At 45.8% G+C, this 1,097,235-nt stretch overlaps 6 protein-coding genes and 1 pseudogene across 7 annotated transcripts; 6 read left to right on the top strand and 1 right to left on the bottom strand.

Moving 5' to 3' along the window:
• Positions 1-123,699: 123,699 nt before the first annotated feature.
• LOC134355274 (collagen alpha-1(XXIV) chain-like) lies at positions 123,700-653,833 on the top strand. Its single transcript, XM_063065074.1, has 60 exons — positions 123,700-123,849; positions 247,394-247,458; positions 283,503-284,836; positions 301,136-301,189; positions 312,852-312,905; positions 319,228-319,281; positions 321,321-321,374; positions 322,869-322,913; positions 324,954-325,007; positions 332,273-332,317; positions 348,800-348,853; positions 350,967-351,011; positions 373,317-373,370; positions 385,402-385,446; positions 392,396-392,449; positions 392,560-392,604; positions 410,120-410,173; positions 412,150-412,203; positions 414,281-414,334; positions 446,869-446,922; positions 454,708-454,761; positions 455,873-455,917; positions 457,754-457,807; positions 458,318-458,362; positions 462,924-462,977; positions 464,582-464,635; positions 474,485-474,538; positions 476,936-476,989; positions 483,323-483,376; positions 486,823-486,867; positions 486,983-487,027; positions 490,638-490,691; positions 493,173-493,226; positions 495,192-495,245; positions 503,415-503,468; positions 508,115-508,168; positions 514,809-514,916; positions 518,825-518,878; positions 519,457-519,564; positions 528,144-528,197; positions 531,603-531,656; positions 532,704-532,760; positions 540,895-540,948; positions 545,586-545,639; positions 546,524-546,577; positions 555,713-555,766; positions 565,994-566,101; positions 572,035-572,142; positions 573,515-573,625; positions 580,307-580,360; positions 594,969-595,031; positions 595,469-595,522; positions 598,731-598,766; positions 621,733-621,768; positions 621,871-621,897; positions 629,380-629,445; positions 630,191-630,359; positions 642,160-642,269; positions 645,312-645,530; positions 650,537-653,833. The coding sequence occupies exons 1-60, from the start codon at positions 123,794-123,796 to the stop codon at positions 650,681-650,683; spliced, it is 5,115 nt and encodes a 1,704-aa protein (XP_062921144.1). The 5' UTR covers positions 123,700-123,793; the 3' UTR covers positions 650,684-653,833.
• A 24,655-nt stretch (positions 653,834-678,488) lies between these two features.
• znhit6 (zinc finger HIT-type containing 6) lies at positions 678,489-747,259 on the top strand. The gene is made up of 11 exons (XM_063063467.1): positions 678,489-678,507; positions 680,035-680,857; positions 690,099-690,164; positions 700,492-700,598; positions 702,090-702,175; positions 704,507-704,610; positions 723,563-723,631; positions 728,731-728,811; positions 733,639-733,719; positions 743,373-743,497; positions 746,922-747,259. The coding sequence occupies exons 1-11, from the start codon at positions 678,489-678,491 to the stop codon at positions 746,996-746,998; spliced, it is 1,638 nt and encodes a 545-aa protein (XP_062919537.1). The 3' UTR covers positions 746,999-747,259.
• Positions 747,260-768,771: 21,512 nt separating this feature from the next.
• ccn1 (cellular communication network factor 1) lies at positions 768,772-776,320 on the bottom strand. The gene is made up of 5 exons (XM_063064805.1): positions 776,109-776,320; positions 775,491-775,704; positions 773,930-774,289; positions 772,368-772,540; positions 768,772-770,408 (listed from the first exon to the last, which is right to left on the bottom strand). Exons 1-5 carry the CDS (start codon positions 776,157-776,159, stop codon positions 770,106-770,108), a joined length of 1,101 nt encoding a protein of 366 aa, XP_062920875.1. The 5' UTR covers positions 776,160-776,320; the 3' UTR covers positions 768,772-770,105.
• A 58,930-nt stretch (positions 776,321-835,250) lies between these two features.
• Positions 835,251-974,269, top strand: ddah1 (dimethylarginine dimethylaminohydrolase 1). Of its 2 annotated transcripts, none has more exons than XM_063064802.1 (6): positions 835,251-835,586; positions 957,240-957,339; positions 959,766-959,839; positions 960,777-960,896; positions 968,375-968,518; positions 972,878-974,269. In XM_063064802.1, the coding sequence occupies exons 1-6, from the start codon at positions 835,296-835,298 to the stop codon at positions 972,986-972,988; spliced, it is 840 nt and encodes a 279-aa protein (XP_062920872.1). In that variant the 5' UTR covers positions 835,251-835,295; the 3' UTR covers positions 972,989-974,269. The 2 variants fall into 2 exon arrangements, with proteins under 2 accessions (XP_062920872.1, XP_062920873.1); XM_063064803.1 differs by lacking the exon at positions 835,251-835,586 and adding an exon at positions 863,034-863,153.
• LOC134355285 (U1 spliceosomal RNA) lies at positions 927,448-927,602 on the top strand (annotated as a pseudogene).
• Positions 974,270-994,265: 19,996 nt separating the features above from the next.
• On the top strand, positions 994,266-1,067,734 carry bcl10 (BCL10 immune signaling adaptor). Its single transcript, XM_063064801.1, has 3 exons — positions 994,266-994,500; positions 1,056,802-1,057,087; positions 1,063,602-1,067,734. The coding sequence occupies exons 1-3, from the start codon at positions 994,450-994,452 to the stop codon at positions 1,063,970-1,063,972; spliced, it is 708 nt and encodes a 235-aa protein (XP_062920871.1). The 5' UTR covers positions 994,266-994,449; the 3' UTR covers positions 1,063,973-1,067,734.
• A 9,302-nt stretch (positions 1,067,735-1,077,036) lies between these two features.
• c12h1orf52 (chromosome 12 C1orf52 homolog) lies at positions 1,077,037-1,090,877 on the top strand. The gene is made up of 3 exons (XM_063064800.1): positions 1,077,037-1,077,385; positions 1,084,346-1,084,538; positions 1,088,947-1,090,877. Exons 1-3 carry the CDS (start codon positions 1,077,128-1,077,130, stop codon positions 1,089,105-1,089,107), a joined length of 612 nt encoding a protein of 203 aa, XP_062920870.1. The 5' UTR covers positions 1,077,037-1,077,127; the 3' UTR covers positions 1,089,108-1,090,877.
• Positions 1,090,878-1,097,235: the final 6,358 nt, after the last annotated feature.

Here is a 1,097,235-nt window from a genome sequence, read left to right as displayed (position 1 = left end):
CTGATGTGTTCCTTGTAACTCAAAATGTCTGAATTGCACTCTCCCAGAGTTGATAACCTTTAACATGTATAAAACAATATGAGCTCTCCCATTCTTCTCTAAGGAAAAGTTTCCTCTCTGTTTCCCTTTGCCTTCCTCGTGCCCCACGAATAACTATGTTGAAAAGCAGGGATGGATGATATCACTGACAAGGATCAAGTTTGCATTCCATTCGTACAGGGATGATAACAATTATAAAGCAGTGGGTTTGAAGGTGAAGATCAGATTACAGACAGACATCTTGCAGCCAGAGACAGTCAGTGAATCAGAGTAGCACGTGTGGACCTGGATTCGATGGGGCACAACCAAGCTGTAATCACCTCAATCTGCCATCCCAACCAGCAGAGTTCTATTAAAAGTTAGCCGCACAATATCTTTACAAGCATTGTTTTGGAAGTGCTCAGAGGAAGATTATTTGAAATGTTAGTCTGTACAGATGTGTTAGCATTTTGGAATTTCAGAATGCTCGATGTTCCACTGATTACGGGCAAATGGCCTTTGAAACATGATCTGTTAGCATTATGGAGTTATAATGATGAGGTAGATATCCCTGAAGGCTTTTAGTTGGAGGAAGCACAACAACTATCTGTGAGGGTTTGATTGGGCTTCACTAACACAACATAGAACATAGACCACGGAACAGTACAGGCCCTTCAACCGCCAATGCATTAACCCACTCTAATATCAGTCTAACTGTCAACTCACATGTAGTCCTCTGTTTTTGTGTCATCAATGTGCCTTTCTAAGAGTTTCTTAAATGTCCTTAAAGTATCTGTCTCTACCCAATTCCCCGGCAGGGCATTCCACACACCCACCACTCTCTGTGTAAACAAAATATCCCCCCTACACTTTCCTCCAATCACCTTAAAATTAGGCCTCCTTATGTTAGCCATTGTGCCCTGAGAAAATGTCTCTGGCTATCCACTTGATCTATGCCTCTTATTCAGATTTTTATAAAGATTAGCTTTATTTGTCACATGTACATCAAAACCTACAGTGAAATGTGTCGTTTTGCATCAGCTACCACTGTCCAAGATGTCCTGTGGGCAGTCTGCAAGTGTCACCACACTTCCAGCACCAACATAGCGTGCCCACAGCTTACGAAAGCTAACCCGTAGGGCTTTGGACTGTGGAAGGAAACTTGGGCACCCGGAGGAAACCCACTTGGTCACAGGGAGAACATGCAAACTCCTTACAGACAGTGGCGGGGGTTGAATCTGGATCTGTAAAGCATTTTGCTGAGCATGTGCTGCCGTGTGGCCCTTGTTCCATTCATGTACGATCCCCTTGTGAAGTGTGAAGTTGCCCCTCAGGTTCATATTAGATCTCTCTCCTCTCACCTTAACCCTATGCCTTCTAGTTAGTATTCATTGGCTGCAGAGGATCTCGAGTTGGTATTCATTAAGTCTGTCACAGAACCATAGAGTGATACAGTTGGGAAACAGGTCCTTAGGCCCCCTTGTCCATGATGGCTTTGCTGGTCAGCGAGCCGAGCCCATCTGTCTGTACCTATACAGTGGCCACTGAGCGTACGTTCATGGTCTTCCGCTGCTGCAGCCTGTCCACTTCAAGGTTCAACATGTTGTGTGTTCAGAAATGTTCTTCTGCACACCACTGTTGTAACGTGTGGTTATTCGCATTACTGTCGCCTTCCTGTCAGCTCAAACCAGTCTGGCCATTCTCCTCTGACCCCTCTCGTTAATAAATAAGGTGTTTGCACCCACAGAACCGCTGCTCACTGGATCTTTCCTTTTGTTTTTTTTGCACCATTCTCTGTAAACTCCAGAGACCATTTTGTGTGAAAATCCCAGGAGGTTCAACAGTTTCTGAGATGGTCACAACCTGTTTGGCACCAGCATTCATTCCACGGTCAATGTCACTTGGATCACATTATTTCCTCTGTTACATACCTCAAGGAGATCCTGTGACTTTCTTGTGAGAATGACGTAATAGTCTTTTGGAGGTCACCTGATGTAATTTTCCCGCCGATGTGAGGTCACGTGATGACAATGTTCACCTCGGGTATAAAAGGGAAGACCCCTGGTGACGCAGTTATTTTTCCAGTTAGAACGTCAATGAGATACTCTGCTCCGCTGCTTATTTGCATTATGACGCAGTTTTGATTTTAAATGGAGTTTTATGTTCTAACGTAAGGTACAGAAGTCTGGGCTGGCAGTTTGACCAATCACTGCCAGGTTTGTTAATGTATCTTTTCAGTAACATTGGAGAGTGAAGACGGGACCCGGAAGGAGACGTTCGATGGGTTTGGAAAGGATTGACCATTATTCAATTCGTTCAAGAAAGTGATCTGCATGAGATAGCCTCTGCTAAAAGTGGCAGAAAGGCTTTGCAGGATCTGTTCTACCGAGGAAGGTCAGTGCCTTTAAAACTGTTTTATTTCCATCGTCGTGAATCCTGTGGACAAGGCAGGATCTGACTGGGAGTGGCAGTGACGTTGTGTCTTCGAGGAATTCGTTACTTCATGAAAGTCTCTCCTAATTGACTATATAAATCTCTTGGACTTTAAAATTCACCATTTGAAGAACTGTGTTCGAACTTCTTGCTTTAAGAACTGGTTTCGCATTTATCACTTTAAGGACTAGTACTGAGTAGCGGTTTAATGAATGGCCACATAGCCGTTTACTTCCGGTTAAGGTTTTTGTTTTTTTTTCATTGTTTATCAGGGTTTAATAAATGTTTATATATCCTGAATATGAATATATATCCTGAAATGAATATATCCTGACTCGATACATTCATTGTTGCCGATCACATGACACCTCATTCTAGTGTTTCTCTGAATAACAACTGAATCTCTTGTCCATGTCTGCATGCTTTTATGCATCAAAGTTGCTGCCACAGGATTGGCTAATTATAGGCATCCGTTAGTCTCATGAGACCATGGATTTGCGCCTTGGAAGGTTTCCAGGGCGCAGGCCTGGGCAAGGTTGTATGGAAGAACTGGCAGTTGCCCATGCTGCAAGTCTCCCCTCTCCACGCCACTGATGTTGTCCAAGGGAAGGGCATTAGGACCCATTCAGCTTGGCATCGGTGTCATCGCAGAGCAATGTGTGGTTAAGTGCCTTGCTCAAGGACACAACACGCTGCCTCAGCCAAGGCTCGAACTAGCGACCTTCAGATCACTAGACGAACGCCTTAACCACTTGCACGTGCCAACACATTGCTAATTAGATATTTGCATTAATGTACAGGTGTACCTATTAAAATGGCCACTGACTGTAGGTCGTGAAATGAGTTGTTCTGTGGCAGCAGTAGGTTGAAATACATCGATACTCACACATTAGGGAGCTGCAGGTAGGTGGGAAGACCAAAGAATCACCTCGGCTACGGCATTAGTTATGTCCTTAACCGAAGCACTGGAAACTGCCAAGTAATGGTTAACAGCTCTGGCTACCAGACTACAGAGGTACACTAAGGACGCAAAGGTCAAACAAGTAAATGCACTATTCTCCAAAGAAGCAGGAAAAGTATTTGCACAGTTCCTGAGCAACAGCATGCCAGTACCTGAACCAACCAAAACAGCAACTGAGGAGCACGGGAAGAGTCTGTGGGAGAAAGAAGCATCACGTAACACCAGTGCCCAGTGGCTGAAAGACCCACAAGCAGGCCTCTGCAACCTCCCAGAGGAAGCACCAGTCACCATCACAGCAGTGGATGTCCAGCAAAGGGTGGCAAGTCTGAAGAACCGGACATCAGGGCCTGATGTGATCCACGCCTACCGGCTGAAGAAACGAACAGCATTATATACACGGCTGGCAGCTCAAATGAACCAGCTGCTTGAAGCCGGCTCCCACCCTGACTGGCTAAGTCAAGGAGGGACAGCGCTCAACCTGAAGGAGCCTCACAGAAGAGCAACACCATCAGACTACCGGCCTATACCCTGCCTGTCAACAACATGGAAGCTCCTATCAGGCATCATAGCCGCCAAGCTGAAGGAACGTGTGTTAATTCCTGAACCACACTCAGAGGGGGAGTGATAATGGAACCAGAGGCTCCAAGCACCAACTACTGGTAAACAAAGTATTGATGTGAGGTTCCTAGACCAGGCAAACCACCCTAAGCACAGCCTGGATCAACTACCAGAAAGCATACGACTCAATGCCCCGCACATGGACTCTGGAATGCCTGTCTCTGTACAAGGTCAACATGACACTAAAGACCTTCAACAAGAACTCAATGGGCCATTGGAGGACAATGCTAGAAATTAACTCAAAGCCAATAGCACAAGTGACCATCAGAGGTGGAATATACCAGGGTGATGCACTATCCCCACAGCTGCTTTGCACAGGCTCGAACCTTCTACAGGTTCAAGAGTGGAATGACCAACAGCCACCTCCTGTATGCCAGAAATGAAAGAGACATTGACTCACTAATCCACCAGAGCAGAGACATTGGGATGTCGTTTGGACTGGAAACGTGCAGCCGGATGGTAGTGAAAAGAGGCAAACTCATCCAGACTGAAGGAGTCAAGCTACCTGAAGGCCACGTATCAGATGTTCAGGACAGCTACAAATACCTGGGGAGCCAGCAGGCGAATGGAAGGCACAATGAGGACACAAGGAAGGCTGCAACATCCAACTACCTCCAAAAAGTGAGACAGGTCCTAAAGAGCAGCTGAATGGGAAGAACAAAATCAGAACTATCAGCACATTCGCTCTACCCGTCATCAGATACCCAGCCACAAAAGCGCGCTGGCCTAGGAACAAACTGGAACGAACATCAAGACCCAGAAACTACTAACAATACATAGAAGATTCCATCCAACGACCAACATCGAGTGACTGTACACCCACCGGAATAAAGGAGGATGGTGACTTGGAAGTATCAAGGTAACAGTCCTGGAGGAAATAGAACCATAGAACCATAGAAACTACAGCACAGAAACAAGCCTTTTGGCCCTTCTTGGCTGTGCCGAACCATTTTCTGCCTAGTCCCACTGACCCGCACACGGACCATATCCCTCCATACACCTCCCATCCATGTATCTGTCCAATTTATTCTTAAATGTTAAAAAAGAACCCACTTTTACCACCTCGTCTGGCAGCTCATTCCATACTCCCACCACTCTCTGTGTGAAGAAGCCCTCCCTAATGCTCCCTTTAAACTTTTCCCCCCTCACCCTTAACCCATGTCCTCTGGTTTTTTTCTCCCCTTGCCTCAGTGGAAAAAGCCTGCTTGCATTCACTCTATCTATACCCATCATAATTTTATATACCTCTATCAAATCTCCCCTCATTCTTCTACGCTCCAGGGAATAAAGTCCTAACCTATTCAACCTTTCTCTGTAACTGAGTTTCTCAAGTCCCGGCAACAACCTTGTAAACCTTCTCTGCACTCTTTCAAGCTTACTTATATCCTTCCTGTAATTTGTTGACCAAAACTGAACATAATACTCCAGATTCGGCCTCACCAATGCCTTATACAACCTCATCATAACATTCCAGCTCTTATACTCAATACTTCGATTAATAAAGGCCAATGTACCAAAAGCTCTCTTTACAACCCTATCTACCTGTGACACCACTTTTAGGGAATTTTGTATCTGTGTTCCCAGATCCCTCTGTTCTACTGCACTCCTCTGTGCCTTACCATTAACCCTGTATGTTCTACCTTGGTTTGTCCTTCCAACATGCAATACCCCACACTTGTCTGCATTAAATTCCATCTGCCATTTTTCAGCCCATTTTTCCAGCTGGTCCAAGTCCCTCTGCAGGCTCTGAAAACCTTCCTCGCTGTCTACTACACCTCCAATCTTTGTATCATCAGCAAATTTGCTGATCCAATTTACCACATTATCATCCAGATCATTGATATAGATGACAAATAACAATGGACCCAGCACTGATCCCTGTGGCACACCACTAGTCACAGGCCTCCACTTGGAGAAGCAAATCTCTACTACCACTCTTTGGCTTCTTCCATTGAGCCAATGTCTGATCCAATTTACCACCTCTCCATGTATACCTAGCGACCGAATTTTCCTAAGTAACCTCCCATGCGGGACCTTGTCAAAGGCCTTACTGAAGTCCATGTAGACAATATCCACTGCCTTCCCTTCATCCACTTTCCTGGTAACCTCCTCGAAAAACTCCAATAGATTGGTCAAACATAACCTGCCACGCACAAAGCCATGTTGACTCTCCCTAATTAGTCCCTGTCTATCCAAATGCTTGTAGATTCTGTCTCTTAGTACTCCCTCCAATAACTTACCTACTACCGACGTTAAACTTACCAGCCTATAATTTCCCGGATTACTTTTTGATCCTTTTTTAAACAACGGAACAACATGAGCCACTCTCCAATCCTCCGGCACCTCACCTGTAGACAGCGACATTTTAAATATTTCTGCCAGGGCTCCTGCAATTTCAATACCAGTCTCCTTCAAGGTCCGAGGGAACACCCTGTCAGGTCCCGGGGATTTATCCACTTTAATTTTCCTCAAGACAGCAAGGACCTCCTCCTTTTCGATCTGTACAGTTTCCATGATCTCACTACTTGTTTCCCTCAATTCCATAGACTTCATGCCAGTTTCCTTAGTAAATACAGATGCAAAAAACCTATTTAAGATCTCCCCCATTTCCTTTGGTTCCTTTGGTTGTGAAACTTCCATGAGTATGTCAGGAAGATGGCCCTTAAGGGTGGCCTGCTAGGAGAATACCTCAGACAGCAGGCAGGGGACATGGAAATGGAAGTGGGTGAAGCAGAGCCAGAGGCCCAGAGGCCATGGCAGGAGAAGCCACTGCATGGGATGTCCCATCGCCAAGTATCAGAGGTGGCTGAGATTAGAAAGTTCTACCAATGGCTGGAAATGACAGGGCAGAGGGACAGCACAGAGGCACTGCTCATGGCTGCACAAGAGCAGTAGGATCAGGATCTATCACACCAGACAAGACCCGAGGTGCAGACTGTGCAAGGAATCCACTGAAACCATCCAGCACACAGTAGCAGGGTGCAGAATGCAGGCAGGGACAGCATACTCTGAATGGCAGAACCAAGTCACAGGAATTGTGTACAGGAACATCTGAGCTGTATGGACTGGACTCTCCCAAGTCCGAATGGGAAACACCCAAGAAGGTAGTGGACAATGATGGAACTAAGATCCTGTGGAGCTTCCAAATACAGACTGATAAGCAGGTAACACACACAAAGTGCTGGAGGAACTCAGCAGGCCAGGCAGTCAACTATAAGCTTTTCCATAGATGCTGCCTGGCCTGCTAAGTTTCTCCAGCATTCTGTGTGTGTTGCTCCGATTTCCAGCATCTGCAGACTTTCTTTTTCTTCGGATAAGCAGGTACTGGCCAACCAACCAGACACGGTACTGCTGAACGAGGAGCAGAAGAAGGCAATAGTGCGAGACACGGCAATCCCAAATGACAGTAAGAAAGAGCCTGAGAGGCTGGAGAAATACCAGGGCTTGGAAGAGCAGATGGAAAGGATGTATAAGGTTAAAGCCAGAGTAATCCTGGTGGTGATAGGAGCATTTGGAGCTGTGACATCCGGACTGGGAGAGCACCTGCAGCAAATCCCAGGAATAACATCGGAGATCTTAGCCCAGAAGAGTGCATTACTAGGAACAGCAAGGAAACTGCATCGAACCCTGAAGCTCCCAGGCCTCTGGTAAAGGACACAAGACTGAAGGAAAAATACACATACACGCCACCCATAAAGTAAAGGCATCCGTTAGTCTTGCGAGACCATAGATCTGCGCCTGGAAAGTCTTCACTCTCCAGGGTGCAGGCCTGGGCAAGGTTGTATGGAAGGCCAGCAGTTGCCTATGCTGCAAGTCTCCCCTCTCCATGACACTGATGTTGTCCAAGGGAAGGGCATTAGGACCCATACAGCTTGGCACCAGTGTCGTCGCAGAGCAATGTGTGATTAAGTGCCTTGCTCAAGGACACAACACGTTCCCTCGGATGGGGCTCGAACTCATGACCTTCAGGTAGCTAGTCCAATGCCTTAACCACCTGGCCACGTGCCCACACCATACCACCCATAAGGGGTGAGAAAAAAAGAAAAAATATACATTAAATTAAATAAGCAGTGCAAAAAGAGAACAAAAATAGTGAGCTAGTACACATGGGTTCATTGTCCATTCAGGAATCTAATGGCGGATGCGAAGAAGCTGTTCCTGAATTGTTGAGTGTGTCTCTGTTCCAAGCAATAAAGTCCAAGCTGACTCAATTTCTGCTTATCATTCAGGCAATAGCCCAGTATCTCTTCTCTGCACTCTTTCCAGTTTAATGACAGCATTGGGAGTTAGTGTGAGATCAGGCCATTCACCCCTTCCCCTTTCATAGGATCTGAATCTCAGGCTCTGTGTCATTTAAAACCCAACAAAAATCTGTCAGTCAGACCCAGCATAGATTAGAGGTCTGCTTCAGCGAGCACCTTCACTCCATCCACCAGAAAAAGCAAGTTTGTCCCGTGACTACCCACTTTGATTCTACTTCCCATTCCCACACCGACATATGGCCTCCTTTACTGCCACAATGAGGCCGCACTCAGTTGGAGGAGGAGTACTTGATATTCTGTCTGAGTAGCCTCCAAACTGATGGCATGGAGATCAATTTCTCTTCTGGTACTCGTTCTCTCCTTTTCCATTCCCCATTCCTCATACCCTCTCACCCCTTACCTGCTCATCACCTCGCTTTGGAGCCCCTCCTCCTCCCCTTTCTCCCATGGCCCACTCTCCTCTCCTATCATGTTCCTTCTTCAGTGTTTCACCTCTCCTTCCCAGACTCTTACCTATCCCATCCCAGATTCTTACTTCACGCACCGTGCCCTGCCCACCCACCTCCCCTTCACCTGGTCTCATCCATCACCTGCCGACTTGTACTTCTTCTCCGTACCCATCCCCACCTTCTTATTCTGGCCTCTGTCCCCTTCCTTTCCAGTCCTGATGAAGGGTCTCGGCCTGAAACGTCAACTGTTTATCCCTCCCTAAAGATACTACCTGGCCTGCTGAGTTCTCTTAGCTGCTAGCATTTTGTTTGTGTTGCTCTGGATTTCCGACGTCTGCAGAATTTCTCGTGTTTACATCTGCAGAAGCTCTTGTGTTTAACGGTTTCCAGCATTGAACATTTCATTGCACCTCGTCCTGTGCAACTTTTCTTTGGAGGAGAGAGTTGAAGATCCCAAATGCCTCAGCTCCTTTTGACTTCACTCCTCTGACCTGCTCTCATTCCAGTGTCATGTTCCCCTCTAATATATCCCCTACACATCAACCCTTTTGATCATCTTAAACACCCTCTATTAGTTCAACCCTTAATCTTCTCAACTCGGGAATACAAATCTCACCTGTCTTTTAATCTAACCGTGTCGGTGCCTGGAGCTTTGGCATCAGCCCCTGCCTCTGTGGGCATGCTATGTTGGTGCCAAGAGCACGGTGACACTGACAGGCTGCCCCCAGACCTTGTGGGTCTTTGATGCAAATGATACATTTCACGGTATGTTTTGATGTTTCAATGTACATGTGACAAATCAGGATCAGAGTCACCTGCATACATCATGAGGAAATCTGCAGGTGCTGGAAATTCAAGCAACACACATCAAAGTTGCTGGTGAACGCAGCAGGCCAGGCAGCATCTCTAGACAGAGGTACAGTCGACGTTTCGGTCCTGACGAAGGGTCTCGGCCCGAAACATCGACTGTGCCTCTTCCTGGAGATGCTGCCCTGGCCTGCTGCGTTCACCAGCAACTTTGATGTGTGTTGCTTACATACATCATGAAATGTGTTGTCTTTGTGGCAGCAGTACAATGCAATACATAATAACAGAATAAAAAAACAGACAGACTGAATTACAGTAAGTATATATATATATATATATATATATATATAGATAGATAGATATAGATAGATAGATATAGATATATATAAAATAGTCAAATTAAATAAGTAGTGCGAAAATAAAAATTGAGAAATAATGAGGTAACTAATCCTTATAAAAGCCCTTATAAGAGGTATAGATCAATTAGGCATGTACGTTTGAGAAAGATAGCTAATCTTATTTATTGTGATAAGCTGAAAAGGGAAATGCTTGTCTTGGGGAGGGAGTACAGAACCTTGCAGTGTGTAATAGTTGGTAAATTGGTTCATTATTGTCACGTGTGCCAAGGTACAGTGAAAATCTTTGTTGCATGCCATTCATAATGATCAAATCATTACACAATGCATTGATGTAAAGATATAGATTAGCCTTATTAGTCACATGTACATTGAAACACACAGTGAAATGCGGTGTAAGCGTCAAATCAAACCAAGGGGATTGTTGCTGGACCATGTTGCTACAATTCCAGTGCCACCATAACATGTTTCAAAGGTTTCAAAGGTACATTTAATGTCAGAGAAATGTATACAGTATACATCCTGAAATTCTTTTTCTTCACAAACATCCATGAAACCAGAGGAGTGCCCCAAAGAATGCATACCCCACAAGGAGAGCATACAGAGACTCCTTGCAGAATGGCACTGGAATGAACTCTGAACTCCAGGACACCCTGTGCTGTGATGTTGCCGTGCTTATATACCTCTTCCCACCCTGTTACTTGTCAAAACACCATCCCCTTCTCTCAATTCCTCCATCTCTGCCACATCTGCTCTCAGGATGAGACACCCTCCCCTTTCAAGATCTCTCTGTCTCTGTCTCTGGAGATGGCTTATCTACAGATGTCTATGCTAAACCCACTGACTTTCACAGCTACCTGAACTATACCTCTTCCCACCCTGTTACTTGTCAAAACGCCATCCCCTTCTCTCAATTCTTCTGTCTCCACCGCAACTGTTCTCAGGATGAGGCTTTTCATTCCAAAATGAAGGAGATGTCCTCCTTCTTCAAACAAGGGGGCTTCCCTTCTTCCACCATCAATGCTGTCCTCAACTGCATCTCTTCTATTTCGCACACGTTCCCCCCCTCACCCCATCCTCCTGCCACCCCACCAGAGATAGGGTTCCTCTTGTCCTCACCTGCCACCCCACCAACCTTCGCGTCCAGCACATAATTATCTGCAACTTCCACCATCTCCAACGGGATCCCACCACCAAGGACATCTTATCCTTTTCCCTCTCTCACCATATCCGCTTACCCACCCATCACCTCCCTCTGGTGCTCCTCTCCCTTTTCTTTCTTCCGTGGCCTTCTGTCCTCTTCTCAGATTCCTCCTTCTCCAGCCCTGTATCTCTTTCACCAATCAACTTCCCAGCTCTTCACTTCACCCCTTCCTCCATCCCGGTTTTACCCATCACTTTGTGTTTCATTCTCCCCTCCCCCCACCATCTAACTGATTCCTCATCGTTTTTTCTCCAGCCCCAATGAAGGGTCTCGACACGAAACGTCACCTATACTCTTTTCCATAGACGCTGCCTGGCCTCCTGAGTTCCTCCAGCATTCTGTGTGTGTCGCTTAAATTTCCAACATCTGCAAATTTTCTTTTGCTTGCTATGCTAGTTTACAGCTTTTATTATTGCGTATTGCAATGTACCACTGCATAACAACAAATTTCATGACATATCCCAGTGACATTAAACCTGATTCTGATGCTGAAGCTTTATAAGGCATTGGTCAGACCACACTTGGAGTATTGTGCACAGTTTTGGGCCTGTTACCTGTGGAAAGATGTGCTGGCATTGGAGAGGGTCCAGAGGAGGTTCACAAGAATGAATTGGGAATGAAAGGGTTAATGTATGAGGAGTGTTTGATGGCTCTCGGCCTGTACTTGCTGGAGTTTAGAAGAATGAGGGGAGGATCTCATTGAAACGTATCGAATATTGAAAAGGATGGACATAAAGGATGTGGTGAGGATGTTTCCTACAACAGGTGAGTCTCGGACCAGAGGGCACAGCCTCAGAACTGAGGGACATCCATTTAGAACAGAGATGAGGAAATATTTCTTAAGTGGAGGGTGGTGAATCTGTGGAACTTGTTGCTACAGATGGCTGTGGAGGCCGTTATTTAAAGTGAGGATTGATAGTTTCTTGTTTAGTCAGGGTTCTAAAGGCTATGGGGAGAAGGCAGGAAAATGGGATTAAGAAGGATAATAAATCAACCATGATGGAATGGTGGGGCAGACTTGATGGGCTGAATGGCCTAATTCTGCTCCTGCGTCTCATGTTCTTATGGGTTACAGTAACCATTGTGCCACCCATACAATGTCATCATCATGTGCCATATCGTATAACGGGTGATCATGGTCTATGAAGTGGTTTGTCATTGCCTTTTTACAAGGCAGTGACCCCAGCCATTATCAGTACTCTTCAGAGATTGTCTCCCTGGCAACAGTGGTCGCATAACCAGGACTTGTGATATGGACCAGCTGCTCAGGCGACCATCCACCACCGGGTCCCGTGGCTTCACATGACCCTGATCGGGGGGCTGAGCAGATGCTGCACCTCGCCCAAGGGTGACCTGTAGGTTAGCGGAGGGAAGGAGCACCTTGCATCTCCTTTGGTAGAGACGTATCTGCACGCCGCCACCCATCATACAATGTCGTACATTTAACAATGCAGAGTAAAGAGAGTGCAATGCAGACAGACAATAAGGTGCAGGATCATAACAAATAGATTGAGAGGTCAATATTCAATTTTATTGCACTAAGGTCACGGGGGCATAAGCTGCCGTTGAGCCTGGTGGTATGTGCTCTCAGGCTTTTGTATCTTCGATCCAATGGGAGAGGAGAGAAGAGAGAATGTCTGGGTGGATAGGGTCCTTGATTACATTGGGTGCTTTACCCAGGCAGTGAGAAGTGTAGACAGAGTGTAGAAAGCTGTCACCACAGAATGGCGGTAAACCTGCTTCAGTCTGTGTGGAGTTTGCATGTTTTCCCTGAGGTTGTGTGGGTTTCCTAAAGATGTGTGGGTCAGTGGGTCAACTGACCACAGAAAATTATCCTCCAGAGTGGTATTATTCTCCAGCTGAGGGGTAGAATCTGGGTGGGGGGGAGTTGTTGGGAATGTGGGAAGGTTGAAACGAGATTGATGCAGCAACACTAATTTGTTTCTCTCTCAGTTCCAATGAGCTGAGACAGCAACTGTTTACTCTGCACAATGTTCTGAACTTTCTAGCCTCTTAGCACGAAGCAGTCAGCACAGATTGGGTGGGCTGATGTCCATTACTCGAACCGCTACATTACTGTGCCCCACCAGCATTTGGAATTCTTTACCAAAGGGAGCAGTGGAACCTTGGAGGCCCTGCATGTTGGACACACCTTGTGGATCAAAGTTCAAAGTAAATTTATTATCAATTATAAATTTATTACCATATACAACCCTGAGATTCAGTTTCTTGCAGGTTTTCACGGGAACCACAAAGAAACAATAGAATCAATAAAATGCAACAGAATTAATGAAGGGCACACACCAAGATGGACAGTCAATGTGTAATAGAGAGCAAATTGTGCAATTACAAAAAAAAAGGAAAAGAAAGCTAAATGATAATAATAAATAAATAAGCAATAAATATAGAGAACGTGAGATGAAGAGTCCTTGAAAGTGAGTCCATAGGTTGTGGAACATACATCAAAGTTGCTGGTGAACGCAGCAGGCCAGGCAGCATCTATAGGAAGAGGCGCAGTCGACGTTTCAGGCCGAGACCCTTCGTCAGGACTAACTGAAGGAAGATCACTCTTCCTTCAGTTAGTCCTGACGAAGGGTCTCGGCCTGAAACGTCGACTGCGCCTCTTCCTATAGATGCTGCCTGGCCTGCTGCGTTCACCAGCAACTTTGATGTATGTTGCTTGAATTTCCAGCATCTGCAGAATTCCTGTTGTTTCCATAGGTTGTGGAATCAGTTTAATGTTGAGGGGAATGAAATTATCCCCTCTGGTTTAGGAACCTGGTGGTGTGGGACCTGATGATTGAGGGGTGATAACTGTTTCTGAACCTGGTGGTGTGGGATCCTTCGTCTCAGCCTGAAACGTCGACTGTACCTCCTCCTAGAGATGCTGCCTGGCCTGCTGCGTTCACCAGCAACTTTGATGTGTGTTGCTTGAATTTCCAGCATCTGCAGAGTTCCTCGTGTTTGCGGTTTTTAAATCAATTCTGGGATGTTGGTGGGCTTCCTTGCACGAACTGCTTGCTTCAGGTCCTTCCACAACACTTCTATAGGATTAAGTTTAGGACTTTGACTCAGCCATTCCAACACACAAATTGAATTCTTTTTAAACCATTCTGTTGCTGATTTGCTCTTGTCTTTTGGGTCGTTGTCTTGTTCCATTACCCAACTTCTATTAAGCTTCAGGTGACAGACTGCTACCCTGACGTTCTCCTGTGAAATGTCTTAATATAGTTTTGAATTCATTGTTCCCTCAAGCTGTCCAGGCCCTGAGGCAGCAAAACAGCCCCAAACCATGATGCTCCTTCCACCTTGCTTCACAGTTGGGATGAGGTTTTGGTGTTGGTGTGCAATGCCCTTTTCCCTCCAAACATAGCAATGTGGTTTTCTGCCAAAAAGTTCAACTTTTGACTCATCTGTCCCAGAAACACTGTGGAACATCCAGGTGGTCTTTTGCAAACTTGACATTTGCAGCAATGGTTTTCTTAGAAAGCGATGGTCTCCTCCGTGGGGTCCTTCCACGAACAGCATTTTTGTTCAGTGTTTTTCTTATAGTGGACACATGAACAGAGACTTTAGCAAGTTCTGCAGATCCCTTGGGCTCTTTTTCACCTCCTCCAGCGTTGCATGTTGTGCTCTTGGTGTGATCTTTGCAGGACAGCCACTCCTAGGGAGAGTAGCAACAGTACTGAACATAAAATAATCTGCAGATGCTGGGGTCAAAGCAACACTCACAACATGCTGGAGGAACTCAGCAGGTCGGGCAGCATCCGTGGAAATGATGAGTCGACGTTTCGAGCCGGAACCCTTCGTCAAGACTGTAGAGGGAAGAGGCAGAGGCCCTATAAAGAAGGTGGGGGGGAGCGTGGGAAGGAGAAGACTGGTAGGTTCCAGGTGAAGAACCAGTAAGAGGAAATTGGCCTCCTCTACTGCCATGATGAGGCTAAACTCAGGTTGGAGGAGCAACACCTCATATACCGTCTAGGTAGTCTCCAGCCCCTTGGTATGAAGATAGAATTCTCCAACTTCCGGTAATTCCCTCTCCCTCCCCTCCTCTATCCCTATGTCACTCTGCCCCCTCCACCAGCTACCTATCACTTCCCTCATGGTTCCACCTCCTTCTACTACCCATTGTGTTTTCCCCTATTCCTTCTTCACCTTTCCTGCCTATCACCTCGCTGCCTCCGTTCCCCCACCCGTTTATCTTTCCCCTTACTGATTTTTCATCTGGAACCTACCAACCTTCTCCTTCCCACCCTCCCCCCACCTTCTTTATAGGGCCTCTGCCCCTTCCCTCTACAGTCCTGACGAAGGGTTCCGGCTCGAAACGTCGACTGATCTTTTCCACAGATGCTGCCCGACCTGCTGAGTTCCTCCAGCGTGTTGTGAGCAACAGTACTGAATTTCTTCCATTTGTAGCCTTTTCCAGTTTCATGCACCTCTACAATTCTTCTTCTAAAGTCCTCTGAAAATTGTTTTTATTGAGACATGGTGCACCTAAATAGATCTTTCTTGAAAAGTCAGCAACCTGACTTTGTGTGTCTTCTTTTATAGGGCAGGGCACTTCTACAACCCACATGCCCAATCCCGTCTCATTGATTGGAACACCTGACTCCAAATAGCTTTTGTAGAAGGCATTACCCCAGCGATTCACATACTTTCCTCAATAAGTAAATGAACTACTGCAGGTATAATGTTTTGTGTTACTTATTGAATTGGGTTCTCTTTATCTAGTTTTAGGACTTGTGAAGATCTGTTCACCCGTTAGGTCATATTTATGCAGAAATAGAGAAAATTCTACAGAGGTCATAAACTTCCTAGCACCATTGTATAAATATTTCTTATTGTAATTTATAGTATATTTTATGTATTGTACTGCTGCCACAAAACAACAAATTTCACAACATACAGTACGTCAGTGATAATAAACCTGTAAACAAGAGAAAATCTGCAGATGCTGGAAATCCGAGCAACACACACAAAATGCTGGAGGAACTCAGCAGGCCAGGAAAAAATTACTGTCGACGTTTGGGCCGAAACCCTTCGGCAAGACTGAGGAGTAGATTTGAAAGGTGGGGGCAGGAGAGAGATGAACACCAGGTGAAAGGTGAAACTTGGAGGGGTAGGGATGAAGCAAAGACTTAGGAAGTTGATTGGTGAAAGAGACAGAAGGCCATGGAACAAAGAAGAAAGGGGGGTGGGAAGGAGCACCAGAGGGAGGTGATGGGCGGGCAAGGAGATGACATGAGAGAGGGACAAGGGGAAGGGAAATGGTGAAGGGGGGGGTAAGTGGTGGAAGTATTACTAGAAGTTTGAAAAATTGATGTTTATGCCATCAGGTTGGAGGCTACCCAAATGGAATATAAGGTGTCATTCCTCCAACCTAAGTGTGGCCTCATCATGACAGTAAAGGAGACCATGGATGGACTTATCGGAATGGGAATGGGAAGTGGAATTAAAATGGGTGGCCACTGGGAGATCCTGCTTGTTCTGGCAGACGGAGCGTAGATGGGTCAGCGAAGCAGTCTCCCGATCTACATTGGGTCTCACCAATATACAAGAACCATACTGGGAGCACCAAACACAGTAAATAACCCCAACAGATTCACAGGTGAAGTGTCACCTCACCTGGAAGGACTGTTTGGGGCCTTGAATGGCAGTGAGAGAGGAGGTGTAGCGGCAGGTGAAGCATTTGCAAGGATAAGTGCCAGGAGGGAGATCAGTGGGGAGGGACGAATGGACAAAGGAGTCACATCGGGAGCGATCCCTGCAGAAAACAGAATGTGGGGATGAGGGAAAGATGTGTTTGGTGGTGGGATCCAGTAGAAGGTGGTGGAAGTTTCGGAGAATTATGTGCTGGATGCGGTGGCTGGTGGGGTGATAGGTGAGGACAAGAGGAACCCTATCCCTGGTAGGGTGGTGGGAGGATGGGGTGAGAGCAGATCTGCGTGAAATGGAAGAGATGTGGTTGAGGGCAGCATTGATGGTGGAGGAAAGGAAGCCCCTTTCTTTGAAAAAGGTGGACATCTCCTTTGTTCTAGAATGAAAAGCCTCATCCTGAGAGCAGATGTGGTGGAGATGGAGAAATTGAGAGAAGGGGATGGTGTTTTTACAAATAACAGGGTGGGAGGAATTATAGTCCAGGTAGCTGTGAGAGTCCATGGGTTTATAATGGATATTGGTGGATAATCTGTCTCCAGAGATAGAGACAGTGAGATCGAGGAAGGGAAGGGAAGTGTCAGAAATAGACTAGGTGATTTTGAGGGCCGGGTGAAAGTTGGAGGCAAAGTGGATGAAGTCAACGAGTTCAGCACGGGTGTGGGAAGCAGCACCAACGCAGTCGTTGAAGTGCAGGATGGTCACCAGTGCAGGCTTCCACATAGCCAGAAAACAGGGGCAAGCATAGCTGGGACCCATGCCAGTGCCCCTGGCTACCCCTTTTGTTTGAAGGAAGTGGGAGGGCCCAAAGGATAAATTATTTAGACTGAGGACAAGTTCCGCTAGGTGAAGGAGAGTGGTAATCTGATTCTGATTCTGAAATCTACCCCTCCACATCTTGCGGCTGTATCCCCAGTTCTACCACTAATCTAAACTAATCCTGTTGGTTCCACCCATGATCAGCCAATGTTCTGGTTTTATTTCAGATTTCTAGCATTGCTGTATTTTGTTATAGTTTTACAAACAAACCACCAAGTTTGGTGATAGTCTATGCAGTGGATGTACAGTATATTTAATGTGGCATTGGACTTCCATAGCTGTTTCCACTCCCATCCCTCTCTCTATGGGAAATTCTAACATTCTCCTGGTTATATTTACTGTGACAATTTGTACTAAAATATCAAGCTGACAGTTGAGACATCACAACTATGTACTCAGTTTAAGCAACCATACACATGGCACTTACAGTAGATATGGAATAAACGCTCCCTGTCCCTCTCCCCCCTCTTCCCCCCCTCCCCTCTCCCCTTCCCTCTCTCCCCTCTCCCCCTCTTTCCTCTCTCTCTTTTCTCGCTCTGCCCCTCTCTTTCCTTCTCCTCCCCCTCTCTCCACCCTCTCCCCTCTAACTCTCCCCCTCCCTCCTGAGCGCCTGGAAAGCCTGAAAGCACGTAACACCAATCCTTCTTCTTTGAGGCTCTAGGTCTGGCTTCCAGTTTGAGTTTGCAGGTGTTGCCGGATATTGGGCTGGTATCTTCCCTAAGCCTTGTCGCACACTCAACAATAAAATTAGGGTGCCTCTTTTATAACACAAGTTGGGACTGTTCTCCCTGGAATGCAGGAAGCTGAGGGATGAGCTTACAGAGGAGAATAGGTCGGGTGATAGTCACAGACTGTTTTTCCAGTATGGGGGAGTCTAAGATTAGAAGACACAGGTTTAAAGTGAGAAGTGTTGGTTATCCATCATATCCAATGACGACGAGAGACCTGTGTGGGTGAGTTTTGAAGTGGAAAACTCATCGCGCTGGGTCAGTTTCACTCTTTCAACCTCGCAAGACCGGATCCTGTGGTATGAGTAGTGCAAATGGGGTCTTCCCTGTTCCAGTGGATAGCTATGACTTTTTTCATGGTAGATCTCTGGATCCACTGCAGTTTACTTATTACCACAATTGGTCTCAATAACTCTTCACACAACCTTAGATCAATAAGGCTTATTGAGGCTTATTGAGAAAGTAAGGAGGCATGGGATCCAAGGGAACATTGCTTTGTCGATCCAGAACTGGCTTGCCCACAGTAGGCAAAGAGTGGTTGTAGACAGGTCATATTCTACATGGAGGTCGGTGACCAGTGGAGTGCCTCAGGGATCTGTTCTGGGACCCCTACTCTTTGCGATTTTTATAAATGACCCGGATGAGGAAGTGAAGGGATGAGTTAGTAAATTTGGTGATGACACAAAGGTTGGGGGTGTTGTGGATAGTGTGGAGGTTACAGCAGGACATTGATAGGATGCAAAACTGGGCTGAGAAGTGGCAGATGGAGTTCAACCCAGGTAAGTGTGAGGTGGTTCATTTTGGTTGGTCAAATATGATGGCAGAATATACTATTAATGGTAAGACTCTTGGCAGTGTGGAGGATCAGAGGGATCTTGGAGTCCAAGTCCATAGGACACTCAAAGTTGCTGCACAGGTTGACTCTGTGGTTAAGAAGGCATACGGTGCATTGGCCTTCATCAATCGTGGGATTGAGTTTAGGAGCCAAGAGGTAATGTTGCAGCTATATAGGACCCTGGTCAGACCCCACTTGGAGTGCTGTGCTCAGTACTGGTCGCCTCACTACAGGAAGGATGTGGAAACCATAGAAAGGGTGCAGAGGAGATTTACAAGGATGTTTCCTGGATTGGGGAGCATGCCTTATGAGAATAGGTTGAATGAACTCGGCCTTTTTCCTCGGAGCGACAGAGGATGGGAGGTGATCTGATAGAGGTGTATAAGATGATGAGAGGCATTGATCGTGTGGATAGCCAGAGGCTTTTTCCCAAGGCTGAAATGGCTAGCATGAGAGGGCACAGTTTTAAGGTGCTTGGAAGTAGGTACAGAGGAGATGTCAGGGGTAAGTTTTTTATGCAGAGAGTGGTGAGTGTGTGGAATGGGCTGCCGTTGATGGTGGTGGAGGCAGATACGATAGGGTCTTTTAAGAGACTCCTGGACAGGTACATGGAGCTCAGAAAAATGGAGGGTTATGGGTAACCCTAGGTAATTTCTAAGATAAGGACATGTTTGGCACAGCTTTGTGGGCCGAAGGGCCTGTATTGTTTTCTATGTTTCTATGCTTCTATCACCTGGACAATATAAAGACCCATGTCAGGATGCAGTTCGTTGTCTATAGCTCAGCATTTAATACCATCATTCCTACAGTCCTGGTTGGTAAGCTACCAAACCTGTGCCTCTGTACCTCCCTCTGCAATTGGACCCTCAACTTCCTAACCGGAAGACCACAATCTGTGTGGATTGGTAACAAATATCTCCTCCTCACTGACGATCAACAGTGTCGCCCCTTGGGAGTGTGCTTAGCCCACTGCTCTACTCTCTATACACCCATGACTGTGTGGCTAGGCAGAACTCAAATACCATCTATAAATTTGCTGATGATATGACCTTTGATGGTAGAATCTCAGATGGAGATGAGAGGGCTTGCAGGAGGGAGATATACCAGCTGGTTGCGCGGTGTCTTAGCAACAACTCAACGTCAGTAAGACAAGAGAAGGGTAAAACGAGGAGCACAAAATAATCCTCATAGAGGGATCAGAAGTGGAAAGTGAACAATTTCAAGTTCCTGGGTGTCAAGATCTTTGAGGATCTAACCTGGTCTCAACATTTCGATGCAATTGCAAAGAAGGCATGACAGCAGCTATATTTCATTAGGAGTTTGAAGAGATTTGGTTTGTCACCTAAAACACTTGAAAACGTTTATAGATGTACCATAGAGAGTATTCAAACAGGCTGCATCACTATCTGATGTGGTGGAGTGGGGGAGGGGGACTACTGCGCAGGACCGAAAGAAGCTGCAGAAAGTTGTAAAATTAGTCAGCTCTACCTTGGGTATTAGCCTCTGTAGTATCCAGGACATCTTCAAGGAGCGGTGCCTCAGAAAGGCAGATCCATTATTAAGGACCTCCAGCACCCAGGACATGCCCTTTTCTCACTGTTACCATCGGGTAGGAGATACAGTAGCCTGAAGGCACACACACAGCGATTCAGGAACAGCTTCTTCCCCTCTGTCATCCGATTCCGAAATGGACATTGAACCCGTGAACACTGCCTCACTTATTTTTGTATTATTTCTGTTTTGCACTATATTTATCCTAACTATTTAATATATATATATATACTTACGCAATTGATTTACTTATTTTTTAAATTTCTATATTATCACATATTGCATTGTATTGTTGCTGCTAGGTTAATAAATTTCAAAGCACACGCTGGTGAGAATAAAGCTGATTCTGATTCTTATCCGCCCAGTTTGACTACGCTGACTACGCTCTGTCTCACCGGGGCATGAGGCTCACTGGCTACCCTCACCTGCTTTCGCCCACTTGTCAAAGCGGTCTCACCACTGTCCGTGCAAACAGCGACTTGGCTCCACAGGTGAGAGCTGAGTGTCCAGTGGGGTCCAAAGGTGAATGAGCTGCCCCAGAATGGACACAAGCCCCTTCATCAGAGGTGCTACCTCTCCCTGGTGAGAGGAGAAAGATTTAATAGGGACCTGAGGGACGAGGCTTAACTTTTCAGCAGAGGGTAGTGAACGTATGGAAGGAGCTGCCAGAAGCAGGTATGGTAGTAAAATTTAAGAAGCACTCGGACAGGTACGTGGAGGGGTGCGACGTGGAGAGATATGGGCTAAACACTGGAAATTGGGATTAGCTGAGCAGGCACCATTGGGTCAGGTTATTTCACAATTGAAAGGTTTTTTGAAGTCAAGAATGAGGCATAAGGTTTGTTGTTTATGGCTGTTTTATTAAGTATGACAAAAACCAACAATAAAGCAAGAAAGAGAAGCCAAGAGCAAAGAAAGTACAAAGGAAACAGCAGCCATGGTCATCTCATAGTCTGACGTGAAATAACAGCATTCCAGTGATAACAGTTAACCTAGAGTAGAAAATAAACAGAAAAGTACATGAACATTGATATCTCAATCTTCTAGTAATTGCCTCCCTTCTCTCTTTTTCTATTCCCCATTCTGGATCTCCTCTTTACTCTTCACCTGCCCATTACCTTCCTCTGGTACCCCTTCTATCAGATTTATTCTTCAGCTTTTTACCTGTTCCGCCTTTCACTTCCCAGTTCATTCCCCCCTCCCCTACTCACCCACCTATCCCTTCACCTGGTCTCACCTGTCCTCCTTCCCCTCCCCCACCTTCTTGTTCTGGCTTCTGTCCCATTCCTTTCCAGTCCTGACGGAGGGTCTCGGCCTGAAGTGTTGACTGTTTACTCTTTTCCATAGGTGCTGCCTGACCTGCTGAGTTCCTCCAGCATTTTGAGTGCTGCTCTGGACTTCCAGCGTCTGCAGATTCTCTTGTGTTTAAACTTTTCCTTTATTCTTTCCTGCCAAAGTTCTTCGACCATCTCTTTGTGAACAAAGCTGACTTACATTATGTCTGTAGTTATTGTCGCAAGCTTGTTGATCTTCATTTATGCCTCGTTTGCCTCCAAAAGACTTTATTTTCCATCCATGATGAACCATCAGTACACAGATAGTTTTCTGTTATCTCGTGATTGCGGAATTAAGCATGGAACACACTGTTTCCCCTGTAGTTTTATGTGTTCCTACTGGACAGCCGTTATGTAGTGTTCCTCCTGCTCATATAACCGTTTCATAGACATTCAGTCTGCCAGCAGGTTTTAAACTCACAGTATGTCCATAATCAGAGCTGTTTATTATAAATACTGTAAATCTCATGCACTTATCCAAACTTCTCTAAAACATTGCAATCAAACCCATAATAATCAATTCTGCTGGCAGCTCATTACATCATCTTACCACCTGTCAGTGCCTCCAGTTAAACTCTGTCTTTCTGTGTGTTTCCCCTAGCCGTCAGTCTGTGGTTTTGTATTGCCATGTGCTTTTGTTTGTTTTCATGCCCCAGGTGCTCCTGTCCCCGGTCCTGCTCTACTCCGGCCCCTGTATTACCGAGTACTCCGTCTCTCACCTGTTTCTCATTATTACCTGTATTGCTGCCACCTGTGTCTCATTGTGCTCCACCTATCATCTGCCTCTCTGTTTATTGCTCAGTGTATTTCAGTCCTGTGTTTTCACCAGATTGTGCCAGTGAGTTTTCCTGAGCCTTTCCAGAAATTGTATCTGAACTTTGTCTATCTGAATAGTGACTCTGCCTGTTTCCTGATTCTGGTATGTGGATTTCTCTGGAATTTTTGATCTCTGCCTGAAATTTGATGCTGACTTTGTTGCCCCTCTGGATTTGCTACTCAGTAAATATCACAGTGTGCACAGTACTGGGTCTGTGATTGGGTCCCTGCTTTGGCATCCTGACACCACCCTCTGAGTGAAGAAGTTCTTCCTCACTTTCCCTTAAATATGTCACCTTTCTCCTTTAACCCATAACCTCTAGTTCTAGTCTCACCCAACCTCAGTGGAAAAAAAACTTGCTTGTATTTACTCTATCTATATTTGTATAGCTTAATCAAATCTCCCCTCAGTCTCCTACACTGCAGGGAATAAACTGCAAACATATTCAACCTTTCCCTATAATCAGGTCCACAAGTCCTAGCAACATCCTTATAAGTGTTCCCTGTACTATTTCTGTTTTATTGATATCTGTCCTGTTGGTAGAATTGGACACAATAGTCCAAACTAGGCATCACCAGCGTCTTAAACAACTTCAAACATCCTAGATCCTGTACTCAATACTTTCATCTTTGGAGGTCAACATGCCAAATGCTTGCTGTGTGATCCAATGGATTTGATATAGTCTTTCTGGATTTGATGGGCTTCATTGCTGATTATTCCTCAGTATGCTTCAGGGGAGTTTGTTGTACAGAAATGGATTATTTTCTGCAGTGTCTTCTCTCTGACAGAGTGCATGAGGTCTCATTTGGATACCTCTCTGAATCTGAATCAGGTTTATTATCACTGACACATGTTGTGAAATTATTGTTTTGCAGTTTTACATATTCAAGTACATTAACATATAAACAAGTTGTGCAAAAAGAGAGCAGAATGCTGAGGAGGTGTTTGTGGATTCATGGGCCATTTAGAAATTTGATGGCAGAGGGGAAGAAGCTGTTCCTAAAGTATTAATTAAAATTATTAATTTATTTGGAGATACTGTGAGGATCAGGCCTTTCCGGCCCTTTGTATTGTGCAACCCACCAAGTTTACCCCAGCCGAATGACAGGACAATTAACAATGGACAATTTACAATGACCAATTAACCTACTAACCAGCATGTCTTTGGACTGTGGGAGGAAGCCACAGTGCCCAGAGGAAATGTACACATTCCACAGAGAGGACTTACAGACTTCTTAAAGCTTTTGGCATGTTGACCTTCAAAATTTAAAGTATTGGACTCCAAACTCCAGTCCCCTGAGTTGTAATAGCATTGCGCTAACCGCTATGATACAGTGATGGGGGTGGCGGGGAAGGAACTGTTCTTAAAACTTTCAATATTGTGCTTCACCTCCCAATAGATAGAACAACACAGAGATCCATAATGTTCTCTCACACCCTGTGATGTGACGTTGAATAGAAATGAGGCCAGTGGTATGCTGGAGCAACAAGCAAACGCTAGCAAGAACTCGGCCAATCGAGAATGTGTGTCCCCACGTTGTATGCTGTGCTACTGAGTAGGAAGGACCCTAATGATCCAGGACATGGCCCTCTTCTCATTGCTACCATCTGGGAAGAGGCACAGGAGCCTGAACCCTACAGTCAATGTTTTAGAAACAGCTTCTTACTATCCATCATTAGATTTCTGAACGGTCCATGACCCCTACCTCACTCTGTCCTGAGGTATTCCAAAAATGAAGAAATGCGCAAATGGCAAAATAGTATAACCGTGGCTGGCAAGGGAAGTTAAAGCCAATGTCAAAGCAAAGGAGACGGCATACAACAAAGCAAAAATTAGTGGAAAGAAAGAGGGTTGGGAAGTTTTTGAAAACCTACAGGAGCAATTAAAAGAAAATTAGGAGGAAAAAGATGAAATATGAAAGCCAGCTAGCAAACAATATCAAAGAAGATAGTTTAAACGCAAACAACAGGAATTACTCTTTTTTATGCACATTCTTTCTCTCACTCTCCTTTTTCTCCCTCTGTCCCTCTGAATATACCTCTTGCCCATCCTCTGGGTCACCCCCCCCCTTGTCTTTCTTCCCGGACCTCCTGTCCCATGATCCTCTCGTATCCCCTTTTGCCTATCACCTGTCCAGCTCTCGGCTCTATCCCTCCCCCTCCTGTCTTCTCCTATCATTTTGCATCTCCCCCTCCCCCTCCAGCTTTCAAATCCCTTACTCACTCTTCCTTCAGTTAGTCCTGATGAAGGGTCTCGGCCTGAAACGTCGACTGCGCCTCTTCCTATAGATGCTGCTTGGCCTGCTGCGTTCACCAGCAACTTTGATGTGTGTTGCTCAAAGAAGATAGTAAAAGCTTTTTCTAGTATGTAAAACAAGAGATGACAGAGGATATAGGACTGCTAGAAAATGAGGCTGTTGAAATAATTGGGGACAAGGAGATGGCTGATGAACTAAATGAGTATTTTGCACCAGTCTTCACTGTGGAAGACACTAGCAGTGTGCCAGATGTTGAGGGGTGTGAGGGAAGAGAAGTGGGTGCAGTTACTATTACAAGGGAGAAGGTGATCAAAAAGCTGAAAGACCTAAAGGTACATAAGTCACCCGGGCCAGATGAACTGCACCCTAGGGTTCTGAAAGAGGTAGCAGTAGAGATTGTGGAGGCATTAGTAATAATCTTTCAAAACTTATGGGTATCTGGCATGGTGCCAGAGGACTGGAAAATTGCAAATCTCTCTCCATTCTTTAAGAAAGGAGGAAGGCAGCAGAAAGGAAATGATAGACCAGTTAGCCTGACCTCAGTGGCTGGGAAGATGTAGGAGTTAATGATTAAAGATGAGGTTATGGAGTATTTGATGATACAAGACAAGGTAGAACAAAAGGGAAAATCCTGTCTGACAGACCTGTTGGAATTCTTTGAGATTACAAGTAGGATCAGTAAGGGGGATGCAGTGGATATGTCGTGTATTTAGACTTTCAGAAGCCTTTTGACAAGGTGCCACACATGAGGCTGCTTACCAAGTTAAGAGCCCATGGTATTACAGGAAAGTTATTGGCATGGTTAGAGCATTGGCTGATTGGTAGGTGGCAGCAAGTGGGAATAAAAGGGTCCTTTTCCGGTTGGCTGCCAGTGAGTGGTGGTGTTCCGCAGGGATAGGTGTTGGGACCACTTCTTTTTATTCATTTAAATGATGGAGTAGATGGCTTTGTTGCCAAGTTTGCAGATGATACGAAGGTTTGTGGAGGGGCAGGTAGTGTTGAGGAAACAGGTAGACTGTAGGAGGACTGATTAGGAGAATGGGCAAGAAAGTGGCAAATGAAATACAATGTTGGAAAATTCATGATGCAAAAATCTAATATGCAAAGGGACTTGGGAGTCCGAGCGCAGAACACCCTAAAGGTTAGCTTGCAGGTTGAGTTGGTGGTGAGGAAGGCAAATGCAATGTTAGCATTCATTTCAAGAGGTCCAGAACACAAGAGCAGGGATGTGATGCTGAGGCTTTATAAGGCACTGGTGAGGCCTCACATTGAGTATTGTGAACGGTTTTGGGCCCCTTGTCTAAGAAAAGATGTGCTGGCATTGGAGATGGTTCAGAGGAGGTTCACAAGGATGATTCCAGCAATGTAAGGGTTATCATACGAGGAACATTTGATTGCTTTGGATCTGTACTCATTGGAATTTAGAAGGGTGAAGGGGGTTCTCATTGAAACCCTTTGAATGTTGAAAGGCCTGGTCAGAGTAGATGTGGAAAGGATGTTTCCCATGGTGGGGGAGTCCAGGACAAGAGGGTACAACCTCAGGATAGAAGGGTATCTATTTAAAACACAGATGCAGAAAAATTTCTTTAGCCAGAGGTTGATGAATTTATTACCACAAGCAGCTGTGGAGGCCAGATTGTTGGTTGTATTTAAGGCAGCACTTGATTGGTCCTTGATTGGACACAGTATCAAAGGTTATGAGGAGAAGGCTGGGGAGTGGGGCTGAGGAGAAAAAATGGATCAGCTATGACTGAATGGTGGAGCAGATTCGATGGGCCAAATGGCCTAATTCTGCTCCAATGTCTTGTGGTCTTGTGGTTTTTAGAAACGTAGAAAACCTACAGCACAATATACATCTGCTCAGCTAGGACATTGGAGATGTCAGGCAGGATAGTGAAATGCACAAAAGAAGGCAAGGAGATCTCCAGTATCTCTGACCACTACAACTGCGAGAAGGGCATCCAGCTGTAGCTTCTAACAAACCAGGAGTTGGAGTTGGAACTGGATGAACTCCAGATCATTTGGGAGGCTGAAGGGGTGATTGATAGGACATACAGAGAGGTAGTTACAGGACACAGGGAACTGGGTGACAGTCAGAAAGGGGAAAGGAGTTGATGAGTCAGTGGAGAGTACCCCTGTGGGCATCCCCCTCAACAAGAGCTATATCACTTTGGATACTGTCGGGGAGGGGGGAAAAGACTGAACAGGAAAGTCAGTGGTTGGATCTCTGGCACTGAGTCTAGATAGGGGGATGAACAGGAGGTTCTGGAAGCGAGAATGAAATTCCCAGATGGTATGATATCTCCTAGGTAACAGGGTCTTGGATATCTAACCCAGTTAAGGAATTGGTGTAGGAGGGGGAAGGCATAAGATTTTCAGATCATTAGGCTCTCTTCCAGGGAAGGTGGGCCCTGTTTAGAAGGGACAGTTTGCACCTTTACTGGAGGGGGACTAGTATCCTCGAGGGAAGGTTTGTTAATGCTGGACAGTGGGGTTTAAACGAGAGTTGCCGGGGCATTGGAACCAGAGTGCCAGAACAGTTAGTGGAGAAGTTGTGGAGGCAGATGTTGGTAAGACCTCAGATGAAGTTGTGAATCAAAAGGGTTAACATGGTGTGAATAGTGTCCTGAGCTGCCTGTATTTCAATAAAACAGCTTTTGTAGGAAAGTTGGATAATAGTGCTGAGGATGAGGTAGCTAGTTTACAAACAGAGGCAATGTAATAGACAATAGGTGCAGGAGTAGACCATTCGGCCCTTTGAACCAGCACCAACATTCGCTGTGATCATGGCTGATCATCCACAATCAGTACCAAGTTCCTGCCTTCTCCCCATATCCCTTGACTCCACTCTATTTCAGAGTTCCATCTAACTCTTTCTTGAAAGCATCCAGAGAATTGGCCTCCACTACCTTCTGAGGCAGAGCATTCCACAGATCCACAACTCTCTGGGTGAAAAAGTTTTTCCTCAACTCTGTTCTAAATGGTCTACCCCTTATTCTCAAATTGTGGCCTTTGGTTCTGGACTCCCCCAACATCGGGAATGTTTCCTGCCTCTAGCGTGTCCAATCCCTTAATAATCTTTAATGTTTCAATCAGATCCCCTCTCATCCTTCTAAATTCTAGTGTATACAAGCCCAGTCGCTCCAATCTTTCAACATATGACAGTCCTACCATCCCGGGGACTGTCATATATTGAAAGATTGGAACCTACGTGAACCTATGCTGCACTCCCTCCATAGCAAGAATGTTCTTCCTCAAATTTGGAGACCAAAACTGTACACAATACTCCAGGTGTGGTCTCACCAAGGCCCTGTATAACTGCAGAAGGACCTCTGCTCCTATACTCAACTCCCCCTGATATGAAGGCCAACATGCCATTAGCTTTCTTCACTGCCTGCTGTACCTGCATGCTTACTTTCAGTGACTGATGTACAAGAACACCTAGATCTCGTGGTACTTCCCCTTTTCCTAACTTGACACCATTCAGATAGTAATCTGCCTTCCTGTTCTTGCCAAAGTGGATAACCTCACATTTATCCACATCAAACTGCATCTGCCCACTCACCCAACCTGTCCAAGTCACCCTGCATTCTCATAACATCCTTCTCACATTTCACACTGCCACCCAGCTTTGTGTCATCTGCAAATTTGCTAATGTTACTTTTAATCCCTTCATCTAAATCATTAATGTATATTGTAAATAGCTGCGGTCCCAGCACCGAGCCTTGTGGTACCCCACTTGTCACTGCCTGCCATTCTGAAAGGGACCTGTTAATCCCGACTCTTCGTTTCCTGTCTGCCAACCAATTTTCTATCCATGTCAGTACCCTACCCCCCAATACCATGTGCTCTAATTTTGCCCACTATTCTCCTAAGTGGGACCTTATCAAAGGCTTTCTGAAAGTCCAGGTACACTACATCCACTGGCTCTTCCTTGTCCATTTTCAAAAAATTCCAGAAGATTAGTCTAATGTGTAGTGAGGAGAGGCTGTTGATAGGGCAATATTGCAGTCAATAGGATGAGTTGCAATGTAACGGGGACAAAATCAAAAAGGGTGAATACAGGACTGAAGTGTTGTATTTGAATGCACATGGTATATGGAATAAGGTAGATGAACTTGCAGCACAGTTGCAGATTGTCAGGTATGATGTAGAAGATTATAGCTGGAAGCTTAATGTCCAAGGATACACATTGTATCAAAAGGACAGGTGGGAAGGCAGAGGGGGTGGCAATGCTCTGTTGCTGAAAAATGAAATCAGATCATTAGAAAGGTGACAAAGGGTCAGAAGGTGTTGAAACATTGTGGATAGAGCTAAGGAAATGCAAGGGTAAAAAGACCCTGATGGAAGTTGTATAGAGACCCCTAAACAGTAGTAAGGATGTGGCCAGCAAATTACAAACAGAGCTGGAAAATGCATGCCAATAGGGCAATGTTACAATAGTCATGGAGGACTTCAGTATTCAGGTAGATTGAGAAAACCAGGTTGGTGCTGGATTCCAGGAGGGGGAATTTCTAGAGTGCCAGTGAGTTGGCTTTTTAGAGCAGTTTGTGGTTGAGCACACAAGAGGTTCAGCTATTCTGGATCGGGTATTGTGTAATGAACCAGAATTGATTAAAGAGCTTGAGGTAAAAGAACCCTTGGGGGAAGTTTTATCATGATATGATTGAATTCACCGTGAAATTTGAGAAGGAAAAGCTAAAGTCAGCTGTATCAGTATTTCTGTGGAGTAAAGGGAATTACAGAGACATGAGAGAGGTGCTGGCCAGAACTGATTGGAAGAGGACTCTGGCAGGGATGACAGAAACAGTGGCAGAGGATTGGGAAACTTTTAATATAAAAAAAAACAACAGAAAGCAAATGGAAAAAGTCACTAAGAAGGAAAAAGTCACTAAGAAGGTAAAGATGGAATACAAAAGAAAGCTAGCCAAAAATATTAAAGAGGATACCAAAAGTTTCTTCAGATGCATAAAGTGTAAAAGAGAAGCAAGAGTGGATATTGGACCATTGAAAAATGATGCTGGAGAAGTAGTAATGGGGGACAAAGAAATGGCAGAAGATCTAAATGAGTATTTTGCATCAGTCTACACTGTGGAAGACACTAGCTGTATGGTGGAAGTTCTAGGTGTCGGGGATCATGAAGTGTGTGAAGAGATCATGGAGGCATCAGTAATGATCTTTCAATAATCACTAGATTTTGGAATGGCTTTGGAAGAATGGAAAATTGCAAATGTCACTCCACTCCAAGAAGGGAGAGAGGCAGAAGAAAAGAAGCTATGGGCCATTTAGTCTGTGGTTAGAAAGATGTTGGAGTTGGATATTAAGAATGAGGTCTCAGGGTACTTGGAGGTACATGATAAAAGAGGCTGTAGTCAGCATGGTTTCCTCATGGGAAAATCTTGCCTGACAAATCTGTTGGAATGTCTTAAAGAAATAACAAGCAGGATTGACAAAAGAGAATCAGTTGATGTTGTGTACTTGGATTTTCAGAAGGCCTTTAACAAGGTGCCACACATGAGGCTGCTATATGTGGCAAGCTATAAGCCCATGGTATTACAAGGATAAAGCAGTGGCTGACTGGCAGGAAGCCTCTTCTGGTTAGCTGCTATTGACTAGTGGTGTTCCATGATGGTCTGTGTTGGGTCTATTCTTTTTATGTTGTATGTCTATGATTTGGATGAGGGAATTGATGACTTTGTTGCAAAGTGTGCAGATGATATGAAGCTAGATGGAGGGATAGATAGTTTGAGGAAGTAGAAAGGCTACAGGAGGACTTGCACAGATTGGGAGAATGGATAAAGAAATGGTAGATGGAAGACACTGCCAGGAAGTGTATGGTCATGCACTTTGGTAGAAGAAACAAAAGGGTTGATTATTTCCTAAATGGAGAGAAAATACAAAAAACTGAGGCACAAAGGGACTTGGGAGTCTTTGTGCAGGATTCCCTAAAGGTTAATTTGCAGTTTGCATCTTTCGTGAGGAAGGCAAATGCAATGTTAGCATTCATTTCAACAGGACAAGAATATAAAAGCAAGGACATAATGTTGAAACTTTATAAAGCACTGGTGAGGCCTTGCTTAGAGTCTTGCGTGTAGTTTTGGGTCTCATCTTCAAAAGGACTTGCTGAAACTGGAGAGGGTTGAAAGGAAGTTCACAAAAATGATTCCACGATTAAACAACTTGTCATATGAAATGCATTTGGCTCTGGGCTTGTATTCACCAGAACTCAGAAGAATAAGGGGTGACCTCATTAAAACCTATCACCTGGTGAAAGGCCTTGATAAAATGGATTTGGAGAGGATATTTCCTGTGGCGAGAGAGTCTAAGACCAGAGGACACAGCCTCAAAATTGAGGTGTCTTTTTAGAACAGATGAGGAATTTCTTCAGCCAGCAAGTGGTGAGTCAATGGAATTCTTTGCCACAGGGAGGCCAAATCTTTCTGTATATTTCAGGCAGAGGTTGATAGATACCTGACTGATCAGGACATAGAGATACAGTGAGAAGGCAGGAGACTAGGGCTGAGAGGAAAATTGGATCAGCCATGATGAAATGGCGGAGCAGACTCAATGGGACAATTTGCCTAGTTCTGCTCCTATGTCTTATGGTCTTTTCACCCACAGATTTTTTGTTTTGTTTTACACACCATTCTCTGTAAACTCTAGGAGCTGCTGTGTGAAGATCCCAGGAGATCAGCAGTTTCTGAGATATTCAAACCACCCCATCTGGCACTAACAATCATTCCAACATCATGTTTCTTCCCCATACTGATCTTTGGTCTGAAACATTGAATCACTTGACCATGTCTGCATGCATTTATATGTTGAGTTGCTGCCACATGATTGGCTGATTAGATGTTTGCATTAATGAGCAGGTGTACAGGTTTTTACAGGATGTGGGTGTCACCAGCTATGCCAGCATTTACTGCCCATCCCTAGATGCCCTGAGAAGGTGGTGATGAGCTGCCTTCTTGAACCACTGCAGTCCCTGAGGTGTAGGGACACCCACTGTGCTGTTAGGGAGAAAATTCCATGATTTTGACCCAGTGACAATGAAGGAATGGTGATATGTTTCCAAGTCAGGTTGGTGAATGACTTGGAGGGGGATTTCCAAGTGGTGGTGTTCCCAGGTATCTGCTGTTCTCATCCTTCAAGATGGTGGTGGTCGTGGGTCTGGAAGGTGCTGCCTTAGGAACCTTGGTGTGTTGTTGCAGTGAATCTTGGAGACAGTACACACACTGCAGCTGTTCGTCGATGGTGAAGGGATTGGATGCTTGTGGAAGGGAACCAGTCAAGTGGGCTGCCTTGTACTGGATGGTGTCGAGCTTCTTGAGTGTTAATGGAGCTGCACTCATCCAGGTGAGTGGCGAGTATTCCATTACACTCCTGACCTGAGCCTTGTAGATGGCGGACAGGCTTTGGGGAGTCAGGAGGTGAGTTACACGCTACAGAATTCCTAGACTTTGACCTGCTCTGGTAGCCATGGCATTTATATGGCTGGACCAGTTCAGTTTCCTGTCGATGGTGACTGCCCTGCCCCCAGGATGTTGATAGTAGGGGATTCAGTGAGGATGATGCCACTGAATGTCAAAGGACAATGGTTAGAGCCTGTCTTGTTGGAGATGGTCATTGCCTGGCACTTGAGTGGTTGAAATGTTACTTGCCTAATAAAGTGGCTACTAAGCATATTTGACATTTTCACTCTGGGAAGAAGATTCTGACTATCTGCCCTCTCTTTCCCGCACATAATTTTATAAACTTCTATCAGGTCTTCTGGTCTTCCCTCAGTCAGAGAAGTCAATCTAATTGAAATATCTCTGGTATGGATTTGCCTTTGTTAAGATTTTCTCTCTCCAACCTGTTTAATAAAGCATTTCAAAAATTGGCCGTTGAACATCAGAGTACAGCTCAGTAAAGGTCCTTCAGCCCATGATCGTGTAGTGCGGAAAATACCATGTATAACTGCAAACGGGGGAGATTCAAATCGAATCAGAGAATACATTGGATAACATATAGGTCTGTGGGGACAGGGCAGGGATGTGGGACTACAGACTTTTAAAGAGGCATCACAGACATGGTGGGCTAAATGACCATTTTGCAAAGATTTTATGTTGTGTTTGTTGTCTTGCTTTTGTTTAATTCTTCTGCCAAGGTGCATAAGCTAAATATTGGAGCCTTTCTGTTCATGTCCAAATTTAATGGAGGCTACATTTAACCTTCAGAAGGTTTCCTCTCAGATGACTAGAGAATGGGACTGATGATGAGGTATCATTTGAAGTGCCAATCATTTGAAATATAAATAAGTGTTTTGGATATTGAGATTTTATGCTGTGTTAGCTTTGTATAGATCTAAAACGTGTGGATTGGGACAGATTGTTCTCTGGCAAAGATGTGATTGGTAGGTGGGAAGCCTTCAAAGGAGAAATTGAGAGTGCAGAGTTTGTATATTCCTGTCAGGATTAAAGGCAAAGTGAATAGGAATAAGGAACCTTGGTTCTCAAGGGATATTGCAACTCTGATAAAGAAAGAGGGAGTTGTATGAAATGTATAGGAAACAGGGAGTAAATCAGGTGCTTGAGGAGTATAAGAAGTGCAAGAAAATACTTAAAGAAATCAGGAGGGCAAAAAGAAGACATGAGGTTGCCTTGGCAGTCAAAGTGAAGGATAATCCAAAGAGCCTTTACAGGTATATTAAGAGCAAAAGGATTGTAAGGGATAAAATTGGTCCTCTTGAAGATCAGTGGTCAGCTATGTGCGGAACCAAAGGAAATGGGGGAGATCTTAAATAGGTTTTTTGCGTCTGTGTTTACTAAGGAAACTGGCATGAAGTCTATGGAATTAAGGGAAACAAGTAGTGAGATCATGGAAACTGTACAGATTGAAAAGGAGGAGGTGCTTGCTGACTTGAGGAAAATTAAAGTGGATAAATCCCTGGGACCTGACAGGGTGTTCCCTCGGACCTTGAAGGAGACAAGTGTTGAAATTGCGGGGGCCCTGGCAGAAATATTTAAAATATCACTGTCTACGGGTGAGGTGCCGGAGGATTGGAGAGTGGCTCATGTTGTTCAGTTGTTTAAAAAAGGATCAAAAAGTAATCTGGGAAATTATAGGCCAGTAAATTTAACGTCAGTAGTAGGTAAGTTATTAGAGGGAGTACTAAGACGGAATCTACAAGCATTTGGATAGACAGGGACTTATTAGGGAGAGTCAACATGGCTTTGTGCGTGGTAGGTTATGTTTGACCAATCTATTGGAGTTTTTCGAGGAGGTTACCAGGAAAGTGGATGAAGGGAAGGCAGTGGATATTGTCTACATGGACTTCAGTAAGGCCTTTGACAAGGTCCCGCATGGGAGGTTAGTTAGGAAAATTCGGTCGCTAGGTATACATGGAGAGGTGGTAAATTGGATTAGACATTGGCTCAATGGAAGAAGCCAAAGAGTGGTGGTAGAGAATTGCTTCTCTGAGTGGAGGCCTGTGACTAGTGGTGTGCACAGGGATCAGTGCTGGGTCCATTGTTATTTGTCATCTATATCAATGATCTGGATGATAATGTGGTAAATTGGATCAGCAAATTTGCTGATGATACAAAGATTGGAGGTGTAGTAGACAGTGAGGAAGGTTTTCAGAGCCTGCAGAGGGACTTGGACCAGCTGGAAAAATGGGCTGAAAAATGGCAGATGGAGTTTAATACAGACAAGTGTGAGGTATTGCATGTTGGAAGGACAAACCAAGGTAGAACATACAGGGTTAATGGTAAGGCACAGAGGAGTGCAGTAGAACAGAGGGATCTGGGAACACAGATACAAAATTCCCTAAAAGTGGTGTCACAGGTAGATAGGGTTGTAAAGAGAGCTTTTGGTACATTGGCCTTTATTAATCGAAGTATTGAGTATAAGAGCTGGAATGTTATGATGTTGTATAAGGCATTGGTGAGGCCGAATCTGGAGTATTGTGTTCAGGTTTGGTCACCAAATTACAGGAAGGATATAAATAAGGTTGAAAGGGTGCAGAGAAGGTTTACAAGGTTTTGCCGGGACTTGAGAAACTCAGTTACAGAGAAAGGTTGAATAGGTTAGGACTTTATTCCCTGGAGTTTAGAAGAATGAGGGAGATTTGATAGGGGTATATAAAATTATGATGGGTATAGATAGAGTGAATGCAAGCAGGCTTTTTCCACTGAGGCAAGGGGAGAAAAAAAACCAGAGGACATGGGTTTAAGGTGAGGGGGAAAAGTTTAAAGGGAAAATTAGGGGGGGGCTTCTTCAGAGTGGTGGGAGTATGGACTGAGCTGCCAGATGAGGTGGTAAATGCGGGTTCTTTTTTAACATTTAAGAATAAATTGGACAGATACATGGATGGGAGGTGTATGGAGGGATATGGTCCGTGTGCAGGTCAGTGGGACTAGGCAGAAAATGGTTCGGCACAGCCAAGAAGGGCCAAAAGGCCTGTTTCTGTGCTGTAGTTTTCTATGGTTTCTAACTAAAAAGCTCCACTCCGTACATGGGAAGATGTAATTAACCTGCACGGAGTTTAACCATCGAGTGTCCTGACCAGCTGCATCACGATCCGGCACGGGAACTGCACGGCAGCTGACCTCAAATCCCTACAGAGGATAGTGAGGGGTGATGAGAGGATCATCGGCAACTCTCTTCCACCAACTCGAGATTTTAGGAGCACTGTATACACGGGGCCCTTAGCATTGTCAATAATCCCTTTCAATCATCCAACAATCTCTTTGCCCCCCCACCCCAGACAGGAGGTACCATAGCATTAGGATGAGCTGTTAGCATGGGAAACAGCTTCCTCCCCCAGGCCGTGAGACTACTGAACCCCCTGTCACTACCGCGGTCTCATCACACATGAAGCACCAGCAGTGTTATACTGACTACTTTAACTTGTGTTGTAAATGCACCTTATTGTTTCTGGTAATATTACTTTAAGTGTTATGTGTTTGAGTTACATGTACTGTGTTGTGCACCTTGGTCCAGAGGAATATAGTTTTTGTCTGTGGTATATATGTGTATGGTTAAATGACAATAAAATGAATTTGAACAGGAAAGAAGTCTTTAACCATTGAACGTAACAAAATTATCAGTTAAAGGTTTGAACAAAGTGCCCCCATGTTTTCAAGAGATGCTGTTATCCTCTTTCTTTTCCTTTGCCTCTTTCTTTTCCTTCTTCCCTTCTTTCTATCTCCATCTGTTCATCCATTTTTACTTCATTGGTGAATTGTTATATTATTGTCACATTTAGAAATAAAGTGGAAAAACTTAGTTTTACATGCCATCCTTACGGATTATTTCATTACAAGTGCATTGAGGTAGAACAAGGTTAAACAATAACAGAATGCAGTATAAAGTGTCACAGTGACAAAGTGCAGTGCAGGTAGATAACGAGGTAGATTGAGGTCGAGTCCGTTTCGTCTCATTCAATTCTCTGATAACAGATATAGAAGCTGTCCTTGAGCTTGGTGGTACATGCCTTCAGGCTTTTGTATCTTCTACCTGATGGAAGAGGGGAGATGAGGGAATGTTCAGGGTTGATGGGGTCTTTGATTATGTTGGCTGCTTTTCCAAGACCACCTCCACTGCCAGGCTATGGGCAAACGCAATCCCGTACCCAGGATACCCTGTCAATCCTTGGCCTCCTCCACTGCCAGGCTACGGGCAAACACAATCCTGTACCCAGGATACCCTGTCAATCCTTGGCCTCCTCCACTGCCAGGCTACGGGCAAACACAATCCTGTACCCAGGCTACCCTGTCAGTCCCTGGCTGCCTCTACTGCCAGGCTACGGGCAAACACAATCCCGTACCCAGGCTACCCTGTCAGTCCCCGGCCTCCTCCACTGCCAGGCTAAGGCTAAGCACCAACCAAGAGGAACAACACCTCAGATTCTCCCTGAGTAAGCTACAACTCAATGAACACTGAATTCTCAAATTCCTCCCCTTCTGATCTACCCATTTCCTTCTCCGTACACCCATGTCCCATCTCTCAGATCTTTACTCTGCCTCCACCCACTCCATCTACCCATGACCCACACACCCCTCCCAACAGGGCCTTCCCCTTTCACACTCACCAACTTATACTGAGGCAGCACAGAAAGCATCCTGTCTGGATGCATCATGGCCTGGTACAGCAACTGGTCTGCCCATGACCATGAGGAACTGCAGAGAGCTGTGAACATAGCACAGGACAACTCAGAAACCAGCCTCCTCTCTATGGAGACCGAGCATTGACAGGGTAGCCTGGGTACGGAATTGTGTTTGGCTGTAGCCTGGCAGTGGAGGAGGCTGGGGACTGACAGGGTAGCCTGGGTACGGAATTGTGTTTGGCTGTAGCCTGGCAGTGGAGGTGACTGGGCACTGACAGGGTAGCCTGGGTATGAGATTGGGTTTGCCCATAGCCTGGCAGTGGAGGAGGCTGGGGACTGACAGGGTAGCCTGGGTACGAGTGGCTCAAGGTTCATCAGTATCTGATGTATACATTTACAGATATTTGGAATTTGCTGTTGCTGTGATATGCAGAAAAAACAATATTCAACAATTGTAAAGAATAAGGTATTATATACAAAATAAAGTTAGATGTTAGAGTGGGTAGGGAATAAAATGTGTGTAAATATATAAATGCCAGTTTGCATTTACAAGGTAAGTAGCATGATTAAAAAGTGGGTTAAAGTGTTGGTAGTGCAGTGACACGACTCTTGGCCTTCTCTGCAGACAAAGGTCAGGATCAAACGGGTCACTGGAACAACACCAACAACATCACCACTTTGTACTTCGCTGTGCCACTAAACTGTTCTTTACACAAACCACTGAAAGTTAATGTGCAGGTACAGCAAACATTCAGGAAGGCAAATGGTATGTTGGTCTTTTTGTCAGACACAACTGGAGGAAAAGAGTTTAGCCACCATGCTGAAATTATACAAGGCCCTGCTGAAATCACTTTATGAACAGGCCAGATATAATTGTAATGGAAGCACAAGGAATTCTGCAGATGCTGGAATTTCAAGCAACACACATCGAAGTGGCTGGTGAACGCAGCAGGCCAGGCAGCATCTCTAGGAAGAGGTACAGTCGACGTTTCAGGCCGAGACCCTTCGTCAGGACTAACTGAAGGAAGAGTTAGAAAGAGATTTGAGAGGGGGAGGGGGAGATCCAAAATGATAGGAGAAGACAGGAGGGGGAGGGATGGAGCCAAGAACTAGGGATAGTTGATCGGCAAAAGGGATATGAGAGGGACAGTTGACCCTATACCCCTTGCCCATCCTCTGGGGGTTTTCCCCCCTCCCCCTTTCTCCCTGGGCCTCCTGTCCCATGATCCTCTCATATCCCTTTTGCCAATCACCTGTCCAGCTCTTGGCTCCATCCCTCCCCCTCCTGTCTTCTATCATTTCGGATCTCCCCCTCCCCCTCCAACTTTCAAATCTCTTACTAGCTCTTCCTTCAGTTAGTCCTGACGAAGAGTCTCGGCCCGAAACGTTGACTGTACCTCTTCCTGGAGATGCTGCCTGGCCTGCTGCGTTCACCAGCAACTTTGATGTGTGTAGATTGTAGTGAAAGGTTCACCAGGCTGGTTGGAGCGCTGCTGGGATGTGTCCTTTGTGTAGATGCTACACCATCTTAAGGCAGCAACTTCCTGTCGTCCATCACGCAGGTCCTAGACAACGGCAAGCGGGAGAGTCTGGATCAGCCACTGACAGGCTCCATCCATTCCTTTGGGTCGGGTAAGACTCCTGGAAGCGATGGCTTACCGGCTGAGTTGTACTCGGCTCTGTGGAACTGGATAGGCCCAGACCTGCTGGAAGTGTACAACGCTATGCTTCTGGCCAGCAGTATGTCTGAGTCCATGAGGAAGGGTATCATCACCCTCATCTACAAGCAGAAGGGGGAAAGGGAGGACATTAGAAATTGGAGACCCATCTCTCTCCTGAATGTGGATTACAGGATCCTGTCCAAGGCTATCGCCAACAGGGTCAAGTCTGCTCTAGGACAGGTGATTCACCCAGACCAAACCTGTTCTGTACCGGGCAGGAAGATCTCAGACAGCCTCGCGCTGCTGAGGGACACTATTACCGATGTGCAGGATGGGGGTGAACGCCTGCCTGGTCAGTTTGGACCAGGAGAAAGCCTTCGACAGGATATCGCATACGTACATGGCGGACGTGCTCTCCAAAATGAGATTTGGGGAGGGAATCCGGAATTGGATCAGACTGCTCTACACAGACATCCGTAGTGCAGTCCAGGTCAACGGATGGGAAACAGACAGCTTCCCCATCAGGTCTGTCCCCTCTCCCCTGTCTTGTTTGCTGCATAGAACCCTTTGCGGAAGCCATCAGGAGGGATGAGGGCACAAGAGGGGTGATGCTGCCAGGCAGTGGAGGGAGCCAAGTGAAAACCTCCCTGTACATGGACGACGTCACCATCTTCTGCTCTGATCCGAGGTCAGTTCGCAGGTTGATCAGCATCTGCGAACAGTTCGAGCTAGCGTCGGGAGCCAGGGTCAGCCGCACGTAGAGCGAAGCCATGCTCTTCGGCAACTGGCCCGACCGATCCAGTGTCCCCTTCACCATCAGGTCTGACCACATGAAGGTGTTGGGGATCTGGTTCGGAGGGGCTGAGGCGTGCAACAAGAACTGGCGGGAGCGGACTGCCAAGGTGAAACAGAAACTGGGACTGTGGGGAGGGTGCTCCCTGTCGATAATGGGCAAGAACCTGGTCATCAGGTGTGAGGTGCTCTCAGGGCTGCTGTACTTGGCGCAGGTCTGGCCCGTCCCCCGCTCCTACAGCTCGGAAATCACCCGGGCTGTCTTCAGATTCGTCTGGGGATCCAAGATGGAGCGGGTGAGACAGACCGTCATGCACAAGTCCCTGGACAACGGAGGCAAGAACGTCCCCAATGTCGCCCTCACCCTGATGGCCAGCTTCGTGTGTGGCTGCATCAGGTTGTGTGTAGAACCCAGGTATGTGGGCACCAAGTACCCCTATGTGCCCAGGTTCTACCTGTTGCTCTGGCTACGAAGGATGGGTCTGGCCCCACTTCCGCGGAACACCCCATCAGCTGGTCGTTGCCACCATACCTGTCCTTCGTAGCAAAGTTCTTCCAGGAGAACGCCTTTGACCACAGGGCCATCAGGCAGTGGTCGGCACGTAATGTCCTGCAGGCACTGCAGGAGAAGGACGTGATGGACACAGCGGGGTGGTTCCCTGAGCAGACCGTCCAGTTCATCTGGCAAAATGCCTTATCGCCAGATCTCACCAACAGGCACCAAGACCTCGCCTGACTGGCGGTGAGAGGGGCCCTCCCAGTCAGAGCCCTCCTGTACGCCTGGAACGTCGTCTCCGCACCCCACTGCCCACGGGAGGACTGCAGTGAGGAGGAGTCTGTGACCCACCTCTTTATACACTCAGTTCGCAGAGGAGGATGGACGGGCTAGTGTCACGTTTCATCCCCAGCAGCTGCGTAACAGAGGACTCTCTGATCTACGGGCTGTTCCCGGGGACGCACACGGAGACCAACATCCGGTGCTGCTGGCGGATCATCAACTCAGTGAAAGACGCTCTTTGGTCGGCCCGAAACTTGATGATCTACCAGCACATGGAGATGTCCGTGGGAGAATGCTGCCGATTGGCACACTCTCGGCTGCAGGAGTACGTGCTGAGGGATGCACTGAAACTCGGTGCAGCCACTGCAAGGGCCCGGTGGGGAAGGACCACAGTATAGGTTTCTCCACCCGTGGGAGGGGTCGGGGGGCGGGGAGTATACCCCTCAACAAAGATATGGTAAGCTGAACTACTGGAGTGCCACGTGGGTGGCTATAAATATGGATATGTACTGACAATGGGAACGTACGTAAAGGATGGAAAGTTATTGAATGGTTTATTGTATATATTTTTGAATAAAGTATATTTTGAAATAAAAAAAAAACAGCTTCTGTAGATGCTACCAGTGGCGGGGAGGGACTTGTGTAACCACAGAGCAGTGAGCTGAGTCCGGGACTCTCTGCAGCCTCTAATGTTCCAGTGCATTCGAATTCCCTACTGGAACATGATGCAACCAGTTAGGATACATTTAACAGTATATCTGTAGAAGTTTGTTGGAGTATTCAGTGACACGTTGAACCTCCTTAACTCCCTAAGAAAGTAGGAATCATAAAACATAGGAGCACAATCAAGCCACTTGGCCCATACAGTTTGCACTACCATTCCATCATGGCTGATTTATTAATCCTCTCGATCCTATTCTCCTGCCCTCTCCCCATAACCTTTGATGCCCTGACTAATCAAGAACCTATCAGACTCGCTTTAAATACACTCAGTGCCCTGGCCTCTACAGCTGTCTGTGGCGATGAATTTCACAGATTCATCACTCTCTAGCTAAAGAAATTCCTCCTCATCTCTGTTGTAAAGGGATGTCCTTGTATTCTGAAGCTGTACCCTCTGTTCCTAGACCCTCCCACTATAGCAAACATCCTCCAATTCCACTCTATCTAGGCCTTTCAATATTTGATGCGATTCAATGAGATCCCCCCCCACCAACTTTTCTCTAAACTCTAGCCGGTACACTCAGTGTCTGCATGCTGGCCCACCTTCCTCGTGATTACATTAGACCATCAGAGGTGATCTCAGTGAACAAAATTCTGATACTTTCCCTTAAATTATGACTTCTAGTCTCACCCTGTCTCAGTGGGGGGAAAAAAGCCTGCTTGCATTTACCCTAACTATACTCTCCTAATTTTGTATACCTTGATCAAATCTCCCTGCCGTCTCCTCAGTAATGGAGGTGAAGGAGTGGCCCCTGAATTATTGAGTGTATGATCTGAGGCTCTTGTACCTCCTTTCTGATGTTAGTAACGAGAGGAGGACAAGTCCTGGACCCGAGGGTCCCAGGTGGTGGCAGACCAGCTGATTTTCCACACTATTCCTCTTATTACCCAAAGATGCTTTCATCCTCAGTTCTCAAAGTTCAAAGTAAACAACTTACATGTGGGCATTTGCAGTAAAACAAAGAAACGCAATAGAATCAGTGAAAACGCATACAACAGATACAAACAAACAATATGCAAAAGGCAACAAACTGAAATATAAAAAATAAAAAAATTAATAATAATAAAAAATCAATAAACAAGTATTGAGAACATGAGTTGTAGAGTCCTTAAAAGTGAGCCTATAGGTTAAGACAGTTCGGTGTTGAGGTGAGTGAAGTTATCCCCTCTGGTTCAGGAGCCTGATGGTTGAGGGGTAATAACTGTTGCTGAACCTGGTGGTGTGGGTCCTGAGGCTCCTGTACCTCCGCCCTGATGGCAGCAGTGAGAAGAGAGCATGGCCTGGGTGGTGGGAGTCCCTGGTGATGGATTCCACTTTCCTATGACAGTACTCTTTGTTCCTTCTGGTCCCAAACCTCATATTTGATGCTTCCAACTTCTACCCCAGCCCCCACAGTCTGGACCTCCGGCCAATGCTTGGTACTAGCGAGTGAACCAAATGTCAAACCATCGGGAATGCCGAATAATCAGATTCCAAATTTTACTGTGCTAAGACTTTAAATATTTTCCCCTTTACATAGGCACCACAAACTCTTTATTTTAAATTTAGTTTTAAAGGCTCCACCACAAAACCGCAAATAATTGTCAAAATTCCGGGTTTCATGTTGCTGTGCTGTTCACTGGCCACTCCAAAGGAAAGCAGTAATTAAGTAGTTAAGAAATTAAGAAATCTCTAAAATTAGAACTATAATGTTGACTGGTAGGGTGAGTGACCCACCCTCTACTGAAGCAAAAATGATTCAGGCTAAAAATATAATCGCTGGGAAAGTTACAACATGGAAGAGATTGGCTTCATTGGAAATAGGGAATATATAAGATCGATTAGTTCAAATTATCAATCCAGAATCGGAATCGCAATTAGAATCACTGACTTGTGTCATGAAATTCGTCATTTTGTGTCAGCAGTACAATACATAAAATATACTCTAAATCACTGTAAGAAATATATCAAAATTAAATACTGCAAAAGAGTGCAAAAATAGTGAAACAGATAGTCTATCAATACTCATTCTAAGATTCTATCACACTTCCAGGTGAACTGATAGAAGTTTATAGAATCATGAGAGGTATGTATGATGTGGGCTTGTCAGGGTTGGGAGTCCAAACTACAGGGTACAGATGCCAGATAAGAGGGGAGAGAATTAAGAGGAACCTGCTGGGTAACTTTTACACAGACAATAGTGAGTACCTGGAAGAGCTGCCAGAGGAAGTGAGTAAGGTAAATACAATTGCAAGGTTTATGAGGTATTTGGATAGGAGGAGAGGGGCTTGGAGGGATATGGGACGAATGCGGACAAACTGGGACAAGCAGTGGTCAGCATAGGCCAGTTGGGCTGAAGAGCCTGTTTCCCTGCTGCACTACTCTGAGTCTATGACTTTCATTCAGGAGGGATCTCAACAGGCTCTCAGCCAGAGAAATGTGTGGGCCAAGCCTGTTCCCTGACTATCTTTTACCATTACTGACCTCATCCACTCTGGAGAACTCGCAGCCACTGCCACCAATCTCATAATTCCCTTATGTTCCACTGCTCACTTCTACCACAAACCTGACTGTCCAGGCAGGCCGATTGTCTCTGCCTACTCCTGTCCCACTGAACTCGTGTCCTCATACCTCAACTTTATTCTATCCCCCTTGGTTCAGTTGCTTCCCACCTATATGCATGACACTTCTCAAGCCCTCGATCTCCTCAGTAACTTTCAGTTCCCTGACCATCTCACCTTCACCATGGATGTTCAGTCCCTATACACTTCAATCACTCATCAGGAAGGCCTTAACGCTCTCGGCTTCTTTCTCAATAAAAGAACTAACCAGTTCCCCTCCACCATAACCACCTCTGTCTGTCAGAACTGGTCCTTGCCCTCGTCAATTTTTCCTTTGGATCCCCCACTTTTTCCAGACTTGAGGGGTTGCCATGTGCCCCAGTTATGCCTACTATTTCATTGGCCACATGGAACAGTCCATGTTCCAAACCTTCCCCAGTAGTGCGCCCTAATTCTTCCTCTGTTACATTGATGACTGCATTGGTGCTTTTTCATGCACCCATGCTAAGCTCATCAATTTCATCAACTTTGCCTCCAATTTTGCTGCCCTTCAATTCACTTGATCCAGTTCTGACACCTCTCTCCACAGTCTCTGTCTCCATATCTGCAAACTGTCAACCAACATCTTTTATCAACCTACTGATTCCCACAGTTATCATGACTATTCTTCTTTTCACCCTATCGCCTGTAAAAATCGTATTCCCTTTTCTCAGTTTCTTCATCTCTGCAACAGTTGTTCCCAAGATGTGGCTTTCCTTTCCAGGACACCAGAGGTGTCCTTCTTCAAAGAACAGGGTTTCCCTTCCTCCACTGCTGGATGCTTCCCTCATCTGCATCTTCTCTATTTCCTGAATGTCCGTGCTTGCCCTACTTTCCACTGCCTTACCTATATCTCATCAGTCTCGGCATCCAACACATCATTCTCCAGTCTCCACCAAAGGGATCCCACCTCTAAACATATCTTTACCTCCACCCGCACTCTCCACTCTCTGCAAGGATCGCACCTCCCGTCATTCCCTGTCCTGCAAGAAGCAAAAGTGTGACATCATTGTGGCCGAAAGAAGGCCATTGTTGGGAGCTGAAGATCAAAGGATATACGTGTTGAATTGACAGGTGGGAAGGCATAGGAAGTTGTGTGGCTCTCTTGGTAAGAGATGGAATTACATCTTTAGAAAAGATGATAGAGGGTAAGAGAATGTTGAATCTTTTTGGGTGGGGTTAAGAAACTGCAAAGGTAAAAAAACCTTTATGGGAATCATATATAGGCCTCCAAATAGTAGCCAATATCTGGGATTGAGATTGCAAAGGGAACTGGAAAAGGCTTGTAATAAGGGTAATGACACAATTGTAATGGGACTTCATATGCAAGGGGATTGGGAAAATCAGATTGGTGTTGAATTGTAAGAGAGGGAACTTGCTGAATGCCTATGAGATGGCTTTTTTGAGCAGCTTGTGCTTGAGCCTGTTTGGGGAAAGGCCATCTTAGATTTAGTGTTGTGTAATAACACAGATTTTACCACGGAGTTTAAGGTAAAGGAACCTTTTTGAGGCAGCAATCATGATATGATTGAATTCATACTGCAATTTGAGAGGGAGAAGCTTAAGTCACGTATCAGTATCACAATGGAATGAAGGGAATTACGGAGGCATGAGGGAGGAGCTTGCCCAGGTGGATTGGAGGAGGATGATGGCGATGACAGCAGAACAAAGATGGCTGAGGTTTCTGGGAATAGTTCACAAGGCGCAGGATAGATATGTCTCACAGAAGAAGTCGTTCTCAAATGGCAGGGGTGGGCAAACCTGGCTGATGAGGCAAGTCAAGGACTGCATAAAGTCAAGCAAAAGTGAGTGGGAAGTTGGATGATTGGGAAGCTTTTAAAATCCAAAGAAAGGCAAATAAAAAAGCTATAAGAAGGGAAAACATGAAATATGAGGGCAAACTAGCCGATAATATAAAACATAAAGACACAGAAATCTACAGCACATCACAGGCCCTTCGGCCTAGGATGTTCTGCCAACCATGTGGCCTACTCTAGAAACTGCTTAGAGTTTCCCTAGTGCATAGCCCTCTATTTTTCTAAGCTCCATCTACCTATCTAAGAGTCTCTTAGAAGACCAGATTATATCAGCTTCCACTACCGTTGCCAGCAGTGCATTCCACGCACTCACCACTCTGTGTGAAAAACGTACTCCTGCTTAACTAGGTAAACTCTTGTGGCATTACAGGAAACATACTGGCATGGACAGAGGAATGGCTGACTGACAGGAGGCAGCGAGAGGGAATAAAAGGGGCCTTTTCTAGTTGGCTGCCAGTGACTAGTGGTGTTCCTCAGGGTCCGCTACTTTTCACATTGTTTGTCAGTGATTTAGATAATGGAATTGATGGCTTTCTGGCAAAGTAAGATAGGTGGAGGGGTAGGTAGTGCTGAGGAAGCAATGCGTTTGTAGCAGGACTTAGACAAATCGGAAGAATGGGCAAAAATGACAGATGGAATACATTTTTGGGAAATGTATGGTAATGCATTTTGATAAAAGGAACAATAGTGCAGACTATTATCTAAATGGGGAGAAGGTTCAAACATCAGAGGTGCAGAGGGACTTAGGAGCCCTCATTCAAGTCTCCCAGAAGGTTAATTTACAGGTTGAGTCTGTGGTAGAGAAGGCAAATGCAATGTTAGAATTTATTTCAAGGGGAATAGAATATAAAAGCAAGGAGATAATGCTGAGCCTTTATAAGACACTAGTCAGGCCGCACTTGGAGTATTGTTAACAGTTTTGAACCCCATATCTCAGAAAGATGTGTTGTCATTGGAGAGAGTCCAGAGGAGGTTCATGAGGATGATTCTGGGAATGGAGTTAACATATGAGGAGCGTTTGGAAGCTTTGGAACTGTACTCAGTGGAATTTAGAAGAATGCAGGGAGTTCACACTGAAACCTACCGAATGTTGAAAGGACTAGATGGGGTGGATGAGGAGAGGACGTTTGCTGTGGTGGGGGTATCCAGAACTAGAGGGCACAGCCTCAAATGTGAGCGGCGACCTTTCAGACCAGAAGGAAGGAGGATTTTTTTTATAGCCAGTGAGTACTGAATCTGTGGAATGCTCTGCCATAGGCTGTGTTGGAGGCCTAATCCACGGGTATATTTGAAGTGGAAATTGATAGTTTCCTGATCGGTCAGGGCAACAAAGGATCTGGTGAGAAGGCAGGTGTACGGGGTTGAGTGGGATCTGGGATCAGCCATGATGGAATGGCAGAACAGACTGCTCCTAAGTCTTATGGTCAGATTCCTTTCTCTCCAGCCCTTTACCTTTCCCACCCACTTAGTTTGACCTATCACCTAGCTTGTCCTCCTTCCCTTCACCCACATTTTTATTCCAGAACCTTCCCCCTTCCTTTCCAGTCCTAGAGTCGGGCCTGAAATGCCAACTGTTTACTCCTCTCTGTAGATGCTGCCTGACCCGCTGAGTTCCTCTAGTATTTAGTGTGCGCTGCTCTGAATTTCCAGCATGTACAGAATCGCTTGTGTTTACATTTTGCTGCCTCAGTTGGTCAATGTTTCAGTTATGTCAATCACTGTCTCTGGCTGAGAGAACGAGAGAAGTCCACACATTCAGAGAGTCAGAGAATTGTCCAGAACAGAAGCCAACCTCGTAGCCCTTCGCGCCCCTGCCTACTGTACACTAATCCCATTCGCTCACATTAGGTTCACATCCATGGGCCCTTCTGTTAATGGTAGGGGTCCATGGCATAAAAAAGTTTGGGAACCCCTGCTCTAAATCTTTACTATTCATGTATCTGTCCAAATGACTTTTAAATGTTGTAACTATACCTGCCTCTATCACATCCCCTGGCTGTCTGTTCCATTTGTCTCACATTCCAACACTATAGTGTGCCCTTTAACATTTGTTTCTCTTGCTTGCTTGATCAAATCCTGATCCCAAAGCACCTGCAGGCAAGACCTTTACCGGATTTATCATGGACACGGATTCCACTGGAATCCAAGTCAGAAGAAAGGTATTCGGCTGTATGGCTCTGGGCCTGTTCTTGCTGGAGTTCAGAAGAATTGGTGGGGGTGGGGTGTGTGATCTTTTTGAAGCCTACCAAATATTGAAAGGCCCAGACAGAGTGGATACGGAGAGGATGTTTCTTATGGTGGGTGAGTCTGGGACCTGAGGGCAGAGCCTCAGAATAGAGAGGCATCCCTTTAGAACAGAGATGAGGGAGAACTTTAGCCAGAGAGTAGTGAATCTGTGAGTTTGTTGCCACAGACAACTGTGTAGGCCAAGTCATTGGGTATATTTAATGCAGAGGTTGATAGGTTCCTGATTTGTCAAAGGTTAAGGGGAGAAGACAGGAGAATGGGGTTGAGAAGGATAATAAATCAGCCATGATTGAGTGGTGGAGCAGACTTGATGGGCTGAATGGCCTAATTCTGCTCCTATATCTATGGTCTTAATCTCTGCTGTCGAATGGATTTGAGTCTCAAATCCCAAAACCCGATTTAGAGGCAAACGCTGTGGACAACAGCCTACAATCCACTGGGTTTAAATACGGGCTGATCGAAGCCCAGATTAGTTTGCTGTGTGTATCATTTTGCCTCTGTGGCAGATAATAGCGTGTTTATTTTTATTTTTGTTACACCTAAAACTTGGACCGTTCCCAACCACAGAGCAGAAAATTAGCTCTCAAATTCCAGTTACGTTTTGCCAATTGTTAACAGATAAGGAAGCATCCAATCACTTCCAGAGGGAGCATGTACTTATGGGGGATGTCACTGCTCAGAGAACTTCGTCACACCTCAATGCTCTCCTTCTGTGATACACATTCACTTGAAGTTTAACTCAACAGCTATACTTCATTAGAAATCTGAGGAGATTTGTTAGGTCACTAGACTCCGGCAAATGTGTGCAGATGTACTGTGGAGAGCATTCTGACTGGTTGCATCACTGTCTGGCATGGAGAGGCCAAAGCACAGGATCGAGAGAGGCTACAGCGGGTTGTAGATTCAACCAGATTGATCATGGGCATAACCATCACCACCATCAAGGACATTTCTCAGGAGGTGGTGTCTCAGGAAGGCAGCATCCATCATGAAGGGCACTTGCTATGCAGATATGTCCTCTTGTTGTTACCATCAGGGAAAAGGTGCAGGGGTCTCAAACAAACACACGCACACACTGTTTTAGGAACAGCTTCATCCCCTCCGCCATCAGAAAACATGGGTGTCATGGCAGCATTGCGGTTAGAACGATGCTGTTACTGCTCGGGACGTCGGGGCCCAGAGTTCAATTCTGCTGCTGCCTATGAGGAGTTTGCACGTTCTCCCGGTGACTGTGAGTTTCCTCCAGGTGCTCTGGTTTCCTCCCACAGTCCAAAGGTCCAAAGGCCTACTGGTTAGTAGGTTAATTGGTGATTGTAAATTGTCCTGGATTAGGCTCGGGTTAAATCGGTGGCTCGTTTGGCCAGAAGGGTCTGTTCCACACTGTATCACTAAATAAAACATAACGTAAAAAAAAATTCTGAACAGTACATGAACCTATTAGACACTCTGTTTTCCTTTTCTTTTGCACTATTTATTATTTTGTAATTTTAATTAATTTCTAGCTGCTGCAAAACAACAAACTTCATGGCATGTCAGCTAAACCTCCTAATCCTGTGGTTTCAGAGCTTGAAGTGGCTGGTGTTCTGGAGAAATACTCGACAGTTGTGGAGCAGTCAACGTTTCAGGTCAGTGAACTCGCATCAAACTCAGACTTGGTGCTAAGCGCTGGGGCTGTGTGGGAATGAGACCCAGAGCAAGGGGTTGACCATTCAGGACAGAGGAGAAGAACTTTCTTCACCCAAAGCATAGCGAATCTTTATTTTCTTTCAAGATACAGCTTGGTAACAGGTTCTTCCAGTGCAATGAGCCACACTACTTAATTACACCCATGAGACCAATTAATTAGTAATTATTAAGGCTGTTGATATATTGTAAATTAATTAGTCAAGGTGTCAAAGGTTATGGGGAGAAGGCAGGAGAATGGGGTTGAGAGGAACAATAAATCAGCCATGATGGAATGGTGGAGCAGTCTAGATGGGCTGAATGGCCTAATTTTCTCCTATGCCTTATGGTCTTATAGTTTTAACATACTAACCCCAATCCGTACATCTTTGGAACGTGGGAGGAAACCGCAGCACCTGGAAGAAACCCACACTGTCACGGAGAGAACATACAAAGTCCTTACAGACAACGATGGAAATTGAACCCAGGTTGCTGGCACTGGAATAGCGTCACACAAATCACTACACGACCATGCTCCACCATCATTTGGAATTATTTACCAAAAGGAGCAGTGGCACCTCAGTCGCTCAAGATATTGGACACACCTGAGAAAAGTTTTGAGTCAAAGTTCAAAGTTTGAAGTACATTTATTATCAAGGTACATATATATATGTCTTCATATACCAGCGGTCTCCAACCACCAGGCCATGGACAGGTATCAGGCCGCAAAGCATGTGCTACTGGGCCTGAGGAAACGATATGAGTCAGCTGCACCTTTCCTCATTCCCTGTCACGCACTGTTCAACTTGAACATAGGGTTGCCAACTGTCCCGTATTTGCCGGGACATCCCGTATATTGGGCTAAATTTTTGTTTATCCCATAGGGGACTGCACTTGTCCCGTATTTTCCCCGCTAAGATAGAGCATTCCGATGAAACCTTTCGTGCCGAAATGGCGTGAAGCGAAGAAGCAATTACCATTAATTTATATGGGAAAAATTTTAAGCGTTCCCAGACCCAGAAAATCACCTAACAAGTCATACCAAATAACACACAACACCGAAAATAAATAACACTAACATATAGTAGGAGCAGGAATGATATGATAAGTACACAGCCTATATAAAGTAGAAATAATGTATGTATAGTGTAGTCAGGAAGATGAAGGCAAAAGCGATTTGTCAGGGGAAAAAATCGACAGGTATGCGCATGTGCACACGGGTGCCCGCGCAAGATGGTAGTCTTTCTGGGGTAAAGTGTCCCGGGATGTGACTGCTACTTTTGTCCCTTATTTGAGAGTGAGAAAGTTGGCAACCCGAACTGTAAAAGACATGTTGAGGTGAGTTTAACCCAACTTCAACACCCCCACTCCCACCCCGGGTCGGCTGGTCCGCAAGAATATTGTCAATATTAAACCGGTCCGCGGTGCAAAAGAGGTTGGGGACCCCTGCCCTGAGATTCATTTTCTTGTAGGCATTCACAGTAAATACAAAGAAACACAGTAGAATCAATGAAAGACCACACCCAACACGACGGACAAACAACCAAACTGCAGAAGACTTCAAACTGCAAATAGAGAAAGAGAAAAGAAAAGATAATGAATCAATAAGCATAAATATTGAGAACATGAGGTGAAAAGTCCTTGAAAGTGAATCTGTAGGTTGTAGGGAAATTTCAGTGTTGGGGTGAATGAAGTTATCCCCTCTGTTCTCAGCCCCATCCTCTATTCTCTTTTCACCCATGACTGCTCTGCCATTCACTCCACCAACACCATTGTCAAATTTGCTGACAATACCACCCTAATAGGTATCATATCAGACTGTGATCAGACAGCCTATAGGAAGGAGTGACAGAATGGTGTCATAATAACCTGGACTTGAACTTGAACATCACAAAAACCAAGGAGCTGATGGTAGACTTCAGGAAATCAAAGCGCGTCGAGCACTCTGCTCTGCACATATACGGGAAAGAGGTGGAGAGAGTAGAGAGTTTCAAGTTCCTCGGCGTCCACATCTCGGCTGACCTCACCTGGACTGCCCATATCTCTTATCAGGTGGGGAAGGCCCAACAGAGGCTCTACTTCCTAAGAAAGCTAAAGCAAGCTCTCCTCCCTCATCACCTGCTGATCAACTTCTTTCGGAAGCCTCCTGACGTATTGCTGTGCAGTGTGGTTTGCCAGCTGCACAGAACAAAACAGGAAGGACTTGCAGCAGGTGGTGAGGGTAGCAGAGCGGGTTATTGGCACAACATTACCCTCCCTCAGAGACGTTTATACTGGCAGACTTCAAAAGAAGGCTACCTGTATTTCAAAGGATCCCACTCATCCTGGACATCACCTGTTTTCCTCTCTGCCTTCTGGGAAGAGATACAGAGCATTAAGGATGAAAACAAAGAGACTCCTTAACAGCTTCTACCCACAAGCAGTGAAATGTATAACACCCACTTCCCTTCTCCTGCCCCCCTCCTAAGACGGCGGCAGCTAAATGCATCACACTTCCAGGAATGGCAGTTGTGCAATAGTCCTACCCCCCCATCCATATATTATTAATTTTGGACTGCATTCCTGAGGTTTTGGAATTTATTTTTGTATATATTCTTTGTCATGCTGCAAAATGTTGAGCTGCTAAACTGTGTTTCATTGCTCCACAACAATGACAATAAAGATATTCTTCTTCTTTTTCTTCTTCTGGTTCAAGAGCCTGATGGTTGAGGGGTAGTCACTGTTCCTGAACCTGGTGGTGTGGGTCCTGAGGTTTCTGTACTGCCTTCCTGATGGCAGCAGTGAGAAGAGAGCGTGGCTTAGATGATGGGGTCTTTGATGATGGCTGCTGTTTTCCTGTGACAGTGCTCCTTGTAAATGTGCTCAGTACTGGGGAGGGCTTTACCCATGGTAGACGAGGCTGTATCCATTACTTTTTGTAGGGTTTTCTGTTCAAGGGCATTGGTGTTTCTGTGCTCTTGAACAGAAAAGCCGTGTCTCTAGGGTTCGGGAGTTGGTGTAAGATCAGAATAAGGTAAAGGATTGCATGGCAGAGCCAGCATGGTATATTTTTGTCATTTATGCCAAGGTACATTGAAAACATAGACCATGGAACATTATAGCTCAGAGCAGGCCCTTCAACCCTGATGCTGTGATGATACAAACTTGCTCCAAGACCAGTCTAGCCCTTCCCTCCAACATAGCCCTCCATTTTTCTATTGCCCATCTAAAGAATCTATTAAATGGCCCTAATGTGTTTGCCTCTACCACCACCCCTGGCAGCGTATTCCATGTAACCACCCCTTTTCCTCTGACACCCCCCCTATACTTTCATCCTCACCTTAAAATTATATCCCCTTATATTAGCCATTTCCACTCTGGGGGGGAAAAAGTCACTGGCTGTTCCTTTTCTCAAGGTGATTTATAAATACTCACTCGAACCCAAGCAGTAATTAAATAGGATTATCTCCTTGCCATGTAACGTTCTTTTTAAATTATTGATTCTGAGATGTAATTGGAGCATGTTTGCCTGATATCACCAGTGGAATGTGTTTCTGGTGCCACGTTGAGAAAATTGGAAGGGTTCAAACTCCTACAATAACTTGTATTTGGAAGAGAAGCTTATTCAGAACACGTGTTCTGCCTATGGGTAATTTGGACATTGTTGTTTTGGGGCTCGGTCACTTGAAATGCTATTTTGAGATGATTGAAAAGTCTGATAGAATTTTTGTTGAGTATGAACACAACTGTTTTCAGACTTTGCACAAAGTGCTGGAAGAACTCAGCAAGTCGGGTTCCATCTATGGAAATGGATCATGGGAGAAAGAGAAGGAGGGGAGAACCAGAGGGATGTTTTGTGCAGAGAAGAGAAAAGAGGTGAGAGTGTAGCCAGAATGGGGAATGGAAAAAAGGAAGGAGGGAGGAGGAGTGATTACCGGAAGCTGGAGAAATCAATGTTCAAGCCGTCAGATTGGAGACTACGTAGACGTAATATGAGGTGTTGCTCCCTCCAACTTGAGAGTGGCCTTATTGTGGCAGTAGAGGAGGCCATGGGCTCTCATGTCAGAGTGGGAATGGAGATTGGAATTAAACTGGTTGGCCACCAGGAAGTTATGCTTGTCGTGGACAGAATCCTTTCCAGTCCTGATAAAGGATCCTGGCCCGAAATGTCAACCATTTATTCCCCTCTTTAGATGCTGCCTGACCTGCTGAGTTCCTCCAGGCAGGAGTTCAGTCTAGTCATGACCAACCTCTCAAAGCATTTCATCACTGTCGATTTGAGTGCTACCGGGCGATACTCATTAAGGAAGCCCACATTATTCTTCTTAGACACTGGTATAATTGTTGCCTATTTGAAGCAAGTGGGAACTTCCGCCCGTAGCAGTGAGAGAATGAAAATGTCCCTGAATACCCCCACTAGTTGGTTGGCACCGGTTTTCAGACCCTTACCAGGTACTCCATCGGGACCTTCTGCCTTGTAAGGGTTCACTCTCTTTAAAGCGTTACACAAACTGCTACACGACTGCGCCGCCCGAGGTGTGTCGGAATTTCTTCTCACAGAGGGAGGGGAATCTCTGGAATTCTTGAGGAATGCTTGACAGATCAGGAGACTGAGGGCAGTAGGGAACTTGCTCAGAAGAGGAGATGAGACCTGGGGCAGATCAAAGGAGATTTATTATCGAAGTATTTTCACAATATATAACCTTAGGGTTCATCTTCTTGCAGCAGCCACAAAACAAAGCAGCACCAGAGAATCCACGAAGACCCCTCACAAAGACCATAAAACATCTAGTATGGGGGAAAATAAGAAGCAATTGTGCAAACATGAAAAGTAAATAGATAAAACACAGACTGACCGGAAATGAGCCCACAGTCGCGGAGCTTCAATACTGAGGGAAGTGCCCATGTCTGCAAAGACACTGCTGCAGAGTCAGTTCAGCGCTGAGGCAAGTAGAGACTCGCAGACTAGTGAACTGAACGGCAGTTCATCCTCTGCCCTCGGCTGCGATGCCTTAATCTTTTTATCAGGCTCGGTGCTAAAATTGGGCAAGCATCAATTCATTATCTGCTGTCAGCCATGAGCAGGTTGATTGGTGGAATAGGGGCGAGGGTCTGAGTGGCTTATTCCTGTTTGCCTGTGTTATGTGTGCAGACAGTGATACAGACTTCCCTTTTCTACTTTCCGAGGCACACTTGTGATAACTGATGGTTAAATGATTATTGTCCCTCTGCGGATGTGAGAATTCCAGAAACGGGGAGTGGTGGCTGCAGAGCTCCACGTCTAGTGGCAGGCCAGACTGAACTGCAGTCTGCTGAAGCACTTAAACTGCCAAGAGCATGTTCCTCACTGCAGCATCAGGTTATTTACTTCCATCTCTCGACCACTGATTCCTCCGGGAAGTATTTATTGTTCCACTAGACTAGAAGAATGCAAGTTCTGTTAGTTCTGCCAGTACAGGTTCAGTTAGCTTACAATGCAAGGTCATCAAATAACACTTGTCATCGGCTGGATCATTGAGTCGTAGAGAACTACATAAAGAGACAGGCCCTTTGGCACATCGAATCCATGCCTAGACCATAGCCCTCCATACCCTTCCCAAAGTAATAACAAGCAAATGCTTTGAGAGGCTGGTCAAGGATTACATCTGCAGCCTGCTGCGACCCAAACTGGACCCCCTACAATTCGCCAACACAACCGATCAACAGATGACACAATAGCCACTACTCTATATACCTTTTCACACAAATGGAGAAGAAGGATACTTATGTGAGAATGCTGTTCTTGGACTACAGTTCAGCATTCAACACCATAATTCCATCCAGGCTCGACAGGAAGCTCAGAGACCTCGGCCTTGACCCTGCCTTGTGCAGCTGGATCCTGGACTTCCTGTCAGATCGCCAGCAGGTCGTAGGAGTGAGCTCCCTCACCTCCAACCCTCTGACTCTTAATACAGGAGCCCCTCGGCTGCATACTGAATCCCCTCCTTTACTCCCTGTATCGCCACCCACAGCTCCAATCTGCTGATTAAATTTGCTGACGACACTACATTGATTTGTCTTATCTCAAACAATAACGAGGTGGCCTGCAGGGAAGAAATCATCTCTCTGACGCTGGTGTCTAGAAAACAATCTCTCCCTCAATGTCGCAAAAACAAAGGAGCTGGTTGTAGATTACAGGAGGAATAGAGATGGGCTAACCCCTATTGACAGCAGAAGAGGGTAAACAGCTTCAAGTTCCTCAGCATCCACATCACCGAGGACCTCATGTGGTCTGTACACAACAGTTGTGTGGTGAAAAAGACACAACAGCGCCTCTTTCACCTCAGACGGTTGAGGAAGTTTGGTATGGGCCCCCAAATCCTAAGAGCTTTCTACATGGGCACAATTGAGAGCGTCCTGACTGACTGCATCACTGCCTGGTATGGGAACTGTACTTGCCTCAATCGCAGGGCTTTGCAGAGAGTGGTGCGGACAGTCCAGCGCATCTGTAGATGTGAACTTCCCATCATTCAGGACATTTACAAGGACAGGTGTGTAAAAAGGCCCCGTAGGACCATTGGGGACCCAAGCCATCCCAACCACAATCTGTTCCAGCTGCTACCATCCAGGAAGTGATACCACAGCATAAAAGCCAGGACCAACAGGCTCCGGGACAGCTTCTTCCACCAGGCCATCAGACTGATGAACTCACGCTGATAATAAATAGAACAGTCAATGTAATATAGACCGTTCTATTTATTATAAATTATTATAAATTACTATGACTACATATTGCACATTTAGATGGAGATGTAACATAAAGATTTTTACTCCTCATGTTAAGAATGTAACAAATAAATTCAATTCAATGTAAATTTATTAGCAAAGTACATACATGTCACCACATACAACCCTGAGATTTATTTTCCTGCAGCCCACAGAGAAACATCGATGATTGCTGGCAGCATTTTACATCCCATCCATGTACCCTTTCAAATTTGTTGAAATCAAACCCTCATCCATAACTTCCACTGGCGGTTCATTCCAAAGTCGCACCACCCTCTGAGTGAAGAAATTCTCTCTCGTGTTCCCCTACAATATTTCACCTCTCACCCTTATCAAATGACCTCTAGTTCTAGTCTCACCCAACCTCGGTGGAAAATGCCTATTTGCATTTACCTTAACAGTAACCCTCATAATTTTGTATATCCCTATTAAATCTCCCCTCATTCTCCTGCACTTAAAAAGTCCTAATACTGAAGCCCTGTGTTGGTTGATGTCAACGATGCATATTGCATCCTAGCTGTCTACATGATATGCCAGCCAGTACACAAGCCAGGGCTTCCCATATGGAGAGTAAGCTGTTACCCATGCAGCAGGTTCTCCCACTCCATGAACCTGATGAATCCAAAGGTACGGCAGAGACCGATACAATTTGTCTCCAGTGGTGTCACAGGAGTCGCCAGTCAGCATTGAACTCAAGAGGATTGCCTTAAGGACACCAGCTCTGGATATTTCCTTGCGGTTTACTCCTGAATCCTTCCCTATGAGTGGGTATAGCCACAAGGCAGTGGAAGTTTGAGATTGGAGTTTTCTTCTCCTAGATGAGCTGCCAACTGGCTGCCGAACTCCATCTGTCCAGAGTGACTGGTTTTAGGGCACCAGTAATCCTCCTTTGCCCCTTCTCCCGTCGCTAGAAATGGTTCTGCTGGGCTTAGTGGCTAAGCCACATGTGAAGGCCGGGAGCTGGACTTGGTTGTCAGAAGCTATCTGAGATGCATGCCATTCAATAGGTGGTGGGAGGTTGTCCCCAGTACCTCCCCTGTCTATGACAACCTCGTCAGGCAAGTCTTCTTGGGAGTGAGTTGCTGTTTGAAGTAGCAAGTGAGAGAGTGATGTGATACGGAGGGTTAGTGGGTGGAGGTGTTGATCAGCCTTACTGCTTGGGAGAAGTAACTGTTTTTGAGTCTGGTGGTCCTGGTGTGGATGCTGAATAGCAGGCAAAATGGAGAGGGATGAAAAGTTGTTGCCATTCTGAGGCACCAGGGTGTTTTTCTTCATGAATCTCTGAAAGTCAATGGCACGATCAACAAGCAATCAGGAAAGCAAATGGTATGTTGGTCTCCAATGCAGAAGGATTTATTTACAAGACAAGGAACACCTTTCTCCAATTATACTGAATGTCGGTGACACTGCACCTGGAATCCTTAAGAATGCTCGGGTGAAAAGACCCTGATGGCAGGAGTGGAAAGGTTAGCATACGAGGAGCGTTTGACACCTCTGCATCTGTACTGGAGTTTAGAAGAATGAGGGGTGATCTCACTGAAACCTATCGAATATTGAAAGGCCTAGACAGAGCGGATGTGGAGAGGATGTATGAAGTAGTGGGGGAATCTACAAGCAGAGGGCATAATGTCAGAAAAGAAAGCCATCTTCTATTTATTGAAAGAATGGGCAAAAAAGTGGCAGATGGAATACAATGTCAGGAAATATATAATAATGCATTTTGGTAAAAGGAACAACAGTGGGGACTATTATCTAAATGGGGAGAAGTTTCTAACATCAGAGGTGCAGAGGGTCTTGGGAATCCCTGTGCAAGACTCCCAGAAGGTTAATTTACAGGTTGAGTCTGTGGTAAAGAAGGCAAATGCAATGTTGGCATTTATTTCAAGGGGAATAGAATATAAAAGCAAGGAGATAATGCTGAACCTTTATAAGCCACTAGTCAGGCTGCACTTGGAATATTGTCAACAGTTTTGTGCCCATTATCTTAGAAAGGATGTGTTGTCATTGGAGAGAGTCCAGAGGAGGTTGATGAGGATGATTCTGGGAATGAAGGGGTTAACATATGAGGAGTGTTTGGCAGTTCTGGGCCTGTACTCACTGGAATTTAGAAGAATGCAGAAGAAACTCATTGAAACCTACCAAATGTTGAAAGGACTAGATAGGGTAGATGTGGTGAGCATGTTTCCTATGGTGGGGGTATCCAGAACTAGAGGGCACAGCCTCAAAACTGAGGGGTGACCTTTTAGAACAGAGGTAAGGAGGAATTTTTTTTAACCAGAGGGTGGTGAATCTGTGGAATGCTCTGCCACAGACTGCGGTGGAGGCCGAGTCCATGGGTATATTTGAGATGGAAGTTGATCGTTTCCCTATCGGTCAGGGCATCAAAGGATATGGCGAGAGGCAGGTGTATGAAATTGAATGATCTGTGATTGGCCATGATGAAATGGTGGAGCGGCTCGATGGGCTGAATGGCTGAATTCTTCTCCTACGTCTTATGGCCTTATGGTCTAAGGGGTCCCCACACACCCTAAGGGAGGCAAATGCAGAAATTGCCAGGGCCACAGCAAAGATACTTAACTCATCCTTAATGACAGGAGAGGTACCGGAGGATTGGAACAAATGTTATTCTGCAGTTTAAAAAAGGCTCTAAAGATAATACAGTAAATTACAGGCCGGTGAGTCTGACATCAGTTGTGGGAAAGTTATTGGAAGGTATTCTAAGGGATTGGATGCGTAAGTATTTGGGTAGACATGGACTGATTAAGGATAGTCAGTATGGCTTCATGCATGGTAGGTCATGTCTAACCAATCTTGTAGAGTCCTTCGAGGAAGTTACCAGGAAAGTGAATGAAGGCAAGGTAGTAGATGTTGGCAACATGGATTTTAGCAAGGCATTTGACAAGGTCTTACATGGGAGTTTGGTCAAGGAGGTTCAGTCCCTCGGCATTCAAGATGAGGTAGTCAGAGAAACATAGAAAACCTGCAGCACAATACAGGCCCTTTGACCCACAATGCTGTGCCGAATATGTACCTCAGAAGTTACCTAGGGTTTCCCATAACCCTCTATTTTTTAAGTTCCATGTACCTATCCAGGAGTCTCTTAAAAGACTTTATCGTATTCACCTCCACCACCGTTGCTGGCAGCCCATTCCATGCACTCACCACTCTCTGCATAAAAAAACTTACCCCTGACATCTCCTCTGTACCTACTTCGAATCATCTTAAAACTGTGTCCTCTTCTGTTAGCCATTTCAGTCCTGGGAAAAAGCTTCTGACTATCCACATGATCAATGCCTGTCATCATTTTCTATCTCCTCTATCAGGTCACCTCATCCTTTGCCGCTCCAAGGAGAAAAGGCCGAGTTTACTCAACCTATTCTCATAAGGCATGCTCCCCAATCCAAGCAATATCCTTGTAAATCTCCTCTGCACCCTTTCTATGGTTTCCACGTCCTTCCTGTAGTGAGGCGACCAGAATTGAGCACAGTACTCCAAGTGGGGACTGACCAGGGTCCTATATAGCTGCAACATTACTCTCATCTCTTAAACTCAATCCTACAATTGATGCAGCCCAATGCACCGTATGCCTTTTTAACCACAGAGTCAACCTGCACAGCAGCTTTGGAGTGTCCTATAGACTCGGACCCCAAGATCCCTCTGATCCTCCACACTGCCAAGAGTCTTACCATTGATGCTATATTTTGTATACTTCAATCAAATCTCTTCTGAATCTTTTATGTTCTAAGGAATACAGTCATAGCCTATTCAATCTTTCCTTATAACTCAGGTTCTCCAGACCCGGCAACATCCTTGTAAATTTTCCCTGCACTCTTTTAACCTTCTTTACAGCTTTCCTGCAGGTTGGTGACCAAAGCTGCACACAATATTGAGTTATTTATAAGAATCATGAGGAGAATGGTTCATAAGGCAAGACCTGCCTTTGACAAAGCCATGCTGATGATTCCTAATCATATTATGCCTCTCTAAATGTTCATAAGTTCTGCCTCTCAGGACCTTCTCCATCAACTTACTGAAGTAAGACTCACTGGTCTATAATTTCCTGGGCTATCTCTACTCCCTTTCTTGAATAAGGGAGCAACATTCGCAACCCTCCAATCCTCTGGAACCTCTCCCGTCCTCATTGATGATGCAGAGATTATCGTCAGAAGCTCAGCAATCTCTTCCCTCACCTCCCACAGTACCCTGGGGTACATCTCATCCGGTCCCGGAGACTTATCCAACTTGATGCTTTCCAAAAGCTCCAGCACATCCTCTTTCTTAATGTCTATATGCTCCAGCTGTTCAATCCACTGTAATTCATCCCTGCAATCACCAAGATCCTTCTCTGAGATGAATGCTGAAGCAAAGTATTCATTAAGTACCTCTGCTATCTCCTCCAGTTCCGTACACACTTTTCCACTGTCACACTTATTCTATTCTCTCACTTCTTATCCTCTTGCTCTTCACATTTGTGGAATGCCTTGGGGTTTTCCTTAATCCTGTTCGCCAAGGCCTTCTCATGGCCCCTTCTGGCTCTCCTAATTTCATTCTTGAGCTCCTTCCTGCTAGCCTTATAATCTTCTAGATCTCTATCATTACCCATTTTTTTGAACCTTAGGAAGCTTTTCTTTTCTTCTTGACGAGATTTTCAACATTTTGTACACCATGGTTCCTGTACCCTACCATCCTTTACCTGTCTCATTGGAATGTACCTATGCAGAATGCCACGCAAATATCCCCTGAACGTTTGCCACATTTCTGCCTTACCTTTCCCTGAGAACATCTGTTTCCAATTTATGCTTCCAAGTTCCTGCCTGATAGCTTCATATTTCCCCTTACTCCAATTAAACGCTTTCCTAACTTGTCTGTTCCTATCCCTCTCACTGAGAGACCTGACTGCTGACCAGGTTCATTTCCCAATACCAGATCAAGTACAGCCTCTCCTCTTGTAGGCTTATCCACATATTGTGTCAGGAAACCTTCCTGAGCACACCTAACAAACTCCACCCCATCTAAACCCCTTGCTCTAGGGAGATGCCAATCAATATTTAGGAAATTAAAATCTCCCACCATGACAACCCTGTTGTTATTATTACACCTTTCCAGAATCTGTCTCCCTATCTGCTCCTCAGTGTCCCAGTTACTATTGGGTGGTCTATAAAAAAAAAACCCAGTAGAATTATTGACCCCTTCCTGTTCCTAACTTCACCCACAGAGACTCAGTAGACAATCCCTCCATGACCTCCTCCTTTTCTGCAGCTGTGACCCTGTCTCTAATCAGCAGTGCTATGCCCCCACCTCTTTTACCTCCCTCTCTGTCCTTTCTGAAACATCTGAAGCCTGGCACTCTAATTAACCATTCCTGCCCCTTAGCCATCCACATCTCTGTAATGGCCATCACATCATAGCTCCAAGTACTGATCCACGCTCTAAGCTCATCTGCTTTGTTCATGGTGCTTCTTGCATTAAAATAGACACATCTCAAACCATCAATCTGAGCGTATCCCTTCTCTATCACCTGCCTATCCTCCCTCTCGCACTGTCTCCAAGCTTTCTCTATTTGTGAGCCAACCGCCCATTCCTCCATCTCAAGTTCGGTTCCCACCCTGCCCCCAGCAATTCTAGTTTAAACTCTCCCCAGTAGCCGTAGCAAACCTCCCTGCCAGGATATTGGTCCCCTTTGGATTCAAGTGCAACCCGCCCTTTTTGTACAGGTCACACCTGCCCCTAAAGAGGTCCTGATGATCCAGAAATCTGAATCCCTGCCCCCTGCTCCAGTCCCTCAGCCACACATTTATCCTCCAACTCCCCATATTCCCATACTGTCATGTGGCACAGTGGATTAAACATTAGCTTTGTGGAGAAGCAAGAGAGTGGTAGTAGATGGTTGCCTCACTGACTGGAGTCCTGTGACAAGTCATAAACAAGAGAAAATCTGCAATTGCTGAAAATCCAAGGAACACACACAAAATGCTGAGTTCCTCCAGGATTTCCTATGACAGGTGTTGTGCTGCAGGGATCAGTGTTGGGTCCATTATGTTTGTCATCTATATCAATTTTCTGGATGATAATGTTGTTAACTGGATCAGTAAATTTGCTGATGACACTAAGATTTGGAGTGTTGTGGACAGCGAGGAAGGCTATCATGGCTGGCAGAGAGATCTGCATCAGCTGGGAAAGTGGGCTGACAAATGGCAGATGGAACTTAATGCAGATGAGTGCAAGGTATTGCACTTTGGTAAGACCAATCAGGGTAGGTCTTACACAGTGAATGAAAGGGTACTGAGGAGTGTTGGAGAACAATAATTTGTTGAACGTGGTGCCTCAGGTAGATAGGGTCATAATGAAAGCTTTTAGCACATTTGCCTTCATAAGTCAAGGTACTGAGTACAAGAAATGGGATGCTGTGTTTAATTTGTGTAAGGTGGTTGGTAAGGCCTAATTTGGAGTATTGTTTTGGTCACCTACCTACAGGAAAGATGTAAATAAGGTGGAAAGGGTGCAGAGACAATTCACAAGGATGTTGCTGGGTCCGGAGGACCTCAGTTATAAGGAAAGATTGGATTGGTTCGGACTTTATTCCTTAAAACGTAGAAGATTGAGAGGAGATTTGATAGAGGTATACAAAATTATGAGGGTTATAGATGGGGTAAATGCAAGCAGGCTTTTTCCACTGAGGTTGGGTGTGACTACAACTAGAGGTCATGGGTTAAGGGTGAAAGGTGAAAAGTTTAAAAGAAGCCTGATGAAGGGTCTCGGCCCGAAACTTCGACTGTACCTCTTCCTAGAGATGCTGCCTGGCCTGCTGCGTTCACCAGCAACTTTTATGTGTGTTGCATGACGGGAAACTTCTTCATTCAGAGGGTTGTGAGAGTGTGGAATGAGCTGCCAGCACAAGTGATACATGCAAGCTCAATTTCATCGTTTAAGATCAGTTTGGATAGGTACATAGATTGTAGGGGTATGGAGGGCTATGGTCCTGGTGCAGGTTGATGGGGGTTGGCAGCTTCAATGGTTTTGGCTTGGACTAGATGGGCTGAAGGGCCTGTTTCTGTGCTGTACTTCTCCATGAATCTATGATATCACCTCTCATTGTTCTGACCTCTAGCGAGTACAAACCCTGTCTGTCTAATCTCTCCTTAGGGTAACTGCCTGATCCTACTAATCAATCTGCTGAACATTTTCTGCATTCCCTGTCTGATGAGGACATCCTCCCTCAGGGTTGGGTGTCCAACCCTGTATACAATGTTCCAGGTGCTCTGGATTTCCAGCATCTCCTGTGTCTGTAATATTCCAGATGTGGTCTCCAGAGAGCTCCATGTGATATCTTTCCTCTTATACCAAACCTTCTTGCAACTATATGTCTAATATCTAATCCCCGAGGGCAGGTACTTAATGTGAGAGGGGGTAAGTTCAAGGGAGATGTGAGGGGCAAGTTTGTTACACAGAGTGGTGGGTGCCTGAATCCAATGCCTGGGGTAGTGGTAGAGGTGGGTGTGCTGGGGAATTTTAAGCGATGTTCAGATAGCCACATGAATGTGAGGAGCATGGAAAGATTTAGACAGTTGTGTAGGCAGAAAGGACTAGTTGGCCATTTGATTGATATTTATTTGATTAGGTGTAACATTGTGGGCCGGAGGGCCTGTTCTTTGCTCTGAAAATCCAATTTATCATTTGCCTTCCTAATTGCCTGCTGCATCTGCATATTAACCACCACTAATTAGTGAAGAAATGCACCCAAGTTCTTTAGAATACCAACAGAAACAGAAATCCTGGAAGAACTCAGCCTGGCAGGCAGAATCTGTGTAAAGAGAAACCAGTCAACATTTCATGACATTTTGCTGTCACCAAAGATTTGTACTAATTTCTATAGATATACAGTGGAGAGCATTCTGAAGGTAAGGATTAAGATTATCTTTATTTGTCACACGTGCATTGAAACATCAAAACGTACTGTGAAATGCGTCACTTGCATCAACAACCAACACAGTCTGAGGATGTGCTGGGGACAGCCCGCTAGCGTTGGCAGTTAGCACAGTGACTGATACAATCTACCTTCTTAGTGTGATTGAAGATCCAAGATTCAAGATAAAAGATTGTTTATTGGCATTCTTCAGTATGTGAGTGCAAAGGAGAGCAAAATAATTGTTACTCCAGATCCAATCAGCTTAAAAAATTGTGTACGTTCATGCATTATGTGCCGTGTCGAATGACATGGCTGATCATGGTCTTTCCATGACCATGACTGTTCTTGGCAAATTTTTCTACAGAAGTGGCCTGCCATTGCTTTCTTGTGGACAGTGTCTAAAGACAGGTGAGCCCAGCCATTAGCAATACTCTTCACATGGCTGGCGTCAGTGGTCTCATAACCAGGACTTGTGATGTTCACCAGCTTGCTCATACGACCAGCCACCACCTTCACTCATGTCTTCACGTGACCCTGATCGGGGGGCTTAGCAGGTTCTACCCCTTGCCCGAGGGTGACCTGCAGGCTAGTGGAGGGAAGAGGCGCCTTACACCTCCTTTGGTAGAGACATAATGTATCTCCACTCTGCTACCCTTAAAAAACACAGAAAGATAAAGAACAGAATAAATATAAATATGAAAGCAATCCTGTAAAACACAATGCACAGCTGACTATTATTGTTATATCCGATTTTGATGGATTGATGGGTGAACTACAGGGGACTGTTAGTTGACTGACCGCTGTGTAATATTTCATGTGGTTTTGACATCAAAACCTCCATCAGAACTGAACCATTAATCTTTTCTTCACCTCCAAGCCCAGCATGGAATATTGCCAGCAGGCAGACAGAGCATTCGTCAAAGTGAGGTATGCATAGTTACCTCCAGCTCCCTTTGTCACCCTTCCCTCTCTGCTTTTAACTCTGGTGAAGGTGCTGTGGGCAAGGGAGTTGCAGGATTCAGTTATGGTGAAGCAGCGTTGAAAGTTTTCCAGGTCCGGTTGGTGTGTGACTGTGTTCCTCTCTACCTGCATTCTGAGTGGAGGGCCGTAGGTTGGGAGGGGGTGTTTCAGAATTAGAGTCAGGTTTATTATCACGGTCTTTTATGATGTGAAGCTTGTTGTGTGGCAGTGGTACAATGCAAAGGCATAAAATTACTATGAAGTATTAAATACTTAGTGCAAAAAAAGGGAATAATGAATGGATAGCCGAACAGCTTTTCCCGGGGCAGAACTGGCTATTACATAATTTTAAGGTGATGGGAGGAATGTGTAGATTAGGGTAGGTGCGTGGAATGTGCTGCTGTGGGTGGTGGGTGAGGCAGATATATCAGGAAAAGATGCCTGGACAGGCATATGGATGATGGAAAAATGGGGTCTATGTAGCAGAGAAGGTTACTGTGTGCCAACATTGTGTGCCAATGGGCCTGTACTGTGCTTTAATATTCTAAGTTCCAAAGAGGTTCATAGAATATTCAGAAATGTAAGCTGTTCCTGAATTGGTGAGCGGGGTATCTCCTCCCTAACAGTCGTAATGAGAAGAGGGCATGTCCTTCGTCATGGATACAACCTTCCTGAGGCACTGCCTTTCGAAGATGACCTCAGTGGTGGGGAGGGTTGTGCCTCTGACGGAGCTGACTAAGCCCACGACATTTTGTGCTTCTTCTGGTCCTGTGCATTGGATCATTCTGTGTCTGATTGTCACAGCTGCTGACTGATCTGCTCAGTATTTCCGCCTTAGACTGCTTTTACTCACAGATTCCCGGCATCTGCTGTTTTTCTCCATGATGATGTTCTTTATTCTTTAGACTTAAAGTAGAGACCAGGTTGAGTCCCAGCCTCTGGCACTGCCTTTGTGGACTCTCCCTGTGACCATGTGGGTTTCCCCCAGGTGCTCCATTTCCCTCCCACACCCCAAAGACGTGCGGGGTGCTGGGTTAATTGGCCGCTGTATATTGTCCCCAGAATCTGGGGAGAGTTGATGGGAATGAGGGGGTGGTGCGGGAGGGGAAATGAAATAGGATCAATGTAGGATTGGTGTCAAAGGGTGGTTGATGGTCAGCACGGACTCGATGGGCCGAACAGCAGCATGTTAGTGTAACAGTTATCATAACAGTTATACAGCATCAGCTTTAAGATCGGAATATGATTCCCATGGCTGCCTGTACGGAGTTTTATGTGACCCTGCTCTTTTCATCCAGCTTCCTCCCACATTCCTAAAGCATATGGGTTCGGGTTAGCGAATTGCGGGCAGGTTATGTTAGTGCCAGAAACATGGTGACACTTGCAGGCTGCCCCCAGCACATCCTTGGACTATTGACACAAACGACACTGTGTGTTCAATGTACATGTGACAAAATTAATCTTTATAATCCTGTGCTGAGTGTCTCTATGACTACTAAACAGTTACTGCCCTTTCACTAAACATTGTGGTACTTGATACTCTGCGGTCGTGTCTCTTCGGATGCTCCTTTCTCTGACCGCCTCCCTTCGACGTCTTCAGACAGGACCTGAAATTTGAGCGAGACCGTCTGAGAAATAATTCCCACAAAATGACTGGGAACAGACAGACACCCTTTGCTGTCTGCAGGACACAGACAGACAGGATTGAGCAAATCCACAAGGTGTCTGCATTTGAAAGGAATAACTGTTGCCCTTCTTGCAAAGACGGAAACAGCTACCTGTTTCAATGCTGTATGAATTAAACCAGGACCTGTTTCTTTCTTTCCTGTTTGTAAGCTCTTGTGCAACATAAATGTGCCCCTTTTGTCAAGACGCCTTCAGAAAATTCAGTAACTGTGTGTGGATGTTTGGCAGAGTATGCAATCTTGCAAAGTCCCAGTCTGTTTCCTCTCCGTTATTTAGAAAGATCCCAAATGTCCTGGCTCACTGCCATCTCTTACCCTGAGAGAGTTTAGAGTCTCTACCTTGTTGAAGAACATTTTGGTCTAAAGTACATGAATGAGGAAGGAAGCTAAGGGTTTATAACTATTTATTTATTATTTATTTCGAGGTACAGTGTGGAACAGGCCCTTCTGGACCAACGATAGCATTGTCCAGCAACCCAATTACTAGCCTAATCACCGGACAACTTACAATGACCAATGAACCTACTAACCAGTACATCTTTGGATTTTGGGAGGAAACCGGAGCAGCAGGAAGAAACCCACGCGTTCACGGGCAAAGAACATACAAACTCCTTCCAGAGGGCACTGGAACTGAAGTACGAGCTCTAAGGTCCCGACTGTAATAGTGTTGTGCTGACTGCTATGCTACTCTAGCACCCTTGCTTGATGTTGCTGTGGGTTTCTGACTGCCGGGAGCATGTAACCAGAACATCTCACGAGGCAGAGAATTGCCGACGCAAATATGCACGTCATCCCCTCCAACCAGAGCTGTGAGGTAATGTTGCAGCTCTATAAAGCCCTGGCTGGACCACACTTGGAGTATTCTGTTTAGTTTTGGTCACCTCATTATAGGAAGGATGTAGAAGCTCTAGAGAAAGTGCAGAGGAGACTTACCAGGATGCTGTCTGGATTAGAGAGCATGTCTTATGAGCTATGTTCCCTCTAAGCTGTGCGCATGTGCGTGCACACACGATTTTCAACCAGCGCACAAAGGAAATTAATGTGCGCACAAAAGGTTAGTTACCTAAAATTATGTAGTAATTAATAATTATACTTATTGAAAATAAACTTTTAGCTAAATGTTTCTGTTAACTAGTTAGTTGGTTTTTCAAATACCACAATGCATGTCACCGATTGATTCACTTCATTTTGCATGAGGCAAAATTAACAAGATAAGAAAGCAGTATCTGGGAGACAATGTTTCATGGAGCGACAAAATTTAAGTTTTGCTAAGCGAACAATGTGAAGAAAACGTCACAGTAGATACAAGTTCGCTGTTGACTTTTATAAATAGTCTTTGTGTTCATTTGAAGAAAGGTTTCCTGAAGATGAGGGACAAGAAAGGTCAGCTTTTGATTTCTCCGCAATTGCAGATTGTGACTTCACATTTGGCAATGAACAAGTTAATGCCTTATGTCTAAAATATCATGATTTTCTAGCTGAAAATACTGTAATAGTTAGACAGTTTAATGATTTCAAATTTTCCGTGCAAGAAAAAATTAAATCCAAACTGATTTCAAACTTTGCTCAAGTGGAGGCATTTGTACTTCAAAATGAACAGTTTTGCGACCTTGCACAGTTGATGGACATTGGGGGAACCTTTCTTGCGGCTGGGGCAGTCTGTGAGCGAGGTTTTAGCCTGATGAATCAACTCAAAAACAAGCTGGGAAACTGTTTCGGTGAATGTCATTTGGATATGTTAATGAGAATCAAAAGCTATCAATTGGATGGAGGTTCTATTAGTCTAGATAGAGTTTACAAAGAATGGGTAAATGCCAAAAACAGGAGAGAAAAAAATAACTGACTTAAATATGTATGTTATTTTGTGCAGTTTAATGTCAAATGTTTTGTAAACCTACATAAACTGTCCCATGTGTGCATTCAGTGCACACATACTTGTGTCACAGGAAAAACATTTGCACAACATAAGATCTTTGCGCACACTGACTACTAAAAATTAGAGGGAGCGTTGCTACTTATTATTTATGGTGCAGCTGTAACGAAAACCAATTTCCCCCGGGATCAATAAAGTATGACTATGACTATTATGAGGATAGGTTGAGCGAGTGGGGCTTTTCTTTTTGGAGTGAAGGAGATTGAGTGGTGACTTGATAGAGGTGTACATATGATGAGGCAGAGATTGAGTGGAGAGTCACAGATGTTTTCCCAGGGCAGAAGTGGCTGATAGAAGGGGGAATCATTTTCTGGTGACTGGGGGAAAGTATAGGGGGGATGTCGGAGATTGGTTTTTACACAGAGAGTGCTGGGTGCATAGAACGCCCTGCCAGGGGTGGTGATTTAGGCAGAAACATTAGGGACATTGAAGTACATGGATGATAGAAAAATGGAGGTTTGTATAAAAGGGAAGGATTAGATTAAGTGAAAGCAACATTGTGGGTGGAAGGAACTATAGTGTGTTGTACTGTTCCATGTTAAATGTTCTGTTTCTCTTCTGAAAGGAGGGAGACAATGATTCCATCTCGCTACCTTTCCAGCCCACTTCTGCATCGAAGAGTTAATAAAATTTATGCACTTGATGAGTTTCCCAGCTTCTTATCTCTGGGAAAACAATAAAATCCAGCTCTTTACGCGGGGAGCCAGGTCATTTTACACAGTTGTTACTACTCCATCACTGAACTAAAAAAACAAGTCCAACCACCAAAAACCAGGGGAAGCTCCGAGTTTTCAAATTCGGCTGCTAAATTCTCAGAGCTGCCCAGGCACCCACTGCTCTCTGTGTTTTAAAAAAACTTCCCTCCTCCTCTCATCTTAAGCCTGTTCCCACTGGGAAAATGATTCCATCTACCCTAAGTGCACCACTCTAAATTGTGTTTACTTCTGTCACGTCACCCCCTCATTCTCTGACACTCCAGAGAAAATCTGGCAAGTTTGCCCGACCTCTCCTCACAGCTAAACACAATCCAAGTTCCGTCCAATGCGACAAATGCTTAAGAGGGCGGAAGATGGATTGTAATATTTAGATTTAGATTTATTTTTCACATATACATCAAAACATATCGTGAGATGTAACACAAGAGATTCTGCAGATGCTGGAACCCCAGAGCAATACACAAGAAATGCTGGAGGAACTCAGCAGGTCAGGCAGCGTTGATTGAAATGAACAAACAGTTGATCTTTCTGACCGAGACCCTTCTTTCTTTTCAGACCTGATGAAGGGTCTCGGCCCAGAACGTTGACTGTTTATTCATTTCCATAGATGCTGCCCGACCTGCTGAGTTCCTCTAGCATTTTGATCATACAGTGAAATGTACTATTTGCATTAACAACCTAAGCAAGTGCCTCTTTCAGAAACCTGGGGTGTAGTTCACCTGGTCCAGGTGATTTACCTACCTACAGACCTTTCACCTTTCAGCTTCCCCTTAGTGAAAGCAATGACACTGGCAAATTTCTGGCATAGTGCTGGTATGGCAAGTGATGACACACATTCCAGTGCCAACATCGCCTGCCCCCGACGTTCAGGAGAACAATGCAGGCAGCAACGACAACAGCAAAAGCAGCCCTTTACCCACCCACACACTCACACACAGACAGGCCGCTTCCGGGTATCTGACCGCCAGTCCTTGGCCCTGAACTCATGCTGACCCTGGGGCTTCAACGTTTGAGGGATGTGAGGTAAGTAATTTGGGGTGGACAATAGAAATGACACCATGATTGGGGCAGAAGGAAGGCTATCTAAGCTTGCGATAGGATCTGCATCAGCTGGAAAAATGGGCTGAAAAGTGGCAGATGGAATTTAATACAGACAAGTGCGAGGTGTTGCACTTTGGGAGGACAAAGCTGGGTAGGATTTACACGGTGAACAGCAGGGCCCTGAAGAGTGTGGTAGAACAGAGGGATGTGGATATACAGGTCCATAATTCCTTGAAAATGGCATTATAGATAGATAGGGTTGTAAAGACAGAATATGACACACATTAGCCTTCATAAATCAAAGTATTGAGTACAGGAGATGAGACGTTATGCTGAAGTTGTATAAGACATTGATGAGGCCTAATTTGGAGTATTGTGTGAAGAGGGAGGAGAATTTCTGGAATACTGGATCACTGGGGGCGGGGGAGGTTTAAAGAAGAGGAGGAGAAGTGTTTGACTGAGGGCGATGGGAAACTGGCACAGAAGGCGAGCCGAGACCTGGGGCAGATCAGCTATGGTCACACTGAATGGTGGGATAGGACTGAGGGGTGGTGTAGTCTTCTCCCATTCTGGTGTTCCTGTATTTATGGCTCTATGGATCAGAGTTTCAGGATTTTCCTGGTAATGAGCTTGAGTGAGCTAGGGCCTTTTTCTTAGGAATGAGGGAAGATGAGGGATCACTTGATAGAGGTGTACAAGATGAAGAGAGACATAGATCAAGAGGATGGTCAGAGACTTTTCCCAAAGGGTGGGAATGGCTGATATGAGAGGGCATAATTTAACGATGATTGGAGGAAAGTACAGGAGAGATGTCCTTTGTCACACAGAGTATGGTGGGTGTGTGGAATTCCCCGTGGAGGTAGACGTATTCTTCTTCTTTTGCACATTGGTGTTTTGTCAGTCTCAGTTTATGTATTGTTTTTCAAAAATTCTATGATATTTCTTTCTTCTGATAAATAATTGCAGGAAAATGAATCTTAATGTAATATATGGTGATATGTATGTACTTTGATAATAAATTTTCTCTGAACTTTAATCTTTGAAGATTTGAGATAGTTAAGCGTCTATTCAATTGATGAAAAAAAATGGAGGGCTATGTTGATCTTTGCGTTGGTTAAAAGGTTGCCACAACATTGTGGGCCGAAGGGTCTGTTCTGTACTGTCCTGTTCTGTGTTAATCTTAGTGTGACGTACTGCAGAGGCGTTCCAGAGAGCTGGGTTCGATCTGGAGTTCCAGCACTGACTGTGTGGAGTTTGCATGTTTTGACTGTGACCATGTGGGTTTCCCTCAGTATGAAGTTGGAATCAGTTTATCATAGTCACATTTACTGAGGTGCCATGAAAAGCCTTTGTTGGCATGACATCCAGACAGGTCTTGAGTACGTCAATGTGTTCAGGTTACAGAGAAAATACGTTGCGGGCAGACACTGAGGTGAAGGGCTGTAATGAGTTAGATTGTGAGGTCAAGACTCCACACTTGGCAGCAAGAGGTCCACTGAACAGTCTTACACAGTGTGGTAGAAGCTATCCTAGATGCTGATACAAATAGTCAAAGTACATTTATATAGTATGTGTTCTCAACGCATTTTACTGTCTGCCCGACAGGAGGGGGGAGAAAAGGGCATGGCTATTTCTTCCTGCAGACAGAAGACATGTGAGCGAAGGAGGATAAGGGGTGACTTGATAGATGTGTACTTGATGATAAGAGGCGCAGATCAAGTGGACAGCCAGAACTTTACCCAGGACGGAAATGGCTAATACCAGGGGGCGTCATTTTAAGGTGGATAGTATAGTGGGGATGTCAAGGGCAGATTTTTTTTTACACAGAGAATAGTGGGTGTGCAACCAGGGTTGGTGGCAGAGGCAGATACATTAGGGACATTTGAGAGACTGAGATAAACGCATAGATGATAGAATAATGTGGGGCTATGTAGGAGGGAAGGGTTAGACTTACCTTAGAGTAGGTTAGAAGGTCAGCACTGAATTGTGGGCTGGAGGGCCTGTACTCTCGTGTGTGTTATGTTCTGTGTTCCAATAAGGGACTGTAGATTGCTCCACGTGTGGGTGAGGGGTGGAGACTGGGCGGAGTTGATGGGAATGTGAGGAGAATGAAATGGGATTAGTGTAAATGGGTGGTTGATGGCCAGCACAGATTTGATGGGCTGAAGGGTCTGTTTCAGTGCTGTACCTGTCTGTGAGTGAATCTGGGACTCGGCTCCAAAGATTGCTTCAGTAAAGGCAGTGGAAGGCATCACACTACATCTGTGTATTGCCAGAAATCTTGGAATTTGGTGGTAAACCTATCTATCGTTGCTTCAGACATAAACAATCACATATGGAAATGGAGACATGGTCATTAAAATAATTTAAAGATGAGTCTGTTCAATGTAGCGTCGTTTTGCGTGTCTCAGCTTCGTCTTTGGGGAATTGCCTTCTCCGTCTTGGCACTGAGGCAACACCGTTAACGATATCCACACCATTCACGATAATCGCTTGATCACAAGCTGAACAAACGTGGTCAGTGACTCAATGAGAAAACAATTATATACAACGTTTATGCCACAGTTCCTGCACTGGTTGAACTGTCAGAATCAGGAACAGCTTCCTCCCTTCCGCCATCAGATTTCTGCATTGACATTGAAACCCATGAACACGACATCACTACTTTCATCCTCTCTTTTTGCACTGCTAATTTAATTTAATTTTTAAATGCAATTATTGTAATTTATAGTTTCTATTATTATGTATTGCACTGTACAGCTGCTGAAAACAACAAATTTCATGACATTTGCCAGTGATATGCCAGTGATTTGCCACTATATGCTGTTTTGTTGCAGCACTACATTGCAATACATAATAAATACTTGTAAATTGCAATAATATGTATAAAAATTAAATTAATGCTGCAAATAAAAGAGCAAAGAAAAGAAAAATAGTGAGGTAGTGTACATGGGTTCATTGTCCATTCAGTGGAGTGGAAAAAGCTGTTCTTGAAAATTTCTGTGTTGTGTGTCTCCAGCCTCCAGTACCTTTGGATCGCACTTTGGTGTGTTGGCTCACTTCAGAGAGAATGGGAAACAGTTTTAGATTTGGGGAAAATCAGTCAATTGAGCAATTATTGAATCTTCAGCCATGCTTGTAAAACTGTGGATTAAGTTCAAATCAGACTAACTTCTGGACTCATTATTATGCCTGATCTTCCTTTAAAATATAAAGGTTCGAAAAGGGCTTGCTTGTAATGTAGGGACTTGGTGCTCGGACTAGATTGAAGACGAGGTCCCAGTCTTCAAATAATGTGACCCAGCCTTCTGCGTGTCTGTGTTGGCTTCCTTGCCTCATACTCTCCCTGATGTCAGAAGGTTACAGTGTTCTTGGAAAGGTGGCCTCTGACTTTCAGTGCAATACTGAGGGAATGCTGACCTTCTGGGAGGTGAGGGAGTTAGGCCATAGGATGGATTGTATACAATGCAAAAAGCCCCTTTGGCCCATCAAGTCTGTGCTGACCATCACCCACCCATTGACACCATCCTACACAGATCCCATTCCATTCCTCCGTATTCGCAGCAACTCCACCTGTCACACTCACACTGGGGATAATTTACAGCAGTCGATTAAACCACATTTTTGGGTTATGGGGGTGGAGGAGACCCACACAGTCACAGGGAGAACATACAAACTCTGCAAACAGTGACAGAGGTTGGGATTGAACCCGGATAACCTGGACAACCCTATCAAGTAACCTCACATTTTCCCTCATTCCAGAGAGAAAATCTCTGCCTCACTCAACCTCTCCTCACAAGACATGCCCTCTAATCCAGGCAGCATCCTGGTAAATCTCCTCTGCACCCTCTCCAAAGCTTCCACATCCTTCCTATAGCAAGGTGACCAGAAATGCACACAGTGTGGCCTGACCAAGGTTTTATACAACTGCAACATGATTTCCAGACACCTTGACCGGTGAACATAGGTATGTCAGAAGTCTTTTATACCACCCTGTCTCCTTGCGTCCTCACTTTCAGGGAATAGCCGGTGAGATAGTGGTGCACTCTGCATCCAACCAAAGGTGTAATTGTTCATTCTTTGTCTTTTTTACAATCACAAGACACTGCTGCATATTAAGAATATCAAGTCCTGCACGTCTACCCCACCAGCGAGTTGCTGAATATTTGTGGAGCTGGACTTGTTGTGCACCATATTGCAGCCTGCTTCAGCCACCCAGGGGTGAAGGCATCAGGGGTGGTATGCGATCCAATAAATAGTATGAGTGATTGTCTTGGATGTTTTTCTTGTGATCACTGTTGGACGTTGGTAATGTGGAGTACTACAAGTTTGGTTCACTGGTGAAACCAAAGGCAGGGGAGTTGTACGGCTTCGGTTGTAACATGGACCAGGCCTCATGCCGTGGGGTCACCTGTTGCAGCTGCCCAGGGAGGAGATGCTGGATTGGGGTCTGGCCCCTCTCTTTGGTGCTGCCCTCTAGTATTTGCATGGTGGAAGACAAGCTGGGTTGTGTTCATCTGCGGCTGCATGTTTTTTTAGTGTGTGATGATCGGACTGCTGCAGGCTTGTCCTTGCCAACGACGTTCATGCACCATCGATCTACAGGACGCGACTCTCAGGCACTTGGGTTTGTGTGACAGTATGTTTACTGGTATCATAATTATATGTGCTACATGTGCCTCGCACTGTGTGTGACTGTCAGTGCTGTCTTTTGCACCTGGGCTGCCGAGTAATGCTGCTTTTGTTTGGCTGTATTCATGGGTATTGATGTATGCTTGAGTAACAACTAAACTTGACCTTGATCATGAACGCTTCCAGAGTTTGGGGCCTGGACTTCAGGGTCCTCATCCAGGGTACTTTCTCATTGTCATTGATGAGTCCTGGGGTCAAAACCAATGGCCTAAAGGTCGATCAGAAGTCCGGAATTCAAGGTTGATAGCCAGAGCCCCAAGTCTACAAGTCCACTAGGGAAACTGAAGGCCAAATGCCTGCAAATTCATGAGTCTAGTGGAGACTGGAGGTTGAAGACAATCTATTCTGAGGTTGGAGGACAGTGTTCACGTGCCACGGTAGTGTGGCGGTTAGCGCAATGTTATTATGGCTCAGGGTGTCGCAGTAAATGATCCTGTGATTAGACTAAGGTTGAATCAGTGGGTTACTGGCACCACAGTGCAAAGAGCCAGAAGGGCTTTATCTCTAAATAAATATAAAGAAACTGCTTCACTGTTGTTCTGTTGTGTTGAGCATCGTGGATAGTGCTAGATTGTCCGGCGGCACTTACGGACTGCCCCAGCCCATCCTTAGGCTGTGTTGGTTGTTAACACAAGCAACACTTTCACTGTATGTGATAAACATATCTGATTCTGAACCGGAGTCTCGAAAGAAAATACTAAAACCTTTGTTGAAACCCAATAATTCTTTCTTCTCTCCAAAATAAAAATAATAAGGGCTGGAAAATCTCGGCAGGGTCAGGCAGCAGCCATGGAGAGAGGAGACTTGTTCAGATTTGATTACCGTAGGAACACAGGTGAGAACATTCACCCCTTGGTAACAGTACACCAATTGTGAAAGATTCATCAATTTAAATGCCTTGCTCGCGTGGAAATGGGCCGAAACAGCCTATCGGCACAGTGCACCAACAGGGTACTGAGTGCAACAGTTTTTCTATTTACTTAAAAATTCAAAAATTCAAATTCAAGATTGTTTAGTGTCATTTCCAGTACACAGATGTAAAGGAGAACAAAATCTTTGTTACTCCAGATTTGATGCAGCACAAAAAGACACAGTAAGTTAAAGAACACAATAATAAAAACACAATAAATATAAGCACATAAAATAGCTTATATACATTGATTGTATGTCAATAAAGGGCTGCTAGGCACAGGGGTCTCTCAGGTTTCAGGAAACTGGAGAGACTGCTGGGGTTATTGGCTGTGGAAATATAATGGTAAACAAAACTAAAATTCCAGGTTTACTGTTGACTTTGTTAAAGACGTTTTAATTTGCTCTCCTTTGCGGAGCGTTTATTGTGACCATGAATTAAAATAGATGAGAATTTGCTACTTACATCTTTTGTGTTCATTCACAGTATATTTTGAATTGTATGACACACTTTAAGTTAACAGCTGGAATACTCTGTTGTATACCCATTTCCTATTTATACCAGATTCCCTTTCATGTGAAGTGCATTGAATCTACAATATGTGTCTGAACCTGCACACAAACATGCCTCCATTCTGAATCTCCCATTATCCCCAGTACTTTGATTGTAAAATGTGCATGTCTGTGTTCAAACGAGGACACCGGTCCGTATCAAAGGATCAGCAATGGAAAGGGTGAGCAGTTTCAAGCTTCTGGGTGTCAACATTATGCAAAATCTGTCCTGGGCCCAACACATTGATGTAATCATGAAGAAGGCACACCATTCGGAGTTTAAGGAGATTTGGTATGTCACTGGAGACTCCTGCATATGATCAACGGAAAGCATTCTGACTGCTGCATCACTGTTTACTATGGAGGGGCCAATGTGCAGGATCAGGAAAAGCTTCAGAGGATTGTAAACTCAGCCAGCTCCATCAGGGCACTAGCCTCCCCAGCATTGGGCACATCATCAAAAGGTGATGCCTCAAAAAGGCGGCATCCATCATTCAGGACCCTCGCCATTCAGGGCATGTCCTCTTCTCATTACTACCATCAGGAGATCCAGGAGCCTGAAGTCAAACACTAAATTGTTTTAGAAACAGCTTCTACCCCTCTGCCATCCAATTTCAGAACATTCTCTATGAGCATTCTCTCATTAGTAGTTATGCTCTCATTAAAGGTGTAGCCACGGGTACTCACATGGGTCCTAGCTATGCCTGGCTTTTTGTCGGCTACATGGAACAGTCTAAGTTCCAAGCCTACACTGGTGTCACTCCCCAACTTTTCCTATGCTGCATTGATGACTACATTGGTGCTGCTTCCTGCACCCATGCTGAGCTCATTGACTTCATCAACTTTGCCTCCAACTTCCACTCTGCCCTCAAATTTACCTGGTCAATTTCTGACACCTCTCTCCCCTTTTCCGATCTCTCTGTCTCTGTCTCTACAGACAGCTTATCTATTGATGTCTATTATAAACCCACGGACTCTCACAGCTACCTGGACTATCCCTCTTCCCACCCTGTCACTTATAAAAATGCCATCCCCTTCTCTCAACTCCTCCTTCTCCACCACATCTGCTATCAGGATGAGGCTTCTCATTCCAGAACGAAGGAGGTGTTTTCCTACTTCAAAGAAAGGGGCTTCCTTTCCTCCACCGTCAATTCTCCACTTAACCATATCTCTTCCATTTCATGCATATCTGCCCTCAACCCATCCACCCGCCACCCCGCCAGGGATAGGATTCTTCTTGTCCTCGCCTACCACCCCACCATCCTCTGCGTTCAGCATGTAATTCTCCATAATTTCTGCCACCTCCGGCGGGATCTCGTCTCCAAGCACATCTTTTCCTCCCCGTCACTTTCTGCTTTCCACAGGGATTGCTCCCTAGGCAAGACCCTTGTCCATTCGTCCCTTCCCACTGATCTCCCTCCCGGCACTTATCCTTGCAAGTGGGACAAGTGCTCCAGCTGTCCCTACGCCTCCTCCCTCACTACCATTCAGGGCCCCAGTCCTTCCAGGTGAGGCGACACTTCACCTGTGAGTTGGTAGGAATCATATCCTGTGTCCGGTTCTCCTGGTGTGGCCTCCTGTATATCGGAGAGACCTGACGTAGATTGGGAGACCACTTTGCTGAGCACCTGTGCTCCATCCACCAGAAAGAGTGGAGTCTCCCAGTAGCCACCCATTTTAATTCCACTTCGCATTCCCATTCTAACATGTCAATCCACGGTCTCCTCTACTGTTGTGATGAGGCCACACTCAGGTTGAAGGAACAACATCTTATATTCCGTCTGGGTAGCCTTCAACCTGATTGCATGAACATCGATTTCTCAAACTTCTGGTAATGCCTCCCCAATCTCCTCCACTCATTCACCATTCCTCATTCCTTTTTCCCTCCTTCACCTTATCTCCTTGCCTGCCCATCACCTCCCTTTGGTTCTCCTCCCCCTTTTCTTTCTTCCATTGCCTTCTGTCCTGTTCTATCGGATTCCCCCTACTCCAGCCCTGTATCTCTTTCACCAGTCAACTTCCCAGCTCTTTACTTCATCCCTCCCCCTTCCCAGTTTCACTTATCACCCTGTGTTTCTTCTTCCCCTCCCCACCTTCTCACTCTGGCTCCTCATCTCTTTTTTTTTCTCCAATCCTGGTGAGGGGTCTCGGCCTGAAATGTCGACTGCACTCTTCTGCATGGTGCTGCCTGGCCTGCCGAGTTCCTCCAGCACTTTGTGTGCATTGCTTGGATTTCCAGCATCTGCAAATGTTCTCTTGTTTGTGATTTTCTCGTAATTCATTTTTTGCACTACTTTTTAATTTTGTAATTTACAGTAATTTTATGCATTTGCAAAGCAAGTAATTTCATGACATATAGAATAGTGCGAGTAAACCTAATCCTGATTCTGATTCAAATTAGGCCTCAATGTCACACCTCTGTAATCTCCTCCACCCTGTCACCCACCAGGCTCTGATCTCTCTGCTCACTCACCCATCTCTATGTCAGCCGCATCTTTGCCCATTACAAACATCTCCACCTTAAATGGCACGGTGGCACAGCGGGTGAAGCCTCTGCCTCACACCTCCATAGACCCAGATTTTATCCCGACATCTGGTGTTGTCTATGTGGAGTTTGCACGTTCTCCCTGTGACTGTGTGGGCTTCCCTCAGGTGCTGCCCACATCCCCAAGATGCCCGGGTCATTGGATTAATTGGGGCAGCCATTGATTACTGATTATCCCCAGTGTGTGGGTGAGGGGTGCAGTCTGAAGGGTTCTGAGTTGGGAAACTTCTTTAGCCAGAGAGTGGTGAATCTGTGGAATACTTTGCCACAGACAGCTGGTTGTTATGTATTTTTAAGGCAGAGACTGGTCAGGGTGTGAAGGCATACAGGAGAAGGCAGGAGATTGGGGCTGAGAGGGAAATTGGATAAACTGCGATGAAATGGCGGAGCAGACTCAATGGGCCAAGTAGCCCAGTTCTGCTCCTGTATCTTATGGTACGAACAGTGGCGGAACTGAACTGGGGTTGTTGGCACTGTGAGAGTGTTTCACTAACCCCTCTATACTGCCATGCTGTCCCAGAGGGAACTTCCTCATTCAGAGGGCAGTGAGATTGTGGATCGTGCTGTCAGAGAAGTGGTTGGTGAGGGTTCAATTTCAACATTTCAGAGAAGCTTGGGTAAGTATTGCAGATGGATGGGAGGGCTTCGGAGGACTATGGTCTGGGTGCAGGTTGATGGGACTAGGCAGGATAGAAATTCACCAAGTACTAGATGGGCTGGAGGGCCTGTTTCTGTGCTATTGTGATGTGTGTGCACGGGTCTGGCTGCAGATTGCTCATTGGCCCTCCCTCTGGGCCTCAGCAAAATCAGTTCAGAGTCGGAGCATGTTTGTTATCACTCACATATGTCATGAAATTTGTTGTTTTATGGAGCCACTATAAATCACAATTGCGAAAAAAGCAGGGCAGCAACTCTTCTTCCAAGGATTCAAAGTACGAATATTGTGAAAGAATGTATACATTATACACCTTGAGATATATTTGCTTTCAGGCAGCCAGAAAGCGGGAAACCCAGATGACCTATTGCAAAAAAAGACTAGGCACTACGCTGATAAAGAGGCAAACACACACACACACGTCATGCAGATAGCTGGAGCAAACAGCAGCATTCTAAACCAGATTGAATCCTTAGATCTTGGAGCAGCCGGCATAGCCCAAGCCTCAATCTAGTTCCTCATATTAGCAGGACAATAGTAGCATGAAAGTCACGTTGATAGTAGCAGCTGGAGCAGTTCGTAGCCTTGGAGCCACAGAGAGAGGATGAATTTTGCGGGAGAGTGAGTGAAATCAGTCCGATCCTTGCCGTGGTTACCGACACTCGGGCTGTTCAGTCTATCTGGGCCCGCATTTAAATTGTCCACGCACGAGGTAGGGCTTCGCTCTGGGACCCAGATCCCGGCACAGCAACATGCATGGTCCACACAGCCTGAAGCCGTTCTCGATCTCACCAAATCAGCTCGCACTTGGAGCGATCCAACCTCACACCTGGGTTAGGTTGACAGGCATAGAAATTCTTCTGCATTGACTCCTCTCCAAATTGTTCACTCCAACAGTGACACTGATACCAACTCCATCTGCGACCACGTCTTGAACACATCGCCTTTCGGCTTTGCCATTCACCAGCATGGCTCATCCTTCGAAACAACTTCACCCCCCAGTGCTTCTTCATTGTTCGCAGTGATAGTTGACCACAATTTACTTCAAAAAAAGCTGTTATCAGTAATGGTTTTAGTCGTATTTCTTGCCTTCTGATCTACCAGTAAGCTGTCACACAAGTTCAGTAAGGCCATCTTAAACCTGAACCTCTTAGGAGTCTGGGGAGATTTGGTATGACGTCTAAAACTTTGACAAACTTTTATAGATGTGTGGTGGAGAGTATACTGACTGGCTGCATCATGGCCTGGTATGGAAACACTAATGCCTTTGAGCGGAAAATTCTACACAGGGTAGTGGATTTGACCCAGTACATCACGGGTAAAGCCCTCACAACCATTAAGCACATCTACATCAAACGCTGTGGTAGGAAAACAACATCCATCATCAGAGATCCCCTCCGCCCAGGCCACGCTCTTTTTCTCGCTGCTGCCATTAGGTAGAAGGTACAAGAGCCTCAGGACTCACACTACCAGGTTCAGGAACGGTTACTACCCCACAATCATCAGGCTCTTGGACAAAGAGGATAACTACACTCACTTGCCCCATCATTGAAATGTTCCCACACCAATGATTTCACTTTGAGGACTTATTATCTGATTATCTCATGTTCTTGTAATTTATTTATATTTGCACAGTTTGTTGTCTTCTGGTTGATCTTTCATTGATCCTGTTATAATTACTGTTCTATAGATTGGCTGAATATGCCCGCAGGAAAATGAATCTCGGGCTTGGATACGGTGACTTGCATAATAGATTTACTTTGACTTTGAGAATGTATAAAAAATAACGTCGCACAAGAAGTGAGGAAAGTAGTGAGGTAGTGTTCATGGGTTCATTGGCCATTCAGAAATCTGTATCTGCTCCTTCACAGTCATAGTCATACTTTATTGATCCCGGGGGAAATTGGTTTTCATTACAGTTGCACATAAATAATAAATAGTAATAGAACCATAAATAGTTAAATAGTAATATGTAAATTATGCCAGTAAATTATGAAATAAGTCCAGGACCAGCCTATTGGCTCAGGGTGTCTGATCCTCCAAGGGAGGAGTTGTAAAGTTTGATGGCCACAGGCAGGAATGACTTCCTATGACGCTCTGTGTTGCATCTCGGTGGAATGAGTCTCTGGCTGAATGTACTCCTGTGCCCACCCAGTACATTATGTAGTGGATGGGAGACATTGTCCAAAATGGCATGCAACTTGGACAGCATCCTCTTTTCAGATACCACCGCCAGAGAGTCCAGTTCCATTCCCACAACATCACTGGCCTTACGAATGAGTTTGTTGATTCTGGGTGTCTGCTACCCTCAGCCTGCCACCCCAGCGCACAACAGCAAACATGATAGCACTGGCCACCACAGACTCGTAGAACATCCTCAGCATCGTCCGGCAGATGTTAAAGGACCTCAGTCTCCTCAGGAAATAGAGACGGCTCTGACCCTTCTTGTAGACAGCCTCAGTGTTCTTTGACCAGTCCAGTTTATTGTCAATTCGTATCCCCAGGTATTTGTAATCCTCCACCATGTCCACACTGACCCCCTGGATGGAAACAGGGGTCACCGGTACCTTGGCTCTCCTCAGGTCTACCACCAGCTCCTTAGTCTTTTTCACATTAAGCTGCTTGCAGATGGTAGCAATGAGAAGCGGGCATGTTCTGGATGGTGGGGGTCCTTAATGATGGATGTATTCTTGAGGCATTACCTTTTGAAAGTGTCCTCGTTGCAGGGGAGGCTGGTGCCTATGATGGAACTGGATGAGTTTACAACGTTCTGCAGCTTTTTCCGATCCTGTGCAGCGGCCCCTCCGTACCAGAGGGAGATGCAACCAGTTAGAATGCTCTCCACGGTACATCTGTAGAAATTTGCTGGCGTCTTCGATGATAATAAGGATAGTTATGACTCAATGAATGCTGAGCCCTGGAGCCATGAATGATTTATGTGTGTAAACCCAAGCCCAGCGATGGGAGCCACTTAACATCATCGCCCTGCTTTTGACGTGTCGCTACTGCTCTGTAGTTTCTCAATCAATCAAAGCATTGGAGTTTATAGCTCATTGCCAGACCCCTGATGTCAGCCCCCGCCTTTCAGGATGTCTCGTCACGGGTTAATCTACATTTTTCACGCATTGCTGCATTAATCGCAGTTTACATCACCTATAAATAAACCTGACTAGCGATTATTTCCTGTGGCGACCTCTGATCTGCCAACTTCTTGTTCAATCTCCATTTTTAGTGTTTTGCTTTTGGACTTATTCCCCAGCCTAATCACAGGACAATTTACAATGACCAATTTAACCTACTAACCCACATGTCTTTGAAATGTGGGAGGAACTCCCAGACTCCGAGGCCCTGACTGCTCACAGTCACGCTTTTGCGGTTCTCGTTCCTCTGTCAACGCAGTCCAAATGATTAACTGGTCCAAGTAGTGGGTTTGATGCCTCCTGGACACAAAGAATAACGACGTTTACCTAAACCTCAGAAAACGCAGGTCAACATTACAGAAACACTGTTTACTTAAACGGGCGGTTACCTGCTTCCTTTCCAGCCTCCCCAACCCCACCCCTCCCTGACTCCGGGGGGGCGGGTGTACGTTTAACTATTCCCATTGCACTTTTTTAAAATCAGTGTCACAGAGTCATAGAGCACAGGCCCTTTGGCCCATCGAGTGCATGTTGACCATCAACCACCTGAGGACACCAGTCCGACACTGATCCTATTTCATTTTCCCCACATTCCCATCGACTCTCCTTGCCCTCACACTGGGGACGATTTACAGTGACTGTGTGGGATGTAGGAGCAAACAGAAGCGGCTGCACAAAACTCACACGTCCTCAGAAAGAACTTGTAGCTCCACATGGAAAACACTGGAGGCAAGGTTCAAACTCGGGTCTGCTGAACTGTGAGGCAGTTGCTTGTACCCACTGTGCCACAGTGCGCCATCCATATCGCTGAAGCTGGCAAAGGTGACAGGTATCTGAGCATCTGTCAGTGACCTATTGAGTTTGTGCTGAAGAGTATGAACCCATTTGAGTCTGGTGGGATGTGGAACATAGATCACTACAGGACAGTACAGGTCCTTTGACCGGTGATGTTGTGCTAACCTCTTAACCTACTCGAAGATCGATCTAACCCTTCCCTCCCACATTGCTATCATCCATATGCCTTTCCAAGAGTCTCTTCGGTGTTCCTAATGTAACTGGCAGGGCGTTCCACACACCCAGTACCCAGTGTAAATAAAACTTAACTCTGACATCCCCCCTATACTTTCCTCCAATGAACTCAAAGCAATGCTCTCTTATATTAACTATTTTCATCCTGGGATGGAAATAGACATGAGGAGAGCTAAGGTACCGGTGACCCCTGTTTCCATCCAGGGGGTCAGTGTGGACGTGGTGGAGGATTACAAATACCTGGGGATACGAATTGACAATAAACTGGACTGGTCAAAGAACACTGAGGCTGTCTACAAGAAGGGTCAGAGCCGTCTCTATTTCCTGAGGAGACTGAGGTCCTTTAACATCTGCTGGACGATGCTGAGGATGTTCTACGAGTCTGTGGTGGCCAGTGCTATCATGTTTGCTGTTGTGTGCTGGGGCAGCAGGCTGAGGGTAGCAGACACCAACAGAATCAACACACTCATTCGTAAGGCCAGTGATGTTGTGGGGATGGAACTGGACTCTCTGACGGTGGTGTCTGAAAAGAGGACGCTGTCCAAGTTGCATGCCATTTTGGACAATGTCTCCCATCCACTACATAATGTTCTGGGTGGGCACAGGAGTACATTCAGCCAGAGACTCATTCCACCGAGATGCAACACAGAGCGTCATAGGAAGTCATTCCTGCCTGTGGCCATCAAACTTTACAACTCCTCCCCTGGAGGGTCAGACACCCTGAGCCAATAGGCTGGTCCTGGACTTATTTCCTGGCATAATTTACATATTACTATTTAACTATTTATGGTTTTATTACTATTTAATTATTTATGGTGCAACTGTAATGAAAACCAATTTCCCCCGGGATCAATAAAGTATGACTATGACTATGGAAAAGTCTCTGGCTGTCCGCTGTGTTTCATACCTCTTATCGTCTTCTCCAGGTAGAAGATACAAAAGCTTGAAAGCACACCTCTAGGCTCAAGGACAGCTTCCAACTCACCCTTTTCAGACCCTGTGCAGACCTTTTGCACAATAAGATGGACTGTTCAATTCACAATCTTTATGATCTTGCACTTTATTGTTCACCTGCACTGCACTTTTTCACTAACTTTATTCTACATTATGCTTTATTCTGCAACACTTTATTCTGCTTTATTACTGTTTTCCCTTGTTCTACCTCAGTGCATTGTGTAATGATCTGATCTGTATGAACAGTAAGCTTTTCACTGTGTCTCAGTATCTGTGACAATATTAAATCAATTCAATACCAACACAGGGAGAGGTGAGAGGTAAGTTTTTACACAGAGAGTGGTGGGTAATTGGAGCCTAATTTTAAGATGATTGGAAGAAAGTGTAGGGGGCTGCATGGAACGTGGGGTGCGTGAAACGAGGGTGCGTGGAACGTGGTGGTAGAGGCAGAAACGTTAGGGGCTTTTAAGAAACTCTTAGAAAAGCAATGGATGATGGAAAAATGCAGGGCTATATGGGAGGGAAGAGTTAGATTGATCTTGGAGTAGGTTAAAAGTAGGTTAATAAAACATTGTGCGCCAAAGCTCCTATACTGTGCTCCAGTGTTCTGTGTTTAATATGTCCAATTTGGGGCTAAGTCACCATTTCTAGAGAAAACGATGTGTGATTTGCACTTTCTATGGTAAAGCCATGTAGTAATAACTTGTTGCAAAGACCGCACACAAAATGCTGGAGGAACGCAGCAAGCCAGGCAGCATCTATGGAAAAGAATACAGTGGACGTTTTGGGCCGAGACACTTCATCAGAACTCGTTCCAAAGAACTTTTTATGATGTAGAACTCAAGACCATAAGAAATAGGAGCAGAATTGGGCCATTTGGCCCATTGAGTCTGCTTCGTCATTCTGTCATGGCTGATTTACTGTATCTAATCAAAATTAAATCAGGTTTAATTATTATTCAACCATAATAGATAGTAAACAAAACAGTTTTCCTCTGGGGCCAAGGTGCAAAACAAACAAAATAGCGAGCAAAGAAGCATATTCACATGAAAGTCCAAGATCCTCAGCAACATGTCCCACAATTGATGATGCAATTTCCTGCACGCATCCAGCCGGTCATAATCCAGGCTGTTATTCCACAGCCAGCCACGGGAGGGCAGCACCACCGGGAGAGGCCAGAACCCCGCTGAGTACGACGTCACACTCCACCGCCTCTCCGGTTTCCTCACCTGATCTGCAGTAGTTGGCAAGCCTGAGGCTTGAGGCCTAATCCTTGCTACAGCCGAGATGACACAGCTTCCATAAGACATAGGAACAGAATTAGGCTTTTCAGTCCATTGAGTCTACTCTGCCATTCCATCATGGCTGATCTCAGATCCCACTCAAGCCCATACACCTGCCTTCTCGCCATATCCTTTGATGCCCTGACCAGAAAGGAAACATCTGCTTCCATCTTAAATAAATGCACGGATTTGGCCTCCACCACAGTCTATGGCAGAGCATTCCACAGATTCACTACACTCTGGCTTAAAAAAAAATTCCTCCTTACCTCTGTTCTAAAAGGACACTCCTCAATTTTGAAGCTGTGCCCTCTAGTTCTGGATACCCCCATCATAGGAAACATCCTCTCCACATCCACCCTATCCAGTCCTTTCAGCATTGGGTAGGTTTCGATGAGATCCCCCCCATTCTTTTAAATTGCAGTGCGTACAGGCTCAAAACTGCGAAAAGCTTCTCATATGTTAACACTTTCATTCCTGGAATCATCCTCATGAACCTCCTCCGGACTCTCTCCAATGACAACACATCCTTTCTGAGATATGGGGCCCAAAACTGTTGACAATACTCCAAGTGTGGCCTGACAAGTGTCTTATAAAGGCTCAGCAATATCTCCTTGTTTTTATATTCTATTCCCCTTAAAATAAATGCCAACATTACACTTGCCTTCTTTACCACAGACTTGACCTGTAAATTAACCTTCGGGTAGTCTTGCATGAGGACTCCTAAGTCCCTCTGCACCTCTGATGTTTGAACCTTCTCCTCACTTAGATAATATTCTACACTACTTTCCTTTTACCAAAATGCATTATCATACATTTCCTAATTCCATCAGCCACTTCTTTGCCCATTCTTCCAATTAATCTCCCCTGCTGCAATTGTATTGCTTTCCATTTGGATATTTGGAGGTGGACATGATAGAAAACATTTCGAGGGATACTTGGAGGTGACATAGGAAAGGTTTCAAGGGATATTTGGAGTTAGATATTATAGGAAAGGTTTCGAGGGATGTTTGGAAGTGACATTATAGGAAAGGTTTCGAGGGATATTTGGATGTGGATATTATAGGAACGGTCCCATCAACCACTACCTTCTATCTTCTATGGGTAATCCAATTCACTATTTATCCCATGTATCAATCTTCTGGATGAGCCTCTCATAAGGGATCTTGTCAAATGCCTTACTAAGTGCATGTAGACAACATCACAACTCTACTTTCATCAACCACTGGTTTTGCGAAGGACTGTGGTTACCAGTATTTCAGCCTTGTCTTTAAAGAGTTAAAATATTAGCTTTATTTGTTACATCTACATCGAAACCTCAGTGAAGTGTGTCATTTGCGTCAGTGACCAACACAGTCTGAGGGTGAGCTGGGGGCAGCCAGCAAGTGTCACCATGCTTTTGGCACCAACATGGCATGCCCACAATTTACTCACCCTAACCTGTACATCTTTGGGAGGTGGGACGAAACTGGAGCACCTGGAGGAAACACACATGGTCAGATTAGATTCAACTTTATTGTCAGTGTGCTGAGTACAGATACAAAGCCAATGAAATACAGTTAGCATCTGATCAGAAATGCAAAGAATAGTGTTATTTACAAAATAACTGGGAATAAAAAGTAAGTGCTACAGCACACAAATATAAAAGTACTGAGACAGTACAATATGGGTGCAATACTGCTTAGCGCTGTGATGTGAGGTTTGGCAGTGTCACAGTCTCGGGGAAGAAGCTCTTCCTGTGTCTGCTGGTGCGGGAGCGGAGGCTCCTGTAGTGCCTACCGGATGGGAGGAGAGTAAAAGGTCCATGGTCAGGGTGAGATGCATCCTTGATAATGCTTTTCGACCTGCCCAGGCAGCGTTTATGGTAGATGTTCTCAATGGTGGGCAATCGGGTGCCGATAATCTGCTGGGCAGTTTTCACCACACGCTGGAGCGCTTTGCGGTCCTGTGTTCGTGGAGACTGTACAAATTCCGTAAAGTGATTAGAAGCATAGATAAAGGGAATGCCAGAAGTAGCATTCTTACACAGAGAGTGATGGGTGTATAAAATGTTCTGCCAGGGATGGTGGTGGAGGCAGATACATTAGGGGCATTTAAGAAACCCTTAGATAGGCACGTGGATGGTAGAAGAATGGAGAACTAATTAGAAGGGAAGGGTTAGATTGATCGTAGAGCAGGTTAAAAGATTGCTATAACATTGTGCGCCAAGGGCCTATACTGTGCTGTAGTGTTCTGTGTTCCATATTCCTTGGAAAACGGTATATATTGAACCCCTATCTCTGATCGTGGATGTTGTGAAGCATTAGCTAACCACTATGTTACTGTGTCAACCTACACTACTGTAATTTGGCTAGTCCCTTCACAGCAGAAATTAAACCCCGATCGCTGACTTTAGAAAGCCTCGCGCAAACCCTTGTGCTATCACAAACTGGGTTCCAGCACTGTGTAGGCTGTGAAATATTGTTGAAATGTTCTTCTCCCCCCTGTTAGCGACTTAATTATCCACCTCCATTTCTGACTGGCTGTGGAAGGAGAGTGGAGCTGTGTTTTTTTTAAATCTTTTTAATAATTTTCAAATTCATAAACATAGTCATAGTCATACTTTATTGATCCCGAGGGAAATTGGTTAAGTAACAGTACTAATACAAAGAGTTTGGGATTACATTATTGGTAATTGACATATGCAAGTAAAAGCTACAGGTAATACAAGTATATTAGGCCTCCCAAACTCTTAATATAATTAACCATGATAAAAAGAAAAATGAAAATATATCAAGGAAAAAAAACCCTAAAGTAGAAAAAAACTAAACTAAACTGAACCAAAAACTGATCTAAACAAAACAGAACAAGGCTGGGCTAATATGTTACATCGAATACAATCATTAATGTCGTTAACTCAGCTCCTCTATCCATATATTCTAGATTAATAAAAAGGATTCGGGAAAGGTCAAGCTACATCATATGAAAGTATTGAATAAATGGCCTCCAAGTCTCCTCAAATTTAACCGAAGGATCAAAAGTGACACTTCTGATTTTTTCTAAATTTAAACATGATATAGTTTGGGAAAACCATTGAAATATAGTAGAGGGATTGGTCTCTTTCCAATTCAATAAAATGGATCTTCTAGCCATTAATGTAACAAATGCAATCATCCGACGAGCTGAAGACGATAAGGATCTGTATTCTGACCCGTTGGTTGTGAGGTTGTCTTGCTCTGTCTGTTACATGCTGTTTAACTAGGTCATAATTAAAATGTTATAAAAGTCTAATGTTTAAAAGGCAAGCATTTAAAATCCATGATTAGCACTCAAACAACAAAGTAGTTTGAAATGCCACAGTTTATTCTGGAAGGTGAAAGGATCATCTTTCAAATGGCAGATCAAGAAACACCGGTTACATCAGGAGCGTCAACAACCAACGCAGTAGATAGTGTAATGGTTAGCACCAGCACCAGTGACACAGCTCCCACCACTGTCTGGAAGCAGTGTGTATGTTCTCCCCGTAACCGCGTGTGTTTTGGTTTCCTCACACAGGACAAAGGGGTAAGTAGGTTACATGGTCACCAGGGTGGAATTGGGCAGCCTGGCCTCACTGGGACAGAAGGACCCGTTACTCTGCTGTATCTGGAGGTAAATAAAATGAAGAAGGGATGATGCTGCTATCTTAAAATGTGCAGTGGAGTTTCCAAGACATTTAAGTTAGAAAATGTGTTGCAGAGACTGAGACGGACTCCGTACCACTGAAGTTTTCGTACCTCCTGCGAGAAAAGATGCTACCTGTCATCAGACAGCCGTGCTGATCGGACAGGGCTCTCAGAAACGAACTGGGATGACAGCCGTGGGTACTGTGTGGCTTGCAGCCAGAAATAACAAACTTAAAGTTGAATTAATGGCTGAAATCTGTCCCAGCTGGACTTCTGTCTTGTTCGAAGTGTACAAGGTGATAACAGACGTAGATAAAGTGGACAGCCAGAGACTTTTTCTCAGGGTGTGGTGAGTGTGTGGAACAACCTGGGGCAGTGGTAGAGGTAGAACCATCAGGGACATTTGAGAAACTCCTGGACTGGCACACAGATGATAGAAAAAGGGACGCTATTTGGAGATTAAGGTTGATCTCGGAGAGCGTTAGTAGTTGGACTCCACATTCTAATAAGGTTCGTGATATAGTCAGAAATCTGATCGGGGTAGGAAGAGGTAGGTTTTTAATGGAGGCTAGTGCGTGTGTGAAATGCTTTGCCAGCATGGAGGTAGACACAGATACATTAGGGGCATTTAAGAAACTCTTAGATAGGCGCATGGATGATAGAAAAATTGAAACTATGTGGGAAGGAAGGATTAATTTGATCTTAGAGTAGGTTAAACAGTCAGTACAACATTGAGCTGAAGGGTCTGTACTGTGCTGTAATGTTCTATGTTTTTGACATGCATATGTCGCCTGCAACAAACAAATAGATGAAAGAACTTGATGGGTCAGGAAGCATTTGTGGGGAGAAATTAACCCTTATCATCCAGGACATGCTGTCTTCTCATTGCTACCATCAAGGAGGAGGTACAGAAGTCTGAAGACACACTCGATGTTTCAGAAAGAGCATCTTCCCCTCCACCATCAGATTTCTCAATGCACAAGGAACCCATGAACATTCCCTTGTTATTTCCTTTTTTGGACTATTTATACTGTATATTTTGTAATTTATTCAAGATTCAAGATTCAAAAAACTTTATTGTCATTCTAACCGTACATCAGCTCTGCAGGGCAGAATGAGACAGCGTTTCTCAGGGGCAGTGCAATCATAACATAACAAATGCAACACTAAATAATAAACATAACAATAAATAGTAAAACACAACAGCCACATGTCAGTTAAATCAGTTATAAGTGTCCAGTGCAAGTTAAAAGTGTCCGAAGCAGAGTCAGGTGGAGCAGCTATTTAGCAGTCTGACTGCCTGTGGGAGGAAGCTGTTTAGTAGCCTTGTGGTTTTAGTTTTGATGCTCCTGTAACGTTTGCCTGATGGCAGAAGAACAAACAGTTCATGGATAGGGTGTGAAGGGTCTTTAATGATGTATTGTGTCTTCTGGAGGTATCGACTCTGAAAGAGGTCTTGGACAGAAGGTAGGGAGACCCCAATAACCTTCTCTGCTCCCCTAACCACCCTCTGCAAGGCTTTCTTGTCGACAGCACTGCAGCTGGAGTGCCAGGTTGTGATGCAAAAGGTCAGCACACTCTCAACCACACCTCTGTAGAATGTAGTTAAGATGTTAGTGGGGAGTGATGCTTGTTTAAGCTTCCTCAGAAAGTGCAATCTCTGCTGGGCCCGTTTCACAATCCCAGTGGTGTTCCTGGACCAGGTGAGATTGTCCGAGATCTGCACCCCAAGAAACTTGATGTTTTCCACTCTCTCCACTGTGGAGCCGCTGATGCTGAGGGGTGTGTGCTCAGGCTGAGACCGTCTGAAATCGACGATCATCTCCTTGGTTTTGTGACATTAAGCATCAAGTTGTTATCCCTGCACCAGCTCTCTAGGTGTTTGACCTCCCCCCTGTACATAGTTTCATCATTTTTGCTGATGAGCCCCACCACTGTGGTATCATCAGCAAATTTAATGATCAGGTTCTCCTTGAATATGGCTGGACAGTCATGTGTTAGCAGTGTAAACAGCAATGGGCTAAGCACACAGCCTTGTGGGGATCCAGTGCTCAGTGTGATGGAGTCAGAGATGTTCCTGCCAACACAGACTGACTGTGGTCTCTCTGTCCAGAAATCCAGAATCCAGCGACACATGGCAGTGCTAAGGCCAAGCAGCGACAGTTTCTCCACTAGCCTCTGCGGGATGATGGTATTGAACGCTGAACTGAAATCAATGTACAGGATTCTGACATAAGTGTCTTTGTTGTCCAAGTGAGAGAGAACTGTGTGCAGTGTGGTGGATATTGCATCCTCCGTAGAGTGATTTGGATGATAAGCAAACTGTAGAGGATCCAGTGATGAGGGGAGGCTGGCTGTGATAAGAGGCTTGACAAGCCGTTCAAAACATTTCATCACTATGGGGGTCAGGGCAACGGGACGGTAATTATTCAGACAGGCTACAACTGATCTCTTTGCTACAGGGGTGATTGTGGAGGTTTTGAAGCATCTGGGGACAATAGCTTGACTAAGGGAGATGTTGAAAATGTCTGTCAGGACATCTGCTAATACATCAGCACATTCCTTGAGCACACGTCCAGGGACCTCCTGCTTTTCGTGGGTTGACCCTGGCAAGGGTCCTCTGTGTCTGCTCTGGATCAATGATTGGAGCCAGCTGGTCAGATGGTAAAAAGGGACTGGCTCTCCCCCTTGCTGTAGTGTTTGATGCTTCGAAGTGGGCAAAGAAGTTGTTAAGCCTGTCTGGTAGAGAGGTGTCGCTGTCATCAGTTTTCTGCCTGATCTTGTAGTCTGTCAGAGCTTTAATTCCCTGCCACATTGGTCTGGTGTCACCTGAGTCACAGAAGTGTCCAGGTATTTTGCCCGTGTATTTTATCTCTTTGCACTGTACTGTGGCTGCAAAACAACAAATTTCGGATTGTATTAGACAGTGATAATGAACCAGATTCTGTATCTAACAATTGTCAAGAGACTTGACCCCAAATATCACCTGTCCACAGATGCTGCTCCACCCACTGAGTTCCTCCACCAGTCTGGTTGTTGCTCCAGATTCCAGTATCTGCTGTGTCTTGCGTCTACATGTGTATCCTCAAACGTGTGGGTGAAGGAAGAAACATGGGTGGGGTAGGGAAGGGGGAGTTAATGGGCTGAGTAGTGCCACAACAACAACCTCTTACTCAGTGCCAGCAAGACCAAGGAGCTAATTACTGACTTCAGGAGGAGGAAAGCGGAGGTCCATAAGGCAGCCCTCACTGGGGGATCAGAGGTGGAGAGGGTCAGCAACTTCAAATTCCTCATTGTTACCATTTCAGAGGATCTGTCCTGGGCCCAGCACGCAAGTGCAATCATGAAGAAAGCATAGTAGTGCATTTACTTCATTAGAAGTTTGCAAGAATAATAATAACAATAACAATAAATACTTTATTGATCCCATGGGAATTCCTTTCGTTACAGCAGCAACATTTAAAAACACACTTAGCTGTGTGCAGACTTAACTAATAATAAAGTACAGAATAATGATATACACAATAATAATTTACCTATGTTCAATAAGGTGCAATAATAATGTACAAAATAATGGAACAGAGACTATAGTACTAAAGATTTTCTGTCACAATCCTTGTGAGAGCGGAGTTGAATGAGAATGTTTGAAAGGGTGCTCTGCTACTTACTCAGTAGGTCATGGAGAGGCTGTGCCAATGTTCATGATGGATAACAGCTTGTTTAGTGACCTCCTCTCCGCCAATAACTCAGAAATGTCCAGGTTGTACCCAAGGATGAATCTAGCCTTTCTGATGAGTTTATTTAGTCTTTTTGCATCACCAGTTCTAATGCTGCTCCCCCAACGTAAAACAGCAAAGGAGACTGCACTCACTACAACAGACTGGTAAAAAATCTCCAACATCCTGCTGCACACATTGAAGGATCTCAGCTTCCTGTCGTTAAGAAGGTGTATGGTGTGTTGGCCTTCATCAACCGTGGGATTGAGCTCAAGAGCCATGAGGTAATGTTGCAGCTATATAAGACCTTAATTAGACCCCATTTGGAGTACTATGCTCAGTTCTGGTCACCTCACTACAGGAAGGATGTGGAAACTATAGAAAGGGTGCAGAGGAGATTTACAAGGATGTTGCCTGGATTGGGGAGCATGCCTTATGAGAATAGGTTGAGTGAACTCAGCCTTTTCTCCTCGGAGCGACGGAGGATGAGAGGTAACACACATAAAAATTGCTGGTGAATGCAGCAGGCCAGACAGCATCTATAAGAAGAGGTAACGTTGACTGTACCTCTTCCTATAGATGCTGCCTGGCCTGCTGCGTTCACCAGCAATTTTTATGTGTGTTGCTTGAAATTCCAGCATCTGCAGATTTCCTTGTGTTTCGGAGGATGAGAGGTGACCTGATAGAGGTGTATAAGATAATGAGAGGCATTGATCGTGTGGATAGTCAGAGGCTTTTTCCCAGGGTTCAAATGGCTAACACAAGGCATAGTTTTAAGCTGCTTGGAAGTAGGTACAAGGGGGATGTCAGAGGTAAGTTTTTCACACAGAGAGTGGTGGGTGTGTTGAAGGCACTACCAGTGAAGGTAGTAGAGGTGGATACAATAGGGTCTTTTAACAGACTCTTAGATAGAGGGCTATGTGGTAGGGAAATTCTCGGCAGTTTCTAGAGTAGGCTACATGGTTGTCACAACATTGTGGGCCGAAGGGCCTGTAATGTGCTGTAGATTTCTATGTTCTATGCTCTATGTTCTAAAATAGACTCTGCTCATCCCCTTCTTGTATACAGCCTTGGTGTTGGTTTCCAGTCAAGTCCGTTGTTGAGGTGAACACCCAAGTATTTGTACTCCTCCATCACCACAACCTCTTCTCCCAGAATGTATGCAGGACTCATCACAGTCCTCTTCCTCCTATAACCAGTCACCGTATCCTTGGTTTTGGCCACATTCAGGAACAGGTGTCTCCTTCCACACCACTCCACAAACTTGCCCACCAGTCCATAGGACCATAAAACATTGGAGCAGAATTAGGCCATTCAGGCCATGGAGTCCACTCCACCATTCAGTCATGGCTGATCCCAGATCCCACTCAAACCCATATACCTGCCTTCGCGCCATACCCTTTGATGCCCCGACCAATCAGAAAACTGTCCACTTCCATCTGAAAAAAAACTTTTGGTATCCTGCTTTACATTATTGGCTAGTTTGCCCTCATATTTAATCTTTTCCCTTCTTATAGCTTTTTTAGTTGCCTTTTGTTGGATTTTAAAAGCTTCAAATCATCTAACTTCTCACTCATTTTTGCCACTTATATGCCCTTTCCTTGCCTTTCCTTGGCTTTTATGCAGTCCTTAACTTCCTTTGTCAGTCACGGTTGCCTTTGCCTGCTATTTGAGAACTTCTTCATCTATGTGAAGAACATTCTGTCAAAGAGCGCTATTGTGTGGATCCCGTGTTGTGGTTCCCTCAAAACTGCATACTGGAGTGTTAGAGAATTTACACGAAGGACACCTTGATGCAGTCAAGATAAAGAGTCTTGTGGTGGCTGGGAATAGGTAAACAGATTGAAGACTTGGGCAGAAGCTGTTCGGGATGCCAAGAAGTTCAAAATGCACCCCCTTGTGAGTGGCCATTATTACCATGGCAAAGAGATTTTGCTGGGTCCTTCATGGACTCCATGTTTCTGATTGCTGTGGATGTTCCTTTGAAGTGATCGAAGGTCATGCCAATGAAGTCAACCACCTCAGCAAAGACTGTCTCTGCCCTGAGGACTATCTTCACCAGAAATGGCTTACCTGAACAAATTGTGAGTGACTACGGACCACAATACACATCAGAAGAATTCCAACTGTTCATGAAGAAAATTGTCATTGGACATTTCAAGTCAGCTCCTCACCACCCGGCAATGAATGGGTTAGCTGAAAGGTTTATCCAAACATTCAACAAATCCATTGATGCCATGAACTAGGAGGACATTTCTCTGCAGCATAAGGTGGACAATTTCCTTTTTGTATATTGGAACTTTGTTCATGTGATGACAAATCAAACACCTGTAATGCTGTTCATGAGCAGGAATCTGAGATCTCGCATAGACCTCCCGAAACCAGACCTACGGAGGAAAGGGCAGAATAAACAATTCAACCAGTTGACAAGTTTATTTGCAAGGAGCTTTGAGGTTGGACAGAAAGTCCTAGTGCATGATTATCACTTCCTGGGGGCAGGGCTTCAGGTACTTAGATCACTGGGATCTCTTCTGAGGCAGATATGACATGCACAAAAGTGACGGGTTGCACCTGAACCTTAGGGAACCAATATTCTTGTGGACAGGTTTGTTAGAGCTACTGGGGAGGGTTTAATCTCATTTGGCAAGGAGATGGGAACTGGAGTGAAGGGACTCAGGATAGGACGGATGGTAAAAAAGCCAAGATAGCATGCAGTCAGACTGTCAGGAAGGGCAGGCAGATGATAAGGACAAAATTGCAGCCAGCAGGGTGAGTATCAGTGCAGTGGGGATGCAGAATCAAAAAGGGTAGCAAATACAGTACTCAGTGGTGCACAGAGCATAAGAAATAAGGTGGATGATCTTTTTTCCATTATTAGAGATTATCAGGTAGGATGTTGTGGCCATCACTGAATCGTGGCTGAAGGATGGCTGTATTAGGAGCTGAATGTCCAAGGTTACACGTTGTATCAGAGGGATAGGAAGGTACGCAGAGGGGCTGGCATGGCTCTGCTGAGTTAAAAATACACGTGGACTAAGATGTTAACTGTCCTGTGCTATCACCAGTGGGATCATCAGTTGATCTGCCACCTGTCTTCAGGAGTTTCGGCCCGCTTATGATCAAGACTCCCTCGAGGTGGTGGGCCAGCAGTGCTAAAGCACCATCTCCCACTGGTGAGCTTAAAAACTTGGCATCTGCCTCTTCCAGAGTTGTTGGTCACTTCCATCGAAATCAACATAAAGAATGGCATCAAATCAGTAGAAAGATGTGACATAGGATTGGAAGATGTTGAATCCTTGTGGGTTGAGTTAAAAAACTGCAAGGGTAAAAGGACCCTGATGGCAGTTATATACAGGCCTCCTAACAGTAGCTGGGATGTGGACCCCAGATTACAATGGGAAATAGAAAAGGCATGTAAAAGGAGCAATGTTATGATAGTCATAGGAGATTTTAACATGCAAGTTGACTGGGAAAATCAGGCTGGTAATGGATCTCAAGAGAATGAATTTGTTGAATGCCTCTGAGATGGCTTTTTAGAGCAGTTTGGCATTGAGCCTACTAGGGGATCAGCTATACTGGATTGGGTGTGGCCTAATGAACCAGAAGTGATTATGGAGCTTAAGGTAAAAGAACCCTTAGGAGGCAGTGATCATAATATGATTGAGTTCAACTTGAAATTTGATAGGGAGAAAGTAAAGTATAACATAGCAGTATTTCAGTGGATTAAGGGAAATTGCAGTGCAATGAGAGAGGAGTTGCCCAAAGTAAATTGGAAGGAGATGCTGGCAGGGATGACAGCAGAGCAGCAATGGCATGAGTTTCTCAGAAAGTAGATGTATTCCAAAAACGAAGAAATACTCTAATGGCAAAATATTAGAATTGTGACTGTCAAGGGAAGAAAAGCTAATGTAAAAGCAAAAGAGAAGGCATACAACAAAGCAAAAATTAGTGGGAAGATAAAGGATTGGGAAGCTTTTAAAAACCTATAGGGAGCAACTAAAAGAATCATTAGGAGGGAAAAGATGAAATATGAAAGCAGACATTCAGATCCATCTTTTGTTATGACTTATGTAAGCCATGTTTGCCGATGACATGTCCACGATATGAGATCTCATTCTTGAAAAACTCACATTTGCCTCCCTTTACGCACAGACCATACTCACTCAGCATGGTAAGCACTTTACCAAGACTCTGGAGCTGCTCTTCATCATTCTTGCCAGTCTCAATATTGTCATCAAGGTAACATTGTTTTCCTGGGATATCTTCGAGCACTTAGTCCATTGCTCTTTGCCTAATAGCTGGAGCTGACGCGACACCAAAAACGAGACGATTATACTGGAACAGTTCCTTATGAGTGTTGATTATGAGGAACTTCCTGCTTGACTCCTCAGTCTACATTTGCTGATAAGTTTGCAAACAGTCAATCTTTGTAAATCTCTCCCCGCCTGCCAAAGGTGCAAAGATTCATGGCAATGGATTCTGCACCATACACAGCACTTGGGTTCAAGTTCTTTTGAAATCCCTAGTGAGCGGCTCCATCCTCCTTGTTCTTGGTTATGGGAACAATGGGCAGGCCCAATCACTCCATTCAGTCTTGGAGAGAATTCCAGACACCTCCAAGTTCTGAAGTTCAGCATCCATTTTAGGATGTAGTGCATAAAGCACTGGACGCACTTTATGAAATCTTGGTGTTGTTTCTTCATCCAGTTCAATTATTACTATCATGCCTTTGAGTGTACCAATCTGCTTCTCAAACACCTTCTCATTAGCATTAAGCAGCTGTGCCAGTCTCTGGTTAGTGTTACCATTTGGTCTGCCATTGCCTGTTGATGCCACACTGCCAGCTTTGATTGAGTGCCGGTCTGGTTGGATTTTTCTCAACCATTCACATCTGACAAGTGCCAGCCCTTCTCTTTTCAATACACAAAGCTCTGACTGCTGTGTTTGGCCTCCATACATCAGATTCATTTTTCAGTCTGCCTTTGGGAGACCCCTTTTCACCTGTGTGGGTCTTTAGCAGCACCAAAGTCTGTTCCAATTGGTGACTTAGAAAACGGTCTGTCGTAGTCAGCTTCTGAAATTATAGACAAAGTTGACCCTGTACCCAGCTCCATTTTCATCTGTTGTGATCCAGGTGATTTTGTGATCTGCTTCTGTAATACCATGCAGTTCTAAGCATGACAGTTCACCCTGTCAGAGTCTGTGTTGTCTGTCTCACATTTGGTCACTGTGCATTTGCCTGGTGTGAAAGTTTTCACCCCGTCTGTGCATTTTCTCTTCGGTTGTGCTTTTTGTCCAGCTTGCCCACTCTCCCTATGTGATCTTGTCTGTGACACTCTCTGCAAACTTTTTCTTTCAACCAACAGTCATTCGCATGATGGGAGGATTTGCCAAATCAATGACACCTTTGACTTTTTGCACCATTTTGCGCATTTCAGAATCTAACCTCTTTTTCTCTAACGATACTGCAATGGTCAATGCCCGTTCTAAGGTTAGGTTTCTCTCTGACGGTAGTCTTTTTGAATCGAATTGAATTGACTTTATTTCTTACATCTTTCACATACATGAGGAGTAAAAATCTTTACATTATGTCTCCATCAAAAGGGGTAAAAACTGACTAGTATGTCCCTCAAGTTTTTACCCCTTTTGAGTGTATTGACTATGCATGCCACAAGTGGAGCTTTGAGGCTTTGACGAGAAGAAGCAGAGGACAAGCTAGCTTGCAGTTAGTTTTTACAATGTCTCCTGAGACAGTGCTGTGCCTCTCATGTGAGATGTGGCAGTCTTGGGGGAACTCCCCTCTCCCACAGAGTCACATCTGCCAGAAGTGCATACAGCTGGGCGATCTGGAAGACCGTGTAAGGAATCTGGAGCAGGAGCTGGACGACCTTCAACTCATAAGGGAGAATGAGGCAGTCATAGATGAGAGCCACAGGGAGGTAGTCACACCCAGGCTGTCGGAAGCAGGTCGTTAGGTGACAGTCAGAGGGGGGAAAGCGAAGGTGAGCAGACAGATGGTGCAGAGCACCCCTGTAGCCATTCCCCTGAATAATAAGTTTACGGTCCTGGATACTGTTTGCGGGGATGACCAACCAGGTGTGAGCCACGGTGACAGGGCCTCCGGCACTGATTCTGACCCAGTGGTGCAGAAGGGTGGGACGGAGAAGAGGAGATCTGTCGTCATTGGAGACTCTATAGTCAGGGGAGCAGACAGGAGATTTTGTGAACGTGAGAAGGACACCCACATGGTTTGTTGCCTCCCGGGTGCCAGGGTCCAGGATGTCTCTGACCAGGTGCACGACATCCTGGTACGAGAGGGAAAGCAACCAGAAGTCGTGATACATGTAGGGACCAATGACAGGCAGGAAGAGGAATAAGGTCCTGAAGAGTGAGTTTCGGGAATTAGGCAGAAGGCTGAAGAACAGGACCTCAAGGGTGGCGTTCTCAGGATTGCTGCCAGTGCTACGTGACAGTGATGGTAAGAATTGGAGGAGATGGAAGTTGAATGCGTGGCTGAGGAGTTGGTGCAGGGAGCAGGGTTTTAGATTTTTGGATCATTGGGATCTCTTCTGGGGAAGGTGGGACCTGTAGAGATTGGATGGGTTGCACCTGAACTCAAGGGGGAGCAATATCCTTGCAGGTAGGTTTGCTAGCATGGTTCGGGAGGGTTTAAACTAATTTGCGAGGGGGATGGGACCCAGAGCGATAGAGCAGTGAAAGAAGTGCATGGAGTAAAGCCAGATCGAACATACAGAGGGCTTTGAGGAAAGAGAAGCAGAATAAACGGTGTAAAGACAGTAAGGTAGAAGGGCTGAAATGTGTGTAGCTCAATGCAAGAAGCATCAGGAACAAAGCTGATGAACTGAGAGCTTGGATACATACATGGAATTATGATGTAGTGGCCATTACAGAGACTTGGCTGGCACCAGGGCAGGAATGGATTCTCAATATTCCTGGATTTCAGTGCTCTAACAGGGATAGAGAGGGTGGAAAAAGGGGAGGAGGGGTGACATTACTGGTCAGGGATACTATTACAGCTACAGAAAGGGTGAGTAATATAGCAGGATTCTCTTTTGAGTCCGTATGGGTGAAGTCAGGAACAGGAAGGGAGCAGTTACTCTACTTGGGGGTATTCTATAGGCCCCCTGGTAGCAGCAGAGATACAGAGGATCAGATTGGGAGGCAGATTTTGAAAAGGTGCAAAAATAACAAGGTTGTTATCATGGGTGACTTTAACTTCCCTAATATTGATTGGCTCCTGATTAGTTCCAAGGGTTTAGATGGGGCAGAGTTTGTTAAGTGTGTCCAGGACGGATTCCTGTCACAGTATGTGGACAGGCCGACTAGGGGGAATGCCATACTAGATCTAGTACTAGGTAATGAACCGGGTCAGGTCATAGATCTCTCAGTGGGTGAGCAGTTGGGGGACGGTGACCACCGCTCCCTGGCTTTAACGTTATCATGGAAAAGGATAGAATCAGAGAGGACAGGAAAATTTTTAATTGGGGAAGGGCAAATTATGAGGCTATAAGGCTAGAACTTGCAGGTGTGAATTGGGATGATGTTTTCGCAGGGAAATGTACTATGGACGTGTGGTCAATGTTTAGGAATCTCTTGCTGGATGTTAGGGATAAGTTTGTCCCGGTGAGGAAGATAAAGAATGGTAGGGTGAAGGAATCATGGGTGACCAGTGAGGTGAAAAATCTAGTCAGGTGGAAGAAGGCAGCATACATGAGGTTTAGGAAGCAAGGATCAGATGGGTCTATTGAGGAGTATAGGGAAGCAAGAAAGGAGCTTAAGAAGGGGCTGAGAAGAGCAAGAAGGGGGCATGAGAAGGCCTTGGCGAGTAGGATAAAGGAAAACCCCAGGGCATTCTTCAATTATGTGAAAAAAAAAAGGACGACAGGAGTGAAGGTAGGACTGATTAGAGATAAAGGTGGGAAGATGTGCCTGGAGGCTGTGGAAGTGAGCGAGGTCCTCGATGACTACTTCTCTTCAGTATTCACCAATGAGAGGGAACTTGATGATGGTGAGGACAATATGAGTGAGGTTGATGTTCTGGAGCATGTTGATATTAAGGGAGAGGAGGTGTTGGAGTTGTTAAAATACATTAGGACGGATAAGTTCCCGGGGCCTGACGGAATATCCCCCAGGCTGCTCCACGAGTCGAGGGAAGAGATTGCTGAGCCTCTGGCTAGGATCTTTATGTCCTCGTTGCTCACGGGAATGGTACCGGAGGATTGGAGGGAGGCGAATGTTGTCCCCTTGTTCAAAAATGGTAGTAGGAATAGTCTGGGTAATTATAGACCAGTGAGCCTTATGTCTATGGTGGGAAAGCTGTTGGAAAAGATTCTTAGAGATACGATCTCTGGGCATTCAGAGAATCATGGTCTGATCAGGGACAGTCAGCATGGCTTTGTGAATGGCAGATCGTGTCTAACAAGCCTGATAGAGTTCTTTGAGGAGGTGACCAGGCATATAGATGAGGGTAGTGATGTGATCTATATGGATTTTAGCAAGGCATTTGACAAAGTTTCATAGGTAGGCTTATTCAGAAAGTCAGAAGGCGTGGGATCCAGGGAAGTTTGGCCAGGTGGATTCAGAATCGGCTTGCCTGCAGAAGACAGAGGGTGGTGGTGGAGGGAGTACATTCAGATTGGAGGGTTGTGACTAGTGGTGTCCCACAAGGATCAGTTCTGGGACCTCTACTTTTCGTGATTTTTATTAACGACCTGGATGTGGGGGTAGAAGGGTGGGTTGGCAAGTTTGCAGACGACACAAAGGTTGGTGGTGTTGTAGATAGTGCAGAGGATTGTCAAAGATTGCAGAGAGACATTGATAGGTTGCAGAAGTGGGCTGAGAAGTGGCAGATGGAGTTCAACCCGGAGAAGTGTGAGGTGGTACACTTTGAAAGGACAAACTCCAAGGCAGAGTACAAAGTAAATGGCAGGATACTTGGTAGTGTGGAGGAGCAGAAGGATCTGGGGGCACATGTCCACAGATCCCTGAAAGTTGCCTCACAGGTGGATAGGGTAGTTAAGAAAGCTTATGGGGTGTTAGCTTTCATAAATCGAGGGATAGAGTTTAAGAGTCGCGATGTAATGATGCAGCTCTATAAAACTCTGATTAGGCCACACTTGGAGTACTGTGTCCAGTACTGGTCGCCTCACTATAGGAAGGATGTAGAAGCATTGGAAAGGGTACAGAGGAGATTTACCAGGATGCTGCCTGGTTTAGAGAGTATGCATTATGATCAGAGATTAAGGGAGCTAGGGCTTTATTCTTTGGAGAGAAGGAGGATGAGAGGAGACTTGATAGAGGTGTACAAGATAATAAGAGGAATAGATAGAGTGGATAGCCAGCGCCTCTTCCCCAGGGTACCACTGCTCAATACAAGAGGACATGGCTTTAAGGTAAGGGGTGAGAAGTTCAAGGAGGATATTAGAGGAAGGTTTTTTACTCAGAGAGTGGTTGGTGCGTGGAATGCACTGCCTGAGTCAGTGGTGGAGGCAGATACACTAGTGAAGTTTAAGAGACTACTAGACAGGTATATGGAGGAATTTAAGGTGGGGGCTTATATGGGAGGCAGGGTTTGAGGGTCGGCACAACATTGTGGGCCTCAGGGCCTGTACTGTGCTGTACTATTCTATGTTCTATGTTCTCTATGTAAATCTTTCAGCTATCACCAGCAGTTTTGGGCTCAAGTGATTTTGTAAGACTGTGACAATTTCATCAAACGTTTTGCTTGCTGGCTTTGCAGGGGTTACTAAGTTGCGTAAGAGAATGCACATTCTGGGGCACATTAAGCTAAGAAGTCTTGGGGCTTTCTTTTGCTCCTCCACGTTGTCCACCCTCTCGATATACGACTCCCAGCCTTCATTAGCTCTATCAAATTTGTGAACTCTCCCGATTGAAGTCATCACTATTTTCACTTTAACTTTGTTAGCTGCACATCTTTCACTGTGTATTAAACAGTGTATCTCACATGTCCCTTCATTCATGCTCACACTCATCACCAATCTGTGCACAACGACATATTGATTAAGTAAAATGACAAACGTGGGAGATGGCTTTAACTGGTGTATTCACATTGCAGTGACAGAGACATTAATGTACATGACAAGACAACAGATCAATACGTAGAATTGATCATGGCTCTAAAAGAAATAGATCCATACATTACATCTTCAGCAACCTCTTTCAGAATTCTGGGGTGTACACCATCTGGTCCAGGTGACTTATTTACCTTCAATTTCCCAAGAACCTTCTCTCTAGTAATGGTAACTTCACATACTTCCTGACCCTTGACACCTGGAATTTCTACCAATTGTTAGTGTCTTCCACTGTGAAGACAGAAGCAAACTATTTACTAAATTTGTCTGCCATTTCCTTGTCTCCCATTACAACCTGTCCAGCATAGTTTTCCAGCAGTCTGATAGCCACTCTCACCTCTCTTTTACACCTTCTGTGTCTGAAGAAACTTTTGGTATCCTCTTTAGTATTATTGGCTAGCTTACTTTCGTATTCTACCTTTACCATCTTAATGACAGTTTTAGTTGGTTGGTTTTTAAAAGCTTCCTAATCCTCTAACATCCCACTAATCTTTGCTCTTTTATATGCCCTCTCTTTGGCTTAATGTTGGTTTAGCTTCTCTTGTTAGCCATGGTTGTGTCATCTTTCCTTTAGAATACTTCTTCCTCTTTGTGCTTGTGTATATCTTGTCCATGTAATTGTACCTGCCCCATCCACTTCCTCTGGCAGCTCAAAATCACGGGCTGAATGCCTGCACTATGTTGCAGTGTTCTATGTGTTATACTGTATAGAAACATAGAAAATAGGTGCAGGAGTAGGCCATTCGGCCCTTCGAGCCTGCACCGCCATTCAGTATGATCATGGCTGATCATCCATCTCAGAACCCTGTACCAGCCTTCTCTCCATACCCCCGATCCCTTTAGCCACAAGGGGCATATCTAACTCCCTCTTAAATATAGCCAATGAACTGGCCTCAATTGTTTTCTGTGGCAGAGAATTCCACAGATTCACCACTCTCTGTGTGAAGAAGTTTTTCCTCATCTCGGTCCTAAAAGGCTTCCCCTTTATCCTTCAACTGTGACCCCTCATTCTGGACTTCCCCAACATCGGGAACAATCTTCCTGCATCTAGCCTGTCCAATCCCTTTAGAATTTTATACGTTTCCCCCCTCAATCTTCTAAATTCCAGAGAGTATAAGCCTAGTCGATCCAGTCTTTCATCATATGAAAGTCCTGCCATCCCAGGAATCAATCTGGTGAACCTTCTTCGTACTCCCTCTATGGCAAGAATGTCTTTCCTCAGATTAGGGGACCCAAACTGCACACAATACTCCAGATGTGTTCTCACCAAGGCCTTGTACAACTGCAGTAGTACCTCCCTGCTCCTGTACTCGAAACCTCTTACTATGAATGCCAGCATACCATTCGCCTTTTTCACCGCCTGCTGTACCTGCATGCCCACTTTCAATGACTGGTGTACAATGACACCCAGGTCTCGTTGCACCTCCCCTTTTCCTAATCAGCCACCATTCAGATAATAATCTGTTTTCCTGTTTTTGCCACCAAAGTGGATAACCTCACATTTATCCACATTAAATTGCATCTGCCATGAATTTTCCCACTCACCTAACCTATTCAAGTCACCCTGCATCCTCTTAGCATCCTCCTCACAGCTAACACTGCCGCCCAGCTTCGTGTCATCCGCAAACTTGGAGATGCTGCATTTAATTTCCTCGTCTAAATCATTAATATATATGGTAAACAACTGGGGTCCCAGCACTGAGCCTTGCGGTACCCCACTAGTCACTGCCTGCCATTCTGAAAAGGTCTCGTTTATTCCCACTCTTTGCTTCCTGTCTGCCAACCAATTCTCTATCCACATCAATACCTTACCCCCAATACCGTGTGCTTTAAGTTTGCACACTAATCTCCTGTGTGGGACCTTGTCAAAAGCCTTTTGAAAATCCAAATGTACCACATCCACTGGTTCTCCCCTATCCACTCTACTAGTTACATCCTCAAAAAATTCTATGAGATTCGTTAGACATGATTTTCCTTTCACAAATCCATGCTGACTTTGTCTGATGCTTTCACCGCTTTCCAAATGTGCTGTTATCACATCTTTGATAACTGACTCCAGCATTTCCCCACCACCGACGTTAGGCTAACCGGTCTATAATTCCCTGGTTTCTCTCTCCCTCCTTTTTTAAAAAATGGGGTTACATTAGCCACCCTCTAATCCTCAGGAACTAGTCCAGAATCTAAAGAGTTTTGAAAAATTATCACTAATGCATCCACTATTTCTTGGGCTACTTCCTTAAGCACTCTGGGATGCAGACCATCTGGCCCCGGGGATTTATCTGCCTTTAATCCCTTCAATTTACCTAACACCACTTCCCTACTAACATGTATTTCCCTCAGTTCCTCCATCTCACTAGACCCTCGGTCCCCTACTATTTCCGGAAGATTACTCTTAGGCAAACTGGGATGAACAATTGTTGTAGTTCATCCATGCGATCTTTAAATGCTTGCCATTGCATATCCACCGTCAGCACTTTAAGTGTCATTTGCCAGACTATCTTAGCTAATTCACGTCTCATACCTTCAAAGTTACCCTTCTTTAAGTTCAGAACCTTTGTTTCTGAGTCAACTATATCACTCTCCATCTTAATGAAGAATTCCACCATATTATGGTCACTCTTACCCAAGGGGCCTCTCACGACAAGATTGCTAATTAACCCTTCCTCATTGCTCAATACCCAGTCTAGAATGGCCTGCTCTCTAGTTGGTCCCTCGACATGTTGGTTCAGAAAACCATCCCGCATACATTCCAAGAAATCCTCTCCCTCAGCACCCTTACCAATTTGGTTGACCCAATCTATATGTAGATTGAAGTCACCCATTATAACTGCTGTTCCTTTATTGCACGCATTTCTAATTTCCTGTTTAATGCCATCCCCAACCTCGCTACTACTGTTAGGTGGTCTGTACACAACTCCCACCAGCGTTTTCTGCCCCTTCGTGTTATGCAGCTCTACCCATATCGATTCCACATCCTCCAGCCTAATGTCCTTCCTTTCTATTGTGTTAATCTCCTCTCTAACCAGCAATGCTACCCCACCTCCTTTTCTTTCATGTCTATCCCTCCTGAATATTGAATATCCCTGAATGTTGAGCTCCCATCCTTGGTCACCCTGGAGCCATGTCTCTGTGATCCCAACTATATCATATTCATTAATAACTACCTTCACATTCAATTCATCCACCTTGTTACGAATGCTCCTTGCATTGACACACAAAGCCTTCAGGCTCGCTTTTACAACACTCTTAGCCCTTATACAATTATGTTGAAAAGTGACCCGTTTTGATTTTTGCCCTGGATTTGCCTGCCTGCCACTTTTACTTTTCACCTATATGATGAGTGGGATGAATGGAGTGTCCGGGGAGGGGTAGTATCACTGGCGAAGGGGCTTTTTGTGTCCATTCTGGGGCAGCTTATTCACCTACGGTCCCCACCGGACACTCAGCTCTCACCTGTCGCTGCAGGTACCTGATGGCATGTGACAGTGGCCACGCCCCGGTACTCCACTTCGACAGGCAGGCTATGTCAGGTGAGGGCATGCTTCTTACCCCAGTGAGTTAGTCCTTTGCATGTGAAGTCAGCTCTGGCAGACTGAGTGGAGGAGATCTACTGTGGGATCTGACAGCCGGGAAGGCGGAACTGCAAAGAGGAAAGGGCACGACAAGGTCATCCATTGCAACGAAGGAAGTCCCCCAGGTGTGATGCTTGTTCATTCCACTGGGCTCGGACTTCCAGGTCGAGAGAGTGGAACTGCCTCTGTGTAACCGCTTCATCAGTTAAAAACCTCTCCTGCACAGGTCTCCTGACATTGTTATAGGAAGGATGAAGTAGAGAGGCTACAGAAGGACTGAGACAGATTAGGGTAATGGACAAAGAAATGGCAGATGAATACAGTGTTTAGAAGAATATGGCCATGCACTTTGGAAGAAGAAATAAAAGGGTTGACTATTTTCTAAATTTGCAGGTTGGGTCTGTGGTGAGGAAGGTAAATGTGATGTTAACATTCATTTCAAGAGGACTAGAATATAAAAGCAAGGATGTAATGTTGAAACTTTACAAAGCACTGGTGAGGCCTCATTTGGAGTATTGTAAACAGTTTTGGGCCCCTTATCTTAGAAAGGATGTGCTGAAACTGGAGAGGGTTCAAAGGAGGTTTACGAAAATGATTCCAGGATTGGGTGGCTTGTCTGATGGCTCTGGGCCTTCATTCATTAGAATTCAGAAGAATGAGGGGTGACATGATTGAAACCTATCAAATGGGGAATGGCCTTGATGGAGTTGATGTGGAGATGATGTTTCCTATGCTGATAAGTCCAAGACCAGAGGACAGAATAGAAGGTTGTCCTTTTAGAATGGAGATGAGGAGGGATTTCTTTAGCCGGAAGGTGGTGAATCTGAGGAATTCTTTGCCACAGGGCCATATTGCCTAATTCTGCTCCGATGTCTTATGGTCTGTTGGTATTTAAATGCTTCCCAATCCTCTTACTTCCACTAATTTTTTGCTCTACTACATGCACTGTCTTTTCCTTTTATATTGTTTTTAACTTCCCTTCTCAGCCACAATTGCATCACCCTTTCTTTAGAATATTTCTTTTTTTGAGAGGCATCTATCCTGTGCCGTCTGAATTGCTCCCAGAATCTCCAGCCATTTGCTGTTCTGCCGACATTGCTGGTAGTGTCCCCTTCCGATCAGCTTTGGCCAGCTCCCTCTCAAGCCTCTGTAATTCCCTTTACGCCACTGTAATACTGATACATCTGACTTCTCTCTCTCTCTCAAACTGCAGTGTAGTCTATCATATTATGATCACTGCCTCCCAAGAGTTCCTTTATCATAAGACCATAATTCCATAAGACTTAGGAGCAGAATTAGGCCATTTGGTCCATCGAGTCTGCTCCACCAGTCAATCATTGCTGATCCTTCTTTCCCCTCCTCAGCCCCACTCCCCGGACTTCTCCCCGTAACCTTTGCTGCCATGTCCAATCAAGAACCTATCAAGTTCCCCCTTAAATACACCCAATGACCTGGCCTCCACAGCCGCCTGCCGAAAGAAATTCCACAAATTCACCACCCTCTGGCTAAAGAAGTTTCTTCGCATCTCTGTTTTTAATGGGCACCCCTCCATTCTGAGGCTGTGCCCTCTTGTCCTAGACTCCTCCACCAAGGGAAACATCCTTTCCACATCTATTCTGTCGAGGCCTTTCAACGTTCGAAATGATTTCAATACGATCCCCCTCAGCCTTCTAAATTCCTGTGAGTACAGGCCCACAGTCATCAAACATTCCCCATATGATAACCTTTTCATTCCCAGAATCATCTTTGTGAATCTCTTCTGAACCCTCTTCAGTACCAAAACATCTCTTCTTTGATGAGAAGCCCAAAACTGTTCACAATACTCAAGGTGAGGCCTCACCAGTGCCTTATAAAGCCTCAGCTTCACATCCCTGCTCTTGCATTCTAGACCTCTTGAAATGAATGCTAAAATGGCATTTGCCTTCCTCACCACCGACTCTACCTGCAACCTGAACACCTTTTAGGGTGTTCTGCACAAAGACTCCCAAGTTCCTTTGCATCTCAGATTTTTGGATTTTCTGCCTGTTTAGAAAATAGTCTGCACATTTATTACTACGACCAAAATGCATGACTATGCATTTTCCAACATTGTATTTCATTTGCCACTTCCTTGCCCATTCTCCAAATCTGCCTAAGTCGTCCTGCAGCCTTCCTGTTTCCTCAGCACTACATGTCCCTCCACCAATCTTTGTATCATCTGCAAACTTGGCAGCAAAGCCATCTTTTCCATTATCTAAATCATTGATATACAGCATAAAATGAAGTGGTCCCAACACTGCACTGCCTCCTACCAATCAGCCAATGCTCTAACCACACCAGTAACTTTCCTGTAATATCATTGGTTCTTAACTTGGTAAGCAGCCTCATGTGTGGGACCTTGTCAAAGGTCTTCTGAAATCCAAACATACAATTTCCACTGAATCCCCTTTGTTTATCCTATTTGTCATCTCCTCAAAGAATTCCAACAGATTTATCAGGCAAGATTTTCCCTTAAAGAAACCATGCTGACTTTGTCCTATCTTACCCTGTGTCACCAAGTACTCTATAACCTCATCCTTAACAATTGACCCCAACATCTTCCCAACCACTGAGATCAGGCTAACTGGTCTATAATTTCCTCTCTGCTGCTTTCCTCCTTTCTTAAAGAATGTAGTAAAATTTGCATATTTCCACCATGGTCCAATGATTTTTGAAAGGTCATTACTATTGCCTCCACAATCTCCACCTCTTTCAGAACCCTATGGTGCAGTTCATCTGGCCCGGGTGACTAATGTACCCTTAGTTCTTTCAGCTTTTTGAACACCTTCTCCCTTGTAATAGTAACTGCACTCACTTCTCTTCCCTCGCACCCTTCAACATCTGACGTACTGCTAGAGTCTTCCATGGTGAAGACTGACGCAAAATACTCATTTCGTTCATCTGCCATCTCCTTGTCCACATTATTGTTTCTCCAGGCTCATTTTCTAGCAGTCCTATATCCACCCTCATCTCCCTTCTATTTTTTATATACTTGAAAAAGCTTTTCCTATCCACTTTGATATTGTTTGTTTGTTTGCTTTCATATTTCATCTTTTCCCTGCTAATAACTATTTTAGTTGCTCTCTGTAGGTTTTTAAAAGCTTCCCAATCCTCTATCTTCCCACTAATTTTTGCACTGTTGTATGCCCTCATTTATGTTTTTACATTTGCCTCGACTTCCCTTGTCAGCCACAGTTGTACTATTTTGCGATTTGAGTATTTCTTCGTTTTTGGAATATATCTATCCTGCACCTTCCTCATTTTTCCCAGAAACTCAGTCCATAACTGCTCTGCTGTCCATTTTCCTATCATCCATGTGCCTATCTAAGATTTACTTCTATGTCCACAATGTATCTGACTCTACCACCATCAATCTTCATGCCCTTCCCAGTTTCCTTGAAACTCACTGCAGCCCTGTCTGATCCTTGCTTCCTAAACCTTAAATAAGTTTCCTTCTTCCTCTTGACAAGATGTGCCACATCTCTTGTTATCCATGGTTTCTTTACCCATCCATCCTCTCCCTGCCTCAATTGGACAATCCAGAACCCCTTGCAAGTGTGATCTAAACCATGCCCATATTTCTGTCACTTCCTTGAGTGCATAGAACATAGAAAACCTACAGCACAATACAGGTCCTTCGGCCCACAAAGCTGTGCTGAACATGTCCTTACCTTAGAAATTACCTGGGGTTACCCATAGCCCTCTATTTTACTGAGCTCCATATACCTGCCCAGGAGACTCTTAAAAGACCCTATCGTATCCGACTCCTCCACCATCGCCGACAGCCCATTCCACGCACTCACCACTCTCAGCGTAAAAAAACACCCCTGACATCTCCTCTGTACCTTCTTCCAAGCACCTTAACCCTGTGCCCTCTTGTGGCAGTCATTTCAACCCTGGGAAAAAACCTCTGACTATCATAAGACCACAAAACAAAGGAGCAGAAGTCGGCCATTCGGCCCATCGAGTCTGCTCCGCCATTTTATCATGAGCTGATCCATTCTCTCATTTAGTCCCACTCCCCCGCCTTCTCACCATAACCTTTCATGTCCTGGCTACTCAGATACCTATCAATCTCTGCCTTAAATACACACAATGACTTGACCTCCACTGCCGCCCGTGGCAACAAATTCCACAGATTCACCACCCTTTGGTTAAAAAAATTTCTTCACATCTTCGTTCTGAATGGGTGCCCTTCAATCCTTAAGTCATGCCCTCTCGTACTACGCTCCCCCATCATGGGAATCAACTTGGCCACATCCACTCTGTCCATGCCCTTCAACATTCGAAATGTTTCTACGAGGTCTCCCCTCATTCCTCTAAACTCCAAGGAATACAGTCCAACAGCAGACAAACGTTCCTCATATGTTAACCCTCTCATTCCTGGAATCATTCTAGTGAATCTTCTCTGAACCCTCTCCAACATCAGCAAATCCTTTCTTAAATAAGGAGCCCAAAACTGCCCACAGTACTCCAAGTGAGGTCTTACCAGCGTCTTATAGAGCCTCAACATCACATCCCTGCTCCTATACTCTATTCCTCTAGAACTGAATGCCAACATTTCGTTCACCTTCTTCACAACCGACTCAACCTGGAGGTTAACCATAAGGGTATCCTGCACGAGGACTCCCAAGTCCCATTGCATCTCAGAACTTTGAATTCTCTCCCCATTTAAATAATAGTCTGCATGTTTATTTCTTCTACCAAAGTGTATAACCATACACTTTCCAACACTGTATTTCATTTGCCAGTTCTTTACCCATTCTCCCAATCTATCCAAGTCTCTCTGCAGACTCTCTGTTTCCTCAGCACTACCGGCCCCTCCATCTATCTTTGTATCATCAGCAAACTTAACCACAAAGCCATCTATTCCATAATCCAAATCGTTGATGTACAACATAAAAAGAAGCGGCCCCAACACGGACCCCTGTGGAATACCACTGGTAACTGGCAGCCAACCAGAATGGGATCCCTTTATTCCCACTCTCTGTTTCCTGCCAATCAGCCAATGCTCTATCCACGTTTGTAACTTCCCTGTAATTCCATGGGCTCTTATCTTGTTTAGCAGCCTCATGATGGCACCTTGTCAAAGGCCTTTTGAAAATCTAAATACACAACATCCACTGCATCTCCCTTGTCTATCCTACTTGTAATTTCCTCAAAAAATTGCAATAGGTTTGTCAGGCAGGATTTTCCTTTAAGGAAAGCATGCTGAATTCTGCCTATCTTGTCATGTGCCTCCAGGTACTCTGTAACCTCATCCTTGATAATCAACTCCAACAACTTCCCAACCACCGACGTCAAGCTAACAGGTCTATAATTTCCTTTTTGCTTCCTTGCCTCCTCCTTAAATAGTGAAGTGACATTTGCAATCTTACAGTCCTCTGGAACCATGCCAGAAGCTATCGACTTTTGAAAGATCATTGCTAATGCCTCCGCAATCTCCACAGCTACTTCCTTCAGAACACGAGGGTGCATTCCATCTGGTCTGGGAGATTTATCTACCCTTAGACTATTCAGCTTCCTGAGTACTTTCTCTGTCGTAATTGTGACAGCGCATAATTCTCTTCCCTGACACCCTTGAGTGTCCGGTATACTGCTGATGTCTTCCTCAGTGAAGACTGATGCAAAATACTAGTTCAGTTCCTCCATTATCTCCTTATCTCCCATTACGATTTCTCCATCATCATTTTCTATTGGTCCTATATCTACTCTCACCTGTCTTTTACTCTTTATATACTTGAAAAAAGCTTTTAGTATCCTCTTTGATATTATTTGCTAGCTTCCTTTCATAGTTCATCTTTTCCCTCTTAATGTCCTGCTTAGTTTCCATTTGTAAGCTTTTAAAAACTTCCCTATTCTCTGTCTTCCCACTAATCTTTACTTCCTTGTATGCCCTCTCCTTTGCTTTAACTTTGGCTTTGACTTCTCTTGTCAGCCACGGTTGTATCCTTTTTCCATTTGAAAATTTCTTCTTTTTTGGAATATATCTGTCTTGCACCTTCCTCACTTCTCGCATAAGCTCCAGCCACTCCTGCTCTGCTGTCCTTCCCGCTAGTGTCCCTTTCCAGTCAACTTTGACCAGTTCCTCTCTCATGCCACTGTAATTTCCGTTACTCCACTGAAATACCGACACATCGGATTTCGGCTTCTCTTTCTCAAATTTCACAGTGAGCTTAATCATGTTATGATCACTGCCCCCTAAGGGTTCCTTTATCTCAATCTCTCCAATCACCTCTGGTTCATTACACAATACCCAATCCAGTACAGCCGATCCCCTAGTGGGCTCAACAACAAGCTGTTCTAAAAAGCCATCTTGTAGACATTCTACAAATTCTCTCTCTTGAGATCCAGTGCTGACCTGATTTTCCCAATCCACTCGCATGTTAAAATCCCCCACAATTATCATAATACTGCCCTTCTGACAAGCCTTTTCTATTTCCTGTTGTAATTTGTAGTCCACATTACTGCAGCTGTTTGGAGGCCTTTTAATAACTGCCATCAGGATCCTTTTACCCCTGTGATTTCTTAGCTCAACCCATAAAGATTCTGCACATTCCGATCCTATGTCACCTCTTTCTAATGATTTAATATCATTTCTTACCAATAAAGCCACGCCTCCCCCTCTGCCTACCTTCCTATCCTTCTGATACACCGTTTATCCTTGGACGTTCAGCTCCCAGAGACATGCATCCTTTAGCCAGGTCTCAGTGATGGCCACAATATCATACCTGCCAATCTGTAGCTGTACGACAAGATCATCCACTTTATTCCTTATGCTGCGTGCATTTAAGTATAACACCTTAAGACCAGTATCTGGTAAATTTTGCTTTGATTGCACTGCAACTCATCCCAATGGCTGCAAATTTGCCCCATCACCTCCTGTCCTTCCTGACATCTTTACTGCTCACTATCTTAGATTTATTTCTGTTTTCCCCCTCCTCCGCTCTATCATTCCGGTTCCCATCCCCCTGCCAAATTAGTTTAAACCCTCCCTTACAGCTCTATTAAACTTTCCCACCAGGATATTGGTCCCCTTCGGGTTCAGGTGTAACCTGTCCTTTTTGAACAGGTCATACTTCCCCCAGAAAAGATCCCAATTATCCAAGAATCTGAAGCCCTGCCCCCTGCACCAGTCTCTCAGCCACGCATTCATCTGCCTGATCCTATTATTCTTGCCCTCGCTAGCACGTGGCACAGGTAGCAATCCCAAGATTACTACCCTGGAGGTCCTGCTTCTCAGCTTCCTTCCTAACTCCCAGAAATCTCTCTTCAGGACCTCCTCCCTTATCCTATCTATGTCATTGGAACAAGTACCTACCAAGACAGGTGGCTGCTCGCCCTCTCCATTCAGAATATTCTGGACCCGATCCAACACATCCCGTACCCTGGCACCTGGGAGGCAATACACCATGTGGATATCTCTATCAGGCTCACAGAATCTCCTGTCTGTTCTCCTGACTATGGAATCCCCTATGGAATCCACCGCATTCCTCTTCTCCCTCCTTCTCTCCTGAACAACAGCGCCAGGCTCAGTGCCAGAGACCCGGTCACTGTGGGCGTCCCCTGTCAGGTCACCCCCCTCAACAGAATCCAGAACAAGATATTTGTTGCTGAGGGGGACAGCCACAGGGGGGCTTTCCACTATCCGGGCATTTCCCTTCTCTCTTCTGACAGTCACACAGTTTACTGACCCCTGTAGCCTAGGGATGACTTCCTCCCTGTAGCTCCTGTCTATCACCTCTTCACTTTCCCTGATAAGCAGTAGGTCATCAAGCTGCAGCTCCAGATCCCTAACACGGTCTCTGAGGAGCTGCATCTCGGTGCACCTGGCGTAGATGTGGCCATCAGGGAGGCTGGAGGTCTCTCACGATTCCCACATCTGAACAAAGCACTAACCCTGCAAACATGCTACCTAATTCTACAGGAATGAAACAAGGAAAAATAAGTCTACTCACCCACTTACCTCGCCAAACATACAAACTTTTTAAACCGTTAGCTCGTACTGTTAGTTGTGTGAGCCCTGCTATTCCTCCGCCTGTCCGGGCCGATTCGCCAAGGGGAAAAAAAAGAGTTGGTGCCTTGCTCTCACATCTTCCTGTTACTGCCTAAGCCCGTTGAGCCAAAGTCCTACACTCTGCTGCCACTCAGTCTATTGCCCGCTGTATAGGGTGGTCTTCTTTTTAAACTCTTTGCACTGTCCTGTCTACGTCATGCGCCTGTGCAGTCTCGTCCTTGCACTCGAAGAAGCTTTTAAAAGAAAAACTGCCTTCCTTCAGAATTTAGCTCTCACGCCGCTCTTCTTGTCCCGATCCAAAAAACACCTGTTGGAAGTCTCCTTCCTTTTTAAACTCTCCACAATCAATGTCTCTCATCATCTTGTACACCTCTATCAGGTCACCTCTCATCCTCCATCGCTCCAAGGGAAAAAAAAGCCAAGTTCACTCAACCTATTCTCTTAAAGCATGCTCCCCAATCCAGGAAACATCCTTGTAAATCTGCTCTGCACCCTTTCTATGGTTTTCACATCCTTCCTGTAGTGAGGCAACCAGAACTGAGCACAGTATTCCAAGTGGGGTCTGACCAGGGTCCTATATAGCTGCAACATTACCTATTGGCTCCTAAATTCAATTCCATGATTGATGAATGTCAATGCACTGTATGCCTTCTTAACCACAGAGTCAACCTGCACAGCTGCTTTGAGTGCCCTATGGACTCGGACCCCTACATTGTTCCTAATTTATGCTCCAATGCTCCTGCCTTATAACATCATAATTCCCCCTCTTCCAGGTAAGAACTTACCCATACTGTCTGCTTGTATCCATCTCCAGGCTATGATAAAGGACAAGGAGGTGTGGTCACTGTCTGACAGCCGATCTGGTTCATTGTCTACGACCAGATACAATACGGCCCCTCCTCTCATTGTCCTGAATCAGAATCTGAATTAAGTTTAGTATCAATGACATAACTTTGTTCCATAAAATTTGTACAATACATACAAAATAACAATAAGAAAAAATGTTATAAAGTATTAAATCAAAGAAGTAGTGCAAAAAGAGAGCAAAAATAGTGAGGTGGTGTTCACACAGAAGCATCACACAATACTCCCAGTATACTGGGCCCAAGTGGCACGTGGACAGGAAGGACATTACACTGATCGGAAAGGATTAGAGGGATGTGTACACGGTGTGGAACAGTTATTACCCTACAGCCATCAGACTACTGAACCAGTGTGATCACTTCACTCATCTCAATTCTGAACAGATCCCACAACCTCTGGGTTTACTTTCAAGGACTCTATAGCTCGTGTTCTCAGTAACCCTTCGGGTTCTGAAGGAAGTAGCTGGAGAGATTGCGGAGGCATTAACAATGATCTTTTAAGAATCGATAGATTCTGGCATTGTACCGGATGACTGGAAAATTGCAAATGTTACTCTGCTATTTAAGAAGGGTGGGAGGCAGCAGAAATGAAACTATAGACCTGTTAGCCTGGCATCAGTGGTTGGGAAGTTGTTGGAATCACTTGTTAGGGATGAGATTACAGAGTACCTGGAGGCATATGACAAGATAGGCCAAACCCAGAATGGTTTCCTGAAAGGAAAATCCTGCCTGACTAACCTAATGCAATTTTTTGAGGAAATTACAAGCAGGGCAGACAAAGGAGATGCAGTAGATGTGGTGTACTTGGATTTTCAGAAGGCCTTTGACAAGGTACCGCACATGAGGCTGCTTAGCAAGATAAGAGCCCATGAAATTACAGGGAAATTAGCATGGGTGGAGCATTGGCTGATCGGCAGAAAAGGGATCCTATTCTGGCTGGCTGCTAGTTACCAGTGGAGTTCCATGGGGGTCGGTGTTGGGACCACTGCTTTTTATGATGTATGTCAATGATTTGGACTACGGGATGAATGGATTTGTGTCTAAATTTGCCGATGATACAAAGATAGGTGGAGGACTGGGTAGTGTTGAGAACTTAGATAGTTTAGGGGAATGGGTAAAGAAGTGGCAAATGAAATACAATGTTGGAAAGTGTATGGTCATGCACTTTGGTGGAAGAAATAAATGGGCAGACTATTACTTAGATGGAGAGAGAATTCAAAATGCAAAGATGCAAAGGGACTTGGGAGTCCCTGTGCAGGATACCCTAAAGGTTAACCTCCAGGTTGAGCTGATGATGAAGAAGGCAAATGCAATGTTGGCATTCATTTCTACAGGTACAGAATATAAGAGCCGGGATGTGATGTTGAGGCTCTATAAGGCACTCCTGAGACCACACTTGGAGTATTGTGTGCAGTTTTGGACTCCTTAATTTAAAGAGGATATACTGACATTGGAGAGGGTTCAGAAAAGATTCACAAGAATGATTCCAGGAATGAAAGGGTTACCATATGGGGAACGTCTGGCAGCTCTTGGGCTGTATTCCCTGGAGTTCAGGAGAATGAGGGGGGATCTCATAGAAACATTCTGAATGTTAAAAGACCTGAACAGACTAGATATGGCAAAGTTATTTCCTGTGATAAGTCAGTCTTGGACAAGAGGGCACGACTTCAGGATTGAAGGACGTCCATTTAGAACAGAGATGCAGAGAAATTACTTTAGTCAGAGGGTGGTAAATCTGTGGAATTTGTTGTCACGAGTAGCTGTGGAGCAGTCATTGGGTGTATTTAAGGCAGAGTTAGATAGGTTCTTGATTGGCCAGGGCATCAAAGGGTATGGGGAGAAGGCAGGGGAGTGGGGATGACTGGAAGATTTGGATCAGCCTGTGATCGAATGGCAGAGCAGACTTGATGGGCCGAATAGCCTGCTTATGCTCCTATATCTTATGGTCTTATATTTATTTTTTATTTGCACCGTTTTTCTTATTTTGCACATTAGTTGTTTATCAGTCTTGGTTTATGTCTATTTTTCCATAAATTATATTGTATTTCTTTATTTTCCTGTGTATGTCACCATATACACTCTCAGGGTTATTCATTAGATTATGAGGACACTCAGTCCTCGTTTATTGTCATTTAGAAATGTATGCATTAAAAAAATGATACAATGTTCCTCCAGAGTGATATCACAAAAAAAACAGGACAAACCAAAGACTAACACTGACAAGACCACATAATTATAACATATAGTTACGGCAGTGCAAAGTAATACCATAATTTGATGAAGAGCAATCCATGGGCACGGTAAAAAAAAATCTCAAAGTTCCGATTGACTCCCGATAGTCCCAATAGCAGGTGGCAGAAGGGAGAAACTCTCCCTGCCATAAACCTCCAGGCGCCAACGACTGCCGATGCATTGGAAGCAGCCGACCACAGCTAACTCTGAGTCCGTCCAAAAACTTTGAGCCTCGGACCAGCCCCTCTGATACAGCCTCCCGAGTACCATCTCTGCTGAGCGCTTTGACCCCGCCCCGGCCACCGAGGACTCGGGGCCTTCCCCTCCAGAGATTCTGGACCACACAGTAGCAGCAGCAGTGAAGCGGGCATTTCAGAAGTTTCTCCAGATGTTCCTCCATGCTCTCACGTCTGTCTCCATCAGATCAGGATTGTGCACGGCACCCTACTTGACAAATAACAGACATCACCACTGGAGTGGCCGTTGCACGTTGCGTCACACCGCCATCTTCTCCTCCTCCTCATCCATGGTGACATATATGTACTTTGATAATAAATTTACTTGGACCTTGGACTTTGAAGTGAGGCAAATGGGACTTGCCCAGACGGCCATCTTGCTAGCATGGATGAGCTGGGCAGAAGGGCCTTTTCCATGCTGTATAACTCTGTGACTGATTGCCCTATGATGGGATTTTTTTCTGAACTCCAGCTTCGTCACCACACCATTCCACCTCTCATCCACCCTCCCGTTGTGCGTTTATCCAACTTTACCCCAAAACTCATCTGTGCTCTTCATGCAGTCCCTCCCCCTGCCCCTGCCCATGTTAGAGATCCCAACATTCCCACCATCAAGGACAACTGCAAAAACATGGCACCTCAAGAAGATGGCATCCATCATGAAGGACTCTCACCATCTTTTTACTATTTATTGAGATACAGCATGCAATAGGCCCTTTGAACCATGCCAGCCAGCAACCCCCAAATTAACCATCATCCACTTACACAACAATTAACAATGACCAATTAACCAACTAAACGGTATGCCTTTCGAATGTGGGAGGAAACCGGAGGAAATCCACGCGGTCACGGGGAGAACATACAAACTCCTTACAGACAGTTGCGGGAATTGAACCTGGATCGCTGGTACTGTGAAGGGTTGAGCAAACCACGATTCAACTCTGCTAGCCTGTCTCACAATGCTACCGTCAGGGAGGAGCTCCAGGAGCCTGAAGACACACACTCAACATTTCAGGAACAGCGTATTTCTCTCCACCATCAGATTTCTGAATGGACAATGAACCCATGGACACTACCTCACTACTTTATTTTCTTTTTGCAATGCTTATTTTTGTAACTATATCGTAACTCAGAATAATTATCTTGTATTGCACTGTACTGCTGTTGCAAAACAATAAATATATCAGTGATAATAAACCTGATTCGGATTCTGATTCCCATCACTCTGGCTTCTTCCAAGTCCCCGGCTTCTTTGATCAAGTTACCTCCTGAACAACTCTGGAAAGATCTGTCGCCCTCTGCACTCACTCAGTTCTCTGTCTCTTACCGAAGCAGTATAGGAGGTTATTCGGCTCATTGTTCCTGTGCTGCTTCTTTGGAGGAGATCTCAATGTTCAAAGCTCAAAGTATGTATATATCTATATATACCATACAGTCATCAGATTCATTTTCTTGCAGGGCAGTAAAGAAAATGAAAAGAATCAGGGTTGTATGTGGTGACATATATGTACCTTGACAATAAATTTACTTTGAACTTTAAAAACACAATAGAATTTATGAATGAATGAAAAGACTGACAAACAACTAATGTACAAAAGAAAACAAATTGTGCACCTAAAAAGTAATACTGAGAACATGAGTTGTAGCATCATTGAAAGTCAGTCCACAGGTTGTAGAATTAGTTCAGAGTTGTGGTGAGCGAAGTTATCCATACCAGTTCGTGGGCCTGACGTTTGAGGGGTAATAACCGTTCCTGAATCTGGTGGTGTGGGACCTGAGGCTCCTGTACTTCCTTCCTGATGGCTGAGGGGTGATAACTGTTCCTGACCTGGGTGGTGTGGTTCCTAAGGTTCCTGTACCTCTTACCTTATGGCAGAAGCAAGAGCACGGCCTGGATGGCGGGGTCCTTGATGATCAATGCTGCTTTCCTGTGGCAATATGCTCATGGGGAGGGTTTTTCCTCTGACGGACTGGGCTGTATCCACCACCTTATGTAAACTTTTCCATTCCAGGGCATCCCCAGTCTCCTGCCATTTCCTCTTCCCCGGTACCTGCTCACAACACACTGCAGGGAATGATCTCCTACTCGATCCAGCCTTAGCACGTTGACTGTGCGGTGAGAGAGAGATGTGTATGTGAGTGAGAGGAAGGCGGAGGGAGGAAGCGAGCGTCTGTGTGTGTTTGTAAGATTTGGTGGGGAGTGACAGTGCATTTGTGGGGGGCACGTGTGTATATGTGAATGAGAGAGAGGAGAGTCAGACACTGAGTGAGAGGGGAAGAGAGAGGGACAGAGAGGGGAGTGAGGGAGACAGTGAGAGGGAGTGAGAGAAGGGAGTGAGAGAGGGAATAAAAGAGAGAGGAAGTGAGAGAGGGGAATGTGAGGGAGTGAGAGAGGGAAGTGAGATAGGGGAGTGAGAGAAAGATAGGAAGTGAGAGAGGAAGAGACAAAGGGGAGAGAGGGAGAGCGAATGAGGGGGGAGAGTGAGAGAGGGAATGAAAGACCATAAGACCATGAGACATAGGAACAGAATTAGGCCATTCAGCCTGTCAAATCTGCTCTGCCATTCCATCATGGCTGATCCCAGATCCCACTCAACCCCGTACACCTGCCTTCTCACCATATCCTTTGATGCCCTGACCGATCAGGAAACGACCAACTTCCTCCTTAAAGATACTCACGGACTTGACCTCCACTGCAGTCTGTGGCAGAGCATTCCACAGATTCACTGCTCTCCGGCTAAAAAAAAATCCTCCTTGCCTCTGTTCTAAAAGGTTCCCCCTCAATTTTTGAGGCTGTGCCCTCTACTTCTGGATACCCCCACCAGAGGAAACATCCTCTCCACATCCACCCTACCTTGTCCTTTCAACATTCAGCAGGTTTCAATGAGATCCCCCGTTCTTCTAAATTCCAGTGAGTGCAGGCCCAGAGCTGCCAAAAGCTCCTTATATGTTAACCCCTTCATTCCCAGAATCATCCTCATGAACCTCCACTGGACTCTCTCCAATGACAACACATCCTTTCTGAGATATGGGGCCCAAAACTGTTGACAAAGCTCCAAGTGCAGCCTGAATAGTGTCTTATTATCTTATTATCTGCTTGCTTTTATACTCTATTCCACTTCAGCAACCTCTCTCAGGATCCTGGGATATAGTCCATCTGGCCCAGGTGACTTAGCCACCTTAAGACCTTTGAGTTTGCCGTGCACTTTTTCATTTGTAATAGCAATGGCACTCACTGCTGCTCCCTGACACTCACCGACCTCTGGCACACTGCTAGTGTCTTCCTCAGCGAAGACAGATGCAAATTACCCATTAAGTTCATCTGTCATTTCTTTGTCCCCCATTACTACCTCACCAGCATCATTGTCCAGTGGTCCAATATCAACTCTCATCTCTCTTTTACTCTTTATATAACTGAAAAAACTTTTAGTATTCTGCTTTATATTTTTGGCTAGTTTGCCCTCATATTTCATCTTTTCCTTTCTTAGGGCTTTTTTACTTGTCTTTTGTTGGATTTTAAATGCTTCCCAATCATCCAACTTCTCACTCATTTTGCTACCTTATATGCCCTTTCCTTGACTTTTACGCAGTCCTTAACTTCCCTTGCCAGCCGCAGCTGCCTACCCCTGCCATTTGAGAACGTTTTCCTCTGTGGGACATTTCTATCCCGCACCTTGCAAACTATTCCCAGAAACTTCAGCCATCTCTGCTCTGCCATCATCCCTGCCAGTACCCTCCTCCAATCCACCTGGACAAGCTCCTCTCTCATGCCTCTGTAATTCCCTTTATTTCATTGTGATATTGATACATGGGAGTTATGCTTCTCCTTCTCAAATTGCAGAATGAATTCAATCACAGTATGATCACACATCCTAAAGGTTCATACTGAAAGCGAGAGTAAGATGGGGTAGTGAGAGAGACTGAGATAGGGGAGTGAGAGAAGGAGAGACAGGGATTGAGAGAAGGGGTGAGAGGAGTGAGAGAGAGAGGAGTGATGGACAGGGAGTGAGAGAGCTGTGAGAGAAAGGAATGAGGGAGGGATTGAGATGGGGAGAGAAAGAGTGAGGGACAGTGAGGTAGAGGAATGGAGATAAAATGGGGGAGTGAGAGAATGAGAGAGAGGGTGGGAGAGGGTGAAATGGGGGAAAACTGGGAGAGAGAGAGGGATGAGATGTGGAGTGAGGGGTGTGAGAGAGGGAGGGTGAGAGAGAGGAATATGAGAGGGAGTGAGATTTTTGTGAGAGAGGGAATAGAAAGAAAGGGGAGAGGAAGGGAGAGAGGGACGTGAGAAAGTGAAGTAAGGAGGGAGTGTGAAGGAAGTGAGAGTAGGAATGGAATGAAGGGAGTGAGAGAGGGTGAGTGGAGTGAGAGATGGAGGGGGGAGTGAGAGAGGGAAGGTAAAGAGTGGAGCAAGAGAGAGTGAGAAAGGAAATGAGAGAACCGAGTGAGAGAGAGTGAGGGAGGGGGTGAAAGGGGAGTGAGAGTGGATTGAGTGAGGGGGAGAGAGTGGAGTGAGCAAGGAAGTGAGAGACGAGTGAATGGGGAATGAGAGTGGAGTGCGTCGAGGGTGAGTAGGGAGTGAGAGAGGGGTGACAGGAGAGAGACTGAGAAATTAGTGATATAGAGAGCCCGGGACCCTGGGAGCAGAGTGTCAGAGAGGCAATGAGGATGTGGGGGATAGAGACTGTATGAGCTTGACTTTGAGAGTGTGTGGCAGGGAGACACATTGGTGTCTGTGTGAGTGTATCAGTGTGTCACAGAGACAGTGTGAGTGTGGGTGCCACAAAGCGACGGAAGAGACAAAGTGTGTGACAGAGAGATACTCTGGCGTGTACGTGTACGAGAGAGAGGAGCGAGACTGTGAGATTATCACAGAGAGAGAGTGGTGCGTGTGAGAGTTTGGATTGCGAGCTCGTGTGTGGTGTTCGAGTTCGGGGGGGAGGCAGGGTGAGAGAGGGAGGAGGGCAGGGGAGTGTGGGAGACTGGGTCAGCGATGCCGGCCGACACGTGAGTGCGGACAGCCCCACACACACACACACACACAGACACAGACACAGACAGAGACACGGGCTGCGGACCTGCCCTCTGCCTCGCCCCCTCGCTCGCCCGGGACGGAGTTCGATGAATCAGCATCGCTGGCGATTTCTGATTTCGCTTCGGAGTTTCGCTGGCTGGGCAGATGCAGACAAATGCATTTAGGAACCCAAAGGCCGGGGGCTAGATTCGTCTCTCCGCCCGCGAGAAGGTAAGTTCAGTCAGTCACGGCGCTGAAACGCCGCCGAACCAGTTGGAACCTCTGCCGGAGTCATTTCCTTAAGCTATCCAAGTCGCCTGTTTTGTGTTTGGTTTTTAAGCAAGTTTAACCCTTACGACGGCGGGTAGGTGCTTTTGACTCAGGCTCTGCCTAACGTGCCGGGATTCCCCTACACGTTCTCGTTCTGTCTGTGGTTGGGATTCCGTCTCGGACACACAGCCTACGCTCCCCGGAGAGAGTCGCAGCCCACAGTTGGAGGTCCGAGAAGTGCACTGGTCCGGGATTGGCCGGATTGCAATACTGTACAGTTCTTGAATCGACTGGACTGTAACTGTGTGTGTGTGTGTGTGTGTGAGAGAGAGAGACTGTACGTGTGTGTGTGTGTGAGAGAGATGGGGAGACTGTACATGTGTGTGAGAGAGGGGGAGACTGTGTATGTGTGTGAGAGAGATGGGGAGACTGTGTATGTGTGTATGAGAGAGGGGGAGACTGTGTATGTGTGTGAGAGAGAGGGGGAGACTGTGTATGTGTGTGAGAGAGAGGGGGAGACTGTGTATGTGTGTGAGAGAGAGGGGGAGACTGTGTATGTGTGTGAGAGAGAGGGGGAGACTGTGTATGTGTGTGAGAGAGAGGGGGAGACTGTGTATGTGTGTGAGAGAGAGGGGGAGACTGTGTATGTGTGTGAGAGAGAGGGGGAGACTGTGTATGTGTGTGAGAGAGAGGGGGAGACTGTGTATGTGTGTGAGAGAGAGGGGGAGACTGTATGTGTGTGTGAGAGAGAGGGGGAGACTGTGTATGTGTGTGAGAGAGATGGGGAGACTGTACGTGTGTGTGTGAGAGAGGGGGAGACTGTGTATGTGTGTGAGAGAGATGGGGAGACTGTACGTGTGTGTGTGTGTGAGAGAGAGAGAGACTGTATATGTATGTGAGAGATGGGGAGACTGTACGTGTGTGTGTGTGTGAGAGAGAGAGAGACTGTATATGTATGTGAAAGAGAGGGGGAGACTGTATGTGTGTGTGAGAGATGGGGAGACTGTACGTGTGTATGAGAGAGGGGGAGACTATGTGTGTATGAGAGAGGGGGAGACTGTGTGTGTGTGTGTGAGAGAGAGAGAGACTGTATATGTGTGTGAAAGAGAGGGGGAGACTGTATGTGTGTGTGAGAGAGAGGGGGAGACTGTGTATGTGTGTGAGAGAGATGGGGAGACTGTACGTGTGTGTGTGAGAGAGAGAGAGACTGTATATGTGTGTGAGAGAGATGGGGAGACTGTACGTGTGTGTGTGAGAGAGAGAGAGACTGTATATGTGTGTGAGAGAGATGGGGAGACTGTACGTGTGTGTGTGTGTGAGAGAGAGAGAGACTGTATATGTATGTGAAAGAGAGGGGGAGACTGTATGTGTGTGTGAGAGAGAGGGGGAGACTGTGTATGTGTGTGAGAGAGATGGGGAGACTGTACGTGTGTGTGTGAGAGAGAGAGAGACTGTATATGTGTGTGAGAGAGATGGGGAGACTGTACGTGTGTGTGTGTGAGAGAGAGAGAGACTGTATATGTATGTGAAAGAGAGGGGGAGACTGTATGTGTGTGTGAGAGAGAGGGGGAGACTGTGTATGTGTGTGAGAGAGATGGGGAGACTGTACATGTGTGTGAGAGAGGGGGAGACCGTATGTGTGTGAGAGAGGGGGAGACTGTATGTGTGTATGAGAGAGGGGGAGACTGTGTATGTGTGTGTGTGAGAGGGGGAGACTGTGTATGTGTGTGAGAGAGAGGGGGAGACTGTGTATGTGTGTGAGAGAGAAAGACTGTATATGTATGTGAAAGAGAGGGGGAGACTGTGTATGTGTGTGTGAGAGGGGGAGACTGTGTGTGTGAGAGAGGGGAGAGACTGTGTATGTGTGTGTGAGAGTGGGGAGACTGTGTGTGAGGGAGGGAGGAGACTGTGTACGTGTGTGAGAGAGGGGGAGTCTGTGTATGTGTGTGAGAGAGAGGGGAGACTGTATGTGTGTGAGAGAGGGGAGACTGTGTATGTGTGTGAGAGAGGGGAGACTGTATATGTGTGTGAAAGAGAGAGGGGAGACTGTGTATGTGTGTGAGACGGGAGAGACTGTATGTGTGAGAGAGAGAGGGGTGACTGTGTATGTGTGTGAGGGGGAGACTGAGTATGTGTGTGTGAGAGGGGGCAGACTGTGTATGTGTGTGTGACAGAGACTGTGTGTGGTAGAGAGACTGTGCGTGTGATGGAGAGACTGCGTGTGACAGAGACTGCGTGTGACAGAGACACTGTGTATGTGACAGAGAGTCTGTGTGTGTGTGACGGAACTCTATGTGTGACAGAGACTGTGCTTATGACAGAGAGACTGTGTGTGTGACAGAGACTGCGTGTGTGACAGACTGTGTGTGATGGACAGTGTGTGTGTGACGAAGAGTGTGCATGCGACAGAGACTGTGCAGGTGACGGATAGACTGTGCGTGTGACTGAGAGACTGTGTGTGTGACGGAGAGACTGCGCGTGTGACAAAGAGACTGCATGTGACAGATTGTGTGTGACGGAGAGACTGCGCGTGTGACAAAGAGACTGCATGTGACAGATTGTGTGTAACGGAGAGACTGCGCGTGTGACGGAGAGATGGTGTGTGATAGAGAGACTCTGTGTGTGACAGACTGTGACGGAGAGACTGTGTGTGTGACAGAGAATGTGTGTGACAGAGAGTGTGCGTGTGACAGAGACTGTGCGCGTGACGGATAGGCTGTGTGTGTGACAGAGACTGTGCATGTGACGGAGAGACAGCATGATAAAGACTGCATGTGTGACAGAGAGACTGTGCGTGTGACAGAGACTGTGCGTGTGACAGAGAATGTGTGTGATGGAGAGTGTGCGTGTGACAGAGACTGTGCATGTGATGGATAGGCTGTGTGTGTGACTGAGAGACTGCGCATGTGATGGAGAGACAGCATGATAAAGACTCTGCGTGTGACAGAGAGACAGTGTGTGTGTGACGGAGATTATGTGTGTGTGACAGAAACTGTGTGTGACAGAGTGAATATGTGTGACAAACTGTGTGTGATAGAGACTGTGTGACAGAGAGACTGTGTGTGTGTGACGGAGAATCTGTGTGAGTGACAGAGTCTGTGTGTGTGACCGAGAGACTGTGTGTGTGACAGCGAGTCTGTGTGTGACGGAGACCATGTGTGTGAGACAGAGAGACTGTGTGTGTGACAGAGAGACTGTGTGTGACAGGGAAACTGTGTGTGACGGAGAGACACTGTGTGTGTGACGGAGAGACTGTGTGTGTGACAGAGAGAATGTGTGTGTGACAGAGAGATTGTGTGTGTGTGAGAGAGATTCTTTGTGTGTGTGAGAGAGATTCTGTGTGCGTGATAGAGAGACTGTGTATGTGTGATAGAGAGACTGTGTGTGTGACAGAGTTTGTGTGTGTGACAGGGAGACTGTGTGACAGAGGGACTGTGTGTGACACACAGACTGTGTGTGTGACAGAGAGACAGTGTGTGTGACAGTGAGACAGTGTGTGTGACAGTGAGACAGTGTGTGTGACAGTGAGATTGCATGTATGACAGTGAGATTGTGTGTGTGACAGAGACTGCGTGTGACGGAGAGTGTGCATGTGACAGAGAGTGTGCGTGTGACAGAGAGTCTGTGTGTGTGGCAGAGACTGTATGTGTGACAGAGAGACTGTGTGTGACAGAGAGACCGTGTGTGTGACAGTGAGATTGCATGTATGACAGTGAGATTGTGTGTGTGACAGAGACTGCGTGTGACGGAGAGTGTGCGTGTGACAGAGAGTCTGTGTGTGTGGCAGAGACTGTATGTGTGACAGAGAGACTGTGTGTGTGACAGAGAGACTGTGTGTGACAGAGAGACTGTGTGTGACAGAGACACTGTGTGTGACAGAGACACTGTGTGTGATAGAGAGACTGTGTGTGAGAGAGATTCTGGGTGTGTGACAGAGACACTGTGTGTGATAGACTGTGTGTGTGACAGAGAGACTGTGTGTGTGACAGAGACTGTGTGTCTGACAGAGAGATTGTGTGTGTGTGAGAGAGATTCTGTGTGCGTGATAGAGAGATTGTGTGTGTGTGACAGAGTTTGTGTGTGTGACAGGGAGACTGTGTGTGTGACAGAGGGACTGTGTGTGATAGAGAGACTGTGTGTGTGACAGAGACTGCGTGTGACGGAGAGTGTGCCTGTGACGGAGAGTGTTCATGTGACAGAGAGTCTGTGTGTGTGACAGAGTGACCTTGTGTGATAGAGAGACTGTGTGTGTGACAGAGACACTGTGTGTGACAGAGACTGTGCTTATGACAGAGAGACTGTGTGTGTGACAGAGACTGCGTGTGTGACAGACTGTGTGTGATGGACAGTGTGTGTGTGACGAAGAGTGTGCATGCGACAGATACTGTGCAGGTGACGGATAGACTGTGCGTGTGACTGAGAGACTGTGTGTGTGACGGAGAGACTGCGCGTGTGACAAAGAGACTGCATGTGACAGACTGTGTGTAACGGAGAGACTGCGCGTGTGACGGAGAGATGGTGTGTGATAGAGAGACTCTGTGTGTGACAGACAGTGTGACGGAGAGACTGTGTGTGTGACAGAGAATGTGTGTGACGGAGAGTGTGCGTGTGACAGAGACTGTGCGTGTGACGGATAGGCTGTGTGTGTAACAGAGACTGTGCATGTGACGGAGAGACAGCATGATAAAGACTGCATGTGTGACAGAGAGACTGTGCGTGTGACGGAGAGTGTGCGTGTGACAGAGACTGTGCACGTGATGGATAGGCTGTGTGTGTGACTGAGAGACTGCGCATGTGATGGAGAGACAGCATGATAAAGACTGTGCATGTGACAGAGAGACAGTGTGTGTGTGACGGAGATTATGTGTGTGTGACGGAGAGACTGTGTGTGTGACAGAAACTGTGTGTGACAGAGTGAATATGTGTGACAAACTGTGTGTGATAGAGACTGTGTGACAGAGAGACTGTGTGTGTGTGACGGAGAATCTGTGTGAGTGACAGAGTCTGTGTGTGTGACCGAGAGACTGTGTGTGTGACGGAGACCATGTGTGTGAGACAGAGAGACTGTGTGTGTGACAGAGAGACTGTGTGTGACAGAGAGACACTGTGTGTGTGACGGAGAGACTGTGTGTGTGACAGAGAGAATGTGTGTGTGACAGAGAGAATGTGTGTGTGACAGAGAGATTGTGTGTGTGTGAGAGAGATTCTTTGTGTGTGTGAGAGAGATTCTGTGTGCATGATAGAGAGACTGTGTATGTGTGATAGAGAGACTGTGTGTGTGACAGGGAGACTGTGTGTGACAGGGAGACTGTGTGTGACAGAGGGACTGTGTGTGACAGAGTCTGTGTGTGTGACAGAGAGACAGTGTGTGTGACAGTGAGACAGTGTGTGTGACAGTGAGATTGCATGTATGACAGTGAGATTGTGTGTGTGACAGAGACTGCGTGTGACGGAGAGTGTGCGTGTGACAGAGAGTGTGCGTGTGACAGAGAGTCTGTGTGTGTGGCAGAGACTGTATGTGTGACAGAGAGACTGTGTGTGACAGAGAGACCGTGTGTGTGACAGTGAGATTGCATGTATGACAGTGAGATTGTGTGTGTGACAGAGACTGCGTGTGACGGAGAGTGTGCGTGTGACAGAGAGTCTGTGTGTGTGGCAGAGACTGTATGTGTGACAGAGAGACTGTGTGTGTGACAGAGAGACTGTGTGTGACAGAGAGACTGTGTGTGACAGAGACACTGTGTGTGATAGAGAGACTGTGTGTGAGAGAGATTCTGGGTGTGTGACAGAGACACTGTGTGTGATAGACTGTGTGTGACAGAGAGACTGTGTGTGTGACACAGAGACTGTGTGTCTGACAGAGAGATTGTGTGTGTGTGAGAGAGATTCTGTGTGCGTGATAGAGAGACTGTGTGTGTGTGACAGAGTTTGTGTGTGTGACAGGGAGACTGTGTGTGTGACAGAGGGACTGTGTGTGATAGAGAGACTGTGTGTGTGACAGAGACTGCGTGTGACGGAGAGTGTGCCTGTGACGGAGAGTGTTCATGTGACAGAGAGTCTGTGTGTGTGACAGAGTGACCTTGTGTGATAGAGAGACTGTGTGTGTGACAGAGACACTGTGTGTGACAGAGACTGTGCTTATGACAGAGAGACTGTGTGTGTGACAGAGACTGCGTGTGTGACAGACTGTGTGTGATGGACAGTGTGTGTGTGACGAAGAGTGTGCATGCGACAGATACTGTGCAGGTGACGGATAGACTGTGCGTGTGACTGAGAGACTGTGTGTGTGACGGAGAGACTGCGCGTGTGACAAAGAGACTGCATGTGACAGACTGTGTGTAACGGAGAGACTGCGCGTGTGACGGAGAGATGGTGTGTGATAGAGAGACTCTGTGTGTGACAGACAGTGTGACGGAGAGACTGTGTGTGTGACAGAGAATGTGTGTGACGGAGAGTGTGCGTGTGACAGAGACTGTGCGCGTGACGGATAGGCTGTGTGTGTGACAGAGACTGTGCATGTGACGGAGAGACAGCATGATAAAGACTGCATGTGTGACAGAGAGACTGTGCGTGTGACAGAGACTGTGCGTGTGACAGAGACTGTGCGTGTGACAGAGACTGTGCGTGACGGAGAGTGTGCGTGTGACAGAGACTGTGCACGTGATGGATAGGCTGTGTGTGTGACTGAGAGACTGCGCATGTGATGGAGAGACAGCATGATAAAGACTGTGCGTGTGACAGAGAGACAGTGTGTGTGTGACGGAGATTATGTGTGTGTGACGGAGAGACTGTGTGTGTGACAGAAACTGTGTGTGACAGAGTGAATATGTGTGACAAACTGTGTGTGATAGAGACTGTGTGACAGAGAGACTGTGTGTGTGTGACGGAGAATCTGTGTGAGTGACAGAGTCTGTGTGTGTGACCGAGAGACTGTGTGTGTGACAGAGAGACACTGTGTGTGTGACGGAGAGACTGTGTGTGTGACAGAGAGAATGTGTGTGTGACAGAGAGATTGTGTGTGTGTGAGAGAGATTCTTTGTGTGTGTGAGAGAGATTCTGTGTGCGTGATAGAGAGACTGTGTATGTGTGATAGAGAGACTGTGTGTGTGACAGAGTTTGTGTGTGTGACAGGGAGACTGTGTGTGACAGAGGGACTGTGTGTGACAGAGTCTGTGTGTGTGACAGAGAGACAGTGTGTGTGACAGTGAGACAGTGTGTGTGACAGTGAGATTGCATGTATGACAGTGAGATTGTGTGTGTGACAGAAACTGCGTGTGACGGAGAGTGTGCGTGTGACAGAGAGTGTGCATGTGACAGAGAGTCTGTGTGTGTGGCAGAGACTGTATGTGTGACAGAGAGACTGTGTGTGACAGAGAGACCGTGTGTGTGACAGTGAGATTGCATGTATGACAGTGAGATTGTGTGTGTGACAGAGACTGCGTGTGACGGAGAGTGTGCGTATGACAGAGAGTCTGTGTGTGTGGCAGAGACTGTATGTGTGACAGAGAGACTGTGTGTGTGACAGAGAGACTGTGTGTGACAGAGAGACTGTGTGTGACAGAGACACTGTGTGTGATAGAGAGACTGTGAGAGAGATTCTGGGTGTGTGACAGACACTGTGTGTGATAGACTGTGTGTGTGACAGAGAGATTGTGCGTGTGACACAGAGACTGTGTGTCTGACAGAGAGATTGTGTGTGTGTGAGAGAGATTCTGTGTGCGTGATAGAGAGACTGTGTGTGTGTGACAGAGTTTGTGTGTGTGACAGGGAGACTGTGTGTGATAGACTGTGTGTGTGACAGAGACTGCGTGTGACGGAGAGTGTTCATGTGACAGAGAGTCTGTGTGTGTGACAGAGTGACCTTGTGTGATAGAGAGATTGTGTGTGTGACAGAGACACTGTGTGTGACAGAGACACTGTGTGTGACAGAGAGACTGTGTGTGTGACAGAGAGACTGTGTGTATGACAGAGAGATTGTGCGTGTGACACAGAGACTGTGTGTGTGACAGAGAGATTGTGTGTGTGTGAGAGAGATTCTGTGTGCGTGATAGAGAGACTGTGTGTGTGTGACAGAGTTTGTGTGTGTGACAGGGAGACTGTGTGTGTGACAGGGGGACTGTGTGTGTGACAGAGACACTGTGTGTGATAGAGAGACTGTGTGTGTGACAGAGACTGCGTGTGATGGAGAGTGTGCCTGTGACGGAGAGTGTGCCTGTGACGGAGAGTGTGCGTGTGACAGAGAGTCTGTGTGTGTGATAGAGACTGTGGGTGTGATGGAGAGACTGTGTGTGACAGAGAAACTGTGCTTGTGACAGACAGACTGTGTGTGACAGAGAGACTGTGTTTGTGTGACAGAGATTGTGTGTGTGACAGAGAGACTGTGTGTGTGACAGAGAGTTGTGTTTGTTTACTGGAGCGAGTCAGTGTAATCAACAGCAGCTGTTAGAGGGAGAGAATCTTAAATGTGAGATTCTACCGATGCTGGAAATGCAGAGAAACACCTCACACACAAATTGTTGGAGGAACTCAGCAGGCCAGGCAGCCTCTATGGAAAAAAGTCCAGTCCTGATGAAGGGTCTCAGCCCGAAACGTTGACTGTTTACTCTTTTCCATAGATGCTGCCTGGTCTGCTGAGTTCCTCCAGCATTTTGTGTGTGTTGCAGAGGGAAAGAATGTTTTGTCTGTGGACTCACAAACAGGAACCGGATGAAGGGCTGTCTAGTCACCAACCAACTGTTGACCAGGAAATGGGTCTCACAGAGGAATAAGAGATGTTAGAAATCTGGAAACACACAGCGGGTTGTGCAGCGTCTGCAGAGGGAGAGGGGCACGGCTGAAGTTTCTGGTCTGGCACACCTTGCTGTTGGCTACCCTCTTCACTCTCCAAACACTGTGTGCTCTTGCTCCAAAGATCCTCACCTCTGGTGCTGTCTGTGTGGGGTTTGGATGTTCTCGCTGTGACCACATGTGTTTCCCCCTGTGCTCCCACATCCTGATGAAGGGTCTCTGCCTGAAATGTCCAATGTTTATTAATTTCCATAGCTGCTGAGTTCCTCCAGCATTTTGTGTGAGTTTATCTGGATTTCCAGCACCTGCAGAACCCCTTGTGATTTTTATTAGACACTAGGTGAAACTGGTCCTTGAGTTGGCAAACCGTATTCCTGCTGTTAACTAGGGTGGCAGTTTGTTCCACACTCTGGCACTGGATTGACCTGGTCAGCATGGTTCCTAGAGATAATTAACTGCCAGGGGTGGAGGGATTCAACCCAGAGTGCAGGGTGAGCAGCTAGCAGATGGGGGGAGTTGGGGGAGACTACCACAATTGTTTCTAGATGAAGTTCCTTCCTGATTAGCTTTGATTGATTCAGGATTTCAAATACTGTGGTCAACTCTGTGACTGGTGAATTGATGGTTGGCAGATACCCAACAATATCTTGTGAGATTGGTTCTTGGTCCTTGATGCTGATATTAAAACCAGTCCAGCTTGGGATTGTCTGATGCTCTGGATCGTTTTCCTTGCAAGTGTCCACACCTGGTTCTTCTTGCAGGCAAGAAGAGCAGGTTCCTTGGTTTCCTGGACACAGTGTTCCCTGGTTGAGCCCACATGTGTACCTGCTACATGTACTTCCAGTTCTTGGTCCTCAATGGTGACTGATCGCTGTTTCAGTTTCTCAATGTGTGGAAGCTCAGCTCTTGGCAGATGTGGTCTATAGACTTTGGCCTGTACCACTATGCCACTGACTCTATGTGATGTTCCCTTTCCAGTGAGAGTTTCCTCAAGTCTATTGATATTGTCCCATGCAAGATTGGTGAAGACATGAGGCTTGATGGAGGCTGGAAGCACAACTCTCTGGTTGGAGGCTGTTTCTAGCTTTTGGAGACACAGAGCAGCACCGTTCTCTTCAAGTTGGGAGTAAGACACCGCATGCCCAAGCCTGTTCAGTGTTTGCATGAGCTCCGTGTCACCCGTCAGGGTTACCCTTACTGCATAAGGAAGTAGAAGGTGCTTTGGTGGTTTACGTTGACCACATGTCACAGCCACCACCGCTGCAATGCTATCACATACTTTCTAGCACTAGGGGTGTATACCTTGCCAAAAATCACTATAAGAATTATTCCCCCAAGATGGTACCGGTGGCCCAAATTTGGGGGGGGGGGGAAGAGAGAGAGAGACAGACAGACAGAGACAGACAAAGAGAGAGGTGGTGGTGGGGCAGAGGGAGATCTATTGTAAAGAAATGGATGTTTATTGTGTAAACAGGAACCCTGTGAAAAATACACTTCCCATTCCACATGGCCAGTGTCACCTCTCAGCCATCTTTAACACTTTCAATTCCAACACCTTCACGTTCCAATCCTTTATAAAAATCCACTCTGAAATGTGGCTATTGAAAGGAATCCCCAGTCCCTGGAGTGTAGGTATGTAGATGTCATTGGGCTTGGACCCCACAATGCTGGTGTTGACCCGCTGGCTCCTGAAGGGTTAACGAGTGAGTTGGATTTGGGACATCAGGACTGAGTTGTCTCCAGGACAAGCGGACTCCACTGGGAAACGGGAATTAGACGGTCACCGGCTCGGGAGGGAGGGAGATCTCACCGGCAGCTTACACCAGAGGATCCCGCTGAGAGTTCAGGACAGAGAGGGTGGTGGGGGGTTTATTGCTATCAGCCTCCGGAATTCAGAAATGGTTCCTGGCCGTGCTGTTTATAAACAACAGCGTGGCCTTTGTTTGTACATCTGTTGAGCGCTGGCTCTCGCTATCATTCAGTAAGCTTAAATAGTCCGCGCTCAGAAACAGATTTATTTACCCTGTTCCATTCCCGCGTTTAATTGCCCGCGAACTCGTCCCTCTGGTTCCACGGGATGTTGGTGGTGGAGATAGAAGCATTAGCGACGTTAGATAAGCACAAGGATGGAAGATAAGTGGAGGGAGGGTAGGGTTAGAATGGGCCAGCAGCACATCGCTGGCCGAAGGGCTGTAGTGCTCTATGCGCAGCCGCCGGCTGTGCCCGCTACAACTGCTGAACATCTGTGGGAATGGGCGAAGAGCTTCGGACGTGAGACGAAAGCCTCGCACGTAATTGACCGCAGATGCGGCCTCCCGGGAATCCGGCAGTGACCTCCCCGCTCTTATCATGAAACACCCCCAGCCGCTCGCCAGCCAGGCCGTTGCGCCCTTCCAGCCTGTTCCTCGTCCAAGGGATCGCGGGCGACTTGTTGAGCAATGCTCTGCTGAGCTTTGTGAGAGTGTCGCCGGCATGTGTGGCGACTGGCGACGCTTGCGGGCTGTTAACGCAAACGACACAGTTCACTGTTTCCATGTACACGTGATAAATAAATCTGAAGCCTGCTGGAAGCAGGTGGATACTGTACCTCGGACGGAAGCAAGCGCGACGTTACCGATATCAGTGAACACGCCGACCAGTTGATGAGCGCAAGTCTTCGGCGCCCTCGGCCAGGTATCCCGTCCGGGTTGGGTTCACCCTGCTGAGGGACGCTCTCACAGACTGAAATCACAGGGTCATCGGAGGCTGTTCCGGGCATGGAGGACATTGTAGCAGGACGATAGCGCAGCGCTTCGCACACCGCTTTACCATGCCAATGATCGAGGTTCGATCCCCGCCGCCGTCTATATGCAGTTTGTATGTTTTCTCCGTGACAGCGTGGGTTTCCTCCAGTGCTTCGGACCCACAGTCCGAAGACCTACAGGTTAGGGTTAGTAATTTGTGGGTATGCTGCACTGGCGCCAGAACCGATGTACCACTTGCTGGCTGTCCAGAAAATCTCTTACTAACTTTTCCTTCAGTTAGTCCTGACGAAGGGTCTCGGCCCGAAACGTCGACTGTACCTCTTCCTAGAGATGCTGCCTGGCCTGCTGCGTTCACCAGCAACTTTGATGTGTGTTGCTTGAATTTCCAGCATCTGCAGAATTCCTCGTGTTTGCAGTATAATCCTAGCTGATTTGATTTGACGCGAACGATGCATTTCTCCGTGTGTTTCAATGTACATATGACAAAGTTAATCTTTATTTTTATAAACTTTAACTGCTTTTAAATATGCACAATATGTACAGAAAGGTGCAGGAAAAAAGGGCCAGTAACGTCATGAAGGATCCCATCCACCCTGCTCATGGACTGTTTCTTCCACTCCATCAGGGTATGGCTGATCAGGGTAAAGCAGTAAAGCTGATCAATACCTCCACCCACTAACCCACTCCTCCACACCCCCGACCACTAACCCACCCCTCCACACCCCCACCCACTAACCAACCCCTCCACACCCCCGACCACTAACCCACCCCTCCACACCCCCACCCACTAACCCACCCCTCCACACCCCCACCCACTAACCCACCCCTCCACACCCCACCCACTAACCCACCCCTCCACACCCCAACCACTAACCCACCCCTTCACACCCCCACCCACTAACCCACCCCTCCACACCCCCACTCACTAACCCACCCCTCCACACCCCTGACCACCACTACTTTATATTTCCTGTCAGTCGCCATATGTGCAGCCACTCCTGTGCCTAGTGTCGCTTTATGGACAGACAATCAATCTACAGAGATAAACTATTTTATGTATTTATAGTTATTTTGTTTTTTATTATTATTGTAATCCTTATTGTTTTTTGTGCTAATCAGATCGGGAGTAACAAATTATTTTGTTCTCCTTTACACTTGTGCACTGGAAACACATTAAACAATTTAGAAGGAATCTTGAATCTTGCTCTCTGCATCTCAATGCTAATGAAATCACTCTGCACTTCAAAAGCTGCGCTGAGAATACATTTGAGGTGATTGGTTCAATGCAAATATTTGCGTACTTTTTCACTCCAAGTCATCACATTTGACGGCTTAAGCCAAGTCTGTAACAGATTTAGAGTTCACTGTAAATATGTCCCAGAGTGTCGTATCCAAATGGTCAAATGCAGTTTTGGGCCCCTTATCTAAGAAAAAATATGCTGGCATTGGGGAGGGGTCCACAGGAGGTTCACAAGAATGATTCCAGGAGTGAAAAGGTTAATACAGGAGGAGCATTTTTCTCTGGGCCTGTACTTGCTCCAGTTTAGAAGAATGGGGGCGGGGGGGGTGGAATTCTCATTGAAATCTATCAAACCTTGAAAGGCTCAGATAGAGTGGATGTGGAGAGGATGTTTCCTATAGTGGGGGAGTCTAGGACCAGAGCGCACAGATAGAGTGGATGTGGAGAGGATGTTTCCTATAGTTGGGGAGTCTAGGACCAGCGGGCAGAACCTCAGAATAGAGGGATGTTCATTTAGAACAGAGATGTGTAGAAAATCCTTTATCAAGCGGGTGGTGAATTTGTGGAATTCATTGCTGTAGGTGGCTGCGGAAGCCAAGTCATGGATATATTTAAAGCAGAGTTTGATAGCTCCTCGATTAGTCAGGGCATCAAAGGTTACAGGAAAATGGGGCCGAGAGGGATAATAAATCACCCATGATGGAATGGTGCAGCAGATTAGATGGCCCAATGGCCTAATTCTGCTACTAGTCTTATGGTCCTATGTCAGCCTCCGAATGGTGATGTTGGTGGAGAAGCTAAAGGCAGTTCCCTTAAGTTTATTAAGAAGTTTATTTGAAAGTATTTAGAGAGCAGAGAGGATCTTTTTTTTGTGTGTGATCTAAAGATTACAGATTAGACTATCCACAAACATCACTCAATTCCATTTGCAATCTGGTTCCAACTTCTGATAGAAGTTTGCTTCTTTTCAGCAAACCAGGTGTACTGAGTCAATGTTCTGAACAATGTCACAGCTCCAGAGGCCACGGGCATGATCCCGACCACCAGCTCTGTCTGTGAGGAGTTTGCACGTTCTCCATGTGACCGCATGGGTTTGCCCCCCTACCCACTCCTGGGTGCTCTGGTTCCTTCCCACATCCCATAGGCGTGTGGGTCGCTGGGTTAGTTATCACTGTAAATTGTTCCCAGTGAGTGTGTGAGCGTTGGAATCTGGGGGGAGCTGATGGCAATAGGGGGAGTGAAATGGGATCATTGTAGGACAGTGTGGTTCATGGCTGGTATGAATTCAAAGGGCCAAAGGGAATGCTTTTGCACTCCATGACTTACTATGAACCACAGAAACAGGCCTTTTGGCCCACAAAATCTGTGCTGACCAACAAGAACCCATTTAATTCCGATCCTTGTGGTGTTCTAAGAACTAACTAGCAATGAAATTCTGGGAAATTGTCACTTCTGGGCTCTTGCTATGCACCATACTTGGGTATTGAGTTTTCCAGTGCAATTCTTGGTGAGTTGCTCATGATATCTTGAAGTCAGTGATGTTTCAATGGAGATCTCTGAAGATCTAACCAGGTCCCAACATATCGATGTAGTTATAAAGAAGGTAAGACAATAGCTATACTTCATTAGGAGTTTGAAGAGATTTGGCATGTCAACAAATACACACAAAAACTTCTATAGTTGTACCGTGGAGAGCATTCTGACAGGCTGCATCACTGTCTGGTATGGAGGGGCTACTGCACAGGACCGAAAGAAGCTGCAGAAGGTTGTAAATTTAGTTGTCTCCATCCTGGGCACTAGCCTACAAAGTACCCAGGGCATCTTCAAGGAGCGGTGTCTCAGAAAGGTAGCATCCATTATTAAGGACCTCCAGCACCCAGGGTATGCCCTTTTCTCACTGTTACCATCAGGTGGGAGGTACAGAAGCCTGAAGGCACATACTCATTGATTCAGGAACAGCTTTTTCCCCTATACCATCTGATTCCTAAATGGACATTGAATCCTTGAACACTACTTCACTTTTTAAATATATATTATTTCTGGGTTTTTTTTTGCATTATTTTTAATTTATTCAATATACGTATACTGGAGTTGATTTACTTATTTTTTATTGTTATTATTTTATGTTGTGTTTTTTCCTTCTATATTATGTATTATATTGAACTGCTGCTACTAAGTTAATAAATTTCACAACACATGCCAGTGATAATATCCGATTCTGAGATATGTCACCAACCTACAGGAAAGATGTCAATAAGATCATACTTTATACTTTATTGTCACCAAACAATTGATACTAGAATGTACAATCATCACAGCGATATTTGATTCTACGTTTTCTGCTCCCTGGATTACAAATATTAAATATTTAAAATGGTAAAAATGAGTAAATATTAAAAAATTAAATTATAAATCATAAATAGAAAATATGAAAATGGGAAGTAAGGTAGTGCAAAAAAACTGAGAGGCAGGTCCGGATATTTGGAGGGTACAGCCCAGATCTGGGTCAGGATCCGTTCAGCAGTCTTATCACAGTTGGAAAGAAGCTGTTCCCAAATCTGGCCGTATGAGTCTTCAAGCTCCTGAGCCTTCTCCCGGAGGGAAGAGGGACAAAAAGTGTGTTGGCTGAGTGGGTCGTGTCCTTGATTATCCTGACAGCACTGCTCCGACAGCGTGCGGTGTAAAGTGAGTCCAAGGACGGAACATTGGTTTGTGTGATGTGCTGCGCTGTGTTCATGATCTTCTGCAGCTTCTTTCGGTCTTGGACAGGACAACTTCCATACCAGGTTGTGATGCACCCTAGAAGAATGATTTCTACAGTGCATCTATAAAAATTAGTGAGGGTTTTAGGGGACAGGCCAAATTTCTTTAGTTTTCTCAGGAAGTAAAGGCACTGGTGGGCCTTCTTGGCAGTGAACTCTGCTTGGTTGGACCAAGTCAGGTCATTTGTGATATTGACCCTGAGGAACTTCAAGCTTTTGACCTGTTAAGATTAAAAGAGTACAGAAAAAATTGACAAAGATGTTGCCAGTATTTGAGGAGCTGAGTTATAGGGAAAGGCTGAGAAGGTTCAGACTTCATTCCCTGGAACGTAGGAGAATGAGGGGAGATTTGATAATGGTACACAAAATGATGTGGGATATATACAGGGTAAATACAAGCAGGCTTTTTCCACTAAGGTTGACTAGAACTAGAAGGCATGTGTAAGTGTGAAAGGTGAAATATTTAAGGGGAACATGGGGGGGGGGGCTTCTTCACTCATTAGGTGGTGAGAGTGTGGAACGAGCTGCCAGTGGAAGTGGTGGAGGCGGGTTTGATTGCAACTTTGAAGAGAAGTTTGGATAGGACATGGATAGGAGGGGCACGGAGGGCGATTGTCCAGGTGCGGGTTGATGGGGCTAGGCAGAACAACAGATTGCAAGGAATAGATGGCCTGATGGGTCCGCTTCTGAGCTGTAGCGATCTATGACTGTTGAGTAGAGGAGTTGAAGTTGTATAAGACGCTGGTATCGCCTGATTTGGAGTATTGTGTGCATTTATGGTCACCTACCTACCGGAAAGATATCGGTAGGATTGAAGAGTGCAGAGAAAATTTACAAGGATGTGGCCAGGACTTTAACATGCAGGGTGATTTGGGTGAGGATGATCATTCTGGCATGTGAATCTCCACAAGGAGTTATTGATGTAGCCCTGTCAGCAGTGTGAAGTGGAGATCCTGACAGAGGAGATATCTATTCATAGTGAGCCAGTGGAGCGTGAAGCCCTTTGCCAAAGGGAACATCAGTATGTAGGAAGAACTCGGGACAAACATTGACAAAGTTTTGCAGTTTATTCACAGTTCAGAAACAGTTCCTCTGCTTCCTGCTCTAAACCTGACCTCCCCTTCCCACCCCTCCTCAACCTGCAGGTGGTACAACATCCACCTACACTCCCCCCCAGCTTGTAACTCTCCATTTTTTTGCGTCAATGTGCCTATCTAAGAGTCTCTTATAAATGGCCCTAATGACTCTGTCACTGCCCCTAGTAGGACGTTCACACATACCCACTACTCCCTGTGTCAAAATTCTACCTCTGACATCCCCCCTATGCTTTCCTCCAATTACCTTGCAATTATATTGTCTGTTATTGGCCATTGCCTCTCTGACTATGGTCAACACGCTCCTAGAAGACAGCGGCGCGGCTGATGAACACACTGATGAGGGAGAGGGAGAAGTGGAGAGTCCATCATCGTGCCCGACGGCGGCCCCCTAGGCCTGAGTCGACGTAGTAGTAGTAGTAGCCACTCTGGGAAAAGTCTCTGGCTGTCCTTAATCTATGCCTCTTATCATCTTGTACATCTCTGTCAAGTCACCTTTCATCCTCCTTTACCTTGGAGAGCACTTTCTGTAAAGAGTTTTTATTTTCTCCCTGTAAGTGTGAGTGTTTCCTCTGACAGTCCAAAGATGCAAGCCATTGTAAATTGTCCTGTGATTAGGATGGGATTAAATCGGGGGTTGCTGGGCAATGTGGCATGAAGGCCTGGTCTCACTGTCTCTCAGTTATTATCAGTCAATAAATTACTAGATCACTCAACCTATCATCATAAATCACAGTCCCTAGTCCAGGCAGCATCCTGGTAAATCTCTGTTCAAATTCACCTTTAATTGTCATTCAACCATCGGTATGAGTACAGCCAGATGAAACTGTGTTCTCCCAGGGGCAAGGTGCACAACACATTACCAACAGTTACACACAGCACAAGACTCAGGTAACACACATAATTACAAAAGCAGAAAAACATGCAGTCACATAAAACAAAGTACCATAACCAAGTGCCAGAGTGTCACGTCCTGTCCATTGATGGTGCATGGCTGTTGTTGGCAAGAACAAGCTCGCAGCAGTCTGATCATCATGGGCCAGTGCAGCCTCACGAGCAACTCACCAGTCCAGTAGACCTGAAGTACCTGATGTTCTTAATATCCAGGAGTGTCTTGTGATCATAAAAAGGGTGTAAAGGACAAACAGTTAACCTTTGTTTGGACCCAGAGAGGCTGCTGCGAACACAATAGTCAAGTGTAGTCTTACTGGAGATTTATAGAGTGCTCTGGAGGACAGGCAACTCTAAGGACTGTGACCGAGGAGAAGTCACGTGTGACTACGATGGTTAGCCAGGGATCGGGAGTGAGATAATTCCACAGCAGGTTAAAGGAACAAGCCTCCATTGGCTTGAAATGGAAAATCGGACGAGACATTCGAACAAGGAGAAAATGGTCTTCTAGCTTTAACCTTAACTCCTTTTCTCTCCCTTTGGTGCTGCCTGACCTGCTGAGTGATTGGAGCATTTTCTGTTCCAGGGCTAACAGTATACACCAGCTTATTCATCCCAGGGTTGAAATGTCTAACACCAGAGGTCATGCATCTAAGGTGAGAGGGGGTAATTTCAAAGGGCATGTGAGGGGCAAGTTTTTTACACCGGGAGTGGTGGGTGCCTGGAATGTGCTGCCTGGGGTGGTATAGGCAGAAACTAGAGGGACATTCAAGAGATGCTTGGCTAGGCACGTGAGTGTGAGAGAAATGGAGGGATATGGACATTGTGTAGGAAGAAGGGATTCGTTTAGTTGGCCATTTGACTAGTAATTTATAGGTTTTGCCACAGCGTTCTGACATACGACCATATTTCTTACAATATACCTAAAGTTCACAACAAATGACACATCAGGTGATGTAACTATGATCTAATACCAAAGTATTCTGTCTTTAAATCGGACCTCATTGAAACGTCTATCAAACATTGAAAGGCCTAGTCAGAGTGGACATGGAGAGGATGGTTCCTGTCGTGGGGGACTCCAGGACCAGAGGGCACAGCCTCAGAATAGAGGCATGTCCCTTCAGAATAGAGATGAGAGGAATTTGTTTAGCCAGAGGGTGGTGAAACTGTGAAATTAATTGCCACAGATGGCAGTGGAGGCCAAATCATTGGGTATATTTAAAGCAGAGGTTGATAGGTTCTTGATTAGTCAGGGCATCAAAGGTTAGCAAGTCAGGGTAGCAAGGCATTTGATAAGGTACCCCATGCAAGGCTGATTGAGAAAGTAAGGAGGCATGGGATCCAAGGGGACCTTGCTTAGTGGATCCAGAACTAGCTTGCCACAGAAGACAAAGAGTGATTGTAGATGGGTCACATTCTGCATGGAGGTCGGTGACCAGTGGTGTGCCTCAGGGATCTGTTCTGGGACCCCTACTCTTTGTGATTTTTATAAATGACCTGGATGAGGAAGTGGAGGGATGGGCTGGTAAATTTGCTGATGACACAAAGGTTGGGAGTGTTGTGGATAGTGTGGAGGGCTGTCAGAGGTTATGGTAGGACATTGACAGGATGCAAAACTGGGCTGAGAAGTGGCAGATGGAGCTTAACCCAGATAAGTGTGAAGTGGTTCATTTTGGTAGGTCAAATATGATGGCAGAATATAGTATTAATGGTAAGACTCTTGACAGTGTAGAAGATCAAAGGAAATGTTGTGGGGTGGATGAAATCACCGGAGAGACAGAGTCACTGGTAGATACAAAGCAGCTTCCTTATTTGACACAACAAGGTACAGCAGGTACGTATGGAGATGCTTTCGGTAGAAAGGTCTGCTAGCCCAATGAGGGCTCGATATTTATATGCTAAACACAAAGGGCAATTCCTATTTACAAAGTTATAGAAAATGCTTTCTTTTGAAGCTACATACAAAACATCACACCTTCTGACTTCATCCTCTCCTCCTGACGCCAACATGTCTGGGTTGGTACTCCCAGTCTTTAGTCAAATCCACAATACATTTATTTGGTATTTTTTGTACTAACATAGAGGACAATTCATATTATAAAGTATAGATAATATTGTTCTTCGAAACTACCTGTGAACTTCACACTTCCATCCGCAGCGTCTGGTTAGTATTTCGATATTCACAGCTTTTAGGAAATGCATTGTTGTGAACTCAACCCACAGTACTTTGTCAAACAGAAGACTGGTGGCCAGTCATTTAAGTGTAAATGAATCATCTACCCAAAGACTCACTCTAACAGGAATCTTGGGGTCCGAGTCCATAAGACACTCAAAGCTGCTGCGCAGGTTGACTGTGTGATTAAGAAGGCATACAGGGCATTGGCCTTCATCAACCATGGGATTGAGTTTAAGAGCCGAGAGGTAATGTTACAACTATATAGGGCCCTGGTGAGACCCCACTTGGAGTACTGTGCTCAGTTCTGGTCGCCTCACTACAGGAAGGATGTGGAAACTATAGAAAGGGTGCAGAGAAGATTTACAAGGATGTTGCCTGGATTGGGGAGCATGCCCTATAGAAGCGATGGAGGTTGAGAGGTGACCTGATAGAGGTGTATAAGATGATGAGAGGCATTGATCGTGTGAATAGTCAGAGGCTTTTTCCCAGGGATGAAATAGCTAACACGAGATGGCACATTTTTAAAATGCTTGGAAGTAGGTACAGAGGAGATGTCAGGGGTAAGTTTTTTACACAGAGAGTGGTGAGTGCATGGAATGGGCTGCCGGCAACGGTGGTGGAGGCGGATACAATAGGGTCTTTTAAGAGACTCCTGGATAGGTACATGGAGTTTAGAAAAATAGAGGGTTATGAGTAACCCTAGGTAATCTCTAAAGTAAGGACATGTTCAGCACAGTATCGTGGGCTGAAGGGCCTGTATTGTGCTGTAGGTTTTCTATGTTTCTATGTTATGGGGAGAACGCTTGGGATTGGAGTTGAGAGGGATGATAAATCAGCCATGATGGAATGGTGGAGCAGACTCGATGGGCTGAATGGCCTACCTGTGCTCCCACTCCTTATGATCTTATAGTTCGTGATAGCAGCATCCAGGTAGGATGGTCAAGAAGTTTGTGTTTATGTATGTTGTGGGCGGGGGTGGGTGGATGTTAGTGGGTGGGTTAGGGAGGAAAGAGGTTTGTTTTGCTGTCATTGTTTTGTTGCTTTTTGTGTTCTGGGTTGCTCTGCTGAGCATTGTGGGTACTCTATATTGGCGTGGTGATAAATGTGGGCTGGCCCCAGCACAGCGGTGGTTGTTGACATAAATGACACACTTCACTGTGTGCTTCAATATAAGTGAGTGTGAATTTGGCTTGTTGGCCTTCATCAGTCAGGGCATTGAATACTGGAGTTGTGAAGGTACGTTGCAGTTATATAAGGCCCTTGTGAGGCCAGCTTGGAGCATTGTATACAGTTTTTCATTCATAAAGGTGTCATTAAACCAGAAAGAGTGCAGAAAGGATTTACTAGGACTTGGGGTCTGAGTTACAAGAAGAGATTTGTACACTCAGGCTTTATTTCTAGAAGTAGAATGATCTGGCTAAAGGAATTTTTCTTCATCTCAGTTCTAAATGGACGTCCCTTATTCCAAGTCTGTGTACTCTGGTCCTAGACTCCTCAAATCCATTCTATCTGGGCCTTTCAAAATTCGATAGAATCTCCTAAACTCCAGCGTGTACAGGCCCAGAGGCATCAAACGCTCCTCATATTGGAGCGTAGAAGGTTGAGGGGGAACTTAATAGGGGTATTTAAAATTATGAGGGGGATAGATAGAGTTGACGTGGATGGGCTTTTTCCATTGAGAATGGGGGAGATTCAAACAAGAGGACATGAGTTGAGATTTAAAGGGCAAAAGCTTAGGGATAACATGAGGGGGAACTTCTTTACTCAGAGAGTGGTAGCTGTGTGGAACGAGTTTCCAGCAAAAGTGGTTGAAGCAGGTTCGATGTTGTCATTTAAAGTTAAATTGGATAGATATGTGGACAGGAATGGAATGGAGGGTTACGGGCTGAGTGCAGGTCAGTGGGACTAGGTGAGAGTAAGAGTTTGGCATGGACTTGAAGGGCTGAGATGGCCTATTTCCGTGCTGTAATTGTTATGTGGTTATATGTTAACCATTTCATTCCTGGGATCGTTCTCTGGACTCTCTCCGATGCCAGCACATTATTTCTTAGATAGGTGCCCAAAAATGCTCACGATACTCCCCATGGTCTGACCAATGTCTCATGAAGCCTCAGCATAACATCTTTACTTTTGTATTCTAGTCCTCTTGAAAGGAATACTGAGATTACATTTGCCTCCCTCCCACTGACTTAATCTGTAAGTTAACCTGTGGGGAATCCTGCAGAAAGACTCCCAAGACCCTTAGCAGTTCTGATAGTTAAAATGACTTGGACAGATTGTGAGAATGGGCGAAGAAGTGGCAGATGAAAAGAAGGGTAGGGAAGTGTATTGGCATGCACTTTGGCGGAAGGAGTGAAGGTCTCGGCTATTTTCTATAACATAAGATGAAGCGGTCCCAACACAGACCCCTGCTGAACACCACTAGTCACCCAAGCCAATCAGAAAAGGCTTCCTTTATTTCCACTCTTTTTCTCCTGCCAATCAGCCAATGCTCTATCCATTTTAGTATCTTTCCTGTAATACCATGGGCTCTCAATTTGTCTCATGTGCGGCACCTTGTCAAAGGCCTTCTGAAAACCCAAGTTCCACTTGCACCCTCAGTCTCTAAACTAAGTCATTCCTGAGATTCTCCAGTCGAGGGAATGTGGAGAAGATCTAGTAGGTAGGGGTTGTGGAGTTGGAGGAAGACTTTCCTCCAGGGAGGAGGAAGGGGGTGGGTGGAGAGACCTTGGAGAGGTTCGATATTGTCACAGTGCAGAATGTAAAGTCAAGCCCAAATGTCAGTTGTCCCATCTGGTCGTTGCTCTAATTCATGACCTATAACAGCTAATTACCGCACTTCCTGATGGCCAACCAGGCCTCAGAACTGGAAGCCCACCGATCTGTAAAATGGCAGGGTGATTCTTTGCAATCATCAACATTTACAGATCAGAGAGAAAAGAAATGGTGTGACCAGACTCAGGAGTTCCGGAAACATCTACGAGGCACAACAGTTAATTAGTGTAGCTTTTGAAAAGCCCCTTTGAAGGTATACCTCGTAATGGGATTGCACACGGAGCATGCTTCATGGGCTGTTGTAACTCAGCTAATGGGTCCAGCCAGCAGTTTAACAGGAACACATCACATGGGTGTAGGTCATTTGGTGTTTATTCTCCTGTAACCCTTTCATAGCTGGAGGAAAAATTCTCAAACAGCGCGGTGACGTAGCAGTTAATGTAACGCTTTATGACACCAGTGATCGGGGCTCAGTTCTCGCCGTTGTCTGTGAGGAGTTTATATGCTCACCCTGTGACCACGTGCGTTTACTCCAGCTTCCCCCCACATCCCAAAAACTTACAGATTGGGGCTAGTAAATTGTGGGAATGCTGTGTTGTGAATCAGAATTCAAATCTGGCTTAATATTACTGGCATATATCGTGAAATTTGTTTTGCTGCAGCTGTACATTGCAATACATAATAATAAAAAACTATAACTTACCATAAGAAGTATCTATCTATATATAAATGAATAAATTACAATACTTAATAAAAAACTATAAATTACAATGAGAAATATATATATATAAAACAAGTAAACAAGTTGTGCAAAAAGAGAAGAAAAGTATTGAGGTGGTGTTCATGGGTTCACTGTCCATTCAGAAATCTGGTGGTAGAATCTCGCAATACTGAGTGTGTGTCTTCAGGCTCCTGATGGTAGCAATGAGAAGAGGGCATGTTGTGGCTGATGGGGGTCTTTAATGGTGGAGCCACCTTTTGAAGCATTTGTATGTTCTCCCCATGGCCATGTGGGTTTCCTCTGGGTGCTCTGGTTTCCTCCCACAGTCCAAAGACATACGGGTTAGTGGGTTAATTAGTCACATGGGTGTAATTGGGTGGTGGGGGCTTGTTGGGCTAGAAGGGCTGTACCTCTAAAAAAAACAATTATATAAGTTTCTGAGTGGGTGAAACGTGGGATGTACAGACACTGCCGTACAGCCGCGGAAACCTAGGCTTGATGCCAACCCCCGGGGCTGTCTGTGTGAAGCTTGCACGTTCTTCCTGTGTGTGAGTTTTGCCGAGGTGCTCTGAGCCCCTCCGACGTTCCAAAGGCGTGTGAGTTGTTGAGTTAATTGCCCCCAGTGTGTGGGTGAGGGGTGGAGTCTGGGGGGAGAATGGATTACAGAGATATAATGGACCAATGAATTTCTCTGAGAATGAATGTAGGATCCGTGACTGAATTGTGTCACATGTTGTGTGAGAGATCAGAATCAGAATGAGGTTTAGTATCACTGACCTATGAGATGAAATTCATTGTACTGTACAAAAACATCAAATTACTATAAATTACAAGATAAATAAATAGCACAAAAATAGGTATAATGTGGTAATGTTCATGAGTTCATTGTCCATTCAGAAATCTGATGACAGAGGGGAAGATGCTGTTCCTAAAATGTTGAGTGTGTGTCTTCAGGCTCTTGTACCTCCTCCCTGATGGTAGTAATGAGACAAGGACATGTCCTGGGAGATTGGGTCCTTCATGATGGATGCCACCTTTTTGAGGCATTGCCTTTTGAGGAGTTCCTCAGTGATAGGGAATGATTTGTCCATGGTGGAGATGGTGGGGAGAGTTGTGTCCATGGCAGAGATGGTGGGGAGGGATGTGTCCATGGTGGAGATGGTGGGGAGGGATGTGTCCATGGTGGAGACGGCTGACTCTCTCTCTGCTGCCTCTCGTGATCTTGTGCTTTGGAGCCTCCATACCAGACGATGATGCAACCAGTCACAATGTTCTCCACCGTACACCTGCGAAATATGTTTATAAGGGTCTTTGGTGATATTCCAAATCTCCTCAAATTCCTGCTGAAGAAGAGTCACCAGTGTGCCTTCTTCATGACTCCATCAATATATTGGGCTCAGGATAGATCGTCTGAGATGTTGACCCCCAGGAACTTGAAGCTGCTCACCCTTTCAACTGATATGAGAGGAGTAACTACTGGGTGATACGTGAGGCAGCAGAAATCTGGAACCCTTTTCCACATTTCTATCCTGGGGAATAGATTCTGATTATCTACAATATTAATTCTTCTCATAATGGAAACGTAAAAGTCTTCTGCACCCTCTCCAAAGCCTCCACATCCTTCCTGTGATAGGTGATCAGAACTGCACATGATATTCCATATGTTGCTGAAGCAAAGTTTTATACAACTTTAGTGACAGAGTGTGGAGTAGACCCTTCAGCCCTTTGAACCTTGCCACTCCAGCAACACCCCAGGACCCCAATCCAGCCCTAACCTAATCACAGGACAATTTACATTGACCTGTTCTCCTACCTGGTACATCTTTGGACTATGGGAGGAAACCAGAGCACCCAGAGGAAACCCACACATTCCATGGGGAGGATGTACAGACTCCTCACCGAATGGTATAAAGATAGAACTCTGAATCCTGGAAGGCCTCAAGCTGTAATGATCACAAAATGCTGGTGAACGCAGCAGGCCAGGCTGTATCTATAGGAAGAAGTACAGTCGACATTTCGGGTGGAGACCCTTCATCCGGACGTGACGAAGGGTCTCGACCCGAAACATCAACTGTACTTCTTCCTATAGATGCTGCCTGGCCTGCTGCGTTCCACCAGCATTTTGTGTGTGTTGCTTGAATTTCCAGCATCTGCAGATTTTCTTGTGAAGCTGTAATGATGGCTGGTTCTCTCTTGTGAAGATCAGGAGGTAAAACTCCATTGCTGTAGGACTTTTCTTCCTGCCTGCCATGTGTAGGGTTACAGTGAGGATCGGTTCGCGCGGATCGATTCCGCTCTTTAGGCTGGGAGACGTTCCACAATGGTACAGTGAGCTGTAGGTTGAGTATTGGAGTTTTTCTTCTCCTACGCTGGCTGCCTGGCAAGGCTGCTGAGCTCGGCCTGCCTGCCCAGTTATACCGCTTGACACTCGGTTGCGCCATGACATAGCAGACCCAGTAAGAACAGCGACGCCACGTGAAGGTGTTGCTATGGGCACACAGGTGTCGGAGAGGCCATATGCGAGTGACCTCTGGCATGGCAAGCCAAGCAGTGGTCCTGCGGGGATCACTACATGTGGAAAGGCAAGGCTATGGAAGACACTTCACCTTCCTTAAGTGAGCAGGACATCCAGCCCAGGACTCACTCGGCCCCCAGGCTGTAATAGAGTGGGTTAATTGCTATACTAATCATAGCATCCAATTGTAACACGCCTTCCTGACTTTTATACTCAGGGTTCTGACCGATGACAGCAAGCATGTCTGACACCTTCCCAGAGGGCACAGCCTCAGCATTGAGGGGTGACCCTTTAGAACAGGGGTAAGGAGGAATTTTTTTCAGCCAGAGAGTGGTGAATCTGTGGAATGCTCTGCCACAGACTGCGGTGGAGGCCAAGTCCATAGTATATTTAAGGTGGAAATTGATAGATTCCTGATTTGTCAGGGCATCAAAAGATATGGCAAGAAGGCGGGTGTATGGGGTAGAGTGGGATCCAGGATCAGCCATGGTGGAATGGCAGAGCAGACTCAATGGGCCGAATGGCCTAATTCTGCTCCTATGTCTTATGATCTTATGGCCTTACCATCTACGAGCTTCTGTTGTCACTTTCAGGGAGTTGTGGATTTGCACTCCAAAACTTCTCTGTAAAATATCTCTACCTCGATTATCTGTGTAATGACCTGATCTGGATGAACAAAATGGATGACAGGCTTTGCACTGTATCTCAGTACATGCGAGAACAAAATACCAATTCCAACACCGATACCTATGGAAATAAATAAACAGTTAACATTTCAGGGGCTGAGACATTAGGACTGGAAGTGAAGGGGGAGAGGGGAATGAAATAAGAAGCTGGGAGGTGATAGGTGGAAAAAGTAAAGGGCTGAATAAGAAGGAGGAATCTGATAGGAGAGGAGAGTGGACCGTAGGAGAAAGGGAAGGAGGAGGGACACCAGGGGGAGGCGGTAGGCAGGTGAGGATAAGAGGTAAGAATCTTATAGATGGGAGGAAGTGGGAGGAAAAAAATACCAAAAGAAAAATTGATGTTCATGCCATTAGTTTAGAGACAAACTGGACAGAATATGAGGTGTTTCTCCTCCAACCTAAGATCTTACAGATGCTGGGAATCTAAAGCAACAGACACACAGAACACTGGAGGAACTCAGCAGGTTGGCCAGCATCCATGAGGCCCTTCATCGGGATGGGTGATGAAAAGTCTAACCCTGAAACGTCGATTGTTTATTCCTCTCCACAGATGCTGCCTACAGATATGATGGCAGAATATAGTATTAATGGCAAGACTCTTGACAGTGTGGAGGATCAGAGGGATCTTGGGGTCCAAGTCCATAGGACACTCAAAGCTGCTGCGCAGGTTGACTCTGTGGTTAAGAAGGCATACGGTGTATTGGCCTTCATCAATCGTGGGATTGAATTTAGGAGCCAAGAGGTAATGTTGCAGCTATATAGGACCCTGGTCAGACCCCACTTGGAGTACTGTGCTCAGTTCTGGTCACGTCACTACAGGAAGGATGTGGAAACCATAGAAAGGGTGCAGAGGAGGCTTACAAGGATGTTGCCTGGATTGGGGAGCATGACTTATGAGAATAGGTTGAATGAACTTGACCTTTTCTCCTTGGAGTGACAGAGGATGAGAGGTGACCTGATAGAGGTGTACAAGATGACGAGAGGTATTGATCGTGTTGATAGAGGCTCTTTCCCAGGGCTGAAATGGCTGCCACAAGAGGACACAGGTTTAAGGTGCTGGGGAGTAAGTACAGAGTGTCAGGGGTAAGTTTTTTACTTAGAGGGCAGTGTGTGCGTGGATTGGGCTGCCGGTAATGGTGGTGGAGGTGGATACGATAGGGTCTTTTCAGAGACTTTTAGATAGGTACATGGAGCTTAGTGAAATAGAGGGCTATAGGTAAGCCTAGTAATTTCTAAGGTAGGGACATGTTCAGCACAACTTTGTGGGCCGAAGGGCCTGTATTGTTCTGTAGGTTTTCTATGTTTCTATGACCATGTAGCCTACTCTAGAAACTGCCTAGAATTTCCCTACCACATAGCCCCCTATTTTTCTAAGCTCCATGTACCTAAAAGACCCTATTGTATCCGTCTCTATCACCGTCACTGGCAGTGCATTCCACTCTCTATGTGGAAAACTTTAGTGCATTCCTAACTGGGGTATCAGAGTTCAGAGTTCAATTCCAGCATGCTCTGTAAGAAAGTTTGTACGCACCTCCCATGTGTACGTGAGGTTTCCTCCGGGTCCACTGTTTTCCTCCAAAGATGTACCAGTTAGTAGGTTAATTGGTCATTGTAAATTGCCATGTTATTAGGCTAGGGTTAAATCAGTGGCTAGCTGAATCTCTAAGCAAATAACTAAAATGAGAATGGGATTGAATCAGAATCAGATTTATTGTCATTGACATTGTGAAATTTATTGCGTCATAACAATAGTACAGTGAATATATAAGATCTTAATCTGCAAAAGTTAAAAGTTAAATTTCCCCCAGGCAGAAATGGCTAATGCAAAGCAGCTTAATTTTAAGGTGATTGGAGAAGGTACCGGGGGGGAGGGGGGAGGGTATGTCAGAGGTGAGAGTGGTGGGTGTGTGGGGAGGGTATATCCTTGCAGGGGTGGTGGGAGAGGCAGATACATCAGGGCCATTTAACAGACTCTTAGATAGGCTCATGGATGATAGGGAAATGGAGGACTATGTGGGAAGGAAGAGTAAGATTGATCTGGGAGTCAGTTAAAAGGTCAGCACAACATCGAGGGCCAAAGGGACTCTACTGTGTTATACTGTCTATGTCTGAAAAACAAATAAGGGACAGTGAGTTAGTGTTTGTGGATTGGTGGGCTGTTCAGAAATCTGATGCTGGAGGGGAAGAAGCTGTTCCTACAATGTTGAGTGTGGGTCTTCAGATTCCTCTACCTCCTCCCTGATGTAGCAATGAGAAGAGGGTATGTCCCAGACAGTGAGGGTATATCCCTGATGGTGAGGGTATATCCCGGATGGAGAGGATATATCCCGGACAGTGAGGGTATGTCCTGGACTATGAGGGTATATCCCTGATGGTGAGGGTATATCCCGGACGGAGAGGGTATATCCCAGACGATGTTGGTGTGTCTCGGATGCTGAGGGTATAATCACAGAACATAGAACATAGAATAGTACAGCACAGTACAGGCCCTTCGGCCCACAATGTTGTGCCGACCCTCAAACCCTGCCTCCCATATAACCCCCCCCACCTTAAATTCCTCCATATACCTGTCCAGTAGTCTCTTAAACTTCACTAGTGTATCTGCCTCCACCACTGACTCAGGCAGTGTATTCCACGCACCAACCACTCTCTGAGTAAAAAACCTTCCTCTAATATCCCCCTTGAACTTCCCACCCCTTACCTTAAAGCCATGTCCTCTTGTATTGAGCAGTGGTGCCCTGGGGAAGAGGCGCTGGCTATCCACTCTATCTATTCCTCTTACTATCTTGTACACCTCTATCATGTCTCCTCTCATCCTCCTTCTCTCCAAAGAGTAAAGCCCTAGCTCCCTTAATCTCTGATCATAATGCATACTCTCTAAACCAGGCAGCATCCTGGTAAATCTCCTCTGTACCCTTTCCAATGCTTCCACATCCTTCCTATAGTGAGGCGACCAGAACTGGACACAGTACTCCAAGTGTGGCCTAACCAGAGTTTTACAGAGCTGCATCATTACATTGTGACTCTTAAACTCTATCCCTCAACTTATGAAAGCTAACACCCCATAAGTTTTCTTAACTACCCTATCCACCTGTGAGGCAACTTTCAGGGATCTGTGGACATGTACCCTCAGATCCTTCTGCTCCTCCACACTGCCAAGTATCCTGCCATTTACTTTGTACTCTGCCTTGGAGTTTGTCCATCCAATGTGTACCACCTCACACTTCTCCGGGTTGAACTCCATCTGCCACTTCTCAGCCCACTTCTGCATCCTATCAATGTCTCTCTGCAACCTTTGACAATCCTCTGCACTGTCTACAACACCACCAACCTTTGTGTCGTCTGCAAACTTGCCAACCCGCCCTTCTAGCCCCACATCCAGGTCATTAATAAAAATCACGAAAAGTAGAGGTCCCAGAACAGATCCTTGTGGGACACCACTAGTCACAATCCTCCAATCTGAATGTACTCCCTCCACCACGACCCTCTGCCTTCTGCAGGCAAGCCAATTCTGAATCCACCTGGCCAAACTTCGCTGGATCCCATGCCTTCTAACTTTATGAATAAGCCTACCGTGTGGAACCTTGTCAAATGCCTTATTAAAATCCATTTAGATCACATCCACTGCACTACCCTCATCTATATGCCTGGTCACCTCCTCAAAGAACTCTATCAGGCTTGTTAGACACGATCTGCCCTTCACAAAGCCATGCTGACTGTCCCTGATCAGACCATAATTCTCTAAATGCCCATAGATCCTACCTCTAAGAATCTTTTCCAACAGCTTTCCCACCACAGACGTAAGGCTTACTGGTCTATAGTTACCCGGACTATCCCTACTACCTTTTTTGAACAAGGGGACAACATTCGCCTCCTTCTAATCCTCTGGTACTATTCCCGTGGACAACGAGGACATAAAGATCCTAGCCAGAGGCTCAGCAATCTCTTCCCTCGCCTCGTGGAGCAGCCTGGGGAATATTCTGTCAGGCCCCGGGGACTTATCCGTCCTAATGTATTTTAACAACTCCAACACCTCCTCTCCCTTAATATCAACATGCTCTAGAACATCAGCTTTACTTATATTGTCCTCACCATCATCAAGTTCCCTCTCATTGGTGAATACCGAAGAGAAGTATTCATTGAGGACTTCCACAGCCTCTGGGCACATCTTCCCACCTTTATCTCTAATCGGTCCTACCTTCACTCCTGTCATCCTTTTTCTCTTTACATAATTGAAGAATGCCTTGTGGTTTTTCTTTACCCTACTCGTCAAGGCCTTCTCATGCCCCCTTCTTGCTCTTCTCAGCTCCTTTCTTGCTTCCTTATATTCCTCAATATCCTGGACGGAGACGGTATATCCCGGATAGTGAGGGTATGTCCAGACAGTGAGGGTATATCCCAGATAATGATGGTGTATCTTGGATGCTGAAGGTATATCCCGGACAGGGAGGGTATATCCCAGACAGTGTTGGTGTGTCCTGGACTATGAAGGTACATTCCGGATTGTGAGGGTCATTTGTGATGGATGATAGTAATCTTTCCCCTCCGAGGTACTTGTACCAATTAAGTAAACCAGCACTGGAAACAACAAAGAAAACTCTAATTAACTAAGCAATCCCAAATGGAACTGGTTATCTGGTTCCTAAGATCTGCAGTAAATATGCTGATTAAAGTGATAGTGTTGAAATTTCTGGGAGTTCACAGAGTATAAATTGCAAACTGCAGTTTGGACTTCTATGAAAAAGTTTTCTGGGTCAAGAAGTGTAAAGGAATTTCTGTTGAAGTTTGACTTCCAGGAATTGGGATGTGACGCTCATGAAGCCGATGTTGGATAATTGTGTGCAGTTCTGGTCATCTACCGATGGGAAAGGTTTCAACAAGGTTGAACGAGTGCAGAGAAAATTTACAAGGATGTTGCTCAGACTTGAGGATAGGACCTGAGTTATAGAGAAAGATTGAATACATTAGAACTTTATTCCCTGGAGTATAGGAGACAGAGGGAAGATTTGATCGAGGTATACAAAACTATGAACGGTATAGGTAGGGGTAAATGTAAGCAAGTTTTTTTCCACTGAGGTAGAGTGGGACTAGAACTAAAGGTCATGGATTAAGAGTGGAAGTGAAATATTTAAAGGGAGCTTGAGCAGGAATTTCCTCACTGGGAGGGTGGTGAGAACGAGGAACGTGTTGGGCAGTGGAAATGGTGGGTGCTGATTCAATTTAAGAGAAGTTTGTATAGGTACATGGATGGAAGGGGTATGGAGAGCTCTGGTCTGGATACTAGTCAATGGTACTAAACAAAAAAGCAGTCTGGCTTGGGCTAGATGGGTGGGATGAGCGAGGGTCCTGTTTCAGTGCTGTCGTGTCTACCACTGTAAAATCCTTTGTGCACAATCACAGCGAGCATTCCGGGATGTGATGGACCACATGGGCCACTGACTGAGGGAAGCAGAGTTTGAAGGACTGCTGTTGATTGCCGGTGAGTCATGTCGACTCACGGCAATTCTACGTGTAGTTGCCCATCAGGTTTTCGTGCAGATTGCCAGGCCTTCCCTTCCGCGTAGATTCTGCTGTCCAGGTTCTGACCTGGCCGGATTCGAACTCAGGACCATCAAAGTCCAGTGCTGATGGCCGCTATACCACCAGCCAGCCCAAGGACTAAACACTGGCTATCATGCTCCTGCAGCCTTGATTTGAATTCAGATTCAGATCTGAATTTGGATTTGATTCAGATTCATATATTTATCACATGTACATTGAGATATACAAAGAAGTGCATTGTGACTTTGATGACAAGCTGATGATATAAAAGTCTAATTCAGCACAACAAGCAGGCATCATTCTGGAGACACTCTTGGTAGTGGCTCACAAACCTAAAGGTATTTCACAGTTTTATACCCTCAAGAGCAAAGGTAACAGTAAGTGATTCATCGACAGTGAACTCCTCTGAATGTTCAAATTGCTTTGTGGGGACAAATTAATTTCAACCTTCCAAAATGTATTTATGTTTTCACTGGTGCAAATTCCTTAAACCCTTAGTTGATGCAGGAGCATTACCACAACACTCTGATGCATATTCAGTCTCCTAGCGTGTGAGGCAGCCTGTGTTACACCAACATTGCAAGGGCATGGTTTTAACTGTCCTCTTGAAATTTACAATCCACATTAACACCTGAAGACTGGTTCTTGTTTAAATTAATATCTGCTATATTCGCTTCACTTCAGAATGCCCCTCTACAAAATGCATCATTTAAGTTAACCACCAACGCATCTAAGGATGCAGCCCACTAGTGTCGACACGCATTCCGGCACCAACACTGCATACCCACCATGTTCAGGACAAGTACACAGGCCAAAACAAAGCACAACTAGCAACAGAATCAGAGTCAGGTTTAATATCACCGGCTGAACAGAGGAGCACATTCAATAATAGACTACGACAACTGTGCTGCTCCGAAGAGCGCTCTGTGAGGTCATTCTTACTCCTGGCCATTAGGCTCCATAATGAGTCAACCTATAGCCAGGGAAGTGATAACTCAACCCCCTCCTGTTAGACTGTTTGAGGTAACTTATTTTTTATTCTTTCTTTCTTCTCTTCTAATATTTGTATATCTGTGACACTAATTTCCTTTGGGATCAATGAAGTATCTATCTGCCTAACCTCAGGGCACTGCAGAGGCATCACGTGTTGACTCCACAGAGTCACAGCATAGAAACAGGCTCTTCGGCCCATTGAGTCTGTGCCGACCATCAGACACCCATTGACACCAATCCTACACTGATCCCGTTCCATTCTCCCCACATTCCCATCAACTCTTCTCCAGATTCCACCCCTCACCCACACACTGGGGACAATTTACAATGGACAATTTACCCACTGACCTGCATGTACTTCGAATGTGGGAGAGAACCGGAATACTCAGGGGAAATCCACATTGTCACAGGGAGGACATCAATCTCCACACAGACAGTGCTGGAGGTTGGGATTAAACCTGGGTCATTTGAGCTATGAGGCAGCGCCATCATCTCAGCTTTAAATCTGCCAAGTCCCTTGTCAGCCTACATGAATCCTCTTACGCGTTTCCATCCAGTTATTGACAGTTCCTATCTCCTCTCCATAGCCGCTGCTCCTACTGCTGAGGTCTTCCAGCAAGCTAAAAACATAGAAAAACTGCAGCACAATACAGGCCCTTCGGCCCGCAATGCTGTGTCGAATATGTACTTACTTTAGAAATTACCCAGGGTTACCCATAGCCCTCTATTTTTCTGAGCTCCATGAACCTAGCCAGGAGTCTCTTAAAAGACCTATCGTATCCGTCTACACCACCGTCACCGGCAGCCCATTCCACACACTCACCACTCTCTGCGTAAAAAACTTACCCCTGACATTTCCTCTGTACCTACTTCCAAGCACCTTAAAACAGTGCCATCTCGTGTTAGCCATTTCAGCTCTGGGAAAAAGCCTCTGACTATCCACACGATCAATGCCTCTCATCATCTTGTACACCTCTATCAGGTCACCCCTCTTCCTCCATCACTCCAAGGAGAAAAGCCAAATTCACTCAACCTATTCTCATAAGGCGTATATTCTCCCTATATACTTCCATCCCCCATCAGGAAGGTCTCAAAGCTCTACGCTTCTTTTTGGATTCCAGACCTAATCAGTTCCCCTCTACCACCACTCTGCTCCGTCTAGCGGAATTAGTCCTTACTCTTAATAATTTCTCCTTTTGCTCCTCCCATTTCCTCCAAACTAAAGGTGTAGCTATGGGCACCCGTATGGGTCCTAGCTATGCCTGCCTTTTTGTTGGGTTTGTGGAACAATCTATGTTCCGTGCCTATTCTGGTATCTGTCCCCCACTTTTCCTTCGCTACATCGACGACTGCATTGGCGCTGCTTCCTGCACGCATGCAGAACTCGTTGACTTTATTAACTTTGCCTCCAACTTTCACCCTGCCCTCAAGTTTACCTGGTCCATTTCCGACACCTCCCTCCCCTTTCTAGATCTTTCTGTCTCTGTCTCTGGAGACAGCTTATCCACTGATGTCTACTATAAGCCTACTGACTCTCACAGCTATCTGGACTATTCCTCTTCTCACCCTGTCTCTTGCAAAAACGCCATCCCCTTCTCGCAATTCCTCCGTCTCTGCCGCATCTGCTCTCAGGATGAGGCTTTTCATTCTAGGACGAGGGAGATGTCTTCATTTTTTAAAGAAAGGGGCTTCCCTTCCTCCACTATCAACTCTGCTCTTAAACGCATCTCCCCCATTTCACGTACATCTGCTCTCACTCCATCCTCCCACCACCCCACTAGGAATAGGGTTCCCCTGGTCCTCACCTACCACCTCACCAGCCTCCGGGTCCAACATATTATTCTCCGTAACTTCCGCCACCTCCAACGGGATCCCACCACTAAGCACATCTTTCCCTCCCCCCCTCTCTCTGCATTCCGCAGGGATCGCTCCCTACACAACTCCCTTGTCCATTCGCCCCCCCATCCCTCCCCACTGATCTCCCTCCTGGCACTTATCCGTGTAAGCGGAACAAGTGCTACACATGCCCTTACACTTCCTCCACTTACCACCATTCAGGGCCCCAAACAGTCCTTCCAGGTGAGGCATCACTTCACCTGTGAGTCGACTGGGGTGATATACTGCGTCTGGTGCTCCCGATGTGGCCTTTTATATATTGGTGAGACCCGACGCAGACTGGGAGACCGCTTTGCTGAACATCTACGCTCTGTCCGCCAGAGAAAGCAGGATCTCCCAGTGGCAACACATTTTAATTCCACATCCCATTCCCATTCTGACATGTCTATCCACGGCCTCCTCTACTGTAAAGATGAAGCCACACTCAGGTTGGAGGAACAACACCTTATATTCCGTATGGGTAGCCTCCAACCTGATGGCATGAACATTGACTTCTCTAACTTCTGCTAGGTCCCACCTCCCCCTCGTACCCCATCTGTTACTCTTTTTTATGCACACATTCTTTCTCTCACTCTCCTTTTTCTCCCTCTGTCCCTCTGAATATACCTCTTGCCCATCCTCTGGGTCACCCCCCCCCCAGTCTTTCTTCCCGGACCTCCTGTCCCATGATCCTCTCATATCCCCTTTTGCCTATCACCTGTCCAGCTCTTGGCTCTATCCCTCCCCCTCCTGTCTTCTCCTATCATTTTGCATCTCCCCCTCCCCCTCCAGCTTTCAAATCCCTTACTCACTCTTCCTTCAGTTCGTCCTGACAAAGGGTCTCGGCCTGAAACGTCGACTGCGCCTCTTCCTAGAGATGCTGCTTGGCCTGCTGCGTTCACCAGCAACTTTGATGTGTGTTGCTCTCATAAGGCATGCTCTCCAATCCAGGCAACATCCTTGTAAATCTCCTCTGCACCCGTTCTATTGTTTCCACATTCTTCCTGTAGTGACGTGACCAGAAATGAGCACAGTACTCCAAGTGGGGTCTGACCAGGGTCCTATATAGATGTAACATTACCTTTCAGCCCTGAACTCAATAATATTGAGTTCAATAACTCAATATTGTGTGCAGTTTTGGTCACCAACCTGCAGGAAAGCTGTAAAGAAGGTTGAAAGAGTGCAGAGAAAATTTACAAAGATGTTGCTGGGTCTGGAGGACCTGAGTTATAAGGAAAGATTGAATAGACTATAACTGTATTCCTTAGAACATAAAAGATTCAGAAGAGATTTGATTGAGGTATACAAAATATAGCATTAATGGTAAGACTCTTGGCAGTGTGGAGGATCAGAGGGTTCCGAGTCCATAGGACACTCAAAGCTGCTATGCAGGTTGACTCTGAGGATAAGAAGGCATACGATGCATTGGCCTTCATCAATTGTGGGATTGAGTTTAAGAGCCGAGAGGTAATGTTGCAGCTATAGGAACCTGATCAGACCCCACTTGGAGTACTGTGCTCAATTCTGGTCGCCTCACTATAGGAAGGACGTGGAATTCATAGAAGCGGAGCAGAGGAGATTTACAAGGATGTTACCTGGATTGGAGAGCATGCCTTATGAGAATAGGTTGAGTGAACTTGGCCTTTTCTCCTTGGAGCGTCGGAGGATGAGAGGTGACCTGATAGAGGTGTACAGGATAATGAGAGGCTTTGATCATGTGGATAGTCAGAGGCTTTTTCCCAGGGTTGAAATGGCTAGCACAAGAGGGCACAGTTTTAAGGTGCTTGGAAGTAGGTACAGAGGAGATGTCAGGGGTAAGTTTTTTACGCAGAGAGTGGTGAGTGTGTGGAATGGACTGCTGGCGACAGTGGTGGAGGCGGATATGATAGGGTCTTTTAAGAGACTCCTGGATGGGTACATGGAGCTCAGAAAAATAGAGGGCTATGGGTAACCCTAGGTAGTTCTAAGGTAGAGACAGGTTTGGCACAGCTTTGTGGGCCGAAGGGCCTGTATTGTGCTGTAGGTTTTCTATGTTTCTAAAGTTATGAGGTGTATAGATAGGGTAAATGCAAGCAACTGGGGTTGGGTGAGAGGTCAGGGGTTAAGGGTAAAAGGTGAAAAGTTTAAGGGAAACACGAGGGAAATCTTCTTCACTTAGAGGGTTGAAAGAGATACAAAAGCGATAAATAGTTAGAGAAATAGAGATAGACTGTTATCAGGCCATTATCAGACTAGGAGCCAGTATAGACCATTAGGCATAAGCTGCACACATTTAGTAGAAATTTAAATAATTCAGATTTATGGAGGGTGGTATGTGATAGGTGTAATAGAAAAGCATTGGGTTAGTCACACCTTGTGCTAACAAAACCATCTTTGATGATGCTTTCAATAAAATATTTTTGAAACATATTTAAATAATACTTAATATGACAATCGCAAATGAGCTTATTTTAATTACCAAATAATCTGACTGAAGATATAGTCTGATCCTGTCAGTTTCATTATCTAATTTTCCTGATGTGCATCTGAATATATCAAGTACAGGATCTTTAAAATTAGATGTACGAGTGGGTTTCCATTCAATTTGAAGGCATGAGTATCTATTTTACCAGCCTCTGATAATTTCTCACTGCCGTCTCCCCCTTCTCTCTTTTTCCCATTGCCATTCTGGATCCCCTCTTACCCCTTCTCTTCTCTTCATCTGCCTATCAACTCCCTCTTGTGCCTCTCCTTCTTCCCTCTCTTCCCATGGTCCACTTTCCTCTCCCATTGGATTCTCTCGCCAGCCCTTTACCTTTTCCACCTATCACCTCCCAGTTTCTCACTTCATCCACCCTCCTCAACCCACACTCACCTTCCCTGCTCACCTGGCCTCACCTATCACCTGCCAGCTTGTTCTCCTCCCCTCTCCCACCTTCTTATTCTGGATTCCTCCCTCTTCCTTTCCAGTCCTGAAGAAGGGCCTTGGTCCAAAATGTTGACTGTTTATTCCCCTCCATAGATGCTGCCTGACCTGCCGAGTTCCTCCAGTGTTTTGTGTGTGTTGCTCTGGATTTCAGAATCTCCTGTGTTTGATTTCTGTGACCGCAGATTCTAGTTTCAGTGTCCTGTGTCTCCCTCACTCTCCTCTTGGGCAACATCCGCATGTTGGGGGCACTAACGACCTCCACAATGAACAATCTGAGGCTGCGGGAGGCAGGGAGCCTTGGGATTATCTCTCCACACAGGTGTGGGGTGGTGTGTTGGGTGCAATTAAATTCCAGAATTTGTAAGATTTTATTGGGAAAGGTTATGGCCAGTGATCCTTAAAGCTGGTGCTGAGAATGTAGTCTCGCCCCCAGGCCATGTCTGGTCTTGCCGCCAAGAATGAGCAGCATTCTCAAATATAAAATTACATGCAATTTTTATCCGTCGATTGCAAGGTGATTAAAGTGGTCATAGTGAAGGCTAAGTTGTAAAACTACGAGACATAGGAGCTGAATTAGGCCACTCGGCTCATCAAAACTGCTCCGCCTTTCCATCATGGCTGATTTACTATCTTCCTCAACTGCATTCGCCTGCCTTCTCCCTGTGATCTACTGATCAGTGTTTTATCGGTTGGTTCGAGAGATAAGGATTTGATTTCACACTACTTGTTAAAGGTGTCTTAAAGACAGATGATCCGGGCGGACGGGGGCTCATCAGCCGTGGTTGGCAGCTCATCTCGGAGAAAGAAAACTGATCCCAAACCTCCGCTGCCTTGCGGCTATACCCAGTCATGGGGAAGGCTTCAGGAGTAAAGTCCGAGGGAAAATCTGGAGCCGGAGTTCCTGAGGCAGTGCTACGTTGAGTTCAGTGCTGACTGGCAACTCCTTTGGTGCCACTGGTGTCAAGCTGTATTGGTCTCTCACGTTCCTTTGAGTTGCATGGAGAAGGAGGAGCCTGTTGCATGGGTAACAGCTTCCTCTCCAGATCACTCTGTCCAGGGTTGTGTGTCATGTAGACAATTAGGATGCGGTGTACATGGTCAACCCCAACCAACTGAGCGCCTTACGAAAGGCGTACCACAGGCCAAGGTGTCTGTGCTGCTGAGTCCAAATCCAGAACAAGGCTAATAATGTACTACGTGGAAGGAAACTTTTAACGTGCTCAATTACAGGAAAAATTCAGAATTATTTAAAACAGAACAAGACTGTTGTCAGGATTTGATGGAATGATTGTGGTAGAAGATGAGGAAGTGCTGTGGGTTTTTTCGTGCAGAACTGTGGCTGGCCCCAGGACAACATCCATATGCCATTAATCTGCGGGACGTGACATTCAGGAACTTGGACTATGTTATTTATGTTCTTGTGTGATTGTATGTTTACTGGTATTGTAATTTGTAATTATGTGTGCTATTGGGTGGGAGGCTGGAGATATGTCTCTGCCAAAGGAGGTCTCCACTGGCCTGCAGGTCACCTTGGGCAAGATGTTTCGCCCCCCTGATCAGGGTCGTGTGAAGCCATGGGAGCAGATGGTGGATGGTCGTGAGAGCAGCCGGCGCAGATCACAAGATCCGGTTATGCAACTACTCAAGCCAGGCAGACAGTCTCTAAAGAGTATTGATAATAGCTGGGGTCACCCGTCCTGTAAAGACAGGTGCAGAAGAGGGCAATGGCTAACCATTTCTGTCGAACAATGATGGTCATGGAAAGACCATGATCACCCACGTCGTACGGCACGACACATAACGAACAAAAGAAGACTATGTGCTGTATGCAGTGGGTGACTGTTGGTACCGTGTTTTGCATCTTGGCCCTGCAGGATCACTGTTTTGTTTGGCTGTATTCTTGTGTATGGTTGAATGACAATTAAACTTGAACTTATGGGGAAAGGTAAGACAGACTGGGCCTTGGAAAGGAGAAAAGAAAAAAATTAGCTTTATTTTTTGAAAGGAGAAAAGAAAAAAAAAGCTTTATTTTTCGCATGTACATTGAAACATACAGTGAGATGTGGCATTGGTGTCGATGACCAACACAATTGCAATGTGAGGATATGCTGGAGGAGCCACGAGTGTGGCCACGCTTCCAGTGCCACAACATGCACACGACTTTCCAACCACAACTCTTATGTCTGCAGAATGTGCGGGGAAGCGAGAGCAGCCCGAGGAAATCCATACAGTCAGAGAGACCGGGGAGTGGCCTTGCCGATGACAATAGGGTGGATAGCTTCAGGGTTAGGGAATAGTAAACTGTAAATCATAGTTTTAAGCTTAGAGCAAAAGTCATAGGAGCAGAATTAGGCTACTCCGCCCACTGAGTCTGTTCTGCCACTCCATCATGGCTGATTTATCTGTCTCTAATCCCCACTCTCCTGCTTTCTCCCCATAACCTTTGCCACCCTGACTAAACAAGAACTTATCAACCTCCACTTTAAATATACCCATTGACTTGACGTCCACATCCATCTGTGGTAATGAATTCCACAGATTCACCACTCTCTGGCTAAAAAATTTCCTCCTCATCTCTGTTCTAAAGGCACATCCCTCTATTCTGAGGCTGTGCCCACTGGTCCTAGACTCCCCCACTATTGGAAACGTCCTCTCCACATCCACTCTATCTAGGCCTTTCAGTATTCAATAGGTTTCCATGAGTACAGGTCCAGAGCCATCAAATACTCCTTATGTGTTAACCCTTTCATTCCTGGGCTAATTTCCGTGATCCTTCTTTGGCCCCTCTCCAATGCAAGCACATCTTTTCTTAGATATAGGCCCAAAACTGCTCACAATACTCCAAGTGTGGTCTGACATTATAAGACCATTAGACATAGGAGCAGAATTAGGCCATCTGGCTTATGGAGTTTGTTCCGTTACTCAATCATGGCTGATCCTTTTTTTTTATCTCCTCCTCAATCCCAGTTCCCCGCCTTCTACTCGTAACCTTTATAAAACTTCATTATAAAACCATTATAAACCTTCAGCGTCACATCCTTGCTTTTATATTCTAGTCCTCTCAAAATAAATGCTAAAGTCACATTTGCCTTCCTCACCACTGACTCAACCTGCAAGTTAGCCTTTAGGGAATCCTGCATGAGGACACACAAGTCCCTTTGCACCTTGGATTTTTTAATTTTCGCCCTGTTTAGAAAATAGTCTATGCCTTTATTCCTTCTACCTCATAGTGCATGACTATACACTTCCCTACATTGTATTCCATCTGCCACTTCTTTACCCATTCTCATTCTTCTGCAGACTCTTTCCTTCATCAACACTAACTGCCCCGCTAGCTGTCTTTGTATCGTCTGCAAACGTGGCCACAAAGCTATTAATTCTGTCATTGACGCATAATGTGAAAAGAAGCTGTCCTAATACCAACCCCTGTGCATTACCACTAGCCACCAGCAGCCAAGAAGAAAAGGTCCCCTTTATTCCCTTTCTTTGCCTCCTGTCAGTCAGCCAATCTTCCATCCGTGCTTGTATTTTTCCTGTAATGCCATGGGCTCTTATCTCATGAGTGGCACCTTGTCAAAGGCTTTGGGAAAATCCATGTAAACAACATTCATTGACTCTCCTTTGTCTATCCTGCTTGTTATTTCCTCAAAGAATTCTAACAGATTTGTCGGGTAAGATTTCACCTTAAGGAAACCATGCTGAATTTGGCCTATTTTTTCATGTGCCTCCGAATACCCCCGAATAATGGACCCCAACGTCTTCCCAACCACTGAAGTTGGGCTAACTGGCCTATAATTTCCTTTCTGCTGCCTCACTCCCTTCCGTTAGAGGTGAAAGCTCAATAAGATCCCAAAGGGAAACCTTCTTACACAATAAGTGATGGACATATGGGACCAGCCGCCGGAAGAAATGGTTGAGGTAGGTCCAATGGCAACATTGAAGTGGTGATGATGATAAGTGTGTTTGTTAAGAGTTCAGAGAGATATGGGCCAAGCACCATAATCGTAGTCATAGTCATACTTTATTGATCCCGAGGGAAATTGGTTTTCGTTACAGTTGCACCAACCAAGGAGAGATATGGGCCAAATGCCGGGATATAGGGTTAGCTTGAATATACAGTACATCTTGCATGGTCACGTTTGGGCTGAACATCTGTTTATGTCTGTAAACAGAGGGGCCGCAATGGGTAGGTTTACTGCATCACAGCTCCAGACACCCAGGTTTGATCCTGGCCTCTGCTGCTGTCTGTGTGAAGTTATCACGTTCTCCTTGTGACTGTGTGGGTGCCCTGGTTCCCTCCCACTTCCCAAAGACATGCGGGTTGGTGGGTTCATTAGCCACCGTAAATTGTCTGCAGTGTGTGAGTGAGAGGTGGAATCTGGGGGCGGGGGGTGGGCTGAGGATGGGAATGATCTGAAGGAGGGAACGAAATGCAAAGTTTCTAAGTTTGACAGTGATATGAAAATAGGTGAGGAGCATGTTGTGGGAGAATATTGTGATTCTGCATCGAGATATAGACATCTGGTGAGGCCTAATCTGGAGTATTATGTGCTGTTCTGGTCACCTACCTACAGGAAAGATATCAATAAGATTGAAAGAGTGCAGAGAAGATTGACAAGGATGTTGCTGAGATTTGAGGAGCTGAGTTATAGGGAAAGGTTGAACAGGTTAGGATTTTATTCCCTGGAGTGTCGGAGAATGAGCAGAGATTTGACAGAATTGCACAAAATTATGAGGGCATGGATAGGGTAAATGCAAGCAGGTATTTTCTGCTGAGATTGGGTGAGATCAGAACTGGAGGGTATAGATTAAGTTTGAAAGGTGGAAAATTTAAGGAGAACTTGATGGGGAAGGTATTCACTCAGAGGGAGGTGAGAGTGTGGAGCGAGCTTCCAGTGGAAGTGGGGATGTGTGTTCAATTGCTACATTTAAGAGAAGGTTGGATGGGTGTGCTATCGAGGGCTATGGTCCAGTTGAGGAATGATGGGATAAGACTGAATAACAGTTTGGCATAGTTAAAGAGCCTGTTTTTGTGTTGTCGTCTTTCCTGTAATAGGCTGACCTGATCTACACACAATACTCCAAATGTGGCCTGATGCAAGTTTTATACAGCTGCAGTGTTTCACTGGAATTCACAGATAGTTTCAGCACCTTCACTCCTCGTGGTGAGGTTGTAAAAGAGGTGGGGTGCTGAATTTTATGAGGGCAACTTTGGGAAGCAGCTACCTGCCCTTACTGTGGTTCAGGTGGTGGTAAACGTGTGGCTGCCGTAGCTGAGTGTGGCCCTGCTGGTGAAGTAGCTGTTCTGACATGCGTTCAGCTCATCCTGTAATCAATGTGACTCATGTGACCAACCTTGATAGATTACAGAGCAATTGGAACGTTTGCAGGAACATCTGACTTGGGCGCCTGCCCCCAGGGGCACAGACAGGCATGGGAGTGATGATTATTAACACAGATAAACCAGCTGTGACCTGTCTGCAACTTCTTGCTCCTCAGCATCAAGTCAACATGATCTTCACACTGCTTAAAGATTGAAGGAGGTTAGCTTTATTTCTGACATGTATAGTGAAAGACCTCAGGCCCCACACTACCAGGTTCAGGAACAGATATTACCCCTCTTCCATCGGGAAGGAGCTGTAGGAACCTCAGAACCCACAGCACCAGGTTCAGGAATAGTTAATGCCCCTCTTCCTTCGGGAAGGAGATACAGGAGCCTCAGGCCCCGCATCACCGGGTTCAGGAACAGATATTACCCCCCTATCATTTGGAAGGAGGTTGAGGAGCTTCAAGACCCACACCACTAGGTTCTGGAACAGATATTACCCCTCTTCCATCAGGAAGAAGGTTCAGGAGCCTCAGGACATACACCACCAAGTTCAGAAAAAGTTATTACCCATCATCGATCAGGCTCCTGAACCGGCAAGGATAACTTCACAAGATTGCAAGATCACAAGACAAAGGAGCAGAAGTAGGCCATTCAGCCTATCGAGTCTGCTCCACCACTCCACCATGAGCTAAACTACTCTCCCACCTAGTTCCAATTTCCAGCTTTTTCCCCATATCCCTTGATACCTGACTAATTAGATACCAATCAATCTCCTCTTTAAACACCCTCAATGATCAGGCCTCCACAGCTGTACGTGGCAATGAATTCCATAACTCCATGACCCTCTGGCTATAAAAATTTCTCCTCATCTCTGTTTTAAATGGGTACCCTCTAATTCTAAGACTGTGGCCTCTTGTCCTGGACTCACCCACCAAGGGAAGCAGCCTTTCCACATCTACTCTGTCCAACCCTTTCAACATTTGAAATGTTTCTATGAGATCCCCTCTCATTCTTCTATCTTCTAATGAATACAGTCCAAGAGCCAACAAACGCTCCTCATATGTTAGCCCCTGCATTCCAGGAATCATCCACGTAAATCTTCTCTGAACTCTCTCCAACATCAGTATATCCTTTCTAAGATAGGAGGCCCAAAACTGCACACAGTATTCCAAATGAGGTCTCACCAGTGCCCCATAGAGCCTCATCAACACCTCCTTACTCTTATACACTATTCCTCTTGAAATGAATGCCAACATTGCATTCGCTTTCCTTACCGCTGATCCAACCTCACCCTCAATCTCAACTCTGATCTGATTGCACAACCTACAGACTCACTTTCAAGTACTCTACAAATCATGTTACTTTTATTTATTAAGCTATTTATTGATTTACAGTTTGTCTTCTTTTGCACATTGGTTGTTTGTCTGTCTTTGTGGATAGGTTTTCACTGATTCCATTGTATTTCTTTGTGTCTACTGTGAATGCCCACAAAAATTGGATCTCAAGGTAGGACATGATGGCATATACATACTTCGAGAATAAATTTACCTTGAACTTCTAAATGCATCATTTGTGTTAATGACAACACAATCTGAGGATGTTCCTGGGGTAGCCCGCAAATGTTGTCACAACTTACTAACCAGAACCGGTACGTCTTTGGACTGTAGGAGGAAACCCATGGAGCCATGGAGAGAATGTACAAATTCTTTACTAATGTACCAACTCCTTACTAATGTACAAACTCCTTACTAATGTACCAACTCCTTACTAATGTACCAACTCCTTACTAATGTACAAACTCCTTACTAATGTACCAACTTCTTACTAATGTACCAACTCCTTACTAATGTACCAACTCCTTACTGATGTACCAACTTCTTACTGATGTACCAACTCCTTACTAATGTACCAACTCCTTACTAATGTACAAACTTCTTACTAATGTACCAACTCCTTACTAATGTACCAACTTACTAATGTACAAACTCCTTACTAATGTACAAACTCCTTACTAACAGCAGCAGGAATCAAACTACAATCTTAGAGCTGACGCTGGAAAGTGTCCTTGCTGCCCTAAGCTGTATGTACAGCTGTAGTTCTCAGGATGGAAGTAGATTTAAATGACTTCTTTAAAGAGAGTTGCAGAGTTATACAGTATGGAAGCAAGCCCTTTGGTCCAACTAATACATGCTGATCATAACTCCATCCCGTTTGCCCACGTTCAGCCCATATCCCCCTAATCCAGGGATTCCCTAGGTTAATGATTTGGGGTTCATGGCATGAAATAGGTTGGGAAACCCTGATCTAAACCTTTCCTATTCATGTAATTGTTCATATGAATATTAAACACTTACTACAACGCCTGAGGGCTGTGTACTAAACCCCCTCCTTTACTCTGTGTATACCCGTGACTGTGTCGCCACCCACAGCTCCAATCTGTGAATTAAATTTGCTGACAACACTAAACTGATTGACCTAATCTCAAATAATAATGAGGCAGCCTACAGAGAAGAAGTCATCACCCTGACACAGTTGTGTCAAGAAAACAATCTCTCCCTCAATGTCGCAAAAACAAAGGAGCTGGTTGTGGATTACAGGAGGAATGGAGACAGGCTAACCCCTATTGACATCAATGGATCTGGGGTTGAGAGGGTAAACAGCTTTAAGTTCTTCGGCATTAACATCACCGAGGATCTCACATGGTCTGTACATACTGGCTGTGTGGTGAAAAAGGCACAACAGCGCCTCTTTCACCTCAGACGGTTGAAGAAGTTTGGTATGGGCCCCTATATTCTAAGAACTTTCTATAGGGGCACAACTGAGAGCATCCTGACTGGCTGCATCACTGTTTGGTATGGGAACTGTACTTCTCTCAATCACAGAGAGTGGTGTGGATAGCCCAGCACATCTGTAGGTGTGAACTTCCCACTATTCAGGACATTTACAAAGACAGGTGTGTAAAAAGGGCCCGAAGGATCATTGGGGACCTGAGTCACCCCAACCACAAACTGTTCCAGCTGCTACCATCTGGGAAACAGTACCGCAGCATAAAAGCCAGGACCAACAGGCTCCGGGACAGCTTCTTCCACCAGACCATCAGACTGATTAATTCAAGCTGACACAAATGTATTTCTATGTTATATTGACTGTCCTGTTGTACATACTATTTATTATAAATAACTATAAATTGCATATTGCACATTTAGATGGACACGTAACGTAAAGATTTTTATTTCTCCTGTATATGAAGGATGTAAGAAATAAAGTCAATTCAATTCAATTCAAGAGAAAATCTGCAGATGTTGGAAATCCGAGCAACACACACAAAATGCTGGAGGAACTCAGCAGGCCAGGCAGCATCTATGGAAAAGAGTACAGTCGATGTATCGGACTGAAACCCTTCATCAGGACTGGAGGAAAAACGAAGAGAAGTCAGAGTAAGAAAGTGGGGGAGGGGCGGGAAGGAGAAACACAATGGGGAGGAGGGATGATGAAGCAGAGAACTGGGAAGTTGATTGGTGAAAGAGATACATGGCTGGAGAAGGGGAGAGTCTAATAAGAGGGGACAGAAGGCCATGGAAGAAAGAAAAGGGGGAGGAGCACCAGAGGGAGGTGATGGGCAGGCAAGGAGATAAGGTGAGAGAGGGAAAAGGGAATGAGGAATGGCGAATGAGTGGAGGATAATTACCAGGTTCAAGAGATTGATGCTCATGCCATCATGTTGGAGGCTACCCAATGGAATATAAGGTGTTGTTCCTCCAACCTTAGTGTGGCCTTATCACGACAGTGGAGGAGGCCATGGTCTGACATGTCAGAATGGGAATGAGAAGTGGAATTAAAATGAGATCCCATTTTTCTGGCAGACAGAGCTAAGGTGCTCGGTGAAGTGGTCTCCCAATCTACATTGGGTCTCACCGATATACAGGAGGCCACATCTGAGCACTGGATACAGTAGATCATAAGACCATAAGATATAGGAGCAGAATTAGGCCATTCGGTTCATCAAGCCTGCTCCGCCATTCAATCATGGGCTGTTCCACTTCATCCAGTCATCCCCACTCCCCTGCTTGCACCCCATATCCTTTGATGCCCTAGCTAATCAAGAAGCTAGATGACCCCAATAGACTCACAGCTGAAGTGTCTCCTCACCTGAAAGGACCGTCTGGGGCCCTGAATGGTAGTGAGGAAGGAGGTGTAGGGGCAGGTGAAGCACTTGTTCCGCTCACAAGGATAAGTGCCAGGAGGGAGATCAGTGGGGAGGGACGAATGGACAAGGGATCCCTGTAGAAAACAGAAGGGAGGGAGGAGGGAACGATGTGCTTGGTGGTGGGATCCCGTTGGAGATGGTGGATGTTACGGAGAATTATGTGCTGGATATGGAGGCCGGTGGGGTGGTAGGTGAGGACAAGAGTAACTGTATCCCTGGTAGTGTGGCAGGAGGATGGGGTGAGGACAGACATGAGTGAAATGGAAGAGATGTGGTTGAGGGCAGCATTGATGGTGGGGGAATGGAAGCCTCTGTCTTTGAAGAAGGAGGACATCTCCTTAGTTCTGGAATGAAAAGCCTCAACCTAAATACTGTTATTACACCAGCTTCAACCAAGTTCTCTGGCAGCTCATACCCACCACTCTATATGAAGAGGCTGCCACTCAGGTACCCTCTTAAATCTCCCCCCTCCACCCCACACCAATGCCCTTCCATTTCCTATTCCCTTTCCATGAACAAAGCTAGCTTGCCCATAGTACTCAGAGGTTAATGGTCAATGGGACGACTTCTAGCTGGAAGTCTGTGATTCGTGGAGTTCCACAGGGATCTGTGCTGGGACCACTGCTGTTTGTGATGGATATAACTGACCTGGATGAAAATGCAGATGGGTAGGTTAGTATGTTTGCAAATGATAAGAAAATTGGTGGAGTTGTAGATGGTGCAAAGACTGGCAAAGAATACAGTGGGATATAGACTAGTTGCAGATAAGGGCGGAGATGCAGTTTGACCCAGACAAGTGTGAAGCGTTGCACCTTGAAAGATATAAAGAGACAACATACGGTTATTGAAAGTGTTGATGAGCAGAGGGGTCCTGAGGTCCAAGGTCATTGCCTGTGAAAGTGGCGACACAAGTTGATAGGGTGGTTAAGAAAGCAGATGACATGTTTGCCTTTATCAGTCTAGGCAATGAGTTCAAAAGTCAGGAAATTCTGCAGCAACTTTATAAAGATCTAGTTTGGCTGCATCAAGATTATTGCATACAGTTCTGGTTGCACTATTATAGAAAGGACGTTGAGGCTTTTCCTGTTCCTGTTTTCATGTTCCTGTTCTGTGTTCCTGTTGTGTACTGTTCCGTGTTCCTGTTCTGTGTTCCTGTTCTGTGCTGTTCTGTGTTCCTGCTCTCTGCTGTTCTATGTTCCTGTTCTGTACTTTTCTGTGTTCCTGTGTTGTACCCCTCTATGTTCCTGTTCTGTACTCCTCTATGTTCCTGTTCTGTACTGTTCTATGTTCCCATTCCGTACTGTTCTGTGTTCCGATTCTGTACCGTTCCACGTTCCTGTTCTGTACCGTTCCACGTTCCTGTTCTGTACCGTTCCACGTTCCTGTTCTGTACTGTTCCATGTTCCTGTTCTGTACTGTTCTATGTTCTTTTTCTGTACTTTTCTATGTTCCTGTTCTGTACTGTTCTGTGTTCCTGTTCTGTACTGTTCTGTGTTCTTCCTCTGTACTGTTTACTGTTCCTGTTCTGTACTGTTCCATGTTCCTGTTCTGTACTGTTCTGTGTTCCTGTTCGGTACTGTGCCATGTTCCTATTCTGTGTTCCTGTTCTGTACCGTTCTGTGTTCCTGTTCTGTACTGTTCTATGTTCCTTTTCTGTACTTTTCTATGTTCCTGTTCTATACTGTTCTGTGTTCCTCCTCTGTACTGTTTGCTGTTCCTGTTCTTTACTGTTCCATGTTCCTGTTCTGTACTGTTCTGTATTCCTGTTCTGTACTCATCTGTGTTCCTCTTCTGTACTGTTCCGTGTTCCTCGTCTGTACTGTTCTGTACAGTTCTGTGTTCCTGTTCTGAAGTGTTCTATATTCCTGTTCTCTGCTGTTCTATGTTCCTGTTCTGTATTGTTCTGTGTTCCTTTGTTGTACTGTTCTATGTTCCTGTTCTGTATCGTTCCGTGTTCCTGTTCTGTACTGTTCTGTGTTCTTCCTCTGTACTGTTTACTGTTCTTGTTCTGTACTGTTCCATGTTCCTGTTCTGTACTGTTCTGTGTTCCTGTTCGGTACTGTGCCATGTTCCTATTCTGTGTTCCTGTTCTGTACCGTTCTGTGTTCCTGTTCTGTACTGTTCTATGTTCCTTTTCTGTACTTTTCTATGTTCCTGTTCTATACTGTTCTGTGTTCCTCCTCTGTACTGTTTGCTGTTCCTGTTCTTTACTATTCCATGTTCCTGTTCTGTACTGTTCTGTATTCCTGTTCTGTACTCATCTGTGTTCCTGTTCTGCACTGTTCCGTGTTCCTCGTCTGTACTGTTCTGTACAGTTCTGTGTTCCTGTTCTGAAGTGTTCTATATTCCTGTTCTCTGCTGTTCTATGTTCCTGTTCTGTACTGTTCTGTGTTCCTTTGTTGTACTGTTCTATGTTCCTGTTCTGTATCGTTCCGTGTTCCTGTTCTGTACTGTTCTGTGTTCCTGTTCTGTACTGTTCTGTGCTCCTTTTCTGTACTTTTGTATGTTCCTGTTCTGTACCGTTCTATGTTCCTGTTCTGTACTGTTCCGTGTTCTAGTTCTGTGTTCCTGTTCTGTACTGTTCTATGTTCCTGTTCTGTACTGTTCCGTGTTTCTGTTCTGTACTGTTCCGTGTTTCTGTTCTGTACTGTTCTGTGGTCCTGTTCTGTACTGTTCTGCACTGTTCTATATTCATCTTGTCTGCTGTTCTGTGTTACTGTGTTGTACTGCTCTATGATCCTGTTCTGTACTGTTCTACAATCCTGTTCTGTACTGTTCTGTGTTTCTGTTCTGTAGTGTTCCTAGTTCCTGTTATGTACTGTTCCGTATTCCTGTTCTGTAATGTTCCGTGTTCCTGTTCTGTACTGTTCTGTGAACCTGTTCTGTACTGTTCCAAGTTCCTGTACTGTAATGTTCCGCGTTCCGGTTCTGTACTGTTCCCTTTTCCTGTTCTGTACTGTTCTCTGTTCCTGTTCTGAACTCATCCGTGTTCCTGTTCTGTACTGTCCTGTGTTGCTGTTCTGTACTGTTTTGTGTTGCTGTTCTGTACTGCCCTCTGTTCCCGTTCTGTACTGTTCCATGTGCCCGTTCTGTACTGTTCCGTGTTCCTGTTTTGTACTGTTCCATGTTCCCATTCTGTACTGTTCTATGTTCCCGTTCTGTACTGTTCTATATTCCTGTTCAGTACTGTTCTACGTTCCTCTTCTGTACTGTTCTGTGTTCCTGGTCAGTACTGTTCTGTGTTCCTCTACTGTACTGTTCGCTGTTGCTGTTCTGTACTGTTCCGTTTTCCTGTTCTGTACTGCTCTGTGTTCCTGTTCTGTACTGTTCTGTATTCCTGTTCTGTACTGTTCTGTGTTCCTATCCTGTACTCTTCTATGTTCCTGTTCTGTGTTCCGGTTCTATTACTGTTCAGTATTCCTGCTCTGTACTGTTCTCTGTTCCTGTTCTGTACCGTTCTGTGCTCCTGTTCTGTACTGTACTGTGTTCCTATTCTGTACTGTTCCGTGTTCCCGTTCCGTACTGTTCTGTGTTCTGATTCTGTACAGTTCCATGTTCCTGTTCTGTACTGTTCTGTGTTCCTGTTCTGTACTGTTCTGTGTTCCTGTTTGGTACTGTGCCATGTTCCTGTTCTGTACTGTTCTGTGTTCCTGTTCTGTACCGTTCTGTGTTCCTGTTCTGTACCGTTCTGTGTTCCCGTGCTGTACTGTTCTATGCTCCTTTTCTGTACTTTTGTATGTTCCTGTTCTGTACTGTTCCGTGTTCTAGTTCTGTGTTCCTGTTCTGTACTGTTCTATGTTCCTGTTCTGTACTGTTCCGTGTTTCTGTTCTGTGGTCCTGTTCTGTACTGTTCTGTGTTCCTGTTCTGTACCGTTCTGTGTTCCTGTTCTGTACCGTTCTGTGTTCCTGTTCTGTACCGTTCTGTGTTCCTGTTCTGTACCGTTCTGTGTTCCCGTGCTGTACTGTTCTATGCTCCTTTTCTGTACTTTTGTATGTTCCTGTTCTGTACTGTTCCGTGTTCTAGTTCTGTGTTCCTGTTCTGTACTGTTCTATGTTCCTGTTCTGTACTGTTCCGTGTTTCTGTTCTGTGGTCCTGTTCTGTACTGTTCTGTGTTCCTGATCTGCACTGATCTATATTCATCTTGTCTGCTGTTCTGTGTTCCTGTGTTGTACTGCTCTATGATCCTGTTCTGTACTGTTCTACAATCCTGTTCTGTACTGTTCTGTGTTCCTGTTCTGTAGTGTTCCAAGTTCCTGGTATGTACTGTTCCGTATTCCTGTTTTGTACTGTTCCATGTTCCCATTCTGTACTGTTCTATTTTCCTGTTCTGTACTGTTCTATATTCCTCTTCTGTACTGTTCTTGTGTTCCTGGTCAGTACTGTTCTGTGTTCCTCTACTGTACTGTTCGCTATTGCTATCTTGTACTGTTCCGTTTTCCTGTTCTGTACTGATCTGTGTTCCTGTTCTGTACTGTTCTGTATTCCTGTTCTGTACTGTTCTGTGCTCCTGTTCTGCTCTGTTCTATGTTCCTGTTCTGTACTGTACTGTGTTCCTGTTCTGTATTCCTGTTCTGTACTGTTCTGTGTTCCTATCCTGTACTCTTCTATGTTCCTGTTCTGTGTTCTGGTTCTATTACTGTTCAATGTTCCTGTTCTGTACTGTTCTCTGTTCCTGTTCTGTAATGTTCCGTGTTCCTGTTCTGTACTGTTCTGTGTACCTGTTCTGTACTGTTCCAAGTTCCTGTTCTGTAATGTTCCGTGTTCCGGTTCTGTACTGTTCCCTTTTCCTGTTCTGTACTGTTCACTGTTCCTGTTCAGAACTATTCTGTGTTCCTGTTCTGTACTGCTCTATGTTCCTGTTCTGTACTGTCCTGTGTTGCTGTTCTGTACTGTTTTGTGTTGCTGTTCTGTACTGCCCTCTGTTCCAGTTCTGTACTGTTCTGTGTTCCCGTTCTGTACTGTTCCATGTGCCCGTTCTGTACTGTTCCGTGTTCCTGTTTTGTACTGTTCCATGTTCCCATTCTGTACTGTTCTATGCTCCTGTTCTGTACTGTTCTATATTCCTGTTCAGTACTGTTCTACATTCCTCTTCTGTACTGTTCTGTGTTCCTGGTCAGTACTGTTCTATGTTCCTCTACTGTACTGTTCGCTGTTGCTGTTCTGTACTGTTCCGTTTTCCTGTTCTGTACTGATCTGTGTTCCTGTTCTCTACTGTTCTGTGTTCCTATCCTGTACTCTTCTATGTTCCTGTTCTGTGTTCCTGTTCTGTACTATTCTGTGTTCCTATGCTGTACTGTTCTATGCTCCTTTTCTGTACTTTTGTATGTTCCTGTTCTGTACTGTTCTGTGTTCCTGTTCTGTACTGTTCTGTGTTCCTGTTCTGTACTGTTCTATGTTCCTGTTCTGTGTTCCTGTTCTGTACTGTTCTGTGTTCCTGTTCTGTACTGTTCTGTGTTCCTGTTCTGTACCGCTCTGTGTTCCTGTTCTGTACTGTTCTATGCTCCTTTTCTGTACTTTTGTATGTTCCTGGTCAGTACTGTTCTGTGTTCCTCTACTGTACTGTTCGCTGTTGCTGTTCTGTACTGTTCCGTTTTCCTGTTCTGTACTGATCTGTGTTCCTGTTCTGTACTGTTCTGTATTCCTGTTCTGTACTGTTCTGTGTTCCTACCCTGTACTCTTCTATGTTCCTGTTCTGTGTTCCGGTTCTATTACTGTTCTGTGCTCCTGTTCTGCACTGTTCTATGTTCCTGTTCTGTACTGTACTGTGTTCCTGTTCTGTACTGTTCTGTGTTCCTATTCTGTGTTCTGTGTTCCTGTACTGTTCTATGTTCCTGTTCTGTACTGTTCTGTGCTCCTGTTCTGTACTGTTCTATGTTCCTGTTCTGTACTGTTCTGTGTTCCTGTTCTGTACTGTTCTGTGTTCCTGTTCTGTACTGTTCTGTGTTCCTGTTCTGTACTGTTCTATGTTCCTGTTCTGTACTGTTCTGTGTTCCTGTTCTGTACTGTTCTGTGTTCCTGTTCTGTACTGTTCTGTGTTCCTATTCTGTACTGTTCTGTGTTCCTGTTCTGTATTGTTCCATGTTCCTGTTCTGTACTGTTCTGTGTTTCTGTTCTGTACCATTCTGTGTTCCTGTGCTGTACTGTTCTATGCTCCTTTTCTGTACTTTTGTATGTTCCTGTTCTGTACTGTTCTGTGTTCCTGGTCTGTACTTTTGTATGTTCCTGTTCTGTACTGTTCTCTGTTCCTGTCTGTTTTATTGCTCTATGTTCCTGTTCTGTACTGTTCTGTGTTCTAGTTCTGTGTTCCTGTTCTGTACTGTTCTATGTTCCTGTTCTGTACTGTTCTGTGTTCCTGTTCTGTACTGTTCTGTGTTCCTGTTCTGCACTGTTCTATATTCATCTTGTCTGCTGTTCTGTGTTCCTGTGTTGTACTGCTCTATGATCCTGTTCTGTACTGTTCTACAATCCTGTTCTGTACTGTTCTGTGTTCCTGTTCTGTAGTGTTCCAAGTTCCTGTTATGTACTGTTCTGTATTCCTGTTTTGTACTGTTCCATGTTCTCATTCTGTACTGTTCTATGTTCCTGTTCTGTACTGTTCTATATTCCAGTTCAGTACTGCTCTACATTCCTCTTCTGTACTGTTCTGTGTCCCAGTTCTGAACTGTTCTGTGTTCCTTTTCTGTACTGTTCTATGTTCCTGTTCTGTGTTCCGGTTCTGTTACAGTTCAGTGTTCCTGCTCTGTACTGTTCTATGGTCCTGTTCTGTACTGTTCCGTGTTCCTGTTCTAGACTGTTCTGTGTTCCTGTTCTGTACTGTTCTATCCTACTGTTCTGTTATGTTCTATATTCCTGTTCTGTGTTCCTGTTCAGTGCTGTTCTCTGTTCCTCTTCTGTACTGTTCTGTGTTCCTTTTCTGTACTGTTCTGTGTTCCTGTTATGATGTGTTCTATATTCCTGTTCTGTACTGTTCTGTTCTTTGTTCCTGTTCTGTATGGTTCTGTGTTCCTGTTCTGTACTGTTCAGTGTTCCTGTTCTGCACTGTTCTATGTTCCTGTTCTGTGTTCCGGTTGTATTACAGCTCAGTGTTCCTGCTCTGTACTGTTCTGTACTGTTCCGTGTTCCTGTTCTAGACCGTTCTGTGTTCCTGTTCTGTACTGTTCTATGTTCCTGTTCGGTCCTGTTCTGTGTTCCGATTCTATTACTGTTCTATGTTCCTGTTCTGTATTGTTCTATGTTCCTGTTCTGTGTTCCGGTTCTATTACAGTTCAGTGTTCCTGCTCTATACTGTTCTATGTTCCTGTTCTGTACTGTTCCGTGTTCCTGTTCTGGACTGTTCTGTGTTCCTGTTCTGTACTGTTCTGTGTTCCTATTCTGTACTGTTCTGTGTTCCTGTTCTGTATTGTTCCATGTTCCTGTTCTGTACTGTTCTGTGTTTCTGTTCTGTACCGTTCTGTGTTCCTGTGCTGTACTGTTCTATGCTCCTTTTCTGTACTTTTGTATGTTCCTGTTCTGTACTGTTCTGTGTTCCTGGTCTGTCCTGTTCTCTGTTCCTGTTCTGTACTGTTCTATGTTGCTGTGTTTTATTGCTCTATGTTCCTGTTCTGTACTGTTCCGTGTTCTAGTTCTGTGTTCCTGTTCTGTACTGTTCTATGTTCCTGTTCTGTACTGTTCTGTGTTCCTGTTCTGTACTGTTCTGTGTTCCTGTTCTGCACTGTTCTATATTCATCTTGTCTGCTGTTCTGTGTTCCTGTGTTGTACTGCTCTATGATCCTGTTCTGTACTGTTCTACAATCCTGTTCTGTACTGTTCTGTGTTCCTGTTCTGTAGTGTTCCAAGTTCCTGTTATGTACTGTTCTGTATTCCTGTTTTGTACTGTTCCATGTTCTCATTCTGTACTGTTCTATGTTCCTGTTCTGTACTGTTCTATATTCCAGTTCAGTACTGCTCTACATTCCTCTTCTGTACTGTTCTGTGTCCCAGTTCTGAACTGTTCTGTGTTCCTTTTCTGTACTGTTCTATGTTCCTGTTCTGTGTTCCGGTTCTATTACAGTTCAGTGTTCCTGCTCTGTACTGTTCTATGGTCCTGTTCTGTACTGTTCCGTGTTCCTGTTCTAGACTGTTCTGTGTTCCTGTTCTGTACTGTTCTATCCTACTGTTCTGTTATGTTCTATATTCCTGTTCTGTGTTCCTGTTCAGTGCTGTTCTCTGTTCCTCTTCTGTACTGTTCTGTGTTCCTTTTCTGTACTGTTCTGTGTTCCTGTTATGATGTGTTCTATATTCCTGTTCTGTACTGTTCTGTTCTTTGTTCCTGTTCTGTATGGTTCTGTGTTCCTGTTCTGTACTGTTCAGTGTTCCTGTTCTGCACTGTTCTATGTTCCTGTTCTGTGTTCCGGTTCTATTACAGCTCAGTGTTCCTGCTCTGTACTGTTCTGTACTGTTCCGTGTTCCTGTTCTAGACCGTTCTGTGTTCCTGTTCTGTACTGTTCTATGTTCCTGTTCGGTCCTGTTCTGTGTTCCGATTCTATTACTGTTCTATGTTCCTGTTCTGTATTGTTCTATGTTCCTGTTCTGTGTTCCGGTTCTATTACAGTTCAGTGTTCCTGCTCTATACTGTTCTATGTTCCTGTTCTGTACTGTTCCGTGTTCCTGTTCTGGACTGTTCTGTGTTCCTGTTCTGTACTGTTCTGTGTTCCTATTCTGTACTGTTCTGTGTTCCTGTTCTGTATTGTTCCATGTTCCTGTTCTGTACTGTTCTGTGTTTCTGTTCTGTACCGTTCTGTGTTCCTGTGCTGTACTGTTCTATGCTCCTTTTCTGTACTTTTGTATGTTCCTGTTCTGTACTGTTCTGTGTTCCTGGTCTGTCCTGTTCTCTGTTCCTGTTCTGTACTGTTCTATGTTGCTGTGTTTTATTGCTCTATGTTCCTGTTCTGTACTGTTCCGTGTTCTAGTTCTGTGTTCCTGTTCTGTGCTGTTCTATGTTCCTGTTCTGTACTGTTCTGTGTTCCTGTTCTGTACTGTTCTGTGTTCCTGTTCTGCACTGTTCTATATTCATCTTGTCTGCTGTTCTGTGTTCCTGTGTTGTACTGCTCTATGATCCTGTTCTGTACTGTTCTACAATCCTGTTCTGTACTGTTCTGTGTTCCTGTTCTGTAGTGTTCCAAGTTCCTGTTATGTACTGTTCTGTATTCCTGTTTTGTACTGTTCCATATTCTCATTCTGTACTGTTCTATGTTCATGTTCTGTACTGTTCTATATTCCAGTTCAGTACTGCTCTACATTCCTCTTCTGTACTGTTCTGTGTCCCAGTTCTGAACTGTTCTGTGTTCCTTTTCTGTACTGTTCTATGTTCCTGTTCTGTGTTCCGGTTCTATTACAGTTCAGTGTTCCTGCTCTGTACTGTTCTATGGTCCTGTTCTGTACTGTTCCGTGTTCCTGTTCTAGACTGTTCTGTGTTCCTGTTCTGTACTGTTCTATCCTACTGTTCTGTTATGTTCTATATTCCTGTTCTGTGTTCCTGTTCAGTGCTGTTCTCTGTTCCTCTTCTGTACTGTTCTGTGTTCCTTTTCTGTACTGTTCTGTGTTCCTGTTATGATGTGTTCTATATTCCTGTTCTGTACTGTTCTGTTCTTTGTTCCTGTTCTGTATGGTTCTGTGTTCCTGTTCTGTACTGTTCAGTGTTCCTGTTCTGCACTGTTCTATGTTCCTGTTCTGTGTTCCGGTTGTATTACAGCTCAGTGTTCCTGCTCTGTACTGTTCTGTACTGTTCCGTGTTCCTGTTCTAGACCGTTCTGTGTTCCTGTTCTGTACTGTTCTATGTTCCTGTTCGGTCCTGTTCTGTGTTCCGATTCTATTACTGTTCTATGTTCCTGTTCTGTATTGTTCTATGTTCCTGTTCTGTGTTCCGGTTCTATTACAGTTCAGTGTTCCTGCTCTATACTGTTCTATGTTCCTGTTCTGTACTGTTCCGTGTTCCTGTTCTGGACTGTTCTGTGTTCCTGTTCTGTACTGTTCTGTGTTCCTATTCTGTACTGTTCTGTGTTCCTGTTCTGTATTGTTCCATGTTCCTGTTCTGTACTGTTCTGTGTTTCTGTTCTGTACCGTTCTGTGTTCCTGTGCTGTACTGTTCTATGCTCCTTTTCTGTACTTTTGTATGTTCCTGTTCTGTACTGTTCTGTGTTCCTGGTCTGTCCTGTTCTCTGTTCCTGTTCTGTACTGTTCTATGTTGCTGTGTTTTATTGCTCTATGTTCCTGTTCTGTACTGTTCCGTGTTCTAGTTCTGTGTTCCTGTTCTGTACTGTTCTATGTTCCTGTTCTGTACTGTTCTGTGTTCCTGTTCTGTACTGTTCTGTGTTCCTGTTCTGCACTGTTCTATATTCATCTTGTCTGCTGTTCTGTGTTCCTGTGTTGTACTGCTCTATGATCCTGTTCTGTACTGTTCTACAATCCTGTTCTGTACTGTTCTGTGTTCCTGTTCTGTAGTGTTCCAAGTTCCTGTTATGTACTGTTCTGTATTCCTGTTTTGTACTGTTCCATGTTCTCATTCTGTACTGTTCTATGTTCCTGTTCTGTACTGTTCTATATTCCAGTTCAGTACTGCTCTACATTCCTCTTCTGTACTGTTCTGTGTCCCAGTTCTGAACTGTTCTGTGTTCCTTTTCTGTACTGTTCTATGTTCCTGTTCTGTGTTCCGGTTCTATTACAGTTCAGTGTTCCTGCTCTGTACTGTTCTATGGTCCTGTTCTGTACTGTTCCGTGTTCCTGTTCTAGACTGTTCTGTGTTCCTGTTCTGTACTGTTCTATCCTACTGTTCTGTTATGTTCTATATTCCTGTTCTGTGTTCCTGTTCAGTGCTGTTCTCTGTTCCTCTTCTGTACTGTTCTGTGTTCCTTTTCTGTACTGTTCTGTGTTCCTGTTATGATGTGTTCTATATTCCTGTTCTGTACTGTTCTGTTCTTTGTTCCTGTTCTGTATGGTTCTGTGTTCCTGTTCTGTACTGTTCAGTGTTCCTGTTCTGCACTGTTCTATGTTCCTGTTCTGTGTTCCGGTTGTATTACAGCTCAGTGTTCCTGCTCTGTACTGTTCTGTACTGTTCCGTGTTCCTGTTCTAGACCGTTCTGTGTTCCTGTTCTGTACTGTTCTATGTTCCTGTTCGGTCCTGTTCTGTGTTCCGATTCTATTACTGTTCTATGTTCCTGTTCTGTATTGTTCTATGTTCCTGTTCTGTGTTCCGGTTCTATTACAGTTCAGTGTTCCTGCTCTATACTGTTCTATGTTCCTGTTCTGTACTGTTCCGTGTTCCTGTTCTGGACTGTTCTGTGTTCCTGTTCTGTACTGTTCTGTGTTCCTATTCTGTACTGTTCTGTGTTCCTGTTCTGTACTGTTCTGTATTCCTGTTCTGTACTGTTCTGTTTTTCTGTTCTGTAGTGTTCCTAGTTCCTGTTATGTACTGTTCCGTATTCCTGTTCTGTAATGTTCCGTGTTCCTGTTCTGTACTGTTCTGTGTACCTGTTCTGTACTGTTCCAAGTTCCTGTACTGTAATGTTCCGCGTTCCGGTTCTGTACTGTTCCCTTTTCCTGTTCTGCACTGTACTGTGTTCCTGTTCTGGACTGTTCTGTGTTCCTGTTCTGTACTATTCTGTATGCCTGTTCTGTAGTGTTCCAAGTTCCTGTTATGTACTGTTCTGTATTCCTGCTTTGTACTGTTCCATGTTCTCATTCTGTACTGTTCTATGTTCCTGTTCTGTACTGTTCTATATTCCAGTTCAGTACTGCTCTACATTCCTCTTCTGTACTGTTCTGTGTCCCAGTTCTGAACTGTTCTGTGTTCCTGTTCTGTATTGTTCCATGTTCCTGTTCTGTACTGTTCTGTGTTTCTGTTCTGTACCGTTCTGTGTTCCTGTGCTGTACTGTTCTATGCTCCTTTTCTGTACTTTTGTATGTTCCTGTTCTGTACTGTTCTGTGTTCCTGGTCTGTCCTGTTCTCTGTTCCTGTTCTGTACTGTTCTATGTTGCTGTGTTTTATTGCTCTGTGTTCCTGTTCTGTACTGTTCCGTGTTCTAGTTCTGTGTTCCTGTTCTGTACTGTTCTATGTTCCTGTTCTGTACTGTTCTGTGTTCCTGTTCTGTACTGTTCTGTGTTCCTGTTCTGCACTGTTCTATATTCATCTTGTCTGCTGTTCTGTGTTCCTGTGTTGTACTGCTCTATGATCCTGTTCTGTACTGTTCTACAATCCTGTTCTGTACTGTTCTGTGTTCCTGTTCTGTAGTGTTCCAAGTTCCTGTTATGTACTGTTCTGTATTCCTGCTTTGTACTGTTCCATGTTCTCATTCTGTACTGTTCTATGTTCCTGTTCTGTACTGTTCTATATTCCAGTTCAGTACTGCTCTACATTCCTCTTCTGTACTGTTCTGTGTCCCAGTTCTGAACTGTTCTGTGTTCCTTTTCTGTACTGTTCTATGTTCCTGTTCTGTACTGTTCTATGGTCCTGTTCTGTACTGTTCTGTGTTCCTGTTCTGTACTGTTCTATGGTCCTGTTCTGTACTGTTCTGTGTTCCTGTTCTAGACTGTTCTGTGTTCCTGTTCTGTACTGTTCTATCCTACTGTTCTGTTATGTTCTATATTCCTGTTCTGTGTTCCTGTTCAGTGCTGTTCTCTGTTCCTCTTCTGTACTGTTCTGTGTTCCTTTTCTGTACTGTTCTGTGTTCCTGTTATGATGTGTTCTATATTCATGTTCTGTACTGTTCTGTTCTTTGTTCCTGTTCTGTATGGTTCTGTGTTCCTGTTCTGTACTGTTCAGTGTTCCTGTTCTGCACTGTTCTATGTTCCTGTTCTGTGTTCCGGTTCTATTACAGCTCAGTGTTCCTGCTCTGTACTGTTCTGTACTGTTCCGTGTTCCTGTTCTAGACCGTTCTGTGTTCCTGTTCTGTACTGTTCTATGTTCCTGTTCGGTCCTGTTCTGTGTTCCGATTCTATTACTGTTCTATGTTCCTGTTCTGTATTGTTCTATGTTCCTGTTCTGTGTTCCGGTTCTATTACCGTTCAGTGTTCCTGCTCTATACTGTTCTATGTTCCTGTTCTGTACTGTTCCGTGTTCCTGTTCTGGACTGTTCTGTGTTCCTGTTCTGTACTGTTCTGTGTTCCTATTCTGTACTGTTCTGTGTTCCTGTTCTGTACTGTTCTGTATTCCTGTTCTGTACTGTTCTGTTTTTCTGTTCTGTAGTGTTCCTAGTTCCTGTTATGTACTGTTCCGTATTCCTGTTCTGTAATGTTCCGTGTTCCTGTTCTGTACTGTTCTGTGTACCTGTTCTGTACTGTTCCAAGTTCCTGTACTGTAATGTTCCGCGTTCCGGTTCTGTACTGTTCCCTTTTCCTGTTCTGCACTGTACTGTGTTCCTGTTCTGGACTGTTCTGTGTTCCTGTTCTGTACTATTCTGTATACCTGTTCTGTACTGTTCTGTGCTCCTGTTCTGCACTGTTCTATGTTCCTGTTCTGTACTGTACTGTACTGTGTTCCTGTTCTGTACTGTTCCGTGTTCCTGTTCTGTACTGTTCTGTGTTCCTATTCTGTACTGTTCTGTGTTCCTGTTCTGTATTGTTCCATGTTCCTGTTCTGTACTGTTCTGTGTTTCTGTTCTGTACCGTTCTGTGTTCCTGTGCTGTACTGTTCTATGCTCCTTTTCTGTACTTTTGTATGTTCCTGTTCTGTACTGTTCTGTGTTCCTGGTCTGTCCTGTTCTCTGTTCCTGTTCTGTACTGTTCTATGTTGCTGTGTTTTATTGCTCTATGTTCCTGTTCTGTACTGTTCCGTGTTCTAGTTCTGTGTTCCTGTTCTGTACTGTTCTATATTCCAGTTCAGTACTGCTCTACATTCCTCTTCTGTACTGTTCTGTGTCCCAGTTCTGAACTGTTCTGTGTTCCTTTTCTGTACTGTTCTATGTTCCTGTTCTGTGTTCCGGTTCTATTACAGTTCAGTGTTCCTGCTCTGTACTGTTCTATGGTCCTGTTCTGTACTGTTCCGTGTTCCTGTTCTAGACTGTTCTGTGTTCCTGTTCTGTACTGTTCTATCCTACTGCTCTGTTATGTTCTATATTCCTGTTCTGTGTTCCTGTTCAGTGCTGTTCTCTGTTCCTCTTCTGTACTGTTCTGTGTTCCTTTTCTGTACTGTTCTGTGTTCCTGTTATGATGTGTTCTATATTCCTGTTCTGTACTGTTCTGTTCTTTGTTCCTGTTCTGTATGGTTCTGTGTTCCTGTTCTGTACTGTTCAGTGTTCCTGTTCTGCACTGTTCTATGTTCCTGTTCTGTGTTCCGGTTCTATTACAGCTCAGTGTTCCTGCTCTGTACTGTTCTGTACTGTTCCGTGTTCCTGTTCTAGACCGTTCTGTGTTCCTGTTCTGTACTGTTCTATGTTCCTGTTCGGTCCTGTTCTGTGTTCCGATTCTATTACTGTTCTATGTTCCTGTTCTGTATTGTTCTATGTTCCTGTTCTGTGTTCCGATTCTATTACAGTTCAGTGTTCCTGCTCTATACTGTTCTATGTTCCTGTTCTGTACTGTTCCGTGTTCCTGTTCTGGACTGTTCTGTGTTCCTGTTCTGTACTGTTCTGTGTTCCTATTCTGTACTGTTCTGTGTTCCTGTTCTGTATTGTTCCATGTTCCTGTTCTGTACTGTTCTGTGCTTCTGTTCTGTACCGTTCTGTGTTCCTGTGCTGTACTGTTCTATGCTCCTTTTCTGTACTTTTGTATGTTCCTGTTCTGTACTGTTCTGTGTTCCTGGTCTGTCCTGTTCTCTGTTCCTGTTCTGTACTGTTCTATGTTGCTGTGTTTTATTGCTCTATGTTCCTGTTCTGTACTGTTACGTGTTCTAGTTCTGTGTTCCTGTTCTGTACTGTTCTATGTTCCTGTTCTGTACTGTTCTGTGTTCCTGTTCTGTACTGTTCTGTGTTCCTGTTCTGCACTGTTCTATATTCATCTTGTCTGCTGTTCTGTGTTCCTGTGTTGTACTGCTCTATGATCCTGTTCTGTACTGTTCTACAATCCTGTTCTGTACTGTTCTGTGTTCCTGTTCTGTAGTGTTCCAAGTTCCTGTTATGTACTGTTCTGTATTCCTGTTTTGTACTGTTCCATGTTCTCATTCTGTACTGTTCTATGTTCCTGTTCTGTACTGTTCTATATTCCAGTTCAGTACTGCTCTACGTTCCTCTTCTGTACTGTTCTGTGTCCCAGTTCTGAACTGTTCTGTGTTCCTTTTCTGTACTGTTCTATGTTCCTGTTCTGTGTTCCGGTTCTATTACAGTTCAGTGTTCCTGCTCTGTACTGTTCTATGGTCCTGTTCTGTACTGTTCCGTGTTCCTGTTCTAGACTGTTCTGTGTTCCTGTTCTGTACTGTTCTATCCTACTGCTCTGTTATGTTCTATATTCCTGTTCTGTGTTCCTGTTCAGTGCTGTTCTCTGTTCCTCTTCTGTACTGTTCTGTGTTCCTTTTCTGTACTGTTCTGTGTTCCTGTTATGATGTGTTCTATATTCCTGTTCTGTACTGTTCTGTTCTTTGTTCCTGTTCTGTATGGTTCTGTGTTCCTGTTCTGTACTGTTCAGTGTTCCTGTTCTGCACTGTTCTATGTTCCTGTTCTGTGTTCCGGTTCTATTACAGCTCAGTGTTCCTGCTCTGTACTGTTCTGTACTGTTCCGTGTTCCTGTTCTAGACCGTTCTGTGTTCCTGTTCTGTACTGTTCTATGTTCCTGTTCGGTCCTGTTCTGTGTTCCGATTCTATTACTGTTCTATGTTCCTGTTCTGTATTGTTCTATGTTCCTGTTCTGTGTTCCGATTCTATTACAGTTCAGTGTTCCTGCTCTATACTGTTCTATGTTCCTGTTCTGTACTGTTCCGTGTTCCTGTTCTGGACTGTTCTGTGTTCCTGTTCTGTACTGTTCTGTGTTCCTATTCTGTACTGTTCTGTGTTCCTGTTCTGTATTGTTCCATGTTCCTGTTCTGTACTGTTCTGTGTTTCTGTTCTGTACCGTTCTGTGTTCCTGTGCTGTACTGTTCTATGCTCCTTTTCTGTACTTTTGTATGTTCCTGTTCTGTACTGTTCTGTGTTCCTGGTCTGTCCTGTTCTCTGTTCCTGTTCTGTACTGTTCTATGTTGCTGTGTTTTATTGCTCTATGTTCCTGTTCTGTACTGTTCCGTGTTCTAGTTCTGTGTTCCTGTTCTGTACTGTTCTATGTTCCTGTTCTGTACTGTTCTGTGTTCCTGTTCTGTACTGTTCTGTGTTCCTGTTCTGCACTGTTCTATATTCATCTTGTCTGCTGTTCTGTGTTCCTGTGTTGTACTGCTCTATGATCCTGTTCTGTACTGTTCTACAATCCTGTTCTGTACTGTTCTGTGTTCCTGTTCTGTAGTGTTCCAAGTTCCTGTTATGTACTGTTCTGTATTCCTGTTTTGTACTGTTCCATGTTCTCATTCTGTATTGTTCTATGTTCCTGTTCTGTACTGTTCTATATTCCAGTTCAGTACTGCTCTACGTTCCTCTTCTGTACTGTTCTGTGTCCCAGTTCTGAACTGTTCTGTGTTCCTTTTCTGTACTGTTCTATGTTCCTGTTCTGTGTTCCGGTTCTATTACAGTTCAGTGTTCCTGCTCTGTACTGTTCTATGGTCCTGTTCTGTACTGTTCCGTGTTCCTGTTCTAGACTGTTCTGTGTTCCTGTTCTGTACTGTTCTATCCTACTGCTCTGTTATGTTCTATATTCCTGTTCTGTGTTCCTGTTCAGTGCTGTTCTCTGTTCCTCTTCTGTACTGTTCTGTGTTCCTTTTCTGTACTGTTCTGTGTTCCTGTTATGATGTGTTCTATATTCCTGTTCTGTACTGTTCTGTTCTTTGTTCCTGTTCTGTATGGTTCTGTGTTCCTGTTCTGTACTGTTCAGTGTTCCTGTTCTGCACTGTTCTATGTTCCTGTTCTGTGTTCCGGTTCTATTACAGCTCAGTGTTCCTGCTCTGTACTGTTCTGTACTGTTCCGTGTTCCTGTTCTAGACCGTTCTGTGTTCCTGTTCTGTACTGTTCTATGTTCCTGTTCGGTCCTGTTCTGTGTTCCGATTCTATTACTGTTCTAAGTTCCTGTTCTGTATTGTTCTATGTTCCTGTTCTGTGTTCCGGTTCTATTACAGTTCAGTGTTCCTGCTCTATACTGTTCTATGTTCCTGTTCTGTACTGTTCCGTGTTCCTGTTCTGGACTGTTCTGTGTTCCTGTTCTGTACTGTTCTGTGTTCCTTTTCTGTACTGTTCTGTGTTCCTGTTATGATGTGTTCTATATTCCTGTTCTGTACTGTTCTGTTCTTTGTTCCTGTTCTGTATGGTTCTGTGTTCCTGTTCTGTACTGTTCAGTGTTCCTGTTCTGCACTGTTCTATGTTCCTGTTCTGTGTTCCGGTTCTATTACAGCTCAGTGTTCCTGCTCTGTACTGTTCTGTACTGTTCCGTGTTCCTGTTCTAGACCGTTCTGTGTTCCTGTTCTGTACTGTTCTATGTTCCTGTTCGGTCCTGTTCTGTGTTCCGATTCTATTACTGTTCTATGTTCCTGTTCTGTATTGTTCTATGTTCCTGTTCTGTGTTCCGGTTCTATTACAGTTCAGTGTTCCTGCTCTATACTGTTCTATGTTCCTGTTCTGTACTGTTCCGTGTTCCTGTTCTGGACTGTTCTGTGTTCCTGTTCTGTACTGTTCTATGTTCCTGTTCCGTCCTGTTCTGTGTTCCTGTTCTGTACTGTTCCGTGGTCCAGTAATGCACCGTTTAGTGTTTGTGTTCTGTTCTGTTCCGTGTTTCCATTCTATACCGTTCTATATTCCTGTTCTGTACTGTTATGTGCAGTTCTGTGTTGCTTTGCTTTTCTGTACTGTTCTGTGTTCCTGGTCAGTACTGTTCTGTGTTCTTCTACTGTACTGTTCGCTGTTGCTGTTCTGTACTGTTCCGTTTTCCTGTTCTGTACTGTTCTGTGTTCCTGTTCTGTACTGTTCTGTGTTCCTACCCTGTACTCTTCTATGTTCCTGTTCTGTGTTCCGGTTCTATTACTGTTCTGTGCTCCTGTTCTGCACTGTTCTCTGTTCCTGTTCTGTACTGTTCTGTGCTCCTGTTCTGCACTGTACTGTGTTCCTGTTCTGTACTGTTCTGTGTTCCTGTTCTGTACTATTCTGTATACCTGTTCTGTACTGTTCTGTGCTCCTGTTCTGCACTGTTCTATGTTCCTGTTCTGTACTGTACTGTGTTCCTGTTCTGTACTGTTCTGTGTTCCTGTTCTGTACTGTTCTGTGTTCCTATTCTGTACTGTTCTGTGTTCCTGTTCTGTATTGTTCCATGTTCCTGTTCTGTACTGTTCTGTTTTTCTGTTCTGTACGGTTCTGTGTTCCTGTGCTGTACTGTTCTATGCTCCTTTTCTGTACTTTTGTATGTTCCTGTTCTGTACTGTTCTGTGTTCCTGTTCTGTACTGTTCTATGCTCCTTTCCTGTACTTTTGTATGTTCCTGTTCTGTACTGTTCTGTGTTCCTGGTCTGTCCTGTTCTCTGTTCCTGTTCTGTACTGTTCTCTGTTCCTGTTCTGTATTGTTCCATGTTCCTGTTCTGTACTGTTCTGTTTTTCTGTTCTGTACGGTTCTGTGTTCCTGTTCTGTACTGTTCTATGCCCCTTTTCTGTACTTTTGTATGTTCCTGTTCTGTACTGTTCTGTGTTCCTAGTCTGTCCTGTTCTCTGTTCCTGTTCTGTACTGTTCCGTGTTCTAGTTCTGTGTTCCTGTTCTGTACTGTTCTATGTTCCTGTTCTGTACTGTTCTGTGTTCCTGTTCTGTACTGTTCTGTGTTCCTGTTCTGCACTGTTCTATATTCATCTTGTCTGCTGTTCTGTGTTCCTGTGTTGTACTGCTCTATGATCCTGTTCTGTACTGTTCTACAATCCTGTTCTGTACTGTTCTGTGTTCCTGTTCTGTAGTGTTCCAAGTTCCTGTTGTGTACTGTTCTGTATTCCTGTTTTGTACTGTTCCATGTTCCCATTCTGTACTGTTCTATGTTCCTGTTCTGTACTGTTCTATATTCCAGTTCAGTACTGCTCTACATTCCTCTTCTGTACTGTTCTGTGTCCCAGTTCTGAACTGTTCTGTGTTCCTTTTCTGTACTGTTCTATGTTCCTATTCTGTGTTCCGGTTCTATTACAGTTCAGTGTTCCTGCTCTGTACTGTTCTGTACTGTTCCATGTTCCTGTTCTAGACTGTTCTGTGTTCCTGTTCTGTACTGTTCTATGTTCCTGTTCGGTCCTGTTCTGTGTTCCGATTCTATTACTGTTCTATGTTCCTGTTCTGTATTGTTCTATGTTCCTGTTCTGTGTTCCGGTTCTATTACAGTTCAGTGTTCCTGCTCTGTACTGTTCTATGTTCCTGTTCTGTACTGTTCCGTGTTCCTGTTCTGTACTGTTCTATGTTCCTGTTCCGTCCTGTTCTGTGTTCCTGTTCTGTACTGTTCCGTGGTCCAGTAATGCACCGTTTAGTTTTCGTGTTCTGTTCTGTTCCGTGTTTCCATTCTATACCATTCTATATTCCTGTTCTGTACTGTTATGTGCAGTTCTGTGTTGCTTTGCTTTTCTGTACTGTTCCGTGTTGCTGTTCTGTACTGTTTTGTGTTCCTTTTCTGTACTGTTCTGTGTTCCTGTTCTGACGTGTTCTATATTCCGGTTGTCTGCTGTTCTATGTTCCTGTTCTGTACTGTTCCATTCTTTGTTCCTGTTCTGTGTTGCTGTTCTGGACTGCTCTGTATTGCTGTTCTGTGTTCCTGTTCTGTATTGTTCTATGTTCCTGTTCTGTACTGTTCTGTGTTCCGGTTGTATTACTGTTCTGTGTTCCAGCTCTGCACTGTTCTATGTCCCTGTTCTCTACTGTTCTGAACTCCTGTTATGTACTGTTCTATATTCATGTTCTGTACTGTATTATGTTCCTGTTCTGTACTGTTTCATGTTCCTGTTTTGTACTGTTCTGTATTCCTGTTCTGTGTTCCTGTGTTGTATTCTTCTATGTTCCACTGTTGTACTGTTCCGTGTTCCTGGTCTGTACTGTTCTGTGTTCCTGGTCTGTACTGTTCTGTGTCTCTGTTCTGAAATGTTCTGTGTTCCTTTTCTGTACTGTTCCATGTTCCTGTTTTGTACTGTTCTGTATTCCTCTTCTGTACTCATCTGTGTTTATATTCTGCACTGTTCTGTGTTCCTGTTCTCTACTGTTCTATGTTCCTGTTCTGTACTGTTCTGTGCTCCTTTTCTGTACTGTTCTATGTTCCTGTTCTGTACTGCTCTATGTTCCTGTTCTTTACTGTTCTGTTTCCTGTTCTGTACCGTCTATATTCCTGTTCTGTACTGTTCTGTGTTCCTATTCTGTACTGTTCTGTGTTCCTGTTCTGTACCGTTCTGTGTTCCTGTTCTGTACTATTCTATGCTCCTTTTCTGTACTTTTGTATGTTCCTGTTCTGTACTGTTCCATGTTCCTGTTCTGTACTGTTCCGTGTTCCTGTTCTGTACTGTTCCGTGTTCCTGTTCTGCACTGCTCTATGTTCCTGTTCTGTACTGTCCTGTGTTGCTGTTCTGTACTGCCCTCTGTTCCAGTTCTGTACTGTTCTGTGTTCTCGTTCTGTACTGTTCCGTGTTCCTGTTTTGTACTGTTCCATGTTCCCATTCTGTACTGTTCTATTGTACTGTTCTGTGTTCCTGTTCTGACGTGTTCTATATTCCTGTTGTCTGCTGTTCTATGTTCCTGTTCTGTACTGTTCCGTTCTTTGTTTCTGTTCTGTATGGTTCTGTGTTCTGGTTCTGCACTGTTCCGTTTTCCTGTTCTGTACTGTTCTATGTTCCTCTTCTGTGATGTTCTCTGTTCCTGTTCTGCTGTGTTCTGTGTTCCTGTTCTGTACTGTTCCATGTACCTGTTTTGTACTATGTTCATGTTCTGTACTGTTCCGTTCTTTGTTCCTGTTCTGTATGGTTCTGTGTTCCTGTTCTGTGTTGCTGTTCTGGACTGTTCTGTTGTACCTGTTCTGTACTGTTCCAAGTTCCTGTTCTGTAATGTTCCGTGTTCCTGTTCTGTAATGTTCCGTGTTCCTGTTCTGTACTGTTGTCTGTTCCTGTTCTGTACTGTTCCGTGTTCCTGTTCTGGACTGTTCTGTGTTCCTGTTCTGTACTGCCCTCTGTTCCAGTTCTATACTGTTCTGTGTTCCCGTTCTGTACTGTTCCGTGTGCCCGTTCTGTACTGTTCCGTGTTCGTGTTCTGTACTGTTCTCAGTTCCTGTTCTGCACTGTTCTGTGTTCCTGTTCTGTACTGTTCTGTGTTTCTGTTGTGTACTGTTCCGTGTTCCTGTTCTGTACTGTTCTGTGTTCCTTTTCTGTACTGTTCTGTGTTCCTCTTCTTACGTGTTCTATATTCCTGATCTCTGCTGTTCTATGTTCCTGTTCTGTACTGTTCCGTTGTTTGTTCCTGTTCTGTATGGTTCTGTGTTCCTGTTCTGTGTTGCTGTTCTGGACTCCTCTGTATTCCTGTTCTGTACTGTTCTATGTTCCTGTTCTGTACTGTTCTGTGTTCCTGTACTGTACTGTTCTGTACTGTTCTATGTTATTGTTCTGTTTTGTTCCATGTTCCTGTTCTGTACTGTTCTGTGTTCCTCTTCTGTACTGTTCTGTTTCTGTTCTGTACTGTTCTGTGTACTTGTTCTGTACTGTTCTATGTTCCTGTTCTGTACTGTTCTGTGTTCCTGTTCTGTACTGTTCTACATTCCTGTTCTGTGCTGTTCCATGTTCCTGTTTTGTAATGTTACGTGTTCCTGTTCTGTACTGTTCGTTGTTCCTGTTCTGTACTGTTCCGTGTTCATATTCTGTACTGTTCTGTGTTCCTGGTGTGCACTGCTCAATCTTCCTGTTCTGTACTGTTCTGTGTTACTGTTCTGTACTGTTCTGTGTTCCTGTTCTGTACTGTTCCATGTTCATGTTCTATGCTGTTCTGTGTTCCTGTTCTGGACTGTTCTCTGCTCCTGTTCTGTACTGTTCCGTATTCCTGTTTGTACTGCTCCGTGTTCCTGTTCTGTACTGTTGCCTGCTGTTCCGTATTCCTGTTCTGTACTGTTTTGTGTTCCTTCTCTGTTCTGTGTTCTAGTCCTGTACTGTTCTATGTTCCTGTTCTGTACTGTTCTGCATTCCGGTGTTTACTGTTCTGTGTTCCTGTACTCTACTGTTCTGTACTCTTGTTCTGTAGTGTTCTGTGTTCCTGTTCTGTACTGTTCCGTGTTCCTATTCTGTGCTGTTCCATATTCCTGTTCTGTACTCTTTGTTGTTCCTGTTCTGTACTGTTCGTTTTTCCTGTTCTGTACAGTTCCGTGTTCATGTTCTGTACTGATCTGTGTTCCTGGTGTGCACTGCTCACTCATCCTGTTCTGTACTGTTCTGTGTTCCTGTTCTGTGTTGTACTGTTCCATGTTCATGTTCTATGCTGTTCTGTGTTTGTGTTCTGGACTGTTCTCTGCTTCTGTTCTGTACGGTTCCGTATTCCTGTTTGTACTGCTCCGTGTTCCTGTTCTGTATTGTTCCATGTTCCTGTTCTGTACTGTTGCCTGCTGTTCCGTATTCCTGTTCTGTACTGTTTTGTGTTCCTTTTCTGTTCTGTTCTGTGTTCCAGTCCTGTACTGTTCTATGTTCCTGTTCTGTACTGTTCTGCATTCCGGTGTTTACTGTTCTGTGTTCCTGTTCTGTACTGTTCTACATTCCTGTTCTGTGCTGTTCCATGTTCCTGTTTTGTAATGTTACGTGTTCCTGTTCTGTACTGTTCATTTTTCCTGTTCTGTACTGTTCCGTGTTCATATTCTGTACTGTTCTGTGTTCCTGGTGTGCACTGCTCAATCTTCCTGTTCTGTACTGTTCTGTGTTACTGTTCTGTACTGTTCTGTGTTTCTGTTCTGTCCTATTCCATGTTCCTGTTCTATACTGTTGCCTGCTGTTCCGTAATCCTGTTCTCTCCTGTTTTGTATTCCTTCTCTGTTCTGTTCTGTGTTCCAGTCCTGTACTGTTCTATGTTCCTGTTCTGCATTCCGGTGTTTACTGTTCTGTGTTCCTGTTCTGTACTGTTCTATGTTCCTGTTCTGTACTGATCTGTGTTCCTGTTCTGTACTGTTCTACATTCCTGTTCTGGACTGTTCTATGTTCCTGTTCTGTACTGATCCGTGTTCCTGTTCTGTGCTGTTCCATGTTCCTGTTCTGTAATGTTACGTGATCATGTTCTGTACTGTTCTGTTTTCCTGGTGTGCACTGCTCAATCTTCCTGTTCTGTACTGTTCTGTGTTCCTGTTCTGTACTATTCTATGCTCCTTTTCTGTACTTTTGTATGTTCCTGTTCTGTACTGTTCCATGTTCCTGTTCTGTACTGTTCCGTGTTCCTGTTCTGTACTGTTATATGTTCCTGTTCTGTAGTATTCTATGTTCCTGTGTTGTACTGTTCTGTGTTCCTGTTCTGTACTGTTCTGTGTCCCTGTACTGCTCTGTATTCTGTTCCTGTTCTGTGTTCCTGTTCTGCACTGTTCTGTGTTTCTGTTGTGTACTGTTCCGTGTTCCTGTTCTGTACTGTTCTGTGTTCCTTTTCTGTACTGTTCTGTGTTCCTGTTCTTACGTGTTCTATATTCCTGATCTCTGCTGTTCTATGTTCCTGTTCTGTACTGTTCCGTTGTTTGTTCCTGTTCTGTACTGTTCTATGTTCCTGTTCTGTACTGTTCTGTGTTCCGGTTGTATTTCTGTTATGTGTTTCAGCTCTGTACTGTTCTATGTCCCTGTTCTCTACTATTCTGTGCTCCTGTTCTGTACTGTTCTATGTTCATGTTCTGTACTGTATTATGTTCCAGTTCTGTACTGTTCCATGTTCCTGTTTTGTACTGTTCTGTATTCCTGTTCTGTGTTCCTGTGTTGTATTCTTCTATGATCCACTGTTGTACTGTTCCGTGTTCCTGGTCTGTACTGTTCTGTGTTCCTGGTCTGTACTGTTCTGTGTCTCTGTTCTGAAATGTTCTGTGTTCCTTTTCTGTACTGTTCCGTGTTCCTGTTCTCTACTGTTCTATGTTCCTGTTCTGTACTGTTCTGTGTTCCTTTGTTGTACTGTTCTATGTTCCTGTTCTGTACTGCTCTATGTTCCTGTTCTTTACTGTTCTGTTTTCCTGTTCTGTACCATCTATATTCCTGTTCTGTACTGTTTTGTGTTCCTATTCTGTACTGTTCTGTGTTCCTGTTCACTACCGTTCTGTGTTCCTGGTCTGTACTGTTCTGTGTTCCAGTCCTGTACTATTCTATGTTCATGTGCTGAACTGTTCTGTGTTCCTGTGTTGTACTGTTCTGTGTTCCTGTTATGTACTGTTCTATATTCCTGTTCTGTGTTCCTGTTCTGTACTGTTCTATGCTCCTGTTCTGCACTGTTCTATGTTTGTGTGTTGTACTGTTCTAAGTTCCTGTTTTGTACTGTTCTATGTTCCTGTTTTGTACTGTTCTATGTTCCTGTTCTGTAGTGTTCAATGGTCCTGTTCTGTAGTGTTCCGTGTTCGTATTCTGTGCTGTTGCATGTTCCTGTTCTGTACTGTTCCATATTCCTGTTCTGTAGTGTTCCCTGTTCCTTTTCCGTAGTGTTCCCTTTTCCTGTTCTATATTGCACCTTGTATCAGTTCTGTACTGTTCTGTGTTCCTATTCTGTACTGTTCTGTGTTCCTGTTCTGTAGTGTTCTGTTTACTTGTCCTGTATTGTTCTGTGTTCCTGTTATGTACTGTTCTGTGTTCCTGTGTTGTACTGTTCCATGTTCCTGTTCTGTACTGTCTTGTGTTCCTGTTCTGTGCTGTTACGTGTTCCTTTTCTGTACACTTCTGTGTTCCTGTTCCATGTTCCTGCTCTGTACTGTTCTGCATTCCTGTACTCTACTGTTCTGCTTTCTTGTTCTGTACTGTTCTATGTTCTTGTTCTGTACTGTTCCGTGTTCCTGTTCTGTACTGTTCTGTGTTCCTGTTCTGGACCGTTCTATGCTCCTGTTCTGTTCTGTTCCGTGTTCCTTTTCTGTATTGTTCCATGTTCCTGTTCTGTACTGTTTTATATTCCTGTGTTGTGCTGTTCCATGTTCCTGTTCTGTACTGTTCTATATTCCTGTGTTATACTGTTCCATGTTCCTGCTCTGTACTGCTCTGCGTTCCTGTACTCTACTGTTCTGTTTTCCTGTTCTGTACTGTTCTATGTTCTTGTTCTGTACTGTTCCGTGTTCCTGTTCTGTACTGTTCTGTGTTCCTGTTCTGGACCGTTCTATGCTCCTGTTCTGTTCTGTTCCGTGTTTCTGTTCTGTGCTGTTCCATGTTCCTGTACTGTACTGTTCTGTGTACCTGTCTGTACTGCTCCGTGTTCCTGCTGTATAGTGGTCCGTGTTCCTATTCTGTATTGGTCCGTGTTCCTGTTCTGTACTGATCCGTGTTTCTGTTCTGTACTGTCTCTGTTCCTGTTATGTACTGTTCTCTGTTACTGTTCTGTACTGTTCCATGTTCCTGTTTTCTACTGTTCCATACTGTTCTGTGTTCCTGTTCTGTACTGTTCTGTGTTACTGTTCTGTGTTCCTGTTCTGTACTGTACTGTTTTCCTGTGTTGTACTGTTCCATGTTCATGTTCTATGCTGTTCTGTGTTCCTGTTGTGGACTGTTCTCGACTCCTGTTCTGTACTGTTCTGTATTCCTGTTTGTAGTGCTCCGTGTTCCTGTTCTGTACCGTTGCCTGCTGTTCCGTATTCCTGTTCTGTACTGTTTTGTGTTCCTTCTCTGTTCTGTTCTGTGTTCTAGTCCTGTACTGTTCTATGTTCCTGTTCTGTACTGTTCTGCATTCCGGTGTTTACTGTTCTGTGTTCCTGTTCTGTACTGTTCTTTGTTCCTGTTCTGTACTGTTCTATACTCCTGTTCTGCACTGTTCTATGTTCGTGTGTTGTACTGTTCCATGTTCCTGTACTGTACTGTTCTGTACTCTTGTTCTGTAGTGTTCTGTGTTGCTGTTCTGTACTGTTCCGTGTTCCTATTCTGTGCTGTTCCATATTCCTGTTCTGTACTGTTCGTTGTTCCTGTTCTGTACTGTCTCTGTTCCTGTTATGTACTGTTCTCTGTTACTGTTCTGTACTGTTCCATGTTCCTGTTTTCTACTGTTCCATACTGTTCTGTGTTCCTGTTCTGTACTGTTCTGTGTTACTGTTCTGTGTTCCTGTTCTGTACTGTACTGTTTTCCTGTGTTGTACTGTTCCATGTTCATGTTCTATGCTGTTCTGTGTTCCTGTTGTGGACTGTTCTCGACTCCTGTTCTGTACTGTTCTGTATTCCTGTTTGTAGTGCTCCGTGTTCCTGTTCTGTACCGTTGCCTGCTGTTCCGTATTCCTGTTCTGTACTGTTTTGTGTTCCTTCTCTGTTCTGTTCTGTGTTCTAGTCCTGTACTGTTCTATGTTCCTGTTCTGTACTGTTCTGCATTCCGGTGTTTACTGTTCTGTGTTCCTGTTCTGTACTGTTCTTTGTTCCTGTTCTGTACTGTTCTATACTCCTGTTCTGCACTGTTCTATGTTCGTGTGTTGTACTGTTCCATGTTCCTGTACTGTACTGTTCTGTACTCTTGTTCTGTAGTGTTCTGTGTTGCTGTTCTGTACTGTTCCGTGTTCCTATTCTGTGCTGTTCCATATTCCTGTTCTGTACTGTTCGTTGTTCCTGTTCTGTACTGTTCGTTTTTCCTGTTCTGTACTGTTCCGTGTTCATGTTCTGTACTGTTCTGTTTTCCTGGTGTGCACTGCTCAATCTTCCTGTTCTGTACTGTTCTGTGTTACTGTTCTGTACTGTTCTGTTTTCCTGTGTTGTACTGTTCCATGTTCATGTTCTATGCTGTTCTGTGTTCCTGTTGTGGACTGTTCTCTGCTCCTGTTCTGTATTCCTGTTTGTACTGTTCCATATTCCTGTTCTGTACTGTTCGTTGTTCCTGTTCTGTACTGTTCGTTTTTCCTGTTGTGTACTGTTCCGTGTTCATGTTCTGTACTGTTCTGTGTTCCTGGTGTGCACTGCTCACTCTTCCTGTTCTGTACTGCTCTGTGTTAGTGTTCTGTACTGTTCTGTGTTCCTGTTCTGTGTTGTACTGTTCCATGTTCATGTTCTATGCTGTTCTGTGTTTGTGTTCTGGACTGTTCTCTGCTCCTGTTCTGTACGGTTCCGTATTCCTGTTTGTACTGCTCCGTGTTCCTGTTCTGTATTGTTCCATGTTCCTGTTCTGTACTGTTGCCTGCTGTTCCGTATTCCTGTTCTGTACTGTTTTGTGTTCCTTCTCTGTTCTGTTCTGTGTTCCAGTCCTGTACTGTTCTATGTTCCTGTTCTGTACTGTTCTGCATTCCGGTGTTTACTGTTCTGTGTTCCTGTTCTGTACTGTTCTACATTCCTGTTCTGTGCTGTTCCATGTTCCTGTTTTGTAATGTTACGTGTTCCTGTTCTGTATTGTTCTCTGTTCTTGTTCTATCTTGTTCCATGTTCCAGTTCTGTGCTGTCCAGTGTTGCTGTTATGTACTGTTCCGTGTTTCTGTTCTGTACTGTTCCGTGTTTCTGTTCTGTACTGTTCCATGTTTCTGTTCTGTACTGTTCTCTGTACGTATTCTGTGCTGTGCTATGTACCTGTTCTCTGTTCCTGTTATCTACTGTTCTGTGTTCCTGTGTTGTACTGTTCTATGTTCCTGTTCTGTACTGTCCTGTGTTTCTGTTCTGTGCTGTTATGTGTTTCTTTTCTGCACTGTTCTGTGTTCCTGTTCTATGTTCCTGTTCTGTACCTTTCTAGGTTCCTGTGTTGCACTGTTCTATGTTCCTATTTGTACTGTTCTGTGTTCCTCTTCTGTATTGTTCTGTGTTCCTGTGTTGTACTGTTCTATGTTCCTGTTCTGTACTGTAACGTGTTCCTGTTCTGCACTGTTCTCTGTTTCTCTTCTGTCCTATTCTGTGTTCCTGTGCTGTACTGTTCTATGTCCATGTTCTATGCTGTTCTGTGTTCCTGTTCTGGACTGTTCTCTGCTCTTGTTCTGTACTGTTCCATATTCCATTTTGTACTGTTCCGTGTTCCTGGTCTGTACTATTCCATGCTCCTGTTCTGTACTGTTGCGTACTGTTTCGTCTTCCTGTTCTGTACTGTTCTATGTTCCTGTTCTGTACTGTTCTGTGTTCCTGTTCTGTAGTGTTCTATGTTCCTGTTCTGTAGTGTTCCGTGTTCCTGTTCTGTACTGTTCTGTGTTCCTGTTTGTACTGTTCCGTGTTCCCGTTTTGCACTGGTACGTGTTCCTATTCTGTATTGGTCTGTGTTCCTGTTCTGTACTGGTCCGTGTTCCGGTTCTGTACTGTTCCATACTATTCCGTGCTCCTGTTCTGTGTTCCTGGTCTGTACTGTTCTGTGTTCCTATTCTGTACTGTTTTATATTCATGGTCTGTACTGTTGTCTGTTCCTGTTCTGTACTGTTCACTGTTCCTGTTCTGCGCTGTTCCAAGTTCCTGTTCTGTACTGTTCTGTGTTCCTGTTTGTACTGTTCCCTGTTCCTGTTGCGTACTAGTTCATGCTCCTATTCTGTATTAGTCCGTGTTCCTGTTCTGTCCTGGTCCATGTTCCTTTTCTGTACTGTTCTGTGTTCCTTTTCTGTATTGTTCTGTGTTCCTGTGTTGTACTGTTCTATATTCATGTTCTGTGCTGTTCTCTGTTCCCATTCAGTATTGTTCTATGTTCCTGTTCTGTAGTGTTCTATGTTCCTGTATTGTTCTGTTCTCTGTTCCTGTTCTGTACTGTTCCATGTTCCTGTTATGTACTGTTTTATGTTCTTGTGTTGTATTGTTCTATGTTCCTGCTCTGTACTGTTCTGCGTTCCTGTACTGTACTGTTCCATGTTCCTGTTCTGTACTGTTCTGTGTTCCTCTTCTGCACTGTTATCTGTTTCTCTTCTGTACTGTTCCCTGTTCCTGTTCTGTACTGGTCTATGTTCCTGTTCTGTTCTGTTCAATGTTCCTGATCTGGACTGTTCTATGTCCCTGTTCTGTTCTGTTCTGTGTTCCTGTTCTGCACTGTACTATGTTTGTGTGTTGTACTGTTCCATGTTACTGTTCTGTACTGTTCTGTACTGTCCTGTGTTTGTGTTCTGTGCTGTTACGTGTTCCTTTTCTCTACTGTTCTGTGTTCCTGTTCTATGTTCCTGTTCTGTACCGTTCTAGGTTCCTGTGTTGTACTGTTCTATGTTCCTGTTTGTACTGTTCTGTGTTCCTCGTCTGTATTGTCCTGTGTTCCTGTGTTGTACTGTTCTATGTTCCTGTTCTGTACTGTTCGGTGTTCCTGTTCTATACTGTTCTCTGTTTCTCTTCTGTCCTATTCCATGTTCCTGTTCTGTACTGTTCCGTGTTCCTGGTGTGTACTGTTCAATGTTCCTGTTCTGTACTGTTCTGTGTTACTGTTCTGCACTGTTCTGTGTTTGTATTCTGTACTTTTCTGTGTTCCTGTGCTGTACTGTTCTACGTTCATGTTCTATGCTGTTCTGTGTTCCTGATCTGTACTGTTCTCTGTTCCTGTTCTGTACTGTTCTATATTACTGTTCTGAACTGTTCTTTGTTCCTGTTCTGTACTGTTCTATGTTCCTGTTGTGTAATGTACTTTGTTCCTGTTCTGTACTGTTCTATGTTCCTGTGTTGACCTGTTCTATGTTCCTGTTCTGTGTTCCTGTTCTGTACTGTTCTATATTCCTGTTTGTGTTGTTCTGTGTTCCTGTTCTGTATTGTTCTTTGTTCCTGTTCTGTACTGTTCTATATTCCTGTTTTGTACTGTTCCATGTTCCTGTTCTGTACTGTTCTGTGTTCCTGTTCTGTACTCTTCTGTACTGTTCTTTGTTACTGTTCTGTACTATTCTGTGTTTCTGTTATGTGTTGTTCTGTGTTCCTGTGTTGTTCTGTTCTTTGTTCCTGTTCTGTACTGTCCTGTGTTCCTTTTCTGCACTGTTACTTGTTCCTTTTCTGTACTGTTCTGTGTTACTATTCTGGTTCTTGTTCTGTTCTGTTCTATGTTCCTGTGTTGTACTATTCTATGTGCCTGTTTTGTAGTCTTCTATGTTCATGTTCTGTACTGTTCTATGTTCCGGTTCTCTGCTCTTCTGTGCCCCTGTTCTATACTGTTCACTGCTTCTGTTCTGTGTTTCTGTTCTGTACTGTTCCGTGTTCCTGATCTGTACTGTTCCATGTTCCTGTTCTGTATTGTTCTGTGTTCCTGTTCTGTACAGTTCTATGTTGCTGGTCTGTACTGTTCTGTGTTCCTGTTCTGTACTGTTCCATGTTCCTGTTCTGTATTATTCTGTGTTCCTGTTCTGTATTGCTCTGTATTCCTGTTCTTTACTGCTCTGTGTTCCTGTTCTGTGCTGTTCTCTGCTCCTGTTCTGTACTGTTCTATATTCCTGTTTGTGTTGTTCTGTGTTCCTGTTCTGTATTGTCCTGTGTTACTGTTCTGTACTGTTCTATATTCCTGTTTTGTACTGTTCCGTGTTCCTGTTGTGTACTGTTCTTTGTTCCTGTTCTGTACTATTCTGTGTTCCTGTTATGTGCTGTTCTGTGTTCCTGTGTTATTCCGTTCTTTGTTCCTGTTCTGTACTGTCCTGTGTTCCTTTTCTGCACTGTTCTATGTTACTGTTCTGTGTTCTTGTTCTGTTCTGTTCTATGTTGCTGGTCTGTACTGTCCTGTGTTCCTTTTCTGCACTGTTACTTGTTCCATTTCTGTACTGTTCTGTGTTACTGTTCTGTGTTGTTCTGTTCTGTTCTATGTTCCTGTGTTGTACTATTCTATGTGCCTGTTTTGTAGTCTTCTATATTCATGTTCTGTACTGTTCTATGTTCCGGTTCTCTGCTCTTCTGTGCCCCTGTTCTGTACTGTTCACTGCTCCTGTTCTGTGTTTCTGTTCTGTACTGTTCCGTGTTCCTGATCTGTACTGTTCCATGTTCCTGTTCTGTATTGTTCTGTGTTCCTGTTCTGTACAGTTCTATGTTGCTGGTCTGTACTGTTCTGTGTTGCTGGTCTGTACTGTTCTGTGTTCCTGTCCTTTACTGCTCTGTGTTCCTGTTCTGTACTGTTCTGTGTTCCTGTGTTGCACTGTTCTATGTTCCTGTTCTGTACTGTTCTGTGTTGCTGGTCTGTACTGTTCTGTGTTCCTGTTCTTTACTGCTCTGTGTTCCTGTTCTGTACTGTTCTGTGTTCCTGTGTTGCACTGTTCTATATTCCTGTTTGTGTTGTTCTGTGTTCCTGTTCTGTATTGTTCTGTGTTCTTGTTCTGTACTGTTCTATATTCCTGTTGTCTACTGTTCTGTGTTACTGTTCTGTACTCTTCTGTACTGTTCTTTGTTACTGTTCTGTACTATTCTGTGTTCCTGTTCTTTACTGCTCTGTGTTCCTGTTCTGTACTGTTCTGTGTTCCTGGTTTGTACTGCTCTATGTTCATGTTCTGTCCTGTTCTATGTTCCTGTTCTTTTTTGTTCCGTGTTCCTGTTCTGTACTGTTCTATATTCCTGTTCTGTACTGTTCAATGTTCCTGTTGTGTACTGTTCTGTGTTCCTGTGTTATTCTGTTCTTTGTTCCTGTTCTGTACTGTCCTGTGTTCCTTTTCTGCACTGTTCTGTGTTCTTGTTCTGTTCTGTTCTATGTTCCTGTGTTGTACTATTCTATGTGCCTGTGTTGTAGTCTTCTATGTTCATGTTCTGTACTGTTCTATGTTCCGGTTCTTTGCTCTTCTGTGTCCCTGTTCTGCACTGTTCACTGCTCCTGTTCTGTACTTTCCTGTGTTCCTTTTCTGCACTGCTACTTGTTCCTTTTCTGTACTGTTCTGTGTTACTGTTCTGTGTTCTTGTTCTGTTCTGTTCTATGTTCCTGTGTTGTACTCTTCTATGTGCCTGTGTTTTAGTCTTCTATGTTCCAGTTATTTGCTCTTCTGTGTTTCTGTTCTGTACTGTTCTCTGCTCCTGTTCTATACTTTTCCATATTCCTGTTCTGTATTGTTCTGTGTTCCTGTCTGGTACTGTTCTGTGTTCCTGGTTTGTACTGTTCTATGTTCATGTTCTATCTTGTTCTATGTTCCTGTTCTTTCCTGTTCTGTGTTCCTGTTCTTTACTGCTCTGTGTTTCTGTTCTGTATTGTTCTATATTCCTGTTCTGTACTGTTCTATATTCCTGTTTTGTACTGTTCAATGTTCCTGTTGTGTACTGTTCTGTGTTCCTGTTCTGTACTGTTCTGTGTTCTTCTTCTGTACTGTTCTTTGTTCCTGTTCTGTACTGTTCTGTGTTCCTTTTCTGCACTGTTACGTGTTCCTTTTCTGTACTGTTCTGTGTTCTTGTTCTGTTCTGTTTTATGCTCCTGTGTTGTACTATTCTATGTGCCTGTGTTGTAGTGTTCTATGTTCCTGTGTTGCACTGTTCTGTGTTCCTGTTCTGTACTGTTCTATGTTCCAGTTCTTTCCTGTTCTGTATTGTTCTGTGTTTCTGTTCTGTACCATTCCATGTTCTTGTTCTGTACTGTTCTTTCTTCCTGTTCTGTACTGTTCTGTGTTCCTGTTCTGTACTGTTCTATGTTCCTGTGTTGCACTGTTCAATGTTACTTTTCTGTACTGTTTTATGTTCCTGTTCTGTACTGTTCTGTGTTCCTGTTCTGTACTGTTATATGTTCCTGTTCTGTACTGTTATATGTTCCTGTTCTGTACTGTTCTGTGTTCTTGATCTGTACTGTTCTATGTTCCCGTTCTGTACTGTTCTGTGTTCCCATTCTGTACTGGTCTGTGTTCCCATTCTGTACTGTTCTGTGTTCCTGTTCTGTACTGTTATATATTCCTGTTCTGTGTTGCTGTTCTGTACTGTTTATGCTCCTGTTCTGTACTGTTCTGTGTTCCTGTTCTGTACTGTTCCATGTTGTTGTTCTGTACTGTTTTATGTTCCTGCTCTGTACTGTTCTCTGCTCCTGTTCTGTACTGTTCCTTGTTCCTGTTTGTGTTCTTATGTGTTCCTGTTCTGTACTGGTCCATGTTCCTGTTCTGTAGTCGTCCGTGTTCCTGTTCTGTACTGTTCCGTACTGTTCTATGTTCCTGTTCTGTACTGTTCTTTCTTCCTGTTCTGTACTGTTCCGTGTTCCTGATCTGTACTGTTCCATGTTCCTGTTCTGTATTGTTCTGTGTTCCTGTTCTGTACAGTTCTATGTTGCTGGTCTGTACTGTCCTGTGTTCCTTTTCTGCACTGTTACTTGTTCCATTTCTGTACTGTTCTGTGTTACTGTTCTGTGTTGTTGTTCTGTTCTGTTCTATGTTCCTGTGTTGTACTATTCTATGTGCCTGTTTTGTAGTCTTCTATGTTCATGTTCTGTACTGTTCTATGTTCCGGTTCTCTGCTCTTCTGTGCCCCTGTTCTGTACTGTTCACTGCTCCTGTTCTGTGTTTCTGTTCTGTACTGTTCCGTGTTCTTGATCTGTACTGTTCCATGTTCCTGTTCTGTATTGTTCTGTGTTCCTGTTCTGTACTGTTCTGTGTTGCTGGTCTGTACTGTTCTATGTTCCTGTTCTGTCCTGTTCTGTGTTCCTGTTCTTTACTGCTCTGTGTTCCTGTTCTGTACTGTTCTGTGTTCCTGTGTTGCACTGTTCTATGTTCGTGTTCTGTACTGTTCTGTGTTTCTGTTCTGTACTGTTCTCTGCTCCTGTTCTGTACTGTTCCATGTTCCTGTTCTGCATTATTCTGTGTTCCTGTTCTGTACTGTTCTATATTCCTGTTTGTGTTGTTCTATGTTCCTGTTCTGTACTGTTCCGTACTGTTCTATGTTCCTGTTCTGTACTGTTCTTTCTTCCTGTTCTGTACTGTTCTGTGTTCCTGTTCTGTACTTTTCCATGTTCCTGTTCTGTATTGTTCTGTGTTCCTGTTCTGTACAGTTCTATGTTGCTGGTCTGTACTGTCCTGTGTTCCTTTTCTGCACTGTTACTTGTTCCATTTCTGTACTGTTCTGTGTTACTGTTCTGTGTTGTTCTGTTCTGTTCTATGTTCCTGTGTTGTACTATTCTATGTGCCTGTTTTGTAGTCTTCTATGTTCATGTTCTGTACTGTTCTATGTTCCGGTTCTCTGCTCTTCTGTGCCCCTGTTCTGTACTGTTCACTGCTCCTGTTCTGTGTTTCTGTTCTGTACTGTTCCGTGTTCTTGATCTGTACTGTTCCATGTTCCTGTTCTGTATTGTTCTGTGTTCCTGTTCTGTACAGTTCTGTGTTGCTGGTCTGTACTGTTCTGTGTTGCTGGTCTGTACTGTTCTATGTTCCTGTTCTGTCCTGTTCTGTGTTCCTGTTCTTTACTGCTCTGTGTTCCTGTTCTGTACTGTTCTGTGTTCCTGTGTTGCACTGTTCTATGTTCGTGTTCTGTACTGTTCTGTGTTTCTGTTCTGTACTGTTCTCTGCTCCTGTTCTGTACTGTTCCATGTTCCTGTTCTGCATTATTCTGTGTTCCTGTTCTGTACTGTTCTATATTCCTGTTTGTGTTGTTCTATGTTCCTGTTCTGTATTGTTCTGTGTTCCTGTTCTGTACTGTTCTATATTCCTGTTTTGTACTGTTCCATGTTCCTGTTCTGTACTGTTCTGTGTTCCTGTTCTGTACTCTTCTGTACTGTTCTTTGTTACTGTTCTGTTCTATTCTGTGTTCCTGTTATGTGTTGTTCTGTGTTCCTCTGTTGTTATGTTCTTTGTTCCTGTTCTGTACTGTCCTGTGTTCTTGTTCTGTACTGTTCTGTGTTTCTGTTCTGTACTGTTCTCTGCTCCTGTTCTATACTGTTCCATATTCCTGTTCTGTATTGTTCTGTGTTCCTGTCTGGTACTGTTCTGTGTTCCTGGTTTGTACTGTTCTATATTCATGTTCTGTCCTGTTCTATGTTCCTGTTCTTTCCTGTTCTGTGTTCCTGTTCTGTACTCTTCCGTGTTCCTGTTGTGTACTGTTCTTTGTTCCCGTTCTGTTCTATTCTGTGTTCCTGTTGTGTACTGTTCTGTGTTCCTGTGTTATTCTGTTCTTTGTTCCTGTTCTGTACTGTCCTGTGTTCCTTTTCTGCACTGTTACTTGTTCCTTTTCTGTACTGTTCTATGTTACTGTTCTGTGTTCTTGTTCTGTTCTGTTCTATGTTCCTGTGTTGTACTATTCTATGTGCCTGTGTTGTAGTCTTCTATGTTCATGTTCTGTACTGTTCTATATTCCGGTTCTTTGCTCTTCTGTGTTTCTGTTCTGTACTGTTCTCTGCTCCTGTTCTGTACTGTTCCATATTCCTGTTCTGTATTGTTCTGTGTTCCTGTCTGGTACTGTTCTGTGTTCCTGGTTTGTACTGTTCTATGTTCATGTTCTGTCTTGTTCTATGTTCCTGTTCTTTTCTGTTCTGTGTTCCTGTTCTGTACTGTTCTATATTCCTGTTCTGTACTGTTCTATATTCCTGTTTAGTACTGTTCTATATTCCTGTTCTGTACTGTTCTATATTCCTGTTTTGTACTGTTCAATGTTCCTGTTGTGTACTGTTCTGTGTTCCTGTTCTGTATTGCTCTGAGTTGCTGGTCTGTACTGTTCTGTGTTCCTGTTCTTTACTGCTCTGTGTTCCTGTTCTGTACTATTCTGTGTTCCTGTTCCGTACTGTTCCGTGTTCTTGTTCTGTACAGTTTTATATTCCTGTTCTGTACTGTTCTGTGTTCCTGTTCTGTAGTGTTCCATGTTCTTGTTCTGTACTGTTTTATGTTCCTGTTGTGTACTGTTCTGTGTTCCTGTTCTGTACTGTTCTGTGTTCTTCTTCTGTACTGTTTTTTGTTCCTGTTCTGTGTTCCTTTTCTGCACTGTTACGTGTTCCTATTCTGTACTGTTCTGTGTTACTGTTCTGTGTTCTTGTTCTGTTCTGTTTTATGCTCCTGTGTTGTACTATTCTGTGTTGCTGGTCTATACTGTTCTATGTTCCTGTTCTGTCCTGTTCTGTGTTCCTGTTCTTTACTGCTCTGTTTTCTGTTCTGTACTGTTCTGTGTTTCTGTTCTGTACTGTTCTGTGTTCCTGTTCTGTACTGTTCTATATTCCTGTTTTGTACTGTTCCATGTTCCTGTTCTGTACTGTTCTGTGTTACTGTTCTGTACTCTTCTGTACTGTTCTTTGTTACCGTTCTGTACTATTCTGTGTTCCTGTTATGTGTTGTTCTGTGTTCCTCTGTTGTTCTGTTCTTTGTTCCTGTTCTGTACTGTCCTATGTTCTTGTTCTGTACTGTTCTGTGTTTCTGTTCTGTACTGTTCTCTGCTCTTGTTCTATACTGTTCCATATTCCTGTTCTGTATTGTTCTGTGTTCCTGTCTGGTACTGTTCTGTGTTCCTGGTTTGTACTGTTCCATGTTCATGTTCTGTCCTGTTCTATGTTCCTGTTCTTTCCTGTTCTGTGTTCCTGTTCTGTACTCTTCCGTGTTCCTGTTCTGTACTGTTCTTTGTTCCTGTTCTGTACTATTCTGTGTTCCTGTTATGTGCTGTTCTGTGTTCCTGTGTTATTCTGTTCTTTGTTCCTGTTCTGTACTGTCCTGTGTTCCTTTTCTGCACTGTTACTTGTTCCTTTTCTGTACTGTTCTATGTTACTGTTCTGTGTTCTTGTTCTGTTCTGTTCTATGTTCCTGTGTTGTACTATTCTATGTGCCTGTGTTGTAGTCTTCTATGTTCATGTTCTGTACTGTTCTATGTTCCGGTTCTTTGCTCTTCTGTGTCCCTGTTCTGTACTGTTCACTGCTCCTGTTCTGTACTTTCCTGTGTTCCTTTTCTGCACTGCTACTTGTTCCTTTTCTGTACTGTTCTGTGTTACTGTTCTGTGTTCTTGTTCTGTTCTGTTCTATGTTCCTGTGTTGTACTATTCTATGTGCCTGTTTTGTAGTCTTCTATGTTCATGTTCTGTACTGTTCTATGTTCCGGTTCTTTGTTCTTCTGTGTTTCTGTTCTGTACTGTTCTCTGCTCCTGTTCTGTATTGTTCTGTGTTCCTGTCTGGTACTCTTCTGTGTTCCTGGTTTGTACTGCTCTATGTTCATGTTCTGTCCTGTTCTATGTTCCTGTTCTTTCCTGTTCTGTGTTCCTGTTCTGTACTGTTCTATATTCCTGTTCTGTACTGTTCTATATTCCTGTTCAGTACTGTTCCGTGTTCCTGTTCTGTGCTGCTGGTCTGTACTGTTCTGTGTTTCTGTTCTGTCCTGTTCTGTGTTTCTGTTCTGTACTGCTCTATATTCCTGTTTGTGTTGTTCTGTGTTCCTGTTCTGTATTGTTCTGTGTTCCTGTTATGTACTCTTCTGTACTGTTCTTTGTTCCTGTTCTGTACTATTCTGTGTTCCTGTGTTGTTCTGTTCTTTGTTCCTGTTCTGTACTGTCCTGTGTTCCTTTTCTGCACTGTTACTTGTTCCTTTTCTGTACTGTTCTGTGTTCTTGTTCTTGTTCTGTTCTGTTTTATGCTCCTGTGTTGTACTATTCTATGTGCCTGTGTTGTAGTGTTCTATGTTCATGTTCTGTACTGTTCTATGTTCCGGTTCTCTGCTCTTCTGTGTCCCTGTTCTGTACTGTTCAATGCTCCTGATAAGTACCGTTCTGTGTTAATGTTTGGACTGTTCCGTGTTTCTGTTGTGGACTGCTCCGTGTTCCTGTTCTGTATTGGTCCGTCTTCCTGTACCGTACTGTTCCATGTTCCTGTTCTGTATTGTTCTAAGTTCCTGTTCTGTCCTGTTCTGTGTTCCTGTTCTGTACTGTTCTGTGTTCCTGTTCTGTACTGTTCCTTGTTCCTGTTTGTGTTGTTCTGTGTTCCTATTCTGTACTGGTCTGTGTTCTTATTCTGTACTGGTCCGTGTTCCTGTTCTGTACTGTTCTGTGTTCCTGTTCCGTACTGTTCCGTGTTCTTGTTCTGTACAGTTTTATATTCCTTTTCTGTACTGTTCTGTGTTCCTGTTCTGTAGTGTTCCATGTTCTTGTTCTGTACTGTTTTATGTTCCTGTCCTGTACCGTTCTGTGTTCCTGTTCTGTACCGTTCTATGTTTCTGTGTTCTACTGTTCTCTGTTCCTGTTCTGTACTGTTCTATGTTCCTGTGTTACACTGTTCAATGTTCCTTTTCTGTACTGTTTTATGTTCCTGTTCTGTACTGTTCTATGTTTCTGTGTTGTACTGTTCTCTGTTCCTGTTCTGTACTGTTCTATGTTCCTGTGTTGCACTGTTCTGTGTTCCTGTTCTGTACTGTTCTATGTTCCTGTTCTTTCCTGTTCTGTGTTCCTGTTCTGTATTGCTCTGAGTTGCTGGTCTGTACTGTTCTGTGTTCCTGTTCTTTACTGCTCTGTGTTCCTGTTCTGTACTGTTCTGTGTTCCTGTGTTGCACTGTTCTATATTCCTGTTTGTATTGTTCTGTGTTCCGGTTTTGTATTGTTCTGTGTTCCTGTTCTGTACTGTTCTATATTCCTGTTTTGTACTGTTCCATGTTCCTGTTCTGTACTGTTCTGTGTTCCTGTTCTGTACTCTTCTGTACTGTTCTTTGTTCCTGTTCTGTACTATTCTGTGTTCCTGTTATGTGTTGTTCTGTGTTCCTGTGTTGTTCTGTTCTTTGTTCCTGTTCTGTACTGTCCTGTGTTCCTTTTCTGCACTGTTACTTGTTCCTTTTCTGTACTGTTCTGTGTTACTATTCTGGTTCTTGTTCTGTTCTGTTCTATGTTCCTGTGTTGTACTATTCTATGTGCCTGTTTTGTAGTCTTCTATGTTCATGTTCTGTACTGTTCTATGTTCCGGTTCTCTGCTCTTCTGTGCCCCTGTTCTGTACTGTTCACTGCTCCTGTTCTGTGTTTCTGTTCTGTACTGTTCCGTGTTCCTGATCTGTACTGTTCCATGTTCCTGTTCTGTATTGTTCTGTGTTCCTGTTCTGTACAGTTCTATGTTGCTGGTCTGTACTGTTCTGTGTTCCTGTCCTTTACTGCTCTGTGTTCCTGTTCTGTACTGTTCTGTGTTCCTGTGTTGCACTGTTCTATGTTCCTGTTCTGTACTGTTCTGTGTTGCTGGTCTGTACTGTTCTGTGTTCCTGTTCTTTACTGCTCTGGGTTCCTGTTCTGTACTGTTCTGTGTTCCTGTGTTGCACTGTTCTATATTCCTGTTTGTGTTGTTCTGTGTTCCTGTTCTGTATGGTTTTGTGTTCTTGTTCTGTACTGTTCCATATTCCTGTTCTCTACTGTTCTGTGTTACTGTTCTGTACTCTTCTGTACTGTTCTTTGTTACTGTTCTGTACTATTCTGTGGTCCTGTTATGTGTTGTTCTGTGTTCCTCTGTTGTTCTGTTCTTTGTTCCTGTTCTGTACTGTCGTGTGTTCTTGTTCTGTACTGTTCTGTGTTTCTGTTCTGTACTGTTCTCTGCTCCTGTTCTATAGTGTTCCATATTCCTGTTCTGTATTGTTCTGTGTTCCTGTCTGGTACTGTTCTGTGTTCCTGGTTTGTACTGTTCTATGTTCATGTTCTGTCCTGTTCTATGTTCCTGTTTTTTCCTGTTCTGTGTTCCTGTTCTGTGTTCCTGTTCTGTACTCTTCCATGTTCCTGTTCTGTACTGTTCTTTGTTCTTGTTCTGTACTATTCTGTGTTCCTGTTATGTGCTGTTCTGTGTTCCAGTTTTGTTCTGTTCTTTCTTCCTGTTCTGTACTGTCCTGCGTTCCTTTTCTGCACTGTTACTTGTCTGTGTTACTATTCTGTTTCTTGTTCTGTTCTGTTCTATGTTCCTGTGTTGTACTATTCTATGTGCCTGTGTTGTAGTCTTCTATGTTCATGTTCTGTACTGTTCTATGTTCCGGTTCTTTGTTCTTCTGTGTTTCTGTTCTGTACTGTTCTCTGCTCCTGTTCTGTACTGTTCCATATTCCTGTTCTGTATTGTTCTGTGTTCCTGTCTGGTACTCTTCTGTGTTCCTGGTTTGTACTGCTCTATGTTCATGTTCTGTCCTGTTCTATGTTCCTGTTCTTTTTTGTTCCGTGTTCCTGTTCTGTACTGTTCTATATTCCTGTTCTGTACTGTTCAATGTTCCTGTTGTGTACTGTTCTGTGTTCCTGTGTTATTCTGTTCTTTGTTCCTGTTCTGTACTGTCCTGTGTTCCTTTTCTGCACTGTTCTGTGTTACTGTTCTGTGTTCTTGTTCTGTTCTGTTCTATGTTCCTGTGTTGTACTATTCTATGTGCCTGTGTTGTAGTCTTCTATGTTCATGTTCTGTACTGTTCTATGTTCCGGTTCTTTGCTCTTCTGTGTCCCTGTTCTGCACTGTTCACTGTTCCTGTTCTGTACTGTTCTCTGTTCCTGTTCTGTACTGTTCTGTGTTCCTGTTCTGTACTGTTCTGTGTTCCTGTGTTGTACAGTTCTGTATTCCTTTTCTGTGCTGTTCTGTGTTGGTGTTCTGTGGTGTTCCGTATTCCTGTTCTGTTCTCTTCCGTGTTCCTGTCTGGTACTGTTCTGTGTTCCTGTTTGTACTGTTCTATGTTCCTGTTCTATCTTGTTCTATGTTCCTGTTCTTTCCTGTTCTATGTTCCTGTGTTGTACTGCTCCATGTTCCTGTTCTTGACTGTTCTTTATTCCTGTTCTGTATGGTTCTGTGTTCCTGTTCTGTACTATTCTCAGTTCCTGTTCTGTACTGTTCTCTGTTCCTGTTCTGTGCTGTTCTGTATTCCTGTTCTGTACTGTTCTGTGTTTCTGTGCTGCAGTGTTCTCTGTTCCTGTTTTGTACTTTTATCTGTTCCTCTTCTCTTCAGTTCTCTGTTCCTTTTCTGTACTGTTCTGTGTTCCTGTGTTGTACTGTTCCGTGTTCCTGTTCTGTAACCTTCCGTGTTCCAGTTCTGTACCCTTCCGTGTTCTTGTTCTGTACTGTTCTGTGTTCCTGTTCTGTACTGTTCCGTGTTCCTGTTCTGTACTGTTCTGTGTTCCTGTTCTGTACTGTTCTGTGCTGTTCCCTGTTCCTGTTCTGTACTGTTTTGTGTTCCTGTTCTGTACTGTTCTGTGTTCCTGTTCTGTACTGTTCTGTGTTCCTGTTCTGTACTGTTCTGTGTTCCTGTTCTGTACTGTTCTGTGTTCCTGTTCTGTACTGTTCTGTGTTCATGTTCTGTACTGTTCTGTGTTCCTGTTCTGTACTGCTCTGTGTTCCTGTTCTGTACTGTTCCGTGTTCCTGTTCTGTACTGTTCTATGTTCCTGTTCTGTACTGTTCTATGTTCCTGTTCTGTACTGTTCTCTGTTCCTGCACTGTAGTGTTCTGTGTTCCTGTTCTGTTTTGTTCTGTGTTCCTGTTCTGTTCTGTACTGTTCTGTGTTCCTGTTCTGTACTGTTCTATGTTCCCGTTCTGTACTGTTCTGTGTTCCTGTTCTGTACTGTTCCATGTTCCCGCTCTGTACTGTTCCATGTTCCTGTTCTGTACTGTTCCGTGTTCCTGTTCTGTACTGTTCCGTGTTCCTGTTCTGTAGTGTTCCGTGTTCCTGTTCTGCACTGTTTCGTGTTCTGTACTTTTCTCTGTTCCTGTTCTGTACTGCTCTATGTTCCTGTTCTGTACTGTTCTCTGTTCCTGTTCTGTACTGTTCTGTGTTCCTGTTCTGTACTGTTCTTTACTGTTCTGTGTTCCTTTTTTGTCCTGGTCTGTGTTCCTCTTCTGTTCTGTTCTCTGTTCCTGTTCTGTACTATTCCCTGTTCCTGTTATGTACATTGCTCTGTTCCTGTTCTGTACTTTGCTCTGTTCCTGTTCTTTACTGTTCTGTGTTCCTGTTCTGTACTGTTCAGTGTTCCTGTTCTGTACTGTTCTGTGATCCTGTTCTGTACTGTTCTGTGTTCCTGTTCTGTACTGCTCTGCGTTCCTGTTCTGTACTGTTGTCTATTCCTGTTCTATACGGTTGTCTGTTCTTGTTCTGCACTTTTCTGTGTTACTGTTCTGTACTGTTCTCTGTTCCTGTTCTGTACTGTTCTGTGTGTCTGTTCTGGAATGTTCTCTGTTCCTGTTCCGTAATGTTCTCTGTTCCTGTTCTGTACTGTTCTGTGTTCCTGTTCTGTACTGTTCTGTGTTCCTGTGTTGTACTGTTCTATATTCCTTTTCTGTGCTGTTCTGTGTTGGTGTTCTGTGGTGTTCCGTATTCCTGTGCTGTTCTGTTCAGTGTTCCTGTGTTGTACTGTTCTGTGTTCCTGTTCTGTACTGTTCTATATTCCTGTGTTGTATTGTTCTGTGTTCCTGTTCTGTTCTGTTCTATGTTCCTATGTTGTACTGCTCTCTGTTCCTGTTCTGTACCATTCTGTATTCCTGTTCTGTATTGTTCTGTGTTTCTGTTCTGTAGTGTTCTCTGTTCATGTTCCGTACTGTTCTCTGTTCCTGTTCTGTACTGTTTTGTGTTCCTGTTCTGTACTGTTCTGTGTTTCTGTGCTGCAGTGTTCTCTGTTCCTGTTCTGTACTTTTATCTGTTCCTCTTCTCTACTGTTCTCTGTTCCTTTTCTGTACTGTTCTGTGTTCCTGTGTTGTACTGTTCCGTATTCCTGTTCTGTACCCTTCCGTGTTCCTGTTCTGTACCCTTCCGTGTTCTTGTTCTGTACTGTTCTGTGTTCCTGTTCTGTACTGTTCCGTGTTCCTGTTCTGTACTGTTCTGTGTTCCTGTTCTGTACTGTTCCGTGTTCCTGTTCTGTACTGTTCTGTGTTCCTGTTCTGTACTGTTCTGTGTTCGTGCTCTGTACTGTTCTGTGTTCCTGTTGTGTACTGTTCTGTGTTGCTGTTCTGTACTGTTCTGTGTTTCAGTTCTGTACTGTTCTGTGTTCGTGTTCTGTTATGCTCTGTGTTCCTCTTCTGTACTGCTCTGTTTTCCAGTTCTGTACTGTTCCGTGATCCTGTTCTGTACTGTTCTATGTTCCTGTACTGTTCTATGTTCCTGTTCTGTACTGTTCTATGTTCCTGTTCCTGTTCTGTACTGTTCTCTGTTCCTGTTCTGTACTGTTCTGTGTTCCTGTTCTGTTCTGTACTGTTCTGTGTTCCTGTTCTGTACTGTTCTGTGTTCCCATTCTGTACTGTTCTGTGTTCCTGTTCTGTTCTGTTCTGTGTTCGTTGTCTGTGGTGTTCCACGTTCCTGTTCTGTACTGTTCCGTGTTGCTGTTCTGCACTGTTCCGTGTTCCTGTTTTGTACTGTTCTGTGTTCCTGTGTTGTACTGTTCTATGTTCATGTTCTGTAGTTTTCTGTGTTCTTGTTCTGTACTGTTCTATGTTCCTGTGTTGTACTGTTCTGTGTTCCTGTTCTGTACTATTCCCTGTTCCTGTTATGTACTATTCCCTGTTCCTGTTATGTACATTGCTCTGTTCCTGTTCTGTACTGTTCTCTGTTCCTGTTCTGTACTGTTCTGTGTTCCTGTTCTGTACTGTTCCCTGTTCCTGTTCTGTACTGTTCTGTGTTCCTGTTCTGTACTGTTCTCTGTTCCTGTTCTGTACTGTTCTCTGTTCCTGTTCTGTACTGTTCTCTGTTCCTGTGTTGTACTGTTCTGTGTTCCTGTTATGTACTTTTCTGTGTTCCTGTTCTGTACTGTTCTATGTTCTTGTTCTGTACTGTTTTATGTTCCTGTTCTGTACTGTTCTGTGTTCCTGTTCTGTACTGTTCTGTGTTCCTGTTCTGTACTGTTCTGTGTTCCTGTTCTGTACTGTTCCGTGTTCCTGTTCTGTACTGTTCGGTGTTCCTGTTCTGTACTGTTCTATGTTCCTGTTCTGTACTGTTCTCTGTTCCTGCACTGTACTGTTCTGTGTTCCTGTTCTGTACTGTTCAGTGTTCCTGTTCTGTACTGTTCTCTGTTCCTGTGTTGTACTGTTCTGTGTTCCTGTTCTGTACTGTTCTCTGTTCCTGTTCTGTACTGTTCTGTGTTCCTGTGTTGTACAGCTCTATATTCCTTTTCTGTGCTGTTCTGTGTTGGTGTTCTGTGGTGTTCCGTATTCCTGTTCTGTTCTGTTCCGTGTTCCTGTGTTGTACTGTTCTGTGTTCCTGTTCTGTACTGTTCTATATTCCTGTGTTGTATTGTTCTGTGTTCCTGTTCTGTTCTGTTCTATGTTCCTATGTTGTACTGCTCTCTGTTCCTGTTCTGTACCATTCTGTATTCCTGTTCTGTATTGTTCTGTATTCTTCTATGTTTCTGTTCTGTAGTGTTCTCTGTTCATGTTCCATACTGTTCTCTGTTCCTGTTCTGTACTGTTGTATGTTCCTGTTCTGTACTGCTCCGTGTTCCTTTTCTGTACTGTTCTGTGTTTCTGTGCTGCAGTGTTCTCTGTTCCTGTTTTGTACTTTTATCTGTTCCTCTTCTCTACTGTTCTCTTTTCCTTTTCTGTACTGTTCTGTTTTCCTGTGTTGTACTGTTCCGTATTCCTGTTCTGTACCCTTCCGTGTTCCTGTTCTGTACTGTTCTGTGTTCCTGTTCTGTACTGTTCTGTGTTCCTGTTCTGTACTGCTCTGTGTTCCTGTTCTGTACTGTTCTGTCTGTGTTCCTGTTCTGTACTGTTCTGTGTTCCTGTTCTGTACTGTTCTGTGTTCCTGTTCTGTACTGTTCTGTGTTCCTGTTCTGTACTGTTCTCTGTTCCTGCTCTGTACTGTTCTGTGTTCCTGTTCTGTACTGTTCTGTGTTCCTGTTCTGTACTGTTCTGTGTTCCTGTTCTGTACTGTTCTGTGTTCGTGCTCTGTACTGCTCTGTGTTCCTCTTCTGTACTGCTCTGTTTTCCAGTTCTGTACTGTTCCGTGTTCCTGTTCTGTACTGTTCAGTGTTCATGTTCTGTACTGTTCTCTGTTCCTGTGTTGTACTGTTCTGTGTTCCTGTGTTGTACTGTTCTGTGTTCATGTTCTGTACTGTTCTGTTCTGTGTTCCTGTTCTGTACTGTTCTATGTTCCCATTCTGTACTGTTTCCTGTTCCTGTTCGGTACTGTTCTATGTACCCATTCGGTACTGTTTTGTGTTCCCCGACGGTGCTGTTCTGTGATCCTGTTCTGGACTGTTCGGTGTTTGTGCTCTATTCTATGTTCCTGTTCTGTTCTGTTCTGTGTTCCTGTGTTGTACTGTTCTATATTCCTTTTCTGTGCTATTCTGTGTAGGTGTTCTGTGGTGTTCCGTATTCCTGTTCTGTTCTCTTCCGTGTTCCTGTGTTGTACTGTTCTGTGTTCCTGTTCTGTACTGTTCTCTGTTCCTGTTCTGTATTGTTCTGTGTTCCTGTTCTGTTCTGTTCTATGTTCCTGTGTTGTACTGTTCTCTGTTCCTGTTCTGTACTGTTCTGTGTTCCTGTTCTGTACTGTTCTGTGTTCCTGTTCTGTACTGTTCCGTGTTCCTGTTCTGTACTGTTTCCTGTTCCTGTTCTGTACTGTTCTATGTTCCTGTTCTGTACTGTTCTGTGTTCCTGTTCTGTACTGTTCTGTGTTCCTCTCTTGTACTGTTCTAATTTACTGTTCTGTGTTCCCGTTCAGTTCTGTTGTATGTTCCCGTTTGGTACTGTTCTGTGTTCCCATTCTGTTCTGTTCTGTACTGTTTCCTGTTCCTGTTCGGTACTGTTCTATGTACCCATTCGGTACTGTTTTGTGTTCCACGACGGTGCTGTTCTGTGATCCTGTTCTGGACTTTTCGGTGTTTGTGCTCTATTCTATGTTCCTGTTCTGTGCTCCTGTTCTGTACTGTTCTGTGTTCCTTTTCTGTTCTATGTTCCTGTTCTGTGCTCCTGTTCTGTACTGTTCTGTGTTCCTGTTCTGTACTGTTCTCTGTTCCTGTTCTGTACTGTTCTGTGTTCCTGTGTTGTACAGTTCTGTATTCCTTTTCTGTGCTGTTCTGTGTTGGTGTTCTGTGGTGTTCCATATTCCTGTTCTGTTCTCTTCCGTGTTCCTGTGTTGTATTGTTCTGTGTTCCTGTTCTGTACTGTTCTATATTCCTGTGTTGTATTGTTCTGTGTTCCTGTTCTGTTCTCTTCCGTGTTCCTGTGTTGTATTGTTCTGTATTCCTGTTCTGTTCTCTTCCGTGTTCCTATGTTGTACTGCTCTCTGTTCCTGTTCTGTACTGTTTTGTGTTCCTGTTCTGTACTGTTCTGTGTTCCTGTTCTGTACTGTTCTGTGTTCCTGTTCTGTACTGTTCTGTGTGTCTGTTCTGTTGTGTTCTTTGTTCCTTTTCCATACTATTCTCAGTTCCTGTTCTGTACTGTTCTCTGTTCCTGTTCTGTGCTGTTCTGTGTTCCTGTTCTGTACTGTTCTGTGTTCCTGTTCTGTACTGTTCTGTGTTCCTGTTCTGTACTGTTCTCTGTTCCTGTGTTGTACTGTTCTGTGTTCCTGTTCTGTACCCTTCTGTGTTCCTGTTCTGTACTGTTCTGTGTTCCTGTTCTGTACTGTTCCGTGTTCCTGTTCTGTACTGTTCTGTGTTCCTGTTCTGTACTGTTCTGTGTGTCCCATGTTCCTGTTCTGTACTGTTCTGTGTTCCTGTTCTGTACTGTTCTGTGTTCCTGTTCTGTACTGTTCTGTGTTCCTGTTCTGTACTGTTCTGTGTTTGTGTTCTGTGTTCCTGTTCTGTACTGTTCTGTGTTCCTGTTACTGTTCTATGTTCCTGTTCTGTGCTCCTGTTCTTTACTGTTCTGTGTTCCTGTTCTGTACTGTTCTCTGTTCCTGTTCTGTACTGTTCTGTGTTCCTGTGTTGTACTGTTCTATATTCCTTTTCTGTGCTGTTCTGTGTTGGTGTTCTGTGGTGTTCCGTATTCCTGTTCTGTTCTCTTCCGTGTTCCTGTGTTGTATTGTTCTGTATTCCTGTTCTGTTCTCTTCCGTGTTCCTATGTTGTACTGCTCTCTGTTCCTGTTCTGTACTGTTCTTTGTTCCTGTGTTGTACTGTTCTGTGTTCCTGTTCTGTTCTGTTCTATGTTCCTATGTTGTACTGCTCTCTGTTCCTGTTCTGTACTGTTCTGTGTTCCTGTTCTGTACTGTTCTGTGTTCCTGTTCTGTACTGTTCTGTGTTCCTGTTCTGTACTGTTCTGTGTGTCTGTTCTGTTGTGTTCTTTGTTCCTTTTCCATACTATTCTCAGTTCCTGTTCTGTACTGTTCTCTGTTCCTGTTCTGTGCTGTTCTGTGTTCCTGTTCTGTACTGTTCTGTGTTCCTGTTCTGTACTGTTCTCTGTTCCTGTTCTGTACTGTTCTATGTTCCTGTTCTGTACTGTTCTGTGTTCCTGTTCTGTACTGTTCTCTGTTCCTGTTCTGTACTGTTCTGTTTTCCTGTTCTTGTTCTGTACTGTTCTATGTTCCTGTTCTGTACTGTTCTGTGTTTCTGTTCTGTACTGACTATGTTCCTCTCTTGTACTGTTCTATGTTCCTGTTCTGTACTGTTCTGTGTTCCTGTTCTGTACTGTTCTGTGTTCCCGTTCTGTACTGTTCTATGTTCCCGTTCGGTAGTGTTCTGTGTTCCTGTTCTGTACTGTTCTCTGTTCCTGTTCTGTACTGTTCTGTGTTCCTGTTCTGTACTGTTCTGTGTTCCTGTTCTGTACTGTTCTGTGTTCCTGTTCTGTACTGTTCTGTGTTCCTGTTCTGTACTGTTCTATTTTCCTGTGTTGTATTGTTCTGTGTTCCTGTTCTGTTCTGTTCTATGTTCCTATGTTGTACTGCTCTCTGTTCCTGTTCTGTACCATTCTGTATTCCTGTTCTGTATTGTTCTGTGTTTCTGTTCTGTAGTGTTCTCTGTTCATGTTCCGTACTGTTCTCTGTTCCTGTTCTGTACTGTTTTGTGTTCCTGTTCTGTACTGTTCTGTGTTTCTGTGCTGCAGTGTTCTCTGTTCCTGTTCTGTACTTTTATCTGTTCCTCTTCTCTACTGTTCTCTGTTCCTTTTCTGTACTGTTCTGTGTTCCTGTGTTGTACTGTTCCGTATTCCTGTTCTGTACCCTTCTGTGTTCCTGTTCTGTACCCTTCCGTGTTCTTGTTCTGTACTGTTCTGTGTTCCTGTTCTGTACTGTTCCGTGTTCCTGTTCTGTACTGTTCTGTGTTCCGGTCCTGTACTGTTCTGTGCTGTCCCATGTTCCTGTTCTGTACTGTTCTGTGTTCCTGTTCTGTACTGTTCTGTGTTCCTGTTCTGTACTGTTCTGTGTTCGTGCTCTGTACTGTTCTGTGTTCCTGTCGTGTACTGTTCTGTGTTGCTGTTCTGTACTGTTCTGTGTTCCTGTTCTGGACTGTTCTGTGTTCATGCTCTGTACTGCTCTGTGTTCCTCTTCTCTACTGCTCCGTTTTCCTGTTCTGTACTGTTCCGTGATCCTGTTCTGTACTGTTCTATGTTCCTGTACTGTTCTATGTTCCTGTTCTGTACTGCTCTATGTTCCTGTTCTGTACTGTTCTCTGTTCCTGCACTGTACTGTTCTGTGTTCCTGTTCTGTTCTGTACTGTTCAGTGTTGATGTTCTGTACTGTTCTCTGTTCCTGTTCTGTACTGTTCTATATTCCTGTTCTGTTCTGTTCTGTGTTCGTTGTCTGTGGTGTTCCACGTTCCTGTTCTGTACTGTTCCGTGTTGCTGTTCTGCACTGTTCCGTGTTCCTGTTTTGTACTGTTCTGTGTTCCTGTGTTGTACCATTCTATGTTCATGTTCTGTAGTTTTCTGTGTTCTTGTTCTGTACTGTTCTATGTTCCTGTGTTGTTCTGTTCTCTGTTCCTGTTCTGTACTGTTCTGTGTTCCTGTTCTGTACTGTTCTTTACTGTTCTGTGTTCCTTTTTTGTCCTGGTCTGTGTTCCTCTTCTGTTCTGTTCTCTGTTCCTGTTCTGTACTATTCCCTGTTCCTGTTATGTACATTGCTCTGTTCCTGTTCTTTACTGTTCTGTGTTCCTGTTCTGTACTGTTCTGTGTTCCTGTTCTGTACTGCTCTGCGTTCCTGTTCTGTACTGCTGTCTGCTCCTGTTCTGTACTGTTGTCTATTCCTGTTCTGTACGGTTGTCTGTTCCTTTTCTGCACTTTTCTGTGTTACTGTTCTGTACTGTTCTCTGTTCCTGTTCTGTACTGTTCTGTGTGTCTGTTCTGGAATGTTCTCTGTTCCTGTTCCGTAATGTTCTCTGTTCCTGTTCTGTACTGTTCTGTGTTCCTGTTCTGTACTGTTCTGTGTTCCTGTGTTGTACTGTTCTATATTCCTTTTCTGTGCTGTTCTGTGTTGGTGTTCTGTGGTGTTCCGTATTCCTGTTCTGTTCTGTTCAGTGTTCCTGTGTTGTACTGTTCTGTGTTCCTGTTCTGTACTGTTCTATATTCCTGTGTTGTATTGTTCTGTGTTCCTGTTCTGTTCTATTCTATGTTCCTATGTTGTACTGCTCTCTGTTCCTGTTCTGTACCATTCTGTATTCCTGTTCTGTATTGTTCTGTGTTTCTGTTCAGTAGTGTTCTCTGTTCATGTTCCGTACTGTTCTCTGTTCCTGTTCTATACTGTTTTGTGTTCCTGTTCTGTACTGTTTTGTGTTCCTGTTCTGTACTGTTCTGTGTTTCTGTGCTGCAGTGTTCTCTGTTCCTGTTCTGTACTTTTATCTGTTCCTCTTCTCTACTGTTCTCTGTTCCTTTTCTGTACTGTTCTGTGTTCCTGTGTTGTACTGTTCCGTATTCCTGTTCTGTACTGTTCCGTGTTCCTGTTCTGTACTGTTCTGTGTTCCTGTCCTGTACTGTTCTGTGCTGTCCCATGTTCCTGTTCTGTGTTCCTGTTCTGTACTGTTCTGTGTTCGTGCTCTGTACTGTTCTGTGTTCCTGTTGTGTTCTGTACTGTGTTGATGTTCTGTACTGTTCTGTGTTCATGTTCTGTACTGTTCTCTGTTCCTGTGTTGTACTGTTCTGTGTTCCTGTGTTGTACTGTTCTGATTTCCTGTTCTGTACTGTTCTGTGTTCCGGTTCTGTACAGTTCTATTTACCCATTCGGTTCTGTTCTGTGTTCCTGTTCTGTACTGCTCTGTGTTCTTGTTCTGTACTGCTCTGTGTTCTTGTTCTGTACTGTTCTATGTTCCCGTTCTGTGCTGTTCTGTGTTCAAGTTTGGTACTGTTCTGTGTTCCCGTTCGGTACTGTTCTGTGTTCCCGTTCGGTACTGTTCTGTGTTCGCGTTCAGTAGTGTTCTGTGTTTCCCTTCGGTACTGTTCTGTGTTGTTGTGTTGTACTGTTATGTGCTCCTTTGCTGTACTGTTCTGTGCTCCTTTGCTGTACTGATATGTTTTCCTGTTCTGTACTGTTCCATGTTCCTGTTCTGTGCAGTTGAGTGTTGCTGTTCTGTGCTGCTCTCTGTTCCTGTTCTGTACTGCTCTCTGTTCCTGTTCTGTAATGCTCTGTGTTCCTGTGTTGTACTGTTCTGTGTTCCTGTGTTGTACTGTTCTGTGTTCCTGTGTGGTACTGTTGTCTTTTCCTGTTCTGTACTGCTCTGTGTTCATTTTGTACTGTTCCGTGTTCCTGTTCTGTACTGTTCAGTGTTCCTGTTCTGTACTGTTCCGTGTTCTTGTACAGTACTGTTCGGTGTTCCTGTTCTGTTCTGTTCTATGTTCCTGTTCTGTACTGTTCTCTGTTCCTGCACTGTACTGTTATGTGTTTCTGTTCTGTACTGTTCAGTGTTCATGTTATGTACTGTTCTCTGTTCCTGTGTTGTACTGTTCTGAGTTCCTGTTCTGTACTGTTCTATGTTCCTGTTCTGTACTGTTCTGTGTTCCTGTGTTGTACTGTTCTATATTCCTTTTCTGTGCTGTTCTGTGTTGGTGTTCTGTGGTGTTCCGTATTCCTGTTCTGTTCTGTTCAGTGTTCCTGTGTTGTACCGTTCTGTGTTCCTGATCTGTACTGTTCTATATTCCTGTGTTGTATTGTTCTGTGCTCCAGTTCTGTTCTGTTCTATGTTCCTATGTTGTACTGCTCTCTGTTCCTGTTCTGTACCATTCTGTATTCCTGTTATGTATTGTTCTGTGTTTCTGTTCTGTAGTGTTCTCTGTTCATGTCCCATACTGTTCTCTGTTCCTGTTCTGTACTGTTTTGTGTTCCTGTTCTGTACAGTTCTGTATTCCTGTTCTGTACTGTTCTGTGTTTCTGTGCTGCAGTGTTCTCTGTTCCTGTTCTGTACTTTTATCTGTTCCTCTTCTCTACTGTTCTCTTTTCCTTTTCTGTACTGTTCTGTGTTCCTGTGTTGTACTGTTCCGTATTCCTGTTCTGTACCCTTCCGTGTTCTTGTTCTGTACTGTTCTGTGTTCCTGTTCTGTACTGTTCCGTGTTCCTGTTCTGTAATGTTCTGTGTTCCTGTTCTGTACTGTTCTGTGCTGTCCCATGTTCCTGTTCTGTACTGTTCTGTGTTGCTGTTCTGTACTGTTCTGTGTTGCTGTTCTGTACTGTTCTGTGTTGCTGTTCTGTACTGTTCTGTGTTCGTGCTCTGTACTGTTCTGTGTTCCTGTTGTGTACTGTTCTGTGTTGCTGTTCTGTACTGTTCTGTGTTCCTGTTCGGGACTGTTCTGTGTTCGTGCTCTGTACTGCTCTGTGTTCCTCTTCTCTACTGCTCCGTTTTCCTGTTCTGTACTGTTCCGTGATCCTGTTCTGTACTGTTCAGTGTTCATGTTCTGTACTGTTCTCTGTTCCTGTGTTGTACTGTTCTGTGTTCCTGTGTTGTACTGTTCTGATTTCCTGTTCTGTACTGTTCTGTGTTCCGGTTCTGTACTTTTCTGTGTTCCCTTTCTGTACTGTTCTATGTACCCGTTCAATACTGTTCTGTGTTCCCGTTCGGTACTGTTCTGTGTTTCTGTTCTGTATTGTTCTGTGTTCCTCTCTTGTACTGTTCTAATTTACTGTTCTGTGTTCCCGTTCAGTTCTGTTGTATGTTCCCGTTTGGTACTGTTCTGTGTTCCCATTCTGTTCTGTTCTGTACTGTTTCCTGTTCCTGTTCGGTACTGTTCTATGTACCCATTCGGTACTGTTTTGTGTTCCCCGACGGTGCTGTTCTGAATGTTCCTGTTCTGTACTGTTCCATGTTCCTGTTCTGTACTATGTTCTGTGTTCCTGTTCTGTTCTGTTCTGTGTTCCTGTGTTGTACTGTTCTATATTCCTTTTCTGTGCTGTTCTGTTTTGGTGTTCTGTGGTGTTCCGTATTCCTGTTCTGTTCTGTTCTGTGTTCCTGTGTTTTACTGTTCTGTGTTCCTGTTCTGTACTGTTCTATGTTCCTATGTTGTATTGCTCTCTGTTCCTGTTCTGTACCATTCTGTATTCCTGTTCTGTATTGTTCTGTGTTTCTGTTCTGTAGTGTTCTCTGTACATGTTCCGTACTGTTCTCTGTTCCTGTTCTGTATTGTTTTGTGTTCCTGTTCTGTACAGTTCTGTATTCCTGTTCTGTACTGCTCTGTGTTTCTGTGCTGCAGTGTTCTCTGTTCCTGTTCTGTACTTTTATCTGTTCCACTTCTCTACTGTTCTCTGTTCCTTTTCTGTACTGTTCTGTGTTCCTGTTCTGTTCTGTGTTCCTGTGTTGTACTGTTCCATATTCCTGTTCTGTACCCTTCCGTGTTCCTGTTCTGTACCCTTCCGTGTTCTTGCTCTGTACTGCTCTGTGTTCCTGTTCTGTACTGTTCCATGTTCCTGTTCTGTGTTCCTTTCCTGTACTGTTCTGTGTTCCTGTTCTGTACTGTTCTGTGTTCCTGTTCTGTACTGTTCTGTGTTCGTGCTCTGTACTGTTCTGTGTTCCTGTTGTGTACTGTACTGTGTTGCTGTTCTGTACTGTTCTGTGTTCTTGTTCTGTACTGTTCTCTGTTCCTGTGTTGTACTGTTCTGTGTTCCTGTGTTGTACTGTTCTGATTTCCTGTTCTGTACTGTTCTGTGTTCCGGTTCTGTACAGTTCTATTTACCCATTCGGTTCTGTTCTGTGTTCCTGTTCTGTACTGCTCTGTGTTCTTGTTCTGTACTGCTCTGTGTTCTTGTTCTGTACTGTTCTATGTTCCCGTTCTGTGCTGTTCTGTGTTCAAGTTTGGTACTGTTCTGTGTTCCTGTTCTGTACTGTTCTGTGTTCCCATTCGGTACTGTTCTGTGTTCCCGTTCGGTAATGTTCTGTGTTTCTGTTCGGTACTGTTCTATGTTGTTGTGTTGTACTGTTCTGTGTTCCTTTTCTGTACTGTTCTGTGCTCCTTTGCTGTACTGATATGTTTTCCTGTTCTGTACTGTTCCATGTTCCTGTTCTGTGCAGTTGAGTGTTGCTGTTCTGTGCTGCTCTCTGTTCCTGTTCCGTACTGCTCTCTGTTCCTGTTCTGTAATGCTCTGTGTTCCTGTGTTGTACTGTTCTGTGTTCCTGTGTTGTACTGTTCTGTGTTCCTGTGTGGTACTGTTGTCTTTTCCTGTTCTGTACTGCTCTGTGTTCATTTTGTACTGTTCCGTGTTCCTGTTCTGTACTGTTCTGTGTTCCTGTTCTGTACTGTTCCGTGTTCCTGTTCTGTACTGTTCTGTGTTCCTGTTCTGTTCTGTTCTATGTTCCTGTTCTGTACTGTTCTCTGTTCCTGCACTGTACTGTTATGTGTTCCTGTTCTGTACTGTTCCATGTTCCTGTTCTGTGTTCCTTTCCTGTACTGTTCTGTGTTCCTGTTCTGTACTGTTCTGTGTTCCTGTTCTGTACTGTTCTGTGTTCGTGTTCTGTACTGTTCTGTGTTCCTGTTCTGTACTGTTCTGTGTTCTTGTTCTGTACTGTTCTGTGTTCATGTTCTGTACTGTTCTGTGTTCCTGTGTTGTACTGTTCTGTGTTCCTTTTCTGTACTGTTCTGTGTTCCCGTTCTGTACTGTTCTATGTACCCGTTCGGTACTGTTCTGTGTTCCCGTTCTGTGCTGTTCTGTGTTCCCATTCTGTATTGTTCTGTGTTCTTGTTCTGTACTGTTCTATGTTCCCGTTCTGTACTGTTCTGTGTTCCTGTTTGGTACTGTTCTGTGTTCCCGTTCGGTACTGTTCTGTGTTCCTGTGTGGTACTGTTGTCTTTTCCTGTTCTGTACTGCTCTGTGTTCATTTTGTACTGTTCCGTGTTCCTGTTCTGTACTGTTCAGTGTTCCTGTTCTGTACTGTTCGGTGTTCCTGTTCTGTACTGTTCGGTGTTCCTGTTCTGTACTGTTCTATGTTCCTGTTCTGTACTGTTCTGTGTTCCTGTGCTGTACTGTTATGTGTTTCTGATCTGTACTGTTCCGTTTTCATGTTCTGTATTGTTTCCTGTTCCTGTGTTGTACTGTTCTCTGTTCCTGTTCTGTACTGTTCTATGTTCCTGTTCTGTACTGTTCTGTGTTCCTGTGTTGTACTGTTCTATATTCCTTTTCTGTGCTGTTCTGTGTTGGTGTTCTGTGGTGTTCCGTATTCCTGTTCTGTTCTGTTCAGTGTTCCTGTGTTGTACCGTTCTGTGTTCCTGATCTGTACTGTTCTATATTCCTGTGTTGTATTGTTCTGTGTTCCTGTTCTGTTCTGTTCTATGTTCCTATGTTGTACTGCTCTCTGTTCCTGTTCTGTACCATTCTGTATTCCTGTTCTGTATTGTTCTGTGTTTCTGTTCTGTAGTGTTCTCTGTTCATGTTCCGTACTGTTCTCTGTTCCTGTTCTGTATTGTTTTGTGTTCCTGTTCTGTACAGTTCTGTATTCCTGTTCTGTACTGCTCTGTGTTTCTGTGCTGCAGTGTTCTCTGTTCCTGTTCTGTACTTTTATCTGTTCCTCTTCTCTACTGTTCTCTGTTCCTTTTCTGTACTGTTCTGTGTTCCTGTTCTGTTCTGTTCTGTGTTCCTGTGTTGTACTGTTCCATATTCCTGTTCTGTACCCTTCCGTGTTCCTGTTCTGTACCCTTCCGTGTTCTTGCTCTGTACTGCTCTGTGTTCCTGTTCTGTACTGTTCCATGTTCCTGTTCTGTGTTCCTTTCCTGTACTGTTCTGTGTTCCTGTTCTGTACTGTTCTGTGTTGCTGTTCTGTGTTTCTGTTCTGGACTGTTCTGTGTTCGTGCTCTGTACTGTTCTGTGTTCCTGTTGTGTACTGTTCTGTGTTGCTGTTCTGTACTGTTCTGTGTTCCTGTTCTGGACTGTTCTGTGTTCATGCTCTGTGTTCCTCTTCTCTACTGCTCCGTTTTCCTGTTCTGTACTGTTCCGTGATCCTGTTCTGTACTGTTCTATGTTCCTGTACTGTTCTATGTTCCTGTTCTGTACTGCTCTATGTTCCTGTTCCTGTTCTGTACTGTTCTCTGTTCCTGCACTGTACTGTTCTGTGTTCCTGTTCTGTTCTGTACTGTTCAGTGTTGATGTTCTGTACTGTTCTCTGTTCCTGTTCTGTACTGTTCTATATTCCTGTTCTGTTCTGTTCTGTGTTCGTTGTCTGTGGTGTTCCACGTTCCTGTTCTGTACTGTTCCGTGTTGCTGTTCTGCACTGTTCCGTGTTCCTGTTTTGTACTGTTCTGTGTTCCTGTGTTGTACCATTCTATGTTCATGTTCTGTAGTTTTCTGTGTTCTTGTTCTGTACTGTTCTATGTTCCTGTGTTGTTCTGTTCTCTGTTCCTGTTCTGTACTGTTCTGTGTTCCTGTTCTGTACTGTTCTTTACTGTTCTGTGTTCCTTTTTTGTCCTGGTCTGTGTTCCTCTTCTGTTCTGTTCTTTGTTCCTGTTCTGTACTATTCCCTGTTCCTGTTATGTACATTGCTCTGTTCCTGTTCTGTACTGTTCTGTGTTCCTGTTCTGTACTGTTCTGTGTTCCTGTTCTGTACTGCTCTGCGTTCCTGTTCTGTACTGCTGTCTGCTCCTGTTCTGTACTGTTGTCTATTCCTGTTCTGTACGGTTGTCTGTTCCTTTTCTGCACTTTTCTGTGTTACTGTTCTGTACTGTTCTCTGTTCCTGTTCTGTACTGTTCTGTGTGTCTGTTCTGGAATGTTCTCTGTTCCTGTTCCGTAATGTTCTCTGTTCCTGTTCTGTACTGTTCTGTGTTCCTGTTCTGTACTGTTCTGTGTTCCTGTGTTGTACTGTTCTATATTCCTTTTCTGTGCTGTTCTGTGTTGGTGTTCTGTGGTGTTCCGTATTCCTGTTCTGTTCTGTTCAGTGTTCCTGTGTTGTACTGTTCTGTGTTCCTGTTCTGTACTGTTCTATATTCCTGTGTTGTATTGTTCTGTGTTCCTGTTCTGTTCTGTTCTATGTTCCTATGTTGTACTGCTCTCTGTTCCTGTTCTGTACCATTCTGTATTCCTGTTCTGTATTGTTCTGTGTTTCTGTTCAGTAGTGTTCTCTGTTCATGTTCCGTACTGTTCTCTGTTCCTGTTCTATACTGTTTTGTGTTCCTGTTCTGTACTGTTTTGTGTTCCTGTTCTGTACTGTTCTGTGTTTCTGTGCTGCAGTGTTCTCTGTTCCTGTTCTGTACTTTTATCTGTTCCTCTTCTCTACTGTTCTCTGTTCCTTTTCTGTACTGTTCTGTGTTCCTGTGTTGTACTGTTCCGTATTCCTGTTCTGTACTGTTCCGTGTTCCTGTTCTGTACTGTTCTGTGTTCCTGTCCTGTACTGTTCTGTGCTGTCCCATGTTCCTGTTCTGTACTGTTCTGTGTTCCTGTTCTGTACTGTTCTGTGTTCGTGCTCTGTACTGTTCTGTGTTCCTGTTGTGTACTGTTCTGTGTTGCTGTTCTGTACTGTTCTGTGTTCATGTTCTGTACTGTTCTCTGTTCCTGTGTTGTACTGTTCTGTGTTCCTGTGTTGTACTGTTCTGATTTCCTGTTCTGTACTGTTCTGTGTTCCTGTTCTGTACTGTTCTATGTTCCCGTTCTGTACTGTTCTGTGTTCCTGTTCTGTACTGTTCTGTGTTCCTGTTCTGTACTGTTCTATGTTCCTGTTCTGTACTGTTCTGTGTTCACGTTCGGTACTATTCTGCATTCCTGTTCTGTACTGTTTTGTGTTCCCATTCGGTACTGTTCTGTGTTCCCGTTCGGTAATGTTCTGTGTTTCTGTTCGGTACTGTTCTATGTTGTTGTGTTGTACTGTTCTGTGTTCCTTTTCTGTACTGTTCTGTGCTCCTTTGCTGTACTGATATGTTTTCCTGTTCTGTACTGTTCCATGTTCCTGTTCTGTGCAGTTGAGTGTTGCTGTTCTGTGCTGCTCTCTGTTCCTGTTCTGTACTGCTCTCTGTTCCTGTTCTGTAATGCTCTGTGTTCCTGTGTTGTACTGTTCTGTGTTCCTGTGTTGTACTGTTCTGTGTTCCTGTTCTGTACTGTTCTGTGTTCCTCTTCTGTACTGTTCTGTGTGTCTGCTCTGTTGTGTTCTTTGTTGCTTTTCCATACTATTCTGTGTTCCTGTTCTGTACTGTTCTGTGTTCCTGTTCTGTACTGTTCTGTGTTTCTGTTCTGGAATGTTCTCTGTTCCTGTTCCGTAATGTTCTCTGTTCCTGTTCTCTACTGTTCTCTGTTCCTGTGTTGTACTGTTCTGTGTTCCTGTTCTGTACTGTTCTGTGTTCCTGTGTAGTACTGTTCTCTGTTCCTGTTCTGTTCTGTACTGTTCTGTGTTCCTGTGTTGTACTGTTCTGTGTTCCTGTTCTGTACTGTTCTATGTTCCTATGTTGTACTGCTCTCTGTTCCTGTTCTGTACCATTCTGTATTCCTGTTCTGTACTGTTCTGTGTTCCTGTTCTGTATTGTTCTATGTTTTTGTTCTGTTGTGTTCTCTGTTCATGTCCCACACTGTTCTCTGTTCCTGTTCTGTACTGTTTTGTGTTCCTGTTCTGTACCATTCTGTATTCCTGTTCTGTACTGTTCTGTGTTCCTGTGTTGTACTGTTCTGTGTTCCTGTTCTGTACTGTTCTATATTCCTGTGTTGTATTGTTCTGTGTTCCTGTTCTGTTCTGTTCTATGTTCCTATGTTGTACTGCTCTCTGTTCCTGTTCTGTACCATTCTGTATTCCTGTTCTGTATTGTTCTGTGTTTCTGTTCTGTAGTGTTCTCTGTTCATGTTCCGTACTGTTCTCTGTTCCTGTTCTGTACTGTTTTGTGTTCCTGTTCTGTACTGTTCTGTGTTTCTGTGCTGCAGTGTTCTCTGTTCCTGTTCTGTACTTTTATCTGTTCCTCTTCTCTACTGTTCTCTGTCCCTTTTCTGTACTGTTCTGTGTTCCTGTGTTGTACTGTTCCGTATTCCTGTTCTGTACCCTTCTGTGTTCCTGTTCTGTACCCTTCCGTGTTCTTGTTCTGTACTGTTCTGTGTTCCTGTTCTGTACTGTTCCGTGTTCCTGTTCTGTACTGTTCTGTGTTCCGGTCCTGTACTGTTCTGTGCTGTCCCATGTTCCTGTTCTGTACTGTTCTGGGTTCCTGTTCTGTACTGTTCTGTGTTCGTGCTCTGTACTGTTCTGTGTTCCTGTCGTGTACTGTTCTGTGTTGCTGTTCTGTACTGTTCTGTGTTCCTGTTCTGGACTGTTCTGTGTTCATGCTCTGTACTGCTCTGTGTTCCTCTTCTCTACTGCTCCGTTTTCCTGTTCTGTACTGTTCCGTGATCCTGTTCTGTACTGTTCTCTGTTCCTGTTCTGTACTGTTCTATGTTCCTGTTCTGTACTGCTCTATGTTCCTGTTCTGTACTGTTCTCTGTTCCTGCACTGTACTGTTCTGTGTTCCTGTTCTGTTCTGTACTGTTCAGTGTTGATGTTCTGTACTGTTCTCTGTTCCTGTTCTGTACTGTTCTATATTCCTGTTCTGTTCTGTTCTGTGTTCGTTGTCTGTGGTGTTCCACGTTCCTGTTCTGTACTGTTCCGTGTTGCTGTTCTGCACTGTTCCGTGTTCCTGTTTTGTACTGTTCTGTGTTCCTGTGTTGTACCATTCTATGTTCATGTTCTGTAGTTTTCTGTGTTCTTGTTCTGTACTGTTCTATGTTCCTGTGTTGTTCTGTTCTCTGTTCCTGTTCTGTACTGTTCTGTGTTCCTGTTCTGTACTGTTCTTTACTGTTCTGTGTTCCTTTTTTGTCCTGGTCTGTGTTCCTCTTCTGTTCTGTTCTCTGTTCCTGTTCTGTACTATTCCCTGTTCCTGTTATGTACATTGCTCTGTTCCTGTTCTGTACTTTGCTCTGTTCCTGTTCTGTACTGTTCTGTGTTCCTGTTCTGTACTGTTCTGTGTTCCTGTTCTGTACTGTTCCGTGTTCCTGTTCTGTACTGCTCTGCGTTCCTGTTCTGTACTGCTGTCTGCTCCTGTTCTGTACTGTTGTCTATTCCTGTTCTGTACGGTTGTCTGTTCATTTTCTGCACTTTTCTGTGTTACTGTTCTGTACTGTTCTCTGTTCCTGTTCTGTACTGTTCTGTGTGTCTGTTCTGGAATGTTCTCTGTTCCTGTTCCGTAATGTTCTCTGTTCCTGTTCTGTACTATTCTGTGTTCCTGTTCTGTACTGTTCTGTGTTCCTGTGTTGTACTGTTCTATATTCCTTTTCTGTGCTGTTCTGTGTTGGTGTTCTGTGGTGTTCCGTATTCCTGTTCTGTTCTGTTCAGTGTTCCTGTGTTGTACTGTTCTGTGTTCCTGTTCTGTACTGTTCTATATTCCTGTGTTGTATTGTTCTGTGTTCCTGTTCTGTTCTATTCTATGTTCCTATGTTGTACTGCTCTCTGTTCCTGTTCTGTACCATTCTGTATTCCTGTTCTGTATTGTTCTGTGTTTCTGTTCAGTAGTGTTCTCTGTTCATGTTCCGTACTGTTCTCTGTTCCTGTTCTATACTGTTTTGTGTTCCTGTTCTGTACTGTTTTGTGTTCCTGTTCTGTACTGTTCTGTGTTTCTGTGCTGCAGTGTTCTCTGTTCCTGTTCTGTACTTTTATCTGTTCCTCTTCTCTACTGTTCTCTGTTCCTTTTCTGTACTGTTCTGTGTTCCTGTGTTGTACTGTTCCGTATTCCTGTTCTGTACTGTTCCGTGTTCCTGTTCTGTACTGTTCTGTGTTCCTGTCCTGTACTGTTCTGTGCTGTCCCATGTTCCTGTTCTGTACTGTTCTGTGTTCCTGTTCTGTACTGTTCTGTGTTCGTGCTCTGTACTGTTCTGTGTTCCTGTTGTGTACTGTACTGTGTTGATGTTCTGTACTGTTCTGTGTTCATGTTCTGTACTGTTCTCTGTTCCTGTGTTGTACTGTTCTGTGTTCCTGTGTTGTACTGTTCTGATTTCCTGTTCTGTACTGTTCTGTGTTCCGGTTCTGTACAGTTCTATTTACCCATTCGGTTCTGTTCTGTGTTCCTGTTCTGTACTGCTCTGTGTTCTTGTTCTGTACTGTTCTATGTTCCCGTTCTGTGCTGTTCTGTGTTCAAGTTTGGTACTGTTCTGTGTTCCCGTTCGGTACTGTTCTGTGTTCCCGTTCGGTACTGTTCTGTGTTCGCGTTCAGTAGTGTTCTGTGTTTCCCTTCGGTACTGTTCTGTGTTGTTGTGTTGTACTGTTATGTGCTCCTTTGCTGTACTGTTCTGTGCTCCTTTGCTGTACTGATATGTTTTCCTGTTCTGTACTGTTCCATGTTCCTGTTCTGTGCAGTTGAGTGTTGCTGTTCTGTGCTGCTCTCTGTTCCTGTTCCGTACTGCTCTCTGTTCCTGTTCTGTAATGCTCTGTGTTCCTGTGTTGTACTGTTCTGTGTTCCTGTGTTGTACTGTTCTGTGTTCCTGTGTGGTACTGTTGTCTTTTCCTGTTCTGTACTGCTCTGTGTTCATTTTGTACTGTTCCGTGTTCCTGTTCTGTACTGTTCAGTGTTCCTGTTCTGTACTGTTCCGTGATCTTGTACAGTACTGTTCGGTGTTCCTGTTCTGTTCTGTTCTATGTTCCTGTTCTGTACTGTTCTCTGTTCCTGCACTGTACTGTTATGTGTTTCTGTTCTGTACTGTTCAGTGTTCATGTTATGTACTGTTCTCTGTTCCTGTGTTGTACTGTTCTGAGTTCCTGTTCTGTACTGTTCTATGTTCCTGTTCTGTACTGTTCTGTGTTCCTGTGTTGTACTGTTCTATATTCCTTTTCTGTGCTGTTCTGTGTTGGTGTTCTGTGGTGTTCCGTATTCCTGTTCTGTTCAGTGTTCCTGTGTTGTACTGTTCTGTGTTTCTGTGCTGCAGTGTTCTCTGTTCCTGTTCTGTACTTTTATCTGTTCCTCTTCTCTACTGTTCTCTGTTCCTTTTCTGTACTGTTCTGTGTTCCTGTGTTGTACTGTTCCGTATTCCTGTTCTGTACCCATCCGTGTTCTTGTTCTGTACTGTTCTGTGTTCCTGTTCTGTACTGTTCCGTGTTCCTGTTCTGTACTGTTCTGTGCTGTCCCATGTTCCTGTTCTGTACTGTTCTGTGTTCCTGTTCTGTACTGTTCTGTGTTCCTGTTCTGTACTGTTCTGTGTTGCTGTTCTGTACTGTTCTGTGTTGCTGTTCTGTACTGTTCTGTGTTCCTGTTCTGGACTGTTCGGTGTTTGTGCTCTATTCTATGTTCCTGTTCTGTGCTGCTGTTCTGTACTGTTCTGTGTTCCTGTACTGTTCTGTGTTCCTGTTCTGTTCTATGTTCCTGTTCTGTGCTCCTGTTCTGTACTGTTCTGTGTTCCTGTGTTGTACTGTCCTCTGTTCCTATTCTGTACTGTTCTGTGTTCCTGTGTTGTACTGTTCTATATTCCTTTTCTGTGCTGTTCTGTGTTGGTGTTCTGTGGTGTTCCGTATTCCTGTTCTGTTCTCTTCCGTGTTCCTGTGTTGTATTATTCAGTGTTCCTCTTCTGTACTGTTCTATATTCCTGTGTTGTATTGTTCTGTGTTCCTGTTCTGTTCTGTTCTATGTTCCTATGTTGTACTGCTCTCTGTTCCTGTTCTGTACCATTCTGTATTCCTGTTATGTACTGTTCTATGTTCCTGTTCTGTACTGTTCCGTTTTCCTGTTCTGTACTTGTTTTCCTGTTCTTGTTCTGTACTGTTCTATGTTCCTGTTCTGTACTGTTCTGTGTTTCTGTTCTGTATTGTTCTGTGTTCCTCTCTTGTACTGTTCTAATTTACTGTTCTGTGTTCCCGTTCAGTTCTGTTGTATGTTCCCTTTTGGTACTGTTCTGTGTTCCCATTCTGTTCTGTTCTGTACTGTTTCCTGTTCCTGTTCGGTACTGTTCTATGTACCCATTCGGTACTGTTTTGTGTTCCACGACGGTGCTGTTCTGTGTTCCCGTTCGGTAATGTTCTGTGTTTCTGTTCGGTACTGTTCTATGTTCCTGTTCTGTGTTCCTGTTCTGTACTGTTCTGTGTTCCTGTTCTGTTCTATGTTCCTGTTCTGTGCTCCTGTTCTGTACTGTTCTGTGTTCCTGTTCTGTACTGTTCTCTGTTCCTGTTCTGTACTGTTCTGTGTTCCTGTGTTGTACTGTTCTATATTCCTTTTCTGTGCTGTTCTGTGTCGGTGTTCTGTGGTGTTCCATATTTCTGTTCTGTTCTCTTCCGTGTTCCTGTGTTGTACTGTTCTGTGTTCCTGTGCTGTACTGTTCTATTTTCTTGTGTTGTATTGTTCGGTGTTCCTGTTCTGTTCTGTTCTATGTTCCTATGTTGTACTGCTCTCTGTTCCTGTTCTGTACCATTCTGTATTCCTGTTCTGTACTGTTCTGTGTTGCTGTTCTGTACTGTTCTGTGTTCCTGTTCTGTACTGTTCTGTGTGTCTGTTCTGTTGTGTTCTTTGTTCCTTTTCCATACTATTCTCAGTTCCTGTTCTGTACTGTTCTCTGTTCCTGTTCTGTACTGTTCTGTGTTCCTGTTCTGGAATGTTCTCTGTTCCTGTTCTGTACTGTTCTCTGTTCCTGTTCTGTACTGTTCTCTGTTGTTGTGTTGTACTGTTCTGTGTTCCTGTTCTGTACCCTTCTGTGTTTTTGTTCTGTACTGTTCTGTGTTCCTGTTCTGTACTGTTCCATGTTCCTGTTCTGTACTGTTCTGTGTTCCTGTTCTGTACTGTTCTGTGTTCCTGTTCTGTACTGTTCTGTGTTGCTGTTCTGTACTGTTCTGTGTTCCTGTTCTGGACTGTTCGGTGTTTGTGCTCTATTCTATGTTCCTGTTCTGTGCTCCTGTTCTGTACTGTTCTGTGTTCCTGTTCTGTTCTATGTTCCTGTTCTGTGCTGTTCCCATTCTGTACTGTTCTGTGTTCCTGTTCTGTACTGTTCTCTGTTCCTGTTCTGTACTGTTCTGTGTTCCTGTGTTGTACTGTTCTATATTCCTTTTCTGTGCTGTTCTGTGTTGGTGTTCTGTGGTGTTCCGTATTCCTGTTCTGTTCTCTTCCGTGTTCCTGTGTTGTATTGTTCAGTGTTCCTCTTCTGTACTGTTCTATATTCCTGTGTTGTATTGTTCTGTGTTCCTGTTCTGTTCTGTTCTATGTTCCTATGTTGTACTGCTCTCTGTTCCTGTTCTGTACCATTCTGTATTCCTGTTATGTACTGTTCTATGTTCCTGTTCTGTACTGTTCCGTTTTCCTGTTCTGTATTGTTTCCTGTTCCTGTTCTGTACTGTTCTATGTTCCTGTTCTGTACTGTTCTGTGTTTCTGTTCTGTATTGTTCTGTGTTCCTCTCTTGTACTGTTCTAATTTACTGTTCTGTGTTCCCGTTCAGTTCTGTTGTATGTTCCCGTTTGGTACTGTTCTGTGTTCCCATTCTGTTCTGTTCTGTACTGTTTCCTGTTCCTGTTCGGTACTGTTCTATGTACCCATTCGGTACTGTTTTGTGTTCCACGACGGTGCTGTTCTGTGATCCTGTTCTGGACTGTTCTGTGTTCCTGTTCTGTTCTATGTTCCTGTTCTGTGCTCCTGTTCTGTACTGTTCTGTGTTCCTGTGTTGTACTGTCCTCTGTTCCTATTCTGTACTGTTCTGTGTTCCTGTGTTGTGCTGTTCTATATTCCTTTTCTGTGCTGTTCTGTGTTGGTGTTCTGTGGTGTTCCGTATTCCTGTTCTGTTCTCTTCCGTGTTCCTGTGTTGTATTGTTCAGTGTTCCTCTTCTGTACTGTTCTATATTCCTGTGTTGTATTGTTCTGTGTTCCTGTTCTGTCCTGTTCTATATTCCTGTGTTGTATTGTTCTGTGTTCCTGTTCTGTTCTGTTCTATGTTCCTATGTTGTACTGCTCTCTGTTCCTGTTCTGTACCATTCTGTATTCCTGTTATGTACTGTTCTATGTTCCTGTTCTGTACTGTTCTGTGTTCCTCTTCTGTACTGTTCTGTGTGTCTGCTCTGTTGTGTTCTTTGTTCCTTTTCCATACTATTCTCAGTTCCTGTTCTGTACTGTTCTCTGTTCCTGTTCTGTGCTGTTCTGTGTTTCTGTTCTGGAATGTTCTCTGTTCCTGTTCCGTAATGTTCTCTGTTCCTGTTCCGTAATGTTCTCTGTTCCTGTGTTGTACTGTTCGGTATTCCTGTTCTGTACCCTTCCGTGTTCTTGTTCTGTACTGTTCTGTGTTCCTGTTCTGTACTGTCCCATGTTCCTGTTCTGTACTGTTCTGTGTTCCTGTTCTGTACTGTTCTGTGTTGCTGTTCTGTACTGTTCTGTGTTGCTGTTCTGTACTGTTCTGTGTTCCTGTTCTGGACTGTTCGGTGTTTGTGCTCTATTCTATGTTCCTGTTCTGTGCTCCTGTTCTGTACTGTTCTGTGTTCCTGTTCTGTTCTATGTTCCTGTTCTGTGCTCCTGTTCTGTACTGTTCTGTGTTCCTGTGTTGTACTGTCCTCTGTTCCTATTCTGTACTGTTCTGTGTTCCTGTGTTGTACTGTTCTATATTCCTTTTCTGTGCTGTTCTGTGTTGGTGTTCTGTGGTGTTCCGTATTCCTGTTCTGTTCTGTTCAGTGTTCCTGTGTTGTACCGTTCTGTGTTCCTGATCTGTACTGTTCTATATTCCTGTGTTGTATTGTTCTGTGCTCCAGTTCTGTTCTGTTCTATGTTCCTATGTTGTACTGCTCTCTGTTCCTGTTCTGTACCATTCTGTATTCCTGTTATGTATTGTTCTGTGTTTCTGTTCTGTAGTGTTCTCTGTTCATGTCCCATACTGTTCTCTGTTCCTGTTCTGTACTGTTTTGTGTTCCTGTTCTGTACAGTTCTGTATTCCTGTTCTGTACTGTTCTGTGTTTCTGTGCTGCAGTGTTCTCTGTTCCTGTTCTGTACTTTTATCTGTTCCTCTTCTCTACTGTTCTCTTTTCCTTTTCTGTACTGTTCTGTGTTCCTGTGTTGTACTGTTCCGTATTCCTGTTCTGTACCCTTCCGTGTTCTTGTTCTGTACTGTTCTGTGTTCCTGTTCTGTACTGTTCCGTGTTCCTGTTTTGTAATGTTCTGTGTTCCTGTTCTGTACTGTTCTGTGCTGTCCCATGTTCCTGTTCTGTACTGTTCTGTGTTGCTGTTCTGTACTGTTCTGTGTTGCTGTTCTGTACTGTTCTGTGTTGCTGTTCTGTACTGTTCTGTGTTTCTGTTCTGTATTGTTCTGTGTTCCTCTCTTGTACTGTTCTAATTTACTGTTCTGTGTTCCCTTTCAGTTCTGTTGTATGTTCCCGTTTGGTACTGTTCTGTGTTCCCATTCTGTTCTGTTCTGTACTGTTTCCTGTTCCTGTTCGGTACTGTTCTATGTACCCATTCGGTACTGTTTTGTGTTGCACGACGGTGCTGTTCTGTGATCCTGTTCTGGACTGTTCTGTGTTCCTGTTCTGTTCTATGTTCCTGTTCTGTGCTCCTGTTCTGTACTGTTCTGTGTTCCTGTGTTGTACTGTCCTCTGTTCCTATTCTGTACTGTTCTGTGTTCCTGTGTTGTGCTGTTCTATATTCCTTTTCTGTGCTGTTCTGTGTTGGTGTTCTGTGGTGTTCCGTATTCCTGTTCTGTTCTCTTCCGTGTTCCTGTGTTGTATTGTTCAGTGTTCCTCTTCTGTACTGTTCTATATTCCTGTGTTGTATTGTTCTGTGTTCCTGTTCTGTCCTGTTCTATATTCCTGTGTTGTATTGTTCTGTGTTCCTGTTCTGTTCTGTTCTATGTTCCTATGTTGTACTGCTCTCTGTTCCTGTTCTGTACCATTCTGTATTCCTGTTATGTACTGTTCTATGTTCCTGTTCTGTACTGTTCTGTGTTCCTCTTCTGTACTGTTCTGTGTGTCTGCTCTGTTGTGTTCTTTGTTCCTTTTCCATACTATTCTCAGTTCCTGTTCTGTACTGTTCTCTGTTCCTGTTCTGTGCTGTTCTGTGTTTCTGTTCTGGAATGTTCTCTGTTCCTGTTCCGTAATGTTCTCTGTTCCTGTTCCGTAATGTTCTCTGTTCCTGTTCTGTACTGTTCTGCGTTCCTGTTCTGTACTGTTCTCTGTTCCTGTGTAGTACTGTTCTCTGTTCCTGTTCTGTTCTGTACTGTTCTATATTCCTGTGTTGTATTGTTCTGTGTTCCTGTTCTGTTCTGTTCTATGTTCCTATGTTGTACTGCTCTCTGTTCCTGTTCTGTACCATTCTGTATTCCTGTTCTGTACTGTTCTGTGTTCCTGTTCTGTATTGTTCTATGTTTTTGTTCTGTTGTGTTCTCTGTTCATGTCCCATACTGTTCTCTGTTCCTGTTCTGTACTTTTATCTGCTCCTCTTCTCTGCTGTTCTCTGTTCCTTTTCTGTACTGTTCTGGGTTCCTGTTCCTTACTGTTCTGTGTTCCTGTTCTGTTCTGTGTTCCTGTGTTGTACTGTTCCGTGTCCCTGTTCTATACCCTTCCATGTTCTTGTTCTGTACTGTTCTGTGTTCCTGTTCTGTACTGTTCTGTGTTCCTGTTCTGTACTGTTCTGTGTTCCTGTTCTGTACTGTTCCGTGTTCCTGTTCTGTACTGTTCTGTGTTCCTGTTCTGTTCTATTTCCTGTTCTGTACTGTTCTGTGTTCCTGTTCTGTACTGTTCTATGTTCCTGTGTAGTACTGTTCTCTGTTCCTGTTCTGTACTGTTCTGTGTTCCTGTGTTGTACTGTTCTATATTCCTTTTCTGTGCTGTTCTGTGTTGGTGTTCTGTGGTGTTCCGTATTCCTGTTCTGTTCTCTTGCGTGTTCCTGTGTTGTATTGTTCTGTGTTCCTGTTCTGTACTGTTCTATATTCCTGTGTTGTATTGTTCTGTGTTCCTGTTCTGTTCTGTTCAATGTTCCTATGTTGTACTGCTCTCTGTTCCTGTTCTGTACCATTCTGTATTCCTGTTATGTACTGTTCTATGTTCCTGTTCTGTACTGTTCTGTGTTCCTCTTCTGTACTGTTCTTCGTGTCTGCTCTGTTGTGTTCTTTGTTCCTTTTCCATACTATTCTCAGTTCCTGTTCTGTACTGTTCTCTGTTCCTGTTCTGTGCTGTTCTGTGTTTCTGTTCTGGAATGTTCTCTGTTCCTGTTCTGTAATGTTCTCTGTTCTTGTTTTGTACTGTTCTACATTCCTGTGTAGTACTGTTCTCTGTTCCTGTTCTGTTCTGTTCTCTTCCGTGTTCCTGTGTTGTATTGTTCTGTGTTCCTGTGTTGTACTGTTCTATATTCCTGTGTTGTATTGTTCTGTGTTCCTGTTCTGTTCTGTTCTATATTCCTATGTTGTACTGCTCTCTGTTCCTGTTCTGTACCATTCTGTATTCTTGTTCTGTACTGTTCTGTGTTCCTGTTCTGTATTGTTCTATGTTTTTGTTCTGTTGTGTTCTCTGTTCATGTCCCATACTGTTCTCTGTTCCTGTTCTGTACTGTTTTGTGTTCCTGTTCTGTACAGTTCTGTATTCCTGTTCTGTACTGTTCTGTGTTTCTGTGCTGCAGTGTTCTCTGTTCCTATTCTGTACTTTTATCTGTTCCTCTTCTCTACTGTTCTCTGTTCCTTTTCTGTACTGTTCTGTGTTCCTGGTCCTTACTGTTCTGTGTTCCTGTGTTGTACTGTTCCGTGTTCCTGTTCTATACCCTTCCGTGTTCTTGTTCTATACTGTTCTGTGTTCCTGTTCTGTACTGTTCTGTGTTCCTGCTCTGTACTGTTCCATGTTCCTGTTCTGTACTGTTCCGTGATCCTGTTCTGTGTTCCTGTTCTGTTCTATGTTCCTGTTCTGTACTGTTCTGTGTTCCTGTTTTGTACTGTTCTATGTTCCTGTGTAGTACTGTTCTCTGTTCCTGTTCTGCACTGTTCTGTGTTCCTGTTCTGTACTGTTCTGTGTTCCTGCTCTGTACTGTTCCATGTTCCTGTTCTGTATTGTTCCGTGTTCCTGTCCTGTACTGTTCCGTGTTCCTTTTCTGCACTGTTCCGTGTTCCAGTGTTGTACTGTTCTCTGTTTGTGTTCTGTACTTTTCTCTGTTCCTGTTCTGTACTGTTGTATGTTCCTGTTCTGTACTGCTCCGTGTTCCTTTTCTGTACTGTTCCCTTTTCCTGTTCTGTACTGTTCTGGGTTACTATTCTGTACTTTTCTCTGTTCCTGTTCTGTACTGTTCTGTGTTCCTGTGTTGTACTGTTCTATATTCCTGTTCTGTACTGTTCTGTGTTCATGGTCTGTGCTGTTCCGTGTTCCTGTTCTGTACTGTTCCGTGTTGCTGTTCTGCACTGTTCCATGTTCCTGTGTTGTATTGTTCTCTGTTCCTGTTCTGTGCTGTTCTATGTTCCTGTGTTGTATTGTTCTGTGTTCCTGTGTTGTACTGTTCTATATTCCTGTGTTGTATTGTTCTGTGTTCCTGTTCTGTTCTGTTCTATATTCCTATGTTGTACTGCTCTCTGTTCCTGTTCTGTACCATTCTGTATTCTTGTTCTGTACTGTTCTGTGTTCCTGTTCTGTATTGTTCTATGTTTTTGTTCTGTTGTGTTCTCTGTTCATGTCCCATACTGTTCTCTGTTCCTGTTCTGTACTGTTTTGTGTTCCTGTTCTGTACAGTTCTGTATTCCTGTTCTGTACTGTTCTGTGTTTCTGTGCTGCAGTGTTCTCTGTTCCTATTCTGTACTTTTATCTGTTCCTCTTCTCTACTGTTCTCTGTTCCTTTTCTGTACTGTTCTGTGTTCCTGGTCCTTACTGTTCTGTGTTCCTGTGTTGTACTGTTCCGTGTTCCTGTTCTATACCCTTCCGTGTTCTTGTTCTATACTGTTCTGTGTTCCTGTTCTGTACTGTTCTGTGTTCCTGCTCTGTACTGTTCCATGTTCCTGTTCTGTACTGTTCCGTGATCCTGTTCTGTGTTCCTGTTCTGTTCTATGTTCCTGTTCTGTACTGTTCTGTGTTCCTGTTTTGTACTGTTCTATGTTCCTGTGTAGTACTGTTCTCTGTTCCTGTTCTGCACTGTTCTGTGTTCCTGTTCTGTACTGTTCCATGTTCCCGCTCTGTACTGTTCCATGTTCCTGTTATGTATTGTTCCGTGTTCCTGTTCTGTACTGTTCCGTGTTCCTTTTCTGCACTGTTCCGTGTTCCAGTGTTGTACTGTTCTCTGTTTGTGTTCTGTACTTTTCTCTGTTCCTGTTCTGTACTGTTGTATGTTCCTGTTCTGTACTGCTCCGTGTTCCTTTTCTGTACTGTTCCCTTTTCCTGTTCTGTACTGTTCTGGGTTACTATTCTGTACTTTTCTCTGTTCCTGTTCTGTACTGTTCTGTGTTCCTGTGTTGTACTGTTCTATATTCCTGTTCTGTACTGTTCTGTGTTCATGGTCTGTGCTGTTCCGTGTTCCTGTTCTGTACTGTTCCGTGTTGCTGTTCTGCACTGTTCCATGTTCCTGTGTTGTATTGTTCTCTGTTCCTGTTCTGTGCTGTTCTATGTTCCTGTGTTGTATTGTTCTGTGTTCCTGTGTTGTACTGTTCTATATTCCTGTGTTGTATTGTTCTGTGTTCCTGTTCTGTTCTGTTCTATATTCCTATGTTGTACTGCTCTCTGTTCCTGTTCTGTACCATTCTGTATTCTTGTTCTGTACTGTTCTGTGTTCCTGTTCTGTATTGTTCTATGTTTTTGTTCTGTTGTGTTCTCTGTTCATGTCCCATACTGTTCTCTGTTCCTGTTCTGTACTGTTTTGTGTTCCTGTTCTGTACAGTTCTGTATTCCTGTTCTGTACTGTTCTGTGTTTCTGTGCTGCAGTGTTCTCTGTTCCAGTTCTGTACTTTATCTGTTCTTCTTCTCTACTGTTCTCTGTTCCTTTTCTGTACTGTTCTGTGTTCCTGTTCCTTACTGTTCTGTGTTCCTGTTCTGTGTACCTGTGTTGTACTGTTCCGTGTTCCTGTTCTATACCCTTCCGTGTTCTTGTTCTATACTGTTCTGTGTTCCTGTTCTGTACTGTTCTGTGTTCCTGCTCTGTACTGTTCCATGTTCCTGTTCTGTACTGTTCCGTGATCCTGTTCTGTACTGTTCTGTGTTCCTGTTCTGTTCTATGTTCCTGTTCTGTACTGTTCTGTGTTCCTGTTCTGTGATGTTCTATGTTCCTGTGTTGTACTGCTCCATGTTCCTGTTCTGCACTGTTCTGTGTTCCTGTTCTGTACTGTTCTGTGTTCCTGCTCTGTACTGTTCCATGTTCCTGTTCTGTATTGTTCCATGTTCCTGTCCTGTACTGTTCCGTGTTCCTTTTCTGCACTGTTCCGTGTTCCAGTGTTGTACTGTTCTCTGTTTGTGTTCTGTACTTTTCTCTGTTCCTGTTCTGTAGTGTTGTATGTTCCTGTTCTGTACTGCTCCGTGTTCCTTTTCTGTACTGTTCCCTTTTCCTGTTCTGTACTGTTCTGTGTTCCTATTCTGTACTTTTCTCTGTTCCTGTTCTGTACTGTTCTGTGTTCCTGTGTTGTACTGTTCTATATTCCTGTTCTGTACTGTTCTGTGTTCGTGGTCTGTGCTGTTCTGCGTTCCTGTTCTGTACTGTTCCATGTTGCTGTTCTGCACTGTTCCATGTTCCTGTGTTGTATTGTTCTCTGTTCCTGTTCTGTGCTGTTCTATGTTCCTGTGTTGTATTGTTCTGTGTTTCTGTTCTGTTCTATGTTCCTGTGTTGTACTGTTCTCTGTTCCTGTTCTGTACTGTTCTGTATTCCTGTTCTGTACCGGTCTGTGTTTCTGTGCTGCAATGTTCTCTGTTCCTGTTCTGTACTTTTATCTGTTCCTCTTCTCTTCTGTTCTCTGTTCCTTTTCTGTACTTTTCTGTGTTCTTGTCCATTACTGTTCTGTGTTCCTGTACCATAGTGTTCTGTGTTCCTGTGTTGTACTGTTCTATATTCCTGTTCTGTGTTCCTGTTTGTACTGTTCCGTGTTCCTGTTCTGTACCCTTCTGTGTTCCTGTTCTGTACTGTTCTGTGTTCCTGCTCTGTAGTGTTCTGTGTTCCTGTTCTGTATTGTTCCGTGTTCCTGTTCTGTACTGTTCCGTGTTCCTGTGTTATACTGTTCTCTATTCATGTTCTGTACTTTTCTCTGTTCCTGTTCTGTACTGTTGTATGTTCCTGTTCTGTACTGCTCCATGTTCCTTTTCTGTACTGTTCCCTTTTCCTGTACTGTGTTCCTATATTGTACTGTTCTCTGTTCCTGTTCTGTACTGTTCTGTGTTCCTGTGTTGTACTGTTCTATATTCCTGTTCTGTACTGTTCTGTGTTCTTGGTCTGTGGTGTTCCACGTTCCTTTTCTGTACTGTTCCGTGTTCCTGTGTTGTACTGTTCTGTGTTCCTGTGTTGTATTGTTCTCTGTTCCTGTTCTGTACTGTTCTATGTTTCTGTGTTGTACCATTCTATATTCATGTTCTGTAGTTTTCTGTGTTCCTGTTCAGTGCTGTTCTATGTTCCTGTGTTGTTTTGTTCTGTGTTCCTGTTCTGTACTGTTGTGTGTTCCTGTTCTGTACTATTCTGTGTTCCTGTTTTGTCCTGTTCTGTGTTCCTCTTCTGTTCTGTTCTCTGTTCCTGTTCTGTACTGTTCCCTGTTGCTGTTCTGTACTGTTCCGTGTTCCTGTTCTGTACTGTTCTGTGTTCCTGTGTTGTACTGTTCCGTGTTCCTGTTCTGTTCTGTTCAGTGTTCCTGTTCTGTTCTGTTCTGTTTTCCTGTTCTGTACTGTTCTGTGTTCTTGTTTTGTCCTGTTCTGTGTTCCTCTCCTGTTCTGTTCTCTGTTCCTGTTCTGTACTGTTCCCTGTTACTGTTCTGTACTGTTTCGTATTCCTGTTCTGTACTGTTCTGTGTTCCTGTTCTGAGCTGTTCCGTGTTCCTGTTCTGTACTGTTCCGTGTTCCTGTTTTGTCCTGTTCTGTGTTCCTCTTCTGTACTGTTCCCTGTTCCTGTTCTGTACTGTTCCATTTTCCTGTTTTGTCCTGTGTTCCTGTTCTGTTCTGTTCTGTGTTCCTGTGTTGTACTGTTCCGTGTTCCTGTTCTGTACTGTTCCGTGTTCCTGTTTTGTCCTGTTCTATGTTCCTGTTCTGTACCGTTCTGTGTTCCTGTTCTGTTCTATTCTATTCTACGTTCTGTGAGAATTTAAAATGAAATGATTACATGAAGAATGTTACACATTCTTCTCTCATCTGGCCTGGCTGGGATGAACTCCTGTTAATGACCTCTGTTATTTACTGTGAACAGAAATGTTTGAGCTTGATGTCAGGAATGGAAGTTTCTGGCGATGAAGTATATATTGATTTCAAACTCCTGCCTTTTGGTGTCTAAATTGGCCTCTGTAAATTTTCCCCAATGCGTGTGAGAGGGGAGCTGATGAGAATGTGGGGAGAATGAAATGGAATCAGTTTAAATGAATGTGGTCAGTACAGACTGATGGGCCAAAAGGTCACTGTGAGTTATCTTTAGATCATGAAGGACTTCTGGAATCGCTTAGTACAGGAAATCAACATCAAAGTTACAGTAAAATTGATTATCATTTATGATAATCATTTATTATTAATTATTTTCCTAGTACATATGTATCGCTGTAGACTATCGTGAGATTAATTTTCTTGTGGCATTTACAGGAAAATAAAGCAATAGAACAACTTAATTTACAATAGACATTACATAAACAAAAAGGTGGTAAATGACCTGTATGCAAAAGAAGACAAACTTTGCAAATATGTAAATAATACTGAGAAGATGGGTTGCTGTCTGTCGGTTGTGGAATCAGTTCAGTGTTGTGGTGAGTCATGTTTTCCACACACCTTCAGGAGTCTGCTTGTTGTAGGGCAGGGATTGTTCCTGAACCCAGTGGTGCAGGACCTGAGGCTCCAGTCGCTCGTGCCGGATGGTAGTTGTGATAAACGGCCTGGCACAGTATGTAACAGTTAGTGTAATCCAGCTTTGAGATCTGTGTTCAATTCCTGACGTCTGGAAGGAGTTTGTATATACGCCGCGTGACCTTGTGGGTTTCCTCTGTGTGCTGCAGTTTCCCACCACATTCTAGAAACGTACCGGTTTGGGTTATTGAGTTGCAGAGTTGGCTATTTTGGTGCTGGGAGTGTGGTGACACACATGGGCTGTCCCCAGTACAATCCTCACTGATTTGCTTTGATGTAAGTGACTGTATTCCGCTGTGTGTATCAAAGTAAAGCTCCTCTCCTTCACCTCTCTCTCTTAAGAGAGCATAGCCTGAATGCTGGGGTCCTTGCTGCTTGATGCTGCTTTTGTGTGGCACTGCTCCTTGTGAATGTCCTCAACTTTGCCTGTGACCGACTGAGCTGTATCCACCACTTTCTGTAGACTTTTCTGTTCCGGGTGATTGGTGTTTTCATCCCGTTCTGTGATGCAGCTAGTCAGGCTACTCACTGCTGTAAATCCTTCCCATTAACATCGACGAGAAGAGAGCATGGCCTCAATCCTTAATGACGGAGGCTGCTTTCCTGTGCCAGTGCTTCTCGTAGATGTTGTACAATATTATCAAAGTCTTGGCTGAGAAAGCATTGAATTTATTGCTGGTTAAAATTTACTTACTGATCATGGTGATGTAGCCTAGATCCTTTCTGGTCTCGATGAAGAGTCTCGCCTGAAATACCAACTTTAATTTCCTTCCATAACCAGCTGAGTCCAACCTGCATTCTGTGTGTGTTTCTCTGAATTTGGGCCATTCTCCCTGCAGAGTGGGCACATTTTCTTTCTGCAAAGCAAGGGCACTGAAAGGTGCTGTGTCAATGTAAATTGTAACAGATTGTTCTTAAGAGCACAATGTTGATATTGAGTTCATACTGTGAGTACAGGTACGGTGAGGCACAGGTAGAGTGAGGTGCAGGTAGAGTGCAGTACAGGTAGACAGAGGTACAGGTAGAGAAGAGTACAGGTATGGTGAGGCACAGGTAGAGTGAGGTAAAGGTCTGATGCGGTACAGGTATGGAGAGTCACAGTAGACTGAGGTACATGTAGACTGAGGTAAAGGTACGGTGAGGTACAGGTACAGAGAGGCACAGGTAGGGTGAGGTAAAAGTCTGATGAGGTACAGGTAGAGTGAGATACAGATATGGAGAGGCACAGGTATGGAGAGTAACAGTAGACTGAGGTGCATGTAGAGTAAGGTAAAACTACGGTGAGGTACAGGTACAGAGAGGCACAGGTACGGTGAGGTACAGATAGGGTGAGGTAAAGGTATGGTAAGGAACAGCTACAGTAAGATATAGGTACAGTGAGATACAGATATGGAGAGGTATAGGTACAAAGAGGCACAGGTATAGAGAGGCACAGGTACAGTGAGGTATAGATAGGGTGAGGTAAGGTTATGGTAAGGAACAGGTATGGTGAGTTACAGTGACAGTGAGGCATGGGTACAGTGAGATACAGGTACAGTGATGTACAGGCACAGTGAGGTACAGGCACGATGAGGTACAGACACGGTGAGGTACAGGTATGGAGAGGTACATGTACAGTGAGGTATAGGTACAGTGAGGAACAGGTACAGTGAGGCACAGGTACAGAGAGGACTAGGTATGGTGAGGCACAGTGAGGTAAAGGTAGGGTGAGGTATTGGTAGAGTAAGGTACGGGTACAGTGAAGTACATGTACTGTGAGGTAAAGCTATGGTGAGATACAGGTACAGTAAGGCAACAGGTACAGTGAGATACAGGTATGGAAAGGTACTGGTACAGTGAGGTACAGGTACGGAGAGGCACAGGTATGAAGAGGCACAGGTATGGAGAGGTAAAGGTATGGTGAGATATAGGTAGAGTACAGTAGAGTTACTGAGAGGTACAGGTATATTGAGGTACGGGTGCAGTGACGTACAGGTACGGTGAGGTAAAGGTACAGTGAGATACAAGTACAGTGAGGTACATGCATGGTGAAGTACAGGTATGGTGTGATACAGGTACAGTGAGGTACTGGCATGGTGAAATACAGGTACAGGTACAGTGAGATACAGGTATGTGAAGTAAAGGTACAGTGAGATACAAGTACAGTGAGGTACAAGCATGGTGAGTTACAGGTATGGTGAGGTACAGGTACCATGAGGTACAAGCACGGTGAGGTACAGGTACCGTGAAGTAAAGGTACGGTGAGCTTCAGGTACAGTGAGATACAGGCATGGTGAGGTACAGGTACAGTGAGATACAGGTACGGTGAGGTACAGGCACAGTGAGGTACGGTGAGGTAAAGGTACAGTGAGGTACAGGCATGGTGAGGTACAGGCACAGTGAGGTACGGTGAGGTAAAGGTACAGTGAGGTACAGGCATGGTGAGGTACAGGCATGGTGAAGTACAGGTATGGTGAGGTACAGGCACAGTGAGGTACAGGCACAGTGAGGTACAGGCATAGTGAGATACAGGCACGGTGAGGTATAGGCATGGTGAGGTACAGGCACAGTGAGGTACAGGTACGGTGAGGTACAGGCATGGTGGGATACAGGCATGGTGAGGTACGGGCATGGTGAGGTACCGGATGGTAAAACACAGGTACAGGTGCAGTGAGGTACAGGTACGGTAATGTACAGGTACAGTGAGGTACAAGTAAGGTGAGGTACAGGTACGGTGTGGTGCAGGCATGGTGACGTACAGGCATGGTGAGACAGGTGCAGTGAGGTACAGATACGGTAAGGTACAGGTACAGTGAGGTACAAGTAAGGTGAGGTACAGGTACGATGAGGTACGGGCATGGTGAGGTACGGGTACGGTGAGGTACAGGTACGGAGAGGTACAGGCATGGTGAGATACAGGCATGGTGAGGTACGGGTACGGTGAGGTACAGGTACAGTGAGGTACCGGATGGTAAAACACAGGTACAGGTGCAGTGAGGTACAGGTACGGTGAGGTACAGGCATGGTGGGATACAGGCACGGTGAGATACAGGTTCTATTAAAAATGTATATAATTGATGTTTTTCTTGCACCAGTGCACAGGTAGACTTGTGCAGAGAATAAACTCCATTTTGTTAAAGTCTGATGGTACAGTAGAGATGTAATGGGCTGAAGGGCCTGTTTTTCTACTCTATGACTCTGATGCAGTAACTGTAACGATTGACTAACCTTGTCTGTTTTCTCTCCAGGAAAAAGCCTCTCTTCCTGGTTGCAATATGCATGGCTGTTGGAATTATACCAGTCCACTCACAAGGTAAGATATTACGCACACTTTTTGCATCTCAGTATCGTGAACGAAAAATGTCAGTGAGAAAAATAGCGAGGACTAAATAATTGCTCAATTAACTGATTTTCCACAAAGCTAAAAGTGTTTCCTATTCTCTCTGAAGTGAGCCAACACACACCAAAGTGTGTTCCAAAGTTACTGGAGGCAGAAGCACACAGCACAATGTTTCAGGAACAGCTTCTTCCCCTCTGCCATCAGATTTCTTCGTGGACTATGAACCCACATACACTACATCACTATTTTTCTTTTTTTTTTGCTCTCTTTTTGCACTATTTATTTAAATTATTTTTAATTATATATAGTACTGTGCAAATATTCAGAGCTATGGTGCCTAAGACTTTAGCACAGTCCTGCATTTTTCAATGTGGAGCTGAGAGCGAGTTTGTAAATCTGGTGGGAGCCAAGAATGTTGGGAATGGTGAGGGCAGAGTGCCGGGGTGGGGGGGGGGGTCACATGGGTGCAGACACACCCAGCCCTGAAACATCAGGCAAGGTTACTTGATTCCAAACAATTGGTTTATTGATCATTACAGAATGTCCCTCTGGCACTTCCCACTCCCTCCCCTCTCTCTTCCCCTTTTCCCAACCGTGATTCCCATCTCCCTGCCCTAGTTCCCCTCTCAGCACATAATAGAGACCCGTAGTAGAATAACAAGTACTATTGACAAAGGAGAATCAGTTGATGTTGTGTGCTTAGGTTTTCCAAAGTCCTTTGACAAGGAGACATATTTGAGGCTGCTTGACCAGTTAAGAGCCCATGATATTACAGGAAAGATACTAGCATGGATAGAACATTGGCTGATTGGCAGGAGGTAAAGAGTGGGAATAAAGGAAGCCTATTTTTAGTCATCTGCCAATGTCTAGTGGTGTTCCACAGGAGTCTGGGTTGGGACCGCTTCTTTTTACGTTATATGGCTGTGGGTAACCTTAGGTAATTTCTAAGTAAGTACATGTTCAGCACAGCATTGTGGGCTGAAGGGACTGTATTGTGCTGTAGGTTTTCTATGTTCTATGTTTCTATATGTCAATGATTTGGATGATGGAATTGATAGTGTTGGAGCAATGTTTGCAGACAATGTGAAGATAGGTGGAGGGGCAGGAAGTTTTGAGGAAGTAGAAAGGCTACAGAAGGACTTGGACAGATTAAGAGAATAGGCAAAGAAGTGGCAGGTAGAATACAATGTCAGGAAGTGTATGGTCACGCACTTCGGTAGAAGAAATGAAATAGTAGACTATTTTCTAAATGGAGAGCAAGTTCAAAAATCTGAGGTGCCAAGGGACTTGAGAATCATTGTTGAGGATTCCCTAAAGGTTAATTTGCTAGTTGAGTCAGTGGTGAGGAAGGCAAGTGCAATGTTAGCATTCATTTCAAGAGGACTAGAAAATAAAAGCAAAGATGTAATATTGAGGCTTTATAAAGCAGTGGTGAGGTCTCACTTGGAGGATTGTGAGCAGTTTTGAGCCTCTTATCTTAGAAAAGATGTGCAGACATCGAAGAGGGCTCAAAGGAGGTTTGTGAAAATAATTCCAGGATTAAAGGGTCATATGAAGAGCGTTTCATGGCTCTGGGCCTGTATTCAACTTAGAAGAATGAGGGGTGATCACATTGAAACCTATTGAATGTTGAAAGGCCTTAATAGAGTGGATGTGGAGAGGATGTTTCCTATGGTGGGAGAGTCTAAGACCAGAGGACACAGGCTCAGAATAGAGGGATGTCCTTTTAGAACAGAGACTAGAGCAAACTTCTTTACCTAGACAGTGGTGAATCTGTGGAATTTGTTGCCACAGATGGCTGTGGAGGCAAAGTTACTGGGTATTTTTAAGGCAGAGGTTGATATCTTCTTGATTAATCAGGGCATGGAGATCGGGGGGGAAGGCAGGAGATTGGGGCTGAGAAGGAAAATGGATCGGCAATGATGAAATAGCGGAGTAGACATTGTGGGCCAAATGGCCTGATTCTGCCCCTATGTCTTATGGTCGTCTTCTTCTTCTTCTTAAGTCCATCACCCCTACTGAGGGATTGGCCTCTGATGGCAGCTTGCCAGAGTCCTCAGTCCTGGGCTAGTAGAAGGTTGGTTGGCCCTGTGATTTCGACTTTCACCACACAGCCTCGCTTATCTTCTCGGTGAAGATCCTTCCTCTGCCAGGGATGAGGTCTTTGGAGCTACTGTAACTCTGGGATTTTACAGGATGGGGTTGCTAGCCACATTCCCAACCCTCTTCTTTTCACAGTTGGGGATGGGACTATCCATAGCAGAGCTTTTATTTATGTATAATTTTTCATAAATTTGATTACATTTCTTTATTTTCCTGCGATTGCCTGCAAGAAAATGAATGTCAGGGTAGTATTTAGTGAAATAAACGTACTTAGATAATAAATTTGCTTTGAACTTTGACTTTGCACCATCTGGTTTCCCTTCGGGAGGTGCTTATGCAGAAGTCTGGAGTGGGGGTGGGACGGGATTGAATGGCTCGGTAGTGTAGCAGTTAGCACAGCGCTTTACAGTGCCAGCTGTAAGATTCAGGTTCAATTCCTGTCACTGCCTGTAATAGTCATAGTCATACTTTATTGATCCCGGGGGAAATTGGTTTTCGTTACAGTTGCACCATAAATAATTAAATAGTAATATGTAAATTATGCCAGGAAATAAGTCCAGGACCAGCCTATTGGCTCAGGGTGTCTGACCCTCCAAGGGAGGAGTTGTAAAGTTTGATGGCCACAGGCAGGAATGACTTCCTATGACGCTCTGTGTTGCATCTTGGTGGACTTAGAAGCTTGTATGTTCTTCCCATGGCTGTGTAGGGTTCTTCCGGGTGTTCTAGTTTCCTCCTACAGTCCAAAGATGTATAGGTTAGGGTTAGTAAATTGTGGGCATGTTCTGTGGGCACCAGAATATGGTGACAGCTGTGGGCTGGCCAGCACAATGCTTGCTGATTTGGTTTGATGCAAGCAACGCACTTCACTGAATGTTTCGATGTACCTGTGATAAAGCTAATCTCCACCCATAATATCTCTGCCTACGGGACTGAGAGAGATGTGACAGTTTTCCTGCCTAGAATGTTTGCCAGGGTTGTTGGGGCGTTGTGGCACTCCACGCTGCATCGCTAAATAAAATAAATAAATAAATAATGGTTCCTGAACCTGGTGATGAGGCTCCTGTACCTCCTTCCCAATGGTAGTAGTGTGGAGATGGTGGGACGCTGCGTTCTTGCGTTAGCGCTCTGTGTAATGGACGGCTGTATCCACCACTGTACGTAGACTTTTCCGTTGTTGGGCATTGGTGTTTCCATACCAGGCCATCGTACAGAGGCATAAAATATGAAAAGTAACAGCTTGTACTTCATTCAGAATCAGATCAGATTTCATATCATGAATTGAATTGACTTTATTTCTTACATCCTTCACATACATGAGTAAAAATCTTTACGTTATGTCTCCGTCTAAATGTGCAATGTGCAATCATAGTTATTTATAATAAATATAACAGTCAATGTAATATAGATTATACTTAAATCAGCGTGAGTTAATCAGTCTGATGGCCTGGTGGAAGAAGCTATCCTGGAGCCTGTTGGTCCTGGCTTTTATGCTGTGGTACTGTTTCCAAGATGGTAGCAGCTGGAATAGATTGTGGTTGGGATGACTTGGGTCCCCAATGATCCTTTACACACCTGTCCTTGGTGTGGGAAGTTCACAACTACAGATGCACTGGACTGTCCGCACCACTCTCTGCAGAGTCCTGCGATTAAGGGAGGTACAGTTTCCATACCAGGCAGTGATGCAGCTGGTTAGGATGCTCTCGATTGTGCCCCTGTAGAAAGTTCTTAGGATTTGGGGGCCCATCCCAAGCTTCCTCAACTGTCTGAGGAGAAAAAGGCGCTGTTGTGTCTTTTTCACCACACAGCTGGTGTGTACAGACCACGTGAGGTCCTCGGTGATATGGATGCCGAGGAACTTGAAGCTGTTTACCCTCTCAACCCCAGATCCATTGATGTCAATAGGGGTTATCCCGTCTCCATTCCTCCTGTAATTGCCCACCAGCTCCTGGTTGTTCATGGCTCCATTGTCCCTCCAGAAATCTGATGGCAGAGGGGGAGAAGCTTTTCCTGAAGGATTGAGAAAGATAGATAGATAGATGCTTTATTGATCCCAAAGAAAATTACAGTGTTACCGTAGCATTACAAGTGAAGAGATCTACAAATATTAGAGGACAAGCAAGAAAATTTTTTAAAAAGTTACCTTAAAAATAAGATATGCAAACTGTACAAGATTTCCAAGTTCACACTGTTAAGATGGTCGTGCAAGAATTACTGTAATAGTACACAGTAATGGGTGCACATTTTCACCGTCCGGATAAGAAGTGATGGTAGTATTGCACAGTGTGTCCACGGTGCAGGGTGTGATAAACAAAGCTTAAACAGAGGCTAATAACAGTCTAACAGGAGGGGTCATCACTTCCCTCACTATAGGCTGACTCATTATAGAGCCTTATGGCCGGGGGTAAGAATGACCTCATATAGCGCTCTTTGGGACAGCGTGGTTGTCTTAGTCTGTTACTGAAACTGCTCCTCTGTTCAGCCAAGGTGGCATGCAGTGGGTGAAAAACTTTGTCCAGAATTGCTAGGATTTTCCATAGGGTCCTTTGTTCTACCACAGACTCCAGTGTGTCCAGTTTGACTCCTATAACAGAGCCAGCCTTTCTAATCAGTTTATTGAGCCTGTTGGCATCACCTGTGTTGATACCATTGCCCCGGTACACCACCGTTTAGAAGATTGTACTGGTAGAACATGTGAAGGAGAGGCCTGCATACTCAAAGGACCTAGTCTGCTCGGGAAGTAGAGGCAACTCTGGCCCTTCTTGTACACAGCCTCTGTGTTGGAGCTCCACTCAAGCCTTTCATCCAGGTTCACCCCCAGGTACTTGTAGGTCCTCACCTCATCCACGTCCTATGACCATATAACCATGTAACAACGCAAACACAAGGAAATCTGCAGATGCTGGAATTTCAAGCAACATACATAAAAGTTGCTGGTGAACACAGCAGGCCAGGCAGCATCTCTAGGAAGAGTTACAGTCGACGTTTCGGGCCGAGACCCTTCGTCAGGACTAACTGAAAGAAGAGCTAGTAAGAGATTACATATAACAGTTACATCAATAGAAACAGGGAGTAGTGCAGGCTTAGACTATCTTAAGTCCATCACCATCTCCTTTGTCTTATTGATGTTGAGCTGCAGATGATTCAGCTTGCACTATTCGACAAAGTCCTCCACCAGGCCTTGTATTCATCCTCCCTTCCTCCTTTATGAACCCAACTATTGCTGGGTGATCAGAGAATTTCTGCAGATGACATGACTCAGTGTTGTATCTAAAGTCCGAGGTATACAGAATAAACAGGAAGGGAGACAATACAGTCCCCTATGGGGCCCCAGTGCTGTTTACAGCCATGTCAGACACCCAGCTCTGAAGCTGCGCAAACAGTGATCTGCCAGTCAGGTACAGGTGTCCTCCGCTTTTCGAACGTTCGCTTTTCGAAACCTCACTGTTACAAAAGACCTACATTAGTACCCTGTTTTCGCTTTCAGAAGGTGTTTTCACTGTTACGAAGAAAGGCAACGCGTGATAAAAGGCAACGCGCACCCCGAGCAGCCGCTCTGCCCCGGATTCGGAACGGCATTTCTTAAACACGTTGCATTGAGTAGCCGTTAGCAAGATGAGTTCTAAGGTGTTGGAAAAGCATGAAAGAGCTCGTAAGGGTGTTACACTTAGCGTAAAATTAGACATAATTAAGCGTTTCAATCGTGGTGAACGAAGCAAGGACAAAGTGAGTTTGGCTTGTGGAAGCTGATGAAGATGATGTTGAAGAGGTTTTGGCATCCCATGACCAAGAACTGATAGTTGAAGAGCTGATGCAGTTGGAAGAGGAAAGGATAACAGTCGAAACCGAATGAGTAATGATAAAGTACGACTTTAATTTTGAAAGGGTACGTCGGTTTAGGGGATATTTGCAGGATGGTTTGAGTGCTTACAAAGAACTGTATGATCTAAAAATGCGGGAGGCTCAGCAGTCAAGCAAGACTTCCACATCAGCCACAGCACACGATGAACCTCGACCTTTGACATCGAGGCAGGCAGTCATAGGAGAAGATGAGCCGCCTGCCCTGATCAACGATGAGATGACACCTCCCCGTGTCCCACCACCCCAACCCCTGGTCCCCGGACAGATACTGTACCAATTCGCGGAGAATGCAGCGGTAGCCGGGAGGCACACAGCACATCTATAAGAAAAAAGCCGAAATAAACATGCTAATTGATTAGGTGCCGCCGAGCACGTAATTGTCGACCCAGATCAGTGCCAATGCAATCAGCAATCGCCTCTGATCTGCGCCGACATTTACGTGTCAGGCAGCACCTAATTAATTAGCATGTTTATTTCTGCTTTTTTCTTAAAGATGTGCTGTGTGCCTCCTGGCTACCCCTGCGTGCTTTGCGGCAATGTAACGGGTTGGCGGCCCGGAGGGTGGGGGCCACTGCATCACCCAACCTGCAACGACGCAGTCTAACACACCATCATTGGTCTGCTCAGAGCTGTTTTCCCGATTCCGGTAAGTGATACTACACTGTACATACATTATTTCTACTTTATATAGGCTGTGTATTTTTACGTGTTATTTGGTAGATTTGGCAGCTTCATAGTTTAAAGGTTACTGGAGAGCGTGTTTATGCCAACAGTGCTTGCGTGAGATTTTCTGTCGAGAGCGCTTGCGTGAGATTTTCGCTACGGAGATCTGTGCAGGCAGTCGTTGTAGAGAAGTATCTCTACTTTATATAGGCTGTGTATTTATCATATCATTCCTGCTTTTACTATATGTTACTGTTATTTTAGGTTTTATGTGTTATTTGGCATGATTTGGTAGGTTATTTTTGGGTCTGCGAATGCTCACAAAATTTTCCCATATAAATAAATGGTAATTGCTTCTTCGCTTTACGACATTTCGGCTTATGAACCGCTTCATAGGAACGCTCTGCCTTCAGATGGCGGGGGAATCCTCTTTTCCATTATGCAGGACGCAATGGAAGAGTCAACCTGCATTGAATGGAGCTTATCCGCAGCAATGAATGTGTGTCTTCAGACTCCTGTACCTCCTCCTTGATGGTAGCAATAAGAAGAGCCCACGTCCTGGGTGGTGGGGGTCCTTAAAGAGGGACGCTGCCTTTTTAAGGCATCACCTTTTGAAGCTGTTCTCGATTGTGTAGAACCTAGAGCCCATGATGGAGCTGGCTGAATTTACAACTTTCTGCGGCTAATTCCGATCCTGTGCAGTGGCCCCTCCATACCAGGTGAACGCTCTCCTTGGTACACCTGTAGAAATTTGCTCATTTTGACCTTCAGGCCTATAATTTAGATGCTGTGTGAGCTGTCGTTGCCGGAGAACAAAGGAACATTTGATTTGTGCCGTCATTTCCTTAGCCTAAGTGTCAACTGAAATGTTGAAATGCTTATCTATTAACTTTAACCAACACCAGATCCAGTTCTGACAAATTGTTTCGCACTCAGCTGTGGTCTGGGGAGGCAGCCAACATTTGGAGATACACTAGGCTCAGATTATGTACAAAGCAGTGGGATTTGTACCTGGGTGATTGGCACTGTAACAGCATTACACTAACCATGCCATCCTGTAAGCAACTTCACTTCTGTCTTGTTGGTTTCAACAAGAGGACAGCATCTCCTCTTGTTGAAACCAACAAGACAGAAGTGAAGTTGCTTACAGGATGGCATGGTTAGTGTAATGCTGTTACAGTGCCAATCACCCAGGTACAAATCCCACTGCTGTCTGAATCAGAATCAGCTTTAATACCATTGGCATAGGTGGTGAAATGTGTTGTTTTGCAACAGCAGTACATTGTAATACATAATAATTTTTAAATTATGATGATGCTTTTTTTATGATTATGAGGACATGCAGTCCCCTTTTATTGTCATTTAGTAATGCGTGCATTAAGAAATGATAAAATGTTTTTCCAGAATGATATCACGAGAACACATGTCAAACGGACTTAAACACTAACAAAAACCACATAATTATAACATATAGTTACAACACTGCAAAGCAATACCGTAATTTGATAAGAGCAGACCATGGCACGGTAAAAGTCTCAAAGTCTCTCGTAAGTCCCATCATCTCACGCAGACAGTGAACCTCCAGCGCTGCCAACTTGCCGATGCAGCATCCTGAAAGCATCCGACCGCAATCCGACTCCGAGTCCGTCCGAAAACTCCGAGCCACCGACCAGCTCTTCAGCACCGAGCACCGTCTCTGCCGAGCGCTTCGACCCCGGCCCCGGCAACAGGCAATAGGCAAAGCCGAGAATTCGGGGCCTTCCCCTCCGGAGATTCTCGATCATACATTAGCAGCGGCAGTGAAGCAGGCATTTCAGAAGTTTCTCCAGGTGTTCCTCCGTGCTTCTCACGGCTGTCTCCATCAAATCCAGATTGTGCGTGGCCCCCTAGTTAACACATATCGATATCATTTCGGAACAGCCGCGCGCGCTGCGTCACGTCACACCGCCGTCTTCTCCTCCCTCCTTAATTAAATTGCAATATGAAGTATATATAAAAATTAAATTGAATTAGCCCAAAAAAATGAGGAAAAAGTAGTGAGGTTGTGTTTATGGTTCCACTGTCCATTCAGTAAGCTGATGGCAGAGGGGAAGAAGCTGTTCCTGCAAGGCTGAGTGTGTGTTTTCATGCTGTTGTACCTCCCCTCTAATGGTTCTGAAAGTGGTCTGTATGTTGGCCATGTGGTTTTCCTCCGGGTGCTCTGGTTTCCTCCCACGTTCCAAAGACATACCAGTTAATTGTTCACAAGGTGTGGCCTGGAACATCTGGACAGCAAAGATGGATACATCAGGATGCTCTTTACTGATTACAGCTTGGCATTTAGATTAGATTAGATTAGATTCAACTTTTATTGTCATTGTGCCGAGTACAGATACAAAGCCAATGAAATAGACAGATTGATAGATAGACATACTTTATTGATCCCGAGGGAAATTAGGTTTCATTACAGTTGCACCAACCAAGAAAAGAGTACAAACATAGCAATACAAAACCACAAACGATCAAATAATAATATGTAAACCATGCCAGACGGAAATAAGTCCAGGACCAGCCCATTGGCCCAGTATGCCCGACCCTCCAAGGGAAGAGCTGCAAAGTTTGATGGCCACAGGCAGGAATGCAGTTAGCATCTAACCAGAAATGCAAATGACAGTGTTATTTACAAAATAACTGCGAATAAAAAGTAAGTGCTACAGCACACAAATATAAAAGTACTGAGACAGTACAATATGAGTGCAATACTGCTTAGCGCTGTGATGTGAGGTTCAGCAGTGTCACAGCCTCAGGGAAGAAGCTCTTCCTGTGCCTGCTGGTGCGGGAGCGGAGGCTCCTGTAGTGCCTACCGGATGGGAGGACATGCTTTTCGCCCTGCCCAGGCAGCGTTTATGGTAGATGTTCTCAATGGTTGGCAATTGGGTGCCGATAATCCACTGGGCAGTTTTCACCACACGCTGGAGTGCTTTGCGGTCCGATACGGGACAATTGCCATACCACACTGAGATGCAGTTGGTGAGTACGCTCTCAGTGGTACAGTGGTAAAAGTCCGTCAGTATCCTGGGACAGAGGTGAGCTTTCTTGATGCTCCACAGGAAATAAAGGCGCTGTTGCACCTTTTTGATTAGGATGGAGGAGTTCAGGGACCAGGTGAGATCCTCGGAAATGTGGACACCAAGGATTTTGAAGCTTTATACACACTCCACTACAGTTCCGTTGATGTAGATGGGGACGTGAGTGTGACTCCTGGCATGCCTGAAGTCCACAATGATCTCCTTGGTCTTCTGGGTGTTAAGGGCCAGGTTGTTGTCAGCACACCACACAGCCAGGTGCTGGACCTCGTCCCTGTAGGCCATCTCGTCATCCCCTCTGATCAGGCCAACCACCATCATCCACTCAAAATAATCAGTAAGCTCCAAGACCTGGGTCTCATTACCCCCTTGTGCAATTGGATCCTGGATTTCTTCACTCGTAGACTCGTCAGTCTAGATTGGCAAAAACATCTCCTCCCCAATCTCCATCAGCACAGAAGCACCACAGGGATGTGTACTTAGCCCCCTGCTCTACTCACTTTACACCTATGACTGTGTGGCTAAACACAGCTCCAACACCATATACAAGTTTGCTGATGACTCCACTGTTGTGGGCTGTATCAAAGTGGGTGATGAATCAGTCTATAGGAGGGAAATTGAAAATTTTGCTGAGTAGTGTAATATTGCCGTAGAAAAGCAGCATCCATCATCAAGGATCCTCACCATCCAGACCATGTTCTTTTCTCGCTGTTCCCATCAGGAAGGAGGTACAGGAGCCTCAGGACTTGCACCACCAGGGTCAAGAACAGTTACTACCCCTCAGCAATCAGGCTCTTGAACAAAGGAAATTGCTACATTTACTTAAGGACTCTGTTATGTTGTTATTTCATGCTGTTTATTTATATCTGCATTTGCACAGTTTTTTTACAGTTAACAGTTTCTGATGTTTACAGTTTACAATTGCTGTTCTACAGATTTGCTTGTAGGAAAAGAATCTCAGGGTTTTATGTGGTGACCATATAACAATTACAGCACGGAAACAGGCCATCTGGGCCCTTCTAGTCCGTGCCGAAATCTTAGTCTCACCTAGTCCCACCGACCTGCACTCAGCCCATAACCCTCCATTCCTTTCCTGTCCACAGAGCTATCCAATTTAACTTTAAATGACAACATCGAACCTGCCTCAACCACTTCCGCTGGAAGCTCGTTCCACACAGCCACCACTCTCTGAGGAAAGGAGTTCCCCCTCATGTTACCCCTAAACTTTTGCCCTTTAGCTCTCAACTCATGTCCTCTTGTTTGAATCTCCCCCACTCTCAATGGAAAAAGCCTATCCACGTCAACTCTATCAATCCCCTTCATAATTCTAAATACCTCTATCAAGTCCCCCCTCAACCTTCTATGCTCCAAAGAATAAAGACCAAACTTGTTCAACCTTTCTCTGTAACTTAGGAGATGAAACCCGGGTAACATGTGTGTACTTTGATAATAAATTTTATTTTGAACTTTGTACTTTAATTGGGTGGCACAGACTCATTGTGCAAGAAGTGCCTGTTATTGTAGCGTACCTCTAAGTAAAATAAATCAGTGAATGTAGATGGCAACCCTTCCTTTGATATGTTTAGTAAATTGGTTTATTATTGTTACATGTACCAAGGTACAGTGAAAAATTGTAATAACGTCCTCACAATTCAGATCTTTGCACAGTGGATTCAGGTAGAAAAAGGTAAAACACTAGCATAATGCAGAAAAAGGAGTTATAGTTACAGAGAATGTGAAGTGCAGGTGGACAATAATGTGCAAGGTCATAATGATGTAGATTGTCAGGGCAAGAGTCCATGTTTATTGTACCAATGGTCCATTCAAGTGTCTGATAACAACAGGGTAGAAGTAATCCTTCAGTCTGGAAGAAGCTGTCCTTGAGCCTGTTTTCAGGCTTTTGTATCTTCTATTCAATCTGAGAGGGAGGAAGAGAGAATATTCAGGATAGGTGGTGTCTCTAATTAAATAAATAAGCAATCAATATTGAGAACATGAGATGAAGAGTCCTTGAAAGTGAGTCTATAGGTTTTGGGAACAGTTCAGTGATGGGGTGAGTGAAGAAGTTATCCCTTCTGGTTCAGGAGTCTGATGGTTGAGGGGTAATAGCTGTTCCTGAACCTGGTGGTGTGGGTCCTGAGGCTCCTGTACCTCCTTCCCGATGGCAGCAGCGAGAAGAGGTGAGTTGAGCCAAAGGGCCTCTCTTCGTGCCTTGTCTCTCTCCGACTTTGTGTGTCCGTGCCAACCGTCAACCACCTATTTGCGCTGATGTCAGTTCATCCACCCAAAATTCACATCAGCTCTCCCCAGACTCCACCCCTCACACACACACTGGGGACAATTAACCAACCGACCCACACGTCCAGAGGATGTGGGACATGTGAGGAAACCAGAGCTTCCAGGGAACACCCGAGTGGTCATAGGGAGAAGGTGCAAACTCCACACACACTTACAGCACTGGAGGTCGGGACCAAACCCCGGTCTCTGGACCCATGAGGTAGAGCCCTTGGGAAAAAAGTTCAAAGTAAATTTATTATCAAAGTACATGTTTGTCACCATATATAACCCAGAGATTCATTTTCTTGAGGGTATTCTCAATAAATTCAAGAAACACAATGGAAGCAGTGAAAGACTGCACCCAACAGGACGGACAAACAACCAACGTGCCTAAGACAACAAACTGTACAAATACAAAAAGAAAAAAATAAATAGATAAGTAAGTAATAGGTAAGTAAGTAAATAAGTAAGCAATCAATATTGAGAACCTGAGATGAAGAGCCCTTGAAAGTGATTTTATGGGTTGTGGGAACTGTTCAGTGATGAGGTAAATGAAGTTATCCTTATTGGTTCAAGAGCCTGATGGTTGAGGGGTAATAACTGTTCCTGAACTTGGTGGTATGGGACCTGGGCCTCCTGTATCTCATTCCTGATGGTTGAGGGGTAATAAGTGTTCCTGAACCTGAGGGTGTGGGACCTGATGACTGAGGTGTAATAACTGTTCCTGATCCTGGTGGTGTGGGTCCTGGGGCTCCTGTATCTCGTTCCTGGTGGTTGAGGGGTAATAACTGTTCCTGAACCTGGTGGTGTGGGACCTGATGGTTGAGGGGTAATAACTGTTCCTGAACCTGGTGGTGTGGGACCTGATGGTTGAGGGGTAATAACTGTTCCTGAACCTGGTGGTGTGGGACCTGAGCCACCTCTTTCCTGATGGTAACAACGAAAAGAGAGCATGTCCTGGGTGGTGGGGGTCGTTGAAGATGGATGCTGGTTTCCTGCGACAGTGCTCAGTGCAGATGTTTTCAATGGAGGGGAGGGCTTTACCTGAGATGGACTGGGCTGAATCTACTAAATTTCGTCCGATTTTCCTTTCAGGGGCACTGGCGTTTCCATACCAGCCTGTGATGTAGCTGGTCAGTGTACACTCCACCACACATCTATGGAAGTTTGTCAAAGTTTTAGATGTTATGCCGAAGCTTCTCAAATTCCTAAGGAAGTAGAGATGCTGCTGTGATTTCCTGGTAATTGCACTTTTGTGCTGGGCCCAGGACAGATCCTCCGAAATGATAACATTGAGGAATTTAAAGTTGCCCACCCACTCCTTCCCTGATCCTCTGGTCCATGGAGCTCTGGTTTCCTACTCCTGAGGTCAATAATTAGCTCCACATTCTTGCTGATTAGTGAGAGGCTGTTGTTGTGGCACCATTTGGCCAGATTTTCAGTCTCCCTCCTACAGCCAAGATAATCAAAGATCCCTCCAATCTTGGTCATTGTCTCTTCTCCCCTTTCCCATCAGGCAGAACCTGAAAGCATGTACCACCAGGCTCCAGGACAGCTTCTACCCCGCTGTTATCAGATGACTGAATGGAACTCTTGTATGATAAATAGACTCTTGGCCTGATAATCTACTACATCTTTTCCAATTGCACCTTATTGCCTTCCTGCACTGCACTCTCCCGTAACTGTAACACTTTCTTCTGTATTCTGTTATTCTTTTAACTGGTGTTGGTACTGATTTATTATTGTCACATGTATGGAGATACAGTGGAAAGCTTCTCTTGCGTACTGTTCTTACAGATCAGATCATTGCAGAGTGCATTGAGGTAGACCAAGGGAAATACTGGAAACATTCAGCGTGTTAGATCGCATCAGTGCGAAGGGAGAAGGGGACAGAGAGAGAGAGTCAGAGACAGAAAGAAACAGAAACAGAGAGAGAGGCTGAGAGAGGGGTACAGAGAGAGGATAGTGAGTAAGATAGAAACATAGAAAACCCACAGCACAATACAGGCCCTTCGGCCCACAAAGCTGTGCCAAGCATGTCCTTAACTTAGAACTAACACGGCTTACCTGTAGCCCTCTATTTTCCTAAGCTCCATGTAGCTATCCAGGAATCTCTTAAAAGACCCTATCGTTTCTACCTCCACTGCCGCCGGCAAACCATTCCACGCACTCACCACTCTCTGCATAAAAAACTTACCCCTGACATCTCCTCTGTACCTACCTCCAAGCACCTTAAAAATATGCCCTCTCATGCTAGCCATTTCAGCCCTGGGAAAAAGCCTCTGACTATCCACATGATCAATGCCTCTCATTATCTTGTAGACATCTATCAGGTCACCTCTTATCCTCCATCGCTCCAAGGAAAAAAGGCCGAGTTCACTCAACCTACTCTCATAATGCATGCTCCCCAATCCAGGCAACATCCTTGTAAATCTCCTCTGCACCCTTTCTATGGTTTCCACGTCCTTCCTGTAGTGAGGTGACCAGAACTGAGCACAGTACTCCAAGTTGGGTCTGACCAGGATCCTATATAGCTGCAACATTACCTCTCGGCTCTTAAACTCCATCCCACGATTAATGAAGGCCAATGCACCGTATGCCTTCTTAACCACAGAGTCAACCTGAGCAGCAGCTTTGAATGTCCTATAGACTCGGACCCCAAAATTCCTCTGATCTTCCACACTGCCAAGAGTCTTACCATTAATGCTATATTCTGCCATTATATTTGACCTACCAAAATGAACCACCTCACACTTATCTGGGTTGAGCTCCATCTGCCACTTCTCAACCCAGTTTTGCATCCTATCAATGTCCAACTGTAAACTCTGACAGCCCTCCACACTAGCCACAACACCCCCAACCTTTGTGTCATTAGCAAATTTACTAACCCATCCCTCCACTTCCTCATCCAGGTCATTTATAAAAATCACAAAGAGGGGTCCCAGAACAGATCCCTGAGGCACACTACTGGTAACCAACCTCCATGCAGAATATGACCCATCTACAACCACTCTCAGCTTCTGTGGGCAAGCCAGTTCTGGATCCACAAAGCGATGTCCCCTTGGATCCCATGCCTCCTTACTTTCTCAATAAGCCTTGCACGGGGTACCTTATCAAATGCCTTGCTAAAATCCATATACACTACATCTACAACTCTACCTTCATCAATGTGTTTAGTCACATCCTCAAAAACTTCTATCAGGCTCGTAAGGCACAACCTGCCTTTGACAAAGCCAAGCTGACTATTCTGAATCATATTATGCCTCTCCAGATGTTCATAAATCCTGCCTCTCTGTATCTTTTCCATCAAGTTACCAACCACTGAAGTAAGACTCACTGGTCTATAATTTCCTGGGCTATCCCTACTCCCTTTCTTGAATAAGGGAACAACATCCGCAATCCTCCAATCCTCTGGAACCTCTCCCGTCCTGATTGATGATGCAAAGATCATCATCAGAGGCTCAGCAATCTCCTCCTTCACTTCCTACAGTAGCCTGGGGTATATCCCATCCTGTCCTGGGGGCTCATCCAACTTGATGCTTTCCAGAAGCTCCAGCACATCCTCTTCCTTAATATCTACATGCTCAGGCTTTTCAGTCCGCTGCAAGTCATCCCTACAATCGCCAAGATCCTTTTCCATAGTGAATACTGAAGCAAAGTATTCATTAAGTACCTCTGCCATCTCCTCTGGTTCCATACACACTTTTCCACTGTCACACTTGATTGGTCCTATTCTCTCACGTCATATCCTTTTGTTCTTCACATACTTGCAGAATACCTTAAGGTTTTCCTTAATCCTGTCCGCCAAGGCCTTCTCATGGCCTCTTCTGGTTCTCCTAATTTCATTCTTAAGCTCCTTCCTGCTAGCCGTATCATCTTCTAGATCTCCATTATTACCTAGTTTTTTGAACCTTTGGTAAGCTCTTCTTTTCTTCTTGACTAGATTTACAACAGCCTTTGTACACCATGGTTCCTGGACCCTACCAACCTTTCCCTGTTTTATTGGAACGTATCTACACAGAACCCCCCGCAAACATCCCCTGAACATTTTCCACATTTCTTCAGTACGTTTCCCTGAGAACATCTGTTTCCAATTTATGCTTCCAAATTCCTGCCTGATAGCCTCATATTTCTCCTTACTCCAATTAAACATTTCCATAACTTGTCTGTTCCTACCCTTCTCCAATACTATGGTAAAGGAGATAGAATTGTGATCACTATCTCCAAAACGCTCTCCCACTGAGAGACCTGACACCTGACCAGACTCATTTCCCAATACCAGATCAAGTACAGCCTCTCCTCTTATAGGCTTATCTACATATTGTGTCAAGAAACCTTTCTGAACACACCTAATAAACTCCACCCCATCTAAACACCTCACTCTAGGGAAATGCCAATCTATATTTGGGAAATTAAAATCTCCCACCACAACAACCCAGTTGTTATTACACCTTTCCAGAATCTGACTCCCTATCTGCTCCTCAATGTCCGTGTTACTATTGGGAGGTCTATAAAAAACATCCAGTAGAATTATTTGACACGTGTCCAGCAACCATGGTTATTAAATGAGTCAGGGTTCATAAACAAACAACGATATTTATTAACCTCTGCTCAAAACATCGGAAAGTAAACGAATGACTAACTTAACCAGAAGTTAACAGTTAGGCGACTATATCGTACAAGCAGTCAAACTTATAAACTGTTGTTAACGAGTTCTCATCCAAGCACAGACTTAAAGTGGTAAATTCAAAAGTCCATGTGATTTATACAGTCATTAAGGAGAGACTTCCCCAAAGCAACAATTCCTTCGAAGTAATGATGAATCTGTCGATCTCAGCCAAGAGATGCCTTGTCCGAAGGAATCACGAAGAAATACGGGAACTGACCTTTTTGACTGGAGGGTGGTCACTGCACAAACCTTCCCAACCTTGCAGGGGTTTTACTCAAATGTGCATGCCACAATTCCCAAACGAAGATTAAAAAGGTCGATCATTCTCAAGAAGCTGAATGACATTAACTTTACCCAGTCCTTTGCTCAGATAACTCTGATAATGTCCTCACTCTCCGATACTGGACTGTAAAGGAAAACAAAGGTGCAACAAACAAAAACTGGCAGCGATTGCCGAAACTGCCGGCAACAACGTTACACTCAAAATAAAAATGAGAACTGCGTCACATTGGCGGGCTTTTGTTGGGAACATGCCATCACATGACATAACATCACTCCACGGTCATGAGACAATTACATCATGCCCATCAGGAGATAATGACATAATGCTCAGAATATAATTACATCATGCTCACGGGATATGTAACATATTGACCCCTTCCTATTCCTAACTTCCATCCACAGAGACTCTATAGACAATCCCTTCATGGCTTCCTCCTTTTCTGTAGCCATGAGACTATCTCTGATCAACAGTACCATGCCCCCACCTCTTGCCTCCCTCCCTGTCCTTTCTGAAACATCCAACTCCTGGCACTTGGAGTAGCCATTCCTGCCCCTGCACCATCCAAGTCTCTGTAATGGCCACAACATCATAGCTCCAAGTACTGATGAAGAGAGAGAGAGAGGGGGACCGAGAGGGCAGGGAGTGTTGTGTATTTAATATTTTGGTGATATTTGTGCAATATTGTAAATATACAGTATTGTTTGATTACACATTCTTTGTTGTTTACATAATGCATTGTGGGTTGTACCTAAAATGGCATAGGTCATCACGCAACCACGTGATACATGCACGTCTCACTTTACTTAAAAGCTAAGTTAGACTTGCATTTCAGTCTCTCCATCTTTCCCTTCAAGTTAGAGAGGCAGTGAGAGAAGAGAGAGAGAGAGAGAGAGAGAGAGGGGGGGGAAGAGAGGGAGCAAAGAGAGAGGGGGCAGAGAGACGGAGGTAGAAAGAGAGAGTGAGGTATAGAGAGAGAGAGAGAGGGAGGCAGAAAGAGAGAGAGAGAGAGAGAGAGACGGGGATGCAGAGGTAGAAAGAGGCAGAGAGAGAAGGGGAAGAAGGGGGAGAAGGAAGGAGCGAGTGAGAGTCATAGTTACAGAGCACAACAGCACATTCAGTTCATGCTGAACTGTTATTCTGCCTGTTACTATTGACCTGCACCATAGCCAGAGAGAGAGAGAGACAGAGAGAGAGAGAGAGTCAGAGAGAGTTAACATTTCAGATGAGGGACCCATTCATTAGCACTGAGAAATCTAGCAGCTTTCTGAGTCTCCGACACCGCCTTGCATCTGCACTCTAATAACAATGAGAGGAGTCACACTGTGTTTGCCTGGCCAGTTCTGGGCTCTTGAAGATTTGGACCGTATTAACAGGAAAGGAAAAAAAAGGCTTGAACTTTCAACAGCTTCTTAAAGACACAAGGGTGACAACCGTATTTAATTAACTCTCAGTGTTTCTATAATCACCCTCCACTGCCAGCCCTCTGATCAACATGTGGAATGATGAAACACCTGGGCTGGAGATGTTTCCGGAACGTCCGCCAGCGGTGCAGGTGCTTCAGGTGTACAATGCAGACCTGCCCGTGTCTTTGACTTCGTCCACAACATCCGCTTCTCCCTGCTTCTGGTTTCAATTACCTTGACAGCCGTTAGAATGACACTCTTGGCAGGGCTGTCTAATTGTTCGAAAATGGTCAGGTCAGAAATGACCAAAGGAATGAAAGCAATAATTAAACAGGTGTACCCATTGTCCTGGAGCAGAGTGGGATGTAGTGGAGATAGAGAGGAGGATGATAGAAGGAATGATTGAATTATAGAGAGATTAGAGACCAATAGAGGGGGATGTGATGATGATGATGAAGCTGAGACCTCTATTGGTTGAGGCCAGCCATGGATGTTGTGTCCTTTCTGTCTACGTGATGTGCAAGCCAGGCAGTACGATATAGAGAGCAAGCTGCTGCCCGTCTCCACACAGCTGATGAACCCAAAGGAACGGCAGAGACTGATACAGGTTGACAGCAGTGGCTTCGCAGGAGATGCCAGTCAGTGTTGAACTCGACGTAGGATTGCCTCAGGGACCCCAGCTCTGGACATTTCCCTCGGGGTTTACTCCCAAAGCCTTTCCCCCGAAAGGGTATAACCACAAAGCAGCGGAGGGTTCTTTCCTCTCGATGAGCTGCCAACCTCAGCTGTTGAGCCTCATCTGCCCAAAGCGCCTGGTTTTAAGGTGGCAGTGACCCAACTTTACCCTTTCTCCTGTCAGTAGATGTGCCCTGGTTTCCTCCCACGTTTCAAAGACGTGTGGGTTCGGTTTAGTGAGTTGTGGGCACGCTCTGCTGGTGCCGGAAGCAAGGCGACACTCGCAGGCTGCCCCCAGCACATCCTCACTGATTTGATTTGACACAAAGTGACGCTTTTCACTGTACCTTTGATGTACATTGACAATTACAGCTTATCTTTAATCTTCAATTGAGCACAGAACAGTAACAGGCCATTCGGCCCACAATGCTGTTCCCAACTACTTGTGCTAATGACACCTAATCCTTTTTCATTATACTACATCTGCATCACTCCATACAAAGACCTCGTAAACGTCTCTAACGTCCTCTACCACGCCCCAGGCTGCACATTCCAGACGCCCACAAATGTCCGCCATTCCCATCTGCTTTGAACTTTCACTCTCTCATCTCAAATATTCACCCTCTGGTACTGGGCATTTCAGTCCTGAGGAAAGAATCTGGACTGTATTGCACTGTACTGCTGCCACAAAACAACATATTTCACGACAATATGTCAGTGATAACATAGGGTCACTATGGTAACGTAGCGTTTAGTGTGACACGATTACAGCTAGGAGCATTGCAATTTGAAGCTCAACTCTGATGTTGTCTGTAAGGAGTTTGTATGTCTTCCTTGTAGAATTCCCAGGTTGCTCCCACAGTCCAAAGACGTATCAGTTAGTGGTTAATTGGTCATTGTAAACGGTTCTGTGATTAAATTGTTTGTTTGTTTGTTACATGCCCTGTTGTACGATGTGGGCAATCGTGGTCTTTCTATGACCATGATTGTCCTTGGCAATTTTTTCTGCAGAAGTGGTTTGCCATGGGCTTCTTCTGGGCAGTGTCTTTACAAGACGGGTGGCCCCAGCCATTATCAATACTCTTCAGAGATTTTCTGCCTGGCGTCAGTGGTCATGTAACCAGGACTGGCGATCTGCACCGGCTGCTCGTATGACCATCCAGCACCGGCTCCCATGGCTTCACATGGCCCTGATCGAGGGGCTAAGCAGATGCTACACCTTGCCCAAGGGAGACCTGCAGACTGGCAGAGGGAAGGAGCCTTTCACTTCCTTTGGTAGAGACGTAATGTATTTACACCCCACCACTCTCCTGTGACTAGGCTGGGTTAGCTCTGGGGTTGGTGAGTGCATGGGTTTTCCTGTGCAGTATCTCTGAATAACATAAAATAACAATATAAAATAATAAACCCGATTCTGAATCTGGAAACTGGCTATCTATACCTCTCATAATGTAAACTTCTATCAGCTCTCCCCTTAGCCTCAGTTGCTTGGGGGAAAGCGACAGATATTAAGTCGACTGATGATTTTTGCCATGCTGCTGACTGCAAAATGATCCAGACAATAGGTCCTGCAGATACACTCACCGCCCTTGTCCTTGTTGTGAGGGGTTTGTGGGCTTGGACGGTGCAGTTGGAGTAGATGGATGTCCCCACCGTGGACCCGGCACCCCTTCTCCCCTCTCTGATCTCTGCTGCTCCCCGATTCCTCAATCACCTGCCAGTATGAACTCTCCCTCCTCCCACCTTCCTATTCTGGCATCTTATTCTTGTGTATCAGATGATGAGAGGCATTGATCGTGTGGATAGTCAGAGGCTTTTTCCCAGGGCTGGAATGGCTAGCACGAGAGGGCACAGTTTTAAGGTGCTTGGAAGTAGGTACAGAGGAGATGTTAGGCCTAAGTTTTTTATGCAGAGAGCGGTGAGTGTGTGGAATGGGCTGCCGGTGATGGTGGTGGAGGTGGATACGATAAGGTCTTTAAAGGGACTCCTGGATGGCTACATGAAGCTTGGAAAAATAGAGGGCTATAGGTAACCCTAGGTAATTTCTAAGGTAAGGACATGTTCTGCACAGCATTGTGGGCCGAAGGGCCTGTATTGTGCTGTAGGTTTTCTATGTTTCTATGTTTCTGTCTTCCCCCTTCCTCTCCAGTCCCGAATGTTTCTTCATCTCTATAGATGCTGCCCGACCTGCTGAGTTCCTCCAGCATTTTGTTGAAGTTAGTTCTGGGTGTGTGTGTGTAAACCAGGTTAAGGCAAATCCAAACATTCCAATGCCAGTCTAGTTGCTTGTTTGAATTTTACAGGGACTGTGATTTAAACATTGGCGAGGTTGTGGAAACAATGACATCATCCTAATTAGCTTCCAGATTCCCTTTGTTGATTCTTTCTTAACATGTTTGCAACAGACTGTGCATACAGCAGAACCAACCTCCGTCCCAAGTGTAATTGCTTCAATAAGGATTATTCTCCTTTGTAAGCCTTTACCGACAGCAGCTTCAAAAGGCCCTCTGTCCAGGGCCAGTTCTTCAGTCTTTCAAGGTGTGGCCCATCTTCTCCTTCCTGCCCCAGGGATGGGGTCTTTGGAGCTTCTGTTGGCATTTCTGTAGAACTGGCTTTCTACAGGATGGCCTCCTTTCGCAGCCGGGCTTGGGTCTGTCTGTGGCCGAGTTGCGATACAGATTGGATCAGGTTAAAACAAGGATCGGGTTTCAACATCAGGGATCAACTTTATCCACCATATGCATTTACATTATAGAAATTTGCTGTGGTAAATTGGTCAGTTACCACAGGGAACAGGGAGACAGGGAAAGATTGGTAGGGTACAGGAACCATGGTGTACAAAGACTTGTAGAAAATCTAGTCAAGAAAAAAAGAAAAGCTTACCAAAAGTTCAAAAAACTAGGTAATGATAGGAATCTAGAAGATTATAAGGCTAGCAAGAAGGAGCTTAAGAATGAAATTAGGAGAGCCAGAAGGGGCCATGAGAAGGCCTTGGCGGACAGGATTAAGGAAAACCTCAAGGCATTCTACAAGTATGTGAAGAGTAAGAGGATAAGACGTGAGTGAATAGGACCAATCAAGTGTGACAGTGGAAAAGTGTGTATGGAACCGGAGGAGATGGCAGAGGTACTTAATGAATACTTTGCTTCAGTATTCACTATGGAAAAGGATCTTGGCGATTGTAGGGATGACTTATAGTGGACTGAAAAGCTTGAGCATGTAGATATTAAGAAAGTGGATGTGCAGGAGCTTTTGGAAAACATCAAGTTGGATAATTCACCGGGACCGGACGAGATGTACCTCAGGCTACTCTGGGAGTCAAGGGAGGAGATTGCTGAGCCTCTGGTGATGATCTTTGCATCATCAATGGGGACAGGAGAGGTTCCGGAGGATTGGAGGGTTGCGGATGTTGTTCCATTATTCAAGAAAGGGGAGTAGAGATAGTGCTAGTTCAAACTAACATGGTTAATGAGCTAGAAGGTAGAATCTCACTAATTTGTGTTTGATCATGAAATAATTCAAGATTGTTTAACAAGATAGTTGTGTATAAGATGATGGGAGGCATTGATCGTGTGGATAGTCAGAGGCTTTTTTCCCAGGGCTGAAATGGCTGCCACAAGAGGACACAGGTTTAAGGTGCTGGGGAGTAGATACAGAGGAGATGTCCGGGCTGTTTTTTACGCAGAGAGCGGTGAGTGTATGGAATGGGCTGCCGGCAACGGTGGTGGAGGTGGATACGATAGGGTCTTTTAAGAGACTTTTCGATAGGTACATGGAACTTAGAAAAATAGAGGACTATAGGTAAGCCTAGTAATTTCTAAGGTAGGGACATGTTCGGCACAACTCTGTGGGCCAAAGGGCCTGAATTGTGCTGTAGGTTTTCTATGTTTCTAACATTTCCTGTACAAAAGTGTAAAGGAGACCGAAATAATTATTACTCTGGATCTGCTGCAATACAAAAAAACACAATAAGATAAAGAACACAATAAATATAAATACATAAGATAGTTTCTATACATTGATTGTCTGTCCATAAAGTGACACGAGGCACAGGAGTGTCTGTACACAAGGTGACTGACAGGAAATGATAAAGTAGTGGTGGTTGGGGGTGTGGAGGGTGGAGGCGTTGATCAGCCTTACTGCTGGGGAAAGTAACTGGCTTTGAGTCTGGTGGTCCTACGTAGCTTCTTCCCTGATGGGAGTGGGACAAGCAGTGCACGAACAGCAATAATCTCACATATGTCAGGGATACTTCCATTACCTGGGGCATTTTGCCCGCTGCCTGTGATATTCTGTTTGTGGTTACATGGTTAAGTAATTCTGACTCAGGATTAGTAAAGGAAGTGTTTCATAAAGATTATGTAAAATGTCCCTTTGAAAAATAGAAAAAGAATCTTTTTTATCGATTTGAAAGGGGGTTCCCAAAAGAAGGTTTGCCAAGGAATTTGTAGATTCTCCCAGTAACTGTGTAGGTTTTCTTTGGGTACTCCGGTTTCCTTGCACATTCCAAAGATTTACAGATGAGAGTTAGTGACTTGCGGACGTGTGATGTTGGTGCCAGAAATATGGTGACACTTGCATTACCCCCAGCACACAATCAGACTGTGTTGACTGTTGATACAAACGACAAATTTCGCTGTGTGTCTCAATGTTTTGGTGTATGTGTGACAAATGAAGCTAATCTTTAATCTGTATCTCTGTGACTCCGGACTCTCTCCCTGCTCCTGGCCTTCTAGATGCTCCTGCACTAGGGACAGATTTCACCCACACAACAGGGAACAATCCCGGCAGCCAATTAACCCTTCAAGCTGCGCGTCTTTGAGATGTGGGAGAGAACCAGAGCACCCGAGGGTGGGGGGGGGGGCGGGAATCCCATGCTGTCACAGCTAAGACATGCAAACTCCACACCGACAGTGCTGGAGGTCAGGACTGAACGTAGGTCTCTAGGGCTATGAGACAGTGGGTTTACTCGCTGTGCGCTGGGCCGCACTTGTGTGTGATTTAAGTCTCTTTCAACCTCAGTGTAACAGAGTGTGCAATATCTTGAAGTGACACCGTGCCAAGAAAGCAGCATCCAGCATCAAGCACCCCCTTGATCCAGGCCATGCTGTCTTTTCACTACAACAGGTACAGGAGCCTTAGGTCCCACAGCACCAGGTTCAGGAACAGTTACAACCCTTCAACCATCACACTCCTGAAGCTGTGTGGATGACTTCACTCACCTCAACACTGAACTGATTCTACAACCTCAGGGCTCACTTTCAAGCTGTCTGCAACTCATGTTCTCAGTACGCATTATTGTTATTTCCCAGCTCAAGCTGGTAAAACCTGAGATACGGGCACAGCCAAGCACGCTTATTTGTCAATTGCTAGGAACCTTCAGGCTATTCTAGTGGTGTTTAGTATTGTGGCTTTCTGAAGAGTTACATAGACATTCTATAAACCGTTGATGAAGTTTGGCCTGTATGCTGCCATGTCTGTCTCAAGTTCCGTTACTCGGTAGTAAATACGCATTATGAATGTGTTTACTCCTAATGACCATTTCATGCGCGCCTTCCTTCTCTCACCTGTCTGAGTGAGTCCTGAGCAGTACTTGTAGCAGTCATGACCTGTGGTGCTGAGGGGCTACTTTGAATGCTGGCAGTACCTTTCTCGGGTTTCCCAGGTGCCCAACCGCCTATTCAGTAGTGCACCATTAATAGTTTGCTTACAGTTCTAGCTCCAGGCATGTCCTGGCGATCCCCAGGCAGCGGCCGTATCACTCTGTTCTGTAGACATTTCTCCATTCCTAAAGTGAAAAGGTATTGCTTTTTATACCCTCAGCCAGGTTTTAGTTTCAACGCCCCTTATATTGCACAGTTTGTCTTCTGGACATTTTCCTGTTTTTATGTGTAGTTTTTCATTGAATCTGTTGTATTTCATTCAAGAAAGAAACATAAAGTTGTGGTGGTAGTGGATTTTAATTTTCCATATATTGATTGGGTCTCCCATACTGTTAGGGGTCTAGATGGTTTAGAGTTTGTAAAATGTGTTCAGGAAAGTTTTCTAAATCAATATATAGAGGGACCAACTAGAGGGGATGCAATATTGGATCTCCTGTTAGGAAACAAGTTAGGACAAGTGATGGAAGTCTGTGTAGGGGAGCACTTTGGTTCCAGTGATCATAACACCATTAGTTTCAACTTGATCATGGACAAGGATAGATCTGGTCCGAGGGTTGAGGTTCTGAACTGGAAGAAGGCCAAATTTGAAGAAATGAGAAAGGATCTAAAAAGCGTGGATTGGGACAGGTTCTTCTCCGGCAAAGGTGTGATTGGTAGGTGGGAAGCCTTCAAAGGAGAAATTTTGAGAGTGCAGAGTTTGTATGTTCCTGTCAGGGTTAAAGGGAAAGTGAATAGGAATAAGGAACCTTGGTCCTCAAGGGATATTGCAACTCTGATAAAGAAGAAGAGGGAGTTGTATGACATGTATAGGAAACAGGGAGTAAATAAGGTGCTTGAGGAGTATAAGAAGTGCAAGAAAATACTTAAGAAAGAAATCAGGAGGGCTAAAAGAAGATATGAGGTTGCCTTGGCAGTCAAGGTGAAGGATAATCCAAAGAGCTTTTACAGGTATATTAAGAGCAAAAGGATTGTAAGGGATAAAATTGGTCCTCTTGAAGATCAGAGTGGTCGGCTACGTGCGGAACCAAAGAAAATGGGGGAGATCTTAAATAGGTTTTTTGCGTCTGTATTTACTAAGGAAACTGGCATGAAGTCTATGGAATTAAGGGAAACAAGTAGTGAGGTCATGGGAACTGTACAGATTGAAAAGGAGGAGGTGCTTGCTGACTTGAGGAAAATTAAAGTGGATAAATCCCCGGGACCTGACAGGGTGTTCCCTCGGACCTTGAAGGAGACTAGTGTTGAAATTGCAGGGGCCCTGGCTGAAATATTTAAAATGTCGCTGTCTACAGGTGAGGTGCCGGAGGATTGGAGAGTGGCTCATGTTGTTCCATTGTTTAAAAAAGGATCGAAAAATAATCCGGGAAATTATAGGCCGGTAAGTTTAATGTCGGTAGTAGGTAAGTTATTGGAGGGAGTACTAAGAGACAGAATCTACAAGCATTTGGATAGACAGGGACTTATTAGGGAGAGTCAACATGGCTTTGTGCGTAGTAGGTCATGTTTGACCAATCTGTTGGAGTTTTTCGAGGAGGTTACCAGGAAAGTGGATGAAGGGAAGGCAGTGGATATTGTCTACATTGACTTCAGTAAGGCCTTTGACAAGGTCCCGCATGGGAGGTTAGTTAGGAAAATTTGGTCGCTAGGTATACATGGAGAGGTGGTCAATTGGATTAGACATTGGCTCAATGGAAGAAGCCAAAGAGTGGTAGTAGAGAATTGCTTCTCCGAGTAGAGGCCTGTGACTAGTGGTGTGCCACAGGGATCAGTGCTGGGTCCATTGTTATTTGTCATCTATATCAATGATCTGGATGATAATATGGTAAATTGGATCAGCAAATTTGCTGATGATACAAAGATTGGAGGTGTAGTAGACAGTGAGGAAGGTTTTCAGAGCCTGCAGAGGGACATGGACCAGCTGGAAAAATGGACTGAATAATGACAGATGGAGTTTAATACACACAAGTGTGAGGTATCGCACGTTGGAAGGACAAACCAAGGTAGAACATACAGGGTTAATGGTAAGGCACTGAGGAGTGCAGTAGAACAGAGGGATCTGGGAATACAGATACAAAATTCCCTAAAAGTGGCGTCACAGGTAGATAGGGTTGTAAAGAGAGTTTTTGGTACATTGGCCTTTATTAATCAAAGTATTGTGTATAAGAGCTGGAATGTTATGATGAGGTTGTATAAGGCATTGGTAAGGCCGAATCTGGACTATTGTGTTCAGTTTTGGTCACCAAATTACAGGAAGGATATAAATAAGGCTGAAAGAGTGCAGAGAAGGTTTACAAGGATGTTGCCGGGACTTGAGAAACTCAGTTACAGAGGAAGGTTGAATAGGTTAGGACTTTATTCCCTGGAGCATAGAAGAATGAGGGAAGATTTGATGGAGGTATATAAAATTATGATGGGTATAGATAGAGTGAATGCACGCAGGCTTTTTCCACTGAGGCAAGGGGAGAAAAAAACCAGAGGACATGAGTTTAGGGTGAGGGGGGAAAAGTTTAAAGGGAACATTAGTGGGGGCTTCTTCACACAGAGAGTGGTGGGAGTATGGAATGAGCTGCCAGACGAGGTGGTAAATGCGGGTTCTTTTTTAACATTTAAGAATAAATTGGACAGATACATGGATGGGAGGTGTATGGAGGGATATGGTCCGTGTGCAGGTCAGTGGGACTAGGCAGAAAATGGTTCGGCACAGCCAAGGAGGGCCAAAAGGCCTGTTTCTGTGCTGTAGTTTTTCTATGGTTTCTATGGTTTCTAAAGTGAATCATAGTGTACTGTATATGGTGACGTTTATAGGAACTATCATCATTTACTTTGAACACACCTAGAGATTGGCTGGGGGCCGCCCACAAGTGTCTATGCAACAGCGTGGTATGCCCACCATTTTGGACGCATGTTTGTGGACAAACAGCCTGTCATAATTCTCTCATTTCCACCTTGGCTGTAAAACACTCCTTTCCTCGACCACTCTCTGTGGGAGCATTTATCCTTCGGCATTGCGTGTGCCAACTGCAAGGCTGAAAAAGGAACTGAGAGGATGTTTTCTCCAACTTTTAGTTTTTTTCCCCCGTTCCCCTCCCTCTTCTTCAATTCTTCACTCTGGCCACTTACCTCTTCAGCTGACCTCCCCCGGGTCCCCTCCTCCTTCCCTTTCTCCAATGGCCACTCTCCCCTCCTATCAGATTCCTTCCTCTCCAGCCCCTTACCTTTCCAGCCATCAGCTCACAGCTTCTTACTTCATATCCTTCCCCCATCCACCTAACTTCACCCATTACTTCTTAGCTCATCCTCTTTCCAAAGCAACATACACACAATGCTGGAGGAACTCAGTAGGTCAGGCAGCATCTATGGAAGTTGATAAACAGTCGACATTTTGGGCTGAGACCCTTCTTCAGGTCTGGAAAGGAAGGGGGAAGATGCCAGAATAAAAAGGTGGAGGGCGGGAGGAGAAAGTGGGCAAGCGAGAAGGTGAAGCCAGGTGTGTAGGAAAGGTGAAGGGTCGGAGGAGAGGATTCTGATCGGAGAGGAGTGCAGACCGTGAGAGAAAAGAGAGGAAGGGCATCAGTGCGAGGTGATCAGCAGCTGAGGAGAAGAGGTAAGAGGCCAGAGTGGGGAATAGCAAAGAGGGAAGGGGAAGGGAGATAAAATTTACTGGAAGGAGAACCCGATGTTCATGCCATCAGGTTGGAGTCTGCCAAGACGGAACATGAGGTGCTGCACCTTGAGAGTGGCCTCATCATTGCAAGAGAGGAGTCCATGGTCCGGCATGTCGGAATGGGAACGGGGAGAGGAATTAAAATGCTTGGGGCCACTGGGAAATTCCGCTTTTGGCAGATGGAACAGAGGTGCTCAACAAATCAGTCCCTCAATTTACGCTGGGTTTCACCGATACAGAGGAGGCCACTTTGGGAGCACAGTGTACAATAGATGACCACAACAGATTCACAGGTGAAGTGTTGTCTTATCTGGAAGGACTGTTGGGGGCCCTGAATGGAGTTAAGGGAGAAGGTAAATGGGCAGGTATAGCATTTTGGTTGCTTGCAGGAGTATGTGCCAGGAGAGAGAGATTACTTGCAAGGGGAATATGTCCTCCTTCCCCTCCCCCACCTCATTTCCCTTCCTTTCCAGGGGTGAAACGTTAACTGTTTATACACTTCCATTAATGCTGCCGAGTTCTTCCAGCGTTTTGTGTGTGTTGCTCTGTATTTCCAGTATCTGCAGAATCTCTTGTTTATGAGAAAGTATTTGGTTTGATGGATCTTTCATACCGATCAGTTGTGTTCGACGTGGTGTTGGTGTGCTTATAGAAGCTATACCGAACATAAGCTGCTCATGGCAGCTTGCAGACCTGTCGAAGAAGCTGAAAGGTGGCCAAACCAGTTTTGTGGGGGTAGCAGAGCTGTCTAGTGCTGTCATGTCAGTGCCTGGGCCGTGAATCATCCAGGCAGCTGCCATAATCTTGCCGTCATTTTTTGGTGAGTCACACAGGAGACAGGGCCATCAATCACTTATTGCAATTTAGCGCAAACAAAGGGAGCTGTACTCGGTACTTTGATCAAACAACCAGCACCCATGCTCACTGAACTCACGCTGACACCTGGTCCGCACTAATCCAAGTCCAGCATTCTCACCTGCTTTTCAAATCGCTCACTGTCCTGTTGAGAAAACTACCTCTCGAGACATTTATTTACTTGTTTGTTTGTTTACTCAGAGGTTCGGCACAGAACAGGTCTTTCTGGCCCAAGGAGCCTCACCGTCCAGCGATACTTTTATTTAACACAAGTCTGATCACAAGGCAATTTATGATGAGCCATTACTTTGGACGGTGGGATGAAACCAGAGTAGTTGGAGGAAACCCACACGGTTCACAGGGAGAACATACAAACTCCTTACAGAAGACACTGGCATTGAACTCCAAACTCGAGATCGCCCCGGGCTGTAAGAGCGTCCTGTTAACTGCTATGTTACCATAGCACCCCCTAGCCTCCCTTTCCAAAGACTTAGAACACAAAACAGTACAGCACATTACAGGCCCTTCAGCCCTCAATGTTGTACCAACCTTTTAGCCCACTCTAAAATCAAACTAATCCTTCCCACATAACTCTCCATTTTTCCATCATCCATGTTACCCATCTAAAAGTCTCTTAAATATCCCGAATGTATCCACCTCTACCACGATACCTGGCAAGGCATTCCGCACACTTATCATTTTGTGTATATTAAAATATCCTACCTCTGACATCCCTTTGTACTTTCCTCCAATCACATTAAAATTATGCCCCCCTTTTATTAGCCATTGCCATCCTGGAAAAAAGTCTCTGTCTGTCCAATCTACCAATGCCTCTTATCACCTTGTACATCTCTATCAAGTCACCTCTCATCCTCCTTCACTCCAGAAAGAAAAGCCCTAGCTCACTCAACCCGCCCACATAAAACATTCTCTCTAATCCAGAATGGTAAATCTCCTCTGCCCCTCTCCACATCCCTCCTATAACGAGGTGAGCAGAATTGAACACAATACTCCCAAGTGTGGTGCAACCAGGGTTTTAGAGAGCTGCAACATTACCTCACGCAGACATTCCACCCTGCAAAAACTCATTTCAGGGAGGTAACACCATCAATTTGTGGGAGCTCCCAGAACTTCCGGGAGAGGTCCACGTCTGCAATAGAGTAGCTCCTTAGCAGCTGGCCAGCTAGTTTAAATAACATTAGCTATGCTAATGAACGAATGACACCTGTTAAACTCACCTCAACGCGTCTTTTACAGTCTTAACCCACCATGGGCAAGAGAAAAGTCACTGTTGCAAACAGTGCAGTGAGCAACACTGTCATTATTTTTGACCCCTATTAGGCAGGCGTACTCTTTAGTGTAGTCTGGGGTGACGTACGTTTTATATTTTCTTTTTTTGGAACACCCAGCCATGGCGCGCTCTCGCTCTCTCTCTTGCTTGCGCTCTCGCACACGCTCACTCTCTTTCTCTCAAAAAAATTGATTTCCGGGACATTTTATATAATTTGCGGGCATCAGGGAGCCACTATTAGTATGCGGGAGACTCCCGGAACGTCGGGGAGTGGTGGGATGTCTGCTCACGGCTGTTGAAGTAAATCCCCCGATTAGTTTTTAATTTTGCCCCATTATTAAGTGTGTGGCACAGGATCCAGTGGGCAGCTTCAAAGAGCCACACAGTATAGAAACGGGCCCTTCTGCCCAACTGGCCCATGCCCACTAAGATTCCCATTGAAACAAGTCACATTTGACCACTTTTGGCATATATCATCTAGTAGGTTGGAGTCAACCATGGATATTGCGTCCTAGCTGCCTACGTCAAAATTGATGTGCAAGTGAGGTCAGTACGATATGGAGAGTAACCTGTTGCCCGAGCAGCAGGTTCCCCCTCTCCACGCAGCTGATGAATCCAAAGGAATGGCAGAGACCCATACAGTTTTGCACCACAGCATTGCATGAGTGTTGAAGTCAACATCGGATGCCATCAGGGATTCAAGATCTGGATGTTTGCTCAGAATTTACTCCTGAAGTCTTCCTCGTGAGTGGGTATAGGCGCAAGGCAGCGGAGGTTTGAGATCAGAGTTTTCCTTCTCCAAGATGAGCTGCCAACCACAGCTGATGAGCTCTATCTGCCCGAAGCGACTGGTTTTAAGGGCCAGTAACCCACCCTTGCCCCTCCTTCTGTCAGTAAAATGGTTCTGTCGGGCTTAGTAGCTAAGCTACACATGAAGGCCAGGAGCTGGACTTGGTTGTCGGAGGCTATTTGAGATGTACAGCATTGTGAGCATTTAATAGGTAGTGGGAGCTTGTCCCCTTCTTACCCCTAGCTATAATAACCTTAATGAACCTCCGTATCCTTTCCTAATCATGTTCAAGTGCCTTTTAAATTTGTTATTGTACCTGCCTCAACAACCCCTGGCAGTTCATTGTGTGTATGGACTGAAAGTTGTCCTTCAGATCTATTCAATCTATACCTGCTGCCTCACGTCTCCAGAGACTCAGGTTCGATCCTGACCTCTGGCACTGTCTGCATGGAGTTTTCACGTTCTCCCAGTGACCACGTGGGTTTCCGTCCCCTGGTGCTCCAGTTCCCTCCCATGTCCGCAAGACGTCCGCTGTGAATTGTCCCCAGTGTGTTGGTGAAGGGTGGAACCTGGGGTGAGCTGATGGGGTTGTGGGGAGAATGAAATGGGATCAGTGTAGGATTTGTGTCAATAGGTGGTTGATTGTCAGCATGGACTTGATGGGCCAAAGGGCCTGTTTCGGTGCTGTACCTTCCACTGACCCTATCTATAATAGAATTGGCACAGGCTTCTTTCAAAAATCCATTTAAGATCTCCTTTTTTGGCTCCACGCATAGATTACCACTCCAGAGGGCAAATTTTATCCTTTGCTATCCTTATGTTCTCAATATATCTGTCTGTAGAAGCCCTTAGGATTCTTCTGCAACTTGTCTACTAGAGCAAACTCATGCCTTTTAACTCTCCTAATTTCCTTCTTAAGTGTTCTCTTGCATTTCTTATACTCTTCAAGTATCTCATTTGTTCCTATCTGCCTATACATGCTCTGCACCTCCATCTTTTTCTCAACCAGTGCTTCAATATCTCTTGAAAACCAAGGTTCCATAAACCTGTTATCCTTGTTTTTTATTCTGACAATAACATACAAACTATTTCATTTTTGAAGGCCTCCCACTTGCCAACAGAAGAAGATCTGGAGATGCTGGAAATCCAAAGCAACGCACACAAAATGCTGGAGGAACTCAACTGGCCAGGCAGCACCTATGGAAAAGAGTAAGCGGTTAATGTTTTGGTCTGAGACCATTCATCAGGACTCAAGATCCTGACCGTTTTTCCTTTTCCACAGATGTTGCCTGGCCAGCTGAGTTCCTCCAGCATTTTGTGTGAGTTGCTCCCACTTTCCAAGAACACCTCTGTCAGAAAGCAGCCTGTCCCAATCCACACTTGCCAGATCATTTTTGCTGCCATCAAAATTGGCCTTCCTCTAATTTAGAATCTCAACCCATGGTCCAAACCTCTCTTTTTCTATAAATATCTTGAACTAATGGCATTATGATGACTAGATGCAAAGTGTTCCCCGACACTAAGTTCTGTCATCTGCCCTGTCTCGTTGTTCCCTAATAGAAGATCTAGTATCGTTTTCTCTGTAGTTGAGACTTCCTATGTACTGATTAAGGAAATTTTCCTGAGTACATTTGATAAACTCTATCCCAGCTAAATCTTTTACAGTATGGGAGCCCTGATCAATACGTGGAAAGTTAAAATCACCCACTGTCACAACCTTATTTCTTGCAACAGTTTGCGATCTCTCTGCAAATTTGCTCCTCTAAATCCTGTTGACTGTTGGGTGGTCCATAATATAATCCCATTAATGTGTTCATACCTTTCTTATTCCTCATTTCTATCCATAAAGCCTCAGTCGACAGGTTCTCTGGTCTGTCCTGAGTGAGTACTGCCATGACATTTTCCCTGACTAATAACACCACCCCTCCTCTTTTAATCCCTCCTCTCTGTCATGTCTAATGCAACGGAACATTGAGCTGCCAGTCCTGCCCCTCCTGCGACCAAGTCTCACTAATGGCTACTACATCATAATTCCATGTGCTGATTCATACCCTGAGCTCATCCGCCTTTCCTACAATACTTGCATTGAAATATACGCACCTCAAGACAGTAGTCCCACGTAAACACGAGGAATTCTGCAGATGCTTGAAATTCAAGTAACACACATCAAAGTTGCTGGTGAACACAGCAGGCCCACTAGTCCAACACGCTCAACCTTTTTATTCCTGACTTTGCATGTAGGCATGACATCATCTTTCTCCACAACCACTCCACTATCTGCTCTGGTGCTCTGGTTCCCATTCCCCTGCAACTCTAGTTTAACTTCCCATCTAGCAAACACGAGCAAACCTCCCACTAGCGCTCTTCCAGCTCTGGTGTAAACCGTCTCTTCTATACAAGTCGCACCTTCCGTAGAAGAGAGCCCAATGTTCGAAAAATCTGAATCCCTTCCTCCTGTACCAACTCCTTAGCCATGTATTAAGCTGTGTGATCTTCCTATTTCTGGCCTCATGGCATGGGTAGCAATCCTGAGATCACAACCCTGGAGGTCCCACCCTTTAACATAGCACCTAACTCCCTGAGCTCACTTTGTAGGACCTTGTCACCACCCCCCGCTCACCCACTGGTACCAATGTGAATCACGACCTGTGGCTGCTCACTCCCCTGCGTAAGAATGCTGTGGACTTGATCCGAGGTGTCCCTAACCCTGGCACTTGGGAAGCAACAAACTGTCTGGGAATCTTGTTCTCATCCACAGAACATCCTATCTCTTCCTCTAACCAACGAATCCCCCATCACCACAGGTCATCTGTAGAGGGAAGAAGGACACTTCTGTGGGCTGTAAATATTAGCAGACTCTGGTCAGGGATAGCATGGCCTGTCTACCCCAGCTCTCATCTCTCCTCCAGTGCCAGTTTCCCATCACCCTTGGTCCCCTGATTGTCAAACATACATTTCCCTCTTTAAATCATCCCCTCCATGGACTCTGTCTACACTTCTGCCTGCCTCAGTAAAGCAGCTAGCAAAATCAAAGACCCCACCCACCCCAGACATTCTCTCTTCTCCTCCCCCCATTATAGGATAGGATCCACTGTTATCAGACGACTGAACAGACCTCTTGTATGAAAAGATGGACTCCTGACCAATGTTCTCTCTAATATTTTACAGCTGCGCAGACCAACCATTGCTCTGAGCAGGAAATTGTTACTTGTTACATGATCTGAAAACAGCAAGGCACTTAAATGCTTTTTTTTGTAATCATACTATGAATATTTAGAAAGAATAAAGAAAACTCACATCCTTTCGATTTTATTTATTAACTGAAGAGTATAATGAAATACAGTACAACAAAGAAAATCTTCCATGTTTCATAAACATTTTCTAGCTGTGTCCCATTCCAGCTGCACGGCAACAAAAGCTATGTTCATGGGGGCATTTCAGTTACAGCACGGCCTTGCACCTGCACAGCTTAGAAGGAACAGTGTTCTTGACCTCACAATCTACCTCGTTATGGTCTTGAACTTTATTGCTTACCTACTCTGCACCTTTCTGTTTGCTTTTACACGTTATTCTGTATTAATTCTTATCTTATTCTACCTGTAATGATTTGATCTGCAGGAGCAGTAGCGTTCATACAGATGGAAGGGGCGGCATAGTAGCATAGTGATTAGTGCAGTCGCTTAATGCTGCCAGCGATCACTGGTTGAGGTTCGATTCCCGCTGCTGTCTGTAAGGGGTATGCAAGTTCTCCCAATGTCTGTCTGGATTTCCTCCGGGTCCTCCTGTTTCCTCCCTCATTTCAAAGATGTACAGGCCAATGTTAGTGAGTTGCGAGCCTGCTATTTTGGCGCCGAAAGTGTTGCAACATTTACAGGCTGCCCCTAGCACATCCTCAGACTGTGCTGGTGGTCGACGTAAACGATGCATTTCTCTGTATGCTTGATGCGTATTCAAAAGTTCAAAGTAATTCTTTATCAAAGTACATAATTGTCACCATATCCAAGTCTGAGATTCATTTTCCTGTGGGAATCCTCAGCAAATCTATAGAATTGTAGCTATAACAGGATCAATGAAAGATCAACCAGAGTGCAGAAGACAACAAACTGTGCAAATGCAAATATAAATAAACAACAATAAATAACAAGAACATGAGATAATGAAGCAAAGAGTCCTAAAGTGAGATCACTGCTTGTGGAAACATCTCAATGGATGGGCAAGTGAGTGCAGTCATCCACTTTATTCAAGAGTTTGATGGTTGGGGGGTAGTAGCTGTTCTTGACCCCGGTGGTGCGAGTCCTGAAGCTCTTGTACCTACTACCTGATGGCAGCAGCAGGAAAAGAGCATGCCTGGGTTGTGGGGATGTCTGATGATGGATGATCCTCTCCGATGACAGCATTCCATGTAGACGTGCTCATTGGTGAGGAGGGCTTAACCCGTGATGTACTGGATCAAATCCACTACCTTTCATAAAATTTTATGTCCAAAGCATTGGTGTTTCCATACCAGACTGTGATGTAGCCAGTCAGTATACTCTCCACTACATATCTGTGGAAGTTTGTCAAAGTTTTGTGACAAGTAAAGCTAATCTTCAACAGTATGTAAGACAAACTTTTCACTGTATCTGGTACACATGGCAATAATATACTAATACCTCTGTCTGCGAGAAGTTCCTCAGTTTTAAATGCTTCAGTCAACCTGTTCTGTGTTACAAACCCACAAAATGAATTGATACATCACTTCTTTTGTTTCATCTCTAGGTATAGACATTCTTCAGAATCTTGGCCTCAGAGATATCAAAGCCTTGTCGACACCACCTCAACAACCATGGGCACCAGTGTCGTTACCGCCAGGGGTCACAGCCAGCGGGATGGGCATCATCCTGTCAGGAGCTGTGCACATTAAGGCCCCTACGTCTAGTGTCATGCCCCAGGACATTGGAGATGAATTCACTATCATTGTGGGTCTCCGCTCCCACAGAGTCAATAATGCCTTTCTCTTTAGCATTAAAAATAAAAACAGACTCCAATTTGGAGTGCAAATTTTACCCAGGAAATTAGTTGTGTATATTGCTGAGAAGCCATCTGTATATTTTGAATATAGTGCCCATGATGGACAGTGGCACACGTTCGCCATTGAAATCAATGGGAAATACGCTTCCTTTTATTCTGACTGTGGTGCTGAATCTGTCCGCAAGGAATTACCCATCAGGCTCCCGGAATTTTCTCGGAACAGCCAGCTGACATTGGGAAGGATGAGCCCGAGGTCAGTGCCTTTTGAAGGCACCATATGCCAGCTTGACGTTTATCCGAGCGCGCAAGCCTCCGTGAACTACTGCAACTACGTAAAGAGGCAGTGTCGGCAGGCTGATACCTACCGATCTCCGGCTCCCACAATCGCTGCAACACTGGTTGGAGGGGCCAGTTCCAGCTCCCAGTTCACAACCTCTGTGCCAAGGAAAGAAGCACCGACAACTCCATGCCTGACATCGGCTGTGGCGAGTACCCAAGAGGTTCGGTACAGGAATACATCGTTAAAAAGAGCAGAAGCCAGTTTGTTGCCGCCGCTGGCCTTCTCCAGTCTACTGCCCACTGCCATGTCACCAGCCCTGCATTTCAATGGAATCTCAAGACTGCGCCTACCACTGGACACCCAGGTTGACTCCACCGCTGTTCTGGCCACCACCAGCTCGAACTTTGAGTCCTTCAGCAGTAAATCCAAATTGGCACTCAGCAGGAAGGGAACTGGTGCTGGAGACCAAGTCACGGGGGAGAGGATCCTGCCTGATGTTGAAGAGTTGTTCCTCTCAATCCCAGAGGCTGGTGAGGTGGCAGAGAGGCATGCAGATGACGCAACACCCACTACAGGGGAAATCCAGATGATCAACTCAACCTTGTACAGGGCGACCAAGGAGCCATCCTCACAAGACCAGGACAGTTTCCGGAATGGCGATGTTCTCTCTACACTGCCTTTGGCGGCTGTTGGCAGTTTAGAAGACATCGAGATTGAAAACTACGACTATGATTATGAAGAGTTCCTGGACTATCTGAATTCCGAAGGCTTGCCAGGGCCCAAGGGGGACTCAGGACCTCCTGTAAGTATTCTGTTTGATTCCATAAGACCATAAGATGTAGGAGCAGAATTATGCCATTCTGCCCATCGAGGCTGCTTCACCATTCAATCATGGTAATTTATTTTCCCTTTCAACCCCATTCTCCTGCCGTCTCCATGTAACTTTGCATGCCCTTACTAACCTACCTTCACATTAAATATACCCAACGATTTGGCCTCCGCAGCCCTCTGTGACAATGAATTCCACAGATTCACTACCCTCTGGTGAAAGAAAAACCTCCTCAGAGTAAAACTTAGTACATGGTGGATGTAAAATTGAGGAAAATTGCAAATGTTACTCCACTATTTAAGAAGGGTGGGAGGCAGCAGAAAGGAAACTACGTCAGTGGTTGGGAATTTGTTGGAATCGATTGTTAGGGATGAGATTACGGTGTACCTGGAGGCACATGACAAGATAGGCCAAAGCCAGCATGGTTTCATAAAGGGAAATCCTGCCTGACTAACCTACTACAATATTTTGAGGAAATTACAAGCAGGGTAGAGAAAGGAGATGCAGTAGATGTGGTGTACTTAGATTTTCAGAAGGCCTTTGACAAGGTGCCATGCACGAGGCTGTTTAACAAGATAAGAGCCCATGGAATTACAGGGGAGTTACTAGCATGGGTGGAGCATTGGCTGGTCGGCAGAAAACAGAGAGTAAGAAAAAAGGGATCCTATTCTGGCTGGCTGCCGGTTACCAGTGGAGTTCCACAGCGGTCGGTGTTGGGACTGCTGCTTTTCACAATTTATGTCAATGATTTGGACTATGGGATTAATAGATTTGTGGCTAAATTTGCCGATGATACAAAGATAGGTGGAGGAGTGGGTCGTGTTGAGGAAACAGAGAGCCTGCAGAGAGACTTAGATAATTTAGAGGAATGGGCAAAGAAGTGGCAAATGAAATACAATGTTGGAAAGTGTATGGTCATGCACTTTGGTGGAAGAAATAAATGGGCAGATTATTATTTAGATGGGGAGAGAATTCACAATGCAGAGATGCAAAGGGACTTGGGAGTCCTTGTGCAGGATACTCTAAAGGTTAACCTCCAGGTCGAGTCAGTGGTGAAGAAGGCGAATGCAATGTTGGCATTCATTTCTAGAGGTATAGAATATAAGAGCAGGGATGTGATGTTGAGGCTCTATAAGACACTTGTGAGACCACACTTGGAGGATTGTGTGCAGTTTCAGGCTCCTTATTTTGGAAAGGATATGCTGACATTGAGAAGGTTCAGAGAAAATTCACAAGAATGATTCCAGGAATGAAAGGGTTACCATATGAGGAACGTCTGGCAGCTCTTGGGCTGAATACCCTGGAGTTCAGGAGAACGAGGGGGGGGAATCTCATAGAAACATTTCAAATGTTAAGAGGCCTGACAGATTAGATATGGTAAGGTTATTTCTAGGACAAGAGGGCACGACTTCAGGATTGAAGGACGTCCATTAAGAACAGAGATAAGGAGAAATTACTTTAGTCAGAGGGTGGTAAATCAGTGGAATTTGTTGCCACGTGTGGCTGTGGAGGCCAAGTTATTGTGTTATTAAAGGCAGAGTTAGATAGGTTCTTGATTAACCAGGACATCAAAGGGTATGGGGAGAAGGCAGGGGAGTGGGGGTGACTGGAAGAATTGGATCAGCCCATGATTGAACGGCAGAGCAGACTTGATGGGCCAAATGGCCTGCTTCTGCTCCTATATCTTATGGTCTTATGGCTATGTGGGAGGAAAAGGTTAGATTAATCTTGGAGTGGGTTAAAATGTCTGCACAACATCTGAGCCGAAGGGCCTGTATTGTGCTGCAATGTTCAATGTTTCTAAATCATTTTTCATTGAAGTGCATATACAGTATGTTACAATATAGTACCTCTCTCATTTCTGCTCCTAGACTCCTCCACTACTGGAAACATCCTCTCCATATCCACTTTGTCTAGGCATTTAATATTTGATAGGTTTCAATGAAACACCCCCCCCCCATTCTTCTAAGCTCCAGGCTACCCTTCCACCTACACAATGTACATATCCCTCTCCCTAGATGCTGCCTGACCTGCTGAGTTCCTCCACCAATTTGTGTGTGTTGCTCTGGATTTCCAGCATCTGCAGAATCTTATATTCCATCTGGGTACCCTCCTGATAGCATGAATATCGATTTCTCCTTCCAGTAAACAAATCCCCCCCCCCTTCCTCTGTTCCCCACTGTAGCCCTTTACCTCTTCTTGCCTGCCTATCACCTTCCCCTGGGTCTGCTCCTCCTTCCCTTTCTCCTATGGTCCACTCCCCTCTCCTATCAGACTCTTTCTTCTCCAGCCCTTCACCTTTCCCACCCACCTGGCTTCACCTATCACCTTCCAGCTAGCCTCTTTCCCCTTCCCCCACCTTTTTATTCTGGCATTTTCCCCCTACCTTCTCAGTCCTGAGGAAGTGTCCCGGCCGAAACGTCAATAGTTAACTTTTTCCACAGATGATGTCTGACCTGCTGAGCTCCTTCTGCACTGATTTGCAGACTCTCTTGTGTGTATGGGCAGATGCCAAACGTAGGTCTCTTACACAGAGAGCGGTGGGTGAGGGGAACACATTGCCAGGGTGATGGTAGAGGCAGGTACATTACTGGTGCTTAAGACACTCTAAGATAGGCACCTGGATGCAAGGCCTGTCCTGTGCTTTACTGTTCTATGTTGTAGATTGTTTCACAGGAGAGAAATCGATGCTTAAACCAACAAACTCCATACTGGAACAAATGTTCAAAGATACTCTGACACTTGGGCTGATCTTAATAGAAACGGCCAAATGATTGCGAGTATACAATATCGTGTTGGTTTTGTACATCTACGAAGACTTCTGGTCATTTTTTTGATGAATTGCTCGCTACGGTTCAACTGCCTTAACTAACAGTATGTTATCAACTCACAGTCTCCAGAGGGTGGTGAATCTGTGGAATTCACTGCCACAGATGGCTGTGGAGGCCAAGTCATTGAGTGTATTTAAAGCGGGAGCTGATAGGTTTTTGATTAGCCAGGGTGTCAAAGGTTACGGGGAGAAGGCAGGAGAATGAGGTTGAGAGGGATAATAAATCAGCCATGATGGAATGGTGCAGAAGACTTGTTGGACCAAATGGCCTAATTCTGCTCCTATGTTTTATGGTCTTTTATAATTACAGAGACTCCTCCTGTGGAGGCAGCCACGTTAAATGTAGCTTGGCAGAGGTTGATAACTGTAGGATCTTAGAGATCATTGTGTCAAAGAGGAAACCACTCAGTTCACGTAGCTGTCAATAGCTCATTGTGGGAGCTGACTTGATTGAGAAATACAAGATGGTAAGAGGAATAGATCGATAGGACAGACAAGAAACTTTTACCCAGGGCAGAAATGACTAATACAAGGCGAGGAGGGCATAATTTTAAGGTGATTGGGCAAAAGTCAGAGATAGTTCAACACAGAGAGTTGTGGGTGCGTGGAAGCTCTGCCAGGGGTGGTTGTAGAGGCAGGCACATGAGGGGCATTTAAGAGACTCATTACTGCCCTATTTGTCACAGAGGTTAGAGTAGGAAAACAGACCCTTCAGCCCAACAGGTCTCTGCTGAACATCAACCACCCATTGGCCGCAATCCTACACTGATCCCATTTCTTTCTCTCCACATTAATAACAACTCCCCTCAGATTCCACCCCTCACCCCCACTGTAGGGATAATTTACAGTGGACAACTAACCCACTGGCCCACACACCTTTGGAATGTGGGAGGAAATCAGGAGCACCCGGGAGGACATAGATGGTTACAGGGACAACATGTAAACTCCACGCAGGCAGGAGTGAACTTGATTCTCTGGAACTATGAGGCACCGGCTCTACCCACTGCCCACTAGAGACATTGGAGTGGCTCCAGAGGTGGCTCACAAGAATGAGTCCAGGAATGAAAGGGTTAATGTATGAGGCGAATCTGATGGTTTGGGCCTGTACTTGCTGGAGTTCACAAAAATGATGTGCTATCTTATTGAAAACGATCAAATATTGAAAGGCCAAGATAAGATCATAAGTCCATCTGCTATAGGAACAGAAATAGGCCATTTGGCCCATCAATTCTGCCCCACCATTTATCATGGCTGATTCATTTTTCCTCTCAGCCCCAATCTCCTGTCTTCACCCTTTACCCTATTAACCTCTTCCCTAAATAGCCACAGATTCACCACTCTCTAGCTAAAGAAATTCCTCCTCATCTCCATTCTAAAAGGATATCCCTCTATTCTGAAGCTGTGTCCTTTGGTCTTAGACTCTTCCCCATAGGAAACATCCTCTCCACATCCACTCTATCAACACCTTTCACCATTCGATAGGTTTCAATGAGATCACCACTCATTCTTCTAAATTCCAGTGAATACAGATCCAGAGCCATCAAACGCTCTTTATATGACAAGCCATTCAATCCTGGAATCATTTTTGTGAACCTCCTTTGAACTGTTTCCAGTTTCAGAATGCAGACATCCCACCCTGCAAAAACTCATTTCAGGGAGGTAGCACCATCAATTTGTGGGAGACTTCTGGGAGAGGTGGGATGTCTGCAATAGAGTAGCTCCTTAGCAGCTAGCCAGCTAGTTTAAATAACGTTAGCTATGCTAATGAATGAATGACACCTGTTAAACTCACCTCAACATGTCTTTTACAGTCTTAACCCACCATGGGCAATAGAAAAGTCACTGTTGCAAACAGTGCAGTGAGCAACACTGTCATTATTTTGACCCCTATTAGGCAGGGGTACACTTTAGTGTAGTCTGGGGTGATGTACGTTTTATATTTTCTTTTTTTGGAACACTCTGCTACTCTGACTTTTTTTGGAACTCTCTCGCTCTTTCGTTCGTGGTCACTCACTCACGCTCGCTCTCTCGCGGTCGTTCTCACTCGCGCTTGCTTTCTTGCTCTTGTGCTCGTTCTCTCGCTCTTTCTTGCGCATTCTCTCACGCTCGCTCTCAAAAAAAAATCAATTTCTGGGACATTGTATATAATTTGCGGGCATCAGGGAGCCACTATTAATATGCGAGAGACTCCCGGAACTTCCGGGAGAGGTGGGATGTCTGAGAATGTCCTTCACGAAACTGTTCACAATACTCCAAGTGAGGCCTCAGCAGTGATTTATGAACTCTCAACATTACAACCTTGCTATTCTGGTCCACTTGGAATGAATGTCAACATTGCATTTGCCTTCCTCACGACAGAGTCAACCTGCAAATTAAGGCTTCCGTGAAGAGAGGCTCTACTCAGAGAAAGCAAAGCTCAAGTTTTTTTCCCTTCTCTTCTTCATATCTGATCAGTTAGATAGAGATGCCAGGCGGATAGTGCAATGCTCTTGTGGGAAGGCAAGGAGACCTTCTGTGTCCCAGACAACTACAACTGTGAGAAATGCATCCAACTGCAGCTTCTAACAAACCATGTTAAGGAGTTGGAGCTGGAACTGGATGAGCTCCGGATCATGTGGGAGGCTGATAGGACAAAGAGAGAGGTAGTTGTACCCATGGTGCCGGACAGTCAGGAAGAGGAAAGGGGTTAAGGAGTCAGTGCAGAGTACCCCTGTGGCCATCTCCCTCAACGACAGGTATATCACCATGAATACTGTTAGGGGGGATGATCTAACAGGAAAGTCACAGTAATCAGGTCTCTGGCACTGAGACTGCCTCTGTGATTCAGACAGGAAAGGGAAAGAAGAGGCACACTGTGGTGACAGGGGATTCATTAATTAGGGGAACGAACAGGAGGTTTTGTGGGTGACAGCTAGATTCCCGGATGATATGTTGCCTCCCGGGTGCAAAGGTTCTCGTCAATAAGAGCATACTGACCCTTTACATTTGATCTCCCAAAGGACAACGCTTCACACATTTATAGAACACAGAATATTATGGCACAGTACAAGTCCTTTGACCCACAATGTTGTGCTGAGTTTCAACCTACTCTAAGATCAATTTAATTCTTCCCTCCTACGTAGCCCTCTATTTTTCTATCATCCACGTGCCTACCTAAGAACCTTGTAAATGTCCCTAATGAATCTGCCTCTACCACCACCTCTGGTGATCTGTTTCATGCACCCACCGATCTCAGTGTAAAAAAAACTTATCTCAGTCATCCCCCCTATACTTTCCTTTAGTCACTTTAAATTATGCCCCCTCGTATTAGCCATTTCCACCCTGAGGAAAAAGTCTCTGGCTGCCCTTTCTAAAATGTCCTGAGGAACAACTAAGGATGTGTGTGGCTGTGAACAGGTAAAAGTTTGAGATAAGTTTAAAGAAATGTCTTAAAGCAGAAATGTAGAGTTGAAGAGGGGGAAGAGATAGAACATAGAACAAACATATATTCAGTGGTCACTTTATTAAGTACAGAAGTGGAAGCTGCTATGCTCTTCTGCTGCTGTAGCCCGTCCATTTCAAAACTCAACATGTTTTACATGCCGACATGTTCTTCAGCACTCCACTGTTGTAACTCATGGTTATTTGAGTTACCGTCACCTTCCTGTCAGTTTGAGCCAGTCTGGCCATTCTCATAGAAACAGAGAAAACCTACAGCACAATACAGGCCCTTCGGCCCACAAAGCTGTGCCAAACATGTCCCTACCTTAGAACTACCTAGGCTTTACCCATAGCCCTCTATTTTTCTAAGCTCCATGTACCTATCCGGGAACCTGTTAAAAGACCCTGTTGTTCCTGCTTCCACCACTGCCGCCGACAGCCCATTCCACGCACTCACCACTCTCTGAGTAAAAAACTTACCCCTGACATCTCTTCTGTACCAGCTTCCAAGCACCTTAAAACTGTGTCCTCTCATGCTAGCCATTTCAGCCCTGGGAAAAAGCCTCTGACTATCCACACGATCAATGCCTCTCATCATCTTGTACTCCTCCATCAGGTCACCTCTCATCCTCCGTCGCTCCAAGGAGAAAAGGCCGAGTTCACTCAACCTGTTTTCATAAGGCATGCTCCCCAATCCAGGCAACATCCTTATAAATCTCCTCTGCACCCTTTCTATGGTTTCCACATCCTTCCTGCAGTGAGGTGAACAGAACTGAGCACAGTACTCCAAGTGGGGTCTGACCGGGGTTCTATATAGCTGCAACATTATCTCTCGGCTCCTAAATTCAATTCCATGGTTGATGAAGGCCAATGCCCTGTATGCCTTCTTAACCACAGAGTCAACCTGCGCAGCTGATTTGAGTATCCTATGGACTCAGACCCCAAGATCCCTTTGATCCTGCACACTGCCAAGAGTCTTACCATTAAAACTATATTCTGCCATCATATTTGACCTACCAAAATGAACCACCTCACACTTATCTGGGTTGAACTCCATCTGCCACTTCTCAGCCCAGTTTTGCATCCTGTCAGTGTCCCACTGTAACCTCTGACAGCCCTCCACACTATCCACAACATCCCCAAGCTTCGTGTCATCAGCAAATTTACTAACCCATCCCTTCACTTCCTCATCCGGCTCATTTGTAAAAATCGCGAAAGAGTAGCGGTTCCAGAACAGATCCCTGAGGCACACCACTTGTCACCAACCTCCATGCAGAATATGACCTGTCTACAACCACTCTTTGTCTTCTGTGGGCAAGCCAGTTCTGGATCCACAAAGCAGTGTCCCCTTGGATCCCATGCCTCCTTACTTTCTCAATAAGTCTTGTATGGGATACCTTATCAAATGCCTTGCTGAAATCCATATACACTACATCTTATGCTCTACCTTCATCAATGTGTTTAGTCACATCCTCAAAAAATTAAATCAGGCTCGTAAGGCATGACCTGCCCATGACAAAGCCATGCTGACTATTCCTATTCATATCATACCTCTTCAAATGTTCATAAATCCGGCCTCTCAGGATCTTCTCCATCAACTTACCAACCACTGAGGTAAGACTCACTGGTCTATAATTTCCTGGGCTATCTCTACTCCCTTTCTTGAATAAGGGAGCAACATCTGCAACCCTCCAGTCCTCCGGAACCTCTCCCATCCCCATTGATGATGGAAAGATCATCACCAGAGGCTCAGCAGTCTCCTCCCTTGCTTTCCACAGTAGCCCGGGGTATATCCTGTCCGGTCCCGGTGTCTTATCCAACTTGATGCTTTCCAAAAGCTCCAGAACATCCTCTTCCATAATATCTACATGCTGAAGCTTTTCGGTCCACTGCAAATCAATTCTATAATTGCCAAGATCCTTTTCCATAGTGAATACTGAAGCCAAGTATTCATTAAGTACCTCCGCTATTTCCTCCGGTTCCATACACACTTTTCCACTGTCACACTTGATTGGTCCTATTCTCTCACGTCTGATCCTCTTACTCTTCACATACTTGTAGAATGCCTTGGGTTTTCATTAATCCTGTCTGCCAAGGCCTTCTCATGGCCCCTTCTGGCTCTCCTAATTTTATTCTTAAGCTCCTTCCTGCTAACCTTATAATCTTCTAGATCTCTATCATTACCTAGTTTTTTGAACCTTTCATAAGCTCTTCTTGACTAGATTTACAACAACCTTTGTACACCATGGTTCCTGTACCTTACCATCCTTTCCCTGTCTCATTGGAACATACCTATGCAGAATCCCATGCAAATTTCAACTGAACGTTTGCCACATTTCTTCCTGAGAACATCTGTTTCCAATTTATGCTTCCAAGTTTCTGCCTGATAGCATCATATTTCCCCTTACTCCAATTAAATGTTACCCTAACCTGTCTGTTCCTATCCCTCTCCAATGCTATGGTAAAGGAGATGGAATTGTGATCACTATCTCCAAAATGCTCTCCCACTGAGAGATCTGACACCTGACCATGTTCATTTCCCAATACCAGATCAAGTACAGCCTCTCCTCTTGAAGGCTTACCTACATATTGTGTCAAGAAACCTTCCTGAACACACCTAACAAACTCCACCCCATCTAAACCCCTCATTCTAGGGAGGTGCTAATCAATATTTGGAAAATTAAAATCTCCCACCACAACAACCCTGTTATTATTACACCTTTGCAGAATCTGTCTCCCTATCTGTTCCTCAATGTTCCTGTTACTATTGGGAAGTCTATAAAAAAACACCCAGTAGAGTTATTGACCCCTCCCTATTCCTAACTTCCACCCACAGAGACTCCATAGACAACCCCTCCATGACTTCCTCCTTTTCTGCAGCCGTGACACTATCTCTGATCAACAGTGCCATGCCCCCACCTCTCTTGCCTCCCTCCCTGTCCTTTCTGAAACATCTAAAGTCTGGCAGTCTAAGTAGCCACTCCTGCCCCTGCACTATCCTAGTCTCTGTAATGGCCAGAACATCATAGCTCCAAGTATTGATCTACGCTCTAAGCTCATCCGCTTTGTTCATAATACTCCTCACATTAAAATACACATCTCAAACCAACGGTCTGAGCACGTCCCTTCTCTATCACCTGCCCATCCTCCCCTTCGCAATCTCTCCAAGCTTTCTGTATTTGTGAGCCAACCTCCCTTTCCTCCGTCACTTCAATTCGGTTCCCACCCCCCAGCTATTCTAGTTTAAATTCTCCCCAATAGCCTTAGCAAACCTCCCCGCCAGGACATTGGCCCCCTGGGATTCAAGTGCAACCTGTCCTTTTTGTACAGGTTACTCCTGCCCCAAAAGAGGTCCCAATGATCCAGAAATCTGAATCCCTGCCCCCACTCCAATCCCTCAGCTACACATTTATCCTCCACCTCACTCTATTCCTATACTCACTGTCACATGGCACAGGCAGTAATCCGGAGATTACTACCTTTGAGGTCCTGCTTCTCAACTTCTTGACACCCAGGAACTTGAAGCTGCTCACTCTCTCCACTTCTGATCCCTCTATGAGTTTTGGTATGTGTTTCTTCTTCTTACCCTTCCTGAAGCCCACAATCAGCTCTTTCTTCTTACTGACATTGAGTGCCAGGTTGTTGCTGCAGCACCACTCCACTAGTTGGCATATCTCACTCCTGTGCACCCTCTCGTCACCACCTGAGATTCTACCAACAATGGTTGTATCATCAGCAAATTTATAGATGGTATTTGAGCTATGCCTAGCCACACAGTCATGGGTATAGAGGGAGTAGAGCAGTAGGCTAAGCACACACCCCTGAGGTGCGCCAGTGTTGATTGTCAGTGAGGAGGATATGTTATCACCAATCTGCACAGATCGTGGTCGTCCGGTTAGGAAGTCGAGGATCCAATTGCAGAGGGAGGTACAGAGGCCCAGGTTCTGCAACTTCTCAATCAGGATTGTGGGAATGATGGTATTAAATGCTGAGCTATAGTCGATGAACAGCATCCTGACATAGGTGTTTGTGTTGTCCACGTGGTCTAAAGCCATGTGGAGAGCCATTGAGATTGCATCTGCCGTTGACCTATTATGCTGATAGGCAAATTTCAATGGGTCCAGGTCCTTGCTGAGGCAGGAGTTCAGTCTAGTCATGACCAACCTCTCAAAGCATTTCATCACTGTCAGTGTGAGTGCTACCAGGTGATAGTCATTAAGACAGATCACATTATTCTTCTTAGGCACTGGTATAATTGTTGCCTTTTTGAAGTACGTGGGAACTTCCACCCATAACAGTGAGAAGTTGAAAATATCCTTGCGAGTTGGTTGGCACAGGTTTTCAGAGCCTTACCAGCTACTCCTTGGGGACCTACTGCCTTGCGAGGGTTCATTCTCTTTAAAGACAGTCTAACATCGACCTCTGAGACAGAGGCCACAGGGTCATCAGGTGCAGCAGGGATCTTCACAGCTGTAGTTGTATCCTCTCTTTCAAAGCGGGCGTAGAAGGCGTTGAGTTCATCTGATAGAGAAGCATTGCTGCCATTTATGCTACTGGGTTTTGCTTTTTGTAGGAAGTAATGTCTTGCAAACCCTGCCAGAGTTGTCGTGCATCCGATGTCACCTCCAACCTCGTTCGAAATTGTCTCTTCACCCCTGAAGTAGCCCTCTGCAAATTATACTTGGTTTTCTGGTACAAACCTGGGTCACCAGACTTGAATGCCACAGATCCAGCCTTCAGCAGATGATGTACCTCCTGGTTCATCCACGGCTTTTGGTTTGGTTTTGTGCAGTAAGTCCTTGTAAGCACACACTCATCCACCCAGGTTTTAATGAAGTTGGTCACAACTGCAGTATACTCATCCAGGTTCAAAGATGAATCCCTGAATACAGTCCAGTCCACCAATTCAAAGCAGTCCTGTAGGCACTCCTCTGCTTCCCTTGTCCATATCTTCTTGGTCCTCACTGGTGCTGCAGTCTTCAGTCTCTGCCTATACTCAGGGAGTAGAAGTACAGCCAGGTGATCAGACTTCCCGAAGTGAGGGTGTGGAATAGCACGGTAGACATTCTTGATGGTGGTGTAGCAATGGTCCAGTGTGTTGTTTCCTCTGGTTTTGCACATGATCTGTTGATGGTAGTTGCTTTGTGATTTTTTCAAACTGGCCTGGTTAAAATCTCCCAAAACAATGGTGAAGCTGTTAGGGTGCACTGTTTCATTCATGTTGATCCCATTGCTCAGATCATCTAAAGCCTGCTTGACATTGGCCTGAGATGGAATGTATACTGCTACCAAAATGACCCCGGAGAACTCCCGTGGTAGGTAAAAGGGATGGCATTTAACTGCTAGATATTCCAGGTCTGGTGAGCAGAATTGGGACAGTACTGATATATTTGTGCACCAAGAAGAGTTGGTCATGAGGCATACTCCTCCATTTCTGGTTTTGAGAGACTCTATAGGTCTATCCTGGTGGTGTATAGTAAACCTGTCGATCTGGTTCACTGCATCTGGTACAGAAGGGGTTAACCAAGATTCCGTGAAACAAAGGACACACGCGGTCCTGATGTCCCTCTGATTCAGCACCCTAGGTCTGAGATCATCGATTTTATTCATGAGAGACTGCATGTTTGCCAGCAACCTCCTTGTAAACTTTCTGCGTTCTCTTTCTTTTTTCTTTTTTTTTTATAATTTATTTTTTATTGAATTTCTTTCCTGTAGGTAGGTGACCAAAACTGCACACAATACTCCAAATTAGGCTTCGCCAGTGATTTATACAATGAATCTGCACAATCTCCCCTTGTAATCTAACCCTCATAATCCAAGTTTCTTTTTGGTAAGTCTGCACTACCAATAGTCAGAGGGTTGTTATGTGCACCATAGATCATTCGTGCACATAAGCAGGCCTTCAGCTCATCTCGTCCATGTCAAACAATTTTTCTTTTTAAGCAGCTCCTGTGTTTGGTCCATATATCTGTGAACTTTTCCTGTCTGTGTACCTCTGAACCTCTGAACCTCCATATACCTCTGAAACGCTCCTATCCATGAACCTCCGAACCTTCGTATACCTCAGTAACCCTCCTATTCATAAACCTCCGAACCCTCATATACCCCTGAACCTTTCCTATCGGTGAGTATTTCCAAATGAATTTTAAATGCTCTAATTGTGCCTACCCTTTGGCTCCTCGTTCCATAAATCCACCACTTTCTGTGTGAATCAGAATCAGGTTTATTATCACTAACACATGTCCTGAAATTTGTTGTTTTGTGGCAGTCCATAAAATATACTACAAACTACTTGAAGAAATATATATATAAAGAAGTAGTGCAAAGAAAAAGCAAAAACTGTGAGATAGTGTTTATGGGTCCGAATGAAGTGTAGCCTCTGGCTCGCCTTCTTCGTGATTGCATCTGTATGTTTGGCCCAGGATAGATCCTCAGAGATGTTAAAATGTTTCCTCTCAAATCATTTTTAAATCCCTCCCCTTTCACTTTGAAACTATGCCCTCTAATTTCAGGCTCCCCATCTCTCAGAAGAAGTCTGAAACCCTTATCTATGTTCCCCATGATCTTATAAATCTCTGAGGTCATGTCTTAGCCTCCTACCCTCCAGAGGCAAAAGGTCAAAATCAGGTTTGTTATTGCTGATGTAGGTTGTGAAATTTGTTTTGCAGCAGCAGTACGATTTAATTCATCAAAAATGACAAAAAGTTACAATAAGAAATATAAAAAATGAATAAGTAACACGAGGAGAGAGCAGAAAAGAAGCAAGGTAGTGTTTATGGGTTCGATGTGCATTCAGAAGTCGGACGGCAAAGGGGAAGAATCTGTGGAATCACTGAGTGCGTGTCTTCTCCCGGACCTCCTCCCTGATGGTAGCAATGAGACGAGGGCATGTCCTGGGATGTGGGAGTCCTTCATGATGGCTGCTGCCTTCTTGAGGCAACACCCTTTGAAGTTGTCCCCGATGCTGGGGAGGCTAGTGGCCATGAAGGAGCTGGCTGAGTTTGCAACTTTCTGCAGTTTTTCCTGATCCTGTGCTTTGGGGCATCCATACCAGACAGTGATGCAGCCGGTCAGATGCTGGCGTGCCTTCCTTGTAATTGCAGCAATGTGCTGGGCCCAGGGTAGATCCTCAGAGATGTTTCTGCCCAGCCCCTCCCTACAACCCGAGCCCTCCAGTCCCGTCCTTACTTACTCGCTGCTCGTTTCGCTGCAGCAATGACGGTCCTCCATCCCTGTCTGTCCCTGGCAGCCATGCAGGTCCCGGGTGGAGACTCAGGAATACTGTCACACACAGATGTAGATTCCGTAACATTGCTCTTTCTGTAACAGTTTTGTTTGACCACTCGGGGTTGTTAGCCCTGAACTGAACCCCCGAATCTGGAGGATTTGTGGACCACTCTTAGTCTGGCCTCCACCATTTGCCCTGTTTGGCATGGGTGACCCTACCAAGAGCCGAAGGATAAAGCCCTGACTCCAGTCAGCATAGCTCTCCGGGTCACTGAGGCACGCAAGATTCCAAACTGCGACAAGGCTGTGGTGCTCTTGGAGGTGCAGGCCCATAGCATCCTCCTAAATCTCTTTTGCACCCTCCCTGGTTTAATGACATCCTAGTCCTTGTAAAGTGTGATGCCCTGAGTTATGCCTAGCTCATCCGTGCCATCTGTGTTGCCCAGTCAGCTAGTCCTATCTGCCCACATTTGGCCGACAGCCCTCGGAACCTCTCCTACCCATCTACCTATTTGGGTGGCTTTGAAGTGTTGCTAAGGTGCCCATCTCAACCACTATTTCTGGCAGCTCATTCCAAATACACACTGCCCTTTGAAGATAAAGAAAGACTTGCTTTATTTATCACATGTGCATCGAAACGGTGAAACGTGATGTTTGTGTCTGTGGCCAATACCGTCCGAGGATTGCGCTGGAGACAGGCAGGTGCTGCCACACCTTCAATGCCAACATAGCATGTCCACAACCTGGTAACCCTAACCCGTAAGTCTTTGGAATGTGGGAGGAAACCTGAGCACTCAGTCATGGGCAGAACGTACGAACTCCTGACAGACAGTGGTGTGAATTGAAACCCGATCAGTGATCTCTGGCACTGTAAATCATTGCGCTAACTGAGCCACACATGCATGGAGAAGTTGCCCCTGGCGTCCCTTTTAAAACTCTCATCTCTGATCTTAAACCTATGCCTTCCTGTTTTAAGCACACTCCCTCCCTGGGAAAAAGACTGTGCTTTCTCCCTGTCTGTGTGCCCCTCTGCATACCTTTGTCAGGTCATCCCTCAATTTCCTATGATCCAGGGAAGAATAAATTCCTATTCTGCACAATGTCTCCTTGTACTTTATACTTTATACTTTATTGTCGCCAAACAATTGATACTAGAATGTACAATCATCACAGCTCCCTGGAGTACAAATCGATAGTAAATATTAAAAATTTAAATTATAAATCATAAATAGAAAATAGAAAATGGAAAGTAAGGTAGTGCAAAAAAACCGAGAGGCAGGTCCAGATATTTGGAGGGTACGGCCCAGATCTGGGTCAGGATCCGTTCAGCAGTCTTATCACAGTTGGAAAGAAGCTGTTCCCAAAGCTCATGTAACTCATCCTGGGAAATCTTTTCTGCACTCTTTCTAGTTTAATAACATTTTTCCTATAACAGGGCAATCAAAACTGTACACAATACTTCAAGTATGGCTCAGAAATGTCTTATATAGTAAGTGAGTGGGTGGTGGAGTGGAGATGTAAAATGCTCCTTCCCTCCGCTAGCCTGCAGGTCACCCATGGGCAAGGCATAGCACCTGCTTAGCCACCAGATCAGGGTCACATGAAGGGTCATGGGAGCAGGTGGCGATGGTCATATGATCAGTCGGCACATATCACAGGTCCTGGTTATGCAACCACTGACGCCAGGCAGACAATCTCTGAAGAGTATTGATAATGGTTAGGGTCACCCATCTTGTAAAGACACTGGCCAGAAGAAGACAATGGCAAAGCACTTCTGTTGAAAAACTTGCCAATGACAATCGTGGTCAAAGACCACGATCGGCCACGTGATGGTGATGATGATTGAAAATGAGGCGGGTGCAGTAAGAACACGTAAAGGACACTTGGACTGGTACATGGATAGGAAGGTTTAGAGCGATATTGCCAAATGGGTCTGGCTGATATGGGCACCTTGGTCGGCATGAGTACAATGGGCTGAAGGGCCTGTTTCCCTGTAGTATGTCTCTATGAATCTATGAGAAAGAGATGGTACAAAGGACAAGAAGCCAGGAGGAACTCAGTGGTTCTTAGAGGGACACGGACAGACAATATTTTGGATCAAAATCCTTCCTCTAGACCATAAGGGTTGGAGATGATTTAGGGGAGGTTCACAAAAATTATTCCAGAAATTTAAGGGTTAATGTATAAAGAGTGTTTGATGGCTTTGGGCCTGTACTCACTGTAGTTTAGAAGAACAAGGGGGGATCTTATTGAAACCTGTTGAATATTGAAAGGCCTGGTCGAGTGGATGTGGAGAGGATGTTTCCTATAGTAGGTGAGTCTAGGACTAGAGGGCACAGCCTCAGACCCTTTAGAACAAAGATGAGGAGGAATTTCTTTAGCCAGAGGGTGGTGAATCTGTGGAATTCATTGCCATAGGCAGCTGTGAAGACTAAGTCATTGGGTATACTTAAAGCGGAGATTGATAGGTTCTTGATTAGTCAGGGCATCAAAGATTATGAGGAGAAGGCGGGAGAATGGGGATGAGAGGGATCATAAATCAGCCATGATGGAATGGGCGAGCAGACTCGGTGGGCCGAATGAATTAATTCTGCTCCTATGTCTTATGATCTTATCGTCTATGGTTGATCAGTACAAAGCAGGAGCTGTTGATGGGGATGTTGGTGAGGGGTGGGAAGATGGGGGGAATACCGGCCGGAAGTCTCCTGTAAAATTGAATGTATTCCCACTGCTGGTGTAATGTTGTATCGAGTACTTGAGGAGAGTCCTAACTGACTGCTCTTTTGTTTCGGAAGGGTCCTCCAGGAACGCCTGGTGCGCCGGGACCACCAGGGAGGCGAGGACCACGGGTGAGTACTGTTACGTTTCCACAGGGTAAGGACGACAATTGGAGTGGTATGATTGAATGTTTTTACTGATTCCTGTCAGTAACAGTACACACTGGGTAGCCTAACAGTGGGGGAACTGTGAACTGAACACGCCGAGGTAAAGAACATGCACTTTCGAGAGCCCACCCCGAAAAGGGAGTGTTTCCTGCACCTGGGAGGTTACCAGGAAAGTTGACAAGGGCAAAGCGGTGGATGTTGTCTATATGGATCAGCACACGATCGATTAAATACATGCCACATTCTCGCAATCGATCAGATACGGATCCCTCCCCCTGTAGATGAGGAAGGGAATGAGTGAGGTAATTTAAGGAAAATGATACAATATCTATTGCGCTTGGTAGCGCACAGTTAGCTACTCACCCTCGTGGACCGCTGGGTGGGTTGCTTCTCCCTCTGTGCCTTCCTGGCTAGTTGATGTTGTGGGCAGTAGGCTGTGAATCACCTCTTCTGTTGAAGTGTCCATCGCTGCTTCTTCTGGGACGCTGGCTTCATCAGTGGAGGACATTTCTGTAGCTTCCCAATCAGTTTACTGATGTACAAGATCCAAATGTTGCTTGACAACTCATCTGTCTGTCTGCTCAGGTTCACTCCCTTACCATGAGAATGTAGGTCGAGGGCCGGCAGCCAGTTTTCTCCCTGCGAGATACACGTGTCTCTGGAACCAAACATTCAATGCCTGGCGTGCGTTTCGTATTTTTGTTCAATGCCTCTAGCTGGCCACAAATTTACTCCTGGAGAGTCGGCTGTACCATGGAAATTCACATCCAAATGAGTTCACTGTCTTCAACACCAGGATGCAATGGAATTCCTGGCCCGTGTGAAACACGTCAGTCATTATTAGACTCAATTTACCGTATTATTAAAGTACATACACCATATACTGCCCTGAGATTCATTTTCTTGCAGGTATTCGCAAGAAAATAAAGAAATACAGTAGAATTTATGAAAAACTATCTATAAATAAAGACTGACAAATAAACTACGTTCAAAAGAAGACACATATGCCAATAAGCTGATTCACTGGCTTATTGTCATCTGCACAGGTGCAATGTAAAACTTAACTGCAGCAGCATCACAAGGACAGAGCATCAGAAAGCAGCATTCTCTAGAAAAATATAAATTAAACTGGAATTATTTACAATTTTTACAAGAAAACACGATTAGAATTTTTTTTAAAAATCCATTTTAGTGCAAAGTGATCAAGGTTGATCAGTGTTGCTAGACTGTGGCGATTAGGGTTGTGATGGTGGTTCAAGAACTGAATGGTTGAAGGGAAGTAGCTTCTTGAATTTGCTGTTGTGAAACTTCAGGCTTCTGTACCTCCTGCCTGATGGTAGCTGTGAGAAGATGGCATGGCACAATTACTGGAGGTCTTTGATGATGGCTGTTGCTTTCTTGAGGTCCATTTGTTGTTCAGACCTAAGTGAATTCGACCATGGATTGATTAACAAATACAAGAAAATCTGCAGGTACTGGAAATCCAAAGCAAAACACATAAAATGCTGGAGGAACTCGGCAGACCAGGCAGCATTTATGGAAGAGGGAAACGGTTGACGTTTCGGGCCGAGACCCTTCTTCAGGACTGGAAAGAAGGGGGACGAGTCAGAGTAGGAAGGTGGAGTAAGAGGGGAGGAAGAAGTACAAGGTAGTAGGTGATAGGTGAAACCAGGAGACGGGAAAGGGCTGAAGTATAGAGCTGGGAAGTTGATCGGTGAAAGAGATACAGTGCTGGAGGAGAGGGAATCTGATAGGAGAGGATAGAAGACCATGGAAGAAAGGGAAGGGGAGGAGCACTAGAAAGAGGTGATGGACAGGTAAGGAGACAAGGTGAGAGAGGGAAACAAGAATGGGCAATGGTGAAGGAGAGGAGGCGGGCAATTACCTGAAGTTTGAGAAATCGATGTTCATGCCATCGGGCTGGAGGCTACCCAGATGGAATATAAGATGGTGCTCCTCCAACATGAGTGTGGCCTCATCCTGGCAATAGAGGAGGCCGTGGGCAGACATGTCAGGATGAGACATCCTCACACTGACTTCTTCCCTTCCTTTCCAGTTTTGAAGAAAGGTCTCAGCCTGAAAGGTCGACTGCTTACTCTTTACCATAGATACTGCCCGGCCTGCTGAGTTCCTCCAGCATTTTGTGTGCGCTACTGTGGAATGATTGTTGGAGCCAGCCAGAGTGGTTTGAGTATCTCAGAAACTGCTGATCTCCTGGGATTTTCACGCACAACAGTCTCTAGAGTTTACAGAGAATGGTGCGAAAAACAAAACCATCCAGTGAGCAGGAGTTCTGTGGGTGAAAGTGCCTTGTTATTGAGAGAGTTCAGAGGAGAATGGCTAGACTGGTTCAAATTGACAGTAACTCAAATAACCTCGCATCACAACAGTGGTGTGCAGAAGAGCGTCTCTGAATGCACAACATGTCAAACCTTGAAGTGGCTGGGCGACAGTAGTAGAAGACCACAAATATACACGCAGTGGCCACTCCAGTAGCAGCTACATAATAAAGTGGCCACTGACTGTAATCCACAGGCTCTGAGACCGGGAGGAGAACTGAGTGCGACGGAGAAACCAGGAGCTACGATCCCTTCCCTTTTCCTTGTATAGTCAGCTGCAGCGGATTCGCATTCCGACCTGCAAAACATGACAAGCAGTCAAAGGGTTAAGACGCTGCGGTTCAAAACCGAGTCTTTATCCGAGAACGCAAAGTTAGCCTTAAATGTCAGGAGGACAATGATTCTGATTGTTTTAAGAGCAAAAGAGCAAATGTACTTTTCAAAACGTTTAACATATTGAAAGGTCACAGTGGGGTTGACTTTCCAATGTACCCTGAGAGCTCAGAGTTCACTGAGGCTGTGCTCAACAAGGGACTGGGACACCTTACAGAAAGCATGTGATTATTTTTTTCCTTCCAGCCAACAGGAGTTAGTTTGTGAAGTGTTCGCGTACAACCCACTGGCCTCTGATGTCGTACAATGTTAGCTTTCATCAGTGAGTCATCTGTGACATTCACTTGTGTGGCTATATTCAAAATTCAGGATTGTTTAATGTCATTTCCAATACACAAGTGTAAAGGAGAACAAAATAATTGTTACTCCAGATCTCATGCAGGACAAAAAAACACAGTAAGTTAAAGGACACAATAATTTAAAAAAAACACAAATATACTTATATAAATCTTTAAACATAGATTGATTGAATGTCCATAAAGTGATCCTAGTCACAGGAGTGTCTGTACATTAGATTAGATTAGATTATGAGGACACTCAGTCCTCGTTTATTGTCCTTTAGAAATAATTGCATTAAGAAATAATACAATGTTCCTCCAGAGTGATATCACAAAAAACAGGACAAACCAAAGACCAACACTGACAAGACCACGTAATTATAACATATAGTTACAGCAGTGCAAAACAATACCATAATTTGATGAAAAGCAGACCATGGGCACGGTAAAAAAAGTCTCAAAGTTCCGGTCGACTCCCGATAGTCCCGATAGCAGGCAGCAAAAGGGAGAAACTCTCCCTGCCATAAACCTCCAGGCGCCGACAACCTACAATGCATTGGAAGCACCCGACTACAGCCGACTCTGAGTCCGTCCGAAAACTTTGAGCCTCCGACTGGCCCCTCCGATACAGCCTCCCAAGCACCATCCTCTGCCAAGCGCTTCGACCTCGTCCTGGCCGCCGAGCAACAAGCAAAGCCGAGGACTCGGGGCCTTCCCCTCCGGAGATTCTGGATCACACAGTAGCAACAGCAGCGAAGCAGGCATTTCAGAAGTTTCTCCAGATGTTCCTCCGTGCTCTCACATCTCTCTCCATCAAATCAGGATTGTCCACGGCACCCTACTTGACAGATTACAGATATCATTCATCGGAGTGGCCGCTGTGTGCTGTGTTGCACTGCCATCTTCTCCTCCATAAGGTGACTCTGACAGGAAATGATAAAGTATTAGTGGTTGGGGGTGTGGAGGAGTGGGTTAGCGGGCAGAGGTGTTGATCAGTCTTACTATTTGAGGAAAGTAACTGCTTTTGAGTCTGCTGGTCCTGGTGTGGATGCTACACAGTGTCCTCCCTGATGGGATTGGGACAAATAGTCCATGAGCAGGGTGGGTGAGATTCCTCATGATGTTACTGGCTCTTATCAGAAGAGAGCTCATTGGTGTCTTGAAACTTCATTGCACTCACAGCAGGTCTTGTCCAGAGCAAATTTTCAGCTTCTGCAGTTTACTGAGGAACCTCCAAAATTTCCATAGAAGTCAATGAGTTGTTAGACCATAAGACACAGGGTCAGAATCAGACCATTTGGCCCATTTTTGGATACAGTAAGGTCTTTTAAGAGCCTCTTAGATAGGTACATGGAGCTTAGAAATATAGAGGGCTATGCACTAGGGAAATTCTAAGCAGTCTGTAGAGTAGGTTACATGGTCAGTACAACATTGTGGGCCGAAAGGCCTGTAATGTGCTGTAAATTTCTATGTTCTATATTCTATGTTCTAAGTCTGCTCCGCCATTCAATCATGACTGATCTTTTTTTTCCCCTCCTCAGCCCCACTCCCTGGTCTACTCCCCGTAATCTTTGATGTGGCCAATCAAGAACTGATCAATCTCCACCTTAAATACACCCAACGACCTGGCCTCCACAGCCGCCTGTGGTAACAAATTCCACAAATTCACCATCTCTGGCTAAAGAAATTTCTCCACATCTCTGTTTTAGAAGGGCTCCCCTCTACCCTGAGGCTGGGCCCTCTTGTCCTAGACTCCCCCACCATAGGAAACATTCTTTCCACATCTACTCTGTCGAGGCCTTTCAACATTCGAAAGGGTTCAATGAGATCCCCCTCAGCCTTCTAAATTCCAGCAAGTACAGACCCAGAGCTATCAAGCATTCCTCGTATGTTAACCTTTTAATTCCTGGAATCATCCTTGTGAACCTCCTCTGAACCCTCTCCAATACCAACAGATCTCTTTGATGGGGAGCCCAAACTGTTCACAATACTCAATGTGAGGCCTCACCAGTGCCTTATAAAGCCTCAGCATCACATCCCTGCTCTTGTATTCTAGACCTCTTGAAATGAATGCTAACTTTGTATTTGCCTTTCTTATCACTGACTCGACCTGCAAGTTAACCTTTCAAAGGTACATTTAATGTATATGTTTACAATATACATCCTGAAATTCTTTTTCTTCACAACCATCCACGAAAACAGAGGAGTGCCCCAAAGAATGAATGACAGTTAAATGTTAGATCCCCAAAGCCACCCCAGCTCCCCCACCCACACATAAGCAGCAGCAAAGCAATGATCCCCCACCCCCACCAGCAAGGAAAGCATTGGTGCCCCCCGCCATTGAGCACTCAAGCATGCAGCAAAGCATCAGCAAAGACACAGACTTGCAGTACCCCAAAGACTACTTGTTCACCCAGTAATTTGACATACCATTGGCTCTCTCTCTCTCTCTCTCTCCCTAATAAGGGAAAAAGAGGTGTTCCCGTTTCACAGCGAGAGGGGAGACATAACAAACAATTCGCTGATTTATGTTAACAGTCTGTTGTGTTGCTTTTTCCGAGCTATGTACCCAAAGAACTCGGGTCTCTGGGCACACAGCCAGCAGCCAGCTCGCTGCTTTCGATCGTCCATCTCCCACGACACACTGATTCCCTGCAGAGGCACTGACCACGAGTCTGTCTGCCTCCAGAGCCATGAAATCCTGGAACCCTGAAGTTGCACTAAGCATCTAGGCTGCGTCCTTGGTTTATCAGATAGCAGCCAGTCGTAAGTCCCCGAGAGCAGGTCCCATTCCCGCAAAGAACTGAAGTCAGCGTGTAACTCCAGGTCAGGATCTTCAAAAGAACCCTGAAAGGGAAAATAGAGATTAAAGATAAAAATCGAGCTGTTTCCAAAGATGCAAGCAAAGGAGTGGCCGTTAGGTGCCAGGGTCCTCTTTTACGGTGCTCTGCACAAGGACTCCCAAGTCCATGTGCATCTCAGGTTTTTGAATTTTCTCCTCATTTAGAAAATAGTCTTCATGTTTATTTCTTCTACCAAAGTGCATGACCATGCATTTTCCAACATTGTATTTCATTTGCCACTTTCTTGCCCATTCTCCTAATCTGTCTCAATCCTTCTGCAGCCTACCTGTTTCCTCAATACTACCTGCCCTTCACCAATCTTCATATCATCTGCAAACTTGGGAGAAAAGCCTTCTATTCCATCATCTAAATCATTTATTTAAAGCATAAAAAGAAGTGGTCCTAACACTGACCCCTCCCGGACACCACTAGTCACTGGCAGCCAACCAGAAAAGGATCCTTTTATTCCCACTCGCTGCCTCCTACCAATCAGCCAATGCTCTAACCATACTAGTCATAGTCATAGTCATGCTTTATTGATCCCGGGGGAAATTGCTTTTCGTTACAGTTGCACCATAAATAATAAATAGTAATAAAACCATAAATAGTTAAATAGTAATATGTAAATTATGCCAGTGAATTATGAAATAAGTCCAGGCCCAGCCTATTGACTCAGGGTGTCTGACCCTCCAAGGGTGGAGTTGTAAAGTTTGATGGCCACAGGCAGGAATGACTTCCTATGACGCTTTGTGTTGCATCTCGGTGGAATGAGTCTCTGGCTGAATGTACTCCTGTGCCCACCCAGTACGTTATGTAGTGGATGGGAGACATTGTCCAAGATGGCATGCAACTTAGACAGCATCCTCTTTTCAGACACCACCGTTAGAGAGTCCAGTTCCATCCCCACAACATCACTGGCCTTACGAATGAGTTTGTTGATTCTGTTGGTGTCTGCTACTCTCAGCCTGCTGCCCCAGCACACAACAGCAAACATGATGGCACTGGCCACCACAGACTCGTACAACATCCTCAGCATCGACCGGCAAATGTTAAAGGACCTCAGTCTCCTCAGGAAATAGAGACGGCTCTGTCCCTTCTTGTAGACAGCCTCAGTGTTCTTTGACCAGTCCAGTTTATTGTCAATTTGTATCCCTAGGTATTTGTAATCCTGTAGTACTAGTAGTACTAGTAGTACTAGTAACACTCCTGTAATACTACGGGCTCTTAACTTGGTAAGCAGCCTCATGTATGGCACCTTGTAAAAGGCCTTCTGAAAGTCCAAATATACAACACCTACTGTATCCCTTTAGCTATCCTACTTGTAATCTCCTCAAAGAATTCCAATGGGTTTGTCAGGCAGGATTTTCCCTGAAGGAAACCATGCTGACTTTGCCCTATCTTGTCCTGTGTCACCAAGTACTCCATAACCTCATCCCTAACTATTGACTCCAGCATCTTCCCAACCACTGAAGTCAGGCTAACTGGTCTATAATTTCCTTTCTGCTGCCTTCCTCCTTTCTTAAAGTGTGGAGTGACATTTGCAATTTTCCAGTCCTCCAGCATCATGCCAGACTCTAACGAATTTTGAAAGATCATTACTAATGCCTTCACAATCTCTATCGCTACCTCTTTCAGAAACCTGGGGTGCAGTTCATCTGGTCCGGGTGACTTATGTACTTTTAGGTCTTTCAGCTTTTTTGAGCACCTTCTCTTTTGTAACAGTAACTCACCCACTTCTCTTCCCTCAAACCCTTCAACACCTGGCACACTGCCAGTGTGTTTCACAGTGAAGACTGCTGCAAAATATTCATTTCATTCATCTGCCATCTCCTTGTTCCTCCATTGTAACTTCTCCGGCCTCATTTTCCAGCAGTCCTATATCCACTCTCATCTTTATTTTATTTTTTATATACTTGAAAATGCTTTTTCTATCCACCTTGATAATGTTTGCTAGCTTGCTTTCATATTTCATCTTTTCCGTCCTAATGATTCTTTCAGTTGTTCTCTGCAGGGTTTTAAAAGATTCCCAATCCTCTACCTTCCCACTAATTTTTGCTTTGTTGTATTCCCTCTCTTTTGCTTTTACACTAGCTTTGATTTCCCTTGTCAGCTACAGTTGTACTATTTCGCCATTTGAGAATTTTGGAATACATCAATCCTACACCTTCCTCATTTTTCCTAGAAATTCATGCCATTGCTGCTCTACTGTCATCCCTGCCAGCATCTCTTTCCAATTTAATTTGGCCAACTCCTCTTTCGTACCACTGTAACCTTCTTTACTCCACTGAAATACTGCTACATTAGACTTTACTTTCTACCTATCAAATTTCAAATTGAACTCAATCATATTGTGATCTCTGTCTCTTAAGAGTTCCTTTGCTTTCAGCTCCCTAATCGCCTGCAGGTCATTACATAACTCCCAATCCAGTTTAGCTGATCCCCTAGTAGGCTCAACGACTAGCTGCTCTAAAAAGCTATCTTTTAGGTATTTAATAAATTCAGTATTTTGGGGTTCATTACCAACCTGATTTTCCCAATCGATCTGCATGTTAAACTCTCCAATGGCTATCATAACATTGTCCTTCTGAGAAGCCTTTCTATTTCCCGTTGTAATCTATAGTACACATCCCAGCTACTGTTTGGAGGCCTCTATATAACTGCCATCAGGGTCCTTTTACCATTGCAGTTTCTTAACTCAACCCACAATAATTCTTCATCTTCCAATCTTATGTCACATCTTCCTACTGATTTGATGCATTCTTTACCAACATAGCCATGCCTCCCCCTCTGCCCACCTTTCTATCTCTCCAATACAACGTGTAATGTGTAAGTTTTCTTCAATACAACGTGTAAGTTTTCTGATGACTCTGCCATAGTTGGATGCATCAGCGAGGGAGATGAGGCTGAGTACAGGGCTACGGTAGGAAACTTTGTCACATGGTGCGAGCAGAATTATCTGCAGCTTAATGTGAAAAAGACTAAGGAGCTGGTGGTAGACCTGAGGAGAGCTAAGGTACCGGTGACCCCTGTTTCCATCCAGGGGGTCAGTGTGGACATGGTGGAGGATTACAAGTACCTGGGGATACGAATTGACAATAAACTGGACTGGTCAAAGAACACTGAGGCTGTCTACAAGAAGGGACAGAGCCGTCTCTATTTCCTGAGGAGACTGAGGTCCTTTAACATCTGCCGGATGATGCTGAGGATGTTGTACGAGTCTGTGGTGGCCAGTGTGATCATGTTTGCTGTTGTGTGCAGGGGCAGCAGGCTGAGGGTAGCAGACACCAACAGAATCAACAAACTCATTCGTAAGGCCAGTGATGTTGTGGGGATGGAACTGGACTCTCTGACGGTGGTGTCTGAAAAGAGGATGCTGTCCAAGTTGCATGCCATCTTGGACAATGTCTCCCATCCACTACATAATGTACTGATTGGGCACAGGAGTACATTCAGCCAGAGACTTATTCCACCGAGATGCAACACAGAGCGTCATAGGAAGTCATTCCTGCCTGTGGCCATCAAACTTTACAACTCCTCCCTTGGAGGGTCAGACACCCTGAGCCAATAGGCTGGTCCTGGACTTATTTCCTGGCATAATTTACATATTACTATTTAACTATTTATGGTTTTATTACTATTTATTATTTATGGTGCAACTGTAATGAAAACCAATTTCCCCCGGGAACAATATAGTATGACTATGACTAAACTTGGACATTCAGCTTCCAACAACAACCATCCTTCAGCCACGATTCAGTGACAATCTTTAATAGTGTAACAAGTTCATCCACCTTATTTCTTTGAGATATAACACTTTGAATACTGTATTTGCTAAGCTTTTAGCTTCCGCCTCCTTAATGCTCTGATACTCACCATGCTGGGTGCAATTACAGTATGTCCTATCATCTGCCTGCCCTTCCTGACAATCTGACTGCATGCTATCTTTGTTTTTTAACCATCCGTCCTGTCCTGAGTCCTTTCATTCCAGTTCCCACCACCCCCCGCCAAATGAGTTTAAACCCTCCCCAACAGCTCTAACAACCCTGCCTATGAGAATATTGGTCCCCCCATATTCAGATGCAACCTGTCACTTTCTACAGGTTTTATCTCCCCCAGAAGAGATCCCAGTGATCCAAGAATCTGAAGCCCCGCTCCCTGCACCAGCTTCTCAGCCACATATTTATTTGCCAAATCATCCTATTTCTACCCTCACTGGTGCGTGGCACAGGCAGCAATCCAGAAATTACTACCCTGGAGATCCTGCTTCTCAGCTTTCTACCTAGCTCTCTAAATTCTCTTTTCAGGAGCTCTGTGCTTTTCCTTCCCATGTCATTGGTACCAATATGTACCTACCAAGACATCTGGCTGCTCTCCCTCTCTCTCGAAAGAGTTGTGGATGCGATCTGAGATGTCCTTGACCCTGGCACATGGGAGGCAACATACCTTCCGGGTGTCCCGTTCATGTCCACAGAATCTCCTGTCTGTTCCCCTCATTATTGAGTCCTCTATCAATACTGCTCCCCTCTTCTCTCACTTTCCCTTCTACACCATGGACCCATGGTCAGTGCCAGTAACCTGGTCTCTGAGGCATCCCCCTGGGAGGTCAACGCCACAGCAGTATCCAAAACCGTTTACTTATTATTGAGGGGAATGGCCACAGGGGTGCTCTGTGCTAACTGCCTATTCACCTTCCCATTTCTTCTCTTGACAGTCACCCAGCTACCCACTTTCTGCAACTTAGGGGTGACTACTTCCCTGTAACTCCGATGAATGATCCCGTCACTTTCCCATACAAGCCAAAGGTCATCCATTTGCTGCTCCAGATCCCTAACTCGGTCTTCAAGGAGCTGCAGCTGGATGCACTCCACGCAGATGTAGTTCCCTCGGAGACTCTGGGTCTCCTAGGACTCTAGCATCCAGCATGAAGAACACACAATGGCCGTATAAGCCACACTAAGCATCCCTGACACAGTAAGAAAAAAGGGAAACTTAACAGAAACTTACCCAGGCAACTTCCCCAGAGCCAATGCCTCTTCTGAGCCAAAGCCTCCTTTGAGCCAAAGCTTGACACTCCCACTCTCACCACTGGCCCGCTCCAACAATGGCCGCTCCACTTGTCCATTCTGTACTTTTATGTACTTTTATTTTATTGTGCCGCCAGAATGAGTTGTAAAGTCATAGTTCAAAGTTCAAAGTACATTTACTATCAAAGTACATATATGTCACCATATACAACTCTGAGAGTCATTTTCTTGCGGACACGTGGACAATCACAGCAATTACAAGAAACACAATGGAATCAGTGAAAGACGGCACCCAAAATGTGCAAAAGAGAACAGAATGTAAAAATACAGAAAGAAAGAAAAAATGGAAATAATAATGAATAAATAAATCATAAATATGGAGAAATGAGATGAAGAGTCCTTGAAAGTGAGTCCATAGGTTGTGGGAACATTTCGCTGTTGGAGTGAGTGAAGTTATCCCCCCGGTTCTAGAATCTGATGATTGATGAATGTTTCCTGGGAGTTTACTCCTGAAGCATTCCCTGTTAGTGGGTATTGCTACAAGTCAGTGGAGGTTTAAGATCAGAGTTTTCCTTCTCCCAGATGAGATGCCAACTATGGCTGCCAAGCCGCATCTGCCCCGAGGTGGGAACAATAAATTACAGAGAATTCTATCAGTTCCAAATGTTTTGTTTAAAACTGAGTTAATGTAATCATTTTAGCGAGATGTTAGCAAGGTTCTGAAAAACCTGGTCTTCTTGTATCCGCAGGGATTACCCGGATCACACGGGAATCCAGGATTACCTGGCCTACCGGGCCTCAAGGTACGTGCAATTCCTCAGCCATTAATCTGTGTCTGTAACCTGCCGTTTTCCATATGTACTCAGACTTTGAAGCCTCCTGCAGTCCCAAACCATTAAATCATTATCTGCATTCATGGGCTGAGGCCAAATGTAAATCGTACATAAGCTTTGGGCAGTTAACCCCAGCTGCTTCCTTCTCAGGACCGGCAATCCGTGGGCTTGAGGGGAAATGGGAGAGCTGACGACAGACTCCTGGAACTTTGAGTTCCCCTGCCAGAATCTGGTTCTGCTGGAGGGAGTGATATCTTAAAGTTCAAAGTAAATTTATTATTCAAGTACATATATGTCACCATATAAGGTGCGGAGATTCATTTTCCTATGGGCATTCACAGTAATTACAATGAAGCTCAGTAGAATCAATGAAAGACCGTACACAATAAAGACAGATAACCATGTACAAAAGACAACAAACTGCATAAATCAAAATGAAAAAACAATCTAAATAAGAAATAAGCAAATAAATAAGAAATAAGAAATAAGCAATCTAAATAAGAAATAAATATCAAGAACATGAGATGGAGGTTTATTGAAAGGGAGTCCATAGTTTGTGGGAACGGTTCACTGCTGGGGTGAGTGAAGTTGAGTGAAGTTATCCCTTCTTGTTCAAGAAGGGTATTCAGCTAGAGAAGTTAAACCTGGGATCAAGAAGGATAATCATTCTCAGTACTTTGTTCGAGACCACTAATGTCCTTTGGGAAGATGAATCTGCCCAATCAGTTACCTGATTTATCCTCGATATCACAGTGGTCCAGCAGTTTGTCCTCCAGAGACCCGGGTTTGATCCTGATCTCCGATGATGTCTGTGTGAAGTTTGCATGTCCTCCCTGTGACCCCATGGATTTTCCCTGGGTGCTCCAGTTCCCTCCCACACCCCAAAGACGTGTGGGTCAGGAGGTTAATTGGTTGCTGTAGATCACCCCCGTGTGTGGGTGATGGGTGTAATGTGGGCTGAGTTGTTGGGATTGTGAGCAGAGTGGAATGGGATCAGTGTAAGATTAATGTCAATGGCTGGTTAATGGCCAGCACAGACTCAATGGGGTTTAAGGACCTGTCCTTGTGATCTGTCTCCCCATGACTCTACAACTGTAAAATATTTATTTGATCTCTGACCAGACGTGTGGAGACTTGACCCCTGATTCAAGACCCCGCTGAAATCTTTCTTATCTAACATGAGGATGTGTCAAAACAGCCCATAGAGAGAATCAAAATCAGGTTTAATTTCACTCAAGTATGTCATGAGATTTGTTGTTTTACGGCAGCAATACAGTGTAATACACAATAATAAAAAACTATAAATTACAATAATATATAAATAGATATATACATCTACACACTTGTTTGATTTATACACATTAAATTAAATAAGTGGTGCAAAAAGAAAATAAAATAGTGAGATAGTGTTCATGGTTCATTGTCCATTCAGAAATCTGATGGCAGAGGGGAAGAAGCTGTTCTTGAATGGTTGAGAGTGTGACTTCAGGCTCCTGTACCTCCTTCCTGATGGTAGCAATGAGAGGAAGGCATGTCCTGGGTGATGGGGTTCCTTAATGATGGGCGGTGCCTTTTTGAGTCATCACCTTTTGAAGGAGTCCTGGATGCTGGGAAGATCAGTGCCCATGATGGAGCTGGCTGAGTTTACAACTTTCTGCAGCTTTGTCTGATCCTGTGTAGTAGCCCCTCCATACCAGATGGTGCCCCTGCCCTACTGTAACCTCAGTCATGAATTAATGTCACAATTCTGCGCTTGGATGCTAGGCTCGGGTTTGAGGCTGCAACATCCTGATTCGTGCCCACAGACATAGACAACGGTCAAAAGAGTTGATGGAAATTAGCTTTCAAACTTCAAGATAGTTTTTGTTAAATGATTGTTTAAATCCCAGTACATGTGTAAAGGAGAACAAAAGAATTGTTACTTCAGGTCTAGTACAGCACACAAAAAATAAGACAAAGAACAAAATAATATGAAAACATAATAAATATACTGTAAATACAGTAGATAGCTTATCTCCATAGATTAACTGTATGTTCATAGAGTGACAGTAGGCACAGGAGTGTCTGTACATAAAGTGACTGACAGGAAATGATAAAGTAATGGTGATTGGGGGTGTGGAGGGGTGGGTTAGTGGGTGGAGGTGTTGATCAACCTCACTGCTTGGGGAAAGTAACTGTTTTTGAGTCTGGTGGTCCTGGTGTGGATGCTACGTAGCCTCCTCCCTGATGGGGGTGGGACAAACAGTCCACGAGCAGGGAGGGTGGGATCCTTCATGATGTTACTGGCTCTTTTCCAGCACTTTTCTGTATATACGTCGTTGATGGCAGGTGGGCTGGTGTCGGTGATGCAATGGAAAATTAGAAAATAGTCTGCACATTTATTTAGTCTACCAAAGTGCATGACCATGCATTTTCCAACGTTAGATTTCATTTGCCACTTTCCTACCCATTCTCCTAATGTATCTTAATCCTTCTGCAGCCTACCTGTTTCCTCAACACTACCTGCCCCTCCCCAATTCTCCTATCAATCAGCCAATGCTCTAACCATGCCAGTAACTTTCCTGTAATACCATGGGCTCTTAACTTGGTAAGCAGCCTCATGTGTAGCACCTTGTCAAACACCTTCTGAAAGACAAATATACAAAATCCACTGTATCGCCTTTATCTATCGTACTTGTAATCTCCTCTAAGAATTCCGATGGGTTTGTCAGGCAGAATTTTCCCTGAAGGAAACCATACTGACTTTGTTCTATCTTGTCCTGTGTCACCAAGTACTCCATAATCTCAACCTTAACAATTGACTCTAACATCTTCCCAACCACTGATGTCAGGCTAAATGGTCTATAATTTCCTTTCTGCTGCCTTCCTCCTTTCTTAAAGAGTGAAGTGACATTTCCAATTTAGCAGTCCTCCAGCATTATGCCAGAGTCCAATGATTTTTGAAAGATCACTACTAATGATTCCACAATCTCTTCTGCTACCTCCCTCTTTCAGAACCCTAGGGTACAGTTCATCCGGCCTGAGAGACTTATCTACCCTTAGGTCTTTCAGCTTTTTGAGCACCTTCCCCCTTGTAATAGTACCTGCACTCACTTCTCTTCCCTCACACCCTTCAACATCTGGCACACTGCTAGTGTCTTCCACAGTGAAGACTGATGCAAAATACTCATTTAGTTCATCTACCATCTCCTTGTCCCCCGTTATTATTTCTCAAGCCTCATTTTCTAGTGGTCCAATGTCCACTCTCATCTTTCTTTTTTTTTACATACTTGAAAAAGGTTTTACTATCCACTTTGATATTGTTTGCTAGCTTGCTTTCATATTTCACCTTTTCCCTTGTTATGATTCTTTCAGTTGCTCTCTGCAGGGTTTTAAAAGCTTTCCAATCCTCTGTTTTGCCACTAACTTTTGCTTTGTTTTATACCCTCTGCTTTACTTTTACACTTGCTTTGACTTCCCTCGTCAGCCACGGTTGTACTATTTTGCCATTTGAGTACTTCTTCGTTTTTGGAATACATCTATCCTGCACCTTCCTCATCTTCCCTAGAAACCTATGCCATTGCTGCTCTGCTGTCATCCCTGCCAGCATCTCCTTCCAATTTAATCTGGTCACTGTAATTTCCTTTACTCCACTAAAATACTGCCAAGTCAGTATTCCCTATCAAATTACCAACCTGATTTTCCCAATTGTCCTGCATGTTAAAATCTCCCATGAATATTATAACATTGTCCTTTTGACATGCCTTTTTTTTATTTCCTGTTGCAATCTGTGGTCCACATCCCAGCTAGTGTTGGGAGGGTGCCATCAGGGTCTGTTTACCCTTGCAGTTTCTTAACTCAACCGCCAAGGATTCAACATCTTTCCACTGATTTGATGCCACTCTTCTCCAGCAGAGCCACACCACCCAGAAATTACTACCTGGGAGGTCCTGCTTCTCTGCTTTCTACCTAGCTCTGTAAATTTTTTTTTTCAGGATCTCTGTGTTTTTCATCTGGCCAAGACATCTGGCTGCTCTCCTTCACCCATGTGATCCGAGATGTCCTGATCCTGGCACCTGGGAGACAACAAACTATCCGGGTGTCCCGTTCATATCCACAGAACCTCCTGTCTGTTCCCCTAACTATTGCATCCCCTATCATTACCATTCCCCTCTTCTCCTCTTCTCCCTCTTTCCCTTTTGCACCACAGAGCCCATGGTCAGTACCAGAAATCTGATCTCCATGGCATTCCCCTGGAAGGTCATCCCTCACAACACTATCCAAAGTGGCATGCTTATGTTTGAGGGGAAGGTCCACAGGGGTGCTCTGTGCTAACTGTCAATTCACATTTTCATTTCTACTGACAGTCACCCAGCTACCTGCCTCCTGCAACTTCAGGGTGACCACTTCCCTGTAGCTCTGATCGATGATCTCCTCGCTGAAGGTCATCCAGATGCTGCTCCAGATCCCTAACACGGTCTTCAAGGAGTTGCAGCCATAACATGTAGCATGTAATATATAATGTAGCGTGTATACATTATATACATGTTATTTTATTAAAATGACAGTAAACTTGACTCAACTTGATGATTTGGCTTGACTCAAGAGTTCTTGCAGCAGATGACAACAACCATGCTGTTCCTGTCTGGTTTGGAAACAAAAACTCATTTTCATTTAATTCAATTATCTTAATAGCCATGTTGACATTATATAAGGACAATAAATAAATAAATAATTTTTGCATGGCATTTTTTCATTGCTAACATGCCAAATATTTCAATAAATTGAGAAGCCTAAATAGAATGAGGGGCAGATATCCTTTATCATTTCCTGTCAGAGTCACCTACTCAACCATCAAGAAGGAGGTACAGGAGCCTCAGGACTCACACCACCAGGTTCAGGAACAGTTATTACCCCTCAACCATCAGGCAGGAGGTTCAGGAGCCTCAGGACCCACATCACCAGGTTCTGGAACAGTTATTACCCCTCAACCATCAGGAACCAAAAGGGCTAACTACAATCAATTTCATTTCACTTTCTCCATCACCGAACTGTTCCCACAACCTATGAACTCACTGTCATCTCATGTTTTTCATATTTATTGCTTGTTTATTGCTTTTTGCACTGGCTGTTGTCTTTTGCACACTGGTTTATACCCAGCTGGAGCGGTTTTTCAAAGTTCAAAGTAAACTTTATTATCAAAGTACATATATGTCACTATATAGAACCCTGAGATTCATTTTCTTACGGGTATACTGAATAAATCTATAGAATAATAACCATAACAGAATCAATGAAAAACTGCCCAACTTGGGCATTCAACCAGTGTGCAAAGACCTCAAACTGTGCAAATACAAAAAGGAGATATAGCAATAATATCATCAACATGGCTCCGTCTGTCTAAGTAGACAAGGGATGTGCCTGTTCCGGGGCACAGACCTGGGCGATGAATATGGAGGTCCTGGGCTGCCCAGACATCAAGATCCCCCTCTTGGCCTCGCGGATGTGGTCCAAAGGAATTTGAAGCAGTACATTTGGCATCAGCTTGGCTGCAGGAGCTGCTGGAAGGTGACGTGATACGTCATCCAACCGCCTTAGGGGCTCCACTCCGGATTTGTGTAGGGATTACTCCTCAGCCTCCTCTTCTCCGGAAGATACCGACAAGGCAGTGGGATCCATAACCCTGGATAGGGGCCCATACCGGGTACTGTCAGCCGGAGCCAGCTGAGCCCGGGACTCGTGTAAGGCAGGGTCGTCACGCTAGTGAGATATGGAGCCACTACCCACTACCCAATAACAAATAAATAATCAATATATATTGAGAACATGAGATGAAGAGTCCTTGAAAGTGAGTCCATAGACTGTGGGAACATTTCATTGATGGGCAGGTGAAGTTATCCCATTTGGTTCAAGAGCCTGATGGTTGAGGGGTAATAACTGTTCCTGAACCTGATGGTGTAGGTCCTGTGGCTCCTGTACCTTCTTCCTGATGGCAGCAGTGAGAAGAGAGCCTGGCCTGATGGTGGGGATCCTTGATTCTATTACGATTATTGGATTTATTGAGTATTCCCACAAGAAATTGTATCTCGTGGTTGTATATGGTGACATATATGTACTTTGATGATTAATTTACATTGAACTTTGATGTTTGAACTTTGAACTTTAATGCTTCTGTTTGTTTTACTGCAGTTAATGAGTATTTAATGCAAGTGTGGTCATTATCAGAGTGTAAAAGCATTGTTTAGGACCATAGTAAGTTCCGGGGAGGGCTGTTCTCAGTCTTTCTGTGTTGAATCCGTAATTCCTACATCAGGGTCCGAAAGGAGAACCGGGCTTGTTCCCGATTAAAGCACCACGCGGAGAACAGGTAAACAAGTACAGGTTGCTGTCAGTGTTCCATGTCTCCAGAATTCCCATGTTTCCTTCACAACCAACTCCCTCCATCCCTCTCTTTGTTGTCTGCATGGTCCACTAGTCCATGTGTCCTTCTGCATTGGGAAGGGGAGCAGTCGAACTGTGTATGGGGGAGTGGCTGTACGATGGTCGCGTCCTCGGCCTCATGTCATGCATGTCGTGTTGGTTTGATCCACTCTCCTGTCCACACTCTATCTCCATCCGCAGCCGGCATCTGTGTTCCTCAGTTGTGGTGGTTGTCTTCCATTATCTCTCAGTCTGCTTGTTGCATGAGAAGGTGGGTGGTGATTGTTCCATCTTGGGGGGCTTGTGTGGAAGCTGTACTCTACCTTCATGTGTACCGGTAGTGGAGGGAGGGAAATCAAATGAATTTCCTTTGAAGTGGATCATTGAAAAGCAGGTAAGGTCACCCCCCCCCCATTCAGCTCCTCCTCCCACACGGACTGCCGATCGGATCACATCCCGGCCTCCGCTGCTGTCAATGTGGAGTTCACATGTTCTCCATTTGTTGGTGTGGGTTTCTCCCGGGCGCTGCTGTTTCCCAAAGACGTGTGGGTCAGTGGGTTAATGGGCCTCTGAAAATTATCCCCAGTGTGTGGGCGAGGGGTGGAATCTGGGGGGAGTTGTTGGGAATGTGGGGAGAATGAGCGTTGGAGAATTGGCGTCAATGGGTGGGTGATTGTTACTATGGACTCAGTAGGATGGAGGCCAGTTTCCAGGCAGTATCTCTGTATCTTAGCTACAAAGAACAACTAACCCTGCACCCACGATACCACATTTAACAAATTTAGAGACCATGGCTTTAAAAGTTTCCCTACAGGAGGAAGTTCTTCACTCTCTGAATTAATACTATTTAAATGCGAATAATATGAATGAATGGCCCTTTTCTAATTCCATGAATCCTGCCTCCCATCAACATGGCACAACTCAGAAGTGTGATGGACTCTCTCCACTTAAACCATAAGATCATAAGACATTGGACCAGAATAAAGCCACTTGATCCATCGAGTCCGCTCCTCCATTCCATCATGGCTGATTTATTATCCCACTCAACCCCATTCTCCTGCCTTCTCACCCTGACTAATCAAGAAATGATCAACTTCCACTGTAAGTATACCCAATGACTTGATCTCCACTGCCATCAATGGCAATGAATTCCACACATTCACCAGCCTCAGGCTGAAGGCATTTTTCCTCATCTCTGTTCTAAATGGCCGTCCCTCTATTCTGAGCCCTCTTACTTGGGTGAGTGCAAATCTAGAACTTGATACCATCCAGGGCAAAACTGCCCTTTGATGGGCACCCCATGCACCCCTTAAATAACCCCTCCCTCCACCATCAGCCGACAGTGACTGCAGAGTGCACCGTCCACACAACGCACCATGGCTACTCACCCTAGTCACTCCGGCACTCTCTCCCAAGCACTATATGCTCTGATGTGTGTGTAACAAATGACCCTAATCTCTCCAACAAGTTGATTTGACAGAAGGGTATCAAGGTGTTGGGGCACGGATTGAGTAGACAGCTTTTTGGAGGAAAGTATAGGTGGTGGGTGTGTGGGACACACTGCCAGGGGTGCTGGTAGTGGCCGGTACATTAGGGACACTTAAGAAATTCTTAGAGAGGCACAGGGGTGATAAAAAATAGAGGGCTATGCAGGAGGGAAGGGTTAGATTGATCTTGGAGTAAGTTAAAGGGTTGACACATCTTTGTGGGCCAAAGGGCCTGTACTGTACTGTTCCATTGTCTAATTCTAAACCCCTCGGGTTAATGAATGGAGAAGCTTAAATTTGACCAGTCAGTGATGAAACCGTCATGGGGAATGTTCAGCCCATCAATCCTATCCTAACCTATGGTGGGGTCTCCAATTACTCACACTTCACTGTACTTTCTGCAGAGACCAGTAACTGAATATCCTTTTTGGTAAATGTTGCAAGTTCCGTTGTTGTTGTCTCAATTATCTCTCTAAAGTGCCTTTGCTCTCTTACATAGGGTGATCCAGGACCTGCTGGGCCAATTGGGCCAACCGGCCCTACAGGTGAAAAGGTAAAAGTCTCTTTATTAAAATTTGAAGAAATTCCGACCATAAGACATAGGAACAGAATGAGGCCATTTGGCCCATCAAGCCTGCTCCACCTATCCCCTCACGGCTGATTTATTCTCTCTCTCAATCCCATTCTCCTGTCTTCTCTCCCATAACCTTTGACACTCTGACATCAAGAACCTATCAACCTCCACTTTAACTATACCCAATGACTTGGCCTCCACAGCCATCTACCGCATTGACTTCCACAAATTCATCACCCTCTGGCTAAAGAAATTACTCCTCATCTCTGTTCTAAATGGTTGCCCCTCCATTCTGAGGCTGTGCCCTCTGGTCCTAGATTCCCCCACAAGAGGAAATGTGCTCTCCACATCCACTCTTTCTAGGCCTTTCAATGTCCGATAGGTTCGGTGAGATGCTATCTGCTTTCCCAAGGACGTGGCATAAGCTGGAGTGCCTGTTTGGTGCTGTCTGACTCTGTGACTTAACGCCTGGCACAGCTCTGATGCAGGTTCATGTCAGAGCCAATCGGCCATCCTGGTTCATATTCCATCAGCCCTGTAGTGGACGTGGAAGAGAGTCCCTTTAGAACAGAGATGAGGAGGAATTTCTTTAGCCAGAGGGTGGTGAATCTGTGGAATTCATTGCCACAGTCGACTGTGGAGGCCAAGTCATTGGGTATATTTAAAGTGGAGGTTGATTGGTTCTTGATTAGTCAGGGTGTGAAAGATTACAGGGAGAAGACAGAAGAATGGGGTTGAAAGGGATAATAGATCAGACCTGATAGGATGGTGGAGCAGACTCGATGGGCAGAATGGCCTAATTCTGGCCTAATATCTAATGGTCTGTACAGAGTAAAATGAGGGAAATTTGTTTAGTTTTGTTTGTAATTCTGATATAAACAAAAGTGCTTTTTATATTTAAACAAAGTTGTGCTTCATGGTGGGAAACAATTAGGTTTACTCTAATAAGCACTTGTTAACTGAAAGCCCGGTAAGCTATCTCTGCACTGTCATAGCCGATATACTGGCAATTTTTCCTCTCCGCATACTCTCTTTTTCAATCTCCCATTCAGGTCTCTCACCTGCCTGTCAGCTCCCCTTGGTGCTGCTCCTCCTTCCCCTTCTCTCATAGTCCACTCTCCTCTCCTATCAGATTCCTTCTTCTTCAGCCCCTAACCTTTTCTACCTATCACCTTCCACCTTCTTATTTCATCATACCCACCCACCTGGTCTCACCTATCTCCTGTCTGTTTGTATTTCTTCCCATCCCTCCACCTTCTATCCTGCCATCTTCTCCCTTCCTTTCCAGTCCCGATGAAAGATCTCGGTTTGAAACATCGACTCACCCCCAGAGATGTTGTGTGACCTGATTCGTTCCTCCATCATTTTGTGTGTGTTGCTCTGGACTCGATTCTGCTGCGTAGCCTCTCTGGGTTATGTTAAGACTTACAGCGCCCGGTCAGCAAACTGAACTCTTATGTATTTTTCTGTTAGGGTTCCAAAGGATTCCAAGGTCTGCCAGGTCCACCGGGGAAGCAGGTATGTATTGTCCTACATTGTGAGTTAGCGTGGCCATTGTAATGTGATTCTGATATGGGAGTGGTTGCTGTTTCCCAGTGTGTGCAGTTACCATTATGGCTCACTGTCAGAGACTCCACAACTCGTCGTCTCAGCATTCTTTCTTTAGGTCTTTATTTAACTAGTGTTTTTTTGCATTTACACATTTTGCCTTTTGAACATTAGTGGCTTGTCAGTCTTTGTGTGTAATTTTTCATTGATTCTATTGTATTCCTTTGTTCTGCTGTGAATGCCTGCAAGAAAATGAATCTCTGGGTCTACATGGTGACATATACATACATTCATAATAAATTTACTTTCAACTTTGAACTTTTGAACTCTCACCCGTACTCTCATTCTTCCCTCTTTGTTCCTATTTGGCCGCTGCCTTGTATTTCGATCCTATCTGTCCCTGAAACCTCTACTGGACTACCATTCAGCCATCTCCAGGTTTAACACAAGAGATTCTACAGATGCTGGAAATCCAGAGCAACACAGACAAAATGGTGGAGGAATTCAGGAAGTCAACTAGCATCTATGAAGGGAAATAAACAGTTGATGTTTTAGGCTGAGACCCTTCATTGGGACTGGAAAGGAAGAGGGTGAGGGGGAAGAGTACAAAATAGAGGGTGATAGGTGGGACCAGCTGAGGGGGTAGGTGTGTAGTTGGGTAAGGGTGTGGGATGAAGTAAGAAATTAGGAGGTGTGGGTGGAAGAGGTAAAGGGCTGAAGAAAACAATCTGATCGGAGAGGGGAGTACACCATGGAGGAAAGGGAAGGAGGAGGGGCACCAGAAGGAGGTGATAGGCAAGCGAGGAGAAGACATGAGAGAGGAACCAGAATGGAGAAATTACCAGGTTAGTGAAATCCATGATCTCTCCCCCACCTCTCCCCTCTCTCTCCCCCTCCCCCCTCTCTCTCCCCACCTCTCTCTCCCCTCCCCCTCTCTCCCCGCTCTCTCTCCCCCTTCTCTCCCCCTCCCTCCTCTCCCCATCCTCCCTCCCCCTCTCTACCCCCTCCCCCTCTCCTACTCCCCTCTCCCCTTCCCACACCTTTCCTGCCTATCAGCCACTGCTTCATCCATGCTCGTGTTGTTCTTGTAATACCATTAAGTTAACAACTTAGCCTGTTGTAATGGCAAACATCTGATGTGGAGAAAAAAAGAACAAATTGTGCAAAGAGTAAGAAAAAATAAACAAATAATACACAGAACATGAACAGCAGAGTCTTCAAATGAGAGCCAGTCCTGGGGGCCCCAGCCATGGATCCATTCCAGCACTGATCCAGGAGGCCGATGACTGGGGCCCCCAGCCACGGAGCCATTCCAGCACTGATCCAGGAGGCCGATGACTGGGGGGCCCCAGCCACGGAGCCATTCCAGCACTGATCCAGGAGGCCGATGACTGGGGGCCCCAGCCACGGAGCCATTCCAGCACTGATCCAGGAGGCCGATGACTGGGGGCCCCAGCCACGGAGCCATTCCAGCACTGATCCAGGAGGCCGATGACTGGGGGGCCCCAGCCACGGAGCCATTCCAGCACTGATCCAGGAGGCCGATGACTGGGGGGCCCCAGCCACAGAGCCATTCCAGCACTGATCCAGGAGGCCGATGACTGGGGGGCCCCAGCCACGGAGCCATTCCAGCACTGATCCAGGAGGCTGATGACTGGGGGCCCCAGCCATGGAGCCATTCCAGCACTGATCCAGGAGGCCGATGACTGGGGGCCCCAGCCACGGAGCCATTCCAGCACTGATCCAGGAGGCCGATGACTGGGGGCCCCAGCCACGGAGCCATTCCAGCACTGATCCAGGAGGCCGATGACTGGGGGGCCCCAGCCACGGAGCCATTCCAGCACTGAGGAGCTACCGGTAGCTGCAAACACAGCTCAGCACTCAATGGCTGTTGTCTGGGGTTCTTGTGGATTCTATTGTTATGTTTCTTTGTTTTGTGCTGCCTGAAAGAAGGTGAATGTACTTTGAAATTTGAACTTGAGCTTGAAGTTTGGTGTCTTCACCCTACAGGGTCCAGCTGGCTTGGATGGGAATCCCGGCGTTTGGGGCTATCCTGGAAGGCAGGTGCAGTAACTGTACATTGGATTTTCCAGTGGGAATAATGTTTAACTTCCAATCCGTTCACCCTGAACTAATCAGCTTCCAGCAGCGGGTGGGATATGTTAATGTTCCAGCTGCCAGATGTTCTGACCAAAGTTGTCGGAGAGGAAACCTTAACGTGTTTTTCTTACTACAGATGTTGTCTGACCACTTGGGAGAATCTGGGTCAATAATTCATCAGTCTCATACGGATCTTCCTCTTGGTCCTCTTCATAACCATTCCAAGCACACATCACTGAGGGTGACGTCCGGTTACCAGCAGTCTCAAGCCCTGGTGTAAGATAGAACATAGAACATCGAACAGTACAGACCCTTTGGCCCACAATGTTATGCCAAACTTTTAATCTACTCTAAGATCAATCTAACCCTTCACTCCTACGTAGCCTTCTACTTTCCTATTAACCATGTACCTACCTAACAGTCTCTTAAACATCCTCAATCTATCAACCTTTATCATCACCCTGGCATCCACGCACCCACCACTATCTGTGTTAAAAAACGTGCCCCTGACGTCCCTCACCCCAAACTTTAGTTCAAACACCTTAAAATTATGTCCCCTTGTATTAGTCTGGGAAAAAGCCTCTGGCTGTCCACTCGATCTATGCCTCTTATCATCTTGTACATCTCTATCAAGTCACCTCTCATCCTCCTTCACTCCAGAGAGAAAAGCCCTAGCTCACTCAACCCGTACACATAAGACGTGCTCTCTAATCCAGGGAGCATCCTGGCAAATCTCCTCTGCACCCTCTCGAAAGCTTCCACATCCTTCCTATAGTGAGGTGACCAGAACTAAACACAATACTCCAAGTGTAGTCTATTGTGACTGTGCTTCCACATCCTTCCTGTAATATATTCAAAATTCACCCATTCTACTGATTAGTTTCTCTCAAAAGACTGGTGGGTTGGAACACCCACAACATTTGTGAGGCCTCTGCTGGTCGAGGTCAACCATGGATGTTTGCAATGTGAGAGGGCATATAATAGAGCAAAAATGTGGGAAGTTAGAGGATTGGGAAGCTTTTAAAAACCAACAGAAGGCAACTAAAAAGGTAATTAAGAAGGAAAGATGGAAAATGAAGGTAGTCTAGCCAATAATATTAAAGAGGATACCAAAAGTTTCTTCAGACACATAAAGTGAGAGGCAAGAGTGGATATTGGACTGCTGGAAAATGTTGCTGGTGAGGTAGTAATGGGGGGACAAGGAAATGGCGGACAAACTGAACAAGTGTTTAGCATCAGTCTTCGTGCTGGAAGACCTAGCGGTTTGCCAGAAGTATGAGAGTATCAGGGATCAGATCTGTGTGAAGTTGCCATTACCAGGGAGAAGGTTCTTGGGAAACTGAAAGGTCTGAAGATAGATAAGTCACCTGGAACAGATGGACTACACCCCAGAGTTCTGAAAGAGATGGCTGAAGAGATTGTAGAGGCATTAGTAATGATCTTTCAAGGATCAATGGGTTCTGGCATGGTTCTGGAGCACTAAAATGTCACTCCACTCTTCAAGAATGGAGAGAGGCAGAAGAAAGGGAATTTTATAGAGCAGTTAGTCTAGCCTCAATTATTGGGAAGATGTTGGAGTCAATTGTTAAGGATGTGGTTTTGGAGTACTTGAAGACACATAATAAATTGGGCTGTAGTCAGCATGGTTTCCTCAGGGGAAAATCTTGCTTGACAAATCTGTTGAAATTATTTGAAGAAGTAACAAGTAGGATAGACAAAGGAGAATCATTGGATGTTGTGTGCTTGGATTTTCAGAAGACCTTCGACAAGGTCCCTCACATGAAGCTGCTGATTAGCATGGACTGAGCATTGGCTAATTGGCAGGTGGCAAAGAGTGGGAATAGAGGGAGCCTTTTCTGGTTGGCTGCCAGTGACTAGTGGTGTTCCACGGGGGTCTGTGTTGGAACCGATTCTTTTTATGTTATATGATTTGGCTGATGGAATTGATAGTTTGTTGCAAAATTTACAGACAAAATGAAGATAGCTGAAAGGGCAGGTAGTTTTGAGGAAATAGAGAGGCTACAGAAAACAACAGGAATTCTGCAGATGCTGGAAATTCAAGCAAAACACATCAAAGTTGCTGGTGAACGCAGCAGGCCAGGCAGCATCTCTAGGAAGAGGGACAGTCGACGTTTCAGGCCGAGACGGCTACAGAAGACTTAGATTTTGAGAATGGGCAAAGAAATGGCAGATGAAGTACCTGCTTCCAATGGGATAATCCCAAAGATTGCCTATGGTCGTGCACTTTGGTAGAAGAAATGAAAGGGTTGACTATTTTCTAAATGGAGAGAAAATTAAAAAAAATTGAGGTGCAAAGAAACTTGAGAGTCTTTGTGTAGGATTTCCTAAAGTGTGTAGGATTCTCTAAAGGTTTTTTTTAAAAGAGCATATATACAAACAAGAGGAGAATTATCTCAAATATATATATCAATAACAGTACAAACAAAGTGAAATAGACATTATCAAAATCATACATAGTATTAAGCTAATATGTAGTATATAATAAAAAAGAAGACAGCTAATTCTAATTCATAGAGAGGGGAAAAAAACTTTAAATTTTTTAAATGAGAAGAACCCCCCCCCCAACACACTATATGATAAAGAAAAAAAGGGACTGGGCAGTCCATTCTGAGGATACGACCAAAAAAAAGGAAAAACTTTCTGGTCAAATCCAAAACTTCGAAAAAAAATATAATTGGAAGAGCAATAAATCAAATCAAATGAAAATATTGAATAAAAGGTTGCCAGATTTGCTCGAATTTAAAGGGTGTATCAAATGTCCGACTTCTTATTTTCTCTAAACTTAAACAGGACATGATGGAGGAAAGCCAATAAAAGACAGTAGGTGGATTAGAATCCTTCCACTTCAATAAAATGGCTCTCCTAGCCAATAAAGTTGAAAAGGCTATCATACGTTGAGCGGAAACGGGAAATTTCCTGCTTCCAATGGGATAATCCCAAAGATTACCATAAGTAAATTAAGTTGTAGGTCCAGATCCAAGACTTTTGATAGCGTTCTAAAAACATCTCTCCAAAAGTTACCTAGCTTTATACAAGACCAAAACATATGAGTTAAAGTGGCCACCTCAATATCACATCTGTCACAAATAGGATTGATGTTGGAAAAAATACGCGCTAGTTTATCCTTTGACATATGGGCCCGATACACTACCTTGAACTGTATCAGGGAATGACGGGTACAAATAGATGAGTTATTAACCAAATGAAAAGTTTTACTGCATCGATTATCTGAAAATGACTCTTGAAATTCCAATTCCCAAGCAGGTTTAATGTTATCGTTAGATGTCATTCGTAAATTCAATAACCGTTTATAAATTATAGCTATCAATCCTTTTTGAAGTGGTTTAAGCTGAAAGAGAGCATCTGTCATATTAGGTGGATAAGCAGAAGGGTAATTTGGCAGCAAACCACATAAAAAATTCCTAGTTTGTAAATATTTAAAGAAATGTACATTAGGTAAACCATATTTGTCCACTAACTGAGAAAAAGAAGTTAAACAATCCCCTAAAAACAAATCTGAAAAAGTTGTTATTCTCTTGGTTTTCCAAATTAAAAAGGCCTTATCCAAAATTGATGGTTTAAATAATTGAGATGGATATTAGTAGAAAGAACAAAATTATTTAACTCAAAAAATCTATGAAACTGAAACCAAATTCTTAATGTATGTTTAATAATGGGATTCAAGTCTTGTCTACTAACCTTAGAAAACAAAAGGAGAAGAGGAGCTCCCAGTAAATAGGCCAAAGAGAACCCCTTCACCGAGTTTTCCTCCAAATCCAACCATGAAGGACATTCATGTATGTCTGAATAATGAATCCAAAAAGTAATATATCGAATATTAATTGCCCAATAATACATTCTAAACTTTGGCAAAGCCATACCACCGTCCTTTTTTAATTTCTGCAATAAGGGTTTACTCAGTCTAGGACTTTTATTATTCCAAATATAAGATAAGACCCTAAAGGTTAATTTGCAGGTTGAGTCCGTGGTGAGGAAGGCAAATGCCTTATGGTCTTATGTTGCGTTCATTATGTTCATTTCATTCATATTGCTAACAATATAAAAGCAAGGATGTAATATTGAAGCTTTATAAAATACTGGTGAGGCCTCACTTGGAGTATTGTGAGCAGTTTTGGGCCCCTCATCTCAGAAGGGATGTGCTAACATTGGACAGAGTTCAAAGGGGGTTCATAAAAATGATTCCAGGATTGAAAGGGCTGTCATAGAAAAAGCACTTGATGACTCTGGGCCTGTACCCATGGAATTCAGAAGAATGAGGGGTGACCTCATTGGAACCTATCAAATGTGGAAAGGCTTCAATGTGGAGAGGATGTTTCCCATGGTGGGGGAGTCCTAAGACCAGAGGACACAGCCTCAAAATAGAGGGGCATCCGTTTAGAATGGAAATGAGGAGGAATTTCTTCAGCTGGAGAGTGGAATTTACTGTTACAGGTGGCTGTGGAGGCCAAGTCATTGGGTGTATTTAAGGCAGAGGGTGATAATTTCTTGATTAGTCAGGGCATGAAGGGATATGGAGGAAAAAGCAAGAGATTGGGGCTGAGAGAGAAAATAGATCAGACATGATGAAATGGTGGAGCAGACTCTAAGGGTCAAACGACCAAATATTGCTCCTATATCTTATGTTGCGTCTTAGCTCTCAACCTGATAGGTAAGCCAGTTCTCAAGTCAAGGTAACGTGAAATGAAGAGCAAGCAGTTGCCCATGCTGCAGGCTCCCCCTAACCACATAGCTAAGGAGTCCAAAGCAATGGCAGAGACCAAGGCAGTTTGGCATCAGAGGCGTTGCAGGAGTTGCTGTCTGTGTTGAGCTTGACGTAGGACTGTCTTAGGGACTCCAGCTCTGGATTTTTCCTCAGGAGTTTTCTCCTGCAGCATTCCTCATGAGTGGGTGTAGCCGCAAAGCAGCGGAGGCTTAAAATCAGAGTTTTCCTTCTCCTAGATGAGCTGCCAGCCATGGCTGGTACTCCCCATCTGCCTGAAGTGATTGGTTTTAAGGCACCGGTAACCCACCTTTGACCCTTGACCTGTCAGTGGAAGCGATTCTGCTAAGCCACATGTGAAGGCCAGGAGCTGGACTTGATTGTCTGAGGCTATCTGAGATGCACATCACTGAGAGCATTTATTAAGTATTGGGAGCTTATCCCCACTACCCTGGCCATGACAACCCCATGCCGTTTAAACTGTTGGATATTCTGACTGTTGAGTACAGTATATTCCCACCAGAATGTTCCAATCAGCCACACTCCTCCACTCTTCCCCACCAGGTCTGTAAGTAGCTCTCCTCAAGTGCGACACGGAAGCACAGCGTGGAGAGCTACGGCCTCATAGCTCCAGAGACCTGGGTTTGATCCTGACCTCTGGCGCTTTCTGTGTTTGCATGTTCTCCCCTTGGGATTCCCCAAATGCTGCGGTTCCCTCCCACATCCCAAAGACGTGCGGGTCAGTGGGTTAAATTGGCTGCCCTAAATTGTTCCCCATGTGTGGGGGAAATTGCTGGGAGAACAGTTGATAATTGATTGATCATTGCCACTTGTACTGAGGTTCATTGAAAAAGTGTTTTACCTGCCATCCGTAAGGAAACAGAATGAAGTGTTACGGTTCCAGAGAAGGTGCAGTGCAGGCAGACACTAAGGTGCATGGCAGACGGTGAGGTCAAGAGTCCATCTCATCAAACTAGAGGTCCATTCAGTCATCTGATAACAGTGGGGTAGAAGCTGGCCTTGAGCCTGGTGATACGTGCTTTCAGGCTTTTGTATCTTCTGCCCAACGGGAGAAGAAAGAGGAGAAAATGTCTGGAGTGGATGGGGTCTTTGATTATGCTGACTGCTTTACACAGACAGCATTTGGGATTCGTAAACTATTAGTGTCAATAGATGGTTAATGGTCAGCACAGATTCAGTGCACTGAGAGGCCTGTTTCTGTGCTATGGATCTGTGAGTCTTGAGAACCTGGTAATTTTTCTGGTAATTTCTGCCCCTTCCTCCTTCTCTCCTTTTCCATTCCCCATTCTGGCTCCTCTCTTACCCTTTCTCTTCACCTCACCTGCCCATCACCTCCCTCTGGTTCCCATCTCCTTCTCTTTCTCCCGTGGTCTACTCTCCCCTCCTCTCTGATTCCTTCTCCAGCCCGTTACCTTTTCCACCTGTATCATCCCAGCTTCTCACTCCATTCCTCTTCACCCACCCACCCACCTTTCCCCTCATCTGGTCTCACTTGTCACCTGCTAACTTGTATCCCTCCTCTTCCTCCCAACTCTAATTCTGACTCCTTCCCCCTTCCTTTCCAGTCCTGATGACAGTCTCAGCCCAAAATGTTGACTGTTTATTCCCCACCATAGATGCTGCCTGACGTACTGAGTTCCTCCAGCGTTTTGTGTGTGTTTTGTTTCAAAGAAAAAGACCAATTTTGAAAAGCGATCTGGCAGATTAAGTTGGATTGAAAGCCATTGTATATTTGTCACACGTGGGATGGATACACAATTTTGATGATCACGTCATTTGCATATCCTCGTAACAAGTATCATTAATCCAGTAAAACGCTGCCTGACAGGATAAAAAGCCACTGAGGGGCACCAATATTGTACAATTTCAAACACAGACTTTTCCCCAGGGTGGGAATAGCAAATGGAGGGGCAGAGTATTAAAGTACAGTGCATTCCACTGATTTTACATTCAACACTATTCACTGACAGATTTGTAACCACTCCAATCTCGAGATATTGATCACAACAAGCAAGACAATACATCGACAGGAACTCAACATTGAAACCTGTGCCTATTCTGTTATAGGTAGTGTTATTGGAAGATACAGCACAGAAACAGGCCCTTCAGCCCACATAATCTGTGCTGACCATAATCACCCATTGATACCCATCCTACACTGATCCCATTTCATCCTCCCCACGTTCCCATCAACTCCCCCAAGATTCCACCCCTCACCCGCACACTGGGGACAACTTACAGTGGTCATTTAACCCACCGACCTGCTAGTCTTTTGGATGTGGGAGGAAACCGGAGCACCCAGAGTCACAGAGAAAATGTGCAGACTCTACACAGACAGGGCCCGAGGTCAGGATTGAGCCCAGGTCTCCGGAGCTGTGTGGCACCCGTGCCACTGTTTAATGGATCTGGGGTAATATAATGTACTTTTAAGGATGTTTCATTAACTGTACTCTCTCTTTATCTACAGGGTTTGGCAGGTCCGCAGGGGAAGCCCGGTCCGAAAGGTTTTCGGGTGAGTGACGGCTTGAAGCTGTTCAATGATACCGCTGAGTGAGTAAACACTGAAGAACAAAGCTAATGCACTTGAGAGGGCAAGTTAACCAACGTTCCTCCCAGATGGGAATAAGGACTGCAAGAAGCCCTTTTACAGAGTTGTATAGCATGGAAACAGGCCCTGTGGCCCAAATAGGCCATGCCGAATCAGATGCCCCATTTACACTAGTCCCATTTGCCATTACAATGAACAGCCTTTTTCCCAAGGTTGGGGAATGAAGAGCTTGACGGCCTAGGTTTAAGGTGAGAGAAAAGAGATTTAATAGAAACCTACAAAGCAACTTTATCACCCAGCGGGTGGTCTGGATATGAAACAAGATGCCAAGGGAAGTAGTTGAGGCAGGGACATGAACAGCCTGGGAAAAAGACTATGTGCTTTTACCCTGTCTGTGTCCTCATACTCTTTTGCCATTTGAGTATTTCTTCATTTTTGGAATACATATGTCCTGCGCTTTTCTCATTTTTCCCAGAAACTCATGCCCTTGCTGCTCTGTTGTCCTATCTTTCCACTGATTTGATTCCATTCTTTACCAGTAGAGCCACACCACCTCCCCCCCCGCCTACCTTCCTATCCCTCCAATACAATGTGTATTGACACTTAGCTCTCAACTGCAACCATCCTTCAGCCAGTACTCTTCAGAGATTGTCTGCCTGGTGTCAGTGGTTGCATAACCAGGACTTGTGTTGTGCATCAGCTGCTCGTACAACCATCCACCACCTCCTCCCATGGCTTCACGTGATCCTGACTGAGGGAGAGCTGAGCAGATGCCACACCTTTTCCAAGGGTGACTGGCAGGCTAGCGGAGGAAGGAGCACCTTGTATCTCCTGTGGTAGAGGTGTATCTCTGCCCCACCTCTAAAGTGTTTGCAATGTAAAGATGAATGAATGAACGAATAAATAAATAAACAGGCAGTGCAAAAAGAGAGAAAGAAAAGAAAAAAATGCGAGATAGAGAATAAATAGTGTGGTAGTAAGAACAGACTTTTTTTAATATAATTTTTATTAAATTTTCAAAGTGAATACATAGAAAATAAAATCTACCCTCCCCCCTCCCCGTATAGTCCTACCTAAAAAGAAAAGAAAAAAAAAAGGAACCGCCTGGGTATTGGAAGGTTTCCACATGCTCCATGGGATTCAAAATAAATTTAATATACTTATTCGTTAGTTTCCCCAAGGGACCAAGATCTTTATCAGAGCAATTAAATATGCCATCCTATCTTTTGTAAATAAGGGCGCCAGATATTCAAAAATGTTCCATATTTATCTCTTAAATTATAAGTAATTTTTTCGAGTGGAATAGAACTAGCCATTTCATTATTCCAACGATTCATACTTAAATACGAATCAGATTTCCAAGTAACAACTATAGTCTTCTTAGCTACTGCCAATGCAATTTTTATAAATTCTTTCTGATAGTTATTCCATTTAAGTTTTGGCTTTATCCCTTCAATATCACCTAATAGAAATAATACAGAGTTATGTGGAAGTTGAGTTCCAGTAATTTGTTCCAATAAGACTCTTAAATTTATCCAAAAGGGTTGAATTTTAAAACAAGATCAAGTAGAATGTAAAAAAGTACCAATTTCTTGATTACACCGAAAGCATTTATCAGATAGGTTTGAATTTAATCTATTTACTTTTTGTGGTGTAATATATAATTGGTGTAAAAAGTTATATTATACTAATCTAAGTCGAACATTTATTCTATTTATCATACTGTCAAGGCCCAGTCTTGACCAATTTGTTTCATCAATATTAATATTCAGATCTGTTTCCCATTCTTGGTTTGACTTAAAAATTGCTACTCCCCGCTACAACACTACCCACCCAATCTCTCTTAAATTTCTGATGTTCTGTTTCTGTTAAATGCGTTTCCTGTAAAAAGGCTGAATCTATCTTCATTTTCTTAATATGTGTTAAGATTCTTTTTCTTTTCACTGGTCCATTAAGCCCATTAACATTAAAACTCAAAAAATTCAATAAATTAGTCATTATTTTTAACAAAGTTACTCCAATCTAAAACATTACTTAGCTTCTCAACTCTCATAGTTCCTTGGGGAATCTCTTTGAACTTCACCATGTTGCTGTGCGTTCCCCCCCCCCCAATCATCCAGGCAAAAAGAAAAAAAAAGATAGATGAGATATAAAAAAAAAGAAAAAACAAAATACCCCCCCCCACTAATGTTGTGAATGAAGGATACACAACACTACCCCCCTCCATTTTGCGGTTCATGGCTAGAGCCACGCTTGCACACATGATTAGCGTAGCAATTGATCAGTGCTTCTTCCAGCTCCCCCGCAACAAAAAAAATTATATATATATAAAAAAATTAATGTTACTATTCCCAACTAGTATTCCTCAAATTTTAACCTTACTTCCCCTCCCTCATATAATTAGTAATATATTTATATATTCATCCGCCCTCAAAAATCCAACAAGTCCATTCTTTGACCCAGTCTTCTTCTTCAATCCATCTCGCTCCCCTGGTTTTGTTCTTGTACCTGGTGAATATTCAGAGAATCTCGCACAAACTGCTCCGCTTCCCGGTAATCATCAAAAAATCTTTTTTCTTCACCAGTCAAAAAAATCTTCAAGGTTGCAGGATAACGCAATATAAATTGATAACCATGATCCCACAGGATTTTTTTCACTGGATTAAATTTCTTCCTTCTCTTCAAAAGTTCATAACTTATGTCAGGGTAGAAAAAAATTTTGTTCCCTTGAATCATCAATGGCCCTTTTCTATTCTTGGCAGCTTGGGCAGCTGCCTGTAGAATCCTTTCCTTGTCTTGAAATCTTAAGAATTTTATTAAAATTGCTCGTGGATATTGGTCATCTTGTGGTTTTGGTCTTAGAGCTCTATGTGCCCGCTCAATTTCAATTAATCGGTCCTCCTCTTTCATTTGCAAAACTTCCGGGATCCATCTTTGAAAAAATTTTATTGGATTTCCTCCCTCCATACCTTCTTTAAGACCAACAATCTTAATATTATTACGTCTACTAAAATTTTCCAACCTATCCATTTTCTCCAAGAGTCGATTTCTTTCCGTGTTCCAGACAAGCAGGTCATTTTCTGTTTTTTCCACTCTATCATTAATATGCTCCATTTTTCTTTCCATCTCCTGAAGCTTCTTATCCATTTTATCCTGTCTTTTCATAGCTTTATTATAGCACATCTTCATGTCTCTAAACTCTGCTCTTACTTTTCTTACTTCAGCCGTTAATTGCAATAAAGCTTCTCTTATGTCTCCGTCATCTCCTTTAGTTCCAATCTCTTCCAGTTCTTCCGCCTCTTCTTCATCTGTATTCTCTGCGGTATCCGATTCTGACTCTGAGTCACTTTCAGTTGCAGTGGCTGTTGGTTCTTGTAGTTTGAGTTGTATCGATTTGCGCATGCATTCTTCTTTGCGCATGCGCATTTCCAGCACCTTCTTCTGAGAGACCGCTACCGCCGCCATTGCTCCCTGTTCTATGGCGGAGATAGAACGCATCTCCTCCAAAAGAGATCTAACCTGAGTCCGAGGCTCCATCGCTGCAGTAGGCCCTTTTTACTTCCCATCTCGCAGCGACTTCACAACAACAGACTTCTTCTGTTGCGGTTTAGGAGGCATATCGTAAAGTAGTCTTGCAAAGTCGTAAACAGTTTTCGGAAAGTACTTATTAACTTTGTTTTGTTTAAACGGTACTTTGCTAATTTTTTATGGGAGAGCTGGATTTACACGTCTCAATCCCACGTCATCACGTGACGCCCCCCCGTAAGAACAGTCTTTAATCGGAATCCTCCAGATCACAAGCCTCCTGAAGTCTCCTACAATGCATTTGAACTCGATGAAGCCTCCTCTACTGGGTTGGGGGTATTTAGTTAAAAGAAGAGATTGGATTAAGACTGCAAGACACTCAAAATGCTGAAGGAACTCAGCAGGCCAGGCAGCATCTCTGGAAAAGAGTGACAGTTCAGGCCGAGGCCCTTCATCAGAACTGGAGAGAAAAAGGATGAGAAGTCAGGGTAAAGAGTTGGGTGGACGGGAGGAAGAAATACAAGGTGATAAGTGATAGGTGAAACTGGGAATGGGGAGAGGGGTGAAGTAAAGAGTTGGGAAGTTGGTTGGTGAAAGAGGTACAGGGCTCGAGAAGGGGGAATCTACCAGGAGAGGAAGAAGGCCACACAAGGAGCACCAGAGGGGGTAATGGGGGGGGGCGGTGTAAGGAGATAAGGTGAGGGAAATAGGATTGGGAACAGGACTCCACTAAGGAGTACCTGGCCATTGTCTCCCACACCTTAGTTTCACTGAGGACCTCCTGTCCACTGCTATCAACCTCATAATTTCCTCTCCCCACACCTCCCATTTCTACCTCCTGCTCAAGGTCCACAAAGCTGCCTGTCCAGGTAGACCCATTGGGAATGGGCAATCGTGAAGGGGGAGGGCGTTACTGGAGGTTTGAGAAATTGAGGTTCATGCCATCAGGTTGGAGGCTACCCAGACGGAATATAAGGTGTTTCTCTGTCAGCATGAGTGTTGCCACGTTGCAGCAGTAGAGGAGGCCATGGATTGACATGTCAGAATGGGAATGGGAAGTGGAATTGAAATGGGCGGCCACTGGGAGATCCCACTTGTTCTGGTGGACAGAGCGTAGGTGTTCGGCGAGGTCTCATCGATAGACAGGAGGCCACAACAGGAGCACCGGATACAGCAGACAACCCCAACAGACTTGCAGATGAAGTGTCACCTCACCCGAAAGAACTGTCTGGGGCCCTGAACGGTAGTGACGGAGGAGGTAAGGGGAAGGTGTAGCACTTGTTCCACTTGCAAGTACCAGGAATGTGATCAGTGGGGAGGGACAAATTGACAGGGGAATCGCATAGGGAGCGATCCCTGTGGAATGCAGAAAGTCGGTGGAGGGAAGATGTGCTTGGAGGTGGGATCCCATTGGAGATGGCGAAAGTTACAGGGAATTATGCTGGACACGAAGGCTGGTGGGGTGGTAGGTGAGAAGAAGAGGAATCTTAACCCTGGTAGAGTGGCGGAAGGATGGGGTGAGGGCAGATGTGCGTGAAATGGAAAAGATATGATTGAGGACACCTTTTTATGGTAGAAGAAGAGAAGCCCCTTTCTTTGAAGAAGGACATCTCCTTTGTTCTGGAATGAAAAGCCTCATCCTGAGAGCAGATGTGGTAGTGACGGAGGAAGGGAAGGGGACAGTGTTCAAAAGAAACAGTGAGCTTTGAGTCCTTCCTGGTGGGAGATGGAGATGGAGGTATAAAGGGACTGGACATTCATAGTGAAATAAGATGATGGGGTCAGGAAACCTGAAATCATTAAAGATCAAGAGTGTGTGAAATGTCACGGATGTAGGTAGGAAGGGAGTGAACCAGGAGGGACAAAACTGAGTCGAGGTATGCAGATATAAGTTTGTGGGGCAGGAACAAGTAGAAACAATGGGTCTATCTGCAAATGCAGGTTTGTGAATCTGGGGTAGGAGGTAGAAGTGAGAGGTGTGGGGTGAGGGAATTAAGAGGTTGGTGGCAGTGGATGGGTGATCCCCAAAGTAAATAAGATCAGTGTTGGTGTGGAAGACCATGGCCTGGTGCTCCTTAGTGAGGTCCTGATCCCATTCCCTCTCTCACCTTATCTCCTTACCTGTCCTCTGTGCTCCTTCCATGGCCCTTTCTTCCATGGCCTTCTGTCCTCTCCTATCAGATTCCCCCTTCTCCAGCCCTGTATCTCTTTCACCAATCAACTATCCAGCTCTTTACTTCAACTCTCCCCACCCCCAGTTTCACCAATCACCTACTATCTTGTACTTCTTCCTCCCCTTCCCCCACCTTCTTACTCCAACCTCACCTTTTTACTCCAGTGGTTGATATCTGCATCTTGCTGCCAGAGGAGATGTCAGAATCAGAAGAAGGCGTTAAACTTCCGCAGCATTTGGACAGAATTTGAGTGGACAAGGATACCATCTGAGCATAGGCCAATGGGTTTAGTGCAGATCGGCAAAAATACTGGTATAAGTGTGGTGGGCACAAAGGCCTGTTTATCTGCACTGCCTTTGTTGCCTTCCTGAATGAAGTAGTGTCAAAAATCACTGCTTTTTCATTTGGCATCAGTCAGCCTAAATGATTAACAACACACAACCAACACTGTTCTCTCTAAGCACAGCATAGTGTCAAATGGCCACACAAATGCACGTGACTGATGCTAGTTGGCAACAGTCTCCTGTACCAATTAAACAGCAAGGTGTCCCAAATAAATGAAGGAAATCCTGGATATTTTCTCAATTAGCTCTCTTTTTAAGAGTTGTCTCAACTCTTTACACATGTCCTTACACATCTGGAGAAGAAGGATGCTTATGTGAGAATGCTGTACTTGGACTACAGTTCCGCACTCAACACCACAGTTCCATCCAGGCTCGACAAGAAGCTCAGAGACCTCGTCCTTGACCCTGCCTTGTGTAGCTGGATCCTGGACTGCCTGTCAGATCGCCAGCAGGTTGTAAGAGTGAGATCCCTCACCTCCACCCCTCTGACTCTCAACACAGAAGCCGTTCAGGGCTGCATACTGAATCCCCTCCTTTACTCCTTGTATACCCATGACTGTGTCGCCATCCACAGCTCTAATCTGCTAATTAAATTTGCCGACAACACTACATTGATTGGCCTCATCTCAAATAATAACGAGGTGGCCTACAGGGAAGAAGTCATCTCTCTGACACAGTGGTGTCAGGAAAACAACCTCTCCCCCAATGTCGCAAAAACAAAGGAGCTGGTTGTGGATTACAGGAGGAATAGAAATGGACTAACCCTTATTGACATCGATGGATCTGGGGTTGAGAGGGTAAATAGCTTCAAGTTCCTCAGCATCCACATCACCGAGGACCTCACGTGGTCTGCACACACCAGCTGTGTGGTGTAAAAGGCACAACAGCGCCTCTTTCACCTCAGACAGTTGAGGAAGTTTGGTACGGGCCCCCAAGTCCTAAGAACTTTCTACAGAGGCATAATTGAGAGCATCCTGGCTGGCTGCAACACTGGTTGGTATGGGAACTGTACTTCCCTCAATCACAGGACTTTGCAGAGGGTGGTGCAGACAGCCCAGCGCATTTATAGGTGTGAACTTCCCATGATTCAGGACATTAAAAAAGACTGGTGTGTAAAAAGGGCCCGTATGATCACTGGGGACCCAAACCATCCCAACCACAATCTATTCTAGCTGCCGCCATCTGGGAAATGGTACCACAGCATAAAAGCCAGGACCAACAGGCTCCAGGACAGCTTCTTCCACCAGGCCATCAGACTGATATACTCACGCTGATTTGAGTATACTCTGTATTACATTGACTGTTCTATTTATTATAAATTATTATAAATTACTATGATTGCACATTGCACATTTAGACGGAGATGTAACGTGAAGATTTAAGGATGCAAGGAAATTCAATTCAATAAGTGGCTGCCCCAGTTAACCGGACTCCATTGTACATGAATGTTAGCGTATGTAACACTGAGGTTCATTTTCCTGGGGGCATTCACAGTAACTACAAAAAAACAAACAAGCAAAGTAATAAATAAATAAGCAATAAACATTGAGATCATGAGATGAAGAGCCTGAAAGTGAGCCCATCGGTTGTGGGAACAGCTCAGAGATGTGTCAACTGAATTTGAGTGATGTTCCAAGAGCCTGATGGTTGAGGGGTAATAACAGTTCCTGAAGCTGGTGATAGAACATAGTACGTAGAACATTACAGCACAGAGACAGGCCTTTTGGTCCTTCTTGGCTGTGCCGAACCATTTTCTGCCTAGTCCCACTGACATGCACCTGGACCATATCCTTCCATACACCTCCCACCCATGTACCTGTCCAAGTTTTTCTTAAATGTTAAGAGTGAGCCCACATTTACCACTTCATCTGACAGCTCATTCCACACTCCCACCACTCTCTGTGTGAAGAAGCCCCCCCCCAATGTTTCCTTTAAACTTTTCCCCCCTCACCCTTAACCCATGTCCTCTGGTTTTTTTCTCCCCTTGCCTCAGTGGAAAAAGCCTGCTTGCATTCATTCTATCTATACCCATCATAATTTTATATACCTCTATCAAATCTCCCCTCATTCTTCTACACTCCAGGGAATAAAGTCCCAACCTATTCAACCTTTCTCTGTAACTGAGTTTCTCAAGTCCCGGCAACATCCTTGTAAACCTTCTCTGCACCCTTTCAACCTTATTTATATCCTTCCTGTAATTTGGCGACCAAACTGCGCACAATACTCCAAATTCAGCCTCACCAGTGCCTATACAACCTCACTATAACATTCCAACTCTTATACTCAGTACTTTGATTTATAAAGGCCAATGTACCAAAAGCTCTCTTTACAACCCTATCTACCTGTGACGCCACTTTTAGGGAATTTTGTATCTGTATTCCCAGATCCCTCTGTTCTACTGCACTCCTCAGTGCCTTACCATTAACTCTGTATGTTCCACCTTGGTTTGTCCTTCCAAAGTGGAATACCTCACATTTGTCAGTATTAAACTCCATCTGCCATTTTTCCAGCTGGTCCAAATCCCTCTGCAAGCTTTGAAAACCTTCCTCACTGTCCACTACACCTCCAATCTTCATATCATCAGCAAATTTGCTGATCCAATTTACCACATTATCATCCATATCATTGATATAGATGACAAATAACAATGGACCCAGCACTGATCCCTGTGGCACACCACTAGTCACAGGCCTCCACTCTGAGAAGCAATTCTCTACCACCACTCTCTGGCTTCTTCCATCGAGCCAATGTCTAATCCAATTTACCACCTCTCCGTGTATACCTAGCGACTGAATTTTCCTAACTTACCTCCCATGCGGGACCTTGTCAAAGGCCTTACTGAAGTCCATGTAGACAATATCCACTGCCTTCCCTTCATCCACTTTCCTGGTAACCTCCTCGAAAAACTTTAATAGATTGGTCAAACATGACCTACCACATACAAAGCCATGTTGACTCTCCCTAATAAGTCCCTGTCTATCCAAATACTTGTAGATCCTTTATCTTAGTACTCTTTCCAATAATTTACCTACTACCGACGTCAAATTTACCGGCCTATAATTTCCCGGATTACTTTTAGAGCCTTTTTTAAACAACGGAACAACATGAGCCACTCTCCAATCCTCCGGCACCTCACCCGTAGATACTGACATTTTAAATATATCTGCCAGGGCCCCTGCAATTTCAACACTAGTCTCCTTCAAGGTCCGAGGGAATACCCTGTCAGGTCCTGGGGATTTATCTACTCTGATTTGCCTCAAGATAGCAAGCACCTCTTCCTCCTCAATCTGTATAGGTTCCATGACCTCACTACTTGTTTGCCTTATTTCCATTGACTCCATGACAGTTTCCTTCATAAATACAGATTAAAAAAAAAAAATTAAGGTCTCCCCCATTTCTTTTGGTTCCACACATAGCCGACCACTCTGATCTTCAAGAGGACCAATTTTATCCCTTACTAACCTTTTGCTCTTAATATATCTGTAGAAGCTCTTTGGATTATCCTTCACTTTGACTGCCAAGGCAACCTCATATTTTCTTTTAGCCCTCCTGATTTCTTTTTCAAGTATTTTTTTGCACTGTTTATACTCCTCAAGCACCTTATTTGCTCCCTATTTCCTATACATGTCATACATCTCTCTCTTCTTCTTTATCAGAGTTGCAATATCCCTTGAGAACCAAGGTTCCTTATTCGTATTCACTTTGCCTTTAATCCTGACAGGAACATACTAACTCTGCACTCTCAAAATTTCTCCTTTGAAGGCCTCCCACTTACCAATCACATCCTTGCCAGAGAACAACCTGTCCCAATCCATGCTTTTTAGATCCTTTCTCATTTCTTCAAATTTGGCCTTTTTCCAGTATAGAACCTCAACCCGAGGACCAGATCTATCCTTGTCCATGATCAAGTTGAAACTAATGGTGTTATGATCACTGGAACCGAAGTGTACCCCTACACACACTTCCGTCACCTGTCCTAACTGGTTTCCTAATAGGAGATCTAATATTGTATCCTCTCTAGTTGGTATCTCTATACATTGATTTAGAAAACTTTCCTGAACACATTTTACAAACTCTAACCCGTCTAAACCTTTAACAGTATGGGAATCCCAATCAATATGTGGAAAATTAAAATCCCCTACTATCACAACTTTATGTTTCCTGCAGTTGTCTGCTATCTGTCTGCAGATTTGCTCCTCCAATTCTCGCTGACTATTGGGTGGTCTATAATACAACCCCATTAATGTGGTCATACCTTTCCTGTTTCTCAGCTCCACCCATATGGCCTCGGTAGACAAGCCCTCTGATCTGTCCTGCCTGAGCACTGCTGTAACATTTTCCCTGACTAGCAATGCCAGCGCCCCCCCCCCCACCCTTCATTCCTCTGCCTCTATCACGTCTGAAACATCGGAATCCTGGAATAGTAAGCTACCAGTCCTGCCCCTCCTGTTCACTAATGGCTATAATGTCGTAATTCCATATGTCAATCCACACCCTCAGCTCGTCAGCCTTCCCCACAATACTCCTTGCATTGAAACAGACACACCTCAGAAGATTATTACCACCACACACAGCCCTTCTATTTGTGACTGCATGAACTTTTAACATCATTTATTTTCATCCCCAGCCACACTGTCAGCTCTGGCACTCTGGTTCCCCTCCCCCTGCAAATCTAGTTTAAACCCTCCCCAAAAACACTAACAAACCTCCCAGGTCCTGATGTGGGACCTGAGGCTCCTGTACTGCCCTACTGATGGCCCAGTGAGAAGAGAGCATTGCCTGATAGGTGCAGGTCTCAGATAACCACTTTCCACGATTCTGTTTAAAAATAAAGTTTTTTTTTCCCATTGCTTTTGAGGTTCAGCTAGTTCAGAGGTTGTATGCACAAGCAGCCTCAGGGTCCCCTCGTCTTGCATTCCCCTAAGAGTGATGACATGGCATGTCATTCAGCTAATGTTCAATCAGTATGGGTATAAGCTGTTTCGAAGGGTTAAGCCCTCAGGCAAGACTGGACATACAGACTATTTTCTCATTACTGCTGTCAAAGTTAGTAAGATCTCCAGTAAGAATGTGTATCCCCCACCCACTCCCCAGCCTCCAGCTATCCACCCTTCCTATGTCTTGTTGAGTAAGTTCAGGTCTCTGGAGGTGGGAGGCAACAGCTTCACGCACTGTGCTACCTCGGGTGTATTGGATTCCAACGTTTTTAATCCAAATTTCTTTCGGAAGTCTGGAAAGAGGCATCAAACTTGTTTCTTCACAATCGTTTTATCAAGTGCTTATAGAACAAAGAGAATTGGAAGCAGTAACAGGAGTGGAGGTTTCATAGCGGAAGAGAGAGAAGAAGCAAAAAGATGGTGCTGCTACATGGTCCACTCTTTTCATACCCCAAAGATAATAGACAATAGACAATAGGTGCAGGAGTAGGCCATTCAGCCCTTCCAGCCAGCACCACCATTCACCGTGATCATAGAAACCATAGAAACGACAGCACAGAAACAGGCCCTTTGGCCCTCCTTGGCTGTGCCGAACCATTTTCTGCCTAGTCCCACTGACCTGCACACAGACCATATCCCTCCATATACCTCCCACCCATGTATCTGTCCAATTTATTCTTAAATGTTAAAAAAGAGACCGCATTTACCACTTCGTCTGGCAGCTCATTCCATACTCCCACCACTCTCTGTGTGAAGAAGCCCCCGCTAATGTTCCCTTTAAACTTTTCCCCCCTCACCCTAAACCCATGTCCTCTGGTTTTTTTCTCCCCTTGCCTCAGTGGAAAAAGCCTGGTTGCATTCACTCTATCTATACCCATCATAATTTTATATACCTCTATCAAATCTCCCCTCATTCTTCTACGCTCCAGGGAATAAAGTCCCAACCTATTCAACCTTTCTCTGTAACTGAGTTTCTCAAGTCCCGGCAACATCCTTGTAAACCTTCTCTGCACTCTTTCAACCTTATTTATATCCTTCCTGTAATTTGGTGACCAAAACTGAACACAATACTCCAGATTCGGCCTCACCATTGCCTTATACAACCTCATCATAACATTCCAGCTCTTATACTCAATACTTTGATTTATAAAGGCCAATGTACCGAAAGCTCTCTTTACGACCCTATCTACCTGTGACACCACTTTTAGCGAATTTTATATCTGTATTCCCAGATTCCTCTGTTCCACTGCACTCCTCAGTGCCTTACCATTAACCCTGTATGTTCTACCTTGGTTTGTCCTTCCAACGTGCAATACCTCACACTTGTCAGTATTAAACTCCATCTGCCATTTTTTAGCCCATTTTTCCAGCTGGTCCAAGTCCCTCTGCAGGCTCTGAAAACCTTCCTCGCTGTCTACTACACCTCCAATCTTTGTATCATCAGCAAACTTGCTGATCCAATTTACCACATTATCATCCCGATCATTGATATAGATGACAAATAACAATGGACCCAGCACCGATCCCTGTGGCACACCACTAGTCACAGGCCTCCACTCAGAGAAGCAATTCTCTACCACCACTCTCTGGCTTCTTCCATCGAACCAATGTCTAATCCAATTTACCACCTCTCCATGTATACCTAGCGACTGAATTTTCCTAACTAACCTCCCATGCGGGACCTTGTCAAAGGCCTTACTGAAGTCCATGTAGACAATATCCACTGCCTTCCCTTCATCCACTTTCCTGGTAACCTCCTCGAAAAACTCCAATAGATTGGTCAAACATGACCTACCACGCACAAAGCCATGTTGACTCTCCCTAATAAGTCCCAGTCTATCCAAATGCTTGTAGATTCTGTCTCTTAGTACTCCCTCCAATAACTTACCTACTACCGATGTTAAACTTACTGGCCTATAATTTCCCAGATTACTTTTTGATCCTTTTTTAAACAACGGAACAACATGAGCCACTCTCTAATCCTCCGGCACCTCACCTGTAGACAGCGACATTTTAAATATTTCAGCCAGGGCCCCCGCAATTTCAACACTAGTCTCCTTCAAGGTCCGAGGGAACACCCTGTCAGGTCCCGGGGATTTATCCACTTTATTTTTCCTCAAGACAGCAAGGACCTCCTCCTTTTCGATCTGTACAGTTTCCATGATCTCACTATTTGTTTCCCTTAATTCCATAGACTTCATGCCAGTTTCCTTAGTAAACACAGACGCAAAAAAACCTATTTAAGATCTCCCCCATTTCCTTTGGTTCCGTACATAGCCGACCACTCTGATCTTCAAGAGGACCAATTTTATCCCTTACAATCCTTTTGCTCTTAATATACCTGATCATCCACAATCAGTACCCTTTTTCTGTCTTCTCCCCATATCCCTTCTCTCCGCTATCTTTAAGAGCTCTATCTAACTCTTTTTTGAAAGAATCCAGAGAATTGGCTTCCACTGCCTTCTGAGGCCGAGCATTCCACAGAACCACAACCCTCTGTGTGGAAAAAGTTTTTCCTCAACTCCATTCTAAATTGTCTACCCCTTATTCTTAAACTGTGGCCTTTGGTTCTGGACTCACCCAACATTGGGAAGATGTTTCCTGCCTCTAGCTTGACAAATCCCCTAATAATTTTATATGTTTCAATCAGATCCCCTCTCATCCTTCTAAATTCCAGTGTATACCACCCCAGTTGCTCCAATCTTTCAACATATGACAGTCCCACCATCCCGGGAATTAACCTTGTGAACCTACACTGCACTCCCTCAATAGCAAGAATGTCCTTCCTCAAATTTGGAGACCAAAACTGCACACAATATTCCAGGTGTAGTCTCACCAGGGCCCTGTACAACTGCAGAAGGACCTCTTTGCTCCTATACTCAACTGTCCTTGTTATGAAGGCCAGCGTGCCATTAGCTTTCTTCACTGCCTGCTGTACCTGCATGCTTACTTTCAGTGACTGATGTTCAAGAACACCTGGATCTCGTTGTACTTCCCCTTTTCCTAACTTGACACCATTCAGATAGTAATCTGCCTTCCTGTTCTTGCCACCAAAGTGAATAACCTCACATTTATCCACATTAAACTGCATTTGCCCTGCATCTGCCCACTCACCCAACCTGTCCAAGTTACCCTGCATTCTCATAACATCCTCCTCACATTTCACACTGCCACCCAGCTTTGTGTCATCTGCAATTTTCTAATGTTACTTTTAATCCCTTCATCTAAATCATTAATGTATATTTTAAATAGCTGCGGTCCCAGCACGGAGCCTTGCGGTACCCCACTAGTCACTGCCTGCCATTCTGAAAAGGACCCATTAATCCCTACTCTTTGTTTCCTGTCTGCCAACCAATTTTCTATCCATGTCAGTACCCTACCCCCAATACCATTTGTTCTAATTTTGCACACTAATCTCCTATGTGGGACCTTATCAAAGGCTTTCTGAAAGTCCAGGTACACTACATCCACTGGCTTTCCTATGTCCATTTTCATTGTCACATTCTCAAAAAATTCCAGAAGATTAGTGAAGCATGACTTCCCCTTTGTAAATCCATGCTGACTGTGACCTATCCTGCCACTGCTATCCAAATACGCCGCTATTACATCTTTTATAATTGATTCCAGCATCTTCCCCACCACTGAAGTCAGACTAACTGGTCTATAATTGCCCGTTTTCTCTCTCCCTCCTTTCTTAAAAAGTGGGATAACATTAGCTACCCTCCAATCTGCAGGAACTGATCCTGAATCTATAGAACATTGGAAAATGATTACCAATGCTTTCACGATTTCTAGAGCCACCTCCTTAAGTACCCTGGCATGCAGACCATCAGGCCCTGTGGATTTATCAACCTTCAGTCCCATCAGTTTACCCAACACCACTTTGTGCCAAATGTGAATTTCCTTCAGTTCTTCTGTTACCCTCGGTCCTCCGGCCACTATTACACCTGGCAGATTGTTTGTGTCCTCCCTGGTGAAGACAGATCCAAAGTACCTGTTCAGCTCGTAAGAAACATTAAGAAATATTCTATTCTAATATTCAGATAAGGGTTAACCAATCAGATCGCCCCTATTCAAATAATGCAATACCAAGAGAAGCTTTGTGAATTTTCCAAAATGTTACAAAGAACTGTATCCACTAGGGGACACACTGAACAACTGCGCCTACATACTGTGACCACTAGGGGGACACACTGAACAACTGCACCTACATACTGTGACCACTAGGGGACACACCAAACAACTGCATATACATACTGTGACCACTAGGAAACATACTAAACAGCTACGTGTAATTGAATAAAATACAAGCAGGTAATTAATTGTTAAGCTGCAAAGAAAATAACATTTAAACACAAACAACAGGAATTCTGCAGATGCTGGAAATTCAAGCAACACACATAAAAGTTGCTGGTGAACGCAGCAGGCCAGGCAGCATCTCTAGGAAGAGGTGCGGTCGACGTTTTAGGCCGAGACCCTTCGTCAGGACTATTGAAGGAAGAGTGAGTAAGGGATTTGAAAGTTGGAGGGGGAGGGGGAGATCCATAATGATAGGAGAAGACAGGAGGGGGAGGGATGGAGCCAAGAGCTGGACAGGTGATTGGCAAAAGGGATATGAGAGGATCATGGGACAGGAGGTCCAGGGAGAAAGACGGGTGGGGGGGACCCAGAGGATGGGCAAGGGGTATAGTCAGAGGGACAGAGGGAGAAAAACGAGAGTGGGAGAAAGAATGTGTGTATAAAAATAAGTAACAGAAGATGGGGTACAAGGGGGAAGTGGGGCATTAGCGGAAGTTTGAGAAGTCAATGTTCCTGCCATCAGGTTGGAGGCTACCCAGACGGAATATAAGGTGTTGTTCCTCCAACCTGAGTGTGGCTTCATCTTTACAGTAGAGGAGGCCGTGGATAGACATGCCAGAATGGGAATGGGATGTGGAATTAAAATGTGTGGCCACTGGGAGATCCTGCTTTCTCTGGTGGACAGAGCGTAGATGTTCAGCAAAGCGGTCTCCCAGTCTGCGTCGGGTCTCGCCAATATATAGAAGGCCACATCGGGAGCACCGGACGCAGTATATCACCCCAGCCGACTCACCTGGAAGGACTGTTTGGGGCCCTGAATGGTGGTAAGGGAGGAAGTGTAAGGGCATGTGTAGCACTTGTTCTGCTTAAGGGAGGAAGTGTAAGTGTAACATTTAAACAGTCCAGTCCACCAGGTGTGAAGAGTTTCTTGTTCTGGCTCCCCCCACCCCCAACACCCTCCTTCCCAGTCCTGATGAAGGGTCTTGGGCAGAAATGTTGACTCTTATTCCTTTTCACAGATGCTGCCTGACTTGCTGAGTTCCTCCAGCATTTTGTGTATGTTACAGGTGATTTTGACACCCTCTTTCACTTCCAGTCACTGACCTGAGCAGTGAGAGTCACCACTACTGTCGGCTGTTAGTGACTGTTGTCTCTCTCTCTCTCCAGGGCTTTATTGGGCCACCGGGTGTCGTTGGACCTCCTGGGCCGGAAGGTAAAAAGGTAAAGTGTTTTCTAAGAACTGGCTTGGGTTAAGGGGTGCAAATGGGCACATTTGTAGATCAATACAGATACAACAAAACAAATGAAAGATGACCAGATGAGATAGGAACAGGAGAGGGCTCAACCCACAATCTCACAATCTACCTCGCTGTGACCTTGCAGTTCACTACAACAGTCTGTTGAGCTAGGACGGGACACTGTAGCGCTATACAGGCTGCTTGGTGCTGACCTTGATGCCAATTGATACTAAATGTGCTCCTCCTGTCTATCATCCCTATTTCTCCATCTCCTTTATATTCACGTGTCTGTCCAAGCACCCGTTAAACTACGTGCACCGCTATCCTCGGTAACCCGTTCCAGGCAACCACCACTCCCTGCATAAAATAAACTTGCCCCCCACGTCACCTTTAAACTCCCCAACCTTAGAATCATGTCTCTGCTGTTTGACATTTCTACCCTGGGGAAAAGATTCTGACTGTTATTAGAACATCAAACTTTATTGTGCACTTCAGCCCACAATGTTGTACTGACCTTTTAACTTACTCTAAGATCAATCTAACCCTCCCCTCCACTTGGCCTCCATTTTTCCATCATCCATGTGTGTCTCTCTAATAGCTTCTTAAATGCGCTGACCACCACCGCTGCCAGGACATTCCACACACCCACCACTCTGTGTGTAAAAAAATAATCATCTGACATCCCCCACTGTACATTCCTACAATCTCCGTAAAATGATACCCTCTGGTACGAGCCACCTCCAGTCCACTCGATCTATGCCTCTTATCATCTTGTACTGCTCTGTCAAGTCACCCCTCATCCTCCATTGCTCCAAAGAGAAACCCCCCAGCTCAATCAACTTATCCTGATACAACATGCTCTCTAGCTCTCTCCCCACATTCCCATCGACTCCCCCCAGATTCCACCCCTCGCCCACACACTGGGGACAATGAACTGACTTTGGGAAGTGGAGCATCCGAGGGAAACGCACACAGTCACAGGGTGACTGTGTTAACTCCCCACGGACAGTGCCGGAAGTCAGGATCGAACCCTGGTCTCTATGGCTGTGAGGCAGCAGCTCTGATCTCCCCAAAATGCCACTGTGCTCCTCACATCTGTTACCAGACCAGCAACTACCATTTACCCCTTTTTCACACAATCAGAGACATTTAAACAAAACACCAAAGGCTGAAGTCAGTCAAATACTATTCAGGTGATTCCCATCTCCCATCCCTCAGTTCAAAGACTTACAGATGGCAGCTCTTGACATATCCCCCTTTTGACAACCTGCTGAGGGGTTTCTGCCTGCAATACTACATGTCAAGCCATCTGGAATGCAGGGGCCACTGCACAGGATTAGAAAAAGCTGCAGGAAGTTGTAAACTCAGCCAGCTCCATCACAGGCACCAGCCTCCTCAGCGTCCAGGACACCTTCAGATGGCAATGCCTCAGAAAGGCAGCGTCCGTCTTGAAAGATCCCCATCGCCCAGGGCATGCCCTCTGCTGATTGCTACCATCACGGACTGAAGATACACACTCAATGTTTCAGGAACAGCTTCTTCTCCCTCAGTATTTAGATTTCTGAATTGTCCATGAACCCATGAACACTGCTTCAGTAGTTTTGCCCTTTTTTTGCAATACTTATTAATTATAATATATAGACTGTATAGAATATATATATTTCTTATTGTAACTTTGATTTTTTATGTATTGCACTGTCTTGCTGCTGCAAAACAAATTTCATGACGTATGCCAGTGATAATAAATCTAATTCCGATTCTGACAACACTGTGGAAAGTTGCACACAGCATCTGTATGGATAAACCACTTCTTCCTCAACCCCAGGCTCCTTGTCCCTCCAATCTCCGTCTCCTTGGTCCACAGAAACACTCAATCCCCGGGTTAAAATGGCCACGTGATCCCTTGTCAGCCGGTGTTTTTGGAACAGTAATCTGCATTTTTGCAGACAAAGCCGGTGTTGTGCAAAACCTGATGGAAGCTGTAATGTGGGAGAAATGTGATTCATATTGTCCACAGCTGGCTGATGTGAAGGCTTTGTTGCGATCGCCTCTGTTTGAAACCTGCTGTGTTTGATGAGGCAACTTTCTCTCCTTAGGGCATTGCTGGGCCCAGAGGAACGAAGGGACCCAAGGGGGCAGTGGTAAGTTCAAATGGTATTGTTTAAACGTAGAAACCTTTCCCCCCCGTACAAAGCCTTTGTGAAAGACATTGATGCTTGGAAGTTAGTTTAACGTTCAAAGCTCTGCTTCTGTGCATAAAGGGATACTGTTTGAATGAAAGGCATTGGTGGTTCTGTTGAAAATTCTTATTTTGAACTTTTAGACACAAGAAACACCAATAGATCAAGAATAGGAGGAGACCATTCAGCCCCTCAGTCCTATCCCACCATTCAATGTGACCATAGCTGATATGCCCCAGGCCTCATCTCCCCTCCTGTGCCTGTTCCCCATCTCCCTCAGTCCCCTGATGTGTCAAACATTTCCCTCGCTTCTCATTAAACCACCCTCCCCACCATGATCCAGTATCCACACCCTTTCGGGTGGAGAACTCCAGAGATTCCCTTCCCTCCTGTTAAGTGTCTGCCGCTAACCCCTGTAAGTGTGACTGCTCTCCCACTCTGTCGTTCTCTGATCTCATGTTCATCCAGGGTCTGAGATCTTACCCTATTTTTTTTTTTGAAGCTCCAAGGAGCACAGAGACAACATCCTTACCTCCTCTTACTAAGACAATCCTTCCATCCTGCTGAGTCTCATAAAATCATACAGTGTGGGATCATGCCCTTCGGCCCAACTCATCTCTGCCCATCTCAGCTCGTCCCATGAGCCTGCATTTATACACCTCTGTAAAGTCAACCTTAATCTCCTACATTCCGAGGAATAATGTCCACCCCACGCCTGCCCAAAACTCCAGGCAACATGCTGGTAAACCTCCTCCCACTCTGTCCAGTTTACTAAAGACTGGAATTGCCTCCAATACTGTATACTGTGTTTCACAGGGCCATAGAACACCATAGCTCAGAAACAGGCCCTTTGGCCCATCTAGTCCATGCCATAGTCCTCCATACCCCCCACCCCCTCACCAATGTACCTATCCAAATTTGAAATCGAATCTGCAACCACCACTTTCACTGGCAGCTCCTTCCAGTCTCGGACCATGCTCTGAATGAAGTTCCCCCTCAGGTTCCCTTTCAACATTTCACCTTTCATCCTTAACCCATGACCTCTAGCTCCAGTCTTATCCAATGAGCTGAGTGTTTTGAAAAGGCTGTGCAGACTTTCAGGGAATTCCTTGCATCATGCTAGGAGAACCCCCTCTCATGATGACGGAGGCAAACATTCCATACAAACAGAGCCAATATTGACACCCACTCCAATACTTCAAAGAGTCGCCTCTCACTCTGAATATTCCTCTCATGATTCATTCAAGAGGCGTAGGTGTTCAAAGTTCGGAGTAAATTTATTATCAAAGTACATATTTGTCACCATATCATACCCTGAGATTCATTTTCATGTGGGCATTACAGTAAGTACAAGAAAAATGGTAGAATCAATGAAAGACTGCAGCCAACAGGACAGACAAATGACCAAACTGCAAATACAAAAAGAATTTTAAAAAAACAATAATATAATAAATAAATAAATAAATAATCAATAAATATTGAGGATATGAGATGAAGGTGTAGGGGCCAGAGGGGGTTACAGAGACAGGGAGGGGTGTAGGGTCTGGAGGGGGTTACAGAGACAGGGAGGGGTGTAGGGTCTGGAGGGGGTTACAGAGACAGAGAGGGGTGTAGGGTCTGGAGAGGGTTACAGAGACAGGGAGGGGTGTAGGGTCTGGAGGGGGTTACAGAGACAGAGAGGGGTGTAGGGTCTGGAGGGGGTTACAGAGACAGGGAGGGGTGTAGGGTCTGGAGGGGGTTACAGAGACAGGGAGGGGTGTAGGGTCTGGAGGGGTTTACAGTGACAGGGAGGGGTGTAGGGTCTGGAGGGGGTTACAGAGACAGGGAGGGATGTAGGGTCTGGAGGGGGTTATAGAGACAGGGAGGGATGTAGGGTCTGGAGGGGGTTACAGTGATAGGGAGGGGTGTAGGGTCTGGAGGGGGTTATAGAGACAGGGAGGGGTGTAGGGTCTGGAGAGGGTTACAATGACAGGGAGGGGTGCAGAGGCCAGAAGGGGTTACAGAGACAGGGAGGGGTGTAGGGTCTGGAGGGGGTTATAGAGACAGGGAGGGGTGTAGGGTCTGGAGGGGGTTACAGAGACAGGGAGGGGTGTAGGGTCTGGAGGGGGTTACCGAGACAGGGAGGGGTGTAGGGGCCTGAGGGGGTTATAGAGACAGGGAGGGGTGTAGGGTCTGGAGGGGGGTTATAGAGACAGGGAGAGGTGTAGGGGCCGGAGGGGGTTACAGAGACAGGGAGGGGTGTAGGGTTTGGAGGGGGTTACAGAGACAGGGAGGGGTGTAGGGTCTGGAGGGGGGTTATAGAGACAGGGAGGGGTGTAGGGGCCGGAGGGGGTTACAGAGACAGGGAGGGGTGTAGGGGCCGGAGAGGGTTACAGGGACAGGGAGGGGTGTAGGTCCTGGAGGGGGTTATAGAGACAGGGAGGGGTGTAGGGTCTGGAGGGGGTTATAGAGACAGGGAGGGGTATAGGGGCTGGAGAGGGTTACAGGGACAGGGAGGGGTGTAGGGCCTGGGAGGGAGTTTACAGAGACAGGAGGGGTGTGTTTGAGCTGGAGTGGGTTACTGAGTCCGAGAGGAGTGTAGAGACGGGCAGAGGTTTATAGAGATGGCGAAATGTGTAGGGGCTGGAGGGGATATGCCGGTGATATCAAACCTGATTTTGATTTTAGGCTTTCTTAGGGTACGTCCACACTGGACCGGATAAATCCGTAACTGAAGCTTTTTCTCTTCGTTTTGACCCTCCGCCCACACTGAAATGGCGTTTTCCTCCCCGGAAAGGGGAGCTTTTCAGAAACGCTCACCAGAGTGAATAAATCTGAAAACGCCTAATATCCGGCACAGTGTGTACGGGGTAACCGGCTATTTTTAAAACTGCTGTCATGACGTGCTGGAACAAATGGTGGCAGCCCGGCATTTCATTGTTTTCTTGAACGTAACCTCCAACACCACAACAATATCTGACAATAGATGTGTAACATCCTAATATAACATTGTGTGGAAATACAAGATAACACTGATGCAAACATGTTTTATTTAACAAGGTGCTTTATTAATGTATTGCTTGTGCAAACATTCCATAGATGCAATTGTCACTTTTGCCCAGTAACTTGTTTTATTGCACATGTTAAATACAACAAAATAATACAGAAAGACATGGCAAAAGTAAAGGCAAACAAATGAGGCAACAGCAAATTTCACTTCAGCCCAGTAACAAGTCTTATTGCGTTTAGTTGTAGCTGTCGTCCCTTTCATCATGAAGAGACTATGGCTGTAGGAAATGTTTCTGGACAAACGCGCACCAAGTATACCGTTTCCTCTTCGCTTGTTTTCCGTGTGTCCTGCGCATGCCCAGTAGGAGGAGATTCGCCTAAATATCCGTTCTAATGTGGACAGAGGAATTTTGAAAAAAGCCTTGTGTGCACGCCTATCGTTTTTTGCGGGAAACCGGCATTTTCAAAATTATCCGATCTAGTGTGGATGTAGCCTCAGATAGGCGTATGGATGATCGGAAACGTAGACCAGTACAGCAGGGAAACAGGTCATTCAACCGAACTGGAGAGGTGTGTAGGAGGGAAGGGTAAGATCGATGTTAGAGCAAGTTAAAAGGTCAGCAGAACACCTGGAGAGGCTTGTGAGATCCTGAGATCCCAAGAGCGATGCTGTCTGGAATTTAGCTCCTGGCAGGGTCTCCCAAGGCAGTAAGGTGAAAGGGGAAGTTACAATCCAACCAAGACCTCCTATGTGCAACTGGTGGAAGATGGTGACACGTCACAGCGGCGGTGAGGGTGGAGGAAGGCGGCAGCAGTCGGTTTGTGTTCCAAGCCACTGGGCCCTGGCTCTGATCGGCCGAGGACTGTGTCACACACAGACCAGATCCACCCATCAGGAGAACATCGTACTGGACTCCAGTCATGTGTTCCACGAGTTGTGACAAGAGCACCTGGCAGCTAATGAAGTTACAGAATAGCCTTCAGGGATAACGGCTTCTTCAGTTAACTTGTTCATGTAGTTATTCTGGAACATTCCCAAAATTGCAGCATGCAATTAATACAGGACACGTCACCTGAAAATCTCAGCTTGGATTCCACAATTTAGCAAACAGACAAGCAAAGACATGGTGAATTAAAGCGGTAGTGTTAGCAGAATGCTTTATGATTCCAGCAATTCCCGGGTTCAATTCCCACTGCTGCCTGTAAGGAGTTTGTACGTTCTCCCTGTGACCATGTGGGTTTCCTCCCCATGACCATGTACGTTCTCCCCGTGACTGTAAGGAGTTTGTACATCTCCCCGTGACTGTAAGGAGTTTGTATGTTCTCCCCATGACTGTAAGGAGTTTGTACGTCTCCCCATGACTGTAAGGAGTTTGTACATCTCCCCGTGACTGTAAGGAGTTTGTATGTTCTCCCCATGACTGTAAGGAGTTTGTACGTCTCCCCATGACTGTAAGGAGTTTGTACATCTCCCCATGACTGTAAGGAGTTTGTATGTTCTCCCCATGACTGTAAGGAGTTTGTACGTCTCCCCATGACTGTAAGGAGATTGGACGTCTCCCCATGACTGTAAGGAGTTTGTACATTCTCCCCGTGACTGTAAGGAGTTTGTACGTTCTCCCCGTGACTGTAAGGAGTTTGTATGTTCTCCCCATGACTGTAAGGAGTTTGTACGTCTCCCCATGACTGTAAGGAGTTTGTACATCTCCCTGTGACTGTAAGGAGTTTGTATGTTCTCCCCAAGACTGTAAGGAGTTTGGACGTCTCCCCATGACTGTAAGGAGTTTGTACATTCTCCCAGTGACTGTAAGGAGCTGGTACGTTCTCCCCGTGACCATGTGGGTTTCCTCCCCATGACCATGTACGTTCTCCCCGTGACTGTAAGAAGTTTGTACGTCTCCCTGTGACTGTAAGGAGTTTGTACGTTCTCCCCATGACCTGTAAGGAGTTTGTACGTTCTCCCCGTGACTGTAAGGAGTTTGTACGTCTCCCCGTGACCTGTAAGGAGTTTGTACGTTCTCCCCATGACCTGTAAGGAGTTTGTACGTTCTCCCCGTGACTGTAAGGAGTTTGGACGTCTCCCCGTGACTGTAAGGAGTTTGTACGTTCTCCCCGTGACCATGTGGGTTTCCTCCCCATGACCATGTACGTTCTCCCCGTGACTGTAAGGAGTTTGTACATCTCCCCGTGACTGTAAGGAGTTTGTACATTCTCCCCGTGACTGTAGGGAGTTTGGATTTCTCCCTGTGACTGTAAGGAGTTTGTACGTCTCCCCGTGACTGTAAGGAGTTTGTACGTTCTCCCCGTGACTGTAAGGAGTTTGGACGTCTCCCGTGACCATAAGGAGTTTGTACGTTCTCCCCATGACCTGTAAGGAGTTTGTACGTTCTCCCCATGACTGTAAGGAGTTTGTACGTCTCCCCGTGACTGTAAGGAGTTTGTACATTCTCCCCGTGACTGTAAGGAGTTTGTACGTTCTCCCCGTGACCATGTGGGTTTCCTCCCCATGACCATGTACGTTCTCCCCGTGACTGTAAGGAGTTTGTACGTCTCCCCGTGACTGTAAGGAGTTTGTACGTTCTCCCCGTGACTGTAAGGAGTTTGGACGTCTCCCCATGACCTGTAAGGAGTTTGTACGTTCTCCCCATGACCTGTAAGGAGTTTGTACGTTTTCCCTGTGACTGTAAGGAGTTTGTACGTTCTCCCCGTGACCATGTGGGTTTCCTCCCCATGACCATGTACGTTCTCCCCGTGACTGTAAGGAGTTTGTACGTCTCCCCGTGACTGTAAGGAGTTTGTACGTTCTCCCCGTGACTGTAAGGAGTTTGGACGTCTCCCCATGACCTGTAAGGAGTTTGTACGTTCTCCCCATGACCTGTAAGGAGTTTGTACGTTCTCCCCATGACTGTAAGGAGTTTGTACGTTCTCCCCGTGACCATGTGGGTTTCCTCCCCATGACCATGTACGTTCTCCCCGTGACTGTAAGGAGTTTGTACGTCTCCCCGTGACTGTAAGGAGTTTGTACGTTCTCCCCATGACTGTAAGGAGTTTAGACGTCTCCCTGTGACTGTAAGGAGTTTGTACGTTCTCCCCGTGACCATGTGGGTTTCCTCCCCATGACCATGTACATTCTCCCCGTGACTGTAAGGAGTTTGTACGTCTCCCCCTGACTGTAAGGAGTTTGTACGTTCTCCCCGTGACTGTAAGGAGTTTGTACGTTCTCCCCGTGACTGTAAGGAGTTTGTATGTTCTCCCCATGACTGTAAGGAGTTTGTACATCTCCCCATGACTGTAAGGAGTTTGTACGTCTCCCCGTGACTGTAAGGAGTTTGTATGTTCTCCCCATGACTGTAAGGAGTTTGTACGTCTCCCCATGACTGTAAGGAGTTTGGACGTCTCCCCATGACTGTAAGGAGTTTGTACATTCTCCCCGTGACTGTAAGGAGTTTGTACGTTCTCCCCGTGACCATGTGGGTTACCTCCCCATGACCATGTACGTTCTCCCTGTGACTGTAAGGAGTTTGTACGTCTCCCCGTGACCTGTAAGGAGTTTGTACGTTCTCCCCATGACCTGTAAGGAGTTTGTACGTTCTCCCCGTGACTGTAAGGAGTTTGGACGTCTCCCCGTGACTGTAAGGAGTTTGGACGTCTCCCCATGACCTGTAAGGAGTTTGTACGTCTCCCCGTGACCTGTAAGGAGTTTGTACGTTCTCCCCGTGACCTGTAAGGAGTTTGGACGTTCTCCCCGTGACTGTAAGGAGTTTGGACGTCTCCCCGTGACTGTAAGGAGTTTGTACGTTCTCCCCGTGACCATGTGGGTTTCCTCCCCATGACCATGTACGTTCTCCCCGTGACTGTAAGGAGTTTGTACATCTCCCCGTGACTGTAAGGGGTTTGTACGTTCTCCCCGTGACTGTAAGGAGTTTGGACGTCTCCCCATGACCTGTAAGGAGTTTGTACGTTCTCCCCGTGACTGTAAGGAGTTTGGACGTCTCCCCGTGACTGTAAGGAGTTTGTACGTTCTCCCCATGACCATGTGGGTTTCCTCCCCATGACCATGTACGTTCTCCCCGTGACTGTAAGGAGTTTGTACGTCTCCCCGTGACTGTAAGGAGTTTGTACGTTCTCCCCGTGACTGTAAGGAGTTTAGACGTCTCCCCGTGACTGTAAGGAGTTTGTACATTCTCCCCGTGACCATGTGGGTTTCCTCCCCATGACCATGTACATTCTCCCCGTGACTGTAAGGAGTTTGTACGTCTCCCCCTGACTGTAAGGAGTTTGTACGTTCTCCCCGTGACTGTAAGGAGTTTGTACGTCTCCCCATGACTGTAAGGAGTTTGTACGTTCTCCCCATGACCTGTAAGGAGTTTGTACGTGTCCCCGTGACTGTAAGGAGTTTGTACGTCTCCCCATGACTGTAAGGAGTTTGTACGTTCTCCCCGTGACCATGTGGGTTTCCTCCCCATGACCATGTACGTTCTCCCCGTGACTGTAAGGAGTTTGTACGTCTCCCCGTGACTGTAAGGAGTTTGTACATTCTCCCTGTGACTGTAAGGAGTTTGTACATTCTCCCCGTGACTGTAAGGAGATTGTACGTCTCCCCGTGACTGTAAGGAGTTTGTACATTCTCCCTGTGACTGTAAGGAATTTGTACGTCTCCCCGTGACTGTAAGGAGTTTGTACATTCTCCCCATGACTGTAAGGAGTTTGTACCTTCTCCCCGTGACTGTAAGCAATTTGCACGTCTCCCTGTGACTGTAAGGAGTTTTTACGTTCTCCCCGTGACTGTAAGGAGTTTGTACTTCTCCCCGTGACTGTAAGGAGTTTAGACGTCTCCCCGTGACTGTAAGGAGTTTGTACGTTCTCCCCGTGACCATGTGGGTTTCCTCCCCATGACCATGTACATTCTCCCCGTGACTGTAAGGAGTTTGTACGTCTCCCCCTGACTGTAAGGAGTTTGTACGTTCTCCCCGTGACTGTAAGGAGTTTGTACGTCTCCCCGTGACTGTAAGGAGTTTGTACGTTCTCCCCGTGACCTGTAAGGAGTTTGTACGTGTCCCCGTGACTGTAAGGAGTTTGTACGTCTCCCCATGACTGTAAGGAGTTTGTACGTTCTCCCCGTGACCATGTGGGTTTCCTCCCCATGACCATGTACGTTCTCCCCGTGACTGTAAGGAGTTTGTACGTCTCCCCGTGACTGTAAGGAGTTTGTACATTCTCCCTGTGACTGTAAGGAGTTTGTACATTCTCCCCGTGACTGTAAGGAGATTGTACGTCTCCCCGTGACTGTAAGGAGTTTGTACATTCTCCCTGTGACTGTAAGGAGTTTGTACGTCTCCCCGTGACTGTAAGGAGTTTGTACATTCTCCCCATGACTGTAAGGAGTTTGTACGTTCTCCCCGTGACCTGTAAGGGGTTTGTACGTCTCCCCGTGACTGTAAGGAGTTTGTATGTTCTCCCTGTGACCGTGTGGGTTTCCTCCCCGTGTTCCAGTTTCCAGTTTCCTTCCCCGGCCCAAAGACATCTCGGTCGGTAGATGAATTGGTCATTGTAAATTGTTTTGTGATTAGGCTAGGATTAAATCAGGGATTGCTGGTGGTCTGGCTTGGTAGGCCGAAGGGGGCCTGTTCCATGCTGTATCTCAATAAATAAAAGTTCAGGTTTATTGCCATTTAACCGTATGCATGTATACCGCTTATCAAGACACATATACCGCTAAACAAAACACGGATACACGTTTACCGCTAAACAAAACAACATTCCTCAGAAAACACAGTATATATGTGTATCACATACAGCGCAAAAGCTTTTTGATGCTGCTGGATTACCTGAGCACCCAGAATGTGGTTCAGGAAACCAATGTCCTCATACAATACTTAAAATTACTATAAATTACAATAAGAATAAATAAAAAATAAATAGGTAGTGTAAAGGATAACAAGATAGTGTCCTGTCAAAGGGTCTCAGCCCAAAACATCGGCTGATTATTCTTTTCCATAGATGCTGCCTGTCCTGCTGAGTTCCTCCAGCATTTTGTGTGTGTTGCAAGACAGTGAGGTAGTGTTCATGGAATCTGACGGCAGAGGGGAAGAAGCTGTTCTTGAGTGATTGACTGTGTGTCTTCAGGTCCCTGGACGTCCGGCCTGATGGTAGCAGTGAGAAGAGGGCACGTGCTGAATGGTGAGGGTCTTTAATAATGGATGCCGCCGCTTTGAGGCATTGGCTTTTGAAGGTGTCCTCGATGCTGGGGAGGCTGGTGCCCATGATGGAGCTGGCTGAGTTTACAACTCTCTGCAGCTGTTTCCAATCCTGTGTCCTGCAGCCTTCTCCCCAGATGGTGATACAACCATTCAGAATGCTCTTCATGGTACATCTATAAAATTCAGTGGAATTCCCTTTCGTGATAACAAAAGACATTGTTAAATCATTTGTAACTCCCATTTTAAACGCGCAAGATTCTGCAAATGGTCAGAAATGCACAAAGTGCTAGAGCAGCTCAGCAGGTCAGGCAGCAGCTATGGAGGGGAATGAACAGTCGATGTTTCGGACAAAGGCCCTTCGTCAGGACTGGAAAGGAAGGGGGAAGAAGTCAGAATAAGGAGGTGGGGAGAGGGGAAGCTGTACAAGTTGGCAGGTGACAGGTGAGACCAGGTGAGCTGCAATATTCCTTTGAAGGTCTGTGTATAAGTGCACAGTCACATCGTTTGCTACTGGCACACAAAGGGTTGTCACCCTCTACCTCGTTGGCACGTTACGTAAATTTCACAATCGCACACAATCGCATTTCCTTTTCTGGTTTCTGATGCGGATGGTGTTGACAATGTGGAGTTTGTGATGATTTGTCTGCAGATTTTAGAACTGGCTTATTTATACTGTTTTTATTTGAAGAAATTATTGATTTCCTATGTTGAATTCCAAAGAAGCAAACAGCATGAAACACAAAGGAACTGCTAGTTCATTTAAAACAGAATGGCCTAATGAAACAGTAGAGACTGCCACTGAAAGCTCACGAGGTCAAGAATGTGCAAGAAACATTTGTGTACAAAGCAGAAACTGGTGTATTGTCACGATGCAAAGGTTGCTGGAGAATTTGCAAGTGGGAAGAACTAGAGTGATGTTTGGAAACTTCACGTTTTAAAGTATCACTTAGCAGGAAATCGCATCTGAACTGTGTGTGAAAGCTCCAGTGAAAATATCCCTCATTACTCGCTTCAGGACTGCTACATATGTTTTGTGAGAGTGCAGATGAACAAGAGTGAAAATGATAAACCCAGGGGAAATCAACATTCTTATTGACAGTTATTTTATTCCTTTTAAACAATGAACAACAAACTTGGCAGTTTATTATCCTTAGAAAAGCTTCAGGTATACTTCCACTTAAAAATTCAGTGTCTAAGTGTTGTTTGTCACTAGGGAAAAACATTGCACAGCTCAAGATTTAGCGCACATTGGTCATTACAAATGAGAGGGAACGTTGGCGAGGAGGATGGTGTTGGGGTAAGGTTGGTGGAATAGGCCGAAGAGGTAATGGACCAATTAGGAACCTGGTGTGTGTAACTCCCATTTTGTTTGGAAGTTTTCATGCTAGCCAAATAGATTTTTAATGCGGTTATTCAGTTAACAAAGATTTACATTCCTGTAACACCTTACCCAGATTTAAATCAGGACAATGTACTTTGCACACATTGAAGTCCTTACCAATGAAGGCCACAGTTGGATTGAAGGGATTGCAGCTGATCTGTCCACTGCAGGCTCCCACAAACAACAGTGGCTCAGTTCTCTGTAATGTGCCCCGAGGGATAAATACCAGGATGACAGGAAGGAAACATTTGCTGTACTCTTTAATAAGGAGACAATAGATGCTGCTTCAAAAGGCAGCATCCATCATTAAGGACCCCATCACCCAGGTCATGTAACTAACAAGGAGGAGGTACTGAAGCCTGAAGATACATACTCAATGTTTCAGGGACAGATTTCTTCCCTTTCTCCCCTCTGCCATCAGGTTTCTAGTTGGACAATGAACCATTCTAAACTACCTCACTATTACTTCTATTTTTGCTCTCTTTTTGCACCACACCACTTACTTAGTTTATTTTTTCAAATATATTTCTTATTTTTTATAATTATGTATTTCACTGTATTGCTGCTGCAAAACAGCACATTTCATGAATATGCCAGCGGTATTAGATTAGATTATGAAGACACGTAGTCCTCTTTTATTGTCGTTTAGTAATGCATGCATTAAGAAATGATACAATATTTCCTCCGGTGTGATATCACAAAACACAGGACAGACCAAGACTGAAAAAACTAACAAAACCACATAATAATAACATATAGTTACAACAGTGCAACAATACCATAACTTGATGAAGAAGTCCTTGAGCACAGTAAAAAGTTCAAAGTCTCTCAAATGTCCCACATCTCACGCAGACGGGAGAAGGAAGAAAAACTCTCCCTGCCATGCCCGACCACAATCCGTCTCTGAGTCATCCGAAAACTTCGAGCCTCCAAATCATCTCTCCGACACCGAGTACTGAGCGCCATCTCTATCCGAACGATTCGACCTCCATCTCGGTCGCCAACAGCAGGCAAAGCCGGGGATTTTGAGGCCTTTCCTCCGGAAGATTCCCGACCACGCAGTAACGACAGCAGCGAACGAGCGTTTCAGAAATTTCTCCAGATGTTCCTCTGTGCTTTCACGTCCATCTCCATCAAATCAAAATTGTCCACAGCCCCTATTTAACGGATACGATATCATTTTTCACTGTAGGGCTGAGCACGCGTGGTGCGCCGCCATCTTCTCCTCCCGCCGTATTAAACCCGATTCTGATTCTGAGTCACTGTTCCAAGTTGAGGGCCAGTGAATGAACTCAGAGATATGTAGAAATTCCCTTCTGCAGAGAGTGGTGAATCTCTGGGACTGTCTGCCCGGGGGAGTGGGGGGTTTGTGAACTACAAGACAAACAGGTGGATAAGCGCAGCAGGTCAAGCAGTATCTGTGGGGGCAGATTCCTGGGTGGAGTGCTCGCATCAGGACTGGGTTGTGAAGAAGCATTTAAAGAGGAGGAAGAGAGATGTCTGGCGGATCTGGTGGCTGAGGGCGACGGGGAACTGACACAGAAGTGGAGGTGAGGCCTAGGGGCAGATCCGTCATAGTGGGGCCGGACTGGAATTAGAGTTGGTTTACTGTTGTCACATGTACCAAGGTACAGTAAAGTACCTTGTTTTGCAAACCGTTCATGCAGAACAAGTTTTAGAACATAGAACATTACAGCACATTGAAGGCCCTTCAGCCTACAATGTTGTGCTGATCTTTTAACCTACTGCAAAATCAGTCTAACCCTTCCCTCCCACAACACCCTCCATTTTTTTATAATCAATGTGCCTATCTAGGAGTCTCTTAAAATGTCCCTACGTATCTGCCTCTATTACCACCCCTAGCAGAGTTTTCCATGTGCCCACCACACTCTGTGTAAGAAACGTACCTCTGACATCCCCACGATAGCTTCTCCAATCAGCTTAAAATGATGAACCCTCGTACTTGCCAGTTCCACGTTGGGAAAAAGTCTCTGGCTGTCCACGCAATCTTTGCTTCTTACCATCATGTACACCTCTATCAAGTCACTTCTCATCCTCCTTCACTCCAAAGAGAAAACCCCTCACTCACTCAATCTATCCTCATAAAACGTGCACTCTAATCCAGGCAGCATCCTGGTAAGTCTCCTCTACACTGTCTCTATAGCTTCTGCATCCTTCATATAATGAGGTGACTAGAACTGAACACAATGCTCCCAGTTTCATTGCTTTTGCATTGAGGTAGCACATTGGCAAACATAACAGAGAGCAGAATACAGTGTAAAAGTTACAGGGAAAGAGCTAGCAGACAAGGTGCAAGGTCATAATTTTCAAACTGCTAGCCCTTGTTAATTAGGCCACTCAGCTCATCGAGGCTGGTCCACCAGTCCATCATGGCCGCTTATTATCCTCCCCAACTCCATTCTCCTGCCAGCTCCCTGTAACCTTTGACACCCTGACTAATCAAGAAACTAACATCTGCTTTAAATCTACCCAATGACTTGGCCTTCACAGCTGCCTGTATCAATGAATTCCACAGATTCACCAACCACTGGCGAAAGAAATTCCTGCTCATCTCTCTTCTAAATAGACGCCGTTCGATTCACAGGCTGTGCCATCTGGTCCTAGACTCCCCCACTATAGAAAACATCCTCTCCACTTGCACCCCATAAAACCATAAGACATAGGAGCAGAATTAGGCCATTCAGCCCATCGAGTCTGCTCTACCATTCCATCATGGCTGATCCCAGATCCCACTGAATTCCATGAACCTGCCTTCTCACCATATCCTTTGATGCTCTGACTGATCAGAAAACGATCAACTTCCTCCTTAAATATACCCATGGACTTGGCCTCCACCGCAGTCTGTGGCAGAGCATTCCACAGATTCACTACTCTCTGGCTAAAAAAATTTCTCCTTACCTCTGTTCTAAAAGGTTGCCCCTCAATTTTGAGGCTGTGTCCTCTAGTTCTGGATACTTCCATCATAGGAAACATCCTCTCCACATCCACCCTATCTAGTCCTTTCAACATTTGGTAGGTTTCATTGAGATCCCCTCCCCCACCCCCCCATATTCTTCTAAATTCCAGTGAGTGCAGGCCTAAAGCTGCCAAACGCTCCTCATATGTTAATCCCTTCATTCCCAGAATCATCCTTGTTCCTTTTACCAAAATGCATTATCATACATTTCCCAACACTGTATTCCATCTGCCACTTTTTTGCCCATTATTTCAATTTGTCTATATCCTGCTACAATTGCATTGCTTCCTCAGCACAACCTACCCCTCCGCCTATCTTCGTATCATCCGCAAACTTTGCCACAAAGCCATCAATTCCACTATCTGACCCCTGAGGAACACTCTGTCTAGGCCTTTCAACATTCAATAGATCCCACCTGATTCTAAACTCTATTGAGTACAGGCCAGGGGCCATCATGCACTCCTCATACGTTAAACTCTCATTTCCAAAATCTGGACCCTCTCCAGATCCAGCACATCCGTCCTTAAGAGAAGGGGCCCAAAACTGCTGACAATACTCCAACTACGTCTGACCAATGCCATATAAATTCTCTGGATCACGTCCTTGCTCTTATATTCTAGTCCTCTCAAAATGAATGCTAACATTGCATTTGCCTTCCCTACCACGACTCAGCAATCCATTTGCTCTTAACATATCTGTAGAATCCCTTAGGATGCCCATTCACCTTGTCTGCTGGGAAACTTCATGCCTTCTTTTAGACGCCCCCCCCCCCCAATTCCTTTCTTACGTGTCCTCTGGCATTTTTTATACTCAATAAGCACCTCATTTGTTCCTACCTGCCTATACCTGCTTTGCACCTTCTCAACCAGGTCTTCAATACCTCTGGAAAGCCAATGTTCTCTACACCTGTTATCTTTACCTTTTATTCTGACAGGCACAAACAAGCTTTGTGCTCTCAAAATTTCATGTTTGAAGGCCTCCCACTTACCAAGTATACCTTTGCCAGAAAACAGCCTGTCCCAATCCACTTTTGCCAGATATTTTCTGAGTGACCTTTCTCCAATTTAGAATTTCAACCTGCAGACCAGACCTATCTTTTAGAAAACTTACTTGTGGCATTGTGGTCACTAGATGCAAAGTGTTCCCTGACACAAACCTCTGTCAGCTGCCCTGTCTCGTTCTCTGATAGCAGATCAAGTATCACACACTCTCTCACTTCCCTTCACTGTATTCCATTCGCCACTGCTTTGCCCATTCCCTCAATCTGTCTGACTCCTTCTGCAGACTCCCTGCTTCCTCAACACTTCCGGCCCCTCTGCCTATTTCCACGTATCTCTGCAAACTTAGCCACAAAACCATCAATTCCATCATCCAAAACACTGGCATTCAGTATGATGTGAAAAGAAAAGAAGCAGTTTCCTGCTTACTGTAAAGGCCAGCTGCTGAACAGGCCATTTCTCATGGACCGTTGTCTCATCTGTCTCACACTCTCTCCTCCATGTCACTGTGCTGGCCCTGTCTCTGTCCTTATGAGAGGTCTTGGCCTGAGAGATCGACAGGTAACTCTTCTCCATAGAAGCTGCCTGACCTGTTGTGTTCCCCCAACACTTTGTGTGCAGTGCTCTGTACTGTTCTTCTCACAGAGGGAGGGGAATCTCTGGAATCCTCCACCCAGAGGGTGTAGAGACTGGATCACTGTGGGGAGAAATGTTTGGCCGATCAGGGGACAGAGGGCGATGGGGAACTGGACAGAAGGGGAGGCGAGGCCTGAGGCAGATCAGTCAGGGTCACATTGAATGGTGGGACAGGGTTGAGAGTTTGAGCAGCTTCTTCCCGCTCCTGTCATCATATATTGACAGTGAGCAACAGCACATAAACAGGCCCTTCGGCCTATCAAGTCCGTCCTGCCCATTAACAGCACACATCCTGTCTGATGACGCCTCGGGCCTTTCGGTGCATGTTCCGATTCTCGCTCCCCAGGAGAGTGCAGAGGCAACGCACCGGGGGGTCGCCTGGACTTTGGGGACTTTAGTTCTGGGGAGGGGGGGCTGTTGGAGAGTTGGGATGATTTCCCCTGGTGTAAAAGAGGCTGAGGGGTTGACTTGATAGGGGTGTGTGAGGGTGTGAGAGGCACACATAGTACAGATAGATAAAATCAAGAGGGTGTAAGCTTTAGGTGAGAGGATGGAGTTGTTTAACTCTGATGTTTTTTTATCCAAGATTCTTACAGAAGTCAGGAAAGAGGCAGAAAACTTGTTCCTTCATACTCATGTACGGAGTCTGTCTTTTTTCTGTATGTTAAATTTAAAATGGCTTCTTTGTTATGTTATACTTGGGAATGCTTCTTTGTTATGTTAAACGTTGAGAAAGTCCTTCCCACTAGCAGTTTGTTGAATCCCGTTACTGATAAGAGGATGTTATGAACCAATTGGGGTAGTTGTTATGGTTTTGGTGTATTTGAAGATACTGTATGCGTGGGGTTTTTGGGCAGAAGGTGGGAGAGTGACCCTGAGGGTGGCCAGGGGGGCTACACTCATTTTACTGAGTGTTAATAGAACAAAGAAAATCAAAAACTGACAGCAATAGGAGCACAGGAGAAGCAAGAAGAGTAAAAGGTGGTCTTGCCATTTGGTCAGCTCTTTGTATACTCCATTGTTGAGGAACATTCCATTCAAATTTGCAGATAAGAGCCAACCAATCAGATACCCCCTATTCAAATAACGCAATACCAAGAGAAGCTTCCAGAATGATATAAGTGTAACCACTACTAGAGGACACACAGAATAACTGCACATACACAGCAACACACACAAAATGCTGGAGGAACTCAACAGGTCAGTGAGCATCTATGGAAGTGAATAAACTGTTGACATTTCAGATCGAAATCCTTCATTGGGACTGGAAAGGAAGGGGGAAGATGACAGAATTAAAAGGCGGGCTGAGAGGAAGGAGGGTAGCTAGAAGGTGATTGGTGAAGCCAGGAGGGTAGGATAGGTAAAGGGCTGTAGAGGAAGGAATCTGATAGAGAGGAGAGTGGACCATAGGAGAAAGGGAAGGAGGTGGGGACTCAGGGGGAGGTGTAAGGCAGCTGAGAAGAGGTAAGAGGCCAAAGTGGGGAATAGAAGAGGGGAAGGCGATGGATTTTTTTTTACCTGAAGGAGTATTCATGTCTTCAGGTTGAAGGCTACATACTATGACCACTAGGAAACACACTAAACAGTTACATATATATAGGTGGTTTAAAAAGTACAGGCAGATAAAGCTGCAAAGAAAATAACTATTAAACAGTCTAATCCATGCATCATCTCAGTGCATTTGGGATGCAGAATCCAAAAGGGTAGCATATAGAGTAATCAAAGTGTTATATCTCAATGCGCAGAGTATAAGAAATAAGGTGAATGACCTTGATCCACTATTACAGATCGTCAGGTGTGATGTTGTGACCATCACTGAATCACGGCTGAAGGATTCCTATAATTTGGAGCTGAATTTCCAAGGTTACAGTTCTGGTCACCTCACTACAGGAAGGATGTGGATACTACACGGAGAGCGCAGAGGAGATTTACAAGGATGTTGCCTGGATTGGAGAGCGTGCCTTATGGGAATAGATTGAGTGAACTTAGCCTCACTTGAAGGATGAGAGGTGACCTGATAGAGGTGTATAAAATGATGAGAGGCATTGATTGTGTGGATAGCTAGAGGCTTTTTCCTAGGGCTGAAATGGCTAACATGAGGGGGCATAGTTTTAAGGTGCTTGGAAGTAGGTACAAGGGGACGTCAGAGGTAAACTTTTCACACAGAGTGGTGGGTACGTGGAATGCACTGCCAGCGATGGTGGTAGAGGTGGATACAACAGGGTCTTTTAAGAGGTTCTTAGATAGGTACATGGAGCTTAGAAAAATAGAGGGCTATACGGTAGGAAAATTCTCAGCAGTTTCTCGAGTAGGTTATATGGTCAGCACAACATTGTGGGCCGAAAGGCCCATTAGTTTCTATGCTTCTTACATGTTATATCGGAGGGATAGGAAGGTAGGCAGAGAGGCTGGAGTGGCTTTGCTGGTAAAGAATGGCACCAAATCATTAGATAGGTGTGACATAGAATCAAAAGATGTTGAATTCTTGTGGGTTGAGTTAAGAATGTGCAAGGGTAAAAGGACCCTGATGGCAGTTATATACAGGCCTCCCAACACTAGCTGGGATGTGGACTACAGATTACAACAGGAAATAGAAAAGACGAGTCAAGAGGGCAAGTTATGAGTCATGGGAGATTTCAACATGCAAGTCGACTTGGAAAATCAGGTTGGTAATGGATGAAGAGAGTGAGTTTGTGGAATGCCTATGAGATGGCTTTTTAGAGCAGTTTGTCATTGAGCCTACTAAGGGATCAGCTATACCGGTTTTGGTGTTAGGTTGTGAATTGGTGACGATTAGGGAGCTTAAGGTAAAAAAAAACCCTTAGGAGCCAGTGATCACGAAATGATTGAGTCCAACTTGAAATTTGATAGGGATATAGTAAAGTCTGATGTAGTAGTATTTCAGTAGAATAAAGGAAATCACAGTGGTATGAGAGAGGAGATGGTCAAAGTAAATTGGAAGGAGATGCTGGCATGGATGTCAGCAGAGTAGCAATGGCTTGTGTTTCTGGGAAAAATGAGGAAGGTGCAGGATAGATGTATTCCAAAAACAATGGAGAAGTACTCAAATGCCAAAATAGTACAACCGTAGCTGACAAGGGAAGTCAAAGCTAGTGTAAAATCAAAACAGAGGGCATACAACAAAGCAAAAATTAGTGGGAAGACAGAAGATTGAAAAGCTTTAAATACCCTGCAGAGAGCAACTACAAGAATCATAATGAGGGAATATGAAAGCAAGCTGGCAAACAATATCAAAGTGGATAGTGAAAGCTTTTTCAAGTAAGTAAAAAATAAAAAAGAGATGAGGGTGGATATAGGACCACTAGAAAATGAGGCCTGAGAAATAATAATGGGGCACAAGGAGATGGTAGATGAACTAACTTAGTGTTTTGCATCAGTCTTCACTGTGGAAGACATTAACAGTATGCCAGATGTTACTATTACAAGGGAGAAGGTGCTCAAAAAGCTGAAAGACCTAAGGGTACATACTGTAAATCACCCGGGCCAGATGAACTGCACCATAGGGTTCGGAAAGAGGTAGCGGTAGAGATTGTGGAAGCATTAGTAATGATCTTTCAAAAATCATTAGACTCTGGCATGGTGCCAAAGGACTGGAAAATTATGAATGTCACTCCACCCTTTAAGAAAGGAGAAAGGCAGCAGAAAGGAAATTGTAGACCAGTTAGCCTGACCTCAGTGGTTGGGAAGGTGTTGGAGTCAATTTTTAAGGATGAGGTTATGAAGTAGTTGGTGACACAGGACAAGATAGGACAAAGTCAGCATAGTTTCCTTGGGTGTTTGCCTGACAAACCCATTGGAGTTCTTTGAGGAGAATACACCTAGGATAGATAAAGTAGTAGATGTTGTATATTTGGACCTTCAGAACTCAAAAACCTGAAAGAACTAAATCACCCAGACCAGATGAACTGCACCTTAGGGTTCTGAAAGTTTTATACCTCAAAGCACGGAGTATAAGAAATAAGGTGGATGATCTTATTGCACTATTACAGATTGTTGGGTATGACGTCTTGGCCATCACTGAATCATAGCTGAAGGATGGTTGTAGTTGGGAGCTGAACGTCCAAGGTTACACATTGTATCAGAGGGATAGGAAGGTAGACAGAGGGGGTGGTGTGGTTCTGCTGGTAAAGAATGGCATCAAATCAGTAGAAAGATGTGAGATATGATCGGAAAATGTTGAATCCTTGTGGGCTGAGTTAAGAAACTCCAAGGGTAAAAGGACCCTGAAGACAGTTATATACAGGCCTCCCAACAGTAGCTGTGATGTGGACCACAGATTACAACAGGAAATAGAAAAGGCGTGTCAAAAGGGCAATGTTATAATAGTCATGGAAGCTTTCAATGTGGAGGTTGATTGGTAAAATCAGGTTGGTAAAGGATCCCAAGAGAGTGAGTTTGTCGGATGCCTATGAGATGGCTTTTTAGAGCAGTTTGTCGTTGAGCCTATAAGGGGATCAGCTATACTGGATTTGGTGTTTATGTAATGAACCAGAGGCGATTAGAGAGCTTAAGGTAAAAGAACCCTTAAGGCAGTGATCACAATATGATTGTGTTCAACTTGATATTTGATATGGAGAAAGTAAAGTCTGATGTAGCAGTATTTCAGTGGAGTAAAGGAAATTACAGTGGTGTGAGAGAGGAGTTGGCCAAAGTACAAGCCACAAGTCCTTAGGAGGGGAAAGAAAGGATCAGCCATGATTGAATGGTGGAGCAGACTCAATGGGCCAAATGGCCTAATTCTGCTCCTGTGCCTAATGGTCTTGTGGTTTATGGTCATAGTCATAGTCATACTTTATTGATCCCGGGGGAAATCCAACAGAGTTTAAAAGGGATCTGAGGGGTCTTAATTATTACACTGAGTTGTTAATATTTGGAGCCCACTGCAAGAGGGGGTGGTGAGGTCTGATACGGTCACCATTACTGAGAAATATTTAGATGGGCAGGGCATAGAAGGTCAGTGGTTTAATTTCCCACTGTAAATTATCCCCAGTGTGTGTGTGAGGCTGTAATCTGGAGGGAGTCGATGGGAATGTGGTGAGAATGAAATGGGATCAGTGTAGTATTGGTGTCAATGGGTGACAGTAGGTCAGTCCCAGCTCCATGGGCTGAAGGGCCTGTTTCTAAGCTTTGGGTCTGTACGACCCATCTGAGAGCAAGAGCAGGGAGGGGTGGTTGCATGGGATGCAGCGTCATGTCCAGGTAAGGTGTTGTGTACAGACCAGAAACCCAGATCTGGCATCACTCATAGCCCAAATCCACCTCTGTCACCCGCATTCCCTTGGCATAGGTACCAGCTGAATGCACCGATTCTAATCAGTCTGATTCCTAGGAATGGTCGACTGTGTCCTGCCTGCCTGCGTGGGTGGACACATGGAGATATTAGGTAGCATGTTGTCTACTTTTACCCAAGGCCAGTAATGGATTGCATCAGCTGCTTAACGCAACACTGTTACAGCTCAGTGTAATGTCCAATTTCGTGACGTCTGGAAGAAAGCTTGTTCATCCTTCCCATGTATGTGTGGCTTTCCCCTCACAGTCCAGTGATGGACCGCTCAGTAGGTTAGTTGGTCATGGTAAATTGGCCTGTGGTTGTGGTGGTTGACATCTGTCTGTCTCGAAGGACAATGAGTGATCATCATCATCATCACAAGCCTGGGAGGAAGATATGGAGATCCTGAGATGTCCAGTCGTCAAGATCTTTCTCTCGGCCTCATCAATATAGACTAAAAGAAAGCTTATGAAGCAATACGCTTGGCACCAGCTTGGCTGCAGGAGCTGCCGGAAGGATGCTCAACGACAATCAGGTGCCTGAGGGGCTCCGCTCTGGATTTGCTGTCCGGGTTTACTCCCGTAGCCTTCGTCTCTCCTGAGGCTGCCTACAAGGCAGTGCGGCAATTTACCCATAGCTGGGGATCTGGTTCACGAGCACCAGGGCATGTCCACACGCTGGTGGGCCTGCGTGCTACGTGTGTGTGCAGGACCCAGACCTCCTCCCTGTCGTCTGTAATTCAGTCTGAGTCCGAAAGGAGTTCAGTTTCCATGTGTCGCCAGCGAGGAGTCACGACATGAGACTTGCTGTCAGAGACGCCACGTACTGGCAAAGAGAGACTTTCAGCTCTCCGTTTTGCAATACTGCTGGCCAGTGGTGGAAGCTGAAAGTGAGAGCGACAAGCTCTACTCAATACTTAACCGCACTAATCGCATCACAGCCACCATTTTGTCCTGTGATTAGGCTGGGGTTAAATAGGTGGATTGCTGAAAAGGCCTATTTCGCAGTGTTTCTCAAAATAAAATCAAATTAAGGTCAAAATTAGTTTTATTTGTCACATTTACATTGAAACATTGCAACATACAGTGAAATGCATCGTATGCATCAACAGCCAGCACATCTAAGGATATGCTGGGGGCAGCCCACAAGTTTCACCATACTTCCAACGCCTGGAGACTGGAACTGTGCACGGTGTTCCCAGTGTGATACGGAGACTGGAACGGTGCTCGGTGTTCCCAGTGTGATATGGAGACTGGAACTGTGCACGGTGTTCCCAGTGGGATATGGAGACTGGAACAGTGCTCGGTGTTCCCAGTGTGATATGGAGACTGGAACTGTGCACGGTGATCCCAGTGTGATATGGAGACTGGAACTGTGCACGGTGATCCCAGTGTGATATGGAAATTGGAACTGTGCACGGTGTTCCCAGTGTGATATGGAGACTGGAACTATGCACGGTGTTCCCTGTGAGATATGGAGACTGGAACTGTGCACGATGTTCCCAGTGTGATATGGAGACAGGAACTGTGCACGGTGATTCCTGTGAGATATGGAGACTGGAACTATGCACGGTGTTCCCTGTGAGATATGGAGACTGGAACTGTGCACGGTATTCCCTGTGTGATATGGAGACTGGAACTGTGCACGGTGTTCCCAGTGTGATATGGAGACTGGTAGTTTGAGTACAGTGTTGCTTAATGCAGGTTTCATTGAATGGTGTCCCTTTTCAATTTTCTTTGTCTCAAAGTGATCCTAGAGAATATCTCACATAATGTTCTTGTTCATTTTTTTTTCAGGGATATCCAGGTCCATCCGGCCCAAGGGGACCTCCGGGATCCGATGGCAATCCAGTAAGTTTTACCACTCTCTACCTTGCTCTCTGTGCTGTCTATCAGAGCCCTCTGTCTTTCGGGAGAGCCTTTCAAACGATCTGCTCGAGGATAGGAACCTGGCGTTTGGGTGGGTCTGGCAGTGAACATCCCCTGAGGCACAACAAAACCAAGAGAAAACAAAGAGCTGGTGTTAAAGATGGGTGAGCCATAGTCACTCCTTGTACAAATCTCGGCCTCTGTTCAACCCAGCTCACCCTCCCAACCCCAGAGCAAGCCTCTGCTCATTCACATACCTCTCTCACTGAATATCCTGTCATTATGCTACCTGTAAATTGAACACACTATTGTGGATGGCACAGTAGTGTAGCCATTAGCACAGTGGCTTTACAGCATCAGCCGTATGGTTGCTCGCTCCATGCCTAACCCGTCTCCTTTCGCAGCCGAGCTTGGAGCCATCCATGGCCATGTTTCGAGTTAGATTCAGATTAGGTTTATCTGTCACATGTACATCATAGATCGGAGTTCGATTCCCACCATTGCCCATAAGGAGTTTGTACATTCTCCCCATGTCCTTGTGAGTATCCTCCGGGTGTTCCGACTGCCTCTGATGTTCCAGAAATGTACTGCTGGGGTTAGTAAGTGTTGAACATGCTCTGTTGACACCAGAAATGTGACAACTCCTGCTGGCTGCCCCCAGCACATCCTTGCAACACATATCAAAATTGCTGGTGAACGCAGCAGGCCAGGCAGCATCTCTAGGAAGAGGTACAGTCGACGTTTCGGGCCGAGACCCTTCGTCAGGACTAACTGAAGAAAGAGCTAGTAAGAGATTTGAAAGTGGGAGGGAGAGGGGGAGATCCAAAATGATAGGAGAAGACAGGAGGGGGAGGGATGGAGCCAAGAGCTGGACAGGTGATGGGCAAAAGGGATTTGAGAGGATCATGGGACAGGAGGCCCAGGGAGAAAGAAAGGGGGAGGGGGGAAGCCCAGAGGATGGGCAAGGGGTATAGTGAGAGGGACAGAGGGAGAAAAAGGAGAGAGAGAAAGAATGTGTGTATAAAAATAAGTAACAGATGGGGTACGAGGGGGAGGTGGGGCCTAGCGGAAGTTAGAGAAGTCGATGTTCATGCCATCAGGTTGGAGGCTACCCAGACGGAATATAAGGTGTCGTTCCTCCAACCTGAGTGTGGCTTCATCTTTACAGTAGAGGAGGCCGTGGATAGACATGTCAGAATGGGAATGGGATGTGGAATTAAAATGTGTGGCCACTGGGAGATCCTGCTTTCTCTGGTGGACAGAGCGTAGATGTTCAGCAAAGCGGTCTCCCAGTCTGCGTCGGGTCTCGCCAATATATAGAAGGCCACATCGGGAGCACCGGACACAGTATATCACCCCAGCCGACTCACAGGTGAAGTGTCGCCTCACCTGGAAGGACTGTCTGGGGCCCTGAATGGTGGTAAGGGAGGAAGTGTAAGGGCATATGTTAGCACTTGTTCCGCTTACAAGGATAAATTCCAGGAGGGAGATCGGTGGGGAGGGATGGGGGGGACGAATGGACAAGGGAGTCGCGTAGGGAGCCATCCCTGCGGAAAGCAGAGCGGGGGGGGGAGGGAAAGATGTGCTTAGTAGTGGGATCCCGTTGGAGGTGGTGGAAGTTACGGAGAATAATATGTTGGAAGGCCGAGACCCGACACAAGAGTCGTCAGGCTTTCAGCACCAACATAGCCTTCCCACGGCTTACTAACCCTTTGAATTCTGGGAGGAAATCAGAGCACCCGGAGGAAACCCACATGGTCACAGAGAGAACATGCAAAATCCTTACAGACAGTGGTGGGGGGGGGACTGAACCTCGATCGATGATCGCTGGTACTGTAACTGAATTATGCTAACCGCTATGGTGCTCAGTGCATCGAGGTAGTACAGGGTAAAACAATAACAGAACGTAGAATAAAGTGTAACCGTTACAGAGAAAGTGCAAGACCACAACGAGGTAGACTGTGGGGTCAAAGGCTCATTTTATTGTACTAGTGAACCATTCAATAGGCTTTTAATGAGAAAAAAGCTGTCACAGAGCCTGGTGTTAGGTGCTTTTAAACATTTGTATTTATTAGCCTGGTACCAGGCCTTCCAGTCCAGTGAGCCCATGCTGCCCAGTTACAGCTATGTGACAATTGACCTCATAACCCAGACGTCTTTGGATTGTGGGAGGAAACCGGAGCACCCGGTCGAAATCGACGCGGTCATGAGGAGAACATGCAGACTCCTTTCAGACAGTGGCAGGGTTGAACCTGGGTCGCTGGCTCTGTCATGGCATCACGCTAACCGTTCCATCCCAAGCCTGCTTCTCACTGGGAGGGTGAGGGGAAGGAAGAACGATTTCTGTGTTCATTATCCTCACAGAGAGCGGTGTCAAGAGAGTCACTCAACTTGCAGACAGGCCCTCCAGCCCACCATGTTTGTACTGACCATTCAGGACCCACCTGCACTAGTCCCGTTTACCAGAACTTAACCCATTAACTTCTCCGCACTGAATTCTGGATTTTAAAAATCTCATACCCACCAATTTTCTGAACCATTAAATCCTATCCCAAAAAAGGCTGGTATGATCAGTGTTGAAGTTGGGTGTTAAAAGTGCTTTCGTTCGCATTGTCTTTCATGTGGTTTGCCTGGACTTGCTCTGTGTCGGGTAAGTAGTTTGCAGTGTTGTTATTACCTCTTAAAGAAGGAAAATGTACTCTCACTCTCGAAGTTTCTCATTGCTGACACTGAGCTATGCTTCATTTCATATCTTCATTCGGCCCATCGAGTCTTTGCCAACTAAGAAATTTCCCCATTAACCCTTTCTGTAACCTGCTCTCCCCATCTGTGCCACCCACACACACACACACAGAGGAACGTTTGATGGCTCTGGAGCTATATTCACTTGGAGTTGAGAAGAATAAGACGGAATCTCATTGAAGATTATTGAATGTTGAAAGGGCTAGAGGGCATGTGGAGAGGATGTTTTCTATAATGGGGGAGTCGACAACCAGAGGGCACAGCCTCAGAATACAAGGACGCCTATTTAGAATAGAGATGAGAAGGAATTTCATTAGCCAGATTGTCGTGAATCCGTGGAATTCATTGCCACAGATGCCTGTGGATGCCAAGTCATTGGGTGTACTTAGAGCGAAGATGAATAGTTTCTTAATTAGTCAGGGTGTCAAATGACACAGGGAGAAGGCAGGAGAATGGGGTTGAGAGGGATAATAAATCAGCCGATTGAATGACAGAGCAGACTCGATGGGCTGAATGGCCTAATTATGAGCCTACATTTTATGGGTGTAACTCCTCCCAGATTCCACCTCACAGGCACACACTGGGGAAAATTCACAGCAGCCAATTAACCCACTGACACACTCATCTTTGGGATGTGGGAGAGGAAATGGAGCAGCCCGGGGGAAACCCATGTGTTCATGGGGAGAAGGTGCAAACTCCACACAGACAGAACCGGAGGTCCGGATCAAACTGGGGCCTCTGGGACAATGAGGCAGCAGCTCTATTCACCGTGCTGATCTTACTTACATTTCCAGATGTGCTGGCCGGTAAGCTCCACCTTCTTGTTCTTGTGGTTACTGCTACACATTGAGACAATATTACAGAAACAGGCATTGAGCAATTTACGCCCTTCGGCCCATTCAGTCTATACTTGCCTCCTGCTGGTAGGTCTGCTCCACCACGACTCCTCCTCATCTCCCTCCAGCACCAAGTCATTTTGTTCCCACCCACAGAGGATCTTTGGGGCATAGAGCACTGCAGCATAGAAAAACACCCTTCGGCCCAAGTAGTCTACCCCAAGCTATTAATCTGCCTCGCCCATCGACTTGCACTTGCAACGCAGTCCTCCATACCTCTCCAATCCATCTACCTATCCAAACTTCTCTTACACATTGAAATGGAACCCACATCCAACACTTTACTGACCGCTTATTCCACACTTTCACTACCCTCTGAGTGAAGAAGTTTCCCCTCATATTCCCCTTCAATATTTCACCTTTCACCCCTAACCCATGACCTCTAGATCTAGTCTCATCCACCCTCAGTGGAAAAAGTCTGCTTGTCTATCTACACCACTCATAATTTTGTATACCTCTATCATATCTTCCCTCATTCTCCAACACTCCAGGGAATGAAGACCGAACATGTTCAACCTTTCCCTGTAACCCTGGCAACATCCTTGTGAGTTTTCCATGTACTCTTTCAATCTTACCGATAGATGACCAGAATTGCACGCAGTTCTACAGACAGGGTTCTGAAGGAGGTGGCTGAAGAGATTGCAGAGGCAGCTGGTAATGATCTTTCGAGAGTCACTAGATTCTGAAATATTTCCCCAGGACAGCAAAATTTCAAATGGAGGGGAGAGGCAGAAATAAGGAAATTATATGCCAGCCAGTTAGCCTGCTTTCGACTGTAGGAAACATTTTGAAGTCCATTATTAAGGATGAGGTTCTGTGGCACTTGGAGGCTCTTGGCAAAATAGTCCAAAGTCAGCATGGTTTCCTTAAGGGGAAATGTATCTTGTTAAGCAGCTTCATGAGTGGCGCCTTATCAAATGCCTTCTGAAAATCCAAGTAAATGACATCCACTGCCTCTTCTTTGCCCACCCTGCTCGTTACTTCCTGGAAGAACTCGATTGGATTTGTCTGGCAAGATTTCCCTTTACAGAAACCATGCTGACTTTGACTTATTTTATCATTAGTCTTGAAGTGTCCCAAAACCTCATCCTTAATAGTAGACTCCTACTCTTTCCCAACCACTGACGTTAGGCTAACTGGCCTATAATTTCCTTTCTATTGCCTTCTTCCCTTCTTAAAGAGTGGAGTGACATTTGCAATCTTCCAGTCCTCTGGCACCATGCCAGAATCAAGTGATTCTTGAAAGATCATGACCAATATTCATCGATGATATCTTCAACAACCTCTCTCAGCACTCTGGGATGTAATCCATCTGGCTCAGGTGACTTATCCACATTAAGACCTGTGAGTTTGCCTGGCACTTTTTCCTTTGTAATAGCAATGGCACTCACTCCTGCTCCCTGACACTCATGGACCTCTGGCACACTGCTGGTGTCTTCCACAGTGAAGACTGTTGCAAAGTACCCATTAAGTTCACCTATCATTACTACCTCACCAGTATCACTTTCCAGTGGTCCAGTAACTACTCTCACCTTTTACTTTTATGTAACTGAAAAAGCTTTTGGTACCCTGCTTTGTATTATTGGCTAGTCTGCTCTCATATTTCATCTTTTCCCTTCTTATAGCTTTCTGAGTTGCCTTTTGTTGGATTTTAGAAGTTTCCCAATCATCCAACTTCCCACTCCCTTTTTCTACCTTATATGCAGTCCTTAACTTCCTTTATCAGCCCAATTGCCTCCCCCCGTCATGGAACATAGAAACCTACTGCACATTTCAGACCCTTCGGCCTGCAGCGTTGTGCTGACCATATAATCTACTCGAGAAACTGCCTAGAATTTCCCTACTACATAGCCTTCTATTTTTCTAAGCTCCATGTACCTAAGAGTCTCTTAAAAGATCCTGTTGTAGCCACCTCTCCCATCTTCGTTAGCAGTGCCTTCCACACACCCACCACTCTCTGTGTGAAAAATTTACCCCTGACATCTCTTCTGTACCTACTTCCAAGCACCCTAAGACTATACCCCTCATGTTAGCCATTTCAGCCCTGGGAAAAAGCCTCTGACTATCCACGCGATCAATGCTTCTCATTATTTTGTACACCTCTATCAGGTCACCTCTCATCCTCTGCCGCTCCAAAGAGAAAAGGCCGAGTTCACTCAACCTGTTCTCATAAGGCACACTCTCCCATCCAGGCAACATCCTTGTAAATCTCCTCTGCACTCTCTATAGTATCCACATCCTTCCTGTAGTGAGGTGACCAGAACTGGCGCAGTACTCCAAGGTAGGGTCTGACCAGGGTTCTGTACAGCTGTAACATTACCTCACGGCACTTGAACTCAATCCCACAGTTGATGAAGGCCAAAACACCATACACCTTCTTAATAACACTGTCAACCTGTGCAACAGCTTTGAGTGTCCAATGGATACAGACCCCAAGATCTCTCAGATCCTCCACACTGTCAAGAGTCTTACCCTTAATACTATACTCTGTCTTCATATTTGACCAACCAAAATGAACCACTTCACTCTTATCTGGGTTGAACTCCATCTGCCACTTCTCAGCCCAGTTTTGCATCCTATCAATGTCCCGCTGTAACCTCTGACAGCCCTCCACACTATGCACAATACCCCCTACCTTTGTGTCATCAGCAAACTTATTAACCCACCTTTCTACTTCTTCATCCAGAACATTTATAAAATTTGAGAACTTTTTCCTCTTTGGGACATATCTATTCTGTGCTTTGTGAACTATTCCCAAAAATTTCCGCCATCATCCCTGCCAGTATTCCCCTCCAATCCACCTGGGAAGCTCCTCTCTCATGCCTCTGTAATTCCCTTTATTCCATTGCAGTACTGATATATGTGAGTTATGCTTCTCCCTCTCAAATTGCAGTGTGAATTCAATCACAGTATGATCACTGAAAATAGAGGAGTATTGTAAACAGAGAGCAAAATGGTGGGGTCGTGTTCATGCGTTCATGGACCATTCAGAAATGGGATGGCAGAGGGGAAAAATCTGTTTCTGAAACCTTGAGTGGGTGTCTTCAGGCACCGTAGCTCCTCCCTGATAGTAGTCATGTGCAGGGGGCATGTCCTGGGTGGTGAGGGTCCTTAATGATGTCTGCTGGAGGCCTTGCCTTCAACGGTGGGGAGGCTGGTGCCTGTGATCGAGCTGGCTGGGTTAACCATTTTCTGCAGCTTTTTCCGATCCTGTGCAGTGGCCCCTCCATACCAGACGGTGATGCAACTGGTTAGAATGCTCTCCACGGTACATTTGTAGAAATTTGCGAGTGTCTTTGGTGACATAACCAAATCTCCTCAAACTCCTTATGAAATATAGCTCACATTGTTGCTGAAGCAGGGAGCGTTTGTAACACACACAAAGTGCTGGAGGAACTCAGCGGACAGCAGCATCTGTGGAAAAAAGTACAGTCGACGTTTCGGGCCGAGACCTTCAGCAGGACTGGAGAAAACGAGCTGAGGAGTAGATTTAAAAGGTGGGGGCGGGGGAGAGAGAAGCACAAGGTGATAGGTGAAACTGGGAGGGGGAGGATGAAGTAAACAGCTGGGAAGTTCATTGGTGAAAGAGATATAGGGCTGGAGACGTGGGAGTCTGATAGGAGAGGACAGAAGGCCATGGAAGCAAGAAAAGTGGGAGGAGCACCAGAGGGAGGCAGTGGGTAGGTAAGGAGATAATTGAGAGAATGGCGAAGGGCTGGGTGGGGTGGGGGAGTTGCCATTACCGGCAGTTTGGAAATCGATGTTTATGCCATCAGGTTGGAGGCTACCCAGAAAGAATACAAGGTGTTATTCCTCCAACATGAGTGAAGCCTCATCACATCAGTAGAGGAGGCCATGGATTGACATGGAATGGGAATGGGAAGTGAAATTTAAGTGCGTGGACACCGGGAGATCTCGCTTCTTCTGGCGGACGGAGTGTAGGTGCTTGATGAAACAGTCTCCCAATCTGGCTTCACTGATATACAGGAGGCCATGCTGGGAGCACTGGACATTGGTGAGACCCAATGTAGATTGTGAGACCACCTCACCAAGCATCTACACTCCGTCTGCCAGTAACAGCGCAATTTCCCAGTGATTATCCATTTTAGTTCCACTTCCCACTCCCATTGTGAAATGTCAGAACATGGCCTCCCCTACTGTTGTGATGTGGCCACCGTCAGGGTAGGGGAACAACACCTTGTATTCCGTCTGGGTAGCCTCCATTCTGATGGCATGAACATCGATTTCTCAAACTTCCAGTAATGCGCTCTCCCTTTCACTGTTCTCTCACCTTATCCCCTAACCTGCCCAGCACCTCCCTCTGGTGCTCCTCCCCCTTTTCTTCCTTCTATGAGCTTCTGGCCTCTCCTATCAAACTCTCCCTTGTCCAGCCTTGTATCCCTTTCACCAATGAACTTCCCAGCTGCTTACTTCATCCTCCCCCTCTCGGTTTCACCTATCACCCTGTGTTTCTCTCCCCCGCCCCCACCTTTTAAATCTACTCCTCAGCTCGTTTTCTCCAGTCCTGCTGAAGGGTCTCGGCCCGAAATGTTGACTACTTTTTTCCATAGGTGCCACCTGGGCTGCTAAGTTCTTCCAACATTTTGAGTGTGCTGCTTGGACTTCCAGCATCTGCAGATTTTCTCTTGATTGTGGAAGCATTTGTAATAGTTAGCTATCAAGCCAGTTAACAACAGTGACGACTTTCAGACGTGTGCTGGTGAAGATCATGTGTCTATGCAACAAAGGGACAGTATAATGGCACAGCTTGTAAAACCATTAGACCATAAGCCATATAGTAAGACAAAATTAGGCCATTTAGCCCATCGATTCTGCTCCACTGTTCTATGATGGGTGACACATTATTCCTCTCAATCCCATTCTCCCGCCTGCTCCCCATAAACTTTGACATCTAATTAATCAAGAACCTGTCAACCTCTGTTTTAGATCTACTCAATGACTTGGCCTCCAGAGCTGTTTGTGGCAATGAATTCCACAGATTCACCACCCTCTGGCTAAAGAAATTTCCCTTCATCTTTGTTTCAAAGGGACATTACTCTATCCTCAGTCTGCACCCTCTGGTCATTGACTTCTCCACGTAGGAAACTTGCTCTCCACCTCCACCCTATCGAAGCCTTTCAATATACGAAAGGTTTCAATTGAGATTGCATCTCATTCTTCTGAACTCCAGCAGGTACAGGCTAAGAGCTATCAAACACTCCTCATACTTCAACCCTTCCATTCTCTGAATTATTCTTATGAGTGTCCTCTGGACTCTCTCCAGTGCCAGCATGTATTTTTTCTCTTGGATAAGGGGCCCAGAACTGCTCACTATAATCCAATTGCAGCGTCTCCTGGTTTTTGAGGTTCGATACTGCCCTCGGGCGCTGTTTGTGTGGAGTTTGCATGTTCTCCTTGTGATTTAATGAATCTCCTTTGGGTCAGTGGGTTAATTGGCCCATGTAAATTATCTCCAGTGTGTGGGTGAGGGGTGAGTTCGGGGAGGGGGAGTTGATGGGAATGAAATGGGATCAGTGTCGGAGCGGTGTCAATGGTCAGAACAGACTCAGAGTTTTGATGCTGTTTGGCTCCATAATATAGATTGGCGGAGAAGTGGCAGATAGAATTTATTCCAGGCACGTGTGAGGTGCTGGCCTTTGTGAGTTCCAATATAAAGGACGAGTACATAGTTAGAACAGGTTGGATTTCGGAGTTCATTTCCGGTGCCCTCTGTAAGAAAGTTTGTACACTCTTCCCAAATGCACGAGGATTTGTTGTGGGTGTTCCAGCTTCCTCTCAAATTCCGAAGACATGCCAGTTAATAGGTCCTGGGTGGCATGGCTCAGTGGACTGGAAAGGCTTATTCCAAACAAATAAAAATTTAACAGCATTGATGAATGAAGTGATCTGGGGGTTCCAGTCAAAGTCGTGTAGCAGTTATTACAGCACAGGGCATGAGAGTTTAGGATTTAATTCTATCATCGTCTGTAAGCAGTCTGTACACCCTCCCCACGGAATGTGTGGGCTTTCTCCAGGTGCCCCGGTTTCCTCCCACAGTTCAAAGACGTACCGGTTAGTAGGTTAATTGGTCAGTGTAAATTGTCCCGTGATTAGGTGAGGGTTAAATTGGGTGTTGCACAAAGAGCCTTAAAGGCCTGTTCTGTGCCTTTACTCAAGCAACTGATGACAACATGGCTCCCTAAGTGTGGCCTATGTGGATAGGCCAGTGAAGCACCGTATAGTATGTTTGCCATCATGAGTTAAGGCATTAAATACGAGAGCCATGAAGTTGCAGCTCTATAAAACTCTGGTCCGGACTCACTGGGAGTATTGCGTTCACTCCAGGAAGGATGTGAGGCTTTGGAGAGAGTGCAGAGGAGATTCACTAGGATGCTGCCTGGTTTGGAGAACTTGCTCTGAGGAGAGAAAACTGGGCTTGATTTTTCCAGAAAAGTGGAGGCTGAGGGGAGATTTGATAGAAGTTTATAAAATGATTTTATTTGATTGTATTTTGTTTTATTTAGAGATGCAGGACAGAACAGGCCCAACAAGCCACACCACCCAGCCTAATCACAGATCAATTTAAAATAACCAATTAACCTGTACACCTTTGGACTCTGGGTGGAAATTGGAGCACCAAACTCCTTATAGACAGCGCTGAAATCTCTGGAACACCTCGAGCTGCCTAACCGCTCCGTTTCCGTGGAGCCCTGGAAGTTTTAATAGGAGTTTATAAAATTAAGGGAGGTATAGAGAGAGTAGACAGCCAGCATCTTTTTCCCAGGACTGAAATTTCAAGTGTTAGATGGCATGAAGGAGAGTGGGGGGAAAGTACAAAGGAGATGGGCAGGGCAAAGTCTTTGATGAGCAAGACAGAGAGTGGTGGGTTTGTGGAAAGTACTTCTAGGGATGGTACTCGAGTCAGACGGCATAGGAGCATTTAACAGATTCTTCAATAAGCACGTGGATACGCAGGGAAGGGAGGGATATGGTTAATATGCAGTAAGCAGGGATTGGATTAGCATGTGGGGGCATGGTAGCATATCAGTTCACTCCGCCAGAGACCAGGATTCAATTCCTGCTGCAGTCTGTAAGGTGTTTCCCCCTGATTGCACAGTGTTTCCTCTGGGTGCTCTGGTTTCCTCCCACATTCCTAAAGTGTATGGATTAGGGTTAAAAATTGTGGGCATACTATGTTGACACCGGAAGCATGCTGACATTTGTGGACTGCCCACAGCACATCCTCCAACTGTGTTGGTTGTTGACACAGCAACGCTCTTCCTGTATGTTCTGATGTTTTAACGTATATGTGACAAAGCTAAATTCTCATCTTTAGGACGTATTCAAGATTCGAGATTGTTTAATGTCATTTGCAATACACAAGTGCAAAGGAGAAGGAAATAATTGTTACTGAAGATGCAATGCAGCACAAAAACACACTAAGATAAAAAACACAATAATGAAAACAGCGCAATAAATATAAATACATAGGATGTCTTATTACATGGATTAATTATATATTGCTAAAGTCGTGGGCCGAAGAGCCTGCCCTGTGCCCGACTGTCCTATGAGCAGTTCCTGTTCTGTCATTATGATGACAGGGTCAATACAAGCAGGCTTTGTCCACTGATGTTGAGTGAGTCTAGAACTAGAGGTCATGGGTTAAGGGTGAAAGGTGAAATATTGAAGGGGAACTTCTTCACTCAGAGGGTGTTGAGAGTGTGGAACGAACTGCCAACAGAAGTGGTGGATGGACGTTTTATTTCAACATTAAAGAGAAATTTGGATAAAGACATGGATGGGAGAGTTATGGTCCAGGTGCGTGTCGATGGGACTTGGCAGAATAATAGCTCAGCAGGGACTAGATGGGCTGAAGGGCTAGAGGGATGATGAGAGGCATTGATCGTGTGGATAGTCAGAGGCTTTTTCCCAGGGCTGAAATGACTAACACGAGAGGGCACAGTTTTAAGGTGCTTGGAAGTAGGTACAGAGGAGATGTCAGGGGTAAGTTTTTTACGCAGATGGTGAGTGCATGGAATGGGCTGCCAGCAACAGTGGTGGAGGTGGATACGATGGGATCTTTTAAGAGACTCCTGGACAGGTACATGGAGCTCAGAAAAATAGAGGGCTATGGGTAACACTAGGTAATTTCTGAAGTAAGTACATGTTCGACACAGCTTTGTGGGTCAAAGGGCTTGTATTGTGCTGTAGGTTTTCTATGTGTCTATGATTCCGCACTGTGGTGCTCTGTGACTATATTTTATGTATAGGTACGGTCACAGGGTAAGAGCTTGTTACGATTCACTGAGAACCACACAATATGCAGAGAGCTGAGAAATGAAATGTCTAATCTGAAATTCCTCTTGTATTTCTAGGGCATAGTTGGAGGAGTTGGTCAGCCAGGATTTCCTGGTCTTCGGGTATGTAAAACTCAGATACACAACTTCAAGTCAAATTTGATCTAAAGTTAATTATTGGAGTAATGTGACACCAGCATTTATCCCTCATGCTGAGTTGACCCCTGAGAAGGTGGGTATGAGCTATCTTGAGAACCACTGCAGTCTGTCAGGGCAATGTGCCGGTGGGGAGGGAGACCCAGTGCCTGAGAAGGAACACCGATAGGTCTCCCTGTCAGGGTGTTGTGTGACTGGGAAGGGAACCTGCGGGTAGTGTATTCCCCTGCACCTGCTGCCCATGTCCTTCTGGCCAGGAGAGTGGGTGGGTTTGCATATAAGACCATTTGTCCAGAAGATCATAAGTTCAAGTTAAATTATCATTCAACCATACACATGAATATAGCCAAATTGAACAGCATTCCTGCAAAGCCAAGGTGCAAAAGACATTACCAAAAGCACACAGCACATATGGTTACAATAGCAGAAGCTGTATTGCCCTGGCTCACATCTTTACTGTTATTCTGTAGGGATTTCATTTAGCAGTTTTGTAAGAGCAGTCTGTTCTGCTTTCAACCTGTTTGGGTTATTGTTGAAGATGAGGGATGATGTGGAATGTGAGCCATCCTATCAGTGGGAGGTTTTCTTCGTGAGGCACGATAAGGTTGGTCCTGGGCTTTTGTTTGTCGGGAGAAGACGCTGGGGAGATCCGGTCGTAGGATATGATCCGGTGGTTTGAGATGGATTGCGAGCGACATTCGGAAGATGGTGTGTGCTTCCACGCTGACCGAGGGTCCAGCGCGTGAGTGACAGTTCAAGATGAGCTCCAACTTGTGCATATTTGACTGTTTAATTAGAATGGGGCCTTTTCTTTTTGTTTTGTTTTTCTTTACTAACTCTTCAGTTAAGTTAAAATTCATAGATATAATTCCTTTAATCATATGCCGTGCACTGTCTGTTAATTTGTGGCACTGATTTGTAACAGGGTGGTGAATTACACAGCGTGCACACAGACCGGGGTCTGGGGGGGGAGAGTAGGCTCAATCTCACGCGTTTGGAGAGTGTCTTCTCTAGACTCACGCAGACAAGGAAACCAGAATGTTTCACATACAGTCATGCAAAATACTAACATAGACAAAGTACCTGAGTGGCACGGCCTGTAGAATGATGATGCATGGGACACAGGAGCAGAATTAGGCCATTCAGCCCATCGAGTCTACTCCATCAGTCCATCATGGCTGAATTATTATCCCTTTCAACCCCATTCTTCTGCCTTCTCTATCAAGAACCTATCAACCTCTGCTTTAAATATACTCAATGACTTGGCCTCCACAGCCACCCATGGCAGATTCTCTATTCTCTGGCTAAAGAAGTTCCTCCTCATGTCTGTTCTCAGTGGATGTCCTTCTATTCTGAGACTGTGTTTTCTGGTCCCAGACTCACCCACTGTAGGAAACATCCTCTCCACGTCCACTCTATATAGAGACACCAGGGGCAGCTTCCTCACTCAAATGATGGTGCGTATTTGTGTCTGCTCTGCCAGTCCACCGTGGCTGATGTACTATCCCTCTCAACCCATTCTCCTGCCTTCTAATCAAGAACATATCAACCTTCGCATTAAATATACAGAATGCCACAGCCATCTGTGGCAATGTGACGTGGTGGATTTTGGAGGGTCTGTCAGAGTAGCCCAGGTGAGTAACTGTGATGTGTTTTGTAAATGGATAACACTGTAGCCACTTTGTGCCAGTGGTGGAGGGGTGAATGATCAGCCTAGTGGATGTAGCCTTGATCAAGGGACTACTTCAGGAGCTCTACCCATCCAGATACAAGTGGGGAGTGTTCCCCCTCACTCATAATGGACTATCTAACCTGCACCCACAACACCTCCCGCTTTGTTAAGAAGATACAGCAGCGTCCACACTTTCTGAGGAGACTGAGGTGTGCAAGGGTCCCCACCCCCATTCGAACGACTTTCCACAGGAGCACCATGGAGACTGTCCTGTCTGTCTGCATCATTGTGCGGTCCGGAAGCTGCAAGGCCTCGGACTGCAAGACCCTACAGAGGACAGTAAAGAACGCCGAGAGCTCGTCGGGTCTCCCTCCCCCCATTTGTGATATTTACCAGGAACATTGCAGACAGAGGGCCTGAGGCATTGTTGAGGATTCCTAACTCTCATCCCACAATCTCTTTGACTCACTGCTGTTGGGAAGGAGGTACAGGAGCATCAGGACTAGGACTGCCGGACTGGGTAACAGTTTGTGACCACCGAGGCTGTGAGATTAATGAGTACCCTGTCACCACCGAGGTCTCCTCACTAGGGACAGTGAGCAGTTTCCTGTTTACCTCTGCTGCACTTTACAACATAGTGGGGCATCAGCTCCCACTATCTATTAAATGCTTCCAATGGTGTGCATCTCGAATAGCCTTTGACAACCAAATTCATATCCTGGCCTTCCTGTGTGACTTAGCTACCAAGCCCGGCAGAAATCTAATCAAATCAAGTTGAATTATCATTCAAACCGTACCTAGATACGGCTGAATGAGACAGTGTTTCTCTGTGGCCAAGGTGCAAAACATACAAAATAGCAAGCAAACTTAAAAGTAGTGAGTAACATTCAAAAAGCAGGTACAGTAGCATAATTCGAAATACTGAGCAAAGAAGCATATTCATCAAAAATAGCATCTATATAGTACTAGACCCTGAGCGACAATGTCTGGCGATCAGTGGTACGGTCTCTCGGCAGTGTACAGACACATGTACTCCAGCCTGTCATTCCACCGCTCAAACAGGAGAGGGCAGCACTGACGGGCGAGGCCAGGCCCCAGGCAAACTCCATCACACTCTCACACTTCCGTGCCTTCACCTGGTCTACCACAGGGGGTAAGCCCGAGGCTTGAGACCCAGTTGTTCCAACAGAGTCCAACGATTGGAAGTGAAATGGCCGAGACAATCCCCCATGGTAACGCTGCAGCAAATCCGATGTTTCTGAGTAGTGGGCAGCAACCTGGTCTGCAGCCAGGTCAGGTCTGGTCCTCCGAACCCAAACCAGTTCCTCCCACACACTGACCGGCTGCTCTGATATCCGGACCGGCTCCTCTGATATCCCGACCGACTCCTCCGTTATCCGACAGGCTCCTCCGATATCCCGACCGGCTCCTCCGATATCCGACAGGCTCCTCTGATATCCCGACCGGCTCCTCCGATATCCGACAGGCTCCTCTGATATCCCGACCGGTTCTTCCGATATCCTGACCGGCTCCTCTGATATCCCGACAGTGTCCTCCTATATCCTGTCTGGCTCCTCTGATATTCCGACAGGCTCCACCGATATCCCGACCGGCTCCTCTGATATCCCGACCGGCTTCTCTGATATCCCGAACGGCTCCTCTGATATCCCGACTGGCTCCTCCGATATCCCGACCGGCTCCTCTGATATCCTGACCGGCTTCTCTGATATCCCGACCGGCTCCTCTGATATCCCGACTGGCTCCTCCGATATCCCGACTGGCTCCTCCAGTATCCCGACTGGCTCTTCAAATACTCCAACAAGCTCCTCCGATATCCCAACAAGCTCCTCCAACATTATGGCTGGCTCCTTCAACATCCCAGCCAGCCCCCTCGACACCTCAGGCGTCTCCTTCACCAACATCACCAGGAACCATTTCTACTGGCAGGAGAAAGAGCAAAGACAGGTTATCAGTCGGTTTGGGCAGGTGGGGCTTGTCTGCTGTGGTTGGCATCTCATCTCAGAGATTGAAAATTCCAATCTCAAACCTCCGCTGCCTTGTGGCTAAACCCACTCAAAGGGAAGGCTTCAGGAATAAACCCTGAAGAGAAGTCCTGGCCAGACCATCAACCATAATGACACCAACATGGTGCCACTTGCTTGGTATCTCCCTAGCAAGGTGAATTTCTAGCAAGTGTTCTTTTGTCCGAATCCCAGATAGTTTAGGATTAAATTGGTAAATTATTTTATTATTGTCACATGTACTGAGGTAGAGTGACAAGTTGTCTTGCATACTGTTTATACAGATCACGTAAAGGGTGTCGCAGTAGCGTAGTGGTTACCACGATATTATTACAGCTCAGGTGGAGTTCAGAGTTCAGTTCCAGCACCTTCTGTAAGGAGCTTGTACGTTCTGTGCGAGTTTCCCCCAGGTGCTCTTGTTTCTTCCTACTGGCCAAAGACGTACCGGTTAGGAGGTCAATGAGTCATTGTAAATTGTCCCGTGATTAGCATAAGATTTTATCACAGGTTGCTGGCAGCACAGTTTGAAAGGCCAGCAGGGCTTGTTCCGGGCTGTATCGTTAAATAATTACTGCTTTGCATTGAGGGAAAACAATAACAGAATGCAGAACAAAGTGTTACGTTACAGAGAAAAATGTTCCTGAAACACTGAATGTATCTTCAGTCTCCTGTACCTCCTCCCTGATGGTAGCAATGAGAAGGGGGTATGTCCTGGGTGATGGGGTCCTTAATGAAGGACACCATTTTGAGGCATTATTTTTTTATCTATCCTCGATGCTGCGGAGGCTACTGCCTCTGATAGGACTGACCAAGTTTGCAACTCTTTGCAGCTTTTTCTGATCCTGTGTATTGGCCCTCCCATACCAGACGGTGATGTAACCAATCGGAATGCTCTCCATGATACATCTGCAGAGATTTGGTGACATTCTAAATCTCCTCAAGCTCCTAATGAAATATAGCTACACACATCAAAGTTGCTGGTGAACGCAGCAGGCCAGGCAGCATCTCTAGGAAGAGGTACACTCGATGTTTCAGGACGGTCCTGACGAAGGGTCTCGGCCTGAAACGTCGACTGTACCTCTTCCTAGAGATGCTGCCCGGCCTGCTGCGTTCACCAGCAACTTTGACGTGTGTTGCTTGAATTTCCAGCATCTGCAGAATTCCTCTTGCTAATGAAATATAGCTGCTGGCATGCCTTCTTTGGAAATGCATCAATATGCTAGGACCAGGGTACAGTAGATCTTCAGAGATGTTGAAACCCAGGAATATGAAACTGCTCACCCTTTCCTCTGCTGGTCGCTGGATGAGGACAGGTGTGTGTTCCCTTGACCTCTCCCTCCTGAAGTACACAATCAATTTCTAGGTCTTACTGACGTTGAGTGTGAGGTTGTTGTTGCGACACCAGTCAACCAACTGATCTATCTCACTCCAGTACACCTCTCGTCACCATCTGAAATTCTGCCGGCAATGGTTTTGTCACCGGCAATTTTATAAATGGTGTTTGAGCTGTGCTTAGCCGTGCAGTCATGGGTATAGGGAGGGTAGAGCAGCGGACTAAGCACGCATCATTGAAATGTGCCTCTGTCGATTGTCCGCGAGGAGGAGATGTTATTTCTGATCCACACTGTCTGTGGTCTCCCATTGAGGAAATCAAGGATCCAATTTTAGATGGAGGTACAAAGGTTAAAGTTTTGAAGCTTGTTGATTGAAAATCCAGATTTCAAAGTCACATCCGAGTTGTTATCTCCATCCCATTCATTCTGCATTGAGCGATGGTAACCATTGAATAGACACTTCCTGCCATGGTATCACTTGATGCAACTGCAGTTTCCTTTTATGCCTTTAAACATTAAAAGCTTTTTAAAGTGAATTTGTCAAGATTGCTTGTAAATCCTTGGCCTCGGCTCAGCCGTGGGTTGACTCCAGATGTAGCGTCCCCACAGCTGTTCTGGAGACAAGCTCAGTACTGTGAATTGCTAGCGGGAATCTTGCCAGCAGCCAAATGCCTTGCAAAGTGCCGCTGTTAAGGCAGGGACTTCAAACGCAGTTGCTCAAGGAGTGGATTTGAACTGTGAAATGATATTGCACAGAAGGAGGCTGTTCTCACCCTTCGCCATCCATCTGGAGATGCGCTCTGTTCCTTGGAGGAACTGACTGCCAGAACGACGGAACGATGCTTGGGGTAGCCTGTTCTTTTCCCTCACATCGACAGCCGAGCAAGATAACGGAGGATTTGGATCTCTGCCAAATTGGCGGGGCTGATAATTCTTGGGAAGGAGCAAAATCTCGAATTCAGGGAAAGCCTGCTGGCGTAGATTTCTGAGAATTCAATCAAGATGAAAGGGCTGGGTCACTGAACTCAAGTCACACAGCACAGGACCAGGCCTTTCTGCCCACTGAGCATGACTGACAATAAACCACCCATTCACACGGATCCTACACTGAAGAGTCTCAATCCAAAATGTCGATTGATCTCCTGAATCAGGGTCTCAGCCCGAAATGTTGACTGTATTTCCATAGACGCTGCCTGACCTGCTGAGTTCCTCCAGCATTTTGTGTGTGTTGCTCTGGATTTCTGGCATCTGCAGAATCTCTTTTGCCAGTACTTGAGTTGTTGGGAAAGATAGAATAGGGTAGGACTTTATTTTCTGGAGCGTAGGAGAATGAGGGGAGATTTGTTAAGAGATATACAAAATTATGAGGCATATAGATAGAGTTAATCCAAGCTGGCTTTTTCCTCTGAGGTTGGGTGAGGCTGCAACTACAGGTCATGGGTTAAGGGTGAAAGGTGAAAAGTTCAAGGGGAACATGAGGGGGAACTTCTTCACTCAGTGGTCATGAGAGTGCGGGATGAGCTGCCAGCACGAGTGGTGCTTGTGAACTTGATTTCAGCATTTAGGAGAAGTTTGGATAGGTACATGGATGGTAGGGGTATGGAGGTTTATGGTCTGGGTGCAGGTCGATGGGAATAGGCAGTTTAAATCATTTGGCACAGACTAGATGGGCCAAAGGGCCTGTTTTTGTACTGTACTTTTCTATGGCTCTATGACTCTATGACCCTGAAGGTTTAGTGGGATCTGGGCACAAACGCAGATAAATGCTGCTAACTCAGTTAGGCTACTTGTTCAGCATTGATAAGATGGGCCGAAGAGTCTGTTTCCATTCTCAATAACTCTGTTCTCTGTGTTGTCAGTAACCACAGTTCACATCTCTTCCCACGCAGGGTGATGTGGGTCCTCAAGGCTCAGCTGGTCTCCCCGGAATCCCCGGACCTCAGGTATCGTTTCTAAACCACAATTCTATACGATCTTTGATGAATTATTCTTCCACCAGGTGGTCGATATCTTTCAGGCACTGAGATGCCCTTTGTTCCAATTCTTGTTGCAGGGTCTGGTGGGAGACGTCGGCCAACCCGGACTGAAAGGTGATAAGGTGATCTAAATGTTTCTATCTTTAAATATTTTAATTTGTAAGGAATCTTTTCTTCTAAGGACCTGAATGGTCCTGAACAGTGATAATTATATAACGAACACAGGGTATCTCTCAGATTCATGCTACAGGGTAAATGCAAGGAGGCTTTGCCATTGAGTCTGGGTGAACATAGAACTAGAGATCCGAATCAGGTTTCATATCACTGTCGTGAAATTTGTAGTTTACAGTAGCAGCACATTGCAAAACATAATAATAAAAACTGTAAATTACAGTAAGAAAGTATATAGATTAAAAATAGTTAAATTATTGTAAAAGGAGAGAGAAAAAGTAGTGAAGTAGTATTCATGGACTCATTGTCCATTGAGAAATCTGATGGCAGAGGGGAAGAAGCTCTTCCTGAAACACTGAGGGTATGTCTTCAGGCTGCTGTACCTCCTTCTTGATAGTTCATGGATTAAGGGTGAGAAGTGAAATATCTAAGGGGAGTATTAGGAGGAACTTCTTCACTCAGAGCTTGGAGCAAGTGTGAAACAAGTTGCTAGTGAAAGTAGTAGATGTGGTTTTGATGGCAATGTTTAGGAGAAGTTTGAGTAAGTCCGTGGACAGGAGGGGTGTGGAGGCTATGGTTCAGGTGCGGTTCAATGGGACTAGGCAGAATAATAGTTTGGCACAGGCTAGATGGGAAGAAGGGCCTGACTCTATGACTCCATCTCCCAGGGCGACAATTCCATCAGTCCTATTCCTCAACTCCCCATGTATCTGCAACTTATTCACTCCTGCACTTGCCCATCAGCTCTCCATTGGTGCATTTTGCCATGAAGCTGTAGTACAGGACAATTCCAAGTGACTGATTAACCCGCTGACCTGTGGGAGGAAAACAGAGCATGCGGTCACAGGGGGAACGTGGCCTGACCTGGGAAGCCTTCTTTTTATGAATTTTATAAATGACTCGGATGAGGAAGTGGAAAGGTGGGTTAGTAAGTTTGCAGATGATACAAAGGTTGGTGGTGTAGATTACAACAGGACATTCGCAGGATGCAGAGCTGGGCTAGGGAGTGGCAGAGCGAGTTCAGTCTGGAAAAGTGCAAAGTGATTCACTTTGGAAGGTTGAACGTGAAGGCAGACTACGAGGTTAATTGTATGTTTCCTGACAATGTGGAGCAACACAGACCAGTTCAGCACAGCAGCCAAGGATTTTGTCCAACTTGTGTAGCGGCAGAGTACAGCGAGGCGGTAAGGCACTGAGGAGTGCAGTGGAACAGAGGGATCCGGGAATACAGATTCATAATTCCTTAAAAGTGACATCACACATAGATAGGGTCGTAAAGAAAGCTTCTGGCCTTCATAAGTCAATGTATTGAGCACAGGAGTTGAGATGTTATAATAAAGTTGTCATAGTGGCCATCAAACTTTACAGCTCCTCCCTTGGAGGGTCAGACACCCTGAGCCAATAGGCTGGTCCTGGACTTATTTCCTGGCATAATTTACATATTGCTATTTAACTATTTATGGTTTTATATTGCTATATTTATACTCTACTCTTGGTTGGTGCAACTGTAACGAAAACCAATTTCCCTCAGGATCAATAAAGTATGACTATGACTATAGACCATAAAACACAGGAGCAGAATTAGGCCATTCCACCCATCGAGTCTGCTCTGCCATTCCATCATGGCTGATTTATTGTTCCTCTCTACCGCATTCTCCCTCCCCCCCCCCCCCATAACTATTGTATAAAACGTTGCTGAGGCCTACTTTGCAGTATTGTGTGCATTTCTGGTCACACCCCTATAGGAAAGATATCAATAAGATTGAAAGAGTACAGAGAAAATTTACAAGGATATTGCTGGGAGTACAGAACCTGAGTTACAAGGAAAGATTGAACAGGTTAAAATGTGTTTCCCTGGAGCATAGGGGAATGACAGGAGATTTGACAGGAGTATACAAAATTATGAGAGGCATAGATAGGGTAAATGCAAGCAGACTTTTTCCAGTCAGGTTGGGTGAGACTAGAACTAGAGGTCATGGGTTGAGGGTGAAAGGTGAAATATTTAAAGGAAGCTGAGGGGGAAACTTCTTCACTCAGAGGGTGGTGAGCAGTGGAGATGGGAGGCATATGGAGGGTGGTGCTCCTAGGTGCAGATCAATAGGATTAGGCAGAATAACAGTTCGGCATGGATTGGATGGGCCAAAGGGCCTGTAGTGTTCTACAGTAGTCAGCGATCACTTCAGTCTTATCCCCGTCCCTGAACATGTGCCAACCTCGCCTGAAGCTTATAAAACTGACAGGAGACGGAAGCAACTGCATGTGGAACGAGTTTTTCCGAAATGAGCTCAGTGCTTATAACATGACATCCTTGTGATTCATGAGTCCCATCTCCTCTTGTGAATGTGCCTTCCACCTTACAATAACGTCTCCAGGGAATCCAGCGGCAATTGAATCCATACCGCAGTCGGGGAGAAACATGGGCTCAGTATGCTTTGATTCCTGCCCAGTTCTCCGAAGAAACACTTTAACAGATTACTTCCAAATTTCCAAGGTATTTGTTCTGTCAGAATTAACAACATCAGCTTCAAAGTGAGCAATACCACAGCTCTGCAGCCACCATTCAGCACCAGATTCCAGAAAATTGAGGGGTGCTGCCCAGTCAGTTTTTGTGTTGTTGATCTGGAATAAGGAATGCAACCAACAGACCATCAGACCAAAAAGACCGTGAAACCGCAAGGCTTTAATAGACCATAAAGCCTCAGCATTACATCCTTGCTTTTCAATCTGAATGGCCCTCTGTTGTTCAGGGTCAGCCATGGATGATGCGTGCTAGCTGCTTAAGTCAGTATGCAAGCCTGGGCAGTACGATATGGAAAGGGAACTGTTGTCCGTGTAGCAAGCTCCCCTTCTCCACACATCTGATGAATCCAAAGGAACAACAGAGACCAATACTGTTTGGTACGAGCAGTGTCGCAGGAACTGCCTCTCTCACTTTCCACCTCTGATGTTTGCGCCACCCTGAGCAGGATGAATGTACGGAAGGCAGCTGGTCCGGATGGAATACCTGGCTGTGTGCTCAGTATCTGTGCAGGGCAGTTGGCCGGGGTCTTCACAGACATTTTTAATCTGTCCCTGGCCCAGGCAGTTGTCCCCACAAGCTTCAAGATCGCCACCATTGTGCCATTGATGAAGCATTCCACTGCCATGGGCCTGAATGACTTCCGTCCAGTTGCACTCACCCCCATCATTGCAAAGTGCTTTGAGAGACTGGTTCTATCACATCTGAAATCCTGTCTGCCCGCTACCCTGGACCCCCATTAATTTGCCTATCGCACCTACAGGTCAACAGAGGACGCCATCTCCACAGCACTTCACTCTGTCCTGACCCACCTGGACAGCCCCAACTCTTACGTCAGAATGCTGTTCATTGACTTTAGTTCGGCATTCAATACTGTGATCCCCTCCAAGCTGATCGCCAAACTTCGCCAGCTTGGTATCAGCTCATCCCTCTGCAATTGGACCTTGGACTTTCTGACTAACAGACCCCAATCAGTTAAGTTAGACAACCTCTCCTCCTCCACTCTCCCCCTGAACGCCGGCGTGCCTCAAGGCTTGTTTGCTGAGCCCTCTTCTGTACTCCCTTTTCACCTATGGCTGCGTTCCTGTACATGGTTCTAACTCCATAATTAATTCCATAATCAAGTTCACAGATGACACCACCGTGGTTGGCCTGATCAGAGGGGATGACGAGACGGCCTACAGGGATGAGGTCCAGCACCTGGCCGCGTGGTGTGCCGACAACAACCTGGCCCTTAACACCCAGAAGACCAAGGAGATCATTGTGGACTTCAGGCATGCCAGGAGCTACACTCACATCCCCATCTACACCAACGGAACTGTAGTGGAGCGTGTATCAAGCTTCAAATTCCTTGGTGTCCACATTTCTGAGGATCTGACCTGGTCCCTGAACTCCTCCATTCTGATCAAAAAGGAGCAACAGCGCCTTTATTTCCTGCGGAGCATCAAGATAGCTCACCTCTGTCCCAGGATACTGACGGACTTTTACCGCTGTACCATTGAGAGCATACTCACCAACTGCATCTCAGTGTGGTATGGCAATTGTCCTGTATCAGACCGCAAAGCACTCCAGCGTGTGGTGAAAAGGGTCCAGCAGATTATCGGCACCCAATTGCCCACCATTGAGAACATCTACCATAAACGCTGCCTGGGCAGGGCGAAAAGCATTATCAAGGATGCATCTCACCCTAACCATGGACTTTTTACTCTCCTCCCATCCGGTAGGCACTACAGGAGCCTCCGCTCCCGCACCAGCAGGCACAGGAAGAGCTTCTTCCCTGAGGCTGTGACCCTGCTGAACCTCACATCACAGCGCTAAGCAGTATTGCATCCGTATTGTACTGTCTCAGTACTTTTATATTTGTGTTCTGTAGCACTTACTTTTTATTTGCAGTTATTTTGTAAATAACGCTATTCTTTGCGTTTCTGGTCAGATGCTAACTGCATTTCATTGGCTTTGTATCTGTACTCGGCACAATGACAATATAGTTGAATCTAATCTAATCTAATTAATGTTGAAGTCAGCCTAGGCCTGCTTTAGAGACCCTGGCTCTGGATTTTAACTCTGGGTTTTCTCTCAAAGCCTTCCCCGTGAGTGGGTATGGCTACAAGGCAGCAAAGGTTTGAGATCAGAGTTTTCCTTGATAAGCTGCCAACCATGGCTGACGAGCCCCATCTGCTCAAAGCATTTGTTTTTATGGGGCCAGTAGCTTGCTTTTGCCCCTTCTCCTGTCAGTAGAAATGGGTCTGCTGGGTTTGGTAGCTAAGCCACATATGAAGACCAGGAGCTGGATTTAGTTGTCAGAGGCTACTTGATTCGCATGCCATTAGAGCATTTAATAGGTGGGATAAGGTTACACTACTTGTTAAATGCCCCCAGTTGTGTGCATCATTTATTAAATTAATTTTATATTTGATCCTCGAAATGAACACATTTGTCTTCCTTACCACTGACTCAGCCTGCTGGATCTAGTCAAAGTCGAAGTAAATTTATTATCAAAGTACATAACTGTCACCATCTACTAGCTTAAGAGCAGGCACAGAGGGCTGACTATCCCTACCTGACTCCATTTCCCAACATCCTCCTCTGCTCCCCAGTCCACCAATCACCAACCAGACCCTAGTCTCATCCCTCTTCCTCCCCACTTCATCAGATTCAGATTTAGTAATCATGTGTACATGGAACCATGCAATGAAATGCTTCATTAGGCATTGGTCAATTGCACGTTGATTACTGTCAACATGTCATCGGTCCTTTATCTAAGAGAAGATGTGCTGGCATTGGAGAAGGTCCAAACGAGGTTCACACGAATGATTCTGGAGATGAAACGGTTAATGTATGAGGAGCATTTGATGGCTATGAGCCTGTACTCAAACAAGAGAAAATCTGCAGATGCTGGAAATTCAAGCAACACACACAAAATGCTGGAGGATCTCAGCAGGCCAGGCAGCATCTATGTAAAAAAAGTACAGTTGACGTTTCGAGCCTAGTCCCTTCGACAGGACTGGAGAAAGAAAGATGAGGAGTAGATTTAAAAGGTGGAGGAGGGGAGAGGGAAACTCAAGGTGACAGATGAAACCAGGTGGGGGAGGGATGAAGTAAAAAGCTGGGATGTTGATTGGTGAAAGCGATACAGGGCTGGAAAAGGAGAAGTCTGATAGGAGAGAATAGGAGACCATGGAAGAAAGAAAAGGGAAGAGGAGCACTAAAGAGAGGTGATGGACAGGCAAGGAGATGAGGTGAGAGAGGGAAAAGGGAACGGGGAATGGTGAATGGAGGGGGGGGGGCATTCCTGGAAGTTTCAGAAATCGATGTTCATGCCATCAGGTTGGAGGCTACCCAGACGGAATATAAGATGTTGTTCCTCCAACCTGAGTGTGGCCTCATCGCGACAGTAGAGAAAGCCATGGACTGACATGTCGGAATAGGAATGGGAAGTGGAATTAAAATGGCTGGCCACTGGGAGATCCTGTTTCTCCTGGCAGACGGAGCGTAAGTGCTTGGCAAAGTGCTCTCCCACTCTATGTTGGGTCTCACCGATATACAGGAGGCCACATTGGGAGCACCGGACACAATATAAGACCCCAACAGACTCACAGGTGAAGTGTTGCCTCACCTGCAAGGACTGTCTGGGGCCTGAATGGTAGTGAGGGAGGAGGTGTAGGGGCAGGTGTAGCACTTGTTCCACTTGCAAGGATAAGTGCCAGGAGGGAGATCAGTGGGGAGGGATGAATGGACAAGGGAGTCACATAGGGAGGGATCCCTGCAGAAAGGGGAGGGGGGGTGAAGGGAAAGATGTGCTTGGTGGTGGGATCCCGTTGGAGATGGTAGAAATTGCGGAGAGTTAGGTACTGGACCTGGAGGCTGGTGGACTGCTAGGTGAGGACAAGAGAAACCCTATCCCTGGTAGGGTGGCGGGATGTAGGGAGGATGTTCTCCTTCCAGCCTTTTGAACCATGTCACCCCAGCAACTCCACGACCCCAGTTAATCTGAACCTAATCACAGGACAATATACAATGACCAATTAGCATACATGGACTACGGGAGGAAACTGGAGCACATGAGAAAAACCCACGGGTTCTGTGAGGAGGATGTACAGCGAGTGCTGGAATTGAACTCTGAACTCCGTGATGTCTGGAGCTGTAACAACGTCACACTAACCACCACCCTATAGCGGGAGAGTCCAGAGGGCACAGCCTCAGAATAGAGGGACATCCTTTTAGAACAGAGGTGAGGAGGAATTTGAATCAGTGGAATTCATTGCCACAGGCTGCTGTGGGGGTCGAGTCATTGGGTATATTTAAAGCAGAGGTTGATAGATTCTTGTTTAGTCAAGACGTCAATGGTTACAGGGAGAAGGCAGGGGTTTGGGTTTGAGAGGGAAAATAAATGAGCCTTTATTGAATTACAGAGCAGACACGATGGGCCAAATGGCCTAATTCTGCTCTATTTCTTATTGTTGTATGGTCTCCCTGGGAGATCTGCTGGATTTTCTCTTCCTTGTACTCTCTTTGCCAACTTACACCAAGAAAAAAATTACAAACTGCACAGTTACATGACATTGTTTACACATTGGTAATGCATTTGGAAGGAATAGATTGTTTTTAATATTATTTTGTTGAAATATTTTAGATATGTAACAGTTCCTTTGGCCTTTGGGTGAGAGTAATATTTATCCAAACACACTTCATTAGCATTAAAGTTTTGCAAGGTCTAATTCCAAATATAGTGCGGTGTTACTCTGTTGGGCACGTGGTTGGATATTTTTAAGTTTCAGTGTATGTGTGATACTGTAAAGGCTTGGAAATGTCTATCCCAGCACTTCTTTCAATTGTGTCTGAAAATCAAAAAAATTGCAGATTTGAAATAAAAACTAAAAATGCTGGAAGGACATGGGAGGTCAGGCAGCAGCTGTGGAGAAAAAAATGGTTAAATGTTTCATCAGAATGAGAGAGGAGAGAAAATTAGGTTTGTTTTTAATGAAGATTGGGAAGGATTGGAAGACTAATGGGGTTCGATGGGTTAAGAAAATTGGGAAGGATTGGAAGACTAATGGATTTTGATTGGTTGAGAAGATTGGGAAGGCATTGGAAGACGTAAATACAAGAGATTCTGCAGATGCTGGAAATCTAATGCAACACAGATAAAATGCTGGAGGAACTCAACAGGTCAGGCAGCATCTATAGAAATGAATAAACAGTCAACGTTTTCAGGCTGAGACCCTTCATCAGGACTGGAAAGGAAGGGGGCAGAATCCAGGAGAAGAAGATGGGGGGATGGTGGAGCACAAGCTGGCAGGTGACAGGTGAAGTCAGGTGGGTGGGTGAGGTGTGGATAAAGTGATAAGCTGGGAGGTGATAGGTGAGAAAGGTAAAGAGCTGGAGAAGAAGAAATCAGATAGGAGAAGACAGTGAACCACGGGAAGAAGAGGGAGGCGGTTGGCAGGTGAGCAGAAGAAAAGGGTTAAGAGTGGAGTCAGAAGAGGGAATGGAAAATAAGAGATGGGGGAGGGGAAAATCATCAAAATGTAGGGACATTGATGTTCATGCCATCAGGTTGGAGACTACTCAAACAGGATTTGAAGTTGCTCCTCAAACCTGAGAGAGACTTCATCATGACAGTAGAGGAGGCCATGGACCAACATGTCGGAATGGGTATGGGTGTTGGAATTAAAATGGTTGGCCACAAGGAAAACTTGCTTGTTGCAGACTGAGCGAAGTTCCTTGTCACCGTGGCCCTCCAATCTACATGGGATCTCACCTGGAAGGACTATTTTGCGCCCTGAATGAAGGTGAGGGAGGAGGTGAATGGGCAGGTGTTGTATTTATCCTGCTTACAGGGACAAGTTCCAGGAGAGAGATTAGTGAGGTGGAACGACTGGACAAGGCAGTCACAAGAAGAGCGATCCCTCGCAGGGAGTGAGGGAAGGAGGTGAAGATGTGAAGATGTGTTTGGAGGTGGGATTCCATTGGAGATGGTTGAAGTTCCGAAGAATGATGTGCTGGATACAGAGGTTCATGAGGTGGTAGGTGAGGACAATCGGAACTCTATGCTGTTAAGGCAGAGGGAAAATGGAGTGTTGTAGCATAACGTTTAGTGTAACGCTTTACAATGCCAAGCGATCAGGGTTCAATTCCCATTGCTGTTTGTGTGTTCTCCCTGTGACTCTGGGGATTTCCTCCCACAACAGGGTTCGGTTTAATGAGTTGTGACCATGCTATGTTGGTGCCAGTGGTATGGAGACGCTTGTGCACCCTGCACATTCTCAAAACTTGTTAGTTCTTTCATTCTGGCTTCTGCCCCCTTCCTTTCCCATCCTGATGAAGGGTCTTAGCCCAAAACATCGACTCTTTATTCCCCTCCACAGATGCTGCCTGTCCTGCTGAGTTCCTCCAGCATTTTGTGTGTGTTGCTCTGGATTTCCAGCATCTGCAGAATCTCTTGTGGTGATGATTTGCCGCAGGAACTCAGTGGGTCGAGCAGCACCTGTGCGGGGAGAAAGCAAAACCCTGTGTCAGACTGGCAATGAAGAGGAATACATTTTAAGTTGGGTGACACAGTAACATAATGATTAATGTGACACTATTACAACTCAGGATGTTAGAGTTTAGAGTTCAATCCTAGCGTCCCCTGTCGGGAGTTTGTATACCCTCCTTGTGGAATGCGTGAGTTCCTTCCACAGTCCAAAGATGTACCAGTTAGTAGGGTCATTGGTCAGTGTAAATTGTCCTGTGATTAGGCTAAATCGGACATTGCTGGAAGGGCCTAAACATGGTGTATCTCGAGATAATTAATTAAGGAGACTGTTTAAAAAGAGAGACAGGCAGTATATTCTATATATTGGCAAGACCCAACACAGACTGGGAGATCGTTTTGCTGAACACCTACGCTCTGTCCGCCAGAGAAAGCAGGATCCCCCAGTGGCCACACATTTTAATTCCACATCCCATTCCCATTCTGATATGTCTATCCACGGTCTCCTCTACTGTCAAGATGAAGCCACACTCAGGTTGGAGGAACAACACCTTACATTCTGTCTGGGTAGCCTCCAACCTGATGGCATGAACATCGACTTCTCTAACTTCCACTAATGCCCCATCTCCCCCTCGTACCCCATCCGTTATTTATTTATATACACACATTCTTTCTCTCTCTCTCCTTTTTCTCCCTCTGTCCCTCTGACTATACCCCTTGTCCATCCTCTGGGTTTTTCCCCCTCCCCCTTTTCCTTCTCCCTGGGCCACCTGTCCCATGATGCTCTCATATCCCTTTTGCCAATCACCTGTCCAGCTCTTGGCTCCATCCCTCCCCCACCTGTCTTCTCCTATGATTTCGGATCTCCCCCTCCCCCTCTCACTTTCAAATCTCTTACTAACTCTTCCTTCAGTTAGTCCTGACGAAGGGTCTCGGCCCGAAACGTCGACTGTACCTCTTCCTAGAGATGCTGCCTGGCCTGCTGCATTCACCAGCAACTTTGATGTGTGTTGCTTGAATTTCCAGCATCTGCAGAATTCCTCGAGTTTAGGTGACAGGCAGCGGGATTAGGGAGGGAGTTCCATATCTAGAGGCACAGGTAACAGAGGACATGCCACCTGTGGTGAAGCAGTAAGAGTTGAGATGGCTAAGAGACCGGAATTAGAATTGAAATTGGCTTATTATTGTCACATACTGAGACACAGTGAAGAGTTTGTCTTGCATCTTGTCCTTAATACAGATCAGATCATTACACGGTGTATTGAGGCAGTAGATGGTAAACCAATAATAGAGTTCCAACAGGGCAGTGTAGTAGCTGGTTCAGAGCTTTACAGTACAGACTGTAAGATCGGGGTTCTATTCCTGTCAAAGTCTGTAAGAAGTTTGCACAATCTCCCCGTGACCATGTGGTTTTGTCCGGGTGCTCCAGTTTCCTCCCACATTCCAAAGACATACCGGTTAAGGTTAGTGTGCTCTGGGCAACAAAGTTCAAAAGTTCAAAGTTCAAAGGACATTTTATTATCAGAGTACAAATATGTCACCATATACAACCCTGAGATTCATTTTCCTGTGGGCATACTCAGAAAATACAATCTATGGGTTAGTCATCGTCATCATCGTCATGGCTATCCCTCGAGGTCGAGGATGATGGTCTTCGTTCTGAAGAAGTGACCCACAGAGTGAAGACGCCTGTGTGTGTATTTGTTTAACGTGTACTTGATGTTGCACTCCAAGAAGCACACGATACTTCACAAATCAACCAACTGATTCCAATGGCATGGAAACCACGACGATTGGAGCTGATGGATTTGTTGCAGCCTTCATCCACCTTCACAGCCGTTGAGTTCGAAGTAACTTGGTCTGCCTGTTCCACCGTTGAAGTCTTGGTTGGATTGTTCTTTGTCAGGGACCTCACCCTCGACCTTACCGCCATAGGTGACCCTACCAGGAGCACAGCTCCAGACAGCATCGCTCTCAGGATCACAGGACCACACAAGCTTCTCCACCACGACAAGGTGACAATATGGATTAGTGACTATAACAAGATCTATGAAAGATCAACTAGAGTGCAGAAGAATCTGCAAATGCAAATATAAATAAATTGCAATAAATAATGAGAACATGAAATAACAAGATAGAGTCGGAAAAAGTCGGACAATGGATGGTCAAGTGAGTGTAGTTAATCCCTTTGTTCAAGAGCCTGATGGTTGAGGGGTAGTAACTGTTCTTGAACCTGGTGGTGCGAGTCCTGAGGCACCTGTACCTTCTACCTGATGGCGGCAGCGAGAAAAGAGCATGGCCTGGGTGGTGAGGATCTCTAATGATGGATGCTGCTTTCCTACGACAGTGTTTCATGCCGCCCAGCACAATCTTGGCTGATTTAATTTGACGCAAACGATACATTTCAATGTATGCTTCGATGGACAGTACATGGGACAGATGAAGCTAACCTGACCTGACCTATTCTGAGAATAAAGTGTTCACATTACAGGGAGAGTGCAGTGTAGGCAGACAAAAGATGCAAGGTCGTACTGAGGTAGATTGTGAGGTGAAGAGTCCATATCATACCAGAGAACCATTCAATAGTTTTCTAACAGAGGGTAGAAGCTGTCCCTGAGCCTGGTGGTATCAACTGGTACAGTTTTTGTATCTTCTGCCCGATGAGAGAGGGGAGACGAGAGAATGTCCAAGGTGGGTGTGGTCTTTGATTATGCTGGCTGCTTTATCAAGGCAGCAGGAAGTGCCGACAGATTCTAGGGAGGGGAGGCTGGTTCCTGTGATGCGTTGAGCTGTGTCCACAGCTCTGTGCAAATTCTTGCAGTCACATGCAGAACAGTTGCCGTACTGAACTGTGTTGCCTCCAATACCTCAGAAAGTTTAACAGCAAGCGATCGTCTTAGTAGCTTTTCTTCTGATTCACTGTTGGAACGTTAGTAATTTGGAATGCTGCAAGTCAGATTCACTGGTTTACTGGTGACAATTCAGCGTAGCCATGTGGCCTTGGATGTAGCAAGGACCAGGCCTCAAGCCGCGGTGACGTCTGTTTGCGGCCGGGAGACATTGAAGTCAGTGCAGTCCACCGGCATGGCAGAGGTGGTGTGGCATGGCATCTATGCTGGAGTCAGAGCTGCCCCTGTGTTCTCTTGGCAGAAGAAAAGCTGTGTTGTGTTCAGCTGCAGACTGCTGCAACATTCATGAACTCAAGGACTTGGACTGCAATGTTTTTGTGTGACTATATTTTACTGCTATCTTAATGTGGTATGTATGCCTCACACTGTGTGTGACTATTAGTACTGTGTTATGCACCTTGGCCCCAGATGAAACGCTGTACCGTTTGCCTCTATGCATGGGTATTCATGTATGGTTGAATGACAATTAAACTTGACTTTGAACTTGAACTTGAGATACATTAGGAACATTTAAGAGAATCTTAGGTAGACCCATGGATGATAGAAAAATGGAGGGCTATGATTGATCTTAGAGTAGGTTTAAAGATTGGCACAAGATTGTGGGCCAAAAGGCCTGTACTGTGCTATAATATTCTATGATCTATGATTTATAAATGAGTCCATGAACCATGAACACTACCTCAGTGCTCATTATCAACATTTAAGAGGCATTTAGACAGACGTGTGGCAGGGTGGAGATACATCTCTACCAGAGGAGGTGTAAGGCACTAGTCTGCAAGTCACCTTTGGGCAAGGTGTAGCACTTGCTTCACCCCCGATCAGGGTCAAATGAAGCCATGGTCATAGAAGCAGCTGGTGCATATCACATAAAAGTTGCTGGTGAACGCAGCAGGCCAGGCAGCATCTCTAGGAAGAGGTTCAGTCGACGTTTCAGGCCGAGACCCTTCGTCAGGACTAACTGAAGGAAGAGTGAGTAAGGGATTTGAAAGTTGGAGGGGGAGGGGGAGATCCAAAATGATAGGAGAAGACAGGAGGGGGAGAGATGGAGCCAAGAGCTGGACAGGTGATTGGCAAAAGGGGATACGAGAGGATCATGGGACAGGAGGTCCGGGAAGAAAGACAAGGGAAGGGGGAACCCAGAGGATGGGCAAGGGGTATATTCAGAGGGACAGAGGGAGAAAAAGGAGAGTGAGAGAAAGAATGTGTGTATAAAAATAAGTAACAGATGGGGTACGAGGGGGAGGTGGGGCATTAGCGGAAGTTAGAGAAGTCGATGTTCATGCCATCAGGTTGGAGGCTACCCAGACGGAATATAAGGTGTTGTTCCCCCAACCTGAGTGTGGCTTCATCTTTACAGTAGAGGAGGCCGTGGATAGACATGTCAGAATGGGAATGGGATGTGGAATTAAAACGTGTGGCCACTGGGAGATCCTGCTTTCTCTGGCGGACAGAGCGTAGATGTTCAGCAAAGCAGTCTCCCAGTCTGCATCGGGTCTCGCCAATATATAAAAGGCCACATCGGGAGCACCGGACGCAGTATATCACTCCAGCCAACTCACAGGTGAAGTGTTGCCTCACCTGGAAGGACTGTTTGAGGCCCTGAATGGTGGTAAGGGAGGAAGTGTAAGGGCATGTGTAGCACTTGTTCCGCTTACACGGATAAGTGCCACGGCCTCCTCTACTGTAAAGATGAAGCCACACTCAGGTTGGAGGAACAACACCTTATATTCCGTCTGGGTAGCCTCCAACCTGATGGCATGAACATCGATTCCTCTAACTTCCGCTAATGCCCCACCTCCCCTTGTACCCCATCTGTTACTTATTTTTATACACACATTCTTTCTCTCACTCTCCTTTTTCTCCCTCTGTCCCTCTGAATATACCCCTTGCCCATCCTCTGGGTCCCCCCCGCCGTCTTTCTTCCCGGACCTCCTGTCCCATGATCCTCTTGTATCCCTTTTGCCAATCACCTGTCCAGCTCTTGGCTCCATCCCTCCCCCTCCTGTCTTCTCCTATCATTATGGATCTCCCCCTCCCCCTCCAACTTTCAAATCGCTTACTCACTCTTCCTTCAGTTAGTCCTGACGAAGCGTCTTGGCCTGAAACGTCGACTGCACCTCTTCCTAGAGATGCTGCCTGGCCTGCTGCATTCACCAGCAACTTTTATGTGTGTTGCTTGAATTTCCAGCATCTGCAGAATTCCTGTTGTTTGGTGCATATCACAAGTCCTGGTAATGCAACCACTGATGCCAAGCAGACAGTCTATGAAGAGTATTGATATTTGCTGGGGGTCACCTGTTTTGTAATGACTCTGCCCAGAAAAAGGCAATGGCAAACCATTTCTGTAGAAAAACTTGTCAAGAGCAATCATGGTCATAGACCACGATCGCCTACGTCCTCTGACATGGCACCTGATGATGATGATGGTGGTGGTGTTGATGGTGATGATGATGATGGTGGTGGTGTTGATGGTGATGATGATTACGCTGATGGTGATGATGATGATGATTACGCTGATGGTGATGATGATGGTGATGATGATGATTACGCTGATGGTGATGATGACGATGGTGGTGGTGTTGATGGTGATGATGGTGATGATGATGATTACGCTGATGGTGATGATGGTGATGATGGTGATGATGATGATAATGATGAGTAGACAGACTGATGAACAGACTGGGAGAGGGGGAATGTGAGCCACATGCTAGTTTAGCTTGGCTTCACAATCAACCCAGACATTGAGTCAAGTCGAGTTTATTGACATATGCACAAGCACAGTGAGGTATGGGCACAATAGACAAACTGCTTTCAGCAGTATCACAGGCACACAGAATATAAAATTATTTATTTATTTTTTTCATTTAGAGATGCAGTGAGGAACAGGCCCTTTCAGTCCTTTGAGCCGCACCACACAGCAACCATCGATTTAACCCTCATCCAATCACAGGACAACTTACAAGACCGGTTAACGTACTAACCGGTACATCATTGGACTGTGGGGGGAAAGCAAAGCACCTGGACAAAACCCAGGAAACCCACGCACACACAGGGAGGACTGTACAAACTTGATTACAAAGGACACCGGTATTGACCTCCCAAATCCAATGCCCTGAGCTGTAATAGCGCCATGCTAACCGCTATACTACCGTGGCACCCGATTATACAAGACAGCGAAGGAAAAGGCTGTAGAACAGAAAAGTAGTAGGTTGAGACAGCTTCTAGGAATTAAATTATACATAAATAATACAAAGCAGTGAAGAACAAGGAGACAGTGCAAATCAAGACATTAGCACAAAACAAAAACAGAGAGACAAGTCCATGAGTGCAAGAGGTGGTCTGTAGTGCACTGTGTACCTCTATTCTCAATGTCTTTCTATAAACGCTCCGTAAGCAAATTCCTAACAAGCTGCATCACTGCACAGCATAGAAACTGCACCGTGGCAAAGAGCAAGGCTCCACCACAGGTAATCAAAACTGCCCAGCGCATCACCAGCCAGCAAGGACATTTATACAGAACGGTGCCAGAAGAGGGCCAGTAACATCATGAAGGATCCCACCCTCCCTGCTCGTGGACTGTTTGTCCCACTCCCATCAGGGAGGAAGCTGCGTAGCACCCACACCAGGACCACCAGACTCAAAAACAGTTCCTTTCCCCAAGCAGTGAGGTTGATCAACACCTCCACCCACTAACCCACCCCTCCACACCCCCAACCATTAACCCACCCCTCCACACCCCCACCCACTAACCCACCCCTCCACACCCCAACCACTAACCCACCCCTCCACACCCCCACCCTCTAACCCACCCTCCATACCCTGAACCACTAACCCACCCCTCCACACCCCCACCCACTAACCCACCCCTCCACACCCCAACCACTAACCCACCCCTTCACACCCCCCAACCACTAACCCACCCCTCCACACCCCCAACCACTAACCCACCCCTCCACACCCCCACCCACTAACCCACCCCTCCACACCCCAACCACTAACCCACCCCTCCACACCCCCACCCTCTAACCCACCCTCCATACCCCGAACCACTAACCCACCCCTCCACACCCCCACCCACTAACCCACCCCTCCACACCCCAACCACTAACCCACCCCTTCACACCCCCAACCACTAACCCACCCCTTCACACCCCCCAACCACTAACCCACCCCTCCACACCCCCACCCACTAACCCACCCCTCCACACCCCAACCACTAACCCACCCCTCCACACCCCCAACCACTAACCCACCCCTCCACACCCCAACCACTAACCCACCCCTCCACACCCCCACCCACTAACCCACCCCTCCACACCCCAACCACTAACCCACCCCTTCACACCCCCCAACCACTAACCCACCCCTCCACACCCCAACCACTAACCCACCCCTCCACACCCCCAACCACTAACCCACCCCTCCACACCCCCGACCACTAACCCACCCCTCCACACCCCCAATCACCGTTACTTTACCATTTCCTGTCAGTCACCTTATGTACAGACACTCCTGTGCCTAGCGTCACTTTATGGACATGCAATCAATCTATGTAAATAAGCCATCTTATGTATTCATACTTATTGTGTTTTATTATTATCATGTTCCTTATCTTATTGTTTCTTTGCACTGTCTTTGATTTGAAGTAATAATTATTTCATTTTCCCTTACACTTGTGTACTGGAAATGACATGGAATGGTGGCACAAGAGATGGTCTGTTGTTGGAGTAGGTTTATGGCTGTGCTGCTTGGTTCAAGAACCTGATTTTTGTAAGAAAGTAGCTTTTCCCGAACCTGCTGATCTGGGACTTCAGGGCTCTGTATCTGCTTACCTAATATTAGCCTTTAATTTCCAACCTGAAGTTGCTCGCCTGGCTGTTTTCTGCCCCAACGGTCTTTGACGTGGTTTCTGACTGAGACACACTGAGGGAGGTTGCCATCGGTGTTAAAGGAACTGAGTGATTTAGGTCTGCATGGACCTTGGTGTTTTCACAGTGACCTGAAATTAACAAAACAAGATGTTCTGCAGCCGCCGGAAATCCAGAGCAACCGCCACAGTAGTATAGCGGTTACCATGGCGATATTACAGCTCAGGGCATCAGAGTTCAGCGTTCAATTCCGGCATCCTCTGTGAGGAGTTTGTACGTCCTCCGGGTGGATTTCCTCTGGGTGCTTCCGTTTCCTCCCACAGTCCACAGGTGTATTTGTCACGAAATTAATTGTCCCCTGATTATGCTGGGGTTGAATTGGGGGAGCTCAAAGGGCCTGTTATGTGCTGTATCTCCAAATAAAATAAATAAATAAACACACACAAAACGTCGAGGGAACTCAGCAGGTCTCGCAACATCTATGGAGAGGAATAAATAGCCAATGTTTCAGGCCGAAACCCTTGGTCAGGACGAGTGAGCAGTAAGAAAGATGAGAGAGCAGAAAGTTAACGAGCAGTTTGGGTATGTTTGGTCGAGCTGTGTGCTTGGGGAACGTGTGCAGTGTTTCTGCAGCTTAAGTGGGAGCACTCACTGTGGATCCACGTTTTAATCTGTGTGTGATGATATTTTACCCAGGGTGATCATGGTCTGATGGGACCTCCCGGAGAAAGAGGATTCCCTGGCGATCGGGTACGTACACATCTACATTGGTCTCTTGGTGTCTTACAAACTTTAACACCATCACTCTTAAATGTAGCATTGCTACTGCGGGAGGGTTCGTACTGAGGGAGGGTCACACTGTGGGAGGGGCAGTACTGAGGGAGGGTCACACTGTGGGAGGGGTGGTACTGAGGAAGGGTCACACTGTGGGAGGGGTGGTACTGAGGGAGGGTCACACTGTGGGAGGGGCAGTACTGAGGGAGGGTCACACTGTGGGAGGGGCGGTACTGAGGGAGAGTCACACTGTGGGAGGGGCGGTACTGAGGGAGGGTCACACTGTGGGAGGGGCGGTACTGAGGGAGAGTCACACTGTGGGAGGGGCGGTACTGAGGGAGGGTCACACTGTGGGAGGGGCGGTACTGAGGGAGGGTCACACTGTGGGAGGGGCGGTACTGAGGGAGGGTCACACTGTGGGAGGGGTGGTACTGAGGGAGGATCACACTGTGGGAGGGGCGGTACTGAGGGAGAGTCACACTGTGGGAGGGGCGGTACTGAGGGAGGGTCACACTGTGGGAGGGGCGGTACTGAGGGAGAGTCACACTGTGGGAGGGGCGGTACTGAGGGAGGGTCACACTGTGGGAGGGGCGGTACTGAGGGAGGGTCACACTGTGGGAGGGGCGGTACTGAGGGAGGATCACACTGTGGGAGGGGCGGTACTGAGGGAGAGTCACACTGTGGGAGGGGCGGTACTGAGGGAGGGTCACACTGTGGGAGGGGTGGTACTGAGGGAGGGTCACACTGTGGGGGGGTGGTACTGAGAGAGGGTCACACTGTGGGAGGGGTGTTACTGAGGGAGAGTTACACTGTGGGGGGGTGGTACCGAGGGAGAGTCACACTGTGGGGGAGTGGTACCGAGGGAGGGTCACACTGTGGGGGGGTGGTACCGAGGAAGGGTCACACTGTGGGAGGGGTGGGACCGAGGGAGAGTCACACTGTGGGAGGGGTGGTACTGAGAGAGGGTCACACTGTGGGAGGGGTGGTACTGAGGGAGGGTCACACTGTGAGAGGGGTGGTACTGAGGGAGCGTCACACTGTGGAAGGGGTGATACTGAGGGAGGGTCACACTGTGGGAGGGGTGGTACTGAGGGAGGGTCACACTGTGGGGGGTTGGTACTGAGGGAGGGTCACACTGTGGGAGGGGTGGTACTGAGGGAGGGTCACACTGTGGGAGCGGTGGTACTGAGGGAGAGTCACACTGTGGGGGGGTGGTACTGAGGGAGAGTCACACTGTGGGGGGGGTGGTACTGAGGGAGTATCACGCCGTGGGAGGGGTGGTACTGAGGGAGGGTCACACTGTGGGAGGGGCGGTACTGAGGGAGAGTCACACTGTGGGGGGGTGGTACTGAGGGAGGGTCAAACTGTGGGAGGGGCGGTACTGAGGGAGAGTCACATTGTGGGAGGGGTGGTACTGAGGGAGTATCACGCCGTGGGAGGGGTGGTACTGAGGGAGAGTCACACTGTGGGGGGGGTGGTACTGAGGGAGGGTCACACTGTGGTAGGGGCGGTACTGAGGGAGGGTCACACTGTGGGAGCGGTGGTACTGAGGGAGAGTCAGACTGTGGGGGGGTAGTACTGAGGGAGGGTCACACTGTGGGAGGGGTGGTACTGAGGGAGTATCACGCCGTGGGAGGGGTGGTACTGAGGGAGGGTCACACTGTGGGAGGGGCGGTACTGAGGGAGAGTCACACTGTGGGGGGGTGGTACTGTCACACTGTGGGGGGGTGGTACAGAGGGAGGGTCAAACTGTGGGAGGGTTGTTACTGAGGGAGAGTCAGATCGTGGGAGGGGCGGTACTGAGGGAGGGTCACACTGTGGAAGGGGCGGTACTGAGGGAGGGTCACACTGTGGGAGGGGCGGTACTGAGGGAGGGTCACACTGTAGGCAGGGATGGGTTATTGCTGAGCCATTATAATTGCAGATATATATTTTGTCATTTCTTTTAAAAGGGCACCGTTGGCCTCCCTGGAGCACCCGGACTGAGAGGGAAACCAGGCCCACAGGTAGGTTGCATCCATTCACCCGAATGAATCTGCCACATCAAAACTCAGTGGGTGTTTGTGGGACGAGCGAGCTATTTGGCTTGGAGACAAGGCTTTTGGCCCAACTCATCCATCCATACTGACCAAGAAGCTCTTCTCAGCCAGTCCCCTTTAAAGATTTAAACATTATCTTTATTGTCACATGTACATCGAACAATCAAAACGTACAGTGAAATGCATCATTTGTGTCAACGGCCAAGACGGTCCCAGAATGTGGTGGGCAACTTCCCACAAGTGTCACCAGGCTTCTAGTGCCAACATAGCGTGCCCACAAATCATTAACCCTGGAGGAAACTGGAGCACCCAGAGGAAACCCATGCAGTCACAGGGAGAACATACAAACTCCTTACAGACTGTGGTAGGAATGGAACCCCTATTGCTGGTGCTGTACAGCGTTGTGCAAACCGCTACGGGCTACAATGCCATCTGCATTTAGTCCATATCCCTCCTGCTCATTCGTTACGTGCCATGTTGTATGACATCATCGTTACGTGCCATGTTGTATGACATCATCATTATGTGCCGTGTTGTATGACATCATCATTATGTGCTGTGTTGTATGACATCATCATTATGTGCCGTGTTGTATGACATCATCATTATGTGCCGTGTTGTATGACATCATCATTATGTGCTGTGTTGTATGACATTATCGTTATGTGTCTTTCCACGACCATACTCGTTCTTGGCAAATATTTCAACAGAAGTCGTTTGCCATTGCCTTCCTCTGGGTGGTGTCTTACAAGACAGGTAACTCCAGCCATTATCAACACTCTTCAGAGATTGTCTGGCTGGTGTCAGTGATTTCAAAATCAGGACTTGTGGAGTGCCTCGGGGATCTCTTCTGGGACCCTCTACTCTTCGTGATTTTTATAAATGGCCTTGATGAAGAAATGAAGTGAGTTAGTAAATTTGCTGATGACACAAAGGTTGGGGGTGTTGTGGATAGTGTAGAGGGCTTTAGAGGTTACAGCCAGACATCAATAGGATGCAAAAACTGGGCTGAGAAGTGGCAGATGGAGTTCAACCCAGATAAGTGTGAGGTGGTTCATTTTGGTAGGTCAAATATGATGACAGAATATAATATTAATGGTAAGACTCTTGGCAGTGTGGAGGATCAGAGGGATCTTGGGGTCCGAGTCCACAGGACACTCAAAGCTGCTGCTCAGGTTGACTCTGTGGTTAAGAAGGCATATGGTGCATTGGCCAATCGTGGGATTGAATTTAGCAGCCGAGAGGTAATGTTGCAGCTATATAGGACCCTGGTCAGACCCCGCTTGGAGTACTGTGCTCAATTCTGGTCGCCTCACTACAGGAAAGATGTGGAAGCCATAGAAAGGGTGCAGAGGAGATTTACAAGGATGTTGCCTGGATTGGGGAGCATGCCTTATGAGAATAGGTTGAGTGAACTTGACCTTTTTACTTTGGAGTGGCGGAGTTTGACAGGTGACCTGATAGATGATAAGATAGGATAAGATGATGAGAGGCATTGATCATGTGCATAGTCAGAGGCTTTTTCCCAGGGCTGAAATGACTAGCACGAGAGGGCACAGTTTTAAGGTGCTTGGAAGTAGGTACAGAGGGGATGTCAGGGGTAAGTTTTTTACGCAGAGAGTGGTGAGTGTGTCGAATGCGATGCCGGCAACGGTGGTGAAGGTGGATATGATAGGGTCTTTTAAGAGACTCCTGGACAGGTACATGGAGCTTAGAAAAATAGAGGGCTATGGGTAACCCTAGGTAATTTCTAAGGTAGGGACATGTTGGACACAGCATTGTGGGCTGAAGGGCCTGTATTGTGCTGTAGGTTTTCTATGTTTCTATGTAACTAGAAGGACCAGAATGGCCTATTCTGCACTCTATCTCAATAAATAAATACTTTTTTTAAAAAGTTGCTGTCTGACCTACTGAGTTCCTTCAGCACTTTGTGTGTTTCCATGAAGCTTAATTCTGTTTTTATTTCATATCTCCAGATCTGCAGGATATTTTTTTGAAATTTATTTTAATTACGCTTTGACTCAGTGTTTGCTGTTTGTCCTAGGGTAAATTGGGTGACGCTGGACCACCTGGTTTGCAAGGACTTCCAGGACCAGAGGTAACTGGATAAATTTGTTCAGTTTAGTAATTGATGTTTGTAACACCATTAGAAAGTAAGCAATGTTGAAATGTTGAATCTAGGTTATAAACATCTGCTACGCTCTCGAACACCACAGCTACTCCGGGTCCAATCAAAGGTGTATTTTTTCATCTGTACATCTTTATTACGATAACAAGTCACTGCAGGATACTCAGATCGTCAAGCACTGCAGGACTTTCCTGTCGGCAAGTCGCTTATGCAGCTGGGCTTGTTGCGTACCATTGTTGTGTTGCCCGGACAGGGCTATTGTTAGATGGTGCACAGTGCGAGGAATTGTCTTGGATGTTTCTATTGTGATCACAAGACCCTGTTAGACATTGGTAATGTAGAATACTGTCAGACTGGTTCACTGGTTCATTGGCGTGACCGACAGTGGGGAAGCTATATTGCCTCGGTTGTGGTGAGGACTAGGACAGGGCTCCGTGTTCACCTGTTACAGCTGGCCAGGAGATGAGTGCTGAGGCGGAGAGGCAGGGTGCGCTGGAAATTGTGTCTGAGTAGGGACTGGCCCCTCCCGTTGGGGCTGCTGTCCAGTGTTCACTCAGTGCTGCCCTCCAGTGTTCACTCGGCAGAAGAACAAGCTTGGCCAGGCTTGGCTCTCTTCCCCTTCTCCCCCTCCCTTTCTCCCCTTACCATCAATTCTCAGTCATGCCACTCAGGGACTTAGGCTATATATACTTTTGTTCTTTGTGACTATGTTTTTCTGAAATTTTAACCATACTTGTTTACGGTTGTAACTATTTGTGCTGTGTGCTGTGTGTTGTTGGTAATGTTGTTCCTGAAGAAACACTCTTTCAGTAAGTTGTATTCATGTGTGGTTGAATGACAATTGAACTTGAACTTGTGCTGGTGAGGCACAGTGATGACTTGCAGGTAGCAAACAAAACAAACAAAACTATAAATCACTGTATTAAACACACTTTTTCTCGGATACGCTCACTGCGATTGGTAGCCTGTAATTTCCTTTTCGGAGCTGATCTTTCGAGCCGCCTGCACAACCTGGCATTTGTGCAATGTGAACGGCAGTCCTGAGGGTGCGGGTCAGCTGCAGCGTGGCGGGTACGGGCCAAATCGAGGCGGAGGGCCCAGGCCTGAGACTGGGGAAAGAATCAATGTTTGACCGTCACTGCAATGGAGTTGCAGGCAATTCAATGAGGCAGAACCAAGGCGAGGTGACCGGAGGCAAGACAGAGTCAAGGTGGCAGGTCCCGGGCCAGGACCTGGGTCTGAGAGCAAGGAACAGCCCAGGTTGCGTGTTTAAGTGCTGGGCCAGATCGAAAAGGTCAGGGTGTCGAGGTCAGAGGTGAGGGACTGGCCAGTATTCAGCTTGCTGCTCCATGAGGCTTACTTTTCACTGCACTGAACTGAGGCTGTGGAGTTATATGGGAGGGAAGGGTTAGGTTGATCTTGGAGCAGGTTAAAGTGTTAACACAACTATGAATTGTAATACTATATTCATGGGCTATGCTGTACTGTTCTAAGTTGTTTATCTAAGAAAGGATATGCAAGCATTGGAAAGGACACAGAGGAGCTTCGTAAGATGGGGTTCGTGTATGGGAAGCGCTTGATGGCTCTGGGCCTGTACCCACTGGAGTTTAGGAGAATGAAGGGGATCTCACTGAATCAGAATCAGGTGCAATATGTACACCGCGAAATTTGTCATTTTGCGGCAGCCGTACGTTGCAATGTATAACAATAAAATCTATAAAAAGAGAAAATAGAATTAAATAAGTAGTGCAAAAACAGAGTAAAAATGGTGTAGTGTTCATGGTTTCACTGTCCATTCAGAAATCTGATGGTGGAGGGGAGGAAACTGTTCCTGAAGTGGTGGGTGTGTGTCCTCAGGCTCCTGTACTGTACCTCCTTGGTGACAGCAGTGAGAACAGGGCATGTCCTGGTGATGGAGGTTGTGAATGACAGATGCCCCTTTATTGAGGCAGCACCTTTCGAAGGTGTCCTCGATGCTGAGGAGGCTCAAGGCTATGATGGAGCTGGCTGAGTTAACAACTTTCTGCAGCTTTTCCTCATCCTGTGCAGTGGCCCCCACCCCTCCATACCAGACAGTGATATAACCAGTTAAATGTTCTCCACGGTGCATCTATGGAAATTTATGAGCGTCTTTAGTGATCTACCAAGACTCCTCAAACTCCTAATGAAATATAGCCGCTGTCATGCCTTCTTTGTAATTGCATCAATATGTTGGGCCAGAATAAATCCTCAGAGAGGTTGACACACAGGAATTTGAAACTGCTCTCTTTCCACTTCTGATCCCTGAAGGATAATTAGTGTGTGCTCCCTCAACTTCCCCTTCCTGAAGTCCACAATCAATTCCTTGGCCTTACTGACCTTAAGTGCAAGGCTGTTGTTGTGACATTACTCAGCCAGCTGATCTACCTCGCTCCTGTACATCTCCTTGTCACCATCTGAGATTCTGCTTGTTGATTGTCAGCGAGGTGGAGACGTTTTTCCAATCTGTACAGACTGTGGTCTCCTGGTGAAGAAGCTGAGGATTCAGTTACAGAGGGTGGTACAAAGGCCCAGGTTTTGGAGCTTTTTGATTAGAACTGAAAGTAAGATGATGTTGAACACTGAGCAGTGGTCAACCTACCTAATATTGAAAGGCCTAGATAGATTGGACATGGAGGGGTTGTTTCCTATAGCAGGAATCTAGGACCAGAGGGCACAGCCTTAGCTGGACATCCATCTAGAACAGAGATGGGGAGGATTTTTTAGCCGGGGGGTGAATCTGTGGAATTCATTGCCACAGGTGCTGTGGAAGCCAAGTCATTGGGCATATTTAAAGCAGAGGTTGACAGGTTTTTGATTAGTAAGAGTGTCAAAGGTTACAGAGAGAAGGCAGGAGAATGGGTTTGAGAAGGAAAATAAATCTGCCGTGATTAAAGACTGGAGAAAACTCGATGGGCCAAAATGGCCTAGTTTCGCTTCCATGTTTTATGACCTTGTTTTGAGAACTGCTGACAAGTGTTCACCATCTGCCACCCTGTGGCTGCTAGCGACCACTGCATGTACAGTGACACAATGCGGAGAGTCACTATCTCGCAGCTCCACAGACCTGGGATCAATTCCCAGCTCCGGCTCTGTTTGTAAGGAGTGCGTGGTTGAGGGGTGGAATCTGGGGAGAGCTGATGGGAATAAGTTGCCGTGGTTAGGCTGGGAGGTCTACATGGTTGTTGTTGTCTCCCAAGTTAATGGAGGAGGACGGTCAAGTGACCAGATTTCCCAAAGTGAGGTCTAGGCATAGAATGGTAGTCATTGGGTGCATTTAAGGCAGAGATAGATAGCTTCTTGAGTAGCCAGGGCATCAAAGGGTATGGAGAGAAGGCAGGGGAGTGGGGATGACTGGAGGGATTGGATCAGCTCATGATTGAATGGCGGAGCAGACTCGATGGGCTGAATGGCCTAATTCTGCTCCTATATCTTATGGTGTTATGGTAGGCATTGCTTCTCATAGTATAGCAGCTGTGATTGAGTGCTCTCCTTGCTTTGCACTTATGACTGTGAGGCTAAACACAGCTCTAATGACATATTTAAGTTTGCTGATGACAGACACCATTGCTGTTGGACAAATCAATGGTGGTGACAAATCGGCATATAGGAGGGAGGTTGAAAATCTGGCTGACTGGTGCCACAACAACAACCTCTCACTCAAAGTCAGCAAGACCAGGGACCAAGGAATTCAGTAGGAGGAAACTGAAGTCCACCAACCAATCCTCACTGGGGGATCAGAGGACGAGAATGTCAGCAACCTTAATTTCCTTGGTGTTATTATTTCAGAGGACTAGTCCTAATCCCAGTGCGGAAGTCCAATTACGAAGAAAGTGCAACACCTCTTCTACTTCATTAGGAGTTTGCAAAGAGTCCGCATGACATCTAAAACTTTGACTAACTTCTATAGATGTATTGTGGAGAGTATATTAACGAGCTGCATCACAGTCTGCTATGGAAACACCAATGCCCTTGAATAGAGAATCATACAAGAAGTAGTGGACGTAGCCCAGTCCATCACGGGTAAAACACAACAACACAGAACGCTGTCACAGGAGAGCAGCATCCATCATCAAGGACCCCCTCCACCCAGACCGTGCTCTCTTCTCACTGCCGATATCAGGAAGAAGATACAGGGGCCTCAGGACCCACACCACCAGATTCAGGAACAGTTATTACCCCTCAACCATCAGGCTCCTGAACCGAGGGGGATAACTTCACTCAATTTCACCTGCCCCATCATTGAAATGTTCCCACAACCTGTGGACTCATTTTCAAGGACTCTTCATCTCATGTTCTCAATATTTATTGCTTATTTATTTGTTTATTTTTCCTTTTGTATTTGAGCAGTTTGTTGTCTTTTGCACATTGGTTGTTTGTCTTTCATTGATTCCATTGTGTTTCTTGGACTACTGTGAATACCTGCAAGAAAATGAATCTCAGCGTTGTATATGGTTGATAATAAATTTACTTTGAACTTTGAGAGCGAGGAGCTAAGCACACAGCCTTGTGGTGCACATGTGCTGATGGAGACTGTGGAGGAGATGTTGCCAGTCTGAACTGCCTGAATCAAAATGCTGTCGCAGCAATAGGACTTTGATTAGGGCCATATCACAAATACTTCGGGAATTGTGCACAACTCTGGTCACTGCATTCCAGGAAGGATGTTGCGGCTCTGGAGAGAGCACGGAGGAGGTTCACCAGGATGCTGCCTGAATTAGAGGGCATAAGTTCTAAGGAGAGGTTGGATTCTTTTCTCTAGAGCAGCAGTGGATGAGAGGAAACCTGTTAGAAGTTTATAAATTTATGAGAGATGTAGATAAGTAGGTCATCAGAGTCTTTTTTCCAGGGTCAAAATGTCTAAGGCTGAAGTTCAAAGTAATGTTGCATCTTTATAAAGAGGGTTTTACCCATGATGGACTGGACTGTATGTAAACTCTGTTTAGTCTGCATCTGGAGTACGGCATTCAGTTCTGGTCACTCCAATACGTGGAGACTTTGTGGCTTTGAAGAGGTTTACCAGGATGCTGCCAGGATTAGAGGGCATGTTCTAATACAAGAGGCAGGACAAACCTGGGTTGATTTTTCTGGAGCAACTAAGACTGTTGGGAGATCTTATAGACATTAATACAATTATTAGGCACATAGATAAGGTTCAAAGGTTCATTTATTATCAAAGTAAACTTTTTAAAAATCTATTCAATATACCATATAACCATATAACAATTACAGCATGGAAACAGGCCATCTCGGCCCTTCTAGTTCGTGCCGAATGCTTACTCTCACCTAGTCCCACTGACCTGCACTCAGCCCATGACCCTCCATTCCTTTCCTGTCCATGTAGCTATCCAATTTAACTTTAAATGACAATATCGAACCTGCCTCAACCATTTCTGCTGGAAGCTCGTTCCACGCAGCTACCACTCTCTGAGTAAAAAAGTTCCCCCTCGAGTTACCCCTAAACTTTTGCCCTTTAACTCTCAACTCATGTCCTCTTGTCTGAATCTCCCCCACTCTCAATGGAAAAAGCCTTGTCTTCTGTAATTGATTTATTTGTTTATTTATTCTTATTTTTATTATTTTTTCTCTTCTATATTATGTATTGCATTGAACTACTGCTGCTAAGTTAACAAATTTCATGTCACATGTCGGTGACAATAAACCTGATTCTGATTCTGATTCTGAGTATACAACTCTGAAATTATTCTTCTCCAGATAGCCAGGAAACCAAGAAAGAAAAGAAAGACAGCATGATCATCAACCCCTAAATCACACCTCCCACACAACAAAACTAACAGGCACATCAACACCCAAATCCCCCTCCCCACACAAAAATATGAGAAGGGTAGGGCAAAAAACAGAGGATATAAAAATCTATAGGACTGAAAATAAGTCTATAGTCCAAGTCCACATCCAAAATGCAGAAAATCTGGGTTACATTCACTGGGCATAGTTGGCAGTCTCTCCCTCTCCAGCAGCTTAGCAGAGCCATCCTCTGTGATCAAAAGACAGGCAGCCGGTGCTCACCCTCTGAACTTGCCTTGATGCTTCAATTTCCCTCATCACTTTAATCAGCGAAATAGAGTCAAACATTGTCTGGCACCCCTATCGCAGGCCTTCTGCCGCAAGGTTTGCACACACTGACTGGAATCGTCTCGTAGGCTGCAGAGTGCTAAAGCATCCAAACGATCTCCAAACGTTCGCATTTGCCTTGATGGTTCAATTTCCCGCTTCGCTTTAATCATCGAAACGGGTTGAACATCGGCTCGCATGCCACCCCGCAGCCTAGCCTCGCTCGCCACCTCTGTCTCCCGGAATCCACTCGGAGACTGCAGAGCACTGGAGCACCCAAACAGCAAATCAGAAGCTCCAGCAGTTCCAAAATCACATTCAAGATGATAAACAAACATAAAAGAAGTGAAATTTATGGTTTCACGATCTATCCAGAAGACGCTGACCAGAGGAGCATTGTACACAGGTGCCATCTTGAAGGTAGACAGTCAGAATCCTTTCTCCATGGTGGGACAGTCAGATATTCGAAGACATGTGTTTAAGGTGAGAGGGGATATTTTAATGGGGATGTGAGGGGCAAATTATTTTACACCGAGAGTTGTGGGTGTCCGATACAGGCTGCCAGGGTGGGAGTGGAAGCAACTACAACAGAGGTGATTTAGAGGCTGTTAGACAGACACATGAATGCATAATGAATGAGAGGACAGAAGGGATTTCGATTCAAGATGGTTTAATGTCAGCTCCTGTACACAAGTGTAAAGGAAAACAAAATAATTGTTACTCCAGATCCATTCCAGCACAAAAAAACACAATAAAATAAAGAACATTATATTAATAAAAGCACAATAAATATAAATAAATGAGATATCTTCTATACATAGATTGATTGTATGTCCATAAAGCGATGCCAGACACTGGAGGGGCTGACGGGAAATGATAAAGTAGTTGATAAAGTGATAATAAAGATTAATTCAGCATCACGTTCAGCACAGGCACTATGGGCTGAAGGGCCCTTTCCAATACTGTAAACTTCTATGTTCTTTCTATGATCAATAGCCCAGTTCCCAAGTTCCACAGAACATGGTTGAGACTAGGACTTGAGGTTAAAGGTTAAGGGTGAAAGGTGATATATTGTAGGGTAACGTAATTGGTGGAAATGTACATAATTCACAACCCCCGACATTAAGTTGGGATTTCACTTGAAGAGGCTGAACTAACATGATGATGTAATTACATAAAGGACTGTTATCGTGCTTTGTGTTCAGTGTTTGGAGTACAATAACTGAGCTGCTACGGGTTTTCTTAAGCATAAAATGCCTCAGCCATTTTTATTTGTGAAAACCTATATTGGTGACCCCAATGCTCTAAGACTATCCCAGAGTTATTGAACATTTTGGCCAATGCAGTCACTTTGAAACTGCTGGAGTTTGAGAGCAAAATGCTGTTGCTTGGTTTGTACAAGGCAGGGCCAAATTCGCGCTGCAAGAAATCATTGCCAACAACACCAAATGTGGTAACATCACTCAGCAATTTCACCGCTATGAGAGTAGTGAAACTACTAGAACATCTGCCTGAATAAGATAAGTAATGATCACTGAAAACTCACCTTTTACGGACTTTTGCCCTATCGGAGTCTGAGCACACCAAGCAATTGCTATCCTTGCCCGATCTCAGTGATGCTAAACCATTGGAGCTAATGGACCACATGCTGTCTCTCCTGGGAAATTGGGAGGATACTGGCAGGGATGATGGCAGAGTTGAGATGGCTGATGTTTATGGGAATAATTCACAAGGCACGGGATAGATATGTCCCACAGAGGAAGAAGCTCTCAAATAGGCAGGGGTAGGCAATCGTGTCTGACAAGGGAAGATAAGGACTGCGTAAAAGCCAAGGAAAGGGCATATAAGGCAGCAAAAGTGACTGGGAAGTTGAATGATTGGGAAGTTTTAAAAATCCAACAAAAGGCAACTAAAAAAGCTTTAAGAAGGGAAGAGATGAAATATGAGGGCAATCTAGCTAATACCAACATTTTTTTCAGTTATATAAAGAGTAAAAGGGAGGTGAATTCGATGTATGAAAAATGATGCTGGGGTGGTAGTAATGGGAGACAAAGAAATTGCAGATGAACTTAATGGGTACTTTACCTCTGTCTTCACTGTGGTGCCAGAGGTCCGTGAGTGTCAGGGAGCAGGAGTGAGTGTCATTGCTATTACAGAGAAAAAAGTGATAGGCAGACTGAGAGGTGTTAATGTGGATAAGTCATCTGGACCAAATGGACTACATCCCAGAGTCCTGAGAGAGGTTGCTGAAGAGATAATGGATGCATTGGTGAAGATCTTTCAAGAATCACTTGATTCTGCCATGGTCCCGGAGGACTGGAAGATTGCAAATGTCACTCCACTCTTTAAGAAGGGAGGAAGGCAAAAGAAAGGAAATTATAGGCCAGTTAGCCTAACCTCAGAGGCTGGGAAAGTGTTTGAATTTATTATTAAGGATGAGGTTTCGGGGTACTTGGAGACAAATGATAAAATAAGTCAAAGTCAGCATGGTTTCTGTAAAGGAAATCTGTTAGAGTTCTTCAAGGAAGTAACAAGCAGGGTGGACAAAGGAGAAGCAGTGGATGTCATTAACTTGGATTTTTGGAAGGCATTTGATAAGGTGCCACACATTAGGCTGCTTAGCAAGATAAAATTCTATGACGTTACAGGAAAGATACTGGCATGGCTGGAAGAGTGGCTGACAGGCAGGAGGCAATGAATGGGAATAAAAGGGGCCTTTTCTTGTTGGCTGCCGATGACTAGTGTTCCTCAGGGGTCGTTATTGTGACCACTACTTTTCACATTGTTTGTCAATGATTTAGATAATGGAATTGATGTCTTTGTGTCAAAGTTTGTGAATGATATGAAGATAGGTGGAGGGGTAGGTAGTGCTGAGGAAGCAATGTGATTGCAGCAGGACTTAGACAAATTGGAAGAATGGGCAAAAAAGTGGCAGATGGATTACAGCGTTGGGAAATGTATGATAATGCATTTTGGTAAAAGGAACAATAATGCAGACAATTAACTAAATGGGGAGAAGGTTCAAACATCAGAGGCGCAGAGGGACTTAGGAGTCCTCATGAAACACTCCCAGAAGTTTAATATACAGGTTGAGTCTGTAGTAAAGAAGGCAAATGCAATGTTGGCATTTATTTCAAGGGGAATAGAATATGAAAGCAAGGAGATAATGCTGAGCCTTTATAAGACACTAGTCAGGCTGCAGAGGAGTATTGTCAATAGTTTTGGGCTCCATGTCTCAGCAAGAGTGTGTTGTCAATAGAGAGAGAGTCCAGAGGAGGTTCACGAGGATGACTCCAGGAATGAAGGGGTTAACATATGAGGAGCATTTGGCAACTTTAGACCAGTACTCACTACAATTTAGAAGAATGCTTGGGGATCTCATTGAAACCTATGGAATGTTTAAAGGACTAAATAGGGTAGATGTGGAGAGGATGTTTCCCTTCCTGGGTGAATCTAGAACCAAAGGACAAAACCTTAAAACTGAGGGGCGACCTTTTAGAACAGAGATATGAAGGATTTTTTTTTAGCCAGAGTAGTGAATCTGTGGAATGCTCTACCACAGACTGTGGTAGAGGCCAAGTCCGTGTGTATACTTAAGGCAGAAGTTGATATTTCCTGATCAGTCAGGGTATCAAAGGATATGGCGAGAAGGCAGGTGTATGGGGTGAGTGGGATCTGGGATCAGCCATGATGGAATGGTGAAGCAGATGGGCTGAATGACCTAATTCTTTGGTCTTTGGTCAAATGCCTGATCAAGTTCACCTAGCCCTCGCTAATGCACCCATGAAGGACTATAGGGAGCTTGCTAAAATGGCTGACAGTCTACACTCAGCTAGGCAGTGGCGCATCATTCCTCTTCCTTTCTCTACCTCAATAAGCCTGGTCAGCAAGGCCCTCAACATAAGGATGCCCACGGCTACAAAACAATGCCGAACCTCTGTATATATCACGCTCACTTTGGCATGAACACGAGGAAATGCTGACCACCTTTAAGCTTTGACACCGCCAGCACATCAGAGATCTGCGAACGCTGTGGGTTTCAGCTGTCAGGGTTGTCTACTATTCATTACGGACACCCTTTTAGGGTGACACTTTCTGTGTGGCGCAGGTGTTCAAGTGAGCGTACTACTGGCATCGCCTATTGATGAGAAGGCAAAGAGTGACAAAACCTCATAGGAGGCCGTCAACGGGGGCAAGATCCAGACTTACGTGACACGACAGGGGACATTACACATGGGACTATGTCCTAGCTAAAGTGGCTAGACCTCTGCTCAGTGCAGATGTCCTGTGTGCCCAAAGATTATTAGTCAATCTTAAGAAATGCTGGCTTGTGGATGTCAAAGGTTTTGGGTCGTAACCCTGCTCCCCTCGTAACTTCCCCACAATGACTGTCAAGCACATGTCTCACTCACCGCATGTGAGTTTACTTGACTGCTGGACAAATTCCCAAACCTCACCAAGTCCACATTCTCCACTACGATCATAAAACATGGGATTAAGCATCAAATTTCTACAACTAGCCTGCCAGTCCATGCCTGCACATGTTGACTGGACCCAGAAAAGCTAGGAACCATGAAACATAGAAACATAGAAACATAGAAAATAGGTGCAGGAGTAGGCCATTCGGCCCTTCGAGCCTGCACCGCCATTTATTATGATCATGGCTGATCATCCAACTCAGAACCCTGCCCCAGCCTTCCCTCCATACCCCCTGACCCCTGTAGCCACAAGGGCCATATCTAACTCCCTCTTAAACATAGCCAATGAACTGGCCTCAACAGTTTGCTGTGGCAGAGAATTCCACAGATTCACCACTCTCTGTGTGAAGAAGTTTTTCCTAATCTCGGTCCTAAAAGGCTTCCCCTCTATCCTCAAACTGTGACCCCTCGTTCTGGACTTCCCCAACATCGGGAACAATCTTCCTGCATCTAGCCTGTCCAATCCCTTTAGGATCTTATACGTTTCAATCAGATCCCCCCTCAATCTTCTAAATTCCAACGAGTACAAGCCCAGTTCATCCAGTCTTTCTTCATATGAAAGTCCTGCCATCCCAGGAATCAATCTGGTGAACCTTCTTTGTACTCCCTCTATGGCAAAGATGTCTTTCCTCCAACATGGAAAGACTTGGCATCGTATGCGAGTTGAATAGCCCCGGGGCTTCGCCCCTCCATATGGTGGTTGCAGCCTATGTGGCAGCTACCAACTCCAAAAACGAGATCACCACCCCTGACTGTTACCCATTCCCACACATCTAAGACTTTTCAGCTCGTTTAGCCAGAAAGTTGATTTTTTCTTAATTTGATCAAGTTGGGGCTACCAGCAAGTATCTGTGTGCCTGGAAGACATTCCCAAAATGGCTATGACAACCCTGATGCGTCTCTTTGAGTTTCTATGCATGCTACTTGGGCTGAAAAATGCAGCACAGAATGTGGAACGGCTCTTGGACTCTGTATTAAAAGACTTAGATTTTCTTTTTGTTTGCCTGGATGACATGCTTGTCACTAATGTGTCCAAATCCAAACATGTATCTCATCTCCGCACACTTTTCGAGCGCTTATGCCAACCCTGCTAAATACCAGTTTGGGCTGTCGAGCATTGATTTTTTTGGTCATCGCATATCCCCAGAAGGTACAAAACCCCTTCCATCAAAGTTACCCACCATTCCCACTGGCCCGCGCTACAAAAATCTACCGGAGTTTTTAGTTATGGTGAATTTCTATCAATGCTTCACTTCATGAGCTGCTAAACGTATGCTTCCCCTGTAAAGTGCACCTAAAGCCAATACCCCTAATCACATGTTGACTGGTCAGTGTACATGACCGGGGCATTTGATGATACCAAATGAGCTCTTTATAAAATGATGCAACTGGCGGACCCACTCTCTAATGCACCCATAGCCATTACTACTGACACTTCAGACTCCGCGCCCCCCCCCCAAAAGGAAGTACAGCACGTTTGACCATAAGCTTCTCATTCTCTGTCTGGCTCTTTGCCATTTTACTTGTTCTGCTAGAGGGTTACCATTTCACAGTGTTTGTTGACCTCATGCACATGATGGCCAAAATATCAGACCCTTGGTCTGCATGGCAGCAACACCACCTGGCCCACATATCAGAGCTCCCAACGGATATACAACATATCAAGGGGAAAAATAATGCCATGGCTGATTGCCTCTCATGGCCAGCAGTGAGACCGTACACATAGGGGTTGACAATTCCGGCACAGCAGCTGACCAAGTTACTAACCCAGAGGTCCGGGCTTACTGAACAGCACTCACTGGCTTGTGGTTGGCTGACATTAAGTTCGGGGAAGTTGGGGTTTCTCTCCTGTGGGATGTCTCAACCGGTTGCCTTTGCCCCATAGTGCCCGCAAACTGGAGACAGACTGTTTACTACTCCATACGTTGGATCCAGGTTGGAAGGCCTCCCAGAAACTGGCTGCACCAATGTTTGCTTGGCGCGGCTTTAGTAAGGACCTACGTGATTGGACTGCAGCCTGTGTGGAGTGCCAGTGGGCAAAAATTAAACCGTCATGTTCAGGCACCATTGGCACCTTTTGTAAGTCCCTGAGCGACGGTTTGACCACATCAATGTTGGTCCTCTTCCCCCCTCTCGCGGTTTGACACACCTCCTTACCGTGGTGGCCAGAGGTTGTCCCTCTAGCATCGACGATGGCTGCAGACATGGCTCGGGCATTCAGCAGCAAATGGGTTGTTCGGTTTGGCACCCTATGTGATATTTCTTCTGACCGCAGACCTCTGGGCTGTAATAGCCCAGAACCTCAGCGTTAGGCTAAATCAGACCATTGCGTGTCACCCGCAGTCCAATGGCCTAGTTTTCCCTGCTCCTTAAAGGCTGTCTTTAGCATGGTCGTACTGCTGGGGCTCAGAACAGCTGCAGCTGAATTGGTATATGGACAGCCATTACAAGTGCCAGGTGATTTTACACCTGATGTCACAACTGCCTGGTTGGCTTCTCAACGGCATTCCACCCTCCTCAGTAAATTCGATTCCTTTGCACCTGTTCCTACCTCCTAACATGGTGTATAGCACTCTAGGGTTCCTGTTGACTTACATTCCACCTATTCATCCTAGGCAACGGGAGTCAGTGGGGGCAAATGCTTTGGTGCGGATAAGGTGTGAGTCCCCCAATGATCAGCCACGACACAAATATGAAACAATATACAAAGCGCGAGTAAAGAATTATACGTTATAGCAAATTTTGGTGATGGGTTAGTAGCAACAACTAAAAGAAAAGGCGCCACATAAGTAACTTAACACATAATATTTTAATACGTTGGAGCTCACACTTCCGATTCCATCCACAACGTCCTTCTGAGACTCCGGAACATAACAGAACATGGCTTCCATTGGCTATCAAATCAATACAGTTTCCATTATCACATTGTATAACCCAAACATGCTGGTACAGGGAACCCCTTGCTCAGCAGTTAACAGTACGAGAAGCCATTTTAATACAACACCTCAGAGAAGCCATTTTGGTAATAAGCGATTAACAGTTAACAGTCCGTCTAGTATTACAGAGAGCCCTACACTTGTTTTCATCCGCCATGATGCACACTAACGTCCCCTTAGGCCTTCTTAACGATGGCCTGTTCCATGTTTTGGAATGGGGAAAAAAAGACTTTTATCATAGATAAGAGGGGTAACTCTGAATGTGTTCCAGTAGAATGCTTTAAAATGATATACAAAGATTGGGAGAATTCCGCTATCATGTCCCTGGTGTCACAACGTGACCATGTGCATCTCAACACATCTCTTGATGAGTCAGGGGCCTCTGCCTGAGGAACGTAGGACCCAAGCCGGGTTGCTCATCCCAGCTCCGGTCACGCTCACACTGCTGATCTTAGTGAATTCTGGGGGGCGGGGGGGGGGGTTTCTGTGTAGGGTAACATAATTGGTGGAAACATACATAATGCACAACCACCGACATTGAGTTGGGGTTCACTTTAAGATGCTGTTCTGACGTGATGACATAAAGGATTGTTACTGCTCTTTGTGTTCAGTGTTTGGAATACAATAAGTGAGATGTTCTGGTTTTTCTTAAACATAAAGCACTCCCCTGTTTTTATTTGTGAAAACCTCCAAGACTTAAGGGGAAACATCCTTGCTCAGACAATGCTGCAGGTGTGGGACGAGCTGCCTACACCAGTGTTGGATGTAAATTCCATTTCAGCTTTTTTCTTTCTTTTTAAATCTTTTTATTAAGTAAGTATACAAAAAAGGTAAGCCATATAAACATTAATACAATGTTAAAGTATAATAAAATTCCAAAAGATAACAATACCAAAAAGAAAATACTACAAACAATGTAATTTAAGCATAAGAAACCAAGATAACGTAATAGTATACTAAATTTTATATATATCAATGGAAAAAAAAGAAAAAAAAAACCCCCAAAAAAAACCCACCGTGCAGCTAACTAAAAGCAAAGCAAAGCAATGGGCTAACTTGAAACCAAACAGAGTTAAACTTAAAATCACGTCCTCAATCCCGACCTCCATTATAACAGTGAAAAAAAAACAAGAAGGGTAAATATTACATTAAATGAAAATATCGAATAAAAGGTCCCCAAATCTGTTCAAATTTAAATGAAGAATCATAAAGGTTACTTCTAATTTTCTCCAAATTCAAACATAAAATCGTCTGAGAAAACCAAAAAAAGGTAGTTGGAGCATTAAGCTCTTTCCAATGTTGTAAAATACATCTTTTCGCCACTAAAGTAAGAAATGCAATCATTCTACGGGCTGAAGGGGAAAGATTACTAGAAATTTTAGGTCGTCCAAAGATAGCAGTAATAGGGTGAGGAGAGATATCTATATTTAATACCTTAGAAATAATATTGAAAATATCTCTCCAAAAAGTTTCCAAAGTAGGGCAAGACCAAAACATATGAGTTAAAGAGGCTATCTGCCCCGAACATCTATCACAGAAAGGATTAATATGCGAATAAAAACGCGCTAACTTATCTTTGGACATATGTGCTCTATGAACCACTTTAAATTGAATTAGGGAATGTTTAGCACAAATAGAGGAAGTATTAACTAATTGTAAAATCTGCCCCCAATCATCCACAGAAATGGTAAGCCCCAATTCCTGTTCCCAATCTACCCTAATCTTATCAAATGGAGCTTTCCTAAGTTTCATAATAATATTATAAATCATAGCCGATGCACCTTTCTGACATGGATTAAGGTTAATTATCGAATCTAAAATATATATAGGAGGAAGCATTGGAAAGGAAGAAAGTATAGTACTTAGGAAATTTCTAACTTGTAAATATCTAAAAAAATGTATTCTTGATAAGTTATATTTATTAGATAATTGTTCAAAAGACATAAGGGAACCATCTAAAAATAAATCCAAAAACCGTAAAATACCCTTAGTCTTCCAAGTTTGAAAAGCGCGATCCGTAAAAGAGGGAGGAAAAAATATGTTACCTAAAATAGGAATCGCTAACCCGAATTGATTAAGATCAAAAAATTTTCTGAATTGAAACCAAATGCGCAAAGCATATTTAACTATCGGGTTAGAGACCTGCTTAAGGCGTTTCGAATCAAAAGGAAGAGAGGAACCTAAAATAGAACCAAGTGTATAACCCTGAACAGATTGTAATTCCAATGCTACCCATTTAGGAATAGATAGTATGTCCCGGTCAAGTAACCAAAATTTCATATGTCGAATATTAATAGCCCAATAATAAAATCTAAAGTTAGGTAATGCTAAACCTCCATCTCTCTTAGCTTTCTGTAAATGTATTTTACCCAGTCTCGGATTCTTATTCTGCCAAATAAATGAAGAAATTTTAGAGTCAACTTTATCAAAAAAAGATTTAGGAACGAAAATTGGTAATGCCTGAAACACATATAAAAATTTTGGCAAAAAAAACATCTTAACTGCATTAATACGACCAATCAAAGTTAAATATAAGGGAAACCATTTAGATGAAAGTTGAGTAATATGGTCTATTAATGGTAAAAAGTTAGTCTTAAATAAATCTTTATGTTTACAAGTAATTTTAATCCCAAGATATGAAAAGTAATTATTAATCAATTTAAATGGAAATTTATAATATAAGGGAAGATGTTTATTAATCGGGAAAAGTTCACTCTTACTAAGATTTAATTTATAACCTGAGAAAAGACCAAATTGTGCTAATAACTCTAAAACAGCAGGAGTGGATCTCTCAGGATTAGAAATATATAAAAGTAAATCATCAGCATAGAGTGATAATTTATGGGACTTTAATCCCCGAGTTATCCCAGTAATATTTGAAGATTCTCGAATAGCAATTGCAAGAGGTTCTAATGCAATATCAAATAATAGGGGACTAAGAGGACAGCCTTGTCGAGTACCACGAAAGAGAGGAAAAAAAGGTGAGTTTAAAGAGTTAGTACGAACCGAGGCTACAGGGGAGTGATATAACAGTTTAATCCAGGATATAAATTTCAAGCTAAAATTAAACATTTCAAGCACCTTAAATAAATAAGGCCATTCTACTCTATCAAAAGCTTTCTCGGCATCTAAAGAAATAACACACTCAGGAACATTTTGTGAGGGAGTATAAACGATATTTAACAATGTACGAATATTATAAAAAGAGTAACGACCTTTAATAAAACCCGTTTGGTCTTCCGAAATAATAGAAGGAAGTACTTTTTCTAGTCTATTTGCTAATAACTTAGAAAAAACTTTAGAATCAACATTTAATAAAGATATTGGTCTATAAGATGCACATTGAGCAGGGTCTTTATCCTTCTTTAGTATTAAAGAAATTGATGCTCTATTAAAAGATTCCGGAAGTTTACCAAGTTTCAAAGAAGCCTCAAAAACCTTATAGAGCCAAGGAATCAATAAAGAAGCAAAACATTTATAAAATTCAACGGTAAACCCATCAGGGCCAGGAGCTTTCCCCAGATTCATAGAAAAAATAACATTCTTAATCTCATCCATTGTAATGGAAGTATCTAATAAAGAAGACATATCCTGTGAAATCTGAGGGAAGTCTAACTTATCTAAAAAATCATTCATATATTTAGAATCTCGAGGAGACTCTGATTGATATAAAGAAGAATAAAAATCACAAAAGGTTTGATTAATCCCCACATGATCCAATATCAATCGATCATTTTGGTTATAAATCTGATTGATTTGAGATTTAACATAATTAGATTTCAATTGATTAGCCAGCAGCTTGCCAATTTTATCACTGTGAACATAAAAATCACTTCTTGTTTTCTTTAATTGGTTTACAATCGAGGACGAGAGTAGTAAACTGTGTTCCATTTGTTTGTATAGCTCCTCAGAAGGAGCCATAACATATTTCTTATCAATTTCTTTAATCTTGTCCACAATTGCCATCTCCTCCTGCTTCTGCTTCTTCCTCAAAGCAACGGAATACGAAATAATCTGACCCCGAATATAGGCTTTAAAAGTGTCCCAAAGAGTGTTAACCGAAATATCTTCTGTATGGTTAATTGTAAAAAAAAGCTCAATCTGTTCATTCATAAAATTAACAAAGTCCGAGTCCTGAAGCAACAGCGAATTAAAACGCCATTGTCTATTGTTTGGTATATTGGCCATAATTTTAATAGAAAGCTTAAGTGGAGCATGATCCGAAATGGTTATAGAATCATAATCACATTTAATCACTGAAGGAATGAGACGAGAATCAATGAAAAAATAATCAATTCTTGAATAGGAATGATGAACATGTGAAAAGAAGGAAAAATCTTTTTCCTGAGGATGCAGAAAACGCCAAATGTCCGTCGACCCAGAATCAGAAAGGAAAAAATTAATCAAATTTGCAGATTTATTAGGTAAAGTCCGTAAAGGAGCCGAACAGTCCGAAGCTGGAGATAAACAGGTATTAAGATCTCCGCCCCAAATCAATGAAAACTCGTTCAAATTCGGAAACTGATCAAACAATGATTTATAAAATTCCGGACAATCCATATTAGGAGCATAAACATTAACCAAAACTACTTTTTTATTAAATAGTAAACCACTAACCAATAAAAATCTACCATTCGGATCAGAGATAATATCCTGTTGTATAAAAGTAACTGAGGAATCTATAAAAATAGAGACGCCTCGACTCTTAGCATTGGAGTTCGAATGAAATTGTTGTCCCTTCCAGAATTTGAAAAAACGTAGTCTGTCCCCCCTCCGTACATGGGTCTCTTGTAAAAATAAAATTTGTGCTTTAAGTCTCCGGAACACTTTAAAAACTTTTTTCCTTTTAATAGGATGATTAAGACCATTAGTATTCCAGGAGACAAAATTAATAATAGACTCCATAAATCCTAAAGTCAACCCACAACAAGGAGGATTGACAATAGGCGCGACCCACAAACCCGGAGAGGAAACAGAACATACAAAAGATACCGGGGAAAAGGACGCAACCAGTACTTCAATAATGTATATAGCCCAAAGAAAAACAAACTAAAACGTGAAGCCCCTCCCACCACCCCCCACCCCAAGACCCCAAGGCAAAATCTAAAGCAGACCCGCCAGAAAGAAGCAAGCGCTAAAACTACCCCCATGACTTCCGGTATACGCTCCCTAAAAAAAAGGTATAAATATAAAAAGGATCAGCTAATTGTAAAACAGTAAAAAAATAAGTAAAAAAAAGTTAGCTCAATTAAAATACACACAGAACAGAACAAAAGCCGGAAAATATATATTAAAAAAAAACCACAATAAACCTCAAACTCATGAATAGACACAGCAACAAAAAAAAATAGGATTATTAACATAAAGTGATTATAAAAAGCAAAACAGAATAAAATTTTAAAAAACTACAAAATTTAAGGCCGCACAGGAAATACGTAAGATGACAAAAGGGAAGTAACCACCCAGAATCCCCTGGGAAAAGAAAGAAATGACGCAGTTAAAAAGAAAGTTTAGCAGCCATATTAAGAAATCAAAAGTAAACTTTTCTGCCCAAATAGGGCACAGAAAAGTTAAAACCAACCAATTCACAGCCTCCGATCAACGGAGATAATTAAAAAAAAGGCAATTAAGATGTTGAAGATGAAAGTTGATCCAGATAACTCTGGGCATCCGATGGAGAATCAAAAAAACGAAGGGCTCCATCTAACATGCGAATCCTTAGACGTGCAGGGTACAGCAGCGCTGGTCTTAAATCCATCTTATAGAATTCCGACATCACGGATCTGTAACGGACCCGTTGGTCCCAGATTGGTTTACTGAAATCTTCCACGAATCGGAACTTAAGATCCGAAAAATCAATGAAACCTTTAGATCGAGCGAATCGAAACAGTCTCTCCTTGTCTTGAAAATAATGAAAACGTAAAATAACATGCCTAGGTCTATCTGACCTAGACGAGTATGATGGGATTCTGTGAACACGATCCAGTAGCGGTGGTTGGTCAGGAAATACAGTAGGGAATGCATCTTTTAAAAGTTGGGAGAAATATTTCATGGGGTTGTTACCTTCAGCGGCTTCCCTCACGCCAATCATTCGTAAATTCTGCCGTCGCATTCTAGATTCCAAGTCAGAGTTTTTAAAAGTCAAAAAGTCAAGTTTCTTCTTCATTACATTAATTGTTTCTTCGATTTTCCCCATCTTAAGCTCAGTTTGTTGCGCGAATTTTTGAAGATCAGATATAGCCGACTGATGTTCCGCAATACATGTTTGCATCTTATCAATTAAATCGGCAATTTTCTGGAAATTAGTTGAGATTTCCGTATGAATCAGGTCTTTAACAGAGCCTGCAATTTCCGTACGAATCATCTCCCTAACAGAGGTTGAAATTTCCCTCTGAATTAACTCCGATATCGCTTTCAAAGTCACCGGTGATTCAGTCGGGGGGAAATCCGTAGCTTTCGGTTTAACCGGAGGTTTACCATCCTTGCCGTTTTTCCCGTTCTTAGACATAGCAGATCTAAGTATCATCCAATTGTCGGAGAATTCAGTTTAATTCAAAGTATTGTAAAAATTGATGCCTTAATGGTTAATTAAAGTATAGCTGACCATAGAGAAAAAAAACTCAGAGGTAATGGAGCGAGTCAAGAACGCGACTTCACTCCATGAGCGCTACCGGAAGTCTCCCTCCATTTCAGCTTTTAAGAGAAATTTGGACAAGTACGTGATGGGAGGGGTATGGAGGGCAATGGTCCAGGTGGGCATCAATGGAACTAGGCAGTATAATACCCAAGCATGCACCAGATGGGCCACAAGGTCTGTTTCTGTGCTGTAGTGCTCTGTGTCTCTATAGCAGGCCAGTTCACAAGCTTGTTCAATCCCATTCCAGGAAAAAACATGCTCTCAAATCAATTCGACTATAGATCACAATTGAAATACAAAGCCCAGTAGAGTTTGTGGTGGGAATGCTGATCACTTTGTAATTCTGAAGGGCAAGAACAGCTGTAACCAATTTGGCAGGAAGATGGCTGGACAGATTACTAATCAGGCCTGGACTGCAGTGTCACGGAACCTCTGAGAACACTTCCTGCTGGGTTTGATAAGGAATTCCGTGGTTAACTCTAGCATCTACCTTGTCGTGGCATGGGCTGAGTATCCCAGATAGCAGATAAACAGCGGGTTCTGATCCTTTTCCACAGCATTGTAGGTATGGCAGCAGATGCTCCGAGGATCTAATTGGATGACAATTTGCTGCTTTCCGTGGGAAGGGAGATTCAGTCGCGCTGAAAGCACATTCCTGAATTCGGTGAATGAACTAAAAGAACTGAAAGGTCAAGTTGAGTTTAGTGCCTTGTGTAATGAAAAATTCTCTTGCAGCAGCATCATGGGCACAAAGCATCAGATAAGCAGTGTTCACAAGAAAACCATAAACTAAACAAAAGTGATATATTTAGTTGAAGTGGAGGGATGTGGCCGTGATGTATCAGGCAGAGATCACTACTCTCTACAGTTTCTGAATTCCTATGCCTTTGAATTGCCTTACTGTTTTGCCATTATGCAACCAGTCAGGACACTGTCAACGGTACATCTGTAGAAGCTTGTTAAAGTGTTGGGTAACAAACCAAACCTTCTTCATCCCCGATGGGTCAGCGGTTCCGAACATTGTTTATGCCATGAACCCCAATCATTAACTGACTGTGGTGTCCCGGTGATGAAGTGACTGACTGTGTCCCGGTGAGGAAGTTACTGACTGTGTTTCCTGGTGAGGAAGAGACTGACTGTGTATCCCGGTGAGGAAGTGACTGACTGTGGTTTCCTGGTGAGGAAGTGACTGATTGTGGTGTCCCAGTGAGGAAGTGACTGATTGTGGTGTCCCAGTGAGGAAGTGACTGATTATAGTGTCCCGGTGAGGAAGTGACTGACTTTGGTTTCCTGGTGAGGAAGTGACTGACTGTGTTTCCCGGTGAGGGAGTGACTGACTGTGGTGTCGCGGTGAGGAAGTGACTGACTGTGTCCCGGTGAGGAAGTGACTGATTGTGGTGTCCCCGTGAGGAAGTGACTGACTGTGGTGTCCCGGTGAGGAAGTGACTGACTGTGTTTCCTGGTGAGGAAGTGACTGATTGTGGTGTCCCGGTGAGGAAGTGACTGACTGTGATGTCCCCGTGAGGAAGTGACTGACTGTGTCCCGGTGTGGAAGTGACTGACTGTGGTGTCCCGGTGAGGAAGTGACTGACTGTGTTTCCTGGTGAGGAAGTGACTGATTGTGGTGTCCCGGTGAGGAAGTGACTGACTGTGATGCCCCCGTGAGGAAGTGACTGACTGTGTCCCGGTGTGGAAGTGACTGACTGTGGTGTCCCGGTGAGGAAGTGACTGACTGTGTTTCCCAGTGAGGAAGTGACTGTGTTTCCCAGTGAGGAAGTGACTGACTGTGTTTCCCAGTGAGGAAGTGACTGACTGTGGTGTCCCTGTGAGGAAGTGACTGACTGTGTCCCGGTGAGGAAGTGACTGACTGTGTTTCCCGATGAGGAAGTGACTGACTGTGTTTCCCGGTGAGGAAGTGACTGACTGTGGTGTCCCGATGAGGAAGTGACTGACTGTGTTTCCCAGTGAGGAAGTGACTGACTGTGTTTCCCGATGAGGAAGTGACTGACTGTGGTGTCCCGGTGAGGGAGTGACTGACTGTGTTTCCCAGTGAGGAAGTGACTGACTGTGTTTCCCAGTAAGGAAGTGACTGACTGTGGTGTCCCTGTGAGGAAGTGACTGATTATAGTGTCCCGGTGAGGAAGTGACTGACTTTGGTTTCCTGGTGAGGAAGTGACTGACTGTGTTTCCCGGTGAGGAAGTGACTGACTGTGTTTCCCGATGAGGAACTGACTGACTGTGGTGTCCCGGTGAGGGAGTGACTGACTGTGTTTCCCAGTGAGGAAGTGACTGACTGTGTTTCCCGATGAGGAAGTGACTGACTGTGTTTCCCAGTGAGGAAGTGACTGACTGTGTCCCGGTGAGGAAGTGACTGATTGTGGTGTCCCAGTGAGGAAGTGACTGATTGTGGTGTCCCAGTGAGGAAGTGACTGATTATAGTGTCCCGGTGAGGAAGTGACTGACTTTGGTTTCCTGGTGAGGAAGTGACTGACTGTGTTTTCCGGTGAGGAAGTGACTGACTGTGTTTCCCGATGAGGAACTGACTGACTGTGGTGTCCCGGTGAGGGAGTGACTGACTGTGTTTCCCAGTGAGGAAGTGACTGACTGTGTTTCCCGATGAGGAAGTGACTGACTGTGTTTCCCAGTGAGGAAGTGACTGACTGTGTCCCGGTGAGGAAGTGACTGATTGTGGTGTCCCAGTGAGGAAGTGACTGATTGTGGTGTCCCAGTGAGGAAGTGACTGATTATAGTGTCCCGGTGAGGAAGTGACTGACTTTGGTTTCCTGGTGAGGAAGTGACTGACTGTGTTTTCCGGTGAGGAAGTGACTGACTGTGTTTCCCGATGAGGAACTGACTGACTGTGGTGTCCCGGTGAGGGAGTGACTGACTGTGTTTCCCAGTGAGGAAGTGACTGACTGTGTTTCCCGATGAGGAAGTGACTGACTGTGTTTCCCAATGAGGAAGTGACTGACTGTGGTGTCCCTGTGAGGAAGTGACTGACTGTGTCCCGGTGAGGAAGTGAGTGACTGTGTTTCCCGATGAGGAAGTGACTGACTGTGTTTCCCGGTGAGGAAGTGACTGACTGTGGTGTCCCTGTGAGGAAATGACTGACTGTGTCCCGGTGAGGAAGTGACTGATTGTGGTGTTCCCGTGAGGAAGTGACTGACTGTGGTGTCCCGGTGAGGGAGTGACTGACTGTGTTTCCCGATGAGGAAGTGACTGACTGTGGTGTCCCAGTGAGGGAGTGACTGACTGTGTTTCCCAGTGAGGAAGTGACTGACTGTGTTTCCCGATGAGGAACTGACTGACTGTGGTGTCCCGGTGAGGGAGTGACTGACTGTGTTTCCAAGTGAGGAAGTGACTGACTGTGTTTCCCGATGAGGAAGTGACTGACTGTGTTTCCCAGTAAGGAAGTGACTGACTGTGGTGTCCCTGTGAGGAAGTGACTGATTATAGTGTCCCGGTGAGGAAGTGACTGACTTTGGTTTCCTGGTGAGGAAGTGACTGACTGTGTTTCCCGGTGAGGAAGTGACTGACTGTGTTTCCCGATGAGGAACTGACTGACTGTGGTGTCCCGGTGAGGGAGTGACTGACTGTGTTTCCCAGTGAGGAAGTGACTGACTGTGTTTCCCGATGAGGAAGTGACTGACTGTGTTTCCCGATAAGGAAGTGACTGACTGTGGTGTCCCTGTGAGGAAGTGACTGATTATAGTGTCCCGGTGAGGAAGTGACTGACTGTGTTTCCCGATGAGGAAGTGACTGACTGTGTTTCCCGATGAGGAAGTGACTGACTGTGGTGTCCCTGTGAGGAAGTGACTGATTATAGTGTCCCGGTGAGGAAGTGACTGACTGTGTTTCCCGATGAGGAAGTGACTGACTGTGTTTCCCAGTGAGGAAGTGACTGACTGTGTTTCCCGATGAGGAAGTGACTGACTGTGGTGTCCCGGTGAGGGAGTGACTGACTGTGTTTCCCAGTGAGGAAGTGACTGACTGTGTTTCCCGATGAGGAAGTGACTGACTGTGTTTCCCAGTAAGGAAGTGACTGACTGTGGTGTCCCTGTGAGGAAGTGACTGATTATAGTGTCCCGGTGAGGAAGTGACTGACTTTGGTTTCCTGGTGAGGAAGTGACTGACTGTGTTTCCCGGTGAGGAAGTGACTGACTGTGTCCCGGTGAGGAAGTGACTGACTGTGTTTCCCGATGAGGAAGTGACTGACTGTGTTTCCCGGTGAGGAAGTGACTGACTGTGGTGTCCCGATGAGGAAGTGACTGACTGTGTTTCCCAGTGAGGAAGTGACTGACTGTGTTTCCCGATGAGGAAGTGACTGACTGTGGTGTCCCGGTGAGGGAGTGACTGACTGTGTTTCCCAGTGAGGAAGTCTTCATGGAGAGTGTCTTCACATCAGCCAGTACTGTCTGGTCTGGTGCAGCATCCCCTCACAATATGGAAAACTACAGTGAGCTGTCAGGCCATTAGAAAATGTCAATGTCTGCATTCTATCATCACTGCAGGACTTGTTTGTGTCCAGGACAAAGAAGTGGGCACAAAATAATCACTGGGCACACTACCCACCCTGCAAAAGGTATTGTAATTATGCGGGCACTGTTAAAATGATCCCTCTTCTGTTTCTTTATCTCGTTACTGGAGATTCCGTATCAAGCAACCCTGCCACTTCGATCTGGCCCATGCCTTCATTAACCAGGTCCAACACTTGCCTTTATTGGGATATTCCTCCTCCTTACACAAATTTTAAGGTTTATGGTTATGAATATGTTAAAATGTTGAGGTTATTACGTACGTTTGGTGTGGGTGGTGTGTGATGGATTGTAGGCAATGGGTGCTCCAGTGTGGGGTATCTAGGAAAGGGATTGTGGGAGTGTGTGATGGATTGTAGGGAATGGGTGCTCCAGTGTGGGGTATCTAGGAAAGGGATTGTCGGGGTGTGTGATGGATTGTAGGGAATGGGTGCTCCAGTGTGGGGTATCTAGGAAAGGGATTGTGGGTGGTGTGTGATGGATTGTAGGGAATGGGTGCTCCAGTGTGGGGTATCTAGGAAAGGGATTGTCGGGGTGTGTGATGGATTGTAGGGAATGCGTGCTCCAGTGTGGGGTATCTAGGAAAGGGATTGTCGGGGTGGGTGATCAATTGCAGGGAATGCGTGCTCCAGTGTGGGGTATCTAGGAAAGGGATTGTCGGGGTGTGTGATGGATTGTAGGGAATGGGTGCTCCAGTGTGGGGTATCTAGGAAAGGGATTGTGGGAGGTGTGTGATGGATTGTAGGGAATGGGTGCTCCAGTGTGGGGTATCTAGGAAAGGGATTGTGGGAGGTGTGTGATGGATTGTAGGGAATGGGTGCTCCAGTGTGGGGTATCTAGGAAAGGGATTGTCCGGGTGGGTGATCAATTGCAGGGAATGGGTGCTCCAGTGTGGGGTATCTAGGAAAGGGATTGTGGGTGGTGTGTGATGAACTGTAGGGAATGGGTGCTCCAGTGTGGGGTATCTAGGAAAGGGATTGTGGGGGTGGGTGATGAACTGTAGGAAATGGGTGCTCCAGTGTGGGGTATCTAGGAAAGGGATTGTGGGTGGTGTGTGATGAACTGTAGGGAATGGGTGCTCCAGTGTGGGGTATCTAGGAAAGGGATTGTGGGTGGTGTGTGATGAACTGTAGGGAATGGGTGCTCCAGTGTGGGGTATATAGGAAAGGGATTGTCGGGGTGTGTGATGGATTGTAGGAAATGGGTGCTCCAGTGTGGGGTATCAAGGAAAGGGATTGTCGGGGTGTGTGATGAATTGCAGGGAATGGGTGCTCCAGTGTGGGGTATCTAGGAAAGGGATTGTGGGGGTGAGTGATGAACTGTAGGGAATGGGTGCTCCAGTGTGGGGTATCTAGGAAAGGGATTGTGGGGGTGGGTGATGGATTGTAGGGAATGGGTGCTCCAGTGTGGGGTATCTAGGAAAGGGATTGTGGGGGTGTGTGATGGATTGTAGGAAATGGGTGCTCCAGTGTGGGGTATCTAGGAAAGGGATTGTCGGGGTGGGTGATGAATTGCAGGGAATGGGTGCTCCAGTGTAGGGTGTCAAGGCAAAGGATTGTGGGGGTGGGGGGGCCAGAGTTAGGTTTAAGTTTGGGATGTAATTATGTGGGCAGCAGGAAAATTATCCCACTTGTTTTTCTTGATCTCATTACAGAAATTTCAGAGTAACTTGACCCTACTAGTTTGACCTGGCCCATTCCTTTCATTAACCTGGTCCAACACTAATTGGCTTTATTAACCTGGTGTGTATAAATAGTTCTAGATCATCAGCAATGTAAGCTGAGGTCCTCAAATGTCTTGAGTCTTTATACATAGGACACCTTCGCTAGGTGACCTAAAATTGCCATTTATTAGATGATTTTTTCTTTTTCGCATCATTATCTGTAAACTATAAAGACTGTTGTGCATGAAAGTTCCCAGATCAGTAGTTTCTCAAATACTCAAACCATTCTGCGTGGCACCAACAATTATTCCACAGTCAAAGTCACTTAGATCATACTACTTCTCCATTCTGATGTTGGGTCTCTGAACAAAAACTGATTCTTGACGATGTCTGCATTCTTTTATGCAATAAGGTGCTGCCACGTGATTGGCTGATAAGATATTTGATTAATGAGCAGGTGCACTGGTGTACCTAATAAAGTGGCCACGGAGTGTATAAAACGGACATGAGTTTAGAGACTGTCGATCATCGGCTAAATGGATCGAAGCCTCCAGCAGTAATTCTGTCGACCATTTACACTGAGCTAATTAAGTGTCTTGTCCATAAGGTTTTTAGCTTAGAAATGGTTTGTTTTGCATATTCAGTGCATGTCTGTATTGCAAGTGTGATCAGCTTTAAAAATCTGAACATTTGGAACATAAATAGTTCCAGATCAGCCTCAACTGTTTCCAGAACTTTGAAGTATTGACACAGTATTTCCCGAAACTCCTTGACACATTTCAGTCAGACAGATGTTAGATGTAACTTCAGATTGGGACCAGGTAGCATAGTGGTGAGCGTGGTGCTTCTTTACAGCACCAGCGAGCTGGGTTCAGTTCTGCTGCTGTCAGTAAGGGATTTGTACATTTTCTCCGAGACCGAATGGGTCTCCTCCAGGTGCTCCAGTGCCCTCCCACCTCCAAAGAGATATGGGTTAGGGTTAGCAAGTTGTGGGCATACTATTTTGGTGCCGGAAGCATGCCGACATTTGCAACCTATCCCCAGCACATCCCTGGACTGTGTTGGTTGTTGATGCAAATGATGCTTTTCACTGTTTGTTTAGTGTTTTCAACCATAAGATATAGGAGGAGAATTAGACCCTTTGGCCCATTGAGTCTGCTCTGACATTTCATCATGGCTGATCCATTTCCCTCTCAGACCCAATCTCCTGCCTTCTCCCCGTATCCCTTCAGACTCTGACTAATCAAGAATCTATCAACCTCTGTGTTAAACAAACCCAATGACTTGGCCTCCACAGTGACCGACCAGTGACTGGAAGTGTTATACCTGAATGTGCTCAGTATACGGAAAAAGGTTGATGAACTTGTAGCACATTTACAGATTGGCAAGTATGGCGTTGTAGGCATCACTGAATCATGGCTGGAAGAAGATTATATCTGGCAGCTCAATGTCCAAGGATACACATTGTATCAAAAGGACAGGCAGGAAGGCAGAGGAGGTGGCGTGGCCCTGTTGGTAAAAATTGAATCAAATCATTAGAGAGAGGTGACATAGAGTCAGAAGGTGTTAGATGATTGTAGATAGAGCTAAGGAACTGCAAAGGTAAAAAGACCCAGCTGAGAGTTGTATACAGATCCCCAAAACAGTAGTAAGGATGTGGTCTACAATTACAATGGGAGATAGAAAATGCAGCCAAACAGATAATGTTACAATTGTCATGGGGGACTTCAATATGCAGGTAGATTGGGGAAATCAGGGTGATTCTGGATCTCAAGAGGGAGAATTTTTAGAATGCCTGTGAGATGGCTTTTTAGAGTAGCTTGTGTTTGAACCCACCAGGACTCACGAAGGGTCTCGGCCCTAAACGTCGACTGTACCTCTTCCTATAGATGCTGCCTGGCCTGTTGTGTTCACCAGCATTTTTTGTGTGTGTTGGTTGATATGATTAGGAATAGTTAGCATGGCTTTGTCAAAGGCAGGTCATGCCTTACGAGCCTGATTGAATTTTTTGGGGATGTTACTGGGCACATTGATGAAGGTAGAGCTGTAGATGTAGTGTATATGGATTTCAGCAAGGCATTTGATAAGATACCCCATGAAGGCTTATTGAGAAAGTAAGGAGGCATGGGATCCAAGGGGACATTGCTTTGGATCCAGAACTGGCTTGCACACAGAAGGCAAAGAGTGGTTGTAGACGGGTCACATTCTGCATGGAGGTTCTGACCAGTGGTGTGTCTCAGGGAACTGTTCTGGGACCCCGACTCTCTGTGATTTTTATAAATGATCCGGATAAGGAAGTGGAGGGATGGGTTAGTAAATTTGCTGATGACACAAAGGTCGGGGGTGTTGTGGATAGTGTGGAGGGCTGTCAGAGGTTACAACGGGACATTGATAGGATGCAAAACTGGGTTGAGAAGTGGCAGATGGAGTTCAACCCAGATAAGTGTGAGGTGGTTCATTTTGGTAGGTCAAATATGATGGCAGAATATAGTATTGATGGTAAGACTCTTGACAGTGTGGAGAATCAGAGGGATCTTGGGGTCCGAGTCCATAGGACACTCAAGGATGCTACACAGGTTGACTCTGTGGTTAAGAAAGCATACGGTGCATTGGCCTTCATCAATCGTGGGATTGAGTTTAGGAGCCGAGAGGTAGGTTGCGGGTGTGGACAGTGGTAGCCTGTGTTGTTCATCCACGTGTTGCACTGGATAGGGAAGGGGGAGGAGGGGAGGTGTTGGTGCTGAGGGAGCATTGGGTGCCTCGGCACCTGGACTGGTGTGCTGGGGTGGTGGTGAACAGGGGGACAATTGCCAAACCTATTGAAGAATTGGTTTAACTCATTAGCCCGTTCTCAGCTGCATTCCAAGGGTTTACAGCCAGTGATGTTCTTCATACCTCTCCACACCTCCTGTGGGCTACTCTGCCCAGGCTTGTTCTCCATCTCTCTCCTGTATTCCTCTTCAGCCACCTTGATCTTCACCTTTATCTCCCTCTGCACTTTTCAACTCCTCTAAAGGCTCTCTTTCTGTGGTGGAGAACAGCCTTCAGATCACTGGTGACCCATGGCTTGTTCTTAGGGAAGTAGCAAACAGTCCTTGATGGTACTACAGTCTGCAGACAGTTGATGTAGCCAGTGATGCAATCAGTAAGTCCGTTAGGAGAATGGGCAAAGAACTCACAGATGGAATACAGTGTCGGGAAGTGTATGAGCATGCACTGTGCTAGAAGAAGTAAAAGAGTAGACTATTTTCTAAATGGAGAGAAAATACAAAAGTCTGAGATACAATGGTACTTGGGAGGCCTTGTGCAGGATTCCCTAAAGGTTAATTTGCAGCTTGAGTAGGTGGTGGTGAAGGTATGAATATGATGTTCGTATTCATTTCAAGAGGATTAGAATTTAAAAGCAAGTATGTTATACTGAGGCTTTATAAAGCACCGGTGAGACTTCACCAGTATAGATATGTCACCATATACAACTCTGAGATTCATTTTCTTGCAGGCATTCACAGTAAATACAAATAACATAATAGAGTCAATGAAAGACTGCACCAAACAACAACCAATGTTTAAAACAGTCAACAAACTGTGCAAATACAAAAAGACAGTGAGTAAAAGGAAATAATAATAATAAATAATAAACAATAAATATAGACGCATGAGATGAAGTGCAATAGACAATAGGTGCAGGAATAGGCCATTCGGCCCTTCGAGCCAGTACCACCATTCACTGTGATCATGGCTGATCATCCACAATCAGTATCCGGTTCCTGCCTTATCCACATAACCTTTGATTCCACTATCTTTACGAGCTCTATCCATCTTTTTCTTGAAAGCATCCAGAGACTTGGCCTCCACTGCCTTCTGGGGCAGAGCATTCCATATATCCACCACTCTCTGGGTGAAAAAGTTTTTCCTCAACTCCGTTCTAAATGGCCTACCCCTTATTCTTAATCTGTGGCCTCTGGTTCTGGACTCACCCATCAGCGGGAATATGCTTCCTGCCTCCAGCGTGTCCAATTCCTTAATAATCTTATATGTCCTTGAAAGTGAGGCCATTGGTTGTGGAAGCGAGTGAAGTTGAGTAAATTTATCCCATCTGGTTCAAGACCCCAATGGTTGAGGAGCAATAACTGTTGCTGAACCTGATGGTGTGAGTCCTGAGGCTCCTGTACCTCCTCCCTGATGGCAGCAGCAAGTAGAGAGCCTGGCCTGGATGGTGGGGGTCCCTGATGATGGATGCTGCCTTCCTGTAGCATATGTAGATGCGCTCAGTGGTGGTGAGGGCTTTCCTTATGATGGACTGGGCTGTATCCACTACTTTTTGTAGGATCTTCTGTTTAAGTGCATCGGTGTTTCCAAACCAGGCTGTGATGCAACCAGTAAATATACTCTGCACCATACATCTGTAGAAATTCGTCAAAGTTTTCGATGCCATAGAGTCTTCACATAATTTTAAGCAAGTAGAGACACTGCTGTGCTTTCTTCATAATGACCTTCATGCTGAGCCGAGGACAAATCCTCTGAAATGACAACACCTAGGAATTTAAAGCTCTGACCCTCTCCACCTTTGATCCCCCAATGAGGACTGGCTCATGGACCTCCGGTTTCCTACTCCTGAAATCAATAATCATCTCTTTGTTTTTTTCCTGACACTGAGAGAGAGGTTTTAGTTATGGCACGACTCAGCCAGATTTTCAGTCTCCCTCCTATGTGCTGATTCCTCCCCACCTTTGATCTGTCAATGTCAATGTTGTCATCGGCAGACTTGAATATGGAATTGGAGCTGTGCTTAGCCACACAGTCATAAATGTAAAGCGAGTAGAGCAGGGGGCTAAGCACACAGTCTTGTGGTGCACATGCTAATGGAAGAGATGTCACTACCAATCCAAACTGACTGGGGTCCACAAGTGCGGAAATTGAGGATCCAGTTGCACAAGGAGATATTGAGGCCAAGGTCTTAAAGCTTATTGATTAGTTTTGAGGAGATGATAGTATTGAATGCTGAGCTGTGGTAATGATAAGCATGCAAATGTATGTATCTTCACTGTCCAGATATTCCAGGATTTAGTGAAGAGTCAATGAATTGGCATCTGTTGTAGTGGTACACAAATTGGAGTGGATCCAAGTCACTTCTCAGGCAGGAGTTGATATGTTTCATCACCAGCATCACTAGCCTCTCAAAGCACTTCATCACAGAGGATGCAAGTGCTGGTGGACAATAGTCATTGAGGTAAGTTACGGTGTTTTTCTTGCGCACTGGTACAATTGAATCCTGCTTGAAGCACGTGGTACCTCAGACTGCCAAAGTGAGAAGTACTGGTGATTAGCACAGGTCTTTAGTCGTTGGCCATGGGTTCACCTTCCTGAACAACTCTCTCTCATTGGCCTCAGAAATTGAAATCACGGTGTCATCAGGGGCTGTGGGGGTCCGTGAAGTTGCCCTCATGTCTTGATGGTCAAAGCGAGCATAAAAGGCATTGAGCTCATCTGGAGGCTAAGCCTGTTGTCACCTATGTTGCTTGATTTAACTTTGTAGGAGTTGATAGGACTTAACCCCTGCCACAGCTGTCGAGCATCCTTCAAAGATTCAATCACAGACAAGAGAAAGTCTGCAGCTGCTGGAAATCCAAGCAACACACACAAAATACAGGGAGAACTCAGCAGGCCAGGCAGCCTCTGTGAAAAAGGCTATAGTTGACGTTTCACAATCAGATTTAATTTCACTGGTATACAGTATATTGTGAAATGTGTTGTTATATGGCAGCAGTACATAATTCATTGTCCATTCAGAAATCTGATGGCGGAGGGGAAGAAGCTGTTCCTGAATTGTTGAGTGTGCCTTCATGCTCCTGGACCTCCTCCCTGATGGTAGCAATGAGAAGAGGGCACGTCCTGGGTAATGGAGGTTCTTAATGATGGATGCTGTCTTTCTGAGGCATTGCACGTTGAAGATGTCCCGGATGGACAGACAATTTAATGGAAAGAATATTTAACAGATGTTGAGCAGGGACAGTTAGGGGATTACAGCGGAGTGAGTTCTGTTCAGAAGCTGGAGAGCTACGTGAAATGATCTGTGTAGATGGTGTGTCAAACAATTTTGTCTCTTGTACATCAATCCAACCTATAGTAATAAACCAATTGATCAATCTGACACCTGTTTTTCAGGGTTTCCCCGGAGATATTGGGCAGCCAGGCCCTAATGGAATTGAAGGTCCAAAGGTAGGTGGATAAAAAAATCCATTTATTTTAGATCACGCTGCAACAATTGTTCATCCCAGTTTGGCAAAAGAGTAAACCAGGGAAGGTAGTGCACCCATGGCTGACAAGGGAGATTAGGGATAATATCAATTCCAAAGAAGGAACATACAAATTAGCCAGAAAAAGCGGCACACCTGAGGACTGGGAGAAATTCAGAGTCCAGCAGAGGAGGACAAAGGGCTTAGTTAGGAAAGGGAAAAAAGATTATGAGAGAAAACTGGCAGGGAACATAAAAACTGACTGTAAAAGCTTTTATAGATATGTGAAAAGCAAAAGACTGATTAAGACAAATGTAGGTCCCCTACAGACAGAAACAGGTGAATTGATTATGGGGAGGAAGGACATGGCTGACCAATTGAATAACTACTTTGGTTCTGTCTTCACTAAGGAGGACATAAATAATCTTCCGGAAATAGTAAGGGACAGAGGGTCCAGTGAGATGGAGGAACTGAGCGAAATACATGTTAGCAGGGAAGTGGTGTTAGGTAAATTGAAGGGATAAAAGGCAGATAAATCCCCAGAGCCAGATGGTCTGCATCTCAGAGTGCTTAAGGAAGTAGCCCAAGAAATATTGGATGCATTAGTGATAATTTTTCAAAACTCTTTAGATTCTGGACTAGTTCCTGAGGATTGGAGGGTGGCTAATGTAACCCCTCTTTTTAAAACAGGAGGGAGAGAGAAACTGGGGAACTATAGACCGGTTAGCCTAACATCGGTGGTGGGGACACTGCTGGAGTCACTTATCAAAGATGTGATAACAGCACATTTGGAAAGCGATGAAATTATCGGACAAAGTCAGCATGGATTTGTGAAAGGAAAATCATGTCTGACGAATCTCATAGAGTTTTTTGAGGATGTAACTAGCAGAGTGGATAGGGGAGAACCAGTGGATGTGGTATATTTGGATTTTCAAAAGGCTTTTGACAAGGTCCCACACAGGAGATTAGTGTGCAAACTTAAAGCACACGGTATTTGGGGTAAGGTATTGATGTGGATAGAGAATTGGTTGGCAGACAGGAAGCAAAGAGTGGGAATAAATGGGACTTTTTCAGAATGGCAGGCAGTGACTAGTGGGGTACCGCAAAGCTCAGTGCTGGGACCCCAGTTGTTTACAATATATATTAATGACTTAGATGAGGGAATTAAATGCAGCATCTCCAAGTTTGCGGATGACATGAAGCTGGGCGACAGTGTTAGCTGTGAGGAGGATGCTAAGAGGATGCAGGGTGACTTGGATAGGTTAGGTGAGTGGGCAAATTCATGGCAGATGCAATTTAATGTGGATAAATGTGAGGTTATCAACTTTGGTGGCAAAAATAGGAAAACAGATTATTACCTGAATGGTGGCCGATTCGGAAAAGGGGAGGTGCAACGAGACCTGGGTGTCATTATACACCAGTCATTGAAAGTGGGCATGCAGGTACAGCAGGCGGTGAAAAAGGCAAATGGTATGCTGGCATTCATAGCAAGAGAATTCGAGTACAGGAGCAGGGAGGTACTACTACAGTTGTACAAGGCCTTGGTGAGACCACACCTGGAGTATTGTGTGCAGTTTTGGTCCCCTAATCTGAGGAAAGACATCCTTGCCATAGAGGGAGTACAAAGAAGGTTCACCAGATTGATTCCTGGGATGGCAGGACTTTCATATGATGAAAGACTGGATCGACTAGGCTTATACTCTTTGGAATTTAGAAGATTGAGGGGGGGTCTTATTGAAATGTACAAAATGTTAAAGATATTGGACAGACTAGATGCAGGAAGATTGTTCCCGATGTTGGGGAAGTCCAGGACGAGGGGTCACAGTTTGAGGATTAAGGGGAAGCCTTTTAGGACCGAGATGAGGAAAAACTTCTTCACACAGAGAGTGGTGAATCTGTGGAATTCTCTGCCACAGGAAACAGCTGAGGCCAGTTCATTGTCTATATTTAAGAAGGAGTTAGATATGGCCCTTGTGGCTAAAGGGATCAGGGGGTATGGAGGGAATGCTGGTACAGGGTTCTGAGTTGGATGATCAGCCATGATCATACTGAATGGCGGTGCAGGCTCAAAGGGCTGAATGGCCTACTCCTGCACCTATTTTCTATGTTTCTATGTTTCTAACAGTGAGTTCACAAGTTAAAGATTAGATTAACGGTAAGCTTGTCGCATGTATGTCGAAAGATACAGTGAAATGCGTTGTTTGCATCAAATCAAATCAGCAATGATTGTGCTGGGCAGCCTGCAAATGTCCTGGATCATTCACAGGAATCAACACGGCTCACTGACCCTAAAGCAAGCCCACAGCTCACTGACCCTACAGCAGGCCCACGGCTCACTGACCCTACAGCAGGCCCACGGCTCACTGACCCTACAGCAAGCCCACAGCTCACTGACCCTACAGCAGGCCCACGGCTCACTGACCCTACAGCAGGCCCACGGCTCACTGACCCTAACCCATAGGTGCTTGCAATGTGGGAGGAAATACACCGGTCACTGGGAGAACGTACACACTCCATACGACCAGCAATGGGAATTGAAAACCTGATCTTACAGCTGGCATACTGAGTACATGATGCTAACTATGAAGAATCTGTGCATCTGATCACACTAACTTAATACACTAGGTAGACAAACAGAATGAAGAAAACATAATTTATTTTGCAAATATTATAAACTGTTTGAAGTTTTTACTGAAGATTATAACAAGATATAATCACTGAAGCAAAGCAATATGTTAGTTGCAGTTCCACCCACCACGTCCATGTCAATGTCTCTGGCCATCTGCACTAATCCAACATGTCTACATTGTCGACATCTTCTTATGCTTTGCCATGTAAGTGTCCGTCTTAATGTCTCTTAAACATAGTGACTGTAACTGATCCCGCCAGCAAGTTCCAGATACCACCCACAGCCTGTGTTTAAACAAGAGCCTATGGTATTACAGGAAAGATAGAAAGAGCATTGGCTGACTGGCAGGAGGCAAAGGATGGGAATAAAGGGAGTCTTTTCTCTTGGCTGCTGATGGCTAGTGGTGTTCCATAGGGGTTGGTGCTGGGATCGATTCTTTTCACATGATGTTTCAATGATGGAAGTGACGGCTTTGTGGCCAGGTTTGCAGACGATATGAAGATAGGTGGAGGGGCAGGTGGTGTCAAGGAAGCAGGGTGTCTGCAGGAAGACAGATTGGAGAATGGTCAAATTAGTGGCAGATTGAATATAATGTAGGGAAGTGTATGGTCATGCTCTTTGGCAGAAGGAATGTTTCAGAGTGTGGACTATTTTCTAAATGTGGAGAAAATTCAAAACTCAGAGGTGCGAAGAGACTTGGGATTCCTCATGCAGGATTCCCCAAAGGTTAACTTGAAGGCTGAGTCTGTGGTAGGAAGGCAAATGTAACGTTAGCATTCATTTCAAGAGGACTAGAATATAACAGCAGGTTTGTAATGCTGAAGCTTTATATTCCATTGGCCGGACTGCACTTGGAGTTTTGTGAGCAGTTTTGAGCCCCTTATCAAAGAAAAGATGTGCTGGCATTGGAGAGAGTCCAGAGGAGGTTCACAAGAATGACCTCAGGAATGGAATGGTTTACATATGAGGAGCCTTTGGCTCTAGACCTTTACTCAGTGGAGTTTAGAAGAATGAGGGAGGATCTCACTGAAACTTATTGAATATTGAAAGGCCTAGTTAGAGTGGACGTAGAGAAGATGTTTCTACCAATGATTAAAGTCCTCCAATCCCAGCAACATCCTGGTGAATCTCCTCTGCGCTGTCTCCAGCACAATCCTGTGGTGGGATGACCAGAATAGCACACGGTACTCCAAAGTGTAATCTAAGTATTCTGCTGTAAAGTAACAACATAATGCATTAAATTTTTATACTCTATGCCCCGACCTATGTGCCAAGTGTTCCATTTGGCTTTTTCATCACCCTTTCCCACAGTTACTTGATTCAATAAAATTCCTTAAATGCCCTGCCATTTATTGGATGCATCCTACCCTACCTACAGGAAAAATACCAACAAGATTGAAAGAGTAGAGAGAAAGTTTACAAAATCATGAGGGACATAGATAGGGTAAATTCAAGCAGGCTTTTTCTACTGAGGTTGGGTGAGACTAGAACTAAAGGTCATGGGTTAAGGCTGAAAGGTGAACATAAGGCAGAACTACTTAGACCATAAGACCATAAGACATAGGAACAGAATTAAGCCATTTGGCCCATCAAGTCTGATCCACCATTCAATCATGGCGGATCCTTTTTTCCCCTCCTCAACCCCACTCCCCTGCCTTCTCCCCATAACCTTTAATGCTGTGGTCAATCAAGAACCTATCAATCTCTGCCTTAAATAAATCTAACGACTTGACCTCCACAGCTGTCTTGGTTGGGCTGTGATGGATGGTATGGTACTTACTAAGGAGGGGTGAAGGGGAAGAGAATGGGTGCTACAGTACTGTGGAGGTTAGTGTGATAAGACCATAAGGCAAAGGAGCAGAAGTCGGCCATTCGGCCCATCAAGTCTGCTCCGCCATTTTATCATGAACTGATCCATTCTCCCATTTAGTCCCACTCCCCCACCTTCTCACCATAACCTTTGATGCCCTGGCTACTCAGATTCCTATCAATCTCTGCCTTAAATACACCCAATGACTTGGCCTCCACTGCTGCCCGTGGCAACAAATTCCATAGATTCACCACCCTCTTGCTAAAAAAATTTCTTCACATTTCTGTTCTGAATGGGCACCCTTCAATCCTTAAGTCATGCCCTCTCGTACTAGATTCCCCCATCATGGGAAACAACTTTGCCACATTCACTCTGTCCATGCCTTTCAACATTTGAAGTGTTTCTATGAGGTCTCCCCTCATTCTTCTAAACTCCAAGGAATACAGTCCAAGAGCGGACAAACGTTCCTCATATGTTAACCCCCTCATTCCCAGAATCATTCTAGTGAATCTTCTCTGTACCCTCTCCAACGTCAGCACATCCTTTCTTAAATAAGGAGACCAAAACTGCCCACAGTACTCCAAGTCAGGTCTCACCAGTGCCTTATAGAGCCTCAACATCACATCCCTGCTCCTATACTCTATTCCTCTAGAAATGAACGCCAACATTGCATTCGCCTTCTTCACCACCAACCCAGCCTGGAGGTTAACCTTAAGGGTATCCTGTACGAGGACTCCCAAGTCCTGTTGCATCTCAGAACTTTGAATTCTTTCCCCATTTAAATAATAGTCTGATGCTATTACAGCTCAGGGCATTGCAGTTCAGAGTTCAATCCCAGTGTAAGGAGCCTCTGTTTTTTTCTGGATGCCCCAGTTTCCCCCCACAATCCAAATGTACACCGGTTATGTTAATTGGTCATTGTAAATTGTCCCATGATTAGGTTAGGGCTAATCGGAGTCTTGGGGTTGCTGGGGTAGTACAGCTCGAAAAAGCAAAATTAAAACAAAAACTTTACGCCATCTTAAAAGTTTTTTTCCCCCAGGCAGTTAATCTGAACAACCATTCTAGTTAGCCCCCCCACCCCCTCTATTACCCCAGTCAGCACACTGCACTGCAAACACTTTAAACCACTTTTTACAAAGCTGTTTACATTGTAAATATGTACATGCTGGTCTATGTTCCCTCTAAACTGTGCGCGTGTGTGCACGCACATACGTTTCCCAACTAGCGCACAAAGAAAATTAATGTGCGCACAAAAGGTTAGTTACCTAAAATACTGTAGTAATTAATAATTATACTTATTAAAAATAACCTTTTAGCTAAATGATTCTGTTAACTAGTTAGTCGGTTTTTGAAATACCACAATGCATGTCACTAATTTACGACACCTCACCTTTCTTGTTCCGGTTTGTACAGCTACATCACGGCGGCAGCCATCTTTGGCGGACAGTGTTCATATCGTAAAGTTTACAAAGATCTGTTTCAAATCCTGTAGATAGCTTACTAAGCTTTTATTGAAAAAGATTAGTCAAATGACCCTGTGGCTAAATACTATCACAAGAAATTGTTAAACATCACATACAAAGTAGCTTTACAGGTTTTAAGTGATGTTTTCGATGAACTGGCTGCACTGTGCAAGATTCTGCAAAAGAGTGGCCTGACACCGATTGATTCACTTCATTTTGCACGAGGCAAAATTAACAAGATAAGAAAGCAGTACCTGGGAGACAATGTTTCGTGGAGTGACAAAGTTAAAGTTTTGATAAGCCAACAACGTGAAGAAAACGTCACAGTAGATACAAGTTCGCTGTTGACTTTTATAAATAGTCTTTGTGTTCATTTGAAGAAAGGTTTCCTGAAGATGAGGGACAAGAAAGGTCAGCTTTTGATTTCTCCGCAATTTCAGATTGTGACTTCACATTTGGCGATGAACAAGTTAATGCCTTATGCCTAAAATATCATGATTTTCTAGCTGAAAATACTGTAATAGTTAGACAGTTTAATGATTTCAAATTTTCCGTGCAAGAAAAAATTAAATCCAAACTGATTTCAAACTTTGCTCAAATGGTGGCATTTGTACTTCAAAATGAACAGTTTTGCGACCTTGCACAGTTGATGGACATTGGGGGAACCTTTCTTGCGTCTCGTGCGGACTGTGAGTGAGGTTTTAGCCTGATGAATCAACTCAAAAACAAGCTGACAAACCATTGAGGTGAATGTCATTTGGATATGTTAATGAGAATCAAAAGCTATCAATTGTTTACAAAGAATGGGTAAATGCCAAAGACAGGAGAGAGAAAAAATAACTGAGTGACTTAAATATGTATGTTATTTTGTTGTTATTCTGTGCAGTTTTATGTCAAATATTTTGTAAACCTACATAAACTGTGCCATGTGTGCATTCAATGCACATACTTTAGTCACAGGAAAAAAATTTGCACAACGTAAGATTCTGGCGCACACTGCCAAAAATTAGAGGGAACATTGATGCTGGTATATATGCACATCTTATTCCCATTCCATTCGTTAACCTCTAGTTTTATTTTTTTATTTAACTTTCATTCTTTATAATTATTAAATATCGTTTTTTGAAGCATGTCACACCCTGACCAACACATCACAGCAAATTCCTAATCGTGTAAATGTATATGGCGGATAAAGTTGATGCTTGATCCTTGATTTTGCATGGATCTTGTGTGTATGTAATGTTGTGGGGTGGATGAAATTACCGGAGAGACAGAGTCACTGGTAGATACAAAGCAGCTTCTTTATTCGACACAACAAGGTACAGTAGGCATCTTACGGACGGAGACGCTTTCCGCAGAAAGTTCTGCTAGCTAAATGTGGGCTCAATATTTATATGCTAAACACAAAGGCAATCACTACTTTAAAAAGTTACAGACAATGCGTAGACAATGCTTCCTTTTGAAGTCACACACAAACATCACACCTTAAGATTTCATCCTTTCCTTCTGACGCCAACCTGTCTGGGTTGGTATCCACAGCCTTTAGTTCAATCCACAATACACTTATTTGGAATTTTACGTGCTAACATAGAAGCCAATTAATATTTATAAAGTATAGATAATACTGTCTTCGAAACTACGGCATCAGGCACCAGAAGCATCTGGTATTTACACCTTTCAGGAAGCCCATTGTGGTGGACCAATCCACAGTCCTTTGTCAAACAGTTAAAATAGAAGTCTGGTGGCCAAAGTCATTTAAGTGTAAACAAATCATCTACCCAAAAAGAAATCCACTCTAACATGTAGCATACTTTTCATGTCTTTATAAGCCTTTAATTACATTCCTCCTGTCTGGCCATCTAGGGTGAACCTGGTGACAGAGGACTGCCAGGCCTTCGTGGACCCAAGGGCCAAGAGGTAAGATTAGTTGTCACATGAACGTTGAAATATCCAAGCACACAGTGAAATACATCAATTCTGTTAACAACCAACACAGTCCAAGGATGTGCTGAGGGCCGCCCGCAAGTGTCTCCATGCTTCTGGTGCCAACATATCAGGCCCACAACTCACTAATCCGTGCTTATACATCTTTGGAATTTGGGAGGAAACCCACACAGTCACTTCAACGTTCATGAATTCATGTCGCTGGTACTGTAACGTGTTATGCTAATTGCTACACCACTGTACTGCCCTCAAAAAAGAAAGCAATGCCTCATGAATTTGTACAGGAAGGTAAGAGGGAACTGTCAAGGCTATCTGTCCAAGTGTCTTTTAAATGTTATTAATGTACCTTATACATACAACATAGAATGTCACAGCACAGTACAGGCCCTTCAGCCCACAATGTTGTGCTGACCTTTTAACCCACTCCAAGATCAGTCCAACCCTTCCTTCCACTATAGCCCTCCATCTTTCTTTCATCCATGTGCCTATCGAAGAGTCTCTAAAATGTCCCTAAATGTCTCTTAAATGTTCTTAAATGTCCCTGGGTGAAAACTTTGTCCCTCAGGTTCCCTTTAGTTCTCACCTTAAACCTGCGCCCTCTGGTTCTTCATTCCCCAACTGTGTGTGCAACCTGTCTCTGTAACTCAGGCCGGCCCTCGATTCCGGGCAGCATTCTCATCAGCCTCCTTTGCTCTCTTTCCAGAGTTTGTGGAGTTGCAGACAGAGCAGGAAAACGGGCCCTCTGTTCTGACCATCAATCACCCATTGACACCAATCCTACACTGATCCCATTTCAATCTCCCCATATTCATCAACTCCCCCCAGGTTCCACCCCTCACCCACACACCGGGGATGATTTACAGTAGCCAATTAACACTTCTCTCGGATGTGGGAGGGAACCGGAGCACCTGTGGGACACCCATGTGGTCACAACGAGAACATGCAAACTCCACACAGACAGCGCCAGAGGTGGGGATCGAACCAAGGTCCCTGGAGCTATGGGGCAGTGACTCTGTCCACTCGTTTCTAGGTGTCTGTCAAGACTGACACAACAACATTTAACCCATTTGTCCTTGTTCAACAGGGAGCTGAAGGGCCACAGGGGTCACCAGGGAGCCAAGGGTCACTTGTAAGTCTTCAACCTGACAGTTGTGCTTGTGTTTCAGAATTGTGTGTAGATACCAAATGATGCAACACTGTTTGTCTAGGACACAGAATTAGACCAGGGTTAAGTCGGGGGTTGCTGGGTGGTGTGGCTCAAAGGGCTGGAAGGACTTATTCTATGTAAGTAAGTAAGTAAGTAAGTTGATAGATAGATAAATAAAGACATCGGGGTTGGGATGTCCTGAGTCGACTTCTTTGGTGACTCAGTCAGATCTATGTTACAGTTCAGATCGTCAGTGGATTAGACCATAAGAGCAGACAATATAGGAGCAGAATTAGGCCATTTGGCCCATTGAGTCTGCTCCACCATTTCATCATGGCTGATCCATTTTCCCTCTCAGCCCCAATCTCCTGCCTTCTTCCTATATCCCTTCATGCCCCGACAAGAATCCATCAATCTCTGCCTTAAATATACTCAATGACTTGGCCTCCATGGCTGACTGTGGCAATGAATTCACCACCCTCTGTTTGGTTCAGGATGTGGAGAACTGCTGTTTGACCTACTGAGCTCCTCCGACTGGTCATGTGCTGCTCCAGCGTCTCTATTCTCTTCTCTCAGTTCCTCTGTCTCTGCTGCATCTGTTTGCAGATGAGGCATTCCATTCCAGAGCATCTGAGTTGTTTTTCCCCTTCTGTTATCGATACTGCCCTCACCTGCATCTCCTCCACTTCCCAAACAGCCTCCCTCATCCAACCTTCTTACCGTCATACCAGTGATGGGGTTCTCCTTGACCTCATCTATCATTTCACGAGCCTCTCGACGAGCATATCATTTTCCACAACTTCCACCATCTCCAACAGGATGCCAATACCAGGCACGTCTCACTCTCTGCTTTCCACAGCGATCACTTTCTGCATGACTCCCCTGTCCACTGATCTTCTTCCTGGTACTTAACCCTTAACCTGCAAGTGCTCTAAGTGCAAAACCTGCCCATTCACCTGCTCCCTCAGCTCGATTCAAGGACCCAACCCGTCCTTCCAGGTGAGGTGACACTTCACCTGTGAGTCTGTCGGTCTCATTTATTGTATTCGGTTCTCCCAGTCCGGCCTCCTCTACATCAGTGAGACTTGACGTAGATTGGGGAATCGTTTTGTCGAACACCTTCGCTCTCTCCACTGCAAAAGGCAGCACCTCCCAATGGCCACCCATTTCAATTTGTCTTCCCATTCCCATTCTGACATGTTAGTCCATGGCCTCTTCTTCTGCCATGATGAGGCCACACTCAGGCTGGAGGAGCAACATCTCATGTTCCAGCTGAGCAGCCTCCAACATGATGCAAGAACATCTGCTTCTCCTAATTCCGGTAATTTTTCCTCTCTTCCTTCTCTCTTTTTCCATTCTCCATTCTGGTTTCTCTCTCACCACTTCCCTTCTCCTCACCTGCTCATCTGCTCCCTCAGTCCCCACCCTCTCTCCCCTCCTATCAGATTCGTTCTTCTTTAGCCCTTCCACCTATCAGCTCCCAGCTTCTCACTTCATCCCCTTAACCCACCCGTGACCTTCCCCCTCACCTGGTCTCACCAATCACCTGCCAGCTTGTACTCCTTCCCACCACACCAACTGCCTATTCTGGCTTCTTGCCCCTTCCTCTCCAGTCCTGTTGAAGGATCGGAAACGTCAGTTGTTTATTCCCCTCCCCTGTCTGGCCTGCTGACAGCATTCTATGAGCGTTGGATCTAAATTGAATCCCCTGTGGAGCCAGTACTGATCGTTAGACCTAATATCCATGTCGAGTGAATCTTATATGATTGTGTGAAGCAATCATGGTAACTACACTAAACACTGAACTCTATGTTTTAGGGGAGACCAGGCCGGAAAGGATACCCTGGAGAGCTCGGACTGGAAGGCATGAAGGTAATAAAAAAGAAAATAGGAAATAGGAAAACAGGAGTAAGCCACTGGGCCCCTCAGTCCAATCCCACCATTCAATGTGACATGGCCGATCCATTTTGCCCTTTCTGTGTCACTTCCCACAGCACATAAGATGTAGGAGCAGAATTAGGCTATTCGGCCCATTGAGTCTGCTCTGCCATTCTATCATGGCTGATTTATTTTCCCTCACAACCCCATTCTCCTGCCTTCTCCCCATAACTTCTGATGCCCTGACTAATCAAAACCCGGTCTATCTCCACTTTAATTATACCCAATAGCTTGGCCTCCACAGCTGGCAATGAATTCCAAGGGTTCACCACCTTCTGGATAAAGAAACTTCCCCTCATCTCTGTTCTAAATGGATGTCCCTCTATTCTGAGGTGCCTTCCCACCAACCCGTTAAGTTCCTTCAGCAGTCTTTAACCCGTCTCTCCTCGCAAAAATGATGGTGCTAATGGTAAAAATGCTTTGTGTCATTGTTCTTTCCCAAAGGGGGAGCAAGGAGATCTGGGAAACATTGGCAAGATTGGAGAGCTGGTAGGTTTAGAATTTTTTCCTGCTCAGTGTCAGTCTGTGAAATTTCGGTGGGGAGAGCGCATTTAGATTTTGACTTAAGTTTAAGCTTCGAACTTTGTAAACTGAACAGTTGCTGGGAAAAAGAATGGGGGGCAGGCAATCTTGTCAAAGAGTTTCCTTAAAACTCTAGTGAGGCCGCATCTGGACTATTGCATACAGTTCTGATCTCCCCACTACAGGGAGGATGTCAAGGATTTGGAGAGGGTGTAAAAGAAGTTTACCAGAATGCTGCCTGGATTAGAGGGCATGAGCTGTAATGAGAGGTTGGACAAACCCGGGTTGTTTTCTCTGGAGTGGCAGAGGGTGAGGGGAGGTTTATAAGATTATGAGAGGCATAGATAGAGTGGACAGACAATATCTTTTTCCCAGGGTTGAAATGTCTAATTCCAGAGGAGATGCATTTCAGGTGATAGGGGGTAATTTCAAAGGAGATGTAATGGGTAAGTTTTTTTTACACGGAGCTGGTGGGTGCCTAGAATATGCTGCCTGGGGTGGTGATACATTAGAAACTTTCAAGAGACATTTAGATAGGCATTTAGATAGAATGTGAGGAAAATGGAAGGATATGGACATTGTGTAGGCAGAAGTGATTAAGTTAGTTGGCCATTTGATTACTAATTTAATTGGTGCGGCACAACATTGTGGGCCAAAGGGCCTGTTTCTGTGCTGTACTCTTCTATGTTCTAAAACCTTTTTGAAATGCAAATTGTCAAGAATATATCAAATTCCACTTTAAAGATACCCCATAATTTAGTCTCCACAGCCAAATGTGGCAATGGATTCCACAGATTCACCACCCTCTTGTGAAAGAAATTCCTCCTCATCTCTGTTCTGAAGGGGCATCCCTCTATTCTGAGGATGTGTCCTCTGGTTCTAGACTCCCTCACTATAGGAAACAGCCTCTCCTCCTCCATTCTTTCTCGGCCTTACAATATTAGATTAGATTAGATTCAACTTTATTATCATTGTGCCGAGTACAGATTCAAAGCCAATGAAATGCATTTAGCATCTGACCAGAAATACAAAGAATAGTGTTACTTACAAAATAACTGCGAATTAAAAAAAGTGCTACAGCACACAAATATAAAAAGTACTGGGACAGTACAATATGGATGCAATACTGCTTAGCGCTGTAATGAGAGGTTCAGCAGGGTCACAGCCTCAGGGAAGAAGCCATTCAACAGATTTCAATGAGATCCCCCTCTCTTTCTTCTAAACTCCAACGAGTGCAGTCCTAGAGCTATCAAACACTCCTCATACGTTAACCCTTTCATTCCTGTTATTATTCTCATGGATCTCCTCTGGACCCTCTCCAATGCCAGCACATTCTCTTACAGATATGGAACCCCAAACTGCTCACAATACTCCAAATTTAGTCTGACCAGTGCCTTATAAAGCCTCAGCATTACATCCTTGCTGTTATATTCTCGTACTCTCAAAGTGAATGCTAACATTGCATTTGCCTTCCTCACCACTGACTTGGCCTGCAAATTAACCTTCAGGGAATTCTGCATGAGGATTTCCAAGTCCCTATGCATCTCTGTTCTCTGAATTTGCTCCCCATTTAGGTCACCAATCTGTAGTTGATGCCTATCTTTGGTGCTTTATAGTGATTGCATCAATATGTTTGGCCCAGAGTAGATCTTCAGAGCTGTTGACACCCAGGAATTTAAAAACTGCTCACCCTTTCCACTGCTGATCGCTCGATGAGGACTGGTGTGTGCTCCCTCGACTTCCTCTTCCTGAAGTCCACAATCAATTCCTTGTTCTTACTGACGCTGAGTATAAGGTGGTTGTTGCAACACCACTCAACCAGCTGATTGATCTCACTCCAGTACACCTCCTCGATGTCTCATCGGCCAGTTTATAGATGATGCTTGAGCTGTGTCTAGGCACACGGTCATCGGTGTAGTGAAAGTAGAGTGGTGGACTAAGCACACGTCCTTGAGGTGTACCAGTGTTGACTGTCAGTGAGGAGGAGATGTTACTGATCTGCACTGACTGTGGTCTCCTGATGAGGAAGTCACATGGGCCAAAGCCTTCTGTACCCCTCCCATCCATGTACCTATCCAAACTTCTCTTTAGCATTGCAATCAAACCCGCCTCCATCACTTCCACCAGCCGCTCATTCCACACTCTCACCACACTCAGAGAAGAAGTTTCCCCCTCAGGGACTACCAGACCACTCAGAGAATTCCAGCAGGGTTTTGCATTTGGAATAAATATATACAGGAGAAAAATTGGCAGGTGTAAGTTTAGCATTAGGAGAACGTTCTGGCATTTGGAATTAGATAGTTGACTGAGAACTGAAACAGATGTAATGGGCTGAATGGCCTCCTCCTGCCTTACAACCATTCTGTGGTTGGAAAATCATCCAGTCACTGCTTCCCGGCTTCTGATAATTTTGTGAGTTTGTGTGTGAGTTTGCACATTCTCTCTATGGCCACATGGATTTCCTCCCACATCCGAAGTCTGCAGGTCAGTGAGTTAATACACCATCTTAAATTGTTACTTTTGTAAGTAGGAGAATGAGTAGGAATTGTCAGGGAGTTGAGAGGAAAGAGGTCCCAGAAATAGTGGGTGGTGTGGGATGGCTCTGTGAGCTGGTAGGGACTTGATGGGCCAAACAGCCTCCTTCTGTGTCATGACAGCTTTGGGAAAGAGAAACAGTTAACATTCAGGTCAACAACCCTTCATCAGAACTGGGACAGGAGGAAGACGCGAGGGTGATGAGTTTCAGAGAAGGTGGGAAAGTGTGGAGAGACCATGCCTGGTAGGGAGATGGTGCCAGGGTTACTCAGGTGGGGGGCAGTACTGCAACACTGAGGCACAGTTAACGTTCCTGGACACCTCCACCTCCACCTGCACAGAGCACAGGAGATCCTCACTTGATTTAACGGGGGCTGAGGTAAATGCGTGGTGTTAAGGTGAAGTCCGGCACCATCTCAATCAGAATCGAAACAAGCTCCTCCTGTCAGCTCTATTCAGTTCTGGTCACCTCACTGTAGGAAGGATGTGGAAGCTTTAGAGGGGGTGCAGAGGAGATTCACCAGGATGCTGCCTGGATTAGAGAGGGTGCAGAGGAGATGTACCAGGATGCTGCCTGGATTAGAGAGGGTGCAGAGGAGATTCACCAGGATGCTGCCTGGATTAGAGAGGATGCAGAGGAGGTGTACCAGGATGATGCCTGGATTAGAGAGGGTGCAGGGGAGATTCACCAAGATGCTGCCTGGATTAGAGAGGGTGCAGAGGAGATTCACCAAGATGCTGCCTGGATTAGAGAGGGTGCAGAGGAGATTTACCAAAATGCTGCCTGGATTAGAGAGGGTGCAGAGGAGATCCACCAGGATGCTGCCTGGATTAGAGAGGGTGCAGAGGAGATGTACCAGGATGCTGCCTGGATTAGAGAGGGTGCAGAGGAGATGTACCAGGATGCTGCCTGGATTAGAGAGCATGCAGAGGAGATTCACCAGGATGCTGCCTGGATTAGAGAGGGTGCTAGGAGATGTACCAGGATGCTGCCTGGATTAGAGAGGGTGCAGAGGAGATGTACCAGGATGCTGCCTGGATTAGAGAGGGTGCAGAGGAGATTCACCAGGATGCTGCCTGGATTAGAGAGGATGCAGAGGAGGTGTACCAGGATGCTGCCTGGATTAGAGAGGGTGCAGAGGAGATTTACCAGGATGCTGCCTGAATTAGAGAGGGTGCAGAGGAGATTCACCAGGATGATGCCTGGATTAGAGAGGGTGCAGAGGAGATGTACCAGGATGCTGCCTGGATTAGAGAGGGTGCAGAGGAGATTTACCAGGATGCTGCCTGGATTAGAGAGGGTGCAGAGGAGATGTACCAGGATGCTGCCTGGATTAGAGAGGGTGCAGAGGAGATTTACCAGGATGCTGCCTGGATTAGAGAGGATGCAGAGGAGATTCACCAGGATGCTGCCTGGATTAGAGAGGGTGCAGAGGAGATTCACCAGGATGCTGCCTGGATTAGAGAGGGTGCAGAGGAGATTCACCAGGATGCTGCCTGGATTAGAGAGCATGTCTTATGTGAAAAGGCTGAGTGAGGTGAGGCTTTTCTCTGCAGAGTGAAGGAGGATGAGAGGTGATTGATGAAGATGTGCAAGATGATATACTAGATAGAGTAGACAACCAGAGAACTTTTCCCTGTGTGGAAATGGGTAATACAAGGGGACATAATTTTAAAGAGATTGGATGTAAGTATAAGGGGGTGTTAGAGGTAGATTTTTTTACACAGAGAGTTGTGGTTGCATGGAATGCGTTGCCAGGGGCGATGGTAGAGGCATATATGTTAGGGGTCTTGAAGGTACTCTTAGAAAGGCACAAGGATGATAGAACAATGGAGGACTATGTAGGAGGGAAGGGTTAGATTGACCTTAGAGTAGGTTAAAGGGTTAGCACAACATTGCAGGCTGAAGGGCTGTACAGTTTGATGTTCTACGTTTAATTTCTCCCCATAAACACTGTAATCTTAATTTACTGATTTTTCTGTCTGTTCACAGGGTCCTGCTGGTTTGCCAGGACCACGGGGGCCCCGTGGGATTCTCGGTGAAAAGGTAAACTTTTCATATTATGGTGAAGACTGCCAGAATCACTGACGTATGTCATGAAATCTGTGGTTTTGTGGCAGCAGTACAGTGCAACACTTAAAAAATTACTGTAAGTTGCAGAAAGAAATATATTTTTAAAATTAAGTAATGCAAAAGGAGAGCAAAATAGCAAGATACTGTACATCAGTTCGTTGTCCATTCAGAAATCTGACGCCGGAGAGGAAGAAGCTGTTCCTGTAATGTTGTGTATATGTCTTCAAGCTCCTGTACCTTCTCCTTGATGGCAGCAATGGGAAGAGGGTACATCCTGGGTGATGAGCACAACATGCCACTGATGAAGAAATATCCCCAGAACTCATGGTGAAATACCAAAGGTCTAGCGAATTTCTACAGAAGATCATTCGGACTGGTTGCATCACCGTCTGGTATGGAAGTTCCAATGCACAGGATCAGAAAAAGCTACAGACTCAGCCACTTCACAAACCTCCCCACCTTCCAGGACACCTTTAAAAAGAGGTGCCCCAGGCAGAAGGCATCCAACACTAAGGACCCTTCGCATCCAGGACACGCCCTCTTCTCATTGCTACCATCAAGGAGGAGTTAGAGAAGTCTGAAGACACACACTCAATGTTTCAGTAACAGCTTTGTCACTCTGCCATTAGATTTCTGAATGGACAATAATGAACCCATGAACACAGCCTCAGTATTCTGCAGAGCTGGAAACTCAGAGCAATGCACGCAGAATGCTGGAGGAACTCAGCAGGTCAGGCAGCATCTATGGAAAAGAACAAGCATTCGACATTCATCAGGATTGGAAAAAAAGGGGGAAGATGCCAAGAGTGCTTCTGGGAGAGTAACAGAGGGATTTTGAGACATTTTATTTTTATAATTGTAATTTAGAGATATGGAGGAATTTAAGGTGGGGGGGTTATATGGGAGGCAGGGTTAGAGGGTCGGCACAATGTGTGGGCCAAAGGGCCTGTACTGTGCTGTACTATTCTATGTTCTATGTTCAATACAGCAGAGTAACCAGTTCCTCCGGCCCAACGAGCCCGTGCTGCCTGCTCACACCCATGTGACCAATTAACTTACCAACTTGTGCACCTTAGTAATGTGGGAGAAGTACAAGGGGCAAAGGCGAGTTACTGACACCTTAAAACCAGTCGCTCTGGGCAGATGGGGCTCATCAGCTGTGGTTGGCAGATCATCGAGAAGGAAAACTCTGATCTCACACCTCTGCTGCCTTGCAGCTGTACCCACCCATGGGGAAAGCTTTGGGAGTAAACCCCAAGGAAATACTTGGAGCTGGAATCCCTAAGGCAGTCCTACATTAAGTTCAACACTGATAGGCAACTTTTGTGACACCACTGGTCCCACACTATATTGGTCTCTGCCGTTCCTTTGAGTTCATTAGCTGCATGGAGAGTGGGGCCTGCTACTACATGGGCAACAGCTTGCTGTCCATATCGTACTGGCCTGTCCTGCATGTTAAACAGCTACGACGCAACATCTGTGGTGGACCCCGACTGACAGGGGGCCAATAAATATGGTATGGTGCCACTCCCTACTTGGTCAGCTAGTGTTTAACATGTCCCTTCCTTCCACGGCAGGGTGATCGTGGCGATCCAGGTCCTTTGGGCCCAGCCGGGGAGAAGGGTGCCATGGTAAGCTGTACGTCAGAGACATGCAACTGTACAGGTTTGACAAGGTCACCACTTGGTGTTTCTCCTTATGTTCTGTCGTCACTGTGGCTCAGAGGGCTCCACGAGGCCCACAGACTCTCTGCTAGCTCCGCAATTCCATTCTCCACCCCTCTCCCTGGAGCCTGGTAACAATATAACCATATAACCTCTGCCCTTCTAGTCCGTGCCGAACTCTTACTCTCACCTAGTCCCACCGACCTGCACTCAGCCCGTATACCCTTCATTCCTTTCCTGTCCATATATCTATCCAATTTAACTTTAAATGACAACATTGAACCTACCTCAACCACTTCTGCTGGAAGCTCGTTCCCCACAGCTACCACTCTCTGAGTAAAGAAGTTCCCCCTCATGTTATCCCTAAACTTTTGCCCTTTAACTCTCAACTCATGTCCTCTTGTTTGAATCTCCCCCACTCTCAATGGAAAAAGCCTATCCACGTCAACTCTATCTATCCACCTCATAATTTTAAATACCTCTATCAAGTCCCCCTTCAACCTTCTACGCTCCAGAGAATAAAGACCCAACTTGTTCAACCTTTCTCTGTAACTTAGGAGATGAAACCCAGGTGACATTCTAGTAAATCTCCTCTGTACTCTCTCAATTTTATTAACATCTTTCCTATAATTCAGTGACCAGAACTGTACACAATACTCCAAATTTGGCCTTACCAATACCTTGTACAATTTCAACATTACATCCCAACTCCTATACTCAATGCTGTGACCACCCTATCCACATGAGATTCCACCTTTAGGGAACTATGCACCATTATTCCTAGATCCCTCTGTTCTACTGCATTCTTCAATGCCCTACCATTTACCATGTATGTCCTATTTTGATTAGTCCTACCAAAATGTAGCACCTCACATTTATCAGCATTAAACTCCATCTGCCATCTTTCAGCCCATTCTTCTGAGTGATCTAAATCTCTCTGCAAGCTTTGAAAACCTACTTCATTATCCACAGCTCCACCTATCTTAGTATCATCTGCATATTTACTCATCCAATTTACCACCCCATCATCCAGATCATTAATATATATGACAATCACCATCAGACCCAGTACAGATCCCTGAGGCACACCACTAGACACCGTCCTCCAAAATGACACACAGTTAAACACCACTACTCTCTGGCGTCTCCCATCCAGCCACTGCTGAATCCATTTCACTACTTCAATATTAATCCCTAACGATTGAACTTTCCTAACTAACCTTCCGTGTGGAACCTTGTCAAAGGCCTTACTGAAGTCCATATAGACAACATCCACCGCTTTACCCTTGTCAACTTTCCTAGTAACCTCATCGAAAAATTCAATAAGATTTGTCAAACATGACCTTCCACGCACAAATCCATGTTGACTGTTCCTAATCAGACCCTGTCTATCCAAATAATTATATATACCATCTCTAAGAATGTTTTCAATCAATTTACCCACCACTGACATCAAAGACACAGGCCGATAATTGCTAGGTTTACTCTTAAAACCTTTTTTAAACAATGGAACAACATGAGCAATACGCCAATCCTCTGGCACCATCCCCATTTCTAATGACATTTGAAATATTTCTGTCAGAGCCCCTGCTATTAACACACTAGCTTCCCTCAAGGTCCTAGGGAATATCCTGTCTGGACCCGGAGACTTATCCACTTTTATATTCCTTAAAAGCGCCAGTACTTCCTCTTCTTTAATCATCATAGTTTCCATAACTACCCTACTTGTTTCCCTTTCCTTACACAATTCAATATCCTTCTCCTTAGTGAATATGGAAGAAAAGAAATTGTTCAAAATCTCCCCCGTCTCTTTAGCCGTCCACACAGATTCTCTAAGGGACCAATTTTATCCCTCACTATTCTTTTGCTATTAATATAACTGCAGAAACCCTTTGGATTTATTTTCACCTTACTTGCCAAAGCAGCCTCATATCTTCTATTAGCTTTTCTAATTTTTTTTCTTAAGATTCCTTTTACATTCTTTATATTCCTCAAGCACCTCATTAACTCCAAGCTGCCTATATTTATTGTAGATCCTTCTCTTTTTCTGAACCAAGTTTTCTTTTTAAATCTTTTTATTAAATAAGTATACAAAAAAGTAAGCCATATAGACACTAATACATTGTTAGAATATAATAAAATTACAGAAGATATCAATACAAAAAAAATACTACAAACAATGTAATTTAAACATAACATACCAAGGTAACATAATAGTATACTAATTTTATATATATATCAAAGGAGAAAAAGAAAAAAAAACCCCAATAAAAACCCACCGTGCAACTAACTAAAAGCAAAGCAAAGCAATGGGCTAACTTGAAACCAAACAGAGTTAAACTTAAAATCACGTCCTCAATCCCGACCTCCATTAAAAACAGTGAAAAAAACAAGAAGGGTATATATTACATTAAATGAAAATATTGAATAAAAGATCTCCAAGTCTGTTCAAATTTAAATGAGGAGTCATAAAGATTGCTTCTAATTTTCTCCAAGTTCAAGCATAACATCGTCTGAGAAAACCAAAAAAAGGTAGTTGGAGCATTAAGCTCTTTCCAATGTTGTAAGATACATCTTTTCGCCATTAAAGTAAGAAATGCAATCATTCTACGGGCTGAAGGGGAGAGATTACTGGAAATCTTAGATAGTCCAAAGATAGCAGTAATAGGGTGAGGAGAGATATCTATATTCAATACCTTGGAGATAATATTAAAAATGTCTCTCCAAAAAGTTTCCAAAGTAGGGCAAGACCAAAACATATGAGTTAAAGAGGCTATCTGCCCCGGACATCTATCACAAAAAGGATTAATATGAGAATAAAAGCGCGCTAATTTATCTTTGGACATATGTGCTCTATGAACAACTTTAAATTGAATTAGGGAATGTTTAGCACAGATAGAGGAAGTATTGACTAATTGTAAAATCTGCCCCCAGTCATCCACAGAAATGGTAAACCCCAATTCCTGTTCCCAATCTACCCTAATCTTATCAAATGGAGCTTTCCTAAGTTTCATAATAATATTATAAATCATAGCCGATGCACCTTTCTGACATGGATTAAGGTTGATTATAGTATCTAAAATGTATGTAGGAGGAAGCATTGGAAAGGAAGAAAGTATAGTACTTAGGAAATTTCTAACTTGTAAATATCTAAAAAAATGTATTCTTGATAAATTATATTTATTAGATAATTGTTCAAAAGACATAAGGGAACCATCTAAAAATAAATCCAAAAACCGTGAAATACCCTTAGTCTTCCAAATTTGAAAAGCACGATCCGTAAAAGAGGGAGGAAAAAATATGTTACCTAAAATAGGAATCGCTAACTCAAATTGATTAAGATCAAAAAATTTTCTGAATTGAAACCAAATACGCAAGGTATATTTAACTATTGGGTTAGACACCTGTTTAAGGCGTTTCCAATCAAAAGGAAGAGAGGAACCTAAAATAGAACCAAGTGTAAAACCCTGAACAGATTGTAATTCCAATGCTACCCATTTAGGAATGGATAGTATATCCTGGTCCAGTAACCAGAATTTCATATGTCGAATATTAATTGCCCAATAATAAAATCTAAAGTTAGGTAATGCTAAGCCTCCATCTCTCTTAGCTTTCTGTAAATGTATCTTACCCAATCTCGGGTTTTTATTCTGCCAAATAAATGAAGAAATTTTAGAGTCAACTTTGTCAAAAAAAGATTTTGGAACAAAGATTGGTAATGCCTGAAATATATATAAAAATTTTGGCAAAAAAAACATCTTAACTGCGTTAATACGACCAATCAAAGTTAAATATAAAGGAAGCCATTTAGATGAAAGTTGAGTAATATGGTCTATTAATGGTAAAAAGTTAGTCTTAAATAAATCTTTGTATTTACAAGTAATTTTAATCCCAAGATATGAAAAATAATTATTAATCAATTTAAATGGAAATTTATAATATAAGGGAAGTTGTTTATTAATCGGAAAGAGTTCACTCTTACTAAGATTTAATTTATAACCTGAAAAAAGACCAAATTGTGCTAATAACTCTAAAACAGCCGGGATGGATTTTTGAGGATTAGAAATATATAAAAGTAAATCATCAGCATAGAGTGATAACTTATGGGACTTTAAGCCCCGAGTTATCCCAGTAATATTTGGAGATTCCCGAATGGCAATTGCAAGAGGTTCTAATGCAATATCAAATAATAAGGGACTAAGAGGACAGCCTTGTCGAGTACCTCGAAAAAGAGAGAAAAAAGGTGAACTTAAAGAGTTAGTACGGACCGAGGCCACAGGAGAATGATATAACAGTTTAATCCAGGATATAAATTTCAAGCTGAAATTAAACCTTTCAAGCACCTTAAATAAATAAGGCATTCTACTCTATCAAAAGCTTTCTCGGCATCTAAAGAGATAACACACTCAGGAACATTTTGTGAGGGAGTATAGACGATATTTAACAGTGTACGAATATTATAAAAAGAGTAACGACCTTTAATAAAACCCGTTTGGTCTTCCGAAATAATAGAAGGAAGTACTTTTTCTAATCTATTTGCTAATAACTTAGAAAAAACTTTAGAATCAACATTTAATAAAGATATTGGTCTATAAGATGTACATTGAGCAGGATCTTTATCCTTCTTTAATATTAGAGAAATTGACGCTCTATTAAAAGATTCAGGAAGTTTACCAAGTTTCGATGAAGCCTCAAAAACCCTACAGAGCCAAGGGATTAATGAAGGAGCAAAACATTTATAAAATTCTACGGTAACCCCATCAGGGCCAGGAGCCTTCCCCAAATTCATAGAGAAAATAACATTCTTAATCTCATCCATGGTAATGGGAGTATCTAACATAGAAGCCATATCCTGTGAAATCTCAGGGAAGTCTAAATTATCTAAAAAATCATTCATATATTTAGAATCTCGAGGAGACTCTGATTGATATAAGGAAGAGTAAAAATCACAGAAGGTTTGATTAATCCCCACATGATCAAATATTAGTCGATCATTTTGGTTATAAATCTGATTAATTTGAGATTTAGCATAATTAGACTTCAATTGATTAGCCAACAGTTTACCAATTTTGTCACTGTGTACATAAAATTCACTTCTTGTTTTCTCTAATTGGTTTACAATCGAGGACGAGAGTAATAAACTGTGTTCCATTTGAAGTTCAGTTCTTTGTTTATATAACTCCTCAGAAGGAGCTATAACATATTTCTTATCAATTTCCTTAATCTTGTCCACAAGTACCAACTCCTGCTGCTTCTGCTTCTTCCTCAAAGCAGCAGAATACGAGATAATCTGACCACGAATATAAGCTTTAAAAGTATCCCAAAGAATGTTAACAGAAATATCCTCTGTATAGTTAATTGTAAAAAAAAGATCAATCTGTTCATTCATAAAGTTAACAAAGCCCGAGTCTTGAAGCAACAGCAAATTAAAACGCCATTGTCTATTATTTTGTATATTGGCCAGAATTTTAATAGAAAGCTTAAGTGGAGCATGATCCGAAATGGTTATAGAATCATAATCACATTTAATCACTGAGGGAATAAGACGAGAATCAATAAAGAAATAATCAATTCTTGAATAGGAATGATGAACATGTGAAAAAAAAGAAAAATCTTTTTCCTGAGGATGCAAAAAGCGCCAAATGTCCGTCGACCCAGAATCAGAAAGAAATGAGTTAATCAAAGTTGCAGATTTATTAGGTAAGGTCCGTAAAGGAGCCGAACGGTCCAAAGCCGGAGACAAACAGGTATTAAGATCTCCGCCCCAGATCAATGAAAACTCATTCAAATTCGGAAACTGATTAAATAATGATTTATAAAATTCCGGGCAATCCATATTAGGAGCATAAACATTAACCAAAACTACTTTTTTATTAAATAGTAAACCACTAACCAATAGAAATCTACCATTCGGATCAGAAATAATATCATGTTGTATAAAAGTAACCGAGGAGTCTATAAAAATAGAGACACCTCGAATCTTAGCATTGGAGTTCGAATGAAACTGTTGTTCCTTCCAGAATTTAAAAAAACGTAGTCTGTCCCCCCTCCGCACATGGGTCTCTTGTAAAAATAAAATTTGTGCTTTAAGTCTCTGAAACACTTTAAAAACTTTTTTCCTTTTAATAGGATGATTAAGACCATTAGTATTCCAGGAGACAAAATTAATAATAGACTCCATAAACCCTAAGGTCAACCCACAACAAGGAGGATTGACAATAGGCTCGACCCACGAACCCAGAAAGGGAACAGAACATACAAGAGATACCGGGAAGAAGAACGCAACCCATACTTCAATAATGTATATAGCCCAAGAAGAAAGAAACTAAAAAGTGAAGCCCCTCCCACCACCCCCCACCCCATGTCCCGAAAGCTAAGTCTAACGCAGACCAGCCCAAAAGAAGCAAGCCCTAAAACTACCCCCATGACTTCCGGTATACGCTCCCTAAAAAAAGTGTAAATATAAAAAAGATCAGCTGATTATAAAACAGTAAAAGAATAAAAGAAGATAACTCAATTAAAATAAACACATACCAAAATAAAAGCCAGAAAATATATGAAAAAAAACCGCAATAAACACCAGACCCATGAATAAGCAAAACAACAAAAAAGAAATAAGATTATTAACCTAAACTAGTTATAAAAACCTACAAAACAAAATAGATTTAAAAAAAACTACAAAATTTAAGGCCGCAAAGGAAATACGTAAGATGACAATAAGGAAGTAACCACCCAGAATCCCCTGGGAAAAAGAAAGAAATGACGCAGTTAAAAAGAAAGTTTAGCAACCATATTAAGTAATCAAAAATAAACTTTTCTGCCCATATAAGGCAAAAAAAAAATTAAAACCAACAAATTCACAGCCTCCGATCAGCGGAGATAGTTAAAAAATTACAATGAAGATGTCGATGGTGAAAATTGATCCAAATAACTCTGGGCATCCGATGGAGAGTCAAAAAAACAGAGGGCTCCATCTGGCGTACGAATCCTTAGACGTGCAGGGTAAAGAAGCGCAGGTCTTAAATCCATCTTGTAGAGTTCCGACATCACAGATCTGTAACGAACCCGTTGATCCCGGATTGGTTTACTGAAATCTTCCACGAATCGGAATTTAAGATCCAGAAAATCAATGAAACCCTTAGATCGAACGAATCGAAACAGTTTCTCCTTGTCTTGAAAGTAATGAAACCATAAAATAACATGTCGAGGTCTATCTGACCTAGGCGAATATGATGGAACTCTGTGAACACGATCCAATACGGTGGTTGGTCAGGAAATACAGTAGGAAATGCATCTTTTAAAAGTTGAGAAAAATACTTCATAGGGTTATCGGATTCAACAGCTTCACGCACCCCAATCATTCGAAGATTCTGCCGTCGCATTCTAGATTCTAAGTCAGAGTTTTTAAAGGTCAGAAAGTCGAGTTTCTTCTTCATTACATTAATTGTTTCTTCGATTTTCTCCATCTTAAGCTCACTTTGTTGCGTGGATTTTTGAAGATCAGATATAGCCGCTGAACCAAGTTTTCAATATCCCTTGAAAACTATGGCTCTCTCAAACTTCCAATCTTTCCTTTCAACCTAATAGGAACATAAAGATTCTGTACTCTCGAAATTTCACCTTTAAATGACCTCTATTTCTCTATTACATCCTTCCCCATAAAACAAATTGTCCCAATCCACTCCTTCCATATCCTTTTGCATCTCCTCAAAGTTAGCCTTTCTCCAATCAAAAATCTCAACCCTGGGTCCGGTCCTATCCTTCTCCATAATTATATTGAAACTAATGGTATTGTGATAACTGGACCCGAAGTGCTCCCCAACACATACCTCTGTCACCTGCCCTATCTCATTCCCTAACAGGAGATCCAACACTGCCCCTTCTCTAGTTGGTACCTCTATGTATTGCTGCAAAAAAAAACTATCTTGCACACATTTTACAAACTCCAAACCATCCAGCCCTTTTATAGAATTGGCTTCCCAGTCAATGTGTGGAAAATTAAAATCTCCCACAATCACAACCTTGTGCCTACTACAAATATCTGCTATCTCCTTACAAATTTGCTCCTCCAATTTTTGCTCCCCATTAGGTGGTCTATAATACACCCCTCTAAGCATCACTACACCTTTCCCATTCCTCAATTCCACCCAAATAGCCTCCCTAGATGAGTCCTCTAATCTATCCTGCCAAAGCACTGCTGTTATATTTTCTCTGACAAGCAATGCAACACCTCCCCTCTGACTCTATCACACCTGAAGCAACGAAATCCAGGAATATTTAGTTGCCAATCACACCCCTCCTGCAACCATGTTTCACTAATAGCTACAACATCATATTTCCAGGTATCTAAGCTCATCCACCTTCTTACAATGTTCCTAGCATTAAAATAAATGCACTTAAGAAACTCTCCACCTCTTACTCTCTGTTTATTCCTAATGGAGCAAACAACTTTGTTATCTTTTTCTTCCTTCTCCCCTACATCTCTGTCCCCTGCCTATCCTCCCTCACACACTGTCTACTAGCTTTCTCTATTTGTGAACTAACCTCCTCTGTCCTAGTCTCTTCAGTTTGATTCCTACCCTCCAACCATTCTAGTTTCAAGTCTCCTCAGTACCCCTCGCAAATCTCCCCGCCAGGATATTGGTCCCCCTAGGATTCAAGTGCAACCCGTCCTTTTTGTACAGGTCATACCTGCGCCAAAAGAGGTCCCAATGATCCAAAAACTTGAATCCCTGCCCCCTGCTCCAATCCCTCAGCCACGCATTTATCCTCCACCTCATTCCATTCCTACTCTCACTGTCGCGTGGCACAGGCAGTAATCCCGAGATTACAATTCTCTTTTCAGGACCTCTCCCCTTTTCCTACCTATGTCATTGGTACCTATATGTACCACGACCTCTGGCTCCTCACCCTTCCACTTCAGGATATCTTGGACGCGATCAGAGACATCCCGGACCCTGGCACCAGGGAAGCAAGCTACCATCTGGGTCTCCTGACTGCGTCCACAGAATCGCCTATCTGACCCCCTAACTATCAAGTCCCCTATCACTACTGCCCTCCTCTTCCTTTCCCTACCTTTCTGAGCTACAGGGCCAGACTCTGTACTGGAGGCACGGCCACTGTCACTTCCTCCAGGTAAGCTGTCCCCCTCAACAGTACTCAAATAGGAGTACTTATTGTCAAGGGGCACAGCCACTGGTAGGGTTACTTCCTAAAACAGGCTCTCAATCCTAAACATCCACAGTTCGTTCACCTCTGCAAATGCTGTCTGACCCATTGAGCCAGCACCTGTCTGATCCAGCAACTTAGAGCAATCTGTACAAATTACCTGCAAAGTTTTTCACTGTAACGCACACAAAATGTGTGAGTGGATGTGAAGAGGATGTTTACTATAGTGGGAAAGTCTAGGACAAGGGGGCAGAGCCTTAGAATAGAAAGACGTCCTTTTAGAACAGAGATGAAGAGGGATTTCTTTCACCAGGGGATGGTGAATCTGTGGAGTTCAGTGACTTGCAGTAACTAGAATGGGGAATGGAAAGGAAGAGTAGCAGAGGGTTAGGGGGCAAAATTACTGGAAACTGGAAAAATCAAAGTTGATCCCATCATGTTGGAGGCCAGATCAGATATCTTCCTAAGAAGGGTATCAGAGGACCAGAGACATTCAGCTTCTTGGCAGAGCAGTGGGTGATCAGAGCCTGTCTTCAACAGTTCAGCCAATGCACAGGCTGCGCAAACACATTCCTCAGCTGCAGGGGAGATTGCCAGGGGTGGTGGCCAGCTGTTTAATTGCTCTCTTTGTATCGTTTATCTTGGCAGGGTTACATGGGACCTCCCGGGACACCCGGACCTGTGGGGCCAGAAGGAAAACCAGTGAGTAACCTTCTGAAAATAATGGCAACTCATCTCCTGACCTGATGCCCTGTACCCATTGAGTCATAGAGCACTATGACAGGAACAGACCCTTTGGCCCATCTAGTGCATGCTGAACCGTTATTTCTCCTAGTCCCATCGACCTGCCCTCCATACCCTCCCATCCGTGTACCTATGCAAACTTCTCTTAAATGTTGCAATCAAACCCGCCTCCACCACTTCTACTGGCAACTCATTCCACACTCTCACCATCCTCTAAGTGAAGAAATTCCCCTTCATGTTCCCTTACATATTTCACCTTTCACCCTTAACCTATGATCTACAGTTCTTGTCTCATCCAACCTCAGTAGAAAAATTCTGCTTGCATTTACTCTATCTATAATCCTCATAACTTTGTATACATCTATCAAATCTCCCCTCTTTCTTCTATGCTCCAGGGAATAAATTTATAAACTATTCAGCCTTTTCCTATAACTCAGGTCCTCAAGTCCCGCAACACCCTTGTAAATTTTCTCTATACTCTCTCAATGTTATTGATATATTTCTCGTAGGTAAGTGACCAGAACTGTACACAATACTCCAAATTAAGCCCCACCAATGTCTTATACAACTTCATCATAATCTCTCAACTCCTGTACTCAATACTTTGATTTATGAAAGCCAATGTGCCAAAAGCTCTATTTATGACCCTATCTACTTGTGACACCACTTTCCAAGAACGATGAACCTGTATCCCCAGATCCCTTTGTTCCACCACACTCGTCTGTGCCCTACCGTTCACTGTGTAAGTAATATCCTGCACAGTGCCACTATATAAGTTGGCCAAAATTTTCGGCCTCTATGCTGAACTCCTCTGATAAGAATTCTACCATTAACCTTGTACTCTGCCTTCAAGTTCAGCCTTCCAAAGTGAGTCACGTGTAAGTCCTGTCCGGGTTTGTCCTCTGAAAGTGCAACACCTCACACTTGTTTGCATTAAATTCTGTCTATCTATACCCCTCATTATTTTGTCCATATCCCTCAAGCTCACATGAAGACAGGAGCTGAAGTAGGCTATTCAGCCCTTCTAGCCTGTCCCACTATTCAATGTGCCCATGGCTTATCTGCACCAGGGTCTCATTTCCTTCTCTGTGCCAAAGTTCCCCAAAGACCTTCCACTCAGGCCTGACTGCTCTTGTCCCATGTATGTCAGGGTCTCGGTTCCCAATCTCACATGGGTAGAGATTGGCTTCAATCATTTCATCCCCACAGACACTGACTTCTTTGGGCTAGTTGGAACACGTGGCTGTGACCATGGTGTGATTTTAGCAGTAATGTAGAGCTGAGTTTTCTGCTGTGTACCTACGGTTGACAGCTCATTCCAAACTGGGTAAAGGATTTTACAGCAATGGTGGTCACATTCTCCAAAATTATACCACACTTTGGTAGGTTGAATTTCAAGGCAGAATACAGAGTGAATAGCCAGATTCATAGCAGTGTGGAGGAACAGAGGGATCTTGGGGTCCACGTCCGTAGATCTGTCAGAGTTGCCACACAAGTCGACAGGGTGGTTAGGAAGGTGTATAGTGTGTTGGCCTTCATTAGTCTGGAAATTAAGTTCAAGAGCCGGAAGGTAATGTTGCAGCTCTATAAAACTCTGGTTAGACCAACTTTGGCATATTATGTTCAGCTCTAGTCATTATAGGAAGGATGGGAAGATTCAGAGATTTAACAGGATGTTGCCTGGATTAGAGAGCATGTTTTATGACGATAGGTTGAGTGAGCTTGTGCTTTTCTTTTTGGAGCGAAGAAGGATGAAGTGTGATTTTATGGAGGTGTACAAGATGATAAGAGGCATAGATAGAGTGGACAGCCAGACATTTATTCCCAGGAAGAAAGTGACTAATACCAGGGGGTATAATTTAAAACTGATTGGAAGAAAGTGTTAGGCAGATGTCAGAGGCATGTTTTTTACACAGAGAGTGGTGGGTGTGTGGAAGACGCTGCCAGCAAGTAGTGGTAGAGGCAGATACATCAGGGGCATTTAAGTGACCCTTAGGTAGGCACGTGGATGATAGAAAAATGGAGAGTGACAGAAAAGTGAAGAGTTACTTTGATCAGGTTGAAAGGTCGGCACAACATGGTGGGCTAAAGAGACTGTACTTTGCCGTCCTGTTCTACATTCTATATTTCTCTATTTTCTGCATATTCATGTGTCTGCCTAAGTGCCTCTTAAACATCACTATCTTGTCTGCTTTTACCATTACCACCTTTGGAGAACATTCTTTGAAGGAAGGAGCTGTTCCTGAACCATTGAGTGTGCGTCTTTAGGCTCCGGTACCCCCTCCCCAATGGTATTAAACTTGATGTTGGTACATTCACCTCATGCTGATGTCAGCTCTTCCATCTGCCTTCTAGGGGCTCCCTGGACGACGAGGACCACCAGGGCTACAAGGTGTGAAAGGGAGAAGGGTAAGTGGTATTTATCAGTACACAATGTCCCCTGTCATTTCACCGGTCCGCCCCATCTATTCCCAGATCTCGAGGATTCCCAAGTGCGCTTGTTCTCTGTTTGATCTGTACGGAACTCAAGTTGCTTGGATACCCTCTCATCCTTCCCTTTCGTAGACTGTCGAACTATTAACTGCACTCGGATAACTTACACCTCCTCCCAGTCTCACTTTATTTACTTATTTACTTGTGCACAAAGAGAACAGTTCAGCCCCGTCACCAAACTTCTCTGAAACTTTAGCTCAGAATTGTCCATTTTTTATACAGATATTGATCCAATCAAAAAGTTGTGCACATTCTAATTTCATTATTTGTATATGTAGCTACCAATCACAATACATTTTTCAGAAGTTAATAACCAATAAAAATCTATGTGTTAATCACCAATGAAGCCCTAGATTGAGTAAAAATAATCAGAATCCAGTTTATTTGCACTGGCATACTGTATGTTGTGAAATTTGTTCTTTTCAAGAGGTTCTAGATTGTTTAATGTCATTTCCAGTACATAAGTGTAAAGGAGAATGAAATAATTGTTACTCCAGATCTGATGCAGCACAGGAAAACACATTTAGATAAAGTGCAATAATAATAAATGTATAAATATGTAAAATAGATTTTGTGGCAGCAGTACAGTGCAATATATAAAATTACTATAAATTACAATAAGAATGTAAATAGATAATGAAGCAGATAAATAAGTAAATGAATGAATAAACAGATATGCGGATAGATAAGTAAACAGTGCAAAAAAAGAGCAAAATACTGAGGTACTGTTCATGGGTTCATGGAATATTCAGCAATATGATGGCAGATGGGAAGCTGTTCCTGAATCATTGAGTGTGTGCCTTCAGGCTCCTGTACCTCCTTCCTGATGGAAGTAATGAGAAGAGAGCATGTCTCAGATGGTGGGGGGCCTTAATGATGGATGCTGCTTTTTTGAGGCCTTGCCTTTTGAAGATGTCCTCAGTACTCGGGAGACTGGTGCCCATGATGGACTGCCTGAGTCTACAGCTTTCCGCATGTCTTTCCGATGCTGTGCAGTGGTCCCCCCGTACCAGGCGGTGACGTAACCAGTCAGAATGTTCTCCATGGTACCTGCCGTAGAAACCCGCTAGAGTGTTTGGTGACATATCAAATCTCCTCAAACTCCTAATGAAGTACAACTGCTGGCAATAACTGTTCAATTGCTGGTGAGTGCCTACAATCCTTCATTTGCATCCTTGTCTTTGTCTGCCTGCTGACCTTGGATGGCAGTCTGAAACAAAGAGGAGGTGCAGAGACGAACTGAGTTCTCAAGGGTGTGTTCAGCTTGGGTAACTGTATAATGTGCTGTAGGGAGCATCCTAACAAGCTGCATCACTGCACGGTACGGAAACTGCACTGAGATGGACAAGAAGGCTCTACAATGGGTAGTCAACACATCAACAGCACCACCCTACCAAGATCAAGGACACAGATACAGAAGGATGCTGAAACAGGGCCAGTAACATGGTGTAGGTTCTCCACCACACTGCTCATGGACTGTTTGTCCCACTCCTGTCAGAGAGGAGGCTACGTAGTACCACCAGACTCAAACACAGTTCCTTTCCCCAAGCAGTGAGGCTGATCAACACCTCCACCCATTAACCCACCCCTCCACACCCCCGACCACTAACCCACCCCTCCACACCCCCAACCACTAACCCACCCCTCCACACCCCCGACCACTAACCCACCCCTCCACACCCCCACCCACTAACCCACCCCTCCACACCCCCGACCGCTAACCCACCCCTCCACACCCCGACCACTAACCCACCCCTCCACACCCCAACCACTAACCCACCCCTCCACACCCCCGACCACTAACTCACCCCTCCACACCCCGACCATTAACCCACCCCTCCACACCCCCACCCACTAACCCAACCCTCCACACCCCCACCCACTAACCCAACCCCTCCACACCCCCACTCACTAACCCACCCCTCCACACCCCCACCCACTAACCCACCCCTCCACACCCCCACCCACTAACCCACCCCTCCACACCCCCACCCACTAACCCAACCCTCCACACCCCAACCACTAACCCACCCCTCCACACCTCCAACCACTAACCCACCCCTCCACACCTCAACCACTAACCCACCCCTCCACACCCCCACCCACTAACCCACCCCTCCACACCGCCAACCACCACAACTTTACCATTTCCTGTCAGTCACCTTATGTACAGACACTCCTGTGCCTAGTGTCACTTTATGGACAGACAATTAATCTACATGTATAAGATATCTTATTTATATTTATTGTGGTTTTATTATTACTGTGTTCTTTATCTTATTAAATGATTATTCCTGACAAATCACTTGTAGTACACAAAGAAACAATATACTGGGCCAGTAGGAAGGCTTACCATGCTATCCCACACCCACACGTTGGAAAGCCTGATCACCTGGCTGTACTTCTACTCCCTGAAGACCACAGCACCAGTAGTGAGGATCAAGAAGCTATGGACAAGGGAGGCGCGTGAGTGCTTTGAATCGGTGGTCTGGACTGCATCCAAGGATTCATCTGCGAGTCTGAATGAGTACGCCACAGATGTCACTGATTTCATTAAACCTGCATGGATGAGTGTGTGCCTACGAAAACTTGCTGTACGTTCCCAAATCAAAAGCTGTGGATGAATCAGGAGGTCTGTAGTCTGCTGAGGGCTAGACCTGTGGTATTCAGGTCTGGTGACCAGGTCTGTACAAGCAAACCAGATACAACCCGCAGAAGTTGAAGAGACAATTCCGAGCGAGGTTGAAGGTAAAGCAACACACATCAAAGTTGCTGGTGAACGCAGCAGGCCAGGCAGCATCTCTAGGAAGAGGTACAGTCGACGTTTCAGACCCTTCGTCAGGACTAACTGAAGGAAGAGCTAGAAATCTCTTACTAGCTCTTCCTTCAGTTAGTCCTGACGAAGGGTCTCGGCCCGAAACATTGACTGTACCTCTTCCTAGAGATGCTGCCTGGCCTGCTGCGCTCACCAGCAACTTTGATGTGTGTTGCTTGAAATTCCAGCATCTGCAGAATTCCTCGCGTTTACGAGTTTGGAGGTGATGTAAGATGCACGTCAACTCTGGCAGGGTTTGCAGGACTTTACTTCCTACAAAGCAGAACCCAGTAGTATGAATGGCAGCAGTGCTTCGCTACCAGATGAGCTCAACACCTTCCGGCATAGAAAGGGAGAATAAAACTACAGCTATGAGGATCCCTGCTGCACCCAGTGACCCTGTGATCCCTGTCTCAGAGGCTGATATGAGGCCCTCGACAGGTGACAAGCTCTGATGGAGTACCTGGTAATGCTCTGAAAACCTGTGCCAACCAGCTGACGGAGGGGATCAGAGGCATTTTTATCTCTCATTGCTACAGTCGGAAGTTCCCACCTGCTTCAAAAGGACAACAGTTATAACAGTACCCGAGAAGAGCAGGGAGAGCTGCTTTAACGACAATCACCCAGTAGCACTCACATGGATGGTCAGGAAGTGTTTTGAGAGGCTGATTATGGCTAGAATCAACTCCTGCCTCAGCAAGGACCTGGGCCCACTGCAATTTGCCTATCGCCACAATAGGTCTACAGCAGATGCCATCTCATTGTCTCTCCATGCGGCCTTGGACTATCTGAACAATACAAATACCTATGTCAGGATGATTATGCTCAGCGTTGAAAACCATTATTCCTACAGTTCTGATCAAAAAGCTGCAAAATCTGGGCCTCTGAACCTCCCTCTGCAACTGGATCCTCGACTTCCTAACCGGAGACACTTTCTGTGTGCATTGGAGATAAAATCTCCACCTTGCTGACGATCAACACTCGCGCACCTCAGGAATGTGTGCTTAGCCCACTGCTGAACTGTCTCTACACCCATGACAGCTCAAATACCATCTATAAATTTGCTGATGATACAGCCACTGTTGGCAGATGGTGACGAGAGGGCGTACAGGAGTGAAATATACCAGCTAGTTGAGTGGTGTCGCTGCAACAAGCTGGCACTCAACATCAGTAAGACCAAAGAATTGACTTGGACTTCAAAAAGGATAAGACGAGGGGACACACACCAGTCCTCATAGAGGGATCAGAAGTGGAGAGAGTGAGCAATTTCAAGTTCCTGGGTCTCAATATCTCTGAGGATCTAACCTGGTCCCAACATTTCGATGCAGTTACAAAGAAGACAAGACAGCGGCTGTATTTCATTTGGAGTTTGAGGAGATTTGCTATGTCACCAAAAACACTTGTAAGTTTCTACTCATGTCACATGGAGAGCATTCTGACAGGCTGCCTCACCATCTGGTAATGGGGGTGGGATGGGGAAGGTGGGGTTGGCTATTGCACAGGATTGAATTAAGCTGCAGAAAGTTGTAAACTCAGCCAGCTCCATCATGGGCACTAGCCTCCATAGATTCCAGGATATCTTCAAAGAGTTATACCTCAAAAAGGCAGTATCCATCATTGGGGACTCCCATCACCCAGGACACGCCCTCTTCTCATTGCTACCATCAGGGAGGAGGTACAGGAGCCTGAAGTCACACTCTCAACCATTCAGGAACAGCTTCTACCCCTCTGCCATCAGATTTCTGAATGGACATTGAACCCATGAACATTACCTTATTACTTTTTTATTTCTTTTTTTGCACTACTTCAATTTAACCTAACTACTTAATATACATATTTATACTGTAATTCACAGTTATTTTTCTCTATTATTATGTGCTCCATTGTACTGCTCTTGTGAAGTTAACAAATTTCATGACATATGCCGGTGATATTAAACGTGATTCCGATTCTTTTTTGTTCTGCATCAGATTCAGAATAGCAATTATTTAATTCTCCTTTACACTTGTGTACTGGAAATGACATGAGTCAATCTTGAATCTCACTGTCTCTATCAGCTCATTATCTTCACCGTTGCCTTGTTGCAACTTCCACCCGTGTTCAGCTTGGGTTACTATTACTGGATTTCGATGTTTTAATCCAAGGTTCTTTCAGAAGCCAGGAAAGAGGCACAAAGCTTGATGCTTCACAGTCATTCTATTAAATGCTAATAGGACAGAAAGAGTTGACAACGGATAGTGATAGAGGTCTACTGATTGAAGAGGGAGAGATAAAGGAAGATGGCAATCAGCATGGAGCAGCTGTTTTTATGCAAGAGATAGGAAAAAATCCATTCAAATTCATAGATAAAAGTCAACCAATGAGAAAGCTCTTATTCAAATAAAGCAGCACCAAGAGAAGCTTCCAGACTTTCTAGAATAACCATTAGGGGACACATTGAACAACTGTATATACCCATTTTGACCACTAGGAAGTACATTAAACTGTAAGGACTACTTAAAATACTAGCAGACAGTTAATTGATAAACTGAAAATTCAAATTTCAAAGTAAGTTAATTATCAAGGTATATATATGTCACCATATACTACTTTGAGATATATTTTCTTGTGGGCATTCACAGTAAATACAAGAGACACAATAGAATCAATGAAAGACCACACCCAACAAGACAGACGAACAACCAATGTGCAAAATTCAGCAAACTGTGAAAATACAAAACTAAACAAAAAATAAATAATAATTAATAAATAAGCAATAAATATCAAAAACCTGAGAAGAAGAGTCCTTGGAAGTGAGTTTGTAGATTGTGGGAACAGTTCTGTGATGGGGCAAGTGAAGTTGAGTAAAGTTGTTCTCTCTGGTTCAAGGGCCTGATGAGGGATAATAACTGCTCCTGAACCTGGTGGTGTGGGTTCCTAAGGCTCCAGTACCTCTTTCCTGTGGCAGCAGCGAGAAGAGAGCATGGCCTGGATGGTGAGGTCCCTGATGATGAATGGTGCTTTCCTGTGACAGTGCTCTGTGAGGAGGTGCTCAATGGAGGGGAGGACTTCACCTGTGATGGTCTGGCCCATATCCACTAGTTTTTGTAGGATTTTCCTTTTAAGGGCATTGGTGTTTCTATACCAGGCTGTGTTGCAACCAGTCAATATACTCTCCGCCACACATCCACAGACTGGAAAGAAAATGACAATTAAACTGTCTAATCTAAGAGTGAAACAGTCGACTCCAACACTACTCACTGTCTCCATCAGAATATCATCTTAACCCTTGTCTTGCTGGAACTTCCACACGGTGAGGTGCCAGGGTTAATGGTTCAGGACACTGACAAATCCAAATCCTACTTTGGACATAGGAGGCAGTGTGGAGGGCATGATGTTCAGAAGCCATGGGGTGTGGCATGCAACAATTCACATGGTATCCTTTGACTTTACAGGGACCACGAGGTCTGGATGGATTGCCTGGTGATCAAGGACCTCCAGGTAAAAAGGTAATTATTTACTTTGTGACATGACCAAGGAGGAGTTCGGGAATCCATTCCTTGGAATTCGAAGCTCACTGAAGCAGTATTTGGATTGAGTGTCCTCAGAGTCAGAGAACTGGAGCCCACAACTCTGATTCCATATTAAAGATAAACACAAGAGACTCTACACTTGCAGGAGACCCAGAGCAACACGCACAAAATGCTGGAGGAACTCAGCAGGTTAGGCAGCGTCTATGGGAAGGAATGAAGAGTCAACATTTCCGGCCACGACTCTTCATCAGGACTGGAAAAGAAGTGAGAAGATGCCAGAAGAAGAAGTTGGGTGGAGGGGAAGAATGATGAGTGAGAAGGTGATAGGCGAAGTCAGGTGGATGGGGGAGGGGAGATGAAGTAAGAAGCTGGGAGGTGATAGGTGAAGCCAGGTGGGTAGGGGAGGGGGTTGAAGTAAGAAGCTTGGAGATGATAGGTGGGAAAAGTAAAGGACTGGAGAAGAAGGAATTCGATTGAACCATGGGAGAAGGGGAAGGATGAGGGGCACCAGGGTCAGGTGATAGGCAGGTGAGGAGAAGAAGCAAGAGACCAGAGTTGGGCATTGAAGAAGAGGGAAATGGTAGGTGAAAGAAATACCAGAAGTTGGAGAAATCGGTGTTCATGCTGCCAGACTAGAGGCTACTCAGATGGAATATGAGGTGTGGCTCCTCCACCCTGAGAGTAACCAATTGTGGTAGATGAAAGTTATTGAAAGTATCTTGTTTTGTCCAAGAATCCCTGAGAGAGAGAAGGAGGGGATGAAATGAAAGGACAGCGATGGTTTCACGTATATCTATGATGACCTCCAAGTTCCGATCCACACCAATCCCACCCCACCCCCCCCCCCCCGCACTCAGTCTGGACCCTTCTAGGCCCTGGTGATTCAAGTGAGCGTCAAGATACTGGTTCAGTGTTGTGAGGGTCTCTGTCCTCACCACCCCTCAGGCAGTGAGATCCAGATCCCAACCCCCTCTTGGGAAAGCTTTCAGAATCAGAATAGATCTATTATCACTGACATTCAGGATGTCATAAAATCTGTTGTTTTGCAGCAACAAACAGTGAAATAATATGGTAAACCTGGTCAGATTGCACTTGGAGTATTGTGAACAGTTTTGGGCCTCTATCTAAAAAAAAGAGTGCTGGCATTGGGGATGGTCCAGAGGAGGTTCACAAAAATAATTCCAAGAATGAAAGGGTTAATGTATGCGGAGCATTTGATGGCTCACCAGAGTTTAGAAGAATGGAGGGGGGATCTCATTGAATATTAAAAGGGCTAGATAGAGTGGACGTGCATGGGATAATACTTAATTTTCTTATAGTGGGAGAGGCTAGGACAAGAGAGCACAGCCTTAGAATACAAAGATGTCCCTTTAGAACAGAGATGAGGAGGAATTTATTTTGCCAGAGGGTGGTGAGTCTGTGGAATTCATTGTCACAGATGGCTGTGAGGCCAAGTCATTCGGTATATTTGAAGCGAAGGCTGATACGTTCTTGATTAGTCAGGGGTCACAGATTACGGGAAGAAGGCAGGAGAATGGGGTTGAAAGGGGTGATAAATCAGCCATCATAGAATGGAAGAGCAGACTTAATGAGACGAATGACCTTATTCTGCTCCTTTGTCTTTTGGAATGTTGCTCAAAAGCTCCAAGTTTTGTTGTGCAGATCAGATTCAGGTTTATAGTCAGTGACGAACACATTGTTAACGTTTGACAAAGGCACAACAATATCAGTTATGGGGAGAAGGTATAAGGCATTCAGCCCTTCAGCAATGTAACCGTGGCCGATCTGTCCTCGGCCTCTCAAACGCAAGAGATTCTGCAGATGCTGGAAATAGAAGCTGCCTGAAATGCTGAATTCTTCCAGTATTTCATCATCCCTCCTTCTGTGGAATTACCCCCATCACCCTCGATTCACGATCTGTCTTCCTCCTCATTCTTGGCCCCACAGTTGCACAGGGGTAGCGCTTCCTTCTCAGTGCATTTCCGAATTCGGCATTCAATGTCGGCGCGGATCTGTAAGGTGTGTCTGTACGTCTTCCCTGTGGAATGCATAGGTTTTCCCCAGGTGCTCCAGTTTCCTCCCACAGTCCAAAGACGTATGAGGTAAGATAATTAGTCATTGTGAATTGACCCCTGATTAGGTCAGGGTTAATAGGAGTTGTGGGGTTGTTAGTGCAGACTGGCTCAAAGGGCTGGAAGGGCCTACTCCGTGTTTATTTAACACTAAATAAATATATTAACCCCCCACCACCCCGTGATCCATTCTCCACACCCTCTGGTTCCTATCCTTCTGTGAGAGGTTTCTACACACCTCAGTTTTAAACGTCTACCCCTAATCCTGTATCTGTGCCTGCTTGTTCCAGACTCTCCCACTGGTGGAAACATCTCCACAGAAAGTCAGAGCACCACAGCACAGAAGCAGGCCCTTCTGCCCATTTAGTCTCTCATGTCCACTCAGGATCAGAGATGATTCAGTAAGGTCTCCCCTGTTCTTTTAAACCATATGGAATTCGGGTCTAGCTTCTTCAGCTGATGATGAGGAGAGGGAGAGGTGGAGAGTCCGTCATCATGCCCAATGCCGGCCCCCTAGGCCTGAGTCGACGTAGTAGCAGTAGTAGTAGTAGTTCTTTAGCTGCTTGTGAGAGGAGAATCTTTTCACTCTGGGAGCTAGTCGGGTGAGCGATCGTCGGCCTGTCTCCAGAGCCCGTGCCACACTGTGGGGCATGGTTCATCAGCACAGAGGCTCGTTCTGTTGTGGTGAGCTACAGAGAGTTCAGAGTAAGTATATTATCGAAGCATCAATGTCACCATGTACAACCCTGAGATTCATTTTTTGTCGGCATCCACGATAGAACAAAGAAATAAAATAGCATCAATGAAAAACTGCATGCAAGCAAAGACGAACAACCGATGTGCAAAAGGAGACAAACAGAGCAAATAAAAAAAACAATAATAATAATAAATCAGTAATACATGATATTGATCATACTGAGCACATGAGGTGAAGTGTCCTTGAAAGTGAGTCCAAGGTTGTGGAATGAGTTCATTGTTGAGGTGAGTGAAGTTACCCATGCTGGTTCAGGAGCCTGGTGGTTGAGGGGTAATAACTGTTCCTGAACCTGGTGGAGTGTGTCCTGTGGCTCCTTCCCAGTAGCAGCAAAAAGAGAGCGTGGCCTGGCTGGTGGGAGTCCTGCTTTCCTGCAATAGCTTGCCTTGTAGATGAGCTCAGTGGTGGGGAGGACGTTACCTATGATGGACTGGCCTGTATCCACCACATTTTGTAGGCTTTTTCGTCCCTGGACAATGGTATTTCCATACCAGGTTGTGATGCAGCCTGCCAGGATTCTCTCCAGAGGCCTTCTTTGCAATGTCATTACGTGCTGGACACAGGGCAGATCCTTTGAATTGTTGTTTGCCTTGCAGGGGCAGAGAGGTGACCCAGGAGCACAAGGTGACATTGGACTCATTGTAAGTGTGCACCTTTGCTAAGATTTGTGACTACCTCAGGGTGGAGAGGGTCTCCACAGTCCAACCAGAGTTTATTCTGCAAATTCCTTACATTGCATCATCTTCTGAATTGCAGGGCAAAGCCGGGAATCCTGGAGAACAGGGAATGCCGGGAGCTTCGGTAAGTCTCTTTGGGCTTTTCAAAGTTCAAGGTAAATTTATTAACGAAGTACATATATGTCACCATATACAACCCTGAGGTTTATATTCTTGTGAGCATCTTTCTCCTCTTTTTATTGGCAGGATGTGGAAGCTGTAGAAAGGGTGCAGAGAAGATTTACCAGGATGCTGCCTGGATTAGAGAGCGTGTCTTATCAGGATAGGTTGAGTGAGCTAGGGGTTTTCTCTTTGGAGCAAAGGAGAATGGGAGGTGATTTGATAGAGTGTACAAGATTATAACAGGCCTAGACGAAGTGGATAGTCGGAGACTTTTTCTCAGGGCAGAAATGGCTAATACAAGGGGGCATAATTTTAAAGCGTTTGGTGGAAAATATAGAGGGGATATCAGAGGTAAGTTTTTACACAGAGCGGTGAGTGGGTGGTGACAGAGGCAGATACATTAGCAGTGTTTAAGAAACTCTTAGGCACAAGGATGATAGAAAAATGGAGGGCGATGTATGAGGGAAGGGTTAGATTGATTTTAGTATCACTTCAAAGGTTGGAATAACATGATGGCTAAAGGGCTTGCACTGGACAAAGTTCAAGGTACATTTATTATCAAAGTACATATGTGTCACTACCTACAACTCTGAGATTCATTGTTTGTGGGCACTCACGATAAATACAAGAGACACAATAGAATCAATGAAAGACTGCACCCAACAAGACGGATAAACAACCAGTGTGCAAAAGACAATGAACTGTGCAAGTACAAAAATAATAATACTAACTAAATAAGCAATAAATATGGAGAACGTGAGATGAAGAGTCCTTGAAAGTGAGTTTGTAGATTGTGGGAATATTTCAATGATGGGGTGAGTGAAGTTATCCCCTCTGGTTCAATATCCTGATGGTTGAGGGGTAATTACTGTCCCTGAACCTGGTGGTGAGAGTCCTGAAGCTCCTGGACCTCCTCGCTGACGGCAGGGAGTTGAGAGGGATATGGGTCAAATGCAGACAGATGGGACTGGTTGAGGTTGGTGACCTGGTCAGTACAGTTTAATTGGGCCGATGGGTCTGTTTCTGTGCTGTACAACCCTCTGAGTTGATTTCCTGTGCTTTGTTTCGCTGGGGAAATACGGGAAACCTGGACCACACAGTTGATCAGATTTCAGATTCAGATGTATTTATCACAGCCAGATCTATCAGCCGGCCTGTGAGACCATTAGACTTAGGAGCAGCATCAGGCCATTCGGCCCATCGAGTCTGCCCTTCCACTCTATCACGGCTGATTTATTTAGAAATACAGCGCGAAATGTGCCTTTCCAGCCCTCTGAGTCGCACGGCCAGCTACCCACCAATTTAACCCAAGCCTCATCATGGGATGATTTACAATGGCTGATTAATGTACTAATAGGTATGTTTGTGGACTGTGGGGAAACCCACGCACACAAGGGAAAGAACATATAAACTTGCTTAAAGAGGATGCTGGAATTGAACTCTGAACTCCTATGCCCTGCACTGCAATAGCGTTGCGCAGACTGCGATGCTCCTGTTATTTATTATCAATCCCATTCTCCTATCTTCTCTCCATAGCCTTTACTGCCCTGACTACACAAGAACCTCTCAACCTCCACTTTAAATATACCCAATGACTCGGCCTCCACAGCCATTCATACAATGAATTCCACAGATTCACCATCCTCTGGCTCAAAAAAAAATTCCTCCTCATCTCCGTTCTTAATGGAAGTCCTTCTGTTCTGAGGCTGTGCTCTCTGGTTCTAGACTCCCCAACTATAGAAACATCCTCCACACATCCACTCTATCTAGGCCTTTCAATATTCAACAGGATTCAATGAGATCCCCTCTCCATTCTTCTAAACTCCAGCAAGAACAGTCCCAGAGCCATCAAAAGCTCCTCATTTGTTAACCCGCTCATTCCTGGGATAATTCCTGTGAAACCCCTTTGGACCTTTTCCCTGGAGTGTGGGAGATCTGTAGATTTGTTGTGATATACAGACTCAGATTTAGATTTATATATCACATGTACATCGAGAGATGGAGTGAAATGCATCATTTGCATTGACGATCAGCTCAACCCAAGGGTATGCTGGGGGCAGCCCACAAATGTCACTACATGTTCCGTTGCCAGCAGAGCTTGTCCACTGGATCAACAGAAGCAATGACACCCACAGAACGACAGCAAAATGAGCCTTCCCCACTGTCCCCCCCACCCCCCCACACACACACACACACACACACACACTCTCTCTCTCGCACACACACCCACCCACACACACACACACACACACACACACACACACACTCTCTCTCACACACACACATACACACACACACACTCTCTCTCACACACACACACTCTCTCACACACACACACACACACACATACACACACACACACACACACACACACACACACACTCTCTCTCTCACACACACACACACACACTCTCTCACACACACACACACACACACACACACACATACACACACTCTCTCACACACACACATAAACACACACACTCTCTCACACACACACACACACTCTCTCTCTCTCACACACACACACACACACACACACACATACACAGGCACACACACACACACACAACACACATAAACACACACACACACACACACACACACACACACTCACTCACACCCACACACCCACCCACCCACACACACACTCACACACACACTCACTCACACTCACACACTCACTCACTCACACAGACAGACCTCCAACCCCAAAACAGGTCACCTACAACAAGTCTTAGTGTTGAAATAGGATGGAATACGTAGGGAGGGGGCAGAGCAGATCTCAATTGGAGACAGGTAACGTGCTTTGTGTTTGAGAGAGGGAGTGGGGAGCATCTGAGATGGGGAGAGGGTGTCGGTTACATCTCTAATAGGAGAGACCATGAGACCATAATACATTTAGCCCATTGAGTCAGCTTCTTATTCCATCATGACTGATTTATTATTCCTCTCAACCCCAATTTTTCCTGCCTTCTCCCTATAACTTTTGATGCCCTGATAAATCAGAAAGCTATCAACCTCCACCTTATATATACCCAATGACTTGGCCTCCACAGCCATTCATGCATGAATTCCATAGATTCACCACCTTCTTGATAAATAAATTCCTCCTCATCTCTGTTCTAAATGGACGTCCCTCTTTTGTGAGGCTGTGCACTCTGACTCCCCCTCTATAGGAAACATCCTCTCTATCTCCACGTCCATTCTATCTAGGCCTTTCAATATTCAATAGGTTTCAATGAGATCCCCTGTCATTCTTCTAAACTCCAGCGAGTACAGGCCCAGAGCCATCCAATGCTCCTCGTACATTAACCCTTTCATTCCAGGAATCATTCTCGTGATGGGGGGGAGGGAATGTCAGGGAGCATTGCTGTTGTCAGTGACAATACGGGAAAGGGTGAGTCTGAAAGGAGGAGGTAGAGAAGAATGTCTTGTCAACAGTTGGGAAAAGATGTCTCTTTGAGTTAGGAAGATGGTGGAGAGTATTGGACATCTAACCAAAATCTTCGGCATAAGGAGCTCTCTCTACTGTCCACATCCACATTCATCCACATTCTTCATTGTTTCAGGGGCTGCCTGGACCTTCGGGAAGCTCTGGAGACATTGGACCTCCTGGACAACCAGTTGAGTCGACCTTCAGTCTACTGTGACTCTGTGCAGTGATGGGATGTTTAAGGGGACGGAGGGGAGGGAGGGGAGAGGCCAATCATTCCTTCTTGCTTGTGCTAGCCCTGTCTGCCTATTGCCTCACTGAATCTGTGTACATCTATCTCCCTCCATAAGAACAATGAATCTTCTCCAGCAGTGCACAAGAGAATAGGAGCAGGAGGCCACTCAGCCCATTAGTCCTATCCCACCACTCAATGTGACCCATGCAGATCTGCCCCAGGCCTCATTTTCACCTGTTCCATGAGACCATAAGACATTATGGTGCCAGTTCCCCCTCACCCTCAGTCCCCTGATCTGTCAAACATTCCTCTCCCTCCTCGTTAAACTTCCCTCCCCATCCTCACTGATCCTGGCTCCACGCCCACTGGGACAGGGAATTCCAGAGGTTCCCCTGCCTCTCTGAGAAGAAGTGGTAACACAACACAATCCAAATGTTAATTCATGCCAAAGAGAGAGATTGTAAGATTTTAAAGTTTAGCTTTATTTGTCACATGCACATAGAAACACTGAAATATTCAGTGAAATGTGTTGTTTGTGCTAATGACCAGCACAATCTGAGGGCAGCCCACAAGTATTGCCACACTTCTGACACGAAAACAACAAGCCTACAGCTCACTAATCCTAACCCGCACGTCTTTGGAATGTGGGAGGAAACCGGAGCACCCAGAAGAAACCCACACGGTCACGGGGAGAACAGACTGCAGAGGGAACTGCACTCAGCTCTGTGGTACTACAAGCTCCCCGCTACACTTACAGTTCCACCCTCCTACCACGCCCGTGAATAAAATAAAATATGAGGCCACCAGAGTGCATTGAGACACTCTCCAACGGTCTGGATGAGTGTGGTTCCAACAACATCACAGAAATTTAACAGCATTCAGGATAATGATACCAAATGGCAGAATAAGGCCAATTAGTCTATCGCGTCTGCTCCACCAGTCTATCATGCCTGATTTATCATCCCTCTCAACCCCAATCCCTTGCCTTCTCCCCATAACCTTTGACACCCTGAGAACCTATCAACCTCCATCTTAAATATACCCAGTGGCTTAGTCTCCATTAAATTCCACAGATTCACCGCCCTCTGGCTAAAGAAACTCCTCCTCGTCTCTATTCTAAAAGGACGTCCTTCTGAGGTTGTGTGCTCTGGTTTTAGACTCCCCCCACTATAGTCTGTATGTCCACTCTATCTCGGCCTTTCATTATTTGATAGGTTTCAATGTGATAAAACAACCCATTTTCAGCATGTCATCCACCTCCAACCTCCCCCTAAACACCTCTCACTCTGCCACCAGCACACGATGGCTGGAGAGTGCACTGTCTACAGAATGCACCATGGTTACTCAGCCAGACTGCTCCCACAGACCCTCCCAGACCCACCCATCCTTTAATCAGAGACGTGGTCAGAGGGTGCAGGGGAACACCAGCACCCACAGGTTCCCTCCCAGTCTCACATCATCCTAACTTAAAAATGTATCACCATTCCTTTCTCTGTACCTGTAACACTTTATTCTGCATTCTGTTATTGTTTTATCTGGTTCTACTTCAATGCATTATGTAATGATCTGATCTTTTATGGAAGACCAGTATTTCACAATATGACATGTGACAATAATCAACTCACCTTCCAAGCAGCCTCACTCCACCTGCAAAATGCAAGATTTCCCAGTGGCTGATCATTTAAATTTTTATTCCCATTCCTATTCCAACAAGTTTGTTCATGGCCTCCTCTAATGCCACGACGAGGCCACTCTCAACTCGAAGGAGCAACACCTCACATTACAACTGGATAGCCTCCAACCTGATGGCATGAACATCCACTTCTCAAACTTCCAGTAACTTTCCCTCCCCCCTTTCCCTCATCGTCCATCTCCCACCCTGGCTCCCCTCTCACCACTCCTCATCTCCTTACCTGCCTATCACCTCCTCCTGATGCTCTTCTCCTTCCCTTTCTCCCACGGTCCACTCTCCTCTCCTATCAGATTCCCCTTTTCAAGCCATTTACCTTTTCAACCTATCACCTCCCAGCTTGTTACTTCCTTACCCCCTCCCACAGCCACCTGGCTCTACCTATCACCTTCCAGCTTGTTACTTCCTTACCCCCTCCCACAGCCACCTGGCTCTACCTATCACCTTCCAGCTTGTCCTCCCTCCCCTCGCCAGACCTCCTTATTCCGGCTTCTTCCCCCTTCCTTTCCAGTCCTGATCAAGGGTCGCAGCCGAAATGTCGACTGTTTGTTTATTTCCATAGATGCTGCCTGGCCTGCTGAGTTCCTCCACATTTTGTGTGTGTTGCTCTGGATTTCCAGCTTCTGCAGAATCTTTTGTGCTTACCAATCTACTCATCAGTAAAGGATTAGACTTTGCTCCTTTTAACAAAACTGATTACTCGCATTTTCAAATACGTCTCTTTGACCAATGTTTTTTCTGTGCAGGGGCCTCGAGGACAGAATGGTGAAGTTGGACCTGTTGGAGAAATTGGTCCTGAGGTAAAGCTTTATGTATTTTAGTGTTTCCATCAGCTGTGCTTATACTTTAACTTGATAGAGATGACCAGAGTGCACAGCCAGAGACAAGCAGGAGGATTGGAGGATGGGGGGGGTGCATTGCCAGAGGTAGGTTTATTTTTAAACACAAAGAGTAGTTAAAAGGCTGGCACAACATCAAGGCTGAAGAGCCTGTACTATGCTCTTTGAGGTATACAAGATGAGAGGCATTGATCGTGTGGATAGTCAGAGGCTTTTTCCCAGGGCTGAAATAGCTAGCATGAGAGGACACAGTTTTAAGGTGCTTGGAAGGAGATGTCAGGGGTAACTTTTTTTCACAGAGAGTGGTGAGTGTGTGGAATGGACTGCTGGCGACGGTGGTGGAGGCGGATATGATAGGGTCTTTTAAGAGACTCCTGGATGGCTACATGGAGCTTAGAAAAATAGAGGGCTATGGGTAAAGCCTAGGTAGTTCTCAGGTAAGGACATGCTCGGCACAACTTTGTGGGCCAAATGGCCTGTATTGTGCTGGAGGTTTTCTATGTTTCAATGTTTCTATGCTGTAATGTTGAATGTTCTGTGTTCTCCCTTATGTGTTCTGTGTTCTACGTTCAATGCCCTACGTTTGTATGTTCTATATTTTGTGTACGGTGTTCTATGTTCTGTGTCCCATGTCTATGTTCTGTGTTCTATATTCTGTATTCTGTGTTCTGGATTCTATGTTCTGTCTTCTGTGTTCTGTGTCCAATGTTCTATGTCTGTTCTATGTTCTCCGTTCTGTATTCTATGTTCTATGTCTCTGTTTTACGTTCTATGTTCTATGTTCTATATCATGTTTTAAGTTCTGTGCTCCCTGGTAAAGCTAGTGGGTTTTGAAGGTGCTGTCGAAGAAGTCTTGATGAGTTGCTGCGTTGTGTCCCGTTGTTTTTAATCCAAGGTTCTTTCAGAAGTCGGGAAAGAGCCAAAAAATCTGCTGCTTCACAATTGATTTATTAAGAGTTAACAGAACATTGAGAAATTGAAACGAACTGTAATAGAAGTCTACTCAGTAAATGGAGGGACAAAACGCTAAGATACTTGATGTGCAGCTCTTTTATACCTATAGATAAGGAAAATTCCATTCAAATTTGTAGATAGGAGTCAACCAATGAGATAGATCTTATTCAGCTAATGCAGTACCAGGAGAAGCTTCTAGAACCACTTTGTATAACCACTAGGAACACAATGAACTTGCATAAAATGCCACCATTAGGAAGCTTACTAAAGAGTTAGATGCATGCAAGAACTACTTCAACTATAAGTGGCTAATTAATTGTTAACCTGCCTAAGAAAATAACAAGTAAGTATCTATTCTAAAATTAAACAGTCTGTCCAGCAGTGTGGACAGTACTATTGTGCATTGGTGGGACAAGTCAGTGAGTCGTCGTGAATGGGGAGCCTATCGAGCAGGCTACCAGGTCCCGAGTGATGTCAAGTTTCTTGACGCTGCACTCATCCAAAATCTCTGTGAGACTGGGAGGTCGAAGCCCACTGTCTGTGGCCTAAGTCCATATCCTCTGGAGGCCTGTCTTGGGGTTAAAGATCTGTGTATGTGGGTGGGTAGAAAGAAGGCAAGGAGCTTGATCTTGCTGCTTTGTTGTTTGTTGTGTTCCGTGTTGTTCTGCTGAACTTGTGGGTATTCTTTGTCGGTGCCAGAATGTGAGTTGACACTAGCAGACTGCCCCCAGCACATCCTCGACTGTGTTGGTTGTTAATGCAAACAACGCGTTTCACTGTATGCTCCAATGTACACGTGATAAATAAACTTGAATCTTGAATCATCCGAGCAAGTAGCGAGTGTCCCATCATACTCCTGGCTTGTGCTGTGTAGATGGGGCACTGACTCTGGGGAGTTAGGAGACGGGTTCTATGACTTTATTATGAGAAAATGCTTTCCAGTGTAACGAGATGGGTGTGTTCATTACACAGGGACTCCCAGGACCGGAAGGAGAAGCTGGTCACCAAGGAGAACGTGGAGCCAAGGTAGGAACAGAATGTCAGCTCTCTGAGTGAGGGATGTCCTGGCCAGTGATACAGTGTGGTCAGAAAATGGAAAGCAATTTCCTGGTGATATTAGGAATGTGCAGTGTTCATCCAGGAAGTCTGTTCATTCAGTGATATCCTGTGGCTCTCCACTTTCACAGCCAGTCCCTGGATGCCTGGATTTCATTACACTTCCACAATCTACCCATCCCAAAGTCAAATTCAAAGAACATTTATTTTCAAAGTACATATGTGTCACTGTATCCTGAATTGAGATTCATTTTCTTGCAGTCATTCACGGGAAAATGAGGGAATACAATGGAATGTGTGAAGATATGCAGAAATGAAAAATGCCCAACAATGTGCAAATAAAATTAAATATATATATATATATATATGTATGTATATGTATATATGTATATATATATGTGTGTGTGTGTGTATGTGTATATATGTACGTGCGTGTATATATACACACATGAATAATACTGCGAACATAAGTTGTAGATTTCTTGAAATTGAGTCTGTAGGTTGTGGAATAAGTTCAATGCTGTGATGGGTGAAGTTATCCTCTCTGGTTCAGGAGCTTGATGGATGAGGGGTAATAACTGTTCCTGAACCTGGTGATGAGGGTCCTGAGGCTCCTGTACCTCCTTCCTGATGGTTGAGGGGTAATAACTGTTCCTGAACCTGGTGATGTGGGTCCTGAGGCTCCCGTACCTCCTTCCTGATGGTTGAGGGGTAATAACTGTTCCTGAACCTGGTGATGTGTGTCCTGAGGCTCCCGTACCTCCTTCCTGATGGTTGAGGGGTAATAACTGTTCCTGAACCTGGTGATGTGGGTCCTGAGGCTCCCGTACCTCCTTCCTGATGGTTGAGGGTTAATAACTGTTCCTGAACCTGGTGATGTGGGTCTTGAGGTTCCCGTACCTCCTTCCTGATGGTTGAGGGGTAATAACTGTTCCTGAACCTGGTGGTGTGGGTCATCAGGCTCCTTATCTCGTTCCTGATGGCTGAGGGGTAATAGCTGTTCCTGAACCTGGGGGATACTGAAGGACTGATAGAGTCAGGCTTGAGGTATAGAACAGCACAGGTTTATCACTACCTGCCTATACTAGCTTACAAATGCCCAGCTTATGGACACCCCTATGTGTAAACAACCTCTCATAGTGTTATTAGATCATAGAACATTACAGCACAGTACAGAGCCTTCAGCCCATGATTTTGTGCTGGCCTTTTAACCTACTCTAAGGTCAATCTAATCCTTCTTTTCTACAAAGCCCTCCTCTTTACTTTCTTTCTTTTTCAATCTTTTTATTAAATTTCAGATTAATATACATAACAATATTAATGATACAAAGAGATCATTATAACATTGATAATAGTTAACATGTACAAACATAATTCGAGTAAAATATATAATTCAAGCCTCCCAATCTCTGAGTAATTGAGCATGAAAAGGAGTTTTATAAAGAACGCCCTAAACTAAAAACAAAACAAAACAAATACTGGTCTGTCCTATTCCCTCGGATAAGAACATTATTTGTCATTAACTCCGCTCCTCCATAGATAAACAAAAAAATATTTTAAAAAAGGAGGTTCTGAAAGGGACAGCTTACATCATATGAAAATGTTGTATAAACAGTCTCCAGGTTTCTTCAAATTTAACTGAAGAATCAACCATACCACACCTAATTTTTTCCAGGTTTAAACATAATATAGTTTGAGAAAACCATTGAAAATTAGTAGGGGGATCAGAATCTTTCCATTCAAGTAGGATGGATCTTTTAGCTATTAGTGTAACAAATGCAATCAGACGGCCAGCTGAAAAGGATAAATGACCAACATCTGTCACTGGTAATCCAAAAATTGCAGTAATAGGGTGAGGTTTTAAATTAATATGCAAAACTGTTGAAATAAAATCAAAAATATCTTTCCAATATTTACCTAAAAGAGGGCAAGACCAAAACATATGTGTCAGAGAGGCCACCTCAGAATTACGTCTGTCACACACAGGATTTATATGTCGGTAAAAACGAGCTAATTTATCCTTAGACATATGAGCCCTATGAACTATTTTAAATTGTATCAATGTATTGAGGAAGTATTAACTAGTTGAAGAATTTTCTTCCATTTCTCTATAGGTAAAGATCCCTGAAGTTCTCTTTCCCATTCATTTTTTATTTTATCAGATGTACCTAGATGTATTTTCGTTATTAAATCATACACAACTGCTATTAAGTGCTTCTGATAGGGATTTAAACCTAAATTTTTTTCTGTAATTATTAGTTGGATGAAATGTTGGAAAATTAGGTAAAATAACATTCAAAAAACTCCTAATCTGCAGATATCTGAAAAAATGTGAACTACGCAACTTATATTTATTAAATAATTGTTCAAACGACATGAAACAATTATCCATGGATAAATCATGAAAGCATGTTATTCCCCTCGTTTTCCATAAGGAAAAACCTTGATCAATTCTAGAAGGTTGAAAAAAAAATTAGATATATTGGGACTAGATAAATTCGTTCAATCCCAAAAATTTGCAAAATTGAAACCATATTCGTATTGTATGTTTAATTATTGGATTAATTATTTGTTTATTCAGTTTGGTTAATGCAAAGGGGAGGGAAGCTCCTCAAATAGAAGCTAATGAGAACCCCCTGCACAGGCTCACCCTCCAGGTTCGCCCATCGTGGACAATGAATTTCATCCCAATCTTGCGTCCAAAACATTAAATATCGGATACTAATTACCCAATAATAAAATTTAAAATTCGGTAATGCTAAACCACCATCCTTTTTAGATTTCTGTAGATATTTCTTACTCAATCTAGGATTTTTATTCTGCCATATTTATGAAGAAATTTTAGAATCAATAATATCAAAAAAGGGTTTAGAGATAAAAATTGGTACCATTTGAAATAAATACAGAAATTTAGGTAAAACAGTTATTTTAATAACGTTAATTAGACCAAGCAATGATAAGGACAGTGGGGACCATTTAGTAAACAATTGTTTAACATGGTCTATTAAATGTAAAAAAGTTAATTTTAAATAGATCTTTATATTTTTTAACGTAAACACGAGGAAATCTGCAGATGCTGGAATTTCAAGCAACACACATAAAAGTTGCTGGCTCACCAGCAATTTTTATGTGTGTTGCTTTATATTTTTCAGTAATTTTGACACCTAGGTAAGTGAACTAATCAGTAATTAATTCAAATGGTAATTGTCTATAAATTGGAACTTGCATATTTAATAGAAAAAACTCACTCTCATTAAGATTTAGTGTATAACCAGAAAAACTACTGAACTGAGCTAGTAGTGATAAAACTGCTGGGATGGATTTCTCTGGGTTAGAGAGATATAGTAACAAGTCATCTGCAGACAATGATACCTTATGCGTCTGATTCCCACGAGTAATTCCAAATATATTGGGTGAATCACGAAAGGCGATTGCCAAGGGTTCCAAAGCTATATCAGATAACAAAGGACTTAACGGACAACCCTGTCTTGTACCTCCGGAAAGCCAAAGAAAGGGGGATCTCTGATTATTGGTATATATGGAAGCCAAAGGTGAATGATATATCAATTCAATCCGAGAAATAAATTTTGGGCTAAAATTGAATCTCTCAAGCACATTAAATAAATATTTCCATTCAACTCTGTCATACGCCTTCTCAGCGTCGAGCGAAATAACACATTCCGGAACTTTAGATGAAGGAGTATATACAATGTTCATTAACCTCCTAACATTAAAATACGAAAAGTGATTTTTAATAAATCCTGTCTGATCATCAGAAATAATTTGTGGCAGTACCTTTTCCAATCTATTTGCTATTATTTTAGAAAAAGTTTTGGAATCTACATTCAACAAAGATATAGGTCTATATGACGCACAATTTCTTTTTTAGGAAATAAAGAAATTGATGCTTCATAAAAGGATTGTGGTAATTTACCTACAAGTAAGGCATCCTTAAAAATTTTACATAGCCATGGTGAAAGTAAATTTGAAAAAGATTTATAAAATTCTACTGTAAATCCATCCAAACCTGGTGCTGTTCCAGTATTCATCGCAAAAACTGCTTTCTTAATATCATCTTCCGTAATGGATGCATCTAGTTCTAAGCGTTCATTAAGTGGTAATTTCAGAATGTTTAATTTCCTTAAAAATTCATGCATTAGGGTAGACTGTTCAGGAAATTCCGATTGATATAGAGAAGTATAAAATTCTTGAAAAGATTTATTAATTTTGTCATGATCAACCGTTAAGGTACCATCCCGTTTAGAAACTTTGCTAATCAAATGTTTAACCGAAGCAGCTTTCATTTGGTTTGCCAGTCCAACACTTTTCTGTCATTCATGTGCCTATCTAAGAGTTTTTAAACACCACTCATGTATCTGTCTCTATCAGAATCAGAATCAGGTTTATTATCACCAGCATGTGTCGTGAAATTTGTTAACTTAACAGCCACAGTTCAATGCAATAAATAATATAGAAGAGGGAAAAAAATAATAAAAATAAAAATAAATGAATAAGTAAATCAATTGCAGTGTACATATATTGAATAGATTAAAAATCGTGCAAAAAAAACAAATAGTATATATCAAAAATGTGAGGTGACAAGGTGTTCCATACGCCTACCACTCTGTGCTTAAAGAAAACCTACCTCTGACTTTCCCATATACTTTCCTTTAATCACCTTAAAATTTACCCCTTAAATTCAAGATTCCAATGTACATATAAATGTTCGTTCCTCTGAATGACAAAACTAGGTTCCTGAGACACACAAGGTGGCAGATGCTGGAATCTGGAGCAGCAAGCAATCTGCTGGAGGAATTCTGCTGGCCAAGTGGCATCTGTGGGGGAGAGGAACTGTCAATGTTTTGCGTATCTGAAACGCAACAATTCCTTTCTCCCCTGAGTTGCTGCTCGACCCGCTGTTCCTCCAGCAAATTGTTTAAAACCAGTACCCTGCCTCACCCTCTCTCTCTCCCAACATTTAGTAATTGTCCTTACCTATCGGTCTTAAGTGTATTTGATGCCTTTTATTACAACCATCTAGAGGTATGGCTCCGATATTGAGCAATTTTTTGTGTATTTTCCAACTTACCAATCACTGATGGAAACATGAGAGATCCTGCAGATGCTGGAAATCCTGAGTAACGCACACAAAATGCTGGAGGAAGTCAGTAGGCCAGGCAGCATCTATGAAAATGAATAAACAGTTGATGTTTCAGGTCAAGGTCCTTCCTCAATACTGGAAAGGAAGAGTGGGAGGAACCACAATAAGATGATGGGGATGGGGAGGAGGGCAAGCTGGCAGGTAAGATCAGGCTGACTTACATTCTGTGTAATTTGTTGTTCTGTGTTTGCAGTACAATGCAAAGACATAAAATTACTGTAAATTACAAAATAAAAATACAGTGCTGAAAGAAAAGGAATAGTGAGGTTGTGCTCATGGGTTTATGGACTGTTCCAAGATCTGATAGTGGAGGACAAAAAGCTGTTTCTAAACCATTGAACATGGCACTCACAAAATGCTGGAGGAACTCTGCAGTTCAGTACTGAGTGAGGGTCTTCACATCCTTGCCATGGTGGCAACAAGAAGAGGACGTGGCCTGCATGGTGAGAGTGATGTGTTTATTTCCCAGGGGCAGTCTGTATTCAGATTAAGGTGAAGAGCTCACACACACTCTCTACGTATACCTCATCAGTAACACCATCACTGATGAATTCTTTACATCTCAGTGACACCAACACTCTTTATCTGATCTCCAGATTCAGGTTTATTAATCACCTGTACATTGAAATATACAGTGAAATGTGTCATTTGCATTAACAACCGACACAACCTAAGGATGCGCTGGGGGCAGCCCACAAATGTCGCCAAACAAAAGTGCAAACACAGTATGCCCGCCGTGTTCAGCAGAACGACAGAGAACACAGCAAGCAACAAAACAGCAACAGCAAAACAAGCCCCTTTTCTTCCTTCCACCCTCCCAGTCCAACACCACGGCAGGCCTCCGGGCCTACAGTCTCCAATCTTCAGCCATCAGGCATCGACTTCGAGACTACCGATCAACCTGCGTGCCTGCTCTGATCTTTGGTATTAATTCCCAGACTAACCGTCGACGAAGGATCCTGATTCACCAGCCCTCGTGCCTCCTGCGTGCATGGACATCTGATCCTGGGATAAATCCAACAACCACAGATGTCCTTCATCACCTGAGCACAGAGCAAAGGCCTAGACTCTGGATATCCTTCCACACCCGTCCATGTCACTGGCCTTTGAACACTGAGTGCAGGCTGCACCCTGGATACCCTTCAGCACTTGTCCATGTCACTGGCCTTTGAATACAGAGCACAGGCCTGGATTGTGGATATCATTCCACACCCGTCCATGACACTGGCCTTCAAACATGGAGCGCAGGCTGCACTCTAGATACCCTTCAGCACTTGTCCATGTCACTGGCCTTTGAATACAGAGCACAGGCCTGGATTGTGGATATCATTCCACACCCATCCATGACACTGGCCTTCAAATATGGAGCGCAGGCTGCACTCTAGATACCCTTCAGCACTCATCCATGTCGCTGGTCAAGTAACAATTTGTTGAGTTCAACATTCGACATTCTTGCCACTGTACCGTAGCGGTTTGTGCAACACTATTCCAGCTCGGGACATTGGAGTTCAGAGTTCAATTCCAGCATCTCTGGAAGGAGTTTATATGTCCTCCCAATGGAACATGCTTTCCTGTGGATGTTCCGGTTTCTTCCCACGGTCCACAGGCGTACCGGTTAGCGGTTTAATTGGTCATTGTGATCAGGTTAGAGGGTTGCTGGGTGGCGTGGCTCAATGGGCCAGAAGGGACTGTCGTGCACTGGATCGCTAAATAAATAAATACATAACCAGAAGACATTCAGACTGTCAGAAATCCAGTGATTCTGTTGCTAAAAGCAAATTCTGATACCAGACACTCTAAATGGCTTGAAATGACAAAATTCCAGTTGTAGAAATACATTTTCTTTTGGCCATTTTGTGAATCTGTTTGGACCTGGAGGTGGAGACCCATGTGTGTGTGTGAGTGAGTGGGGGTAAGGGGTTTGATCTGCTGTTGTTTCTTGTTGTCTGCTGGCTGTGTGTTGTTCTGCTGAACATGGTGGGCATGTGTATGTGTGAGTGGGGATGGAGGGTGGTGAGGGTAAGGGGTCTGATCTGCTGCTGTTTCTTGTGGTCTGCTGTCTGCGTGTTGTTCTGCTGAACATGGTGAGCACGTGCTGTTGGCGCTGGAATGAGTGGCGGCACTTGCAGGCTGCCCCCAGCACATTATCGGATAGTGTGGGATGTTAAGGCAAACAATGCTTTTCAATGCATGTTTTGATATATCTGATAAACAAGTAAATCTAAATGTAAGTCACGAGAATCCACGTTAAACCATGATGATTTTCTTTGTTAATATTTACACAATTGCTCATAATACTACCCCACACAATTCCCTCAGTGGGTCTGACTATAATTAGCTGAACACATCAGTGTTTGAGAGAATGGTATCCGTGCAACATGGAGTCAGGGAAGCATAGACCACCACAGCACAGAAACAGGCCATTTGTGCCATCTAGTTTATGCTAAACCATTAACCTGCCTACTGTCAACAACCTACACCCAGCCGAGCCCTCCATACCTCACCCATCCACGTATCCATCCAAATGTCTCTTATATGTTCAAATCGAGCTCACATGCACCACTTGTGCTGGCAGCTCATTCCACACTCTCACCACCCTCTGAGTGAAGAAGTCTCCCCTCATGTTCCTCTTGAACATTTCACCTTTCACCCTTAACCCATGACCTTTAGTTCTAGTCTCACTCAATCTCAGTGGGAAAACCCTGTCTATACCCCTCATAGTTTTGTCGACCCCTATCAAATCATCCCTCACTCTCTGATGTTCAATGGACTGAAGTCCCAACCTATCCAACACGTGTTGCGTGTTGTCAAAGACAGGTTTTTACCACATTGCATTCAAAAAACTACCATGTGCCTAAACTTGTGATAAATTCTGAAAAGAGTACATTTGCCAACTCTCTCAGAAAAACTTGCTTAAATTACTTCAAAGTAAAGTGAAGGGAGAAATTTTAATCTAAACTGTCTTTGTGTTGACACAGGGTGAAATCGGACTGACTGGCAAAGAGGGAGAAATTGGCCAGCCAGGAATGAGGGTGAGTTGTGCCAAAGGCCCCTCAATATTCAAATCAACATTTTCCAGGTGACTCTGTAAAATTACACATAGGCTCGTTTTCAGAGACAGGATGAAACATGCCACCTGAACTTCATATGATCTTGTATCAGTCAAGGTGACAGGTGTGACAAAACACAGGTAAAATACCACATATTCAGCAATGGCTACAGACAGCAACAGGTCAGGACAGCAGTGGGAGAGGTCTGGGAAGAAAGCCAGATCCACCCTAACAACTTCACAACTGAACAGCAAACGTAAATGAGGAGACAGGAACATCTTCCGTTCTGGATTTGGTGTAGAGAATGTAGACGTACATGTTGAAGCTCACAGGTGGGGTTGGTAGCTTCTTGATTAGTCAGATAATCAAAGGTTATGGGGAGAAGGCAGGAGAGTGGGAATGCGACAGATAACCATAAGACCATACGACATGCAAACTGTGTGAAGCCATTTGGTCCATCATTCCATCACGGTTGATTTATTATCCCTCTCAACCCCATTCACCTGCCTTCTCCCAATAACCTTTGACACCCTGACTAATCAAAAATCCATCAACCTCTGTTTTAAAAATATACTCAATGACTTGGCCTCCACAGCTGTCTGTGACAATGAATTCCAGATTCACCACTGTCTGGCTAAAAGAATTCCTCCTCATTTCTGTTCTAAATGGACAGTTCCAGTCTCCATATCACGCTGGGAACACCGTGCACAGTTCCAGTCTCCATATCACACTGGGAACACCGTGCACAGTTCCAGTCTCCATATCACACTGGGATACTGTGCACAGTTCCAGTCTCCATATCACACTGGGATACTGTGCATAGTTCCAGTCTCCATATCACACTGGGATACTGTGCACAGTTCCAGTCTCCTACTTACATCTCTCATCCACCTTCACTCCAAAGAGAAAAGGCCTAAATCACTCCCTCTGTCCTCATGAGACATGCTGTCTAATCCAGACAGTATCCAGGAAAATACAAATGGTTCTGCAGATGATGGGAATTCAGACACCCCCAAAATGCTGGAGGAACTCTGCAGGTCAGGCAACAGCTATTCAGAAGAATAAACAGTCAGTATTTTGGGCCTGGACTCTTCATCAGAAATCAAAAGGAGGAGTCCTGAAGAAGGGTCTCAACCTGAAATGTTAAAAGTTTATTCCTCTTCACAACTGCTGCCTGATCTGCTGAGCATTCTGGTAAATCTCCCCTGCAAACTTTCTAAAGCTTCCACATCCTTCCTATAATGAGATGACCAGAAATGAACACAATATTCCAAATGTGGTTGGACCTGAGTTTTATGGATCTGCCACATTATCTTGTATGTTGTTACTTTCATGCAATATTCAGCCCATCTTGCCAGCACTGGCATTTGTTGGTGTTTTTGTATCACACCTGGCATCTCTGAGCCTGTCAGGCTCTGCTTCAGCCTGCTGCTATTTGCTTTCTGAATTCAACAGAATTTAACATCATTTCCAGTACACAAGTGTAATTGAGACCAAAACAATTGTTACTCCGGATCTGATGCAACACCTAAAAAACACAGTAAGATAAAGGACACAATAATAATAAAAAACTCAATGAATATAAATACATGAGGTAGCTTATCTCCATAGATTGATTGTATGTCTACACAGGGCACAGGGTGACTGACAGGAAATGATAAGTAGTGGTGGTTGGGGGTGTGGAGGGGTGGGTTAGTGGTTGGGGGTGCGGAGGGGTGGGTTAGTGAGTGGGGGTGTGGAGGGGTGGGTTAGTGGGTGGGGGTGTGGAGGGGTGGGTTAGTGGTCGGGGGTGTGGAGGGGTGGGTTAGTGGTCGGGTGTGTGGAGGGGTGGGTTAGTGGTCGGGGGTGTGGAGGGGTGGGTTAGTGGTCGGGGTGTGGAGGGTTCGGTTAGTGGTCGGTGTGTGGAGGGGTGGGTTAGTGGTCGGGGGTGTGGAGGGGTGGGTTAGTGGTCGGGGGTGTGGAGGGGTGGGTTAGTGGTCGGGGTGTGGAGGGTTCGGTTAGTGGTCGGGGGTGTGGAGGGGTGGGTTAGTGGTCGGGGGTGGGGAGGGGTGGGTTAGTGGGTGGGGGTGTGGAGGGGTGGGTTAGTGGTCGGGGGTGTGGAGGGGTGGGTTAGTGGGTGGGGGTGTGGAGGGGTGGGTTAGTGGACGGGGGTGTGGAGGGGTGGGTTAGTGGTCGGGGGTGTGGAGGGGTGGGTTAGTGGGTGGGGGTGTGGAGGGGTGGGTTAGTGGTCGGGGGTGTGGAGGGGTGGGTTCGTGGTCGGGTGTGTGGAGGGGTGGGTTAGTGGTCGGGGGTGTGGAGGGGTGGGTTAGTGGTCGGGGTGTGGAGGGTTCGGTTAGTGGTCGGGGGTGTGGAGGGGTGGGTTAGTGGTCGGGGGTGTGGAGGGGTGGGTTAGTGGGTGGGGGTGTGGAGGGGTGGGTTAGTGGGTGGGGGTGTGGAGGGACGGGTTAGTGGTCGGGGTGTGGAGGGGCGGGTTAGTGGTTGGGGGCGTGGAGGGGCGGGTTAGTGGTTGGGGGCGTGGAGGGGCGGGTTAGTGGGTGGGGTGTGGTGGGGCGGATTAGTGGGTGGGGGTGTGGAGGGGCGGGTTAGTGGTTTGGGGTGTGGAGGGGCGGGTTAGTGGTTGGGGGTGTGGTGGGACCGGTTAGTGGGTGGGGGTGTGGTGGGGCGGGTTAGTGGGTGGGGGTGTGGAGGGGCGGGTTAGTGGTCGGGGGTGTGGAGGGGCGGGTTAGTGGTCGGGGGTGTGGAGGGGCGGGTTAGTGGTTCGGGATGTGGAGGGGCGGGTTAGTGGTTGGGGGTGTGGAGGGGTGGGTTAGTGGGTGGGGGTGTGGAGGGGTGGGTTAGAGGGTGGGGGTGTGGAGGGGCGGGTTAGTGGGTGGGCGTGTGGAGGGGCGGGTTAGTGGTTGGGGGTGTGGAGGGGCGGGTTAGTGGTTGGGGGTGTGGAGGGGTGGGTTAGTGGGTGGGGTGTGGAGGGGGTGGGTTAGTGGTTGGGGGTGTGGAGGGGTGGGTTAGTGGGTGGGGGTGTGGAGGGGTGGGTTAGTGGTTGGGGGTGTGGAGGGGTGGGTTAGAGGGTGGGGGTGTGGAGGGGTGGGTTAGTGGTTGGGGGTGTCGAGGGGTTGGGTTAGTGGGTGGGGGTGTGGAGGGGCGGGTTAGTGGTTGGGGGTGTGGAGGGGTGGGTTAGTGAGTGGGGGTGTGGTGGGGTGGGTTAGTGGGTGGGGGTGTGGAGGGGTGGGTTAGTGGTCGGGGGTGTGGAGGGGTGGTTTAGTGGTCGGGGGTGTGGAGGGGTGGGTTAGTGGGTGGGGGTGTGGAGGGGTGGGTTAGTGGTTGGGGGTGTCGAGGGGTTGGGTTAGTGGGTGGGGGTGTGGTGGGGCGGGTTAGTGGGTGGGGGTGTGGAGGGGTGGGCTAGTGGTCGGGGGTGTGGAGGGGTGGGTTAGTGGTTGGGGGTGTCGAGGGGTTGGGTTAGTGGGTGGGGGTGTGGTGGGGCGGGTTAGTGGGTGGGGGTGTGGAGGGGTGGGTTAGTGGTCAGGGGTGTGGAGGAGTGGGTTAGTGGTCGGGGGTGTGGAGGGGTGGGTTAGTGGGTGGGGGTGTGGAGGAGTGGGTTAGTGGTCGGGGGTGTGGAGGGGTGGGTTAGTGGGTGGGGGTGTGGAGGGGTTGGGTTAGTGAGTGGGGGTGTGGTGGGGTGGGTTAGTGGGTGGGGGTGTGGAGGGGTGGGTTAGTGGTCGGGGGTGTGGAGGGGTGGGTTAGTGGGTGGGGGTGTGGAGGGGTGGGTTAGTGGTTGGGGGTGTCGAGGGGTTGGGTTAGTGGGTGGGGGTGTGGTGGGGCGGGTTAGTGGGTGGGGGTGTGGAGGGGTGGGTTAGTGGTCGGGGGTGTGGAGGGGTGGGTTAGTGGGTGGGGGTGTGGGTTAGAGGGTGGGGGTGTGGAGGGGGGTGTTGATCAGCCTTACTGCTTGGGGAAAGTAACTGTTTTTGATCCTCCTCCCTGATGGGAGTGGGGCAAAGAGTCCATGGGGGGGTGGTATTTCATGATATTACTGGCCCTACTCCAGCACCTTTCTGTACATACAGTACTGTGCAAAAGTCTTAGGCACGTATTTATAGCTGGATGCAAACACAGTACTGTGTTTGACAATGTGGAGTGCCGAGCAAATTTGTAAATCTGGCGGGAGCAAAATTCGTTGTGTATGGTGATGGTAGGGTGCCGCGGGAGGGGTGTGGGACAGGTGGCAGAGAAGGAGTGACAGGGGCAGGGAGTAGCGCAGCTGCAAACACACCCAGTCCTGAGTTACCAGTCCTTCCCACACCCTCCCCCCTCCCTCCCCCCTTTCCCAAACATGATTCTCCTCTCTCTATCCCTCCACTCTCCATCCAGAACAGAAACCCATATCAGAATCAGGTTTACCATTGCTCACCTGTGTCATGAAATATGTTTTGTTTTTGTGGCAGCAATACAGTGCAATACATAAAATTACTACAGAACAGTGCAGAAGTCTGAGACACCCTGGCTTTTTATATGTGGCTGACACCTTTGCACAGTACTGTATGTCATTGATGGCGGGTAGGCTGGTGCCTAAGGTGTAGAGTGTATCACCGAATCCTACACTGTGATTCAGAGAACCATCTCTCTTTCTGCTTTAGGGTGAGCCAGGCCCCCCTGGAGAAGATGGACGTCAAGGCAAAGACGGACTGAAGGTAGAGCTTACCTAACCGAGGATCACATTGGGGAACCAGTGTCGGGAAGGCGTGCAGTTTAGATAAGGCCGTACCCCTGCCCTCTGTATTTACATGGTACAGATAAAGATAGAGATTAGCTTTAATTTGTCACAGGTATATTGAAACATTGCGTGACCAAGTGGAGATACACCAAAGGAGGTGTTGGGCACTCCTTCCCTCCGCTAGCCTGCAGGTCACCCTTGGGCAAGGCGTAGCACCTGCTTAGCCCCACCCCCCCATCAGCATCACATGGACCTATGGGAGCCAGTGGTCGATGGTCATATGAGCATTTGGTGCATATCACAAGTCCTGGTTACATAAGAACATAAGAAATAGGAGCAGGAGTTGGCCATCTGGCCTGTCGAGCCTGCTCTGCCATTCAATAAGATCATGGCTGATCTGCCATGGACTCATCTCCACCTACCTGCCTTTTCCCCACAACCCTTAATAACCCTATGATGCAAAAATCTAACCAAGCTGTCTTAAATATATTTACTGAGGTAGCCTCCACTGCTTCATTGGGCAGAGAATTCCACAGATTCACCACTCTCTGGGAAAAGTAGTTCCTCCTCATCTCCATCCTAAATCTACTCCCCCGAATCTTGAGGCTACGTCCCCTGGCTCTAGTCAGTGGTTACGCAACCGCTGATGCCAGGCAGACAATCTCTGAAGAGTATTGGTAATGGCTGGACTCACTTGTCCTGTAAAGACACTGCCCAGAAGAAGACAATGGCAAACCACTTCTGTAGTCATAGTCATAGTCATACTTTACTGATCCCGGGGGAAATTGGTTTTCGTTACAGTTGCACCATAAATAATAAATAGTAATAAAACCATAAATAGTTAAATAGTAATATGTAAATTATGCCAGGAAATAAGTCCAGGACCAGTCTATTGGCTCAGGGTGTCTGACCCTCCAAGGGAGGAGTTGTAAAGTTTGACGGCCACAGGCAGGAATGACTTCCTATGACACTCTGTGTTGCATCTCGGTGGAATGAGTCTCTGGCTGAATGTACTCCTGTGCCCAACCAATACATTATGTAGTGGATGGGAGACATTGTCCAAGATGGCATGCAACTTAGACAGCATCCTCTTTTCAGACACCACCATCAGAGAGACAAACGTGTAGACAAACGTGCCAAGATCAATGGTGGTCATGGGATCAGGATCGCCCACAGCACATAGCAAACGAATGAACATTGAAACATGGAGTGAAATGGATCGCTTGCATCAAATTGAATCAGTAGGATTGAGCAGGGCAGCCCGCAAGCGTCGTCACGCTTCCAGTGCCAACATAGCATGCCCACAACTAGCCCGTACGTCTTTGGGATGTGCGAGGAAACCAGAGCACCCAGAAGAAACCCACGCGGTTACCAGCTTGTTACAGAGAGCAGCAAGAATCGAACTTCGATCTTCCAGCTAGCACTGTAATAGTGTTACACTAACCGCCACATTACCGAGCTGCCTGTGTTCCGCATTGTAAGATAGAGAGACGCTTCCACACATATTGAGGTACTGGGACCTTGGAGCATTGCCAAGGTGAAGAGAGACGGGGAGAGTGTTTTCCAGAGCTCAGAGCCCAGGCCACCGAAGGCAGAGCCAACACTAGTAGCAAACTGGGGACGGTCAAGAGGCTGTGATTGCAGGAGGGCGGAGGTTTCGGTTCATGGTGAGGGGCTGGTTCCAGAGACAGGGAAGGGTGTACAGTCAGGGAGGGTTACAGAGACATGGAGTGGTTACGGAGACAGGGTATGTATGAGGGGCTGCAGGGGTAACAGAGACTGGGAGGGTTGTAGGAGCTGGAGGGATTACAGAGACAGGGAGAAGTTACGGAAATGGAGAGGGATGTAGGTGCTGAAGGGGAAGGGATGGTCACAGAGACAGAGATGGGTGGAGTGGCTGGAGGGGGTAACCAAGTTGGGGAGGTGTAGGGGCTGGGGAGAATTATTGAGATGAGGAGCAGTGTAGGGGCCAGAGAGAGTTACAGAGACAGAGAGGCATGTAGTGGCCAGAGGAGAATACAGAGATGGGGAGTGTTGTAGGGGTTTGAGGGGTTTACAGAGACAAGTAGGGGTGTAGGAGTAAAATGGGTTACAGAGACAAGGAGGGGTGTAGGGGTAAGAGTGGGTTACAGAGACAAGGAGGGGTGTAGGGGTAAGAGTGGGTTACAGAGACAAGGAGGGGTGTAGGGGTAAGAGTGGATTGTTGTTGTTGTTGTTGTTCGTCCATCATTGACGTCGATGAGGACCTCGACACCATAATGATGGTGTCGAGACTAGCGCGTGATTTGGATTTAAGTGAGGGAGAGTTGTGCAGCGTCAGCCTCACTCTCTCTTCCCAATTCCCATCTGGGTCCAGTGGCAAGACAGAGTCGAGACGGCTGGAGATGGGACTAGGCGCAGTGGATGACCAGGACGTCTTCTGTGTCTTGTCCTGCTCTACACGTTCCACGACACTTGCAGAGACCGCCTTGACCATTGGACCTTCCATTGGTCTCGTCCGCTCAATCCGCCGGAGTCTGTCTTCACATGCTGGGATAGACAACTCCCTATCTCACCGAGAGTTTGAGACCCGTCGGCTACCCTCACCTGGTTTAGCCGGCTTGTCGAAGCCGTTGCCCGGGGTGTGGCTGCTGTCGCATGCAAACAGCTACGGGGAGCCACAGGTGAGAGCTGAGTGCCAGGTGGGGACCAAAGGTGGACTAACCGCCTTGAAAAGGACACGACATGTTCCCCCACCAGAGGTGCTGCCCCTCCCTGACACCCCATACACCCCATACACAAGAGTGGATTACAGAGACAAGGAAGGGTGAAGGGGTAAGAGTGGGTTACAGAGACAGGGAGGGGTGTAGGGGCCAGGGGGATTACAGAGACTGAGGGGAGGGACTTAGTGACCAGAAGCTGTTATGAGGAAGGGTTTAGGGGTTTGGAGGGAGTTACAGATGAGGAGAGTTGTGAGGCAGAGGGGTTTACCAGGGTGGTGGGTTGACCCTTGGGATCGGAGCTGTAGGCTGGGGTACTGGGGTAGGACAGATCAAGTGCCAGAGGGGTGAACAGCTGCACCCAGTGAGCGATCCCTCTGCAGGAATGAAGGCAAATCTGTGATGGTTGTGTTGAACAGGCCGAGGCAGCTCCCACAGTGTTTGTTTAGGCTGACACTGGGGACAATGCCAATGTAGACAACCCGTGACTGAGCAGCCCTGTATATCAGCACACACAGCTGCACTTTCTCAGGTGACTGACCCAATCCGATTAACCTGTTCCATTCGGGAAGGACAGGAATTCCTGTAGCGCCTTCAGTGTCAGGATTGATATCACTGGCATATGTCGGGAAATTTATTGTTTTGCAGATGCGGTGCACTGTCATACATAATCATTTTAAAAAGCTATAAATTACAATAGGAAATATATAGTGAGGTCGAGTTCATAGTCCACTCAGAGCTCTGATGGCGGAGCAGATGAAGCTGTTCCTGAGTGTGTGTCCTCAGGCTCCTGTACTTCTTTCCTGTTGGTAGCAATGCGAAGAGGGCATCACTTCACTTCCTAGCCGTGGAGGAGACTGAGGGCAGCATGGTAGTGTACTGGTCAGGGTAGTGTTTTACAACACCTGCAAGCCAGGTTCAATTCCCATCACTGTCTGTACATCCTCCTTGTGATCACATGTGTTTCCTCTGGGTGTTCCGGGCTTCTCCTGCATTCCAAAGACGCACGGGTTAGGATTAGTAAATTCTGTTAGTGTCGGAAGTGTGACTTGTGGTTGTGGTATGACCACAGCATATCTATGAACTGTGATGCAAGCAACGCATTTCACTGAATGTTTTGACGTACCTGTGACAATCAAAGCTATAAAGCAATAGGGTGAATGCACTCAGTCTTTCACCCAGGGTTGTTGAATCATATCTAGAGGGCAAAGGTTTAAGGTGAGAGGGGAAAGGTTTTACAGGGGCCCGGAGGGTGACGAGTGTGTGGAACGAGGACGTAGATGAAGCAGGTACAATTACAACATTGAAAAGACCCTTGGTGGGTACACAGATAAAATAGAATAGAAGAGAACTTATTGTCATTGCTCAAGTCTGTGCAAAACAGATATTTACAATACATGCGGTACTGGCTAATTTTTAAAAATTCCTGTATTTATATGCAGCAAGTGACTTTGATAGTCCATAACACTCAAAGCATTGCAAGCCGGGGTGTAGTGTTATTCAGCTCCATAACAGCCCTTGGAAAGAAGCTGTTGTTCACATCGACTGTCTTGGCTAAGATTCTATATCTCCTACCAGATGGCAGGAGATTGAACAGACAGTGTGCGGGATGGGATGGGTCTTTGATGATGTTCCAAGAGTGTCGTCATTGTAGATTGTCTCCAGATCCAGTGGCTGAGTCCCAGTGATGCACTGAGATGTCCTAATCACCCAATGGAGTGCTTTGTGATCTGCCTTGCTACAGTGAGAATCCCACACTGCTGTTCCATCTATCAGTATGCACTGTATTGCACATCGATAGAAGTTGGCCAGCAGATTAGCTCTCCTTAAGCACCTCTGTTGGTGTAGTCACTGTTGTGCCCTCCCTACTATCGAGGTTGTATTGACGGACCAAGAGAGCTCCTCAGTGACGTTCATCAACAAAAACTTGAAACCAGAGACCCTTTCCACTACCTCACCGTTTGTGAACAGTGGCGAGAAGGATATGGGCCCAACACAGGCAAATGGGACTAGCACTGGTAGGCACCTCGGTCAGCATGGATGAGTTGGGCCAAAGGGCCTCTCCACACTCTATAACGCCATGACTTTGTGTAAACTGAAAATGGAACTGGTGGAACAGTGAACGGTTTGTCTTGCAAACTGTCCATACAGATCAATTCATTACACAGCGCACTGAAGTTCAAGTTTATTATCATCTGACTGTACACACATACGACCAAATGAAACAACGTTTCTCCAGATCACGGTTCACCAACAAAACATATATCACACATCAGCCAAAATATTACCATAAATCAGTTAATAAAATTTAATTAAGTATCACTGAAAAATCATGTAGTACACAGCACAGGTAAACAGTAAATGGTTCACAGTCCTAGTGACAAGACCTCGGTGACGGCAGGGTAGTCATTAGTTTCACAGTCTGAGGGAAGAAGCTGTTACCCGGTCTGATAGTCTGAGTCCTGATGCTCTTGTACCCGCTTCCTGATGGTCATGGGTCAAAGAGATTGTGGGATCCTCAACAATGCTCCAGGTTCTTTGTCTATAACGTTCCCAGTGAATGGGGGAGGGTAGGAGACCCTGGTGATCGCCTGTCCTCTGTAGGGTCTTGCGTTCCAATGCCTTGTAGTTTCCATACCAAACAATGATGCAGCCAATCAGGGCATTCTTGATGGAGCTCTGTAGAAAGTTGTTAGAATGGGGGTGGGGAGCCTTGGTCACCTGAGTCTCATCAGAAAGTGTAGACACTGCTGTGACTTCTTGACCAGAGAAATAGAACAAGGTAAAGCAAAGACAATGCACGATGAAGTGTAACGGTTACAGAGAAGGTGCAGTGCAGGCAGACAATAGGGACATATTGAGGTGAATTGTGAGCACAACTTCTGCCCCACTGTTGTAAGACTACTGAATGCTTCTCCAATACGATAAGTTAGACTCTTGACCTCACAATCTACCTCGTTATGGCCTTGCACCCTATTGTCTGTCTGCCTGCACTTTCTCTGTAACTGTAATAGTTTAACAATTAAAAATGAGCTTTGTTTGTCACTGTATATCAAAACATACAGTGAAGTACATTGTGTCAAATCAAATCAGTGTGGATTGTGCTGAGGGCAGCCAGCAAGTGTCGTCACATGTCATGCCCACAACTCATTATCCCTAACCCGTACATCTTTGAATTGTGGGAGAGAGCCAGAGCACCCAGAGGAAACCCACATGGTCACAGCGCAAACATACAAACTCCTTACAGACAGCGGTGGGAATTGAACCCGGCTCATGCTGGAATGTGAAGCCCTAACCACTACGCTGCTGTTATTCTGCATGCTCTACTCTGTATTCTGTTCCAGCTTTTGTAGTGCACTGCGTAATGACCTGATCTGTATGAACAGATTTACTGTATCTTTCCACTGTGTCTCAGTACACGTGACAGTAGTAAACCAATTTATTTTCTTACCAGTCCTCGCAGTTCAGAAACAGGTCACTGAGAGCTGGTGTGAGATGTTAGCATATCCTGAAGTAGGATGTTTTCTTTGGAGCGGTGGAGACTGAGGGCAGATCTGACAGAGGTTTTATTTATGTCTCTCGGAGTCGACAGACAATATGTTTATCCCAGGTTTGAACTGTCCAATACCAGAGGGAATGAGGTGAGGGTGGAGGGGGGTAGATGTGAGGGCAGTGTTTTTACACAGAGAGTGGGGGGTAGAGGCTGATACATTAGGAACTTTTAAGATTGGCACACAAATGTGAGGTGAATGGAGGGATATGGACATTGTGTAGGCAGATGAGATTAGTTTAGTTGGCCATTGGATTACTAATTTATTTGGTTCTTCACAACACTGTGGACGGAATAGCCTGTTCCTGTTCTGTACTCTTCTATGTTCTGGGGAGAGTCTATAACAAACATTGCCACTGCTTTCTCAGGGTGAACCTGGTGACGAAGGTCCCAAAGGTGAGGTGGGAGAACGCGGTGACTCTGGAGATCGAGGATCAGCAGGTGAAGCTGGAGGGCTTGGGATTAACGGGTTACCGGTAAGTAGAGCGAGGTGTTTGGCGTGAACTCTCAAAACCAAACTCTCTACCTGAAGTGTACTCCGTAATGATTTGATCTGTATGAACAGTATGCAAGACAAGCTTTTCATTGTATCTTGGTCCATGTGTCCATAATAATCAAGTCATAGTTGAGTTTATTGTTATACCCACAAGTCCAGATGTGCAGAGGTGCAATGAAAAACCTTCTCACAGCAGCATCACAGGTGTGGAGCATCAGATAAGCAGCATTGCCAAGAAAACACATTGTAAATAACAACACCAGTTAAAACACATAAAACACAAAGTTCATTTTATTACAAAGTGATCAAAGTTGTCACTGTGTTGCTAAACTGTAGTGATTACAGTTTGCCGGCAGGTTCAAGAACTGAATTCAAATCAAATTCAAAATTCAAGTTCAAGTTTAATTATCATTCAACCATACATGAATATAGTCGAATGAAACAATGTTCCTCTGGAGCCAAAATGCAAAACATACACAGCACATTCAAACTAGCGAGAAAAACAATAGTCACGCAAAAAACATCTATATAGCCCAAGTCCCTAAGCAGCATGCCCCACAAATTCAAACATGAGGAATTCTGCAGATGCTGGAATTTCAAGCAACACACATAAAAGTTGCTGGTGAACGCAGCAGGCCAGGCAGCATCTCTAGGAAGGGGTACAGTCGACGTTTCAGGCTGAGACCCTTCGTCAGGACTAACTGAAGGAGGAGCTAGTAAGAGATTTAGCTCTTCTTCCAGTTAGTCCTGACGAAGGGTCTCGGCCTGAAACGTCGACTGTACCTCTTCCTAGAGATGCTGCCTGGCCTGCTGCGTTCACCAGCAACTTTTAGGTGTGTTGTCCCACAAATTGATGATATGCAATCGAGCTTGTCATTCCACTGATCAAATACTGGAGGGCAGCACCAGTGGGAGAGACCAGCCCATAACCGAGCACGGATGCCACACGACACCACCTCCAGCATCTCCTCTCCTGGACTGCAAAAGCAGGCAAGCCCTATTCCTTGCTGCATCCGAGGCCATGCAGCTGCCCTGCCATCTGTCCAACCACCAAACAAGGGAAACAGGCCTGTGGCACTTTACTTTATAAATGTCCAACAAGGTCTTGCGATCACAAGGGAAATGTCCAAGACAATCACCCACAGTTACACTGCCCCAACTCCAATGCCTTTGATGCCTTCCTGTAGCAGGCATCGACATGGTCTGCACCCAGTCCAACACCCCCGCCAATAAGCAGCTCACAGATGGACTAGACCTACAGTATCTGAAGTTCTTAGAGTCCAGCATTCTCTTGTGATCATAAAAAAAGACATTTTATAAAGAAAAGAGACACCTTTGGCTGGCCCCTGAGAGGCAGTGGCATGCAAACACACCATCATCATGCCGGAAAGGGTTGCTCTTGAACCTCCTTTTCGATGGTAGCAGTGAGGAATGCGACCATCCAGATGGTGGGGACCTTTGATGATGGGTGTTACTTTTTTGAGGCAGAGGCTCCTCTAGATACTACTGATGGTGGGGGGGGATGTGCCCGTGATATATCGGGCTACGTCCAATACTCGCTACAGCCTTTTACATTCCTGTGGATTGGATCTCTGGATGGAAAGGAAATAGAACATGGGAATATCCCAGGCATTCCCTCTTCTCCCCTCTCCCATCAGGCTGAGGATCCAATAGCTTGAGTGCACATGCCACCAGGCTCAAGGACGGCTTCTACCCCGTTGTTATCAGACTCTGTGTGTGACACGGCAGACTCTTGGCCTCACGATCTACGTCATTGTGCCTTTGTATGTTCGGCTGCACTGCACGTTCTCCAGCTCTTACACTTTGTTTCTGCATTGTTATTGTTTTATTTTACTCTAGTTGTACGTACTCTTCAATGATCTGATCTGTATGAGCAATATGCAGGGCAAGCGTTTTAACGTATCTCAGTACATTTCAGTAAACCAGAGCATTGGCACAAGCCCTTCAGCCCACTGAATCCACAACATCGCAGAACAGTAATCGAGGACCCCACGCACCCCGGACATTCTCCCTTCTCCTCTCTCCCTTCGGAGAGAAGATACAAAAGCCTGAAAGCACGTACCACCAGGTTCAAGGACAGCTTCTTTCCTGAGCAGCACATTGTGGAGTAACTCTGCTGGTCAGGCAGCATCTATGGAAATGATTAAACAGTTGACGTTTCAGGCCGAGACCCTTCTATCCCACTGTTATAAGAGTATTGAATGGTTCCCTAGTATGATAATTACAGGACACATGGTTTCTCAATAGAACTTTTGACTTTACAATCTATTTCACTATGGACTGGAACCTGACTGTACGCCTGCACCAGACCTGCTCTGTAACTGTAACACTTATTCTGCATTCTTTTATTGTTTCTTTGTACAAGCTCAGTGCACTGCTGTCATGAAATGATCTTTCTGGATGACGTACAAATAGATTCCATCCATCCAGCAATCTCAGAACCCCTACCAGACACCGTAGCATTAGGACAAGGGCTGTTAGAATGTGAACCAGCTTCTTCCCCCAGGACGTGAGATTACTGAACTCTGTGTCACCACTCAGGTCTCATCACACGTGAAGCACCAGTGGCGTTATACTGTTTATTTTTTAATGTAAAGTGAAAAGGAACACTGTTTCATTTGGTGATATGCATGTGTATAGTTGAATGACTATAAACTGAACTTGAAAACAAAGTTTTTCATTGCACCTTGGTACATGTAATAATAATAAACCAATTTTCTGCAGTAAATTGAGGCACAGCGGGGTAGTGTGGCAGTTAACATAATGTTTTACAGTGCCAGCAGGAAGACTAGGGTTCAATTCCCACTGCTATTTGTAAGGAGCTTATACGTTCTCCCTATGACCACATGGGTTCCTCCCACATTTCATAGACAATAGACAATAGGTGCAGAAGTAGACCATTCGGCCCTTCGAGCCTGCACCGCCATTCTGAGATCATGGCTGATCATCTACTATCAATACCCGGTTCCTGCCTTGTCCCCATAACCCTTGATTCCCCTATCCATAAGATACCTATCTAGCTCCTTCTTGAAAGCATCCAGAGAATTGGCCTCCACTGCCTTCTGAGGCAGCGCGTTCCATACCTCCACAACTCTCTGGGAGAAGAAGTTCCTCCTCAACTCTGTCCTAAATGACCTACCCCTTATTCTTAAACCATGCCCTCTGGTACTGGACTCTCCCAGCATCTGGAACATATTTCCTGCCTCTATCTTGTCCAATCCCTTAATAATCTTATATGTCTCAATCAGATCCCCCCTCAATCTCCTTAATTCCAGGGTGTACAAGCCCAGTCTCTCTAACCTCTCTGCGTAAGACAGTCCGGACATCCCAGGAATTAGCCTAGTGAATCTACGCTGTACCTCCTCCACAGCCAGGATGTCCTTCCTTAACCCTGGAGATCAAAACTGCACACAATACTCCAGGTGTGATCTCGCCAGGGCCCTGTACAAATGCAAAAGAATTTCCTTGCTCTTGTACTCAATTCCCTTTGTAATAAAGGCCAACATTCCATTAGCCTTCTTCGCTGCCTGCTGCACTTGCTCATTCACCGACATACAGGTTAGGGTTAGTGTGTTGTGAGCATGTTCTGTTGGCACCAGAAGTACGATTAGAGTTGTGGGCTGCCCCCAGCACATCCTCGAACTCTGCGGGTCTATACGCAAACGACACATTTCACGGTGTATTTCAATGCACATGTGATAAATAAAGCCGTCCTTCTCCGACTGGCACTGAGGTCAGTCAGCCTAATCTCCATGAATGGTGGGGTGACCGCAGGGACTGGAAGGACTACTGATACTCCCAGTTTAGATGTTGCTATTTGTGAAGCTGCTCCCGATGCATTAATGAAACCATCGTTTCTGCCCACAGGGACCTGACGGGGCACGAGGCAAACGAGGACAGCAAGGGCGCGCAGGACGAAAGGTGCTCTCAGTTCCTTCAAAGCTGAAATGAAATTTGTGATCACAGTGCACGCATGTCACCGTGTACAACCCCGAGATGCATTTTCTTGCGGGCGTTCACAGTAGGGGGGATGATAGTATTGAATGCTGAGCTGTCGTCAATGAAGAGCATCCTGATATATGCATCTCACTGTCCAGACGTTCCATGGTTGAGTGAAGAACCTGTGAGATGGCAATTGCCTAGGACCCCTTGTGCTGATAGGCAAATTTCGCTGCTCAGGCAGGAGTTGATGTGTTTCATCGTCAACCTCTCAAAACATTTGATCACAGTGGATGTAAGTGCTACTGGACCATGGTCATGGCGGCAGCCTACCGCGTTCTCTTGGGTACCGGAGTAGTAGATGCCTGCCTGAAGCAGTGGCTTCCTCAGACTGCCGAAGTGAGAGTTTAAAGACCTCAGTGAACACTCCAGCACAGGTCTTTAGCGAATGGGCTGATTGGTCAGTGGGGGTGGGGGAGAGAGAAGGATTACGCATCTGATTCCAGGGAATACATTGTGAAACTGAGAATCCGTAATGTGCTGCTTCTCTCTTCCTTCAGGGAAAGAAAGGCCAGCAAGGTCCTCCAGGAGAGCAGGGAGACCCTGGGGAGCGAGGGCTACAAGGAGAAAAGGGGATAAAGGGCGTGAGAGGATCCCGCGGAGTGATGGTGAGTCTCAGCATTTCTGCCGTTCTTCTCGTGTCCTGCTGGATGCTCCAACAGTGTCCAGAAAGAATGCGATTGCTTTGAAATGTGGTCTATGTTGCAATATTGGGATAATATGTTGAAGTTGTATAAGATGTTCGTGAGGTCTAATTTGGAATATTGTATACAGTTCTGATCACCTACCTACAGGAATGATGTAAATAAGGTTGAAAGAGTACAGAGAAACTTTACAAGGATGTTGCCAGGACTAGAGGACCTGAGTTATTGCTTCAGACTTTATTCCCCGGAGCGCAGGAGAATGAGAGGAGATTTGATAGAGGTATTCAAATTTATGAGGGGTATAGGCAAGGTAAATGCAAGCAGGCTTTTTCCACTCAGGTTGGGTGAGACTAGAACTCGAGGTCATGGGTTACGAGTGAAAAGTGAAATATTTAAGGGGAACCCGAGGGGGAATTTCTTCACTCAGAGGGCAGTGAGAATGTGGAACGAGTTGCCAGTGGAAGTGATAGATGTGGTTTGATTTTGGATGTACGTGGATGGGAGGGGTATGGTCAGATACTGGTCCATTGGACTAGGCAACATAACAGTTTGGCACAGACTAGACTGGTCGAAGGGCCCAGTTCTGTGCTCTATGACAGTATTGGAAAAATGGACAGCAAGTGTTGTCCCTGGTGTGACCCACATACAGCCACCATTTTCTACACAATGGATTATCTGCAGGTATTACTGGCTGCCATAAACCACTTAAAAGTTATTTATCCCACTAACAACCTTGGCCTCACCGCATCAGAGACATCCTGCCCAATTCCTCTGAACCAAAAGCTATCTTTGTATCTCTCCAACCGATTTCTAATCAATGGACCTGGACCTGACCATTTACTGTTTCACCCTCTACAGATCTGGTAGACCCATAGCTTTGGCTATCAGATCTTGACTTCCGAATTTCTGATGGATCTTCGAGCTTCATCGCAGTTCTTTGCCAGTCCTAACTTGCCAACTCCTGTACAGGGAGACCAGTGTACAAGGGTTACTTACAGCAGCCAGTTAAACTACCCCACTCTACACATCCTTGGGATGTGGGAGGGAACTGGAGCAACCGAAGGCTCCACAGGGTCATGGGGGGAATATGCAAATTGCACACAGTCAGCGCTGGAGGTCAGAATGAAACCCAGGACTCTGGAGCAGCGTGCATTGGCTGGGCCCTTACTCCAAGTGAGGGAGGCCCAGTGGTGTAGTGGTTAGCACAACACTTTACAGCACAGCACATTCTCAGCAGTTTGGACGTGCACTCTCCCCAGATCCATGAGGGTTTCCTCCAGCTGCTTCAGTTTCCACCCACATTCCCTGCGACGTACAGCTTAGGGTTGGTAAGATGTGGCATGCTGTGTTGGGGCTAGAAGCTTGGTGACACTTCTAGAGCACTACAGCACAGAAACAGGTCCTTTGGCCCATCTAGTTTGTTCCAAACTTGTGGGCTGCCTTCAACATATCTCAGATGGTGTTGGCCATTGATGCAAACAACGCATTTGACTATATGATTATATGATTATGAAGACACGTAGTCCTCTTTTACTGTCATTTAGTAATGCATGCATTAAGAAATGATACAATATTTCCTCCGGTGTGATATCACAAAACACAGGACAAACCAAGACTGAAAAAACTGACAAAACCACATAATTATAACATATAGTTACAAACAGTGTAACAATACCATAACTTGATGAAGAAGTCCATGAGCACAGTAAAGTTCAAAGTCTCTCAAATGTCCCACATCTCACGCAGACGGGAGAAGGAAGAACTCTCCCCGCCATGCCCGACCACAATCCGACTCTGAGTCATCCGAAAACTCCAAGCTCTGATCAGCTCTCTGACACCGAGTACTGAGAGCCATCTCTGTCCGAACGATTCGACCTCAACCTTGGTCACCGACAGCAGGCAAGGCCGGGGATTTTGAGGCCTACCCTCCGAAAGATTGCTACCACACAGTAACGACAGCAGTGAACGGGCATTTCAGAAATTTCTCCAGATGTTCCTCTGTGCTTTCACGTCCATTCTCCATCAAATCAGAATTGTCCACGGCCCCTATTTCACAGATACGATATCATTTTTCACTGGAGGGCTGCGCACACGCGGCGCGCCGCCATCTTCTCCTCCTGCCATTATACACTTCGATGTTTCAATGTTAACGTGACAAATGAACCTGATCTTTATCTTTCTTTAAAGTTGGCAAGCGATGGCACTGATTCAGTAATTTCAGTGAACTGTGAAGGTGTGGGTTGTTACCTGAGCCTGGATCTGGCTCTCACATTTCCCCTTCAAAGACTCAGCAATTATCAGCGGCATTTATTGCCAATTACTGTACAACTCCATATGCAAATCTACAGCCTAGGTCAAGTACAGGTGCTGACATGTCAGCCAGAAACAATTTTAACCGTACTCCACACTGACACAGTCTCTGTTTTCAGCTGCCCTGCTCCTACCTAGAAGAGTTGCTCTTGCCAAGGATCAGATTGTTATTTCCTGTCTCCTGTTCCGATAATCCTGCACCTAGGGTCGCTTTATGTACCTACAATCTGTCTGTGTACAGTGCACAAGCCAACTGTATGTATTTTAATTGTTTCTTGAGATAAAGAGTGGAATAGGACCTTCCTAGCCTTCGAGCCATTCTGCCCAGTAATCCCCCAATTTAATCCCAGACCAATCACAGGACAATTAACAGTAACCAATTAACCTATCAACCGGTACGTCTGTAGATTTTAGCAAATAAAATGAAGTCAGCAGTTTTATGTTTAATGAAACCATAACACATTTTATTGAACTGCAAAACCTACACACAAAATCACGCTCACAATTCTTATATAACAATGTCATCACATCAGACCAGCCTCTTAAAGCAAAACCCCAACTCAATGTCAGTGGTTGTGAATTATGTACATCTCTACCAATTATGTTACCTCCACAGCCCCCACCGCCTCCCCCAGTATTCACTAAAACCAGCGATGTGAGTCTGTCTGGAGCTCGGACGAGCCGCCCAGAAGTGGCACTCCGGCAGAATACTCCAAATCTCGGTTCTCTGGTTTAAGGCGATCTATCGAAATACATTCAGGTTTACCCTTCTTAGCTATGATGAAAGTCTTTTCTCCCCCGATCCAAAACACAGAATGGGCCATTGTAAGGGGGTCTAGGGGACGTTGGTGTGTGTCATTACGGACAAAGACAAACAAGGCAGAACATAGGTCAACAGGAACCCAAGAGTGCAGTACGCTGTGATGGGAGGTAGGAACAGGTGAAAAGGAATTAACTATACTGAGGAGGGTGATGTCGTGTACCAGGAGGTTGTGGCATCAGGAATTAAATCACCTGGCACTCAGAATGGCTGCCCTTCTATCAGCTCAGCCGCAGGCGACTGCACATCCTCTCTCGGGGCTGTTCTGAGCCCCAGCAGGACCCATGGGAGATGATCATGCCAATACTCATCGGTCAGCGAAGTCCTCACAGCAGCCTTTAAGGAGCAGTGAAAGGCACTCGCATTGGGCCATTGGACTGCGGGTGATATGCCATGGCGTGATGCAGCCCAGCACTGAGGTTCTTGGCCATTGCAGCCCAGAGGTCTGAAATGAATTGGGGACTGCGGTCAGAGGAAATATCAGAGGGGGTAGCAAACCAAGCAGCCCAGGAGATGAACACCCGAGCCATGTCTGTGGTCAGCACCGATGCTAGAGGGGTGACCTCTGGCCAATTGGTGGTATGGTCACCATGGTAAGAAGCTGCACGAAACCACAGGAGTGGGGAAGAGAACCAGCAAGATCCACATTGACATGGTTAAGCCATCACTCAGGGACCTCAAAAGGTGCCAATGGTGCCTGAGCATGGCCACTAATCTTTGCCCACTGGCACTCCACCCAGGCTGCAGTCCAATTGTGCACATCCTTTCTGGGGGTGCTAAGCAAACTTCATTGCAACCAGTTGCTGGATGCAAGAGGCCATGTATGGAATCAAAAATAGTCCATCTCCAATTTGTGGGCACAATGGGGTGAGGGGGACCGGTTGAGACATTGCACAGGAGAGAAACTCCACCTTCTCCAAACTTGATATCAGCCGACCTCAGGCTTGTGACTGTTGTTCGGTAAGCCTGGACCTCTGGGTTGGTAGCTTGATCTGCTGCCATGCCGGCATAGTCAATCCCAATGTGTACGGCCTCAATGGCTGTCCATGAGAGGCAATCAGGCACGCCATCACTTTTCCCCCTCATATGGTGCGTATCCGTTGTGAACTCGGACATGTAGGCCAGGTGGCATCGCTGCTGTGCAGACCAAGGTCTGATATTTTGGCCATCACACGCACGAGGAATTTGTGGTCAATATACGGTGTGAAATGGCGTCCCTCTAGAAGAAAATGAAAATGGCGGACAGCCAGATAGAGACCAATAAGATCACGGTCAAACATGCTGTACCTCGTTTTGGGGGTTGGAGCTGAGACGGAAGAGGGTGAGCTGCTGCCACACGCCTTTGACAAACTGTTCATGCACAGCACCCACAGCATCGTCTGAGGCATCGCCAGTAACCTGGTGACTATGGGTGCATTGGGGAGCCGGTGCACCCGTAGGGTTGTATTAGAAAGAGCTTGTTTGGTGTCATCAAGTGCCCGGGTCATGTACGTGACCATTCAAGCATGTGATAAGGGGCATTGTCTTTGTGCACTATTCGAGGGCCTCTACAATTACCAACTATCCTGTCATCACTCCTGAGGTCTCTTCTTCTCTCCTGCGAAGAATCAACCATCATCACAGGGCGAGCATAAGATCAGCAGCTCGTGGAATGAAGCAGTGATAGAAATTTACTATTCCTAAAAACTCCTGTAGCTTTTTAGCAGTGCAGGGTACTGGGAAATCCATAACAACGGCTACTTTTGTTGGGAGTTTTGCACTTTCTCTGGAGATGCAGTGGCCGAGAAAGTCAATGATTGACAACCCAAACTGTCATTTAGCAGAGTTAATAATCAACCCGTGTGGGCTTAAGCACTTGAAGAGTGTATAGAGATGAGATACGTGTTCAGATTTGGAAGCACTGGCAACAAGTATGTCATCCAGGAAAACAAAAAGAAAATCTAAGTCTTTCAATACAGAGTCCATCAGCTGTTGGAAAGCTTATGCTGCATTTTCACAGTCCAAACGGCATGCACAGAAACTCAAAAAGGATTATCACAGCTGTTGTAGGAATGTCCTTTGAGTGCGCAGGTACCTGATGGTAGCCCCTAACTAGATCAACATTGGAAAAAAATTAACTTTCTGGCTAAATGTGCCGAAAAGTCTTGCATACGTGGAACCAGGCAATAATGGTGGGGGTGTGGGTGAGGGAGGTGGTTGATGACCCCGTTAAAGCGTCAGTAATCACCACATGGGCGGTAACCACCATCGGACTTAGGGACCATAAGGAGGGGCAAAACTCAGGGGCTACTCGACCGGCATGCAATGCCGAGTCTGTTCGTGTTGGAAAACTCAGCCTTCATGGTTCCTAGCTTTTCTGGGTCCAGTCAACATGTGCAGGCATGGACTGGCAGGCTAGTTGTAGAAATTTGATGCTTAGCCCCATGTTTTATGACTGTAGTGGAGAAAGTGGACTTGGTGACGTTTGGGAATTTGTCCAGCAGTCAGACAAACTCAGTCATTGTGGGGAAGTTACTAGGGGAGCAGGGTTACGACTCAAAACCTTTGACATCCACAAGCCAGCATTTCTTAAGATTGACTAATAATCTTCGGGCACGCAGGAAATCTGCACTGAGCAGAGGTCTAGCCACCATGTGTAACGTCGCCCACTGAAGCAGAATGTCCCCTGTCGTGTCACGTAAGTCTGGATCTTGCCCCCGTTGACGGCCTCCTATGAGGTTTTGTCACTCTTTGCCTTCTCATCAATAAGCGATGCCAGTAGTACGCTCACTTGAACACCTGCGCCACACAGAAAGTGTCACCCTAAAAGGATGTCCTTAATGAACAGTAGACAACCCTGACAGCTGAAACCCACAGCGTTTGCAGATCTCTGATGTGCTGGCGGTGTCAAAGCTTAAAGGTGGTCAGCATTTCCTCGTGTTCATGCCAAAGTGAGCGTGATATATACAGAGGTTCGGCATTGTTTTGTAGCCGTGGGCATCCTTATGTTGAGGGCCTTGCTGACCAGGCTTATTGAGGTAGAGAAAGGAAGAGGAATGATGCGCCACTGCCTAGCTGAGTGTAGACTGTCAGCCATTTTAGCAAGCTCCCTATAGTCCTTCATGGGTGCATTAGCGAGGGCTAGGTGAACTTGATCAGGCACTTGCTGCCTGAGAAGTTCTTTAAAAATAAAACAGGGATGGTGATTTGCCAGGAGACACAGCATGTGATCCATTAGCTCTGAAGGCTTAGTATCGCTGAGACCAGGCAAGGACAGCAACTGTTTGGTGTGCTCAGACTCCGCTAGTCCCAAAGTCTGTAAAAGGTGAGTTTCCAGCGCCCAGCATTTATTGTGTTCAGGTAGGTGACTCACCACTCTCACAACTGCCGAGCAACACCACCATGTGGTAGAATTTGGTGTCATTGGCGGTGATTTCTCACAGTGTGAACTGGACCACGGCTTGTACAACCCAAGTGACCACATTTTGCTCCCTAACCTCCGGCAGTTTCAAAGCGACTGTGTTGGCCCACATGTTCAATAACTCTGGAATCGGCCTAGAGCATCGGGCTCATCAATGTAGGTTTTTGCAAATAAAACGAAGTGAGGCATCTTATGTCGAATGAAACCCGTAACACATAAGTGCGCTCACAATCCTTGCATAACAATGCCATCGTGTCAGACCAGCCTCTTAAAGCCGAACCCCAACTCAATGTCAGTGGCTGTGAATTTTGTACATTTCTTCCAATTACGTTACCCTACGCACCTTTGGACTGTGGGAGAAAACCGGAGAAAACCCACACACACACGGGGAGAAAGTACAAACTCCTTACAGGCAGCAGTGGGAACTGAACCTGGGTCACTAGTACTGTAAAGCATTGTGCTAACCACGGTGGTACTGCGCTGCCCTATATATGGCCACACTTAAACAGTTACTTGTACGAAAACACAGGAGATTCTGCACATGAGATGCTGGAAATCACACAAAATGCTGGAGGAACTCAGCGGATCAGGCAGCGTCTGTGTAGATGAATGAACAGTCAATGTTTCAGGCCAGGACCCTTCATCAAGACTGGATCATTGAGTCCTGATGAAGGGTCTTGGCCCGAAACGTCATCATCCGTTTATTCCTCTCCACAGTTTCTCAGGCATTTTGTGTGAGTTACTTCTGCATTGTGTTTTGGAAGTAATTCCGAAAACATTTATCTAGGTAGCGTTTGACACCCGAAGTTGTTGGAAATTAGTCGGAAAATCCGAGCTGCATATTTCCTGAATTATTTCTTAACAACTTTGGGAGTCAAACTTTCAAATATGCTTGCTGTCGGGAAAACATTGCCTGCAGGAAAGCCTCCGAATGGGAGCAACTTTTCCCCAAGCTACACATTGTATTTTATCGGTCTGCTTTTATATTTAAGTTTATTGTGTTCTTCTAATACATTGTGTTTTCTATGCTGCATTGGGTCCAGAGCAGCAATCATTTCATTCTCCTGTACATTCCTACTGAAGAATGGTAATAAACAATTTTGAATCTAGAATCCCAAACAACCAACACAACCGAAGGAGCCCGCAAGTGTCACCACACATTCTGGCACCAGCATAGCACGTCCACAGTGCTCAGCAGCAACACAACAAAAACAACAACAACAAAACAACAATAACAAAACAACAACAACAAAACAAGCCCATTGCTCCGTCCACCCAGCCACTCACTCACACAGGCAATCCTCCATCTTCAGGACACTACACAAAAATCGCATGTTCCCAGTTTTTCTATCACAACGCCACAGTAGTTTAATGGTTAATACAACACTATTACAGCTCGGTGTATCGGAGTTTGAAGTTTGATCCTGGCATCCACTGTAAGGAGTTTGTACGTTCCTTTCCATGGAATACATGGTTTTTCCCTGGTGCTCCAGTTTCCTCCCACAGTCCAAATATGTACTGGTTAGAATATTAATTGTTCATTATAAATTTGCCATGATTAGGTTCGGATTAAAATGGTGGATTGTCGCATTGGCGAGTGGCCAAGTGGTTAAGGTGTTCATCTAGTGATTTGAAGGTCGCTAGTTCAAGCCTTGGCGGAGACAATGTGTTGTGTCCTTGAGCAAGGCACTTAACCACACACTGCTCTGCGACGACACTGGTGCCAAACTGTATGGGTCCTAATGCCCTTCCCTTGGACGACATCAGTGGCGTGGAGAGGGGAGACTTGCAGCATGGGCAACTGCTGGTCTTCCATACAACCTTGCCCAGGCCTGCGCCCTGGAAACCTTCCAAAGCGCAAATCCATGGTCTCATGAGCCTATAAAAAAAAAGTGGATTGTCAAACAGTGTGCCTTGAAAGGCCAGAAGGGCCTGTTCCATGCTGTATCTCTAAATAAAATAAAATAATAAATAAATAATTGTTCTCTGCACTAATTATCTGTGTTTGTGTAGGGATCTCCTGGTCTGATGGGCCCGGTGGGAGAACCAGGGATTCCGGGATACCAGGTGAGCAGACGAACATAACAACCTACCTTAACGTATTGTCTTCAATCTGGGAAAATAACCAACGATGCTTTGCAGGAGAGTTATCAAACAAAACCTGAGACCAGAGAATGCAGGAAAGAGAGCGGGTCTGGGAAAGAATCAAAGAGGGGAGCAGGGTGGTCCCCTCTTCCTCACCACCTTATTCTGACATCTTCCCCTTTCCTTTCCAATCTTGGTGAATGGTCTCAGCCCGAACCATCGTCTGCTTATTCTCCTCCATTGCTGGTGCCCGACCTGCTAACAATATTCTGTGTGTAGATCTGGAATTCCAGCATCTGCAGAAGTTCTTGTGTTTAGGGTTCTGGGAGAGAGTCAGAGATAGGAAGAGGGAGAGTCAAGGAGGGAAAGAGAGAGAAAGAGTGGGAGAGAGAGAGTCAGGAAGAGGGAAGAGGAGGCTCTGGGCAGTCAGAGAGGGAAAGAGAAAGAGATGGGGAAGAGGGAGGGTTCTGGGAGAGAGTCAGAGAGGGAAAAAGAGAGGGTTCTGGGAGAGAGTGAAAGGGAGAGGGCGGGTTCTGGGAGAGAGTCAGGGGGAAGATGGGGGTTTCTGGGAGAGAGTCTGAGAGGGGTGGAGGGAGGGTTCTGGGAGAGAGTCTGAGGGGAGAAGAGGGAGGGTTCTGGGAGAGAGTCAGGGGGAAGATGGGGGTTTCTGGGAGAGAGTCTGAGAGGAGATGGAGGGTTCTGGGAGAGAGTCTGAGAGGAGAAGAGTGAGGGTTCTGGGAGAGAGTCAGAGGGGGAAGATGGAGAGTTCTGGGAGAGCAAGGGGAAGACGGAAGGTTCTGGGAGAGAGTCAGAGAAGAGAGGAGACTGCTGGGGAGAGATGTGCAGGTACATCTACAAGGTCAGAAGTGATGGGGCACAGAGGTCACTGCAGCGGGAAGTTTTGGACCACGTTATAGAGACAGGGATCAAAACACACAAATTCTGCAGGACAGAAAGCAGCCATGGAGCAAGTGTACAGTCAATGTTTTCCTTCATATTGAAATATCATTGCGGAGACTGTCCACCCAGTAAACTGTCTTTTCCAAAAGCTCCCTTCTGGACAGAACTATGGGGCTATTAATACAAAATCTTTATGCCACCTTAAACTTTTCTACCCGCCCCCCAGACCGATAATCTGATTAACTATTCTAATTAGACCCCCTCTCCATCCCACTCTATTACCTCAGTCACTGCACTGTAGACACTTTAAAGCACCTTTTATAATGCTGTTACATTGTCAGTACTTAATGATATTTATGTATTTATGCACATTTTATTCCATATTGGTACTTTAACCTCTAACTTTATTTTTTTATACAATCTTTTATACTTTATAATTGTTGAATATTGTTTTTTGTTGCATGTCACACCCCAACCAGCACACCACAGCAAATTCCTAATACTTGTAGATATATATGATGAATAAAGATGAACCTTGATCCTTGATCAAGATCGAGGCGAGAAGACTGCAACTAGCGGGGCACTGTCTACGCCACCCCGAGCTACCTGCCAGCCTAGTCATCATACGGGAGCCCAAGCACGGGATGATGAACCCTGGCGCCCTCTCAAGACTATGGTCAACACGCTCCTAGAAGACAGCGGCGCGGCTAATGTAGATGAACTGAACACACTGATGAGGGAGAGGGAGAAGTGAAGAGTCCGTCATCGTGCCCGACACCAGCCCCTAGGCCTGAGTTGACGTAGTAGTGGTTGATTCTTGACATTTTGGACCAAGACCCCGCAGAATTACAGCATCTGTAGTCACTTTAGTGCAACCAACCCCTTGATTTGTGTTAGGAGTCCATGCCATGAAAATGTTGGGAAGCCCCTGCTTTCGTGTCTTCAGTTGGAGAGAAGGGTTGGCATGAGCTTACAGATCGTGTTAAATGATAACAGTTACTAATGTCTTAAAATGGCACAATAGCGTAGCAGTCAACAGAACACAATTTCAGCTCCAGAAAACCAGGTTCAATTCGCGCTGCTGTCTGTAAGGAGTTTGTACATTCTCCCCGTGACCGCGTGGGTTTCCTCCGGGTTCTCCCACATTCCAAAGAAGTATGGCTTAGGGATAGTGAGCTGTGGGTCACCGTGTTGGCACAGGAAGCACAGTGACACTTGCAGCCTGCCCCCAGCACATCCTCGGTCTGCACTGATCATTGACGCAAATGGCGTCTACGGTGTATATTTCAATGTTTGTTTGTTACGTGCCGTGTTGTATGACGCAGACGATCATCACCTTTCCATGACCATCATTGTTCTTGGCAAATTTTTCTACAGTAGTGGTTTGCCATTGCCTTCTCCTGGGCAGTGTCTTTACAAGACGGGTGACCCCAGACGTTATCAATACTCTTCAGAGATCATCGTGTAACTAGGACTTGTGATATGCACCAACTGCTCATACAACCATCCACCACCCACTCCCATGGGTTCACGTGACCCTGATCTGGGGCGAAGCAGGTTCTACACCTTGCCCAAAGGTGACCTGCAGGCTGGCAGAGAGAAGGAGTGTCTTACACCTACTATGTAGAGACGTATCCCCACCCCGCTACCCAATGTTCCAGTGTTTTTAATGCACCTGTGACAATTAAAGCTAATTTATCTAATCTTCTCTGACATTAGACATAAATTTTGTGGCAAAGTTAGCATTGAGACAACTCAGAAGCTAGAACATGAAACATAGAAGAGTATAGCGTAGTACAGACACCTGGCCCACAATGTTGTGCTGACCTTTTTAACCTACTGCACCTTCTCCTTCCCTCCCATGCAGCCATAACCCCTTGTTTTTCTTGCATTCATATGTCTGTCTGTGAGTCTCTTAAATGTCCCCACCTCCATCACTTTCCACACAGCCACCACTGCCAGTGTAGAAAACTCACCTCTGACATCCCCCCTATACTTGCCTCCAATCACCTTAAAGTTATGCCCCCCTTGTATTAAGCTCCATGCGCCAGAAAAAGCGAGATCTCCCAGTGGCCAGCCATTTTAATTCCACTTCCCATTCCCATTCCAACATGCCAGTCCATGGCCTCCTCCACTGTTGCCATGGGGCCACCCTCAGGTTGGAGGAGCAACATCTTCCCAGTCACAGGAAGACCATACAAACTGCACACGGAGAGCGGTGAGGACTGAGCCGGGGTCGCTGGCTCTGTAATAGCACCGCGCCGCCGTGCCGTCCCTTGGCGTTGTGTTGGTTGTTAAAGCAAACGACATTCTTCATTGTACGTTTCAATGCACAGTCAAAATCTAAGTTTAAATCACAGTCAAAGTTTAAATCTCAGTCAGACTTAAGCTTTACTGCAGGTCAGTAAACAATTCTTTTCACTAGGCTACAAAACACCTTTCAAAACTTCTACAACAATTTATAAATGACCTGTGCTTCTGTCTCAGGGTCACCAAGGACCAGCGGGACCTTCTGGGCCACCAGGACCCAAGGGTGAGAAGGTAAGTGAGATCCATGCTCTCTGTGTCACGAACCCTGGCTGGATTGGCGGGCAGATCTAAGGAGGGAGAGAAATGTTTTACTGATCAGGAGACTGAGGACAATGGGGGAACTGGCACAGAAGGGGAGATGAGGCCTGGGGGTAGATCATCCATGGTCACATTGAATGGAGGGACAGGACTGAGGGGCTATCACTGTTTTTGTGTCCACTCTTGTGCATTGTTACAAGAAAGGAGGGTGGTTCCACATAGCTGAAATTTGTAGGAACATTCACTCACAAAAAGAGGTGAATCTCGAATTCTCCACCCTAGAGGGTGTGGAGACTGGATCACTGGTGGGAGGGTGGTTTAAAGAGGAGGGAGAGAAATGTTTAAGAGATGAAGGGACTGGGGTGATAGGGAACTGGAGAAAGGGAGATGAGGCCTGGAGCAGATCAGCCATGCTCATATTGACAACACTGAGGGGTAGCAGGGCCTGATATTTCTGATGTTTTGACAAAGAATGTGACATTGGATTTGTTTCCAACTGCTGATTGTACCTACTGCAAAATATTTCAAATCACAGTCAGAGATTAGAACTTAAAACTTTAAAAGGGTCGAGAACTTCAGTTATTATCCTCTCACTTTGAAGGAACATGGTATTTGTATTTCTTACGTCCACTTAAAATAGCTAAATTTTAGAAGTTCAATTTCAACATTTCAAATTTCCAGATTGTGTAATGTCATCTCCAGTACACAGTGTAATGGAGGTCTAGATAATTGTTACTCCAGATCCAATGCAGCACAGAAAAAACACAAAAGCTAAGTATCAATACAATAGTAACAGATATGAGCGATGAGAGAGGATGGGGAGAGGGTGATCATGGTATTGAAAGGCAGAGAGGACTCAATTGGCCTACTACTGTATCTGAAGTCTGAAAGTTACAAGGAGAATGATGTAGATCAGAGATATAAAGCTGCTTTCAATTTCTGTCCCGCTGATGACACTGTACTGCTGTGAAGTGTTGTAGGTTGAAGAGGTAATCCCTGTTCCTTTCCTTCCACTATTAGGGCTTTCCAGGTGAAGACAGCAGTGCTCCCGGACCACCTGGGCCTCTAGGTGAACCAGTAGGTCATTCTTTTCGTGGCAAATATTGTTAATCTCTGTAAACAATGTTTAACATTGTGTTTCACTGCATTGTCCTTCGCACACCGGGAAGCCATTTCAGAGTATCTAACTTCTTTTTCTTCTGTCCGATGCTCTCGCGGAAAAGAGGGAAGGCTGAGGTGTTAATCTGAAATGCCTGAATGGGTGAGTTAGTAAATTTGCAGATGATGTGAAGATTGGTGGCGCTGTGGAGAGTGTAGAAGACTGACAAAGGATACAGTGGGATATGGATCAGATATGGGCGGAGAAATGGCAGAAGGAGCTTAACCTGGCCAAATGTGAAAGGTCGCACCATGGTGGGTCAAATATAAAGCAGCAGCACATCGTTAAGGGCAGGATCCTGAACAATGTTGATGAGCAGAGGGACCTTGAGGTACAGGTTCATTGCTCCCTGAAAGAGGCTACTCAAGTTGATAGTGTGGGTAAAAAGGCGTATGATATGCTTGCCTTTTTTAGTGAAGCCACTGAATTCAAAAGTCAGGAAGTTAATGTTGCAGCTTTATACTTTGTACTTTTATACTTTATACTTTGTACTTTATTGTCGCCAAACAATTGGTACTAGAATGTACAATCATCACAGCGATATTTGATTCTGCGCTTCACACTCCCTGGATCACAAATATTAAATATTAAAGATATTAAAAATAGTTAAAATTAGTAAATATTAAAAATTTAAATTATAAATCATAAATAGAAAATAGAAAAATGGAAAGTAAGGTAGTGCAAAAAAACCGAGCGGCAGGTCCGGATATTTGGAGGGTACGGCACAGATCCGGGTCAGGATCCGTTCAGCAGTCTAATCACAGTTGGAAAGAAGCTGTTCCCATATCTGGCCATACAAGTCTTTAAGCTCCTGAACCTTCTCCCAGAGGGAAGAGGGATGAAAAGTCTGTTGGCTGGGTGGGTCGTGTCCTTGATTATCCTGGCAGCACTGCTCCAACAGCGTGCGGTGTAAAGTGAGTCCACGGACGGAAGATTGGTTTGTGTGATGTGCTGCGTCCTGTTCACGATCTTCTGCAGCTTCTTTCGGTCTTGGACAGGACAAATTCCATACTAGGTTGTGATGCACCCTAGAAGAATGCTTTCTATGGTGCGACTATAAAAATTAGTAACACACATCAAAATTGCTGGTGAACGCAACAGGCCAGGCAGTATCTCTAGGAAGAGGTACAGTTGACGTTTCGGGCCACGACCCTTCGTCAGGACTAACTGAAGGAAGAGTTAGTAAGAGATTTGAAAGTGACAGGGGGAGGGGGAGATCCAGAATGATAGGAGAAGACAGGAGGGGGAGGGATGGAGCCAAGAGCTGGACAGGTGATTGGCAAAAGGGATATGAGAGGATCATGGGACAGGAGGCCCAGGGAGAAAGAAAGGGGGGAGGGGGGAAAAAGAAACATAGGATGGGCAAGGGGTATAGTCAGAGGGACAGAGGGAGAAAAAGGAGAGAGAGAGAAAGAATGTGTGTATATAAATAAATAACGGATGGGGTACGAGGGGGAGGTGGGGCATTAGCGGAAGTTAGAGAAGTCAGTGTTCATGCCATCAGGTTGGAGGCTACCCAGACGGAATATAAGGTGTTGTTCCCCCAACCTGAGTGTGGCTTCATCTTTACAGTAGAGGAGGCCATGGATAGACATATCAGAATGGGAATGGGATGTGGAATTAAAATGTGTGGGCCAAATTTCTTTAGTTTTCTCAGGAATCAAAGGCGCTGGTGGGCCTTCTTGGCAGTGAACTCTGCTTGGTTGGACCAAGTCAGGTCATTTGTGATGTTGACCCCGAGGAACTTAAAGCTTTTGACCTGTTCCACTTGCACACCACCGATATAAATTGGGTCGTGCGGTCCGCTACTCCTTCTGAAGTCAACAACCAATTCCTTCATCTTGCTGACGTTGAGGGATAGGTTATTGTCTTCGCACCATGCCACCAGGTTCTTAATTTCCTCTCTGTACTCAAACTCATCATTACTCGAGATATGGCCTACAATTGTTGTGTCAGCGAACTTATATATTGAGTTTGATGGAAACTTGGCTACACAATCATGGGTGTACAGTGAGTACAGCAGGGGGCTGAGTACACAGCCTTGTGGGGCACCAGTGCTCAGAGTGATTGTAGAGGAGAGCTTGTCCCCTATTTTTACAGCCTGGGTCCTGTCTGTGAGGAAGTTGAAGATCCAGCTGCAGATCTGAGTGCTAAGGCCCAGGTTCTGGAGCTTAGGAATCAGTTTATTTGGAATGATGGTATTAAAGGCAGAGCTGTAGTCAATGAAAAGGAGCCTTGCGTATGTGTCTTTATTCTCCAGGTGCTCTAAGGAGGAATGTAGGGCCAGAGAGATGGCATCTGCCGTTGACCTGTTGCTCCAGTAGGTGAATTGCAAAGCGTCGAGGTTGACCGGTAGACTGTGGTTGATGTTGTTGCCTTCTTAAAACACGAGGGGATCTTAGACTGAAGCAAGGAGCAGTTGAAGATGTCGGCAAACACTCCAGCTAGCTCGCTTGCACAGGCCCAGAGAACCTGTCCTGGGACACCATCTGGGCCCGTCGCCTTCCTTGGATTTATCTTCAGGAAGGCCCTTCTAACGTCCTCCTCGGTGACGATGAATCTCGATGCCACCAGGTCCGGTTCATCCGGAGGGAGCGGGACGCTCCTGTTCTGTTCGAATCTTGCGAAGAATACGGTAAGTTCGTCAGGAAGAGAAGCACCACAGTTATTGATATTCCCAGCCTTTTCTTTGCGCCCAGTGATCTCATTTAGACCCTGCCATAGTCTACTGGCATCCCTTTGGTTAGCCTGGGCTTCCAACTTGGCCCAATATTGCCTCTTGGTGCCCTTAATGGCTTTCCGGAGTTCACGTCTGGATTCCGTGTAGTGACTGGTATCCCCGGACCTAAAAGCCGTAGCCCTAGCCTTTAAAAGGGACTTGACCTCATAATTCATCCAAGGTTTCCGGTTAGGGAATACCCGGATTGTCTTGCGAGACACACAGTCCTCCGTGCATTTCCAAATAAAGTCCGTTTCGGCTGAGGCATACCCATCGAGGTTAGCTGCAGAGTCCTTGAATACTAACCAGTCCACCGATTCAAAGCAGTCACGGAGGACCTTGTCCATTTCCTCCATCCAACGCGACAGTTTATAAAACTCTAATTAAGCCACATCTAGATTATTGAATTAAGTTCTGGTTGTCTCATTATAGGAAGGATCTAGAGGCTTTGGAAAGGGTGCAGAAGGGGTCTACCAGGACCCTGCCTGGAGGGCACGTCCACAATGAGAGAGTGGAAAATTTGGGCTGCTTTCTCAGGACCACCAGAGGCTGAGGGGAAACCTGATCGACGTTTGTAAGATGATGAGTGGCACAGATAGAGAGGACAACCAGCATCTTTTCCTCATGGTTGAAATGGCTTTTTTCCCCCTTCCCTTCCAGTCCTAATGAAAGGTCTCTCCCCAAAATGTTATTCCCCTCTGTCGATGCTGCCTGGCCTGCTGAGTTCCTCCAGCATTTTGTATGTATCGCTGAATACTACGGGGCACGTATTTAAGGTGTGGGGGGGTAAGTTCAAAGGAGTCGGCATCAAAGGTTACGGAGAGAAGACTGGGGAGTGGGGCAGAGGATGGGGTAAAAAAAGATCAGCCATGATTGAATTGCAGAATAGGCTCGATGGGCCAAAGTGCCTAATTCAGCTCCTATGTCTTATGATCTTACAGAGATGTGCTGTGCCAGATTTTAAAAAAAAAGAGCTCCGGAATCTAAGTGACTTTGACTGTGAAATGATTATAGGTGGCAGTTGGGATGCTTTGAGTATCTCAGAAACTGCTAATTCCCTGGGATCTTCATGCACAAAGTTTCTAGAATTTACAGAGAATGCTAACAATAACGAGAACATACCCAGTAAATGGCAGTTTTGTGGGCCTAAACGCCTTGTTAATGAAAGAAGTCAGAGAATAAACAGACTGATTCAATCTGACAGGAAGACGACAGTAACTCTAATAACCACACGTTACAACAGCGGCGTGCAGAAGAGCATCTCTGAACATACAACATGTCAAACCTTGAAGTGGATGGGCTACAGCAGCAGATGACCACGAACATACAACTCAAATGTTAAAACAGTGCTCCCATATGGCTCTGAAACCTGGAGAATAACAAAGAAGACTCTACAAAAACTCACATCAAAGTTGCTGGTGAACGCAGCAGGCCAGGCAGCATCTCTAAGATGTACAGTCGACGTTTCAGGCCGAGACCCTTCGTCAGGACTAATGAAGGATCTCAGCCTGAAACGTCGACTGTACCTCTGTCTAGAGATGCTGCCTGGCCTGCTGCGTCCACCAGCAACTTTGATGTGTGTTGCTTGAATTTCCAGCATCTGCAGAATTCCTCGTGTTTGCACTCGACAAAAACTGCAGGCTTTCATCAACCACTGCCTGAGACGGATTGTAAGCTTCAGACAGACTAACAAAGTAAACAACGAGACACTGTGGGAAACTGTGGAAATGCAGGTGGATTGGCCAGACCTTGAGGAAGCCAACCGACAACATCATCAGGCAGGCATTAAAATGGAATCACCAAGGAAAGAGGAAAAGGGGATGTCCAAAGAACACATAGAGGGAAGAAATCTAGGCTGAAATTAGATGACTGGGGCTCTCCTAGTCCACGCTGGAGAAACTGGCTCAGAACAGAGGATGGTGGAGACGGGAGGTCATTAATGGCCTACGCCCCACTGAGAGCGAAGGGCTCAAGAGGAAGAGGAGAATGTCCAGACTGGTTCAAGCTGACAGGAGGGTGATAGTCACTAAAATAACAACGCATTACAACAGTGATGTGCAGAAGAGTATCTCTGAATGCACAACACATCGAACCTTGAAGTGGATGGACTACAACTGCAGACCATGCCGGGTTCTCCTCCCATACCTAATAAAGTGACCATTGATTGTATGTTCCATATTCTATATAAACAGCACTATTTTGAAAATGAATAGGAGGGGATTTCAATAGGTTTCAGTAGGTACATTTCATGTCAGAGAAATGTATACAGTCTGCATCCTGAAATTATTTTTCTTTGCAAACATCCACGAAAACAGAGTGGTGCCCCAAAGAATGAATGACAGTTGAACATTAGAATCCCAAAGCCACCCCCCAGCTCCCCCCTCCCCCAAACAAGCAGCAGCAAGGCAACAACCCCTCCCCCTACCAGCAAAAAAAGCATCTGCACCTCCCCCCACCAAGTACTCAAGCATATAGCAAAACATCAGTAAAGACACAGACTTGCAGTATCCCAAAGACTACTCATTCACCCGGAAATTCGACGTACCACAGGCGCTCTCTCTCCCTAATAAGGGAAAACGAGTTGTCCCCGTTTCACAGCGAGAAGGGAGATATAACAAATAATGCACTGATTTACGATGTGAAAAGTCTGTTGCATTACTTTTTCCGAGCTCTGTGCCCAGAGAGCTCAGGTCTCTCGACCTACAACTCCCAGCAGCTAACCCGCTGCTCCCGATGTTCCATGTTCTCCTGCGACGCTTCACTCAGGGCAACCGGCCTTGAATCAGCCCGTCTACAGAGCCACAAAAGTCCGGCACCCTGAAGGGGCGCTAGTCTTCCAGGCCGCGTCGTTGGGATATCAAAAAGCTGCTGGTTGTGAGGCCCTGAGAGCAGGTCCCATTCCTACAAAGAACCAAAGTCAGAGCGTAACTCCAGGTCAGGGTCTTCAAAAGAACCTTGAAAAGGAAAAAAAAAGAGATATTGAAGATAGAAATAGAGTTGTTTCTGAAGATGCAAGCAGAGGAGTTGCCGTTTTGCACCATCTCCCTGTTATGGTTGATGTCACTCTCTGAACTAAGGTTCCTAAAATGAATCAAGACATACTGGCCATGGAACCCTGCTATGTATAAATTGGCTGACAAGTTGCAATGGCATCTAAATTCAATAAGCATTGGGACATGCAGCTAAGTGAGGTACTGGAAAAACTCACGGGTCAGGCAGCACCTGTGGAGGGAAACAGACAGTCAATGTTTCAGGTCGGGACCCTTCATCTGGATAGATCTTAACGTTTAGAATCTAAATCTTTGTTCTCTTTACTTGTGGCATTTTCACTGGAGAAATTGTCCTCTTTTTGGAAAGAAGATATTGCCATTTCAAGGGGCTTTTCTTTAAGTAGGCTCTGTAGACCGTCAGCTCCAGCTTAAACAGACTTGAGTCCCTCTGTTAGTTGGGGTCAGCCTTGAATATTGCGTCCCAGCTGTTCACATGATACGCAGGGCAGGATAGTACGAAACGGAGTGCGAGCTGTTGCCCCTCTCCATGCAACAGATAAATCCAAAGGAACGGCAGTGGCTCCAGCAGCATCACAGGAGATGCTGGTCAGTGTTGAACTCAATGTAAGACTGCGTTAGGGACTCAAAGTCCAGATTTTCCTTGGGGTTTATTCCTGAAGCCTTCCTCACAAGCGCATATATTGCAAGAAAGCAGAGGTTTGAGATCAGAGTTTTCCCTCTTCTAGATGAGCTGCCAACCATGACTGACGAGCCCTATCTGCCCAAAATAACTGGTTTTAAGGCTCCAGTAACCCATTTTTACCCCTTCTCCTGTCAGTAGAAATGGTTCCTCTGGGCATAGTAGCTAAATCACCTGTGAAGGCCAGGAGCTGGACTTGGTTGTTAGAGGCTATTTGAAACACACGCCATTGGCAGCGTTTAATCGATAGTGGAAGCTTGTCCCCACTAACACCCCACCCACTGGCTATGACAACCTTAAGGGGCCAATCAGATTTATTTTGCGATAACATGAACTCTTTTTTCTGAAAGAAAAGCAGAAAATACTGGAAAAACTGAGCAGGCCAGGCAATGTCTTTAGTTTAAAACTTTGACCATGTTTCTCTCACCACAAATGCTGCCTGACCTGCAAGTGTTTCCAAAGTCCTCTGATTTTATTTCAGATCTTCAGCTCCTGCAGCTGTCTTTGATTTCATCTCCTCTTTGCCTCCTGTTTGGCTGTTTGGCTGACACAGGTGATGCTTTGAAGGCTGTGCCTCACCTAATATCCTGGGAATGTTTGGCCTGTGTTTCATAGTTTGTCTAGTAGCTGGGCTCCGAGGAAATCAGGTTTATTATCACTGATATATGTTGTGAAATTTGTTGTTTTGTGGCAGCAGTACTGTGCAATACTTAATAATAAAAGTAAATGTAAATATAAATTACAATAAGAAATATATATATATATATATATTTTAAAAAGTAGTACAAAAAGAGTGGAAATAATAGTAAGGTAGTGTACATGGATTCATTGTCCAGTTGGAAATCTGATGGTAGAGGGGAAGGAACCGTTCCAGGAATATTGTATGTGTGCCTTCAAACTCCTATACCTGCTCCTTGACAGTAGCAATGAGAAGAGGTATACCCAGCATGAGAGGGATCCCGAATGTTGGATGCCCCCTTTTTGAAGCATCACCTTTTGAAGTCGTCCTCAATGCTGGGCAGGCTAGTGTCCATGATGGAGCTGGCTGAGTTAACAACTTCCTGCAGCTTTTTCTGATCCTGTGCAGTGGCCCCTCCACACCAGAAGGTGATGCAACCAGTCAGAATGCTCTCCACGGTACACCTGCAGAAATTTGGTGATATATCAAGTTTCCTCAAACTCCTAATGAAACATACCATTGTTGTGCCTTCTTTGTAATTGCATCAATGTTTTGGGCCCAGGATAGACCCTCAGGGATGTCAACACCCTGGAACTTAAAAATGCTCACTTTTCCCACTGATGATTCCTCGGTGAGGGATGTGTGTTCCCTTGACTTCCCCTTCCTGAAGTCAACTATAAATTGCTTGGTCTTACTGACACTGAGCTTGTTACAGGAATATAGTCAAAGAATATTTCCATCTGGAAGCCTGCTTCCCATTACAATGAGTTCTTGTGGTTTAATAACAAGGACATGCCCTGCGTAATAGACAAGGGAAATCAATTGCACTTCATCTTGATGCAAAGGAGACCAAATGAGAGAGACACAGATGATCAGGGAACTTCACAGTGATTTATTCGGTGGGCAACACAAAAGACATGTGTTGCCAAGCTGCAGATCTCACACTGTTGTCTCTCTATCTCAGGGTCCTGTAGGTCCCCGTGGAGATCGCGGTGAACCAGGAGATGAAGGCTATAAGGTAACTTTGGGTCGTTCTGTTGAGGGAATTGAACAACTGCAGATACAAGATTTAAGATTGTTTAATGTCATTTCCTGTACACAAGTGTAAGGAAAATGAAAAAATGTTACTCTGGATCCAACACAACATTAAAAAAAACACAAATGATAAAGAACACAATAATTTAGGAAACACACAATAAATATAAATACATTAGATATCTTATATTTACAGTATATAGATTGATTGTATGTCCATAAAGTGATGCCAGGTGTAAATAAGGTGACTGATGGGAAATAATAAGGGACTGGTGGAGTTATTGGGTGGAGGTGTTGATCAGCCATACTGCTTGGGGAAAGTAACTGTTTTTGAGTCTGGTGGTTCCTAGCGTTGATGCTACATAGCCCCCTATTTGGTGGGAGTGGGACAAAGAGACCATGAGCAGGGTGGGTGGGATCCTTCAATTTATTATTGGCCCTTTTAACCTGCACCTTTCTGTATATATATCCTTGATGCCTTGATGGCGGGTAGACTGGTTTTCACTGCCCGCTGTAGGGCCTTCCTGTCCACCACCTGGTATGCAGTTCCCATACCAGGCAGTGGTGCAGCTTGTTCGGATGCTCCCTACTGCAAATCTTCAGAAAGAAGTAGGGGAGTTACAGTTCAGAGAGACAGTGGAACTCTACAGGACAGTCATAACAAGACAGTGGAACTCTACAGGACAGTCATAACAAGACAGTGGAACTGTACGGGACAGTCATAGCAAGAAGACTGTGGAACTGTACGGGACAGTAATAACGAGAAGGCTGTGGAACTGTACGGGACAGTAATAACGAGAAGACTGGAACTGTACGGGACAGTAATAACGAGAAGACTGTGGAACTGTACGGGTCAGTAATAATGAGAAGGCTGTGGAACTGAATGAGACAGTAATAACGAGAAGGCTATGGAACTGTACGGGACAGTAATAACGAGAAGACTGTGGAACTGTACGGGACAGTAATAACGAGAAGACTGTGGAACTGAACGGGACAGTAATAATGAGAAGACTGTGGAACTGTACGGGACAGTAATAACGAGTAGACTGTGGAACTGAACGGGACAGTAATAATGAGAAGACTGTGGAACTGTACGGGACAGTAATAACGAGAAGGCTGTGGAACTGTACGGGACAGTAATAACGAGAAGACTGTGGAACTGTACGGGACAGTAATAACGAGAAGACTGTGGAACTGTAAGGGACAGTAATAATGAGAAGACTGTGGAACTGTACGGGACAGTAATAATGAGAAGACTGTGGAACTGAATGGGACAGTAATGAGAAGGCTGTGGAACTGTACGGGACAGTAATAACGAGAAGGCTGTGGAACTGAATGGGACAGTAATAATGAGAAGACTGTGGAACTGAATGGGACAGTAATAACGAGAAGACTGTGGAACTGTACGGGACAGTAATAATGAGAAGACTGTGGAACTGAATGGGACAGTAATGATGAGAAGACTGTGGAACTGAATGGGACAGTAATAACAAGAAGACTGTGGAACTGAATGAGACAGTAATAACGAGAAGGCTGTGGAACTGTACGGGACAGTAATAATGAGAAGGCTGTGGAACTGTACGGGACAGTAATAACGGGAAGACTGTGGAACTGTATGGGACAGTAATAATGAGAAGACTGTGGAACTGAATGAGACAGTAATAACGAGAAGACTGTGGAACTGTACGGGACAGTAATAACGAGAAGGCTGTGGAACTGTACGGGACAGTAATAACGAGAAGACTGTGGAACTGAACGGGACAGTAATAACGAGAAGACTGTGGAACTGTACGGGACAGTAATAACGAGAAGGCTGTGGAACTGTACGGGACAGTAATAACGAGAAGGCTGTGGAACTGTACGGGACAGTAATAACGAGAAGACTGTGGAACTGTACGGGACAGTAATAACGAGAAGGCTGTGGAACTGTACGGGACAGTAATAACGAGAAGGCTGTGGAACTGAACGGGACAGTAATAACGAGAAGACTGTGGAACTGTACAGGACAGTAATAACGAGAAGACTGTGGAACTGTACGGGACAGTAATAATGAGAAGACTGTGGAACTGTACGGGACAGTAATAATGAGAAGACTGTGGAACTGTATGGGACAGTAATAACGAGAAGACTGTGGAACTGAACTGGACAGTAATAATGAGAAGACTGTGGAACTGTATGGGACAGTAATAACGAGAAGACTGTGGAACTGAACTGGACAGTAATAATGAGAAGACTGTGGAACTGAATGGGACAGTAATAACGAGAAGGCTGTGGAACTGTACGGGACAGTAATAATGAGAAGACTGTGGAACTGAATGGGACAGTAATAATGAGAAGGCTGTGGAACTGTACGGGACAGTAATAACGAGAAGACTGTGGAACTGTACGGGACAGTAATAATGAGAAGACTGTGGAAATGAATGGGACCTCATAATGAGAAGACAGTGGAACTGTACGGGATACTATACAGTGGCTTTTCATTTAATACATGAATCTCATTGCCAACATAAATTTTCAGTGATGCCTTTTTGGTTGGAAGGGTAAGCAGGTGGCTCAGTTTTTGGAAACTGGAATGTGATTGGAACTGAGTTACCTTCAGGTTCAAGGTCGGTTTATTGTTATACAACTGTAACCGTGTATACCACCAAACAAAACAACCTTCTTCCGGACCAGGGGGCACAACACAGTACATATGACTCACACATAACACATATCACCACAAAAAATTAACAAACAATAAGGTGCATTTATGATACAAGTTAAAAAGTAAACAGTATAATACTACTGGCACATTATACGTGATGAGACCTGAGTGGTGACAAGGAATTCAGTGGTCTTACAGCCTGGGGGAAGAAGCTAGTTCCCATCCTAATGCTCCTTGTTCGAATGCAATGGTGCCTCCTGCCGGATGGTGGGGGGGGGGTGGGGGTCAAAGAGATTGTTGGACGATGAGATGGATCATTGACAATGCCGAGGGCCCTGCATATGCAGCGTTCCTGATAAATATCTCTGATGGGTAGCAAATACCACAAACACCACTGTTATGAAGTCACAGGTTCTTTGGCCCATCTAGTCCTTGCCAGCCTGGTTTTCTGCCCAGTCCCTTCTACCTGGACCCGGGCCGTTGTCCTCCATATCTTTCTCTTCCATGTTACAATCCAAACTTCTCTTCAATGATACAACTGGACTTGCATAGAGTCATAGAGCACCGCCACAACGAAGGAGATTGTGCATTCTCCCCGTGACCGCGTGGGTTTCCTCCGAGTGCTCCAGCTTCCTCCCACATTCCAAAGACATTCTGGTTAGGGTCAGTGACTTGTGGGCATGCCGTATTGGTGTGGGGAGTGTACTGACACTTGCTGGCTTCCCCCAGCACATCCCTGGACTCTTGGTTGTTGATGTAAAGTGACCTATTTCACTGTACACTATATTTCGATGTGCCGGTGACAGATAAAGCCAATCTTCTCCACACTGATCCCATTTCATTCTCATCAGCTCCCCCCCCCCACCCGATCCAACTATTCACCCACATGGTGTGGGCAATTCACAGCGGCTAATTAACCTGCAAGTTGGTAGGATGTGGGAGAAAATCGGGGGGGGGGGGTGACCCACGTGGCCACAGGGAGAACGTGCAAACTCCACACAGACAGCACCAGCAGATCTGGATTGAACCCGGGTGCTGGTGCTGAAACCTTGGTGCCATTATGGAAAGTATTAGAGACTGGATAAATTAATTGGGATTTCATGGTCTTTTCACAGGGTCATCTCTCCAAAGGTCAATCTTTGTTCCAGGGAGGGCACACCGCAAACTACATAGCAGAGTAGAGGCTCTTCGTCCCACGACCTTATAGCTTACTTTAAGATCACTCTAACCCTTCCCTCCTACATAACCCTCCATTCTTCTATCATCCATGTGCCTCTGTAGGAGTTTCTTAAATGTCCCTGATGTATTTACCTGTACCCGCACCCCTGGCAAGGTGTTCCACACATCCACCATTCTCTGTGTAAAAAAAAAACCTACTTCTGACCTCCCCCCATACTTTCCTCCAATCGCCTTAAAATTATGCCCCTCACATTAACCACTTATGTCCTGAGAAAAAGGAACTGGCTGTCACTCTATCTTTGGCTCTTAACATCTTGTATATCTCTATCTAGTCACCTCTCATCCTCCTTTGCTCCAAAGAGCAAAGCCCTAGCTGGATCAACCTGTCTTCATAAGACATGCCTTCTAATCCAGGCAGCATCCTGGTAAATCTCCTCTGCACCTTCTCTAAAGCTTCCGCGTCCCTCCTACCAGAACTGTGCAGCATCGGAGGCAAAGTGCCGACCTGGTAGAAGTTTATAAAATTACAAGAGGTATAAATAGGGTAGACAGTCAGAGCATAGGGTGGAAACGCCAAACACTGGAGGACATCTCTCAGGAGAGTAGCATCCTGGTAAATCGCCTATGCACCCTCCTAAAAACCAAACCTTCTCAGCAACCTATCAACTTCTACGGCAACTTTGAGAGTTCTAGAGATGCTTGCTCAATCTATCCTTGAGTAATGTTGTAGTGTCGATTAACTTCTCAAGAATTGGCTGCACAATTAACTGGTCTCCCTTTGTAACCAAAACCGGCAGGGTTACCCGGGTGTTCCTGGACCAAGAGGAAACGTGGGACAGCAAGGAAGACCGGTAGGACATCTTGACAAAAAATTTGAATGAATAGTCAAATGGTGACCATTAATCTTCAAAAATCTCGCCTGACTTACCAGGAACAAGATTCAAAATCTATACTGGTGACTGAAGCAGATTCCCATGGCACTAAACAGGGAATGCTGCTGTGTGGGAGGGGCAGGCCTGAGATAGGGTCACACTATGGAGGGGTGGTACTGAGGGAGGGTCACACTGTGGGAGGGTGGTACTGAGGGAGGGTCACACTGTGGGAGGGGTGGTACTGAGGGAGGGTCACTTTGGGAGGGGGTGGTACTGAGGGAGGGTCACACTGTGGGAAGAGTGGGGGGAGCCTTGTTGAAGGTCAGGATCGAACCTTGGTCACTGGAAGGCTAAGGCAAATACTTTACTAAATGCCTCTTGGTGACGCACCTTTGTAATTATCATGTTGGTGTCCATGGGATGGATATATATATCTCCCTCTCCCCCTCTCCCCCTCTCTCCCTCTCCCTTCCCCTCTCCCTTCCCCTCTCCCTTCCCCTCTCCCTCTCCCCTCTCTCTCCCCGTCTCCCTCCCCCCTCTCTCTCCCCGTCTCCCTCCCCCCTCTCTCTCCCTACCCCTCTCTCTCCCTCTCTCCCTCTCTCCCTCTCCCCCTCTCTCCCCCTCTCTCCTTCTCTCTCCCCCCTCTCCCTCCCTCCCTCTCTCTCCACCTCTCTCCCTCCCTCCCTCTCTCTCCCTCTCTCCACACACACACACACACACACACACACACACACACACACCAGTCCTCATTTTACAGCAGTTGTCTGTTGTCAGTAAGTTTGAGAGAGGTAACATGAGAAAGTTCCTGAAGTTTATACGACTGATCAGCCTTGGACGTCCGGTCTGTTTTTGCTGCATTGCAGGGAGATCCAGGAAAACCAGGCATGCCGGGGCCGAAAGGGGAAAAGGGTCTGAAGGTACGTGCACCACTTCTCCATAAAAATGGTGCGAGCCATTGAGAGCAACACACACAAAATTCCAGAGGAACCCAGCAAGTCAGGGAGCATCTATGGAGGGGAATCAACAGTCGATGTTTCAGGCCAAGACCCTTCATCAGGACTGGAAAGGAAAGGGACAGAAGCCAGAATAAGAAGGTGGGGGAGGGTGGGAGAAGAAGGCGTACAAGCTGGCAGGTGACAGGTGTGACCAGGTGAGGGGGAAGGTGGGCGTGAGGGAGGCCGGGGGGGGCGGGGGGGAGAGGAATGAAGTAAGAAACAGGGAGGTGATAGGTCGAAAAGGTAAGGGCTGAAGAAGGAGGAATCTAATAGGAATCTGATAGGGCCAGATGGTCTGCATCCCAGAGTGCTTAAGGAAGTGGCCCAAGAAATAGTGGATGCATTAGTGATAATTTTTCAAAACTCGTTAGATTCTGGACTAGTTCCTGAGGATTGGAGGGTGGCTAATGTAACCCCACTTTTTAAAAAAGGAGGGAGAGAGAAACCGGGGAATTATAGGCCGGTTAGCCTAACGTCAGTGGTGGGGAAACTGCTGGAGTCAGTTATCAAGGATGTGATAACAGCACATTTGGAAAGCGGTGAAATGATCGGACAAAGTCAGCATGGATTTGTGAAAGGAAAATCATGTCTGACGAATCTCATAGAATTTTTTGAGGATGTAACTAGTAGAGTGGATAGGGGAGAACCAGTGGATGTGGTATATTTGGATTTTCAAAAGGCTTTTGACAAGGTCCCACACAGGAGATTAGTGTGCAAACTTAAAGCACACGGTATTGGGGGTAAGGTATTGGTGTGGGTGGAGAATTGGTTAGCAGACAGGAAGCAAAGAGTGGGAATAAATGGGACCTTTTCAGAATGGCAGGCGGTGACTAGTGGGGTACCGCAAGGCTCAGTGCTGGGACCCCAGTTGTTTACAATATATATTAATGACTTGGATGAGGGAATTAAATGCAGCATCTCCAAGTTTGCGGATGACACGAAGCTGGGTGGCAGTGTTAGCAGTGAGGAGGATGCTAAGAGGATGCAGGGTGACTTGGATAGGTTGGGTGAGTGGGCAAACTCATGGCAGATGCAATTTAATGTGGATAAATGTGAAGTTATCCACTTTGGTGGCAAAAATAGGAAAACAGATTATTATCTGAATGGTGGCCGATTAGGAAAAGGGGAGGTGCAACGAGACCTGGGTGTCATTATACACCAGTCATTGAAAGTGGGCATGCAGGTACAGCAGGCGGTGAAAAAGGCGAACGGTATGCTGGCATTTATAGCGAGAGGATTCGAGTACAGGAGCAGGGAGGTACTACTGCAGTTGTACAAGGCCTTGGTGAGACCACACCTGGAGTATTGTGTGCAGTTTTGGTCCCCTAATCTGAGGAAAGACATCTTTGCCATAGAGGGAGTACAAAGAAGGTTCACCAGATTGATTCCTGGGATGGCAGGTCTTTCATATGAAGAAAGACTGGATGAACTGGGCTTGTACTCGTTGGAATTTAGAAGATTGAGGGGGGATCTGATTGAAACGTATAAGATCCTAAAGGGATTGGACAGGCTAGATGCGGGAAGATTGTTCCCGATGTTGGGGAGGTCTAGAACGAGGGGTCACAGTTTGAGGATAGAGGGGAAGCCTTTTAGGACCGAGGTTAGGAAAAACTTCTTCACACAGAGAGTGGTGAATCTGTGGAATTCTCTGCCACAGCAAACTGTTGAGGCCAGTTCATTAGCTATGTTTAAAAGGAAGTTAGATATGGCCCTTGTGGCTACAGGGGTCAGGGGGTATGGAGGGAAGGCTGGGTTCTGAGTTGGATGATCAGCCATGATCATAATAAATGGCGGTGCAGGCTCGAAGGGTCGAATGGCCTACTCCTGCACCTATTTTCTATGTTTCTATGAAAGGAGAGCGATCCTGGAAGAAAGGGAAGGAGGAGAGGAACCAGAGAAATGTAATGGCCAGGTGAGGAGAAGAGAAGGGAATCAGAATGGGAAAAGGAAAAGGAGAGATGTGTGGAGGAGAAAGGAATTACCAGAATTTGGAGAGATTGATGTTCCAGTTAAGATTGGAGGTTACCTTGCTCTCCAACCTGAGGGTGGCCTCATCATGGAAGCCACAAGCTGACATATGGGAATGGGGAGTGGGATTAAAAGTTTGGCCTCTGGGAAATCTTGCTGTCTTATGGACAGATGAATGTCCTCATCAAAGCCATTTCCCCAATCAACATCAAGCCATTGAGAGCTGCAGTCTCCATCACCCAGACTATGTTTTAAGTAATGTTTAGAAAGGTCAAAGGGAAAATGGCATGAACTCCATCTGGTCAATCAACCCCTCACCTGTACAATAAATAGTTAAATTAGCCTTTCTAGCAAATGAGCTGGGGTTTGAAACAGCGTGTTTGGGGTGGCTGCCAGTGACTGGTGCTGTTCCACGGGGGTCCATGTTGGGACCACTTCATTTTATGCTACATGTTAATGATTTGAATGACAGAACTGATGGCTTTGTGGCCAAGTTTGTGGACAATACAAAGGTAAATGAAGGAGCAAGTAATTTTGAGGAAGCAGGAAGGCTGCATTGGGCCAAGAAGTGGCAGATGATATAGAGTGTAGAGAAATGTATGGCCATGCAGTTTGGTAGAAGGAATAAAGGTATTGAATATTTTCAAAATGGGAAGGAAATTTAGAAACCAGAGGTGCAAAGGGACTTAGGAGTCCTGGTGCAGGATTCCCTGAAGAGTTATCTTGCAGGTTGAGTCGAAATGTTAGCATTCATTTTGAGGGGATTAGAATATAAAAGCAATTATGTAATACTGAGGCTTTATATGGCATTGGGCAGACCGCACTTGGAATGTTGTGGGCAGTATTGGGCCCCTTATCAAAGAAAAGATGTGCTGTCATTGGAGAGGGTCCAGGGCAGGTCATTGAAAATGATCCCAGGAATGAAAGGGGAGTGTTTGTTGGCTCTGGGCCACTACTCACAGGAGTTTCGAAGAATCAAAATTCTAAAGCAATCAAAAATTGAAAGGCCTATATAGAGTGGATATGGAGAGGATGTTTCCAATGGTGGCTGAGTCCAGGACCAGGGAGCACAGGACACAAAGACATTTCTTTAGAACAGAGATAAGGAGGAATTTCTTTAGCCAGAGGAAGATGAATCTGTGGAAACTCATTGCAACCTGCGGCCGTGGTGGCCAAGTCATTGGACACATTTAAAGTGAACATTGATAGGTTCATGATTAGTCAGGTGTCAAAGGTCACAGGGAGAATGAGGTAGAGCGGGATAATCAATCAGCCAAGATTGAAGGACAGAGCAGATTCAATTGGTCAATGACTATTTCTGGCAGCTCATTCCAAACATGAACCCCATTTTGTGTGAAGAACCACACATAAAATGCTGGAGGAACTCAACAAGTCAGGCAGCATTTATAGAAATGAGTAAACAGCGGATATTTCATCAGGACAGTGAAGGGTCTCGGCCTGACACAATGACTCTTTATTCCTTTCCATAGATGCTGCCTGATCTGCTGAGTTCCTCCAGAATTTTGAGTGTGTTATACTGATGTCCTGTTCATTCACCGTCACCAGGTCTAAATCAGGAGCTTAAGGTAAAGGAACTCTTAGGAGGCAGTGATCATAATATGATAGAATTCACCCTGCAATTTGAGTGGGAGAAGCGAAAGTCAGGTATATCAGTATTACAACAGAGGAAAGGAAATTACAGAGGCATGAGAGAAGAGCATAAGAAGATTGATTGGAAGAGGGCACAAGCAGGGGTGACGGCAGAGCAGCAATGGCTAGAGCTTCTGGGAGCACTGGATTGATACATACCAAACATCAAGAAGTATTCTGAAGGCAGGATGATGCAACCATAGCTGACAAGTGAAGTCAAAGCCAATATAAAAGCAAAAGAGAGGGCAGATAATAAAGCAAAAATTAGTGGGAAGTTAGAAGATTGCGAAGCTTTTAAAAATGAATAGAAGGCAATTAAATCATACTGGAAATCAGTATAATAGAGCTGAGGATGAGCCAGCAGGTTTACAAGTAGATGATGAGTGTAACATGAATGTAAGGAAGGACAAGCCAATGATTAGGTACAAATGCAGACAGAGCAAAGAGTTAAATTGTACCACAGAGGCAAAATTCAAAATGGCGAAGAATGCAGGACTGAAGGTGCTGTATTCATATGCACATAGCATTCGGAATATGGTGGACTAACTCGTGGCACAATGAGAGATTGGTCAGTATGATGTTGTGGGCATCACTGAGTCATGGCTGAAAGAAGGCCAGAGTTGGGAGCTTAACATGAAAGGATATCCTATGTATCAAAAGGACAAGCAGGAAGGTGGTGGTGTGACTCTTTTGGTAAGAGATGGAATTACGTCTTTGGAAAGAGTTGCCATGGGGTCAGAGAATGTTGAATCTTTGTGAGTGGAGTTAAGAAACTGCAAGGTTAAAAAACCACCATAGGAATCATAAATAGGCCTCCAAATAGTAGCCAAGATGTGGGGTTGAGATTGCAAAGGGAGCTGGAAAAGGCTTGTAATAAGGGTAATGACACAAGTGTGATGGGGAATGTCAATATGCAAGAGGATTGGGAAAATCAGGTTGGTGTCAGACTGCAAGAGAGGGAATTTGTTGAATGCCTACAAGATGGCTTTTTAGAACAGCTTGTGCTTGAGCCTAATCGAGGAAAGGCTATCTTAGATTGGGTGTTGTGTAATAACCCAGATCTTATTAGAGAGCTTAATGTAAAGGAACCCTTAGGAAGCAGTCATCATAATATGATTGAATTCATACTGCAATTTGAGAGGGAGAAGCATAACTCACATGTATCAATATCATGAGGGAATAATGGGAATTACAGAGGCATGAGAGAGGAGCTTAGCCAGGTGGATTGGAGGAGGATACTGGCGGCGATGATGGCAGAGCAGAGATGGCTGAAGTTTCTGGGAATAGTTTACAAGGCGCAGGATAGATATGTCCCACAGAGGAAGAAGCTCTCAAATGGCAGGGGTAGGCAGTTGTGGCTGACAAGGGAAGTTAAGGACTGCTTAAGAGCCAAGGAAAGGACATATAAGGTAGCAAAAGTAAGTGGGAGGCTGGATGATTAGGAAGCATTTAAAATCCAAAAAAATGCAACTAAAAAAGCTATAAGAAGGGAAAAGATTAAATATGTAGGCAAATTAGCCAATAATATAAAGCAGGATACCAAAACTTTTTGTCAATTATAAAAAAATAAAAAGGGAGGTAAGAGTGGATAATGGACCACTGGAATATAATGCTGGTGAGGTAGTAATGGGGGACAAAGAAATGGCAGATGTACTTAATGGGTACTTTGCATCTGTCTTCACTGTGGAAGACACTAGCAGTGTGCCAGAGGTCCATGAGTGTCAGGGAGCAGGAGAAAGTGCCATCGCTATTACAATGGAACAAGTGCAAGGTAAACTCAAAAGTCTTAATGTGGATAAGTCACCTGGACCAGAAGGACTACATCCCACAGTCCTGAGAGAGGTTGCTGAAGAGATAACGGATGCATTGATCATAATCTTTCAAGAATCACTGGATTCTGTCATGATCCCAAAGGACTGGAAGATTGCAAGTGTCACTCCACTCGTTAAGAAGGGAGGAAGGCAAAAGGAAATTATAGGCCAGTCAGACTAACCTCAGTGGTTGGGAAAGTGTTGGAGTCTATTATTAAAGACAAGGTTTCAGGGTACCTGCAGACTAATGATAGAAAAAGTCAAAGTCAGCATGGTTTCTGTAAAGGGAAATCTTGCCTGACAAATTTGTTAGAGTTCTTCAAGGAAATAACAAGCAGGGTGGACAAAGAAGAGGCGGTGGATGAGAGCTAATTGGATTTTCAGAAGACATCTGATAAGATGCCACACATGAGGGTGCTTAACAAGATAAAATCCTGTGGTGTTAACTGAAAGGTACTGGCAGGGATAGTAGAATGGCTGACAGGCAGGAGGCAGTGAGTGGGAACGAAAGGGGCCTTTTCTGGTTGGTTGCCGGTGACTAGTGGTGTTCCTCAGGGTCAGTATTAGGACTGCTACTTTTCACATTATTTGTCAATGGTTTGGATAATGGAATTGATGGCTGTGTGACAGAATTTGTGGATGATACAAAGATAGTGGAGGGGTAGGTAGTGCTGAGGAAGCAAGCGATTGCAGCAGGACTTAGACGAATTGGAACAATGGGCAAAAAAGTGGAAGATGGAATACATGGTTGAGAAATGTACAACGTTTGTACTATAATGCATTTTGGTAAAAGGTACAATAGTGCAGACTATTATCTAAATAGGGAGAAATTTCAAACATCAGAGGTCAGAGTAAATCAGGAGTCCTTGTGCAAGACTCTCAGTAGGTTAATTTACAGGTTGAGTCTGTGGTAAAGGAGGCAAATTCGATGTTGAAAGGACTCAATAGGATGGATGTGGAGAGGATGTTTCCTTTGGTGGGGGTATGCGGAACTAGAGGGCAAAGCCTCAAAATTGAGGGATAACCTTTTAGAACAGGAGAACTTTTTTTTAGCCAGAGAGTAGTGAATCTGTGGAATGCTCTGCCACAGACTGCGGAGGAGGCTAAGTCCTTGCGTATATTTGAAGCAGAAGTTGATAGTTTTCTGATTGGTCAGGGCATCAAAGGATATGGCGAGAAGGCAGGTGTATGGAGTTAAGTGGGATCCAGGATCAGCCATGATGGAATGGCAGAGCAGACTCAATGGGCCGAATGGCCTAATTCTGTTCCTATGTCTTCTGGTGTTATGGTCTAAATAATCCATAGGGAGGGAAAAGATGAAATATGAAGCTGATAATGTCAAAAAAAATTTCAGATATATAGAGTAAAAGAGAGGCAAGAGTAGATATTGGACACTGAAGCGGTAGTAATGGGAGACAAGGAAATGACAGATGAACTCAGTAAGTATTTTGCATCAGTCTTCACTGTGGAAGACACGAACGTAATGCCAGAAATGTGAGAGTGTCGGGGGGCAGATGTGAGTGCTGTTGCTATTACTAAGGAGAAGATACTTGGGAAATTGGAAGTTCTGAAGGTAGATAACCCAGCTGGAGCAGATGGACTACACCTGTGTTCTAAAAGAGGTAGTTGAAGAGACTTTGGAAGCATTAGTAATGATCTTTCATTGGATTCTGGCATGGTGCTAGGGGACTGGAAAATTGCATATGTCACAATACTCTTCAAGAGGAGGGAAGCAAAAGAAGATAAATTATTGGCCAGTTAGCCTGACCCCAGTGGTTGCAAAGATGTTGGAGTCAATTTTTAAAGATGAGGTTTGGAGGTACTTGGAAGTATATGATGAACTAGGCCATAGTCAGCATGGTTTCCTTTCTGACCAATTTGTTGGAATTCTTTGAGGATAGACAAAGGACAATCAGTGGATGGTGTGTACTTGGATTTTCAGAACGTCTTTGACAATGTGCCACACATGACACAAACACGAGGAAGTCTGCAGATGCTGGAAATTCAAGCAACACACACAAAATGCTGGTGGAACGCAGCAGGCCAGGCAGCATCTACAGGAAGAAGTACAGTCGACGTTTCGGGCTGAGACCCTTTCTTTCTTGCTCCCGAGGCCTCCCCTCCCATGATCCTCTCCCTTCTCCAGTCTTGTATCCCTTTTGCCAATCAATTTTCCAGCTCTTAGCTCTATCCCTCCCCCTCCTGTCTTCTCCTTTCATTTTGGATCTCCCCCTCCCCCTCCCACTTTCAAATCTCTTACTATCTCTTCTTTCAGTTCCTGACGGAGGGTCTCGGCCCAAAATGTCGACTGTACTTGTTCCTATAGATGCTGTCCGGCCTGCTACATTCCACCAGCATTTTGTGTGTGTTGCCACACATGAGGCTGCTTAACAAGATAAGACCCGTGGTATTATAGGAAAGATACTAGCATGGAAAGAGCATTAACTGACTGAGAGGAGGCAAAGAGTGGGAATTAAGGAAGCCTCTTCTGGCTGTCTGCCGGTGACTAGTGGTGTTCCACAGGGGTCTGTGTTGGGACCGATCCTTTTTAGATTGTATGTCAATGATTTGGATGATGGAATTGATGGGGCAGGTAGTGTTGAGGAAACAGGGAGACTGCAGAAGGACTGTGACAGATTAGGAGAATGGGCAAAGAAGTGGCAGATGGAATATAATGTTGGGGTGTATATGGCCATGCACTTTGATTGGAATAAGAGGGTAGATTAGTTTATAAATGGGGAGCAAGTTTAGAAATCTGATGCACAAAGGGACTTGGGAGTCCTTGTGTATCATTCCCTAATGGATAATTTGCAGGTTGGGTCATTGGTGAGAAAGGCAAATGAAATGTGAGCATTCATTTTTGAAAGGATTAGAATATAAAAACAAGGATGTTGAGGAATCTGGCAAACATTGGAAAGGGTTCAGAGGATGTTCACAAAAATTATTCTCGGAATGAAGTGGTTATCATATGAAGAGTGATTGGTGCCTCTGGACCTGTACTGACTGGAATTTAGAAGAATGAGGGAGTATCTCATTGAAACCTATCGAATATTGCAAGGCTGAGATGGAGTGGACATGGAGAGGATGTTTCCTATGGTGGGGGAGTCTGGATCAGTGGGCACAGCCTCAGGATAAAGGGATGTCCATTTAGAACAGAGTGCAAGAGCAATTTCTTTAGCCAGAGGGTGGTGAATCTGCAGAATTTGTCGCTCTAGACAGCTGTGGAGGCCAGGTCTCTGGGTGTACTTCAAGCAGAGCTGATAGACCATGGGACGGTTAGGGTTGGTCAGCTGATTAGTAAACAGTTACAGGGAAAAGGTAGGAGAATGGGGTTGGGAGGAAAATGGATCAGCTATGATGAAATGGCAAAGACCTAAATAGCCTAATTCTGCTCCTATGTCTTAAGATCTAAACCCTGGAACTCTTCCCAATCAACACTTGCAAGATAGAGTTCACTCTGGAGAAGTGTGAGGTGATTCACTCTGGAAGATCACATCTGAAGGCAGGGTACAGGATTAATGGCAGAACACGTCATGTTGTGATGGACTCTGTCCAATTACAGAGCACTGGATTGAGCACGGTGCCCTACATGTCAGTAAATCTGAGTTCAGAACTTTCATGTTGACAGGGATTAAAAGGAGCAAAAGGCAATCATGGCGAGACGGGATCACCAGGTTTACCGGTGAGTAACCCTCACTTCATCTGTGTGTACTTGAGAGCATCTGAGGACAGCCCGGTAGTGTAACGGTTAGCACAACGCTTTATAGCACCTCTGACCTGGGTTCAATTCTGCCGCTGTTTGGAAGAGGTTAGTGCGTTCTTCCCGTGACCGTGTGGGTTTTCTCTGGGTGCTTTGGTTTCATTCCACATCTCAACGATGTACAGGTTAGGGTTGGTAAGTTGTGGGCATGCTGCACTGGCGTTGGAAGAGTAGCGACACTGATACGATGCCCCCAGCATATCCTCAGTGTGTTGTTGGCACGAGTGACACATTTCACTGTGTTACATTAAACATAGAACATTACAGCACAGTATAGGCCTTCAGCCCACAAGGATGTGCTGACCTATTAGCTGACTCTAAAATCAATCTAACTCTTCCTTCCCACATAACCCTCCATTTTTTATCATCCATGTGCCTCTTTAAAGAGTTTCTTAAATGTCCCTAATGTATCTGCCTCTACCACCCCTAGTAGGGTATTCCACACACTCCCCCAGTCTCTGTGTTTAAAAATAATCATCCCTCGACACTCTGCCCCCGTACTTTCCTCCAATCACCTTGAAATTATGCCCCCTGTATTAGCCATTTATGCCTCGGGAAAAAGGTTCTAGCCCGCCCCTCGATCTATGCCTCCTATCAACTCTCTCTGACTGGCCCCCAGTCACTGTCCTAGGGAGAAGCAGGTTAGCAAGAAAGCACGAAGAGGGAGATTGTCACCATTATTAATATTATTAGTGTACTGTTGTCACTTGTAACAAGGTACTATACAGCAGCAGTCCCCAACCACTGGGCCGTGGACAGGTACCTGGCTGCAAAGCATGTGCTACCGGGCCGCGAGGAAACGATATGATTTGGCGATAGGAGTCAGCTGCACCTTTCCTCATTCCCTATCACGCCCACTGTTGAGCTTGAACGCACACAAGGTCATTACGCACGCGCCATCCATGTCAGCACGGGAAGGAGATCAACTCCTCGAGCTTGCAAATGATGATGGGCTGAAAAGTATGTTTGACATAACATCTCTGCCGGCATTCTGGATCAAAGTCAAGGCTAAATATCCTGAGATAGCCACAAAAGCACTGAAAATGTTGCTTCCATTTCCAACATATCTCTGCAATGAATGCAACGAAAACTAAATTGCGGAATAGACTGGACATAAGGAACCCCCTTCGAGTATCGCTGTCTCCCATCACCCCTCAATAGGACCGTCTTATTGCAAGGAAACAAGCCCAGGGCTCCCACTGATTCAGCGATATTGGTGTGTTGCAATGATTTTATATGTTCATATGAGGAAAATATGTGTTGTGTGTTTAATATCCAAACGTTACTTAAAATGTTATGATGCTATTGACTTATAAGTGACCTATGTAACCATATAACAATTACAGCAGGGAAACAGGCCATCTCGGCCCTTCTAGTCCATTTCGAACGCTACTCTCACCTAGTCCTACCGACCTGCACTCAGCCCATACCCCTCCATTCCTTTCCTGTCCATATACCTATCCAGCTTTTCTTTAGATGATAATATCGAACCTGCCTCTACCACTTCTACTGGAAGTTCGTTCAACACTTACTTCAAGCTCCCCCGTCCTCCCCTGATAATTGACATCACTATATTCATGCGAGGAAAATATGCGCTGTGTGTTTAATATTAAATTCGTTAGATAAACCCTTTTAGAAAAGAAATTTAGTGTATTAGCCACTTATCACCTATATTCCGGTCATGATTAACACCCGACCCCCAAACAGAATCACCAAAAACGATTTGCAGAAAAAAAATCGGTACGTACACACATGTGCACACAGGTGCCCGCATAAGGCTTCATGGTCATGGTAGTCTTTCTCGGGGTAAACACAACGTACTTGACTGCTACTCTTGTTCATTGGCAACCCTACCCCCCCTCCCATCCGGGTCGGCCAGTCCGCAAGAATATTGTCAATATGAAACCGGTCCGCAGTGCAAAAAGGGTTGGGGACCCCTGCTGTACAGCATAGCATCCCTACAAATCAATTCATTACACAGTGCATTGAGGTAGAACAAGGGAAAACAATAACAGAGTGCAGAATAAAGTGTTACAGCTACAGAGAAAGTTTAGTACAGGTAGACAACAAGGTGCAAGATCATAACAAGGTAGGTTGTGAGGTGAAGCGTCTATTTCATTGTACTAGGGAACTGTTCAATAGTCTTACAACAGCAAGTTGCCACTGAGCCTGGTGGTAAGTGCTTTCAGGCTTTTGTATCTTCTGCCTGATGTGATGTGGGGCGGTGATAGATACAAGAGTCAGCCATAGATCATCAGTTTCAAAACCAGCAGACACCGTGAGAAGACAACTGTAGGAACAGATGCTGAAGGAGGAGAACTGCATCCTACTCGCAGTGCGAGCTCCTTGAGAGAGCTGCTTTGGAAACAAACATAACCGTGGGTCAATCTCATGTACACTGAGAATGAGGCTGTGTTAACTGTCCTACATCGAAACCCCCAGGGTGAGACCAGTGTAGATTGCAGATAGTTCAGCTTGACATTCAGAACAGTGCAGCGCAGGAACAGCACTTTGGTCCACAATGTCTGATGCCAACCTAACCATCTAACAGCCAACACATGATCCCTACCCTTCCATTCCTTGTCTGTTCATTTGCCTGTCTAAAAGACTCTTCAATGTTGCAAATGTATCTTCTTCAACTACCACCCCGGCAACTTGTACCAGACACCCACCACTCTATAAAATAATGTGTCCCTCTCATCTCCTTTAAACTTTCCCCAACTCACCTTAAACCTGTAGAATGCCCTCCCGTATTTGTCATTTCCACTCTATAATCTGAATGTCTACCCTATTGATATCACTCATTATTTTATGAGTTTCTACCAGGTCACTCCTCAGCCCAATATTCACAGAAAACAGTTCTGGTCGCCACATTATAGAAAGGATGTGGAAGCTTTAGAGAGGGTGCAGAGGAGATTTACCAGTATGCTTCTTGGATTAGAGAAAGGCAGATTGAGTGAGCTAGAGCTTTACTCTTTGGAGTGATGGAGGATGAGAGGAGAGGTGAACGAGATGATAAGAGGCATCGGTAGAGTGGACAGTCAGAGACTTTTTCCCCATGGTGGAAATGGCTCATACAAAGGTGCATGTGGTATGGCAACTGTCCCGTATCGGAGCTCAAAGCACTCCAGCGTGTGGTGAAAACTGCCCAGCGGATTATCGGCACCCAATTGCCCACCATTGAGAACATCTACCATAAACACTGCCTGGGCAGGGCGAAAAGCATAATCAAGGATGCATCTCACCCTAACCATGGACCTTTCATTCTCCTCCCATCCGGTAGACACTACAGGAGCCTCCGCTCCCACACCAGCAGACACAGGAAGAGCTTCTTCCCTGAGGCTGTGACACTGCTGAACCTCACATCACAGTGCTAAGCAGTATTGCATCCGTATTGTACTGTCTCAGTACTTTTATATTTGTGTGCTGTAGCACTTACTTTTCATTCCCAGTTATTTTGGAATTAACACTTTTCTTTGCATTTCTAGTCAGACGCTAACTGCATTTCATTGGCTTTGTATCTGTACTCGGCACAATGACAATAAAGTTGAATCTAATCTAATCTAATCTAATCATAATTTTAAGGTGTTTGGAGGAAAACATGGGGGGATGTCAGGGTAGGTTTTTTACACAGAGTGGAGGGTGCATGGGACACTCTGCCAGGAGTGGTGGGAGAGGCAGACACATTTAGTGACATTTAAGAAACTCTTAGATAGGCTCAAGAATGATAGAAAAATGGAGGGTTATGCTGGAGGGCAGGGTTAGATTGATCTTAGAGTAGGTTAAAAGGTCGGCACAACATTGTGGGCTGAAGGGCCTGTACTGTTCTATGTTCTTAAAACAATTGAAAACAAGTAAGTACATCAAACATGATCAAAGTCAAATTTGTTCAGGGTTTCTCTCCTCTAAAGCTTTGAAATCCTTCATGTGAATTACTTCCCCTCAACTATGGTCGTTGATGGTTTTCCACAGTTAAGATGTCCTCCATCTGTAATTCGATGGAACTACTGAATATATTGAAGTAGACTGCAAATTTACTCACTCAAATTGTATTCAATCGTCCACTGTGCTATATTTGTTCCTATGAATATGAAAGGAAGGGGGTTTTGTTTTGATGTTGTTGCTTTGTCGCTTGTTCTGTTCTGTTTTGTTGTGTTCTGTGTTGTTCTGCTGAACGTTGTGAGCATGCTGTGTTGGTGGCGGAATGTGTGGTAACACTTGCGGGCTGCCCCCAGCACATCCTTCCGTGTGTTGGTTGTTAACACAAATAACGCGTTTCACTGTGTGTTTTGATGTACACGTGATAAGGAAATCTGAAAAGCTTGATGTTCCCAAAGCTGTTGTGTCTACAGTCCCATCACTCTGTGGCTCGTTCAAAGTCACAACCTTCCACATCTTCTCTATCAGAAGCCTCAGATCCTTACCTCCCTAACTCCCTGCCTTCTCTATCAGAAGCCTTAGCTCTCTTAGTCCGCAGCTCCTTTCCCTCTCTTGGTTCAAAGTTCAAAGTAATTTTTTTAAATGTTTTATTATATTATTATAGGCATCTGTTAGTTTCGTGAGACCATGGATTTGTTCCTTGGAAGGTTTCCAGTGCACAGGCCGGGCAAGGTTGTATGGAAGACTGACAATTGCCCATGCTGCAAGTCTCCCCTCTCCACGCCACCAACGTTGTCCAAGGGAAGGGCACTAGGGCCGATACAGCTTGTCATCACCGAGCAATGTGTGGTTAAGTGCCTTGCTCAAGGACACAACACGCTGCCTCAGCTGAAGCTCGAACTCGCGACCTTCAGATCACTAGACCAATGCCTTAACCACCTGGCCACGCGCCACACTTTTTTAATCAAAAGTACATATATGTCACTATGTACAACCTTGAGATCCATTTTCTTGCAGGCATTTACAGGAAAATAAAGAAATACGGTAGAATTTTGAAAAACCACATGTAAACAAAAATTGACAAACAATTGTTATGCAAAAGAAGAAAAATTGTACAAATAATAAAAAAGTAAGTAAATAATACTGAGAATATTAGTTGTAGGGTCCTTGAAAGTGAACCCATAGGTGGAAGAATCCGTTCAGAGTTGAGTTGAGTGAAGTTATCTCTGCTGGTTCAGGAGAGTACTGGTTGTGGGTAACAACTGTTCCTGAACCTGGTGACGTGGGACCTCATGCTCTTATATCTCTTTCCTGATGGCAGTAGCAAGAAGAGGGCATGGCCTCTTCTGTATTTGATTTTACTCCTGTTTCACTCAGTTTCCACCAACCTTAGCTATCTCTGTCTCTCCTACCATTCAGGGAAGTAGACACTGGGTCCTATCTTACACAACAATTTAGGACGATAACTTTCCTCATGCTGTAAATCACAAGACAAAAGAGCAGAATTAGGCTATTTGGCCCATCGAGTCTGCTCCACCACTCCACCATGAGCTAAACTATTCTCCCATCTAGTTCCAATTTCCGGCTTTTTCTCCAAATCCCTTGATACCCTGACTAATTAGATATCTATCAATCTCCTCCTTAAACACCCTCAATGATCAGGCCTCCACAGCTGTATCTGGCAACGAATTCCATAAATCCATGACCCTCTGGCTAAAAACAATTTCTCCTCATCTCTGTTTTAAATGGGTACCCTCTAATTCTAAGACTGTGGCCTCTTGTCCTAGACTCACCCACCAAGGGAAACAACCTTTCCACATCTACTCTGTCTAACCCTTTCAACATTCGAAAATGTTTCTATGAGATCCCCTCTCGTTCTTCTATACTCTCATGAATGCAGTCCAAGAGCTGACAAACGCTCCTCATATGTTAGCCCCTGCATTCCAGGAATCATCCTCGTAAATCTTCTCTGAACTCCCTCTAACATCAGAACATCCCTTCTAAGATAGGGGACCCAAAACTGCACACAGTATTCCAAATGAGGTCTCACCAGTGCCCCATAGAGCCTCATCAACACCGCCTTACTCTTATACACTATTCCTCTTGAAATGAATGCCAACATAGCATTCGCTTTCCTTACTGCCGATCCAACCTGGTGGTTAACCTTTAGGGTATCCTGCACGAGGACCCCCAAGCCCCTTTGCACTTCTGATTTTTGAATTTTCTCCCCATCTAAATAATAATCTGCCTGATTATTTCATCTTCCAAAATGTACAACCGTACATTTCTCAACGTTGTATCTCATCTGCCATTTCTTTGCCCACTCTCCTAAACTGACCAAGTCTCTCTGCAACCTCTGTTTCTTCAACACTTCCTACTCCTCCACCTATCTTGGTGTCATCCGCAAACTTAGCCGCAAAACAATTTAATCCATAATCTAAATCATCGATATACATGGTAAACAGAAGCGGCCCCAACACCAACCCCTGTGGACCACCACTAGTAACCGGCAACCAATCAGAATGGGGTCCCTTTATTCCCACCCTTTGCTTTCTGCCTATCAGCCAATGCTCCACTCATTCCAATATCTTTCCTGTAATTCCATGGGCTCTCATCTTATTAAGCAGCCTCTTATGTGGCACCTTATCGAAGGCCTTTTGAAAATCCAAATACAAAACATCCACAGCCTCTCCCTTGTCAATCTTATTTGAGATTACCTCAAAAAATTCCAATAGGTTGGTGAGGCAGGATCTTCCCTTCATGAAACCATGCTGGCTTGGGGCTATCTTGTCATGCACCTCGAGGTATTTCATAACCTCGTCCTTGAGGATCGACTCCAAAAACTTTCCAACTACCGATGTCAGACTAATAGGTCTGTCATTTTCTTTTTGCTGACTCCCTCCTTTCTTAAACAGCTGAACTACATTTGCGACCTTCCAGTCCTCCGGAACCATGCCAGAGTCTATTGATTCTTGGAAGATTATTTCCAATACTTCCACAATCTCCAAAGCCACCTCCTTCAGAACTCGTGGGTGCACCTCACCTGGTCCGGGAGACTTATCTATTCTTAGTCCATTTAGCTTCCCAAGCACTTTCTCTCTAGTAATCTTGACTGCACCTAATTCTATTCCCTGAGACCTCTGGCTATCAGGTATGTTGCTAATGTCTTCCACTGTGAAGACTGATGCAAAATACTCATTTAGTTCCTCTGCCATCTCTTTGTTGCCCGTTATAATTTCTCCAGCATCATTTTCAATTGGTCCTATATCTACCCGTGTCACTCTTTTACTCTTTGTATATTTTAAAACAACTTTTAGTATCTTTTTTTATGTTAATTGTCAACTTCCTTTCATAATTCATCTTTTCTTTCCTAATGACTTTCTTAGTTTCCTTCTGTAAGTTTTTAAAAGTCGTCCAGTCCTCAGTTTTCCCACTAAATTTGCTTCCTTGTACGCTGTCTCTTTTGCTTTTATTTTAGCCTTAACCTCTCTTGTTAGCCACATTGGTGCCATTTTTCCATTCATGATTTTCTTTTTTCTTGGAATATATTTTTCCTGCACTTTCTTTATTTCTTGTAGGAATTTCATCCAATTCTGCTCTACCATCCCTCCATCTAGCTTACTTTTCCAATCGACTTGGGCCAGTTCCTCTCTCATACCACTGTAATTTCCTTTGTTCCACTGAAATATCGATACACCTGATACCAGCTTCTCCTTTTCAAATTTGAAACTGAACTCAATCATATTATGATCACTACTTCCAAGAGGTTCCATTACCTCCAGCTCCCTAATCGCCTCAGGTTCATTACACAGCACCCAATCCAAAACAGCCGGTTCCCTGGTGGGCTTATGGACAAGCTGCTCCAAAAAGCCATCCTGTAGACATTCTACAAACTCCCTCTCCTGAGATCCAGTACCTTCCTGACTTTCCCAATCCACTTTCATATTCAAATCCCCCTTAATTATCTTGACATTTTCCTTCTGATACGCTTTTTCTATTTCCAGCTGTAACTTGTAGTCCACATCCTGGCTGCTGTTTGGAGGCCTGTATATAACTGCTATTAGTGTCTTTTTACCCTTGCCATTTCTTAACTCGACCCATAAGGATTCTAACTCTTCTGATCCTATGTCCCTTCTTTCTAGTGATTTGATATCGTTGCTTACCATCAGCGCCACGCCACTCCCTTTACCTACCTTCCTATCTTTCCTATACACTGTGTATCCTTGGACAATCAGCTCCCAATCACATCCATCATTTAGCCATGACTCGGTGATGGCCACAATGTCATATCTTTTAACCTGTAGCTGTACAACAAGGTCATCCACTTTATTTCTAATGCTGAGTGCATTTAAGTACAGTACATTTAGATCAGTATCTGTTACCGATTTTGCTATATTTCTATCACACAGCAAATTATCCTGTCTATTCACCTGCCTGTCCTTCTTGCCATCTTTGCTGCACAGTATCTTTGTCTTATTTCTATTTTCCTGTTCCTTGACCCTAACACCCTGGTTTCCTTCCCCCTGCTAACTTAGTTTAAACCCTCCCTAACAGCTATATTAGACAATCCCGCCAGGATATTAGTAAAGTTTGGACAAAAGGTGAACAACTTAGGATCTTTATCATTCATCAACTTTGCCTCCATCTTCCACCCTGCACTTAAATTTCCCCCCAGCCCCAGCTTCTTATTCTGGCTTCTGCACCCTTCCTTCCCAATCCTCATGAAAGGTTCCAGCCCAAAACGTCAACTGTTTATTCCTCTCCATAGATGCTGCCTGACCTGCTGAGTTCCTCCAGCATTTTGTGTGAGTTTTTCTGGATTTCCAGTATCTGCAGAATCTCTTGTGTTTACAACTGAGGATCAACCCATCCAGAAAACCCTGGACATATATTTTGCAAGCTATGAGGTAGCTCAAGTCCATAGAAACCCAGGGAGAAATTAGGAGTTTGCATAGGTTCATCATGTCACCAAAGACTTGACTGGTTGTATCATGGCCTGGAATGGAAACACCACCATCCAGAAATGGAACTGAAAGTGATAGATACAGCCCAGTCCATCACAGGCAAAACCCTCACAGCACTGAGCACATCTGTGTGGATGCAGCAACAAGATAGCAGCATCAAAGACCACATCCATCCGAGCCACGTCCTCTTCACGCTGCTACCATTAGGAAGGAGAACAGAAGCCAGGTTCAGGAACAGATATTACCCCTCAACCATCAGGCTCCTGAACTAGCATGGATAACTTCACTCACCAAGACTCTGAACGGATTCCACAACCTACAGACTCACTTTTAAGGACTCTTTACAACTCATATTCTCAGTATTATTTATTTTTTACTTGCAAAGTTGTTGTATTTTGCACGTTGGCTTTTTTGTCAGTCTTTGTTTATGTGTAGGTTTTCACAAATTCTATTCTATTTCTTATCTTCCGATAAATGCCAGCAAGAAAATCAAGATTCAAGTTTCAAGAATGTTTAATGTCATTTCCAGTACACGATATAAAGGAAAACTAAATATTTGTTATTCCAGATCCAGTGCAGCGCAAAAAACACAACAGGATAAAGAACACACTAATAATAATAATAAAACACAATAACTATAAACACATAAAATAACTTATCTCCATAGATTGATTGTCTGTCCATAAAGTGACACGAGGCACAGGAGGGTCTGTACATAAGCTGACTGACAGTAGGGGTGGTTGGGAGGTGTGGAGGGGTGGGTTAGTGGGTGGAGGTGTTGATCAGCCTTACTGCTTGGGGAAAGTAACTACTTTTGAGTCAGGTGGTCCTACGTAGCCTCTTCCCTGATGGGAGTGGGACAAACAGTCTGTGAGAGGGTGGCTGCACCTTTCTGTATATATCTCCTTGATGCTTTGATGGTGGGTAGGCTGGTGCCCGTGATGCATTGGGCAATTAGACTACCCACTGTAGAGCCTTCCTGTCCACTGCAGCACAGTTTCTGTACCATGCAAGGACCCAGCTTGTTGGGATGCTCTCTACCACACATCTGTAGAATGACGTGAGTATAGATATGCAGAGTCCAGTTCTCTTCAGCGTCCTCAGAAAATAAAGGCGTTGGTGAGCTTTCCAGATTGTGTAGAATGTCAAAGTAGTTTATGGTAATATACAGTGCGTTCTTTGATAACAGCTTTTACTCTGAACCTTGAACTTTGAATTAAACCCACCCCTTCTCAGTGAAATGAATGACAGATCTGCCACCAATCCCATGCTCTACACGTTGCTATTTTATTGACTCGTCGTACAGGGAATCACCGGACCACCTGGTACTAAAGGAGCAGTTGGATACCCTGGGCCAAGAGGAAATCCCGGGAATGCTGGAAAACCCGGACTGGCTGGAAGCCGTGGGCCACCTGTAAGTAAATCCCATGCTTCATATCTCCATTCCGACTTTCAGCAGAGCAGCCAAGGTATCAGCCTGATAATTCAAGGTGATAAGCTGTGTCCAGGGGGCATCAGAATCAGGTTTATTATCAATGGCGTGAAATTGTCCTGTTGCAACAGCAGTACAGGGCAGGGAAATAGATCAGCCATGACAAAATGGCAGAGCAGACTCGATGGGCCGAGTGGCCGAATTCTGCTCCTGTGCCACATATGAAAAACTACTATAAATTACAAAATAAATAAATTGTGCAAATAGAGGAATGGTGAGCTTGAGTTCATGGGCTCATTGTCCATTTAGCATTCAGATAGCAGAGGGGAAGAAATTGTTCCTGAAATGTTGAGTGTGGGTATTTAGGCTCCTGTGCCTCGTGCTTGATGGTAGTAATAAGAAGAGGGCATGCCCTGGGTGCTGAGGTTTCTTCATGATGGATGCAGCCTTCCTCAGACTCAACCTTTTGAAGATGTCCTCGAACGTGAGGAGGGTTGTGTCTGAGTTGGAGCTGGCTTACTCCACAACCGTCTACTGGCTGTTTTGCTCCTGGTCACTGGAGCCTCCAGACTGAGATACAACCAGTCAGAATGCTCTCCACGGGATACCTGTTGCCATCTGCTTTAATGTCGCACCAAACCGTCTTAAACTCCCAATGAAGTGTACAACTGGTATGGCTTTGTCCTGACTGCATCAGTATGGTGGGCACAGGACGGATCCCCTGAGATGTTGACACACACAAAGCCGAAGCTTCTCACCCTTTCCACTGCTGAACCCTCAGTAAGGTGCTCATCAGCAGAAAGCTACATTGCAGCCTTATAGAACACTCGTTATGTACAACTGGAGCGTTGCATACAGTTATGGTTGCCCATTACCGGAAGGATGTCAAACCTGCAGAAGAGGTTAACCAGACTGCTCCCTTGATTAAAGAGCATGAGCTTTATGAAAGGTTGGAGAAAAATGGGATTTTTTTTCAGGAGCAATGAAGGCTGAGGGGATACATGTTAGGGAATCAAGGCCAAGACTGTTCTGGTGATGAATGAGGTTGGTACTGTTCTGGTGATGACAAAGATTGAGACTGTTCTAGTGATGAATGATATCAGGACTGTTCTGGAGATGAACAAGATTAGGACTGTTCTGGTAACAAAAAATGCTGGGACTGTTCCTGTGATGAATATGGACTGGACTGATCTGGTGATGAATGATGCTGGGACTGTTCTGGTGACGAACGTGATCAGGATTATTCTGGTGGTGACAGAGATCAGACAGTTTTGGTGATGAATGAGTTTGGGAAAGTTCTGTGATGAATGAGGTTAGGACTGTTCTCTGATGAATGAGGTTAGGACTGTACTGTGATGAATGAGGTTAGGACTGTTCTCTGATGAATGAGGTCATGACTGTTCTGTGATGAGTGAAATTGCGACTGTTCTAGTGATGAATGAGATCTGGACTGTTTTGGAGACTAATGAGTTTGGGACTGCACTGGTGATGAATGACATCAAGTTTATTCTGGTGACAAAGGAGATCGGGACTATTCTGGTGATGACAAAGATTGGAAATCTTCTAGTGATGAACGAGGATGGGACTGTTCTGGAGATGAATAAGGTCAGGACTGTTCTGCTGGTGAATGACATTGGGACTGTTCCTGTGATGAATGATGTTACGACTGTTCCTGTGATAAACGATGTTGGGACTGTCCTGTGATGAACGACATTGGGACTTTTCTGCAAGTGGATGAGATCAGGACTGTTCTGGTGCTGAATGAGATTCGGTATGTTCTGGAGATGGAAGAGATCAGGACTGTTCTGGTGATGAACGACGTTATGAGTGTACCGGTGATGAACGAGGGCGGGCCTGTTCGGTGACGAACAAGATTGAGTCTCCACTGGTGATGAACAAGATCAGGACTGTTCTGGTGGTACGACCATAAGATAGCGGAACAGAATTAGGCCATTCGGCCCATTGAGTCTGCTCCGCCATTTCGTCATGGCTGATCCAATTTACCTTTCAGCCCCAATCTCCTGCATTCTCGCTATGTCACTTCGTGCCCTGACCAATGAAAAATCTATTAACTCTGCCTTTAATATGCATAAAGACTTGGCCTCCACAGCCGCATGTGGCAAAGAATTGCATTGACTCACCACTCTCTGGCTAAAGAAATTCCTCCTCATCTCTGTTCTAAAAAGACACACATCAGTTCTGAGTCTGTGTCCCCTGGTCTTAGACTCTCTCACCATAGGAAATATCCTCTCCACGTCCACTCTATCAAGGTCTTTCACCATTCGATAGGTTTCACTGACGTCTTCTGAATTCTAGCAAATACAGGACTAGAGCCATTCAAACTTGGAATAATTTTCTTGAACCTCCTTCAAACCCTCTCCAGTTTTGGCTCATTCTTTATAAGTGTCCCAAAACTGCTCACAATACACCAAATAAGGCCTCACCAGCACTTTATACTCAACATTACATCCTTGTTTTTATATTCTAATCTTCTTGAAATGACTGGCAATATTGTAATTGCTTTGCTCACCACAAGTTCAACCTGCAAATTAAACTTCTAGGAATCTGCATGACGATTCCCAAGTCCCTTTGCACCTCAGTTTTTTGTACTTTCTCTTTGTTTAGAAAATAGTCAATTCTTTCATTTCTTCTACCAAAGTGCATGGCCAAACACTTCCTGACACTGTATTCCATCTGCCATTTCTTTTCCCATTCTCCTTTTCTGTCTAAGTCCCTCTGTAGGCTCTCTTCTTCCTCAAAACTACCTGCCCCTCCGTCTGTCTTCATATTGTCTGCAAACTTTGCAACAAAACCATCAATTCTATCATCCAAATCATTGACGTATAACAGAAAAAGAATTGGTCCCAACACAGGCCCCTGTGGAACACCACTGGTCACCAGCAACCATCCAGAAAAGGCTCCCTTTATTCCCACTCTTTGCTTCCTGCAAAGCAGCCACTGCTTTATCCTTGCTAGAAATTTCCTGTAATACCATGGGCTCGTAGCATATTAAGCAGCCTCATGTGTGATACCTTGTCAAGGACCTTCTGAAAATCCAATTGCTCAACATCCCTTGATTCTCCTTTGTCATTTCTTCAGAGAACTCCAACAGATTTGTCAGGAAGCTATGTTAACTCTGGCTTATTTTATCATGTGCCTCCAAATACCGTGAGACCTCATCATTAATGATCAACTCCAATATCTTCCCAAGCACTGAGGTCAGACTAACTAGCCTATAGTTTCCTTTCTTCTGCCTCTCTCCATTTTGAAGAGTGAAGTGATATTTGCAATTTTCCATGTTCCAGAACCATTCTAGAATCTAGTGATTCTTTTAAGATCATTACTAATGCTTACACAACCTGTTCAGCCACCTCTTTCAGAACTCTAGGGTGTACACCATCTGGTCCAGGGGACTTAACTACCTTCAGACCTTTTAGTTTCCCAAGAGCCTTTTCTTTAGTTATGGTAACTTCACACAATGCATGACCACAACACCTGAAACTTCCACCATACTGCTAGTGTCTTCCACCGTATGAACTGATGCAAAATGCTTATTTAGTTCATCTGCCATTTCGTTGTCCCTCATTTCCTGTTCTCTAGCATAATTTTGCAGTGGTCCCATATCCACTCTTGCCTCTTTTACACTTTATGTATCTGAAGAAACTTTTGATATCCTCTTTAATATTATTTGCTAACTTACTTCCATATTCCATCTTTACTTTCTTAATAGTTTTTTTTTGTTGCCTTTTTGGTTTTTAAAAGCTTCCTGATCCTCTAACTTCCCACTAATTGTTGCTATATTATATTCTCTTTGGCTTTTACATTGGCTTTGACTTGTCTTGTTAGCCACGGTTGTGTCATCTTTCCTTTCAAATACTTGCTCTTTGGGATGTACATGTCCTGTGCCTTCCGAATCACTTCCAGACATTCCAGCCATTGGTGCTCTGCTGTCATTCCTGCCCAGTATTTGTTTCCAATCAATCTGGCCATCTCCTTTCTCATGCCTCTATAATTCCCTTTAGTCCACTGTAATACTGATAGATCTGTCTTTATCTTCTCCTTCTCAAATTTCAGGGTGAATTCAATCATATTATGATCACTTTCCGATAAGGGTTCTTTAACCTCAAGCTCTCTAATCAGTTCTGTTTCACTCCACAACACCCAATCCAGAATAGCTGATCCTCTGTTAGGCTCAACCACAAACTGCTCTAAAAAGCCATCTCGTAGGCACTCTAGAAACTCCCCCTCTGGTATCCAGCACCAACCTGATTTTCCCAATCTACCTGCATATTGAAATGCCCCATGACTATTGTAACATTACCCTTTTGGCATGCATTTTCTATGTCCCGTTGTAATTTGTAGGCCACGTCCTTGCTATTATTTGGGGATCTGTATACAACTCCCATCAGGGTGTTTTATCCTTGCAGTTTCTTTGTTCTATCCACAATGATTCATCATCTTCTGACCTTATGTCACCTCTTTCTAATGATCTGATTTCAATTTTCACCAACAGAGCATCGCCACCCCTCTGCCTTCCTGCCTGTCCTTTTGCTACAATGTGTATCAAGCTCCGAGCTGTAACCTTCTTTCAGCCATGATTCAGTGATGCCTACATCGTACCTGCCAATCTACAACTGTGCTGCAAGTTTGTCTACCCTATTCCATATACAGTGCGCATTCAAATATAACACCTTCAGTTCTGTATTCACCCATTTTGATTCCATCTGCCTTCTGCATTGCAGTTTATCCTGTTGACTGCAATTTTGCCCTATCAACAGCCTCTCCTCACTACACATTGCCTCTGTTTGTAAACCAGCTACCTCATCTTCAGAACGATTATCATCTTTCCTACGATACCTGTTGCATTGAAATACAGGCAGCTCAGGACACTAGTTGTACCATGCTCAACCTTTTAACTTTGTCTGAGGTCTTACCAACATCCTCCTCCACAACCTCTCCACGATCTGTTCTGGCATTCTGGTTCCCATCCCCCTGCAACTCGAGTTTAAACCCCACCGTGCAGCATTAACAAACCCTCCTGCAAAGATATTAGACCCCATCAGTTCATGTGCAAACTGTCCCTTCTGTACAGGTCCCACCTTCCCTAGAAGAGAGACCGATAATCCAAAAATCTTATGCCTTTCCTCCTACACCAACTCCTTAGCCGCATATTAACTATTTAATTTTCCTACCTGTGCCATGGGCCTCACCAGCACATGGCACAGGTAGCAATCCTGAGATCACAACCCCGGAAGTCCTGCCCTTTAACAAAGCACTTAACTCCTTGAACTCCCTCTGCAGAACCTCGTCACCTGTCCTACCCATAACACCATAAGACCATAAGACAAAGGAGCAGAATTAGGCCCTTCAGCCCATCGAGTCTGCTCCACCATTGCATTATGGCCGCTCCTGGATCGCAATCAACCCCTTACACCTGCTTTCTCGCCATATTCTTTGATGCACTGACCGATCAGGAAATGGTGGGATGTGGGAGGGCACTGGAGCACCCAGGGAAACTCACGTGCTCACAGGGAGAAAACTCTCCACACTGAGTTTGGCTCTCTCGAGTCATGAGATAGCGGCTCTCCCTACTGCGCTACTGTCCAACCTTGTTAACAACAAGAGATCATCAATTTAAGATCATTAAAGGGGAGTTATTTTTCATGCAATCAATGGTGAAGTTCTGATGAATGTTTCTGCACCTGAAACATTAACTGTTTCTTTCTCCACAGATGCTGCCTGACCTGTTGAGTATGCATGTCCAGCACTGTCTTTTTATTTCAAATTTTCAGTTTTGGGTTCTGGTCTGCCTCGGGACATTATAACCGATACGGTTCCTTACCCTGGTTCAGTTAAACCTGTTTTTTGGGTCCTAATGTGACTGCATTCTTCATGAACTGATATCATTTCCACAGGGAGACCTTGGTGATGTCGGGCTAACCGGGGTCGCTGGGAAACCTGGACCTCGAGGAGCCCCTGGTGAACCTGGCCCAGTGGGTGACAGAGGTCAACGAGGTCCTAAGGTAATTAAACCTAACTGCATTACTGTGATAGTACTGGGACCTACTGCGTAAGGCAATCCCTGCTCTTCAAGTGCAGACCATCTGGTTATGCAACCGGGGTTCAATTTCGACAAGTGTGAAGTGTTACATTTTGGAAAGGAAAAAGATGCTAGACTTTCACTGTGAAGGGCAAGGCAATGGGCAGCGTTGTAGAGCATTGGCTGGAAGCGGAGTCACAGGTAGACAGGATGGTGAAGAAGGCTTTTGGCACACTGATCCTCATCAGTCAGGGTATGGAGAGCAGTCCGGTTGGTATGCTACAAGACATTAGCGAGGTCACAAGTGGAATATTGTGTTCAGCTTTGATCACCCTCCTGTAGGAAAAATGTCTTTAAGCTGGAAAGAGTGCAAAGGAGATTTACAAAAATGGTGTGAGACTTAAGACACTGAGTTATGGAGAGAGGATGAACAGGTTCAAGTTCAAGTCTAATTATCATTCAAACACAAACAGGAAAACAGCCAAATGAAACAGCATTTCTCTGGGACCAAGATGCAAAGCAAACCAGCACTCACAAACAGTACACGATGCATATAGCGCATATATTTATGACAGCAGGAAAACACATAGTAACAAAAAATGTAACAATAATCCAGTCCGAATCACTGAGTGTCATGTATGTAGATTAATGGTGCATGGATATTGTCCTGGAGCCATGTTTCTGCAAGAACAAGAATACAGCAGTTCCTCATCTCACAGTTGTACAGGCACAGACAAGTGCAATCCATCTTGGCTTTCACTGGCATACAGCACGAACCAGTGTCTCCTTCATTAGAAAACTGTACACACCACTTCCAAGAGACAGGGAGACAGGAACTGTGCACAGTGTTCCTGGTGTGATATGGAGATTGGAACTGTGCACAGTGATCCCAGTGTGATATGGAGACTGGAACTGTGCACGGTGTTCCCAGTGTGATATGGAGACTGGAACTGTGCACAGTGATCCCAGTGTGATATGGAGACTGGAACTGTGTTCCTGGTGCGATATGGAGACTGAAACTGTGCACGGTGATCCCAGTGTGATATGGAGACTGGAACTGTGCATGGTGTTCCCAGTGTGATGTGGAGACTGGAACTGTGCACGGTGTTCCCAGTGTGATATGGAGACTGGAACTGTGCACAGTGTTCCCTGTGAGATATGGAGACTGGAACTGTGTACAGTGATCCCAGTGTGATACGGAGACTGGAACTGTGCACGGTGTTCCCTGTGTGATATGGAGACTGGAACTGTGCACGGTATTCCCAGTGTGATATGGAGACTGGAACAGTTCTCAATGCTTCAAGCTTCTCTATTTTTTTGAACCATGCCAAAGAGTGGCTTTCGTATCTTTTCAGGGAGAGCCCGGTTTGCCGGGACAACAAGGTTTCCAAAATACTCAGCGGGGTCGAGCTGGTGTGCAGGGAGACCAAGGATCCATGGGCAAGCCTGGTGCTAAAGGTCAGAAGGTATGTTTTACCACAGTACCTCCCTCACTACTGTCCCTTTCTCTAACAAATATACAAAACTTTATTAAAATATAAGACATACAAAGGTTAGGGTTGCAAGAAAGAATGAGAATCAGGTTTAATATCACTGGTGTATGTCGGGATATTTGTTAACATAGTGGCAGCAGTACAATGTAATACGTAATAATTGAAAAATACCTGTGAATGACAGTAAATATATATTAAATATTAAAGTTATATAAGTAGTGCAAACGTTAGAAATAAAGAAGTAGTGAGCTAGTGTTCATGGGTTCAATGTCTGTTCAGAAATGTGATGGAAGAGGGGAAAAAGCTGGTCCTGAATTATTGCATGTGTGCCTTCAGGCTTCTGTACCTCCTCCCAGATGGCAGGAAGGAGAAGAGGGCATGTCCTGGGGAATGGGAATGCTTAAAGACAGAACGAACAGTGCCTTTTTGGTCACCGTTCCTTGAAGATGTCCTGGATACGTCTGAGGCAAATATCCAGGGTGGAGCTGACTAAGTTTACAACTTCAGTTACTGAATTCAAGTTAAAATACAGTTATAACTATCTATAATGCAATGCATTCCCAGTGAGGACTGGAAGGGCACCGTTCCCGAAAACCCCAACTGAACCCATAATGACGGCGTGCTCTCCGTCTGAGGACACCCTGAAGGAATGCAGCACCGGAAGATGGGCAGGGGGTTGCACAGACAAAACCCCACACTCACCCCAGTCCTTACCCTCACCGTCCCGTTCCCACACTCACCCCAGTCCTCACCCTCACCGTCCCGTTCCCACACTCACCCCAGTCCTCACCCTCACCGTCCCGTTCCCACACTCACCCCAGTCCTCACCCTCACCGTCCCGTTCCCACACTCACCCCAGTCCTCACCCTCACCGTCCCGTTCCCACACTCACCCCAGTCCTCACCCTCACCGTCCCGTTCCCACACTCACCCCAGTCCTCACCCTCACCGTCCCGTTCCCACACTCACCCCAGTCCTGTCCCTCACCGTCCCGTTCCCACACTCACCCCAGTCCTCACCCTCACCGTCCCATTCCCACACTCACTCCAGTCCTCACCCTCACCGTCCCGTTCCCACACTCACCCCAGTCCTCACCCTCACCGTCCCGTTCCCACACTCACCCCAGTCCTCACCCTCACCGTCCCGTTCCCACACTCACTCCAGTCCTCACCTTCACCGTCCCGTTCCCACACTCACCCCAGTCCTCACCCTCACCGTCCCATTCCCACACTCACTCCAGTCCTCACCCTCACCGTCCCGTTCCCACACTCACCCCAGTCCTCACCCTCACCGTCCCGTTCCCACACTCACCCCAGTCCTGTCCCTCACCGTCCCGTACCCACACTCACCCCAGTCCTCACCCTCACTGTCCCGTTCCCACACTCACCCCAGTCCTCACCCTCACTTTCCCGTTCCCACACTCACCCAAGTCCCCACCCGCACCGTCCTGTTCCCACACTCACCCCAGTCCTCAGCCTCACCGTCCCGTTCCCACACTCACCCCAGTCCTCACCCTCACCGTCCCGTTCCCACACTCACCCCAGTCCTCACCCTCACTGTCCCGTTCCCACATACTCACCCCAGTCCTCACCCTCAGCGTCCCGTTCCCACACACTCACCCCACTCCTCACCCTCACCGCCCCGTTCCCATACTCACCCCAGTCCTGTCCCTCACCGTCCCGTTCCCACACTCACCCCAGTCCTCACCCTCACCGTCCCGTTCCCACACTCACCCCAGTCCTCACCCTCACCGTCCCGTTCCCACACTCACCCCAGTCCTCACCCTCACCGTCCCGTTCCCACACTCACCCAAGTCCCCACCCGCACCGTCCTGTTCCCACACTCACCCCAGTCCTCAGCCTCACCGTCCCGTTCCCAGTCCTCACCCTCACCGTCCCGTTCCCACACTCACCCCAGTCCTCACCCTCACCGTCCCGTTCCCACACTCACCCCAGTCCTCACCCTCACCGTCCCGTTCCCACACTCACCCCAGTCCTCACCCTCACCATCCCGTTCCCACACTCACCCCAGTCCTCACCCTCACTGTCCCGTTCCCCACACTCACCCCAGTCCTCACCCTCACTGTCCCTTTCCCCACACTCACCCCAGTCCTCACCCTCACCGTCCCATTCCCACACACTCACCCCAGTCCTCACCCTCACCGTCCCGTTCCCACACTCACCCCAGTCCTCACGCTCATTGTCCCGAGGGCGTGGTCCCTCTAAGACTTCAGGAATAGGGTCTTTTCCTTTCGGGAGTTCCTTGGTACATTGCTGGGAAAGTGCTCCCCCAGAGAACCCAAGCCGTTCCCCCACTGGGCCTCCACTATGTTTCCCAACACCTCTCTGATCAGCTGAACAACTGAGGGGAGAGGCTGATCCCCTTAAATGATCCCCTGGCACTGCATTTTACTTCCAGTCGAACGAAACGCATTTTACCCCGCTTTCAGATAGCTGGCAGCTGTCACTACGGGGTAAATAACCCTAATAGTTCTAACACCATCACCAGCCCGCCTACTCAAACTTTCAACCAATCCCTGTTGCTCTCCCACAACTGAGCACTGCCACTCATCTAACAACTGAGAATCCGCTCCGCCCACGTCTCATACGCCTCCGCCCCTTTAGGGGTGGACAATATCCCAAAAACCAGCGGAGCCTGCCATAGCTGGAACATTTATTCGCAGACACTACCTTCGAATCAGACCACTCTTTCCTCTCTCTCCTAACAATATGGACAGCCCATGGTGCCACCTCACCTGGGGTGCCAATAGACACTGGCAGTCCCACCACCAGCTCGTCAGCACTAGTCTGAACTCGAACAAAGACCTCCGGGGTACCAACAGCCACCCCACCCACCCAACATGCATGTAGTAACAACCAGCAATCCCACAGAGGCACACCAGCTTTTTGTCCCCGCAGCATACGTAATTTAAAGAGGACAATAACACAGCTTCCTACCAAAAATCCATACCCCAGACAAGTCCCCACAATGTAGCCCCCTGGTAAGCCTCAGGCTCACTCAGCTCGCTTTTGTCTAGGGGGAGCAGCCTTCTGCCCCACCAAACTGGGTAATCAAGTTTGTGTAGGTGCTGTGTGATGTATCCCACCCCGCCAAATAACAGACAATACACCATATGCGATTAAGTGATTACACTTTATAGATCTTACTGGAACTATGTAATTAATAGAGATAAAATATAAAAGGAAAGTAAAAGGCACCAAACTTATCAGAGTTCAACCACTTTGTGCACAACCCTTGGAGCGCAATTAACAGAGTCTTATTTCCACCATTCGATCCCCTCCGACCACCTCGACCCGCCGCCTGGGACCAACCACAGTGGTCGCCCAGACGCTCCACATGAGTCTGTCCTCGTCTCCTCTCCTCACCGAAGACCCTGGGCCTCGGACTGCCGGTCGAAGTCCGTTCCATCGCCCAGTTTACAGCATCGCGTCTCCTCTCTCTGTCCCCATCACGCCTTCTGCCCCAAAGCCCGCGAAAACAATAGCTTACAGACACACAAGAAAGAATAACATCTATCCCAATTGGTTAGCAAATGAATACAATTCTCTCTATCAGTAATTATAACCCAAATAAGCTGCTATAGAGAAGCACTTTCTCAGCAGTTAACATGACAAAGAAGCTATTTTATTCTAACATAACAAAGAAGCCATTTTTATTAGCCTTAGCAGTAACATAAAAGAAGAAACCCCTTACAATTACTATTCTATAGACTTGCTGAGTACACCCACATGAAAATGAATAGCAGGTTATGTAAGGTGTCTAAGGTGACATATGTATACTTTGATAATAGATTTACTTTGAACTTTGTCAATTCCCTTAATGAGCACATGCTACCACTGACCATACAGATTTCTGCCCAGGCGCTCCAGTTCCCTCCTACGTCTGAAAGACGTGTGGGTCGGTGGGTCAGTGGGTTAATTGACCGCTGTAAATTATCCCCAGTGTGAGGGTGAGGGGTGGAATCTGGGGGAAGTTGATGGGAATGGGGGAGGGAATGGAAAGGGATCGGTGTTAGATTGGTGTCAATAGGTGGTTGATTGTTGTTATGTACTTGATGGGCCGAAGGCTGTCCCCAGCACACTCTTGGGCAAGTTGGTTGTTAACACAAGCGACACATTACAAAATTTGAATTTCAATGTCAATTCATGATCATAGTATGTATCTGTCACCAGATACTACTCTGAGGTTAATTTTCTCGTGGGATTTCACAGTAGCACAAAGAAATACAATAGGTACAAACAAAGACAGACAAAGAACCAATGTTTAAAAGAAGACAAACTGTGCAGATTAAAAAAAAAGCCTCAAAAATAAATAAATAAATAATATTGAGAACGTGGGTTGCAGAGTTGAAGGTGAGTCCATAGATTGTGGAATGACTTCAGAGCTGAGGTGAGTGGTGTCATCCATGCTGTTCAAGACCCTAATGGTAGGGGTATTAACTGCTCCTGAACCTGGTGGTGTAGGTTCTGAGGCTCCTCTGCCTTCAGTCCGATCGTAGAGGGGTACTGAAGTTCAAGGTAAATTTATTAATAAAATACATTTTTGTCACCAAATACTACTGTGAGATTCATTTTCTTATAGAATCAGTGAAAAATAACATACGAATGTAAGATGTAGCAGCAGAATTAGACCATTTGGCCCATCGAGTCTTGCTCTGCCATTTCATCATGGCTGATCCATTTTCGCTCTCAGTCCCAATCTCCTGCCTTCTCCCCGTATCCTTTCACCTCCTGTCCAGTTAAGAATCTATCGGCATCTGCCTTAATGGGGGTAGAAGGGTGGGTTGGTATGTTTGCAGACGACACAAAGGTTGGTGGTGTTGTAGATAGTGTAGAGGATTGTCGAAGGTTGCAGAGAGACATTGATAGGATGCAGAAGTGGGCTGAGAAGTGGCAGATGGCGTTCAACCCAGAGAAGTGTGAGGTGGTACACTTTGGAAGGACAAACCCCAAGGCAGAGTACAAAGTAAATGGCAGGATACTTGGTAGTGTGGAAGAGCAGAGGGATCTGGGGGCACATGTCCACAGATCCCTGAAAGTTGCCTCACAGGTAGACAGGGTAGTGAAGAAAGCTTATGGGGTGTTAGCTTTCATTAGTCGAGGGATAGAGTTTAAGAGTCGCGATGTAATGATGCAGCTCTATAAAACTCTGGTTAGGCCACACTTGGAGTGCTGTGTCCAGTTCTGGTCGCCTCACTATAGGAAGGATGTGGAAGCATTGGAAAGGGTACAGAGGAGATTTACCAGGATGCTGCCTGGTTTAGAGAGTATGCATTATGATCAGAGATTAAGGGAGCTAGGGCTTTACTTTTTGGAGAGAAGGAGGATGAGAGGAGATATGATAGAGGTGTACAAGATAATAAGAGGAATAGATAGAGTGGATAGCCAGCGCCTCTTCCCCAGGGCACCACTGCTCAATACAAGAGGACATGGCTTTAAGGTAAGGGGTGGGAAGTTCAAGGGGGATATTAGAAGAAGGTTTTTTTTACTCAGAGAGTGGTTGGTGCGTGGAATGCACTGCCTGAGTCAGCGGTGGAGGCAGATACACCAGTGAAGTTTAAGAGACTACTAGACAGCTATATGGAGGAATTTAAGGTGGGGGGGTTATATGGGAGGCAGGGTTAAGGGTCAGCACAACATTGTGGGCTGAAGGGCCTGTACTGTGCTGTACTATTCTATGTTCTATGTTAAATATATGCAATGACTTGGCCTTGGCCTCCAAAGTCACCTGTAACAACAAATTCCACAGATTCTCCATTCTCTGGCTGAAGAAATTCTTCCTAATGTCTGTTCTAAATGGACATGTCTGTATTCTGAAGCTGTGTCCTCTGGGGTGTTAAATTCTCCCACCATAGGAAACATCCTCTCCATATCCACTCTGTTGAGGCCTTTCACCATTTGATAGTTTTTAATGAGGTCATCCCTCATTCTTCTGAATTCCAGTGAGTACAGGCCCAGAGCCATCAAATACTGTTCTTATGACAAGCCATTCAATCCTGGAATCATTTTCTTGAACCTCCTTTGAACCCTCTCCTGTGTCAGCACATCCTTTCTAAGATAAGGAGACTAAAGCTGCTCACAATACTCCAAGCGAGGCCTCACCAGTGCCTTATAAAGTCTCAACATTACATCCTTGCTTTCATATTTTTGTCATCTTGAAATGAATGCTAACATCATATTGAAAGCGTTGACTAATCTTTTTTCTCAAAGTACCACAATTAACATGTAAATATAGCATTGAGTCAAAGACAGACAGACAACCAGTGTGCATAAGAAGACAAACTGTGGAAATACAAACAAAATATAATAATAATAATAACAAAAAATAACTGAGCAAATAAATAATACTGTGAGCATGTTGTAGAGTCCTTGAAAGTGAGTCCATAAACGATGGAATTAGTTCAGTGTTCAGCTGAATGACGTTATCCCCTCTGATCCAAGAGCCTGGTGGTTGAGGTGTGATTACAGTTCCTGAAACTAGTGGTGTGGGACCTAGGGCTCCTGTACCTCCTTCCTAATGGCAGCAGTGAGAAGAGAGCATGTTCCCTGTATATTTTGATATAGATGTGATAAATAAACTTGAATCTTGAAGATGGTAACTTGCTCAGTATTGAAGTCTACATCTGCTGTTTCAGGGTGATATTGGCGACCAAGGTTTGAGAGGTTTCCCAGGTTTCATTGGCCCAAAGGTACGTTGATTTTATCATCATCATTTAATCCCTCATCACTTCTGCTGATCATTACAGCTCTGGTCAATACACCACTGCACACAAAGTCCTCTCATGTGACTGATATTCACCAAAGGGAGGGGCATTCAGAATAACACACGCAAAACTCAGTAGGTCAGACAGCATCTCTGTGGGGAATAAACAGTTGATGATTTGGACTGATACCCTTTATCTGAATTGGAAAGGAAGGGTGAAGAAGACAGAAAAAGAAGGAAGACAAGCTAGAAGGTGATAAGTGAAGGGATGGGGTATGGAGTAAGAAGCTGGGAGGTGATAAGGCAAAGGGCTGAAGAAAACTGAATCGATAGGAGAGGAGAGTGGACCATGAAAGAAAGGGAAGGAGGAGGGACACCAGGGGGAGGTGATGGCAGATGAAGAGAAGAGGTAAGAGGACAGAGTGAGGAATTAACGAAGAGGGAATGAGGAGGGGAGAAAATTACCAGAGGTTAGCAAGATCAATGTTCTTGCCATCAGGTTGGAAGTTACTGAGATGAAATATGTCTTAATTACTTACTGCCCATTACGCTGCTGCCATTTCGAGTAGCAAAGAGCAATGAAGGTCCCCCATCACTGTCTGTCTTTCACCCTCTTCCCTACTTTGCCCAGGTGAGCTTCAGGATTCTCATTTCTGCCTCTGTGGTATGACATCAGTTAGTATTTGGTCTCCCACATTTCCTCCTCCCTTCCCATGAAGTGCTTGCCTTGATGATGGTGTTTGCCTCTTTTCTGGATGGAATATGAGTTCTCAAGATACTTAGACAACTGTTTCTTCTGTGCAGGGTTAGAGGTGAGGGACAGAGGCCATACAGGTGCCCTGTGGTCTCCAAGTGTGGCCCTGGCAAGTAGCTGATAGTACAGACAAAGGACTTCTGCATCATCTTCCCTCCCTCCACCCTGTGTATCACAGAAAAGAGGGCTGTAAGCCCTGGAAAACCTCTGTGTACAGTTGATGCCTAGAGAGCTGGAGTGCAATGCCTTTCAGATGAAACCTGCCGGCTTCAGACTGAGAACCTGGAGCACAGGGTGAAGGTGTGGGATTGGACCACCACTCCCAAATCATTACCACTGACATAGAACATTACAGCACAGTACAGGCCCTTTGTCCCTGTCTCAGAGTGAACGTGCAAGCTTCATGCCAATAGTTCCTGAGGTCACAACTGATCCTGATCTCTAGACAGCGCAATACAGGCCCTTTTTCCCATAAAGTTGTGCCAAACTTTTAACCTTCTCTGAGATCAATCTAACCCTTCCCTCCTACATAGTCCTCACTTTTTCTATCATCCATGTGTCTATCTAAAAGTTTCTTAAATGCTCCTAATAAATCTCCCCCTACCACCACCTCGACAGGGTACTCCACTCACTCGCCTCTCTCTCTGTGTAAAAAAAAACTTACTTCTGACATCCCCTCTTAAACTTTCTTCCAATCGCCTTAAAATTTTGTCCCTTTTGTTAGCCGTTTCTGACCTGGGAAGAAGTCTCTGGCTGTCCATACAATCTATAACCATATAACCATATAACAATTACAGCACGGAAACAGGCCATCTCGGCCCTTCTAGTCCGTGCCGAACTCTTACTCTCATCTAGTCCCACCGACCTGCACTCAGCCCATAACCCTCCATTCCTTTCCTGTCCATATAGCTATCCAATTTAACTTTAAATGACAATATCGAACCTGCATCAACCACTTCTGCTGGAAGCTCGTTCCACACAGCTAACACTCTCTGAGTAAAGAAGTTCCCCCTCATGTTACCCCTAAACTTTTGCCCTTTAACTCTCAACTCATATCCTCTTGTTTGAATCTCCCCCACTCTCAATGACAAAAGCCGATCCACATCAACTCTATCTATCCCCCTCATAATTTTAAATACCTCTATCAAGTCCCTCCCTCAACCTTCTACGTTCCAAAGAATAAAGACCTAACTTGTTCAACCTTTCTCTGTAACTTAGGAGATGAAACCTAGGCAACATTTAGTAAATCTCCTCTGTACTCTCCCAATTTTATTGACATCTTTCCTATAATTCGGTGACCAGAACTGTACACAATACTCCAAATTTGGCCTCACCAATGCTTTGTACAATTTCAACATTACATCCCAACTCCTATACTCAATGCTCTGATTTATAAAGGCCAGCATACCAAAAGCTTTCTTCACCACCCTATCCACATGAGATTCCACCTTCAGGGAACTATGCACCATTATTCCTAGATCACTCTGTTCTACTGCATTCTTCAATGCCCTACCATTTACCATGTATGTCCTATTTTGATTAGTCCTACCAATATGTAGCACTTCACATTTATCAGCATTAAACTCCATCTGCCATCTTTCAGCCCACTCTTCTAACTGGCCTAAATCTCTCTGCAAGCTTTGAAAACCTACTTCATTATCCACAACTCCACCTATCTTAGTATCATCTGCATACTTACTAATCCAATTTACCACCCCATCATCCAGATCATTAATATATATGACAAACAACATTGGACCCAGTACAGATCCCTGAGGCACACTGCTACACACCGTCCTCCAATCTGACACACAGTTATCCACCACTACTCTCTGGTGTCTCCCATCCAGCCACTGCTGAATCCATTTTACTACTTCGATATTAATGCCTAACAATTGAACCTTCCTGACTAACTTTCCATGTGGAACCTTGTCAAAGGCCTTACTGAAGTCCATATAGACAACATCCACCGCTTTACCCTCGTTAACTTTCCTAGTAACCTCATCAAAAAATTCAATAATGTTTGTGAAACATGACCTTCCACGCACAAATCCATGTTGACTGTTCCTAATCAGACCCTGTCTATCCAGATAATTATATATACCATCACTAAGAATACTTTCCATCAATTTACCCACTTATGATCTTCAAATTTGAAATATGTCATGGCATTTATCATTTTGCAGCAGCAGTACAGTGCAATACATAAAAATTACTATCATTTATAGTAAGAAATATATTTTTAAAAAGTAGTGCAAAAAAAAAACTGAGATAGTGTTCATGGACCATTGAGAAATCTGATAGCAGAGGGAAGAAGCTGTTTCTGAAACTTTGAGTGTGTGTCTTCAAAGGTTTCAAAGGTACATTTAATGTCAGAGAAATGTATATGCATCCTGAAATTCTTTTTCTTCACAACTATCCACGAAAACAGAGGAGTGCCCCCAAAGAATGAATGACAGATAAATGTTAGAACCCCAAAGTCTACCCAGCTCCCCTCCCTCCTGCGCATGAGCAACAGCAAGCAATGATCCCCCCCCCACTGGCAAAATAAAAGCATCGGCACCCACCACCGAGCACTCAAGCGTGCAGCAAAGCAACAGCAAGGACACACACTTGCAGTACCCCAAAGACTACTGTAATGCTCAGTTATATTGGCTCGTATATGTCTAGGGGAGATCCCACCCGGCACCGGCCTGAACGCTTCCCGCTGGGTCGGTTGCTGCACCACTGACGCCCGAATCATTCCCAAACATCAATCATCAGCCAGCACACCCAGTCCGTTTTACCAAGCACACTTTATAGATATTACTAAGTCTATTAAATTAATATAAATTCGATACAGGAAAGAAAGTAATGCGAAAAAAAAAGGCGCCAAACTTATCAAAGTCCAAAATCTTCGTGCACAACCGTTGGAGCTCAGAAATTCCTGACGACCACCCAGATCCTGTCGACTCACGGCTCAGGACCACCCAGAGTGATGGACCGGAGCCTTCCGCACGTCCGCCGTCCTCCCCGTCTCTCCTCTGACTCCCCGCCAAAAACCCCCGTTCCCAGTCATATGAGACAGCATTATCACCCCAAGAAACGATACATGACCACCCATTGGCTAATATTCCCCTGCTGTCTGTATTAACCCAAGCAAATGTCTAGCTAGAGACTTTCTCAGCATTTAACATAACATAGAAGCCATTTTAATCCACATATGCAGCAATTTAAAAGATTAACATAACAAAGAAGCCATTTTAAATTTAACATACAAAGAAGAGACCCGTACACTACTTATTCACCCGGTATTTGACTACCACAAAGTGCCTGGTTCCTGTATCTCCTCCTTGATGGTAGAACTGAGAAGAGGACATGTCCTCGGTGGTGAGGGTCCTTCATTGTGGTCTCAACTAGACCATCATAACATTGATGGTGTGGTGGATGGTGAAAAAATGTATCTATGGATACAACAGGATCCAGTCAACTAAAACAATACTTTACCTCCTTTACAGGCTTCTGTACCTCCTCCCTGATGGTAGTAATGAGTATTGATTGTCGTCCATGTCACAAATTCCCACAATTTGGTGTTGGGTGCGGATTGTCACTGAATCGTGGCAAGTTGTGATACAGACAACCATCACTAACCAACCCAGTTCTTTGCCTCCTGACCTTCCAATCCACATCAGGTCCCAAGCCCAACTCTACAATGTGAGCCAATTCTGCCTGGGACATATACTCGGTGGATTTGTCCCTCCTCCAGCCACTGCCACCTGCTGCCTTACCTCCATTTGGGCCAGACACCTTAAGACCATAAGACATAGGAGCAGAATTAGGCCATTGGACTCACTTAATCTGCTCTACCATTTCCTATTTACCTCAGTGCCCCAATCTCCTGCCTTCTCTCTATATCCCTTCATATCCTGCCCAACCAAGACTCTATCAACCTCTGCCTTAAATATACGTAAGACTTGGCCTCCACAGCTGCCTGTGGCAAAGAATTTCACAGATTCACCACTCTCTGGCAAAAAAAAAATCCTCCTCATCTCCATTCTAAAAGGATGCCCCTCTACTCTGAGGTTGTGTCCTCTGAGTATCTCCCACCATAGGAAACATCCTCTCCACATCCACTCTATCAAGGCCTCTCACAATTCAATAGGTTTCAATGAGGTCACCCCCTCATTCTTTTGAATATTAGTGAATAAAGACCCAGAGCCATCAAATGCTCTTCATATGACAAGCCATTCAATCCTGGAATTTTTTTTCATGAACCTCCTTTGAACCCTCTCCAGTTTCAACACATCCTTTCTAAGATAAGGGGCCCAAAACTGCTCACAATATTCCAAGTGAGACTTCACTAGTGCTTTAAAAAGTCTCAACATAATCTAGTCCTCTTGGAATGAATGCTAACATTGTGTTTGCCTTCCTCACCACAGACTCAACCTGCAATTTAACCTTCAAGGAATCCTGCACAAGGACTCCCAAGTCCCTTTGCCTCACATTTTTTGCATATTTTCTCCCCATTTAGAAAATAGTTGACCCTTTCATTTCATCTACGAAAGTGCGTGACCATACACTTCCTAACACTATGTTCCACTTGCCATTTCTGTCCCCATTCTCCTAATCTAAATCTTTCTGTAACCTCTCTACTTCCTCAGAATTACCTGCCCCTCCACCTATCTTCATATCATCTGCAAAGCCATCAATCCAATCATCCAAATCATTGATATTTAATATGAAAAAGATCAGTCCCAACACAGATCCCTGTGGAACACCACTAGTCACCAGCAGCCAACCAGAAAAGACTCCCGTTATTCCCACTCTTTGCTTCCTGCCAATCAGCCACTGCTTTATCCATGCGAGAAACTTTCCTCTAATACCATGGACTGTATATCAGCTTGTAATTGATTGTATCGTAGCTTATTAAGGAGATTCATGTGTGGCACCTTTTCCAAGTACACAAAATCCCTTGACTCTCCATTGTCTATCCTGCTCGCTATTTCTTCAAAGAATTCCAATTGATTTGTCAGGCAAGATTTTCCCTTGAGGAAACAATGCCGATTTTATCATGTGCCTCCAAGTACCCTGTTAATAATCGACTCCAACATCTTCCCAACCACTGAGGTCAGACTGACTGGCCTATAGTTTCCTTTCTTCAGCCTCTCTACCTTCTTGAAGGGCAGAGTGACATTTGCAATTTTCCACTTTTCCAGAACCATTCCAGAATATAGTGATTTTTGAAAAATCATAACTAATGCCTCCACAATCTCTTTAGCCACTATGCTGCTCGACCTGCTGAGTTCCTCCAGCATGTTGTGAGTGTTGCTTTGATCCCAGCATCTACAGATTATTTTGTGTTTACTTCTATCAGAACTCTGGGGTGTACACCATCTGGTCCGGGTAACTTAGCTAGCTTCAGACTTTTCAATTTTCCAAGAACTTTCTCTCTAGTAGTGGTAACTTCACTCATTTCATGACCCCTGACACCTGAAACTCCCACCATACTGCTAGTGTCTTCTACAATGAAGACTGATGTAAAATACTTATTCAGTTTGTTTGACATTTCCTTGTCCCCTATAACTATCTCTCTAGCATCATTTTCTAGTGGTCCAATATCCACTCTCACCCATCTTACACTTTATGTATCTGGAGAAACTTTTGGTGTCCTCTTTAATATTATTTGGTAACTTACTTTTGTATCCCATCTTTATCTTCTTAATGAATTTCTCAATTGCCTTCTGTTGGCTTTTAAAATCTTCCAAATCTTTCAACTTCCCACTATTTTTTGCCTCATTATATGTCCTCTCTTTGGCTTTTATGTTAGCTTTGGCTTTTCTTGTTAGCCACGGTTGTGTCATCTTTCTTTTAGAATGTATATATCCTGTGCCTTCCAAATTGCCTCCAGAAATTCCAGCTATTGCTGCTGTGATGTCATCCCTGCCAGTGTTTTTTTCCAATCAATTCTGTCCATTTCCTCCGTAATTCCCAGTACTCTAATGTAATACTGATACATCTGACTTTATCTTCTCTTTCTCAAATTTCAGGGTGAATGTGACCATATTATGATCAGTTTCCCCTAAGGGTTCTTTTGCCTTAAGCTTTCTGATCAATTCTGGTTCATTGCACAACAACCAATCCCAAAAGATCTGACCCCCTAGTGGACTCAACCACAAGCTGCTCTAAAAAGCCGTCTCATACGCACTTTAGAAATTCCCCCTCCTGGAATCCAGTACCAACCTTATTTTCCCAATCTACCTGCATATTGAAGTCCCAATATGGCTGTAGCAACCTATTGTTGCTTTTTCTACTCGGTCAGTGGACCTGAGTGAAATATCCTTCTCTCAAAACTTTCTCAGTCACTGGTCAAAGTTCTTTTTTGCTGCAGTGACCTGCTGCTGCCTTTTGTACCCTTGCAGTGGGCCTGATTAACATCCCCTCCTCTCAAAACTTCTGATGCTCAGATTGGTCACTGGTAAAGCTCCAAAGCCTTGGGCCAAGCTCACCTTTAGGAGAGTCGCCATACAGCCCAAACTCCTGCGGTCACTCCCAGAGTGACCTGAGCACGTCACACCTCCTCCCCCTCCCTTCCCCCTCCCCTCCCCCTCCCCCTCCCCTCCCCTCCCCCTCCTCCCCCTCCCCCTCCTCCCCCTCCCCCTCCTCCCCCTCCTCTCCTCCCCCTCCCCCTCCTCCCCCTCCTCTCCTCCCCCTCCCCTCCCCCTCCTCCCCTCCTCCTCCTCCCCCTCCTCCTCCCCCTCCTCCTCCCCCTCCTCCTCCCCCTCCCCTCCCCCCCCTCCCCCTCCCCTCCTCCCCCTCCCCCTCCCCCTCCTCCTCCCCCTCCTCCCCCTCCCTCTCCTCCCCTCCCCCTCCTCCCCTCCTCCTCCCCTCCCCCTCCTCCTCCTCCTCCCCCTCCCCCCTCCCCCTCCCCCCTCCCCTCCCCCTCCCCCCTCCCCTCCCCCCTCCTCCTCCTCCTCCCCCTCCCCCCTCCCCCTCCCCCCTCCTCCTCCCCCTCCTCCTCCCCCTCCCCCTCCTCCTCCTCCCCCTCCTCCTCCTCTCCCCTCCCCCTCCTCCTCCCCCTCCTCCTGTTTAGACATATCTAGGCGTATTACTGCTCTCCGCAGGGTGTATAATTAATTATCGAACTTCAAGTTATCGAATACAACCTAGTCACATGTATATACTGAATAATAGACTCTTCAATCAGATGTTGGTTCTCTTGATGTCCGTACAAAGATTTAATAGAAAACCAAAATACATTTAAGCCAGATAGCCTCTTGAACAACATGCTTCTTTCAGTTTTGTATCGATTACAGCTCAGCAAAACATGCTGGACTGTCTCTGGACTACCACAGTCACATGATCCAGTAGGATGTTTTCCTATTATCTTTAAATAATAGTTTAGCCCACAATGCCCCAACCTAAGTCTTGTTAATTTCACCACATCTCTACGATTTAAAAGGTAATAGTCTGAGACCTTTTTAACTAGTGGGTGACTAGAAAAATAATGCCTGCCCTTTAATTCATTTTTCCAATCCTCCTGCCACTTCTTCTCTATACCTTTTTTAATCCTACTTCTCAATTCTGCTCTGCCTAGGGGAACTCTAATTTCTACTTGCCTGCTCTGTAAGGAAGACTTTGCAATGCCATCCACAATTTCATTTCCCTCCACCCCAGCATGTCCAGGTATCCATGAAAATCTAACTGCACAACCCATCTTACCTACTCTAAACAACACTAAGAGAATCTCAATAACTATGTCAGGACGAGCTTTTGACTTACTCACTTTTATAGACTCTAAGGCAGCAGCAGAATCTGAACAGATGATAACCCTCCGTAGTCGAGAGTCTTCTATCCACCATACGGCCCAGAGGATTGCTAATAATTCTGTTGCAAAGACAGAAACACCATCTGAAACCCGGTTACCAATCTTAACTCCAAGTTGAGACACATACATCCCAAATCCTGCCCTACTGCTCTCTGGGTCCACTGAGCCATCAGTAAAAATCTTCAGATAAGATCCCCATTTATTATTTAAATACTCATTTGTGATCAACGCTGATGAAATTGCTCTGCTTCCTTGAAGCTGAAAAAGGAGAAATAGGTCTACTTCTGGTTCTGGAAAGAGCCAAAAAGGGACGGGTGGCAAGCAAATTTGGTCAACTATGTCTTCAGCAGTCAGTTTCAATTTCACGGCCCAGTTATTAACCAAATCTAAAAATGGATATCTTTTAATTTTACTTTGGTGCTCCCACTTCCCCTGCAAAAGACACTTTGATGGACAGCTGTGATTGAATCCATTTAGTTTTACCCAATACTGCCAGCCCAACTGAACTCGTCTTAAATGTAGAGGCACTTCTCCCATCTCCACACATAATGCCGGGACTGATGTTGTTCTAAAAGCTCCACAACAGAGTCTAAGTGCTTTGGACTGCACAGTGTCTAGTTTTCCAAGCACCTCCGTAGCTGCGGAACCATAAGCAATACAACCATAATCTATAACTGATCTAATCGTAGCTAGATATATTAAGTACATAGTTTCCCCCCCTGCTCCCCAGTCGCATCCAGCAATACTTCTCATAACACTTAAAACTTTCTCACACTTGCCAATTGTTTTATCTATATGAACCCTCCAAGTAAGTCTTTCATCAAACCAGACACCTAAAAACTTGAATACCTTGACTCTTTCTAGTAGAGAATCATATAGACACAATTCACAATCAGGAATCTTTCTTCTAAAGCCAAAAATCATATATTTGGACTTAGAAGCAGAAATCCTGAAACCCCATTTATTAGCCCAGTTTTCAACTGATCTTAGACTTTTGTACCTGCCTTAATATATACTTGATGTTTCTTCCTCTTTTCCAGATTGCACCATCGTCTGCAAACAATGATTTGCCAAATCCTGTCCTTACCTGATCAAAGATATCATTTATCATGACAGTAAAAAGAACTGGACTAATGACACTTCCTTGAGGGGTACCATTACCTGTTTTAACTGACTTGGAGCTTGTTCCACCTATTCTTACTTGAATTGTCCTTTCCTTAAGGAAACCTTTGATCCAATTAAACCTTCTACCTCTAATTCCCGCATCATAGAGTTTAATTAATAAGCCATCCTTCCATAGTGAGTCATATGCTCTTTCAATATCTAGAAATACACTTACCATTACTTCTCTATTTTGAAATGCTTTTTTAATATCATGATCTAAAAGGGCAACACATTCCATTGTTGATCTTCCAATTCTAAAACCATTTTGATAGGCATCAAAATGTTCCTTATTTTCCAAAAAATAAACAAGTCTGTTGGTGACCATTGGATGGAGGCCGGTGACCAGAAGTGTGCCTCAGGGGTCTGTTCTGGTACCTCTACTCTTTGATATTTTTATAAATGACCTGGATGAGGAAGTGGAAGGATGGGTTAGTAAATTTGCTGATGACACAAAGGTTAGGGGTGTTGTGGATAGTGTGGAGGGTTGTCAGAGGTTACAGCCAGACATTGATAGGATGCAAAACTGGGTTGAGAAGTGGCAGATGGAGTTCAACCCAGATAAGTGTGAGGTGGTTCATTTTGGTTAGTCAAATATGATGGAAGAATTTAGTATTAATTGTAAGACTCTTAGCAGTATGGAGGTTCAGAGAGATCTTGGGGTCCGAGTCCATAGGACACTCACACAGGTTGACTCTGTGGTTAAGAAGGCATATGGTGCATTGGCCTTCATCAATTGTGGGATTAAGTTTAGGAGCTGAGAGGTAATGTTGCAGCTATACAGGACCCTGGTCAGACCCCACTTGGAGAACTGTGCTCAGTTCTGGTCACAGGAAGGATGTGGAAACCATAGAAAGGGTGCAGAGGAGATTTACAAAGATGTTGCCAGGATTAGGGAGCGTGCCTTATGAGGATAGGTTGAGTGAACACGGCCTTTTTTCCTTGGAGCGACAGAGGATGAGAGGTGACATGATAGAGGTGTATAAGATGATGAGAAGCATCGATCGTGTGGATAGTCAGAAGCTTTTCCCAGAGCTGAAATGGCAACAGAGAGGGCACAGTTTTAAGGTGCTGGGAAACAGGTACAGAGGAGATGTCAGGGGTAAGTTTTTTAAGCAGTGAGTGGTGAGTGCATGGAATGGGCTGCCGGCGACGGTGGTGGAGGCAGATACGATAGGGTCTTTTAAGAGACTCCTGGATTGGTATATGGAGCTTAGAAAAATAGAGGGCTATGGGTAACCCTAGGTAATTTCTATGGTAAGGACATGTTCGGCACAGCATTGTGGGCTGAAGGCCCTGGTTTTCTTTGTTTCTATGTTTTCTATGTTAGTAGGTTAATTGGTCATTGTAAATTGTCCTGTGATTAGGCTAGATTTAAACAGATGGATTGCTGGATGGTGCATCTCGTTGGGCTGGAAAGGTCTGTTCCTTGCTGTATCTCAAAAAAAAAATTACACAATGCATTGAGGTAGAACAAGGTAAAACAATAACAGAATGTTGCACGGGGCGACTGAGGAGAACCCAAGTGCAGGACACCGGCACGTTGACTGAGTTGGGGATGCTGGCGTAGACGTGAATGTAGAACAGCAAACCGGAGGAATCTTGGCAAGGAGACGGGATCTACAGGGACTATCTTGAAACTAGAGCAGAACTTAAAACTGAACTTAGAACTAACGGTTCTAAGCGGACAAGAGAACGAGGTATCACACGAGAATAAACCAACAAACTGGCAACCTGTGATAGAGAAGCCACCGTACTTATCTCACAGTCTCTGATGAAAACCAGGTGGACTGTAATTAGGTAAACTAGCAGCAATTGGAAATCTAATGACTGAAATTAGGGCATAATCAGGGAGAAAGGAGCGTCAAACAAAAGCTGAAAATATGGAGGCTTTATGTCGGAAAACTAACCTTGATGGTGTGCAAGGTGTCCCTTTCAGCATGGGAGAATTAAGAAAGGCACTAGATAAAACAGGAAAGACTGCGCCAGGTAAAGATGAAATGTGTTACAGTATGATAAAACACTTGAGTGAAGGAAGTCTGGAGAAACTTCTGCTTCTGTATAACAAAGTCTGGGATGAAGGGAGAATACCAGGGAGCTGGAGAGAGGCAATAATTATTCCAATAAGGAAACCTGGGAAAGATGCCAGCAGGCCAGAAAACTACAGGCCAATTGCCTTGACGTCACATGTATGTAAACTTATGGAACGTATGATAAATGAGAGGTTAGTGTACTTCTTGTAAAGTAGAGGTATGGTGGCTATGTATCAAAGCGGGTTCAGGAAAGGAAGGAATACTATGCACCCAGTGTTGTGTCTAGAGGATGAAATAAGAAAATCTCAAGTAAATAAAGAGACAGTGGTTGCAGTTTTTTTTTGATGTTGAGAAAGCTTGTGATATGTTATGGAAAGAGGGGCTCCTAATCAAGCTACATTTAATGGGAATTGGGGGGGCTATGTTCAATTGGCTTAAGGACTTTTTAAACGGGAGAACTATTCAGGTGAAGATAGGATCAGAGCTATCAAGCCAGTATGTTGTAGAAAACGGGACGCCTCAGGGGAGTGTAGTGAGTCCAACTTTATTCTCCATTTTGATAAATGATATATTCGTAAATATTCCAATGGAAGTGGGAAGGTCATTGTTTGCAGATGATGGGGCTTTGTGGAAAAGAGGGAGAAATATTGAACATGTCGTTACAAAAATGCAAGGTGGAATTTAATCAAGTTGAAGAGTGGGGGACAAAGTGGGGTGTTAAATTTTCAGTGGAGAAGACAAAAGCCATGTTCTTTACAAGGAAAAGGTTCAGGGGACTTAATTTGAATCTGTATGGGAGTAACCTGGAAAGAGTTGAAAGTTTTTGGTTTTTGGGAGTGCACTTTGACCTGAAATTAATATGGAGAGAACATGTTAGATATGTAGTTAGTAAATGTAAAAATGTGATAAATGTCAGGAGGTGTCTTGCTGGATTGGAATGGGGTGCTGATTTTGCATCACTGAAGTATATTTATGTAGCATTAATAAGATCAAGATTAGACTATGGAAGTATTGTATATGGGTCAGCAGCAAAATCTGTGCTGGCAGAACTGGATATCGTGCAAGCTCGGGCTCTAAGGGTGTGCTTGGAAGCAGTTAGAACTTTCCCAGTGTGTGCACTCCAAGTTGAAGCAAATGAAATGCCACTGGGGCTGCGGCGTAAACAGCTGGAGGACAATTACTGGATTAACTTAAGGGGGCATGGTGATAGCCATCCTACAAAAAGGGTGTTGCAGACATGCTGGGAGAAGGAGAGGTCACAAAAAGAAAGTTTTGGCTGGACAGGAGAGCAAACAGCAAAAGATATGGGTATATACAATAAAGAGTTTTGTCCAAGTGTGGTGTGGCCTGTCAGACCTTTCTGGGTATTAGAAAATCCCTCTGTAGATTTGGAATTGCTTAAGATTAAGCACAGTAATAAGACGGCTGATATACTCAGTGAATATCATAGTTATAGGGAATGTAAATATAAAGGCATACAGATTTTTACTGATGGATCAAAGGATCCAGAAACAGGTGAAACAGGGTCTGCAATTGTACCAAGTTATCGAGTGGAAATTAGCAAGAGAGCACCTGATTGCTTGAGTGTATATGCAGTTGAAATGTTTGCCATATTGTTAGCACTAGAATGGAGTGAGCAGGTTGATTGTAATAATATTGTGATATGTAGCGATTCTGTGGCGGCCCTTGCGAGCATTAAGGCGGGTACAGCTAGAGGCAACCAGGATCTGCTTTATGAAATCCTGTTTGTAAATTCAAGACTGGCTAGACCAGGCAAAAATATCGCACTCATGTGGGTTCCAGCACATTTGGGTATTATGGGAAATGAGACAGCAGATAGGCTGGCAAAAGCAGCAGTCAAAAAAGGATCTATAGAGGTCAATATTAAACTATCAAAATCAGAGGGGAAGAGCATAGTGTGGAGAAGGATACATCAACAGTGGCAGCAGCATTGGGATAGAGCAATAAAAGGAAGACATTTACATTCAATTCAGAACAGAGTAGATATGGGAAGAAGTAGGGGAGTAAAGCGGAAGGAGCAAGTAATTATAAGTGGACTGAGAATTGGGCACAGCAACCTTAATGGCACTCTGGCCATCATAAACTTCCAACAGGTTTTTGCGATCTATGTCAAGAGACTGAAACAGTGGAGCATATCCTTATTTCATGCCGGAAATTTGCACAGGAAAGGCAACAAATCTTACAACAATTACGCAAAATAGGACTGGTAGAGAACGGCGTTAAAGGTTTATTGGAGTGTGGGGAGAGTGATCGGGGAGGAAATGGTTGTTTAGTTTTTTAAGGACAACGGGACTGGAAAGATGGCTTTAAAGTGAATGGACAATGAGGGACAATAAATCCTGAAGATGGCAGTAATGCAACAGTGTGGATGCCAACTGCCGTAAAAACCCGAGGAAGAAGAAGAAGGAGCGTCAAAGGGGAACAGCCAGATGAAACCATGACACAGAAAGCAGAATTATTACAGTTAAAAAGAAAGTATAGTTCAGGTAGACAATAAGGTGTGATCCCATAACGAGGTCAAAAGTCCATTTTATCATCATAGGGGACTGTTCAATCGTCCGATAACAGTGATGCAGAAGCTGTCCGTGAGCTTGGTGGTACATGTCTTCCGGCTTTTGTACCTTCTACCTAATGGGAGTGGGAGAATCCCAATAACCACAGCCTCTGCCCCAAACGACCAAAGAGCTGGTAGCTTTACGGAAGCCACACAACGTGGACAGCTGTGGGTGTGTGGCGGGGTAACAGAGCGAGAGCTGAATGTGTGGACAGTCACAAAAGTGTGTATCAGCTGGGAACCCACACTGTGTGTTGCTTTTGACAGGGTCCAGTTGGAGAGGTCGGTTTTAAAGGAATTCGTGGTCCCAAGGGCCCGACGGGATTATTCGTAAGTAAACTTTTTGGCCTGTTTGAAGCTTCTGTTGTGTCAGGTCACCTGTCACCCACCCAGCTGTATTGCTTTTACTGTGAATGTGCTCTGTGCCACACCATCAGTAGCACCAAGCACAATGTAACAGAGGCTTATAGCACGGAAACAGCCCCTTCCGGCCGCCAAGCCCATGCTAACCATCAACTGCCCATTAATACACTTTCTGTGTTATTCCCTCCATATTCCCATCAACTCCCCGCAGTGAAATACTGGGAAGGTGGAGCCAATGTTACGAGCAGAGCAGCTGTGAACTCACCAACCTGGCACAGACAGGATGTCCCAAGTGGCCAGTTCTTGATCGCACTTTGTACCTGTGTCGATGTGTTTGTGTTGAGAGCCTGTGCAATCGGTTTATGTTCTTCTGTTAATGCTGATTTCTTTTCTGTTGTGAACAGGGTAATCCCGGACTGATTGGACCAGCTGGAATCACTGGTCCGGCTGGGACACCTGTAAGTATCCACAGAAACAACTTTGGCAACACCTGCCAGATCAATCTTACTACACGCCAGCCAGACGTGGCATTGGCATCACCTCCCACACCGACCTTACTACACGTCAGCCAGACGTGGCATTGGCATAACCTCCCACATTGACCTTACTACACGCCAGCCAGACATGGCATTGGCATCACCTCCCACATTGACCTTACTACACGTCAGCCAGACGTGGCATTGGCATAACCTCCCACATTGACCTTACTACACGCCAGCCAGACGTGGCATTGGCATCACCTCCCACACCGACCTTACTGCACGTCAGCCAGACATGGCATTGGCATCACCTCCCACACCGACCTTACTACACGTCAGCCAGACATGGCATTGGCATCACCTCCCACACCGACCTTACTGCACGTCAGCCAGACATGGCATTGACATCACCTCCCACACCAACCTTACTACACATCAGCCAGACGTGGCATTGGCATCACCTCCCACATTGTCCTTACTACACATCAGCCAGACATGGCATTGGCATCACCTCCCACAGCAATCTTACTACACGTCGGCCAGACGTGGCATTGGCATCACCTCCCACACTGTCCTTTCTACACGCCAGCCAGACGTGGCATTGGCATCACCTCCCACACCGACCTTACTACATGCCAGCCAGACGTGGCATTGACATCACCTCCCACACCGACCTTACTACATGCCAGCCAGACATGGCATTGACATCACCTCCCACAGCAATCTTACTACACGTCGGCCAGACGTGGCATTGGCATCACCTCCCACATTGACCTTACTACATGCCAGCCAGACATGGCATTGACATCACCTCCCACACCGACCTTACTACACGTCAGCCAGACATGCACAACACACTTCTGTCCTCCACATTATTCTGTGTTCCATGTCATTCCTTGCGTTAGCCAGGCTCTTAAACAGTCGATACGGCATCAAAGGTTACAGGGAGAAGGCCAGGAACTGGGGTTGTGGAGGAGATAGGAAAAAGGATCAGCCACGATTGAATGGTGGAGCAGACTCGATGGGCCAGTTGGCCTAATACTGCTCCTATGTCTTATGATCTTAAACAGTGTATTTTATCCAAGAACAGTCCATAACTTTGGCAGTGGGTCACAAGACCGGCATATCAGAGAGGAAACAGGACTGACCGACCATGCCATTCCCTTTGCAATCTTCACTCATATCTCTGCCCAAACCCAGCTAGTGTGTGTGTGTGAGAGACTCTCTGTATGTGTGTATGTGTGTGTGAGACTCTCTGTATGCATGTGTGTGTGTGTGTGTGTGACTCTCTGTACACGTGTGTGTGTGTGTGTGTGTGACTGTATGCTTATGTATGTGTGTGTGTGTGTGTGTGTGTGTGACAGACTCTCTGTATGCTTGTGTATGCATGTGTGTGTGTGTGTACACACATGAGAAAGAGAGAAAAACTGTATGTGTGGATCTAAGAATAGACTGATTACACCTTGTGAAAAGACAGTAAACATCTGTGTCTCTCATAATCTCATACACCTCGATCAGATCTCCCATCAACCTCCACCGTTCCAAAGAAAACAACTAAGTTTGTCCAGCCTCTCCTTATGGCTCATTCCTATAATCCCAGTAAACCTCACACCATGTCCACAGCTCCCACATCCATCCTGTAATCGCCTGACCAGAACTGTATGCAATACTCCAAGTGCCGCCTAACTATAGCTTCATAAAGCTATAGCATAACTTCCCGACTCTTGCACTCAGTTCCTTGACTAATGAAGGCAGACATACTCTGTGCCTCCTTTACCATCACACCTACCTGTGTAGCCACTTCTCATTTCTCATGTCACAGGGAAAACGGTTGACTGGGTCATCCCCAGCAGTGACCCATTCGGCATAATCCAAGGGCAAGCACTCAGTCACCTTATTACAGAGTGGGAGAATGTTGCCTGGAATGGAGAGCACGTGACCTTGTACTGGGGAGCAGGCCTGGTCAGGTGATCAAAGTTTCAGGAGGGAGCAGTGATCACAATTTCTTCGTGGTGGGAATTTGCAGATTGGGCATCATGGTAGCTTGGTGATTAGTACAACACTGTTACAGCTCAGGTCCGCTGTAAGGAGTCTGTATGTCCTTCACGTAGACTGCGTGGGTTTCCCCCAGACGCTCCACTTTCCTCCCACAGTCCAAAGACGTACTGGGTAGGTTAATTGGTTGTCCCGTGATTAGGTTAGGGTTAATCGGGGTTGTGGTGTTTCTGGTTCGAAAGGCCAGAGGGGCACACTCTACGCCATATCACTAAATAAATAAATTGGGCTTGTTTTCTCTGGAGCACAGAAGGCTTGGGGGGTGGGGAGGGGTGACATGATAGAAGTTTCTAGAATTATGAGAGGCATATAATCAGAATCTATTTCCTAGGGTGGAAACATCAAATACCAGAGGCATAGTTTAAAGGAGATGTGCAGGGCAAGTTTTTTGATACAAGGTGGGGTGGGGTGGTGGAGGCAGACACAACAATGGTGTTTTAGAGGCATGTGGACAGGCACATGACCATGATCATGTGCAGGCCAATAAGATTAATTTGATCAAGCATTCCTCATATTCCACCTGGGTAGCCTCCAACCTGATGACATGAACATTAATTTCTCAAACTTCCCCGCTCCCCCCTTCTCTCTTTCCTTTCCTCATCTGGTTCCCCTCTTACCCCTTCTCTTCTCCTTACCTGCCTATCACCTCCCTCTGGTTCCCCTTCTCCTTCCCTTTCTATCATGGTCCACTGTCAACTTCTGTCAGACTTTTTCTTCAGCCCTTTACCTCTTCCACCTACCCACCTCCCAGTCTCTATTTCATTCCCTCTTAACCATCTGCCATTTTGTACTGTCCTCCCCCATCTCCCCACACTTTCTTATTCTGGCATCTTCCCCCCTTCCTTTCCAGTCCTGATGAAGTATCCTGGCCAGAAAGTAGAATCTTTATCCCCCTCCCTACATCCTGCCTGACCTGCCGAGCTTCTCCACCATTTTGTGTGTGTTGCTCTGCATTCCCAGCATCTGCAGAACCTTGTAGGTTTATAGATTTAATTTAATTTGGCATCGTAGTCAACACAAGCATTATCCACTATCGTACTGTCTACTATGTTCTCCGTTCTGTCTCTTAAGTATCTCACATTCCAGTTAAAATTATTTTCAATTTAGCTTTTTTTTTATATTTTTCCCACAGGGTCCCAAAGGCGTAAAGGGAAGCAGAGGCGGACTGGTAAAAACCTTATTTAAAATTGCACACTGAATTCACACCAGTACGGAATTCTGGAAACATATGAATATTATGATAGAGTGAGGTGCAGAAGGCTGACACACTGGCTATTTGACGGTCTTTTGTGTGTGATTTTTTAGTGATGTTACAGTGTTCGCTGAGCTTGTTAATTAGGTTGCAGGCACTTCATCAGTCGAGGTGACATCCTCAGTGCACAGTTGTCGGTGTTTCTCTCTGGAAATGCTGGCATTTATATAGCCCCCTCCCCACCCCCATTCATTTTCCTTGGTCCTGATTGGCTACCCCTTCAGTTGATCTTTGAATTCTATTGGCTCGTGTTCCTTTGGCTCTTAGCCGTTCTGTTGTGTTTCTTGGTTTTGTGGCTGCCTGCAAGAAGACGAATGTCAAGGTTGTATGTAGTACACATACTTTGGTGATAAATGTATTAAATAAGTAGCGCGGAAAGAGAAAAACAGTGTGGTAGTGTACATGGAGTCATTGTCCATTCAGGAACCTGATGGTGATGGGGAAGGAACTGTTGCTGAATCGTTGAGTGTGGTTTTTCAGGCTCCTGTAGCTCCTTCCTGACGGTAACAATGAGAAGAGGGCATGTCCTAGCTGATAGGGGTCCTTAATGATGGATGCTGCCCTTTTGGAGCATGGAGGTGTCCTGGATGCTGGGGAGGCTGGTTCCCAGGATGGAGCTGGCTGAGGTTACAACTCTCTGCAGCTTATTTCAGTCCTGTGTAGTGGCCCCCACCCCTCCATACCAGATGGTGGTGCAGCCTGTTAGAATGCTCTCCACAGTACCTCTATGGAAATTTGTGAATGTCTTTGGTGACTTACCAAATCTCCTCAAACTCCTGATGAAATATAGCCACTGTTGTGACTTCTTTCTAACTCCATCAATATGTTGGGCCCAGGACACTGCCTCATACACCTCCAAGCTCTGTCCTTCCACGTACCTATCAAAGTGCTTCTTAAATGATACTATTGTATCTGCCTCAATCATTTTCTTTGACAGCTTGCTCCATATACTCACTGTCCTCTGTGTGGAAAAAGTTGCCCCTCAGTTCTCTTTTAAATCTTATCCCTCTCATCCTAAAACCACACGCATGAGTTTTGGACTCCCCTACCCTGGGGAAAAGTCTGTTACCATTCACCACATCTATGCCCCTTTTTGGCACCCTCTCCAGTTGAACCACAGCTCTCTGGGTGACCAAAACTGAAAGTAGATTGTCCACACCTCCTCATAGCATGGTCCTTGATTAAAGTTCGAAGATACAGGGTTCAATACAAGTTAAAATAATAACCTTTGCTGGTGAACTTTCTGCTGGTGTTTTGATGGAGTGACAGTCTAGGGGTTCATGGCTGCCGCTCTAGACCCTACGTTTGGGAACTGCTCCATGTTGACAGGCATCCGTCAGCTCTGCACTTCCCTAGACCCCAGCCTGTTACCCATCTGGTCCCAGGAAGCAATTGTTAGTCAAAGTAACCTCAGTAAGTGTCTTTAATTAATGCTCTCAACATTCTGTGAAAACATGGGGAAGTTATCTTTCTACAGTCATAGAAACTTTGAATCACAGAGCACTGCAGCTCTGAAATAGGCCCTTCAGCCCATCTAGTCCATGTTGACCTGATCTTCTGTCTAGTCCCACATACCTTTTCCCAGACCATATTCCCCCACCAAACCTCTTCCAACCATGTACTTGCCCAAGCTCCTCTAAAGTGTTACATTTGAACCTCTGTCTATCACTCTGACCGGCAGTTCGGTTCCCCATTAGAGACTGATTCAGAAAGAATTGAGGTGTGGGATCCAAGGAGACCAAGGAACCCCCTCAGGTTCCCTTTAACATTTCACCTTTCACCCTTAACCTATGACCTCTATTTCTAGTCTCACCCAACCTCATACCCATCATAATCTTGTCCATAAAGGTTCTCAGTCATTGTATAATCAGGCAGTCGTAAATCACAGCAACTGGACTTGCTGTGTTGTCTAGGAGACGTTTTGTCACTCATCCAAGAGACTTCTTCCGTTCTGATCCATGGTGGGTAGTTTTCCGGTTTATAAACTCTGTGAGTTGTTCAAAGGTATAGCAATCAGCTGGGGATCGTTAAGAGTCGTAGAGGGTCATTAGTCTTACGTTTGCATGAATGGAGATGTGAACTGTTGTGGAGACGCCGGGGTGGAGATGTTAGGACTGTATTGTAATTAGCTGATAGGTGGTGTTGTTCCCCACCCTTCTGTTCAGCGATGGGTTTTCCAGTTTGACAAAGAGCAAAGCAGATGGAAAAACATAGTCATCCCATATGTTGCTGGAGTTCTGCTGGATTTTCAAACCTATGAGCACACTCAGACAGAAACTCACCCACCCCACGGATCCTACCGTTATGGGCGGCCGTCGATCCCAGGGGATCACAGGTGGTCTGGGTTAAGCAGTGTCTGCTGTGACTGTGGAGTTCAATGCAGAGTGACAGTCCTTGCCACACTGTACAGCAGAAAGCTGAGACAGCTCTGACGTCTCGGGCAGCTTGGGCACAGAGCTTTCGACGGCTCTCTTTTCCTCTGCTTGCCGCATCAGAGTGTTCTTGGACCTCAAGAGACCCTTCTTCACCTCCTGCTTCCAGGCACACCTGTCTGAGGTGAGCGACTGCCACGTGTTGCTGCTATACCAAGGGCCTTGAGTTCGCGCTTGCAGGTGTCCTTGTAGCGCAGCTGGGGTCTTCCTGTTGGCCGCTTTCCGGACACCAGCTCCCCAAGAAGAAGCTCTCTCGATATGCATCCGTCTGCCACGCGCAGGTTGTGGCCTAGCCCTCACCAGTGAATACTGTTTCAGGAAGGTGAACATGGAGGTGGTGCCTGCTCCCTCGAGCACTGTGTTGTTGGTAACCTTGCCCTCCCAGCTGATACCAAGTACGCGTCTGAGGCAGCACATACAGAAAGCGTTGAGTCACTGCTCTCGATTTGTGCGCAGGGTCCAAGTTTGGCTGGCGTAGAGGAAAGTGCTCAGCACACAGGCTGTGTACACCTGCACCTTGGTGTTCATGGCCAGTCTGTTGTTGGCCCTGACTCTCTTAGTCAACCTCGAGAAGGTTGTGGCTGCTTTTCCAATGTGCTTGTTGACCTCACGTTCAAGTGACTGATTATCTGAGATCGTGGAGTTCAGCTATGTGGTTTTGTGAACACCCAAACATAAACAGAGCAATATTGTAAATGCTATCCAATGCAATGAGAACCGCACAGATTTGTATATCAGTGAGACAAAACAACCACAAACAGATGGCCCAACATAGGAGGGCTTACACCTCAGGTCAAGACCCAGCTGTATATCTACACCTAAAGGACAAGAGCTGGTTGTGGTTTACAGGAGGAATGGAGACGGACTAACCCCTATTGACATCAATGGATCTGGGGTTGAGAGGGTAAACAGCTTTATGTTCCTCGGTATCTACATCACCGAGGACCTCACGTGGTCTGTACACAACAGCGCTTCTTTCATCTCAGACGGTTGAAGAAGTTTGGTATGGGCGCCCAAATCCTAAGAAATTTCTACAGGGACACAATTGAGAGCATCTTGACTGGCTGCATCACTGCCTGGTATGGGAACTGTACCTCCCTTAATCGCAGCATTCTGCAGAGAGTGGTGCAGACAGTCCAGCGCATCTGTAGATGTAAACTTCCCATGATTCAGGACATTAACAAAGACAGGTGTGTAGAAAGGGCCTGTAGGATCATTGGGGACCAAAGACACCCCAACCACAATCTATTCCAGCCGTTACCATCTGGGAAGCGATACTGCAGCATAAAAGCCAGGACGGCTTCTTCCACAAGGCCATCAAGCTGATTAACTCACGCTGATTTGAATGTATTCTATGTTACATTGACAGTTCTATTTATTATAAATTACACTACTATTGTTGCACATTTAGACAGAGATGTAACGTAACAATTTTTACTCTTCATATGTGAAGGATGTAAGAAATAAAGTCAATTCAATTCAAGAGAAACTCCTTTGATGATAACACATCCTTTGGACAGGGAGGACAGGTGTTTTGAAAGAAGGGTTAAAGAGGCCATCTTTGTCAAGCTGGAAAACCCATCCCTGAACAGAGGGGATGGGGTATGCGCTACTTACAATACAGTCCTAACATCTCTACCCTGGCGTCTCCACAACAGTTCACACCTCCATTCATGCAACGATAAGACTAATGACACTCTCATTACCTTTAAGACTCTTTAACGACCCGCATGTGATTGATATACCTTTAAACAACTAAGGCTATGTCCTCACTACGCCGGATAATTTTGAAAACAAAGCTTTTTCTCTTCGTTTTGACTCTCTGTCCACACTAAACCGACGTTTTCATCCCCCGAAACGGAGATTTTCAGAAACAGTCTCCAGAGTGAATAAATCTGAAAATGCCTAATATCCGTTGCAGTGTGGACGGGGTAAGCGGAGCTTTTTAAAACCGCTGTCATGACGTGCCGGAACAAATGACGACAGCACAGCATTTCATTGTTTTCTTCTTATTATTATTATTACTTTATTGTCGCCAAACAATTGATACTAGAGCGTACAATCACAGCGATATTTGATTCTGCGCTTCGCAAGCCTAACAATTTCAGAACAGACAGCAACGAGACTGAAGCCAGAAGGGTTAGAAATGTCCATTTCCGACACCTCCCTCCCCTTTCTAGATCTTTCTGTCTCTGTCTCTGGAGACAGCTTATCCACTGATGTCTACTATAAGCCTACTGACTCTCACAGCTATCTGGACTATTCCTCTTCTCACCCTGTCTCTTGCAAAAACGCCATCCCCTTCTCGCAATTCCTCCGTCTCCGCCGCATCTGCTCTCAGGATGAGGCTTTTCATTCTAGGACGAGGGAGATGTCTTCCTTTTTTAAAGAAAGGGGCTTCCCTTCCTCCACTATCAACTCTGCTCTTAAACGCATCTCCCCCATTTCACGTACAGCTGCTCTCACTCCATCCTCCCACCACCCCACTAGGAATAGGGTTCCCCTGGTCCTCACCTACCACCCCACCAGCCTCCGGGTCCAACATATTATTCTCCGTAACTTCCGCCACCTCCAACGGGATCCCACCACTAAGCACATCTTTCCCTCCCCCCTCTCTCTCTGCATTCCGCAGGGATCGCTCCCTACACAACTCCCTTGTCCATTCGTCCCCCCCATCCCTCCCCACTGATCTCCCTCCTGGCACTTATCCGTGTAAGCGGAACAAGTGCTACACATGCCCTTACACTTCCTCCCTTACCACCATTCAGGGCCCCAAACAGTCCTTCCAGGTGAGGCATCACTTCACCTGTGAGTCGACTGGGGTGATATACTGCGTCCGGTGCTCCCGATGTGGCCTTTTATATATTGGTGAGACCCGACGCAGGCTGGGAGACCGCTTTGCTGAACATCTACGCTCTGTCCGCCAGAGAAAGCAGGATCTCCCAGTGGCCACACATTTTAATTCCACATCCCATTCCCATTCTGACATGTCTATCCACGGCCTCCTCTACTGTAAAGATGAAGCCACACTCAGGTTGGAGGAACAACACCTTATATTCCGTCTGGGTAGCCTCCAACCTGATGGCATGAACATCTACTTCTCTAACTTCCGCTAAGGCCCCACCTCCCCCTCGTACCCCATCTGTTACTCATTTTTATGCACACATTCTTTCTCTCACTCTCCTTTTTCTCCCTCTGTCCCTCTGAATATACCCCTTGCCCATCCTCTGGCTCCCCCCCGCCACCCTCCTTGTCTTTCTTCCCGGACCTCCTGTCCCATGATCCTCTCGTATCCCCTTTTGCCTATCACCTGTCCAGCTCTCGGCTCTATCCCTCCCCCTCCTGTCTTCTCCTATCATTTTGGATCTCCCCCTCCCCCTCCAACTTTCAAATCCCTTACTCACTCTTCCTTCAGTTAGTCCTGACGAAGGGTCTCGGCCTGAAACGTCGACTGCACCTCTTCCTATAGATGCTGCCTGGCCTGCTGCGTTCACCAGCAACTTTGATGTGTGTTGCTTGAAATTCCAGCATCTGCAGAATTCCTGTTGTTAGGGTTAGAAATGTACTCACCAAATACTTTGACCCATAGCTTACTGAATAAATAAGTTTACTCACTTTACCCTGTTTTCTGTCCTTGCTTGTATGAAGGTGGTTTACCTATTTATGCAAGTACTTCTCTGACAATAGATGTGTAACAGCCTAATGTAACATGGTATGGAAATACAAGATAATACTGATGTAGACATGTTTTATACATTTAACAAGGTGCTTTATTAATGCAACAGAGTTAGTCAGTTTTTCAATGTTCATCGTCAGCCAGGTCATACTGTCCGTGGACTCCCTGTCGGTTGCCTCCATACGCTCCAGTATTTGTTTTTTTTTTGTTTTAAGTCCTCCTGCGCGAGAGCCAAGAGCAATTGCTTTTAAGTTTTTCTACTCTGTAACTGGACAAATGCGCACCAGGTATATCGTTTCCTCTTCACTTGTTTTCTGTATGTCCTGCACATGCCCAGTAGAGGAGATTCACCCAAATATCCGTGTTGGTCTGGACAGAGATATTTTGAGAAACGCTTAGTGTGTACGCCTGTTGTTTTTACTCGAAACCGGCGTTTTCAAAATTATCTGGCATAGTGTGGACGTAGCCTCAGAGTTTATAAACCAGAAAACTACCCACCATGGATCAGAACTGAAGAAGCCTCTCGGATGAGTGGCAAAACGTCTTCTAGACAACACAGCAGGTCTAGTTGCCGTGATTTATTACTGCTTGACAGCCTCATAATCTTGTAACGTTCATTCATTATGTGCTATGTGGAATTTTGTAGATGATCATAGTTTTTCCATGTTCTTGGCAAATGTTTCTACAGAAGTGGTTTGCCTTTGCCTTCTTGTGGGCAGTGACTTTACGAGAACAGTTATGGTGAAGAGCATGATCGCCCATATCATACGACATGGCACGTGATGATGATGACTGAAATGATCTGTATGAACGATACGCAAGTCAAGCCTTTCACTGTTCCTCCGTACATGTGACAATAATTAACCAATTCCTATTCCAGATCCACACTCTGGGGACAATTTACAGCAGCCAGTTAACCTCATGCAGTTAGAATGTGGGAGGAAACCGGGGCTCTTGGGGGAAACCCACGTGGCCACAGGGAGAACGTGCAAACTCCTTACAGAATGCAGCTGAATTGAACCCATGTCACTGCCACTGTAACAGTGTTCTGTTAACCTTTACACTAACGTATGCCTGCCGTGTACACAGGCTGATGAGACTAACTGGAATCACAATCAGGACCAGGTTTTTTATCACTGACATAGGTCAGGAAATTTGTTGTTTTGTAGCAGCAGTACACCGAAAATAATAATTTACAATAAGAAATATAAATAAAATAAATAGTGCAAAAATAGTGAGGTAGAGCTTATGGGTTCATTGTCCATTCAGAAGTCTATGGCAGAGGGGAAGAAGCTGTTCCTGAAGTGTTGAGTGTGTGTCTTCAGGCTCCTGTACTTTTTCCTTGATGGTAGCAATGAGAAGTGGGCATGACCTGGGTGATGAGGTTCCTTGGTGATGGGTGCTGCCTTCTGAGAGTGCCCTCACTGCTGGGGAGGCCAGTGCCCATGATGGAGCCGGTGGAGTTCACAACTTTCTGCAGCTTTTTCCGGTCCTGTGCAGTGGCCCCTCCGTACCAGATGGTGATGCAACTAATCAGAATGCTCTCCATGCTACATCTGTAGAAATTTGCTTGAGTCTTTGGTGAGGTGATGAATCTCACAAATGGTAAGGACGAGCTGGGCCAAAAGGCCTGTTTCTGTTCTCTGTGACTCTATGACTCCAAATGTAAAAGGTCAATGAATTATGAAGTGGATTGACAGCCCAGTGAATTAATTCACATCCCTACATGAATTTCCACTGCGGTTGGGTGGCACTGCAATTAGAGGTCATGGGTTAAGGGCGAAAGGTGAAGAGTTTGGGGAAACTTCTTCACTCAGAGGGTGATGAGAGTGTGGAACGAGCTACTTGAACAACATTTAAGAGAAGTTTGGATGGTAGGGGTATGGAGGGCAATTGGCTGGGTGCAGGTCGACGGGAGTATGCAGTTGAAATGGATTGACACACACTAGATGGGCCAAGGGGCCTGTTTCTGTGCAGTACTTTTCTGTGACTCTATGACAAATGTCTCCTGCTGACACTGTATAATGAGAGCCCTCATAAAATCTCCAAATTAAGCTAAACTAATAATTGAGTTCCCAGAACACTTTGCACAAACTCTGGACATCCAACAACATGTTCCAGCCAATAATGTACATTCTGAAGGCAGCCACACATGTGCAGGAGGAAATGTGGTCCCTTCTTGGGGCACCATGGTAGTGTAACGGTTAATACAATGCTATTACAGCTCAGGACATCGGAGTTTGGAGTTCAAATCCGGCACCGTCTGTAAGGAGTTTGTATGTCCTCCCAGTGAACACGATGATTTCCTCCTGGAGCTCTGGTTTCCTCCCACAGTCCAAGGTGTACCAGTTAGCAGGTTAATTGATCATTGTAAACGGTCCTGTGATTAGGCTGGGGTTAAATCGGTGGTTGCTGGGTGGCAGGGCTCGAAGGGCTGGAAGAGCCTGGTCCGCACTATATCTCTAAATTAATAAACCTGAGAGTCTGTTTGGAAATCTCTGTGACATTGAGGGAGGGATGCATGTTGGATAGAATTCCCCATGGAAAGAGGCCAGGACTGTGTCCCAACACCCGATCCACAGCCTTTCAGACAGGATCTCCTCATGTGCTCACCTCGGCACCTGGTAAACGGGACAAGGGATTCCACGCCCTTTGGGTGAAATGGTTTACACAAGCTTCCCTTTAAAATCTCTGCCAATTAAGTCTGCTCAGTGGCCACGCAGCACCTCCTGTACCTAATATAGAGGCCACTGTGTGTATGCCCAAGGACATCTGCTGCTGTAGTTCGTCCACTTCAAGGTTCAGCGTGTTCTGTGTTCAGAGATGTTCTTCTGCACAGCGCTGTCGTAACCACGTGGTTATTTGAGATACTGCCTTCCTATCAGCTTAATCCAGTCTGGCCATTCTCCTCTGACCACTCTCATTAACAAGGCACTTTCACCCACAGAACTGTCACTCACTGGATAATTTTTTTTGTTTTTCACGCCATTCTCTGTAAACTTAAGAGACAGTTGTGCATGAAAATCCCAGGAAATCAGTAGTTTCTGAGATACTCAAACCACCCTGTCTGGTACCAACAATCGTTCCATGGTCAAAGTTACTTAGATCACATTTCTTCCCTAATCTGACTTTTAGTCTGGACAACAACTGAACCTCTTGACCATGTCTGCATGCTTTTATGCACTGAGTTGTTGCCACGTGATTGGCTGATTGTTTGTTTATTTGCATAACATACGGGTATACCTAATAAAGTGGCCACTGAGTGTATGTACCATAATTATTGGTCTGTGCCCCAGGTAACTACCATAGGGTCAGATAGCACAGAGTCAGGCCCTTCGGCCCACCACATCCATACTGACTCTCCAGTACCGAGGTACACCAAACCCAATCCTCAGCACTTGATCTGCACCCTTCTCCGGCTTGGTGGCTCACGTGCTCGTCCAGATACTTGTTCAATGTGGTGAGAGTGTCTGCCCCACCCCCCTCTCTATTCAGATTTATTTATCTCATGTACATAAAAACAGACAGTGAAAAGCATTGTCTGCGTTCATAACCAACACCCCCCAAGGATGTGCTGGCGATGGCCCGCAAGTGTCGCCAACATAGCACGCCCACTATGTTCAGAATAACCACACAAGCAGCAACAACAACAAAACAAGCCCTGTTCCTCCCTCTGGCCCACCCGCCCACCCACTCACCCACACACATACACAGTCCTCTAGCCCCAGGACAGGCCATCTTTGGCCTCCAACCTCCTGTACTCACAGACACTGAGCCTTTGACTCAGGCAGTGAGTTCCGCATTCCAACCTCCCTCTGGCAGAAAAAAATTCCTCTTCAGACTTCCTCTAAGCTTATAGTCATAGTCATACTTTATTGATCCCGGGGGAAATTGGTTTTTGTTACGGTTGCACCATAAATAATAAATAGTAATAGAACCATAAATAGTTAAATAGCAATATGTAACTTATGCCAGTAAATTATGAAATAAGTCCAGGACCAGCCAATTGGCTCAGGGTGTCTGACCCTCCAAGGGAGGAGTTGTAAAGTTTGATGGCCACAGGTAGGAATGAGTTCCTATGACGCTCTGTGCTGCATCTCGGTGGAATGAGTCTCTGGCTGAATGTACTCCTGTGCCCACCCAGTACATTATGTAGTGGATGGGAGACGTTGTCCAAGATGGCATGCAACTTAGACAGCATCCTCTTTTCAGACACCACCGTCAGAGAGTCCAGTTCCATCCCCACAACATCACTGGCCTTACGAATGAGTTTGTTGATTCTGTTGGTCTCTGCTACCCTCAGCCTGCTGTCCCAGCACACAACAGCGAACATGATCGCACTGGCCACCACAGACTCGTAGAACATCCTCAGCATCGTCCGACAGATGTTAAAGGACCTCAGTCTCCTCAGGAAATAGAGACGGCTCTGACCCTTCTTGTAGACAGCCTCAGTGTTCTTTGACCAGTCCAGTTTATTGTCAATTCGTATCCTAATTCTCTGCTGTCTAGTTTTTGACATGGTCTGCATTTCTGCTGTACACTGACCTATCCTAATCCACTTCATCTCCTGTATCACCATGTGCTTCCCCCTCCCTCGTGTCTCCACGTTCCCCTAGAGACCCCCGTGTAACTGCGCACTCAGTCCAAGCGGCAGAGTTCAATTAGCAAAGATTGCCCTGTGTCGCAATGTTCCCGAGGCTGGTTTACATGCTGGGCGTGTTAGTAACCACATTTGAGAAACGTGGGAAAGCAGAGAGACATTGTGAATCCTTCAAAAGAAGCGCAGTTATCACATGACGAATCTTTGCTCGGGGAAAGAACTCACTAAATGCCAAAATGTGGAGCAGGTTACAGGGATTACAACAATATGTCCTGAAAAGATTAAAACTTAAATGAAATAGGTAGTTAAGATCTATCAGGAGAATCAAGTGTGAAACTACTCAAGGTAAAATGGTAAGTCAGTCCCAGATTGATTCAAGGCAAGAGGTTTGAGGAGGGAGTGCATCAATTTATTTAGAGTAAACCTAAATAATCCTCTATTCCAAGATGCAGAAATTGTGTGGAGCCTTTGGCACATTGGCCTTCATAAATCAAAGTTCAATAAGTTCAAAATTCAAAGCTGTGCTGATACAAAATATATAGATAATACTGAGAACATGAGTTGTAGAGTCCCCATTCAATTGCCTCGGTCCTGATTAGCTGCCCCTTCTGTTGGCAGGTTGAAAATTTTTGAAAGCGTAGTTCTCTTCTGATAATTTGTCAACAAATATATCAAAATAGACGCCATCTGCGAACCCCTAACAGCAGAAGAAATGAGAGCCAATAGAACTGAAGGGGTAGCCAATCAGGACCGAAGCAAGCGAACAGGGCCGTATATAAACACAAGCACTCTCAGATGTTCTATATTATTTTTTACTTATTAATTCAGAGGATTGAGTTATGGAGTTGTGATGTTATGTTGAAGTTGTATAAGACATTGATGAGGTGGAATTTGAAGTATTGTGTGCAGCAGAGGCTGAGGATGAGCCTGCTCCCAGTGAGATAAGGCCGGGTAAGTTCCTTTAATAAAACTAATTACCTTAGGAGCAGGCAATGGAGGCAGCAGTTAGAGCAGTCGAGTTCTCCGTATGCAGTATCTGGGAAGTCAGGGCGAGCACAATCGTCCCTGATGACTACACCTGTAAAAGGTGCTTCCAGCTGCAGCTCCTGACAAACTGAGTTAGGGAACCAGACATGGAGCTGGATGAACGTCGGATCATACGTGAGGAAGAGGCAGAAGTAGACGGGAGTTTCAGGGAGACAGTCACCCCTAAAAGTCAGGAGGCCGGTAGCTGGGTGACTGTCAGGAGAGGGAAGGGGAATAGACAGAATGAGCAGAGCACCCCTGTGGCTGTTCCCATCAATAATAAGTATACTGTTTTGGATACTGTTGGTGGGGATGACCTACCAGGGACAAGTTGCAGTGGTCGCATCTCTGGCACCGAGACTGGACCCTCAGCTCAGAAGGAAAGGAGGGAAAAGAGGAGAGCAGTAGTGACAGGGGATTGGATAGTTAGAGGGACAGATAAGAGGTTCTGTGGGAGAGGTCGAGAATCCCGGATGGTCTGTTGCCTCCCTGGTGCCAAGGTCCGCAATATCTCAGATCGAGTTCTCGGTATTGCCAGGAAGCAGGGTGAGCAGCCAGATGTTGTGGTCCATGTAGGGACCAATGACGTGGATAGGAAGGAGGAGGAGGTCCTGCAAAGAGAGTTTAGGGAGTTAGGTGCAAAGTTGCAGGACAGGACCTCCAGGGTTGCAATCTCAGGATTGCTACCCGTGCCACGTGCTAGTGAGGCTAGAAATAGGAAGATAATGCAGCTAAATACGTGGCTAAGGAGATGGTGCAGGAGGGAGGGCTTCGTGTTTCTGGACAATTGGGCCTTGTTCCAGGGAAGGTGGGACCTGTTCCGACGGGACGGTTTGCACCTGAACTGGAGGGGGACCAACATCCTTGCGGGAAGGTTTGCTGGTGCTGCTCTGGGGGGTTTAAACTAGATTTTCAGGGGGAGGGGAACCAGAGTGTTAGAGCAGATAGTGAGGTGGAGGAGGATAAAGGTCATGCGAGAACTGCAAGTATAGTGCATGGAGTAAAGCCAGATCTAACATGTAGAGAGGCTTTGAGGAAAGAGAAGCAGAATAAACGGTGTAAAGATAGTAAGATAGAAGGGCTAAAGTGCGTGTACTTCTAAGCAAGAAGCATCAGGAACAAAGGTGATGAACTGAGAGCTTGGATACATACATGGAATTATGATGTAGTGGCCATTACAGAGACTTGGCTGGCACCAGGGCAGGAATGGATTCTCAATATTCCTGGATTTCAATACTTTAAAAGGTATGGGGGGGGTGCTGAGGGGAGGAGGGGTGGCATTACTGGTCAGGGATACTATTACAGCTACAGTAAGGGTGGGTAATGTAGCAGGATCCTCTTTTGAGTCAATATGGGTGGAAGTCAGGAACAGGAAGGGAGCAGTTACTCTACTGGGGGTATTCTATAGGCCCCCTGGTAGCAGCAGAGATACCGAGGAGCAGATTGGGAGACAGATTTTGGAAAGGTGCAAAAATAACAGGGTTGTTATCATGGGTAACTTTAACTTCCCTAATATTGATTGGCACCTGATTAGTTCCAAGGGTTTCGACGGGGCAGAGTTTGTTAAGTGTGTCCAGGACGGATTCCTGTCACAGTATGTGGACGGGCCGACTGGGGGAATGCCATACTAGATCTAGTATTAGGTAACGAACCGGGTCAGGTCACAGATCTGTCAGTGGGTGAGCATCTGGGGGACAGTGACCACTGCTCCCTGGCCTTTAACATTATCATGGAAAAGGATAGAATCAGAGAGGACAGGAAAATTTTTAATTGGGGAAGGGCAAATTATGAGGTTATAAGGCTAGAACTTGCGGGTTTGAATTGGGATGATGTTTTTGCAGGGAAATGTACCATGGAGATGTGGTCGATGTTTAGGGATCTCTTGCAGGATGTTAGGGATAAATTTGTCCCGGTGAGGAAGATAAAGAATGGTAGGGTGAAGGAACCATGGGTGACAAGTGAGGTGGAAAATCTAGTCAGGTGGAAAATCTAGTCAGGTGGAAGAAGGCAGCGTACATGAGGTTTAGGAAGCAGGGATCAGATGGGTCTATTGAGGAATATAGGGTAGCAAGAAAGGAGCTTAAGAAGGGTCTGAGGAGAGCAAGAAAGGGGCATGAGAAGGCCTTGGTGAGTAGGGTAAAGGAAAACCCCAAGGCATTCTTCAATTATGTGAAGAACAAAAGGATGACAGGAGTGAAGGTAGGACCGATTAGAGATAAAGGTGGGAAGATGTGCCTGGAGGCTGTGGAAGTGAGCAAGGTCCTCATTGAATACTTCTCTTCGGTATTCACCAATGAGAGGGAACTTGATGATGGTGAGGACAATATGAGTGAAGTTCATGTTCCGGAGCATGTTGATATTCAGGGAGAGGAGGAGTTGGAGTTGTTAAAATACATTAGGATGGATAATTCCCCGGGATCTGACGGAATATTCCCCAGGCTTCCACACGAAGCGAGGGAAGAGATTGCTGAGCCTCTGGCTAGGATCTTTATGTCCTCGTTGTCCACGGGAATGGTACCGGAGGATTGGAGGGAGGCAAATGTTGTCCCCTTGTTCAAAAAAGGTAGTGAGGATAGTCCAAATAATTATATACCAGTCAGCCTTACGTCTGTGGTGGGAAAGCTGTTGGAAAAGATTCTTAGAGATAGGATCTATGGGCATTTAAAGAATCATGGTCTGATCAGGGACAGTCAGCATGGCTTTGTGAAGGGCAGATCGTGTCTAACAAGCCTGATAAAGTTCTTTGAGGAGGTGACCAGGCATATAGATGAGGGTAGTGCAGTGGATGTGATCTATATGGATTTTAGTAAGACATTTGACAAGGTTCCATATGGTAGGCTTATTCAGAAAGTCAGAAAGCATGGGGTCCAGGGAAGTTTGGCCAGGTGGATTCAGAATTGGCTTGCCTACAGAAGGCAGAGGGTCGTGGTGGAGGGAGTACATTCAGATTGGAGGGTTGTGACTAGTGGTGTCCCACAAGGATCAGTTCTGGGACCTCTACTTTTTGTGATTTTTATTAACGACCTGGATGCAGGGGTAGAAGGGTGGGTTGGCAAGTTTGCAGACAACACAAAGGTTGATGGTGTTGTGGATAGTGTAGAGGATTGTCGAAGATTGCAGAGAGACATTGATAAAATGCAGAAGTGGGCTGAGAAGTGGCAGATGGAGTTCAACCCGGAGAAGTGTGAGGTGGTACACTTTGGAAGGACAAACTCCAAGGCAGAGTACAAAGTAAATGCAGGATACTTGGTAGTGTGAAGAAGCAGAGGGATCTGGGGGTACATGTCCACAGATCCCTGAAAGTTGCCTCACAGGTGGATAGGGTAGTTAAGAAAGCTTAATGGGGTGTTAGCTTTCATAAGTCGAGGGATAGTGTTTAAGAGTCGCGATGTAATGATGCAGCTCTGTAAAACTCTGGTTAGGCCACACTTGGAGTACTGTGTCCAGTTCTGGTTGCCTCACTATAGGAAGGATGTGGAAGCATTGGAAAGGGTACAGAGGAGATTTACCAGGATGCTGCCTGGTTTAGAGAGTATGCATTATGATCAGAGATTAAGTGAGCTAGGGCTTTACTCTTTGGAGAGAAGGAGGATGAGTGGAGACATGATAGAGGTGTACAAGATATTAAGAGGAATAGATAGAGTGGACAACCAGCACCTGTTCCCCAGGGCACCACTGCTCAATACAAGAGGACATGGCTTTAAGGTAAGGGGTGGGAAGTTCAAGGGGGATATTAGAGGAAGGTTTTTTACTCAGAGAGTGGTTGGTGCGTGGAATGCACTGCCTGAGTCAGTGGTGGAGGCAGATACACTAGTGAAGTTTAAGAGACTACTAGACAGGTATATGGAGGAATTTAAGGTGGGGGCTTATATGGGAGGCAGGGTTTGAGGGTCGGCACAACATTGTGGGCCGAAGGGCCTGTAATGTGCCGTACTATTCTATGTTCTAGCTCTGGTCACCTAAAGGGCAAAGATACCAGTAAGTCTGAGAGGTGAATTGCTTGCCACAGTTCACTGGATACTTTGCAAGTTGCAGAGTTGCCATTTACACAACTGCATAAACCAACCAACACTGACAAGCACGAAGCTGTTGTTTTTGGCCCATACTCTGAGATCAATGTGTTGCACAATATCTCTTCTCAAATGTCATTACTAACTTATCTCTTTGTGTGAAGTGATTGCCTCTTAATTTTATTTAGTGAAACAGCATGGATCAGGCTCACCAGCCCTTTGAGCCGCACTACCCAGCAATCCCCAATTTAACCCTAACCTAATCGCGGGACAATTTATAATAACCAATTAACTTACTAACCAGTACGTCTCTGGACTGTGGGAGGAAACTGGGGCACCTGGAGAAAGCCCACACATTCCCCAGGGAGGACATACCAACTTGTGACGGAGGATGCCAGGATGAAACTCCGAACTCCAACGCCGCAGGCTGTAATACCGTCACACCACTTAAAAGTCCTTCCTCTGAACGTAAACTTCTGTACTTTTGTTTCTGATACCCTTCCCCTGGCTAAATAACTACGTATACCCCTGGTATTCTTACACACGTGTGGAATTCATTGCCACAGCCGGCTGTGGACATTAGGTCATTGGGTATAGTTATGGCAGAGATTGACAGGTTCTTGTTTAGTCAGAGCGACAAAGGTTATGGGGAGAAGGCAGGGGAATGGGGTTGAGAGAGTAAATATATCAGCCATGGTGGTATGGTAGAGCAGGCTTAATGGGCCAAATGGCCTAATCTTTCTTCTATGTCCCATGGTTTTACCTAGTCACCTATCAGTTTCCTTTGGTTGAGGCAGAAGACCCAGCATCTCCAATCTCTCCTCATAACTAAAGTCCTGCAATCCAGGCATCATAGAGTCCCAGAATCGTACAACACTACATCACAGAAACAGGCTCTTCAGCCCACTTCGTCTATGCCAGAGGGTTATTCTGCCTCGTCCCATTGACCCTGAGATTCGTTTTCTTGCAGGCATACTCTGTAAGTCTATTAACCAGAACAGAATTAATGAAAGACCACACCAACTGGGCATACAGCCTGTATGCTAAAAACAACAAACTGTGCAAATACAAAAAGAAGAAATAATAATAAATAAATAAATAAGCAATAATTTTCGAGAACATGAGATGAAGAGTCCTTCAAAGTGAGTCCACAGGGTGTGGAACATTTCAATGATGGGACCAGTGAAGTTATCCCCTCTGGTCCAGGAACCTGATGGTTGAAGGGTAATAACTGTTCCTGAACCTGGTGGTGTGAGTCATGAGACTTCTGTACCTTCTTCCTGATGGCAGCAGTGAGAAGAGAGCATGACCTGGGTGGTGGGGGTCTCTGATGATAGATGTTAGTAGGGAGAGCTTTACTAGAGATGGACTGGGCCATATCTACTACTTTTTGTATGATATTGCTACAATACAGAGCATTGGTGTTTCCATACCCGGCTGTGATGCAGCCAGTCAGTATAGTCTCCACCACACATGTACAAAAGTCTGTCAGAGTTTTAGATGGCACGCCAAATACTCACAAACTCCTAAGGAAGTAAAGGTGTTGTCGTGTTTTCTTTACGATTGCACTTGTGTGCTGGGCCCAGGACAGGTCCTCTGAAACGATTATACTGCAGAATTTAAAGTTGCTGACCCCCTCCACCTCTGATCCTCCAATGAGAACTGGCTCATGGACCTCCAGTTTCCTTTCTCTGAACTCAATAATGAGCTGCTTGGTCTTGCTGACATTGAGTGAGAGGTTGTTGCTGTGGCACCAGTCAGCCAGATCTTCAATCTCCCTCCTGTATGCTGATTCCTCACCACCTTTGATTCGGCCTGTGACAGTGGTGTTGTCAGCAAGCTTAGGAATGGCACTGGAGCTGTGCTTAGCCACACAGTCATAGGTGTAAATTGAGTAGAACAGGGGGCTGAGCACATAGCCCTGTGGTGCTCCTCTGCTGATGGAGATCGTGAAGGTGATGTTGTTGCCAATCTGAACTGACTGAGGAAATCGAGGATCCAATTGCAAAGGGAGGTATTGAGGCCAAGGTCTTGAAGCTTATTGGTGAGCTTTGAGGGGATGATAGTATTGAATGCCGAGCTGTTGTTGAGAAAGAGCATCCCGATGTTTGCATCTTTGCTGTCCAGAAGTTCCAGGCTTCTGCTGTGGAGCTGTTGTGCTAGGAGGCAATTTGGAGTGGATCTAAACCATTTCTTAGGCGGGACTTGATATGTTTCCTCAGCAGCCTCTCAAGACATTTCACTGCTGCAGATGTAAGTGCCACTGGATGATGGTAATTGAGGCAGGTCACTATATTCTTCTGAGGCACTGGTATCGTTGAAGCCTGGTTGAAGGAGGTGGGTTCCTGAGACTGCCGAAGTGAGAGGTTAGGGATCTCAGTGAACACTCCAGCCAGTTGATCAGCACAGGTCTTTAGTGCTCAGCCAGGCACCCTATCTGGACCGGATCCTTTCTTCTGCCTCTCTTCCTTCTTGAAGACTGGAGTGACGTGTGCAATTTTCCAGTCTTCCAGAACCATTCCAGAATCCAGTGATTCTTGAAAGATCATTACTAAATCCTCCACAATCTCTTCGCCACCTCTTTCAGAACTTTAGGGTGTACACCATCTGGTCCAAGTGATTTATCTACCTTCAGACCTTTCAGTTTCCCAAGAACCTTCTCTCTAGAAATGGTAACTTCACACACCTCATGGCCCTTGACACCTGGAACTTCCACCATACTGCTGGTGTCTTCCACAGTGAAGACTGATGCAAAATTGTCATTCAGTTTGTCCGCCATCGTTTTCCAGCAGTCCGGTATCCACTCTTGCCTCTCTTTTACACTTTATGTATCTGAAGAAACTTTTGGTATCCTCTCTAATATTATTAGCTAGCTTACTTTTTCGTATTTCATCTTTACCTTCCTAATGACTTTTTCAGTTGCCTTCTCTTGGTTTTTAAAAGCTTCTCAATCGTCTAACTTCCCATTAATTTTTGCTCTATAACGGTATATGCACTTTCTGTGGCTTTGACTACCCTTGTTAGCCACGGTTGTATCATCTTTCCTTTAGAATACTTTTTCCTCTTTGGGATGTATATATCCTGAGCCTTCTGAATTGCTTCCAGAAATTCCAGCCACTGCTGCTCTGCCATCATCCCTGCCAGTGGTCTTTTCCAATCAGTTTTGGCCAGACTGATCCTCTCTCATGGCTCTATAATTCCCCTTACTCCACTGCAATACTGATACACCTGACCTTAGCTTTTCTTTCTTAAGTTTCAGAGTGAATTCGACCATATTATGATCATTTACCCCAAGGATTCTTTTACCTTAATGTCTCTAATCAATTCTGGTTCATGCACAACACCCAATCCAAATTGCTGATCCCCTAGAGGGCTCAACCATGAGTTGCTCTAAAAGCCATCTTGTAGGCATTCTGGAAATTTCCCCTCTTGGAATCCCACAGCAACACGATTTTCCAAATCTACTTGCATATTGAAATCCCCCATGACTATTGTAACATTGCCCCTTTGGCATGCATTTTCTGTCTCCCATTGTAACTTGTAGTCCACATCCTTACTACTGTTTGGGGGTCTGTATACAACTCCCATCAGTGTTTTTTATCCTTGCAGTTCCTTAGCTCTATCCACAATGATTCAACATCTTCCAACCATATGTCACTTTCTTCTAGTGATTCGATTTAATTTTTTTTACCAACAGAGCAATGCCACCCCCTGTCCTTTCAATATAATCCCTGGCTATTAAGCTCCCAGCTATAATCTTCTTTTAGCCATGATTCAGTGATGCTTACAACGTCATACTTGCCAATCTGTAACTGTGCTACAAGTTCATCAACCTTATTCCATATACTGCGTGCATTCAAATACACCTTCAGTCCTGCATTCACGTTTTTCAATTTTGTCTGCCTTTTACATTTTAGCTCATCCTGTTGACTGCAACTTTGCCCAGTCATCAGCCTCTCCTTGCTATGAGTCTCGCTACATATTACCTCCATTTGTAAACCAACTACCTCACCTACAACGCTGCTGGCTGGTGGCGCAATGGCATCAGCGCTGGACTCTGGAGCGAAGGCTCCCGAGTTCAAATCGAAATCGGGCCACACCCTGAGCACGCTTTCCATCCGTGCCAGGTTGAGTGTCGAGCTAGCCACTTGGCTTCGTGAAAAAGAGAGTCTAGTCAAGAACGTTCATATCGTGACCCGGATAATAGAGTATAGGAGCAGGGATGTGATGTTGAGGCTCTATAAGGCGCTGGTGAGACCTCACTTGGAGTACTGTGGGCAGTTTTGGGCTCCTTATTTAAGAAAGGATGTGCTGACGTTGGAGAGGGTACAGAGGAGATTCACTAGAATGATTCCGGGAATGAGAGGGTTAACATATGAGGAATGTTTGTCCACTCTTGGACTGTATTCCTTGGAGCTTAGAAGAATGAGGGGAGACCTTATAGAAACATTTTGAATGTTGAAAGGCATGGACAGAGTGGATTTGGCAAAGTTGTTTCCCATGATGGGGGAGTCTAGTATGAGAGGGCATGACTTAAAGATTGAAGGGTGCCCTTTCAGAACAGAAATGCAAAGAAATTTTTTTAGTCAGAGGGTGGTGAATCTATGGAATTTGTTGCCACGGGCAGCAGTGGAGGCCAAGTCATTGGGTGTATTTAAGGCAGAGATTGATAGGTATCTGAGTAGCCAGGGCATCAAAGGTTATGGTGAGAAGGCGGGGGAGTGGGACTAAATGGGAGAATGGATCAGCTCATGATAAAATGGCGGAGCAGACTCGATGGACCGAATGGCTGACTTCTGCTCCTTTGTCTTGTGGTCTTAATCGGAAAGGAGACCAATCCTGACACCACACGCCAGACAAGAATGGCTGACTGTCTGGTGCGACACGCTAAAAAAAAATCCTCAACGCTATCACTCCAGTTTCCATTGCCCGCCAAGTTAGTGGCCGCTCCACTTGCACTTGGATTATTTTTATTGGCCCTTTCCAATGATCCCCTTTTGCTCGTTGGTTACTCCTCAACTCAGAGAAACTGCCAGGAAACTCTGCCTTTAAAATTTCAATCGCCACCTGATTGCTCTTTTTACGCACCCCTGATGTGAATTGTCCAACTCCAACACAGAGAAAACGGGCTCAAAGCTCTGCTTTTAAAATCTTGAATATGAACCTGACTGAAAGGTAGCTCTTTTCACACACTGTATCTTGCTGATTGGCTGCTCCTCAACTCAGATAAACTGTGGCGAAACTCTGCCTTTAAAATCACAGCCACCTCCCTGATTAAAAGGTAGCTCTTTTTACATACCCCTGGTATGGATTGTCTGACTCTAATCACTTTAAAATTAAACCGTCTCAGTATTAGTCATTTCTACCCTGGGAAAAAGTCTCTGTCTATCCATTCAATTTATACCTCTTATAATCTTCCACACCTCTATCAAGTCACTTCTCTTCCTCTTTTGCTCCAGAGGGAAAAGCCCTAGCTCGCTCAACCTATCCTCATAAGACCTGTTCTCTAATCCAGACAGCATCCTGGTAAATCTCCTCTGCACCTTCTCTGAATCTTCCATATCCATCCTATAATGAGATGACCAGAACTGAACACAATACTCCCAGGGTTTTATGGAGCTGCAACATTACCTCATGGCTCTTGAACTCAATCCCCAGCTAATGAAAGCCAACATATTGTGCACCTTCTTAATTACCCTATTATCAGATAGTTTTATAAATCCCACTGAGGCGACATATATAAATTCACAGGAGAAAAAATCTGAACCAGCTGGAAAAATGGGCTGAAAAAAATGACAGATGGAATTTAATGCAGATAAGTGTGAGGTGTTGCACTTTGGGAGGACAAACCACGGTGATTGGTAAGGCCCTGAGGAGTGTGGAAGAACTGAGGAATCGGGGAATACAGCCCCACATTTACTTGGAAGTGGCATAACATCGAGATAGGGTCATGAAGAAAGCTTTTTGGACATCAAAGTACTGAGAACAGGAGTTGTGTTTGTTGTGGTGAAGTTGTATAAAGTGCTGGTGAGGCCTAATTTGGAGTGTCGCGTGCAGTTCTGGTCACCTACTGACAGGAAATATATCAATAAGATTGAAAGAGTACAGAGAAAATTTCTCCATACAAAGAAACTCTGTACATTGTTTTGAAATCATTCATGTACCGTTCTCTGAAAAAGTTGGCAAATGTTCTCTTTTCAGAATTTATCGCAAGTTTAGGCACGTGGCAGTTATTTGAATGCAACGTGGTAAAACACTGTCTTTGACAACACGCGTTGTAGAGGTTAGGACTTCGGTCCCTGGGGCATAGGAGAATAAGGGGAGATTTTATAGAGAGATACAAAACTATGAGGGGTAATGTTAGGGTAAATGCAAGCAGACATTTCCCACTGAGGTTGGGTGTGACTACAACTAGAGCTGGTGGGTTAAGGGTGAAAGGTAAAATATCTGAGAGGAACATGAGGAGAACTTCTTCACTCGGAGGGTGGTGAAAGTGTGGAGTAAGCTGCCAGTGGAGGTGGTGGATGCAGGGTCGATTACAACATCTAAGAAAGAGTTTGGACAGGTACATGGATGGGTGGCGAGTGGAGGGCTGTGCTCTGGGTGCAGATCAGTGGGACTAGGCTGAATAACACTTCAGTGTGACCATGCGGTTCTGTGCTGTGTGACTCAAGAATACAAGTGTTGGAGGGGTCTGGGATGGCAGAGGGAGACCAGTCCAAGGGAAAACGTGCAAAAGGCAGACCAAATAGTCCGCATTTAGCTTGTGGTTCCAGACTATAATCAAGATTAGGGGTGCCACGGTAGCATAGTGGTTAGTGTGACACTATTACAGCTCAGGGCATTGGGATTTGCAGCTCAATTCCAGCATCATCTGTAAGAAAGTCTGTATTTTCTGCCCCTGTGTGCTTGGGTTTCATCTGGGTACTCTGGTTTCCTTCCACAGTTCAAAGACGTACAGGTTAGTCAGTGATTGGTGATTGTAAGTGGTCCTGTGATTAGTCTAGGGTTAAATTGGTGGTTGCTGGGTGACGCAGTTCAGTGGGCTGGAAAAGCTTGTTCCACACTGCACCTACGTGAAATAAAGGAGGGGAAGTAAAATGAGGAAATAAGTGGAAATGTTTTCATTCATTCCCAGGGACCTGAAGGACCTCGAGGGCATCCTGGGCCTCCTGTGAGTACAGATTCCTTTCACTCGCTGAAAGCATTATGTGGATTCTACTTCCCTTTCAATCTGTTTAAAGAGATTGCAATAAATCTGTCTATTTCATTCCAGGGCCTCCCCGGTGTCCCAGGACCTCTGGTAAGCAAGACCCACTCTCCTACTTGTCGTATCTGTATGGAGCTGCTTTGGTTCCAGCCAAAGTCTTGTGTTGAAAAGGGAAACTAGCAATGTCCCCGATCTGAAGGCTGTGCCAAGTGCCCCTCAGAGATATTATTTATTTACTTATTTTAGTTTAGAGATTCATCGCAGTAACAGACCCTTCTTGCTCAACAAACCTGGCTGCCCAATCACCATATACCACCTTCAGGTTCATTTTCTTGAGGGCATTCACAGTAGAATGGAAAAATACAATGGAACTGATGAAAAACGACACTCAAAGACTGACAAGCATGCCAATCGCCCATATGATCAAATAACCAACTAACCCATACATCTCTGGAATCACTCAGAGGAAACCCACTCGGTCACGGGTAAAAGGTACAAACTCCTTACAGACAGCAGTGGGGTTTGAACCTGGGTTGCTGATGATGTAACAGCGTTGCTGTAACCACTATACTGCCCCAACAGCATTATACGCACCAACACCTACTGCCAACAACCTTGACACCAGCTATCTCCAGTTTACAAATTAGTAGCTGCAACCCGTCAGGGAAAAAGGCAATGAGTTTCCCTGAGCAACACACACAAAATGCTGGAGGAACTCAGCAGGTCAGACGGCATCTATGGAGGAGAATAAACAGTCCACATTTCAGGCTGAGACCCTTTATCAGGACTGGAAAGGAAGGGGGAAGATGCCAGAATAAGAAGCTGGTGGGAGGGGAAGAAGGACAAGCTGGACAGTGATAAGCAAAGCCAAGAGAGGGTTGAAGAAAGAAGCTGGAAGGTGAAAGCTGAAAAAGGCAAAGGGTTGGAGAAGAAGGAATCTAATAGGAGAGGAGAATGAACCATGGAGAAAAGGAAGCAGGAGGGGCTCTCTCCTTCATTTTGGAATCTGCTGAAATGTGCAGGAATTAATATTTCTGCACATTCCGGAATGACAGAAAGAGCCCCAGAGGAATAATATTTTTGAGTTTGGTGCTATCAGCATGATGTGACTTGTGCACTGTAGATCCTTTCAAGGCATGCTTCACATATAAATCTCGCCATTGATGGTTTTGTGTAAAAACTCTCTGTTAAGATGAATAGTTTGAATTCTTGGGATGTTCTGGTTCTGTCCAAACAAGGACGCGTCGTAGCCGGTGGCCAGGAGTTTGTATTCAGTGGAGAAGCAGAAAGCATCGTCATCCATCTCACTGACAGGGAGTTTGCAGAGTTTCCACTCAGCAGCAAGGTGGCACAGTGGCATAATAGTTAGCACAAGGCTTTACAGTGCCAACGACCAGGTTCAGTTCCCGCTGCTGTCTGTAAGGAGTTTGTACATTCTCCCCGTGACCGCGTGGGTTTCTTCCCTGTTGTCCGATTTCCTCCCACGTTCAGAAGACGTATGGGTCAGGGTTAGTTGTGAGCGTGCTACTTTGGCACCGGAAGCGTGACGACACTTGTGGGCTGCCCCAGCACATCCCTGCTGATTTGATTTGATGCAAACGATGCCTTTCACAGTATGTTTCGACATTTCAATGTAACGTGACAAATAGAGCTCGTCTAATCTTCTCTGATGACATGTTGTTCTCCATGTCAATCAGCTGCAATGGGAATGGGAAAAGCAACAATGAGGCTCTTCATTCAGAATCAGGCTTAATATCACCAACACGAGGAAATCTGCAGAGGCTGGAATTTCAAGCAACACACATTAGAGTTGCTGGTGAACGCAGCAGGCCAGGCAGCATCTCTAGGAAGAGGTGCTGTGGATGTTTCGGTCCGAGACCCTTCGTCAGGAATGTACCTCTTCCTATAGATGCCGCCTGGCCTACTGCGTTCACCAGCATTTTTTATGTGTGTTGCTTGATATCACCAGCGTAGGTTGTGAAATTTGTTGTTTTACAGCAGCTCTACTTTGCAATACATTTTTAAAAAGAGTTGTTACGTTTTGTAACTTCAGAATATCAAATTAATTTGAAGGAAAAGACAGGACTGAGAGATGCGAGTATGTTAGTCTTGTTTTACTCTTAGCCGGGCGTATACATGTCACATGGTAGCGTGATGACATAAGCAATTCACGTATTTCTTACATACAACCCGGAATGAATTATTTAAACAATAAGAATGCTTTATCAAACAACACGTTTACAATATTATGCAAATACTACTAAAATATTAAATACACAATACTCCTCCCTGCTTAGCTATAAACTCCAACTCAATATAGAATGAATTTCAACTATATACACAGGATACTATATAATACAGCCACTATACAGACATCCACAGCACAGTAAATTTTAAATTGTCCCATTCAGGCTTAAAGATTTAATCACCATGGGGGCTTTCTTACTCTTGTGGAATAACGTCTTTCCTGACAAGGGGGGTCACTCTGCTTGGCAGGTGAGATTTGTGGCTGTGAAACAATCTGGGGCCTCCTCCATGGTGATTGTAGACAACGACTCTGAGACTGCAGGAAATGATTCTGACCACTCTGGACAGCTTCTTCCTTTTTCTTTTTCTAGTTTGTGCATCTTGATCTTGGGAAGGTGCATTTGGTTCACTGGAGTATTCTCTTAATCGTTTACAATCTGATCTCTCCTCTTGGTTTCCTCGTGCACATGATCTGACCAATCCTGTTTTCATATCTCCGTTGACTACTTTCTCTTCAACCTTCCATTCATCCATCTGTGCTTTGGTCTTTGAGTCTACTTTTACAAACAGCATTTTGTCTCCCACTTGAAGTTCACGCAATAATCTTAATGCACATAGAGTAGATTCTGGTTCTTTATACTCACAACAGCCGAATGCTTGCAAGTTTCCAGAGTGTCCATGAAACCTCTTCCAGCTTAAAACCAAGCCACATTTCAGAAGTAACTGTCTAAATAGCATATCAGAAACTTTCTCAGATATGTTACCTACAAAAACTGTTCTAGTCGGTCCACTGCCTTTGTCACTTTTACGCTTCCTCTGAACAGCATAGTCCTTCCATGGTTCAATATGCTTTCGAACCAGAGGCACAAAGATTGGTATCAAGGCCTGCTTGTCCTCCGTTGTGTAGAGGTTCATGGTGTACAGCATGGAGACAGTTATGGCATCATCCAGTTCTTTCCTTAATTCTTTTTCAGTTGACTCTGTTGCAGGGGATGTGGCATACAGTTGGTGATTGGATCTCCAATCAAGTTGTAGTGTTCTCAGCATGCAGACTAGTGCTTTTTTTGAAACTACAACTTGACTTTATAGCCTTTTCTCTTCCTTGTGCAGTCCATTTATTTTTTTCTGCCGACTTTGTTGCATTTTCTGCAAGTTTCACCTTTAAATCTGCGTTGGTCTGGTGTATGTGAGCCCCTGCCACAATGATAATGCTATTCGTTCAGCCAGTCATTTTCTGTTTAGATGTTGTAATTTTATTATGCTCACTTTCAGTTGCATCTCTGTCTGCTGTTTCCATTGATACAGCAATTTCAACTGCTCTTTTAAATGTAAGTTGTGCTTCAGTTAGGAACCATTCTTGAATATTTTTGGTAAGCTTCCACAAACTAAACAATCTCTTTGTGTATCATTAAGATCATCACTGAACTGACAACGCTCAAACAACTTCTTCAATTCAGCTACGTACGCTGAAATGGACTCCCTTTCCTTTTGATTTCACTTATGAAATCTAAAGTAAAAGGCCTAGGGTTCATCTCAAAACTTTGCAATTAGCCAAGGAAAAGGGGGGATGGGGCCTACCTTCTCTTAGAGATTATTATTTTGCAGCATAGTTGAGAGCTGTGATATGCTGGTCCAACCCAGCGGAAGTGGTTGAGGCAGGTTTGATGTTGTCATTTAAAGTTAAATTGGACAGCTATATGGACAGAAAAGGAATGAAGGGTTATGGGCTGAGTGCAGGTCGGTGGGAATAGGTGAGAGTAAGAGTCCGGCACGGACTAGAAGGGCCGAGATGGCCTGTTTCCGTGCTGTAATTGTTATATGGTTATAAAGTGTTCTGCAATCAACAATGGTTTTGGCTGAAAGTGTTCCTGCATTAGTTTCACAATATCAGCAAAGCTCATGGTTTGGTTGGAGCAGTCAAAATCCTAAGCAAACTTTATGCCTTTACTTGGTATTCATTTCTCATTGGCTATTTCATTTGTTTCAAAATACTGTTCAATTAGCTTAGTTTTCAGAATTAGATTTTTTTTATTTCTTACATCCGTTTTGCCAAGAGGGAGTAAAAATCTTTATCTTGCACCTCCATCGCTACGTACAAGCAATAAAGATGGGAAATGTGGGAAGATGTTGCCCAAACACTATGATTGTATACATAATTGTCTGTATACATGTATGTACAGTCAGATGTGCAACCAGATCAATGTGTATTGATCAGTCTGATGGCCTGGTGAAAGAAGCTGTCCCGGAACCTGTTGGCCCTGGTCCTAATGCTGTGGTACTGTTTGCCAGACGGTAGCAACAGAAGCAGTTTGTGATTGGGGTGACTGGAGCCCCTGATGATTATCTGGGCCCTTTTTACACACCTGCTGCTGTAAATGTCCTGAATAGAGGAAAAGTCACATCCACAGATGCACTAGGCTGTCTGCACCACTCTCTGCAGTGCCCAGCGATCAAAGTCAGTGCAGTTCTCGTACCAGGCGATGATCAGCCAGTCGGGATGCTCTCAGTGGTGAAAGTCCTGAGGATTTGTGTACTCAGGCCAAACTTCTTCTGCCATCTGAGGTGAAAGAAGTGCTGCTGTGCTTCTCTCACCGCACAGCTGGATGTACAGTCCAGGTGAGATCCTCGGTGATGTGTTCTCCGAGGACCTCGAAACTACTCACCCTCTCAACTACAGTCCCACTGATGTTGATAGGTCTAGCCTGTCTCCATTCCTCCTGTAATCCGCGATCAACTCCTTCATTTCCTCGACATTGAGGGAGAGGTTGTTTTCTTGGCACCACGGTGTCAGGGCATTGACTTCTGCTCATTGTTGGAAATAAGCTCCAAAACACCACAGACCTCTGGGCTGTACTGGCCCAGAATCTTGGCGTTAAATTACGTCACATCATGGCATATCACCCGCAGTCCAATGGCCTGTGCGAGCTGTTTTACTGTTCCTCAAAGGCTGCTCTGAGGGCCCCGCGATGGACCAGTGTTGTTATGATAATCTCCCCTGGGGCCTGCTGGGGCCGAAACACCTCTAAAAGAGGACCAGCAGCCCTCCACAGTCGAGTTGGTGTACGGGCAGCCACTACAAGTGCCGGGTGATTTTATTCCTGACATCACGACCATCTGGTTGGCATCTCAGCAGCGTTTCACTTCCTCAGTAAACTCAATTCTTCTAAACCTATTCCTATGTCTCATCATAACATGCAGCACTCTTGGGTTCCAGTTAACCTACTTCTACCTCAATTGCTTTTGTCCACCATAAAGCACATCGACGCTCCCCCGTTTTGGAATGGGGTGGAAAGACTTTTATTGTAGATAAGAAGGGTAAACCTGTAGTTCATATTAAACTGGTCCACCAAGACCTGGAAGGTTCCACTACCATACTTTATAGTTTACACTTTATTGTCGCCAAACAATTGGTACTAGAACGTACAATCATCACAGCGATATTTGAATCTGCGCTTCACACTCCCTGGATTACAAATATTAAATATTAAAAATATTAAAAATAGTTAAAATTAGTAAATATTAAAAATTTAACGCTCCTCTTCTGTTCGAATCTTGCGTAGAATACGTTAAGTTCGTCAGGAAGAGAAGCGCCACAGTTATTGATATTCCCAGCCTTTTCTTTGCGCCCAGTGATCTCATTTAGACCCTGCCGTAGTCTACTGGCGTCCGTTTGGTTAGCCTGTCCATACCCCCTGCATCATGACATGACGTTGTGAATGTCAACACACCCCTGGACAAGCCAAAGGCACCTGTTGGTACTCCAACCAAGGCCGGGCAGCTCCTACCAGCTCCAGATAGACTCACAATGCCAGTTTTGGTGAATTCTGGGGGGACCCGTGCAGGATTATTAATGGGTGACAGATGACACATATTGTTTTTTTTAGAAACTGTTCTGCATAATTCACAAACACCATCATTGAGTTGTTGTGGTCACTTTGAAAGACAGTGTCTGGTAATGACATCAGTGTAAGGCGATGGCTTTTGGCTTGTTTGTAATGGAAATAAAGGACTGCAGCCTTTGTTAAGTACATAAAACAACGCTCACATTTTTTTTTCACAAAATCCAACATAACCAGTCAGAATGCTCTCCACATTACATCTGTAGAAATTTGCTATAGTCTTTGGTGACGTACCAAATCTCCTCAAACTCCTTATGAAATATAACTGTGGTCGTGCCTGCTTTGTAATTGGGCAAGGAATTTTATTGTACCCTGGTGTATATGATCATAAACGCATCCCAATTGGAATGAGAATCAGGTTTAAAATCATCAGCATATGTTGTGAAATTTGTTTTGTGGCAGCAGTAAATTACAGTAAGAAGTCTATATGTATATATATATATATATATGTGTGTGTGTGTAAAATTAAAAATGTGCAAAAGGAAAAAAAAGGAAAAGTTGTGAGGTGGTGTTCATGGGTTCAGTGTCCATTCAGAAATCCGATGGCGGAGGGGAAGAAGCCGATCCTGAAACGCTGAGTGAGTGTCTTCAGGCTCCTGCGCCGCCTCCTTGATGGTAGCAATGAGAAGGTGGCACGTTCTGGGTTGTCAGATGCTGAATGATCCATGCCATCTTTTTGAGGTATCACCTTTTGAAGGTGCTCTCACTGCTGGGGAGGCCAGTGCCCATGATGGAGCTGGATGATTATGACTTTCTGCAGCTTTTTACGATCCTGTGCTGTCACCCCTCCATACAGACAGTGATACAACCAGTCACAATGCTCTCCATGGTACATCAGTAGAAATTTACAACTGTCTTTGGTGACATACCTCTCCTCGGAGTCGTAATGAAATACAGGCCACTATTGTACCTTCATTGTAACTGTGTGGATATGTTGGGCCCAGGATAGATCCTCAGCATGGCACGGTAGCGTAGTGGTTAGCACAATGCTTGACGGTACAGGTGACCCAGACTCAAATCCCGCCACTGTCTGTAAAGAGTTTGTACGCTCTCCCCTTGACCACGTCCTTCGGGTGCTCCAGTTCCCTCCCACAGTCCAAAGACATAAAGGTTGGTAGGTAATTGGTCATTGTAAACTGTCCCGTGATTAGGCTCGGATTAAACCGTGGGCGACTGGGTGGCATTGCTTGACAGGACAGAAGGCCCTATTCTGCACTATATCTCAATAAAATTTTAAAAATAAAAATAAATATGTTGATGATAAAGAAATTAAAATCTGGGAGTATGCTCCATGGCTGAGATCTGCAGGAGTAGCTCTACCTCCGCGTGCTGAGAGAGATGGGGAATGTACCACTCGACAATACCACACTCTTGTCGATGAGAAAAGATACTCTTCAGTCTTCACTGATCTTTGCTCTTCATTCTGTAGAGACATGTGGACATTAACGCAGCAATTCAAGCCCTGATTGCAAGCAATGAAGCCCTCCAGTTTGAGGTATTGCTAATTGGTTTATAATGTCTACTTAGGTGAGATACAGTTAAATGCTTTTGTCTGTATGTTATCCACACAGATCGTTCCACGCACAAACACTCTGAGGCAGTAAAAAGAACACAGAATACAGAATAGAGTGTTGCAGTTACAGAGAAAGTGGAGGCAGGCAAATAAAGTTCAAGAGTCATAACAAGGTAGACTGGGAGAATAAAAGCTCATCTTTCAGTAAATGAGAGGTTACTTCAAGAGTATCTTAACAGCCGGATAGATTCCCGTTACGTAGACACAGAGAGTGGTGGGAGAATGGAATACGCTGCCAGGGGTGCTGGTAGAGGCATGTACGTTTGTAGATACATCAGGGTCATTTAAGAGACACTTAGATAGGCATTTGAATAATAGAAAAATAGAGGGTTATGTAGAAGGGAAGGGTTAGATTGATCTTACAGTAGGTCAGAAGATTGTCACAACATCATGGGCCAAGGGCCCTGTACTGTGGGTTTACTGGAATTGTAATTATATGTACTATCCGTGCCTTGTTCTCTGTGTGACTGGTGGTAATGTGTCTTGCGCCTTGGCCCCAGATGAACACTGTTTCTTTTGGCTCTATTCATGGGTGTTCATGTATGGTTGAATGACAATTGAACTTGAACTGCTTGGCTGAAGGGTTGGCCACTGTGCTGAATGACCCTGTGACTCTCTAACAGTTTTTTTCTGCCTCTTTTCACACTTTGATTCACATTTTCTGCAGAACTATCAGAATACTGAAACTGCCTTCCTAGAGCAAGGCATAGAGATATTCAAAACACTTCACAATCTCAACAGTCTGATGCACAGTCTCAAGAACCCGTTGGGAACCAGGGAACACCCAGCTCGAATGTGCCGAGATTTGCTCCATTGCGACCATAAGTTACACAACGGTAGGTACATCCTTCTCTTGCCAGATGCCTTTCTGATTGTCAGTAGCCTACACAGAATGGTGTCTGCAGTTCCGGTTGCCACCGTTATGGGAACAATGTGGTTGTATTTGACAGAATGCGCAGGAGACTTATCAGGACGTTGTCTGAATGGGCAAGTGTTTTAAACAGAGTGGTGAGTGCCTAGAATTCTCTGCCAGGGGTGATGCTGGAGGCAGATATGATGGTGGTGTTTTGGAGCCAAATTGGTAAATTGGTTTATAATAGTCACATGAACTAAGATGTAGTGAGAAGGTGTAGTCTCAGCCCAAAATGTGGATTGTTTATTCCCGTCCAAAAATCGTGCCTGACCTGCTGATTTCCTCCAGCATTTTGTGTGTGTTACTCTGGATTTCTAGCAACTGCAGAATCCCTTGTTTATAGTGAAAACCCATGTTTTACATGGCATTCATACTGATTATTTCATCCATCAATGCATTGAGGTTGTACATTAGGAAAAGCAATAACAGAATTGCTGAGAAAAAATTGTTGCAGTCACAGAAAAAGTACAGTGTAGTAGACAGTAAGGTGAAGATCATAATGGGGTAGATTGTGTCCCTCCAGCTATCCTCATATTATCTGCAAATAGCCACAAATCCATTAATTCCATCAACCAAATCATTAACATGCAACATAAAAAGAAGCACTCTCAACACCCCCCCACAGAATACCATCAGTCATCAGCAGCCCATCAGAAAAGCTTCCCTTTATTCCCACTATTTGCCTCCTGCCAACCAGCCACTGCTTTCTGTATTTTCAAATCTTTTTATTATTCAAAAAATAACACGAGTACATTGAAGTAAGCAACACTTACAATGTCTCAAGGAAAAAACACATTACTTTAAAGACTGAAAAATTTTTGTGATAATAAAAAAACCCTACTAAGCAGAAAAGTGGGGGGGGGGGAACTCATTAGGTGTACGACCCCGGAGCCATGCGTCATACAAAATGCTTCTAAAGATAAACATCAAACCACCAGCAAGGAAAAAAAATATACCTGAAATTTACAATTAGATCGTGGAGAATATCTATCAATTAACTCAAATGATAATAACGAGCAAATGAATCCCATCTTTTCTTTAAATCACATAAAGGTTCAAAGGTTCAACTTCTAATTTTCTCCAAACTAAGACATAGCATCACTTGAGCGAACCATTGTGACAAAGTGGGAGCTGATATATCCTTCCACTTCAACAAAATGGCCCTCCTAGCTATCAATGTAACAAATGCAATAACGTGTTGGTCAGACACAGAGATACTACGGATATTTTGAGGAATTATTCCAAAAAGCACAGTTAATGTGTTAGGTTGTAAATTAATTTTAAGTGCTTTAGAAATTGTCGAAAAAACTGAATTCCAGAACTGTTCCAGTATAGAACAAGACCAAAACATGTGTGTCAGTGTAGTTGCCTCAGTTTTACATCCATCACAATAACTATCAACATTAGGGAATATTTTAGAAAATCTCTCCTTCGTCAAATGGTAACGATGTACGATTTTAAATTGAATCAGTGAATGACTAGCACAGATCAAAGAAGAGTTAACCAGCTTCAGAATCCGCTTCCAATCCTCCGTCATAAAAGTCAAATTGAGTTCCTTTTCCCAATCTTGTTTAATCTTATATAAAGGACGCTTATCCCATTGTAATAGTAAATTATAAATTCTTCCAATGGAACCCTTCATCGAAGAGTTCATACTCATAATAGTATCTAACAGGTCAGCCTCCAATATGTAAGGAAAATTACATAAATATTTTTGTAAGAAATGTCTAACTTGAAGGTATTGTAAAAAGTGGGAGTATGAAAGAGAATATTTATCAACTAATTGTTCAAAAGACATCAATCTATCTTCTTTAAATAAATCCAAAATAGAATTAATACCTTTATTTTTCCAAAGTAAAAAAATTAGATCACTGAAAGGCTTAAAAAAGTAATTTCGATAAATTAAACTACAAAGTTTAAAACTTTTAAGATTAAAAAAAATTGCAGAACTGGAGCCAAATTTGTAAAGAATGCTTAATCACAAGGTGTAGGTTTAAATTAGCAACTTTAGCTAATTGTATAGGTAAAGCAACTCCCAATAACGAGGTTAAGTAAAACTGTTTCACAGCTTTCAATTCCAGGTCTACCCAAATTGGCCGATCGTCCTTATCAACCCAATATAACCAAAAGGACATGTATCGCACATTAACAGCCCAGTAATACATTTTTAAATTAGGCAAAGCAAGACCTCCTTCCTTTTTCAACTTTTGTAAGTGACATTTACTAATTCTTGGTCTTTTATTATTCCAAATAGAAGATAAAATAATAGAATCAATCCGATCAAAAAACTTCCTAGTCAAAAAACAGGGATATTCTGAAATAAATATAAAAATTTTGGTAAGATCATCATTTTAACTATATGGATACGACCAACAAGTGAAAATGTAGGTGGACTCCATCTACTAAATAAATACTTCATAGAGTCTACCAAGGGAACGAAATTGGCTTTATAAAGATCCTTATATTTTTTAGTAATTATAACACCTAAATATCTAAAAAATCTGTGACTTTAAAAGGAGTATTATCATATATAGAGACAGATTCATTTAAAGGAAACAATTCACTTTTACTAAAATTTATTTTATATCCTGAAAAATCTCCAAATTCATTGAATAATTTTAACAAGGCAGGAATAGATTCTTCGGGATTAGATATATAAACCAATAAATCGTCAGCGTAAGCCACTGCTTTATCCATGCTAGTATCTTTCCTGTAATACCATGGGCTGCTAGCTTGGTAAGCAGCCTCATGTGTGGTACCTTGTCACAAGGCCTTCTGAAAATCCAAGTGCACAGATTCTCCTTTGTCTATCCTGCTTGTTATTTCCTCAAAGAATCCCAACAGATTTGGCAGACAAGATTTTCCTTCGAGGAAACCATGCTGGCTATGGCCTATTTAATCATGTTCCTCCAAGTACCCTGAGATCTCATCCTTAACGACAACACCAACATTCTCCCCAACCACTATAGTCAAGCTATCTGGCCTATAATTTCCTTTCTTCTGCCTTGCTCCCTTCCTGAAGAGTGGAGTGACATTTGCAATTTTCAAGTTTGCCAGAAGCATGCCAGAATCCAGTGATTCTTGAAAGATCATTATTATTGCCTCCATAATCTCATCAACTACCTGCTTCAGAACCCTGAGCTGCAATCCATCTGGTCTAGGGGCCTTCTCTACCTTCAGACCTTTCAGCTTCCCAAGCACCTTCTCCCTAGTAATAGCAGTTGCACTCACTTCTGCCCCAACACTTGTTTGAACTGCTGGCATATTACTAGTGTCTTCCACAGTGAAGTCATGCAAAATACTTATACTGTTCATCTGCTTTTTCCTTGTCCCCCATTGCTACCTATCCAGCATCATTTTCCAGTGGTCCAGTGGTCTCACTTCTCTTCTCTTTATATAGCTGAAAAAAAAACTTTTGCATCCTCTTTGATATTGTTGGGTAGCTTACCTTCATATTTGAGTTGTCTTCTGTTGGTTTTTAAAAGCTTCCCAATTTAAATTCCCACTAATTTTTGCTCTACGGTATTATATGACTTCTCTTTTGCTTTTACAAACGTTTGTATGTTGGCTTTGACTTCTTTTATCAGCCACGGTTGTGTCATACTCCTTTTAGAATACTTCTTTGGGATGTATCTATCCTGTGCCTTCCAAATTGCTCCCAGAAACTCCAGCCATTGCTGCTCTGTCATCATCCCTTCAAGTGACCTCTTCCAATTAACTCTAGCCAGCTCCTCTCTCCTGCCTTTGTAAATCCCTTTACTCCAGTGTAATATTGATACATTTCACTTTAGCTTCCCTCTGTAATTCCCTTTAGCTTCTTTCTGTAATTCCCTCTGTACTTCCCTTTACTCCAGTGTAATACTGATACATTTCACTTTAGCTTCTCTCTCAAACTGCAAGGTGAATTCTATCATATTATGATCCGTGGCTGCTAAGGGTTCCTTTACCTTAAGCTCCCCAATCAAATCTGGTTCATTATACGACACCCAATCTTGAATAGCTCATTCCCTAGCAGGCTCAAACACAAGCTGTTCTAAAAACCATCTCACTGGCATTCTACAAATTCTCTCCGCTGGGATCCTGCACCGCCTTGATTTTCCCAATCTACCTGCATATTTCAATACAATACAAATTCCACCCCCCCCCCCCACACACACAATTATCCTAACATTGCTCTTTTGACATGCATTTTCTATCTTCCAATGTAAATTGTAGCCCAGATCCTGGCTACTGTTCAGATGTACTGTATGTAACTCCCATCAGGGTCTTTTTGCCCTTGCATTTTCTGAACTCTACCCACAAGGATTCTACATCTTCTGATTGTATGTCACCTCTTTTTAAGGATTTGATTTCATTTTTCAACCAACCAAGCCACCCCACCCCCTCCCTACCTGCCTGTCCTTTTGATTCAATGTGTTTCCTTGAATGTTAAGCTCCCAGCTATAATCTTCTTTCAGCCATGACTCACCGATGCCCACACATCATACCCGCCAATTCCTAACTGCGCTGCAAGGCCATCTTATTCAATATACTGCAGCATTCAAGTAAAACACCTTCAGTTCTGTACTCATCATCCTTTTCAATTTTGTCCCCATGTTACACTGCAACTCATCCCACTGACTACAACTTTGTCCTATTATCTGCCTGTCCTTCCTGACAGTGTCACTACACACTGTCTTTGCTTGTGTACCAACTGCCCATCCTCAGCCTAATCACTTTAGTTCCCATTCCCCTGCCAAGTTAATTTAAACCCTCCCCATCAGTTCTAGCAAACCTGCCTGCAAGGATACTGATTCCCCTCAGGTTCAGGAGAAACCCATCCCTTTTGTACAGTTCATACCTTTCCCAGAAGAGATCCAAATGATCGAGAAATCTGAAGCTTTGCTCCTGCACCAATTCCTTAGCCATGCATTCATCTGCCAAATCATCCTATTCTTACCCTCGGTGTCTCATGACACAGGCAGTAATCCGGAGATTAGTATCCCGGAAGTCCTGCCCTTCAGCTTTCTACCATACTCCCCATCTCCAAGAAGACCATAACCTTGTCTGAGGGGTTGGAGGCTGGCGTGCCTCAATGACCCGGAGGGCTGTGGTGGCTGGAGTCAGGGCCTTGTGCTTTGACTCTTGGTAGGGTCATCCATGCCAATCATGTCAAAGGACAGAGGCCAGACTTGGTCCTCCAGGTTCGAGGGATCAGCTCAGGGCTAATAACTCTGACTGGTCAAAAAATTGTTACAGAAACAGCAATGAAGAACCTTAAATCTGTGTGTGATGGTATTCCTGAGTATCCACCCGGGATCTGCATGTCTGACAGTTGTGAAAACCGAGAGGAAGCTACTGGCATGAGGAAGGAAGCCCTGAACACTGCCAGGATCAAGACCAAAATAGGTTTTTGGGATGTATGAAGCATGTACAGAACTGGCAAGCAGGCAAAAATAACTGCAGGAATGTGTTGTTACAACCTACATATACTGGGCATCAGTGAAAGCAGAGTGACAGGGTCTGGCAGGCCAAAGGCAGCAACGGGTGAAACGGTTTCATACTCAGGTGGTCAGCGTGATGTTGCTGTAGCTGTCATTTTGAAGAAGAGCATTGAGAAGAGTTTGCTGGAGTGGAAACCAATCAACAGTAGGCTGATGAGAGTCGGGCTGAAAGGGAAGCAAGGGAGCATGAATGCCATCTGTGCTATGCTCCAACTAATGGCATTGAAGAAAGGGACGTCTTTTATCAACAGCTGTAATCAGAGGTAGAGTTAACACCACGCCATGATATAATCATCATCATGGGAGGTCTAAATGCCAAAATGGGAAATAATAACTCACGCTTCACTAGCATAATGGACATGCATGGAAGTGGAACGATGAATAACAATGGTGAAAAACCGATGGAATTCTGTGCCTTCAACAATCTGGTCATAGGAGGGACTCTCCTACTGTGAAATCCAAGACTGACATGGTACCCACCCAAAAAACATGACAAGAACCATTTAATGATCAATGGTATGTGCAGACAATCCTTGCAAGATGTAAAAGAGAAGAGCAGATGTAGGAAGTGGTCGCCACCTTGTTGTAGCAGTGATGAAACTCAAGCTGAGAAGCACTGGGACCAGAACAAATGTACAAAGACGTTTTGATGTTGAAAAGCTCATGGACACCAGTGTGAGATCTGCCTTCACCATTCAGTTTAAGAACAGATTGCAGGACTTGCATGATCCAGTAGACAGGATCGACACAATGTGGAAACAGACGGCCTCAGTCTTCAAGGAGAGAAGTGAGGCTTCTCTAGGATACAAAGCTGGAAAGAAGAGCAAAGAATCGATACAGCAGGAAACATGGCCAACCTTAGAAGAAATTTAAGAAAATTGATTAGAAAGTGTTAGATGCAAAGTCAACACAAATTAAGGAGAAACTTCAACTGACATGATCTGAACTAACAAGAAAGTGAAGAGACTTGTAAGAAAGGATAAGAGAGTCTACATGGAAGACATTACAGAGGAGGCTGAAGCAGCAGCCAATCGAAGCGATCAGGGAAATACTGTATATACGCAATTTCAAAATTGGTATGGGGAAAGTTCCAGGCCAGATCCAGTGGCTCTGTGAGAGACAAGAACAGTCTGCTTCTGTCAACAGAGAAAGAGCATGAAGCATAATGGGCGGAGTATTTCAGAGAATTACTGAACAGACCACCACCAGATGAAGAACCTGACATACAAGAGGCAGCAGAAGACCTCGACATCAACTCAGATCCACCCAAGAAAGAAGAGGTTGTTGCTGTGATTAAATCATTCAAGAACAGCCAAGCTCCAAGACATGACAATTTGAACGTTGAACCATTCAAAGCTGGAGCAAAAGTTGCTGTAGCCATCCTGTAATCACTGATTACTCTCATCTAGGAACAAAGAGAAGTACCCAAGAACTGAACAAAGAGAGACCAAAAACATAGGAGTGGAATTAGGCCATTTAGCCCATCGATTCTGCTCCACCATTTCATCATTTTTGGCATTCATTTCTAGAGGTATAGAATGTAAGAGCAGGGATGTGATGTTGAGGCTCTATAAGGCACTCGTGAGACCACACTTTGGAGTATTGTGTGTAGTTTTGGGCTCCTTATTTTGGAAAGGATATACTGACATTGGAGAGGGTTCAGAGAAGATTCACTAGAAGGATTCCAGGAGTGAAAGAGTTACCGTATGAGGAACATACAGCAGCTCTCGGGTTGTATTCCCTGGAGTTCAAGCGAATAAGAGGGGATCTTCTGAATGTTAAAAGGCCTGAACAGATTAGATATGGCAAAGTTATTTCCCATGGTTGGGTAGTCCAGGATAAAAGGGCATGACTTCAGGATTGAAGGATGTCCATTTAGAACAGAAATGCGAAGAAATTACTTTATTCAGAGGGTGGTAAATCTATGGAGTTTGTTGCCATGAGCGGCTGTGGATGCCAAGTCATTGGGTATATTTAAGACAGAGATAGATAGATTCTTGATTAGCCAGGGTATCAAAGAGTATGAAGAGAAGGCAGGGGAGTGGGGGCGACTGGAAGAATTGGATCAGCCCATGATTGAATAGCGGAGCAGACTCGATGGGCTGAATGGCCTACTTTGGCTCCTATGTCTTATGGACTTATCATGGTTGATCCATTTTTCCTCTGGCTCCAATCTCCACCCTTCTTCCTGTATCCCTTCATGCCCTGACCAATCAACATCTGCCTTAAATATACTGTACATAAAAACTTGCCCTCCACAGCCGCCTGTGGCAACAAATTCCACAGATTCACCACCCCCAGCTAAATAAATGCCTCCTCAGCTCCATCTCAAAAGAACACCCGTCCATTCTGAGACTCTTCCACGAAGGAAACATCCTCTCCACATCCACTCTATTGAGGCCTTTCAATATTCAATAGGTTTCAATTAGTTCTCCCCTCATTCTTCTGAATTTTCTACCTAGCTCCCTAAGGTCTCTCTTCAGGGCCTCCTCGTCTTGTCTACTTATATCATTGGTGTCAATATGTACCAAGACTTCTGGCTGCTCACCCAACCCCCTTTAGAATGACATGGACACAATCCAAGACATCCCTAACTCTGGAATCTGGGAGCCAACCTACCATCCAGGTATCTCTATCACGCCCACAGAACCTCATCTCTGTTCCGCTGGCTATGAAATCTCCTATCAACACTGCAGTCCTATTCACCTCTCTGCTCTTCTGAGCCACAGCACCAGACTCAGTGCCAGAAAACAGTCACTGTTCCCCCCCCCCCCAGTAGGTCATCTCCCTCAACGGTATCTAAAGTTATATACTTATTATTGAGGGGAACGGCCACAGGTATACTCTGTACTGGCTGTGCATTTCCCTTCCTTCACCTGACAGTTACCCAGTTATCTGACTCCTACAACCTGGGAGTGACTACCTCCCTGTAGCTCCTGTCGATCACCTCCTCATTCTCCCGTATGAGTCGAAGGTCATTGAGATGCAGGTCCAGTTCCTTAAAGGAGCACTAAGTGATTGCAACAACTGGCGTGGCATCTCACTTTTGACAGCGCCTAGCAAGCTTCTTGCCAAAGTCGTTGTCCAATGGATTACACATGCTGTTGATATGTGCTCGAGGAAAGAGCATTCTGGCCTCAGAAGAAACAGAGGCTGCGTCGACCGAATCTTCACGCTGTGTAACATCATGGAACTGTGCACAGAGCGGCAGAGGCAAATGTACGTGAATTTTGTGGGCCTTGAAAAGGCTTTTGACGGCATTCATGGAGACAGCCTCTGGCGAATTCTCGGTTCATATAGGATCCCTTCCAATGTTGTCCAACTTATCCAGAGTTTCTATGCCAACTTCAGCTGCACAGCTGGGGATTGCAATTTGAGCTTTGAAGCCAAGATAAGAGTCAGGTTAGGCTGTGTGATGTTGGCGACATTATTTAACCTGCTGACTGACTGGGTTAGGCAAACAATGGAAGACAAGCAGAAAGGCATTAGGTGGACTCTATTCTCCACTTTAGAAGACCTTGACTTTGTGGGTGACCTTGCATTGCTGTCACATACACACCAGCACAGGCAAGAGAAAACTCAGCACCAGTGTGGTGGACAGTTTAGACTGGAGTCAGCCAGAGAAAGACTGAGAGCATAACCCTCAGTGTAGAACCTCCTCCTCCCATCAAGGCATATGGTGTTGGATTACGCACACTGGCAGACTCAGTAGCTAACTAACTAACCTAGCCTACTAGGTTCTCTCTTTAGTACCTCTGTTCTTTTCCTACCTATGTCACTGATGCCAATTATATGCCAGTTTCTTCTGGCTGCTCACCCAAACCCCTTCAGAATGCCATGGACCCAATCCAAGACATCCCTGAGCCTGGCACCTGCGAGGTGACACACCACCCAGGTGGCATTTTCATGTCCACAGACTCTAGTGTCTACTCCTCTGACTATGGAACCCCCCATTACCACTGCAGTTCTCTTCTCCTCTCTTCTCTTCTGAGACATAGCACTAAACTCAGTGCCAGAGACCTGTTCGCTGTGGCTTCACTCTGATAGGTTGTTTCCTACCCCTGCCCACCATTAGTGTCCCACAAAAGTGGTATTCTTCTTATTGAGGGGAATGGCCACAGGGGCTGCCCATTTCCTTTCCCTCTCCTGACAGTAAATAATTAGTTCGCAAGGCAAAGGAGGACACAGCCCTAATGTGGACAAATGGGATCAGTGTAGTTTTTCATTGGTCCTATTGTATTTTGTTGTATTACTGTGATTCAACAGAGGCAGAGCGGTTATTGCGATGCTATTACAGCTCAGAGTGTCAGAGTTCGGAGTTCAATCCCGACGTTGTCTGTAAGGAGTTTATACGTTCCGCCCCACGAACATGCGTGTTTCCTCCAGGTGTTCTGGTTTCCTCCCACTTTCCAAACACGTACTGGTCATCGTAAATTGTCCTGTGGTTAGTAAGTTAATTGGTCATTGTAAATCGCCCTGTGATTAGTAAATTAATTGGTCATTGTAACTTGCCCTGTGATTACGCTGGGTTATATCAGTGTGCTGCTGGGTGGTGCATCTCATTGGGCAGAAAGGGCCTTTTCCGTGCTGTACCTCTAAGTAAATAAAAGGAACCTCAGGGGAGTAAATGGGTGCACATACATACTTTAATATTACAGTTATTTTGAACTTTGAACTTACTTTGGACTAGATGAGGGAAAAAGGTCAACGTGGAGTTTGTGGGCTGAAGGGCCTATTTCTGTGCTTTCACTCTATGTGCCAAAAAAACAATTAGGCAGATACACTGCTGGTCGGACAGCACAGGGAAGGCTGGCATTTCAGTCTGAGACCTTGCAAAGTGAGCCGTGGAAGATTTAATTCTAGTTACAACAATATGTCTTTGTGAGTCAGAATTCTCAACACTTGTAACCATTAAAACAAAAAAAAAATCAACAATCTAACATGACACACGTATTGCTTTGTCAAGGACTAACCCTCAGTTTAATGTTTTTATTCAAGCTAAGTAACAACCATCACACTGGGATATCTTTAAAAATAAAAATTTAATTTTAACTTGGCTACATTTTAAATAACACACATCAAAGTTGCTGGTGAACACAGCAGGCCAGGCAGCATCTCTCGGAAGAGGTACAGTCGATATTTCGGGCCGAGACCCTTTGATGTGCGTTGCTTGAATTTCCAGCATCTGCAGAATTCCTCGTGTCTACATTTTAAATATACTGTTTTGCTATTTAATGTAGTAATAAAGAAGCACATATACTACTACATCACAAAATAATCTTTAACACGTGATAACTGTACTTCAGTATAACTGGTTTATTTTGTAATCCTAAGTATTTTATTTCATATATTTAAATACATTATTTCATGGGCTGCACCAGATTGACCAAAGGGTTCATGGCATAGGAAAGGTGAAAACCCCAGGTCTATCAGGATGTCCTCCGGCAGTTTGACTGTTGTTCCAGGTTCCTGTGTTTGCAACTCTAGTATCGCCGTCGCACTCAGTCACCTATTTACTAACGCTATTCTGACTTCTGCCTTCCTTTCCTGTCCTGATGAAAGGTCTTAGCCCAAAACATCAACAGTTTGCTCCCCTGCATTGAAACAACACACACAAAATGCTGGAGGAACTCAGCAGGTCAGGAAGTGAATAAACAGTCGACATTTCGGGCTGAGACCCTTCATCAGGACTGGAAAGGAAAGAGGAAGATGCCAGAATAAGAAGGCAGGGGGATGGGAATGAGGACAAGCTGGAAGGTGATAGGTGAACCATGTGTGTGGGGAGGGGGGCATGAAATAAGAAGTTGGGAGGTGATAGGTGGAAAGGGTAAAGGGCTGAAGAAGAAGGAATCTGATAGGAGAGGAGAGGACTGGGGGAGAAAGGGAATGAGGAGGGGGCCCAGGGGGAGGTGATAGGCAGGTGAGGAGAAGAGGTAAGAGGCCAGGGTGAGTAATTGAAGAAGAGGGAAGGGCGGGGAATTACTGGAAGGAGAAATCAAAATTCATCCTATCATGTTGGAGGTTACCTAGACAGAATATAAGATGTTGCTCCCTCCAACCTGAGAGTGGCCCCATGGGCCAACATGTCGAAACAGGAATTAAAATTGTTGACTGTTGGGAAATACTGCTTCTTGCAGCTTTGTGCTGCCTGACTTGCCGAGTTCCAAAAGCATTTTGTGTGTACTGCAAAATCTCTCGCATTTGTGATATGCTGACGTAGATTCTTTTCAATCCTGGCAGACAAGTATTGGATCGATCCCAACCTGGGCTGCCCATCGGATTCCATCGAAGTCTTCTGCAATTTCAGCGCAGGCGGACAGACCTGCTTACAGCCACTCAGTAAATCGGAGGTAACAAAGAGACTCCAGGTCTGTGGGGAGGCTGGGGACATTCTTCTCCGAGCAGACTTTTGCAATTTTCCAGTCTTCCGGAACCATTCCAGAATCAAGTGATTTTTGAAAGATCATTATTAATGCCTCCATAATCTCTTCAGCTATCTCTTTCAGAGCTCTGGGGTGTACACCATCTGGTCCAGGTGACTTATCTATCTTCAGACTTTTCAGTTTCCCAACTTCTCTCTAGTTATGGTAACTTCACACATTTCATGACCTCTGACACCTGGAACTTACACCAATCTGCTAGTTTCTTCCACTGTGAGACTGATGCAAAATACTTACTCAGTTTGTTCGCCATTTCCTTGCCCCCCATTATTACACCTCCAGCATCGTTTTCCAGCGTTCCAATATCCACTCAAGCTCTCTTTTACACTTCACGTAACTGAAGAAACTTTCTTTAATATTACTGGCTAGCTTACCTTCATATTCCACAGTTGTTTCATCTTTCCTTCAGAATACCTCTTCCTCTTTGAGAAAGTGCAGTGCAGGTAGACGATAAGGTGCAAGATCACAAAGAGGTAGACTGTGAGATCAAGACTCCATTTTACCATGCTAGGGGACCGATCGACAAGTTTGTAATTGCAGGATAGAAGCTGTGCTTGAGTCTGGTAGTATATGCTTTCAGGCCCATAATGAGGCAGATTGTGAGGTCAATTCTGTGTTGTTCTGCTAAACATGGTGGACGTGCTATGCTGGTGTCAGAATGTGTGGTGACACTTGCAGACTGCCTCCAGCACATCTTTGGGTGTGTTGGTTGTTAATACAAACAATACTTTTCACTATATGTTTCAATGTACATGTGATGAGTATGGTTTTTTGTGTGACATATTTACTGCTATCATATATGTGCTATATGTGCCTTGTGCTGTCTCTGTCTGGCTTCTTCCACAAAGCTAATGTCTAATCCAATTTTCTACCTCATCCTGAATGCCAACAGTCTAAACCTTCTTGACCGAACTCCCATGCTGGTCCTTATCAAATGCTTTGCTAAAGTCCATGGAGACAACATACACTGTCTTGGCTTAATCAACTTTCCTGGTAACTTTCTCAAAAAGATGTAGAAGATTGATTAGACGTGATCTACCATGCAACAAAGCCATGCTGACTATCCTTGATCAGTCCATGTCTATCCAAATAGTTATATATCTGGCCCTTAGAATACCTTCTAATACCTTTCCCACAGCTGATGTCAGACTCACCAGTCTATAATTTCCTGGTTTGTGGTTAAATCCTTTTTTTAAACAGCAGAACAACGTTGGCTCATCTCCATTCCTCTTGTACCTCTCCTGTTGTTCAGGGTGATTTAAATATCTCTGCTAGGGCCCCAGCAATTTCTGCACATGCCTCCTGTAGGTCTGGGGGAACATCTTTGTCAGGCCCTGGGGATTTATCCACACTGATTTGCCTCAGGATAGCAAACACCTGCCCCTCTGTAAACTGAACAGGGTCCATAAGCTTTGCCTAATGTCTATAGACTCTGTGCCTGTCTCCTGAGTAAATACAGATGCAAGGAATTTATTTAAGATCTCTCCCATCTGTTCTGGTCCACACATGGATTCTCATTCTGATCTTCCAGAGGACCAGTTTTGTCCCTTGCAATCCTTTTGATCCAAACACATTGGTAGAATCCCTTATTCCTGCTGCCTAGACCCGCTATGCACCTCCTTTTTCTCGCTAAACCAGAACCTCAATATCTCTTGAGAACCAAGGTTCCCTGCACTTATTATCTTTACTTTTTATTTTTACAGGCACATACAAGCTTTGTACTCTCAATATTTCATGTTTTTAGGCCTCCCACTTACAAAGTACACCTTTGCCAGAAAACAGCACGTGCCAGATCATTTCTGATACCATCAAAATTGGCCTTTCTCCAATTTAGAATCTTAACTCGCAAACTAGACCCATCTTTTTGCATATTTACTTTGAAACAAATAGCGTTGTGGTCACTGGATGCAAAGTGTCCCCTACACAAACTTTCGTCACCTGCCCTGACTCATTCCCTAACAGCAGATCCAGTATTGCACGGGACTTCTACGTACTGATGAGGGAAACCTTCCTCAACACATTTGACAAACTCTTTCCCATCTAGTCCTTTTACAGTATGGGATTCCTAGTCAATATGAGGAAAGTTAAAATCACCTACTGTAACAACCTTATGTTTCTTGCAACAGTCTGCAACCTCTCTCCAAATTTGTTTCACTAAATCCCTTGGGCTGCTGGGTGGTCTGTAATAGGGGCCCATTAGCCTGGTGGTATGTTCTTTCAGGCTTTTGTATCTTCGGTCTGATGGGAGAGGGGCAAAGACAGAATGTCCGGGGTGGGTGGGGTTTTCATTGTGCTGGCTGCTTTACTGAGGCAGAGAGAAGTGTCGACAGAGTCCGTGGAGGGGAGGCTGGTTTCTGTGATGTGTTGAGATCTGGCCACAACTCTCTGCAGTTTCTTGTGGTCACGAGTTTCATATCCAGCCATGATGGGAGAGGGGAGAAGAGAGAATGCCTGGGGTGGATGGGGAAAATGTCCGGAGTGGGTAGGGTCTGGCTTTATGAATATCATCTTCCATCTCCATTAAATTAACCCTCACCATCAATCGACCCATCTGCTCTCAGGAAAACTTCTGGTGAGCCATTCTAAACCAGCACTCCTGTTAAGGAGTACTGCAGCACCCTCATTCTTTTGGGGCGCCACGGCCCCCAGTTCGGGCAATGCTATTACAGCTCGAGGTGTCAGAGTTCAGAGTTCAATTCCAGGTCCTCCATAAGCAAGCTTGTATGTTCCTACCTGCGCGTACATGGGTTTCCGGTTTCCTCGCACAGTACAAAGGTCTACCAGTTCATAGGTTAACTGATCATTGTAAATTGTCCTGTGATTAGACTATTGTTCAATAGGTGGTTACTGGGCCAGAGCAGTGCTGTATCTCTAAATAAATTAATTCATGGATTAATTAAACCAGTTTTGAATTTCATTCACTGAACTCTGGCATTTCATGGTGTTTTGCAGTTGGATTTCGGGGTTGGGATGGTGCAAATGAACTTTCTGCACTTGCTGAGTTCAGAAGCCGTACAGACCATCACGATCCATTGCCTCAACCACCCGGTCTGGAAGAACATCTCCAGCAAGGATCCCTACGCCAATTCCATGCAGTTCAGGGGATGGAACAGACAGATGTTTAAAGCAGGTGCACTGTTTCAGCCCAAGGTTACGAGGGACGGATGTAAGGTAAATTCCAAAACTTCTGTAATTAACATTTCTGGCATAAACAGCTCAGGCAGCATAATTGAGTTCTCTAAATAATAAAATCATAGAATATTAGAACACAGATACAGGTCCTTCAGTAAACACACACACACACACACACACACACACACACACACACACACACACACACACACACACACACACACACTCTCACACACGCACCCACACACACACACTCTCACACACGCACCCACACACACTCACACACACGCACACACACTCTCACACACTCACACACTCACACACACACACTCTCACACACTCACACACTCTCACACACTCACACTCACATTCACACACTCACACACACACTCTCACACTCACACTCACACGCACACGCACACACTCACACTCACCCGCACGCACACACTCACACACACTCACACACGCACCCACACACACACTCTCTCACACTCACACTCACACTCACACACACACTCACACACACTCACACTCACACGCACACGCACACACACACTCACACTCACACCCACACACACACTCACACACACACACTCTCACACACTCACACACACACTCACACTCACACTCACATTCACACACTCACACACACACTCTCACACTCACACTCACACGCACACACACACACTCACACGCTTGGGGGACCGCTTCATCGAGCACCTCCGCTCCCTCTGCCACAACAGACAGGATCTCCCGGTAGCCACCCACTTCAACTCGGCTTCCCATTCCCATTCGGATATGTTCATACATGGCCTCCTCTACTGCCATGATGAGGCTAAACGCAGGTTGGAGGAGCAACACCTCATATACCGTCTAGGTAGCCTCCAGCCCCTTGGTATGAACATACAATTCTCCAACCTCCGGTAATTCCCTCCCCCTCCCTTCCTCTATCCCTATTTCACTCTGCCCCCTCCCCCAGCTGCCTATCACCTCCCTCGTGGTTCCGCCTCCTTCTACTACCCATTGTGTTTTCCCCTATTCCTTCTTCACCTTTCCTGCCTATCACCTCCCTGCTTCCCCTCTCCCACCCCTTTATCTTTCCCCTGACTGGTTTTTCACCTGGAACCTACCAGCCTTCTCCTTCCCACCCTCCCCCCACCTTCTTTATAGGGCCTCTGCCCCTTCCCTCTACAGTCCTGACGAAGGGTTCCGGCCCAAAACGTTGACTGATCGTTTCCACAGATGCTGCCCGACCTGCTGAGTTCCTTCAGCGTGTTGTGAGTGTTGCTTTGACCCCTGCATCTGCAGAGTATTTTGTGTTTACTGGGAAGAAGCTGCTGGCTGTCCACTATCCATTGTCCACAGGATGTACCTAATAATGCGGGCAGTGAGTGGGAAAGGTGGGACCTGTACAGATTGGATGGGTTGCACCTGAACTCGAGGGGGAGCAATATCCTTGCAGGTAGGTTTGCTAGCATGGTTCGGGAGGGTTTAAACTAATTTGCAAGGGAGATGGGACCCAGAGCGATAGAGCAGTGGAAGAAGTGCATGGAGTAAAGCCAGATCTAACATACAGAGAGGCTTTGAGGAAAGAGAAGCAGAATAAACGGTGTAAAGACAGTAAGGTAGAAGGGCTGAAATGTGTGTACCTCAATGCAAGAAGCATCAGGAACAAAGGTGATGAACTGAGAGCTTGGATACATGGATGGAATTTTGATGTAGGGGCCATTACAGAGACTTGGCTGGCACCAGGGCAGAAATGGATTCTCAATATTCCTGGATTTCAGTGCTTTAAAAGGGATAGAGAGGGGGAAAAAGGGGAGGAGGAGTGGCATTACTGGTCAGGGATACTATTACAGCTACAGAAAGGGTGGGTAATGTAGCAGGATCCTCTTTTGAGTCAATATGGGTGGAAGTCAGGAACAGGATGGGAGCAGTTACTCTATTGGGAGTATTCTATAGGCCTTCTGGTAGCAGCAGAGATACCGAGGAGCAGATTGGGAGACAGATTTTGGAAAGGTGCAAAAATAACAGGGTTGTTATCATGGGTGACTTTAACTTCCCCAATATTGATTGGCACCTGATTAGTTCCAAGGGTTCGCATGGGGCAGAGTTTGTTAAGTGTGTCCAGGACGGATTCCTGTCACAGTATGTGGACAGGCCGACCAGGGGGAATGCCATACTAGATCTAGTATTAGGTAACGAACCGGGTCAGGTCACAGATCTCTCAGTGGGTGAGCATCTGGGGGACAGTGACCACTGCTCCCTGGCCTTTAGTATTATCATGGAAAAGGATAGAATCAGAGAGGTCAGGAAAATTTTTAATTGGGGAAGGGCAAATTATGAGGCTATAAGGCTAGAATTTGCGGGTGTGAATTGGGATGATGTTTTTGCAAGGAAATGTCCTATGGACATGTGGTCGATGTTTAGAGATCTCTTGCAGGATGTTAGGCATAAATTTGAACCGGTGAGGAAGATAAAGAATGGTAGGGTGAAGGGACCATGGGTGACAAGTGAAGTGGGAAATCTAGTCAGGTGGAAGAAGGCAGCGTACATGAGGTTTAGGAAGCAAGGATCAGATGGGTCTATTGAGGAATATAGGGAAGCAAGAAAGGAGCTTAAGAAGGGGCTGAGAAGAGCAAGAAGGGGGCATGAGAAGGCCTTGGCGAGTAGGGTAAAGGAAAACCCCAAGGCATTCTTCAATTATGTTAAGAAAAAAAAGATGACAGAAGTGAAGGTAGGACCGATTAGAGATAAAGGTGGGAAGATGTGCCTGGAGGCTGTGGAAGTGAGCAAGGTCCTCAATGAATACTTCTCTTCGGTATTCACCAATGAGAGGGAACTTGATGAAGGTGAGGACAATATGAGTGAGGTTGATGTTCTGGAGCATGTTCATATTAAGGGAGAGGAGGTGTTGGAGTTGTTAAAATACATTAGGACGGATAAGTCCCCGGGGCTTGACGGAATATTCCCCAGGCTGCTCCACGAGGCGAGAGAAGAGATTGCTGAGCCTCTGGCTAGGATCTTTATGTTCTTGTTGCCCACGGGAATGGTACCGGAGGATTGGAGGGAGGCGAATGTTGTCCCCTTGTTCAAAAAAGGTAGTAGGGATAGTCCGGGCAATTATAGACCAGTAAGCCTTACGTCTGTGGTGGGAAAGCTGTTGGAAAAGATTCTTAGAGGTAGGATCTATGGGCATTTAGAGAATCATGGTCTGATCAGAGACAGTCAGCATGGCTTTGTGAAGGGCAGATCGTGTCTACCAAGCCTGATAGAGTTCTTTGAGTAGGTGACCAGGCATATAGATGAGGGTAGTGCAGTGGATGTGATCTACATGGATTTTAGTAAGGCATTTGACAAGGTTCCACACGGTAGGCTTATTCAGAAAGTCAGAAGGCATGGGCTCCAGGGAAGTTTGGCTAGATGGATTCAGAACTGGCTTGCCTGCAGAAGGCAGAGGGTCATAGTGGAGGGAGTACATTCAGATTGGAGGGTTGTGACGAGTGGTGTCCCACAAGGATCGGTTCTGGGACCTCTACTTTTTGTGATTTTTATTAACGACCTGGATGTGGGGGTAGAAGGGTGGGTTGGCGAGTTTGCAGACGACACAAAGGTTGGTGGTGTTGTAGACAGTGCAGAGGATTGTCAAAGATTGCAGAGAGACATTGATAGAATGCAGAAGTGGGCTGAGAAGTGGCAGATGGAGTTCAACCCGGAGAAGTGTGAGGTGGTACACTTTGGAAGGACAAACTCCAAGGCAGAGTACAAAGTAAATGGCAGGATACTTGGTAGTGTGGAGGAGCAGAGGGATCTAGGGGTACATGTCCACAGATCCCTGAAAGTTGCCTTACAGGTGGATAGGGTAGTTAAGAAAGCTTATGGGGTGTTAGCTTTCATAAGTCGAGGGATAGAGTTTAAGAGTCGCGATGTAATGATGCAGCTCTATAAAACTCTGGTTAGGCCACACTTGGAGTGCTGTGTCCAGTTCTGGTCACCTCACTATAGGAAGGATGTGGAAACATTGGAAAGGGTACAGAGGACATTTACCAGGATGCTGCCTGGTTTAGAGAGTATGCATTATGATCAGAGATTAAGTGAGCTAGGGCTTTACTCTTTGGAGAGAAGGAGGATGAGAGGAGACATGATAGAGGTGTACAAGATAATAAGAGGAATAGATCGAGTGGATAGCCAGCGCCTCTTCCCCAGGGCACCACTGCTCAATACAAGAGGACATCGCTTTAAGGTAAGGGGTGGGAAGTTCAAGGGGGATATTAGAGGAAGGTTTTTTACTCAGAGAGTGGTTGGTGTGTGGAATGCACTGCCTGAGTCAGTAGTGGAGGCAGATACACTGGTGAAGTTTAAGAGACTACTAGACAGGTATATGGAGGAATTTAAGGTGGGGAGTTATATAGGAGGTAGGGTTTGAGGGTTGGCACAACATTGTGGGCCGAACGGCCTGTACTGTGCTGTACTATTCTATGTTCTATGTATGTTCATGATCTTCTGCCACCATAGCCCATCCGCTTCAAGATTCATCATGTGTATTCAGAGATGCTCTTCTGCACATCATTGTTGTAACACATGGTTATTTGAGGCTTCCGGTCAGCTTGACCCAGTCTGGCCATTCTCCTCTGACCTCCCTCGTTAACAAGGCTCTCTTGCCCACTGAACTGTCACTCACTGGATTTTTTTTTTGTTTTTTGCACCATTCTTTGTAAACTCTAGAGACCGTTGTGTGTGAAAATCCCAGGAGATCAGCAGTTTCTGAGATACTCAAACCACCCCATCTGACACCAACCATCATTCCATGGTCAAAGTCACTTAGATCACATTTCTTCCCCATTCTGATGTTTGGTCTAAACAGCTACTGAACCTCTTGACCATGTCGGCATGCTTTTATACATTGAGTTGCTGACACATGATTGGCCGATTAGATATTTGCATTAATGAACAGTGTACCTAAAGTGGCCTCTGAGTGCATGTGGAAGCAAGTGACTGTAGACTCTAAACTGCAATAAAGTGATTCTGATTTTCTTTGACGGCAGATCCAGGATGGAAAATGGCAGCGGACGCAGTTTGTATTCCATAGTCAAGCTGTGAGCCAGCTCCCCATCGTTGAAATTCAGCATCTCCCTGTCCTGAAGAAGAAAAAGCAGTACCGTGTAGAAATTGGCCCTGTCTGCTTTCTGTAAGAGGCCAAAAGGCTGGGGGCCCTCCCAAAGAACTCTGCAAGAAAATTAGCGAAAAGTTTTGAAGGAATTACCTCTGATGACTGTGAAAAATGCCGGAACACGTTCCTTCTTTAAGAAAAAGTCCTGGTCCTTTTACTAAAATCTCAGGAATACTGCTTCGATGGTTCAGGAAGCCCGTCGTTGCTAGCAACATTAAATGCAAGCCAAGAAACACAGTGTGTTCGTGCTCCTTGCCAATTCTTCCCCAGACTAAAGGCAGTGGGGGCTCCTAGGAATACCTGGATTGTGATGTTGCATCTGTACGCTCACTGCAAGCAAACACCTCAACAGCTGAAATAGAAGGGTGTTCGTCCATAAATGCTCACAACAATGGTGTCACAATGACAACTGTGAACACCACCGGTGGGTGGGGGTGGGAACCGCCCTGGAACCTCTTCTCTTCACATAACACTTCTGCAAGAGCCCACCACCTCCAAAGTGCTGCCAGTTCTGTGAGTCACAGACTGGAATGCCCAGTGTGCCAATGGCACAGGTCGCTGGGTTTCTGTTTGCCTTATGTTGAGTAGATCTCACCCCCCTGCCCCTTTCCCATTGGCTTTTGGCAGGAACCAGGGTGCAGGAACAGCATGTAGACTCACTACTTCTCGAACAGTCCAACCCAAGCAGTTTCCCTCCGGTATTCCGATGGGTGACTGTCCCGGAAAGTCTCCTGCCCACCACCGGGGGGAATGCTGTCAGCATCCATTTCCTAACCAACCAATAGGCAAGTGTCCTTCACTGGGATCTTTCTGTCAGTTGGTGATCAGTGTCTGTCCCAGGGCACAGCCCATCGATCTGAGAGCCCTGCATTACACAACTGTTCTGTGTGTACGTGGACAAGCCAGAGGGTAAAATTCATCGCTGCAGGCGACAGTGGAGGTCAAGTCATTGGTTACATTTAGAATAGAGATTGATTGGTTCTTAGAGCATTGAACAGTGCAGATCAGTGGGAAGGGTGGCAGCAAGCATTTCCTAACCACGTGAAAGGGAACCATTTGGCTCAGCAAGTCTGTGCAATCCCGTCCCTCCCACTGATACTTCCTGTAAAATATTCTCTACTTCTCTCATCAATTCCATTATCCATCTCCAATTTTCAACGACCCATTAACCTATCATATGCACAGGAAGAGCCCAGGACTTTCAAAGTTCAAAGTTCAAAGTAAATGTATTATCAAAATATGTATATGCATAGAACAGTAGAGCACAGGATCAGGCCCTCCAGCCCACTGAAGCAATTAAATTAGTAATCAAATGGCCAACTAAACCAATCTCTTCTGCCCACACAATGTCCATAACCTTCCATTTTCCTCACACTCGTGCTTGCTCAGCAAGGAGGTTAAGGGTTGTAGGGAAGAGGCAGGGAAATGGAGCTGTGTCAGAGTGGCAGGACAGACTCGATGTGCTGAATGGCTTAATTCTGTTCCCATGAATTTTGTGGGATCCACTGGTGTCAAAAGGCCAGTGAACAACATACAAGCTGCATTTCAGATCTCAGAGTTTCCTGTTGAGGGCGTACCGTAGCTGCTTCTGGTCTTCACCCCGCAGCCTGTCCCTTATTGGATTCTTCACTCCACCAAGCTCCGAATCAGAACCAGAACCAGGTTTGCTATCACTCACATATGTCCCAAAATCTGTTGTTTTGCGGCAGTGCTGCAGTGCAATACATAAAAAATTACTATGAATTACAATAATAATGTCAGAATAAACAGTGCAATGACAGCAAATTAGTGAGGTAGGGTTCATCAGTTCATGAGAGGAAGAAGCTGGTTCTGAAATGTTGAGTGTGGATCTTCAGGCTCCTGTACCTCCTCCTCGAAACTAACAATGAGAAGAGGGCATGCCCTGGGTGATGGGGGTCCTTAATAACGCATGCCAGCTTCTTGAGACATTGCTTTTTGAAGACAGCCTCGACTGTGGGGAGGGTTGTGCCTGTGATGGAACTGGCTGAGATTTCAACCCTCTGCTTGGAGACTCCACACCAGATGTTGATACAACCAGTCATCTGTAGAAATTTGCTAGAATCTTGGGTGACATCCAAACCCCCTCAAATTTTTAATAGCCAATTAGATGCTTTCTCCTTGATTTCATCAATAGTAGATCCTCAGAGATGTTGACCCCCAAGGACTTGAAGCTGCTCACCCTTTCCACCACTGATCCTTGTTCTACTTCAGCTCCTGCTCCTCCCCGTCCCAACCAGCAAGAACATCATTAGACGGGGGGACAGCAGGCACCAGGAACTCCTGGGTTGAAGACAACTGGGGGCGCATTAAGGCCACTCTCTTCTAACTGTTACACTGAGCCTCCACTAGCAGAGGCCCCACGCGTTGGGCAAGGTGAACCGTGGCTGAAGTTTGGCATTGAGACCCGGATGCTGGTTGCACAGTGAAAATCCCAGACAAAGTGTTCCCTTCCCCCCCCCCCACCCCGCTCAAACCTCCCCAGCCACATGGGTGATTGTGTAGAGCAGAAGGAATTAGACAGGTTGACTCATGTCTCATGGCTTCTGGATGCCCAGCGTGCATGGATCCCAAGCCTGGCTGGGAAAGGAGGAGGTTTGGGCATGGTACTAGAAACCCCTTACCGTAAAAGCCCAGAGCTACAGAAATGCCAACAGAACTCCAAAGACCTCATCCCTGGGAGAGGAAGATGGGCTGTGCCTGGGAACGAGTTGAAAGACTGGCCCAGGACAGAGGACTCTGGTGAGCTGCTCTCGGTGGCCTGTGCCCCAGTGGGGGTGATGGGTTTGAGAAGAAGAAAGGTGCTTTTGTTAATGAGGTGCTAATCATTTCACGAGGACTTTGATACTGTTTTTATTTTGAAATATATGTACTGGCTACATTCAATAATGTCTGTGTTAAATATAGTTATTTGGTTATTAAGGCTCATGGAGTCAGGGGCTTACAGCACAGGAAGAGGCCTTTCGGGCCACAATGTCCATACTGACCCTATTTTACCATATACACTAATCCCGTTTGTCTGCATTACGTCTGTTTTCCTTCTATTGCAAACACTATTTATATAAATGTGTAATTATGGTGAATCGGCGCCTGTGTGAGGGCAGATTGGTACGATACACATAGTGACTGTAGAGAGACTGCGATACTCGGCTAATGGAAGGAATCTAATCAAACCGATTGCTTGCTATTGGTTGCAGCTTATTATTATGTATTAAATATTGATGATCAACATCCATGAAATGTTACCGTGCATGTTTTGTGCAGCTGGTGGTGGGGATGGAACCAGGCAATCCATAAGCAATTTACCAGTCAACACGCTCAGGATGAGTGCGTGGGTACCACAGTAGCGTAGCGGTTAGCACAACGCTATTACAGTTCGGGATGCTGCAGCTCAGAGTTCAATCCTGGCTTCCCCTGGAAGGAGCTTATGTGACCTCCCGGTGTGGAATGTGTGGGCTTTCCTCGGATGCTCCAGTTTCCTCCCAAAGACGTGTGGGGTAGGTTAATTGGTCATTGTAAATTGTCCTGTGATTAGGTTACGGTTACATTGGGAGTTGCTGGGTGGCGCAGCTCGAAGGGCCTATTCCACGCGGTATCGCTAAGTAAATAATAAGAAGTATATAAAATGCTGGAGGAAATCAGCAATTATGGAGAGGAATAAACCGTCGATGTTTCTGCCCGAGACCCTTCATCAGGACTGGATGAAAAACTTACTTGTAGCAGCATCACAGGCACAGAGAATCATACATTACATAAATTGTACACAATTCTTAAAGTAATATAATTAAATTTTTAAGAATTCATTTGAATAGAGTGATCAAAGTGGTCATAGTGTTGCTATGCTGAGGTAATGATTAGGGTTTTGCCAGTTGGTTCAAGAACTGAATCGTTGAAGAAGCTGTTCTTGAACCTAGTGGCCCATCTTGAACCTGGTAATTGTCCTGATGAAGGGTCTTGGCCTGAAGCACCAACTAGTATTCCTCTCTATAGGTGCTGCCTGACCTGTCGTGTTTATGTATGTATTTAGAGAACAGGTCCTCCTAGTCCAATGAGACCTCTCTGTGCAATTGCACCCATGTGATCAATTAACCCATTAATCCATATGTCTTTGGAATGCGTGTGGAAACCCACAGGGTCACTGGGAGAACATACAAACTCCTTACAGACAATGGCGGGATTTGAACCCCAGTCACTGGCAACGTAAAGCATTACATTAACCACTACAGTCCCGTCCCCAGCAGTTTGTGTGTTTACTCTGGATTTCCAGTGTCTGCGGAATCTTTTGTGTTTTCAACATCTGTATTTAAAAGAAATTTGTTTAGACTCGTGAGTACCATCACAGCACCATGGAGAACCATTGACTGAGCTCAACACTGGAGGTTGTGTAGAGCAGAATTGTGTTTAAGTAGGTCCATCCACAGGAAATGCGAGCTCAAGATTCAAGATTGTTCATTCATTTCCAGTACACAAGTGCAAAGGAGAACAAAATAATTGTTGCTCCAGATCCGATGCATAACAAAAAAACTTGCAATAAGATAAAGGGTAGGCTTGCCAGTGCTGCATTGGCTCTTTGACGACCTGCTGTAGAGCCTTCCTCTCCACTGCAGTGCTGGTTCTGTACCACGCAGTGATGCAGCTTGTTAGGATCTCACTGAAACCCAGCAAATATTGAAAGACCGAGATAGAGTCTGGCGGGATGACAGCAGAGCAGAGATGGCTGAAGTTTCTGGGAATAATTAACAAAACGCAGGAGAGATATGTCCCACAGAGGAAGAAATTCTCAAATAGCAGACATAGGCAACTGTGGCTGACAAAGGAAGTTAAGGACTGCAAAAAGCCAAGGACAGGGCACATACAGATAGCAAAAGTGAATGGGAAGTTGGATGATTGGAAAGCTTTTAAAATCCAACAAAAAGCAACTAAAAAAGCTAAAAGAAGGGAAAAGATGAAATATGAGGGCAAACTAGCCATTAATATAAAGCAGGACACCAAAAGTCATTTCAGGTACATAAAGAGTGAAAAGGAGATGAGAATTGATATTTGACCACTGGAAAATGATGCTTGTTGGTAGTAATGGGGGACAAAAAATTGGCAGATGAACTTAACGGGTACTTGTCATCTGTGTTCACTGTGGAAGACACTAGCAGTGTGCCAGAGGTCCATGAGTATCAGGGAACAGGGGTGAGGAAAAAGTGCTTAGTAAACTCAAAGGTCTTAAGGTGGGTAAGACATCTGGACCAGATGGACTACATCCCAGAGTCCTGAGAGAGGTTGCTGAAAAGATAACGGATGCATTAGTCATAATCTTTCAAGAATCACTTGATCTTGGAGGACTGGAAGATTGCATTGTCACTCCACTCTTTAAGAAGGGAGGAGGCAAAAGAAAGGAAATTATAGTCCAGTTAGCCTAACCTCAGTGGTTGGGAAAGTGTTGGAGTCTATTATTAAGGATGAGGTTTCGGGGTACTTGGAGACTAATGATAAAATAAGTCAAAGTCAGCATAGCTTCTGTGCAGGGAAATCTTGTCTGACAAATCTGTTAGAATTCTTCGAGGACGTAACAAGCAGGGTGGACAAAGGAGAGGCAGTGGATGTCATTTACTTAGATTTTCAGAAGGTGTTTCATAAGGTGCCACACACGAGGCTGTTTAACAAGTTAAAATCCTGTGGCGTTACAGGAAAGATACTGACATGGATAGCGGTATGCCTGATAGGCAGTAGGCAGTGGTGGGAATAAAAGGGGCCGTTTTTGGTTGGCTGCCAGTAACTAGTGGTGTTCCTCAGGGACTGCTACTTTTCACATTGTTTGTCAGTGATTTAGATAATGGAATTGATGGCTTTGTGACAAAGTTTGTGATGATACGAAGATAGGTGGAGGGGTAGGTAGTGCTGAGGAAGCAATGTAATTGCAGCAGGACTTAGACAATTTGGAAGAATGGGCAAAAAAGTGGCAGATGGAATACAGTGCTGGGAAATGTATGATGATGCATTTTGGTAAAAGGAACAATAGTGTGAACTATTATCTAAATGGGGAGAAGGTTCAAACATCAGAGGTGCAGAGGGTCTTAGGAGTCCTTGTGCAAGACTCCCAGAAGGTTAATTTACAGGTTGAGTCTGTGGTAAAGAAGACAAATGTAATGTTGGCATTTATTTCAAGGGGAATAGAATATAAAAGCAAGGAGATAATGCTGAGCCTTTATAAGACACTAGTCAGGCTGCATTTGGAGTATTGTCAACAGTTTGTGCCCCATATGTCAGAAAAGATGTTTTGTCATTGGAGAGTCCAGAGGAGGTTCACAAGAATGATACCAGAAATGAAGGGGTTAACACATGAGGCATATTTGGCAGCTTTGGGCCTGTACTCACTGAAATTTAGAGGAATGTGTGGGGATCTCATTGAAACCTACCGAATGTTGAAAGGACTAGACAGGGTGGATATGGAGAGGATGTTTCCTATGATGGGGGTATCCAGAACTAGAGGACACAGCTTCAGAATTAAGGGGTGACCCATTAGAACAGAGGTAAGAAGGGATTTTTTTAGCCAGAGAGTAGTGAATCTGTGGAATGCTCTGCCACAGACTGCGGTGGAGGCCAAGTCCATCAGTATATTTAAGGCGGAAGTTGATCATCTCCTGATCGGTCAGGGTATGGCGAGAAGGCAGGTGTGTGGGGTTGAGTGGGATCTGGGATCAGCCATGATAGAATGACAGAACAGACCCAATGGGCTGAATGGCCTAATTCTGCTTCTATGTCCTATGGTCTTATGGAGTAATCGTGGAGAGGATGTTTCCCATAGTGGAGGAGTCTCGAACCAAAGGGTACAGCCTCAAAATTAAAGTATTTTGCTTTAGAACAGAAATGAGGATTTTCTTAAGCCAGAGCGTTGTGAATCTGTGCAATTCATTGCTGCAGATGGCTAATTAGGCCAAGTTATTAGGTTTATTTAAACTGGAGGTTGACAGATTCCTGATTAGTCAGGGCATCAAAGGTTACGTCAAGGGAGAACGGGATTGAAAGGAATGACAAATCAGCATGTGGGATAGCAAAGTGCCAATGCAGCATAAAAAACACAATAAGATAAAGAACAACAATAATAATAAAACACAATAAATATAAATACATAAGATATCTTATATACTGTACATCGATTGATTATATGTCCATAAAGCGATGCTAGGCACAGGAGTGTCTGTACATAAGGCGACTGACAGGAAGTGATAAAGCAGTGATGATTGGCGGTGTGGAGGGGTGGATTAGTGGGTGGAGGTGTTGATCAACCTTGTGCTTGGGGAAAGTTACTGTGTTTGAGTCTGGTGGTCCTGGTGTGGATGCTACGTAGCCTCCTCCCTGTCAAACAGTCCATGAGCAGGGTGGGTAGGATCCTTCACGGTGTTACTGGACTTTTTCCAGCACCTTTCTGTATAAATGGCCTTCACTTGGAACTCTTGTTCATCTTTCAGATTATTTTGAGACATACATGGACGTGTATCGTTTGTGTTAACAACCAACAAAATCTAAGGATGTGCTGGGGGCAGACGGCAAGTGCCATGCTCACAATGTTCAGCAACCATCTCCCGATCACTTCCTGAACCAACAATATTCTCACAAACATAACACAAGCTCAAGTACTTATGAGATGGTGTTTAGAATAAGAAACTTAAAGATTAGCTTTATATGTCACGTGTGTCTCAAAACATTGAAGTGAAATGCATCGCTTTATGTCAAATTAAATCAGTTAAGATTATACCGAGCAGCCCACAAGCTTCACTACACTGCCAGCGCCAATATAGCATGTCCACAATTTATTAACCCTAATCTGTACGTCTTTGGAATGTGGGTGGAAACCGGGGCACCTAGAGGAAGCCCATGCCATCATGGGCAGAATGTACAAGAGTCTTACAGAGAGCAGCAGGACGTGAACGCCAATGGGCGACTGCTGGCGCTATGACGTATTACACTGACTGCTCACACCGTCGAGTCAGTGCTGACACAGCCCAGCAAATCTGTGCCAACCATTGCACTAATCCCACCAATCCTACACTAACCCCATTTCATGCTGCGCACACTCTCATCAACCCTCCCCAAGATTCTACACCTCAGCCACATCATCAGGAATGGATAAAGGGTCTTGGCCCGAGACATGAACTGCATCTGCAGAACCGCTTGTGTTTAATGTTTCATTGTGTCAACGATAAACCAATACGAATTCCAATTCCAATTCCAACTCCAACCCCGTTGAACTTCAGAGACGAGACTCGGTCCTAGAAATCATCCTTGATCGTAGGGAATTGCTGGAAGCGTGTTGTGGAATATTGGGCTGATATTCAGAAGATGGAATCCCGGGGCCAAGGGCCAGAATCAAAGTCAAGTTTATTGTCACCCTTCGGTAGGGTGGAGGCGTGCTCACACACAGCAGCTTCTGAGGTGTTGCTAACCTGTAGTGATTAGGGTTGTGCTGGTTGGTTAAGAACCTAAATGGTCGAAGGGAATAGTTGTTGCTGAACCTGGTAGTGTGGGACTTGGGACTTCTCTACCTCCTGCCCATTGGGGGCTGTGAGAATTTGGCACAGCCCCGATGGTGGGGATCTCTGATGATGGACGTTGCCTTCCTAAGGCAGCACCCCCTGTAGGTACGACTGATGGTGAGGAGGGATGTGCCCATGATGTATCAAGCAAAGTCCAGTACTTTCTGTAGTTTCTTGTGTTCCTGCACATTTGAATTGCCATACCAGAGTGTGATACAACCAGTCAGGACACTGGTATTAGTACATCTCAAGTCATAGACCACCACATCACAGAAACCTGCCCTTTGGCCCAAATAGTCTCTGCTGTACTCTTACACTACCTAATCCCATCAACTCACACCTAGACCATAGTCCTCCATACCTCTTCCATCCGAACACTTCTACATCCGTAGATGTTTGTTAGTGCTTGGTGACAACTTAACTGTACCTTCTAAGAAAGTAAAGATGCTGGTGTGCTTTCCTTGTGATTGTATCATGTCCCAGAACAACACCCAGGAATTTAAAGCTGCTGTCTCTCTCCACCACCAATCCCCTAAAGCAGATTCACCCACCTCACCACTTGTAGGAGTGTAGTGGACAGTGAGGAAGGCTAACATGGTCTGCAGAGGGATCTGCACCAGCTGGAAAAATGGCTGAAAAATGGCCGATGGAATTGAATGCAGACAAGTGCGAGGTAGGAACAACCAGTGTAGGTCTTGCACAGTGAGCGGTAGGGCACTGAGGTGTGTGGGAAAACAAAAGGATCTAGGAATACAGGTCCATAATTCACCGAAAGTGGCATCACAGGGAGATAGGGCCGTAAGGAAAGCTTTTGGCACGTTGGCCTTCATAAATCAGTGTATTGAATACAAGCTGGCAGCTTGTTCCACACTCTCACAGGGCTGTTCAAGAGAAATTTGGACAGGTACATGGATGGTTGGTGTATGGAGGTCCTGTTGCAGGTTGATGGGAGTAGGCAGGTTAAGTGGTTTTGGCATGGACTAGATGGGCCGAAGGGCCTGTTTCTGTGCTATATTTCTCTGTGATTCTATGAGCTTTCTCTTCCTGATCATTAATTCATCAATTGTGAATTGAGATGAGGAGAAATTTCTTCACCCCATGGGTGGGGGAGCTTCAGTATTATTTTATTTCGAGATAGAGCACGGTAACAGGTCCTTCCAACTCAACGCGTCTGTGCTGTCCAACTACACCCATGTGGCCAATTCACCTACTAACCCATACATCTTTGGAATGTGGGAGGAAACAGGAGCGCCCAGAGGAAATCCACGCGTCCATGGGGAGAACAAACAAACTGCTCACAGCCAGCAGCGGGAATTGACCCCAGGCCACTGGCAGTGTGATAGTTTTACGCCAAACACTATGCTACCATCCCTTCCAGCATGTTATGCCTCGGATGCCTGGGAAGGTAAATCACCGCGTTCAGGGCGTGGGCACCAAAAGAATCAGGGTCACACCATTATAGAGCACAGAAACAGGCCCTCTGGCCCATCGTGGCCATGCTGACAACAGGGAACACATTCTTATATGGACCTGGGTTGGGATCAACTGGGGATTCTGAAAAAGAGCAGAAGGCATTTCTTTAGCTAGAGAGTGCTGAATCTGTGGAACTAATGACTCTGGAGGCCAACTTATTGGGTGTATTTAAAATGGAGGTTGATAGTTTCTTGATTAGTCAGGGTGTCAAAAGCAGGAGAATGGAGTTGAGAGGGATAGTAAACCAGCCACGATGGAATGGTGGAGTAGATTCAATGGGCCGAATGGCCTAATTCTGCTTTTACTGTATGGCTTTAAATGACATGGCCTCCACAGCCATCTGTGACAGTAAATTCCACCAATTCTCCACCCTCTGGCTAAAGAAATTCCTCATCTCCAAGCTATTCTGCCCTCTGGTCCTAGACTTGTCTGGAACAGGCTCAACGGGCCAAATGGCCCAATTTAATAGTCATGGTCATTTTTGGGGTAATTATGTTTTTGATCATCTGAGCTGTGCAGCTCTTTTTCCAGTGTGGTCAGTCTCTCTCTCTGTCCTCCTTTACAAATGATATTTCAATTCCTATTCGTTGACAACGGAGCGTAAATTTCCAAAGTCTGTGGCCACGATGAAGGAGCCTCACCCCCAAGGTCCAGAAGCTTTGGTGATACGGAACTGCAGAGAAACAGGTTGTTCTGCCTCACTGCTCCCTGCTACTCCGCTTGCTTGCCCCACGCAGGACAATTTACAATGACAATTAACCTACTAACTGTCATGTCTGCACTGCGGGAGCGAATCAGAACAGCCAGAAGAAACCACACATACAGAGATTCCTTCAAAGTTCAAAACACACTTTGTTATCAAAGTTCATACTGTGTATGTCACCATACACAACTCTGAGATTCATTTCCCTGCAGGCATATTCAGTAACTCAAAAGAATAGAACTATAACTGGATCAATGAAAGATCAACCAGAGGGCAAAGAAAACTAACTGTGCAAATGCAAATATAAATAAATAGCTATAAATTATAAGAGCATGAGATAATAAGATAGAGTCCTTAAAGTAAGGTCATTGGTGTAGGAACAGCTCAGTTTCAATGATAGGGCTAGAAAGTGTAGTTGTCCCCTTTTGTTCGAGGGCCTGATGGTTGTGGTGTAGTAACTGTTCCTGAACCTGGTGGTGGGAGTCCTGAGGCTCCTGTACCTCCTCCCTGATGGCAGTAGCAAGAAGAGAGCCTGGCCTGGGTGGTGAGGATCCCTAAAGATGGATGCTGCTTTCCCATGACACTGTTTCATGTATTTGTGCTCATTGGTTGGGAAAGCTTTATCCATGATGTATTGGGCTGAATCCATTACCTTTTGCAGGATTTTCCATTCAAAGACATTTGTGTTTCCACATCCAGTCAATACTCTCTCCACTACACATCTCTAGAAATTTGCCAAAATTTTAGATGTCAAGGTGAATCTCCTCAGACTCCTGAGGAAGTAGAGGTGCTGCTGTGATTTCTTGGCAATCGCACTTGTGTGCTGGGTCCAGGACAGATCTTCTGAACTCCACACAGAAAGCACCATAAATCAGGATCAAACCAAAGTCTCTGAAACTGTGAAGCAGTGGCTCCACCCTCTGCACCATTGTGTCAGCCTAATGGATTTGCGGATTTAAGGAACAAGAGAGACATCCAAAGTAAACTGAAGAAAACCATTTGGTTTTGGCCATGAGACACGACCAGCATGCATTGGGGTGCCACGGGAGTGTGGCAGTTAGTGCGACCCTATTACAGCTTGGGGCATCAGATTTCACAGTTCAATTCCAGCGTCCTCTGTAAGAAGGTTGTATGTTTCTTTCCATGTAAGTGTGGTTTCCTCCCACAGTTCAAAGACGCAATGGTTAATAGGTTAGTAGGTCATTGTAAACTGTCCTGTGATTAGGCTAGGGTTAAATTGATGGGCTGTTGGGCAGTGTGGCTCACTGGGCCAGAAGACCCTGTTGCCTGCTGTATCTCTAAATAAATTGTATATCCACCATGATAAATTGTGTAAAAAGTGAAGGCATTTTGAAGTGTTATTAAGAGAACATTACCAAGGCTTTATTTACCAGTATTTCTATGTTACAAACAAATAAAGTTCAGTAATGGTCTGCATTTACAGTCACAGAGCAATAGAGCACAGATACAGGCCATTCGGCCCAACTTCTCTATGCTGACCATGGTGCCCACCCAGCCAGTCCCAATTACCTGCATTTGGCCCATAGACCTACTATCCAAGTGCTTCTTACTTGATACTATTGTGCCTGCCCTCAACCACTTTCTATGGCAGCTTGTTTCATATCCTCGCCACTCTCTGGGTGGAAAAATGTTGCCCCTCAGTTCCCTTTTAAATCTTTTCCCTCTCGCCCTACACCTATGCCCCCTAGTTTTGGTCTCCATCACCATCCACTTTATCTATGCCTCCCATGATTGTAAACACTTCTGTAAGGAACTCTCCAAGGAATAAAGACCTAGCCCGGACAGCCTCTCTATATAACTCAGGTCCTCTCGTCCTGGCAACATCCTCGTAAATCCTTTCTGCACTTTTTTACTCTTCAGTGTGTATCTTTATACCTCCTTCCTGTTCTTGATTTATCTTCCATCTGCTTCACTGAATAGCTCAGTTAGACAGACATCTGTTTAAAGGATAGAGTTGTAGAACACTACAGCACAGAAACAGGCCCTTTGGCCCATCTAATCTATGCCTAGTTCCATTCAACTGGCACATGGACCATAGCTTTCTAGTTCTGGACTCAACCAACCTCAGTAGAAAAAGCTTGCTTGCATTTACCTTACCTATACCCTTCATCATTTTGTACACCAAGCTCTGCTGTGGACTGCAGAAGAGAATGGAATATTTTGCAAGGCTGTTCACATTCTCTGATCCCGCTCCAGTGCAGTCACATCCTTTGCATAGCCTAGCAGCCTCTGACCAGAGATTCAGACGTCTCTGACAAAGCTCCTCTCCTGCCTTCCCGGGATAGATTCCACCAGGTCTGGGGACATGTCCAACTCAAGTTGAAATTTAATTATCATTCAATCATATATGAATATATCCAAATGAAACAGAGTTCCTCTGGGGCTAAGATGCAAAACATATTACCCACAGCACATAGCACAAATAGCACATGTGATTATGATTTCAGGAAAATATTCAGTCACAAAGAAAAACATAATATACCAGAAGTGACATGACTGTAGATTGCTCTGGTCCAGCTTGTTCTTCCATTGAGTGAACACCAGAGGGCAGCAGAGGAGAGCTGAGGCCGTGTGGAAGAGCCTCCATTGAAACCCGTCATGGGTTGCAGGCTTGCTCCTCCTGTCAGTGCTGCCCTCTGGTGTTCATTCGGTGCTCCAGAACACAGAGGAGCAGAATCAGGCCATTCGGCCTTCCAAGTCTGCTCAGTGCAGGAACATGGGGCCATGGAAGGCGAGGAGCGATGCTAAAGTGACAGAAGGGATTTTAAATGAGATGTGTTTTATACAGAGAGTGGTGGGTACCTGAATGTGCTACATGGTGTGGCAGTAGAGGCAAACGCAATGGACACGTTCACCACCATCTGGCTAAAGAAATTCCTTCTTATCGCTTTCCTAAAAAGGACGTCCTTCTATTCTGACGCTGTGAGCTCTGGTCCTACACTCTCCCACTATAGGAAACATCCTTTTCACATCCACTCTATCGAGATCTTTCAATATTCAATAGGTTTCTATAACACCTACCCTCATTCTTCTAAATTCCAGTGAGTACAGGCCCAGAGCTATCAAATACTGTCCATATGTTAAACATTCAATTGGCAGAATCATTCTCCTGAACTTCCTCTGGACCCTCTCCAATGCTAGCACATCCGTTCTTAAATAAGGGGCCCAAAACTGCTCACAATTGTCCAGGTGTCGTCTAAGTGATGCCTGATAAAGCCTCAGCATTACATCCATTATCCAGCTTTCTGGCCACTAATATCTCCTCCTTTACAAAAGCAACTTGCTCTGGTACCATCCGCCGACAATGTCCAAAGGTCAAAGTAAAATTTATGATCAAAGTACATATACACCCAGTGGCCACTCTGTTAGGTACAGAAGCCGGTGTGGTCTACTGCTGCTGTAGCCCGTCCACATGGAGGTTCAACGTGTTGTGCATTCAGAGATGTCCTTCTGCACACCACTATTGTAACGCATGGTTATAGAAACATAGAAAGCCTACAGCACAACACAGGCCCTTCGGCCCACAAAGCTGTACTGAACATGTCCCTACCTTAGAAATTACCTAGGGTTACTCATAACCCTCTATTTTTCTGAGCTCCATATACCTGTCCAGGAGTCTCCTAAAAGAAACTATCATATCCACCTCCACCACCATCGCCGGCAGCCCATTCCATGCACTCACCACTCTCTGCGTAAAAAACTTACCCCTGACATCTCCTCTGTACCTATTTCCAAGCACCTCAAAACTGTACCCTCTCGTGCTAGCCAATTCAGCCCTGGAAAAAAGTGTCTGACGATCCACACGATCAATGGCTCTCATCATCTTATACACCTCTATCAGGTCACCTCTCATCCTCCAACGCTCAAAGGAAAAAAGGCTGAGTTCACTTAGCCTATTCTCATAAGGCTTGCTACCCAATCCAGGCAACATCTTTATAAATCTCCTTTGCACCCTTTTTATGGTTTCCACATCCTTCCTTTAGTAAGGCGACCAGAACTGAGCACAATACTCCTAGTGGGATCTCCACACTATCCACAATATCCCCAACCTTTGCGTCATCAGTAAATTTACTAACCCATCCCTCCACTTCCTCATCCAGGTCATTTATAAAAATCACGAAGAGTGGGGTCTCAGAACAGATCCATGAGGCACACCACTGGTCACCGACCTCCATGCAGAATATGACCTATCTACAACCATTCTTTGCCTTTTGTGGGCAAGCCAGTTCTGGATCCACAAAGCAATGTCCCCTTGGATCCCATGCCTCCTTACTTTCTCAATAAGCCTTGCATGGGGTACCTTATCAAATGCCTTGCTGAAATCCATATACACTACAACTACGGCACTACCATCATCAATGTGTTTAGTCACATCTTCAAAAAGTTCAATCAGGCTCGTGAGGCATGACCTGCCTTTGACAAAATCATGCTGACTATTCCTAATCATATTATGCCTCTCCAAATGTTCATAAATCCTGCCTGTCAGGATCTTCTCCATCAACTTACTAACCACTGAAGTAAGATTCACTGGTCTATAATTTCCTGGGCTGTCTCTGTTCCCTTTCTCGAATAATGAACAGCATCTGCAACCCTCCAATCCTCCGGAACCTCTCCCGTCCCCATTGATGATGCAACGATCATCGCCAGAGGCTCAACAATCTCCTCCCTCGTCTCCCACAGTAGCCTGTGGTATATCTCGTTGGGTCCCGCTGACTTATCCAACTTGATGCTTTCCAAAAGCTCCTGCACATCCTCTTTCTTAAAATCTACATGAGCAATCTTTTCATTCCACTGTAAGTCATCCCTACAATCACCAAGATCCTTTTCCGTAGTGAGCACTGAAGCAAAGTACTTATTAAGTGTTATCTCCTCCGGTTCCATACACACTTTTCCACTGTCACAGTTGATTGGTCCTATTCTCTCACATCGTATCCTCTTACTCTTAACATTAAGGGTTTTCCTTAATCCTGTCCACCAAGGCCTTTTCATGTCCCCTTCTGGCTCTCCTAATTTCTTTCTTGATCTCCTTCCTGCTAGCCTTATAATCTTCTAGATCTCTATCTTTACCTAGTTTTTTGAACCTTTTGTAAGCTCTTCTTTTCTTCTTGACTAGATTTACAACAGCCTTTGTACACCATGGTTCTTGTACCCTACCATCCTTTCCCTGTTTGATTGGAACGTACCTATGCCGAACTCCTGAACATTTGCAACATTTTTTCGTACATTTCCCTGAGAACATCTGTTTCCAATTTATGCTTTCAAGTTTCTGCCTGATAGTCTTATATTTCCCCTTACTCCAATTAAACGCTTGCCTAATTTGTCTGTTCCTATCCCTCTCCAATGCTGTGCTAAAGTTGATAGAGTTGTGATCACTATCTCCAAAACGCTCTCCCACTGAGAGATCTGACACCTGACCAGGTTCATTTCCCAACACCAGATCAAGTACAGCTTCTCCTCTTGTAGGTTTATCTACATATTGTGTCAAGAAATCTTCCTGAACACACCTAACAAACTCCACCCCATCCGAACACTTCGCCCTAGGGATATACCAAACGATATTTGAGAAATTAAAATCTCCCACCATGACAATCCTGTAATGATTACAACTTTCCAGAATAAGTCTCCCTATCGGCTCCTCGATGTCCGTCTTACTATTGGGTGGCCTATAAAATACACCCAGCAGAGTTATTGACCCCTTCCTGTTCCTAACTTCCACCCACAGAGACTCCATAGACAATCCCTCCATGACGTCCACCTTTTCTGCAGCCGTGACTCTATCTCTGATCAACAGTGCCACACCTCCATCTCTTTTGCCTCCCTCCCTGTCCTTTCTGAAACATCTAAAACCTGGGACTTGAAGTAACCATTCCTGTCCCTGAGCCATCCAAGTCTCTGTAATGGCCAGAACATCATAGCTCCAAGTACTGATCCACGCTCTAAGCTCATCCGCTTTGTTCATAATACTCATAGAACATAGAATAGCACAGCACAGTACAGGCCCTTCGGCCGACAATGTTGTGCCGACCCTCAAACTCTGCCTCCCATATAAGCCCCCACCTTAAATTCCTCCATATACCTGTCTAGTAGTCTTTTAAACTTCATGAGTGTATCTGCCTTCACCACTGACTCAGGCAGTGCATTCCACGCACCAACCACTCTCTGAGTAAAAAACCTTCCTCTAATATCCCCCTTGAACTTCCCACCCCTTACCTTAAAGCCAAGTCCTCTTGTATTGAGCAGTGGTGCCCTGGGGAAGAGGCGCTGGCTATCCACTCTATATATTCCTCTTATTATCTTGTACACCTCTAACATGACTCCTCTCATCCTTCTTCTCTCCAAAGAGTAAAGCCCTAGCTCCCTTAATCTCTGATCATAATGCATACTCTCTAAACCAGGCAGCATCCTGGTAAATCTCCTCTGTACCCTTTCCAATGCTTCCCTATCCTTCCTATAGTGAGGTGACCAGAACTGGACACAGTACTCCAAGTGTGGCCTAACCAGAGTTTTATAGAGCTGCATCATTACATCACGACTTTTAAACTCTATCCCTCCACTTACGAAAGCTAACACCCCATAAGCTTTCTTAACTACCCTATCCACCGGTGAGGGAACTTTCAGGGATCTGTGGACATGTACCCCCAGATCCCTCTGCTCCTCCACACTACCAAGTATCTTGCCATTTACTTTGTACTCTGCCTTGGAGTTTGTCCTTCCAAAGTGTACCATCTCACACTTCTCCGGGTTGAACTCCACCTGCCACTTCTCAGCCCACTTCTGCATCCTATCAACATCCCTCTGCAATCTTTGACAATCCTCTACACTATCTACAATACCACCAACCTTTGTGTCATCTGCAAACTTGCCAACCCACCCTTCTACCCCCACGTCCAGGTCGTTAATAAAAATCACGAAAAGTAGAGGTCGCAGAACAGATCCTTGTGGGACACCACTAGTCACAATCCTCCAATCTGAATGTACTCTCTCCACTACGACCCTCTGCCAATTCTGAATCCACCTGGCCAAACTTCCCTGGATCCCATGCCTTCTGACTTTCTGAATAAGCCTACCATGTGCCTTACTAAAATCCATATAGATCACATCCACTGCACTACCCTCATCTATATGCCTGGTCACCTCCTCAAAGAACTCTATCAGGCTTGTTAGACACGATCTGCCCTTCACAAAGCCATGCTGACTGTCCCTGATCAGACCATGATTCTCTAAATGCCCAGAGATCCTATCTCTAAGAATCTTTTCTAACAGCTTTCCCACCACAGACGTAAGGCTCACTGGTCTATAATTACCTGGACTATCCCTACTACCTTTTTTGAACAAGGGGACAACACTTGCCTCCCTCCAATCGTCCGGTACCATTCCCGTGGACAACGAGGACATAAAGATCCTAGCCAGAGGCTCAGCAATCTCTTCCCTCGCCTCATGGAGCAGCCTGGGGAATATTCCGAGAGGCCCCAGGGACTTATCCGTCCTAATGTATTTTAACAACTCCAACACCTCCTCTCCCTTAATATCAACATGCTCCAGAACATCAACCTCACTCATATTGTCCTCACCTTCATCAAGTTCTCTTTCATCAACTCCTTGCATTAAAATAGACACATCACAAACCATCGGTCTGAGCATGTCCCTTCTCTATCACCTGCCTATCCTCCCTCACACACTGTCTCCAGTTATTTGAGTTACTGTCACCTTCCTGTCAGCTTGAACCAGTCTGGCCATTCTCCTCTGACCTCTCTCATCAACAAGGCATTTTCACCCACAGAACTGCCACTCACTGGATGTTTTTTTCTGTTTTTCCCGCCACTCTCTGTTAACTCCAGAGACTGTTGTGTGTGAAAATCCCAGGAGATCAGCAGTTTCTGGGATATACAAACCACCCTGTCTGGCACCAACAATCATTCCACAGTCAAAGTCACTTAGATCACATTTCCTCCCCATTCTGATGTTTAGTCTGAACAACAACTGAACCTCTTGACCATAGAGTCATAGTCATAGAAAACTACAGCACTAAAGCAGACCTTTCTGCCCATCTAGTCCGTGCCAAGCCGTTTAAACTGGCTGCCCCCATCGACTTGCTCCCAGCCCATAGCGCTCAATACCATTCCCATGCATGTACCTATCCCAATTTCTCTTAAATATTGAAAACAAAACCACATCCACCATTGGTGCTGGCAGCTCACCACCCTCTAATGAAGCAGTTCCCCCTCCTGTTCCCCTTAAACTTTTCAACTGTAACCCTTAACCCATGACCTCTATGCAAGAAACACAAGATTGTTATAGTAGGTGATTTTAACTTTCCACATATTGACTGGAAGTCCCATATTGTAAAAGAACTAGATGGGACAGTTTGTTAAATGCATTGAGGAAAGTTTCATTCATCAGTATGTAGAAGTCCCAAAGACACAGCATGCAATACTGGATCTGCTATTAGGGAATGAAACAGGACAGGTGACAGATGTTTGTGTAACTATATAACCATATAACAATTACAGCACGGAAACAGGCCATCTCGGCCCTTCTAGTCCGTGCCGATTGTCGTAGGATTAATGAACACTCCTGGGGCTCATTGTCATTCTGTGCCTAACTATGACATTTGCCTGGTTCCCAACATCCTAACAGCTTTTACTACGCTGCATAGACTGCATCCCTCTTTCCCTGCCCCCAGCAACATTGATCTGCTACCCTGGGCCACAATCTTCCTCCTGATTGAAAACACCTTTCTCTCAGCCTCCCTCAGAAATACCTGTTTTCCAAATTTCCTAAAAAAAACTGCCCTTGATCAATTCCATGTCCCCACCCCCCATTACACAACTTCTAAATTCCCCACATCTACAGACAAGCTGTGTTTGCTAATTAATAAAAGATCTATTTGAAATAAAGAGTGTGAATTTCCACTTTTATTAACCTGAGAGAGTTGGAGTCAAATAAAGGATGATCACTGTGAGGATGCTCGGTCAGGCTGTTTGCAAGGGCTTTATTTTGTATTGTTTCAGTACGGTTTAGAATATAGATTAATCAATTGTTGTCAAATAGATGCTGTGATGATCAGCAGAATAGGGGAACCCTTCGCATCCAGTGACCACAATGACATTGGTTTCAAAGTAAATATGCAAGGAGGTAGGTCTGGTCCACAGGTTGAGATTTTAAATTGGAGAAAGGTCACTTTTGATGGTGTCAGAAAGGATCTGGCAAGTGTGGATTGGGAAAGGCTATTTTCTGGCAAAGGTGTACTTGGAAAAATGGAAGGTCTTCAAAAATGAAATTTTGAGAGTACACAGCTTGTATGTGAGAATAAAAGGTGACAATAACAAGTGTAGGGAACCTTGGTTTTCAAGTGATATTGAGGCCCTGGTTAAGAGGAAAACAGAGGTGCACTGCAGACAGAGGCAGGTAGGAACAAATGAGGTACTTATGGAGTACAAGAAATGCAAGAGAACACTTAAATACATCAGGAGGGCTAAAGGAAGGCATGAGGTTGCTCCAGCAGACAAGGTGAAGGAGAATCCTAATGAATTCTACAGATATGCTAAGAGCAAAAGGATTGCAAGGGACAAAACTGGTCTTCTGGAAGATCAGAATGGTAATCCATGTGTGGAGCCAGGACAGATGGGGGAGATCATAAATACACTTTTTGCATCTGTAGTTACTCGGGAGTCTGTAGAAGTGAGGCAAAGTGGCATCAACTTCATGGACCCTGTGCAGATGACAGGGAAGGAGATGCTTGCCACCCTGAGGCAGAGCAGGGTGGATAAATCCCCAGGGCCTGACGAGGTGTTCCCTCCAGATATTTTAAACGTCATTAGCGACAGGAGAGGTACCAGAGGACTGGAGGATAGCCAGTGTTGTTTGTGCTTTTTGAAAAGGGCTCTAAACATAAACCAGGAAATTATAGACTGTTGTGTCTGACACCAGTTGTGGGAAAATTATTGGAAGGTATTCTAAAGGACTGGATATATAAGTATTTGGGTAGACATGGACTGATTAAGGATAGTCAGCATGACTTTATGTGTGTTAGTTCATATCTAACCAATCTTATAGAGTTTTTTGAGGTAGTCACCAGGAAGGTGGATGAAGGCAAGGCGGTGGATGTTGTCGACATGGACCTTAGTAAGGCATTTGACAATGTCCCGCATGGGAGGCTGGTCAAGACAGTTCAGTCATTCGGCATTGGATAGGACATTGGCTTTGTGGGAGAAGCCAGGGAGTGGTAGTAGATGGTTGCCTCTCTGACTGGAGGCCTGTGGCAGGGATCAGTGCTGGGTCCTTTGTTGTTTGTCGTCTATATCAATGATCTGGATGATAATGTGGTTAACTAGATCAGCAACTTTGAGGATGGCATCAAGATTGTGGGTGTAGTGGATAGTGAGGAAGGCTATCATCAATTGCAGAGGGATCTGCATCAGCTAGAAAAATGGGCTGAAAAATGGCAGACAGAATTTAATGCAGACAAGTGCGAGGGTTTGAACCTCAGTAGGAACAACCAGGATAGATCTTACATAGTGTATAGTAGGGCACTGAGGAGCGTTGTAGAACAAAGAGATCTGGGAATATAGCCCCAAAATTCATTGAAAGTGACATCTCTACAAACCTATCTGCCTATGAAAGCTTTTGCTACCTTGGTCTTCATAAATCAACATATTGAGTACAGGAGCTGGGACGTTATGTTGAAGTTGTATAAGACACTAGTGAAGCCATGTTTGGAGTATTGTGTGCAATTTTAGTCACCTAGATACAGAAAAGATGTAAACAAGGTTGAAAGAATACAGAGAAAATTTACAAGGATGTTGCTGGGTATAGAGGACTGAGTTGTAAGATTGAATAGGTTAGGAATGTATTCCTTATAACATAGAATATTCTTTTCCAATATTTTTATTAATTAATTAATTTACATATAAGAATACAGAGCTCCGGAAAAAAATATATATCGACACATTATTCTAAATCACATATAAAGACTCCGTACCCTATATTCATACAAGTTAATTGATTTGTAACATTTATTATATTAAAAAAATCTAACCCACTACCAAGACCAAAGCTGATTGGTAAAGAAAAAAAGGGGAAAAAATTATTAGTCATCATCTGTGCTCTAACAGCAAATCAAAGGTTTTGAAAGTAATTCAGAAAAGGTCTCCACAATGTTTGAAAGTCTTGACTAGATTCAGAGATTGAACACCGAATCTTCTCTAAATTTAAACATCACATGACATCACATCACGTAACCATTGGGCGTGAATAGGAGGGGCCGCATCTTTCCATTTAAGCAAGAGTGTCCTTCTGGCCATCAGAGACATAAAAGCCAAATTGTTCAAGTCAGATAACTCCAAAGTAATATCCTTTCCTCCAATACCAAATAAAGCAGTCAAAGGATTAGGCTTAAAGTTTACTTTAAAAAGTATCGAGAAAGTTTGAAATACTTCTTTCCAATATTTTCCAAGACACGGACATGTCCAAAACATATGAATGAGTGAAGCTTCTCCATTATTACATTTATCACAATATGGAGATGTATCTAAATAAAAACGAGACAATTTATCCTTGGTCATCTGGGCCCTATGGAACACTTTAAATTGTAGGAGAGAGTGGCGAGCACATAATGATGAAGTGTCAACTAATTAAAACATTTGATTCCAAGTTTCCTCAGAAAATGAAATCTGTAAATCTTGTTCCCAAAGATTTTTAATTTTATCTAAAGGAACACTTCTCATTCCCAGCAGCATATTATAGGGGAGGGAACGTCGACTCAGACCATGAGAGGTCTGCGTCGGGCATTTTCATGTCTTACAAGGCACAGATTGGAAGTCTGTGTGGGACGCCACTCCTCGCACAGACTGGAGCAATGTGTGATTAAGTGCCTTGCTCAAGGGCACAAACACGCTGCCACAGCTGAGGCTCGAACTAGCGACATTGAGGTAACTAGATGAACGCCTTAACCACTTGGCCATGTGCATATTATAAATATTAGATATAGATCCATTAAATAAAGGCTTCAAGTTAAAGATTACATCTAGCAGATTCTTATCAGGACTTTTAAGAAATATACTTACTTGAGACCGTAAAAAATCTTATTTGTAGGTATCGAAAAAAATGAGTTTTGGGTAAACTATAATTAGTTGACAGTTGTTCAAATGAAAAAAGACTTTCCTCTTCAAACGAGTCCTGAAAGCATTTAATACCTAATCTATCCCATTCTTTAAAAGCCACATCAATCATAGAGGGTTTAAAAAAATAATTAGAAAAAATGGGACACAAAAGAGAAAATCTCCATAAGCCAAAGTATTTTCGGAATTGTATCCAAATTCTCATAGTGTGTTTAACTACCAGATTATCAGTTAACTTACTCAGAGGCAAAGGGAGTGAGGATCTAAGAGAAATAATAGAGAATTTATTAACAGAGTTAGCTTCTAAAAAAAACTCACATCAGGCAATCCTCACAATTTATGTAATATAACCAGAATGTAAGATTTCTTATATTACTGCCCAACAATAAAATCTAGCGTTTGGTAAAGCTAATGCTCCATTCTTTTTATCTTTCTGAAGATGAATTTTGTTTAATCTAGAATGCTTATTTTTCCAGATATAAGAAGATATAATAGAGTCAAGGGAATCAAAAAAGGATTTAGGAATAAAAACCAGCAATGCCTGAAAGAGATATATAAATTTAGGTAATATATTCATTTGATAGAGTTGATTCGACCAATCAGCGATAATGAAAGAGGTGACCAATTTGATAGTATCCTTTTTACATGATTCAATAGGGTAAAAAAATTTTCTTTAAATAGACACTTATAGTTTTTAGTGATTGTTACACCTAAGTAGGTAAATTGGTTTCTTACAATTTTAAAAGGAAGGTTAGAACTCGTTGGTATCAAATTGTTCAAAGGAAAAAGTTCACTTTTATATAGGTTTAATTTATAACCCGAGAACCGGCTAAAACAGGAGAGTAAAGAAAGCACATGGGGAAACGAAGTCTCAACATTAGAAATAAATAGCAGCAAATCATCAGCGTACAGCGAGACTTCATGAATAGTGTCTCTCCTTAAAATACCAGTGATATCATTAGATTCTCGAAAGGCAATGGCTAAGGGTTCTAAGGCCAGATCAAAAAGCAAAGGGCTCAATGAACACCCTTGTCTAGTGCCATGTTGAAGCTTAAATGGTTTGGAATTATGAGAATTAGTGATAACCCTAGCAGAAGAAGCTAAATAAAGTAATTTAATCCATTGAATGAAAACGGGTCCAAAATTTAATTTTTCTAAAGTTTTAAATAAATAATTCCATTCAACTCCATCGAAAGCTTTCTCAGCATCTAGGGATACCACACATTCCGATATCATGATAGAAGGAGAATAAATAACATTTAATAACTTACGAATATTAAAGTGAGAATATCGATTTTTGATAAATCCAGTTTGGTTATCAGAAATGACAGATAATAAAATATTTTCAATCCTATGGGCCAAAACTTTAGATAGGATCCTAGTATCAACATTAAGTAAAAAGATTGGTCTACAAGAAGAGCATTCAGTTGGATCCTTATTCTTTTTAAGAATAAGAGAAATGGAAGCCTCATAAAAATATTGAAAGAGTCTGCCCGACTGAAATGAATCCATAAAACTGAACATAAATGAGGTATAAGCAATGAGGAAAAGGTCTTGTGAAATTCTCCAGAAAATCCATCTGGACCCGGACTTTTCCTCAAACGTAATGAGCGCACAGCCTCAACAATTTCCTCAAAAGAAATAGGTTGTTCCAGCAACTTTCTGTTGTCGACAGAAATTGTGGGAATGTTTAGTTGATCTAAAAAATTGTTCATTACAGTGTTATCCTTAGAAGATTCAGAACTATAAAGTTTAGGGTAAAATTCTCTAAAAGTATTATTTATTTCTAAATAATCAGTTGTCCTATCACCATTAGCTTTGCATATTTCTTTAATCTGTTGTTTAGCTCTAAAAGTTTTAATTTGATCAGCCAATAATTTACCTGTTTTATCTCCATGAATATAAAATTGACTTTTATCTTTTACAAGTTGGGTTTCAATTGGATAAGTTAAAATGAGATCATATTTAGTTTTAATTTCAATACGTCTTTTATATAAGGCAGGTTCTGGAGCCAAGGCATACTCTTGGTCTAACTGTTTCAGCTGATTAGCTAAATCACTTCTCTCTTTATCAGCTTTTTTCTTAATACTTGCAGTATAAGAAATAATTTGTCCTCTAATATATGCCTTAAAGGCATCCCATCTGATAAGACTAGAAGTCTCCTCTAACATAGTCTCTTCAAAAAAAAAGTAATTTGTCTCGCCATAAACTTTAAAAAATCTTTATCAGATAACAAAGTTAGATTAAATGGCCAGAATCTATTTGTTTGAAGAAGACCAGGGAGATTTAAAGATAGAAACACAGGCGCGTGATCTGAAACAGCAATCTCTTTATATTCACAGGATCGAACTAATGGAATCATTTGGCTATCAATAAAAAAAAATCAATCCTGGAATATGTATGATGGACATGAGAGAAAAACGCATATTCCTTGTCTACTGGATAAAAAAATACCAAGCACCAATAATACCACATTTCACTAAAAAAAGATTTAATAAACACAGCTGATTTATTTGGTATCATTGGTTTATAGGATGAACAATCTAAAACTGGATCTAAGCAACAATTAAAGTCTATACCCATCACCATTGAGTAGAGACTTAGCTCTGGCAAAAATGAAAAAAATCTCTCAAAGAAGCCTGGGTCATCTATATTCGGAGCATATGCATTGGCAAATACCATTAATTTTTTAGTTTCCCTGATACTGTAAGAAAATGCCCATTAGTATCAAAAATTACTTTATATTGAACAAAGGGAACTTTATTATAAGGATCGAAACCCCTCTAGCTTTGGCCTGAAACGAGGATGGAAATGAGATTTTCTCTATCAATTAAAAAGGCGTGTCACACTTACGTATATGCGTTTCTTGAAGAAAAGCAATTGGTACCTTAAGTTTTTTAATATAGGCAAAAATCTTATTTCTTTTCACGTGGTGATTTAGCCCTTTAACGTTAAAACAAAGTAAATTAATACTTTGATCCATTTTTAAACTATTTATAAGAAAGGTTAAAGTAGCAATCAGAAAAATATAAATTAAACCCAAATAACAAACCTTGAGATATATTAGCTAAGCAACAGAATTAACTAGATTCCCAAACTCGCTTCAAGAAAAAAGAGCTTCCCATCCCCCTCCCTCCTCCCAAAGAGAGAAACTCAGTCAAAGAGCAACCACTATCTACTTCCCCTTAACACATTCCCTTAGAAAGCCTGTTGGAACCGCTCCAAAGAATTCAAGGTTATTTACTATTCCAATCAAGACTAAATAATATACAGTGGAAGACAAGCTTAGGCAGGTTTATCAAACAGAAATAGCAATTATACATACTGAAAGATGTTAAACAGTCATTTTTCTTAATATGTAGTATTTCTGTTTTTGCAAGATTTTTAATCTATTCAATATATGTATACAGTCATTTTCTTAAGTCCAAAAATTTTTGCGCCTACTCCTTCGTATAAAACCATTTAACTGATCCATTTTCCAATGTAATTCTCAATCGAGCTGGAGAACGCAGGGAGGGTTTAAAATTTTGGCTGTATAGCTCCGCCATAACTTTTTTAAATTTAACACGTTCTGCCATAACTTCTGATGAAAAATCTTCAACAATACAAATCTTTTGATCTTGGTAGTCAATCATACCTTTTCAATGGGCAGCTCGAATCAGACGATCCTTTATTTGAAATTCATGGAAACATAATGACTGATTTTGGTTTTCATTTTGAAGTCGATCCATAGATAGGCAACCTATGGACATGATCAATCAAAGGCAGAGACTTTATAATATCAGGGAATAATTCCATCAAAAGGTTTGCAAAGAATTCTTTAGGATTATCTCCTTCTGTTTGTTCTTTAAGTCCCAAGATTCGTAAGTTGTTTCTCCTACTTCAATAATCTTCTGTCTCATTATTTCATTGGACTTGGATTGTTTCTCATACAGCTTTTGCATATCATCCATTCTCTCGTCCAGTAAAGTAATAACATCTTCATGTTCTTTTATCTTCTTATCATGCTCGGTTAGAATTGCTTGAATATCTTCTAGTTTCGTACCTATTTGTTTAACTTCAGCGCTGATTTCTTTTCTGAACTGTTGAAACTCCTCAGTAAGCTTTTGAATTGAGCCTGTAATAGCTTCCAAAGCTGCTTTGGTAGTCATATTAAAATACTATCCCGTCTAACAGTAGTATTTCAAAAGGTTGGAGAGAAAAGTAAGTAAATTAGGAGCAGCAGTAGAGAGCTGTTACTCCATCAGCTGCCAGCAGGCAAATCCATAACATAGAATATTGAGATCAGATTTGATAGAGGTACACAAAATTATGAGGGGTATAGATAGAGTAAATGCAAACAGGCTTTTTCCACCGAGGTTGGGTGGGACTACAATTAGAGGTCATGGCTTAAGGGTGAAAGGTGAATAATTTAAGGGGAATATGAGGGGAAACCTCTTCACTCAGAGGGTCATGAGAGTGTGGAATGAGCTGCCAGCACAGGTGGTGCATGCAAGCTTGACTTTAATATTTAAGAGAAGTATGTGGATGGAGGGCAATGGTCCCAGTGCAGGAGGTTGGGAGTAGGTAGTTTAAATGGTTCACTACAGACTAGATGGGCCGAAGGGCCTATTTCTGTGCTGTTCTTCTTTACGCCTCTAGACGTCTGAATGCATTTATGCATTGAATTGCTGCTACATGAATTGAATTGCCTTTATTTCTTAAATCCTTCATATACATGAGGAGTAAAAATCTTCACATAACATCTCCGTTTAAATGTGCAATTTATAATCGATTGATTAAATATTTGCATTCATGAGCAAGTGTACAGCTGTACCCAATAAAGTGGCCATGAATGCATATATTCATTGAGATTCATTTACTTGCAGGCATTTACAGAAAAACAAAGAAAGATAATAGAATTTACAAATAAAACTACGCATGAACAAAAGACTGACAAACAAGTGACAGCCAAAAAGTAAATCCGATATGGCCCAGTCCATCACAGGTAAAACCTGCCCCACCATTGAGTACATCTACATGGAGTGTTGTTGCATCTATTGTCAGGGACCCCCACCTGCCAGGCTATGCTCTCTTCTTACTGCTGCCACCAGGAAGGAGGTACAGGAGCCTCAGGACCCACGCTTCCAGGTTCAAGAAGTTATTCTCCCTCAACCCTCAGGCTGCTGAACCAAACTGAATAACTTCACTCACCACATCCCTGAAATATTCCCACAACCTATGAACTCACTTTCAAGGACTCTTCAACTCATGTTCTTGTTATTTGTTTATTTATTTACTACTACTATTCCCTTTCTTTCTGTATTTGCATAGCTTGTTCTTTTTTACACTTTGGTTTTTGCCCATCCTCTTGGGTGTGGTTTTTCATTGATTCTATTATGGCTATTGGATTTATTGAGTATGCCTGCAAGAAAATGAATCTTAGTTGTATATGGTGACATCTATGTACTTTGATAATAAATTTGCTTTGAGAGACTTGAAAATGAGTCCTACACCATGTCCATTCCCAGCACCGACTGTTCTCGTGTAAAAAGCATCTCATTGAAATTCCAAACATAGGAAAATCTGCAGATGCTGGAAATCCAAGCAAAACAAACAAAATGCTGGAGGAACTCAGCAGGACAGGCAGCATCTATGGAATGGTGAAAAGCGAGGAGCAATGAGAGGGATTTTAAATCAACAGCACACACAAATGCTGGAGAAGCTCAACAGGCCATCTATGGGAAAGAGTTAACAGTCAATGTTTCAGGTCAAGACCTTTCCTCAGGAATGGAACGGAAGGGGAGATTGTTTGTTTGTTTGTTTGAGGTTTTGTATTGCTATATTTACGCCCTATTCTTGGTTGGTGCAGCTGTTATGAAACCCAATTTCCCTCAGGATCAATAAAGTATATCTATCTAAAAGAGTAAACAGTCATTTTGGGCTGATAACTGGCCCCGATCTCCCTCCAAGCATTTAGCAAGTGTAACAAGTTCCACACCTGCCTCTACACCTCCTCACTCCCCATTCAGAGCCCTAAACAGTCCCTACAGGCAAGGCAACACTTCACCTGCAAGTCTGTGAGATATCTACTATATCTGGAGGAACAGCTTATATTCCATTGGGTAACCTCCAAACTGAGGCATTAACATCAATTTCTCGAATGCAATAATTCCCCCCAACCTCCTCTCCTTCAGCATTCCTCATTCCTGTTCCCCCCCTCACCTTATCTCCTTGCCTCCCTCTTCTCTCTCTACTGTGGCCTATCCTATCAGATTCCCCCTTCTCCAGCCCATTATGTTTCCCAGCCCCTGCCCACCCCAGCTTCACCCATCACCTTGTACTTCTCCTCGCCTCCCCCCATCTCTTTGCTCTGACCTCTCCCCTTCCCTTCCATCTCCACCCGAAACGTTGTGTTAACTCTTTCCCATAGATGGTCTGTTGAGCTTCTCCAGCATTTGTGTTGTTGATTTAAAATTCCTCTCATCGCTCCTCGCTTTTCACCATTCCGCGCCCCCAAGTTGCTGCACCTCAGGCTCTCCAACTCTCCCCGCCCCGGGGGCTCAGGCCCCGCTCCCCGAGTTATCCCGGTCCCCGCCCCCCGAGTTATCCCCGACCCCGCCCCGAGGCTCAGGCCCCGCTCCCCGAGTTATCCCCGACCCCGCCCCGAGGCTCAGGCCCCGCTCCCCGAGTTATCCCCGACCCCGCCCCGAGGCTCAGGCCCCGCTCCCCGAGTTATCCCCGACCCCGCCCCGAGGCTCAGGCCCCGCTCCCCGAGTTATCCCCGACCCCGCCCCGAGGCTCAGGCCCCGCTGCCCGAGTTATCCCGGTCCCCGCCCCGGGGGCTCAGGCCCCGCTCCCCGAGTTATCCCCGCCCCGGGGCCACAGCGGTCTGCGCCGGCTTCAGGAAGCGGAAGGGCTGCGGGGAGGCGGGGCGCAGCGGTGCCGACGCCCAGCCGGCGGCTCCACGCGGTGCCAGGCATGGAGGGCGGAGAGACGGCGGAGCTAGGAGGACCGATGCTGAACCTGTTGGGAGGACCGACACCGGGTGCCGGAGGTCCGCCGACGGTAGGCCGGAACCTGAGCGCTGGAGGATCAGCTGGGATCCTGGGAGGACCGGCCCCGAGTCCAAGCGCGGAGCCCGGCTCCAGGCCAGCGGGACGGTGCGCCAGCCCGGAGCCGTGCACACGGCTCGATGGCGCGGCCGTGCCCGTGCGGCTGGAAGGGGCAGCGGCGCGCGCGCTCCCGGGGCCGAGCACGAGCTTAGAGGATGCAGAAATGACCGCGAGCGCGGAACCGGCGTCAGTGACCGCGGTGCAGCAGATAACGGCCGTGAAAAGCAAGCTCTCCCTGTCGCGGTGAGTAGTCCACGGGACATGGCATAGGGTCTGTGTCCTCCCCCACCGATCCTTGTTACAGTAACAGGGGGATCCGGAAACACAAATCCGTAACTCCTGAAAAGTGGTGTCGAGAGAGCTTTTGGCACATTGACCTTCATAACTTAATGTATTGATTACAGGACTTGTAGCTGTTCCCACCCTCTCTGCTGTAAAAATACTATCCCTTCTCTCAGTTCCTTGCTCTCTGCTGCATCTGTTCCCAGGATGAGGCTTTTCTTTCCAGAACTTCACAATTGCCCTCCTGCAAAGGAAGGTGTTCACCATCCTACGCCATTGATGCTGCCCTCACCCACATCTCCTCCAGTTCCTGAATGGTCACACTCATCCCACTGCCTTAACAGGGACAGAGTTCCTCTTGTCCTCACCTACCATCTCTGCATCCAACACATCATACTCTGTAACCTCTGCTACCTGCAAAAGGATCCTGCCACCAAACCATCATTCCCTCGTTTCTGCTTTCCGCAAGGATCACTCCCTCTGTGGTTCCCTTGTCCATTTGTCCCTCCCGGCACTTATCCCAGCTTCTTCTTCATGTGCCTTGCGTGTTACACGCTTGGGCGATCATGGCTCTCCACATCGAATGATCCCTCGCAGCGTCAATGATATCTCGTACACTTAGATCTGTTAGTTCTTTCACAGTGTCCATATATTTTCTTTTTTGCCTTCCTGTTCCGCGTTTCCCAGGCATACGGCCTTGTAATGTAAGGCATTCTATTTCTCCCCTTCTGATGACATGGCCCAGGAATTTAAATTTCCTCTCATTTAATGTTCTCATTAAAGATCTTTTTGTATGGGCACGTTGGAGTACTGTCTCATTAGTTACCCTATCTCTATATGATATTTTCAGCATTCTTCTAAGAAACCACATTTCTTTTGCTTCTAAGTTTCTTTGGAGTTCTGGTGTTATAGACAATAGGTGCAGGAGTAGGCCATTCGGCCCTTCAAGCCAGCACTGCCATTCACTGTGGTCATGGCTGATATCCACAATGAGTACCCCGTTCCTGCCTTCTCCCCATATCCCTTCACTCCGCTATCTTTAAGAGCTCTATCTAACTCTTTCTTGAAAGAATCCAGAGAATTGGCCTCCACTGCCTTCTGAGGCAGAGCATTCCACAGATCCACAACCCTCTGTGTGAAAAAGTTTTTCCTCAACTCTGTTCTGAATGGTCTACCCAACCCATTATTCTTAAACTGTGGCCTCTGGTTCTGGACTCCCCCAACATCGGGAACATGTTTCCTGCCTCTAGCGTGTCCAATCCCTTAATAATCTTATATGTTTCAATCAGATCCCCTCCCATCCTTCTAAATTCCAGTGTATACAAGCCCAGTCGCTCCAATCTTTCAACATATGACAGTCCCGCCATGTTTCGGAAGCACACAGCAAGATTGACCAGATACAACATTTTAGTAGCCTAAGCCTTGTCATAGAAATGTGTCTGTTGGTAAAACTGGGTTTCATTTTTTGGAAGATGGTTTTGGCAATTCTTCTTTTTATTTCTACTTTACCTCTAGCATCTTGTGATATAAAGCTACCAAGGTAATTAAAGCTGGTCTTTTGTTTAATCTCTTGGTTACTGATGTACTTATCCCAGCGGTTGGTCTAAATGCTACACCTGACGATTCACCTCCATTCAGGGCCCCAAACAGTCCATCCAGGTGAGGCAACACTGAGAACCAGCTGACCTCACCTGTTGTCACCAGTGCTCCCAATGCGGCCTCCTCTACATTGGTGAGACCCACTGTAAATTGTGGGACCGCTTCGTCGAGCACCTCTGCTCCATCCACCGAAAGCGTAACTTCCCGGTGGCCTAATATTTTAATTCCAATTCCAATTTCCATTCCCATTTCCATTCCATCATGTCGGTCCATGGCCTCCTTTTGTGCCAAGATGAGGCTACCCTCAGGGTGGAGGAGCAACACCTTATGTTCCCTCTGGGTACCCTCCAACCTGATTGCATGACTATTGATTTCTCTTTCCAGTAAAAAAAATTCCCTCCTCTTCTCACCTCCCCAGTCCCCTCCTCCTCCCCTTTCTCCTATGCTGTACTCTCCTCTCCATTCACATTCTTTCTTCTCCAACTCTTTACCTTTCCTACCTACCTGGCTTCACCTATCACCTTCTAACTATCCTCCTTTCCCCCCTCCCACCACCACACACCTTTTTATTATGGCATCTCCCCCCTCCCTTTCCAGTCCTGAAGAAGTGTCTTGGCCCAAAGCATCAACCGTTTGGTCATTTCCATTGGTGCTGCACGACCTGCTGAGTTCCTCCAACATTTTGTGTTTGTTGCTCTGGATTTCCAGAACCTGCAGAATTTCTCGTTTATTGAGTTGGCATGTTATGTATCTAATCTCTTCTGCCTACCCAATGTCCGCACTGTTCTATCTCGCATTCATGTGCTTCTCTAAACGTCTGCTGCAGTTCTCTAAAACCCTGGTTAGACTGCACTTTGAGTATCATGTGCATTTCAGGTCACCTCACTATAGGAAGGGTGTGGAAGCTTTAGAGAGGGTGCAGAGGAGATTTACCAGGATGCTGCCTGGATTAGAGAGCTTGTCGTATGAGGATAGGATGAGTGAGCTAGGACTTTTCTCTGTGGAGTGAAGGAGGATGAGAGATGACTTGATAGAGCTGTACAAGATGATAAGAGGCATTGATGGAGTGGGCAGCAAGACACTTTTTCCCAGGGCAGAATGGCTAACACAAGGGGGCATAATTTTAAGGTGTTGGGAGGAAAATATGGGGTGGGGGGTGTTGAGGCCAGTTTTATTTCACACAGAGTGGTGGGTATGTGGAACATGGTACCAGAGGTGGTGGTAGGGGCAGATACATTAGGGACATTTAAGAGACTCTTAGGTAGGCCCGTGGTTGAAAGAAAAATAGAGGGCTCCGCGGGAGGGAATGGTTAGATTGATCATAGTAGGTTAAAGGGTCAACACAACATCGTGGGCTGAAGGGCCTGTAGCGTGTTGTAATATGCTCTATCTACCTACAGGAAAGATTGAAAGAGTACTGAGAAAATTTACAAGGATATTGGCAGGACGTGAGGACTTGAGTGAGTCGAATAGGTTAGGACTATTCCCTGGAGTGTAGGAGGAGGGGAGATTTGATTGAGGTATTCAGAATTATGAGGGGTATTAATAGGGCAAATGCAAGCAGGCTTTTTCCGCTGAGATTGGATGAGAGTAGACATGGAGGTTATGGGTTAAGGGTGAAAAGTAAAATATTTAAGTGGAGCATGAGTGGGAGCTTCTTCACTCAGAGGGTGGTGAGAGTGTGGAACGAGCTGCCAGCACAAGTGGTGGATGCGGGTTTGATTTCACGTGTAAGTGAAGTTTGCATAGGTACGTATGGCTATGGCCCAGGTGCAGGTCAGTGGGATATAATATCTGTTATGGCAGAGTAACAGTTTGGCACGGACTAGATGGGCTGAAGGGTCTGTTTAGGTCAGTAAAGCGGAGTGTGGCAGTTTGTGTTTTGATTTGGCGGGGGGACAGAGACAGTGAAATGTAGAAGGAGAACAAGCTCAGTCCATCATTACCTTCAGAATCTGATGAGACATGGGTAAGCTGCACCCACTTTAATCAGGGAGTTGGACGAATAAGGTGGATTTTGGCTGACCTTGAGCATTCTGTGCATTTAGAGAAAGGCTTTGAAGAGATTCACTAGGATACTGGCTGGATTGGAGGGTTTGAACTATAAGGAGTTGGGCAAGCTTGGGTTGTTTTCTCTGCAACAGCAGAGGGTGAGGGGAGATCTGATAGAAGATTTACCAGAGCTATAGATAAGGTAGGCCATCAGAGTGGAAATGTCACATAATGAACGGTGTGCATTTAAGGTCAGAAGGTGAAAGTTAGGGCAATTTCTTTTGCACTGAAGTGGTACTTGTAACCACAGATGGAATGTAAACCTTGCAGCAGGATTAGAGAAGACCACAAGACAGACGAATTAGGCCACTCGGCCTATCTGCTCTGCCATTCCATCATGGCTGATTTATTTTCCCTCTCAACCTCACTCTCCTGCCTTCTCCCCGTAACCTTTGACACCCTGACTAATTAACTATCAACCTGCACTTTACATATACTCAATGTCTTGGCCTCCACAGCCATTGTGCCTAAAGAAATACCTCCTCATCTCTATACTAAAGGAACGACCTTCTGTACGAGACTATGCTGTCCGGTCTAAGACTCTCCCAGTAAAGGAAACATCCTCTCCACATCCTCTCTATCTAGGCCTTTCAATATTCAGTAGGTTTCAATGAGGCGCTGTCGCGTTCTTCTAAACTCCAGCGACTACAGGCCCAGAGCCATCAAACACTGCTCATATGTTAACCCTTTCATTCCTCGGATCATTCACGTGAACCTCCTCTGGATCCTCTCCAAAGCCAGCACATTTTTTCTTAGAGTAAAGGGCCCAGAACTGTTCACAATAATCTGTGTGGTCTGACCGATGCCTTATAAATCCCCAGCATTACATTTAAGCAACACTCACACAAAAAAAAATTAGATAGAAACACAAGAAATTCTGCAGATGCTGGAAATCCCTGAGCAACACACACAAAATGCTGGAGGAACTCAGCAGGTCAGGCAGCATCTATGAAGAGGAATAAACAGTTGACGTTTTGGCCCATGACCCTTCATCAGGACTGATGAAAGGTCTTGTCCTGAAATATTAGCTGTTTATTCCTTCCAGCATTGTGTATAAATTATACACAATTTTTACAAGAAATGATTAGACAAAAATACGAAGTCCATTTGAGTTTTCAATGCTCGTATGGCCACTGTGCAGCTACACTGTGGTGATTAGGGTGCTTGCATGTGCCAGTCTCTGTCTCGTTCTTACTTGCTGCTCCTCAGAGAAGGTGCCTTTGTTTGACTGGTCTCCCTCTCCCATCCCCTCCCTATTGATGCTGTCGGAAGATGGTGCCGGAGTCTTGGGTCTTGGGCAATGTGGCTTGTGGACTGGACTCTGCAGTTGATGTTATGTGTTTCTGGTTTCCGATCACTCCTTTTTTTTGCTGTTTTGCGTGATTTTGATTGTGGCAGACCGACTCCGTGGCCTACAGCCAACGAAACACACAGCACAGCGCTAAACGGAACTGAACATTCCCAGACTGTGTCAGTGACTGTGGTGTGATGTTTGTATTCTGTGTTCTTTTTGGTTTTTGCTGTTTGCATGATTTGTCCTTTGCACGTTGAGTGTTTGATGTTTTTCTTTGAACGGGTTCCATGGTGTTTCTTTGTTTTGTGGCAGTTAGTGGGGAAGACAAATCTCAGGGTTGTATGCTGTATACATTGATAATAAATGTACTTTGGACCTTTGAATCAGAGTTGTGCTCTTGAACCAAAGTAGCTGTTCCTGAACTTGACGGTGTGGGACTTGAGGTTTCTGTATCTGGAGCAGATGGCCGGGAGTGGTGGTGGAAGCAGATATGGTAACGTGTTTAAGAGGCTGTTACAGGGATGTATGGACATACAGGAAATGAAGAGAAATGAATCAGGTCAGGCACAAGAGATTGAGTTTTAATTTGGCATCATGTTCGGCACATATATGGTGGGCCGCAGGGCCCGTTCCTGCGCTATACTGTTGTGACTTCTGAAAATCACAGCAAGATACATTCACTGGGCTCATTCCTGGGATGAGAGGGTTGTTCTATCGAGGTAGGCTAGATACTTTGGTTCCCAGTTCTTTGGAATTAGGCTGAAGGGTGTCCTTTTCCAAACGTATAAGCTAAGGGAGCTTGATGGTGTGGATAAGACATACAGTACTGTATTTGTCAACGAGGAGCAGAGAGCGTGTTTGTAAATTTGGCTGGAACAAAGGATGTTGGGAATGGAAAGGGTGGAACGCCATGTGAGGGGTGTGGGACAGGTGGCAGAGAAGGAGTGCCAGGACTGGAGGTGAAGTGGGTGCTGACACACCCAGCCCTGAGACACCTGGCAAGGTCATTTGATGCTGAACAATTGGTTTATTGACTATTACAGAATGTGTCCCTGGTGGTTCCCACTTGCTCCCCTCTCCCTGCCTCCCCCACCACAATAGAGACCTATATCAGAATCAGGTTTATCACCACTCACATATGTCATGAAATTTGTTTATTTTGTTGGCAGCAGTACAGTGCAATACATGAAATTACTACAGTCTTTAGCACCCTGGCTGTACATGGACGCCCAAGATTTTTGCACATTACTGGCACAGAATTGGGCCATTCAGCCCATCAGCTGTACTCCACCATTCTATTTTGGCTGATTATCCCTCCTAACTTCATTTTCCTGCCTTCTGTCTGTGACCTTTGACCCCCTGACTAATCAAAAACCTAACTACCTCCACTTTAAATATACCCACTGACTCGGCCTCCACAGCTGTCTGGCAATGATTCATCACCCTCTGGCTAAAGAAATTCCTCCTCATTCCTGTTCTAAATGTACATTCCTCTGTTCTGAGTCTGTGCCCTCTGATAATAAATCGGCCATGATGGGGCAGTGAAGTAGATGGCTTCCCGTCTGTTAGACCATAAGATTTAGGAGTGGAATTAGGCCATTTGGCCCATCGAGTCTACGTCTCCATTTCATCATGGCTGATCCATTTTTCCTCTCAGCGCCAATCTCGTGCCTTCTCCCCGTAGCCCTTCATACCCTGACCAATCAAGAATCTATCAACCTGTGTCTTAAATATTCGTTAACACTTGTCCTCCATAGCTGCCTGTGACAACATATTTCAAAGATTCGCCACACTCTGGTGAAATAAATTCCTCCTCATGAGCATTCTAAAAGGACGCCCCTCTATTCTGAGGCTGTGTCCCCTGGTCTTAGACTCTCCCACCAGAGGAAACATCCTCTCCACATCCACTCTACTGAGGCCTGGTTTCAATGAGGTCACCCCTCACATTTCCACTCAAGTAAAGGGGCATATCTATAAAACAAGTAAATAAATTAGTTTATTGTTATCACTATTACTGAGGTATTGTGAAAGACATTGTTTTCCCTGCCATCCATTCAGATCATTTCAACACGTCAGTGCACTGAGGTAGCACAAGGTAAATCAGTAACAGAATGCAGAATAAAGTGTTACAGTTACAGAGAAAGTGTGTTCATTTTCCTGTGATTGACTGCAAGGAAATGGATGACAGGGTAGTATTGGTGACATATACAGTACGCTGGGTGGTGGGGCGTCCTACCAAACGAAGTGTAAGGCACTCTTTCCCTCCAGTAGCCTGCAGGTCACCCTCAGGCAAGGTGTAGCATCTACTTACTCCCACCACTCCCCTCCCGGTCAGGGTCACGTGAAGCCATGGGAGCAGGTCGCATGAGTGGCTGGTGCATATCACAAGTCCAGGTTATGTGACCTCTGACGCCAAGCAATCTCTGAAGAGTATTGATAATGGCTGGGGTCGCCCGTCATGTAAAGACACTGCCCAGAAGAAGGCAATGGCAAAGCACTTCTGTAGAAAAATTTGCCAAGAACAATCAAGGTCATGGAAAGACCACGATCGCCCACGTCAAACACAACTCGGCACATAATGATGATGATATACTATGTACTTTGATAATATATTTACTTCATACTTACAAAGTGCAGTGCAGGCAGGCGATGAGATGCAAGGTCATAACGAGGAAGATTGTAAGATCAAGTGTCCATCTTATCGTGTGGGAGACCGTTCATTAGTCTTACAACAGTGGGAGAGAATCTGCGTGAGCCTGGTGGTACGTGCAGACAGAGTCTGGGGGGGGGGCAGTTTCCATGACGTGAAAACCACGTGCTGGCCATTTAAAACTGAGGTGCATAGGGATTTCTCTCAGAAGACAGAGAATCTCTGAGGGAGATGAAGGCTTGATTGTTGGATATGTTTTAAGGTGGCAATAGATATACTACTGTATAAAAGTCTTGGGCACCTATATATAGCTAGGGTGCTTAAGACTTTTGTACAGTTCTGTGGTGATTTTGTGTATTGCACTGTACTGCTGCCACAAAAACAAAACATATGTCATAACATGCAGTGTGTGAGTGATGACAGACCTGATTCTGATACGGGTCTCTATTGTGGACTGAGAGTGGGAAGGGGGCAGGGAGAGGGGAATCATGGTTAGGAAAAGGGGGAGGGAGAGGGAAGCACCAGAGAGACGTTCTGTAATGATCAATAAACCAATTGTTTAGAATCAAATGATGTTACCTGGTGTCTCAGGGCTGGGTGTACCTGCACTCATGCCACCCCCACCCCTGGCTCTCCTTGTCTGCCACCTGTCCCACACCCCTCCTCTGGCGCTCCACCCCCACCACTCCCAACATCCTTTGCTCCTGCCAGGTTTACGAACTGGCTCTCTGCTCCACATTGACAAATGCAGTATTCAAACGTCTCAGGTGCCTTAGTTATATATGTGTGTGCCGAAGACCATGTAAAAAGGCAGTGCAAGATGGAAATAATGAGGCAAGGTTGCTGCCCAAAGTGCCACGCGGCACGGAAAGGGGACAACAACATCAACGTGGCACCACAGTAACATGGTGGTTGGCACGACACTATCACAGCTCAGGTGTCGGAGTTCGGAGTTCAGTTCTGGTGCTGCCTGTGAGGGGTTTCTATGCTCTTCCCGTGTGTGTGCGGGTTTCCTCCCACAGTCCAAAGACACACCGGTTAGTAGGTTAATTGTCCAAGGCTGAGGTTAAATTAGTGTGTCGCTGGGTAGCACGGCTTATTGTGCTGAAAGAGCCCACTCATTTCCAGAGGACAAGGACGTAGCTGAGGCTCTATAAGGCACTGGTCAGACCGCACTAGGAGTTTTGTGAGCCGTTTTGGGCCCTTTATTAAGAAATGCTGTCCTGTCATCGGGGAGGGTTCAGAGGAGGTTCACAGGAATGATCCAGAGAATGAAAGATTTTTATGAGGAGTGTTTGATGGCTCAGGTTCTGTACTCACTGGAGTTTAGAAAAATGAAAGGGAATCTCATTGAAACCTACCAAGTATTGAAAGACCCAGATACAGTGGGTGTTGGCGAGGATGTTTCCTACAGCAGAGGAGTGTCGGACCAGAGGGTACAGCACAGGAAGGCAGGAGACTGTGGTTGAGAGGGATAATAAATCAGCCATGATGGAATTTCAGGGCAGGTTTGATGGGCCAAATGGCCTAATTCTGCTCCTATCTCTTATGGTCTTATTGTCTCCAGAGTAGGTTTAGATGTGACGGTTTTCCTTTGTGTCCAACAGGTGTGAAACGTGTGGGGCTGTGGAAGCAAAATACAAGTGCCCTCGATGCACGACCTTCTCCTGCAGGTATGTCATGCTTTCACCATTCGGCCCTGCGTGGAACTGAAAGGCCCTCTGCTCCTGCTTGGAGTGTTCTCCCCCTTTCCACCTACAGTAACCAAACTTTGATCATGCCATTGTGTATCTCCCTGCTCCTAAACCCTTCTCTGGTCGTAGCCCTCACCATTCACACCAAACCCTCCCACCACACGTTGGAAATTCGTTTATCATTGTTACGTGTACCGAGGTACAGAGAAAACTTTAGTTTTTCATGCCAGATGTACAGACCATTTTAAAACAGAAGTGGGGCAGCTTGGTAGCGTGGTGGTTAGCATGGCGTTTTACAGTGCTAGTAACACAGGTTCACTCCCACTGCTGTCTGCAAGGATGTGTTCCCCGTGACCACGTGAGTTTCCTCCAGGAAAGTGCAGTAAATCCCGGTGTATAAGCCGACCCCTTTTGTAGAGGTTTTTGATTTAACCGCGGTACTCAGCTTTGCCGGATTTTGAACCTGGAAATTTTGTGAACCAGTACCTCCTAAGAAAATAGGTCTACACATTGTAGAGCGTTATAAGCGAATTCTTAATAAGTAAATCAGGGAGGGAAGTTTTGGATTAGGTTCCCAATGGTAAAGAATCCTCTGAAATGTAACCCCCTTGAAACCATTTAGCGCCCATCACAATCTCGTTAAAATATAACACGGGGTGGCGGGATCAGTACGTGTACTCAGTATTGAGTTTGCGACCACCATGTACAGAGGACTAAAACGAATGCAATATAATGCTGGCTTCAAGCTGAAGGTTGTTGATTTTGCTAAAGGAACGAATAATTCTGCAGCTGCTAAGAAGTTTAGTGTAAACGAGAAACAAGTGAGAGAGTGGAGAAAGGCAGAGGACACGCTGAGGGAAATGCCAAAGACGAACTGTGCAAACCGCGGGAAAACATGCCAGTGGCCAGAACTGGAAGAAAAAGTTTTAGAGTGGGTGAATCACCAGCGACCGTCTGGATACACTGTTACCAGAGAAATGATTCGTGTTCAACTGTTGAAATGGGCCGAAAAACACTGTGAGGTCAGCAGAAATTTCAAAGCTACGCGAAGTCGGTGCACCCAATTTGTGAATAGACGTGATCTTGTGTTGAGACAAAAAACAAAGATTGCTCAGAAGTTGCCAAGCGACCTTGAGAATAAGATTACGGCCTTCCAATCGTTTGTTATCAAGCATCAAAAGGCACATTTTTACCCGCTCTCACTTATTGGTAACATGGACGAGACACCAATGTTCTTTGATTTTGCTGGCAACCACACTGTCAATCAGAAGGGGGAGAAAACAGTCCTTGTCAAAACAACTGGACACGAGAAGCAACATTTTACTGTCATGTTAACGTGTATGGCTGACATGATGGTGATTTTTAAGAGGAAAACATTCCCAAAGAAAGAAAAATTCCCACGGGGTGTTGTTTATGTTCAAGAACATGGCTGAATGGACAAAGTGGGTTAAGGAGGTGTGGCGTCGACTTCCCGAAGGTTTCAGGAAGGAAAAGTCTGGGACACGTTCAAAGCGCACTTGTCAGGTGAGACAAAAGCAGCAATGAAAGCAGAAAATACGGACATTGCAGTCGTCCCCGGTGGTTTGACGTCGGTGCTCCAGCCACTAGATGTGAGTTTAAACAAACCATTCAAAGAATTCATGCGCCGAAGAATGGGACGCGATTTTCAGAGAGTCAGATAATGAAGAGTGTGAGAGTTTCAGAGAACATTTGACAACAACAGTGTGTACAAGTAAATTGAGAAACAGAATGCGTTTTGTAGATCTTTTCTTTTGTGTAGATTTCATAAGTATTTGCATTTTCTTTTGTATTTGACTCAAAAACAGCCAGTAAATACGACCTATCTTCCAAGTATTCGTTTTTCTAAAGTTGGCACCCTCTGTTTAAGCCGACCCCTAATTTTGGGTCCAAAATTTAGGGCCAAATTCTCAACTTGTACGCCGGAATTTATGGTAGATGTCAAGAAAAGCATTAAAAGGCAAAATTGAAATGGTATGATATTGGATAGTTTGAAGTATATATGCTTTAATGCTACAAGTATTATGGGTAAGGATAATAAACTTGGAGCATGAATCAGTACATGGAACTGTACGATGTTATGGCCATTAATGAAACTTGGCTGAGAGAGGGGCAGGAATGGGTGATTAATGTACCGGGTTTTTGAAATTTTAAGAACGATAGGAGGAGGTAAAGGAGGGAGTGGAGCTGCACTGCTAATCAGAGACAATATCACAGCTGCACCCAGCAGAGGGGTCAGACTCAGAGTCCATTTAGGGAGAACTCCAAAATAGGAAGGGTGCAATAACACTGATGGGATAGTACTACAGACCACCCACCCACCAACCAACCAACCAACCAACCAACCAACCAATTGCCACCAGGACATTGAGGAACAGATGTGTAATCAGATTCAGGAAATGTGTAAAAATAATAGGGTTATTGTCATGGGGGGTTTCAACTTTGCTAATATAAACTGGGACCTCCTGTCAGGACGCCGAAGCAGGGACCCGATCGCAGACCCAGTACTGTGCACACTGTGATATTTACTGAGTAGCAAATCCAGAGGGGCAACAAAGTCAGCGTCAGAGTTCACACAGAGATCAAAACATCCAGAGAAATCCAAAAACCAGAATAGGGAAGTGGGCAGAGTCGATATTCAGACAAGCAGAGTACAGATACAAATGCTGGAAAGGCTCAGGAGAATTCACTGGCACAATCTGACAACAAACAGGTGAAAACACAGGACTGAAATACACTGAGCAATAAACAGAGAGACAGATGATAGGTGGAGCACAATGAGACACAGGTGGCAGCAATACAGGTAATAATGAGAAACAGGTGAGAGACGGAGTACTCAGTAATACAGGGGCCGGAGTAGAGCAGGAGTGGGGACAGGAGCACATGGGGCATGAAAACAAACGAGCATATGGCAATACAAAACCACAGACTGACACCCAGGGGGAAAACACACAAAAAGACAGAGTTAGAAACCATAGAAAAAGTTCAGCACAGAAACAGGCCTTTTGGCCCTTCTTGGCTGTGACGAACTATTTTCTGCCTAGTCCCACTGACCTGCATACGGACCATATCACTCCATACACCTCCCATCCATGTATCTGTCCAATTTATTCTTAAATGTTAAAAAAGAACCCGCATTTACCACCTCGTCTGGCAGCTCATTCCATACTCCCACCACTCTCTATATGAAGAAGCCCCCCCAATGTTCCCTTTAAACCTTACCCCCCTCACCCTTAACCCATGTCCTCTGGTTTTTTTTCTCCCCTTGCCTCAGTGGAAAAAGCCTGCTTGCATTCACTCTACCTATACCCATCATAATTTTATATACCTCTATCAAATCTCCCCTCATTCTTCTACACTCCAGGGAATAAAGTCCTAACCTATTCAACCTTTCTCTGTAACTGAGTTTCTCAAGTCACGGCAACATCCTTGTAAACCTTCTCTGCACTCTTTCAACCTTATTAATATCCTTCCTGTAATTTGGTGACCAAAACTGAACACAATACTCCAGATTCAGCCTCACCAATGCCTTACACAACCTCATCATAACATTCCAGCTCTTATGCTCAATACTGGAGTTCAGCTGGAGGTACTGACACCTTCTTAGGGCAAGGGTTTTAATGTGTCCTGGAAGGATCCTTAAGTCAATATGTAGATGGTCCAAAGAGATGATGGGTCATACTGGACCTGGTGTTGAGCCTGGCCAGGTGACTGACCTTTGGGTGAACAGTGACCACACCTCTTTATCTTTCAGGATAGGTTTAGATAAGGATAGGTATGGTCCTTGTGGGAAGGTTTTAAATTGGAGTAGGGCAAATTACAAGAGCACTGGGCAGGAACTAAGAAAGGTTAATTGGGAATATCTTTCCTCTGACAAGTCCATGTTAGATATGTGAAGGGATTTTAAAGATCAATTGCACAGTGTACAGGCAAGGTATGTTCATGTTAGAAGGAAGGGCGTGAATAGAAAGATAAGAGAATCTTGAATGTCCAGAGAGGTGATGAATTTAGTTAAGAAGAAAGGAAAAGTGTGGAATGAGCTGCCAGCACAAGTAGTTCATGCAAGCTCATTTTCAACGTTACAGAGAAGTTTGGAAAGGTACGTAGATAGGGATATGGTCCCGCTGCAGGTCATTGGGAGTAAGCAGTGTAAATAGTTTTTGCATGGACTAGATGGGCTGAAGGGCCTGTTTTGCTGCTGTGACTCTTATGTAAAACTTCAGAAATCAGGGTCAAACAAAGCACACAATGAGTATAAAGTAGCCAGAAAAGAACGAAAGGGAATTAAAATGCCAGGAGGGCCCATGAAGAGTCTGGCAAGTAGGATTAGGGTGACTCCCAAGGCATGCATACACACATCAAGATTAAAGGGATAACTAGGGAGAAGGTGGGGCCACTCAAGGATAAAGGCAGTAGCATTTCCTCAGATGCAGAGAATGTGAGTGAGGTGCTTAATGAATATTTGACTTCAGTAGTCACCAAGGAAAATGACCAGGAGATCAGTGCTGAGTGTATAATTACATTGGGACATTTAGGGGTCAAGGAGGAGGAAGTGTTGGGTCTCCTAATGACTTATAAGGAGGATAAGTCCCCACCTGATGGGATTTACCCCGAGTTATTGAAGGAGGCAAGAGATGAGATTGCTGGGCTCTTGACTGGGGTCTTTGTGTCCCGTCTAGCCATACGAGAGGTCCCAGAGGACTGGTGGGTGGCTAATGTCATATCTCTAATTAAGAAGGGAACAAGGGTAAATTCTGGGAAGTATAGACTGGAGAATCTCATGTCAGTTGTAGGGAAATTGCTGGAGAAAATTCTTAGGGATAGGATATATGAGCATTTGGAATCCCATGGCCTAATTGTGGAGAGCCAGCATGGATTTGTGCAGGGCAAGTCTTGTCTTACCAATTTGATTTGAGTTTTTTGACAAGTTGACGTGAGATTGATAGGGTAGGGCAGTGAATATTATTTCAGTAAGGCGTTTGACAAAGCCCCTCATAGGAGACTAATTCAGAAGATGCATGGGATCTGTGGTGAACTGGCTGTTGGATTCAGAACTGGTTTGCATATAGAAGTCAGGGGGTAGTGTTTAAAGGAGCTTCTTCAAGCTGGAGGTCTGTAATTAGTGATGTTCCGCAGGGATCTATGCTGAGAACTCTGCTGTTTGTAATGCATAAAATGACCTTATTGAATATGTAGATGGATGGGTTAGTAAATTTGCAGATGATACCAAGATTGGTGGAATTGTGGACAGTGTAGAAGACTGGCAATGAATACAACACCATAGAGACCAGTTGCAGATATGGGCAGAGAAATGGCAGATGGAGTTTTAACCCAGATAAATGTGAAGTGTTGCACCTTGGTAGGGTAAGTACAAGGAGACAGTACACTTTTAAGAGCAAGGCATTAGCAGTGTTGCTGAGCAGAGATATCTTGGAATCCAAGTTCATAGCTCATTGAAAATGGCTACAGAGATGATAATATCTGAGGAAGAATGGATAATGAAGAATGGAGGTATCAATGGAAGTGTACCAGTTCACAGAAATGGAGGGAGTTCGGGTGGAAAAACTTGATAAGATATTTTATTACACCCTCTCAGAAATCCCAATTTGATAGTAACCTCCCTGTTTGCTGGAGAAATTGTGGAAATCAAAATGCAAACCATTATCATACTTTCTGGGAATGCCCCATTATCAAAAACTATTGGAGTGCGATACACAATGCCCTACAAGACATCTTTAAATGTGAAATACCCTTAGAAAGTAAGACCATATATTTTGGGTATATACCTCAAGAATGGTTGAAAAGAGATAAATATTTAATGAATATACTGCTGGTGGCTGGTAAAAAGACCCTTACCAGGAAATGGTTATCACAGGAGAGCCCAACTTTAAATGTATGGATGGAAATTACAATGGACATTTACAAAATGGAGAAGATAACAGCATCTGTTAGTCATAAGTTGGAACAATTTGATTCATACTGGGAAAAATGGTTTAACTACATAACACCTCATAGGCCTCACACACAAAAGTCACACAGCAGGCCAGGCAGCATCTCTAGGAAGAGGTACAGTCGACGTTTCGGGCCGAGACCCTTCGTCAGGATTACTGAAATAAGAGCTAGTAAGAGATTTGAAAGTGGGAGGGGGAGGGGGAGATCTGAAATGATAGGAGAAGACAAGAGAGGGAGGGATGGAGCCAAGAGCTGGACAGGTGATTGGCAAAAGGGATATGAGAGGATCATGGGACAGGAGGCCTAGGGAGAAAGAAAAGTGGGGGGGGGCGGGAAACCCAGAGGATGGGCAAGGGGTATAGTGAGAGGGACAGAGGGAGAAAAAGGAGAGAGAGAAAAAGAGAAAGAAAACTTCATAGGCTTGATTTTATTCTCACAAGTCAATGAATATGTTGTTAAAAAATAATCACTCCTAACTTGGTACATAGTTTTCTTCTTTTGATTCTTCTTTCTTTCCTCTCCTTTCTATAAGTGTATACCTCAGATAAATATTATGTGGAGATTTGTGACAAATATGACTATATTATATATATGTACAGTATCTGAAATACATCTTATGGAAAGTTTTGTTTGTTGATGAACTTCAATAAAAACTAAATTACAGAAAAAGAGGAAAATGGCTACAGAGGGCTTTAAGTTGGTTAAGAAGGCTATGGAATTCTTGCTTTTATTAGTCGAGGCTTTGAGTTCAAAAGAGAAGATTTGATAAAGGTTTACAAGGCTATGAGAGGCGTGGATAGACTGGACAGAGAGTATCTGTGTTTCCCAGGGTTGAGGTGACTAATACCGGAGGGATGCATTGAAAGTGAGAGGGGGTAGGTGAGAGGTGGATGTGAGGGGTAAATTTACACTCAGAGAGTCATGGATGCCTGGGGTGCACTGCCTGGTGTGGTGGTAGAGGCAAATACATCAGAGGCTTTTAAGAGATGCTTGGATAGGCCCATGGATGTAAGGACGATGGAGGGATATGGACATGGCATAGGTAGGAGGGATTAGTGTTTGGGTGTTGATTTGCTTTTTAGCTGGTTCGGCCCAACATTGTGGGCCAAATGGCCTGTTCCTCTGCTCTACTCTTCTACATGCTCCAGTTTCCTCCCACCATCCAAAGACGTTCGGGTTAATAGGTTACAGACACATGATGGCCATTGGACAGCGCAGGGTCGTTGGACCAAAAGGGCCTGTTACTGTGTGGTATCTCTAAATTAAATTTTATACATTCACCATGGTACAGAGAAATCAGAATAACATTACAGTTACAGAGAAGGTGCAGAGCAGGTAGACGAGGTGCAAAGGTCATGAGGGAGACTGGGAAATCAGGAGTTTATTGTATAAGGGGTCAGAATAGGAGTCTGTTAACAGCAGGGTAGAAGCTGTCCTTGAGCCTGGTGGTACATGCTTTCAGACTTTTGTACGGGTTTCCCCCGCCATCCGAAGGTAGAGCGTTCCTATGAAATGGTTCGTAAGCCGGAGTGTCGTAAAGCGAAGAAGCAATTACCATTTATTTATATGGGAAAATTTTGTGAGCATTCGCAGACTCAAAAATAACCTACCAAATCATGCCAAATAACACATAAAACCTAAAATAACAGTAACATATAGTAAAAGCAGGAATGATATGATAAATACACAACTTATATAAAGTAGAAATACTTTTCCACAATCATTGCCTGAACTGTTCTCCATAGCGAAAATCTCACGCAAGCGCCATCGGCAAAAACACGGCGCAAGTGCTCTCCAGTAACCTTTAAACTATGAAGCTGCCAAATCATACCAAATAACACATAAAAATACACAGCCAATATAAAGTAGAAATAATGTATGTACAGTGTAGTATCACTTACCGGAATTGGGAAGCACGGAGCACACTGATGATGGTGTGTTAGACTTGTCGGAGTTTGGGTGGTGCAGTGGCCCCCACCCTCCAGGCCGCCGACCGATACATTGCCGCGAAGCATGCAGGGGTACAGCAGTAGCCGGGAGGCACACAGCACATCTTTAAGAAAAAAGCCGAAATAAACATGCTAATTAATTAGGTGCCACTCGGCACGTAATTGTCGGCCCAGATCAAAGGCGATTGCATCGCCTTTTTTCTTAAAGATGTACTGTGTGTCTCCCAGCTACTGCTGCATTCTCCACAAATCAGCCTGGGTGTTGGGGTGGTGGGACACTGGGGTGTCATCTCGTCATCTTCTCCTATGACTGCCCACCTCGATGTCGAAGGTCGAGGTTCGTCGCCTGCTGTGGCTGATGTGGAAGGCTTGCTTGTCTGCTGAGCCTCGCGTATTTTTCTATCACACAGTTCTTTGTAAGGACTCAAACCATCCTGCAAATATCCCCTAAACCTACGTACCCTTTCAAAATTAAAGTCGTACTTTATCATTACTCATTCGGTTTCGATTGTTATCCTTTCCTCTTCCAACTGCATCAGCTCTTCATCTATCAGTTCTTGTTCATGGGATGCCAAAACCTCTTCAACATCATCTTCGTCAACTTCCACAAGCCAAACTCACTTTGTCCTTACTTCGTTCACCACGATCGAAACGCTTAATTATGTCTAGTTTTACGCTAAGTGTAACGCCCTTATGAGCTCTTTCAGGCTTTTCCGATACCATAGAGCTCATCTTGCAAACGGCTGCTCACAGGCACGTGTTTAAACAATGCCGGCGAGAATGCAGTTCCGAATCCGGGGGAGAGAGGCTGCTCGGGGCGCACGCTGCCTTTTTTTGTAACAGTGAAAACACCTTCTGTTAGCGAAAACAGGGAACTAATGTAGGTTTTTCGTAACAGTGACGTTTCATAAAGCGAACGTTCAAAAAGCGGGGGACACCTGTATCTTCTGCCCGGTGGGAGGGGGGAAAAGAGGGAATGTCCGGGGTTGGCGGAGTCTTCGATGATGCTGGCTGTTTTACCAAGGCAGTGAGAAGTGTAGAGAGCCCATGGAGAGGAGACTGGTTTCTGTGATGTGCTGAGCTGTGTCCACAACCCTCTGCAGTTTCTTGCAGCTTCAGAAATAATCAGTTTGCCTGTCCCCTGCCGTCTCTTTCAACCACTGCAATCTGGAGAAGGTGCTCCCCTGGTGCTGTTGGGGAAGGGAGGAGGTGCGGGTGTTTAATGTGGCAGTGCGATCACTCGAATTAACTATAATGTTCTCCTCAAGGGATTGTCTGTGGGTGGTCTTCAGGTGGCTGTAGGGGCTGATCCGGGATCCATGCAGTAAGTGGTGACGTGAGTGGAGATGCTGAAGTGTTGGCCTTCTCTGGTACGCTAGTGTTAGTGCGTCTGTCCTTCCAGATGATACTCAAAATCTTCCATAAGGCAGTTTGGTGGGATTGTTCCAGGGCTTTCCGTTGTCTACAGAAGGTGTTCTGTGACTGATCTTCATGACTAAGCTGTATCATGTACGTCAGAATCAGAATCAGCTTTAATATCACTGGCATGTGTCATCAAATGTGTTGTTTTGTAGTAGCAATACATTGCAATACACAATAAAAACTATGTTTTATTATTTTATTTAATACATATTAAATAAGTCATGCAAAAAGAGAGCAAAAGAACAGTGATGTGGTGTTCATGGGTTCATCGTCAGAGGGGAAGAAGCTGTCCCTGAAGTACTGAGTGTGTCTTCAGGCTCCTGTACCTCCTCCCTGATGGTAGCAATGAGAAGAGGGCTTGTCCTGGGTGATGGGAGTCCTTAATGATGGATGCCACCTTTCTGAGTCATCACTATTTGAATGCTAGGGAGCCTAGTGCCCGTGATGGAGCTGGTTGAATTTACAACTTTCTGTAGCGTTTTCCGATCCTGTGCATTGGCCCCTCTGTACCAAACAGTGATGGAACCAGTTAGAATACTCTCCACCGTACACCTGTAGAAATTTGAGTCTTTGGTGACATACCAAATCTCCTCAAACTCCTAATGAATTATAACCACTGGCGTGCCTTCTTCATAACTGCATAAAAATGTTGGGCCCAGGATAGATCCTCGGAGATGTTGATCCCCAGGAATTTGAAACTGCTCACTCTTTTGGCTGCTGATCCCTTGATGAGGACTGGTGTGTGTTCCCTCGATTTCCCCTTCCTGACGTCCACAATCAATTCCTTGGTTTTACTGATGTTGAGTGCACCACTCAACCAGCTGACCTATCTCACTCCTGGACGCCTTATCACCAGCTGTAATTCTGCCAACAGTACTTGTGTCATCAGCAAATTTATAGATGGCGAATGAGCTGTGCCTAGCCGTAGAATTGACTCTAATCTGATCTTTCTGTCACCTGTCTAGTTTACTCTGTGTGAAGAAGCACAAGGCAGAGAGCGGATGCAGTGGTGTTCGAGATAAAACAGCATTCCGGTCCATCACTGATTTCACAGAAATGCAGCTCCTCAGCGGTAAGGTTGATCTCATCCAGTCTGATTGAGATTAAAAGTGATGTTATGCTGAAGTTGTATAAAACGTTGATGAGGCCTAATTTGGAATATAGTGTGCAGTTTTGGTCACCTACCTACAGGAAAGATGTCAATAAGATTGAAAGAATGCAGAGAAAATTTACAAGGATGTGGTGGGGACTTGAGGCCCTCAATTATAGGGAAAGATGGAATAGGTTAGGACTGTATAATTTGGTTAAGTATATGGATGAGAAGGTTATGGAGGGCTTTGGTCTAGATGGGACAAGGCAGAACAATAGTTTGGCACGGACTTGGTTGAATAGGTTAGAACTTTATTCTCTGGAGTGTCGGAGAATGAAGGGAGATTTGACAGAGGTATTACAAAATTATGAGAGATATAGACAAGGTAAATGCAAGCAGGCATTTGAATTGAATTAACTTTATTACTTACATCCTTCATATATATGGCGAGTAAATTATGTCTCTGTCTAAATGTACAATATGCAATTTATAATAACTTTTAATAAATAGCATGTACAACAGGATAGTCAATATATAGCATAGAAATGCAGTTTGCGTCAGCATGAATTAATCAGTCTGATGGCCTGGTGGAAGAAGCTGTCCTGGAGCCTGTTGGTCCTGGCTTTTATGCTGCGGTACCGTTTCCCGGAAGGTAGCAGCTGGAATAAGCTGTGGTTGGGGTGACTTGGGTCCCTAATGATCTAGTCAGGATGCTCTCAATTGTGCCCCTATAGAAAGTTCTTAGGATTTGGGGGTCTATACCAAACTTCTTCAACCGTCTGAGGTGAAAGAGGAGCTGTTGTACACAGCTGGTATGTACAGACCACGTGAGATCCTCGGTGATGTTTATGCAGAGGAATTTAAAGCTGTTTACCCTCTCAGCCCCAGATCCATTGATGTCTATAAGGGTTAGCCCATTTCCATTCCTCCTGTAATCCACAACCAGCTCCTTTGTTTTTGCGACATTGAGGGAGAGATTGTTTTCTTGACACCACTGTGTCAGGGTCATGACTTCTCTGTAGGCTGCCTCATTATTATTTGGGTTTCCACTAAGATCAGGTGAGGCAAGAGGTCATGGGTGAAGGGTGAAAGGTGAAATATTTAAGGAGAACGTGAGGAGGAACTTCTTCACTCAGAGGGTGGTGAGAGTGAGGGCCGAGCTGCCAGTGGAAGCGGTGGATGTCGGTTTGCTTTCAATATTTAAGAGAAATTTGGATGGGTATATGGAGAGCTGTGGTCCAGATGGGACAAGGCAGAATAACAGTTCAAAGCTTCATTTATTATCAAAGCATGTATCCACATAGAACTCTGAAATTTGTTATGGAGGGGTGATGGGACTAGGCAGAATGATAGTTCTGCACAGACTAGAAGGGCTGAAGGGCCTGTTTCTGTGCTGTGGTGTTCTATGACTCGTGTTCTGTGGAAAGTCTTGAGAACCCTCACTCGACCCCTGAGTAATGTTGGTGAGCTTAGATTACAGGTTTCTGGAAGACGTCGGGAGACTGGCGGACAGCACACATCGAGACACCTTCGTTAACCGACCAACATCCACTAGAGCCGTAAGTTGTTAGTTGTAGCGTCACGGGGCATGGAATCTGTGCCATGCGATGCCACTCCTCAACCCCTCGCTCTCACACTGAGGGCAGCGTACCGCAGCTCATTCACCTACTGACCAGCACGCCTTTGAGATGTGGGAGGGAGCTGGAGTGCCGGGGGGAGCGGGGATCCCACACAGTTACGGGAGAACACGCAAACCCCACACAGACAGCGTGGAGGTCAAGATCAAACCCGGGTCTCTAGACCTCAGAGTCATGGAAAAGTACAGCACAGGAACAGACCCTTCAGCCCATCTAGTCCATGCTGAACCATTTAAACTGCCTACCTGCACCCAGACCAGAGCCCTCCATGCCACTACCGTCCGTGTACCTATCCACACTTACCTTAAACATTGAAACCGAGTTTGCATGCACTACGCGTGCTGGCAGCTCGTTCCACACTTTCACAACCCTGTGGGTGAAGAAGTTTCCCATCATGTTGCCCTTAAATATTTCACCTTTTACCCTTAACCTATGACTTGTAGTTGTAGTCTCGCCCAAACTCAGTGGGAAAAGCCTGCTTGCATTTACTCTGTCTATAACACTCATAATTTTGTATACCACTATCAAATCTATTCAACCCTTTCCTGTAACACATGTCCTCAAGTCCTATCAATATCCTTGTAAATCTTCCCTGTATTCTTTCAATCCTACTAATATTTTTCCTGTATGTAGGTAACCAGAACTGCACACAATACTCCCAACTTAGTCCTCAGCAGCGTCTTAAAGCACAGAACATAGAACACTGAACATTTAAGTATGGTACAGGCCCTTTTTCCCATTATGTTGCTCCAACTTTTTAACCTGCTCTAAGATCAATCTAATCCTTCCCTTCCATATAGCCCTCCCATTTTCTATCATCCATGTGCCTTTCTAAGAGTCTCTTAAATGCCCCTAGTATAACTGCCTCTACCACCACCCCTGGCAGGGAGCTCTACGCAACCATCACTCCGTGTTTATATTTAAAAGAACCCTGCCTCTGACATCCCCACAATACTTGCCTCCAGTCATCTTAAAATTATGCCTTCATACAATGCTTTCAACAATTGCATCATCTAAACCTTTATTTTCATTGTAACATTCAAGATGGTTGTCAATACCTTCACATTTTTCGTAGTTCTTAACTTGTTGAGGTAGTGAAAACATTTCAGTTTCTGGTGGTTTCTGAATTCCAAACATTCAGGCTTGGAACCGCAGTGAGCTTAACAGCTTAGAATTGTCTCGCTGCTTATTTCTCACCAACTATCAGTGACAGAGATCACTGCTTTTTGAACACAGTCACATGCCACTGGCACTATTTTAAAAACTGTTCACTCTGAGCACGTTGTTGTGTCTACCGACCACACAAGTTCACGCAGCTGACGCTAGTTAGAAACTGTTCGATAACAGTCTCCTGTCCCAATTAAGCAGCACAGTGTCCTCAATAAACAAAGGGAATTACGGCTATTTTCTCGACTAGTTTTTGTTCTTTAAGAGTTGTCCCAAATAAGTGGCTGTCCGATTAGCCAGAATCCACTCTGTACAAAAGAAATTAAACAAGAAATGCAAAAAGAGCAAAATAAATATACATTAGAGAAGCTGGCATTCATATAGCATGCAAATAATTTTTCAAGAATCTTGCATGAGGACTCCCAGGTTCTTTTGCATGCCCGTTTTCTCCAGAGGTAAGGTGATTTTGCCAAATCCAACAAACAAATACAAGCTTAAGTTTATTGTCCTCTGACTGAACAAATATCCAAGCAAACGAAATAACATGCCTCCCGACCACAGTGCATCCACAAAACAGACACAGAACACTAAGCAAAATATTACCATAAATAAGTTAAGATAAATTAAAACTGCACAGCACAGGTAAACAGTAAATAACTTGCTGTCCTAGTGACAAGACCTTGGTGGTGGCAGGGTGTTCATGAGTCTCACGTTCTGAGGGAAGAAGCTGTTACCCAGTCTGGCAGTCCTAGTCCCGATGCTCCTACATCTATATAAAATAAATGTATTTCATTTTAAAGTATAACCCTTTAGTGAAGCTGCTTTGGTGAATGAATAGCAACACACAGCAAAGTTGCTGGTGAACGCAGCAGGCCAGGCAGCATCTCTAGGAAGAGGTACAGTCGATGTTTCGGGCCAGGACCCTTTGTCAGGACTAACGTCGACTGTACCTCTTCCTAGAGATGCTGCCTGCCCTGCTGCGTTCACCAGCAACTTTGATGTGTGTTGCTTGAATTTCCAGCATCTGCAGAATTCCTCGTGTTTATGTTGGTGAATGAATGCTGTGTCTGTTTTCGTTACTTGCAGCTGAACTTCATGAAGAACCGTGCTCGAAAGTGCGGCGTCAACCTGAGGCTTTTACCCATTGGCTTCACCAAACGAAGGGAGAATTCAACGTTTTACCACAAGAAGTGAGTAGACAGAGCGCACATACGATGGTTACAGTCGGGAGCCTGATGTGGAGGGCATGCACCAACCAGTACAGGGCAGAGGGGCTGAATAGCCTGCAAGTAGTGTTGAGCAATTAGCAACACGCTCAGCTCCTTAAGGGAAATCAGAACGCCTGCCATTGTGCGCTCTGTGCTCGCGTGCAGGACGCTGCTGGACAGCTGATTTTATTTATCAAGGCTGGTCGATGATTTAAATGTCACACCGGCGACATGGATCAACACATCAGTTCCTCAACCCCAGAGTCCAAAAAATTAGCGTTCACGTTCTATTCAGGAAACCTAGGATGACACAGCAGTGCGATACTGAGGGAGGGGACGGGACTGAGAAAGGCTCGCTCTGTCGGAGCGCTCTCTCCTTAAGTTGGAAGTTTGCTGCAAAGTCGCCAAAGAACAGTTTTGGAGACCACCAGAAGGCTTTGGGAGTGTGTAACCACCCCTTTTTTCCCAACCTGTCCTGTCTCGTCTCTGAACTGTTTGTTTTGGACTGTTTCTTTCTAGTCCCCTAATCTGAGGAAAGACATCCTTGCCATAGAGGGAGTACAAAGAAGGTTCACCAGATTGATTCCTGGGATGGCAGGACTTTCATATGATGAAAGACTGGATCAACTAGGCTTATACTCATTGGAATTTAGAGGATTGAGGGGGGATCTTATTGAAACGTATAAAATCCTAAAGGGATTGGACAGGCTAGATGCAGGAAGATTGTTCCTGGTGTTGGGGAAGTCCAGAATGAGGGGTCACAGTTTGAGGATAAAGGGGAAGCCTTTTAGGACCGAGATGAGGAAAAACTTCTTCACACAGAGAGTGGTGAATCTGTGGAATTCTCTGCCGCAGGAAACAGTTGAGGCCAGTTCATTGGCTATATTTAAGAGGGAGTTAGATATGGCCCTTGTGGCTAAAGGGATCAGGGGGTATGGAGAGAAGGCAGGTACAGGGTTCTGAGTTGGATGATCAGCCATGATCATACTGAATGGCGGTGCAGGCTCGAAGGGCCGAATGGCCTGCTCCTGTACCTATTTTTTTCTATGTTTGCTGGTGTTCCGCTGGGTGTAGACTGTGTCATTTCCTAGTGGTCGTGTTGAACTTTTGAATTCAAACTACGTCATGGCAGGTTTCAGCTGTAAGATGTTCTCGCCAAGGTCATATGCGGAGGCTGCGGGTCGGGAGGTGTAGCTCACAAAGCGGACCGCCCATTCAAATTACTGACTTTAAAGAACACTGTACAGTATACTGCGCCTAATTCGGTCGGTAGGATTGTCGCCATAAAAGCCGTGGCGGAGACTTTTGGAAACTGTGAGGGCATTGTTGTGTCAGCGGCTTTGAATGGGAAAACTGTTTTCTATTTGAAGTCACCGAGGAGTGTGTTTTTGGCCCTGAGTCGGGGGAGGGTTTATCAGCAGGTGCAGACGGTGATGGGCCCCGTGCAGGTGGTAACACTCTCTGACGTCCACCCCCATATTGCTGACAAGGCCCTCTTTCAGTATTTGCACTCCACAGGCGAGGTGCGATTGAAAATAACCCCAGTACAGTACAGGGCACCTCCGCGGGGTTATGAGACATATTCTTATTTCAGCGCTGCCTACATACAGCTGGACTGGGGTGGAGACGCCGAGGGGCAGCTTCAGGTTTATTTTGAAGGGCATTACCATACCATCCCATGGGCTGTGTGTCACCCAAGGTGCCATGCCTGTAAGGAGTTTGGGCAGATTTGGAAGAATTTTCCAAACCATCAGGCGGCCAACTCTGCCTCGGAGGCACAGAGGTGATAGCGCTGGGCCTTCCTATGCTGACTTCCCTCCGGCTGTCCCTCCTCCCCCTGTTACCCCCCACCCCCCCGTGCCACCAGCCGTGGAAGTCGTGGTTGGACATGTAGCGGGTGATGGTGAGGGGTGGGTACAGGTGGCGGGCAGGAAGGCGAAAAAGAAGAGAAAGCATCTGAAGGTTTCTCCCCCGGAGAAGGAGCAGGTTGTTGCTGCTGAACCGAGTCTGGAGGGTTCAGTGGCTCCTGAAACCCATCAAGTGCCTGGGGAAGTTTGTTGGGGGGGGGGGGTGGTCAGGTAGTGCTGGAGGCTGAGGATGCCTCTGTGATGGAGGTCAGGGTGCCTCTGCATATCTGCGGCCTGAAACGGCGGAGGGACAAGACTGAGGATCAGGAACCTCAGGGGGAGGATTTACCCCCAGTTAAGGCCGTATGTGCAGATTATATTCCCTCCGAGCTGGAGGATAGCTCTGTCGTTCGGGGACCCTCTGCTGGGGAGACATCTCCTGAACACACATCCCCCGGGCTGGTGAGCGACATCACTTTAGAGGGGCCATGTGAGGAGGTGGTCGTGGCCTCGTATGAGACCGAGCACGGGGCGTGTATTCCCTGAGGAGGGGCAAAGCCCTGTAGAACAGGGGTCGCCGGTGGGTACCGGGTCACCACAGGGATTGGTTTCCCAGATTGTTGCCTCATTTGAGGCCAAGTGCCCTACTGAGGAGGGTTTAGTCCACGAGGGGAACCGAAGCGACCCTGGATCGCCATTCCACCGCAGCTAATGTGATGGAGTGTGTCCCCAGGGGTGAGCAGGTTGGGGACTCTCCTCGTGCTGTTTCCGGTGAGGGTAACAAGGGTGTGGAGATGGGTACGACCCAGCAAGCTTATGTCTGGAATGAGGGAGGAATTCTGCATCTCGAGGTGGTGGGGCCTCCCTGTGTCACTGGTCCTGGGGATAAGGTAGAGCTCGTGTTCGAATCTCCCATCAGGGCCACAGTGAGGAGTGAGGTGGTCACGTCAGGTGCAGACAATGACTACAATGAATTCTGCATCTAGAGGTGGTGGGGCCTCCCTGTGTCACTGGTCCTGGGGATGGGGTAGAGCTCGTAGTCAGGTCTCCTGTTCAGGTGAGGAGTGACGTGGTCACATCAGGTGTAGACGATAACTACTTGGAGGGTGATGAGATCATTGGACCCGGTGTGGAGGAAGAGAGGAACTCTTATGAAGCCAAGATGGTGACTTCCTTGACCCCAGCACCAAGTCACAGCCCGTCTCTCTGGAGGGGATCCAGCAGTTCATGAGGGACTACTGGAGGAAACCTTTCAAGGCCCATTTGGCCACCGATCGCCGTGGGTCTGGGAGGGGTCGTTCCGTTTATCTACACGACTATCCAAAAGAAGGGGAGGGGAGCTGAGGTGACCCGTGAGGAGAGGCGGCAATTTAAGAGACTCCTGGAGTTCCTGGAGAAGAGTTGCAGGGTGAAGACGGGAGAGGGCTCGAAGGAGGGCTGTGTTGCTGTTCCCAGCGGCTCTGGTGAGGGTCTCAATAAGCTGCGCCAGCAAGCTGGGTGTTGGGACCCTTAATGTAAATGGCAGCAGGGGGCTCCACAGATTCCATCATCTCTCTGTCCTCTGGGACAGGGGATAAGCAGTGAGCTTCCTGCAGAAAACCCACGCCGTTCTAGGAGACGATTCCACGAGTCACCTCAGCTCTACCTCCAGTGGGGGGGGGGGGCCATCCTGTTGGCCCCTTTTTTCCAAGCAGAGATATTGCAGGTTCAGGAACTCGTGCCAGGCTGTGTGCTTCACCTCGCCGTGAGACAAGATGGCTTGCCAATGCATTTCATAAATGTGTACGCCCCTGAGCCCGGCCCAGTGCAGGAGCACCTGGTCTGAGAGGTGTCAGCATTGCTGGGGTCCGTAGATCGTACCAAGTGCATTATCCTGGGGGTGATTTCAATTGCGCCCTCGAGGAGAGGGATCACACTGGCCCCCAGAGTGGTTGAGCATCGGTGAGGAAGTTCTGGGGGTTGGTCGTGTCCTCGGACTTGGTCGGTATCTGGCAAAGCCTTCCCCCTGACCTCTGTGCTTCCTCAAGGAGATACAGAGGGTGTGGGGGCTCACAGGTCGGCCAACTCAACACCTCTATGGTGTCGGCTGCCTCCATAAGGCCATTTGCCTGCTCAGGCCACCACCAGGTGTGGATGGAGCTGAATGCACTTTGGGGTGGGGTCCATGTACTGGCATTTCAACGACCGGCTGCTGCAGGACGGCTGGTTCCGGGATTCGTTCCGGCTATTCTGAGGGTCCTGGCGGCAGGAGCAGGGGCATCTGAGGCTCTGGTGGGATGTGGGCATGGCTCACATCCGACTGTTCTGCCAGGACTATGCTCGCGGATCGACTGAGCGGATGTCCAGGATCGATCGGCTCAAGAAGGAGCTGGTGGACTTGGAGTCCCGGCGAGGGCTAACCGATGGGGACCAGCCCCTCTGGGATGAGCACCGGAGGTAGAAGGAGGCGCTGAGGCACCTACAGCTTGCGAGGTCCCGAGGTGCTTACGTGAGGTCGCGGGTCTTGATGCTGCAGGATCTGGACCTCACCTCGCCCTTCTTCTACTCTCTGTCGAAGGGGAGGGGTGTCCACAGGCAGCTTGTGGAGTCACTGGTAGAGCATGGTTCCACCGTCACGACCCGCCAGAATTGTTGTGGAAATGCATTCCTTTTATGAGGCTGTCTTCTCACCAGACCGGTGCAGTGAGGATGAGCAGCGGACTTGCCGAGGGTCGGCCCTGGGGGTGCTGAGTGTCTCGGTGCTGTCTCTGGTGGAGCTGACCAGTGCCCTGAGGCAGCTGTAGAGAAGCAAATCCCCGGCACTGGGAGGGTCGACTGATGAATTTCTCTGAGCCATCTGGGACATCCTGTGGGCTGATTATGCAGAGGTACGTCATCCATTGTCTCTCGGTCCTCGGGGAACAGAGATGCGTGCTGAGCTTCCTGCAGGAATCACACACCTTTCCGGGAGATGAATCCATCTGGCTCCTGGATTGGTGTGGGAGGGTCTAGATGAGCCACCCCAGCTCCAGTTCGAGCAGGGTGGCGATATTGTTGGCGTAGTGTTACACTTGGTTACCGTGTACGCCCCTGAGCCCGGCCCGATGCAGGCGTGCTTGTTGTGTGAGATGCCTGTGCTGTTGGCTCCATTGACAGAGGCAAGTGCGTCGGCCTCGGGAGGGATTTTAACTACCCTCGAGGAGAGAGATGGCTCTGGTCCTCAGAGCAGTCGAGTGTCAGTGCAGCTGTTGAGCAAGCTAGTTGGATCCTTTGATTTGATTTGGAGGAGGAGGTTCGTGACTCAACAGACTGAACTTTTCCGGAGTGCAGGTCTCCCGTGGGTCAGTGGCCCGTGCCATTCTAGAACCACCGCCTGTGCCCACCGCTCTGGTGGGACGTGGGCAAAGCTCACATCCAACTTTTTTTTTTGTTTTTTTTTGCAAGGAATACGCCAAAGGTCAAACAGGAAGCAAGTGTCCCAGATCGAGCGGGTTGAGAAAGAGCTGCTTGATCTGGAGTATCAGATGACCCCATCCACGGGGCCCCGCTCCTTCGGCAGAAGTACAGGGGAAGAGGGAAGCACTGAGGGACCTGTGGCTCGAGGGGTTCCGAGGTACTTTACAAAGGTCAGGGATCGAGCTGTTGCAAGATCTGGGCCGTGCCTCACCTTTCTTTTACTACTCTCTGGATGTGTGGAGGGTTGGTGGAGCTGCTGGTAGAAGATGGCTCCTCCCTCACTGATCCGGTGAGAACTGTAAAACAAAAAATTCACTTACTTTATGTAACTGTTATCAGATCCAGCAAGTGAGTAGGAGCACTGTGGGAGGACCTGCCAAAGGTCAACCCAGAGTCTGCCCAGCAACTGGACTCTCCCCTGTCACTGGAGGAACTGATTGGTGCCTCCAACCAGCTATGAGAAGGCAGGTCCCTAGGGTTGGACGGGCTGACTGTGGAATTCCTCAGAGCCTTCTGGGACATGCTGGGTGCTGATTACAACAGGATCCTGGGTGAAAGTTTGGCGATAGGTGAAATGCTCCTCACTTGGCGTAAGGTGGTCGTGGTCCTGATGCTGAAGGGAGATCTTTGCCACCTGAAGAATTGGCACCCAGTGTCCCCCCTGTGCACAGGATATAAGATCTTTGCCCGGGTAATGACCAGTCACCTGGACTCCATACTGTCCCAAATGATCCACCCAGTCCAGTTCTGCATGGTCCCAGTCCAGTCCATTGAGGACAAAGTCCACCTTGTCCAGGACCTGATCCACCTGTCTCATGAGTCTGGCCTGTCGGTCACTATTCTCTCTCTCGGTCAGGAGAAGACGATGGATCATGACTACCTCCTCGGGACTCTGACCACATTTTGCTGCCTGTGTCCATCTGCCGTATGCTGTTGTGGAGTTCCTGATAAAGGTCAATGGATCATTGGCAGCACCATTTTGTTTTGGGGGGGGTGAAACGGCTCCCAACGTCGGGGCATGTGTACTCTGTCTGCATACAGCCTTTTCTGTGCTTTCTTCGGAAGCGGTTGAGAGTCTGAGGCTCTGCGCGAGCCGGAGATGAAGGTAATCCTTTAGGCCTATGCCAAGGATGTCCTCCTTGATCACCGACCCTGTTGGCCTACAGAGGATGCAAGACTGCCAGAGGGTCTTCTCAGCCGCATCCTCTGCCAGGGTCAACTGGAGAAAGTGCTCGGTCTTTTAGTGGGTCAGTGGGAAATGGACTTGCTACCAGAGGAGCTAAGACCATATGTGTGGAGTACCATGCACCTCCTCTCTCTGGGGGTCTACCTGAGCTCCATTCTGGATTCTTGGCTGGTGAACTGATGTTCTAAGTGTTGGGACTTAGAGACAAAAGTCTCTGCCCAACTGGAACGATGGTCAGGTCTACTCTGCGCAATCTTGTACCGGGGCAGGTTGGTGGTCATCAGCCAGTTGGTAACCTCCATGCTTTGGTACCGGCTGGTCACTGTATGTGGACAGAGAGGACCCAGAGAAAGTTGGTGGGCTTCTGGGATGACGGGAAGCAATGGTCCCTGCTCTGGTCCAGAGTCTTCCTGTTGGGGAGGGGGTCAGTCACTGGTGAGTGTATGTACCCAGATGGCTGCTCTCTGTCTCTGTCTCATGTTCTCCAAGCACCCTCCGTGGAGGCACGCACTGGCGCAGCGTTACTCCACCGGGGGCTTTGCCCTCAGGAGGGTGCACAGCTTCCGGCGGCAAGCCCCAGCTGCTTCGCTGTGCGAGAGCTGACAGGTTTTTACCGGGAGCTACTGCAGGTCCAGTAGGGTCTCCTCCGGTCAGAGTCCTCCTGAGCCTGCGGGGGTAGGCGCTCGGGCAGCTGGCGAGATCGTTTCCCATCCCGTGAGGGCGGCTGGCGAGACCGTTTCCCGTCCCGTGAGGGCGGCTGGGGAGACCGTTTCCCGTCCCGTGAGGGCGGCCGGCAAGATTGTTTCCCGTCCCGTGAGGGCGGCTGGCGAGACCGTTTCCCGTCCCGTGAGGGCGGCTAGGGAGACCGTTTCCCGTCCCGTGAGGGCGGCTGGCGAGACGGTTTCCCGTCCCATGAGGGTGGCTGGGGAGACCGTTTCCCGTCCCATGAGGGCGGCTGGAGAGATCGTTTCCCATCCCGTGAGGACGGCCGGCGAGACGGTTTCCCGTCCCGTGAGGGCGGCCGGCAAGATTGTTTCCCGTCCCGTGAGGGCGGCTGGCGAGACCGTTTCCCGTCCCGTGAGGGCGGCTAGGGAGACCGTTTCCCGTCCCGTGAGGACGGCCGGCGAGACGGTTTCCCGTCCCGTGAGGACGGCCGGCGAGACGGTTTCCCGTCCCGTGAGGGCGGCCGGCGAGACGGTTTCCCGTCCCGTGAGGGCGGCCGGCGAAGTGAACTGGCTATGGCCGCACCAACCCCTGCTCCACCGGAGGCGCTCATGGGACACGAACCCCGAGATCTCCTTCAGGAGCCAGTTCCGCACAGCATGTGCTGCCTCGTGGAGATGTCTGCCGTGTCACTCCTCGACGTGCTGAGATGATTCCCGTACCAGCTGATCCTGCACACTTTTCACTTCATTGCCCTCTCCTGCCGTATGGACACGCCGTGGCGGTCTGTCTTATCACCAGGCAGTGAAGGGGGTCCCTAGTGGACGTCTCTCCATGCGGGCGTGTTTCCCCTGTACGTTGGGATCTGGGGTGGGGGGTGTTGCACAGGGCAGTACCGTGTAATAGATTCCTGGGCAGGTTCACTGATACCCCGTCCACCTGTCCTTCCTGTGGACGGGAGGAGTCAGGTACCATGTCCACATGGAGCCCGAGGGGTTGCAGCCCCGGTTTGAATATCTGAAGGGGCTGCTCCTCTCGTTCTGGCTGCACTCCTGGTTTATGGGCACCCAGTACGGGAGGCTGGGGGTGGGGGGCGTCACTCGTTGGATGTGGCCAACTCGCTGGGCCTGGCCAAGATGCCCATTCGCGGGTCCAGGCAGCGGGCTGTCGAGGGCACTGCATGAGCTGACTGCCTGTCCCTTCGCTGGGGCTACGTTTGTGCCAGGGCCTCCTTGGAGAGGGAGCATGCGACCATTCTGGGTTCAGTCAATGCTTCCACGAACAGAATTAAGTTTATTATAGGTGGTAATAGCTGTATTTTAATTTGAAGTCAGTAGCTTTATTGTAACCCCTGACCTTTGGATGTCTTTGGTATTCGAATGAATTTGAAAGGGGCAGTACAGAGGGAGGTGACCCTGTCAGAGAGACAGTTTGGTTTGACCCATCAGTAACTGGTTAAACTCTGATCAGGAGTCTCAGTAACTACTAGCATTTGAGGTTGGATGATAAATGTGATGTCCTTTTGGTGCGTTGCTTCATCAACAATGTCTGGGTGGAAATTGTTTTCCTTTATTCTGATTGGTTGGGTGACCAAGGTCAGTAGGATCTGTACTTTAGTGCCTTTCCAGTAACGAGGATCACATCTGGGCAATCAATCATCCTCTTTCTATTGGGCCCGTTGTTGCAGTTTTCTATAAATAGCTTCCTTCCTGGAAAAGGGCTTTTTTGCCAGAGGAGTGGGAGTACATGTGTGGAAAAGCACTGAGCTCACTCCCTGCCCCACACGTGCTGCAGTGATGGGGGGAGCAGCTGTGGACTCCATGTTCTGAGGACAGTGATAGGGATGGGGTCAGGACTGGTGAATCCATCCATCCCATGTTCCCTGGCTTCATTCCTCCCCCTGCCCCGTCACCTCTCAACACTCTTACACTGTCCATAATCTCAGTTCCTCCACCAGCCCCAACCCCAGCCTAAAACACCCCTCCCCATCTCCATAAACCCCACCTGCCCCTATACTTACATGTTTTTGTTACCGCCTCCAGCTGTAACCCCCTCCAGACCCTACACGCCCCCTCTGTAATTCCCTCCAGACCCTACACCCTTCCCCCACTCAGTAACCCCCTCCGGACACTACACTCCTCCCTGTATCTGCAACACCCTCCGGACCCTACACCCTTCCCCCTCTCTGTAACCCCGTCAGGACCCTACACCCCTCCCTGTCTCTGTAACCTCCTCCAGCCCCTAAACCCCTCCCTGCCTCTGTAACCCTCTCGGGCCCCTACGCCCCTCCCTGTCTCGGTAAACCCCTCCAGACCCTACACCCCTCCCTGTCACTGTAACCCCCTATGGCCCCTATATCCCTCTCTGTCTCTGTAACCCTCTCTGGCTCCTGCACCCCTCCCTGTCTCTGTAATCCCCTCAGGCCCCAACACCCCTCCCTGTCTCTGTAATCCCCTCAGGCCCCTACACCCCTCCCTGTCTCTGGAATCGCCTCTGGACCCTACACCCCTCCCCGTCTCTGTAACCCCCTCCAGTCTCTACACCCCTCCCTGTCTCTGTAACCCCCCTCCAGCCCCCACACCCCTCCCTGTCTCTGTAAACCCCTTCGGACCCTACACCCCTCCCTGCCTCTGTAACCCCCTCAGGCCCCTACACCCCTCCCTGTCTTGGTAACCCCCTTCCGGCCCCTACACCCCTCCCTGTCTCTGTAAACCCCTTTGGACCCCACACCCCTCCCTGTCTCTGTAAACCCTCTGGCCCCTACATCCCTCTCTGTCTCTGTAACCCCCTCTGGCTCCTGCACCCCTCCCTGTCTCTGGAATCGCCTCTGGACCCTACACCCCTCCCTGTCTCTGTAACCCCCTCCGGTCCTTACACCCCTTCCTGTCTTTGTAACCCCCTCTGGCCCCTACACCCCTCCCTGTCTCTGTAAACCCTCTGGCCCCTACATCCCTCCCTGTCTCTGTAAACCCCTCTGGCTCCTGCACCCCTCCCTGTCTCTGGAATCGCCTCTGGACCCTACACCCCTCCCTGTCTCTGTAACCCCCGACGGCCCTTACACCCCTTCCTGCCTCTGTAACCCCCTCTGGCCCCTACACCCCTCCCTGTCTCTGTAACCCCCTTCAGCCCCTACACCCCTCCCTGCCTCTGTAACCCCCTCCAGCCCCTACACCCCTTCCTGCCTCTGTAACCCCCTCTGGCCCCTACACCCCTCCCTGTCTCGGTAACCCCCTGCAGACCCTACGCCCCTCCCTGTCTTTGTAAACCCCTTCCGGCCCCTACATCCCTCCCTGACTCTGTAAGCCCCTTTAGCCCCTGCACCCCCCACCCTCTCTGTAACCCCCACTGGCTCCTACGCCCCTCCCTGCCTCTGTAACCCTCTCTGGCCCCTATACCCCACCCTGTCTCGGTAACCTCCTCCAGACCCTACGCCCCTCCCTGTCTTTGTAAACCCCTTCCGGCCCCTACACCCCTCCCTGTCTCTGTAACCCCCTCTGGGCCCTACACCCCTCCCTGTCTCTGTAACACGTTCTGGCCCCTACACCCCTCTCTGTCTCTGTAAACCCCTTCGGACCCTACACCCCTCCCTGTCTCTGTAAACCCTCTGGCCCCTACATCCCTCCCTGTCTCTGTAACCCCCTCCGGCACCTACACCCCTCCCTGTCTCTGTAACCCCCCTCCAGCCCACACACCCCTCCCTGTCTTTGTAAACCCCTTCCGGCCCCTACACCCCTCCCTGTCTTTGTAAACCCCTCTGGCCCCTGCACCCCTCCCTGTCTCTGTAACACCCTCTGGCCCCTACACCCCTCCCTGTCTCTGTAAACCCCTTCGGACCATACACCCCTCCCAGTCTCTGTAACCCCACTCCAGCCCCCACACCCCTCCCTATCTCTGTAAACCGCTTCGGACCCTACACCCCACCCTGCCTCTGTAACCCCCTCAGGCCCCTACACCCCTCCCTGTCTTGGTAACCCCCTCCAGACCCTACGCCCCTCCCTGTCTTTGTAAACCCCCCATTGGCCCCTGCACCCCTCCCTGTCTCTGTAACCCCCTCTGGCACCTGCACCCCTCCCGGTCTCTGTAACACCCTCTGGCCCCTGCACCCCTCCCTGTCTCTGTAACCCCCTCTGGCCCCTACACCCCTCCCTGTCTCTGTAAACCCCTTTGGACCCTACACCCCTCCCTGTCTCTGTAAACCCTCTGGCCCCTACATCCCTCTCTGTCTCTGTAACCCCCTCTGGCTACTGCACCCCTCCCTGTCTCTGGAATCGCCTCTGGACCCTACACCCCTCCCTGTCTCTGTAACCCCCTCCGGCCCTTACACCCCTTCCTGCCTTTGTAACCCCCTCTGGCCCCTACACCCCTCCCTGTCTCTGTAACCCCCTCAGGCCCCTACACTCCTCCCTGTCTCGGTAACCCCCTCCAGACCCTACACCCCTCCCTGTCTTTGTAAACCCCTTACAGCCCCTACACCCCTCCCTGTCTCTGTAAGCCCCTTTGGCCCCTGCACCCCCCCCGTCTCTGTAACTCCCTCTGGCTCCTACACTCCTCCCAATCTCTATAACCCCCTGTGGCACTTACGCCCCTCCCTGCCTCTGTAACCCTCTCTGGCCCCTACACCCCTCCCTGTCTCTGTAACCCCCTCCGGCCCCTACACCCCTCCCTGTCTCTGTAACCCCCCTCCAGCCCCCACACCCCTCCCTGTCTCTGTAAACCGCTTCGGACCCTACACCCCACCCTGCCTCTGTAACCCCCTCAGGCCCCTACACCCCTCCCTGTCTTGGTAACCCCCTCCAGACCCTACACCCCTCCCTGTCTCTGTAAACCCTCTGGCCCCTACATCCCTCCCTGTCTCTGTAACCCCCTCTGGCTCCTGCACCCCTCCCTGTCTCTGGAATCGCCTCTGGACCCTACACCCCTCCCTGTCTCTGTAACCCCCTCCGGCCCTTACACCTCTTCCTGCCTTTGTAACCCCCTCTGGCCCCTACACCCCTCCCTGTCTCTGTAACCCCCTTCAGCCCCTACACCCCTCCCTGCCTCTGTAACCCCCTCAGGCCCCTACACTCCTCCCTGTCTCGGTAACCCCCTCCAGACCCTACACCCCTCCCTGTCTTTGTAAACCCCTTCCAGACCCTACACCCCTCCCTGTCTCTGTAACCCCCTCTGGTTCCTACACTCCTCCCAATCTCTATAACCCCCTGTGGCACCTACGCCCCTCCCTGCCTCTGTAACCCTCTCTGGCCCCTACACCCCTCCCTGTCTCGGTTAACCCCTCCAGACCCTACGCCCCTCCCTGTCTTTGTAAACCCCTTCCGGCCCCTACACCCCTCCCTGTCTCTGTAAACCCCTCTGGCCCCTGCACCCCTCCCTGTCTCTGTAACACCCTCTGGCCCCTACACCCCTCCTTGTCTCTGTAAACCCCTTCGGACCATACACCCCTCCCTGTCTCTGTAACCCCCTCAAGCCCTTACACCCCTTAAATCTCTGTAACCCCCTCTGGCACCTACGCCCCTCCCAGTCTCTGTAACCCCCTCTGGCCCCTACATCCCTCCCTGTCTCTGTAACCCCCTCTGGCCCCTACGCCCCTCCCTGTCTCGGTAAACCCCTCCAGACCTTACACCCCTCCCTGTCACTGTAACCCCCTATGGCCCCTATATCCCTCTCTGTCTCTGTAACCCTCTCTGGCTCCTGCACCCCTCCCTGTCTCTGTAACACCCTCTGGCCCCTACACCCCTCCCTGTCTCTGTAACCCCCTGCAGCCCCTACACCCCTCCCTGTCTCTGGAATCGCATCTGGACCCTACACCCCTCCCTGTCTCTGGAATCGCATCTGGACCCTACATCCCTCCCTGTCTCTGTAACCCCCTCTGGCCCCTACACCCCTCCCTGTCTCTGTAAACCGCTTCGGACCCTACACCCCACCCTGCCTCTGTAACCCCCTCAGGCCCCTACACCCCTCCCTGTCTTGGTAACCCCCTCCAGACCCTACACCCCTCCCTGTCTCTGTAAACCCTCTGGCCCCTACATCCCTCCCTGTCTCTGTAACCCCCTCTGGCTCCTGCACCCCTCCCTGTCTCTGGAATCGCCTCTGGACCCTACACCCCTCCCTGTCTCTGAAACCCCCTCCGGCCCTTACACCCCTTCCTGCCTTTGTAACCCCCTCTGGCCCCTACACCCCTCCCTGTCTCTGTAACCCCCTTCAGCCCCTACACCCCTCCCTGCCTCTGTAACCCCCTCAGGCCCCTACACTCCTCCCTGTCTCGGTAACCCCCTCCAGACCCTACACCCCTCCCTGTCTTTGTAAACCCCTTCCAGACCCTACACCCCTCCCTGTCTCTGTAACCCCCTCTGGTTCCTACACTCCTCCCAATCTCTATAACCCCCTGTGGCACCTACGCCCCTCCCTGCCTCTGTAACCCTCTCTGGCCCCTACACCCCTCCCTGTCTCGGTTAACCCCTCCAGACCCTACGCCCCTCCCTGTCTTTGTAAACCCCTTCCGGCCCCTACACCCCTCCCTGTCTCTGTAAACCCCTCTGGCCCCTGCACCCCTCCCTGTCTCTGTAACACCCTCTGGCCCCTACACCCCTCCCTGTCTCTGTAAACCCCTACGGACCCTACACCCCTCCCTGTCTCTGTAACCCCCTCAAGCCCTTACACCCCTTAAATCTCTGTAACCCCCTCTGGCACCTACGCCCCTCCCAGTCTCTGTAACCCCCTCTGGCCCCTACATCCCTCCCTGTCTCTGTAACCCCCTCTGGCCCCTACGCCCCTCCCTGTCTCGGTAAACCCCTCCAGACCCTACACCCCTCCCTGTCACTGTAACCCCCTATGGCCCCTATATCCCTCTCTGTCTCTGTAACCCTCTCTGGCTCCTGCACCCCTCCCTGTCTCTGTAATCCCCTCAGGCCCCAACACCCCTCCCTGTCTCTGTAATCCCCTCAGGCCCCTACACCCCTCCCTGTCTCTGTAATCGCCTCTGGACCCTACACCTCTCCCTGTCTCTGTAACCCCCTCTGGCCCCGACACCCCTCCCTGTCTCTGGAATCGCCTCTGGACCCTACACCCCTCCCTGTCTCTGTAACCCCCTCCGGCCCCTACACACCTTCCTGCCTCTGTAACCCCCTCTGGCCCCTGCACCCCTCCCTGTCTCTGTAACACCCTCTGGCCCCTACACCCCTCCCTGTCTCTGTAACCCCCTGCAGCCCCTACACCCCTCCCTGTCTCTGGAATCGCATCTGGACCCTACACCCCTCCCTGTCTCTGGAATCGCATCTGGACCCTACATCCCTCCCTGTCTCTGTAACCCCCTCTGGCCCCTACACCCCTCCCTGTCTCTGTAACCCCCCTCCAGCCCCCACACCCCTCCCTGTCTCTATAAACCCCTTCGGACACTACACCCCTCCCTGCCTCTGTAAACCCCTCAGGCCCCTATAGCCCTCCCTGTCTTGGTAACCCCCTCCAGACCCTAAGCCCCTCCCTGTCTTTGTAAACCCCTTCCGGCCCCTACACCCCTCCCTGTTTCTGTAAACCCCTTCGGACCATACACCCCTCCCTGTCTCAGTAAACCCTCCAGCCCCAACACATCTCCCTGCCTCTGTAACCCCCTCTGGCCCCTACACCCCTCCCTGTCTCGGTAACCCCCTCCATACCCTACGCCCCTCCCTGTCTTTGTAAACCCCTTCCGGCCCCTACACCCCTCCCTGTCTCTGTAACCCCCTCTGGCACCTGCACCCCTCCCTGTCTCTGTAACCCCCTCTGGCCCCTACACCCCTCCCTGTCTCTGTAACTCCCTCAAGCCCTTACACCCCTTAAATCTCTATAACCCCCTCTGGCACCTACGCCCCTCCCTTTCTCTGTAAACCCCTCTGGCCCCTACATCCCTCCCTGTCTCTGTAACCCCCTCTGGCCCCTACGCCCCTCCCTGTCTCGGTAAACCCCTCCAGACCCTACGCCCCTCCCTGTCTTTGTAAACCCCTTCCGGCCCCTACACCCATCCCTGTCACTGTATCCCCCTGTGGCCCCTATATCCCTCCCTGTCTCTGTAATCCCCTCAGGCCCCTACACCCCTCCCTGTCTCTGTAATCGCCTCTGGACCCTACACCTCTCCCTGTCACTGTAACCCCCTCTGGCCCCGACACCCCTCCCTGTCTCTGGAATCGCCTCTGGACCCTACACCCCTCCCTGTCTCTTTATCCCCTCCGGCCCCTACACACCTTCCTGCCTCTGTAACCCCTTCTGGTCCCTACACCCCTCCCTGTCTCTGGAATCGCCTCTGGACCCTACACCCCTCCCTGTCTCTTTATCCCCCTCCAGCCCCTACACCCCTTCCTGCCTCTGTAACCCCCTCTGGCACCTATACCCCTCCCTGTCTCAGTAACACCCTGCAGACCCTGCGCCCCTCCCTGTTTTTGTAAACCCCTTCCGGCCCCGACACCCCTCCCTGTCTCTGTAAGCCCTTTTGGCCCCTGCACCTCCCCCCCCGTCTCTGTAACCCCCTCTGGCTCCTACACCCCTCCCAATCTCTATAACCCCCTCTGGCCCCTACACCCCTCCCTGTCTCTGTAACCCCTTCTGGCCCCTACACCCCTCCCTGTCTCTGTAAACCCTCTGGCCCCTACACCCCTCCCTGTCTCTGGAATCGCATCTGGACCCTACACCCCTCCCTGTCTCTGTAACCCCCTCTGGACCCTACAGCCCTCCCTGTCTCTGTAAACCCTCTGGCCCCTACATCCCTCCCTGTCTCTGTAACCCCCTCTGGCCCCTACGCCCCTCCCTGTCTCGGTAACCCTCTCCAGACCCTACGCCCCTCCCTGTCTTTGTAAACCCCTTCCGGCCCCCACACCCCTCCCTGTCACTGTAACCTCCTCTGGCCCCTATATCCCTCCCTGCCTCTGTAACCCCCTCCGGCCCCTACACCCCTTCCTGCCTCTGTAACCCCCTCTGGCCCCTACACCCCTCCCTGTCTCGGTAACCCCCTGCAGACCCTACGCCCCTCCCTGTCTTTGTAAACCCCTTCCGGCCCCTACACCCCTCCTTGTCTCTGTAAGCCCCTTTGGCCCCTGCACCCCCCCATCTCTGTAACCCCCTCTGGCTCCTACACTCCTCCCTGTCTCTGCAACCCCCTCTGGCACCTACGCCCCTCCCTGTCTCTGTAACCCCCTCCAGCCCCTGCACCCCTCCCTGTCTCTGTAACCCCCTCTGGACCTTCACTCTCCATGAAATGAGGCTTTACCACCTTCCTGGCTGTTGGATTTCACTGTTAGATCTCCTTCGTCCCATCTGCTGGAGATGACTTTGCGAGCTAGGACAGATATGGGGTAAGAGGCAGATACCTTTACAAATGAAAGACATTTGCGCCTGCACTTGGATCAATAAAGTGCAAAGGGATGCAGACCTAATTCAGAGAAAATGGGATAATGGAAACACATACGGTTGGTATGTCAATAAAGTATGACTATGACTATGACTATGTATGGATGAATTTGGTTGTATGCTCTTGTACAATTCTATAACAAATTTCCCCCGGGATCAATAAAATGTGACTATGACTATAATTGGAAGCATTTTGATCCATTTTCAAACACCATAGAAATTTTAAAACAAATTTTAAAAAGTTATTGGTAATATAAATCAGTAAAATGCATAAACGCATACAAAATGTTGGAGGATCTCAGCAGGTCAGGCAGCATCTATGGAAATGAATAAACAGCTGGATTTTGGGTGTGACCCTTCAATGTGAAATCTCTATTCCCTTCCAAAGATGCTGCCTGACCTGCTGAATCCCTCCAGCATTTTGTATATGTTGCTCAAGAATTTCAGCATCTGCAGAATCTCTTCTATTTGATTTTATTTAGAGATGCCGTAAATTCATAAGATATAGGAGCAGAATTAGGCCGTTTGGCCCATCGAGTCTGCTGTCCTTTCCATATCCACACACAGTTAGCTCCTCCGGCCCAATGATCCTGCACTGCCAAATTCCAGCAGAGACCAATCAACCTACTAACTGATACTTCTTTTGGGTGTTGGAGGAAACCCACACAGACACAGGAAAAACATACAAACTCCTGGCAGGCAGGGACAGGAATTGAACCCCACTCGAAGCTGGAACCAGATTTGTACAAACTCCTTACATCGGGTGCAGGATTGAACTCCAAGCTTCAACACCCCTGAGCCGTGATAGCGTTTTACTAACCAACTTTGTTTGAGAACATACTGTGTATTTCAGAACAGTTTGTTATTTTATGTCTTACGAAATGATTGATTTATAAATTCTGATGTGTAATTGATTTGAATAAGACTGAAAGAATCTCATATTTTAAGGTTTGTTAACAAGTTCTGGTAAGTCATTTAAATTTAAACAACTTCTATTCCAGTATGGTCTGTCGAAAGAATCTTTGAGTCATATAAATATAACATAACTGTGGTTTGCCCCAGTTGTAATATTAAAAGAACTAGCTGTGCATTAACAGAAATGCCGGGGGATCTCAGCAGGCCAGGCAGCAGCTATGGAAAAGAATAAGCAGTTGGCGTTTCAGGCTGAGACCCTTCAGCGGGACAGGTGGAAAAACAATAAGAAGTCAAAGTTCTATGGTGAAGGGAGGGGAGAGAGAAACACAAGGTGATCAGTGACACTGGGAGGGGAAGGGGTGAAGTACAGAGCTGGGAAGCTGATTGGTGAAAGAGACACAGGGCCGGAGCGCGGGGAAATCGAAGAGAGGTCAGAAAGCCATGGAAGAAAGGGAAGGAGGAGGAGCACCAGAGGGAGGCGATGGACAGGCAAGGAAATATGGTGAGAGAGGGAAAAGGGGATGGGGAATGGTTGGGGTGAGGGGGCATTATGGAAGTTTGAGGAATTGATGTTTATGCCATCAGGTTGGAGGCTACCCAGATGCAATATAAGATGTTGCTCACCATCACAGACACTGAGGAGGGCAAGTGATTGGGTATATTGAAAGCAGTAGTCCTGATGAAGGGTCTCGGCCTGAAACGTCGACTGTACCTCCTCCTAGAGATGCTGCCTGGCCTGCTGCGTTCACCAGCAACTTTGATGTGTGTTGCTTGAATTTCCAGCATCTGCAGAATTCCTCGTGTTTGCGTTGATAGGTTCTTGATTAATCAAGTGTCAAAGGTTACAGGGATAACTCGGGAATGGGTTGAGGGGATAGTAAATCTGTCATCATGGAATGGTGGAGCAGGCTCGGGCCAAATGGCCTAATTCTTTCCTATATTTTATGGTTATGAAGATTTCAATATCTCCTTTAAACTCCCCCCCCCCCCCACTCTTTGCCTTAAGGCTGTGCTTTCCGGTGTCGAGTTTATTGCTGTGTGAACAAGTACAGGGAGGATGAAAACCTGACTTGCACAAGTGTCACAGGCACATAGGTACCACAAATGTAACTTGTATTTATTCACATACAGCATGGAGTAGGTGCGCCGGCCAGCAATACCCCAGTTTACCTAACAACCGGTATGTCTTTAGAGTGTGGGAGGAAACCAGAGCACCCAGAGGAAACCCACGCGGTCATGGGGAGAACGTACAAACTCCTTACAGGTGGCGGTGGGAATTGAACCCGGGTCACTGGTACTGTAAAACGTTGTGCTAACTACTACTGTGTGCCCAGGACCGTGCAGAGAAATTATACAAGATGGCGTAGAGAAAGGTGCGGAAAAAGCACATTATTGCAAAGAAGACATTTTTTTTTTAAATTTGACACTTTCCACATGTGGAGTTCCTCCAGGATTTTGTGTGTGTTGCTCAGTTATCGCTGCTGGTGGACTGACTCACATTTACTGCTCTTGGCAGGGACCAGATGTTCTATTGGCACGTGAAGCTAGTCTTCCCTCAGAGCTGTGCTACCTACACGGAGAAGAGGTAAGCGGAGGGCCACCTCGGGGTAACGGGTTTGGGTGCTGCACAGATGCTGACTGGAACTGCCAAAATTTCCAGCACCTAGACCTTCTTTTATTAATTTCATCTACAGTTCTTCAAGGAATCTGCACTCCATAGTGTCACAGAGCACTACAGCACAAAACCAGGCTCTTTGGCCCATCTAGTCTATGCTGAGATGTTCTGCCTAGTCCCATCTCCACCATAGTCCTCCATAACCTTCCCCTACGTGTAGTTAAACAAACTTCTCTTAGGTGTTGAACTCAAACACATGCCCACCACTTCCACTGCTGCTGATTGCACCTTCTCACCGTTCCCCTCCGCCAATCCGGACATCAGAAGTCTGGAGAGGAGCGGACTTCAATCAGGTCCTCTGCCCAACGATAAAAGGCAGCAGTGCGTCATGGTAGCGTAATGGAGCTTTGACTAGTGGCCAGTCAGCACTTGGGATTGATTCCTGCCTACGTCAAGCCCTAGTGAGGCCAGAACTAGGAAGATTATACAGTTTAACATGTGGTTAAGGAGTTGGGGGGAGGGAGGGCATAAGAGTTTTGGAGTGTTGGGCTCTCTTCCAGGGAAGGTGGGACCTGTACAGAAGAGATGGTTTGTAGGAACTGGAGGGGACTAATATACAAGCAGGAAGGTTTGTTAATGCTGCACAGTGAGGTTTAAACTGAGTTGCAGGGGGATGGGAACCAGAGTGTCAGAACAGTTAGTGGAGAGGTTGTAGAGGCAGATGCTGGCAAGTCTTTAGACAAAGTTAGGAATCAAAAGGTTGAACATGGTGTGACTAATGTCCTGATCTGCTCATGTTTCAGTGCAAGAAGTATCGTAGGAAAGGCAGATGATATTGCTGAAGATGAGGTAGCTGGTTTACAAACAGGAAATGTGCATTGAGGAGAGACTGTTGATAGGGCAAAATTGCAGTCAACTGGATAAGTTGCAATGTAAAAGGCAGACAAAAGCAGAAGGGGTGAATGCAGGACTGAAGGTGTTGTATTTGAATACATGCAGTATATGGAATAAGGTAGATGAACTTGCACAGTTGCATGTCGGCAGGTTTGATTTTGTAGGCACCACTGAGTCGTAGCTGAAAGATGATCATATTTAGGAGCTTAATGTCCAAGGGTCGAAAGGATAGGCAGGAAGATAGGGGGACAGTGTTGCTCTGTTGGTAAACAAATTAAGTCAATTCATTAGAAAGAGGCGACATAGGGTCAGAAAGTGTTAAATCATTGTGGATAGAGCTAAGGAACTGCAAGGGTAAAAAGACCCCGATCAGGGTTGTATACAAACCTCCAAATAGTAATAAGGGTGTGGCCTACAAATTACAATGGGAGATAGAAAATGTGTGGCAAAGGGCAATGTTACAATAGTCATGGTGTTTTCAGTATGCAAGTCAATTGGGAAAATCAGGTTGGTGCTGGATGACAGGAGGGGGAATTTCTAGAGTGCCTATGAGATGGCTTTTTAGTGAAGTTTGTGGTTGAGCGCACTACAGGATATTAACAGGGTAAAGATGGAATACGAAAGTAAGCTAGCAAATAATATTAAAGAGGATACCAAAAATTTCTTCCGATACATAGTGTAAAAGAGAGGCGAGAGTGGATATCGGACAAACTTGAGAGTTAGGGGACAAAGGTTTAGGGGTAACGTGAGGGGGAACTTCTTTACTCAGAGAGTGGTAGCTGTGTGGAACGAGCTTCCAGCAGAAGTGGTAGAGGCAGGTTCAATGTTGTCGTTTAAAGTTAAATTGGACAGATATATGGACAGGAAAGGAATGGAGGGTTATGGGCTGAGTGCAGGTCGGTGGGACTAGGATCGGGTAGAGTTCGGCACGGACTAGAAGGGCCGAGATGGCCTGTTTCCGTGCTGTAATTGTTATATGGTTATATAGTTAATTGGAAAATGATGCTGGAGAGGTAGTAATGGGGGACAATGAAATTGCAGATGAAGTGAATAAATATTTTGCATCAGTCTTCGCTGTGGAAGGTACTTGCAGTATGGTGGATGTTCCAGGTGTCAGAGGCATGAAGTGTGTGAAGTTACCATAACTAGAGAGAAGGTTCATGGGAAACTGGAAGGTCTGAAGGTAGTTGAGTGAGTTGCACCAGATAGTTTACACTCCAGGGTTCTGAAAGAGGTGGCTGATGAGATTGTGGAGGCATTAGTAATGATCTTTCAAGGATCACTAGATTGTGGAATGGTTCTGGAAGACTGGAGAATTGCAAATGTCACTCCACTCTTCAAGAAGTGAGAGAGGCAGAAGAAAGGAAATTAAAGGCCAAGTTAGTCTGACCTCTGGTTGGGAAGATGTTGGAGTTGATTATTAATGGTGAGGTCTGGGTAGTTGGAGGCATATGATAAAATATGCCATAGTCAACATGGTTTCCTCAAGGGAAAATCTTGTCTGACACATCTCTTGGAATTCTTTGAAGTAACAAGCAGTATAGACAAAGGAGAATCAGTCATGTACTTGGATTTTCGGAAGACTTTGTGACAAGGTGCCACACGTGAGGCTGCTTAACAAGCTAGGAGCCATAGTATTACAGGAAAGACTCTAGTATTGATAAAGCAGTGGCTGATTGGCAGGAAGCAACAAGTGAGAGTAAAGGGAGCCTTTTCCGTCTGCTTGCCGGTGACTAGTGGTGTTCCACAGGGTTTGTGTTGGGACTGATTATTTTCACATGATATGTCAGTGATTTGGATGATGGAATTAATGGCTTTGTTACAAAGTTTGCAGACGATATGAAGATAGGTTATAGGGCAGGTAGTTTTGAGGAAGTAGAGAGGATACAGAAGGACTTAGACAGATTAGGAGAATGGGCAAAGAAATGGCAGATGGAATACAGTGTTGGGAAGTATACGGTCATACACTTCGGTAGAAGAAATGGAAGGGTAGACTATTTTCTGAATGGATCGAAAATAGAAAAGACTGATGTGCAAAGGGACTTGGGAATCCTCACGCAGGATTCCCTAATTTGCAGGTTGAGTCGGTGGTGAGGAAGGCAAATGCAATCTTAGCATTCATTTCAAGAGGACTAGAATATAAAAGCAAGGATGTAATGTTGAGACTTTATAAAGCACGGGTGAGGCCTCACTTGGAGTCTCGTGAGCAGGTTTGGGCCCCTTAACTTAGAAAGGATGTGCTGAAACTGGAGAGGGTTCAAAGAACGTTCATGAAAATGATTCCAGGATTGAATGGCTTGTAATATGAAAAGCATTTGATGACTCTGGGCCTGTATTCACTAGAATTCAGAAGCACGAGGGATGGCCTTACTGAAACCTATGGAATGGTGAAAGGCCTTGATAGAGTGGATGTGGAGGGAATGTTTTCTATGGTGGGAGAATCTAAGATCACAGGACATAACCTCAGAATAGAGGAGTGTCCTTTTAGATCAGAGATGAGGAGGAATTTTTAGCCAGAGAGTGGTGAATCTGGAATTCTTTGTCACAGGCAGCTGTGGAGGCCAAGTCTTTATGTATATTTGAGGCAGAGGTTGATAGATTCTTGATTAGTCAGAGCATGAAGGGATACAGGGAGAAGGTAGGAGATTGGGGCTGAGAGGAAAAATGGATCAGCCATGATGAAATGGCAGAGCGGATTCCATGGGCCAAATGGCCTAATTCTGCTCCTATATCTTACGGTCTCATGTTCCTCTTAAACATTTCACCTTTCACCCTTAACCCATGATCTCTAGTTCTAGTCTCGCCCTCCCTCAGTGGAAAAAGCCTGTATGCATTTACCCTATCTATACCCCTCATAATTATACCTCTTATCAAATCTCCCCTCGCTCTCCTACGCTCCAGGGAATGAAGTCATAACCGATTCAAACTTTCCCTAAAACACAGGTCCTCAAATCCTGGCAACATCCTTGTAAATTTTCTCTATATTTGTTTACATCTTTCCTGTGACCGGAACTGCACAGAACATGCCAACTTGGCCTCACCAACGCCTTACGCAATTTCAACATAGCATCCCATCTCCTGCACTAAGTATATTGTTTTACGAAGGTCAATGTGCTGAAAGTTATCTTTACGACCCCATCTGCCTGTGACACTTCTCCGAAGGAATTACGGACCTGTGTTCCCAGATCCATTTGTTCTGCCGGACTCACTCCGCAGTGCCCTGCTGTTCACTGTGTAAGACCGACCCCGGTTGGGTCTACCGAAGTTCAACACCTCAGGCAGCATTTATGGAAATGAATATACATTCGGCATTTCAGGCCGAAGCCTTTCGTCAGGACTGCACTGGAAAGGAAAGGGGAGGGGAGGGGAGGAACTACATTACAGAACAGTACAGGCCCTTCCAACCTACTAAGGTTAATCTAACCCTACCTTCCCACGTAGTCCTCCATTTCTTTCTATCATCCGTGTGCCTATTTTGCAATATCCCTAATGTATCTGCCTCTACCACTGTGCTGCACACACCCACCACTCTCTGTGTAAAAGCAAAACTACTTCTGACATTCCCCCTGTACTGTCCTCGAATAGAGAGAAGATGTTTCCTATCATGGAGTAGTCAAAGACGAGAAGCCACAATCTCAGAATAGAGGGATGTCCATTCAGAATAAGATGAGGAGGAATTTCTTTAGCCAGAGAGTGGTGAATCTGTGGAATTTGTGCCACAGATTGTGAAGGCCAAGTCATTGGGAATATTTAAAGCAGAAGTTGATAGGTTCTTGGTTAGTCAGGGCGTCAAAGGAATGGGGTTGAGATAATAAATCAGCCAAGATGTCACAGCAGACGTCATGGTCCAAGTAGCCTAATTTTATCTTATTGTGCTCCAATCACCTTAAAATTATGCCCCCTGGTATTAGCCATTTCCGCCCTGGGAAGAAGTCTAGCTGTGCACACGATCTATGCCTCTTATCATCTTGTACAACTCTATTTGGTCAACAGTGGGGTCTGTGTGGGATTGGTGTCAACGGGATGGTTGATGGTCGGTCCAGACCCTGTGGGCCAAAGAGTGTGTGTCCATGCTCTGTGACTCCACAGTAGCTGTCACAGGACAGAGGGAGTGAATGGCCTCTTTTTGTGTATGTGCTCCCCTTTGAAATTAACTATTGCTTTTTGCTTTCCAGGGTGGCTGATAACAAAACATTGGAAGAGCTTCTGAGCAAGTTCATTGACCCATTGGAATCTGACCCAGTCATTCGACAGAAGTACGTGTGAAACCTTCCATTCCACATATCAAAACCCCTCATACAACACTAGATTTTGGTGGGTTTACCAAGTGCTATCAAATATTATCAAATACTATGCCTAAATAAAAGGCCTAGCTAGAGTGGACATGGAGAAGATTAGTGGGGGAGTCTAGGATGAGGGGCACAACCTCAAGATAACAAGAACAACAGGAATTCTGCAGATGCTGGAAATTCAAGCAACACACATCAAAGTTGCTGGTGAACGCAGCAGGCCAGGCAGCATCTGTAGGAAGAGGTGCAGTCGACGTTTCAGGCCGAGACCCTTCGTCAGGACTAACAGAAGGAAGAGTGAGTAAGGGATTTGAAAGTTGGAGGGGGAGGGGGAGATCCAAAATGATAGGAGAAGACAGGAGGAGGAGGGATAGAGCCAAGAGCTGGACAGGTGATTGGCAAAAGGGGATATGAGAGGGTCATGGGACAGGAGGTCCGGGAAGAAAGACGGGGGGGAACCAGAGGATGGCAAGGGGTATATTCAGAGGGACAGAGGGAGAAAAAGGAGAGTGAGAGAAAGAATGTGTGTATAAAAATAAGTAACAGATGGGGTACGAGGGGGAGGTGGGGCCTTAGCGGAAGTTAGAGAAGTCGATGTTCATGCCATCAGGTTGGAGGCTACCCAGACGGAATATAAGGTGTTGTTCCTCCAACCTGAGTGTGGCTTCATCTTTACAGTAGAGGAGGCCGTGGATTGACATGTCAGAATGGGAATGGGAATGGGATGTGGAATTAAAATGTGTGGCCACTGGGAGATCCTGCTTTCTCTGGCGGACAGAGCGTAGATGTTCAGCAAAGCGGTCTCCCAATCTGTGTCGGGTCTCGCCAATATATAAAAGGCCACATCGGGACCACCGGACGCAGTATATCACCCCAGTCGACTCACAGGTGAAGTGTTGCCTCACCTGGAAGGACTGTTTGGGGCCCTGAATGGTGGTAAGGGAGGAAGTGTAAGGGCATGTGTAGCACTTGTTCCCTGCGGAATGCAGGGGGGGGGAGGGAAAGATGTGCTTACTGGTGGGATCCCGTTGGAGGTGGCAGAAGTTACGGAGAATAATATGTTGGACCCGGAGGCTGGTGGGGTGGTAGGTGAGGACCAGGGGAACCCTATTCCTAGTGGGGTGGCGGGAGGATGGAGTGAGAGCAGATGTACGTGAAATGAGAGAGATGCGTTTAAGAGCAGAGTTGATAGTGGAGGAAGGGAAGCCCCTTTCTTTAAAAAAGGAAGACATCTCCCTCGTCCTAGAATGAAAAGCCTCATCCTGAGAGCAGATGAGGCGGAGACGGAGGAATTGCGAGAAGGGGATGGCGTTTTTGCAAGAGACAGGGTGAGAAGAGGAATAGTCCAAATAGCTGTGAGAGTCAGTAGGCTTATAGTAGACATCAGTGGATAAGCTGTCTCCAGAGACAGAGACAGAAAGATCTAGAAAGGGGAGGGAGGTGTCGGAAATGGACCAGGTAAACTTGAGGGCAGGGTGAAAGTTGGAGGCAAAGTTAATAAAGTCAACGAGTTCTGCATGCGTGCAGGAAGCAGCGCCAATGCAGTCGTCGATGTAGCGAAGGAAAAGTGGGGGACAGATACCAGAATAGGCACAGAACATAGATTGTTCCACAAACCCAACAAAAAGGCAGGCATAGCTAGGACCCATACGGGTGCCCATAGCTACACCTTTAGTTTGGAGGAAGTGGGAGGAGCCAAAGGAGAAATTATTAAGAGTAAGGACTAATTCCGCTAGACGGAGCAGAGTGGTGGTAGAGGGGAACTGATTAGGTCTGGAATCCAAAAAGAAGCGTAGAGCTTTGAGACCTTCCTGATGGGGGATGGAAGTATATAAGGACTGGACATCCATGGTGAAAATAAAGCGGTGGGGGCCAGGGAACTTAAAATCATCGAAAAGTTTAAGAGCGTGAGAACTCACTCCTTCGGAACGCTCTGCTCTCCACTCCCTCCGCACTAATCCTAACCTTATTATTAAACCCGCCGATAAGGGGGGTGCTGTTGTAGTCTGGCATACTGACCTCTACCTTGCCGAGGCACAGCGACAACTCGCGGATACCTCCTCTTATTTACCCCTCGATCGTGACCCCACCAAGGAGCACCAGGCCATTGTCTCCCACACCATCACCGACTTTATCCGCTCAGGGGATCTCCCATCCACTGCTACCAACCTTATAGTTCCCACACCCCGCACTTCCCGTTTCTACCTCCTACCCAAGATCCACAAACCTGCCTGTCCTGGCCGACCTATTGTCTCAGCTTGCTCCTGCCCCACCGAACTCATTTCTGCATACCTCGACACGGTTTTATCCCCCCTTGTTCAATCCCTTCCTACCTATGTTCATGACACTTCTCACGCTCTTAAACTTTTCGATGATTTTAAGTTCCCTGGCCCCCACCGCTTTATTTTCACCATGGATGTCCAGTCCCTATATACCTCCATCCCCCATCAGGAAGGTCTCAAAGCTCTACGCTTTTTGGATTCCAGACCTAATCAGTTCCCCTCTACCACCACTCTGCTCCGTCTAGCGGAATTAGTCCTTACTCTTAATAATTTCTCCTTTGGCTCCTCCCACTTCCTCCAAACTAAAGGTGTAGCTATGGGCACCCATATGGGTCCTAGCTATGCCTGCCTTTTTGTTGGGTTTGTGGAACAATCTATGTTCTGTGCCTATTCTGGTATCTGTCCCCCACTTTTCCTTCGCTACATCGACGACTGCATTGGCGCTGCTTCCTGCACGCATGCAGAACTAGTTGACTTTATTAACTTTGCCTCCAACTTTCACCCTGCCCTCAAGTTTACCTGGTCCATTTCCGACACCTCCCTCCCCTTTCTAGATCTTTCTGTCTCTGTCTCTGGAGACAGCTTATCCACTGATGTCTACTATAAGCCTACTGACTCTCACAGCTATCTGGACTATTCCTCTTCTCACCCTGTCTCTTGCAAAAACGCCATCCCCTTCTCGCAATTCCTCCGTCTCCGCCGCATCTGCTCTCAGGATGAGGCTTTTCATTCTAGGACGAGGGAGATGTCTTCCTTTTTTAAAGAAAGGGGCTTCCCTTCCTCCACTATCAACTCTGCTCTTAAACGCATCTCTCCCATTTCACGTACATCTGCTCTCACTCCATCCTCCCGCCACCCCACTAGGAATAGGGTTCCCCTGGTCCTCACCTACCACCCCACCAGCCTCCGGGTCCAACATATTATTCTCCGTAACTTCTGCCACCTCCAACGGGATCCCACCAGTAAGCACATCTTTCCCTCCCCCCCCTCTCTCTGCATTCCGCAGGGATCGCTCCCTACACAACTCCCTTGTCCATTCGTCCCCCCCATCCCTCCCCACTGATCTCCCTCCTGGCACTTATCCGTGTAAGCGGAACAAGTGCTACACATGCCCTTACACTTCCTCCCTTACCACCATTCAGGGCCCCAAACAGTCCTTCCAGGTGAGGCAACACTTCACCTGTGAGTCGACTGGGGTGATATACTGCGTCCGGTGCTCCCGATGTGGCCTTTTATATATTGGCGAGACCCGACACAGACTGGGAGACCGCTTTGCTGAACATCTACGCTCTGTCCGCCAGAGAAAGCAGGATCTCCCAGTGGCCACACATTTTAATTCCACATCCCATTCCCATTCCCATTCTGACATGTCTATCCACGGCCTCCTCTACTGTAAAGGTGAAGCCACACTCAGGTTGGAGGAACAACACCTTATATTCTGTCTGGGTAGCCTCCAACCTGATGGCATGAACATCGACTTCTCTAACTTCCGCTGAGGCCCACCTCCCCTTCATACCCCATCTGTTACTTATTTTTATGCACACATTCTTTCTCTCACTCTCTTTTTTCTCCCTCTGTCCCTCTGAATATACCTCTTGCCCATCCTCTGGCTGCCCCCCACCCCCCGTCTTTCTTCCCGGACCTCCTGTCCCATGATCCTCTCGTATCCCCTTTTGCCAATCACCTGTCCAGCTCTTGGCTCCATCCCTCCCCCTCCTGTCTTCTCCTATCATTTTGGATCTCCCCCACCCCCTCCAACTTTCAAATCCCTTACTCACTCTTCCTTCTGTTAGTCCTGACGAAGGGTCTCGGCCTGAAACGTCGACTGCACCTCTTCCTACAGATGCTGCCTGGCCTGCTGCGTTCACCAGCAACTTTGATGTGTGTTGTCAAGATAACAAGATGTCCCTTTAGCCAGAGGATGGTGAATCTGAGGAATTAATTGTTCCAGGAAGCTCTGGGGGCCAAGTCATTTAAAACCAAAAGACATAAGAGTAGAATGGGGCGACTCGGCCTATCGAGACTCCTTCACCATTGCATCATGGCTGATTTATTGTCCCTCTCAACCCCATTCTCCTGCCTTCTGCTCGTAACCTTTGATGCTCTCACTCATCAAGCGCCTATCAACTCCGCTTTAAATGTACTCTGTGACTTGGCTTCCACAGCTGAATACCTCTATCAAATCTCCCCTCATTCTCCTATGCTCCGGGGAATAAAGTCCGAACTTGTTCAACCTTTCCCGATAACTTGGGTCCTCGAGGCCCAGCACCATCCTTATCAATTTTCTCTGCACTCTTATTGATATCCAGTGTAGGTGACAAGAACTGCACACTGTCCTTATTCCAGCTTGGGCCTCACCAGCACCTTCCACAACTTGAACTTAACGTTCCTGTCCTGTTTCAGTACTGGAGTGCTTTCTGGCTTTGTGTCTGGTGTTCACCGCTGAGCCTGTGTGAAGCCTGCGACCTAACGTACCTCCCTCACCACTCATGAACTCGGTGTCTCTCTGCAGGTTGAAAGTTTACGTCCTGGCAACTCTTGACCAAGTGCGCGTCTTTCTGAAGGTGGAGGGCCGGAAGAACAGCTCCGTCAGGTAACAGAGGAACCCGCTCTCCCTCACCCTCGGTTTTTACTTCTGCTGAAATCTTCTGTCACTGTTCGTAGTTAGAGTCGCGTGTGTGTTTTATATTGGTTATTTCATTTAGAGATACACCACAGTCAGGTGCTTCAGGTCTAACGAGCCGAGCTGCCTAGTAACCCACCTATCTAATCCTCACCTAATTACAGAACAATTTACAATGACCAACTAACCTACTAATCAATACATCTTTGGAATATGGGATGAAACCCATGCAGTCACGGGGAGAATACACACACCCTTCGTGGCAGCAGAATGTGAAACCCGGGTGACTGGTGCTGTAATAGCATTGTGCTAACTGCTGTGCCGCCGAGCGGCCCTATTTGTGAACTATTTTAAGTGGCCTGTTTAAACAGAGAGCTGTGTGGTGTCTTTGGAAACAGAGGCAGATATATTTGCATCTTGTGGTCAGGGCTTCCTTTGTCCTGGTCATTCACTGTCTCAGAGCTGATTCTGTCTGCAATTACAATCCTGGAACCAGGAGAGGGCACTAGCGAGCCACACAATCAGCCTCTGCTCGTCCATCCCAGAATCTGCTGTGTCGTAAAATTCGGTTTTTTTTGGTGTGGCAGTATATTTAAAAATTTCATAATTTAACAATTGCATAAAAATACATAAATAGTGCAAAAAAAAACAAATTAGTGATGCTTTGTTCATGGACCGTTCAGAAATCTGACGGCAGAGAGGAACTTTGGTTCAAAAACCTGATGCTGCCATCAGGGAGGAGGTACAGGAGCCTGCAGACACAAACTCAGAGCGAATAACTTCATTCACTTCACTCACCCCGACACTGAACTGCTCCCACAAACACTGTCAACTACTCTTCATCTCGTGTTCTTGATATATATTGCTTAGTCATTTATTATTATTATTATTTTTCTTTTTGTATTTGCCTGCAAGAAAATGAATCTCAGATACGGTGAGATACATGTACTTTCTAGTTTGAAGAGGGCATGCGCTGGATGGTGAGGCTCCTTAGCGAGGCATTGCCATTTGAAGAACTTTTCTCTAAGTTACATAGATTTGAATAAATTAAACCTCAAAAGTGACTTGAAACACTGTGACCCGATACAATTGCTGGAAAGTTGGCACATCAGGTAGAGCCTCTGCTTCTCACGATTTGCATGCTCTTCTCATGATCGTATGGGTTCCCCTGGGTGCTCTAGTTCCCTCCCACATCCAGAGACATTAACCCAAAGGTGGCTGTAGTAATTGGCCCCCCATGTGTGGGTGAGGGGTGGAACTTTGGTGGGAGGGGACAGTTGATAAAGGTAATGATCAAGATTAGCATTCTTTGTCACGTGTACAGTGAAACACAGTGAAAAGTGTCCATGACCGACACAGTCTGAGGATGTGCTGGGGCCAGCCTGCAAGTGTCACCATGCTTCCAGCCCCAACATGGCATGCCCACCGTTTACTGACCCTAACCCATATGTCTTTGAAAAGTGCGACGAGAGGTGTGGGTCAATGGGAACAGGCAGAGTAACAATTCAGCACAGACTAGATGGGCTGAAGGGCCTTTTTCTGTGCTGTAGGACTCTATAGGCACATGAATGTACGGGAAATTCAGGTTGATGGGACTAAGCAGAATAATAGTTCAGTACAGACTAGATAGGCCAAAGGGCCTGTTTTTGTGCTCTCTGACTATGAAATGGGGGATGTAGACATTGTGTAGGCAGAGGGGATTTGTTTAAAAACTAGTTTAATTGGTTTGGCACAACATTGTGGGCAGAAAGGCCTGTTCCTGTGCTGTTCTTTGTTCCAAATCTCCTGTAAACTCTCAGCTGAAAGTTCTGCCCTCTTGTATTTGACATTTCTGCTCCATGTGTACTCACCATTCCTCTGACTGTAACTGGCTGGGCCTTTATATTCCAGAGGGATACTGTTCATCTGGAAGTTCTTGTTCCATGAGACAAGTGTCTTGCTGTTTGTTACCGTGATCTCATGCTGTATATTAGTCATTGGCACTTGGTCTCAATCGCAGCTCACACTGATCCTAATGTCAGTAGCAGATGTAAGGCAAGGATCGGCTCCTCACTGTCCTCACTCTACTGAGCGCGAGGCAGCTGACAGTCGTTTCCTGGGTGTGACCTTGTGCTGGTGATCTGTGAGCCAGGAATATCTGTCAGCTGTGAGCCCTTGCTTGAGTTGGTAGCCAGAGTCCTGGAGCACAGAAGGAGGTCCCTCAGCCCAAGTGTTCCGTGCTGAATATGATTCCCATCCAGGCTGGTCTCATTTGCCCATGTTTGTGCCCAGATCCCTCTAACCCTCAACTCTTTTTATGCTGTGGACCAACGCCATTAAGCAAGGGGTCTGTAGTCCCCAGGCTGGCAACCCCCACTCTAAACTTTTCCTCTTCTAAGGCACCGTGGTAGCAGAGCATTCAACACAACACTTCACATTGCTAGCTGTAAGATCAGGTTCAATTCCCACCACTGACTGTAATGAGTTTGTATGTTCTCCCCGTGACCGCAATGGATTCCTCCGGGTGCTCCGGATTCATCCCAAATTCCAGAGGCATACGGGTTAGTAGGTGATAAACACGAGAGAATCTGCAGGTGCTGAAAAACCAGAGCAACACGCACAAAATGGAGGAGGAGGAGGAGAAGATGGCGGCGCGACACGGCGTTCACGGCCACTCCGGTGAATGATATCTGTAATCTGTCAAGTAGGGTGCCGTGCACAATTCTGATCTGATGGAGACAGACGTGAGAGAACGGAGGAACATCTGGAGAAAGTTCTGAGATGCCTTTTTCGCTGCCGCTGTTACTGTGTGATCCAGAATCTCCGGAGGGGAAGGCCCTGAATCCTCGGCTTTGCTTGTTGCTCGGCGGCCAGGACGGGGTTGAAGCGCTGGGCAGAGATGGTGCTCGGTGTCGAAGGGCTGGTCGGAGGCTCGAAGTTTTCGGACGGACTCAGGGTCGGCTGTGGTCGGGTGCTTCCACTGCATCGACAGTTGTCGGCACCTGGAGGTTTATGGCAGAGCGAGTTTCTCCCTTCTGCCGCCTGCTATCAGGGACTATCGAGAGTCGATCAGAACTTTGAGACTTTTTTTTAACCATTCCCATGGTCTGCTCTTTATCAAATTATGGTATTGTTTTGCACTGCTGTAACTATACGTTATAATTATGTGGTCTTGTCAGTGTCAGTCTTTGGTTTGTCTTGTTTTTTATGTGATATCACTCTGGAGCAACATTGTTTCATTTCTTAATGCATGCATGCATTTCTAAATGACAATGAACGAGGACTGAGTGTCCTCATAATCTAAAATGCTGGAGGAACTCAGCAGGTCAGGCAGCATCCATGGAGGGGGATAAACAGTCAACGTTTCAGGCAGGGTCCTTGATCAGGACTGGAAGGGAAGATGCCAGAGTAAAAAGGAGGGCAAGCTGGGTGGTGATTGGTGAAGCCAGGTGGGTGGAGGGAGGGGGAGGAAGTAAGAAGCTGGGAGGTGATGGGTGGATAAGATAAAGGATTGGAGAAGAAGGAATCTGATAGGAGGGGAGAGTAGACCATAGGAGAAAGGGAAGGAGGAAAGGACCCAGGAGGAGGTGATAGCCAGGTGAGGAGAGGAGCTGGTATGTGATTTGGTCACATGGGTGTAACTGGGCGGTGCAGCCTTGTTGGACCACAAGGATCTGTTACTGTGCTGCATCTCCAAATGAAAAGGTCGGCTGACTGGTCAGTCTCTTCCATCCACGGGTAGGGGAGTCGAAAACTGGAGGCAGGTTTGAAGGGGACCTGACTGGGAGGTCTTTCACACACAAGATGGTGGCTGTCGGAACAAGTGGTTGGATCAGTACATTTAGTAGATACCTGGGGTTTCTGAAGGTTGTCGTAGCTGGGGGAGATGGTGGGGATCAGCTCCCACTACCTACTAAATGCTTCCAATGCTGTGTGTCTCAAACAGCCTCTGACAAACAAGTCCAGCTCCTGGCCTTCACATGTGACTAAGCCTGCTGGAACCATTTCTACTGGCAGGAGAAGAGGGAAAAGGAGGGTTAATGGTGCCTTAAAACCAGTCGTTTTGGGCAGATGGGGCTCGTCAGCCGTGGTTGGCAGCTCATCTCGGAGAAGGAAAACTCTGATCTCAAACCTCGACTGCCTTGCAGCTATGCCCACTCATGGGGAGTAAACCCTGAGGGAAAAATCCGGAGCTCGAGTCCCTACGTTGAGTTCAACTTTGACTGGCAGTTCCTGCAATGCTGCCAGTGCCAAACTGTGTCGGCTTCTGCCATTCCTTTGGGTTCATCAGTTGTGTGGAGAGGGGGAGCTTGCTGTCCATATCGTCCTGCCCGGGCCTGTGTACGCTACGTAGATAGTTAGGGCACAACATCCACGGTCAATCCCAACCGATGGACGGCCTCGGGACACGCTTGGATAGGAAGGCTTCAGCAGGATGTGGGCACAGGGAGGCACCTTGGTCAGCATGGGGGAGTTGGGCTGAAGGGTCTGTTTTCGTGCTGTATGGATCTATAATTTGTGGATGTTGAAATTGCTAAATCGGTTTATTATTGTCACATGTATCGAGATACAATGAAAAGCTTGTCTTGCGTCCTGTTCATACAGATCAGATCATTACACAGTGATTTGAGGCAGAACAAGGAAAAACAATAACAATGCACAATAAAGTGTGACAGTTACAGAGAAAGTTTAGAATGAAATGGACCAAACACAGGCAAATAGGTCCAGCATCAAATAAGTATCTATTAATTTTATTCAGAGAATGGCAGGAGTTGAACCTGGGTCAGTACTGCTGTAATAGAGTCACACTAACCTCTATGCTACCACGCTGCCCATCTCAGTGTGGACGACATACACATAAAATAGTTAAATGAAAAAAGTAATGAGGTTGTGTTCGTGAGTTCAATGTCCATTTAGAAATCTGATGCCGGAGGGGAAGAAGCTATCCCTGAAATGTTAAGTGTGTGTCTTCAGGCTCCTGTGCCACCTGCTTGACGGTAACAATGAGAACAGGGCATGGCCAGGCAGCATCCATGAAACGTCGTAAACATCGACTGTCCATTCCCCTCCATAGGTGCTGCCTGACCTGCTGAGTTCCTCCAGCATTTTTTGTGTGTTGCTTGGATTTCCTGCATCTACAGACTTTCTGGTGTTTTAGAAGAGGATGTGTCCTGGGTGATGGGGGTCTCTCTATAACTCAATGGGACTCAGCGGAGAGGAGCCACAGTGGTGTGTGGTGGTACGAGTTGTGCAGCCAGTGTAAGACAGCTGGATTGTGTTTGTCTGTGGCTTCACTTGTGTGAGATGAGGAACTGCTGCGTGCTTGTTCTTGCGGGAGCATGACTCCAGGACAACATCCCACACACCTTCAATCTACAGGCCATGATACTCAGGGACTTGGGCGAGATAATTTTTTATATAGATTGTATTGTAACAGTGTTTTTCTGCCATCGTTATATGTGAAACGTGTGACTGTATATGTTGTACTGTTTGTCGAGGAACACTGTTTCTTTTGGCTGTATTCATGTGTACAGTTGAATGACAATTAAACTTCAAGTTCAGGTGTTCAGTTTATTGTCATTCACCTGTATGCTAGTACAGTACACCCCCAAACGAAATAACGTTCCTCCGGACCAAGGTGCACAGCACAGTACATATAACTCACAGCTGTACCCGTGTGAGTGGGCAAAGGTCTGGCGGATAGAGTACAATGTCGGTAAATGTGAGGTCATCCACTTTGGAAGGAAAAGTGGAAGATCAGATTATTATTTAAATGGTAAAAATTGCAGCACGCATGCTGTGCAGAGGGACTTGGGAATGTTTGTGCACGAATCACAAAAGGTCTGTTTGCAGGTGCAGCAGGCTATCAAGAAGAGAAATGAAATGTTGGCCTTCATTGCTAGAGGGATTGAATTTAAGAGCAGGGAGGTTATGCTGCAACTGTACAGGGTACTGGTGAGGCCACACCTGGAGTACTGTGTGCAGTTTGGCCTCCATACTTGAGGAGGGATATACCGTCTTTGGAGGCAGTGCAGAGGAGGTTCACCAGGTTGATTCCAGAGATGAGGGGGTTAGACTATGAGGAGAGATTGAGTCGCCTGGGACTGTACTCACTGGAATTCAGAAGAATCAGAGATCTTCAGAATTGGGTTTATTATCACTGGCATGTATCATGAAATTTGTTAACTTAGTAGCAGCAGTACATAATATAGAAGAAAGAAAAAATAAAATAGTAATGATAACAAATAAATAAATGGGTAAATCTATTATAGTATAGATGTATTGAATAGATTAAAAATCATGAAAAATACAGAAATAATATATATTTAAAAAGTGAGGTAATGTTCACGAGTTCAATGTCCATTTAGGAATCAGATGGCAGAGGGGAAGAAGCTGTTCCTGAATCGCTGTGTGTGTGCCTTCAGGCTTCTGTACCTCCTACCTGATGGTAACAGTGAGAAAAGGACATGCCCTGGGTGTTGGAGGTTCTTAATAATGGATGCTGCCTTTCTGAGACACCGCTCCTTAAAGATGTCCTGGGTACTTTGTAGGCTAGTACCCAAGATGGAGCTGACTAGATTTACAACCCTCTGCAGCTTCTTTCGGTCCTGTGCAGTAGCCCCTCCATACCAGACAGTGATGCAGTCTGTCAGAATGCTCACGATGGTACAACTATAGAAGTTTTTGAGTATATTTGTTGCTTTCCCAATCTCTTCAACCTCCTAATAAAGTATAGCCGCTGTCTTGCCTTCGTTATGACTACATCAATATATTGTCACTAGGTTAGATCCTCAGAGATCTTGACACCCAGGAGCTTGAAGCTGCTCACTCTCTCCACTTCTGATCCCTCTATGAGGATTGGTATGTGTTCCTTTGTCTTGCCCTCCATGAAGTCCACAATCAGCTCTTTCATCTTCCTGACGTTGAGTGCCAGGTTGTTGCTACAACACCATTAGTTGGCATATTTCGCTCCTGAACTGCCCTCTCATCACCGTCTGAGATTCTACCAACAATGGTTGTATCATCAGCAAATTTATAGATAGTATTTGAGCTGTGCCTAGCCACACAGACATGGGTATAGAGCAGTGGTCCCCAACCACTGAGTGGCAAAGCATGTGCTACCGGGCCGCGAGGAAACGATATGAGTCAGCTGCACCTTTCCTCATTCCCTGTCACGCCCACTGTTGAACTTGAACTATAAAACTCTGGTTAGGCCACACTTGGAGTACTGTGTCCAGTTCTAGTCGCCTCACTATAGGAAGGATGAGGAAGCATTGGAAGGGGTACAGAGGAGATTTACCAGAGTCACCACCTCCACAAATGCTGCTGCTCTGAGAGCGTCGTACTTAGTGGCTGGCCGTATTGCTAAGGCTAAGAAGCCTTTCACTGTTGGTGAAGAATTGATTCTGTCTGCTGCCAAGGTCATGTGCTGTGAACTGTTGGGAGAAGCTGCAGCTAACAAGATGGCTCAGCAAGTTTCAAGGAGAATCGATGTCCTCCACTATGTCATCGAAGCACAGCTGCTGGAACGGTAACGAGTCTGGTTTCACTACCCGGGTCAAAGAGGTTGCTCCTGAATGCCATACGCAGGGAAATGCTGGCTAGCCGAAAAATGTCACCTGATCTTAACAGCGTATTGAGTGTCGTTGTTGAAGTTACCAATCACATCAAAGCAAAAGCCCTTAACTCATGTTTGTTTAAGCAGCTTTGCGAGGAAATGGATGCAGAGCACAAACGCTTCCCTTACACACTGAAGTCAGGTGGCTATCAGCGGGGAGAGCCCTGGCCAGGGTTTTTGAGTTAAGAGAGCAGCTACAGAGATTTCTTTCAGGAAAAAAGTCACCACTGGCAGCACACTTCAGTGACGAGGAGTGGATAGCAAAACTCACTTATCTGTGTGACATCTTCAACCTGCTCAATGAACTCAATTTGTCACTTCAAGGGAGAATGACAACTATCTTCAAGTTGGCAGATAAAGTGTCTGCTTTCACAGCCAAAGTGGAACTGCGGACAGGGGCATATTTGACATGTTCCCAACATTAGCTGGGAATTTGGGAGAGACTGAGGCTCACAGCTGGTGCATGATCACTTATCTTCACTGTCGACAGAATCCGAGTGTTACTTCGCAACAGCAAATGACCCAAGACGTCCAAAGGAATGGGTCCGTGACCTATTTGTGAATGTCCCCGGTGAATCATCCATGTCACCGCAGGAAGAAGATCAACTCCTCGAGCTTGCAAATGATGGTGGGCTAAAAAGTATGTTTGACATAACATCTCTTGCCGGCATTCTGGATCAAAGTCAGGGCTGAATAATCTTAAAATAGCCACAAAAACACTGAAAACGTTGCTTCCATTTCCAACATCATATCTCTGCGAAGCGGAGTTTTCTGCAATGAATGCAACGAAAACTAAATTGCGGAATAGACTGGACATAAGGACCCCCCTTATGACTTATAATTGATTTATCACTATATTCATGCGAGGAAAATATGCGCTGTGTTTTTAATATTAAATTCGTTAGATAAACCCTTTTAGAAACGAAATTGAGTGTATTAGCCACTGATAAGTGACTTATAGTTGACTTATCACCTATATTCCAGTCGTAATTAGCCTCCTCACCCCTGGTCGGCCAGTCTGCAAGAACATTGTCAATATTAAACTGGTCCACGGTGCAAAAAAGGTCGAGGACCCCTGGTATAGAGAGAGTAGAGCAATGGGCTAAGCACACACCCCTGAGGTGTGCCAGTGTTGACCGTGCTGATCTTGTAGAAATATATAAAATTATGAAAGGGGTAGATAAGATAGAGGCAGGAATCTTGCTTCCACTGGTAAATGAGACTAAAACTAGAGGACATAGTCTCAAGATTCAGGGAGTAGATTCAGGATGGAGATGAGGAGGAACTGCTTTTTCCTAGAGTGGTGAATCTGTGGAATTCTCTGCCCAATGAAGCGGTGGGGGCTACCTCAGTAAATATATTTAAGACAATGTTACATAGATTTTTGCATCGTAGGGGAATTAAGGGTTGTGGGGATTTGGCAGGTAGGTGGAGATGAGTCCATGGCAGATCAGCCATGATCTTATTGAATGGCGGAGCAGGCTCGATGGGCCAGATGGCCGACTCCTGCTCCTATTTCTTATGTTCTTATACCCACAAACGAAACAACATTCCTCCAGACCAAGGTGCACAACACAGTACGTATAAACCACAGCTGTACACATGTACACCCCCAAACGAAACAACGTTCCTCCAAACCAAGGTACACAACACAGTACGTATAAACCACAACCGTACACATGTACACCCCCAAACGAAACTACGTTCCTCCAGACCAAGGTGCACAACACAGTACGTATAATTCACTCACAACACAAAGTAATATCACCACTAATAAACTAACAAATAAGGTGCATTTACGACACAGGTTTATAGCACTTTATAAATGGTGAGACCTGGGTGGTGACAGAGTTCAGTAGTCTTATGGCCTGGGGGGAAGAAGCTGTTTCCCATCCTAATGGTATTTGCCCTAATGCTGCACTGCCTCCTGCCCGGTGGTGGGGGTGTCAAAGAGATTGCTGGACGGATGGGAAGGATGATTGATGAACTTGAACTTGATTGAAAGTGTATGCTATTTCTTTTGAAGGTATCACAGGCTGGAGTCAAGTCAAACACTTGCAGAGAACTTGAGACAGAAGACGGTCATTGAATACCCCACACTATATGTGGTGTTGAAGGCGAATTCTTCCGACTACCGGTTACTTGGTGACAGTAAGTAATATCAGACTTATTGACCAGAGGCTTTATTGAAATCAGAACTGTGTGTGTGGATCAGTGTTTGGTGATCTAAATATGTGAATCTTTGAGAGCTGTGCAAAGACCATAATGGGTTCGTAGATCATAAGACACAAGGGTGGAATTAGGCCATTCAGCACATTAAGTCTGTACCACCATTCCATCATGGCTGATTTATTATCCCTCTCAAGTTGACTCAACCCCATTCTCCTGCCTTCTCCCCAGAATTTTTGATGTTTTGACTGATCATGAATCTATCAGCCTCCAGATAATGATCTGGCCTCCACAGCCATCTGTGTAAATTAATTCCACAGATTCACCACTCCCTGGCCAAAGAAATTCCTCCTGGTCTCCATGGGCACCCCTCTGTTCTGAGGCTGTGTCCTCTGCTCCTAGACTCCCTCTTCATCCTCTCCACATCCACTCTAGCCTTTCAATAATCGACAGGTTTGAATGAGATCCTCCCTCATTCTTCAGAATCAGAATTAGGCTTATTATCTCCGGCATGTGTCGTAAAGTTTGTTGACTGAGCAGCAGCAGTTCAGTGCAATACATGATAATATAGAAAGAAAAATAATTAAGTAAATCAATTACAGCAAGTATATATGTATGTTAATCAGATTAAAAAATAGTGCAAAGCAGAAATAATATTAAAAAAAGTAGTGAGGTCGTGTTCATGGGTTTATTGTCCATTCAGAAATCCGATGGCAGAGGAAAAGAAGCTGTTCCTGAATCACTGAGGGTGTGTCTTCAGGCTTCTGTACCTCCTTCCTGATGGTAACAATGAGAAGAGGGCATGTCCTGGGTGATGGGGGTCCTTAATAATGGATACCATGGAGGCTAGTACCCTAGATGGAGCAGTGGTCCCTGTGTTGCCCTCTCTATGTTGGCACAGATTGTGGGACCATTTTTATTGAGCACTTGAGTTTCATTCACTACACCAGGCGGGATCTCCCGGTGGCCGCCCATTTCAATTCCAGTTCCCATTCCCACACCGACATGTCTCCACAGCCTTTTCGGCTGACACCGTGAGGCCACGTCCAGGTTATTTTGCCTGATGGCGTCAACACCTACTTCTCTCTTCCCAGTAAGCACTCCCCTTTTTTCTCTTATCCCACCTCCCCTCTCACATTCTCCTTCCCCACCCTCCCTTTCTGCCCGTCGCTCTCCTTCCTCCTGTTACCCTCTCCACTTCCCTTCCTCTATTCCATGGTCACTGTCCTATCAGATTCCACCTTCTTCAGCCCTTTACTTCCACCTATCACCTCCCAGCTTCTTGCATCATTCCCACTCTTCCTTCTCCCCCCAGCTGGATCCACTGACCACCCACCAGCTCTTGCTCCACTTCCCCCCCCCCCGACCTTTCCATACTATCTGTTCCCCCCCCCACCTTCCTTTCCAGTCTTGAAGAATGCTCTCGGCTCAAAACGTCAACAGTTTATTCATGTCCATAGCTGCCACCTGGCCTGCTGAGCTCCTCCAGCATTTTGTGTGCGTTGCTCAATATCTCTCCTCACTTAAAAGTTGCTGGTGAACGCAGCAGGCCAGGCAGCATCTCTAGGAAGAGGTGCAGTCGACGTTTCAGGCCGAGACCCTTCGTCAGGACTAACTGAAGGAAGAGTGAGTAAGAGATTTGAAAGTGGGAGGGGGAGGGGGAGATCCAAAATGATAGGAGAAGACAGGAGAGGGAGGGATGGAGCCAAGAGCTGGACAGGTGATAGGCAAAAGGGATATGAGAGGATCTTGGGACAGGAGGTCCGGGGAGAAAGACAAGGGGGGGGGACCCAGAGGATGGGCAAGGGGTATAGTCAGAGGGACAGAGGGAGAAAAAGGAGAGTGAGAGAAAGAATGTGTGTATAAAAATAAATAACAGATGGGGTACGAAGGGGAGGTGGGGCATTAGCAGAAGTTAGAGAAGTCGATGTTCATGCCATCAGGTTGGAGGCTACCCAGACGGAATATAAGGTGTTGTTCCTCCAACCTGAGTGTGGCTTCATCTTTACAGTAGAGGAGGCCGTGGATAGACATGTCAGAATGGGAATGGGATGTGGAATTAAAATGTGTGGTCACTGCCACTCCTCCTCTGCCACCTGTCCCACACCGCCCCCCCCGTTGCTGTCCACCCTCGCCATTCCCAACATCCTTTGTTCCTGCCAGAATTACAAACTCACTCTCCACTCCACAAAGAAAGAAAAAATAATCAATAAATAAATGTCGAGAGACTGAGATGAAGAGTCCTTCATCAGTTCAGTGTTGGGGTGAGTGAAGTTATCCCTCCGGTTCAGGAGCTCGATGGTAGAGGGGTAGTAACCGACCCTGAGCCTGGTGCTGTGGGTGCTGAGAAGAGAGCATGACCTGCAAGATGGGGCCTTTGGTGACCAACCCAGTCCTCTTTAACTCCTACTGCTGTAGGTGCTGCCCAGGGTTCTGCCCGAGCTGAATGCAGCACCTCTGCAGGGTTACATCCATCTCCTAGTGCCTCCGGAAAGAGTGCACAGTCACCATGGGTACAATGGGGGGGGTCTCTGGGATAGGTGGGCTCCTCGGAGGTACGAATGTGTTGCAGACAGCGCTGACTGTATTTTAATTTGAAATTGCAAATACTTTATGAAGCTCTGATTTAGGGTATCATATTTTATTGGTGAATGAGGGTTTGTTTAAAAAAAAGGGGGTCACACTGTGGGAGGGGCGGTACTGAGGGAGGGTCACTGTGGGAGGGGTGGTACTGAGGGAGGGTCACACTGTTGGGGGGTGGTACTGAGGGAGGGTCACACTGTGGGAGGGGTGGTACCGAGGGAGGGTCACACTGTGGGAGAGGTGGTACCGAGGGAGGGTCACACTGTGGGAGGGGCGGTACCGAGGGAGAGTCACACTGTGGGAGGGGCGGTACCGAAGGAGGGTCACACTGTGGGAGGGGCGGTACTGAGGGAGAGTCACACTGTGGGAAGGGCGGTACCGAGGGAGGGTCACACTGTGGGGGGGTGGTACTGAGGGAGGGTCACACTGTGGGAGGGGTGGTACTGAGGGAGGGTCACACTGTGGGAGGGGTGGTAACGAAGGAGGGTCACACTGTGGGAGGGGTGGTACTGAGGGTGGGTCACACTGTGGGAGGGGTGGTAACGAGGGAGGGTCACACTGTGGGAGGGATGGTACTGAGGGAGGGTCACACTGTGGGAGGGGTGGTACTGAGGGAGGGTCACACTGTGGGAGGGGTGGTAACGATGGAGGGTCACACTGTGGGGGGGTGGTACTGAGGGAGGGTCACACTGTGGGAGGGGTGGTACTGAGAGAGGGTCACACTGTGGGAGGGGTGGTACTGAGGGAGGGTCACACTGTGGGAGGGGTGGTACTAAGAGGTGTCAGATTTCAGTTTGACAGTGACTGTTCTTTTCCTTGTCAGGTAACTCGGATGAAGGTTCTCAGAACAACACGGACTCCTCGTCAGAGGATGAAATGGAAGAGGGGGAAGTCAGATAGGTTCCTGAGTAAATCTGTACTGGGCCCAGCGCTCTAGCATTCTTTCTCAATGCAGAGTTGGGTGGGACCAGCTCCAGTTCTTTGTCTACTGGGACTTTGTTCATGCCACATTTGGAAGCATTATGTTTTGTAAACGATCAGAATAAATTTGCTGAAGAACCTCATCACCCTATTGAATCACTGTCCAACTTGTCGAGAATACGGACAGGAATATTTCACTGTGGCTGTAGAGCTGATAAAACAGGTGGGTTGGATCTGTGAACAAAATAATATTCATAATATTGAAAACTGAAAAACTTGCCAATGTTTTAAATCTGACGCAGAAAAAGAAATTACTAGTATGTCTGTTGTGTGTGAGAGAGAGAGAGACACAAAGGCAGCAGGATGGCAAGTGGCTAGCACAGTACATTACAGCTCTAACGATCGAGGTTCAATTCCCGCTGCTGTCGGTAAGGAATCTGTACTTTCCGTGACTGCTGGGTTTTCTGCAGTTTCTCACATTTCCTCCCACATTCCAAAGACGTACGGGTTCGGGGTAGTGAGCTGCAGCCATGCCATGGTTGGCACTGGAAGCATGGTGACACTTGTCCGCTGCCCCAGCACAATCCTCAAGCTGTGTTGGTCATTGACCCTGAACAACACATTTCACAGTATGTTTCAGTTTACACGTGACAAATGAAGTGAATCTTGTACTCTAAAGTTCCCTCCTGCTGGTGCTGCCTGACCTGCTGAGACTTTCCAGCACTTTTTTGCGAGATGTGGGACGGACAAGTTGCAGAACAGGGAGGGATGGGTGGAATTTATCAAACTATAAGCATTTCTCTCCCTCCTCTTTAAACCCCACCCACCAGTGACCCAGCCGCCACATCCTCTGGGTGGAGAATTGCAGAGATTCCTCTGAGGGATATTCCCACGCAAAACTCAGTGTAAATGACCTTTCCCTAATCTGGTAGCCATGTCATGGACCACGTGACAGAGTCTCAGCAGAGGAGAGGGAGAAAGAAAACTTTGTCACATGTACGTCGAGCGTTCTGTGAAATGCAGTGTTTGTGTCAAATCAAATCAGCAACGAAAGCCCATCAGTGCTACCACACTTCCAGTGCCAATGTATCATGCCCTCGACTGGCTAACCCTAACCAAACTCTGGAATGTGGGAGAGAACGCGGAGAGAACATGCAAACTCCTTAAAGACAAAGGTGGCCCGTGCTGTAAAGTTCTATGGTAACCATGGCGCTACCGTGTGGTGCTTTGGACTGGATTGAGGATGAATAGTGAAAGTCACTGTTCCCGATACATGCTACAAAACGTGGGGTGCCACTGGAGCAGAGCAGTTACTGTGACACTATTCAGCTCGGCCTGTCGGAGTTTGCAACTCAGTTCTCTGCAAGGAGGTGTCTTCCGCACAATTTGCTTTTCCACTCAATTTAGTATCATCAGCAAATTTATTAGATGCTCGAAGTTTGTATTTAGATACCCTTGTTTGTGATTAGATACACTGCATCGGTCCCCTCTACCAGATCGTTAATGTATATCGTGAACAGTTGCGGGTCTAGCACCCGTGGCATATTGCTCAACAACCAGAGTAACACCCATATATCCAATTCTCTGCTTTCTATTGGTTAACCAGTCCTCTGTCCATGCTAATATATCCCCCGCCCCCAACTCTATGCATTCTCTCCTATCAGATATTTTTCTTCTTTGCATTTTCCATCTATCACCTCCCAGCTTCTTTCTTCATCCTGTCCACCCCACACACCTGGCTTCACCTTTCACCTTCTAGCTCATACGCCTTGGCCTCTCCCCCCCACCCTTTCTTATTCTGGCTTCTTCTCCCATCCTTTCCAGTCCTGATGAACGGCCTTGGCCTGAAATGTCGCCTGTTTATTCAGCTCCATAGATGCTGCCTAACCTGCTGAGTTCCTCCAGCATTTTGTGTGTGTTGCTCAGGATTGCCAGCATCTTGTGTTTTGTTTGCTGCTGTTTCTGGAGTAACCGACAGCCTTGTGTACCACAGGCAGGAATGTAGGCGTAGCTGACTCCTTTTACCCGGTATTTATAAATGGCCAGTTTTATTTAGTTTATGTGTATTAATGACTGAAATATAATCAGCCCACTTGCATCTTTAACATTTCCCCTTCTACAGAAACTTCCCAGATATCTGGAACTGTGTGGATGAAATGATTATTTATCTTTTGTCTGCCAGCCACCAGGTTATTTTTAATCTGGCATTGGATTGAATTCTGTAATGTCAAGCATATCCTCTGAATGTAATCTCAGTGGTCTGGATATGAGACAATCCTCTGTAAAGGGAGAGATTATGGAAGGTCTTCTTAAGACACCACAAGACATGGAGCAAAATGAGGCCATTTGGCCCATAGAGTCTGTGCTGCCATTCCATTATGGCTGACTTGGTATCCTTCACAACCCCCATTCTCCTGCCTCTCCCTGTAACCTTCGACGCCCTGACTTATCAAGGGCCTATCAGCCTCCACCCTAAACATACCCAGTGACTTGACCTGCAAAGCCGTCTGGGGCAAAGAATTCCACAGATTCACCGCCCTCTGGCAAAAGAATTTTTTCCTCGTCTCCGTTCCCTAAGTCTATCATCCCTGCTGGGTCATAGGCCACTGACAGTAGCTCACCAGAGTCCTCTGTCCTGGGATAGTCCTTCAGGTTTTCAAGCTGTAACCCACAGAAGATCCTTCCTGTTTCAGGGATGAGGTCTTTGGAGCTTCTATCAGCGTTGCTTTGGCTCTGAGTTTTTTATGTGATGGGGTTGCTAGCCCTATGTCCAACCCTCCTCCTCCTCTCTCAGCCGGAATTGGGACCGTCCATGGGGAGTTCTAACCCAACCCCTCTCCTTGTGCTGCCGGAATTGGGACCATCCATGGGGAGTTCATACCCAACCCCTCTCCTTGTGCTGCCGGAATTGGGACCATCCATGGGGAGTTCATACCCAACCCCTCTCCTTGTGCTGCCGGAATTGGGACCATCCATGGGGAGTTCTAACCCAACCCCTCTCCTTGTGCTGCCGGAATTGGGACCATCCATGAGGAGTTCATACCCAACCCCTCTCCTTGTGCTGCCGGAATTGGGACCATCCATGGGGAGTTCTTACCCAACCCCTCTCCTTGTGCTGCCGGAATTGGGACCATCCATGGGGAGTTCTTACCCAACCCCTCTCCTTGTGCTGCTGGAATTGGGACCATCCATGGGGAGTTCTTACCCAACCCCTCTCCTTGTGCTGCCGGAATTGGGACCATCCATGGGGAGTTCATACCCAACCCCTCTCCTTGTGCAGCCGGAATTGGGACCATCCATGGGGAGTTCATACCCAACCCCTCTCCTTGTGCTGCCGGAATTGGGACCATCCATGGGGAGTTCTTACCCAACCCCTCTCCTTGTGCTGCCGGAATTGGGACCATCCATGGGGAGTTCTTACCCAACCCCTCTCCTTGTGCTGCCGGAATTGGGACCATCCATGGGGAGTTCATACCCAACCCCTCTCCTTGTGCTGCCGGAATTGGGACCATCCATGGGGAGTTCATACCCAACCCCTCTCCTTGTGCTGCCGGAATTGGGACCATCCATGGGGAGTTCTAACCCAACCCCTCTCCTTGTGCTGCCGGAATTGGGACCATCCATGAGGAGTTCATACCCAACCCCTCTCCTTGTGCTGCCGGAATTGGGACCATCCATGGGGAGTTCTTACCCAACCCCTCTCCTTGTGCTGCTGGAATTGGGACCATCCATGGGGAGTTCTTACCCAACCCCTCTCCTTGTGCTGCCGGAATTGGGACCATCCATGGGGAGTTCATACCCAACCCCTCTCCTTGTGCTGCCGGAATTGGGACCATCCATGGGGAGTTCATACCCAACCCCTCTCCTTGTGCTGCCGGAATTGGGACCATCCATGGGGAGTTCATACCCAACCCCTCTCCTTGTGCTGCCGGAATTGGGACCATCCATGGGGAGTTCATACCCAACCCCTCTCCTTGTGCTGCCGGAATTGGGACCATCCATGGGGAGTTCATACCCAACCCCTCTCCTTGTGCTGCCGGAATTGGGACCATCCATGGGGAGTTCTTACCCAACCCCTCTCCTTGTGCTGCCGGAATTGGGACCATCCATGGGGAGTTCTTACCCAACCCCTCTCCTTGTGCTGCCGGAATTGGGACCATCCATGGGGAGTTCATACCCAACCCCTCTCCTTGTGCTGCCGGGCTTGGCACCATCCATGGTGGAGGTGGAGACTTGTGTAAAGACTACGCAGGATTAAATGCAAAGAATGTGAATCTCACGGTAACTTGTGGATTGGTAATGAAATTGTTTTTAGAATTTGAAACACCAGTTTTTTTCTGCTTTTTCTTAGAAAGCTAAACTTAGAATTACTCTGTCATCCAATACAGATCTCCTGTGCCAGGAACACTCCCTAATCTGTTCTCAGTGGAGTCACTCGTATCCCTGTGACCCGTTACCAAGTGACACAAGGGCACAATGTCAAGGATCAAATTATTCACTTACTGCCAGTTACACCGCTGGCGTTAACGGCGGCAATGAAGGTCCTCCATCCCGAGCAGTGTTCAGGGCTTCCTTCATAGAAACATTGAAAATAGGTGCAGGAGTGGGCCATTCGGCCCTTCGAGCCTGCACCGCCATTCAGTATTATCATGGCTGATCATCCAACTCAGAACCCTGTACCAGCCTTCCCTCCATACCCCCTGATCCCTTTAGCCACAAGGGCCATATCTAACTCCCTCTTAAATATGGCCAATGAACTGGCTGCAACTGTTTCCCGTGGCAGAGATTCATCATGTCAGTAGCTTCCTGGGTTTGCACTACTGTCAACCATGCAAGTCGCAGTGGAGATTCAAGAATACCGTGGCACTCTGGTGTAGAAGGGTTCTTCATTACTGTTTCTGTAAGAGTTTTGTTTTACCAGTCAGGGTTGTTAGCCCCGAGCTGAACCCCCGAACCTGGAGGACCAGAGGACCAGTCTGGCCTCTATCCTTTTGACATCTTTGGCATGGGTGACCCTACCTGGAACCAAAGCCTAAAGCCCTGACCCCAGCCAGCACCGTTCTCCGGGTCATTGAGGCACGCCAGCCTCCAAACCACGACAGGGTTGTCGGATCAAGGACCAACGTTATTCGCTATATACATTAACGTGTTAGGAATTTGCTGTGCTGTGCTGGTCAGGGCACGACGTGCAACAAAAAACAACGACGGTGTGGTGCCATAACCACAACCTCTCACAATGTCAGCAAGACCGAGGACTCAGGAGAGGGAAACCAGAGGTCCATGAGCCGGTAATCATCAGAGGTTCAGAGTTGGAAAGGGTCAGTAACTTATCTCAGTGTTGTTATCTCAGAGGACTGGTCCTGGACCTATCGTATAAATGTAATTGCAAAGAAAACACAACAGCACCTCGACTTCCTTAGAAGGCTCTGGAGATTTGGCATGTCATCAAAAACCTTTACAAACTTCTATAGATCTGTGGTGGGAAGTGTGCTGACTGGCTGCATTACAACATGGTATGGGAACACCAATGCCTTTGAAAGGAAAATCCTACAAAGTTACTGGATATGGCCTAGTGTATCACAGGTAGCACTCTCCCAACCATTGAGCATATCTACATGAAATATTGCCATAGAAAAGCAGCATCCATCATCAAAGATCCTCACCACCCAGGCTGCCATCAGGTAGGAGGTACAGGTGCCTCAGGACTCACACTACCAAGTTCAAGAACAGTTACTACCCCTCAACCATCAGGCTCTTGAACAAAAGGGGATAACTTCACTCCTGTATTAAGGAGCTCCCACAACCAATGATCTCATGATAAGGACTCTTTGACTTCTTATTTCATGCTCTCGTTATTATTTATTTGTTATTATTTATTTATTGTCTTCCATGCTCGCGCTCTTTCATTGATTCTGTTTTCAGTTACTATTATAGATAATTGGTGCAGGAGTAGGCCATTCAGCCCTTCGAGCCAGCACCACCATTCACTGTGATCATGACTGATCATCCACAATCAGTACCCTGTTCCTGCCTTCTCCCCATATCCCTTGACTCCGCTATCATTAAGAGCTCTATCTAACTCTTTCTTGAAAGGATCCAGAGAATTGACCTCCACTACCTTCTGAGGCAGAGCATTCCACAGATCCACAACCCTCTGTGTGAAAAAATTTTTCCTCAACTCCGTTCTAAGTGGTCTACCCCTTATTCTTAAACTGTGGCCTCTGGTTCTGGACTCACCCATCAGCGGGAACATGTTTCCTCCCTCTAGCGTGTCCAATCCCTTAATAATCTTATATGTTTCAATAAGATCCCCTCTCAGCCTTCTAAATTCCAGAGTATACAAGCCCAGTCGCTCCAGTCTTTCAACATATGACAGTCCTGCCATCCCGGGAATTAACCTCGTGAGCCTACGCTGCACTCCCTCAATAACAAGAATGTCCTTCCTCAAATTTGGAGACCAAAACTGCACACAATACGCCAGGTGTGGTCTCACCAGGGCCCTGTACAACTGCAGAAGGACCTCTTTGCTCCTATACTCAACTCCCCTTGTTATGAAGGCCAACATGCCATTAGCTTTCTTCACTGCCTGCTGTACCTGCATGCTTACTTTCAGTGACTGATGTACAAGAACACCTAGATCTCGTTGTACTTCCCCTTTTCCTAACTTGACACCATTCAAATAGTAATCTGCCTTCCTGTTCTTGCCACCAAAGTGGATAACCTCACATTTATCCACATTAAACTGCATCTGCCCACTCACCCAACCTGTCCAAGTCACCCTGCATTCTCATAACATCCTCATCACATTTCACACTGCCACCCAGCTTTGTGTCATCTGCAAATTTGCTAATGTTACTTTTAATCCCTTCATCTAAATCATTAATGTATATTGTAAATAGCTGCGGTCCCAGCACCGAGCCTTGCAGTACCCCACTGGTCACTGCCTGCCATTCTATAACAGGAAGAAGAATTTCAGGGTTGTATGCAGTGACGTGAATGTTCTCTGATCGTACATTTTACTTTGAACTTTAAACTTTGCCCTTGGCCTCTGGAGGGAGAGGCAGTGGGTTTCGGAGAGGATGTCGGAGTGACATGAGTCAGTAACTGCAGCCGCCGTGACCCGGTGGTGGAGGGGGGGAGTGTTTAGGGGAGTAATGGAGGAGACTGTCCTATCAGAATCGCTGGGGATTAGAAGAATGAGGGGGGATTTCATTGAAGCCTATCAAATATTGAAAGGCATAGATAAAGTGGATATGGAGGGGATGTTTCCTGGAGTGGGGGAGTCTAGTACCAGAGGGCACAGCCTCAGAATAGAAGGACGTCCATTTAGAACATAGCTGATGGGGAATTTCTTTAGCCAGAAAGTGGTGATCCGTGAAATTCATTGCCACATGGGGCTGTGGAAGCAGTCAATGGGTATATTTAAAAGCAGAAGTTGATAGGTTCTTGATTAGTAAGGGTAACAAAGATTCTGGGGAGAAGGAAAGAGAATGGAGTTGAGAGTGATGACCAAATGGCCTAATCCTGTTACTATGGCTTGTGAAGACATTAAGTCATTGGAACAGAATTGGGCTAATCAGAATCGGGCTTATTATCACTGAGGTGCACTCAGCGGCCATTTTAGGTACACCTGTCCCCATACAAGTTGGGGGTGTACTGGACAGTGAGGAAGACTATCACAGCTTGCAGTGGGATTTGGACTAGCTGGGAAAATGGGCTGAAAAATAGCAGATGGAATTTAATGCAGACAAGTGTGAGGTGCTTCACTTCGGTCAGACCAACCAGAGTAGGTCTTCCACCGTGAATGATAGGACACTGAGGAGTGTGGTAGAACAAAGAGATCTGGGAATACAGGTCCATAATTCATTGAAAGTGGTGTCACAGGTTGACAGGTTCGTAAATAAAGCTTTTGGCACATTGGCCTTCATAAATCAGAGTATTGAGTACAGGAGGTGGGATGTTATGTTGAAGTTGTTTAAGACATTGGTGAGGCCTAATCTGGAGTACAGTATTCTGTGTAGTTTTGGTCACCTACCTCCAGGAAAGATGTAAGTAAGATTGAAAGAGTACAGAGAAAATTTACAACGATGTTGTCGGGTCTGAGTGAACTCGGCCTTAGTTGAGTAAACTCGGCCTTTTCTCCTTGGAGCGGCGGAGGATGAGAGGTGACCTGATAGAGGTGATTAAGATGATGAGGGGCATTGATCGTGTGGCTAGTCAGAGGCTTTTTCCCAGGGCTGAAATGGCTAACACGAGAGGTCACAGTTTTAAGGTGATTGGAAGTAGGTACAGAGGAGATGTCAGGGGTAAGTTTTTTACGCAGAGAGTGGTGAGTGTGTGGAATGGGCTGCCGGCGACTGTGGAGGAGGCAGATCCGATAGGGTCTTTTGCAGACTCCTGAATAAGTACATGGAGCTTAGAAAAATAAGGGCTATGGGTAAGCCTAGGTAATTTCTAAAGTAAGTACATGTTCAGCACAGCATTGTGGGCCAAAAGCCCTGGATTGTGCTGTAGGTTTTCTATGTTTCTATGAATACCTGAGCTAGAAGGAAAGATTGAATAGGATGGGACTTCATTCCTTGGAGTGTAGAAGATTGAGAGATTTGATACAGGTATACAAAACTATGAGGGGTATAGATAGGATAAATGCAAGCAGGCTTTTTCTACTAAGTCCATAACCAGAAGTCATGGGTTAAGGGTGAAAGGTGAAAAGTTTAAGGGGAAACTCCTTCACTCAGAGGGTCATGAGAATGTGGAACATTCAGACGTGGTGCATGCGAACTCGATGTCATCATTTAAGAGAAGTTTGGATAGGTACATGGGTGGTAGGGGTATGGAGGGCTATGGTCCCAGTGCAGGTCGATGGGAGTAGGCAGTTTAAATGGCTTGGCACAGACTGGATGGGCCAAAGGGCACGTTTCTGTGCTGTACTTTTCAATGGCTCTATGACCTGCTAGTTAATGCAAATCTCTAATCAGTCAATCATGTGGCAGCAACTCAATGCATAAAAGCATGCAGACATGGACAAGAGATTCAGGTGCACTAAGTCAGTTTACCGCCCTCTGAGTGAAGGAGTTACCCCTCATGTTCCCCTTAAATGATTCACCTTCCACACTTAACCCAACACCTCTAGTTGTAGTCTCACGCAAACTCAGTGGAAAAAGTCTGTTTCCATTTAACCCGCCTATACCCTCATAATTTTGTGTACCTCTGTCAAATCTGCCCTCATTCCACAATGGTCCAGGGAATAAAGACCTAACCTACTCAACTTTCCCTGTCACCCAGGTCCTCAAGTCCTGGCAACACACTTGTCAATTTTCTCCCTTTCACTTGTATTGCTATCTTCCCTGTGGATAGGTCTCCGGAACTGCACAAAGTGCAAAGCATTTATAGAAACCCAGCTCTGTCTGCCGGTATGAGTAATGTGATTTCATACTCTATATATTTGAAAAGAAGCAGCATTTTATTTCAGTGGACTGATGTTTCTAGTGAATGCCTAGTAATATCTGCATTCCTCCACTGGCACTGAACTTCAGACATCCGTTTGAAGAAGGTTCTGAGTCTGGGGAAAGAATCCTCTCTACTGCATTGGATTACCGGCCGGCAGGTATAAAACCACAAAAGAATGCAGCAACGTGATGGGCTACAGATGTTCTCTGTGCAAAAATTAAAACCCTGTGAAAACAGCAAGGAGACAAAGACAAAAATCAAAGTAAATGTATAATCAAAAGCTTCTATGCTGTCTGGCCCACTGTGGGAAACATCCTCTCCACATCCACCTTATCTTGATGCTCTGGGTCTGTACTCACTGGAATTTAGAAAAATGAGGGTGAACTTACTGAAACATATCAAACGTTGAAACGCCTAAATAGAGTGGATATGGAGTCTAGGATTATTGGGGACAGCCTCAGACGAGAGGGACAGAGATGAGGAGGAATTGCTTTATCCAGAGGGTGATGAATCTGTGGAATACATTGCCACAGACGTGGAGGCCAAGTCATTGAGTATATTTAAAGCAGGGTTTGATCGGTTCAAAGATTATGGGAGAAAGCAGGTGAATGGGGTTAAGAGGGATAATAAAGCAGCCGTGATTGTATGGTGGAGCAGACTCGATGGGCTGAATGGCCTAATTCTGCTTCTATGTCTAGTATATGTATATGTGACTACGTACTACTTTGAGATTCATTTTCTTGCAGGCATTTACAGGAAAATAAATGCAATAGAATTGATGAAACACTATATATAAACAAAGACAAACAACCAATGTGCAAAGGGAAGGCAAGTTGTACAAATAATAGTCACAGAGCACTACAGCGCAGAAACAGGACCTTCGGCCCATTTAATCCATGCTGATCTATTAATCTGCCTAAACACAATGACCTACTCTCAAACACAGCCCTCTGAACCCCTCCCATCCATGTATCTATCCAATCTTCTCTTAAACATTGCGATCAAACCCACATCCACCACTCTCGCTGGCAGCTTGTTCCACACTCTCACCGTCTGAGTGAAACATTTCCCCTTTCACTCTTAACCCACAACCTCCAGTTCTATTCCACTTAAAAAAAAGTAAATAATATTAAGAACATGAGTTGTAAAAGGTCCTTGAAAGTGAATGCACAGGCTGTGGCAATACACACAGGACGTCGGAGGAACTCAGCAGGTCAGGCAGCATCAATGAAGAAGAATAAACAGTTGATGTTTCAGGCTGGGACTCTTCATCCACATGTAACACCCTGGGAACGGTTTCACTGCTAATGTGATGGTTTTTCTGCAGCAGCAGTGTTTGGGTTATGGCTAGAGATTACGGGGGCTTTGGAATGTGAGCCATCCAATGAAGAGAGTGTTCTTTTTTTCTTGTTTTGTGCCTGAGACAGAGGTGATCTGGGTCTTCTGTTTGGCGAGAGATGAAGAGAGAAGATGCCAGAAAGGAGAGGTTGTAGACAGCAGGACAGAGTGGACTTGGAGTGGGGCCGGGAGTCGGTGAAGCCGGGGGAAATCAATGGAGGACCCACAGAAGGGAAACCCTGAGCTCCAACTTGTGCATGTTAGACTGTCTCATTAAAATGGGCCCTTTTCCTTTTGCTTTTCTTTACTACCCCTTTGTCAAATTAAGAATTAAAGAGCTAAATCGTTTAATTGCATATGGTGTACTGTCTGTTAGTGTTGGTGTGTGGCCAAGTGGTTAAGGTGTTCGTCTAGTGATTTGAAGGTCGCTAGTTTGAGCCTTGGCTGAGGCAACGTGTTGTGTCCTTGAGCAAGGCACTTAACCACACGTTGCTCTGCGATGACACTGGTGCCAAGCTGTATGGGTCCTAATGCCCTTCCCTTGGACAACATCGGTGGCATGGAGAGGAGAGACTTGCAGCATAGGCAACTGCTGGTCTTCCATACAACCTTGCCTAGGCCTGTGCCCTGGAAACCTTCCAAGGCGCAAATCCATGGTCTCATGAGACTAACAGATGCCTATAAAAAAAACTGTCTGTTATTTTATGGTACTGATTTGTAACAGGGAAACAGACCACACAGCATCTACACAAACAAGGGGTCTTGCACCTCAGATTTCACTCATTTGGTGGGGCCAGAGACTGTCTTCCCTAGACTAACACCACCGGCCAAACCTGGGGGTTACACACAAGTTTTGGAATTGGTTCAGAGTCAAGGTGTGTGAAGTTATCTACACTGGTTAGGGGCTTGATGGATGTAGGATAGTAGCTGTTCCTGACCTGCTGGTGTGGGCCCTGAGGCTCCAGTACCTCCTTCCTGATGGCATGAATGAGAGGAGAGCATGGCCTGGGTGGTGGGGGTCCTTGATGATGGATGCTGCTTTCAAGGGACAGCACTCCATGTAGCTGTGCTCACTGATGGACTGGGCTGTCTCCACTTCTTTCTGTAGACATTGGTGTGTCCATACAAGGCCCTGATACAACCAGTCAGGATACTCTCCACTGTGCGTCTATAGAAGTCTGTCAAAGTTTTAGATGACATGCTAACTCTACAAAAACAAACTATCTCAGTTCAGTAAGTAATGCTTCCTTTTGAATAATTACTCAGATGGAATATGTGCAATACTACCTCAAGGCATCCAACAAAATGTTTCAATCCCGTCACACAGCTCTCTCTGAGTTCAGACCCACTCACACCGTGAAGTATAGAGACAGCAAGAAAACGGGCCCTTCAGCCCATTGAGTCTGTGCTCACCATCAATCAGCCATTGACACCAATCCTGTGTGATGCCATGCCATTCTTCACACGTTGTCTGTCGACTCTGGACTTTGCCTCCACAGACAATGTGAAAGCCAAGACCAGTAGACAGCGGGGCCAAGTTAGGCCACTTTGCCTATTGTGTCTGCTCCATCGTTATGTCACGGCAGATTTATTACCTTTCTCCAGCCTTCTCCCAATAACCTTTGACACCCTGCCCAATCAAGAACCTATCAACCTCCACTTTAACCATACCTAATTACTTGGTCTCCATAGTTGTCTGTGGCAATGAATTCCACAGATACTCTAACCTCTGGCTAAAGAGATTCCTCCTCAATTCTGTTCTAAAAGAGAGACCATAAGGAAGCAGACCTTCGGCCCATTGAGTCCATGCTGACCATCAATCACCCCTTGACACCAATCCCATGCTGATCCTATGATATTCTCAGAGCACCCTGGGTCACAGGGAGAAATGCAAACTCCACACACAGACAGTGCCAGAGATCATGATTGAACTGGGGTCACTGGGGTTATGAGGCAGCAGCTCTGCCCACTGTATCCCTGTGCAGTGGCTAAGGATTGATGAACACATCAACTTCCACAATCTCCAAAGGGATCCTCCCCACCACCACCTCCACCTTCCTCACAGATCGCTCCCTACGTGATTCCCTTGTCCATTCATCCCTCCCCACTAATCTCCTTCCAGGCACTGATCCCTTTAAGCAGGCTAAATGCTATACCTGTCCATTCACCTCCTTTCCCACGTTCTTTCAGGGACCCTAACAGTCCTTCCAGGTGAGGCAATGCTTCACCTGTCAATCTGCTGGAGATGTCTATTGTGGCCAGTGCTCCTGATGCGACCTCTGCAATGGTGAGTGGTGGACCACTTCGTCGAGCATCGCTGCTCCATCTGCCACATGCAGGACTTCCTGGTGGCCCAACATTTTAATTCCCATTCCCATTCCATGGCCTCGTCTTCGGCTACCCTCAGGATGGAGAAGCAACACCTTATATTCTGTCCGGCTGGTCTCTAACCTGATGGCATGAACATTCATTTCTCCTGCTGGTAAACAAATTTCCCCCTTTCCCCCTCTTCCTCTGTTGCCCACTCTGATTTTCACCTCTTCTCACCTGCCTATCACCTCCCGTTTTGGTTCCCCCTCATTCCCTTTCTCCTGTGGTCCACTCTCCTCTCCTATCAGATTCCTTCCTCACCTGCCCTTTATATTCCTACCCACATGGCTTCACCTGTCGCCTTCTAGCTCTCCTCCTTCCCCTCCCATCTTTTTATTCTGGCATCTTCCCCATTGCTTCTCAGCCCGAAACATCAACCATCTAGTCATTTCCATAGATGCTTCCTGGCCTGCTATGTTTCTCCAGCATTTTGTGTGTGTTGCTCTGGATTTCCAGTAGCTGCAGACTTTTCTAGTGTTTATTGATGAGTTATGAGTTAGTCTTGCGAGACCATGGATCTGCGCCTGGAAAGTGTTCTCTCTCCAGGGCGCAGGCCTGGGCAAGGTTGTATGGAAGACCAGCAGTTGCCCATGCTGCAAGTCTCCCCTCTCCACGACACCAATGTTGTCTAAGGGAAGGGCATTAGGACCCATACAGCTTGGCACCAGTGTCGTCGCAGAGCAATGTGTGATTAAGTGCCTTGCTCAAGGACACAACACATTGCCTCGGCTGGGACTCAAACTCACGACCTTCAGGTAGCTAGTCCAATGCCTTAACCACCTGGCCACGTGCCCACAGGGGGTAGGTTGGGCTTTTCATTTTCCCTCACACTGGTCAACTCTACATAAATCAAGTCATTCAACCATACGTGAGTACTGCCGGGGAAACGGTGTTACTTATTGATTATTGATTGAGATGCCGTGCTGAACAGGCCCTTTAGCCTCACTGCCCAGCAATCACCCTGTCTATCCTAGCCGAATCATGGGACAATTTACAATGACCAATTAACCTACCAACTGGTGCGTCTTTGGACTGCGGGAGGAACTCCACGCGGTCACGGGGAGAACGTACAAACTCTTATGGGCATTACCCTGGCACCAAGGTGCAAAACACAGTGCCAACAGTCACACAGAGCCTAAAACACATATAACACATAATAAGTATATTGAAAGGACTAGATAGGGTGAATGTGGAGAAGATGTTTCCTCTTGTGGGGGTATCCAGAACTACAGGGCACAACCTCAAAATTGAGGGGCAACCCTTTACAGCAGAGGTAAGGGGAATTTTTTTTTTAGCCGGAGAGTTGTGAATCTGTGGAATACTCTGCCACAGACTGTGGTGGAGGCCAAGTCCGTGGGTATATTTAAAGCAGAAGTTGATCATTTCCTGATCGGTCAGGGCATCAAAGATTATGGCGAGGAGGCAAGTATACGGGGTTGAGTGGGATCCAGGATCAGCAGTGATGGAATGGCAGAGCAGACTTGATGGGCTGAATGGCCTAATTTTGATCCTACTTCCTATGGTCTAAAATAGTAGTAAAATACAGTCACACAAAAAAAATATAAATCCCCCAGACTATAGACATTTACCATTAGACATAGGAGCTCACTGCTCACCACAACACACAAAAAATGGACTGGAGGAACTCGGAAGGTCAGGCAGCATCTATGGAAATGATAAATAGTCGACATTTTGGGCCAAGACCAAGACCACAAGACAAAGGAGCAGCAGTAGGCCATTCGGCCCATCGAGTCTGCTCTGCCACTCCACCATGAGCTAAACTATTCTCCCATCTAGTTCCAATTTCTGGCTTTTTCCTCATATCCCTTGATACCCTGACTAATTAGATACCTATCAGTCTCCTCCTTAAACACCTTCAATGATCAGGCCTCCACAGCTGTATGTGGCAACAAATTCCATAAATCCACGACCCTCTGGCTAAAAAAATTTCTCCCTATCTCTGTTTTAAATGGGTACCCTCTAATTCTAAGACTGTGGCCTCTTGTCCTGGACTCACCCACCAAGGGAAACAGCCTTTCCACATCTACTCTGTCAAACCCTTTCAACATTCGAAATGTTTCTATGAGATCCCCTCTCATTCTTCTATACTCGAATGAATACAGTCCAAGAGCTGATAAACGCTCATCATATGTTAGCCCCTGCATTCCAGGAATCATCCTCGTAAATCTTCTCTGAACCCTCTCCAACATCAGTACATCCCTTCTAAATTAGGGGGCCCAAAACTGTACATAGTATTCCAAATGAGGTCTCACCAGTGCCCCATAGAGCCTCATCAACACCTCCTTACTCTTATACACTATTCCTCTTGAAATGAATGCCAACATAGCATTCGCTTTCCTTACTGCCGATCCAACCTGGTGGTTAACCTTTAGGGTATTCTGCACGAGGACCCCCAAGTCCCTTTGCATTTCCAATTTTTGAATTTTCTCCCCATCTAAATAATAATCTGCCCAATTATTTCTTCTTCCAAAATGTACAACCATACATTTCTCAACATTGTATCTCATCTGCCATTTCTTTGCCCACTCTCCTAAACTGACCAAGTCTCTCTGCAACCTCTCCGTTTCTTCAACACTTCCTGCTCCTCCACCTGTCTTGGTGTGATCCGCAAACTTAGCCACAAAACCATTTAATCCATAATCTAAATCATCGATATACATTGTAAAAAGAAGCGGCCCCAACATCGACCCCTGTGGAACACTACTAGTAACTGCAACCAATCAGAATAGGATCCCTTTATTCCCATCCTTTGCCTTCTGCCTATCAGCCAATGCTCCACCCATTCCAATATCTTTCCTGTAATTCCATGGGCTCTCATTTTACTAAGCAGCCTCTTATGCGGCACCTTATCGAAGGCCTTTTGAAAATCCAAATACACAACATCCACAGCCTCTCCCTTGTCAATCTTATTTGAAATTACCTCAAAAAATTCCAATAGGTTGGTGAGGCAGGATCTTCCCTTCATGAAACCATGATCATTGGGCCTATCTTGTCATGCACCTCAAGGTATTTCATAACTTCGTCCTTGAGGATCAACTCCAAAAACTTTCCAATCACTGATATCAGACTAATAGGTCTGTAATTTTCTTTTTGCTGCCTCCCTCCTTTCTTAAACAACGGAACTACATTTGCGATCTTCCAGTCCTCTGGAACCATGCCAGAGTCTATTGATTCCTGGAAGATCATTTCCAATGCCTCCACAATCTCCAAAGCCACCTCCTTCAGAACCCATGGGCACACCTCATCCGGTCCGGAAGACTTATCTATTCTTAGTCCATTTAGCTTCCCAAGCACTTTCTCTCCAGTAATCTTGACTGTACCTAATTCTATTCATTGAAACCTCTGGCTATCAGGTATATTGCTAATGTCTTCCACTGTGAAGACTGATACAAAATACTCATTCAGTTCCTCCGCCATCTCTTTGTTATCCATTATAATTTCTCCAGCATCATTTTCAATTGGTTCTATATCTACCCGTGTCACTCTTTTACTCTTCATATAATTTTTTAAAAACTCTTGGTATCCTTTTTTATGCTAATTGCCAACTTCCTTTCATAATTCATCTTTTCTTTCCTAATGACTTTCTTAGTTTCCTTCTGTAAGTTTTTAAAAGTCGTCCAGTCCTTAGTTTTCCCACTAATTTTCACTTCCTTGTACGTCGTCTCTTTTACTTTTATTTTAGCCTTAACCTCTCTCGTTAGCCACATTTGTGCCATTTTTCCATTCATGATTTTCTTTTTTCTTGGAATATATTTTTCCTGCATTTTCCTTATTTCTTGTAGGAAATTCATCCAATTCTGCTCTACCATCCCTCCATCTAGCTTACTCTTCCAGTCGACTTGGGCCAGTTCCTCTCTCATACCACTGTAATTTCCTTTGTTCCACTGAACTATCGATACACCTGATACCAGCTTCTCCTTTTCAAATTTGAAACTGAACTCAATCATATTATGATCACTACTTCCAAGGGGTTCCATTACCTCCAGCTCCCTAATCACCTCAGGTTCGTTACACAGCATCCAGTCCAAATCAGCCGATCCCCTGGTGGGCTTATGGACAAGCTGCTCCAAAAAGCCATCCTGTAGGATTTCTACAAACTCCCTCTCCTGAGATCCAGTACCTTCCTGACTTTCACAATCCACTTTCATATTCAAATCCCCCATAATTATCTTGACATTTTGCTTCTGACATGCTTTTTCTATTTCCAGCTGTAACTTGTAGTCCACACCCCAGCTGCCTTTTGGAGGCCTGTATACTACTGCATTTCTCCTTGCTCTCTTGATCACGGCACTGGGCAGAGTGCCAGAGTCCCGTTCGCTGTGGTCTTCCTCTGTCAGGTCAACCTCTCCAACAGTATCTAAAACGATATATCGATTTCTGAGGGGGACTGTCACTGAGGTGCTGTCCACTATCTCTCTATAGGTATTATCAATCACCTCCTCACTTTCCCTAATTAGCTGAAGTTCATCAAGTTGCAGCTCCGGGGGGCTGGGAGTCTCCCAGGGTCCCCACATCTGGCACTCCAAGCACAACATTAATCCTAGATGCATACCTCTAATGCTACTGTTATTACTAAACAAATAAACCTGTAACTTACCCCTCTACTATGAGACTCAACGGTCGCAGGAAGCCTCTTCCTGTTTCTGCCTAAGCCTGTTGAGCCAAAGCCCTATCAGTCTGCACCCTCTCACTCCGCTACCCACTCCGACGCTGTCTGCTCCATATAGTCATAGGCTTAGTCATAGTCATACTTTATTGATCCCGGGGGAAATTGGTTTTCGTTACAGTTGCACCATAAATAATAAATAGTAATAAAACCATAAATAGTTAAATAGTAATATGTAAATTATGCCAGTAAATTATGAAATAAGTCCAGGACCAGCCTATTGGCTCAGGGTGTCTGACCCTCCAAGGAAGGAGTTGTAAAGTTTGATGGCCACGGGCAGGAATGACTTCCTATGACTCTCTGTGCTGCATCTCGGAGGAATGAGTCTCTGGCTGAATGTACTCCTGTGCCCACCCAGTACATTATGTAGTGGATGGGAGACATTGTCCAAGATGGCATGCAACTTGGACAGCATCCTCTTTTCAGACACCACCGTCACACATTAGACAACCCCAGCAGATTCGCAGAAGAACTGTTTGGGACCCTGAAAGAGATGAGTGGGCAGGTTTAGCACTTCGGCCACTGGCAGGTGTGAGTGCTGGGAGGGTGATTATTGGGGAGGGACGAATGGACAAGGGAATCACGGGAGGTGGGGGAGGTAAAGAGATGTTTAGTGGTAGGAGATGGTGGAAATTGCAGAGGATGATGAGGTGATAGGTAAGGACAAGATGAATTCTATCGATGTTAAGGCAGCCAGAAGAGGGGAAGAGCATGGATGTTCGGGAAATGAATAAAACATCAACTTTTCACAGAGACACTTCATCAGGACAGGCCTGCTTGAAACGTGGACTGTTGATTCCCCTCCATGGATGTTTCCTCGATAGAATTTAACCAGCAGAATTCCTCCTCTCTCTGTCCCCTCCCTCTTTCTCACTTCCCTCTCCATCCTCTCTCCCCCTCTCCCCCTCCCTCTCCATCTTCTCCCCCCCCAGTCCTCTGTCCCTCTCTCTGTCCCCTCCCTCTCTCTCACTTCCCTCTCCGTCCTCTCTCCCCCTCTCCCCCTCCCTCTCCATCTTCTCCCCCCCAGTCCTCTGTCCCTCTGTCCCTCTCTCTGCCCCCTCCCTCTCTCCCTCTCTCTCTCCCCTCTCTGTTCTCCCCCCCTTTCTTTCCCCTCCTTTCTTCCCCCTTCCCTCTCCCAACCTGCTCAGTTCCTGACATACCAAACATTCCTCAGTATTTGTCATCACCAGTTTCAATCCATGCCTGCTGGGCAGAGAACAAAAAAAATCTCTCGTATCGCAAACCTCTTCCGCCCTTCTGAAACCACGACTGGAGGTGTGCTTCATAAATCAAACGTGTTGGCTTTACACCACAGGGAATGCACTGATTTGACGTCTGAGAACATGAAGGCTTGTACTACTTCTCTGCGTTTTAGTGAATAACACACAACTCTGATCAGCCATGGGCCACCACCGTAACACAGCAGCGAGCTTGATGCTAGTACAGCTCAGGGCGGTGGGGTCCGGGTTCGAGTCTGCGGACCGCCGCGTCTGAACAACCACCACACGGAAAGCGTGGGTTTCCTCCGGGTGCTCTGGTTTTCTCCCAGAGCCCAAAGACCCGCTTTGTGCTGTACGTATCTCTAAATTTAAATAAATAATAAACCGGATATTGATTCTCTATCAATATCACCATCCTGTTTCCATCCAGGGGATCAGTGTGGACATGGTGGAGGACTACAAATACCTGGGGATACGAATTGACAATAAACTGGACTGGTCTAAGAACACGGAGGCTGTCTACAAGAAGGGTCAGAGCCGTCTCTATTTCCTGAGGAGACCGATGTCCTTTAACGTCTGCCGGACGATGCTGAGGATGTTCTATGAGTCTGTGGTAGCCAGTGCTATCATGTTTGCTGTTGTGTGCTGGGGCAGAAGACTGAGGGTAGCAGACACCAACAGAATCAACAAACTTATTCGTAAGGCCAGTGATGTTGTGGGGATGGAACTGGAATCTCTCACAGTGGTGTCTGAAAAGAGGGTACTGTCCAAGTTGCATGCCATCTTGGTCAATGTCTCCCATCCACTACATAGTGTACTGGTTGGGCACAGGAGTACATTCAGCCAGAGACTCATTCCACCGAGATGCAACACAGAGCGTCATAGGAAGTCATTCCTGTCTGTGGCCATCAAACTTTACAACTCCTCCCTTGGAGGGTCAGACACCCTGAGCCAATAGGCTGGTCCTGGACTTACTTCATAATTTACTGGCATAATTTACATATTACTATTTAACTATTTATGGTTCTATTACTATTTATTATTTATGGTGCAACTGTAGTTAAAACCAATTTCCCCCGGGATCAATAAAGTATGACCATGACTGTAACTATAGTTCCTCCATATCCTTTTCTTTGTGTCTGGCTGGATGCAAGAATTTCTCAAATTGCCAAGATATTTGCGAGATTTCCTTCCTGACTCAAGTGCCAATAAGCGATAATTCTGAGTTAAATGTTTTCTGCTCGAGGATCTCCCTCCCAGTGTAAACAATGGCGGCATTTACCCCTTGGAGGAGTTCATTGAAAGGTGGCTCTTAGTCACCACATTCCTTGACACAACTGGTGGAAAACTTCCTTCCTATATGTCACTGGAGCTCAGAACAATGGCGGGGTTGGGGGGGGAGATTTTATTGAAACCGATTGAATATTGAAAGGCCTTGATAGAGTGGATGTGGAGAGGATGTTTCCTGCACTAGGGGAGTCTAGAGAGGCCACAGCCTCAGAATAAAGGCATGTCCCCTTAGAACAGAAATGAGAAAGAATTCCTTCAGCTAGAGGGCAGTGAATATGTGGAATTCATTGCCACCAATGGCTGTGGAGGCCAAGTCATTCGGTACATTTAAGGCAAAGGTTGTTGGGTTCTTGATTAGTCAGGGTGTCCAGGGTTACAGGGAGAAGGCAGGAGAATGAGGTTGAGAGGGAATATAAATCACCCATGTTGGAATGGTGGAGAAGATCCAAATGCTGCATTAAAAAAACAGTAAGATAAAGAACACAATAATAATAAAGTGCAATAAGTACAAAGGATAGCTTATGTACACTGATTGATTGTATGTCCATGAAATGATGCTCTGCACAGGAGTGCAACTGACAGGCAATGATAAAGTCATGGTACATGTGTTTTTGATGGTGAGTGGGCTGTGTTGGGCAGCACTGACTTCCCGTTCTAGAGCCTTCCTGGCCACCAGTGCCATTTCCCAGCCACGCACTAATGCTTTCCTAACTGATGTTGGACTCATCGTTAATTTTAAGATGAGATTATGAGTTTTTTTTAGTTCACTAATGATTGAGGAAGGTGAATGGAATTAAGTCACAGATCAACCAGGACTTCAGTGAAAGGCCATACTTGTTTTAAAGCTTTGGTGAAAAAAGTTGTGTTGCTATTTTGGGAATATGTCACTGGTAGTGTCGATGTTCTCTGTCCAAACCTGGGACTAAACTAAGACAGTTCAGAATGAACCACGAGGGTTCACTATCAGCTATCCACACAGCAGGTCCAGTCTCTCTCTCTCTCTGCTGAACGATACCCCTGAACCAGGTGCAGGTTTTCATACCCACTCTTTATGTATTTAATGGGATCTGAATTCCCTGGGGAGGATTCGAACTCTTTGTCACTGGATCACTGGTCCCAGGCCTCTGGTTACTAATCCAGTAACTTAACCACTAAACTATCACACGGTCCGTTTGAGTGATTGCGTGACTGCATCTATGTATATATGTCTGTTATGTGTTACACCACAGTCCTGGGTGGTTCCCGTTCCTTCGTTCAGAGTCCTGCCAACAGTATCCAACGATACCTGATATTGGAACCAGTAAGACCCCAACCAAATCAAACATCTCATTTAATTTTCCTTTTGCTTAATTTCTCTCACCTTCATGACTTACAACTGGGTTGAACTTCCAAAGAAACAATCACCTTACAACAAAATTCAGTTCCATAAATAAATTGTTTAATTTCCTTAAAAAATTAAATCTATGTACATTTAATTCCAGTACGACATTTTTTTTTACCCAATAGTATCTGCTACATATGCGATAAATAATGCAACATTCAATGAATATATCGCAGGATTTAACATCACCGATTTCTTCCTCTGTGCTAAAGCAGAACTCCAAACAGTTTTGGCTTCTCACTGCCATGTAATGTGAGCTGTTCGACCCACACGAGAGAATAACGTGAGCTGTTCACTCGCTGCCTGGCAACTCACAACTTCGTTCGACTTTCCAGTCGAAACCATTGGGTTCTTTTCTTAAACACGACACGATAAACTCGGTCATGGACAGTCCCAAGTCCGGCTGTGAACGGCGGAGGGCCGGGCATGGAGCTAGCAACCCCGTCCCGTTAAAAACCCAGATCTAAAGAAACGCCAACAGAAGCTCCAAAGACCTCATCCCTGGGAGCGGACAGACCTTCGCCTAGAGAATAGGCTACACCTGGAGACAGGGTGAAAGGCTGGCCCAGAACAGAGGACTCTGGTGAGCTGCTGTCGGCAGCCTACAGTCTAGGGGTGGTGGGCTTTAGTAAATAAGAGGACACAACGGGTTGCCAAGAGTACACGATAAGACATTATATAATAATACGAATATACACCATTTTGTTACAATCAGAACAATAAAAGTGAGTAAGCTATGCTCCAATATGAAGCTTTTTCTCTGCTCCAATTAATTGAAGCTTCAACTTAACACTTGAGGGTTCACCCACCCCTCAGTCTCAGTTGCCCCCAAGGGCATTAATGCACAGTGCACATAGGAATAAGTAACAGTCTAACAATTGCTGTAACATTTCCCTCACCTCCGTTCCTGGTCCCTTTTGTACTACCAAGCCAAAGCGACCCCCACCCAGGTAGGCTGGTGAATCTGTGGAATTCACTGCCACAGATGGCTTTGGAGGCTGAGTCATTAGGCATATTTAAGGTTACGGGTAGAATGGAGTTGAGAAGGATAATAAATTAGCCTTGATCGAACAGCAGAGCAGATTCGATGGGCCGAATGGCTTAATTCTACTCGTAAGTCTCTTGGTCTTACACTCTAAGAGCCTTAAACATCCCGACTGTCTGCGCTCACTGACGGGGAGACAGGAGTGCACAGTTAGAGGCAACCACCCAGTCTTAGTGACTTGTACTGGTATCCGTATAACCGTGGGAGAGGATGAATTCCTGCTGGTGGTGTCCCTCTCACTGAACGGCGGACACCTCTGCTGCCTGCCTCATGCCCACCGGAGATGGCGGCAGGGTGGGGGGGCTTCAATCGATGAACTTATGGATGTCGTTGTGCAGCATGACGTAAGGACTGGAGGCCTCGTTGTGGTGGGGGCAGTCGTAGTGGCAGCGACAGGACTGGATCATCATCATGTCCTTGGTGAAGGTCTCGCCATCAGGGCAGCGAAAGCGCACTCGGACCGTACGGGTCTGCTGGGGCGTACAGCAGCGGCCATCCACGCACGAGCCGCAGTACTTGGAGCGGTACCTCTTCACGCTGCTGCAGCCGGCGTGGGTGAAGTGTGTCGCTGTGCTTGACTTCTTCGTTCTAAAACATTTCTTCCCTCTCTGTATCGGGGGAGAAAGAAAGCAAAGTACATGAACTGGCTGTTTGGCAATTCAAACTGCATATAGAACATCAAACAGCACAGTACAGGCCCTTCAGCCCATCATGTTGTACCAGTCCTTTAACTCACTCTAAGGTAAATCTAACCCTTCCCTCCCACATAACCCTCCACTTTTCTGCCACCCACGTGCCTTTCTAAGAGCCTTTTCAATGTCCCTGATGTATCTGCCTTGACCACCAGCCCTGGCAGCACATTCCACATACCCAGCACTCTCTGCCTCTGAAATCTCCCCTATACTTTCCTCCAATCACTTTAAAATTATGCCCCCTCACATTAGCCATTTCCACCCTTCCTCTGGCTGTCCGCTTTATCTATGCCTCTTATCATCTGGTACACCTCTATCGAGTCACCGCTCATCCTCCTTCCCTCCAAAGAGTAAAGCCCTAGCTCAATCAACCTTTTCTCAGAAGACATGCTCTCTAATCCAGGCAGTTTCCTGGTAAATCTCCTCTGCATCCTCTCTAATCCAGGCAGCATCCTGGTAAATCTCCTCTGCACCCTCTCTAATCCAGGCACAATCCTGGTAAATCTCCTCTGCATCCTCTCTAATCCAGGCAGCATCCTGGTAAATCTCCTCTGCACCCTCTCTAATCCAGGCACAATCCTGGTAAATCTCCTCTGCATCCTCTCTAATCCAGGCAGCATCCTGGTAAATCTCCTCTGCACCCTCTCTAATCCAGGCACAATCCTGGTAAATCTCCTCTGCATCCTCTCTAATCCAGGCAGCATCCTGGTAAATCTCCTCTGCACCCTCTCTAATCCAGGCAGCTTTCTGGCAAATCTCCTCTGCATCCTCTCTAATCCAGGCAGCATCCTGGTAAATCTCCTCTGCATCCTCTCTAATCCAGGCAGCATCCTGGTAAATCTCCTCTGCACCCTCTCTAATCCAGGCACAATCCTGGTAAATCTCCTCTGCACCCTCTCTAATCCAGGCAGCTTCCTGGTAAATCTCCTCTGCACCATCTCTAAAGCTTCTACATCCTCCCTGTAAATGAGATGACCAGAAATAAACGCAATATTCCGAGTGTGGTCTAACCAGGTTTTGAATAAAAATGCCTACAATTCCCACTGCCAGCATAATCAAAGACCCCCACCCACCCTAGAAATTGTATCTTCTGCCCAGTGGGAGAAGAGAGAAAACCCTGAAAGCATGTACCACCAGGCTGAAGGACAGCTTCTATCCCGCTGTATCAGACTATTGAAGGGTCCTCTAGTGCAATGAGATGGTGTCTGGACCTCACTATCTACGTTGCACCTTGTTGGCTGCCTGCACTGCACTCTCTCTGTAACTATAACACTTCATTCTGCATTGTTACTGCTTTATCTTGTTCTGCCTCTGCACTGTGTAATGATCTGATATGCATGAACAGTACAAGACAAACCTTTCACTGTACCGAGACCCACAAAAAGTAAACAATATAAAATTCTGTTGTTATAAAACCCAGAGAGAAATTACAGCCACTTGGCCCAATGAATTTATGACCAGCAAACTCGTCTCCCGTGTTTGGCCCATATCCCTCCAAGCCTCGGTCCGACAGTCGTGGGGAGTAAAACATCATGGAACCAGGCCCTTTGGAAGATTGAGTCTGTACTGACCATCACCCTCCCGTTGACACCAATCCTACACTGATCCCATTTCACTCTCCCCCACTCCCACCCCTCACCCACACATTGTGGGTGATTGACAGCGAAACCCACCGTCCCACATGTCTGCGGGACATGAGAGGGAACAGCAGCACCTGCGGGAAACCCATACAGTCAGATGGAGGACGTGCAAACTCCACGCAGACAGCGCCAGAGGTCGGGATTGAACCCTGGTCCCTGGCACCACACGAGGCAGGGACTCTACCCGCTGCACGTGTGTACCTGCACAGGTGGAGGAGGAGAGCGAGGGTCTCACCTTGAGGTCAGGAAGGGCAACCTGGTGGCAGGGCCGGAGGTTGCAGAGTCTGGTCTCTTTCCGAAGCTTGCATTCGGGGTTGTCATTGGTGACCCTGGTGGAGACACCCACCCCACAGGTCCTGGAACACTGCGACCACTCCGTTGTCTGAACGTAGCACTTGGGTCTCCAAGCTACAACCAAAGAAGGCAGGTGAATGTAGACACATGGGGAATGAAAATTTTTTTGTCATATGTACATTGAACATACAGTATAATGAAATTTTTTTGCTTCGTGATAATCACCCACGCGGGGCGCCACAGTAGTATAGCAGTCAGTGTGACGCTATTGCAACCTGAGGCGTCTGAGTTCAGAGTTCAATTCCGGCGTCCTCTGTAAGCAAGTTTGTACGTTCATTCCCACGTGCATGAGGGTTTCCTCCGAGTGCTCTGGTTTCCTCCCACACTCCAAAGACGTACTGGTTCGTAGGCTGACTGGTCATTGTAAATTGTCCTGTGATTAGGCTCGGGTTAAATTGTTGGGTTGCTGGGCGGTGTGGTTCGAAGGGCCTGACCTGTCGCAGTGTATCTCTAAATAAAATAAATAACTCAGTCCGTGGATGTGCAGGTATTACCACGCTTCTACCACCAACATAGGCACGCCCGCAACACTAATCCATACATGTCTAATGATAGATTGATTTATTTTTGGAGATTTGGCACGGTAACGAGCCCACACTGTCATGTGACCAATTGAGCTACTAACCCGCATATCATTGGAACGTGGGAGGACACTGGAGCATGTGGAGCAAACGGGGAGAACGTGCAAACCCCACACAGACAGCGTCAGGAATTATAGCCCGGTCACTGGCACTGTAGTAGCATTATGCTAGCCATCACATGGAGGAGGACCATGCTGGATCTAACCTTTCCAATTTACCTCACGGAGATGTTTTGCCCTTTTCCGCAGTTTGGAAGCAGGATTGAGAGAATTTTCCCTTCCAGGATCTGACACGAGTGCAAGGATTGGGGATGGGGATGGGGGTGGGGGGCAGCACATTCACTGGAGCAGGGGAGTATGGGTGAGGGGAAAGGTCACAGGGTGAGTGAAGGAGAGGAGCAATAACTGGACGCTCCATCGACTGTCAGAGGCACAAAGGCAGACTGACCACCCGGACCATGCTCTCTTCTCACTGCTGCCATCAGGAAGGAGGCACAGGAGCCTCAGAATCCGCACCACCAGGTTCAGGAACAGTTACTACCCCTAAACCATCAGGCTCCTGAACCAGAAGGGATAACTTCACTCGCCCCATCACTGAAGTGATACCACAAACTATGGGCTCACTTTCAAAGACTCTTCATCTCATGTTCTCGGTATTTATTGATTATTGTTAATTTGCTTAACTCTGCCATAGGCCACTACGAAAGGAGTGATGGCCATGGGGCTAGCAGACCTATCCTGTAAAAACCAGAGCTACAGGACTGCCATCAGAAGCTCCGAGATCCTCATCCCCGGGAGAAGATGAATCTCATGTCCTTTGACAATAAATTTACTTTGAACTTTGACCCGACACCTGTGCTCACCTGGTTGCCCCTTCATCGTCTTCTTGAGCAGAGAGAGGAGCTGGTTGTTGTAGCGCGGCTGGTCCTGCCACAGTTCCACCGCCGTCTCCTGGCTGAGGACGCCCCGCCCGGTCTCAGCCTCACCCCTGCGCCGGGCCTTGCCCGCGTCGCAGACCCACTCCTCGCAGCAGCGGCCTGGAACCTTGACCAGACGAAGGTTGGGGCAGGCCACGTCGGGCAGCGACAGCTCCTGGGGGCAGAGGGGGAGGCAGCCGACTGCCCCGTCCATGCAGGTACATTGGTGTTTGCAGTTGGGCTGGAAGATCTCGCCGTTCTGGTAGATCCGGCTGCCGTACTCACAGGGGCGACCCTCCAGCTTGGCTGTGGAAACACAGGGGGAGGCACAAAGGTATTTAAGTGAGGGGGAAAGCGGCAGAGAGCAAGATCCCCTCCCCACACACCCAAAACCACCCGGAGTCCCCTCCCCTCCTGCTCAGTCTCCATAAGACCATTAGCCATAGGAGCAGAAAGGCCTTTCGGCCCATCAAGTCTGCTCGGCCATTTATTATCCCTTTCAACCCCATTCTCCTGCCTTCTCCCCATAACCTTTGACTAATCAAGAACCTATCAACCTCCACTTTAAATACAGCCAATGACTTTGTTTCCACAACAGGCGGTGGTAATGAATTCCACCGGTTCACCCCCACCCCCCGCTAAAGAAATTTCCCCTCATCTCTATTCTAAATGGACGTCCCTCTAATCTGAGGTTGTGCCCTCTATTCCTAGATTCCCCCACTATTGGGAACATCCTCTCCACATCCACTCTAACCAGATCTTTCAATATCCTGACGAAGGGTCTCGGCCCGAAACGTCGACTGTACCTCTTTCTAGAGGTGCTGCCTGGCCTGCTGTGTTCACCAGCAACTTTGATGTGTGTTGCTTGAATTTCCAGCACCTGCAGAATTCCTCGTGTTTGCGTTTTTCATAATTCATCAGGTTTCAATGAGATTCTCTCCGCCCCCCCATTCTTCTAAACTCCAGTCTGACCAATGCCTTAGAAAGCCTCAGCATCACATCCTTGCTTTCATATTCTAGTCCTCTTGAAGTGAGGATTTGCCTTCCTTGCCACCACTCAACCTGCAAGTTAGCCTTTAGGGAATCCTACACAACGACTTCCAAGTCCCTTTGCACCTCAGATTTTTGAATTTTCTCCCAGTTTAGAAAGTAGTCTATGCCTTTACTCCTTCTACCAAAGTGCATGACCATACACTTCCCTACACTGTACTCCATCTGCCCGAAGTTCTCCCCGACTATCTGGACTGATAGTTCCCCTCTCAAACATGGGCTGTACTCTCCCTCCTCTCAGGAGACGCTGTCTGCCCCCCCCCCCCCAGCACTCTTGTTTTCTTAGCCCCGAGTTCTAGCATCTGCCGTCTCTTGTGTCTTCGGTTGGAAAAGAGCTGAATTGCATTCCACACGAGTGAAGTCAGGATTGTTCACTGCCAGTCCGTGACCAAAGCAGAACCATACATGGTTTTAAGTGTTGGCGGGGGATCACTGTGGGGCCGGTCCCCCCTCTTACCTCTGCAGATCCCTCGCTGGGCGCTGGGGCTGGCGCCGAAGTTGCACTCGAGGCCTCTGGAGTGGTCGCAGGGCAGCGCTTTGCTACAGTCCTCATTCAGCTGCCGGGCGCAGACTTGGCAACAGCCGCAGCCGTCCAAAACCAGGCTGACCCCGGGAGCGCAGCGCGGCGGCTCCTGGGGGCACCGGCACTCGGGTCCGCAGCTCAGTTCGGCCTGTGGAAACACGGCGGATCAGTCAGGCTCAACGTGGCAACGGGATTTACAACCCCCACCCCACGCCACACACTCACTGACACACACTCACAGACACACACACACACAGTACCAAAGCGGTTCGACTCGTAAACGTTAATCCGCATTTGAGGATGGCCGCTCGGCCCCTCCCTCCCGCCCCGTGCTAGACGCGTGGTGCTGGACTCAGGAGCGGCAAACCAGCCGGTGGAGGGATTCAGCGGGTCGGACAACACCCGTGGGGAGATGTTCCTGGTCGAGACCCTGCCTCCGGGTAGGATTTGGAAGTCCGACCCCATCCACCAAGGACGGGACATTACTCCAGGGCTCGCAAAAGAAAATAATATATACACAGACATTAAAAGTCTGCAAACCAGGCGACTTACTTCAGCGAGGGAGAGGGTGAGGAGGACAGCGACAGCTACACAGTGGATCATTCTGGAGAGAGAAGGGAGCGAAGCCTTTAATTCCTCAGCGAGTCCTTGGCTGGCGACGGTCGTGGAGTCAGGGTGAGTGATTGAGAATGTCAGCGAGCGACTCCGGCTCGAGTTGCGGCTTCTCTGCTAGTCTGGAGTCTCTCGCTGCGCGTTTAGCCTTATATAAGCCTCCCTGGCGTCCTCTCGGCTGACGTTCCCCTTCCCCACCCCACCCCCCTTCAAAAACCTCTGTCTCAGGGCACCTCACCAACAATTTCAGGAATGTCTCCGGCGGGTTTTCCACAGACACCGCCCCGGTTACAGCGGCAGAGAAAAATAATCCGAGCCGTTCCGCTCTTCCCTCTCCCTCCCTCCCCAATGAAAACACCACACATCACTTTTGGACACATCCAACGGGAGTCTGCGAGCAAGAAGGGAGGGAGGGAGGGGGCACACAGCATGCTTTGAAGATTGCATAATAGAATATATACAAACCATTTCGTATTCACTACTGGGAGAATTAGATCCTCTTCCCGCCCCGTACACTTTGCCCGCATCCGTTTTAACACATTCCAGATGAATTATCCTCCACGAGGTAACATTATTCCCATATTTGGTAACGCAGAAATCTCCTCTTTTCCACATTTTTCGACTGCCATCTCGACCACAAAATATTGTTGACATCTCAAAACTTTTTTTTGAGGGAATGTGTATGTGTGTGTTTTGTTTTGCTTAAAAAAGGTTTTCATTCATGTTTGAGCAGAGGTCTTGGTGTGGGGTTCCCAGACTTAATCCCGTCTTTTTGGGGAACTTTATTGACGGGAAGACAGAGTTGGGGGGGGGGGAGTCACAGTAATTCTGAAAGCGACACTGTTTTGTGTTTTCACTCCCAGTTAGGGGAACGTGGTTTAACCCATGTCTGACCTGGAAAAGTCTGAGAGGTCTGGTGAAGGGACTCGGCCCGAGACGTCGACTGTTTATTCATTTCCATAGATGCTGCCTTACCTGCTGAGTTCCTCCAGCATTGTGTGTGCGCGCGTGTGTGTGTTGTGTGTGTTTATCTGGATTTCCAGCATCTGCAGAATCTCTTGCATTTATAAATTCTGAGACGATTCAGTTTTTCCAAGGAGAACTGCCTGAGAACGTATACTACCTTCTGAAGTGACTCCCTTTTCAATGGTGTGGGTCGCATCTCTGCAATTGGAACTACACGGTGATTCTTTTTTATGTGTAAAGTCACAGCTTTGCTTAAGATTCTAGGAAGATTCTGCACAGCAGACCAGACAGGAATTGTCCGCACGCTCTTTCCCGAGCCTCTATTCGGTGTCCTAAATCAGACTGATCCACAAAGTACGTGATCAGTTAAAGATCTGAGCACATTCATCTGGTCCAACGACCCCGTGGATTTGTGAGACGCCCGTGGAATTTGAGGTAATTTAGTTTTTTTTAGCTGTAACTGTTGAAGGAGCAGACTTCCAACAACAATATTGAAGATGTTTTCGGAAGCCCGTTGCGCAGCGGGGCGCGATGGGGGGATGATGTCCCGTGGTCGAACAGCAGCCAGGGAGATGTGTCAGTTATACTGTACCTGACACTGCAGTTAAATTTCGTTCTTGGTTTTCAAGTAACGGGAAAGTGTCAATGCGAGTGTATTTGTGTGTGTGTGTGTCTGTGTCTGTCTGTGTGTGTGTCTGTGTGTGTATGTATGTGTTTCCGTGAATGTGTTTGTGTATGTTTGATGTTATGTGTATGTGTATTTGTTTGAGTGTGTGTGTATGAGAAATTGTGTGTGTCTGTGAGAGTGTGTGTGTGTGTATGTCTGTGTGTGTGTGTCTGTGAGAGTGTGTGTGTGTATGTGTGTGTGTCAATGTATATGTGTGTGTGTCTGTGAGTGTGTGTCTGTGTGTATGTCTGTGAGAGTGTGTGTGTGTGTGTGTGTGTGTGAGAGAGAGAGAGAGAAATTGTGTGCGTGTGAGAGAAAGATTTATAAAATAGTCAAAGAGAAGGATTATCGTTTCTTGGTAGAGATCCCCCGTCAGAATAGTTACACCACACACACAGACACATACACAAAATATGCGGCTGAAGACGCGAGATTCGGCAGTCAGTCTAGTCGCCGCTTTCATTTGAGAATCTGATGTCCCATTGTAAAATAACTCCCAGAAACAGACGAGCAGGGAATTTCCAAATAAGCTCATCCTTGTTCCGGCTGTCAGACCTTGGTAGATGCTTCGCAGTCCGCTCTATATTTAGGCATTGTCCGCGTCTCCCTGAAGAAATGTTTACAGATGTGAAAATATTTAGTTGTGAAGTGACTGGAATGGGGAACTGACTAGTAAGTGAACCCTTTGGTTCGACAGCCTGATGATTGAGAGGTACAGTAATAACTTCCTTAACCTGATGGTGCTGGTCCTGAGGTTCCAGTAGCTCATTCCTGACGGCAGGAACGAGAGAACAGGAACTTTCTTGTTCTTGAATCTGGTAGTGTGGGACTTTAGGGTTCTGTACCTCCTGCCCGGTGCTAGCTGTGAGAAGGTACAATGGGTCGGATAGTGGGGGATCTCTGATGAAAGACGTTGCCTTCTTAAGGCAGCACCTCCTGTGGATGTTTCCGATGGTGGGGAGGGACGTGCCGGTGATGTATTGGGCAGAGTTCAGTACTCTCCAGAGCTCCCTTATCTTCCTGCAGTGACTGATCTTTCAGAATCAGATCAGGTTTAATATCACTGGAGTATCTCATGAAATTGTTGTTTTGTGGCAGCGATATCTTGTAATATATAATTTTAAAAACCATAAATTACAATAAATTTCTAGAACACGAGGTGAAGAGTCGTTGAAAGTGAGTCTATAGGTTGTGGGAACAGTTCAGTGATGGGGAGAGTGAAGTTATCCCCTCTGGTGCAAGAGCTTGGTGCTTGAGGGGTAATATCTGTTCCTGAGCTTGGTGGTGTGGGCCCTGAGGCTCCTGTACCTTGTTGATGGTCCGATGCTGCTCCTTGCCCCATATATATATATATATATACACACACACACACACATACATCTCACAAAGGTAGACAGCACCGGGGTCGGGATCGAACCCGGGACCCTGCCAGCGCTTCTTCTCGCGGCGTTGCTGACAGGTTGAAAGCCATAGAGCGCAAGGAAAGAACGAGCGATGAATCTTTGAGGGTTTTTTTTTGTCGGCAGAGACAGAATCCAAACCCAGGGAGGTCAAACAGCGGGGGCCGAACAAACAGATGAAGTACTGTGAGCATTTCGTTTCGGGACCCCAGGCTGCAGGAAGGCGAGGGCGCACTGGAGATTAGTGAGGTTGTTGTCAGTGCTGAAGCCCTGGGACGATGGGGAGAACCCGTCAGTGCCGAGCCTGAGAGGAGAATGAGTCATGAACTGGCGGTTTCCCTGGGAGAGAGGTCAAAAACATGGGCGGGAGATCAAACGGGGGTTGTGGGGAATTCTTGGGAGGTGAATCGCTGGAATTCTCCTCCCCACAGGGTGTGGAGATTGGATCACCAGGGAGATTTGTGTTTGGGTGGAAAAAGCTGCAGAAAGTTATAAATTTAGCTAGCTCAATCATGGACACTAGCTACCACAACATCATAGACATCTTCAAAAGGTGAAACCTCAAAAAGGTGGCATCAGTCATTAAGTACCCTCACCATTAGGGACCTGCTCCTTTCTCATTGCTGTCCTCAGGGAGGAGCTACAGGAGCCTGAAGACACACACTCAGTGATTCAGGAACAGCTTCTTCCCTCTACCAGCAGATTCCCAAATGGACAATGAACGCATTAATTCATTGTTTTTGCACTAATTATATATATTTATTATTGTAATTTATAGTTTCAAAATTATGTATTGCAATATATTGCTGCCACAAAACAACAATTTCATGACATATTCCAGTAATATTAAACCTGATCTGATTCCAAAAGATCAGTCACTTGTGGGCAAACCTGCGGGAAGATAAGAGAGCTCTGGAGAGCAGTGAACTCTGCCCAATATATCACCGGCACGTCCCTCCCCACCATCGGAAACATCTACAGGAGGCGCTGCCTTAAGAAGGCAACGTCTTTCATCAGAGGTCCCCACTATCCGGCCCATGCCATCCTCTCACAGGTGCCGTCAGGAGGAGGTAGAGAAGTCGGAAGACCCACACCACCAGACTGAGAAACAGCAGGTAAGGCCGTGCTCTTTTCTTGCTGCTGTCATCAGGGAGGAGGTACAGGAGCTGCACCACCAAAGTTCAGGGACAGTAATTACCTCTCAACCATCAAGCTCCTGAACCAGAAGGGATAACTTCACTCAATTTCAGTCACCCCATCACTGAATCTTTCCACAATCTAGGACTCGCAAGGATTTTCATCTCATATTCTCTAAATGTATTGCTTATTTATTTACTATTATTATTCATTTTCTTTTGTATTTGCACAGTCTGTTGTTTGTTTGTCCATCCTGTTGGGTGCAGCCTTGGATTTACTGTAGGTGCCTGCAAGAAAATGAATCTCAGGGTTGTATACAGTGACATGCATGCCCCTTGCTCAGAACTTTGAGCTACTTCCCTTCAGCCATTCAGTTCATGAAACTACTGGCAAATTAGAGTTTAGAACGCTATGACCGCTTTGCACTAAAATAGACTTTTTATTGTAATTCTGTTCCGTCTTGTAAAAATTGTGTATGATTTCTGTTTAGCTTTTGTTTTTCTTGTGACTGTTGCTGACCTGAGGCTCTCTGTAGCCCTGTGATGCTGCTGGTTTTCATTGCACCTGTGGATCCAGGGACTTGAGCCGATGACAATCAATGTTATTTATTTACGTAGATACAGTGAGGAACAGGCTCTTCAAGCCTCTCCACCCAGCAGCCTACCTATTTAATCCTAGCCCTGTTTACATTGACCAATTAACCTACCAACTGGTACGTCTTTGGACTGCGGGAGGAAACCCACGTGGTCACGGGGAGAACGTACAAACTCCTTACGGATGGCACTGCAATTGAACTCTGAGCTCTGACAGGCTGAGCTGCCAGACTACCATGGTGCCCTTGACTTTGACTTTTATGGGGAACTGGTTAGGGAGATGACCTGGGGCAGATCGGTCATGGTCTAATTGAACCGTGAGACAGAACTGAAGGGCCAAGTAGCCTCCTCCTACTTCTGTTTGCTTGTTTGTGCAGAAGTAGGAAACATTTCAAGAGAGATGGTACAACATAATCTATTGTACTTCTCTGAGGATCTTCACCTTGTCACAGTGGAGAGGCTTGTGAGTTCCTCAGATCCCCAGAGCAATGCCGTCTGGAGTTTAGCTCCTGGTAGGGTCACCCCTGGCAGTAAGGTAAGGGGGAGGTTCTAGATAAAGAATGATTCAACCAAGAGCTGGTGGAAGACGATGACACATGGTCAGGTGTCAGATCTCTCAGTGGGAGAGCATTTTGGAGATAGTGATCACAATTCTATCTCCTTTACCATAGCATTGGAGAGGGATAGGAACAGACAAGTTAGGGAAACGTTTAATTGGAGTAAGGGGAAATATGAGGCTATCAGGCAGGAATTTGGAAGCATAAATTGGAAACAGATGTTCTCAGGGAAACGTGCGGAAGAAATGTGGAAAATGTTCAGGGGATATTTGCGTGGAGTTCTGCATAGGTACATTCCAATGAGACAGGGAAAGGATGGTAGGGTACAGGAACCGTGGTGTACAAAGGCTGTTGTAAATCTAGTCAAGAAGAAAAGAAGAGCTTACGAAAGGTTCAAAAAACTAGGTAATGATAGAGATCTAGAAGATTATAAAGCTAGCAGGAAGGAGATCAAGAAAGAAATTAGGAGAGCCAGAAGGGGCCATGAGAAGGCCTTAGCAGACAGGATTAAGGAAAACACCAAGGCATTCTACAAGTATGTTAAAAGTAAGAGGATAAGATGTGAGAGAATAGGACCAATCAAGTGTGACAGTGGAAAAGTGTGTATGGAACCGGAGGAAATAGCAGAGGCACTTAATGAATACTTTGCTTCAGTATTTACTACGGAAAAGGATTTTGGCAATTATAGGGATGACATACAGTGGCCTGAAAAGCTCGAGCATGTAGATATTAAGGAAGAGGATGTGCTGGAGCTTTTGGAAAGCATCAAGTTGGATGAGTCACCAGGACCAGATGAGATGTACCTCAGGTTAATGTGGGAGGCGAGGGAGGAGATTGCTGAGCCTCTGACAATGATCTTTGCATCATCAATGGGGACGAGAGATGTTCTGGAGGATTGGAGGGTTACGGATGTTGTACCATTATTCAAGAAAGGGAGTAGGGAAGTGAGTCTTACTTCAGTGGTTGGTAAGTTGATGAAGAAGATCCTGAGAGGCAGGACTTATGAACATTTAGAGAGGCATAATATGATTAGGAATAGTCAGCATGGCTTTGTCAAAGGCAGGTCATGCCTTATGAACCCAAATGAATTTTTTGAGGATGTGACTAAACACATTGATAACGGTAGAGCAGTAGATGTAGTGTATATGGATTTCAGCAAGGCATTTGATAAGGTACCCCATGCAAGGCTTATTGAGAAAGTAAGGAGGCATGGGATCCAAGGGGACATTGCTTTGTGGATCCAGAACTGGCTTGCCCACAGAAGGCAAAGAGTGGTTGTAGACGGGTCATTTTCTGCATGGAGGTCGGTGACCAGTGGTGTGCCTCAGGGATCTATTCTGTGACCCCCTACTCTTCATGATTTTTAGAAATGACCTGGATGAGGAGGTGGAGGGATAGGTTAGTAGATTTGCTGATGACACAAAGGTTGGGGGTGTTGTGGATAGTGTGGAGGGCTGTCAGAGTTTACAGCAGGACATTGATAGGATACAAAACTGGGCTGAGAAGTGACAGATGGAGTTCAATCCAGATAACTGTGAAGAGGTTCATTTCGGTAGGTCAAGTATGATGGCAGAATATAGTATTAATGGTAAGACTCTTGGCAGTGTGGAGGATCAGAGTGATCTTGGGGTCCGAGTTCATAGGACACTCAAGGCTGCGACACAGGTTGACTCTGTGGTTCAGAAAGCATAAGGTGCATTTGTCTTCATCAATCGTGGGATTGAGTTTAAGAGCCGAGAGGTAATGTTGCAGCTATATAGGACCCTGGTCAGACCCCACTTGGAGTACTGTGCTCAATTCTAATTGCCTCACTACAGGAGGGACGTGGAAACCATAGAAAGGGTGCAGAAGAGATTTACAAGGATGTTGCCTGGATTGGGGAGCATGCCTTATGAGAATAGGTTAGTGAACCCAGCCTTTTCTCCTTGGAGCGACAGAGGATGAGAGGTGATCTGATAGAGGTGAATAAGATAATAAGAGGCATTGATCATGTGGATAGTCAGAGGCTTTTCTCCAGGGCTGATATGGCTACCACAAGAGGGCACAGTTTTAAGGTGCTTGGAAGTAGGTATAGAGGAGATATCAGGGGTAAGTTTTTTACTCAGAGAGTGGTGAATACGTGGAATGGGCTGCCGGCGATGATGGTGGAGACGGGTACGATAGGGTCTTTTAAGAGACTCCTGGACAGGTATATGGAGCTTAGAAAAATAGAGGGCTATGGGGAACCCTAGGTAATTTCTCAGGTAAGGACATGTTCAGCTCAGCTTTGTGGGCCAAAGGGTCTGTATTGTGCTGTAGGTTTTCTATATTTCTGTGTTTCTCTATCACAATGGCTACAGCAGTGAAGGGTTCCCAGTCACCTTACATTTAACGCCACTGGACCCTGATCCTTGATCTCAATCTGTCAAGGACCACGTGATGGGTGCCTGTGCATCAGCCTCCCCACGTTAAACAAAGTCATGCACAGGTGTTCTCCACTAAGGGAACATCCCCTTCGAGGAATATCGCACTTGACTCGAGTGATCGCACTACACTAAACTACTGTGTTGTAACTGACCTGGTTGAAAGCTAGGGAAGCAGATTAGGCTGGGCAATGTACCCGAGTATACCAGCAGATCCTTTGATAGGCAGAGGTTTAGAGGGATATGGGTCAAACCATGGGAAGTGGGAGCACCTTGGAAGGACATCTTAGTTAGTGTGGATGGGTTTAGCTGAAGGTCCATTTTCTGTGCTGTATTGACTCTGTGACTCTGAAGATCTATCTATCCATATTGATGCACTCGCAAAGAGGACATGTTAGTGGTATGAGTCTGAGGAGGTTTGCTATGTCACCAGAGACTCTGGCGAATTTCTCCAGATCTACTCTGAAGGGCATTCTGATTGGCTGCATCTCTGTTCGGTATAGGGGCTCCAATGCACAGGATCGGAAAAAGCTGCAGACGGTTGTGACTCGGCCATCTCCAGCACGAGCACTGGCCTCCCCCACCTTCGGGGACGTTTTCAAAAAGGCAAATCCTCAAGACCGTTGCGTCCATTATAAAGAACCCTCACTATCCAGGACATGCCCTCTTCTCATTGCCACCATCAGGGAGGAGCTACAGGAGCCTGAAGACACTCACTCAATGTTTCAGGAACAGCTTCTTCCCCTCCACCATTAGATTTCTGAATGGACAATGAGCCCACTAACACTAACTTGGTATTTGTCTTTTTGCACTATTTGTATTTCTGTTTGCATTGTAATTTATAGTAATATTTATACACTGCACTGTGCTGCTGCCACAAAACAACACATTTCACAACGTATTTCATTCGTAAGGCCAGTGATGTTGTGGAGATGGAACTGGACTCTCTGACGGTGGTGACTGAAAAGAGGATGCTGTCCAAGTTGCATGCCATCTTGGACAATGTCTCCCATCCACTACATAATGTACTGGTTGGGCACAGGAGTACATTCAGCCAGAGACTCATTCCACCAAGATGCAACACAGAGCGTCATAGGAAGTCATGCCTGCCTGTGGCCATCAAACTTTACAACTCCTCCCTTGGAGGGTCAGACACCCTGAGCCAATAGGCTGGTCCTGGACTTATTTCATAATTTACTGGCATAATTTACCTATTACTATTTAACTATTTATGGTTCTATTACTATTTATTATTTATGGAGCAACTGTAATGAAAACCAATTTCCCCCGGGATCAATAAAGTATGACTATGACTATGTATGTCAGTGATGATAAACCTGATTCTAATTCAACTTTCAGGATTCTAAACAGGAATCTGAAGGGGAATTTTTCACCCGTGGTGGTTGTCTGAGTGGCTGGAGACAGAGACTCTCACAACATGTGATAAGAAAGAAGATATTGTGGCAGCTCTATAAAACTCTGGTTGGACAGCACTTGGAGTGTTGTGTTCAGCTCTGGTTGTCTAATTATAGGGAGGATGTGGAAGCTTTAGAGAGGGTGCAGAGGAGATTTACCAGGATGCCACCTGGATTAGAGATCATGTCTTTTGAGGATAGGCTGAGTGAGCTTGGCTTTTCTCTCTGGATGAGTGGTGACTTGATAGAGATGTACGGGACAAGAAGTATAGATAGAGTGGACAGCCAGAGACTTTTCGCCAAGGTGGAAGTGGCTAATACAAGAAGCATAATTTTAAGATGATTGGAGGAAAGTACAGGGGGATGTCAGGGATAAATTTTTACACTGAGAGTGATGGGTGTGTGGAACGCCCTGCCAGCTGTGGTGGTAGAGACTGACACATTAAGGACATTTAAGGAACTCAGATAGGCACATGGATGAAAGAAAAATGGAGGGCTATGTGGGAGCGAAGGATTACATTGATCGTGGAGTAGGTTAGAAGATCGGCAAAACGTTTTGGGCTGAAGGGTTGTACTGTTTATGTTCTGTTGTATACAGACATTGTTGATCGAAGTGCCTGTTCCTGTACTGAACTGTTCTTTGCCCTATTTTCTGTTTTCGATGTGTTGGAAATATCCTCTGTTCTACACCTTTTAAAGAAATGTGCCACTTCTGGCTCTTGGACTTCACATGTGGCCTAGCTACTAAACCCGGAGGCACCCGTTCTACTGACAGGAGAAGGGGCAAAGGTGGGTTACTGGCATCTTAAAACCAGGCAGGTGGGGCTCATCAGCCGTGGTTGGCAGCTCATCGAGGAGAAGAAGAACTCTGGTCTCAAACCCCCGCTGCTTTGCGGCTACACCCACTCACGGGGAAGGCTTCAGGAGTAAACCCTGAGGAAAAACCCGGATCTGGAGTCCCTAAGGCAGTCGTACTTTGAGTTCAATGCTGACTGGCAACTCCTGCGACACCACTGGTGCCAAATTGTATCGGTCTCTGCCATTGTTTTGGATTCATCTGCTGCATGGAGAGGTGAGGCCTGCTAAGTGAGCAACAGCTTGCTCTCCATATCTTACAGACCTGGCTTGTGTAGTGATTGGACTTAGACAACAAGGACACAACATCCATGGTCGACCTGACTAACGGATTTCAAAGTTCAGATGAAATTTTATTATCAAAGTACATATATGTCACTATATACAACCCTGAGATTCATTTTCTTCTGGGCATGCTCAATAAATCTATAGTCCACATTATTGTGACACATACACCCTGTGCCAAATGTATCATTTTATTCTGGAAGTATTTCCACTGGAACCGTTCTAGTGAAGTATTATGGTTGCTGTATATACTAGGTGATCCACTGACCTCAGGTGGGACTTTTAGTCCCTCTTCAGGAATGTAGTGACAATTTCAGAAACATAATGAACATCTTGGTCAAAACATTCCCTGTGACACCTTAAGGACTGCAGTGGTTCAAGGTCAAGTTCAAGTTTAATTGCCATTCAACCATGCTCATGAAGACAGGCAAATGAAACAGCGTGTCTCTGGGGCCAAAGTGCAAAACTCGGGGCCAACAGTCAAGCGTATCACAAGGCACATATAGTTACAATAGAAGAAAAACATACAGTCACAAAAAAAACCCAGCCCAAGTCCCAGAGTGTCATGGCCTGTAGATTGATGCTCCATGGGATGTCATCCTGGAGCCATGTTTCTGCAAGGACAAGAACGCAGCAGTTCCTCATCTCGCACTAGTGCAGCCGCATGCGAACATAATCTGGCTTGTCTTCCACCCAGCATTCTTGAACCAAGCATTTATAAGGCAGCTCAGTGACCCCTTCTCAGTGACATCTAGGGACAGACAATAAACACCGGCTCAGTGAAGCCCACACTCCTTGAATGAATGTAGAGAAAATGTCCATCCCTGTCTCTGGGCTGTGTTGATGTCTCAGAGGTTTTGTGGTTGTGCCTGAGGTGTCACAGCCTTACCTTTGAGCCAGAACTTTGTGGGTTCAAATCCTGCTCCAGACTCCCAACCATAAGACCACAGGACATAGGAGCAGAATTGGGCCATTCAGCCCATCGAGTCTGTTCCACCATTCCAGCATGGCTGATTTATTATTAGTCTCAACTCCATTCTCCTTGAAGATTGGGCCATTGTAAATTGTCCCAGTATGTGGGTGAGGGGGAGTTGACAGTAATGTCAGGCGTATAAGATAATGTGGGCACGTGGCCAAGTGGTTAAGGCATTGGACTAGCGATCTGAAGGTTGTGAGTTCGAGCCCCAGCCGAGGCAATGTGTTGTGTCCTTGAGCAAGGCGCTTAATCACACATTGCTCTGCGACGACACTAGTGCCAAGCTGTATGGGTCCTAATGTCCTTCCCTTGGACAACATCGGTGTCGTGGAGACGGGAGACTTGCAGCATGGGCAACTGCCTGTCTTCCATACAACCTTGCCCAGGCCTGCGCCCTGGAGGCGCAGATCCATGGTCTCGCAAGACTAATGGATGCGTTTAAATAAGATGATAGGAGATGATAAAAGGCATAGATGGAATGAATAGCCAGAGACAAGGTATAATGTTAATTTGATTGGAGGAGAGTATGGGGGGGATAGTTGCAGAGGTAAATTTCTTACATAGATTGGTGGGTACGTGGAATATCCTGCCAGGGGTGGTGGTAGAGGCAGATACATTAGGGACACTTAACAGATTCTTAGATAGGCTGATAGATGATAGGAAAAAAAGAGGGCTATATAGGAGGGAAGGGTTAGATTGATGCCCCCTCGTATTAGTCATTCTCTGGGAAAAGTCTCTGGTTGTCCACTTGATCCATGCCTCTTATCATCTTATACACATCTATCAAGTCATCTCCCATCCTTCACTCCCAAGCTCACTCAAACTTTCCTGATAAGACATGCTCTCTAATCCAGGCAGCATTCTGGTTAGTCTCCTCTGCACCCTCTCTAAAGTTCCCACATCCTTCCTATAGTGAGGTGACTAGAACTGAACACAGCACTCCAAGTGTCATGCAAAGGAGGACGAAGAGAGAAGGGAAGTTTTTGCTTTCTGTTTCTCTTTCCTGGTGTTGATGAAGTTCTTGGACTTGAAACATTGACCCTGTTTCTCTCTCCACAGATGCTGACTGACCTGCTGAGTGTTTCCAGCATGCTATTTTGGATTTATAACATCTGTCTTTTGTTTATTTTCCTTATCTGGTCTAAGCCTCCACAGCTGCCCTGACAGCCTCATCATAGCAAATTAGAAAATAGGTTGATAATTTTATTCACAAACAAGAGAAAACCTGCAGATTCTGGAAATCCAAACAACACACACATTTTGTTATTTTATCTATTTATCTATTTATTTAGAGTATCAGGCCCTTCCTGGTTCAGGAACAATTATTATCCCTCTACAATCAGGAAGGAGGTACAGGAGCCTCAGGACTCACACCACCAGGTTCAGGAACAATTACTACTTCTCAGCCAACAGACTCTTGAACCAGAGGGAATAACTTCACTCACTCCATCACTGAACTGTTCCCACAACCTACAGACTCACTTTCAAAGACTCTTCATCTCATGTTCTCAATATTTATTGCCTATTTATTTATTATTATTTCTATTTTTTTTTCAGCTGAAGCTGATAAAACCTAGAGCTTAGCTAAGCACACTCCTTTGTCAATTACTAGGAACTTTCGGACTATTCTAGTGGCGTTTAGTGTTGTGGTTTTTTGAAAATTTACGTAGCCCTAATTTTTACTGCGTCGCCCTAATTGTTTAATGCTATTGTGTAGTGACTTTAGTGATGATACCAGTCGTAGATATTACTATTGGGACAATTTATACTGTGTTCATGTTCCATAGTCTTTCAATTTCCTCTTTTAATTTAATATATTTCTGGTATATTTCATTTATTGATTTATGTAAGTGTATGAAATCCCCATCAACAAGGTGGAAAAGCTCGAAAGAGTGATCAGCACACATGTGAAACAGTGGCTTGGAAATCCACAATGCTTAAGTCTGTTGTACTGTACGGGAACGGCAAATTGGGATTACCAATTGCAAGTCTTGTGGAAGAATTCAAATGCACCAAGGTCATGACCCTCACTGAATCTGAAGATACTGTTATTGGAACAGTGGCCCCCCATGTGGCAACTGGGGGGAAGTGGAACCCATCTGTGCTATTCTGACTCTAAGATTGGATCAAGCTTGTATTTATTGTAATTATTATTATTATTATTTCTTTTTTCTTCTTTTTGCATTAGTGCAGTTTGTTGTTTTTTGTACATTGGTAATTTGTCAGCCCTGTTGTATGTGGTCGTTCATTGATTCTATAGTGTTTCTTGCATTTGCTATGATTGCCCACAAGAAAATGAATCATGGGGTTGTGTACAGTGATATATATGTACTTTGATAATAAATTTACTTTGAACTTTGAACTTCCAGCCCAACAAGCCTGCACAACCCACTAACACCCATGTGACCAATTAATCTAATAACCAGTACATCTGGAAGGAAGCAGGAGCAGCAGTGGAAATCCACACAGTCACGGGGAGAACGTGCAAACTCCTCAGAGACAGTGATGGGAATTGAACCCTGAACACTGCCCTAACTGTCAAGCTACTGAGCCACACAATTGTCACATGCACTGAGGTACAACGAAAATCCTCGTTTTGCACCCGTGCTTGAGGTAGAACAAGGGGAAAGTGAATATAGAATGTAGAATAAAGTGTTACAGTTACAGAGAAATTGCAGTGCAGGCAGGCAACAAGGTGCAAGATCAGAGCAAGTTAGGTTGTGAGGTCAATAGTCCATCTTACCATACTGAGGACTGTTCACTAGTTTCATCACAGCAGGCAGTGCGAGAAGGAGCAGGAGCTGTGTCTTCACTGGCTAGGCTAATAGTTACCCCTCAATCAACATTGTAAAGAGTATTAATTGTTCAGTAACACATGTTGTAAAGAGTATTAATTGTTCAGCAACACACATGTTGTGAAGAGTATTAATTGGTCACTGACACACGTGTTGTGAAGAGTATTAATTGGTCACTGACACACGTGTTGTGAAGAGTATTAATTGGTCACTGACACACGTGTTGTGAAGGGTATTAATTGGTCACTGACACACGTGTTGTGAAGGGTATTAATTGGTCACTGACACACGTGTTGTGAAGAGTTAATTGGTCACTGATACACATGTTGTGAAGAGTATTAATTGGTCACTGACACACGTGTTGTGAAGAGTATTAATTGGTCACTGATACACGTGTTGTGAAGGGTATTAATTGGTCACTGACACACGTGTTGTGAAGAGTATTAATTGGTCACTGATACACGTGTTGTGAAGGGTATTAATTGGTCACTGACACACGTGTTGTGAAGAGTATTAATTGGTCACTGATACACGTGTTGTGAAGGGTATTAATTGGTCACTGATACACTCATGGAGAACTGTGTGCAGAGCTTTCTGCACCTGCAGTGCTGTACCTCCCACACAACCACAGTGCCTCCAAGTCCAAAACTACTGCCTGGGCTAAGAGGAACCTGAAGGCTGTGAAAGATACTGGACATATTTCATTACCGATTCATGCTGTTCCCAGGCATGAAGGCAATTTATAGTTAGAACTCACTTCCTATACACTCATCAAATGGCAAACTGTTGCGACAATCTGCCTAGAAAGGCCATAAGACACAGAAGCAGAATTAAGCCATTCGGCCCATCAAGTTTGCTCCACTATTCTATCATGGCTGATTTATTATCCCTCTCAACCCCATTGTCCCCGTAACCTTTGACACACTGACTAATCAGAAACCTATCAACCTCTGCTCTCTGTCATAATGAATTCTGATTATCTACCCTTTGGCTAGAGGAATTCCTTCTCATGTCTGCCCTAAAGTAACGTCCTTCTATTCTAAGGCTGTGACCTCTGGTCCTAGACTCCCATGCTATGGGAAACATCCTCTCCACGTCCTCTCTACCTCAACCTTTCAGGAAGGTCAGTTATCCGATCACTGGTAACCAGCCTCTAAACCTTACTGATGTGTGTTCAGCAGCCTGAGCACGGGCAGTCTGCAGACAGATGGCAGACAGCCCGCAGACAGTCCACCGATCATCAAAAGACAAGGGCAGCACTTAGTGTGGTGGCTAGTGTAACACTTCACAGCACCAGTGACCCAGGTTCAATTCCTGGCACTGTGTGTAAGGAGTTTGTATATTCTCCCTGTAACCATTTGGATTTCCACTGGGTGCCCTGGTTTCCTCTGAAATCCCAAAGACATATGGGTTACGGTTAGTAAGTTGTGGCATGCTATTTTGGCACCGGGAAAAAGCACTTGAAGGCTGCCCCCCAGCGCATCTTCAAAGTTCAAAGTACAAAGTAAATTTATTATCAAAGTACACGTATGTCACCATATACAACCCTGAGATTCATTTTCTTGTGGGCATTCACAGTAAATACAAGAAACACAATAGAATCAATGAAATATTGCACCCCACAGGAAGAACAAGCAATCAACGTGCAAAAGACAACAAACTCTGTGTGTGTGTTTCCTCGGACTGGGTTGGTTGTTGACACAATGCATTTCACTGTATGTTTCGATGTCAGTCAGTCAGTCAGTGGGTGCCGTCCCGAATCCAGGGTTGGCGGCTATGCACCTCCATCTTCTTCGATCTTGCGCTCTTTTTCTAGCCTCAGCATAACTCAACCCAGTCCGTTGCCTCACATTATCGTATCAAGTGGTTCGCTGCCTTCCTCTTTCCCTCTTTCCTCCTATCATCCCTTCCAATAACAATGTCTGCAGTCCACCACCTCTTAACAAGTGCCTGGCATATTCCAGCTTCTTTTTCTGCACATTCTTCAGCTACTCCTTTTCTCTCCTCACTCTCTTCAACACTTCCATATTACTGACCTTCATCACCCATCTAATTTTCTACATTCTCCTTAAACACCACGTTTCAAATCCCTCCAGTCGTCGTTGCGCTTCCTTGCATAAGGTCCATGATTCGACTCCATACAACAGACTGCTCCAGACGTAGCATTTCCAAGTTCTACAACGCAGCCCAAAGTCCAACCTCTTGCCACGCAGCACCTCACTCAGGCTCCAGAACGTTGATCTTGCAATCTCAATTCTTCATCTAATTTCTGTATCACATTTCCCATCCTCTGTCACCATCTGTCCCAAATACACAAACTTCTTGACTTGCTCTATGCCTACGCTGTTAATTTTGATTCTGATTTTGGGGACTTTCTTCCGTGATACTACCATCATCTTCGTCTTTGCAGCATTTATTTTCATTCCAAATCGCTCTCCTTCAGCATTTATCTTATCTACTATTCTGAGTAACTCGTCCTCAGTCTCGGCTAACAACAGTGAATCATCTGCATACCTCGAGTTGTTCACCGTCACTCCACCAATTTGGACACCAGCTTCATCGTTCAACACCCTGAAGATAACCTCTGAGTAAATGTTAAATAATAAAGGGGAGATAATGCAGCCCTAGCGAACCTCTTTTTGGATCTCAACTTCTGGTGAATTCCCACCACTAGTTCTTATTACTGCCTTCTTGATGAACGTTTGAGAAATGAAGCTAATATTTAATCCACAGCCTACAGACTTCCTGCAGACTGATCACGAACAGTCCAGTCCAGACATTCTGAAGACATTCTGCAGATAGTTCACTGAAAATCCAAAGGAGCCCGTAGACAGGCCATAGGCAGGTCACAGACAGACCCCAGGCCAATCGCAGGCAATCCATAGACAGTCCACAGACAAACCACAGACAGACTACAGACAAACCACAAACGGACCCAAGACAGTCGGCTGCCACTTGTTCTGCAGCCCCTGAATAAACCCGTCTATAACTTATTTCCACACAGCCACTAGAGGGCAGTCAGCCACCACCATCATACAATGTCAGGCAACCTGACTGGTAACTCTATAGCACCTTTCTCAACCTCAGCAAGTCGCAAGCATTTTACAATCATAGACTCTCAAAGCTGGAAAACAGGCCTTTCAGCCCAACATGTCCATGATATAAAAGGTTCCTATCTAAGCTGGTCCCAATTGGCCACATGTGGCCCATATCCCTCAAATGGAGCGACTTTGTTGGAGAAAGCCAGTGTTAGAGTGGTCCAGCTTTGGGTCAACAGGCTTGGACAAGCGCAGGTGCGGGCTCTAAGTAAGTTTTTTTTTCTGTTAGTACATAGCTGAGAATGGGTTAGTGGTATATTTCCTGTGTGAGATGTGGGAACGTTGGGAGACCTCCGCTGTCCCTGATAACTGCATCATGAAGTACACCGAGTTGCAGCACCTCAGTAACTGTGTTAAGGAATTGGAGGTGTAACTGGATGACCTTTGGCTCATATGGGAGAATGAGGGGGTGATAGACAGGAACCACAGGGAGGGAATCATGCCAAGGTTGCAGGAGGAAGGTGCCTGGGTGACTGTCAGCAGAGGGAAAAGGAATGTGCAGATAGTGTAGAATATCCCTGAGACCGTTCTGCTCAATAATAAGTATTCAGCTTTGGATGCAGTTTGGGGGTGGGGGGTTGTTGAGGAACGACCTACAAAGGGGAAGCCACAACGAAGGTCTCTGGAAGGGAGCAGTTACTCTACTGGGGGTATTCTATAGGCCCCCTGGTAGCAGCAGAGATACCGAGGAGCAGACTGGGAGTCAGATTTTGGAAAGGTGCAAAAATAACAGGGTTGTTATCATGGGTAACTTTCACTTCCCTAATACTGATTGGCACCTGATTAGTTCCAATGGTTTAGACGGGGCAGAGTTTGTTACGTGTGCCCAGGACAGATTCCTGTCACAATATATTGACAAGCCAACTGGGGGAATGTCATACTAGATCTAATATTAGGTAACGAACTGGGTCAGGTCACAGATCTCTCAGTGAGTGAGCACCTGGGGGACAGTGACCACCGCTCCCTGGCCTTTAGCATTATCATGGAAAAGGATGGAATCAGAGAGGACAGGAAAATTTTTAATTGGGGAAGGGCAAATTATGAAGCTATAAGGCTGGAACTTGTGGGTGTGAATTGGGATGATGTTTTTGCAGGGAAATGTACTGTGGACATGTGGTTGATGTTTAGGGATCTCTTGATGGATGTTAGGGATAAATTTGTCCCGGTGAGGAAGATAAAGAATGGTAGGGTGAAGGAACCATGGGTGACAAGTGAGGTGGAAAATCTAGTCAGGTGGAAGAAGGCAGCATACATGAGGTTTAGGAAGCAAGGATCAGAGGGGTCTATTGAGGAATATAGGGTAGCAAGAAAGGAGCTTAAGAAGGGGCTGAGGAGAGCAAGAAAGGGGCATGAGAAGGCCTTGGCGAGTAGGGTAAAGGAAAACCCCAAGGCATTCTTCAATTATGTGAAGAACAAAATGATGACAGGAGTGAAGGTAGGACCGATTAGAGATAAAGGTGGGAAGATGTGCCTGGAGGCTGTGGAAGTGAGCAAGGTCCTCAATGAATACTTCTCTTCGGTATTCACCAATGGGAGAGAACTTGATGACGGTGAGGACAATATGAGTGAGGTTGATATTAAGGGAGAGGAGGTGTTGGAGTTGTTAATATACATTAGGACAGATAACTCCCCAAGGCCTGATGGAATATTCTCCAGGCTGCTCCACAAGGTGAGGGAAGAGATTGCTGAGCCTCTGGCTAGAATCTTCATGTCCTCGTTGTCCACGGGAATGGTACCGGAAGCTTGGAGGGAGGCAAATGTTGTCCCCTTGTTCAAATAAGGTAGTCGGGATAGTTCGGGTAATTATAGACCAGTGAACCTTACGTCTGTGGTGGGAAAGCTGTTGGAAAAGATTCTTAGAGATAGGATCTATGGGCATTTAGAGAATCATGGTCTGATCAGGGACAGTCAGCATGGCTTTGTGAAGGGCAGATCGTGTCTAACAAGCCTGATAGAGTTCTTTGAGGAGGTGAGCAGGCATATTGATGAGGGTAGTGCAGTGGATGTGATATGCATGGATTTTAGTAAGGCATTTGACGAGGTTCCACATGGTAGGCTTATTCAGAAAGTCAGAAGGCATGGGATCCAGGGAAGTTTGGCCAGGTGGATTCAGAATTGGCTTGCCTGCAGAAGGCAGAGGGTGGTGGTGGAGGGAGTACATTCAGATTGGAGGATTGTGACTAGTGGTGTCCCACAAGGATCGGTTCTGGGACCTCTACTTTTCATGATTTTTATTAATGACTTGGATGTGGAGGTAGAGGGGTGGGTTGGCAAGTTTGCAGACGACACATAGTTTGGTTGTGTTGTAGATAGTGTAGAGGATTGTCGAAGATTGCAGAAAGACATTGATAGGATGCAGAAGTGGGCTGAGAAGTGGCAGATGGAGTTGAACCCGGAGAAGTGTGAGGTGCTACACTTTGGAAGGACAAACTCCAAGGCAGAGTACAAAGTAAATGGCAGGATACTTGGGAGTGTGGAGGAGCAGAGGGATCTGGGGGTACATGTCCATAGATCCCTGAAATTGCCTCACAGGTAGATAAGGTTGTTAAGAAAGCTTTTGGGGTGTTAATTTTCACAAGTAGAGGGATAGAGTTTAAGAGTCGTGGGGTAATGATGCAGCTCTATAAAACTCTGGTTAGGCCACACTTGGAGTACTGTGTCCAGTTCTGGTCGCCTCACTATATGAAGGATGTGGAAGCATTGGAAAGGGTACAGAGGAGATTTACCAGGATGCTGCCTGGTTTAGAGAGTATGCATTATGATCAGAGATCAAGGGAGATTGGGCTTCACTCTTTGGAGAGAAGGAGGATGAGAGGAGACATGTTAGAGATATTAAGATAGAGTGGACAGCCAGTGCCTCTTCCCCAGGGCACCACTGCTCAATACAAGAGGACATGGCTTTAAGATAAGGGGTGGGAAGTTCAAGGGGCATATTAGAGGAAGGTTTTTTACTCAGAGAGTGTTTGGTGCGTGGAATGCACTGCCTGAGTCAGTGGTGGAGGCAGATACACTAGTGAAATTTAAGAGACTACTAGACAGGTATATGGAGGAATTTAAGGTGAGGGGTTATATGGGAGGCAGGGTTTGAGGGTTAGCTCAACATTGTGGGCCGAAGGGCCTGTACTGTGCTGTACTATTCTATGTTCTATGTTCTGGCTCTGTGGCTCAGAAGGAAAGTGAAGGGAGAAGAGAGCTACAATACTGACAGAGATTCCATAGTTAGGGGAGTGGACAGGAGATTCTGTGGATGTGAAAGAGATGCCCAGATGATATGTTGTCTGCCAAGTGCCAGGGTCAAGGATGTCTTGGACTGGGTCCACAGCATTCTAAAAGGGTGGGTGAACAGTCAGAAGTTGTGCTACATATTTGTATCAATGACATAGGCAGGAAAAGGGAGGGGGTCCTGAAGAGACAATATAGGGACTATGGCAGAAACGTGAAAAGCAGGACTTCTAGGGTAGTAATCACTGGATTGCTGTTTGTGGCACGCACCGGTAAGGTTAAGAATGAGATGATCTGGCTGAGAAACTGGTGCAGGGGGGCATAGAATCAGATTTCTGGATCACTGGGATCTCTTCTGGGGAAGATGTGACCGGTACAAAAAGGATGAGTTAGATCTGAACCTGACGGGGAGCAATGTCCTTGCAGGCAGGTTTGTTAGAGCTGTTGGGGAGGGTGTAAACTAATTTGACAGGGGATGGGAACCAGAGTGATAGGGCTGAGGATGGGGCAGTTGGTATACAACTAAATGTAGTGTGTAGTGAGACTGTGAGGAAGGACAGGCAGGTGATTGGGAAAAATTGCCGTCAGTGGGATGAGTTGAAGTGTAACATTGGCGGCAAAGTCAAAAATGGTGATGAATGCTGGGCTGAAGGTTTTATACTGAATACACGGAGTGTATGGAATAAGGCAGATGATCTTGTAGCACAGGAAAAGATTGGCAGGTATGAGGTGGGCGTCACTGAATCATAGCTGAAAGATCATAGTTGGGAGCTTAACATCCAAGGCTACACACCTGGGCCGTACCCTCCAAATATCCAGACCTGCCTCTCGGTTCTTTGCATTACCTTACTTTCCCTTTTCTATTTTCTATTTATGATTTATAATTTAAATTTTTACCATTTACTATCGATTTGTACTCCAGGGAGCGCGAAGCGCAGAATCAAATATCGCTGTGATGACTGTACACTCTAGTATCAATTGTTTGGTAACAATAAAGTAAAGTATATTGAAAGGACAGGCAGGTACGTGGGGTGGCTCTGTTGGTGCAGAGGAGTTCACCAGGAAGCTGCCTGGTTTAGAGGGCATGGGCTATCATGAGAGGCTGGATAAACTTGGGTTGTTTTCTCTGGAGGTGGAGGGGAGATCTGATAGAGGTTTATAAGATTACAAGAGGCATAGATAGAGTAGATAGAGAGTATCTGTTTCCCAGGGTAGCGATGTCTAATACCTGAAGGCTTGTGTTGAAGGTGAGAGAGGGGTAGTTGAAAGGGGGTGAGAGGGGTAAGTTTTTCACTCAGAGTGGTGGATGCGTGGAAAGCACTGCCTGGTATGATGGTAGAGGCAAATACGTTAGAGGCTGTTAAGAAATGTTTGGATAAGCACATGGATGTGAGGGAATATGGAGGAATTAGTGGTGAGTGGGTGGCTTTGATTTGCTGTTTAGTGGGCTCAGCTCAACGTTATGAGCTGAATGGCCTGATCCTGTGCTGTACTGTTCTACGTTCTATATAAACCCTTAGAACAGGGTGACATGGGATCGGAAGATGTAGGATCCTTGTGGATAGAGCTAAGCCACTCCAAGGGTAAAGAGACCCTGATGGAAGTTATATACAGATCTCTGAACGGTAGCCAGAATGTGGGCTACAAATTACAGAAAAAAGGCATGTCAAAAGGGCAATGTTACAATAGTCATGGGGGATTTCAAAATGCTGCTACATTGGGAAAATCAGGTTGCTGCTGGATCCCAAGAGAGGGAATTTGTAGACTGCCTACAAGATGGCTTTTTAGAGCAGCTCGTGGTTGAGCCCACTGCAGAAAGGCAATTCTGGATTGGGTGTTGTGTAATGAACCACATTCGATTAAGGTGAATAAACCCTAATGAGGCAGAGGTAGAATTCACCCTGCAGTTTGAGAGGGAGAAGATAAAGCCAGATATATCAGTGTTACAGTGGAGTAAAGAGAAATACAAAGACACGAGACGGAGCTGGCCAAAATTAATCGGAAGGGAACACTAACAAGGATGATGGCAGAGTGTTTTTGGAAGCAATCCAGAAGGCACAGGATAGGCGTATCCCTGTGATGAAGAAGTATTCATCACTGTCACACCACTGTTCAAAAAAGGATGTAGGCAAAAGGCAGGTAACTATGGGCCAGTTAGTTTAACATCTGTGTAGTTGGGGAAAATGCTTGAAGCTATCATTAAAGAAGAAATAGCGAGACATCTGGAAAGAAATTGACCCATCAGGCAGACGCAACGTGGATTCAGCAAAGGCAGGTCCTGTTTGACAAACTTACTGGAGTTCTCTGAGGATATAACAAGCACAGTGGATACAACAAACGTAGATAGAGGGTAACAGATGGACGTTATTTACTTGGATTTCCAGAAGGCATTCGATAAGGTGCCACATAAAAGACTCATCCATAAGATAAGGATGCATAGAGTTGGGCTGATCTATTAGCATGGATGGAGGATTGGTTAACCAATAGAAAGCAGAGAGTTGGGATATATGGGTGTTACTCCGGTTGACAATCAGCGGTGAGTGGGGTGCTGTAGGGGTTGCTGCTGGGCCCCTAACTGTTCATGATATATAACGAGCTGGAAAAGGGGACCGAGTGTAGTGTATCTAAGTTTGATGATGATCCTAAACTGAGTGGAAAAGCAAATTGTGCAGAAGAGTCTGCAGAGAGATATAGATAGGTTAAGTGAGTGGGCAAGGGTCTGGCAGATGAAGTACAATTGGTAAATGCGAGGTCATCCACTTTAGAAGGAAAATTGAAAGAGCAGATTATTGTTAAATGTTAGAAAATTGCAGCACGCTGCTGTGCAGAGGGACTTGTGAGTGTTTGTGCATGAATCACAAATGTTGGTTTGCAGGTGCAGCAGGCTATCAGGAAGGCAAATGAAATGTTGGCTTTCATTGCTAGAGGGATTGAATTTAAGAGCAGGGAGATTATACTGCAACTATACAGAGTACTGGTGAGGCCGCACATGGAGTACTGTGTGCAGTTCTGGTCTCCTTACTTGAGGAGGGATATACTGGCTTTGGAGGCAGTGCAGAGGAGGTTCACCAGGTTGATTCCAGAGATGAGGGGGTGTGGTTAGCATATGAGTAGAGATTCAGTTGACTGGGACTGTACTCGCTGGAATTCAGAAAAATGAGAGGAGATCTTATAGAAACATAAAATTATGAACGGGATAGATAAGATAGAGGCAGGAGAGCTGTTTCTAGGGGACAGGGGATGGTTCTAGTCTCAGGACTGGGGGGAGTAGATTTAGGACGGAGATGAGGAGGAACTGCTTTTCCCAGAGAGTGGTGGATCTGTGGAAATCTCTGCCCAATGAAGCAGTGGAGGCTACCTCAGTAAATGTATTTAAGACAAAGTTGGATAGATTTTGGCATTGTAGGGGAATTAAGGGTTATGGGGAAAAGGCAGATAGGTGGAGATGAGTCCATGGCCAGATCAGCCATGATCTTATTGAATGGTGGAGCAGGCTCGATGGGCCAGATGGCCGACTCCTGCTCCTATTTCTTATGTTCTTATGTTAAAGGCAGGATGCTGCAACCACAGCTGACAAGGAAAGTTAATGACGACATAAGAGCAAAATTGGTGAGGTTAGAGGATTCAGAAGCCTTTAAAAACCACAGAAAGCTAGTCAATAATATAAAAGAGGATACCAAAAGGTTTTTCAGATAAATAAAGAGTAAAAGCGAGGCAAGAGTGGATATCGGACTGCTGGAAAATGACACTGGAGTGGTAGTCAAGGGGGACAAAGAAATGGTGGACAAACTGTATAGTATTTTGCGTCAGTATTCGCTATAGAAGATGCTAGCAGCTTGCCGGAAATTCGAGAGTATCAAGGGGCAGCAATGACTGTTGCTGCTATTACTAAGGAGAAGGTGCTTGGGAAGATGAAAGGTGAAAGTATCATCTGGACCAGATGGACTGCACGCTAGGGTTCTGAAAGATGTGGCTGAAGAGATCGTGGAGGCATTAGTAATGACCTTTCAAGAATCACTAGATTCTGGAATGGTCCTGGAACATGGAAAATTGCAAATATCACTTCACTCTTCAAGAAGGGAGGGAGGCAGAAGAAAGGAAATTATAGACCAGTTAGTCTGACCTCAATGGCTGGGAAGATGTTGGAGTTGACTGTTAACAATGAGGTGTCAGGTGCACTTGGAGGCAGATGATAAAGTAGACAAAATTCAGCGTGGTTTCCATAAGGAGAAATGTTGCCTAAAAAACTCTGTTGGAATTCTTTGAGGAAATAACAAGCAGGTTAGACAGTCTGTGGATGATGTTTACTTGGATTTTCAGAAGGCTTTTGACAAGGTGCCTCACGTGAGGCTGCTTAACAAGATAAGAGCCATAGTATTACAGGAAAGGTACTAACATTAGATGATTGACAGTATCCAAAGAGTGGGAATGAAGCCTCTGCTGTTTGGCTGCCAGTGGTCCACAGAGGCGGGTGTTGGGACCACTTCTTTTCACATTATATGTCAATGATTTGGATGATGGGAATTGATTGCTTTGTTGATGATACAAAGATAGGTTGAAGGGCAAGTGGTGTTGAGGAAACAGGGAGTCTGCAGAAGGACTTAGACAGATTGGGTGAGTGGGCAAAGAAGTGGCAGATGGAACACAGTTTCAGAAAGTGTATTGTCATGCACTTTTGTGGAAGAAATGAAGGTGTAGACTATTTTCTAAATGGGGAGAAAATTCAAAAATCAGAGGTGCAAAGAGACTTGGGACTCCTCATGCAGGGTTCCCTAAAGGTTAACTTGCAGGTTGAGTTGGTGGTAAGAAAGGCAAATGCAATGTTAGCATTAATTCCGAGGGGTCTAGAATACAAAAGCAAAGATATAAGGCTGAGGCTTTACAAGGCATTGGTCTGACCGTACTTGGAGTATTGTGAACAGTTTTGTGTCCCTAATCGAAGAAAAGATGTGCTGGCATTGGAGGAAGTCCAGAGGAGATTCATGAGAATTTCGGGAATGAAAGAGTTAATATGGGAGGATTGTTTGATGTCTGTGGGCCTCTTCTTATTGGTGTTTAGAAGAATGGGGGGGGGGAATCTCATCGAAACCTATTGAATATTCAAAGATTTGGATAGAGCAGATGTGGGGAGGAAATTTCATAGAGTGGATGTAGGGAGGATATTTCGTATAGTGAGTGAATCTTGGACCAGAGGGCACAGCCTCAGACTGGAGGGACGTCCATTTGGAATGAAGATGAGGAGGAATTTCTTTAGCCAGAGAGTGGTGAATCTGTGGAATGTGTTGCCACAGCTGGCTGTAGAGGCCATATCATTGAGTATATTTAAAGTAGAGATTGATAGGTTTTTGATTAATCAGGGCATCAAAAGTTACAGGGAGAAAAAGAAGAATGGTGTTGAAAGGGATAATAAATTAGCCATGATGGAACGATGGAGTAGACCTGATGGGCCAAATGGCCTAATTCTTCGTCTACGTCTTATGTTCTAAAACATTCCTCAGTATGCACATATCCCCAAAGTATCCCTGCACATGAAGTTATGCAAATCTTGCAATCCATTCCTCTCCATGTTTTTATCCACATCTTTTAAATGTTATCCTGCACTCCCACCCACCACTTCTTCCAGAAGCTTGTTCCATCTACAGACCACCCTCTGCATGAAGAAGCTACCCTCAGATTCCTAATGTATCTCTCACCCTTCAACCCATCAACGCTACAACCATCAGGTTCCCAATACTGTACCTCTTCCTATAATCTTTTATAATTATTCCTATAATTAGGTAGATCCTCAGAGACGTTGACACTCAGGAACTTGAAAATGCTCACCCTGTGTACTGCTGATCCCTCGACGTGTTCTTTCAATTTCTCCTCTTGAAGTCCACAATCAATTCCCTGGTTGTACTGATGTTGAGTGCAATATTGTTGCTGTGACACCACTGAACCAGCTGATCTATCTCACTCCTGTACGCCCTCTTATTACCATCTGAGATTCTGTCAACAGTAGTTGTGTCATCTGCAAATTTATAGGTGGCGTTTTAGCTGTGCCTAGCCACACAGTCATGGGTATAGAGAGAGTAGAGCAGTGGGCTAAGCACACATCCCTGAGGTGCACCAGTGTTGATCGTCAGTGAGGAAGAGGTGTTATTACCAATCTGCACTGACTGTGGTCATCTGGTGAGTAAATTAGGGATCCAGTTACACAAGCCCAGGTTTTGGAGCTTTTTGATTAGAACTGAGGGTATGATTGTGTTGAACACTGAGCTGTAATTGATAAACAGCAGCCTGACGTAGGTTTACTATTGTGTATAAAGTTTTTTTTACATGGAATGTGTCTGACAACTGGATCTCACTGCCAGAGGAGGTGACGGAATCAGTTAGTCAGTACTGAACAATTAAGAACCATTCAGATATACACTTAAATAGACAAGATAATGAAGGCAAATCTTGCCCTCCAATTGAGGGAAAATAGCAATGGTGTAGAATATAGAACATATAACAGTATAGCGCAATACAGGCCCTTTGGCCCACTATGTTGTGCTGACCCTTTAAACTATACAGTGCAGATTATTAACCAAATCAGTAATTATTTGAGTTGCTGTCACCTTCCAGTCAGCTTGAACCAGTCTGGCCATTCTCCTCTGACTCTCTCATTGACAAGGTGTTTTCACCCCTGAACTGACTTTTGTTTTTTTTTGCACCATTCTCTGTAAACTCTACAGTCCGATGCAGAACTCATTGATGACAAGGGCAGAACTCATTGACTTCATTCACTTTGCCTCCAACTTCCACCCCGCCCTCAAGTTTACCTGGTCCGTTTCCGACACCTCCCTCCCCTTGCCCAATCTCTGCCTCTATCTCTGGAGACATCTTATCTACTGATGTCTATTACAAACCCACGGACTCTCACAGCTACCTGGACTATAATTCCTCCCACCCTGTTACTTGTAAAAGCGCAATCCTCTTCTCTCAATTCCTCCATCTCCACCACATCTGTTCTCAGGATGAGGCTTTTCATCCCAGAACGAATGAGATGCCATCCTTCTTCAAACAGTAAGGCGAAAGAGCTGATTGTGGATTCAGGAAGGGCAAGACAAAGGAACACATACCAATCCTCAGAGGGATCAGAAGTGGAGAGAGTGAGCAGCTTCAAGCTCCTGGGTGTCAAGATCTCTGAGGATCTAACCTGGTCCCAACATATCGATGTAGTTATAAAGAAGGCAAGACAGCAGCTATACTTCATTAGGAGTTTGAAGAGATTTGGCATGTCAACAAATACACTCAAAAACTTCTATAGTTGTACCATGGAGAGCATTCTGACAGGCCGCATCACTGTCTGGTATGGAGGGGCTACTGCACAGGACCGAAAGAAGCTGCAGGAGGTTGTAAATCTAGTCAGCTCCATCCTGGGCACTCGCCTACAAAGTTCCCAGGACATCTTTAGGGAGCGGTGCCTCAGAAAGGCAGCGTCCATTATTAAGGACCTCCAGCACCCAGGGCATGCCCTTTTCTCACTGTTACCATCAGGCAGGAGATACAGAAGCCTGAAGGCACACACTCAATGACTCAGGAACAGCTTCTCACTCCCTGCCATCTGATTCCCAAATGTACATTGAACCTTGGACACAACTTCACTTTTTTAATATACAGTATTTTTGTTTTTGCATGTTTGATTTACCTGTTTATTTATTATTATTTTTTAAATTTGATCTATGTAAGGGGGTTTCGTCTCTTATGTTACTGCATAGGCTAGTTAAAATGGCTTCTTTGTTATGTTATACTTGGGAATGCTTCTTTGTTATGTTAAATGCTGAGAAAGTCCTTCCCGCTAGCAGTTTGTTTTGTATTATCTATTGATATGTGGACGAATGAACCAATTGGGATAGTTGTTATGACTTTGGTGTATCTGGAAGATTTGTATGTGTGGGGTTTTGGGGCAGAAGGTGGGAGAGAGGGACAGAGAATGAACCAGGTGCTGTGATGTCCGCTAACGGGGTTGGACCCCGAGGAGGGCGTTCGGCTAGGAGAGGAGACGGAGATGGACTCGTGTGGAGTGTCCGGTCGACCACCGTTGTTGGTCCCAGGCGGCCAGTCGAGGTGGTCTGAGGGGTCGCAGGGTGAAGAAGAAGGGTCCTGAGCTCCAACTGTTTGTGCACGAAGAGATTGAACTTTGATAAGTGTGGCGCCTTTGATTTTCCTTTTATATTTTATTCTCTATTAATTATATAGTTCCAGTAATATCTATAAACTGTAAATCATTTAATCGTATCTGGTGTATTGTCTGTTATTTGGGCGGGGTGGGGTACATCACACAGCATCCACACAAACTAATTACCCAGTTTGGCGGGGCCGAGGGCTGTTTCCCTAGACGACAGCGGGCAGAGCGACCCTGGGGGGCGGGGTGGGGTGGGGGGGGGGCTACATTTATTTATTTATTTGTTTATTTTTCTTCTACATTATGTATTGCATTGAATTGCTGCTGCTAAATTAACAAATTTTACATCACATGCTGGTGATAATAAACCTGATTCTGATTAGTAAATGTGAGGTCATCCACTTAGATTATTATTTAAATGGTAAAAATTGCAGTATGCTGTTGTGCAGAGGGACTTGGGAATGTTTGTGCACGAATCACAAAAGGTTGATCAGTAGGTGCAGCAGGCTATCAAGAAGAGAAATGAAATGTTGGCCTTCATTACTAGAGGGATTGATTTAAGAGCAGGGAGGTTATGCTGCAACTGTACAGGGTACTGGTGAGGCCACACCTGGAGCACTGTGTGCAGTTCTGGTCTCCTTACTTGAGAAGGGGTATTCTGGCTTTGCAGTCGGTGCAGAGGAGGTTCACCAGGTTTATTCCAGAAATGAGGTGGTTAGACTGATTTGGCAGGGGGGATGGGAACCAGAGTGATAGCACTGAGGAAGGGGAAAACAGAAATAAATCAAAGATAGCGTGCAACGGAGCTGATAGGAATGAAAGGCAGGAGATGAGGCATAATCACAGCCAGTGGGATAATTTACAACAGAAAGAAACAAATATTGGACTGAAAGTGTTATACTTGAATGCATGCAGCATAAGAAATAAAATGGACAATCTTGAAATTCAGCTACAGATTGGCAAGTTTGATGTTGTGGCCATCTCTGAAACTTGGCTGAAGGATGGCTTCCAAGGATATATGGTGTATTGGAAAGATAGGTTAGTTGGCAGAGGGGGTGGTATAGCCCTGTGTATAAAAGATAATATTAAATCATTAGAAAGGGATGACATACGATCGAAAGGTGTAGAGTCTGTATGGGTTGAGTTAAGAAATGGCAAGGGTAAAAGGACCCTAATGGCAGTTGTATACAGGCCTCCAAACAGCAGCCGGGATGTGGATTACAAATTACAGCAGGAGATAGAAAAGGTGTGTCAGAAGGGCAATTTAATGATAATCGCTGGGGATTTTAACATGAAAGTGGATTGGGAAACTAGGGTCAGTACTCAAGAGAGAGAATTTGTAGAATATCTAAGGAATGGGTTTTTAGAACAGCTTGTTGTTGAGCCCACTAGGGGATCAGCTGTGTTGGATTGGGTGTTGTGCAATGATCCAGAGGTGATACGAGAGCTTAAGGTTAGGGAACACTTAGGGAACAGTGATCACAATATGATCAAGTTCACTTTGATATTTCAGAAGGAGAAACTAAATTCCAAAGTGTCAGTATTTCAGTGGAATAAAGGAAAATACAATGGCATGAGAGGGAACTGGCCAAAGTTGACTGGAAAGGGACACTAGCAGGAAGGACAGAAGAGCAGCAATGGCTGGAGTTTCTGTGAAAAATGAGGGAAGTGCAAGACAGGTCATCATCATCAGGTGCCGGGCCCAGTTTGAGCTTTGACTGCCATGGCCCACACACTCCTGTTTCGGGTCAAGTGGATCAATTCATTGGTATTCATTTCCAGTTCTCCGGCTGCTGTCTCCATCATCATTTGTCTTTGTCTTCCTCTTGCTTTCTTCCCTTCAATCTTTCCCATAATTACTGTGCATTCTAACTCCTCTTTCCTAACCACATGTCCAATGAAGTTACATTGCCTTTTCATGATATCATACATTATTTCTCTTTTTGTCTTTGCTCTGTTCATGACATCCTCGTTAGATATTCGTTTCGTCCATGAATCTCTGCATCCTCCTCAAAAATCACATTTCTGCTGCTACAATTCATGTCCTCATGCTTCTAGGTATTGTCCAACATTCTGAGCCATGTAATATAACCGGACAAATATAACATTTCAGTACTCTGAGGCGGGCTGTCATGCCTAGTTTAGTGTTGGTCAGTATACTCTTCATTCTCATAAAGGTGTCTTTTGGCATCCCTATTCTTCTTTTGTGTCCATGTCGCACCTGCCATCTGATGTCACCCAGCTTCCTAGGTAGCAAAAGTTCTGTACTTGTTTTATGTCTTCCCTATTTATTCTCAGCCTGCAGATAGGATTCTCCTTCCCTATTTATTCTCAGCCTGCAGATAGGATTCTCCTTCTTTTTGGATATCACCATACATTCTGTCTTTTTGCAATTGATAGACCCATTTTTGCACTTTCTTCAACAATTATATCAATTAAATTTTGTAGTTCTTCCTCCGTACTTGCAATTAACACGGTGTCATTCGCATATCTGAAATTATTGATGTTTTCACCGCCAACTTTAATTCCCAAGATGTGTCTTATTTTTTGTAATATTGTTTCACTGGACACATTTAATAAATCGGAGGGAAAACACACACTTGTCTAACACCTCTCTTAATTTTCATAAACTGACTCACTTCTCCATCTATTCTTACAGCGGCAGTTTATTCCCAGTACAGATTTCTGATTAGGTGGAGGTCTTTCGAATCTAGATCTAGAGTTTTCTGTAATATTTCAAATAACTTACTGTGCTTCACTTTATCAAATGCTTTTGTGTAGTCGATAAAACAAACACGAGGAAACAAACAAATATTTTTGCACTTGAATAGCTTGTTCTGATAGTATCCTTAACATAAATATTGTGTTTCTTGTACCTTTGTCTTTCACAAAACCACATTGTTTTTTACCTATTTCAGCTTGTATCTTACTTTTAGCTCTTGTCCTCAAAATTCTTAGAAGTATCTTGGTGATATGACTCATTAAACTTATGGTCCTATGTAATTCACATTCTATTGCTTCAGCTTTCTTAGGAAGAGTGATAAATACTCAGGATAATCAAGGACACGACCCACTCAGCCAACACACTTTTCGTCCCTCTTCCCTCTGGGAGAAGGCTCAGGAGCTTGAAGACTCGTACGGCCAGATTTGGGAACAGCTTCTTTCCAATTGTGATAAGACAGCTGAACGGATCCTGACCCGGATCTGGGCCGTACCCTCCAAATATCCGGACCTGCCTCTCGGTTTTTTGCACTACCTTACTTTGCATTTTTTATTTTCTATTCATGATTTATAATTTAAATTTTTAATATTTACTATCGATTTGTAATCCAGGGAGCGCGAAGCGCAGAATCAAATATCGCTGTGATGATTGTACATTCTAGTATCAATTGTTTGGCGACAATATAGTATAAGTATAAATACTGATTTTTTTAATCTCTTCTGGCATTATTCCAGTCTCATCAATGTCATTGATTAAATCAGTAAGTTTTTCAATTCCATAATCTTCAAGGGCGATAATTTGTTCTGTTACTAATTCATCAGGACCTGCTGCCTTTCCTTTCCTCACTTTATTCGATGAGATTATGAACAGGTGGACTGAGTATATTCAGGAATTGTTTGAAGACGATCGAGGTGAAAAATCAGAAATTAAGAAAAACATCGAAGGTCCAAGTATTTTAAAATCTGAAGTTCGTAATGCAAGACAGATATATTCCAAATAAAAAAAAAATTTCAAATGGAAGAAGGACAATACCGTGGCTGACAAGTGAAGTCAGAGCCAAAGTAAAAACAAAAGAGAGGACATACAAGGAAGCCAGAGCTGGTGGGAAGATAGAGGATTGGGGAGCTTGCAGAAGGAAACTAAGAAGGTCATTAGGAAGGAAAAGATGAATTATGAAAGGAAATTGGCGACTAACATCAAAGAAAATACTAAAAGTTTTTTTAAGTATGTAAAGGGCAAAGGAGAGTTGACGGTAGATATAGGACCAATAAAATATGTTGCTGGAGAATTTGTAATGAGAGATACAGAGATAGCAGAGGAACTGAATGCGTATTTTGCATCAGTCTTCACAGTGGAAAACATTTGCAGTATACCGGACATACAAGAGTGTCAGGGAAGTGAAGTATGTGCAGTGAAAATTATAACTGAGAAGGTAACCAGGAAGAAGACCATACATGGCCTCCTCTACTGCCACGATGAGGCTAAACTCAAGTTGGAGGAGCAACACCTCATATACCGTCTAGGTAGTCTCCAGACCCTTGGTATGAACATAGAATTCTCCAACTTTCAGTAATTCCTTCCCCCTCCCTTCCTCTATCCCTATTTCACTCTACCCCCTCCCCCAGCTCCCTCATGGTTCCGCCTCCTTCTTCTACTACCCATTGTTTTCAGGGCTATGACGTCAATGCTTCCCCTCCCCCACCCCTTTGTCTTTCAAATTACTGGTCTTTCAACTGAAGCTACAAGCATTCTTCAAATCCTTCCCCATCTTTCATTCTTCAGTCCTGACGAAGGGTTCCGGCCCGAAACGTCGACTCATCGTTTCTGACTGATGCTGCCCAACCTGCTGAGTTCATCCAGCGTACTGAAAGTGTTGCTGCAAATTAACATTCAGGGTGTTCTGTGCAAGGACTCCCAAGTCCCTTTGCATCTCAGATTTCTGGATTTTCTAACTGTTTAGAAAATAGTCTCCACATTTATTTCTACTACCGAAGTGCATGACCATGCATTTTCCAACATTGTATTTCGTTTGCCACTTTCTTGCCCATTCTCCTTATCTGTCTAAGTCCTTCTGCATCCTGTTTCCTCAACACTACCCGCCCCTCCACCAATCTTCGTATTGTTACGTACCCCGTAACTGGGTTGCCAAACCAGCAGAAAAGGATCACTCAGTTGGAGTCTGGAGTACTAGAACTAAGAAAGTTTTATTAAAGAAACAAGCAACACAGTAATCGAAAGGATAATAAATGCAACAGTTCAACAATGATAACCACACATGTGCACAGAATTAAGATAACAGCATCAATCAAGCTCTATCGTTGTCTAGGGGGTAAATGACCAAATTTCAAAATGACTCAAAGTTCAGTCCAGTTCAGTTCGCAGTAATCGTTGCCATGGCGAGGGACAACGTGGGGGGAGAGAGAGAGGGAACAGGAACAACTGATCATTCAGAACACTGCTTCACTCACAGACCAGCGAGATTGCTCACAAGCAACTTTTGGGCGGGTCCTTGGTGATGTCACCTGAGGTCACCGACTGTGACCCCTCCTCCAGATGCGGTCGATCCTCTGCAGTGAACTCGGCACCCAGGCAAGGGCGGACACACACCGGGTTCCCGCTGATCGTACCTTTCCACCCTTGTCGTTATCTGGTACTTCTCACCCACTCGTGAGAGGCGCACCGCTTCCAGGGTCTCGTTACCTCGGGTGGCGTGTGTCTGTCTTAGCAAACCTGTCCCTTTTTATCCCCCTGCTGGGGTATCGCCTGTCCATCACTTCAAACAGCTCAGGGTTCAAAGGGGGAGCCGCTCCAGACAGCTCTCTCTCTCCCACATCCCTTCATTACACATCTCCAGACGCTGCTCCATTGTTCCTTATCTCTCCTTCCCCTGAGGGCAGGTGGCAGACCAACTGCTGATGTCACCGATGCTAACCCAGGCCAGCAAACATCTTAATTTTATGTGTATTCTCGTAACAGTATCATCTCCAAATTTAGCAACAAAGCCACCTAGTCCATCATCTAAGTCATTGATATACAGCATAAAAAGAAGTGGTTCCAACACCGACCCCTTTCTCGAGTCTATCTCGGACACTTCTCTCCCCTTTCTCGATCTCCCAGACTCCATCTCTGGAGACAGACTGTCCACTGACATCTTCTACAAGCCCACTGACTCTCATAACTACCTCGACTATACCTCTTCCCACCCTGCCACATGCAAAAATTCCATTCCCTATTCCCAGTTCCTCCGTCTCCACCACATCTGCTCCCAGGATGAGGCTTTCCGTTCCAGGACATCTCAAATGTCCTCTTTCTTTAAGGATCGTGGTTTCCCTTCTGCCGTCATCAATGATGCCCTCACCCGCATCTCCTCCATTTCCCGCACTTCGGCTCTCACCCCATCCTCCCGCAACCACAACAGGGACAGAGTTCTCCTTGTCCTCACCTACCACCCCACTAGCCTCCGGATCCAGCACATTATCCTCCGCAACTTCCGCCACCTTCAACAGGACCCCACCACTAAGCACATCTTTCTCTCTCCACCACTCTCTGCTTTCCGCAGGGATCGTTCCCTCTGCGAATCCCTGATCCACACGTCCCTCCCCACGGATCTCCCACCTGGCACTTATCCCTGTAAGCGTAAGTGCTACACCTGTCCCTACACCTCCTCTCTTGCCACCATTCAAGACCCCAAACAGTCCTTCCAGGTGAGGCAACACTTCACTTGTGAGTCTGTTGGGGTCATCTATTGCATCCGGTGCTCCCGGTGTGGCCTCCTCTACATCGGTGAAACCCAACGCAGATTGGGGGACCGCTTCGTCGACCACCTCCGCTCCGTCCACCACAACAGACAGGATCTCCCAGTAGCCACCCACTTCAACTCTGCTTCCCATTCCCATTCGGATGTGTCCATACATGGCCTCCTCTACTGCCATGATGAGGCTAAACTCAGGTTGGAGGAGCAACACCTCATATACCGTCTAGGTAGTCTCCAGTCCCTTGGTGTGAACATAGAATTCTCCAACTTCTGGTAATTCCCCCCCCCCTCCCTTCTCCTATCCCTATTTCACTCTGCCCCCTCCCCCAGCTGCCTATCACCTCCCTCATGGTTCCGCCTCCTTCTACTACCCATTGTGTTTTCCCCTATTCCTTCTTCACCTTTCCTGCCTGTCACCTCCCTGCTTCCCCTTTCCCACCCCTTTATCTTTTCCCTTACTGGTTTTTCACCTGGAACCTACCAGCCTTCTCCGTCCCACCCTCCCCCCACCTTCTTTATAGGGCCTCTGCTCCTTCCCTCTACAGTCCTGACGAAGGGTTCCGGCCCGAAATGTCGACTGATCGTTTCCACGGATGCTGCCCGGCCTGCTGAGTTCCTCCAGCGTGTTGTGAGTGTTGCAAAGATGTTGAAGAGCTTGTTCAACCCCAAATTGGAAGCATGAAAATGCAAATAGAGATTGAATCAACATACTGAATTCTACAAATTCAAAAGGAAGATTATTCAGCATTTACTAAAATATCCTTAGTATTCACTTCCTTATTCTGGCTTCTCCCCACTTTCCTTCCAGCCCTGATGAAGGGTGTCCGCCCAAAACATCGACTCTTTATTCCTCTCCACAGATGCTGCTGAGCAGCTGAGTCCCTCCAGCACGTTCTGTGTGCTGCTTTAGTATTCGAAGTTCAAATTATTGATCAGAGGACATAGTCACGCTATATTACCCTGAGACTCACTTTCTTGTCGACATTCACAGTAAATACAGGAAACACAATAGAATCAATGAAAGATCACACCCAACAGGACAAGCAAGACAACCCGCATACAAAACATGCAAATACAAAAGAGAAACGAAGTAAAAAATAAGTCATGTGTAAAGCGAGTAGGGCAGGGAGGTTAGCACCTGTGCTAACTAGTGAATATTGATACGCATGAAATTTAGAGGGCTCCTTAAGATTGTCACAGCTGGGGGTGGGGTGGGGAGGGTAGTGGGGATAAGCTCCCATTACCTATTAAATGCTCCCAGTGGCACAAATCTCAAATAAACTCTGACAACCGATTCCAGCTCCTGGCCTAGCTACTAAACCCAACAGAACCATTTCCACTGACTGGAGAAGGGTTAGTGGGTGGGTTACTGGCGCCATAAAACCAGTCGCTCTGGGTAGATGGGACTTGTCAGCCGTGATTGGCAGCTCATCCAGAAGAAGGAAAACTTTGATCTCAAATCTCTGCTGCCCTGTGGCTATACTCACTCATGGGGGAGGCTTTGGGAGTAAACCCAGAGGAAAAATTCAGATCTGGAGTCCCTAAGGCAGTCCTACATTGAGCCCAATGCTGACTGGCAACTCCTGCGACGTCACTGGTGCCAAACTGTATCAGTCTCTGCCGTTGCTTTAGATTCAGTAGCAGCGTGGAGAAGGGGAGCTTGCTACATGGACAACAGCTTGCTCTCCACATTGTACTGCCGTGGGTTGTGTCATCTAGACAACAAGAATGCAACACCCATGGTCGACATCGACCCATGGAGGCTTCAGCAAGTGTTTATCATGAACAATGGCTTGTATGACATTGCTGTGAAGATGGTTTAAAGTTTAGTATCAGTGGGCCTGGTGACTTATGAGTAGTGTAGCACTCTGCAGCGTCAGCTGTAAGCTTGGGCTCCAAATACCCTCGCTGCCTGCAAGACCGTAGGCTATAGGAGCAGAATTAGGCCATTCGGCCCATTGAGTCTGTTCTGCCATTTCATCATGGATGATCCAACTCTTCCTCTCTGTCCCAGTCTCCTGTCTCCCCCCATACATCTTTCTGCCCTAAACAATGAAAGATCCATCAACCTCTGCCTTAAATACACCCAATGACTTGACCTCCACAGCTGCCTGTGGCAATGAATTCCGCAGATTCACCACCCTCTGGCTAAAGAAATTCCTCCTCATCTCCGTTCTAAAAGAGGAATTGCTGCGTGCTTTTTCTTGCAAATCAATCTACAGGCCATGAAACCCAGGATCTTGGGTCATATTATTACAACACACACAAAATGCTGGAGGAACTCAGCAGGCCAGGCAGTATTGAGGAAAAGAGTACAGTCAATGTTTCGGGCCAAGTCCTGCCGAAGGGTTTTGGTCCAAAACGTCGACTGTACTCTTTTCCTAGATGCTGCCTGACCTGCTGAGTTCCTCCAGCATTTTGTGTGTGTTGCTTGGATTTCCAGCATCTGCAGATTTTCTGTTGTTTGTGATTGGGTTATATTATTTCCTATATTATTCTGCTATCATAATGATATGCACTGTGTGCTGTTGGTACTTCTTTTGCCATCAAAAGGTGGCCATGTAGGGGCCAGTGACATAACGAAGGTTGGGAACCCCTGCCTAGGAGGAGCACTGCTTTGTTCAGCTATATTCATGTACAAGGTTAAATAACAATTAAACCTGAACTTGAGATATTCCTTGGGCGGATTAAGTTGAAAACATTTGAATATTGGGCAGAGGGAAAATTTTAAGCACCTGACATAGTTGAAAAAATGTTCACATATATGTTTCTTCAAAAGCTGGAACACTGGAACACAGAATACGAGAGTGGGCACTGGGTACTCAAACCAGAACGTTGGACTAAATATTCGACAACATGAACCGAGAACTGTATGGACCCAAATTTGAGCAGTTTTGCAACAAAAGACGAGGCTTGAAACTTTGTACTTTCCTGTTGAAATTACATCTTCCTTGCACAATTTTATAATATAAATTTACCCTGTTAGACCTGAAATACAAGGTGGAAATTGGAAGGCTAACCATATTTTTAAATAACTGTGTTTTTTTAAATGTATTGTGCTGCATTGCTGTCTCAACGCAATAAATTTCCGGACTTGCGTTCCTGGATATCAACATCGCTCAGGATCCATCCTGGCCCCAACATGTTGATTGAATTACAAAGAGGAGCTTGAGGAGATTTGGTATGTCACCAAGTTTCTACAGATTACTGTGGAGAGCATTCTAACTGGCAGCATCACCATCTGGTACGGAGGGGTGGGGGCCACTACACAGGACTGGAAAAAGCTGCAGAGAGTTGTGAACTCAGCCAGCTCCATCATGGGCACCAGCCTCCCCAGCACCAAGGACATCTTCTGGAGGAAGGCGATGATGCCAGCAAGCAAATCGACCAAAAGCAACGTCCTTCAGAAAGCTCTTCCTCACTGCACCTGGAGTAGGGGGCCTGCGTTTGATCGGTCTCTCTCTCTCCTTCTCCCTCTTGCTCAACACTCCCACAGTGTTGGTAAGATTTAACTGATGCGGTTTGTGGACTGGACTCTATCATTCATATTATGATTTATTTCTGATTACCCTTTGTTTATTGCTATTTTGTGCAATTTTGATCGGGGTGGGGCGCAGTCATCGAACAAGACAGCGCTAAACTGAACTGAACTGAACATTCCTAAACTGTTTTGAGGTTTTATATTCTCTGTCTTTCAAACTCTTTTTTTTACTGTTTGTGTGATTTGTTTGTACGGTGGGTGTTTGATGTTTTCTTTGAACAGGTTTCAGTTTCTTTCTTTTGTGGCAGTTTGTGGGAAGATGAATCTCAGGGTTGTATACTGCATGCATATTTGATAATAAATATACTTTGAATTCTCGAAAAGGCAGCGTCCACCATTAAGAACTGCCACCCCCCATCACCCAGGACATGACCTACTTTTCACGGATGGACTGGGCAGATCACATCTACATCAAGGAGGAGATAAAGGAGCCTGAAGACACACACTCAAGACTTTAGGAACAGTTTCTTCCCCTCAAATTTCCGAAAAGGCAATGAACCCGTGTATACTACCTCACTATTTTCCCTCTCTTCTTGTACTGCTTATTTAATTTTCTTTTTTATATATTACATATAACTTATATTTTTATAAATGTATTGCAAAGTATTACAGCCACAAAACAACAATTTTCACAAAATATGCCAGTGATATTAAACCTAATTGAAAACATGAGAATGGGCACTCGAACTGGAACGAGTCATAGTTATACTTTTATTGATCCCGGGGGAAATTGGTTTTCATTACAGTTGCACCATAAATAATATAGTAATAAAACCATAATTAAATAGTAATAAACCATAAATAGTTAAATAGTAATATGTAAATTATGCCAGGAAATAAGTCCAGGACCACCCTATTGGCTCAGGGTGTCTGACCCTCCAAGGGAGGAGTTGTAAAGTTTGATGGCCACAGGCAGGAATGACTTCCTATGATGCTCTGTGCTGCATCTCGGTGGAATGAGTCTCTGGCTGAATGTACTCCTCTGCCCAACCAGTACATTATGTAGTGGATGGGAGACATTGTCCAAGATGGCATGCAACTTGGACAGCATCCTCTTTTCAGACACCACCGTCAGAGAGTCCAGTTCCATCCCCACAACATCACTGGCCTTACGGATGAGTTTGTTGATTCTGTTGGTGTCTGCTACCCTCAGCCTGCTGCCCCAGCACACAACAGCAAACATGATAGCACTGGCCACCACAGACTCGTAGAACATCCTCAGCATCGTCCGGCAGATGTTAAAGGACCTCAGTCTCCTCAGGAAATAGAGACGGCTCTGTCCCTTCTTGTAGACAGCCTCAGTGTTCTTTGACCAGTCCAGTTTATTGTCAATTCATATCCCCAGGTATTTGTAATCCTCCACCATGTCCACATTGACCCCCTGGATGGAAACAGGGGTCACCGGTACCTTAGCTCTCCTCAGGTCTACCACCAGCTCCTTAGTCTTTTTCACATTAAGCTGCAGATAATTCTGCTCACACCATGTAACAAAGTTTCCTATCGTAGCCGTAAAGACTTGATATCATCAACAGAAATGAATGGAGATGGATTCGAACAGTTTAGCAAGAAAAGACACAAGGCTTGAAATTCAGCACTATCACTTTCTTACTGAAATTACATTTCCCTCACATCATTCCTCATTGCAAATTTACCCTGCAAAGTCTGAAAGAAGAGGTGTAAATTGAACAGTTGATTCACATTTCACATTTTGAATCATATTCTAAATAGCTTATAAATAGTTGGGTGACAGGTTGGAGATACGTCTCTACCAAAGGAGATGCAAGGTGCTCCTTCCCTCCTCTGGCCTACAGGTCACCCTTGGGCGAGGTGCAGCATCTGCTCAGCCCCCTGATCAGGGTCACCTGAAGCCATGGGAGCAGGTGGTGGATGGTCCTATGAGCAGCTGTTGCACATCACAAGTCCTGGTTATGCGACCACTGACGCCAGGCAGACAATCTCTGAAGATTATTGATATTGGCTGGGGTCACCCGTCTTGTAAAGACACTGCCCAGAAGGTGGCAATGGCAAACCACTTCTACAGAAAAGTTCGCCAAGAACAATCACGGTCCTGGAAAGACTGTGATTGCCCTCATCATATGAGGCAGCACATAACGAACAGAAGAGTGGGGTGTATGGAGTGTCTAGGGAGGGGTAACACCACTGGTAAAGGGGCATGTTGTGTCCATTCTGGGGTAGCTCACTCACCTTCTGTCCCCAGCCGACACTCAGATCCTCACCTGTGGCTCCAAGTAGCTGTTTGCATATGACAGTGGCCACATCCTGGTTCACCGCTTCAACAGGCGGGCTAAACCAGGTGAGGAGAGCTGGCAGGCTTCATGCCCGGTTGAGATGGGGACATGCCTGTCCTAGCAGGCAAAGTCAGCACCAGCAGACAGGCAGATGAGATCTACAGAGAGACCCAAAGGCCAGGAAGTTAATAGTGCAACGCTCGGCAGACAGCACAGGAAGTCGCGGTCACCCACTGCAACCAAGGAAGACCCCAGTTATGACGCTGTTCATACCAGTGGACCTGGACTTTGGAGGTCAAGAGAATGGAACTGCCCCAGTGTAACGCTTTTCCATTTTAAAAACTCTGCACAGGTTTCCTGTCACATAGAAACATAGAAAATAGGTGCAGGAGTAGGTCATTCGGCCCTTCGAGCCTGCACTGCCATTCAGTAGACATCCAACTCAGAACCCTGTACCAGCCTTCCCTCATACCCCCTGATCCCTTTAGCCACAAGGGCCATATCTAACTCCCTCTTAAATATAGCCAATGAACTGGCCTCAACAGTTTCCTGTGGCAGAGAATACCACAGATTCACCACTCTCTGTGTGAAGAAGTTTTTCCTCATCTCAGTCCTAAAAGGCTTCCCCTTTATCCTCAAACTGTGACCCCTCGTTCTGGACTTCCCCAACATCGGGAACAATCTTCCTGCATCTAGCCTGTCCAATCCCTTTAGAATTTTATACGTTTCAATAAGATCATCCCTCAATATTCTAACCGTCGGATACAACGGACAACTTAAGTCTTTTTAAAACGTATTGCACTGTACTGCTGCCACAAAACAAATTTCAGGTGATAATACACAAAACCAGTGATAGTAAACCCGATTCAGATTCAATCACATCAGTTGGGACAGGGATTAGAAACACCACGTTAATCGCTAAATCATTGATCACAAAGGAAATCTATCCTACATGTAATTTCCTCAAAGAATTCCAACAGGTTTGTCAGGCAGGATTTTCCCTTAAGGAAACCAAGCTGACTTTGTCCTATCTTGTCCTGTGTCACCAAGTACTCCATAACCTCATCCTTAACAATTGACTCCAGCATCTTCCCAACCACTGAGGTCGGGCTAACTGGTCTATAATTTCCTTTCTGCTGCCTTTCTCCTTTCTTAAAGAGTGGAGTAACATTTGCAATTTTCCAGTCCTCTGGCACCAAGTCAGAGTCCAATAATTTTTGAAAGATTATTTCTAATGCTGCCCCAATCTCTAACACTACCCCTTTCAGAACCCTAGGGTGTAATTCATCTGGTCCAGGTGTCTTGCGTACCCTTAGGTCTTTCAGCTTTTTGAGCACTTTCTCTCTGTAATAGTAACTAAACTCACTTGTCTTCCCTCACAACCTTCAACATCTGGCACACTGTTAGTGTCTTCCACGGTGAAGACTGATTCAAAATACTGATTTAGTTCATCTGCCATCTCCTTGTCCCCCATTATTGTTTCTCCCGCCTCACTTTCTCGTGGTCCTATATCCACTCTCATCTCTCTTTTATTTTTAACATACTTGAAAAAACTTCTACTATCCACTTTGATATTGTTTGCTAGCTTGATTTCATATTTAGTCCTTTCCTTCCTAATGATTCTTTTAGTTGTTCTCTGCAGGTTTTTAAAAGCTTCCCAATCCTTTGTTTTACCACTAATTTTTGCATTGTTGTATGCCTTCTCTTTTGCTTTTACATTAGCTTTGACTTCCCTTGTCAGCCATAGTTGTACTATTTTCCATTGAATATTTCTTTGTTTTTGGAATATTTCTATCATCCACCTTCATCATTTTCCCCAGAAACACACACCATTGCTCCTCTGCAGTCAAACCTGCCAGCAGCTCCTTCCAATTTACTTTGGCCAACTCCTCTCTGATACCACTGTAATTTCCTTTACTCCATTGAAACACTTTACGTCAGACTTTACTTTCTCCCTATCAAATTTCAAGTTGAACTCAATCATTTTGTATTCACTGCCTCCTAAGGGTTCTTTCACCTTAAGCTCCCTAATCACCTCCAGTTCATTATGCAACACCCAATCCAGAATAACTGATCTCCTAGTAGGTTCAACGACAAACTGCTCTAAAAAGCCATCTCATAGGCATTCAATAAACTCACTTTCTTGAGATCTATTACCAACCTGATTTTCCCATTTGACCTGCATGTTGAAATCTCCCATTACTATCATAACATTGCCCTTTTAACAGGCCTTTTCTATTTCCCATAGTAAGCTGTGGTCCACATCCTGGCTACTGTTGGGAGACCTGTATATAACTGCCATCAGGGTCTTTTTACCCTTGCAGTTTCTTAACTCAACCCACAAGGATTCAACATCTTCCAATCCTATGTCACATCTTTCTACTGATTTCAGCTGTGGCAGCGTGTTTGTGTCCTTGAGCAAGGCACTTAATCACACATTGCTCTGGTCTGTGCGAGGAGTGGTGCCCCACACAGACTTCCAATCTGCGCCTTGTAAGGCATGAAAATACCTGACGCAGGCCTCTCATGGTCTGAATTGACGTTCCCCTCCCTCTACTGATTTGATGTCATTTTTTTATCAACAAAGCCATAGCAACCCTTCTGCCTACCTTCTTATCCCTCCGAAACAACATGTAACCTTGGACATCCAGCTCCCAACTACAACCATCCTTCAGCCACGATTCAGTGATGGCCACAACATCATACCTGACCATCTGTAATAGTGCAACAAGATCATCCACTTTATTTCTTATACTCTGTACATCGAGATATAATGCTTTGAATACTCTATTTGCTACCCTTTTTGATTCTGCATCCCTAATGTACTGATACTCACCCTGCTGGCTGCAATTTTGTCCCATCACCTGCCTGCCCTTCCTGACAGTCTGACTACACGCTATCATTACTTCTTTACCATCTTTCCTTTCCTGAGTCCCGTCACTTTTGTTACCACCCCCCTGCCAAATGAGTTTAAACCCTCCCCAACAGCTCTAACAAAGCTGCCCGTGAGAATATTGGTCCCCCTCGGGTTCAGGTGCAACCTGTCACTTTTGAACAGGTCATACCTCCCCCAGAAGAGATCCCAGTGATCCAAGAACCTGAAGCCCTGCCCCCTGCACCAGCTTCTTAGACATGCATTAATCTGCCAATTCATCCTGCTTCTACCCTCACAGGCATGTGGCACAGTCAGCAATCCAGAAATTACTTCCCTGGTGGTCCTCCTTCTCAGCTTTCAAAGTAGCTCTTTAAATTCTCTTCTCAGAACCTCTTTGCTTTTCCTGCCTATGTCATTGGTACCAATTTGTACCAAGACATCTAGCTGCTCTCCCTCCCTCTCCAAAACATTGTGGACGTGATCCGAAGATGTCCCTGACGCTGGCACTTGGGAGGCAACATACCATTTGGGTGTCCGGTTCACCTCCACAGAATCTCCTGTCTGTTCCTGTATCACCATCACTCCCCTCTTCTCCTTCCTTACCTTCTGCATTAGAGACCCATGCTCAATGCCAGTAACCAGGTCTCCATGGCATTCCCCTGGGAAGTCACCCCTACAACAGCATCCAAAGTGGTATACTTATTATTGAGGGGAATGGCCACAGGGGTGCTCTGTGCTAACTGTCTATTAATGTTCTACTTCTCCTGACAGTCACCCAGCTACCCGCCTACTGCAACTTAGGGGTGACTACTTCCCCGTAACTCTGATCGATTATCTCCTCACTCTCCCGTACAAGCCGAAGGTCATCCAGCTGCTCCTCCAGATCCTTAACAGTCTTCAAGGAGCTGCTGCCGGATGCACCTCACACAGATGTTGTTCCTTGGGAGACCCTGGGTCTCCCAGGACTCCAACATCCAGCATGAAGAACACACAACGACCATTTACTACACTCAGTACAGCAAGAGAGAGAAAAAGGAACCTTAACAGAAGCTTACTCAGAGCCAACGCCTTTTTCGAGCTGAAGCCTCCTTTGACCCAAAGCCTGACACTCCTACTCTCACCACAGGCCTACTCCCAACAATGGCCAACCCGCCTGTCCCTTTTGTACTTTCAGACAGGTGTCTTGAACTTGAGAGAAACCTCGTTGCTGTGGCCTGCTCCTGCCACTAGTTGGGCTGTTGGAATGAGCTGGAAAACCCAAACCACCCTGTCAGGTACCACAATCATTCCACGGTTAAAGTTACTTCGATTTCCATTCTGTTGTTTGGTCTCAACAACAACTGAACCTCTTGACCATGTCTGCATGCTTTTATGTGTAAGGGGTTTCTTCTTTTATGTTACTGCGTAGGCTAATTAAAATGACTTCTTTGTTATGTTATAATTGTAATGTCTTCTTTGTTATGTTAACTGCTGAGAAAATCCTCCCGCTAGCAGTTTGTTTGGATGATGTTACTGATAAGAGGATGAACGAACCAATTGGGATAGATGTTATTCTTTCTGTGTGACTGTAAGTTATCATGATGCGCAGGTTTTGGGGGAGAAGGCGCGAGAGAGACAGAGGATGGACAAGGTGCTGTCCGTCCGCTAATGGGGTCGGACCCCGAGCAGGAGTCCGAGGTCCAGGGTGTTCGGCGAGTAGAGGAGATGGAGACAGACTCGTGTGGAGCGTCTGGTCGACCACCATTGTTGGTCCCAGGCAGCAGGTCGAGGTGGTCCGAGGGGATCACAGAGTGAAGAAGGAGGGTCCTGAGCTCCAACTGTTTGTGCACGAAGAGATTGAACTTTCATAAGTGTAGCGTCTTTTATTTTCCTTTTATATTTTATCTCTATTAATTATATAGTTCCAGTAATATCTATAAACTGTAAGTCATTTAATTGTATCTGGTGTATTGTCTGTTATTTGGGTGGGGTGGGGTACATCACACAGCATCCACACAAACTAATTACCCAGTTTGGCGGGGCCGAGGGCTGTTTCCCTACACGACAGCGAGCCGAGCGACCCTGAGGCTTGCTGGGGGGGGGGGGGCTACATATGTTTTGAGTTGCTGCCAAGTGTTTGGCTGATTATATGTTTGCATTAACAAGCAGGTGTACAGGTATACCTGATAAAGAGGCCACAGAATGTAACCTAAGATCAGTCTAACCCCTCCCTCCTACATAGCCCTCCATTTTTCTATCATCGACGTGCCTATCCAAGAGTCTCTTAAATGTCCCTAATGTATCTGTCTCTACCACCAGCCCAGGCAGGGAGAAAGACCACTCCCCATTTAAAAAATGTTACCTCTGACATCCCCCATTACTATCCTTCAGCCAACTTAAAATTATGCCTCCTCTTTTAAGTTTTTCCACGCTGGGAAAAAGTCCCCTCTATCAATGCCTCTTATCATCTTGTACATCTTTATCAAGAAAGTTCTCGTCCTCCTTTGTCCACAACCTATGGACAGGTGTTCTTCACCTCACATTATCGATATTTATTGCTTATTTATTTATTTACCTGTTTATGTTATTTCTTTTCTCTTGTGTATTTGCACAGTTCGTTGTTTTTTGCACATTGGTTGTTGCCTTTCCTGTTAGGTGTCCTGTCTTTCACTGATTCTATTGTGTTTCTTGTATTTACTGTGAATGCCCACAAGAAAATGAAGCTCAGTGTTGCATACCGTGACATATACGCTTCGATAATAATTTACTTTGGACTTTGAACTTGCAGGGAGTTTTTACGATCTCCTCATGGCTGTGTGTGTGTGTTATCTGCGGGTTCTCTGGTTTCCTCTCACATTGCAAAGACATTTAGATCAGGGTTAGTGAGTTGTGAGCATGCTGTGTTGGCACCAGAAACATGGTGACACTTGTGGGCTGCCCCCAGTACATCCTTGGACTGTGCTGGTTATTGACACAAATAACACATTTCACTGTATGTTTTGATGTACAGGTAATAAATAAAGCTTATTGGTGCTAATCTGGGGCTTAAACCATAAATCATAGGAGCAGAATTAGGCCATTCAGCCCATTGTCTGCTCTATTATTCCATCATGGCTGATTTGTTATCCCTCTCAACCTTATTCTCTTGCCTTCTCCCCGTAACCTTTGATGCCCTTTATAAGCCTTGAACCCACAACTAAATTCCATTCCTTGGGAACTTGCTATCTGCCTATTTGCCGCCATTTTCTATTTTCCAGTTGGGGCGACCATTCAGAAATGTTTCTTAAGCCCATTATCTCTGCTGGGGTGTAGGCCGCTGACAGCAGCTGACTAGAATCTCTGAGGTGGGCCAGTCCTCTGGGGGAAATCTCTCCTCTCCCACGGATGAGGTCGCTAGACCATCGGTTGGTGTTTGTGTATTGCTGGATTTTTACAGGAAGGTGTTGCTAGCCCCTTGCCCTACCCACATCCTTTCACATTCGGGCTTGGAGGAGTTCAAAAATGTTATTACATTGACTGTGAAACCTTTTGGGGTTGGGGTGCCCTGAGTGTTTTGGGTTTGGGCTGTCCTGAGTGTTTTGGGGATGGGGTGTCCTGAGTGTTTTGGGGGTGAGATGTCCTGAGTGTTTTGGGGTTGGGGTGTCCTGAATGTTTTGGGTTTGGGCTGTCCTGAGTGTTTTGGGGATGGGGTGTCCTGAGTGTTTTGGGGGTGAGATGTCCTGAGTGTTTTGGGGTTGGGGTGTCCTGAATGTTTTGGGGGTGGGATGTCGTGAGTGTTTTGGGGTTGGGGTGTCCTGAGTGTTTTGGGGGTGGGGTGTCCTGAGTGTTTTGGGTTGGGGTGTCCTGAGTGTTTTGGGGGTGGGCTTTCTGAGTATTTGAATCCTCTAAAGAAATAGGAAACATTTCTTTTATCTTCTCTCTCCACTACTTGCTTAAGCTATTGAGTGTTTCATTGTGGTTGCCTTTTGATTGGCAAATGCTTCTGTACTTTGCTACTCTCTGGGGTTTCCATGACATTGGTCTAGTTCCATTTTCCAGTGTTACAATTTCCTTCCAATTTGCAGAATCACGGGATGATTATTGATCAGAAACAGACCCTTCGGCCCGACTCTCCCTGCTGATCTGTGAATGAAGCATATGCCTCTAAACCTGTATCCCTCTGGCCTTTTTATGCCATGGACTCCTGCCATTAACCGAGGGGTCCATGTACCCCGGGCTGGGAACCTCTGTCTGCTCTAAAGCTTTCCTATCCATTTATCTCGATATATCACCAAAGACTCTCACAAATTTAGGGGACTCTCACAAAAGGAGGGGAGGGGAAGATGGCAGCGCGATGCAGTGCGCGTGGCCGCTCCGAAATGATATCGTATTTGTAAGAAGGATGCCGTGCACATTCCTGATTTGATGGAGACAGACGTCAGAAGTACAGAGGAACACCTGGAGAAACTTCTGAAATGCCCGCTTCACTGCCGCTGCTACTGCGCAATCGAGAACCTCCGGAGATGAAGGCCCCAAATCCTCGGCTTTGCCTATTGCCTGTTGCTGGGGCCGGGGTCGAAGCGCTCGGAGATGGTGCTCGGTGTCGGAGGGCTGGTCGGAGGCTCAAAGTTTTCGGACGGACTCAAGAGTCGGCTGTGGTCGGATGCTTCCAGGGTGCTGCATCAGCAAGTTTGTGGCGCTGGAAGCTCATGGCAGGGAGAGTTTTTCTTCCTTCTCCGTCTGCGTGAGATGATGGGACTTTCGAGAGACTTTGAGACTTTTTTTTGCCATGCCCATGGTCTATTCTTTATCAAATTACAGTATTGCTTTGCACTGTTGTAACTATATGTTATAATTATGTGGTCTTTGTCAGTTTTTCAGTCTTGTTTGTCTTGTGTTTCTGTGATATCACACTGGAGGAACATTGTATCATTTCTTAATGCATGCATTACTAAATGACAATAAAAGAGGACTACGTGTCCTCATAATCTAATCTAATCTAATTTCTACAGATGTTATGTGGAGAGCATTCTAACTGGCTGCATCACCATCTGGTACAGAGGGGCCACTGCAGAGGATCAGAAAAAGCTGCAGAAAGTTGCAAACTCAGTCAGTTCCACCACAGGCACCAGCCTCCCCAGCATCGAGGACATCTTCAATTGGTGATGCCTCGAAAAGGCAATGTCCATCATTGAGGACCCCCCTCACCCAGGATGCGTCCTCTCCTCATTGTTACCACCAAGGTGGTGGGACAGGAGCCTGAAGACACATGCTGTATCTCAAAATAAAATAAAATAAATACATTTCTGTGACATAAATGGTGATGGAAGAACCTGACAAGTCAGGCAGCATCTGTGAGAAAGCAGACCATCATATACAGGAGCAGAATTTGGCCATTTGGCCCATCGAATCTGCTCTGCTATTCCATCGGGCTGATTTATGATCCCTCTCAATCCCAGTCTCTTGCCTTCTCCCGTAACCTTTGACACCCTGACTGACGAACCTATCAACTGCTATACCCAGTGACTTGGCCTCCACAGCCATCTGCGGCAATGAATTCAACAGGTTCGTCAACCTCTGGCTAAAGAAATTTCCCCTCATCTCTGTTCTAAATGATCGCCCCCTCTATGCAGAGACTGTACCCTCTGGTTCTAGACTCCCCCACTATAGGAAAAATCCTCTCCACTCTATCTGGGTCTTTCAATAATTAATAGGTTTCAATGCGATCAGAGACCTTTCCTTGGAACTGGAATGAGTTGAGGCTGTGGTAGGGGGAGCCAACCCTGAACATTAACTGATTGCTCTTTGCAGTTCAAATTTCCACCCTTTCTTTCTTTTCTTTTGGTTCTCAAACCCCTGGGAGGTGTGGGTGTTGGATCGTGGAGATCGAGCAAGGGAATACGATGAATTCTAAGTGCCAGCGCATAGGTATGCAAGTGGCTTCTGCCTGTCCTTGCATTTGCTAGAAAGACCATAAGACAGAAGAGCAGAATCAGGCTATTCAAAGTTACAGGGGTGCATTTAATATTCGAAAAATGTATATAATATACATCCTGAAATTCCTTTTCTTCGCAACCCTCCACGAAAGAAGAATGAATGACAGGTAAGTATTAGAACCCCCAAAGCCCCCCTAACTTCCCCCTCCCACATATAAGTATCAGCAAAGTAATGACACCCCCTCCCCAACCAGCAAAAAACATTGGCACCCCCCACCGAGCACTCAAGCGTGCAGCAAAGCATCAATAAAGACACAGACTTGCAGTACCCCAAAGACTACTTGTTCACCCAGTAATTCGACAGACCACAGGCTCTCTCTCTCTTTCCCTAATAAGGGAGAAAGAGGTGTCCCTGTTTCACCCATTGAGTCTGCTCCACCATTCCATCATGGCTGATTTATTTATTTATTGAGATACAGCGCAGAACAGGCCCTTGCGGCCCCATTGAGCCGTGCCTCCCAGTAACCCGGCTATTAAACCCTAGCCTAATCATAGGACAATTTACCATGAGGAATTAACCTACTAACCCTTACATCTTTGGACTGTGGTCAGAAACCGGAGCACATGGGGAGAACTCCTTAGCAAGGATGTCAGAATTGAACTCTGAACTCTGACTCCCCAAGCTGTGATGGTGTTGTTCTAACTGCTACGTTACCATGGTGCCCATCTGTATCATCCCTCCCTACCCCAGTCTCCTGCCTTCTCCCCGTAACCTTTGACACCCAGAATACTCAAGACCCTATCAACCTTCACTTCAACTATACTTAATGACTTGGCCTCCATGGCCTTTTGTGGCAACGAATCCCTCAGATTGTTTCCACCCCCCAGCAGCTAAAGAAATTTCTCCTCATATGAGACACAAGACACAGGACTGGAGCAGGAAATGAATTATAGATGTTAGGAATTCCCCTGATACCATGTTCCTTTTCACTTGACTGGGAGAAATTGAGAGGTTTCGCAAGGGCAGTACTCTGCCTGCTGTGTTAATTATCCACTGTCACAGGTCTGCCTGACGTGCAAATGGAGACTGTGTTAGTATGAATCATTTTCCAGAGATGGGCGGGTGGGGGAAGAGAGGGGCGGGAGGGAGAGAGAGAGAGAGATAGGGAGAGAGAGAGAGAGATAGAGAGAGAGAGAAAGAGAGAGAGAGAGAGAGAGAGAGAGAGAGAGAGAGAGAGAGAGAACAAACCTGTGGGATGTTGAAATATTGGAAGTTAGCTTTTGACGTACTGTAGAGCGAGCCGGGAGAGAGGAAGAGAGGGTGTGGGGGAAGTGAAAAGGGAAGGAGAGGGAAAGGGAGCTGGAGATGAAGAGTGGAAAGAGAAAGGGGAGAAGGAGAGAAGAAAAGTGGGATGGAAGATAGGGGTTGAGAGGGGAGAGGGAAAGAGGAGGGGTGAGGGGAGGCAGGAAGAGGGAGAGGGGAAGAGAATGGGGGACAGAATGCTGGGAGAGGAAGAGGAAGGGGGTGAGGGAGAGGGAGATGGGGCGGGAGAGAGAGAGAAGGGTTAGGGACAGAGAGATACAGAAAGAGAGAGTGGCAGAGGGAGAGAGGGCAGTGAGAGTGAGAGAGGGGATGTGAGAGAGGGTGATAGGGGAAGGTAGAGAGGGAGGTTTGAAATTATCTGCTGGATACAAACAGCAGTTCAGCAGAGAAACAGGCCCTTCAGCCCAATATGTCTGTGCTAAACAATGCCCAATTAAGCTCAATCCATTCTCTCTGCATCTGATCCACATTCCTCTATATTCATGTAGCTGTCTAACAGCCTCTATATGCCACTATCATATCTATCTAGCATATCATATCTACTTATCTGTCATATCTGCCTCTACCACCACCCCGGGCAATACACTTATGACACCCACCAGCCTCTATGTCAAAAAACCTTCCCCTCATACCTCCACCAAGCTCTCCCTCCCACTTATCTTAAAGCTAAGTCCTCTGCTATTAGCCATTTCAACCCTGGGAAAGGGACACTGTCCATCAACTCTGTGCTTCTCGTAATCTTATAAACCTCTCTCAGATCTCCCCTCAGCCTCTGGTCTCTGGAGAAACCAACCCAGATTTGTCCAACTTCTGATTGAAGCCCATGCCCTCTAATCCAGGCAGCATCCTGGTTGACCTCTTCTGCACCCTCTCCAAAGCCTCAACATCCTTCCTATAACGGGTTAACCGTAACTGCATACAATACTTCAGATCTGGATGAACCGAAGTTTTACACTGCAACATAACTTGTAAGAGTATAACTCTCATGCTCAGTGACCAGGCCCACAAAGACCATTCTATTTGTTTGCAAAGCTGGTTTCAAGTTCAAGTTTATTGTCATTCAACCATACACATGTTTACAGCTAAATGAAACATTGTTCCCCTGGGGCCTAGGTGCAAAATACTGTACATATACTCTCACACAGCACATATAGTAACGATCCGGCGCAAAATACCAGGAACACAAGCCCCCGAGTGGCCGGGCCTGACATCAAGTATGAGCTGCATGTTTATATAACATTCCTGCTACTATTATAACGTATGTATTTATTGAGGTACAGCATTTACGGCCTTCCGAGCCGTGTCACCCACTAACCTCCAATTTAATCTTAGCCTAATCACGGGACGATTTACAGTGACCTGCCAGTACTGTATGTCTTCGGACTGTGGGAGGAAACCCCTATGGGGTCACAGGGAGACGAAACGAGCAGTCGTATAAACGTGTGAAGCAGCAGTGAAAACTGACCAGTGCACAATGGCCCCTGTCACCCTCACTGTTCCGAAGGCAGGACAGAAAATTGCTACTTTTACGCAGAATTGGCCATTTGGTAAATTATGTTTGAATTCCTTACTCGCAAGATTTTTTAAAATATACTCATTTATGGGATGTGGGTGTGGCCAGCTAAGTCAGCATTTATTGCTCATCCCCAGTAAGATCATTGCCATTCACAATGGAGGTATTAAAAGTCAATTGAAACTACTAACAGTATCACAGGAGAGCCCAACTTTAAATGTATGGATGGAAATTACAATGGACATTTACAAAATAGAGAAGATAACAGCATATGTTAATCATAAATTGGAACAGTTTTATTCATACTGGAAAAATGGTTTAACTACATAACACCTCATAGGCCTGATTTTATTCTCACAAGTCAATGAATATGTTGTAAAAAAAAGATCACTCCCTACTCTGTACATAGTTTTCTACTTTCAATTGTTCTTTCTTTCCTCTCCTTTAGGTGTATACCTCAGATAAATATTATGTGGAGATTTCACAGCGCATCTGGTGCTCCCGGTGCGGCCTCCTCTACATCGGTGAAACCCAACGCAGATTGGGGGACCGCTTCATCGAGCACCTCCGCTCCCTCCGCCACAACAGACAGGATCTCCCGGTAGCCACCCACTTCAACTCTGCTTCCCACTCCCATTCAGATATGTCCATACATGGCCTCCTCTACTGCCATGATGAGGCTAAACTCAGGTTGGAGGAGCAACACCTCATATACTGTCTAGGTAGTCTCCAGCCCCTTGGTATGAACATAGAATTCTCCAACTTCTGGTAATTCCCTCCCCCTCCCTTCCCCTATTCCTATGTCACTCTGCCCCCTCCCCCAGCTGCCTACCACCTCCCTCATGGTTCCGCCTCCTTCTACTACCCATTGTGTTTTCCCCTATTCCTTCTTCACCTTTCCTGCCTATCACCTCCCTGCTTCCCCTCCCCTACCCCTCTATCTTTCCCCTTACTGGTTTTTCACCTGGAACCTACCAGCCTTCTCCTTCCCACCCTCCCCCCACCTTCTTTATAGGGCCTCTGCTCCTTCCCTCTACAGTCCTGACGAAGGGTTCCGGCCCTATTTTCTATTTATGATTTATAATTTAAATTTTTAATATTTACTAATTTTAACTATTTTTATTACTTAATATTTGTAATCTAGGGAGTGTGAAGCGCAGAATCAAATATCACTGTGATGATTGTATGTTCTAGTACCAATTGTTTAGCGACAATGAAGTATAAAGTATAAAGTAAGTTTAGCACCTACTCAGTCCCCAGTCAGGGTCATGTGAATCCACGGGAGCCGGCGGTGGCTGGGAGCATGAAGGGCTGGGTTAGAAACATAAAATTCTACAGCACAACGTTGTGTTGGCCATGGAACCATGTGGGTGGGAGTGTTGATCAGCCTCACTGCTTGGGGAAAGTAACTGTTTTTGAGTCTGGTGGTCCTAGTGTGAATGCCATGTAGCCCCCTCCCTGAGGGGAGTGGAACTAACAGTCCATAAGCAGTCAGCAAGGAAGTACATTCAGCTCTGAAGATTCCAGCAGCCGACAGTCATGTGAGGGGAATTGGGAAGAATGGTGACAGAAATGAAGGTATTTGGTGAAAGGGTCCTGGTTAATTGGATCAGCGAATTTGTGGATGATTGGGTGTGTAGTGGGCATTGAGGAAGACTATCATGGCTTGCAGCAGGATCTGGAACAGCTGGAAATGGGCTGTAAAATAGCAGATGAAATTTAATGTGGGCAAGTGCAAGGAGTTGCACTTTGGGAGGATCAACCAGGGTAGTCTTAAACAGTGAGCAGTAGGGCACTGAGGAGTGTGGTAGAACAAAGGCATCTGGGAATACTGGTCCATAATTCATTGAAAGTGACGCCACAGGCAGATAGGGTCATAAAGGAAGCTTTTAGCACATTGGCCATCATTGGTCGAAGTACTAAGTACCGGGGATGGGACGGTATGTTGAAGTTGTATAAGATATTGGTGAGGCCTAATTTGGAGTTACTATGTACAATTACGATCACCAACCTACAGGAAAGATGCAAGTAGGGTTGAAAGAGTTCAGAGAAGATTTACAAGGATGTTACCGAGAGAGGAGGACCTGAATTATAAGGAAAGATTGAACAGGTTAGAACTTTATTCCTTGGAACGTAGAAGATTGAGGGGAGATTTGACAGAGGTAAACAAAATTATGAGGGGTATAGACAGGGTAAACGCAAGCAGGTTTTTTCCTTTGAGGTTGGGTGAGACTACAATCAGAGGTCATGGGTTAAACGTGGAAGGTAAAATATTTATGGGGAACACTGGGGGAAATTTCTTCACTCAGTGGGAGGCGAGAGTGTAAAAAGCTGCCAATCCAGTTACTATTTCAGCATTGAAGGGAAGTTTGGATAGGTACATAGATGGGAGGGGTACGGAGGCTGTAGTCCAGGTGCAGGTGGTGGAACCAGATTGGCATGAACTGGATCGGCTGAAGAGCAGGTTTCTGTGCTGTAGTTTAACATGACTCTGTGACTTCACCTATTAAATGCTCCCAATGGCGTTCATCTCAATTGGCCACTGACAACCAAGTCCAGCTCCTGGCCTTCGTGCGGCTTAGTTACTAAGTCCGGCGGAACCGTTTCTACTGACAGGAGAAGGGGCAAAGACGGGTTACGGGCTCCACGAAACTAGTTGCGTCGGGCAGATGGGGGCTCGTCAGCCGTGGTTGGCAGCTGATCATTGAGAAAGAAAACTCTGATCCCAAACCTCCGCTGCCTTGCGGCTGTACCCGAAGCACCTTCAGTAACTCCAAAAGACTGAAGTAGGGTAAATACTGAAAGGCTTTTATTCGCCGTAAAATACGACTTCCATGCTGAGTGTCTGCCCCCAGCCTGAGGGGGAAGGGCAAGGAGAAATCACCTTTATTCAGGGGCAGTCGGCAGAGGGGCGTGTCCAGACAGTTAACCCAGTTACAACATATATATGGTTTACCCCAATACCCACTCATGGGGAGGGCTTCGGGAGTAAACTCCGAGGGGAAAAATACGCAAGTTGAGTCCCTAAGGCAGTCCTATGTTGAGTTCAAAACTGACTGGCAACTCCTGCGATGCTGCTGGTGCCAGGCTGTACCGGTGTCTGCCGTTCCTTTGGATTCATCAGCAGCGTGGAGCGGGGGAGCCTGCCGCACGGGTAACAGCTCGCTCTCCATGTCACACTCCCCTGGGTTGTGTATCCCGTGGAGAGCCGGGACGCGACATCCATGTCGACCCTGAACAGCGGAGGCCTCAAAAGGGTTGGTGGGAAGAGAGAATATGGGGAGGGAAGGTAGGATGAGGGGGGAAATGAATAGTTATGTATTTATTTGTTGAGATACAGCGCGGAATAGACCCCTCGGCTTTTCGAGCCGCATCGCCCAACAATCTTCCTACTGTGCGCGCTGTTGGGAGAGTGTGAGAAAAAGGTTTGGTTATACCTGTAGCATCCTTTCGTTCTGTTTAAATTAAGTTTTGTTCTACTTTAAAATTTGGACGCGGCTGCTTACACGTTTGGTCGCCTTACAGGGGCCGCAAAAGATGTTTTTTTCCCCAGCAGATACCTTGTTTTGGGCGGCCGGTGTTTTCGCTTTTGCCTGCGCATTTCGCTGGAGCTGGCTGTCATCGAGGCGCTCGGCGTGTTTTCGACGAGAAAGCGAGCCGATAATTCGATAGTGGTGAAGTTGCTGGCCTAACGAGGCGAGAGCAAGAGTGGCTTCCCAGTATAGTTTACTGGCGGAGAAAGCGAATCGATCGGGGAACAGAAGCCCGGAGAAAGTCCAAGCACTCGTTAGGGCGTAGGCGCCATCTGGTACCATCGGGCGCAAAGTAGGAATAGTAAGTTTATAAATATAAATAGTAGTTTACTTTTAAGAATTTTAATGTGCAATCACTTAATCTTCAGTAGTTCTTTCCCCCTAAAAGTTTAAGAATGCAGCCTCTATCAGTCTTGCCTTCTAATCCTAGTGTATTCATGGGACAAATGACAATGACAAATTAACCTACCAACGTAACCTGTAGGACTTTGGACTGTAGAAAGAAACCGGAGCACCCGGAGGCAACCCCCGCGTCCGTGGGGAGAACGTCCAAACTCCAACCAGGCAATGGCGGGAGTTGAACCCGTGGCGCTGGTACTGTAGAGCGTTGTGCTACCAATGACGCTACCGTGTTGCCCCATTGACTGGCTCAGGGCCTGTACCTAATGAGAGCGGAGTTTATTAAAACCCATCGAATATTGAAAGGCCAAGATAGAGTGGACGCGGAGAGAACGTTTCCTATCGTGGAGGAGTCTGGGGCCAGCGGGCACCGCCTCCAAATACAAGGCCTTGCCTTTAGAACAGAATTGAGGAGCAATTTCTTTAGCCAGTGGAATTGCGGGCAACTGACAGCGGTGGAGGCCAAGTCATTGGCTATATCTAAGGTGGAGGTTAATAGGCTCTTGATTAGTCAGGGTGTCAAAGGTTACCGGGAGAAGGCAGGAGAAAGGGGTTGAGGGGGTAATAGGGGAAGTGGCAGGGCAGGATCAGACAGGGCTACTGATGGAAACTAAAGGAGGGAGGGCAAATGGAAAAGGAAGAGAATGTGACAGGTGGGGAAGCATACCCAGACATGAGATTCAAGATTCAAGATTGTTTAATGTCATTTCCAGTGTAAAGGAGAATGAAATAACTGTTACTCCGGATCCAAAGCAGCACTAAAAAAGGATTTAAAAACATAAATAATAAACAACACAATAAATATAAATGCATAAGATAGCTTTTAATCATAAATTGATTGCATGTCCATAAAGGTGTACATAAGGTGACCGACAGAAAATACTTAAAGTAGTGGTGGGGTTAGTGGGTGGAGGTGTTGATCAGCCTTACTGCTTGGGGTAAGTCGCTGTTTTTGAGTCAATAGACAATAGACAATAGACAATAGGTGCAGGAGTAGGCCATTCGGCCCTTCGAGCCAGCACCGCCATTTACTGTGATCACGGCTGATCATCCACAATCAGTATCCAGTTCCTGCCTTATCCCCATAACCTTTGATTCCACTATCTTTAAGAGCTCTATCCATCTCTTTCTTGAAAGCATCCAGAGACTTGGCCTCCACAGCCTTCTGGGGCAGAGCATTCCATATATCCACCACTCTCTGGGTGAAAAAGTTTTTCCCCAACTCCGTTCTAAATGGCCTACCCTTAATTCTTAAACTGTGGCCCCTGGTTCTGGACTCATCCATCAGCGGGAACATGCTTCCTGCCTGCAGCGTGTCCAATCCCTTAATAATCTTATATGTTTCAATAAGACCCCCTCTCAGCCTTCTAAATTCCAGAGTATACAAGCCCAGTCGCTCCGATCTTTCAACATATGACAGTCCCGCCATCCCGGGAATTAACCTTGTGAACCTACGCTGCACTCCCTCAAAAGCAAGAATGTCCTTCCTGAAATTTGGAGATCAAAACTGTCCTGGTGCGGCTGCAATGTAGCCTTCCCCCATCTGTGGAATGATGTGAGTATAGATGTTCATTTTCTAACTCCCTTCAACCTCCTCAGAAAGTAGAGGTGTTGGAGGGCTTTCTTGACTGTGTAGGATGTGTTCTGGGACCATGAGGGGTTGTGCACGCCCAGGAGTTTGAAACCGCTCACAGTTTCCACCGCGGTGCTGCTGATGTAAAAAGGGATGTGGGGGGCGAGAATTCTCCTGAAATCGATAAGCATCTCCTTCGTTTTGTCATTTGCCTGGCACCAGGACCAGAGCTCTCCCACTTCCTCTCTGTGGGGCGTCTCGGGTCATCGATGAACTTGACAATGTGATTACTGGGCTGCTTGGCCCTGCAGTCATGGGTGAGCAGGGTGTACAGCAGTGGGCTCGGCACCCAGTCCCGGTGGGGGGGGGGGGCACCCGTGTTGAGGATGATGGGGAAGGTGAAGTTTCCTGACTTTCTGAGGTCTGTTAGTTGGAAGTCTTGCACAGAGTAGGAAGTTTGAAATTTGTTCACCAAGGTCTGTAGGACGATGGTGTTGAATACTGAACTGAAATCCAGGCACAGCATTCTGTCAGGACTTACTGCACGTTATGTTACTGGTTTAGGGCAGCATTGCAGGTGTTCCGTTTGTCTATATAGAAGGATTCTTAATTGCTGTTTCCAACAGTTTTTGGCCAGTCGGGGTTGTTAGCCCAGAGCTGAACCCCGAACTGGAGGAGTGGTGGGCCGCTCTTAGTTTGACCTGACTCTAGCAGGGGTAGATCTCCGGGTCATTGAAGCACACAATCCTCCACACCCTGCAGCAAGGTCCTCTTGGAGGATTCTGACACCGGTGTCCTTGTTTACTAGGTGTGTACGTGGCAGATGATTTGGCATTTGCCGTAGAGGGGGCTCTGTCGGCGAGTGCCAAAGGGGGCAGGAATGGAGTTTGTGCTTTCCCCAGCCGTTCAGAGCAGTTGGTGATGATTGGCGTCAGTGCCACCGGCTGGTGGTTCAGTTCTGAAGGCGTGGAGTTCGTTAGTACAGGGATGCTGGAGTCTGATCTGGGGTCATCAACCCGGATTAGTGAGTGAAGAGTTGAAGATGAGGAGGAGACGGTGTGTGGGAATACGAGTGATGGACAAGGACCGTGAGGGGAAAGGTAGGAAGGGTGAGGGATGGAGCAGGAGGCGGGCGAAGCTGCGCTCGGGGCGGCTGTGACCGCGCCCACACCCGTGACCGCGCCCACTTCCCAAGACTTTAGGTGGCCGGGCTGCTGAGCTCAGACACTGGGGATGATGTCGAGCTTCGGGCGCTACAGTCATGCGGTGGTGCGCGGGATTTCGGACTCGCTTGCGGACGGCGCGCTGCGGATGAGCCACGAGGGCAAGCCGGTGGACGCGGCGCGGGCCCGGCAGCAGCACGAACACTACGTGCGCACGCTGGGCTCCCGGCTCGGCCTCAAAGTGCTGGAGCTGCCGGCCGACGAGCAGCTGCCCGACTGCGTGTTCGTGGAGGACACGGCGGTGGTTTGCGGGGACACAGCGCTACTGAGCCGGCCCGGGGCGCTCAGCCGGCGGGGAGAGGTACGGACGCGCCCCCGGTCCCTGTCCGCGCTCCCGACGCACTTCCCGTCCCCATCCGCGCCCCCGCCATCCATCCTGTCATTCGCGAGGTCCTCCATTACTGCTGACCCTCCGGCCGCTCTCCGTTCCTGTCCATCCTCTCTGTCCCTCACTTCCCCTGCCGTCGGTTCCTCATCCACCGGCTCCAACCCTCACTCCCCCTGCTTCCTTGTTCGTCCGCTCCGCTCCTCACACACCCCTCACATGTCCCTCTTCCTTGCCTCTCTCCGGTCCATCCTCTGTCCCTGTCTTCCCCTCCAGCCTCCTCTACTCTCCTGTCCATCCACTCCGTTCCTCCTCCCCTCTCTTGTTCCTCCTCTCCACTCTGCCCCCTGCTCCCCCGTCCATACTCTCTGCCCCATCCACACTCCCCTCAGTTCCCCTAATAGCCGCCTTACGCTCCCCTCCACAGCCCGGCACCCGACACGCCATCCACCCCTGCCCCATCGCCATACCCTATCCCTTTCTCTCGGTTATCTCCGTCGCTTTCTCTGCTCAACCTTCCAGTCCTCTGGACTCCCTCTCGTCACCTCGTGTGATGTTGTTTGCAAATATTTTCTCACAGGATCTTCGAGGATATTTCCTATTTCCCTTTGACCCTCTCCATTTCCCTACACCCTTCTAGTAAATTTACCCCTCTAGCTACCTCTCTCTATGTGAGTACGCGAAGGGTTAAGATTCCTTCAAGCAGAAGTTTCTTAAAATTATACTAGTGTTTTGCAGTATTTTTGTAATTTGGATGTACTATATAGATTTTTGTCCTGATAGGGTGAGTTTGGTTAATAATTTCCTTTGTGATCAATGATTTAGCGATTAACGTGGTGTTTCTAATCCCTGTCCCAACTGATGTGATTGAATCTGAATCGGGTTTACTATCACTGGTTTTGTGTATTATCACCTGAAATTTGTTTTGTGGCAGCAGTACAGTGCAATACGTTTTAAAAAGACTTAAGTTGTCCGTTGTATCCGACGGTTAGAATATTGAGGGATGATCTTATTGAAACGTATAAAATTCTAAAGGGATTGGACAGGCTAGATGCAGGAAGATTGTTCCCGATGTTGGGGAAGTCCAGAACGAGGGGTCACAGTTTGAGGATAAAGGGGAAGCCTTTTAGGACCGAGATGAGAAAAAAACTTCTTCACACAGAGAGTGGTGAATCTGTGGAATTCTCTGCCACAGGAAACAGTTGAGGCCAGTTCATTGGCTATATTTAAGAGGGAGTTAGATATGGCCCTCGTGGCTAAAGGGATCAGGGGGTATGAGGGAAGGCTGGTACAGGGTTCTGAGTTGGATGATCAGCCATGATCATACTGAATGGCGGTGCAGGCTCGAAGGACCGAATGACCTACTCCTGCACCTATTTTCTATGTTTCTATGTGACAGGAAACCTGTGCAGAGTTTTTAAAATGGAAAAGCGTTACACTGGGGCAGTTCCATTCTCTTGACCTCCAAAGTCCAGGTCCACTGGTATGAACAGCGTCATAACTGGGGTCTTCCTTGGTTGCAGTGGGTGACCGCGACTTCCTGTGCTGTCTGCCGAGCATTGCACTACTATCCTCCTGGCCTTTGGGTCTCTCTGTAGATCTCATCTGCCTGTCTGCTGGTGCTGACTTTGCCTGCTAGGACAGGCATGTCCCCATCTCAACCGGGCATGAAGCCTGCCAGCTCTCCTCACCTGGTTTAGCCCGCCTGTTGAAGCGGTGAACCAGGATGTGGCCACTGTCATATGCAAACAGCTACTTGGAGCCACAGGTGAGGATCTGAGTGTCGGCTGGGGACAGAAGGTGAGTGAGCTACCCCAGAATGGACACAACATGCCCCTTTACCAGTGGTGTTACCCCTCCCTAGACACTCCATACACCCCACTCTTCTGTTCGTTATGTGCTGCCTCATATGATGAGGGCAATCACAGTCTTTCCAGGACCGTGATTGTTCTTGGCGAACTTTTCTGTAGAAGTGGTTTGCCATTGCCACCTTCTGGGCAGTGTCTTTACAAGACGGGTGACCCCAGCCAATATCAATAATCTTCAGAGATTGTCTGCCTGGCGTCAGTGGTCGCATAACCAGGACTTGTGATGTGCAACAGCTGCTCATAGGACCATCCACCACCTGCTCCCATGGCTTCAGGTGACCCTGATCAGGGGGCTGAGCAGATGCTGCACCTCGCCCAAGGGTGACCTGTAGGCCAGAGGAGGGAAGGAGCACCTTGCATCTCCTTTGGTAGAGACGTATCTCCAACCTGTCACCCAACTATTTATAAGCTATTTAGAATATGATTCAAAATGTGAAATGTGAATCAACTGTTCAATTTACACCTCTTCTTTCAGACTTTGCAGGGTAAATTTGCAATGAGGAATGATGTGAGGGAAATGTAATTTCAGTAAGAAAGTGATAGTGCTGAATTTCAAGCCTTGTGTCTTTTCTTGCTAAACTGTTCGAATCCATCTCCATTCATTTCTGTTGATGATATCAAGTCTTTACGGCTACGATAGGAAACTTTGTTACATGGTGTGAGCAGAATTATCTGCAGCTTAATGTGAAAAAGACTAAGGAGCTGGTGGTAGACCTGAGGAGAGCTAAGGTACCGGTGACCCCTGTTTCCATCCAGGGGGTCAATGTGGACATGGTGGAGGATTACAAATACCTGGGGATATGAATTGACAATAAACTGGACTGGTCAAAGAACACTGAGGCTGTCTACAAGAAGGGACAGAGCCGTCTCTATTTCCTGAGGAGACTGAGGTCCTTTAACATCTGCCGGACGATGCTGAGGATGTTCTACGAGTCTGTGGTGGCCAGTGCTATCATGTTTGCTGTTGTGTGCTGGGGCAGCAGGCTGAGGGTAGCAGACACCAACAGAATCAACAAACTCATCCGTAAGGCCAGTGATGTTGTGGGGATGGAACTGGACTCTCTGACGGTGGTGTCTGAAAAGAGGATGCTGTCCAAGTTGCATGCCATCTTGGACAATGTCTCCCATCCACTACATAATGTACTGGTTGGGCAGAGGAGTACATTCAGCCAGAGACTCATTCCACCGAGATGCAGCACAGAGCATCATAGGAAGTCATTCCTGCCTGTGGCCATCAAACTTTACAACTCCTCCCTTGGAGGGTCAGACACCCTGAGCCAATAGGGTGGTCCTGGACTTATTTCCTGGCATAATTTACATATTACTATTTAACTATTTATGGTTTATTACTATTTAATTATGGTTTTATTACTATATTATTTATGGTGCAACTGTAATGAAAACCAATTTCCCCCGGGATCAATAAAAGTATAACTATGACTCGTTCCAGTTCGAGTGCCCATTCTCATGTTTTCAATTAGGTTTAATATCACTGGCATATTTTGTGAAAATTGTTGTTTTGTGGCTGTAATACTTTGCAATACATTTATAAAAATATAAGTTATATGTAATATATAAAAAAGAAAATTAAATAAGCAGTACAAGAAGAGAGGGAAAATAGTGAGGTAGTATACACGGGTTCATTGCCTTTTCGGAAATTTGAGGGGAAGAAACTGTTCCTAAAGTCTTGAGTGTGTGTCTTCAGGCTCCTTTATCTCCTCCTTGATGTAGATGTGATCTGCCCAGTCCATCCGTGAAAAGTAGGTCATGTCCTGGGTGATGGGGGGTGGCAGTTCTTAATGGTGGACGCTGCCTTTTCGAGAATTCAAAGTATATTTATTATCAAATATGCATGCAGTATACAACCCTGAGATTCATCTTCCCACAAACTGCCACAAAAGAAAGAAACTGAAACCTGTTCAAAGAAAACATCAAACACCCACCGTACAAACAAATCACACAAACAGTAAAAAAAAGAGTTTGAAAGACAGAGAATATAAAACCTCAAAACAGTTTAGGAATGTTCAGTTCAGTTCAGTTTAGCGCTGTCTTGTTCGATGACTGCGCCCCACCCCGATCAAAATTGCACAAAATAGCAATAAACAAAGGGTAATCAGAAATAAATCATAATATGAATGATAGAGTCCAGTCCACAAACCGCATCAGTTAAATCTTACCAACACTGTGGGAGTGTTGAGCAAGAGGGAGAAGGAGAGAGAGAGACCGATCAAACGCAGGCCCCCTACTCCAGGTGCAGTGAGGAAGAGCTTTCTGAAGGACGTTGCTTTTGGTCGATTTGCTTGCTGGCATCATCGCCTTCCTCCAGAAGATGTCCTTGGTGCTGGGGAGGCTGGTGCCCATGATGGAGCTGGCTGAGTTCACAACTCTCTGCAGCTTTTTCCAGTCCTGTGTAGTGGCCCCCACCCCTCCGTACCAGATGGTGATGCTGCCAGTTAGAATGCTCTCCACAGTAATCTGTAGAAACTTGGTGACATACCAAATCTCCTCAAGCTCCTCTTTGTAATTCAATCAACATGTTGGGGCCAGGATGGATCCTGAGCGATGTTGATATCCAGGAACGCAAGTCCGGAAATTTATTGCGTTGAGACAGCAATGCAGCACAATACATTTAAAAAAACACAGTTATTTAAAAATATGGTTAGCCTTCCAATTTCCACCTTGTATTTCAGGTCTAACAGGGTAAATTTATATTATAAAATTGTGCAAGGAAGATGTAATTTCAACAGGAAAGTACAAAGTTTCAAGCCTCGTCTTTTGTTGCAAAACTGCTCAAATTTGGGTCCATACAGTTCTCGGTTCATGTTGTCGAATATTTAGTCCAACGTTCTGGTTTGAGTACCCAGTGCCCACTCTCGTATTCTGTGTTCCAGTGTTCCAGCTTTTGAAGAAACATATATGTGAACATTTTTTCAACTATGTCAGGTGCTTAAAATTTTCCCTCTGCCCAATATTCAAATGTTTTCAACTTAATCCGCCCAAGGAATATCTCAAGTTCAGGTTTAATTGTTATTTAACCTTGTACATGAATATAGCTGAACAAAGCAGTGCTCCTCCTAGGCAGGGGTTCCCAACCTTCGTTATGTCACTGGCCCCTACATGGCCACCTTTTGATGGCAAAAGAAGTACCAACAGCACACAGTGCATATCATTATGATAGCAGAATAATATAGGAAATAATATAACCCAATCACAAACAACAGAAAATCTGCAGATGCTGGAAATCCAAGCAACACACACAAAATGCTGGAGGAACTCAGCAGGTCAGGCAGCATCTAGGAAAAGAGTACAGTCGACGTTTCGGACCAAAACCCTTCGGCAGGACTTGGCCCGAAACATTGACTGTACTCTTTTCCTCAATACTGCCTGGCCTGCTGAGTTCCTCCAGCATTTTGTGTGTGTTGTAATAATATGACCCAAGATCCTGGGTTTCATGGCCTGTAGATTGATTTGCAAGAAAAAGCACGCAGCAATTCCTCTTTTAGAACGGAGATGAGGAGGAATTTCTTTAGCCAGAGGGTGGTGAATCTGCGGAATTCATTGCCACAGGCAGCTGTGGAGGTCAAGTCATTGGGTGTATTTAAGGCAGAGGTTGATGGATCTTTCATTGTTTAGGGCAGAAAGATGTATGGGGGGAGACAGGAGACTGGGACAGAGAGGAAGAGTTGGATCATCCATGATGAAATGGCAGAACAGACTCAATGGGCCGAATGGCCTAATTCTGCTCCTATAGCCTACGGTCTTGCAGGCAGCGAGGGTATTTGGAGCCCAAGCTTACAGCTGACGCTGCAGAGTGCTACACTACTCATAAGTCACCAGGCCCACTGATACTAAACTTTAAACCATCTTCACAGCAATGTCATACAAGCCATTGTTCATGATAAACACTTGCTGAAGCCTCCATGGGTCGATGTCGACCATGGGTGTTGCATTCTTGTTGTCTAGATGACACAACCCACGGCAGTACAATGTGGAGAGCAAGCTGTTGTCCATGTAGCAAGCTCCCCTTCTCCACGCTGCTACTGAATCTAAAGCAACGGCAGAGACTGATACAGTTTGGCACCAGTGACGTCGCAGGAGTTGCCAGTCAGCATTGGGCTCAATGTAGGACTGCCTTAGGGACTCCAGATCTGAATTTTTCCTCTGGGTTTACTCCCAAAGCCTCCCCCATGAGTGAGTATAGCCACAGGGCAGCAGAGATTTGAGATCAAAGTTTTCCTTCTTCTGGATGAGCTGCCAATCACGGCTGACAAGTCCCATCTACCCAGAGCGACTGGTTTTATGGCGCCAGTAACCCACCCACTAACCCTTCTCCAGTCAGTGGAAATGGTTCTGTTGGGTTTAGTAGCTAGGCCAGGAGCTGGAATCGGTTGTCAGAGTTTATTTGAGATTTGTGCCACTGGGAGCATTTAATAGGTAATGGGAGCTTATCCCCACTACCCTCCCCACCCCACCCCCAGCTGTGACAATCTTAAGGAGCCCTCTAAATTTCATGCGTATCAATATTCACTAGTTAGCACAGGTGCTAACCTCCCTGCCCTACTCGCTTTACACATGACTTATTTTTTACTTCGTTTCTCTTTTGTATTTGCATGTTTTGTATGCGGGTTGTCTTGCTTGTCCTGTTGGGTGTGATCTTTCATTGATTCTATTGTGTTTCCTGTATTTACTGTGAATGTCGACAAGAAAGTGAGTCTCAGGGTAATATAGCGTGACTATGTCCTCTGATCAATAATTTGAACTTCGAATACTAAAGCAGCACACAGAACGTGCTGGAGGGACTCAGCTGCTCAGCAGCATCTGTGGAGAGGAATAAAGAGTCGATGTTTTGGGCGGACACCCTTCATCAGGGCTGGAAGGAAAGTGGGGAGAAGCCAGAATAAGGAAGTGAATACTAAGGATATTTTAGTAAATGCTGAATAATCTTCCTTTTGAATTTGTAGAATTCAGTATGTTGATTCAATCTCTATTTGCATTTTCATGCTTCCAATTTGGGGTTGAACAAGCTCTTCAACATCTTTGCAACACTCACAACACGCTGGAGGAACTCAGCAGGCCGGGCAGCATCCGTGGAAACGATCAGTCGACATTTCGGGCCGGAACCCTTCGTCAGGACTGTAGAGGGAAGGAGCAGAGGCCCTATAAAGAAGGTGGGGGGAGGGTGGGACGGAGAAGGCTGGTAGGTTCCAGGTGAAAAACCAGTAAGGGAAAAGATAAAGGGGTGGGAAAGGGGAAGCAGGGAGGTGACAGGCAGGAAAGGTGAAGAAGGAATAGGGGAAAACACAATGGGTAGTAGAAGGAGGCGGAACCATGAGGGAGGTGATAGGCAGCTGGGGGAGGGGGCAGAGGGAAATAGGGGTAGGGTGAGGTGTTGCTTCTCCAACCTGAGTTTAGCCTCATCATGGCAGTAGAGGAGGCCATGTATGGACATATCTGAACGGGAGTGGGAAGCAGAGTTAAAGTGGGTGGCTACTGGGAGATCCTGTCTGTTTTGGCAGAGGGAGCGGAGGTGCTCGACGAAGCGGTCCCCCAATCTGCATCGGGTTTCACCGATGTAGAGGAGGCCGCACCGGGAGCACCGGATGCAATAGATGACCCCAGCAGACTCACAAGTGAAGTGTTGCCTCACTTGGAAGGACTTTTTGGGGTCCTGAATGGTGGCAAGAGAGGAGGTGTAGGGACAGGTGTAGCACTTACGCTTACAGGGATAAGTGCCGGGTGGGAGATCCGTGGGGAGGGACGTGTGGACCAGGGAGTCGCAGAGGGACCGATCCCTGTGGAAAGCGGAGAGGGGTAGAGAGGGAAAGATGTGCTTAGTGATGGGGTCCTGTTGAAGGTGGCGGAAGTTGAGGAGGATAATGTGCTGGATCCGGAGGCTGGTGTCAACATCTTTGGCAGTGTTAAGATTAGGTGTTGTGTATCACACTCAGCCCATTGTTTAATGATGATAGGTCTTACAGCAGTGGGTGTGCTTTGTGTCTTCTTGTGGTTTTGTTTCACAGAATAAGATGACTTTTTGGCAAAATGACAAAAAGATTGTAACATTTGGTTCTGGATGCAATTTACTTGTATCTAATCTCTGAAAGGAAAAATCCCAAAGAAAAAAACCAGAGCTACGGTCCTTAAGGCTGAGCTATGTTGACGGGCTGGTGGTGTAGTGGTATCAGCACTGGACTTGAGTCTGAATCCAGCCGGTTTCAGCCTGGGCACCAGAAGTATCTGTGGAGAGGAAAGGCCCGGAAATCTAGTTCTGTATCTTAACATGAAAACCCTGTGGACAACTACCCTACCCATAGGGTCACCACGAGTCGACGACACTCAACAACAACACGACCTCCATCTCCCAAATCGCAGTAGTGAGGACGATGCACTATTTCATTAGTATGAAAGAAAAGATCCATTTATCAGGGACACTGAAAGCAGACTTAAGCACCACAGCTGGCTTTAAGCATCAGTTGAACTGTCAAGGCATGTTGGAGGGAAAAAACATTCTTTAACTCAAACATGGCTGGACTCAGATATTTTATACAGCTGGGCAAATTGTTTTAGGGTCATGAAATTGAAGATTCCCAAGAATATTAATCAGTCACATTGATTATCGGACATGGTGTGATATTTGTTTTGTGGCCACAGTACAGCACAAAGATCAGAACCAGGCTTATCTTCACTGATACATGTCATGAAACTTGTTTAGTGGCAGCAGTACAATGCAATACATAAAATAAAGTATAAATTACAAAAAGAAATCTATATGTAGTGCAGAAGCAGTGTGCTGGTGTTCATGGGATCATTGTCAGTGAAGGGGAAGACGAAGTCCTAAAACAGCAAGTATGTGTATTCAAGCTGCTGTACCGCCTCCTTGAAGGTAGCAGTGAGAAGAGGGCATGTCGCGAGCAGTGGGGGTCTGTCATGGTGGAGACTGCCTTTTTTGTATCTGAGGCCTCGCCTAATGCAGATGTCCTTGATGGTGGGCAGGCTAGTGCCTATGATGGAGCTGTCTGAGTTTACAACTCTCTGCAGCTTTTTCCGATCCTGTGCAATTGTCCCTCCGTACCAGACAGTTAGAATCCTCCTCACGGTCCGTCTGGAGAAATTTGCGAGTCTTTGGCGACATACCAAGTCTCCTCAATCTCCTAATGATATATAGCCACTGTCATGCCTTCTTTGTAATTGCCTCAATATATTGGGCCCAGGATAGATCCTCAAAGACGTTGATGCCCAGGAACTTGGACCTTGAATAATAAGGCTTACTGAGTTGGTAAATCTGGCTCTTGCTCTGGGGAAATACTACATTTCATCACAGTGCATGTTGCAACAAGAAATGAATAGCAATAGCGATAGAAGCTGCTTTGTTACTTAGTAGAAAGGTGAAGAAATGATTGAGGAAAAGAAGTAAGCTGTAAAAAAAAAATTAAATTGTGAAATCAATAGCAATGTGATTTCTTAAAATCTTTTGTTTTGCAAGATGGGGCTGTGGCAATAGCTGTACACGGGTGTTCGAATCACAGGACAAAGAGTGTTTGGAATGGTGAACTAACACTCCCTCTGGCTTGGGAAGGTGTTGCAAGGTTTATTTATTACATCTCGGGGATTTTATGAAAGTTAGAGTCATCGTGAGGTTTCAAGTTCAAATTTGACTGTCATTCAACCATGAGTGAATACAGTCAAATGAAACAATGTTCCTCTGGGGTCAAAACACGGCACCATCAGTAATAAGGTATCACTAAAATGCAGTCACAAAAAAATGATAATGTCCAAGTCCCTGCAGCTGAACACAATATAGGTTGTCTTCTGCTGAGTGAATATTGGGGGACAGCACCAATTCCAGTTTGGACAGCGTGCCGCGCCACCTCTGGCACACCGGAGTGCATGACTCTGCCTCTCTCCTGGGCAGCTGTAAACAGGCAATACTGTGGCTTCAGGCCTTGTCCCTGCTACAGATGTTGTACAGCCCCCCCCCACATTGTCCACCTCTGCCATTCCATCAATAAATCGGTGACTTGACTTGCAGTGTTCCACGTTAACAATATGCATCAGGGCCTTGAGATCACAGGGGAAGCGACTGAGACGAGTGCTCGCTGTTAGACTGCACGCTGCCTTCACGTACCGTCTCCTCCGTCATGTCCCCAATGCAGGCGGCAGCACAACCCACACCAAGTCCAGCTCCTTTGGTTTCTCTGCCAACGAGCACCTCGCTGATGGAGCCAAGCCGTCGCTCTTAGTGTCCAACAGGATCTTGCGATCGTAAAAAGAAAATATGTTTGCAAAAGCCAATAACGCCTTTGGTTTTGCCCTGTAGAGGCTGCTGCATTGGAGCATGCTGCCATCTTACCGGAAGTGAGGGTTAGGTTTATTGTTAATGAAAAACCTCCTTGCAGCAGTATCACAAGCGCAGAGGATCAGGTGAGCAGAGGCTGGATAAACGTGGGTCATTTTCTCTGGAGCATTGCAGGCTCAGGGGAGATCTGGTAGAGGTTTACAACCTTATGAGAGGCATAGATAGTGGACAGAGAGTATCTGTTTCCCAGGGTTGCAATGTCTAATACCTTTTTTATATATAGGGATCTGTTAGTCTCATGAGACCACGGATTTGTGCCTTGGAAGGTTTCCAGGGCACAGGCCTGGGCAAGGTTGTATGGAAGACCGGCAGTTGCCCATGCTGCAAGTCTCCCCTCTCCACGCCACCAATGTTGTCCAAGGGAAGGGCATTAGGACCCATACAGCTTGGCACCAGTGTCGTCACAGAGCAATGTGTGATTAAGTGCCTTGCTGAAGGACACACACGCTGCCTCAGCCAAGGCTCGAACTAGCGACCTTCAAATCACTAGACGAACGCCTTAACCACTTGGCTACGCGCCAACGTCTAATACCAGAGGGCATTCATTGAAAGTGAAATGGGGGATGTGAGGGGTACGTTTTTTACTCAGAAAGTGGTGGGTGCCTGGAATGCACTGGTGGTATGGTGGTAGAGGCAAATAGATTAGAGGCTTTTAAGAGATGTTGGATAGGCACATGGATGTGAGGAAGATGGAGAGAGATGGACATTGTGTAAGTAGGAGGGATTAATATTCAGATGTTTTTGATTTGCTTTTTAACTGATCTGGCACAGGATTGTGTACCACGGTCCTTTTCCTGTGCTGTACCGTTCTGTTATTAAACATTAATTATATACAGTCTTCACAATTAGAACAAAATAAACAACATCCATTTTAGTGCAAGTTGATCAGAGTGGTTACAGTGTTGCTAGATTGCAGTGATTAGGCTGGTGGCTGTTACATCAGGATCAGAATCTGGGTTATTGTCACCAGCATGTGTTGTGAAATTTATAACTTAGCAGCAGCAGTAGTTCAATGCAATACATAATATAGAAGAAAAAAATACATAAACAAATGAGTAAATCAATTATAGTATACGTATAGAGAATAGATTAAAAATTGTGCAAAACTAGAAATAATATATATAATAAAAGTGAGGTAGTGTTCACGAGTTCAATGTCCATTTAGGAATCAGGTGGCAGAGGGGAAGAAGCTGTTCCTGAATCACTGAGTGTGTGCCTTCAGGCTTCTGTATCTCCTACCTGATGGTAACAGTGAGAAAAGGGCATGCCCTGGGTGCTGGACTCCATCTGCCGTGTCTCAGCCCAGCTCTGCATCCTGACAATGTAGCCAACAGCAACCTTCTAAATTATCCACAACTCCACCAATCTTTGTATCATCTGCAAACTTACTAACTCACCTTTCCAATTCCTCATCCAAGTCTTTTATATAAAGAAAGATCACAAAGAGCTGGGGTCCCAGAACAGGTCCCTGTGGCAAACTTTGTTCTCTAATCTGGTGGTGTGGAACTTCAGATTTCTGTACCTCCTGCTTGATGGTAGATGTGAAAATATGGCATGGCCATTTGGTGGGGATCTTGAGGTCATACAGCACAGAAGTGGACTCTTTCCATTTGCCCTCATTAGGACTGCTTTTTTATGTCTTGCCCATTTAATGCCTCTTAAATTTAATTTTGCCTGCTTTCATCATCTATGGTAGCATATTCCAAAAATGGTTCAAAAGTTCAAAGCAAGTTCAAAGTTCAAAGTTTGTACACCAAATCCAACTTTGAGATTCAGCTTCTTGCAGTCAATCACAAAGAAAGAAACACAATAGATTCACTTTTTTAAAAAAACACATACTATAAAGACCAGCAAATCTACTGTGAGAGGAGAAAAAAGAACAAATTATGCAAACAATATATAAAAAAAAACACACAGAACATGAACGGTAGAGTCCACAGCAACAGAGCCAATTCAGTGCTGAGGGGAGTGAAGCCAGCCCGCAGCCAGGTTAAAGAACAGAGATCTGTTCCGGGACCCTCCTCTTTGTGATTTAAAGGATTTGAATGAGTTAGTTCAATGCTGAGGTGAGGGCTATGTAGGAAGTAAGGATTAGATTGATCTTGCAATAGGTTAAAAGATTCTAGAGATTTTATCCCTGTGTCTTTTTTGCTCATTGGCAAAATCTGCTTCAATTTGAGAAGTACATTTTTTTTCTCTCTTTCTAAGGGTCATTGTAATGTGCCAGGTAAGGAGTGTTTCATTGTTGCTTAACTACTTGTGTGTGGGATGTGAGGCCTGTAAAGAATGCAAGAATGGGAGAAAAATGTACTGCCCCTTTCTTTAAAAAAAAACACCTGCGAATTTAACTCTTAAACAGCCGTTCAATTGCTGAAGGCTTTTGCCACCGTGGAGTTGAGAAGGAAAAGGCACAGCGTCATAGAACGCTCCAGTAAGAAACAGACCGTTCAGCCCATCTAATCATGCTGAAATATTACTCTGCTGGTCCCACTGACTTCACTCAGACCATAGCCCTCCATATCCCTCCCATTCATGTACCTATCCAAACTTGGAGATGTCAGGGGTAAGTTTTTTACACAGAGAGCGGTGAGTGCGTGGAATGGGCTGCTGGCAACGGCGATGGCGGTGGATACAATAGGGTCTTTTAAGAGACTCCTGTATAAGTACATGGAGCTTAGGAATATAGAGGGCTATGGGTAACCCTAGGTAATTTCTAAAGTACGTACATGTTCGGCACAGCTTTGTGGGCCAAAGGGCCTGAATTGTGCTGTAGGTTTTCAATGTTTCTGTGAACCCGTCTGTACATTTCCAATCACAAACAAGAGAAAATCTGCAGACACAAGACGTAACAGGCTGAGCAACACGCACAAAGTGCTGGAGGAACTCAGCAGGCTAGGCAGCATTTATGGGAAAGAGTACAGTCAACGTTTAGGGCTGAAACCCTTCGGCAGGACCTGAGTTCCTCCAGCATGTTGTGTGTGTTGTCCACGTTTCCACTGGCAGCTCATTACACACTCGCACCACCCTCTGAGTGAAGACGTTCCCTCCCCATACCATGTTCCCTTTAAATATTTCACCATGACAAAATTTCCAGAATGATAAGATAAACAGTAGATAGTGCTAAAAGACTTCTAAAGAAAATATTAGCTTTATTGGTCAAATGTACACTGAAACATCAGAACATAGAGTGAAATTTGTCGTTTGCATCAACGTTCGACACAGTCCCTGAAGGTGGGCTGGGGCAGCCTACAGGTGTCACGGTGCTTCCAGTACCAAATAGACCCCAAGACAAGACCATAAGACAAAGGAGCAGAAGTCGGCCATTTGGCCCATCGAAGGGCCCAATGTAGCATGCCCACAACCTACTAACCCCAAGCTGTACGTCCTTGATGATGGATTTATGTGTTTTTGGGGATCTAGCATGTTAACAGGCCCTTCCAGCCCAATTACACCCATGTGACCAATTCACCTAGCAACCAGCACACCTTTGGGATGTGAGAGGAAAGCAGAGGACCCGTAGGAGAACGTACAAACTCCTTATGGATGGCAGTGAGAATTGAACCCCGGTAACTGGCACTGTAAATTGTTATACTAACCACTATCTTACCTAGTTTACCATAACGAGGTAAACCGTTAAGTTGGGGGAACGAGTCAGACTAACACAGCACAGAGAACAGGTCCTTTGGCCCCACACCGAGCCTGTGTTTGGATCACAACCTTCTAAACCTTTTTGCCATGTAGCTATCCATATTCCTTTTCAATGATCTGTTCTCAAGATTGTTCAAAGGCACATTTAGTATCTGAATATATATACAGTATACAACCTGAAATTCATCCTCTTCAGATTGTTTAAGGTCATTTCCAGTATGCAGGCGTAAAGAAGAATGAGATAATTGTTACTCCGGACTGATACAGTACAGAAATATCAATAAGGATGACAATAATTTTTAAAAAACACAAATAAATATAAGCAGATAAGGTAGCTTATATGCATTGATTGTATGTCCATAGAGTGATACTAGACACAGGAGTGTTTGTACATAAGGTGACTGCGACAGGAAATGATAAAGTAGTGCTGGTCGGGGGTGTGGAGGCATGGGTTAGTGGGTGGAGGTGTTGATCAGCCTCACTGCTCGGGAAAAGTAACTGTTTTTGAATCTGGTGGTCCTGATTTGGGTGCTACGAAGCCTCCTCTCTGATGGGAGTGGGACGAACAGTCCATGAGCAGGGTGGGTGGGATCCTTTATGATGTTACTGGCCCTTTTCTGGTATCTTTCTGTTTAGATTGTATGTCCTTGATGCTGGGTGGGCCGGAGCCAGTGATGTGTTAGGCAGATGTGACTACCCGCTGTATAGTCTTCCTCTCCATCTCAGTGAAGCTTCCGTACAACACACTGTACCTGGCTCAGTCATTTTCTCTGCTACATGTACCCACCCCACTCTGCATAAAGTTGTCTCTCAGTTCACTTCTAAATCTCTTTCCCCCTCTCTCCATAAACCCATGTCCTGTAGTTCTTCCTTCCCCAACTCTACAGTGAAGGAGGCTAACTCATTTGGAGAATCCAATGCACAGGATTGCTAGAGGCTGTAGACTGCCAGCCTCCTCACGGGCACAGGATTGCTAGAGGCTGTAGACTGCCAGCCTCCTCACGGGCACAGGATTGCTAGAGGCTGTAGACTGCCAGCCTCCTCACGGGCACAGGATTGCTAGAGGCTGTAGAGGCTGTAGACTACCAGCTTCTTCATGGACACAGCTCTCCCCACCATTAAGAGCATCTTGTACACCTCAGTCATCACCTCTCAGCCTCGTTCGCTCTACAGAGAAATGGTAAATCTCCTCCACACCCTCCCTTAAGCTTCCACATCCTTCCTAGCAGGCGATGTGTAGAGGGAGGGTCTGAGGAGGAAAGGTGGAATGGAATGGTTATTGCATTACATTGAGTGGATTTTAAGATGTGACTCTATGTGAATATTGAAGAGTTACTCAAAAAGAGGAAATAACTGATATAAAAAAGAAATCCATTGTGAAATTCAAAGAATCGGCTTTTGTTCCAGTAAAAGTAGATGTGTCAATAACTCAAACAACAGGAATTCTGCAGATGCTGGAAATTCAAGCAACACACATAAAAGTTGCTGGTGAACTGACGAAGGGTCTCGGCCTGAAACGTCGACCGCACCTCTTCCTAGAGATGCTGCCTGGCCTGCTGCGTTCACCAGCAACTTTGATGAGTGTTGCTTGTGTCAATAACTGCCATTGTGCAGGTTCCCAGAACAGGACTGGGAAGGAAGTGGAGAGTTAAACCTTGTGTCTGACTCAGAAGGGTGAAAGGTTTAACATTGTTAGAGTAATAGAACACTACAGCACAGAAAACAGGAGCTGCAGCCTATTTCGTCCATGAAGAATAATTAATCTGCTAAATCCCATCGACCTGCACCTGAACATAGCCCTCCATACCCTTTCCATCCATGTACCTATCCAAACTTCTCTTAAACTTCAAAATCAATCTCCGCGTGAACCACTTGTGCTGGCAGCTTGTCCCACACTCTCGTGGTCCTCTTGAGTGAAGAAGTTTACCCTCATGTTCCTCTAAACTTTTCACCTTTCACCCTTAACCCATGACCTCTGGTTCTAGTCTCACCTGACCTCACTGGTAAAAGCCTGCTTGCTTTTACCCCGTTTATACCGCTCTTAATTTTGATTACCACTATCCGTCTCCTCTCATTCTCCGGCACTCCAGGGAGTAAAGTCCTGACCTGTTCAACCTTTCCCTATGACTCAGGCCCTCAAGTCCTGACAACATCCTTGTCAATTTTCTGTGTACTCTTTCAATCTTATTGATACCTTTCCTGTAGATTGGTGAACAGATTGATTCAGTATTTGGTTTCACCATGATGCACGCTCTCCCCATGACCACATGGGGCTCCTTTGGGTGCTCTGGTTTCCTCCCACATTCCGAAGTCGTAAGGGTCAGGGTTAGTAAGTTGTGAGCAAGCTATGTTGATCCCAGAAACGTGGCAACACTGGCAGGCTATCCCAGCACAATCCTCAGACTCTGGACGTTGATGAAAATGACACATTTCACTGTATATTTTGATGTACGCCTGACAAACAATGCTACTCTTTACATATCTTTATGCAAAACTGTGCATCAAATCAAAATTTGGGTCTCAAATTTTCCTTCTGACATGTCAGCCCATGGCCTCCTCTTGTACGATGATGAGGCCACTCTGAGTGCAGGAACAACACAACTGGTAGCCTCCAACCTGAGGGCATGAATGTTGATTTCTTCTAGTTTTAAAAAAATTCCCTTCCCCTTCCCTCTTCTTGTATCCCCCACTCTGGCCTCTTGCCTCTTCTCTCCTGCTTATCACTTCCCTCTGGGTTCCTTTCTCTTTCTCCAGTGGTGCAGTCTTCTCTCCTATCAGATTCCTTCTTCTCCAGCCCTTTACCTTTCCTCCCCACCTGATTTCACCTCTCACCTAGCTATCCTCATTCCCCTGCTCCCACTTTTTTTATTCTGGCATCTTCCCCCTTCCTTTCCAGTCCTGAAAAAAGTCTCTCGGCTCAAAATGTCGACTGTTTATATATATATATATATATCTCCATAGACGCTGCTTGACCTGGTGAGTTCCTGCAGCGCTTTGTGTATGTTGATGTGGATGTCCGGCATCTGCAGAATCTCTCATGTCTATCAAATTCTTCGTTAACTTCTTTTGATTTGTGTGTTTTTCCAGCTGTTAATGTTATCAGCCCATCCATAATAAGGCATTGGTGAGACCGCGTCTGGAGTGCTGTGTGCAGTTTTGAGCCCCATATCTAAGAAGGGGTGTGTTGGCATTGAGGGTCCAGAGGAGATTCATGAGAATGATCCTGGCACTGAAAAGGGTTAATGTATATGAGGAACATTTATTGAGATACAGCGAGGAATAGGCCTTTCAAGCATACTACCCAGTAATGTCTCGATTTAACCCTAACCTAATCATGGGGCAATTTACAATGATCGATTAGCCCACCAACCGGTATCAGACCATAAGACATAGGAGCAGAATGAGGCCATCTAGCCCATCGAGTCTGTTCTGCCATTCAATCATGGCTGATCCTCTTTATCTCCTCCTCAACCCCAGTTTCCAGCCTTCTCCCTTTGATGCCATGTCCAATTAAGGTATGTCTTTGAACTGTTGGGGGGAACTCGAGGACCAGGAGGAAACCCACATGGTTTTGAGGAGACCGTACAAACTCTGTACTGGCAGCAAAGGGAACTGAATCCATGTTGCCTGTACTGAGAGGTGTTGTGCTAGCCACTACACTGCCATTTCTTGCTGGCTCTGGGCCTGTACTCACTGGAGTTCAGAAGAATGAGGGGATTTTATTGAAACCTGTTTGAATGTCCTAGATAAAGTGGATGTGGAGAGAATGTTTCCTATAGCAGGGAAGTCAAGGACCAGAGGGCACAGCCTCCAAATACAAGGACTTCCCTTTAGAACAGAATTGGAAACTTTTTCTTAGCCAGTGGGGGAATCTGTGGAACTTATTGGCTGTGGAGGCCAAGTCACTGGGTGTATTTAATGCGGAGGTTGATATGTTCTTGATTAGACAGGGCATTACGGGGAGAGGGCAGGAGAATGGGTTTGAGAGGGATAACAGATCTGCCATGATGGAATGGCAGAACAGACTCCGTGGTCTGGGTGGCCAAATTTTGCTCTTAAGTCTTTTGGTTTTATAATGATTTGGTATGCATGAACATTATGCAAGTCAAAATTCTTACTCTATCTTGGTGGATGTGATGACTATTGACTCCATCACACCTGAGAAAATTCTGTCTTGCTATCTCAAGCCCCACTTCTGGAGTGCATACAGATCAATTAATTACAAGAATTGATAGCTGGGTACGTGACGGTGGGCATTGCCAAGGTGGACTGAACAGCCTGCAACTGGGCACTGTGACACTTTATGACAACAAAATGCTGGAAAGACTTGGCAGGTCAGGCACCATCTGTGCAGGGAATTAAGTTATGTTTGTTCAAACATGGCATGGGTTTACATTAGAACAGTTTATGACTTACCCTGCTGCTATGTATGTGCAACCCCCAGTCACTATTGGAGCTTCCAGTTCCAGGTGAACCCCCTCATATTGCTCACTGGCAACTGAAGTTCTTTGTTATGCACACATAGTAACAGATCTTCCCCTTGAAAGAAAAATAAAGACAACACTATGTCCTCATAAACCTGTGACAGCAATCCTTTCCAACAAAGATAGTTACATTCCATAGCCAGTCTCTTTTCTTTTTTTTGAATTTTCAACTGTTCAAATTTCAACTTCAATTGTAATGAATTGTAATAATTCCCTTATCTACTCGACAACTTTCAATCAGTCTCTGAGGTGGTTTAATTGTCAAGATTCAAGATTGTTTTATGTCATTTCCAGTACACAAATGTAAAGGAGAAAAAATATAATTGTTACCCTAGATTTGATGTAGCACAAAAGCACAATAAAATGTAATAATAATAAAAAAAACACAATAAATAGAAACACATAAGGTAGCTTAAATGCATTGATTGTATGTCCAGAAAGTGACGCTAGGCACATGAGTGTCTGTACATAAGGTGACTGACAGGAAATGATAAAGTAGTGGTGGTTGGGGGTGTGAAGGGGTCGGTTAGTGAGTGGAGGTGTTTGGCCCTTTACCAGTGACTTTCTGTATGTACGTCCTTGATGACGGGTAGGCTGGTGCCAGTGATGCATTGGACAGTTTTAACTACCCACCTAGAGCTGTCATTGGATGGTTTTAACTACCCGCCTAGAGCTTTCCTGTCTGCTGCAGTGCAGTTTCCGTACCAAGCAGGGATACAGCTTGTTACGTTAGAGCAGTGAAAGTATACGGTTGGCAGGTAAAGGAGGACTCCATCACAGGTGTGTGGCAGGACACAGAATGTTTTGAGAGGCCGTTGAGGTCATTTTAGAGAGAATGCAAGGAGTGTTGAGTAAAAGAAACAAAATAAAGCACCATTGTGAAACAGCATGTCTTTGATTCACAGAGGAATTTATCCGTGTTGGGTAAATGAGGTTGTGTCAATAACTGTCATTATTAAATCAACATCCAGATATATCATGGACTGAAGGTGAAGCAGAGTTCTGACTGGAGGTTTCACTGACCCATATCAGAAAGGTTTAATGAAATCAAATATCAATTCACTGGTGGATTTCACAATCATTTTATGAGAAAATGTTTCAGATCTCTTTCCTTTTGACTCATGCTCTCGGTAGTATGGAATTGCCCAATGTGTTACTTTCTGACTCTCTGCTCCAGCATGGAGAGCAGCAGGGTAATTTGAGCAAGACCAGCAGTCGGGGAGAGAAATGACACAGCCTTAATTTTTTCAAAGTAGCTTGAGCAAGTCTTGCCTCTCCCCTCCACCTGTAATAAAACCAAGGACATAACAAACTCTTGAGGCTTTGCTGCTAATTTTAGTCTATTGCATTGCATTGCATCAGAATACTGATTTTCCTTCACTATAATGTGGTGCCTTCGAGTTCCTGAAAGGGAGGATTGGATGGCGCTGCGGGAGCGCGATGGATTGGACGGCGCCGCGGGAGCGCGATGGATTGGATGGCGCTGCGGGAGCGCGATGGATTGGACGGCGTCATGGTAGCGCGATGGATAATACAAAGCTTTTACAGCCCAGGCACTCTGGAGTTCGGGGTTCAATTCCAGTGCTGACCGTAAGGAATTTGTGTGTTCCTCCCATTCATCACACGGATTTCCTCCATGTGCTCCAGTTTCCTCTCTCTGTCCAAAGACGTATGGGCTAGTAGAATCAAATTACCAGTTGATTAGGCTGGGGTTAAATCAACAGGTTAAGTAGACACCACACTTATACATTCCGCTCCCCTCAAGTAAAACCGGTCTTTAAGCAAGGGGAACTTCTCATCAGCTGATGAATGTGTGGAATTCTTCACCTCGGTGTGAAGATTGAATCGTTGATTAAAAGGGGAGGGAGAGAATACCCTATTTGAATGTCCTGCTGTTCCTCTTCCACTCCCTGACTCATGGACATCCTACACTGGGCACCCTACATCTTTTATTACTGCTGTTTGATGTATTTATTGGAGGTCTCCATCGGTCTGGGTTAACCATGGTTGTTGCATCCTATCTGTCTAGATGTGCAAGCCAGGACGAGACGATATGGAGAGCAAGCTGACACACATGCAGCAAACTCTCTCTCTCTCTCTCTGTCCACGTATCTGCTGAACCCAAAGGAACGGCAGAGACCGATACAGTTTGGTACCAGCAGCATCGCAGGAGTTGCCAGTCAGCGTTGAACTCAACGTAGAACTGCCTTAGGGACTCCAGCTCCGGATTTTTCTGCAGGTTTACTGCCGAAGCCTTCCTCATGATTGGGTAAAGCCACAAGGCAGTGGAGGTTTAAGGTCAGAGTTTCCCTTCTAGATGAGCTGCCAACCACAGCTGAAGAGGCCCATCTTCTTGAAGGGACTGGTTTTAAGTGCCAGTTTCCTGCTTTTGCTACTTCTGTCAGTAGAAACAATTTCTCCGGGCTTGGTAGCTAAGCCAGACCTGAAGGCCAGGAACTTGACTTGGTTGCCGGAGGCTACTTGAGATGCACACCATAGGGAGCATTTAATAGGAAATGGGAGTTCATCTCTGATACCACCCCTTGTCTATGACAGCTTTAAGGAAACATATTTATATGACTTTGTTTTATTATAATAATGTCAGTGACATTGTAATGTCTTACATAAAATGCATCTCACATTTTGCGTCAACCCATCGGTCTTCACTCAGGGACTTGTGCTAATATTATTTTGTGACTGTACGTGCTGGATCATAGCTATATGTTGTATGTGTGACTCTATGTATGGTGTTTTCCATCTTGGCCCCAGAGAAACAATGTTTTGTTTGGCTGTATACGTGGTGTGTTTAACTTGAGCTTGAACTTGCAATGTTTGACAGATCAGGGGGCTGAAAGCGAGGGTTGCGAACTGGAACAGAAGAGGAGATGAGGCCTATGGCAAATCAGCCATGATCACATCGAATGATGGGATAGGATAGTGGACCGAATGGCCCCACTTCATGTGCAGGCGTGTTCGTGGCAGAGAGCTCTAGTGAGCATAATCTGTGGGGGTGGGGGCACAGTAGCATTGTCGTATGCATAAGAAAATTACAGTGCCAGAGACTTGGGTTCGATTCCCTCCACTGTTGTGTGAAGAATTTGTACATTCTCCACGTGACCGCATGACTTTGCTCTGGATGCAGCTGTTTCTTTCCACAGCTTCGAGGCATACTGCTTCGTAGGCTAATTTGTCATTTTAAATTGTCTACAATTAGGGGTAAGTAGGTGGTTTGCTGGGGAGTGTAGCTTGTTGGACCAGAAGGGACCCTTCCAAGCTGTATCTCTAAATCTCTAGATAAAATAATCATTGCCTTTTCCTGAACACACTGCGGAGAAAAGACATTAGCTGATTGAAGCTGGATCCTTCAGTTCAGATTTATGATCATTTAAAAGCTTGGCCAATTTGCTTGAAGCCTTGGCATGGTCTGAAACTGCCAAAGACCTTGAATGGAAAAGCCTACAAGAAGTGGATACAGCCCAGTCCGTCACAGGAAAGCTCTCCCCACCACTGAAAACATTTAGAGGAGCGCTGTCTCGGGAAAGCAGCCTCCATCATCAGGGACCCCCACCACCCAGGACATGCTCTACTCGCTGCTGCTGTCAGGAAGGAGGTACAGGAGCCTTTGAACTCTCAGCACTGGGTTCAAAAACAGCTATTACCCCTCAACCCGCAGGCCCTTGAACTAAAGCCCACGGGACTCACTTTCAAGGACTCGTGTTGATACTTATTGCTTATTTATTTATTATGATTATTTTTTTTTGTGTATTTGCACAGCTTGTTATCTTTTGCATCTTGATTGTCCGTCTTCTTTGATTCAGTCTTTTGTTGATTCTATTGGTTTTCTTTGTATTTACTGTGAATGCCCGTATAAAATGGATCTTGCAGTTTAATATGGTGACGTATATGTACCTTGATAATAATTTTACTTTGAAGGGAACAAATCGAATGATTGGGTCTCCATTACCCAAGAATTTCAGAGGTTCCCCTCCATTTGGGGGAAGCATTTCCCAAGTGCCTTGCATTAGATGTCTAGCCCCTTATTTTATAACCCTTAGAGGTCAGAGGTGAAGGGTGAAATGTACAAGGGAAACCCCTTCACTCAGAGGGTGGTGAGAGTGTACAACGAGCTGCCAGCCCAAGTGGGGAATGTGGGTTCAGTTTCAGCACTTCGGAGTAGTTTGGATGGGAGTGGGTGGAGGACTCTAATCCAGGTTTGGGTGAGTGGGACGGGTTAGAATAGTAGTCAGAGATGGATTAGATGTCACTGTCCACACCCCCACCCCCCCTCCCCAACCCTCGGCTTTCTGTTGGGATTGCTCTCTCCATGATTCCCTTCTCGATTCAGAGGCTGCCCGTTGTAAACTGGGGGACTGCTTTGTCAAAGCACCTTTGCTGCTTCTGCAGAGGCAAGATTTCCCAGTGACCAACCATTTAAATGCCCATTCCCATTCTTTTCACTCTCAGATTGAAGGAGCAACATGTTGATAGTCCTAACGAAGGGTCTCGGCCTGAAACGTCGACTGTACCTCTTCCTAGAGATGCTGCCTGGCCTGCTGCGTTCACCAGCAACTTTGATAAAGTGTGTTGCATATTCTATTTGGGTAGCCTCCATCCTGATAAAATCTGACCATTACTCCGGCAAGCTACCAACCACCAGATAATAACTTGTGCAACACGCAAAATGCTGGAGGAACTCAGCAGGTCAGGCAGCCTCTGTGGAAAAGAGTAAACAGTTAACTTTTCTGGGTGAGACCCTTCTTCAGGACCGGAAAGGAAGGGGGAAGATGCCAGAATGAAAAGGTGGGGGGAGTGGAAGTAGGCCAGCTTGAAGGTGATAGGTGAAGCCAGGTGGGTGGGAAAGGTCAAAGGCTGGAGAAGAAAGAATGTTATGGGAGAGGATAGTGGACCATAGGAGATGGGGACCCAGGGGGAAGTAATAGGCGGGTGCCCAGTTCATGCAGGTCACAAGCACAGATCACTCTCTGGTATGTGCTAAAGAATTTGATAATGTTTTTGAATGATGTTAAGTGTAATGCTGGCTTTGTTTCAAGCTTTCCGATCTATTAGGGCCATTGTTTCCTCGGTAATGGAGCTGTGTAATATATCCAGGTTATACCTGTGCAACAGTTGCAAAATAATACTATATGTCTTGCTGTACTCAGTGACTTTTATTTTGCAGTATCAGGTTTAATATCACTGGTATATGTCATGAAATGTGTTGTTTTGTGACAGCAGTAATTACAATACACAAAAAACTATAAATTACAAGTAATATATATAAAAATGAAAAATGAGAGCAAAGAAAAAATAATTGTGCAGTGTACATGGGTACATTGTCCATTCAGAGATCTGATGGTGATGGGGAAGAAACTGTCCCTGAAGCATTGAGTGTGTCTTCAGGCTCCTGTACCACCTCCTTGACGGTAGGAATGAGAAGAGGGTATGTCCTGGGCGATTTGGGTTTTTTTTTATGACGGATGTTGCCTTTTCAAGGCATCTCCTATTGAAGCTGTCCTCGATGCTGGGGAGACTCGTGTCCATGATGGATCTGGCTGAGTTTACAACATTCTGCGGCCTTTTCCGATTCTGATCGGTGGCCCCTCCGTACCAGACGGTGATGGAACCAGTCAGAATGCTCTCCATGGTACATCTGTAGAAATTTGCGAGAGACTTTCCTTTTCAAAGTTCACAGCAAATGTATTATCAAAGTACGGTTATATCAAAATACGCTATCCTGAGATTCATTTTCTTCCAGACATTCACAACAGCTGACAAGCAATCAATGTGCAAAAAAAGACAAACTCTGCTTCCCATTCCCATTCGGATATGTCCATACATGGCCTCCTCTACTGCCATGATGAGGCTAAACTCAGGTTGGAGGAGCAACACCTCATATACCATCTAGGTAGTCTCCAGCCCCTTGGTATGAGCATAGAATTCTCCAACTTCTGGTAATTCCCTCCCTCTCCCTTCCTCTACCCCTATTTCCCTCTGCCCCCTCCCCCAGCTGCCCATCACCTCCCTTATGGTTCCACCTCCTTCTACTACCCATTGTGTTTTCCCCTATTCCTTCTTCAGCTTTCCTGCCTATCCCCTCCCTGCTTCCCCTCTCCCACCCCTTTATCTTTCCCCTTACTGGTTTTTCACCTGAAGCCTACCAGCCTTCTCCTTCCCACCCTCCCCCCACCTTCTTTATAGGGCCTCTGCCCCTTCCCTCTACAGTCCTGACGAAGGGTTCCGGCCCGAAACGTTGACTGATCATTTCCACGGATGCTGCCCAACCTGCTGAATTCCTCCAACGTGTTGGGATGGTAAGTTTTAGCTTGTGTTTTCACCACCACTCGATCTATTGGCTGATTTTATTGAACCGCTACCAACTAACAATCATTGTTCTGACTTTCAGTGGAACTCATTTCTCTCAACAACCTCTTCACCCCCTGTGCACAAGAACCCTGGAACCAGTCTATTACAGTAAAAAAAAATGCTTAAAGTAAAGCTCATGGTTTGATTAAATAATTATGGGTTGGTTTTACGAGGGACATTTTGCAATCTTGTAATAAGTCAAACCCTTTCAAAGCACTTTAAGAGTTATCTCCAGAGGATTTGATTTTATTGGTAACTGTTGATAATTTCAGAGTTCTCCTTACTCTATGAGATTAGAAAATTATTGCCAACATTCTTCAGAATTCATTGTGCTCTTTCAGATTCAGATTTATTTATCCGAAGCAGTGCGCACCACACGCTGGAGGAACTCGGCAGGTCAGGCAGCATACATGGAAATGAATCGTTTCAGGCCAAGTCCCTTCTTCGGGGCTGGAAAGAAAGGGGGAAGATGCCAGAATAAAAAAAAAGTGGGAGCAGGGGGAGGCAGAGTAGCTGGAAGGTGATAGGTGAAGCCAGGTGGTTGGGAAAGGTAAAGAGCTGGAGAAGAAGGAATCTGAAAGGAGAGGAGAGTGGACCATGGGAGAAGAGGAAGGAGGAGGGGCACCAGGGGGAGGTGATAGGCAGCTGAGAAGAGGTAAGAGACCAGAGTGGGGAATAGAAGAGGGGAGGGGGAAGAAAACATCTTTTTTTTTAAAACCAGAAGAAGTAATCTATATTAATGCCATCAGATTGGAGGCTATGCAGACAGAATATAAGGTGTGACCTCATCATTCAACAAGAGACTAACATGTCGGAATGGGAATGGACATTTAAGATGTGGCCCACCAGGAAATTCCGTTTTTTTTTTGGCGGATGGAGCGGAGGTGCTCAGCAAAGTGGTCCTCCAATTTATTTATCATCTGTCCATCAAAACATAGTGAAATGCATCATTTGCGCTAAGAACCAACACAACCTAAGGATGTGCCGGGGGCAGCCCACAAGTGTTGCCGCACATCGGAATCTGCTTTGTTATCACTGGCACACGTTGTGAAATTAGTTGTTTTGTGGCAGCAGTACATTGCAGTACATAATAGATTTCTAATGATGTGGGGTGGGATGTAAACTATTGGGGTGGAGAATTGGCATGTGGACTTTAATCCTGGTAGGTGTGAGGTGTTGCAGTTGGGTAGGTCAAATGTAAGGAGAGGGTCGTGACTATCCCTCGAGGTTGAGGATGATGGTCTTCGTTCTGAAGAAGTGGCCCACAGAGTGAAGACGCCTGTGCGTGAGTTAGTTTAACGTGTACTTGATGTTGCACTCCAAGAAGCACACGATACTTCACAAATCAACCAACTGATTCCAATGGCATGGAAACCACGACGATTGGAGCTGATGGATTTGTTGCAGCCTTCATCCGCCTTCACAGCCGTTGAGTTCGAAGTAACTTCGTCCGCCTGTTCCACCGTTGAGGTCTTGGTTGGATTGTTCTTTGTCAGGGACCTCACCCTCGACCTTACCGGCATGGGTGACCCTACCAGGAGCACAGCTCCAGACGGCATTGCTCTCGGGATCACAGGACCACATCCACGGAGAAGAAGGAGAGCGTACACCCTTAATAACAGGAGATGTTCAGAGTGATTTTTTAAAATATTTTATTTACAATTTTCAGTTTTACAAAGACAAAATATATTGAAGATGTACAATAGTCAAAGTCATACTTTGTTGATCCCGGGGGAAATTGGTTTTCGTTACAGTTGCACCATAAATAATTAAATAGTAATAAAACCATAAATAGTTAAATAGTAATATGTAAATTATGCCAGGAAATAAGTCCGGGACCAGCCTATTGGCTCAGGGTGTCTGACCCTCCAAGGGAGGTGTTGTAAAGTTTGATGGCCACAGGCAGGAATGACTTCCTATGATGCTCTGTGCTGCATCTCGGTGGAATGAGTCTCTGGCTGAATGTACTCCTCTGCCCAACCAGTACATTATGTAGTGGATGGGAGACATTGTCCAAGATGGCATGCAACTTGGACAGCATCCTCTTTTCAGAAACCACCGTGAGAGAGTCCAGTTCTATCCCCACAACTTCAATGAGTTTGTTGATTCTGTTGGTGTCTGCTACCCTCAGCTTGCTGCCCCAGCACACAACAGCAAACATGATCGCACTGGCCACCACAGACTCGTAGAACATCCTCAGCATCGTCCAGCAGATGTTAAAGGACCTCAGTCTCCTCAGGAAATAGAGACGGCTCTGACCCTTCTTGTAGACAGCCTCAGTGTTCTTTGACCAGTCCAGTTTATTGTCAATTCGTATCCCCAGGTATTTGTAATCCTCCACCATGTCCACACTGACCCCCGGATGGAAATACAGCTCCAGGTGGAGCAGAGACAAAACAAATCAAAAACAAAAACAAAAAGGCTGCCAGACAATTTACAAGATTACATAGATAAACTTTCAGAAAAAGAGTTGACACGATAGTGACATCACGGAAGCAATGTAAAGTAAAATGAATAAAGAAATCTGGTTAGGTACCACACCCACTCATGAGCCTAGACGGGGTTCAGAGTGATCTTGAGAAACAAGTTCATTATTGCCTGGAAGTGGTTACACATTCTGATAAGGGTAGTAAATAAGGCATGTGGAATGCTTATCTGTATTAGTTCAAGAGTCAGGAAGTTATGCTGCAGCTTTATAAAGCTCTAGTTAGGCCGCACCTGGAATATTGCATGTAGTTCTGCTCGCCCCATTATAGCAAGGATGTCAAGGCTCTGGAGGAATGTGGAAGAGGTTCACCAGGATGCTGCCTGGATTCGAGAGCAGGTACTATAACGAGAGTTCAGACAAACTTGGGTTGTTTTCTCTGGAGTGGCGGAGGCTGCGGAGATCTGACAGAGGTTTGTAAGATTGAGAGGCATAGATAGAGTAGACAGGCCGTATCATTTTCCCAGCGTTGACAATACCAGAGGGTGTGTATTTGAGTTCAGAGTGCTTGTGCAGCAAGTTTTATTGGACAGGGTGAGGTCTGGAGTGCACTGCTGGGGAGGTGGTGAAGGTAAATACAACAGATTGTAAAACAAATAGCAGTATGGTACAAGAAGCTGTCAGTTAGGCACATTTGGGTGATGTGGACATCGCGTCAGCAGGCGATTCGGTTAGTTGGGCATTTACTCAGCGTTTCGGCACAACGTGGTGTCTGAAGGGCTTGCTCCAGTGCCGCACGATTCTTCCTCCCCAGTTATTACTGGGGGGAGAAAGAGATTCATCTTTCACCCTGTTTGTACTCCTTCCCCCTTCCTTACCAGTCCTGATGAGGGATCTCGGCCCAGAATATTGACGGTTTATTCATTTCCGTAGATGCCTGGCCTGCTGAGTTCCTCCAGCGTTTTGTGTGTGTTGTTCTGAGATCCCAGCACCTGCAGAATCTCTTGTGTGTAAATTAGATTTTACTGTGGCTCTTTCATTCTGCCTTCTGTCCCATCAGAGGATCTCAAGAAATTGGAATCAGTTTATTCTTGTCACTGAGACACAGTGAAAAGTTTGTCTTCCATACGGTTCGTGCAGTTCAGATCACTACACAGTGCATTGAGGTAGAACAGGGTAAAGCAGTGCAGAATAAAGTGTAACAGCTACAGAGAAAGTGCGGTGCAGATAAACGTTAAAGAGCAAGATCACAACGAGGAGTATTTTGAGGGTATCGTACATGACGTGTCTGTTCAAGAGGCTGATAACAGTGAGGTAGAAGCTGTTCTTGAACCTGGTGGGACATACTTTCAGGTTTTTGTGTCTTCTGCCTGGTGGGAGGGGGAGAAGAGAGAATGTCTGGGGTGGGTGGGGTCCTTGACTTTGTTAGCTGCTTCACTGAGGCAATGGCAGTGTAGACAGTCCATGGAGGAGAGGCTGATACCGAGGCAATGGGAGTGTAGACAGTCCATGGAGGGGAGGCCGATACCGAGGCAATGGGAGTGTAGACAGTCCATGGTGGGGAGGCTGATACCTCTTCCATATCCATGATCATACTTACTGTCACGATTCACAATCGTGCTGAGGCATCAGAACGTTGTGCACGTGACCTGGTTCGATGGCTGGAGACGGTGTGCGTGGAAAATGTCATTGTCCTGGTCAGCAGTGTGTCAGCATTCCGATGAGTTTGCTGTTGTGTGCAGAAAAACAATCAATGCTGTGCTGGTGCACTTTCTGACAAGGCTGAATAAAGGTCAAGTCAAATTTATCATTAAATTATAAATTACTTCGATAAACTTTTACAAATGCCTTGTAATGGATAATGAATTTTCTGTGACATGAATACAAAAACAAGGAAATACAATGGAATTTATGAAAAGCTGTCCCTGAACAAAGATTGACAACGAATGATGCGCAAACGAAGGCAGATTGTGCAAATAAAGTACTGACGATGAGCATCGTGGAGTCCTCGAGAGTGAGTGTGTAGGTTGTGGAATCGGTTCAGTGTTGTGGTGAGTGAAGTTATTCACTCCAGTACGAGAGCCCGATGTCTGAGGGGTAATAACTGTTCCTGAACCTGGTGGTGTGGGTTCTGAGGCTCCTGTACCTCCTTCCTGATGGCAGCAGTGAGAAGAGAGCCTGGCCTGGATGGTGGGGATCCCTGATGATGGATGCTGCTTTCTCGAGGCAGTACTTCTTGTAGATGCCCTCATTGGTGGGGTAGGCTTTACCCGCGATGGACTGGGGCAAATCCACCCCTTTCTGTAGACTCTTCCGCTCCTGGGCTTTGCTAAGTGGTTGTGGTTTAACCAGTTAATAATTTGATTAAATAAGGAAGCTGGACTCCTGTTAATGTTTTTTGTTTTGTTTGTTTATTTATTTTATTGAGATACAGCGAGGAAGAGGGCCCTTCCAGCTCATCAGTTACGCCACCCAGCAATCCTCCAATTTGACCCGAGCCTAATCATAGGACAATTTACAATGAACAATTAACCTATCAACCGGTACGTCTTTGGACTGTGAGCGGAAGCCGGAGCATCCGGAGAGAGCGCATGCAGTCGTGGGGGGAGCGTACACACTCCTCGCAGGCAACAGCAGCAATTGAAACCGGATTGCCCGTACTGTGAAGAAGTTTGCTAACCACTACTGCCACTGTGCACCCCCATCGTTCCACCATTCCAGCAGCTGATAAAAGAGATGGGCTCTACTTGTCTCATGTAGTCTGAAACATTAAAACATGCAGTGTTTGGGTCAATGACCAACACAGGTCCAGGACGTGCTGGTGCAGCCTGCAAATGTTGCCGTGGTTCCAGCCACAACGTATCGTGGCCAAAGCTACCTACTCCTTTGTCTTTGGAATGTGGGAGGAAAGCGGAGTGTCCCGGGGAAACCCACACGGTCACGGAGAGAACGTACCAACTCCTTGCAGACAGCAGCGGGAATTGAACCCTGACCTACTGTGAAGCCTTGTGTTAACTGCTACGCTATCGGATCACCCAGCAGAATGGCCAGAAGGTGGTGAATCCATTGCCGCACTCGGCTATGGAGGCAAGGCATTGGATGCATTTAAAATGGAGAGTGATAAGTTCTTGATTAGCCAGGGCATCAAAGGTTACAGGGAGAAGTCAGGAGAATGGGGTTGAGAGGGAAGAATGTACTCAGTGGCCACTTTATTAGGACCAGGACTTTGCCCCTGGTGTAGTCTTATGTTGCTGTAGCCCATCCACTTCAGGGCTCAACATATTGTGCGTTCAGAGATGCTCTTCTGAACACCACTGTTGTAATGTCTGGTTATTTGAGTTACTGTCACCTTCCTGTCAGATTGAAATAGTCTGGCCATTCTCCTCTCTCGTTAACAGCAAGGCGTTTTTGTCCACAGAACTGCCATTCACTGGATTAATTTTGTTTCTTGCACCATACTCTGTAAACTCTGGAGACTGTTGCATGAGAGCAGCAGTTTCTGAGATACTCGAACCACCCCATCTGACACCAACAATTACTCCACCATCAGTCAGTTAGATCACATTTCTTCCCCATTCTGATGTTTGGTCTGAGCAACAACTGAACCTCTTGACCATGTCTGTATGCTTTTATGCATTGAGTTGCTGTCAAATTAGATACCGGCATTAACAAGCAGGAGTCCAGGAGTCAAGTACTTATTAAAGTGGCCACTGAGTGTATGTTTGATGATATTCACCATTATTCTACTCTCTACAGTGACTTTTCCTTCATTTATTTAGTGATACAGAGCACAGTAGGCCCTTTTGCCCATTTGAGCCATGTTGCCCTGGCAACTGCAACCAAATCAGATTAACCCTAACCTAATCATAGAACAATTTACAACTCAGATAACCTACCCAGTAAGCCTTTGGGCTCTGGGAGGAAAGCGGAGCATCTGGGGAAAATCCATGCATTCTGTGGGGAAAACCCTTACAGATGGCGCCAGAATTGAATGTGGAACAGTGGAACAGCCGTATCTGTAATGGCATCACAGTAACCACTGCGCTATCGTGGTGCCCAGTTTTGTCCAATTGCAGATCCGATGCTGGTTTTCACCGTGTTCCTGTTTTAATGAAGAAGGGATTGATTGATAAAATGCTAAAGCAGAGGGAATTAGCAGGAGTAAGTCACCCGCTCTCTCTAACCTACGTGGACATTCAGTATCACTGTGACTGATCTGTGCTGGCTGCAGATCCCCTTCGCAAACAGACTTTCTCTGTTCAAGAACAGAGCAAAATAGAATTCTTTCTGATACTGCCCAGTAACAGGGGGAAGTGATGCCAACCAGATGTTTGAGGAGAGGTTTTCAAGGCATTTCAATGTTCTTTTTCACTGCTAAATTAGCCCATAAACCTTGTGCACATTTCTGGGAGCGCCTTTCAATAATGTTGCATTGAAATGTTATTGCTGGTGCTTTCTAATCATTGCTGGAGTATTGGCCTAGATCAGAAAACCATAAGACAAAGGAGCAGAATCAGGCCATTCAGCCCATTGAGTCTGCTCTGCCATTCCATCATGGCTGATTTATTATCCCTCTTAATCTCATTCTCCTGCCTTCTCCCCGTAACCTTTTGATGCCCTGAATAGTCAAGAACCTATCAACCTCCACAAACAGGAGAAAATCTGCAGATGCTAGAAATCCAAGCAACACAGACAAAATGCTGGAGGAACTCAGGAAGCCAGGCAGCATCCAGGAAAAGAATACAATTGACGTTTTGGGCTGAAACCCTTTGGCAAGACCCTATCGACCTCCAATTTAAATACATCCAATGACTTGGCCTCCACAGCCATCTGTGGCAACGGATTGCACAGATTCACCAATCTCTGGCTATAAAAATTCCTCCTCATCTCTGTTCTAAATGGGCGGCCCTCTATTCTGAGGCTGTGCCCTCTGCTCCTAGACTCCCCCACTATAGGAAACATCCTCTCCACATCCACTCTATCTAGACCTTTCAGTATTCGATAGGTTTCAATAAGATGCCTCTGACTACAATTCCAGGGAGTAGAGGCACAGAGCCATCAAACGTTCCTCATGCATTTAAACCTTACAGTCCAGGGATCATTCTCATGAATCTCATCTGGACAGTTGCCAATCCCAGCACATTCTTTCCTAGACAGGAGGCCCAAAACTGCTCACTATACTCCAGGTGCGGTCTGACCAATGCCTTACAAAGCCTCAGTGTCATCTCCACCTGCTGTGATTCACGTTGGGATGGGATCGGAGGTGGGAGTGGGAGCGAAAAATAATCAACTAAGAAGGCATATGGTGTGTTGTCCTTCATCAATCGTGGGATTGAGTTTAGGAGCTGAGAGGTAATGTTGCAGCTATATAGGACCCTGGTGCGATCTCACTTGGAGTACTGCACTCAGTTCTGGTCGCCTCACTACAGGAAGGATGTGGAAACCATAGAAAGGGTGCAGAGGAGATTTACAAGGATGTTGCCTGGATTGGGGGGCATGCCTTATGAGAACAGGTTGAGTGAACTCAGCTTTTTCTCCTTGGAGCGACGGAGGATAAGAGGTGACCTGATAGAGGTGTACAGGATAATAGAAACATAGAAACATAGAAAATAGGTGCAGGAGTAGGCCATTCGGCCCTTCGAGCCTGCACCGCCATTTATTATGATCATGGCTGATCATCCAACTCAGAACCCAGCCTTCCCTCCATACCCCCTGACCCCTGTAGCCACAAGGGCCATATCTAACTTCCTTTTAAACATAGCTAATGAACTGGCCTCAACAGTTTGCTGTGGCAGAGAATTCCACAGATTCACCACTCTCTGTGTGAAGAAGTTTTTCCTAACCTCGGTCCTAAAAGGCTTCCCCTCTATCCTCAAACTGTGACCCCTCGTTCTAGACCTCCCCAACATCGGGAACAATCTTCCTGCATCTAGCCTGTCCAATCCCTTTAGGATCTTATACGTTTCAATCAGATCCCCCCTCAATCTTCTAAATTCCAACGAGTACAAGCCCAGTTCATCCAGTCTTTCTTCATATGAAAGACCTGCCATCCCAGGAATCAATCTGGTGAACCTTCTTTGTACTCCCTCTATGGCAAAGATGTCTTTCCTCAGATTAGGGGACGGCATTGATCGTGTGGATAGTCAGAGGCTTTTTCCCAGGGCTGAAATGGCTAACACGGGAAGGCGTAGATTTAAGGTGCTTGGAAGAAGGTACAGAGGAGATGTCAGGGGTAAGTTTTTTATGCAGAGAGTGGCGAGTGCATGGAATGGGCTGCCAACGACAGTGGTGGAGGTGGATGCGATAGGATCGTTTAAGAGACTCCTGGACAGGTACATGGAGCTCTGAATAATAGAGGGCTATGGGTAACCCTAGGTAATTTTGAAGGTAGGGACATGTTCGGCACAGGTTTGTGGGCCGACGTGCCTGTATTGTGCTGTAGGTTTTCTATGTTCTATGTAAATGTAAACTATTGTTATTCATGCAACATGGATATAACATGGAAGGAAGACTTTTATCATGTTCGTCTTGCTAGTTATCTCAGAGGACCCATGAGGCCAATCTGTACTTGGATTTGAGTGACCCTTCCTCAGTATTGCCCCTCCCACAGTGTAGCTCTCCCTCAGTACCATACTTTCCGCAGTATAGCTCTCCTTCATTACCACCCCTCCCACAGTGTGACTTTCCCAATCGATCACCTTCCAACAGTGTGACCCTCCTCACTCTCCCAATGGATCACCCTCCTACAGTGTGACCCTCCCTCACTCTCCCAATGGATCACCCTTCAACGATGTGACCCTCCCTCACTCTCCCAATGGATCACCCTTCAACGATGTGACCCTCCCTCACTCTCCCAATGGATCACCCTTCAACGATGTGACCCTCCCTCACTCTCCCAATGGATCACCCTCCTACAGTGTGACCCTCCTTCACTCCCAATGGATCACCCTCCAACGATGTGACCCTCCCTCACTCTCCCAATGGATCACCCTCCAACAGTGTGACCCTCCTTCACTCCCAATGGATCACCCTTCAATGGTGTGACCCTCCCTCAGTCTCCCAATGGATCACCCTTCAATGATGTGACCCTCCCTCATTCTCCCAGTGGATCACCCTCCATTTATAACCTTATAACCATATAACAATTACAGCACGGAAACAGGCCATCTTGGCCCTTCTAGACCGTGCCGAACTCTTACTCTCACCTAGTCCAACCCACCTGCACTCGGCCCATAACCCTCCATTCCTTTTCTGTCCCATATATCTATCCAATTTAACTTTAAATGACAACATCGAACCTGCCTCAACCATTTCTGCTGGAAGCTCGTTCCACACAGCTACCACTCTCTGAGTAAAGAAGTTCCCCCTCATGTTACCCCTAAACTTTTGCCCCTTAACTCTCAACTCATGTCCTCTTGTTTGAATCTCCCCCACTCTCAATGAAAAAAGCCTATCCACGTCAACTCTATCTATCCCCCTCATAATTTTAAATACCTTTATCAAGTCCCCCTTCAACCTTCTATGCTCCAAAGAATAAAGACCCAACTTGTTCAACCTTTCTCTGTAACTTGGGAGATGAAACCCAGGTAACATGCTAGTAAACTCATGGTTGACATTAATGAGTGTGAAGATTAGAAGAGTTTTTCTGCTGTGATGCACCATGATATATATCAGATGGGGGCTATCGTTTAATCATATCTGTAGAATCTGGATTATAAACCCCAGAGATTCTGCAGATGCTGGAAATCCAGAGCAACACAAAATGCTGGAGGAACTGAGCAGGTCAGGCAGCATTGATGGAAAAGAGTAAACAGTCAATGTTTCACGCCAAGACCCTTCACCAGGACAGGGAAGGAAGGGCGAAGATGCCAGAATAAGAAAGTGGACGGAGGGGACGTAGTACAAGCTGGCAGGAGAGGGGTGAGAGCAGGAGAGGGGGACAATTAGAGGGTGGGGAGGAGTGAAGTGAGAAGTTGGGAGATGATCCTTGGAAAAGGTAAAGGGCTGACGAAGGAGGAATCTGATAGGAGAGGAGCATGGACCATGGAAGGAGGAGGGGCACCAGGGGGAGGTGATGTACAGTTGAGAAGGGATGTGGTGACAGGGGAGCCAGAATGGGGAATGGTAAAAGAGAGAGGGGGAAAGATTACCAGAAGTTGGAGAACTCCATGTTCAAGCCATCAGTTTGGAAGCTACCCAGACGGAATATGAAGTGCTGCTCCTCCGACCTGAGGATGGCCTCATTGTGGCAGTAAAGGAGCCCGTGGACCGACATGTCCGAATGGGGAATAACAATAGGTTCTGCCCATTGTGGCAGACGGAGCAACGGTGCTGAGCGAAGTATAGTATCTGCATGTCGGTGTAGAATACTGTACAAGAAGAGACGTGTCACACTGGTGGGGGAAGGGTGTGGAAAAACTGAGACATGGTCATTGTAATCCCTGGAAGACTGGAGAAGCGGGGCATTTCACAAACTACCTCCACTGCAAGCCGTTGTTGTACAGTGACAGAATCAGGTTTATCATCGCTGACAAATGTTGTGAAATATGTTCCTTGCAGCAGTAAAAAGACATGAAAATTAGCATGTGGGCTGGGGTGGTGCTGAGGAACAGGGTCTAGGAGAGAAACTCTCTTCTCGCTGCTGCCATCAGGGATGAGGTCCAGGAGCTTCAGGACTGATACCACCAGGTTCAGGAACAGTTATTACCCCTCAACCATCAGGCTCTTGAACCAGAGGGGATAACTTCACTCCTCATCTCAATACTAGTATCAGTTTCAAGGACTCTTCATCCCATCTTCTAATATTTGTTGCTTATCTATTTATTATTATGATTTTGTTCATTTCTTTGTAGTTTGTATTTGCACACTGGTTGTTTGTCTGTCCTGTTGGGCACAGCCTCTCAATGATTCTATTGTGTTTTGTGTAGTTATTGAGAATGCCCTCAAGTAGATGAATGTCAGGGTTGTATATGTGGCATATATGTACTTTGATAATAAATGTTTGAACTTTGAAAAGGTGAGATGTCTCTAGTCTACTTAATGTACAAGTCAGTTTAAGGTAAAGGAATTTTATATATGGGTTGCCATGGCAATCTTGTTGCAAACCATGGCTGTGAGCATCTGATGTAACAGCCAACCTTCCCCGTCCCAGCTCCGGTGAACAGAGTAATTGTAAACCGGTCAGTCAGCCGCGAGAATCAACATAGTGCCACAGCAGTGGCTGGAAATGTGGAAAGGTATAGACTGTTTAAAAAAAAATCTTCGGCAAAGGGATGAGAGTCAACGTCTGGTTTTTATTGTAAATAGGTTTTATTCTTGACTAAGGTTTGAGAGTCAATGAACAGTTTATTGTAAACATCTTTATTTTGAATAAGGACTGAGAGCCAGCGAATAGTTTATTGTAAACAGCTAGTCAACGAATAGTTTTTGTAAATAATTTTATTTTGTAATATTTCTGAATAAAGTATATTTTTAGGAAAAAATATCGCTGGAATATAACATGAACTCCACTCTGTGGCAGTCGTACAGCACAATACATAATCACAAAATACAGATTACAATAAGAAATGTATACAAAAATTAAGCATATTGTGCAAAAAGGCAGAAAAAAATAGTGAAGTAGTGTTCATGAGTTCTTTGTCCATTCAGAAATCTGATGGTGGAGGGGAAGGAGCTGTTCCTGAAACAAAAAGAGTGTGTCTTCAGGCTCCTGTACCTCCTCCCTGATGGTAGTGATGAGAGGAGGTGATGGTAGTGATGAGAAGAGGTGATGGTGATAGTAGAGATGAGAAGAGGTGATGGTAATGATGAGAGGAGGTGATGTTAGTGATGAGAAGAGGGCATGTCCTGGGTGATGGGAGTGCTTCATGATGGATTCTGCTCCTTGAGGCATGGCCTTTTGAAGATGTCCTGGATGCTGGGGAGTCTGGTGTCCATGGTGGAGCTGGCTGAGTTTACAACTATCTGCAGCTTTTTCCCATCCCTCCATTCAAGACAGTGAAGCAACCAGTTAGAATGCTCTCCATGGTCCACAGGAGTAACAGCACAAAGAGCCCTCTTGATGTGTGGTGACTCTGCAGAAAAGCGCAGACTGAATAGATTCATTGATTCTGACACAGTCCTGCCTCGGTTCCGACCCTGCTGAAATACAGATGCACCTCTTGACAATATGGCACGTCCTTTACCCGCTCAACTGCTGAATCATGAACTCATCAGACAGAGCAAGGCCTTTCAGCCCATCCATCCTAGGACAGCTTTATTTATTAATTTTCATTTTATTTAGAGATGCAACGTGGAAGAGGCCTTTCTGGCCTAGTGAGCTATGGATGCGGAGGAGATTGAGCAGGATGCTGCCTGAATTCGAGAACATGTCTTGTGAGGATAGATTAAGTGAGTTAGAGCTTTGCTTTTTGTCTGAAGAAGGATGGGAGGTGACTTGATAGAGGTGTACAAGATGATAAGAGGTATAGATCAAATGGACAGTCAGCCCTTTTTCCAATATAACTGGGCATAATGTAAAGGTGATTAGAGGAAAGTATAAGAGGGATGTCAGAGGTAAGTTTTTTTTTTACACAGAGAACACTAAGTGTGTGGAACACCTTGCCAGGAGTGGTGGTTGGGGCAGATAAATTAGGGACATTTAAGAGGCTCTTGGATAGCCATGTGGATTATAGACAGATTGAGGGTTATGTAGGACGGAAGGGTTAAATTGACCTTGGAGTAGGCTAAAATCTCGATACAACATCGGGGCTAAAGAACCTGTGCTGGACTATAATGTTCTACTCTCTAGCTTAGTACTGGGAAACAAATCTTGACCCTGGTATGTAATAGATTACATTTGTGCAACTCAATTGCTATTTGTTATAAATGTTAATGCAATTTAACTTTTAATCGTTGATAGAATGGACAGCCAGCTCCTTTTTCCCAGAGTGGAAATGGCTAATGTGACATGGCATTTGAAGGTGATTGGAGTAAAGTATAGGGGCGATATCAGAGGTACAACCTTTGCACAGAGTGGTGGGTGTGTGGAATGTACTATTGGGGGTGTTGGAGGCAGATGCATTACGACAATCAGAAGACTCTTAGACATGTACATGGGTGGTAGAGAAATGGAGGGGTGTGTGGGGGAAATGGTTAGATTGATCTTCGAGTTGGTTAAAACCTCAGCACACCATTATGGACTGAAGGGCCTGTACTGTGCTTGAATGTTCTATGATCTGTGACTTAACCAAGGTTACAGGAGCTTCAGGACCCACACCACCAGGTTCAGGAATAGTTATTGCTCCTCAACCATCAGGCTTTTGAGAAAAAGAGGATAACATCACTCAACTTCACCTGCCTCATCATTGAAATGTTCCCATAACCTGTGGGCTCGATTGCAAAGACTCATCATCTCATGTTCCTGATATTTGTTGCTTATTTTTTATTTTTTATTATTATTATTATTATTTATTTTTGATTTGCCTAGTTAGTTGTCTTTTACACACTGGTTGGTGTGATCTTTTGTTGATTCTATTATGGTTATCTTATTCTATTATAGATTTATTGAATATGCCAGCAAGGCAATGAATCTTAGGGCTGTTACCTGGTGAGTATGTTCTTTGATAATGAATTTACTTTGAACTTTCAGTAGTGTAAACAGAGTCCATGAAGGAGAGGCTGGTTCCTGAGCTGTGCCCACGACTCCTTGCAGTTTCTTGCCGTCACGGGCAGGGCACTTGCCGTACTATGATGTTCATGAACCATTCTCGTATGCGTGAATGTCCTTGAACTTAGGCCTGGCAAGTCGTGGAAACCATTGTTGACTAGTACAGATGCAGTGGGCCAAATGGCCTCTGCCTCAGAGGGAAGAAATGTGCATTGTTCTTGCGTGATTGGCATGGATTAATTCCATTTGTGTTGAGATCAAGATTCCTAAAAATGCCTCCAACCTGATGGCATGAACATCGATATCTCCAGCTTCTTTACCTTTTCCACCTATCACCTCCCAGCTTCTTACTTCATTTCCCCCTCCCCTGCCTGATTCATTTATAACCTTCAAGTTTATACTCTGTCCCCTCCCCCCCACCTTCTTATTCTGGCATCTTCCCCCTTCCTTTGCAGTCCTGGTGAACGGTCTCTGCCTGAAGCGTTGACTGGTCGTTCATTTCCATCGAGCTGCCTGACCTGCTGAGCTCCTCCAGCATTTTGTGTGAGCGTGGCTCTGGATTTCCAACATCTGCAGAATCTCTTGTGTTCCTAGAAATGTTTCCAATATTTCCCTGCTGATCAATGTATTTTCAGTTAATACATATCACGGGGAGCTTGACCAAACCCTAGTAATTTGTTTAAATATTCATCGGAAGAATGTTCTTGGCCTCGTACAAGGCTTGGAAATCAAGAGTCTGGTTGGTTTCCTGACTGTGCCTGCGTGTTTTGGTGCTCAGACGGTTACACTTCTCCCATTCCGAAGTTGTAATAAATTACAGATGTATATTCTCCCAGTGTTCCACATCAGAAAAAGTATTCAACTGTGACCGTTTTCCCTCCTGGGGGGTGGGGGGAGATGTAATGAAAGTACCTGTGGATACGGTGGCTGGAGAATGTCTGGCTGAACACTTGGAGACATGGGCTTACGTCCTGGAGATGGGGTTTCAGATTGGAACAGAACAGCTCTGCAATTTCAACTTAAAGTAAATGGATGGATCTTTCTCCCCCTTCGCTTTCTGCACTGTAACTCAGTACAAATAGACAGATCTCTCTCGCCCCCCCGCCCCCCCACCAATTGCTTTCTGCACTGTCTCACTGGAACTCACTGTTAGTTAAAAGTTAAAGTCTGTCCCGAGCCTTGTGGCCCATCAAGCCAGTGCTTATGCCGGTTTCTGTGGCGTGAAGCGACAGAGTACGAGACTGCCCCTCGGATGCCAGTAGACTGCCAGTCTATCGCGAGGTTCACCCCCAGCATTTGCCGGTACCCATTTTCAGCTGGGTGGACTGGAGCAGTGTGTGGTGAAGTGCCTTGCTCAAAGACACGACACACTGCCTTGGCCGAGACTCGAACCCATGACCTTCAGATCATGAGCCCCACACCCTAACCACTTGGCCACGCGCCACGGAACTCATAGAAACATAGAAAATAGGTGCAGGAGTAGGCCATTCGGCCCTTCGAGCCTGCACCGCCATTTATTATGATCATGGCTGATCATCCAACTCAGAACCCAGCCTTCCCTCCATACCCCCTGACCCCTGTAGCCACAAGGGCCATATCTAACTCCCTCTTAAACATAGCCAATGAACTGGCCTCAACAGTTTGCTGTGGCAGAGAATTCCACAGATTCACCACTCTCTGTGTGAAGAAGTTTTTCCTAATCTCGGTCCTAAAAGGCTTCCCCTCTATCCTCAAACTGTGACCCCTCGTTCTGGACCTCCCCAACATCGGGAACAATCTTCCCGCATCTAGCCTGTCCAATCCCTTTAGGATCTTATACGTTTCAATCAGATCCCCCCTCAATCTTCTAAATTCCAACGAGTACAAGTCCAGTTCATCCAGTCTTTCTTCATATGAAAGACCTGCCATCCCAGGAATCAATCTGGTGAACCTTCTTTGTACTCCCTCTATGGCAAAGATGTCTTTCCTCAGATTAGGGGACCAAAACTGCACACAATACTCCAGGTGTGGTCTCACCAAGGCCTTGTACAACTGCAGTAGTACCTCCCTGCTCATGTACTCGAATCCTCTCGCTATAAATGCCAGCATACCGTTCGCCTTTTTCACCGCCTGCTGTACCTGCATGCCCACTTTCAATGACTGGTGTATAATGACACCCAGGTCTCGTTGCACCTCCCCTTTTCCTAATTGGCCACCATTCAGATAATAATCTGTTTTCCTATTTTTGCCACCAAAGTGGATAACTTCACATTTATCCACATTAAATTGCATCTGCCATGAGTTTGCCCACTCACCCAACCTATCCAAGTCACCCTGCATCCTCTTAGCATCCTCCTCACTGCTAACACTGCCACCCAGCTTCGTGTCATCCGCAAACTTGGAGATGCTGCATTTAATTCCCTCATCCAAGTCATTAATATATATTGTAAACAACTGGGGTCCCAGCACTGAGCCTTGCTGTACCCCACTAGTCACCGCCTGCCATTCTGAAAAGGTCCCGTTTATTCCCACTCTTTGCTTCCTGTCTGCTAACCAATTCTCCACCCACACCAATACCTTACCCCCAATACCGTGTGCTTTAAGTTTGCACACTAATCTCCTGTGTGGGACCTTGTCAAAAGCCTTTTGAAAATCCAAATATACCACATCCACTGGTTCTCCCCTATCCACTCTACTAGTTACACCCTCAAAAAATTCTATGAGATTCGTCAGACATGATTTTCCTTTCACAAATCCATGCTGACTTTGTCCGATCATTTCACCGCTTTCCAAATGTGCTGTTATCACATCCTTGATAACTGACTCCAGCAGTTTCCCCACCACCGACGTTAGGCTAACCGGCCTATAATTCCCCGGTTTCTCTCTCCCTCCTTTTTTAAAAAGTGGGGTTACATTAGCCATCCTCCAATCCTCAGGAACTAGTCCAGAATCTAACGAGTTTTGAAAAATTATTACTAATGCATCCACTATTTCTTGGGCTACCTCCTTAAGCACTCTAGGATGCAGACCATCTGGCCCTGGGGATTTATCTGCCTTCAATCCCTTCAATTTACCTAACACCACTTCCCTACTAACATGTATTTCACTCAGTTCCTCCAGCTCACTGGACCCTCTGTCCCTTACTATTTCTGGAAGATTATTTATGTCCTCCTTAGTGAAGACAGAACCAAAGTAATTATTCAATTGGTCTGCCATGTCCTTGCTCCCCATAATCAATTCACCTGTTTCTGTCTGCAGGGGACCTACATTTGTCTTTATCAGTCTTTTCCTTTTTACATATCTATAAAAGCTTTTACAGTCCGTTTTTATGTTCTCTGCCAGTTTTCTCTCATAATCTTTTTTCCCCTTCCTAATTAAGCCCTTTGTCCTCCTCTGCTGAACTCTGAATTTCTCCCAGTCCTCAGGTGAGCCACTTTCTCTGGCTAATTTGTATGCTACTTCTTTGGAATTGATACTATCCCTAATTTCTCTTGTCAGCCACGGGTGCACTACCTTCCTTGATTTATTCTTTTGCCAAACTGGGATGAACAATTGTTGTAGTTCATCCATGCAACCTTTAAATGCTTGCCATTGCATATCCATCGTCAATCCTTTAAGTGTCATTTGCCAGTCTATCTTAGCTAATTCACGTCTCATACCTTCAAAGTTACCCCTCTTTAAGTTCAGAACCTTTGTTTCTGAATTAACTATGTCACTCTCCATGTTAATGAAGAATTCCACCATATTATGGTCACTCTTACCCAAGGGGCCTCTCATGACAAGATCGCTAATTAACCCTTCCTCATTGCTCAAAACCCAGTCCAGAATAGCCTGCTCTCTAGTTGGTTCCTCGACATGTTGGTTCAAAAAACCATCCCGCATACATTCCAAGAAATCCTCTTCCTCAGCACCTTTACCAATTTGGTTCACCCAGTCTACATGTAGATTGAAGTCACTACAAATGGATGGATTTCAACCCCCCCCCCCCACCCCCACCACTGCTTTCTGCACTGGAACTCACTGGAACTCAGTACAAATGGACAGATCTCTCTCCCCCATCACTTTCTGTTCTATAACTCAATAATAAGCCCATTTACATTTGTTCTTTGGGGACGCCACTGTGGCATAATGATTAGCACGATGCTACTACTCTGAACTCTGGGTGTCAGAGTTCAGAGTTCAATTTCAGCGCAGTCCGTAAGGAGTTTGTAGACTCTTTTTTGTGACTGTGTGAGCTTCCTCCAGGTACCCCAGTTTCTTCCCACAGTCCAAAGACTTGCAAGTTAGTGGGATGATTGGTCATTGTAAATTGTTCTGTGATGAGGCGAGGGTTAAGTAGGTGGGTCACTGGGCAGTGTAGCATGTTGGGCCAGAAGGTCCCGCTCCATGCTGATCTCTGAATAAACAAATCAAGAATCCATTGTCCTAACGGGCTAGCACATTCAGTAAGGGGGAAAGTTCCTGCTTTTTTAATGGAGGTAAAGAGAGAATTACTAAACTTTTAAATGTGTTTTTCGTGGCCAGTGGGGTTGGTCAGAAGTTGCTACCATCCAGGACACCATTGGTTGGCAGGCACGAAGTAGGAAAAGGGATGAAATGGTCTTTCTTTGCGGTGACAGGCAGTGATGAGCAGGATACTGCGGGGGGGGGTCAGTGTTTGTGTCTCATCTGATCACTTCAAGGATTTGGATATAACAGTTCTAAGTTTGCCAAGCTGGGCAAAATTCTGAGTTGTGGGAAGGACACGCAGAGGTGACTGGGGAAAATACAGGATAGATGCAGTATAACAGAGATTAACGCGAAGGCACCACTTAGCAAAAAATGAAAGGCAAGGTATAATTTAAATATTGGCAGATCGGGAAGCATCAATATAGAAAGGGTCTTAGAGGTTCAAAGTTCAGAGTAAATTTATTATCAAAGTACATACTGTATATGTCACCATTTAGAATTAGAATCCAGTTTAATATCACCGACATATGTTGTGGAATTTGACTTTGTTGCAACACTACAATGTACTCAACATAGAGAAAAATAACTGAATAGCACTGTGTGTGTGAGGTGGTGTTCACGGGTTCAATGCCCATTCAAAGATCAGATGGCAGAGGGGAAGAAGCTGTTCCTGAATTGTTCAGTCTTCTGGACCTCCTTCCTGATGGAAGCAACAAAAACGAGGCATGACCTGGGTGATGAGGGTCTTAGTGAGGGATGCTGCCTTTTAGAGGCATCACTCCTTGAAGATACTATGGAGCCCATGATGGAGCTGGCTAAGTTTACATCTCCTGCAGCCTACTTCAATCCTGAGCAGTCTTACTGATGTTGAGTGACACCACTCAACCAGCTGATATATCTCACTGCTGTGTGCCCTCTCAGCAACATCTGAAATTCTGCCCACAATGTCCACCAACAGTTACAACCCTGAGCTTTATTTTCTTGTGGGCATTCATAGTAAATATAAGGAAACACAAGAGAATCAATGAAAAACCACAGGTGACAGAAATGGACAAACGGACAATGTGCAAAAGACAAAAAATTGTGCAAAACCAAAAAGTAAATGAATAAATAAGTTCATTGATGGGGTGAATGAAGCTGAGTGAAGTTATCCCATATGGTTCAAGATCCTGATGGTTGAGTGGTAATGACTGTTTTTGAGCCTGGTTGAGTGGGACCTGAGGCTCCTGTACCTCCTCCCTGATGGCAGCAGTGAGAAGAGAGCGTGGCCTGGATGCTGGGGGTCCCTGATGATGGATGCTGGTGTCCTGTGACAGTGCTCCATGTAGATGTACTCAATAGTGGGGAGGTTATAACTTATCAGTGGTGTGTGTTTTATCTCCAGTCAGAGTATGAGACAACCACAACTTCTTTTTCTTTGTCCTTGTTACACTTAAAAAGGCCATAAGCAGTCAGTCCTGTGCCTTTCTTGACTTGCAAAGAGCCTCTGGATCAATATCACCAGACCCAGTGAAGGTTGTAGATAGGATTGATAGTTTTTTCTCTCCATCAGGGTAGTGGGGTTTGGATAGCATGGTGGTGTAGCGGTTAGCACAACACTGTACAGCACTGGGTGTAAGATCAGGGTTCGATTCCCGCACTGCCTGTCAGGAGTTGGTGAACATCTTCCCTGTGACCACATGGGTTCTGCGGGCTCCCCCACCCCCACTCCCACCACTACTTGATGATTTGATTCCACACAACACATTTCACTGTATGTTAGATGTATGGGAGAATTAAGTTAATTTTTAAAACTACGGAGCACAGGTTTAAGATGAGAGGAGAAAGATTATTAAAGGCAACCCAAGGGGTAAGTGTCTTCACTCAGAGAGTGATGTGTATATTGAACCAGCTGCCAGATGAAGTAGTTGAGGCAGGTACATTAACAATATTTAAAAGGTACTCAGACAGATACAGAGATAGGAAAGAATTTGAGGGCTGAATACTGGCAAAAAGGTCTAGCACGGATGGGAGTCTTGGTCGGCATTGATACATTGATAAGATGGGACGAAGGGCTTGTTTGTGTGCTGTTTTACTCTATGCCAGTGTTATTGAGGACCCACACCACCAGGTTCAGGAACAGTTATCACCCCTCAACCATCAGGCTGCTGAAGCAGAGGGTTAACTTCACTCAAATTCACTCTCCCCAACACTGAACTGTTTCCACAACCTATGGACTCACTTTCAAGGACTCTTCATCTCATGTTCTTGATATGTATTATTTATTTTTTGTTATTATTTTGTTTTTCTTTTTATCTGGACAGTTTGTTTTCTGTTGCTTGTTGGTTGTCCATCTTGTGTGTGGTTTTTCAGCAAATCTATTGTGTTTCTGTGAATGCCTGTAAGAAAATGGGTTGTATATGGTGACATATATGTACTCTGACAATAAACTTTCTTTGAACTTTTAACACTAGCTCCCCAGCGCAACACACAAAATGCAGGAGGAAATCGGCAGATCATTCAGCATCTATGGAGGGGAATAAACGGTCATCGTTTTGGGCCGAGACCCTTCACCTGCGCTCTCCAAAGCCAGCAACAGTGCTATGAATTTTTTCTGCTTTCTCTTCAGCTTATTCCTGCAGTGTGGTGACTAAAACTGTGCACCAGTGTGACCCAACTGATCATTGAACTACGAGCATTGAAAGCCAACAGGTGGGTGTGCAGGAAATTAGGGAGGCAAGTGGTGTTTGACCAGAATTCCAGAGGTTTTGAGTGGAGCAGCAAGGGTGGTTTATTAGTTTACTGGACCTGGTATGGCCACACCTGAAATATGCTGAGTATGCAGTAGCAGAGAGGGAGTATTCAGCTGGGCTGTTCCTTGGGTGGGGACTGCCAAGGGAGGAGAGGATTGTTTGGACCTTAGAAGGTAGCGAGGGATCCCACTGAAAATGCAAAATGCTGTCCAAATCTAAACTGCGAAACTTAGGTCGACACGAGATTCTGCAGATGCGGGAAATCTGGAGCAACACAGTGGAGGGGAATGCAATGTTTCAGGCCGAGATGCTTCATCAGGACCTCATGATCATTAAGCCATGATTCTAATCCAAGGATTGATTGTGTTCTGGAACCCACTACCTGTAAGAAGGTGAAAGCTGATGCACTTGTGGTTTTGGTAGTTAAAAAAACACAGGGTTATGGGAAAATAAGTGACTGGATGGCTGGCAAAGGGCCAAATAGCTTCCTTCCTTCTTATAAGCAGAAGATTCTGCTGATGCTGGAAATGCTAGAGGACTTCAGCAGGACAGGCAGCATCTATGGGTTCAGACTCAGATTCAGAATCTGAATGTTTCGACTGTTTATTCCACCTGTCTGACTGGCTGAGTTTGTCCAGCAGTGTGTGTAGGAATGATTGTACGGCAAAGTGGTTTATTATTGTCGCAGTGAAAATCTTTATTTTGCATGCCATCCACGTGGATTATTCCATCAGTTCAGTGCAATAACGCAACTCAGGATTGTTTAATGCCATTTCCAGTCCGCAAGAGTATAGGAGAATGAAGTAATTGTTACTCTAGTTCCGGTACAGCACAAAAACACAGTGAGATAAAGATCGCAATAATAGAAAACATCAGCTATCAAGCTAAGACAATAACAGGGTGCAGGACAACATGTCAAAGCTCCAGAGAAAGTGCAGTGCAGGCAATAAAGTGCAAGGTCACAATGAGATAAAACCTGAGGTCACAAATCCATCTTGTCATACCAAGACATGCTGTTTGGTTAGTTTTATTGTTTGCATGTTTTATTTTAACTCTCTCTCTGCCCATTGGGTGTTGGATTTTTTTAAAATGGGTTCCTTTGGGTTTCTTGTTTGGTGGCTGCCTGTAAGGAGACAAATCTCAAGGTTGTACGATGTATACATACTTTGAACTTTGAAGTTAGGAAACCATTCAGATGTCCAATGACAGCGGGGTAGAAGCTGTTCCTGAGCCTGGTGGGACGTGCTTTCAGGCTTTTGTATCTTCTGTGTGATGGGAGAGGGGAGAAGAGAGAATGTTTGAGGTGTGTGGAGTCTTCAATTATGCTGGTTGTTTAAACAAGATGGCGTCAATAACCAACGCGACTAACGGCAACGTCCTGCAGACAGTTCACAAGACTATTACTATTTCTAAATATACTTCCACAATTAATCTATGTGTTATTGGAGTCCACAATTTACATTTTGATAATGTGTTTTTGGGCCGACTGAGCGATCTGGTGCTTTTGCTGTCTCAGAGGGAAATCGGCGTGGTTGAGAACAGAGCGTGCAGCCTAACGTGGGGCACAAACCCATGACGGCTCCATTACTGGTCTCGCTTGCTGCTGCCGGGGGAAGATGCAGAAATCTTTAGTCTTGGGCAGGGTTTGATCAGCATAGTTTGTGGATTGGACTCATTTTAGAGGACTCTGCAGTTCATGTTATATGTGTTTGTGCTTCCTGGTTACTCCTTTTTTAATTATTGCTATTTTGCACGATTTTGATTGGGGCACTTCACAGACTGGTTTTGCGGCCTGCAGTCAATGAATGACACAATGCTGAACTGAACTGGACAACTGAACATTCCGAGACTGTTTCAAGCACTCTGTGGTTTGTGATTTGAGGTTTAATATTATGCGCGTTAGTCACTCAATTTTTTTGCTGTTTGCACGATTTTTTTTTGCCTAGGGTGATATTTTCTTTGGGTTCCATGCTGTTCCTTGGTTTTGTGGCTGTTCGTGGAAAGACGAATCTCAGGGTTGTACTGAACACCGCGTACATGCATTGATAATGTACTTTGAATCTTGGTATCGTTGCAGTGAGAAGCATCAACAGTAGGAAGGTTAGTCTCCATGCTGTGCTGAGCTGTGTCCACAGCTCTGCAGTTTCTTGTGGTCACAGGCAGAGCAGTTGGAATTACCAAGGTGTGATACATCTTGATAAGACACTTGCTATAGTGCATCAATAAAAATTGGTGAGGGTCAAAAGGGAACATGCTGAACGTCTCAGAACCTTTGCATAACTCGGAGAAAGTCTGTTTATAGAGCGAACTGTTCTCCTCAGGAAGAGGGGAGTGATCAGGGATGAGGTGCCACAGGACCTGGACACTCTCTCTTCTCTCCTTTCCCATCCAACTGGAGATAGAAAAGCCTGAAAGTACACGGGAGGATCTCATTGAAATTTATCAAATATTGAAAGAGTGAGATGGTGAGAAGTTTGATAGGTTTGTGATTAGTCGGGGAGAAGGCAGGAGAATAAGACTGAAAGGGATAATAAATCAGCCATGATGAAATGGCGGAGCAGACTCAGTTGGTCAAATGGCCTCATTTGCTCCAATGTCTTGTGGTCTAAATACAAAATACACAATGGAGTCAATGGAGGTCATTCCTGCCTGTGGCCATCAAACTTTACAACTCCTCCCTTGGAGGGTCAGACACCCTGAGCCAATAGGCTGGTCTTGGACTTATTTCCTGGCATAATTTACATATTACTATTTAACTATTTATGGTTTTATTACTATTTAATTATTTATGGTGCAACTGTAACGAAAACCAATTTCCCTCGGGATCAATAAAGTATGACTATGACTATGGAAGATTGCACCTAACAGGACAGACAAACAACCAACCAATGTACAAGAGACAACAAACTGTGCAAATACAAAAAGAAAGCAAAAAAAAACTAATAAATAAGCAATAAACATCAAGAATATGAGATGAAGAGTCCTTGAAAATGAGTTCATAGGTTGTTGGAATAATCGGTGCAGATATTCTCAACTTTTGAGGAGGACTTTACCCGTGACGGACTGATCTATATTCACTACTTTTTATAGGATTTTCTGCTCAAGGGCATTGGTGTTTCCATACCAGGCTGTGTTGCAGCCAGTCAATATACTCTCCACCACCCATCTATAGAAGTTCGTCAAAGTTTTAGATGTCATGCCAAATTGTTGCAAACTCCTGAGGAAGTAGAGGTGCTGCCGTACTTCTTTGTAATTGCTCTTATGTTCTGGGCCCAGGACCTTGAAGCTGCTGACCCTCTCCACCTCTGACCCATCCAGTTTCCTCCTGAAGTCAATAATCATCTCCTTGGTCTTGCTGGCATTGAGTGAGAGTTTGTTGTTGTGGCTCCACTCAGCCAGATTTTCAATCCCCCTCCAATGTGCTGATTCTGGGACCTAAAGCTCTTGCACCTCCTGCCCGATGGTAGTAGTGAGAAGAGAGCACAGTTGACTGGCACAGATCTGCGCTACAGATTCAAAATATCCTGGTCCACAGTGTTGTTGAACCAGAGAATTTCAACTGCAGAACCACAAATTCCAGTCCGTGGTGAAGCGATGGGGCTTGGTTTCCATGTTTATGTTAGAGTCCAAGGGAAGTATGGGCTTACCACGCCGTGTCTGGAACTGATGGGATTTAATTCTTTGGATGGATGCCACTACTAACTCTGAAGTTTGCTCGCATGCAGACAGTAAATAAATTTTCTTTGGCATGTCCTCAAATGATCTCTGAAGTATGTAGTTCTACCTCACAAACTTCCCTGGAAACAGTAGGCGTGCTTATTAGATTAAGCATTTAAAACACTCTGATGGGGGAAGAGCCAATTTGCGATCAGGTTGCAAGGTAACAAGGCAGAGTGTTGTTACTGTGATCTCATGCTGTAGTACTAGTTATTGGCACTTGGGTCTAGGGTTCGTCTCGATCACAGCTCACACTGATCCGAATGTCGGTAGCAGTTGTGAGCCGGGAATCTGCCTCCTAGATGGTCATTCAAACTCCACTCCTCACCCCTCTGAGCGCATGGCAGCTAATGATCATTACCTGGGTGTAATCATAGTCATAGTCATAGTCATACTTTATTGATCCCGGGGGAAATTGGTTTTCGTTACAGTTGCACCATAAATAATAAATAGTAATAGAACCATAAATAGTTAAATAGTAATATGTAAATTATGCCAGGAAATTATGAAATAAGTCCAGGACCAGCCTATTGGCTCAGGGTGTCTGACCCTCCAAGGGAGGAGTTGTAAAGTTTGATGGCCACAGGCAGGAATGACTTCCTATGACGCTCTGTGTCGCATCTCGGTGGAATGAGTCTCTGGCTGAATGTACTCCTGTGCCCAACCAGTACATTATGTAGTGGATGGGAGACATCGTCCAAGATGGCATGCAACTTAGACAGCATCCTCTTTTCAGACACCACCGTGAGAGAGTCCAGTTCCATCCCCACAACATCACTGGCCTTTCGAATAAGTTTGTTGATTCTGTTGGTGTCTGCCACCCCCAGCCTGCTGCCCCAGCACACAATAGCAAACATGATCACACTTTACCACAGACTCGTAGAACATCCTCAGCATCGTCCAGCAGATGTTAAAGGACCTCAGTCTCCTCAGGAAATAGAGACGGCTCTGACTCTTCTTGTAGACAGCCTCAGTGTTCTTTGACCAGTCCAGTTTATTGGCAATTCGTATATCCCCAGGTATTTGTAATCCTCCACCATGTCCACACTGACCCCCTGGATGGAAACGGGTCATCGGTACCTTAGCTCTCCTCAGGTCTACCACCAGCTCCTTAGTCTTTTTCACATTAAGCTGCAGATAATCTTGTGTGATCTTCCGCTGGATATTCAAACGTTTGTTTATCATCAAAGTATACAACTCTGAAATTCTTCTTCTTGTATAGCCATGAAAGAAAAGCATGGTAATCCCCAAATTCTCCACCCCGACCCCACACAAAAAATGAGAACAATCAGACGAAAAACACAAAATGTAAAAGCTCTAAGACTGGGGGAAAAAGAGTTTATAGTTCATAGTCCGTATCCATATCCATACCTAAAACCCAGAAAACCTGGGAAACATTTGCCACATGAAGTACAGTCAAACGTCAGCTCCTGAGGAAATAGCAGAGGTACTTAATGAATACTTCAGTATTCACTATGGAAAAGGATCTTGGTGATTGTAGTGCTGATTGCAGTGGACTGAAAACTTGAGCATGTAGATATTAAGAAAGAGGATGTGCTGGAGCTTTTGGAAAGCATCAAGTTGGATAAGTCGCCGGGACTGGATGAGATGTACCCCAGGCTACTATGGGAGGCGAGGGAGGAGATTGCTGAGCCTCTGGCGATGATCTTTGAATCATCAATGGGGACGGGAGAGGTTCTGGAGGATTGGAGGATTGCAGATGTTGTTCCATTATTCAAAAAAGGGAGTAGAGATAGCCCAGGAAATTATAGACCAGTGAGTCTTACTTCAGTGGTTGCTGAGTTGATGGAGAAGATCCTGAGAGGCAGGATTTATGAACATTTGGAGAGGTATAATATGATTAGGAATAGTCAGCATGGCTTTGTCAAAGGCAGGTCGTGCTTTACGAGCCTGATTAAATTTTTTGAGGATGTGACTAAACACATTGATGAAGGAGGAGCATAAGATGTAGTATATATGGATTTCAGCAAGGCATTTGATAAGGTACCTCATGCAAGGCTTATTGAGAAAGTAAGGAGGCATGGGATCCAAGGGGATATTGCTTTGTGGATCCAGAACTGGCTTGCCCACAGAAGGCAAAGAGTGGTCATATTCTGCATGGAGGTCGGTCACCAGTGGTGTGCCTCTGAGATCTGTTCTGGGACCCTTACTCTTTGTGATTTTTATAAATGACCTGGATGAGGAAGCGGAGGGATGGGTTAGTAAGTTTGCTGATGACACAAAGGTTGGAGGTGTTGTGGATAGTATGGAGGGCTGTCAGAGGTTGCAGCGGGACATTGATAGGATGCAAAACTGGGCTGAGAAATGGCAGATGGAGTTGAATCCAAATAAGTGTGAAGTGGTTCATTTTGGTTGGTCAAATATGATGGCAGAATATAGTATTAATTGTAAGACTGGAGGATAAGAGGGTTCTTGGGGTCCGAGTCCATAGGATGCTCAAAACAGCTGCGCAGGTTGACTCTGTGGTTAAGAAGGCATACGGTGTATTGGCCTTTATCAATCGTGGAATTGAATTTAGGAGTCGAGAGGTAATGTTGCAGCTATATAGGACTCTGGTAAGACCCCACTTGGAGTACTGTGCTCAGTTCTGGTCGCCTCACTACAGGAAGGATGTGGAAGCCATAGAAAGGGTGCAGAGGAGATTTACAAGGATGTTGCCTGGATTGGGGAGCATGCCTTATGAGAATAGGTTGAGTGAACTCGGCCTTTTCTCCTTGGAGCGATGGAGGATGAGAGGTGACCTGATAAAGGTGTATAAGATGATGAGAGGCATTGATCGTGTGGATAGTCAGAGGCTTTTTCCCAGGGCTGAAATGGCTGCCACAAGGAGACACAGGTTTAAGGTGCTGGGGAAGTAGGTACAGAGGAGATGTCAGGGGTAAGTTTTTTACTCAGAGAGTGGTGAGTGCGTGGAATGGGCTGCCGGCAACGGTGGTGGAAGTGGATACGATAGGGTCTTTTAAGAGACTTTTGGATAGATACATGGAGCTTAGAAAAATAGAGGGCTATGGGTAACCCTAGCAATTTCTAAGGTAGGGACAGGTTCGGCACAACTTTGTGGGCTGAAGGGCCTGTATTGTGCTGTATGTTTCTATGTTATGTTTCAGTACAATACATAAGCATAAACAATTATAAATTAAATGTTATGTACTTATTGTATAAATTAAGTTCGTTCGTTATGTGGCATATTGTATGACGTGAGCGATCACGGTCTTTCCGTGGCCACGAATGTTCTTGGCATTTTTTTCTACAGAAGTGGTTTTGCCATTGCTTTGTTCTGGGCTGTGTCTTTACAAGACGGGTGACCCCAGCCCAGCCATTATCAATACTCGTCAGAGATTGTCTGCCTGGTGAGAGTGGTTGCATAACCAGGTCTTGTGATATGCCCCGGCTCCTGAGACAATCGTTCTCCACGTGCTCCCATGCGTCACGTGACCTTGATCCGGGGGTGGGGAGGCTGAGCTGGTGCTACGCCTTGCCCAAGGGTGACCTGCAGGCTAGCAGAGGGATGGAGCGCCTCACACCTCCTTTGGTGGAGAGGTTTCTCCACGAGTAACTAGTGCAAAAAGAGCGAAAAGATGTAGTGAAGTAGTGTTCTTGAGTCTATTGTCCTGAAGCTGTTCCTGAATCATTGAGTGTGTCTTCAGGCTCCTGTATCTCCTCCCTGATGGTAGCAATGAGAAGAGGGCACGTCCTGGGTGATGGGAGTCCTTACAGATGGATGCTGCCTTCCTGAGGCATTGTAGATGTCCTCGATGCTGGGAGGCCAGTGCCCATGATGGAGCTGACTGAGTTCACAACTTGCTGCACTGGGCTTGCAGTTGAGATGCTTTGCATTTATGGACAACATATTGGAGTAAATAACTTAAATTTACAGACAAATTCTGGGCAAGAAAATAAGCTGCTTGTTCCACCTCACCAAGCTTTAATGAAGGCTTTCAAAATTACGTGGATTACTTGTGGGAGATTAAGAACACAAAATATGTTCCTCAATTGAGGCATTGATCGTTTGGATAGTCAGAAGCTTTTTCCCAGGGCGGAAATGGCTCGCACGAGAGGGCACAGTTTTAAAATTGTTATAAACCAGCAGCAATAGAGATGAATTTGAGACGAGTTTTTATAAAAAAAAATGACTTTTATTAATCTCTACTCAAATAAACATGGAAAAGTAAACGAACGATTACCTTAAATGGATTTCTCAAATACGATTTCTCAAAGTAACTGACCTTTCGACAAAGTGATCATCGCACAATACCCAAACCTTGTCAGGGTTAACAAACCATGCGTGCCACGTATGGATGGGGTTCCAAATGTCAATCACACCCATAATGCGCCGAAAGCCACTGGTTAACCTCAATCCTTTTGGGGTTTGTTCGGATTCTTCACTCTCACTCTTTCTTCTTCTCTGATGGCGTAACTACCAACGGTGGACTCCCAACGAAATGAACTACGCAACAACTGCGGTTTCTCCTTGTATACCAGTTGGAACATGACATCACATCACCCCACTATCACAAGACCATTACATCATTCCAATAGCACAAGGCGTATTCACGAGATACTCACGGGACAGGTAACAAGGTGCTTGGAAATAGGTACAGAGGAGATGTCAGGGGTAAGTTTTGTACGCAGAGAGTGATGAGTGCGTGTAATGGGCTGCCAGTGACTGGTGCAAGTGGGTACAATAGGGTCTTTTAAGAGACTCCTGGACAGGTGTATGGAGCTCAGTAAAATAGAGGGCTGTGGGTAACCCTAGGTAATTTCTAAGGTAAGGACATGTTCGGCACGGCATTGTGGGCCGAAGGGCCTGTACTGTGCTGTAGGTTTTCTTTGTTTCTATATTCTTGTCCACCATCAGATTTCTGAACGGTCCATGAGCCCCTCAACACCACCTCATTCTTTCACATTTTTTTTGTACGATTTAGTGGGTGACACAATAGCATAGTGGTTAGCAAGACCCTTTACAGCACCAACAATCAGTGCTCAATTCTCACTGCTGGCTGTAAGGAGTGTGTACGTTCACCCGGTGACCGTGTGGGCTTCTCCCAGTTGCTCCCGTTTCCTCCACAGTCCAATGACAGATGGATGAGGGTTAATAACTTGTGGACATGCAGTGTTGGCTTTGGAAGTGTGGAGACACTGATGAGCTGTCCCCAGCATTCCTCTGACTCTGTTGGTCAAGATGCAAGCCATGCATTTCATTGCATTTTTTTTTGTGAGTGTGAAAATACAGCTAATCTTGTCTTCTGTAATTTTATGGTCATTTTGTATCTTTGCACTGGACAGTTGCTGCAGAATAGTAAATGTCATGCCATTTAAGTCTGTGAAAATAAATCTCACTCTGATGAGTGTTTGTACCAGTGATCCCAGGAATGAAAGGGTTAACATATGAGGCTGGCGTGCCATGGCTCTGAACCTCTACTTTCTATAGTTTAGAAGAATGAAGGTCGGATTTCATTGAAACCTATCGAATGTTGAAAGGCCTAGCTAGAGTGGTTATGGAGAGGATGTTTCCTATAGTAGGGAGACTAGGACCAGAGGGCACAGCCTCAGAATAGAGGGACATCCCTTTAAAACAGCGATGAGGAGGAATTTCTTTAGCCAGGGGGTAGTGAATCTGTGGAATTCATTACTACAGACATCTGTGGAGGCCAAGTCATTGGGTATATTTAACGTGGAAGTTGATAGATTCTTGAGAAGTCAGGGTGTCAAAGGTTACGGGGAGGGGGGAAGGCAGGGGAATGGAGTTGAGTAGGATAATGAATCAGCCACGATGAAATAGCGGAGCAGACTCAATGGGTTGAATTGCCTAATTCTGCTCTAATGTCTTATGGTCTTGTCGTCTTTAGCTGCTTAGAGTCTGAGGTTCAGGAATTCCTTCCCCAAACCTTTCTTCCTCTCTCCTTCAAACCATTCCATTACGTGAATCCCTTTGAACATTTGGATATTTTTCCCTAATGTTTATTTCTGTCATGACTGGAATTTGATGTCTCCTGCATTAATGTTAAGAATTTACCATACATCACAGCACAGTCAAGCCTGTCAGTCAGTCGTGGTACCGATCTTTTAATCTGCTCCAAGATTTCACCCCTCCCTCCTCCATAACCCTCCATTCTTTCTATCATCTATGTGTATCTTTAAATGCCCCTAATGTATCTGCCTCTGCCACCCCTGGCAGCGTGTTTCACACTCCCACCACTCTGTAAATAAATAAATGAACAAACTACCTCTGACATTCTCCTTGTACTTTCCTCCAATCACCTTAAAATTATGTCCCCTAATACTGCAAACAACAGGAATTCTGCAGATGCTGGAAATTCAAGCAACACACATGAAAGTTGCTGGTGAACGCAGCAGGCCAGGCAGCATCTCTAGGAAGAGGTACAGTCGAAGTTTCAGGCCGAGACCCTTAGTCAGGACTAACTGAAGGAAGAGTGAGTAAAAGAGATTTGAAAGTTGGAGGGGGAGATCCAAAATGATAGGAGAAGACAGGAGGGGGAGGGATGGAGCCAAGAGCTGGACAGGTGATAAGCAAAAGGGATACGAGAGGATCATGGGACAGGAGGTCCGGGGAGAAAGACGGGGGGGGGACCCAGAGGATGGGCAAGGGGTATATTCAGAGGGACAGATGGAGAAAAAGGAGAGTGAGAGAAAGAATGTGTGTATAAAAATAAGCAACAGATAGGGTACGAGGGGGAGGTGGGGTGTTAGCGGAAGTTAGAGAAGTCGATGCTCATGCCATCAGGTTGGAGGCTACCCAGACGGAATATAAGGTGTTGTTCCTCCAACCTGAGTGTGGCTTCATCTTTATAGTAGAGGAGGCCGTGAATAAACATGTCAGAATGGGAATGGGATGTGGAATTAAAATGTGTGGCCACTGGGAGATCCTGCTTTCTCTGGCAGACAGAGCGTAGGTGTTCAGCAAAGCGGTCTCCCAGTCTGCGTCGGGTCTCGCCAATATATAAAAGGCCACATCGGGAGCACCGGACGCAGTATATCACCCCAGCCGACTCACAGGTGAAGTGTCGCCTCACCTGGAAGGACTGTGTGGGGCCCTGAATGGTGGTAAGGGAGGAAGTGTAAGGGCATGTGTAGCACTTGTTCCGCTTACACGGATAAGTGCCGGGAGGGAGATCAGTGGGGAGGGATGGGGGGGACGAATGGACAAGGGAGTCGCGTAGGGAGCGATCCCTGCGGAATGCAGGGGGGGGGGAGGGAAAGATGTGCTTAGTGATGGGATCCCGTTGGAGGTGGCGGAAGTTACGGAGAATAATATGTTGGACCCGGAGGCTGGTGGGGTGGTAGGTGAGGACCAGGGGAATCCTATTCCTAGTGGGGTGGTGGGAGGATGGAGTGAGAGCAGATGTACGTGAAATGGGGGAGATGCGTTTAAGAGCAGAGTTGATAGTGGAGGAAGGGAAGCCCCTTTCTTTAAAAAAGGAGGACATCTCCCTCATCCTAGAATGAAAAGCCTTATCCTGAGAGCAGATGCGGCAGAGGCGGAGGAATTGCAAGAAGGGGATGGCGTTTTTGCAAGAGACAGGGTGAGAAAAGGAATAGTCCAGATAGCTGTGAGAGTCAGTAGGCTTATAGGAGACATCAGTGGATAAGCTGTCTCCAGAGACAGAGACAGAAAGATCTAGAAAGGGGAGGGAGGTGTCGGAAATGGACCAGGTAAACTTGAGGGCAGGGTGAAAGTTGGAGGCAAAGTTAATAAAATCAACGAGCGCAGCATGCGTGCAGGAAGCAGCGCCAATGCAGTCGTCGATGTAGCGAAGGAAAAGTGGGGGACAGATACCAGAATAGGCACGGAACCTAGATTGTTCCACAAAGCCAACAAAAAGGCAGGCATAGCTAGGACCCATACGGGTGCCCATGGCTACACCTTTAGTTTGGAGGAAGTGGGAGGAGCCACTTCAGTTAGTCCTGACGAAGGGTCTCGGCCTGAAACGTCGACTGTACCTTTTCCTAGAGATGCTGCCTGGCCTGCTGCATTCACCAGCAACCTTGATGTGTGTCCCCTAATACTAGTCATTTCCACCCTGGGCGATCAGCTTTATTTGTCATACGTACATGGAGATATACAGTGAAATGCATCGTTTGGTTCAAGTGAAAACGAATCAGTGCCTCTTACTTTCTGACACACCACTGCTGATCAGAGAAAGCATCCTCCCCTCACTTCCCACCCCCCTCGGGGTAGCAATCAGCACAAGTGATGACCCTCCCACCCCAGACCTTTTGTTTATTCATTTATTTGTTTGTTGATTGAGATACCGCGAGGAACTGTCCTTCCAGCCGTGCCACCCAGTAACCCACCGATTTAACCCTCGCCTAATCACAGGACAGTTTACAAAGACCGATTAACCTACCAACTGGTATGGCTTTGGACTGTGGGAGGAAACCAGAGCACCCGGAGGAAACCCACGCGATCACGGGAGAATGTACAGGTCTACAATCCCTTATCCAAAATCCTTGGGGCCAGTTGCATTTCGGAATTCAGAGTTTTTCGGATTTTAGAAAATTGATAATTATGTTGATAATTAACCTGTTTCAGTGCCGGTGGACTTTAGGACCCGGGGGAGCTCCGGACCTACGCACATCCTCCCGTATACTTTAAATCATCTCTAGATTACTTATAATACCTAATACAATGTAAATGCTATGTAAATAGTTGTTATACTGTATTGTTTAGGGAATAATGACAAGAAAAGAAGTCTGTACTTGCTCGAACAACAAATGCTGGAGAGAGAACTTCTGGGTTTTCCTGATCCGCGCTCTTTTACAAATACTATTACAGTTTATTTATAGAGTAATATACTGATAAATGAAATGGTGGGATAATTATGGACCATAAATACTCTAGTACATTTTATTTCCAACAAAAACATTCAATAAAACATAAATATACAGCTTCAAAAGAACCGAATCAAACACATGGTAAACGACTTACTGGAATAAATGTAGAACGTAAATACTCTAGGACATATACAGGTTCAAACTAAGCTAAGTATGTACAGGTACCTCTAGTTAAACTGCAATACGTCTGGCAAACAAAGCTAAATACTCTACAGGTACAGTACCTGATGGGCCAGGAACAGGATTCTCAAGTTATGAAGCAGCACTACAAGAGATGGCATTTTTAAAGACTTCTTCAAGTGTCATCTGTCTAATTAACATAGGTTTATGTCTAAGCAATCTCTCTTTAACTGAGTAAACTGCCGTAATCTCTTGCTCACTGATAAATGCCCGTTGTTCAAGGCCAGCAATTAACTTGAATTGAGTGGCATCAGCTGTTGGTGCGCCAAACCAGCCTTGTTACGACACGCTCCACACTCCGCGAAGAAAACTTTGGTTTCCGGAGCTTTTTGGTTTTCAGAGTTTCGGATAAGGGATTGTGGACCTGTACAAACTCCTTACTGTCAGCGGCAGGAGTTGAACCTGGGTGACCTGTTCAGTAAGGTGTTGTGCTAATCACTACGGTACCGTGCCACCACAGTCACCCCCAGTCAGGAAGAAGATCAGAAAGCTTGTAAGCATGTACCACCAGACTCAAGGAAAGCATACATCATACACAGCACGTAAAACAAAATATTAACATAAATAAATTATTAAAATAAAATCCAAAAACGCAAGTGAAGTCGCAGCACAAGTAAGCAGATTGCTGACCTATTCAGGAGGCATAGTATCATGGCGTCGAAGAGACTGAACAATGTTTGGATGACAATTTAGGCACCAGGCCAGGTTGAAAAGGTCAGGGTGTCAGGGCCTGAGGCAAGAGACGGGCTGGTTCAGATTGCTGCGCCACTCTGAGAACGGACTCTCTGCGGACTTCAGAATGCCCCTCGCTTTGTTTACTGTTCGCATGATTTGTTGTTTTTTTTTCTCTCTCTGCACTTTGGATGTTTGACAGTCTTCTTTCAATGGGTTCATTTGGGTTCCTTTGTTCGTGGCTGCCTGGTGGGAGATGAATCTGAAGGTTGTATAATGTCTACGTACTTTGATAATGTACTTTGAATTTTGGCGGCATATTCATTAGTCTCATGGCCTGAGGGAAGAAGCTGTTACCCAGTCCGACAGTCCTAGTCCTGATGCTCCTGTACCTCCTTCCTGAAAGTAGCAGGTCAAAGGGATGGGTGATAGGGATTCTCAGAAATATTCATAGCTCCAGGAAAGTGGCTACACAGGTCAATAGGGTTTTTGAAAAAGCTTATGGAATGCGTGTTTTTATTAGTTAAGGCATTCAGTTCAAAAGTCAAGAGGTTATTGGAGAACTGTGCAGACGCAACAGACGTGCTCCCGTGCAGGTCCGGTGAAGAGCTTTAAAAACCCAGTCTCTACAGGACGGAGGCACTGTCTCACCAGCCGAGCGGCTGTTGTGGGGAGCGGTCATTGTCGGAGTAGTCTGAGGCACAGTAGTAAGGCTTTAGCTCAACAGCGAGAACAGACAGGCAAGATAAATAGGTGAGTTCATGTCTTATTTCTTATTTCACTCTCGAGAGAATAAGGGGTATGTCTACAGAGCCAGTGTTCTGTTCTGGGTGTCAAGTGTGGGATTTCCAGGAGACTTCCCAGCCTCTCTGATAGCCATATCTGTACCAGGTGCATCGAGATGCAGCTCCTTGTAAACCGTGTTAGGGAACTGGAGCTGCAGCTCGATGATCTTCAGCTTGTTAGGGAAGGTGAATCAGTGATAGACAGGAACTACAGGGAGGTAGTCACCCCAGGGCTACAGGAGATAGATAAATGGGAGACTGTCAGGAGAGGAAAGGGAGAATGTCAGATAGTGGAGAGCACCCCTGTGGCCGTCCCTCTCAACAATAAGTACTCCATTTTGAGTACTGTTGGGGAGGGGGACACAACCTACCTGGAGGAAGCAACAGTGACCGTGTTGCTGGCACTGAGTCTGGCCCTGTGACTCAGAAGGGTAGAGAACTGAAGATGATGGTAGCAGGAACAGGGGACTCTACAGTCAGGGGGACAGATAGGCAGTTCTGTGGATTCAAAAAGGAAACATGGATGGTAGTTTGCCTCCCAGGTGCCAGGGTCCGAGATGTTTCTGGACACATCCACAATATCCTGAAAAGGGAGGGTGAGGAAGTCATGGTACATATTTGTGCCAACGATATGGGTAGAAAAAGGGAGGAGGTCCTGAAAAAAGAATACAGGGAGTTAGGAAGGAAGCTGAGAAGCAGGACCTCAAGGGTAGTAATCTCGGGATTGCTGCCTGTGCCACGTGACAGTGAATATAGGAACAGAATGAGGTGGCAGATAAATGAGTGGCTGAAGAATTGGAGTAGGCAGCAGCGATTCAGATTTCTGGATAATTGGGACTTCTTCTGGGGCTGGTGGGACCTGTGCAAAAGGGACGGGTTGGCCTTTAATCCGAGGGGGACCAATATTCTTGTGGGCAGGTTTAGTAGAGCTGACGGGAGTGGCTTAAACTAATATTGCAGCGGGATGGGAACCAGTATAATAGAGCTGAGGATGAGCCAGCAGGTTTACAAGTAGATGGTAGGTGTAACATGAATGTAAGGAAGGACAAGCCAATGACTGGGTACAAATGCAGACAGAGCAAAGAGTGAAATTGTACCACAGAGGCAAAATTCAAAGGGGCAAAGAATGCAGGACTGAAGGTGCTGTATTTAAAAGCGTGTTGCATTCGGAGTAAGGTGGACAAACTTGAGGCGCAATGAGAGATCGGTCAGTATGACATTGTGGTCATCACTGAATTGTGGCTGTAAGAAGGCCAGATTTGGGAGCTTAACACCAAAGGATATACTCTGTATCAAAGGACGGGCAGGAAGGCGTAGATGGTACTATGGCTCTGTTAGAAAGAGTTGAAATTACATCTTTAGAAAGAGGTGACATAAGGTCAGAGAATGTTGAATCTATGTGGGTGGAGTTAAGAAACTGCAAGGGTGACAAAACCATTATGGGAACCATATACAGGCCTCCAAATAGTAGCCAAGATGTGGGGCCGAGATCGCAAAGGGTGATCGAAAAGGCATGTAATAAGGGTAATGTCACGATTGTAATGGGGACCTCAATATACAAGGGGATTGGGAAAATCAGTTGGTGTCAGTTCACAAAAGAGGGAATTCGTTGAATGCCTACAAGATGGCTTTTTAGAGCAGTTTGTTCTTCAGCCTAATCGGGGTAAAGCTATTGTAGACTGGGTGTGGTGTAATTATCAGGATCTTATTAGGGAGTTTAATGTAAAGGAACCTTTGGGAGGCAGTGATCATACTGTGATTGAATTCATACTGCAATTTGAGAAGGAGAAGCATAACTCACATGTATCAGTATCACAATGAAATAAAGGGAATTACAGAGGCATGAGAGAGGAGCTTGTCCAGGTGGATTGAAGGGGGATACTGGTGGGGATGATGGCAGAGCAGAGGTGGCTAACGTTTCAGTGAACAGTTCACAAGGCGCAGGATAGAAATGTCCCACAAAGGAAGAAGTTTTCAAATGGCAGGGTAGGCAACCGTAGCTGACAAAGGAAATTAAGGACTGCATAAAAGCCAAGGAAAGGGCATATCAGGTAGCAGAACTGAGTGGGAAATTGGATGATTGGGAAGCTTTTAAAATCCAACAAAAGGCAACTAAAAAAATCTATAAGAAGGGAAAAGATAAAATATGAGAGCAGACTAGACAATAATATGAAGCAGGATTATGGAAGTTTTTTCAGTTTTATAAAAAATAAAAGGGAGGTGAGAATTGATACTGGACCACTGGAAAATGATGCTGGTCAGGTAGTAATGGGGGACAAAGAAATGACAGATGAACTCAAAGGGTACTTTGCATCGGTCTTCACTGTGGAAGACACTAGCAGTGTGCCAGAGATCCGTGAGTGTCGGGGAGCAGGAGTGAGTGTCATTGCTATGACAAAGGAAAAAGTGCGAGGCAAACTCAACGGTCTTGAGATGGATAAGTCACTTGGACCAGAAGGACTACATTCCAGAGTCCTGAGAGAGGTTGCTGAAGAGATAACCGATGCATTGGTCATGATCTTTCAAGAATCACTAGATTCTGGCGCAGTCCTGGAGGACTGTAAGATTGAAAATGTCACTCCACTCTTTAAGAAGGGAGAAAGGCAAAAGAAAGGAAGCTATAGGCCAGTTAGTCTAACCTCAGTGGTTGGGAAAGTGTTTGGAGTCTGTTATTAAGGATGAGGTTTTGAGGTACTTGGAGACTAATGACAAAGTAAGTCAAAGTCAGCATGGTTTCTGCCAAGGGAAATCTTGCCTGATAAATCTGAAGTAACAAGCAGGGTGGACAAAAGTGAGGCAGTGGATATCATTCAATTGGATTTTCAGAAGGCATTTAATAAGGTGCCACACATGAGGCTACTTAACAAGATAAAATTCTATGGTGTTACAGGAAAGATATTGGTACGGACAGCGGAATGGCTGACAGGCGGGAGGCAGCGAGTGGGAATAAAAGGGGGCCTTTTCTGGTTGGCTACCAGTAACTAGTGGTGTTCCTCAGGGGTCAGTATTGGGACTGCTACTTTTCACATTGTTTGTCAATGATTTGGATAATGAAATTGATGGCTTTGTGGCAAAGTTTGTGGATGATACAAAGATAGGTGGAGGGGTAGGTTTTGCTGAGAAAGTGATTCATTGCAGCAGAACTTCAACAAAATGGAAGAATGGGCAAAAAGTGGCAGACGGAATACGGTACAGTGTTGGGAAATGTACGATAATGCATTTTGGTAAAAAGAACAATAGTGCAGACCGTTATCTAAACGGGGAGAAGGTTCAAACATCAGAGGTGTAGAGATACTCGGGTGTCCTTGTGAAGACTCCCAAAAAGTTAATTTACAGGTTGAGTCTGTGGTAAAGAAGGTAAATGCAATGTTGGCATTTATTTCAAGGGGAATAGAATATAAAAACAAGGAGATAATGCTGAGACTTTATAATACACTAGTCAGGCCGTACTTGGAGTATTGTCAACAGTTTTGGGCCCCATATCTCAGAAAGGATGTGTTGTCATTGGAGAGAGTCCAGAGGAGGTTCACAAGGATGATTCCAGGAATGAAGGGGTTAACATATGAGGAGCTTTTGGCAGCTTTGGGCCTGTACTCACTAGAATTTAGAAGAATGCGGGGGAATCTCATTGAAACCTACTGAATGTTGAAAGGACTAGATAGGGTAGATGTGGAGAAGATGTTTCCTGTGGAGGGGGTATCCAGAACTAGAGGGCACAGTCTCAAAATTGAAGGGATGACCTTTTAGAACAGAGGTAAGGAGGATTTTTTTTTATTATTCAGAGAGTAGTAAATCTGTGGAATGCTCTGCCACAGACTGTGGTGGAGGCAAGTCCATGGGTATATTTAAGGAGGAAGTTGATAGTTTCCTGATTAGTCAGGGCATCAAAGGATATGGTGAGAAGGCAGGTGTATGGGTTGAGTGGGATCTGGGATCAACTATGATGAAATGGCAGAGCAGACTCATTGGGCTGAATGGCCTAATTCTCCTACCTCTTATTGCCTTGTGTTGCAACATTATAAAACTGGCTAGGCCACATCTGGAGTATTGCATACAGTTTTGGTCACCCTACTATAGGAAGGATGTTGTGACTTTGAAGGGGTGCAGGACTGGTTTACCATGAGAGGCTGGTCAAGCCTTGGTTCTCGTCTTTGGAGCAATGAAGGCCTAGGGGAGATCCGGTAGAGGTTTATAAGATTATGTGAGGCATAGATACGGTAGGCAGGGAATATCTGTTTCCCAGCTAGAAATGTATAATACCAGACGACATGTATTGAAGGTGAGAGGGGTAGGTTGAAAGTGAATGTTGAGGGGTAAGTTCTTTAACTCAGAGTGGTGGATGCTTGGAATGCACTGCTTGGTCCGGTGGTAGAGACAAATACGTTAGAGGCTCTTAAGAGACATTTAGGTAGGTGCATGAATATGAGGAAGGTGGAGGGATATGTAATTGCGTAGGAAGGAGTGTTTTTAAGATTTTACGATTTACTTTTTAACTAGTTTGGCACAACATTGTGCGCTGAACGACCTGTTCCTGTCTTGTACTGCTCTGTGTAATTCTTCAGGCCCTTTGTCTCCCGTGCTACCGGTAACTGTGGGGGAGGGAGACCCCAGTGATCCCCTGGTGGTTTTCATTAACCTGTCCACCTGCGCACCACAATTTCTCTGTAATTTGTAATTATATATTGTTTTTTCTCCTACTTTTGCTACCTCAAGCCACTTGTGTTTGGAATAGTTTGTGTTCTTGGTAGGGGAACAGACCTTTTCACTATACTTAGAACCTGTGTCAATAATAAACCAATGGCAAATTATCTATAAATTCAAGTTTTGTTAACTAGAGGAGATTGTGATCGCCAGTAAAAAATATTATTTAGGGCACGGATTGACCTGAGAGGAGAGATAATGGAAACTGAATCTATAATAGCTGCTTTTAACAGGGAATCAATATCTCGGGGAAAAAAGTAGCGATGGAAAAGGTCAGAGGTCAGGGACGAAGTGGATTGTTCTTTCCGTGAAGGGACAGGCAGGGTAAGCAGCGTCTATCATCGGGATTCCCACCTTCCAGTGCTCTCCTCGCTCTGCCTTCTGGGAGGAGGGACAGTAACTGCAGGACCCACACCACCAGGTTCAGGAACAGTTATTACCCCTCAATCATCAGGCTCCTGAACAAGAGGGGTTAACTTCACCCCTCACCCAACGCTGAACTGTTCCCACAACCAATGGACTCACTTTCAAAGACTCTTCATCGCATGTTCTTGATACTTATTGTCTATTTATTTACTGTTTTTTTTCCATTTTCTTTTTGCATTGCAGTGCACAACTTTCAATATTTTATTTTTTTCGTTTTGTATTTGCACAGTTTGTTGTCCTTGGCACATTGGTTGTTTGTCCGTCCTGTCAGGTGCAGTCTTTCACTGATTCCATTGTGTTTCTTGCATTGACTGCAAATGCCCACAACAAAATGAATCTCAGGGCTGTATATAGTGACATATATGTACTTTGGTAATAAATTTACTTCGAATTTTGAAACTGGTGATCTTGGCCTGTAAGGTTCAAAGTCAATTTACTACCAGCCTATACAACCCTGACATTCATTTGCCCGCAGGCATTGACCGTAAATACAAAAAGCACAGTACTGTATAATTATTGAAGGTACAAGCCCAACGAGATGGACAAACAACCAATATCCAAAAGACAACTAACTATGCAAATACAAAAAGAGAGAAAAAACAAAATAATAAATAAGCAACAAATATTGAGAGCATGAGACAAAGTGTCCTTTAAAGTGAGTTCATAGGTTTGGGGCCAGTTCGATGTTGGGGCAATATAATTTAAAATCCCACCCACCCTGGACATTCCCTCTTCTCTCTTCTCCCTTCGGGCAGAAGATACAAAAGTCTGAAAGCACGTACACCAGGCTCGAGGACAGCTTCTATCCCACTGTTATCAGACTCTTGAACAGTCCCCTAGGACAATAAGGTAGACACTTGATATCATAATCTACCTCGTTCTGATCTTCCTTATTGTTTACCGGTGTCTGCACTCTCTCTGTAACCGTAACACTTAATTCTGCATTCTGTTATTGTTTTCCCAGTTTCTACCTCAATGTACAGATGTGATGAAACAATCTGCATGGATGGCGTGCAGAACACAGTTTATCACTGTACCTTGGTACCTGTGACAATAGCATAGCATGTTCCTCTTAAAGAGTGGGAGAAGTCTAGGACCAGAGGGCACAGCCTCAGAATAGCGGGGCGTCCGTTTAGAACAGAGATGAGGGGAATTTCTTTAGCCAGAAGGTGGTGAATCTCTGGTATCCATTACCACAGATGGCTGTGGAGGCCAAGTCATTGAGTATATTTATGGAGGAAGTTGGTGGTTTCTTGGTTAGTCAGAGTGTCAAAGGTTCAAAGGTCAAACAGAGAAGGCAGGAGAATGGGATTGAGAGGGAAAATAAATCAGCCTCGATGGAATGTCAGAGCAGGCTTGATGGGCTGAATGGCCTTTCCCTCCTTATGGTCTTATCTCCATCTGCACCAGAGGTGGATCCACTATGGAGTGGCCTTGTTGACACAGTTCACTGCGTGAAGATGAGAGTTTTTGCAAATGCTGGAAATCCAGATCAACATGCACAAAGTGATGTAGAAGCTCAACAGGTCAGACATCTTTGGAAATGAATAAACAGTTGACGTTTCGGGTTGAAACCCTTCATCAGGATGGGAAAGGAAGGGGGAAGATGCCAGAAAAGGGTGGGTGGGGGGAGGGGAATGAGTATCAGCTAGAAGGTGAGAGGTGAAGCCAGGCGGGTGGGGAAGTGGGGGATGAAGTAAGAAGCTAGGACGTGATTGGTGGAAGAGCTAAAGGGCTGAAGAAGGGGGAATCTCATTGGAGAGGAGAGTGGACTATGGGAGAAAGGGAAGGAGGAGGGCCACCAGGCGGAGGTGATAGGCAGGTGAGGAGGTGAGGTAAGGGGCCAGACTGGGAAATGGAAGAAGGAAGGGGAAAAATTCCCAGAAGCTGGCAGAATCGATGTTCATGCCATCAGTTTGGATGCTCCTGCAGCGGGCGGTGTGAAGGCTGTCATTTATCAGGACAACTCATGCATCACTGGAGCCATGCTGTGAAGATTACAGGTTGAAGTATGTGAATGTGACAGGCACTGCTTAGCAGGCAAGGAGTAGGAGGTTCCTTGTCTGCACTTCAACGAGCGTATATAACGAGCAAAGTTTGTTCTTCTGAAAGTGGGTCAGTGCTGGCGTCTGTTATTGTAACGGCAGAGGAATGGAGCGGTGTAGTCCATTTCCCTTGTACTCAAAGTCCCTAGCAGTGGGATTATTTACACTCAGTGGTCACTTCCTTTGGAATCTCCTGTACCTAGTAAAGTGGCCACGGAGTGTATGTTCCTGGTCTTCTGTTGCTGTAGCCTGTCCACTTCAAGGTTCAATGAGTTGTGCTTTTCTCTGCATTACCGTTGTAATGCGTGGTTATTGAGTTACTGGCAGCTTGAACCAGTCTGGCCGTTCTCCTCTGACCTCTCTCGTTCACAAGGCACTTTCGCTGGTATTCCAAAGGCATACAGATTAGAGCAGGGGAGTTGTGGACGTGCTGTGTTAGCACTGGAGTATGTGGCAACACTTGCAGGCTGCCCCCAGCACACCCTCGGACTGTGTTGGCTGTAGACGCGAGCAACGCCTTTCACCGCACGTTTCGATGTACCCGTGACAAATAAAGCTAATCCGAGATCTCTTGTTCATCCTGGCAAAGTTAAGATCAAGTTGTCTGTTCGGCCCATCTGATCCATACTGGCCTTGAGTTCCCCACTCTCTGCTTCTGCATCTCACAGCATCAGTACTGTCTCCATTGCCTCCCCCCCCCACCCCCAAACTTCTGGTTTTCAGCCCAAGCCCTTCACCGCCCCCCATCTCTCCGAGGAAACAAGAACTGTACAGTCATTTGGCCCAGAAACAGGCCTTGCTTCCCGTCGTGTCCGTGACCGCCATCAATAACTCACACAGTCAGCGGGAGAACCTGCAAACTCCACGCAGGCAGAATGCCCATCCGACAGGGGCATCCGTTGACTGGTCCCCTCGTCCCATCAGCTGACCTCCTGACCTCAGAGCCTACCTCAATGTGACCCTGCACCTTGCTGCACTTTCTCTGTAACTGTGACACTCTATTCCGCATTCTGCTGTTGTTTGACCCAGCTCCGCCTCGATGCACTGAAATGTTGAAATGATTTGTATGGACACAAGTACAAGATTATTTAATAGCAATCTTCAGTACTCGAGTGAAAGGAGAACAAAATGATTGTGACACCAGATCTGATGCAGCATAAACATCAATAGAAAAGCAGTCCTATAAACCACAACATACAAGTAACTGAGTGTGGCCGTATACACGTAAGATTATCTTATATACAGTACCTAGACTGTATGTACAGTATATGTGTATATGTCCATGAAGTTACAGTAGGTGCAGCGTATCTGAACACAAGCTGACTGACAGAAAATGTTAAAATGACAAAATGATTCTTGGCTTCTTGGTCGCAGCAGGGCAGATGAAATCAGGGTAGAACAGAGACTGTCAGTATGGGTTGAGTATGAGGTGTGGAGTGTCAGTGTGAAGTGACAATGAATGGGGGGATGAAGGGGGTGGTGAGGGACTGTGGAGAGGAGTGTATCAGTGTGGGTATGAGGTGTGGAGTGTAACTATAAAGTGACAATGGGGTGATGAAGGGGGTGAGGAGGGACTGTGGAGAGGAGTGTGTGTGGATGTAGTGGTCCTTAGGGTTGGAGATGTTGATCAGCCTGACAGCTTATATGATGGTACAGTGTACCTCAGTATAGTGAGGATAATTAACCCGTTTACCAGCTCTGGGGCTTGGGATGGAGCCAGGTCAGAATCTGGTTCAGGTATATCAAAACATACAGTGAAAAATGCTGTTCACATTAACAAGCAACACAACCTGTCGATGTGCTGGGGGTAGCCTGCACATATCACCACACATTTTACACAGTTTAATGTATTGGTTCCTGTTTACCTGTGCTGCTCTTTACTACATATATTTTGAATAATATTTTATTAACTTATAGTGTAGTATTTTGTTCTCTGTACTGTGTGGGGTACGTGTTGTGTGGCTGCATCGTGGTGGAAAGGAATGTTGTCTGGTTTGGTTGTATAGGTGTCCAGTCAGATGACAATGACCTTGAACTTGATTCTGGCACCATCAGAGCGTGTCATCATGCTTGCAGAACAACAAAACAACAACAGCAGCAAAACAGCCCCATTCCGGCCTCCCAGCCAGGCACCCACGTACTTACACAGGCCGTCCTCTAACCCCAGTCTCTGGAGCTACAAGTGTCCTGGCCTGTGTTAGTCCATCAATTACCAACACAGTCCAGACGGCACTGACAGGTTCCAGAAGTCCAGCAGTTACTTGTCTTCTACCCACATCGGACCAAATGGGTTCTGGAATTCCTGGGAACGCTGCTAGCCTGACACATTCCCGGCTTCAGGAGTACGTGCTGAGTGCAGACGGCGTGAGGACGCGGTGTGGGGGACTGCTCTGTAAGCTCCTTCCTCTACTGGAGAGGGAAGGGCCGGGTTGGGTGGGGAAGCCCCTCGATTTTTGTAGCGACGTACCACCCCAGGGGGCCTCGAGTGACAGCAGTCAGGATCAGAATCAGGTTTAATATCACCGGCATATGTCGTGAAATTTGTTGTTTTGCGGCAGCATTACATTGCAATACATAATAAAAATCTCTAAATTATAATAAGAAATGTATATTAAAAAATTCAAGAAGTAGAACAAAAAGAGGAAAAAAAGTGATGATGTATTTATGGGTTCATTGTCCATTCAGAAATAGTCATGGGGCCATTTCAGCATACAACAGGCCATTTGGTCCATCTAGTCCGATGCAAACCATTTAAACCGGCAGCTCCTATCGACCTGCCCCCATTCCAGAGCCCTCCATACCTCTCCCGTCCATGTAGCATCCAAACTTCTCTTAAATGTTGAAACTGGCCCTGCATCCACTGGCGGCTCGTTCCACTCTCACACCAGCCTCCGAGTGAAGAGGGTTCCCCTCACGATCCCCTTAAACCTTTCACCTTTCACCCTTCACCCGTGACTTCAAACCTCAAAGGAAAGGGCCTGCTTGTATTAACCCTGTCTATACCCCTCATAATTTGGTGGTGGTGGGAAGCAGTTACTTGTAAAATGCTGAGTGAATGTCTTCAGGCTCCTGTTCCACCTCCCTTCTGGAAGCCATGGGAAGAAGGTATGTCCTTGGTGATGGGGCCTCTAGTGCTGGCAGCTGCCTTTTTGAGGCATCGCCTTTTGAAGGTGTCCTCGAAGCTAGGAATGTTGGACTTAAGGAATGTATAGGTAACACATTAACAATGAAAGTAGGAACAGAAAAATAGTGAATGATTTAGACCATAAGATATAGGAGCAGAATTAGGCCATTTGGCCCATTAAGTCTGCTCTGCCATTTCATCATGGCTCATCCATTTCCCTCTCAACCCCAATCACCTGCCTTCTCTACGTATCCCTTCATGGCCTGACCAATCAAGAATCCCTCAATCTCTGCCTTAAATATACCCAGTGACTTGGCCTTCACAGCTGTGGCAACGTATTCCACAGATTCACCACTCTTTGGCTAAAGAGATTCCTCCTCATCTCCGTTCTAAAAGGATATCCCTCTATTCTGAGACTGTGCTCTCTGGTCTTAGACATTCCCACCATCCTCTCCAAAGCTATTCTATCAAGCCATTTCAACATTCGATAGGTTTCAGTTATATCACCCCTCATTCTTCTGAATTCCAGTGAATACAGGCCCAGAGCCATCAAATTCTCTTCACGTGACAAGCCTTTCAATCCTGGAATCATTTTTGTGAACCTCCTTTGAACCCTCTCCAGTTTCAGCACATCCTTTCTTAGATAAGGGGCCCAAAACTGCTCTCAATACTCCAAGTGAACCCTCACCAGTGCCTTAAAGCCTCAACCTTACATCCTTACTTTTATATTCTAGTGCTGTCAAAATGAATGCCAACGTTGTATTTGCCTTACTCACCACCGACTCAACCTGCAAATTAACCTTTAGGGAATCCTGTACCAGGAAGTCCCTTTATACCACTGATTTAAAATTTTCTCTCTAGTTAGAAAATAGTCAACTCTTTTATTTCTTCTACCAAAGTGCACGACTATACACTTCCCGACACTGTATTCCATCCGCTATTTCTTTGCCCATTCTTCTAATTTAAGTCCTTCTGTAGCCTCTCTCCTTCCTCAAAACTATCTGCCCCTCCATCTATCTTTGTATCTTCTGCAAACTTGGCCACAAAGACGTCAATTCCAACTTCCAAATCATTGACATATAACGCAAAAAAGAATCGGTCCCAACACAGACCCTTGTGGTACACCGATAGTCACTGGCAGCCAACCAAAAAGGGCCTCCCTTTATTCCCACTCTTTGCCTCCTGCCAATCAGCCACTGCTTTATCCATTCCAGAATCTTCCCTGTAATACCACGGGCTCGTAGCTTGTTAATCAGCCTCATGTGTGGCACCTTGTCAAAGGCCTTCTGAAAATCCAAGTACACAACATTCACCAATTCTCCTTTGTCTATCCTGCTTGTTATTTCTTCAAAGAATTCCAACAGATTTATCATGTAAATAATTATTTTTCTGCCTACACAATTTCTACCCCACTCATTGTGTAAGTTGGAGTAGAGAGGGTGTTTTAGCACTGCTAAAGCCCTTTGGCAGGGCTGTACTCAAGCTGTAAATGCAGCTTAAATCCTTGAGCAGGCGCCTCGTATCCTCTGAACATCATTGTGGCATTACGTTACTCCTTGGACGCCAATCTGCAACTCTGGCACAGCTCCTGACACCTCTTCCGGCACTTTCTCAGACAGCCTCCTGTCCTCCTCACAACCAAGAAATCTTGGTGCTGTTTTACAGGGCTTAAAGTAAATCAGAGCACTCTCCTACCTGCTACAGCAGGAGTGCGATCACTTGAATTGAGTAGGAGTTGTCTATTGGTGGGTCCTAGGGTGTCTATGGATCCTGGATCTGCCTGTACAGTAGTGCGGTCACTTGAATTGCGTAGGAGTTATCCTAGTGGGTTGTCTGTTGGTGGGTCGTCAGGTGACTGTAGAGGCCGATCCAGGATCTACATGTTCTGGTGCAGTGTTTGCAAGAGTAAGTGGTGGTTGTGATTAGTGGTTGGGTCTTTTGGTTGTTTGGCCTCTCCTTTCACAGCTGCAACTTGTTCTCTGCGGCATAGTGGAAGTCGGTCTCATGTAGCGCAGCTCCCTCTTGAACAGGTTTCTCCAGGTGTATCTGTTGAGTGCCATGTCGTCCCAGTTTTTAGATGTCATGTTGAATTTCTTCCGGCTGATTTTGATCTTACCTTTGAAACGTTTTCTTTGTCCACCAGGGGCTCGCTGACCTCCCTTCAACTGGGAGTAAAGAATCTGTTTGGGGAGATGTGAGTTAGGCATCCAGATGATAATAGAGGGCTATGGGTAACCCGAGTAATTTCTAAGGTAGGGACATGTTCGGCTCAACTTTGTGGGCCGAAGGGCCTGTATTGTGCTGTAGGTTTTCTATGTTTCTATGATATAGTTTATCCAGTGGAGTTGGTGTTCCTTTATCAAGGTGGAGATGCTGTTCACGTGGCCTCTTCCAGTTAGTCTGTCTGCCCTTCCAGATGATCCTTAAAATCTTTATAAGGCTCTTTGGTGGAAATTTTCCCAGGAAATTGTTATATCCTCCAATGTGCAGAGAGATTACCTAGTGCAGTGCTAACTTTGAACTGAGTGAAGAAGTTTCCCATCGTGTTCCCCTTAAACACTTCACCTTTCACCCTTAACCTATGACCACTGGTTGTAGTCCCACCCAACCACAGTGGAGAAAGTCTGTTTGCATTTACCCTATGTATACTTCTCATAATTTTGTATACCTCTATCAAATCTCCTCTCAATCTTCTACATTCTAAAGTATACAGTCCTAACCTATTCAGTCTTTCTTGTAACTCATGACCTCCAGACCCAACAACGCGCTTGTAAATTTTCTTAGTACCCTTTCAACCTTGTTCAAAGACTTTGTTCCTGTGATGGATGGGGCCGTATCCGCCATTTCTGAGAAAAAGTGACCAACAGATGTTCTCTCACAAGGCGTAATGGTTTGCAAGAGCTTATTGTCGAAGGTATATTTAAAGATGAGATATTCACAGAATTTTTCTGGACAAAAATCACCACATATGGCAGAAAGATGAACTGTTTAAGGGCAACCTGAGGGGAAACTTCTTCACTCGGAGGGTAGTGAGAGTGTGGAACAAACTGCTAGTATAAGTGTTGGATGTAGGTTCCATTTCAACATTTAGGAGAAGTTTGGATAGGTACATGGATGGGAGGGCTATGGAGAGCTCTGGTCTGGGTGCACGTCAATGGGACTGGGCAGCCCAATGGTTTGGCACAGACTAGATGGGCTGAAGGCCAGTTTCTGTGCTGTAGTGTTCTATGACTTTGTTTGTGTTTTAAATTTGGATCGTTGGTTTATCCTTTTGACATGTGCTGAGGGGTTAGGATTAGTCAGTTACGGGCAGGTTATGTTGCCCCCAAAAGCACGATGACACTTGCGGGCTGCCACCGCACTTTCTCGTTCTTTCCCCTCAGGTTGTCCTGGAACAGTTCGTCTGTCTCCCTAATGTGATTTTTGCTCAGAAAGATTCTGTGAAACCTTGTTTTTATTAAGCACCTTCAATCCATCAGAGAAAGCATTCTATCATCCAACCGTAAGACATTGGTATAGAGATAGGCCATTTGGCCCATCAAGTCCGCTCTGTCATTTAATCAACCCCACTCTCATGCCTTCTCCCTGTAACCGTGGGAAATGGAAGATCTCCGGCTATGCGCCCAGAAACCCGAGTTCTTTGGGCACAGAGCTCAGAAAAGGCGACACAATGGACTTTTAACATTGTAAATCAGCGAGTTGTTTATGTCTCCACTCTCACTGTGAAACGGAGACATCTCTTTTTCCTTTATTGGGGGAGAGAGAGCCTGTGGTATGTTGAATACTAGGTGAATCAGTAATCTTTGGGGTACTGCAAGTCTGTGTCTTTATTGATGCTCTGCTGCACACGAGTGCTCGGTGGAGGGCACAGATGCTCTTTTGCTGGTGGGGGAGGGAGGTTGTTGCTTTTCTGCTGTTAATGTGTGAGGGGAGAGCTGGGGGGGCTTTGGGTTCTAGCATTTAATTGTCATTCATCCTTTGGGGCACTCCATTGTTTCCGGGGATGCTTGCAAAGAAAAAGTATTTCAGAATATATATTGTTTACATTTCTCTGACATTAAATATAGCTTTGAAACCTCTGACACACTTTACTAACCAATGAGCCATCAATCACCTCTTTAAATATACCCAAGGATTTGGCCTCCGCAGCTGTCTTGATGCATCACGGCTTGGGACGGCAACTGCTCTGCCCGTGACCGCGAGAAACCGCAGGGGGTTGTGGACAGAGCTCAGCACATCACGGAAACCAGCCTCCCCTCCGCAGACTCTGTCTACACTTCTCACTGCCTCAGTAAAGCAGCCAGCATAATCAAAACCGCACCCACCCCGGACGTTCTCTCTTCTAACCCCCCTCCCCACACCCACATCAGGCAGAAGATACAAAAACCTGAAAGCACATACCACCAGGCTCAAGGAAACCCTCTATTCTGCTGTAAAAGACTCTTGAACAGCTCCTTAGTATGATTAGTTGGACTGTTTACCTTGCAAATACCTTGTTATGATCTTGCACCTCATTGTCTGTCTGCCTAGACTAGATGGGCCAAAGTGTCTGCTTCTGTGCAGTAGTGTTCTATAACTCCATCACTTTCTGTGTCTCCCTCTTTTGTCCCTCTTCCCCTCTCTCACTGTTTTTCCCTCCCTCCCCTTCTGCCCCTCACCCCTCTCCTTCCCCCTCCTGTATTCTCTCTTCCCTCTGACCCCTGGCTCTTGACCCCACGCTGACCAGCACAATGCTTCGCTCTCTGTGATGGCAGCATCCAGGGGTGCTGGAGTTGGGAAGTTCTGGCTGATGCAGGGAAGGGCTGTTATTGGCCACAAGCTCCCCCTAGTGGCTGCCGTCAGTTTTACAGCCTACACACATCAAAGTTGCTGGTGAACGCAGCAGGTCAAGCAGCATCTCTAGGAAGAGGCGCAGTCGACGTTTCAGGCCGAGACCCTTCGTCAGGACTAACTGAAGGAAGAGTGAGTAAGGGATTTGAAAGCTGGAGGGGGAGGAGGAGATCCAAAATGATAGGAGAAGACAGGAGGGGGAGGGATGGAGCCAAGAGCTGGACAGGTGATTGGCAAAAGGGGATACGAGAGGATCATGGGACAGGAGGTCCGGGAAGAAAGACAAGGGGGGGGGTGACCCAGAGGATGGGCAAGAGGTATATTCAGAGGGACAGAGGGAGAAAAAGGAGAGTGAGAGAAAGAATGTGTGCATAAAAAGGAGTAACAGATGGGGTACGAGGGGGAGGTGGGGCCTAGCGGAAGTTAGAGAAGTCAATGTTCATGCCATCAGGTTGGAGGCTACCCAGACGGAATATAAGGTGTTGTTCCTCCAACCTGAGTGTGGCTTCATCTTTACAGTAGAGGAGGCCGTGGATAGACATGTCAGAATGGGAATGGGATGTGGAATTAAAATGTGTGGCCACTGGGAGATCCTGCTTTCTCTGGCGGACAGAGCGTAGGTGTTCAGCAAAGCGGTCTCCCAGTCTGCGTCGGGTCTCACCAATATATAAAAGGCCACATCGGGAGCACCGGACGCAGTATATCACCCCAGTCGACTCACAGGTGAAGTGATGCCTCACCTGGAAGGACTGTTTGGGGCCCTGAATGGTGGTAAGGGAGGAAGTGTAAGGGCATGTGTAGCACTTGTTCCGCTTACACGGATAAGTGCCAGGAGGGAGATCAGTGGGGAGGGATGGGGGGGACGAATGGACAAGGGAGTTGTGTAGGGAGCGATCCCTGCGGAATGCAGAGAGAGGGGGGGAGGGAAAGATGTGCTTAGTGGTGGGATCCCGTTGGAGGTGGCGGAAGTTACGGAGAATAATATGTTGGACCCGGAGGCTGGTGGGGTGGTAGGTGAGGACCAGGGGAACCCTATTCCTAGTGGGGTGGTGGGAGGATGGAGTGAGAGCAGATGTACGTGAAATGGAGGAGATGCGTTTAAGAGCAGAGTTGATAGTGGAGGAAGGGAAGCCCCTTTCTTTAAAAAATGAAGACATCTCCCTCGTCCTAGAATGAAAAGCCTCATCCTGAGAGCAGATGCGGCGGAGACGGAGGAATTGCGAGAAGGGGATGGCGTTTTTGCAAGAGACAGGGTGAGAAGAGGAATAGTCCAGATAGCTGTGAGAGTCAGTAGGCTTATAGTAGATATCAGTGGATAAGCTGTCTCCAGAGACAGAGACAGAAAGATCTAGAAAGGGGAGGGAGGTGTCGGAAATAGACCAGGTAAACTTGAGGGCAGGGTGAAAGTTGGAGGCAAAGTTAATAAAGTCAACAAGTTCTGCATGCGTGCAGGAAGCAGCGCCAATGCAGTCGTCGATATAGCGAAGGAAAAGTGGGGGACAGATACCAGAATAGGCACGGAACATAGATTGTTCCACAAACCCAACAAAAAGGCAGGCATAGCTAGGACCCATACGGGCGCCCATAGCTACACCTTTAGTTTGGAGGAAATGGGAGGAGCAAAAGGAGAAATTATTAAGAGTAAGGACTAATTCCGCTAGACGGAGCAGAGTGGTGGTAGAGGGGAACTGATTAGGTCTGGAATCCAAAAAGAAGCGTAGAGCTTTGAGACCTTCCTGATGGGGGATGGAAGTATATAAGGACTGGACATCCATGGTGAAAATAAAGCGGTGGGGGCCAGGGAACTTAAAATCATCGAAAAGTTTAAGAGCGTGAGAAGTGTCACGAACATAGGTGGGAAGGGATTGAACAAGGGGTGATAAAACAGTGTCGAGGTATGCAGAAACGAGTTCGGTGGGGCAGGAGCAAGCTGAGACAATAGGTCGGCCAGGACAGGCAGGTTTGTGGATCTTGGGTAGGAGGTAGAAACGGGAAGTGCGGGGTGTGGGAACTATAAGGTTGGTAGCAGTGGATGGGAGATCCCCTGAGCGGATAAAGTCGTTGATAGTGTGGGAGACAATGGCCTGGTGCTCCTTGGTGGGGTCACGATCGAGGGGTAAATAAGAGGAGGTATCCGCGAGTTGTCGCTGTGCCTCGGCAAGGTAGAGGTCAGTACGCCAGACTACAACAGCACCCCCCTTATCGGCGCTGCTTCCTGCACGCATGCAGAACTCGTTGACTTTATTAACTTTGCCTCCAACTTTCACCCTGCCCTCAAGTTTACCTGGTCTATTTCCGACACCTCCCTCCCCTTTCTAGATCTTTCTGTCTCTGTCTCTGGAGACAGCTTACCCACTGATATCTACTATAAGCCTACTGACTCTCACAGCTATCTGGACTATTCCTCTTCTCACCCTGTCTCTTGCAAAAACGCCATCCCCTTCTCGCAATTCCTCCGTCTCCGCCGCATCTGCTCTCAGGATGAGGCTTTTCATTCTAGGACGAGGGAGATGTCTTCATTTTTTAAAGAAAGGGGCTTCCCTTCCTCCACTATCAACTCTGCTCTTAAACGCATCTCCTCCATTTCACGTACATCTGCTCTCACTCCATCCTCCCACCACCCCACTAGGAATAGGGTTCCCCTGGTCCTCACCTACCACCCCACCAGCCTCCGGGTCCAACATATTATTCTCCGTAACTTCCGCCACCTCCAACGGGATCCCACCACTAAGCACATCTTTCCCTCCCCCCCTCTCTCTGCATTCCACAGGGATCGCTCCCTACACAACTCCCTTGTCCATTCGTCCCCCCCATCCCTCCCCACTGATCTCCCTCCTGGCACATATCCGTGTAAGCGGAACAAGTGCTACACATGCCCTTACACTTCCTCCCTTACCACCATTCAGGGCCCCAAACAGTCCTTCCAGGTGAGGCATCACTTCACCTGTGAGTCGACTGGGGTGATATACTGCGTCCGGTGCTCCCGATGTGGCCTTTTATATATTGGTGAGACCCGACGCAGACTGGGAGACCGCTTTGCTGAACACCTACGCTCTGTCCGCCAGAGAAAGCAGGATCTCCCAGTGGCCACACATTTTAATTCCACATCCCATTCCCATTCTGACATGTCTATCCACGGCCTCTTCTACTGTAAAGATGAAGCCACACTCAGGTTGGAGGAACAACACCTTATATTCCGTCTGGGTAGCCTCCAACCTGATGGCATGAACATTGACTTCTCTAACTTCCGCTAGGCCCCACCTCCCCCTCGTACCCCATCTGTTACTCCTTTTTATGCACACATTCTTTCTCTCACTCTCCTTTTTCTCCCTCTGTCCCTCTGAATATACCTCTTGCCCATCCTCTGGGTCACCCCCCCCCCCGTCTTTCTCCCTAGGCCTCCTGTCCCATGATCCTCTCGTATCCCCTTTTGCCTATCACCTGTCCAGCTCTCGGCTCTATCCCTCCCCCTCCTGTCTTCTCCTATCATTTTGCATCTCCCCCTCCCCCTCCAGCTTTCAAATCCCTTACTCACTCTTCCTTCAGTTAGTCCTGACGAAGAGTCTCGGCCTGAAACGTTGACTGCGCCTCTTCCTATAGATGCTGCTTGGCCTGCTGCGTTCACCAGCAACTTTGATGTATGTTGCTTGAATTTCCAGCATCTGCAGAATTCCTGTTGTTTAAGTTTTACAGCCTTCACCTTTCCCCTTGGAGGGAGTCCAGTAAAGTTACAGAAATAGAAGGGAGATTAATTGAAACGTGCAAGGTCACTGGGGCCAAATTCCAGGAACGTGCAGCTGCCGCAAAGCTTCAGGCCAGGAGCAAGAGGCTAGGCAAGTGTCAGCTGCAGACTCGGATAGAAGGATTAGAAGATTATCTTTACTTGTCCCGTGTACGTCGAAACATCAAAACATAGTGAAATGCATCATTTGTGTCATAGTCCGAGGTTGCGCTGGGGGTAGCCCATCAGTGTCACCCTGCTTTTGGCACCAAGATAGCACAGCCACAACTCACCAGCCCTAATCGTAAACAACAGGAAATCTGCAGATGCTGGAAATTCAAGCAACACACATGAAAGTTGCTGGTGAACGCAGCAGGCCAGGCAGCATCTCTAGGAAGAGGTACAGTCGACGTTTTGGGCCGAGACCCTTCGTCAGGACTAACTGAAGGAAGAGCTAGTAAGAGATTTGAAAGTGGGAGGGGGAGGAGGAGATCCAAAATGATAGGAGAAGACAGGAGGGGGAGGGATGGAACCAAGAGCTGGACAGGTGATTGGCAAAAGGGATATGAGAGGATCATGGAACAGGAGGTCCAAACAACACCTTAGATTCTGTCTGGGTAGCCTCCAACCTGACGGCATGAACATTGACTTCTCTAACTTCCGCTAATGCCCCACCTCCCCCTCGTACCTCATCCGTTATTTATTTATATACACGTTCTTTCTCTCTCTCTCCTTTTTCTCCCTCTGTCCCTCTGACTATACCCCTTGCCCATCCTCTGGGTTTTTCCCCCCTCCCTCTTATCCTTCTCCCTGGGCCTCCTGTCCCATGATCCTCTCGTATCCCTTTTGCCAATCACCTGTCCAGCTCTTGGCTCCATCCCTCCCCCTCCTGTCTTCTCCTATCATTTTGGATCTCCCCCTCCCACTTTCAAATCTCTGGCTAACTCTTCCTTCAGTTAGTCCTGACGAAGGGTCTCGGCCCGAAACGTCGACTGTACCTCTTCCTACAGATGCTGCCTGGCCTGCTGCGTTCACCAGCAACTTTGATGTGTGTTGCCCTAATCGTACATCTTTGGAATGTGGGAGGAAACCTGAACACCTGGAGGAAACACACCGAGTCCCAGTCACGGGGTGAATTCTAACTCCTTTCAGACAGCAGTGGGACTGTAATAGCATTATGCTAACCACTACAGTGCTGTGCCAGCTAAAAACTTGCCTGCATTTGGCACATATTCATCTGAACCTTTCCTAACCCTGAATCTGTCTAACTGCCTTTTAAATGTTGTTAATGTTCCTGTCTCAAACAGTTCCTCTGGCAGGTCGTTCCATATACAGACCACCCTCTCTGGTTCCTTTTATATGGGCGTCACGGTAGCGAAGTGGTTAGCGCGTTTCTTTTGGAGTTCTGAGTTCGATTCCGGTGCCATCTCTAAGGAATCTATACGTTCTCCCTGTGAGCGTGTGGGATTACTCCGGTTTCCTCTCTGTCCAAAGCCATGCTGGTTAGTAGGTTAACTGGTCATTGAAAATTGTCCCGTGATTAAGCCAGGGTTAATCAGAGGGTTGCTAGGTGGCCTGGTTCTGATCCACACTTATCTCTAAGTGAATTTCTCCCCTCTCACCCGGTCACTGTGGACAGGTTTTCCACAGCATCTCGCTACATGTGACAATAACAAACCAATTCTGTTTCCGAAGCCTCAAAGCAGAAAATAGAAGAGGGCATAACAGCCGGCCTCCTACAGAGGTAACCAGCGCTCCCTCTCATTTTTGTTAAACTGCGAGGGCCAACCATTGTTCTGAGCAGAAAATTTTTACACGGCCTGAAAATTGTGTGGTACTTTTAAGTGTTTTTTGTTTTGTAGACTGTGTCAGCATTCAGTGGGCCAACAGTTTATTAACAATGAGCAACTGACTTCCATTCTGTGTTTATTGCAACAGTCTGTAACTTGAAATACTGACCATGTAAATACACTGAAGCTCTAAAATGTTTCAAAATAAACATTGTGGTACATTTAGTATTTAGAAAAATTATGAAATATATACATTAACACAACTAATTACATGGTATTTCACAATTGTATTGACATAGATTTCAAAATTATATTAACATTACCTGAAAAAATATTCCAGCTGTGTGGTAACAAAGGGTATGTGCATGGGGGCATTTCAGTTACTGTGTAGCTGTGCAGCCACATAGCTTAGAGGGAACAGTATATAGAACATAGAACAACACGAATGCTGGAGAATCTCAGCAAGTCAGGTAGCACCTACAGAAAGAAATTAACAGTCGACATTTCCGGCCGAGACCCTTCATCAGGATCCGAAACGTTGTCTATTTTTTCCTCTCTGGAGATGCTGCCTGACTGCTGAGTTCCTCCAGCATTTTGTGTGTGTTGCTCAAGAATTTCAGCATCTGCAGAATCTCTTGTGTTTCTTAATAAAGAAAAGCGTGAAGACGCTGTGAGGCCCAGGGATAGAATTCCGGAGCTCAGAGGCCAGGTGGCTGAAAATATAGCCATCTGGTGAGGGAGTGTTTTCAAACTGGTGAGAAATGATTGGAAATGTGTTTATTATTGTCACACAGACAAAGATAGACTCAACAGCTTTTGTTGGTGTTATTCATACGGATCAGTTCATTGCACGGTGTGCTAACATGGTACAAAGGGGTGGTCCAGTTGTGTCACGGTTAGCACAACACTTCACAGCACCACAATCAATGGTTGGAATTTGATTCCCGCCTCGGTCTGCAAGGAGTTTGTATGTTCTCCCCAGGACCACGTGGGTTTCCTCCAGGTGCTCTGGTTTCCTCCCACAGTCGAAAGCTGAACGCGTTAGAGTTAGTGAGTTGTGGGCTTGCTATGACAGCGCTTGTGGGCTGTCCCCAGCACATCCTCAGACTGTGTTCGTTGTTGATGCAAATGACACATTTCACTGTTTCAACGTACAAGTGACAAATAGAACTAATCTTTATCTTTACAAATAAAAGGCATCTGTTAGTCTTGCGAGACCGTGGATCTGTGCCTGGAAATTCTTCACTGTCCAGGGCGCAGGCCTGGGCAAGGTTGTATGGAAGACCGGCAGTTGCCCATGCTGCAAGTCTCCTTTCTCCACGACACCAATGTTGTCCAAGGGAAGGCATTAGGACCCATACAGCTTGGCACCGGTGTCATCGCAGAGCACTGTGTGATTAAGTGCCTTGCTCAACGACACAACACGTTGCCTCAGCTGGGGCTCGAACTCATGACCTTCAGGTCACTAGTCCAATACCTTAACCACTTGGCCACGTGCCCACTTTATTTTTACAAGGTAAAACAAAAACAGAATGCAGAATAAAGTGTTATAGTTACAGAGAAGGTGCGGTGCAGACAGAAAGCCGTAATGAGGTAGATTGCGAGATCAAGGGTCCATCTTAATTGTTCAAGAGGTTTGTTCAATGGTCTTATCACAGTGGGGTAGAAGCTGTCCTTGAGCTGGGTGCTCTGTGCTCCCAAGCCTTCGTAGCATCGCGAGCCACACTGAGGTTTCGAGCCGGGTGTGTTTTCAGAAGTGGAGGGATAAAGGTGAGGGCATTAAAACGGAGATGTTGCTGAGCTGAGAATGCTCAGAGGGTGGTGTCCAAACAGAACCGATGGAAATCTCCGATCTGTCATCGTGGATCAACTTCATTCAGCACACACATTTACCTGGATTCGGAATTTGCTCTGGTGTGTTGGTCAGGACACAACATGCAACAAAAAACAACATTCAACTATTACAAGGAATTGTATAAAATATAAAGTTAGATGTTAAAGTACATCGTCGTCATCGTTCTAATCTGTCGTAGTGATGTGGGCGATCATGGTCTTCCACCTGTCTTTAATCTGAGAAGTTCTAATAAGCTCTTCAAAACTTTTGCCTGTTCATCCCTTCACGAATGTCATGTGTGGCTTTTTCTTCCATCAATATTTCCCGTCACTGCAAGATGTCCGTTAAAATACGGTTATAGAATGGTGTGTATAAACACATCCAGCATGTATTTACAACTGGTTTAAAGTGTTTACAGTGCAGTGACGGGGCAATAGAGGGGGTGGGGGAGGGGCTGACTAGAACGGCTGATCAGATTAACTGCCTTTAAGATGGCAAGCAAACAAGTGAAAATGTGTAGATGTTGGAAACACACACAAACTGCTGGAGGAACTCAGCAGGCCAGGCAGCATCTATGGATAAGAGTAAACAGTCAACGTTTCCAGCTGAGACCTTTCATCAGGACTGGAGTCATCAGGGAGTGATTCCTGCATAAAGTCAAAGTCAAATCGCTTTTATTGTCAACCACTACTGCTGGTACAGTACACAGTAAAAATGAAACAGCAATCTTCCAGGACCATGGTGTTACATGAAACAACATAACACAAAACTAGACTATGTGAAACAACACAAAACTACATTAGACTACCTGAAACAACACAAAACTAGATTAGACTTCAGGCCTACACGGGACTACATAAAGTGCACAAAACAGTGCAAGACAGTACAATAATTAATAAACAAGACAATAGGCACAGTAAAGAACAAATTACAATATAATAAATGATGTAAATGTAAACAATGTTTTAGCAGGAATTGAGAAAGAAATGAGCAAAAATTGCAAGGGGAGTGGAGTGGTGCTCAGTTGAGTGTGAGTGTGTGTGTGTGTGTAGGTTGGTGTCAGACTAGACTCTGGGAATTGAGCAGTCTAATGGCTCGGGGGAAGAAACTTGGGGTGGGGTGGGGGCGGGTGGTGAGATGTGCTTGGTGGTGGGATCCCGTTGGAGGTGGCAGAAGTTCTGGAGAATTATGTGCAGGATGTGGAGGCTGGTGGGGTGGTAGGCGAGGACAAGAGAAGCCCTGTTTCTGTTGGGGTGGTGTGAAGGTGGGGCGAGGGCAGACGCGTGTGAAATGGAAGAGATGCATTTGAGGGCAGCGTTGATGGTGGAGAAAGGGAAGTCCATTTCTTTGAAAAAAGAGGACATCTCCTTTGTTCTGGAATAAAAAGCCTCATCCTGAGAGCAGATGTGGCAGAGACGGAGGAACTGAGAGAAGGGGTTGGTTTTTTTTTACAGGTAACAGGGTGGGATGAGTTATAGACGCAAACAACAGGAATTCTGCAGATGCTGGAATGCAGAATTCCTGTTGTTTGCATTTTTAAATTCACTACTGTGAAGCCTCTTCCGGTGATGCCTACACCGAAGAAGTTTAGATCCTCTCTTCAACGGGAGTTCAGTGAAACCATCTCTCACTGCTCCCCATCTGTAATTTCTTCGGCCCTTCCTTCAGTTAGTCCTGACGAAGGGTCTTGGCCTGAAACGTCGACTGTACCTCTTCCTAGAGATGCTGCCTGGCCTGCTGCGTTCACCAGCAACTTTGATGTGTGTTGCTTGGGATGAGTTATAGTCCAGGTAGCTGTGGGTTTAGCTTGGGCATCAGTGGCATGAAGTTTTTGTTTTAGTAAACCTGTAGTGCTTTCCAGAAGGGAGCTTTTGGAAAAGGCAGTTTGCGTGGTGGGTAGTGTCTGCAATGATTTTTTTCTGCTCACTTCTTTGTCCAGGACACATACAAGTCCTGCAGTGGTGGTAGACTGCAGACAGTGACCTTTACAGCGAAACTGTCCTGTTGGCAGGCTTGTATATTGTGTGACCAGGCAGCAATGGCTGATGTGAGGATGCTGTCCGTGACGGCAGTATGGAATTGCACCAGTATGTTCTGGGGAAGGTGGAGTTTTACTAACAGTCACAAGAAGTACGTCTCTTGCTGAGTTACTCTCATGATGCAGATCTCTAGAAGTTACACACAGCTCCTGGTCCAATGCACTTTATTGACCGGAGTTTTATAAGGCATTGGTCAGACCACAGTTGGAGTATGGTGAGCAGTGCTGGGCTGCTTATCTCGGAAAGGATGTGTTGGCCTTGGGGAGGGTCCAGAGGAGGTTCACGAGGATGATCCTAGGAATGAAAGAGTCAGTGAATGAGAAGTATTTGACAGCTCTGGGCCTGGCCTCACTGGGGTTTAGAAGAATGAGGAGGGTTCTTATGAAACCTATCGAATGTTGAAAGGTCTGGATAGAGTGGATGTGGAGAGAATGTTTTCTGTGGTGGGGGTGTCTAGGGCCAGATGGCACAGCCTCAGAATAGAGGGACATCCATTTAGAACAGAGAGGAGGAATTTCTTTAGCCAGAGGGTGGGGAATCTGTGGAATTCATTGTCACAGACAACTCTGGCAGCCAAGTCATTGGGTATATTTAAAACAGTTTAAAACCTATTTAAAATAGGTTCCTGATTTGTCAGGACATCAGAGGTTATGGGGAAAATGGGGTTGGGAGGGATGATAAATTGGCTGTGATGGAATGGCGGAGAAGACTCGATGGGCTGAATGGCCTAATTCTGTCCTATGTCTTATTGTCTTATGGTTTATGGCTTTAAACTACTCGCAAATTGACAACTTGTTCCACTGAAACTGTTCCATTGAAATTTATTTAATGTTTTCTATGCTGGGAATAGATTCCGATCCAATAGTTGTGCCTAGTGTCACCTTGTGTCCAAGCATTGAAACTGCAGGTGTCAAACTGAATTCTTTTTCAAAAACCTTGGAAGTTGACGGGAGGGAATGGGGACATAGATAAGATAGGTGGAGAGAAATGTTTTCCCGCATCAGAGATCTAAAACCTGATATAGAGGTTTATGCTGAGGCTTTGATGGGATCTGGTACATTTTGGTAAATTGGCAAGGATATCATTGTGGACCTCAGGAAGGTGCAGATGGCTCCTTTGTAGAGAGAGTTAAGTGTACCAAGTTCTCGGGAGTTCACATCACAGATGACCTCACCAGGTCCCTGAATATCACGCCCCTGAACGAGAAGGCCCAGCAACGCCTCCTCTTCCGAAGGAGATTGAGGCAAAAAAGGCTCTCCACCCTGCCCCTACCCACCCATCTTAACTGAGTTTTACGGCAGCACCACTGAGAGCACCCTGACAAGTTACATCTCCAACTAGTCTGGGAGCAGTCGGCCATCGGACCGGAAGTCCCTACGGAGGACTGTGAGAACAGCTGAGAGGATCATAGGGGTCTCCCTACCATCCACCGGGGACATTTATCAGGAGCGCTGCGAACACAGAGCCCTTAGTAGTATTAGGGATCCCGCCCATCCATCCAGCATCCTCTTTGACTTTCTACTGACAGGCAGGAGACTGAATGTTTCAATGTATATGTAACAAATAAAGCTGATCTTTATCAAATCTTTAAATGTGTGCATGTGCACAGGTGTAATGAGAAACTCGCAGCCGTCTCACAGGCACAGAGTATCAGATGAGCAGCATTCACAAGGAAAACATCAATTATACATAAATTATACACAATTTTTACAAGAAAACAACAATTAGAACAAAAAAAAACCAGGGTTCATTTTAGTGCAACGTGGTCAATAGGTGCAGGAGTAGGCCATTCGGCCCTTCGAGCCAGTACCACCATTCACTGTGATCATGGCTGATCATCCACAATCAGTATCCAGTTTCTGCCTTATCCCCATAACCTTTGATTCCGCTATCTTTACGAGCTCTATCCATCTCTTTCTCGAAAGCATCCAGAGACTTGGCTTCCACAGCCTTCTGGGGCAGAGCATTCCATATATCCACCACTCTCTGGGTGAAAAAGTTTTTCCTCAACTCCGTTCTAAATGGCCTACCCCTTATTCTTAAACTGTGGCCCCTGGTTCTGGACTCACCCATCAGCGGGAACATGCTTCCTGCCTCCAGCATGTCCAATCCCTTAATAATCTTATATGTTTCAATAAGACCCCCTCTCAGCCTTCTAAATTCCAGAGTATACAAGCCCAGTCGTTCCAATCTTTCGACATATGACAGTCCTGCCATCCCGGGAATTAACCTTGTGAACCTACGCTGCACTCCCTCAAAAGCAAGAATGACCTTCCTCAAATTTGGAGACCAAAACTGCACACAGTACTCCAGGTGTGGTCTCACCAGGGCCCTGTACAACTGCAGAAGGACCTCTTTGCTCTTATACTCAATTGCCCTTGTTATGAAGGTCAACATGCCATTAGCTTTCTTCACTGCCTGCTGTACTTGCATGCTTGCTTTCAGTGACTGATGTACAAGAACACCTAGATCTCGTTGTGCTTCCCCTTTTCCTAACTTGAATCTGCCTTCCTGTTCTTATCACCAAAGTGGATAACCTGACATTTATCCACATTAAACTGCATCTGCCCACTGTTGCCCATAATCTCTCTCTGTTGCCAAACTGCGGTGATCAGGGTTTTGCCAGTTGGTTCAGGAAGTGAATGGTTGATGGGCTTTTTCTGAACCTGGTGGTGTGCGACTCCATGTTTCTGTACCTCCTGCCGGATGGGAGCTGCGAGACGATGGAACGGCCTGAATGGTGGGGATCTTCGATGGATGTTTCCTCCCTGAAGCGGTGTGTCCTGTAGATACTGCCGACGGTGGGGTGGGACGTGCTCATATAATGCCCAGTGTTGGTGAATGTCGTATTACACTTTTTCCCATTTGAATGCATTTGAGACTAAGACTCAGCTTTATTTATCATCGAAACGCGCAGTGAAATGTGTCATTTGTGTTAACAGCCAGCACACCCAAGGATGTGGTGGGGGCAGCCCGCAGTGTCACCACACATTCCAGCACCAACATAGCCTACCAGCAGAACAACAGAACAACAAACACAAAACAGGGTTCAAGGTTCACGATTGTTTAATGTCACTTCCAGTACACAAATGTAAAGGAGAATGAAATAATTGTTACTCTGGATCTGATACAGCCCAAAAAAATATAATAAGATAAAGAACACAATAAAAATTAAAACACAATAAATATAAATACATAAGATAGCTTGTATACATTGACTGGCACAGGAATGTCTGTACATAAGGTGGCTGACAGGAAATGATAAAGTAGTGGTGGTTGGGGTGTGGAGGGGTGGGTTAAGTGGGTGGAGGTGTTGATCAACCTCACTGCTTGGGGAAAGTACCTGTTTGAGTCTGGTGGTCCTGGTGTGGATATTACGTAGCCTCCTCCCCGATGGGAGTGGGACAAACACTCCATGAGCAGGGTGGGTGGGATCCTTCATGATGCTACTGGCCCTTTTCCAGCACCTTACTGTATATACATCCCTGATGGCAGGTAGGCCCCAACCTGGCTTCACTGAGATCAAAACAAGCCCCTTTCCTACCCTCCCAGTCCTCACACACATATACAGACCTTCAACCCTGCCTCTGGGCCTCCAGTCCTTGGCCACGCGCTCTCAAACTTGCAGACATTGGGCATCCAACCTCCAGAAATTGTCTGAACTGTGTTTGAACTTTATGCTGCTTGGGTTAGCCTTCAGCTTCCTGTTAGATTTATTTACATAACTGTCAATCTCAAATCTCCTAGAACTGAGTCTCTGGACTGTTGTTCTTGCTCTGGGAACAGCCAGAAGGAATAACATTTAGTCTGTGGGTTGAAATCACAGAATGTCGCTCAAATTTGGTTGTTTTTTTTAAACTCAGATGGGGATAGAGAGTAGGGTTAAAAGTCAGGTTGGGGTTTAGGAACAGAGATGTGGAGGAATTAGAGGTCAGATTAGGGTTTATGGACAGGGATATGGGGAGTCTGAGGTCATATTAGGGTTTAGGGACAGGGATGTGGGGAGTTAGAGGTCAGATTAGGGTTAAGGGACAGAGATGTGGAGGAATTAGAAGTCAGATTAGGGTTTAGGGACAGGGATGTGGGGGGAGTTAGAGATTAGATTTGGGTTTAGGGACAGGGATGTGGAGGAGTTAGCAGTCAGATTAGTGTTTATGGACGGGCATGTGGAGAGTTAGAATTCAGATTAGTGTTTGGGGACGGGGATGTGGGGGAATTAGAGGTCTGTTCTGTGCTCGAGGGCAAGTGAGGTGGATCGGGAGTTTGTGTTCGAAGACCAGGGTAGGAAGGGCATTCAGACTTGAAGCCTCCACTTCTCGCTCGAAGGCCAGTGATGTGGATTGGTGTCGAAGGACATCAGAATCAGGTTTACTATCACTGGCATACAGTATGTCGTGAAATTAGCTGCTTTGCGGCAGCAGTGATAGCGGTGGGAAGCAGCTGTTCCCAAAATGTTGAGTGCACGTCTTCAGGCTTCTGTACCTCCTCCTTGATGGTAGCAGTGAGAAGAGGGCATGTTCTGGGTGATGTGGGTCCTTACTGATGGATGCCAACTTTTTGAGGCATAGTGTTTTGAAGGTGTCCTCACTGCTGGGGAGGCTGGTGCCCATGATGGAGCTGACTGAGTTTACAACTTTCTGCAGCTTTTTCCAGTCCTGTGCAGAGGCCCCTCCATACCAGACAGTGATGCAGCCAGTTAAAATGCTCTCCATTGTACATCTATAGAAATTTGCAAGAGTCTTTGGTGACAAACCGAATTTCCTCAAACTCCAAATGAAATATAGCCGCTGCTGTGCCTTCCCTGAAACTGCATCGATATGTTGGGTCCAGGACAGGTCTTCAGACACCTGTGGATGTCAGACAGTCATAGGGCAGTGTGTCCTGGGATTGGGTGGCCATGTGAGACACGAAGGCCGGAACTCCAATTGGCAAATCTGGATTTCCAGGTCCCCCCATTGGCTCATCCAGGTGTTGATTCTGAAGATCAAAGCCCAAAGTTTGAGCTGTAGTCCAGAAGTTGAAACCCAGTAGCTGAAGCCTGGAGGCTGGGGGTCTGTCCTGATATACTGACTGGATGCAAACACCATTGCTATGAGCATAAAAGCCTACAAAAAGTAGTGGATATGGCCTAGTCTATTACTGGTAAAGTCGACCCCCACCCTCCAGGCCATGCTCTTTTCTCGCTGCTGCCATCAGGGAGGAGGTACAGGAACCTCAGGACTCACACCACCAGGTTCAGGAACAGTCATTACCCCTCAACCATCAGGCTCCTGAACCAGAGGGGATAACTTCGCTCAGCCCAACACTGAACTGTTCCCACACCCTATGGACTCATGTTCAAGGACTCTTCATCTCCTGTTCTCAATATTTATTGCTTGCTTATTTATTTATTTATGTGTTTGCAATTTGTTGCCCTTTGCACATTGGTTGCTTGTCCATCTAGACCAAGGGTGGCCAATCTTTTACATTCCATGCGTCAATTTTTTCACGCACAAGTTCAGATGCGCCATACAACCCTTGCACCCCCGTTCAATTCTTGTAAAAATATGTTAATATAGAACTCGTACGTGAAAAAATCACATCTGAACTCGTGCATGAAAAAATTGGCGTATGGAATGTAAATGTTGGCCACCCCGATCTAGGGTGGGTTTGTCATTGATTCTATCATATTTCTTTGTATTTACTGTGAATGCCTGCAAGGCAATGAATCTCAGGTTGTATATGGCGACATTGAAGATAAATTTACTTTGACCTTTGTACTTTGGAATTGGAGGACTGTCCATGTGGGTGGGTGGGAGCAACGGCTGTTGTTCGTTTTGTTCTGTGTCGCTCTGCCGAGCATTGTGGGTAGGCTGTGTTGGGGCCAGAATGTATGTTGACACTTGCAGGCTGTCCCCAGCACATACCGAGGTTGTGATGGTTGTTAACACAAACGACACTTTTCACTGTACGTAGGTGGGACAAATACTGTGAATCTGAATCTGAGTTGTGCCCGTTCCTACGGGCTTATTTGGCCACTAACTCATCAGAAAGAGAGATGATGTGAATGAATGTGGGGTGGTCCTGGTGATTGAAAGAGAGAGAGAGATGATGTGAATGAATGCGGGGTGGTCTTCATGATTGAAAGAGAGAGAGAGATGATGTGAATGAATGCGGGGTGGTCTTCATGATTGAAAGAGAGAGATAGATGATGTGAATGAATGCGGGGTGGTCCTGGTGATTGATGAAACAGGCAAGAGAAGCTACGCCAACTTCTATTCCTGTTATGAGGATGTTTCTGGACGACTTTACAAGAGCAAGTTCATGAAATGCCTGTACGTGGAGTTGTTCCAACTCAGTATAAAAGCTGGGAATAATTTGCAACCTCAGGATGACTTTTGGTCATTTTATTTCTGAGAAAAAGCTTTTGTTTTTGTCTCAGCTTTGACCCACTACCATCAGGAAGGAGGTGCAGGAGCATCAGGACTAGGACTGTGTGACTGGGACTATGAGACCAATGAATACCCTTCCACCACCGAGGTCTCGTCACTAGGACAGTGAGCTGTTTACTGTTTACCTCTGCTCCACGCTTCACATGCATTTTTGAAGTATATTTTACAGACTTGTTTATGGAGATACTTTGGCCTGTGTTCTGTGTGTTGCACTGTGCTTCGGAGGAATGGTGTTTCGTTTCGTTGTATATAGGTACATTCAACTTCAAATAATGGGCTCATTGGCACCTCAGCTGATGCTCCAAGACTAAAGCACGTTGAAGCAGTTTGGGATAAAGATCCAGTGGGAGCAGTGGTAGATTAGGGGAATCAGTGGGGGAGCATGGGTGTCAAAATGGGGAACAAGTTCGGAAATTGGAGGTGTGTGATGTCTCTGGACCTGTTATTGCAGGAGTTTAGAAGAATGAGGGGGGATCTTATTGAAACTTATGAATGAGATTACCTTGTGCAGCGGTTAGCTTAACACGATTGCAATGCCAGAGACCCGGGTTCAATTCCTGCCACTCACTGTAAGGGGTTTTTACATTATTCCAGTCACCATGTGGGTTTCCTTCGGTTTCATCCCACATTCCAAAGACGTATGGGTAGTTGGTTAATTAGTCACATGAGGGCCTGCTGCTGTGCTGTATCTCTGAATAAATTTCTAAAAATTGAATACTTACCTGGCAGGGGAGAGACCATGATCATTAAGGCAGTTCTCCCAGGACGAGGCCATTGCACTTCGGGTGTGCTGACGCCTGTGATGTCCCCAAATGCGGGATACTCAACTGCAGAATTTGTGGTAGTGGGGGACTGCGTTCGTGCTCTAAATTTATTATTAAAAATTTATAAAAAAATGTAAAAAAAAGGAACATTGAAAATCCGAAATATAAAATGGGTGTGGAGAGAATGTTTCCTACAGTGGGGAAGTCTAGGACCAGAGAACAGTTTTAGAATAGAAGGACGTCCCTTTGTAGAGATGAGGAAGGATTTCTTTAGCCAGAGGGTAGTGAATCTGTGAAATTCATTGCCATGGATAACTGTGGAGACCAAGTCATATTTAAAGTGGATGTTGATAGGTTCTTGATTAGTCAGGGTGTCAAAGATTACGGGGAGAAGGCAGGAGAATGGGGTTGAGAGGGATAATAAATCAGCCATGATGGAATGGTGGAGCAGACTCGATGGGCTGAATGGCCTAATTCTGCCTTTATATTTTACGGCCTGCTAATGGTCTTTTGGCTGGATAGGGCTAAGGTCTTGCCTCTGGGCTCTTCATCTAATGTTCTCCTTTGTAAACGAGGTGACTCTGTTTTGAAGATCAGCAGCGAAGCCTGCTTCTCCAGCCTGGTCACCGTCCCTCAGCCAGCATCACTAAATGAGATGCTGGCTCAGTTTATTATAGTCGGGACTAATGTGGCCGTGCTTGAGTAGAAGGCACAGTTTTAACCCGCTTAACTAAGAAAGGATTCACGGGACAGCATGGCAGTGTAGCAATTAGAATAACGCTTTACAGTGTGAATAGTCAGGGTTCAATATCCGTGAGGAGTCCGTGTGTTCTGCCTGTAAACGTGTGGCTTTCCTCCAGTTTCCTCTCACATCCCAAGGACGTATGGGTTAGGGTCAGTGAGTTGTGGGCACCCTCGCTGGTGTCAGAAACATGCTGAAACTTGTGGGCTGCCCAGCACATCCTAGAACTGTGCTGGTGGTCGACGCAAACCATACATTTCACTCTACGTCCCCCTCCCCCCTCTGTCTTGTCTGCCTCCTCTCTCTCCTTTTCCTTCTCCATAAGACATTGGAGAGGAATTAGGCTACTGGCCCATCGAGTCAGCTCCACCATTCCATCATGGCTGATTTATTGACCCCACTCTCCTGACTTCTCCCCATAATCTTTGACGTCCTTGTGTACTTTGATGGAAGGAAAGCTCTCCCTCTCCCTCTCTCTCATGAATTCCCCTTCCCCCTGTCTCCGACCTGCACTCACGATCCACATTTTCCTTCACACACTCGGGTCCCCTGTCACGCAGTCAGACACCTGGCAGCGGAGGGGATGTCTCTGTCCCCCGTGTACAATGAACCTGCTCGGACGCCTCCTGATTAACGTGACGCTAAGGAATTGTACTCGGCACCGAATGTCAGTGCGTTGCCTCAGTATCGAATAGTGTGTCTGGTCATTACTGCTTCCAAGACTAACAAGAGGTTTTTCCATCTTCTCTGCATTTTTCAGTCTCACGTATTTGCCATTTAATTCCACAATAACTGTTTTAGAAGTGTTCAGAGGATTGCATTCCAGTCTGCTGTTCCTGCTGATCTCATGTCTGGCGGTGATTGTAAATTGTTCCTCTGCACTGGTTACTGGATGAATTAACGATCGAATAATCCTTCCACCCCTCGGAAAAAAAATAATATAAACACTAGCTCTCAGCAGGACACTGGGCAGGGAGCGGTGGAAACTTTCAAAGACAGGATGTTCGTGTTCGGGTAACATTTTCTCAGCCTCGAACCGAACCATTCTCAGAGAATCAGCTTTAATATCACCAGCATATGTTATGAAGTATGTTGTATTGCAACACTACACTGCAATACAAAAAAAACTATAAATTACAAAGAGGAATATACATTTAAAAATTAAATTAAGTAATGCAAAAAGAGAGTGTACAAAAAAAGGAATGGGGTTGATTCTATTGCGTACAGTACACACAGAGAATCTGCAGTTGCTGGAAATCCAGTGACAGAAAGACACACACACACACACACACACACACTCACACACACACACTCACACACACACACAGACACAATTCACACACACACACACACACACCCTCTCTCACTCACACTCTCACAATTCACACAGACACTCACAATTCACACACACACTCAAGTCACACACACAATTCACACAGTCACACACAAACACAGACACAATTCACACACACACACACACATGCACACACACACACACTCACTCACACACAATGCTTGGGGGACTCAGGGACTCAGTGGGTCGGGCAGCATCTATGGAGAGGAATAACCAGGTGATGTTTTGGGCTGAGACACTTAATCAAAACTGGAAATGGGAACGTTCCCATGGAGGGTCTCTGTCCTTTCCGCTCCCAGTGGAGGGTCCTGGACCTTTCCAGTCCCAGTGGAGGGTCTCAGTCCAAAATGAGACCACAGATGCTGCCTGAGCTGCTGAGTTAGTTGTATTGATGTGTGTTTTCTGCATGCCTCTGGAGTGAACAGGTGTGCACTCTCTGTAGCGGTAGTTAAACCAAATGCTCTGAGGGAAGGTGTCTGTGGGGGCCCCCCCCCCCACCGCCGGATAATAAGACATATCTATAACTCTGCTACACACAGTATTGATTCCAACTGGAAAGCTAGATTTCCCTTTTCTCTTACTGTGTCAGGGGTACTTAGTGTAGTTTAAATAGCTGTTGTGTGTTCTTCATGCTGGATGTTGGAGTCCTGGGAGACCCAGAGTCTCCCAGGGAACTACATCTGTGTGAGGTGCATCCGGCAGCAGCTACTTAGCGACCGTGTTAGGGATCTGGAGCAGCAGCTGGATGACCTTCCGCTTGTACGGGAGAGCAAGGAGATAATCGATCAGAGTTACAGGGAAGTACCGGTAGTCATCTCTAAGTTGCAGGAGGTGGGTAGACGGGTGACCGTCAGGAGAAGGGATGGGAAGGTGAACAGGCAGTTAGCGCAGAGCACCCCTGCGGCCATTCCCCTCAATAATAAGTAAACCGTTTGCAATACTGCCGTGAGGGTGCCCTCCCGGGGGGAATGCCACAGAGACCAGGTTACTGGCACTGAGCATGGGTCCGTGGTGTGGTTGGGAAACAGGGAGAAGAGGGGAACGCTAGTGACAGGGGACTCAATAGTCAGAGGAACAGACACAAGATTCTGTAGACGTGAATGGGACACTCAGATACTAGGGTCAGGGACGTCTCGGATCGCATCCATGGCACTTTGGGCAGGGAGGGAGAGCAGCCAGACGTCTTGGTACATATTAGTACAATGACATAGGAAGGAAAAACAAGGAGATCCTGAAAAGAAAACTTAGAGAGCTAGGCAGAAAGACCTCCAGGGTAGTAATTTCTGGATTGCTGCCCATGTCAAATGCCAGTGAGGGCGGAAACAGGATGATTTAGCAGATAACTGCGTGGCTGAGAAGCTGGTGCAGGGGGCAGAGATTCAGGTTCTTGGATCATTGGGATCTCTTCTGGAGGAGGTACGGCCCGTACAAAAGGGAAAGGTTGCACCTAAACCCGAGGGGGAACCAATATTCTTGCGGGCAAGTTTGTTAGGGCTGTTGGGGAGGATTAAAACTAATTTGACAGGGGATTGGAAACTGGAGTGAAAGGACTCAGGGTAGGATGCTCAGACTGTCAGGAAGGGCAGGCAGATTTAGGACAAAATTGACGCCAGCAGGGTTAGTACCAGTGCATTACTGATGCAAAATCAAAGCAGGTAGCAAATACAGTATTCAAAGTGTTGTATTTCAATTCATGGAGTATAAGAAATAAGGTGGATGATCATGTTGCACTTTTACAGATGGTCAGGTATGATGTTGTGGCCATCACTGAATCGTGGCTGAAGGACGGTTATAGTTGGGAGTTGAATGTTCAAGGTTACATATTGTATCAGAGGGATTGGAAGGTAGGTAGAGGGGGTGGTGTGGTTCTGCTGGTAAAGAATGGCATCAAATCAGCAGAAAGATGTGACATAGGATTGGAAGATGTTGAATCCTTGTGGGTTGAGTTAAGAAACTGCAAGGGTAAAAGGACCCTGATGGCAGTTATATACAGGCCTCCCAACAATAGCTGGGATGTGGGCCCGAGATTACAACAGGAAATAGAAAAGGTGGGTCAAAAGGGCAATGTTATGGTAGTCATGGAAGATTTTAACATGCAGGTCGCTTGGGAAAGTTAGGTTGGTAATGGATCTCAAAAGAGTGAGTTTGTTGAACCCCTTCAAGATGGCTTTTAGAGCAGTTTGTCACTGAGCCTACCAGGGCATTAGCTGTACTGGATGATTGTTATGTAATGAACTGGAGGTGATTACGGAGCTTAGGGTAAAGGAACCCTTAGGAGCCAGTGATCAAGTTCAACTTGAGAAAGTAAAGTCTGATGTAACAGTATTTCAGTGGACTAAAGGAAATTACAGTGATATGAGAGAGGAGTTGGCTGAAGTAAATTGGAAGGAAATGCTGGCAGGGATGACAGCAGAGCAGAAAAGGCGTGAGTCTCTGGGGAAAATGAGGAAGGTGCAGGATAGATGTATTCTGTAAAGGAAGAAATACTCAACTGGCAAAATAATACAACCATGGCTGACAAGGCTGACAAAGCTAATGTAAAAGCAAAAGAAAGGGCATACAACAAAGCAAAAATTAGCGGGAAGATAGAGGATGGGATTAGCTTTTAAAAACCCACAAAGAGCAACTAAAAGAATTATTAGGAGCGAATAGATTAAATATGAAAGCAAGCTAGCAAACAATATCAAGGTGGATAGAGAAAGTTTTTTTCAAGTATGTAAAAAATAAACGAGAGATGAGAGTGGATAGAGGACTGCTAGAAAATGAGGCTGGAAAAATAATAACGGGCCAAGGAGATGGCTGATGAACTAAATGAGTATTTTGCATCAGTCTTCACTGTTGAAGACACTGGCAGTGTGCCAGGTGTTGAAGGGTGTGAGGGAAGTGAAGTGGGTGCAGTTACTATTACAAGGGAGAAGGTGCTCAAAAAGCTGAAAGACCTAAAGGTACATAAGTCACCCGGACCAGAGGAACTGCACCCTAGGGTTCTGAAAGAGGTAGCGGTAGAGATTGTGGTGGTATTAGAAATGATTTTTCGAAAGTCATTGCACTCTGGCATGATGCCATGGGACTGGAAAATTGCAAATGTCATTCCACTTCTTAAGAAAGGAAATTATAGACCAATTAGCCTGATCTCAGTGGTCGGGAAGATGTTGAAATCAATTGTGAAGGATGAGGTTATGGACAAGATGGGACAAAGTCAGCATGGTTTCCTTCAGGGAAAATCTTGCCTGACGAACCTGTTGGAATTCTTTGAGGAGATTACAGGATAAAAGGGATTGAGTGGATGTTGTATAGAACATAGAACATAGAATAGTACAGCACAGTACAGGCCCTTTGGCCCACAATGTTGTGCTGACCCTCAAACCCTGCCTCCCATATAAGCCCCCACCTTAAATTCCTTCATACCTATCTAGTAGTTTCTTAAACTTCACTAGTGTATCTGCCTCCACCACTGACTCAGGCAGTGCATTCCTCGCGCCAACCACTCTCTGAGTAAAAACCTTCCTCTAATATCCCCCTTGAACTTCCCACCCCTTACCTTAAAGCCATGTCCTCTTGTATTGAGCAGTGGTGCCCTAGGGAAGAGGCGCTGGCTATCCACTCTATCTATTCCTCTTATTATCTTGTACACCTCTATCATGTCTCCTCTCATCCTCCTTCTCTCCAAAGAGTAAAGCCCTAGCTCCCTTAATCTCTGATCATATATTTGGTCTTTCAGAAGCTCTTTGACAAGGTGCCACACATGAGGCTACTTACCAGGATAAAAGCAAATGATATTACAAGAAAGTTACTAACATGGTTAGAGCATTGGCTGATTGGTAGGAGGCAGTGAGTGGGAAGAAAGGGATTCTTTTCTGGTTGGCTGCCAGTGACTGGTGGTGTTCCACAGGAGTGGTGTTGGGACCGCTTTTTATATTGTATATAAATGATTTAGAGATGATGGAATAGATGGCTTTGTTGGCAAGTTTGCAGATGATATGAAGATTGGAGGAGGGGCAGGTAGTGTTGAGGAAACAGGTAGGCTGCAGAAGGACTTAGACAGATTAGGAGAATGGGCAAGAAAGTGGCAAATGAAATACAATGTTGGAAAATGAATGGTCATGCATTTTGGTAGTAGAAATAAATGTGCTGACTATTTTCTATGGGGAGAAAATCAAAAAATCTGAGATGCAAAGGGGCTTGGGAGTCCTTGTGCAGAACACCCTAAAGGTTAACTTGCAGGTAGATTCGATGGTGAGGAAGGCAAATACAAACTTAGAATTCATTTCAAGATGTCTGGAGTACAAGAGCAGGGATGTGATGCTGAGGCTTTATAAGGCACTGGTGAGGCCTCACATTGAGTATTGTGAACAGTTTTGGACTCCTCATCATAGAAAAGATGTGCTGGCGTTGGAGGGGGTCCAGAGGAGGTTCACAAGGATGATTCTGGGAATGAAAGGGCTATCATATGAGGAACATTTGATGGCTTTGGGCCTATACTCACTGGAATTTATAAGGATAGGGGAGGGGATCTCACTGAAACCTTTCAAATGTGGGTAGGATGTTTTCCATGGTGGGGGAGTCTAGGACAAGAGAGCACAGCCTCAGGTTAGAGGGGCGTCCATTTAAAACAGAGATGTGGAGAAATTTCTTCAGCCAGATGGTGGTGAAGTTGTGGAATTTATTATCACAGGCAGCTGTGGAGGCCGGGTCATTGGGTGTATTTAGATTGGAGATTAATTGGTTCTTGATTGGCCACAGCAACAAAGGTTTAGAAGAGTTGGCTGAGGAGGCAAAAAAAAGGATCGGCCATGGTTGAATGGTGGTACGTACTTGATGGGCTGAATGGCCTAATTCTGCTCCTATGTCTTATGGTCTTACAGATCTGGCAGAATCAGTTCAACACACACAAAATACTGGAACAACTCAGCAGGTCAATCAACACTCTGGCATCTTCCCCCTTCTTTTCCAACCCTGATGAAGGTATCAGTCTGAAATGTTGACTGTTTATTCCTCTCCGTAGATGCTGCCTGACCTGCTGAGTTCCTTCAGATTTTGTGTGCGTGTTGCTCTGGATTACCTGCATCTGTGGAATCTCTGTTAAAGATTATTTTTATTTGTCACAGAGACATAGAGTGAGCGTCTTGTGTGAAATCAAATCAGTGAGGATTGTGCTGGACGGCCCACAAGTGTCACCACACTTCCGGTGCCAACACAGCGTGCCCACAACTCACTACCCCAAACCTGTCCCTCTTCGGAACGTGCAAGGAAACCGGAGAAGTCGGACGAAGCCTGCTTGGTCACAGGGGGAATGTACAAACTAGTCAGCAGCAAGTATTGAACCCCGACCTTACAGCCAGTGGGTGTGAATCTGCGGAATTCACCGCCACAGATGGCTGTGGAGGCCAAGTCATTGAGTGTATTTAAAGCAGGGGCTGATGGGTTCTTGATTAATCAGACTGCCAAAGGTTACGGGGAGAAGGCAGGAGAGTTGGCTTGAGAGGGATGATGAATGAGCCAGGGCAGACTCGATGGGCCGAGTGGCCTCATTCTGCTCCCGTTTCTTTTGGACTCCATCTTATGGTTATGCTAACTGAGCCGGCACTCTGCCATCCTGTGGGCTGATGAGTTGGAGACACTCCAAAACAGTTGGGGAATTTAAAGTTGTTTATCTAATTGGAATGAAAAGCACTGATGACCACAGAACGGCACGACCATTGAGGAATCTGGTCTGGCTTGGTCCACTGTGAATGACAGTTTCTTTTACAGACTGTGTTTAAGTATCAGCTGCTCCTTGGGATGGCCCTGATTAGGTTCAGTAGCTCTAGCTGTCAAAGGGGCCTGTTGTGCCCAGGGAGGGGTGGCACCCCTGGTGAGGGGTCTTGACATGTCCACTCTGGGGTAGCTCGCTCACCTTTGGGATCCACCGGACTCTCAGCTCTCACCTGTGGTTCCAAGTAGCTGTTTGCTTGCGACAGCAGCCACACCACGGGTACACCGCTTCGACAGGTGGGCTAAACCAGGCCTCGTATCCCAGTGAGGGAGGGACGTGGCTGCCCGAGCGTGTGAAGTCAGCTCCAGTGGATGAGATTGACAGTCAGATCCAAAGGCCAGGAAGGCAGTTCTACAACGGTATGTGAAAAACAAAGGCCAGGAAGGCAGTTCAACAACGGTCTGTGGAAAACAAAGGCCAGGAAGGCAGTTCTACAATGCTCTGTGGAGAACAAAGGCCACAGCAAGGTACATCTATTGCAATCAAGTTTGTTGTGCTTGTTGGTACCACTGGACCCGGATCTGAGGTCAGAGAGTGGAACTGCCCCAGTGCAACAGCTTTTTCCACTTTAAAAACTCTCCGCACAGGTCTCCAGTCATCGTTGGATGCAACGAACAACCAAACAGTTGTCAAATGTACTGCACAGTGAGACGGTGAAATGCATCATTTGCACAGCCCGAGGATGTGCTGGGGGCAGCCCGCAAGGATGACCATGCTTCCAGCACCAACATGACATGTCCACAACTCACTAAGCCCAACCTGCAAGCCTTCAAAACCTGGGAGAAAACCCATACAATCCTGGGGAGAACGTGCGAACCCCTCACAGACCGCAGCGGGCATTGAACCCGGGTTGTTGCCATGGTAGAGTGTTGGGCTAGCTGCTACGCCACGGTGGCCGCTCACTGCAGGCCACCCACAAGAAGGGGGCATGGGGATCGGCAATAAATTCAGCCTTGCTGGCAACACTCAGTGGTAAGAGTAGGGTTAGACTGGACCACGAAGAGTTTCAGGACCTCAGCTGGTCACGAGGAGGGATGAGTGGGAGTGAGTGTGTCTGTGTGCTGGAGGAAATATAAACTATGAAACTATAATGCTAAGTTGGTTTATTATTGTCATCACCAAGGATTCCACCAACCACCCCCACCCCCACCCCCGGCCACCATCCAGGCCAGGCTCTCTTCTCAGTGTTACCATCAGGAAGGAGGTACAGGAGCCTCAGGACCCACACCACTAAGCTCAGGAACAGTTATTACCCCTCACTCAGCAGGCTCAAACCAGAGGAGATAACATCACCCAACTTCACTCACCCCATTGCTGAACTGTTTCCAGAATCTGTGGACTCACTTTCAAGGACTCCATCTCATGTTCTCTATATTTATCGCTTATTTATTTTTCTTATTATTTTGGTTATTTATTTCTTTGTATTTGAGAGAACAAATCTCAGGGTGGTAAATGGTGACATATGTACTTTGATAATAAATTTCCTTTGAACTTTAATGTGCTGCAGAATGCTTGTATATCATCCATTAGATTAGATCAGACAAGTATATCTGTCAAATGTACATTGAAGCATACGGGGAAATGTGTCATTTGCCACAACCAATGATGTACTGGGGGCAGCCTGCAAGTGTCACCATATTCCTGCGTCAACATAGCATGTTCTCAGTGTTCATCAGAACAACACAGCAAGAGGAAACAACAACAGTAAAACAAGCCCCTTTCCCACTCACTCACACAGAGACAGGTCTCCAATCCCAGGATAGACCCCTTCCCCACCCACTCACTCACACAGAGACAGGTCTCCAATCCCAGGATAGACCCCTTCCCCACCCACTCACTCACACACACACACAGACAGGTCCCCACCCACTCACTCACTCACACAGAGAGACAGGTCTTCAGTCCCAGGATAGACCCCTTCCCCACTCACTCACACACACAGAGAGACAGGTCCCCACTCACTCACTCACACACACAGACAGGTCCACACACACACTCACACACAGACAGGTCCTCACCCACTCACACACAGACAGACAGGTCCTCACCCACTCACACACAGACAGGTACACACACACACACACACACACACACACACACACAAACACACACAGGTCTCCAATCCCAGGATAGACCCCTTCCCCACCCACTCACTCACACAGAGACAGGTCCTCAATCCCAGGACAGGCTGCTCCGGGCATCCGGCCTTTGGCCCTGGACTCGCTGACATTGGGCTTCTGACCACTGCACACGATGACCCATACGGATCATTTCAACATATCAGTGCATCGAGGCAATACAAAGTAAAACAATAACGGACTGCAGAATAAAGTGTTACAGTTGCAGAAAGTAATTGACAATAAGGTTGTACAATATAGATTATAAGGTGAAGAGTCATCTCATCGTACTAGGGAGGAAACCCACACGGTCACGGGAGAATGTACAAATTCCTTACGGTAAGGACAGTGGTGAGAATTGAACCGGGGTCACCTGTACTGTAAAGCTTTGTGCCAACCATTACCACAGTGACACCCCAATACATTAACAGCATTTAAAAGGAGCTTGGACAGTTGCATGAAAAGGAAAGGGTCTGAGGGATATGGGGCAAACACAGGCAAGTGGGACCAGCTTAGATTGGAATCTTGGTTGCCAGGGACCAGATGGGCTGAAGGGCCGGTTTCTGTTCTGAATGAATCCATGATTGTAAATTGGTAAATTGCCTCTTGTCTTGCGCATACAGTTCAGATCAGTACAAGGGGGCATTGAGATCAAACAATAACAGAATGCAGAAGTGTTACAGGTACAGGTAGACAATAAGTGGAATTCATTGCCACGGGCAGCTGTGGAGGCCAAATTATTGGTTATATTTAAGGCAGAGGCTGATAGATTCTTGATTGGTCAGGGCATGAAGGGATATGGAAAGAAGACAGGAAATTGGGGCTGGGAGAGAAGATGGATCGATTGGCCATGATGAAATGGTGGAGCAGGCTCAATGGGCCAAGTGGCCAAATTCTGCTCCTGTATCTCATGGTCTAATAAGGTACATTGTGGTCAAGAGACCAACTTACCACTGCAGAGAAGCGTTCAACAGTGAGGCAGAATTTGTCCTTGAGCCTGGTAGTACAGTTTTTCTGCCAACCTCCTGCCCGATGGGAGAGGGGAGAAGAGAGAATGTCTGGGGTGTGTGGGGTCTCTGATTATGCCGGCTGCTTTACCAAGCCAGTGTGAAGTGTAGACAGAGTCCGTGGAGGGGAGGCTAGTTCCGTGATGTGCTGCTGGTGGCTGCTGTGTCCAGGAATTCCAGGGAAGTGAAGAGTATTCATAAGCAAATGAAAAACTGCATATTTCCCTGATGCGTACTAAATGGAATGAGTCCAGAGATTAAACAGTAGGAAAAATTTATCCCATCTGCTCTCAACAATGAGTGCATCACATCATTCTGGAATGTAGTGAAGTCAGAGATCTTGCCCTCTCTCTCTCTCTCTCTCTCTCTCACTCTGTCACATTCTCTCTCTCTCTCTCTCTCTCTCTCTCGCTCTTTCTCCCCCTCCCTCCCCCTTTCAACCCCTCTCTCCCCCTCCCCTCTCTTTCCCTCCCCATCTCTGTACCTCTACCCCTTCCCCCTCTCTCCCTCCACCCATCCCTCCTCTCCCTCCTCTCTCCCCTCCCCCTCCTCTCCCTTCCCTTTCCCTCCCCTCTCCTCTCCCTCCCCTCCATCCCTCTCCCTCCCCTCCATCCCTCTCCCTCCCTCCCCTGCCCACTCCCCTCTCCCTCTCCCCTCTCTCTCCCTCTCCCCTCTCTCTCCCTCTCCTCTCTCTCTCCCTCTCCTCCCCTCCCCTTCCCCCTCTCTCCCCTCCCCTTCCCCCTCTCTCCCCTCCCCCTCTCTTGCTTCCATTCAGAAAACAACCTCAGCTCGACTTATGAAACTGACCTTTCCCAGAATGCTTGACTCATGAGGTAGTTTATGATGTCAATCCCAAAGAAAGGTGGGGCAAGTTAAACTCACTGGCTCATGGAGAATTGTGAGCAGTTTTTTACCTCTTATAACCATATATAACCATATAACAATTACAGCACGGAAACAGACCATCTCGGCCCTTCTAGTCCGTGCCGAACTCTTACTCTCACCTAGTCCCACCGACCTGCCCTCAGCCCATAACCCTCCATTCCTTACCTGTCCATATATCTGTCCAATTTAACTTTAAATGACAACATCGAACCTGCCTCAACCACTTCTGCTGGAAGCTCGTTCCACACAGCTACCACTCTCTGAGTAAAGAAGTTCCCCCTCATGTTACCCCTAAACTTTTGCCCCTTAACTCTCAACTCATGTCCTCTTGTTTGAATCTCCCCCACTCTCAATGGAAAAAACCTATCCACGTCAACTCTATCTATTAACCTCATAATTTTAAATATCTCTAACAAGACCCCCTCAACCTTCTACGTTCCAAAGAATAAAGACCCAACTTGTTTAACCTTTCTCTGTAATTTAGGAGATGAAACCCAGGTAACATTCTAATAAATCTTCTCTGTACTCTCTCAATTTTGTTGACATCTTTCCTATAATTCGGTGACCAGAACTGTACACAATACTCCAAATTTGGCCTCACCAATACCTTGTACGATTTCAACATTACATCCCAATTCCTATACTCAATGCTCTGATTTATAAAGGCCAGCATACCAAAAGCTTTCTTCACCACCCTATCCACATGAGATTCCACCTTCAGGGAACTATGCACCATTAATCCTAGATCCCTCTGTTCTACTGCATTCTTCAATGCCCTACCATTTACCATGTATGTCCTATTTTGATTAGTCCTACCAAAATGTAGCACCTCATATTTATCAGCATTAAACTCCATCTGCCATCTTTCTCCCCACTCTTCTAACTGGTCTAAATCTCTCTGCAAGCTTTGAGAACCTACTTCATCATCCACAACGCCACCTATCTTCGTATCATCTGCATACTTACTAATGCAATTTACCACCCCATCATCCAGATCATTAATATATATGACAAACAACATTGGACCCAGTACAGATCCCTGAGGCACACCACTAGTCACCGGCCTCCAATCTGACACAGTCATCCACCACTACTCTCTGGTGTCTCCCATCCAGACACTGCTGATTCCATTTTACTACTTCAATATTAATACCTAACGATTGAACTTTCCTAACTAACCTTCCATGTGGAACCTTGTCAAAGGCCTTACCAAAGTCCGTATAGACAACATCCACCGCTTTACCCTTGTCAACTTTCCTAGTAACCTCTTCAAAAAATTCAATAAGATTTGTCAAACATAACCTTCCATGCACAAATCCATGTTGATTGTTCCTAATCAGACCCTGTCTATCCAGATAATTATATATACCATCTCTAAGAATACTTTCCATCAATTTTCCCACCACTGACGTCAAACTCACAGGCCGATAATTACTAGGTTTACTCTTAGAACCCTTTTTAAAACAATGGAACAACATGAGCAATACGCCAATCCTCTGGCACCATCCCTGTTTCTAATGACATTTGAAATATTTCTGTCAGAGCCCCTACTATTTCTACACTAACTTCGCTCAAGGTCTAGGGAATATCCTGTCAGGACCCGGAGACTTATCCACTTTTATATTCCTTAAAAGTGCCGGTACTTCCTCTTCATTAATCATTATAGTTTCCATAACTTTCCTACCTGTTTCCCTTACCTTACACAATTCAATATCCTTCTCCTTAGTGAATACCGAAGAAAAGAAATTGTTCAAAATCTCCCCCATCTCTTTTGGTTCCACACATAGCTGTCCCCTCTGATTCTCTAAGGGACCAATTTTATCCCTCACTATTCTTTTGCTGGTAATATAACTGTAGAAACCCTTGGGATTTATTTTTACCTTACTTGCCAAAGCAACCTCGTATCTTCTTTTAGCTTTTCTAATTTCTTTCTTAAGATTCTTTTACATTCTTTATATTCCTTGAGCACCTCATTTACTCCAAGCTGCCTATATTTATCGTAGATATCTCTCTTTTTCCGAACCAAGTTTCCAATATCCCTTGAAAACCATGGGTCTCTCAAACTTTTAACCTTTCCTTTCAACCGAACAGGAACATTAAAGTTTAAGAGACTACTAGAGAGGTATATGGAGGAATTTAAGGTGGGGGGCTTATATGGGAGGCAGGGTTTGAGGGTCGGCACAACATTGTGGGCCGAAGGGCCTGTACTGTGCTGTACTATACTATGTCTAACATAAAGATTCTGTACCCTCAAAATTTCACCTTTAAATGACCTCCATTTCTCTATTACATTCTTCCCATAAAACAATTTGTCCCAATCCACTGCTCCTAAATCCTTTTGCATCTCCTCAAAGTTAGCCTTTCTCCAATCAAAAATCTCAGCCCTGGGTCCAGACCTATCCTTCTCCATAATTATATTGAAACTAATGGCATTGTGATCACTGGACCCGAAGTGCTCCCCAACACATACCTCCGTCATCTGACCTATCTCATTCCCTAACAGGAGATCCAACACTGCCCCTTCTCTTGTTGGTACCTCTATGTATTGCTGCAAAAAACTATCCTGCACACATTTTACAAACTCCAAACCATCCAGCCCTTTTACAGTATGGCCTTCCCAATCTATGTGTGGAAAATTGGAATCTCCCACAATCACAACCTTGTGCTTACTACAAATATCTGCTATCTCCTTACAAATTTGCTCCTCCACTTCTCGCTCCCCATTAGTTGGTCTATAATACACCCCTATAAGTGTTACTACACCTTTCCCATTCCTCAATTCCACCCAAATCGCCTCCCTAGACGAGCCCTCTAATCTATCCTGCCAGAGCACCACTGTAATATTTTCTCTGACAAGCAATGCAACACCTCCCCCTCTTGTCCCTCCGATTCTATCACACCTGAAGCAACAAAATCCAGGAATTTTTTGTTGCCAATCACACCCCTCCTGTAACCATCTTTCACTAATAGCTACCACATCATACTTCCAGGTATCAATCCATGCTTTAAGCTCATCCACCTTTCTTATAATACTCCTAGCATTAAAATAAATGCATTTAAGAAACTTTCCATATCTAAGAAAGGATGTACTGGCGGAGTTGAGGGTCCAAAGGAGGTTCAGGAGAATGATTCCAGCAATGAAAGGCTTAACATATGAAGAACATTTGATGGCTCTGGGCCTGTACTTGCTGCAGTTTAGAAGAATGAGGGGAAATCTGATTGAAACCGATCTAATATTGAAAGGCCTCGATAGAGTGGATGTTTCCAAAAAGTAAGGTAGTCTAGGACCAGAGAACACAACCTCAGAATAGAAGGATGTCCATTTTGAACAGAGATGAGGAGGAATTTCTTTAGCCTGCAGGTGGTGAATGTGTGAAATTCATTGCCACAGATGCCTGGAGGTCAAGTCACTGGGTATACTTAAAGTGAAGGTCGATTAGGTTCTCAATTAGTAAAGGTCAGAGGTTATGGCGAAAAGACAGGAGAACCAAAACTATACAAACAGATGAAGTCATTCAAACAACCAGTATACAAAAGAAAACAAACTTGTGCAAATAAAGATGTAATACTGAGAACCGAGTTGTAAAAAGTCATTGAAAGTGAGTGTACAGGTTGTGGAATCAGTACTTTGTTGAGGTGAGTGAAGGTATTCACACCGATTTAAGAGTTTGATGGCTGAGGGGTAATAATGGGTCCTGAGGCTGCTGTACCTCCTGCCTGATGGTAGTAGTGAGAGGGGCCGTTAAAGGTGATGTGATGTTCTTACAGGGGTGGTGTTAGGTACCTGGAATGGGTTACCGGGCAGTAGTGGAAGCTTCGGTTTGGGGGAGTAGGCAGACACGTGAGTACGAAGGGAATGGAGTGATGTGGAGGATACTCAGGGGCAGGTCATTTACCATCAAGGTGGCTTGAGATTGGGGCCAAATGGTCTGCACTGTTCTGTGTCCCGTCGGAGCTGATGGTACTGAGGATGTCGAGCCAGTGTGGTTGCAAGTTTACAACCTCGGCAGAGAGTCCTACTGACTGAGGACAGAGATCCGTGACTCAGTGAGATCGTGCCTGGATCGACGTTCAGAGGATTAAACTATCCACAGGGGAGGGTGGGAATGTTGGATCAGTCGGAGAAATTCCGAGATGGCCTGGCATGTCAGCCGTTCATCTACCCCCAAACCCCATCAACATCCAGAATCTGAATCTGCACTATGTTGTGTAATTTGTTCTCCCGCAGCAGAACAGTGCAATACATTAAAAATAACTATAAATTACAATAAGAATATATATTTTTTTAATTAAGTCGTGCAAAAAGAGAGCAATAAATGAGGCAGTGTTCATGGTCCATTCAGAAATCTGATGGCAGAGAGGAAGAAGCTGTTCCTGAAACATTGAGTGTGGGTCCTCTGGCTCCTGGTTCCTCCTCCTTAATCGTAGCAATGAGAAGAGGGTATGTCCTGAGTAATGGCGGTTTGTTAATGATGGGTGCTGCCTTTTTGAGGCCTTGTCTTTTGATTGTGTCTTAATGGCTGGGGAGGCTAGTGCCCATGATGGAGCTGGCTGAGTTTACAACTTTCCGAAGCTTTTCCCAATCCTGTGCAGTTGCTCCTCCCAACGAAAACCAATTTCCCCTGGGATCGATAAAGTATGACTATGACTATGACGCGTGCGATGCAGCCAGTCAGAATGCCCTCCACGGTACATCTGTAGAAATTTGCTCAGTTCTCTGGTGACGTACCAAAATCTCGTCAAACTCCTCATGAATTTGAGATGCTGGCTTGCCTTCTTTGTAATTGCATCAATGTGTTGGGCCCCAGATAGTTCCTCAGAGATGTGTACTCCTAGGAACTTGAGGCTCTCACCTTTCCCACTGCTGATCTCTCTCAGGCAGTCAGAGATCGGTGTTACAGCGAGACACAGCACTTTCAATCCATCGAGTCTGCACCGATCATTCATCGGCTATTTACTCTAATCCTCTATTAGAACCATTTAGATTCTGCTCATACTTGAGCAATTACATTCCACCTATTCACTCCCTGGAACCCATTCTCTCCCCAAATCCTCCCAGATCCATCATCAGGGACCCCCCACCACCCAGGCCTCTTCTCGCTGCTGCCATCAGGAAGAAGGTGCTGGAGCGCCGGAACTCATACCACCCGGTTCAGGAACAGTCATTACCTCCGAACCATCAGGCTCTTGAAAAAAACGGGATCACCTCACTCAACTTCACGCACCCCATCACTGAACTGTTCCCACAACCAATAAGCTCCCTTTCAAGGACTCTTCATCTCAGGTTCTCAATATTTATCGCTTATTTATTATTACTATTATTATTTCTTTCTCTTTATTTTTGTACACAGATTGACTGCCGAAGGCAGTGTGATCTTTCAGTGATTCAGTGATGGTTATAATTCCATTATGGATTTACTGTGAATGCCCACAAGACAATGAACCTCAGGGTTGTATATGGTGACATATATGTATGTTGATAATAAATTTACTCTGAACTTTGAACTTTGATGCTACCCCTCGCCCACGCTGGAGACAATTTACAGTGACCAGTTAGCTCACCTTACTGCAAATAATGGTCACTTTTGCCAGACAGAATATAGAACAGAACACCACAGTACAGGCCCTTCGGCCCGCAATGTGGTGCCGACCTTTTCACCTACTCTAAGATCAATCTTGCCCTTCCCTCCCACACAGCCCTCCATTTTTAAAACTCCCTGATGTATCTGCCTGCAGCACCGCCCTCAGTAGTACGTTCCATGCACCCAGCACTCTGTGTAAAACACCTCCCTTTGATATCCCCCCTCTACTCTTCTCCAGTTACCTTCAAGTGCCATGTCATATTAGCCATTTCTGTCCTGGAGAAAGTTGCTTGGCTGTCCACTCTTTCAGGGAACAAACAGTTGACATTTCATGCAGAGATCTTTCATCAGGACCAGACAGGAAGGTTGGGGAGGGGAAGGAGTACAAGCTGGCAGGTGACAGGTGAGACCAGGTGAGGGGGGATGAAGTACAGATGTCCTTTAACATCTGTCGGACGATGCTGAGGATGTTCTACAAGTCTGTGGTGGCCAGTGCTATCATGTTTGCTGTTGTGTGCTGGGGCAGCAGGCTGAGGGTAGCAGACACCAACAGAATCAACAAACTCATTCATAAGGCCAGTGATGTTGTGGGGATGGAACTGGACTCTCTGGCGGTGGTATCTGAAAAGAGGATGCTGTCTAAGTTGCATGCCATCTTGGACAATGTCTCCCATCCACTACATAATGTACTGGTTGGGCACAGGAGTACATTCAGCCAGAGACTCATTCCACCGAGATGCAGCACTGAGCATCATAGGAAGTCATTCCTGCCTGTGACCATCAAACTTTACAACTCCTCCCTTGGAGGGTCAGACACCATGAGCCAATAGGCTGGTCCTGGACTTATTTCCATCTGGCATAATTTACATATTATTATTTAATTATTTATGGTTTTTATATTGCTATATTTATACTCTATTCTTGGTTGGTGCAACTGTAACGAAACTTAATTTCCCTCGGGATCAATAAAGTATGTCTATCTATCTATCTATCCATCTATCTATCTAAGAAGCTGAGAGGTGATAGTACAAGCTGGCAGGTGACAGGTGAGACCAGGTGAGGGGGGATGAAGTAAGAAGCTGAGAGGTGATAGGAGGAAGGACTGGAGAAGAAGGAATCTCTGATAGGAGAGGATGATGGACCGTGTAGGGAGGGAAGGAGGAGGGGATCCAGGGGCCATCTGCAGACAAAACATCGACTGATTAGTTTCCATAGATGCTGCCTGACCAGCATTTTGTGTGTGTTGCTCTGGATTTCCAGCATCTGCAGAATCTCTTGTGTTCCTGATCAGCTATGTTTTTATGGAAAGGTGGAGCACCTGCGAGAGACAAATCCTTCTCCAGTTTCTTATATTCTTAAACAAATAACAAATGTACTTAGGAAATCCTTTAAAAGGACATTTACTGGCTGGTTGCAAGAGAGCTGGCTTTGATTCCCCTCCAGCCCTTTACCTTTCCTACCCACCTGGCTTCACTCATCACTTTCTACTTTACACTCCTTCCTCCCTTTTTGTTCCGGCATCTTCCGCCTTCCTTTCCTGTCCTGAAGAAGGGTCTCGACTGTTTATTCAGTTTCATAAGTGCCTGACCTGCTGAGTTGCTCCAGCAGTTTGTGTGTGTTGCTTTTGATTAGTTTCTGCTGTTTGTGTACAAGATCTGCACCTTGAGCCATATTTCAGAGGCCGGAAATGATGGCAGGCCCCACCCTGTCTCCGAGGCCTCGCCAGGCCTCTGATGAGGTGCTGGTGTTGTTTTGAGAAATAACATTTGGAATGGCGAGGGAAACTAAAGCAGTCTTTGTCCGATGCCCAACTCAAAATCCTCAGCCCACCAAGAAAGTGAAATCTGTCCAGGCCAAATATCCGATAAGCTGGTGCAAAATAAAATACCATGGATTCCAGTTAATTGGGGCACATCAGGACCAGTACATTCTGGCTCAATTAGCTGAACTTTCATGGAAATAGTTAAAAAGGTATAAAAAGACAAACTACCATTTAACTGAGTAACAAATTATGTATTTAAGTGAAATACAGAACAAATTAGAACATTATCAATACTGCTACAGTACTATGAAACTGTATTAGTTCCGAACAGATATCAATGGAGGAATTCATCCAGTGTAGGCTGTCGTTTTCTTTTGATTGACTGTAAATTTGAAAAATCAGCGCAGACACCGAGTGCAGATAATGGGCTGCTTTCACAGAATGTTTTTGATGATTGCATACTCCAAATCTTCATTTTCATTGTAACATTCAAGATGATTGTAGATACCTTCAGATTCTTCATTGTTGCTGACTATGGCCACTTCTGGCATCTCTGAGCCTGAATGCTTGAAACCACAGCGAGCAAAACAGTTCTGAATTGTCTACTGCTCATTTCTCAGCAATATCAGTGGCAAAAATCACAGCTTTTTGAACACAAACACACACAACTGATGCTATTTTAAAACTGTTCACTCAGAGCATAGTGTAGTGTTTTAATGGCCACATGGCACGTAGGCGACTGATGCTAATTAGAAATTGTTTGGGAAGGAGGTATGGGAGCCTCAGGATCCACACCACCAGGTTCAGGAACAGTTATTACCCTTCAACTATCAGGCTCTTGAACCAGAGGGGATAACGTCACTCACTCCATCAGTGAACTGTTCCCACAACCTATGGACTCACCGTCAATGACTCTTCATCTCGGATTCTCAGTATTCATTGCGAATTTATTTATTGTTATTATTTATATTTGTATTTGCATAATTTGTTGTCTTTACGTACTGTTTGAATGCCCAAGTTGGTGCAGTCTTCCATTGATTCTATTACGGATATTATTCTGTTATGGATTTATTGAGTATGCCCGCAAGAAAATGAAGCTCAGGGTTATATATGGTGGCATATCCGTACTTTGATCATAAATTTACTCTAAACTTTTTTTGAACTTTGAACAGTCTTTTGCCCCAATTATGCAGCATAATGTCCAAAATAAGTAAAGAGAATCCCCATTATCTTCTCAATCGTTTTTGTTCTTTAAGAGTTGTCCCAAATAAGCGGCTCCCTTAGGGTCAGGGTTAGTGGCCCTATTAACTAGAAGCGGCTGTATATTAAAAATATTGAGACTTAGTCCATAGCTGAGGTAATTAATGGATAATGTTTTTCAGATGCCGATTTCTGTTCTAAACAAAAGGAATGGAATAATAATGATTTAATTGTCCTGTGCATTGCAAACATCAACAATGAAGTTTGGATTGTTAATGTGAAATGTTAAACTCAAAATCATCACCCTCGTATACTTTATTATGGTTAGCGTTTTTGATGAACAATGGTTTCTTCAATACCTTCCAAAGTACACAAAATATCTCACTGTCATTACATTGCCAAGACGGCTGTTTAAAGTTTAATGTTGGTGGCCTTGATGATGTATAACACCATCAGACCATAGGATATAGGGGCAGAATTAGGCCATTTGGCCCATCACATCTGATCCACCATTCCATCATGGCTGATTGAATTTTCCTCTCCTGCTTTCTCCCTTATCCATTCACGACCTGACGAAACAAGAATCGATCAATTTCTGCCCTTAATATACATAAAGTTGGCCTCCACAGCTGCCTGTGGCAAAGAATTCCACAGATTCGCCACTCTCTGGTTAAAGAAATTCCTCCTCATCTCTGTTCTGTGACTGGCACAGTAGCATAGCAGTTAGTGCCAGCCAGAAGATCGTGGTCCATATCTCACCGCTGTGTGCAAGGAATTTGTATGTTCTCCCCATGACCATATGGGTTTCCACCCACATTCCAAAGAGGTATGGGTTAGGGTTAGTTATTTGTGGGCATACTGTGTTGGCACCGGGAGCCCATCCTCGGACTGTGTTCGTCATTGATGCAAACGGCGCATTTCACTGTATGTTTCACTGGTTCAAGTACGTGTGACAAATAAAGCTAAACTTAAACTTACCTTGAAAAGATTCTTGTGATTATAAGGTTGTGTATGGTAGACGTGCATACTTTGATAAATGCACTTGGAACTTTGGAGGGGAGGCTGGCAACTGTACAATCCTTTATTTTCTGAATTAACCACCAATGATGCAAACCTCTTGGAGTGTCAATAACTGGAATGTATCTTTACTGAGATTTTTGAAATATCTGCCACTGATGTATCCTTGAATTTATTTTCCAAGTCCTCATGAGCCAATTCTGACCTCATACCATTGTAATCAAGTTTATTTAGATTTAGATCACTAGTTTCAGTCCCACATTTTTCATCCTCAATTTGACTTTGAAATATTATCACACTGTGATCATGCTTTTCCAAATTGAGGTCATTAATTCATTTTTTCTTATTACATAATACTGACTTAACCCTTCCCCGCTGGGCCCCAGAGCTGGCCACAGTGTCACTGGCCTGGCTCCTGCTGCTGTGCTCTGATAGGTCATCTCCCCAGGTGGGGCATACCTGTGGCTGAGGGGAATGGCCACTGGGGAACCCAGCACAAACTGCTTACTGTCCTTACTTCTGGAGGTTACCCAGCTACTGTCTGAAGCCTGCACTCTGGTTGTTGCCACCTCAGTAGAAGTCTCATCTATGAGGTTTTCAACCTCCACGATTGTCCTGAGTGTATCCAGCTCCAGTTGCTTGACCTTGTCAGTCAGGAGCTGAAGTTGGATGCACTTCCCACAGACGTAGTCATCAGGGAGACCGTTGGGTACCTTGCAATCCCATATCTCACAGGGTGAGCATTCCACTCCCTTAACTACCATCCTGCCTATATCAAAACAATGGTTAACGTGTCCTATAGTTATTGCAATGAACGGTGGTTGCCTGTTGTATCAGACGATGACAGGAACCCTGTGTGGGAGAGGTTTAAAGTGGAAAAACTGTCGCACTGGGACAGTCCCGCCCTCTCGAGCTCGGAAGTCCAGGACCAGTGGTACAAGTGGTCTGGGATCTTCCTTGATTGTGGTGGATGACCAGGACCACCTCTGTGCCTTGTTGAGGCCTTTACGCTGCGTGGAGTGTTGCAAAACTGCCTTCCTGGCCATGAGATCTCACTGTAGATATTATCCGCCCAGTTTGCCGAAGCTGATTGCATGTGCTTGGCCAGGCATCTCCCTATCTCACCAGTGGCTACTCTCACCTGTCGAGGCGGTGTACCAGGGTGTGGCTGCTGTCCTTGAAAACAGCTACTTGGAGCCACAGGAGAGAGCTGAGTCTCCACTGGGGACCAAAGGTGAGTGAGCTGCCCCAGAATGGACACAACGAGCCCCTCCACCAGAGGTGCTACCCCTCCCTGGACACCCCATACACCCCAGTTATTGCAGCACTTTCTGACTAAACCCTCTGTTCGGTGACGTGTACCCTCACCTGCAGTAAAGCTGTTGATGGGTGGGAGGGGGTGGGCAGTACACCCCTCTCACCTGTGACATATTTCTCATCCTCATCCAAACCAATTTACCTTTTGATCTTTTGAAGCTATACGTCATTCCTTCCCCTTCAACCTGGAAAAGAGTGAAGTGATTCAATTTGGAAGGTCGGACTTGAAGGCAGAGTATTGCAGTCAGGGAGTCGGAAGACCATAAGACATAGGAGCAGAATTAGGCCATTCAGCCCATCAAATATGCTCCACCATTCCATCATGGCTGATCCCGGATCCCACTCAACCCCAAACACTTAACTTCTCGCCAAATCCTTTGATGCCCTGACCGATCAGGAAACGATCAACTTCTGCCTTAAATATACACCCAGACTTGGCCTCCTCCACAGTCTGTGGCAGAGCATTCTACAGACTGCTAAAAAAAATTCCTCCTTACCTCTGTTCTAAAGGATCACCCATCAATTCTGAGGCCGTGCCCTCTAGTTCTGGGTACCCCCACCATAGGAAACATCCTCTCCACATCCACCCTATTTAGTCTTTTCAATATTCGGTAGGTTTCAATGAGATTCCTGCCACCCACCCCCCCCCCCACCGCATCCTTCTAAATTCCAGTAAGTACAGGCCCAAAGGAGCGAAATCTCCTCATATGTTAACCCCTTCATTCCCAGAATCAAACTCGTAAACCTCCTCTGGACTCTCTCCAATGACAACACCTCCTTTCCGAGGTATGGGGCACCAACTGTTGACAATACTCCAAGTGCAGTCTGACTAGTGTCTTATAAAGCCTCAGCATTATCTCCTTGCTTTTATATTCTATTCCCCTTGAAATAAATGTCAACATTGCATTTGCCTTCTTCACCACAGGCTCAACCTGTAAATTAACCTTCTGGGAGTCTTGCACGAGGACTCCTAAGTTCCTCTGCACCTCTGATGTTTGAACCTTCTCCCCATTTAGATAATAGTCCGCACTATTGTTTCTTTTACCAAAATGCATTATCGTACATTTCCCAACACTGTATTCCATCTGCCACCTTTTTTACCCATTCTTCCAATTTGTCTTAGTCCTGCTGCAATCGCATTGCTTCCTCAGCACTACCTACCCCTCCACCTATCTTCGTATCATTTGCAAACTTTGCTGGAAAGTTATGTGCCAGGGGTCCCAAAACTGATCTCTGCAGAACACTACAGGTCACTGACCTCTGGGCAAAATACTCTCCATCTACTGCCACCCTTTGCCTTCCATGGGCAAGTCACACAGCTACATTCGCCCGGATCCCATGCTTTCTGACTCTCTGAGCCTATCATGGAAAAGCTTATCAAACATCTTATATTCACCACATCCACTGCTCTACCTTCATCAATATGCTCTGTCACGTCCTCAACAAATTCAGTCAGGCTCGTGAGGCATGAAGGCAAAGCCACGTTGACTATCCATAACCAGACTCTGCTTCTCCAAATGCTTGTAAATCCTATCTTTAAAAACTTTCCCAATAATTTGCCCACCACTTAAGTAAGACTCACTGGTCTATAATTCCCAGGATCATCCCTACTCCCTTTTTTGAACAAAGGAATAACATTTGTCACCCTCTAATCATCAGGATCTACTCCTACGGCTAGTGAGATGCAAAGATTATTGCCAAAGATGCAGTAATCTCGTCTCTCGTTTCGCATAGTAACCTGGGGTACATCCTGTCGGGCCGTCAGTGCCTTATCGATCAGGATCAGAATCAGAATCAGGTTTAATATCACTAGCATATGTCGTGAAATTTGTTGTGATGTGGCAGCAGTATATTGCAAAGCAATGGTATTACAGTAAATATATACATATACACTGGTAAAATGGTATTACAGTAAATATATACATATACACTGTGTATATTGTGCGTGTGTGGGTGTGTGTGTGCGTGTGTTAAAGAAGTAGTGCATAAAAAGTAGAGAGGTGGTGTTGATGGGTTCCTTGTCCATTCAGAAACCTGATGCGGAGGGGAAGGAGCTGCTCCTGAATCTTCAGCTTTCTGTACCACCACCCTGATGGTAACAATGAGAAGAGAACATGACCTGGGTGATGGGATCCTTCATGACGGATGCCGCCTTTCTGAGGCATCGCTCCCAGAGGCTATCCTGGATGAAAATATTTTTCAGAAGTTTTAGCATGTTGTGTTCCACCATATGCTGCGGCATATCGGGCTGCTTTACGCTGTCCTCACAAATGGTAATGTCCCCCTTACTGGTGAACACTAAACAAAGTATTGTGCCGACCCAGTTTCCGGCTCACTCGAACCGGCTCACAACAGCACGCTCAGGCAGAGGGCCGGCCCCAGAAAGGGCACCAGGCCATCTTCACCAGCAGGGGGGAAAATCCCGCGCGGAAATGGTCTGGGAATATGCATTCCCCACAGCAGTCCCGCCCCAGGGAGGGCGGGAACGGGGAGGCTTTAAAGCAGGCCACGAAGTTTGAATAAATCTCTTTCATCGCAACTCTAACTCACCGACTCCGTGTGGTTATTCTAGCGCTGTGTGTAGCACACCGCTACAATTGGTGACCCCAACGGCCCAAACGATATTTGGACCAGAGATGACTGACGCCGCATCTGTTCACGCAGTTTCGTTAAAACTGCCAAGCTTTTGGACGCTGCGATCCCAATTATGGTTCGAACAAGCAGAAGCTCAATTCCACATTCGGCAGATAACCTCGGAGTCCACTTGCTACTACTACGTGCTGAGCTCACTCGACCAAGAGACTGCTGCACAAGTTGAGGAGTTTATACAGTAGCCCCCGGAGAACGGCAAATACACAACATTCAAAACCCTGCTCATAAGGACTTTCGGACTCTCACGGCGCGAACGAGCACGCCGCTTAATGCACCTGGATGGTTTGGGAAACAGGCCGCCGTCAGCATTAATGAACGAGATGCTGGCCCTGGTTGAAGGGCACAAACCCTGCCTCATGTTTGAGCAGGCGTTCCTAGAGCAACTGCCCGAGGACATATGCCTGCTGCTGTCCGACGCAGATTTCAGCAACCCCCGGGAGGTGGCGGCCCGAGCAGATGTGCTGTGGAATGCCAGGAAAGAGAGAGGGGCATCCGTCGCACAGATCACCAAACCATGTGCCCAATGACAGACCAGACCAGGCCCGGCAGCAGAGCCTACAAAACCCGGCGACGGGAGTGAGGAGCCCAACGAACAATGGTGTTTCTACCACCAGCGGTGGGGCACAGAGGCCCGCCGCTGCAGACCGCCCTGCAAATTCCCGGGAAATGCCAGGGCCAGCCGCCGCTGATGGCTACGGCGGCTGGCCATCAGGACAGCCTCCTGTACGTCTGGGACAAGCAGTCAGGACGCCGCTTTTTGGTCGACACCGGAGCGGAGATCAGCGTCTTACCTCCAACGAATTACGACACCCGCAACAGAGAACCGGGACCCACCCTGAGGGCCGCTAATGGCAGCACTATACGAACCTACGGCACCCGCACGGTGCGGCTACAGTTCAGCTCCAGCCGGTTCACGTGGGACTTCACACTGGCCGCCGTGGCCCAACCACTGCTGGGGGCAGATTTTCTACGAGCCCACAGCCTGCTGGTCGACTTGCAAGGGAAGCGATTAGTCCACACCAAGACTTTTCAAACGTTCTCCCTGGGTGAAACACAGTTGCCAGCCCCACACCTGGACTCCATCACGCTGTCCGACGATGAATTCACCAGGGTCCTGGCGGATTTCCCATCAGTACTGACACCGCAGTTCACAGCAGCCATGCCCAGACACGGAGTACAGCACCACATCCCGACCCAGGGACCACCCCTCCACGCCTGTGCTCGAAGGCTTCCCCCAGACAAGCTCCAACTGGCGAAGGAGGAGTTCAAGAAGATGGAGGAATTGGGGATCATACGACGGTCCGACAGCCCATGGGCCTCCCCTCTTCACATGGTGCCCAAGGCAACGGGGGGCTGGAGACCATGCGGTGACTACCGCAGACTGAACGATGCTACAACGCCAGACCGCTACCCTGTGCCGCACATTCAAGACTTCGCAGCAAACCTACACGGCGCAAGGATCTTTTCCAAGGTAGACCTTGTCTGGGGATACCATCAAATCCCTGTACATCCGGACGACATCCCCAAAACAGCACTTATCACCCCGTTCAGACTTTTCGAATTCCTCCGAATGCCGTTTGGTCTAAAGAATGCTGCACAGACTTTCCAGCGGCTAATGGACGCGGTGGGACGCGACCTGGACTTTGCCTTCATCTATTTGGACGACATCCTCATAGCCAGCAGTAGTCGGCAGGAGCATCTGTCCCACCTCCGCCAGCTCTACTCCCGCCTGAGCGAATTCGGCCTTACAATCAACCCAGCCAAATGCCAGTTCGGACTCGACAACATCGACTTCCTGGGCCACAGGATTACTAAAGACGGGGCAACCCCGCTGCCCGCCAAGGTAGACGCGGTCCTCCGACCCAACACAGCGGTCGATGGAATACTGGAACAACTCATCGAGGGTCGCTGGCAACCCCTGGCGTTCTTCAGCAAACACCTACGACCACCCGAACTCAAATACAGTGCTTTCGACCAGGAGCTATTGGCACTATACCTGGCAATCCGGCATTTCAGGTACTTCTTGGAAGGTAGGCCCTTCACCGCGTTCACAGACCACAAACCACTTACCTTTGCATTCACGAAGGTGTCCGACCCCTGGTCGTCCCGCCAGCAGCGACATCTGTCCTACATCTCCGAGTACACGACGGACATCCGGCATGTCTCTGGAAAGAACAATGTCGTGGCAGACGCACTTTCCAGACCTACCATACAGGCCCTGTCCCAGGGGGTGGACTATGCAGCGCTGGCAGAGGCACAGCAGGCAGACGCTGAGATCCCCAGTTACAGGACTGCAGTCTCCAGTTTACAGCTCCAAGACCTCCCCGTAGGCCCAGGTGAGAGGACCCTACTGTGTGACGTAGCTACTGGCCAACCCCGCCCCGTCGTCCCAGCAGCCTGGCGCCGGCAGGTTTTCGAATCCATTCACAACTTAGCGCACCCCTCCATCAGGACAACCGTCCGGCTGGTCTCCAACAGGTTCGTGTGGCATGGACTTCGTAAGCAGGTCAGTGAATGGGCCAAAACGTGTATGCAGTGCCAAACGGCCAAGGTGCAGCGGCACACCAAGGCTCCGCCGCAGCGGTTCGAACCCACCCGCTGGAGGTTCGACCACATCCATGTGGATATCGTGGGGCCCCTGCCAGTGTACGAGGAGCACAGTACCTCCTAACTATGATGGACCGGTTCACCAGATGGCCAGAGGCAGTCCCGCTCAGCGACACCACCTCCGAATCTTGCGCCCAAGCACTGATCGCAACCTGGGTAGCACGCTTCAGGGTACCAGCCCACATTACCTCTGACAGGGGCACCCAGTTCACCTCCAGCCTGTGGTCAGCTATGGCCAGCCTTTTAGGAACACAGCTACACCACACAACTGCCTACCACCCACAGTCGAACGGACTAGTGGAGCGTTTCACCCGTCACCTGAAATCGGCTCTCATGGCCCGCCTGGAGGGGCCTAACTGGGTGGACGAGCTACCCTGAGTCCTGCTCGGAATCCGCACGGCGCCCAAGGAGGATCTGCACACCTCGTCGGCCGAGTTGGTGTACGGCACACCCCTGGTCGTCCCAGGAGAGTTCATACCAGCCCCAAGGGGCAAGAGGAAGAACCCACAGCAGTCCTGGACAGACTACGGGAGAGGCTCGGTAACCTGGCCCCCATACCCAGTTCACAGCACGGACAGAGCCCGACCTGCGTACCCAAAGACCTGCAGAACTGTAAGTTTCTTTTTGTACGACGGGGCGGACACCGGGCACCGCTACAGCGGCCCTACGAGGGGCCGTTTAAGGTGATCGGGAACAACGGGTCCACATTCGTGCTGGACATTGGGGGAAGAGAGGAGGTTTTCACGGTGGACCGACTCAAACCGGCCCATGTGGACTTGGCGCAACCGGTCCAGGCTCAGGCACCGCGGCACAGGGGCAGACCTCCCAAACAGAGGCCGATCCAGACTGTGGACATTGGGGGAGGTATCAGCGGTTCTGGGGGTGGGGGGGGTTATGTGGCGACCCACGAACCGGCCCACGAAACAGCGCGTGCAGGCAGAGGGCCGGCCCCAAAAAAGGCGCCAGGCCATCTTCACCAGCAGGGGGAAAATCCCGCGCGCTGAAAGGGTCTGGGGATATGCATTCCCCACAGCAGTCCCGCCCCAGGGAGGGTGGGAACGGGAAGGCTTTAAAGCAGGCCACGAAGTTTGAATAAATCTCTTTCATCGCAACTCCAACTCACCGACTCCGTGTGGTTATTCTAGCGCTGTGTGTAGCACACCGCTACAGTATCAGTGAGGACCTCTCCTACCTCCTCTGAGTCTGGACACATGTTTCCTCAACTGCGCTCAATCAATCCCACCTTACTCTGGCCTCTTCTTCATATACTGTATGTGTAGAACACCTTGGGATTTTCCTTAATCCAGTTCACCAAAGCCTTCTCATGCCCTCTTCTAGCTCTCCTAGGTCCAATTTTCAGCTCCTTTTTGACTTCCTTGTAACCCTCTGGAGCCCCGTCCAATCCTGGCTTCCTAAATAATTTTCCGACACGTTTCATTTGAGGTAGTTTTCACCAGAAGATGATGACTATTTTTGTTCTTTCTTTCTCAGTCATCGTTTGCCTTTTTTTCTTTGCTTCTTTCTCACTTACAGTAGAATGAGTTAGTCACTATCATTATTTGTTTTGAAGTGGTTGTAATCACATGATTTTTGCCTCGTGTTTGACTTCTGAAGAACCTTTTGGACAATATCATTTCCAGATCCCGTATTGGCGACCAGAACTGAACACAGTTGTTTGGCATGTTTTCTGTGTAAGGCAGTCTGTTCAGTTTGAAAACCCTGTACTTGTTTTTTTTTAAATATAGGTGGAAAGTACAAAGAAAGTTCTAACTCAGCTTGGTCTTAATATCGTGGAAATGGTTGATGAGACGGCAACGCTCGATGGTGGTGACATCCTGTTCACAGGTAGGGGATCCTCATCAATTAAGTCACGGCTGACTCTCCGCGTCTGTTTGATCCCAAATGGCGCACCCCTTGTCTAGAATGTAAGCAACCCCAGTGATATCAATGAGCTAGAATGGGGGAGGTCATTCAGCCCTTTTAAACCAGTCCTGCCTTTCCTGCTCCTCTTCCTCCTTTTTCAGACCCTTGGGATTGAGAGTGACTGGTTTGCATGGGTATGGAGGAGACCGACGAAGTCAATGTGGGAATGGCAGTCTCCACCACAAATATAGCAAGAGGGGTTTGCCAAGACAACTGGAATTTGCAAAGTGGTTGGATCCTTCAGTGTTTCAACAGAGATTGTGCGAGCTCTTGGCATCTGTCTACACTTCTCACTACCTCGGTAAAGTAGCTGGCATAGTCAAAGACCCCATGTACCCGGACATCCTCTCTCTCCAACTCCCATTGGGCAGAAGATAAAAAATCTGAAATCACATCTCACCAGGCTCAAGGATAGCGTTTACCCCACCGTTATAAAACTATTGAATGACCCTCTAGTACAATCAGATGGGCACTTAACCTCACAACCTGCCTCATTGTATTCTTGCACTTTATTGTCTATCTGCACTGCACTTTCTCTGTAGCAATTTATTCTGCATTCTCTTACTGTTTTCATCACTAATCCCACCCATCCCCTGTGCACCGAAACAGAGGCAGTTGTGCTAATCTCTAAGGGGGACCCTCCTCTCTCCCCAGCCACCCTTTGACTCTTAGTTTAGCTATAGAACATCATGGGATTTTCCTTAACCTTACTTGCCAGATACATGACGTACCCTCTTTGCCCTTCTGATTTCCTTCATAAGAGTATTTTTTATCTTGTTATAGTTATCAAGGGATTCACTCGATCCAGATCTAAACCCATTAATTCCTTCTTCTGCTTGACCAGACCCCTGCTATCTCTCGTCAGCCAAGTTTCCCCACACTTACCAGGTTTACCCCTCACGCTGACAGGAATGTCGTGCTTCTGGACCCTTGATCTTGCTCTCCTAAAAGCTTCCCGCTTCCCATTTGCTCCTCTCCCTTCAAACAAGCTCAATCGATCAACCTCTGCTAGATCCGCAAACAGGAAAACATCTGCAGGTGCTGGAAATCCAGAGCAACCCTCCACACACAAGATGCTGGAGGAACTCAGCAGGCCAGGCAGCATCTGTGGAGAAGAGTACAGTCGACGTTCATTAGGACCTCTGCTAGATCCTGCCTAATTCTCTCAGAATTAGCTCTGTTCCAGTTTAGGACCCTAACCTGTGGGCTTGGCCTGTCTTAAACACAGATCCCGCAGGTGCTGGAAATCTTGAGCAACACCCATAAACTCAGCTAGTCAGGCCGCCACTATGGATTTCACCCAGTCCTGATGAAGGGTCTTGGCCCAAAATGTCGACAGTTTACACTTTTTCACAGATGCTGTCTGGCCTGCTGAGTTCCTCCAGCATTTTGTCTGCTTTCCCCTTAAACATTTGGCCTTTCACCTTTAACCCATGACCTCTAGTCTCACCCAACTGGAAAAAGCCTGTTTGCATTTACCTTATATATACCCTTCAGAATTTTGAGTACCTCTATCAAATCTCTCGTTCCCCCGCATACCGGGGAATAAATTCCTAACCTTTTTAGCCTTTCCCGATAATTCATGACCTCAAGTCCCGGCAACATCCTTGTAAATTTTCTCTGCACTCTTTGAATTGGATTTACGTCTTTCCTTTGGGGAGGTGACCAAAACTGCCCACAATACTACTTCTGAATGCAACCCATCAGTAAACAGCTGACACAAAGTTGATCACATCTGTGGGAAAGAATGGCAAGCCTCTCCCAGATTATATCCAGAAGGATTTCCTAACTTCAGTCTGTTTCTAATTTATACTGGGCTGTTAACTGCGTAAAGAGATTTCACAATTCCAGTCAGCAGAAATACTTTAGTCCGTTTAAGTTCAAATTCACTTCATTGTCATTCATCCGTAAACGTGTTTACTGCCAAACGAAACAGCGTTCCTCTGGACCAAGCATCGATAACACCTTCAAAAGGCAATAATTTCAGTCCTTGGCAATGCCTCAAAAAGACAACGCCCCATTAGGGACCCCCGTCATCCAGGCCATGGCCTCTCCTCATTGCTACCATCGGGAAGGAGGTACAGGAGTTTGAAGACTCCATTCAGCATTTCAGGAACAGCTTCTTCCCCTCCGCCATCAGATTTCTGAATGGACAATGAACCCATGAACACCAGCTCACCCATTCCTTTTTACTCTCTCTTTGCACTAATTTAATTTAATTTTTCTTTTTTATACATTCTTATTGTAATTTACAGTTTTTATTATTCTATATTTCAATGTGCTATGCCACAAAACAACAGATTTCGTGAATATGCCAATGATGTTGAGCCTGATTCTGATTCTGATAGGGAAAGAATTCTTCGTGGGCCTTTCAAATAGAACCAACCAGCGTGGTGCGGAGATTCTGGCCGACGTTTTTAAGGTAAGTGATGTTTTGTTTGGATTTCTTTCTGGAACAGAGATGAGGCCTGGTGGAGGATTTAATCAAACAAACTTTGGTTTGGGTTGATGACGAGGAGGTGTTTTCATTTACAGGAAGTCAAAGCTGCAAATACCAGAGTTATTCAGGAATTTGTGCAAATCCTTGTTTCTCAGACTGGGGAGGGGAGAGAGGGAGGAGCAGGTGTGGAGCAGAGGGGATGGTTGTCTGCCTCGTATCCTGGAATTCTCACTCTCACTCTTTCACTCCCGCGTCACCCACTCTCATACTGTCTTAGATACACAAGTGCACACTCACACTCACTGTCAGTCACACTTGCACATCCTCTCCCACACCCGCACAGTCTCTCGCACAAGCACACGTACACACTCGTACTACCAGTCACACACTCACACTCTCACACCCACACCATCCCTCATACACACACGTTCACTCTGACGCTCACTCCCGCTCACACACTTTCACACGTATAAATGCTCACTCACACTTACTCTCACACTGTCACATCTCTTTCACACTCACATGCACTGGCACACTCCTCTCCATGTACACTCTCACATGCACAATTACACACACCTTCCCCCTTCCCCCTGCTCCTTCCCACTTTACCCCTCCCCTGCTCCTTTTCCCCTTCCTACCCTTCCCCCACTCTTTCACCCCCTCTCCCTCCCCCTTTTTCTCCCTGTCCCACCCTCTCTCTCACGCCCACATACAGTTGAGACCACAGTGAGTGTTGGGACAGAACACTGGCAGGACGTTGCTGGAGGGACTGTTTACCAGAGACAGAACAACAAACCCATTGATACTGAGCGGCGACAGGAGGAATGTGGAAGTGAGAAACAGCCAGAACTCCGTCTCTGCTTGGACGCTGTTGCCTTTTGGTGTCGATACTCAGGTTGATTCCTGCTCCCTCCTGTAGGACTATGCTGTCTCCAAAGTCTCTGTCAAAGGGGCGCTACACCTGAAAAGTTTCTGCACGATGGCTGGTCCGGGACTCATCGCCATTGGCTCCAGTAATCAGGCTCAGAAGGTGCTCACGGTAGGTGTAACAGGACTCTCGCTCCTCGAACCCGCTCTGTAATATCAGTGTGTCATCCTGCCTGTCTGGGAGTATGACGATCAGTTTTGGGCCCTTGACCTAAGAAGGGATGTGCTGGCATTTGAAGAGCATGCAGAAGAGGTTCATGAGGGTCTAGGACCAGAGGTCACGGCCTCCGAATAGAGGGACATTCCTTAGAACAGAGATGAGCAGGAATTTCTTCAGCTAGAGGGTGCTGAATCTGTGAAATTCATTGCCATAGTGACTGTGGAGGCCTAGTCATTGGGTATATTAAAAGCTGAGGTTGATAGTTTCTTGATTAGTCAGGGTATCAAAGGTTATGGGGAGAAGGCAGGAGAATGGGGTTGAGAGGGATAATAAATCAGCCATGGTGAAATGGCAGAGCAGACTCGATGGGCTGAATGGCCTAATTCTGCTCTTTTGCCTTGTGGCTTCACCCAATTCCAAATCATTTTGAGCCTTTGATAACAATCACAGGTTAACTGAGGGAACTTTTGGCAGCTGACACAGGAGACTGCAAATGCTGGAATCTGGAGTGATACGATGTAAAGGTCCCCTTTATTTATTAGATGTACAGTGAAATGTATCGTTTTCATCAGATCAAATCAGCCCACTACCGTCATGCTTCTGGCTCCAACATAGCAAGCTACAATTTACTAACCCTAAGCAGAATGTCTTTGGAATGTGGGGGATCTGGAGCATCACACGGTCATGGGGAGAACATACAAACTGCTCACGGACAACGTTGGGAATTGAGCGCCGTAAAACGATGTCCCAACTGCGACGCTGCAGTACTGTGCTTCCCCAAGCTATGTCTGGCTTGTTTTAAACCCACATCACGGACCCAATGAAGGCAACTGAATTTAAAAATACTTTGAGATAAGATATGATAAGACTCCCAAAGTTTTTCTGGTGGCTGTATCCCAGGAGAGAGACTGGTGTCCATCTGCCCCGATCAGTCCATCTTATCCCTGGTGTCAGATGTTGCTTGTTACCATTCTGACAGAGTAGAGGTTTACTACGTTAAAGATAAACTATAAATGTAACTCAATATTGAGCAGGAATACAAGAATAGTTTTTAGAGACATAGAGAGCACTACAGCACAGAAATAGGCCCTTCAGCCCATCTAGTCAATGCCAAAACGTTATGCGGCCTAGTCCCATTGACCTGCAACTGGACCATATCCTTCCATACCCCCCTCCCCATTCGTGTACCTATCCAAACTTTTTCTTGTGATGACATCGAACCCACACCCACCACTTCCACTGGCAGCTCATTCCACACTCTCATCACCCTTTGAGTGAAAACGTTTCCCCGCATGTTCCCCTTTCACCCTTAACCCATGACCTTTGGTTGTCATCCCATCCAACTTCAGTGGGAAAAGCCTGCTTGTGTTTACCCTATTGAGTTACATTTGTACTTGGACAAACTTCTGTAGATGTGTGATGGAGATTATGTATTGACTGGCTGCATCACAACCTGGTATGGAAACGCCAATGCCTTTGCGTATAAGGTCCTGCAAAGCTTCGTGGATTTGGCCCAGTACATCATGGTTAAAGCCCTCCCAACCATTGAGCACGTCTACATGAAACATTGTAGTAGGAAAGCAGCATCCATCATCAGGGACCCCCACCACCCAGGACATGCTCTCTCCTCGCTGCTGCCATCAGGTCAAACGTACAAGAGCCTCGGGACTTGCACCCCTCAACTATCAGGCACTTGAACAAAGGGGATAACTACACTCCATCCATCCGTCGAGATGTTCCTACAACCAGGGATCTCACTTTAAGGACTCTTTAACTCACTATCTCATGCTCTTGTTATTTATTGCTATTTATTTACATTGGGACTTGCACAGTTTGTTGTCTTCTTCACTCTGGTTGATCTTTCATCGATCTGGTTATAGTTATGATTCTATAGATTTGCTGAGTATGCCCAGAGGAAAGTGAATTGTATATGGTGACGTACTTTGATAATAAATTTATTTTGAAATTTGGAACTATTTATACCCCTCGTATTTTTGTACCTATAATCTTCTATTATTTTTCTTTTTAACTGCTAGCATATTCCTCAGTAAATTGTCCTGAATCCTGGACAGCACATGATCCACCACAGTAACCAACAAACAGTTTACTGCCTGGTTTGTCTTTTGTTCAACACTGAAATGACCCCACAATGTATAAACTCACTTTCAGCAACTCTACAACTCATGTTCTCACTGTTGTTTATTTACTTATTTTATTATTTTCACTATTTGTCTTTTGAACTTTGGTTGTTTGTCAGTTTGTATAGTTTTTCATAAATTTTATTCCACAATGGGTACACTGTTCTTGCCAAAGTGGTCACGGAGTGTATGTCTGTGGTCTTCTGCTGCTGCAGCCTGTCCACTTCAAAATTCAACATGTTGTGTGTTCGGAGATGCTCTCCTGCACACCGCTGTTGTAACATGTGCTATTTGAATTACTGTCACCTTCCTGTCAGCTTGAACCAGTCTGGCCATTCTCCTCTGACCTCTCTCATTAACAAGGTGTTTTGTCCCACAGAACTGCTGCTCACTGGATGCTTTTTGTTTCTCACACCATCCTCTGTAAGCTCTAGAGACTGTTGTGCATGAAAATCCCAGGAGATCAGCTATTTCTGAGATACTCAGACCACCCCGTCTGACACCAACTGTCATTCCATGATTCAAATTCACTTAAATTACCTTTCTTCCCCATTCTGATGTTTGGTCTGAACAACAACTGAACCTCCTGACCATGTCTGCATACTTTTGTGCATTGAGTTGCTGCCACATGATTGGCTGATTAGATATTTGCATTAACGAGCAGGCGTGTCTAATAAAGTGGCCACGAAGTGTGTTTCCCTCTCGACCCCATTCTCCTGAGTGTATATGTACTTTGAGGATAAATTTACTTTGATTTCTCTGAAACACTATTGACGCTGGCTGCACTAAATTAAGGTCCTTTCTAAATTTAACTTGAGTACACTCTAATCCCTGAACTCAGTCACGTTCCCTCTGTGCTAGCTCTTCTCTGCATGTCAGAGTTGTACTTAAGTTCCAGGATTTTTTTTTAAGGTTTCCAGTCAGTCAAATGATTAAATAAATATTAAGATAAAATTAATCAGAATCAGGTTTATTATTGCTAACATATGCCGTGAAATTTTTACTTTTGTGCCAGCAGTGCAGTATAATACATAAAGTAAGCTATAAATTACAATAAGACATATATCATCATCATCATTATGTACCAAGTTGTATGACATGGGCAATCATGGTCTTTCCTTCACCATGATTGTTCTTGGCAAATTTTTCTACAGAAGCGGTTTGCCATTGCCTTCTTCTGGGCAGTGTCTTTACAGGCTGGGTGACCCGACCTCTTACCGATACTATTCAGAGACTGTCTACCCGGCGTCAGTGGTCACACAGCCAGCACTTGAGATCTGCACCAGCTGCTCACATGACCATCTGCCACCTGCTCCCATGGCTTCACGTGACCCTGATCGGGTGGGTGGGGTGGAGGGGAGGTGGGGGATAAGCAGGTGCTGCCCCTTGCCCAAGGTGACCTACAAGCTAGCAGAGGGAAGGAGCACTTTACACCTCCTTTGGTAGAGACGTATCTCCACCCCAAAATGCAAAAAAGAGTGGTAGTGTTAATGTCTTCATAGTTCGTTCAGAAATCTGATGGCAGAGGGGAAGGAGCTGTTCCTGAAACATTGAGTGTGTGTCGTCAGGCTTTTCTCCCTCTGCCTGATGGTTGCAATGAGAGGAGAGCGTGTCCTGGATGATGGGGGTCCTTAATGATGGAGGCCACGTTCTTGAGTCAACACCTTTTGACGATGTCCTCGTTGGTGGGGAGCCCAGTGCCCACGATAGAGCTGGCCGAGTTTACAACTTTCTGCAGCTTTTTCCATGGGGTATAATTTAAGGTGATTGGAGGAAAGTATAGGGGGGATGTCAGAGGTGGGGTTTTTACACTGAGTGGAGGGTGAGTGGAACACCCCACCATTGGTGGTGGTGGAGGCAGATGCATTAAGGACATTTAAGGGACTTGTAGGTAGGCAAATGGATGATAGAAAAACGGAGGGTTATGTAGAAGGAAAGGGTTAGATTGAATTTAGAGTAGACTAGAGTAGGTTAATAAGTGTGGCAAGGAGCCACAGCAGAGTGATTAAGATCAGTAATCTCGAGGTCAGATTGGTAACCCAGAGAGATTTTCAAGTCAACCACATAATCTAGGAATTTCTTGTGATGCCGTATACAACAGCAGGTGTTTGAGAGCCGTTTAGCCTGACGTGGAATGGAGGGACGTACCGCAGAAGGCAGTAGTTTCTGGGAGAGATGAACTTTATTTGTAACACGTACATCGAAACATACAGTGAAACATGTCATTTCTGTCAGCGATCAACACAGTCCGAGAATGCGCTGGGGGCAGCCCACATGTGTTGACGTGCTTCTGGCACTAACACAGCATGCCCACTAACCCATCTGCCTTTGGACTGTGGGAGGAAACCAGAGCACCCGGAGGAAACCCACGCAATCACCAGGAGGATGTACAAACTCCTTACAGACGACGGCAGGAATTGAACCCTGATCAGTGATCGCCGATGTTGTAAATACCCTGCTGCTTCAGATGATGAACTATGGTCAGCACAAACATGATGGACCAAAGGGTCTGTTCTATCATCATGTCTTGCTCATAACTGAGCTCTCTGTCCCAGTCACCGGGGAAGGCAGGAAAGGTAGGTAATGCGGTCAAATGGGATAGTACATAGATGGGCAAACAGCTCAACAAGGAGTGATGGGCCAAAGCATCTGTTTCTGTGCTGCATCATCGTAGGACTCCTTCACAGTGTGGTGAATCTCCTCTTCACCCTCTCCAGTGCAGTCCTGACCTTACTTACAGAGTAACAACCACAACTGTACACAGTACTCCAGCTGTAGCTAACACTGTTGAGTTGTACAGTTGTACCATAATCTCCCTACCATTATATTCCATTCTCCATCTAATGAAGGTACATAGGCCAGAATCACCAACCTGTCCACGAGGTAATGTTGTAGCTCTATAAAACTCTGTTTAGACCACACTTGGAATATCGTGTTCAGTTCTGCTCACCTCATTATAGGAAGGATGTGGAAGCTTTAGAACAGATGTTCCCAACCTGGGAACCACAGATGCCTTGGCTAAAAAAACGGTTAGGAACCCCTGCTTTAGAAAGGGTGCAGAGGAGATTTACCAGGATGGTGCCGAGAGAGCATGCCTTATGGGGATAGGCTGAGGAAGCTAGAGCCTTTCTCTCTGGAGTGAAGGTGGATTAGATTAGATTATGAGGACACTCAGTCCTCGTTTATTGTCATTTAGAAATGCATGCATGCATGGATGAGAGGTGATTTATTAAATCACCAACACGAGAAAATCTGCAGTTGCTGGAAATCCAAAGCAAACTACACAAAATGCTGAAGAAACACAACAGGTCGGGCAGTATCTATGGAGAAGAGTCCAGACGAAGGGTCTCGGCCCATAATGTCGACTGTTTACTCTTTTCCATAGATGCTGCCTGACCTGCTGAGTTCCTCCAGCATTTTGTGTGTTGCCTGAGAGGTGAGATGATAGAGGTGTACAAAATGATATTCTGTACTTCTATCATCATGTATACCTCCTTGGTGCGCTGGAGATAAGTCTCTCCACAGGAGGTGTAAGGTGCTCCTTCCCTCCGCTAGCCTGCAGATCACCCTTGAGCAAGGTGTAGCACCTGCTTAGCCCTGTGATCAGGGTCACGTAAAGCCACGGGAGCAGGAGGTGGATGGTTGTGTGAGCAGCCGGTGCAGATCACAAGTCCTGGTTATGTGACCACTGACACCCGTAGACAATCTCTGAAGAATATTGATAACGGCTGGGGTCACCCGTCTTGTAAAGTCACTGCCCAGAAGAAGGCAATGGCAGACCACTTCTGTAGAAAAATTTGCCAAGAACAATCATGGGCACGATTGCCCACATCATACGACATTTCACATAATGATAATGATGATGGAAAAACTATGATATGAGGCAGAGATAGAGTGAACATTCAGGGATATTTTTCTCAGCCAAGATGTAGCTAATTTGAGGGTCATAATTTTAAGGTGATTGGAGAAAATTATAGGGAGAATGTCAGAGGTAGATTTTTTAGAGAGAGAGTTGTGGGTGTGTGGAACGTGCTGCCAGGGCTGGTGGTAGAAGGAGATACTTTAGGGACATTTAAGACACCCTTAGATAGACACATGGATGATAGAAAAACTGCAGAGCTATGTATGAGGGAAAGGTTAGATTAATCTTGGTGTAGGTTAAAAGGTCAGCACAACATCATAGAACATAAAACATTACAGCACAGTACAGGGTCTTCAGCCCACAAAGAAAGAAAGGAACTTAACATAGGCTTTGCCTCTTCTGCAGAAGTCTCAAACCCTCCACTCTGGCCCTGTCCACTCTCACAATGGCCACTCTGCTTAAACCTTGCTTCATTTTATAGGTCTTTTCCCAGTGCCCTGTCAATTGTGATATCTCAAACCCAACGAAAACTTCTGAAACGTGCCCCCACTTTATAAATCTCATGCTTGCTCCCTCAAAAAAGCAACTGCTTGTGATATCTTAAGCCTGTGTGGGCCAAAGGGCCTGTAGTGTGTCCTACTGTTCCGTGTTTGTTTATTTATTTATTTTTATTTCATTATTTAGGGTTAGAGATACTGTGTGGAATCAACCTTTCGAGCTGCGTCACCCAGCAACCCCGACAACACAGATTTAACCCTAACCTATCACAGGACAACTTACAATGACCTGTTAACCAGTCCATTTGAACTGTGCGAGGAAACCAGAACACCAGGAGGAGACCCATGCAGTCTATGGGGAGAACATATAGAAACCCTTATAGAACATATAGAAACCCTTATAGAAACATATAGAACATATAGAACCCCTTACTGATGATGTCAGAGTTCTGAAGCCAGAGCTACTATAGTATCGTGCCAACCACTACTCCACCATGACAAGTAAATGTGTTTGTTTGAAGATGCAATCTGAAACAGGCCCTTCCGTCCCAACAAGCCACAGCACCCAGCAACCCACCGATTTAACCCCAGCCTCATCACAGAACCATTTACAATCTATGTTCATAGCATGTCATTATTACCCAGTTTTCTGCATCAGCAAATGGAGCCTATTGAATCTTTGGTAGGTGTATTGACTGATCATCCATGATCTGCCTGAATCATTTAAACGGTTGAGTGACTGTGCCTTGGTCTGAGAATAGGTTGTAGAGTCTTGAAAGTGAGTCCATTGGTTATGGAATCAGTTCAGAGTGAAGGTGAATGAAGTTATCCACACTGGTTCAGGAGCCTGATGGTGCCTTGATCAGACCCAGAGAGGGAGCAGTTTGCATCTGTGAGACGAAGCAGATTGATGGAACTTGCTTTTCTCCACAGAACATGCAAGAGATGAGTGAACATCGCTACGACAAGCTCACTCTGCCTGATGATGAAGCTGCCAACTGTGTCTATCTCAACACCCCGGAGCATGGGCACGTCCTCCTGCACCGCTCTGCCGAGGAACACCCCGAGAGTGCAAAGGTAAGATTAAAAGCAGAATTAGGCCGTTTGGTCCATCGAATCTGCTCCGCAATGCAATCATGGCTGATTCATTATACCTCCCAACCCCATTCTCCTGCCTTCTCCCCATAACATTTGACATCCTAACTAATCAAGAACCTATCAACCTCCACTTTAAATATTGATTAGATTAGATTAGATTATGAGGACACTCAGTCCTTGTTTATTGTCATTTAGTAATGTATGTATTAAGAAATGATACAATGTTCCTCCAGTATGATATCACAGAAAGACAGGACAGACCAAGACTAAAACGGACGAAAACCACATAATTATAACATATAGTTACAGCAATGCAAAGCAGTACCGTAATTTGATAAGAGCAGACCATGGGCACGGTAAAAAAAAGTCTTAAAGTCCCGATAGCCCATCATCTCACGCAGATGGTAGAAGGGAGAAACTCTCCCTGCCATGAACCTCCAGCGCTGCAAACTTGCCGATGCAACACCCGACCACAATCCGACTCTGAGTCCGTCCGAAAACTTTGAGCCTCCGACACCGAGCACCATCTCTGCCGAGCGCTTCGACCCCGACCCCAGCCGCTGAGCAACAAGCAAAGCCGAGGACTCGGGGCCTTCCCCTCCGGAGATTCTGGATCACACAGTAGCAGCGGCAGCGAAACAGGCATTTCAGAAGTTTCTCCAGATTGCTCTCACGTCTGCCTCCATCAAATCAGGATGGTGCTCGGCACCCTACTTGACAGATAACAGATATTCATCACCGGAGTGGCCGCTGCGTGCTGCGTCGCACCGCCATCTTCTCCTCTTCTCTCAATGTACCCGGTGACTTGGCCTCCACAACGGTCCTTGGCAATGATTTCCACAGATTCAGTACCCTCTGGTTAAAGAAATTCCTCCTCATCTCCCTTCAAATGGATGTCCTTCTGTTCTGAGGCTGCCTTCTCCAGTCCTAGACTCCCTTACTATAGGAAACATCCTCTCTACAGCCACTCTGTCTCAGCCTTTCAATATTCGATAGGTTTCAATGAGATACCCCTCCATTCTTCTAAACTCCAGTGAGTACGTATTTTATTCTTTCCTTCTCATGAGCCTCCTCTGGACCCTCTCCAATGCCAACACATCTTTTCTTAGATAAGGCATTGGCATCGCTCAGATTGCACTTGGAGTGTTAGCAAAGCTGCTGCTAACACTCCAAGTGCAATCTGACCAGTGCCAATGCCTAATGAAGCTTCCTGACTGTACAAGCAAACGTAACAGTTCCTCTGCACCACGGTGCACTCACAAAACTTATAACATATAAACCGTATAACCATTACAGCACGGAAACAGACCATCTCGGCCCTTCTAGTCCATGCCGAACTCTTACTCTCACCTAGTCCCACTGACCTGCCCTCAGCCCATAACCTTCCATTCCTTTCCTGTCCATATATCTGTCCAGTTTAACTTTAAATGACAACATTGAACCTGCCTCAACCACTTCTGCTGGAAGCTCGTTCCACACAGCTACCACTCTCTGAGTAAAGAAGTTCCCCCTCATGTTACCCCTAAACTTTTGCCCCTTAACTCTCAACTCATGTTGTCTTGTTTGAATCTCCCCCACTCTCAATGGAAAAAGCCTATCTACGCCATGAAACAAAATATTATCACAGGTAAATTTATAAAATATAATTCAAAATGCTTGCATTGCACAGCATAGGTAAGCAGTAAACCGCTGCCCTAGTGGTGAGATCTTGGTGGTGGCAGGGTATTAGTCTCACAGCTGTTACCCAGTCTGACTGTCCTAGTCCTGATGCTCCGTGACCTCCTTCCTGATGGTCGTGGGTCAGAGAGATCGTGGGATGGGTGGTAAATCCCCAACAATTTCTTTAGGCCCTTTGTGTACAATGCTCCCTGTAAATGTTACAAAAAGGTGGGGAGGGAGACCCCAGTGGTTCTCCTGGTGGTTTTTACTACCTTCTGTAGGTTCTTGTGGTCTTACGCAACGGAATTTTGTGCTGAAACGCCAGCATCAAGGGACAATGTAACAGAGTAGGAAACAAGACTGAAGTTTATAGAGCACAGAGGCCACGTGTAGAGGTTCAGGAAGATGGTCACCACCTCCTTAAATACACAAGTTTTAAAGATTTGCTTTATTTGTCTCATGTCCAACAGAACATGCAGTGAAATACATGGTTTGTGTCAATGACCAACGCCATCAGAAGATGTGCTGGGGCAGTCCGCGTGTCACCATGCTTCCACTGCACACAGCATCACAGCAGCCCCCCACTCACTAACCCTAACCCCCACTCACTGACCCTAACCCCCACTCACTGACCCTAACACGTACATACCCCCACTCACTGACCCTAACCCCCACTCACTGACCCTAACACGTACATAGCCCCACTCACTGACCCTAACCCCCACTCACGGACCCTGACACGTACATACCCCCACTCACTGACCCTAACCCCCACTCACTGACCCTAACACGTACATACCCCCACTCACTGACCCTAACCCCCACTCACTGACCCTAACGTACATACCCCCACTCACTGACCCTAACACGTACATAACCTCACTCACTGACCCTAACCCCCACTCACTGACCCTAACACTCACTGACCCTAACGTACATACCCCCACTCACTGACCCTAACACGTACATAGCCCCACTCACTGACCCTAACCCCCACTCACTGACCCTAACACGTACATACCCCCACTCACTGACCCTAACACGTACATAACCTCACTCACTGACCCTAACCCCCACTCACTGACCCTAACCCCCACTCACTGACCCTAACACGTACATACCCCCACTCACTGACCCTAACACGTACATAACCTCACTCACTGACCCTAACCCCCACTCACTGACCCTAACACTCACTGACCCTAACGTACATACCCCCACTCACTGACCCTAACACGTACATAGCCCCACTCACTGACCCTAACCCCCACTCACTGACCCTAACACGTACATACCCCCACTCACTGACCCTAACACGTACATAACCTCACTCACTGACCCTAACCCCCACTCACTGACCCTAACACGTACATACCCCCACTCACTGACCCTAACCCCCACTCACTGACCCTAACACGTACATACCCCCACTCACTGACCCTAACACGTACATAACCTCACTCACTGACCCTAACCCCCACTCACTGACCCTAACGTGTACAAACCCCCACTCACTGACCCTAACCCCCACTCACTGACCCTAACACGTACATAACCCCAGTCACTGACCCTAACGTACATACCCCCACTCACTGACCCTAACCCCCACTCACTGACCCTAACACGTACATAACCCACTCACTGACCCTAACACGAGTGTCTTTGGAAACAGGAGCATTTGGAGGAAACTCACGCTGTCACAGGGAGCACGTCCAAACACCTTACAAATGGTGGCGGGAACTGAAATTTGATTGGTGACCATACACCCCTTTCAAGGGCGTTAAAGCCTAGAAATTCAACATCTTATAAAGTTAATCAGTAATCGCAGAGAAATTATCAAAGTTCAAAGTAAATTTATTAACGAAGTACCTATAAGTCATCGTATACAATTCTGAGATTCATTTTATAAAGTTTATCAGTAATCGCAGAGAAATTCCCAAAGTTCAAAAGTTTAAAGTGAATTTATTATCAAAGTAGATATATGTCATCTTATACAACCCTGAGATTTATCTTCTTCTGGGCATACCCAATAAATCTATAGAATAATAACCATAACAGAATGAATGAACAATTGCCCAACTAGGGTGTTCAAGAGCACAGAAGACAACAAACTGTGCAAATACAAAAAGAAGAAAAAATAATATAAATAAATATTAAGAATTAATAAGCAGAAAAATCTTACAAGGATGTTGCCGGAAACTTGAGGACCTGAGTTAAATGGAAAGATGAATTAGGACTTTATCACCTAGAACGTAGAAGATTGAGGGGAGATTTAATAGACGTGTTCAAAATAATGAGGGGTATAGACGGGGTAAGTGCAAGCAGGCTTTTTCCACTAATAAGAAGTTTGGATAGTTACAGGGATGGGAGGGGAGTGGAGGTAGGTGTGTTTTCAATTGGAGTGTTTAAGGGAAGTTTGGATAGTTACAGGGATGGGAGGGGAGTGGACGTAGGTGTGTTTTCAATTGGAGTGTTTAAGGGAAGTTTGGATAGTTACAGGGATGGGAGGGGAGTGGAGGTAGGTGTGTTTTCAATTGGAGTGTTTAAGGGAAGTTTGGATAGGAACGTGGAGGTCCATCAGCGAGGTGGGTGTTGCTCCAGAGTGCAGCTTTTGCCGTCTCCTGTGTCCCCACCGCACATCAAAACAGTTCTTTAAATCATATCCTCTCTCTCCTGCAGGTGTTCGAGAAACTGAAGGATTATCTGCTGATTCCAGTCGCCAACTCTGAATTGGCCAAAGTTGATGGGGGGCTAACCTGCTGTTCCATCCTCTTCAATAAAGGGGCTTGAGAAATACAATGAATTGATTTTACAAGAAAAAAAGGGGCGGTACTTTTAGTTTGGCAATAATGTGATGGTAGATTAACAGAGCCCATCTGGATTACACTGCCCCCTGTTTCTTTTGAATGCTCTTTCCTCTCCTCTCCTGCTTTATACTGCAATCAGGTGGCTCTTTATCGCCATCTGGTGATTAAAACCACTTAGAACCTTCCACTGAATGAACAACCATTAACTTACAAATGATAACAGGGTGAATTAAATTATATACAAAATAATTAATATAGATTTAGTTTAAATACTGCAGTTGATTATTTTGTGTAGGTTTTGATTTTATATACTAGGTTCTAGAACAGAGAACATGTAAAATTATGAGGGTATAGATAGGGTTAATGCAAGCAGGCATTTTCCTTTGAGCTTGAGTAAGACTAGAACTAGAGGTCATGGGTTAAGGGTGAAAGGTGAAAAGTTTAAGCGGAACATAAGGGGTTACTTCTTCACCCAGAGGGTAGTGAGAGTGTGGAATGAGCTGCCAGTAGAAGTGATGGATGTGGATTTGATTTCAATATTTAAGGGTACGTTGATGGGAGGGATATGGAAGGCTATGGTCCATGAGTGGGTCGATGGGACTAGGCAGAATAACAGTTCAGCATGGTCTAGATGGACTGAAGGACCTACTTCTGTGCTGTCGTCTTCTATGACTCCATAGAACATAGAGTTACAGCACAGTACAGGCCCTTTGGCCTATGATGTTAGGCCAGCCTTTTAACCTGCTCCAAGACCAGCCCTCCATGTTTCAGTCACCCATGTGCCTATCTAAGGGTCTGTTAAGAGTCCACACACCCAGCATTCTCTGTGTAAAAAACCTATCTCCGACATCCCCACTATACTTTCCTCCAATCACCTCAAATTGATGCCGGTCGTATTAACCACGGACAACAATGGACATCTTCCTTGGCTTTGAACCACTTCCACATTAATAAGGCACAAGACAAGATTTCTCCACACTTGACTTCATTCCATTAGAGGCACACACTGTGAAATTATGGAGCTGAGTTGTGAAGTGTTCCTAGTTCCTTCTGCTATCGACTTTGTCTGCATTCCAGCGTATTTGTATTATGTTAGTGTAGCCTTTTGCAAGGTGTCAGGTTCCAAAGATGTCATTGCATTCAGCTTGGTCACAGGAAGCCTCCTTGTTCCCGCTTTTGCCAAATGATTTCTTGACGTAGTTTTCACTGATCACCCCCCGCTTCATACTGAATAAATAAAAATCAATATCAAACCTGCATTAAATTGTGTTTTTTTTTGTACTAACCATGACTTATACTATGTATGACACCCCAAAGCTCTCAGGAATTTCTACAGATATACTGTGGAGAAGATTCTAACTGGTTGCATCACCGTCTGGTATGGTGGGGTGGGGTGAGGATACTGCACAGGATTGGAAACTCAGCCAGCTCCCCAACATCTTTATAAGGCAATGCCTCGAAAAGGCAGCATCCGTCAGTAACGACCCATATTACTCAGCATTGCTACCATCAGGAAGGACCTACAGTAGTGTGAAGACACGCACTCAGTGTTTCAGGAACAGCTTCTTCCCTTCTGTCACTGGATTTCTGAATGGACACTGAACCCATGAACACTCCTCACCACTTCCCTGCTTTTTGCACTATTTAGTTAATTTAACTTGTATTTTTCGGGCAGCACAGCAGCATGGTGGCTAACACAACACGTCACCCGGGTTCAATTCCTGTCTCTGTCTGTAAAGAGTTTGCAGGCTCTCCCTGTGCCTCTGTGGGTTTCCTCCGGGTGGTCTGGTTTCCTCCCACAGTCCAAAGTTGTACCGGTTGGTAGGATAATTGGTCATTGTAAATTATCCTGTGAATAGGCTAAGATTATATTGGGGGATTGCTGGAAGGTGCAGCTCAAAGGACCCATTTCCGTGCTGTATGTCAGTAATTAAATATTCCTTGTTGAAATTTATAGTTTTGTTTGCTATTTTTCTATCTGCCTGTCACCCATACACTCTTTCCCTGGTTCCATTCCCCCCTTCCTCCCGTTACTCCATGGTCCACTCTCCCAGAACAACGTTCAGAATCGGAATCAGGTTTAATATCACGGGCATACAGTATGTTGTAGAAACAGAAAACCTACAGCACAATACAGGCCCTTCAGCCCACAAAGCTGTGCCGAACATGTCCCTACCTTAGAAATTACTAGGCTTACCCATAGCCCTCTATTTTTCTAAGCTCAATGTACCTATCCAAAAATCTCTTAAAAGACCCTATCGTATCCGCCTCCACCACTGTTGCCGGCAGCCCATTTCACACACTCACCACTCTCTGAGTAAAAAACTTACCCCTGACATCTCCTCTGTACCTACTCCCCAGCACCTTAAACCTGTGCCCTCTTGTGGGAACCATTTCAGCCCTGGGAAAAAGTCTCTGACTATCCACACTATCAATGCCTCTCTTCATCTTATACACCTCTATCAGGTCACCTCTCATCCTCCGTCGCTCTAAGGAGAAAAGGCTGAGTTCACTCAACCTATTCTCATAAGGCATGCTCCCCAATCCAGGCAACATCCTGCAGGATATCTTGGACGCGATCTGAAACATCCCAGACCCTGGCACCTGGGAGGCAAACTACCATCTGAGTTTCTTCCCTGCGTCCACAGAATGGCCTGTCTGACCTCCTAACTACAGAGTCCCCTATCACTACTGCCTTCCTCTTCCTTTCCCCACCCTTCTGAGCCACAGGGCGGACTCTGTGCCAGAAGCACGGCCACTGTTGCTTCCCCCAGGTAGGCTGTTCCCCCCAGCAGTACTCAAACAGGAGTACTTATTGTCAAGGGGTACAGCCACAGGGGTACTCTCTAGTACCTGACTCTTCCCCTTCCCCCTCCTGACTATGACCCACGTGTCTGTCTCCCGTGGCCCCGCTGTGACCACCTGCCTATAACTCCTTTCTATCACCTCCTCGCTCTCCCTGATCTAACTCGGTCCCTTAGGAGCTGCAGCTGAGCACACCTAGTGCAGATATGACCGTGAAACGTGTTGTTTTGTGGCAGCAGTACGATGCCATACATAATAATAAAAATTATAAATTACAATAAGACACAAATTAATTAAGTAGTGCAAAAAGGAACAAAGGGAGCTAGTGTTTGTTGAGAGTGGCATCGCAGGTAGACAGGGTGGTGAGGAAGGTGCTTAGCGAGCTGACCTTCACCAGCCAGGAGTTGTAGGAGATGTGACATGGTGTTGTGGTTGTACAAGTCGTTGGCAAGGTCGCACTTGATCGTTGTGGTGGAGGCCAAGTCCGTGGATATATTGAAAGCAGAAGTTGATTGTTTCCTGATTGGTCGGGGCATCAAAGGATATGGTGAGAAGGCAGGTATATGGATTGAGTGGGATCCAGGGTCAACCATGATGGAATGTTGGAGCAGACTTGATGGGCTGAATGGCCTAAATTTGCTCCTATGTCTTATGGTCTTGTGACCACGCCGTCTTCTATGCCTGGCCATGCCCTTGGCTCTCCACGGAGCGTTGCAGAGCCACGTTCCTGGTTGTTCAATCTCACCGTAGATCTTATCCACCCCGTCTGCCAGAGCTGACTCACAACTTAAAACAGGCCTGTCCCCATCTCACTGGGGTACGAGACATGCCAGCTACCCCCGCCTGATCTCACCGGGGTACGAGACATGCCAGCTACCCTCGCCTGATCTCACCGGGGTACGAGACATGCCAGCTACCCTCGCCTGATCTCACCGGGGTACGAGACATGCCAGCTACCCTCGCCTGATCTCATCGGGGTACGAGACATGCCAGCTACCCCCACCTGATCTCACTGAGGTACGAGACATGCCAGCTACCCCCGCCTGATCTCACCGGGGTACGAGACATGCCAGCTACCCTCACCTATCCCCATCTCACCGGGGTACGAGACGTGCCAGGTACCCTCGCCTGATCTCACTGGGGTATGAGACGTGCCAGCTACCCTCACCTATCCCCATCTCACCGGGGTACGAGACATGCCAGCTACCCCCGCCTGATCTCACCGGGGTACGAGACATGCCAGCTACCCCCGCCTGATCTCACCGGGGTACGAGACATGCCAGCTACCCTTGCCTGATCTCACCGGGGTACGAGACATGCCAGCTACCCCCGCCTGATCTCACCGGGGTACGAGACATGCCAGCTACCCCTGCCTGATCTCACCGGGGTACGAGACATGCCAGCTACCCTCACCTATCCCCATCTCACTGGGGTATGAGACATGCCAGCTACCCCCGCCTGATCTCACCAGGGTACGAGACATGCCAGCTACCCCCGCCTGATCTCACCGGGGTACGAGACATGCCAGCTACCCTTGCCTGATCTCACCGGGGTACGAGACATGCCAGCTACCCCCGCCTGATCTCACCGGGGTACGAGACATGCCAGCTACCCCCGCCTGATCTCACCGGGGTACGAGACATGCCAGCTACCCTCACCTATCCCCATCTCACTGGGGTATGAGACATGCCAGCTACCCCCGCCTGATCTCACTGGGGTACGAGACATGCCAGCTACCCTCACCTATCCCCATCTCACCGGGGTACGAGACATGCCAGCTACCCTTGCCTGATCTCACCGGGGTACGAGACATGCCAGCTACCCCCGCCTGATCTCACCGGGGTACGAGACATGCCAGCTACCCCTGCCTGATCTCACCGGGGTACGAGACATGCCAGCTACCCTCACCTATCCCCATCTCACTGGGGTATGAGACATGCCAGTTACCCCCGCCTGATCTCACCAGGGTACGAGACATGCCAGCTACCCCCGCCTGATCTCACCGGGGTACGAGACATGCCAGCTACCCTTGCCTGATCTCACCGGGGTACGAGACATGCCAGCTACCCCCGCCTGATCTCACCGGGGTACGAGACATGCCAGCTACCCCCGCCTGATCTCACCGGGGTACGAGACATGCCAGCTACCCTCACCTATCCCCATCTCACTGGGGTATGAGACATGCCAGCTACCCCCGCCTGATCTCACTGGGGTACGAGACATGCCAGCTACCCTCACCTATCCCCATCTCACCGGGGTACGAGACATGCCAGCTACCCTCGCCTGATCTCACCGGGGTACGAGACATGCCAGCTACCCCCGCCTGATCTCACTGGGGTACGAGACATGCCAGCTACCCCCGCCTGATCTCACTGGGGTACGAGACGTGCCAGCTAACCCCGCCTGATCTCACTGGGGTACGAGACATGCCAGCTACCCCCGCCTGATCTCACCGGGGTACGAGACATGCCAGCTACCCCCGCCTGATCTCACCGGGGTACGAGACATGCCAGCTACCCCCGCCTGATCTCACCGGGGTACGAGACATGCCAGCTACCCCCGCCTGATCTCACCGGGGTACGAGACATGCCAGCTACCCCCGCCTGATCTCACTGGGGTACGAGACATGCCAGCTACCCTCACCTATCCCCATCTCACCGGGGTACGAGACGTGCCAGGTACCCTCGCCTGATCTCACCGGGGTACGAGACATGCCAGCTCCCCTCACCTATCCCCATCTCACCGGGGTACGAGACATGCCAGCTACCCTCGCCTGATCTCACCGGGGTACGAGACATGCCAGCTACCCTCGTCTGATCTCACCGGGGTACGAGACATGCCAGCTACCCTCGCCTGATCTCACTGGGGTACGAGACATGCCAGCTACCCTCGCCTATCCCCATCTCACTGGGGTACGAGACGTGCCAGTTACCCTCACCTATCCCCATCTCACCGGGGTACGAGACGTGCCAGTTACCCTCGCCTGATCTCATGGGGTACGAGACATGCCATCTACCCTTGCCTGACCTCACTGGGGTATGAGACATGCCATCTACCCTCGCCTGACCTCACTGGGGTACGAGACATGCCATCTACCCTCGCCTGATCTCACTGGGGTACGAGACATGCCAGCTACCCTCGCCTGATATCATGGGGTACGAGACATGCCATCTACCCTCGCCTGATATCATGGGGTATGAGACATGCCATCTACCCTCGCCTGATCTCACTGGAGTACGAGACATGCCATCTACCCTTGCCTGATCTCACTGGGGTACGAGACATGCCATCTACCCTTGCCTGACCTCACTGGGGTACGAGACATGCCAGCTACCCTTGCCTGATATCATGGGGTACGAGACATGCCAGCTACCCTCGCCTGATATCATGGGGTACGAGACATGCCATCTACCCTCGCCTGATCTCATGGGGTACGAGACATGCCATCTACCCTCGCCTGACCTCACTGGGGTACGAGACATGCCATCTACCCTTGCCTGACCTCACTGGGGTACGAGACATGCCAGCTACCCTCGCCTGATATCATGGGGTACGAGACATGCCATCTACCCTCGCCTGATATCATGGGGTACGAGACATGCCATCTACCCTTGCCTGATCTCACTGGGGTACGAGACATGCCATCTACCCTCGCCTGATATCATGGGGTACGAGACATGCCAGCTACCCTCGCCTGATCTCACCGACGTATGAGACGTGCCATCTACCCTCGCCTGCCCTCACTGGGGTACGAGACATGCCAGCTACCCTTGCCTGATCTCACTGGGGTACGAGACATGCCATCTACCCTCGCCTGATCTCACTGGGGTACGAGACATGCCATCTACCCTCGCCTGATATCATGGGGTACGAGACATGCCAGCTACCCTCGCCTGATCTCACTGGGGTACGAGACATGTCATCTACCCTCGCCTGATATCATGGGGTACGAGACATGCCAGCTACCCTCGCCTGATCTCACTGGAGTACAAGACATGCCAGCTACCCTCGCCTGATCTCACCGACGTATGAGACGTGCCATCTACCCTCGCCTGACCTCACTGGGGTACGAGACATGCCAGCTACCCTCGCCTGGTTTAGCCTGCCTGTGGAAGCAGTGTACTAGAGTGTGGGCCGCTGTCACATGCAAACTGCTATTTGGAGCCGTTTATGAGAGCTGAGTGTCTGGTGGGAACCAGAAGTGACTGAGCTGTCCCAGAATGGACTAGAGGTGCTACCTCTCCATGGATACCTCATACACCCCTCATCTACACCCCTTTATCACAACTCCTCCTCAGCCTCCTACGCTGCAGGGAAAGCAAGCCTCATCTCTCCAATCTCTCCCCGCAACTAAAGTCCTCCAGTCCAGGCCAGTCTCCTCTACACTCTCTCCAGCACAGCTAGACGTTTCCCAGAGTGAGACAACCAGAACTTGTTCAAGATTCACGACTGGTTAATCTACACAAGTGTGAGTGAGAAGGAAATAATCATTACTCCAGATCCATGCAGCACAAATAAAAGATAAAGAACACAATCATAATAAAAACACAATAAATATAAATACATAAGATAGCTTGTACAGATAGATTGATTATATGTCCATAAAGTGACGCTAGGCACAGGAGTGTCTGTACAGAAGGTGACTGACAGGAAATGATAAAGTCGTGGTGGTCGGGGTTAGTGGGTGGAGGTGTTGATCACCCTCACTGTCTGGTGGTCCTGGTGTGGATGCTACATAGTCTTGTCCCTGATGAGAGAGGGACAAAGTCCATGAGCAGAGTGGGTGGATGGGATCCTTCACGATGTTACTGGCCCTTTCCCAGCACCTTTCTGTGTATATGTACAAACATACTTAGATGGTGTGTAGGCTGTTGCTCGTGAGGTGTTGGGTAGTGTTGACCATCCACTGTCGAGCATTCCTGTCCATCACTGTCATCGTTATTGAATAAGTAACTAGATTTCCATTCCTTGTTTTGACCTTCCTCAATGAATAACTCTCTTTATTCACCATTGGCACATACAACATTTAATTCTGTGGTACTTTTAATAGCGTCCCAAGTTCAGAGCTGGCCTACGGAAAGGGAAACAGAATGATAGAAAATATTCTTCAATGTTCAAAGTTCAAAGTAAATTTATTATCAAAGTACAAATATGTCACCATATACAACCCCGGGATTTGTTTCCTTGTGGGCATTCACAGTAAATCCAAGAAACACGATAGAATCAATGAAAGACTGCACCCAGCTGGACGGACACAACCAGTGTGCCAAAGACAACAAACTGCAAATACAAAATAAAATAATAATGATTCAATAAGCAGCTGACTATCATTAGAACATGAGATGACAATCTTGATGTGGAAGGATGTGGAAGCATTGGAAAGGGTACAGAGGAGATTTACCAGGATGCTGCCTGGTTTAGAAAGTATGCATTATGATCAGAGATTAAGGGAGCTAGGGCTTTACTCTTTGGAGAGAAGGAGGATGAGAGGAGACATGATAGAGGTGTACAAGATAATAAGAGGAATAGATAGAGTGGATAGCCAGCGCCTCTTCCCCAGGGCACCACTGCTCAATACAAGAGGACATGGCTTTAAGGTAAGGGGTGGGAAGTTCAAGGGGGATATTAGAGGAAGGTTTTTTTACTCAGAGAGTGGTTGGTGCGTGGAATGCACTGTCTGAGTCAGTGGTGGAGGCAGATACACTAGTGAAGTTTAAGAGACTACTAGACAGGTATGTGGAGGAATCTAAGGTGGGGGCTTATATGGGAGGCAGGGTTTGAGGGTCGGCACAATATTGTGGGCTGAAGGGCCGGTACCGTGCTGTACTATTCTATGTTCTATGTTTTATGTTTGAAGCTACCAATGGGCAAGGGTCCCACATCACCAGATTCAAGAACAGCTACTTGAACCTTCTCTGAGGATCGTCACCTTGGCGTGGTGGAGAGGCTTATGAGTTCTTGAGATCCCAGGAGCAAGATGCCTTCTGGAGTTTAGCTCTTGATAGGGCCACCCATGGTGGTAAGGTCAAGGGGTTGGTTCGAGACAAAAAGTGATCCAACCCAGACCTCAGTGGTGGAGCTGGAGGAAGATGAGGACACATCAGAACGGCAGTGAAGGGTCCCCAGTGATTTTGAATTCCATTCTGCTGGAAGCTGAGCCTGATCTGTCAAGGACCAGGTGGTGGCTGCCCATGCATCCTTCTCCCCACAAAGGCATTCTCCGTTAGCCCCTCAGGAGAACGTCATACTCAACTCCATTACTTCCCTTCAACCTACCTGCACAACAAGGCGGTTCAGAAGGCGCATGGTGTGTCGGCCGTTAATAGTCAAGGGAAAATGTTGCAGCTCTGCAAAACCCTGGTTTGACCACACGGAGTGTTGTGTTCAGCTCTGGTTGCCAAATATCCCCACCATGTTTACCATGCCATCTCAAACAATAAGGCCACACATGAGGCTACTTAACAAGATAAGAGCCCATGGAATTACGGGAAAGTTACATATGTGGATAGAGCATTGGCTGATTGGCAGGAAACAGAGAGTGGGGATCCTATTCTGGTTGGCTGCCGGTTACCAGTGATGTTCCACAGGGATCAGTGTTGGGGCCGCTTCTTTTTACATTGTACATCAACGATTTGGATTATGGAACAGATAGCTTTGTGACTAAGTTTGCTGACGATACAAAGATAGGTGGAGGGGCCAGTAGTGCTGAGGAAACAGAGAATCTGCAGAGAGACTTGGATTGATTGGGAGAATGGGCAAAAAAGTGGCAAATGAAATACAATGTTGGAAAGTGTATGGTTATGCACTTTGGCAATAGAAATAAATGGGCAGACTATTATTTAAATGGGGAAAGAATTCAAAGTTCTGAGATGCAACAGGACTTGGGAGTCCTCGTACAGGATATCCTTAAAGTTAACCTCCAGGTTGAGTCGGTGGTTAAGAAGGCGAATGCAATGTTGGCATTCATTTCTAGAAGAATAGAGTATAGGAGCAGGGATGTGATGTTGAGGCTCTATAAGGCGCTGGTGAGACCTCACTTGGAGTACTGTGGGCAGTTTTGGTCTCCTTATTTAAGAAAGGATGTGCTGACATTGGAGAGGGTACAGAGAAGATTCACTAGAATGATTCTGTGAATGAGAGGGTTAACATATGAGGAACGTTTGTCCGCTCTTGGACTGTATTCCTTGGAGTTTAGAAGAATGAGGGGAGACCTCATAGAAACATTTCGAATGTTGAAAGGCATGGACAGAGAGGATGTGGCAAAGTTGTTTCCCATGATGGGGGAGTCTGGTATGAGAGGGCATGACTTAAGGATTGAAGGGCGCTCATTCAGAACAGAAATGCGAAGAAATTTTTTTAGCTAGAGGGTGGTGAATCTATGGGATTTGTTGCCACGGGCAGCAGTGGAGGCCAAGTCATTGGGTGTATTTAAGGCAGAGATTGATAGGTATCTGAGTAGCCAGGGCATCAAAGGTTATGGTGAGAAGGCGGGGGAGTGGGACTAAATGGGAGAATGGATCAGCTCATGATAAAATGGCAGAGCAGACTCAATGGGCCAAATGGCCGACTTCTGCTCCTTTGTCTTATGATCTTATGGTCTAATAACAGAATGGCAAATAAAATATGTCCTGACGAAGGGTCTCGGCCTGAAACGTGACTGTACCTCTTCCTAGAGATGCTGCCTGGCCTGCTGCGTTCACCAGCAACTTTTATGTGTGTTGCTTGAATTTCCAGCATCTGCAGAATTCCTGTTGTTGGCAAATAAAATATTACAGTTACGGAGAAAGTGCAGTGCAGGCAGACCGTAAGGTACGAGATCATAATGAAGAGCCCAAGAGTCCATGTTATCATACTAGGAACCATTCAATAGTCTGATAACAGTGGGATAGACGCTCTTCATGCTGCTGGCAGTACATGCTTTTGGGCTTTCGTATCTTCCGGGGAAGAAGGGAGGATGTCTGGTGTGGGTGGAGTCACTGATTATGCTGGCTGCTTTAGATTAGATTGGATTAGATGATGAGGACACACAGTCCCCTTTTATTGTCATTTAGTAATGCATGAATTAAGAAATGATACAATGTTTTTTTCCAGAATGATATCACAGAAACACATGACAATCCGACTGAAAAACTGACAAAAACCACATAATTATAACATATAGTTACAACAGTGCAAAGCAATACCGTAATTTGATAAAGAACAGACCATGGGCACGGTAAAAAGTCTCAAAGTCTCTCGAAAGTCCCATCATCTCATGCAGACGGTGAACCTCCAGCGCCGCCAACTTGCCGATGCAGCATCCTGGAAGCATCCGACCACAGTCCAACTCCGAGCCCGTCGGAAAACTCCGAGCTTCCGACCAGCTCTCCGACACCGAGCACCGAGCACCATCTCTGCCGAGCGCTTCGACCCCGGCCCCGGCAACAAGCAATAGGCAAAGCCGAGGATTTGGGGCCTTACTCTCCGGAGATTCTCGATTGCACAGTAGCAGCGGCAGTGAAGCGGGCATTTCAGAAGTTTCTCCAGGTGTTCCTCCGTGCTTCTCACAACTGTCTCCATCAAATCAGGATTGTGCACGGCCCCCTAGTTAAAACATATTCTTAATGCGTGCATTACTAAATGACAATAAAAGAGGACTGCGTGTCCTCATAATCTAATATACGATATCATTCGGAACGGCCGCGCACGCTGCGTCGCGCCGCCATCTTCTCCTCCCTCCTCCTTCACCGAGGCAGTGAGAAGTGTAGACAGTGTCCAAGGAGGGGGGCCTGGTTTCTGTGATGTGCTGAGCTGCTTCCACGACTCTCCACAGTTTCTCATGGTCACGTGCGGAGCAGTTGCCAAAGCAAGCTGTGGTGATTCCTATTGTACACTGATATAAATTGGTGAGGGTCTGCGGGGACGTGCCAAATGTTTCTAGCCTCCTGAGGAAGTAGAGGTGCTTCCTTGACCATGTTGTCTACATAGTTTGACCAGGACAGGCTGTTGGTGATGTTCACGCCAAAGAAATTGAAGTTCTCAACCTTCTTGACCTCAGCACCTATAACAGGATGACATGTTTGAGAAAGGAATACAAGGCAGACACAGTGGGTGAGATATAGAGAGAAGTGGTTTGGGAATACGACTACGGGACATAGGGGCCCCACGATAGTGTAGCAGTTAGTGCAACACTATTACAGCTTGGGGTGTCTCAGAATTCAGAGTCCAACTCTGACACCTCTGTAAGAAGCTTGTATGTTCCTTCCCATGTGTGCATGAGTTTCCTCCGGGTGCTCTGGTTTCCTCCCACAGTCCAAAGAGGTTAGCAGGTTAGTCGGTTGTTGTAAATTACCCTGTGATTAGACCAGGGTTAAACAAATGTGTTGCCAGGTGGTGCAGTTCTGTGCTTTATCTTTAAATAAATAAATAGAAAGATAGACATTTGGGCTGAAGGATCTTATTTGCGTCAGACAGGACCACTCAAACTTGCAGGGAGACTACTACTATTCCAAAATGTGATGCAGATCTTCGACTGGAAAACCTGAAGGTTCTGTCACATTGTGAGAGTCCTAGATAGGGTAAATGCACATTGACATCTTCGTCTTTTTCCCCAGGGAAAAGTTCCAGTTCATGTTTAATTATCATTCAACCACACATGACTACAATCAAACAAAGTGTAAATGACAGTACTAACAATCACACACCATGCGAGGCACATTTCACACATATAATTATGACAGCAGTAAACATACAGTCACGCAAAAGAATAATAATCTGGCCCAAGTGCCTGAGTATCATGTCCTGTCGATTGATGGCGCATGGATGTTGCTGGCGAGAACAAGCCCGCAGCAGTCTAATCATCGCGGGCTAGTGCGGCCGCAGACAAACACAATCCGGCTGGTTTTCCACTGAGCGAACACCGGAGGGCAGCACGGATGGGAGGGATCCATGCCCCATTCCAGCAAGGACAACCACCACGCAACACCGCCTCTGGCGCCTCCTCTCCTCAGACGCTGGTGGGAGTTGTGTACAGGCCACCTAACAGTAGTAGTGAGGTCGGAGATGGTATTAAACAGGAAATTAGAAATGTGTGCAATAAAGGAACAGCAGTTATAATGGGTGACTTCAATCTACATGTAGACTGGGTGAACCAAATTGGTAAAGGTGCTGAGGAAGAGGATTTCTTGGAATGTATGCGGGATGGTTTTTTGAACCAACATGTCGAGGAACCGACTAGAGAGCAGGCTATTCTGGACTGGGTTTTGAGCAATGAGGAAGGGTTAATTAGCGATCTTGTCGTGAGAGGCCCCTTGGGTAAGAGTGACCATAATATGGTGGAATTCTTCATTAACATGGAGAGTGACGTAGTTAATTCAGAAACAAAGGTTCTGAACTTAAATAGGGGTAACTTTGAAGGTATGAGACATGAATTAGCTAAGATAGACTGGCAAATGACACTTCAAGGATTGACGGTGGATATGCAATGGCAGGCATTTAAAGGTTGCATGGATGAACTACAACAATTGTTCATCCCAGTTTGGCAAAAGAATAAATCAAGGAAGGTAGTGCACCCGTGGCTGACAAGAGAAATTAGGGATAGCATCAATTCCAAAGAAGTAGCATACAAATTAGCCAGAGAAAGTGGCTCACCTGAGGACTGGGAGAAATTCAGAGTTCAGCAGAGGAGGACAAAGGGCTTAATTAGGAAGGGGAAAAAAGATTATGAGAGAAAACTGGCAGAGAACATAAAAACGGACTGTAAAAGCTTTTATAGATATGTAAAAAGGAAAAGACTGATAAAGACAAATGTAGGTCCCCTGCAAACAGAAACAGGTGAATTGATTATGGGGAGCAAGGACATGGCAGACCAATTGAATAATTACTTTGGTTCTGTCTTCACTAAGGAGGACATAAATAATCTTCCAGAAATAGTAAGGGACAGAGGGTCCAGTGAGATGGAGGAACTGAGCGAAATACATGTTAGTAGGGAAGTGGTGTTAGGTAAATTGAAGGGATTGAAGGCAGATAAATCCCCAGGGTCAGATGGTCTGCATCCCAGAGTGCTTAAGGAAGTGGCCCAAGAAATAGTGGATGCATTAGTGATAATTTTTCAAAACTCGTTAGATTCTGGACTAGTTCCTGAGGATTGGAGGGTGGCTAATGTAACCCCACTTTTTAAAAAAGGAGGGAGAGAGAAACCGGGGAATTATAGGCCGGTTAGCCTAACGTCGGTGGTGGGGAAACTGCTGGAGTCAGTTATCAAGGATGTGATAACAGCACATTTGGAAAGCGGTGAAATGATCGGACAAAGTCAGCATGGATTTGTGAAAGGAAAATCATGTCTGACGAATCTCATAGAATTTTTTGAGGATGTAACTAGTAGAGTGGATAGGGGAGAACCAGTGGATGTGGTATATTTGGATTTTCAAAAGGCTTTTGACAAGGTCCCACATAGGAGATTAGTGTGCAAACTTAAAGCACACGGTATTGGGGGTAAGGTATTGGTGTGGGTGGAGAATTGGTTAGCAGACAGGAAGCAAAGAGTGGGAATAAACGGGACCTTTTCAGAATGGCAGGCGGTGACTAGTGGGGTACCGCAAGGCTCAGTGCTGGGACCCCAGTTGTTTACAATATATATTAATGACTTGGATGAGGGAATTAAATGCAGCATCTCCAAGTTTGCGGATGACACGAAGCTGGGTGGCAGTGTTAGCAGTGAGGAGGATGCTAAGAGGATGCAGGGTGACTTGGATAGGTTGGGTGAGTGGGCAAACTCATGGCAGATGCAATTTAATGTGGATAAATGTGAAGTTATCCACTTTGGTGGCAAAAATAGGAAAACAGATTATTATCTGAATGGTGGCCGATTAGGAAAAGGGGAGGTGCAACGAGACCTGGGTGTCATTATACACCAGTCATTGAAAGTGGGCATGCAGGTACAGCAGGCGGTGAAAAAGGCGAACGGTATGCTGGCATTTATAGCGAGAGGATTCGAGTACAGGAGCAGGGAGGTACTACTGCAGTTGTACAAGGCCTTGGTGAGACCACACCTGGAGTATTGTGTGCAGTTTTGGTCCCCTAATCTGAGGAAAGACATCTTTGCCATAGAGGGAGTACAAAGAAGGTTCACCAGATTGATTCCTGGGATGGCAGGTCTTTCATATGAAGAAAGACTGGATGAACTGGGCTTGTACTCGTTGGAATTTAGAAGATTGAGGGGGGATCTGATTGAAACGTATAAGATCCTAAAGGGATTGGACAGGCTAGATGCAGGAAGATTGTTCCCGATGTTGGGGAGGTCTAGAACGAGGGGTCACAGTTTGAGGATAGAGGGGAAGCCTTTTAGGACCGAGGTTAGGAAAAACTTCTTCACACAGAGAGTGGTGAATCTGTGGAATTCTCTGCCACAGCAAACTGTTGAGGCCAGTTCATTAGCTATGTTTAAAAGGAAGTTAGATATGGCCCTTGTGGCTACAGGGGTCAGGGGGTATGGAGGGAAGGCTGGGTTCTGAGTTGGATGATCAGCCATGATCATAATAAATGGCGGTGCAGGCTCGAAGGGCCGAATGGCCTACTCCTGCACCTATTTTCTATGTTTCTATGTTTCTATGTAAAGGGACAGAAACAAGCAGGCGCAGGTTTAGGTCGAGAGGGGAAAAGTTTAAAAGGGACTTGCGTCATAGTGATAGAGCACTACAGTACAGAAACAGTACCTTCAGCCCATCTAGTCCATGCTAACTGTTTTTCTGCCTAATCCCTGGCCTGTTGAGTTCCTCCAGCATTTTGTGTGTGTTGCTTGGATTTCCAGCATCCACAGATTTTCTCTTGTTTGTTGTTGAAGACAAAATCAGGATCAGGTTTAATATCATTGGCACATGTCGTAAAATTTGTTGTTTTGTAGCAGTAGTACATAATAAAAAAACTATAAAATACTATATTTAAATTAAATGAGTCGTACAAAAAGAGAGCAAAAAGTAGTGAGCGGTGTTTATGGGTTGATAGTCTATTCAGAAATCTGCTAGCGGAGGGAAGAAGCTGTTCCTGAAACGTTGATTATGTGTCTTCGGACTCCTGTACCCGCACCTTGATGGTAGCAATGACAAGAGGGCATGTCCTGGGTGATGAGGTCCTTAATGAAGGATGCTGCCTTTTTGAGGTATCTCCTTTTGAAGGTGTCCTGGACGCTGGGGAGGCTGGTGCCCATGATGGAGCTAGCTGAGTTTACAACATTCTGCAGCTTTTTCCAATCCCATGCAGTGGTCCCACCACACCAGATAGTGATAGAACCAGTTGGAATGCTCTCCACAGGGCATCTGCAGAAATTTGTGAGAGTCTTTGGTGACATACAAAGTCTCCTCAAGCTCGTAATAAACAATATTCAAAAGGTACTTGGACAGGTACATAGACAAGAAAACCTGCTGATGCCGGAAATCCGAGCAACACACACAAAATGCTGGAGGAACTCAGCAGCCAGGCAGCATCTGAGGAGAAGAGTACACGATCAACATTTCGGGATCTTGTTTCCATAGAAGCTGCTTGGCCTGCTGAGCTCCTCCGGAATTTTGTGTGTTTTGCTCAGACAGGCACGTGGATAGGAAAGGTTTAGAACAGGGGTTTCCATCCTGGGGTGCATGGATCCCTGGGTTAATGGTAAGACTTCATGGCATGAAAAGATTGGGAAGCCCTGGTTTAAGGGGATATGGGTCAAATGTGGCAAATGAGACGAGCTTCCTGACTGGTATGGACGCTCCAATGCACAGGATGACAAGTGGCTGTAGAGGGATGTAAACTCAGTGCCTCCCCACCATCGAGGACATCTTCAAAGGCAATACCTCAGGAAGGCGGCATCCATCGTTAAGCATCCTCCGGGATATGCTGTCTTCTCATTACAACCAATAGGGAGGCGGTACAGGAGCCAGAAGACACACATTGAGGAATTCAGGAATAGCTTATTCTCCTCTGCCATCAGGATTCTGAATGGTTCATGGAGACACCTTAGTTACTTAGAGCATAGAACAGTACAGCACAGTACAGGCCCTTTGGCCCACCATGTTGTGACAACCCTCTAGCCGCCTCGAAATCAATCTAACCCCCCCCCCGTCCCTTCTACATAGCCTTCCATTTCTCTATCGTCCATGTGTCCTCTTTTGCACTATTTATGAATTGAATGGAACTTACTTTATTTCTTACATCCTTCACATACATGAGGAGTAAAAATCTTTTCGTTCCCTCTCCGTCTAGATAGATAGATAGATATGCTTTATTGATCCCGAGGGAAATTGGGTTTCGTTACAGCCGCACCAACCAATGTGCAATGTGTAATCATAGTAATTTATACTAAATAGAACAGTCAATGTAACATAGGAATACATTCAAATCAGCGTGAGTTAATCAGTCTGATGGCCTGGTGGAAGAAGCTGTCCCCGAGCCTGTTGGTCCTGGCTTTTATGCTGCGGTACTGATGGTAGCAGCTGGAATAGATTGTGGTTGGAGTGTCTTGGGTCCCCAGTGATCCTTTGGGCCCCTTTAACACACCTGTCTTTGTAAATGTCCTGAACCATGGGAAGTTCACAACTACAGATGCACTGGGCTGTCTGCACCACTCTCTGCAGAGTCCTGCGGTTAAGGAAGGTATAGTTCCCGTGCCAGGCAGTGATGCAGGAGGTCAGAATCAGAATCAGGTTTATTGTCACCGGCATGTGACGTGAAATTTGTTAACTTAGCAGCAGCAGTTCAATGCAATACATAATCTAGCAGAGAGAGAAAAAAATAATAGTAATAATAAATAAAATAAAATATTGTAAATAAACAAGTAAATCTATTACGTATATTGAATAGATTTTTTAAAAAATATGCAAAAACAGAAATACTGTACATTAAAAGAGGTGAGGTAGTGTCCAAGGCTTCAATGTCCATTTAGGAATTGGATGACAGAGGGGAAGAAGCTGTTTTTGAATCGCTGAGTGTGTGCCTTCAGGCTTCTGTATCTCCTACCTGATGGTAACAGTGAGAAAAGGGCATGCCTTGGGTGCTGGAGGTCCCTAATAATGGACGCTGCCTTTCTGAGACACTGCTCCCTAAAGATGTCCTGGGTACTTTGTAGGCTAGTACCCAAGATGGAGCTGACTAGATTTATAACCCTCTGCAGCTTCTTTCGGTCCTGTGCAGTAGCCCCTCCATACCAGACAGTGATGCAGCCTGTCAGAATGCTCTCCATGGTACAACCATAGAAGTTTCTGAGTGTATGTGTTGACATGCCAAATCTCTTCAAATTCCTAATAAAGTATAGCTGCTGTCTTGCCTTCCTTATAACTACATCGATATCTTGGGACCAGGTTAGATCCTCAGAGATCTTGACACCCAGGAGCTTGAAGCTGCTCACTCTCTCCACTTCTGATCCCTCTATGAGGACTGTTATGTGTTCCTTCGTCTTACCCTTCCTGAAATCCACAATTAGCTCTTTCGTCTTACTGACGTCGAGTGCCAGGTTGTTGCTGCAGCACCATTCCACTAGTTGGCATATCTCACTCCTGTACACCTTCTCATCACCACCTGAGATTCTACCAACAATGGTTGTATCATCAGCAAATTTGTAGATGGTATTTGAGCTATGCCTAGCCACACAGTCATGTGTATACAGAGAGTAGAGCAGTGGGCTAAGCACACACCCCTGAGGTGCACCAGTGTTGATCGTCAGTGAGGAGGAGATGTTATCACCAATCTGCACAGATTGTGGTCTTCCGGTTAGGAAGTTGAGGATCCAATTGCAGAGGGAAATACAGAGGACCAGATTCTGCAACTTCTCAATCAGGATTGTGGGAATGATGGTATTGAATGCTGAGCTACAGTCGATGAACAGCATCCTGACGTGGGTGTTTGTGTTGTCCAGGTGGTCTAAAGCCCTGTGAAGAGCCATTGAGATTGCATCTGCCGTTGTCCTATTGTGACGATGGGCAAATTGCAATGGGTCCAGGTCCTTGCTGAGGCAGGAGTTCAGTCTAGTCATGACCAACCTCTCAAAGCATTTCATCACTGTAGATGTGAGTGCTACCGGGCGATAGTCATTAAGGCAGCCCACATTATTCTTCTTTGGCACTGGTATAATTGTTGCTTTTTTGAAGCAAGTAGGAACTTCTGCCTGTAGCAGTGAGAGGTTGAAAATGTCCTTGAATACTCCTGCTAGTTGGTTGGCACAGGTTTTCAGAGCCTTACCGGGTACTCCATCGGGATCTTCCGCCTTGCTAGGGTTCACTCTCTTTAAAGACAGCCAAACGTCGACCTCTGAGACAGAGGTCACAGGGTCATCAGGTGCAGCAGGGATCTTCACAGCTGTAGTTGTATTCTCCCTTTCAAAGCGGGCATAGAAGGTGTTGAGCTCATCTGGTACTGAAGCATCGCTGCCATTCATGCTATTGGGTTTCGCTATGTAGGAAGTAATGTCTTCGTAGGAGAATGCTCTCAATTATGCCTCTGTAGAAAGTTCTTAGGATCTGGGGGCCCATACCAAACTTCCTCAACTGTCTGAGGTGAAAGAGGCGCTGTTGTGTCTTTTTCACCACACAGCTGGTGTGTACAGACCACGTGAGGTCCTCAGTGATGTGGATGCTGAGGAACTTAAAGCTGTTTACCCTCTCAACCCCAGATCCATTGATGTCAATAAGGGTTAGCCCATCTCCATTTCTCCTGTCATCCACAACCAACTCCTTTGTTTTTGTGACATTGAGGGAGAGGATGTTTTCTTGACACCACTGTGTCAGACAGATGACTTCTTCCTTATTGTTTGAGATTAGGCCAATCAATGTAGTGTCGTCAGCAAATTTAATTAGCAGATTGGAGCTATGGGTGGCGATACAGGGAGTAAAGGAGGGGTCTCAGTACACAGCCCTGAGGGGCTCCTGTGTTGAGAGTCAGAAGGGGAGAGGTGAGGGATCTCACTCTTACCATCAGCCACCAATCTGACAGGAAGTCCAGGATCCAGCTGCACAAGGCAGGGTGAAGGCCAAGGTCTCTGAGCTTCTTGTCGAGCCCCGATGGAATTATGCTGTTTTATGCTGAACTGTAGTCCAAGAAAAGCATTCTCACATAAGCATCCTTCTTCTCCAGATGTGTAAGGATGGTATGTAGAACTGTGGCTATTTTGTCATCTGTCGATCGGTTGTGTCTGTAGGAGAATTGTAGGGGTCCAGTGTGGGTGGTAGCAAGCTGCAGATGTAATCCTTGACCAGCCTCTCAAAGCATTTGCTTATTATTGAGATGAGTGTGACAGGACGCCAGTCGTTCTGGCATGTTACCTTGGTCTTTTTAGGTACAGGGACAATTTGAAGCAGCAGGGCACTCTACACTGGGAGAGGGAGAGATTAATAATGTCTGTAAACACACCTGCCAGTTGTTCTGCACACATCCTGAGTACTCACCCTGGGATGCTGTCTGGTCCCGCTGCCTTGTTTTGTGACTCCTAATAATTTTCATGCCTTGCACAATACTGCTGCCACAAAACAACAAATTTCACCATGTACCCTGTATGCCACTGATAACAAACCTAATTCTGAAGTCTTAAACACAAGAGATTCTGCAAAGTAGCACACACAAAATGCTGGAGGGGAATAAACAGTCAGGTGAGACTAAATAGTCAACATTTTGGGCTGAGACCCTTCATCAGGAATGGAAAGGAAGGAGGGAGAGCCAGAATTAGAAGGTGGTTTGGCCGGGGGGGGGGGGGGAGCTGGGTCCTTTTCCAGACCTGTTGAAGGGTCTTGGCCCTAGACGTGGACTATTTCCCTCCATAGGGGAACTGCCTGACCTGCTGAGTTCCTCCCGATTCTGAAGGACAAAATCTTCAAAAGGCGATGCCTCAAGAAGGCGGCATCCATCTGTAAGGACCCCCACCTCCCAGGACATGCCCTCTTCTCGTCGGGGAGGAGGTACAACACTCCACATTTCAGCAACAGCTTCTTCCCCTCCGCCATCGGATTTCTGAATGGGCAATGAACCCATCACGACTTAGTTCTCTCTTTTTGCATTACTTTTAAAAAATATATAGTTATCTTGTAATTTATAGTTTATAGTTTTTGTGTGTATTGCACTGTACTACAGCCGCAAAACGACAAATTTTAAACCTGATTCTGATTCCGGTTTGGAACCACCACTACTTCATTTCCTGTCAGTCACCTTATGTACTAGCGTCACTTTATGGACGTACAATCCATCTATGTGTATAAGCTAACATATATTTTTAAAATTATTATTGCATTATTTATCTTACTGTGTTTTTGTGCTGCGTTGGATTATTTCGTTCTCCTTTACACTTGTGTGCTGGAAATGACATGAAACAATTCTGCATGCTTCCGTGTTGTAAAGGTCTAGCCGAAAACTTCGAAGCCAATCAGACGCCGGGGGAACGCGGAAGGTGGTTTTATCAGCGTTGTGGGCTGGATTAGCGCCGGGGTTCCCGGCGAGAGGTGGGCGTGTGGCTGAGGGAGGGAGGTTCACCCTGCGTCAGCGCCGCGAAGGAGGGGTTCGCATCCCGGGACAGCCCTAAATCAGAGCGCAGGAAGGAAGCGGCCGCTCGCCTCTCGGCCGGAGCACGGCGACTCTCTGCAGGCACCAGGGCGATCCCGGAACGGGACGGCGGACCCCGTCCCAAGCGGGTGGACCGGCCCGATGGATCCGGCCTCGCTCAGCGAGGATGAGATGGCCGAGATCAAGAAGGAAGTAAGTGGTTGCCTCGCTCGCCGTGTGTTGGTGGGAAGGGCTGGGCTGGAGATCGTCCCGTATCCGGGGATAGGGAAGCCGGGCTCACAGCCACCCGGGACAGGGAAAGCCTGCAGAGATAATCGGAGCCAAATTATTCCAATTCAAATTAGCCGGGGCAGATCCCCCGGGGATCCCCACAACCTGGGCCAGATCAGAAATCAGAATCAGGTTTAGTATCACCGGCATATGCGGTGAAATTTGTTGTCTGAGACGCGCGGGAGCCGAGGTAACCCAGCCCACAAAATGGACCCGGGGAGACCGTGGTGTGTTGGGTATCTGCTAGATAGAGTGGATGTGGAGAGGATGTTTCCTATAGAGGCAGAGCCAAGAAGGGCCAAAAGGCCTGTTTCTGTGCTGTAGTTTCTATGGTTTCTAGGGGGGAGTCTAGGACCAGAGGGCACGGCCTCAGAATAGAGGGACATCCATTTAGAACAGAGATGAGGAGGAATTTCTTTAGCCAGCGGGTGGTGAATCTGTGGAATTCATTGCCACAGACAGCTATGGAAGCCAAGTCATTAAATATATACAAAGTGGAGGTTGATAGGTTATTCAAGCAACACACACAAAATGCTGGTGAACGCAGCAGGCCAGGCAGCGTCTGTAGGAAGAGGTACAGTCGACGTTTCAGGCCGAGACCCTTCGTCAGGTCTGTACCTCTTCCTAGAGTTGTTGCCTGGCCTGCTGCGTTCACCAGCAACCTTGATGTGCATTGCTTGAATTTCCAGCATCTGCAGATTTCCTCGTGTTTGCATCTCTAGGAAGAGGTACAGTCCTGACGAAGGATCTCGGCCCGAAACGTCGACTGTATCTCTTCCTAGAGATGCTGCTTGGCCTGCTACGTTTACCAGCAACTTTTATGTGTGTTGCTTGAATTTCCAGCATCTGCGGATTTCCTCGTGTTTTGCGTTGATAGGTTATTGATTAGTTGGGTGTCAAAGTTTACGGGGAGAAGGCAGGAGGACAGGGTTGAGAGGGATAATAAATCAGCCATGATGGAATGGCCTAATTCTGCTTATGGTCTCATGGTCTAAGGTAGATTGTGAGGTCAAGAATCTATCTTATTGTAATAAGGAACAGTTCAATAGTCTTTACAATAGCAGAATAGAAGCTGTCTTTGAGCCCGGAAGCTTTTGTATCTGCTGATCAATGGGAAGGGAAGAAGAGAGAATGTCGGGTGGGTGGGGCTTTACTGAGGCAGTGAGAAGTGCAGACCGTGTGGAGGGGAGGTTGGTTTCTGGTCGCTGAGCTGTGTCCACAACTCTCTGCAGTTTCTTGTAGTCACAGGAGGAGCTGTGATGCATCCGGAGAGCATTTTTTCTGTGGTGCATCAGTAACAATTCTTCAGGGTTGACAGTGAGATGTGGTGTTCCTTTAATTAAAACAAAACTGTTCGAATGTATTATTTAAATACGTCACATGCATTGGAGAGTGCATTTGAATTTTAAAAATAGCCCGTGAAAGTGTGGTTGTTGGGGGAGGTATCTAACAAAGACAGAATTATACAGTACAATTTCTGCCTCCAAAATATTATCTAAAGTTGGACAACAGCTTTAAACTTTTGTGTTCAAGTTGTCAGACATCCCACCCTGCAAAAACTCATTTCAGGGAGGTCTCAACCTCACAGCAGTCTGTGTCAATGAATTTGTTAATTTTGCAAGACATCAGATTCACAAGTGTTTTGTGAGACAGCTGACTTCTGAATTCTGTCTTAATGTGCCATGTTCACAATAGCCGCTGTCTTGGTTGCTGAGGGGCATAGTTTCTTCTATTTCTGAATCAGGAAACATTTTCCTGAATATCTTTCCTGTGTGCTTCCACACCTGGAGTGGCAGGTTATGCTCAACGATGAAAGATGTAAAGTACACCTCAGCTCCAGTGACCTTTTCTGTCAGACTTTGCTTTTCTGCTGAAACGATCTGTGAAATACTTGAGCAGCCTTCCCTGTGCTTAGCCTCCCTGATATGCTGTGGTCTCTAAAAGAAATAAAAGCATAAAGTGTATCCTTACTACAGGTGTGCGCTGCTTAACGTTCATTCGGACAATGTCCGATCACATATACATCCGTAGTCTCACACACACACACACACACACCCACCCCTTGCGATAGTCGGGATCAGAAGTTACTTTTTGACATCGAAATGGGGGATTTTAAATGAGTGATTTAGAAGTTCTGTATCTTCAAGTTCAAGTTTATTGTCACCTGGCTGATTGTCCACAAACGAAAAGATAGAAAATTGTTTGGCAGACAGGAAACAAAGAGTAGAGATTAACGGGTCCTTTTTAGAATAGCAGGCAGAGACCAGTGGGGTACCGCAAGGCTCGGTGCTGGGACCGCACCTATTTAGAATATACATTAATGATCTAGATGAAGGGATTAAAAGTAACATTAGCAAATTTGCCGATAACACAAAGCTGGGCGGCAGTGTGAAATGTGAGGAGGATGTTATAAGAATACAGGGTGACTTGGACAGGCTGGATGAGTGGGCAGATGCAGTTTAATGTGGATAAATGTGAGGTTATCCACTTTGGTGGTAAGAACAGGAAGGCAGATTACTATCTGAATGGTGTCAAGTTAGGAAAGGGGAAGTACAACGAGGTCTAGGTGTCCTTGTTCATCAGTCACCGAAAGTAAGCATACAGGTACAGCAGGCAGTGAAGAAAGCTAACACAAAATACTCTGCAGCTGCTGGGGTCAAAGCAACACTCACAACAGGCTGGAGGAACTCAGCAGGTCGGGCAGCATCTGTGGAAACGTTGACTGATCGTTTCCACGGATTCTGCCCAACCTGCTGAGTTCCTCCAGTGTGTTGTGAGTTAAGAAAGCTAATGGCATGTTGGCCTTCATAACAAGAGGAGTTGAGTATAAGAGCAAAGAGGTCCTGCAGCCGTACAGGGCCCTGGTGAGACCACACCTGGAGTATTGTGTGCAGTTTTGGTCTCCAAATTTGAGGAAGGACATTCTTGCTATGGAGGGAGTGCAGTGCAGGTTCACTGGGTTAATTCCACGGATGGCAGGAATGTCATATGTTGAAAGATTGGAGCGACTGGGCTTGTATACTCTGGAATGTAGAAGGCTGAGAGGGGATCTTATTGAAACATGTAAGATTATTAAGGAATTGGACATGCTGGAGGCAGGAAACATGTTCCCAATGTTGGGGGAGTCCAGAACCAGAGGCCAAAGTTTAAGAATAAGGGGTAGACCATTTAGAACGGAGTTGAGGAAAAACTTTTTCACACAGAGGGTTGTGGATCTGTGGAATGCTCTGCCTCAGAAGGCAGTGGAGGTCAATTCTCTGGATTCTTTCAAGAAAGAGTTAGATAGAGCTCTTAAAGATAGTGGAGTCAAGGGATATGGGGAGAAGGCAGGAACTGGATACTGATTGTGGATGATCAGCCATGATCACAGTGAATGGCGGTGCCGGCTCAAAGGGCCGAATGGCCTACTCCTGTGTCTATTGTCTATTGTCTATTGAAACAACCTCTGTCCGGACCACAGTGTAGCCACAATAGATATATCACGCACACCGTATAAAACAATATATTACCATATTATTTAATAAAGTGTAATTCAAAATGCATATAAAGTGCACAGTACAGGTAAACAGTTTGCTATCCTAATGATGAGACCTCGGTGGGGGCCGGGTATTTATTTAAATTGTTTTTTTCTTCTGAAAACAGCTGCACTTAAACCCAGCCCATCGCGGGCTTTGATGTACCTGTAAGTGGAAGTGTTTCAGGAAAAAATCCCTGAAGAATTTGCTTGCTGCGAGCGCGTTTTTAAAGATGTCTTAGCGGACGATTTTGGAATTTCGCTCCAATTTAAGCCCCGCTCTAATCCCCTTTAAGATGCCAATGCGCCCGGCCCATATAGGACAGCCTCACATAGTTAGGTTGTCACCGCCAGCCTTGGGAATTTCTTCACCAGGCTTTTGTACTTCATCACCGACAGTTGTCCGGATCATTTTAGCGTCATTACAGACGGCAGTAACTGAACTGATGGACTATGGAAGAGAGAGAGAGAGGTTGACTGTAAAGCCCGCCCACAGAGAAAACTGATGGGTCTACTTAGCACAAAGAGAGATCAAGCAGGATTCATTCATTTTCTTTCTTTCTTTTTTCCCTCTCCCTCTCCTCTAAAAAATTGATTTCCGGGATATTGTATATAATTTGCGGACATCAGGGAGCTACTATCGATATGCGGGAGACTCCCGGAACTCCCGGGAGAGGTGGGATGTCTGAGTTGTGTAAGGGAACAGAGGGACATAGGAGTATAAGTGACGCACACAAAATGCTGGTGAACACAGCAGGCCAGGCAGCATCTCTAGGAAGAGGTACAGTCGACGTTTCAGGCCGAGACCCTTCGTCAGGACTAACTGAAGGAAGAGTGAGTAAGAGATTTGAAAGTTGGAGGGGGAGGGGGAGATCCAAAATGATAGGAGAAGACAGGAGGGGGAGGGATGGAGCCAAGAGCTGGACAGGTGATTGGCAAAAGGGATACAAGGCTGGAGAAGGGAGAGGGTCATGGGACAGGAGGTCCAAGGAGAAAGAAAAGCGGGAGGGGAGCACCAGAGAAAGATGGAGAGTAGGCAGGGAGTTATTGTGAGAGGGACAGAGAGAGGAAAAAAAAAGGAAAAAATAAAAAACAATAAATAAATAAGGGATCCGGAAAGAACGGGAGGAGGGGCATCCTCCAGCATATTGTGAGTGTTCCTTTGACCCCAGCAGCTGCAGAGTATTTTGTGTTAGCTTTCTTAACTGCCTGCTGTACCTGTATGCTTACTTTCAATGACTGATGAACAAGGACACCTAGATAGTCATAGTCATAGTCATACTTTATTGATCCCGGGGGAAATTGGTTTTTGTTACAGTTGCACCATAACTAATAAATAGTAATAGAACCATAAATAGTTAAATAGTAATATGTAAATTATGCCAGTAAATTATGAAATAAGTCCAGGACCAGCCTATTGGCTCAGGGTGTCTGACCCTCCAAGGGAGGAGTTGTAAAGTTTGATGGCCACAGGCAGGAATGACTTCCTATGATGCTCTGTGTTGCATCTCGGTGGAATGAGTCTCTGGCTGAATGTACTCCTGTGCCCAACCAGTACATTATGTAGTGGATGGGAGACATTGTCCAAGATGGCATGCAACTTGGACAGCATCCTCTTTTCAGTCACCACCGTCAGAGAGTCCAGTTCCATCCCCACAACATCACTGGCCTTACGAATGAATCTTGTTGTACTTCCCCTTTTCCTAACTTGACACCATTCAGATAGTAATTTGTCTTCCTGTTCTTGCTCTGTCCGCTAGAGAAAGCAGGATCTCCCAGTGGCCACACATTTTAATTCCACGTCCCATTCCCATTCTGATATGTCTATCCACGGCCTCCTCTACTGTCAAGATGAAGCCACACTCAGGTTAGAGGAGCAACACCTTATATTCTGTCTGGGTAGCTTTCAACCTGATGGCATGAACATTGACTTCTCTAACTTCCGTTAATGCCCCTCCTCCCCTTCTTACCCCATCCCTTATTTATTTATTTATCTATCTATCCATCCCCTTTTTCTCTCTCTGTCCCTCTCAGAATAACTCCTTGCCTGCTTTCCATCTTCCTCTAGTGCTCCCCTCCCCCTTTCTTTCTCCCTGGGCCTCCTGTCCCATGATCCTCTCGTATCCCCTTTTGCCTATCACCTGTCCAGCTCTTGGCTCCATCCCTCCCCCTCCTGTCTTCTCCTATCATTTTGCATCTCCCCCTCCCCCTCCAACTTTCAAATCCCTTACTCACTCTTCCTTCAGTTAGTCCTGACGAAGGGTCTCGGCCCGAAACGTCGACTGTACCTCTTCCTAGAGATGCTGCCTGGCCTGCTGCGTTCACCAGCAACTTTGATGTGTGTTGCTTGAATTTCCAGCATCTGCAGATTTCCTCGTGTAGGAGTATAAGTGCGTCATTTGCTGAAAGGAACGTCTCATGTAAACAGGGTGGTGAAGGAGGTGCTTACAACACTGGCTTTCGTCAGTCAGAGCTCTGAGTACAGGAGTTGGGAAATTATGTTGCAACTGTACAAGGTGTTGGATTTGGAGTATCGTTTGCAGTTCTGGTCACCCTGCTATAGGAAGATGTTACTAAACTAGAAAGACTGCAGAAAAGATTTATCAGGATGTTCAAAGTTCAAAGTAAATTTATACCACCCTGAGATTCGTTTTCTTGTGGGCATTCACAGTAAGTACAAAGAAACAAAAAAACAAACAAAATAATATAAATAAGTAAGCAATAAATATTGAGAACATGAGATGTCCTTGAAAGTGAGTCCATAGATTGTGGGAACAGTTCAGTGTTGGGGTGAGTGAAGTTATCCCGTCTGGTTCAGGACCCTGATGGTTGAGGGGTAATAACTGTTCCTGAGCCTGGTGGTGTGAGTCCTGTACCTCCCGGATGGCAGCAGTGAGAAAAGAGCCTGGCATGGAGGGCGGGGGGTCCTTGATGATGGGTGCTGTCTTCCTATGACGCACTCCATGTGGATGTACTCAAAGGTGGGGAGGGGAGGAGAGGTCGTGTAGGATTTTATTCCCTGGAATGCAGGGGATTGAGAGGTGACTTGACTGAGATACATAAAATCATGAGGGGTGCAGCCAGGGTGGAAACACTTAGTCTTTTTCCTCAGGGAGGTGATGCTAAAAAACGAGGGCAGAGGTTTAAGGTCAGAGACGAGAGGTTTAAAAAGGACATCAGGGGCAGCTTCTTCATGCAAAGTGTGGTGTGTATTTGGATTGAGAGGCCAGAAATGGTGGGTAGGGAGGTATACTAGCTACATTTAAAACCCATCCAGATCAATACAGGGACAGGAGAGGACAGGCGGGCAGATGGTACTAGCTCACTAGGCAACACAGTTGGCATGGGTGAGATGGGCCGAAGGGCCTGTTTCTGTGCTCTGAGACTCTAAAGCGGGGGTTCCCAACCCTGGGGTTAATAGTAGGGCTCATTAGCATGAAAAGGCTGGGAACCCCTGCTCTAAAGGAATTATTTTAACATATTAACAATAGTAGAGTCATAGAACAGTACAGCATAGAAACAGGCTCTTCAGCCCATCTAGTCCACACTAAATCTATTCCCATCTACTGCCTACTCCCATCGCCTTGCACTGGGACCATACCCCTCCATGCACCTACATCCATGTACCTATCCAATCTTCTCTTAAACATTGCTGGCAGCTCTTTCCACATTCTCACGACCCTCTTAAGTGAAGAAATTTCCCCTCATATTCCCCTTAAGCATTTCACCTTTCACCCTTAACCCATGACCTCTGGTTGGCATTCCACCCAACGTCAGTGGAAAAAGCCTGATTGCATTTACCCTATCTATACCCCTCATAATTTTGTATACCTTCATCAAGTCTCCTCTCAATCTTCTACATTCTGAAGAATAAGGTCCTAACCTATTCAATCTTTCCTTATAACTTAGGTCCTCTAGACCCGGCAACATCCTTGTAAATTTTCTCCGTACCCTTTCAACCTCGTTTCCATCTTTGAATGTTTTTCTTGAATAAAAAAAAGAAAGATGTGTGGATATGTAAGGATGATACCAGTGAACTAATGAATTAGATTTTGGATTAGTAAAGTAAAGATCAGATTTTGTTAGAGAGGGCTTGGAGTTAAAATTTGTTTAATTGACAGTGATGGTGGAACGACCAGCTGGTATCATTATTGAAGACTCTGTGTGTGGGTGTGGGAACAAAGTGGCGCAGTGGGTAGAGTCACTGCCTCACAGCGCCAGAGACGCAGGTTCGACCCTGACCCCTGGCCCTGCCTGTGGAAAGTTTCCCATGATCCAAAGACATACGAGTAATTGGCTGTAGTTGATTGTGTTGGAGTAAGGGAGGGGGTAAGTAAGGGGCCAGGAGTGGGGGGGGGGGGTAACTAGAATCACAGAGTTAAAAAGTTCAAAGTACTGTAAATGTATTATCAAAGTACATATATGTCACCATATACAAACCTGAGGTTTCATTTTCTTGTGGGCATACTCAATAAATCCATAATGGAATAATAACCATAATAGACCTCTCCAATTGAAGCATTCAACCAGTGTGCAACTACAAAAAGAAAGAAGTAATAATAATCGATGAACAATAAATATCAAGAACATGAGATGAAGAGCCCTCAAAAGTGAGCCTGCTGCTTGTGGGAACATTTCAGTGATGAGCGAGTGAAGTTATACAGCAGGGAACAGGCCCTTTGGCCCATCTCAGCCATGCTAACCATGGCATCACCACTCTCTGACGTCTCCCCTATACTTTCCTCCATTCACCTTAAGCTGATGTCATTGGAGCCCTGGAAAAGACGCTGGTTATCCTCTCGATCTATGTCTCCTGTAATCTTATACACCTTTATCAAGTCACCCTCAAACTCCTTCACTCCAAAGAGAAAAACCCTAGCTCACTTAACCTGTCCTCATAACCTATTCTCTCTAATCCAGGCAGCATCCCAGCAAATCTCCTCTGCACCCTCTCTATACCCTTCCTATAATGAGGTGACCAGAACTGAACACAATACTCCAGGAGTGGTCTGGCCAGGATTTTATAGAGCTGCAACATCACCTTGCAGGTCTTGAACTCATTTCCTTGATTACTGAAGCAACACACCACATGCCTTCTTAACAACCCTATCAACTTGTGCTGCAACTTTGAGGGATCTGTAGAGTTGGACCCTAAGATTCCTTTGTTCCTCACACACTCTGCCTTCAAGTTTGAACTTCTAAAGTGAATCACTTCACACTTCTCTAGGTTGAACTGCATCTGCTAATTCTCATTTTAGCTCTGCGTCCTCTCAGTGTCTTGTTGTAATCTACGACACCCTTCCACACTGTCCGCAACATCACCAACTTTTATGTCATCTGCAAACTTACCCAATTGTGTTTTGAATACAAGCCGATGTGCCTCACACTTCTGAGATTCTGATTATGAACCTGCCCTGAACATCTGCTTTGATCTTTTCCCCTCTGACCTTAAATGCCTGTCCTGTAACATTTGATATTTTTACACTGGGGGAGGGATAACAGGTTTATTGTCACTGACATATGGCATGAAATTTGTTGTTTTGTGGCTGCAGTACAATGCAATACATAAAATATGCTATGAATTACAACACGATATATGTTTGTATATTATATATCATACCTTCTGTAAGTAACGAGGAAGGAAACTGGAGTATCCGCAGGTGAACTAGACCGTCACAGGGAGAAGATGCAAACTCCATGCAGACAGTGGTGGCGTTTGGATTCAACCCGGGTCTCTGCCATTTTTCTCCCACACACAGTCTTCAATAGTGATACCAGCGCTTTGTTCCACACTCAGTCAATTAAATAAATCTTAATTCCATGCCTACTGTGACAAAATATGAACAGATCTTGTCCTTACTAATCTTGATCTCTGCAGTCGGGTTGTGTGCACGGGTTCAGACTTTTCCTGTGTCGACAAGCCCCTATACCTCCTCCGTGATGGTGGCAGAGAGAAGAGGGCATGTCCTGGGTGGCGACACCTCCTTCTGAAAGTGTCCTGGGTGCTGGGGAGGCGAGTGCTCATGATGGAGCTGGCTGAGTTTACAACTTCCTGCAGCCTTTTCCGATCCTGTCCAGTGGCCCCTCCATACCAGACGGTGACGTAACCAGTTAGAATGCTCTCCATGGTACATCTGTAGAAACCTGCTAGAGTCTTTGGTGATGTACCAAATCTCCTCAAACTCCTAATGAAATATAGCCACTGTCATGCCTTCTTTGTAATTACATCAATATGTTGGACCCAGGATAGATTTGAAACTGCTGATCTGTCAATTTAGATTAGATTAGATTATGAGGACACTCAGTCCTCGTTTATTGTCATTTAGAAATGCATGCATTAAGAAATGATACAATGTTCCTCCAGAGTGATATTACAAAAAAACAGGACAAACCAAAGACTAGCACTGACAAGACCACATAATTATAACATATAGTTACAGCACTGCAAAGCAATACCATAATTTGATGAAGAGCAGACCATGGGAACGGTAAAAAAAAGTCTCAAAGTCCCGATCATCTCCAGGTAGTCCCCGATAGCAGGCGGCGAAAGGGAGAAACTCTCCCTGCCATAAACCTCAAGGCGCCGACAACTGCTGATGCCCTGGAAGCACCCAACCACAGCCAACTCTGAGTCCGTCCGAAAACTTCGAGCCTCCGACACCGAGCACCATCTCTGCCGAGCGCTTCGACCCCGCCCCGGCCGCCGAGCGACAAGCAAAGCCGAGGACTCGGGGCCTTCCCCTCCGGAGAAGAATGAGGTCTGGTGTGTGTTCCCTTGACTTCCCCTTCCTGAAGTCCATAACCAATTCCTAGGTCTTACTGAAGTTGAGTGCAAGGTTGTCGTTGTGACAGCACTCAACCAGCACTTTGGACGTTTACACAAGGTTTCACTGCCGTACACCTCTTTGTCACCATTTGAGATTGTGCTGACAACAGATGTGTCACTGGCGAACTTATAGATGACATTTGAAAACCACACGATCACGAGTGCAGAGAGAGTAGAGCACTGGGCTAAGCTGGTATACAAGTGCTGATTACAGACAAGAAGGAGATTCTGACTGTCTACCTAAAATATGCCTCATGATCTGAGAAACCTCTATCAGATGTTGCCTCGGCCTCTGGCACTCTAGGAAGGACAATCTGAGTTTCTCTAACCTTACCCTTGTAGTTCATGCCTTCTAATCCAGCAACATTCTGGTGAACCACTGAATCTTCTGCAAAGTCTCCACATTCTTCTAGAGCAACCAGAACTGCATGCAATTCTCTAACCAAGGTTTTATACAGCTACAGCGTGACATCACTCAATATGCCAACCAGTGAAATCAAGTCTGCCACTTTTACCACCCTATCTACTTGCACAGGTGACAGGGTGGAGGTACATCTCTACCAAAGGAGGTGTAAGGTGCTCCTTCCCTCCGCTAGCCTGCAGGTCACCCTCGGGCAAGATGTGCCACCTGCTCGGCCCCCCAGTCAGGGTCACTTGAAGTCATGGGAGCAGGTGGTGGATGGTTGTATGAGCAGCTGGTGCATATCACAAGTAATGGTCATGTGACGACAGATGCCAAGCAGACAATCTCTGAAGAGCATTGGTAGTGGGTGAGTTCACCAGTCTTGCAAAGACACTGCCCAGAAGAAGGCAATGGAAAACCACTTTTGTAGGAAAAAATTTCCAAGAACAATCATGGTCATGGAAAGACCAAGATCGCCCACATCAAATGTCATGGCATATAAACTGATGCTATCTACTTGAATGGCCACTTTTAGTGAACTATGAACTATGACTCAAAGATTCCTCTGTAGATCATTGACGTCTGTAACATATAGCAAGGAGAATGAAAATACGGCTGAGTGGTCTCACAACAACAACCCCTCTGTCAACGTCAGCAAAACCAAGGAGCTGATTATTGACTTCAGGAGGAGGAGACTGGTAGTCCATGAGCCAGTCCTCATCAGGGAGTGATTGAAGCACTAGGCCGAATCAGTAAGGTCGGCTACAGGCCAAATCAGGGCAGTGGGGTCCCAGAGCGTGTCGAGGTGACTGAACCCAGTGTTTGGACAATGGTTTAGGTGACCAGCTGAATTGGAAAGGTCAGGGTGTTGGGGCCCGAGGTGAGGGTTGGGCCGGTTCTGCTCTGTGCTGGCCGAAGGGTCAGGGGACCAACTTTCTTTTGTAGACTTCAGCTCAGAGGCTATTTGTTTGTGTTTACTGTTTGCATAATTTGTTTTATTTTTCTCTCTGCACATTGGGTGTTTGATAGCCTTCTCTATTTTTGTTTTTTTTTGGTTTTCTCTGTTTTGTGGACGCCTGTTAGAAGATGAATCTCAAGGTTGTATAATCTATACCTACTTTGATAATAAATGTACTTTGAATTTTAATACCAGACAATCTGTCCTGGGACCAGCAAGTAAGTGCCATTACAAAAACATCATGACAGCGCCCCTATTTTCTTAGAAGTGTGCGCTAGTCAGCTTGCCATGTAATCTTTGATGAACTCCTACAGATGCACAGTGGAGAGTATACTGACTGGTTGTATCAGAGCTTGGAATGGACACACCAATATCCAAGAACAGAAAAGCCAACAAAAAGTAGTGGACACAGCCCAGTCCATCAGAGACAAAGTCCTCCCCACCATTGAGCACATCTACAAGGAGCACTGATTCAGGAAAGCAGCATCCATCATCAGGGATTCCCACCATGAAGGCCGTGCTCTCTTCTCATTACAAACACCAGAAGAAAGTACGGGAGCCGTAGGTCCCACACCACTAGGTTGTGGAACAGTTACAACCCTTCAGCCATCAGGTTCCTGAACCAGCGTGGATAACTTCACTCACCACAACTCAGAACTGATTACACAACCTACACACTCACTTTCAAGGACTCTACAACTTGTGTTCTCAGTAATTTCTATCTATTAATTATTTACACAGTTTGTCTTCATTTGCACATTGGTTGTTTGTCATAGTCATAGTTATAGTCATACTTTATTGATCCCGGGGGAAATTGGTTTTCATTACAGTTGCACCATAAATAGTAAATAGTAATAGAACCATAAATAGTTAATAGTAATATGTAAATTATGCCAGTAAATTATGAAATAAGGCCAGGACCAGCCTATTGGCTCAGGGTGTCTGACCCTCCAAGGGAGGAGTTGTAAAGTTTGATGGCCACAGGCAGGAATGACTTCCTATGACGCTCTGTGCTGCATCTCAGTGGAATGAGTCTCTGGCTGAATGTACTCCTGTGCCCACCCAGTACATTATGTAGTGGATGGGAGACATTGTCCAAGATGGCATGCAACTTGGACAGCATCCTCTTTTCAGACACCACCGTTAGAGAGTCCAGTTCCATCCCCACAACATCACTGGCCTTACGAATGAGTTTGTTGATTCTGTTGGTGTCTGCTACCCTCAGCCTGCTGTCCCAGCACACAACAGCAAACATGATAGCACTGGCCACCACAGACTCGTAGAACATCCTCAGCATCGTCCGGCAGATGTTAAAGGACCTCAGTCTCCTCAGGAAATAGAGACGGCTCTGACCCTTCTTGTAGACAGCCTCAGTGTTCTTTGACCAATCCAGTTTATTGTCAATTCGTATCCCCAGGTATTTGTAATCCTCCACCATGTCCACACTGACCCCCTGGATGGAAACAGGGGTCACCGGTACCTTAGCTCTCCTCAGGTCTACCACCAGCTCCTTCGTCTTTTTCACATTAAGCTGCAGATAATTCTGCTCACACCATGTGACAAAGTTTCCTACCGTAGCCCTGTACTCAGCCTCATCCCCCTTGCTGAGGCTGGGAGCCTCAGTCTTTGTGTGTAGTTTTTCATTGATTCTATTGTATTTCTGCGTTCTATCATATTCATGTTTAATATTGGAAGTATATAAGACCATAAGATAGAGGAGCAGAATTATGCCATCTGGCCCATCGAGTCTGCTCTGCCATTCAATCATGGCTGATCCTTTTTTATCCCTCCTCGACCCCAGTTTCCCGGCCTTCTCCCCGTAACCTTTGATGCCATGTCCAATCAAGAACCTATCAATCTGTGTTAAATACACCCAATGACCTGGCCTCCACAGCTACACGTGGCCACAAATTCTACAAATTCATCACCCTTTGGCTAAAGAAATTTTTCCACATCTCTGTTTTGAAAGGGCGCCCCTCTATCCTGAGACTGTGCCCTCTTGTCCTAGACTCTCCCACCATGGGAAACATCCTTTCTGCATCTACTCTGTCTAGGCCTTTCAACATTTCAATGAGATTCCCCCCCTCATCCTTCTGAATTCCAGCGGGTACAGACCCATATGCCATGAAATGTGTTGTTTTACATCAGCAGTACGTTGCAGTACATCATGAAAAAAACAATAAATTACAATAAAAACAACTGTAAATACCCACAAGAAAATGAATCTCAGGGTAGTATATTATGGCATCAATATATGTAATAAATCTGTTAATAAATGTACTTTGAACTTTGAGCTAAATACTGTTGAATCCATTGATAGCCTGTCCATAACTCTACTAATTCCTATTCTCTGCAAACATACGATAGGAAGTTGTATGAAAAGGTCAGATAGATTAGGACTTTATTTTCTGGAGCATAGGAGAATAGAGTCATAGAATGCTTCAGCACGGAAACAGGCCCTTCAGCCCATCTAGTCCATGCCAGACTGTCATTCTGCCTAGTCCCATTGACCTGCACCAGGATTAGAGCCCTCCATACCCCTCCCATCCTTGTACTTAGCTGAACTTCTCTGAAATGCTGAAATTGAACCCACATCTACCACTTCCTCTGGCAGCTCGTTCCACACTCTCACCATCCTTTGAGTGAAGAAGTTCCCCATCATTATTCCCCTGAAACATTTCACCTTTCACACTTAACCCATAACCTCTTGCCTCACCCAGCCTCAGTGGAAAAAGCCTGCTTGCATTTACCCTATCTATGCCCCTGATAATCTTGTATACCTCTATGGAATCTCCTGCACCCCAGGGAATAAAGTCTGAATAGCTACACACTCAGACTCACCTCCCTTTAAGCTCACTGGGTTCAGTGAAAGATTTATTCTGCTACTTGGCAATGTCTGAAGGGAAGTCTCCCCACCTTGCTGGTGGATATCTTGTCCCACTCCCATGAGGAAGGAAGCTCCATAGCACCCACATCAGGACCAGCAGACTCAAAACCTGTTATTTTCACCAAGCAGCAAGGCCGATCAACACCTCCTCCTACTAACTCACCCCAGTCACCACGACTTTATCATTTCCTGTCAGTCACCTTATGTACAGACACTCCTGTGCCTAGTGTCACTTTACGGACAAACAATCAATCTATGGAGATAAGCTGTCTTGTGCCTTTATATTTATTGTGTTATTTATCTTTTGTGTTTTTTTTTTGGTGTATCATATCCAGAGTAACAATTATTTCATTCTCCTTTACACTTGTGTACTGGAAATGACATTAACCGAACTTGAATCTGCTCCATCACCATCAGCACAGGTGCACACAAGCCCCTGCTCTACTCACTTTACACCTATGACTGTGTGGTCAAGCACAGCTCCCATGCCATTTTTGAGTCTGCTGACGACTCACTGTCTTCAGCTGAACCAAAGGTGGTGATGTATCAGCATATAGGAGGGAAGTTGAAAATCTGGCTGAGTGGTGTCACAACGACCGCTTACTCACTGTCAGCAGGACCAAGTTATTGACTTCAGGTCAAGGGAACCAGAGCTCCATGAGCCATCCTCATCAGAGGTGGAGGGCGTCAATAACTTTAAATTCCTCGATCCATTTCACAGGACCTGTCCCGGGCTCCGCATTAAGTGCAAATACGAAGGAAACACGGCTGCACCTCTACTTCCTTCAGAGTTTGTGACATCTAAAACTTTGACAATCTTCTGTTGATGTGGAGAATATATTGACTGGCTGCATCACAACACCGATGCCCTTGAACTGAAAATCCTTCAAAAAGTAGTGGATGCAACCCATTACAGCAGGGTAAAGCCCTCCTGTGTGAGCACATTTTCACAGAGCGTTGGCACAGGAAAGCAGCATCCTTTATCAGGGGCCCCACCACCCAGGCTATGCTCTCTTCTCGCTGCTGCCATCAGGGAGGAGGTACAGGAGCCTCAGGTCCCACACCACCAGGTTCAGGAAGAGTTATTACCCCCTCAACCATCAGGCTCCTGAACTAAAGTGGATATAAGTTCACTCAACGTCACTTGCCACACCATTGAAATGTTTCATCAACTACTGGACTCACTTTCAAGGACTCTTCATCTCATGTTTTCAATATATATTGATTATTTATTTATTATTATTATTTCTTCTTTTTATATTTGCAGTTTATTGTCTTCAGCATACTGGTTGGATGCCCAAGTTGGTACAGTCTTTCATTGATTCTATTATGGTTATTATTCTACTATATATTTATTGAGTATGCCCACAAGAAAATGGATCTCTGTATTGTATCTGGTGGCATATATGTACTTTAATAATGAAGACCTTCACAGTGAACGGCAGGGCCCTGGGTAGTGTTGTAGAACAGAGGGGACTTGGAGAACAGGTCAAGTTAAGTCGAGTTTATTGTTATTTAACTATGTACATGTATATAACGTTGAGAACCATGTAATGCGTATAGAAACGAGACAAGGTTTCTCCTAACCAGGGTCTAAAGCTCAGTAGTATGCATAACACACAATAACTTTTGAAGCTAAGGGTAAAATCTACAGATGAATCACACAAAAATAACAAACTAAAGTGCATTAATATTAATTATGTAAGATACGGAACAGATTAACCAGTGACATTTCGAATACGATGCAGCAGGGAGTTTCCCATCCTGACTGTTCTTGTCTTTATGCTTCATAGTCTCCTGCCTGATGGTAGAAAGTCAAAGAGGATGCTGGATGGATGGGTGGGATCCTTGATAATACTAAGGGCTCTGCGTATGTAGTGCTCCTGATAAATGTCCCCGGTGGATATAGGGAGACCCCTATGATCCTCTCAGCTGTTCTCACTGTCTGGTCCGATGCCCGACTGCTCCCATACCAGATGGAGATGCAACTTGTCAGGATGCTGTCAGTGGTGCTCCTGTAAAACACCGTTAAGATGGGTGGGTAGGGGCAGGGTGGAGCTTTGCTTGCCTCAGTCTTCTTAGGAAATGGAGGAACTGCTATGCCTTCTTGTTCAGGGGGGTATAAAAGTACGTATCACCATGAAAGTGTGGTCATTGATAAACAAAGAAGGCTTTTGGCACACTGGCTTTCATCAGTCAGGGGATGGAGTTTTACGGTTGGGAGGTCATGGTGTGGTTGTCCGGGATGCTGGCGACACCACATTTGGAGTATTGTGTTCAGTTTTGGTTGCCTTGCTAAAGGAAAGATGTTATTTAACTGGGGAGAGTGCAGAAAAGGGATGCTGCCAGGATTTGAGGGACTGAGTCAGAGGGAGAAGTGAGGCAGGATACCGAGAGGTGTATAAAATGAGGGGCATGGATAAAGTGAAAACACTCAGTCGTCTTCTCCAGGGTTTTGCAATGAAGAATTAGAGGTCACCAGTTGAAGGTCAGAGAGCAGAGATATACTTGGAAGTGAGTGGCAACATTTTCCGTCCAGAAGGTAGTCCGCGTATGGGATGAGTTTGAGAGGCATTTGGATAGGGAGGGATTCGAGGATGTGAGTCAAATGCAGGCAATGGAACTAACCTAAGGTGAGAGGGAAAGATTTAATAAGAACTTGGGGGGCAAAGGGTTCTATCTATGTGGATTGAGCTGCCAGAGAAAGTGGTTGAGTTAGGTTCAATAATAACATTATAAAGACAGTTGGAAAGGTACATGGATAGGAAAGTTGAAAGTAAGTTTATTATCAAAGTACATATATGTCACCATATACAGCCCTGCGGGCATTCTTAGTAAATACAAGAAGCACAATAGGATCAATAAAACACCACACCCAACTGGACTGACAATCAACCAATGTGCAGAAAACAACAAACGGTAAGGGAAAAAGAAATAATGATAATAAATAGTTACATAATATTTATTATGTTTAGTGTTAGGGTGAGTGAAGATGAGTGAAGTTATCCAAGAGCCTGATGGTTGAGGGGTAATAACTGTTCCTGAACCTGGTGGTGTGAGCCCTGAGGCTCCTGTACCTTCTTCCCGATGGTTGAGGGGTAATAACTGTTCCTGAACCTGGTGGTGTGAGCCCTGAGGGTCCAGTACCTCTTCCCTGATTGTCTCAGTGAGAAGAGAGCATGGCCTGGGTGGTGGATATCCCTGAAGATGGATGCTGTTTTCTGTGACAATACTCCATGTAGATGTGCTCAATGGTGGGGAGGGCTTTATCCGTGATGGATGGTGTTGCCTGGACTTGGGCGCCTGAGATACAAGGAGAGGCTGTGTAGAATAGGACTTTTATTCTCTGGCATGTAGGAGATTGAGGGGTGATTTGATAGAAGCCATATCCACTACTTTTTTTTTTAAGGAGTTTCCATTCAAGGGCATCAGAGTTTCAAGACCAGGCTGTGATGTAACCCGTCGATATACTCTCCACTACACATCTGAAGAAGTATGCTGAAAGCTTACGGGCCAAAGGCTGGCAAATGGACCTAGCTTGGATGAAGCATGGATCAGATGGGCTGAAAGGCCTGTCCTGATGCTGTATAACTCTATGCCATTATTATCGCAGGAGCAGGAATAGGCCACTCGGCCCCTTTAGCCTGTTCTACCATATCATCCTCTGCGAACATTCTGTGATTCATGCACGACAAAGGCTTAATAAATCTCCAGTTAGGCCACATCTGGAGAATTGCAAAGAGCTGTGGTCATCCAACAGAAGAAAGATGTCGAGGCTTTGGAGAGGGTGCAGAATAGATTTTTATCAGGATGCTGCCAGGATTAGAGGACACGTGCTATAACTTGGGTTATAGTTGGACAAACTTGGATTGTTTTCTCTGGAGCACCAAAGGCTAAGGGGAGACCTGAAGGAGGTTTGTAAGATTAATAGAGGCATGGATAGAGTAGACTGACAGTATATTTTTCCTAGGTTTAAAATGTCAAATACCAGAGGGCTTGCATTTAAGGTGAGAGGGGATAATTTCTAAGGAGGTGTGAGGGGCAAGTTTTTTGTACACAGGGAGTGGTGGGTGCCTGGGGTGGCAGACGAGGCACATACATGAGGGGCTTTGAGAGCCCGTTTAGACGGGCACATGGATGTGAGGAAAGTGGAAGGATATGGGTATAATGTAGGCAGAAGAGATTGGTTTAGATGGCCGTTTGATTGGATCGTCATAACATCGTGGGCCGAAGGTCCTGTTCCCGAGCTGTACTGATACTGGCATCACTTGCAGCCTTTTTCCATCACGGTAATAATCTTTGAGTTCCTCCCAGCAAGGTGCCAGACCTAACACTTCCCACGCTCGCTGGGTGTTCCTGCTCTGTGCAGCCACGTCACAGAGTCATCGTCACACCGTGACTCCCACCTATGGTCATGATCTCTGACACCTCGCTCCTCAACCCCTCCTCCCTCACCATCATTAATAAATGAACCCGTGTGTGCAGGTGCCCATGGGCATGTGCCTATGCGCATGCAAAGGTTCACTTAATGTCACGGTATGTATACAGTGGGCACGTGGCCAAGTGGTTAAGGCATTGGACTAGCGACCTGAAGGTCGTGAGTTCGAGCCCCAGCCGACGGAACATGTTGTGTCCTTGAGCTTAATCACACATTGCTCTGCGACGACACTGGTGCCAAGCTGTATGGGTCCTAATGCCCTTCCCTTGGACAACATTGGTGTCGTGGAGAGGGGAGACTTGCAGCATGGGCAACTGCTGGTTTTCCATACAACCTTGCCCAGGCCTGCGCCCTGGAGAGTGAAGACTTTCCAGGCGCAGATCCATGGTCTTGCAAGACTAACGGATGCCTTTACTTTATACGGTATGCAACCTGAAATTCGTACTCTTCACAGACACCCACAAAACAAGAACCCCCATAGAATGAATGTTAGAAATATCAAAGCCCTACAGCTCCCTTCCCTTCTCACAAGCAGCAGCAAGAGCATTGTCGACATCCCCTCACTTGCGGCCACCCCCCACCATGCAAGCAACAGTAGCAGCCCCAAAGAGTCCTTGCTGCAGAGTTCATCAGAACTATACAGTCCACAAACGAGCACCTCCATACCTCAGACAGGCTGTCTCTCCCAGCGAGGGAGAAGGAGAGGGAGGTTGCTTTCCTGCAGCGTGGAGAGTGGAGACCAGCAGCTCGCTGTTCTCGTGTTACAATCTTCTGCTTCGCTACTCCAAGCACACCCCCTTCCCTGTCTCAAGGACCGACAGGCTGTCACTCTCCATTGAGAGAGAGAGAGAGAGAGAGAGAGAGGGGGGGGAAGTGTGTAGTGTGGGTGGTGTTGTCTGCACATTCGCGTGTGCCTGAATTCATTCTTGAGTGTATGTACATATGCTTCTCCATGAAGTTCGGGGTCAGAGTCACAGAGCTTAGAACATGTCCCTTGGCCTCACTCTTCCTGCTGATCAAGATGCCCACTGAAGTTAGTCCCCTTTGCCGGCACTTAGCCCTTACACACTAAACAGGACCTGTCCAAATATCATTGTCACAGGTCAGGGACCGGGCCTTTAGAACCAAGACGAGAGATTTCATTACGAACACTTCCTCTGGCAGCTTGTTCCATGTACTCACCACAGGTTCAAAGTAAATTTATTAGCAAAGTACATATATGTCACCATGTTCTACCCGGAGATTGATTTTCTTGTGGGCATTCCTTGTACGTAAAAAGAAACACAATAGAATCAATGTAAAACTGTGACGGAGATGGACAAACAATCAATGTGCAAAAGACGTGTGGATACAAAAAGAAAAAATGTTATTAATAAATAAATAAGCAATAAATATTGAGAACATGAGGTTTAGAGTCCTTAAAATGAGTCCATAAGTTGTGGACTGAGTTCATCGTTGGGGTGAGTGAAGTTATCCTCACTGGTTTAGAAACCTGGTGATTGTACCTGAGGCTCCTGTACCTCTTTTCCAATGGCAGCAGAGAGAGGACAGCGTGGCCTGGGTGGTGGGGGTCCCTGACGATGGATGCTGCTTTCCTGCGATAATGTCAATCCTCGGCAATATATGTTATCATTTGTGCTGATGTTTGTGTATGTGAGTTATACGAACTGTGCACCTTGATCCATTTGGAGATAAACGGTAAATACATATGGATGAGAGGCATATTGTTGGTCTGGAGGAACATTGTTTCACTTGGTGGTGTGCATGTGTACGGTTGAATGACGATAGACTAAAGTTGAACTTGTTTAAGGAGGTACACAGTGGCTTATTCTGTGTACTCACGCCAGACGCTGTTCATCACTCATAGCTGAGATCACATGGTATTGGCGAGTCTGACTCACTGATGATGCTGTTGTTTGTTCAGGTGTAAAGGATATCATACACTCATTGGACGCTTTATTGTGCACCTCTTGTACCTCATAAAGTGGCCACGGAGTGTCTGTTTGTGATCTTCTGCTGCTGTAGCCCATCCACTTCAAGATTCGATGTGTTGTGCATTCAGAGGTGCTCTTCTGCAAACCACTGTTGTGGTTATTTGAGTTACTGTCACCTTCCAGTCAGCTTGAACTAGTCTGGCCAATCTCCTCTGACCTCTCTCACTAACAAAGTATTTTCGTCCACAGAACCGCTGCTTACTGGATGTTTTTTTTTTGTTTTTCACACCATCCTCTGTAATCTCTAGAGACTGTTGTATGTAAAAACCCAGACTATCAGCAGTTTCTGACTCTGGCTCCAACAATCATTCCACAGTTAAAGTCACTTAGGTTACAGTTCTTCCCTATTTTGATGTTTGCTCTGAGAAACAACTGGACCTCTTGACCATGTCTGCATGCTCTTATGCATTGAGTTGCTGCCACGTGATTGGCTGATTAGATTTATGAGCAGGTGTACAGGTGTACCTAATAAAATGGCCACTGACTGTATGTATACATATCAGGCAGCACGATTTACCGTAACACTTTGCAACGCCAGTGGTCGGGGTTCAATTCCCATAGTTGCTTGCGAGGAGTTTGTCCGTTCTCCCCATGACTGAGCGGGTTTCCTCTGGGTGCTGCGGTGTCCTCCCATTTTCCAAAGACGTGTGGGTGAGGATTAGTGAGTTGTGGGCATGCCGTGTTGGTGCCGGAAGCGTAGCGACGCTTGCAGACTGCCCCCAGCACGCCCTCGGACTGTATTTATCATCGAGGAAATGCGTGTTTCAATGTACAACTGACCTCTCTACCATCCCAGCATTGACTGGTGTCTGTGTGTGTGCAGGGGTGCCCACACCACCAAAGCATCTTTGACTTGTTGTAAACATGCACTGGGTGGAGAGAGAAACAGAATTTACATTTCAGAAGTGCAGTGGGTAGAAGCAATCCCAAACTCCTGCACTCTCTGTGTGGAGTTTGCACGATTTCCCTACGACCTTGCAGGTTCCCCTGCGTGCTCCCATAAATGGTCAGCATGGACTCAGTGGCCCAGAATGGCCTCTTTCCATGTCCCTATGATTCTTTAACCAGGAAAGAAATATGACCATCAGACATAGGAGCAGGATTAGACCATTAGTCTCCTCTACCATTCCATCATGGCTGACTTATTTTCTCTCTCAACCCCTTTCTCCCCATAACATTTGATGTCCTGACTGATCAAAACTTTACGACCTCTCTGCTTTAAATATGCTCAATAACTTGACCTCCTTACCCTTAATTGACCATATTATTCAACTTTCATCTAAATGGTTTCCTTTATATTTAACTTTGATTGGTCATATTAATGCAGTTAAGATGTTTTTTCTGCCAAAATTTCTATATATATTGCAGGCATTGCCGATTTTTGTTCCAAAATCTTTTTTTGATAAAGTTGACTCAAAAATTTCTTCATTTATTTGGCAAAATAAAAACCCGAGACTGGGTAAAATACATTTACAGAAAGCTAAGAGAGATGGAGGTTTAGCATTACCTAACTTTAGATTTTATTATTGGGCAATCAATATTCGACATATGAAATTTTGGTTACTTGACCAGGATATACTATCCATTCCTAAATGGGTAGCATTGGAATTACAATCTGTTCAGGGCTATACACTTGGCTCTGTTTTAGGTTCCTCTCTTCCTTTTGATTTGAAACGCCTTAAACAGGTATCTAACCCAATAGTTAAATATACTTTACGTATTTGGTTCCAATTTAGAAAATTTTTCGATCTTAACCAATTTGGGCTAGCGATTCCTATTTTAGGTAACATATTTTTTCCTCCCTCTTTTACGGATCGTGCTTTTCAAATTTGGAAGACTAAGGGTATTTCACGGTTTTTGGATTTATTTTTAGATGGTTCCCTTATGTCTTTTGAACAATTATCTAATAAATATAATTTATCAAGAATACATTTTTTTAGATATCTACAAGTTAGAAATTTCCTAAGTACTATACTTTTTTCTTTTCCAATGCTCCCTCCTACATACATTTTAGATACTATAATTAACCTTAATCCATGCCAGAAAGGTGCATCGGCTATGATTTATAATATTATTATGAAACTTAGGAAAGCTCCATTTGATAAGATTAGGGTAGATTGGGAACAGGAATTGGGGTCTATTATTTCCGTGGATGACTGGGGGCAGATTTTACAATTAGTCAATACTTCCTCTATCTGTGCTAAACATTCCCTAATTCAATTTAAAGTTGTTCATAGAGCACATATGTCCAAAGATAAATTAGCTCGCTTTTATTCTCATATTAATCCTTTTTGTGATAGATGTCCGGGGCAGATAGCCTCTTTAACTCATATGTTTTGGTCTTGTCCTACTCTGGAAACTTTTTGGAGAGACATTTTTAATATTATCTCCAAGGTATTGAATATAGATATCTCTCCTCACCCTATTACTGCTATCTTTGGACTACCTAAAATTTCCAGTAATCTTTCCCCTTCAGCCCGTAGAATGATTGCATTTCTTACTTTAATGGCGAAAAGATGTATCTTACAACATTGGAAAGAGCTTAACGCTCCAACCACCTTTTTTTGGTTTTCTCAGACGATATTATGCTTGAATTTGGAGAAAATTAGAAGCAATCTTTATGATTCCTCACTTAAATTTGAACAGACCTGGAGATCTTTTATTCAATATTTTCATTTAATGTAATTTTTTTTCTTTTTTTTTTGCTCCATATTTATATACCCTTCTGGTTTGTTTTTACTGTTTTTAATGGAGGTCGGGTTTGAGGACGTGATTTTAAGTTCTTTAACTCTATTTGGTTCCAAGTTAGCCCATTGCTTTGCTTTGCTTTTAGTTTAGTTGCACGGTGGGTTTTTTTGGGTTTTTTTTTTCCTTTTCTCTATTGATATATATATATAAAAATTAGTATACTATTATGTTACCTTAGTATGTTATGTTTAAATTACATTGTTTGTATCACTTTTTTTCTGTATTAATATTTCCTGTAATTTTATTATATTCTAACAGTGTATTAGTGCTTATATGGCTTACCCTTTTGTATACTTATTCAAAAAAAAGATTTAAAAAGAAAGAAAAGGACTTGACCTCCAGAGCCATCCGTGGCAATGAATTTCACAGATACCCCATCCTCTGGGTAAAGCAATTCCTCCTCATCTTTCTATTCTGAGTCTGCGCCCTCTTGTCCTAGACTGCCCCACTATTGGAAGCATCGTCTCCACATCCTCTCTATCTAGGCCTTTCAATATTTGACTGGTTTCAATGAGATCCCCTCTCATTCTTTTTTGAAACCCTGTGAGTACTGGCCCAGAGCCATCAAACACTCCTCGTACGGTAAACCTTTTATTGGGTTTTCCTTGGGTACAGGGCCCCAGGTACCCCACAGTCACTCTGCAGCACTGTCAGCGACGAAGCAAAGTACTCTTCTGTGGACTCAGTCTGTGAGTCAGAAGAGAGCTCGTTGAGTCAGCCAGGACACAGATGGGGAGGAAGTGGAGGTGAAGGTGATACAGTACAAAGGGTGGGTGGAATCCATTTCTGGTGGTTAAAAATTAGTGAAGTAACAGAATAAAAGATCCACAAGAGCAGCTTGTTATGCTGAGGGTCTATGAAGTCAGGTTGGCGTGGAGAACTTACCCAGCCAAGAAAACAGGAAAAATATCAAAGTTCAAACCAAGTTTATATCAAATTATGTATATGTCACCATATCCAAACCATAAAATCATTTTCTTACAAGTGGAACGGAGAAGTACAGCAGAATCAATGAAAAACTACAGACAGGTATTCATTGGATATATTTAAAGTGGATCTTGGTTAGTCAGAGTGTCAAACGTTAAGGGGAGGAGGCAGGAAAATGAATCAGCCATGCAAATGTCACTCCACTCTTTAAGAAGGGAGGAGGCAAAAGAAAGGAAATTAAAAGCCAGTTAGCCTAACCTCAGTGGTTGGGAAAGTGTTGGAGTCTGTTATTAACCATATAACATATAACCATATAACAATTACAGCACGGAAACAGGCCACCTCGGCCCTTCTAGTCCGTGCCAAACTCTTAGTCTCACCTAGTCCCACCGACCTGCACTCAGCCCATAACCCTCCATTCCTTTCCTGTCCACAGAGCTGCCCAATTTAACTTTAAATGACAACATCGAACCTGCCTCAACCACTTCTGCTGGAAGCTCGTTCCACACAGCTACCACTCTCTGAGTAAAGAAGTTCCCCCTCATGTTACCCCGAAACTTTTGCCCTTTAACTCTCAACTCATGTCCTCTTGTTTGAATCTCCTCCACTCTCAATGGAAAAAGCCTATCCACGTCAACTCTATCTATCCCCCTGATAATTTTAAATACCTTAAGGATTAAGGATGAAGTTTCGGGGTACTTGGGGACTAATGATAAAATAAGTCAAAGTCAGCATGGTTTCTGCCAAGGGAAATCTTGTCTGACAAATCTGTTAAGAGTTCTTTGAGGAAGTAACAAGCAGGGTGGACAAAGGAGAGGCAGTGGATGTCACTTGCTTGGATTTTCAGAAGGCATTTGATAAGGTGCCACACATGAGGCCGCTTAACAAGATAAAATCCTGTGGCGTTATGGGAAAGATATTGGCATGGATAATGGAATGGTAACAGGCAAGAGGCAGCGAGTGGGAATAAAGGGGGCTTTTTCTGGTTTACTGCCAGCCACTGGTGGGGTTCTTCAGGGGTCAGTATTGGGACTGCTACTTTTCACATCGTCTGTTAGTGATTTGGATAATGGAATTGATGGCTTTGTGGCAAAGTTTGCAGATGATACGGAGATAGGTGGAGGGGTAGGTAGTGCTGAGGAAGTAATGCGAATGCAGAAGGACTTAGACAAATTGGAAAAATGGGCAAAAAAGTGGCAGATGGAATACTGTACAGTGTTGAGAAATATATGGTAATGCATTTTGGTAAAAGAAACAATAGTGCAGACTATTATCTAGATAGGGAGAAAATTCAAACATCAGAGGTACGGATGGACTTAGGAGTCCTTGTGCAAGACTCCCAGAAGGCTAATTTGCAGGTTGAATCTGTGATAAAGAAGGCAAATGTAATGTTGGCATTTATTTCAAGGGGAATAGAATATAAAAGCGAGGAGATAATGCTGAGCCTTTATAAGACACTAGTCAGGCTGCACTTGGAGTATTGTCAACAGTTTTAGCTCCACATCTCAGAAAGGATGTGTTGTCATTAGAGAGAGTCCACAGGACGGTCAGGTGGATGATTCCAGGAATGAAGGGGTTAACATAGAGGAACTTTGGTCCTGTACTCACTGGAATTTAGAGGAATGCGGGGGGATCTCATTGAAACCTACTGAATGTTGAAGGGGCGAGATAAGATGGATGTGGAAAGTAAGCTTCATGTGGTTGGGGGGTGGGGAGGGGTATCTGGAGCTGGAGGGCACAGCTTCAAAATTAAGGGGGATCATTTAGAACACTAAAGCCAAGATACTAAAAGCTTTTTTAAGTATATACAGGGTAAAAGAGAGTTGAGGGTAGATATAGGACCAATACAAAAAGATGCTGGAGATATTGTAATGAGATGCAGAGATGGCAGAGGAACTGAATGCGTATTTTGCATCAGTCTTCACAGTGGAAGACATCTGCAGTATACTGAACATTCAAGAGTGTCAGGGAAGTGCAGAATGTACAGAGAAAATTCCAACAGAGAAGGTGCTCAGGAAGTTTAATGGTCTGAGGGTGGATAAATCTTCTGGACCTGATGGAATGCACCCTCAGGTTCTGAAGGAAGTAGCTGCAGAGATTGCAGAAGCATTAACAATGATCTTTCAAGAATCAATAGATTCTGGCATTGTACCGGATGACTGTAAAATTGCAAATATTACTCCACTATTTCAGAAGGGTAGGAGGCATCAGAAAGGAAACTATAGACCTGTTAGCCTGACATCAGTGGTTGGGAAGTTGTTGGAATCAATTGTTAGGGATGAGATTACGGTGTACCTGGAGGCACATGACAAGATAGGCCAAAGCCAGCATGGTTTCCTGAAAGGAAAATCCTGCCTGACTAACCTACTGCAATTTTTTGAGGAAATTACAAGCAGGGTAGAGAAAGGAGATGCAGTAGATGTGGTGTACTTGGATTTTCAGAAGGCCTTTGTCAAGGTCCCACACATGAGGCTGCTTAGCAAGATAAGATCCCATGGAATTACAGGGAAGTTACTAGCATGGGTGGAGCATTGGCTGGTCGGCAGAAAACAGAGAGTGGGAATAAAGGGATCCTATTCTGGCTGGCTGCTGGTTACCAGTGGAGTTCCACAGGGGTTGGTGCTGCTTTTTACAATGTATGTCAGTGATTTAGACGATGGGATTAATGGATTTGTGGCTAAATTTGCCAATGATACAAAGATAGATGGAGGAGCGGGTAGTGTTGAGAAGCAGAGAGCCTGCAGAAAGACTTGGGTAGTTTAGGGGAATGGGCAAAGAAGTGGCAAATGAAATACAATGTTGGAAAGTGTATGGTCATGTTCTTTGGTGGAAAAAATAAATGGGCAGACTATTATTTAGATGGGGAGAGAATTCAAAATGCAGAGATGTAAAGGGACTTGGGAGTCCTTGTGAAGGATACCCTAAAGGTTAACCTCCAGATGGATTCAGTTGTGAAGAGGGTGAATGCAATGTTGGCATTCATTTCTAGAGGTACAGAATATAAGAGCAGGGATGTGATGTTGAGGTTCTATAAGGCACTCGTGAGACCACACTCGGAGTATTGTGTGCAGTTTTGGGTTCCTTATTTTAGAAAGGATATACTGACATTGGAGAGGGTTCAGAGAAGATTCATGAGAATGATTCCAGGAATGAAAGGGTTACCGTATGAGGAATGTCTGGCAGCTCTTGGGCTGTATTCCCTGGAGTTCAGGAGAATGAGGGGGATCTCATAGGAACATTCCAAATGTAAAAGACCTGAACAGATTAGATATGGTAAAGTTATTTCCAGGACAAGAGGGCACAATTTCAGGATTGAAGGATGTCCATTTAGAACAGAGATGCGGAGAAATTAATTTAGTCAGAGGGTGGTAAATCTGTGGAATTTGTTGCCACGAGCGGCTGTGGAGGCGAAGTCATTGGGAGCACTGAAGGCAGAGATAGATAGGATCCTGATTAGCCAGGGCATCAAAGGGTATGGGGAGAAGGCAGGGGAGTGGGGATGACTGGAAGAATTGTATCAGCTCATGATTGAATGGTGGAGCAGACTCGATGGGCCGAATGGCCTACTTCTGCTCCTATATCTTATGGTCTTTACACAGTTTAGGAGGGAATTTTAGCCAGAGAGTAGTGAATCTGTGGCATGTTCTGCTACAGACAGCTGTGGAGGCCGAGACTGTGGGTATCTTTAAAGGGAAAATTGATCATTTCCTGATCGGTCAGGGTATCAAAGGATCTGGCAAGAAGGCAGGTATAAGGGGTTGAGTGGGATCAGGGTTCAGCCATGATGGAATGGCAGAACAGACTCGATGGGCTGAATGGCCTTCTCCTGCTCCTATGTCTTATGGTCAAACAAAGACTGACAAACAACTAATGTGCAAAAGAAGTTAAACTGCAGATATATATATATATAAAAACAAATAATAAGTAAAAAATACTGAGAACAAGAGTAAGGAGCAAGTGAAAGACATAGGTTCATAGTCATTATGAGGATCATTCAGCCTTGCTGGTCAATGTCAAGTTCATTGTCATCTGCACAAGTACACGCAGGTGCGATGGAAAACTCCCTACATCACAGGCACAGATCATCAGATAGACAACATTCATATGGAAAACATCAGTTATACCTAACAAACACAATTTTAACAAGAAAGACACAGTTCATCTTCATCGTTATGTGCCATGTTGTATGACGTGGGCGATCTTGGTCTTTCCATGACCGTGATTGTTCTTGGCAAATTTTCCTACAGAAGTGGCAGTGTCTTTACAAGACGGGTGACCCCAGCCATTAACAATACCCTTCAGAGATCGTCTGCCTGGCGTGAGTGGTCGCAGAACCAGCACTTGAGATATGCACCAGCTGCTCGTACGCCCATCCAGCACCGGCTCCCATGGTTTCACGTGACCCTGGTTGGCAGGGGGTGGGGGGGTGAGCTAAGCAGATGCCACACCTTGTCCAAGGGTGACCTGCAGGCCAGCAGAGGGAAGGAGGTGTATCTCCACCCCGCCACCACAGAGAACACAATTAGAATTTTAAAAAAAATCTATTTCAGTGCAGAGTGCACTGAAGTTTTTGGCAACACAGCGGCATAGCGGTTAGGATAATGCTATTACAGCGTCAGTGACCCACTTCCATTCTGCTGCTGTCTGTGAGGAGTTTGCAGGCTCTCCCTGTGACCATGTGGGTTTCCTCCAGGTCCTCTGGTTTCCTCCCACAGTCCAAAGGTGTCCGGGTTAGGCTGAGTGAATTGGCACCAGAGGCACAGCAACGCTTGCCCCCAGCACAACCTGTCTTATTCGTTAACGCGAACGATGCATTTTACTGTACATATGACAGATTAAGCTAATCTTTAAAACTGTATCATCTAAGTGCTCAGAACTGGACGATGAAGGAAGATAGCTGTTCCTGAACCTGGTGATGTGGAATTTCAGTTCCAGTTAGTTGGAAAGGCCGTATTGGTTTCAATGTCAGCAAGCTGCTGCAGCAACTCAGCGGGACTCATCAACTGCGTGGAGGGAGATAGGAGCCAAATTAGGCCATTCAGCCCATCGAGTCTGCTCCACCATTCCATCATATCTCATTTATTATCCCTCTCAACCACATTCTCCTGCCTTCTCTCGGTAACTATTGATGCCCTTCATAGTTTAGAACCTAAACTGCGACACTGTTAATGGGTTAGCGTAATGCTATTACAGCCCGGGGCACCGGAGTTCAGGGTTCGATTCTGATATCATCTGTAAGAAATCTGTACATTCTCCCTGTGGAATGTGTGGGTTTTACCCGGGTACACCAGTTTCTGCCCACAGTCCAAAGACAGACCGGTCGGTAGATTCATTGGTCATTGGAAATTGTCCTGTGGTCAGGCTGGGGTTAAATTGGGGGTAGCTGGGTGACCCGACTCGACAGGCCAGAAGGGCCTGTTCTGTGGTGTATCTCAATAAACAAATAAACTTCCTTTTGTTGAGGGAGATGGACAGTTGACATTTCTGGTCGAAATCTTTCATCAGGACTAAAAGATGAGAGTCTGGTTAATTATCACTGATGTATGTTGTAAAAATTGTTGTTTTGTGGCAACAGTGCAATGGAATATATAAAATATCACTGAAGGTTACATAAAGGAATAGATAATAGTGCAAAACAAGAATATTGTGATAGCATTCGATTAGAGAGGCATGAGATCGTAGCGGTTAGCACAACACTTGACAGAGCCAGCGGCATGGGTTCAGTTCCTGCCGCTGCCTGGAATGAGTTGTTCACGCTTCCCGTGTCTGCGTGGGTTTCCTCCGGGTGGTCTGGTTTCCTCCCACATTCCAAAGGTGTCTGGGTTAGGTGTCCTGCAGTGTATGGGGTGCGGGTTAGGTGTCGTACAGTGTAAGGGTTAGGTGTCCTGCGGTGTACGGTGTGCGGGTTAGGTGTCCTGCGGTGTACGGTGTGCGGGATAGGTGTCGTACGGTGTGCGGGTTAGGTGTCGTACAGTGTAAGGGTTAGGTGTCCTGCGGTGTACGGGGTGCGGGTTAGGTGTCGTACGGTGTAAGGGTTAGGTGTCCTGCGGTGTGCGGGTGCGGGTTAGGTGTCCTGCGGTGCGCGGTGTGCGGGTTAGGTGTCCTGTGGTGCGCGGTGTGCGGGTTAGGTGTCCTGTGGTGCGCGGTGTGCGGGTTAGGTGTCGTACAGTGTAAGGGTTAGGTGTCGTACAGTGTAAGGGTTAGGTGTCCTGCGGTGTACGGTGTGCGGGTTAGGTGTCCTGCGGTGTACGGTGTGCGGGATAGGTGTCGTACGGTGTGCGGGTTAGGTGTCGTACAGTGTAAAGGTTAGGTGTCCTGCGGTGTACGGGGTGCGGGTTAGGTGTCGTACGGTGTAAAGGTTAGGTATCCTGCAGTGTACAGGGTGCACGGGTTAGGTGTCGTACAGTGTAAGGGTTAGGTGTCCTGCGGTGCGCGGTGTGCGGGTTAGATGTCCTGCAGTGTACAGGGTGCACGGGTTAGGTGTCCGGTGTACGGGGTGCGGGTTAGGTGTCCTGCAGTGTACGGGGTGCGGGTTAGGTGTCGTACGGTGTAAAGGTTAGGTGTCCTGCGGTGTGCGGTGTGTGGGTTAGGTGTCCTGCGGTGTGCGGTGTGTGGGTTAGGTGTCCTGTGGTGCACGGTGTGCGGGTTAGGTGTCCGGTGCGCGGTGTGCGGGTTAGGTGTCGTACAGTGTAAGGGTTAGGTGGTGTGCGGTGTACGGGGTGCGGGTTAGGTGTCCTGCAGTGTCCGGGTTAGGTGTCCTGCAGTGTACGGGGTGTGGGTTAGGTGTCGTACGGTGTAAGGGTTAGGTGTCCTGCGGTGTACGGTGTGCGGGATAGGTGTCCTGTGGTGCGCGGTGTGCGGGTTAGGTGTGCGGTGTACGGTGTCCGGGTTAGGTGTCCTGCAGTGTACAGGGTGCACGGGTTAGGTGTCCTGCGGTTTACTGGGTACGGGTTAGGTGTCCTGCAGTGTACAGGGTGCGGGTTAGGTGTCGTACGGTGTAAGGGTTAGGTGTCCTGCGGTGTACGGTGTGCGGGTTAGGTGTGCGGTGTACAGTGTGCGGGTTAGGTGTCGTACGGTGTAAGGGTTAGGTGTCCTGCGGTGTACGGTGTGCGGGTTAGGTGTGCGGTGTACAGTGTGCGGGTTAGGTGTCGTACGGTGTAAGGGTTAGGTGTCCTGCGGTGTGCGGTGTGTGGGTTAGGTGTCCTGCGGTGTGTGGGTGTGGGTTAGGTGTCCTGTGGTGTGTGGGTTAGGTGTCCGGTGTACGGGGTGCGGGTTAGGTGTCCTGTGGTGCACGGTGTGCGGGTTAGGTGTCCGGTGTACGGGGTGCGGGTTAGGTGTCCGGTGTACGGGGTGCGGTGTGCGGGTTAGGTGTCCTGCGGTGTACGGGGTGCGGGTTAGGTGTCCTGCAGTGTATGGGGTGCGGGTTTGGTGTCCTGCGGTGTGCGGGTTAGGTGTGCGGTGTACAGTGTGCGGGTTAGGTGTCGTACGGTGTAAGGGTTAGGTGTCCTGCGGTGTACGGTGTGCGAGGTAGGTGTCCTGCGGTGTACGGGGTGCGGGTTAGGTGTCCTGCGGTGTACGGGGTGCGGGTTAGGTGTCCTGCAGTGTATGGGGTGCGGGTTTGGTGTCCTGCGGTGTACGGTGTGCGGGTTTGGTGTCCTGCGGTGTATGGGGTGCGGGTTAGGTGTCGTACAGTGTAAGGGTTAGGTGTCCTGCGGTGTGCGGGTTAGGTGTCCTGCAGTGTACGGTGTGTGGGTTAGGTGTCTTGCGGTGTACGGGTTAGGTGTCTTGCGGTGTAAGGGTTAGGTGTCCTGCGGTGCACGGGGTGCGGGTTAGGTGTCCTGCGGTGCGCGGTGTGCGGGTTAGGTGTCCTGCGGTGCACGGTGTCCGGTGCACGGGGTGCGGGTTAGGTGTCCTGCGGTGTACGGGGTGCGGGTTAGGTGTCCTGCGGTGCGCGGTGTGCGGGTTAGGTGTCCTGCGGTGCACGGTGTCCGGTGCACGGGGTGCGGGTTAGGTGTCCTGCGGTGTACGGGGTGCGGGATAGGTGTCTTGCAGTGTACGGTGTCCGGGTTAGGTGTCCTGCAGTGTACAGGGTGCACGGGTTAGGTGTCCTGCGGTTTACTGGGTACGGGTTAGGTGTCCTGCGGTGTACAGGGTGCGGGTTAGGTGTCGTACAGTGTAAGGGTTAGGTGTCCTGCAGTGTACGGGGTGCGGGTTAGGTGTCGTACAGTGTAAGGGTTAGGTGTCCTGCGGTGTGCGGTGTGCGGGTTAGGTGTCCTGCGGTGTGCGGTGTCCGGGTTAGGTGTCCTGCAGTGTACGGGGTGCGGGTTAGGTGTCGTACGGTGTAAGGGTTAGGTGTCCTGCGGTGTGCGGTGTGCGGGTTAGGTGTCCTGCGGTGTGCGGGGTGCGGGTTAGGTGTCTTGCAGTGTACGGGGTGCGGGTTAGGTGTCGTACGGTGTAAGGGTTAGGTGTCCTGCGGTGTGCGGTGTGCGGGTTAGGTGTCCTGCGGTGTGCGGGGTGCGGGTTAGGTGTCTTGCAGTGTACGGGGTGCGGGTTAGGTGTCGTACGGTGTAAGGGTTAGGTGTCCTGCAGTGTGCAGGTTAGGTGTCCTGCGGTGTGCGGGGTGCGGGTTAGGTGTCCGGTGTACGGGGTGCGGGTTAGGTGTCCGGTGTACGGGGTGCGGGTTAGGTGTCCTGCGGTGCGTGGTGTGTGGGTTAGGTGTCCTGCGGTGTACGGGGTGTGGGTTAGGTGTCCTGCGGTGCACGGTGTACGGGTTAGGTGTCCTGCAGTGTACAGGGTGCACGGGTTAGGTGTCCTGCGGTTTACTGGGTACGGGTTAGGTGTCCTGCAGTGTACAGGGTGCGGGTTAGGTGTCCTGCGGTGTGTGGGTTAGGTGTCCTGCGGTGTACGGGGTGCGGGTTAGGTGTCCTGCGGTGTGTGGGTTAGGTGTCCTGCGGTGTACGGGGTGCGGGTTAGGTGTCCTGCGGTGTGTGGGTTAGGTGTCCGGTGTACGGGGTGTGGGTTAGGTGTCCGGTGTACGGGGTGCGGGTTAGGTGTCCTGTGGTGTACGGGGTGCGGGTTAGGTGTCCTGCGGTGTGCGGGTTAGGTGTCCTGCGGTGTACGGGGTGCGGGTTAGGTGTCCTGCGGTGTACGGGGTGCGGGTTAGGTGTCCTGCGGTGTGTGGGTTAGGTGTCCTGCGGTGTACGGTGTAAGGGTTAGGTGTCCTGCGGTGTACGGTGTAAGGGTTAGGTGTCCTGCGGTGTACGGGGTGCGGGTTAGGTGTCCTGCGGTGTATGGGGTGCGGGTTAGGTGTCCTGTGGTGTGCGGGTTAGGTGTCCTGCGGTGCGCGGTAATGTAAACGGCAGCAGGGGTCCTCTTCGCAGGCATAACAATCTCTCAGTCCTCAGGGATGGGCGGTATACGGTGAATTTCCTGCAGGAAACCCATACCATCCCTGGGGATGAGTCTGCTTGGCTCCTGGAGTGGCAGGGCGGGGTTTACATGAGCCACCTCAGCTCCATTTCTAGCGGGGTGGCGATCCTGTTGGCCCCGACCTTCCAGCCAGTAATTGAAAGAGTCCAGGACGTTGTGCCCGGCCGTCTGCTCCACCTGGTTGTGCGCCTGGATGGCGTACCGTTGCATTTTATCAATGTGTATGCTCCCAGGCTCGGTGTGATGCAGACGCGCCTATTCTGCCAGCTGTCCACCCTGCTGAGCTCCATCGATCCTGGGGACCGCGTCATCCTCGGGGGAGATTTCAATTGTACCCTCGAGGCGGAGGACCGTTCGGGCCTCCAACGCGACCCAGAATCAGCAAAAAGGTTAAAGGAGCTAGTCGGCTCCTTTGACTTGGTGGACAGCTGGCGGAATCTTCACCCCGACTCTAGCGCCTTCTCGAGAAGGTCTAGAGAAGGAGGTTCCAGGATAGACCGCATTTACATCTCTCGGGCCTACGCCTCCCGTGTGTCGGCATCCTCCATGCGGCCAGTGTCGTGCTCGGATCATCACCTTGTGTGGATGGAATTTATTCCTCTGCACCCTCGGGTGGGATCCGGGTATTGGCATTTTAACAGCCGGCTGCTGGAGGACAGCCGATTCTGGGATTCGTTCCGAGCGTTCTGGGTCTCCTGGAAGGAGAGGCGGAGAGAGTTCTGCTCCCTACGGCTGTGGTGGGATGTGGGCAAAGCCCACATCCGGTTTTTATGTCGGGAGTACACTAGGGGGTCGACTAAAGGGTGGGGCTCTGAGGTTGAGTGGCTTGAGAGAGCGTTGCTTGACCTGGAGTCCCGCCTCGGTCCGACCGCTGGAGACCAGCAGCTGTGGCAGGAATACCAGGAGAAGAAGGACGCACTAAGGAACCTGCAGCTTCAGCAGTCCCGAGGTGCGTACGTGAGGTCACGGATCCAAATGCTGCAGGATTTGGACCGTGGCTCACCCTTCTTCTACTCGTTGGAGAGGTGGCGGGGAGTTGAAAAGCAGCTAGTGGAGCTGCTGGCTGCCGATGGCTCCTCCATCACGGACCCTGATGGAATTAACAACGAAGTCCGTTCATTCTATCGGTCCTTATTCTCGCCTGATCCGTCAAATGCGGAGGCATGTAATGAGGTCTGGAAGGATTTGCCTAAGGTCAGCCCAGAGGACGCAGTGCGTCTGGACGCCCCCCTGACTCGGGAGGAGCTGTCCACTGCCCTTCGGCAACTCCGGAGTGGTAAGTCCCCTGGTTTGGATGGACTGAGTGTTGAGTTTTATCAGGCTTTTTGGGATGTCCTGGGGGATGATTACAGCCTTGTCCTAGGGGAGAGCCTAGCCACCGGAGAAATGCCCCTCTCATGGCGAAGAGCTGTTGTGGTCCTACTGCCCAAGAAGGGAGACCGCCGCCTGCTAAAGAACTGGCGGCCGGTCTCCCTCTTGTGCGCGGACTACAAGATCTTCGCCCGGGCAATGGCCAACCATCTGGGTTCGGTAATTGGACAGGTGGTCCATCCTGACCAATCTTACACAGTCCCGGGCCGCTCCATCCAGGACAATGTCCACCTAGTACGGGACCTGATCCACTTACTGCAGGAGACTGGGACCCCGGCAGCATTTCTTTCTCTTGACCAGGAGAAGGCGTTTGACCGGGTAGACCACAGTTTCCTGCTGGGCACCCTGCAGGCTTTTGGGCACGGACCACACTTTGTGGCCCGAGTTCGGCTCCTGTACTCTGCCACAGAGTGCCTAGTTAAGATTAACGGATCATTGACAGGACCTATCCACTTCCGAAGAGGAGTGCGTCAAGGGTGCCCCATGTCCGGTCAACTGTATGCGATCTGTGTCGAGCCATTCCTCGGCCTTCTTCGGCGAAGGCTGACAGGTCTGGTTCTGCGCGAACCGGACATGGGGGTCGTCCTCTCGGCCTACGCCGATGACGTACTCCTCATGATGACAGACCCCTGTGACCTGCGGAGGATGCGCGAGTGCCAAGATGTTTTCACGGCGGCATCCTCCGCCAGGATCAACTGGGCAAAATGTTCCGGACTCCTAGTAGGCCAGTGGCAGGTGGATTCCCTGCCGGAGGAGATGAGAGCTTTTGAGTGGAGCATCAGACGCCTTCTCTATCTGGGAGTCTACCTGAGTCCTTCTGGGGAGACCTGGCTGGCGAACTGAAAGGACGTGGAGACAAAGGTCATGGCCCGGCTAGGGCGCTGGTCAGGCCTTCTCAGGGTGCTTTCCTATCGAGGCAGGGTAGTGATCATAAACCAGCTGGTGGCCTCCATGTTGTGGTACCGGATGGTCACCTTGGCCCCTCCTGCCCCTTTTGTCGCAAGAATGCAGAGGAAGCTAGTGGACTTCTTCTGGGGAAACAGGAAACACTGGGTCTCTGCAGCGGTTCTGAGTCTCCCAGAAGGAGAGGGCGGACAGTCGCTGGTGTGTGTACGCACACGACTGGCGGCTCTCCGCCTCAGGACTCTGCAGAGATTCCTGTACGCCGAGCACCCTCCCAGGTGGCATGTGTTGGCGACTTTCTTCCTCCGGAGGGGCTGCTGCCTTCACGAAGATATGCAGCTACCACCGGCGGGCGTCAGCCGTGCTGCTTTGCAGAGGCTGCCCGGCTTCTATCAGGACCTACTGAGAGTCTGGAACATGGTTGCCTCAGGCAGGGAATCCCCTCCTCTGGCAGAGGGCGGGGTCCTGGCCAACCCTTGCCCTGCCTCAACGGATGTCGGTGCGGCTCAGGTGTGTGGATCGACTCAGGCTGAGCTGCTCGTCGGGCCCAGGCCCCGCAGCCTTACCCGAGAGACGAATCCACACAACTTGAGCCGTCTCTCATCGACACCCACAATCCCATTCAGGGATGCAGGCAGGAGGTACCTTTATGGGCTGTTGCTCCACACCCTCCACTTCCTAGCATTTGCCCACCGTCCCAACACGCCATGGTGGTCGGTCTTTCCACCTGGAGGTGAGGGGGGTCCCCAATGGAAGTCCCTTTACAAGGGAGTCCTTCCCATGCACCTTGGGGATCTCAGCTGGAGGGTGCTGCATAAAGCGGTGCCCTGCAATAAGTTCTTTAGTCTGTACACGGATCTCCCAGCCGCGTGTCACTTCTGCGGGCTGGAGGAGACCGTGTACCATATGTACGTGGAGTGTGTGAGGCTGCAGCCCCTTTTCGCGTATTTGCGTGGGCTGCTTCTCGCCTTCTGGTTGCATTTCAATCCCACCCTATTCATATATGGTTATCCAGTAAGGAGGGGGGCGCAGAGGGATGAGGATGTCCTTGTCAACTTGCTCCTGGGGCTGGCGAAAATTGCCATCCGTGGCTCCTGGAAAAGGGTGGCAGGAGGTTCTCTCCGGGCGGACTGCCTGGCTATGTTTAGGGGGTATGTTCGTGCCTGGGTGAACATTGAAAAGGAATACGTACAGTCCACGGCGACCGTAGAGATGTTCCGGGACCGTTGGGCTCCGCGGGGTGTAAATGCCATCATTGATGAGGATGGCAATATATTGGTTTAAGATGTATTGTCTGTTTGTAGTGTAGTAAATATGTTAGTCACTGGTTTTGTAAATATTGTATAGCACCGACATTTGTAATAAAGAATTTTGTTTAAAAAAAAGCGGTGCGCGGTGTCCGGGTTAGGTGTCCTGCAGTGCACGGTGTCCGGTGTCCGGGTTAGGTGTCCTGCGGTGTACAGGGTGCGGGTTAGGTGTCTTGCGGTGTACGGTGTGCGGGTTAGGTGGCCTGCGGTGTACGGTGTGCGGGTTAGGTGTCCTGCGGTGTACGGGGTGCGGGTTAGGTGTCCTGCGGTGTACGGTGTGCGGGTTAGGTGGCCTGCGGTGTACGGTGTGCGGGTTAGGTGTCCTGCGGTGTACGGTGTGCGGGTTAGGTGGCCTGCGGTGTACGGTGTGCGGGTTAGGTGTCCTGCGGTGCGCGGGGTGCGGGTTAGGTGTCCTGCGGTGCGCGGTGTTCGGGTTAGGTGTCCTGCGGTGTACGGGGTGTGGGTTAGGTGTCCGGTGTACGGTGTGTGGGTTAGGTGTCCGGTGTACGGTGTGTGGGTTAGGTGTCCTGTGGTGTACGGTGTGTGGGTTAGGTGTCCGGTGTACGGGGTGCGGGTTAGGTGTCCGGTGGTGTACGGGGTGTGGGTTAGGTGTCCTGCGGTGTGTGGGTTAGGTGTCCGGTGTACGGGGTGCGGGTTAGGTGTCCTGTGGTGTACGGGGTGCGGGTTAGGTGTCCTGCGGTGTGTGGGTTAGGTGTCCTGCGGTGTACGGGGTGCGGGTTAGGTGTCCTGCGGTGTGTGGGTTAGGTGTCCTGCGGTGTACGGGGTGCGGGTTAGGTGTCCTGCGGTGTGTGGGTTAGGTGTCCTGCGGTGTACGGGGTGCGGGTTAGGTGTCCTGCGGTGTGTGGGTTAGGTGTCCGGTGTACGGGGTGTGGGTTAGGTGTCCGGTGTACGGGGTGCGGGTTAGGTGTCCTGTGGTGTACGGGGTGCGGGTTAGGTGTCCTGCGGTGTGCGGGTTAGGTGTCCTGCGGTGTACGGGGTGCGGGTTAGGTGTCCTGCGGTGTACGGGGTGCGGGTTAGGTGTCCTGCGGTGTGTGGGTTAGGTGTCCTGTGGTGTACGGGGTGCGGGTTAGGTGTCCTGCGGTGTACGGGGTGCGGGTTAGGTGTCCTGCGGTGTGCGGGTTAGGTGTCCTGCGGTGTACGGGGTGCGGGTTAGGTGTCCTGCGGTGTGCGGGTTAGGTGTCCTGCGGTGTACGGGGTGCGGGTTAGGTGTCCTGCGGTGTGTGGGTTAGGTGTCCTGTGGTGTACGGGGTGCGGGTTAGGTGTCCTGCGGTGTGTGGGTTAGGTGTCCTGTGGTGTACGGGGTGCGGGTTAGGTGGCCTGTGGGCATGCAGCGTTGATGCTGGAAAATGGCGACATTTGCAGGCTGCCCTCACCACATTCTCAGACTCTGTCGGTTGTTCACGGTAATGACGCTTTTCACTGTATGTTTTGATGTTTCAATGTACCAGTGGCAAATGAAGCTCACCTTTCATCTTTCGAGGCAGGACAGCCAGTCGGGTTATCAGTTTTTAAGCCCTTACAAGCCAGGATATTTGGAGTTGGCTCAGCCCTCCCAAGGGTTGTGCTGTGTGGGAGACAAAGGGACCTCTTTTCGTGATGGAACCAAAATTCAAAGTAAATTTATTATCAGGATACATACATGTCACCATGAGATTCGTTTTCTTGCCGGTATTCACAGTAAATACAAGAACCACAATAGAATCAATGAAAGACCACACCCAACAGTTCGGACAAACAACCAGTGTGCAAAAAAAATAACTGACTGTGCAAATACAAAAGAGAAAAATAAATAAGTGATTTTCAAGAATATGAGATGAATAGACATTGAAAATGAGCTTGTAGGTTGTGGGAGCAGTTCGGTGTTGAGTGAAGTTATCCCCTCTGGTTCAAGGTGGCATCAATGAATCATGGCGATGTTCTCCGGCTGCTTGCAAAACACCATTGAGCCATATGGTACAGAAACAGGCTTTTGGCCTGTCACGTCTATGCTGGCCCTCACTTTCTCACCCATACTAATCCCACGTAAAATAACCTGGTCTGTAGTCTTCTATCTTGTGGCATTACTAATCCTAGAATCATAGGGGGAAACTTTGACATCGTACAAGGACACACAGTGGAGAGTTCTCACAGTGCAGGACGGCGTTCTGAGAGGCGGGACTGCGCAGGCGTGTGACGTCGGGCAGTGCAGCGCGGCAGATTTAAAAGGAACAAAGCCTCATAGAGCGGGCAGCGTAGTTTGCGGGCGGCGGAGTGAGCCGGGAGCAGAGTGAAGGCTTAAGGGCTTCGGCTCACCGGGCTTAGGCGGAAGCGGGCGAGGCGACGAAGGTTTGACATTCATTTTCTGTTGCTATTTGAGGAGAGGGGCATTATGACTGTGAGGGCAGTTTGCTGTTCTCGGTGTCGGATGTGGGAGGCCCTGGAGTCTCCAAGCCTCCCAGACGTCTACATCTGCGCCAAGTGCATCGAGATGAAGCTCCTAAGGGACCGCGTTACGGAACTGGAGCTGCAGCTCGATGACCTTCATCTGGTCAGGGAGAGCGAGAGGATGATAGAGAGGAGTTGCAGGCAAGTGGTCACGCCGGGGCCACAGGGAGAGTGAGAGGGTGATAGAGAGGAGTTGCAGGCAAGTGGTCACGCCGGGGCCACAGGAGGCAGACAAGTGGGTCACGGTTAGGAGGGGGAAGGGGAAGAGTCAGGTAATAGAGAGTACCCCGGTGGCTGTGCCCCTTGACAATAGCTACTCCTGTTTGAGTACTGTTGGGGGGGACAGCTTACCCGGGGGAAGCGACAGTGGCCGTGCCTCCGGCACAGAGTCTGGCCCTGTAGCTCAGAAGGGTAGGGCAAGGAAGAGGAGGGCAGTTGTGATAGGGGACTCGATAGTAAGGGGGTCAGATAGGCGATTCTGTGGACGCAGTCCAGAGACCCGGATGGTAGTTTGCCTCCCTGGTGCCAGGGTCCGGCATATTTCTGATCGTGTCCAAGATATCCTGAAGTGGGAGGGTGAGGAGCCAGAGGTCGTGGTACATATAGGTACCAATGACATAGGTAGGAAAAGGGATGAGGTCCTGAAAGGAGAATATAGGGAGCTAGGAAGGGAGTTGAGAAAAAGGACCGCAAAGGTAGTAATCTCGGGATTACTGCCTGTGCCACGCGACAGTGAGAGTAGGAATGCGATGAGGTGGAGGATAAATGCGTGGCTGAGGGATTGGACCAGTGGTCAGGGATTCAAGTTTTTGGATCATTGGGACCTCTTGGCGCAGGCGTGACCTGTACAAAAAGGACGGGTTACACTTGAATCCTAGGGGGACCAATATCCTGGCAGGGAGATTAGCGGGGGCTACTGAGGTGATTTTAAACTAGAATGGTTGGGGGGTGGGAATCAAATTAAAGAGGCTAGGCGTGAGGAGGTTAGTTCACAACAGAGGGATGGGAACCAGTGCAGAGAGACAGAGGGGTGTAAAGTGAGCGTAGAAGCAAAAAGTACAAAGGAGAAAAGTAAAAGTGGCAGGCCGACAAATCCAGGGCAAGCATTAAAAAGGGCCACTTTTCAACATAATTGTACAAGGGCTAAGAGAGTTGTAAAAGAGCGCCTGAAGGCTTTATGTGTCAATGCAAGGAGCATTCGTAATAAGGTAAGTGCAGATTGTTATTAATGATTATGATATAGTTGGGATCACAGAGACATGGCTCCAGGGTGACCAGGGATGGGAGCTCAACGTTCAGGGATATTCAATATTCAGGAGGGATAGACATGAAGGAAGGGGAGGTGGGGTGGCGTTGCTGGTTAAAAAAGAGATTAACGCAATAGAAAGGAAGGACATAAGCCGGGAAGATGTGGAATCGATATGGGTAGAGCTGCGTAACACTAAGGGGCAGAAGACGCTGGTGGGAGTTGTGTACAGGCCACCTAACAGTAGTAGTGAGGTCGGAGATGGTATTAAACAGGAAATTAGAAATGTGTGCAATAAAGGAACAGCAGTTATAATGGGTGACTTCAATCTACTTGTAGACTGGGTGAACCAAATTGGTAAAGGTGCTGAGGAAGAGGATTTCTTGGAATGTATGCGGGATGGTTTTTTGAACCAACATGTCGAGGAACCAACTAGAGAGCAGGCTATTCTGGACTGGGTTTTGAGCAATGAGGAAGGGTTAATTAGTGATCTTGTCGTGAGAGGCCCCTTGGGTAAGAGTGACCATAATATGGTGGAATTCTTCATTAACATGGAGAGTGACATAGTTAGTTCAGAAACAAAGGTTCTGAACTTAAAGAGGGGTAACTTTGAAGGTATGAGACGTGAATTAGCTAAGATAGACTGGCAAATGACACTTAAAGGATTGACGGTGGATATGCAATGGCAAGCATTTAAAGGTTGCATGGATGAACTACAACAATTGTTCATCCCAGTTTGGCAAAAGAATAAATCAAGGAAGGTAGTGCACCCGTGGCTGACAAGAGAAATTAGGGATAGTATCAATTCCAAAGAAGTAGCATACAAATTAGCCAGAGAAAGTGGCTCACCTGAGGACTGGGAGAAATTCAGAGTTCAGCAGAGGAGGACAAAGGGCTTAATTAGGAAGGGGAAAAAAGATTATGAGAGAAAACTGGCAGAGAACATAAAAACGGACTGTAAAAGCTTTTATAGATATGTAAAAAGGAAAAGACTGATAAAGACAAATGTAGGTCCCCTGCAGACAGAAACAGGTGAATTGATTATGGGGAGCAAGGACATGGCAGACCAATTGAATAATTACTTTGGTTCTGTCTTCACTAAGGAGGACATAAATAATCTTCCAGCAATAGTAAGGGACAGAGGGTCCAGTGAGATGGAGGAACTGAGTGAAATACATATTAGTAGGCAAGTGGTGTTAGGTAAATTGAAGGGATTGAAGGCAGATAAATCCCCAGGGCCAGATGGTCTGCATCCTAGAGTGCTTAAGGAGGTAGCCCAAGAAATAGTGGATGCATTAGTGATAATTTTTCAAAACTCGTTAGATTCTGGACTAGTTCCTGAGGATTGGAGGGTGGCTAATGTAACCCCACTTTTTAAAAAAGGAGGGAGAGAGAAACCGGGGAATTATAGGCCGGTTAGCCTAACGTCGGTGGTGGGGAAACTGCTGGAGTCAGTTATCAAGGATGTGATAACAGCACATTTGGAAAGCGGTGAAATGATCGGACAAAGTCAGCATGGATTTGTGAAAGGAAAATCATGTCTGACGAATCTCATAGAATTTTTTGAGGATGTAACTAGTAGAGTGGATAGGGGAGAACCAGTGGATGTGGTATATTTGGATTTTCAAAAGGCTTTTGACAAGGTCCCACACAGGAGATTAGTGTGCAAACTTAAAGCACACGGTATTGGGGGTAAGGTATTGGTGTGGGTGGAGAATTGGTTAGCAGACAGGAAGCAAAGAGTGGGAATAAACGGGACCTTTTCAGAATGGCAGGCGGTAACTAGTGGGGTACCGCAAGGCTCAGTGCTGGGACTCCAGTTGTTTACAATATATATTAATGACTTGGATGAGGGAATTAAATGCAGCATCTCCAAGTTTGCGGATGACACGAAGCTGGGTGGCAGTGTTAGCAGTGAGGAGGATGCTAAGAGGATGCAGTGTGACTTGGATAGGTTGGGTGAGTGGGCAAACTCATGGCAGATGCAATTTAATGTGGATAAATGTGAAGTTATCCACTTTGGTGGCAAAAATAGGAAAACAGATTATTATCTGAATGGTGGCCGATTAGGAAAAGGGGAGGTGCAACGAGACCTGGGTGTCATTATACACCAGTCATTGAAAGTGGGCATGCAGGTACAGCAGGCGGTGAAAAAGGCGAATGGTATGCTGGCATTTATAGCGAGAGGATTCTCCTCTACTGTAAAGATGAAGCCACACTCAGGTTGGAGGAACAACACCTTATATTCCGTCTGGGTAGCCTCCAACCTGTTGGCATGAACATTGACTTCTCTAACTTCCGCTAGGCCCCACCTCCCCCTCGTACCCCAGCTGTTACTCATTTTTATGCACACATTCTTTCTCTCACTCTCCTTTTTCTCCCTCTGTCCCTCTGAATATACCTCTTGCCCATCCTCTGGGTCACCCCCCCCCTCGTCTTTCTTCCCGGACCTCCTGTCCCATGATCCTCTCGTATCCCCTTTTGCCAATTACCTGTCCAGCTCTCGGCTCTATCCCTCCTCCTCCTGTCTTCTCCTATCATTTTGCATCTCCCCCTCCCCCTCCAGCTTTCAAATCCCTTACTCACTCTTCCTTCAGTTAGTCCTGACGAAGGGTCTCGGCCTGAAACGTCGACTGCGCCTCTTCCTATAGATGCTGCTTGGCCTGCTGCGTTCACCAGCAACTTTGATGTATGTTGCTTGAATTTCCAGCATCTGCAGAATTCCTGTTGTTTGCGTTTAAAGGTACTACTGCAGTTGTACAAGGCCTTGGTGAGACCACACCTGGAGTATTGTGTGCAGTTTTGGTCCCCTAATCTGAGGAAAGATATCTTTGCCATAGAAGGAGTACAAAGAAGGTTCACCAGGTTGATTCCTGGGATGGCAGGTCTTTCATATGAAGAAAGACTGGATGAACTGGGCTTGTACTCGTTGGAATTTAGAAGATTGAGGGGGGATCTGATTGAAACGTATAAGATCCTAAAGGGATTGGACAGGCTAGATGCGGGAAGATTGTTCCCGATGTTGGGGAGGTCCAGAACGAGGGGTCACAGTTTGAGGATAGAGGGGAAGCCTTTTAGGACCGAGATTAGGAAAAACTACTTCACACAGAGAGTGGTGAATCTGTGGAATTCTCTGCCACAGCAAACTGTTGAGGCCAGTTCATTGGCTATGTTTAAGAGGGAGTTAGATATGGCCCTTGTGGCTACGGGGATCAGGGGGTATGGAGGGAAGGCTGGGTTCTGAGTTGGATGATCAGCCATGATCATAATAAATGGCGGTGCAGGCTCGAAGGGCCGAATGGCCTACTCCTGCACCTATTTTCTATGTTTCTATGTTTCTATGCCCTTTTCTCACTGTCACCATCAGGTAGGAGGTACAGAAGCCTGAAGGCACACACTCAGCGATTCAGGAACAGCTTCTTCCCCTCTGCCATCCGATTCCTAAATGGACATTGAACCCGTGAACACTACCTCATTTTTTTAATATATTATTTCTGTTTTTGCACGATTTTTAATATATTCAATATACGTACTGTAATTGATTTATTTTTTTTTCTATATTGCACAGAACTGCTGCCGCTAAGTTAACAAATTTCACGTCACATGCCGGTGACAATAAACCTGATTCTTGTTGCATCTTGGGCCCAGGAAAGGAAAACCCAACAGAAAGAGGTGGACGCAGCTCAGTCCATCACAGGCAAAGCTCTTCCCACCACTGAGCACGTTTACAAGGAGCGCTGTCACAGGAAAGCAGCATCCATCATCAGGGACCCCCACCGCCCCCAGCATCCACACCGTGGTCTCCTCACTGCTACCTTCAAGAGGGAGGTACAGGAGCCTTTGGTCATACACCACCAGGTTCAAGAACGGTTATTACCCTACAACGGTCAAGCTCCTGAACCAGTGGGAATGACTTTACTCACCTGGGCTCTGAGCTGATGCTATAACCTACACACTCACTCTCAAGGACTCTTGACAACTCATGTTCCCAGTATTATTTACTTCTGATTTGCACACTGTCTTCTTTTGCATATTGGTTGGTTGTCAGTCTTTATAGATGTTTTTTCATAAATTCTGTTGTATTTCTTTATTTTCCTGTAAATGCCTGCAAGAAAGTGAATCACAGGGTAGTATATGATGACATATATATTACCATAGTCTACAGAGTTTGATAATAAATTTACTTTGAGCTTTTTTTAGGGTTGTATCGCACACAAACATGCGCTTTGGCCTAACTCATCCATACTGAGCATGATGTCTATTTGAGGTAGTCCTGTTTCTCTGCATTTGTCCCATAAACCAAATCCAGATCTCCTCCAGACACTGTAGCTGTACTGATCTCCTCATCTCCCTCTGGCAGCTCACTGCATATACCCACTACCCTGTGTGTGAAAACCTTGTCCCTCAGATCTGCCTCTCGAGCTCACCTCAAACCTATAGTACTGTGCAGAAGTCTTAGCTACATAGATATAGCTGGCGTGCCTAAGGCTTCTATACAGTTAGACAGTACTGTATTTGTCAATGTGGAGCGGAGGGCGAGTTTGTAAATCTTGCATGAGCAAAGGATGTTGGGAATGGTAGGGGTGGAGTGCCACAGGAAGGATGTGGGACAGGTGGCAGAGGAGTGCCAGGGGCAGGAGGTGGCACTGGTGCAGACACTCCCAGCCCTGAGCCAACAGGCAAGGTCATTTGACGCCAAACAACTGGTTTGTTGATCATTACAGATTGCCTCTCTGGTGCTTCCCGCTCCCTCCCCTCTCCCTTCCCCTTTTCCCAACCATGATTCCCCTCTTCCTGCCCCCCTCCCACTCTCAATCCACAACAGAGACCCATATCAGAATCAGGTTTATCATCACTCACAAATGTCATGAAATCTGGGTTTTTTTTGCGGCAGCAGTACAGTGCAATACAGGCCTGGGCTGTGATCCTGCTCCACTCGAGATCCATGCACCCATGTATGGCAGAGAGAGGGCGGGGGTTAAACCTGAGGGGTGTGGGGAGAATGAAATGGGATTGGTGTCAATGGGTGGTTGATGAAAGAATTGATTCTATTTTGTGACAAGAGTTGTCCTATTTTCAAAATAAAATCATTCAGATTCCATATAAATAATTATCTGTCTAACAAAGGAACAAAATAGCAAGAAAGTTGTATTTTTAAAAAAACCCACCGGTCTGGAATCTACAATTAAAGCAGAAAATGCCAAAAACACTCAGAAGGTCAGGCAGTATCCATGGAGAGAGAAACCGAGTTAATGTTTCAAATTGGAGACCCTTCATAAAAATGAATGAGGTAGCATAGTGATTTGGCCAGAGGCTGGTGAATCTGTGGAAGCTGTATGTATTATGTTGAGTATAAAACAAAATTATCGAGCAGATGTTACATGAGAGAGGAACTGGGTCAATATTTCATGTCAGTAACCTGTCAGGCTTCATCTCACTCCAGAGTTCTCATTGAAAGACGTCATTAAAACCTATCGAATGTTGAAATATCTTGATAGAGAGGATGTAGAGAGGATGTATCCAGGAGTGGGGGAGTCTGGGACCAGAGGACACAGCCTCAGAATAGAGGGACATCCCTGTAGAATAGAGATGAGGAGGAATTTCTTTAGCCAGGGGGTAATGAATCTGTGGAATTCACTGTCACAGGCAGCTGTGGAGGCCAAGTCGAGGGGTATATTTAAAGCCGAGGTTGATAGGTTCTTGAGCAGTCAGGGTGTCAAAGGTTACAGGGAGAAAGCAGACTCGATGGGCCAAATGGCCTTATTCTGCTCCTATGTCCATGGTCTTAAGGTTGAGACTGGGATGTGGCTTGAAATTTGTAACATCGTGTCCTTCACAGAACTGAATATTGTAGAGTAAAGCACATTTAATAGGATTAGTAATTGATTGGGTGGTGAGGTGGAGATAGGACTCTTACCAAAGGAGGTGTAAGGTGCTCCTTCCCTCCGCAAGGCTGAAGGTCACCCTTGGTCAGTGCCCAGTCAGGGTCACGTGATGCCATGGGAGCTGGTGGTGGATGCCCGTACGAGCAGCTGGTGCACATCACAAGACCAGGTTATGTGACCACTGACGCCAGGCAGACAACCTCTGACAAGAGAAAATCTGCAGACACTGGAAATCAAAGAAACACACACAAAATCTTGGAAAGCACAGCAGGCCAGGCAGCATCTATGGAAAGGAGTAAACAGTTGATGTTAAGGGACATCATCAGGACAATCTCATTGATAATGGCTGGGGTCACCTGTCTTGTAAAGACACTGCCCAGAAGGCAGCAATAGTAAACCAGTTCTGTAGAAAAATTTGTCAAGGACAATTATGGTCATGACATGGCATGTAACGAATGAGCAATAGATGCTGCCTTACCTGCTGAATTTTGTGTGTGTGTCTGTGTGTGTGTGTATGTGTGTAGCACATGAAAATAAGATCGGTTACTTTAACTGAATCTTAATTGCTTACAGCCCTGGTCACCCCACCATAGGAAGGATGTTGAGGCTTTCAAGAGGGTACAGAAGAGGTTTACCAGGATGCTTAAAAGTTGCTGGTGAACACAGCGGGCCAGGCAGCATCTCTAGGAAGAGGTACAGTCGACGTTTTGGGCCGAGACCCTTCGTCAGGACTAACTGAAAGAAGCGTTCACTAGCAACTTTTGTGTGTGTGTTGCTTGAAATTCCAGCATCTGCAGATTTCCTCGTGTTTACCAGGATGCTGCCTGGATTAGAGGGAGTGTGCTGTAACGAGGGGCTGGACAAACTTGGGTTGTCTTCTCTGGAGCGACGGAGGCTGAGGGGAGATCTGATAGAGGTTTATAAGATTATGAGAGGCTTAGATAGAGTTGACAGTATCTTTTAATATCTAATACCGGAAGGCATGCATGTAAGGTGAGAGGGGGTAATTTCAAAGGAGATGTGAGGGGTAAGTTTTCTTATGCAGAGTGTGATGTGTGCCTGGTGATGGTAGAGGCGGTAACATTGGAGACTTTGAGGAGACATTTAGATAGGCAGATGATTGAGAAGAAAATGGAAAGGTATGGACATTGTGTAGGCAGAAGAGATTAGTTGGCCATTTGATTTCTCCTTTAACTGGTTCAGCACAACATTGTGGCCAAAGGGCCTGATCCTGTGCTGGTCTATGTTCTATCTTTGACAGCGACTCCTGCCCCGAAACCACAGCGTTGACAGTGGGTCTCACAGGAAAAAAGTCAAAAGCAAAGAACAGAATGGGGAGGAAGTGTATGGTCAGGGCTGTGAAAAGAAACGGATGAAGTGAGGTCTTTGTTCTGCTTTTTACATTTAGTTTTGGGTGTTTGATAGTTCTGCAGAGGTACAGACCACTACTGGCCTGCAGCCTTTGAAGTGCAGTGGTTGAAGCTGATGTGTGCGGCTGGGGATGTGATCTGTGTCACAGCGATGCCCTTAAAAGGGGAACATTTCACAATGGGTTTGAAACAACTCGGTTTTGCAGTACAGAAATGGCAAATATGTGGGGAATTAACTTTAAGGTGGTTGGAGAGAAGTCTTGGAGTGATGTCAGAGATGGGATTTTTTTTTTTTTTTTACACAGAGAGTGCTGGGTGTGTAGAATCCCCTGCTGGTGCAGACAGATACATTGGAAGCACTTGGAAAGTCACAGGGATGATAGAAAAATGGAGAGCTATATGGGGGGGTGGAAGGGTTAGGTTGATCTTGGTGTACGTTTCAAGGTGGGCCTGTTTATTTATTTAGTGCTACAGTGCAGAATAGGCCCACCAATCCACACCACCCACAACCCACTCATTTAACCCCAGCCTAATCAGTGACCAACTGGTACGTCCTTGGAGTGTGGGAGGAAACCAGAGCACCTGGAGGAAACGCATGCGATCACAGGAAGGGACATATAGAGGACGCTGGAATTGAACTCTGATCTCAGACACCCTGAGCTGTAATAGCATCACCCTAACTGCTCTGCTCGGTGACGTCCCACGTATGTTCAGCGGTCTGTGAACTCATCGGGTTGGGCGGTGGGGGGGCGGTTCCTGATGGCAGTGTTTCGACCAAAAACGTCACCCCGGAGGCTGCGGGACCCCCTGATTGTTCCGACCCCGGAACCTCTGTCCAGTGCTGAGTCCCTGAATAGTCATAGTGTCTGCAACTGTCCCCCATCCAGCTGCCTGTTAGCTCAGCCAGTCTTCCAGCTCACGTCTTGTGTGTCATCATCTGAGAAACTTGCGTTGAACATGCCAGTCGTGATTAAATAACACGTCAAGTTCACTTTATTGTCATTCGAGCATACACCACCGGATGAAATGATGTTCCTCCGGACTAAGGTGCACAACACAGTACGTATAACTCCCACACAACCGTACACATGTATACCCCCAAAACAGAACAACGTTCCTCCGGACCAAGGTGCACAACACATAAGCTAGTATTCCCACAAATTAATTAATTAACAAAAAATAACGAGTAAGTAAACAGTGTAACTCTATTGGCGCCAGGGAGTTCAGTAATCTCACAGCCTGGGGGAAGAAGCTGTTTCCCATCCTAACTGTTCTATCCTGATGCTACAGTACCTCCTGCCTGATGGTGGGGGGGGGTCAAACAGACTGTTGGATGGATGGGAGGGATCATTGATAATGCTAAGACCGCTGAGTACACAGCACTCCTGATAAATATCTCGAATGGGTGGAAGTGAAACCCCGATGGTCCTCTCCGCAGTCTCTGCAATCCTTTGTCGGGACTTGCGGTCGGATCCCTTGTAATTCCCGTACCAGACTGCTCGGGACACTCTGGATGGTGTTCTGGTAAAATAGGTTGGACTGGGGGAGGGAGGGGAGTCTCCCGATCATCTGCACACTCCCTGCTGCCCGTCGGCTCAGTCACTCTATCCGCTTCACTTTTTTTGGTTTCGTTTTGACGTGGCTTCCTCTGAGAAATGTGAGGGGGACTTGCGTTGAGCATGCCAGCCGAGGTTACATCATGCAAGTGTTGTCCTGCAGCAGGGAACAGGCCCCTCAGCCCATCCTGTCCACACTAACCAGTGGCCATCACACCACCCGGCATGTGGCCCAAACACGACAGGGTGACAATTCCTGGAGAAGTTCTTTTGAAGTACTTCCATCTGAATAACTCATGAAGGTCAGTGTCCCTTGTGCCCGTGTCCTGCCGTGACGGTAGGCTGCAGCCAATGACCTTCTCTGCTGACCTGACAGCTCGCTGTAGTTCTTGTGTATTGTGAGAGAACGCTGTACCAGACCGGACAGCGATGGCTGACGTGAGGATGCGCTCTGTGATGGCAGTGTAGAATTACACCAGGACGCTCTGCGGAAGATGGAATTTTACCAACTGCCGCAAGAAGTCCGTCGTCTGCCGAGCCTTTATTTTAATGCAGGAGATGTGGTTCTCCCACACCAGGCCCTGGCAAATGCCCAGGAACCTGACTGTTGAAACGGAGCTCATCAATGATGATGTCCAACATCAAAGTTAATTTATCATCAAAGTACATATATGTCACCCTGAGAACTCTGAGGTTCATTGTCTTGCGGACATACTCAATAAATCCGTAAAAGAATAATAACAATAATAGTAGAATCAATGGTAGACCACATTTCTTGGGTGTTCAACCAAGGTGCAAAAGACAACACTGTACAAATACGAAAAGAAAAACAAAATAGTAAATAAATAAGCAACAAATATCAAGAACACGAGATGAAGAGAGTGAGACTACAGGTTGTGGGAACAGTTTAGTGATGGGGTGAGTGAAGTTATCCCCTCTGGTTCAGGAACCTGGTGGTTGAGGGGTAATAACTGTTTCTGAACCTGGTGGTGTGGGTCCTGAGGCTCCTGTACCTCCTTCCTTAATCACTTACTATCTACAAGTCTGTGGTGGCTAGCAGGACACTATTACAGCTCGGAGCATTGGAATTCCGAGCTCAATCCCGGCATCCTCTGTAAGGAGTTTGTACGTTCTCCCCGCGACCACGTAGGTTTCCTCTAGGTGCTCTGCTTTCCTCCCACAGTCTAAGGATGTACTGGTTGGTCAGTTAAGGTTTTTATTTTTATTGAGATACAACGTGGAGTAGACCCTTCTGGCCCTTTCAGCCATGCCACCCAGAAAGCCAATGATTTAACCCTAGCCACAGTCACAGAGCCCTTTCAGGAGCCCAGTGGCTGCAGGCCACAGTCACGGACCCAGTTCAGTGCTGAGATGAGTGCAGACAGTCCAGGAGCCCAGTGGCTGCAGGCCACAGTCACGGACCCAGTTCAGTGCTGAGATGAGTGCAGACAGTCCAGGAGCCCAGTGGCTGCAGGCCACAGTCACGGACCCAGTTCAGTGCTGAGATGAGTGCAGACAGTCCAGGAGCCCAGTGGCTGCAGGCCACAGTCACGGACCCAGTTCAGTGCTGAGACGAGTCCGGACAGTCCAGGAGCCTGATGGCTGTAGGCCACAGTCACAGACCCAGTTCAGTGCTGAAGCAAGTGCCAATGCATGGAGGTGCCTGATTGTTCAATTTCTACTGGAATTTGATCTTTAGGGAAATGTCTGAGTTTGATGACATAGAAACATAGAAAACCTACAGCACAATACAAGCCCTTTGGCCCACAAAGCTGTGCCGAACATGCCCCTACCTTAGAAATTACTAGGCTTACCTATAGCCCTCTATTTTACTAAGCTCCATGTACCTATCTAAGAGCCTCTTAAAAGACCCTATCGTATGCAAATATGCTATGAGTGTTTTAAGGCTGGTTATTTTTAGAAGATGAGAAAGTCTTTGATGGGAACAGGCCATTCGGCACAACAAAGCATGCGGAATTCCTATTCAGATTTTGTGTTTTGAAGGTAACTTCCTTAATAATTATGTCACAAGAGAGTTAATTTACTGTTGGCTTAGAAAATGGATTTAAACCGTCTTGGGAAATGTATAAAAAGGAAGCTGCATATATTATGTGGAGTATAAAAAGAAATTATTGAGCAGATGTTACATGAGAGAGGAACTAGGTGAATGTTTCACGTCAGTAACTTGTCAGACTTCATCTCACTCCAGAGTTCTGGTTGAAAGGATTGTCCATGGGAGTCATTGAAACCTATCAAATGTTGAATGGCCTAGATCAGCCTTTCTCAACCACCTTGCACTGGAGGATCCCATGAAATAATTTTCAGGTCTCAGGGAACCCCTGCATAAAAATTATTGTATCTACAGCTCACGGTGCGTTAGCATGATCAGTGATTTGTCGAAATAATGATCCAAAAATAATTGTCAATGCTCTTTTGAGTAGAGAATGAATTTTTTAGCCAACCTTTCTTGAAAAAACAGGTAGTTAAGCTTAGCGTACTTTCTTGAATTAATCTTCCTTTCCCTTTCATAAATTTTAAAAACTCATGAAGATATAATAAATTTCTGACAAATAACTGGTTTAAGCCAAAATGGGATTAAATTTTTCTAAAGGTAGACGCTGTAGATTTAATTTAAATCATTGTAAATTGACTTTCATTAATGCTATTTACAACACGAAAATGATTGACAATGTTGAATAGTAAAGTTACTAAAAAACAAAAGCCAAAGCAATATGAATAAAAATATTGCCTAAGACACAATTTTATACAAAACTTTGAAAAAACATTTTCTTACCAAGTGACATGATCAGGCTTAAACATAGGCCTAGCTTCTGAAATCTGTGCTTGTTGTTTGTTACATACCAGCAGTGGTGGCACCAGAGATTTTTTCTTGCTGGTGCTACGGAGGGGCTGAATTATTCAGTGATGGTGCTGAGGGATGCACTGTATGGTAATATATATTCGCAAGGCCAGATGCGTGGCGTTAAGAAGTCGGTTTCAAGCATTATGTGCCTACTGTAAATGCCTCTGTTGATTCACAAGCAACAGCAATTGATAGATCTAATATAGAAATGAACTGTGTCAGTGTCAACGGCATTGGAGACAACCTGGGCTACAGGAAGCATAAACGAAAAAAAAGAGCATCCGAGCCACAGCGGACAATGTGAATCACGCACCAATCCCGCAATCAGCTTCAAATGCGTGCTTTTTGACTGAAAAACACAAAACGAACCCTCTACTATTCGCATTACATAGACAGCAATGCCAAAAGATACACCATTATTAAAGTCAAATAAGGCAAACAACAGATGCAAGGCTTTACCAGGAGTTGGACAAATCGTAATCTGACCATGCAATACCTCAATTAATTCGGCTACTGAAATTAAAACAAAATTCAACAGAATCACCGCTTGGAAGTCTAAGCAAAGCCAGTTGGCTTAATAGCAGTAAATGTAATATTTTAGGATCTGCAGGAAACATAAGGACTATGGGGTATCCACCACAAAATAATAATAATAATCAGCATTAGTCTTGGCCCAAATTTTTAAAAAATCAACTTCACTCACCATTAATGTTTTCAGAGAAGCAAAATCCGTCTGTTGTTGTGATTGGTGGCGTTAGCATCAGTGATTTTCTGGATGCCAAGTGCTTTGGTTCTCCGGCTGTTTATGGCCAACAGGGCCAAGTTGCTGTTCCGAGCATCGCCGATGCTGTTCCTTAGGTAGTTTTTGATGCGTCTGAGGCAAGAGAAACTCCGTTTGCATGAGGCAGATGTCACAGGCAGGGTCAGTGATATGCTGATTAGTTTGTATAAATCTATAAATGCATCGTGGTAGGGACTCATTAGAGCTAGAAACTCCAGTGTCATTCACTGTCTGTCCTTGCTTTTGTTTTGTTTCCAGCAGACGCCGAACCTGATGTAGCTCTGCAGTCAGGTTCACTTCAGTCACTCCATAGTACTCGGCCATTGGCCAAAGACAATTCTTGTCTAGGAAGAACTTGTGTTTGGGACTCAATGCTGAGACTCCAGTCAGAACACCCCCAGTCTCAATTGAGAACCATCTTTTCATTTCAGTCAGAAGTCTGTCTATAACCGGATAGAAACAGTGCTTGTGAAGGTCATCAGAGGATGTGCCAGGTGTGCGTTCAGTTTGGGCCTCAACAACAAAATCATGTAGGCGGCGGGGTGGCTGGGCCTGTCTCCTTTCATGTGGTCTGCTCTGTATACCGGCCTTGACGCACAGGTCCCTAGCTCTTGCCTGAATTTCACTCCATGATTCCTCTCCCCGTTTTGCTGAGAGTGCATCGATAACAGACTGAGCCAAGTCCACAGCGGATGAAAGCTCCAAACTGGGAGATTGTAGCTGGTCTGACATGAACTTGGTGACTCAGAATAAATCTTCAAACAGAGTGAGAAGTAAAGCAAACTGCTCGTCAATCAGTCCATTTACAGCTCTGGCCTCCGTGCATTTGGCCCATAATATCCTGTAGTGTAGCTAGAATGGCAGGGAGTCATTTCCTGATAGCCCACAAAGCTGTATACTGCCATGCCCAGCGTGTATCTGACAATTTCTTCAACTCCACGGGCTGTGCAGTTGATCCTAGTTCTCTCTGTTTCTTCATGAAAAGAGCGTGGGCAACAGAGTTTGAAAACAAGTTGTAAAGCAGCTGCAGAGTTTCAAAAAACTCACTGGCTTGTGGTACGTTGCTCACAACATCCACTAAAACAAGGTTAAGTCTGTGAGCATGGCAGTGTATATATAATGCCTGCGGGACCTCTTTCCTGAACCTCTCTTGTACCCTGTTATTGTACCCGGACATCACTGCTGCCCCGTCATAACACTGACCCATACACGCATTTGTATCAATAACATACTGGGCGAGTGTCTGTTCAATGCTTTTAAGAAGCGACTCTGCATTCAACCCTTCTGCTGGAGTGAAGTGCAAGAATTCTTCAAGCACTGTTTCGTTATTCAAATACTGCACCACCACTGATATTTGCTCCTTTTTACTCAAGTTTTTACTTTCATCCACCATGATGGCAAAATATCCAGCCTCCTTGATTTCTGCTCTTATTTGACGTCTGACCATATCTGCCATAATACCGATAATTTCATTTTGGATATCGTGATGGGTGTTTTTTGCATTTCCAGGATTGTCCTCTATTTTTTTAGCTACAGTCTTATCAAACTTCCCAATTACACTGAGCAACTCAACAAAGTTTCCCCTATTGCCAGATCTATCATCCTCCCGGTGTTCTCGCTGGGCAATGCCTTGGCACGCAGTAGAGCGTAGAGACTCAACCACTGCTCTCGTATACTCATGACTTTCTTGGACAATCTTTGCATGTCCTTTATCAAGCATATTTCCCAATCTTGAACCGTCTTGTTTTCTCAGTCTGAATTCGGCCCGTGCCTCCATCGCAAACTTATGAGCTGCACTTACATGGTGGGTTATGAAAACTGTTGTAGCTTTCCGCCAGTTGCGGTAACCAGTGACAGTGAAGGTAGCAACATACATCAAAGTTGCTGGTGAACGCAGCAGGCCAGGCAGCATCTATAGGAAGAGGTGCAGTCGACGTTTCAGGCCGAGACCCTTCGTCAGGACTAACTGAAGGAAGAGTGAGTAAGGGATTTGAAAGCTGGAGGGGGAGGGGGAGATGCAAAATGATAGGAGAAGACAGGAGGGGGAGGGATGGAGCCAAGAGCTGGACAGGTGATTGGCAAAAGGGATATGAGAGGATCATGGGACAGGAGGTCTGGGAAGAAAGACGGGGGGGGGGCGACGCAGAGGATGGGCAAGAGGTATATTCAGAGGGACAGAGGGAGAAAAAGGAGAGTGAGAGAAAGAATGTGTGCATAAAAGAGTAACAGATGGGGTACGAGGGGGAGGTGGGGCCTAGCGGAAGTTAGAGAAGTCAATGTTCATGCCATCAGGTTGGAGGCTACCCAGACGGAATATAAGGTGTTGTTCCTCCAACCTGAGTGTGGCTTCATCTTTACAGTAGAGGAGGCCGTGGATAGACATGTCAGAATGGGAATGGGATGTGGAATTAAAATGTGTGGCCACTGGGAGATCCTGCTTTCTCTGGCGGACAGAGCGTAGATGTTCAGCAAAGCGGTCTCCCAGTCTGCGTCGGGTCTCACCAATATATAAAAGGCCACATCGGGAGCACCGGACGCAGTCTATCACCCCAGTCGACTCACAGGTGAAGTGATGCCTCACCTGGAAGGACTGTTTGGGGCCCTGAATGGTGGTAAGGGAGGAAGTGTAAGGGCATGTGTAGCACTTGTTCCGCTTACACGGATAAGTGCCAGGAGGGAGATCAGTGGGGAGGGATGGGGGGGACGAATGGACAAGGGAGTTGTGTAGGGAGCGATCCCTGCGGAATGCAGAGAGAGGCGGGGAGGGAAAGATATGCTTAGTGGTGGGATCCCGTTGGAGGTGGCGGAAGTTACGGAGAATAATATGTTGGACCCGGAGGCTGGTGGGGTGGTAGGTGAGGACCAGGGGAACCCTATTCCTAGTGGGTTGGTGGGAGGATGGAGTGAGAGCAGATGTACGTGAAATGGGGGAGATGCGTTTAAGAGCAGAGTTGATAGTGGAGGAAGGGAAGCCCCTTTCTTTAAAAAATGAAGACATCTCCCTCGTCCTAGAATGAAAAGCCTCATCCTGAGAGCAGATGCGGCGGAGACGGAGGAATTGCGAGAAGGGGATGGCGTTTTTGCAAGAGACAGGGTGAGAAGAGGAATAGTCCAGATAGTTGTGAGAGTCAGTAGGCTTATAGTAGACATCAGTGGATAAGCTGTCTCCAGAGACAGAGACAGAAAGATCTAGAAAGGGGAGGGAGGTGTCAGAAATGGACCAGGTAAACTTGAGGGCAGGGTGAAGGTTGGAGGCAAAGTTAATAAAGTTAACGAGTTCTGCATGCGTGCAGGAAGCAGCGCCAATGCAGTCGTCGATGTAGCGAAGGAAAAGTGGGGGACAGATACCAGAATAGGCACGGAACATAGATTGTTCCACAAACCCAACAAAAAGGCAGGCATAGCTCAGACCCATACGGGTGCCCATAGCTACACCTTTAGTTTGGAGGAAATGGGAGGAGCAAAAGGAGAAATTATTAAGAGTAAGGACTAATTCCGCTAGACGGAGCAGAGTGGTGGTAGAGGGGAACTGATTAGGTCTGGAATCCAAAAAGAAGTGTAGAGCTTTGAGACCTTCCTGATGGGGGATGGAAGTATATAGGGACTGGACATCCATGGTGAAAATAAAGCGGTGGGGGCCAGGGAACTTAAAATCATCGAAAAGTTTAAGAGCGTGAGAAGTGTCACGAACATAGGTGGGAAGGGATTGAACAAGGGGTGATAAAACAGTGTCGAGGTATGCAGAAATGAGTTCGGTGGGGCAGGAGCAAGCTGAGACAATAGGTCGGCCAGGACAGGCAGGTTTGTGGATCTTGGGTAGGAGGTAGAAACGGGAAGTGCGGGGTGTGGGAACTATAAGGTTGGTAGCAGTGAATGGGAGATCCCCTGAGCGGATAAAGTCGTTGATAGTGTGGGAGACAATGGCCTGGTGCTCCTTAGTGGGGTCACGATCGAGGGGTAAATAAGAGGAGGTATCCGCGAGTTGTCGCTGTGCCTCGGCAAGGTAGAGGTCAGTACGCCAGACTACAACAGCACCCTCCTTATCGGCGGGTTTAATAATAATGTTAGGATTAGTGCGGAGGGAGTGGAGAGCAGAGCGTTCCGAAGGAGTGAGGTTGGAATGGGGACAAGGTGCGGTGAAGTCGAGACGGTTGATGTCCCGTCGGCAGTTGGCAATAAAGAGATCCAGAGCAGGCAGAAGACCAGAGCGGGGTGTCCATGAAGAAGAGGAGGGATGAAGACGGGAGAAGGGGTCATCGGTGGGGGTGGAAGAGTCCTTGCCGAAGAAGTAGGCTTGGAGACGGAGACGGCGGAAGAAAAGTTCTGCATCATGGCGAACACGGAACTCGCTGAGGTGTGGGCGAAGGGGGACAAAGGTGAGGCCCTTACTGAGAACAGAGCGATCTGCCTCCGACAGTTGAAGGTCGGAGGGGATGGTAAAGACCCGGCACGGATGAGAGCTGGGATCAGAGGGGGGAGGGGGGAGGCTGGGGGTGTCAGTGGAGAGGGGAGGGTTGGGGTGAGAGGAAGATGGACTTTTTTATGCACACATTCTTTCTCTCACTCTCCTTTTTCTCCCTCTGTCCCTCTGAATATACCTCTTGCCCATCCTCTGGGTCACCCCCCCCTTGTCTTTCTTCCCGGACCTCCTGTCCCATGATCCTCTCGTATCCCCTTTTGCCTATCACCTGTCCAGCTCTCGGCTCTATCCCTCCCCCTCCTGTCTTCTCCTATCATTTTGGATCTCCCCCTCCCCCTCCAGCTTTCAAATCCCTTACTCACTTTTCCTTCAGTTAGTCCTGACGAAGGGTCTCGGCCTGAAACGTCGACTGCGCCTCTTCCTATAGATGCTGCCTGGCCTGCTGCGTTCACCAGCAACTTTGATGTATGTTGCTTGAATTTCCAGCATCTGCAGAATTCCTGTTGTTTACAGTGAAGGTAGACTCAGAATGGAACCCATGTCCTCCACACAGGAAATGCCTGCATGCGAAGCAGAGTGTAGCATCTTTTGTGATCGAATATTCCAGCCAGGAGTACAGGTCAAACCAGCCATGAATAAAACTCCTTTGCTGATTGCCAAACTGTTGCGAGCAGCGAAGGGTACTTTTTCAATGCTGGCCGACGAGGTCCTTCCTCAGGCTGCTGGCTAACATCGCTAACAGTATTCCCACTAGCACTAAGAGCAGCTTCATCCACGTTCTCTTCCGAATCCCGCTCCATTTCTTGTTCCTCTACTTCGCCCTCACACTCCTTCGATGAACAGCTGTCGTCCTCATCCCCACTTACTTCTTTCTGCATGTCACTTTCAATTCAGACAGGCTCAGGCTGAGACACCACTGACTCCTCTGGATGAGGTCGTTTTCTCACTAAAAATCGATCCATTTTTCACGCCGGCCAAAATAATGCACGTGCCAGGCCCTCGCTCGCTTGTAAAAGCACGATCTGCGCGTGTGGCATCCGTTAGTCTCGCGAGACCACGGATCTGCGCCTGGATGTATACCATCAATCTCTCGCGTGAGTGAGAGTGAGTGACATCACCACCTTAGGTGACCTTAGATCAGCTTAACTGATCTGTGGACAGCAATGGCAAGACATTGACAACGAATGAATAAGCTGAAGTGTAGAGTGGATCGGAGAGAGCTTATAACTTCATTGCTGCGTGAGTGCTATGGTAATTGTGGGCGCTGTTTCACTAGATCAACTGGAGAAACAAGCTGTATTCAAAACTATACAGAGAAAGCAAAGCAGCTGCAGTTAATTGCTTGGTGGTGCTATGTTGGTGCTATTGCAATTTCTGCTGGGGCTATAGCCCCAGCTAGCACCACTTTAGCGCCACCCCTACATACCAGGCACAGTGAAATAGGACAACTTGGATCACCAGTCCATGTATATCCATTGACAAGAAGCTTTCATTGTAAAGACGGACTTTTTTCTGTCCATTGTTGTACTAGCTCAGTGAAATGACTCAGAAGATTGTAGTTCTTCATTATCAACCTTATCAGAGTTGTCCATAGGCCGAGGCCTCCTCTTCCATCTCATACCTCCTCTTCAAAAATCTCCACATTGGACCGTCTTGAGAATGAAAATTTCCCTCCAATTTTCTACTACGCCAGTAGTGTTTCTTCGCTCCTGTAAGTCAGTCAGTGGCACATAAGGGGAAGTTGGGGGAAGTAATTCGGCGGAGGAAGGCTGATGTCACAGCCCAAGTCGTGCGATTCCATTCAATGCTGGGAAAATGCACTTCACGCTTCCCATCATCCTACCGTCCTCCCCTCCTGCAACACAGCGCTCACCAATTATCAACAGCCTCCCCTACCTTGTGTCAATAACTGAGAAGGGACTCAGCCAAGTAAACAGGGTCCTACTGCGCACTGCCATACTGGGCTGAGAGGCTGCCAACGAGATTGCTAACGGCACTTCTCGGTCACTGGCCAGCGCTAGCATCACGCCAAGTTCAAAAAACAATGTTTATTTTTTAAAATCACGATCTCTCACAAAGCCCCTAGTTGACTGCCATGATGAGGCTAAACTCAGGTTGGAGGAGCAACACCTCATATACCGTCTAGGTAGTCTCCAGCCCCTTGGTATGAACACAGAATTCTCTAACTTCCGGTAATTCCCTCCCCCTCCCTTCCCCTATCCCTATGTCTCTCTGCCCCCTCCCCAGCTGCCTATCACCTCCCTCATGGTTCCACCTCCTTCTACTACCCATTGTGTTTTCCCCTATTCCTTCTTCACCTTTCCTGCCTATCACCTCCCTGCTTCCCCTCTCCCACCCCTTTATCGTTCCCCTTACTGTTTTTCACTGGAACCTACCAGCCTTCTCCTTCCCACCCTCCCCCCACCTTCTTTATAGAGCCTCTGCTCCTTCCCTCTACAGTCCTGACGAAGGGTTCCGGCCCGAAACGTTGACTGATCTTTTCTGCGGATGCTGCCCGACCTGCTGAGTTGCTCCAGCGTGTTGTGAGTGTTGCCCTAGTTGAAAATCATGATAGGATGAACTTGGAGAGAATATATTCATTAGTTGGAGGGTCTAGGACTAGAGGACACAGTCTCAGAATAGAGGGATGTTCTGTTAGAACAGGGAACAGAGATGAGGAGGAATTTCTTTAGCCAAAGTCATTACCACAGACAGCTGTGAAGGCCAAATAAATGGGTATATTTAAAGTGGGGATTGATTGGTTCGTGATCAGTCAGGGCGTCAAAGGTTAAGGGGAGAAGGCAGGGGAGTGGAGTTCGGAGGGAAAATAAATCAGCCATAATGGAGTGATGGAGCAGACGCCATGTGCTGAATGGCCTAATTGTGCTCCAATGGCTTATGGTCGAATGGGATCTTTGTCATTTATACCAGTGTTATGGATGCGAATGTACAAGGCTTGGTCAAAAAGTTTGTGGATGATATGGAATTAGGCAGCGTTAATAGTGAAGAAGGTTATTGTAGATTACAGGGGGATCTCGATCAGTGAGGGAAATGGCAAATGGATTCCAACACAGGTTAAGTGTGAGGTGATGCAGTCACACCAGCATTGGACCTATGCTATGAATGGTAAGGCTCTAGGGAGTGTAAAGTAACAGAGGGAGGAGGCATTTAAGAGACTCCTATAGGCACACAGATGATAGAAATGGAAGATTATGTGAGAGGGAAGGATGAAATTGATCTTCCTGTATTTATTGAGATAAATAAAGTGCAGAACAGGCCCTCTGGGCCTTCGAGCCATGTCACCCAGCAACAACCCCTCCCCTCCCCCCCCCCCCCGATTTAACCTTAGCCCAATCACAGGACAATTTACAAAGACCAATTCACCTACCAACTGGTATGTCTTTGGACTGTGGGAGGAAACCAGAGCACCCGGAGGAAACCCACGCGGTCACGGAGAGAGAACGTATAAACTCCTTACAGGCAGTGGTGGGAATTGAACCCGAGTCATCTGTACTGTAAAGCGTTGTGCTAACCACTACACCACTACGCCCTTTCGGAGTAGGTTAAAAGGTTGGCACAACATCGTAGGCTGTAATGCTCTTCTTCGGTCAGAGGCAAGGGGAATATCCGGAATTCTCCACCCCAGAGGGTGTGGAGATTGGATCACTGGGGCTTTGGTGGTTTAAAAAGTGTTGGACAGATCGGGGACTGAGGGCGATGGAGAACTGGTTCATAAAGGGAGGTGTGTCCTGGGGTAGATTAGTCATGGTCACACTGAATGCTGGGATAGGTCCGAGGGGCTGAGTGGCCTCCTCTGGTGGTGCATTTTTTTTGTTCTGGTACTAGTGAAGGTTTCCAGAAGCTGCCGCCATAAACGTGCATGCATAAAAATGGGTCACAGTGTTCAGGAGCGAGAACTGTGTGTATTCACGAGTGAACCTTGTGTTTGTAGACCCTCGAGAAACTCCGCCCCTACCTGTGCGATAAGCTCATCGCCGAACGGCATTTCGATTACCTGCGAGCAAAGAAGATCCTGTGCAAGGAGGACACAGAGGAGATCTCTTTCCAGGTATCGAGCAGGCGGAAGGCAGGAAAGCTGCTGGACCATCTCACAGAGAACCCCAAGGGCCTGGACACTCTCATCTGTTCCATCCGAAGGGAAGGAACACAGAACTTCCTGGTGCAGAAGATAACAGATGAAGTTCAGAAAATCAAAAACGAGAAACTATTCCAGAAAGGTAAATTACTCGACCTCGTTCTCTCTGGCATTGGTAGGGTTGGTCAGAATCTACTCTGTTAACACTGGCATACACTGTGAAGCAGCAGGACAAAGTAAAGACATGAAAATTACAGTGTGTTCCAAAAGTTACAGTACTGTGCAAAGGCTCAGCTGACTGAGCTACTATAGATATCCACTATGTGCCTAATACGTTTGCACAGTACTGTAGTAATTTTATGTATTGCACTGTACTGCTGCTGCTAAACAAAACAAGTTTTATGACATACGTGAGTGATAAACCTGATTCTGATACGGGTCTCTATTCTGGACTGAAGGTGGGAAGGGGGAAGGGAGAGGCAAATCACGGTTAGGAAAAGGGGAAGCGAGATGGGAGGAAGTGGGAAGCACCAGAGAGACATTCTGTAATGATCCATAAACCGAATGACTTTGCCTGGTGTCTCAGGGCTGGGTGTGTTTGCAACTGTGCCTCCCCCTGGCCCCGGCACTCCTCTGCCACCTGTCCCACCACCCCCCCACCCCGCCACGGCACTCCACCCTCACCATTCTTAACATCCTTTCCTCTCGCCAGATTTACAAATTCACTCTCTAGTCCACAATGACAAATAGCGTTGTGCAAAGGTATTAGGGCACCCTGATTTATATGTCATGAGGGTGTTGAATGAGGGGTGCATGCGAGTTTGATTTCAAAGTTTGGATAGGTACATGGGTGGGAGGGGTATGCAGGTCTATGGCCCCAGTGCAGGTTGATGGGAGCAGGCAGTTGAAAAGGTTTGGCATGGACCAGATGGGCTGAAGGGCCTGTTTCTGTGCTGTACTTTGACTCTAAGGATTTTGCATGTACTGTATATAAATAAATACTGTAAAAGAGGGATACCAAGGTCACGTTCATGGGCTCATGGACCATTCAAAAGTGTGATGGCTGAGGGGGAGAAGCTGTTCCTGAATCTTTGAGCTCCTGCACCTCCTGCACCAGTGCCACAGCGAGTTAATAAAATAAAATATAAAAGAGAACAGGAACAGGTCAGACTCAGATTGTTCACTTATCACACACACATGGGAACACACAGTGAAGTATGTCGTTTAGCCCACAATGTCACCTCACATTCCACCACCAACATAGCCTACCCCACATTGCTTGGTGGAACTACACGAACAACAGCAAAACAGTCCCCTTTTCTCCCACACACACAACACACTCACAGAGACACAACCACACACACACAAGCACACACATACAACACAAACACTCACACTCACACACACAACATACTCTCACAGACAGACAGACCCCTAACCCTAGGCTCTTCAGCCCACGCTGTGTGATGCTAAACTAACGAATCCCACCAGCCTGCACGTGGTCTGTATCCCCCTCCATTTTCTGCCTGTCGTGTGTCTGCCGAAAAGACTCTTAAATGCCTCTGTGGTATCTAGTTGCACCAGCACCCCAGTTCCAGGCGTCCACCACACCCTGGGTAAAAATAGCCTTTTCACATTTCCTGCACTTGCTTTGAATACAAACTCTGCCGCACTTAGGGGCACAGTGTAGTGTTCAGTACAATGCTTCACAGTGCCAGTGAGGTTTAATTCCTGAAATGGTCTGCAAGGAGTTTGAGCGTTATTTATTTATAAATTTACCAATAAGGCACGGAAAAGGTCCTATCACCCCTTTGAACCACACCCCCAGCAAACCTGATTAACCCCTGCCTAACCACAGGACACTTTACAATGACCAATTCACCGAGCCGCTGTGGATTTGGACTGTGACAGGAAACTGGAGGACCCATGGAAAACCCACACATTCCACAGGGAGGACATACAGTCGCTCCTTTCAGGGGAAGCCGGGATTGAACTCTGAACTCTGACACCCCGACCTGTAACAGCGTCACGCTAACTGCTACGCTACATGGCACCCGTGTTCTCTCCATGACTGCGTAGGTTTCCTCCGGGTGCTCCAGTTTCCTCCCATATTCCAGGGGTGTTCAACATTGGGGTTTAGTAATCTGTCGGCGTTGGAAGTGTGGTGACATTTGCAGGCTGCCCCCCACCCCCCAGCACATCTACTGACTGTGTTTATTGTTGATGCAAATGACACATTTCACTGTGTAGAGCTGACAAATAAAACTCATCTTGCTACCTGACTTATTTGTGCCTCTCGTAATCATACAAACCTCTATCAGATCTCCCCTCAGCCTGCAGTGCTCCACAGAAAACAGCCCAACTTTGTCCAACCTCTCCTGATATTCTACACTATACACTCCGTAAGACCATAAGATACAGGAGCAGAAGTAGGCCATTCGGCCCATCGAGTCTGCTCCGCCATTCAATCATGGGCTGATCCAATTCTTCCAGTCATCCCCACTCCCCTGCCTTCACCCCATAACCTTTGATGCCCTGGCTAATCAAAATATCTCTGCCTTAAATGCCCCCAATGACTTGGCCTCCACAGCCGCTCGTGGCAACAAATTCCACAGATAATCCTGGCAGCCCATTCTGGTCCATAACAGCACAAGGCACAGGAGCAGAATAAGGCCATTCGGCCCGTCGAGTCTGCTTCGCCATCGATCATGGCTGATTTATTATCCTCTCAACTCCATTCTGCTGTCTTCTCCCCGAAACTTTTGACGCCCTGACTAAGCAAGACCCTATTAACCTCAGCTTTAAATACACCCAGTGACTTGGCCTCCACTGCCATCAGTGTCGATGAATTTCAGATTCACCACCCTCTGGTTAAAGAAATTCTTCCTCATCTTTGTTCTAAATTGACAGCCCTCTAATCTGAGGGCGTGCCCTCTGATCCGAGAGTCTCCCACTATAGGAAACATCCTCTCCATATCCACTCTGTCTAGGCCTTCCAATATTTGAAAGTTTTCAATGAGATCCTCCCCATTCTTTCTAAACTCCAGCGGGTACAGGCCCCAACCACTCTCTGTTGATAAGCCCCACACATCACTTTAAACTTTCCCCATCTCACTTTAAATCTCTGCCCTTTGGTATTCGGCATTTCAACCCTGGGTAAATGATTCTGACCACTGTATCTATGCCTCCCATAGTTTTACAAGCAAAGGACATGGCTCTGCAGTTTCTGTGCTGCTGACCTGGAAATTTCTGCTACTTCCTCTCCCCCCCCCCACTACATTAATTGTTTAAATGGGTTTCTGGCTCCCTAGGCCTTGGCCAGTCAGTCAGATGAGTAAAGTCTACTCATACTGACAAACAGTCGCTGAGCTCCTGACGGATCTGCAGTGTTTGATGGTCAGTTCCACATTCTTGCCATGGGATTGCTGTGTCTCCTGGGAGTGTAACACACACAGAAAATGCTGGAGGAACTCAGCAGGTCAGGCAGCATCTACGGAAATGATATCAGGCTGAAACCCTTCATCAGGACTGGGAAGGAAGAGGGAAGGAGGACAAGCTGACAATTGATAATGTGACACCGGGGCGTGCAGTAAGAAGCTGGGAGATGATAGGTGGAAAAGGTAAAGGGCTGAAGAAGAAGAAATCTGATAGGAGGGGAGAGTTGACCATGAGAGAAAGGGAAAGAGGAGTAGCACTGGGGGGAGGTGATAGTTACCGGGGGGGAGGTGATAGGCAGCGGTGGGGGGGGGGAGATAGGCAGCGGTGGGGGGGGAGGTGATAGGCAGCAGTGGGGGGGAGGTGATGGGCACCGGGGGAGGTGATAGGCAGCGGTGGGGGGGGGAGATAGGCAGCGGTGGGGGGGGAGGTGATAGGCAGCGGTGGGGGGGGAAGGTGATGGGCACCGGGGGAGGTGATAGGCAGCAGTGGGGGGGAGGTGATGGGCACCGGGGGAGGTGATAGGCAGCAGTGGGGGGGAGGTGATGGGCACCGGGGGAGGTGATAGGCAGCGGTGTGGGGGAGGTGATGGGCACCGGGGGAGGTGATAGGCAGCGGTGGGGGGGAGGTGATGGGCACCGGGGGAGGTGATAGGCAGCGGTGGGGGGGGAAGGTGATAGGCACCGGGGGAGGTGATAGGCAGCGGTGGGGGGGGGGAGGTGATAGGCAGCAGTGGGGGGGAGGTGATGGGCACCGGGGGAGGTGATAGGCAGCAGTGGGGGGGAGGTGATGGGCACCGGGGGAGGTGATAGGCAGCGGTGTGGGGGAGGTGATGGGCACCGGGGGAGGTGATAGGCAGCGGTGGGGGGGAGGTGATGGGCACCGGGGGAGGTGATAGGCAGCAGTGGGGGGGAGGTGATGGGCAGGTGAGGAGAAGAGGTAAGAGGCCAGAGTTGGGAATAGAAGAAGAGGGAAGGGGGAGGGGATTAAAATGACCAGAAGCTGGGAAATCAATCTCCATGACATCATGTTGGAGGCTACCCGGAAGGAATTTGAGATGTTGCTTCTCCAACCTGAGAGTGGCCTCATCATGGCAGAAGAGGCCATGACTCAACTTGTTGGAACGGGAACAGGGATACGAATTGAAATGGTTGGCCACCGGGAAATCCCCACCTTACCCTTGCTCCTGTTCGTTGCTGATGCAACCAAATCTCTTTGTGTTGTGAGAGCTTTCTTTTCCTCTCAAAAGCAAGTCATACAGCATGTGTGGGACAGAGCAGTAGTACACCGCTTTCGTATGCAGGAGATCCTGGTTCAATTCCTGCTGCTCTCTGTAAAGGGTTTGTCCATTCTCCCTGTGGCTACATGGGTTTCCTCTGGGTGCCCCGGTTTCCTCCCACGTCAGCCGCTTGTCACTCTGTGCATGGGATCCTCCACATCAGGGGTGATGCAGCCAGTCAGAATGCTCACCATGGCACTATTTGTAAGACTCTTTGGTGACGTACCAAATCTCTTCAAACTCCTAATGAAATCTAGTTGTGCTGGCGTGTCTTCATGATTGTATCAGTAACTTGTGCCCAGAATAGATCTTCAAAGATGTTGACACCCAGAAACCTGAAGTTCATCACCCTTTCCGCTACTGACCCTGTAAAAGGACAACCCTTTAAACAGCACTTTCGTATCTGTACTGGGCAGCCACCACTCTCTGTGTAAAAGCAGCTGCCCCACACATCTCCTTTAACCAACTCCCCCCCCCCTTACCTTAAACCCAATGTCCTTTGGTATTTGATACTTCAACCCTGGGGGGGAAAAAGGTTATTTCTGTCTCCTGTTATGCATGCCTCTCGTGATCTTATAAACCTCAATCAGATCTCCCCTCGGCCTCCGGCGCTCCAGAGAAAACAACTCAAGTTTGTCCAACCTCTCTGATCCAGGCAGCGTCCTGGTGAACCTCCTCTGCACCCTCCCCAAAGCCTCGACATCCTTCCTGTAATGTGGTGACCAGAACCACACCCGGTACTCCCAAGTGTGGTCCGACTAGTGTGTGATACGGCTGCAACGGGACTCCCTGACTCTTGTTCCCAATGCCCTGACTGATGAAGGCAACTTGCTTTACCACCGTATCGATTTGTGTAGGTACTTACAGGGAGCAGTGGATTTGCACTCCAAGATCCCTCTGTACATTAGTGCTCCTTAAGGTCTTGCAATTTAGAACATAGAACTTCACAGGCTCTTCGTCCCACAGCATTGTGCTGATCCTTTAACAGACATCCCGCCCTGCAAAAACTCATTTCAGGGAGGTAGCACCATCAATTTGTGGGAGACTTCTGGGAGAGGTGGGATGTCTGCAATAGAGTAGCTCCTTAGCAGCTAGCCAGCTAGTTTAAATAACGTTAGCTATGCCAATGAATGAATGACACCTGTTAAACTCACCTCAACCTGTCTTTTACAGTCTTAACCCACCATGGGCAATAGAAAAGTCACTGTTGCAAACAGTGCAGCGAGCAACACTGTCATTATTTTGACCCCTATTAGGCAGGGGTACACTTTAGTGTAGTCTGGGGTGACGTATGTTTTATATTTTTTTGGAACACTCTGCCATGGCGCGCTCTCTCTCGCGCTCTCTCCCTCTCTCTCGTGGTCACTCGCGTGCTCTCTCTTGCTTTCTCTCACTCGCTCTCAAAAAATTTGATTTCTGTGATATTGTATATAATTTGCGGGCATCAGGGAGCCACTATTAATATGCAGGAGACTCCTGGAACGTCCGGGAGAGGTGAGATGTCTGCTTGAACCTACTCTAATCTTAATCTAACCCTTTCCCCCCCACATAGCCCCCATTTTTTCAATTATCCATGTGCTTATCTAACAGTCTCTCAAATGTCCCTAATGTATCTGCCTCTACCTCTGACATCCGCCCCCTATACTTGCTTCCAATCACCTTCGAATGATGCCCTCCGGTACTAGCAATACAAGACAACCCTTTGCATACTGTTTCCCTTCCTCTTCCATTAGTCTTCCCAGAGTGCAGCAACTCGCATGAGAATGGATTAAAGGCCGCCTGCCATTCCTCCGCCCAGATCTCCAGTTGATCTACGTCTTGATGTGTCCGTTGACTATCTTGTCCTCACTATCCACAACTCCACCAATTTGAGAATGTTTGCAAGCGTTCTAACCCCGTGGCACGTGTTTGCTGACACTGGTTTTATCCCCTTTCGTTGCAGGAGTCTTCTCGAGCAGCTATGACCCAGCGGAAGACGTGTCCAAAAGAAACAACCTCTCCAGGTTCTGCTCAACTGACTCCAATAGTTTGAAGGGGATGGAGGTGAACATTCTGTGTCACCCAGAGGGGGAGTTCAGTCCTGAGCCGTCTGCCTCGCCCCTCCTCTCCCCTCTGGAGCTACAGTCCACCTCGTCGTTGGAGAACACTGCAGTCATGAGCAACTTGGAGACCATGGCCACGACATTGACTCTGCCCAGACCAGGAGAGCCCGGAGCTCCACCTCTCCCCCCCAAACTCCAGACCGAATCCACGGGATCCTCCAGCAGTCCCAGTGACTCCGAATTCTTGCCCCTGCGGTCCCGCTCCCCATGACCCGTCACGGCCCCGACAAGAGCAGAGGTCTTTCGAAGGTCTGCGGTGCATTGTGGGGGAATGGAGGAGTGAGGTTACGTGGTTTGAATTCTCGTGGCATTCTCTGTATCTTTGTTATATTCTGGTTCAGAACCACACAATTTCTTTCTTTCTTCTTTGGGATTTTGGTTTTACTGAGGGCCAACGACTGCGGTTGGTGCTGCCTATCTACACCGTCCTGGCAAGGACGGCTCAACGTTGCTCGGAAGCACCTGGGTCTTTGGGAGCAGATGAGTGCCTGTGGTTAGCGTTTCCTCATCACAATGTCTCTCCGTCATCCACAAGTCTCTGGGGTGTGAGTAACTGTTCGCCATCTCACTTGGTCACCTCAGCATCAACTGTACTCAAGAAACTCTACTGTCCAGGACAAAGAGACCATAAGACAAAGGAGCAGAATTAGGCCATTCAGCCCATCGAGTCTGATCTGACATTCATTATGGCTGATTTATTATCCCTCTTAACCCCATTCTCCTGCCTTCTTCCTGTAACCTTTGACGCCCTGATTAATCAAGAACCTATCAACCTCTGCTTTAAATGTATCCAGTCACTTCGCCTCCACAGCCACCTGTGGCAGTGAATTCCACAGATTTACCAGCCTCTGGCTAAAGAAATTCCTCCTCATCTCTGTTCTAAATGGATGTCCTTCCATTCTGAGGCGGTGCCCTCTGGTCCTAGGCTCCCCCACTATAAGAAACAACCTCTCCACATCTACTCTATCTAGCCTTTCAATATTCGATAGGTTTCAATGAGACTGTGGCGCCCCCCCCCCCCGATTCTTCTAAACTCCAGCAAGTACAGGCCCAGAGCCATCAAAGTACGAGCGTAAGAGTTAAGCCTGCTTGATCGTTCACAAGCCCAGAGTTTCATCCCTCCCCACCAGTGCACTGTGGCTGCAGTGTGCACCATCTACGAGATGCACTGAGGTCACTCTCCTGGGTTACTACGACTGGGGTCACTGAGGTCACTCTCCCGGGTTACCATGACAGTCTGAGGTCACTCTCCCAGATTACTACCACAGTCTGAGGTCACTGAGGTCACTCTCCTGGTTTACTACGACAGTCTGGGGTTACTGAGGTCACTCCCCTGGGTTACTACGACTGGGGTCACTGAGGTCACTGTCCTGGGTCACTACAATAGTCTGAGGTCACTCTCTCGGGTTACTACCACAGTCTGAGGTCACTCTCCTGGTTTACTACGACAGTCTGGGGTCACTGAGGTCACTCCCCTGGGTTACTACGACTGGGGTCACTGAGGTCACTGTCCTGGGTCACTACAACAGTCTGAGGTCACTGAGGTCACTCTCCCGGGTTACTACCACAGTCTGAGGTCACTGTCCTGGGTTACTACGACAGTCTGAGGTCACTGAGGTCACTCTCCCAGGTTACTACGACAGTCTGAGGTCACTGAGGTCACTCTCCTGGTTTACTACGACAGTCTGGGGTCACTGAGGTCACCCCCCTGGGTTACTACGACTGGGGTCACTGAGGTCACTGTCCTGGGTTACTACCACAGACTGAGGTCACTGAGGTCACTGTCCCGGGTTACTACCACAGACTGAGGTCACTGAGGTCACTCTCCCGGGTTACTACGACAGTCTGAGGTCACTGTCCTGGGTTACTACCACAGACTGGGGTCACTGAGGTCACTGTCCCGGGTTACTACGACTGTCTGCCATGTGTACTATCATCAGGACCATGTGGGGAGGGAGGAGGGATGAGCCGCCTTCAGAAACTGCTGTAGTCTTTGGGGAGCAATTTCCAGCGTTTAGACCCAGTGAAGGTGAAAAAAAAGTGACACTTGCCCCTGCCAGCGGGGTGTGCGGCCCAGTGGGGAACGTGGGGTGGTGGTGTCCCTCTTTGAAAGAGGCCCCAGTCCTCCCCACAGGGCTGAGGGTGAGGCTTTGAGCTTCAAGTGGTTCAGGTGGTTCCATTTATGATCAGAGAATGTAACTGGAAATTCTCACTCTTCACAGACATCAGCGAGAAACAGAACCCTCTGGGTGTCTCTCTCGGTGTCTATGTGTGTCTCTCTCTCTCTCTCTGTCCATCTGTGTCTGTGTGTGTGTCTCTCTCTCTCTCTCTCTGTCTGTGTGTGTGTGTCTCTCTCTCTCTGTCTGCCTGTGTGTGTGTCTCTCTCTCTCTCGGACTAACAAGGGACAGAGAGATATCACCCATTTCACAACAAATGGGGGAATAAAACAACAGTCACTGTTACAATGTTAGTCTGCTGGGTTGCTTTTCATTTCAAAATTCTCCGACTCCGGAATTGGCAGCAAAATCTTTTCCCCCACTCCTCCCCACCACCATTGAGAGGAGCACGATCACTCGACTACAGAGACCTCTGCCTGTTGCAAAATCCGGATGTTCCTCAGTCAGCAGCACCACCATGGAATCTGTTGTCCGCAGGGAGAATGGCGGAAAACGGCCGTTTGGTCGGTGAGCTCCAAGAATGGGAATTCATCACTGTAAAAAACCGTAGTTCAAGTGTCGTTACAGATCAGGGACCTCTGACTGAACCCCAGCCACCTTGAAAAGGAAAGAAGAGACACTTAAAGAGAGGAGTTTAAACTGCTTCACAGATGAGCTCAAAGAGGCAGCCATTTGGTGTCATCTTAGTGCTTATCAAATGGGAATTGTAAACAATATGTGGGAGAACCTCAGAGACCCAAGCAGAATGCACGGGGAGGGGAAGGGAATGAAGAAGGTTCAGTGCAGAACCCTGTACCTGGGGTCTTGTGTTGGAGACGAAAGTGGGGTTTCGGAGGGGAGAGTCACCTGACGTGTAAAGATCTGTGGTGCTGCGAGAGATGACAGCCTGATGTGTCTTGTGGGGTCACAGTTCAGAGTCTCAACCCAAAACATTAGCAGCTCCTCCCCTCACCCAGGGGTTGCTCGACTGGCTGATTGTGTGTTGCTCTACATTCCAGTGTTTGCAGTCTCTCGTGTCTCCAGGAATTCCAAATTAGAGCATAGGACACAGAACGTTACAGCACAGTGCAAGCCCTTTGGCCCACAGTGCTGTGCTGATTTTTAACCTTCCCCAAGATCAACCTAACCCTTCCCTCCTACATAGCTCTCCCATTTTTCTATCATCTACTTGCCTCTCTAAGTTTCTTCGATGTCCCTAATGTATCTGCCTCTACCACCCCGGTAGGGCGTACCACAGTCTCTGTGGAAAAAAAATCCTGTCTCTAACGTTCCCTGTACTTTCCTCCAATCAATTTATGCCCCCTTGTATTAGCCATTTCCACGTTCTGGTGACCAGTTGATCAACGCCTCTCACCATCTTGTACAGCTCTATCAAGTCACCTCTCATTCTCCTTTGATCCAAAGAGAAAAGCTCTAGCTCGCTCAACCTGTCCTCATGAGACATGCTGTCTAATCCAGACAGCATCCTGGTAAATTGCCTCTGCACCCTCTCTAAAACCCACATCCTTCCTATGGTGGGGTGAGCAGAACTGAACGCAGTACTCCAGGAGTGGTCTGACCAGGGTTTCATAGAGCTGCAGCACTACCCTAACTCAGTCTGCCGACTACTAGAGGACAGAACCCCATACACCTTCTCAAACACCTATCAACTTGTGCAGCAATTTCGAGTAGCGCACACAAAATGCTGGAGGAACTCAACAGGTCAGGCAGCATCTAGGAAGAGGAATCAACAGTGGAAGTTTCAGGCCAAGACCCTTCATCAGGACTGGAGAGGAAAGGGGGAGGTAGCACAATAAAAAAGCTGGGGGGAGGGAAGGGACGACAAGCTGGAGGGTGATAGGTGATGCTGGCGGGTGGGAGGGGAGGGCGGAGATGATGGGAGAAGCTGGGAGGTAGAAAGAGTTAATCCGCTGTATTTTTCATCCGGTATATTCACAGCTGATCTACCTCGAAAGAATGAGCACACTTCCTGGCGTGTACTGACGGTGTAACCTGTCTGAACCTGTTTGAGTGTGGGCCAATGTTTCAAGATGATTCATTCACAGAGAATCACAGCGATGAGATTTCTGCCACCAGCACATAGATTCATAGAAAAGTACAGCACAGAAACATTCCATTCAGCCCATCTAGTCTGTGCTGAACCATTTAAACCTCCTACTCCCATCGACCTGCACCGAGACAATAGCCCTCCATACCCCTACCCTCCATGTAACTGTCCATACCTCTGTTAAATATCTGGCAGCACCAGTGGAAATGACTAAACAGCCGACATTTCGGGCCAAGAGCCTTCTTCAGGACTGGAAAGGAAGAGGGAAGATGTCAGGAGAGGGGAAGGAGGGTAGCTAGAAGGTGATTGGTGAAGCCAGGAGGGCAGGATAGGTAAAGGGCTGTAGAGAAAGGAATCTGATCGGAGAGGAGACTGAACCATGGGAGAAAGGGAAAGAGGTGATAGGCAGGTGAGAAGATGCTGAGCAACACAAATGCTGGAGAAACTCAGCAGGTCAGGCAGCATCTATGGAGGGGAATAAACAGTTGATGTTTCAGGCCAAGACCCTTCAGCAGGACTGGAAAGCAAGGGTTCTCCTTTCTTTGCCATTTCTGTAATGTCTCTCATGGGTTCCAGATAGAAGGCCATGTTCTCTTGCCTTCTCCGTATAACCTTTTACCCCCAACTAATCAAGAACCTGTCAACCTCTGCTTTAAATATACCCAATGACTTGGCCTCCACAGCCGTCTGTGGCAATGAATTCCACAGATTCACCATTCTCTGGCGAAAGACATTCCTCATCTCTGTTCTAAATGGATGTCCCTCTATCCTGTGGCTGTGCCCTCTGGTCCTAGACTCCCCCCTCTATAGCAAACGTCCTCTCCACATCCACTCTATCTAGCATGTGCCCAAGACACCACAGTCTCCCTGGGTCCATGTCCAAGTACATTGGTGGGAGAGGTTTGGAGAGCTGTGGGCCAAACGTGGGGAGATGGGACTAGCTCACTGGGCATGGTTAGCATGGGCAAGATGGGCCAAAGGGCCAGTTTCTGTGTCGTGAGATTCTAGAGCAGGAACAATGCTTTTCTCTAATGGAAAAAAGGATGTGTGGATATGTAAAGATGCTATCAATGAACTAATGAGTTGGAGGAACTCAGCAGGTCAGGCAGTTCTATGGAAAGGAATAAAAAGTCACCATTTTGAGCCAAGATCCTTCCTCAAATGTTTATTCATTTTCATAGATGCTGCCTGACCTGCTGAGTTCCTCCTGCATTTTGTGGGTGTGTGTGTTACTCTGGATTTCCAGCATCACTTCTGTTAATAACAAACCAGAGGCTGGAATAAGTAAGACTCAGATCAGATTTTGATGTGATGCAACGAGACCTGGGTGTCATTGTACACCAGTCATTGAAAGTGGGCATGCAGGTACAGCAGGCGGTGAAAAAGGCGAATGGTATGCTGGCATTTATAGCGAGAGGATTCGAGTACAGGAGCAGGGAGGTACTACTGCAGTTGTACAAGGCCTTGGTGAGACCACACCTGGAGTATTGTGTGCAGTTTTGGTCCCCTAATCTGAGGAAAGACATCTTTGCCATAGAGAGAGTACAAAGAAGATTCATCAGATTGATTCCTGGGATGGCAGGACTTTCATATGAAGAAAGACTGGATGAACTAGGCTTGTACTCGTTGGAATTTAGAAGATTGAGGGGGGATCTGATTGAAACGTATAAAATCCTAAAGGGATTGGACAGGCTAGATGCAGGAAGATTGTTCCCGATGTTGGGGAAGTCCAGAACGAGGGGTCACAGTTTGAGGATAAGGGGGAAGCCTTTTAGGACTGAGATTAGGAAAAACTTCTTCACACAGAGAGTGGTGAATCTGTGGAATTCTCTGCCACAGGAAACAGTTGAGGCCGGTTCATTGGCTATATTTAATATATAGAGGGAGTTAGATATGGCCCTTGTGGCTACGGGGATCAGGGGGTATGGAGGGAAGGCTGGTGCAGGGTTCTGAGTTGGATGATCAGCCATGATCATAATAAATGGCGGTGCAGGCTCGAAGGGCCGAATGGCCTACTCCTGCACCTATTTTCTATGTTTCTATGTCCTCAGTGCTCAAACTGCAGTTTTTCTGTCGTTAACTCCCCGCTAAGGCGGATGTGAATAAGGATATAATTTTCCCACAGCAGGGACAATTAATTGAGTCTTTATTTGGATAACTAGAATTCTCTTAATGCTTAATTCGCTGTGACATGCTCCGAACCGATCGATCTGTGGCTGAACTTACAGTTGTGTAACTAAATACTTGAATTCAGGAAGCAGCGTTCTTGTCCGATATTTGTGAAACAGTGGCTTCTGGTATCGGTCAGCCATCCCCACCAGGCTGCTGTGAATTAAATGGGCCCTTGTAAGATATTGCATGACCCCTGGTTCTACTGACCCACAATTTAATTACCATCAGAACCTAATCTGAAGGAAAGGAGCTTTTCTTTTAAATTTCAAGAGGCAGTGCAGAACAGGCTCTTCACGCCCAGTAAGCCACACCACCCATTTTAACCCAGGACAGTTTACAACCTTCTGACCAGTATGTCTCTGGACTGTGGCAGGAAACCGGAGCACCCAAAGAAAGCCCATGCACACGGGAAGGAACACGCGCCGGGATTGAGCTCCGAATTCCAACACGCTCAGCTGTTGGAGTGTTGCTCTAAACTGCTACGCTACTGCGGTTCTGCGGCATCGTTTTTGCAAACAGTTGGCTTGGTAATGAAGACAGTTTTCAGCCCGAAATATCGACTGTGTGTTCCCTCCATAGACGCTGCTTGATCTGTTGGCCAGCACTTTGTGTGTGTTGCTTTGGATTTCCAGCATCTGCAGAATCTCATCGGACAGTGCAGCACAGGGACAGAACCGCCCACAACGTTGTGCTGACCCAGTTCAATTAGTAATTAAATGGCCAGCTAAACTAATCCCCTCTACCTACACAATGCCCCATCCTTCCATTTTCCTCACACTCATGCAGCTATCTAAACGCCTCTTAAAAGTCCCTCATGTATCTGTCTCTACCACCACTCCAAGCACCCACCACTCTGTGTAAAAACAACTTGCCCCTGACATCCCCTTTGAAATTACCCCTCTCACCTCAAATGCATGCCCTCTGGTATTAGACATTTCAACCCTGGGAAAAAAGATACTGTCTTTCTGCTCTATCTATCCCTCTCATAATCTTATAAACCTCTATCAGATCTCCCCTCAGCCTCCATCACTCCAGAGAAAACAACCCAAGTTTGTCCAACTTCTCATTATAGCCCACGCTCTCTAATCCAGGCAGCTTCCTGGTGAACCTCCTCTGCACCCTCTCCAAAGCCCCGACATCCTTCCCATACTGGGGTGACCGGAACCGTATGCAATACTCCAGATGCGGTCTAACTAGAGTTTTATACAGCTGCAACATAACTTCCTGACTTTTGCACTCAGTGCCTCGACTAGTAATGGAGTGACCAGAACTGTCATGTGTTGTGTTTAAAGTTTGTGTATTTTGTAGAGTCACTGAAACCATGAACAATTGCTGTAACATGTCAAAGACTTTCCCATTGACCGGTAGCATCAGTTGAGAGTTAACTCAGGTTAACAATGGCAGTGGGAATTTCTCACTTCTATCAATCATTACTTGACTTGTATGAGTTCTGTGTGATGTATTGATTAACAATCATCTGCATTCTACACAATCAATGTGTCTAGTCAAAGGGTGATGGGATTTGATTGGTTAAAATAAACATCTCTTTTTACCAACTCTTAATTTCCATATTTCCTTGTTTATTTTCCTCTGGGAGTTTTCTACAGTCATCAACTACTGCTCTCAATAGGGACACTCTGGATAAATTTGCTCGGGGCTCGACCATGGCCGTTGGGCCCACGCTGTCTATATGATAGCCTAGCCAGGGCAGCTTGCTCTCTGTATCGTCCTGTCGCCCATGCAACAGGCTCCCCCTTTTCCACTCAGCTGATCATTTCAAAGGAGCAACAGAGACCGATACAGTTTGGCACCAGCGGTGTCACAGGAGTTGCCAGTCAGCGCTGAACTTGACGTAGGGCTGCCTCAGGGACTCCTGCTTCAGGATTTACTCCCAAAGCCTTCCCCATGAGTGGGTATAGGCACAAGGCAACAGAGGTTTCAGATCAGAGTCTTTCTTCTTTGAGATGAGCCCCATCTGCCCAGATACTCTCACTAAATTTCCCAACTAGTTTCTAAAGTTTAAAGAACAACAATCTTTTACTTGTGATTACAGTAAGAGCCTTATAGCCTCCTGACTCAGATGTTAAATATTTTGCCCTTGTTTTGTTTTCGTGACTGCTTTCATTGTCTCACAACTCCCTGAGATCCCCACGGTCAATCCCAGCCACTTGATCACTTCAGATTTGACAGCTGACATTGACAATGTATAACTGTCCTGTAGAGTCACAGAGTCATACAGCACAGAAACAGGCCCTTTGGCCCCAAACAGCAACAGTTTATTCATTTCTACAGATGCTGCCTGACCTGCTGAGTTCCTCCAGCACTTTGTGTGTGTTGCTCTGGATTTCCAGCATCTGCAGAATCTCGTGTACCTGTCCAGGTGTCTTGCAAATATTGTTAATGCAGCTGCCTCCAACACTTCCCCTGGTAACTCGCTACATAAACATACCACCATCTTGGTGTAAATGTTGCCCCTCAGGTTCCTATTAAAGCTCTTCCTTCTCACCTCTGCCCTTGAATTCTTGATTCCCAAACCCCGAGAAAAAGACAGTGTCTTTTTACACCTCTGTAAGATCACCCCTCAGTCTGTTGTACCCCAGTGAAATCTGCTCATCCTCTCAACATAACCCAATCCCTCGAGTTCTGGCAACATCCTCTTGAATCTTTTCTGTCCACTTTCCAGTTTAATAGCATCTTATTCCCAAATTCTGGAACTCCCTCTCTGATTTTCTCTCTTTCTAATATATAAGAAAGGTGGCCTTGTGTTTCGCTGCGACCTGCTGGCCAGTCCAGTGAGACCACATGGAGGGTCTGGGTCATTAGTACCACCTCACTAACCGTCCCTTTGCCTGTTCCATTCAGCACCATCTGCCCACCTCACAACTAGCAGAGCCGGAGGTTCCAAGGACCAACAGAGGGCGCAGTAATGGGAGGTTTGCTGCCCGGTAGAGGTGTCACAGTGAGAGGCCGGCATGTAAGTACAGTCAGCAACCGGCAAAGGGCCGGTGGGGGAGAGGGGGAGGGTGGAAATCCAGTTTCAGACCAGGTAGACAGAGTGCATATAGTCACTGACTGACAGAGAGCAAGATAGGGGGAGGTCAGGATGCTGATACAGTCACTGACCGATAGAGGGGGAGACAGAGGGAGGTCTGGGTGCCGATACAGTCACTGACCAATAGAGGGGGAGTTAGAGGGAGATCTGGGTGCTGATACAGTCACTGACCGATAGAGGGGGAGATAAAGGGAGGTCAGGGTGCCAATACAGTCACTGACCGATAGAGGGGGAGATAGAGGGAGGTCAGGGTGCCAATACAGTCACTGACCGATAGAGGGAGGTCAGGGTGCTGATACAGTCACTGACCGATAGAGGGGGAGATAGAGGGAGGTCAGGGTGCCGACACAGTCACTGACCGATAGAGGGAGGTCTGTGTGCTGATACAGTCACTGACCGATAGAGGGGGAGATAGAGGGAGGTCAGGGTGCCAATACAGTCACTGACCGATAGAGGGAGGTCAGGGTGCTGATACAGTCACTGACCGATAGAGGGGGAGATAGAGGGAGGTCTGGGTGCCAATACAGTCACTGACCGATAGAGGGAGGTCTGGGTGCTGATACAGTCACTGACCGATAGAGGGGGAGTTAGAGGGAGGTCAGGGTGCCAATACAGTCACTGACCGATAGAGGGGGAGATAGAGGGAGGTCTGGGTGCCAATACAGTCACTGACCGATAGAGGGAGGTCTGGGTGCTGATACAGTCACTGACCGATAGAGGGGGAGTTAGAGGGAGGTCAGGGTGCCAATACAGTCACTGACCGATAGAGGGGGAGATAGAGGGAGGTCAGGGTGCCAATACAGTCACTGACCGATAGAGGGAGGTCAGGGTGCTGATACAGTCACTGACCGATAGAGGGGGAGATAGAGGGAGGTCAGGGTGCCGACACAGTCACTGACCGATAGAGGGAGGTCTGTGTGCTGATACAGTCACTGACCGATAGAGGGGGAGATAGAGGGAGGTCAGGGTGCCAATACAGTCACTGACCGATAGAGGGAGGTCAGGGTGCTGATACAGTCACTGACCGATAGAGGGGGAGATAGAGGGAGGTCTGGGTGCCAATACAGTCACTGACCGATAGAGGGAGGTCTGGGTGCTGATACAGTCACTGACCGATAGAGGGGGAGTTAGAGGGAGGTCAGGGTGCCAATACAGTCACTGACCGATAGAGGGGGAGATAGAGGGAGGTCTGGGTGCCAATACAGTCACTGACCGATAGAGGGAGGTCTGGGTGCTGATACAGTCACTGACCGATAGAGGGGGAGTTAGAGGGAGGTCAGGGTGCCAATACAGTCACTGACCGATAGAGGGGGAGATAGAGGGAGGTCAGGGTGCCAATACAGTCACTGACCGATAGAGGGAGGTCAGGGTGCCAATACAGTCACTGACCGATAGAGGGAGGTCTGGGTGCCGATACAGTCACTGACCGATAGAGGGAGGTCTGGGTGCTGATACAGTCACTGACCGATAGAGGGGGAGATAGAGGGAGGTCTGGGTCCCAATACAGTCACTGACCGATAGAGGGAGGTCTGGGTGCTGATACAGTCACTGACCGATAGAGGGGGAGATAGAGGGAGGTCTGGGTCCCAATACAGTCACTGACCGATAGAGGGAGGTCTGGGTGCTGATACAGTCACTGACCGACAGAGGGGGAGATGAGGGAGGTCTGGGTCCCAATACAGTCACTGACCGGTAGAGGGAGGTCTGGGTGCTGATACAGTCACTGACCGACAGAGGAGGAGATAGAGGGAGGTCAGGGTGCCAATACAGTCACTGACCGATAGAGGGAGGTCAGGGTGCTGATAGAGATACATGCACCTGCCGGGTGAGGGAGCAAGTCGACAGAGTGTAGATGCTGTCTGATAGAGAGGTCCGGGTGCTGAGCCTGTTCTGTGCAAGTACGATCAGCGACTGGTAGAGGGGACTGCAGTGAGAGGTCTGGGTGCAAATATGTTGCCGAATAGCAGGGAGCACGATAGAGGGAGCTCCGGGCGCAGCTATACTCGGTGGGGGTCAGACTGTTGCAGATAGAGTCTCCAAATGGCAGAGAACACAGTGAATGCATGTCTCTGCCGATAACATAACCAAGCAGCAGAGGGGGTGTACCAGGAGGTCTATGAACCAGCACAGAGGGCAGCAGCAGGAGGTCTGGGTGGGCACAAACAAGAGAAAATCTGCAGATGCTGGAAATCTAAGCAACATACACAAAATACTGGAGGAACTCAGCAGGCCAGGCAGCATCTTTTTTGTTACGCGTCAGCAGCAATAGATATGAAATTGAGTCAGGTTTTTATAAAGAAACAAGATTTATTAACCTCTACTCAAAAACATAGAAAAGTAAACAAACCACTAACTTAAACAGAAGTTAACAGTGTTATGCGTCTATAGTTATCAAGCAATCGAACTTAAAGACAGTTCTTAACAGATCTTACTCAAACACAGTCTAAAGGTGGTAGTTCAAAGAGTCCAAGTGATTTATGAAATAAGTGAGAGGAGAGACTTCCCAAACCAGCGATGAAGAAAAGACGAAACTGCTGACGCAGATCCCAGCCGAGAAATGCCTTGTCCGTAGAAATCACGAAGAATAAGATTTCTCACAGTAACCGATCTTTCGCAGGAGGTGGTCACCACACAACACCCGAGACCATCAGATGTTAACCAAAAGTGCGTGCCACAATACCCGTATGGACCATACCAAATGTCAGTCACATTCAAGGCACACAGAACGCCGTTGATTTCTTAGCTGCGTACGAAGCTGGCAAATTCTTCACTCTTGCTCTCTCTCTTTCCTCAATTACCTAACCACCGACTGTGACTCCCCAACAAAACAACTACGCAACAAACTGCGGTCTCCCCTTTTATACCGATTCGAACATGCCATCACATCATCCCAGTATCACGACCATTACATCATGCTCACAAGATACTCCCGGGACAGGTAACAATGTAAAAAAGTATAGTCGACGTTTTGGGCCAAGTCCCTTCATCAGGTCTGAGTAGGTACAGGTGCCAACACGTTATCAAGAAAACAATCTCTCCCTTAATGTTGCAAAAGCAAATGAGCTGGTTGTGGATTACAGGAGGAATGGAGACGGGCATCAATGGATCTGGGGTTGAGAGGGCGAACAGCTTTAAGTTCCTCGGCATCCACATCACCGAGGACCTCATGTGGTCTGTACACACCAGCGCAGACAGTTGAAGGTTGGTATGAGCCTCCAAATCCTAAAAACTTTCTACAGGGGAACAACTGAGAGCACCGTCTGGCCGCATCACTGCCTGGTATGGGAACTCAATCGCAGGACTCTGCAGAGAGTGGTGTGGACAGCCCAGCGCATCTGTAGTTGTGAACTTCCCACTATTCAGGACATTTACAAAGACTGATGTGTGAAATGGGCCCGAAGGATCATTACCGCAGCATAAGAGTCAGTGCCAACAGGCTCTGGGACAGCTTCTTCCACCAGGCCATCAGACTGATTAACTCACGCTGTATTTCTATGCTATCTTGACTATCCTGTTGTACATAGAATTTATTACAAATTACTATAAATTGCACATTGCACATTTGGACGAAGATGTAACCTAAAGATATTTACTCCTCATACATACGAAGGATGTAAGTAATAATTTGAATTCAATTCAGAGGGGGGGGCCGTACCAGATCTGTGTAGGCACAGGCGCCAACCGGCAGAGGGAGATGTAGAAGGAGGTCTGTACAAGTACAGGCGCCAACCGGCAGAGGGGGCTGTACCAGGATGTCTGAGCAGCTACAGGTACCAAGCAGCAGAGGGGGCCTGACCAGGAGGAATGTGCAGCTACAGGCGCCAACCAGCAGAGGGGGACGTCGCGGGATCTCTATGTACTCGCAACAGTCCGCCTCGGGCTGCTACTTGCCGCTCTGAACGGCGCTGAGGGTCAGCATGGCAGACGGGCCGAGTGACCCCCTGTCCTACTTCGCCGCCTACGGGAGCTCGGACTCGGAGTCGGACACGGAGCCGGAGGCGGAGGCGGTCTCGCCGGAAGCCCGGGTTGCCGAGAGCAACGCGCAACCGGGCCCGCGCCTCGCTCTCCCCGGCCCCGAAGAGCTGTTCGGCCACGTGTCCCGGCCCAGCTTCTTGAGCGACCCGCGGAAGGGTCGCATCGACTGGGAGCGCCGGCTGGTGCGAGCCCCGGAGGAGGTGAGGGGGCGCGGAAAGGGGTCCATAAAGGAGGGGTCATAGGTCCGTGGGCGGAGCAACCGGCGTGGGCGGGGCCATGCCAAAGGGGCGGGGCCAGAGGCTCTGGGCGGAGCAAGGGTCCGTGTCCCGAGTCCCGAGGATCTGTGGGCAGCGTAAGGAATCTGGGATGTGGAGACCGGGTATATCATGGAATCAGCATATCTTTTTATGGAAAACCTACATCTACAGCACAATACAGGCCCTTCGGCCCACAAAGCTGTCCCAAACATGTCCCTGCCTTAGAACTACCCAGGCTTTACCCATGGCCCTCTATTTTTCTAACCTCCATGTATCCATCCAGGAGTCTCTGAAAAGACCCTGTCGTTTCCGTCTCCACCTCCATCACCGGCAGCCCATTCCACACACTCACCACTCTGTGTAAAAAACTTACCCCTGACATCTCCTTTGGACCTACTTCCAAGCACCTTAAAACTGTGACCTCTGGTGTTGCTATTTCATAGTCATAGTCATACTTTATTGATCCCGGGGGAAACTGGTTTTCGTTACAGTTGCACCATAAATAATTAAATAGTAATAAAACCATAAATAGTTAAATAGTAATATGTAAATTATGCCAGGAAATAAGTCCAGGACCAGCCTATTGGCTCAGGGTGTCTGACCCTCCAAGGGAGGAGCTGTAAAGTTTGATGGCCACAGGCAGGAATGACTTCCTATGACGCTCTGTGCTGCATCTCGGTGGAATGAGTCTCTGGCTGAATGTACTCCTGTGCCCACCCAGTACATTATGTAGTGGATGGGAAACACTGTCCAAGATGGCATGCAACTTAGACAGCATCCTCTTTTCAGACACCACCATCAGAGAGTCCAGTTCCATCCCCACAACATCACGGCTTTACGAATGAGTTTGTTGATTTTGTTGGTGTCTGCTACCCTCAGCCTGCTGCCCCAGCACACAAAAGCAAACATGAAAGCACTGGCCACCACAGACAACCCTCTAACTATCCACACAATCAATGCCTCTCATCATCTTATACACCTCTATCACGTCACCTCTCCTCCTCCGCCACTTCAAGGAGAAAAGGCTGAGTTCACTCAACCTATCCTCATAAGGCATGCTCCTCAATCCAGGCAACATCCTTGTAAATCTCCTCTGCACCCTTTCTATGGCTTCCACATTCTTCCTGTAGTGAGGCGACCAGAACTGAGCACAGTACTCCAAGTGGGGTCTGACCAGGGTCCTGTATATCAATGCAGCAGTGAAGCAGGCACAACAGTGGATACGTTTCGTTAGGAGTTTGAGGAGATTTGGCATATCACCAAAGACTTTCTCAAATTTTAACAGATGTACTGTGGAGAGCATTCTAACAGGCTGCATCACTGTCTGGTATGGTGGGGGGGGGGGTGAGTGGACAGGATGGAAGTAAGCTGCAGAGAGTTGTAAACTCAGTCAGCTCCATCATGGGCACTAGCCTCTGTAGTATCTACAACATCTTCAGGGAGTGATGCCTCAGAAAGGCGGCGGCCATCATTAAGGACCACCACCACCCAGGACATGCCCTCTCATTGCTATCGACAGGAAGGAGGTACAGAAAACCTGAAGGCACACACTCAATGATTCAGGGACACCTTCCTCCCCTCTGCAGTCTGATTTCCAAATGGGCATTGAATCACCCATGACCACCACCTCACTATTTTTATTAAGATACAGCATGGGAGAGGCTGCCTGGTCCTTTGAGCAATGCTACCCAGCAATCCCAATTTAATTCTAGCCTAATCACGGGACAATTTACAATGACCAATTAACCTACTAACCGGTACATCTTTGGACTGTGGGAGGAAACTGGAGCTCCCAGAGGAAACCTGTGCAGTCACAGGGAGAATGCAGAGACTCCTTACAGGCAGTGTTGGGAATTGAACCTGGGTCGCTGGTACTGTGGAAGTGTTGTGCTGACCACTGTGCTACTGTGCCGCCCTTTCTATTTCTATTTTTGCACTAGTAATTTAACAATTTAATATATATTTACTGTAATTCAGTTTTTTTGTATTATTGTGTATTGCATTGTTCTGTTGCCACCAAGTCACCAAATTTCATGACATATGCCGGTGATATTACACCTGACTCTGAGGCTAGAGGAGAGGAGAGGACAGGGCGGGGGTCACAGATCGAGGTGGTCCCTGGAGGGTGGTTTCAGGATCAGAATATCGGGTTGAAAATATATTTATTTTATTTAACAATATGGTGCAGAACAGGCCCATTCTGCCCTTTGAGCCGTGCCAGCCAGCAAGCCCGGATTTAACTCTAACCTGATTATGGGACAATTTACAATGACTAATGAACCTACTGAGGGTGTCATGGAATGGTGGTTAGCGCAAGGCGTCGCGAGTTGGAAGTTCAGTCCTGGTGTCCTCGTCCTCTGTAAGGAGTCTCCGTACGTTCTCCCTGTGGAATGCTTCAGTTTCTTCCTACGGTCCAGTGATGAAACGGGTAGGTTTATTAGTCAGTATAAATTGTCCTGTGATTAGGTTTGGGTTAAATTGGGGTTGTCAGGGGTTGCTGGTGGCCCAGCTCGAAGGGAGGAAGGGCCTATTCCACGTGGTATCTCTAAATAGACAAATAAATATTAAACTATACTGTGAGAAGAAACCAGACTGCCTGGAAAAATGCCACGCATTCCACAGGGATCATTAGCATAGATTGTCAAATTTGTTGTTTTGCCACAGCAGTGCAATAAAAACTATGAACCACAGGAAGATACACGTTAATAAATACGTAGTGCAAATAAGGAGAGGCGAGAATGCTGTAGGTGAGTAACTGGACAAGGAGGGGAAGCACACAGCCAGTGCAGAGCACCCCTGTGACCGTTCCCCTCAGTAGTAAGTACACAACTTGAGATACCAGAGGAGCACGGCCACCCAGGTGAAGCCACGATGACCGGGTCTCTGGCACCCAGTCAGAAGAGCAGAGTGGTGAAGAGGACTGTAGTGGTGATAGGAGATACCTTGCTCAGAGGAACGGAGATGAGGTTCTGTGGGTGTGATAGAGACATCCAGATGGTATGCTGACTCCCTGGTGCCAGGATCTGGGATATCTCAGATCGTGTCCATGGCATTGTCAAAGGTGAGCGTGCTCAGCCAGAAGTCGAGGTACATATTGGCACCAGTGCCATTGGTAAACAAGGTGAGGAGGTCCTGAAGAGAGATCTTAGGGAGTTAGGTAGAAAGCTGAGAAACGGGACCTCTATGGTAGTAATCTCTAGATTGCTGCATGTGCCACATGCCACTGAGGGTAGGACTAAGATGAATATGCAGGTGAGTGCGTGGCTGAGGAACTGGTGCAGGGGGCAGGGGTTCAGATTTATGGATCATTGGGATCTTTTCTGGGAAAGGTATGACCTGTACAAAAGGGACAGGTTACACCTAAACCAGAGGGTCAAACCGTAGAGCACAGGCCGTGGACCTCAGTTTAGAGATCATAGACCACAGACCGCAGAGTACAGGCCGTGGAGCTTAGGCCAGAGACCATCTGGTTGGTGAGAGTTGTTTGGGAGGGTTTAAACTAATTTGGCAGGGGGATGGGAACTGGAGTGATAGTGCTGAAGATGAGGTAACAGTGGCAATGTGCAGTGAGGAGAGGCTGTTGATAGGACAGTCAACAGGATGAGTTGCAATGTAAGAGGTGGATAAAATCGAAAAGGGTGAATACAGGACTGAAGGTGTTGTATCTGAATACGTACAGTATATGGAATAAGGTCGATGAACTTGCAGCACAGTTGCAGATTGGCAGATATGATGTTGTAGGCATCACTGAATCATGGCTGAAAGATTATAACTGGGAGCTTAATGTCCAAGGATACACATTTTATTGAAAGGACAGGCAGGAAGGTGTTGCTCTGTTGGTAAAAAATGAAATCAAATCATTAGAAAGAGGTGACAAAGGGTTAGAAGGTGTTGAATCATTGTAGATAGAGCTAAGTAAAAAGACCCTGATGGGAGTTGTATACAGACTCCCAAACTGCAGTAGTAAGGATGTGGCCGACAAGTTATAGTGGGAGATAGAAAATGCAGCCAAAAGCGCAATGTTACAATAGTCACGGGGGATTTCAATATGCAGGCAGAGTGGGAAAATCAGGTTGGCGCTGGATTACAGGAGGGGGATTTTCTAGAGTGCCTACAAGTAAGCTTTTTTAAGCAGTTTGTGATTGAGCCCTCCAGGGGATCAGCTACTCTGCATTGGGTGTTGTGCAATGAACTGGAATTGAAGAGAGCTCAAGGTAAAAGAACCCTTAGGGATGATTGCATTCACCCTGAAATTTGAGAAAGAGAAGCTAAAGTCAGATGTATCAGCATTGCAGTGGAGTAAAGGGAATTACAGAGGCACCAGAGAGGATCAGTCTGGTCAAAACTGAGTGGAAAAGAACACTGGCAGGGATGATGGCAGAGCAGCAGTGGCTGGAATTTCTGGAAGCAATTCAGAAGGCTCAGGATAAGGACAGCTCGAAGAGGAAGAAATATTCTAAAGGAAAGATGACACAACCATGACTAATAGGACAAGTCAAAGCCAACATAAAAGCCAAAGAGAGGGCATATAATAGAGCAAAAATTAGTGGGAGGCAGAGGATTGGGAAGTTTTAAAAAACCAACAGAAGGCAACTAAGAAAATCATTAAGAAGGTAAAGATGGTATATAAAAATAAGCTAGCCAATAATATTGAGGAGGATAGCAAATATTTCTTCAGATACATAAAGTGTAAAAGAGAGATGAGAGTGGGATATTGGACTGCTGGAAAATGATGCTGGAGGTGTAGTAATTGGGGACAAGGAAATGGCGGATGAACTGAATAAGTGTTTTGCGTCAGTCTTCACTGTGGAAGACACTAGCAGTTTGGTGGAAGTTCCAGGTGTCAGGGATTATGAGGTGTGTGAAGTTACCATAACTAGAGAGAAGATTCTTGGGAAACTGAAAGAGCTGAAGGTAGATAAGTCACCTGTACCAGCTGGTGTACACCCCAGAGTTCTGAAAGGTGGCTGAAGAGATCGTAGAGGCATTAGTAGTGCTCTTTCAAGAATCACTAGATTCTGGAATGGTTCCGGAAGACTGGAAAATTGCAAATGTCATTCCACTCTTCAAGAAAGGAGAAAGGCAGAGGAAAGGAAACAATAGGCCAGGTAGTCTGACCTTAGTGGTTGGGAAGATGTTGGAGTAATTATTAATGATGAGGTCTCAGGGTACTTTGAGGCACACGATAAAATAGACCGTAGCACGGTTTCCTCAAGGGAAAATCTTGCCAGACAAATCTGTTGGAATTCTTTGAAGAACTAACAAGCAGGATAGACAAAAGAGAATTGTTGATGTTGTGTACTTGGATTTTCAAAAGGCATTTTATAAGGTGCCACACAAGGCTGCTTAACAAGCTGTGAGCCCGTGGTATTACAGGGAAGATTCTAGAATGGATAAAGCAGTGGCTGGTTGGCAGGAGGCAAAGAGTGGGAATAAAGGAGCCTTTTCTGGTCGGCTGCCATTGACTAGTGGTGTTCCACAGCGGTCTGTGTTGGGACCGATTCTACGTTGTATGTCAATGGTTTGGCATGTGGCCATATTTGCAGACTATATGAAGATAGGTGGAGGGACAGGTAGTTTTGAGGATGTAGAGAGGCTACAGAAGGACTGAGGTTAGGAGAATGGGCAGGGCGAGGTCCAGGTGTCAGTAGTCTCAGGGTAGGGTCAGGTAGTATTGAGTGGGGCAACAAGACATCAAAACAAAGCCCTCTATTGGGTAGTTAGAAATGTTGATGATACCCAAAAGTCCTGGCTGATGATCTTTATTTGTCACATGTACATAGAAACATCAACACATACAGTGAAATGCAGCAATTGTGTCACTGACTAACACAGTCCCACGATGTGCTGGGTCACCATGCTTCTGGCACCAACATAATATAACCAAAACTCACTTTGGACTGTGGGAGGAAAGGAGAGTACCTGGTGGGCAGGCGATCACTGGGAGAACGTGCAGGCTCCTTACAGACAGTGGTGGGAATTGAACCCAGATCGCTGATGCTGTTGTACTCACCACTTCACTACCATGCATTTGTCATGGTGGCAGAAGGATGAGATGTAGTTATTATCACATTGCTGTTTAGTTTTCTTTATTTACAGCTACAGCGTGGACTAGGGTTATCTATTTAACCCTAGCCTAATCACAAGGCAACTTACAATGACCAATTAACCTACTCACCGGTAATTCTTTGGGCTGCGGGAGGAAACTGGAACACCCAGAGCAAACCCACAGAGTCCATGGGGAGGGCATGCAAACTCCTTAGAGGGTGCCAGACTCGAATGCCCTGAGCTGTAACAGCGTTGTGCTAACCGTTACAGTACCATGGCGCCTTCTGGGAGGCTGCTGTAACGTAAGCAGCTGTCGCTTCACAAAACCAACCTTGCGATATACAATTGCTTAACTGGTACTTTGGGATTAGTAAAAACTCAAGAGAAAACGTCCTTATTTCTGTGGCTGCTCAGTTCATTTCTAATCAGCATTTCAGTATTGAATGCCTTGTCTTATGAAGAGCATTTGATGTCTCTGGGCCTGTATTCACTAGAAACCTAATTGAAACCTAACGAATGGTGAAAGTCCTTGATACAGGAGTCTAAGACCAGAGGGCACAGCCTCAGAATAGAGGGACATCCTCTTAGAACGGAGATGAGGAGGAATTTCTTTTGCCAGGGAGTGGTGAATCTGTGAAATTCTTTGCCATAGGCAGCTGTGGAGGCCACGTCTTTATGCATATTTAAGGCAGAGGTTGATAGATTCTTCATTGGTTGGGGCATAATGGGATACGGAGAGAAGACAGGAGATTGGGGCCGAGAGGAAAATTGGATCAGCCGTGATGAAATAGCGGAGCAGATTTGATGGGCCAAATGGGCTAATTCTGCTCCTATATTTTATGTTCAAATTGCCAGCCACCGAGAGAGTTCAAGGTGTGGAGAAGCAATGCCGTACCGCCACCGGAAACCTACGCAGTGGAGGAGAGGAAGGCGCCATCGGGTGCAGACATGGCGGTGAGGTGGTCGAGCATGTACCAGGACAACGGGGAGGATGCTCCTCAGCGCACGTCAGGCCTACTTGCTGAGGCAGCAGAGGTCACTGGGTCAGGTGGGTGCAGCCCCAATCACAGTTCAGTGAACTTATTATCAAAGTACATATACATCACCATACACAATCCCAAGGTTCATTTTCTTGCAGGCATTTACAATAACTACAAAGACACACAATAGAATCGATGGAAGACTGCACTCGACAACCACTGTGCAAAAATCAACACTGAGCACTGAGGAGTTCAAATTTCATAATATCAAAGTACATATATGTCACCATGTGTCCTTGAGCAAGGTACTTAACATTGCCCACACATTGTTCTGCGGCGACACCGGTGCCAAGCTGTGAGGGTCGTAATGCCCTTCCCTTGGACAACATCGGTGTCGTGGAGAGGGGAGACTTGCAGCATGGGCAACTGCCGGTCTTCCATACAACCTTGCCCAGGCCTGCACCCTGGAAACCTTCCAAGGCGCAAATCCATGGTCTCACGAGACTAACGGATGCCTATATGTGTCACGGTGTACAGCCCTGAGATTCATTTTCTTGTGGGCATACTCAATAAATCCAGTAACTATAATAGAATCAGTGAATCACTGCACCAACAGGGCGGACAACCAGTGCACAAACCACAAGTACAAAGAGAAAAAAGATAATGATACAAGCACAATCAAGTGGCCAGCATCATTCACCAAAATCTTGCTTTAAAATACAAAGTCAAAAGAGACAAAATACCTTACTATAAATAAAAGTCTGATGCAGTTTTAGGTTCAGAGTCCTATAAATTATATTATGACTGATCTATCATTACAGATAGGACAGTCCATAATAACCGGCTGGATATAATATTACAGGATAAACAATCAAGAACAACTTAATAGATATAGCCATTCCAAACGCACATACCATACAGAGATCAGTAAGTGAAAACACCAGAAATATGCTGAATTAGAAGAGCAGTTGAAAACTTTGGACCATGAACAGGGTGTATATTGTCCCAATAGTAATATCTACAACTGATATCATCCCGAAGTCACTTTAAAGCAGCATTAAACAATTAGACCTATGCAGCAATATTTATGTAAATCTCTGGAAAGTTACAATACTAAACTCCACTAGAATAGTCTGAAAGTTCCTAACAATTGACAAATGAGTGTGCTTGGCTATGCCCATCCCTCTGGTTTTGCCATCTTGAGCTGGGAACAGTTCAGTGATGGGGTGAGTTACCCCTCTGGTTCACGAGCCTGATGGCTGAGGGGTAATAATTGTTCCTGAACCTGGTGCTGAGGGTTCTAAGGCACCTGTACCTTCTTCCTGATGGCAACAGTGAGGAGAGAGCATGACCTGGGTGGTGAGAGTCCCGGATGACGGATGCTGCTTTCTTGCGACAGCACTCCATATAGATGTGCAGAATCTCGGGTGGAAACGAGAGAGAGGGTGTACAGGAGCGAGATATACCAGCTAGATGTCGCAGTAACAACCTCACACTCAATTTCAGTAAGACCAAAGAGCTGATTGTAGACTTCAGAAAGGGTAGGATGAGGGAGCACGAACCAATACTCAGAGATGAGAAGTGAAGAGAGTGAGCAATTTCAAGTTCCTGTGTGTCAAGATCTCTGAGGATCGAACCTTGTGCCATCCTATCAATACAGCTATAAGGAAGGCAAGTCAGCAGCTATACTTCGTTAAGAGTGAGGAGATTTGGTTTGTTACCTAAGACACTCGAAAACTTCTATAGATGTGCTGTGGAGAGCATTCTGACAGGCTGCATCACTGTCTGGTGTGGAGGGGCTACTGCACAGGACCGAAAGAAGCTGCAGAAAGTTGTAAATCTAGTCAGTTCCATCTTGGGTACTGGCCTACAAAGTACCCAGGACATCTTCAAATAAAGGTGTCTCAGAAAGGCAGCATCCATTATTAAGGACCCCCATCACCCAAGGGCATGCCCTTTTCTCACTGTTACAATCAGGTAGGAGGTACAGTCCGCAATTCAGGAACAGCTTCTTCCTCTCTGCTATATATATACACACACACTTACTGTTATTGATTACTTTTTTTGTATATTATCACATATTGCATTGTACTGCTGCTGCTAAGTTAACAAATTTCATGACATATGCCAGTGGTATTAAGCCTGATTCTGAGTTTTAGATGTCATGCCCAATCTTCACATTCAGACGTAGAGGCACTGCCGTGCTTTCTGTGTAAGGGCAGTTGCGAGCTGCGCCCAGGACAGGTCCCCTGAGAAATTTAAAGTTGCTGATCCTCTCCAGCTCTGACCCCCCGATGAGGACTGGCTCACGGACTGGCCCGAGTTCACCCTCCTGAAAGAAGAACTTATGTCGGCCTCAGAGACTGAAATCACGGTGTTAACGGTCAGAGCGAGCATGGAAGGCGTTGAGCTCGTCTGGAAGTGAAGCCCTGTTGTCACCTATGCTGCTCAGTTTCACTTTGGAAGAGGTAGTAGCGTTCAAGCCCTGCCACAGTTGTCGAGCGTTCCTCACTGATTTGGTTTCGTCTGGAATTATCACTTCGCCTGTGACATGGCTTTCCTGAGATTCTACCTGGACTTCTTGTTTCTTACTCGGTCGCCAGGCCTGAATGCCTCTGAGCTGGCCGTCAGTAAATGGTTGGGAAGACCTTGAATGATTTTGTGGGGATGCTCTCGTCTACGACTGTTTTTATAAAGTCCATGTATTCATTCAGATCTGCTGACGAGTCCTTGAACACAGCCCAGCCCGCCGACTCAAAGTAATCCCATAGCCTCTCCTCTGCCTCCCGCGAACACCTCTTGGTTGTCCTAATTCTGGAGGCTTGCTCTACTCTGCCTCTATGTGAGCTGTGTATCAGATACTATGGTTAGTAGCTCAGGGACGCCTCAGGGGACTGTCCTGCCCCCTTCTGTTCACCGTCTACACCTTGGACTTCGGATACAACTCGGATTCATGCCGCCTTCAGAAGTTTTCGGACGATTCGGTGGTTGTGGGCTGTGTCAGTCGGGGTCAAGAGGCTGAGTACAGAAGAGTGGTGGACAATTTTGTTGAGTGGTTTGGGCTGAATTACCTGCAGCTCAACATCACTAAGTCAAAGGAGTTTGGTGGTGGACTTCAGGAAGGTGAAACCACCCTGTATTCCCATCTCCATCAAGGGAACGGATATGGAAGTCATCTGGGACTACAAATACCTGGGAACTCACCTGGACAATAAACTAGACTGGACTAAAAATACAGGGGCTGGTACTAGAAAGGACAGAGCCGACTGTACTTCCTGAGGAGGCTCCGGTCATTCAACGTCTGCAGTGCTATGCTGCAGATCTTCTACGAGTCAGTGGTGGCCAGCATTCTGTTCTACGCTGTGGTCTGCTGGGGCAGCAGGGTGAGAGCAGCTGATGCCAAGGAGATTGAGAAGCTCGTCAGGAAGGCTGCTTCTGTTCTGGGGTGGAACTGGGTTCCCTGGTGGCTGTGTCTGAGAGGAGCATTATGGACCATCCCTCTCACCCCTCCATGACGTACTGGACAAACAGAGCAGCATCTTTAGTCCACCGAGGCTCACCGCTGAACACCACAGGAGATCCTTTCCCCCTGTGGCTATAAGACTCTACAACTCCTCAAGTATACAAGTGTATGGTTTCATTGCACATCTGTATTTTGCACTATTTTTAATGCACATTTTGTGTTTTTTCGTACCTCAATGTTTATGTTTTGTATTTTAAAGTATATATTTCTGACTGAGCAACCTGCAACAATAATTTCCTTTGGGATAAATAAAGTTTTATCTTATCTTATGTGGGTGGGAGAAGGGATAGCCAAGTGATGAGAGTTTCTGAAATGCTGTCTGGTACAAACTCCTTACAACAGAGATTTCGTTTGTTGGGACCTCTAGTGCTACTGGTGCTAGTGAGCAGTTTTGGGTCCCTTTTCTAAGAAAGGATGTGCTGGCATTGGAGAGGGTCCAGAGGAGCTTCACGAGAATGATTCCGGTAATGAAAGGGTTTATGTACGAGGTACATTTCATGGCGCTGGGCCTGTACTCGCTGGAGTTCAGAAGAATGAGGGGAGATCTCATGGAAACCTATTGAATATTAAAAGGCCTCGATAGAGTGGATGTGGAGAAGATGTTTCCTATGGCGGGGGAGTCTTGGGCCAGAGGGAACAGCCTTGGAACAAAGGGACATCCTTTTAGAACAGAGATGAGGAGAAATTTCTTTAACCAGAGGGTAGGGAATCAGTGCAATCCATTCCCACAGACAACTGTGGAGGCCAAGTCATTGGGAACATTTAAAGCAGGGGTTGATAGATTATTGATTAGTCAGGGCATCAAAGGTTACGGGGAAAAGGCAGGAGAATGGGATTGAGAGGGTTAATAAATCAGCCAGGATGGAATGGCGGAGCAGACTTGATGGGCCAGTAGCCCAATTCTGCTTCTATATCTTATGGTGTTATTGACGGGTATTTTCTCTGCCTTTCAGATGAGGAGAATAGCGAGGAACCTTCTGGCAAGAAACGTAAAGTGGAGACGTTCCAGCAGAAGGAGAAGAGGAAACGGAATGAGGGGCAGGCCAACAGGGAGAAGAGTTTCGTTGAGGAAGAAAAGCGAATCCTCAGGCAGGAGTTCTGCTTCAAGGAGTGAAATGCCCTGTGGCTAAATGTAGCATACACTGAGTTCCCTCTGCTTGTCCACAATCACAGTGGCTGCTGTCCTCGCAAACCAGAGGCTTCGTTATTGTCACAAAGCCAGAGCCAGACTGTCAGTTGTGTGTGGAAGACACAGCCAAAGGGACATAAGACATGGAGCAATATTAGGCCATTTGGGCCATCAATTCTGTTCTGCCATTCCACCACGGCTGATTTATTATCTCTCTCAACCTCAATCTCCTACTTTTTCCCTGTAACCTCTATTCTGAGGCTGTGCCCTCTGGTCCTAGACTCTCCCACTACAGGAAAAGTCCTGTCCACTTTCATAATGCGATAATTTTCAATGAGATCCCCCCTCATTTTTCTAAATTCCATTGAGTACAGGCCCAGAGCCACCAAACGCTCCTCATACAACTCCGTGTGGAACATGAAATATCCGGTGAAGTGTGTGTATTGATTACTGGATTCCTTCAGGTGTATAGGGAAGAGACTCCCTTAAGCTGTGCCAATAGCAGGCAAACTATCAAACGTTGCGACACAGACTTGATACGGCATTGTTAATTTAACAAGCACCGTGAGATGTTTTCTGGGCACGGTGCAGTGAAGAGAGTACTGCTCAAAGGGAAGGTTGACTGGTCACATTTTCTGTTGTGTAACTGGTGAACTGGCATCTTAACAACATGATCCACTTTCTTCATGCATTTACTATTAAAGGTATTTTTTCCAGCATTCCTAGTCTGCTGAATGTTGAATATGTAACGAGTTCAAGTTCAACCATACGCATGGAGATAGCTAAACCTCTGGGGCCAAGGTGCAAAACCACTGTACCAACAGTCACACACAGCACAGATAGCATATAAACATCATTAACAAAAACATATTACCATCATGGCTACCGGAATTTGTCTGTAATGTAAGTGGATAAAGTGGTAAGGAAGGCGTTTGACTTGCTTGCCTTCGTTGGTAGGGGCGTTGAACAGACCCTAAGACAGTGGAGCAGAATTAGGCTACTGGGCCCATTAAGTCTGCTCCACCATTCGATCATGGCTGATTTACACTCAGTGGCCACTTTATTAGGTTCCTCCTGTTCCTTCTTTGCTGTAGACCTTCCACTTTAACTTTTGATACGTGTGTTTAGAGATTACTGTGTAATGTCAGTTTGAACTACTGTCCCTTAAACCAATCTGGCTATTTTTCCCTGACATCTCTCATGAACAAGGTGTATTTGCCCACAATCTACCACTCACTGTATTTTTTTTTTGTTTTTCCACATAATTCTCTGTGAACTCCAGAGATAATTACGCATGAAAACCCCAGGAGATGCGCAGTTTTTGAGATAGTCAAACCACCCTGTCTGGCACCAACAGCCAAAGTCACTGAGATCACACTTGTCCCCATTCTGAAGTTTGGTCTGAAGAGCAATTGAACCTCTTGACCATGTCTGCATGCTCTTATGCATCAAGTGGCTGATACACGATTGGCTGATATTTACATTAATGAGCAGCTGTACCTAATAACCTGGCCACAGAGTGTATTTTCCCTCTCAACACCATTCCCCTGCCTTCTTTCTGTAACATTGGACACACTTGCTAATCTATCAACCTATAACATAGAACATTACAGGCCCTTCAGCCATGATGTTTTGCCAAACTTGTAACTGAGAAAAGGTTAACGTGGAAATGAAGAATGTACTGTTCCTCTCTGTACAGATGCTGACTGACGTGCTGAGTGTTTCTATATTTATTAAATTCAGTGTTCAAAGTACAATTGTTATCAAAGTATGTATACCATATACAACCTTCAGATTCATTTTCATGCAGGCAGTCACAAGGCAAAGAAGCACAATAGAATCCATAAAAAATCCCACAGCATAAAGACCAAACATCCAATGTGTGAAAAAGAAAGAACAAATTGTGCAAACAATTTAAAAAAAAAGCAAACAAACAATTCACAGAACCTGGACTAGAGTCCCCGAAAGTGAGTTCAGTGCCACAGAGCCAGTTCAACACAATAACTGGTCCAGGAACTGAATGGCTGCAGGCCCCAGCCACAGAGCCAGGTTCAGCACTAAGGCGAGTGTGGATGGAAAACCTCACAAAGCAGTGAGCTGAACACCAGTTTGTCCTCCACAGTTGGCCTCAATGCCTTCATCTTTTTAATGTAGCTTGGCGCTTAAATCGGCTATTTCATTCAAATCAGTTCATTGTCCATTCTTGAGCCTGGGCCCTGCTGCTGCAGGTCTGGCCCTAAATCTGCTCCAGCAATGGCTGCTGGGGCCATACCTGCATTCTCGAGAGTCCAGTTTGCTAAATATTTCAGAATACCACAAAAATACCAGGTCATACAGATGGTTCAAAATAACCTCTCGCAGCAGGAAATTACAGGCTGCAGGTTACAGTGATTGTCGTTCTGAAAAAGTATATTGAGTGGAATTATTAGTAGTTTTGTTAGCTGCCTGCAGTGTCGCCATGTCTTGCAAATGCCATCTAACCCTTCCCTCCCACATAACCCTCCATTTTTCTATCGTCCATGTGATTATTTTAGAGTTTCTTAAATGTCCTTAATGTGTCTGCCTCTACCGTCACCCTTGCCAGGGCACTCTACACACCCACCAGTCTCTGTGTAAACAAAACCCTACCTCTCACATCCTTGTACTCTCCTCCAATCACGGTAAAATAGTGCCCCTTGTGTTAGCCATTCTCTGAATGTCCTTGTGCCTGTCTGAGAACCTGTTAAATGCCTTGATTGTAGGTGACTCCACCACCAACCCAGGCAACGCATTCCAGGCACCCTCCTCCCTCTGTGTAAAATAACTTGCCCATCACACCTCATAGAACAGAAACCGACCCTTTGGCCCATCTCGTCCATGTTGAACTATTATTCTGTCTCGTCCCAACAGCACCTGGACTGGAGCCCTCTGTACGCCTCCCATCCGCGTACCTATCCAAACCTCTCAATCGAACCTGCATCTCCTTTGAACTTACCCCCTCTCACTTTAAATGCTTGCGCTCTGGTATTAGACATTAGAAGGCAGCACAGTAGTGCAGTGGTTAACACATCGCTTCACAGAGCCAGCGACCCAGGTTCAATTTCAGCCGCTCTCTGTAAGGAGTTTGTACGTTCTCTCCGTGACCGTGTGGGTTTCCTCCAGGTGCTCTGGTTTCCTCCCACACTCCAAAGATGTAGGGGTCAGTAGGTTATTTGGTCACGTGGGTGTAACAGGGCAGCATGGGCTCATTGGACCAGAAGGGGCCAGTCACCGTGCTGGATCTCTAAATTCAAAAAAAATAAACATTCAACTCTTCCACCTGGATTGAGATTCACATCACTTGTGATCTGTGTTTTCTGTCTCTGGATTTTGATCAAAGATACTGTGACAACTGAAGCGAATCTTTCATCTTTATATCTGTATGTCAGAGAAACTCCAGCATCCCTGCAGCTGCCAGGGTCCCCCTGTACCCAGAGTCACTCAGGGAGGTTGGAGTGTAAGTCACCGGCCTCAGCCCACGGAACGGTTTTGCCTGAGGAGAGGTTGTTATTATCTGCCCTCGACAGTAAGAAGCACAAGTTTCTGTGCCAGGGAGCCTCCATGTTGCAACATGTTCCGAACCCACCCTTGGGCTGGATAGCGTGAGAACTGTATGTGTTCTCTAGCTATCAGGCCCCCAGATCTTTCCCTCGACTGAGATGTTTGGCTGTTAATGTGTGCTGAGCAAATCTTCAAAACACACACACATGCAGATTTATATTACACACTCACACACACACCCCACATTGAAAACATACGCACACAAACACACCACATACACACCCACATACAGATCTATATTGCACACTCACACCACATGCACACAAACACACCACATACACACCCACACCGCACATACACAGATTATATACTACACACTCACACACATACACACACCCACACCACACACGCAGATATATATTACACACTTACAGACACACCACATGCACACATACGTACATACACACACCACATACACCTCCACACCACACATATGCAGATATACGTTTGTATATTACACACTTACACTCACACACACACATATATACACACAGACACACACTACACACATACACACCCAGACACACACACATGCACACAAACACAGAGATACACACCACACAAACATAACACATAGATACACACCGCATGGCACACTACATACATATACACACACATGCGCGCGTGCACACACAAAAAAATGAAGTACAGACATGTAAATACACAGGCATGGATACACACACAGAGTCACACATACAGCATTATACACACACACACAGAGTCACACATACAGCATTATACACACACAGAGTCACACATACAGCATTATACACACACAGTTACAGACACAGTGTTACACACATGGCGTTAAAAATGAATTGAATTGACTATTACTTATATCCTTCATATACATGAGGAATAAAAATCTTTAAGTTACGTGTCCATCTAAATGTGCAATATGCAATTTATAGTAATTTATAATAAATAGTATGTACAACAGGACAGTCAACATGACATAGAAATATAATTGTATCAGCATGAATTGATCAGTCTGATGGCCTGGTGGAAGAAGCTGTCCCGGAGCCTGTTTGTCCTGACTTTTATGCTACGGTACTGTTTCCCGGATGGTAGCAGCTGGAACAGTTTGTGGTTGGGGTGACTCGGATCACCAATGATTCTTTGGGCCCTTTTTACACACCTGCCTTTGTAAATGTCCTGAACAGCAGGAGATTCACATCTACAGATGTGCTGGGCCGTCCACACCACTCTCTGCAGAGTTCTGTAATTGAGGGAGGTACAGTTCCCATACCAGGCAGTGATGCAGTCGGTCAGGATGCTCTCAATTGTGCCCCAGTAGAAAGTTCTTAGGATTTGGGAGCTCATGCCAAACTTCTTCAACCGTCTGAGGTGAAAAACGCGCTGTTGTGCCTTTTTCACCACACAGCTGGTGTGTACAGACCACGTGAGGTCCTCAGTGATGTTTATGCTGAAGAACTTAAAGCTGTTCATGCTCTCAACCCCAAATTCAGTGATGTCAATAGGGGCTAGCATGTCTCCATTCTTTCTGTAATCCACAACCAGCTCCTTTGTTTTTGCAACAATGAGGGAGAAATTTTTTTTCTGTATCAGAGAGATGACTTCTTCCCTGTAGGCCACCTTGTTAATGTTTGAGATTAGACCAGTCAATGTCGTGTCATCGGCAAATGTAATTAGCAGACTGGAGCTGTGGGTGGCAACACAGCCATGGGTATATAGAGAGGAGAGGAGGGGACTCAGTACGCAGCCCTGAGGGGCTCCTGTATTGAGAGTCAGAGGGGTGGAGGTGAGGGAGCCCACTCTTACCACCGGCTGGCAATCTGACAGGAAGTCCAGGATCCAGCTGCACAAGGCAGGGTGAAGGCCGAGGTCTCTGAGCTTCTTGTCGAGCCTGGATGGAACTATGGTGTTGAATGCTGAACTGTAGTCCAAGAACAACATTCTCACATAAGTATCCTTCTTCTCCAGATGTGTAAGGACGGTATGTAGAGCAGTGGCTTCTGCGTCATCTGTCGATTGGTTGTGTCGGTAGGCGAATTGTAGGGAGTTACAACTGTACAAAAGCTACACACACACACACAGTTACACCCACAGAGAGTTACTTACACAGACACACACCGTTACATCCACAGAGAGTTACTTACACACACACAGTTACACCCACAGGGAGTTACTTACACCCACACAGTTACACAGATATGCTCACCAACATTAATAAGGAGTTATGGACACATACACACACAGTTACAAACAGATAGACATATTGATAAACACACATATACATACAGATAGAAACACATTCACTTACACGCAGACAAAGTTTGGGTTGCGGATACTGGGATTCAGAAGGAAGACTCACTGATACACTAGATGGCAGTGTAACGTCAGCGCATGAAGCAACACACACAAAATGCAGCAGGCCAGGCAGCATCTCTAGGAAGGAGTACAGTCGACGTTTTGGGCCGAGACCCTTCGTCAGGGCTAACTGAAAGAAGAGATAGTAAGAGATTTGAAAGTGGGAGGGAGAGGGGGAGATCCGAAATGATAGGAGAAGACAAGAGGGGGAGGGATGGAGCCAAGAGCTGGAAAGTTGATTGGCAAAAGGTACACGAGGCTGGAGAAGGGGGAGGATCATGGGACAGGAGGGCCAGGGAGAAAGAAAGGGGGAGGGGAGCACCAGAGGAAGATGGACAGCAGGAAATAAGTTATTCTGAGAGGGACAGAAAGAAAAAAAAGGGAGAAAAAGGGACGGATGGATGGATAAACAAGTAAATAAATAAATAAATAAATAGGGGATGGGGTGAGAACAGGAGGTGGGGCATTAACGGAAGTTTGAGAAGTCAATGTTCATTTCATCAGGTCGGAGGCTACCCAGATGAAATATAAGGTGTTGTTCCTCCAACCTGAGTGTGGCTTCATCTTTACAGTAGAGGAGGCCGTGGATAGACATGTCAGAATGGGAATGGGATGTGGAATTAAAATGCGTGGCCACTGGGAGATCCTGCTTTCTCTGGCGGACAGAGCGTAGATGTTCAGCAAAGCGGTCTCCCAGTCTGTGTCGGGTCTCGCTAATATATAGAAGGCCACATCGGGAGTACCAGATGCAGTATATCACCCCAGCTGACTCACAGGTGAAGTGTCACCTCACCTGGAAGGACTGTCTGGGGCCCTGAATGGTGGTAAGGGAGGAAGTGTAAGGACAGGTGTAGCAACACACATTAAAGTTGCTGCTGCATTCACCAGCAACTTTGATATGTGTTGCTTGAATTTCCAGCATCTGCAGAATTCCTCCTGTTTGGGCATGTGTAGCACTTGTTCCACTTACAAGGAAGAGTGTCAGGAGGGAGATTGGTGGGGTGGGATGGGGTGGACAAATGGACAAGGGAGTCGCGTAGGGAGCGATCCCTGTGGAAAGCAGAAAGGGAGGGGGAAGGGAAGGATGTGCTTGGTGGTGGGATTCTGTTGGATGTGGTGGAAGTTGTGGAGAATAATATGTTGGACCCGGAGGCTGGTGGGATGGTAGGTGAGGACAAGGGGAACTCTATCCCTAGTAGGGTGGTGGGACCTACCACCCCACCAGCCTCCGGGTCCAACATATTATTCTCCGTAACTTCTGCCACCTCCGACTGGATCCCACTGCTAAGCACATTTTTCTCTCCCCCCCCCCCGGTTTTCCGCAGGGATCGCTCCCTACGCGACTCCCTTGTCCATTCATCCCCCCCATCCCTCCCCACTGATCTCCCTCCTGGCACTTATCCGTGTAAGCGGAACAAGTGCTACACATGCCCTTACACTTCCTCCCTTACCACCATTCAGGGCCCCAAACAGTCCTTCCAGGTGAGGCAACACTTCACCTGTGAGTCGGCTGGGGTGATACACTGCATCCGGTGCTCCCGATGTGGCCTTCTATATATTGGCGAGACCCGACGCAGACTGGGAGACCGTTTCGCTGAACACCTATGCTCTGTCCGCCAGAGAAAGCAGGATCTCCCAGTGGCCACACATTTTAATTCCACGTCCCATTCCCATTCTGATATGTCTATCCACGGCCTTCTCTACTGTAAAGATGAAGCCACACTCAGGTTGGAGGAACAACACCTTATATTCCGTCTGGGTAGCCTCCAACCTGATGGCATGAACATTGACTTCTCTAACTTCCGTTAATGTCCCTCCTCCTGTTCTCACCCCATCTCTTACTTATTTATTTTCCCTTTTTTCTTCCCCTCTCTCTTTTTTCCTCTCTGTCCCTCTCACAATAACTCCTTGCCTGCTCTCCATCTTCCTCTGGTGCTCCCCTCTCCCTTTTCTTTCTTCCCGGACCTCCTGTCCCATGATCCTCTCATATCCCTTTTGCCAATCACCTGTCCAGCTCTTGGCTCCATCCCTCCCCCTCCTGTCTTCTCCTACCATTTCAGATCTCCCCCTCCCCCTCCAACTTTCAAATCTCTTACTATCTCTTCTTTCAGTTAGTCCTGACGAAGGGTCTTGGTCCAAAACGTTGACTGTACCTCTTCCTAGAGATGCTGCCTGGCCTGCTGCGTTCACCAGCATTTTGTGT

Source organism: Mobula hypostoma, chromosome 12, assembly GCF_963921235.1.
Source record: "Mobula hypostoma chromosome 12, sMobHyp1.1, whole genome shotgun sequence".
Lineage (NCBI taxonomy): Eukaryota > Metazoa > Chordata > Chondrichthyes > Myliobatiformes > Myliobatidae > Mobula > Mobula hypostoma.
This window is presented reverse-complemented; position numbering and strand designations above follow the sequence as displayed.

Bases quoted from the DNA above. Each gene is read 5' to 3' on its own strand.
- bcl10 (XM_063064801.1), top strand. From the start codon at position 994,450: ATGGATCCGGCCTCGCTCAGCGAGGATGAGATGGCCGAGATCAAGAAG. The intron at 994,501-1,056,801 runs GTAAGTGGTTGC...TTGTGTTTGTAG, and splicing joins TGGCCGAGATCAAGAAGGAA to ACCCTCGAGAAACTCCGCCC. The intron at 1,057,088-1,063,601 runs GTAAATTACTCG...CTTTCGTTGCAG, and splicing joins CGAGAAACTATTCCAGAAAG to GAGTCTTCTCGAGCAGCTAT.
- LOC134355274 (XM_063065074.1), top strand. From the start codon at position 123,794: ATGCATTTAGGAACCCAAAGGCCGGGGGCTAGATTCGTCTCTCCGCCC. The intron at 392,605-410,119 runs GTGATCTAAATG...TATTTTACCCAG, and splicing joins CCGGACTGAAAGGTGATAAG to GGTGATCATGGTCTGATGGG. The intron at 595,032-595,468 runs GTAAGTAAACTT...TGTTGTGAACAG, and splicing joins AGGGCCCGACGGGATTATTC to GGTAATCCCGGACTGATTGG.
- ddah1 (XM_063064802.1), top strand. From the start codon at position 835,296: ATGATGTCGAGCTTCGGGCGCTACAGTCATGCGGTGGTGCGCGGGATT. The intron at 957,340-959,765 runs GTAGGGGATCCT...TGATTCTGATAG, and splicing joins TGGTGACATCCTGTTCACAG to GGAAAGAATTCTTCGTGGGC. The intron at 959,840-960,776 runs GTAAGTGATGTT...TCCCTCCTGTAG, and splicing joins TTCTGGCCGACGTTTTTAAG to GACTATGCTGTCTCCAAAGT.
- c12h1orf52 (XM_063064800.1), top strand. From the start codon at position 1,077,128: ATGGCAGACGGGCCGAGTGACCCCCTGTCCTACTTCGCCGCCTACGGG. The intron at 1,077,386-1,084,345 runs GTGAGGGGGCGC...TCAAATTGCCAG, and splicing joins TGGTGCGAGCCCCGGAGGAG to CCACCGAGAGAGTTCAAGGT. The intron at 1,084,539-1,088,946 runs GTGGGTGCAGCC...TCTGCCTTTCAG, and splicing joins AGCAGAGGTCACTGGGTCAG to ATGAGGAGAATAGCGAGGAA.
- ccn1 (XM_063064805.1), bottom strand. From the start codon at position 776,159: ATGATCCACTGTGTAGCTGTCGCTGTCCTCCTCACCCTCTCCCTCGCT. The intron at 772,541-773,929 runs GTGAGCACAGGT...CTTTGGTTGTAG, and splicing joins GACGATGAAGGGGCAACCAG to CTTGGAGACCCAAGTGCTAC. The intron at 770,409-772,367 runs GTGAGACCCTCG...CCCCCGATACAG, and splicing joins TTGCCCTTCCTGACCTCAAG to AGAGGGAAGAAATGTTTTAG.
- znhit6 (XM_063063467.1), top strand. The intron at 702,176-704,506 runs GTAAGTTGTTAG...CGTTACTTGCAG, and splicing joins GACCAACATCCACTAGAGCC to CTGAACTTCATGAAGAACCG. The intron at 733,720-743,372 runs GTAACAGAGGAA...TTTCTTTTGAAG, and splicing joins CGGAAGAACAGCTCCGTCAG to GTATCACAGGCTGGAGTCAA.